Source organism: Lissotriton helveticus, chromosome 7, assembly GCF_964261635.1.
Source record: "Lissotriton helveticus chromosome 7, aLisHel1.1, whole genome shotgun sequence".
NCBI classification, from domain to species: Eukaryota; Metazoa; Chordata; class Amphibia; order Caudata; family Salamandridae; genus Lissotriton; species Lissotriton helveticus.
This window is the reverse complement of record NC_136068.1, coordinates 1,683,103,756-1,683,952,731: the sequence shown is the minus strand read 5'-3', so window position 1 is coordinate 1,683,952,731 and position 848,976 is coordinate 1,683,103,756. Positions and strand designations below refer to the sequence as shown.

The window sequence follows — 848,976 nt, the reverse complement described above, 5'->3', positions numbered from 1 at the left end:
GCGGCTTGCAAGTGCAGCTAGGATCACCATTTCTGCTTGGCACAGTTCAGTGTTGCTGTGCAGGTTCTGTCCTCCTCTGACTTAAGGCGTGGCAGTCAGGCGCGCAACACCCATTGGGCTCACGGCGCTTCAGCCCCCCCCCGTCGTGTGTGTCAGCCCGGGCTGACACAGCTTTGCAGGCTGGCGGCTATCTAATTGCAGCCTCACCCAAGTACTTAACAGGTCTTTAAAAGACCATTTACGTGTAAATTAAGCGTTTGGTGTGTTTTCACCTCTTCTTTCAGTCACTTTGTCTATTGTTGGAAGGATTAGCCCCCCCGAAATATTTTCCAGCCCCCCCCCCCCCGAAATTTGGCTCTAGTTGCCCGCCTGGTGGCAGTTGACACCAAAGTCTCTCTATGTACAGTTCTCTATGACGGTGAAGTGGAGTGATAGTGAATCTGGTAGATGTCACTTTTTCACTAACCAGTCCTGGTTGTTATTGCATCTTCACAAAGGCAGCATTGCTTCTAGCTACAGAATGGTGGAATAGTTACAAACATACCTCTCTTACCAGGATGCCCCTCTCCCGGGTGTTCACCTCTCACAGGATTTCCCGGAGGTCCACCTCACTAGGCTTCCACTGGTCTGGGTGTACTTCACCGTGTCACTCCTATGCCACCCTCTAGGTACGTGGAGGAAGCGCTATGAGTCCCACCTTCAAGTCCCTTGCTCCACCTGGAGGGTAGTTGTTTCTTGATAGGATAAGTCCTGCCACCTAGCACAAAACTTCCTGGAAACTACGGAGGAACAGCTATAGACTCATCTCTCGTTATAGGACCCGCTCTCACTGGCGTCCCTGAGGCCTTTGTCCGTGGGTCACCACGGTCTGGTGTGGAGCGGGTGGATCCTCTTCTTCAGGACATCCAAGCAGTCGCACCGTCTAGTCACCTGTGTGACTCCAAAGGTGTATGTCACAAATGGTCCAGCTTGCTCACCGTTGCCGTCACCAGGTTTGCTTGTCGTTCGGAAGACTCCTGGATGGCTAGCTTCTCATGAAGACACCAATGTTACCAAGGTACTATGCTCCATTCCAGAAGTTCTTGCACTTAGTCATCTTATTTATCTTCTGGTGTGTCAGATGTATCATCACGCACTCCTCATTTCTTTCATTTCTCTTCTCTTCTTTGAACTTCTGTGGTGTCCTCATGTCACACGATTTTCTTTCTCTGGTTCTTTCACTTTGTGACGCTGTCTAGTCTTGCACTTCTTCTCTGACCAGGCCTCTACATGTGCCATGCACTTTACACAGGTCTCCCTGGTCCTTTCCTACCCCTAGGACAATGTATTCTCTTCTTTCTGTGACCAGATCTGTTGTCGCAACATTCTTTCTTTCACTACTTCTCGTAGGCTTTCATATTTTGACCTCCAGTCACTCTTTTCAGACCTCTCCTTGGTCATTCTCACTTCCCTCTCCTTGGTCATCTTCTCTGTGACCTTCTGGCAGGTCAGCTTCTCCCTGACCTCTGGCAGGTCATCTTCTACATGACCTCTGTCAGGTCATCCTCGCTGACCTCTTGCAGGTCATCTTCATCAATCTCTTGCGGGTCATCTTCGCCTACCTCTTGCAAGTCATCTTCTCTCTCTGACCTTCTGGTCATCCTCACTGACTTGTCGCTCTTGGGCTCCAGCCTATACCGTCAGTGTCTAGGGTACGATCTTTGGTGCACTTCTCTTCTTGCGCTCTCCATCCTTCGTCTGATGGTACTCGTGCATCCAGCGGCTTGAGCACTTATTTCTTCTACTTGCGGTGGTGTCCTTTCACCCCTGGGCATGCATGCAGCACCCTTTCTTCCGTTCTTCAGGGACTTGCTGCCTAGAGTTGTTGTCCTATACCACACCTTTTCTCCTGGTGGCATAAATTCCTGTGTCTTTGCTGCCGCAGTGATTACCCATGGCCACTAGACAGCACTGAAAATCTCCTTCACAGACCCTGGCAGCCTTTTGCTTATGGTTCCTTCAGTGTCCACTTGCTGAACTGGTGTAACCATCTACCCATTAACTTTCCCCTCTAGGTTCAAGGTGCCAGTCTTTGCAGGGCTACAATTTCCCTACAGTTCCTGCAGATTTTCCCCTCCACTGTAATTTCTTGTGCTGCAGGCCACTTCTTCTGCTCAGCTTCATCTCCCTTTATCTTTTTTTTTCATCTTTTGGAGTCACCCCAGTGCAATCAGGGTGGCACTGCATCACCGTCTCTCCTTGTCTATAGGCTGTAGCAACCATTCTTTCCATTGCTAGGGTTGATCATTGGCTTTATTCTCCCCAAATGCTTTACTACTAACCAGCCAATAGGTGGCACTGTTGCTTTATTTCAGGGCCCTGGCAGCTTCCCAATGCTGCGGTCCTTCTTTGCAGTTACTGGGACGAGTGCAGCGGCTGTCTCTGCTGCTGAGGGGCTGCAGAGGGCCACAGGCGCCTCGTACCATGGTGTCACAGCTTGCAGGGACCTTACTGCTGTCCTCTCGGTCCTTCCTGAATGCGACTTGGTGCATGCAGCGCCTCCCCTGGGTAAGTTCTTTCTACATTTGATTATTTCCCTTTTCTCTAGACTGCTGTGCCTCCTGAGGGTAAATCCTTTCTACTTTTGTTTATTTCCCTATTCTCTACACCACCGTGCCCTCCTCAGCCACTAGATGTCGCTGCCACTGCTCATCGCTCCCAGCATCCAGGCTACAGTCTCTCTTTTTCCCAGCGGCAGTCACCTTTCCTGCAGGGGTTTTGCGGGGCACTTACATCATACTGGCGCGGCCCCTGGGCACTTGTCACCTTGCCGGCCAGCACTGGACCTCATTCCTTGATTTTCACCTCCCTCACATGCGGAGCCCCACTCCCATTAGCTGCCAACAACACCACATCGCAGGAAAACTTCCCTCAGCCTGCAGCGCCACCTCCTGTCTCCCAGTGAGTCTTTCCGGTTATGCTGGTGGAGCAGAGGAGGAAAGGGTGAAGCACAGAGGCTTCAGCAGAGTCTCAGGGAGTGTAATACTGCTCCCTCCGTGCTTCTCTTACTTCTGTGCAGCAGCCAGCCGCTCACCATGTCTTTAACCCCTCCCTTGCTGATTACGGAACTGCTCCGTCATCAGCCGCGGTCGCGCTGTGCTGATGACGCAGCTTTTCCGTGATGGCCCGCCCGGCACGCCTGCGTGGCGCGGATTCCACGCCTGCGCTGAGCGTTCTATTGAGCGGGACGGGCCATGACAGAACCGCTCTGTCATAAGCACAGCGCAACCGCCGCTGGTGACGGAGTGGTTCCGTCACCAGCATGCGCCCGCCGCTCTTCCGCCCGCCCCCTTAGCACTGCGGCGGACTAGCCGCCGCAGTGAAGGGGTTAAATGCTCCCGCTCCTCCACAGCAACCTATCACACCTGCGTGGGGGCTGGAGCTACTGACAGAGGCTCTGGTGCCTTGCCTCAAGTTCACCGTGGTCCGAGGACCCCTAGGGACACCACCTCCTCTCACTGTCGGACCCCTCGTCAGGCCCTGGCTTGTGATAACGGGGCAGTGTTCCTCATCATGAGGATAAGAGGAAGTGGGCTGCTACTCCACTCTACTTCCTCCTCTCGGCAAGCTGTCTTCGCTGCTCCACTCGCCGCTCCCCTCCGTTAGGGCTCACCTACCACCCGATGGCTGGTTGGGCCTACTCCTTCTTCCCCACCCGGTGTGGCAGCAAGGTGGGGTCCCGGAAGTCTGGCCCCACTCGCCCTCCATGGGACCTCATCAGATTGTTGGCATGGCGGCATGCCACAGGCTCCATTACTCACCACTCGGTCTCTCTGTCGGGTTCTGCCATGCACTTACAGGCACTTAAGGTGTGGGGTGGGCTCCCGATCACCCCCTTCTCTCCACAGGCTTCTCCAATGCCCCACAGGCAGTCAGGCGCTTCCAGGTGCTTCCTGCACCTGCTACTAGGGGATGCCCTCGGTACGGGCTGCTCTCTCCCCATCAACCACCAACAAGGCAGCTACAAAAGTAGGTCCAACCCGCTTGTTGCCAATGTAATGGTACGGGCCCTAGGCCCGATGCTTAAATAACTGTGACCCAGACTCACTTAGATAGTGGGTAGAACTGGCTGAGGGGACAGGCGCCCGACCCCTGTACTTATCAGGATCGTATATCCCGTGACCCCTGTGTTGATGGGTGTGGGGTGGGGTGTAAGCTAGCCCTCCAGGAGTGGCTGGCACAAGCAACAACTAGAATAGTGACCTACAGGTCTCTACACGCGTGAGCCAGCACTGCTCAAGATCTGAACCTTCAAGAACAAGTGCTGATTCGTTTGGGCTAGAAACCTTTTTGTGTTTAATTCTGGGGACTCTCGCTGCCATTTAAAAGGAAATTTGCCACCGGATTGTTTGTTGCTTGTCCTTGTCCTTCATAGCGTCTACAGCTTGCCGGACCCACTTCGCGGGTCCCGCAGCGCTTCTAACACTCTAACGGGAGCTGCATTGTGAACAGGGGCCGTGTTTCCAAGGAGTTCTTAGGGCGTGTGTTGCTGCGGCAGGGCTGCGAGCGTGGAATCAGGGACTCCATTTACCAGGAGTCCCCGTGAGCCCGATCTCTTTCACCTGGGCCGCTCTCCCTGCCTGACCCGCCCCCAGCCATCTCCTCTATTTAGGAGGCCCTCGACACCGCTGCGCGGGACGCACAGGGGACGCAGCGCGGGGCGAAGCCCGGGCAAAGGGTGGGCCCTCTTAGGCCCTCAGAGGCCTAAGGAGACTGGACTGGGCCAGAACCCCTGACTGTTTCTACTGTGATTTGTCTGTAGATCTATCGCCGTAAGATTTGATTATTTCCAATATTACTGTGGATATTTTGTGCATCCTTGTTTCACCTAGGAGAGTAATTAATTGCTAGGCACAAAGGTAGTAATTGCTAAGTGGGTTGCTATTTAAGTGTGGGTGCTATGTCTAAACAAAAGACCCCTTTAGTGTCTAATACAATGGACAACTACTTAGTACAGGTCATTTCAAAAATAAATAGTGAGAGAAGGATGTCACTGGGTTTGAGTTCTTCTCCCAGCACTACCATGCCGGACACCTTTTTGGCTGTATCATTGGCGCAGGACAATAGTAGTGTTTCTATAGAGCTTGATGAATCCGAAAATGACATTTCTGTTCAGAGCAAATCTCCCACAGTTGTGCTAGATAATGATGTTGAAGATGAGCTAGATATAATAGAGGAAAAACTCCCGTCCCCGTTGGCTGTGCCTGCACCTAGAGCCATCAGAACATGTAGAAAGGGCCAATCTAAACGCGGTGGGTTGCGCTCTGGCAGAAAACGGATAGCCTCTCCGCCCAAAAAAACAGATATAGATGAGAGAAATGGGGCGAATGATGGGAGTGTGATTATGGAAGATGAACAAATCAAGAAATTAGTATGCATGATTGATTCAAAGATTAAGGGAATCATTAAACCACTGGTAGCCAAAATTGACCACCTAACAGCAGAGGTAAAGAGACTAGGGGGGCTCTTAAAGAAAACTGTGGAGGAGGTGAGCAATATACCAAATCAAGTTGTGGAATCACAAAAGGAACTTTTGGGGAGAGTGTCGGAGGGGGGGGGAATAGTAATGAATCCTCCCTCTGTTCATTGTCCAGAAGATATAGGTGACTATGAATTAGACAATAAAGACCCCCCGGTAAGACCAGTTGTATCGTGCCTAGAGAAAGGCCCAGTAGAACTCATCGTAGAAGCATCCCCTCTTGTTCTGGTCCTGACCAATGTCCCACCCTTACAATCTGGCCAGGTAGAATCTACATCCTCTTTGATGAGTAAAGCTCTACACTGGCTATCAAATAATATGGCAATATCCCCATGGGGTAAACAGCAGCTAGCGGGGGACATAATTATGGCAAGAAGGGTTGACTGGATAGGGAACAGTCCCCAAAAATTTTTGGGCGACTGCGTGGTATTGAATTTCTCAGGTCCCGATGTACTCCCCGATATTTTGCCAAATGTATTTCCCGCCCAAAGTAGAACTGCTGACATAATTCCTCTAACACTTGACTTCTTCTATTGCAGAAGAGGAAGTGTATTGAATCCTAGTATGTTGAGGACAAAGTGGAATTTGGTGTCAAATAAAGGGGGTAAGGGGGCCAAAATAGGCGAATGGGGACTCAGTCTGGAAAATAGGTTTACAGCACTGTCTAACTTGAATGAATGTGATTGACTTGGAAGGGTTGATAGCGCTGCATTAAATGAACCAACAGAGTTAGATGAATCTGGTATCTCCGCTGTGGGGGGTAGTGTACTTATTGTGCCCCAAATAAAAAGAAAGGGGGAACCCAACCCTCATGGGAAGGGGCTGGAGAACGAAGTATCAGTACATTTGATCCCAAGTCCTATAATGAGAAGTATTAATTTTGGGCAAGAAGTCTCTCCTCTTGAATCACTAGTCCGCCCACTTGTTATTTTAGATCCCGAAGTGGGTTTAGAGAATGCCACACAAGGCATACTAACATCCCAGGGGCATGAACGTTTGATTGTGGATGAGCCAAGGCTGACCTTTCTTTCTTGGAACTTGGCCGGAATTGCCAATAGGTTGACATCCCCGGAGTGTTGTGTCTTTATTGACCAATCCGATATCATCTTGTTCCAGGAAACATAGTCAACGTGCCCAGTACATCGGCTTGGGTTTCTTAACTTCCATATTCCAGCCGTAAAAAACCCCAAAGGGCGCCCATCTGGAGACCTGATAATTTGGGTCCGACAATCGTTACAGTTTAAAATCCAGCAAAGGAGTCTCCCGTCAAATGACATTTTAACAATTAACATCTCTGGGCCGATGGCCATGGGATGGCTATCTTTAACATTTATGCCAGGGGGGTCGCGGGGGGCAAAATGTCCGAGGTAATAACTGCTCTTGATCATGAGCTTGAGGGACTGCCAACCCAGTTATCCATTATAGTGGGAGGCGATATTAATGCCACCTTTGAACCTCTTGGACAAGAGGATCAGATTATAGCCGCAGAAGAGGATAGCAGATGGGGTGTTCCCCAGCTTGAACTACTTCCAGTTAAGAGATGGTCTGCTGTGGCTATCCAAATTAAGAGTTTGTGTCTAGCAAGATGACTTAGAGCAGCTAATGGGCGCACCTTGTCTGATCGCCAAGGGAGCAAAACATTTGATAATGGTAGGTCCTCTAGTCGAATAGATTATTTCTTGGTGGATATCAGAGAATGGCATAGGCTGATTGATATGATCGTAAAAAACAGGATGGAAAGCGATCACAATCCCCTTTGTATGGAGTTTCAATCAAATATAGGTTTGAGAGAACCAAGTCTAGGGGGTGGTAAAGTGACTCTAGATATTGTTTCCTCGAACAATCAGCGTCATATAAAATGGGGTAGGCTGGTAGAGGACCCTGCAAAATTTGAGGATCTCAAAAAAGTGGTAGTTGAAGAAGTTGATAAAATAAAATTAACTAGTAAAACACCGAACTTCCCTGAAACCATGCTGGAGGCTCACGCCTGTTTTGCTAAGCTTCAAGGGTTCTTTATGAAATCAGTAAAACAAAGTGCGGCTATAAAAAAACTACCCAGGTTGGGGTGGTATGACCAATCTTGTAGAATAGCCCGCCAGAACCTCAGCGCTGAACTTAGGTCCAGGAACATTGTAGGTGTGAGAAAGGCAAGGGATATATATATATAAATGCCCAAAAAAAAGCCAAAAAGCAGTGGGATGAGGATTATTGGCGAGATCTGAAATCCGCCTGTGCAGCAAGGGACCAAAAGCAATTCTGGGCCAGTGTCAAGTGGGATAGAGGAGGGATAGCAGAACCCCCACAAAATAATGTTCCTAAAAACCAGTGGGTGGACTTTTTAAACCACAATATGCTTGCAACCCAGCTGCAGATGAGTGCACCCTAGCCCCTACTGTCTTTTACCAATGCCAATTATTTACAATAAACGATGTTAGCATAGCGTTAGACTGTTTGACCAAGGGCAGAGCGCCAGGTATGGATGGCATACCTGCTGATGTGTTTGTAAGTGATCGGGTATCTTGGTGCCAGTATTTCGAATGGTTAGCCAATGCTGTGGCCAAGGGAGCACCCATACCCACCTCATGGAAGGGTGCTGAAATAATTCCAGTTTTTAAAAAGGGTGACAAATCACTACCTAGCAATTATAGACCTATCAGTCTTATAGATTCAGCACAGAAACTGATAGGTCGTTTAGTGCAAAATAAATTGCAATCTTGGATAGATGAAAAAGATATTTTGTCCCCATACCACGCTGGTTTTCGCCCCCTTACAAGCTCGGTTGATCAGGTCTTCTTTTTTATAGCACTCTGTTGGAGGAACGTGGCCTTAACCAATGGGACTCTCTACGCTGTATTCGTGGATCTAAAATCAGCTTTTGACTTAGTTCCACGGTCTAAGCTTTGGAGTGTGCTTGCTGAAGCTGGATTGAGCCCAGAATTGCTAACACTTCTTGTCCGCCTGCATGAGAACAATTACGCTAAAATTAGGTGGGGGGCTTAAGGTGAGGTGACCGACCCCTTCCCTGTTGAACGTGGTGTTAGACAGGGGTGTGTCTTGGCGCCCACATTGTTTTCCGTATACATCAATGGCATTGTGGACTATATAAGATGGACCCCCACCGATGCTCCATTACTAGCAGGGGCACGCGTGCCAGTTCTCATGTTTGCGGACGACACGTTGATAGTTTCCCGAACTCCGAGTGGGCTCCAGTAGGCAGTTGATGCGTTTGGTGAGTTCTGCCAGATCCGTGGACTTGAGATAAACACCTCCAAAACCAAGTTCATGTGTATGAACCAGCGGAAGTCACTCAGATGCACAATTAATTTTAATGGAACTCCTTTGGAGCAGGTTGAGGCCTTTACGTACTTAGGAATATCCCTCCAGAGAAACATGAGGTGGAATAATCCTCTTGACATGGCTGTACTAAAATTTCCTCAGCTAGCGGGTGTTATAGCGCTTAAGCATAAAGCTTCAATGACTAAGCCAATCACTCCAGTTTTAGAAATATATAATATGAAGGTGATAAGTGCTTCCTTGTACGGCTCGGAATTGTGGGGATTTTCCAACTTGAAGTCACTATCAATGGCAGAGAACAGGTTTCTGCGGCGCCTAGTTGGGGTTCCTCAAAGTACTCCTACTGTCCCTTTGTTATTTGATCTCGGGAGAAAGAGTATAGAGGATTTGGCACGGTTGCGTCCTCTATTATATTGGAGACGGATAATGACAACCCCGGAATTAGCTCATTATGCAATTGCCCTAGAAGATGTCATCAAAGCCGATCGCTTTCATTCCATCAGGTGGCTGAAAGAAATAAGGGGCTTGCTAATTAAGCTGCAATTAGATCACCTATGGTCCAATACTAATGTCCTAAGTTTTCCATCAAAGGCTAACCTAAAAAAAATGTATTGGGATATGGTCTGGATGTCTGCTTCTTGCACTGGATCCAACTCTAAGCTAACCTGCCGTTTTCTTGATATCAAATTAGTACCATCATGTGAGTTTTATTGGGACATTTGCTGAAAGGCCGTATGATAGAAAGTTGTACTTTCAATTTAGATCTGGAACCCTTCCCTTAAACGCATTTACCCATAAATGGTCTGCAAACCGGGACGATAAATGCCACCATTGCAAAGATCTAATTGAGAATGTTCCCCACTTGTTGTTTGTATGTCCACTTTATGTAAACCCACGTCGTAACTGGTTAAAACCAGTGTGTCTTAATTTGGGAACACGTAGGTATATAGAGGCGCTTAGAGTACTTGAATCAGACTGTACACCCTGCATTGCGATTGCTGTTGCAACATTTTTAGGATGGGCCTGGACTATTCGTACCCTCATTTTAAAGACTTCTGACGCTGCTCAATTAATGATTGACATTGTATGACTAATTTTTATTATGTAAAATTGATCTTGTGTGTTAACTGTTTTAAGTATGGGAAATGACAGCACCATGGTTTAATGTGTTTTTTAAAGTATATGAATCTTAGGTGTAGTATTTATAGTGTAGTGATAGGATGCAAATTGCTTTTATGACAAGCTGTCGAATAAAGTTTTTTTGAATGAATTTAATTCTGCAGGTTATGTTGCAGATGATTAAATATGTGGTAAATGTGTCAGATCAATAGTTATGCGGAACGTTCTGTGGCCACAAAATTGCACAATTTCAGTGGTCCAGCTTTATGGGGCAGGGCTTCTGAAACATAATTTTTATGTCTAGGATGCCAAGTAAAACCATTACACTCACCAGGACCATAACGCAAGCTCTGAAGCCTGTGTTTTACCTGTGAACCCCCGATTCAACCTAGGCCTATGAATATTTGTGAGATGTTCCAGGGCAACTGACAACATTCTGCTGAGATCACCATTGTTTTCCATTAAGCCACTGGCATTCATGAAAAGCAAAAAGTTATCCGAGAAGATGCTGCACCAGATGGTCAGTTAAGGTTTAATGCGGTGGACAGGGTTGGGCCTCTCCCACACCAGCAGTTTGGTCACCTGCTCCCAAAGATGAACGTAACCCCCAAAGTCAGGTCCACATTGCTGGCCTGGTTGAGATGTAGCATTGTTAAGGGAACTTCAGTCAGATTTGAGTGGACTCAGTGGTGGCAGTTCATACTAACCTCAGAAACACACAAAAGCAGAACATGTCCAGTGGCAGAGCAGGATTAACATGTACACACACTCACACTTCATCAATCAATCAATCAATCAATCAAGACACTTATAAAGCGCGTACTATATACCCGTGAGGGTCTCAAGGCGCTTGGGAGGGGGGGCTGCTACTGAACGAAGAGCCAGGTCTTGAGGAGTCTTCTGAAGGCCAGTAGATCTTGGGTCTGCCGTAGGTTGGTAGGGAGGGTGTTCCAGGTCTTGGTAGCGAGGTGGGAGAAGAATCTGCCACTGGCGGTCGTTCTTTGGATGCGGGGGACTGAGGCAAGGGCGAGGCTGGTGTAGCGGAGCTGGCGGGTGGGGGTGTAGAAGCTGAGATGTCTGTTGAGGTGTGCTGGGCCGTTGTTGTGGAGGGATTTGTGTGCGTAGATGAGGAGCTTGAATGTTATCCTCTTGTTGACAGGGAGCCAGTGCAGGTCTCTCAGGTGGGGTGTGATGTGGCTGCAGCGGGGGATGTCTAGTATCAGGCAGGCACCAGGGATTCTTTTTTCGGTGCAGGGAAGCAACCCCTTGGGCAAGGGTTGCTTCCAAGGGAGCCATATTATGTTGGATGTTGTTCTGCCCCCATTGGGGGCAGATCGGGCTGGTTTAATCCCCACTAGGTACCAGGGATTATGTGTTTATTGCAAGGAAGTGACACTTTGGGCAAGGGTGACTCCCAAGAGGGCATTTACATTTTGGATGTTTTTCTCCCACCCTGGGGGCAGAACGGCCTGTTTATTCAGCCTTTCTGCCCTCAGAAATAACCACTAGGCACCAGGGATTACGTTTTTACTTCATGGAAGCGACCCCATGGGCAAGGGTTGCTTCCAAGGGGGCAATACTATTTTGGATGTTTTTCTGCACCCCTGGGGGCAGATTGGCCCGTTTTTTCGCCTTTCAGGATGATTTTCTGCTCCCCTTGGGGGCAGATCGAGATGGTTATTGGGGCAGAAATCCCCACTAGGCGCCATGGATTATGCGTTTATTGTATGGAAGTGACCCCTTGGGCACGGGTAGCTTCCAAGGGGGCATCTCAATTTTAGATGTTTTTCTGCCCCCAGAGGCCCATTGTTTTGGTATTTCTGCCCCCGGGGGGGCAGAAAACCCCACTAGGCACCAGGGATTTTGTTTTTTGTTGTATGCAAGCAACCCAAGGCTTTCATGCAACGCAAGGCAACATCCCTGGTTGCTTTCAAGGTCATCAAATTAACTGGAAGATTTTTCTGCCCCCCTCCCCCCCCCCCCCCCGGGGGCAGACTGACCCTTTTTTTGGCCTTTCTGCCCCCAGGAGAGGCAGAAACCCCATTAGGCACCAGGGATTTTTTATTGCAGATGGAAGCAACCCCTTGGCCATGGGTTGCTTTCATGGGACTTAAGTTATGATTATGTATTTTCTGCCCCACCATGGGGCCAGATCTGCCTGTTTATTTCGCCTTTCTGGCCCCAGGCAGGAGGGGCAGAAAAGCTGCAAGGCACCAGGGATCTTTTTTTTTGCAAGGGGGCACATTTCTGCGTGCTGTTTTCTGCCCCACCTGGGGACAGATTGGCCTGGCAGATAAACCCACCAGATACATTGGGCAAGATCACCCCCCCATTTATCTCAGCCCTATTTGAAGGCCCATCTGGCAGATTGACCATTTAAGTAACGGCATAGCGTGTTATAATGTTAATTGTTTTATTTCTTCTGAATTGCAATTGTAACATTTTATTTTTCCTTTTTATTATGGTTCAAGGCTTTTGCTCTTCAGACTGACGTTCCAGCTTGGCTCTGCAGTTTCTGTAGTTGCATGTGTTTGGTAAGAAAATGTTCTTTGTACAATTTATTCTAAATGAGTTTCATTTTCCTGCATGAATGTCTTTTTGTAAATGGTGTAATAATAACTGAATGTTTAATGTCTGTTTTATTGAGTGTGAAAAACGTTTTGCTTTGTGCTTGATGCGTATTTTGTTGTCTTGCGAGTAATTGGTTTTGTTTTTTCTTTCTAGTGGGATATTGTCGGTTTTTGCTGTGTCTCTGCAGAGTAGGTGCTAGTGAGTGTAGATGTCTCTTGCAAGTGAATCATATAGTTTTTGAGTATATAGATATTTGTGATAAAGGCACACATTTGTTTTACTTACTTATTTTGCAGTGTTGGTTATTGTTGACTTGTTTGCACTGTCACCTGTCTTAGTAAGGATTATGGCTAGCCGCAGGATTTCTGCTCAGCAGGATGTTGGTATGCTTTTTGAGTCTTCCTCTGACCATGGTTCAGAGAATAACTCTGCATCTGAGGCAGAGGAGGCAGTGAAAGATTCGGGCAGGGAGTTTTCTGTCTATGAGGAATCATCGGATGATAAAGCTACTCTCAACGCAGATGAAGCTACTCTTAGTGTGGATGAAGTGCCTGTTTTAGAGGAGGACACTGATGTACCGATAGAGCAGCAAGAGACATCTGGGCTGCGGCCTGGGGCTGCAAGGCTTCCCGTTGGAAGTGTTGACCTTCGGGTTGCCCCAGGCATGGTGCAGCCGGCATAGCCAGACTTTACTAGTGTTCTAGGGTGTAGTGTGAATACTGAAAACTTTTTTCAGATTATGGACAATGTATTTTTGGCAGAGATTGTTGAGCAGACTAACTTGTATGCTGAACAGTATTTGAGAGACAACAGTGACACCCTTAGGCCCCACTCTGGAGTTACCTTGTGGACTCTCACAAATCTTGATGAGTTGAAGAAGATCTTGGGGTTAACTTTTTTGATTAATTTGGTCTACTAGTCCCTTGATGGCAAAGGCTATATTTCTGGCAGTCATGAGTCGTGATAGGTATCAACCCTGGGCAGAGTTCGCAGTGTTGCACTATGTGGAGCTACGCGAAGTGCAACAAAAACTCTAATGCACTAGGCAGAGCTCTGCAATCAGTGGAGTTGCATAGAAAAATGCAGTTTGCGGTAATTGCACAATGCAGATGCATGTCCACACTGTGCAATCATTGCGAACGACACCTTGAACAGCGCAAGCGGTCCCTTATTTCTCTTTTCTGCCACTCAAGTAGATTTTTACTCGAGCGGCAGCTTTCTCAATGCAAACAAGCAGTTTCTCTCCTTGAGCGGCCGCGAGCATACACGCCCACTCGCATAGATGAACCTGACCAACCAGCACTGAGACATCTCGCCGGGATGTCTATTTTCCACGCTCATGCTCGCCAACTTGATGTTGATGATCACGAACAAGGAAAAATCTCGCGGGGAGGTTGATCTTCCTCGCTCACGCTCGCCAACTTGACGTTGGTGAACGCGAACGAGGAAAAAACCTCTGCTCCGCTGCGCAAAGCGGAGTTTTTTGTAACTCCGCGAGCTCCGCATATTGCGGAGCGCGGGAAACTCCGCAAACTCTGCGAGCAGAGTACGGTTCAAAGCCCAGGCCTAATAGGTATTTGCTTCTGCTTCAGATGCTGCATTTTATTGATAATGATTTAGCATTGCCACAAGATAACCCTGATTGTGACCATCTTTTTAAGATCCAGCCTGTCATTGAGCACTTTGTAGATTGATTTTAGGGTCTATGCTCCAGGGAAACAAATAGCAGTGGATGGGTCTTTGGTCTTGTTCAAGGGCTGCTTAGTTTTTAGGCAATACATTCCTAGTAAGAGAATTAAGATGCATATGCTGTAGGACTGGATATGTCTCTAATTTCAGGATGTAAACCGGTAGGGATTCCAAGATTGACCCCCCTGGTTGTCCGTCCACTTTTGAGTGACTGAGAAAATTGTGTGAGGACTTTGTAACAAAGGTCACCATTTATATGTAGATAACTTCTACACTGGTGTGCATTTGTTCAGGGAATTTACCAAAGTGGACACTGTTTCTTGTGGCACAATCTGTTCTAACCGTAAAGGTTTTCCAAAACAATTTTTGTCAAAAGCTTGTGCGGGGACCATGCAGTACATTGTGTAGCAAGGAACAGGCTGGGGCTTGGCTGGTGGTGTGTATGGGCTGGTGCTTGGCTGGTAGTGTGCGTGGACTGGCGCTTGGCTGGTGGTGTGTGTGGACTGGCACTCGGCTGGTGATGTGTGTGGACTGGCACGTGGCTGGCGGTGTACATGGAATGGCGCTTGGCTGGCGGTGTGCGTGGACTGGGGCTTGGATGGCGGTGTGTGAGTAGTGACTTGTTGCTGGTCACCACACATACTGCTATCCAAACACCAGTCCACACAATCCGTCAGCTGGTGTGGTTGCTGTGTCAGGCATGTGGGTGTGTGAAAGTGATGGGCCCTTGAATGGTGCTGTCTGATGGTGTGAATGTTGAAATGTGATGGGCCCGCGGCTGGCGGTGTGAATTGTTTTATATGTGTCACACATATGAAAGGTATATGAATGGCCTGTAAAGAGGTTGGTGCCTTGTCATGGGTTTATAGCTCACGTGCTGTGAGTCAATAGTTCAGTTTCTCATCCTTTCAATTATTAAAAGTGCATTTCATTGTTGTGAAATCTCTTGTTAATACAATTATATATTCTGAACCAGCACTCATCATCATGCCAAATCCAACCGGTATGTATTTGTGCTCGAGAAATAGATGGTTGTGCAATAATATTGGTCTTTTCTGTCTTTCTCAAGCAGGGTCTACCTTGTCCCTTTTTGTGAATGTTGTAATGTGTCGGTTCCATGCCTGGTGATGTGAATGTTCTTTCTTGAGTATATCTCATACGAAAGGTGTGTGAATGGCCTGCAAAGCAGTTGGTGCCTTGACGCAGATTTACAGCTCACAAGCTGTGAGTCACTGGTTCAGTTTTTTGTGCTTTCAATTATTGACACTGCATTTTATTTTTGTGAAATCTCTTGTTAATAAAATTGTATATACTGAACCATCACTTGCCCTGGTGCCAAATCCAACCAGTATGTGTGTGTGCTTGGGGAATAGATGGTTGTCCAGTAATATTTGTCTTTTTTGTCTCTCTGCCAAGGTGTACATTTCATCTAAGAAAAATCTACCAACTGTAGATATTGTCGTGCACTAAACATGGTGATGTCTCTCTTGTGGATCCCAGCAAGTTATCTTACCCACAATGTCCTGCAAACCTCAGAATGTGACTGTCACATTTTCTTTGCATTACTGTGCCAAAATGTTCATGCTTCTGAAAGAAACAACAGATTTCCTACCGCCCAACATTCCCCAAGCATCCCGATAAAAATTTTAGCTCACTTGTGTGGGTGGGACAAGTACCCACGGCAGGGATGGGCCCAAAACGTATTGTGGAGACATCAAAATTACCTATTTTGAAAGGACCTGGTTTTGCAAGGATGGGTCACCTGCGTTTCTGGCCCCGGGCTCGGTGGCCATCTTAGTAAACCTACCAAACCTATATATTTCTAAAAAGTAGACATCCTGCGGAGTCCAATGAGGTATGGCTTGCCTGGATCCTTGAACATTTCCCTTCCCAGAATCCCCTGCAAGCCTCAAATTTTATGAAAAAAAATATTTCTTTTTTAAATTTCTGTGTGGGAAAGTTGTAGGATCACCGGGTTGACACAAATTTCCTCCCACCCAGCGTGTCTAGTGTTCAGAAATGTGTGGGTTTGGTAGGTTTTTCCACCAAACCGAGGTACCATTATTCTTGGAATACTTTGGGGCAATGTGGGGTGGGTGGAAATTTATGGATTCACACAGATTCCAGAACTTTCCACCATGGAAATATGAGGAAAATTTGCTTTTTTGGGACACATTTTGAGCTTTGCAAGGGATTCGGGGTAACAGAACCTGGTGAGACCCAGACAAGTCACCCAATCCTGGATTTTCCTAGGTGTCTAATTTTCAAAAATGTATATGTTTTCTAGGTTTCCCTAGGTGCCAGCAGAGCTAGTGTTCAAAATCCACAGCTAGATACTTAGCAAAAAAAGGGTCAGTTTTCAGTGTTAAAGTGTGGTGGTTCCACGTTGCGTTTTGGGCTGTTTCCTGTCATGGGTACTAGGAATACCCACACAGGTGAAATACTACTTTTCTCAGAAGACTTTAGGGGATTTGGATTGGGTGGAATTTTGTGGATCCACACAGATTCCATAACTTTCCACCACAAAAATGTGAGGAAAATGTTTTTGTTTTTTTACAAATTTTGAGGTTTACAAAGAATTCTGGGTAACAGAACTCTGGTGAGAACCAGACAAGTCACTCTATCCTAGATTCCCCTGGCTGTCTAGATTTAAAAAATGTGTAGGTTTGCTAGGTTTCCCTAGGGTTCAAAATCTACAGCTAGGCACTTTGCAAAAAAGGGTCTGTTTTCAGTGTGAAAATGGGGTGTGTCCACGTTGCGTTTTGGGCCGTTTCCTGCTGTAGGAACTAGGCCTACCCACACAAGTGAGGTTTCATTTTTCTCGAAAGACTTTGGGAAATGTGGGGTGGGTTGAAATTTGTGAATCCACGCAGATTACAGAACTTACCACCACAGAAATGTGAGGATAATGGGTTTTCTTTTTTACCAATGTATAGGTTTGCTAGGTTTCCCTAGGTGTTGGCAAAGCTAGGGTTCAAAATCTACAGCTAAGCACTTTGCAAAGAAAGGGACTGTTATCACTGTGAAAATGTGGTGTGTCCACGTTGAGTTTTGGGCCATTTCTTATCGCGGGCACTAGGCCTACCCACACAAGTAAGGAACCATTTTCTTGGAAGACTTTATGGGATGCGGTGTGAGTGGGATTTAGTGGATCCACGCAGATTCCAAAACTTTCCCCCATAGAAATGTGAGGAAAATATGTTTTTTTTTTAGAAATGTTGAGGTTTGGAAGGGATTCTGGGTAACAGAATCTGGAGAGAGCCAGACAAGTCACCACAACCTGGATTCCCCTCGGTGTCTAGTTTTGAAAAATGTATAGGTTAGCTAGGTTTACCTAGGAGCCGACAGAGCTAGGGTTCAAAATCTAGAGCTAGGCACTTAGCAAAAAAAGGGTCAGTTTTCACTGTGAAAATATGGTGTGTCCACGTTGTGTTTTGGGCCGTTTCCTGTTGTGGGAACTAGGCCTACCCACACAAGTGAGGTCCAATTTTTCTTGAAAAACTTTGGGGAAGGCGGGGTAGGTGGAATTTTGTGGATCCACGCAGATTCCATAACTTTCCACCACAGAAATGTGAACAAAATGTGTTTTTTATACATGTTGAGGTTTGCAAGGGATTCTGGTTTACAGAACTTGGTGGGAGCCAGACAAGTTTCCCCGTCCTGGATTCCACTGGGTGTATAGTTTCCAAAAATGTATAGGTTTGCTAGCTCTCCCTAGGTGCTGGCAAAGCTAGGGTTCAAAACCTACAGCTAGGCCCTTTGCAAAAAAAAGGACTGTTTTCACTGTGCAAATGTGGGGTGTCCACTTTTTGTTTTGGTCAGTTTCCTGTCGCGGGCACTGGGCCTACCCACACAAGTGAGGTACCATTTTTCTCAGAGGACTTTGGGGAATGTGGGGTGGGTGGAATTTAGTGCATTCAAGCAGATTCCAGAACTTTCCATCACAGAAATGTGAGGACAATGTGGTTTTCCTGACAGATTTTGAGGTTTGCAAGGAATTCTGGGTAACAGAACCTGGTGAAAGACAGACAAGTCACCACGTCCTGGATCCCCCTGGGTGTCTAGTTTTAAAAAATATATAGGTTTGCTAGGTTTCCCTAGGTACTGGCAGAGCTAGGGTTCAAAATCTACAGCAAGGCACTTAGCGAAAATGTGGTGTGTCCATGTTGTGTTTTGGGCTGTTTCCTGTCGCGGGCACTAAGTCTTCCCACACAAGTGAGGTTTAATTTTTCTCGAAAGACTGTGGGGTGGGTTGAAATTTGTGAATCCACGCAGATTCCAGAACTTACCACCACAGAAATGTGAGGAAAATGAGTTTTCTTTTTTACCAATCTTGAGGTTCACATGAGATTCTTTGTAAAATAACTTAGTTGGTGCCAGACAACTCACACCATCCTAGATTCCCCTGGGTATTCAGTTTTAAAAAATGTATAGGTTTGCTAGGTTTCCCTAGATGTTGGCAAAGCTAGGGTTCAAAATCTACAGCTAAGCACTTTGCAAAGTCCCTCTGTTTTCACTGTGAAAATGTGGGTGTCCACGTTGAGTTTTGGGCCATTTCCTGTCACAGACACAAGGCCTACCCACACAAGTGAGGTACCATTTTTGTCGGAAGACTTTGGGGAATGCAGGGTGAGGGAATTTTCTGCATTCATACAGATTCCAGAAATTTTCACTAATGAAATGTGATGAAATGTGTTTTTTCTGACAAATTTTGAGGTTCGCAAGGGATTCAGGGTAACAGAACCAGACAAGTCACCCCATCCTGGGTTTCCTGGGTGTCTAGTTTTAAAGAATGACAAGATTGGAATTAGCACCCATCCAAAACTATAACATCATTAATTTTCATAGCAACATGTGTCCATGGAAAAAGTCAAAAGACCAGGTCCCAAATCCACTTGTAGTCAGAAACGGTTCTTTATTGATACACTTCAAACGTCTTTAAAATCCAAATAATCAAAAATTGATTCTTTCTAGCCAACGCTTTTTGTCTCTGTCAAGACTTCTTAAGGGCTAAAGGCAAAACAATATATACATTATTTAAAAACAATGTAATATACATATATACAACTATACAGGTCACACACCATTAAAAGTGCATCAATTAGTCCTAAATACAATAAACAACGCACATATATTTCTGAAACTGCTAGCTATCTTTCAAAGTACATTTGATGATATTTGACAGGGCACTTGCTACGAATAGCGTAGAAATTTTGAACTGGAGAGGAAGGCATTCCAAATGATAGCAGTGTTGTTAGAAATGTATAACTGCAATATTTTACAAGCAAAAGAAAAGGAAAACATATTTGTCAGTTAATTCATGAGACATGAAATGAGGTTTAAATTTTGCACTAAATCTTGAAGGTCGCCCTCGTTATGGCTAGAGTATGTCTATTTGAGCACAATTCTATAACATAACTCAAGATGAAGTATAGAAGGTTTTGATTTATTCCGCTGACACAGATAAATATAGTTGAACGATATAGGTCAATCAAAAGTCAATGAACAATGTGTAAATCAAGACACAAATAGTATAATGCACCATTACCACTAAAGCATGTCTGTGATCAAAATATCACAATCAATACATAAATCACTTTAAAATATAAAAAATAGTGAAGTCAGCTTAGTTCTATTCTTTTTTTTTTAAAAACTTTATTTTTGTGCAGGGAGGCAACGAATCAGGCGCGTCAGGCCCCATACCACATAATACTGTTCCAGTAATGTCACACTACCACAGCCATCATGCCCACATCCCTGAGGCCGGGCGGCAACTTCGGATAATGCATGAAATGTACGGTAATGTTAAGGCTGACACTCCCCGCATGTATCACATCAATCCTGCTTTTCGTTTTCTACCCGCAACTCCCCCCCCCCCCCCCACCCCCCTTTACGAATCAAAACAACTGGTAGCCGGTCCCATTAGAAGGAAAAACAGTCAAGTCTATCGACTCCCAATCAAAGAGCCATTATTCCATTCGTGGCTAATACGCATAGGTAAACAGTAACTACGCCCTCCATCCAATTTGCTGTGCAATACTCAACGTGGGTAGTACCTCCCTTATCCCTGGGTCACATCCACTCCTCAGTCACACATCACCTCCAGGTGTTCCCCTCTACCCCTCTCCGCCTTCCCCTCCCTCCCTGTGTCGCCTCTGATCGCCCACTTCCAAGCCGTGATACTGTCTCCACTTGCTCCACACCTTTCGGAATTTCTTAGGGCAGCCCCTCGCCTTGTATGTCACCCGTTCTGCAGCCATATAGAGGTCCAGCCCTCTCCTCCACTCCTCCATGGTTGGCCTCTCAGCCACCCCCCAGTATTTCGCAATATCCCTTTTGGCCACCACTAGTGCCAGCACCAGGAAAGTGATCAGCGGGCGCGGCAAGTCTACCTCCGTTACCAACCCCAATAGTGCTAGTTTCGGGTCTAGCGTCAATTCCACCTCCAGCACCTCCCCCAACTCAGTGAAGATGTGTGACCAATATACTTGTATGTCTGCACACGACCAGATGGTGTGGAAGAAGTTTCCCTGGGCTGCTCTACATCTAAGGCAAGTGGCGTCCGTTATCCTGCCCATCCTGAGGAGGCGCCTTCTATCGAAATATGTCCGATGCAAGATGTTCAGTTGGATCAGCCTCAGTCTCGATTTAATAGCCACCTCACGTGGGTGCATCAGTACGAGCTCCCAGTCTAGGTCCTCCATTTCTCCTACATCCGCCTCCCAAGTCCCTCTGAGTTTCGCCAGTGTCCCCAACATATTGTTCGTGAGTGTCTTGTACGTGAGGGACACTGCCTGGTGTACCATCTGTTCCTGCAGGAGTCTCCCTTCTAGTGGTGAGTATTCTGGCATGTCGTGCAGTGATACCTTCTGAGCGCCCCAAGCATGCGCTAGCTGTAAGTGTTTGTATCGTTGTGTGTGGTGTAAGCCATATTCCGCCCGCAGCATCGCGAACGACTTCAGCTCACCGTTCCTGATCACATCCCCAATAGTCGATATCCCTATGTCGTCCCACCTGGAGAAGCCTCTCAGTTTTCGAAGTTCTGTGAGCCAAGTGCAGTGCCATAGTGGCGTCTGACGAGTCAATCTCCCCTCCCACCCCGTGGCTTTCGTGGCCCTTGTCCACGCTCGGAGTGTAATCGCTGTCGCAGGCAATAGCGGTCTCCCTGCCTTCCCGCCGTATAGATAGTGGAGTATACTGTGCGTAGACAATTTGTGCCTTTCCAATGCGTATGTGGGGTGGTCCGCTGGTGCATGGAGCCAATCATTTACGGGCGTTAGGTGTTCCGCCCAGTAATAAGCCTCCAGATTTGGTAACGAGATCCCTCCGTTATACTGGTGCCGTTGGAGTGTCTGAAGTGCAATGCGTGGTTGTTTGCCTAACCATATGAAGGTGCGCAGGTCAGAGTGAATTCTGGAAATGGTGTTGGCCGGGAGTGGATAGTATTCATTCTGAAGCGCATAGAGGAATTTGGGTAGGGTTATCATTTTATACATCGCCGCTCTTCCCAGGATGGTGAGCGGCAACTGCCTCCACCTTGTCATATCCTCCACCGCCTCCATCATTATTCTGCCCACATTCTTCTGGAAGGAGACCTTCTCGTCGACTGAGATATAGACCCCAAGATAGTGGAATCCCTCCACAGTGGTGAGCAGGCGGGCAGGCAGTGCTACCCCCTGTGCCATTCCCCGCGGTGTGTACAGGACAGACTTATGCCAATTGATGGTGTGGCCCACCATTGCCCCAAAGCCCTCCAGCTCTCTGAACAACGCCCCCACCGTTACCTCTGGTTTCGTAATGTATAATAACACATCGTCTGCATAGAGTGAGATTTTCTCCTGGGACCCCCCTATCTCACCCCACGCAAAACCATGAATCTCCGGATTTTGTCTAATTCTGGCGGCCAATATTTCTATGGTGAGTGTGAAGAGCAGCGGCGACAGCGGGCATCCCTGTCTGGTGCCTCTCTCTACTCTAAATTCCCGCGAAAGGCATCCATTCACTCGCACCCGCGCCTTCGGTGCCGCGTAGAGCAGCCTTATCCACTTCCGAAAGCTCGGACCAAAGCCAAACCGGCCCAGTGCCGCCATAAGAAATGGCCAGTGCACTGCGTCGAACGCCTTTTCAGCGTCCAACGACATGAACCAATGCGGCTCCATCCTATCCTTCACCTCTTGAAGCCAATTGTGTGTTCGTCGAAGGTTGAGTTTTGTCGCTCTGTCCGGCAAAAACCCAGACTGATCTGAATGGATAAGGCCGGGGATGACTGTACGTAGGCGTGCCGCCAGAATCACGGCCAGCACCTTCACCTCCAAATTCAGCAACGAGATGGGACGGTATGAGGCACAGTCCTCTACGGGCTTGCCCTGTTTGTGGATTGGTACTATGGTTGCCAATTCTAAATCCCGAGGGAGGCTCCCTGTGTCGTACGCTTCAACGTACAGGGCCAGGAGGTGACGCGTTAGTAAATCAGCTGTTTTCTTAAAGAATTCCGCCGGGAACCCGTTGGGTCCCGGCGTTTTCCCTGTTTTTAAGCTATTAATGGCCGTGGTGATCTCCTCCTGAGTAATCTTCTCCTCGAGTGGGGCACTATGTTCCACCTCTAGAGATGGAACTTCCACGGTTACCATGTAACGTGCGGCCTCGTCCTCTGTGGCGAGGTCTCTTGCTTTATAGAAGTTTTCGTAATGTAGTGCGAATGCATGGGCAATGCCCCTGTCCGTTGTTTCCATGTCCCCCTCGTCCCTCGTGACCTGGGCCACCCACCGCGCCGCTCTCTCCTTCCTGCCGAGCCACGCCAGTAGCTTGCCCGATTTATCGCCCACATCGTAGAGGCGGTGTAAAGTTGCTAGTGATTGCGTTTTCGCCTCATTCGAAACCAGCTCTCTGTACTCCCTTTGTTTGTCGCACAACTGCCTCAGCGTGCCCATCTCCTTGTTCATGAGGTAGACACCTTCCAGGGCCAGGATTTCCTTTTCTAACGAACTCGCCTCCCTGTGCTGCCTGTTTCGTGCGTCCCTCAGCCTCCCTTTGAGTCTGTCTCTCAAGACCGGTTTCATGGCCTCCCAGAAGGTAACTTTGGAGTCTACCGAGCCCTCATTTTCGGCTACATAGACTTTTATGTCCGCCCTCAGACCCCGGTGAACCTCCGGAGTATGAATGTCCCAAGCCGCCAGTCGCCATTCCGTCTCACGCCGTTCGGTTGAAGTCCCCACTTTTGCAAAAAGAGGTGAATGATCTGAAATCCCCCTTGCTTTATAAGCGTATTCATCCCCCTCCGTCAGGTATTGCCTAGCCATGAAAATGTAATCCAGCCTGGAGAAGGCTTTATGTGCCCCCGAATAAAAGGAGTACGCCTCCTGTGTCGGGTGTCGCCAGCGCCAAGTGTCAGTGAGCCCCATCTCGGCCATATACGCCGCCAGCGCTGTCTGTGCCCCCCCTCTGCGTGCAGGTCCCGAACGATCCAAGTCTTCCGACATGACATCATTGAAGTCCCCCCCCACAATTTGCATCGTATCCGCCGTGTCTAGCAGAATGGACGCCACCTCCCTGAGTGTGCGTGATTGGAGCTTCGGAGGGGCATAAACTGAAATCACCGTCATGTTCAGTCTGTTCCATGTTCCCTGTATCCCCACATATGTACCTTGTGGATCACTCCATGTGCGTGTTACGGTAAATGGGTGTGTTTTGTCCATCAGTATGGCGACCCCCCTCGCGCCAGAAGTATAACCCGCATGTGCCAAGACTTTGTATCTCCCCCTCGCTATGAATGTGCAGGTCCCTACCTTCATGTGTGTTTCCTGTAGGAGAACCATGTCCGGGGCGAGACGCTTGATGTACGAATTCACCAGTCCTCTTTTAATTTTGGACCCCAGACCGTTAACATTCCATGCCAAGATGGAGACTCCCCTGTGCAGTCTTCCCGTTGACGTTAATGGACCTGCCATGGTGTGCAATTCTTGTGCAGATTAGTAGGAGACCCCCGCCACTGAGTGTAACCCATGTGCCTCTCAGGTGTCTGACCGTCTTCCTTCGTGTGTTCCCTACCCCAACTACCCCCCCAACTTCCCCAACTCGGTGTAACTCCAATGTCCCTTTCCCCCCCCCTCCCTACCTCCCTCCCCCTCCAGACTCGACCCCATCAAGGTACAAGCTGTTGGTAGAAGTCGGTCTGTCACCCCCCCGCTCCCGCCCTTTATCTAACTATGTCTCACAAAACTCCGCCTAAAGCAACCCGTGGTGAATCCCCCCCGCCGGGCGAATGAACCCAGCCGAGGTATGCACCACTCCCTGAGCTTGGTGTAGGCGGCGGAACAACTATATCACTAACAAATGTTCTGTCCCTGAAAAACAGAAAAGCGTGTTAGGTAAACTGAAACAACAACTTAAGGGGTTGTGGCCACTTGCGTGTCAAGTCCGTGTCCCGACCGACCATTCTGCCGTCCATCTCTGCCACATTCAGGAGTGCGAATCTTGCGTGGTCGGTACCGTGCTGCAGTGCGCATCCGTTCTGTCCTGTTCCAACTGCCGTATCTCGGCCTCTAGTGGATGCAGTGAGTGTTGATCATTGTCTGAGTGTTCATCATTCCCGTCCGAAGCCCTGAGGCGTTCCCCTTCTCCATCCGAGCAGGTCTGGTCCCGGGGCCTCCTCGGTGACTTGTGTGTCCAGCTCGATGTCCCTGGCGATTCCGATCTACCTCTCCTGGTACCCGCCGATGAGCGTGGCTGATACGGGGTCCCTGTGTACCTCGAGTACAATCTTCTGGATCTCCTCCTCTGCCGTTGCGGGGAGCCCCACCGTGCCTTCTCTTGTGCTACTTTCGCCAGTTCCTCTCTCCCAACTGTTTCTCGACTATTGAGAATCGGTCTTTCCTCCAACCACTGCCATGCATCATCAGGGTGTGTGAAGAAGTGTGATTTATCTTTGTACAGTACCTTGAGCTTCGCCGGGAAGAGCAACATGTATGTAATGTTCATTGATCTCAGTTTGATTTTCACCGATTCGAAGGAGCGCCTTTGCCTCTGAACTTCCTGGCTATAATCTGGGAAGATCATTATGTTCGTGTTTTCCACTCTGATGGTACCCTTCTTCCTTGCCTCACGCAATATTAAGTCTCTGTCAGCAAAGTTTAGGAAGCGGGCGATCACCGGCCTGGGTCTGGCACCCTCCGGGGGTTTAGCAAGGAGCGCCCTGTGTGCCCTTTCGATCACGAAGCAAGAGGAGAAGCGGGCCCCTGTGAAAGTGTCCATGATCCATGTATGTAGGAACGACGCCATATTACTCCCCTCGATTCCTTCTCTGAAACCCACGAATCGGAGGTTATTGCGCCTGGCCCTATTTTCCGCGTCGTCCACCTTCCACAGAAGTTGTCTGTGCGACGCCTGAAGCTCCGCCATATCCCTCTTGAGCGTCGTGATCGAGTCTTCGGCCCCACCAATGCGTGTTTCAGTCTCCGTCACTCTGGCGGAAAGGTTCTTGAAATCCTGTCGCAGGAGCGTGACCTCGGAGCCCACCTCCCCAATTTTAACCTCCAGGGCTGCTCGGGAATCCTGAATGTCTGATCTTGACGCCTGAATCGCCGCTAGTAACCTGTCCGTGTCGGTGGCTCCCTCCGCCGTAGCACCCGCGTTGTCTTTGGATGCTTTCGGTGCCGTAAAGGTGTCCAGTGTGCCTTGCTTGGGCGGCTTGGGCTGGAGGTGGTCCTTCTTCACCATGGTCGCTGCGGTCGTGAGGCTGCCGCGATGGCGTGTGTAGGTCTGCCTTTCGCGGCCACACCCGCGTAGTCCGCCTCACCGCGCTCCCCAAGTGCCGGATTCCGTCCGCCGTAGGTCCGCAGCCTTCTCACGGATTGCCACCACCGTGCCCGGCCCTGGATGACTGCCCCGGGGGGTATCTTCGCCGTGTATTCCGTTCCCGTCCTCTCCGTATTGCTAAGCCCCACCCGGGCTCTCGCCGCCACCTGGCCTCTCGCTCCAGCCACTTAGGTGCCCTGGCTGGGTTGGGGTCCTTGAATCAGAGGCGTCGATGTGCTTCTCCCCCCCTTGTCAGCGGGCGGCGCAGCAGTGCCTCTCCCGCACCTCCGTGGTCACTCCCCCCCACTGTTCAGACTGCCGGCGGCAGAACTCTCCGTTATGTGGTCGGACTGTGTACTGCTGCTTCCCTCGTGTCCAGACCACCTCTCATGTACCGGGGGAGGGGTGTGGGGGTGTGAATAACCAACTTCTCAGTCAGCCCGCCGGATCTCAATCCCACCGCCTCACAGCCTCTCCGCTCCTCCGGCGTAGCGCGGTCTTTAGGAGCTGCAAGATTGCCCTTACATGGCCGCCATCATGGTAAAGGTCACGGTGTACCGAGCCGCCTCACACGCTACCTCGCTGTCCTGGCTGCTCCCCGTACCTCCTCCGGGCCGTCGCTATATCGTCTTCGTGCAGGGAACCACTCGCTCTCTTCGCCGGCGCCTCCGTGTTCCCCTTCACTCGTCAGCGGGAGACTGCGGCCGCCATCTTGCGTAAGTGTAACTCGCAGCCCGGTACAGTCCGCCGTCCCTCCGGTGCACTGCTCCAGCCGCCCGGTGACAGTCTCGCCACCCCAACTAGAGCGCCGCACCCGGATACCGTCCGGACCCGGCCCCCGTACAGCCCACCACCGTGGGGCAGGGTCACCACCGGAGCTCCTTCCTCTTCCCGCGGGGTCGGTTACCACCCGGACCGTCGGCCGGCACAGGGGTGAACGTGGTCCTCCCGGTGTGGCTGGTCCGCTGAACCGCTGCTCCGCTCTCTCCCCCGCCTGTCGGAATAGCCCGGTCAGGTGCTTGTCCTTCCCACTGACCGTTCACAGCGCCGCCATTTTGTCCGACGCTCTCACTGCCATCCGAGGTGCCTCGTGAAATGCGGCGCCGCTCGTTCAAACGGGGACTGGACTGCACGCCGGACCCCTCAAACTCCTCCAGACCACCTCCTACAACCGGTGTGACAGTGTCCGGCCACGATGGTGCCAATTTTCGTCGGATTTGTAGACGTCGGCCGGGAGCTCCCGGGAGACACGTCTAGCCTCGCATGCCGCTGGCCACGCCCTCCAGCTTAGTTCTATTCTTGACTACATTGCATTATTTAATAAATTATGGCCGTTGATGTGGGGAAAGCATAGACATTTGTAGAAGAGACACGCCTATCACTTTAGCGGCGTAGAGCACATGCGCACAAATGGGATTGTCATTATGCATTGACGGCATGAATATTTGTAGAAAGGACATTCCTGGATATAGCGGCATGGATTAGCAAATTTAGCGGCACAAAAATGGAAATTTAGCAGCACAAATATGGAAATTTAGCGGCAATTTTGCGGCATTTTATTTGGCCATTTTTCCTACAACAAACACAGATATCTTTGTTTTTTTAGTTATTTAACAACATGAAGCTATGTATGTATACTAATGTAAGCATTCCTCCATAGAAACACTCTCGATTGTGGGTTTAAGTAATTCCCTTTTCCTACAGCTTGAGGCCCGCATAAGGCTTGAGTGCCCCCTTCTACATGGGCATGCCATCAATATTTATATATAGGTGCCCACCCTCACGTGCCCGCGCTCGTCAAACCGGGCGCCTTGGAGTACAGTACTCGAGGTGCTACAAAGCAAAAATACTTTATGGCTGCGACAAGTCGCACATCTTTACAGGCGCACGGATGGGGGCGGGTGTCATAACTTTCCTTCCAGTCCGTTTCCGATGAAATTCTGAGTTTTCCGTGTTTTGGCTTGCCTGGAAACATGGAGCCACGTTTGCATCATATTTCAAAGACAGAACAAAATATAAGTAGGTAGCTTTCCAAATTAAAACACCAGGTGATCGTATTCTTTGATTGTAGAAAATGTTGGGGGAGAAGATGTGGCATAACGGCAAGAGCTGCCCGTGTTGGAACAGGCGAACCAGGTTTGAGTCTCGGCGTCTGCTCAACATCCTGTGATTCAGGGCACATAACTTAATCTCTCCATCCCTACCCAATTTTTTTTTTTAACGAAACGGGTGATCACTTATAGCGTTCTACTTCTAATATCTTCGGTCGTGGTCGCGATATATAAAAAAAAAGCAAAAGAAGAGGCAAAAGACGATGGGGGGGGAGATACTGAGTTATTAAATGATAGAAAGAGACACTAAAAGGGTAGAGCATGATCGAGTGACTGTCAGCGGATGATAGCGAAAAGAGATTGGAAGTCGTATTGAGAAAAGCTGCGATCATTTGGAAAGAATAATAAGATGCAGAGGGAGGGGGTTCGGCGTGCTCAGCAATCTCCTCCCTCACTGCACACACAGAGGCACGAACAATCCCACCACACCTCCCAAAATAGCCCTTCTCAAAATAAGGAAAAAAACAGCAGCAGCTTTTTTATTTCAAAGAGTAAACACGGAGGCTGCGGGGGTCTGGAGGTTATGGGAAAAGAGGAAACCATGGTGCTTAATCAACCCCGCGCACACTTCCCTCCGTAAAATAAACCAGAAATGCATCCCTGGAGCCCATCCAAGAGTTAACCCTCGCAGGCCCACGCATCTGTTTAATGCCCCATTAAGACCTGAAAGTTATTCTTTCGTTCGTGCTTCTGTGTCCTTCCCGCCCGCCCCAATAAACAACGTAAGTCAGACCCCCTCAGGATATAGGCGGCTTTTGTAAAAATGCTGCGATTCCTACAAAAGTGCAGATTTCGCGGGCACTTCTGTAAAAATCGCGGCATTTTTACTAAAGTGCCGATTTCGCGGCAAATCGCGAAATTGCTAAATCGCGATATCCTGGAGGGTCTGCTTAACGGCGTAAAGCACATGCGTACAAATGGAATTGACATTATGTGTTAACCCAATGTTACTATAAATATAACAGCATGCACATTTGTGAAGGAGACACTTTTATCTCACATATATCGTGCTAAAACGTAAATCGAAACACATAAGATGATGGACGGAATGCTGCACAATGGCAAAACATTCACCCCCAGTCACAGATCTGGGTTTAATCCATCGTTATTTTGCTCACCAAGCCACCCCAGTTCAGACATGGCCATATGCAAATCAGTCTTGACCCTGTGCCTCATGGGAACAGTCCAGCCCGAACTGCCAAGCCATGTCTTTCCTGGACCGGAATCAAGCATCCTAGGACCGGTTTCTGGCAATCAGCCGTCTTCAGCCAGGATAGCTTGACTCCAGTGGCTTAGTGAGCAAGGGATCCACATCTGGGCAAACCCTTCCCACATAGGGTGAACAGCAAACCACACAAGATGATGGACGGAATGTTGCACAATGGCAAAACATTTACCCCCAGTCACAGATCTGGGTTTAATCCATTGTTATTTTGCTCACCAAGCCACCCCAGTTCAGACATGGCCATATGCAAATCAGTCTTGACCCTGTGCCTCATGGGAACAGTCCAGCCCGAACTGCGAAGCCATGTCTTTCCTGGACCGGAATCAAGCATCCTAGGACCGGTTTATGGCTATCAGCCGTCTTCAGCCAGGATAGCTTGACTCCAGTTGCTTAGTGAGCAAGGGACCCACATCTGGGTATACAGTTCCCACATAGGGTGAACAGCAAAACACACCAGATGATGGACGGAATTTTGCACAATGGCAAAACATTCACCCCCAGTCGCAGATCTGGGTTTAATCCATTGTTATTTTGCTCACCAAGCCACCCCAGTTCAGGCATGGCTATATGCAAATCAGTCTTGACCCTGTGCCTCATGGGTACAGTCCAGTCCAAACTGCCAAGCCATGTCTTTCCTGGACTGGAATCAAGCATCCTAGGACCGGTTTCTGGCTATCAGCCGTCTTCAGCCAGGACAGCTTGACTCCAGTGGTTTAGTGAGTAAGGGACCCACGTCTGGGCATACCCTTCCCACATAGGGTGAACAGCAAAACACACAAGAGGATGGACGGAATGTCGCACAATGGCAAAACATTCACCCCGGACACAGATCTGGGTTTAATCCATCGTTATTTTGCTCACCAAGACACCCCCAGTTTAGACATGGCCATATGCAAATCAGTCTTGACCCAGTGCCTCATGGGAACAGTCCAGCCCGAACTGCCAAGCCATGTCTTTCCTGGACTGGAATAAAGCATCCTAGGACCGGTTTCTGGGTATCAGCTGTCTTCAGCCAGGATAGATTGACTCCAGTGTGAACAGTAAAACACACAAGATGATGGACGGAATGTTGCACAATGGCAAAACATTCAACCCCAGTCACAGCTCTGGGTTTAATCCATCGGTATTTTGCTCACCAAGCCACCCCACTTCAGTTCAGTTCAAAACGTAAATCAAAGCATCATAGTCAATATATTTGACATGACTTAAAAAGAAAGGAAGAATCTGTAAACCATGCAATGGATTAGTCAAAAGAACGTCAAGAAATTGCCTGACTTCGTTGTTTAGTGGAGTCCAGTGGAGTAGTGTGGCTCACTGGTTAGAGGCGGCAGGCCTGAGAGCAGAAGTCAGCCTGGGACCAGGGTTCAATTCCCGACGCGGCAGGGTCGTGGACCTTGGTCAGCGGACTCGATAATTCTTGCTTCGGTGCTTACTCTAATCAGGGGTTCCACTCGGCAACTCTGGGCATTAGCTTGCCTAATCTCCACAACGGCCCCACCAATTCCGGGGATGCCTGGCTCCACCTTCGGGACTCCCAGCAAGGGACCATCCCACAGGGAAAGCCAGGACGGGTTCCCCAGAGTTATACAGCGCCGGGACGCCCCATTGCTGGGGCAGCTGTGCGCTTTACAAGTATACTACATTAACATTTACATTTTTTACGAGCCAAAGTAACTAAGTAAAGAAAATAAAGAAGTAAAAAGAAAAAAAGAGAATATTAAAGTCGATTCGTAACATATAATAAGATGCAGAGAAGAAAAATGCAAATAAACTCTAGCAATCACCAAAATACCGTGCAATACGTCATCGTGACAAAATCTCACCAAGAGTGGGCATGGTGGCCAGGAGCAATTCAGGACGTCAGGGCTCGTGAGTATTAAACCAAGTACTGAGATCAGAACCATTTTATAGGGAAGTCAGATAGCTCAATGGAATACACCTGAGCTCTTGCAATTGACGAAGAAACATAAAATGGACACGCGAGCAAAACATTTTCAAAGGAGTTGTGGCGGCCATTTGGATTGGGTTAGGTTTTCAAGTTGCAGAGGCCATTTAGGAATGGGATATTCATCGTAGCTACGCAAAAACACTTGTAAAACGTTATTGATATGGTTCTCTCGTCCATAAACTAGCTGAGTGCGGCACTGTCACCAAACATTAAATCAGTCTGAAAATCCATTGGACCAAAATCTATGGCACCGCTGAAAGAAAATCAAGCGAAGAAACACAAAAATGATAATCTTGTAAGCGAGGTACCTAGCTAAACATTGACAAGCTGGAATCACAAATAACGATTTAAAAAACGATTGTTAGTGGAAAACAAATATCTATTGTTAGCAACTGGAACCAGGTTCTTAAAACACCTAGACCTTAGATCCAAATCATAACGAAAAATAACATAGTGCAAAGAATACTGAATTGAGTGTTGTTGGCTAAATCAGAGCCATCAGAGTTTGTTTGTCTATAAATGATTTATGACATGCTATGCATTGTAGTACCATGATCCATTATCTCTGCTGTTGAATGGATTTTCAAAAATGAATTCTTAGATAATTTCTTTGTGATTGGAGATTAAGATATTCCTTAATTTTTCTTTTTCTATTACGAATTCATTAATATTTTGTGAAAAATTGAAGATGTACTTCACAAATGAGACATGGTCGTTCATTATTGTATGGAGCTTTCATTCTCCGTAAATAGAGATTCAAACTCTGCAACAGATCGTGCAAAAGCAGATTTTAATATATTTAATTATATTTCTCTTACCTGTTTAGAATGATAATTAACAAAAGTTCAATGATTATGGCTCAGATTTAGCCAACAACACTCAATTCAGTATTTGTTGCACTATATTATTTTTCGTTATGATTTGGATGGTCTAGGTGTTTTAGGAACCTGGGTCCAGTTGCTAACCATAGATATTTGTTTTTCACTAACAATCATTTTATGTGATTCCAGTGTGTCGAAGTTTAGCTAGGTACCTCGCTTACAAGATTATAATTTTTGCGTTTCATCGCTTGATTTTCTTTCAGCGGTTCCATAGATTTCGGTCCAATGGATTTTCAGACTGATTTAATGTTTAGTGACAGTGCCACACACAGCTAGTTTATGGATGAGAGAACCATATCAATAAAGTTTTTAAAGTGTTTTGCGTAGCTACGATGAATATTCACATTCCAAAATGGCCGCTGCAACTTGAAAAATGAACCCATTCCAAAATGGCCGTCACAACTCCTTTGAAAATTGTTTTGCTGGTGTGTCCATTTTATGTTTCTTCGTCAATTGCAAGAGTTCAGGTGTATTCCATTGAGGTATCTGACTTCTCTAATAAATGGTTCTGATCTCAGTACTCAGTTTAATACTTACAAACCCTGACGTCCTGAATTGCCCCTAGCCACCATGCCCGCTCTTGGTGAGTTTTTTTCATGATGACGTATTGCGCGGTATTTTGGTGATTTGCTAGAGTTTATTTGCATTTTTTTCTCTGCATCTTATTATATGTTACGAATCCACTTTAATATTCTCATTTTCCTTTTTCCATCTTTATTTTCATAACTTAGTTACTTTGGCTCGTAAACAACGAAGTCAGGTACATTCTTGCTGTTCTTTTGACTAATCCATTGCATGGTTTACAGCTTCTTACTTTCTTTTTAAGTCATGTCAAATATATCGACTATGATGCTTTGCTTTACGTTTTAGCACGATATATGGGAGATAAAAGTGTCTCCTTCACAAATCTGCATTCTGTTATCATATTTATAGTAGCATTGGGTTAACACATAATGTCAATTCCATTTGTGCACGTCTGCCCTACGCCGTTAATGTCTCAGACATGTCCTTTATAAATATTCATGCTGTCAGCGCATAATGACAATCCCATTTGTGCGCATGTGCTCTAAAGTGATAGGTGTGTCTCTTCTACAAATGTCCATGCTTTCACCACATCAACGGCCATAATTTATTAAATAATGCAATGTAGTCGAGAATAGAACTAAGCTGACTTCACTATTTTTTATATTTTAAAGTGATTTATGTATTGATTGTGATATTTTGATCACAGACATGCTTTAGTGGTAATGGTGCATTATACTATTTGCATCTTGAGTTACAGATTGTGCATTGACTTTTGATTGACCAATATCGTTCAACTATATTCATCTGTGTCAGCGGAATATATCAAAACCTTCTATACTTCATCTTGAGGTATGTTATAGAATTGTGCTCAAATAGACATATTCTAGCCATAACGAGGGCGTCCTTCATGATTTAGTGCAAAATTTAAACTTCATTTCATGTCTCATGGATTTACTGACAAATCTGTTTTCCTTTTCTTTTGCTTGTAAAATATTGCAGTTATACATTTCTAACAACAGTGATATCATTTGGAATGCCTTCCTCTCCAGTTCAAAATTTTAATGCTATTCGTAGCAAGTGCCCTGTCAAATATCATCAAATGTACTTTGAAAGATAGCTAGCAGTTGTGGAAATATATGTGGGTTGTGTATTGTATTTAGGACTAATTGACGCACTTTTAATGGTGTTTGACATGTATAGTTGTATATATATATATATACATTGTATCTACGTACTTTCAATGTTGTCTGATCTGTATAGTTGTATAAATGTATACAATAAATTGTTTTTAAATAATGTGTATATTGTTTTGTCTTTAGCCCTGAAGAAGTCTTGACAGAGACAAAACGCGTTGGCTAAAAAGAATCCATTTTTGATTATTTGGATTTTAAAGACGTTTGAAGTGTATCAATAAATTACAGTTTCTGACTACAAGTGGATTTGGGACCTGCTCTTTTGAATTTTTCCAAAGACACATGTTGCTTTGAAAATGAATGATGTTATAATTTTGGATGGGTGCTAATTCCAATTTTGCCATTATTGTCATTTGGTTTTTCCTAATAGGAAGTTAAGAGGGGTGTACTTCCTGGTTTTCATCACTATCGCCATAAAAGATAAGCCATTTGTAATAACTAAGTGCAAGTTCTCTTTCCTCAACCCCTGCTTGTTTCTGTAGTTTTAAAGAATGTATGGGCTTGCTGGGTTTCCCTAGGTCCTGGCAGAGGTAGGGTTCAAAATCAACAACTAGGCCATTGGAAAAAAGGGTCAGTTTTTACTATTAAAATGTGGTGTGTCTACGTTGAGTTTTGGGCCGTTTCCTATGGCGGGCACTAGGCCTACCCACTCAAGTGATGTACCATTTTTCTCCAAAGACTTTTGGAAATGTGGGGTGGGTAGAATTTTGTGGATCCACGCAGATTTCATAACTTTTTACCACAGAACTGTAAGGAAAATGTAATTTTTTACAAATTTGAAGGTTTGTAAAGGATTCTGGGCAACAGAACCTGGTGAGAGCCAGACAAGTCACCCTATTCTGGATTTCCCTGGGTGTCTAGCTTGCAGAACTGTGTAGGTTGGCTAGGTTTGCCTAGGTGCCGGCAGAGATAGGGTTCAAAATCTACAACTTGGCCACTGGAAAAAAGGGTCCATTTTTACTGTGAAAATGTGGTCGGGCACTAAGCCTACCCACACATATGAGGTATCATTTTTCGACACATATTTTTGGGAATGGAGGGTGTGGGTGGAATTTTTAAAGATCCATGCAGATTCCAGAACTTACGACCACAGAAAAGTGAGGAAAATGTTGTTTTTGACAAATGTTGCGGTTTACAAGGGATTCTGGGTAACAGAACCTGGTGAGAGCCAGACAAGTCACCCCATCCTGGATTCCCTTGGGTGTCTATTTTTCAAAAATGTATAGGTTGGCAAGGCTTCCCTAGGTGCCTTCAGAGCTAGGGTTCAAAATCTACAGCTAGGCACTTTGCAAAAAAGGGTCCTTTTTAACTGTGAAAATGTGGTGTTTCCAAGTTGCGTTTTGGGCTACTCCCTGTCATGGGTACTGCACCTACCCACACAAGTGAGAAACCCTTTTTATCGGGAGTCTTAGGGGAACACAAAATCTTAAAGCAACTGGTATTACCGATTGACTTTCAATGCATTTCTGCCTTCCAAATGTAATACAATGTGTAAAAAGAAGTCACTTTGAAGAATGACTATAATTCACATGCTGGCACAGTACCCACAATTTCCTAGATGTGAAAATAGCTACTATTTCTAAACTCTATATATTTGTTCCCATTTCAGAAATACATAGGTGACTTTCATATCGATTTTTCCCTGTTTATATTTTCCCAAATGAATTGCTATATCCCCAGTACACAATAAGAAACCATTGCAAGATGCCGCTCAATTATTTCCTCTGGGTTCCTCGGGTCCTTGGTGAACCTACAAGTCCTATATATCCCCTCAACCAGAAGGGTACAGTGGATGTAACGGTATATTGTTTTCAAACATCTGTCATACTAAGTTGAAGTTACAAGTGAAAACATTGCCATAAATGGCTTTTTTTTACTCGTTTTCAGTTTTTTCTATTTTCAACTGTTAGTTTCTATATGAAAACCTTGAAGGATCTAGACAAATGACCCCTTGCTGAATTTAAAATGTTGTCTACTTTTCATAAATGTATAGCTTTTCTCGGATCCATCATTGCTTTGATGCCCATTTTTACCATTAAATGGAAGGACGATGAAAGTACAAATAATAGCAAAAAAAGTCGATGTCCCAGAAAAATGCCCAAGCTGTGTAAAATATTTTGATTATCTGACAAAATTCTGCTTGTCCCTGAAAGGTGGGAAGATGGTAATTTCAGCAGCACAACCCCTTTGGTGATACCGTTTGCAGGGACGCTTGCAAATTTGGCATGGATACCTTATGTGGTCAAAACGTTACAGGGGCCTAAGGCTTAGCACAGGGGGAGGAAAGGCCTATGAGCAAGGGGGTTAAACGAGGGATTGCATTTTCCCACATTCTATTTTAAGAATTTCTCGTTAAGCATATTCTCTGCATTTTTCCCTTTTCACTGTCACTTTTAAGCAGATAGCTCTGTTTCATCTTTTTTTTCTTCTTTCTCTCTTTTTCATCAATGCAAATCTTCCTTTCAAAATTTAAGTAGATGTCTGAAAAGCAAATAAACAAAAATGTAGCTTTACAATACATGCTATTAAATTACATACTGTAACTATTAAATAGCTATGTAAGTAGATATGTCCGTGTGTGACAGGCAGTGTAAGTCTGTCAGTTTGCATGAATAAATGCCTTTATTAGTTAGTGAATGGATGAATGACTTGGTTCTATCAGTACATATCTGACTGAGTGTTTCAGTGCCTCTGTGGGCATGTCACTGAATGTGTAAGTAACTATGGCTCTCTTACTAACTCTATAGATCCCAACATGTCTATGCAAGTGGCTGTAATGACTACTTACTGGCTGTATTAGTGAGAATTGGGGTATGTAACTGTGTGTGCAACTGGCGCTGTTACTGCAGGATGCATAAGTGCTGAGTGTGTGGGTGGGTGAATGTGTAAGTACCTCTGTCACTGTCTGACTGGATTCGTGAGTGGCTCTATGCTTTTGTCAATAGGTATGTAAGCCACACTATGAGTGGGAGACTGGATGTATAGGATGGGTGTGTGGGTATGTAAGTGTGCTTGCAATTCAGTGAAGCTTAAAAGCACATGTTTGACCTTTTAAGCATATAGAACCCTGCCCTATGGGCTACCTACAGTCTACCTTAGTGGTGACTTATATGTAGAAAAAGGGGAGTTTAAGACTTAGCAAGGGGTTTTAAATCCCAAGTTGACTTGGAAGTAAATCTGCACACACAGGCTCTGCAGTAGCAGGCCTGAGACATGTTTAAAGGGCTACTTGTCTGGATGGGTGACCAGAGGTGTCAGTTCTTGAGTACACATCTAAATGAGTGTATCAGTCCCTCTGTGGGTGTGTCATTGGATATGTAAGTAACTATGTCAGCATACGACAGGCTCTGTTAGTATCTCAATTGGTCTGTATATGTGTATGTAAGTGACTGTATGGATTGCTAACTGGCTGTATTAGTGAGTGTTGGGTTATGTAACTGTGTGTGCAACTGGCTCTGTTATTGCTGGATACATAAGTGCTGAATGGGTGTGCAAGTGAATGTGCAAGTACCTCTGTCACTGTCTGACTGGGTGTGTGAGTCACTAATGTTTTTGTCAATAGGTATGCAAGTAGCAATATGAGTGGGAGGCTGGATTTCTAACTGGGTGTATGGTTCTGTATGTGCACATGCAACTCAGTGAAAGTTAAAACTACATGTCTTAGGTTTTAAGAACATAGAACCCTGCCCTACGGGCTACTATGGCCTATCTTAGGAGTGGCATATGTAGAAAATGGGCAGTTTATGACTTGGCACGGGGTTTCAAATGACAAATCAACCTGACGTAAAATACAGAGAATCGACCTAGAACAGTCTCTTGATAAGTGCCCTCCATCACGGGTCTTAGATAATAATGAGGCAGTTCTTCACTTTGAGAATTGGATCAGATCAGCGGTTAACCAGGTGGCTCCAGAAAAAACTATTATGACAAAAAGATACCAGGCGACATCGCCCTGGTATGGACCTGACCTTAAAAGCATCAAGTCAAAATGCAGGAGAGACGAACGACTATGGAGAACTGATTATAGTAAGGAGCACAAGCTGGCATATAATCTGGCCTTAGAACATTATAATGAGGCTATTATAAAACCCAAAACAGACGATTTCACAACAAAAATTGGAGCTGCTAAGAACTCCCCTAAATTAGTCCAGGCCCTATCTAAACGTCAGCAGACCAACAAGTGTAGGCCTGACCAAGCCTTCTGTAACAACAAGGCTAACCTTTTTCAAATGAAGGTGCAAATTATTTATGATGACCTACTTAAGACACCCCCGACTCCAATAGGCCACTTTCTGTGGAGAACGCTATTCAGTACCAACTAACTAGCTTTATGTCTCTTACACAAGCGAAAGTGAGCACCCCCCTTCTAACAACTAAATCTGATTCTCCCAATGATCCCTGCTCCCGCCATTTTACATCTGACATCAGAAAAGATTAGCTCACATTTAACTCCTCTCCTAAACAATGTAGTTAAATCAGGTATATTTCCCTGTGCTTGGAAAAAGCCAGTATCAGGCTGATTCTGAAAAAGCCCACCTTGGACCCGACAGAGGTAAAAAATTATCGCCCAATATCATGCCTGCCAATAGTAGCCAAAATTCTTGAAAAAGCAGTGAATAGTGAGCTAACTCAACATCGTGATTCCAATAACCTGCTAGACGTCAGCCAGAATGGCTTTCGACCACGTCATTTGACGAAGTCGGCTCTGAAAATGTCCACAGAGGAGATTCGCAGACAGGTGGACAGGGGGCAGAGCCATCCTTATCCTACTAGACCTATCAGCAGCATTTGACACTGTGAATCATATGGTGGTAGTGCGGCAGCTGGAGGCTGTGGGGATTAAGGAGATGGTTCCGGCCCTCCTCTCCTCCTTTCTTGCATTTAGGGAGAAGAGTACACACTTGGCCAATCTACAATCTGGCGTTTTCTACCTCCTGTGTGGGGTTTCACTGATCCTAATCAATATCTATGTAACTCCGCTTGCCAGACTTATCAGAGAGCATAGTTTCATGCTGGTCTCATTTGCGGATGACTCTCAAATTGTCATATCCGTATCTAAACATCCAGAGGCTACTGCCATTTGCTTCCATAACTGTTTGACCGAAATAATGAGCTGGATGAGTCAAACATTTCTTAAAATAACACTGATAAAAAGGAGATCAACGAATTTGGCAGTGGCCTAAAACTGTGAAACCAAACATAGTAGCCAACAGAGGTGGGGGATTGCCCCTGCCCGACAGCTAAGGCCAGGAATTTAGGAGTGATTCTAGACAATCAGCTAAATTTCTCAGCCAAGGTCGATTGCCTAACGTCCTCCTGTTTCTTTTTATTGATGATTTTACACAAGATTTTACCCTTCATCCCACAGGAACATAAGAAAACTGTAGTAGTAGCCCTTATCCTCTCGAAAATAGATTACTGCAATGCACAGATGACTAAATTTCAATCTCTACAAAATGCCGCTGCACGACTACTATTAAACATCCCTAAAGGTCATCCTTCTTCTGCTAATATTAGGTCACTACTTTGGCGCCTGATTCAGCAGCAAGTAGAATTTAAGGCCATCTGTCTGGTACATAAGGCACTATACGGTGGAGGGGCTGTGGGTATGCAGAAACTGTTTGCATGGTATGCACCTATGTGAAATCTCAGATCCACAAACATGGGTCTCGTACAAATTCCCAAAGTCCAAAGAGCAAGATGGGGAGTAGGACCCTATCCCATTGTGCAGCTAAGCTATGGAATAAGTTGCCAACGGCTATGAGGCTGCAGTCAAGCAGACAGCATTTTAGGAAATTGCTCATATCCTGGCTGTTTCCCTCCAACTAGGGTGCAGGATCAAACAGAATACCTCCCTATCACACGTCACTAGCATCAAGACGCTGCAGCAATTGAGTGCTTTATAAATCTATTTTATCTTATCTTTATCTTTATCTTATCTTATCTTACAGTAAAACTGCACACACAGACTCTACAGTAGCAGGCCAGTGACATGTTTAAAGGACTACTTGTCTGGTTGGGTGACTATTAGTGTCAGTTATTTAGTGTATATCTGAATGAGTGTATAAGTCCCCTATGGGTGCGTCATTGGATATGTAAGAAAATATGTCAGCATATGATTGGTTTTATTAGTTTCTCTATGGGTCTGTATATGTGAATTTAAGTGGCTGTATGGGTTGCTAACTGTCTGTATTAGTGAGTGTTGAGTATGTAACTGTCTGTACAACTGGCTCTGTTACAGATGGATATATAAGTGCTGAGTGGGTGAGTGAGTGAATCTGAAAATGCCTCTGTCACTGTCTGGGTGTGTGTGTGACCAGCTGTACGGTTTAGTAAATAGGTGTCTCAGTGGCTGCATAGATAGATAACTGGATGTAAAACTGGGCACACTGGTCACTAAGTATATTTCTAACATGCTGATCCATAAACTATGTTTTTTACCTTTTAAGCACATACAAGCCTGCCCTATTTGCTACCTAGAGCTTACCTTAGGGGTGATTTATGTGTCATAAAAGGAACGGTTAAAACTTGGGAAGGCGTTTTTAATGTCAAATCGACATAGCAGTGTAAACTGCAAACACAGGCTCTGCAGTAGCATTCCTACATATATTTAAAGCGCTACTGCTCTGCTCAGCACAATCAGTGCTACAGGCCCACTACTACCATTTCATTTACAGGCCCTGGGCACAGGTAGTAGACTAAACTAGGGACATACAGATAAATTAAATATACCAATTGTTGATAAGTCAATGAAACCATGTTAAGCGGAGAAGAACATGCACTTTACCACTATGTACCTGTGCTAAAGTCTTCAGGCTTTTAAGGTCAACTGAATGTCTCTGTATGTCACTGGGTTTGTTAGTGACTTTTCATTATCCAAATATGTGCCTGGCTGTATGAATACATATATCAGTTACTTTGCAATTGGGTGACTACTTGTGTCAGTACTTGAGTACATATATATATATGAGTTTATCAGTGCATCTCTGGGTATCTGAATGGATACGTAACTAACCTTTACACTTTCTTTCACCTTACATACACTCATAACTTAGTATATACCAATATGTCTCAACAGTACACTGTTATTGACATGCCTGTGAAATCTCTTTGCTTTTCTCCAATTTTTACCTCAGTATCTCTTAGACTTTCTTGTCACTCAAAACCTCAAGTCAGCTGTACAGGAATGGTATACCTCTCTCAGTACAAAAGAACCAATAATGGCAACCCTTCCCACTCTGCTCTCAGTGATATTGATGTAGTTAACAAATAAATTACCTTTCATCTTTCGTTATAGCACTTCTGAATGGTCACTGTTTTTAACCCTTTGTAAGACTCATGTTAAGAAGCCCAATTTAGTAGAGGTTTATTATCGGCATTCAGAAGTAGAGTGACTGCGAATCTCAGTGTTCACAGGGCCCCAAAAGGCAGCCCATTGTACTCTCCTCACCTGTCGCAGCTTCTAGAACTATATAGCATGTCTTCGCTTCCAAGGATTATCGGCATCTAGAAGTGAAGGGGCTACACGCCCAGTGTGCACTGGACCCCAGGAGGTGGCCCTTGGAGATCTCCTCACATATGGCAGCTCCTAGTGCTATATACCATGTCTTCACTTCCCGCTGTGCGGGACATGTGCTGTCTGCGCCTGGGCCAAGGGCGGGCCTGTTCGGCACCGGTCAGTGCCAAGCAGAAGAGGCGGGGTACGGTACCCTCCTTGGCCTGTTTTGGTGTTTGCAATTTGGTCTATCTAAGTGGTTTTCTGTGTCCTGATGCACGTACAGGTACTTTGTTTGCTGACTTGTGTTGTCATTGCTTTGGAGTTACCACCACTGATCTTGAGTGTGATTGGATTTTGTCAGAGCTCCATCATGTAATTGGCAATCATTTTAGCCTGGTATCGTAAGTGGAACATTAGCTACATCGTTCCAGAGGCACACTTCCCACTACGGACTTCAATTTTTACCTAACAAGCCCAGCATTTTAACCACTTACTTTCTGTATGGTGTTATTTGTAGGTTTGGTAGAGCCCTGCACCACCTGTATTTGAGTTTGCATTTGGGGACTATCAGTACACTGCTCTTTGATGGCGGTCGGTGCACCTGAGATAATGGGGTAGGAGAAAAGCACCTGTCACTATGTTTTCACCACATACCACTCTTCGAGGCTCAGAATTAGGCTGTTGGGGGATCTTGAAGGAGAATAAGTTGGCTGAAAGAAGGTTGTTTATAACTTGGGGCTATTGTATTTCTCACAAAAAGTACTCCTCAAGAAAATTGAAGTTAAAGAAAAAGGACTGTTATATTCTTGGTGTCGGGCTGAGTGTACCAACTATAATGCAGGGAAGAAACTCTTTTAGGACAAGATCACTCGCTCACCCGGAGGTGACATGCTTCATAATTGGGTTCCCTCTTCACACCAGGGCCACAAGGTCATTGATGTGGGCTACAACTCTCTGGACTTTGAAGAGGAGCAGAGGTATTTTCAAGAAATGGAATGAAGCAGAGAGTGGTCAGGGTCAGAGTGCAATGAAGGGTAGGTTGTAGGATAAAATTGTCTACAGGAAGCCAAATGCTATTTGTTCCGAGGTCCCCTGGGACAGGATTAAAAATAGAGAGGACTAGGGATTAACAACAAATATACCGGTACAGTAAGTCAACATGTGTCTGCGTGTAACTCCGCTCGGGGTTCATGTGCATTCTTCAGGACCACGTGATTAGTCACTCTGCATAGAAAAAATATAAATATGTAGATAAGTATGCTGGCCACCAGGGTTTAGTAGCCAGTCAGATTAATTGATGGCCCGAGTTTGTGGCAGGGTCCAGCGTCTATCTGAAATAGAAAATAAAAAACAGATAAAAATATTAAGTATATCTTGATGAGTCATGCTGAATTTACAAAAAGAGGTCTTCATGTCAAGCAAACAAAAATAGGCTCAGTGAAGAAGTTAATGGCTGGAATAAACGTCTAATGTCAGTGTTCCTATTTAGTGATGTGATGTGATAATACCATTCTGCACCCATATGAGACACCACTTTGTTGTACAGTTAAGGTTCGAGAAAACCAAAGAAAGCCACAGTGCCACTCATCACAATCATGTATTGCGCAGCATTAAAAGTGAATAATAAAATATAGGATTGAAATAAAGATTGAATTAAATGTACATGGATTGTTTCTAAAACTCTAATGTTAACACACACAAGGGTCTCACAGTACACTTGGAGGATCAGTGTGTATGCAAGAAAGTATTGAGCAGTAATACAGGGGCAGAACTGTATTGTTATCCCACATTAGTCAGGGGTCTTAAAAATTAACTAAAATTGGGCTAAAGAAAAAAGTTTGTTACCCCGCCTTACTGTCCATTTGTATCACTGGAGGGGAGCAGGCATGTAAAGGGGATCAGTGAAACGGGAGATAATTGTCTTCTGAAGTGCACGTCACAGGTTGAACAGGCAGCATGTACGGGCATGTTAAGAGCATACCACGCACCTTAATTATAGGGTAGGACCCCGTCTGGATGCATTCTATATTGTAGAGCTTACCTCTGAAAAGTCTGCGATTCTACTAGTAGGGGTGTCCCTGTGAGAGGGAGAGACAACTGCCGGGAGGGAATGAAATAGAGTTGAGGCACACACAGTATGACCCATGGTCAGAGTTCTGGTGTCGCCCGTATTAATGGGGGATGGAATCCCGTGATGCTGGGGCTCGCGTGAATTAAGTTGTCAAATGGCCTCAAATTCACATGAGGAAAAGAAACAGTAGCAGAGCCAGTCACCAATACTTTGTAAGTCTTTTTTATTTTGTTTTCTTATTACCATCAGTGTGGGCATGAGACCAACACATTTCAGTGGCAGTCTACAACAGGGTCATAGAGTTTCAAAGTGCAAACAATACTTTCAAAGGGAACCACCCTCTAAAACACCATCATTAAAACAATGCATAGACTGTTACTCATTCAAGCCAATGGTACAATACTTCCACCATGTTAAGTTATGTCATTTATGTAACTAAACGTTGCCTATATATATATATATATATATATATATATATATATATATATATATATATATATATATATATATATATTAACTGAAAAAACCATAGGTTTCACACCAGTTATAGGTAGGAATTAGCATTTAAAAAACCTATTAAATTCACTGAAAAAACCATAGGTTTCACACCAGTTATAGTTAGCTGGAAATTTTACTCGCATAAAACCATTGAAATTCCCACGTTATAGTTAGTTGGACTCACTATAACTTGCGCGTGCAATGCACTGCTGATGACGTCACATATTACATCACTCATGACATGGTCAGTGCCCATAGCACCGTGAGTCACTCACTCACACAATCACACTGCTCTCAAGATCAGTGAAAATAGAAGGCGAGCTGCTGGACAGTCGAGCACCCTTTTAATCTAAATGTAAATGTTATACATTATGTACATATGCATATATGACTGATTCTCTTGCTCTAGATTCAGAGGAAATAACATCAAGGCATCCCACTGTTTCAGTCGATGGACCAGCTAGTAGAAGTTAGCTGATGGAAATCAAGACCAGGTAAATTACAATTTCCCATTTATCTTTATTTTCTATTTTGTCATGACGTTTGTTTAAAACAAACATCTAACTCATATAAATCGTATTAAACATTTTATCTAAATTTTATTTCAAGAAGAACATTGTTTACTTTGAATTAAATCTGGCATATATTAAAATATTTAAGAAATAGAAATGTAGAACTTATATTATCAAGTTTCATGAGACGACAAATACAGGATTAAAATGACACAGGTTCCCAATGCAGACTGCCTTTCTATCCTCCTCGATGTCTACCTCCCATCAGGACTCCGCATTCAATTCTTTGCCCCAATAAAAAAATAATTCAAAGTCTTTTTGCACCAAAAATTCATTCTGTTGGACAGCATGTCATGGTGCGTGAAAAATTCAGGACCAGCTTTTCTCTTTCTTTCATACCGGCTCTTTTATACCATTTTCCCCTAGCTATCTAACTAAAATTGATACTTTAGGTTCCACATTCATTTCTCATTGGTCCATTAGAGGGGTGGTGAAGATCACCTAATTTCCTTAATGTCCATATTTTGCAATTTCATCTTCACATTTCTCACACGGTCAAAATTGTTCATTCCGCACTTTCGTCATCTTGTCCTTGTACTTTATACATCATGTAGTTACAGCAGGCAACTTTCCCAGGCTCACAAGCTCAAGCATCCTTTGGCACGGCTCCAGTGGCTTAGGCCAAGCTGACCATGACATCTACAGTCAGAGCACAGGACATTCAAGCATCTCTCGCTTACAGGATCATTTCCACCTTTAAATCCCCACCCCCCTTTGATAATATATGTGTCTTTACATTCACTTACACCCACAAAATAGTTGTCATACATTGTTATCTTTACGAATACACAATTTCCCTAATTGTGGTGTATCTATATTAATTGCAACATTTACATTATTTCCCTCAAGATTTTCATCTTCAAAGTTCCACATTGTTGATTTTGTTTTACTTGCAGTTGATTTTCTATGATATTGAATTCTCCTTTCTTCTACCATGTCCAAAAAAGCTTTTTCTTCTCTTCGCTTTCTACATGTTAAGTTATTTTTATTAGTGTATTCCAAAGTTAGTTCTTGTGTTTCAAGGAAATATTCACCAAAAACTTTACCCAATTTCATTTTGTTCAGTCCTTGTGAAATTTTCAATGTTGCAAATGTGTCATCAGAATCAGAATAGTAATATTCCAATTTACCTGTTTTATAACATAAGCTAGCTAATACACTACATGTTATTCCATATATCAAAGGAAGGTGATGGTACGTCACTCCCTCTGATACAGATGCAGGTAACCGCATACATACGTAGCAGTCTCTATTGCTAAAATGAGCCATACTAACATTAATAATCCTGTACATAGTAACCACATTCTACACCATTTACGAAAAATAGCACATTTTGATCCATTAACATCATTAGTAGACATTTTCAACAACTTTGCAAATATATTTTCAAACTTTTCTTTTTATTTTACACTGCTTTTCACACAAAGTAATGAATTATTCTCAGTCTTTTACAGTTGCTAATGTCTCTTTATCTCATGCACATAAAAAAAAATGTGTCCTTAAAAATCTCTTTCTTTGATCAATTTTTCCTTTTTAGGAATTCCTTCACTTCTTTTATTTTTTATCTTCTTTCGGTTTCCAGTTTTGTATCAATTTGTCTTTTATCAATCTTTTCACTCCCTTAGATTGTTTTGGGTTTCTTGGCTACTTTCCACTTCCTCTATAGTGGGTAGGGCAACATATGTCCACTCCGACGATTTATATTTCTGGTTTGGTCTCCTTAGTTTTTTGGCCTTTGTACAGTCTCTTTGTTTGCTCTTGCCAATTTCCTTTGACTGGTTATTTCATTTACTTGTTCCTCTTGATTTTTATTTATGTTAACCAGTTTAAATGTTAGTCCATCATTACCTCCAGGCAAATTGTCTCCTTTACGTGGCTTTTTGTTTTAAGCTTCTGCTATTCCACTTTCAACTTTCCAAGCTCTTTTTCTGGAGCTTCGTCTTAGCTTTGTCTCTCCTTCACTGTCATCAGATTCAGTTTCAGACCTTTCATCAGCTCCTCTTATTCTGAACTTTATTATTTCCAATTCATCCACTGAATCTGTGTTTTCTTTTGCCGGTTCAGTTATTCTTTTAGGAACTTCTCCAGAGCTCGTACTTGGAACCTCAACCTTATCATGAGTTTTCTCCTTTTCACCAGTTTCGAGATTTATGTTCCTGTTTTCAGAATTTTCAATTTGTCCTTTAGAACTTTTACAATTTTTCTTTTTGCTTTTGTCAGTGTCCAGATGTCAAATTACAGGTCGTTCTTCAAGATCTATAATTTCAGCTGTTTCACCTTCTCATTCATATGCTGAACTGGTATCTGATATCTCCAGATGTTGACGTACAGGTCGAACTTCAAGATCTGGATTTTGATCTGGTTCACCTTCAGAATCGAAGTCTGAACTACTTAATGTCTCTTCCAAATTTTGATTTTCAGGTTCAGGCACTCGGCTTTTATGGCTGGCATGCACCCATCTTTTCACTCCAGCACACTTTACTGCTGTGGTGCTAACCAGGATAACTTGTCGCGGTCTGTCCCAGCGAGGAACTAGACAGTTTCTCCTTCTGTGTACTTTTATCCGAACCCAATCTCCAGGACTTAGATCATGAGCTGGATGTTTCTCTTTCATACTTGCATCAATCCCAACCTGGTGAAATACAGAAGTCACCACGTCAGACAGGCTTTTCCAGTAATCCAGTATGGTATCATCATTTATAGTCAATAGTTTATCAACTGGCACAAATGCCTGCCTCATTACTCTTCCCGTCAGTATTTCATGAGGACTCAATCCTGTATTTCTATCTGGTATGCTCCTTAAGATCATCAGAACAAGTGGGAAAGCATCAGGCCATTTCAGTCCTGTGGCCAAAAATATTTTTCCCAGTCTGATTTTTATTGTTCCATTTACTTGTTCAACCACTCCAGAAGCCTCTGCTCTGTAAGCACAATGCAATTTCTGACGAATGTCCAGTGCTTCACATATCAATTAGATCAATTCATTCTGAAAATGTCCTCCTCTATCTGATTCAATTGTTACTGGAAAACCGAATCTCAGGATAATTTCTCTTAGAAGAAGCTTTGCAACAGTTACTCCATCATTCCGCTGTGTAGGGAAAGCCTCAACCCATCGTGAAAACAAACAAATTATTACATGGACGTATCTTAGCTTGTTACATGGTGGCATCTCTATGATATCCAGCTACATCCTGGTAAAAGGACCTCCCTCCCATCCTATGGTTCCCTGGCTTACAACAGTTTCCTTCCTGGATTCAATTGTTGACACACTAGACACCGTTGGCACAAGCTTTCAGCAATTATTGTAAACTTAGGGTTGTACCAAGTTTGTCTGAAAAGTCGGATCATGGCATCTCAACCAATATGGGCTTGACCATGGTACATTCGGGCCACCCAAATGTCATCTTCTTCTCTTTTTCTGCAACCTGCTTTTAACCATGTATCTTTTTCCTCATCACTTGCCTCTTCTTGCAACTGTTTCACTTCCTGCCAAGATTTAACTACATTAGTAAGCATTAAAGGACTTGAAACATGTTCTTTTTCTCTGTCCCGATTGATAGGAGCTATATTTTTAGCACAGTACTGAGCAATCGCATCTGAGAACCTATTACCTTCAGTGACATAGTCATCTCCATTCTTGTGAGCTGCACACTTTAAAACAGCAATTTTCTTAGGCAACTGAATCGTATCAAGCAACATTTTCACAAATTCAGCTTTCCTTATGGGTGATCCTGTACAGGTCATACATCCTCTTTGAGACCACAGTTGTCCATAATCATGAACAACTCCAAACCCATATAGACTGTCAGCCACTATGGTAATTTGAACGTCTCTTCCAAATTTGCATGCTCAAATCAAAGCAATCAATTCAGCTACTTGAGCAGAACAAATTCCTTTCAGACAAGATGCTTCCAACACATCTGCCACTGTACATATCGCATATGCAGCACTCAAAACACCTTCATCAGATCTCAGGCATGAACCATCCACAAACATCACGTAATCAGATTCTTCCAAAGGTTCATCCTTAATGTCAGGTCTTGGTTTGGTACAGTACTCAAGCACATCCAAACATTTGTGATCAATGTCATTTTTCAGTTAATCGAACAATAGGATTCTATCCACTGGCATTTTTATTTTGTTTTTTAGTATATAATGTGAAGTAGGTCTAGTGTCTGTTTGCTAGTCTTTGTGGATGACAAAGGCAAGCACTATGTGCTTTTAAAATACCCCTCACACACTATGATTCCCATAGTATCATGCTTCATCATTGGGTTCTTCCCGTCCCTCTATGGGGGCAGGGCGTGCTACGACCTACGAAATACGCTGGAGCACTTTTGATTTTGAAGGTAGGGTGTGTGTGGTGTGATAAATGTGTAAGTGGTAGGGGGTGTAGGGATTTAAGTGCAAAATGTAAAGGTTAAAAACTTTCCTCGCTAGTAGAAAAAATAATGTATTCACTTCTCTGGCTAGAAATATTAAAAAGGGGTTGTGGTAGGGCTATATATTGTGCCCTACTTGGTCGACATGTTTCGTTAGCAGTCCCCCACTGCTAAACTCATCAGGACCGTAGTTAATCCCTACTGTACTCGATAAGCTAACTAATGTATAGTATGCCTACTTTCCTAAAATATACTAGCAAAAATAGGCTAGTCTATATAAATCAAGGCTTGAGTTTGGCCTTTGAGGAAAAAATGATTACCGAGTATGGTCTATTTTTCACAAACTATTGTGCCCCATGAGCTCAACATCAGAGGTATATCTTTACGGTCATTCACCGCTGACAATATCTCTCCATTTCGCCTCTGTGCTGCTCCCTGCTGTGCTGCTGTGCTGCTCCGTGCTCTCTTTCTCATAATAAGGCATGCCTAGTGCTGGTGCTTCACACAAGCTAGTTTTCAACTGTTCAAATGCATCCATCTCTTCTTCATTGTGGAGAAGTGTGGCTCAGGGGTTAGAGGCAGCAGACCCGGAAGCTGAGATCGGTCCTGGACCAAGGTTCGATTCCCCGCCTCGGCGGGGTCTTGGCCAAAAAATTCCACGGACTGGATAATTCTCGCCCCGGTGCCTCCTCGACTCACGGGTTCACACTCTGCGACTCTGGGCAATAGCTTGCTTAATCTCCACAACGGCCCCTCGCGGCGGGATGCCTGACTTTCACCTTGTGGATACCCTGCTATCTCACAGGGGAATACCAGGAAGGGTTCCCTAAGCAAGCGCTGGGAAACCCACTGCGGGTAGCTGTGCGCTATATAAGCTCAACTACATTTACATTTACATTCATTCAGCACTATGGGATCTTTCACATCTGCTTTTGTCAAACATTGTAAAAGGTTTTGCAATTAATGAAAATCCATTGGCGACAGTAACCAACCATTCCCAGAAACATTCTTACTTGCTTCTGTGTTTTGGGGGGTTTCATTCCTTTGATCATTTTGATTCTTTCTGAGGTAACTTGTCTCATCCCTGTTCCAATCTTATGACCTAAATACTGCACTTCCTGTTGGCAAAATTGTAATTTTGATGGAGACACTTATTGTCCTCTTTCTGCCAAATGATTTAATAATGCAATAGTGTCGGAAACACATGCATCTTTGGTCCTTGATGCCACTAATAGGTCATCAATATATTGAACCAAAACAGATTTTCCTGGCATTTTTAGACTTCCTAATGATTTCTTCAACGATTGATTAAACATGGAGGGACTTTCAGTATACCCTTGAGGAATTCGGCATCATGCCAAAATACGCTCTCCAAACTGAAATGCAAATGTCGGCTGGCTGTCAGGGTGTAATGGGACTGTAAAGCACGGGTTACACAAATCAATGACTGTGTACCATTCTGCGTCATGTGGAATCTGAGACAATATCACAGCTGGGTTTGGTACAATTGGACAACATGAGACAACAATTTTATTTATCTTTCTCAAATCTTGTACTATTCTAAATGTTCCATTTGGCTTTTTCAGCCCCATTATATGTGAATTACATGGACTACTCATTATTTCTTTCAGAATTTCTTACTCAATCATTTTGTCAATTACAGGGGTTATTCCTTTTATTATTTCTGGTGTTAATTTATACTGTGGGATGTTCGGGTAAATAGCTCCTTCTTTCACAGAAATCTTTACAGGACTTACATCTTTCATTAGCCCTATTTCTTCTTTTGTAAAATCCCACACTTCCTCTTTGACAGATTCTTTTAATTCACTGGGGATTTTCTCTCTGTCAAACACAGGAAATATTTCACTTTGTCCTGAATCTATTATTGACATGGTCATTTCATACAACATGTCATCATCTGCTGTTTGAAATGCAATGCCATCTGGTGAACAGTAAATGGCACAATTCATCTTACAGAGTATGTCGCATCCAAGCAAGTTAACAGGACTACTGTCAAATACCACAAAATGATGCAGCTCTTTAAAATGACCAATTCCCACTTCTACCGGCTCAGTGACTGGTGTTTTGATCTGCTTATTTGTTACACCTACAATTTGGATATACTCACCTGAGAGAGGAAGGTTTTGAACTTCTACTGATCTGACAGTAGAAAGGGTAGCACCTGTATCGTTAGGAAGGAAATATTTATACCATTCACCATCCTATTCACAAAAGGACCAGACTGATCTACCTCCAGAGTTGCGCCAAGCATGCACTCCACTTCCTCTCCTAGGCACCGTCAACAACTCTCATCGGACTCATTTCCACCCGACCTCAACCAAAACTGCGGTATTGCAGTTGAACGCAATGATCTTTTTACCTGTTCTCCTCCACAGAATCCTGTCTCTGCACTGTATTCCTGGAGATTTACACTTTGTGGGAGAGGTGGTACTGGTACCTGACTCTGCTGAGTGACTACCTGTTGATGTGGCAATGACTGTGGATTTGCCTAATTCTACACAAGTGGATTTAACAATTTATTTTCTGGATTAACCTTTTGAGGTAACTTACACTCGTTCTTCCAATGCCCTATCTTGCCGCAATTATGACATGGCCATTTCTTTTTTGCCTCATCTATATTCAACGGTCCTTTCCCTTTATTCATACCGGCCTTAATTTTTGCTTGATTTCCTTCATAATTTTGATTACCAAATTGTGCCTCTTGTTGTTCAGCTACTTTTACTTGTGAGGGATTCTTTGCTATACACCTACATACACTTAAGACACACATAGAGTAGGGATTGCATAGTATGAATATGTCTGATTACTACCTTGTTTTATTACCTGCATATATACACTGTTTTAGCACCATAGTAGAACCATACCTGCTATTTACTGTTTTGGTACTTGTAATCACTTTCATCTGCTTGTGTCTTCTGATTATTGCAGCACATGTATTCTATATAAGAATAACATTGGTTCAATATACATATTGAAGAACGTCCCATTATGTATTCTCTGAATATTTCTCTGAGAACAAAAGTACATGAATGACTGAGCGAAAGGGTTCTAGATCTGTTACCACAATCCCTGAGAGGTCAGGATTATCATGTTCAGTGGTTGTCATAATCCATTTGCTCCCAGTTTAGATTAAGGGGGTTTATGAGGCCACTGTGAGCTAGCTGGTCTATAGGACAACATATACCATGGTGGTGCATGGACTCAGGCAGGGCACCTCACCCAAATTGTATGCAGTCCACAAATGCCCAGGTCCTATGGATTCGTGGGAACTACATGCCAGTGGAACTGTGACTGGGTGAATGAGTGTCTGAATGGGTTTGTAAGTGGGTATGTGAGTCTCAGAGTATGTCTGTGACTGGGTGTTTCAGTGTCTGAGTTAGTCTGTGAGTGGGTGAGCGAGTGTCTGGTTCTGTGTGTGGGTGTGTGAGTGTCTGAGTGGGTCTGTGAGGTGGGTGTGTGAGAGTCAGATTGAGTCTGTGAGAGGGTGTGTGTGTCTGAATCTGTCTGGGTGTGTGAGTGTCGGACTGGGTCTATCAGTGGGTGTGTATGTCTTTGAGTGTCTGTGTGAGTGTATGACTGGCATTCTGAGTGGGTATGTGTTGGAAACAGGGCTTCTTTGCTGATGCCTCCCCACTTTTTGCCCCACTTTAGACTACTAACTATTCTTTTTTGACTCACATAGTGCACCTGGACCTGCTAACCAGGCCCCAAAGCCTGTGTTCTTTCCCCAAAAAGTGAGGTGTATTGGTACACTAAATTGGCACGGTACTTTGCCCCCTTATAAGTACCAAGTATATTGTACAAGTGATACCCAGGGCAAGGGTGGTAAAGGGGTCAAGAGGGCTGATGCACTGGATTGTGCCACCTAGTGTGACCCAAGCAAAAGTGTATCTGCAGGTCTGGCATTGCAATCCTGCATGAGCAGCCTGTGAGCTCGAAAGTGACTCTGCACACATCATTTGCTGCAGAGACACACCATGGCCTTAATATAAGTAAGTCACTCTTAAGGTTGTCCTGCTAAGCCCAGGAGGTACATTATATTAAAGGTGTGGATATGTATGTTTAAACATATATATCCCTACAGTAACTATGTAAAGCATGGTTTTACTGTCAGTGATAGGCAATCCATAGAGTAACATGGGCTGTCTACCCAGAAAACTCAAGATAGTCAGCTCCATTATTGAATGACTGAATAGTGTTGTGTTTGGTGTCAAATACTGTGCTTTTTCACCCCAACATGATTATCATGCCTAAGGTGAGCTGGCATGCACAGGGGTACCATCCAAAGTAGATGCCCCATAGGATACAGTGACACAGGAGGGCTTCCCCAACCTGTTTGTCGCAAAATCAAATGACTTCCCCCTTGTGGGATGTGCAAGACATTCCTCAGGATGAAGACAAATGCCAGGGCAGGATAGAGGGGTCACACGTCTTGCCTCCCAGGATGACTTTTGTTTACAGTCCTCAAAGCAGTGAGCCTCAAAGGCTTTAACTGCCCTTGATGTGTAATTCATTGTACCTCATTTGAGAATAAGGCCCTTCCTGCCCTGCCCAGTCAGAGAGGTGCGAAAACAAGTTATTCAGGAGGCAGACACATCCAAAAGGCTAGCCATACCTTTAGGGTGAGCTAGGAGGTCTGTACAGACAAGGAAGGGTTCTGCTATGTTGAAAGACCCTTGTGGCTTGTGTGGGTTATTGATTATCATATGTAAATGGATTTCTGAATCGAAGTACAGGTTCACTGATGAGTTTAGCTGCTGCATTCGGTCAGCAGAGAAAAAGAACGACTGGGTAGGAAAGTGTGTACATCCACAGGATGTTGTCACTCCAAGGGCGGGTAAGCCTCAGGGACTAGAAGCCCATTGGCCACTGTCCCTCACACACTTAACATCACCTAAACTAGGATTTAAGGGCTCCAGGAACTCAGTTCCAACTTTGAAAGTGGGAAAAGGCACAAATAAGATGCCAACAACAGGACTTTAGACTCTATCCCGGAAGAGACTATATATTGGAACCATGTGTTTGACGGGTGTCTGTGTCAAAAGGTTTTTGCACCCAGCAAGAGTGACTTCAGTGGACACCAGAAACTAAAGCAGACTCCCTTGGATTAGTGGGAGCAGTCCCTACAAGCTGCTGGAAAATCAATGTGCTGCATAACAAGAATTGTGACCCACTGGGCCTGTTGAAAGTAAGCCAAAAGATTTGTGGTACCCAGCAAACCCGGGTAACTAAACGCTGAATGACACCAACCACAAACCTCCACTCATCTCATGGGAACAGCTCACCTCACAGAATGCCACACCCAACATGAACTCCCTCCGCGATGGAGCACTCACGGATGTCTGCACCTAACACTTCTTCAACCTCAGGAGCAAGGAAATCAGCAGCAAACTCACTTCTATTCTCAACGCTTCTATCACCACAGCCACCTTCTCCGATCAATGAAAACATGAAGAGATCGAGCCCCTCCTCAAGAAACCCTCAGATGGCCCCAGCAAACTCAAAAACTACTGTCCAATCTCTTTACTTGCTCTTCCCAGTCAAAGTACTCAAGAAAGACATCAATCGACAACTCCCCAAACACCTGGAGAACAACAATCTACTGGATACCTCCAAGGCCGACTTCCCCACCAACTGCAGCACTAAGACCACCCTGATCCCTTTCCACTGTCAACATTAGAACTCGAGGAGACCAGTAGACACAGTGGCCCTGATCCTCTTAGACCTCTCTACAGGGTTAAACACCGTTTCACAGCAACTCAGCTGCTACAATCATCCTCAACCTCCCCAAATGGACTCACATCACCCCACTTCAGGAATCTCCACTGGCTCCCTGTCCTAAAAGAGAGCGATTCAAGATGATGACCCACATGTACAAAGCCATAGGTGCCCAAGGACTAGCATATATCAACCACCACCTTAACTTCCACCAACCTATGTGCATCTCCCTCACCCTCGCGCACATGCCCAGTTTCCAATGAAGCTACAGTGGATGACACTCCTTCTCCTACCCCACCACCATGCCCTGGAACAATCTTTCACTCGACCTCCAAACGGTACCCTTTCTTAAGGAATTCAAGACTTCGCTCTTCGACTGATTGAAGCAGGAGCCTAGTGACTGGATACCATCATGGGTAATTAGCTGTGCTCTACAAATTCCGACTGATTGATTAGTTGATTGATTGATTGAAAAATAGCAGCACCCCTTATGGTCATCTGGTAATGCATGACTGAGGGCAAATCACAAGTTCAAGCCAACCACGATGGAAAGCAGGCCGGAGACATGGACCAGATTAGTCAGGTGTTTGTTAAGCGTGACTACTCACCTGTAAGGGTCTCAAGGCACTAGGGGCTTGGGGGGTTCGCAGGTTCCAGTCCATCAAGAAGGGGGTCTGTCAAAGAGACAGGTTTTGAGGTTTCTTGCGAAGATGGAGAGCGATGTTTTCTGTCTGAGGTGGAGCGGAAGGTCGTTCCAGGCACTGGCTGCACAGAAGGAGTAGGAGTGTCTTTCTGGTGCGAGGGACCACGGCGTAGGAGAGCTTGGCTGATCGTAGGGTCCTTTGAGGTGCGGGGAATTTGAGTCGGCTGTTCAGTTATGTTGGTACGGTGTCGAGGAGGGCCTTGTGAGCGTGGGTTAGCATCTTGAAGGCGACTCTAGCTTCGATGGGGAGCCAGTGGAGTGTCTGCAGGTGCTGGGAGATGTGGCAGTGGCTTGGCAGGTTGAGGACGTTTTAGATGTTCTGTAGCTTGCAGGTGAGGTTTTTGTTTTTTCCAGCATAGAGTGCGTTTCCGTAGTCAAGCCTGCTGGTGACCGCGGCGTGAGTGACGGTCTTTCTGTGTTCGAGAGGGATCCATTTGAAGGTCTTACATAGGAGGCGGAGGGTGTGGAAGCAGAAGGACAAGGCAGTGTTGATCTGGTGGTCCATTTCGAGCTCTTAGTCCAGGAAAATTCCAAGGTTGCGTGCGTGATCGGTGGGGGTGGGCGGGCTTCCGAGGGCAGGGGGCCACCAGGTGTTGTTCCAGGCGTCTGGGTTTGGGCCCATGATGAGTACTTCCATTTTATTTGTGTTTAGTTGTAGGCAACTGTTTTACATCCATTTGGCAACGGATTCCATTCCTTCTCGAAAGTTGTGTCTGGCCGTGGTGGGTTTGTTGGATAGGGAGAGGATGAGTTGGGTGTCGTCTGCGTATGACACAATGTTGAGTCCGTAGGTTCTGACGATGGGGCGAGCGGAGCCATGTAGACGTTGAAGAGCATAGGGCTGAGGGAGGACCCCAGGGGGACTCCGCAGGTGGTAGGTGTAGGGTCTGAGAGCAAAGGGGGAAGTCTGACCCGCTGCGTTCTGCCGGAGAGGAAGGAGCTGATCCAGTTGAGGGCCTTGTCTTGGATCCCTGCGTCGTGGAGTCTGCGTATTAGGGTGTGGTGAGAGACTGTGTCGAACGCAGCTGAGAGGTCGAGGAGGATGAGGGCTGCTGTTTCTCCTTAGTCAGTTAGAACCTACTGAAAAAGTTACCTTCTTAAAGTGCAGCAAAAGGAGTTCTGTGTACAGTGCTGTAGGCTGCGAGGTGGAGGTGAGAGCATGTAATGTATGTAATGTAAGGTACACTTCTATAGCGCTACTACCACTCCAGGGAGTATCTTGGCGCTCAAACCAACTCAGATGGAATAGGTTTGGAGGGAAATAGAGGCAAACTTAGTCACAAAGTATTTTACACCAGTGCTCTACAAGCAACTTCAGTGAGGGAGAAGATCCATGTTTGAAGTGCTTTCCTAAAATGGCATTCATTAGGCATTGATCGAAGCTGCAGCAGGAGTTTATTCCTGGCGTTGGCGCCTAAAAGGAAAAGGGATTTGCCACCTTTGGTTGCCAACTTAAATCTGGGTATTACCAGCAAGTTCTGATTTGCAGACCTCAGGCAGCGCATGGGCTGATATCGTTTGAACCCGTTGGACAGGTATCTAGGCCCTTGCTGTTGGAAAGCGCTGAAAGTAATCAGAAGGATCTTAAACAGGATCCGTTTACAGATCGGTAACCAATGAAGCGCCTTGAGCGCTGCCGAAGCAGATGACTTGCGGGGCCAGCGTAGCACTAAATGGGCAGTTGCATGATGGACCATCTGCAACCTGTGAAAAACGGATTTATTTGCTCCCGCATACAGGCCATTGCAGTAGTCCAGTCTAGATGTTATCAGAGCAACTGCTACCGTTTTCCTTGCTGACAGAGGGAGAAGATCAAAAAACTTCCTCAAGGATCTAATAATATGGAAGCAAGTGCCGGCCACAGCCACTGCTTGTTGTTTAAAAGACAGCTGCTCATCGAATTTAATGCCCAGATTTCGGGCAGAAGAGATGGTATTAGGGGGGGCTTCAGCATCATCAGGCCACCAGTCTTTCGGGGAAAACCGATTTTGAGGGCCAAACGGCAGAATTTCCGTCTTGCCGGAGTTACATTTGAGGTGATTGTTATTCATCCACTCAAAAGAAGCCGTTAGGCAATTTTTCAAGTTTTCCTCGGCCCCAGGCAATTCTCTATCCAGGACCAGAATAAGCTGTGTGTCGTCAGCATACGATATTGTGCTAATCTGGTAAGACGCGATTAGCTCAATCAGGGGCACCATGTACAGATTAAAAAGTACAGGGCTCAAACTAGAGCCCTGGGGGACCCCTGAGCTGACTACTTTGGCTTCAGATTGAAACTGGCCCAGTACCGTGACTTGGCGCCTGTTGTTCAGAAAGTTTCTGAACCAAGCCAGTGCCACTCCTCCTATTCCTGCGTTAACTAAACGGTCCACTAAGATGGTGTGAGAGACCGTGTCGAAGGCCGCTGACAGATCCAGTAAAATCAAGACGGCCTTCTTTCCCTGATCCACAGCCATTCGTAGGGTCTCTGCCGTAAACAGCAGGGCTGACTCGGTGGAATGCTTTGAGCGAAACCCTGATTGGTTGGGGTGCAAGATGTCATTCTCTTCCAGAAAATTCGTAAGCTGGTTATTAACAAATTTTTCTGTCAGTTTAAACACCAGGGGGAGTAGAGAAATAGGACGCAGGTTAGAGAGAGTGGTCGGGTCAGGCAGGGACTTTTTCTGGAGAGGCTTGACCGCTACAAGCTTCCATTCACTGGGAATCTCTCACGTGGCCAAAGATGAATTGATGATGCTGTTGATGATAGGGTTAGCCGTCTCCACTAGGGCCTGCAAAACCGAAGGTGGGCACGGGTCAAACGGAGATTCAGATTTGCTTGCTAAAATAGCTTTGTTAGTCTCCTCTAAAGAAATCTGAACAAATGAGTTCAAACAAGGAGAGGTCATAGGTATCTTACTTATCTCCGTCCCTTCCAGATTGCTAAAAGTGGAAGGCACAGGGGGAAATACCTTCACAATATCCAGGATCTTATCTTCAAAGTAATTAGCAATGGCATTACGGAGAGATTGGGACTGGGGGATTTCATGCGAAAGGGCTGATGTGTTAATGAAATGGTTTACTATCTTAAAAATGTCTTTTTGGCCATTTCCAGGGGTAGATATCGCTTGCAAATAATAAGCTTTTTTAGCTAGCTTAATCGCTACATGATATCGTCTTCTGGCAGACTTATCACGGGCAACAGCCTCATAGTTCCTCCGCCACCTCCGCTCCAATGCTCTCACCTTACCTAATTCAGTTTTCAAGGCTAGCGAAAACCATGGGGCACTCTTTTTACTTTCCAAACAGCCTTCATTTTTCCTACGTGTTGGGACTAAGAAGTTCCCCACTGTGGTTATCCAGTCGCAAAACTGCTGATAATCCGTGGAGGTATAACCTGTTGGAGTGGGCTTGCTATCTTTTATCTTCTCTACCAGATCTAACCTTGTAGGTAAGTTCCTCCACACTGGTTTGCCTGCGGAGTTTGTTTTATTCCTACTATTTACTAGGGTGTTGTGTTTAAGGAGGAGATCAAACGGAATTAAATCATGGTCAGACCATGTTTGAGGGCAAGGGGATTTAACTATTAGTCTCTCTGAGTTAGAGCAGATACAATCTAGGACATGCCCTGCTACATGCGTGGGTTCCAGGGTGAGAAGGGTAAGGCCCAGGACCTTAATAATGTCCATAAAACAAATTACTCCCGGCTCTTTAGGAGAATCTAAATGAAGATTCAGGTCCCCCAGGACTGTAAAATAAGCAAACCTGGAAACCAGGTCGCTCAGTACTCCTCCTAGAGTCTCTAAAAACTCAGTAGGTGATCCAGGAGGACGGTAAATTAGGGCACCGGAGAAGGTAAAAGAATCATGGATACCTAGGTAGAAGGCCATGGCCTCTGCCCCTTTAATGTCTGGTAGCTCATATTTGGAGCACTTCAATGTGTCGCGGTAGATAATTGCTAAGCCCCCACCTCTTTGCTGAGGCCTGTCTAGACGATGTATCAAAAAATTCTGCGGGAGGGCCACAGCTAGGTCCGGATTACACCAATCTTTAAGCCAAGTTTCTGTGATTAGGAGCCAATCTAAATTTAACTCCATAATCAGGTCATTAATATTCTGGGCATTTTTACACATCGACCGGGCATTAATAAGCCCTCCTCGTAAAACAGAGGGTTGTGAAATTATTACAGGAGTGGGTACTGGAATGAGCATTACCTTGCACTTACCGCAGCAGACGGGGCCATCCCACGTATCCGGTTTGACAACCTCATGGCAGTGCGTAGAGAGCCTGTTTAGAGAGCATAATAGATCTCTAGACAAACCTGAATTTCCGGTATATGGAGCAAAACAGGAAGCATCATGCAGCGCCTCCTTAGCGCTGACGGGCGCAGACGGGCAAGACTCTGGCTCGACTCCGGCGCGAGTCCGGCACGCCCGCTGCGCGTCACCGCTGCGCGTCTCCATGGGAGGTTTAAATAGGACAACTCACCTCGCCTGGACGCCTGAGCACCAGAGCGCTCAGCAAGATGGCGCCCCTAGAACATCCCCAGCTACCCCCAAGATGGGGAGAAACAGGAGGAGCTGCAGGTAAATCCGCTCAAAACAGCGGTGAGGGGCACAATTATAGTGCAAGTGTGTACAATATAGAGCCTAGTAAAATCAGGGGTTAAAAAAGAATATTACAATCAAGATAAGCAAAAAACGGGAATATTATTAAAAACACGCTCTGCTTTGCAAATAGTCTCGCTTCAGCGCAAGGTGTTTGTAGAGTGCAGCGCTTGCACGAGTAAGCCTTTCCCAAGGCCGACTCGCCAGAAGGAGTCGTCTTAAATAGGACAACTCACCTCGCCTGGACGCCAGAGCACTAGAGCGCTCAGGCTCATCACTGATGGCCGATGCTGTAGCGCGAAGAGACGGCTAGGTAGCACAGTCTATTGACGCTGTAGCACGAATAGCTGGTCTGGTGTCACAGATGGTCGTTGCCGGAGCTTTTCATTGGTGGTCACCGCATTCGTTTGTTGTTATAACTCAGATGGCAGATCTTGTGTTGCCGGTTTTCATTGGTAGCCGCTGTAGCGCCAGGTTCACTGGAGCTTTGTGTAGGCAGTCATTGTGGGCGGCAGAGTCTAGGTGAGAACAGGGCAGTTTGAGGTAACAAAAAGCTAAAATTGCAGGATTTTTCCTTTCCTCTCAGAAGAAGCTCAAATGATGGCAACTAAGTGTCCAGGACCTAGAGGTGCACCTCCTGGGGATCAGGAGCTCACTCCAGCAGAGGCCAGCGATGCTCAGGTAGGAAACTTTGTGTGTCCCTGTAGCTCAAACAGGAGGCTAGCTAACTGACACTTGGAGTTACTCTGGTTAGCCTGGGATGAAGGAAGCAGGTCTAGTATTCCTTCTCAAAGAGCAAGTCTGTACTCAAACAGGGCAGTCCTCTGATCGAACAGGGCAGTCCTCTGGGAGGCTAGGCAGTCCTTCTTCTATAATGTCAACAGGTATAAGGGAGTACTGAAGAGGTGAGTTCTGGTTGATACACCTTGGACCAACAGTAAATGAAATCTGCAAATATGGCACTTCTGACGTGAACTATTACAATTGGTGTTCAGGAACCGGTAAGCAGTGAAAGTCATATCCAAAGGCTAACCTGAACAAACAAAAGAACTTCAGTACGATCTGTTTATATGGAGCCGCGCTAAACGGTTCGTGGACCGCGCACACGCAAACCTGGCCACTGCAGCTGACCTGGCCTTATCAGGACTCTTAGTGAAATGGGTGGACTTCTCTTTTACTGATATTCTTTTGTTTGTTCAGCTTAGCCTTTGGATGTGACTTTAACTGCATACCGGTTCTTGAACACCAATTGTAATAGTTTACGTGAGAAGTGTCATTTTTGCAGATTACCTTTGTGTTTTTTAATTTTTTTTATGTCCTCATTTAGCCTAAATAAGTGAGCAATCTTTAAGCAAACCAAAGGTTTATTTAAGGATCTTTGTACAATGTTGCATTTAAGTCTCTTGGCCCTCCGGAGATCCTACAAAACCACTTGCCAAGATTCTGTAGATGATTCATGGTGCACGTGGCGGGAGGGAACCTGTCATCACCACAAGATAGAAGCTCTATCTCCTCTCTTACTTATTTCATAATCATTGGACTTTTATATGTGACATGACAAATGGCAAACAGTTTATTTAACCTTATTCTCCCAGTCAAACCAGTTCTTCCATATTTTCTTTGAGGGAGTAGCCATATGTAATTTATATAATTTGCCATAGGTATGTTACTTTGGCCGATGGCAGGTCTCTTCCCCAGGACTCCTTCATAGGTGCTAGAGAGGATTCACTCTTAAATAGAAGCCAATATCATTTAGAGGCCTCCTTTTGTTGATGTAGACGTCCACAGATAAAAGGTTCAAACTCTACTCTATTTCCTTCTTCTTTATTCAGTTGTGTGGCCCAACTAGATAGTTGATAAAACTTAAATCTAGCAAGTCTTAGGTTTGTATGATTATACAACAAGTCTCACTGGAGTAGTTTGTTCCCTTGAAACAGTTGACCCCAACTCATAATACCCTCTTCTTGTAATACAGTGGAAAGGGAGTCTTTTAAGCAGACTGGCGTTCCTGGGGAATACCATATGGGGGCCCCTGCACTATAATAAGAAATCTTCAGAGTCTTCCTGAATTGAAACCAAATTTCACAGGCCGAACTTAAAAGCTTTAGTCTAATTTTTTTGAAACATTTTGGGTGGCCAAACTTAAAGAGAAAGCTGTTGCCCCCTTGTAGGGTATTTTTAGGCATGGCTTGAAACATTAGAGAGAAAGAAGAAAGGTTGAATAGGAGAGGTCTTATATTTTTTATTTGAAAGGCCAGACAATAAAATCATAGATCTGGGCTGGTGATGCCCCCTCTACTTTTGAACATCTCAGCTTCTGCCAAGCAATGCTTACTCCCTTTGTAGTCTAGAGAAAAGAGTTTATTAGACCTTGTAGTTTTTTTAACTGTCAGAACCCCTAAACAGACAGTGAGTGCTGTTTCCACCCACAGAAACAAGTTGCACCGATCAGACCAAGAAAAGAACTTTCAGACGGTGACTTGGCGATCTTTAATTCATCGGTGGAATTCCAAGATGGCCGCCGATGAGTTAGCGGTCTAGTTGCTTGATTCAGCACAGGTGTTGGAGTTGAGGTGATGCGCCCGAGCACAGACTGCTGCGCACTTCACTGAAGTTATGAGCGAAGGCGGTCAAGTGTCTTCAGAGTTCCTGAGGTGTCTTTTTGAGACACTTTAAAGAAGAAGTTTTGCAGAATAGACGCGTTTGGTGAAGAGCGTGTTCTCCATAGTTTCTGGCATTTTGTTTTGGCTTACATGAATGGTGGAGAATTCCTTGAAGGAGTTCCGAATCCGGAAAATCAGCCGTTATCGTCCTGAGTGAAAAAGAAGAGAAGAAAGGAGATAAGTGAATAGCCGAAAACCAAATGAGTGTTAATTGACTGTGTATATTACGGGATAAGAGAAGAGAAAACTTGGAATGCCTTAAAGACAATAATACTCAGCTTTGGAAATGAAGTCATAGAAATCCCTGGAGAGATAAAAGGGAGAAAAACAAGTGATGTTAGAAGGAGTAGTGTAGATAAACACAGATAGTAGTACATATAAAACACGGTTAGTTTAGACATTAAAACAGAGTTAGGGATTAGTTAGGCTATATAATCTTAGAGATAAGGATAGATAAGTTACAATTCAGCAGACAGGAAAATCTTCAAGAGAAGATCAATATCGACATAAGGTGAGAAACTAATAACAGAAAAAGATAATTATAAACTGAAGAGACAAGACACAAGAGTAAATGTTGTTTATTTTCAATAGTTGTAGCATTAAAAACAGAAAAAGAGAGAGCGAGAGAGAACAATACCAGTAAGAAGAAGTTCAGACAAGGAAGTTATAAGGAGAGATTACAATAAGAACAAAAGGTGAGAAATTAAAAAGAAAATATTAAAAGATAGTAACAGTTAGGAGAAGCAACACAGGAGTAAGATTGTTATTTTTTAATAGCTTTCATATTCAAGAAAAAGAAAAGCGAGAGAGCATACTTAGAAGAAGAGGAGCGAAGTCTCTGGAACTAAAGGTATAAATAGATACATTGAGAGTAGGGAATAGTGTAGAGAGGGCATTATGCTAATGTATTCTCTTGAAATAATTTAAGGTCATCTCTTTTTTTTTTTCCTTCCACAAATTATTTTTTTATTTAAGCAGATTCAGAGGATACATAAGTAAAGAAACAAAAGTTCAAAGTAACAAATTTCAACAAAATTAATCAGAAAAATAAATAACAATAACATTATACAATTAATTTCAATTTCATTTCTAGATATCTATTACATATTAAAAGAATTATTGGGGCTACGATCTTTAAAGAAAATAACAGGTTATTATTTCATTTGCCTCTCATACCAGGTGGTAATTGAAGTCCAGATTTGTTCGCCATGTGATCTCGATTTTTTACCTCTGGTTCTATAAATTGCTGTTTCTTGTTTATATATCCCTAATAGCCTGTTCATCCACCCATAAAAAGTAGGGGCATCAGAATCTTTCCATCTTGCTGCTAGGACGATTCTATAGTCAGCCGTGCATATAAAGGTAACGACAGTTTCCTTATTACTATGACCTAGAGAGTTATCGTAGCCTAATATAAAAAGAGTTGATGATGTTCTTATTTCATGTCCAAAGAGTTCAGCCCAAAGCTTGATAATACCTTTTTTAATCTCATCAAGTTTTGGGCATTCCGCGAGCATGTGAATAAGGTTGGCTGGTCCTAATGCACATCTAGGACATCGATCATGAGCCCTTTTTCCCCATGTGAATAATTTAGAAGGGGTAAAATATAAGACATATATTGTTTTGTATGTTTGGGCTTTTAAATTGGAGGCTAACAATATTTTGGATGATAAATGAAGGGACATATCAATGTCAATATTTGCATTGTTTAATTTATTAGCCCAGCTTGTTTCTATGTATTCAAGATCGTCGGGGTGATTCCTTATAAGTAAGTCGTAAATATTACCTATTCTAGTTGTTTGTTTACCTATGAGTTCTAAAAGTGGTATGGAATTTACTTCTATATTTACCATCAAGTGTCTAAGGGATGTGGAAATTTGTATAAATTTTAAATAATCTGTAGGGGGAATTTGATATTTAACACAAAGTTCTTCAAATGTACTTCTACATTCTCTACCAAGGAAATCACCAACAGTTACAAGCCCAAGATTCTCCCAGCGCTTAGAGGTGTTATCATTTAAATAGTGTGGAATTACTGAGCTATACCATAGTGGTGTATATTTGGTATATTTTGGTATTGTCAGTGCTTTGGTAATATTTTTCCAGGTTTTAAAGGTGTCTATGAGAATCTTAAATCTCGTTTTTTTAAAGTAGGATGGTTCCACTTGTCTTAGCAACAGGCCCCTGGCTTTAAAACCTAACATTAGTTCATAAATAGATGGTATAAACTGATCTAGATTGATATCCCTAGGACTTCTGGGTGAATATAAGATGGTCATTTGCTGTAAAAGGGTTGCCCATAAATAATATGTTAGATTTGGAATTGCTAAACCACCTCTAGAAACTGGCAATGTTAATTTAGGTAGCGCTCTCCTTATTTTCCCGTAATTCCAGATAAACCTAGATATTGTGGATTCTAGTGTTTTGATTGCATCTTTATTAGCCAATAGAGGAATTGCTCTAAACAAATATAAGATCTTTGGGAATACAGTCATTTTGATATAATTTCCTCTGCCAATTATAGAGAGATGGAAATTATTAACTCTAAGTAAATCTTTTTTAATTTTTTTAATGAGTGGGTCATAATTTAGCTGATTGATTTCATTAATTTTTGACGAAATATTCACTCCAAGATATTTTGCGTTGTTAACTCTATATTGGCTAATAAATGGCGTGTTCTCCGTACATATGACCATCGTTTTATCCCTATTAAGGGAGTATCCTGAATATAGGCGAAAAGATCGGGCAATTTCATCGATTTCAGCTATAGCCTCTGTGGGATTTGTTGTTACTACCGCCAAGTCATCAGCGTAGGCAAGTACTTTAGTACTATAAATACCTACTTTAATTGGCTCAATTAAAAACGAGGTTATAAGTTTAAGAATTAATGGGTTGATGTATAGCGCAAAAAGTAGTGGAGAGCACGGGCAGCCCTGTCGCGTGCCTCTCTGAATGTTAATATTATCAGACTCATACCCGCCTACCATAACTTTTGCCTTGGGGTCAACGTAAAGGGCTTTAATAGATTTAATAAAGTTCGGGCCGATGTTATTTATAGCTAGTGTTTCCCAAAGGAACTGCCAAGAAACCCGATCAAAGGCCTTTTCCGCATCTAATAGAATCATCGACATCTGGCCTCCCTCTGCTCCTATGATATCAAAAAGGGAGATAGCTCTTCGAGTATGATCTGTCGTACTCTTGCCGGGTATAAAGCCGTGCTGCCAGGGGGAGACCAGATGTTCGACGACTCTACTCAGGCGGTTAGCAAAGAACTTGGCATAGGTCTTTGAATCTGAATTAATAAGTGATATTGGCCGATATGAGGTTGTTTGATCTGGTGGCTTGTCTTTTTTTGGAAAGATGGCTATATTAGTTTGTTTCCATGATTCTGGGGGTTTAGCATGCCATTGTATCCCCAGAAAGAGATCATGCAGGAACGGAATGATTATGTTACCCAGTATTTTATAAAGATCTATTGGAATTTTATCCGGTCCTGCTGCTTTTCCTGCAGCTAGTTCTGCTAAGGCTAGTTCTACTTCCGTTCTGGAGATTTCCCTTTCAAGATCTTTTTTTGTGGCTTCATCTATGGATTTACTCAGATTTGTCTCTCCAAGCCAATTGTTTAAGAAGTCTTTGGTATCAGATGTTGACTGCATATCTTCATTCTGATATAATTTTTGGTAATAATCTTGGAATGATGCCGCTATTTCACTTTGTGTAGTATGTTTCTGTCCCCCATATTCGATACATTGGATAGAGTTATGAGATTGGACCTGGCGAGTTCTAAGAGCCAAATATTTCCCTACGTTTTCCCCAGTTTCGTAAATTTTATTACGGTTTGCTTGGAGAATTTCAGCTGCTTTTTGCGTGAGATCGCTATTAATCACTGCTTTGAGGACTAAGATCTTACGAAGGGTATCTTCCGCATAAATCCCATGTTGTATCTGGTTGGCGTGTAGGTGTTCTAAATTTATCAGTTTGTTTGTTAATTGTAAAGTTAGCCTATTACGTTCTTTTTTACGACTAGCAACAAATGCAACTGTTTCCCCCCTCAAGGCTGCTTTGTAGCTGTCCCAAACATTCAATCTAGATGCACTATATTGATTAATATCAAAACATTCTTTAGTCCAATGCCTGATGTAATTTATATATTCCTGATTAACAATCAATTTGCGATCAAATGACCACTGAGAGTACAATTTTTTATAACTGGGAACCTCAAATGTTATAGAGAGTGCATTATGATCTGATATTGTCTTAGGGGCTTTAGAGATGATGGTATTCAGAGCAATATCAGCAGTCGACAATATATAATCTATACATACATATTTATTATGAGGATATGAAAAATATGTGTAACCAGGGTCGCTTTTGTTTTTCAGGGTCCATATGTCTTTTAAATTATGACTAGCAATTAGTTGATGTACTGCTCTAAATACTTTGGGCTTGCGTCCTGTATACGCATAATGCGTTTGTGTATTTTGTATAAAGCCCATACTTATATTAAAATCCCCACATAGTATCAGCGTACCAGTCCATGATGCTAATTCTAATTCCAGCGCAATAAACAGAGTAGGATCATCAAGGTTTGGGCCATAAATCGAGCAGATGGTAATACCTACATCAAGTTGGACTATTGCCCATCTACCATGGGGGTCGGCCTTTTTACGCAATAATTTAGCCAATTTTACTCTTGCAAGAATTATAACTCCCCTGGTCTTAGAGGTCTGCGTAGTTGAAACCAGGAGGTTAAACCCAGGGATCTTTATTTGGTCTATATCGCCTATTGGGATATGAGTTTCCTGCAGACATATAATGTCCCATGAGCTTTGATGTATTAACTGATACAGTTGCGCCCTCTTCCCTCTGTCATTAAGTCCAGCTACATTCCAACATCCTAAATTTTACTTCCCCATATTGTTGGTTTGTAATTTAGATGATATTCAGTGTTATTTGGATTCATACGGTTCATACGTTGAAATTTGCTATTTACAAAACTACTAACAGTAACCCTTGATCTGCTCATTTTACATTGCGATTTTCCCTTTTCCTTTCCCCCCCACATCCCCACCCAACACTCCCACCTGTCCCCTCCCCCCTTGTGCCCCCCAGAACCCCCAATTAGGCAGCTAGACTCCATAAGAGTCTATAATGATGGATTAGCACTACCTGACCACCACCCGAGAAAAACAACACACAGTCTTAAGGAGAAAGGAAAAATGAAGTAGAAAAAGAGAAGGAAGAAAAGGAAATATGTATATATAGAACAAGAGAGGAAAAAGAAAAAAAAAAGAAAAAAAAGGAAACAGTAATAGTAACAATAAGAAAAATGACAAAAAAAATGAAAACAATATTATCAATATTGACTTTTGATCCTAAATAGGTGCTTTAAGTAATGTGCTATTCAATCCTAAAGCTAGGATATCTCCATAACTGGTTTACTAAGAGTCTTAAAAAAAAAATCTCCAGATTATAGTCTAATACACTACGATTAGAGTTATTTTATGCTCTCTAAGTATTCTTTTGCCTTAATCTCTGATGTGAAGAACTTTGTTTGTCCACCATATATTACTTTTAGTTTTGCTGGATTATTCAAGTACACCACTGCTCTTTTTTCTTGAAAAGGTTTGATTAATTGTCTAAGTCACCATCTCCTTTCTACCGTAGAATGTCAGAAGTCCGGGCGTACAAAATAGGAAATAGAGTCTTTACTGCGGTGTTTATCTGGTGTGACTTTATCAGAGATAGCTTGTCGAAGCAAAAAATGTCCAAAGTAGACTAGAACTGCTCGTGGGTATTTTCCTGTGATCGCTGTGGTTTTTAAAGTTATTGCCACCCTATGGGCCCTTTGTATCTCGTAACTCCAATCCCAACTAGCTAGTTCAGGGAGGGTATCGCGTAGTAGCTGTATGATAAATGCTCGACAATCTTCTCCTTCAGCTTTTTCGGGAATACCAAGAACGCGTAAATTGTTTCTTCGTAGCCTGTTTTCATAATCCTCCAGTTTCCATCTTATGTCCTGTAACTCAGCTTCGTGAGCTTCTACTTGTTCATTAGTTGTTGCTGCCTCTGTTTCATTTAATACTATACGATCTTCCATATTGTCCAATCGTTCTGTAAAGGCCCCCATGGTTTTTGAGAGCTTGCGTACTACGCCTTGAACTTTCTGTAGTGCTGCTCGTGCCTTTCTACCATCCTTGGAAGTCTCTTCCCGATGGGAGGCTATAGCTTGTAGTACTGTGTCCATGACATGTGTTAGCGTGGCTCCTGAGGAGTCTGTTTGTTCAACAGTTGGTACTTGGGTTAAAGATGGCAGTTGGGTTGTTATAGTAGGATTCGGATTTGAACCCAGATTAGTTGGAGTGTATTCCCATTCCAAGTCATTTGCTCCGTGGTGTCCTCCTTTTTTCTTTTTAAGTACAGTCCTCCTTCTATCACGTAGCTCTTTTGGAGGATTTAAATCCGACTCTGAGCTTATATTGGATTCGAAATCATCCTCTACTTCACCGATCTCCTCCTCTGTATCCCCTGACCAACTGACATCCTCCGAAAATGAATAGAAGTCGGTGGGATCTGTAATATCCTTGTCTGTTTCTACTGACTCGGCAAGATCGATCACCATAGAGCCTATCGCGCTATCAGATGTATTGTGCTCTCTATCTGCTCCTAGTTCCGTATTTGCTTTTAAGTTAGTAGCTGTCTCTACTAGTATAGCGCCTTGTTGTTCAGATACATTTTGATCAATGTCATGGCCCGTACTGATATTTTGTGATGATAGAGGGGATAGGGGAAATATAGATATGTTTATAGGCACCTCTATATTAGCATTGTTGTTGTTTTTGACAAAAGGTGAGAAATTAAAAAGAAAATATTAAAAGATAGTAACAGTTAGGAGAAGCAACACAGGAGTAAGATTGTTATTTTTTAATAGCTTTCATATTCAAGAAAAAGAAAAGCGAGAGAGCATACTTAGAAGAAGAGGAGTGAAGTCTCTGGAACTAAAGGTATAAATAGATACATTGAGAGTAGGGAATAGTGTAGAGAGGGCATTATGCTAATGTTGTCTCTTGAAATAATTTAAGGTCATCTCTGAAGAAAGGTCTGCTGGTCGGACAGAACAAGAGAAGCCGTAGAACAGTTCCAGTGCAGTCCCTTCTGTATTTCTTTATTATTTTATCAACTCCCCTTTCCCCCTTGGGAGTTCCTTAGGGTCAGGTTTAAAGACTGATTCTGGGACATTCCTTGGAGGGAGTTGGGAACTAGCATCTCTGTTCCTGTGCAAGTCAAGACGGTAAGATTTACACTTACTACTCTGATATTAACGCAGCGTGATCAAAAAGTGGGGGCTTGTGTTGAAAATAAAGGTAAACGTAGGCAAAATTGACATCTTGATTAAGTAAGAGCGCCTCAAAATAGATAAAGAGATGCTATTCTAAGAATTTAAGAGCGACACCATTTCTTTCTTCTTAAGATCTAAATTCACTAGTGTTGTCTTAGTCATATCCTGAGTAATTTGGATGCCAAGATAGCGAATTTGCTGCATAGTTATAACTGGACTTACAGATGTGTTCCAAGTTATAACCTCTGTTTTTTTAGGATTAATTAGTTACCCTGAAATCCTTCCAAAGTCCATCAATAATTTCTCCAGATTAGGTAAAACAGCAGGTGATTCACTGGAGAAGATCATCAAATCGTCTGCATATAATGCAACTTTCTCCCAGCCCTCCCAACTGAAGGCTGTAAAACAGCTACTAGCCCTGATACAACAGGCTAAGGGCTCTATGTATAAATTAAATAGTAAGGGAGATAACGGACACCCCTGCCTCGTCCCTCTGATTGATTTAGAGAGATTGCCGTTGTTTATAAGTCTTGCGGTGGGTGAGTCATTAATGTTTTAATTGCTTTAATTACACAGTCGCCCAACCCAAACCGTCCAATCATATATATTAAAAAAGGCCAATTCCCTCGATCGAAAGCCTTCGCCGCATCGAAGTAGGAAGCAGAGAGAGGTCATTTATAGATAGTAGCTATATCTATCTCCCCACTTAAATCATGCGTTAGCTCATGAAGCTGATGACCCCAAATGAATCCCTTTTGGTCTAACTGCACCAAAGAGCTCATTACCAAATTCAACCTCCCTGCCAAAACTTGTGCGAAGATTTTATAATCGCAATTTACCAGGGAGATAGGACAATATGACTCGCAGTTTCCCAGACTCCTATTTGGTTTAAGATTAAAAGAAACAGCGGCCTCATCCCATGAATTGTGGATAGGATTATTTTCCATAAAAATTCTATCAAACCTAGTTACCAAAAACTGAGCAATCTCTTCAGTCAATACCATATAGAATTAATTGGCTTTAGCATCCGTTCCTGCAGCACCAGCCTTTTTTAAATGTTTAAGCACAGTTTTAATTCTGCCAAATCTATCCTCCGATTCAGTATTCACGTCTGACTTTCTGTTAGTTGCGGGAGTGGTAAGTTCTCTATATAGTTCTTGATTTGCAGCTCTGAGACCACTAGATCTTCAGTATAAAGCTCCTGAAAAAACACCTCAAAAGCTTTTACTATTTTTAAAGTATCTGAGGTGGTCTCTACTGTATCTAGTGTTATCTCTTTAATTAGGCTCTTAGTTCGACTGACACAGGCGTTTCAAGCAGGAAGCTTTCCACATCCCTCCCCACACTCATAGTTAGCTAGTTTACTAACCTCCCATTTTTCCTGATATTATATCATCTAGATGGTGTTATAATAACTGCTTCTTAGCTATTAAGTCCCTACCTTGCTCTTCAACAAGATGCTCATCGTTATAATAATCACTCTCAGATTTTGCTCTAAGTATATCTTCCTCCAATTTCTGGATAACCTTCCTAGTCTCCTTATGTTTCCTAGCTGCCAAATGTAGCACCACCCCTGTATTAAATGCTGTATATACATCCCAAATAATTTCTATTGAGTCAGAGTTAAAATTAAGGTAAAAGAAGGTTTGTGTTTCAACCTTATACTGTGCTATTATCGAGGCATCAAGGAGTAGCGTTCTATCAAATGTCCATCTCCTTTTAGCTTCACCTTTAGACAATTGAAGAACTAGAGCGACAGCTGAATGATCCAAAAGATGTTCAGGAACATATCTTATTGATAGCGTATGTTTCAGCAATCTTAAATCAATCAGAAAAAAGTCAATAAGGACGAGTGTCCATACTTTTTGTTATGAAATGTGTAGTCTGATGGTATTCCCGGGCCATTATGTTTTTCTCTCCAAATATCTATCAGACCGAGGTCCCTCATCAATGCTTATGTGAACATACCCATTTTTGAGGAGACTGGACTTATCTCTCGCTGGATCTAAAAGTATATTACAATTTCCCCCCATTATTAACGGATGATTAGATTGAATCAAGTGTTTATAAATTGTGTTTAGGGGGTTTCATCTTCTATATTAGGCCTCTAATAACCAACTATAGTATACCACTCCTTTTGGATTTTAACTTCACAGATAACCCAGCACCCTTTTGAGTCCACCTTAACCTCACCTATCAGTACTCTAGCTGTCTGTTTAACAATAAGTTCTACACCTTTAGTACAATAGGAATGTGTAGAACGACACGAAAATTCAATCCATTTCTGTTTATCGCATACGGCGTTCCATTCCTCACAAGTTAAGTGGGTTTCTTGAAGTATAATAATTTCAAAGTCTGATTAACACGAATTTTGAAAGATTCTCCTCTGCCTAGTTACTACTCTTAACCCATTAACATTCAAGGTTAACAGTTTAACTGGTGTTAAAGAAAGAGTGGTCATAAATAGCGTCTGTTGCAAATCCGCCCACTTTTATTAATATTATATTGTCTATTTGTCAAATGTGGACTTATTTTTTTTCTTTTTTCCCTAACTTGCTCCCCACCCACTGCAAAAAAAGATAATGAAAAATTAGCTTTAACGTGATGTGCCCTCCCCTCCCTCCCTTGGGAACCCTCCCCTAGCAATATACCACCCATTTGAGTTATCGGATATATGACGGTACAACGCGTACCGTCACAACGCATACCTTTACAACGCGGCCGTGACAACGCAAGTCGTTACCACGACTTGCGTTGGGGGGGCGCGGATTTCGAATAGTTTAATTTACTATTCTAACACCAGTCCCCGTGGACCCTAGGGAAGGTGTTAGGACAGTAAAATAACTATTTTTAGACCTTGAGCGCCCTCCAGCGCAAGTCGTGGTAACGACTTGCGTTGTCACAGCCGCGGTGTAAAGGTACCGCGTTGTGAAAACATCGTTGTAAACGATGTTTACCGAGTTATCTCCTCCTCACCTCCGGATAACATATACAATACAATATGTTACTATGCAAAAAAAACTACAAAAAAAAACACCTTTACCCTGCGCTTTAATTTAGTCAATGAAGTTTCCCACCTCCTTTGGGTCTCTAAAGTTAGTTATTTTGTTGTCCTACATTACTTTTAACAAAGCAGGGAATCTTAGTTGTGCGGAAGCCCCTAGGGATCTTAGAATCGGAATAAACTTCCCCAGTTCCCATTGTCTGTCTTGGGTGATTCTATACAAGTCTGACCTGATTCAAAATGACCAAGCACCCTTATTAAAGGACCCAGCTTTAGGGGCCTCAGATAGAATCTGCTCTTTCAAGAAATATGTTTTAAAGTTTACCAAAATTCTTCTAGGAGTTGTTCTATTGGTGTTTTTTGTAAAAGGATCTCTATGGATTCTCTGGATATCTGCCTCAAAATCTAGGGAATCAATGGAGGGAATAAACTCTTTTGGCAGCCCTATATAAAAATGTTGATATTATCACCCTCCAGACCCACATGAATGTTTGGCACCTTTAAATTGTTCTGTCTGCTATTGTTTTCTAAGGCTTAGATTTTATCCATCAATAATTTTTCACAGTTTTTTAAAGATGAGATTTTGGAGCGATTTATCTCTACTTCTTTATTTAAAGCCTCCACAGATGTCTCAATCAAACAGATCCTCTCATTTTCATTTAATTTCATTTCTTTATTCGATCAAATTAAAAATTATCATAAAAGTACAAATAAATACTTCATCATAAAATTGTACAGATTTTTGTCTGTAATAAATTACATATACTTGAATATGATTCTAGAATACAAATATAGACGCATTTAAATCTTTAAAAACAACAGAAATCACTTCATATACACACAAACCTCTTCCTCTTCCTCATACAGGCCCATAAGAATGACGCTACTGAGTTGCAAACCAAAGGGTCAGGTAATGATTTTAAAAGTAAAGTGCCACCCGACACTGCTTAAAATTCCCATTCTTTAAAATTGGTATTAAGTAGTCATTTCTTTCATTCTTATATAGCCTGCAAAATAAAACTAAATGCAATTCAGTTTGGGATGACAGGTTATCACAAGGGCATACACTAAGCTCATAGTGATTACATATTTTTTCCGGATACCCTAGCATAAGAGGGATCAAGTTACTGTGGAAGCGGAGTAATATAAATCTGTGTTGGGTCCTGTTTACATTCACTAAATAAGAGAACCCCCCTTCTATTAATGGTGGATTGAGGCTGTATATTAGGATGGTGTATTTCTCTTTTTGTTGTTCTCTACCAGGGCCGGACCGGCCGTAGCGGGCACCAGGCAATCCCCCAGTGCGCCGCACGGGTGGGGGCCGGTTTTGGGCCCCTGGGGGCCGATTTTAAGTTACAGGGCCTTTTTTGCATAGCTGCAAAATCATCTGTAACAAAATCGGTTGAAAACCGGCCCTGGCAAAGAGCTCGGCAGCACCCCCAACACCCGGGGGGGGGGGGCTGCCGAGCACTTTGCCAGGGCCGGTTTTGGTTCTCAGTTAGGCCCTGTTCTCTACGCTTGAACTCAGATATTAGTAGGAACATGTTGGCAACCTTCTGCTTAGAGACCTTCTTACAGGTCAGTGGGTCTTTAAATAATTCATGGACGCCAATCTCCCTTAGCACTATCTCTACATTACCAAACCACGAAGACCTTTTCCAGTTATCCATTGTTAAACAACTCCATATTATTGATTGAGTAAGTGGCACTGTATCTCTTCTCCATATTGAGTGCCACTGTAATGGTGGAAACTTTCACTTCTAGCCCCTCACATGTATCTTGACTTTTTGCTTGGTTCTGTTCTGAAATTGCAAACTTACTTCTAATTTCAGATGTAATATTCCCTAGCTTCGTCATCAGTTCGGAGAGTTTAGCATGTTGTGGTTCAGAAGGATTCTCCAATCTAACCTCCGAAGATAACTGTCTAGAGTCTGAGAGACAGCCTCAACAGTGTTAACCTGCTCTTCGTGCTCCAAACTTAAAACTTAGAATCGATTTGACTTGAAAAATTCACATCAATTTCCTGTACAGTCCCGGTACTTTCCACCACTCCTTATCCCAAATTAGCCATTCTAGGATCCACAAATTTCTCGGTAACGTGGGATAGTAATTGCCTTTCTGGCTGGGGTGTATTTACCCCATGAACTTGTTGATCTGGCGGCAACACCTTAAAGAAGGATGCAAGAGAGAGGGTTATTTTTACTTGAGTGGTTTATTTCCAGAGCCGTCTAGGTGGAGGTGCAGAGGAGGAGCAAGAGAGATCAGAAACTAGAGAGGGCTTACTCCTTAACTTACTCCCTGTCTTCTTAATCTGTCCTTTAACGACTGTTCTTCCAGTCTTTAAATCAGGCAAAATTCCAGACTCAAATGTTTTATTTCTTAAAATGTATCAACTAGGAGGTTCTCCCCCCTTTTCTTCTGGGGCAGCACCAAATCTAGTAACTTGCTCTGGTGAGACCAGTGGTAGACTCAATGGACTCACTTCTAGTCTCAATTCTAGTTTCAAGGTTTGGGACTCCTATAGGTGGTATATTGGTCAAACGTTGACCATCACCCAGCTCACTTTTTTACTCGTGCCTCTGCCTATTCCCCTTTTCCGGGGGGTATGTTGTTTCAAAGGCGGATTGTCAGTGGACACTCCTTTCAAACATCTGGGGCTCATGTGAGGGTATATAGAACAGGCAGTGGTAACTACTGACTGGGTTAATTTAGGAGTGATCTTAATGCAATGCCCCCATGCGGTTGCAAAAGGGGTCACAGGTAACAATATTATATCCACTCCTTTCAATGAGGGTCTCTTGGAAGAGGTAAGTATAACAAGTTCTTCCCAAAATACCCTGTAGGGAAACACGAGCAGCTGCTTGCCTTTTGGTGGCAATGTTATAAGCAATTTGGTACTGTTGGCCCCCAGAGCCACGAGGGTGCAGCCCAGCACCTCCCCCAGCCAGTCTGCCTCACAAAATCAACACTGGAGTCCTCCACACCACATCCTTGCGCTTCAACCGGACCTTTAGGAAAATAGTCAGAAAAGAACAGAAAGTGATCAGGCTTAAATCCAAATGTTAAACACTTATCACTCACCCCTGCCGATCCACCAGGTCACCTCTGATTGGCTTGCAGGTGACTCCTTTCAAGATGATAATGAAAAACAAACCACTGCGCAGAGCTGGGTACAAAACAAGACTCTGTGCCAAACGCCTTTGTCGTCTGGCTCTGCTGCTGCTCCACAAGCCGAGACCACACTTCACCACTTTATCTGAATCTAAACGTGGCAAAATATAACAAAATATGGGGTCTTCCTGCTGCTGGGGTCTTTCTGCTGCTCTCTAGCCTGGAACCGGACTACTCACCACTGCCATGCAGGTACTGGCTGCCCGAGGTGAGGACTGCTGCTGTTGGATGTTACCACCATTACCACGCTTGCCAGCGAGTTAGAAACTACATTTCACAGGGACGCTCTGTGGCACGGAGAAACGCGACACAGCACAGCGCCAGGAGGTGCTTAAAAATGACCGAGGTCTCCCGCAGTGCGGAACGTGCGCGGGCGTAGCCCGGGCCAAGGGCGGGCCCGTCCACGCCCGTCGTAGCCAGGAGAAGGCAGGGCAGGGCCACCCCCTTTTCAACTGCCTTTTGGCACGTACATGGACTTGGGTAGTGACTTTGATCTCTGCTAAACCCTGCTTATTCCTTCTATTTTTTGTTGGTAAATTAGCAAAAGTTAGATATGAGTAAGAATAACCTCAAGGGATCGGGGGGTTCGGGGTTGTTGGTACACTTGATGCTTTCCTCATTAGAGCAGAATCTGTACTCATGCATGAGATTGAGCTCACCCAAAAGAGATTGTCTCTAGATCCCCATAGAGTTTCTACTGGAGCTCTTTTAGTATGTTCCCAGGAGGGTTTGGGCTCATCTGTGGAATTGGCAACCCACTCATCTCCTGTGTCTTTTGTAACATCGATAGCTGCTCCCTCCACCCCTGCTAGTGGTCCCATCACCACTATCTTATCCCCAGATAAGATACTAACCCACCACCAGCGGCAAACCCAGGTCAAGAAAGGGGAAGTTGTGGGTGCAGCTCCATCGAAGAAAAGGAAGGCGGGGGGTTACCCCTTACTTTGCATCAGGCCAGCAAAGTGGTGAAAACTAGAGGGGCCGCCCGCGGAAAGAAAGGTTGTGCCCAAGATGTTGTAATAACACAGGTTTCTAGTCCAATAACTATTAGCTCCCTGGCTAGTTCTAATTTGATGCCACGTGATTTGGAGGATCGACTTTTAGTTAAACTTGAGGGAAAAATACAGGCAATGCTTGAGCCCCTGACATCTAAACTTGTAGACATTGCTCATAGATTGAGCAACATTGAGGATCAACTGTTATTGTCAAAATGTAATCAACCCGATGTCATGCCCAGTGGCCCCGTTGTTTCAAATGTAACGCCAGTCTCTGTACCATATCCTCTACCTAGTGATAAGGTTACGGTTGTCAATACTCCTTCCAAGGCTTCCCTACAAACAATGGGTAATTTGTCAGTCCCGGAAGCAATAGTCTCTCACAGGAGTGAATTATCTGGGACTACTTGTAGAAGGTTGCCCCAGGGAAATACGAACAGCTATAATTGTAAAGAATATCTCAATTTACCCCCTGAGGCCACACCTTATACCATTGTATTGACGAATGTACCCTATTTACCAGCTGGTGCTGAGGAAGACTGGGTTTCACTTAGGAATAAGGCCCTCCATTTAATAAATGCTAGAACAGGGCTGGGTGGTCACTTATTTGGAGGTTTTAAGATGGTACGCAGGATTGCATGGATAGGGACCTCAAGGAAAACTAGTAGAGGCGACTGTGTGGTGTTGCACTTTGGGTCCCCCCCATATAGTAAAAACCATACCTTGATAGAGCTGGATCAAGGTATTTGAGTGGGGAAGTTATTAACATCTTACCATTAGGGTTCTTTTATCAAACCACACCCTCATTGCCAATGGTTAGGAATGATCGTAACACTGCATTACACGCCCAGGGAATGTATGAGTACTCTGTCCCAACCTTTAACAGATTTGAATCCTTCAATAATTTGGAGGATATAGATTGACTGGGTACGTTTAGTAGAACGGTAAGGGCATCACCTCTAATAGGCGACCAAAATGGGGGTAATCAAATATTGTCTAAATGTAAGAGTGGTGAGGACGCACAAAATGGATCAGAGTGGTGACCATTATCTTTTATTATGCGCCCCCCTGAAACCATTGGAGTATGTGACAGAGACTTGGTTTATCCAAACAATTCCATCAATCAAGTTCCCGATCCACACTTGTTAAATCATGGACAAGACCACCAAATAAAAATCAGTGTCCCTATGGAGCCTAGTACTTTTACAAAAATTGCTTCTTCGAACATTGCGGGGCTTGCAAGTAAAGTAGCTTCTAGCGAATGGACCTCATTTGTTGAGGATAAAGATATTATATACTTTCAAGAGACCTGGGCAGTGGACCATGTATTTTGTGAGGGATATTTTCATTTTCCAAAACTAGCTGTGCAGGGTGACAGGGGTAGACCAAAGGGGGCTTGAGAATGTGGGTCAGGCAGCGCCACTATTATAAGTTAGAGGAGATTGCTATTGACTCTCTGGGCATCCTTATTGTCAAGTTATCACAGTGTAATTCCCCAGATATTCTACTCATCAATGTTTACTCCAGGGGCCAGCAAGGCGGGAAGGCGTCTAATATACTAGTCTTACTAGATGCTTTTTTAACGAATCACAAAGGTCACTGTAATGTTATCATAGCTGGGGATTTTAATTGTACATCTAAACCCTCAGGATATCAGGATAAGAATCTTAGTTTGGAGGAGGACGATCAGTGGTCGATTCCACCTCTTGAACTTCCCCCGATAAATAGGTGGACTAGTGCAGCACTCCAACTCAAAGTATTCTGCCTGGAACATGGGCTACGAGCAGCTAATGGTCGCACGAAATCTGATAAAGTAGGGATGCCAACTTATTGTAGTGATTTACAACAAGGGGTGGTGATGGACAGAGTCTCTGAATTAAGCAGAGTACTCTCACCCAGTCAAGAGATCAGGGCTAGATCCAACACCGTTTTTAAGCTCATTGCACCATCCCAGTTTCAGAACCTGGCTGTATGCAAATTAGTCTGTCCCTGGCCCAGTGCATCATGGGAACAGGGCAGACCAGACTACAAAAGCCAATTCTTACACTGGGAAGGAAACAAGCTTCCGGGGACCGGTTTCTGGCATTACAGCCGTCTTCGGCCCGGCTTGCTTGAATCCTGATGGTGCAATGAGCAAGGGACTCACATCTGAGTATACCCTTCCACGCTTAGGGTGGACAAAATTATTTACAACTAGGGGTGACACAAGACGTCTAAATTGGGCTAAGGTAGCACTCAACTGCGAAAAGCTACAGGACATGAGCAACCTAGTAGTTAATACTATTGCTGCTCTTCAGGCAGACATTGAACTTGGGGTTCATTTGGATAGAGTTGGCCAGGCTCATGAGCATCTATTTAATCAACTCAAAAGCTTTTTTATTGTGAAAAAAAAGGGTCTGTTTCGCCCATTTCCAAGGCTGCAGTTTGGTATAATTCCAATTTTTGCCTGGCCTATTGAACTTTGGCAATGGCAATCAGGAGTAAAGACCAGGCTTCCATAAGAGAGAAGAGGCAGGCTTGTAAGGCAGCAAAATCCAAGGCCCAAAGGGATTGGGATGAGGCTCATTGGGCTGATTTAGTTAAAGCCTGCTCAGGGAGAGATATGACACGATTATGACATTTGGTGAAATGGGGGAGTGGGGATCCCAGAAATGTGCCCACAAATCATGTGGAACCAGATCAGTGGGTCTGCTATTTTAAAGGTCAATTCGCCAGTGACAAGGGTGTACATGTCACCTTTGCATTGCCATCTTCTCCCCCGCCTCTCTGTACTACTAAAAAGGAAGTCAAAACTGCTCTTCTCCAGGTCCCAAAAGGTAGGGCTCCCGGCCTTGACTGCATTCCTGCAGACCTTTTTTACAAGACCCAGAGTCCTGGGCTACGTATATTCAACTTTTAATGAATGCTATCGACAAGGGAGCAGCGATTCCTAGTTCCTGGGCAGGTGCAGTAATCCTTCCTATTTTTAAAAAGGGGATGGCTCCCTACCAGGAAACTACAGGCCTATGAGCCTGATTGATTGCATTCAAAAGGTAATCGCCAAGGTGATTTTAGGTAGAATGCAGGCATGGATGGAGGAATGCCATATCCTCTCTGATTTACAAGCAGGGTTTTGACAATGTATTAGTACAGTGAACCCAATTTTAAGGTTTATTCTTATATACTGGCGCACTGTTACCCTGGGCAGAGGTTCCATCTATGCAGCTTTCGTGGACCTTAGGTCAGCCTTTGACCTAGTTCCTCGTTCAAAGTTGTGGCTTAGTCTTTTAAAGTTGGGTATGACATTGGACATTTTGGCTTTTGTTGTTAAACTGCACACGGACAATTATGCCCAGGTTAGATGGGATGGCAGGTAGTACCACTGAAAAGTTCTCAGTTGAGAAGGGAGTGAGGCAAGGGTGCGTACTTGCACCCACCCTATTTTCAATATATATTAATGGGGTCTTGAAATATTTTGAAAACTATCCTACTGATGCCCCAAGTTTAGCCAGGACAAAGATCCCTCTCCTAATGTTTGCCGGTGACACTCTCATCCTCTCCAAAACGAGACAGGGCCTACAACGTGCCCTTTCAAGATTTGAGGAGTTCTGTGTAGATCATGACCTTGTTGTCAATGTGGACAAAACGAAGTTTATGGTCCTCCAGAACTCTAATAAAGTCAGCGTTGAAGTTAGGATGCAGGATGGTGTCCTCGAGCAAACAGCAACTTTTTCATATCTAGGGGTAATCATAGATACAAAACTGAGCTGGAAGCCGCAAATAGATTGTCTTTCGGTGCGACATGCCCAACTTTCGGGAGTGTTGCTTAAGGAACACAGAGGCTCCTATTCCAAACCCATAGCCCCAGTATTGCAGATTTACAATTCTAAAATTGGTGCTTCTATCCTTTACGGTGCAGAGTTGTAGGGTCATGTTAACTTGGATTCTTTAGTGGTGGGTCAAAATAAATTTCTACGATCATTGATTGGCCTGCCGCAATCCACCCCACTGATCCCCCTTTATTTGGATTTGGGATGCCATTCCATTAGGAATATAGCAAGTTATAGATTAGTTGCATACTGGAGGAGACTAGGGAGCTGGATGTAAATAATAAAATTGAGTGGCTTTGGAGTGTTAAAAACACTCTCTGTGAGCTGGGTGGAGCTGTCCCACCGGAAGTACATTCCCCAGTAAATCAGAGCTTAAGGCTGCTTACTGGCACATGATACATCTTAGGCAGTTTTCAGCTTCTAGTAATTCTACCCGGTCTTGCACCTTTCTTGAAACTAAACATGAACCAAAATTTGAACAGTACTGGGATTTAATCACATCAACACGTGATAGAAAATTATTTCACCAGTTCAAAGTGGGAACATTACCCACTAAGGTTTTTACTTTAAAGTGGTTGAACTCGGGAGCTCGGGAACTCGGGAACTGTCCATTTTGCCCGAACAGGGTTGAATCCTTGGCCCACATTCTTTTTGCATGCCCAACACATAGGAATCCCAGGCGATGTTGGTTGAAACCAATGTGCTCACTTCTGGGAACTAGGTCTTACTGTTAGGCATTTAGACTACTAAAAACAGGAGTAGATGGCCTTCCTGTGATTGCTACAGCTAAGTTTTTGGGCTGGGCGTGGGCGATTTGTTGGAATGAAGGGAGGTACAGATACATTTTCTCCGTTATTTCTGTGATTATATATATTCCATTGTTATATGAATTTTATTGTACAATATTTGGTGCTCGTTTTATAATCTGGCCACTGCGACAGGAGTGTTTATAGACTTTTTATATTATTTATTGTTTTAAAAGGTGATCATTATATGCCCACGTTATAATCAAATGAATTGATACAGGGATTATTTGTACATTTCTACCTGAAGCTTCGTGAAGACTTTTGTGATTTTTTTAAAATCGAAATAAAGTTTTTAAACTGCAAAATAATACCGGCCTCCCCACGCAACAAAAACGGCAAAGAAGGCAGAGAGAAGGTGGCGACCACCACAATCGCGGCTGCCGTCACAGCTGAGCTGCCTCTCTCTCACACCCCCGCCTCGGCTTTGTGATTACGGCCCGTGCTGCCCGCCCGTGAAAGATGTAAAACATCCGAGACTAGAAACGGAGGTAAGGAAATGACGTACACAACAACTTGCACCATGAAACAAAGCGTCCCATATCAATTCTGGGCTCGGTATTCATGAAAACGTCTATTTACGAGGCAGAGTCTGGAGGTTTGCGGAGAGAGCTTACGGTCGGACTAACCGCCCGCCATGTTCCGTGGTCAAGTGCCGTCAGAGAAAAGGATGGCCAAACAGACAGTCCGAATTATCTACTTACTTTGGATGTACTACTTGTACACTGATAAACTATGAGAGCCTTGAAAAAGTAATTGAGTATGACAAAACACGTGTCGGCTGTTTAAATCATACTGTACATGAAATGGAACAATTCAATAAAGGGAATGGAGCCATCAGTCTCATGTTGTTACATCACAATGCTTGGAGTCTAATTTACGAATATGGACCTGTCAAATTCATGGACTGTTTACTTTTCCAATTTGTGGTGCTCTGGACATTCAATATATATTATTTGTATGTTGAGGTTTTTTCTCTATTATAATTTCTTTCCTGATGACTGTTTATGTGCCAGCATGTGTTATAGGCCATTGTCAACTTAATATTTTTTTAATAATAATTCATAAGGCAACCAACTTTTTCTCTAATATATAATACTCTACTGACAAATCTTTCTTTAATCACTCATACTAAAACCCACACACTTAATAAACAATCCTTGGCCAGCATAAATCCCAAATCATATACTTTTGCAATTTTAACATAGTTATTGAATCTTGATGGTAATGACACATAGGTATGTAAAAAGACGCCGACATGCTTTGGTGGCCGAAAGCAATGTGACATGACCTGTGTCAGGGCAGTAACAAGACATAACGCTAAAAGGTCAAAGGAGCAAGACCTCTGACCTCCTGGTCAGGGAACTCTGGCCTCCCCTCGCCTAGCTCTGTTGTTGCTCCGCTGCCCCCAGCACCTCTCTGTTCAAAGCCCTCCTCAACCCGCTGGCTCCTGCCTGTGCCTCATCCCTGGTGGTCCAGTGGGAGAGCCTTGTTATCCTGCTGGTCTGCACTGCCAGCCTTTTTGTAGTATGTACCCTGTCTGTGCCTCATTTGTGCAATTGTGCCTTGTTTGGGCCTGTTTGTCTCCTTGTGCTCATTTTCTGCCTGTCTGTCTCCTTGTGCCTTTTCTGTGGAAGAGGTGTGGTGCAGCAGCCAGGGTGCCTGACTATGGACCACGGGGTTCATGGTTCGATCCCCAGCACTGGTGGCAGGTTAGCCGAGCACCATGTAACTCGGGGCAATAGCTAGATTAATCTTCCTGACGGCCCCCAGCGCCGGGACCTCTCCAGAGGTAGCTGTGCACTTTACAAATGCTGGTATTTCATTTTTTCTGTGCCTATTTGTCTCTTTGTTTCCTCTTCCACTGTTTTTCTTTTCATTGTTGCTGTTTTTTGCTCCATTCCGACCACTGCTGCCTCTGCAGCTCCTTTCCTGCCGGTTCTCACGCCTCAGGAGCTGCACTCCCTCCCCATCCCCTACTTAATGGCAGCCGATGAAAGACAGGTTGAGCAAGACCTCTGACCTCCTGGTCAGGGAACTCTGCTCTCCCCTCGTGCAGCACAGTTGTTCTGCTGCTGCCCCCAGCACTTCTCTGCTTGCAGGTAAGTTCAAGGCTCTCCTCCACCCACAGTCTCCTGCCTGCGCCTCATCCCTGGTGGTCTAGTGGGAGAGCCTTGCTCTTCTGGTGGTCTGCTCTGGCAGCTTTTTTGTAGTTTCTGCCCTGTCTGTGCTTAGTTTGTGCAATCATGCCTTGTTTGTGCCTGTTTGTCTACTTGTGTTCATTTTCTGCCTGTATGTCCCCTTGTGCCTTTTCTGTGCCTATTGTTCTCTTTGTTGCCTCTTCCACTGTTTTTCTTTTCATTGTTGCCATTTTTGCTCCCTTCCCACAGCTGCTGCCCCCGTGCTCCCTCCCACCCTCCCCCATCCTCACTTAATGATGGCCGCTGTGAGGCTGCGCTGCTGGCACGATGAAGGCGCGCCCGAGGCAAGTCCGACTGTGACCCGAAAGCGACCACCGCCAAGGAACCTGGTTCTTCAACCTCCCAGCACTAAGACTCAGCTGCCCTCCACGCACTCATCCCCGAAAGAAACAACAACTGCCAGCTGTCGACGCCGAACACCATCCAGGGTCAGTTCTCCCACTGACACTGCTGCCACACCTTCACCCACCTCGGGACCCCCATGGCTACCGCCCACCCACCAGGAACAATTGCACACAAACCCCTGAGCTGCATCCTCCTCAGCGTACGCTCCCTGCACAGACACGCAATAGAAATATAGAACCTCCTCGCTGCCCTGTCATCAGACATCCCCTTCCTCACAGAAACGTGGACCAACGCCACCTCCACCCCCAACATTGAAACTACCATTCACAAAGGATACAAGATCCAGAGGAAAGACCACCTCAACCACCCAGGAGGAGGATTCGCCATCATGCACAAGAACGCCCTCTGACTCACCACTACCAGCAAGAATGACTCCTCGTCCCCCATGGAAAACCTCCATTTCCAGATCCAGACTGTTAGATTTGGAGGTCTCTAGTTGGCACAGGTAGGTACTTGTGACAAATAGGGACCCTTGCCTCTAGTCAAGGTAAAGGAGATACACTCCTAAAATAACCCCTGCTCACCCCCTTGGTAGCTTGGTATGAGCAGACAAGCTTATCTCAGAAGCAGTGTGTAAAACATTTGTGAACACATACAGTAATCCAGTGGCAACACTACAGATGGACACCACACAGTTGTATATTAAAAATAAGTATTCTTTATATAGATTTAACACAAGACCACAAACGACAAAAATCCACAATACTGTACTTAAAATGGTAGAATTAGCTTAGTTCTCTTTACATCTTAAAATGCAACACTTTGAGTCAATGTACCTTAAGATGCGACACGCAGGACCACGAAAGTGTTGCAAAGATGGTGATGCGTAGAAAAGTTGATGCAAAGAAATAAAGAAATCTTCTTCTTGTTGTTGCGGCACGCTTCTCCGATGATGCGAGAAGTCTCGACTCGATGCGTCAGCTGCAGCGGCGACACCCTTGTTCGACGACGGCGGCTTAGGCGGCGACATTCTTTTCCCCCGATGCGAGACGCTTCTGCTCAATGCGACAGCAGCAGCGGAGACACCCTTGTTCAGAGATGCGACGACAGCGGCTCAGACGGTGGCATGTTTCTCCGTGGATGCGAGGTGCTTCTGCGGTGCGATGCATCAGCTACAGCGGAGACATCCTTGTTCAGAAATGCGACAGCAGCAGCTGCAACAGTGACACACTTCTTCGTGAGTCGCGCTTCCAGCTCCTTGCGACACGCAGTCCCTCCGATGGCCCAAAAAAGCAGTAGGCACTTCCAAAGAACTCTTGGGGAGCCGGCGGTTGAAGTCTGTTGTCCCTGAGACTTCAGCAGGAGGCAAGCTCTTCTCTCAAGCCCTTGGAGATCCTTACAAGTTGATGAAAGTACACAAAGTTCCTTTCTCCTTTCTTTGGCAGCCAGGCACCCACTGCAGGCCAATCCCCCAAGCAGCACTTCAGCTCAGGGATAGTCTCTCCTCAGTTTCTTCTGGTTCCTCTCCTCAGCAAAGGTTTTTTTGTTGTCCAAAAGTGATCTAAATTCTTGGGATCAGGGTCCCACTATTTATACCCCCAACTCCTTTATCCTCTGAGGGCAGAGGGGCCTTTGCCTAATCCAAACTAGTTCTGGTCAGTCATTAAGCACTCTGTTTACATGACTCCTTCTTTCCTTGCACAGTGCAGGGAAGAAACATCAGACGCCCCACAGGAGGTGGAGCCAGCATTGTGGAGGGAAGGCATAGCCCTTGAGCACTCTGTTGACATGATTCCTTCTCTCCTTTCACAGTGCAGGGCAGAGACATCAGACGCACCACAGGGGGTAGAGACAGCATTGTGGAGGGAAGGCACAGCCCTATTCAGGCCCCAGGTGCAACTCCTCACTCCCATCTAGATGCAGATCTCTCTATTCACCACTGGGCTGTCTCACCCTGTCTCCTGGAATCCCTCAGGCCCTGTCACTAAAACTCCAGACAAGGAATACACAGTCTAGCAGAGGCAGGCTTGTATAGTTAGACAAGAAAATAGCTACTTTCTAAAAGTGGTATTTTCAAACATAGAATGTTAAAATGTATTGTATCATTCTACGTTCAGGCATTCTAAACTTGAATTTCTTCCATGTTCCCTGAGTCAGTTAGGATTATAAGATGCAATAATCTAACTGCCCATTCTGGCCTATGGAGAACAGATAGACTCGCAATAGTGAAAAACGAAAATGGCTGTAATTCACTATTAGGACATGCCATAAACATCAGGGTTTGTCCTACCTTATACTTACAATGCGCCCTGTCCTTGGGCCTACCATTGGGGTGTCTGATATAAAGAAAAGGGAAGGTTTAGGGACTGGCAAGTGGGTGCGCATGCTCAATCAGCATGGCAGTACCAGACTGCACACAGCCTCTGGAATGGCAGACCTTAGACACACTTTTACAGGCTGCTTTTGTGGTTGGCACAACCAGTGCTGCGAGCCCACCAGCAGCATTTGGTTTACAAGCCCTGGGCACACTCAGTACACTGTACTAGGGTCTGACAAGTAAACCAAATCAGCCAATCATGGAATCACTAATCCATACTTCAATTTACAATAGGGAGAGCATATGCACTTTAGCACTTATCAGCAGTGGTAAAGTGCCCAGAGTCATAAAATAGCCAACAACAGGTCAGAAAAAAATATAGCAGGATGGCAAAAAGTTCAAGGATGACCCTGCAAAAAGGCCCAAGTCCAACACAGACCAACCACAGAATGACCTTATGTGGTACCCTCACCTACAGACCTCCCGGACCACGTACTGCATTCACCACAACCATCACAGACCTCATCGTCCCCCATGCCTCCACCTTCATGGACTATGTACTGCTCGGAGACCTGAATTTTCACCTCAACAACCTCAGCAACCACAACTCCACCACCCTCCTGGACACCCTCACCTACATCAGACTGAACGAGCTCATCAGCACCCCCACCCACAAGTCAGGAAAAACACTCAACATCATCTTTGGAGGAGGAAACAACATCCACTTCTGCCACACCATGCAACACCTCTGGACGGACCACCACTGCGTACATTTCTCCTTCTCAAAACCCACCGCACACAAACCTACACCATATCCCCGTGCAGGAATTGGAGCAAGGTCAACAAAGAGCCCCTCAAGTCCACCTTCAACCACGGTCACCCTCCCACCGCAACCGATGCCAACTCTGCAGCCAACGAACTCTACAGATGGATCACCGACTGCGCAGACAAGCTCTAACCCCTCCAGGACAGACAGCGCCCCACGAAAGCCACGTGGTTCACAACCGATCTACAAGAATCCAGACGCACCTGCAGACGTCTCAAGAAAATATGGAGAAACAGCAAAACCCTGGAAGCATGGACTAGCTACAAAACCGCCATGACAGAATACCAGCAACGCATCCGATCTACAAAAAGTAACTTTATCCAGGACAGAATCCTCGCCAACTCTCACAACTCGAAGTAACTCTTCAACATCATACAATAGTTCACCACACCGCCCAGCGAAAGCCTCAGATGTCACGCCCTCCCTGGACTTCTGCAACAAACTCGCATCCTACGACAACTTCAACAAACAGAACAAGGCACCAACACCACACCTATCTCCAGCAACACCAACCTGCCTATCATCTCGACCTGGACGCATGTCACCACAGAAGACACTGCCACTCCCATGAAGAGCATACACTCTGGAGCCCCCTAGGAACCCTGCCTGTCACACATCTTCCAGAGAGCCACCGCCACAATAGCACCAGAACTACAACGCACCATCAACTTCTCCTTCGAAACCAGCACATTCCCCGATGACTGAAAATGTGCAGAAGTCAAGCCCCTCCTTAAGAATCCCTCTGCAGACCCGATGGACCTCATAACTACAGACGCATCTCGCTCCTCCCCTTCACAGCCACAGTCACTGAGAAGATCATCAACATCCAACTCACAAACTTCAATAAAGCTCAATCCTCGACTCCTTCCAATTCAGATTCCGCAGCAACCACAGAACAGAGAACGCACTCCTAGCTGCCACAGATGACATCCACAGTCTCCTTGACCAGGGCAACATGGCAGCCTTCATCCTACTAGAACTCTAGGCAGCCTTCAACGCCATCGTCCACCGCACACTCACCGCCAGACTCCACGATGCCGGCAAACAGGGAACAACCCTAGAATGGATCCACTCATTCCTCAACAGACGTACCCAAAGAATCGGACTCCCTCGGTTCCTCTCCGAACCCAAAGAGATCAGCTGCGCAATACCCCAAGGATCATCGCTGAGCCCCACCCTCTTGAACATCTACATGGCCCCCTCGCCACCATCATCAGAAAGCATGAACCCAGCACAGTATCCTACGCTGACGACAACCAACTCATCCTCTACCTCACCAAGAAACCCAACACCACCAGACTCAGCTTCCAGGAAGGAATGAAAAATGTTGCATCCTGGAGGAGCAGCAGTTGCCTGAAACTAAACTGAGAGAAGGCAGAAGTCTGTGTCCTCGGATATACCCCCTCCGTAACGTACAAAACCTGGTGGGCAACCGCCCTCAGCACCCCTCTCCACACCCACAGACCACATCCGCAGTCTGGGCATCATAACTGACACCTCCCTCACCATGACCCGACAGATCAACGCCTTCTCCTCCACATGCTTCAACACCCTCCGCAATGTGAAAGTAACAACCCAGGCGGTATTAGATGTTTGTCAAAAATAATAATGGAAGGGCACAGAACCAATTTTGGAGTAGAGAACACAGTATTTTATTATTAGTACACACAATATAAAAATTATTTAATGAAAAATCACAAAAGATAAAAATGCATGAACACCATGCACAATGTGTGAATATACAGAGTTCTAAAAAATTATATCAACATAACACGAAAAGGCAATTCCATCAATACAGTATGTTAAAAACAATTAAAAAAAATGAAAAGAAAGAACAATAGAGTGTTTTATCAAACAATCAAATACCTAAAAGTGAAAAAAATAATAAACAACAATAAAAGAACACGACATGTAAAGATCTATTGACATAATAACCTTGACAATAAATAAGTAATAACTAAAATGTACAAAACCTAATACACATACTGAATTACAATCTCCATAACTTACAGAGAAAGAGGTCCATAGCCACAATTTTGACAAATTTTGTCCAAACCAATAGGAAGGAGATAAATATGACCCTCGGTGCTCATTTAAATAGACGTTGTTATAAAATATATAAGGTTACTCAATATGGACTCAACGCAGTTAGCCAAGGTTATTCATGGACCTACTCTAAACTGCGATCAAAAATCATTCTGGTTCTGGTGGAGCATTTACCGGATATTAGCATTCCATTGATAGCAAGGTATTAAAGGTAGCAATCTATTGCACTATATGAAAACATGGAGTACGAGCCATTTGGATGGACGTTGTTATGAAGTGTATAAGATTACTCCATAGAGACTCAACGCAGTTAGCCAAGGTTATTTATGGACCTACTCTAAACTGCGATCAGAAATCGTTCTGGTTCTAGTGGAGCATTTACCAGATATTAGCATTCCATTGATAGCAAGGTATTAAAGGTAGCAATCTATTGCACTATATGAAGCCATTGAGTACGAGCCATTTGGATGGACGTTGTTATGAAGTGTATAAGATTACTCCATATGGACTCAACGCAGTTAGCCAAGGTTATTTATGGACCTACTCTAAACTGCGATCAGAAATCGTTCTGGTTCTAGTGGAGCATTTACCGGATATTAGCATTCCATTGATAGCAAGGTATTAAAGGTAGCAATCTATTGCACTATATGAAGCCATTGAGTACGAGCCATTTGGATGGACGTTGTTATGAAGTGTATTAGATTACTCCATATGGACTCAACGCAGTTAGCCAAGGTTATTTATGGACCTACTCTAAACTGCGATCAGAAATCGTTCTGGTTCTAGTGGAGCATTTACCGGATAATAGCATTTCATTGATAGCAAGGTATTAAAGGTAGCAATCTATTGCACTATATGAAAACATGGAGTATGAGCCCTATGTTCCCAGAGTAGTTGCTTATACTTACTTTAGGCATGTCTGCCACAGCCGTAAATTACTGTCGATTTATTCAGTCAGGGTTAGATCTCGTACTTGAAGAGGTAAATTCTGGTGGGATAGAGAAAATAAATTAACAACATAAATGGCCTGCCTATATTTACTCGATGTCGTAAGTCGTCTCATCCCAAGCGAAGGCTCGCATTTGTGAGTAGATGAGCCAAATGACATGTTCATATTCCCATAGTTAAGGATAATTAAAGGGGGTGGTGCATAAGGGTTTGTTTTAAATAAATAATAAAATGGCAGCCAAACCCAAAATGATCAATCCAATGGTTCAACTTACACGGATAATCAAGATAAATTCTCTAAAATTTGCGTTTTCCGTTTACACAGGAGATGAATTTAAGTTTACTCCTCCGTAGATATAAAGAAATTACAGGAAAAGTAGAAATGAAACCAGTCAGACTTTTATGATAATAAAGTTAGAGCAAACAGGAAAAATAACTGCTAACTTGGAAATAAGCCCAACACACGGCAAGTGGCTACCTTAAAATGCGATATTTCTATAAATACCGAGCTGATATTAAGAAAAACGAGTTCTTCAGGGAGTTAATTCTTCTATGGAAAGCTTGATCTACAAGAAAATGCCAGACCGATACATCATTAAAGAATCTATAGCAAGGAGGGCGGAAAGAAACAAGTAATATGACTTCAAATACAATACCTAGTTTCCAACAGTATCGTGCCTCGCCTCCACGTTTCCTAACTTCGGTTATAAATATTGTAACACTCAAACGGACGATGCCGGTACTGATATGAAAACGAGAAAACAAGGATTTTAGGATTCCACTAGTGTATAAATAATACGATGCAGCGCGATTTCTGAGACCGGAATGCGAACGTACCTGACACTAAAGTGAATGATGCACGGGGAGGCTGGCCGCTACACGTAGTACTTCCGGGTCACAATGGACGTCAAATGCCGTGAAATCAATCAGTCGGCAGGCGAGTCGTCCTTAAATATACGTATGAAATACAAAGTGCACGCCTACAATGGCCAGGTGATGTATTGCTGGTACTGTCCGAATAGGACTGAGAGAAAGACTCGTAGTTCGTATTTGTCTCGAAGCGCAAAATATAGACATCATTTCAACTAGCCTTAAAATAATGGCGCAACCGGTTCCCGTGCGGATCGCGCCTAGATCCAGGCATAAGAACCGGTTACCGTGGGGGTCGCGCCTCAATGCAGGCATAAAGACAAAAGGAAAACGATGTACCAAAATAGAGTGCACCAATCATAATAAAAATTAATTAACAGTATATTTCCATGTAAAAAATCCTAAATGTAGTGAATGACAGATACTAAATATGAAGTGAACTGAGGCTCATTTAATACTGAAAGCTAGGTACTCAGCCTCTATAATTGGCATTAAAAATCACACAATTACATAGACATTGACTCTTCTTTTCCTGCTCCATAGGAGAGAGTGGATACAGATAATCAGGGCAAAGTTATAAAGTTCACATTTATGTGATAGCGTTCTCCCAAGGGATGTCGCTGTTAAGCCCTGTGCGGAAGGTATCCAGAGAAAAAATCCAGAACACCTCACGTTTTTTCCGAATGCATTCTCCGCCTTTGGTATCTGGTGTGTGTATTCTTTCTAAAATGCGCCACTTAAAATCATCCGCACCATGGCCATGTTCCAGAAAATGTTTAACCATAGGAGCAAGCACCTTGCCAGTCCTTATGGCAGAACGATGCTCGGTTAATCTTACTTGAATTGATCGTGCAGTTTCCCCTACGTACCCAAGTGGGCAAGGACATTGGATAAAGTATACCACGTTGGTGGTTTTACAGTTCCACATATTCTTGGCTCTGGCAGTGTAGCCATTATGTGTGAATGATTCTCCCTCTAGGATATTGGAGCAGGATTTACAGCTAGAGCACTTAAAGGTGCCTTTGAGTACTTGATTAATATGTACCGATCGCTGCATTAAAGGGCCTTGATTTAACTGCTTCTGGAACCTAGAATGTACAATGTGATCTTTTATATTTCTATTGCGCCTATGGGCGAATAGTGGTTTCTCCAGTTTTTTATCAAATTCAAATTTCAAAGCTTTATTCGACAGCAAGTCATAAAAGCAGTTTTTACATCCTATACTACACAATAAATACTACAACAATATTAAAATCATTATGTAAAAAACTCATTAAACATTGCGCTGTCATATTACAGTTTTTAAAACAATTTAAACATACTAGTTAAAATAGTTCAATAAAACCTGTATGATTAAATCTGATCTATGGTAAGCGGTGTCAGTTAATTCATCAGTCGGTATCTAGCTGTTGTAAAGTGCAGGTGCGTATGGTCCATGACCAACCTAAAAATTTTGCGACGGCAGTCGCCAAGCAAGGTGTACAGTCCGATTCCAGCAGTCTTAGCGCATCTATACACCTGCGTGTACCTAGATTTCTGCACACTGGTTTTAACCATTTTCGTCGTGGACTATCATAAAGGGGACAAACAAACAATATATGAGAAATATTTTTTATCAGATCTTTACAAAAGGGGCATTTATCGTCCTGGATTACTGTCCATTTGCGGGTAAACGCCTTGGTAGGAAGCGTCCCGATTCTGAATTGGAAATACAATTTCCTATCAAATGGCCTTTCAATAATGTCCCAATATTGCTCACAAAATGGTACAGGTTTAATATCCAAAAAACGTCCTGTTAGATTTATGCTAGAACCAGTGCTGTAAGCAGACGACCATAATGTTTCCCAATACATGTTTTTTAGTATAGCCTTTGATGGGAAGCTTTCGACATTGGTAGAATTCCACAGATGGTCTAGTTCCAGCTTAGTGAGCAACCCTCTTATTTCCTTTAGCCACGGGATCGAATGAAAGCAGTCTGCCCTAATAATATCCTTTAGGGCAGTGGCATAGTGCCCAAGTTCAGGAGTGGTCATGATGCATCTCCAGTATAGTAGGGGTCGCAGCCGTGCCAAGTCCTCGATGTTTTTCCTGCCAAGGTCATATGCCAGTGCTACGGTTGGAGTGCTTTGGGGAACCCCAATCAGACGGCGGAAAAACCTATTTTCTGCCAAAGTTAGTTGTTTCAAGTTGGAGAAACCCCAAAGTTCCGAACCGTATAGTGAGGCACTGATCACCTTCAAGTTATAAATTTCTAAGGCAGGGGTGATAGGCTTTGTCAGTGAGGCTTTGTATTTATGGGCCACTACACCCGCCAACTGGTGGAATTTTAAGACAGCCATGTCAGTGTGGTTTTTCCAGCTCATATTACACTGAAGGGTGATACCTAGATACGTGAAAGCCTCAACCTGTTCTAAGGGAATACCATTAAAATTAATTGAGCCCTTGAAAGTATTCCGCTGGTTCAGACACATGAACTTGGTTTTGGATGTATTTATCTCAAGTCCACGTGTGTGGCAGAACTCACCGAAAGCATTAACTGCCTTCTGGAGCACACTCGGTGTACGAGAAACTATGAGTGTGTCGTCCGCAAACATGAGGACAGGCACGCGTGCCCCTGCTAGAACAGATGCGTCGGTGGGAGAACGGCTTAGATGGTCTACGATGCCATTGATGTAAATAGAAAACAGTGTTGGTGCCAAAACACACCCCTGCCGAACCCCACGTTCGACAGGAAATGTGTCAGTCACCTCACCTTGGGCCCCCCACCTAATTCTAGCGTAGTTGTTCTCATGTAAGCGGACGAGTAGCGTCAATAGTTCCGGAGCCATCCCTGCTTCGGCAAGCACCCTCCAAAGCTTAGAACGAGGAACTAAATCAAGAGCTGATTTTAAATATACAAAAACAGCGTAGAGAGTCCCATTGGTTAGCATCACGTTCCTCCAGTAGAGAGCTATAAAAAAGAAGACCTGATCAACTGAGCTTATGCATGGACGAAACCCAGCTTGATAAGGGGATAAAATATATTTTTCTTCAATCCACGTTTGCAGTTTGTTTTGCACTAATCGACCTATTAGCTTTTGAGCAGAGTCTATAAGACTGATAGGTCTGTAATTGCTGGGTAATGATTTGTTTCCCTTTTTAAAAACTGGAATCATTTCTGCACCCTTCCATGAGGTCGGTATTGGTGCACCCCTGGCCACTGAATTAGCTAGACACTCAAAGTACTGACACCAGGATAGACGATCGCTTAGGAACACATCAGCAGGTATGGCATCCATTTCTGGGGCACGGCCCCTTATCACGCAATCTAGCGCTATACTAACATCTTTTAAGGTCAATAGCTCGCATTGGTAAAAAACTGTAGGAGGTAAGGTATACTCTCCATTGGCTGGATCACGGGCGTATTGTGGCTTAAATAACTCGACCCATTGATTTTTTGCTACATTATTTTGCGGGGGTTTTGCCACCCCTCCTCGATCCCACTTGACCAAGGCCCAGAATTGGCTTTGGTTCTTAGTATCACAGGCGGATTTGAGATCACGCCAGTGGGCCTCATCCCACTTTTTCCTAGCCTCTTTTTGCACCTTCCTATATATATATCCCTCGCTTTTCTCACACCTGAAATATTCTTATTTCTAAGTTTGGTGCTGAGATTCTGGCGGGCCACTCTACAGGACTTATCATACCATCCCATTTTGGGCAATTGTTTTTGGACGAATTCTGGTTTCGTCGGCTTCTTAAAAAACTTCTGGAGCTTGGTGAAAAATTTCATATGTGCATCAAGCATGATTTCAGGGAAATTTTGGTTTGTAACATATGGGTTTATCTTGCCCACTTCTTCGACCACCACTTTTTTAAGCTCCTCCAGCCTCTCTGTGTTCTCGATTAATCTACCCCATTTTATATGGCGCTGATTGTTCGAGGCTACAATATCTAAGGTGATTTTATCACCCCGCTGATTTAATTCTCTTAACCCCAAATTTGCTTTAAAAACCATACAAAGGGGGTTATGGTCGCTCTCCATTCGGTTTTTAACAGCCATATCAATCAGCCTATGCCATTCTCTAATATCCACTAGGAAGTAATCTATTCGACTGGAGGACCTTCCATTATCAAATGTTTTGATCCCCTGTCGATCTGATGGGGTACGTCCATTAGCTGCTCTGAGACCTCGAGCTAGACATAAGGCCTTCAGTTGGATGGCCGCCGCTGTCCACCTTCTAACTACAGGTAATTCTAACTGGGGGACACCCCACTTGCTGTCCTCCTCTTCTGTTAGGATTTGATCTTCGTGGCCGAGCGGTTCGAATGTGGTGTTAACATCACCCCCAACAATAAAAGACAGCTGTGTTGGGAGAGCTTCTAGCTCAAGGTCAAGAGCAGTGATTACTTCTGATGTTTGACCACCCGCTACTCCCCTGGCATAGATATTAAATAGGGCCACCCCCTGTCCATCAGCCCAGGTGAGGTTAACTGACAGGATGTCATCCAATGGAGAACTCCTTTGCTGGGTTCTACAGCATAATGTTTGGCGGACCCAGATTATCAGGCCCCCTGATGGACGGCCCTTAGGATTTTTTATAGCTGGCATTTGGAAATTAAGGTACCCAAGATGATGTATTGGGGTCACTGACCATGTTTCCTGGAACAGCAGAATATCAAATTGGTCTATAAATTTGCACCATTCTGGCGATGACAACTTATTAGTAATTCCGCCAATATTCCAGGAAAGAAAAGACAACCCTGTCTCGTCTACTTCATCTGGTACTAAACCTAGCGGAGCCTGGGATCTAAATATACCTTTTGTTACATCCACCAACCCTGTTTGTGATTCTATATTAGTATGATGGTAACCAAGAAGTTCGGGTGGAGATGCAACGGGACCATGAGCAAGACGTGATACTAACATAGAGGAGACGGACTGTGACTCGAAGTGTTTGTTCTCATTTTGATTATTTTGTATAGATACATCATCTACCTTTTTCCCTGAAATCAAGGAAATAGCATTTGTGACACCATTCCCCTTCTCTATATGAATGTCTATATTCTTTGACTCCACTGATTCAGTAAACACTACATTGTCTGCCATCTCAAGTCAATCACATTCATTCAGGTCTGACAGTGCCCCAAATCTGTTTTCGAGGTTAATTCCCCATTCACTAGATTGGGGGCCCCTGCCCCACTTGTTTGGCGCCGGGTTCCACTTTGTCTTTAATATACTCGGATTCCCTGCTTTGCCTCTAGTGTAAAAGAAATCTAGGGTTAACGGGATAATATCTGTGCTCCTACATTGTGGAGGAAATACATTTCTCAAAACATCAGGGAGTACTTCTGGGCTTTGAAAATGCAGAACTACACAATCACCTTTAGTACCATTACTGTTCAGAATGTGCCACGAAGAGTTGATCACTTGCTTTATCTTTGCATCTAAAGTAGAATGCCTCGTAATGCATACTAATTGGTTGGTCTCTTTTTTCGATTTCGGTCTAAGTAGGGAGTCCCTGTCGTAATAGCGCGCCCTTTTATAGGACTCCCGCCGGTGGGGGTATCCTCTATCCAGGAATTTCTTTTTCATGTCTATTGCTTGCCTATCAAAATCTTGTAAGTCGGAGCAATTCCGCCTTACCCTCAAAAATTGAGAAAAAGGGATACTCTGTATCTGGCTGCGGCGGTGAAAACTCGAAAAGTGTAATAGGGTGTTCCTTGCCGTAGGTTTCACAAACAAGTCCACTTTGAGTTTACCATCATCTTGGAAATTCATTATATCCAAGAATTCAATCTTAGTATCACTTATATGGGAGGTAAATTTAAGATTCACATCCCCAGCATTCAACCATGATAAAAACTCCATAAGAGTCTCTCTCCCATCGGTCCAGACAAAGAAGATGTCATCTATATATCTGGACCAATGGGAGAAAGACTCGAAGAAGGGGGCGATCTCGTTATGGATGAATTTATCTTCAAAGGCAGCCATGTAAATATTCGCAACTGACGGAGCCACCGATGCTCCAATACTTACCCCCTTAATCTGGCGATAGATACGTGAGCCGAACTCGAAAATGTTTTCGGTCAGGACCATTTTTAGACATGCCATTATTACGAAAGTTTTGGGGCATGGTATCTCATATAGATCAATAAACCAATCAGTTGTTTGCAATGCATCAACTAATGGAATATTGCTATATAGAGACTCTACATCGAGAGTAACTAGCAAATCTCGCACAGGATTAAAGAAGATATTCTCTACTTTCCCAATCATAGCTCATGTATCCTTGATGTATGAAGGAATCTTAGGAATGAAGGGGCAAAGAAAGGAGTCAACGTATTTAGAAAGTGGCTCTGTTGCAGTACCTATGGTTGAAACAATTGGCCTATATGGGGGATTCGACAGATCTTTGTGCATCTTCGGCAAACCGTAAATACATGCAGTTTTGCCAGCATTGAAGTTCAAATATTGAAATTATTTTCTTGTAATTTCTCCCCTATCTAGTGCCTGAGTAGTTAAGGCGCTTATTTCTTTGTTGATTCTATTAATGGGGTTTGATGTAATACCAACATAGAAAGTGGGGTCTTCTAACATTCTTAACATGTTTTGTTCATAGATATCTGAATCAATGACCACGATTCCACCGCCTTTATCACTACTCTTCACAGTGATCAATTTATGAGACGCTAAAGATTTCAAGGCGTCATGTTCATCCCTACTTATGTTGTATAATGGTTTAGGGATGAATTTGATGGACTGTTCTAATTTCCTCAGTACAACTAATTCAAAAGTAGCCACTTCTGGGCCCAATTGATCCAAAGATGGACTAAAAGTGGATGGTAAACGAAGAGTCCCAGGCTCTGACAATGCAGAGTCTAAACCTTCATTCTGAAAATATTTTTTCAAACGTATTTTCCTAAAGAAAGATATGATATCACTGTGTAATTCAAAGATGTTAGCACTAGAATGGGGGACAAAGGAAAGGCCTTTGGAAAGTAAACTAATACTTGATTCGTCCAAGGTGGATTTTGATAGGTTAAAAATGGGAATTACATCCCTGCCTTCCAATACTGGCGACTCCTGGTTTCTCTGATAAACTGAGGTTCCTCCTGCTGATAGTGGTGTTGGGGCTTGTAGCCTCCTCTGTTTTGAGTTTGGAACCTCACTCTGGGACATCCACGGTTCGACCCGCGATTCCCTAAAAAAGGCTGCGGTTGATTTCGTTTAGCTTGAGCTGAATTAAAATTGCTCTCAGGCTCATAAAAGGCATCATTACCATCTCCATCAGCCTCAGAGGTGTCAGAGAAAGTATTGACCTTCTGTTGTTGATTCCTATTGGAGTACACATAATGATTCTGCTTATAGAAGTCTATTCTGAGGTATGGATACACATTTTCTGTTGAATAGAACCTTTTATCTTTCATGAGCTTATCATTCTTACGTTTCTCTAAATAGTTGGCAAATGATTCCAATTCCTTATTTGCCTCATCTAACTTTTTTAAGGCATCCTCTACGCTTCCTGCTTTTTTAATTTGTTCCTCTAAAGCTTCAACTTCTGTTCTAATATCAATTGCCAACTCCTTGGCAGTCTCCACTATCAAGATCATTAAATCGCGCGAGCAACGACTCGCAATCATGCTCCACTTCTCAAAGAAAGCACGGTGGTGAACAAAAAGCCCTGGGATGTTACGGCCACGAAGCCCATTTGGAATAATACCTGATTTAAGGTAAGCTAACATAAACTCACCATGAGCTTCCATTCTCATTAATTTCTTTTTTAAGTCAATTAATTTTTTAAGATCGTCCTGTCCTCGATTGATTTCATTTGAAGCATTCCCGAACGAACATGAAGTACCTACCAATAAGGCAAACTCTTCGTCTGAAAAGCCAAATGTCTTAAGTTGAGCCATATTTGATTAACTGAAGGAGTGGACTGATAGGGAAGAGGGAAGAGAGAAAGGAGAGATTTTAAAGCAAAAGCAAATAATATAAAGCAATTATTGAGGATTCAATGAGCACAGAGGTCACTAAGTTAAAACAGCAACAATGCAACACCCTCCGCATCCTCCGCAGACCTTTAAATGGATCACCCCCGAGTCCAGACTGAGAATAATATGTTAAAAACAAATTATATGTGCACAATCAATCTCCGAAGAGAGAGAGAGTATCACTTGGTTTAAAAGCCGTATAAGAGTGTTGATAACCGCCCACCCATTCTGGCATTAAAAAAGTGACAAAGCTGAACAAGGTGTCGGGTAACTGGCTATCCCAGCCCGCATCTCGCCACAACACTTAGTAGGGTAGGTGCCATAGACCGCAGACAAGCATACATCCGGTACTCCATTACCAGACAAGCTGAAGCCAAGAACCCATCCCTGTTCCATATTTAAGTTGCCCGCATATTGTGTAAATTTGATCGCACCTCACAACTGGAAGGCACCACTATACCCGTACTCATCCATTCGTGAAGACAATGTGACGGGCATGGGTCCACCATCTTTCTAGGTATTCGCATAGAGCACGGCACTGACAAAAAATGTAACTCCTTTTGTGACTGGTACTTACACCTATACGATAACGGTTTCAACAAAGGGACGCAGAAGTGTGTCGGCCATCTTAAAAAGTTATTTAGCCCGCGAAAAGGAATATGTATGCAAAGACATCTACCATAAACATTAATATGTTTGCCAAGAGCACCTCCAAACCGTCCAATTTTACAGCAAGGATTAAATGCATAACCAGGCAAATAGGTCCATCTGCAAGAAATAAACAGATATTTCAGAAACACAATTCAGTGAGGTGGAGTAAACAATGTAATGCTTAGCATCTAATTGCTGCAGGCCTTAAGCCACTCCCACCAAGGTCGTGGTGTTTCCCACTCGGAGTCAAGAAACCGGATCTACAACCTCGTCAACCATCTTTACGTGGGATGTAATGCAAACGACATATTAATACACACTCCAAGATTGTGACTCTGAAATGCTGGGTTACTACTGTGACCTGAGATGTTTGTTTTGTATGTGTGGTTTTGATAAGGCCTGATTCCACTATAAAAGTTTACACAGAGAATCCTCGGTCGACTGGACCTGTATTACCTGCTGAAAAGTGTAAAGGGGAGAATCAATAAATTCACAACAAGACTCCATGAGCGAATTAAGTGAACTCTGAAAGTATCACTGACTCCAAATTTATATTTAGGGGGTTTATTACAAAGCCAAAAATAACTGAACACAAAAACACCTCATAATGAGGTTGTAAATGTACATAGAATCCTGTTAAGAAAAGGGTTTTTGAAGGAAAAAGGGGGAAATACTGGGTGTACAGCCCTATTAACACACAAACTAAGTGTCGCGAGGGTGGTGGTGGTGGTGCAAACAGGCGAGGAGGTAAGCCCTTTAACCCCTCAATAAGTATATGGTGAAAACCACACACTCACATAAATGCCAATTGAATGCCTATTGCACACACACAGAGTACAGAAGTATAGAAATTTTCAGTCTTATTAGACACACAGTGAACTAATTATAGCTGTCAGAGAAACACAGTTGTTTTCGTGATTAAATCTTCATTTTAATGGTCTCTTGATTGCCAGCCGACACGTGTTTCGTCCCAGGAATGTTAAATTCCGGGACTCATCAGGGCTGAATAAAGGCTAGGATGAAGCGTTTTGGTCGCTAGGCCATGATAATTCCAACCCGGCCCTGCTCAGGACCAGGTGAGTGCGCACAATCCCCGATTCCTCTTGTGCGTCGCTGCATGTATGTAAAGATACCAGAATAGAGGTACCAGAGCCTCAGGCCAGTAGGCTATTCTTGAATAAGTTGAAGTTTCCCGTTAGAAACAAAGGTAGTCTATCGTATTTTCGGTGGTTGTGAGGGGTTGTCTCTATATTAAGACTGAAAATTTCTATACTTCTGTACTCTGTGTGTGTGCAATAGGCATTCAATTGGCTTGTAAATGTACATAGGCACTAATACAAAGCACATCCTATTGACTAATCTGATCAGGTGCAGCATAAGTAAAATGAGCAACTCCAAAAATACTAAACAAGCAATAACTGCTCCAATGTCCATGTTAGTCTTCATTAGTGGCTGCAAAGGAAATCAATTAATCTATCTCTACACTATCAATAACGGGACATCCCTACTTAGCATTCCTCCAGGCAAGATCAAGGAAAGCTGTCAGCTTGTGAAGATGTACTAAGAAGTACACTCACGTTGTAAGGATCAGTAGCCAAAGCTACGGAATCCGTTCTAAATCTCTCTCCGAAGAATCGATCCCTTCCTTCTGCCCTCTAATGGCTCTCTGATCACTCATCCCTCGGGGCACTGTCCCTAATACAAAATGCACAATTGATAGTACACGCCCATGAAACACCTCCTCTGGCCAGGCACCTCCCATAGGTAATTTTCCACCAATACTTGTACTCGGTCCAGCAATGGTTAGTGTGTCCTTGAGTCTCAGGCTTCTTCAGCGAGAAAGAGTATTGGCTCCCAATTATCAGCATTCCTGCAAACTTGTTGCAGGTCTCCTCCATTCCGAACTCCTAAAACGAAAGGTGTTAGTCTCTCTAACGAGGACGGTGTCATTGCACCTGCAACAGAATCATGAGAACGGAACAACCTTCCACGCACATGAATTTCGCTGACGACCACCAAATGAGAGCTCTACCAGGGAAAAATAATGATGCATTTCGGGTGCACACAAATCTGCTAACATAAGAAAATATGAATAGGCCTTTTTTACAGCACGAAAGAGTAAATGTAATGTAATGTATGTATGTATACTTGTAAAGCGCACTGTTACCTCGTTACGTGGTGTCCTGGCGCTGTATACCGCTGGGGAACCCGTCCTGGCTTTCCCTGTGAGAGGGCCCCCCAAGGTGAAGCCAGGCATCCCCGGCGTTGCTGGGGCCGTTGTGGAGATTAAGCAAGCTATTGCCCAGAGTTGCAGAGTGGGACCCATGGTTAGCTTAGGCACCTAAGCGAGAATTATCGAGTCCACGGACATTGACCCAAGACCCTGCCGCGTCTGGAATTGAACCCTGGTCCCAGGCCGACCTCTGCTTCAGGGTCTGCCGCTTCTAAGCAGTGAGCCACACTTCTCCAACACACTTCTCCTGCTATATCTAGGCCTTCAACATCAAATTAAACACGCATTTATAAACATTGCATCTGCAAGCACTACATTTCATCACATTTTAAAGCACACTCAATCATTTTTACATGTGCAACTTTAATACAGTGCTCGTTTAAATCTAATGCATTTCATTACACATGAGCTATCTTGTTAAGCATTTGCAATACACATTGATAATTACATAATTTTGTCTAAATCCCGTTTTACTTTTCTTGAATGCATTGCGACTTATATAGCGCACGTATCACCCGAAGGTATCAAGGCGCTTGCTTAGGGAACCCGTCCTGGTATTCCCCTGTGAGATACCCCGGCAGGGTATCCACAAGGTGAAAGCCAGGCATCCCGCCGCGAGGGGCCGTAGTGGAGATTAAGCAAGCTATTGCCCAGAGTCGCAGAGTGTGACCCCGTGAGTCGAGTAGGCACCGGAGCGAGAATTGTCGAGTCTGTGGAATTATTTTTTTTTTGAGCCCGAGACCCGCCGAGGCGGGGAATCGAACCCTGGTCCACGGCCGATCTCAGCTTCCGGGTCTGCCGCCTCTAACCACTGAGCCACGCTTCTCCACTTGAATGGCACTACTAACACTTCATTTACCATTGATTAAAACAATAGATTTTACTTACTAAAGATTAACACACATAAGAATATATGCGGGTACTGACTATCCTTGAATAGGATGTACCCCTACAATTTTCATAATATCACTGCGCTCTATCAGTTTCTTTAAGACAGGGCAGAAGCCCATGTAAGCGAATAGCTTAACGTTAATTTCTCAGACTCTTTTGTGTAACTTCCTGAAGAAGCACTGGCCTGTGTAACATTCAACACCTCTCACAGCTAAATAAAAGAAAAAGCAATCATACCATACAAAGTAATGCAGTAATTTTATTGGTTTTTGGAAGAAATTATGGGTCGCTAGAGATCAAAAGACAGACTGTATACATTTTCATTTAACTGACTCAGAAATGAGATACCCTGGCCTTGAGTCATTCATTAGGATGCCAAGGGCATGCTTTTAGGCACCTGGCAGTCTTGGGCATAAACTGCTGACACTCATAGGAGCCGCAGTCATTGGAATAGGTGAAACAGTCAATGGAAATGGGGTGTAACAACTAACAACTTATGAAACATTCATTTTTTATTGAGACAGATATGCACACGCATGACTCATTCATTGTTGTTTACCATAGTTTCAGCATTTTTAAAAGAGGTAGCCCGTTTTTCCAAACGTTTGTGCTTTTAACTGATTTCCAGTTTATGGTGGAAAACAGTGTGAAACCTCTAGATTTCTGAAAAGTAGACAACAATCAAAAGGGGTCAATTGTATAGATAACTTTCCAAAGAAATTGTTAAAGTAAAAACATATTGAAAATGAGAAAGAAAGAAGCCATTTCCAACAACATTTTTCAAAAGCGGTATACCATTATGTCAGTTAGACCCTTCTATTTCCAGATATATATATATATATATATGTATATATATATATATATATATATATTACCTACTGGCGATAGCCAGTAGGTATATATAGTCAGGATTTTTTCTCTATGGGTTTTTTGAAAATTCTATGTCTAATAACTTTGGCGTTTGTGGACGGAATTGGCTGAAACTTTCAGGAAAATGGAACATTTTGTTTCTGAGCAGCCCTTGAAAATTTGGGGGGGTTCGTCAAGGGGGGGCTGAGAAAAAAGGGGGGTCCCAAAACGTGTTTTTAACATTGAGTTTTCCATAGGGCGGTTGGCCTCACTTTTAGCCCGAACGGGTGAATGGATTTGCACGAAACTTGGCAAAATTGTAGGGACTGGTAGCCCGATGTGCCTTTTGTAGGTCTCAATATATGTGCTACAGTGGATTTTGAGAAATTAACGTTTAAAAAAAGATATATATCTGTAACAGCGGACCGGGCAGCGCTCCAGGACGCGTACTTTTCGCGCAACGGAGCTTTGTGAAGCGAAGCTGATTGGTTCTCCGGCGTCTGTCAACATTCCAAACAGTCCGTAGCGGCCGCCATCTTGTCTCTCGGTAGGATCGAGAGACAAGAGGAGGCCAAAGCGAAGGGGCAAATGACCATAAGGGGGAATAGTAGATCCTCGCTGACCCCCTACGTTTGATGTGGAGGTTTTAAAAGGGCTCCGCGGGGCAAAAAAAAAAAATAATAATAATAATCGAACGGCTGAATGGATTTGCACGAAACTTGGCAAAATATTAGGGACTGGTAGCCCGATGTGCCTTTGCTAGGTCTCAATATATGTGCTCCAGTGGATTTTGAGAAATTAACGTTCAAAAAAAGATATATATCTGTAACAGCGCTCCGCTTCGCGTACTTTTCGCGTTACGGAGCTTTGCGAAGCTGATTGGTTCTCCGGCGTCTGTCAACATTACAAACAGTCCGTAGCGGCCGCCATCTTGTCTCTCGGTAGGATTGAGAGACAAGAGGAGGCCAAAGCGAAGGGGGAAATGACCATAAGGGTGCATAGTAGATCCTTCCTGACCTCTTAGGTTTGATGTACCATTTTGTCAAGTTTGGTGTAATTCCGTTCAGCCATTCAGGCTGTAGACGTATGTAAATGTCCTATGGAAAATTGCATGGGGAAAACACATTTGAAAGTGTTGAAATTTAGAACCAATTAAAATGTTACTTTGGTTTTGTATTTGTGTGTGATGAAAGTTAATTGGTTATGTATATATGTCAAATGAGAGGAAACCACAGCCATTTTGTGATACTACTGTCTGAGGTACATTTGTGAGGAATTTTTGGTGGTGAATTTCTGGTGTTTGATTTACACAGTACTAACACTTCTGCTACTTTTAAAAAGGTGAGTTGTTAATTTGTAAGGGGAACTATGTTGTACACTTGAAGATAATTTGAAAAATGTTTTCTGTTATTTATTTGCAGTCCTTCTGTTATACTAAATACTTGATAAAGTTAGTTTTATATTATGTATTACTAAAAACGATAAATGAAAGTGATTATTTTTTTCTGCAATTTACAGCAAGCAATTTCAAAATAAAATGGCTCACAATGAAGAGACCGTGGCAATTTCTTTTGAATTGTCCACTACATTGATTGAAATTGAGAGCACCAATAATGAAATATTGTCACAAGGAGGACATGACTTGTATGATTCCATTAGATTGATTGAAATGGACAGCACCAAGAATGAAATATTGTCACAAGGAGATGACTTGAATGATTCCACTACATTGATTGAAATTGAGAGCACCAATAATGAAATATTGTCACAAGGAGGAGATGACTTGTATGATTCCATTAGATTGATTGAAATGGACAGCACCAATAATGAAATATTGTCACAAGGAGGAGATGACTTGAATGATTCCACTACATTGATTGAAATTGAGAGCACCAATAATGAAATATTGTCACGAGGAGATGACTTGAATGATTCCACTACATTGATTGAAATTGACAGCACCAATAATGAAATATTGTCACAAGGAGGAGATGACTTGAATGATTTTTTTGATCAATCTCTTGATGGCGAATTTATCGAGTGTTTGGAGACCATAGAGTTACAAGAATCATCATTGGAGACTTTTAATGAGGACATTGCTGATGAGGACATGTTACTAGTTCTTTCAAATTTAGAAAATTCTGAAGAATAAATTTATATTTAGAAATCAAAAATTGTTTGAGACATTATTCATTTTTATTTTTAATTTATGAGGTTGTAGCGAAGTGATTGTAGTATAAAATGAGACTTATAGTATAGAGTGCAACATTTTTATGTTACATGGTAAGTTTACTCATATTTACTTCCCTTCTGCCACTATATTATCTCCAATGTGTATTTGACATCTCTTCTTCATCTCCGGCCTCCTTTCTCTCACTGTGTGTCTCCGATGCATCTTATCGCTGCTATTTTGTGTAATTACAGAAGAGAGTAAAATAAAATAGTTCGGAACGTGAAAAGGGGGCAAAGTAGAGTACTCCTCACCCCCTAGGCCTTTTTAGGCGGTCCCAAAAGGATCAGTTTCTGCTTTCCTGAGAGATTATGGTATGAGTTCCATATACCACAATAACTTGCATTACAACATGCAAGATATCTATCTCCTATTACCAACTTTTGGAGATATTCGCGCTAAGCGCGAATATCTCCAAAAAGTAACACCTGCCCTGAGCAGTTCTTAGCCATGTTATCCAATGGGAGGTGGATAACATGGCTAAGAGCATTAGCTCGGTAATGCATGAATATCGCTGAGTTTTTAGCGATATTCATGCATTGCGGCCGTTTATTATCGCATTTGCGATAAACCTTGATAATAGCAAGGTTTATCTTCGATAATTTCTGACGATGCTTAGTGGTAAAAAATTGGTTGGTAAGCATCGTTAGCGATAAATATCGCTTAACTTTGGTAATATGCCCCAACGTCTGTTAACGTTCGATTCGAAGGAAATGAGGAAGTGTTGAAAAACATTGTCTGCGCCATCTTGCCTTTTTTGAAATGCCACACTTTTGTCGTGCACGGCAGCCATTTTAGATGTCTTGACCAGACCCACTCTCTGCACGCTGTCGATTCGTAGCATGGCTCCTCACCCACGCAAGCATCTTCCCTAGGCACTGGTCACCACCGCTCTCTGTCTTATGCATGGGCAATAAACCTCCCCCCATCTGCGCTGCTCTTCCCTGAGAATCACACTCTGTGCCCGCCCGACACCTCCCTTTCGCCCTATTCACTACTGCACCCTCTGACACTCCTCTTTCTCTGTGTCCGATTGTCCAGGCTATCAGCTAGCCCTGCAGATGTAGTTTATGGCCCCAGCTGTAAAGAATCACCCCTCTTCAAAGGAGTTATAGTAGATCAAGGCCCACACCCGATGAGATCCGTCACACCACACGTGTTCCTACTATCTGAAAACCATCCTGTATTGTGATTGGGGAGGGGACCGAGCCTGAAGCGGAAGATTCCAGGAATGACTCTTTGTACATCAAAGTTTTTACAATTATGTGTCACATTAAAAATATATAGCACTCCAACAAAGTAGTAGGAATATAAAACTTTAATAACATATAAATATATACAAGAAAACAAAAACAGTAAAAACATTTAAACAACGAAGAGACCGTGGCAATTTCTTTTGAATTATCCAATAGATTTATTGAAATTGACAGCACCAATAATGAAATATTCTTGTCAGTAGCGGTCTGTTGTGCGAAAAGTTCCAAGGCAGCAGAACGCGCTGAAATCTAGATGGCACGAAAGTGATGTCTAGTAAGTTGCCGCCCAGCAAAAAACGGCGTGGGGCGCCGCGGGGGTGAGTGAGTCCAGTAGGCACCACAGCTATTCTTACCGGCATTGCAGAATTACTGCTGGGGACAATGCCTGTGCTGTAGCAGGGTCACAGCAGAAACAAAAAGGATTCTGTTGAAGATGTTGTTGGTTTTCAATTTGAAAACAGTTCTGGTGTCAACTGCTATGCTAATGTAGTGGTTAATGTTTTGTTTTCTCTAGAAAATGTAAAAGAGGGGGAGGCAGTCCAAAGTTCCGTTAAAAGGGCAAAGGAAAGGATCGGTGGTTTGAACTATCAGTCAAAAAGGGGAGGGGGTGCAATAATTTTTCCTACCGGGTCACACTGTGCTTTCACCGGAAGTGAGGTCTGCAGGATTCTAGTAATTCAAAGTGAGGCTGGCGCCAGCATGGGAGCGCCGACGTCCCGCGGATACAGTTTCGTCACTCCACGGGCGATCATGGCAGTCATTCCCCATCGGGGGTCGGAGACTCCCGCGGCTCCTCTAGAATCTTCAAGGTCGTGGAGGACTACGGTGGTGGAGTCAACCAGTGACCGGGCCATTTCTTTATGCTGGGCCCGCTCTTGCCAGGTCGACCGCCATTTTGAGAGTTCGGCAGCTACCGGCGATCGCGGGGTCACATGAGCGGACGGGCTCCACCCTGCCGGGCGAGACGTTGCAGCATGGCCACAGTGGAAGAACCCTTTTCCGGGCGCCTGGAGCGCTGAGGGTGCAGCTGGGAAGCCTCCACCTGGGGAGGCGGGAGAGGCCTGTTCGCACCGTCTCTCCCTCCCAGTGCACCCCACGGCGTCTCGCTTGAGATTTGTTATGGCCGGACCAGGCGATGAGGACGAGGGGGGGGGGGGGGGTCGGAGGCATGTGCAAGACATCCCCCCCCAGTGTTGTCGCAGCCATTATAAAAGAAAGAAGTGTCCCGTCCGTCTTCGGGCCGGGCTTCCGGTGGATGTCGGCCGGACGCCCCTGGCTCTGGCCCCATGAACAGGTTTCTTGGTTTATCGGCTGCAGCCGGATCCCGTCGGCCTCGGCCCCCCGACCGTTGGTGGCTGGACCGGAAGAGCATGTGGCGGGACTACCTGCAACTCTCAAGGGCCACCGCGGCCGGACTGGGAGAGAGAGGGGAGGGTCGAGGAGACATTCCCCCCCCCTGCAACTGTTCAGCGTTGTAAAGGCAATCCCCTGGCCGGGTCCCGCTGGCCTCGGCCTCTCCTCCGGCTACACCCTACGTTAGGATCTCCTGGCCGAGGCGTGGCAGCAGGACCTGCCTTATATGGGCTGCTCCCGGCTGGGCGTAGCCGGAACCCTGCCCCACCTTGGAAGTTTCCAGAGTGGGGGCGGATGTTCTACTGACTTGCATTTTCCCTAGTCTATCGATTTTTTTGGCGTGGCAGGCGGTGGGACAGCGAGGGGTGATTTGGTTTCTCTTACTGTTTTTCTGGTCTCTCACCACTGGCATATTTTAACGTTTTCTTGTTTCTAGGACATTAATAGGTTTTATCATTACGTTATGTTATCGTTTCTTTGTTCGTTGTTTAATAAAAGTTCATGTTCATCAGTGGCCTACTGATTTTCGTTTTCCTATTTTTTTCTTTCCAGGTTGTTTCATGGTAAAGTTTCTGTTAACAGGATACAGTGATCACTTCGTTATTATTGCATATGTCCTTTTCACTAGGGGTGCTCTCTGGTCGGGCCAGATGACGTATCTCTAGTAAATGGTCCGGGTGAAAAAGGTGCATCAATCAGTGGGGAGTAGATAGGCATGACAGATTACAACGGGGGAGAAAGGTCCGCATTACGTACCCTTTCACTACTTGCAAAGATTTTCCTACGTTTATTTGCAAACAGGGAATACCTCCAAAAAGAACTAATTCCCAAACAGTCAATGTTCGGACAATCAATCAATCAATGAGGAATGAAATAGGTACGACGTGTTAAAGGCTTGCGTTACCTACCCTTCACTATCTGCAAAGGGAGAGAGAATATTCCTATTCTTCCTCGTTTGCAGGTAGAGAAGATCCTTAAGAGAATTAACTTCGAACAATTCAATGCTCGATTGAAACAATCAACAAGGGGTACTGTGAACACAAATGAACGCCGCTTATGTACATACGCATTGCTATTTTCAACAGGTTGTTCCTAATGTTTCTATTTTAGCGAGGTCAAAAAGAGATCCCATTAGTGGCCTACTGATTTTGCTCGATTCCTTTTGTTTTTTTACACGATTTTTCGCTATCTGCAAAGACTAAACAGAGTATTGCGACTCTGTGCTTGTTTGTAAATAGAGAATGAACCAAAGAGAACAATCAATCAAATGGAGAGAGAAGCAGGCACGACGGATTACAAAGGGGGCAAAGGGCTGCGTTAACTACCCTTCACTATCTGCAAAGAGAGAGTACTCCTAATAGAAATGAGGGGTGGGGGGCAGCATTCAAAGCAGATCAGTGTGCATAAACACGAAAATGTTTTTACTTACCACGTACTTGACATTCGACAGCTTATGATATTTGCTATTAAAAAACCATTGAAATTCACTGAAAAAACCATAGGTTATAGACCATATATAGTTAGGAATTAGCATTTACAAAACCTTGAAAATTCACTGAAAAAACCATAGGTTATACACCATATATAGTTAGGAATTAGCATTTAAAAAACCTTATTTTACTCACACAAAACCATTGAAATTCCATATATAGTTAGTTGCACTAACTATATATCGCGCACCCGCAATCCACTGCTGATCATGTCACATATTACATCATTCATGACATGGTCAGTGACATCACTGATGACATCACTGATGACATCTCAAATGACATCACTGATGAGATCACTGATGACATCATCCAGTGACTGTGTGTTTCTGTAAAGTTTAAATATGTTTTACATATTGAAGAATGAGTAGATGTATAAGTGTCTGGACGAAGGATTTAGTAGGTGCATGACTGAATGTATGAGTGAGTGATTAAATGTGTCTCACTGAGTGCATGGGTTAGTGACTAAACTGTCTTAATTTGTGCATCATTATGTCTGTTGTTCTGTAAACTGCTGCATGTGTTGATCAGTAGCTATATGATTAACTATATGGGTTATTGATTGATTGTCCAAGTATTTGTATAGGAGACTGAGTGTGTGTGTGGCTGGCTGGGAGGTGTGTGACTCTGTGCAGATCAATGTGTACTTGTATCAATGATTGTATAAGAAAGTAAGTATGTGTTAGTATATGTTTGAAAATGTAAGGTGCTCTATGTTTAACTGTATAGACAAGAAAATGGAAGTGTGATTGATTCTTTACAGGACTGACTAGGTGTGTGAGTAACTCCATGGATGAGTGGCAGAGTGTAAGTGTCTGTATAGGTGTATGAGTGCATATGATAGTGTTGTAAAGATGAGTGATTGTATGTATGAATGATTGTATGGGTGAATGAGTGAATGTGTGTGTAGACGTAGGAATCAGTGAGTACGTATGTAGTAACTAGTATTGGTGTGTCAATGGTTTCAAAAATTATACTCTGTATTTAACACTGGGTGAAACAGAGGTTATATTAAAACGTGAGGAGATGCATTGTATTGTCACATGAATGATATCATCAGTGATGTGGTCATTGATGTCAAATGAGATGTCATCAGTGATGTCATCAGTGATGTCACTGACCATGTCATGAATGATGTAATATGTGACATGATCAGCAGTGGATTGCGGGTGCGCGATATATCGTTAGTGCAACTAACTATATATGGAATTTCAATGGTTTTGTGTGAGTAAAATAAGGTTTTTTAAATGCTAATTCCTAACTATATATGGTGTATAACCTATGGTTTTTTCAGTGAATTTTCAAGGTTTTGTAAATGCTAATTCCTAACTATATATGGTCTATAACCTATGGTTTTTTCAGTGAATATATATATACATATTACCTACTGGCGGTCGCCAGTAGGTATATATAGTTAGGATTTTTTCCCTATGGGATTTTTGAAAATTCTATGTCTAATAACTTTGGCGTTTGTGGACGGAATTGGCTGAAATATTCTGGAAAATGGAACATTTTGTTTCTGAGCAGCCCCTGGAAATTGGGGGGGGGGGTTCGTCAAGGGGGGGCCGAGAAAAAAGGGGGGTCCCAAAACGTGTTTTTAACATTGAGTTTTCCATAGGGCGGTTGGCCTCACTTTTAGCCCGAACGGCTGAATGGATTTGCACGAAACTTGGCAAAATTGTAGGGACTGGTAGCCCGATGTGCCTTTGCTAGGTCTCAATATATGTGCTTCAGTGGAATTTGAGAAATTAACGTTTAAAAAAAGATATATATCTGTAAGCGCGTTCTGGGCAGCGCTCCGGTTCGGGGACTTTACGCGTACCGGAACTTCGCGTACCGAAGCTGATTGGCTCTCCGGTGTCTGTCAACATTCTAAACAGTCCGGAGCGGCCGCCATCTTGTCTCTCGGTAGGATTGAGAGACAAGAGGAGGCCAAAACAAAGGGGGAAATGACCATAAGGGGGCATAGTATATCCTCCCTGACCCCCTAGGTTTAATGTGGAGGCTTTAAAAGGGCCCCGCGGGGCAAAAAAAAATAACTTTTTTTTTTGTTTTTTTGCGTGGGTAGCGCCCGGTTCGCGAACCGGGAAGCGTTCTGGGCAGCGTACTATAATGAAAAATGAATGATAGACTTTTCAAATACTGTATGTTAATTGATTGTTGGTTTTGTTGATTATTTTTTAATTTTTTTATTTTTTAAGCAATTATTTATTATTGTGATTGTGTTTCAAAATTTAATAACATTTCTAACATTTAACTAGTTTATGAATTACATATAAAAATGATTAAAGACTCAAACAATTTTTTAATATTACATACAATTTTATTTTTCAGATTGTTTTTCAAAATTTAATAGAACGTCTAGCATTTGACTGTCCGATATATGCCCTCTTGTTGAGTGAACATAAGTTCCCACATTTGACCGTCATCATAATGGAGTAAATGATCGACAGATTCTACACATTGAAGTAATTCATAGTCCCGTGACTCATCCATGAATTCTAAGTCATCAATGGGTTCCATAACTTGTTCATTGTTGCTGTCCAGAACAATTTCGAAGGAAACATTCTGCTCACCTTCCATTTTATTGCTGTAATTTGCATAAAAAATAAATATATCAGTAGTGATAGGGCACTGTTGGGTTTAAGTTCAGACAGGTACTTGTGAGTTTATAACAGAGAAGTAATCTATGGGCACTGTATGGTTTCAGGCGTGAAGTAGTACTATTAAAAAGTGCCTGTGAAGAAGCCTAAGTAAATTCATAATTATACCACAGAAACCTAAATCAATCCATAATTATAATAAAGAAGCCTTTCTCAATGTCTAACTCTTACAGAGGGATAGTAGAAGAAGCCTAAGTAAATTCATAATTATACCACAGAAACCTAAATCAATCCATAATTATAATAAAGAAGCCTTTCTCAATGTCTAACTCTTACAGAGGGATAGTATATAAATATCTGAAAATGTTTTCAAATTTATAAAATAATATCTCACCTTCTAAAAACAAGTTTAAGTTGTGAGTGAAAATGATCTTGCAATGTAATTCAGGAAGTAGTAGTCAAAATGGCTGTGTTTCTCTCTCTTTCTTTATATATATTCAGGTACATAACCAATCAAATGTCAGGTAAAAAAAGTAGAAAATGAAAGTAACATTTTAATTGGTTGTCAATTCCAACACTTCAGATGTGTTTTGTGAAGTAATTTACCTCAGGGTATTTAGAGAGGTCTACAGGCTAAATGGTTAAATGGAATTTCAATCAAATTTGTGAAAATGGTAGGCATTGGTATGTAGTATGAGGTAATCTATATTTGGTGAAATTGTCTCCAGTCGCTTTTCTGTAAACTACTTTCCCACCTTTTTTGATGGTGCGCTTCCCAGGGAGCGACCCGGTACGCGAACTGGTGAGCGCCCCGGTTCGCGAACCTTAAGCGTTACGGGAGTCCACCATTTTGTGTTTCGGTCGAATTAAGATACAAGATGGAGGGCAAATAATGTTCAGAATGGGTAGAAGGGGGCACGGTAGACTTATCTTGACCCCCTAGGTTTTCTGAGGGTGGCTGAGGAGGCCCATATGTGCGAAAAAAAAACATTTTTTTAAAAATTTAGCGAGGTTAGCTCCCGGTTCGCTTACCGGGAAGCGCCCCAGGGAGCGTACTTTGTTGAAAATTAGTGAAAAAAGTTAGAGTAAAATAATAATTGTGAGTGATCAGATGTAGGGTAGCTCTGAGAAGAGCTTTTGGGTTTATGGTACATTTAGGTACTTATAAGTAGGTACCAATGCACAGTCTTAAATTCAGAATGAAAATTCTGTTGCCCTCATCTGAGAAGTGAACTCCATCTCCTCTGTAGATATCTTGCATGTAGTAACGCAAGTTATTGTTGTACAGGGAGCCCATTCCATGGTCTCTCATGTAAGCTGAAACAGATTTGTTTACATGCTTCCTCGACTTCTCAATTTGTGGACAAAATTGGTTTGACCACCTCCATTTCTGTCTTTGGCATATATTTGAATATACCAAGGCAGTCTGAGGAAAAAGTGCCATCAATTGCTCAAAGGTAAGCATGGGCGGATTTTGCGGATCCACGATTCGCGGATTTAGCGGATCCACGGATCGTGGATCCGCAAAATCCGCGGATTTAGCGGATTTGCGGATTTGGGGGCGGGGCTTCATCGAGTGTGTGGGCGGGGCCAAACGGACGGGGCTTCCACGCGAGCGCACATGCCTCTTGTGTGTCTAAAAGGTCAGAGACCGATCAGAGCAGCATCACAGCGGATTTTCGATGATATATTTGGGAAGAAGGCACATCTGCCCAGCCTCCCAACGCTCACGATTTTTTTTGGGCTGATTAATGAGTCACTGCATTTGCGCTTCAACTAGTTCCAGCGACCAAGTGTGTGTTACTATGCAATCGCGCCGAAGTGCGCAGGGGTCCCTTGAGTGAAATGTCCATCATAGTGGGTAAATGGCGGGAAGACGGTGCACACCTCGAGTGTGTGGGCGGGGCCAAACGGACGGGGCGTCCATGCGAGCATGCCTCTTGTGTGTATAAAAGGGCAGAGACCGATCAGAGCAGCAGATTAATTTTTGGGCTGATGAATGAGTCACTGAATTTAAGCTTCAACTAGGGCACATGCTTTATTGATATCTGCAAGTGTTTCCTGTTGAGGTTTATTTTTTTGTGCCAGGACCGTCGTGCCCGAATGAACCCTGCCCTTCATATTTATTCAAGAAGACACCACCGTTGAAATAATTCACGATGGCGCCGGCAAGCTGCCAGCGCCATCCTGCAATAGTTACTTAATTAGCTTCAACAGGAAGCTCCAACTGTTAAAATAAAGCAGGCGCTCGAGCCCCTGCTGTATCTTATCTATTAGAGCTTCCTGTTGAAGCTAATTAAGTAACTATTGCAGGATGGCGCTGGCAGCTTGCCGGCGCCATCGTTAATTAGGCTCGCTTGAACTTTTGACCGCAAAATCCGCTCCGATCGCGGATTGCGGATTTTCGGTAAATCCGCGAGAGTTCGCGGATCGCGGATTCACCGAAAATCCGCAAAATCCGCGATCGGAGCGGATTTTGCGCTCATGCTTACTCAAAGGTGTCCTTTAAAAGCATTTCCAGACCTACCCCAGTCAAAGTGCCCAAATCATTACCTCCACAGTGCACAATTAACAGGTCAGGTTTTGGCAAATGCATAAAGGTTTTCACCAATGGTATCAATTGGTGACATTTTAATCCTCTGTGGCCAAACCACTTAATTTCCACATCTTGTAAATTGAGGTTAGGTAAATTCCTGTTCTCAGCATACCTCTGAGCCCAATAGATGTAACTATGTCCAACAATCCAGACAGAAAACATGGTGAGAGAAGGTTCTCCTGCAGTAAGATGAAGTGTGGCAATGAATGGCAGTTGAAAAAATAAGAGTTTAAAATGAAAAAAACTGTGGAGTTTCTGTGTTAATGAAGCAGTAACAGTGATTGGTGGATTTTGATTGCTGAAAACAGAAAGTTAGGGTGCATGGATGAGTTGTTTGAAAGATGTATTTTGAGTGGTCAAGAAAAAATCATTAAATGAAAGAATGCACTGGATATGAGGTGCACTGAGAGTTCAGAGTTCAATTGCAACATTGTTGTGTGAACTTGCAAACACCAGAAGTCTTCCAAGAGGTGGTTGCCATGCAGAAAAGGCATGAAATGGCAGAGGGGGGAAGGGTTTTCATTTGAAAAAAAGTGAGGGAAGAGTTTTGATTGGGTGACATGAGAGATATGTGTGAAGAATTACAGCATTTCTGTGCTTTTGATAGCTGCAGACTCTGGAGTGCATACCTTTTGCTCTGCTGAAGACAAATTGGTGTGTTTCTGAGACTGTTTTCAAACTCAAAGTATTTGCTAAGGTGAGAAAATATTTCTTTAATTTAGATAGAGAATAGTGTGCTTTAAGGAGAAAATTATGAAGAAAGTTGTGTTTTTCAAATGTTGCTTTGTCTCAAGTGTTTTACAAATAGATTTTGTTTCTTTGAGAAAATGTAATCGGAGAAAATGTGAAGTATTAGTACTGACAGGGTGTTTTTCTGCATAGGAGCTGTGGAGTCTTTTCAAATTATGACTTGAAAATCGTTTTTGAGGAAAATGAATGGTTATAATATTTCTGACAAGGACATAATGGTGTATGCTTCTTTATAATGCAATTGACTGTCTCTGATGTTATTTTTCCCATTTCAATGTAAGACCTTTCTCTGTGGCGCAAATTGCTTGTAAATATGCTCCCACCTGTGCATGGCAAATTTAGATTTTGAATGTTTGTGTTACATAGCCATGTTAAAAGTGATACAAACATGCTGCAAAGGCAATCAAAAAACGCTTTTATGTGTCTTAAGGACATTTTAAGTCATTTTCCCATGTGCAGTGTTTTGAAATTATGATTTGAAAATCGTTTTTGGGGAAAAGGAATTGTTTTTAAATTTATGACAAGGACATAATGGTGTATGCTTCTTTATAAGGCAATTGACTGTCTCTGATGTTATTTTTCCGATTTTAATGTAAGACCTTTCTCTGTGGCGCAAATTGCTTGTAAATATGCTCCCACCTGTGCATGGCAAATTTAGATTTTGAATGTTTGTGTTACATAGCCATGTTAAAAGTGATACAAACATGCTGCAAAGGCAATCAAAAAACGCTTTTATGTGTCTTAAGGACATTTGATGTCATTTTTCCCATGTTACATTATAAAAGACCTTTCTCCGTGGGGCACATTCCTTGTAAATATGGTCACACTTGTGCATGGTAAATTTAGATTTTGACTGTTTGAGTTACATAACCATGTTAAAAGTGACCCAAAAAAATTGCAAAGGCTTTCAAAAAACACTTTCATGTGTCTTAAGGACATTTTAAGTCATTTTCCTGTGGGCAGTGTTTTCAAATTATGACTTGAAAATCGTTTTTGAGGTAAAGGAATGTTGTTAAAATTTATGTGTGCCATATGCCCCCAAATTTCTTTTTCAGGGGTGCAGCAGGGTGTTCTTGAGACACCCCTGCACCTTTGGAAAAATTCCTAATTTGCGATGAGCTATTTGCTAATCGCAAATTGCACCTTCATTCCTATGGGCATCCTGGCCCATGGAAATGAATGGTTAATTTGCAATTAGCAATTTGCTCATCGCAAATTAGGAATGGTAAAGAATCGCTATTTATTCCTTAAAATTCGCTATTTTGGAAATGCAAAATAGTTTGATGATACATATGGCGGTTGATCTCTAACAAGATAAGAAGCTTAGGGATACATTTATGATGACTGGCGCAATGAAGTGGACATCACTTACTTCATTGGTAGAGCTTTAAATGTATTATCTCCTCTGTATTCTTCATCAAGCGTAACTTTAATCTGCAATCCTGAGTAGGCCTCACCTTAAACAAACCTCTGGATAGGCCACACCTTATCGTCATCATGAATTAATCATTTAAAATGCTAGGGACAGATTTATGATAGGTGTATGCCTCTTTTGCGCCACTTACAAAACACTGCCCATGGGGAAATGACTTAAAATGTCCTTAAGACACATGAAAGTGTTTTTTTAAAGCCTTTGCAATTTTTTTGGGTCACTTTTAACATGGCTATGTGACTCAAACAGTCAAAATCTAAATTTACCATGCACAGGTGGGAGCATATTTACAAGGAATGTGCTCCATGGGGAAAGGTCTTATAATGTAATATGGGAAAAATGACATCCGAGACAGTGAAATGCCTTATAAAGAAGCATACACCATTATGTCCTTGTCATAAATTTACAAACCATTCCTTTTCCCTAAAAACGATTTTCAAATCAAAATTTGAAAACACTGCACATGTGGAAATGACTTAAAATGTCCTTAATTCAAAATTTGCTATTCCTTATTTTGCGATTGCACTGAAGGATTTGCAAATTTTGCGATTCCTTAAATGCAATGTATCAAACAAAAAATATGCAAAAAATGCCATTAAGGATTTGCAAATTACCACCAACTTCTAGTTGGTGGTAATTTGCGAATTCTTTTCAAAAAGCTTTTTTTCCAAAAAACAAAAGGGGACATATGACGCCCATACATGCCCTTAGGGCATGTATGTGTGCCATATGCCCCCAAATTTCTTTTTCAGGGGTGCAGCAGGGTGTTCTTGAGACACCCCTGCACCCTTGGAAAAATTCCTAATTTGCGATGAGCTAATTGCTAATCGCAAATTGCACCTTCATTCCTATGGGCCTCCTGGCCCATGCAAATGAATGGGTAATTTGCAATTAGCAATTTGCTCATTGCAAATTAGGAATGGTAAAGAATCGCTATTTATTCCTTAAAATTCGCTATTTAGGAAATGCAAAATAGTTTGATGATACATATGGCGGTTCATCTGTAACAAGATAAGAAGCTTAGGGATACATTTATGATGACTGGCGCAATGAAGTGGACATTACTTACTTCATTGGTAGGCCTTTACATGTATTATCTCCTCTGTATTCTTCATCAAGCGTAACTTTAATCTGCAATCCTGAGTAGGCCTCACCTTAAACAAACCTCTGGATAGGCCACACCTTATCGTCATCCTGAATTAATCATTTAAAATGCTAGGGAGAGATTTATGATAGGTGTATGCCTCTTTTGCGCCACTGTGCGTCACTTTTGTGATGCAGCGGCGGTGCAAAAGATTTGCTATGAGGCGACAAAATTACAAATTGATGCATTTAGGCAGATGTGTCATGGTGTAAAAAAAACGTGCCACATGAAACCGATGCAGCAGTGATGCAAAAGATGCACCATGTTGCAAGACAGGCCTCACTTCGGGCCATATGTATCAAGCTAATTACCATTCGGAAAGATCAAAATTCTGCGAATTTCGGCCTTTGCGAATGCTAATTAGACAAATGGTATGTATCAAACAAGTTTGATGCAAAATAAGGAATAGCAAAATTTGCTATTCCTTATTTTGCGATTGCACTGACGGATTTGCAAATTTTGCGATTCCTTAAATGCAATGTATCAAACAAAAAATATGTAAAAAATGACATTAAGGATTTGGAAACTACCACCAACTTTTAGTTGGTGGTAATTTGCGAATTCTTTTCAAAAAGCTTTTTTTCCAAAAAACAAAAGGTGCCATATGACGCCAATACATGCCCTTAGGGCATGTATGTGCGCCATATGCCCCCAAATTTCTTTTTCAGGGGTGCAGCAAGGTGTTCTTGAGACACCCCTGCACCCTTGGAAAAATTCCTAATTTGCGATGAGCTAATTGCTAATCGCAAATTGCACCTTCATTCCTATGAGCCTCCTAGCCCATGGAAATGAATGGGTAATTTGCAATTAGCAATTTGCTCATTGCAAATTAGGAATGGTAAAGAATTGCTATTTATTCCTTAAAATTCGCTATTTAGGAAATGCAAAATAGTTTGATGATACATATGGCGGTTCATCTGTAACAAGATAAGAAGCTTAGGGATAGATTTATGATGACTGGCGCATCACCAGGGATGTGCCAGTCATCCTGCGCCGCTGTTCCGCCACCCATGGTGTGCTGCATTTACAATGCGGCGCAGCATGGGGCAAAAATGGCACAGATTCGTGACGTATCTGTGCTGTAAAGGTGGTGCATTGCTGGAGTTGTATCGCAAGTGCGATGCAGCTCCAGCAAGGCTCAGGGGTGCCCCATCTCCACAATGTTGCGTCAAGACCTATGCCTGCTTAAAGCAGGCGCAGGGTTTTGACGCAGCTTTCTCCTATCTGATTGTAAATGTGGCACACCATGGGTGGCAGAGCAGCGGTGCACGTTAACTGGTGCATGCCTGGGGATGTGCCATTTAACATAAATCTGCCCCTTTACATTTAAGTATGTGCAGGGGACACAGAGTCAGTGAGGCTTATCCAAGGTTAAGAAGAGATGAGTCCTGTTCACTGAAAAATTAGACATAGGCTTCACCTGCTCAGCATCGCTGGACATGGCTAAATAATAGCTGCAAAATGTTACTCTTGTTAAACAATTTTACTATTATAATCTCTGAGATTTGTCTCTTACTCTGCAACATCTCATTGTTGTTATCTTTATTTAAAGATAAAGACAACATCAACATGAGCGACAATCAGCAATCAGTTGATTTTGACCTCATCATTGAACTTGTAATTGAAACATCAGTGGATGTTGATCCCTTGGATGATTTAAATCCTGAGGATGAAGAAGAACGTGATGAGGATGCAGATTTGTCCGAATTATATGACATAGGGTGGGAAGCTGACCTGCTTGATCCTATGGAACTATAAACATTTATTTTTTAAATTTATAATAAATAAAAAGTAAAAATGTAAACCGTTTAATTTAAAAATAAAGGCACCTTCAAAAACAGGTTATGTGTAGTGTCTTCAATAAAATATTAAAATATGCTCATAAAATTAGATCAGATTCACATATAAGATAGCACAGGTAACATGAATATAAATTCCATTTCTTTTCTGCTATTTCTGTATTCTAAAATTGCCATGCACAAAAAAATCTTATATGTAAAAATGTAAAGTAGTGTTTTAAGTTTTTGATTACTGTTATTGATGTACTGTTGGGTAATAGTGGTTAATAACATTTTTTAATATATTTTACCACAGATTCAACTGCAGATCATTTCAACATTTCACCATGCCAACGAAAGAAAGACTGAGAAAGGCTGCAAAACGTCAAAGACAGCAGGTGATTGAAAAAAAGCAGCAGTCCTCTAACAAAAAGATTTGTCAAGTCAACAAGAAAGCACCGGGTAAGAGTACAAAAACATTCATAAGAAATATTTGCAGTAAAAAAAATATTACTACAGAAAATGTTTCAGTCCAGAAAAAGAGAAGCAATTCAAATGGAAAGGAAAGGCCAATCAAAAATGTTACTGCTAGAGCAAGAGATAACTCTGTGCATGATAGTAGAAGGAAACAATAGTTTAGGGACATTCGTAAACGAATGTTCCGCAACAGAATAATTGGCAATTTGTTAAAAAATATTAAGAAAGGTCAACAGAAAGTGGTTTTTTATAAGAGAAAAAAAAAAGTTGAGAAAGTTATTGATCAGGCATTTGAAATTAAACGTAAGTTATTTATTTTGATAATCAATAGAATTAGGAAGCTAAACAAGGCAATTTATGATTTCAAAAGAAATAGTAGATGGAAGAGAATAGTTAATCGTAGTAATTTTTGTGAAGTTTTTTCTGGAGAATGGATGCATAGTTCAAGCTGTGAGGCATTTTTCAATGAGGAGAGTTATTTCCAGGATAATGATTTGGTGCATGCAGTTGACACCAGTGGTCGTGCTTATGAAGTGAAAGATGGTTGTCCAGTTGAAAAAGAAAAACTTGTGACAACAGAGGCAGAAGAGGTGTTAGGTAATGAGGTTTTAGGAAGACGTGCTAAGGGTCCTGTGTACACCTGGAAGTGTAGTAGTATTTGCAGTGTGCGACAGGATTCCATCAATTTGCTTTGTGATTTTGTACGGTCATTTAGTAAGAAAAGTTTGAAGCAGAAAATAAGGTTGTTGCAAGAATTAGATCCTTGCAGAGTAAGAGAAGTGACAGGTTTGCATGGTCATTCACTGGCTTGTCTTTCCAGCAGAGTATGCCAGAGTGTTTTTCATCATTTCAGGATGCTAGCAGTGCATCATAATAAAGTGAGGAAATTAGTTAGAATGTTGTATTATGCTAAGAGTCCAGCAATTATGCTTAAAAAATTATGTGCTGCTCTTTTGCATGGTTCTGAAATAGATGTGAAGAATATATGTGAAGAAATTGAGTTTTGTTACTTTGGAAGTAAAGAGGAGAATGTTGAAATTGACCAAGAAGAAGCGGGTGATGTGGAAGATAGTGTACAGGTTTCCAGTACAGATAATTTCCAGAGGGAAATTGCCACGTTTCAGGTCAAATCAAGTGAGAGGCCAAATTTCACTTGTGTGTGTTGTCGACGCACTTATTATAAGAATCAGACTAAGTTAGTGGATTTATATGCAAAAAGTGAAAGGGAAAATAATAGTGAATGGAAGGATTTCGCAACATACTTGATGGTAGAAAATTGTTTTGATTTGGGATTGGATCAACGTGTGTGTACTTATTGTTGTTGCAAATTAAATCAAAACCAGATGCCTGCTAGAGCAGTTCATAATAATCTGGAATTGGTTGAGATTCCTTCTGAATTGAAGGATTTAAATACTTATGAATCTATTTTGATTCAAAGTATCCATCCCTTTCAGGCTATTGTAAGAATGGAGCCAAAGACAGGGAAATTGCCTCCATCAGATTTACAGAGAGGATTAAAGGGAAGAGTTGTTTATTTGCCTCTAGATTTGAAGAAAAACATTAACACAATTGGAGTAGAAAAAGTGGACGAGGAACCTCTGGTTATCTTAGTTAATGGGGTTCCGACAAAGAATAAGAAAATATGGCAAGATTTAGTAGATGTTAGGAAAGTTAAAAAGGCAACATTGTATTTGAAAAAAAATAATAAATACTATAAGAATGTATATGTTGCAGAAGAGGAAGTAAGTGAGGAAGAGGATAGCGATTTGTGTGCTGGTCAAATTGAGAAAGTAGAAACTTCTACTAGTGAAGAAATATATGAACATTATAGTGTTCATCCTTTGCATTCCAAGGAAGTCATGGGGAATGCTATTGAGTTGTTTCAAATGAAACAAGCCAAAGGGAGTCCCATTAGTGTTTGGGAGGAAAGTTTGGAAGCTCGGTGTTTCCCACAGCTTTTTCCAACAGGTCAGGGAGGAAGATATGATGAGCGACCTCATCAAATTCCTGCTTCTGAATACCGGACTTTGCGATTGTATGCAGGAGATGCTAGGTTTCGACAATGCATTCCTTATTTGTTTCATCTCCTGTTTGAAAGCGATCTGTCTGGACTGTCATATGCAGTGAACCACATCTTGAAAAGTGGTATACACATGCAAAACATCTCGGCAAGTGACTTTATGGATAAAGTCAATGTCCAAGACAGTATTTTGGATTCTCACCTGATTAATCTCATGGCGTGTCAGCGTGGTACTAATGAGTACTGGTACCGTCGTCATGGTGATTTAAAATGTATGCTGAGGAACTTAGGTACTCCCACATGGTTCCTCACTCTGAGCTGTGCCGAGTATGGCTGGGAAGACTTACTTGAATTTCTACGAGAGGCAAATGCTAACGTAGAAAACATCGAATTCAAGACACCCGGAGAACTGTGCTCTTTGGATCCAGTCAATGTATGTAGGTACTTCAATCATAGATTTGAAGCTATGATGTCTTTCATCATGAATAATAAGAATCCACCTCTTGGAGAGGTGTTGGATTTCTTCTGGAGAAAGGAGTACCAAGCAAGAGGTGCTCCTCATATACATATGTTGCTGTGGATCAAGGATGCACCTAAATTTGGAACGGATCCAGAAGACTCAGTGATGAGTTTTATACAACAGTATTCTACGTGTGCTGTTCCAAACGCAAAGGAGAAGAAAAGCCTAAGAGAAAAAGTTCTGCGTTTCCAAAGCCATCGATGTGGAAAGTACTGTCGTCGTAAATTCCGAAACAAGGACAAGTTCTACACCAAATGTCGTTTCGGCTTTCCACGACCGGTGATTTCTAAAGGAAGAGTAAACAGTTTGATGTCTTCGCTGCGACATAATGTGATGAAGAAATCACCTAAAAACACATACAATTTGAAGAGGAACGAAGACTCCAAGTACATCAACGACTACAACCCGGTGATTTTGTCCATGTGGAATGCTAACATGGATATACAGTTTGTGGCTGATAACTGTATGGCTGTGGCTCGGTATGTGACGTCTTACATCACCAAAAAAGAGAAGACAGAATTGAAGGATATGTGGGAGGACATTTCCCATGAAAAGAGCCTCAGCAAGAAGTTGTACAGTTTCAGTCTGAAGATGTTGTCGCATCGAGAAATCGGAGCGTACGAATGTTCTGACCGGTTGTCTTCATCAAGTCTCTATGCCAAGTCCAGGAGTATCATTTGGGCGAGTCTTGGTCTTGCTGCAACGCGTAATCGAGTTCTCAAACCTGTGCGGGAAATTGAGTATTTGACGGAAAAGGAGCCAAACAGTACCGACATTTTGAAGACCAACATGTTGGATACATATTATCCAAATCGAAGCATTCACCTCGAGAATGTTTGTCTGTATGAGGTTCTTCAAAATTACATATTCAAGAGGAACATCAAAGAAGATACTGAGAAAGGAGTGTATGCTGTAATAGGAAGTGAGGGATGTCTGGTCAAGCAAAGAAAATGCCACTTGGTAAACCATCGAAAATTGAGTGGCGAATCTCCTGAAAAAAAGGAGTTTTTCTATTTAGCACTTTTGCAACTTTTCAAGCCTTGGCGTGCAGAAGAGGAACTGCTTGGAGATTTTCTCTGTTACGAAGACTCTTTCAATGCCGCCAAGGAGACCATAGAATGTCCTGCTTTTCCCAAATATGTACAAATGTTGAATGCGGAAATTGAGCAGGAAGCAATGATTGCAGCCGAGATTGCCAGAGACAGTTCTCAGGACAGTCAGAGTTCTGCTTCATTGAGTCAGGATCCACTAGGAGGACCTGTTATCGAAAATTAAGCTGCCACTGCTATGAATGAAGTGGAAAGAGCCATGGCACATGCTCAGGAGGATGCGGTTAACTTAGAAGAGTTGGAAAGACAACTCAACGTTGAGCAGAGGAAAATATATGACGAAGTTACCATGCAAATTGATCATGGATTAGGTCATGACAAGAAAGAGTGCTCATGTACGTCGTTGAAGCCTGTCCGACTGTACGTGAGTGGAGAAGCGGGAACTGGAAAAAGTTTCCTCATTAAAGCAATTTCATGCTATTTGCAGGAAAGGACAGAGTCATCGCTGTCTTGTGTTGTCACCGCTCCAACTGGACTGGCAGCACATAACATTAAAGGGATTACTTTACATTGTTTACTGATGCTGCCAGTGGAGCATGACAACAAATTACAATATCACAAGCTATCTGGAGATGCTTGTTTTGAAGTTTCAAGAATCTTGAGGAAAATGAAACTTCTTATCATTGACGAAGTAAGCATGGTTTCCAATGTCATGCTTGCCTTTGTGCATTTGAGAATGCAAGAAGTTCTCAAAACAGATTATGATGTGTTATTTGGTGGCAAACACATCATTGTTTTCGGAGATCTTCTGCAGCTGACACCAGTGAAAGGGCAACCTGTGTTCAAAATGCTCACGCATGAAGATACCAGGAAGTGCCTAGGCAGCATTGGCAACGTCAATATATGGTTAAACTTTAATTATGCTGAACTGCATGAAAATATGCGTCAGGCGAAGGATGAAGTTTACAAGACTATTCTACAAGATGTTAGAATTGGAAAAGTGACCGAGCATGGGAAAGAAGCTTTACATGCACGATTACTGTCAAATTTATATCCAGAACAAGATGTTGTGCCTGAGAATATTTTTCAGAAAATTACTGAGAAGAAATCTGGAATATGTTTGATGCCAACTCTTGCAGAATGTGCCAAATTCAACAACAAAACGTTGCATTTAGAAAAGCAAGAGATTGTGAAACTGGAAGCTATTGACAGAGTAGAGCATATGGGATCAACAATTATTTTGTCTGAGAATCTGAAAACAAAATTGGATTCATTAGAGAAGAGTATATCTAAAACTGCAGGTTTTGAAAAGACTCTGAACTGCAGGTTTTGAAAAGACTCTGAATGTGTGCTTGAACTGCCGTATAATTTTAAGAAGGAATTTACATGTTGAAAGAGGTCTGGTAAATGGATCAATGGGTAATGTTGTTGATTTTGTAAAATACAGAAATAGAGATGGAATTGAATTTTTAAAAATTACATTTGATGGCATTGAGGAAGTACAGCTAATTGGTCGTTGTTCTGCTAGATTTTTGCTTGTAAAAGACTTATATGTTCGCCGTAAGCAGTTTCCTGTTTGCTTGGCATATGCGGTGACAATCCATAAATCGCAAGGTTTAAGTGTAGACAGTGCATTGGTGAATATTGGCAGTTCTGTGTTCAAGGAGGGTATGGCATATGTGGCATTGTCACGAGTTAGAACTTTATCGGGATTGTACTTGATTGAGTGTGATGTCACAAGCATTTGTGCGGATCTAGATTGTGTTAAGGAATACAATAGGTTAAGAAGAGAGTATGCGCCACATTTGCCTCAATATCCTTTGTTTGAGAAACGTGTGGTAGGCCGGAAACGAAGAAATGTGACCAATACTGGGGAGGTTGTAGCAAAAAGACGAAAAGTCGATGAACCTGAAATTATAAGCAGAAACAAAAAGGATTCTGTTGAAGATGTTGTTGGTTTTCAATTTGAAAACAGTTCTGGTGTCAACTGCTATGCTAATGTAGTGGTTAATGTTTTGTTTTCTCTAGAAAATGTAAAAGAAGAGATTGTGGTCAATTCTGATCAAAGATTTTGCAGTTTGTTAAATTCTGTGTTAGAGAAATGTAGCACTGATAGAATAAACATAGAAAGTGTGTCTGAAATTCGAAATCTGTTAGACAGATGTTCAGGCCAAACACAATTCTCTCAAAATATTCAGCAAGATTGTCAGGAGTTTTTAAAGTATATGCTTGATGTATTGCATGCTGAAGGTGTAGATGTAGATCAGCTGTTTGGGCTTTCTTATCAATGGCAGCATGACTGCGAGAACTGTATGGTATCAAGTACTACTAGTGTAGACTCAGAAAGATTTATATATTTAACTTTGCCAGACAGTAAATCAGTCTCCTTTAATAAGCTAGTAAAAGCAGCTGATCACAACATGGAGTGTAGCCAATGTAAATCTGAAATGATGTCCACATTATTTATACGAACATATGGCCGGTATGTTATTTTAATGTTCCAACGATGTAGGCCTGATGGAACAAAATTGACAACTTTGATTAAAAATGTTGTGGCTTCACAGTTGTCAATATCAGGAAGGACTTTTGTAACTGTAGCAATTATATATCATGACGGTCCTTCAATAACATCAGGACATTACACAGCTTATTTAAAGTCTAGAAATGGCTGGTCATTCTGCAATGATTCTGTTTTAATTTAAAAAAAAAAATTGCCGTATGACCTTAAAAACTCTTACCTGGTGTTTTTAAAACCAACATTTTATGGAAAGAATCTCGGGATGTGCTCTGAGGAATTTCAAGAAGTTCTAATGGCTCCTACACGATTTGGCCTTGAGGATAAGTGTAGTTCAGAGACATAACTTCTAACCATAAGACTGGACGTCATGGAGAAATAAGTGCACTTTGAATGAGTTCAGAAAAACTATTTCTTTTTATAAGCTAATTGAAGCAGCCAATCAAAACATAGAGTAGAGGGAATGTACGTCTGCAATGCTGTCTACTGTTTTACATTGCTTTGTGATTAAAAGTGATGTAGAGAATTAAATAATTGTAGTAGTCATAGAGGTAGTGTAAGTCTGCTTCATAGTAAGCAGTATCAGTGTCATAGGAAATGTAGAACATGACTGAGCAAGAAGGGGAAGATATTACTATTCCAGGATTGTGAAAATGATCTTCAACATTTTAATTCTGAAAGTTGCAGAAATGCCAAATGACGAGATTGGCTTACAACAAATCCAAGAGTTATAAATGGCTCTGACAAGATTTGGCCTTGTGGAAACTTGTGGTAGAGAGCAAGAAGTCATTTATTGCATGTAACATGTTTTTAAAAACGATGGAGGTTTTCTTTCAGAAAGTGGCGGGCTGAAAGTAATAACAGCACAACAGAGTGTAAGCTGTTCATAGGACATCCTTTGACGTCATGGAAAGTAAGTTAACTTTAAGGAGTTCTGAATTTTGATTTGTTATGTTGTATGGGTTTTTTAAACACAATCATTTTGATTGTGTTTTTTTTTCCCCGCTGTTATATGATGAATACCTTCAAGTCACTGTTTTTAGTGAATTTTGATACATTCTGAGAACAGCAAAATTAAACCATTTAACATGTATAATTAATTCTGTACTGTTTGCATTTATGATGTATATGTAGAACTGTGTAGGAGGCATGGAGAAGGTGAGGCTTCTGTAAGTGTCAAAGTTGTTGCATGCAGTGCTGCACTTCTGCGTACTCTTTCATATGCTGGACTACATCTGCACAATGAGATACCTAAGCAAAGGAAACACAAGTGATGTGATTGTGAAATGAGCAAAAGAAATTGCACGTATTTCAATTACATCACCTGTGTTTCCTATCATTACGAATCACATTGTGCAGATCAAGTTTAGGTCTGTCCAGGGAAACAGAGGAGGTTTGGCCTTTGTTCGAGAGTGCAGTGGACATGACTCACTTCATTGGTAGGCCTGCAAATGTATTATCTTCTCTGTACTCTTCAACAACTCTAAATTTCATCTGCAACCCTGAGTAGGCCTCACCTCAAACAAACCTCTGGATAGGACACATCTTATTGGCATCCTGAAGCAATCATTTAAAATTTTAGTGTCTTGCGACACTTTTCTGAGACAACAGCAATGCAAAAGATGCACCATGTTTTAAGATAGGCCTCACTTCATCTGCAACAAGATACTGTTAGTTTAAAATGTATATCTTTAGGACTGTGTAGGGGGCCTGGAGAAGCAGAAGCTTCTGTAAGTGTCAAAGTTGTTGAAAAACTGTTTGTCCTTCAATCTTTTCCCTTGTCTTTTGTAATTTTTAAATACATGTTTTAATATTTTTCAAATGTTTGTTCTCTCTTTCACAGATTGAAAGTATAAAAACAAAAAGTGAGTAATTTAACGACAATTATAAGGTAAATGTTTTGTACTCTTTTCGTTACATTTCTATCACATTTAACTTCTATTAGTTCCACTGCTTCATTTCTTTAACCCTCAGTTTTCTGCCTTTGCTACTTCCCTCATTCCTTTCTCTATTACCTACTTACTCAACTCCTTCCACTCTTTTTCTCAGTCCCTCTCTTCTCATAGTTCCTCACTCTTGTTCACTCACTCCGTCTCTATTACTCTTAGTGTCTTTGACTGATCACTCTATCACTACTTGTTCATAATGCTTTCTCTGTGTAGTTGAAGCACACTAAGGGGCATATTATGAACACAGCCAATAAAATTATTGCTGTTTTTATTGGCAGAAAACTGGTGCAAAAGTGGTTTTAGCGGCAGTTTCCTGCCGCAAAAGCGGCTTTAGCGACACATTTCTGCCGATAAAAGCTGCAAAACTTTTATTGCCTATGTTGATGATATGGCTCTATGTTACTTACATTTCTTTGCTGTTTCAATTAATCTTTTTCTGTTATTTTTTGTTTTCTGTTTTCTAATTTTTTCTCTCTGTTATTCCCCATGTTTTAATCTTATTTTGAACATTCACTCACATTCTCCAAGAAACTCTTCTTTGTTATTGTTCTACTCTCTTTTTTTTTCTTTCACTTCCTTATCTATTTTGTTTTTCACAATTATACCCTCTTCCGTCTTTTCTTCGGTAAATAGATCTATTAAACAGTATCTCTTCTTTACTCCCTATAGCTGTCTTTCTTTTAACATCACTCTCTGTTTACTTTCCTTATACTTACTCTTTTTAAAAAAAAAAAAAATATTTTGGTTAGCTCCCGGTCCGCGTACCGGGAAGCTAACCGGGAAGCGAAACAAACGAAGTAGAGCTTGCCAGAGTGCTAAACATTCTAGCAATTTTTTTTGAAAGGGGAGGTAGTTCTGAAAATAACTTTTTTTTTAATGTTTTTGTTGTTTTATATTTTTTGATTTTTTTTTGTTTTTTTGTATTTTTTGAACGATTTTAGATTTTTTTGGGTTTTTTTGGGGGGGGAAACAACAAAAAACAGGCATTGAAAAGGGCTCAACAGGAGCAAAAAAAAAATTACTGGGGGCGGTTAGGGCAATTATGATTGTTGTAAGCTAGGTTTATTGAATTGATACTCATGTTGCCACATGCTATCAACGCACCACAGTGCATACAAGTATGTTTCATGTGGCCAAAATTCTCTTGGATGTTTGGCACAGTTTCCCGTGCCTCTGCTGGTGTCAATGATATTGACGATCTTGACCTGGCCACAGGAGTTGATGTTGGATTTTCTTCCATATCCCGTATTTCCGCCCGGCTGTAATTGAGTGGATGCTTCCTGGTCATGTGCCTATGCATGGTATAGTTCCCATAACTATACTTTTTATCAGTCCCTCTTGATAATTTATCTTTGCAGATGAGGCAGGTGACATACCTCGCATTCACTTTCTTTTGCCCTGGAGGGATTGAATAAAACTGCCAGATGAAACTGGCTTTCCTATGGGAAACCCGGGGCATCTCTTCCAAGAACTGTGGTTCTTCTCTCTCCTCTTCCTCTATTTCTTCTTCTTCCTCCTCTGTGTTGGTCATGACCTGGGGAGGTGGTCCTCTCTTCCCATGAGGAGGTGGAGGTGGTGGTGGGGGTGCACCAGCTGAAGCAACTACTGAAGCCATTTCTCAAGTATTAATAAAGGTCTTCCTCTCACAATGATGAAAGTCAGAGTGAGGAAAGACGGAGGGGTTTTCATCATTTGGGAAAAACAATAGTTCTCAACCAATGAAAAGTGTTATTTTTAGGTCACCTGACCTAGCCTTACATGATTATGAAACCAAAAGTGAAATGAACCAATGAAAAGTGTTATTAACAAGTCACATGACCTGTTATGCTTACGTTACGCGCTCCGGTCCGCGCCCCGGATAGCTTCCGGGTCGCTGCGCTTCGCGCCTCGGTCCGCGCCCCGGGGCACTTCCGGGTGCGCTAACGCGGTACGTCATAAGACGCATTACGCGGCAACGCGATACGTCGCGCTTTCGCGACGCACCGCGGATCGCTTCCGGGGAGCTGCGTTTCGCGCCTCGGTCCGCGCCCCGGGGCACTTCCGGGTGCGCTAACGCGGTACGTCATAAGACGCATTACGCGGCAACGCGATACGTCGCGCTTTCGCGACGCGTCACGATGTTGATTTCTAAAGCGGCAGTTGCGCAAACGGAACGTTTACCGGTTCGCGGACTGGGTCGCGGCATCAAGATGAGCTAACGGGAAGCTTCCCGGTTCGCGGACCGGGAGCGAAACAAAAAAAATATTTAAAAAAAAATTATTAATAAACATATAAAATATATTTTGGGATTTAAAGAAGAATACATTTTACAGCTATAGATATTAGCTTTTAAAAAACCAATGAAATTCACTGAAAAAAACCATAGGTTATAGACCATATATAGTTAGGAATTAGCATTTACAAAACCTTGAAAATTCACTGAAAAAACCATAGGTTATACACCATATATAGTTAGGAATTAGCATTTAAAAAACCTTATTTTACTCACACAAAACCATTGAAGTTCCATATATAGTTAGTTGTACTAACTATATATCGCGCACCCGCAATCCACTGCTGATCATGTCACATATTACATCATTCATGACATGGTCAGTGACATCACTGATGACATCACTGATGACATCTCAAATGACATCACTGATGACATCACTGATGACATCTCATTTGACATTACTGATCACATCACTGATGACATCATTCATGTGATAATACGATGAAGCTCTTCAGACTCTAATATAACCTTAGATACACTCAGTGTAAACAGACACTCACAGACTGTCACTCATCCATGGAGTTACTCACACACCTAGTCAGTCATGCAAAGAATCAATCACACCTCCATTTCCTCAACTATACAGTTATACACACCTTACTTATTCAAACATATACTAACACATATTTACTCTCTTATACAATCCCTGATACAAGTTCACAATGATCCATACAGCCACTCACACATTCACTGGCTCTTTTGCACAGTTATTTATATATGTCAACTCTCACATGTACTGTGTTTTACATATGTACTTACTTTGACATGTAGCACTGAGATATCCATTCACTCACCAATACACTGATGCACACAGTCAACCGCCCATACAGCTGTTTCCACATGCACTTTTGAACCCATACATCTAGTGAATCAACTGCTCACACATCTATGCACAGAGTCATACACCTCCCAGCCACCCACACACACACTCAGTCTCCCATACAAATACTTGGGCAACCAATCAATAACCCATATAGTTACTCATATAGCTACTGAACAACACATGCAGCAGTTTTCAGAACAACAGACATAATGATGCACACATTAAGACAGTTTAGTCACTAACCCATGCACTCAGTGAGACACATTTAATCACTCATTCATACAGTCAGTCATGCACCTACTAAATCCTTCATCCAGACACTTATACATCCACTCATTCTTAAATATGTAAGACATATTTTAACTTTACAGAAAAATACAGTCACTGGATGTTGTCATCAGTGATGTCATTTGAGATGTCATCAGTGATGTCATCAGTGATGTCACTGACCATGTCATGAATGATGTAATATGTGACATGATCAGCAGTGGATTGCGGGTGCGCGATATATAGTTAGTACAACTAACTATATATGGAATTTCAATGGTTTTGTGTGAGTAAAATAAGGTTTTTTAAATGCTAATTCCTAACTATATATGGTGTATAACCTATGGTTTTTTCAGTGAATTTTCAAGGTTTTGTAAATGCTAATTCCTAACTATATATGGTCTATAACCTATGGTTTTTTCAGTGAATATATATATATATATATATTCACTGAAAAAACCATAGGTTATAGACCATATATAGTTAGGAATTAGCATTTACAAAACCTTATTTTACTTACACAAAACCATTGAAATTCCATATATAGTTAGTTGCACTAACTATATATCGCGCACCCGCAATCCACTGCTGATCATGTCACATATTACATCATTCATGACATGGTCAGTGACATCACTGATGACATCACTGATGACATCTCAAATGACATCACCGATGACATCACTGATGACATCATCCAGTGACTGTGTGTTTCTGTAAAGTTTAAATATGTTTTACATATTGAAGAATGAGTAGATGTAGAAGTGTCTGGATGAAGGATTTAGTAGGTGCGTGACTGACTGTATGAGTGAGTGATTAAATGTGTCTCACTGAGTGCATGGGTTAGTGACTAAACTGTCTTAATTTGTGCATCATTATGTCTGTTGTTCTGTAAACTGCTGCATGTGTTGATCAGTAGCTATATGAGTAACTATATGGGTTATTGATTGATTGTCCAAGTATTTGTATGGGAGACTGAGTGTGTGTGTGGCTGGCTGGGAGATGTGTGACTCTGTGCATAGATGTGTGAGCAGTTGATTCACTAGATGTATGGGTTCAAAAGTGCATGTGGAAACAGCTGTATGGGCGGTTGACTGTGTGCATGAGTGTATTGGTGAGTGAATGGATATCTCAGTGCTACATGTCAAAGTAAGTACATATGTAAAACACAGTACATGTGAGAGTTGACATATATAAATAACTGTGCATAAGAGCTAGTGAATGTGTGAGTGGCTGTATGGATCATTGTGAACTTGTATCAGCGATTGTATAAGAGAGTAAATATGTGTTAGTATATGTTTGAATAAGTAAGGTGTGTATAACTGTATAGTTGAGAAAATGGAGGTGTGATTGATTCTTTGCATGACTGAGTAGGTGTGTGAGTAACTCCATGGATGAGTGACAGTCTGTGAGTGTCTGTTTACACTGAGTTTATTTAAGGTTATATTAGAGTCTGAAGAGGTTCATCGTATTATCACATGAATGATGTCATCAGTGATGTGATCAGTAATGTCAATTGAGATGTCATCAGTGATGTCATTTGAGATGTCATCAGTGATGTCATCAGTGATGTCATTTGAGATGTCATCAGTGATGTCATCAGTGATGTCACTGACCATGTCATGAATGATGTAATATGTGACGTGATCAGCAGTGGATTGCGGGTGCGCGATATATAGTTAGTGCAACTAACTATATATGGAATTTCAATGGTTTTGTGTGAGTAAAATAAGGTTTTGTAAATGCTAATTCCTAACTATATATGGTCTATAACCTATGGTTTTTTCAGTGAATTTCAATGGTTTTGTAAATGCTAAATTCTAACTATATATGGTCTATAACCTATGGTTTTTTCAGTGAATTTCAATGGTTTTGTAAATGCTAATTCCTAACTATGGGGCTCATTAGGATGGCGGACGGAAGAGCCACCGCGGCCCTGGAGTAGGCGGAAAAAGCCTTTTCCGTGTCCGCCTGCCGCGGATACTCCGTCTGCCATATCAGGATAGGAAAACGTGTCAAATTTCCGTCCGCGACGGAAAAGCACGCACCGCCGTCGAACTACACACGACCACGCGGCGGACGGAACACATCCGGAGGCTCCGCCGTACGTACTGACGTCTAAGACCGTCCCCCACATCAAGATGGCGGAAAATACACATAAAACCGCAGCGGAAACACAACCTGTCTGAACACGGCGGATTCCCCACAGCGAGGAAAGGAGACACAGCAGAGAGACCCACCACAAGCTGCTCGCCACCATGGACCCAGCGCTACACACTTTCCCGATGCTCTTCGCGATCCACCACGTCCTAGTCTTGGCCCACCATCGACGCCGACGCAGGTAAGGCACAGACCATTGGCTGCATGGAGGGGAATACCTGCAAGGGTCGTGACGTACGGAGGGGGAGTGTCATGTTACCCAAACCACTGATGAGAAGCAAATAAAAATACTCAATTGTAGTACGCAAGCATGAATGACAACGACAAACCACGAGACTTGATAGACTACCTTTATTGTACATAATAGGGGTATAATCACAGTGTATGCGTGAACATGAGCAAAGGGGGCACCTGAGCAGCTACATCAGAGGCAGCATGTGAGAGGGCAGAATGCAGTATCAGAACATCAACAGAGCATTGTCGAGTACAGAGCAGGTACATCAGAGGCAGCACATCAGAGGGCAGAATGCAGTATCAGAACATCAACAGGGCATTGTCGAGTACAGAGCAGGTACATCAGAGGCAGCATGTGAGAGGGCAGAATGCAGTATCAGAACATCAACAGGGCATTGTGGAGTACAGAGCAGGTACATCAGAGGCAGCACATCAGAGGGCAGAATGCAGTATCAGAACATCAACAGGGCATTGTGCCCAACAGAGCAGGTACATCAGAGGCAGCACATCAGAGGGCAGAATGCAGTATCAGAACATCAACAGGGCATTGTCGAGTACAGAGCAGGTACATCAGAGGCACCACATCAGAGGGCAGAATGCAGTATCAGAACATCAACAGGGCATTGTGCCCAACAGAGCAGGTACATCAGAGGCAGCACATCAGAGGGCAGAATGCAGTATCAGAACATCAACAGGGCATTGTGGAGTACAGAGCTGGTACATCAGAGGCACCACATCAGAGGGCAGAATGCAGTATCAGAACATCAACAGGGCATTGTCGAGTACAGAGCAGGTACATCAGAGGCAGCACGTGAGAGGGTCCAAGTGCAACAACAGTCCATAGTACTGAACAGGTCCATCAGAGGCAGCACGTGAGAGGGGCCAAGTGCAACAACAGTCCATAGCACTGAACAGGTCCATCAGAGGCAGCACGTGAGAGGGGCCAAGTGCAACAACAGTCCATAGCACTGAACAGGTCCATCAGAGGCAGCACGTGAGAAGGGCCAAGTGCAACAACAGTCCATAGCACTGAACAGGTCCATCAGAGGCAGCACGTGAGAGGGCAGAATGCAGTATCAGAACATCAACAGGGCATTGTCGAGTACAGAGCAGGTACATCAGAGGCAGCATGTGAGAGGGCAGAATGCAGTATCAGAACATCAACAGGGCATTGTGGAGTACAGAGCAGGTACATCAGAGGCAGCACATCAGAGGGCAGAATGCAGTATCAGAACATCAACAGGGCATTGTGCCCAACAGAGCAGGTACATCAGAGGCAGCACATCAGAGGGCAGAATGCAGTATCAGAACATCAACAGGGCATTGTCGAGTACAGAGCAGGTACATCAGAGGCAGCCTGTGAGAGGGCAGAATGCAGTATCAGAACATCAACAGGGCATTGTGGAGTACAGAGCAGGTACATCAGAGGCACCACATCAGAGGGCAGAATGCAGTATCAGAACATCAACAGGGCATTGTGGAGTACAGAGCAGGTACATCAGAGGCAGCACAAGTACGTGTCCCAACCAACCCGTCCCAGGGACCACAAGAGTGCAACGCAGTACTCAATGGACACACCATGTGAAATAACATTTGAGTGAAGTGATCAGCACCTCACATCACAGAATCAGGGGGACTGCGTGAACTACCTGCCTCGGACACACTGCCAGCACCAGCAACAGGAGTGTGAGACACAGCCACAGCCCGAGTGACAGACACATGTGCCACGGACCCAGACACACTGCCAGCACCAGCAACAGGAGTGTGAGACACAGCCACAGCCCGAGTGACACACACATGGGCCACGGACCCAGACATACTGCCAGCACCAGCAACAGGAGTGTGAGACACAGCCACAGCCCGAGTGACACACACATGGGCCACGGACCCAGACACACTGCCAGCACCAGCAACAGGAGTGTGAGACACAGCCACAGCCCGAGTGACAGACACATGTGCCACACACCCAGACACACTGCCAGCACCAGCAACAGGAATGTGAGACACAGCCACAGATGTAGTCACTGACACGTGACCCACTGACCCAGACAGACTGCCAGCACCAGAAACAGGAGTGTGCAACACAGCCACAGATCTACTCACTGACACGTGAGCCATAGACCCAGATACACTGCCAGGACCAGCAACAGGAGAGGGCACAACAGAGACTGTGCCACTACATGATGCATGACAGCCAACAACAGACACAGTGCCACTATCTGATACATGAGAGTCAACTGCACCTGCGCCACTGGGACCACTGAAATGATGAGCCACAGGGCTGTATGGGCCCGGAGGCAGGGTGGCCCTGGGACCTGGGGATAGCTGACCTTGAGCGACATCGGGGTGGGCAGGTGTCAATGGTGTGTGTCTGCGTTTCTTAGGGATGTGTGAGTGCACCCTGGACAGGACAGGACTGCCAAGTGGTGGGGACTCTAAAGAATTATCACCCACCATAGGTGGAGCATCTGCAGCCGGAGATCGGGTTTCTGGGGACGTGCTGGAGCCTTCTTGTCGTTTGCTGTGTGCCTGCCGCCTGGACTCAGATTCATGTGTAATGGGGGATGCAATAACAGGGGACTCCCTCCTCTGCTCCCTCCTCTGCTCCTCTGCTTCTGACTGGGCCGGATGGGAGTGGAGGTATGGGGGGACTCCGCCGTGGAGACATCTGTTTGGCGTTCAGTTGAAAACTAGGCCTGGCCTGGCATGGCGGTTGTGGACATGGCCGGCACGGCCGTCCTAGGCCCAGCCTGGCACGGCGGTTGTGGACATGGCCAGCACGGCCGCCCTAGGCCCGGCCTGGCACGGCGGTTGTGGAAATGGCCGGCACGGCCGTCCTAGGCCCGGCGGTTGTGGACATGGCCGGCACGGCCGTCCTAGGCCCGGCCGCTCCGGCCGGTGTACGGTGGATGATGCAATGTGACTGTAAGGGGGGTCATGAACTGGCATGTCCATTGAGTACATCTAAAGGGTGTATAGGCCTGCACCTCCCCCGCTGAGTACGTGCACCGCCATGGTGGCGCCAGTGATAGAACATTGTTGCAACTGAAGCATCCGTGCCTGAAGCTTGCACGTGCGGTTGCCGATGTGTGCCCGTGACGGTCCGTGCACATGCAGCCAATGGGAAGAGGGCCGCTGGCCGCGTATGGCCTTTGGGAAGTAGCGGAAGTTGTGCACCGCCATGGCGGCGCCAATCATGTTATCTTGTCAGACGCTGCACCGTGATGTGTTGTGTGCAGTTGCGTCATGAGGGTTGTGAGCGTGATAGGGAAAGGTCATATGTCATACACTATTGCATGTGTGTCCATACTATGCCCATCGGTAGGCACACAATGGGCAACAGATGTGCATTTTGACGTGTTGACGTTGGGTGTGACCCTACAAACGTTATTACATCTTCACAACTACACAGTACATCACGGCTGTATGGCCAAATTATGCATCTGTTGTCAGTGTGTGGTTCTGGCGAGGTGACTACAGTGGTAGTGGTACACATGCATTCAGTGTATGTGTTTTGGACGTTGTGTCACCATGCATGTAATTACCATATGGACAACATTATTGGTGTTGGCATTGGTGCATGATGACATGGTGTGTGTGTATCAATATCGTTCGTGTGCATGCACTTGCATATGTGTCTGTGATGTGACTATTAAACATTAGGGTAAAGACACACGTATTGTCAGTAAGGTTCACATGTGACTACGTTGCGTTGACACACTTCCTGTTGCAAGTGGCTGCACTTTGTTAAAGGGGCACAACGTATTGTATAGACTATCAGAGATGTCACACATATGACCATTCTCCCTAGAAAAGTAGTTGTTGCTAATGTTGGCTCACATGTGATGGAGTTGCACACGTATGCGTCGTTTGTAAGTTGACCCAAGTTACATTTCTCTCCCACACAGGAGAGCTCCAAATGTGCATCGGCCATACACTGTGCTGGAGGATATGGTTGATGAGGAGGTGATTAGGAAATTCCGGCTGGATCGACGACGGTTGCTGGAGCTTGTTGCACAATTGTCTCCTCATCTGCAGCCACGAAGGACTTATCCTGGTTCCATTACACCCACAGCAAAGGTCATGGCTGCCCTACACTTTTTTGCTACTGGCACCTTTCAGTACACAGTTGGACATGCCGGGGGGATGTCACAGGCCATGTTCAGCACGGTACTTCGGGATGTTTTAACAGCTATGATGCTGTACAAGAATGACTACATACGTTTCCCACGGGCGGAAGAGTTGGCAGCAGTCAAAGCAGACTTCTATGCACTGGGCCACGTACCACACGTTGTGGGTTCAATTGATGGCACACATATCGCTATCATTCCACCACGGGCACGTGAGCAGGTTTTTAGGAATCGCAAACACTTCCATTCGCTGAACGTGCAGGTGGTGTGCCTGGCAAACAACATCATCTCCCATGTGTGTGCAAGATTTCCTGGCTCCGCACATGACGCCCACATCATGCAGAGCAGCATTGTCCCCCAACTGATGGCAAATCTGCGACCCGGTCAAGCGTGGCTTGTTGGTGAGTGTGCAGTGTGGACTTTTGTGATCTCTGTGTGGCATGGGGTACCCACCATTTCTTGGTGTGATATTTGTGTCTGTCATCCCCCTACTTAGGCGACTCGGCGTACCCAAACCGGCCATGGCTCCTCAGTCCCATACATAATCCTACTACAGCGGGTGAAATGCGCTACAATGATGCACATGGAAGGACACGGAGAGTGATCGAACGTACCTTTGGACTGCTAAAGTCTAGGTTTAGGTGCCTGGATAAGACCGGAGGGGCCCTGCCTTACTCACCAGGAAAAGTATGCAGGATCGTGATTGCCTGCTGCATGCTCCACAACCTGGCCGTGCGCAATGACATTGAACTGCTCTTGGACCCTGAAGACGAAGAAGTTCCTCGGCCTCCCATCCCACCAATATCGACTGATGAGGATAGTGGTGAGGAGGAAGGTGTGGACCAGAGGCGCCAGCTCATTGATCGCTACTTCCCTTGAATGTGAGTAACTACCTCTTGTGCCAGTTGACAATGCCTTATGTATGTTTGCTGGTGTTGTGTGGATGTGGGGTGCATCAGCTGTGTGTTCTTGTTTGTGATGGTTGCATATGTGTGTCTTCATTTCTTTGGACATACAAGTCTCCATGATGTGTGTCCTCTCATCCCATGCTTTAGTGATGAGTGTAGTTTGTGTAATGTTGCTGTGCAGTGTGTTGTGATGTGTGTGAATCTGTTTCCTGACGTGTGTTTGCTGTCTCTGTTTTTCCCTAGGTCACTCCCACAGCGCCATGATCATGTACGACTAGGATCCCTGGACCTGTTTACGTCTGTTTCTGAAGGCAATCATGTGAATAAACATGGAGGCAAAACATCATTGAGTGTATAAGTGAAATTTATTTACAGGTTGTGCTTTTGTGCTGGTGAATATTTACAAGTAAGTGGGTGGGGAGGGAGTTGGAGTTGAAGGTAATGGCAGATGAAATGTCCGTGCTGACACCACATTGGGGGGTGTCAGGCTAGTCCAGCAGACCAGTGGCTATGATTGTCTATGTGGGACAGGATACTTTGCAGGGTGAATGTCTGGCACAGGCAGTGACAAAGTCATTGGCGGCCCCTCTTAGAGCGTGTGGATGGCGCTCCAACACTGCTCTCACCCACTTCCAGCCTCGGGCAGCCCCTCCGTCTCTGAGGTGGAACAGAGTCAGCTGGGGGTGCAGGTTGGTCATGTGCCACATCCGTCGCCAGGAGCACAGGTGGTGGTGGCGGCGGTGGAGGCGGAGGTGACGGTGGCGGTGGAGGCGGAGGTGACGGTGGCGGTGGAGGTGGAGGTGACGGTGGCGGTGGCGCTACGACAATTGGTGGAGGGGGGGGTTGTTCCGGGCAATCCATTCCCTCCACATTGTTGTCTGTTGGCCCATGATGTGCACGATCTGGCCAAGGTACCCAGAGATTTCACGCAACATGTTGGTGTTGTCCACTGAGTCCTGGTGTGCACGATCTGCATGTTCCTGGGAACGGTCGTATGACGCCTGGCACCTGGCAAGGGCTTGTAGGAACTCTGCCACAGGATGGGGTAGCTGTCCTTCCTCTGTACGGCGGGGTGTGGCTCGCCTTATTGCCTGATGTCCCGTCGCCTCTCTCCTTTGTGGCCCACTCACCCTGCTTAGATGGACCTGCATCGTGCGCTGGGTTAGGCTGGGTGGCACAGGCAGGAGTCGTGGTACTGGTGGTACTGGTGGTACTGGTGGTACTGGTGGTAGTGGTGGTGGGGACTCTGCAGATCACAGAGGCAGGTGTCGCTGGAGTCACACATGCGACGGTTGTCGGGCCCGGGAGTCCCTGTGAGCCAGATGGCCCTGGCTGTGTGCTTGGTCCCGCTCCATCCTCCGCACCGGAGCTGCCTGTGTCATCGTCACCAGAGAGTCCGGTATGTGTGGGAGGCGAGGCTTGCGGCCGGGTACTGGTTTCCCCAGTCAGTTCACGATCACCTGAGGGACAAGATAGAGCTGGTCAGTAATGTGGACATTACAAGTTCATATCGATTTGTAAACATTTCTGTGTCCTGTCGCACACACCCCACACACCCCACCCTCCATCACCACCACCCTCCCCATGAACATGGGGGCCTGTTGGGAGTTGTAGTTTGGACCTCTCACACACCACACCCTCCACCACCACCACCCTCCCCGTGAACATGGGGGCCTGTTGGGAGTTGTAGTTTGGACCTCTCACACACCCCACCCTCCACCACCACCACCCTCCCCGTGAACATGGGGGCATGTTGGGAGTTGTAGTTTGGACCTCTCACACACCACACCCTCCACCACCACCACCCTCCCCGTGAACATGGGGGCCTGTTGGGAGTTGTAGTTTGGACCTCTCACACACCCCACCCTCCACCACCACCACCCTCCCCGTGAACATGGGGGCCTGTTGGGAATTGTAGTTTGGACCTCTCACACACCCCACCCTCCACCACCACCACCATCCCCGTGAACATGGGGGCCTGTTGGGAGTTGTAGTTTGGACCTCTCACACACCCCACCCTCCACCACCACCACCCTCCCCGTGAACATGGGGGCCTGTTGGGAGTTGTAGTTTGGACCTCTCACACACCCCACCCTCCACCACCACCACCCTCCCCGTGAACATGGGGTCCTGTTGGGAGTTGTAGTTTGGACCTCTCACACACCACACCCTCCACCACCACCACCCTCCCCGTGAACATGGGGGCCTGTTGGGAGTTGTAGTTTGGACCTCTCACACACCACACCCTCCACCACCACCACCCTCCCCGTGAACATGGGGGCCTGTTGGGAGTTGTAGTTTGGACCTCTCACACACCCCACCCTCCACCACCACCACCCTCCCCGTGAACATGGGGGCCTGTTGGGAGTTGTAGTTTGGACCTCTCACACACCACACCCTCCACCACCACCACCCTCCCCGTGAACATGGGGGCCTGTTGGGAGTTGTAGTTTGGACCTCTCACACACCCCACCCTCCACCACCACCACCCTCCCCGTGAACATGGGGGCCTGTTGGGAGTTGTAGTTTGGACCTCTCACACACCCCACCCTCCACCACCACCACCCTCCCCGTGAACATGGGGGCCTGTTGGGAGTTGTAGTTTGGACCTCTCACACACCACACCATCCACCACCACCACCCTCCCCGTGAACATGGGGGCCTGTTGGGAGTTGTAGTTTGGATCTCTCACACACCCCACCATCCACCACCACCACTCTCCCCGTGAACATGGGGGCCTGTTGGGAGTTGTAGTTTGGACCTCTCACACACCACACCCTCCACCACCACCACCCTCCCCGTGAACATGGGGGCCTGTTGGGAGTTGTAGTTTGGACCTCTCACACACCACACCCTCCACCACCACCACCCTCCCCGCGAACATGGGGGCCTGTTGGGAGTTGTAGTTTGGACCTCTCACACATCACACCCTCCACCACCACCACCTTCCCGCGAACATGGGGGCCTGTTGGGAGTTGTAGTTTGGACCTCTCACACACCCCACCCTCCACCACCACCACCCTCCCCGTGAACATGGGGGCCTGTTGGGAGTGTGATGTATTCCTATAGGTTCTGTATCGATCCCCCTATTCCTGACCCTATTCTGGTTAACAAACTAACAAGTTAACTAGCAGTCATCCCATGAGGCAGAAAACCCCCATGATGCAGGAACCGTTATCTGATAAAGCCACACTACGGCACAGGAACGTGTTATCTGATTAGGTCATAACGCTTGCCATCTAATTAGACAAGCGATATTCCTCCAGCCCCTGATAAGGCATACGGAGTTCTCAAAACAAATCAAACCTATGACAGACCTGGGAAAAACCCTGCGGCCATTGTTTTGATTTCACCGAGAACTTCAGCAAAAGAATGTGCTAACGACCTGGTCGTATGACATCTTTATTGACGTATCTATGTCTATCCTTACGTCAATCTCGGCACCTTAAAGGTATAAATATTACCGATATTGCCCTATGCAAACACACGCGGTGGTGACGAGGACGGAGCAGCCAGACTTGCCGAAGCCCAGAGCAGAGCAGACCCCGCTGGCGCATCCCCGCCTTCTTGACGCGCTGAGAACGAGCAGCTGCCCATTTCTCCTGCCGAGAAATCCAGCTCCGGCGCTTCCGGGTAGCCCTCGCAGGCAGCCTGGAATATCGAGACCAGAGACGAGAGATACCATCCCTCATCCATCCTAGATTTCAGGTACAGAACTGAATAACCCCTCGCAGAGAATTCTTTAGTCAGTCACTTGGCAAAAACAAACTTAACTTAAACTGTAACTTTCTATTCCCGCCCACGTATTAGACTTAGGTCAGGTACACGGGGTAGGCGTAGCTAGAAACACCAGTTGAGTACGATTAGTCAAATGTATATGTGTATGTAATATATTTTATTCATTTTAAAACCTTCATATGGCTTAGAAACCATATCAATGTTTTTACAGTATTATTTTATACTTCTGCTTTTAATGTATGCACTTTACTTAACTATAAGTATTGCAATAATATCGATCCATTTCTCTTGTACGAGAAAAGAGACTGATCAATAAATAACATCTTTTATTGAACACGCCCGTCTCTTCCTTTTCTCTACAATCTGATGAGACTAAGAATGCACGTACTGACTGAGTAAAATAAATTGCCTTTTGTTCACACGACTCTCGAGATACACTCTTGATTAGGGGAGAGCAAAGTTGTCATGTTCTATGGTTGTCAGAAACTAAATCCCTTCTCGTCTATCCAGGGAGGTTCAACTCCTCCTTGCCTATTCGAGAAAGTTTCTAGTGAACTCTGAGCTAGCTGGCAAACCCAAAACTTTAAGTCTAATATCGACAGTAGTAGACCTAGTTAACGTCTGGTCTAGGCCTATACTATTGAAGGTATTATTCCAATGCGCAGAGCCTATTGGGATAATAGGAACTACACTACAGGAGTTGTAGTTTGGACCTCTCACACACCCCACCCTCCACCACCACCACCCTCCCCGTGAACATTGGGGCATGTTGGGAGTTGTAGTTTGGACCTCTCACACACCACACCCTCCACCACCACCACCCTCCCCGTGAACATGGGGGCCTGTTGGGAGTTGTAGTTTGGACCTCTCACACACCCCACCCTCCACCACCACCACCCTCCCCGTGAACATGGGGGCCTGTTGGGAGTTGTAGTTTGGACCTCTCACACACCCCACCCTCCACCACCACCACCCTCCCCGTGAACATGGGGGCCTGTTGGGAGTTGTAGTTTGGACCTCTCACACACCACACCCTCCACCACCACCACCCTCCCCGTGAACATGGGGGCCTGTTGGGAGTTGTAGTTTGGACCTCTCACACACCCCACCCTCCACCACCACCACCCTCCCTGTGAACATGGGGGCCTGTTGGGAGTTGTAGTTTGGACCTCTCACACACCCCACCCTCCACCACCACCACCCTCGCCGTGAACATGGGGGCCTGTTGGGAGTTGTAGTTTGGACCTCTCACACACCCCACCCTCCACCACCACCACCCTCCCCGTGAACATGGGGGCCTGTTGGGAGTTGTAGTTTGGACCTCTCACACACCCCACCCTCCACCACCACCACCCTTCCCGTGAACATGGGGGCCTGTTGGGAGTTGTAGTTTGGACCTCTCACACACCACACCCTCCACCACCACCACCCTCCCCGTGAACATGGGGGCCTGTTGGGAGTTGTAGTTTGGACCTCTCACACACCCCACCCTCCACCACCACCACCCTCCCCGTGAACATGGGGGCCTGTTGGGAGTTGTAGTTTGGACCTCTCACACACCCCACCCTCCACCACCACCACCTTCCCCGTGAACATGGGGGCCTGTTGGGAGTTGTAGTTTGGACCTCTCACACACCACACCCTCCACCACCACCACCCTCCCCGTGAACATGGGGGCCTGTTGGGAGTTGTAGTTTGGACCTCTCACACACCCCACCCTCCACCACCACCACCATCCCCGTGAACATGGGGGCCTGTTGGGAGTTGTAGTTTGGACCTCTCACACACCCCACCCTCCACCACCACCACCCTCCCCGTGAACATGGGGTCCTGTTGGGAGTTGTAGTTTGGACCTCTCACACACCACACCCTCCACCACCACCACCCTCCCCGTGAACATGGGGGCCTGTTGGGAGTTGTAGTTTGGACCTCTCACACACCCCACCCTCCACCACCACCACCCTCCCCGTGAACATGGGGGCCTGTTGGGAGTTGTAGTTTGGACCTCTCACACACCCCACCCTCCACCACCACCACCCTCCCCGTGAACATGGGGGCCTGTTGGGAGTTGTAGTTTGGACCTCTCACACACCACACCCTCCACCACCACCACCCTCCCCGTGAACATGGGGGCCTGTTGGGAGTTGTAGTTTGGACCTCTCACACACCCCACCCTCCACCACCACCACCCTCCCCGTGAACATGGGGGCCTGTTGGGAGTTGTAGTTTGGACCTCTCACACACCACACCCTCCACCACCACCACCCTCCCCGTGAACATGGGGGCCTGTTGGGAGTTGTAGTTTGGACCTCTCACACACCCCACCCTCCACCACCACCACCCTCCCCGTGAACATGGGGGCCTGTTGGGAGTTGTAGTTTGGACCTCTCACACACCCCACCCTCCACCACCACCACCCTCCCCGTGAACATGGGGGCCTGTTGGGAGTTGTAGTTTGGACCTCTCACACACCACACCATCCACCACCACCACCCTCCCCGTGAACATGGGGGCCTGTTGGGAGTTGTAGTTTGGATCTCTCACACACCCCACCATCCACCACCACCACCCTCCCCGTGAACATGGGGGCCTGTTGGGAGTTGTAGTTTGGACCTCTCACACACCACACCCTCCACCACCACCACCCTCCCCGTGAACATGGGGGCCTGTTGGGAGTTGTAGTTTGGACCTCTCACACACCACACCCTCCACCACCACCACCCTCCCCGCGAACATGGGGGCCTGTTGGGAGTTGTAGTTTGGACCTCTCACACACCACACCCTCCACCACCACCACCTTCCCGTGAACATGGGGGCCTGTTGGGAGTTGTAGTTTGGACCTCTCACACACCCCACCCTCCACCACCACCACCCTCCCCGTGAACATGGGGGCCTGTTGGGAGTGTGATGTATTCCTATAGGTTCTGTATCGATCCCCCTATTCCTGACCCTATTCTGGTTAACAAACTAACAAGTTAACTAGCAGTCATCCCATGAGGCAGAAAACCCCCATGATGCAGGAACCGTTATCTGATAAAGCCACACTACGGCACAGGAACGTGTTATCTGATTAGGTCATAACGCTTGCCATCTAATTGGACAAGCGATATTCCTCCAGCCCCTGATAAGGCATACGGAGTTCTCAAAACAAATCAAACCTATGACAGACCTGGGAAAAACCCTGCGGCCATTGTTTTGATTTCACCGAGAACTTCAGCAAAAGAATGTGCTAACGACCTGGTCGTATGACATCTTTATTGACGTATCTATGTCTATCCTTACGTCAATCTCGGCACCTTAAAGGTATAAATATTACCGATATTGCCCTATGCAAACACACGCGGTGGTGACGAGGACGGAGCAGCCAGACTTGCCGAAGCCCAGAGCAGAGCAGACCCCGCTGGCGCAGCCCCGCCTTCTTGACGCGCTGAGAACGAGCAGCTGCCCATTTCTCCTGCCGAGAAATCCAGCTCCGGCGCTTCCGGGTAGCCCTCGCAGGCAGCCTGGAATATCGAGACCAGAGACGAGAGATACCATCCCTCATCCATCCTAGATTTCAGGTACAGAACTGAATAACCCCTCGCAGAGAATTCTTTAGTCAGTCACTTGGCAAAAACAAACTTAACTTAAACTGTAACTTTCTATTCCCGCCCACGTATTAGACTTAGGTCAGGTACACGGGGTAGGCGTAGCTAGAAACACCAGTTGAGTACGATTAGTCAAATGTATATGTGTATGTAATATATTTTATTCATTTTAAAACCTTCATATGGCTTAGAAACCATATCAATGTTTTTACAGTATTATTTTATACTTCTGCTTTTAATGTATGCACTTTACTTAACTATAAGTATTGCAATAATATCGATCCATTTCTCTTGTACGAGAAAAGAGACTGATCAATAAATAACATCTTTTATTGAACACGCCCGTCTCTTCCTTTTCTCTACAATCTGATGAGACTAAGAATGCACGTACTGACTGAGTAAAATAAATTGCCTTTTGTTCACACGACTCTCGAGATACACTCTTGATTAGGGGAGAGCAAAGTTGTCATGTTCTATGGTTGTCAGAAACTAAATCCCTTCTAGTCTATCCAGGGAGGTTCAACTCCTCCTTGCCTATTCGAGAAAGTTTCTAGTGAACTCTGAGCTAGCTGGCAAACCCAAAACTTTAAGTCTAATATCGACAGTAGTAGACCTAGTTAACGTCTGGTCTAGGCCTATACTATTGAAGGTATTATTCCAATGCGCAGAGCCTATTGGGATAATAGGAACTACACTACAGGAGTTGTAGTTTGGACCTCTCACACACCCCACCCTCCACCACCACCACCCTCCCTGTGAACATTGGGGCCTGTTGGGAGTTGTAGTTTGGACCTCTCACACACCACACCCTCCACCACCACCACCCTCCCCGTGAACATGGGGGCCTGTTGGGAGTTGTAGTTTGGACCTCTCACACACCCCACCCTCCACCACCACCACCCTCCCCGTGAACATGGGGGCCTGTTGGGAGTTGTAGTTTGGACCTCTCACACACCCCACCCTCCACCACCACCACCCTCCCCGTGAACATGGGGGCCTGTTGGGAGTTGTAGTTTGGACCTCTCACACACCACACCCTCCACCACCACCACCCTTCCCGTGAACATGGGGGCCTGTTGGGAGTTGTAGTTTGGACCTCTCACACACCACACCCTCCACCACCACCACCCTCCCCGTGAACATGGGGGCCTGTTGGGAGTTGTAGTTTGGACCTCTCACACACCCCACCCTCCACCACCACCACCCTCCCCGTGAACATGGGGGCCTGTTGGGAGTTGTAGTTTGGACCTCTCACACACCCCACCCTCCACCACCACCACCTTCCCCGTGAACATGGGGGCCTGTTGGGAGTTGTAGTTTGGACCTCTCACACACCACACCCTCCACCACCACCACCCTCCCCGTGAACATGGGGGCCTGTTGGGAGTTGTAGTTTGGACCTCTCACACACCCCACCCTCCACCACCACCACCCTCCCCGTGAACATGGGGGCCTGTTGGGAGTTGTAGTTTGGACCTCTCACACACCACACCCTCCACCACCACCACCCTCCCCGTGAACATGGGGGCCTGTTGGGAGTTGTAGTTTGGACCTCTCACACACCCCACCCTCCACCACCACCACCCTCCCCGTGAACATGGGGGCCTGTTGGGAGTTGTAGTTTGGACCTCTCACACACCCCACCCTCCACCACCACCACCCTCCCCGTGAACATGGGGGCATGTTGGGAGTTGTAGTTTGGACCTCTCACACACCACACCCTCCACCACCACCACCCTCCCCGTGAACATGGGGGCCTGTTGGTAGCCATGTACATGTTTGTGAGTAGGTGTCCGACGTGCAAGGGTTGGGGCGTAGGTGATGTGTCTTCTCAGTTGTGTGAGCCTGACCATGTCGTACTGATCGTGGGGCTTGGTTTGTACTTACCAGCCTCTTCTCCTTCATCAAGTCCGTCTAGACTCTCTGGGTGAAGTATCACCAGCACCTTCTCCTCCCAATCGGTGAAGGGTATGGGCTCCGGGGGTGTTCCTCCGCCAGTATGATTGGCTCTTGCATAGTTTTTTGCGCGGATGCCTTTCACCCGGGTCTTCAGGTCATGCCACCGCCTCTGAATGTCATGCTTCGTCCTCGGCACGGTCCCTGACGCATTCACCCGAGTGACGATCCTGTCCCACATGTGGTTCTTTTGCGCCACGGACGTCTGCTGGACTTGGGCCCTGAAGATGTGGGGCTCAACACGGATGATTTCATCTACCATTACCTTCAACTCTGTCTCCGTGAATTTAGTTTTTTTTTGGGGTGCCATGGTGTGTGGTGCTCAGTGTGTGGGTTGAGTGAGTTGGGGGGTGCAGGTGTGTGGTGTGTGATGTGTAGGAATTGTGTGGTGGGTGTTTGTGTGGTGGATGTGGTAGGGTGGTGGTTGTGTGTCTTCTATGTGAGTTAGCTGTATCTCGATTAGGGCCTCTTGCTAGTAGCAATGCTGTGATGCAAAGGATTGTGGTAGTGTGTGGGTGTCATTTTATAGTCGTGTCTCAATGGTTGATGGCAGTCAGGTGGTAGGTGGGCGTGTTGACTAGTGTGCATTATTGGGTGCTTGGGGCGTGTCATGCTGGCTTGTGCTTGGTGTTGGTGTTTCGGGGTGGGGGGCCTTGTCAATGTTCGTATGTTTGCTTTGTACTTGCGGTACACTTTCTGACATTTGTTTGACGTTAGGGATGTTGTGCGTGATGGCCTTTCGCAGTGATGCACTGTTTATCGTTGCATTCTTTCCGCCGCGGACGTGGATGGCTGTGCGTTCCGTGGTACGGGCGGATTTATCCTAATTGCGGACACGGAGTATTCACAGGTATGGCGGTACATGTGTTTTTTTCCGCGGTCATTTCCGTCCGCGGCGGGGGTTGTTCATTGTGCTCCGTCCGCCGCGGACGGAGTTAGATGTGTTTCTTCCACCGCGGACGGTGTTTGTTATGATCCGTCCGCTGCGGTCGGACTTTCGTGACATGATTATCCTAATCCCAACCGCGGAATCTCCGCGGCGCAGCCGGGAGTAACATTTCCACGACCATGGCGGACAGTACCCATTTCCGTCCGCCATCCTAATCGACCCCTATATATGGTCTATAACCTATGGTTTTTTCAGTGAATTTTCAAGGTTTTGTAAATGCTAATTCCTAACTATATATGGTCTATAACCTATGGTTTTTTCAGTGAATTTCATAGGTTTTTTAATAGCAAATATCTATGAAAGTAATAATTTTTATTATAAATTTTAAAATGTGTAAATATTTTTTCTTTTTATTATATGCCCCGGTACGCGCCCCGGGGAGCTCCCGGGGCACGTACTGGTGAACGTACCGGGGAGCGTTCCGTGAGCGCTGCTCCCACGAACGAAAACAACATGATGACGTTTCGCGTAGTCGCGTGATGCGCCGCGTAAACGTGACGCATCGCGTAACAGCGTGATGCGTTTCTTCGGCGCGCTCCGTAAACGTACCCGGAAGTGCTCCGTGGCGCGTCCCGGAGCGCGAAATGTAAGCGCGCCGGGCCGCGTAGCGTAAGCGCGTCGGGACATGTGACCTGAAAATAACACTTTTCATTGGTTCTCAACTTTTTTTTTCCACAAATGATGAAAGCCCCCTCCTCTTTTCCTCATTCTTACTTTTTTCTTTGAGAAAGCAAGAGCTATCTGTGAGACATGGTTTCAGTAGTAGCTGCAGCTAGTGCACCCCCACCACCACCACCACCACCCAGAAAGGAAGGTCCACCACCACAGATCCTTCCAGGAGTTGAAGAAGAGGAGGAAGAAGATGATGAGGACCAACAAACCATAACATACTTGCCTGAAGAACCAAGACAAAGCCATGTCAAAGTTCATTATATATGGCAGTATTTTTCCATTCCTGCTGGGCAAAAAAAAGTGAATGCCCCGAAGGTGACATGCTTAATTTGCAAAGAGGTCATGTCCAGGGGCAACCCAAATAAAAAATATTCATTTGGGAACTACACAATGATCCGCCACATGCAGAGGTGGCACCCTGACAATCTGGCACAAGCTGAGGTACGGGATCTGGCTCAGAAAAAAAGAGACCATCAGGGCAGCACCTCATCAGGTGAATCTTCATTTGCAGCATCAGAAGGGCACGAAACAGTACCAAATATACAAGATAAATTTGGTGTAATAAAAATGGTCTGCATTTTTTGCAGAAAGACCCTCTGCTACGGGGAACTAAGCATTCACCTTATTAATGCTTCCATGGACAACCACAACTGCAGCAAGAGAAGAAAGCAGTAGTTTTTTATTTTTATTTTTTCTCCTCTCGAGCCACTGTTAATTCCCAGTTTTTTGTTTCTTGTTTTTTGTTCAGCCCTTTATAATGGCTGTTTTTCGTTGTTTCCCCCCCAAAAAAACAAAAAAAACATAAAATTGTTCAAAAAATACAAAAAAATGTCAGAAAAATAAAAAAATATAAAACAACCAAAACATAAAAAAAGTTCTTTTCAGAACTACCTCCCATTTTTAAAAAATTACTAAAATTTTAAGCACTCTTGACTTCATTTTTGTCATTGGTGCGCTTCCCGGTGCGCGCACCGGAGAGCGCCCCGTTAGCGCAATAAAAAAAAAACAAGAGAAGGAGAGCAAAATAAGAAGAAAAAAAGTAAGGGATGTGGAATGAGAGGTAGGGATAGAACCGGACTAAAAGAACAATCCTGAGGGAAAGTGTTAAGAAAACAGTGAGCAAAAGTAAATAGGAATAAAACAAGATGTATGATAGTGACTAAGGTTAAAACATGAGGAATAACAGAGAGAAAAAACAGAAAGCAGAAAAGAAGAAGTGACAGAAAAGGAATCATTGAAACAGCAAAGAAATGTAAATAACATAGGGGCATATTATCAACATAGGCGATAAAAGTTTCGCTGCTTTTATCGGCAGAAATCTGCCGCTAAAACCGCTTTTGCGGCAGAAAACTGCTGCTAAAGCCACTTTTGCGGCAGTTTTCTGCCGATAAAAGCAGCGATAATTTTATTGCCTGTGTTGATAATATGCCCCTTAGTGTGCTTGAACTACAGAGAGAAAGCATAATGAAAAAGTAGTGAAAGAGTGATCAGTCAGAGACAGTGAGAGTAATAGAGACGGAGTGAGTGAACAAGAGTGAGGAACTATGAGAAGAGAGGGACTGAGAAAAAGAGTGGAAGGAGTAGAGTAAGTAAGTAATAGAGAAAGGAATGAGGGAAGTAGCAAAGGCAGGAAAGTGAGGGTTAAAGAAATGAAGTAGTGGAACTAATAGAAGTTAAATGTGATAGAAATGTAACGAAAAGAGTACAAAACATTTACCTTATAATTGTCGTTAACTTAGTCACTTGTTATTTTTATACTTTCAATCTGTGAAAGAGAGAACAAACATTTGAAAAATATTAAAACATGTATTTAAAAATTAGAAAAGACAAGTGAAAAGATTGAAGGACAAACAGTTTTTCAACAACTTTGACACTTACAGAAACCTCTGCTTCTCCATGCCCCCTACACAGTCCTAAAAATATACATTTTAAACTAACAGTATCTTGATGCAGATGAAGTGAGGCCTATCTTGCAACATGGTGCATCTTTTGCACTGCTGCTGTCTCACAAAAGTGACGCAACGGCAGCGCAAAAGAGGTGCACAGCCATCATAAAACTGTCCCTAACATTTTAAATGATTGTTTCAGGATGCCAATAAGGTGTGTCCTATCCAGAGGTTTGTTTGAGGTGAGGCCTACTCAGGGTTGCAGATGAAATTTAGAGTTGTTGAAGAGTACAGAGGAGATAATACATGTCCATGCCTACCAATGAAGTGAGTCATGTCCACTTCACTCTTGAACAAAGGCCAGACCTCCTCTGTTTCCCTGGACAGGCCTAAACTTGATCTGCACAATGTGATTCGTAATATTAGGAAACACAGGTGATGTAATTGAAAAACGTGCAATTTCTTTTGCTCATTTCACAATCACATCACTTGTGTTTCCTTTGCTTAGGTATCTCATTGTGCAGATGTAGTCCAGCATATGAAAGAGTACGCTGAAGTGCAGCACTGCATGCAACAACTTTGACACTTACTGAAGCCTCAGCTTCTGCATGCCCCCTACACAGTCCTAATTATATACATTTTAAACTGACGGTATCTTGCTGGAGATGAACTGAGGCCTATCTTGCAACATGGTGCATCTTTTACACTGCTGCTGCGTCACAAAAGTGACGGAACAGCGGCGCAAAAGAGGCGCACGGCCATCATAAATCTGCCCTTAACATTTTAAATGATTGTTTCTAGATGCTGATAAGGTGTGGCCTATCCACAGATTTGTTTCAGATGAGTTCTACTCAGGGTTGCAGATGAAATTTAGGCTTGTTGAAGAGTACAGAGGAGATAATACATGTGCAGGCCTACCAACGAAGTGAGTCATGTCCACTGCACTCTTGAACAAATGTCAGACCTCCTCTGTCTCCTGGAACAGGCCTAAACCTCATCTACACAATGTGATGTGTAATGTTAGGAAACACAGGCAATGTAATTGAAAAACGTGCAATTTTTTTTGCTCATTCCACAATCACATCACCTGTGTTTCCTTTGCTTAGGTATCTCATTGTGCAGATGCAGTCTATCATATGAAAGACTACGTAGAATGTGAGCACTGTATGCAACAACTTTGACACTTACAGAAGCCTCAGCTTCTCCATGCCTACTACACAGTTCTAAATGTATATCATAAATACAAAAAGTACAGAATTAATTATACATGTTAAATGGTTTATTTTTGCTGTTCTCAGAATTTATCAAATTTCACTAAAAACAGTGACTTGAAGGTATTCATCATATAACAGCGGGAAAAAAAACCACAATCAAAATGATTGTGTTTAAAAAACCCATATAACATAACCAATCAGAAATCAGAACTCCTGAAAAGTAACTTACTTTCCATGACGTCGAAGGATATCCTATGAACAGCTTACACTCTGTTGTGCTGTTATTATTTTCAGCCCGCCACTTTCTGAAAGAAAAGCTCCATCGTTTTGACAAATATGTTACATACAATAAATGACTTCTCGCTCTCTACCGCACTTTTCCACAAGGCCAAATCGTGTAAGAGCCATTTATAACTCTTGGAATTCTTCTAAGCAAATCCCGTCATTTTGTATTTCCGCAACTTTCAGAAAGAAAACGTTCAAGATCACTTTCACAATCCTGTACTAGTAATATCTCACCCTTCTTGCTCACTCATGTTCCACATTTCCTATGACACTGATACTGCTTACTATGAGGCACATTACACTACCTCTATGACTACTACAATTATTTAATTCTCTTGATCACAGTGGATGTTGTCAAAGGACCATCATGTCATATAATAGCTGCAGTTAGAAATGTTCTTCCTAAAATCAACAACTGTGTAGCCACAACATTTGTAATTAAAGTTGAAAACTTATTTTCATCAGGTTTATATAGTTGGAATTTTTAAATGACATTATAACCAAAAGTTTGTTCAAAATATGTCGACAGCATTGCAGACTTACATTACCTCTACTCCATGTTTTGATTGGCTGCTTGAATTAGCTTATTAAAATAAACAGTTTTTCTGAACTCATTCAAAGTGCAGTTATTTTTCCATGACATCAAATGTTATGGTAAGAACACCGTTTGCTTTGGGAAATACTCTGTTGTCCTTTAACTAATCCGTGCCCACCACTTTCTGTAAGAAAACCTTTTTTTTTCAGTAACTACTTAAAACTCAAAAATAAATTTTGACTGTGTACTACACTTATCCTCAAGGCCAAATAGTGTAGGAGCCATTAGAACCTCTTGAAATTCCTCAGAGCAAATCCCGAGATTCTTTCCCTAAAATTTTGGTTGTAAAAACACCAGGTAAGAATTTTTAAGGTCAAAAGGCAATTTTGTTTTTTAAAGTTAAAACAGAATCATTGCAGAATGACCAGCCGTTTCTAGACTTCAAATAAGCTGTGTAATGTCCTGATGTTGTTGAAGAACCGTCATGATATATAATTGCTGCAGTTACAAAAGTCCTTCCTGATATTGACAACTGCAAAGCCACAAATTTTTTTATTAAAGTTGTCAATTTTGTTCCATCAGGCCTACATCGTTGGAACATTAAAATGACATACTGGCCATATGTTCGTATAAATAATGTGGACAACATTTCAGACTTACATTGGCTACACTCCATGTTGTGATCAGCTGCTTTTACTAGCTTATTAAAGGACACTGATTTACTGTCTGGCAAAGTTAAATATATAAATTTTTCTGAGTCTACACTAGTAGTACTTGATACACTACAGTTCTCGCAGTCATGTTGCCATTGATAAGAAAGCCCAAACAGGTGATCTACATCTACACCTTCATCTTGCAATACATCAAGCATATACATTAAAAACTCCTGACAATCTTGCTGAATATTTTGAGAGAATTGTGTTTGACCTGAACATTTGTCTAACAGATTTCGAATTTCAGACACACTTTCTATTTTTGTTCTTTCAGTGCTACATTTCTCTAACACAGAATTCAACAAACTGCAAAATCTTTGATCCGAATTGACCACAATCTCTTCTTTTAAATTTTCTAGAGAAAACAAAACATTAACCACTACATTAGCATAGCAGTTGACACCAGAACTGTTTTCAAATTGAAAACCAACAACATCTTCAACAAAATCCTTTTTCTTTCTGCTTATAATTTCTGGTTCATCGACTTTTCGTCTTTTTGCTACAACCTCTCTACTATTGGTCACATTTCTTCGTTTCCGGCATACCAGACGTTTCTCAAACAAAGGATATTGAGGCAAATGTGGCGCATACTCTCTTCTTAACCTATTGTATTCCTTAACACAATCTAGATCCGCACAAATGTTTGTGACATCACACTCAATCAAGTACAATCCCGATAAAGTTCTGACTCGTGACAATGCCACATATGCCATACCCTCCTTGAACACAGAACTGCCAATATTCACCAATGCACTGTCTACACTTAAACCTTGCGATTTATGGATTGTCACCGCATATGCCAAGCAAACAGGAAACTGCTTACGGCGAACATATAAGTCTTTTACAAGCAAAAACCTAGCAGAGCAACGACCAATTAGCTGTACTTCCTCAATGCCATCAAATTTAATTTTTAAAAATTCAATTCCATCTCTATTTCTGTATTTCTAAAAATCAACAACATTACCCATTGATCCATTTACCAGACCTCTTTCATCATGTAAATTCCTTCTTAAAATTATACGGCAATTTAAGCACACATTCAGAGTCTTTTCAAAACCAGCAGTTTTAGATATAGTCTTCTCTAATGAATCCAATTTTGATTTCAAATTCTCAGATAAAATAATTGTTGCTCCCATATGCTCTACTCTGTCAATAGATTCCAGCTTCACAATCTCTTGGTTTTCTAAATGCAACATTTTGTTGTTGAAGATGGCACATTCTGCAAGAGTTGGCATCAAACATATTCCAGATTTCTTCTCAGTAATTTTCTGAAAAATATTCTCAGGCACAACGTCTTCTTCTGGATCCCAAATTTGACAGTAATCGTGCATGTAAAGCTTCTTTCCCATGCTCGGTCACTTTCCCGATTCTAACATCTTGTAGAATATTCTTATAATCTTCATCCTTCGCTTGACGCATATTTTCACGCAGTTCAGCATAATTGAAGTTTAACCATATATTGACGTTGCCAATACTCCCTAGGCACTTCCTGGTATCTTCATGCGTGAGCATTTTGAACACAGGTTGTCCTTTCACTGGTGTCAGCTGCAGAAGATCACCGAAAACAATGATGTGTTTGCCACCAAATAACACATCATACTCTGTTTTAAGAACTTCTTGCATTCTCAAATGCACAAAGGCAAGCATGACATTGGAAACCATGCTTACTTTGTCAATGATAAGAAGTTTCATTTTCCTCAAGACTCTTGAAACTTCACAACAAGCATCTCCAGAAAACTTGTGGTATTGTAATTTGTTATCATGCTCCACTGGCAGCATCAGTTGACGATGCAAAGTAATACCTTTAATGTTATGTGCTGCCAGTCCAGTTGGAGCGGTGACAACACAAGACAGCGATGACTCAGTCCTTTTCTGCAAATAACATGAAATTGCTTTAATGAGGAAACTTTTTCCAGTTCCCGCTTCTCCACTCACGTACAGTCGGACAGGCTTCAACGACGTACATGAGCACTCTTTCTTCTCATGACTTAATCCATGATCAATTTGGTTGGTAACTTCGTCATATATTTTCCTCTGCTCAACGTTGAGTTGTCTTTCCAAGTCTTCTAAGTTAACCGCATCCTCCTGAGCATGTGCCATGGCTCTTTCCACTTCAATCATGGCAGTAGCAGCTTCATTTTCGATAACTGGTCCTCCCAGTGGATCCTGACTCAATGAAACAGAACTCTGACTGTCCTGAGAACTGTCTCTAGCAATCTCGGCTGCAATCGTTGCTTCCTGCTCGATTTCCGCATTCAACATTTCTAGATATTTGGGAAAAACAGGACATTCTATGGTCTCCTTGGCGGCATTGAAAGAGTCTTCGTAACAGAGGAAATCTCCAAGCAGTTCCTCTTCTGCACGCCAAGGCTTGAAAAGTTGCAAAAGTGCTAAATAGAAAAACTCTTTTTTTTCAGGAGATTCGCCACTCAATTTTCGATGGTTTACCAAGTGGCATTTTCTTTGCTTGACCAGACATCCCTCACTTCCAATTACAGCATACACTCCTTTATCAATATCTTCTTTGATGTTGCTCTTGAATATGTAATTTTGTAGAACCTCATACAGACAAACATTCTCGAGGTGACTGCTTCTATTTGGATAATATGTATCCAACATGTTGGTCTTCAAAATATCGGTACTGTTTGGCTCCTTTTCCGCCAAATACTCAATTTCCCGCACAGGTTTCAGAACTCGATCACGCGTTGCAGCAAGACCAAGACTCGCCCAAACGATACTCCTGGATTTGGCATAGAGGCTTGCTGAAGACAACCGGTCAGAACATTCGTAAGCTCCGATTTCTCGATGTAACAACATCTTCAGACTGAAACTGTACAACTTCTTACTGAGGCTCTTTTCATGGGAAATGTCCTCCCACATATCCTTCAATTCTGTCTTTTCTTTTTTGGTGATGTAAGATGTCACATACCGAGCCACAGCCATACAGTTATCAGCCACAAACTGTATATCCATGTTAGCATTCCACATGGACAAAATCACTGGGTTGTAGTCGTTGATGTACTTGGACTCTTCGTTCCTTTTCAAATTGTATGTGTTTTTAGGTGATTTCTTCATCACATTATGTCGCAGCGAAGACATCAAACTGTTCACTCTTCCTTTAGAAATCACCTGTCGTGGAAAGGCGAAACGACATTTGGTGTAGAACTTGTCCTTGTTTCTGAATTTACGACTACAGTACTTTCCACAACGATGGCTTTGGAAGCGTAAAACTTGTTCTCTTAGGATTTTGTCTTGCTTTGCGTTTGGAACAGCACATGTAGAATACTGTTCTATGAAACTCATCACTAAGTCTTCTGGATCTGTTCCAAATTTAGGTGCATCCTTGATCCACAGCAGCATATGTATATGAGGAGCACCTCTTGCTTGGTACCCCTTTCTCCAGAAGAAATCCAACACCTCTCCAAGAGGTGGATTTTTCTTGTTCATGATGAAAGACATCATAGCTTCAAATCTATGATTGAAGTACCTGCATACATTCACTGGATCCAAAGAGCACAGTTCTCCGGGTGTCTTGAATTCGATATTTTCAATGTTTCCATTTGCCTCTCGTAGAAATTCAAGTAAGTCTTCCCAGCCATACTCGGCACAGCTGAGAGTGAGGAACCATGTGGGAGTTCCTAAGTTCCTCAGCATACATTTTAAATCACCATGACGACGGTACCAGTACTCATTAGTACCACGCTGACACGCCATGAGATTAATCAGGTGAGAATCCAAAATACTGTCTTGCACATTGACTTTATCCATAAAGTCACTTGACGAGATGTTTTGCATCTGTACACCACTTTTCAAGATGTGGTTCACTGCATATGACAGTCCAGACAGATCGCTTTCAAACAGGAGATGAAACAAATAGGGAATGCATTGACGAAACCTAGGATCTTCTGCATACAATCGTAAACTCCGGTATTCAGAAGCAGGAATTTCATGAGGTCGCTCATCATATCTTCCTCCTTGACCTGTTGGAAATAGCTGTGGGAAACACCGAGCTTCCAAACTTTCCTCCCAAACACTAATGGGACTCCCTTTGGCTTGTTTCATTTGAAACAACTCAATAGCATTCCCCATGACTTCCTTGGAATGCAAAGGATGAACACTATAATGTTCATATATTTCTTCATTTTTAGAGGGTTCTACTTTCTCAATTTGACCAGCACACAAATCGCTATCCTCTTCTTCACTTACTTCCTCTTCTGCAACATATACATTCTTGTAGTACTTATTGGTTTTTTTCAAATACAATGTTGCCTTTTTGACTTTCCTAACATCCACTAAATCTTGCCATATTTTCTTACTCTTTGTCGGAACCCCATTAACTAAGATAACCAGAGGTTCCTCTTCCACTTTTTCTACTCCAATTGTATTAATGTTTTTCTTCAAATCTAGAGGCAAATAAACAACTCTTCCCTTTAATCCTCTCTGTAAATCTGATGGAGGCAATTTCCCTGTCTTTGGCTCCATTCTTACAATAGCCTGAAAGGGATGGATACTTTGAATCAAAATAGATTCATAAGTATTTAAATCCTTCAATTCAGAAGGAATCTCAACCAATTCCAGATTATTATGAACCGCTCTAGCAGGCATCCGGTTTTGATTTAATTTGTTACAACAATAAGCACACACACGTTGATCCAATCCCAAATCAAAACAATTTTCTACCATCAAGTATGTTGCGAAATCCTTCCATTCACTATTATTTTCCCTTTCACTTTTCGCATATAAATCCACTAACTTAGTCTGATTCTTATAATAAGTGCGTCGACAACACACACAAGTGAAATTAGGCCTCTCACTTGATTTCACCTGAAACGTGGCAATTTCCTTCTGAAAATTATCTGTACTGGAAACCTGTACACTATCTTCCACATTACCCTCTTCTTCTGGGTCAATTTCAACATTCTCCTCTTTACTTGCAAAGTAACAAAACTCAAATTCTTCACAAATATTCTTCACATATATTTCAGAACCATGCAAAAGAGCAGTGCGTAATTGTTTAAGCATAATTGCTGGAATCTTAGCATAATACAACATTCTAACTAATTTCCTCACTTTATTATGATGCACTGCTAGCATCCTGAAATGATGAAAAACACTCTGGCATACTCTCCTGGAAAGACAAGCCAGTGAATGACCATGCAAACCTGTCACTTCTCTCACTCTGCAAGGATCTAATTCTTGCAACAACTTCATTTTCTGTTTTAAACTTTTCTTATTAAATGTCCGTACAAAATCACAAAGCAAATTGATGGAATCCTGTCGCACACTGCAAATACTACTACACTTCCAGATATACACTGGTCCCTTAGGACGTCTTCCTAAAACCTCATTACCTAATACCTCTTCTGCCTCTGTTGTCACAAGTTTTTCCTTTTCAACTGGACAACCATCTTTCACCTCATAAGCTCGACCACTGGTGTCAACTGCATGCACCAAATCATTATCCTGGAAATAACTCTCCTCATTAAAAAATTCCCCACAACTTGAACTATGCATCCATTCTCCTGAAAAAACTTCACAAAAATTACTACGATTAACTGTTCTCTTCCATCTACTATTTCTTTTGAAATCATAAATTGCCTTGTTTAGCTTCCTAATTCTATTGATTATCAAAATAAATAACTTTTCTCTTATAAAAAACCACTTTCTGTTGACCTTTCTTAATATTTTTTAACAAATTGCCAATTATCCTGTTGCGGAACATTCGTCTACGAATGTCCCTAAACTGATTTTTCCTTCTACTACCATGCACAGAGTTATCTCCTGCTCTAGCAGTAACATTTTTGATTGGCCTTTCCTTTCCGTTTAAATTGGTTCTCTTTTTCTGGACTAAAACATTTTCTGTAGTACTACTTTTTTTTCTACAAATGTTTCTTATGAATGATTTCGTTGTCTTACCCGGAGCTTTCTTGGTGACTTGACGAGTTTTTATTGTAGAGGACTGCTGCAAGAATTTATTAAGCTGCTGTCTTTGACGTTTTGTAGCCTTTCGGTTTCGTTGTTTAGATGGCATTATGTACTTTTGAAATGATCTGCAGTTGAATCTGTGGTAAAATATAATTAAAAATGTTATTAACCACTATTAGCAAACAGTAAATCAATAACAGTCGTCAAAAATTTAACACACTACTTGTCATTTTTACATACAATAATTTTTAGTACATTGGCAAATTTAGTAGTCACAAATAGTAGCAAAGAAATGGAATGCTTCTACATTTGACCTGTGCTGTTTTATATGTGAATCTGAACTAATTTTATTAGCATATTTGACTATTTTATTAAAGACACTACACACAACCTGTTTTTGAAGTTGCGTTTAATTTTAAATGAAACGGTTTACATGTTTACTTTTCATTTCCAGTAACTTTTAAAAATAAATGTTTATAGTTCCATAGGCTCAAGCAGGTCAGCTTCCCACCCTATGTCATACAATTCTGACAAATCGGCATCCTCATCATGTTCTTCATCATCCTCAGTATTTAAATCATCCAAGGGATCTACTTCCACTGACGTTTCAATGACAAGTTCAATGATAAGATCGAGATCAACGGATTGCTCATTATCACTCATGGTTGATGTTGTCGTTATCTTTAAAGAAAGAGAACAACAATGAGATGTTGCACAGTAAGAGACAAATCTCAGAGACTATAATAGTAAAATTGTTTAACAAGAGTAACATTTTGTAGCTATTATTTAGCCATGTCCAGCGATGCTGAGGAGGTGAGGCCTATGTCCAAGTTTTCAGTGAACAGGACTCATCTCTTCTTAACCTTGGATAAGCCTCACCGACTCTGTGTCCCCTGCTCATACTTAAATGTAAAGGGGCAGATTTATGTTAACTGGCGCATCCCCAGGGATGCACCAGTTAACGTGCACCGCTGCTCTGCCACCCATGGTGTGCCGCATTTACAATGTGGAGCACCATTGAGCAAAAACAGCACAGATGCGTCACGCATCTGTGCCGCAAAAGAGGCACATTGCAGGAATCACGTCGTAAGCGCGACATGTCTACTGCAATGCACAGGGGCAAGCCACACATTGCATGGTGCATCACTCCTTATGCCTGTTTCAAACAGGCGTAAGGATTTGATTCAGCAATGCCATAAAGCTGACTCAGTGAAATCTTCTAAATTTCACTGTGTTAGTTTTACAGGGCTTTCATGCAAATGAATGCCCACCCTGCAACAAAACGCCTATATGAAACCTGACGCAGGTTTCATGTGGCACAGAACTTTACACCGTGACACATCTGCCTAGATGCATCAAGTTGTAAATATGTCGCAACATAGCGCATCTTTTGCGCCGCCGCTGCGTCACAAAAGTGACGCACAGCGGAGCAAAAGAGGCACACGGCTATCATAAATCTGTCCCTAACATTTTAAATGATTGATTCAGGATGACGATAAGGTGTGGCCTATCCAGAGGTTTCTTTGAGGTGAGGCCTACTCAGGGTTGCAGATGAAATTTAGGCTTGTTGAAGAATACAGAGGAGATAATACATGTGCAGGCCTACCAATGAAGTGAGTCATGTCCACTGCACTCTTGAACAAAGGTCAGACCTCTTCTGTGTCCGTGAACAGGCCTAAACCTCATCTGCACAATGTGATTCGTAAAGTTAGGAAACACAGGTGATGTAATTGAAAAATGTGGAATTTCTTTTCCTCATTTCACAATCACATCACCTGTGTTTCCTTTGCTTAGGTATCTCATTGTGCAGATGGAGTCTAGCATATCAAAGAGTACACAGAAGTTGAGCACTGTATACAACAATTTTGACATTTACAGAAGATTCAGCTTCTCCATGCCCCCTACACAGTCCTAAATGTTTACAGTTTAAACGGACGGTATGTTGTTGGAGATTAAGTGAGGCCTGTCTTGCAACATGGTGCATCTTTTGCATCACTGCTGCATTGGTTTCATGTGGCACAAGACTTTACAGCATGACACATATGCCTAGATGCATCAAGTTGTAAATATGTCGCAACATAGCAAATCTTTTGCACCGCCGCTGCGTCACAAAAGTGACGCACAGCGGCACAAAAGAGGCACACGGCTATCATAAATCTGTCCCTAACATTTTAAATGATTGATTCAGGATGACGATAAGGTGTGGCCTATCCAGAGGTTTGTTTGAGGTGAGGCCTACTCAGGGTTGCAGATTAAATTTAGGCTTGTTGAAGAGTACAGAGGAGATAATACATGTGCCGGCCTACCAATGAAGTGAGTCATGTCCACTTCACTCTTGAACAAAGGCCAGACCTCTTCTGTGTCTGTGGACAGGCCTAAACCTCATCTGCACAATGTCATTCGTAAAGTTAGGAAACACAGGTGATGTAATTGAAAAATGTGGAATTTCTTTTCCTCATTTCACCATCACATCACCTGTGTTTCCTTTGCTTAGGTATCTCATTGTGCAGATGGAGTCTAGCATATCAAAGAGTACACAGAAGTTGACACTGTATACAACAATTTTGACATTTACAGAAGATTCAGCTTCTCCATGCCCCCTACACAGTCCTAAATGTTTACAGTTTAAACTGACGTTATCTTGTTGGAGATGAAGTGAGGCCTGTCTTGCAACATGGTGCATCTTTTGCATCACTGCTGCATCGGTTTCATGTGGCACAGGACTTTACAGCATGACACATCTGCCTAGATGCATCAAGTTGTAAATATGTCGCCACATAGCAAATCTTTTGCACCGCCGCTGCGTCACAAAAGTGACGCACAGTGGCGCAAAAGAGGCACACGGCTATCATAAATCTGTCCCTAACATTTTAAATGATTGATTCAGGATGACGATAAGGTGTGGCCTATTCAGAGGTTTGTTTGAGGTGAGGCCTACTCAGGGTTGCAGATGAAATGTAAGCTTGTTGAAGAGTACAGAGGAGATAATACATGTGCAGGCCTACCAATGAAGTAAGTCATGTCCACTTCACTCTTGAACAAAGGCCAGACCTCTTCTGTGTCCGTGGACAGGCCTAAACCTCATCTGCACAAAGTGATTCGTAAAGTTAGGAAACACAGGTGATGTAATTGAAAAATGTGGAATTTCTTTCCCTCATTTCACAATCACATCACCTGTGTTTCCTTTGCTTAGGTATCTCATTGTGCAGATGCAGTCTAGCATATCAAAGAGTACACAGAAGGTGAGCACTGTATACAACAATTTTGACATTTACAGAAGATTCAGCTTCTCCATGCCCCCTACACAGTCCTAAATGTTTACAGTTTAAACGGACGGTATGTTGTTGGAGATGAAGTGAGGCCTGTCTTGCAACATGGTGCATCTTTTGCATCACTGCTGCATTGGTTTCATGTGGCACAGGACTTTACAGCATGACACATCTGCCTAGATGCATCAAGTTGTAAATATGTCGCAACATAGCAAATCTTTTGCACCGCCGCTGCGTCACAAAAGTGACGCACAGCGGCGCAAAAGAGGCACACGGCTATCATAAATCTGTCCCTAACATTTTAAATGATTGATTCAGGATGACGATAAGGTGTGGCCTATCCAGAGGTTTGTTTAAGGTGAGGCCTACTCAGGGTTGCAGATGAAATTTAGGCTTGTTGACGAGTACAGAGGAGATAATACATGTGTAGGCCTACCAATGAAGTGAGTCATGTCCACTTCACTCTTGAACAAAGGCCAGACCTCTTCTGTTTCTGTGGAGAGGCCTAAACCTCATCTGCACAATGTCATTCGTAAAGTTAGGAAACACAGGTGATGTAATAGAAAAATTTGGAATTTCTTTTCCTCATTTCACAATCACATCACCTGTGTTTCCTTTGCTTAGGTATCTCATTGTGCAGATGGAGTCTAGCATATCAAAGAGTACACAGAAGTTGAGCACTGTATACAACAATTTTGACATTTACAGAAGATTCAGCTTCTCCATGCCCCCTACACAGTCCTAAATGTTTACAGTTTAAACCGACGGTTTCTTGTTGGAGATGAAGTGAGGCCTGTCTTGCAACATGGTGCATCTTTTGCATCACTGCTGCATCGGTTTCATGTGGCACAGGACTTTACAGCATGACACATCTGCCTAGATGCATCAAGTTGTAAATATGACGCCACATAGCAAATCTTTTGCACCGCCGCTGCGTCACAAAAGTGACGCACAGTGGCGCAAAAGAGGCACACGGCTATCATAAATCTGTCCCTAACATTTTAAATGATTGATTAAGGAAGACGATAAGGTGTGGCCTATTCAGAGGTTTGTTTGAGGTGAGGCCTACTCAGGGTTGCAGATGAAATTTAAGCTTGTTGAAGAGTACAGAGGAGATAATACATGTGCAGGCCTACCAATGAAGTAAGTCATGTCCACTTAACTCTTGAACAAAGGCCAGACCTCTTCTGTGTCCGTGGACAGGCCTAAACCTCATCTGCACAATGTGATTCGTAAAGTTAGGAAACACAGGTGATGTAATTGAAAAATGTGGAATTTCTTTTGCTCATTTCACAATCACATCACCTGTGTTTCCTTTGCTTAGATATCTCATTGTGCAGATGGAGTCTAGCATATCAAAGACTACGCAGAAGGTGAGCACTGTATGGAACATGGCTATGTAACTCAAAGAATCAAAATCTAAATTTGCCAAGCACAGATGGGGACGTATTTACAAGGACCTTGCACCACGGGTAAATGTCTTAAATTAAAATGGGAAAAATAACATCAAAGGGACTCAAAGGCCTTGTAAATATGCCCCAAGCAACCTATGAAACTCTAGCAGTACATATCAAGAAACCTAATTGATTTCAAAAAACGTTTTTAAACAAATGATGTAAAGCAATTATATACCTACATTCATGGGGAAGTGACTTAAAATGCTCTAAGACACATGAAAGCGTTTTTTTAAGGCCCTTGCACCATTTTTGCGTCACTTTTAACATGGCTATGTAACTCAAAGAATGAAAATCGAAATTTGCCAAGCACACATGGGGGCGTATTTACAAGGACCTTCCACCACGGGGAAATGTCTTTAATTAAAATGGGAAAAATAACATCAAAGGGACTCAAATGCCTTTTAAATATACCCCAAGCAACCTATGAAACTCTAGCAGTACATATCAAGAAACCTAATTGATTTCAAAAAACGTTTTTAAACACATCATGTACATCAATTATATACCTACATTCAAGGGGAAATGACTTAAAATGCCCTAAGACACATGAAAGCGTTTTTTTAAGGCCCTTGCACCATTTTTGCGTCACTTTTAACATAGCTATGTAACTCAAAGAATCAAAATCTAAATTTGCCAAGCACAGATGGGGGCGTATTTACAAGGACCTTGAACCACGGGGAAATGTCTTAAATTAAAATGGGAAAAATAACATCAGAGAGACTCAAAGGCCTTATAAATATGCCCCAAGCAACCTATGAAACTCTAGCAGTACATATCAAGAAATCTAATTGATTTCAAAAAACGTTTTTAAACACATCATGTAAACCAATTATATACCTACATTCATCAGGAAGTGACTTAAAATGCCCTAAGACACATGAAAGCGTTTTTTTAAGGCCCTTGCGCCATTTTTGCGTTACTTTTAACATGGCTATGTAACTCAAAGAATCAAAATCTAAATTTGCCAAGCACACATGGGGGCGTATTTACAAGGACCTTGCACCACAAGGAAATGACTTAAATTAAAATGGGAAAAATTACATCAAAGGAACTCAAAAGCCTTGTAAATATGCCCCAAGCAACCTATGAAACTCTAGCAGTACATATCAAGAAACCTAATTGATTTCAAAAAACGTTTTTTTTAAACACATCATGTAAAGCAATTATTCAACCACATTCATGGGGAAGTGAGTTAAAATGCCCTAAGACACATGAAAGCATTTTTTTAAGACCCTTGCACCATTTTTGCGTCACTTTTAACATGGCTATGTAACTCAAAGAAACAAAATCTATTTGTAAAACACTTGACACAAAGCAACATTTTAAATACACAACTTTCTTCATAATTTTCTCCCTAAAGCATACTATTCTCTATATAAATTAAATGAATCTTTTCTCACCTTAGCAAATACTTTATGAGTTTCAAAACAGTCTCAGACACACACCAATTTGTCTTCAGCAGAACAAAGGGTATGCACTCCAGAGGCTGCAGCCAAAAAAAGCACAGAAATGCTGTAATTCATCACACATATCTCTCATGTCACCCAATCAAAACTCTTCCCTCACTTTTTTCAAATCAACACCCTTCACCCCTCTGCCCTTTCTGCCTTTTTTGCATAGCAACCACCTCCTGAAAGACCTCTCATGTTTGCAACTTCACACAACAATGTTTCAATTGAACTCTGAACTCTCAGTACACCTGCGTATCCAGTGCAATCTTTCATAAAATGATTTTTTCTTGACCATTCAAATTACATCTTTCAAAGAACTCATCCATGCACCCTAACTTTCTGTTTCCAGCAATCAAAATCCACCAATCACTGCTACTGATTCATTAGCACAGAAACTCCACAGTTTTTTTCATTATAAACTCTTATTTTTTCAACTGCCATTTCATTGCCACACTTCATCTGACTGCAGCAGAACCTTCTCTCACCATGTTTTCTGTCTGGATTGTTGGACATAGTTACATCTACTGGGCTCAAAGGTATGCTGATAACAGAAATTTACCTAACCTCAATTTACAAAATGTGGAAATCAAGTGGATTGGCCACAGAGGATTAAAATGTCACCAATTGATACCATTGGTGAAAACCTTTTTGCATTTGCCAAAACCTGACCTGTTAATTGTGCACTGTGGAGGAAATGACTTGGGCACTTTGACTGGGGTAGGTCTGGAAATGCTTTTAAAGGACACCTTTGACCAATTAATGGCACTTTTTCCTCAAACTGCCTTGGTATATTCAAATATATGCCAAAGACAGAAATGGAGGTGGTCGAACCAATTTTGTCCACAAATTGAGAAATCGAGGAAGCATGTAAATAAGTCTGTTTCAGCTTACATGAGAGACCATGTAATGGGCTCCATGTACAACAATAACTTGCGTTACTACATGCAAGATATCTACAGAGGAGATGGAGTTCACTTCTCAGATGAGGAGAACAGAATTTTCATCCTGAATTTAAGACTGTGCATTGGTACCTACTTATAAGTACCTAAATCTACCACAAACCCAAAAGCTCTTCTCAGAGCTACCCTAACTATGATCACCATAAACAAATTTTAAATGTAACTTTTTTTTAACTAATTTTCACAATTTACGCTTTCCAGAGCGCTACCCGGTACGCGCACCAGACGCTAACCGCACAATTTTTAAAAAAAAAATGGTTTTTTTTCGCACATATGGACCTCCGCAGCCACCCTCAGAAAACCTAGGGGGTCAGGATACGTCTACCGTGCCCCCTTCTACCCGTTCTGAACATTATTTGCCCTCCATCTTGTATCTCAATTCTACCGAAACACAAAATGGAGGACTCCCGTAACGCTGCCGGTTCGCGTACCGGGGCGCTCACCGGGAAGCGCTCAATTAAAAAAGGTGGGAAAGTAATTTACAGAAAAACGACTGGAGACACTTTCACCAAATATAGATTAGCTCATACTACATACCAATCCCTACCATTTTCACAAATTTGATTGAAATTCCATTTAGCCATTTAGCCTGTAGACCTCTCTAAATACCCTGAGGTAAATTACTTCACAAAACACATCTGAAGTGTTGGAATTGACAACCAATTAAAATGTTACTTTCATTTTCTACTTTTTTTACCTCACATTTGATTGGTTATGTACCTGAATATATATAAAAAAAGATAGAGAAACACAGCCATTTTGACTACTACTTCCTGAACTACATTGCAAGATCATTTTCACTCATAACTTAAACTTGTTTTTAAAAGGTAAGATGTTATTTTATAAATTTGAAAACATTTTCAGATAGTTATATAGTATCCCTCTGTAAGAGTTAGACATTGAGAAAGGCTTGTTTATTATAATTATGGATTGATTTAGGTTTCTGTGGTATAATTATGAATTTACTTAGGCTTTTTCACAGGCACTTTTTAATAGTACTACTTCACGCCTCAAAAGTACCTGGCTGAACTTAAACCCAACAGTGCCCTATCTCTACTGATATATTTATTTTTTATGCAAATTTCAGCACAAAAATGGAAGGAGAACAGAACGTTTCCTTTGAAATTGTCCTAGACATGAACAATGGGGAAATCATTGAACCCATTGACTTGGAATTCATGGATGAATCACGAGACCATGAACTTCTACAATGTGTAGAATCTGTGGATTTCTTACTTCAATATGAGGATGGTCAAATGTGGGTAGTTATGTTCAGTCAAAAAGAAGACATATCGGACAGTCAATTAAATTTTGAAAAAGAAAAATTATATTTAATATTAAAAATTTGTTTGAGTCTTTAATCATTTTTATATGTAATTCATAAACTAGTACCAAATTGATTATAGTGCGTTCCAACTCACACGAGTTCGCTCATCTGAGGGCGGTTAAACAGTGGGAGTGTCAAAGCGTCTAACTCAAGTCGAGCCTCTGAAGACGAGCGTAGGCTCAGAAACGCGTCAGGCTTTTAATCGAGACATGAGAAGCTGCAGACTGGGGTGCGGAGATGTCTTTACCCGTTTGAAGCAAGGGCTGCTGGATGAGTGCATCCTTAACCTGTGGGTAACTCGGAGCTTTCATTTGCACGCGGCAGCCCAGCCGCGAAGGGTGCACCCCCCCGCGGAAGATCCATGGGGGTCACGGGTCGGAAGTCGCCGAACCTGTTGTGAAGCAGCAGCCAAGGGATCTATGGACATCTGCATCCCGGGGCCCATCCAGGGCTATGAAATGGCAGAATACGCACCCATACAGGGAAGAGACACGAACTACAAGTCCCACAAGGCAGTGCGTTCCAACTCACACGAGTTTGCTCATCTGAGGGCGGTTAAACAGTGGGAGTGTCAAAGCGTCTAACTCAAGTCGAGCCTCTGAAGATGAGCGTAGGCTCAGAAACGCGTCAGGCTTTTAATCGAGAAATGAGAAGCTGCAGACTGTGGTGCGGAGATGTCTTTACCCGTTTGAAGCAAGGGCTGCTGGATGAGTGCATCCTTAACCTGTGGGTAACTCGGAGCTTTCATATATATATATATATATATATATATATTCACTGAAAAAACCATAGGTTATACACCATATATAGTTAGGAATTAGCATTTAAAAAACCTTATTTTACTCACACAAAACCAATGAAATTCCATATATAGTTAATTGTACTAACTATATATCGCGCACCCGCAATCCACTGCTGATCATGTCACATATTACATCATTCATGACATGGTCAGTGACATCACTGATGACATCACTGATGACATCTCAAATGACATCACCGATGACATCACTGATGACATCTCATTTGACATTACTGATCACATCACTGATGACATCATTCATGTGATAATACGATGAACCTCTTCAGACTCTATTATAACCTTAGATACACTCAGTGTAAACAGACACTCACAGACTGTCACTCATCCATGGAGTTACTTACACACCTAGTCAGTCATGCAAAGAATCAATCACACCTCCATTTTCACAACTATACAGTTATACACACCTTACTTATTCAAACATATACTAAAACATATTTACTCACTTATACAATCCTGGATACAAGTTCACAATGATCCATACAGCCACTCACACATTCACTGGCTCTTATGCACAGTTATTTATATATGTCAACTCTCACATGTACTGTATTTTACATATGTACTTACTTTGACATGTAGCACTGAGATATCCATTCACTCACCAATACACTCATGCACACAGTCAACCACCCATCCAGCTGTTTCCACATGCACTTTTGAACCCATACATCTATGCACAGAGTCATACACCTCCCAGCCACCCACACACACACTCAGTCTCCCATACAAATGCTTGGGCAACCAATCAATAACCCATATAGTTACTCATATAGCTACTGATCAACACATGCAGCAGTTTACAGAAGAACAGACATAATGATGCACAAATTAAGACAGTTTAGTCACTAACCCATGCACTCAGTGAGACACATTTAACCACTCACTCATACAGTCAGTCATGCACCTACTAAATCCTTCATCCAGACACTTATACTTCCACTCATTCTTCAATATGTAAGACACATATTAACTTTACAGAAACATACAGTCACTGGATGTTGTCATCAGTGATGTCATGATGTCATTTGAGATGTCATCAGTGATGTCATCAGTGATGTCATTTGAGATGTCATCAGTGATGTCATCAGTGATGTCACTGACCATGTCATGAATGATGTAATATGTGACATGATCAGCAGTGGATTGCGGGTGCGCGATATATAGTTAGTACAACTAACTATATATGGAATTTCATTGGTTTTGTGTGAGTAAAATAAGGTTTTTTAAATGCTAATTCCTAACTATATATGGTGTATAACCTATGGTTTTTTCAGTGAATTTTCAAGGTTTTGTAAATGCTAATTCCTAACTATATATGGTCTATAACCTATGGTTTTTTCAGTGAATTTCAATGGTTTTTTAATAGCAAATATCAAAACCTTTACAATGTATTCTTCTTTAAATCGAAAAATATTTTTTACATGTTTTTAATACAATTTTTTTTAAATTATTTTTATTGTTTCGCTCCCGGTACGCGAACCGGTTAGCTTCCCGTTAGCTCAATTCGGAGCCGCGACCCGGTCCGCGAACCGGTAAACGTTCCGTTTGCGCAACTGTCGCGTTAGAAAACAACATCGTGACGCGTCGCGTCAGCATGACATTTCGCGTTCTCGCGTGATACGTCATATGACGTGCTACGTTAGCGTACCCGGAAGTGCAGCGGTACGCGAACCGGAAGCGATCCGCGGCGCGGCGCCGACCGCGTAACGTAAACACAGCAGGTCATGTGACTCGGTAATAACACTTTTCATTGGTTCATTTCACTTTTGGTTTCCTAATGATGTAATACTAGGTCATGTGATCTAAAATGAACACTTTTCATTGGTTTAGAACTTTTGCTTTTCCCAAATGATGAAAACCCCTCCTTCTTTCCTCACTCTGACTTTCATCTTGGTGAGAGAAAGACCCTTTATTTACATTGTGACATGGCTTCATTAGTAGCTTCAGCTGGTTCTAACCCACCACCTCCACCAAATCCAAAGAAGAGAGGACCACCTGCTGAAGTAATTTTACAACAAGAAGAGGAAGAACAGGAAGAGGAGGAAGAGGAGGAAGAGCCAAGGTTTTTGCCAGAGGAGCCCAGGAGGTATAATCGAAAAGAGAACTACATTTGGCAATTCTATAAATTTCCTGAGGGGCAAAAAAAAGTAAATGCACGCTACGTGTTTTGCCGTATATGCGGTGATAGACTGTCAAGGGGAACTGAAAAAAAATACAGTTACGGCAATCACACTATGCATCGGCATATGAGTAGGTGGCATCCTAATAATTATAGTGCTGCCCAGCTACGTGATGAGCAACAAAATCCCCTTCCGATGGCAAGAAGATCGGTTGTTCCAGAGGTGTCGGGACCAGAGGCGAGGGAGATGATCCCAAACATTCAAATGTTGTTTGGGCACGTGAAGCAAGTGTGCGTGCTCTGCGGCGATTTCATTTGCTACAGGGAAAGTAGCATCATTTTGATTATGAGGGCTATTCAGAATCATGTTAATGTTTGTCCGAAACGCCCCAAAAAATAAATTCTTTTTTTTTTGTTGCTCCTGTTGAGCCCTTTACAATGGATCGTTTTTGTTCCCCCCCCCAAAAAAAACCCAAAAAAAATATAAAAACGTTCAGAAAATACAAAAAAAGTAAAAAAATGTTCAAAAAATACTAAAAAAATATAAAACAACAAAAACATTAAAAAAAAGTTCTTTTCAGAACTACCTCCCCGTTATAAAAAAATTGGTAGAATATTTGGAACTCTGCCAACCTCTATTTCTCTTAGTTCGCTCCCCGGAGCGCTACCCGGTACGCGAACCGGAAGCTAACCAAAAAAATTATTTTTAAAAAAAAAGAACAGTAAGTATAAGGGAAGGAAACAGACAGTTATGTGAAAAGAAAGACAGCTCTAGGGAGTAAACAAGAGATACTGTTACCCACAATCCACTGCTGATGATGTCACATATTACATCATTCATGACATGGTTAGTAACATCATCAGCAGTGGATTGCGGGTAACAGTATCCTTAGTTTACTCCCTATAGCTGTCTTTCTTTTAACATAACTGTCTGTTTCCTTCCCTTATAGTTACTGTTCTTTTGTTAAAAAATTTTTTTTGATCAGTCAGAAACAGTGACATTAATAGAAACAGAGAGAGTGAACAAGAGTGAAGAACTATGGTCCTCCTCAGCCACCCTCAGAAAACCAAGGGGGTCAAGATACATCTACCGTGCCCCCTTCTACCCATTCTGAACATTATTTGCCCTCCATCTTGTATCTTGATTCGACCGAAACACAAAATGGTGGACTCCCGTAACGCTGCTGGTTTGCGAACCGGGCCACTTCCCGGGAAGCGGTCCAAAAAAAAAGGTGGGAAAGTAATTCACAGACACTAAGAGTAATAGAGACGGAGTGAGTGAACAAGACTGAGGAACTATGAGAAGAGAGGGACTGAGAAAAAGAGTGGAAGGAGTTGAGTAAGTAGGTAATAGAGAAAGGAATGAGGAAAGTAGCAAAGTCAGGAAACTGAGGGTTAAAGAAGTGAAGCAGTGGAACTAATAGTAGGTGAATGTGATAGAAATGTAACGAAAAGAGTACAAAATATTTACCTTATAATTGCCGTTAAATTACTCACTTTTTGTTTTTATACTTTCAATCTGTGAAAGAGAGAACCAACATTTGAAAAATATTAAAACATGTATTTAAAAATTACAAAAGACAAGGGAAAAGATTGAAGGACAAATAGTTTTTCAACAACTTTGACACTGACAGAAGCTTCTGCTTCTCCAGGCCCCCTACACAGTCCTAAAGATATACATTTTAAACTAACAGTATCTTGATGCAGATGAAGTGAGGCCTATCTTAAAACATGGTGCATCTTTTGCATTGCTCTTGTTTCAGAAAAGTGTCGCTTCAGGATGCCAATAACATGTCTCCTATCCAGAGGTTTGTTTGAGGTGAGGCCTACTCAGAGTTCAAGATGAGATTTACACTTGTTGAAGTGTACAGAGGAGATAATATCTGTGAAAGTCTACCAATGAAGTGAGTCATGTCCACTGCACTCTTCAACAAAGTACAAACCTCCTATGTTTCCCTGGACAGACCTAAACTTGATCTGCACAATGTGATTCGTAATGATAGGAAACACAGGTGATGTAATTGAAATACGTGCAATTTATTTTGCTCATTTCTCAATCACATCACTTGCGTTTCCTTTGCTTAGGTATCTCATTGTGCAGATGTAGTCTAGCATATGAAAGAATACGCAGAAGTGCAGCACTGTATGCAACACCTTTGACACTTACAGAAGCCTCACCTTCTCCATGCCTCCTACACAGTTCTACATGTACATCATAAATGCAAACAGTACAGAATTAATTATACATGTTAAATGGTTTATTTTTGCTGTTCTCAGAATGTATCAAATTTCACTAAAAACAGTGACTTGAAGGTATTCATCATGTAACAGCGGGGAAAAAAAAACACAATCAAAATGATTGTGTTTAAAAAACCCATACAACATCAGAAATCAAAATTCAGAACTCCTTAAAGTTAACTTACTTTCCATGACGTCCAAGGATGTCCTATGAACAGCTTACACTCTTTTGTGCTGTTATTACTTTCAGCCCGCCACTTTCTGAAAGAAAATCTCCATCGTTTTTAAAAACACGTTACATCGAATAAATGACTTCTTGCTCTCTACCACAAGTTTCCTCAAGGCCAAATCTGGTCAGAGCCATTTATAACTCTTGGATTTCTTGTAAGCCAATCCCGTCATTTGGAATTTCCGCAACTTTCAGAATTAAAATGTTGAAGATCATTTTCACAATCCTGGAATAGTAATATCTTCCCCTTCTTGCTCTGTCATGTTCTACATTTCCTATGACACTGATACTGCTTACTATGAAGCAGACTTACACTACCTCTATGACTACTACAATTATTTAATTCTCTACATCACTTTTAATCACAAAGCAATGTAAAACAGTAGACAGCATTGCAGACTTACATTCCCTCTACTCCATGTTTTGATTGGCTGCTTCAATTAGCTTATAAAAAGAAACAGTTTTTCTGAACTCATTCAAAGTGCACATATTTCTCCATGATGTCCAGTCCTATGGTTAGAAGTTATGTCTCTGAAATACACTTATCCTCAAGGCCAAATTGTGTAGGAGCCATTAGAACTTCTTGAAATTCCACAGAGCACATCCCGAGATTATTTCCCTAAAATTTTGGTTTTAAAAACACCAGGTAAGAGTTTTTAAGGTCATACGGCAATTTTTTTTTGAAAATTAAAACAGAATCATTGCAGAATGGCCAGCCATTTCTAGACTTTAAATAAGCTGTGTAATGTCCTGATGTTATTGAAGGGCCATCATGATATATAATTGCTGCAGTTACAAAAGTCCTTCCTGATATTGACAACTGCGAAGCTACAACATTTTTAATTAAAGTTGTCAATTTTGTTCCATCAGGCCTACATCGTTGGAACATTAAAATGACATACTGGCCATATGTTCGTATAAATAATGTGGACATCATTTCAGATTTACATTGGCTACACTCCATGTTGTGATCAGCTGCTTTTACTAGCTTATTAAAGGAGACTTATTTACTGTCTGGCAAAGTTAAATATATAAATCTTTCTGAGTCTACACTAGTAGTACTTGATACCATACAGTTCTCGCAGTCATGCTGCCATTGATAAGAAAGCCCAAACAGCTGATCTACATCTACACCTTCAGCATGTAATACATCAAGCATGTACATTAAAAACTCCTGACAATCTTGCTGAATATTTTGAGAGAATTGTGTTTGGCCTGAACATCTGTCTAACAGATTTCGAATTTCAGACACACTTTCTATGTTTCTTCTATCAGTGCTACATTTCTCTAACACAGAATTTAACAAACTGCAAAATCTTTGATCAGAATTGACCACAATCTCTTCTTTTACATTTTCTAGAGAAAACAAAACATTAACCACTACATTAGCATAGCAGTTGACACCAGAACTGTTTTCAAACTGAAAACCAACAACATCTTCAACAGAATCCTTTTTGTTTCTGCTTGTAATTTTAGGTTCATTGACTTTTTGTCTTTTTGCTACAACCTCCCCAGTATTGTTCTCATTTCTTCGTTTCCGGCCTACCACACGTTTCTCAAACAAAGGATACTGAGGCAAATGTGGCGCATACTCTCTTCTTAACCTATTGTATTCCTTAACACAATCTAGATCCGCACAAATGTTTGTGACATCACACTCAATCAAGTACAATCCCGATAAAGTTCTAACTCGTGACAATGCCACATATGCCATACCCTCCTTGAACACAGAACTGCCAATATTCACCAATGCACTGTCTACACTTAAACCTTGCGATTTATGGATTGTCACCGCATATGCCAAGCAAACAGGAAACTGCTTACGGCGAACATATAAGTCTTTTACAAGCAAAAATCTAGCAGAACAACGACCAATTAGCTGTACTTCCTCAATGCCATCAAATTTAATTTTTAAAAATTCAATTCCATCTCTATTTCTGTATTTCACAAAATCAACAACATTACCCATTGATCCATTTACCAGACCTCTTTCAACATGTAAATTCCTTCTTAAAATTATACGGCAGTTCAAGCACACATTCAGAGTCTTTTCAAAACCTGCAGTTTTAGATATACTCTTCTCTAATGAATCCAATTTTGTTTTCAGATTCTCAGACAAAATAATTGTTGATCCCATATGCTCTACTCTATCAATAGCTTCCAGTTTCACAATCTCTTGCTTTTCTAAATGCAACATTTTGTTGTTAAATTTGGCACATTCTGCAAGAGTTGGCATCAAACATATTCCAGATTTCTTCTCAGTAATTTTCTGAAAAATATTCTCAGGCACAACATCTTGTTCTGGATATAAATTTGACAGTAATCGTGCATGTAAAGCTTCTTTCCCATGCTCGGTCACTTTTCCAATTCTAACATCTTGTAGAATAGTCTTGTAAACTTCATCCTTCGCCTGACGCATATTTTCATGCAGTTCAGCATAATTGAAGTTTAACCATATATTGACGTTGCCAATGCTGCCTAGGCACTTCCTGGTATCTTCATGCGTGAGCATTTTGAACACAGGTTGCCCTTTCACTGGTGTCAGCTGCAAAAGATCTCCGAAAACAATGATGTGTTTGCCACCAAATAACACATCATACTCTGTTTTGAGAACTTCTTGCATCCTCAAATGCACAAAGGCAAGCATGACATTGGAAACCATGCTTACTTCGTCAATGATAAGAAGTTTCATTTTCCTCAAGATTCTTGAAACTTCAAAACAAGCATCTCCAGATAGCTTGTGATATTGTAATTTGTTGTCATGCTCCACTGGCAGCATCAGTAAACGATGTAAAGTAATCCCTTTAATATTATGTGCTGCCAGTCCAGTTGGAGCAGTGACAACACAAGACAGCGATGACTCTGTCCTTTCCTGCAAATAGCATGATATTGCTTTAATGAGGAAACTTTTTCCAGTTCCCGCTTCTCCACTCACGTACAGTCGGACAGGCTTCAACGACGTACATGAGCACTCTTTCTTATCATGACTTAATCCATGATCAATTTGCATGGTAACTTCGTCATATATTTTCCTCTGCTCAATGTTGAGTTGTCTTTCCAACTCTTCTAAGTTAACAGCATCCTCCTGAGCATGTGCCATGGCTCTTTCCACTTCATTCATAGCAGTGGCAGCTTCATTTTCGATAACAGGTCCTCCTAGTGGATCCTGACTCAATGAAGCAGAACTCTGACTGTCCTGAGAACTGTCTCTGGCAATCTCGGCTGCAATTGTTGCTTCCTGCTCAATTTCCGCATTCAACATTTCTACATATTTGGGAAAAGCAGGACATTCTATGGTCTCCTTGGCGGCATTGAAAGAGTCTTCGTAACAGAGGAAATCTCCAAGCAGTTCCTCTTCTGCATGCCAAGGCTTGAAAAGTTGCAAAAGTGCTAAATAGAAAAACTCCTTTTTTTCAGGAGATTCGCCACTCAATTTTCGATGGTTTACCAAGTGGCATTTTCTTTGCTTGACCAGACATCCCTCACTTCCTATTACAGCATACACTCCTTTCTCAGTATCTTCTTTGATGTTCCTCTTGAATATGTAATTTTGCAGAACCTCATACAGACAAACATTCTCGAGGTGACTGCTTCGATTTGGATAATATGTATCCAACATGTTTGTCTTCAAAATGTCGGTACTGTTTGGCTCCTTTTCCGCCAAATACTCAATTTCCCGCACAGGTTTGAGAACTCGATTACGCGTTGCAGCAAGACCAAGACTCGCCCAAACGATACTCCTGGACTTGGCATAGAGACTTGCTGAAGACAACCGGTCAGAACATTCGTACGCTCCGATTTCTCGATGCGACAACATCTTCAGACTGAAACTGTACAACTTCTTGCTGAGGCTCTTTTCATGGGAAATGTCCTCCCACATATCCTTCAATTCTGTCTTCTCTTTTTTGGTGATGTAAGACGTCACATACCGAGCCACAGCCATACAGTTATCAGCCACAAACTGTATATCCATGTTAGCATTCCACATGGACAAAATCACCGGGTTGTAGTCGTTGATGTACTTGGACTCTTCGTTCCTCTTCAAATTGTAAGTGTTTTTAGGTGATTTCTTCATGACATTGTGTCGCAGCGAAGACATCAAACTGTTTACTCTTCCTTTAGAAATCACCGGTCGTGGAAAGCCGAAACGACATTTAGTGTAGAACTTGTCTTTGTTTCGGAATTTACGACGGCAGTACTTTCCACATCGATGGCTTTGGAAACGCAGAACTTTTTCTCTTAGGCTTTTCTTCTCCTTTGCGTTTGGAACAGCACACGTAGAATACTGTTGGATGAAACTCATCACTGAGTCTTCTGGATCCGTTCCAAATTTAGGTGCATCCTTGATCCACAGCAACATATGTATATGAGGAGCACCTCTTGCTTGGTACTCTTTTCTCCAGAAGAAATCCAACACCTCTCCAAGAGGTGGATTCTTCTTATTCATGATGAAAGACATCATAGCTTCAAATCTATGATTGAAGTACCTACATACATTGACTGGATCCAAAGAGCACAGTTCTCCGGGTGTCTTGAATTCGATGTTATCTACGTTAGCATTTGCCTCTCGTAGAAATTCAAGTAAGTCTTCCCAGCCATACTCGGCACAGCTCAGAGTGAGGAACCATGTGGGAGTACCTAAGTTCCTCAGCATACATTTTAAATCACCATGACGACGGTACCAGTACTCATTAGTACCACGCTGACACGCCATGAGATTAATCAGGTGAGAATCCAAAATACTATCTTGGACATTGACCTTATCCATAAAGTCACTTGCCGAGATGTTTTGCATGTGTATACCACTTTTCAAGATGTGGTTCACTGCATATGACAGTCCAGACAGATCGCTTTCAAACAGGAGATGAAACAAATAAGGAATGCATTGTCGAAACCTAGCATCTCCTGCATACAATCGCAAAGTCCGGTATTCAGAAGCAGGAATTTGATGAGGTCGCTCATCATACCTTCCTCCCTGACCTGTTGGAAAAAGCTGTGGGAAACACCGAGCTTCCAAACTTTCCTCCCAAACACTAATGGGACTCCCTTTGGCTTGTTTCATTTGAAACAACTCAATAGCATTCCCCATGACTTCCTTGGAATGCAAAGGATGAACACTATAATGTTCATATATTTCTTCACTAGTAGAGGGTTCTACTTTCTCAATTTGACCAGCACACAAATCGCTATCCTCTTCCTCACTTACTTCCTCTTCTGCAACATATACATTCTTATAGTATTTATTATTTTTTTTCAAATACAATGTTGCCTTTTTAACTTTCCTAACATCTACTAAATCTTGCCATATTTTCTTATTCTTTGTCGGAACCCCATTAACTAAGATAACCAGAGGTTCCTCTTCCACTTTTTCTACTCCAATTGTGTTAATGTTTTTCTTCAAATCTAGAGGCAAATAAACAACTCTTCCCTTTAATCCTCTCTGTAAATCTGATGGAGGCAATTTCCCTGTCTTTGGCTCCATTCTTACAATAGCCTGAAAGGGATGGATACTTTGAATCAAAATAGATTCATAAGTATTTAAATCCTTCAATTCAGAAGGAATCTCAACCAATTCCAGATTATTATGAACTGCTCTAGCAGGCATCTGGTTTTGATTTAATTTGCAAGAACAATAAGTACACACACGTTGATCCAATCCCAAATCAAAACAATTTTCTACCATCAAGTATGTTGCAAAATCCTTCCATTCACTATTATTTTCCCTTTCACTTTTTGCATATAAATCCACTAACTTAGTCTGATTCTTATAATAAGTGCGTCGACAACACACACAAGTGAAATTAGGCCTCTCACTTGATTTCACCTCAAACGTCGCAATTTCCCTCTGGAAATTATCTGTACTGGAAACCTGTACACTATCTTCCACATGACCCTCTTCTTCTTGCTCAATTTCAACATTCTCCTCTTTACTTCCAAAGTAACAAAACTCAATTTCTTCACATATATTCTTCACATCTATTTCAGAACCATGCAAAAGAGCAGCGCATAATTGTTTAAGCATAATTGCTGGACTCTTAGCATAATACAACATTCTAACTAATTTCCTCACTTTGTTATGATGCACTGCTAGCATCCTGAAATGATGAAAAACACTCTGGCATACTCTCCTGGAAAGACAAGCCAGTGAATGTCCATGCAAACCTGTCACTTCTCTTACTCTGCAAGGATCTAATTCTTGCAACAACATCATTTTCTGCTTCAAACTTTTCTTATTAAATGACCGTACAAAATCACAAAGCAAATTGATGGAATCCTGTCGCACACTGCAAATACTACTACACTTCCAGGTGTACACAGGACCCTTAGCACGTCTTCCTAAAACCTCATTACCTAACACCTCTTCTGCCTCTGTTGTCACAAGTTTTTCTTTTTCAACTGGACAACCATCTTTCACTTCATAAGCACGACCACTGGTGTCAACTGCATGCACCAAATCATTATCCTGGAAATAACTCTCCTCATTAAAAAATGCCTCACAGCTTGAACTATGCATCCATTCTCCAGAAAAAACTTCACAAAAATTACTACGATTAACTATTCTCTTCCATCTACTATTTCTTTTGAAATCAAAAATTGCCTTGTTTAGCTTCCTAATTCTATTGATTATCAAAATAAATAACTTACGTTTAATTTCAAATGCCTGATCAATAACTTTCTCAACTTTTTTTTTTGTCTTATAAAAAACCAGTTTCTGTTGACCTTTCTTAATATTTTTTAACAAATTGCCAATTATCCTGTTCCGGAACATTCGTTTACGAATCTCCCTAAACTGTTGTTTCCTTCTACTATCATGCACAGAGTTATCTCTTGCTCTAGCAGTAACATTTTTCATTGGCCTTTCCTTTCCATTTGATTTCCTTCTCGTTTTATGGACTGAAACATTTTCTGTAGTAATATTTTTTTTACTACACATATTTCTTATAAATTGTTTTGTGCTCTTACCCGGTGCTTTCTTCGTGACTTGACAAATCTTTTTGTTAGAGGACTGCTGCGTATTTTTTTTCACCTGCTGTCTTTGACGTTTTGCAGCCTTTATCTGTCTTTCTATTGTAGGCATGGTGAAATCTTGAAATGATCTGCAGTTGAATCTGTGGAAAAATATAATAAATAATGTTATTAACCATTATTACCAAACAGTAAATCAGTAACAGTGATCAAAAACTTAACACACTACTTGACATTTTAATTAGAAGATTTTTTAGTCGTTGGCAAATTTACAATACAGAAATACCAGAAAAGAAATGACATTTATATTTATGTTACCTATGCTATTTTATATGTGAATCTGATCTAATTTTATGAGCATATTTTAATATTTTATTGAAGACACTACACATAACCTGCTTTTGAAGGTGTCTTTATTTTTAAATTAAACGGTTTACCTTTTTACTTTTTATTAATTATAAATTTTAAAAATAAATGTTTATATTTCCAAAGGCTCAAGCAGGTCAGCTTCCCATCCTATATCATATAATTCGGACAAATCTGCATCCTCATCACGCTCTTCTTCATCCTCAGGATTTAAATCATCCAAGGGATCAACATCCACTGATGTTTCAATTACAAGTTCAATGATGAGGTCAAAATCAACTGATTGCAGATTGTCGCTCATGTTGAGGTTGTCTTTATCTTTAAAGAAAGATAACAACAATGAGATGTTGCAGAGTAAGAGACAAATCTCACAGATTATAATAGTAAAATTGTTTAACAAGAGTAACATTTTGCAGCTATTATTTAGCCATGTCCAGCGATGCTGAGCAGGTGAAGCCTATGTCTAATTTTTCACTGAACAGGACTCATCTCTTCTTAACCTTGGATAAGCCTCACCGACTCTGTGTCCCCTGCACATACTTAAATGTAAAGGGCCAGATTTATGTTAAATGGCACATCCCCAGGCATGCACCAGTTAACGTGCACCACTGCTCTGCCACCCATGGTGTGCCGCATTTACAATCAGATAGGAGAAACCTGCATCAAAACCCTGCGCCTGCTTGAAGCAGGCATAGGTCTTGACGCAACATTGTGGAGATGGTGCACCCCTGAGCCTTGCTGGAGCTGCATCGCACTTGCGATACAACTCCAGCAATGCGCCACCTTAACGGCACAGATGCGTCAAGCATCTGTGCCGTTTTTGCCCCATGCTGCGCCGCATTGTAAATGCAGCACACCATGGGTGGCGGAACAGCGGCGCAAGATGACTGGCACATCCCTGGTGATGCGCCAGTCATCATAAATCTATCCCTAAGCTTCTTATCTTGTTAGAGTTGAACTGCCATATGTATCATCAAAATATTTAGCATTTCCTAAATAGCGAATTTTAAGGAATAAATAGCGATTCTTTACCATTCCTAATTTGCGATGAGCAAATTGCTAATTGCAAGTTACCCATTCATTTCCATGGGCTAGGAGGCTCATAGGAATGAAGGTTTAATTTGCGATTAGCAATTTGCTCATCACAAATTAGGAATTTTTTCAAGCGTGCAGGGGTATCTCAAGAACACCCTGCTGCACCCCTGAAAAATAAATTTGGGGGCATATGGCACACCTACATGCCCTAAGGGCATGTGTTGGCGTCATATGGGACCTTTTGTTTTTTTTAAAAAAAGCTTTTTGAAAAGAATTCGCAAATTACCACAAACTAGAAGTTGGTGGTAGTTTCCAAATCCTTAATATCATTTTTTACATATTTTTTGTTTGATACATTGCATTTAAGGAATCGTAAAATGTGCAAATCCTTCAGTGCAATCGCAAAATAAGGAATAGCAAATTTTGAATTAAGGACATTTTAAGTCATTTCCATATGTGCAGTGTTTTGAAATTATGATTTGAAAATCGTTTTTGGGGAAAAGTAATGGTTTGCAAATTTATGACAAGGACATAATGGTGTATGCTTCTCTATAAGGCATTTCAGTGTCTCTGATGTCATTTTTCCCATATTACATTATAAGACCTTTCCCCATGGAGCACATTCCTTGTAAATATGCTCCCACCTGAGCATGGCGAATTTAGATTTTGACTGTTTGAGTCACATAACCATGTTAAAAGTGACCCAAAAAAATTGCAAACGTTTTAAAAAAACACATTCATGTGTCTTAAGGACATTTTAAGTCATTTCCCCATGGACAGTGTTTTCTAAGTGGCGCAAAAGAGGCATACACCTATCATAAATCTGTCCCTAGCATTTTAAATGATTAATTCAGGATGACAATAAGATGTGGCCTATCCAGAGGTTTGTTTAAGGTGAGGCCTACTCAGGATTGCAGATTAAAGTTACGCTTGATGAAGAATACAGAGGACATAATACATGTAAAGCTCTACCAATGAAGTAAGTGATGTCAACTTCATTGCGCCAGTCATCATAAATGTATCCCTAAGCTTCTTATCTTCTTAGACATCAACCGCCATATGTATCATATAACTATTTTGCATTTCCAAAATAGCGAATTTTAAGGAATAAATAGCGATTCTTTACCATTCCAAATTTGCGATGAGCAAATTGCTAATTGCAAATTACCCATTCATTTCCATGGGCTAGGAGGCTCATATAAATGAAGGTGCAATTTGCGATTAACAATTTGCTCATCGCAAATTAGGAATTTTTCCAAAGCTGCAGGGGTGTCTCAATAACACCCTGCTGCACCCCTGAAAAAGAAATTTGGGGGCATATGGCGCACATAAATTTTAACAACATTCCTATACCTCAAAAACGATTTTCAAATCATAATTTCAAAACACTGCACATGGGAAAATTACTTAAAATGTCCTTAAGACACACAAAAGCGTTTTTTGATTGCCTTTGCAGCATGTTTGTATCACTTTTAACATGGCTATGTAACACAAACATTCAAAATCTAAATTTGCCATGCACAGGTGGGAGCATATTTACAAGCAATTTGCGCCACAGACAAAGGTCTTACACTAAAATGGGAAAAATAACATCAGGGACAGTCAATTGCCTTATAAAGCAGCATACACCATTATGTCCTTGTCATAAATTTAAAAACAATTCCTTTTCCCCAAAAACGATTTTCAAATCATAATTTCAAAACACTGCACATGGGAAAATGACTTAAAATGTCCTTAAGACACATGAAAGCGTTTTTTGATTGCCTTTCCAGCATGGTTGGGTCACTTTTAACATGGCTATGTAACACAAACATTTAAAATCTAAATTTACCATGCACAGGTGGGAGCATATTTACAAGCAATTTGCGCCACAGAGAAAAGTCAGGGACAGTCAATTGCCTTATAAAGAAGCATACACCATTATGTCCTTGTCATAAATTTAAAAACAATTCCTTTACCTCAAAAACGATTTTCAAATCATAATTTCAAAACACTGCACATGGGAAAATTACTTAAAATGTCCTTAAGACACATAAAAGCGTTTTTTGATTGCCTTTCCTGCATGGTTGGGTCACTTTTAACATGGCTATGTAACACAAACATTCAAAATCTAAATTTTCCATGCACAGGTGGGAGCATATTTACAAGCAATTTGCGCCACATAATTCATAATTTTCTCCTTAAAGCACACTATTCTCTAAATTAAAGAAATATTTTCTCACCTTAGCAAATACTTTGAGTTTGAAAACAGTCTCAGAAACACACCAATTTGTCTTCAGCAGAGCAAAAGGTATGCACTCCAGAGTCTGCAGCTATCAAAAGCACAGAAATGCTGTAATTCTTCACACATATTTCTCATGTCACCCAATCAAAACTCTTCCCTCACTTTTTTTCAAATGAAAACTCTTCCCCCCTCTGCCCTTTCTGTCTTTTCTGCATGGCAACCACCTCTTGGAAGACTTCTGGTGTTTGCAAGTTCACACAACTTTGTTGCAATTGAACTCTGAACTCTCAGTGCACCTGCATATCCAGTGCATTCTTTCATTTAATGATTTTTTATTGACCATTCAAAATACATCTTTCAAAGAACACATCCGTGCACCCTAACTTTCTGTTTTCAGCAATCAAAATCCACCAATCACTGTTACTGCTTCATGAACACAGAAACTCCACAGTTTTTTTCATTTTAAACTCTCATTTTTTCAACTGCCATTTCATTGCCACACTTCATCTGACTGCAGGAGAACCTTCTCTCACCATGTTTTCTGTCTGGATTGTTGGACATAGTTATATTCACTGGGCTCAAAGGTACGTTGAAAACAGGAAATTACCTAACCTCAATTTACAAGATGTGGAAATTAAGTGGTTTGGCCACAGAGGATTAAAATGTCACCAATTGATACCATTGGTGAAAACCTTTATGCATTTGCCCAAACCTGACCTGTTAATTGTGCACTGTGGAGGTAATGACTTGGGCACTTTGACTGGTGTAGGTCTGGAAATGCTTTTAAAGGACACCTTTGAGCAATTAATGGCACTTTTTCCTCAGACTGCCTTGGTATATTCAAATATATGCCAAAGACAGAAATGGAGGTGGTCAAACCAATTTTGTCCACAAATTGAGAAGTCGAGGAAGCATGTAAACAAATCTGTTTCAGCTTACATGAGAGACCATGGAATGGGCTCCCTGTACAACAATAACTTGCGTTACTACATGCAAGATATCTACAGAGGAGATGGAGTTCACTTCTCAGATGAGGGCAACAGAGTTTTCACTCTGAATTTAAGAATGTGCATTGGTACCTACTTATAAGTACCTAAATGTACCATACACCCAAAAGCTCTTCTCAGAGCTACCCTACATCTGATCACTCACAATTATTATTTTACTCTAACATTTTTCACTAATTTCCAACAAAGTACGCTCCCTGGGGCGCTACCCGGTACGCGAACCGGGAGCTAACCTCGCGAAATGTTTTTTAAAAATGTTTTTTTTCGCACATATAAGCCTCCTCAGCCACCCTCAGAAAACCTAGGGGGTCAAGATAACTCTACCGTGCCCCCTTCTACCCATTCTGAACATTATTTGCCCTCCATCTTGTATCTTAATTCGACCGAAACACAAAATGGTGGACTCCCGGAACGCTTAAGGTTCGCGAACCGGGGCGCTCAACGGTTCGCGTACCGGGTCGCTCTCTGGGAAGCGCACCATCAAAAAAGGTGGGAAAGTAGTTCACAGAAAAGCCACTGGAGACAATTTCACCAAATATAGATTAGCTCATACTACATACCAATCCCTACCATTTTCACAAATTTGATTGGAATTCCATTTAGTCATTTAGCCTGTAGACCTCTCTAAATACCCTGAGGTAAATTACTTCACAAAACACATCTGAAGTGTTGGAATTGACAACCAATGAAAATGTTACTTTCATTTTCTATTTTTTTTACCTGACATTTCATTGGTTATATACCTGAATATATATAAAGGAAGAGAAGAAAACACAGCCATTTTGACTACTACTTCTTGCTGTACATTTCAATAGTATTTTCACTAATTCCTTCAACTTCTTTCTAAAGGTAAGTGTTTATTTTTAAAACTGAAGTATATTGTGCACTATAAGTTAATATGGTAAACTTTTTCTGATAGATATATACTATCCCTCTGTAGTAGTTATAGATTTAGAGAGACTTCTCTGTTATAGTTATGGATGTAGTTAGGCTTCTCTTGTATAATTATGAATTTACTTACGTTAAATCACATACACTTTTTTATATTCCTACTTCCACTCTGATACTATACACTGCCCAAAGATAAATTCACTGATAAAAAATGCCTATCTAAAATTATTCCCAACATTGCCCTATCTCTACTAATATATATTTTTTTAATCCAAATTTCAGGCAAAATGGAAGGCGAAAACCAAGTTTCTTTTGAAATGGACCTGCAAGAGAGCAGCCAAGAATTGATTGATACAATTGATCAAATTGACATTGAATTTTTCGATGAAACTTGGGACAATGAACTACTGCAATGTGTACAAGCAGTAGATAACCTCCTTGCAAATGAGGACATTTTACACCCTCAGAGACTACAATGTATATTCCATGATAATTATGAAATTTCTGACAATGAAATGTTAGAAAGTTTAATAAATTTTGAAACACAATCACATAAAAAAAAATGCTTAAAAAATAAAGAAAATAAAAAATAATCAACAAAAACAACAATCAATTAACATACAGCATTTGAAAAGTCTATCATTCATTTTTCATTGCAGTACGCTGCCCAGAACGCTTCCCGGTTCGCGGACCGGGCGCTCCCCACGCAAAAAAAACAAAAAACATTTTTTGTTTTTTTTGCCCCGCGGGGCCCTTTTAAAACCTCCACATTAAACCTAGGGGGTCAGGGAGGATCTAGTATGCCCCCTTATGGTCATTTTCGCCTTTGTTTTGGCCTCCTCTTGTCTCTCAATCCTACCGAGAGACAAGATGGCGGCCGCTCCGGACTGTTTAGAATGTTGACAGACACCGGAGAGCCAATCAGCTTAGCTACGCGAAGTTCCGGTACGCTTAAGGTCCGCGGACCGGAGCGCTGCCCGGAGCGCGCTTACAGATATATATCTTTTTTTAAACGTTAATTTCTCAAAATCCACTGGAGCACATATATTGAGACCTAGAAAAGGCACATCGGGCTACCAGTCCCTACAATTTTGCCAAGTTTCATGGAAATCCATTCAGCCGTTCGGGCTAAAAGTGAGGCCAACCGCCCTATGGAAAACTCAATGTTAAAAACACGTTTTGGGACCCCCCTTTTTTCTCGGCCCCCCCTTGACGAAACCCCCCCAAATTTCCAAGGGCTGCTCAGAAACAAAATGTTCCATTTTCCAGAAAATTTCAGCCAATTCCATCCACAAACGCCAAAGTTATTAGACATAGAATTTTCAAAAATCCCATAGGTAAAAATTCCTAACTATATATACCTACTGGCGACCGCCAGTAGGTAATATATATATATATATTTGCAGCTCAGTTCCACCAGAAATCTCGGGGCACTCGTTTGGCGGGTGCTATGTCGCGCTGGCAGTCGCGTTCAAGATGCAGGCTCGTCGCTCAGTTTTCTTTTCGAAAAAAGAGATTTTAAGCACTCCGGGTAGGTAGCAGGATTTTATTTCGCCAAAGACAGCAGTAAAGTAGACAAACGCGTTTCAGACAAAAAGTCCTTCTTCAGTGTCTATGGTATGCTGTGCGCGGCTCATTATGTATACGTCCTCACATAGGTCGAAAGTGAGGACGGACTGCGATTTCAATGCATATTGTAGCGCTGGTAAAGTGTGGCGGCCATTATTTAGCGTGCGAATCATCTAAGATTACATATATTTTACATGAAATACATGGGATGGTGTGTACATATACGGAACAATCCATTTGATATTACATCAACCACCCACCGCACAGAAATTTTAGCCACTGCCAGTAAAAGATTAGGATCTCGCCGTGTATCGGCATATTACTGGCATAGTTACCAAATAAGCGCTCATGAGGCTACTCTTTTCCATCAACAATGCCTAATACATTTTTTTAAAAGTATCATATCAAAATCAGATCAAGCCGTAGAGCGGCATGTCTACAATTTCGTGTCCGATGAAAATCATAAACAGTTCATATAGGAATGTGTCTCCATCCGGAGATGTGCAGTATCTAAGCAATACATTCTTACTATTTTTAAAGTAGCAGTAAGTAAAGTAATATAAAGTGGTCAAATCCATTAATCAGTTAATCAACAATCACATTATTCTGATAATTAGAGGTGTTGTATACTCAGAGGTTTTTAGAACAGCCTTCATCATGATCTAATATAACACATGAATACATATAATGGTTCAAGATTCATTTTCCCAGATGTACTGTAAGTTCTTCCCCAATGTTTAAACCTGTAGGGCTCTTGGTCTGCAGATCTATAATATAGCGAGATTCTAGTCTACGGAGACTAAGCAGTCTATCTCCGCCTCTAGGATTTAATGGTACATGATCAAGGCCTCTCTATTGCTTCCATGTGTTTTGGCAAAATGCCGAGCCACCGGATAAGCTGTATCCTTATTCGTAATGGCGCGTTGATGTTCTAGTACCCTTAATTTTACATTATTGATGGTACTTCCGATATACTTGAGCCCGCAAGGACAGACCAGGCAGTACACTACGTAGGGTGTTGTACATGTGATGAATTTACTGATCATTTTTGGTTTCACTAGGCCTGGAATGGTATATGTCAATGTACGCCTACTGTTTTCACATGCTCGGCACTTGCCACAGGGGAAGAATCCCTTCATCTCTCTTAAGGTACCACTAGTTTTCGGTTTGGCAGGCATAAGATGGCTTTGAACTAGACTGTCTTTGATTGATTTAAGTTTTCTGAACGTAAGTAATGGTTTCGCTGGGACGTCTTCTCCTATAATAGGATCAGTTCGTAATATATGCCAGTTTTTAGCAAGCATATTTCTCAATTTATTTGCCTCATCTGAGTATGTGGTAATCATGCAAAATTTAATTGTTAGTTCAGAGTGTTTATTCTTCTTAGGAGTTTGTTCGAGAAGATGTTTTCTCGGAATTTTTAGCACCCTTTTTAAGGTTTGATCTAAGAGTGCTCGATCATAGCCCCTATTTTTAAACCTGATAATGCAGTCTCTAGCTGCTGAGATAAAGTTTGATTCGTAGCATCCCGTTTGGTCAAATGCTGAGATTAAGACGTAACTGTTCCTTGGAATCAGACTTTATCTCAGCAGCTAGAGGCTGCATTATCAGATTTAAAAATAGGGGCTATGATCAAGCACTCTTAGATCAAACCTTAGAAAGGGTGCTAAAAATTCCGAGAAAACATCTTCTCGAACAAACTCCTAAGAAGAATAAACACTCTGAACTAACTAATAAATTTCGCATGATTACCACATACTCAGATGAGGCAAATAAATTGAGAAATATGCTTGCTAAAAACTGGCATATATTACGAACTGATCCTATTATAGGAGAAGACGTCCCAGCGAAACCATTACTTACGTTCAGAAAACTTAAATCAATCAAAGACAGTCTAGTTCAAAGCCATCTGATGCCTGCCAAACCGAAAACTAGTGGTACCTTAAGAGAGATGAAGGGATTCTTCCCCTGTGGCAAGTGCTGAGCATGTGAAAACAGTAGGCGTACATTGACATATACCATTCCAGGCCTATGGAAACCAAAAATTATCAGTAAATTCATCACATGTACAACACCCTACGTAGTGTACTGCCTGGTCTGTCCTTGCGGGCTCAAGTATATCGGAAGTACCATCAATAATGTAAAATTAAGGGTACTAGAACATCAACGCGCCATTACGAATAAGGATACAGCTTATCCGGTGGCTCGGCATTTTGCCAAAACACATGGAAGCAATAGAGAGTTGCTCCGATACTTTGGCCTTGATCATGTACCATTAAATCCTAGAGGCGGAGATAGACTGCTTAGTCTCCGTAGACTAGAATCTCGCTATATTATAGATCTGCAGACCAAGAGCCCTACAGGTTTAAACATTGGGGAAGAACTTACAGTACATCTGGGAAAATGAATCTTGAACCATTATATGTATTCATGTGTTATATTAGATCATGATGAAGGCTGTTCTAAAAACCTCTGAGTATACAACACCTCTAATTATCAGAATAATGTGATCGTTGAATAACTGATTAATGATTTTGACCACTTTATATTACTTTACTTACTGCTACTTTAAAAATAGTAAGAATGTATTGCTTAGATACTGCACATCTCCGGATGGAGACACATTCCTATATGAACGGTTTATGATTTTCATCGGACACGAAATGGTAGACATGCCGATATACGGCTTGATCTGATTTTGATACTTTAAAAAAAATGTATTGGGCATTGTTGATGGAAAAGGGTAGCCTCATGAGCGCTTATTTGGTAACTATGCCAGTAACATGCCGATACACGGCGAGATCCTAATCTTTTACTGGCAGTGGCTAAAATTTCTGTGCGGTGGGTGGTTGATGTAATATCAAATGTATTGTTCCGTATATGTACACACCATCCCATGTATTTCATGTCAAATATATGTAATCTTAGATGATTTGCACGCTAACTAATGGCCGCCACACTTTACCAGCGCTACAATATGCATTGAAATCGCAGTCCGTCCTCACTTTCGACCTATGTGAGGACGTATACATAATGAGCCGCGCACAGCATACCATAGACACTGAAGAAGGACTTTTTGTCTGAAACGGGTTTGTCTACTTTACTGCTGTTTTTGGCGAAATAAAATCATGCTTCCTACCCGGATGGCTTAAAATCTCTTTTTTCAAAAAGAAAACTGAGCGACGAGCCTGCATATACATATATATATATATATATAGATTGTAGGTGGTTCACCCAGAGCCAACAACGAAGTTTAATCTTACTATGGTTTTCGTTGTGTCCCGAGTATAGATCAATTCACATGGTTACATATATAGAGTGAAAAATGGATAAAACAGGAAACCAATTTATTTCTGAAATGGACAACAGATGTGGATTTTAGGAACAGTGGTTATTTGCACATCTCTAAATTTGTTGGCACGGATGCTAGAAAGTTATTCAGAGGGAATTTTCCTAAATGTCTTCTTTCTTCCACACTGGCTTAAAATTGGAAGGTAGAAAGTCCAATAGGTAATAACAAATGTCACTAGTCAATAAAAATGGTGCCTCACTAGTGTGGATAGGCCTAGTGCCCGTGAGCGGTCCAGTATGCAACATGGACACATAAAACTTTTACACTGAAAACAAACCTTTTTTTGCAATGTTGGCTGCTGTACGTTTTAGGCCCTAACTCAGCTGGCACCTAGTGAAACCTAGCAAAACCTATCCTGGCTGTAGAAGGTAGAAGAACTGTACTTCTTCCGCCCTTTGCTGGTCAAAGAGACAAAAGGTTTGTCTCTTTTGATCTGATCAAACCACATTATGTGGCTGATTCTAGTAAGCCACATGGGCTCCTGTGTAGCCACCACTCTCCTCTTGCTACCACATATGAAGTTCAGATGGAAGCTTTGATACCTAAAGAAGATTTCTGTCTACAGCGAGAAACAGTAAACAACAGTGAAGTATTACTACTCCGTGTTACAACAACAACCACTGTACAATCAACTAGCACAGAAATGTAAAGACACGAAGACAATAAGATCTATGTAAATAGGCCACAGATTGAGTCAACTCCTGGTTCAACAAATCCTGCTTAGCTGCCAAAAATACACTGAACGGCATATGGCTACTTCATGGACTACGACGACTTCTTATCAGGTTCAACCAAACCTGAGACACTGCTGCCACCACCTCTTCCGTTAAAGCTACAAGTGCATGCTCTCTATCATTGGCTGAAAAAGGCATACTTTTTACTTCCTGGTTAGATTATTATTATTATTATTATTAAACATTTATACAGCATATAGCTACCCTCGGGCATCCCAGCGCTAGTGATCAAGCAGACAACCAATCAACTTATACAGCTACTTGCTGGAATAGCCAGTTTTTTTAAAGTTTCCGAAAAGGCAGGATGAGGGGTTCAGAGCGCATCTGTAATGGAAGGGAGTTCCAGAACTTTGAAACATTATAAGCAAAGGATCTTCCTCCACTGCTCGTCCTTAGAATTTTAGTAACAACTACCAAATCATGGTTGCATGAGCGCAGTTCCCTAGAAGGCCGATAGGAAGTTAGGAGGGTTTTATTTGATTTTGGACCTTTTCCCCAGATTGTCCTATGGGCAATGCATAAAGCCTTTAACTTTATCCTTTTAGGAATGGGTAGCCAGTGCAGGGCTTTTAAAGCTGTTTGGCTGATTGGGATTTAGAAATGCCCATGAGCATCCTAGCAGCACAGTTCTGCGCTACCTGCAATTTTCTAATTGTTGCCTATGGAGCTCCCAAGTAAAGGGAGTTGCTGTTGTCCAATCGTGACAATACCAGAGCCTGGATCAGAATCTGGTTGGCATTCATAAGCATCAGCTGAAGTATTCTCTGGAGAGCTCGGAGTATCCCGAAGCATACCCCTGTCACCTTCACTGCTTAGTGGTCAAACTTGAGGGCATTATCCAGCCAGAAACCCAAGCTCTTTACTCTGATTTTAGGGCCTGGGGCACACCAAGACACTTTGGCCACAACAAGGGCCATACTAGGGTCGCCTCCTAGAAGCATACGTTCAGTTTTACCTCCGTTAAGTCACAGGCACAAGTGTTCCATCCAGGAGGCAACTTTCTCAAAGTCTGAAGGGATATTTGAGCCCCAATGACCAGCTGTGTGTCATCAGCGTATGTCGCAATTTTAATGTTATGAGGTAGAACAATGTTGACCAGTGGTCGCATATAAACATTAAAAATTGTAGGGCTAAGTGAGGAGCCCTGCGGTACTCCACACTTAAGTTCAACCTCCTCAGAGAAGGCATCACCAGAAAAGACTTGAAAAGTTATTTTTCCAAGGTAAGATTGTATCCATGTTATTGCCCTGTCCTGGAGCCCCATCCTTCTAAGTCTCTCCACCAAGATGGAGAAGTTGACGCTGTCAAATGCCAAGCTTAGATCAAGGAGGATGATGGCAACTGCTCCTCCATGATCAAAGATCTGCCTGGAGTCCTCCAACACAGTTAGAAGTGCAGTCTCAGTTCCTTGATTGGGATGGAACCCCGTCTGTGTGGTATGTAGGAAGTCGTACCTTTCCAGGAAATAGGAGAGAATGGAGTTTACATGTTTTTCCAGAGATCTAACCATTCCTGGGAGCAGCGATATTGGACGGTAGCTGGTCAAATCTGCGGGGTCAAGGTTTGTTTTTTTCAGAAGCACCCTGATGACTGCTTTGTTTCCATGGGGTTGGAACCAATTCTGAGGATAATGATAGGTTTACCAATTCCAAGATACTGGGAAGGATCGCATTTCCAGCTCCATGTAAAAGAAATGGAGGGACTGGATCCCGTGGAGAGCCTGATTTTAATTGACCAAAAATTTCTATCAGATTTTCAAGTGTCATGGCTGGAAAATCCTCAAGCGTAGCCTCTAGAGAAATTACAACCGGTTTAGTATCAGCCAAATCACTGGGGCAGGGAACAAAGAGTAGAGTTTTTCAATTTTCTCCTGGAAGAACTCTGCCAGTTCATTGCACTGTGTTGATGAGGCTTCATTTTTTGGTAGTTCATGTAGGTCCTGGGCAGCCCGGAAGATTTCTCTAAGTGTATTAACAGCTGAGGTAATAATCTTTTCATAGTAGGCCGCCTGCACTGCTCTTATTTCTTTTTGATAGGTTTTTATAGCCTCCCTATATTTTAGTTTCCCTGTCTCGTGAGAATCTTTCCTCCACTCCCTTTCGAGTCTTTTACATATCTGCTTAAATCTTCGCAGCTCGGGGGAGTACCATAGAGTCTTATTGTTCTTGTGCTTATAGTTGGATTTAGTGGGAGCCACTGTATCAAGTGTGGACTCTATCCAGCTTGTAAAGTTTACTAAGTCTGGGTTAGGGGCAGGTTTGCTATTGTTTAAAGCTGTAATCCAGTGGTCTATCGACAAGTTGGGCCATTTACGTGTTTTCCTCTCATTTACTTTCGTGGTGGTGATATGTAAGGGAACTTAAAGATTAAAAGGAATCAAAAATGATCCGACCAGGGAAGCGTACTTGCCCCCCTCACTGACATTCGGGGTGATTACTAAAGATAGGGTCTAATGTATGGCCTTAATGTGGGTAGGACCTACTACTTTTTGGAAAAGTTGAATTGCCAGCAGATCTTGCATAAGTTCTGCGGGGTCCACTTTATTGGAGTCATCAAAAGGGATATTGAATTCCCCAATAACCTGATATGGGGGGATGAGGCTACTAATGTGGCTGCCCTATCCGTAAGGAATTCAATGAGCCGTTTCCTCCAGGCCTGCGGTAAATAAGTACTTCCCAAAAAAGTGAGTCGCAGAGAGAAATAAATTAAAAGTGATACTTTCACAGTCTTAAACAGTGTTGAGATCAATTTTACACTTAATTGTGTTTTTATTAATTATAGCAACACCTACGCCTTTCCCTGTGACCCGGTCATTGCGTTTAATAGTAAAACCTGGGGGCAGGGTTTGTACCAGGTCAAATTCTGACTCGCTTTGTAACCAGGTTTCCGTGAGCAATAGCGCATCTGGCTCTTCATCCCCGAGGAACATTCTTATCTCCAGAGAGTGCTTGGGTAGAGATCTACAATTGAGGAACATGCGAGTTATGACCATCCTTGCGGTCATTCAGATGCGGCCGGAAACAAAACTTACAGTGAGGGCAATGATGTTCTGCCATACTCATATTCAGTGTATTTTAACACTGTAGGTTACTGGCTTTTTACATCATTAGGAGATCCTGGCGGGAATATAATGCAATTTCCAGTGCCTGGTAGCCAGGGGTGCTGTCTCCATGTCCCGGTCTGGCGCAGGTAGGCGCGCCTTCGGCGCGTCCGCGCTGACATCTCTCTTCAGTAGCGAGAATCCAGAAGCAGGCAATGCCTCCACTCACTCCACTCAACCGGAAAAACCGCGGTGGACCGGGGAGCAGGCGTTAATGAGCAAGTAAATGTGAGCCTATTTGCACTGTTCCTACCTGACACCCCACCGCCTAGAATTCCGCCGCCATCTTAGGTGTGGTGGGAGTGCAGGACGCGCTCTAGCACTGTCAGGGACACGAGGCTACAAAGCCCTATGTTCTACCGGAAGCGCAGCGGACGGGCGCAGCGGGCGTGCCGGAAGGGCGCCGAAGTTGCGCCAAAGGCAAGCCCGTCTGCGCCCGTCCGCGCCGGCCCGCGCTTAGTGCTGGAAACGCTGTCTGTTTTCAGGGGTCCCGCTACTCCAAAGTCGAGCTGTGTGGCCTGAACCAGCGTCTATGTGATCATCCGGTGAGAGCCAATTTTGAGAATAATTGTGTTACTCCCAGATGCCCCTCTTGCGGATTCCTAATCCCTAATAACCTCCCTAACATCCCACCCAATATGCCGGTGCTTCCTCGAGAAAGAAATGAAGGTACTGCATTAACCACTTGGATGCTAAGGATCCCGCGCCGCTTCAATGTAATTTCCATTGAAATCAATGGAAACTCCATGACGAGTTACCCTTGTCATTAGCACTGAAGGGGTTAAACAACAATCAGCAGACTACCATTTAGAGCAACTATCAAAAGCCTGTGACCGGCAGAAGCAGTAATCTGAAATGTATCCTGCTGAATACCAGATCCATGCCTAAACACAAGCATGAGATCGAAGCCTTAATAACTGATCATGGGGCCGATTTCCTGTTTCTCACAGAGACATGGGCAAATGATGCCTCTGGACCCGACTGGAATATGGCCACACCAGAAGGCTAGTCTGTGGAATTTGTAAACAGAACCAAAAATGTGGGTGGGGGAATAGCAATAATTTCCAAATCGCACTTTAAACTGCATGCCTGTCCCCAGCAGGAATTACAGGCGGAGGCCATGACCTTTAAAATTAAAGAGAATAACTGCCTGATTTTTGAAGGACTGCTCGTGTACCGCCCCCCTGGTCCGAGAGGCTCTTTTATTAAAGTACTACACACTTTTTTAGAAACTACCAAAGACTCAGTCACCTATACTATCTTGGGTGACATTAATTTCCATCTTGAGGTGAATAACGATCCGGACTCCGTCACGTTATTGGATAATTTCCTTAGTTTCGGAATGAAGCAGGTAGTTGATAGACCCACGCATTCAGCGGGGCACATCCTCGACGGGATCTTCACCGATAATTACCTTATTAAGATGACCTCCGTTCTTTCCATACCTTGGTCAGGCCACAGTGCCATCTTTTTTAATTTACAACTTAAAAACCTTGTAAATAAGCGTAGGAATTTCGTACCCCCCGAAAAAACACGTCCCTGGAAAAAGCTTGAACCCGAATCCTTAGCTAAGGTACTGGCCAAAAATCCTCCGGACTTTGAAGGTGGTAATAGTGATGAGGGAGCAATCGACTTCCGCAACTGGCTTAACAAGGCGGTGAATGAGCTGGCCCCAATTGAAACAAAGAAACCCAGAAGGCGATCCGCCACTACCCAATGGTATACGGCAGAGGTAAAGGCAGTCAAAATAAAATGTCATAGACTGGAGCGGACGTGGCGCTCGGACTACAGTCAGGAAAACAAACTTAATTATACAAAAAGCCTACAGGAGTATAAACTGACAATTGCTCAGGCAAAAACAGCCCACTTTACGAATAAAATCCAAAAGTCGTCCAACTCTGCTAGGGAGCTTTTTAAGGTAGTAGCTCACTTAGCAAAAACTCCCCGGGATACAATCCTTGTTCCAGACCAAAACTTCGTGAGTGGTATCGCTACCTTCTTCCAAACTTAAGTACAAACAATGTATGACGAGCTCAGCACCATGGTAACAGATACTGCCGACAACGAGGTCGAACACTCCATCGCGACCCCTTTTAGTTTTTCCAATTTTCCCTCATTGGAGAAAGAGCAAGTGTACGATCTGCTGACCCAGATGAAATCCGGCTCTCCTCTAGATGCTTGCCCCCCCTATGTTTTGCATATGGTTCCAGAGAGCATTGTGAATGTGCTAACACCCTTACTCAATAAGATTATTGATACTGGTGAATTCCCCAGCAGTTGGAAGAAGGCCTGTATTAGACCTATTATTAAGAAGGAGAATCTGGATCCCTCCGTGCCGAAACACTACCACCCCATTTCCTGTCTGCTACTACCTGCAAAAATCCTGGAAAAGGCCATTAATCAAGAAATCATGAAATACATAGATGAAAAGAAACTGTTAGATCCCTCACAACATGGTTTCAGACCATATCATTCCACTGAATCAGCTCTCATTATGGCCACAGAAAAAATACGTAAGACTATGGACGAGGGTGGTCGGACGACCCTGATCCTATTAGATTTGACAGCGGCCTTCGACACTGTAAATCACTCCGTCCTGCTAAAAAGACTAGTTACTCTAGTCCTCACCGGTAATGCTTTGACTCTTGTCACCTCCTTTTTAGACACACGAACACAACGGGTACTCTGGAGCGGGCTACAATCAGCCGAATTTTTTCTTCCAGGTGGAGTCCCGCAGGGCTCAGCATTGTCACCCACGCTGTTTAACCTGTATGTTACTCCCCTAGCACCGCTGATTAGATCCTATGGCCTACATTTGGTGTCTTACGCCGATGACACTCAAATTGTAGTGTCAATCTCTCAATCTACTGAAACCATAGCAGAGCGCTTCAAGAGCTGCCTAGCTGGGGTGAGAAAGTGGATGAGCCGCAACTTTCTTAGATTAAACACGGACAAAACCGAAATCATTGAATTCGGCCGTAAGCCGTCCATTTGGAGTGATCTATGGTGGCCTCCTGAGGCAGGGTCTTGCCCTGCCCCAGATGATAAGGTTAGGAACCTTGGTTTCCTATTCAGCAAGGATCTATCAGGCAATGCTCAGATCAACCAGGTGACATCTGCCTGCTTCTATAGCATTAAGGTGCTTAGAAAAATCTTGCCTTACATTCCAACTGCATTAAGAAAGACAGTGATGGGAGACCTGGTTATGTCCCGCGTAGATTACTGTAACTCCCTCTACCTGGGAGCAGGAGAGAAACAAATGACCAAGCTGCAGGCAATCCAAAATGCAGCGGCGAGAGTACTGCTTAATCTCCCCAAGCGGCACCCCACTTCTAAAGCCATTCGGGAGCTGCACTGGCTCCCGGTTAGGCGCCGCATTCAGTTTAAGGCCCTCTGTTTGGTACACAGGTCATTGTATGATAAAGGACCAGATGATTTCATCAAACTTCTACCTCCTTATGTACCCTCTAGAACTTTGAGGTCAACCAATCAAGACCTAGCGTGCCAGCCCAGAATAAACAGAGCTCGATGGGGCGGCAAATCCTTCTCCCATCAAGCGGCAAAATTGTGGAATTCATTGCCCCCCCTGTTGCGCGCACAAAAATCTAAAATGAGCTTTAGAAAGTCCTTAAAAACCTGGCTCTTCACCCAGTCCTAATTCTGCCCCATTTTGCTTCTTAGTACTCTCAGCGCCAAGACGCCGCGGCATTCGTGCGCTCTATAAGAATTTCAGTCAGTCAATGTGCTAATAACGTATATTGGGCAAATAGCAAATAAGAGTGCAAAATTGAACAACTAATAGCAGCGACTGACAAAGATAACTTTAAAACAAATGAATCAGAGATTTTAACATTTTAAAACCAACTTGAAGGCAGTAGAGTTAAAGCCGGTCTGCACAAACGCTGTGCGTCCGCACTGACATATCTCCTAAGTAGCGAGAATCCGGAAGCAGACAATACCTCCGCCTCTAACCCGCCTACACTCCCAATTGGATTACACTTGGATCACTATTCCTGGTCCTCTGGATTGATTTGGTGACTGTGTTTTTCCTACTTCTAAATGGACATTACCTCCCGGAACCCTAAACAGTACAACTTGTGAACTTGGTAGTAAAACCACATGCATAATCACACCATGAACAAAGAGACCTATCTCTGGTGAACATTGCAGCAGTTCCAATTCCTGAAGAAATAGTGTGGGATAGGGTATCATATGATGTGTACGGTCCTACTAAATTCTTTGCTAATTCAGTATATGTTTCACTTTTTTTTAATATTATCACCACTAGTACTATTTCTGATGATTGGGATATTGATACAGTGCATAATTTGCTAGAACATTTAGAGCAGTATTTTCATCTGATGAGTTGGATAACTTCACTAATAATTACAGTGATAAGTTTTTGGTATCAACATTATGGTCACTACTTTTTGCATAAAGCATGTATCTCACACGCCATCTATAATTGCATTCAATGGAAACACTGCCAAAAGCCACCAAAAGGTAGTTCAAAAACATTTGCACAGACGTTTGCTTATTCTTCTGGTTTTGACACAATCGATCTAGCCTCATATTTTTACAGGCTTACACCTACATCTGGAAAGAAAATTATGCAAAAAACAACAACCTGATACACTCTGTTTCTTTTCTTTCCCATCTGTCTGTACAGGGTATCGACTCTTGGAAAGACACAAAGTCTCTTTGGGGGACAAAAGACTGGCAAGGTTAATGAACTGAGGCTTTCTGTACAGCATGCCTAATACCACACCAAATGATTTTCCTGAACAAAACTGTGCAACAAACATCATGTATTGGAATGGCCAAGATAAAAGACTTAAACATGCCACAAGTTCCCACATTTGCAAGTTGTGAAAATTGCCAACATTTACAAGCTGTAGTGAGGATGCACTAAATGCCATGATATGTAAAAGCTTCTACAATTCTTCAGACTCAAATTGGAAGGGATGGTTGGTTTAGCCTTTAGGTACTAATGGGTGTGGGTCCAGATTCCTGGGTAAAGCCAAAGGGTTTAAGATCAATAGACATGACCAACGATGTGTGGAATCTAAACACTCAGGTGGTGAAATCATAGAGTGTTAGGGAGTTATGGCTTGATTTGCTTAAGACATAAACACTCTCTCAGGTGAAAAAACCTTTGTCCATCTAGCTGATGACCTGGATCACAGGGATTTCTTGTTAGGTCCTCAGAACACATGTCAAAACTGCTTCCTGTATGCCATATACAATGAACTATGGAAAGTTTCCCAACAGAAAGCTACTGAGAGGCTACGTGACAACAATAGTATCAATTTAGATTTTGTTTTAGCAGTGGTTGACAATGACATGGCTATGTTATCCTTCAGGATATATTCATTGAGCAACATAGTATCTTCTGTGATTGATATAATGCCACAAGACATGTCATTCTACAACATTGACAGTCAAAACTTTGGTCCATTGTATTGTCAAACTTCTACCCTTACATTCTGGCCATAAGCCGTGGTGTTATATAAATTCCACCAATCTGTTTTCTTCATATGATCTAACTGAAAGACAGATATTAATGGCACAGTGAAATGCAAGGTATACCATGTTGCAGATTGAAAAGTAAGACCAGTTACCTTGCACCGTTGCTGAGACGCCTTCCACAGATTGGATAATCCATGAATATATATCCCCTTACCAGTCATGACATTCCAGTTCCAATATTGTCTACAACTTCAATGGGTAGGCAAATATGAAGCGGTAGGGGAAGGATTTATGCATGAATACTTGGAATTACCTTTCAAGTTTAGATGGAAAAATGGGGCACAGACGTTTTTCTCAGCGGTTGTGTCTGTGAGAATGCTTTCAGAGAGTCCATAGTATGCAAGGACATTTCACTTCACTGGGCATGTTATTTGTCGGTTGCAAATTTGTTCTGTTATCTGAAGTGTTCTCCAGCCGCCCTAACTCTCTAATGAGACTCATTTGATGAGGAATGATCAAGGCTGCTGTGGAATGGAACCATTTCAAAAGACAAGGGCATCCAAAGGCAATTGGTCGGGCACCTTGGGTATGTATATGTTTTCTAAAGACATTAGCCCCTAGACAAAATGGAATACTTTTGTGCAATAAATATAGACTAAGTAGGTGCTATAATCTTTGTTCAGCCGGACAGGATTTAATATCAGATAAGCATATAACATCAAATACACACAACCAGCGTCCTACTTTCACAAAGATAAGAGGGGAAAAAAAAATAAGGGCAGTGTTCAGGCAAGGAAAACGTGTCTGTGTGATATAAAATTATAGCAGACTTAGGTAACCTACGAACACCATTGCACAAGAAACTTTAAAATATATTGCATGCATATGGTGTAAAGACTGTCGACGGCATTTCGATCCCTTGGAGAGAATTAAATGGGATCATCTTCAGGACATTTAATTATACATGCCTGTGTACATTTAGCTCAAGACATTAGATAATGGCAGTGTACTTTCAATAAATGATAAGGTTAAGAGCCGGTATAGAACCAACAGCAATACGTGATTGTCCTGCTAGTTACGGTCAGGAAAATGCCTCGGTATCTTGATAAGTGCAGAGATAAACAAAGATAATGCGGGTGCCGGGATCGCTTGAGTAAGTAGGATTCCGCAATGGGGATCCGATGAGTCGGGTCGTGATGCTGGGGCAGTATTAGCTGTGCATCTATACCAGCAATATATTGTAAAGTTTCTTATGCAATGGTGTTCGTACATGTTTCCTTTGTGGAAGTAGGACGCTTGTTGTGTCCCACTTGAATTTCTGTGTGTATTTGATGTTATATGCTTATCTGATATTAAATCCTGTCCGGCAAGACAAAGAATGTAGCATCTATTTAGTCGATATTTATTGCACAATAGTATTCCATTTTGTCTAGGGACCACTGTCCGTGGAATGGAACCAGGCATCTCTGGTGACGGTTAATTCCATACTTACTTGTTGCACACAAGTACTGCTTCCACCTGCCAGCACAGTTAGGGAGGTAACGTGTTGGCCTTTCGATAAAGGTTTCCTACATATGCTTTAATTCTCTGAGCAAATTGAAAGCCATGCTTTGTCAAAAGGATGTGTCCTTAACATCGGCCAAAGAGATGTTTGATCTCAAGCTTGTAAGGTCCACAATAGCGTCCCTGCACATTTTGGGGAGCTGATCCTCTCTATTAATATGTCAGATACAAAGGGAGTAGCACAAGTTTTTAATTGTATTTGCTCTGGATTGGTTCATACACTCTGTGCTGAGAAGCGCTTTTGGAGGTCTCCCACTTGTCCTGCTACTAGTGATGGGGATTATTATTTTAATTTTTCTACTCCGCAATGGAGGTCCCAGTTCAAAATGGAATGGAGACATTACTGACTGTGCTGCAATGCTGTGAGCGCATGATACAGTGCTTCGGCACACGTCGGCTGTGAGAACTGAATGAGCATTAGTTCTAATCATTCAGACATATATGGCCTCATTGCATACAACCTGTATTCCGCAGTCTGCTGTGCGGTCGTGAATGCGTACTGGATTTCTGCCTCGGATCACACTTGGTTGAACACTTGACATCGTGGCACCAATGGACTCTTTAAAGGCTCATGGGTATAGTTGTTCCCAGCGTATTCCAGTGTTGCTGAATGCATTCTTCGAGCTGCCTGGGATGCTTTAGCTCCTAGTGAAGTGGATATCAGCTCTGCTGAATGCTTACAGGATGTAGTCCCTCCCCTGGCGACTGCTGTGGCGACCGGATGGAACTATCTTTTCTTCATAATCCTGCTTTGCGGTGCACCTCTGGTAATGTCATCTGCAGTTGCTGGCAACAGCGATGTTGCAACTACTACTCCGAACACATAAACAATTGGCTATTCCGTTTGCTGGGATCCATTTGGCCTGTTTTTAAACAAAATTAACAAAATCATATATTTGTTTCTCTCTCTCTATCACATTACTTTCCAAGTACCTTGCCTTTCTGCATGCTTGGTATTCTAAAATGTGTAATGGGGCTTAAAAAAGTTTTTAGAGATTGCTTTAGGCAATTTTTGAGAGGTTTTAGATTTTACTATGTTTAATTGTATATGGCCTTCTGGTTTTAGGTAGCTTTTAGGTAGACCCTTAGTATCAGGAGTGGGTGTTATGTGCCTGAGTTAGTCCCACGTAGCAACACTGCACATTTTCTTACATCGTACTCCTTCTGCAAAATAACATTTTACTGTAACCTTTTGCACATATTTGAGTGTGTGGCAATGTTGGATTAGTTTCTCGGAAACTGTTTTGCGTACACATCTCACTTCACTCAACATAATCCTGATGCCTCTAATACTGAGTACAAGTACTTTTTCACTAGTTTTACACATGTCATTCTATCTTCATCCATGGGGCAACAGGGCTATCTGCATATCCATAACAATGCTAAGATTGCTTTTTATTGTGAATAAATAGCATTTCTGGGGTTTGGCAGAGGAGACACGTCCGCTGACAGTGAGAGGTCCCAGCTTGCATATGCTTCACCAAGCAGCTGTCTAAATATCTCTGGGAGGGGTGTCCAGTTCGTGACCAAGACAGGGTCCTACATTCTGTACACCAAGTAATGTGGTTGGATCATCCCTCAGGGGGATTCTTGGCTATACACACATACACTAAAGACGTACATAGAGTAGGGATTGCATATTAAGTTAATGTCTGATTACTACCTTGTTTTATTACCTGAATATATACATCATGGTGGAAGCACACCTGCTATTTATTGTTTTGGTGCTTGTAATCACTTTCATCTGCTTGTGTCTTCTGATTATCGCATCACATGTATTCTATATAAGAATAACATTGGTTCAATATACATGTTGAAGAACGTCCCATTGTGTAGTCTCTGTATATTTCTCTGAGAACAAAAGTACATGAATGCCTGAGCGAAAGGGTTCTAGATCTGTTACCACAATCCCTGAGAGGTCAGGGTTATCATGTTCAGTGGTTGCCATAAACCATTTGCTCCCAGTTTAGATAAAAGGGGCTTATGGTGCCACTGTGAGCTAAATGGTCTCTAGGCCAACATATACTATGGTGGTGCATGGACTCAGTCTAGGCATCTCACCCAACGCTAATTCTGTCCACAAATGCCCAGGCCCTATAGATTAGTGGGAAATACATGACAGTGGAACTGTAACTGGGTGCATGAGTATCTGAGTGGGTGTCTAAGTGGGTATGTGAGTCTCTGAGTATGTCTGTGACTGGGTGTTTCAGTGTCTGAGTGGGTGTGTGATTGGGTGTGTGAGTGTCTGACTGGTTCTGTGTGTGGGTTTGTGAGTGTCTGAGTGAGTCTGTGAGTTAGGTGTGTGAGGGTCTGTGAGTGAGTGTGTGAGGGTCTGACTAGGTATGGGTATGTGCGTGTATGATTGGGTCTCTGAGTGGGTATGTGTTGGAATCAGGGCTTCTTTGCTGATGCTTCCCCACTTTTTGCCCATTTTAGACTGGTAATTCTTTGTTTCTTAACTCTCATAGTGCACTATTACCTGCTACCCAGGCCCCAAAGCCTGTGTTCTTTCCCCAAAAAAGTGAGGTGTATTGGTACACTCAATTGGCAAGGTACTTTCCCCCCTTATAAGAACCTAGTATATGGTACCAGTGGTACCCAGGGCAAGGGTAGTAAAGGAGTCAACAGGGCTGACACACTGGATTGTGCCACCTGGTGTGACCCAAGTAAAAGTGTGTCTGCAGGTCTGGCATTGCAATCCTGCATGAGCAGCCTGTCTGCTCAAAAGTGACTCTGCAGACATCATTTGATGCAGAGCCACACCACTGCCCTAATATAAGTAAGTCACTCTTAAGGTTGACCTGTGAAGCCCCGGAGGTAGAGTGCATTATATTAAAGGTGTGGATATGTATGTTTATACATATGTATGTCTCTACAGTAACCTTGTAAAGCAAGGTTTTACTGTCAATGATAGGCAATACATAGAGTAACATGGGCTGGCCACAGAGAAAACCCGAGATAGCCAGCTCCATTAGTGAATGACTGAATAGTGTTGTGTTTGGTGTCAAATACTGTGCTTTTTCACCCCAACACAACTCGCATGTCTAGGGTGAGCTGGAATGCACAGGGTTGCCACAGTTACACAGGTGGGCTTCCCCAACCTGCTTGACGCCAAGTCAAAAGTCTGCCCCCTTGTGGGATGTGCAAAATATTCTCCAGGATAGAGACAAAGACCAGGGCAGGAAGTAGGTCACAAGTCTTCCCTCCCAGGGGTAAACATTGTTTACAGCGCGGGGATTACATTGCGATGTTATTACATCGCGGTTTTCACAACGCAAGTCGTTACAACGACTTGTGCTGGATGGCGCTCTAGGACAAGGAATAGTATAATTTACTTTCCAACACCTACCCTAATGTATGTAGAGTGGAGTTGCAATAGTAAATTATACAACTCCTAAGTCAAGCGCCGTCCAACGCAAGTCGTTGTGACGACTTGAGTTGTAAAAACAGCGATGTAATGTACTACGATGTAAATGTATGCGTTGTAACGTCATACATCTCTCCCAGGATGACTAGTGTTTACAGTCCTCAAGGCAGTGAGCCTCAAAGGTTTTTATTGCCCTTGATGTGTAATTCCTTGTCCCTCATTTGTGTGCTACGCCCATCCTACCCTGCCAGTCCGACAGGTGAGAAAACAAGTTATTAAGGAGGTGAAAGCCACCAAAAGACTAGCAATACCTTTAGGGTGTGCTAGGGGGTCTGTACAGACAAGGAAGGGTTCTGCTATGTTGGAAGACCCTGAAAGAAGGACTCTGGGTAGGAAAGTGTGTACACCCACAGGATGTTGTCACTCCAGGGGCGTGTTAGCCGCAGGGAATAGTAGCTCTCTGGCCACTTGTCTCCCACACAATTAACATCACTGTTAGACCTGGCATCATTGGCATGAGTCTCTCCTCCATTTTTTCTGTTTGCCTCCTCTGTTTACGATGTTTTTTGCTGGTATATGCTTTGGGCACTGTGCCACTGCTGATCAGTGCCACAGTGCAAGTGCTCCCTATGTGAAATTGCTGTATTGATTGAATTCCATGTTTGGCTTATTTGGTTTACTGTCAGTCCCTAGTAGAGTGCACCAGGAGTGCCAGGGCTTGTAAATACAAATGCTGCTAGTGGGCTTGCAGCACATGTTGTGCCACCCACAAGAGCGGCCTAGTAAAAGTATGTCTGAAGGTCTACCATTGCTAGACCACGTGCAGTCTGACTGTCACGAGGACTGCGCAAGTACACCTACTTGCCAGTCCCTAAACCTTCCCTTAACTTCATGTTAGTCACCCCTATGGTAGGCCCACGGGCAGGGTGCATTGTAAGCATAAGGTAGGACAAGCCTGACAAGGTTGGCATGTCCTAATAGTGAATTACAGCCATAGTCGTTTTCACTATTGTAAGGTAACCTGCTCTCCATCAGTTAGAATGGGCTGCCAGGATTATTAATGCTATAATCCTAGCGGGCTCGGGGAGCATGGTGCAATGTCGAGTTTGGTATCCCTGAACTCAGGGTTTAATAATGCATCCGTTTGTGTGGATGGTTGTTGGACTCTGTGTTTGAAAATAGCACTTTTAGAAAGTAGCTATTTTCTTGTCTAACTGTCTACCGGTCTCTGCTGGTTCTGGTGTGCGTGTGACAGGAGCTGGGTGGCTCCAGAGAGTCTGAATGAGTCAGTGTGGGATGAGTGGGGCATTTGCATTGAGAGTAGGGGAAGAGTAGCCCTTGATAGCCTGCCCTGCCTGATACAATGTTGGCTCCGCCCCCCTGCCAGGCGACTGATGACTCTGTGCTTGCCTGGGACTTTCCTGGCCCGCCTCCTGCCGGGCAGCTGATGGCCCTGCCCCTGCCAGTGACAATGCTGGCTCCGCTCCTGCTGAGCGGCTGAGGACTCTGCCCTGCCCAGTGAATAGGCCAGGTGCTTCGGCCTGGCAACACCCACAACAAACCCCAGATGGGGGGAAATTCCCCTGCATGGACAAAGGGATCAAAGCCAAAAAGGGGTATAAGAGAAGGACCCCTGAACCAAGAATTTAGATCACTTCTGACAAGGAAACCTGAACCAAGGACAAGAAGCCTGCTGATCTAAGGACTGCCTACCCCTTCTGCCAGAGGGCTGTTTGTTGGGGGAATCCTGCATTGCTTCTTTATTTTTGCCAAGGAACCAGGAGAGAGGAACTGTGTGTGTACTCTCACTCTTTGCTAAGAAAATCTCCAAGGGCTGGAAGAGTGCCAGTCTCCTGTTGAAGTCACAGGGCTAAAGGACTTCATCTGCTTAAAGTGCTATTTGCTGGAATTTGTGAATCCAGCACCTCTGAAAGAATCCAGCAATCTCGACGCCGACGGACGCCGCCGAATCCAGCTCGACATCGTGAGTAACGGCTCCAGTGTCCCGCTTCCTCGACGCCGGCCGCCGGGCCCGATCGACGCCAGCTGCAACGCCAGTGAGTAGTGAGTTCGGCTCCAGCTCCAAGTGACCTCGTGTCTGCACCGCTGCTGATCGCATCGACTTCGAGCCCTCTCGATGCCGTGAGCGCTGCTCACTCTTGCAACATCGACATCGACGACGTCGTATCCTGCTTCATCCCGTGAGCGCTGCTCCCGCCTGACTTCGGTCGACGCCGCTGCAGATCGCCCCGACTCCGAGGCCCGATCGACGCCGAAGACGCGACGCCGAACATCTCGACGCCGCTGATCATCGAGTGCTTCACTTTTCCAAGGTACTGTGTTGTGGGGGTCTGTGCGACTCCGGGCTCGACGTAGCGCTCCTCGCGGTCGACGCCGAACCTTTGGATTAACTTTGCCTCGACGTCGTGTGACTCCCGTGTGGGTTACATTGTTGCCAAGAACTGTGTTTTAGAGAAGAAGAGTTGCTTTTGATACTAAAGACTTTTGTGCTAAAAAGAAACCGTGCTTGAACTATTATTTTTCCTTCCAAGAGTATTTATTAAGATTGTGGTATATTTTTGTCGTTATTTGGTCTTGTGCTAAGCCTTATATAAAAATACTTATTTTTATAATACTACTGTGTCGTGTCCATTTGTAGTGTATTCACTTTATTACTGTATGTGGTCATAAATGCTTAACGCACTGCCTCTGAGATAAGCCTATCTGCTTTGCCAAGCTACCAAGGGGGTGAGCAGGGGTTATCTAAGTGTGTGATCTCCTTGCCCTGACTAGAAAAGGTGTGTCCCTATTTGTCAGAAGTGTATACCTCTGCCAACTAGAGACAGCCGCTTCTAACATTGGTGGGTCAGCGGTGGGATTTTGAACTTTGCATTTATGACCCATGTGCAGTGATTAGTGTGCGCTACATAGTGAAAACAGACCATAGCGCAGCCACAATCTGTTTTGGTTGGATATTCTATTTTTGTTCTCCAATTTCCTGAAGCTTGATTTTTGAAACTGCCAGTTTTGACCATGAGTGACGCCGGAGTCACTGCCCCTGTTGTTGCTGTTGTGGAGGAATTTGATAGGAGTAAGATAAATGATTATTCCTTAAAGGAGCTGAAACACTTTTGCAAACAATTGAAAGTCCCTACTCCAGGCCTCTCCAAGAAAGCAGAATATTTCAAAGCATTGGAAGCCTGGTTAGAGGCCAGAAATCCCTCTGATCCGGTGGTGGTACCGACAGAGGAAGAGGAGGAGGAAGTGCCCGTGACTGGGCCTGTATCCCCTCCTGGCAGCAGTGTTTCCTCCAAAGGTCTTTCCCCTGAAGAAAGAGAAGAAAGGGCGAAGGAGCGAGCCTACAACATGGAAATGGCAAAACTTAAGATAAATGGGCAGTTGGAATTAGAGAATGCAAGAGGCAGGAGAGAAGCTGATTTGGAGATCAAAAGATTAGAGTTTGAAAGAGAGAAATTAGCTGTTGAGCGTGATACCAAGTGGAGGGAGTTGGAGCTCCAAGCTAAAAAGTTAGAATTGAATCCCTCTGGTGGCAGCGTCCCATCTGTGCCTGCAGAAAGTAGGTTTTATTTTCCCAAAGATGTGATCAAAGATTTTCAGAAGAATGAGGATATTGGTCAATGGTTTAAAGCATATGAGTTAGCATTGTTGGCCCACCGGGTCCCTGAGAAGGATTGGGGAGCGGGGTTGTGGGGTCGCTTTGTGAATGAGGGAAGAGATACCCTGTTAGACATGCCTGTTGAGGATAGGACGTCTTATGCTCATATGAAAGATGCTTTAATGTTAAGGTATGGCCTCACCCCAGAAAAGTACAGACAGGCCTTTAGAGAATGTAAGAAGTTGCCTGGTACCACGTGGGTGGAGTATGTGTCATATTTTTGCAGAGCCATGGATGGTTGGGTAAAGGGCAGCAAAGTGGAAAGTTATGATGCTCTTTATGATTTGTTTGCTTGGGAGCACTTGTCTAATAACTGTTTTCCCGAGCTGCGCCAGCACCTTATTGATAGCAAGATATCTAACCCTAGAAAACTTGCTGAAGAGGCGGACCGCTGGGTCAGTACCAGGGTCCACAAGGGTCCAGTGGGAGACTCAGCCAAAGGTGGGCAGGGTCCCCAGCAGAAGAGTGGGGGGGACAAGGGTAAACAGAAGGAGTTCCAGAAAGGGCCCCAAAGTAATCCCCAAGGGAACCAAGGGAAGGGTTCCCAGCCTCCCCCAGATAAGAAATCAGAGGCCCCGACAGGTAAACCTGGTCATAGGGGCCCCATGACTTGCTTCGCTTGTAAGCAGGTGGGACACCGTTTTTATGACCCTCAGTGTCCCTTGAAGAACTCTACTGCACCACCCCGTGCAGCTCCCCGTCGAGTTGGCGAGTGTAGCCCTGGGAGGGGAGGAGATGGTTGCCCATGGTGGGGAGGGTCCCGCAGAGATGTCCCTGGTCTCTCTAGGAGACATGGAATTGGTCCCGCCACCCCCTCTGCCTAGTAACACTAAGAAATATAGGCAGTGGGTGACCATTAATGGCCATAGAGTGGAAGCTCTCAGAGACACCGGAGCGAGTGTGACAGCTGTCAAGTGTCACTTGGTGTCCAGAGAGCAGGTTGTTCCCCACGCATTCTACCCTGTGATAGCTGCTGACAACTCCCAGAGAGAGTGTGAGGTAGCTCAAGTTTCCTTTGAATGGGGGGGAGTTGCAGGTACTCTTCAGGTTGCTGTGAGGCCCGCCATGCCTGTTGATTGTCTCCTGGGCAATGATTTAGAAGACTCCCCTTGGGCTAAGGTGGAGAGGGAGACACATTTGAAAATGTTGGGTGTGCCAGAGTGGGTGTGTGCAACCACTCGATCCATGACAGCAAGTAAGGGTGTTGATGGGGTTCTGGAGCCTGAAAGTATGGCCCAGGACCCAGCTGTGAAGAGAAGAGGCAGGGGGCGCGGGAAACCGTCCCCCGTAGTTCCCGTGGTCCAGGAGGAGGCAGACCTTGAGGGGTATGCCCTGGAACCCACAGGTGAACAAGTTGCTGAACTGGGAGACCTGCCCGAGCTGACCCACTGGCAGCAGGATGGTGGTCCCTCCAGGGAAGAATTCTGTGCAGAACAGAAAGTGTGCCCTTCTCTTGTGGGTATGAGGCAGCAGGCCTCAGCCCAAACCTCAGGTGATCAGTCAGGGTCACATTTTGTTTACTGGGAGAACGACCTCCTGTATAGCGAGCCTAAGGCTGCTGAGCCTGGGTCAGCCCGTGTGCTGGTGGTACCCCAGCGCTTCAGAGCCTTCCTACTGGGTTTGGCTCATGACGTTCCGTTAGCTGGACATCTGGGGCAGGACAAGACCTATGACAGGCTTGTCACCCATTTCTATTGGCCTCAGATGCGAAGGGACACAGATGTCCATTGCAAGACCTGTCAAACCTGCCAGGCAAGTGGGAAAAGCGGGCGGAAGCAGAAGGCTCCCCTCCAACCTTTTCCCGTGGTCAGTACCCCCTTTGACCGGGTGGGGATTGACATTGTTGGGCCACTGGACCCCAAGACAGCCCTGGGCAACAGGTTCATCCTGGTCTTGGTGGACCATGCCACACGGTACCCGGAAGCCATCCCTCTCAGAACAGTGACTGCCCCCGTGGTGGGACGGGCACTGATGGGTGTTTTCTCCCGAATGGGGTTCCCCAGAGAGGTGGTGTCAGACCGGGGCACCAACTTCATTTCCAACTATATGAAGTCTCTGTGGAAGGAGTGTGGGGTAACTTATAAGTTCACCACTCCTTACCACCCCCAAGGTAATGGGTTGGTTGAAAGATTCAACCGTACCCTTAAAGGCATGATTATGGGTCTTGAAGAACCAATGAGGCGTAAATGGGACGTCCTCTTGCCATGCCTGTTGTTTGCTTACCGTGAGGTGCCACAGAAGTCTCTAGGGTTCAGCCCCTTTGAGCTTTTGTATGGTCACCCGGTAAGAGGACCTTTGAGTCTGGTCAAAGAAGGCTGGGAGCAATCTCCCAGGAAACCTCCCCAGGATGTATACAGTTACATGCTGGCCTTTAGGAACCAGACTAGGCGCTTCAGAGATCTTGCTCAGGCAAATCTGGAGGCCAGCCAGGAGGAGATGAAGCGGTGGTACGACCAGAAGGCCACTCTGGTAGAGCTTCAGCCTGGACAGAAAGTTTGGGTCATGTCCCCTGTGGAACCTTGTGCGCTCAAGGACAGGTGGACGGGACCATTTGAGGTTGTGGAGAAAAAGAGCGATGTCACCTACATGGTGGACTTAAAGTCTCCCAGGAACCCCTTGCGGGTCCTGCATGTCAACCGTTTGAAGCCCCACTTAGAAAGGTCCGAAGTGGGCATGCTCCTAGCTACAGATGCTGGAATGGAGGAGGAGAGTGAGCCTCTTCCTGACCTCCTGTATGCAACAGAGCAAGATGGGTCAGTGGATGGTGTTGTCCTCTCTGACACACTGACCCCTGAACAGCAGCAGGATTGTCGCCAATTGTTGGGACAATTCCCCGATCTGTTCTCCTTGATCCCTGGTGTCACTCAGTGGTGTGTCCATGATGTAGACACCGGGGACAGCACTCCTGTCAAGCACAAGGCTTACAGAGTGACTGACAAGGTCAGAGCGTACATCAAGGAGGAGGTCTCCAAGATGTTTGCCTTAGGGGTGGTTGAGTCCTCTAGCAGTCCTTGGGCCAGCCCCGTGGTCTTGGTCCCAAAGGCTGCAGCACCTGGTGCTTCACCGGAACTTCGGTTCTGTGTGGATTACCGAGGACTCAATTCAGTCACCAAGACTGACGCGCACCCCATCCCCAGAGCTGATGAGCTCATAGATCGGTTGGGGGCTGCCCGGTACCTCAGTACGTTTGATCTAACGTCTGGGTACTGGCAGATCGCCTTGACTGATGGGGCAAAAGAGAGGTCAGCATTCTCCACACCAGATGGGCACTACCAGTTCCGGGTTATGCCCTTTGGGATGAAGAATGCCCCTGCCACCTTCCAGAGGTTGGTCAACCAGGTCTTGGCGGGACTGGAGGATTTCAGTGCCGCCTACCTGGACGACATCGCAGTGTTCAGCGCCAGCTGGGAGGAACACTTGCGCCACCTCCAGGAAGTGTTGTTGGCCCTGCGCAGAGCCGGCCTCACAATCAAAGCCAGTAAGTGCCAGATTGGGCAGGGTTCAGTGGTGTACTTGGGGCACCAAGTAGGGAGCGGCAAGGTGGCCCCCCTGCAACCCAAGATTGATACCATCCTGGCATGGGCACCGCCCAAAACCCAGACTCAGGTGAGAGCCTTCTTGGGTCTCACGGGTTATTACAGGAGGTTCGTCAAGGATTATGGTAACATTGTGCACCCCTTGACTTCGCTGACTTCCAGGAAGCAGCCACGACTTGTGAACTGGACTGACGCCTGTCAGACGGCCTTTGACACCCTGAAAACTGCAATGTGCACAGCACCCATACTCCAGGCACCCGACTTTTCTAAAGAATTTGTTGTCCAGACGGACGCTTCAGAGCATGGCGTGGGGGCTGTTCTAGCTCAGGTGAATGAAGAAGGCCGAGACTTACCTGTAGCCTTCATCAGTAGGAGGTTACTTCCCAGGGAACAGAGGTGGAGTGCGATAGAAAGAGAAGCATTTGCTGTGGTCTGGGCGCTGAAGAAGCTAAGACCCTACCTGTTTGGGACTCACTTCCGGGTTCAGACAGACCACAGGCCCCTCAGATGCAGATGAGGGGTGAGAATCCAAAGCTGTTGAGGTGGTCCATTTCCCTACAGGGGATGGACTTCACGGTGGAACACCGCCCTGGCACAGATCACGCCAATGCTGATGGTCTGTCCAGATTTTTCCGCCTTAGTGATGAGGACTCCCTAGGGTAAGGGTAGTTCTCCCCACATTTCAGCTGGAGGGGACACGTGTTAGACCTGGCATCATTGGCATGAGTCTCTCCTCCATTTTTTCTGTTTGCCTCCTCTGTTTACGATGTTTTTTGCTGGTATATGCTTTGGGCACTGTGCCACTGCTGATCAGTGCCACAGTGCAAGTGCTCCCTATGTGAAATTGCTGTATTGATTGAATTCCATGTTTGGCTTATTTGGTTTACTGTCAGTCCCTAGTAGAGTGCACCAGGAGTGCCAGGGCTTGTAAATACAAATGCTGCTAGTGGGCTTGCAGCACATGTTGTGCCACCCACAAGAGCGGCCTAGTAAAAGTATGTCTGAAGGTCTACCATTGCTAGACCACGTGCAGTCTGACTGTCACGAGGACTGCGCAAGTACACCTACTTGCCAGTCCCTAAACCTTCCCTTAACTTCATGTTAGTCACCCCTATGGTAGGCCCACGGGCAGGGTGCATTGTAAGCATAAGGTAGGACAAGCCTGACAAGGTTGGCATGTCCTAATAGTGAATTACAGCCATAGTCGTTTTCACTATTGTAAGGTAACCTGCTCTCCATCAGTTAGAATGGGCTGCCAGGATTATTAATGCTATAATCCTAGCGGGCTCGGGGAGCATGGTGCAATGTCGAGTTTGGTATCCCTGAACTCAGGGTTTAATAATGCATCCGTTTGTGTGGATGGTTGTTGGACTCTGTGTTTGAAAATAGCACTTTTAGAAAGTAGCTATTTTCTTGTCTAACTGTCTACCGGTCTCTGCTGGTTCTGGTGTGCGTGTGACAGGAGCTGGGTGGCTCCAGAGAGTCTGAATGAGTCAGTGTGGGATGAGTGGGGCATTTGCATTGAGAGTAGGGGAAGAGTAGCCCTTGATAGCCTGCCCTGCCTGATACAATGTTGGCTCCGCCCCCCTGCCAGGCGACTGATGACTCTGTGCTTGCCTGGGACTTTCCTGGCCCGCCTCCTGCCGGGCAGCTGATGGCCCTGCCCCTGCCAGTGACAATGCTGGCTCCGCTCCTGCTGAGCGGCTGAGGACTCTGCCCTGCCCAGTGAATAGGCCAGGTGCTTCGGCCTGGCAACACCCACAACAAACCCCAGATGGGGGGAAATTCCCCTGCATGGACAAAGGGATCAAAGCCAAAAAGGGATATAAGAGAAGGACCCCTGAACCAAGAATTTAGATCACTTCTGACAAGGAAACCTGAACCAAGGACAAGAAGCCTGCTGATCTAAGGACTGCCTACCCCTTCTGCCAGAGGGCTGTTTGTTGGGGGAATCCTGCATTGCTTCTTTATTTTTGCCAAGGAACCAGGAGAGAGGAACTGTGTGTGTACTCTCACTCTTTGCTAAGAAAATCTCCAAGGGCTGGAAGAGTGCCAGTCTCCTGTTGAAGTCACAGGGCTAAAGGACTTCATCTGCTTAAAGTGCTATTTGCTGGAATTTGTGAATCCAGCACCTCTGAAAGAATCCAGCAATCTCGACGCCGACGGACGCCGCCGAATCCAGCTCGACATCGTGAGTAACGGCTCCAGTGTCCCGCTTCCTCGACGCCGGCCGCCGGGCCCGATCGACGCCAGCTGCAACGCCAGTGAGTAGGGAGTTCGGCTCCAGCTCCAAGTGACCTCGTGTCTGCACTGCTGCTGATCGCATCGACTTCGAGCCCTCTCGACGCCGTGAGCGCTGCTCACTCTTGCAACATCGACATCGACGACGTCGTATCCTGCTTCATCCCGTGAGCGCTGCTCCCGCCTGACTTCGGTCGACGCCGCTGCAGATCGCCCCGACTCCGAGGCCCGATCGACGCCGAAGACGCGACGCCGAACATCTCGACGCCGCTGATCATCGAGTGCTTCACTTTTCCAAGGTACTGTGTTGTGGGGGTCTGTGCGACTCCGGGCTCGACGTAGCGCTCCTCGCGGTCGACGCCGAACCTTTGGATTAACTTTGCCTCGACGTCGTGTGACTCCCGTGTGGGTTACATTGTTGCCAAGAACTGTGTTTTAGAGAAGAAGAGTTGCTTTTGATACTAAAGACTTTTGTGCTAAAAAGAAACCGTGCTTGAACTATTATTTTTCCTTCCAAGAGTATTTATTAAGATTGTGGTATATTTTTGTCGTTATTTGGTCTTGTGCTAAGCCTTATATAAAAATACTTATTTTTATAATACTACTGTGTCGTGTCCATTTGTAGTGTATTCACTTTATTACTGTATGTGGTCATAAATGCTTAACGCACTGCCTCTGAGATAAGCCTATCTGCTTTGCCAAGCTACCAAGGGGGTGAGCAGGGGTTATCTAAGTGTGTGATCTCCTTGCCCTGACTAGAAAAGGTGTGTCCCTATTTGTCAGAAGTGTATACCTCTGCCAACTAGAGACAGCCGCTTCTAACAATCACCAAAACTAGGATTTAACGGGCTCCACTGACACCAGGACCTCAGTTCTGACTTTGAATGGGAGGAAAGGAACAAATAAGATGCCAACAACAGGACTTTAAACTCTGACCCCGTGCAAAAATATGGCATTTAAGTGCCCTGACGTGACCATATACTGGAACCATATGTTTTGATGGGTGTCTGTGGCAAAAGATTTTTGCATGCAGCAAGAGTGACTCCAGTGGACACCAGAAACTGAAGCAGACTCCCTTGGATTAGTGGGACCAGTCCCCCACAAGTTGCTGGAAAATCAACGTGCTGCATGACAAGAATTGTGAACCACTGGGCCTGTCAAAAGTGAGCCACATGAGACATGGTACCTGGCATATCCAGTTAACTAAACGCTCATTGACACCAACCACAAACCTCCGCTCATCGCATGGGAACAGCTCACCACACAGAATGCCACGCCCAACAGGAACTCCCTCCATGCAGGAACTCCTATGGATTCCTGCACCCAACACTTCTTCAACCTCAGGAGCAAGGAAATCAGCAGCAAACTCAGTTCAATTCTCAACGCTTCCATCACCACAGCCACCTTCAATGATCATTGAAAACATGCAGAGATCAGGCCCCTCCTCAAGAAACCCTCAGCTGGCCTCAGCAAACTCAAGAACTACTGTCCAACTCTCTACTTGCTCTTCCCAGTAAAAGTACTCAAGAAAGCCATCAATCAACAACTCCCCCAACACCCGGAGAACAACAATCTGCAGGATACCTCCCAGGCTGGCGTCCACACCAACTGCAGCACTAAGACCGCCCTGATCCCTTTCCACTGTCGACATTAGAACTCGAGGAGACATCTAGACACAAAGGCCCTAATCCTCCTAGACATCTCTACAGCGTTAAAACACAGTTTCACACCAACTCAGCTGCTACAATCATCCTCATCCTCCCCAAATGGACTCACATCACCCCCACTTCAGGAATCTCTACTGTCTCCCCATCCTGAAAGATGGCAATTCAAGATGATGACCCACACGTACGAAGCCATAAGTGCCTAAGGACTAGCATATATCAACCACCACCTTAAATTCCACCAAACCGCCGGATAACTACGTGCCATCTCCCTCACCCTTTCACAAATGCCCAGTATCCACTGAAGCTACAGTGGAGGACAATCGTTCTCCTACCTCATCGCCTAGCCGTGCAACAACCTTCCACTTCGTCTCAAAACGGCACCCTTTCTTAAAGGATTCAAGACTTAGCTCTTTGACTGATTGAAGCATGAGCCTAGTGCCTAGATACCATCACAGGTAATTAGTTGTGCTCTACAAATTCTGACTGATTGATTAGTTGATTGATTGATTGATTGATTGATTGATTGATTGAAAAATACCAGCACCCCTTGACCAGCACCCCTTGACTGAGGACAAATCACAAGTGCAAGCCAACCACGATGGAAAGCAGGCGAAAGACATGGACCAGGTAAGTCGCTTAGAACCTGCTGAAAAAGTCACCTTCTTAGAGTGAAGCACAAAGAATTCTGTGTACAGTGCTGTAGGCTGCCAGGTGGAGGTGAGAGCATCACTGATGGACGATGCTGTAGCACAAAGAGACGGCTGGGTAGCACAGTCTCTTGATACTGTAGTACGAATAGCTGGTCTGGTGTCACAGATGGGCGTTGATGGAGCTTTTCATTGGTCAGAACCCCCAGGATATAGCGGCATGGATTAGCAAATTTAGTGGCACAAAAATGGAAATTTAGCGGCACAAATATGGAAATTTAGCTGCAATTTTGCAGCATTTTATTTGGCAGTTTTTACTACAACAAAAACAGATATCTTAGTTGGCACTTTTGTAAAAATCGCGGCATTTTTACAAAAGTGCCAATTTTGCGACAAACCGCTAAATCGCGAAATCCTGGAGGGTCTGACTAGTGGAGAAGTTACTGACGTTATGCTAGGTGAGCATTGCGGGGGAGGGAAATCCTTTAAAGAGTCAATTTCGTTCTGGATTTCCCTTCTCTTCTTGAAACGGAAGAGCAGCAACATTGTGGTGTCACTGGGACTTCAAGCGGAAGCTTTTTCAATATTATATGTAACAAGCCATAGTTGCAATTATTTATCCTATGCAACTAATAACCATTGACAAAGCCAATAGTGCTGACTTGTTGTAGGTATGATGTAACTTGTTGTATCACATATCTGGATGCAATGACAGAAACAGCAAAATACAAGTCGGATGGCACATTATGCTAAGCACAGATTATTAGCGTAAGTGTTTTAGTTGCCGGTCCTCAGCGCAAAGGATTCTATGTGCCAGGTCCACAAACCCTTAAAATATTGGGTTGGCTGGTGTTAGTTTCATGAGGTTGTGACATTCAACTGGAGGTCCTCCATTCAGCCCGCAGGCACCACTTAGATGGTGTTATGGAGCGGGGTTGAGTTCATCTCCACCCTTAGAGGCCACTGCAAGCCCAGATCCAGACTGATATCTTGCCATCAGTTCCTACCCTCAAGCGTTTCTCCTGGATTCAGGCTTGGCCCCTGCCGCACTGAAGACTCCTTAAGGCCCTCCAGATACACAGCATCAAAGCATCCGAGGTAACGTGCCAACCCACTATGTCTCTGGCTATATTGTCCTGATTCACTGCCATCAGCACTTATGCCTCAACGGTAGGAGTCCCCTGCATGCTGTCAGGTGGGTTTCAGGCCTCAGCAGAGTTGCATCGCCATTTTAGTTGCTCGCATATGGCCTTAACTTCACAGTAGCGTAATGGGGTACCAGTTGGTGGGCGAGACCCCTAACTTGCTATCCAGACCAGGGATCACAGTATATGCACCTATACTGCTCCATGGTCTCCTGGGTTGATTTTTTGAAGGGCAAGGTCTCACTATTAAGCAGGAAGCAGAGAGGAGATTCGGGATCAGGAGGTCACATCCACGTTGGGTCAGCCACACCCCAGTCCAAATTTCATTTTTTAAATTAGTTTTATTACATTTGGGTATAATTAAAGCATTCGATCAGACACTACCCCTGTGAAGAAGAGGTGATAGTATATAATCAGTTCAATCCATAGTACGACATTGAGAGTCAAATTAGTCACAGGCAGCACGGATGCAGCAATAGACATCTGGATTTCGCTGGCACTTTTGTAAAAATCGTGGCATTTTTACAAAAGTGCTGATTTCGCGGCAAACCGTGAAATCACGAAATCCTGGAGGGTCTGATTGGTGGTCACCACATTCGGATATTGTTATAAATCAGATGGCAGATCTTGTGGTGCCGGTTTTCATTGGTAGTCACTGTAGCGCAAAGAGTCAGGTTCACTGGAGCTTTGTGCTGGCAGTCATTGTGGGCAGCAGAGTCTAGTTGAGAACGGGGCAGTTTGAGGTAACAAAAAGATACAATTTCGAGATTTTTCCTTTCTTCTCAGAAGAAGCTCAACTGATGGCAACTAAGTGTCCAGGACCTGAAGGTGCACCTCTTGGGGATCAGGAGCTCACTCCAGCAGAGGTCAGCAGTGCTCAGGTGGGGAACTTTTTGAGTCCCTGTAGCTCAGACAGGAGGCAAGCTAACTGACACTTGGAGTTACTCAAGTTAGCCTTGGATGAAGGAAGCAGGTCTAGTCTTCCTTCTCAAAGAGCAGGCCTGTACTAAAACAGGGCAGTCCTCTGGTAGAAGCAGGGCAGTCCTCTGGGATGCAAGGCAGTTCTTCTTCTGTAATGTCCACAAGTATAAGGAAGTACTGAAGAGCTGAGTTCTGGTTGATACACCGAGGACTTGGAGTAAAGGAAATCTGCAAAAATGGCACGTCTCATGTGAACTATTACAATTGGTGTTCACAAACAGGTATACAGTGAAAGTCATATCCAAAGGCTAACCTGATCAAACAAAAGAACGTCAGTACGAGCTGTTTATATGGAGCCGCGCTAAACGGATCGTGGACCGCGCACACGCAAGCCTGGACACTGCATCTGATCTGGGCTTATCAGGACTCTTGGTGAAATGGGTGGACTTCTCTTTTACTGATGTTCTTTTGTTTGTTCAGCTTAGTTGGATGCGACTTTCGCAGCATAACGGTTCGTGAACACCAATTGTAATAGTTCACATGAGACGTGCCATTTTTGTAGATTACCTTTATTGTGAGTCCTCGGGGCTCGCAGGATCAGGATCCAAATTATCTACTTACTTTGGATGTACTACTTGTACACTAATAAACTATGAGAGAGTTGAAAAAGTCATTGAGTACAATAAAACACGTGGCGGCTGTTGTTTAAATCATACTTGTACATGAAATGGAACAATTCAATAAAGGGAATGGAACCATCAGTCTCATGAAGTAACACCACAATGCTTGGAGTCTATTTTACAAATATGGACCTGTCAAATTGATGGACTATTTAATTTTCCAATTTGTGGTGCTCTATAAGCATGGGCGGATTTTGCGGATCCACGATTCACGGATTTGCGTATTCACGAATCGTGGATCCGCAAAATCCGCGTATTTGCGGATTAGCGGATTTGCGGATTTGGGGCGGGGCTTCCATGCGAGTGCACATGCCTCTTGTGTGTATAAAAGGTCAGAGACCGATCAGAGCAGCGGATGAAGAAGATACAGAAGCTCCTGGCCACAGGAACAGCACGAGGATTGCGCTCGTGAAAGTCAAGGATGCAAAGGCCTCTGTCCAGCATCACAGCTGATTAGCGATGGTACATTTGGGAAGAGGGCACAGTTGCCCAGCCTTGACAATGCTCACGATTGTTTTTTGGGCCGATGAATGAGTCACTGAATTTAATCTTCAACTAGGGCACATGCTTAAATGATATCTGTAAGTGCTTACGGTTGAGGTTTAATTTTTGTGCCAGGACCATCGTGCCAGAATGAACCCTGCCCTTCATATTTATTCAAGAAGACGCCACCGTTTTGTGCCATGCCTCGTTGGCTAAATGTATAGTGCTTTCACTACACTACACTACAGCTTCCTAAAGTGCCAGAGAGTTGTCTACAGCGACCAGGTGTGTGTTACTATGCAATAGCGCCGAGGGGCGCAGGGGTCCCTTGAGTGAGCTATAAAAGCTCCTGGCCACAGAAACAGCACGAGGATTGCGCTCGTGAAAGTCAAGGATGCAAAGGCCTCTGTCCAGCATCACAGCCGATTTTCGATGGTATATTTGGGAAGAGGGCACAGCTGCCTGGCCTGTTAACTATTTTAGGATGGCGCCGGCAAGCTGCCAGCGCCATCCTAAAATAGTTACTAAATTAGCTTCAACAGGAAGCTCGAATAGATAAAATAAAGCAGATGCACGAGCGCCTGCTTGATTTTATCTATTAGTGCTTCCTGTTGAAGCTAATTTAGTAACTATTTTACGATGGCGCTGGCAGCTTGCCGGCGCCATCGTAAAATAGTTACAACAACAGGCCAGCAAGGCTTGAACTTTTGGCCTCGGAATCCGCCGCTCGCGGATTGCGAATTTTCGGTAAATTCGCGAGAGTTCACGGATCGCGGATTTACCGAAAATTCGCAAAATCCGCGAGCGTAGCGGATTTTGCGCTCATGTTTAGTGCTCTGGACATTCAACCATTCAATATATATTATTTGTATGTTGTTTTTTTGTTCTTATATACTTTACACTATTGGAGTGACATAGTGTTATCTGTTCCATGGAGCACACTTTACTGTTTGGATGTTCTAATGTATTTCCTGACGACTGTGTATGTGACAGCATCTATTATAGGCCCTTGTCACCTTCATATTTTTCTAATAAATACTCTACTGACACATCTTTCTTTAATCACTCAAACTAAAACCCACAAACTCAAAAACAATCCTTGACCATCATAAATCCCAAATCAAATACTTTTGCAGTTTCAACATAGTTATTGTATCTTGATGGTCATGGCCAAGGGTAAGTAAAAAGACGCTGACATGTTTTGGTGGACAAATGCAATGTGACATGACCTGTGTCTGGACAGCAATAGGACACAATGCTAAAAGGTCAGAGGAGCAGGACCTCTGACCTCCTGGTCAGGGAACTCTGCCCTCCCCTTGCGCAGCTCTGCCGTTGCTCTGCTGCCCCTAGCACCTTTCTGCTTGCAGGTAGTTGTTCAAGACCCTCCTCCACCCGCAGGCACCTGCCTGCGCCTCATCCCTGGTGGTCCAGTGGGAGAGCCTTGCTCTTCTGCTGGTCTGCTCTGCCAGCCTTTTTGTAGTTTCTGCCCTGTCTGTGCCTCATTTGTGCAATTGTACCTTGTTTGTGCCTGCTTGTCTCCTTGTGCTCATTTTCTGCCTGTCTGTCTCCTTGTCTCTTTGTTGCCTCCTCCACTGTTTTTCTTTTCACTGTTGATATTTTTCGCTCCCTTCCCACCGCTGCTGCCCCTGCAGCTCCTCCCACAATGGTTCTCACTTCCGCCTAATGACCTGTACTCCCTCCCCATCCCCTACTTATTGGTGGCCGCTGCACGTTAGGCTGAGCAAGACCTCTGATCTCCTGGTCAGGGAACTCTCCACTCCCCTTGCGCAGCTCAGTTGTTGGACTGCTGCCCCCGAGCATCTCTCTGCTTGCAGGTAGGTGTTCGAGGCTGTCCTCCATCCGCAGGCTCCTGCCTGCGGCTCATCCCTTGTGGTCTAGTGGGAGAGCCTTGTGTAATAATGAAGCATCATCTCACGCGTTAATCAAGGTAAGTTGCTTTATTCTTGAGAATAACAGTAACTACATCCATCCAGTAAGCCTAGGTTAAACTGTCTACCATGGAATCCTGAACACTGCAGTGTTCTCGATTCCAGAGAGATCTAACCAGATACCACACATTCCCCTTCGTTGACATTGCAAAAGAAAAATAAAGAAACAATATATAAAGTAAACAAAAACCTGTATAAGAAATCTGAGAAAATCCTAACAATATTATGAGATAGCAGATAAGCATCATTTGCCAACACAATAATATTTATGCAACACAGGACATAGAGGTGCTCTTGGCATATTACGATCGTATGGAATTTGAAATTGAGAGGGAATTGACTTTCTCTAATTTGTCCTGTTGTATACAGGTTTTGGCAAAGACATTTCACCAGAATCAGATAACTTATCAGCGGGCCACAGCCACTGAGAAATCTTTACTACTTTGGATAGACTCCACACATTACCATCAGATAGTTCAACCACCTGATGACCAACACGAACCACTTTCAAAGGATGTGAAAACCAAGACTCTCCCGATCTAACAATCCTACCCTTCTTCAAACGTACCCAATCACTGATTTTAACAGGAAAAGTGACAACCTTATCTTGACAATCTCGAACAGAGACATCTTTGGCATTCTTGTCGAACAATAAATCTCTCATCCATGCTTGACTCATATTGGACACACATTTCCTCCCCCTCATTTTTCCAAAAGGAGAAAGATCACCCATGCTCCTAGGAGTACTCCTGTAACTCCAGAGAACTTCACTGATAGCTTGACTACAATTCTTTCCATTGGAAACAGCTAATTGTAAGCCCTCCTTGAATACTTTGATCCACCTCTGCACAATCCCATTACTCTGTGGATAATATACAGAAGCCCGTTTGTGAACAATTCCATGACTTTCAAGAAAATTCTTCATCTCATTAGAAATTAACTGTACCTCATTATCTGTAGTAAGGGATTCAGGAAAACTTTCTCTTTCAAACACCTCATTTAAAAACTGGATCACAACTTTCGAGGTAATATTAGGAACTATTTTAATCTCAGGCCACTGAGATAATTGATCAATAAGTATGATAGCATAAACCGGATTCCGCCCCAAACACATAGGACCTGCAATATCCAAAGAAACACATTCCCACACCCGAGAAGGTCTAGAAACTGGAAGACGATCGTAGAATACCGTCTTCTGGGATTTATCACTGATGCAACATTCCATGCAATCTCCGACCTTTCGTTCAATAGATTTGTCCATAGCTGGCCACCAAAACTCACTTCTAATTCTCCTTTTCATACTTGACATACCGGGATGACCTTCATGAGCCATATTCAAAATTGTTTGTTGCAAGTCAGTAGGTACAACAAGTTATAATCCTCTCACTAATATATCATCTTTTAAAGATAATTCATGAGATATCTTAAAGAAAGGAAGCAAACTTTCTGACATATCTGCCTTTCTGGGCCATGGAGACTTAATGTACTTGACAACTTTTTTCAGTACAATATCATTTTCACAAGTAATTTTCCTTACTTTCTCCTGTATACACCCATTGGATACTTCACAAATAGTAATCACATTTTCTAAATCATTATCCTCTTTAACGACCTTGTCATCAACCACAGGTAATCTTGAGAGACAATCCGCTAGAACATTTCTTACTCCAGGAATATATACAACTTTAAAATTAAAATCTTGTAATTTATATTGCCACCTAGCAGTTCTTGAAGTAGCTTTACTGCACCCTTTTGTCGTAAAAAGATCTACTAAAGGGCGGTGATCAGACCTGTCTTTGAAAACTGTACCATAAACATACTTTCTAAAGTATTCAATACCCCACCAACATGCAAGAGTCTCTTTTTCAAACGTGGCATATATGTCTTCCGCACCTCTTAATGGTCTTGATGTAAAACCAATGGTAACCAAATGACCATTCTGATTTTGTATCAAAACTGCACCCAAACCAACATTACTTGCATCGGAAACAATTATTGAATCATACGCAGTATCAAATGTGGCTAAAGCAGGTGCAGATGCAATAAGACTCTTCAATTGCCTGAATTCCTTCATACAATCGTCATCCCGTAAAAACGACTTGTTTTTCTTCATTAAGGTTCTCATGTGTACAGTTTTGTCAGCAAATAAAGGTATACATTTCGAAAAATATTCAGCCAGTCCTAAAAAGGAACTGAGCTGATCTTTATTCTGGGGATCAGGAGCTTGTTCAATGGCTCTAATTAAATTTTGCTTGGGAGAAATACCATGTTTGTCGATGGAATGATCTAAATAATCAACAGATGACACACCAAATTTACATTTATCTTTGGTTAACGTTAATCCATTGTCTTGTAATATACATACGACTTTGTGTAATGGGTCAGTATTTTCAGAGCTATCAGAGGAAAAAATTAAAATATCATCTTGAAAGTATAATACGATTTCAACGTTTTTAAATAAATTGTGCATCAACCTTTGGAAAACAGAGGATGCCGAAATTATTCCAAAGGGCATTCTCTTGAATCTGAAAGCTCCCTCTGAAGTGATAAAAGAAGTGAGATTTTTGCTGTCCTCATGCAAAGTAATTTAGTGATATGCATTGGATAAATCAAGAGTGGAAAATAGTGAGGCACCTTTAAGTCTCGTCAACATCTCTCCTATGTTTGATAGGGGATGTCTATCTACCCACAAATTGTTGTTAAGGTCTCTTAAGTCAACACACTACATGACTTTACCATTTGGTTTGTGTATGACATCAACAGGAGATAACCACTCTGAAGATTCTATTTCTTCAATCACATCTAGGTCACACAATCTTTTAAGTTCCCCTTTAACAGCTTCTCTTAAATGTAAGGGAACATTCCTAACCTTATGAACTCTGGGCACAGCGTCATGTTTTAGAATAATCTTATGTATAAAATTCTTTGGGCTACCTAATTTAGTAGATGAGAATACGATTGGAAACTTTTTCTCCCATTCTGATGCTGGATCAATGTCAACAGATTTTTTCAAGAAAAAATTGAGAAAATTTCCTCCTCTTTTCCTGCAGTATCTGCTCCTGAACAGTTGCTCTACTCTGTCTCTAACATGTATAATAATGCACCTTCTCTGATAGCATTTAAGGATCTTACCCCAGATTCTGCGCTTAAATTATTTCTTCAGTGCAAATCAGGCTCCCCTTTGGACCCTGCCCCTCCTAAGGTGATGAGCGATCTTGCCCCTCTTTTAGTTGAGCCTCTTACCTCTATATGGAATGCCTCATTACATCTAGGCCAATTTCCTACTGCCTGGAAAGAGGCAATGCTAGTCCCCATCCTGAAGAAAACAGATGCGGACCCCACGCAATTTTGTAACTATCGTCCCATCTCCCTCCTTCCTAAACCGGCGAAGGTCTTGGAAAAGGCCGTCCAATTACAGCTCGCGGAATATCTGGAGATTAATTCCTTACTCCACGACTCCCAATCAGGTTTCCGTACAGGTTTCAGTACGGAAACTGCGCTCCTGGAAGTCTCTGAGACCATTCGAGAATGTGTGGATAGGGGAGAGGAGGCCATGTTGGTCCTCCTCGACCTATCCGCCGCTTTCGATACGGTGTCGCATAATAATAATAATCCACATTTGTAAAGCGCACAATCACCCGTTAGGGTCTCTAGGCGCTGGGGGCCGTCGGGAAGATTAAGCAAGCTATTGCCCAGAGTCACATGGTGCTGGGCTAACCTGCCGCCGGAGCCCGGGATCGAACCGTGATCCCCAGATTCCAGCGTCAGTCGCCCTGGCCGCGGCGCCACACCTCTTCCACCTCTTCATGCATAAGAGACTGTTAGATCGATTGGAGCAGATTGGACTGGGCGGTTCAGCACTGTCGTGGATCAGCTCCTTTCTTCAAGGACGTACTCAGAGGGTTTTTCTCAGACCATTTCAATCGGAAGGTAAACCACTTGTATGCGGAGTCCCACAGGGCTCGGCCTTGAGCCCGTTGTTTTTTAATGTCTATCTGGCCCCGTTGGCCAAGGTGGTTGAATCATCTGGGGTCAGAGTGATCTCTTATGCTGATGATACACAGCTTATATTTTCTTTCAGAGATCACTCTGACTCCAGCCTCTCCTGCTTCCGACACTGCCTGGGTGAAATATTCTCCTGGATGGCTTCTAACCATCTCCGTCTCAATACCGACAAGACGGAGGTTTTTGTTTTTCAATCAAAAACAGAGTATACCATCCACTTTGTGGTGGCCTACGGTACTTGATCCCCCCTACTCCTGTCCATACCGCTCGCAACCTGGGCTTCCAGTTTGACGACACTCTCTCCTGCGACCCTCATATCAATAAGGTCACTGCAGCTTGCTTTTGGAAACTGCGGATGATGAGAAAGATCTTCCCCTTTCTACCTTTGGATGCTCGTAGAACTGTTACTCAGGACCTGATCACTTCACACTTGGATTATGCCAACAGTCTCTACGCAGGGGCCCCCCAATACCAAATTGAACGCTTACAAATCGTTCAGAATGCGGCGGTGAGGCTGATTGGCAATATCCCCTACAGGCATTCGGTCTCAACGTATCGCAAGAAGCTTCACTGGCTCCCAATAGCCAGTCGTATCAAGTTCAAGTTGCTTACTCTTGCTTTTCGGGCCCTCAATGGAGAAGGACCTGAATATTTAAGAAAGAGATTAGTTCTATCCCACTCTGCCAGAAATCTACGATCTAATAATCTTCGCCTCATTGTGGTCCCACGGTTCCGCCGCTCTAGAATGGGTGGCAGAGCCTTTGCGGTCATCACGTCCAAACTGTGGAACAGTCTACCGTTAGATCTCAGATTCACCCCCTCTGAAGCACTCTTTCGTAACCGTCTCAAGACGTGGTTATTCTCATCTACTTAGTTAGACTCCCTTTTTTCCAGCTTACAGTCTCAGCGCCGGGACACCCCCGTTGGGGGTAGCCGTGCGCTCTACAAGCTTCATAAATAATAAATAATAACATGAAGGATCATATCTGAATACCCAAGTACTTGATCAGGATGATTAGGATCTAAAGTGATCATAAGATCTCTTTGTTGAGGCCATCCCAAAAGACATGAGCCTACTTTTGCAACACATATTTTAGAGAAAATGGTTTTACCTTTAAAGCTAAGAATGGTTGTGAAAAACCCCAATACATCAATGGGTTTTCTACCGTACCCTACCAATTTGATGTCTGGAGGTGATAAAAAAATATCTGGAAACTCTTTTAACCATTCATCACCAATGAGTGTGTGTCTGGCACCGGAATCAGCCATTATTCTCACATCCTTGTTCCCAATAGCAACAGTACAAAAAGGGGCATCTTTCACACCACCGTTGACTTCATAAACAGCTAAAAGGAATTCATCATGGTCAATGTCATCTCTAACTTCTTTCACATTCCCATCACCTTGACCTTTATGATCATAATTTCTATGTTTGAACCTTTTCTTGTTTCTACACATCCTTGTATAATTACCTTTTAATTTACAATATCTGCACACTTGACCTATGACAGGACATCTTTTGTCGTTGGCCAAGTGACCAGGAATACCACATTTGAAACAAATATAATCTTTCTTGTCTTGTATGACTTGAGATGTTGGTTTCACTTTACTGGATGTGGCTTCCTCGGGTCTAGATTTATTGATTGAATTAATTTCAGATGCTTTCTGCTCAGCAAGTTATGTTATGTTATGTTATTATGGTTCTTCTATAGCGCAACAGCTACTCCAGATGGAGTGTCCCGGCACTTTGGTGAAGGAAACCCTCAAGGACGACAACACGACACAACAGCTAGGGAAAGCGGCAAGCCTATCTGGTAAAGAGCCAAGTTTTTAAAGCCTTTCTAAAGGACAGAAGGCCAGGGGTCTGTCTAATAGAAAGCGGAAGCTCATTCCAAGCACGAGGGGCCAAGTGATGAAAGGAGCGGCCGCCCTGTCTAACACGTTTAATGGCTGGGACTACCATTTTAGACAGAGAGGCAGACCGTTGAGCTCTGTTGGGTTTGTAGAGAGACAGACGTTTCCTGATGTACCTGGGGCCGATGGCATGAAGGGCTTTAAAGGTCAACGTCAGGCTCTTAAACTGGACTCTCTTGGCTATAGGAAGCCAATGCAGCTCTATAAGCAGAGCAGAGGCACTTGCGCGTCTAGGAAGCCCGTAGATGGCACGGGCAGCTGAATTTTGGACTACTTGAAGCCGCCTCACCAGGTATTTGGGGAGCCCTAGATAGAGGGCGTTCGCGTAGTCCAATCTGGACCCTACAAGTGCCTGAACAATGATCCTTCTGTGTTTGAGGGATATCAAGGGCAGAAATGTTCTAAGCATCCGGAGGATGCCGAAACATTTCCCCGAAAGGCTAGATATTTGGGGCCCGTAAGATAGGTCATTATCAATAATGATTCCTAAATTCTTAGCTTTAACGCTTGCCTTTGCAGGTGGAAACAGATCCTGCGGCCACCAGCTTTTCCAAACTGGCTCAGTAGCATAGCCAAAAAATAGCAGCTCCGATTTATCGGAGTTGCATTTTAGACCATGCTCCCTGAACCAGCCGAAAACCGCCTCTAGGCAACTTCTGATGCGGCTCCCGTCAAACACCTCGTTCTTGTTATGGGTAAACAAGAGTTGGGTGTCATCAGCGTAAGACACGATCTGGGCACCAAAGGACTCCGCCACCTCTGCAAGGGGGGCCAGAAAGATGTTAAAAAGCAGGGGGCTAAGAATAGACCCCTGAGGGACCCCTACTTCCAGAGGTGCCATAACGGTGGAGTGAGGGGGCGCCCAGATCGTTTGTCGGCGGTCGGCTAAGAAGGATTTAAGCCAGTTCCACACCGTCCCCCGAAGACCACATTCCCAGAGTCGTATTAGGAGGGTTTCGTGGGGAACGGTGTCGAACGCCGCCGACAGGTCCAACATAACCAGCATAGCCTTTCCTCCCGCATCTAACACCTCTCTGATAGCGACAGTGACTTCCAGCAACGCGGTCTCCGTGCTGTAATTGGCACGAAAACCGGATTGGGTATTGTGCAACAGATCGTTCTCTTCGATGAAGTCTGAGATTGATTTGTGCACATGTCTTTCTGCCACCTTCGCCAAGGCAGGGAGGAGAGATATAGGCCGATAATTGGCATGTACGGTAGGATCAAGGGCTGGTTTTTTTAGGAGTGGAAGGATGAGCGCACACTTCCACGCCAGGGGGACCACACCAGAAGACAGAGAGGAATTAAGAATGGAGTTAATGGGACCATTTAAGACTGGGGCTATTTTGTTGAGACAGGAGACCGGGCAAGGGTCCAAAGGCGAGCCAGACTTCAGCCCGGTCAGATGGACTAACGAGGAATCAAGGCTTAGCGGGGGAAATTCCCAGAGAGTGGGAGCCACAGCTAGATTGGGGAAGGAGAGGGCACCAGGTAGATCCACCTTAGTGTGATTGGAGTAACTAGCAAGGGAATCTTGGATAGTCGTTATTTTATTGACAAAGTAATGTGCCAATTCAATCAACCAAGGTTTTGAATGGGATTGAGCCGGGGTACCCAGGGACGGCGCAGTAAAGTCCTTGACAATTTTAAAAATTTCCTTACATGTGTTTCCAGCGTCGTCAATACGACGTTCAAAATGTAGTTTTTTTTCATTCCACATCAACTTGTGATAAGATCTAGTCAGATTTTTAAGTTTGGCTTTAGCCAGAGGGTTGTAATCCTTCCGCCAAACTCTTTCAGCTCTCTTGCAATTTTGGCGGGCTTCCCTAAGCTGAGAAGTAAACCAGGGAGCAGAGGGCCTTTTGTTTCCCACTTTAGCTATTTTCTCAGGAACGAGAGTCGCCAATCTTGCCGTGAGCCAATCGATAAAGTAGACTAGATCTTCTTCTACGTTACCCGACAAAGTACAGGGTACGTCTTCCATCGCCTGTAGTAATCTCTCATTAGAGAGGAGATGAAAAGGTCGGGACGTGCGCTTGGAAAGACTAGTGAGTTTCCTTCTAGAAGGTGAAACACAAGAAAGGAAGAAAGAAATCAAATAATGGTCTGACCACAACACCGGCTGCGGAGCTTGAGAGTCAATAGGAAGGGTGGAAAAAACTTGGTCCAAGGTGTGACCTTTATTATGTGTAGGTTCATGGATGAGCGGTGACAGTCCTAACATAGTAGTAAAATCCATCAGTTTAATAGTGTCTGGATTAGTATCATCATCCATGTGTATATTTAGATCACCGAGCAGTAGGCAGTGCTCCGATTTAAGGCACGGGACTGAAAGTGCTACCTGCAGTTCGTCTAAAAAAGGGCCTATAGGGCCAGGAGCTCTATATAAGAGGATACCGGTACAGGCCTGAGATGAGGAAAGATGGAGTGTAAAGCCAAGGGCCTCAGTCTCCTGAATGTTATCGACTGGAAAAATGGTGCAGTGCAGCTGTTTGTTAACTATAATGGCTACACCGCCCCCTCGCCCAGACGATCTGTCACTCCTGAAGATGGAATAATCAGGAGGGATAGCGTTAACTAAGTCGGGGGTCGAGGAGTCATTTAACCAGGTTTCTGCGTGACAGCCTAAGGAACGTGTGTTGAGAAGTAGACAGACAATGGGAGGTGGTTGAAGGGTCGGAGTGGCTTTTTCATATTTAGGAAGGCGCCAACCGCAGTCAGGGCAACCTTTTCTTAACGCCCGACTACCGGGAAAAACATAGTGGCAGCGACCTACACGAGGACGAAAAGTTAAAAGGGTCTCAGATGAGTATGTGTACGACATACTCAGAACAGGTAATAGTAATGCACCTATCAAAAAGTAGAGCCAGCCAGCCGTCCTGCCCCGTCCGCTCCCGGAACGCTGACGGGCGCAGACGGGCAGGACTCTGGCACGACTCAGGCGCAGAGAAGGCGCCACCCTGCGCGTCACCGCTGCGCGTTGAAAAGGGTGGAGCTTTAAGTAGGCCGGCGTAAGTTGCCTAATCAGGCGCCACGACCCGCACCAATATGGCGGCGTCTGGCTTCAAGAACTGAATAAGTATGGCGCTCCCACAACACCCCAGAACCGGACCCGCAAAGTAGCGGTGCTTTAGTAAGTTTTAAGTGTGGGTGAGGGGCAGTATTAGCGCTACAGCGAGCAGCTAAAAACAAAAATAATTTTTAAGTAAGGATAAAAAATTAAAAGCGCTGGAACAGCAGTCTTAAATCACCGCAAATAGCGCGAGCACACAAACCAAAGCAGCGCTAGGCAGCCTGTCCTCAAGGCACCTTTGCCAAGGAAAGCCCCTGCTTGGGTTCCGCCTTAAGTAGGCCGGTGTAAGTTGCCTAATCAGGCGCCACGACCCGCACCAATATGGCGGCGTCTGGCTTCAAGAACTGAATAAGTATGGCGCTCCCACAACACCCCAGAACCGGACCCGCAAAGTAGCGGTGCTTTAGTAAGTTTTAAGTGTGGGTGAGGGGCAGTATTAGCGCTACAGCGAGCAGCTAAAAACAAAAATTATTTTTAAGTAAGGATAAAAAATTAAAAGCGCTGGAACAGCAGTCTTAAATCACCGCAAATAGCGCGAACACACAAACCAAAGCAGCGCTAGGCAGCCTGTCCTCAAGGCACCTTTGCCAAGGAGAGCCCCTGCTTGGGTTCCGCCTTAAGTAGGCCGGCGTAAGTTGCCTAATCAGGCGCCACGACCCGCACCAATATGGCGGCGTCTGGCTTCAAGAACTGAATAAGTATGGCGCTCCCACAACACCCCAGAACCGGACCCGCAAAGTAGCGGTGCTTTAGTAAGTTTTAAGTGTGGGTAAGGGGCAGTATTAGCGCTACAGCGAGCAGCTAAAAACAAAAATTATTTTTAAGTAAGGATAAAAAATTTAAAGCGCTGGAACAGCAGTCTTAAATCACCGCAAATAGCGCGAGCACACAAACCAAAGCAGCGCTAGGCAGCCTGTCCTCAAGGCACCTTTGCCAAGGAGAGCCCCTGCTTGGGTTCCGCCTTAAGTAGGCCGGCGTAAGTTGCCTAATCAGGCGCCACGACCCGCACCAATATGGCGGCGTCTGGCTTCAAGAACTGAATAAGTATGGCGCTCCCACAACACCCCAGAACCGGACCCGCAAAGTAGCGGTGCTTTAGTAAGTTTTAAGTGTGGGTGAGGGGCAATATTAGCGCTACAGCGAGCAGCTAAAAACAAAAATGATTTTTAAGTAAGGATAAAAAATTAAAAGCGCTGGAACAGCAGTCTTAAATCACCGCAAATAGCGCGAGCACACAAACCAAAGCAGCGCTAGGCAGCCTGTCCTCAAGGCACCTTTGCCAAGTTCTTTTAGGCCTAGTTTCATATCCTCAAACCGATGAGCAATGTCAATGGCTTTATCTAACGTTAAGTCTTCAGCAGCTAACAACTTTTCTTGAAGCTTGACATCTTCAACCTTGTGTACAATTTGGTCACGTATCATCTGATCATGAAATGTAGTGTAATTGCATTTAGATGCCAATATCCTTAAATCGTTTACAAAAGCATCTATAGATTCATTGACCAGTTGACCTCTGCTGAGAAATTTATGACGTGAAACAACCTCATTCACTTTTTTTTATATAGCCTTTATCCATCCGTTTGATAGCTTCATCAAAAACATCAGTCTCATCTTCAGATGATGATATGTTGATCGCACTTGGTGGTAAATGACTTAAAATATGTCTTCCTTCTGCACCCAGACAATGTTTTAAAATGGCTAACTTTCTTTTATCAGTGTAGTCATCACCACCAATGGCTTCAATGCAAGCCTCAAAACCCTCTTTCCATCGCTTCAATTCTAAAGAAGGTTCACCAGGAGAAGGTAGAAATGGTGCAGGAGCATTGAAACCCTCCATCACAATCACAAATGTGGAGATGAAAATGAACTATTACCACTATAATAGTAACGTGTAGACAATGTAGAGATCACAAAAAAATAATAAATAAATATAAATAGAATATTTACTATTCCTTCATATAAGCAGTGTGCATCAGCAATACATATATATAATATAGATATATATATATATTTTTTTAAACCATGTACTGTACTTTTTTAAACGTTAAACAAGCTCTAAAGTTGTGTTCACTATTATGACAACATTGTACATATAGGCACTATTAAAATCGGATGTGCGCTTAATACCTTAGCAGTACACAAAAGGAGATAGGTCCTTGGCGGGGCTGAGGGAGGGCTGGACCCTATATAAATCTAACATACACAAGCGTGCCCTCTTTCTCAATGAGTTTATGAGTAAAGACCAGATAAACAATCTCATTAAACCTGGTATGGTATTTTTATGTATACCTTTTTTTTGGGATTATTTAAAAAACGAACGAACCGCCAGCGAGTGAGGAGCACCGTGTTATGCAGCAGAAATAGAACGTCATCTAAAAGAATACAACGGACTTTGCTATCGGAAGACGCAAATAACAAAGAAAGAGCGATTCCGATCTTCTACAGCCCCGGCTGGGGCCGTAGGTTGGGGGTGAGAGGCGTTGCCTTGCTCAGGTACACGTGATATTTATGACGAAAAGATAAAGTAATCCCCCAGTGGTGCACAAGACAGGACTAACGACAAGAAAAGAAACTCCTCCGCCCCTCCTGATATAGCAAGATCTTTGAGATTAAGATTGTTTTTGTAAAAGTGTCACCGGTTGAGACCTGAAATACGGATGGTGTCAACAAATAGAAAAAATTACAGGTCAAACTCACATGAACATACAGAATATTAACAATATTAACAATAGTCCTGATGATAGTTTACCACAACCATCACAGACCTCATCGCCCCCCACGCCATCACTTCCATGGACTATGTACTGCTCGGACACCTGAATATTCAACTCGACAACCTCAGCAACCACAACTCCACCACCTTCCTGGACAACCTCACCTACATCGGACTGAAACAGCTCGTCACCAACCCCACCCACAAAGCAGGACAGACCCTTGACCCCATATTCGCAGGAGAAAATAACATCCACTTCAGCCACACCATGCAACCCCTCTGGACAGCCCTCCACTGCATACATTTCTCCTTCTCAAAACCCACCTCACACAAACCTACACCATATCCCCGTGCAGGAATTGGAGAAAGGTCACCAAAGAGCACCTCAACTCCACCTTCAACCACCCTCACCCTCCCGCCACAACCAATGCCAACTCTGCAGCCAACAAACTCCCCTTACCGAAGTTGAATACTACATTTAGTGGTTAACCTGTCTTTTCATAGCATTCGAAGACTATTTTATGCCAATTTTAGTATTCAATAGTGTTCTTTTTGGGAAGGCTAGTGCATGAAGACTACTGATATCTGAGTGCTACTTCTTGAATACTAACAGAATACTAAGCACATACTTATTTGTAATTGGATAGTCTTCATTTACAATGCAGAACATTTAGTGAATACAAACAATTTGAATACTACTGGACTTTACCCAGACTACTATTAACATTCTATTCAATCTGCATGCTGAATGGTAGATCGGTGCCTTATTTATTATACTTTTTTTATGCCTTATTTATTATACTATTGTAGTGTTTGCGTAGTGTAGGGTAGTGTTTTATGGTTTAGGGTTGATTGAGTGTAGGGACCAGACAGCGAGTTGGGGTAGGGTTGTGCTGATGTTTTAGGGCTTAGGGTAGTGTTGTGGTGTTTGTGTAGTGTAGGGTAGTGTTTTCGGTTTTAGGATAGTGCTTGGGGGTCGTGCAGGGTAGTGTTTGAATGTGGGGACCGGACTGGAGGTCTGGGGGAGGTCATGCTGGGGGTTGTGTTTTAGGGTTTAGGGTAGTGTTGTGGTGTTTGTGTAGTGTAGGGTAGTGTTTTAGGGATTAGGGTAGTGCTGGGGGGTCGTGCAGTGTAGTGTTTGAGTGTGGAGACTGGACTGGGGGTTGGGGGAGGGTTGTGCTGGGGGTAGTGTTTTAGGGTTTAGGGTAGTGCTGTGGTGTTTGTGTAGTGTAGGGTAGTGTTTTAGGGTTTAGGGTGGGGGTCGTGCAGGGTAGTGTTTGAGGGTAGGGACCAGACTGGGGGTTGAGGAGGGTCATGCTGGGGGTAGTGTTTTAGGGTTTAGGGTAGCGTTGTGGCGTTTGTGTAGTGTAGGGTAGTGTTTTAGGGTTTAGGGTAGTGCTGGGGCATCGTGCAAGGTAGTGTTTGAGTGTGGGGACCGGACTGGGGGTCGGGAGGGTCGTGCTGGCAACCCTACTTTATATTCATTTTGATGAAATGCATTCTCACTCTATGTCAGTAATTCTAAAACACAAATGCCAGGTATAGGCAGAGTTCCAGGGGGTACTGGAACCTGAAATAAAAAATTAAGCCTCGGTAACCAGTTTACAAAGGTATGCATATATGCAAATGGTCTTTAAAGAACTGTAAAAAACTTGGGCGTGCCGGAGATAAGACTCCATACACTGCCCAGCTGCCCAGCTGAGCCCACAGCTGCACATGAGACACATGGTGGGGGGGGAGGAATAATTGACCTTCATAAAGAGAACAGAACAGTTGTGTATAAATTCAATTCTATTATTTTTTTTGTATAGCACAAAGTCACTTAAATGATTATTATTAGGGTTTAGCAAGGCTTTAGGTGGGCGGGGGCCTGCCGTTGCTGTGAGCACCGGCAGTTCTGAAAAGCAGATGTCGAGACGGGTCTCTATCGGGCTCTGCATTTTTTACCTTACTGTCAGCATGAAAAAAAAATATTAATTCTACAGCAATAACACCCTTCACATGAAGGGTTTTCAGGAGGACAGTGCTGCATGAAGGTTTTTTAGGAGGGCAGCGTTGCATGAAGGATTTACAGGAGGGCAGCGCTGCATGAAGGTTTTGCAGGAGGGCAGCGCTGCATGAAGGTTTTGCAGGAGGGCAGCGCTGCATGAAGGTTTTTCAAGAGGGCAGCGCTGCATGAAGGTTTTTCAAGAGGGCAGCGCTGCATGAAAGATTTACAGGAGGGCAGCGCTACATGAAGGATTTAGAGGAGGGCAGCGCTGCATGAAGGATTTACAGGAGGGCAGCTGTGCATTAGGTGCTGCTGGAGGGAGCACTGTGGGAGTTTGGCTGAAAGGCTGCAATGTTTGTGCTGTGCTTAAAGATATCGTCGCTTCAGGGGTACTGCTTCAAGGCAGCACTGGCTGATGTATTTGCTTTAGGACAGCTCTGCATGGAATTATTGGTTTAAGAGCAGTACTGAATGGGCTGTGCCTCATGCCAACACAGCATTAGTTTAGCTTGAGAGCAGTAGAGCACTGCATTCCTTTTGTTTGAGGCTTGCTGTGCCTCAGAATTCTGCCAATGTGTGACTGTCTCTGCATCTTGCCCATGGATAGCCCTCCGTTCAGGTCATATATTCTACATTGGAAGGTCCTTTGTTGGTCTTTTGCTGGGCAGAACGTTGTGTTAATGGATGTTTCTCCCCATCTCTTTCAGACCGGGCACTTTGATGCCCTCACCAAAATGGAAGATCTTCACTTAGTGTGATTCCAGTGGTTAAAGCATTATTCATTTACTATTAAAATATAGTATTTATTTAGTATGCATGAAGACTAAGTAGTATGCCCACAAGCCGAAATATGCAAATGAGGGAATACTAGTTCTACTCAACTACCCTTCAAATACATAATGAACACTTCAATTGATTGCTAGAAGAAGACTAGTAGTATTCTAGATGAATAGTATTTGAAGCTTAGTAGTATTCTGTTAGGGTTTATTTGCTGCTCTTGTGCTATTTCAAGAGCAAAATGAAGGCTAGTCTCATTGATTGTGACCACTGTTTGAAGACTAGTGGCATTCTTTGTGAACAATATCTGAATACTAACAGCAATGATTGCGCAGGGGGAGTTCGTGCAAGAGGAGATTTGGACAGGGGTTGGTACGCGCAGGGGTGGTACACGCAGGGGGGAACACACAGGGGGGGTTTGCGCAGGGGGGTTTGCTCAGGGGGGGAACTCATGGGGGGTGGTTTACGCAGGGGGGTTCGCGCAGGGGGGGTGGTTTGCACAGGGGTGGGGTTTGTACAGGGGTGTGGTTTGTGCAGGGGGTGGTTCGTGCAGGGGGGTGGTTCGTGCAGGGGGGTGGTTCGTGCAGGGGGGTGGTTCGTGCAGGGGGGGTGGTTCGTGCAGGGGGGGTGGTCCACGCAGTGGGGGTGGTCCATGCAGGGGGGTGGTCCGCGCAGGGTGTGTCATGCAGGGGGTGTCGCGCAGGGGGGTTCATGCAGGGGGTTCGCACAGGGGGGTTCACACAGGGGTTGGGGTTTGAGCAAGGGGAGGTTCGCGCAAGGGGGAGGTTTGCGCAAGGGGGCGCACAATGGGGGTGGGCGCAGGGGGGTTTGCATTGGGGGCTTGCCTGGGGGGTTTGCATGGGGGGTTGCACGGGGAGGTTTGCACGGGGAGGTTTGCACAGGGGGTTCAGGCGGCAGCCGGCGCTCCTCCTCACCTGTGTCTGTGGTGTCGGTGCTGGCTGCATCTCTCCCGGGTGTGGCCTGCCTGTCCCGCGCTGTACTCCGGGCTGCAGACAGTCCAGACACAAGAGCGGTTCGGTTACGTTGACTGCCGCAGCCCTGGACCCTGTCAGCCCCGCCTTCGATGACACTAGCTCAGTGCGTGGACGACATTACTTCAATCACTGGGGAGAATGTTCCAACCAGGTTACAATTATGAACATTGGGTGGCAGAGTGTTCTCTGCCATTGTTAATGTGTAAATGAACCACTCTGGAGAAGAAGGGGTAGTCTAATGGAAATTCTGGCAATGCCCATCACTGATTCTACGTTATCTGATGTGGGGAACTAAAAAGCACCCACAGGGTGGGGTACATAGTAGTGATCACATAATTGCCCTCCCTAACATCCTGACTTTGTTAAAGCATTTAGGGACACTACTGACCCTTCCCTGAAAGTCTGAAAATATTTGCGTATGCAAGGTTTTCACAGGATTAACTGTGCTACCATGTTGAAGGAAGTAACTCTGAAACGACTAAACTGTTGGGGAAGTTGGAGGATTCTCCTACAGCACTACGTCCACCCCCAGGTAAACAGTAAATAGAACTAGTGCACCACTGGATGTGAGAACTTGTCCTTGACTGCCCACCACTAAATTAGGCCAGATGTCTTTTTTATTCATCTTTAATATGCATCATTACGCCTAGCAACACACATAAAAACAACATTTGCAACCACTTTGGGGGAAAATACTTTGAATAATTTGCAGCTCTCAATGGGGTGGAATTCTATGAGCTTAGTCTAAATGAAAACTTTTCCACGAAGATTCGAAGAACAAGCTGGGAGAGTTTCTGGACTGGTCGCAGTGACAGATAGAGGATTAACCTTTCCAAGTAGCAGTGTTCTCGACAAGAGTGCTATAAACTACAGAGGCATAGCAATGTTAAACACTTAAAATGTAAAGTTACTTGGTGAAAGCAGGCATCTTGCTTTCTCTGAAACACAAAAGGCAAGCCTAAACATCAAAATTGAAATAGTATGGTAAAAATCACAGCACTTGCATACATATGTAGTAGTTTCTGTAGTGAAAGAAAAAGACACACCCCTGAGTTTCAGTAGTTCAGTCTACCATCTGCATAAACAAAAACTATTACTTGATGAAGCAGGCACGTCCCTGAACACAAAAAAGGGCAACGTGTAAGCGCAGCATGGTGACAGAAAAGGTATGAAATAAATGGCACTGTTTCATTTCAGCATGCAAACGTTATTGCTCCAACGTTCCCATTCCCGACCTCGAAGAACAAACTAAATATGCTAACTAAATGATCTCAAGAGACACTGCAAAAACCTACATGTTGTCGCTTCTGTGAATTCTGAACAAGAAACGTGTAGTAGGACAGTGTCAATGACAATGCCTTTTATGCATGTGTTTTAAAAACTTGCAAGCGGTCGTAAACACACACTTTTCTAATTATAGTCGTTGCTTACGAGAACCAAGGCTGGCAGTAACTGCGCCTCTTTTACGGCCAGATTTGCTTGGCGTAAGCAAGGACTACAAGTACAAAGTGCTTATTTATGCACCGCTTTCAGGTTTTCAAAACACATAAATAAAAGGTATTGTTATTTACAATGCCAATAGCTCGAACTCTCGCAAATGCGAGACCTATTGCATTGCAAATGCTTGTTTTTGTGGAGAGATGCAATCCTTAAAGCAGTGACTGCCAACATAGAATGAAGGGCAGCTGGTACAGGTTGAGGGGTGAAATATTTCCGGTTCACTGCTATAAACCATTCTTAGTATGCGGTCAATGGAAAATGAGAACGTTTAATGGCTGTGCGCTCTACATGTCAACTATAGACAACTGCACCCGCAGCCTATACCCTTTTGTATTAATCTAGTAGAAGTATCACAATAATCCGTTGTGCAAATGGCCATCTAGGCGGTCAGTTGCTCCAGTTTTTTGATCATAAAGTATATGAGACTTCTTCCCCCTCCTAGTAAGTATCCAGTAGTACTGCCATCAAGAGCTCCCACAGGAATGACATTGATCATTCACCCCCCTGAAGCATAAAACCATCACCTTGTCAGCTCACTGGTATCCCTTTCAACATTCAAGATTATTCATAAACGCTTCATTAATACTATAACCTGGCACTTTATTACAACTTAAAGTAAACAAAGACCTTATTCCATAAAACACATAAGGCTGTTTCAAGGAACTTTATCCCGATTTGATGGGCAAATTAAAAGAACATTCTTCTAGAAAAAAAAAACTAAGTTTACACTTTTTGCTTAACCCACCACAAACAAGTTGGCAAAGCCAATAGGTCTACGTTGGCCTCTAGAAAGTTGGTGCTGTCAATGCTTATTTTGAGATGGTTTTTGCAAACTGTATTATAGGGTAAACTGCTTGGCACCTCAATCAAACAAATCACAGCCCCCGGCACAGGGAGCTATTTTGTAAGTGTGCTCCTTGTGAAAGGGAAAAATATTGTCACTAGCAGTGAAGGTGGCTCATCCATCATCCCATGATGTGGTGGGTGAAACAAAAATGTGAATGACAATAATAGACCAATGGATGAAAACGGTTGACTGCAATACAACTTTAGTAACATTGTAATGTCTTTGTTGACACCAGTCCTACCGAGAAGTATTTTATTTAAGTGACCTGATACAGTTGTGCACATTTATAATGCACCACTTGACTGTTGTAGTGGAGCAAGCACCACTCACAGCCTCTGTGTTTAAAATTGTAACTCTGCAGACAGAGATAAGCAAGGATACCACTGCGCAGGTGGGAGAACCACAGTCTGCTTTGTTTGAAGAAGCAATATCGATGGAGCAACCCTTCGTAAGACAATGAATCAGTTCTGGGCTTTAGTTTTCTAGAGGACTTCGTTTTACATTTAATGTTAGGATGATAAAGGGCCTTCAAGTCCCAGCATGCAAAGCCAGACGTGGATTGATCGGTCACATGCACGCCTAAACTTACTAAACAGGAGCACTTTTGATGGCAAACTAGTTGCCAAATCTTACTTTGCATTCCAATGTCCACAATGGGTGAATGAAAAGCCTTCGGTTACGCCTCTAATGTTTTCACAAACGTCAACCTGTGCATGCACAGGACATGGTTTATGGGCAACACTAAGAAGCTATACGAACGACAAGAGCTGTGCACTAAATAAATACAGACCCTGGGTTTCTTACTCATATGAACTTTTTTCCCAGCCCAGCTTTTGTATTATTTGAGTCATTACCAGCCCCATCTCTTGTCAGCCCTTCCAGGAAATAAATATTGCATGTACCTCTGCAAGGCCTTCTGATTGTATTGTCTTTGGACTGCAGCCGTGCAGTCTAGTTGTTGCACACGTAGCCGTGCGCCGGCGGGGCGTAACACGTCACCCCGCGTATAGTATAAAATAAAGGAGGCGTGGTCACGGGGTTAGTCCGGACCACGCGGAAAGCGAGTATGGTGTCCCGGGTCCCGTTTATTGGCGCAGCGACAATGGCGCTGCGCACCCATGCCTAGGGGCCCGACAATGGCGACGAGGGCTAAACGAGCCCACGAGGTGCCGCGAAGTGTTCTCCTGGCCTGATCTGCCGCCGCGCGGTTTCGCGCTCACTGCCTCGGCAAGGCCCCGCACGCTGCGGCCCGGAGTGTGGCTGTCCGCCCCACGTGGGAGTGGCGGCGCGTGCCGACAGGCCCCACAAGAGAGGATTGCGGCGGCGGCTGCACCGAGGTGAGCGACAGCAGGCGCGCTGCTATGACAGAGAAGAGAGTGGCTGCACAGCCCCACTCGAAATCGGCCCACGTGTCACCAGCACCTCCTCCATGGCACAAGGCAACCCATCCAATATGCTAGCCACCCTGTCCCCGCCAGCTGGGCAATAACCTGCGGTTCACTGCGGCCAAACGAGGGAATTGCTCAGACGGGAGCCCCAGCCCTGCGGCGACCACCCCTGCCTGCCCCCAGCGAGAAGGTTGACCACTGCACTCAGCCATGGCGGCCATTCCGCCCATCGAACCGTTTGTGGTCGACGGAGCTCCAGCGTCCCTGGCACCGCGGTGGAAAGACTGGACGGAGCGGCTGCAATTTTACTTTGAGGGAGCCGGCACAGCAAGGGAAAGGCGTCGAGCTCTCCTTCTCCACCTGGGCGGGAAGGACATTCATAGGATCTACAAGACCTTGGTGGAAGCAACCCCACACACGTATGTCACGCTCCTCAACGCGCTCAATGCGCACTTCGAACCCATGGCCAGTAAAGACTACGAGCGGTTCATCTTCAAGCAAGCGCGACAAGAAGCTGATGAATCCCTCGACGCATTCCATGGTAGACTTAAAGAACTGGCGAGCACATGTGGCTTGAGAGACGAACAAGAGGAAATACGTGGCCAAATCATTCAAAACTGCTATTCCTCCGACCTGAGGGTGAAAATCATCCAAGAAGACGGGAAACCGTCGGCCGACATCTTAAAGCTAGGCCGCTCCAAAGAGCTGTCGCGGGCTAGGGCATCGCACATGGAAGCAGCCCTCCACCAGCCTGTCAAGACAGAACACGCCAATGTGGCCGAGCAAGTCAATGTTGTTCGACCGAAGCAACGCCCAGTTGGGAGAGGTAGACCACCTGAACATCGAAATGAATGTGGGTACTGTGGGGGCGCGCCACACCGGGCTCGAGACTGTCCAGTGCGGATCATGTGGGCGGATGAACCATTTCGCATCAGTGTGCAGATCGTCAAAGCAGAAGCCCGAAGCAGCCCACGCTGTAAGAGAAGACCCGGACAGTGAAGACATGCACGACGATTCCAGCAACTACCCGGTGCACTATGTGTTTGCCATAGATCAACCACAGAAGAAGAAACGGCGACTCCCGAAGTGCAGAGTAAAAATACTACACCAAGAGGTGAGGGCAACAATTGACACAGGAGCCTCAATTGAACTCATGGCGGCAAACGTCTATAACCAACTGCGAGAAAAACCCGTGCTGAAGGCGGCCAAAATCCGAGTATTTGCCTATGGACAAAAAACGCCGATCCCGTTAATCGGGTGCTTCAAAACAGAAATACAACACCAAGACCAAAAAACCCCATCAACCATCTACGTCACCAAGGAAGGCAGTGGGATGCTACTCAGCGGCCAAGCAGCCGAAGACCTCCACCTGATCTCATTCGCGATGGCAGTGCTGGAAGAAGAATTGGACACGATTCTCGAAGAATTCGACGACACATTCCAGGGCATCGGATGTCTCAAGGGAAAAGAAGTGTCTCTCCACATCGACCTGTCCATTCAGCCAGTAGCTCTCCGACATCGCCGAATAGCATTCCACCTGAGGAAAAAAGTGGAGCAAGAACTTGAGACTCTCGAGAAACAAGGCATAATCGAGAAAGTCAGCGGGCCCACTCCGTGGGTATCGCCAATGGTGGTGGCGCGGAATCCCAAGCAGCCCGGGCAGGTCCGCATCTGCGTCGACATGCGCCTACCCAACGCAGTTGTGAAAAGGGAACGACACCTAACCCCTACAATAGACGATATACTGGGAGAGTTAAACAGGGCAAAGTGGTTCTCCAAAATGGACCTGAGGTCAGGATACCATCAGCTACCCCTACACCCGGACTCCAGGTACATCACCACTTTCTCCACCCATGTGGGCCTCCGGCGCTATCGTTGACTCAACTTCGGGATATCAAGTGCTGCCGAAGTCTTCCAAAACACGATCCGGGAGGTCCTGAGCGGACTCATTGGGGTCCTGAACGTCAGCGACGACCTGCTAATATACGCCAACACTGTGGAAGAACATCACCAGAGGCTCAGAAGCGTGCTGCAACGAATTAAGGAGTCAGGCCTCACGCTGCACCGGGAAAAGTGTCAGTTCCTGCAAAACAAAATTTGTTTTTTCGGATATACGTTCTCCGACAAGGGAGTGGCCCCAGACCCGGACAAGGTGAGAGACGTGCAAGCAGCTCCCGCACCGACCAACATCTCGGAAGTCCGGAGCTTCCTAGGAATGGTAAATTTCTGTGGCCGATTCATCCCTGACCTGTCCAACACCACCAGACCTCTACGGGAACTCACCAAATCAACTACCCCCTGGCAGTGGGGAGATGAACAGGAGCTAGCATTTCAAGCCACCAAAGCTGCGCTGTCGGCTGACAAGACTCTATCATACTTTGATCCTGCCAAAACATAGCCGTTGACGCCAGCCCATACGGACTAGGAGCAGTGTTAACGCAGAGCCAAGGTGGTGATGACTGGGCACCCATCGCCTATGCCAGCCGGGCCCTGACCGAAACGAACAACTGTACTCTCAAATCGAGAGGGAGGCAATCGCAGTTCATTGGGCCTGCAGACACTTCCACGTATACGTATATGGGCATCCATTCACCCTATCTACTGATCACAAGCCCCTGATCCCACTCTTCAGAGGGTCAGTGTCCAAACCCCCGCCCAGAATAGAAAAATGGATCCTCCAGCTTCAGGAATACGACTACCAGCTGGAATTCAAACCGGGGGCGACAAACCCAGCAGACTACCTCTCCAGGCACCCCAGGGCAGCAACTGACCGGGAAAGAGAAGATGCCGAAGAAACAGAGGAGTACGTGAGAATAATCCTAGAAAGATCACGACCCCTGCCCATGGGCATCGACATGATCCTGGAGGCGACTCGCACCGATGAAGTTCTCTAACTTGCAGTAAATGCCGTGCGGTCTAATGACTGGAAGACCCTTCAAGCATCACTAAGCAAGAGGACACCGGAAGCTAAGCGTGCACTGGAAACCATCCTTAAAGTAAAAGATGAACTGTCAGTGGATAACCAAGGGTGCCTCCTCAGAGGACCGAGAATCGTGATGCGGACGAGTCTGGCTCAATAAGCAGTTGAATTGGCTCACCGGGGTCACCAGAGAATGGTGAAGACAAAAAGCAGACTTCGAGCAAAGGTATGGTTCCCGGACATGGACACCAGAATAGAACAGACGGTCAAGGAATGCCGATGGTGCCAGGCTGCGGGACCGCCTGAGTCCCCGCCCCCAGTCATCACCGAAGATAACCCGAGGAAACCATGGGAACGAGTGAGCGCAGACTTCGGACACCTTCCGGATGGCCGTTACATGCTAGTCATTATCGATGATTTTACCAAATATCCAGAAGTGGAAATAATAACATCACTGGCCGCCAAGGAAGTGGTAGCAAAGTTCGAGAAAGTCATCGCCACCCACGGTATCTTCGAGCAGGTCAAGAACGACAACGGGACATCCTTCCAGGGGCAAGAGTTTGCGGACTACCTTCGAGAATGGGGAATCCAGCACCAGAAAGTGACCCCCAGATGGCCTCAAGCTAACGGAGAGGTAGAGCGGTTCATGCGGACCCTCAACAAGGTCATCCGGATCGCCCATGCTGAAGAGGCACCGCTGGAGAGAGCCATATACACATTCCTGAAGGAGGACCGCCTCACGCCCCATCGCACGTCCACTGCGGCCCGGGGCCGTCAGCAATGGGGAGGATAGTCTGTGACACGATACCCCATCATCATACCTGGGTCCCGAACAAAGCAAGCTCCCAGCTAACCCTGCTCAATCGAAAGCGCTCCAATGACTATGCCAGTTTCAGACGCCGAGCAAAGGAGTCATCCATTGACGAAAGAGATCACGTCTATGTGAGAGACCGTTACCCAGGGAGCAAGTTCCGACTCCCGTTCGAACCCAGGCCCTGGACAGTTACTCGCCGATCTGGCACCATGATCACAGCCCAACGCGATGGAGAAACCGTCACTCGCAACATCTCCTTCTTCAAGCGGGCATCCACCCCATCTGGAGACCAATCCAGCCAAGAACCAAACGGATAACCACCCAGCCCAGCAGGGGGCAACAACAGCCCGTCGGAAAGTGAACATGAAAACACAGCAGACAGGCCTGCAATGAACTCTTCGGTCTCGGAACGGTCCAGTGTTGCCAGTCCCTGCCTATCAAGAGGAGAGTTATCGCCAACCCTGACCCGACACGAAGCCCCCGGAGAGTTTTGTTTCGTGGAGAAGCAGCGGGCTATGGACTGAGAAGAAATCCAGCCCCATCTTCGCAGTTGGCGGACTTTGCAGTAGGCTGAGAGCGAGGCGCCTGATCACCGGATGGGTAACCGGCCTGCTGGCCATTTCATGTTTTTCCCTGGCCCGAACATGCATATTGACTCTTTGTTTTGGAAACTGTTATGTTCTGTTTTATTAAAGGTTGAAAGGAATGTAATGTCTTTGGACTGCAGCCGTGCAGTCTAGTTGTTGCGCACGTAGCCGTGCGCCGGCGGGGCGTAACACGTCACCCCGCGGATAGTATAAAATAAAGGAGGCCTGGTCACGGGGTTAGTCCGGACCACGCGGAAAGCGAGTATGGTGTCCCGGGTCCCGTTTATTGGCGCAGCGACAATGGCACTGCGCACCCATGCCTAGGGGCCCGACACTGATGACTGACTCCAGGCAGTACAGAAATCTGCAGCATTTCAGGCACTCACATCCAAACTGCACTGTCTATTAGGAGCTAATAAGTATTCATAGCACCTCGAGCTGCCCTGCACGAGAGATGTTTCCTACAGAAATCTGTGTAATACCAGCATTTCTGTATAATTGCCCGGATGCTTATCTTCTCTTTCACCATCCTCAGTCTGAGTCATCCAATTCAGAAATGCACACTTAACCTCTCGGCCCTTCTTACTTATGCTGGTTCTAATGCCTACCTGTTTATTAGTAAGTCCCGGAGCACAAAGCAAAACCCTGAACCGAGTTTACTACTGGGGCAAGGAGCTAGAAACCCAAAATATCTGCAAACTTAACACCAAAAGACAACAATATACTCACGAGTTCAACAATCCCATAATGAAGGCACCGAGCAGCATGGCCAGGCCTCGTGGAAGGCTAGCGTAGCTCTCTGCGAGTTCTCAACGGCAGCGCTTGACAATGCAACAGGGTATCCTCCATTCACTACCACAGACCACGTCTTCAGTTATCCGCGGGAGCCATTTAAACAAGCATTTGCAATGCAATCGGTTTAGCTTTTGGGACCTTATATGTATTTAGCTATGCAGCACATTAGACTGTGTGCTGAAACATTTAGGGGTGAAGCATGGATTTGTATGAATCCCCAAGGCCAATCAAAGAAACAAATAGAAAATGACGCCCCCAACCCAAGTTAACGCCCGGTGCGGTGGCACAGATCGCAGTGCCCTGGAGCCGGCCCTGGGCACAATGCTAACAGTGTAATGGATCTTGACATTGTGTCAGACAGCCCATATGTTGGACTTTTTACTGTGCAGAGGGGACATATTTCTGCACTTTTTGCGTATCCCAATAATTTAGCGCAGGGACAGGTTTTGACAGCTGTGATGTCCTTATTTATTGCACTTTGTAATAGAAAGTTGAAGATTACAATCTGAGGCAGAGCCAATGAACAGAGATATGATGTTAATTTAAATTCAAAATAACTTCTTGGCGGCCAAAATTAGTTGCAGCATACAGGGTAGTAAATGGCAGAACTTTTTTCTTTATATTTTACAGACACTTTTGAATTGTGTGTGTGCGATATAGCTGCCCTTTGTGAAGGTGAACCCCACCTCCAGCGATAACTCCCTAATATATGTGGCTCCCCTACAAGTTTTTTTTTCATTTTAAAAAGTAAATCACGCATATCTGGTGCACGCAAGTCTAAAAGGAAGGATATGTGAAATGAATGTGGTCGTTCAAGTTACCCAGTGTAAGAACAGAACGACATAACAAGAGGAATTTATAGGTACGAAAACACTTATAGTTTGTGTTGGACTTGGCCCTTTTGTCAGGTTCACCCCTGAACTTTTTGCCATTTAATATGACATAATGGTAGTGATTTCCGGTCTCTGCGCACTTTGGCACTGTAGGCCAGTGTAAAGTGCGTGCGCTCTCTAAGTGCGTGTGGTGAGATTGGCTTGCCCTCCCATAGGAATGCATGAGGGATATGAGTGTCAATGGTAATTCCTGATGTGAGAGGAGTGCAGGGGCGAGTTTGGTATGTGCAAACTCATGAGAATAAATGCTGCGCAATGATGTGCGCAGATTTATTATAACTAGGAGAGAAGTGCCACTTTTAGAAGTTGGCATTTCTGTGTGCAGTGTCTGCCTGCCTGATGTGAATTGTATGTCTGGCTTGTGATTGTCAAGGGCTGACTGGTGTGGTTGGCTCCAGGAGCCAGGATGGGTCTGCCCGGTGGTGAATAGGGAGATCTGCATGTAGATGGGCGGGAGGAGTTGCACCTGAGACCTGAATAGGGCTGGGCCTCCCCTCCACAATGCGGGTTCCACCCCCTGTGGTGCGGCTGATGTCCATGGCCTGTCCTGTGAATAGAGGAGAGGAGCTGAGCAAAACAAAGTGCTCAAGTGCTCCTGCACCCGTTGTAACTGGTTCTCTACTAGCCCTGTGCTGTGTCACAAAGGGATTTTACTGTATAAATAAGGGGCTGTGAGCCCATGAAGATGTTCTTGCTTTTGACTGTAAACAACCAGGTGTGTGCTGCTGCTGGGGCGCAGGGGAAGGCTTGCCTCCCTGGGCCCTGCCCAGCCCTGGATGCCTGGAGGATTTCTCTTGCTGGGAGCTGTTGTGCTCCATCTTTGATGCCCAGGACTTATTGGACCTATTGCCTCCTTTGTGCCTTTAACCAAAGCTTCTTACCGCCTTTGGAGATTGGGGGCTGAGCAGTGCGAAACTGCAGCCTTACTGAAGGAATCCCCCTTTGTAGGGATTCCCCCCTGCTTCTGGGCTCTTGTGGGTGCCCACCCCGCTTTTTACTTTGGGGAGGGAGGGGAGAGCCCACCCCGCATGGCCGCCGATTTATTGGTGATATTTTATTTGCAGGTGCCAACCCTGCATTATGGCTGCTGGTTTCTATTTCCATTCAGCGGGTGCCCACCCCACTGTACAGTTGTCAATTACGGAGGGAGCCCACCCCTCATTGTGCCCGGGGAAGATCTCACCGCTGCAGCCCGCGGCAAAGCAGGAAGTCAGGCACCCGAGTGCCTGATGGCAGGCGGGACTTCCGATTTTGAAAGGAAGTCCCGCGCATGCTGCCGCCGAAGAAGCTGCCAGGGAAGAGAATGGCGCCTGCCTGCGTGGGGCTCTCATGGCTGAGGGAGAGCCCCGCTGGCAACAGCCAGTGGAGACAGAAGGTGGAGGGTGCGCGAGGCACATTGCCATTGCCACATTGCCAGTGAGGGAGTCTGGATGGGTAGAAGCAGGGTTTGAGTGGTCCCGCCAGGAGAGCGGGCCGCTTCAACAGGGCATAGTTCATTTTCAGGGCCCAGAGGGGTCCATGCTTTAATCAGAGAGGCCCGGGCTATCTCCTCATTTGGGGGCACATTTTTCCAGAGCCTGAATGGCTCCACCGATGACCATCTTGGTATCAAGGGCCCATGGGGGTCCTGAAGTCCCGGGGCCCGTGTTCCCCTAGAGCCCGTGCGTGGCTCCACCGATTGGGGCATTCATTTCTTAAAGGGCCAGAGTGGCCCTGGGGCACTTTGAGGCCCCACCGTGGTTCCCTGAGCCTGAGGGTTCCAGCGTTAGGGTGAGTATTTACAGAGCCAGTGTGCTCCACGGGGGCAGATTATTTTCAGAGCCAGATGGCTCCGCCGCCCGCAGTATTTGATCTAGAGCCCAGATGGCTCCAACATGGGGCACAGTCATTTCAAGGGCCAGTGAGAGCCCATGCCGAATTCTACCTTCCGGTCCAGGGAAGGCATGGCTTGGCAGTTCGGGCTGGACTGTTCCCATGAGGCACAGGGTCAGACTGAGTTGCATATGGCCATGTCTGAACTGGGGTGGCAGAGTGGGCTAAAGAACGGTGATGGATTAAACCCAGATCTGTTGACTGGGTGTGAGTGTTTGATTGGTTCAGATGCTCCGTCCATCACCACCCCCTTTTGTACCGCTTTGTTTGCCATAAGTTGGCAGGGTATGCTCAGACGTGAGTCCCTTGCTCACTTTGCCACTGGAATCAAGCAAGCCGGGCTGAAGACGACTGGAATGCCAGAAACCGGTCCTCGGAAGCTTGTTTCGGGTCCAGGGAAGGCATGGCTTGGCAGTTCAGGCTGGACTGTTCCCATGAGGCACAGGGTCAGACTGATTTGCATATGGCCATGTCTGAACTGGGGAGGCAGAGTGGGTTAAAGAACGGTGGTGAATTAAACCCAGATCTGTTGACTGGGTGTGTGTTAGGATCCAAGAGCAGTTTCCGCAGGAGTGCCAGGAACCGAAGTCTAGCCCAACCCGTCCCCCCTGCACCTATTGCGTCTATCAAACACTAGAACGCAATGGTGATATGGAGGGAAAGGAGGGAAAAAAACAAGGAAAAAAGGGGAAGAGACACTGGACTTCTTGGACGGATCTCCCTCTCTGTGGAAGCTGGTGCTAAAAATAATGGTTAATTAGTACAACAACAATCAACAAGCATTCATTATTTTATCTACATAGACTGTCTATTACCTGGTAAATACAAGGTGTAACCTGGGATTCTATGGGTCAATCTGCATTCCTAAACGTTCAATGAGTCTAGGTACCACGGAATGCCTGTTGTGAATAAAAGCATGTATCTACGGGGTAATGTAATCACCAATGAGTAATGATAGAGAACTGCACCTGTCTTACCCCTGAAAGAGCAACGGGCTGAACTGCGTGGCAGAATAGTAGAACTTATAAGGTCACAGATATAGTGTGTCTGAAAGAACGGCAAGCATATGCATGAGAACCAACAGAATCCTTACAGAGGAAATGTTAAATGATAATAGTGCGCTACAAGCGCATTACAAGGTCTTCTTTCCCCTGCACTGTGACGAATGCCAGCATCCATGAAATCCAGCAAACACAATAATGTAAAGGAAAAGGGGGAATGCACCGCCAGGCGGAACACAACTCCCACAATCCACCAGTAGGCACCAAAACCCACACCCCGCAAGGCCGGCCGTTCGACGGGACCGTAGTCCGGCCAAAAGGCGGATCCGCAAGAGTCTAGGTAAGGTGCCCCCCAAGGAATCGGAGAGAAGACAGCCGGCACTGGGGGAGACAATAAGTGAAACAAAAAGGGGCAAAACTCAGAATCTTCCGCAAAGAGGAACAGGCGGAACACCGAGAGAAAGCCTCTGACAACGAGGCTTTGGGAAGCACAACTACGCTTCAGGCTTAGCGAAATAGACAGCTAAGCAACGAAGAATGAAGTAGAAAAACGCTACGACGTGGATCCTGAATCGAGGTTCACTACAGGAAACAAAGTGAGCGAGACGAAGATTGGCGAGGCGGAAGTGACACGCCGAAAGTGCAACAAGAAACTAGAGCGTGAAGCTCAGAGTAGCGGGGAGGTCAGGCTTTAGTTTCTGGCCCGATCCTCTCGCACATGTGCAGTGTCACACGGCCATCTTGGATTGGCCTTGCGTTGTCTGTATGCTCTCCGAAAAGCTGGCAGGCGTGACAGTGTGAGTGTTTGATTGGTTCAGATGCTCCGTCCATCACCACCCCCTTTTGTACCGCTTTCTTCGCCATAAGTTGGCAGGGTATGCTCAGACGTGAGTCCCTTGCTCACTTTGCCACTGGATTCAAGCAAGCCGGGCTGAAGACGGCTGGAATGCCAGAAACCGGTCCTCAGAAGCTTGTTTCTGGTCCAGGGAAGGCATGGCTTGGCAGTTCGGGCTGGACTGTTCCCATGAGGCACAGGGTCAGACTGATTTGCATATGGCCATGTCTGAACTGGGGTGGCAGAGTGGGCTAAAGAACGGTGATGGATTAAACACAGATATGTTTACTGGGTGTGAGTGTTTGATTGGTTCAGATGCTCCGTCCATCACCACCCCTTTTTGTACCAATAAACCTAAAGCACCAAGAGAAAAATACATTGGTCCAGGAGTCCTCACCTTCCCTCTGCCCCATATGTCACTGTTTGCTGTGCCGTTGATGGGCTTTCCTGTATTTAGAAGACCGTAGTAAACACCCATCCACGGAGGGGGACAGAATGCTTACAATTCGACAAGGGGAACAAAAGGCCGAAGAACAGTGGGGAGGGGAACAGTGAAAAGAGAGACAGAAGGTGGCGCGCTGCTGCTGAGCTCCGGTGCTTCTCACTCGCTGCAGCCTTCCCCGCCCCCACCCCCGGCTTCTCAGACCATCCACAGGGGATCAATTGTGTCTGTTTAGCTGATCGTACACTTGGGCTGCCAAACAATTATTCTGTCTCTGTCAATTAAGCCATCAGAATTATAGGGATGAAAAAGCAAGTACTGCGACAGAAAAGACAAACTTCACCTAACATTCAACAAAGGAACCTCCGCTCTAAAAGAGCATCTCGCCTCAAAATTCCACCATACAAGAAAAAAACCATGGTTGGCACATCCTTCTCTGTTCAAGCAGCCAAACTATGGAACTCTTTACCCCCCAACATAAGATCCACCGACAACCACCTTATCTTCAGAAAACTACTCAAGATCTGGCTCTTCCCCACATAAGCACCATACGGAAACAGAAATTTACAGCATATCCCTCTGTATATAAGCATTTGTTTTCACTACAGATATATACCTATCTTTGTGTATTAATGTATAAAACACTAGCAGCCCGTCCCGACGTTGTCCGGGTGTGGTAAATAAATAATTTATTACCGGATCTATTTTTCAGAAATAATCAATAAACAGGTAGCTCAATAAATAAGAGTCAAGATTCGAGGTAGCTGGAGTTTACAGGCTTTAATAGGCATAAAGGACAGGAACAGGACAGCCTGCACGGGAATAGGATGGCAGCTGCCGGGGGCAGGATCTGGGAGCATAAGGGGGATAACTTTTAATAACAGTGCACAATATTTATAGTTAAACAAATACATTACATTCAATACAGTAGGCGTAGCAGTAGGCGTGGTTCATAGCAGTCGCGAAAGATAAGGGTAAGATGATGTAACAAGAAGGCGTGTACAGGGCGTATACATAGACATGTGATGCAAACGTAACAGAATATGTCATAAATGGGGCGGAAACATGGAGGGGGCTACCTGAGCAGCTGGGACCTCTAACCTAGTGGTGCGCGCAAACTGGCAATGACGTGTTACCAGGGAGAACTGGGGGCTATGACTTCTGCGCTAGAAGAGGAGACTAAAGTCTGGAGTGTCAGAGCAACATGTAACCAGGGCCTATCTGGTATCTGATGTTTAGAGTACATGTTGATAGAATCCAAAAGTTATCAGGGCAAAGGCTAATAGACATTAAGACTGGTGCATGCATAATTCTATATGTATTGTGTGTGCGAGGAATATTCTATGAATATTAATACAGTATTTCTCTTACATGGAGACATAAAGGCTAGACTATGACGGAAACTATTGATGTGATTCAGTAGCTTAGGAATGCAGAGAAGGAGGGCTGGACTGATAACTAGAAACATAACATACTCTTGGCAGACTGGGAGGCAGAGCCAGGCCGAGCCGGGCACTGCGAGGCATGAAAGTAAGCTAAGGGTCAGGGATACAGGTGGGGGCTGTATCGCTCCTTGGAGAGGGTTCAGGAAACAGGAGCTGAATCTAAGTCCGGGCCCTTTTGAGGCCTAGAAACGGGGATAATTCAATGAATTAACGTGCACACTGTAAAACGTGGCAACGTAGCTTTACATAGGCCTGATATTCGTTGTTTTCACGAGGACTGGAAACTGGCATACTAGAGATGGACACAACTGTAATTGCGTCTTTAATCGATCAGAAGGGAATACATGCATATCGATCATACACCTATAACATAAGATGGGGAACACGTAGGCACATACAACATGGCAAAATTTATTTTTCCACATTCCCTCCTTGTGCCCTACGTTTCCATCAGGAAACATCTATATTCATGATACCATTTATCATCTCATATAGCAACATTTGCTCGTCTCGAATTGTCTTGGAACGGGACTTAGGACTAGGAATACAAGAGGTAGCGCACATGCCGCAAATCGCGGCATGTATACAGAGGCAGCAACTGAATATGATCATTACTGCAATACCTAGGAATGATAATACTTTCCATCCCCAGACAGATATGATACTCCAGAGCCAACCGGACCATGTCCAGGTGCCTGGATTCTGGTGTAACTGATGGGCAATTTTGTGAAGTCTGGTTATAGCTGAATAAACAGACGGCGCGTTATTAGGAATGAAAATGCAGCAACTAGATCCGATGACTCTACATGCTCCTCCTCTATCGGCCAGTATGACGTCAAGAACGAGACGATTTTGGAGCACAACAAATCTCATAGCAGATTGCTCTTCGGTTAAGTTACCTAGAGCAGAAGTAGTCTCATTCACTACTGCTTCGAGGGTTCTGGTTAACCTACGTATTAACTTACTATTCTGGACAGGGCCTATAAAGAAGAAGAAACCTTTATTGAAATCTTGATATTGTTCTAGAGTAGTTTCAGTTTGATCGACAATTGGGGACTCAATCTCCCTTCTAGGTCTGACGTGTACTAGATGTGTGTTTCTGTGATAATCAGATGGGGCTAGAAAAACTGGTGGCAGTAGGAAGGCAATGTAACAGGTTCCATCCCAATCGAGGGGCAGACGAACATATGCGGTCTGACCACAAACAAAATAAGAATGACGTGAGGCTTTGAAAATAGATTTCCCACTGTCACTATACTTGACAATAGTAGTACAATCACTATGTCCTACATGTGCGGAACCATTCTTTCTGACACATAATTCGCCTTTGACTGGTAGTACTGAAATAGCAGGCAAGTCTGGAATAGTATCAGACTGAACATTCAGGACCATAAAATTCGAAGAATAATTACCTAAATTATAAACTTCATTCTCTAGATCTAACCCTGTTCTATGGGGGAGACCTTGCTTGTCTGGAAAACATGTTCTATTCAGAAGGGACATATCATTGGAGGATGACGTTAACGTGGACCATGCTCCACACGAACCATTATGTGAAAACGGATAAGGAAAGAGTGGCAGAACTCCCTTCGGTGTCTGAAAAGGGGGGAGTCGACCACACACCCAACAATTAGTGGCATTGCTGGTCTGGTGTGAATAGTGTAACATTCGGATGAATGTATTATTACGCATAGCAAGACGATAGGATAACTCGTGAGGAGGCAGATCACTAAATGTGTGCTCTACTGTAGCATTAGAAAACTTATTTACATGAGAAATTGGAAAACATAAATGTAATGCATAACTTGTGCAGGTAACCATCAAACTTAGAAACAATAAGAAACTTAGGAAAACGATACATCGTATAGAGTTTTGACTAACTCTCTCACTATGGGGGTCTATCTCATACATGTCAGATACCTGTCTAACCGTTTCACCCGAGAGGGACTTAGACAATTAAACTGGCTGACTTATTTTACTAGACCGGAGCTTTAACTTATACTCCTGCTGCGGAGTTTTCTCTAACAGAGGAACTTTCAGTTCAGGATTTAGATCAATGTCTGGTTTCAGGCAGTCTCTAGAAATGGAACAGTCTTTAGAAATGTCCTTTAAAAATGTCTTTTTCCGGACTCCATGGAATTTCTTTACATGGGACAGATGGACCCAACCCTTGCGGCCTTCCAACTTCACGGCCGTACGGGTGGTCAGAAGGACTAGTCTTGGCTCCTTCCAGCGAGGCTCCAGCGGACTTGAACGATCAAAGTTCCTGACCAATACGAGGTCGCCTGGAATGACCTCATGCGGTTTCACTTCAGTATTGTCTGGAAATGCAGCGGCAACCTGCGAACGACAAGAGTGTAGGGCAGACATCAAGGAAGCTAGGTAATCTGTCAACATATTACTGGAAACATCTGTAATACTGCGGGGTCTAGGTGTACCCCACATGTTTGGGGGGCGGCCGAATATGACCTCATACGGGGACAGACCTGATCTGGAATGTGCAACCATCCGCATGAAGAATAAAGCAACTGGCAGGGCAACTAGCCAGTCTACACCTTTCTCTTTACATGTCTTAGCAATACGGATTTTCAGGGTCTGATTATGTCTCTCTACGAGACCGGCTGCTTCAGGATGGCGCACACAATGGAACTTCCACTGGTACCCTAACAAAAGGGAAACATGTTTCATTAACTCTGATGAGAATGGCTGGCCGTTATCAGAATACATGACCCTAGGGAGTCCATAGCGGGGAAAGAATTCACGAACCAACTGCCTGGCAGTGGTCGCTGCTGTGTAATCTGGAACTGGATATGCTTCTGTCCACCTGGACAAAGCGCATACAACTACGAGGACATACTTGAAACCTCGACATCGCTCCATCTGAATATAATCCATCTGGAGGACTTCAAAAGGGTGGTCAGGAGGTTGGAATCCACCTTGTTCCACCGGGACACTTTTACCTGGATTGAATTGACAACATATCATACAGGTACGGACTTTCTGCTTGGCTGCAGCTCGTAAATGCTTGTTGAACCAAAGGTTCTGAATACTGTCTAACATAGCTTTTTCTCCTAAAGGTGCTGGACTATGTGCGGTATTAATAATGACTTGAACCATAGAGTCGGGGAGAAACCATGTGGCTTTTCCCTTCGTCAACCATCCTTGATCTGTCTGGACCCCTCCTTGTTCGGACCATATCTTGATTTCCTCGGGAGTAGCATGTAACTGTATGTCTATGACATCTTGTGTAGGGTCCTTAACTGTCATACAAGTAGTCTGATCTGGAGTGAGTGTCAGTATCGTGTTAACTGGAATGTCTGGAGTCTGAGCTGTAAGCTTGGCTGTTCGATCTGCTAGATCGTTACCTTGGGAAATGATGTCAATAACTTTCGTATGTGCCTTGCACTTTATGATAGCGATAGCTGTCGGTAAATGTATTGCATCTAACAGAGCTTGAATGAGGAGACCATGCTGAATCTTGGTTCCATGAGAAGTCATGAAACCTCTCTCCTGCCAGAGTACTCCGAAGTCGTGTACAACTCCGAATGCGTAACGTGAATCTGTGTATATGTTTACTTTCAGGTTCTTGGCACGTATGCAGGCTTGAGTCAGAGCGACTAGCTCTGCTGCTTGAGCAGACAGGGTGTCAATACGGTGTGTTTCTATAACTTCGGTGTCAGTAGTCACTGCATTCGCGGCTACTAGTTCTCCTGTACTAGTTCTCATACATGAACCATCCACATAAAGTGTCAGGTCGGGATTAGGTAATGCAATGTCTGTCAGGTCTTGTCTTGGCTTAGTCATAGTGTTAATGACTTCCACACAGTTATGTGTGGCAGGATTTGAAGTAACTGACGGTAACAGTGTAGCAGGATTTAGAACGTTGCAGCGTCTGATTTCTATGTGTGGCTGGAACAGTGTCAGTTCATAACCTGTTAAACGTGCAATTGTCAAGTGCTGAGTCTGTGTTCGGTTTAAAAGAACTTCCACAGAGTGTGGAACTTGTACTGTCAGGGAGTGTCCTAATACTATGGAATCACTTTGTCTGATAGCTAGAGCTGTGGCTGCAACTGACTTGAGGCACGCAGGCAGAGCCTGGGCTACTGGATCTAATGTGCTCGAAAAATAAGCACAGGGCTTGTACTGTCCTGCTTGATCTTGTGTGAGAACAGATAATGCAGTACCATCACGTTCTGTGACAAAAAGTGTAAAAGGCTTACTGTAGTTCGGTGTTGCTAGAACAGGTGCTTGACATAAGGCTTTCTTTAATTCATTAAAACTAAGTGTATGTTCAGATGTCCAAGGGAGAACAGTCGATACGGCTGCCTCCTGTGTCGTTAACTGTATCAGTGGCTTGGCTAGAAATGCATACTGAGGAATCCATTGTCTGCAGTAAGAAGTGAGGCCAATAAAAGCACGTACCTCCTTCTGTGTCTTGGGCTGTGGAAGACTCGCTATTAACTGGATACGATCTGGTGTCAACTGCCTACCCCACTTGGACAGTAAGTGGCCTAAGTAGATCACTTGCTGGACACAGAATTTGTAATTTGGAAGGGGACACCTTGTGCCCCTGCTCGGCCAGGAAATACAGGACCGTGAGTGACGCACGCTCGCAGTCACGTTCAGAACGGGCTGTGATCAGTAGATCATCGACATACTGGAGCAGGGCAGTGTCAGTTGGCATATGAATATTGTCTAGATGTCTTTTAAGTGCCTGACTGTAAATACTAGGACTTTCTGTGAAACCTTGAGGAGCTCGTGTGAATTTATAGCTCCTTCCATTTAAACAAAAACCGAAAAGGTACTGGCTGTCTGGATGAATGGGAACACTGAAAAATGCATTCTTGAGGTCGATAACAGTGAAAAATGTAGCTTCAGAATCAATGGCTGTCAATAGGGAAGAAATATCTGGGACTACTGGGTACTGGGGTATGATACATTTATTAAGCTCTCGAAGGTCAATCACTAATCGATATACTGGAGGTGCATTGGGATCAGTACGTTTCATGACTGGAATGATAGGAGAATTACATACATTGGAGTCAGTTTCTACAACTACTCCTTGAGCAATGAGCTCGTCAATAATTTTGGATAAGGCTGCTACAGCCTCAGGTGGCAATCTGTACTGTCTGATTCGTGGCAAAACTATACCTTGTTTGAGAGTCACACGATGGGGTGTGATGTGCATACATCCTACATCAGTTGGACCTTGCGCCCATAGATGCTGCGGAACATTTAGTAACCTTGGATCAAAATCACGTAATACATAGTGACCTTTAAAGTCTCTTAAAAACAATCGGACTCCTTCTGGGGAGCAGCAAATAACTGCACCTAATTCTTTCAATGTTTTAATGCCTAACAAATTTTCTGGACATGATTTAGTAAGTAACAAATCAGTAGTTCGGGACAATGGACCAACTTCTAGGGAAACTGGTTTTGAAATCTCGTTAACAATTGGCTTTCCTGAAAATCCAAGGGAAACATTTTTAGAGCCTGAGAGCGGAGCCCCTGGAACCTCGTCGTGACTGATAGTAGTCCTACTTGCCCCTGTATCAATCAGAAACTTTCTGTCTTTCCCTAATACTTGACTGTGTACATAGGGACCCTCTTGATCTACAGGTATCTCGATGAGAGGCAAGCCTACCTCCCTCTCTAGGCTGTTTCATGAATACTGTTGATACTCTGGATACTCTGACTGGGCATACTGGTACATCTGCTGTGTAACATGCTGTGTTGCAGCGATAGGCTGCGGTGCTGGAACTGTCTGTTGTGCATTCTGTGGTGGCTGAGAAGTCTGTGATACTTGTTTTTGTCTAGGCGGACGTGGTCTTTCTTTAGTTTTACCAGTAGCTATGTTGTGTTTCAGAACTGCACACTCGTTTATAAAATGACCTGGCTGTTTACAATAATTGCAAGTCCCTTTAACGGGAGCTGCAGGATGACTGACTTGATTCGGACCCCTCTTCTGACTGTCTTGTGGAACAGATTGTGCAACTAATACCTTCATTTTCGTGTCTTTCATACGTCTCCTTTCGTGTTCTTGCTCTTCCCTGATTCTATTCTGGTGATACTGGAGCATCTGGAGCATTTGTGACGGGGTATTAGCTTGCCAACTACTTTCGACTTTCAAAACTCGATTTTTAACTTGTGGACTTGAATTCTCGACTAGTTTTGTAACAAAAAGATGAGGGTATGACTCGCTACTTGTCTTCAAACCACTATTAATAATAAAACATTTTTCAAATCTAGAATAAAAATCACTAGTGTCTTCATCCTGTTTCTGTTTGCATGCTGAGATTGCATCCCAATCTTCCTTTTTCGTGGCTAGTAATCTTGGCAAGACCTGAATCAATAACTCGGGCAATTCTTTAACTTTACCCCCTAGACCGGTACCTGGTACTCGTGAAGTATCTTCAGCTTCTAGAGCTGTCCAATCTATCTTTTTCTCTCCCACCTCCCATTCCTTTTCCTTGAGTTTCTCATATACCCCTGCGGGCAACAGAACCTTTAACATTTTAATGATGTCAGGATACGTGTATTCTCCCATACGGAGCATGTCTTTTAATTCTCGATGGAACCCTGCTGGATCTTTGTCGTGACAGGGAATTAACTTTTTCATCTCTAAGAGTTCCATCTTGGTTATAGGGGTGTAAACAAATACTCGTTCTAGCTCACCACCCGCTGTCCTGACTGGATGTACTTCTCGTAATGGATGCTGTCTATCTATGTAAAATGATTTACTTTCTGGAGGTGAGACATGAACAAAATGCGGATTCAGAAACGTTCGATATTTGTGGCGCTGTTCTAGAATGATACTAATTAAATCGGTACCTAGACCTTTCCAACTATACTGGAGCAACTTGTTCAGAACATCATGTAACGGACCTGGGTCAGAATGTTGTCCCTCATACAGAGTGATGAGGTGCTGGATCATATACATACCCACCAGTCGCTGCTCGGCTGGGGGCAGTTTCAGAAACATTTGTGCCACTATTTCGTCTGGAAAAGTGGTAGAATCAGTAGTCCATCGGACTGCTGATCGGGCTAGTTCTTGTTCATGCATAGTACTAAGTTCACTATAACCGATTCGTGATTTCAGAATGTGATCGGTAGCTTGAAATACTTGCTCAAGAGAACCTTGTTCTGGTGCTGGAGAAGGAAAAACTTTCTTGTGTTCTAGGCGTGAATGTCGGTCGGGAAGTCTAGTTCTACCTACATACGCTATTCTGGTGGGATTCTCGTCGTCTACCTCTTCAGTAGAAGAGTTGTCTTCTTTCTCGCTTACTTGTACTGCTTTTCGTTTCTCGTGTAACTTTATTATTTCCCTACGGATTTTCTTGTACATACTGTCTATACAGTTCTGTGTCTTGTGTCTTCCCTCGGCTATGTGGTCACTCCACCTGGTCAGGACTTTCATTTCTTCCGGATCTTTATCCGGATAATCTTGTTCTCTTATTAAACAATTAATTAGAAACTTTAAAAGCATGAGTTGAATCTCGACTTTTCTTTGAGACATGGCATCGCCAATACTTCCTGGATCTACTCCTGTGCGGATGAAACGATATATTCTGTCTAGATATTCTTTCATATTCGGTAGGGTGTCCAAATATTCGGTCACCCGTCTTACACGCAATGAATACAGGACCATACCATCATCGCCTGGGACTGGATCATAACGGCATTCGGTAAGGGCTCGCTTGATATCGGCAACGGACTGATGTTTGGGCGAACGCTGTAACGCTCGTGCATGTAACTCGATTAATGTCAGACGTCTGTGCTGAGGCGGGGTTCCAGGAGGACTTCCCCCCGAGGCCCCTTGACTAGAATCATCGACGGGTATTGTACGGGCTGGGAGAGTGACTGATGTAGCGGGTACATGTACTGTAGGCTGGACCGGGGGTACCGTAACAGGTACTGCAACGGGTGCCCCGGTGGCTGGAGGAACAGGAATTACATTATTTACGGGAGCTGGCGGAACAGGATTTGCATATTCTGGGACTGTATCGTCCAAATAGGACGAGAGAAAAATATCAGCTGCGGTCGGTTTGTGACGTAGCTTAATCGGAACCAATGGCGGCGGAAAATTACTCGATGCTTCCGGGGTTGCTTTTGGCAAGCCCACGGCAAGAAGAGGATACATACCCTTAATAAGGGCATTTCTCTGTCTGTCTGACTGTTCGGCTTTAACTCGTTCACCTACTTCGATTAATTCCCTTTCTTGGGCTCTTTCTGAGGATTCCCTACTTAATTCTGTCTTTCTGATTTCTTTTTCGATTCTTCTATGAGATTCTTTGCGCCATAACTCGATGGCATCTTTCTGGGACTGTCTGGATTTCTTTTTCCATAATGCTTCTTCTACTCGCATGATGCACTCGGCATCCCACGTACCTGATACGGGCCATCTATATTTCTCTTCTAATTCTTTGGTGTACTCCACCCATAAGTCTAGATATAATATGGCACTTATGCCATGCTTATGATACATAAAATGACCTGGACTGTCCCTAGGCGGGACAGGAACTGCTTCTTCGAGCAGACCTTTTCTAGTTCTTAACTGGCGTAACTTTGTGAACAGAGGCATAACTAAGACTGGAATCTGGACACAATACAATACACGATAAACACAATAATAACTTTAAGAAACAAATCACTCATACCACGACATTGAAAACACATGGAATAACATTTAGAATAACAGTTCGGACAAAATGCTACCTAGAATACTGAGAACAGAACACATGAATTTTTCGAGAACAGAACTTACTGGAACAGAAACTTACTAGAATGACTAGATGCACTGCTAAAACAGCACGAAACTTACCGGTCCCATAAAGAGACACGTCAGGACCCGCATCCACCTAGGTGGACACTTCGTGTTGGATCTGTGTACCCAAACCCACGGACCAGAGACAAATTACTTTGACCCTGTCTAGATACTACCCCAGCAACGGTACTCACCGGGCAGCAAGAACGGAAGGCCTCGGACTGGACTGGACTGCTACGACGACGGACGGACGAACTTCGGACTTCAGTTACAGGTGGGCCTCCGGATACCTCGGACCTTGGACTCTCGGCTTGGGCTCTGGTCGGGACTCGCCGCGTTCCTCCACCGCCTCGTCTGGACGCTGGACCGCAACCTCCATCTCCTCCGTGGGCCTGAGGGATACTTGAAGCAGAAATATCTGCACGTGCACGGTATGGTTCCGTCACGGCTGCAGAGGATCAGGGGGCCTGCGTGTCTTCTCCGGCGCGTGGGGAAAGGGCAAGTCCCTATTCGGGCGCCATTATGTGGTAAATAAATAATTTATTACCGGATCTATTTTTCAGAAATAATCAATAAACAGGTAGCTCAATAAATAAGAGTCAAGATTCGAGGTAGCTGGAGTTTACAGGCTTTAATAGGCATAAAGGACAGGAACAGGACAGCCTGCACGGGAATAGGATGGCAGCTGCCGGGGGCAGGATCTGGGAGCATAAGGGGGATATCTTTAAAAACAGTGCACAATATTTATAGTTAAACAAATACATTACATTCAATACAGTAGGCGTAGCAGTAGGCGTGGTTCATAGCAGTCGCGAAAGATAAGGGTAAGATGATGTAACAAGAAGGCGTGTACAGGGCGTATACATAGACATGTGATGCAAACATAACAGAATATGTCATAAATGGGGCGGAAACATGGAGGCGGCTACCTGAGCAGCTGGGACCTCTAACCTAGTGGTGCGCGCAAACTGGCAATGACGTGTTACCAGGGAGAACTGGGGGCTATGACTTCTGCGCTAGAAGAGGAGACTAAAGTCTGGAGTGTCAGAGCGACATGTACCCAGGGCCTATCTAGTATCTGATGTTTAGAGTACATGTTGATAGAATCCAAAAGTTATCAGGGCAAAGGCTAATAGACATTAAGACTGGTGCATGCATAATTCTATATGTATTGTGTGTGCGAGGAATATTCTATGAATATTAATACAGTATTTCTCTTACATGGAGACATAAAGGCTAGACTATGACGGAAACTATTGATGCGATTCAGTAGCTTAGGAATGCAGAGAAGGAGGGCTGGACTGATAACTAGAAACATAACATACTCTTGGCAGACTGGGAGGCAGAGCCAGGCCGAGCCGGGCACTGCGAGGCATGAAAGTAAGCTAAGGGTCAGGGATACAGGTGGGGGCTGTATCGCTCCTTGGAGAGGGTTCAGGAAACAGGAGCTGAATCTAAGTCCGGGCCCTTTTGAGGCCTAGAAACGGGGATAATTCAATGAATTAACGTGCACACTGTAAAACGTGGCAACGTAGCTTTACATAGGCCTGATATTCGTTGTTTTCACGAGGACTGGAAACTGGCATACTAGAGATGGACACAACTGTAATTGCGTCTTTAATCGATCAGAAGGGAATACATGCATATCGATCATACACATATAACATAAGATGGGGAACACGTAGGCACATACAACATGGCAACATTTATTTTTCCACACAGGTATGAATTGCTGCCGGCGTGTAATCTCAGGAACCACAGCACCAATCACAACACCCAATACAGCGTTGGAAAGGGCAGTTGCAGCAGAAGGACATAGGCTATACAGACGCCCACCATATACATTTAAAAGGTAAAATAACCGTTCCAGCAAAGTAGTCCCTTGTGGGCGTGTCTGCGTTGTGCTCTGGGCGTGTGCTGGGGGCGTGACAAACGCTGGGGGTGTGTGGTGCGTTCCGCCATTCATGCCATGTCTCATATCGTGTGCTAATCCCACCCTGCTCCCTTTAAATACCCCTGCTCCCCATAATCATAACCCACCCTTACTCCTTAAAATACCCCAACACCATTAAACAATAACCCATCTTAACCCTATAATTATACCCTGTACCCCAAAACCCAAACCTATCCCTAAACCCTAAAAATACCACTGTACCCCAAAAGCCAAACCTAGCTCTGAACCCTAAAAATACCCCTGTACCTCAAAACCCAAACCTACCCCTGAACCCTAGAAATACCACTGTACCCCAAAACCCAAACCTACCTCTGAACCCTAACATACCCCTGTACCCCAAAACCCAAGCCTAGCCCTGAACCCTTCAAATACCCCTGTTCCCCGAAAACCCAAACCTATCCCTGAACCCTAAAAATACTCCTGTACCCCAAAACCCAAACCTAGCCCTGAACTCTAAAAATAACCCTGTACCCCAAAACTCAAACCTACCCCTGAACCCTAAAATACCCCTGTACCCCAAAACCCAACCCTAACCCTGAACCCTAAAAATACCCCTGTACCCCAAAACCCAAACCTAGCCCTGAACCCTTAAAATACCCCTGTACCGCAAAAGCCAAACCTACCCCTGAACCCTAAAATACCCCTATACCCCAAAACCCTAACCTAGCCATTAACCCTAAAAATACCCCTGTACCCCAAAACCCATACCTATCCCTAGACCCTAAAACTACCCCTGTACCCCATAACCCAAAACTATATCTGAACCCTTAAAATACCCAAACACCCCAAAACATATACCTCAGTACCCCAAAACATATACCCCTATACCCATACTTACCTTATCCAAACATTTTTTTAAAACATACTTTTACCATTCATGCATTTACAACGAATTTCTTTGTAAATGTATGCGTGGTAAAAGCATATAAAATGTAATGCCATGCGTTATAATGGCATTGCGGAGTCATGGTACTTTCGTAATGAAAGTATGCGGAGTGATGGTATGCGGAAAGACAGTTGCGGAATAATGGGTGTTTACCCTCCCCCGGTAAGTACATTGGTGGCAGGGCGGCCCATATCTCCAGCAACATACTCATATTTTTTCACCACCCATTTTAAAAAGGCACAGGTATCTCTCATTGATGGCCAGCACCGACATACACTTTTAGACCCACCTCCCACCACAAGTTCTATAATTGTGAACTTTAGAGCTGGGGAGCTACGTTCGAATCTCGGCATCAGCTCAACATCCTGTGTTTCCAGGCAAATCGCTTTGTCTCCCCATGCCTACCACAAATGAATGTGTTCTTCTGTAATGTAAATTGTGCTCATGCCATGTTGTCGAGTTCGCGCTATATAATATTGTAAGGAAAAATAAAGTAGGGAAACTCGAGTTCACACACTACTGAACTCTTCAGGGCATCAGCAGTGCACTGTGAATCGGAGCGTTTCACAGGCCTGTCACAGATAAGAAATGCTATCAAAACGAAATCCTACAAAACAATATACTACTGGCCGGCAGCAATTCATACCCGGACAACGTCGGGACGGGCTGCTAGTAGCACATAAACAGGTAAGAGCTGTCAGCATGACCGTCAATCACAGAGAGAGTATCAAAGAGAGCAGCACTCAAGAGAAAGTTAGTTCAGGTACCTGCAGGTCTGTTGACGCTGGGCAATAAAATATAATGTGCACTGTTTGTTTTAAATAGTTTCTTGTGCATGTATTTAGCAAGAATTACCTTTCAAGTTATATTGCCAAACGACTCTAATGTAGGTTACGATTTTCAATGCTATAGTGCTTCAGGGTTGTGAATGCAAAAGCAGAAGAGCTAATAAAATATAATACAGATCTTGCTTTAAACGAATTTAAGAAATAGTCACTGTACTTGGGATTTCTATTCTGGAAAACAGCAACCTTTCTCTCGCAAAGTAATAGGTTAGCACATCTCACTATGCACGTCACCATATCAACTTAAGAAAAATTATCTTACCATCAAATGCCTGCTCAAGAGTCCACTGTACACCTTCAGAAGCAGTAGATTTGTTCCGGGCTGTTATAACGTCTGTTCTTAAACTATTTCTGAACTTTTGTGCTTTATAATTGCAGGTAGACTCTGGTCTACAGATGGCTGAAAGCAGGCTGTAGCCACCGCGGGCCGTGGCAATTCAAGTTGGCCTTCAGGCCGCGGTGTCTGTGGTCTACAGCTGGCTGAAGGCAGCCTCAGGCCTGAGCCAATCAGACCATGGCAAATCAAGTTAGGCCCCACCCTGCCTCCAGTGAAAGTCGTCCAGGCCGCTGTGCTGCCCTGACTACTGTGAGTCGGGCGGGGCCGTCCAGTCTTCGTCAACTCTTCCCATAAAATATTGAATTCAGCGGGGGCGGGGGGCTGAAATAACAGGAGCTGATAGCACATGGCAGCCCAGGCATGTGCGAGCTGCTGCAGGAAGAGCTGCGAGCATCAGGGCCCGCGTGCCATCATTATATCTATAGCATTCTGGGCAGCTGTGATTATCTGATCATTTGTAGCGCTCCAGCCACGATATTATGGTGCGCTCTCTCCGGCCATGAAAACAGGCCTCCCTCCGGCCAGGATAAAGTTGCCAGCCGCCTTTTTTAGCTCTCTTAAACTCCCCGAGCTCCAGTAGCAGTATGTGACGTCCCCTGCGTCGACATCAGGCTCCCATGATCCACGGGATTGGATCACCATTATGAAACTTTGTAACAGTTGAGTGAGGCTGCCAGCAGCTTTAGTTCAGCTGGGCGCCTCAAGCCTGCGAGCGTCATGGCCGGTACTGCCCTGACTCCTGTGAGTTGCATAATTTCAGTGGAAATACAAGTGACATTTCAGGGAGTATGAGTGACACTGTCTTGCAAGCAACATAAAGATGAGGGAACAACATAAACACCAGAAAATACACTAATTTCAGCAAAGAGAAACTCTAAGAAGATCTTAAGCGTACTGCAGTGGACCAGAAATTGAAGGGCGCTAATCTAGTACTCTGACAGAGACTCGAGTGGGAGTGGCAAGTGATAACTACTTAACTCGGTTCTTGGTGATCCGATCTTCATCCAGAAAGTCGCAGCACTGTGTGTCTGGCCTCGGCGAGGGAAACAGCCACTACAACGCAGCCGTTTCCATGCTATACTGTGCGCGGTTACCATGTAAAGCCTTTACCATGCATTCCTTTCCTACGAAATACGTAGTAAAGGGATGTGAGTAAAAGGAAGATATGAAAAAGGGGGCTTGGTAGGGTCAGGGGGGTCTTCCCCCCCAAAAAATAAAAAAGAGTGGGTTTAATAAAAAGAACAAAAAAACTTACCTAAAAGAAGCTCTTCTGTGCTTCTTGTCCGTCTTTCAATGAGCCTCAATAACTACGTAACAACGTACATGCGTCTACGTACTGAATTTACAAAAAAAATAGAAAAAGGACCCCTAATAACAGAGTATTAGGGAGAAGTCTGTCTATAGAAAAATAAGGGAAACAGTGAGTAATTTTATTTATTATAATAATTTTTAATATTAGACATATTTAAAAATATATTAAAAGTTATAAACTAAAAAAAAAAAGCAGACGTTAAAGGTGTTGTAGGATTGGGGGCTGGGGGCAGAATGAACATGTAAGGTATTGGGGAAGGGATCGTAGAAAGCATTTACCATGAAAATGCCATCATCATGCATAGTTATACAATGAAAATCGTCGTATAACGATACGTGGTAAAGGTATTTTCTTGGTAAAGCATTGTCGTGGTAATTGCATTTGGGTTGTAACGCATGCATGAAAAAGGCATGCGTTGCAACGGAAATTGTAAAGACATACAACCATCTGCGATTGACTCTGGAGCAGGCTAAAGGCTGCCTCGTGCCATCTGCCCCCCTCCCAGGCAATCATTTGCGGTTTGCCACCAGTGCCTGGAGAATTCAGGCAGCCTGTCCAAGTCCTTTCCTGACAGCTATGGCAAACGAACCAGACGTGTGATGGTCGGTCAGAGGTCATCACTCCGACCACACTCTACAATGCGCTTTCCCGATCGGCCTCCCCAATACTGAGCTGTCTGCGGTGGTCCAGCCTGTAATAGCACTACACTCAGCACTGCCACACTCCTCGTCCCCCCACTTGGCCGCAGTTTAGTTTGCTCCACTGCCCGCGATCCCCAATGCCTCTCTTCTTGCACGGCGGGTGGCCATTAGTCAATTCAGTGTCTGGGTGTCCTGGCACTGTTGTGTCGCTGCGCCGCCGCCGGTGAAATTTACTCGGGGTCATCAATTTACATCATCTGCATTTGACGCAGCCTATGCTGAAAGATACACATATTATATGTGTATGCCAGACTCACTTGTGATACCATCTCGAAAATCCGAAACTGACAGTGTTTCACATGCCCTGCTGCCGGCCGTCCAATAACACCCAGACTCTGTCCTGGCGGCCACTGCTACCCGGGTAGCTCTCTCACTCCTCAAGTCCGGCACTCTCAGGTCTGGCATTGTTGAATTTAGCGGGTTAAGTAAAACGGCTGAGTGATAGCGCACGGCAGCGCAAGTGCAGAGCTGCTTGCAACAGACAGAGCAACGCTGCAAACGCCATATTTGAATACTTTTGCGGAGCCGCGCAAAACCCTAGGCAGATGGCACTTTCGTTTACAAACTTCCCAGACCAGCTATGGTAGCAGGATGTGACGTCTCTCACTCGCCGTCCTCAAGCACACAACCTGATTGGCCGGCTGCTCCGCGGGGATTCAGGAAGGTGACACATTGCATCAGTGTGAGTCACCTTGCGAGCAGCCTTAATTTAGCTCAATTTAAGCCTGTAAGAGCAGTGGGGACAAGGTGCGCTGCCACACTAAACAGTTGTCACAGCCAGCCAGCACTTCAGTGTCCGCTGTGAGACACATGCATTATGCGTGACAACGCATTTCAGTGCGGTGATGTGGAACACAGCACTGAAATGCGTTAGCGTCACACATGATGCGTGATACTTGGCAGGCCTGGGTAAAGGGTCCGATAGCTGTGGAAGGACAATAATGACGACATGGGCATCAGGAGGCAGGATTAAGTTTGCAAAAATCAATCAGAATGCTGCATTTACGAGTGCAGCCAATTACAAAGATAGGTAGGAAGTGGGCGGAGCTTCCCCCGTTATACTGTATACACCATCTTTCAACAAGACTGCGCTTGCGCTGCCTAGCCGAGACCTAACAAGGCTGATTGTTAAAAATCGCAATGGAGAGGCAGACCTTATGAATACATTACACCCACTTTCCACCTCTCCCACCTAATAAAATACTGCGTCAATGGCTGCAATGAAATGGCTAGCTCCTGCCTTTCAAACAAAGCCCAGCACTTGCCCAAAATACCAAAGGGTTGAAGAGAGGCTGGAAATCACACCCGCCTCTCCCCTGTTCCAATCTTAAGTAAAAATACCAACCAAATGGAAGAATGCTTTGTCCCCTCTGTAGTGAGCACGTAGCACCTAATTCAAACACGAGCACTGCCTGGCACACCGAACTCTTCGCTTTCTCCCTCGCCCACACTTGAACTGCACTTCTGCTTCCGTTCCGAATCCGATACAAAACACGTAGATAAGGGAAACAGAAAACGGACTACAAAAATGGACAATGCAATAATTAACCTGGCGGCCATCAAGCATTGGCGCAGACAACCTGCTCCAAACTTATTCCTACGACATCCATAGCTGCCATGTGTGACATTTTTATAATTTCAGTGTTATTATGAGTGATATTTCAAAGACTATGAGTGACACTTTCTCACAAGCAAAATGAAGCAGTGAAGACGAGGGAAACATATATATATGTATATTAGAAATTACAGCAGAGAGTGAGGCTTAGGCACGCATAGGAGCCAGGCTGTGTTTTATTATGTAATTCTAGTTTAGCAGCCTCAATCCCAGGGGTTTAAGTAGGATGAAAATACTAGGGTTGGCCGATGTAATTAAGGGTGTAGATTAAAAGCACACAATGAGAAAAACTGTGATGGCATACCGCCCGACTGGTATTTTGGTGCTTTTGTCATTGCATTCGATATATAAAACAACAAGTAACATCATACCTAAAAGTCAGGACTATTTAGCTTTGTCAACGCATATTAGTTGCATACGATAAATAAGCAACAACTATAGCCTTGTTGTAAATAATATTGAACAAACTTTGGTTGTGACATAGTGAGACTGTGAAAGAAACTTGTATCTTTGAAGTTACCACAGATGGATCACTGACTGCACAGACAAGCTCTAACCGCTCTGGAATTCCGACAGACAGCGCCCCACAAAAGCCACCTGGTTCATAACCATTCTCCGAGAATCCAGACGCACCTGCAGACATCTCGAGAAAATATTGAGAAACAGCAAAACCCTGGAAGCATGGACCGTCTACAAAACTGCCATGACAGAATACCACCAACGCATCCGATCCACAAAAAGGAACTTCATCCAGGACAAACTCCTGCATCTCAAAGCAACTCTTCAACATCATACAATAATCCAACACACCACCCAGTGGAGCCTCAGATGTCACACCCTACCATGACTTCTGCAACAAACTCGGCTCCTACTTCCATCCTACTTCCATCTCAAGATCAAGTCCCTCTATGACAACTTCAACAAACAGAAACAAGGCACCAACACCACACCTATCTATAGCAACACCAACCAGCCTACCATCTCCACATGGACCCATGTCACCTTAGATGATACCACTACTACCATGAAGAGCATACACTCAGGAGCCCCCACGGATCCCTGCCCACCACAAATCTTCCAGAGAGCCACTGCTGCAATAGCACCAGAACTATGACGCACCAACAACTCCTCCTTCAAAACTGGCACGTTTTCCGATGAGTGGCAATGCACCGACATCAAGCCACTCCACAAGAAGCACTCTGTAGACCCGACTGACCTCAAAAACTCAAGAAGCATCTTGCTCCTCCCCTTCACAGCCAAAGTCACTGAGAAGATTATCAACATCTAGCTCACAAACTTCAATGAAGCTAACTCAATCCTCGACTCCTCCCAATCCAGATTCCGCAGCCACCACAGATGACATCTGCACTCTCTTTGACCAGCGCAACACAGCAGCCCTCATTCTACTAGACCTCTCTGCAGCCTTCAACACCATCGCACACTCACCCCCAGACTCCACGAGGCCGGCATATAGGGAACAACCCGAGACTGGATCTGTGCATTCCTCAACAGCCGTACCCAAAGAATCAGACTCCCGCCCTTCCTCTCCAAACCCAAAGAGATCAGCTGAGCAATACCCCAAGGATCATCGGTGAGACCCATGCCCTTGAACATCTACATGGCCCCCTCGCCACCATCACCAGAAAGTATGGACTCAGCATAGTATCCTAAGCCAACGACAACCAACTCATCCTCTCCCTCACCAAGGAACCCAACACCACCAGACTCAGCTTCCAGGAAGGAATGAAAGATGAGTGCATCCTGGAGGAGCAGCAGCTGCCTGAAACTCAACTTGGAGAAGACAGAAGTCCTCATTTCCGGATCTGCCCCCTCCGTAAGGGACAACACCTGGTGGCCGACCGCCCTCAGAAACCTCCCACCCCCACTCTCACGGACCACATCCGCAGCCTGAGCATCATACTTTACTCCTCCCTCACCATGACCGACAAATCAGCTCCCTCTCCTCCACATGCTTCAACACCCTCCGCATCCTCCGCAAGACCTCTAAATGGATCCCCCGAGTCCAGACTAAGAGCAATATGTTCAAAACCATTTATATGTGCACAATCAATCTACGAAGGGAGAGAGAGTATCACTTGGTTCAAAAGCCATATAACAGTGTTGATAACGGCCCTCCCGTTCTGGCTATAAAAAAGTGACAAAGCCAAACAAGGTGCCGGGTAACGGGCGATCCCAGTCCGCATTTCGCCATAATACTTAGTAGAGTAGGTGCCATAGACTGCAGACAAGCATGCATCTTGCATTCCATGTACCAGACCCGGTGAAGCCAAGAACCCATCCTTGCTCCATATTATAGCATGTAAATTGCTCACACCTCACAACTGGAAGGCACAACTATACCTGTACTCATCCTTTCATGAAGACAACGTGATGGCCATGGGTCCACCATCTTGGAGGTATTCACATAGAGCATGGCATTGACAAGAATTGTAACATCCTTTGTGACTGGCACCTACACCCATACTATAAGGGTTTCAATAAAAGGTCGCAGAATTGTGTCGGCCATCTTAAAGAGTTATTTACCCCATGAAAAGGAATATTTATGCAAAGACGTCTACCGTAAACATTAATATGTTTGCCAAGAGCACTTCTAAACCGGCCAATTTTACAGCACGGAGTAAATGCATAACCTGGCATATAGGTCCATCTGCAAAAAATGAACAGATATTAAGAAGCACAATTCAGTGAGGTGGAGTAAACAATGTCATGCTTAGCGTCTAATTGCTGCAGGCCTTAAGTCACTCCCACCAAGGTCGTGGTGTGTCCCACTCGGAGTCAAGACACCGGGGGCAGATTTACAAGCCCCTTGCGCCTCTTTTGAGTCACTTTTAACATGGGAAAAATTACGCAAAAGTGGTGCAAGGGGCTTTTAATATGCCCCCGGATCTACAACCTCGTCAGCTATCTTTACGTGGGAGGTAATGCAAATTAAATATTAATGCAAACTCCCAGATAGTGACTCTGAAATGCAGGTTTACTACTGTGAACTGATATGTGTGTTTTGTATGCATGGTTTCAGGAAGGCTTGGCAGAAGCCCATCTAAGCCGATAGCATAACGTTAATTTATCATACTCAGTTGTGTAACCTACTGAAGAAGCACTGGCCTGTGTAACAGTTACCATTCAATACCTCTCACAGCAAAAAAAATAAGCAATCACAGCATACACAGTAATACAATAATCATATTGGTTTTTGGAAGAAATTAAGATGGTTCGCTAGAGATCAAAAGACAGACTGAATGCATTTTCATTTAACTGACTCAGAAATGAGATACCCTAGCCTTGAGTCATTCATTAGGATGCCAAGGGCATGCTTTTAGGCACCTGGCAGTCTTGGGCATAAACTGCTGACACTCCGAGGAGTCGCAGCCATTGGTGTAGGTGAAACAGGCAATGGAAATGGGGTGTAACATCGAACCACCTATGAAACATTTATTTTTTTATTGAGACGGATCTGCACACGCATGACTCACTCATTGTTGTGCCTCTGTCTTTAGGTAATGAACATTAATGATATAAACATTGACATTGCTTCAGATCCTGTCTGTCTCCCAGGCTCGCTGCTTGCGCTTGGCCAGGCTCCATCGCTGCGCCACGAAGGGTCGCTCTCCGAGCACTAAGAAGCTGCCTTCCATCGACCTTCCATCCACCAGTGCAGCGGCTGCTGGCCAGGCAGGAGGACATACCCACTGCAACAGTAAGTTGCACGTTTTCCAATGCTTCCTTCTCTAGAATTACAAAGGATTCATCGGGGTTTAAACTGTAGGGCAGTGGACATGAGCTTCAGCAGGAATGATTTCCCTCTGTACACATCAGCACAGTACCTCTAATGAGAAACCTCATGCTGGGATGTCAACAAAAAAGTATATATTGTCATATTGACTAAATAACATCTGCAGCCCATTAAGCAGGTAGGCACTGGTGGAGGCTTTCGGCTGTCTAGGCATGCAGATAGATTATGGACGGTCCACAGAATCTTGTTTGGTGTCTCCCACAATTTAAGGAACTACAATACTCAGATATGGACTGAGGCAGGAGAACTGACTGTAGGGGATGTGTACTCCAACACAACACTGCATGCACACTACTCACTCAGGAACATCTATAGGATTGGGCTGGTCAATTTATCACACACATTAAATTGCCAGAGCTACCAAGCTAATTGGAATGACCAGAACAAACCCACCAGAACTGATGCCCTGGGGCTGTTACTCACATTTTATACCAGAGGATATGGAAAGTCCACTCTGTGTTATAACACTGTTCTGTACGCTTTACTGCAATACAGAGAAGATTAAAACTCTATGGGAGGAGAAGCACCTGAGGGCATCAAGAAAAAACGAATGGACAGGCATCCTAAGATACACACGAAAGTCACAAGAGATCCTCCCCTTAAATTTACTCAATTTAACTACCTGCGCTAAACCTGTTCAACACATAAAAAGCAGCAAAAATGCACCCAGGTTGGACGAGTCGTTGGCTGCAATGAATCACCACCTCAGATTTCCATCATATGACGTGGGACAGCGAAAATCAATTCACAATTCTGGAATTAAGTGGTGTCAATACTGACAGAATTGTCGGGCAGAGCAAGAAGTAGTACAAGCAACACAGTGTAAAACCGATGATAGTCTTCAGTGAAGAATGAAATCACGTGCTGGCGCGTAGAGGCTCAATGTATGTCTTGCTGATGTATACACTAAAGCGTGTGTCCATGAGGCGATGAGCAAGGGTGTTTTAGCAGCTGTTCCCTTTGCACAGAGGGCTCGTGCTGATGTACTGCACGTTCTGTGAACTGCCTGGAACAGTGTTTGATGTTTTGCAAACACACTGATTATTGTCCAGTGATGCTGTCGAATGTTTAAATACCTAAGTTGGGAATGCACATGCTGCCATTTTGATATTGGATACATGGCAGTTGCACGACTGCTGCTAATTTACATGTTGCGGTTTTACAGGCATTCCATTTTGTGTTCAGCCGTGAGGAGAACATTCTTCAAAGTTTTTTCAAATGTACAAGCTTCAATTATTTCAGAGGAACACACAGGCCAATGGGTTTATACACCAAGAGGATCACTGTGTTTTTGCTATTGTGCAGATATTCAACTGCTTACAAACACCTATTGCTGGACCCTAACTGAAATCAAAAGATGTATCGCTTAACTAATCACGCATATATGAACCTGGGGGTATATTTATTAGCCCCTAGCGCCGCCTGAGCATCACTTTTTGTTACGCTCCAGTGGCGCAGATTACAAAATCACAACTGTGAGGCCACTTAACGAGAAGAAATAGCTTTATACCTCCTTGTTTTTCCTCTTTCTATATGTGCTTCATTCTGCAGCAGACATAGAAAGAGTTAAATGCCTTCTAGGATTTTTTCTGTAGAGGAATGTGCCCCTATCTGCACAAAAACAACCCTGCAGACAACACAGGTGCCCTTGCACCACCATGCAAAGGTGCCTGTGTTGGTACAAGACCGCTGAAACGGTGGCATTCCAAGTGGACAGGACAGTAATGCACCGTATTGCATAAATTCTGTGCATTCCACACTTTCACTTTGGCGTTGGGCAGCGCACCAAGCTGACTTACTGCGCTGCCCTACACCAAGTCCCCATAAATGATGGCCATGTCCTTGGCTCTATAATTCGCACGTCTCGCATGCCCATCAAGGATCACTGTGGCCTTCATTTATGGGATTTCCGTGTAGGGCAGTAAAGTAAGTCACCTTGCTGCGTGTCCTATGCCAACGTGAAAGGGCAGGAATGCACCGTATTTATGCAATACAGTGCATTCCTGTCTTTTCTCCCTGCGCTGCCACCACTTTTGCAAAGGGCACCAACCTGCACAGAAAAATCCTAAGAGGCGTTTTCCTCTTTCTATATGTGCTGCAAAATGCAGCACACATAGAAGAGGAAAAACTAGGAGAAATAAAAATATTTCTCTTTGTTAAGCCTCACCTCCTGAGGCATAAGGAGTTGGTTCTTCCTCAGGTTTACAAGATATTGTAAATCTGGGGTATTGTCGAAATTCATGAGTTTTGTATGGGAAAACTCACGCCAACGCCCATAGGATGCTTCCCGAGCATAGAGTGAGGCAACGCTGTGATTTGCGCTTCCTTGCCTTACTCCATATCTATGAGGTCATCCAAAGTCATGTTTAGTGACTTTATGTGGCCTCATAGATAGGGGGGCCTATTTACAAGCCCCTTGCATCACAGTTGTGTTAGTTTCTATCACATAAAAAGTGATGCACAATCGGCACAAGGGGCTTGTAGATATGCAGATGTGTTTTTCAATTATGTACCCAGTGCACAGCTTATTAGAGAGATCATTCACAACGCGAACAGAACCGTAATCACTGAACTATACATAGAAATGATCAGAGGTTAGTACTTCCATCCAAAAAACAAACATCTGACAGTTATTGGTTCCTTGAATTATACTGAGGATGAACTCACAACCCACTACAACAACTCGATGACTAACATTTTCGACACAGTGGCGCCCTTTCAACTAAAAAAGCCATCCTCTAAAGACTCCAAACCCTGGTACAATGGGATCCTAACTGATCAATGCCACAAACTAAGACTAGCGGAAAGAACCTGGAGATACACACAATCTCTACAGCACCTTAAACAACTAAGATCAAGGAGGAGTAATAACAACAAACACATCAGAATGTCAAAAGCTAACTTTTTCAAAGATCATCTAAACAATGCTATAAATCGACCAAGAAAATGATTCGAAATTCTTAAACAACAGTCCGCTCAACATCACACCGACTCCTCTGTAAGCCCCAAACCGCAACCCAACTGAAACACTTTTGCCGCACACTTCTTGGAAAAATCCAAAATGATAGAAAAAGAGCTCCGTACAGCAAATGAACAACTCTCATTGGGGCCCCCATCTAACCCCAACGTGCCACCATCGGTACTAACACCTATCCAGCATGCTCTTACCCTCAAAAACAATGAGTCCAGGAACACTTTTAAAATCTTTGATGAAAATGACATCTTCATGTTAATAACAACACTTAGACTGTTAAACCACTTCTGTGATCTGCTTTCAGCCAACATCTTCAGCAAGATCAAAACTGTTCTTATACCCATCTGGACAAAGATAGTGAATGCATCTCTATCATGAGGAACCCTTCCAAGCTGGTTAAAAGAAGAGCAGGTAACCCCCATTCTAAAAAAAAAACCACAGCCGATCACATAATTCCTGGTAACTACCATCCAATATCCACTATTCCTACCCTAGCAAAACAACAGAGAAGTTTGTCCACTCCCAACTGTGTAACCCTATAGCCCAATTCCAACTCATTGATCAGTTCCAATCAGGCTTCAGGCAGAACCACAGCACGTAAATGACCCACAACGTTGATGACGCACTCAGAAAACTAGATCAAAACGAATCCTGCCTCCTGATCCTCCTAATCCTCCTAATCCTCCTAATCCTCCTAGACCTTTCATCAGCCTTCGATACGGTCAAACATATCAGTCTGCTCGACCTACTTGAATACAGAATGGGCTTATCAGGAGCTGTCCTAAAGTGAGTCACCTCCTTCGTAGACAACCGAACTTAAAGAATCAAGAATAACCTCTCTGCTGGCTCTTCTCTTTCTTCTTTCTTCTTCTTTCTTTTCTCTTTTCTCTTTTCGGATTTCCCCAATGGTTTTTCTTTTTTGGACATTGTTGTTGAATGCTTGGACGGTTGTCTTCATGTGGGTTGCTTTTTGTCTATTATTTTTAACCTATGTTATTGTTTTATATACTAGTCAATGCCTGGCTTGAATGTGTTATCCCTTAATGTTAAGGGCTTAAATCATCCTGTGAAACGATCCAAGATCTTGGATTATTGCAAATCTCTCTCTTCAGATTTAGTCCTATTTCAGGAAACAAAAATATCTACCAAAGAAGCATTATTCTTGAAGAAGGATTGGGTTTCAGATGTTGTTTGTTCTGATGCGTGTGGCAAAAGAAATGGGGTTGTCACTTTGATTTCCAGGAACTCAGGTTTGTCCATAGTTTATTCTGATCACGATTCTGAAGGTCGTTGGTTATTAACTAGATTGTCTGATGGTTCTTCTGATCTTTATGTTATGAACATCTACGCCCCTAATAAGGATGATCCGGCCTTTTGGAAATCAGTTGCCAAAAAATTGAATGATACGCCTCACTCTGGTAACCTTGTTGTTGGGGGTGATTTTAATTTGGTAATGGATCCCATTCTTGATAGGAATTCAGCTTTTCAATTTCGTCCTTCAAAATCTCATAAACAAATGCTTAATATGTGCTCCCTTTCTCATCTGCAAGACATATGGCGCCTTCATAATCCTACTGGTAGTGATTTCTCCTTCTTCTCTTCACCTCATTCTACCTTCTCTCGTATTGATTACTTACTAGTTCATTCTTCCCTTGTTCCTGCTTCCTCCTCTCCGATTATTCATCCTATTCTGATTTCTGATCATGCCGCGGTTACTTTTAATCTCTTGTCCTTTGCTCCCAAATCGAAAGCTAGGTCTTGGAGGTTAAACACAGAACTTTTATATGACACTACCCAGGTTGATATTTTCTAGCGCGATTGACACTTTTTTTCTGGAGAATGAAGGTTCAGTTTCCTCCCCGATTGTTCTCTGGGACTCGTTCAAATGCACTTTCCGAGGCCAGGCTATTAAACGTATGGCTAAAAGGAATGCTGATATTAAAAAAGAACTTGCAGATCTCGCTACCAATATTAAATCTCTGGAATCTTCCTTTCGTCACTCTAAAGATACATCTTGCCTACAGTCAATTAAGCTCCTAAAATACAAATACAACACCATAGTTACCAAGAGAGCCTATATTGGGGTTCAAGCTCAGAAATCCAAAAGGTTATTGTTAAAAAATAGAGCGGGAAAGATGCTCGCAGCTACGTTGAAATTCCAAGATTCTTCCTTTAAGTCTTCCTAAATCTCTTCTATTACTGATCATTTAGGTGTTAAAAAATTTCAGACCGGGGAAATTCTTGAGGTTTTTCGTGATTTTTACAATAACTTGTACTCACCTTCTGATCAGGCCTCATTTGAACAATGTCAAGAATTCTTAAAATCTGTTTCTATAAAATCGGTTTCTCTGGAAGATACTACTCTTTTGGGTGGCCCTATCACTCCTGATGAAATTACTTCCGCAATTAAGGCTACTCGTTCGGGGAAAGCTCCAGGGCCTGACGGTTACCCTATTCTTTTTTATAAAACCTTTCTTCCTGTAATTGTTCCCAAGCTTCAGTCTGTGTTTGATGCTTTTATTCAGAATGGATCTGTCTCTGGTACTGCGGAGGATGCTACGATTGTAGTTATCCCTAAAGAGGGAAAAGACCATTCAGATCCCCAAAAATTTCGCCCCATTTCCATTTTGAATATGGAAGCTAAGATCTTTGCTAAGATTTTGGCCAAGAGATTAGAATCCTTCATTCCTACATTGGTACATTTCTCTCAAACTGGCTTTGTGAAAGGCCGTCTTGCACGTGACAAAATTCGCACATTCTGTCACATTCTTGGAGCTGCCAAACGTTCTACTCTCCCTGCTGCGGCCTTGGCGCTTGATGCGGAAAAGGCCTTTGATAAGGTTTCTTGGCCATTTCTGCGGGCCGTCTTATATGCACATAATCTTGGTGACTCCTTTATTAACATGGTTATGTCCCTCTGTACACATCAGCACAGTACCTCTAATGAGAAACCTCATGCTGGGATGTCAACAAAAAAGTATATATTGTCATATTGACTAAATAACATCTGCAGCCCATTAAGCAGGTAGGCACTGGTGGAGGCTTTCGGCTGTCTAGGCATGCAGATAGATTATGGATGGTCCACAGAATCTTGTTTGGTGTCTCCCACAATTTAAGGAACTACAATACTCAGATATGGACTGAGGCAGGAGAACTGACTGTAGGGGATGTGTACTCCAACACAACACTGCATGCACACTACTCACTCAGGAACATCTATAGGATTGGGCTGGTCAATTTATCACACACATTAAATTGCCAGAGCTACCAAGCTAATTGGAATGACCAGAACAAACCCACCAGAACTGATGCCCTGGGGCTGTTACTCACATTTTATACCAGAGGATATGGAAAGTCCACTCTGTGTTATAACACTGTTCTGTACGCTTTACTGCAATACAGAGAAGATTAAAACTCTATGGGAGGAGAAGCACCTGAGGGCATCAAGAAAAAACGAATGGACAGGCATCCTAAGATACACACGAAAGTCACAAGAGATCCTCCCCTTAAATTTACTCAATTTAACTACCTGCGCTAAACCTGTTCAACACATAAAAAGCAGCAAAAATGCACCCAGGTTGGACGAGTCGTTGGCTGCAATGAATCACCACCTCAGATTTCCATCATATGACGTGGGACAGCGAAAATCAATTCACAATTCTGGAATTAAGTGGTGTCAATACTGACAGAATTGTCGGGCAGAGCAAGAAGTAGTACAAGCAACACAGTGTAAAACCGATGATAGTCTTCAGTGAAGAATGAAATCACGTGCTGGCGCGTAGAGGCTCAATGTATGTCTTGCTGATGTATACACTAAAGCGTGTGTCCATGAGGCGATGAGCAAGGGTGTTTTAGCAGCTGTTCCCTTTGCACAGAGGGCTCGTGCTGATGTACTGCACGTTCTGTGAACTGCCTGGAACAGTGTTTGATGTTTTGCAAACACACTGATTATTGTTCACTGATGCTGTCGAATGTTTAAATACCTAAGTTGGGAATGCACATGCTGCCATTTTGATATTGGATACAGGGCAGTTGCACTACTGCTGCTAATTTACATGTTGCGGTTTTACAGGCATTCCATTTTGTGTTCAGCCGTAAGGAGAACATTCTTCAAAGTTTTTTCAAATGTACAAGCTTCAATTATTTCAGAGGAACACACAGGCCAATGGGTTTATACACCAAGAGGATCACTGTGTTTTTGCTATTGTGCAGATATTCAACTGCTTACAAACACCTATTGCTGGACCCTAACTGAAATCAAAAGATGTATCGCTTAACTAATCACGCATATATGAACCTGGGGGTATATTTATTAGCCCCTAGCGCCGCCTGAGCATCACTTTTTGTTACGCTCCAGTGGCACAGATTACAAAATCACAACTGTGAGGCCACTTAACGAGAAGAAATAGCTTTATACCTCCTTGTTTTTCCTCTTTCTATATGTGCTGCATTCTGCAGCAGACATAGAAAGAGTTAAATGCCTTCTAGGATTTTTTCTGTGGAGGAATGTGCCCCTATCTGCACAAAAACAACCCTGCAGACAACACAGGTGCCCTTGCACCACCATGCAAAGGTGCCTGTGTTGGTACAAGACCGCTGAAACGGTGCCATTCCAAGTGGACAGGACAGTAATGCACCGTATTGCATAAATTCTGTGCATTCCACACTTTCACTTTGGCGTTGGGCAGCGCACCAAGCTGACTTACTGCGCTGCCCTACACCAAGTCCCCATAAATGATGGCCATGTCCTTGGCTCTATAATTCGCACGTCTCGCATGCCCATCAAGGATCACTGTGGCCTTCATTTATGGGATTTCCGTGTAGGGCAGTAAAGTAAGTCACCTTGCTGCGTGTCCTATGCCAAAGTGAAAGGGCAGGAATGCACCGTATTTATGCAATACAGTGCATTCCTGTCTTTTCTCCCTGCGCTGCCACCACTTTTGCAAGGGGCACCAACATGCACAGAAAAATCCTAAGAGGCGTTTTCCTCTTTCTATATGTGCTGCAGAATGCAGCACACATAGAAGAGGAAAAAATAGGAGAAATAAAAATATTTCTCTTTGTTAAGCCTCACCTCCTGAGGCATAAGGAGTTGGTTCTTCCTCAGGTTTACAAGATATTGTAAATCTGGGGTATTGTCGAAATTCATGAGTTTTGTATGGGAAAACTCACGCCAACGCCCATAGGATGCTTCCCGAGCATAGAGTGAGGCAACGCTGTGATTTGCGCTTCCTTGCCTTACTCCATATCTATGAGGTTATCCAAAGTCATGTTTAGTGACTTTATGTGGCCTCATAGATAGGGGGGCCTATTTACAAGCCCCTTGCATCACAGTTGTGTTAGTTTCTATCACATAAAAAGTGATGCACAATCGGCACAAGGGGCTTGTAGATATGCAGATGTGTTTTTCAATTATGTACCCAGTGCACAGCTTATAAGAGAGATCATTCACAACGCGAACAGAACCGTAATCACTGAACTATACATAGAAATAATCAGAGGTTAGTACTTCCATCCAAAAAACACACATCTGACAGTTATTGGTTCCTTGAATTATACTGAGGATGAACTCACAACCCACTACAACAACTCGATGACTAACATTTTCGACACAGTGGCGCCCTTTCAACTAAAAAAGCCATCCTCTAAAGACTCCAAACCCTGGTACAATGGGATCCTAACTGATCAATGCCACAAACTAAGACTAGCGGAAAGAACCTGGAGATACACACAATCTCTACAGCACCTTAAACAACTAAGATCAAGGAGGAGTAATAACAACAAACACATCAGAATGTCAAAAGCTAACTTTTTCAAAGATCATCTAAACAATGCTATAAATCGACCAAGAAAATGATTCGAAATTCTTAAACAACAGTCCGCTCAACATCACACCGACTCTTCTGTAAGCCCCAAACCGCAACCCAACTGAAACACTTTTGCCGCACACTTCTTGGAAAAATCCAAAATGATAGAAAAAGAGCTCCGTACAGCAAATGAACAACTCTTATTGGGGCCCCCATCTAACCCCAACGTGCCACCATCGGTACTAACACCTATCCAGCATGCTCTTACCCTCAAAACAAATGAGTCCAGGAACACTTTTAAAATCTTTGATGAAAATGACATCTTCATGTTAATAACAACACTTAGACTGTTAAACCACTTCTGTGATCTGCTTTCAGCCAACATCTTCAGCAAGATCAAAACTGTTCTTATACCCATCTGGACAAAGATAGTGAATGCATCTCTATCATGAGGAACCCTTCCAAGCTGGTTAAAAGAAGAGCAGGTAACCCCCATTCTAAAAAAAAACCCACAGCCGATCACATAATTCCTGGTATCTACCATCCAATATCCACTATTCCTACCCTAGCAAAACGACAGAGAAGTTTGTCCACTCCCAACTGTGTAACCCTATAGCCCAATTCCAACTCATTGACCAGTTCCAATCAGGCTTCAGGCAGAACCACAGCACGTAAATGACCCACAACGTTGATGACGCACTCAGAAAACTATATCAAAACGAATCCTGCCTCCTAATCCTCCTAATCCTCCTAATCCTCCTAGACCTTTCATCAGCCTCTGATACGGTCAAACATATCAGTCTGCTCGACCTACTTGAATACAGAATGGGCTTATCAGGAGCTGTCCTAAAGTGAGTCACCTCCTTCGTAGACAACCGAACTTAAAGAATCAAGAATAACCTCTCTGCTGGCTCTTCTCTTTCTTCTTTCTTCTTCTTTCTTTTCTCTTTTCTCTTTTCGGATTTCCCCAATGGTTTTTCTTTTTTGGACATTGTTGTTGAATGCTTGGACGGTTGTCTTCATGTGGGTTGCTTTTTGTCTATTATTTTTAACCTATGTTATTGTTTTATATACTAGTCAATGCCTGGCTTGAATGTGTTATCCCTTAATGTTAAGGGCTTAAATCATCCTGTGAAACGATCCAAGATCTTGGATTATTGCAAATCTCTCTCTTCAGATTTAGTCCTATTTCAGGAAACAAAAATATCTACCAAAGAAGCATTATTCTTGAAGAAGGATTGGGTTTCAGATGTTGTTTGTTCTGATGCGTGTGGCAAAAGAAATGGGGTTGTCACTTTGATTTCCAGGAACTCAGGTTTGTCCATAGTTTCTTCTGATCACGATTCTGAAGGTCGTTGGTTATTAACTAGATTGTCTGATGGTTCTTCTGATCTTTATGTTATGAACATCTACGCCCCTAATAAGGATGATCCGGCCTTTTGGAAATCAGTTGCCAAAAAATTGAATGATACGCCTCACTCTGGTAACCTTTTTGTTTGGGGTGATTTTAATTTGGTAATCGATCCCATTCTTGATAGGAATTCAGCTTTTCAATTTCGTCCTCCAAAATCTCATAAACAAATGCTTAATATGTGCTCCCTTTCTCATCTGCAAGACATATGGCGCCTTCATAATCCTACTGGTAGTGATTTCTCCTTCTTCTCTTCACCTCATTCTACCTTCTCTCGTATTGATTACTTACTAGTTCATTCTTCCCTTGTTCCTGCTTCCTCCTCTCCGATTATTCATCCTATTCTGATTTCTGATCATGCCGCGGTTACTTTTAATCTCTTGTCCTTTGCTCCCAAATCGAAAGCTAGGTCTTGGAGGTTAAACACAGAACTTTTATATGACACTACCCAGGTTGATGAATTTTCTAGCGCGATTGACACTTTTTTTCTGGAGAATGAAGGTTCAGTTTCCTCCCCGATTGTTCTCTGGGACTCGTTCAAATGCACTTTCCGAGGCCAGGCTATTAAATGTATGGCTAAAAGGAATGCTGATATTAAAAAAGAACTTGCAGATCTCGCTACCAACATAAAATCTCTGGAATCTTCCTTTCGTCACTCTAAAGATACATCTTGCCTACAGTCAATTAAGCTCCTAAAATACAAATACAACACCATAGTTACCAAGAGAGCCTATATTGGGGTTCAAGCTCAGAAATCCAAAAGGTTATTGTTAAAAAATAGAGCTGGAAAGATGCTCGCAGCTACGTTGAAATTCCAAGATTCTTCCTTTAAGTCTTCCCAAATCTCTTCTATTACTGATCATTTAGGTGTTAAAAAATTTCAGAACGGGGAAATTCTTGAGGTTTTTCGTGATTTTTACAATAACTTGTACTCACCTTCTGATCAGGCCTCATTTGAACAATGTCAAGAATTCTTAAAATCTGTTCCTATGAAATCGGTTTCTCTGCAAGATACTACTCTTTTGGGTGGCCCTATCACTCCTGATGAAATTACTTCCGCAATTAAGGCTACTCGTTCGGGGAAAGCTCCAGGGCCTGACGGTTACCCTATTCTTTTTTATAAAACCTTTCTTCCTGTAATTGTTCCCAAGCTTCAGTCTGTGTTTGATGCTTTTATTCAGAATGGATCTGTCTCTGGTACTGCGGCGGATGCTACGATTGTAGTTATCCCTAAAGAGGGAAAAGACCATTCAGATCCCAAAAAATTTCGCCCCATTTCCCTTTTGAATATGGAAGCTAAGATCTTTGCTAAGATTTTGGCCAAGAGATTAGAATCCTTCATTCCTACATTGGTACATTCCTCTCAAACTGGCTTTGTGAAAGGCCGTCTTGCACGTGACAATATTCGCACATTCTGTCACATTCTTGGAGCTGCCAAACGTTCTACTCTCCCTGCTGCGGCCTTGGCGCTTGATGCGGAAAAGGCCTTTGATAAGGTTTCTTGGCCATTTCTGAGGGCCGTCTTATATGCACATAATCTTGGTGACTCCTTTATTAACATGGTTATGTCCTTATACGCCCAGCCCAGAGCTAATATACGTGTTAATGGTGCTACGTCTTCTTTTTTTAATCTACGCCAGGGCACCAGACAGGGTTGTCCCTTATCCCCTCTTTTATTTTTGTTTTCCATTGACCCTCTCCTTAGATTGATTGAGCTGAATCCGGATATTAAAGGTTTTTCGTTTGGTCCTCACTGCATCAAAACTGCTGCATACGCAGATGACATCCTTATTTTTTCAGACGATATTGCCGTAGCTATACCTGCTATCTCAGATACGATTGCCCTTTTCTCAAAGGTTTCTGGATACACCTTAAATAAAGAGAAAACAGAGTTGTTTCCCTTGAATGCCTATTGCTTCCCCACACATATGGGTTCTGCTGGCTTCAAATGGCAGTCTAAACACTTAAAATACTTGTGTATTTATTTCTGTTCTACTTTATATGACACAATTGCCTATAATGAAAACCAGACTATTCTTAAAGTGCGCCGTCTTTTAGATACCTGGTCACCGAAACACATTTCTTGGTGGGGTCGTCTTCAGACTCTTAAAATGATGATTACACCTATTGTTAACTTTGTATCCTCTATGTTCCCGGTGAAACTTTCAGATTCCTTTTTTCATGAAGTTGACGTTTTTTTTTTTTTCAGAACAAGATGAAGTTGACGTTTTGACGTCTAAATTTTTATGGAATGATAAACGAGCGAGATTGGCTTATAAATTCTTACGGAAGCCCTGTGATATGGGAGGGGTTAATCTGCCCGACTGGGATAAATACCAAACTGCCTTTTTGGCTTCCCAAGGCGCTCTTTGGTTTTCTTGTCCCGTTAGTCACGTGCCTTCCTGGCTGTTCATAGAACAGGAATTGGCTTCTCCATTACCGACTGCATCTTTTGGCACTGCGTCTACCTTATCTATCTCTTTTTCCCGCTCTATCATTTTAGACACTCTGTCTGCGGTTCGAAAAGTGGACAAGCTGGTAGCGTTTCCACTTCATAAATCTAGATGGTCGTCTATTTGGCGGAATTCTAAAATTAAAATTAATATTGATCCTTCCTTGATTTCCTACTGGGCGACTAAAGGGATATCGTTGGTTAAACATCTTTATGGGCCTAACGATGAGCCTCTACCCTTTTCCTCTTTAGCTCAACAATTCTCCTTAACTAATTTAGATTTTTATACTTTTCTTAAAATAAAGGTGGCACTTGCTAAAGTACGTCTTCATCCTACTTCTTCTACGGTTACTCTCTTTCAAATTTGGTTAAAATCTGGTCATGTTGCCTCAAAAATTTATAAATTTTTATCTACGCCTTCATCTTCCCCTCATACGGTTGCTCAACATAAATGGTTACGTCATTTTGAACATAGTATCATTGAACATATTTCTTCAGATACATGGCAGATGATTGGTAAACTTTCTCTTCGCAATAAAATCGCCCCATCGTTAATGCAATCTAAATTTTCCTCTATCAATCTTCTTCATTGGACACCTGTGCGCGTACATTCGCTCAATCTCAAAGAAGATAATCTATGCTGGAGTTGTGGCTTATCGCCAGGAGATTTTTCACATATGTTTTTTAACTGCTCTCTACTCCAACCCTTTTGGGACCTCATTCATAAGCATATTATGCTCATCTTTGATATTAAATTCCAACTTTCTCTCCCATTAATTTTATTGGGCCCTCTTGCAGCTTCATCTCCTCTCCCCTTAGAGCCCATGGAGCTACAATTATTAGATCTTCTCTTGACCGTCGCTGTGAAAGTAATTCTTATGGAATGGAAATCCTTCTCCTCTGTTTCGTATCATACTTGGTGGGCTTGGGTTTCCTTCTTACGCAGTGCTCATACTTCGGTTGATCAAGCTCATCTCTCTCCGTCGATTGCTAGTGGGGTTTGGACCGCTCTAGACAATTACATGGATTTGTCCTCACAAGGGTTGGTTGACCAATATCCCTTTCGTATGTCTGGTTGAATGGCGTCTTGTTTGTTCGGATTTATTCCTTATTTTTAAGGTTTATTCACTGGGAAATCCTTCTTTTCTTTTTCCCTTCTTTCTTCTCTGTATCCTCTTTTTTCCATCTGCTCCCTCTTACTCTCGCTTTTCTTCCTTCTTTTTCTGCTTTTTTCTTCTTCTGATTATATCAACTGATAGTGATACATTTGTGAATGGTTTACATATATGCTAAGCTGCTTGGTCTTCATGAATGCCTATTTTTATTTCTAGCAGACTACTTTTATTTATTATATATGGATGCATTTCATATGTCTTATTATTGGATTTCATCTTCTGATGGTCTGTTATATTGCTCTCAAATGTATCACTTTATTTACATTCTGTATCTTCATTTGTTTATTTATAACAATAAAATCTTTTGAAATCAAAAAAAAAAAAAATTAAAAAAAAAGAATCAAGAATAACCAATCGCTATCCTCGACCCTGGGGGTCCCTCAAGGTTCCGTCTTATCTCCTACCCACTTCAATCTATACATGGAATCCTTAACTGAAATTCTGAAACTCTCCAATATCCATTACCACATGCACGTGGATGATACACAACTATACCTAAAAATATCATCGCTGGATGACATCCGCCTACTCAACACAACTTTACAAAAACCAGACATCTGGCTAGCAAAAAACCACCTCAAACTCAATTTGCTCAAAACTGACTTTCTCCTTATCTCCCCACCACAGGGACAAGGGGCCCGATGTAGGTAGCCAAATACCGGTCGGAAACGACCTAAAATACCGATTTTCGGCCGTTTCCGACCGGTATGTGGATATTGAGATGTAGGGGCATGTAAAATTACAGAATCGGTAATTTTACCGATTCTGTAATTTTACCGATTCTGTAAAATACCGAATTGGTAAAATTACCGATTCTGTAATTTCAGATGTAGGTAGCACTGTTTTCAGTGCTACAAGGGTTTAAGAATTTGTTATTTCCCACCAACTAGAAGGTGGTGGTAAATAATGAAAACCCTTCAAAAAGCATTTTTTTTCCTTTAAAAATTGTGCAATGTTGCAGACATACATGCCCTATGGGCATGTATGTCAGCAACATGTGCACCCATGCAACATTGAGGGGTGCAACAGGGTGTCAAAGTGACACCCTGCCACCCTTCAATGTTTCCCACAATTACCGAATCGGTATTTACCGATTCGGTAATTGACATTGATTCCTATGGGCCTCGAGGCCCATAGGAATCAATGACAATTATAGACTCGGTAAATACTGATTCATTAATTACCGAATCGTACCGATTCGGCAATTGATTCGGTAAATATACCTACATCCCGATTGCCAGTTCTTAAATACCAAATCGGTATGACTCGGTATTTAAGAATCGGTAATCTGGGATTACCTACGGCTGTCCCAAGGTGACATAGTAAACTGGATGAAACACCTAATAGCCCTCAATTGCAAACCTCACATTATCGATTCCATGAGGTCACTGGAAATAATACTAGATAAGAATCTCAACATGAGGTGAACACATCAGCAAAGCCACCAGAGGATGCAACTTTTATATGAGCATTTTCAGAAAATTAAACCCTTCCTTAACGACAACAACCTAAAAACAGCTATTCAATCTCTAGTTCTACCCAGAATAGACTATGGGAATACAACTTTATGTTGCTCACCGGGATCCAGTCTGGCTCCTTTAAGAGACTCAATAAATGCGGCTGCAATACTCGTCACTGGCTCCAGAAAAACCAATCACATCACCCCAGATCTAAAGGAACTAAATTGGCTCCCTTATGAGGCAAGAGCGCAGCTAAAGATTGCATGCATGACGCACAAAGCCCTGCACCTCAATACATCAAAGTATCTAGCCAATAAACTCGAATTATCAGGCAATAGCAGAACTCTGAGAAGCACCAACACCCTGCTATTAAAACCAAAAAAATGTAGGAAAAAGAAAACCTACACATGCACCTTCTGTGGCCTAGCACCCAGGATATGGACCGGACTGTCCCAAGCTCTCATTCTCAGCTCTCAGAATGAACCCCTCCACCACCTCATTCAAAACTGAAGTCCAACTACTTCTGATGAATAAAACTCTCTCCTGATCCCAGCCCTGATGCAAGTTGATACCAACCAGAAGCTAATCATCAACCAAGAGCCGTGTTGATCTCTTCGAGAATGACTAACACAATCATGACCTTCTACAAGAACTAACAACTTATACAATCTCTTCTTAGATACTCATTTATATGTGACAAGCATGCAACTTTTCATTTGATGTAACTTTTGTAAAGCGCTCTGATACCCTCATCGGGTCTAGTCAGTGATATATAAAACCTTATAAATAAAAAAAAAGAAAATTGTGGTGGCGTAAGTTATGGTTAGCTCAGGTTACTACAACTGCTGAATTTGTATGGTTTTGTACAAGTGAAATCTGAGCCTAACTATAACATCACTGGAACCTTTGTTTTTTTTTAAACGAATATATATCCATTCAAAGGAAAGAAGTCTGCATTTTTGTTTCAATCAATAGATGCACGTCTAATACTCTCTGTCATCTTTGAGGGACCAAGGGCCTCATTTATAAGAAATGATGTATCGCTGCGTGAAAGCAGCGATGCGTCACTTCTCAGTGCGCACTCCTTGCGACATTCCTGATGCGTCATATTTAATGTATGACGCATCATTTCGCAGGGAGTTACAGATATGTCAGTATTTCTGACGTATCTGTAAGCAGAAAAGTGACGCATTGCCGGAGTGTGTCACAAAAGTGACGCAACTCAGGCAAGGCGTACTTTCACATGGGGCAAGCCCCATGTGAAAGGGCCTGCGTCAGTCTTACGCCTGCTGTGAGTCAGGCGCAAGATTTTGACGCAATGGCGTCCTAGAAGTGACGCAGTGAAATCTCAAAGATTTCACTGCCTCACTTCTATGAGGCTTTTTGCGGGGGAACGTCCTCCCTGCATACATTATACCTGACGCAGGTATAATGTAGCACAGGGGTTTACAAAGTGAGGCATCTGCTTAGATGTGTCACTTTGTAAATAGTGCGCAACAGGAGGCCTATTTCATGCCGCCGATGCGTCACAAAAAGTGACACATCGGAAGAACATTTGGGGCCTCATAAATGAGGCCCCAAATGTGCTTCACATTATTTCATATTATTGATTTTTGTTACATCCTCAGTCAGGAACTAAAAATCCATCCAAGTGCAGCCTGCACCTTAATTTGTGCCAGAACATTGCATCGCGCAAAGTGCTGCATCATCACATTAGCATCCTTATGATAGTTGTCTGAAGTGTGGCACATTCTCATCCTCAGTTGTTTCCTGTGGCTCCTTAGTTGTGCAAGAAGTAGTTGTTGGAGGTGGTGCTCGCTGTGTGATAAACCCACCTGATATGGAGGGGTTAGGCCATTTGCCTCAATCACATCAGCAATGCTGTTGAGGGTGGGGTGACAAATTATGCATCTGAGAGGACAAGTGAGTCATTCTGTTTGAATAGGGTTTTGACATAACTCCAGTATCCACTGACTACATCCTCTACTTGACTTATTGGGGGTTGGCCCTTTTAAAGGTCTGTATACATTAACACATAGAGGCTTTAAAGCTGGGTGTCATTTCTACCACTTTAGGATGCAATGCCTTTGAATTATACATTTTCTCTAAATCCTACCTGTTGAGTGAGATATTGATAACTCATAGAGATGATGGACGGAGCGCTGAAACTTTTCAGACACTCACCCCTAGTCACAGATCTGGATTGAATCCATCATCATTCTTTAGCTCACTTCGCCACCTCAGTTCGGACCCAGCCATATTCAAATCAGTCTTGACCCAATGCCTCATGGGGCCAGTCCAGCCCAAACTGCCAAGCCAGGTCTTTCCTGAACTGGAAACCTGGCTTAGCCAGGCATCCTGGGGACCGGTTTCTGGGTAACACCCTTCAACAGCCAGGCTAGCTTGAATCCAGGGGCAAAGTGAGCAAGGGACCCCCGTCTGGGCATAACCTGCCAATTTAGGGCTGACAAAGCAAACACATGGAGATGATGGACAGAGCGTCTTTTCCGATCGATTTGGAAAGCTTTCAGAATGGATGAATACAATGTTTGGAAAGCGTTCAAACTTTCTGTCTCGGTTCCGATTGGCATATGGAGGAATGGAGTCAGTCAGAGCGGACTTGTACAGGTCAACGGTTAGAGTTTCTGATATCAGATTCAGACAGTCTTTCTGAATTGGTTCTTCCAAAACGAATCAGCTGTCGGAATCTGACTTTGGGGGCCCATAGCAGGCCCCCCTTCACCTGGAGCCTTTCGAATGGGGCCCGTGGGGGAACCCAAGGGACTCCTTTTTGCAACCATGATCAGTGTACCGGGCACCATGGGGTGCCCACCACAGGTGCACGATTTTTCCCACCCAGCCCTTTCTTCATTGAGAGCCTGTTTATTCGGTCGGAACACAGGCTCCCATGGAAGTCCATGGACGTCAGACGGAATCGTATTCAGAACAATCATAATTGGTCAGTCGGACTCCCCGAATCCGGTACGGTCGTAAACCATTCCGAGACCGATTCGGTCCGAATGCTTTCCGAACAACATCATAATTGAACCCCTAGTATTATGTTCTGGGACTGACTTGCTCAGCTTGACACCGTTATGGTCTCCTGCAAGTCCTTATGTCCCCATAAAACCCACACCATTGCTAAAGGCTGCCTTTTTGATTTTAAAACCAGGGATGCATGAGTTGAAGTGTGAGCTAAAGTATATTACCAGCCATATTTTAAAACCACACTGACGGGTTATAAAAAGAGGTTAGATGAGCTCAATAAAGAGCTAAATGAATACAAGGAGAATCTAGGTCAATCAAAAGCACACACATTTCAGAAAGATCTCAAACGCTGGTCCTATACCAAAACTTACCACTATGCCAGCCCCGATTATGTACCACCGAGCAGAACCGATTATAATTCAGATGTGTCTGAAGATTCCAACACCAGTAGGTCTAGTTCTGGGAGTACAGGGAAGAGAAACAGGGGGCGAGGTAGAGGTAGGGGTTATCAAAACATCCAAACTTGGCAACCATACCACCAACAACAAGGGGGTAGGACCTTCCATCATAATTTTTTTCAGCAGCCTCCTTTTCCACCTATGATGGGGTGGAACCCAGCTTTTGTCACACACCCACATTATCAGCCGAACATGTTTCCCCAGCCTTTTTTAGGGAGGGGCCGGAGAGGAAGGGGCAGACGAAGAGGTCCCAACCAGGTACATTGGGAACAGACAGAAGCAGTGGGCGACAACACGAGGAGCAGAGAGCAGGCCCAAGCAACCTGAGAGCTTAGTTACAAATGTATCCTCAGTAGTTTTAAGCCCAGCGGAAAGTTGCTTCAAGTTACACTGCGAACTGACAGACTTCTTTCGTAAATTAAGACTAAAAAGTTTTTTTTAATAACAGACGACGGAGTCATCACATATTAGCTCGAGTGATATAGGTTTTAAATTGAAATCTTCTTTCACTGCTACGCCACATACAGTAGTACCAGAACTACTTGCTTTTGAGCAAGCTGTCTTTAATGAAGTGGAAGCTTTGGAAGAACCAGCTCCCTTTTCAAATGTAACAGCGACAGAACTTCAAGTTATACAATCACTTCAGAACAACACTAAAATAGTGATTAATAGTGCTGATAAAGATGGACGAATAGTCATCCAAAATGTGGCAGACTATGATCAAGAGTGCAGACGATTGCTGAACAACAGTTCCAACTATGTGCACCTCAGTGAAGATCTCTAAGCCGTTCTCAGAGAAGACATTTTTGAACTAGTAACAACAGCAGAACGTGATGGACAAATCACAAAGCAGGAAGCTGATTTTCTGACTACTTCGGAAGACAAAACACCTTATTTTTATACTCTTCCTGAAACACATAAGAATGTCGACCTATCGTCTCGAATATAGGATCGTTACTTGAACCTATATCTAAGTATTGTGATTTCTTCTTAAGACGTCTCATTCAGTCAACCAGCAAATACATTAAGGACACTAAAAGTCTCCTAGCTATGTTACGAACTATCACGATGCCAGAGGAACCTTGTTTCTTGGTATCATTAGACATTGAAAGTCTATACACCTGTATTCCACAGGACAACACTATCAGGGTGATAACAGAAGCTTTGGAAAAGTCGACATGGGATTTCTCCACCTCCTGTTCCTTTGTAGTTGAATGTGCCACCTTGGCACTTAAATGCAACTATTTTGAATATGAAGGAAACATCTACCTCCAAGCCACAGGTACATCTATGGGCAGTACATTTGCCCCAAGTGTGGCGGGTTTATATGTCTATAATTTTGAGTGTAAATACATCCTTTCACCTGATAATCCTTTCTCATCAAATGTAATCCTCTGGCAACGGTACATTGATGATGCACTGTTTGTCTGGGTCAACACCTGTGACCAACATTTGAGGTTCACACATGAGTATGCAAAAGAAAAAATTGTCTTTTTGGATGTTACCATTACGAAGGAAGGAGACCAGCTAAGGACCAGCTAAGGACTAAGACCTACTACAAACCGACGGCCAAAAATAATCTCCTCCACTATTCTAGTTTTCACCCACGACCCTTGAGGGAGAACCTCCCATTTGGCCAATACCTTCGGATTCGAAGGAATTGCAGAGAGCTAACGGATTTTAAAGAACAAGCTCGGGATTTAACCAACAAATTACAACTAAGGAGTTATCCGAATCATAACCTAAACAAAAGCTGTAAAAGGGCCAAAGATCAGCATAGGGATGCCCTCCTGGAGAATTACCCTAAAGACAATAATGAGAATGTTCCCCTGACATGTGTGAGCACTTATAACTCAGTTTCTAACGCTGTGAGCCGTTGCATCAATAAACATTGGAATATACTCAAGAGTAACAAACATGACTGGAAAAAACCCCTCTTTTCCTACAAATGGGCAAGAAGTTTGAAGGATTCATTGGTCCATACACGCCCAAAGAATCATCAGAGGGATAAAGAGGACAGTGTCCTGAACGCTTGGGGCCTCCCTCCGGTTACTGGGCATTTTCCCTGTGGTGGTTGTAGCGTGTGTCACTTGACCACGAGCACTAAGACTTTAGACCTAGAACCAGGGAAACAGTGGCAACAATGTAATCATACTAATTGTAATTCATGCAACGTTGTATATCTGATTGTATGCCCCTGCAGACAGATATATGTGGGGATGACTAAGAGACGGATCAAACTACGTATCTGCGAGCATCGTAGTAATATCCGATGCAAGAGAAATACCACCAAACTGACGACCCACTTTTTACAAATGAAGCATACCCCAAACGACATCAGATGGACAATTATTGAACAACTCCATCAGGGTACTGAAAGTTGTCTGTTTGAAAAAGAACAAAAGTAGATTTACCGCCTTTTCAGCCAGCAGTTAGGACTCAATGACGATATTCCTTGGGGAACAGTGATGAGGCGGTAGAAGGTTAGTGTAAGGCTTAGGGGTTACATAGATCCCCATTTTTCGCTATCTAACATCATGCTGTAGAGTACAAGCGCAGTAATTTGACCGTTGCTATATGGTCATTAACCCATGTAAATTTAGATTATCATCTCAAGGCTTTGATTGTGGCTCTTTTCTTATCCCTCTTAATTCTTCGAATTTTCCCAACTCTTAGAACTAATGTACGTCCATGAGTCCTCTCACTGCCGTCCATAGAGTCCAGCTGTTAAAAAAGCTTTGCGCATTCAAACTTAATAACGCTTTGTGCACTCTACCTTGAGAACAGGTTCCTTGTCATATTTACTCGCTGTGGACGTTTGGAAAAATTATACCCCCCACAATGAGTAATTTATTATGACTCCCCCTGCCTCTGTTTTTTGAGGCAGGTTGTTAATAAAGTTTTGTACATTTGAACTAGAGAACGGGCTCTTTTATCCACTCCTCTCATCATGTGTATTCTCAATACGATATCTCCCGTGAGGAACGAATAAAAGCGACCGATGTTTTTTGTTGTTGTTATCAATACCAATTAACCATGAGAGAAATAATCCCTTTTATGAGTTTGTTAATAATATTTTACCATGACTCTTCAATTCAGGGTCATTCCACTTTAATGACTATGATGTCACGCCGTTGCCTTGACGGCAACCACGTGACCGTGGCGAGAAGCATTTTACTTCCGCATATCGCCGGCGTTCCGAGTATTCCGGGCCGCGGATGTGCTACTGATTAGGTAGTCTGTGGGGAGTCGCCGTCTTGAAAGTAAGTTGCAATAGTATAACCTGCGGGCATCAAGGGTCATACAAGCGCGGTTTTGCCGGCTGACTAACACGCTCCCTCGGTTTCCCTCCTCAGGTTAAGTACAGCGTGAAGGTTTCCCCTGCCGTGGGAGCCCATGTAGCAAATTTGACTACTTTTGATAGTGAGTTGGAACGCCTGCCTTATCTTCCATTTGTAACGTTGTTTTCTTTGTTCCCGCCTGGGAACAGCATCATTACGGGGGCAAGCACTTTTTATTTCATTTAAATTGAGTAACTAAGAATCATGGCAAAACTCGGGAGCATATAACCGATTTGATAACTATATGCTCAGTGGGTCTAAACAGGCTCAGAATGAAGCTTACTGCCAAATGATAACCCTCATGGATTTTTGAGTCACAACCAGTTTGTAATTAGGCTACCTTCTGGCACTATATCAGTTCCTTTGGTGTCGGAATCACAGATGGGTGATAAAGGTATCATAGATGGTGTAATTTACATCTAATGGGCAACAGAGTGTGGCACAATTGGTCAGTTGCTCATGTTATGTAATAAAATTGTATTTACATGTCGTCTGTACGTGCATTAACCTTATGTTTTGCAGATTGCGGGCCCTTGAAATTTCGGGGAGAGCCCACACGGGTAAAACCGTGAGTCTCTTTATTTTTAAACACACATATCCCCACGGATAGGGTACGCCTTAGCGTGCGTATACCACCGGGGGATACTCTTTGGTCCTGAGGAATGCTGAGCTGAATAGGCATTCAACAGCAGAAACATGTTGACCTACTCACTTTAGGACACAGTGGTTTAAATTTACAAACCACAGAGTGTACGTTTCACTTGTTTTTATTGATGTCAGCTGGCCCTTTAGTAAAGTCAATAAGGGGTACAGTTGGTTATAATTTTAGTCACTTACACTACACTTTGAGCACCACCTCACCACCCCATCACGAAAAAAACCAGCTCCGCTGTAAATCAGGCATTGAAGCACACTGGGGGGACATTCGGTCTCCTCAGTGGGAACCCAATGATGAAGCATGACGCAGACAAGGTTGGTGAGTGAGGGTTCTTTTAAGAAAATACGTTTTTTTCTTCTCACCGATTTATACCCTTCTGTGTCTTCTGTTATTTTTTGTTATTGTGTAGATGGTTGCAAAGTTGAAATTTCCTTTTGTTTGCACCATTAGTCACTCTTATGTTGTTGTTACATAGTATCTTTGAGGGGTAGAGGAGTGACCTAGTGACCCTGACTCTCCTGTTGTTTACATATATTACCAGCCACAGTCAATAGGCGAACAGATGTTGTTTCCTCATTCAAGTCCTATACATACAATAAATAGTTGTCATCTAATGTGAGCATTCAAGGGGCTCTTCCTCTGTTTGCTGCCTTTATGCATTGGAAACCTTTCTTCATAGGTATAAATCTACATAGAGGCATGATTCTGCTGTGAAAACAGGGTAGACAAGTTACTGAAGCAAATAATTGCTTTACCTACAGGACCCATTAATAATCAACATGCCTTTGGACATGGTGCCTGTCACCTGTTCCTACTCCACTCTTCCCCAATAATGTTTATATATATTTCAGTTCTGCCTTTCAAAGTTGGTAGAGTCGAGACCTGCTAGTGAAGGTTTCTCACACATGGCTATGCATTTAGACAACAGGTTTGTAAAGGGTTTTTGACCTAAGTTCCTTAATGAAATCACCATGGCATTCCCAACAATTCCCAATGTGAATATTACAGCTTAAATTGTGCATTCAACATATTTTGATTACAGACATGGATTTAAACTCATCATGTCATTATATTTAACATATGGGAGAGGAGACAGATGGTATGTGAGTTCTCATAATGAAAACAATCATTCTCTCACTGTTACAGGCTGCATTCCATTGTTCATTTTCATTCACAAAGATTTCTTATAGTGGGTATTCAATGAAATATCCTAATTTAAGAATGAGTATTAGTAGACTACGATTCCCCCAAATTGCCAGTTACAGCCAGTACACGATTTGTGTGAAACAGAACTTCCAATGCTGGCATTTGTAGCGCAGTAGTGCTTACTTTTACATATATTCATTTATGACATCGCTTACTATCTGCCAGATTAGGAGTTGATTGGAGCAGAAGTCCACAGTAGAATTCCACAGCAATCACATCTGACCCTGTATTTCCTCACTCAGAGCACAAAGGTAAAAGTACTTTTTTGTGTATGTTTATGATTGTTTACTATTCACAGAGGTATTTTACGAGAAGTATATTTACAACTGTGGAGTCTCCACACATGTGAAACTATCGTAGAGGAATGCAGAAATCAAGCCTTGTCTCCTCACCAAATATGTTAACATGTTGACGTCTTATATACAACTTTGTGGCAAATGGAATAAAAAATACTTTTGTAGATTTTGGGGATATTTTTTAGTACAGAGGGAATCCTCTAATCCCTTTTTCATTTCCAATAGAGACACACTGATTTACATGTATGATGAAACACCATGTGTGGTATGCTTGAGCTTTGATGGCATTAAACCATTTCTGACTCCTTAATTGCTGAGACTTTTTCACCCCAGTTCTGAGACATGGTTAAGCTAGTTGAGGAAGTTCACGCTTAGGCTTACCTTTTCTTTTTCAAATAAGGTTTCCATACCAATTTTATCTCCATTTTTCCAACATCTCATGGATACTAAAAGTACCCAGAGCTTGTGCATTTCCCCAGAGGTGCCCAAATATACCTGCATATTGAGTTTATTAGGAAAAATAGGAAAAAAAGTGCTCTGGCATTAACCAAAGGTTTGTTGTCCTTGAGGTCACCATCTTCCCAGCTTTCAGGAACACATAAATAAAACTATTCACAAGCTGGTGCTAACAGCAGATACCACCAGCTTACATGCGAAAGCAGCCGCAAAAAACATCGCCACAGATGACACCGGCAACTATCGCTCATGAGATGTAGCATTTCTGTTAAAAAATCTGCGACAACTCGACTCCGCAATATTTACAACGACCAGCCAGATCGCCAATAACAACTCAAAACAGCCGATAAGGCACGTTAGCTGCAGGAAGTTCACACCTGCTCTGAGCTGGTGTTAAGTCGGATGTTAACCTGCACCAGAAAAGGGAGCCCAGCCCAGAACCGCACCCGAAGGTCAACAGATGCCATGGAGCCACTGATCATGCCGCTCGGAGCCCCAAAAGGACCACAACACCCACCACCATTACCACCAGGACCTGACTCCCCCCTGAAACCCTCCCACCCCCCCCTGACCACCACAGAGGCAGCTCAGACAAAGACAGCAACCTCACAGATCCAACACAAGAGAATGTCATTACCCACTAGAGGCTCAAAAGGACAAATATCCTCCGCATCCTGAACATCATGCCCACAGGCTGATGGTACCAACACAGCGGACAACTGTTAGACCTGGCACCATTGGCGTGGGTCTCCCTTCCATGTATATTTCTGGTGTTAGATGCTTCGGGCACTGTGCCACTGCTGTCCAGTGCCACAGTGCGAGTGCTCCCTACTGTAAATTGATGTATTGATTAGTAGTTCTATGATTGGATATTTGGGTTACTTGTCAGACCCTAGTACAGTGCACTGAGTGTGCCCAGGGTGTGTAAATTCAAATGCTGCTAGTGGGCTTGCAAGGTATAGAAAAGGGTTCACCCAAACAAAGTCACTGGGACCTGGGTAACATAAGTACTGAGGAAAGGGGTCCCAGCAATGAATAACAATTTCAGATAATAGAATAATAATAAGAAAACTCAATTGGCCTGCATTGTTATTTATTCACAATGTAGGTGTTTCCTAATTATCAACAATTTAAATACAAAATCACCAAATATTCATAGTGCCCCTGGAAGGAAGGGAAGTGGTAAAGTGCAAGGTGGTGTGGGTAAAGGATAGTGACAATATAAAAACCGGCCAAACGGCCTCACTGTACTATGTATCAAAGTCCAAACATAGACACAACAAAAGACCGTAGGTTCAATAAATCATTTCGTAAAAATCATGCCCCACATATCACAATAAATGACCAGAACATGGAGTGAAGCTGAATAAACACAAAAGCTGTCGACGTTTCGACCCTCTAGTAATTGCAGGCGTTAGTTATGTCCTTGCATCGGGGTCATTCATCAGGACTGCGGGGGCAGGCGACCTATTTAATGAACAATGAGTTTGCATTTTACCAGAAAGTTATAATGCATGAGTAGAAATTTTTAATTCTAATTAATTGAGCACACTAAAATGGTAGACAAGAAATACCAAAGGTAGCTCATCTCCAGGATGGATGAGGTTGAGGACGCTCTCAATGGAAGAAATTCTTCAAGTCCTATAATGGAGGGCATATTGATTACGACCCTAACAGTAAAAATGTATCCAGCAATTGGAAGTAGTGAAAAAATACACTCACATATAATGATGATCAGATCTAAGAAGGAAGGGAGAGGTGGCACATTGTTATTAAAAGAGCTGCCTTGAAAGAGGAGTTTAAAGGCTACACCCCATAAATAAGAAAGGGAGACTTACAATAGATGGAGCCGTGTGGGCCTATCAAGTCCGCCAAGGATCAGGCCAGATGCGATGGTCCCGCTGCGCGGGATCGCGTCGTCGGGAAATTCACCGTCTGGGGATTAAAGACGGAATTAGGAAAACGCACAATTGAGACGCGGTGTCTATGTCCGTGCGAGCAATGGCATGCTTACAGTGAACCTACCGGGAACAGAGTTAATCCGTCTAGATGCTGACTCGCGTCAAAGAATGGCGATCGGCAGTTTCCTGTTGGACGGGTTGTCTAGGCAACATAGACACGTGACCTCTGACGGTCCGTGTTACTATGGAAGAAAGACTAACACTACGGCTCCAGACATGCCGGCCAGATGTCAATTGACAGTTCTCTAAGTTGGAAAGGCGGATATGTTATAAATTAATGTCATTCACAGTAGTGAAAGGACAATAAATATGTAAAGTACACACCCATGTGCCAGTTTATAAAACTCGGCAAATTAACAGTATTGTTGACAATATAATCACCATCGGGCATCTCAGGGGTCAGAATTGAACAAGCATTGGCACGGAAACATTGTGACTCAGTAGGAAATATGCCCTAAATTTTTCTAAATCTAGATACACAATGAATGTCATTAGAACAGCGCGATGTGGCGTACATGTCGTATGACGGTAAAGGCCACGTCAAATGGTGACAGCACTAGCATGAATCAAGGAACGTTGGTAACATAAAGTCTAGGTCTAGATAATGCGTAATTCATGCCGGACAACTCAGTGGTCAGAGATGGACATATCCCAGCAAGGAAACAATGTGACATTATGTAGATTTGACAGGGAATCATACATGTGCATAGATATCGAGATAATGAAACATCACAAAGTGGCGTACCTGTTATATGAAGGTAAAGGCCACATCAGAGATAGTATTGCCATGATTCTGAGATATTGGTGACCAGGTATAGCAGAGATAGATATATTGTTCAACAAAACGCAAGTTAATTAAGCGTGGCCAGTTGTGAGAAGGAGCTGTCGTTTTCATTCAGGACATTCTGGATGGAATCAAAATAGAGCATCCATTTCAACTCCCGTGTGTTTAAGATGTTGACGATGTTACCACCACGGGGTCCAAGGGTCGCTTTCTCTAGAATCACCCATTTGAAACTGTCAGGAGGATGTGGGGCAGATTTGAAATGTTCTACAAGAGGTGCACCATGTACTTCACATCGAATACGACTGGTGTGCTGAAGTATCCTTACTTTTGCCTTGTGTTAAGTCTGACCAATGTAAATTTGATTGCAAGGACACACTGTAGCATAGATAATATTAGATGTATAACAGTTAGTGTGTGATTTTAATTGCACTTTGCGTTGGTTGTATTCAAATTCCTTGGTTTGCACCGTGTTGCTACAGGCCTTACATTGTCCACATCTAAAGTGGCCAACGACAGGTGGAAGATTCCACATAGTTGTGACAGTTGGTTCCTCCTTGGATTGTAAAAGGGATCTCACCACGTGGTCCCTGACACTTTTGGCTTTTCTGAAGGCATGCAGTGGTGTGTTCTCTTGTCCCACATCATCTGCAATCAGTTTCCTGTGTTGGTTGACAATCCGCTTTATTGTGTTGCTTTTAGTTGAAAATGTGGTAACACATACCAGTATCTGATCTTGCTGGCCTGTTCTGTCCTTGGGAGTGAGTAGATGTTCACGGGGATACAACCAAGCATGTTTTCTAGCTCTCTTGATAAGTCTTCTGGGATAGCCATGTTGTTGCAGACGGTTCGAGAGATCTTTAGACTCCTCAATGTAATGTTCCGTAATGGAACAGTTCCTACAGATCCGTAGGAACAACCCAAAGGGCAAATTGTCTCGTAGGGCTCGGGGATGATGGCTGTTATATTGCAGGAGTGAGTTTCTCTCAGCCGGCTTGCGATATAATGTAGTTTGTAAAATACTGGCATTCTCGTAGATGGTGATGTCCAAAAAATCCACTCTCTTGCTATCTGAATGGATCGTGAAATTCAGATGGGGGATTGTTGGTTCAACCAGTAATGGAAAGACATGAGTTTAATCGGATCTCCGTTCCCGATGAGTAGGATGTCATCAATATATCTCATCCAGAGACCCAGACGGTCTCTGAATGGATTAAAGGTGTTCAAGATGACCCCATCTTCAAATGTTGACATATATATGATGGCTACATCTGGAGCAAATGGAACCCCATTGCTACGCCCTTAGTCTGGAGGAAAAACTGATTCTTGAATATAAAAAAGTTTTTCTTCATCGCTATCCTTAATAGGGCTACAATGAATTCGGTGGGAACTGCCACCTGTGCAGGTCGCTGTTGAAGGGATCTAGTTACTACAGCAAGAGCCTCCTCCTGGGGAATACAGGTATACAACGAGACAACGTCACATGTGGCCAAAATCTGTTTGTTGGAATCAAATGGTAATCCTTCCACTATGTTGATGGTGTGCATCGTGTCGCGTAAGTATGTCTTGGTTGATTCTGCAAGTGGTTTGAGAAAGAAATCAACGTATCTCCCGAGTGGTTCCAGCATGGAACCACAACCCGGGACGAAGGGGCGTCCCAGGGGGACAACCATGCTCTTGTGTATTTTCGGTATGGTATAGATCGTTGGTAACCTCGGATTCTTTTGATTAAGATAGTTAAACTCATTTTCTGTGAGGAAACCCTGGTCAAGTCCTTCTCTGGTGACTTCCAGAATTTCAAGAGCCAGTGGTAGTGAAGGATCTGCCCTGAGTTGCTTATAGCTGACCCCATCGTTCAATTAGCTAAGGATCTCAGACTCATATTTGGAAACATCCTGGATCACAATGGCCCCGCCTTTGTCGGCTGGCTTGATGATAACTTCATTGTTTTTGGCAAGGGATTGGAGTGCCGCCTTCTCTCCTTTGCTGATATTGAACTTAGTATATGATTTGTCTTTCAATATTGGTTGACATCTCTCCATACGACAGCCTCATATGCCAGGATCTTGTGTGACATGGGTTGTGCTGGGGGAACAAAGGTGGATGGAATCCTTAGGCCAGTGTGGGACTGATTTTGATACGGTGAGGAGTTACGGAAGAAATACTTCAATCGAATCTTCCTGAAGAACTTGAAAAGTTCAGTCCTCACTGTGAAGTTGTCTGGTACGTTGGTAGGGACATAGGATAGCCCTTTGCTAAGCACCCTCTGTTCATCTTCACTAAGGTTATAGTTCGAGATATTAACCACCGGATTCAAAATGGATGAAGGGTTCACCATCGGTATGTCTTGCGGCTTGTTGTTCTCTCGCCGTGTTGTTCCTGCTGGAAATGGACCTGCTTCTGTGGTTGGCCTCTGCCTACATCCCAAGTGCCAGTATTCTGTTGTTGGCCACGTTGTTGGCCCCTGGGCCAGTTGTTGCCCCTGCCTCTTGGGGGTCTCCATGGTCCTTGGCCCTGACCTAAAAAAGGGTTGTATTGATTCTGGTGGTATCCGTAATCTTGGTATACGTAGGCGTTGCTTGGGCCTGATTGGTCTTGTTCGCCCTCAGAGGAATACGAGGAATCGGAAAAGGTCGTGTAGTTTTGTCTTCCAAGGTAAGAGCCACGTCCTCTGTTGGTAAAGCGACCCTGATTGTCCTGGCGGTAGTAGTTGTCTTGTAGGTAAGGGTAGGTTTTCTTTTTGTCATACAGGCACAAATCCCGTGCCAATTTTTCTAGTTTCTTATTTTGCGTGGTAAGTTCGAAATCTTTGAGAGAAGTTTCAAGAATGACTAAGGTCTCCTTCGCATTGGTGAAGTTAGTATCACCAGCAATTTCTGCCTTGAGTGTCTTAATTTCTGCTGAAATGAGTTGGATCTGTTCAGCTGCAGTCTCGACACCCAACACCATCCAATGGCGTGAGCAGTTATTAGCGACGTGGCTAAACCCTCCCTTAAACCTAGGCACCTCGATGAAAATTGCTGGTTCGATCTTGATTTGAAGGCCAATCGGGATGATGTTCTCCTTTGGATATCGGGTCAGCAAGTGGCCATGCCAACGGGTGCGGATTAGTTTCTTTTCAAGCCGTTCAAGCCGCGATATCTTGTCTTTAAGAGTGAAATCAATATTTGGAATGTTGGTGGATAGAAAAATATTGTTAGGGTTCTCAAGAAGCTGATCAATATATTCTTCTGAGTATGAAAGAAGTTCTCTCTCAACCATCGTGTGCTAGACTGAAAATCAATTCAGTAAAGAAAGCAGAACCTCGCAGACCAGCGTCTGCTCTGAGTAAGGTATAGAAAAGGGTTCACCCAAACAAAGTCACTGGGACCTGGGTAACATAAGTAATGAGGAAAGGGGTCCCAGCAATGAATAACAATTTCAGATAATGTATCCAGCAATTGGAAGTAGTGAAAAAATACACTCACATATAATGATGATCTAGGGCAGCCTTCAGATCTAAGAAGGAAGGGAGATTTTGTATTTAAATGGATGATAATTAGCATACACCTACATTGTGAATAAATAACAATGCAGGCCAATTGAGTTTTCTTATTATTATTCTATTATCTGAAATTGTTATTCATTGCTGGGACCCCTTTCCTCAGTACTGCTAGTGGGCTTGCAGCACGGGTTGTGCCGCCACAGAAGCAGCATTGTAAAATGTGTCTAAGTTCTGCCATTGCAGAGCCTGAGTGCAGTCTCGTACTGTCATGCTGACTGGGCAAGTGCACTCACTTGCCGTCCCTACACCTTCCCTTTTCTTCATATTAGTCACCCATATGGTAGGCCCAAGGGCAGGGTGCATTGTAAGTATAAGGTAGGACAAGCCCTGATGTGTGCGGCATGTCCTGGTAGTGAATTACAGCCATCTTCGTTTTTCACTATTGCAAGGCTACCAGTTCTCCATAGGCTAGAATGGGCTGCTGGATTGTTACATGTTTATAATCCTAGCAGACTCAGAGAACATGATAGAAATTCGAGTTTAGTATGCCTGGACGCAGAATAATAAAATACATCTTTTAGTAAAGTTTATTTTAATATTCTGTGTTTGCAAATACCACTTTTAGAAAGTAGGTATTTGCTTGCCTAACCATTCGAGCCCGCCTCTGCTAAGGTTGTGTATTCCTTTGTCTGGTTTTGCAAAGTGACAGGGCTGGGGGATTCCAGGAGGCAGGCTGGGGCCACCCGGTGGTGAATAGCAAGATCAGCAACTAGATGGGAGGGAAGAGTTGCACCTGGGACCTGAATAGGGCTGGGCCTTCCCTCTACAATGCCAGCTCCACCCCCTGTGGTGTGTCTCTACCCTGCACACTGAAAGAAGAGAAGGGTGACTGTCAACAGAGTACTCCTGGACTGTACTTGCCTTCCACAATGCTGGCTCCACCTCCTGTGGGGCGTCTGATGTTCCTGCCCTGCATGGTGAAAGGGAAGGAGCAGTCTGGTAAACAGAGTGCTCAAGAACTGGTTTGGACTGGGCACAGGCCCCTCTCCCCTGAGAGAACAAAGGATTTTGGGGTATAAGTATTGGGACCGTGAGCCCATGAAATAGATCACTCCTGGAACTGACAAGACAAATCCTCTGCTGAGGAGAAGGAACCTGAAGAAACTGAGGAGAGACTATTCCCAAGCTGAAGTGCTATGTGGGGGATTGGCCTGCAGTTGTTGCCTGAACTGCCTAGTGAGGAGGAAAGACTTTGTGGACTTTACCTTTATATTTAACTTGTGCAAAAGATCTCCAAGGGCTAGGAAGACCGAAGTCCCAGGCCCAGTGGACTTCACCAGCCTTTGTGAATTGCTGCTGGAAACAAGTGGCTACAGAGGTAGGGAGCTGTGACCGACTCTCCCGACCGGCCGGTGTCCTGTTGACACCGCACTGAGCAACGTCCGCCTCGAACAACGCAAGCTCTGCGCTCACCGACACCGTCAACGAGCCGTAGCCTCCACCGCGACTGGAAGGACACCGCAACGTGCAACGCCTCGCTACACCGAATCGAACTGGTCCGATCGACGGGTCACTGCTGCTGACTTCGATTCCTGGGACCGCACCGGAGTTGGGCAACGCCTCGCACGCTTTGCGACGCACCGCCAACTCACACCGCTGTCCGGACTGATCAACGCCAGCTCCCGAACTCCGGCTCGAACGCCGGACCATAAAGCTGGAAGCACCGCAACGAGCAACGTCCGCCCCGAACAACGCAAGCTCTGCGCTCACCGACACCGTCAACGAGCCGTAGCCTGCACCGGGATGGAAGGGACACCGTGACCTGCAATGCTTACTTTTTTGTACACCCCGACGATCCCCGGAACCTGCTCGCACATCCGTGCCGGCCACCCCAAGGAAAAGGTACTGTGTTTGAGTCTGTTGACATTTGAGTGGGCCCGGACTGCCGCGGTCCGTTGGATTTGTTAGACTCTGTTCTTTCAGCACGCTGTAGCCGGAAGAGGCTACCGACTCGCGCAGAACTTTGATTTACACCTTTTTAACCAGAACTCTTGAAGTTTAATAGTACTGTGGATTCTTTTTCTCGTTTATTGGTCTTGTGATAATTCTATATAAAGTATACGTATTTTTGATGTGTGTGGTGTCCATTTGTAGTGTTGTCACTGGGTTACTGTATGTGGTCACAACTGCTTAACTTACATCACCTCTGAAGTAAGCCTTGACTGCTCGCGCCACGCAACCTAGAGGGTGAGCAGGGGTTATTTTGAGAGGGTAATTCCCTTGCCCTGAGTATAGGAGAGGGTCCCTGCTTGTCACAAGTACCTACCTGTGCCAACCAGAGATCCCTGATTCTAACAACAACCAACATCTCACCTCAGACAAAGCTGCTGGCCATGCTGCACTTTTTGGCCTCTGGTACCTTCCAAACAACAACCGCCAGAGTCGGAGGAGTCTCACAGCTAGCCCAATCTAAGTTCCTCACAACAGTCTTGGAACAGATGGAGACCAGGCAAGGCATCTGCGCCATAACTGACTACTCGCATGTGTTAGGGGATAATTGACTGCACACATGTCCTTCTTGTGCCCCCTGGAAACTTTGCACACATTAACCGAAACAGAAGTTCCATCAATGTGCAGGCAACAGTGGACCACCGGAGAATCTCCACCAACGCTGTTGCTAACTACCCAGGCAGTGTGCATGATTACTACATCTACCGACAGTCCATCGTCAACCAGCGCTACCAGGATGACACCCATGGAAATGCACTGCTCGTTGGCAAGTACCAAATGAACACACCACACACCCCAACTCCACAATCATGCAACTCACAACACTGGGAATGCACATGTTACAAACTCACTTACAACATGCCAAACAACATGCCCACACACCAGACATGACAGCACAACTTACTGTGGGAACCTGGGCCAGCCTTGTACATAAACCATCAACGGCATGGCATCTCAGCCACACAATAGCAGATTGTGGGTAGAGGTGGGGACCGGGCATGTGCGAAGGAGACAAGTGACCCATGAATGAGAATGTACACAATGCCAAGTGTGGCCTGGATGTGATGGCCAGACTACAGCATGCAGACCACACACATATCCATTTCCACACACACCGCTGGTGTATGGAGTCTATGGGAACGGTGGACACAACCATGTCATCTCAGCCAGTGGGGAAGATCACAGAAATGCAGCTTGTTACGTCCCCCCCTGTTAGCGTGAGCTGAGTGACCTGGCCCTGCATATGCCAGGCCACCATAGGGGTGTGATTAAAACGCACATAGCCCTGGGCATGGTTTGTTTCTAGAATGCCCAACATCTCTGCCAGGGTGGTGCCACTATCCCCGCCACGAGGCCGATGCTGTCGCCATGAGCGGTGTTGCCGCTGGTCCACGAACCCGTCTTGCCTGCCCCTGTGCACCCAGGCCTGACTGCTCACCTTCCGACACCGGTGTGTGTCAAAGGGGGCCCACAACATGCTGGTGCAAGCTCCAAACCCGAGACCCGGGACCTTGGCAGTCTCCTCTGACCATCACGGCCTCCACGAAACAGGCCCGCAGTACTCCTTTCTCATTGACGTACTCCACTGGCATACATAGCGGACTAGTAGGTCACACATTTGGAACTGAGTCTCCAGAGATGGAACTCCAGTGGCCTAGTGAGAAAGGGACCCACGTCTGAATGTATGGCATTGTTCTGCATTCTGTCCATCAACCGTTGTTTTTGCATTTGTCACCCCGAGTGGGATGGGTCTGCTCAGACGTGAGTCCCATGCTCTCCACACCATTGGAGTCAAGCTATCCTGGCTTAAGACGGCTGATAGCCAGAAACCGGTCCTAGGATGCTTGATTCCGGTCCAGGAAAGACATGGCTTGGCAGTTCGGGCTGGACTGTTCCCATGAGGCCCAGGGTCAAGGCTGATTTTCATATGGCCATGTCTGAACTGGGGTGGTGTGAAGTGCAAAAAACGATGGATTTAGGCCCAGATCTCTGTACTGGGGTGAATGTATGACATTGTTCTGCATTCTGTCCATCAACTGTTGTTTTTGCATCAAATCTGTGTATAGCATTCCAATCACACATGTGTATGCGCTCTCGCGGACCACTGGCTTCGGGCCACACTGCGCTCGAGTAGGTCACACATTTGGGACTGAGTCTTGATTTAGCAATGGCAGAGTTCATATCATTGTACCAGCCTCATCTCAGACTGCATCCCCTCTCAGCCCCGGCGCCACTAAGTCTGTTTCCTGACATTCATGGACACTCTCTGCTTGAACTTTAGGTGCCTCTGAGTCTATGGACTGGGGGTTGTCTTCATGCTCATGTAGCTGATACTCACTTGGTGGTAATAACGAGGCTGTAGCATTCCGCTCCACCATTTGCCGCTTCCGGTTGGTTTCTGCTCTCTGCATCATGCCCTGGAGGAAGTCCCCCGCAACCCTCCACCGCATTCACCTTCGACATCAATGACATTGACGAGGACCAGCTCAGGCCGCATGGCCCAACCTCAGTGCACTGCAAGTCAAAATCCCATGGCGGTGTGCCTGTGCCGGCCGCAGTGCGTCCTGGGCAACTAACTCTGTGCAGCTCAAGGCAGGGACCCTGTCTGATGAGATATTGGATAGCTTTCAGGGATGATGGCCTTGGTGTCATCAATGCCATGTGTCTGTGGCCCTACACTGTCCACTTCCTCTGCCCTCAACTGTGGTCCACAAGGGCTCACACATCAAATTGAGTCCTGACCAGCCCAGACGTCGCATCTGCGCTGGAGGCACATACCACCACTGCCAGTACCACCTCCAAACGCCAACTGCCAGAGTCGAAACAGTCGTACTGGCAGATCGTCTGCCTGATACCCTGCTCAGCACTCCGGGTGCCATTAACTCAATGCACTTCAACTCACGGACACTTCTGTTTGTATATTGGGTGACCTCTGTATTTGCTCCGGCTACCACCATGATGCTGTGCAGTTCTCTCTGTAATGCTTGTGTTTTCTGTTTTCGTTTTGATAGTGTTCACTGTTCAAGTTGTTTCCAACACCAACCACTCCGTGTGGGCTGGCTTACACTCACTCCACACAATCCAGCACAGGCGTCACTGTACATGTGACCCTGCCAATAAAGGGGCCAGGCGCACATGCCCGTAGCCAGTTCCACAAACAATCTGCGTGTGTCTGTGTGGTCATAATGAATGCATTAGGGCCCGGGCCCTACAACATTACATTGTGCTGTGTACAGTAGACGCAAACATGTCACCGCTGGCAGCGGGTAAGTCCTTGGACATGTAGCTTTGTTGTCACCCACTCAATACATAAGAGGAGTGGACTGGGTCGGCGTACGGAGGTCCAGCATGGTTGTGTAAATGATAATTGCGGGGCTCTGGGCACGGTTTAGTACAGGAAATGGGCAAATGCATGTGGCTCCGCCGCTCGCTATGTGGGTCTCCCTTGTGGGGTGTAGGTGGTCCCTGATGGGACTTAGACACCGACATATGTGATCTAGTTCGGCTTCCATGAGCTCTGACCCCACCCGCACCTGTTCGGTCCCCTCCTTTTGGCATTCTAACACCTGCCATTGGAATGCAATGTGTGCCTCTGTGAAGTGTTGGAAGGCAGCCGTGGTGGTGGATGCTTCCTGTTGTGTGGTCTGTGTAGGGGCTGGGGTCTCCTCTATGTAGCTTGGCTGCCCTGCTCCTGTGGATGGGTTGCCTAAGATGTCTATGAGCTGTTGTAGGGCGTCAGTGTCGAAGGTGTGGTGGTCCTCTCCATCCCCACTGATGAGTTGTCTGGTCTGCTCTGCTGGAGGTGTTTTTTGTCCCTCTGCAATATGAAGGGGACATTGTGTTGACATGTATGTTGGTGCATTGTTCTTGTTTACATGCAGACTGTATGACAATGTACATTGTGACTGTTTGGGAGGTGCTGAATATTTGATGTGGGACAGTGGATATTTGGACTACATGACGGATGTGAGGTTGTACACGTACATTCCCATCTCCCGATTTCCTGCTATATTAGATGTGATTGGCATGTTTCTGAACATGAGCGGACCCAGTTGTGTCCTCTGTTCTTCAGTGTCGGTGTTGCACTTTTTACCACATTGTCGTTGGATGTGCTGTTATTGCTATGTGTGTGTGCTGCAGTGTGGCATTCTAACACCTGCCATTGGAATGCAATGTGTGCCTCTGTGAAGTGTTGGAAGGCAGCCGTGGTGGTGGATGCTTCCTGTTGTGTGGTCTGTGTAGGGGCTGGGGTCTCCTCTATGTAGCTTGGCTGCCCTGCTCCTGTGGATGGGTTACCTAAGATGTCTATGAGCTGTTGTAGGGCGTCAGTGTCGAAGGTGTGGTGGTCCTCTCCATCCCCACTGATGAGTTGTCTGGTCTGCTCTGCTGGAGGTGTTTTTTGTCCCTCTGCAATATGAAGGGGACATTGTGTTGACATGTATGTTGGTGCATTGTTCTTGTTTACATGCAGACTGTATGACAATGTACATTGTGACTGTTTGGGAGGTGCTGAATATTTGATGTGGGACAGTGGATATTTGGACTACATGACGGATGTGAGGTTGTACACGTACATTCCCATCTCCCGATTTCCTGCTATATTAGATGTGATTGGCATGTTTCTGAACATGAGCGGACCCAGTTGTGTCCTCTGTTCTTCAGTGTCGGTGTTGCACTTTTTACCACATTGTCGTTGGATGTGCTGTTATTGCTATGTGTGTGTGCTGCAGTGTGCCACTGGCATCAGTGACATGATCCTGGGTCATTGTGGGTGTGCAGTGTTCTACACATCGTTGTGATTGTGTGCCATTGTGCCCATCTCCCCCCAGTCCCTAGTCATTACTCACCCTGTTGATGTTGTGTCAGGTCTTATCGAGCTGTGTTCGTACTCCCAACTCCTTGCACCGTCTCCAATTGATGACTGTGACCTCCAATTCCTCCAGCTCCTCCTGTGGCGCAGGACTCCCACCTCTTGTCTCCGTTGCTGCATTCCTGTTGGCAGAGGGTTTGTGCTTGGTTTAGTTTTTCACATCATGCAAGCACCTCTTGGCCTCGTCAATTGACCTCCTTGACACTCCAACTGCATTCACATTTGTCAACTTGACGTTCAGTTGATGGTAGTGTTCTGTCACCTCCCTGGCGCTGATTTTGTTTTCCTGTGGACTGTGCCCCGTCTTTCTCTTCCTCTTCTCCTTGGCCTTCCCCGACCCCGAGGTTACTTGCTGGTGGTCTGTGGGGCTTGTGGGTTTCGCATTGGCCTCTGCATTTGGTCCAGGTGCATTCATGCTGCCGCGCTGTTTATTTTTGTTTCCCTTTATTTTTGTTCTGCTTTTATGATGCCTTTTCCCGCTTGATGCGTGGGAATTGCAGGCATATCGCTGGTGTCCTCTGATTTTTGCATCGTGATTGGCCTCATCACAACTTTTTTTGCGTTCGTGTTTTTTGCAGCATCTCATTGACTTTATCACAGACATTTGATGCGTTATCGTGAGTCTATTGCATGGTACCGCCATGTTGAGAATACAACGTTAACACAGCATTATTTTCCTGCGATGGACTGCAATGTGAAGAGTTCCTTAAGCTAATATTACTGTAATCATCACACGTTCTTGAGCATATCCCACAAAATGTTTACACTGAAAACAAACCCTTTTTTTACAATGTTGGTAGCTGTAAGTTTCAGACCCAAACTCAGCTGGCACCTAAGGAAACCCAGCAAAACTGCACATTTTTAAAACTAGGCAACCAGTGGAAGATCAGGGTAGGGGGACCTATGTGGCTTTTGTCAAGTTGTATTACTCAGAAGCCCTTGTAAACATCAAACGATGACTAATAGAACTAATATTTTCCTTACATTTCTGTGATAGAAAGTCCTGGAATCTGTGTGGAATCGCAGTTTTTCTCCAATCATTGCTTTATGCCGAGCCTCCTAATAAAAACGGTTACCTTCTTTTGTGGGTAGGGCTTCTGCCTGCAACTGGGAAGGCACCCAAAAAGCAACATCAATTCATCACATTTTTACACTGAAAACTGACCTGTTATTTGCAAAGTTGGTAGCAGAAGACTTTAGTTTGTATCTCAGCTAACATCTAGAGAAATCTAGAAAACCTACACATGTTTTAAAAATTGACACTCAGGTGAATCCAGGGTGGGGTGAAATATGTGGCTCTCACCAGCTTTTCTTACCCAGAAGCCTTGCAAACCTCAACTTATGTCTAAAATAACATTTTCCTTACGTTTCTGTGATGGAATGTTCTGAAATCTGAGGGGAGGCACCATTTTCCCACCACGTAGCATTACCACAAATTTACTGATATAAATGGTACCCATTATGTGGGTAGGCCTAGTGGCCGCAACAGGAAAGGGGCCAAAAAGCAACATGGACACATCAAATGTTATCGCTGGAAATTGATTGTTTTTTGCAATGTGGGTAGCTGTAGAATTTGGGCCCTAGGTCAGCTGGTTCCTAGAGAATTGTTGAAATGGGCATCTCTAGTTGGCAGGTTTGTACCTTGTCTAAGGTGTCGGGAAGACTCATAAACTGTACCTTGGAAATGCAGGGTGTCGTGGACCTTGTGATGAGCTCAGAAGAAGCAGCATCAGCAGGTGGCAGTTTTGGAGGTCGGTGCAGGATCTGTCGGGCCCTTGAAGTCACACGTGTTACAGATCGAAGTCCATGAAGTGGAAGTCAGGAGACCTTGCATTGGCAGGCAATGGGGATGTAGTGCGAAGATGAGTGGTGCAGCATGTGGTACCCTCAGGACGCGGTGCAGGCAGCTCCTCACTGACGGTGTCCAGCAATGTTGTTGAGACCAGGCCTGCAGTGTGAAATGGAGCGGTGTTCGTTGCAGATCTGACAGGTCGCGATGCAAGCAGCATCATTGTCATTGCTGAAGCACTGTTATCAGTGGACCCAAGGCTACAGTATAAAGCAGGGTAATGAGGTTGCAGGGCCCGCAGGTTCTGGTGTAGTTAGCAGCATCAGTTGACAATCTGGAGTTGATGGCACTGGCATCAGTCGACTAAGGCTGCAGTGTGGGACAGGGTGGTGATTTGCATACTTTAACTGTGGTGCCCCCAGACTAAAGTGCAGGAAGCGACATCATCGTCAACTAGGAGCAGTGTCATCAGTGATACCAGGGCGGCAATGTGAATTGAGGCAGTGCTGCGTGTGGTGGCCACAGGACATTGTGCAAACAGCTGCTATGTGATGGCATGGGACAGTGTCGGTGAGACCAGAGTTGCAGTAACAGGTAAAGAAGTGCTCATAGTAGTGCCAATAGGTCACAGAGCAGGCAGCGGTGTCGTTGACAGTGCTGGGTTGCTTTTTCCATCTGTATCAGCATAAACACACAGTTCCAGGTGCAGGTTCCCTGAGAATGGTGAAGTCTTTGGTGTGCCTGAGACTTCCAACAGGAGGCAAGCTGTACTTCAAGAGCTTGGGGAAACCTTAGCAGCAGGATTTAAGAACATTCAGTGCAGTCCTTTCACTACCCAAGACAGAGGCAGCAACTGCAGGCCAACCCAACAAAACAACAAACAGCAAAGGATAAGTACTCCTCCTGGCAGCTCTTCTAGCTCTTCATCTTGGCAGACAGCGTCCTTAGTTTAAAAGTGTATTAAAGTTCTGGGGTCAGGGCCCCAATATTTATACTACTTATCTCTTTGAAGACTCTGGCAGAAGGTCCATCTTTCTCAGTAAAAACCAGTACTGTCCTACCTGTTTAAGGTTCACTACAGGAGGTAGAGACAGAATTGTGCAGAGCAGCCACAACCTATTGAGATGTCGATGACAACTCCACCCACCACTCTAGCCCAGGATGGCTCATCAGCATTTGCAGGGCACACCTCAGCTCTCTTTGTGTGAATGTCTGAAGTGAATGCACAAACTACCCTTTCATTCTAAACCCAGAAAGTGAATCCACAAGCAGGCAGAGGCACAGGATGGTTAAGCAAGAAAATGGCCACTTTCTAAAATTTTCAAACACACAATTCAATAACTACCTTTACTAAAATATGTGTCATTAAAATCTGAGCTCAGGGACTGTATACTCCAAACCTCTAGCTGTTTCCATTTAAAGTTATACTTGTAAAATGTAACGAGGCAGCTTCAATGTTGGCCTGTACGAGAGCTAGTCCTTGCAATAGTGAAAAACAAAGTTAGCAGTATTTCACTATCAGGACATGTAAAACTAACTAAACCATGTCCAACATTTAACCTACACTGCGCCCAGCTCATGGGGGTACCTTGGCCCTACCTTAGAGGGGATTTACATGTAAGAAAAGGGAAGGCTAGAGCCTGGCAAGTGGTTGCCACTTCCAGGTCAACATAGCAGATAAAACTGCGTACAGACACTGCATTTAGACACCTTTCAAACTACTTGGGTGGGTGGCGCAAACAGTGCTGCAGGCCCACTAGTAGCATTTGAATTACCGGCCCTGGACACACACAGTGCACTGTAAGTAATAAGTAAGTAATTTTTATTTAGCATAGTTACTTAAAACCGTTGCAATATAAAACAGATTAAAAAGAGAACATTTTTTTTTTTATTTTTTTTTTATTAAACTACATGATCAATAAAACTGGTATGACACAGTCGCAGTTCCTCGGCCCTTGTCATCACAGTGCACTGTATTAGGGACTGACTAGTGAAAGAAATATGTCAATTATGAAAAACTAATTACAACACAATTTACAGTAGGTACATTAGCACTTTAACATTGAATAACAGTGAAAAAGTGTGCTGAGTCACTAAAGCATCAACATTAAGTCCAGCATACCTTTAAAACAGGTCAGGAAGCAAAATGACAGTGGAAACTAGCCAAAAGATGCCATGTCTAAGTAGGCAACCAGGGGAATGCATTGTGAGGTGACATGCATGGCTCTCACCAGGTGTTCTTACTCAGAAGGCCTAGTTGCAAACCTCAAACATTGCCTAAGTTATTTTTCCTTATATTTCTGTGATGGAAAGTTCTGAAATTTTTAAAGGAACAACAAATTAACATTCATGTAGCATTTCTCCAGATATACCAATTAAAATGGTATCTCACTTGTGTGGGTAGGCCCAATGGCTATAATAGGAATGAGCCCAAAACGCGACATTCACACATCACATTTTCCCACTGAAAACGGTCACTTTTTTACAATGTTGATAGCTGCAGATTTAGGTCCCTATCTCTGCCCACACCGTGGGAAGCCCACTAAACTAGAACCCCCGGGAAATCAACAGTAGGGTGACTTTTGTGACTCTCCCCTGATTTTCCTACCTAGAAGAATTTGCAAACCTCAACCTTTGACTAATTTATGGGATTGAAAGTTCTTCAATCTGTGGGTAGGCCGAGTGGTCTCAACAGGAAATATCCCAAAAATGCAGCATAGGCACACACCATTTTTTTAGTGAAAGCTGACCATTATTTACTATGTTATTATCTTTAGATTTTAGGCCCTAGCTCAGTTGGTACCTAGGAAAACCTAGCAAACCTCCACATACTTGAAAGCTATGCACCCAAGGGAATCCAAGATGGGGTGACTTGCATGGCTCTCACCATATTTTCTTACCCAGAAGACCTTGCAAACCTAAAAATTGCTTAAGAAACACATTTTCCTCACATTTCTGGAATGGAAAGTTATGTAATCTGTGGGGAGTCAAAACTCTCCTATCGGCTAGCATTTCCACAAGTTTTTTCATAAAATCAGTACCTCACTTGTGTGGGTAGGCCAAGTGCCCGCCAGAGAAAAGGGACCAAAACACAACATAAAGACATTACATTTTTTAACTAAAAAGTGACCCTTTCTTTGAAAAGTGGGTAGCACCTAGGGAAAGCTAGCATACCTTAACATTTCTGAGAGAAATCCAGGGTGGGAAAGCATTTTCACAATGTTGATAGTGGTAGATTTTAGTCCCTAGCTCAGTTGACACTTAAGGAAATCTACGAAAATCTGCAAATTTTTTAAAACTAGACCCTCATGGGAATCCATGTTGGGATGAGTTGTGTGGTTCTCACCAGGGTTTCCTCCCAAGAATACCTTGTAATCAATCAATCAATCAATCGGAGTACTTGTAAAGCGCGCTACTTACCCGTGAGGGTCTCAAGGCGCTGAGGGGAGAGGGGGGGGGGGTGCCACTACTGCTTGAAGAGCCAGGTCTGGAGGAGTCTTCTGAAGGCAAGTAGGTCTTTGGTCTGCCGTAGGTGGGTAGGGAGGGTGTTCCAGGTTGTGGTGACTTCTGTGGCTCTCACCAGCATTTGTTACCCAGAAGCCATTGCACATCTCAACCTTTGAATAAAAACACATTTTCCTCAAATTTATGGGATGGAAAGTTGTAGAATCTGTGGGGTACAACACATTTCCTACCACTTAGCATTTTTCCAAGTCTCAAGATAAAAATAGTACATCATGTGTGGATAGGCTTAGTGGATTTGGCAGGAAAGGGGGAAAACACAACATGAACCCACAACCCATCATAATTTTTCTATGAAAACTGACCCTCTTTTTCCAATGTTGGTAGTTGAAGATCTCAGGGTAATCCGATATCTAGGGTAATCTAGCAAACCTGTACACTTCTTAATTCTAGATGTCTGGGGAAATCCTTGCTGTGATGACTTAAGTGGCTCTCACCAGATTTTTTAATGCAGAAGCCCTTGCAAACTATTAACCCTTGAACAAAAACACATGTTCCTCACATTTCTGTGATGAAGGTTCTGGAATCTGAGAAAAGATGCAAATTCCCTACCACCTATCATTTCCTCACGTTTTCCCATAAAAATGGTACCTCACATGAGTGGGTAGGTCTAGTGTCTGTGACAGTAAAGGCACCAAAACATAACATAGACACCTAGCACACGTACATTTTTTAAAACTATATACCCAAGGGAAATAAGGGTTGAGTGACTTACATTGATCCCATCCAGTTTTCTTACCCAGAAGACCTTGCAAACTCAAACCTTGACTAAAAAAATCAAGTCAAGTTGAATAAAACTTTATTTGGCCAATATTGACCATAAAAGCACATAAAACGCACAAAAAATAAATACTAAAACTAGTCAATACATGATAAAAGGACAAACCAATATTTCATATGCAATTGCCAATACAAATCACTAAACCCTTTACATACCTTTAAAGTGCATTATTATATAGTACATAGTTTTTTATAAAGGAAAGGCCGCTATTATAATATGATAACATTTCTGAAAACAGCTCAGTGCATGAAAAAGAAGAGATAGATGTATATATTTCATCTCACTTAAGCATTGGACATTTTTTGTTGTTGTATTAAAGCACTTGATAATAAACTAGCAACACCAAAACAAATAAAGGGTGAAGACAACATTTGCAAGTATATCAGGACTGGCTTCACTTGCGCACAATTAGAGTGCCTTAAAAGTGGTACAATATAGTTTTTCTTTAGATCACTATATAATTTGCAAAAGAAAGGAAAATGTAAAAGAGCTTTCCCTACCCAAAAGCCTTTGCAAACCTAAAAGTTTGAATAAAACACCTTTCCTAACATTTCTGTGATGTAAAATTCTAGAACATGTGAGGAATCACATATGTCTTCGAGTATCTAGATAAAAATATTACCTCATATGTGTGGGTAAGCCTAGTGGCTGTAACAGGAAAGGGGAAACCACAGCATGGTACATCTCATTTTATTAAAATTGACCCTCTTTTTGCAATGTTAGTAGCTGTAGATTCTAGTCCCTTGCTCTGCCGACATCTAGGGAAAGCTAGCAAACCTGCACATTTTTTAATACCAAATACTCAGAAAAATTTAGGGTGTGGTGACTTATGTAGCACTAACCAACTTTTCTTACACAGGTGCCATTGCCAACCTCAAACTTTGAATAAAAAAGACATTTCCCACATTTCTGTGAAGAAAGTTCTGAAAACTGTGGGGAGCTGCAAATTCCCTACCACCTTTCATTTCCCCAACTCTCCCAGTTAAAATTATGCCTTACTTGTGTGTGGTAGGCATAGTGCATGCAACAAGAAAGGGACCAACACATACCATAGACGCATTACATTGTTTAAATGAAAAGGAACCCATTTTTGCAAAGTGTGTAGCTGTAGCTTTTGGGCCCTAGATCAGCCGGTAGCTCGAGAAACCTAATTTTTGAAAACTAAACACCCAGGGTAAACCAGGGTGGGGGGACTTGCATGGTTCTCCCCGGGTTTTCTTACCCAGAGCACAGTGCAAACCTTAACCTTTGGCTAATAACACATTTCCCTCACAGTTCTGTGATCGAAAGTTCTGGAATCTGTGGGGAACCACATATTTCCTACCACATAGCATTTCCCAATTTCTCTCAATAAAATTGTTAACTCACTTGAATGGATACATGTAGTGACCATGGCAAGAAGGAGCCCACAACACAGCATAGACACATCACGTTTTCCACTGAAATAGGTGTGTTTTTACTTTTTTACTGTTACACACATCACACAGAATAGCACATCCACCCATCATTAAGTGTTTTTACAATTTGTCACACACATCTCCAAGTTACACACATCCACTAGCTGATTCAGAACTATACTTCTGCCTTCTTCGTATGACAGTGTGTTAGAAGGAAGCTTTTCAAGAGGTTTTAGATAGTCAAAAGAGATGGTGTCTCAATGGATGACTGCCCTAACTCGAGTTATGGAGGGCAGCTCTGAGACAGGAACAGAGCCTGAGACAGTATCTTAGGGAGTAGAAGATAGAGCAGAATCTGGAAGCAATTTTTCAGACAGCAGACTTCCTTCCAATCACTCACCTTCCAATGATGCTGGAACATGGTCAAGGAAGTCATGATGTGGGATATAAGTAGTTATAGCACAGTTTTTACCTCTTGACTAAGTCCATCCCTTATTGAATGTTAATTTCTTGAGGAAATTGCACTCCAAACAAATTTGCATTTCAAACAGTTTCCGAAGGAGCATGGAGGTACTCTTAGGCCTTAGCCTCACTGGCGGACTCCAACTTCACTTGGGTATTTAAAGAAATCTGGGCCTTACTCTCAAATTGGGGGCACAAACCAAGCACGCAGTATGACTGGTCTACTCGCATGATTGGTGTAACACCCAGCATAGTATCAGTCATGAGCAGATTTAATTCTGCATTGTCCTGGGACCATCAAGGCCTTCAAAATTCAGCCTGTCCTGCAACATTTGTCTGCAAAGTTTCCAAAGATTTTCAGTCTTGGAAAGATTTAGCCATTGATGAGTCCTTGTTCCTTTATAAAGGGTGGCTGCTGTTCAGGCTGTATATACAGATCAAAAGAGCTTGGTATGGCATCAAACAGTACACAGTGTGTGAGAGCTCTACTGGTTATGTTTATAGCTTGAGAGTGTACAAAGGGAAGGACTCCACTATAAATCCATGCTAGGATCACGGCGAAGATTGTATAGGAGGTACTCCAACCACTTCTTCATAATGGTTCTAACCTTTATGTGTACAACTTCTATATAGTGGGAGTAGAGCTGTTCAGCAAGCTGTACATAGCGGGTACTGTGGCATGCGGTACAGTTCGATGTTGCTGCAAAGGATTCCCCCAGGATCTTGTTTTTAAGAAGCTCTCAAACATTCCTGACTACTGTGTTGCAATCTAAGAAAAGTTTCCAGTAACATTTTCCGATAAGCAGGATGTGTACATGCACACCACAATCCATGATGGGAGCAGATCTTTGGTCACGGTTTGGGGTCAGTGAGCTGAAGTTCACAGGCCCACCCCTATACTTGAATGCAACAAGTACATGGGCAGAGTAGATAAGAATTACCGGGTTCTACAGCCATATAACGTTAGTCACAAAACATTTTGCCACATACCCTATACCACAGAAATCTTCAAAGTACAAGGAGTGAGTCGATTCTAGCCATTGTTCATTTATTATGGTACTGGCATGCAGCAGAGACAATTTTAGGTGGAAACAATACAAAATATATATCTGAGTCAGACAGGGCCAAAAACTTGGCTCGGATATGACAATGAGTGTTCAGATTTAGAAAATCAGATTGTTAAGCAACCATTTGCAAAACTGCAAGGTTGACAGCAGTTGCCAGACCTTATTGTCTGTTCATTTTTTGTCAGGACTTATGGAAAACGTGATTGTTCAGTGAGTATATGGGTACAAAGGGGGTCAACCCCTGTGTCATAAGGGCCTAATCGCTACCAAAATTCTTTTTGGAAATGTGTGTTTTCTCAGCAGAAAACACACATGTCAAAAATGATATACTCCCAGGGGATCATCTCATGACAGAAGTCTGACCCTCATACACCATACTGCTTTTTTGTTTTGTTGTTTTATATAGCGCAAACTCAACCCAAAGGTATTGATGCAGTTTCTATGAGCATCAGTTACATTATACTAAGTCACTTTCGTTTTGTTGGCAACGGAGATGTTGGCAAATATCTCTGTGGCTATAATAATGTGCCCACAGGCTGTCAGTGCAGATGTAGATAAGGGCCAATTCCCCTTGTTACATTTTGACAGTTTTATATAGCATGAATTCCATCCTATAGTGTTAGTGGGCTTTACATGAGCACCAGAAATATTACAGAGTAATTTTCATTTTTACCATGGATATATTTGCTCTCCCCTGGGGGTGCAATTGCACAATAGTCAACATGGAGGTTGACTCATATGCCAAAAGGGCCTACCCCCACACAATCAAGTTCTTCATATATTTCCCTTGGGGGTCACATTCTTGAAGGGAAAATAAATCTTTTTGCAAATTTTATAAGCCCCTCGGGGGTGAGGTTGTACCTTGTACCAGGGGAACAAATCCCTAATACACCAGAATCCCTGGTGTCTACTGGTCTTCCATCTCATGGATCGTAGTGAGTCCCTCAGACAAGGGGAGGCATCCTGGCCAAAGAAAAGCTCACCAGAAGAAAAGTAGTATACTAACCTCTGTTCCTCTGCTCCAGGTGGGGTGTGTGACATCAGCATGCTGATGCCGCAAATAGATCTTTTGACTGGGGGAGTGTGTGACATTGATCCACATTCAGTCCATCACTTGTTGTTTTTGCAATTGCCGCCCTAAGTGCGCTGGGGATGCCCAGACGTGGGTCCCAGGCACTCCACACCACTTGGAGTCAAGCTAGCCGGGCTGAAGAGAGGTGTTACCTCGAAACCGGTCCGGTCCTCGGATGCTTGATTCCGTTCTGGGAAGGACATGGCTTTTGTAGTTCGGACTGGACTGTTCCCATGGGGCAACAGGGTCAGAGCTGATTTGCATATCGCCATTGTCTAACCCAGGGTGGTGTGGAGTGCAAAAAAACGATGGATTTGGGCCCAGATCTTTTGACTGGGGGAGTGTGTAACATTGATCCACATTCAGTCCATCACTTGTTGTTTTTGCAATTGCCGCCCTAAGTGCGCTGGGGATGCCCAGACGTGGGTCCCAGGCACTCCACACCACTTGGAGTCAAGCTAGCCGGGCTGAAGAGAGGTGTTACCTCGAAACCGGTCCGGTCCTCGGATGCTTGATTCCGTTCTGGGAAGGACATGGCTTTTGTAGTTCGGACTGGACTGTTCCCATGGGGCAACAGGGTCAGAGCTGATTTGCATATCGCCATTGTCTAACCCAGGGTGGTGTGGAGTGCAAAAAAACGATGGATTTGGGCCCAGATCTTTTGACTGGGGGAGTGTGTGACATTGATCCACATTCAGTCCATCACTTGTTGTTTTTGCAATTGCCGCCCTAAGTGCGCTGGGGATGCCCAGACGTGGGTCCCAGGCACTCCACACCACTTGGAGTCAAGCTAGCCGGGCTGAAGAGAGGTGTTACCTCGAAACCGGTCCGGTCCTCGGATGCTTGATTCCGTTCTGGGAAGGACATGGCTTTTGTAGTTCGGACTGGACTGTTCCCATGGGGCAACAGGGTCAGAGCTGATTTGCATATCGCCATTGTCTAACCCAGGGTGGTGTGGAGTGCAAAAAAACGATGGATTTGGGCCCAGATCTTTTGACTGGGGGAGTGTGTGACATTGATCCACATTCAGTCCATCACTTGTTGTTTTTGCAATAGCCGCCCTAAGTGCGCTGGGGATGCCCAGACGTGGGTCCCAGGCACTCCACACCACTTGGAGTCAAGCTAGCCGGGCTGAAGAGAGGTGTTACCTCGAAACCGGTCCGGTCCTCGGATGCTTGATTCCGTTCTGGGAAGGACATGGCTTTTGTAGTTCGGACTGGACTGTTCCCATGGGGCAACAGGGTCAGAGCTGATTTGCATATCGCCATTGTCTAACCCAGGGTGGTGTGGAGTGCAAAAAAACGATGGATTTGGGCCCAGATCTTTTGACTGGGGGAGTGTGTGACATTGATCCACATTCAGTCCATCACTTGTTGTTTTTGCAATTGCCGCCCTAAGTGCGCTGGGGATGCCCAGACGTGGGTCCCAGGCACTCCACACCACTTGGAGTCAAGCTAGCCGGGCTGAAGAGAGGTGTTACCTCGAAACCGGTCCGGTCCTCGGATGCTTGATTCCGTTCTGGGAAGGACATGGCTTTTGTAGTTCGGACTGGACTGTTCCCATGGGGCAACAGGGTCAGAGCTGATTTGCATATCGCCATTGTCTAACCCAGGGTGGTGTGGAGTGCAAAAAAACGATGGATTTGGGCCCAGATCTTTTGACTGGGGGAGTGTGTGACATTGATCCACATTCAGTCCATCACTTGTTGTTTTTGCAATTGCCGCCCTAAGTGCGCTGGGGATGCCCAGACGTGGGTCCCAGGCACTCCACACCACTTGGAGTCAAGCTAGCCGGGCTGAAGAGAGGTGTTACCTCGAAACCGGTCCGGTCCGGTCCTCGGATGCTTGATTCCGTTCTGGGAAGGACATGGCTTTTGTAGTTCGGACTGGACTGTTCCCATGGGGCAACAGGGTCAGAGCTGATTTGCATATCGCCATTGTCTAACCCAGGGTGGTGTGGAGTGCAAAAAAACGATGGATTTGGGCCCAGATCTTTTGACTGGGGGAGTGTGTGACATTGATCCACATTCAGTCCATCACTTGTTGTTTTTGCAATTGCCGCCCTAAGTGCGCTGGGGATGCCCAGACGTGGGTCCCAGGCACTCCACACCACTTGGAGTCAAGCTAGCCGGGCTGAAGAGAGGTGTTACCTCGAAACCGGTCCGGTCCTCGGATGCTTGATTCCGTTCTGGGAAGGACATGGCTTTTGTAGTTCGGACTGGACTGTTCCCATGGGGCAACAGGGTCAGAGCTGATTTGCATATCGCCATTGTCTAACCCAGGGTGGTGTGGAGTGCAAAAAAACGATGGATTTGGGCCCAGATCTTTTGACTGGGGGAGTGTGTGACATTGATCCACATTCAGTCCATCACTTGTTGTTTTTGCAATTGCCGCCCTAAGTGCGCTGGGGATGCCCAGACGTGGGTCCCAGGCACTCCACACCACTTGGAGTCAAGCTAGCCGGGCTGAAGAGAGGTGTTACCTCGAAACCGGTCCGGTCCTCGGATGCTTGATTCCGTTCTGGGAAGGACATGGCTTTTGTAGTTCGGACTGGACTGTTCCCATGGGGCAACAGGGTCAGAGCTGATTTGCATATCGCCATTGTCTAACCCAGGGTGGTGTGGAGTGCAAAAAAACGATGGATTTGGGCCCAGATCTTTTGACTGGGGGAGTGTGTGACATTGATCCACATTCAGTCCATCACTTGTTGTTTTTGCAATTGCCGCCCTAAGTGCGCTGGGGATGCCCAGACGTGGGTCCCAGGCACTCCACACCACTTGGAGTCAAGCTAGCCGGGCTGAAGAGAGGTGTTACCTCGAAACCGGTCCGGTCCTCGGATGCTTGATTCCGTTCTGGGAAGGACATGGCTTTTGTAGTTCGGACTGGACTGTTCCCATGGGGCAACAGGGTCAGAGCTGATTTGCATATCGCCATTGTCTAACCCAGGGTGGTGTGGAGTGCAAAAAAACGATGGATTTGGGCCCAGATCTTTTGACTGGGGGAGTGTGTGACATTGATCCACATTCAGTCCATCACTTGTTGTTTTTGCAATTGCCGCCCTAAGTGCGCTGGGGATGCCCAGACGTGGGTCCCAGGCACTCCACACCACTTGGAGTCAAGCTAGCCGGGCTGAAGAGAGGTGTTACCTCGAAACCGGTCCGGTCCTCGGATGCTTGATTCCGTTCTGGGAAGGACATGGCTTTTGTAGTTCGGACTGGACTGTTCCCATGGGGCAACAGGGTCAGAGCTGATTTGCATATCGCCATTGTCTAACCCAGGGTGGTGTGGAGTGCAAAAAAACGATGGATTTGGGCCCAGATCTTTTGACTGGGGGAGTGTGTGACATTGATCCACATTCAGTCCATCACTTGTTGTTTTTGCAATTGCCGCCCTAAGTGCGCTGGGGATGCCCAGACGTGGGTCCCAGGCACTCCACACCACTTGGAGTCAAGCTAGCCGGGCTGAAGAGAGGTGTTACCTCGAAACCGGTCCGGTCCTCGGATGCTTGATTCCGTTCTGGGAAGGACATGGCTTTTGTAGTTCGGACTGGACTGTTCCCATGGGGCAACAGGGTCAGAGCTGATTTGCATATCGCCATTGTCTAACCCAGGGTGGTGTGGAGTGCAAAAAAACGATGGATTTGGGCCCAGATCTTTTGACTGGGGGAGTGTGTGACATTGATCCACATTCAGTCCATCACTTGTTGTTTTTGCAATTGCCGCCCTAAGTGCGCTGGGGATGCCCAGACGTGGGTCCCAGGCACTCCACACCACTTGGAGTCAAGCTAGCCGGGCTGAAGAGAGGTGTTACCTCGAAACCGGTCCGGTCCTCGGATGCTTGATTCCGTTCTGGGAAGGACATGGCTTTTGTAGTTCGGACTGGACTGTTCCCATGGGGCAACAGGGTCAGAGCTGATTTGCATATCGCCATTGTCTAACCCAGGGTGGTGTGGAGTGCAAAAAAACGATGGATTTGGGCCCAGATCTTTTGACTGGGGGAGTGTGTGACATTGATCCGCATTCAGTCCATCACTTGTTGTTTTTGCAAATAGGTGTGGCAAGAGATTGGGGCTGAAGCAGAAGTGATTCCTATTCGGCCCCTTCCTTGATCTCTATGAAAGAAACCCTCTGGTGCAAGCACCAGAGATTCCTTTAAAGCCCTCTCAGTGTCAGAGTCAGACATTGACTGATGGATGCATCTAATGGATTAATTGTTTTTGACTCATTTTCTTCTTTGTCATTTTCTCAATGACCTCTCTAGTCCAGTGGCTGGTTCTTAATTTCTTATTGTTGTTTTTTTTTCTTGCCACTTCAGATGGCTTTTCGGTTCTTTGAAACTAAGAAGCGTGCATCAATCTACCGGAAACACATGCTCGTTGCACCTAAGGAGGCATGTGATGTGATCCTGTCCTACCTGGAAGTGAAGGTAAGAGGCACATTAGAGCAGATGATGAGGATGAGAAGACGCAACGAGCAAATCATTATTTACATTTTTGAAAATGCAAGATAATTTCATTTTTCACAGTGTCATGGTTTCTAGTGTAAAGCTCCCACTGCTCAAAAAGCAACTAATGTAGCATATCTTTTCTTGATAAAAGTGTTTGGAATAAACTAAGGCGGGTTTGTTGGTTGAAGATTTATGAAAAAGTACTAGAGGAGTTGCTTGATATCATAAAATACTATGGTACATATCCTACCAGTGAATATAAACTGTAAGACATTGGAGGTTACATAGCAGAATTAAGATCAAACAAACATTTGTTTTCACTGGCTGTCACCGAAAAATTAGATGCCTTGAGACAGCAATATGTATACTGTCCATGGAAGTATTTTGTCTGTGATATTTAACCCCAGGTTTTAACTCTTCCAGAAGGGAAGACCCTATGAACTGGCAGTGGACGTCGGTTGTGGCAGTGGACAGAGCACAAATGTCTTAGCTGCTCACTTTCAGAAGGTGGTTGGGATTGATATCAGCGAAGCTCAGATCCAAGAAGCCAAGTGTGTTGGTTCACCTCCCAATGTGTCCTTTCTGTAAGTGAATATGTATTCCTATAAGCGTCTGCGTTATATGGGAAGAATATCTTTTCATCCATACTGCACCCTGATGAAATTTAGAGTCAGACCACCTAAAATCCAAACATCAAGCGACACCTCCAGAGGTGGAATAGTAATTCTCAGTAAAATATATCTCTTACAAAATTATCAGAACTCTAAATATTTCCAATAATCATTGGTAGATTACTGGGGAAGGTTTTTCTATGAGTCTGACCCAGGGCAAAAACATCCTCAATATATGTCATGGTGAGTGGTGGCTGGTGATCTTTCAAACTGCTGTGACATTACTATCTTGTGGTAGCTTGTGAGCTTTGTGATTGGTGCACCATAAATACCTAGGTCCTCATTTATGATAAGTGTTGCATCACTGGTTGAAAACAGCAATGCACCACTTTTTGGTGCACTGTCCTTGCAACACCATGGAAGCGCCATATTTACAGTGCGGTGCTCATTGTCATAATATTGACCAGATGCATCAGGAATCCTGACTTATCTGGTGGCGCGGTAATGACACATTGCTGGAGTGTGTTGGAAAACAGACGCAACTCCACGATGTGTCATTACACATCGGCGAGTCCCATGTAAAAGGGCCTGTGTCAGTCCTTACGCCTGCATTGAATCAGGCGTAAGGGTTTGACACAGTAAACTTGTTTAAGTGGCACAGTGAAATCTCATTGATTTCTCTGGACCACATCTACAATCCTTTTCATGGGGGAATGCTCACCTGCATACATCATACCTGACGAAGATATAGTGTAGTGCAGGGGTTTACAAATTGATGCATTTACCTAGATGTTTCACTTTGTAAATATAGCACAGTGTGGTGCATTGCTCACGCCACCGCAGCATCACAAAAATAGCGCTGAGCGAGCTAGCAAGGTTAGTGAAGACCAGGTTGGCAGCTACTCTCTGCTTCAAGATATTTTTTTTAAATGTTAACAAATGATGCAATATAGGGCATGATGTTGTGTAAGCTGACTAAAAGGTCAAATGTTTTGAAGAGTTAGATTTGAGATGGCGATTTACTTGTTCCAAGAATCTTCAATAATGTTATCAAAATGGGTAATGTTGTCAGTAATTGTTTCCTACAAGGCTGACATACTTTTTATAGGTAGATCAAAATATCTGAGTTTACAGTTTCACCTGGCCTATCTCTTTTTCTTTAAAAAAAATGCACATATTTGTTGCCATCCACAAAGCGCAAACTTAGCTGAAGAAGCAACACGGAGTGAGAGCCAATCTACACAAATACAAGTCACACATTTAGACATAGGTAGATTTCATGGTTTGTCCAGAATCACAGGATTGTGAGCTTAAACTTGTTGACTCTGGTTCCAAAGTAAATAGCTGTAGTTACTACGTCACATATGCTCCATTTAATATTTTTCCTCACTTCGACATTTCACATATTTTCATTTCTCCATCTTCAACCTTTAAGTAGTTTGTCAGTGATGTAACAGAAAATGTACGTGTAAGGGTTAACCTAAGAGAAGAACGAGATAGTAGACGTTTACCACTTATGCCACCGAAACCTTACAGTTATACAGTTATTTAACTTACAACACAGCATTCATGGCTGGTCGTTTTTACAAGGTTAGGCTTCAGATAGCTGGAGTGATCATGCCATATAGCATTGTCTTAACATAGATGACGAAATGCACAACATAAGTCACAAATTACGGCAAATATCACAACAACATCAGTCAGTGCACTCTGGCTCCAGGAAAACAGTATCAGAAATACATTTTTGTAACTCAGTTTGAATTAGCTCTCAAATTTGAGTTTAATCTATAAGTTAGAAATGCCATTACAGTGCTCTCAACGGTCTATATGGCAAGAAAATAACCATCCATTTTCTCTCATATTTAAACATTTCTTTTTATATACACTCCAATTCAAAGGCATACGCATTAATCCCTAAATATCCCTTATTCATTAACTTTAAGTATACAGTGTTGCCTATCAACCCTATGACAGGGACGGCGAAAGTTAAACCACTATGTCAAAAATGACTAAAATATGTTGGTGATTTGCACAATTGCACCAGGATCACCTACAATGAAAGCTCAGGCTGCCCACAATATGTTAAATATTACTGTTAACTGTACTCCAGAGCAAATATTGTGCCATGGTGACCACCATCATGCTAAGAATACTGGCAATGAACAAGTATTTGTAATTATATTCCATGGACCAGAATTATGACAGTGGTGGGCACCATTTTCCTGAAGATATCCACAACATGCCAAGAATGGATTACAGTGCCCTCTTTCCACAATCAAGGATGATGCGTAATGTATTGCTTATATTGTAATGGATATTACATGTGACTGCATTGTTGATCCCCTGGATCATTGTGATAACCGCTGTATTTCTGCATTGAGATTGTTGCAAAATATAGAAACTGCACTGCATTATATTACTTTCTATTTGTCCTGTCATTATTTTTTGTTTTTGCAATAAAAATATTTATATAAAAAAGAACGGATTACAGCGTGCACATTGCTGAGGTTCCCACACCTGTCCATGTTGCTTCCTGCAGAGGTGCGAGAGGTCAGGTGACCAGAGAAGGAGTGGAGCAGAGCGTAGCTGCGGGAACTGAAGCGAAACGAGGCGTAGCTGCGGCGGAAAGGCAAGAGCCGGCGTGGGAAGATCCGGGGTCGAGGGGAGGTTGAGTGGAGGCGGCGGCACTCAGGACAGGGTCGAGCAGGTTGGTGCGGCTCCCCTTTCTTGCCCCCGCTTCCCCCCACTCCCCCAAGTAAACCGCCGTGAGCACCCGCAACCCGCATCCCGCTTCTCGCCCCTTGCGATCCAAAGTACTCCCGAATTTGCCAAAGTCCGTTCCTGCCTGACCTTCACTCGCTCCGTTTATCCCTCTGCTGTAGCAGGGTAGGTGAGGTAGGCAGACCAAACAGCGGGAGCAAGTGTGCAGCTACAGAACATAGTCTGCACAGAGTGAGAGCCAGAGCAGCGCTGCCTGAGGCAAAACAGGCACGACTCGACCCTGCTCAACAGAGAACTACACGAGTCCTGGAGCAGCAGGTAGCAGGCAGGGAGAATTCAGGAGCCGCCAGCCCTGCAGATCTCCAGGGAGCGCGGGTCAAGAGCTGCCGAGCAGCAGGGGGGCCAGTAGTGCCATTACATAGGGGATTTAGGGGGGGCAAACCCCAGAGGAGCAAGGGGCCACAGGGCCGAGAGGAACCCCGAGGATCCCCCTCCCCACAAAAGAACTCACACAAGACCTTCCTCCCCACAAGGAACTCCCACAAGACCCTCATCTTCACAAGTGACGGTGATTGCACTAGTTACTCTCGCATAGCATCCACCGCACAAGAGGGAGCAATAAGTGAACCCAGACCCACAAAGAGTGCGCAAAGAGCGCACATACCTCACACACCCAGCATCCCATCAGCTCACTAGTCCACAACTGGTCCACAACAGAGATCAGCTAATCGCAGCTAACATAACATAACGCGGCACGCAGGGGGGGGCCGAGGAGGACAAAAGGGAAAGGTGCAGGATCATTCAAAACATCAGCACTTCCCTTCCCAGTATGAGATCTGGCAAAATCAGAACAGACCCCACAAACAACCGGAAAAAAGAAACCAACAGCATAGCAGCAACACAAGTGAAAGAAAACACGACACCCGGGACGTAGACTCAACAAATGCGCAAGACAGTATTGTCAGGGCCCCTACCGGTACGATGTCACAGCCAATCTTAGGATTCAAAAACTCCAAGATTACAGACTTTCTCATTCCACCCACAGCGCTGCAAGTACATTATTTACAGTCCGTCATCGACATCAAAAGAAAGTCCCAGTCACTTATTGACCAGTCAGCAGGCTCGCCATCAAAATCTTTGCCGCATTGGACCTACTCATCATGTGAGATCATTCAAAGTCCAGCGAAAACTCTAACCAAAATGGCCAATAAATTAATGGTGCAAGTACAAATAAACACAAGGGAAGCAGCAAATAACAACAACGCCGAGACAGAGCCCCTGGGCGCGAAAACACCAAACGCGTCGGAAATGCGCCGATCCTTAAGCTTGGGCTCATACTTTGTGGCATCCGACCAGGCGGGTGACAATGTGGCAGACAATCTACCAGCATCAAGAATGGTCGTCAAGGACAAATCAAACAAGGACCATGTGGCTGAAAATTTGCCAGCCCCAAGAACGGACACCACGTACAAACCGGACAAGGACCCCACAGACAAAGAAACAGCGAAACTGCAACAAGGGGGATAGATGAATACCAACACCCACATATATCCGAAAGGATCATCAAGCGAAGAGGCCTCATTAAAGGATGAAATCATTTCAAAAGAGTCCGCAAAATGGCAACAAGGGGAACAGATGGAAGCAAATGCTCACAAACATCCGAAAGGATCCTCAAGCGAAGAGGTGTTATCAAAGGATGAAATCACACCCAAATGCCCTTTTGGTGCAGAAACACAAGTAACACTCGACCGCTTAAGTGAAAGCAGCCCATTACTTCACCATGTGGTAAACAACCAACTATCGAATGGCCCGTCGGGGCTATTTCCCCTCCATTACACCATTTCTTCACCAATTAAAACAACTTCCCCAAAGGGCCCCGACTGCAGGAAAAAAATGGAAAATCAAACTCCCCCACCAGGTACCCGTCACGGTGGAGACCCACGAGTCTCAGTTCGGACCAAACCAGAGGAAAAGGCCGGGACAAGTCCCCAAACCAGCCACTATCAAACTGCCAATTTATCTCCAGCACACGCTCCGTTGTGGCCGCCATTCATAAGTCTCATGGAAACCATCTCCTCAGCTCTACTCCAACATTCCGAAAAATTGGAATCACAAATAGACCTTCTACAAATGCTCGCATCCCACGTGGCGGGTATAGATAGAAAGATATTAGAGCTAAATTCCCTGATAGAACGGGTACAGAAAGACCCGCACACAATGTATCATGAGTGCCAGTGCTTCGAAACAATGAACCAACTGAAAGGGCTACCGACCATCCTAACTGACATCTGTGAGGAAGTACAAATCAACACAAAGGAGCGTCAAAAAATCATTGAAACTCCTGGCATGGAAACCCCTCACGAGCATTCGACAAGTACAGTTAATGGCGATATATCAACCAATGAGAACACAAAAGTGGACCCACTGGAAGGCAGCCTAACTAATCCAACAACAACAGCTCAGATACAAACTCCTGAAAACACTACAGCCCATCACAAAGGCACGGACGATTCAGTCATTTCCAGGAAAGAAGACCCCGGCACACCAACCAACGGGCAACAAAAACAAACTAATCACTCAACAAAACGAGAACGCAAGAGAATGAGGAAAGCCAGACAAAAAAAACTTCAAGCGAAAAAAACAACAGCGCTGCCCATCAGGCACCTGGACCAAGATCCTTCAACGGCCAGAAATCCAAAGATAGACCTGACCTTAGTAACAACATCGCTAGTACCAAAGGATAAAGAGCCAAGTATGAAGGATCACGAAGAGATAGAGGCTTTTCAACAGGATCCCCTACTCGTATCTTTGGCCCAGACAGCTATAGCAACCGAACACCCCAGCAGACAAATGGCTAACAACTCATTACAAGGTCACACAATCAACCGACCGGCTGTTTGCTCACCGGTGCAGAAGCCACAACCAGAACAAAAAAGCATCGTGCACTACTTCTCAAAAATGGGCAAGGTGCAAAAAGGAAATTGTTTGGCAAAAGAGCTGCCACTAGGTGCCCCCCCTTTCAAGGCCCAGAGGGCCCAAGTCTTCATCAGCACGCAATCAACACCGAGCCCGCACTCCACCTTTTCAAAACAGGGCTACCAAGTCAAGATACCCCAAAAAAAATTCAAACTAGGCACTCGGACCAAAAAGCAGAGACAGACCCAACCTACCCTCTAGGCACATTGAAACATGAAATCATCCCGTTCTATACCTCAAGGGGGAAGCACAACATTCTCAACCGGAGCGCCATCTTAAAATTAACCAACCTGATTAAAACATTGAGATACGTGAATTCAACCCACATAGAAAGCATTGAATTCAAGCCAATATCGAACGTAGCTGGGAGAGAAATGACAGAGATAACATGGAAGGATCCCACGACAGCTAAAGAATTCTGGCAACACAGGGAAGAATTCGCAAAATGGGGAATTGAAATCAGACCAGTAGCGGTAGAAAAATATCCTGCCCCGTTATCCCTGCTTGCAGGGGAAAGTCGTCAACCGGAGTGTGTAATTCTACGGGGCGCAGTAGGTCGCTCGAACAGCATAAAAGGAAGATGGACCAACTTACGTATCATCCACCAAGGGTCGTCAGGAGGATTTAGCGAGACCAGGAAAATCATATCAACAATGCCAAGCCCCTATGCTCATATGACGGAGGAAACATGAACACCGATCTTGAAAATATGTTCATGGAACATAAACGGACTGGGTGGCAAAATAAACGACGCAGACTTACTACAATTCCTAAAAAAAATTGACATCATTCTACTCCAAGAAACCTGGTCAATTACATCTGATCATATAGACGGTTTCAAAGAAATCCAACAACACACCACTAAAAGAAGCCTTTTAGGGAGGCCTATCGATTTATTTGAACACCAGCATCCCCTGGTCCTACGTCACCATCGACACGGGACAAACATGGATTCAGTGCATCAGAATCAAGCCACCACTAGACTCAAATCCAGGACCACAGGGTGCACAAGAGGCACGGTCATTGATCATCTGCAACATCAATTTACATCCGGACCGTAAGAACAAATCAGAGAAAATCCTGACCCTGAAAGCACTTCTTAAATCCATACAACTCATTTACCCATTGGCAGGACTGATTGTGTCAGGTGACCTGAATATGTTTTTACTTCAAAAGGACACCGCACAGAACATTATACAAAACAAACAGACGGGCAAATCTATTTCTCCATTAATAACTAACGGTAAACATCACTTACAACGAAACTTTTACAACGCACTACCATTACAACGCAACCATTACAACGCAAACTATTACAACGCATTGCTCTGGGGGGCACTATAGGATAGGGAATAGGTTAATTTACTATCCAATAGCCTTCCCTAGTATCCACGGGGACTGGAGTTGGAATAGTGAATTAAACTATTCACTATCCAGCACCTAAAAGCACTATGTGTTGTAATGGTATGCAATGTAAAAACCGCGTTGTAAAGGCAGGCGTTGTAATAGCCTGCGTTGTAACGTCATACATCCATAACTAACCATCAAAAAAAGGACAAGCACGGCCTGACGTGTGCTCAAATGTTCGCCGACATTGGAATGATCCCTTTGAACGGCCGATTTCGCCAAGACCATCCAGCATCCTCGACCAGAATCACCAAACAGGCGCAAGCGGTCCTAGATTACACCATAGTGGACCTAGAGGTACTACAATCAATCACTGCCTTTAGTATAATCCACAAATTGGAGAGCGACCACAGCCTGCAGTCAATCGAGCTCAGCTATCAACACACAAGGGCACCAACATGCAAAGCTTTGAGCGAACCTCCGAGCCTCTACAATCTCAAACGACTGCAATGGAATGGAAAGAATGTCGACGAAATTATGAAACATGCAAAAAAAAGTGCACGAAGAAACCATGGGGATAAGTCCCTCAGAATACCAGCGCAACTGGGAAAAGATGATCTTAAGCTTATCTGAAAGTTTTGGCCATCAAACTCATAGTAACAAAAGGAACGCAAGTAAAACTCACCAGGCGCTCCTAGGCTCAATAGCGTGTAAAAAGAGGATACAAAACCGAGAAATCAGAAAGTTATTGGGAGAAGATAAGGTAAAGGGCGACGACACCAAGCGACAAATTCACAACTTAAGGCAAAAATACAAAAAAGACGTTTGGTCAGGAAAGTCAAAACACCACACACAAATTTGGCAAAAACTATTAGAATCCAGTAATTCGAATAATAACAGGACATTTTGGGCAGAAATTAACAAAGCGGCAAATGGAGCGGCCCAGGCCTTCAACGCAAACATATTACAAGAAGACTGGACCCGGCACCTAGAGCAAACCCAAAAGAACAATTTCCAAGCCTGGAATTTAGACCATCTGTCCAATAAACACCATGAAAAGCAAGAAGCGGACCAAAACTTTGACAAAAATTGGATCACGACATTCCAGGTACAAATGGTCCTAAATAAATTGAGGCCTAAAGGCGCACCAGGCTCAAACGGTTTGCCAAACGGGCTGTTCAAACATGATCAATCATTCTGGGCAGAATATCTATCCCCAGTATTCAACAACGCCTTTCAAACAGGAAGTATACCTCCGTCATGGAGAGGGAGCACTCTGCATCCAATCTTCAAAGCAGGAGCAAGAACGACCCATCTAACTACAGCATGATAGCTCTCATTGATGTGGAAGCCAAAATATACGCATCAAATCTCCTGAGAGCACTGGAAGACTGGGTCACCTCGAATAAGATTCTTCCAATCACCCAGACAGGGTTTAGGCCTGGAACCAATACGTCATGCAATCTGCTTACATTAAACCTCCTTGTCGACAGAGCTAAGGCAAAGTCAACAAAACTGTATACCTGTTTTGTCGACCTAAAAGCGGCGTTCGACACAGTAAATGTAATGTAAATGTAAGGGACATCTTATGGCAAAAGATGGCCAATTGGGAGATACCATCGAAGCTGCTAAGGGCCATTATAAACTTATACACATCAACCTGGGTCAAAATAAAAATAGGCAATGGTGACAGAACAACAGCAAAAATTCCCACCCACGTGGGCCTCAAGCAGGGATGCGTACTGGCCCCGACTCTTTTTAACATCTTCACTGCCGAGACAGAAACTGATCCTCCAAAGTTAGCGTAATACAAAATAAGGAGTATACAGTACGCAGATGACATCGCACTTTGCAGCCAGACCCCAGTGGGTCTTCAATGTTCCATCCTAAGGCTGCACGAATACATCAGCGCGCATGGACGCAAAACGAAGATCGTCTGCTTCGGGTCTCGGTCAGGGCAGCAATCATTTAAATGGCACATAGCAGGCAAGACCATACAGCAAAGCCTCTCCTACAAGTACCTGGGAGTAGTCGTTGACTCAAGGTGGACACTAAAAGAACATCAACAGCATAGGAAAGCCCAGTCTAATAAACTACGGTTCGCCCTAAATTTATTAAAAACAAATCTGAAATGTCCATCCAACTCACACCTACTGAAGGTGATCGCGGCAAAGTTTTTACCATCCCTTACGTATGGCTTTGAATTATATAGAGGCAAAGACGCAAACTTCCTGAACATACAACAGTCAGAGCTGTTTAAATACATCTTTCAGATCCCGAGGTTTGCATCTCAAGCGCAAGTACGACTCGAATTTGGGTTACTAAATCAGCAACAAGTCAGACAAGCTGCCTTACTGAAAACGAGTTGGAAACTAAGAGCAGCACAAAAGTACACGTTGACGGCTCTTTGCTGGTCTGAAATAAACCACCAAACAAATGCAATAAAAGCTTGGAAATTAGCACTTGAAGAAGCACTGATAAATCTCAATATGCAAGAGGCATGGAACACCAACCACACATTTGCGGCTTTTAAAAAAGTAGTCAACAGCGCTGCAAAATTAAAATCCTGGACGATAGATAAAACCGCCTTAGCAAAGAAAAAACATGGCTGGACGGTGCTCGGTTCGTATGAGAGATGTGCTCCGCAACCTTATTTAGTCACCCACATAACTGCAGCCGTCCAACAAACGCTCCTAAGAGTCCGAATGGGAACTTACATTTCAAAAGATCAAATCCCTGCATGGAAGCAAACCTGGCCAACATCACTCTGTAGACTATGTGGCCAATCAGATGAATCATTGACTCACATATTGTGCATTTGCCCATCTTTGACTAACTTGAGACGTCATTACTTATTGTACATATTTCGTTTAATCCAAATCAGATCATGTCGGCCTACTGTCATGTTAGCATTGAACAGTGACCAGCTGCAGACAGCTTGCAGGGCCACCAGATTTGTACAGAAGGCGAGCCTTCTAATATTGAAAACTGAACAAATGGCACAAAACAGAAGGCATGAACAACAATTAATGGCCAAGAATACAGACTAAGCAGTACTGCTTCTTATTTTTTTCTTTTTTCTTTTCTTTTTCTTTAAAAGTTTAAGGACATTATAGAATGTAACTGCATTTTTTATTTTAATCTCAGTTTGAACTCATTTTAATTCTTGTAATATTGTAAAGGTTTTGATTAACCATACACAATAAATTTGTTTACCTGGATTACAGAGTGCAATTGCCAGACTTATTCAAGTAGTCCTAGAAAAATAAATGAAAAAGATTTCACATACATTTTTCTGTATTTTCAACATGCCATTGTTTAGTATTACAAATTAAGCTGTACATTTCTGTTATGGAATTTAATATACGATGTCAAATTGATTGGCACTTAGTGCCTTATTACAAACTTGGTGGATGTTGCACGGGTTGCTATGTCTGTGCCCTGCAGCAGGACTGCCAAAGTCGTTCCAACACCGCCTGCCGGCTGAGGATTGTAATCAGTGGTGTGCAGTGGTACAGTGACACTGCAACAGTGGCGGGCTGTAAGTTTCATTGAAGAGCCTTACATGCAGATGACCACAATTGCAGTGTTGTCTGCAAGTTCCTGCATGGTTTGTCACGCACCACGTGGTACCATGCAGCACCGTGCAGGAACTGGGGTGCACAAATACCCCGATTGCACCCCCAGGACCTAGAGTAGCAGGGGCCCAGTGAGGGCCCCCTTTGTTGCCTCTGCATCACCCTTTTGGAGGCAATGCAACTTCCAGGATATTCTTCCCAGAGAAAGATCACCAGCCCAGCGGGATCCTTGATCCCAGTGGTGCCGGCAGTCCTGTGGTAGTTCACTGTTGCAGTTGTAATACTGCAGGTGGTCCCGCAGTGATGCTGTCGTGGGACTATCATCATGACTCTTGCAGTCCTACGGACCACTGTAGTTGAATAAGGCCCTAAGAATACAATATTAATCAGAGCTCTATGATAAAACTGCATTCTATCTATATTTGCTTTGATGTTCCATAATTGGATCATGTATATTTTCTTGCAGTATACCAATAACCTTTTACATTTTTCAGACATTTTGTTTATAATTTCCATTGTGAGACCAAGGACATGAAAATATATATTTACATTAGATTGAAATTGGTCGATAGTAATTTGTTGCTGCTGCAACATGTTGCTGCAGTTATCGCCTTGAGCGCAACGGTAAGCGCAGACATGGTTCCTGTGCGCACTGTGCCACTGAAACCAAGCCATCCCCAACTGATAAACCCTAATTAGGATAAAACAGGACTTGTGTTGTTTGCGTTCCAGTTCAGGTAGAATCTGGTCTGGCAGTTCTGGCAGGCCTGTTACTATTGGAGCAAAGTAATCAAAGGCCTCTGTAGTGTAGTTCATATATTCCCAATAGGCTCTGCGCAATGGAATAACACAAACAATAGTTTAGACGTAGGACTGAGGTCATCTAGGTCTCTACTGAATATGTTAGACTTAATTAGGTATGCCAGCTAGCTCAGAGGTCACTAGAAACTTTCTCGAATGAACAGGAAGGAGTTAACTTTCCTGATTAGACAAGAAGGGATTAGTTTCTGACAACCGGATAAACATGACAACTTTGCTCCCCCCAGAATACGGAGTATGGGCCATATGTATGAAGGCCAAATGCGTTTGCAAATCCATTTTCGCAAAATGGTATGTATTAAACAATTTGGGTGCAAAATAAGGAATCGCAAAATTTGCCATTCCTTATTTTGCGATTGCATTTAAGGAATTGCAAATTTTGCGATTCCTTTAAAGCAATGTATCAATGAAAAAAGAAATTCCAAAATGCCCTAAGGAATCGCAAATTACCACCAACTTCTAGTTGGTGGTAAGTTGCGAATTCTTTAAAAAAAGCATTTTTATTAAAATCCAAAGGTGCCATGTGACGCTCATACATGCCCTTAGGGCATGTATGTGCGCCAAAGGCGCACACATGTCATTTTCAGGGGTGCAGCAGGGTGTTCTTGAGACACCCTTGCACCCTTGAAATTAATCTCAATTTGCGATTAGCAAATTGCGAATCGTAAATTGAGAATAATTTCACATTCATTCCTATGGGCCTCCTGGCCCATAGAAATGAATAGGAAATTATTCCTTAATTACGATTAGCAATTTGCTAATCGCAATTAAGGAATTTTACGGAATCGCTAAACAATAGCCAATTCCTACATACATACCATTTTGCGATTTCTAAATAGCGATTCCTTAAAAATCGCTATTTAGGAATCGCAAAACGGAATGTTGATACATATGGCCCTGAATCTACAGAGTCGTGTGAAAACAATAGATAGCTATTTCACTCAGTCAATCATGCATGCTTAATTTCACCAGGAGCGCAGAGAAATAGAGAGACGGGTGTTTTCAATAAAAGTTGTTATTTATTGAGCAGTCCTCTTTCTCATGCAAGAGAAGTGAATTGTTATGTTATGTTATGTTATGTTATACAGGTTTTTTGTATAGCGTGCGGCTACTCGAAAGAGTGTCCCGACGCTTTAAATTGCACACTAATCTCATAACACAACAGGGAAAATGAACAGAAACAGAAAAAAGAGGAAAACTAATAGGACCTGAAACTAAGAAGTGAAAAGCCAAGTTTTAAGCCCCTTCCTAAAGGCCAACAAGTTGGGAGTGCTGCGCAGGGACACAGGTAGTTTGTTCCACAGCTGAGGCGCTAATAATTTAAAGGAGCGACCACCGATGCGAGCTCTCTTCACGCGGGGCACTACAGCAAGAAAAAAGGCTTCAGACCTAAGCGACCTGGCAGGAAGGTAAAAGGACAGCCTTTTCTGAAGATATTTTGCTCCGGAGGTGTGCAAGGCTTTGTGTGCCAGGGTGAGAGTTTTAAAAACTATCCGCTTCCGGACAGGAAGCCAGTGCAGAGCCTCCAAGAGGCCCGAGGCTCTGGCACGGCGGGATAGTCCAAAGATAGCACGTGCTGCCGAATTCTGAACAACCTGTAATCGTTGAAGCAGGTATTCTGGCAGGCCGAGATAAAGGACGTTGGAATAGTCTATTCTCGAGCCTACAATCGCCTGCACCGTGATCTTCCTGTGTTCCTCCGATAACAAGGGAAGGAACTTGCGAAGCATCCGGAGTAAGCCAAAACAGGTGCCAGTGAGACCGATTATCTGCGAGCGAAGTGTGAGGCCATTGTCGATCTTAATCCCAAGGTTTTTAGCTACCTGGGACGAACTTGCTGGTGGAAACATGTTCTCAGGCCACCACTCTTGCCAATCCGGGTCCGAACTGCACCCAAAAAAGAGGACCTCGGATTTATCCGAGTTGCACTTGAGGCTGTTATGATGGAACCACTGAAACACAGCCTCAAGGCAACCCTGGATCCTACCTCCATCGAAGTCCGCACCCCTCTCACAGGTGAAGAGGAGCTGGGTGTCATCGGCGTAAGAAACGATCTGGGCCCCGAAGGACTCCGCCAGAGCCGCCAGAGGGGTCATGAAGATATTGAAAAGAGTTGGGCTCAGGACGGAGCCCTGAGGAACTCCGACACCCAATGGCGACATCTCGGCGGAGCAAGCAGAAGCCCAGACCGTTTGTCGCCGGCCTGCCAGGAAAGATCGAAACCACTGGAGCACCGTCCCTCGAAGACCGATCTCTGAGAGTCTAGCCAGCAGATCCTCATGAGAGACGGTGTCAAAGGCCGCCGACAGGTCTATTGCCACAATTGCAATACTTGTTGTAAAGTAAAGTGCGTACAGTAAAAGGAGTATTATGAAATAATACTGTAAAAGCATTGACATGGTTTCTGAGCCATATGATACTTTAAAACGGATAAAATATATACATACATAAAATCATTGACTAAATGTACTCAACTGGTGCTTCTAAGATACGCCTACCCGGGTGTACCTGACCTAAGCCTAATACGTGGGAAGGAGTAAGTAAGTTGCAGTTTAAGTTAAGTTAGTTTTTGCCAAGAATCTGAATCAAGAATTCTCTAAGGTTCTAATCAGCTCCGTACCTTGGTTATAGAATTAAGGAGGTCTTGTATCTCTCTCTCAGGACTTGATCTCCCTGCAACCCGCAAGGGTGACTGGAAACACCGGAGCAGGAATTTCTCGACAGGAGAAAAGACAGCGTCTCTCTCAGTGCGTCAAATGGGAGGGTCGGCTTCCTTCGGCTCTTGCATCAGCTGGGCGTCCGCCAAGTAGATAGCCGCTCTGCTCCAAACCACCGTGTGTTTGCTTAAGGCAACGTTGGTATATTTATACCTGGAAGGTGCTGGGTTTGACGTAAGGTTGGACATAAGACGTCACTAAGAACTTACAGTTCTTTCTGGACTCCAGGACGTCTTGTGCAAATCAAAACAAAAGCAGGGGGAATTCCCGGGCTGCTGGAGGCTTGGTTTGTTTAAAGAACGCGTTGTACTTTCTAGGAGTCTATGGGAGTAGCCTTGCCGTATTTGGACTGCATTGGCTATGACTAAATATGGACATGATTCCTATGCCTTTATAAGGATATGTTTTATTATAACCACATAAGGGCATGAATCGGAAATATTTAATTAGGGTCCTAGATACATTCACAACACCCACTCCACGTATAATGTCCATCATTACTAAATACTAAGCAATACTAAACATATAACGATGCATGTGTGTTTTCCAACCCACCCCAAAATACATAAATTGCATTTGAAATGGTATATGGTATATACACGAAAATGAGTATTTATACTGTACGTTTTTCAAGTAGTGGTATCATTCAGATAATGCATATATGAATATTGGCTGAATGAATTGCGAAAATTACATTAATGAAATGGCTCTTATTACAGAAAAGAAGGTCGAGACCATTTCATCACATATTTATACAATACTGTACATGTGTTAGAGGCTAAGTCAAAATATTGTCTCTAGTGTCTCTAAAAATAGAAGGTCTGTTCTCTAAGAATAGTTCTACTTTAAGCAGAGTACCATGTGCCAGAAAAAAGGTAAATATTTTGGAAATTGAAAAATAATTTTGCTTTCAGGGGAAAAGATAGTTCCAATTGTTTTCAGTAGTTTTGTTTATCAAAAAACTGAAGGCCAAATTCAGAGTTCAGGGAACGCTGTGTGCTCGTTGTTTTAAAAGTTATTCTCGTTGTTAGGAGAGAACATCATATCAGACAGGCTTGCGAAAAATTGGTCTACAACAGTAGGTGAAAGTTCGACCAAGTTCAAAAAAGCTGAAATAGTGCATATGTGAGAATCATTGCTATCATCGATGTCTGGATCAGCAATGCTCACAGAAGGTTGTACCTGTGTGGTGCTGCTTTCATCTCGTACTTCACTGCCACCTAATCGTAATGGTGAAGTCTCAACGAATGCCGTCATCAGAATGGGTAGCCGCTGGGGACAACACGTTGCATGAGCCGTTACCGAACCAAGCAATGTATCGATATCCATAGGTACTGCTGATGGTAGTGTAAGACAGACGTCCAACACGCATTCTTCTCCGCATAGCAGACATCGAAGCACAGGTAAGATGCAAACTTGTCAGATTGGTCTGAATGAAAGAAACCAAGTTGTATTCAGATCTCTTAGCCGGGCCAATCCGAGGACTCTAGTGATTAGGTCTCGTAGCGTATTGCTAGGATCGTTTCTTCCATCGTTGCTGGAGTTTTGTCTGTGGCTTGGCTTGCCATATCGGAGCAGAAGGATCAAAAATACATTTCCTGCTACGAATTCCAAAAGAAGAGGCAGGCGGCCGAATAAAGAATGCACAAAATTCGGGAAAATGCCCAGAACTGTTTCAAAGGGTGCTAACAGTCCCGAAAAAATTGTCTTAAATACATGTGCGATGCCACTGGTATCAGACATGTTTAAGATTTGGCTTAACATTTCTACGAAATGCACGGCAATTTGTCTATAATAGGGTATGTATCTCTGCCACTCTCCTTGCAACTTGCAGATCATACGTCTCTTTGGACGAGGTTAAAGGCACAGTTGTCTGTAAAAGAATAAACTTCATTCTGCTTAAAGTATCAATTCGAATAGAAGAGATATTCAAAGAAGGCCATATTGCCGCCTCCATGTCTGGATTGCTGTTTGGATACAATACTTGCATACAGCAAATGACCCTGGAAGTAACGGTAACGAGATAGGCTTTTCCTGGCACCATGCCACAACAGCTGTGGTCACTTATTAGAACATAGCTGCCGTTGGAAAGTTGTCTGAAAAAAGGCTCTATCTGTGTTGCAGGAGTGCCATGCAGGTGACATGAAAGGTTGTGTGATGAACCTTCGCAGGCTCCATGCAAGTTAATACCTTGACACAGAAGTGTACAGCTTAGTGCTTTTTTACAATTGTTACAACTAAGAAATACTGCTTTTTTCCCTTCACAATAACATTTATGTGCGTAAGGTAAATTCCAGGTTGATTTAATGTATCCTTTACCCAACCTTTCATACAGGCCTGCTGGTATATACTTTTGGCAATACTGAAACAGAAAAGTTGTTAACGGAATTGTAATTGTTCCATGTATTATCCATTCAATGACAGGTCTCTCTGACATTGTCAATGGTAATCTCTCAAGTTTTTCAATGCTCAGAATTGTATAGTCTGCCCCTTTTTGTGCCAAACTGATTTGTTTATCAGTAAGGTTAAAGTTAGAAAATAATGACGTTATGTTGATTAGACGCCATGGCACGTAGCCTGAACGCAGGTTTTGCAACGTCCAGCCTAGTACAATAGAACGCAATTGGGACTGGCCATGTTGTAACATTAGCAAGTCCTGCTCTATTATATCAATAGCAGATGATACAATGCTGTCCAGTGATTAAATTCTGGAGGACAGAATCGTTAACCCATTGTCCACGACAGAAAGTGATTTTTCCAAATTTATACGATCAATTTCTTGTATTTTTTCAGCAGTTTCAATTTACGTCACTTTCCAAGCTTCGTTGTAAGCAGCGTATATACCGGCGTATATGAAACGTTTTTGACGCTGTTTGCGAGGTCCCATTATGAAATCTCACAAGTCAGCACCTTCTTTAAGTAAAGTCAAGTGTTGCTTAATTTCAGCCAGTGTGGATTTTTGTAGCCACTCAAGTCATAGTTTCCCTACACTGTATGTTGTAACTATCCCTGGATGTTGTCTCTGGGAATATCTTGGGTCTGGCCTGGTCTGTTTGAAACCCTGTAAATTGTTCAGGAATCTATCTTGACAGTTATTTGTGTCTGTGGGCCAGATCAACCATTTTTTCCAATCAGGATTTGTTCTGTTTTGTAGTAAAATATGGGATACGTCTATCTCCACATTTGTAGTGCTATTACTATTAGGTATGGGTTTTGGAATAGACGGTTTATTTAAGTCTTTTATCTTGGCTAGGCCGAGACAAGTTGTTTGTTGAATGGTGTCATTCAGGAATATTATCTGTTCTGGGATCATGCAGGCTCTAAATAATGCTTCTAGACCTTGTACCAGCCACTCTTTTGTACCCCAGATAGTTTTTGTCTCAATGTTGTTTTTCCACATTTCAAAACCGAATGTAGACATTTTATCATATAATTTTTCAGAATAAATCAATTTAGTATTTGTCAACATTGTTTTCATTCCTGTCTTATTTAACATTTTAAAATAAAACGTTTCTGGATCACTGTTGTTAAACCCTGAGAAGTATGGGAATTTCTCATAAAATGTTTTCGAGCTGCCTTTTGGCGGTGTGGGACAATGTTCCCATTGGTTATAAGTAACAACATTTCTAGGTTGAGCAGATTTATGCAAATAGTGATGACCATAATGATTATAACAGTACATTTCTTCCTAGTTTGATGAACCCTGTAAATAATCCTGTTCTGTGAATTTTGCTGACATTACTAAATCTGACATCATATTATTAATATTTTCAAAGTCCCAATCATCAGAGAAAGTACTTGGTGTCACAAAGTCACTTAATGAAACCTTGAATTGATGTGGATATTTCAAGAGCTCAATAGGGCCATAGATTTCATAATCAGTTTTGTCCCATGCTACCCCACCGGGTATAGGATTGGCTGTGATGTTCACTGATGACAGTTCTCTTTTCTCGATGTGAGAGGATCTGTGAGGCTTTAGGACCAAGTTGATGTTCTGACTTGCTGTGTCCATTGTACTATATTTTCCATCAATAAATCTACCCAAACATAAAACCATGATGAGCCAAAGTAGGAGAAAAAGTACACCTAACACAATCCAAAATTCAATCCATGGTGAAATCAGATATGTTTCTTTTAGTTGATGAAAGAGTTCAGTCATTTTTTCTTTGAAAGTTTTTGTTGCTGGCGTTTCTTCATGCTCGCTTGGATCATCAGAAAAGTCATCGAAATTGATGAAGTAGCCAGATGCAGTTCTGTCAATTGTTGGAATTGCTTCCGGATTTTCATTAGTCTTTGGATATTTCTTTGTTTCATTAGCATAGTCTGATACTACATCATTGTAGACTGGTGTTTCTTGACAAACTGTTGCAATTTGGGTTTCAAGAGGCACAAGTTCCATGGCTTTGTTGCATAGTCCTTTTTTGTTCACTGCAGGTTTATCAAAAGTGATTAGTCTCTCAGTTTGAACCTCTTGGATTGTAGCAAGATTTGGGGCCAGATGTAGGAAAAACGTATTTACCGATTCATAAATACCGAATTTTACCGATTCGGTATTTATGAATCGGTAAATATAAAGGAGGGAGATTTAGGAAGAATCGGTAATTGAATTACCGATTCTTTAAAATTCGGCTGTGAAGCCCATAGGAATCAATGGGAAATACCGATTCGGTAATTACCGAATCGGTAAATACCGATTCCTGCAAGGGTGCAGGGGGTGTCACTTTGACACCCTCTAGCACCCCAAATACAGGCCTGTGTGCCATGTGGCACACAGACATGCCCTAAGGGCATGTCTGTCTGTCACATGGCATAGGGGTGCATGCACACATGTGCATGCACACCTAGATTCGGTATTTTACCACCCAATTGAATTGGGTGGTAAAATACCAAATCTGTATTGCCTTTGGGACTCAGAAGAGTCCCACCTACATTTGGATTTACCGAATCGGTAAAATTACCGATTCGGTATTTTACAGAATCGGTAAATTTACCGATTCGGTAAATTTACAGATTCTGTAAAATAAATGCCCCTACATGCCAATTCTTAAATACCGGTTGGTAACGGCCTAAATCGTCCGTTACCGACCGGTATTTAGGCTCCTACATCTGGCCCCTGGTCTACTGCTATTTCTTGGGAGTCCACTGGGCCTACTACTTATTATTGGCCACATGATTGTGGTTTTACCAGGTCGATTGATACAACTCTGTCCCCCTTTTTACCAGCAAGGGGCGGTAGTACTACTGATCTTGTTCCGCTGACAGCTAAGACAGGTACTGCTTTTCTGTAGGAAGGCCCAAATTCCTTCTTCACCACAATCTTTTCTCTGACCAGATCCCCAATCTTTGGAATCCCTTGCTGGGACAGGTGGTTTTTCTTCAGTGGCTGTTGGCTTTAACTTTTTGTTACTTAGACTTCTTCTTGTTTCATTTAAGTCCTGTAAAACAGCCAAAAGATCTTTGATATCAAAGGATTTTTCTTTTACCACTGAAGTCTGACAATCTAAGTCCTGGATTATCATTCTAGTACCGAACAATAGTTTGTATGGAGTGATACCTCTTAGAGAATTTCTTGGCAGATTGTTAAGACTACGTTGGACACTTGTTAGATGTTTGACCCACCCATCACCCGAACCTAATACCCTCGCTGTTATAGATTGCTTTATGTCACGGTTTTTTCTTTCCACTACCGCATTACCCTCAGGATGGAAGGGGGAAGAGTACCGCAATGCAATGCCCATGCTGGACATGGCCTCCTTGTAAGCTCGAGAGCTAAACGCAGGACCCTGGTCAGAATGTAGCATGCCAATTGCGTATGTGCCGATAAAGACTAGCAAATCTTTTATAACAGTTCTGGCGTCAGCCGAGCGCTGGGGCCTACATCTTAAGTGAATCTAGTCTTAATAATTATGGGAACGCATTTCTCCGGCTGGATTTCTGCATATAGATAGCCTGATGCTTTCTAATAAAGGTGACCTGGCAATAGTCTGGTCCGGTTCACAACTGCGATCTCTGTTGCAGTTCTGGAAATCCATTGCAAAGTTATACATTTGCAAACTCATCCCCGGCCACCAGTATTGTGATTGTAATTCTATTAGAGATTTCAAGATCTCTTGGTGCCTCAGACCCAATCCCATGTGTGCTTCTTGAATCAAGTAAGCTCTCCGGTTCGTGTTTGGAATTACTCTATCCCCCACTCCAGGGATTTGAGCAAAAGGAACGGAGTTCGCATCAATTATGTATTTATTTCCGAGTGGATAATTTAGAGGTAACGCCGCATAGTTGCCTTTCATTGAGACTTTCACTGCTAGTAGCGTTTCACCATCTATTTGTTTTTTAGTAGGCTTTTTTGTAGCTACGGAAGCTGGTAGAACAGCTGCCGCTGTGGCTCTGTTAGCCAATGAATTCCCTGCAACGTGAACGCCATCACGTTGATGACTCAGTGTATGTATCACGTGAGTCTTTTGTAGTTCTTTCTGCAAAAGAACTACCTGTTCCCAACGTTTTTTATGATTTATTGTGGCACCAGTCTCATCTTTGTAACCGTTTTTGATCCATGTCTGCACGTCATTATTGTAAGACTGAACGCAGTAATGCGAATCGCACACTATTAGTGTGGGGAATTCGCAATCTGCATTTTCAAGCGCCATCTTTAAAGATCTTATTTCAGCTCGCTGAGCTGTACAGTTTCAGTTTTTGTTATTATCGGTCTGAATTTACCTAAGCGCCAGCGACCTTTAACAATCGCGCACGCTGCATTGTAAGACTTTTTATCCACAACGTAGTGTTGTGCAAATCTGTCCGTGTAGATTACACAGGTGTACTGTTCGAGAGGCAGAACTTCGATTGGCAGAGGATATTCATGTCCGTATTCCAGATCTTCTAGTTTTTTCATTTTCGGATCAAAAGCGTGTTTCACGTCTTCTGCAGCAAGAGAATTTTCCCATTGTATCCATTTTGGATCTAATGCCACTGCATTTGGAATGCGTGGTCTTGTTACTGCCTCAAGGACTGATACTGCTGTTAAAACAGATATGCTCTTGCCTTGCGCTAGGGCTCTTTCTTTTGCTACAGCAGTTTGAACCACTGTTAGAATTTTTTCAGTAGAACTGAATTTCATTTCAGCTTGTGTGTACAAGTGTGATTTGTAAGCTATTGGTACTGTTTCTCCCTCATTAGAGGTCAGGTACGTGAATTCGCATCTTCCTGGGATGACTCGGATTACAAGGTTGCGTTCGTTTGCGCGTGTTTGCAGTTTTGTTTTAGTTAACATGTCTGTTTGTAATTATCTTAAAATTTCTGTGTGTTTCTGAGTCCAATTAATTGGTTTGAAATCCGGTTTTATTAATTCATAGAGAGGTTCAACCCTCTCTGCATAGTATTGATTGTAAATTCATCAGCGTTTCTGGTGCGTGGAGCACTGCACACTTCTCTAAGAAGTTGTCTGCTAGGCTTTTGCCTTCACTTGATAATTCATATCGTAAAAACAGGACAGTTAGATGAGCAATTCATGGCTTTTTAAAGTTGAATTTGTACCCTTCAGCTGCGAACCCAAGTATTATGGTGTTCACTCTTTTTAAGTGAGTCTCCAGGTCGTCGTCTGTAAGATAGATGTCATCGACATAAGATAATGCCTCATCATCGTACATTGTAGTAACTCTGTTACCCTTGCTGAGAATAATCCTGGGCTGTTCTTGAATCCCTATGGGACTCAACAGAATTGTTTTATGCGCTCCCATTGTTGAGAAAGCGGTCAAATACCTGCTTTCAGGTGCAATGTTTTGACAGAAGAAGCCATTTGAGATATAAAATGTTGTTTTATATTTTTTGCGCACAATGTTATTCATTAGTGCTGCACTGTGTGAGTTTTGTATTGCAAATGTCTTGCAGCAGGAGTTCAGGTGTCTGTAGTCCAAAACTAGACGATATGAATCGTCTGGCTTGGAGACAGGAAACAAAGGATTGTTCATTTGTGAGGTGCATGTTTCAATCACCCCCTGATATTCAAGTTGATCTAAGATCTCCCTGACTTGCTTTTTAGCTACTTGTTTAACAGGATACTGCCTTTGTGCAGTTGGTTGATTTTTTAACTGGATTTTGTGGTGAGGAGAATCCACATCCCATCCTACATGATTTTTATATAATGCAGGAGCTTGGGCTACTGCCCATTTTCTTGCAAATGTGTATTTTTTATGAATTGGAATGTGATTTGAGAAGGCAGGCATAATCATTTCTTCACCATGTGGGCACTCCCTGACAAACTCTGGTGGCCAGTCTTTCTCAGCTAATAGGATGTCATAGCCTTTAGATAAGTTATCCCAAAAGAGACCTCTTATTTTCCTAGTTTTGTCCCCCTCTATACGCAATGTTATTTCGTATAATTTATGGGGTTTGCTAACTCTGGTGTCTGCAGTTTCCACCTGAATGTATTCATTCGTGTCCACTGTCTCCAGAAGATTTATCAGGATCTTGCGAGCTATGGTCACTTCTGCTGCGCTGTCTAGCATTGTCTGGGCCCACTCTCCGTTTTTCAGTTGTGTCCTCAGAATCCTCGGCATGTTTTATTTTAATAATAGCTACCTTCTTTTTTGGAAATTGTAATTTTTTACTTTGATGAGCAGGTTCCTTGTCTTTGGACTTGACGTGCTCTTCTTTGTGTTCTGACCGTCCTCTTCTTTCGGATTTCTGTGAGGAATTCTGAAAAGATCGAGAGGGATGTGTATCAATATCTTGATATCTGTCAGGTTTTCTCAATTTGCCCCTATCTCTAAGGTTATATCTTTTCTCAGAGGGCTCCCTCTGGGGAGACTTGCCTCCTCTTTCTGGAGATCTATCCCTCCGTTGAGGTGACCTTCCTCTGGACTGAAATTGTTTTTCTCTGGGAGTGGTTTGTTTATTACCCTCCCACCTCTTTTTGGAGTATTCAGATTATTTTTAATAAAAGTTTTTTTCAGGATTTTCATTTAGTTGTGGTTTTAGTGGTTTCCCACCCAAACTATCTCTACCTAGTTCTTCATAGTATTTTTCTATGATTCAAGCAATTTCAAAAGGTTGTTCTGCTATATCTGTTTCTTTCAGTTTCTGCAGGTATGTTATGTCGTCAATTGCCAATTGAACTAATTCTCTATATGCCTTTGTTAATTCTTTTAGTTTAACGAAGAGTTCTTCGCTTGACATTTTTTCAATGTCGGGATGTGGTGTGGCTAGAACCGGCCATGTGGCTCCTGGTATACCTAGTGGACCGAGCATGGTAATATGATTTTGATGTTTTAGGGCGCCATTAAACCAGAGCAGGTATGTTAGTGGAATTTCAACGTCCTCGAAAGGGCCATATTCCGTTGGAGATTCCTTTATTTTGTAATAGTGGAAATCTTGTGTTACATCATGTGCTGTTGGAAAATGTATACATTAATAGAATACCTCTGTCTGCTGATATTCATGGGCCTCTACCACAAATATGACTGTACCACCTCTTGATGTTAGTCCATTTTCTATAAGTTTAAGAGTTATAGTTCTTCTTACATTTACCGGAATTATTATAGCATTCGGGTCTTGATCTTGGAGACTTGTGTCATCCGCTATAAGTTGAGCTGCCAAAGCATCTCTTTCTTCATCACCTTCCGGCATTTTACTGACAGAAAGTTTTTTGTTGCAGATCAAGTTTCAAGGAAACAAAGATTAGTTGCACAATATTTTGGAACACTGTATCCTTCAACGTTGACTAAACCAAAAACATAGGAATCTCTTCCTACTAAGTTCCGGCGCATATTTAACATTTTACCCACTCCAGACGTCTATTGGAGTTTTTACGGGAAAAGGGGTCTCTGTGAAAAGCACAACTGAGTTACTCTAGCATCTTGCGATAGATTATCGCCTTACCAAACGTTGGGCGCCATGTAGTGTAGTTCCTATATTTCCAATAGGCTGTGCACATTGGAATAACACAAACAATAGTTTAGACGTAGGACTGAGGTCATCTAGGTCTCTACTGAATATGTTAGACTTAATTAGGTATGCCAGCTAGCTCAGAGGTCACTAGAAACTTTCTCGAATGAACAGGAAGGAGTTAACTTTCCTGATTAGACAAGAAGGGATTTGTTTCTGACAACTGCATAAACATGACAACTTTGCTCCCCCCAAGAATACGGAGTATATCTCCAGAGTCATGTGTAAACAATAGATAGCTATTTCACTCAGTCAATCGTGCATGCTTAATTTCACCAGGAGTGCAGAGAAATAGAGAGATGGGCGTTTTCAATAAAAGTTGTTATTTATTGAGCAGTCCTCTTTCTCATGCAAGAGAAGTGAATTGCCACAATTGCAATACTTGTTGTAAAGTAAAGTGCGTACAGTAAAAGGAGTATTATGAAATAATACTGTAAAAGCATTGATATGGTTTCTGAGCCATATGATACTTTAAAACGGATAAAATATATACATACATAAAATCATTGACTAAACGTACTCAACTGGTGCTTCTAAGATACGCCTACCCCGGTGTACCTGACCTAAGCCTAATACGTGGGCAGGAGTAAGTAAGTTGCAGTTTAAGTTAAGTTAGTTTTTGCTAAGAATCTGAATCAAGAATTCTCTAAGGTTCTAATCAGCTCCGTACCTTGGTTATAGAATGAAGGAGGTCTTGCATCTCTCTCTCAGGACTCGATCTCCCAGCAACCCGCAAGGGTGACTGGAAACACCGGAGCTGGAATTTCTCGGCAGGAGAAAAGACAGCGTGTCTCTCAGTGCATCAAAGGGGAGGGTCGGCTTCCTTCGGCTCTCGCATCAGCTGGGCGTCGGGCAAGTAGATAGCCGCTCTGCTCCAAACCACCATGTGTTTGTTTAAGGCAACGTTGGTATATTTATACTATTCCTGGAAGGTGCCGGGTTTGACGTAAGGTTGGACATAAGACGTCACTAAGAACTTACAGTTCTTTCTGGACTCCAGGAGTTCTTGTGCAAATCAAAACAAAAGCAGGGGGAATTCCCGGGCTTCTGCAGGCTTGGTTTGTTTAAAGAACGCGTTGTACTTTCTAGGAGTCTATGGGAGTAGCCTTGCCGTATTTGGACTGCATTGGCTATGACTAAATATGGACATGATTCTTATGCCTTTATAAGGATATGTTTTGTTATAACCACATAAGGGCATGAATCGGGAATATTTAATTAGGGTCCGAGATACTTTCACAACACCTCCTATTGGATCATGTCTTTACAAATGTAACCAATATGGGGGTGAATGAGCCAGAACCTGTACTCTGGTCAGATCACCTGCTGATCCAGTTTTTTGTTAAAAGGACTGGGCCACCTTCACTTAGCACCCCCTCAACCAGGCTGACCAGACTGTGATCTAAATTGGACATTACATTTTGGTCAGAAGCTCTGGAGTCTGGTTGGTGACATAGATACCATCAATTGGGCGCTCAAAGAATGCAAGGATATGTCTCTTTACACTCTTTTCCTACAAAGACCCTAAATATCCTCTCAAACGAGCCCTGGTATGACATGGTCCACTCCAGAAATCATGGACCTACAAGAGAGAGGAAAGAAAATGGGGGCACACTATGATGAAGAGAGGAAGATCATTTATAAAGAAGGCATTAAAACAATATCAACATGGAACAGGCAGGGACAAGATGGTGTCTGTGTGGCATTCCTGTCACCAACCACTCCACCCCTCACTTCACCTAACTAGCCCTATGGCTGACTGCAACACTTCAGCTCAGAGAGGCTCAGTGAGAGCCCAGTGAGATGGAGGAAAGCCGGCTGAATAGATGTGACACTCTAGAATACTCCAGGCTTGATAGTTGTTGTACTTTAAAGCAGCGCTGGCTGAAAGTGCATTTTCTACCTGAAATCAGCGGCTTCTTTTAAACTGATTCGAAAGCTTATGTGGGCATTGTTGGAAGTCTGAGCTTAGGCGGGAGCTGAGCAATGAAGGAAGACGCAAAAAAGGAGAAGAACTGGCCGGCAGAGGGAGGTCAGAACCTGACATGGGAAAGAAATTATTTCAACAACTCGTCCAGAAGAGCAATGTGACAGCATCCGTTGAAGGGCAACCCTCAATATCCTAGTTGTTTTTTCTCACTAGACGTAAGAGGTAAAAAAGCATGGATGTTCCAGCAGCCCCATCAGCCCCGTCTGCTCCGTCTGCCTGTCTGCCCTAGATCTCACTAAGACTGAACTTTCAGGACTGTTCCTTGCAAAGTAGATAGAAGTAAGTTGTGACTCTGTCAAAACTGCTATACCACCTGTAATTTCAGCACTGACTTCCCTGTGACACCAGATAGGTAAACAATTATAGAACAAGCACCGCAATTCTGTTCCTGTAGAAGATTCAAGCTATGCTCTGTTGGAGCATGGCTCTCTGAGAGGCCCAACAGTGTCAACATCGCAAGAGCTAATGAAGGAGGGGAATTTCCCCTGACTGATGAGTCAGGCTCCTCAATACCGGAAATTAAATCATCGAGCCCCACTCTGTCAGACTCGAGCAAAAGTAGCTCCCTGGAAGAATGTTCGCTAACTACTAGAAAAAAGAGTTGGTCCGGCAGAGGGGAGGGGAGGAAAAAGTCCTCACACCAAAGAAAGAAACATACAGGGATTAGTAAGAGCTCAAGCTCCCAACAGGATGGATCAGCCTGGAAAGATATGCACAAACTGGGATGGAACTATTTGGCAATTCAGCTGCTCAAGCAGAGAGGTGGGAGAATGGAGGAAGTGGTTGCCGAAGGTCGGGCAGAATCCATAGGCACTACAGTAGGACAGGAGTCCCTTAATTTGGCAGAACCCTCCCTGTCAGTTATTGTGACTTCTAGCAAACAGTTGCAGGAAGAGACAAAAAGCCTCCAAGAAGCTACAAGGGGTGTTAAGAAAGATAAATAAAACCTGCTCAGATACATCAGAAAGAATGACAATGGTGGAAGCTCATACAGAGTCTTTTGAAATGGAGGCGGTGGAGCTGAAGACTTAGAGGATATCCCAAGACCCTAAGTTAACTGATATGATATTGAAATTAGAAGAGCAGGCACATAGGCAGAGGAGAAACAAACTGAGACTTTTGGATATTCTGGAAGACTGTGAAGGAGGTAACGCCAGAGGATATATAGTTAAACACCTAAGGGGTGCCTTTCCAGAGCTCAGAGACTGGGACTGGGAAAAATAAGTACGAAGAGCACATCAATTCCTTCTAATGCTTAAGAAGCAACAAGCTGGTAACACTGTATACCCCCGGGTAGTCCTGGTGTTATTTGGCAACTTTTTGCTGAGCCCTAACACAAAAAGAGAGCTTGAGGGAGTGTTTTTTTTTTGCAAGACCAGACTTTGCCCAAGCCACAGTAGAGCAGAGGTGATGTTTAAGAAAAATCTTTTCACCATTTCAGAAATTGGGGGCAGAAGTATACCTACAAAACTCAGCTAAATTGAAAGTTGTTTTGAGGGGCCTACACAAAGTTTTTTTCCTGAGATTCAGGCCCAATCAATCAGGTAATTGTAAGTGCACTACTCACCCATGAGGGTCTCAAGGCGAAGAGGGGGGTGGTAAGGGAGAGGTGTGGCGCCGCGGCCAGGGCGACTGACCCTGGAATCTGGGGACCATGGTTCGATCCCCGGCTCCGGCGGCAGGTTAGCCCAGCACCATGTGACTCTGGGCAATAGCTCGCTTAATCTTCCCGACGGCCCCCAGCGCCTAGAGACCCTTACGGGTGATTGTGCGCTTTACAAATGTGGACTTTACTTTACTTTACTTTAAGCAGATCCATTCAGCCAAAGAGCCAGGTCTTCAGTGTCTTCCTGAAGGTGTTCAGGGAGGGGGCGCGTCTGATGTCTGTCGGTAGTACATTCCCGGTCTTGGCTGCAATGTGAGAGAACGATCTTCCATCTGCTCCGGCTCTGTGGATGCATGGGGTTTTGGCCAGTGCGAGGTTGACAGATCAGAAGTTTGTTTTGGGTACGTGGACATTTATTCTGTCGTTGAGGTATTTGGGTCCATTGTTGTGTAGGCATTTGTAGGCGTGAGTGTGGATTTTGAAGGTTACTAGTGGAGTCTCCACAGATGTTGGCTGATGTGTTCATGCCTGAGGATTCCAAGAACGAGTCTGGCTGCAGTGTACTGTATTGTCTGGGGTTTGCGGAGTAGGGACTTGTTGATGCCGGTGTAGAGTGCGTTTCCATAGTCCAGTCTGCTGGTCATGAGTGTGTGGGTGACTGTCTTCCTTGACGCAGGGGGGATTTATTTGAAGGTCTTGTGAAGGATGCAGAGGGTTTTGAAGCAGCTGGAGGTGATCGCGATGACCTGTCAGTGCATGTCGAGTGATTAATCGAGTACAATGCTGAGGTTTTTGGCGGGATCTGAGGGGGTGGATGGGCTTCTGAGGGCAGACGGCCACCAGGTGTTGTACCATGCTGAGGGGGTGGTTCCATCTTATCGGCGTTGACTTTTAGGCAGCTGTTGGTCATCCAGACTGCAACGTCTTGCAGTCCTCTCTGGAAGCAGAGTTTTATGGTGGTGGGGTCTCTGGAGAGGATGAGCTGGGTGTTTTCAGCGTAGGATACGATGTTGAGCCCATGTTGTTGGACGATGGCTGCGAGGGGGGCCATGAAGAGGGTCGGGCTCAGTGATGACCCCTGTGGGACTCCGAAGGGGATTTCCACGGAGAAGGAGAGGAAGGGCAGTAGTCTGATACTTTGGCTTCTTCCGGTGAGGAACGATCAGATCCAGTCTAGGGCAGTTCCTTGTATTCCGGAGTCGGGTAGTGTGGTGGCTAGTGTGCAGTGAGAGACAGTGTTGAAGGCTGCAGACAGGTCAAAGAACATGAGGGCGGTGGAGTTGCCTTGGTACAGGAAGGTGCGTATGTCATCTGTGGTGGCGAGTAGGGTGGTCTCCGTTCTTTAGTTGCTTCAGAATCCAGATTGGGACGGGTCGAGGATGGCGTACTCTGCAATGAATCATTTCAGTTCCCATTTGACTATCTTCACTGCTACTTTGGGTGCAAAGGGGAGGAGTGAGATGGGCTGGTAGTTCTTAAGGTCAGTGGGGTCGGCCGTGGGCTTCTTGAGCAGGGGCCTGATTTCTGCGTGCTTCCAGTCATCCGGGAATGTGCCTGTTCTGAAGGTGGTGTTGATGGTGTGTTGCAGTTTAGGTGTGATGGTGTCTTCAGCTCTGGCGTAGATGTGAGGAGGGCAGGGGTCAGTGGGGGCCTGAGTGGATGCCTTTCATGGTCGTCGCGGTGTCTCTGGTCGTGATTGGTGTCCAGTTGGGGATGGTGGGCTGGCTGGTGTCTCAGGGGGGCGGAGTGGCGGCTGTGGTGTCAGGTGTATGGTCTACAAAGTAGTCGTAGAGATTTTTGATCTTGAGGTGGAAGTATGTTCCAAGTTTTTGCAGAGGTCTTGGGACGGGGTGATATCTGTGGCTTCGCTGCGTGGGTTGGAGAATTCCTTAATGACATTGAAGAGTTCCTTGGTGTTGGTGGACTTGGGGAGTATTATATTGTGGATCAACTTCCTTTTGGTGGTTCTAATTTGGTTGTGTAGTCCGTCATGGCTTCCTTGTAGGTGAAGTAGTTTTCAGTAATGTGGTGTTTCTCCGGTTCTTCTCCAGGCGTCTGCAGGTGCTCCTGGGTTCTTGGAGATTGGTGCTGAACAGGCGGCTATTCTAGGGTGTTGTTTGTTGGGGTTGCGTAGCGGGGCGAGCTTATCTGTGCAGTTGGCAATCCAGGTGTAAAGTCCTCTTGCTGCAATGTTTGTGCCGGGCGCCCAGATGTGATTGTCTCGGCTGAGGATGGAGTTGAGTTGTTTGTCGGTTACCTTGCTCCAGTTCCTTTTTGTTGGGAGTGGGGCTGGCTTGGGTGCCTTGGGTTTGTTGAAGAAGTGGACATAGTGGTGGTCGGTCCAAGGCTAACTATAGCGGATTAGGAATTCAGAGTTACATTGCAAATCGGGGAAAAGATAAAAAAAAGGGTATTACTATTCACTGTTAGGATATGGATACGTAGTCACAAAGGTATTAATAGCGGTGATTAAGGAGGTAAGTGGGTGGGGTGGCGAGTTTGGTACCACAGACTTACTCACGCAGGCCAGGCCTGGTTGCTCACATTTTGGGAGACAGTGGTTGGCTGGGCCCTGAAGGGGTGGGGCAGTTTCTTTATTTAGTATGGGTTTGGTTGGGTTGGGAGGGGAGAGGAAGAGGGAGGGGAGGTCTCAATCGCACATTAGGAGAGAATTAAGAGACATGAAGAATGTTAGGAGGGGGAAAGGATCTGGTGTTGCACCCAACAAATCTTAGTGATTAAGAGACATGGTCTGGTCTGTAAAGTACTGTAATGGAAGGAAAACGCAAGGTGTGCATTGCCTCGATTAATATATGCTGATTGAAAGATGTTAAGAAAAGAGCTAGAATTTCAATAGGTCTGCAGGTGCTGAAAACAGATATTATATGTCTGCATGAGACATACATCGAAGGCTTACAGAGAGATGTGTTAAATACACTTGGTTATAGACTAATAGGTGGGACGTCACAAGGGGCGCAAACTAGGGGGTTGCAATCTTAGCCCGAGGCATTTGAATAAAGTTCTCGCAAGAACAGACTGAGAGGCAAGGCAGATAGGCTATTGTAGTGTGCCACCTTATTAGCTGGAGACAAATTTACGTTGTGCACGATTTATGGCTGTATACTTGACAATCCCTATGTTTTTGAGTAGATACCTAATGAACTGACTCACCAACCTTTACCAATTGTATTATGTGGGGAAGGGAATATTAATCTGCCCAGTAACAAAACACTCAATGAACACAACAGCTCTTTTTAGAGCCAACCAACATCGAAACACTCAAACTTGTTATTTAACTGTATTTTTCTTTATTTTGTTTGCACCTCGCGGGTTTTTAAAAAAAAAAATGATTTTTTTGCCCTTCGGTGTCCTTCAGGGACCCCCTGAGAAGGCCTAGGGGGTCAGGGAATCTCTACCCTGCCCCCTTTTCACGTTCTCCACTTTTGTTTTTGACTCACTTCTGCCTCGAGGGTGCACCTCGCGATTTTATTTTAAAACAAAATATGTTTTTTGCCCTTTGGGGTGCTCCAGGGACCCCCCTGAGAAGGCCTAGGGGGTCAGGGAGTCTCTACCCTGCCCCTTTTCATGTTGTCCACTTTTGTTTTTGACTCACTTCTGCCTCGAGGGTGCGTGCAAAGTGCGCGCACCTCGCGTTTTTTTTTTTTTTTTTTAAATGTGCCCTTCGGGTTCCTTCAGGGACCCCATGAGAAGGCTTAGGGGGTCAGGGAGTCTCTACCCTGCCTCCTTTTCATGTTTTTAAAAGCATTTATGAAAATCGGGTAAAACGTCATTCATATGCGACGGTCGCGCAACGTGCACACACCCGTGCGAGCACGTAAAGTCATGTGACTTGAAAACAACACTTTTGATTGGTTTATAGTTTCTTTTCCAAATCTTCAAAAAACCCACCCACTTCCCTCACAATCTGCTTCACTTCTTTGAGAGAAGCATCTTCAGGATTTTTCTACAAGATTTGAAAATGGCAGAACAACAGCAGCCACAGGAATCTTCAGACTCTGAAGTCGAATATTTACCTGAGCAACCAAAGGTAAAGAAGACAAAAGAGTCTTTTGTTTGGAAAAAAAAATCATACCAAGAAAGGCAAAAAAAGGTGAATGCCCCAAAGGTGACTTGCAACATCTGTGTCTCCGTTCTATCGAGAGGTGATCCCACCAAACATTATTCTTTTAGTATCCATACTATGGTGCAGCATCTAAAGAATGTTCATCCCAACAACTATGCTCGGGCTTCAACTCAGCATTTGAGGGACAATCCTGCAGCTGCTGTGCCCAGTACATCTTCATCGGCAGCATCTCCATCCACAAGTACTCTTGACATCCGGCCGGATTTTGCGGACGTGCACATACAATGCAACTTTTGCAATGAAATCTTGTGCTATGGAGAGCAGAACATAGACTTGATTGTGCTAAAGATTAGGCAGCACTCATGCCCCTGCAATTAATTTTTTATTTAATTATTTTTGTTCCTGTTGAGCAGTTTTTGGTTACCTGTTTATTTTTTTGTTACAAAACATCCCCCAAAAATATAAAATTGTTCAAAAAACAAACATAAAAATTAAAACAAAAAAAGACAAAAAAAAACAGTTCTTGTAAGAACTAACTTCACTTCTCAAAGAAGAGCTATATTTCTTATATAATGTGTCATACATTTTTCGAATGAATGTGTAGTGTATAAATGAATGACTGAAATGACTAGGTAAAGGGAAGGAAGGGACTAAGGGAATGGGTGAGGAAAAGGTAGTATGGTGAGTAAGGAAAGGGGAGTCAAAGCGTGACTGAAACAAGGCGACTAGGGGTAGGGGAGTAAGGTAAGGGGAGTGAAAGCGTAAAGGCAGTAAGGAAAGGAAAGTGAGGGAGTGGGAGTGAGAAAAGGGGAGCAGGGGACGGAGACAGGGAAGGGGAGTAAGAGACGGAGAGGGAGAAGTAGAGCAGGGTAAAGGGAGTGAAGGTAAGAGAAGTGGGGTGACGGTGAGGGAAGGGGTATGAGGATGAGAAAAGGGTGGTAAGGGAAAGTGAGAGATGGGGAGTGAGGGAGAGAGAAGGGGAGTGAGGGGATGGAGGGAGTTAGTAAAGGGGAGTGAGAGAAGGGGAGTCAGGATTTCAATGAGGGAAGGAGGGGGAGTGAGGGAAAGAGAGCGGAAAAGGGAAGGGGTGTGAGATACAGACAAGAGGAAGTGTAGTGGGGGAAGGGGAGTGACGGTGAGTGAAGGGCAGTGACAGTTAGGGAAGGGGTACGAGGGTGAGGGAAGGGGAATGAGGGAGAAGAAATAAAATTAAGAGAGAAGGAAAGTGAGTGATGGAGAGTGGAAGAGTGGTAGAAAGACAGAGGAAAGAAGATTAAGGGTCAGGGAGAGAGAGGGAAAGAGTGAGAGAGAGGGAGTACAAAAGACTTAGAGGGAGTGAGGCAGATAGAGTGAGTGAAAAAGAGGGAGACAGAGAGAGAAACATGGAGGAAAGAAAAGTGAGGGAGGGAGTGAACGAAGGGGAGAAAGTGAGATGGAGTGAGGGAGTGATGAAAGAAGAGTGAAGGAAAGGGAGTGAGAGAAGGGGAGTGAGGGAAAAGTACTGAGGGTGAGTGAAAGGCAGTAACAGTGAGAGAAGGGGTATGAGGGTGACGAAAGGGGAATGAGAGAGAAGGAAGGAGAATAAGAGAGAGGAAAAGGGACTGAGGGATAAAGTAGGAGTTAAGGAAACAGAAAGGGAAAGAGAGGAAGGGTGAGGGAGAGAGAGAGGGAGAGCGAGTGACTGAGAGGGAGTGAAGCAGTTAGACTGAGTGAGACGGAGGGAGAGAGAAATGGAGTGAAGGGGAGTGAGGGACTGAAGGAATGGGGGTTAGCAAAAGGGAATGAGGAGAGGGGAATAAGGGAAGGGGACTGACGGATGGAGTGAGGAAAAGAGAGTGAGAGGGAGTGAGGGAATGGGAGCAGGAGAAAGGGAATGGGAGTGATGCACAGAGAGGAGAATATGAAGTAGGGGAAGAGGTGTGAGATTGAGTGAAGGGCAGTGACAGTGAGGGAAGGGATATGAGGGTAAGGGAAGGGGAGTGAGGGAAAAAGAAGCATATTAAGAGAGAGGAAAAAGTAGTGAGTGAGAGAGAAGGATTTATGGAAAGAGAGAGGAAAGAAAAGGAAGAGTGGTGGAGAGAGAGGCAGACAGTAAGAGAGAGAAAGAGAGGGAGAGTGAGGGACTATGAGAGAGCGAGGCAGTTACAGTGACTGAGACAGAGGAAGAGACTTAGATGTGGGAAAGGGGAGTGAGGGAGGGAATAAAGGAAGGGGAGTGAGCAAAAGGAAGTGAGGGAATAAGAGAAGTGGAGTGACTGAAAGTGAGTGAGGGATGGTGTGAAGGAAAGAGAGTAAGGGGGAAGAGAGAAAAGAGTGAAGTATAGAGCAAAAGAAGGGTAGTGATGGAAAGAAAAGAGAAGTGAGGGACACAGAGAGGAAAGAGGGAGCAGCAGAAGGTATGTGAGGGTAAGGGAAGGGTACTGATGGTGAGAGAAAGAGTGCAAAGGTGAATGAAGGGGAGTAAGGAGAGTGAGGGAAGGGGAGTAAGATGAGTAAAGGAAGGAGACTAAGGGACAGAGTGAAGAAAGTGGAAAAGAGAAAGAGAAATAAGAGAGTAATGAGTATTTTTTGTTTGTCATACTTACCTTATAAGTAATGAAAAGTTAATAATACATTTTTTATACATATAGTATCTGTGGAAGAGAAGAAAAAATTGAGTTATAATATATATTTCACAATACAAAATAATTTGTACAATATGTTAAGTATTTTATTTTGCTGTTCTCAGAATATATTGAATTTCACTGAACACATTGAGTTCAATAGTACTCATCCTATAACAGCGGGCAAAAAAAATATACAATCAATAAGATTGTCTTTAAAAACCCCATTCAACATTTTCATTAATAATGTAAAATTTCGAAAAAAACATATCTTAAATGTTTTTTTTCGAACAGCAATTTCTTACGTAAATATGGGACATCTCCAACAATCACAAAGTAAGAAAACATTATTACTTCTTTTTTATACACTCTAAATAAAGTTATGTACAAACATATGCTAACAACATTTACCCGAAATAGTCATTTTTTTGTTTCAAATGCCATTCCTCATGGCCAAATAGTATGTGTAAAATCCTTAGTTTGGAAGACACTTAATAGTACTCTTCAGCGTCCGTTTCGCAACGTTCTGAATCAAAAGCACCAACATCTTTTGTACCATCTAAAAATGTTTTTTTTTTTGCAGAGTTTTATATAGCGCGAACTAGAACCAAACCGAATCAGTTATCAGAGCGCTTTACATAGCACCAGTTACGTTACATGAGGACACACTTTCATTTTAGGCACGGGGAGATTAAGTGATTTGCCCAGAATCACAGGGGGTTTTTGGCATCGTTACCGAGACTCGAACCAAGTTCCCCAGGTCCGAGGTCGAGCGCCTTAGCCGTTAGGCCAACCCCTCTCCCCTTATACCTCCACCCGATGCTATTTATCATGTACATAGAATCTTTAACAACTAGCATGCTATCAGAATCTCAACATCATCTGGTATGCCGATGACACTCTGCTCAACCTTTATCTTAGCAAGGAGCTGTATACCATTAAAAGAAACCTCTACAAGGGAATAAAAAATGTCACCATCATCTACAACAACTACAACAAATCTAAAACACCTCTGCCTCACTGATGAGCAACATCTCTTGTGATAGCCACATCACCCACTATCTGATACACTTACACTACTTCTACGTCAACTACTAGAATTTTTTTAACCTGATCACTCTCACTCACAGAGTACTTTTCAACACCAGACAACCCTTTCTTTACAGCAGTACTTTTCCCTGGCCAATTACTTTCCCTAAAATGTGGGTTGTAAAAACACTAGGTAAGTCATAAGGCAAACATTGTTTAAAAATCAATTGAGTATCATTACAATGAGTCCAGCCTTTTGTACATTTTAAATAAGCAGTGTAATGTCCTGATGTTGTAGGATGATCATGCAAAATAATTGCTACAGTTACAAAAGTTCTTCCTGATATTGATAGTTGAGAAGCCACAAATTTTATTATTAAAGTTGTCAGTTTTCTTCCATCAGGTCTGCATCGTTGCAGTATTAAAATTACATACTGTCCATATTTTTGTATAAATAATGTTGATAACATTTGTGAGTTAAATTGGGTACAGACCATGTTTTGATTTGCTTCTCTAACTAGATTATGAAAAGACACTGATTTGCAGTCTGGTAAAGTCAAATATATAAATCTTTCAGTGTCTATTTTAGAAAACGAACAATTGTCACAGCCATGTTGCCATTTATAACAAAGGCCAAAAAGATTTACAATATCTATACCTATACCTTCATCTTGCAATACAATACAACAATACAACAAGCATATACATTAGAAATTCCTGACAATCTTGCTTAATATTCTGTGAAATACATTAGCATAGCAGTTGACACCAGAACTGTTTTCAAACTGAAAACTAACAACCTCTTCAATAAAATCCTTTTTCTTTTTGGTTACTATCACTGGTTCATCTAGTTTTGTCTTTTATTTGCAACCTCGCTACAATTTTTCTCATATTTTCTTTTTCGACTTACCACACGATTTTCATAAACTGGATATTGAGGTAAATTGGGAGCATGCTCTCTTCTTAACCTAATATACTCTTTTACACAATTTACATCTGCACTAATCTTTGTGTCATCAAAATCAATCAGATATAATCCAGATAAAGTTCTGACTCGAGATAAAGCAACATATGCCATACCCTCTTTAAACACAGTACTTCCAATATTCACCAAAGCACAATCTACACTTAAACCTTGAGATTTATGAATAGTCACCGCATATGCCAAACAAACAGGAAACTGTTTTCGGTGGACATATAAATCTTTTACAAGCAAAAACCGAGCTGAACAACGACTCAATTGTTGTACCTCTTCAATTTCATCAAATTTGATTTTCAAAAATTCAATGTCATCTCTATTTGGGTAATTAACAAAATCAACAACATTACCCATTGCTCCATTTACTAAACCTCTTTCCACATGTTAATTACGTCGAAAAATTATCCAACACTTTATACATGCGTATAGATTCTTTTCTAAACCAGCAGATTTAGATATTGATTTCTCTAAAGAATCCAATTTTGACTTCAACTTTTCTGACAAAATAATAGTAGTTCCTTCATGCTCTATTCTATCAATAGCTTCCAGTTTTATAATTTCTTGCTTTTCTAACTTTAACATTTTTTCATTCAATATTGAACATTCTTGCAGAGTTGGCATGAAGCATATCACTGATTTCTTTTCTGCACTTTTTCTATGTATATTCTCTGGAAGAATATTTTCGTTTGGAAACAAATTTGTAAGTAATCGTCCCTGTAAAGCTTCTTTGCATTGTTCACTCACTTTTCCAATTCTTATATCTTCAAGAATACTTTTATAATCAGCGTCCTTTGCCTGTCACATATTTGTAATGAGATCTGAATATTCGAAATATGACCAAATATTAACATTTCCAATGCTTCCCAGGCACTTTCTGGTGTCTTCATGTGTAACTGTTTTAAATACTGTCTGTCCTTTCACAGGAGTTAGTTGTAGTAGAACTCCAAAAACTATGACGTGCTTGCCTCCAAATAACACATCATACTCTGTTGTAAGGATTTGTTGCATTCTTAAATGCACAAAGGCAAGCATTACATTTGATACCATGCTTACCTCATCAATAATGAGAAGTTTCATTTTTTTCAAGACTCTAGAAACTTCACAACAAGCTTCTCCAGATAGATTTTGGTATTCTAATTTATTTTCATGCTCTACTGGAAGCATCAATAAACGATGTAAAGTAATCCCTTTAATGTTATGTTCTGCCAACCCAGTTGGAGCAGTAACAATACAAGTGAGTGACAACACAGTTCTTTTCTGTAGATAAGTTGCAATTCCTTTAATTATAAAACTTTTTCCAGTTCCTGCTTCTCCACTCACGTACAGTCAGACAGGTTTAAATGACGTACATGAGCACTCTTTTTTCTCATGATATAAACCATGCTCAATCTGTTCTGTCACTTGATCGAATATTTGTTTTTGCTCAACATTTAGTTGTTTTTCCAATTCTTCTAAGTTTATTACATCCTCTTGAGCTTGTTGCATTGCTGTTTGCACCTCATCCATGGCAGTTGCTGCTTCATTTTGAATAATTGGTTCTCCTAGTGGATCCTGACTCAACGAAGCAGAACTTTGACTGTCTTGAGAACTGTCTCTAGCAATCTCTGATGCAATTGTAGCTTCTTGCTGTATTTCGTTGTTCAACATTTTCAGATAATTAGTAAAAACAGGACATTCTATAGTATTTTTAGTTGTGTTGAATGAATCTTCATAACTGTCAAAATCTCCAAGTAGTTCCAGTTCTGTATGCCATGGCTTAAAGAGTTGCAAAAGAGCTAAATAGTAAATTCCCCTTTTGTCAGGAGTTTCGCAATTCAGTTTTCGGTGATTAATCAAATGCCCTTTTCTTTGTTTCACTAAACATCCTTCAGATCCAATTACAGCATATACTCCTTTATTGATATCTTCTGTAATAATCCTCTTAAAAGTATAGCTTTGCAGTACTTCATAGAGACAAACATTCTCAAGATGATTACTTCTATTTGGATAGTATGTATCCAACATATGTGTCTTCAAAATATCTGTACTGTCTGATTCTCTCACTGCTAAATACTCAATTTCTTCTACAGATTTCAAAACTCGGTTTCGTGTTCTTCCAAGACCTAAACTCACCCAAATGATTGTTCTAGATTTGGTGTATAGACTTGCAGATGATAAGCGATCTGAACATTCATATGCTCCGATTTCTCGATGAGACAACATCTTCAAACTGTAGCTGTACAATTTCTTACTTAGGCTCTTTTCATGAGAAATGTCTTCCCACATTTCCTTTAGTTACGTCTTTTCAGATTTAGTAATGTAAGACGTTACATATCGAGCCACAGCAATGGAGTTGTCTGCAACATATTGAATATCCATGCTAGCATTCCACATGGACAAAATGACTTGGTTATAGTATGTCGCAAAGATGACATACAATTGTTCACTCTTCCTTTTGATAATACTGGACGTGGAAATGCACATCGACATTTTGTGTAGAACTTATCCTTAGATTTATACTTTCGACAACAGTATTTTCCACAACGATGGGTTTGAAACCGTAAGACTTGATGTCTTAAATTCTTTTGTTCTGTACTTTTTGGTACAGCACATGTAGAATATTGTTCAATAAAACTGATCACTGTGTCATCTGAATCTGTTCCAAATTTGGGGGCATCTTTGATCTATAGCAGCATATGTATGTGAGGAGCACCTCTTGCTTGATACTCCTTTCTCCAAAAGAAATCCAGAACCTCTCCAAGAGGAGGATTTTTTTTGTTTGTGATAAAAGACATCATAGCTTCAAATCTATGATTGAAATACCTGCATACATTAACTGGATCCAAAGAGCACAGTTCTCCAGGTGTCTTGTATTCTATATTTTCTATGTTTGCATTTGCCTCTCGAAGAAATTGAAGTAAATCTTCCCAAGCATACTCTGCACAGCTTAGAGTAAGGAACCATGTAGGAGTTCCTAAGTTTCTTAGCATACATTTCAATTGCCCATGACGATGGTACCAATACTCATTAGTACCACGCTGACATGCCATGAGATTAATTAGCGGAGATTCCAAAACAGTATCTTTCTGTTGGACTTTATCCATAAAGTCCTTGGCCGAAACATTTTGCAAATGTACTCCAGTAGTATATGGTTCACTGCATAAGAAAGTCCAGACAAGTCACTCTCAAACAGAAGAAGAAACAAATATGGACTACATTGGCGAAACCTTGGATCTTCTGCATATAATCTTGATGTACGGTATTCAGATGCAGGAATCTGCACAGGTCGTTCATCATATCGTCCACCTTTGCCTGTTGGAAATAACTGAGGGAATCAATGAGTTTCCAAGCTTTTTTCCCATACACTAATGGGACTTCCTTTTGCTTCTTTCATTTGGAATAACTCAATAGTATTCCCCATCACTTCTTTAGAGTGAAGTGGATGCACACAATAATGTTCATAAATTTCTTCAGTTCTGGACACATCCCCTTTTTCAACTTGTGCAGTTGACAAATCACTGTCCTCTTTTACAGTTGTTTCCTCTTCTCCTACATATACATTTTTATAGTATTGATTATTGTTTGCCAAATACAACGTTGCCTTTTTCACTTTCCTAACACCTACTAATTCTTGCCAGATTTTCTTACTCTTCGTAGGAACGCCATTAAATAGAACTAGAGGTTCCTCTTCCACATTTTCTACACTAATTGTTTCAATATTTTCCTTTAAATCTAGAGGCAAATATGTAACTATTTCCTTTAATCCTCTCTGTAAATCTGAAGGAGGCAATTTACCTGTCTTAGCCTCCATACGAACAATAGCCTGAAATGGATGCACACATTGAATAAGAATAGACTCATAAGTATTTAAATCCATCAGTTCAGAAGGAATATTTACCAACTCAAGATTATTATGTACAGCTCTAACAGGCATTTTGTTTTCATTTAATTTGTTATAACAATATTTACAAATACGTTGATCAGAACCCAAATCAAAACAATTCTCTACCTACAAATAAGTTGCAAATTCCTTCCACTCATTATTATTCTACTTTTCACTTTTTAAATATAGATCAACTAACCTGGTCTGATTTTTATAATGAATTCGTCTACAACACATACAAGAAATGTTTGGCCTGAAATGACCTTAAACCTTGTAATTTCTTGCTCAAAATTTTCTGTACTAAAATTCTGTACAATTTCTTCCACATTTCCTTCTATTAATGTATCTGTTTCTGCACTGTCTTCTTCAGGACCAAAGTAACTAACCTCAATTTCTTCACATATTTTGATTACATCTAATACAGATCCATGCAAAAGAGCACTGTTTAACTTTTTTTAACATTAGTGCTGGACTTTTTGCATAATACAACCTTCTCACTAATTTTCTTATTTCAGTATGATGTACTGCTAACATCCTAAAATGGTGAAAAACACTCTGACATACTTTTTTAGAAAGACAAGCCAGAGAATGACCTTGCAAACCCGTTTTTTCTCACACTTTGCAAGGATCTAATTCTTGCAACATCTTAATCTTTTGTTTAACACTTTTCTTACTATACTTACGTAAGAAATTGTGAAAAAGATCAATTGAATCCTGTCGTACACTACAAATACTACTACAATTCCAAGTGTACACTGGAGCCTTAGGACGTCTCCCTAAAACTTCATCAGCTAACACCTCTTCTGCATTTCTAGGGACAATTTTCTCTTTTTCAATCGGACAACCATTCTTAACCTCATAAGCTCGACCACTGGTGTCAACTGCATGCAATAAATCATTACTCTGAAGGTAAGTCTCTTCATTAAAAAATGGCTCACAACTTGAACTATGGGGCCGATTAGGATTGCGGTGAATCCGCATCCTCCGGGCCGGCGGAAGCCACCTCCAGCCCGGAGGATGTGGATTCACCACTGTGGTGCCGCCAAAGACCCCCCGCCAGATTAGGATGGCTGGGGGGTCATCGGCGGACGGGAAGACCGTCCACCGCTTTTCCGCCGCGGTCGCCTTCCTACCGTGGCGTAAAAGCTCTAATATGGTGGCGGTGTCTATCAGACACCGCCAGCCATATTAGGATGGGGCAGTAAACATGCTTTTCCGTGGCGGCTTTCCGCCGTGGAAAAGCATGTGGTCTTTTTTGTTTGGGGGCCCATTGCGAGCCCCCAGGGTGTTGGGGGGTGGGGGGTGCACATGGGGGGGTGCCTATGGTACACCCCTGCTTTGGCATGCACAGGGTGGCAGGCACCACGCGGTGCCTGCAAAGTTGTGCATGCCAAGGCTACGCATGCATATTTTGCAGAAATAAAAAATCACTGAAATGCATATTACGCGCTACAGAAAGAGTTGCTATGGCATTTCTACAGCACACCCAGGATCTTTATTGCACAGCATGCAGACTATTTGGAAATTAAGAGGCCTGACACACATGCTGCGTAGGACTTTCTAGCACTACATGTCCTAAAGCTTGACTCACTTCATGAGTACATGTATTCCCATATTTTTAAATACATTAACTAAGCAAATTACTCTGCCACCATTTCTGAAATGAATACTAACTCACAGTGTGATCTTAGACACATAACAGTATCCCTTGCAATTCAGTAAAATGATTACTACAGTGAAAGAGGGTCTTGCTGCGAGTGCTGTTTCAGGGTTTAGAGCAGTGCAGTAGTGTTGAAAGAGTTTAGCAGGTTTTGCTAGGGATGGTGTTTCAGAGTTTAGGACAGTGCAGTGGTGTTCAGGCAGTATAAGGGGTCAAGGTGGGACTGACAATGTAGAAATGAAAATTCACTGAAATGATTACTACATGCTACAGAGAGAGTTGCTATGGTATTTCTACAGCACACCCAGGATCTCTATTACACACCATGGAGACTATTTGGAAATTAAGAGGCCTGACACACATGCTGCATAGAACTTTCTAGGACTAAATGTCCTAAAACCTGACTCACTCCATGACTCACTCCATAAACACATCAACTAAGCAAATTATTCTGCCACATGCTACTGAAAGATTGTATATGGCATTTGTGCAGCACACCCAGAATGTTTACTAGACTGCAAGGAGACTCAGAATTCGAACCCTGATATACAAGTGTGTAAGTGGTTAGACCATTTCTTGTACACACTCTACATTTTTAACAACAGCACTGTACTGCAAAAAAATATCTCCTCAAACATATTAACATACCAAATGCTCCTATCACAATGTTTTTCCCAAAGCAGACAAATTCAGAATATGACTCTATACAAATAAACTCCTGCTTCCACATTAGAACACATTTTTCTTATTAACTTAAAGTGCACAACATACATCCCCTTACAAATTAACAACTCATGCTTTTGTAGTTTTAGAACAGTGTCAATCACACACCAGATTTTCTTAAGCAGAATCTCTCAATTGTGCACCAGTCACTGGAATCATAGAATGTAATAGCTTCCCTCTTATTTTACACACATATATGAAATATCTTCCAACACAAATTCAAAACCAAACTAATATCTTAATTGGTTCTACATTGCAACACTTTCAATCTCACATAATATTCAACCTTCCCCCACTGCTCTCTCTGCCTGTTACCATGGTAACACTCCATAGAACACCTAACTAAACACACAGGTGAAAAGTTCATCTGCAAATCAAACCAGCAAGGGTGTTTGATTTTTCAATACACCAGCGTATCCTATGCAATGTTCCTTTCAATGACTTTTTCTCAACCATTAGCATTTCTCCTTAAACAAAAACAGTAGCATGCACCCTATTTTTCAATGTTGAATTTTCAGAAACCACCAATCATTTCTATTTTTACAAGTGCACTGAATCTCATCACCATTTTTTTCTAAACACCTACTTTTCAAACTGCCATTTCATTTCCAGAGCCCATCTGAGTACAACCAGATCTCCCTTCAAGATGCTTAGAGTGTGGATTGTAGGACACAGCTATATTTTCTGGAGTGAAAGGTATGCAGCAAATAGATGCTTTCTTAACCTTGATTTACCAAATGTGGATATTATATGGATTGGCCAGAGACGATTAAGATGTCAACAATTGATGCCATTGGTAAAATCCTTTTTGCATCTCCCACACCCTGACCTCATAATAGTGCACTGTGGTGGCAATCACCTAGGCACTTTGACTGGGGTGGGTCTGGAAATGCTTTTAAAGAACACCTTTGGGCAATTGATATCACTTTTTCCACAAACTGCCTTTGTATATTCTAATATATGCCAAAGGCAAAAATGGAACTGGTCCAACCAATATTGTCCACAGATTGAGAAAGCAAGGAAACATGTGAATAAGTCTGTTTCTGCTTTCCTCAGAGACTATGGTATGGGTTCTATATACCACAACAACTTGCGTTACAACATGCAAGGCATTTATAGAGGAGACGGTGTACATTTCACAGATGAGGGAAACAGAGTCTTCCTCTTGAACTTTAGACTCTGAATCGGTACTTACTTGTAGGTACAAAAAACACTCAATGAACACATCTCTTTTTAGAGCCAACCAACATCTAAAGTCTCAAACTTGTTATTTAGCTGTATTTTTTAGGTCCTAACTATAACTACCTACTGGCGACCGCCAGTAGGTAATACATATATAATATATATATGTATTACCTACTGGCGGTCGCCAGTAGGTAGTTATAGTTAGGACCTACTTTCCATAGGAAATCCACAACATTCTATTTGGAATAACTTTGGCGCTAGTGGACGAATCTTCGTGAATTTCACCAAGAAAATGGCCTGCTTGGTTCAGCTCCTTCCCTGCTTTAGCCTAAACTGTGTGTGCTATGCTGTGAAGTCATGTGCTCTAGGCGCTGTGCCATACTTGTCCAAGTAGTGTGAGCATGTAGTTATAGCTACTCGGATGACCTTTTGTTTCGAATATTGTAGCTTGTGTATGGTGCTTAGGGGGTGTTACAGAGTGAGTGCGCAGGGAAATGTGCGCGTATCAAATCAATTCGGTATTTGTCAAGTGCTAACTACTCACACCTACGGGTCTGATGGTGCTGGGGGTGTAAGCTGAGCTGCTGACGTACTCGGGGTAAAGCCGTTGAACTACTGACCCCTACCGGTCTGAAAGTGCAGGGTATGGAAATTAAGTGAGGTATTGCGTAGAGTGTCATGCTGTTAAATTGAGCTGCTGGACTCTGGGATGAAACTGTGAGCCTAAATTCTGTGTGCGATGCTGTGAAGTCATGTGCTCTGGGCGCTGTGTCACACGTGTGCAACTTATATATGGTACTTAGGTGGTGTTGTATAGGGAGTGTGATGCTAAATCAATACTGTATTTGTAAAGTGCAAACTACTCACCCTTATGGGTGAGTAGATTCGGGGATCAAAGCTAGAGGTATTTGCTGCAAACTGAGATGGTCTAGACGCTGTGCCACAGCTGTGTGGATAATACATTTTGGCGAGGAACTGGGAGTTGCCCTTACCTGGCCCTAAAATAGCGGGCCTAAGTTGTAAGTTATAGGGTGGCTCTAAAAAGAGCCCTTGTGTTCATTAGTTGGAGCTACATATAAGTGCGGATGCACAGCTTCAAGTTATTCAGGAAAACTCGGTTTCCCTGATCTGTGAAGTGTACACCATCACTTCTGTATATATCCCCCATATCAAAACGAATGTTGATGTTGTAGATGGAGCCCATTTTGTGGTCTCTGATGTATGCAGACACAGCTTTGTTGACTTTCTTCTGAGATTTTTCAATCTGAGACCAAAATTGTTTGGACCATTTCCACTTCTGTCTTTGGCATGTATTGGAATATACAAAGAAAGTTTGAGGTAAAAGTAACATCAATTGTCCAAAGGTGTCCTTCATAGGCATTTCCAAAGCTACCCCAGTCAATGTGCCTAGGTCGTTTCCACCACAGTGCACAATCATGAGGTCAGGGTGTTGGAGATGCAAACAGGTTTTAACCAAAGGCAACAATTGGTGCCACTTCAATCCTCTCTGTCCAAACCATTTAATGTCCACATTTTGTAAACCTGGGTCTAAGTCAATATGTCTATGTTCTGCATACCTCTTGCACCAGAAAACATAGCTAGTCCTACGATCCACACTAGCATTTTGAAGGTATGGCTGGAAGGTATGGAAGATGTCTGTAGCTCATGCAGTTCCTTTGTAGAATAAGAGCTATGTTTAAAGATGGGAAGCTAGTTTCTTTTCACATACAGAACGGTACCTGATTGGGAGATGAAAAGCATTGTTTTTTAAAAGCAGGGTGCCATTCGTTTTGTGGAAAAGCATCTTTGTGATTGGTTAAGAAAAAACAGTATGAACGTGCAGTACATAATATAGGATAGAATTTGATCAACTCAACCACACCTGCTACTTGCATTTGTGGAATGCAGTGTTTCGAACTTAAAACAATCGTGAATATTTAACCTGCATGTGCCGTTAAATGTTTGAGAAAATGTTGCAAAAAAAATAAGTAGATTTAAAAAAATGGATGAACTTTAAACCTCCACTTGTTGTAGAATGTTCTAGAAAGTGTGTTGATAGAATACTTTGCATTTCTGACTTGTATGTGTACTTGAATATTAATACAATTGTTTATATGGAAAATTAGAAAGACAGTAATAGAGAGAAGTTTTGGAAGCTAAAAGAATCAAAGAACTATTCTAATTTGTTCTTTATTACCTACTGGCGGTTGCCAGTAGGTAGGTATAGAGTTAGGACAGGGTTTCCAGAGGAAAACCATTTTTTTTGCCTATAGCTTTGGTGTCATTTGATGAATCTGCATGAAAACAAATACTTTCTTCATATCAGCTCCTATGTTGAAAGTTTGTGGGTGATTCAACAAGGGGGGGCCGAGATAAAAAGGCATCCCAAAACGTGTTTTCTCCATGTTAATTTCCTTTTTTTTTTATTTTATTGGCAGGAGTTGACAACCAAAACAGTGCATACATGGCAATAATACATCAAACAAGAAGGAGAAAAAGAAAAAAACACATTTAAATTCATTACATCCATCGATCTTAAAAAAACAATATATTCAATAAAACAAGCAATGGGAGAAGAAAAAGAACAAATACAGAAAAAAAAGGAGTGGACAAAGAGAGAAACACTGAGATGCTAGTCTTAGCACAGGCAAATTACCCATAAACATGAGTGGAATAAATAAGCTAATCCTATAATTACAATTTCTCAATCAGCTAATCCAATCTCCAACCGGTGCCCAAATCCTAGATGCTGTCTCCCTCCTCCTTCTACCCTTTAAAGAGAAAACTGACATTTCGAGCCTATGGATAGCTAGTAATCTAGCTCGCCAATTCATGAAGGTAGGAGCTTCAGGGGACAGCCATTGAGAAGTTATGCAAAGCTGGATCTGGGACATGCTATAAACAAAAAATCTAATATATGTCGTGAATTCCTTTCTTCATTAATCCCAGCATCCACTCCGAATAACACCAGCTCTGGAGACAGACTACAATTAATCTTAAGTGTGGAGTTAATAAAGCGCTCAACGTCTGCCAGAAAGCCAGAAAGAGATGGGCAAGTATAAAACATATGAATGGAATCAGCAGCATATAAACCACACCTTGCACAAGAATCTCCCTTTCTACTACCCCATTTTGAAATCTTGGCAGGCGTATAATATAGATCTAACATTGCCATATAGCTTTGAGTTCTAAGAGTCCCAGAAACCAAAACCTCACTGGTGAGCTCCAAAACTGGTGTTAAATCAGTGCCTGTCCTTCCAAGCTTACCATCCCACTTGACACCTTGCGCCAACAGATCGTCAGGGAGAGTAGATAATAAATACTGATACAGCACACCTATTTTATATCTTTTTTTAATTAATTCCATAACAGGAAGTTTACCTAATAAAGTAGGTGCGCCCCTCAGACATTTATGTATAAAACTTTGTATTTGAAGATATTTAAAAAAATCACGTGATAAGAACTTAAATTTATCCTTTAAAGAAACGTAAGGGAGAAATTGACCATCCCTTACTAAATCCCCTATAACCCGGGCACCAAGCACTTGCCATTTAACCATCGTTTGATCCTGGAATATGCCAGGCAAAAGCCGAGCAGATTTAAAGGGAGTAAAAATATTCAAATTGGGGATACATAGCTTCCGACCTGATTTTCCGCCAAATGATAAACATAGCCATTATGACCTTGAATCTCGTTCTCTTATAATAACTTGGTTCTAGCACTTCCAATAAGATACCCTTGGCCTCAGCGCCTAGGCCTATCTCAAAGATAGTTGGACGATTACATAATGGCACAACTGCCTTATCTCCAAGTAGCGGTTCACCCAGCGTCTGAGTTATAACTGCCTAATAGTACAGTACAAGATTTGGTACAGACCAACCACCCCGAGCCAGGGGGAGGCACATCAACTTAGCTGCCCGACGTGACCGCCTATAGCCCCACAAGAATCTATTATAGATCCTATCTGCCTTACTGAGACTGCTTTGTGTTAATTCTAAAGGGATTGTCCTAAACAAATATAAAAACTTCGGGAGGACTACCATTTTAAGAACACTACATCAGCCGTATAAAGAAAGATGAAGGTGGTCTAATCGCTCCAATTTGGTATTAACCGCCTCCACCACCGGGAGAATGTTTAGATCCGGAATAGCTTCCACTGCGGCAGTTATGCGAACCCCAAGATATATAGCTTCTGTAACAACTGGGGCATCAGAAATTGGCATATCAGGTGTCTGAATTACTTGGGTTTTGGATACGTTTAATTTGTACACTGACACTGCTCCAAAATACTCGGCCAAAGTCTTAAGTGCATTAAATGCAGAATAAACGTCAGATGTTAAAACGACTATTTCGTCTGCATACTCTAAAGTACAGTACGTCATTCCGCCAGCCCTTATTGGTATTATGCCCTGATTGCCCTCTATCTTGCTCAAAAACTGATCAATATAAAGGGCAAATAATAGGGGTGAGCGCGGACACCCTTGCCGTGGGCCCCTGCTTATAGAACAAGAACTGGTGTGTTGCCCGGAAATGCGAAGTGCAGCTTTTGGGAAGGAATACAATGCCCGAATTGCTTGAATAAATTCAATACTAAATCTCTTCCACGGAAGCACGGCCCACAAGAACCCAGAGGAGACCCTGTCGAACGCCTTCTCGGGTCCAACAGGATCACCCCGAGGGGGGAGGCCATGACCTGTGCCCAATCTAATAGAGCTATAACACGTCTGACATGGTCTGAGGTGTCCCGCCCGAGGATTAAACCATGCTGGCGTATCGAAACCAAAGGAGTAATCACTCAAGCTAATCTAACTGCCAAAATTTTGGAATACATTTTTGAATCGCTATTTATTAGCAATATAGGTTGAAAGGATAAGGGTAAAAGCTCTGGCTTGCCTTTCTTTTTAAACAGGACTATGGTAGTATCTTTCCAAGATTCAGGGACAATACCCTTCTGCGCATCTCTAAGCACATTAAGCAGATCTACCCAAATCTCCCCCAAGAATGTCTTAAAAAACTCAAGAGGCACAGCATCTGGGCATCTAGCTTTACCGTCTCATAGGATTACATGGGCAGACCCATACCTCTGGTGCTCAGCAGTAGTGGATCACATTCAGTGCTCCACAAACTGCCAAGATACAAATTTTCTCCAACTCTGTGTAACTTTGCCTCCACAATGGATTATGAAACGCGCAAGTATCAGAGGTGGCCACAGCTCCATATGTATTATGGCTCGAACGTGCGAGGATCATTCTGAATAACAGACACAGTATTCAAGATAACCTTGATGTTCCATGCTCTCAGTATACACACAAAACTAGCGAGGCAGTTTACAAATCTAGCATACCAAATTATTCTCAAATAAAGCAAAATGCTCAGCCTTCTCTAAACAATATCACAAGTACGTGTCGTGTGCAAAGCAGAGCAGGAAAGCAAAAATAGCGTATAAGCTTCTAATAAACCCATGCTAACTTAACAGGGCGTGAGTGCAACGCTCAGCCCCACGGCACCTTTTCTTGATCAAAGCATGTGATATAAACGTGGGCGAATTAGAAACGCAGAGTCCAAACCTAAAAGCAGAGTCAAGTTCACATTTCCAAAAAAAAGCTATTCGCTCTTTGATGGAAAGCAGTAGCTAAATAATAAAGAATACGTAGAAAAATCAAAGAGACTTAATACAACAGCGTGTAAGCACAGTATGTAGCAACAGCCTCCAACAGGAAGTCATTGTTCTCATCTGAAAACATTTCAGCCATCCAATTCAATAGTGGGAATGAACATACATGTTCCTCAATGACCGGAGCCTCTATCACATCGGAGGAAAACTCGGGTCATCTTCAATGTAACTGCGTGCCAAGAACTCAAGCGCTGCTGCAAAAACATTCCAATGTCCCATTATTCCATGTGTCGCTGCTAAGGCCATATTCCCGCCGCCAGAACAGAGCACGTCATGAACCAGTAAGGGGCTCATCAGCTGGTCATAATCCGCATTGGGAGACACCATACTGCAGAGACACAAATCCAGGGCCCAGTCGAAATCACAGCTCAGGCAATGGAAGACAGGTTGAATGCATGTGAAAAAGGAGAATCGAAACGATAATCCATAAACTGCCCTCAACGTTACAAGAGGCAGCGCTCCATAGTAACTAATCATTCGGTTGCGAACCAGCAACAGCCGGGACATATTATCGTCTGCTGCAGGATGTGCATCCATATTTATGTAAACAAATTAATAAAAGCATACTGGCACCTAATGTGAGTATAAGCGCAAACCACCAAAGATACTGGAAAAAATCGAATGAAAAAATTCCAAAAAGACACCAAATATGCTTTCTACAGAAGTCACAAGGCCACTGCTTATAACTTTAAAAAAGTAAGGTAACCCCGTAGTCAAGGACACATTAAAGATACTCTGAATTAACTCCCCAAAATTCAAGAGCACGTCTGTATTTAATAAAGCATGCACTTCTGTGCGGGTGTTTGCTACATGAAGGACAAATGTGTCTGTACCAGATATAAGAGCGACCTCTTTTTGAGACAATAGCGCTCTTATATGACTCATTTGGTTGACTCTGCTTTCAAGGTCGAAATGGACATCCAGATGGAAACATCCAGCTTCCCATGCAGAGGAGTTAACACAACTTTTTTTTTAATCAAACCACACGCTCAGTTACCGTAATCATGTAACAGATTCCTGCTAACATTGCACAACAATCTCCATTATTTCAAAGTAAATAACTCCCGTTTCCAGCAAAGTGAACGTTGTTATGATAGCAGGTGTGGGACTACCTTTCAAAACTCAGTCCAAATTAGCCGCATTTTGATTACAAGAGCCATGTAATTGTATGTGTCTACAAAATAAGTAGTGATCTGGTACTATTGTGCAATCCTCGCCATTCACATAGACTTCTTTTACCTCCCTCAGACACCTATATGTAAATGGTAATAACCAAGCTTCATGCAGATAAGCGCTCCCTAAACATCCATATCTCCCTATAGCATAGTATTTCATGCAAACCTCAAACGTAACTAGGTTAAAAAATAACGTTATGATACTGTGGATAAGCCACACACCTGAATTGGATCTCCAATGAGTCAGCACTTCTAACCATTCTCATAGCGCGCCCTGTGCTCGGATTTGACAGTGAGAGAGTGATTGCACCATAGTTTGTACTGCTAATCATTCTCAGCATATGCTTAGAATACCCTTTGACGTTACACGTTGCATCAAAGCTTCCGTGTGACGTCATGTACGGCGCCCCGTACAAAAAATACGCAAATGTTTTTAATTGTTTAAAAACATTTCTTCATGTATTTAATGAACATACTAACAGAAGACTTAATGTAGGATAATTATGGAATATTTTTTTTTTAAGTTTTAAAAATCCTATATTACTTATATATTGTATGAGTGCAGCTGCGTGCCCCTCCGCCTGGTACCCTAGACTCCACCACGCCCAGATCCGGTTCATAAGCACGCGTGATCGTCACCACAAAACCATTACCAGGCATATCGCTTTTCTACACATGCTTCACAACTAGTATGCATTTACCACACATGATAAATGCATAATCTTAATAATGTTTTTTTGTTGACCAACATGTGTTGTAATGCCTGTGCCTTACGTCCTTCAAATTACTTTCTATCTATACGTGTGACCAAGTATGATAAGATCGGAGACCAAGGACAAACACCGTGGTATCTGTGGCACGAAATCTCATCGACCACAGCAAAAATATGCACAGGAAAAAATGAAAGTAACAGGTATAATAAAAATAACGGAGAAAAACTACTAAAATGGCGGTTGGACGGAGTATGTAATCAACGTTTGGCGCCTTGACACTACATTTCAAATAAATATACATAAAATATGTTTATTAATATATTACAAAAGTATAGCACCGGATGACACACATGACCCGGGAAAAGAAAGCAGCAAATTTAATACCTAAAATCAGGAGAGGTTTGCTTGGCGAACTTGAAGAAAAAGAAAAAAAAGTGTACTTGCAAACAAGGCTGCGCATGCGAAGAGAATACAACTGATGCAGGGAAAAAAAACTGAAAGTTTTACATACTGTCATAGAAATATAGCTCTGAAAATTGCCCCCCCGGGACTTAATAAACAAAACGGACTTCTAGTTTTTTTTCACCTTTTCCCTCGCGTACAAGTACTGCATGAGTACCCCGCCATTTTTTATTTTATTTAAAATAAAAATTGAGCCTAAATATCCATGTACCATCCCCCTGACCAAGACTATAGGGTCAGAATGTTTCTACCCTGCCCCCTTTCCTTATTGCTCAACTATGTTTTACTGTTTCTTGTGACTCGGCTCTCGCGACAAACAAGATGGCTGCCAACATTTCCTGTTTTGGAGTATTGACAACCAATCAGCATGCAGCTCTTGCTCGTAATTGTACGTGTTTCCATACGCGTACGCCGCGATTTTCCTTTAAAAAAATAAAAATAAAAAATAGAGCCTAAACATCCATGTACGACCCCCTGAGCAAGCCTAGAGGGTCAGAATGTTTGTAGCCTACCCCCTTCCCTTATTTCTCAACTTTGCTTTAATGTTTTCTTGTGACTCGGTTCTAGCGAGGCACAAGATGGCCACCAACACTTCCTGGTTTCGAGTGTTGACAGACAGTTCACAGCCAATCAGCATACAGCTTGCGCTCGTAATTGAACGGATTTCCGTACGCTTGCTGAACTCCGTCTCTAGATATCGCTATGATTTTACTTGCAATTTTCTCAGAAACTACTGAACGGATTTACACCATTTAACAAAAAGCACAATCTGCGAACAGAACTCTACCTCTCTGCCAAATTTTGTGTAATTCCGTTCAGCCGTTCGGGCTGTAGCCCTGGCTAAAGGTCCCTTTGCAAAATTGCATGGGGAAAACATGTTTTGGGACCCCCCTCTTTTCTCGGCCCCCACTTGACGATTCACCCCCAAACTTTCAGGGAAGGAGCAGAACCGAGCAGGCCATTTTCTCAAGGAAATTCACGAAGCTTCGTCCACCGGCGCCAAAGTTATTCCAAATAGAATGTTGTGGAGTTCCTATGGAAACTAGGTCCTAACTACAACTACCTACTGGCGACCACCATATATATATATATATATATATATATATATATATATATATATATATATATATATATATATATATATATATATATATTCACTGAAAAAACCATAGGTTATAGACCATATATAGTTAGGAATTAGCATTTAGAAAACCTTATTTTACTCACACAAAACCATTGAAATTCCATATATAGTTAGTTGCACTAACTATATATCGCGCACCCGCAATCCACTGCTGATGATGTCACATATTACATCATTCATGACATGGTCAGTGACATCACTGATGACATCACTGATGACATCTCAAATGACATCACTGATGACATCACTGATGACATCTCATTTGACATCATTCTTGTGCTAATACGATAAACCTCTTCAGACTCTAATATAACCTTAGATACACTCAGTGTATACAGACACTCACACACTGTCACTCATCCATGGAGTTACTCACACACCTAGTCAGTCATGCAAAGAAACAATCTCACCTCCATTTCCTCAACTATACAGTTATACACACCTTACTTATTCAAACATATACTAACACATATTTACTCTCTTATACAATCCCTGATACAAGTTCACAATGATCCATACAGCCACTCACACATTCAGTGGCTCTCATGCACAGTTATTTATATATGCCAACTCTCACATGTACTGTGTTTTACATATGTACTTACTATGACATGTAGCATTGAGATATCCATTCACTCATCAATACACTCATGCACACAGTCAACCGCCCATGTAGCTTTTTCCACATGCACTCTTGAACTCATACACCTAGTGAATCAACTGCTCACACATCTATGCACAGAGTCACACACCTCCCAGCCACCCCCACACAAACTCAATCTCCCATAGAAATACTTGGGCAACCAATTAATAACACATATAGCCTCTCGTATAGCTAATGATCAACACATGCAGCAGTTTACATCACAACAGACATAATGATGCACAAATTAAGACAGTTTAGTCACTAACCCATGCATTCAGTGAGACACATTTAATCACTCACTCATACAGTCAGTCACGCACCTACTAAATCCTTCATCCAGACACTTATACATCCACTCATTCTTCAATATCTAAGACATATTTTAACTTTACAGAAACATACAGTCACTGGATGTTGTCATCAGTGATGTCATTTGAGATGTCATCAGTGATGTCATCAGTGATGTCACTGACCATGTCATGAATGATGTAATATGTGACATCATCAGCAGTGGATTGCGGGTGCGCGATATATAGTTAGTGCAACTAACTATATATGGAATTTCAATGGTTTTGTGTGAGTAAAATAAGGTTTTCTAAATGCTAATTCCTAACTATATATGGTCTATAACCTATGGTTTTTTCAGTGAATTTTCAAGGTTTTGTAAATGCTAATTCCTAACTATATATGGTCTATAACCTATGGTTTTTTCTGTGAATTTCATTGGTTTTTTAACAGCTAATATCTGTAGCTGTAAAATGTATTCTTCTTTAAATCCAAAAATATATTTTATATGTTTATGAATAATTTTTTTTTTTAAATATTTTTTTTTCTTCGTTCCCGCTTCGCGAATCGGGAAGCTTCCCGTTAGCTGACCTTCATGCCGCGAAATAGACCGCGAGCCGGTAAACGTTTCTTTACCGCAAGTGCCGCGTTAGAAAACAACATCGTGACGCCTCCCGTCCGCATGACGTTTCACGTTGTCGCGTGATACGTCATATGACGTGCTACGTTAGCGAACTGGTACGCGAAGCGAGTCGCAAAGCGCAGGTTTCTGGAAGCAAACCGGGAGGCCCTGCAAAGCGCTTAACGTAAACACAGCAAGTCATGTGACTTGGTAATAACACTTTTCATTGGTTCATTTCACTTTTGGTTTCCTAATGATGTAAGACTAGGTCATATAATCTAAAATGAACACTTTTGATTGGTTGAGAACTCTTGTTTTTCCCAAATGATGAAAATCCCTCCTTCTTTCCTCACTCTGACTTTCATCATTGTGAGAGAAAGACCCTTTGTGATCACTGAGCAATGGCTTCTTTAGTAGCTTCAGCTGGTGCTTCCCCACCACCTCCACCACATCCAAGGAAGAGTGGACCACCTGCTCAAGTTGTAATTCAACAAGAAGAAGAAGAAGAGGAACAGGAGGACGAGCACGAAGAGAGGCAGTTTTTGCCTGAGCAGCCCAGGACGTCTCACCGGAAAGAAAACTTCATTTGGCAATTTTTTAAAATTCCCAAAGGTCAGAAAAAAGTAAATGCAAGATACGTAACTTGCCTTATATGTCAAGATAGACTGTCCAGAGGGACCGACAAAAAATACAGTTTCGGAAACTACACAATGCATCGCCATATGACTAGGTGGCATCCTAACAACTACAGTGCTGCACAGTTTCGGAACGACCTAGATAATCTCCCTATTATGGCCAGAAGATCTGTTGTACCGGAAGTAACGGGACCAGAGGGCAGGGAGATGGTGCCAAATATACAAATGAGATTTGGTGATGTAAAACACATCTGCGCATTTTGCGATGGATTCATTTCCTACGGAGAAAAAAGCATCACTCTGATCATATCATATGCAAGTTTGTCCGAAACGCCCAAAATAATAAATACTTCTTTTTTTTGTTTTGTTGCTCCTGTTGAGCCCTTTACAATGAATCGTTTTCATTGCCCCCTCCAAGAAAAACCCCAAAAAATATAAAACTGTTCCGAAAAATTCAAAAACAGTATAAAAATGTTCAGAAAAATAAAAAAAAAAGTTCTTTTCAGAACTACCTCCCCGTTATTAAAAAATTGGTACAATATTTGGAACTGTGCCAACCTCTATTTCTCTTAGTTCGCTTCCCAGTTCGCTCGCGGGTACGCGAACCGGAAGCGACCTAAAAACAGTAAGTATAAGGGAAGGAAACAGACACTTATGTTAAAAGAAAGACAGCTATAAGGGAGTAAACTAGAGATACCATTACCCGTAATCCACTGCTGATGATGTCACATATTACATCATTCATGACATGCTCAGTGACATCATCAGCAGAGGATTGCGGGTTTTTTGGCAACATGCCTTATCCACGGTTTAATAACGCTGCCTTTTGCTTTATATAAGTTTTCAAATTGTATGAAATATATACCAATAGGTCGTTATGAACCTTTAGGTAGTGCTTTTCTTCATGAGGTCTGGTCGCTTCCATACACATACAGATGTTTCAAAGATGATCAAGAAGTTTATCTGAATGGAGAGGAATGCACTGAGACGCCAGATCATTCACTAATGTGTAGGCACATACATTTACACGGTTCATGCAACAAACACCGACCAAATATGGCTTGCGTGTTGCAAGGCACGCCAGTTCCTGCTATCATCCCCACGTTCAAGTTGTTGGAAAATGGTAGTTATTTGATGCTCAATAATGAAGATTGTTCTGAGTTAATTAAAAGTATTCCTTTTATCGTAACAGTAAGTGAACGGGTTATTTGCTGCAGAAATGTTCTATTTCCTCCCACACATGAACATAGGGAGTTTTCAATCTGGCCACAAATACCAACCTTGAGACACGTTTCAACGGCATGGCAAGAATAAGAGCTCTTTTGTCTCAGAGAGAGGTGGCCTTGAGTTCGGCCCGTGAAACTTTCGTACTTCACATAGCGAACGCCCATACAGAGGTGCAAAACCTTTTTCAATTAACATTTGCCTTTCAATTTCAGCAACATGTTTCCGACTATCTGTAACGCATCCTCCACAAAGTCCCTGGTGCACTTTTTTAAAGTTGTTACCAGTGGTCTCGTGACTTCATTTGAGAAAATCTTTGGAGTCATCCCTGCTTCCTTTCATTGTATTTTCTGCACTCTGGTTCGTGGATTGGCATTTTTACTTGCATTACCAGCGGACGCTCTTGTGCTTTTTTACATTTTTAAATATGGATGTCCCTCCTATGCAACCTCCGACCCTGCAGCTGCTGACACTGTTCCGCAATCGCATGCTAGAATATTATGGCACAATGCCGTTGGCGATATTAAGCACGGCATATGGATTATCTTTTCGGTTCTCCTACTTCACCTGTGTCCAGCCTGTATTTCACTGCCTGACCTGTGATTTCGATTGGGCCATTGATTTGTGTCTCTGCGGACCGGTTTCTCCTGACGTCGACTTTAATCAGCTGATGACTCCTATCATTACTCACGAGTTGGTTTGTCCTGGCGAAAGGATTATGGCTGTGGCATTGATGCATGGACTACTTGGTCCCTGGAATTTACTGGCGGCAGCACAGTCTTTCTTGGAACAGAGCTTTCTTGAAAACCCACCGAGCTGTCCTCTGATGGTGATAGAGGATCCGGTGCTGGGAGAGCACGTATGTTCTTTTCCGCTTTTAAATTGGATGGCTGAACTGTTTTCGGATGAAGACGGTGACTTCCTATTGGAGGCTGTTGCAGCTTATTTTGCATACACAGTTATGTCATAGACCTTTTTCATGTTTGATATGCTGAGTACTAGCATTTCATTGACAATTCATTGACTTATTTGTCAAGTTTTTATTATTTACCGTGCCTATTGGCTTAAGACTCGATAAAGTACTTGGCTGTTTTATTTTTCTTTAGCATTAAATTTTCCTAGTTTTTAATGCTTTACCTTGCGGACCGTCCACATATAAACTTGCAATCTGCTCTCATGAGATGGCACTTCTATTATCTTATTCAGTTCGTTTCCGGATCATGAGGAGGTGTCATCTAGGTCCTGGATATCTTTACACCGTGTTAAGTTAGCATGGGCTCATTACCGGTTTAAACGCCATTTTTCCTTTTTTGCAACTTCTGCACACGACACTTAGTTGTTGCTTTAGCTTGCCACCTAGTAGTTCATCGTGGTTTACATGAGAATAATATGTTATTGGTCTACTATCTGCTTTACTTGTTAAACTATATCTGTACAGCGAGTGCTAAAGTTTCAAGAACAACACGATACAGAATTGTTATGAGGTCTGATCTCCACGACTTCATACTCATAACATAAGTGCAACTTCTGCCAATTCTGGGCATGAGGCGGGTTTTATATTGCTTTGCCGAACACACATACACAACAGTTGATGCGGTTCACATGAAGAGAGAGCTGGTGTATGCTGATGTGATTCCTTCAAATCTAAGACACTAAAGTATGGGCACGCCCTAAACCAACACAAAGAGACCTTCTTAGCAAATAATATAATATGTGTATTAGGGAGGGTGAGATATAAGCAGCCGCGGGCCGTGGAGGGAGTTACGATGGGGCAGGGAGGGGGAGGGGGAGAAGCAGGGTGGAGCCCTCTCTACCTTGCCCCTCCCCCTCCCCGCCTCCCTGCCCCACCGTAACTCCCTCCACGGCCCGCGGCTGCTTATAAGTGTTGATAACTCTTATTCATTTACAGCATGTTAACATACTATCACCATTCACTTTTTATGTACTAGTAACTATGCTGGTAATTTTGCTACTGATAATATGTGTACTTTTATTATCTAAGGTACTACGCCTGAGAAGACGGCATTAGTAAATAAACATTTCAAATACACATCTGTTCTTCTTAACTCCATGTTCTGGTTTCTAAGAAATCTATAACGACCGACTGTTCATGAGTTCCACGTATCCTGAGGTACTATAAGTTCATATTCTGGATTGTCTAAACATTGAGAGTTTGTTATATCCAATGTGACACTGTACCTAGCTTGCTAAATAGTTTTTGATTACTAACGTGAGTTTTGGGAAACCCTAATTCGCCGAGGTTCCAATCCTCTGTCCACAGTTCTGTGTGAGAACAGAAACCCTGCGACAGGGGCACCCCCGACCCTTGCTGGAGCTTCATCACACTTGCGATACAACTCCAGCAATGCGCCACCTTTACGGCACAGATACATCACGCATCTGTGCTGTTTTTGCCCCATGATGCGCCGCATTGTAAATGCAGCACACCATAGGTGACGGAACAGCGGCACAGAATGACTAACACATCCCTGGTGATGCGCCAGTCATCATAAATGTATCCCTATGCTTCTTATCTTGTTAGAGATGAACCGCCATATGTATCATCAAAGTTATTTGCATTTCCTAAATAGCGAACTTTAAGGAATAAATAGCGATTCTTTACCATTCCTAGTTTGCGATGAGCTATTTGCTAATTAGCCGAATGTAGCCCAATGAAGCCCAATGTAGCCCAATGTAGCCCAAAGATGGCCGCCAGACACACAAAAAAACAAATGTAGCCCAAATATCAGCCAGATGTAGCCCAACTATAGCCCAGTGACAGAATGACCAATCAGCTTCGCAAACCTCCGTTACGCGAAGCGGAGCGCTGTTACAGATATATATCTTTTTTTGAACGTTAATTTCTCAAAATCCACTGGAGCACATATATTGAGACCTAGCAAAGGCACATCGGGCTACCAGTCCCTAATATTTTGCCAAGTTTCGTGCAAATCCATTCAGCCGTTCAATTATTATTATTATTTTTTTTTTTTGCCCCGCGGGGCCCTTTTAAAACCTCCACATCAAACCTAAGGGGTCAGCGAGGATCTACTATGCCCCCTTATAGTTATTTCCCCCTTTGTTTTGACCTCCTCTTGTCTCTCGATCCTACCGAGAGACAAGATGGCGGCCGCTACGGACTGTTTGGAATGTTGACAGACGCCGGAGAACCAATCAGCTTCGCTTCACAAAGCTCCGTTGCGCGAAAAGTCCGCGAACCAGTGCGCTGCCCGGTCCGCTGTTACAGATATATATCTTTTTTTAAACGTTAATTTCTCAAAATCCACTGGAGCACATATATTGAGACCTACAAAAGGCACATCGGGCTACCAGTCCCTACAATTTTGCCAAGTTTCGTGCAAATCCATTCAGCCGTTCGGGCTAAAAGTGAGGCCAACCGCCCTATGGAAAACTCAATGTTAAAAACACGTTTTGGGACCCCCCTTTTTTCTCGGCCCCCACTGGACGAACCCCCCCCAAATTTTCAAGGGCTGCTCAGAAACAAAATGTGCCATTTTCCTGAAAATTTCAGCCAATTCCGTCCACAAACGCCAAAGTTATTAGACATAGAATTTTCAAAAAACCCATAGAGAAAAAATCCTAACTATATATACCTACTGGCGACCGCCAGTAGGTAATATATATATATAATATATATATATATATATATATATTCACTGAAAAAAACCAAAAAAACATAGGTTTCAGGCCTTATATAGTTAGGAATTAGCATTTAAAAAACCTTGCAAATTCACTGAAAAATCCATAGGTTTCAGGCCTTATATAGTTAGGAATTAGCATTTTAAAAACCATAGGTTTCAGGCCTTATATAGTAGAAATTAGCATTTAAAAAACCTTTAAAATTCACTCAAAAAACTATACGTTTTAGGGGTGTTATAGTTAGCTGGACATTTCACTCATACAAAACCATTGAAATTGCTCCTATATAGTTAGTTGTACTAACTATATTTCGCGCACCCGCAATCCACTGCTGATGATGTCACATATTAGATCATTCATGACATGGTCAGTGACATCACTGATGACATCTCAAATGACATCACTGATGTGTGATTGCCCAAAAATGTGTGAATAGTTCATTCAGTAGGTATATGAGGTTAAGACTACATGTTATAACAGTTGTTTCAGTGAGTGTATAGGTTTATGGGTGTGGTGGTGATGGAATATTTCTCTCATTGGTACATCTCCATTAAATTGTAAAAAAAAGGCAGTGTATGTGACAGTTATATCTAATTAAGTGTACCTAAGACTTAGTGATTGTATGAGTCACTATATGGATAACTGTATACTTGTAATAGTGATTTTATAACACACTAAGTGTGAGTTACTATCTATATAATTAGACGAAGTGGTGTTTGTATAAGTGTGTAGGTGAGTAAATGTAAGTATAATCAATAGTTTTTAAGTAGTCAGAAGGATGTCTTTATAAGTGAATACAATGTGTGCTGCTGTGTAATGTTGAAATAGGCGTATAAGTATATTTGATAGTGTTCTGTTGATTATTCACTGCATATAACAATGAATCTATAGCTAAGTGATTAGATGTGTGTATAGTTCTATGAATAACTGAGTCGGTGTTTAGAAATTTCTATTGGTGTGTCAATGGTTTCAAATATGGCACTTTCTATTTTACAGTGAGTGATGAAAGATTATACTAGTATCTGATGAGGTGTATTTGATTGTCACATGGATGATGTCATCAGTGATGTCATCAGTGATGTCATTTGAGATGTCATCAGTGATGTCACTGACCATGTCATGAATGATGCACTTTTTGTGACGTTCCGGTGGCGCAGAAGACTGAGTGATATTTATGAGGCAGGACTAAGCCACTTTTTGTGGCGTAATCCTGCCTGATAAATATCAGTCCCTTTAACGCAGTGTCCTGCGTTAAAGGGGTGTGCAATGGGTGTTGCTGGGGGGGTTTCCAGCAGCATCCATGGACTTGAGTAATTTATAGCATCCTCAAAGTCAGTCTTTCAAAATTTCCAAATTAGAGGACATGATAATCCAAATCCAAATGTTTCTCAAGAAAAGTCATAAACCGTGTCCGTGGGTCATATCTGCCCAAACGCCGATATTCCGAACAATTGAAAATGACTTTTCTTGAGAAACATTTGGATTTGGATTATCATGTCCTATACTTTGGAATTTTTGAAAGACTGACTTTGAGGATGCTATAAATTACTCAAGTCTGCCCGAATTGTGTGGGTAAAATTGATACCTAGTCACTTTGAATAAGAATGTACTTACGTCTCGTCTAACATTTGGAAGGAATATCTAGTTATATGACAACAGGATACCGACATAACTTGAAGGAAATAAGAAAGCCCTGAAGAAGTTCTGTTGTACAGAACGAAACGCATCGGCTGGCTGTGGTACATAAACTTAAGGAAAATAAAAGCATTTGAATATACACCAAGTTTCAGCGCTTCAATAAGGACTCTAAGTGATATGATTTGATTGGACTTGTTGTGCAAGTGGTGCTGTGCCAAACTTTGGAATATTCTCCACTACTCTCTACTACTCACTCTCTACTACTCCACTACTCTCTAATACTCACTCTCTACTACTCATTCTCTACTATTCTCTACTACTCTCTCCTACTCATTCTCTACTACTCACTCTCTACTACTCTCTACTACTCACTCTCTACTACTCACTCTCTACTACTCTCTACTACTCACTCTACTATTCACTCTACTACTCTCTACTACTCACTCTCTGCTACTCTCTCTACTGCTCTCTACTACTCACTCTCTACTCTCTATTACTCACTCTCTACTCTCTACCTCTCTCTAATTCTCTATCTACTAGTCTCTACCTCTCTACCTCTACCTCTACCTCTCCACCTCTACGCCTCTACCTCTCTACCTCTCTCTACACGCACACATATACATATATATATGCATATATATGCATATGCATTTATATATATGTATGTGTATATATATATATACATACATATATAAACATATATAATCTGCATATCTATATAAATACAAATATAAATGCATGCATACATATACATCTATGCATACAAATGCATGTTATTTACATGAAAGTTTGAAAAACACTAATAAAAGCAAAGCTAAAAAACCACCTCATTACAAACAGAATGGCTTTAACTTAAACGAGGGCGAGATCTATTGCATTTTCAATGCTTGTTTACTTTGGTTCCATCAAGAAGGCATTCAGATGTGTCACACATTTGTCATAAATTCTGAATGTTAGCACTCTAGTTGCTCATTAGATCACTGTAGTAAAGCTACTGCTCACCAGGGAAGTCTGCTGCTGGTATTCAAAGTGCATGTTTCAGTCTGCATGTTAGAATTTTTTTCATGAAATAGAAGAGGATTCGAGAAGTCACTCAAAATGTGCCCTCATTTTTTTTCCTGAAGCACTAATCATACTTTCTACGGCAAAATGAACCCCTCATTTTGTTTCTTTTTAAATTAAATTTTTTCAGACTTACCACTTCATTCCAATCAAGATGGCTTCTGGTGTGCCATACTTTTGTCATAAGTAGACTGTTAGCGCTCTAGTTGTTCTTTAGAACACTCTGGGGCATTCTGTCATTGGGCTATACTTGGGCTACATCTGGGTGATATTTGGGCTACATTTGGGCTCTTTTGTCTCTGGTGGCCATCTTGGGAGACTGCATGTCAGAATTTTTTAATGAAATAGAAGAGGATTTGAGAAGTCACTCAAAATGTGCCCTACTTTTTCTTTCTGCAGCACTAATCATACTTTCTATGGCAAAATATACCCCCTCATTTTGTTCCTTTTTAAATTAAATGTTTTAAGAGTTACCACTTTATTCCAATCAAGATGGCTTCAGGTGTGCCATACCTTTGTAATAAGTAGGACTGTTAGCGCTTTAGTTGTTCTTTAGAACACTCTAGGAGGCTGCAGTAGAACACAAAGGAATCAACTGACAGTCTCTGTCCTTGTTGGATGTACATGTTTTACTGAGAATGTCAGACTTCATTCTCACATGACTGAGAAAGATAATGCGAATTTACAGAAAATATGCTTTCAGTTTAGCTTATAGATCCCCTTCCAAACCACTGTGGGAAAAGCATGAGATAATAGTTTTCTTTCAAACATGATTCATGATATCCGAGCAGAAGGATTTTTCACATGGTAAAATCACCTTAGAACACACCACAATTCCTAAAACGAGTATGGTACCATCAACAAATGATTTATAATGTAACTAAAGTCCTAAAACCTTCTATTAACTGCAATGCTTTTTAATGAGGTGCTATCATGTATATTGGTCCCAAGATGGTGAACCCCTTGATTTAAAAAAAAAAAAACTATTTTGGGCCTGGGGGGGTCCTTGTGGGACCCCCTGAGCAGGCCTACGGGGTCAGGGTGCTTCTACCTTTGCCCCTTTTTTGAGTTCTACACGTTTGTTTTTCAGCTTTCCTGTGCCTTAGTCTACCGAGGTACAAGATGGCTGCCAACAATTTCTGCTTTGGAGTGTTGACAGACATTGGCAGACAATCAGAATGCAGCTCATACTCGGGAAGGTACAGATTACAGTAAGCTTACAGTAGATATATATATTTTTTCAAATTCAATTATCTCAACAACTACTGGAGGGATTTACACCATTTAAACAAAAGGCCCTACTGCGTACCAGTCCCTACCATTTTTCCAAGTTTGGTGTAATTCCGTTCAGCGGTTCGGGCTGTAGCCGTGTCTAATCGTCCTATGGAAAATAACATGGGGAAAACACGTTTTGGGACCCCCCTTTTTTCTCAGTCCCCACTTGTCAAATCCCCCCAATACTGTCAGGGAAGGAGCGGGCCCTCTTCTTTGAGAAATTCGCGGAGATTCATCAACCGGCCCTAAAGTTATTCCCAATAGAATGTTGCGGATTTCCTATATAAACTGGGTCCTAACTATATATACCTACTGGCGACCGGCAGTAGGTAATATATATCTTCTATATATATATCTATATATTTCACAGTATAACTAACAAAATGACAGAAGGGACTAAATTAATTTCATCACTGGAAGAGAAACACCTGCTCAGTTACATGGGCTACACTTATATCCAATAAAGAAGATCAACTAATCACATACACTGGAAGAGCCCCAAGTACTACACTATAATCCTGCTATGGAAAGGCAACAACCAGAGAAACTACAGTTCTAAATGGTAAAGAACACAACCACTCCCCAATGTTACTGATAATGAAGTAAGGGTGTTTTAGAAAACAAAGAGGCAAGCACTAGCTTCCAAAAACCAAGCACTCAAATGTGAAAAGATGTCCTAATCCATGTCCCAGGACACATAACAGGCCAGTTACCTGCAATCCCCTCACTAAACGCCTAATAACCAGAACCAAAAAATCTACCACCCAAAAACTTTCAGCCCCAAAAAGCATTTACAGAAGTAGCAATACTGCCTGAATACACAACAACACACAAAGAGGAACAATTCCTTCTTCATGACAAAAAAAGTCATGAAAAAAGGATCATCATCTTTTCCACTACTAACATCCAAAAACCAAATGAGTGTGAAACCTTGATGATGGATGAGACATTCAAATTATGTACCAAGCCATTCCATAAATTATACACAATCCATGGAGAATACTGAGGGGCATATTCTTAAGGAGCAATCTCCGAGTTAACAGCACTTTATCGCAGTCAATAAATCTTTATTTCGATACGTTAAGTATCATAAAATTTGCATAGAATACATTACAATCACAATACAATAAAAAGTGAGTTGTACGCTAAAATAAATCATAGTGTCACATAGCGGGGTTATTAGTTCATGGGCTTGTCATATCATTTACGTACCAGACACCGTTCTGGGGGAGGATAATTATGTTAAAACAATTAAATAATTAATAAATACAAGTTAAAAAAAAGGGTAGATATACACTTGAAGGCGTAAATTTTAAAAATTATTTTTAAAAACTAAAAATCTGAAGATCAATCATATAAGGCAATTATTATGACATGTATAAATGTTAGTAGTATTCTACTTCACAACTCTTCAACCATATTACATAGAGATTTACACTTGATATTTAATTTCTGTAGCATCAAAGGTTCAGACCCAGTTTCATTCTCATAAAACTAACGGTCAGGAGGAATCTACTAACGCCAAAGACTACCACCTGGCTGGTATTAGTCTTTAAGATTCTTCCAGCCTCTGTATAGGATCTAGAACCTATGTTACGACAAAGAGGTGGTATCCACCTTTTCCTTGGTATTGCATAACTCGGGCAAAAGAGCAATATATGTAAGTCATCTTCCCTCGCCTGGTTTTCACATAAGGTACATAGGTTACAGCCAATCTTAGACCACCTGATTTCACAGACATTTGTCCTAAGCATGCCATATCTGAATTTCATGTAGATTGACTTTGCTAGTGGTGGGTGAATCTCGTCCAAAAAAGGTTCAAAAGATGCTATATCTTTAAACAATATAAAATTGTTGGTCAAAGATCCGTGTATTTTTACATTCACTGACTCATGGCTTACATGTGACCAGAATGATAGTTTTAAGATTTTCTTTGACGACAGGTTCATTGTTACTGGATCATTCCAATAGTGTGCTAAACCAGTTTTTATCAACAACGATCTTATATGTTTAAGCCAATGAACCTTTTTACAACAGTCAAGATCCATGATTTCTTTTATACCTTCCTTATAATCGGACAGTTCTACAGTCGTCCACAATCTGACCCAGAGCATCAGTGGTCTCAGGGTTGCATGATGGTCTATGCGTTTCGTGTTTAAGTCCAAAAGAAGGGGAGTCAACGGGGTATTTACTGGTAGTTTTAACAACCCCCTCAAGAACTTATTCTCTCCGATCTCAAAGGAGTTTCTACATGATGGTCCCCACAGTTCTGCCCCATATAGGACCGCTGATTGTACTTTGGAATTGAAAATCTCTAAAGCCGTGGTGACTGCTTTGTTCAGGCATTTACCATGTCTTTTCAGTATCGGAAGGGAATTTTGTTTAAAGACTATTTTGCTTTTTTCTATCTGGCTTCTCCATGATAGGTTTGAGTCTAGAGAAACCCTCAGATAAGTAGAATTTTGGACATATTCCAATTTTTGTCCATTTAATATAAGATTTTTCCTAAAATTTTTATGGGCATTTAGAGCCATATATTTTGTTTTCTTAACATTAATCTCTAGGCCCTTAGAGCTGCAGTATGTCTGGAACCTGTTCAGTAGATTCTGTAGACCCTGGGGTGTTTGAGAAATGAGAATTGTATCGTCCGCAAAAAGGAGGGACGAAACCCGTTCGCCCCCCAATTTTGGGGAGTCATTATCGCATGCCTCCATATAAGACGGCGTGTTGTTGACGAACAGGGAAAATAGTGTCGGGGCCAACACACATCCCTGGCGGACTCCCCTCTTTATTGGTATGGATTGTGATAGTTCCCCGTTGGGACCCCACCTAACCTTTGCGTAATTATTCAAATGTAATTTTATGACTAGCTTCAGTAAGTCAGCAGGTAACCCCTGGCATTTGAGTGTCTCCCATAGCAATTCTCGTGGGATTAAATCAAACGCCGCCCGAAGGTCGACGAATGCTACATACAGGTAACCTTTTCTTAGGGTGACATACTTCCAGTATAAGCAGAAAAACCTTAGGACCTGGTCAATGGTACCTGTTTTAGCTCTAAACCCTGCTTGATATTTTGTGAGCACTGACTCATCTTCCATCCATGTGTTGATGCGGTTTAAAATTTGCCTTGCGAATATTTTCTGTGTTATGTCTAGTAAACTTATTGGGCGATAGTTAGCAGGGTCATTTCAATCGCCCTTTTTAAAAATAGTAATAATTTCCACCCCATTCCATGTGTCTGGGATTTCGGCACCAGCAGCGATAATATTACATAAATGATTTATATATGGTACCCAAACATTTAATTCGTGTTTAAATAAGTCACCTGGGATTTTATCAAGTCCAGGGGCCTTCCCATTTTTGACCGAAGCAATAGCTTGTTCTGTCTCTTGTTGATCAAAGACTATTGGCATACTCTCAATATCTACAAGTGGCAAAGTGTTTTTACCCTGCATAATTTCATCCTCCTCTGGAATAGCGTATAATTTGGTGAAGTGATCAATCCAAGTGGCCTCGTCAAGAAAGACCTCTCGTGAACCCTGCTCCTTTTTATTGCCTTTTGCCACTATTTCCCAAAATAATTTTTGGTCCTTCATTTTGGCCGCCAACAGCATACTGGACCAAATTTCTTGGTCCCAACACGATTTTGCATCAGCCAACCCTCTCTTATATTCTTTCCTAGTCTCTTTAACTGCCAAAACATTTTTATTCTTTATTGCCTGGAATAGGGTTGATGTTACTATATGACATTCTTTGTTGAAGTAAGGTTTATCTATGGTCTGGGAATCAGTTATTCCTGTCCTTTTTTTTGGTCTTTTGGTCATTAATAACAGGAGTTCATTAAAGAATATTTTATGGAGATCTAAGAATATCCTAGGTTCATTTTGAGAGATGGTATATGTTCCAAATGTGTTGGCGAGGCAACTGTAAATGTTTGCCACTAACTCTTCCTGCTCTAGTATGTATGCCCATTTTACTGCACGTCGGTTGTTGCTAACCACAATATTATCCGGGGTAGCATGTCGCATTCTCTCCTTAACATTCTGTCCCAGTAGTAGGCTACTAGAAAAGCTAATTTCAAGTGGGCAATGGTCGCTATTTGTTCTTGCTCTTATTTCCATATCTACAGCAAACAACCATAAATCCGAAGATAGGGCAATATAATCGATTTTGCTCTGGCAGTTGTGTCTAAAGAAGGTTGGGGCTTTGGGGCTATCAGATGGTAGGTGCCCATTACACGCCCTCATCCCGTGGCCTGCCATTACCCTTGTAATTTGGAGGGCTAGAACAGTGCCAGCAACTGTCCCACTACTAGTTAAAGATGGTATACCATTGGCACTGTCTTTGTCCTCTAGCAATTTATCCAACCCTACAATAGGTTCGAAGTTGCAATTCAGGTCTCCACATATTATCTTACTTGTTCCTGGGTCCAATGTGTCTAACACTTCGATTGTGGGTGACTCCCTGTAAGATGAACATGGTCTATTATAAACATTGTATAAATATAGTACCCGTTTATCGTTAGTGACTATTTTCACTCCGAGTATATCTAAGGAGTCAATACTTAATTTGTTAATGGTTATCTCAATAGACACACTGACCCAAATGATGAGGCCTCCGGAGGGGCGACCCCTTACTGATGGAACTGCATCTATCTGATAAGTTTTGTATCCTACCCTATGTATGGATTTCGTGGCCCAAGTTTCCTGAAGAACACAAATGTCACAAGTGTTTATATAATGGTTCCATTCTGGGTCACTTGTATTTGATCCCAAGCCCGCTATGTTCCATGATATAAGCTTAATCTCAGATGGACCATTTGAAATAACAGCACTGCTTGGAGAAGAGTAGCTAGTAGCGCTAACAGCACTAGGTATATTTTCTACTACCCTGTAGTCAGCATGTCACATATGGGATTTAATGTTGAAATTTGAGATTGGTTTATATCCCTGCCATCCCTGGTACACATATAAAGCCCCTCCATGGGTGGGTCTACTTCTGCCATGACCTTTGCCTTGGTCATATAGATTGCTGATTGAAGTCAATTGACCGCCTCTAGGGATGATAGTTCATTAAACCTGTTTGATGTTTCTAAGGCGCACAACGGACTCTCTAGAAAGCCCAGTGTTCCCAGATTTTGCATTGGCCTAGGTCCACTTGGCCTGTAGAAATAGCCCAGTGGTAAGGCTTGTAACATGGGACTTTGCAGAGAGAATTCCTCATGGATTTTTAGTATCTTGCGGACCGTGTGAGGGTATCTAAAATTGACAATTATACAATCCCCTTGAATGTCTTTTGGTGTTACACCTATCCACCCTACCCTTCTCACCATCAGTATTTCTGCACTTCTGTTTGGATTGAAATTCTTGTATTTACAGAGCCAATTGACAACTTTGTTCCTTAGATTATGCCAAGACTCTTTTTGATCTCTTTTTAGGACTGGGGCCCCAGGTAGTACCAATACATAGGGAGGAGATGCAGCAGGTGGTAGGTTCAAAATATCTTCATTTGGCACCAAAATCAGTTCCCTTAGGGCTATGAATAATCCCCTCTCTTCCATTCAACCTTATATGTTCTGTGTTATTGGTAGTATGTGCTGCAGCAGTAATAAGTACTGCAGCAGGTGCATGGGCAATATTGTTATCTATTGCTAGCGGTCCATCTACCCTAGTACTATCATCCTGTACCAAAATGGGACTTGGTCGGTTTGTATGGTCTGCAACATTAATCACTTTCTGGCTGTCCATGCTTCTACTCTCCAGCTCACTCAACAGACAAGTACCATCTTCAATCAGTCCCCTGCCCTCTATAATAGTTGCACTTAATTTAAAAGACAATTTATCTAGTTTCTCCACCTTAACATCGAAAACTATTAGTCTAGAATTTAGGGTTTCTTCTTTCTGGGATTGTATTGTATCTAGGGCATTTTTAAATATGTCCCACATTGTGCGATCTTCATTCACCTCCGCCCCATTAGATTTACCAAAGTTCATATCATAATTAAAGTCAGTTTGGGTTCCCAGGGATCTACATCTTATTGCAACCAATTCATGTTTATGTGCTTCATCATCCCCACTCTTGCTGCCCACTTGTTTACTTGGCTTTCCTTTCTTCCCAGTCATGTTTTTCTCCTTACACTGGGTTTTGGGTTTAGCTCCCATTTCTGTAACAGTCTTCTGTGTCCGTGATCTAGTAAAAATCCCTGCTATTCCAGCTTCTTTATGTACATCTTTGTGTGAGATGCCTGAGCTGGTAGTATTTGGGTTTTGCTGCGATAACAGTGTGTTGTTACCCTCGTTCTGGTATGGAACAGTAACTGTTGCAGTAGTCGATATTTGGCTGGTGGAAATACTTAGCATTTGTCCATATGTAGGAAGACTTGATGGATCTAATGACAGTCGCCTCTTAGCGAATTCTATCTCACGGCACATTAGTTGTTCTGCTCTACTTATGAAATCATCTAAGGAGCCTGTCACCCCCACCCTCCCATTCATCCCAGACATAGTTCCTGTTCCAGTCTACAGTTCAGTTCGGTCACAAATAGAAAGGTGCTTATAATATCGCCCGGTACCTTAATGGGAAAATCGACCAAGGGAAGTGGCCCTGCCGGCCTCGTCTGGCCCTGGACAGCCACAGACGGTCCCGTCCTTGTCCCGGGCTTAGCCCAGCGTCGCCCGCGCGCGTCCCGCGACGCGGGAAAACTCTCAGAGTTTCAAGCGCCTCCAGCCGCGTTGTGGGCATGGCCCTGATCGGCTTCTTGGTGCCGAGGATGCTGGGAAATTTAGTTTTCCCCTACACAGCGGCCGCGCACAGGTCCCAAGTGCAGCGGTTTATTGGTCTATGACACTTTAGCCTCTAGATCCACAGTAATGATTAATGTTTAAACTTCCAATGTGGAGGGGAAGGCACAGGCAATGGCGAGGCTAGCAGGCTTCCAGTAAGATCCAGGGAGGTCCAGTCGTCCCACCAAACAATTGAAAAATCGCAGTCATAATTGCGACAAATTTATCACCCCATTCACAAGCTGGTGCTAACAGCCCATAGCACCAGTTTACCCTCGATAGCAGCTGCAAAAAACATCGACACAGACCACAGCAACTATCGCTAATGAGATGCAGAGTAGGCGTTCCCATGCAAAAAGCCACGACAACACCACTTCACAACATTCTCAACGACCAGCCAGTCCAGCGATAAGATTTAGTAACGTGGAAGGAATGTGTATCACCTCAGTTCTCCCTATGACCTGGACTGACCATTCAGTCATCTTTAGTAGACTCGCCATCAAAGGTCCTCAGAGAAAAAAAGCCGCCCCTGCGAAAAAAGGCACTTTTAAAGCATGGAAAGATATCAATCCCAACGACCTAATGTTTCTTCTTAACTCCACAACTCCGGAGTTATCCACTGACCCCATCACCGCAACCAACCAATTCCAAAAATGGCTAGGTGAAGCTACAACTCAGCTGGCACCCACCAAATCAATATCCAAAAATAGAAACATGCCCAAAGCTCAGTGGTATACGGTAGAACTAAAAACTCAAAAACAACTAACCAGGAATAGGGAAAGACACTGGCGAAGAACTTACGACAGTGAAAATAAGGAAAAATATAAGAAAGCTCTCGCTACCTATGAAACAATGTTAATTGCAGCAAAAAATGATTTTTTCACACGCCACATAGAAACCGCCAAAAACTCCAGCAAACAGTTATATCACATTGCCAAAACTCTTGCTGGCAATGCCCCGGATCTTAACCCACCTCCATCGCAAACACTATGTGATGCTTTATCGGAATTCTTTTTTGCAAAAGTTAACGACATTTATCAAGTATTTAACTCCGATCAGGTTAGTAGTAGCGCTACTACCCCCATGATCACTCCCAGAACCACCATGACCTGCTTTAGTCCCCTCACCACTGATCAAATCAAGGGCATAGTAACAACGATCAAAGCTGGATCCGCCATGGATCCCTGCCCATCCTCCGTACTTGCCAAGGTATCAGATACAGTAATCCCAATTATTACCATGGTCTGCAATACAATCCTGGCGTCCGGATCTTATCCTGACTCACTAAAATACACCCTGATTAAGCCTCTCCTCAAGAAGCCTGGTCTGGACAAAGGAGAACTGAAAAACTATCGCCCTATAGCTAACCTCCCTTTTCTAGCTAAGGTCATAGAAAAGGCTATGAACCAGCAGCTATCAGCCTACTTAGAAAACAACAACCTGCTAGATGATACGCAGTTCGGTTTCCGCAAACACCATGGAACGGAAACCGCTCTCATCAAAGCAGCTGACGACATAAGAGTCATCCGTGATCAAGGAGGAACTGCTTTGCTAATTCTCCTTGACTTGTCAGCTGCTTTCGACACGGTTGACCACAAGATCTTGGTCGACCGTGTCGAGAGGATGGGCATTACGTTCACGGCCAGGGATCTACTGGCTTCTTTCCTGGCCAACAGAACTCAGGCGGTCACAGTGGGCCCTTTCCAGTCGGCTGACTTGTCGTTGCCGTGTGGGGTTCCTCAAGGCTCATCCCTAAGTCCGACACTATTTAATATATATGTGTCGGACCTTGCCAGTGTCATCAAAGCACATGGGATGGGCCTAACCTCATACGCTGACGACACTCAGTTGGTGCTGGCGATAAAGGGCGACGGACAAAGGGTGGCAGAGAGATTCCAAAGTGGGATGATCGCTATCGGCGAGTGGATGGCAAAGAATTGCCTAAAGCTCAACTCCAATAAAACGGAGGTGGTCATCTTTGGTAATCTCTCCCCAGCGTGGTCGGCTACTTGGTGGCCATCGACCTTGGGCACACCTCCCAGTCCCACGGTCAAAGTCAGAAACTTAGGGGTTACTTTCGATGACCAGCTTAACTTTATGGCCCATGCAAACAAGGTGGCAGCTAACGCCCATCTTAAGCTAAGGATGGTAAGAAAAATTACACCCTACCTACCAGACTCCGCAGCAAAAACTCTAGTCACCTCCTTAGTGCTTACTTCGCTAGACTACTGCAACGGTCTGCTGCTCAATGCTCAGAGCAGAGTTACCAAAAAACTACAGACCGTGCAGAATGCTGCCGCTCGCGTTCTGTCAAAAAAAAACAAGTTTGCACCTATTTCAGACACGCTTAAAAGCTACCATTGGCTGCCCATTCACAACCGGGTAAAATTTAAATCTCTGTGCACAGTTTATAAATCCTTACAGGATCAAGGACCTCGTCACCTCAAACATCAACTGATTCCCTACAATCCATCCAGAACTCTCAGATCCACTTCTCTTAACCAATTAGTGGTTCAACGAAGCCGAACAGTTTCCTGGGGCGATCGCCGCTTTTCTATTGCAGCCCCTAGACTCTGGAACACTTTACCTAACCATATAAAAGCAAGTCCCACACTTCTTCAGTTCAGAAAAAAACTGAAAACATGGTTATTCAATCAGTGATCCATTTCCGTACTTCCTGATCAAGGTGAGACCTCAATGCACTTTCTAGCGCCGAGACGCCCAAGGGTAATTGTACGCGCTCTATAAATGGCAGTAATAAATAAATAAATAAATAAGATCCCAAAACATGCGATAAGGTGCGTTAGCAGCAGGAAACTAACACCTGCTCTGACCTGGTGTAAAGTCGGATGACAGCCTGCACCACAAAAGGGAGGCCTGCCCAGAGCCACACCTGAAGAACAAAAGATACCATGGAGCCACTGAGCATGCAGCCCAGACACCGGAGAGGGCCCAAAACCCACCTCCACCACCCCGAGGACCACCCCCTCGGTCCCCCACCGCCCCCCGACCAACACCGAGGCAGTGAAGACAAAGACAGCGACCCTCTGAAAACCCTCCGAAAATGTACCGACTTCACAGACCCAACACCAGAGAATGTCATAGCCCATCACAGGCACAAAAGTTCAACCATCCTCCGAATCCTGGCCACCATTGTACACAGGCTGATGGTACCAACACAGCGAACAACCATCTCACTTCAGACCAACCTGCTGGCCGTGATGCACCTGTTGGCCACTGGTACAGTCCAACCAACAGCCGCATGAATCGGAGGAGTCACAGAGCCAGCCCAATCCAAGTCCCTCACAACGGTCATGGATGACACCATCAGTTAGGTACCCCACTATCTATACTTCCCACAGACTGCGCAGGAACAGTTGGAGACCAAGCAAGGTGTCTACGCCACAGTTGTCTTTCCGCACATGTCAGGGGTCAATTAACTGCAAATAATGTCCTACCTGTGCCCCCTGGAAACACTGCACACAATACGCGCAACAGAATGCGCACATATCCCACCAATGTCCAGGCAATATTGGACCACCCAGGAATCCCTGACAACGTCGCCGCTAACCCACCAGGCAGTGTCCATGAGCCCTACACCTTCCGACAGTCCATCATCAACCTGCGCTACCAGGATGGCACCCATGGAAATGCACTGCTCATTGGCCAATACCAAAAGAACACACCACACACCTCAACTCCACAATCATACAACTCACAACACAGGAAATGCACATGTCACAAGCTCACATACGAAAAGAATATATCCAGACAATGATCTGGAATAACCAAGTGCACTACTAAATGCGTCAAGGACGCTTAAACATTTATACACAATAATACTTGACACTGTAATTGGCTCAATATAACATTGTCAGAATCAGCATCAAATGAAACATATAAAGTGCACAAAAATAATTCACAAAATGGCACGTCTTAGTATCTTGTGTCCGAAGAAGTTTAATTCACATTCTTCAATCTCAGTGGAGTGGAACATAAATGGAGTGCTTCAAAACAGCATCAACATGTTTAAAAATCCCAATGCATTTCGGGCATGACGGAATAGCCCTTCATCAGGGAAATCTGTCATTAATAGAAATAATAGTCATATTCACAATCTATAATGATACACAGTACTCAGCAAAAAGAATAGAGAACCCTGATCGATGTTCAAGCAAAAGTGGCCAAGCTCAAACCATGTGAAAACCACAAGAAAATAAAAATAATAGAACCAAATGTGCAAATAATATAAGTAAAAGGAAGTGCGATACAGCAGTATGCAGTGCGAAGCATCACCATGTGACCTCAAACCTACATGTTACCAAATGGTCACTGTAGCACCGTGTCCGAATTAGAGATGAAAAAATAATCCAAGTGATAGAAAAGACGGACAATGATTAAGTTGTGAGTCTTACTAGCAAAACAAACACTCGACGTCCTGTGCTATCCAGAAGCTCACTGAAAACATCAAACCTCGGTGTTACTAGTGTTACGTGGGAAATATAGACATAAGTCCCATAACAGAGTTAAAAAACTTATACTCACCAACAGCAAGAGGTGTTGGTGACTTCACTGTGGAACGGGGAAGTTGGTAGAAAAATAGTCACACGACGTCTGAACACAGACGAGCTATCAAACAAAAAGCGAACCCAATGGTCAGCTGTCCAGCGAGATTCGTTACAACTAAACTCAAATCTATCAATATAAGCAGCAGAATGCGCTTACCTTAACGAATATATCACAAAACCGGCAGGCTGATACACAGGCTCGCGACCATAACGGCCGAGTGAAACCCCATGTGTTTATTTTTTTTTGTACATATCTTTTTATTGCAGCAACATTAATGGTACAATCACATCGTATGCTTTGTTTCTACTGGTGAACATTCCCCTTATAGATGTACAGCAGTCATGTTACACAGCTCTTCAGCTCACACCCCGGTGGTCGAGCAGCACAACAGTAGGTAAATATGTGCGTAGGTTGGAATAACACGGAGCATTAGATATCAGTTTTCTGGGGTAAGACAGTGCTGCTTTTTCAATCCTCTTGCTCTCCCACCGAGTCGCGTTGTCCAGTGAAATCAGTATGTACTCATTTCCTACACGGCTGATCTAGAACTCCACAGCCCCCCAACCCACCCTGCCCCCCGCCATTCCTTCCCCCCCTCCAGAACTAACCCCCCTTCTCCCAGCTCCATCCCCCCACCCTCCCAGGCGTGCCAGCTCATCACCAATGCAAGATCACAGTCATCCCGGCTAATGCAGTCCCGAAGTAGGTCTTCAGAAGTAACTAACAATCGGTTCGTAGTCCCCACTCAGGAAGTAGGGGTGCAAGGGAGGGAGCCTAGGTCGCCACCTCTCTGGGCAGGCGAGCCATCGGGGCAGGGCTATGTGCCGGGGTGTCCTGCTCCTCCAGGCCCGAAAGTGCGAGGTCCAAGGTCAGTCCCTCCCATGCCCTGGCCCTCTCTAGTGCCGCGTCGTTATCTGCTCTAAGCGCAGCTTGCATACAGAGTTCTCCCTTGCACCGGGCCCATTTGAGCAGCTCAGCCTTCCACCTCTCCACCACAGGGCCCCTGTTAGCCTTCCATTGGGATGTTATGGCCCGTTTCGCCAGGAGCAGACCCAGGTCTAAGAACTTGCTAGTAATCTTGTTCTTTGATGTGTGTGGGAACCAGTGTAAGATGCAGTGTGCCATGGATAGGTTCAAGTCTCTCTCCGTGACCTCCCTCAGGGTATCTACCACCTCCCGCCAAAAGGGACCCAATTCTGGGCAGGACCAGAACATGTGCTGGAAATCAGCCAAGGGTGCTGGGCAACGCGGGCAGGCCGCCGGGTGGGTAGGGAAGTATTTATGTAATTTGTCAGGTGTCAGGTAGGCCCTGTGTAGGACATATAAGTGCATCAGCTGAAATCTAGCGTTGCGCGTTCCGCTTCGGGTCCGTGCCACTATGCCAGTCCATGCCTCGTCAGGGATCTCCATCGCCAGATCCGTCTCCCATTGTGTTTTCAGTGCCAGCAGAGGGGCAACGGTCTCCGAGAGCATGCGTCTGTATAGGCACGTAACCGCCTTGACCGTCCCTGCCATCATCACCACGTACTGGCATTCCAGAGACAGTGACGGCTCCGTCATACCCGTCTTCCAGTGTTTGCGGATTGCCGACGTTAGCGCCGCGTGAAGGAGGAAGTCTCCCCCTGACAGCTCAAAGCGGTCTCTCAGTAGGTCGAAAGGCAGCATCGCCCCGTCCTCATAGAGGTCCCCCATGCACCCGAGTCCCCGCTGCTCCCAATCCCCCAGCCCGTGCCACGAGCCCTCATGCGGCAGTGCCCCGCACAGCTGGAGTGGGATCTCAGGGGTGTACGGCACCCCAATGCGGCCCCTCTGGCGGTATCTATTCCAGCACTTCCGGGCCGTCACAAATTCGTGCGTAAGGTGGAAGTCTCCCATCGGGAGCCCCAGAACAATCCGGGATAAGACCTGAACCGGGCCCGCCGGTTCTCCGGAGCCATCGCCTCCTCTCCTAGCTCGTGCGACCCATTGCGTCAACCACTGCAGCTGAGCCGCTAGATAGTACAGCTCGAAGTCAGGTACCGCGAGCCCACCCTCTTCTCTGGGGCGTAGAAGTGTGCTGAGCGCCATTCTGCGTCTACCTGTCCCCCATAGAAAGTTGATTACCAATGATCTTAACCGCCGGAAGAAGCTGGCCGGTATCCAGATCGGGAGGGTCCTAAAGAAATAAAGCAGCCGTGGCAGGGTCACCATCTTAAGAAGTGCCACTCTCCCCATGAGTGACAACGGGAGCGTACTCCAAAACTCGAAGTTCTCTTTGGTGTGTCTAATGGCCGACCCGACATTCCCCTCAAGAATATCCGCTTTGTCATGGAATATCGAGGTCCCGAGGTAACGCAGGCTCCTCTCCTCCCACGTCACCCCCTCCGAGGGCTGTGGGCATAGTCTGCGCGGTCGGGCTGGGAACAGGTATGACTTTGCCCAGTTTACACGAAGGCCTGACACCCTGCTCAGTGATTGTAGGAGGGCCTGAGCACCCCGCAGAGAGTCAGCCGAGTCCGCCAGAAACATTAGCAGGTCGTCCGCATACAAGGCTATGTGATGGACCTGTCCATAAACATCTAGTCCCTGATATGCCCGTCCCAGTCGGGCCCTCGCCGCAAGTGGCTCGACAGCTATGGCGAACAATAGGGGAGAGAGAGGGCATCCCTGGCGGGTGCCCCTGCTCACTGCACACATGTCAGAGATGATTCTCCCAGTTCTGACCCTCGCCGTCGCATTCCGTTATAGCAGCGCCGTCCAATCTACGAAGTCGGCGCCCAGCCCCATCATGTGCATAACATGGAAGAGATAAGGCCATTCCAGGCTATCAAAGGCCTTTTCCATGTCGACTGCAAACACCGCCGCTTCATCTCCGTCATAGGTGTCAGCCTCCAACACGTGCAGGAGTCGTCGCACATTAAGCGCCGTGTTGCGGGCCGGGATGAAGCCGGACTGGTCCGCGTGGATCAGTGAGGCCATGTGGGGGAGTAGGCGCGTCGCTAAGATCTTACTCAAGATCTTGTAGTCTAGGTTGAGCATGGACAACGGGCGATATGCTGTCCTGTCCCACGGCTGCTTGCCCGGTTTCAGTAGGGGGACTATGAGTGCTTCGCCAGCGGTCGTTGGTAGGCTGCCCAGCCTCTTCGCCTCATTATAAACCCGCGTCAGTTTGGGTGCCAGGAGGTCGATATACGCTAGGTAAAATTCCGTTGGGAGCCTGTCTGAGCCCGGCGTCTTGTTCCTCGCCATGCCCTTGATGGCGACCTTCACCTCCCTCTCCTCAATTTTGCCCCCGAGCACTTTCGCGCCCTCCCTACTCAATTCGGGCAAGTTCAGGCCGTCTACGAAACCCTGGAATGTTTCAGCCGACGGCAGGATCCTACTGCGATAGAGCTCTGTGTAGTAATCGTAGAATACCTCATTAATTCCTCCTTGGTCAAAGCGCGCCACCCCCGAGTGGTCCCTGAGCTCAAGAATGACCGAGCTCCGACGAGCCGGATTGGCCAGCCAGGCCAGAAGAGCTCCCGACTTGTCGCGCTCCGAGTGCGCGCGTGTGAGGTAGGTCTTGTATTCGAAGCATCTGAGGCGCTCCACTGTCGCCGCCACCGCTTCCCGTGCCTCAAGTAGCGCCTCATGTGTGTCCGGCCTCTCAGGTCTCGCTTTCTCTAGGTCTCTCAATTTCTCATCCTCCTTCGTGATGTCTGCTAGCAACGTCCTCCTAACACCCGACGCCGCCGCAATGCGCTGACCCCTCACCACCGTCTTGAAGGCGTCCCACTCAATCGTGGCCGAGCCCGCTGTGCCCTCATTGATCTGAAAGTATTCTTCGATGCTTGAGGCTATTGTAGTGCGGAAGAGCTGGTCTTCCAGTGCCTCCGGGCGTAGCTTCCAGGCAGGGATTCGCGGGCGGTATTGGGACCAGCCAAGTTGCAAAAGCAACGGGTTGTGGTCCGAGATCGTGCTCGTGAGGTATTCACTGTGGCAAACCTCAGCATGCACTCCCTGAGAGCACAGGAAGGCGTCAATGCGAACGTGTAGCTCATGGAGAGCGGAAAAAAACGAATAGTCCCTGACCGAAGGATGGTTAGCCCTCCAGGAGTCGATCAGACCCCATTGGCGCTGCCAAGCAGTGCGCACAAGTGCTAGTTTGCCAGCTGGTGCAGTGGGCAGGGGGGTGTGATCTATCTAGGGCGATGTCAGTGACGCTATTAAAGTCCCCTCCAAGGAGCAAGGGCTCCACTAGAAACTGGGCCAGTTTGCTGGACAGCAAGGAGAGAAATGCAGGTTGGTCCATGTTCGGGGCGTAGAGACAGCCCAGTGTAAGGTCCCTCCCATCTAGTTTGCCCCTCACCATGACATACCTCCCCTCCGGGTCAATTAGGTGTTGTGTGCATTGGAAAGGAACCCCCGCCCGTACCCAGATGGCCACCCCCCTGGCATATGCAGAGTATCCAGTGTGGTAGACCTTCCCCCTCCACCTCTTTTGTAACGCCTTACCCTCCTTGTCTAGCAGATGTGTTTCTTGGAGGAAGGCGAAGTGAATGCCCTGCCTGACTAAATAGGAGTGGATCTTGTGGCGCCTCTGCATCGTGTGCATCCCCCTTACATTCCACGTGAGACATTTGTAACCTAGGTCGGGTCCCATTGCAGAGCCCATCGCACTTCATCCATTCTCTCAGCAATTCCCCTGGCACGCCCGGATCCCCCCATCCCCCCCCCAACACGAACAACTAAACTTCCTTAACTCCCACACCCCAGGACAGACAACCAACATGGGAACCCCATCCAAACTCAATTAGGAAGTGTGCTTCAATAAAATAGGGCTAGGGTGGTCAGTGCGCCGACCCAAACAGGTCCGCAGCCCCCCGCACCCGCCCGACCCCCCCCTCGGACCCTTCAGGTGAAGCCCCCCGGCCCGTCTCCCCCCCCCCGGTTGCCCATTCACAATTAGGGGAGGCCCCGAGACTTTCCGCTCAGCGTATGACAGCAGTCTCAGGTCGCACCCAGTACCTTACACACGAGTCCAGTGTCCCTCTGGTCGCCTCAGCCAAGCACTCCGTCTGCTGTTTGGGGAGTCACCACCGGCAGGTCCGACTCTGAGAGGTCGTGTTCACTACTGGAGCCAGGACTGGGAGCACTAGCCCTCGACTGTTCCGACGCGCTCCCGGGTGGGCTGGCGTCTCCCTGGCTGATGGCCACTACTGCCAGGACCGCCTCAGCTCTCTCCTGTTGCCATCTCGTCGGTGAGCCAGTTCCCCGCGTCGGCGTCGTCTGAGTAGAATGTCCCCTAGGCGAGGTCTCCGGAGGGGCGACTGTCCTCGGCTCCCCCTGGCATCCAACCAACTCCAGGCTTCTTGCGGTGTGAGGAAGAAATGTGTGCGGCCTTCGGCGATGATCCTCAGTCGAGCCGGGAACAACATAGCATAGGGCAGCTGTAGTGATCTCAGCTTTCGCTTGACCGCCAGGAAGGATGCTCGCTGCTTCTGCACGTCTCTGGTGAAGTCCGGGAAGATCATGACCCTGCTGTTATCAATCCTTAGGTCCGGCAGGTCTCTGACTCTTCGGAGGATGTGGTCTCTGTCTCGGAAGTGCAAAAGACGCAGTACTATGGGTCGTGGCGGCCCGCCTGGCTTGGGGGGACGTGCCGGCACTCTGTGGGCCCGCTCCAGAGCAAAGAAAGGGGAGAGACCCTCAGGGGCCACCGCCGTCCGCAGCCAATCTTCTAGGTAAGTGACCGCATCCCGGCCCTCCACTTTTTCAGGAACCCCCACGAGGCGGAGGTTGTTACGTCTGGAGCGTCCTTCACTGTCTTCGGCCCTGAGCTCCAGTACTCGAACCTTCTGCGCCACCTCCGCCAATGATGCTCTCAGTGCCTCCACGTCCCCGGGCAGGTCTTTCAGGGTTACCTCCGAGGTTGCCACCCGCTCCTTCAGCTTCCTGTGGTCGTCCTTCAACAGGGACAGGTCCGATCCGATGGTGTCCATTCGCTTCTCAAGAGCCTCTCGAGACGCCATTATCGCCTGCATGATGTCGCCCAGTGACGGATCTCGTGGGCAGGTCGAGCTTCCCGCTCCAGAAGTCGATGCATCCTCCTCTACGATATGGCCCGGGTCGTCCAGCTTCAAGGCGTCGAAGCCCTTCTTTCTGCTGCCCCGCGTCATGATGCCGGGCTGCAAGGCGTGTGTGTCCCCGTTGTGGACACCAGTTATTCGGGTCACGTCCGGGTGTTTCTCCGGCCTAGTTCCGATCCCCCAGCTCTACTGCCCCTCTTCGCCCTCGTCAGCTGGGGCTCACTATCGGGGGCGAGTCCCTCTCCACTAGGTCGTTAGGACACCGGGGCTCTCGCTCCCCGCACCTCTGGACAGGCAGCAACAGTCCACCAGGGTGCCGCAGGTTGGTTCGCTTCGTGCCCCCAAGCGTCAGGCGTATCCGGTCAAGAGTCAGTGCCTTTACTACCCCTGGTTCCGGTGTCACCACAGAGGTCTCAGCCAGGCAGGGTGTTCGCCGTTTTTCTCCCTTGCCCTCTTCCGCCTCGTGGCCCCGCCGTGTCCCGGGCCTCCGCCAGGTGAGGATCCAGCGCCACAGACACCGAAGGGAGCAAGCCTCTCCCCGTCAGTACGGTGGGGTGACAGGACCCCCTCTCCAGTCGCCTGATGCGCCCCCCCCTCACCCGGGCGCCACGGCCCCCTGCCCGTCCACCGGCGTCAGGTCCAGGGCGGTGGTCAGTGCGCGAGGGTCTCAGCAGTGTCCCCGGCTCCCAGTCTCTCGGGTGCCCTCCCCCTGGGGCGGTCGGCCGGTCACTCCGCCGGGGTTTGCTCACCCCCAGGCCACTCGAAACTCGGTCGCCCCGCTGGTCAGGGCGGGAGGGGCGCCAGGGGAATGTCCGCCGCCACAGGGCAACCACAGCGCGCCTCGCTGCCTCAGGGACCTCCTTGCCGTCTGTTAGTGCGGCTCCGTTTGCGCCATCTTGGGGTCAGGCAGGTCGTTCAGCCTCCGCTCCCGGAACCCAGCCGCGATGCACTTGTAGGGGGCGCCACTCACCTCACACAGCCCCCGGGGGCCTTCCGCCGCTAGATCAAGCAGGAACTCCCGCAATGTGTGCCCCCAGTCGCCAACAGCACCCCTCCGTCAGGCACCTCAGGTCGGGACCATGGCCGCCATTTTGGGCGCTCCTCGCGCCGGGTCCTCTGCCTCACGGGGAACTCTCCCCACAGCCCAGTAGCGGGACTCTCGGGTCCCTGGTGTCACCCCCTCGTGCTCCGTGGGTCCTCCCCTGCGTGTCTGGGGTCCGGGTCGGGGTGCAGGATGTGGTGTGGTGCGAGGCGGGCGCGGCGGAGCTCCGGAGACCCGCTTCCACCTACATCGGTGCCGTAGCCACGCCCTCAAACCCCATGTGTTTATGAGGACAGATACGATAGGCTGATTAGAAAAAGGACTAAAAGCTGCGAGCAAAACTCGGCGGCCATCTTAGAGTAGTCAAAAAGAGACCAGCTGAACTATGATAAACACTGTGAATACACAAAAGAAAGTAAAAACAGAATGACCATCACACAAAGAAAAAGAAAAAGAAAAAGAAAATTAGTGAATTGGAAATAAGAATTAGGTGCACGGGCAGTACTTATGCAAGAACATGGAAGCAAAGGAATACAACAATGCACATTAGTAGTCCTTGAATGAAAAGAGCAATATTCACAAAACCTTAAGAAAATACATCATATAATGGATTAATAGCTGTCGATAAGAACTATCTGGCCGTCTCAGTAATACATGCAAGCATCAGTATTGAACAGAAACAGTAATACAGACAAGCATCAATGTAATACAAAAACATTGTTTACAGAAAGCAAGACAGATCAAATTTGTCATTAAGCCCTAAAGGGGATAAAGTTTGCAAAAACCAAATCCAGTAAACCTCGCGTTGTAATAAAGATTTCGTAATGTCCTTCTCTGGTGACGGTTGTTGTTGTTCTAAAACCCAAAGCGAAATTGCGCAATGCTATGTCGATTAGTGTTCCAGTGTACAGCACTGGGTGAACTGGCGTAATTGTTTCTGATACGACTATTATGTTCAGTTAAACGGGTCCGGAGGTTTCTCTCCGTTTTACCCACGTAATATAAGTCACATGGGCACTTGCTGTAGTATATCACATGTTGACTGTTACAGGTGGTGTTATGTCGTAAAGTAATCTTTTTACTCGAACGAGGATGTGCCAGAGAATTGCCAACAATAGCATTATTGCAATGGGAGCAGTTTCTACATTTAGATAAACCTCTAGCAGGTATACTGTCATCTTGGGGAGATTTATTCAACAATCCTTTGAGGTTACGCGATCTTTTGAAAGCAAAAATAGGACTTTCTGAAAATACCCCTTTAAAATCCGGTTCAGTCTGAAGTAGGACCCAACGGTCCAGTATACTTGTTTTAACCAGTTTAGAATGGGTGGAATAAGTAGAAACAAAGACTTGTCTGTTGGGATTAGCATGTTTTACTGATTTCTTAAGGAGATCTGTACGTAGCAAAGTTGCAGGGCCTCTCGCCCGGTGCACACTTTGTTGTGAAAATTGTTGATCCATTTTGTTAAGTTGATTGTACGCTGATTACTATTGAGTATTGAGTGCATTAAGGCTGCTATTACTTTGATTGTTCTCCCAACTGTACTGCACTGCAGCCACTGTTTGCACCGCCACTGAAAAATACATTAGTAACGCTCATGATGTCATCTTTCGATGACATACTACATCTCACTGAGAATAAAGCACATACTAAAGTATACTCACCTGAAGAAGCCAATTGACACCTCCTCAGGACCTATACAACAGCAAATACGCCAACTTGAATACCTCATGCGTAGGGAAATCAATCAGCGCCTGCATGCCTCCACGCTGATTCAGTACCATAAGGCCAGCTGCATTCCACGCGGCTTGCGTATAGCTATTAAACCCATGCTTTTTAAGATGAATAGGAAATTTATGGACAAGTGGTACGCGATTCTCAATAAGTGCTCTCTTGATCTCATTTTACTTATTGTAGAGGAGCTCTCACAAGTCTTAGTTGGCTTGGAAGCCGAGATTAAAGAACTCCAATCCAACCTTTCACAACGCATGGAGGCTGATCCTTTAACTACTACCCTCAATGACATTAATGCTCGCTTGGATTCTTATGCTAAAGACATTCATGAGCGCAAAGTGCGCAAGTTTCGACGAGACACCATCGACTATAAGCTCGATGAAGTTTACTCCTGGGCTGAGGTATACGCCGAGAAACGCACCTGGCAAAAACAAGGTCCAGCGTCATCTGACGAAAGTCTTGCTTCTGTCACTGATACACAGCTTACCCGTCCAGACTCTCAAGTTGATTTATACAAATTCACGAGGAAATTTGGGCTTCGCCATTTTTTCTCTAATATAGTTGACACACCAGCATCTACTGATACTGATGAGTTCCTTGAGTTTAAACCAAGAAGTACATGTGTGGCTCCAGTCTCTCACAAGACAATAGATTTGTTTAAATCACTTGTTAAACAAGACCTGGCTAAATTACCTACCAGTCTTAATTCCACTTGCAATCTTACTCATAGCGACAAATCCGCTCTCAGATCTTTGCAATCGGATAGGTCATTACCTTTTACTAAGGCCGACAAGGGGGGTGCATTAGTGGTGATGAATGCTAGCAGTTATGTTTCTAAGATTGATATCATGCTACAAGATACATCGACATACTTGCCTTTACCACATGATCCCACCAAGGAATTTCAAGCTGTGCTGGAATTTTTTTTATCTCTTGCTTTGGAAATGAAATGGATTAGCAAAAAGACCAAAGATTTTTTAACGACTCGATTCCCACGCAGGCCTTTACTATACATGCTGCCCAAGATTCACAAAAGTCTCATGGATCCCCCCTTGAGGCCTATTGTCTCAGGGTGTGGTTCGATCCATGAGACTTTAGGGCATTACCTTGACACCTTTTTTCAGCCGATTGTTCAATCTTGCCCATCTTATGTTCAAGACACCACCCACCTGCTTAACATCTTGCAAGATCTTGATATACCTACAGATGGTGACACCTGGTTATGTACAGTGGACGTTGTGTCTTTGTACACTTCAATCCCTCACTTGGAACGGCTTGAAGCTGTTGAATGGGCTCTGCTCAGACATGAAACTGCACGTGCTGACCGAGTATTTCTTATGGAAATTCTCAATTTTTGTTTATTTCACTGTTATTTTAAATGGAAAGACCAATTTTTATACAGTCTAATGGTACATCCATGGGCTTTTCGGGAGCCCCCAGCTACGCGAACATTTTCATGTTTAAATTTGAGACTGAGTACATTCTCTCTAACTCAGACTGGAGCAGAAATTTGATTGTATATCGTCGGTACATCGACGATATACTGATCATATGGCATGGATCACTGAGGGAACTTGAAGGTCTGATACTTGATCTCAACGCAATTAATCCTAGAATTCAATTTACGCATCTGATTGAACCGAAAAGCATCGCTTTCCTTGATGTTAAAATAACACTGACACCTCCGACTGTTAAAACATCCATTTTTCAAGAACCCACTGACCGCAACAACGCGTTGCTCTACCAGAGCTTCCACCCCTGGTCGCTTAAACGCCATCTGCCTTTCTCTCAGTTCCTGAGAATTAAACGCATTTCTTCTAATACTGATGTTGGCATGCAGACAATTCGCAAAGCCAAAGAAAAATTCTTGAATAGAGGATATCCTCCGACAGTTGTTTGTCAGGCGGCCGCCAGATCTTTAACTTTGCTACGTACAGATCTCCTTAAGAAATCAGTAAAACATGCTAATCCCAACAGACAAGTCTTTGTTTCTACTTATTCGACCCATTCTAAACTAGTTAAAGCAAGTATACTGGACCGTTGGGTCCTACTTCCGACTGAACCGGATTTTAAAGGGGTATTTTCAGAAAGTCCTATTTTCGCTTTCAAAAGATCGTATAACCTCAAAGAATTGTTGAATAAATCTTCCCAATATGACAGTATACCTGCTAGAGGTTTATCTAAATGTAGAAACTGTTCCCATTGCAATAATGCTATTGTTGGCAATTCTCTGGCACATCCTCGTTCGGGTAAAAAGATTACTCTACGACATAACACCACCTGTAACAGTCAACATGTGATATACTACATCAAGTGCCCATGTGACTTATATTACGTGGGTAAAACGGAGAGAAATCTCCGGACCCGTTTAACTGAACATAAAAGTCGTATCAGAAACAATTACGCCAGTTCACCCATTGCCGTACACTGGAACACTAATCGACAAAGCATTGCACAATTTCGCTTTGGGGTTTTAGTACAACAACAACCGTCACCAGACAAGGACATTAAGAAATCTTTATTACAACGCGAGGTTTACTGGATTTGGTTTTTGCAAACGTTATCCCCTTTAGGGCTTAATGACAAATTTGATCTGTCTTGCTTTCTGTAAACAATGTTTTTGTATTACATTGATGCTTGTCTGTATTACTGTTTCTGTTCAATACTGATGCTTGCATGTATTACTGAGATGGCCAGATAATTCTTATCGACAGCTATTAATCCATTATATGATGTCTTTTCTTAAGGTATTGTGAATATTGCTCTTTTCATTCAAGGACTACGATTGTGCATTGTTGTATTCCTTTGCTTCCATGTTCTTGCATAAGTACTGCCCGTGCACCTAATTCTTATTTCCAATTCACTATTTTTCTTTTTCTTTTTCTTTTTATTTGTGTGATGGTCATTCTGTTTTTACTTTCTTTCGTGTATTCACAGTGTTTATCATAGTTCAGCTGGTCTCTTTTTGACTACTCTAAGATGGCCGCCGAGTTTTGATCGCAGCTTTTAGTCCTTTTTCTAATCAGCCTATCTTATCTGTCCTTATAAACACATGGGGTTTCACTCGGCCATTATGGTCGCGAGCCTGTGTATCAGCCTGCCGGTTTTGCGATATATTCATTAAGGTAAGCGCATTCTGCTACTTATATTGATAGATTTGAGTTTAGTTGTAACAAATCTCGCTAGTCAGCTGACCATTGGCTTCGCTTTTTGTTTGATAGCTCGTCTGTGTTCAGACGTCGTGTGACTATTTTTCTACCAACTTCACCGTTCCACAGTGAAGTCACCAACACCTCTTGCTGTTGGTGAGTATACATTTTTAGGTTTTGCCTAGCAGTGAGTACGAAGTACGCATGCGCTAGCAAAACCTCTTGAGTTCTATGTCGGGTGATGACCCGCCTCTGTCTATCATTGGCTAGCTCCATAAATGGAGGCTAGCCATTGGGAGACAGAGGCTGTCAATCGCGCTTTCTCTTGAAAACGCGATTCGGGGGCGTTTCTGGTGCTTTTTTAAGCCCCACCCCTTTGTCCCGGGCCGCGCTGCGATTGGCTGCCGGCCCGGGACCCCCCCCCCATGAAGTCATTCCCGGGCCGCGCTGTGATTGGCTGCCGGCCCGGGACCTGACTTCTTTCATTCGATGATAAAATGAGTGCTACATAGATTTAGCAACAGTAGCGCCAGTGTTCAAACACTCGCTGTCTTTTTTTTTGTATCGTAATGTAATGTAATGCGTGTCTTACTCAAAAGCCTCCTATCATCTTCATAACACGTAACTGCCTTTATATTGGGTTTAGAGCAAAACTTCTGAGGCGTGCGGTTTACGAATACTTGACGTCGTTCTGACTCTCACCACATTCTACTTCCACTCAAAACCCGTACTAGGCAGTCTAATTTTCTGTTAAAAGCTGGGCAAGCGTGGGCGTGGCCACTCTTACGGGGCAGGCGCACAAGGCAGCAACAGTCAGATCAACTGTCCACCGAGGGGACGCAGTCATGCTGTCCCAGCTCCTGGCCGCGGTGCTCGCCCTGCTTCTGTTCGCCGTGCTCCTCTCCTCCTGGAAGAAGAAGAAGAACCTGCCCCCAGGTCCCGCGCCATGGCCCCTGCTGGGCAACATGCACCAAATCAACAAGTCGGCGCCCTACGAGACGCTCATGGAGGTGAGGGACCGGAGTTGTATGCAGCTCATGGAGGTGAGAGACCGGAGTTGCATGCAGCCTCGCCGAGGGCGTGGTTGAGTCTGTTTCCAGGCTTTCTCACGTTTGACAGGTTAGGGAACTTGGACCTAGAGAGCGAGGGAGAAATTGTGTTATCTGCCCAGGATCACAGAGATCAAGGCAGGGCTTTAAGTGGGCCGGTGCATCAGGCGGAGAGCGGAAATTCAGGGGTTCGGAGCGTGATGGAGACAACAGACAGCTGTGTCATGATAGGCCGGTGTTCATTAGAAGATGGGGGTGGGGTACAGCTGTGTGTTAGGGGGTTGTGGAGAAGGCTGGTGTGCACTGCTGCATGGTGGAGCAGCCAACTGTGCATGAGGAGAGTGGGCAGAGGCGGCAGCGGTGCACACGGAAATGGGCGGAGCAGGCGAGTGCATTAGAGGATTGTGAGCAGACAGGTGTGCGCTGCTGCATGGTGGAACAGGCAGCCGTGCATTAGGAGAATGACGAGAGCAGGCAGCTGTGCATTAGGAGAGTGGTCGGAGCAAGCAGTTGTGCTATAGGAGACAAGGGAAGGGAGCAGTCAACTTTCAAGAGATTGGGGAGCAGACAGCTATACATTAGTAGAGTAAACGCAGTAGGCAACTATGTATTCTGTTAGAAGGTGGTGGAGCAGGCAGATGTGTATTAGAGGATTGTGAATAAGGCTGGTGTGCACTGCGAATAAGACAAAAGTGCAGTAGGAGGTAAGGGGGCCGTCAACTGCCAGAAAATTAGTGGAGCAGACAGCTGTGCATCGAGTATAATGTAGCAGGCAGGTGTGCACTACGGCATGATGGAGCAGGCTGCTCTGCTTAAGGGAGTGGGCAAAGCAGGCGCTGTACGTTACGAGATTGATCGGAGAAAGCAGCTGTGCAGTAGGAGACAAGGGACATTTCCTTCTTTCTTGTTATTTACTTTATTTGAAAAATGTATATAGCGCAAATAGCTAATTCTAGGTTAACTGGGCGCTGTTCATTTAATTAAGAGGAGCAGCAACCACCCCTCACATAGGAGTGAACAAAAATGTGCACGATTACGGGTAATCAAAATGTACACAATAAAATGACATTTAAAAACAAGAGGGGGGGGCGTGGCTTGGAGGGCGTCGATGGCGGTCGCAGCTTAGAGGAGCTCCCGCCGGCCCACACCTTATCCGACTGATATCCTGGCCCCCGAGCCCCGCAAACTACCCTACCTGTGCTGGCAGTGTTCCGGGTGACACCGAGTGCTGTCCGGTGTGCCGCCCCGCTTCCTCAGCTGCTCCGGCGACCCACACTTGCTGGTGACGAGGTGCGGCCTACTGCCCACGAGTAGAGCCGGGGCCTCGATTTTTGCGACCCGAGACCGTCGGCCGGCGGTTGTGCCGGTCGGGAACACCCTCACCCAGCGGCATCGGCACCGGAGCCCGCGGGGACCGCTGAGAGTGCCTGGATCATCGGAGGCTACCCCTGGGGTGTTCCCCGGACGGTGTGGGGACGCCGCGGCCTGTGTGGACCCCGGGAGACCGGGGCCTCGAGTTTTGCGACCCCGGGCCGGTCCGTGACTGTGCGACCGGGGGTCGCGGAGGTTGGCTCTTGGGGTCAGTGCGGCACCTGCTGTGAACGGTGACCGCTGCCATCGTCCGGGGGGACCCTGAGGGACTGGGTCGCGGATCGCCCCCTACTGCCCGGTGGCCTTACATTCTCCTCGTGACGTGCGCTTTGAGGCGCGACTCCCCGGGCCTGTTCCCAGGATTGCTTGGGGCCGGTGAGACAACGGAGGGAGTCCCCGCTGGATCCTGCCTCGCTGGAGTGTCCTTGCAGCCTGCCAGTCTGGTGGGCCTTCGCCGGATGGTGCTTTCCCTGGCTCCTGGATCGAGAGGTGGGCTCAGAGCGGATGGAGTCTTCGTGATTTGCACGCCACGTCGGTCTTGGTTGGCCGGAGCTGGTGGTACCTGGGGGGACAAGCCTGCTGCCCGGATGGTGCGTGGAGGTCTCCTACGGATAGCCCGTGACGAACTGTGAGTGCCCCCCCCCCGCCCCCCCCCTCCTCTGCATTGGCCGCTGCTCTGTGACTTGGGTGGGGTGTGGAGTGGCCAGGCGGTCGACGGGGCTGGACGTCCCCGATTCCTGGAGCCTTCCGCTGCACGTCCCGGCTCATAGGTCCGGGGTGGGGTCCAGTCTGCGATCCTGGAAGCCCTTCCCTAGTGCCGGGACTATCCTGCCTGACATTCCCGCTGGGACTTGCTGCCTGGAGCTGGGCTGCGGTGTTGGTGTGCTGGGGGTGCTCACTGGAGGCGGCATTTGCACCCCGACGGAGTTTCCCTGGCCCCCCTGAGTGGCCGTACCTGTTGCATTGCTGTCGACGAGGGGCCCCCCACTGAGGCGGTGTGGTCATTTTCCTTGCTGCTCACCATGACGAGAGGAGGAGGTGGCACCGGGTCCGCCAAGCAAGGGACAATTGATAAATTCACGGGGCCCAGTGGAGGAGCCGGGGCCTCCGGTGGTGGCCAGAACGCGGGCCCTGATAATGCGGCCCTGATGGCCGCCATTACGCAGTCCAGGGACATGCTTGATGCCAAGATTGGGGCCGTTGGCGCCGATGTCATGCTGCTGCGTCAAGATCTCCGCAATGCTGTGGCCCGCATCACCGAAACCGAGACCCGGATTACTGGAGTGGAGGATGATGTGGTGGCCCTGAAAAAGAAGGTGGAGGACATGGCCAGGATTCAAAAAGGGCTGGCGCTCCGTGTCGAGGATGCGGAGGGGAGGGCGCGAAGGAATAATCTGCGCTTTGTGGGCTTTCCGGAGGATTGTGAGAAGGGGTCCATGGATTCATTCTTGGCACACTGGTTGGAGAGCTGGCTTCCCCCGGACGCTTTATCGCGCTGCTTTGTGGTGGAGCGTGCCCATAGAGCCTTGGCGCAGAAACCGCCGGTGGGGGAGCGACCGCGCCCGGTCATCGCTAAGATCCTCAATTTCCATGACCGGGATGTGATCCTTAGGGAAGCAAGGGCGAAGGAGGACTTGTCGTTTGAGGGTCACAGGATCATGATTTTTCCGGACTATACCAGGCTGGTGCAGCAGCAGCGCCGATCCTTCCAGGATGCGAAGGCCAAGCTACGTGGATTGAAAATTCAGTATTCGCTGTTATACCCTGCACGTCTGCGTGTTGTGTTCCATTCCAAGACCCACTTCTTTGACACCCCGGAGGCGGTTTTTCGATGGACAGATGAGACTGTCAGGATCCGTCCGAATGCCCAGCCGGGCCTGAACTCCGGAGCATCGCGTGGGTCATCGCCGGAGAGGGGCGACTCTTCCAACGGGAGCAAGAGACGCCGGAAGTCCAGATCGCGACGACGCTCCCGCTCCGGGGGTGACCTACTGGATGGTGCACAGTCAGATACTGCTCAGTCTGGGACTGGGACCTGAGGGGCGTAAGGCCCTCTCCTATCTCCTGCATGTCCTTCGTTTCTGGCCTGGACTGGTGGCCGTAGGGGTGACGCTATTGATTGATGGGCTGGTGTGTGGTGTGGGGTGGTCTGGGTCGTGGCTGGTCCCGCAGGGGATGGGCGTGATGTTTATAGTTGCTCTGTCCCGCTGCACTTAAGCGGTGGGCCACATGTGAGTAATGGGGTTCGGGGTGCTGACCCATGGGCGGCCCATTCCTCCCATGTTCGAGGGGGGCCCCGAGGGGAGGTACTGTTAGTTGGGGAGTATGGGGGGATCCATTGGCCTGGGGGACCTTGGGCGCTCTGTTTTGGGCCCGGGGCTCTCTATGCCGCGACAGGTACTTCACTGTTTCATGAGGTATAGGGGTGGGGGAGGGGGGATAGGCGGGGGGTTGGTGGTTGAGGATGTTGTGTGGGTGTTCGGGGGGGGGGGGGTACAGGGTGGTTGGATAGGGATGCACGTGATTTTTGCTGCTATGGTTTTTGTACTACTGGGTGCTTGGGCTGGGTCCGGGGCTTTCCAGATGCTCTCCCACCGTGACTATGGGTGATTCTCCAGGAGCGGCGCCTGTTAGTGGCTCCATGAGGATTCTTAGCTGGAATGTCAGGGGCATGCTGGACAAAATTAAAAGGGGGGCAGTGCTGCGCTGGGGTAAGAGGGACTCGGCAGATGTCATGTTACTGCAAGAAACACATATGTTAGGGACGAAGGTGCTGAGTCTACAACGTTTTGGTTATACCCAGGTGTTCCATGCAGGCTTTACCAGGGGGTCGAGAGGGGCGGCTGTCCTCATCCATCGACGCTTATCTTATGTTCATGAGCGCCATTGGCTTGATCCCCAGGGTCGGTTTGTGTTTGTTAAAGGCATGATTGGAGTGGAACCTGTAGTGTTCGGCAGTGTGTATGCTCCCCCCCCCCTGCAGTGGTCTCTAGCGGAGCGCCTGTTTGAATTATGGGCCGACATCCCGGACTGCCTGGCTGTCATAGGGGGTGACTGGAACGATGTGATGGATGTGAATCTGGACAGGCAGAGACTGCAAGTGGCCGCGGGGGCGCCTGCCCCTACTCGTCTGAGAGCTATGAGTGATGGGCTCGGTTGGGTAGATGCATGGCGACATCTGCATGCCAGGGCGCGTGAGTACACGTTTGTGTCGGCGGTGCATGGCTCCTTTTCCCGACTAGACTGTGTGTTTGTTTCCGGGGCCTTCCTCGATAGGGTGCAGCAGGCCGTGATCCAGCCCCGTGGATTGTCAGATCATTCCCCGGTCGCAGTGCGGATTGCACTATGTAAACCCCGTCAGCCGTTCCGTTGGCGGATGTCTTCGTGGCATCTCCAGCGGGCGGAATATACAACCCACTTGCGCGGTGCGATAGCCCGATATTGGCAGGAGAATTTGACCGAAGGCATGGACAGTGTGACGGTCTGGGAGGCCATGAAACCCACGCTACGGGGCGTAGACATCGCCTGGTGTGCTGCCGCCCGTCGGGGGCGTCAGGAGGCCACTGTAGCGGCTGCAGCTGCGGTGAGAACTTTGGAGGGGCAGTGTGGTGACAATGCAGGGGATGTGGCGCTCAGGCTACTTCTCCAGGCGCAGCGTTCCTATGCTTCGATCCTGCTGGACGAGGCTCGTCAGGCCTGGCTGGCCACGCGCAGTAGGGTGTATCAGTGGGGTGACAAATCGTGCACTATGCTTCACCGCCTGTGTCAGCGTACTCTACAGCCGATCTCTCTGCCGGGCCTTACGGACGGGGAGGGGATTGCTATGACGGACCCTGCTGCGCTTGCGGCGAGTTTTGCCGACTACTACAGGGTACAATACGCTTCGCGTGATTGTCTCCCACCGGAGGCGATCGACAAATTCATAGCTGACCTACCCCCCCGGGCGTTATCGGACGAGGCCAGGACAGCCCTTGACCTTCCCCTGTCGGCGGAGGAACTGGGCGATGCGCTGGGACAGCTTAACACAGGCAAGGCGCCGGGACCGAGTGGCTTCCCTAGCGAATTCTACAAGAAATTTCATTTGCAGCTGGGACCGCACTACCGGAAGGCTTTGGAAGCGGCGCGGGAGGGTGGTTGCTTGCCGGTCGACTGGCGCCAGGCTGAAATAGTGGTGTTCCTGAAACCGGGTAGGCCCCCTGACAGGCACGAGTCGTATCGCCCGATTTCTCTTATTAATTTTGAGGCCAAATTATTGGCTAAGGCGTTGGCAAATCGCCTCCTCCCGTATGTGACGGATCTGGTTCACCCGGATCAGGCGGGATTTATGCCGGGCAGGGCGACAAGGCACAACATCAGACGGGCGCAGGTGGCGGTCAGTGCGATGGGGGCGACTGGGGAGAGGGCGGCGCTCTTGCTGGCAGACATCGACAGAGCGTTTGATTCTGTCAGTTGGACATACCTCTTTGCTCTGTTGCCGCGCCTCAACTTAGGCCCAGTTTTTGTCTCGTACGTCCGACTGCTGTACACCGACGTCACGGCCTCGGTGCGTGTCTCGGGCGCCATTTCGGAGAAATTCCCGATTGCTAGGGGGACCCGGCAAGGGTGCCCCCTGTCCCCGTATCTCTTTGCGCTAGCCATGGAGCCGCTGGCGGCCTGGGTGCGCATTGATGCACAGCTTCGTGGCTTTGTGTGGAGTGCGAGCCTCACGGACAGAATCGCGCTGTATGCGGATGATGTTCTTTTCTTTTTGACAGACTTGGATCGTTCAGGCCCGCGTATTTTGGAGATAATGCGTGTGTTTGGGGAGGTCTCGGGACTATACCTTAACCCACGCAAATCGACCCTCTGGTTGTTGGGGGGCCGGCGCGAGGTGTCTCCTTGGGCAGTGGATCTGCAGGTGGCAGTTGGTGGCCTGAAGTATCTCGGAGTCTTCCTGTCGGAGTCTGCCGCTGTTGCCTGGGAGCGTAACGTACAACCGGTGTGGGACAAGGTTCAATCCGACATTAAGACGTGGTCGCGCATGCCTCTGAACATCTATGGCAGATCTGCCATTTTTAAGATGGTGGCCCTCCCTAGACTACTTTACCAACTGCAGAACCATCCATACAGAGTGGACCCGCAGTGGTTCCGGCGTGTGAACTCCCTATTGGGCCGGTTTTTGTGGGCTGGGGGTGCTTCTAGGGTGGCACTGCGGACCTGCTTTTTGTCCACGTACTGTGGAGGCCTCGCGACGTCGGACGTATTGTCCTACTATCAAGCCTCTCATTTGCTGGTCTTGAATGAGTGGTGGTACGGGGGCCGCGACGACCCGGCGTATGCCCTGGAACACTTTCTGATGGGAGGTGCCACGCTCCATACCCTCTTGTATTCAGCGGGGCGGCGGAAGTTGCTGCCTCATGCGACCCAAGTGGTCTTCCTGATTTGGAGGCAGGCACTACGTCGAATGGGTTGGTGGGGACGGCTGACGGCCGAAACTCCGCTGTGGCACAACGGGCGACTCCCGGCGCTGGCTTCTTTGCAAGGGTTTGGCGGCTGGGACTCCATAGGGATCTCGTCGCTTGGCCACGTACTTACCGGGACTACCCTCAAGTCCTTTGAAGTGCTCAGCGGTGAGTTTGCGATGCCCAAGACCCAGTTTTTTAAGTACCTACAGCTTCGCCATGCGCTGGCGCCGAGCCTGGTGGAGCTAGACCAGCTTCCAGACTTCAGCCCCGTTGAGGCTAAACTGTTCATGGGAGACCTTGGGGATAAAAAAGTCTCGAAAATCTACCGATCGCTGGTCACTCACTGCTCCTCTTCCCTGGTGTCGTTGAAGGCCGCTTGGGAGATGGATGTTGGACCGCTGGATGAGGATGACTGGAGAGAGGCGCTGGAATCCCCCCGGGGGGCGGCTATTGCAGTACGGTTGAGATTCATACAATTTAAATACCTGCATCGGGCCTATTACACCAGGGAGAGACTGTGGAGGGCGGGCCTTATTGCTTCCCCAGATTGCCTGCGCTGTGGGGCCGAGAGGGGCACATTAGTGCATACTGTGTGGTCATGTGTGGGCCTGGTCCGGTTCTGGAGTGGGGTATGGGACTGCCTGTCGGAGGTGCTAGGGTGGGAGCTACCTCGTACACCTCGATTGGGTCTTCTTCATGTCCTAGAACAAGTGGGTGGTAACGTCTATAAGCGCCATCTCCTGCTGTTGGGCCTTGTTGTGGCCAAGAGAGACCTGGCGAGGGCCTGGAAGAGTGACCGTGCCCCCCCACTTGGCGCCTGGAAGGCGGGCTTAGACTTCCTCATGGGGCTGGAAAAGCCGGTGTTTGAGGCCAGGGGCTGCCCTAGGAAACACTACAAGATCTGGAAGCGGTGGGCGGACTACAGGGACCTGACCTTAGATCCTCCCAATGTAACGGATGATGGTATGTCTGATGATTGAAGCCTCGGGGCCCAGATAGCTCCAAGACACTTAGTGTGTTTTCTCTTGTTTTCTGCAGCTGATTGTGATCACGTGCATCGGGTTAGGGTGGGATAAGGGGTGGGTAGTTGGTACTGTTGGGATTGAGGGGGGGATACAGGGGCGGGTTGGGGTTAATCGAAAGTTTGAGCCATACGTATTTTCTACTGTACTTTGCATCTTGTCGTGTTCCCCTGCTCTTGGGGTGCTGTACACTTGATCTGCTTGGACTTTTAATAAATACGGTTTTGAAAAAAAAACAAGAGGGAGTCAAGAGGTCGGCGAAAATTTGAATAAATAAAAAAAACTTTTTATAGTCTTGAGAAAGAACAGCAGCGCTCGGGGGCACTCCCCGATTGGGTACCAGAGGGTGTCCCTTTATTGGGTCGCTCTGGCATGGCTCTTTTAAGAGCCAGCTGCTTTTCTGGTCCCAGCTCCCTCTATCTTGAGTGAGAGGAGTTTTCACCTTGTAAACACCGATACCGGTAAGGAGCAGAGAACAGATTATATACAGTGACGGCGGGGCCTCTATGTGGAAGTAGGGCCAGTTCTGAGTCCAGCCAGGCCAGAATCACTGAAAGTCTCATAGAGATACGGTACAATAACAGACCGGTCAGTCCCCCAAAAACTCCATTGCGAGCCCATCACACACTGGTGCCTGAATTAAATGCGAGTTCATGTGCACACTGACGAAGCAGGCTGATATATACTAAATATAGAACTAAAAACATCCATTCCAGGTTTCCCCCCACTTCGACCTCCTGCAATGTAAGAGAAGGCTCGACCTCCTGCTCGGATTTTGTCTGTGCGTGTGATGTATGCTGGTAAACGTTTGGCTGAGTTGAAGTTTCCGGATGGTTCCGAGTCCAGGCACGTTGGTGAGGAAGAGTGGAATGGCAGGAGTCCACCCTGTGTTTGCCTTTTATCTAGTGCTTGTTTTCGTAAGAGAATGACATTTCAGGTTTAGAAATGTTCAAACAAAAAGCAAGCCATGTTGTGGTGAAGGAAACATACCCTGCTTCTATTGATTTGGCTAGGATACTAGAATGGGATAGATTGGATTGATGGTTGTTTAGCAAGAAGCCAAAGACGGACACACACAAAAGTATATGAGTAAAACTACTAGTGTGAGGACGGTCTTAAAAATCCACGCACGTGGAAACTGAGCTTAGGTGTGTAGCAGTAATATACCCAGTTTAAAGGGAATAAGGTGACACGTGGCATGGGTGTGAAATACTAATACACACACTTTAAAGGGTATAAACATAGTAGAACTGCAAGATATTTTGTGAGGCTGCAGGGGGATGACTCAGAAGTCACATTAGTAAACATTTTGTACAGACAGTATACATAGAAGCAACAGCCTCTAGGCAGACGTGGTGGAAACACAAACAGTGTGTTTGTTCTACAATGTCTGAAATAGACATGGAGAGACTGCATTAATATCAGCTAAGAGGAAATGATGAAGACTTTGTAGGGTCTGTATGTCAAAAGAAAGCAGGACATAGACAGGCAGAAAGGGCCTCATTAGTGGCTTCGGAGGTTGATGACAATGGCATGGACTCACAAACGCTTTGCGATTCTAAAAGTCTGTGATTTAGGTGTGAAACAGCACAATTTCCCACCACTCTGATAAAACATAACTGGCATACACTTCGGCATTAATATTGCTGTATGTGCAGGGGTCGGGGGAAGAAAGGTTTATTGTGAAGGAAAGCCACTCAAAGAAATCCTTAATTGCACCATAGCATGTCTGCAGTGGACAAAAGCAGTGGTGAATGTGTTAATAAATGCTCATTTACCATCTTCAAACACATTCCTCGACCCATTCCTCACTAATGCAGTTGTGAGGCACACCTCACCTTAGGCACTCGAAAATCCTTTCCTAGCCAAAACCTCCCACTCTGAATCTCAGGCTGCATGGTTTCATTTAGGGTTCAGTCTATCACTTGGTTCTGGTATAAATCAAGTTAACGATCTAGCTTTCTTGCTAAGGAACCTTGGTGATTTAACATTAGTGGTCCTCTTAAGATCCAGTTCCTGTGTAGAATATATGGTTTACATGATGGTAACCATGTAGCCAGATTATCTCGGTGATACTCTAAGCCTTTCACTTTTGCGAGCAGCTGTAACCTGCAGTTGCATGAAGAAGAAATTAGCTAGCATGGGTGAAGGGACATTTTTAGTTATTTTAGATTATCAGCGAAAAATTACCAGGGAAGGGAAAATCCCTGCTTCATGTCCTACACACAGGGTGCTCTGCAGCAAGCCGTGTAAATGGCCAGTGGGGCAACAGGTTGCCTGGATACTGCATCACTGCAGGCCAGTTGATCTAAACTTGCAGTAGGTGTCAGTTTTCTGTCCAAGCGTCGTAGCGACATTCTTTACGTTTTTTTAACTCTGGCTGTGGCAGCAGCACTGGTTATGCGTTGATCCTCATGCTTTCTGTTTCATCCTGCTTGAAAGTGTAATCTTGCTCCTTATCTGCGTTTCTGAGTAGGCAGAGGGTTCATGCCCTCTCCCAGTATTCCAGTAGGGATCTCCGGCTAGCTGTTGCACAAATACTTGATCTCAAAATTGTGCAGCCCAGGATCTCTTTTGAAACCTACTAGTGACTAGTGTGCTTGATTCCCTGCCCCCTGGCTGTGCTTGCTTCCCTGCCCGTGCTTGCTTCCTCGCCCCCTGGCTGTGCTTGCTTCCCCGCCCCCTGGCTGTGCTTGCTCCCCGCCCCCTGGTTCCCCTGCCCCTGGCTGTGCTTGCTCCCCTGCAACCTGCCTGTGCTTGCTTCCCTGCCCCCTGGTTTGCTTCCCTGCCCCCTGGTTTGCTTCCCTGCCCCCTCGCTGTGCTTGCTTCCCTGCCCCCTCGCTGTGCTTGCTTCCCTGCCCCCTCGCTGTGCTTGCTCTCCTGGGTGGGTGTGTGTGGCTCTGGGTGGGTGTGTGTGGCTCTGGGTGGGTGTGTGTGGGTGTGTGTGGCTCTGGGTTGGTGTGTGTGGCACTGGGTGTGTGTGTGTGTGTGTGTGTGTGTGTGGCTCTGTGTGTGTGTGTGTGTGTCTCTGGGTGTGTGTGGCTCTGGGTGTGTGTGTGTGTGTGGCTCTGGGTGTGTGTGTGTGTGGCTCTGGGTGTGTGTGTGTGTGTGGCTCTGGGTGTGTGTGTGGCTCTGGGTGTGGGTGTGTGTGTGGCTCTGGGTGTGTGTGTGGCTCTGGATGTGTGTGTGTGTGTGTGTGGCTTTGGGTGTGTTTGTGTGGCTTTGGGTGTGTGTGTGTGGCTTTGGGTGTGCGTGTGTGTGGCTCTGGGTGTGTGTGTGTGTGTGTGTGTTTGGCTCTGGGTGTGTGTGGCTGGCTGTGTGTGTGTGTGGCTCTGGGTGTCTGTGGCTCTGGGTGTGTGTGTGTGGTAGTAATTGCTGTCTGCTGAGCTCGTCCAGTAGGGTACAATAGGTCTCACATTTGCGAGAGATTAAGCTATTGGCAATGTAAATGACAATGTCATTTATTTATCTGTTTTCAAAACCAACACATAAATAAAAATGTTGTAATTTACAATGCCAATATCTCTAACTTTTGCCAAGGCGAAACCGTTGCATTGTAAATGCTTGTTTAACTCTGTTATGGGACTTATGTCTATATTTCCCACGTAACACTAGCAACACTGAGGTTTGATGTTTTCAGTGAGCTTCTGGATAGCACAGGACGTCGAGTGTTTGTTTTGCTAGTAAGACTCACGACTTAATCATTGTCCTTCTTTTCTATCACTTGGATTATTTTTTCATCTCTAATTCGGACACGGTGCTACAGTGACCATTTGGTAACATGTAGGTTTGAGATCACATGGTGATGCTTCGCACTGCATACTGCTGTATCGCACTTCCTTTTACTTTTATTATTTGCACATTTGGTTCTCTTATTTTTATTTTCTTGTGGTTTTCACATGGTTTGCGCTTGGCCACTTTTGCTTGAACATCGATCAGGGTTCTCTATTCTTTTTGCTGAGTACTGTGTATCATTATAGATTGTGAATATGATTATTATTTCTATTGATGACAGATTCCCCTGATGAAGGGCTATTCCGTCATGCCCGAAATGCATTGGGATTTTTAAACATGTTGATGCTGTTTTGAAGCACTCCATTTATGTTCCACTCGACTGAGATTGAAGAATGTGAATTAAACTTCTTCGGACACAAGATACTAAGACGTGCCATTTTGTGAATTATTTTTGTGCACTTTATATGTTTCATTTGATGCTGATTCCGACAATGTTATATTGAGCCAATTACAGTGTCAAGTATTATTGTGTATAAATGTTTAAGCGTCCTTGACGCATTTAGTAGTGCACTGGGTTATTCCAGATCATTGTCTGGATATATTCTTTTCGTGTCTAGTTATAGCAGGCTTGCAGGGCCTCTCACCCGGTGCACACTTTATTGTGAAAATTGTTGATCCATTTTGTTAAGTTGATTGTACGCTGATTACTATTGAGTATTGAGTGCATTAAGGCTGCTATTACTTTAACAAGCTCACATACAACATGCACACTGATCAGACATGGACAGACCAACTTACTGTGGGAACCTGGGCCAGCCATGTACATTAGCCATTACGGCATGTCACCTCAGCCACACAATAGCAGGATGTGGGAAGAGGTGGGGACTAGGCATGTGCGAAGGAGACAAGTGACCCATGAATGAGAATGTACACAATGCCAAGTGTGGCCTGGATGTGATGGCCAGACTACAGCATGCAGACCCCACACATATCGATGTCGATACACACCACTGGTGTATGGAGTGTAGTGGTCAGTGGACGCAACCATGTCACCCCAGCCAGTGGGGAGGAAATGTAGCTTGTTACATCTCCCCCGTAAGCGTGAGCGGAGTGGGCTGGTCCGGCATATGCCAGGCCAGCATAGGGATGTGAATAATAGGCACATAGCTCTGAGAGTGGTTCTCTTCCAGCATGTCCAACGTCTCTGCCAGGGTGGCGCCTCTCACCCCGCCACAAGGCCGACGCCGTGAGCGGGGTTGCCAGCCCCGGGATGCTGGTCCCAGAACCAGTCGTACCCACCCCTGCGCACCCAGGCATTAATGCCCACCTGCCAACACCAGCGTTTGTCTAAGAGAGCCCACCATGTGCCAATGAAAGCTCCAGGCTCGAGGCCCGTGACCCTGGCAACCTGCTACGACTATAACAATATGGAAAATGCAAGCGCACTCCTAATGTCAGACGATAATGTTTACTCCTTTTAACGATGTTTTAAATTCTTTGCGTGCTCTCAATGCGGTCTGTCTTAAGACCACGTGGGTGAATACTAGACAAGCAGTTGAAGCGTGTGAGCCTCAGACTTGAGAGCACAGCGATTGCCAAACAAGGGGTATTTCAAGCATCACAAATTTGATCAAAGTTCAATCCTTTTATTGAAACTGTATCCAATTCGTTCCTCAGTTGTACTGATAACATGGTAAACGGTTGAAAAGTATCAATGCTTCTACACGGCAGCTGTGTGAAAACCTCTTGCTGTCGTATGCCCATACTTTTAAACAAATCGTTCAGTGGATCTTCTTATTCCCAATGCATTTCGAGCTTTTTAAGGTTTGCTCTCCTTCAGGGGATCACTATAAGTTTAAACAAACATAGCCGTCATAATTTAACATGAACCAACCGTATATTTGATATTACATAGATATTTTCAAAAATAATTTTTTGTCTGAATTGACATTTTCCCACTATGCGCCATGCTATGGCGCTACAAGTTTATACATAAAACAAATCAAACATCATCGTGCTTTTTCTTATATATAACTCACTATGTTACCCTCGATGTTACGAAATTACGGGCTGATATCCATTGTAAATCAAGTTAACAAGCGTGATTACTTGTGCCTACCTTCGATCATGACAATCTCCTATTTTTAAAATTTTCGTCAATGTATGACCATCTAACATCTCGAATCTTAATAGGTGTAGCCTGGGGCTCCTCCCCCCTGAGACAACCTGCTACGACTATCACATCCTCCACGAGTAAGGCCCGCAGTACTCCTTTCTCGTTTACGTACTATGCTGGCATACACAGTGTACTAGTAGGTCACACATTTGGAACTGAGTCTTGATTACACTATGGTTGAGGACAATGTGTATGGCTGAGCTGAAGCCACTATACTCGCTTCGATGTGGTGCCACCAAGTCTGTGCATAGCATTAAAACCACACGTGTCTGTGGGCCCACACGGGCTACTGCTCCCGGGCCACGCCAAGCTTGAGTAGGACACACATTTGGAATTGAGTCTTGATCAGGCAATGGCCGGGTACACATGGCAATGCAGACTTTAAATCACTATACTCCCTTCGGTGTGGTGACACCTCGTCTATATATAGCATTACAACTACACGTTTCTGTGGCCCTTTGCTAGAAAGGCCTCTTCACAGACTGCATCCCCTGGCATCATCACAGACTGCATCCCCTCAGCCCTGGTGGCACTAAGTCTGTTCCCCGATATTCATGGACACTCAGTGGTCGTACATTGGTGGCGTCTGAGTCTATGGACTAGGGGGTAGTTTTCATCCTCATGTAGCTGATACCAAATTGGTTCTGGCAACGAGGCTGTTGCTTTCCACTCCACCATTTGCGCTGCTTCCGTATAACATAAGACCTTCCGCATCATGCCCTGGAGTACACCTTCCACTGTCCCCGCAACCCTCCGCCACATTCACCTTGGACATCGACGACAATCCGCCCAGTCCGCGTGGCCCTACCTCAGTGCACCGCAAGTCACCGTCCTGTAGCAGGGTGCCTGTGCTGGCCGCTGTGCATCCAGGGCCACTAACTCTGTGCTGGTCAGGTCCGGGACCCCTTCTTTTGAGATATTGGATGGCCTCTGAGGCGATAGCCTTGGGGTCATCACCGCCATGTGTAGTGGCCCTGCGCTGTCCACTGCCTCCGGCCTCAACTGTGGCTCACCAGTGACCACACATCAAATTGAGTCCTGACCGGCCCAGACGTGGCATCACTGCAGGAGGCAAATGCCACCATTGCCAGGTCCACCTCCAACCGCCATCTGCCAGAGTCGAAAAGGTGGTACTGGCACACTGAGTTGCTCACACCTGTTGTGGAGGCCATCTTCTGCTTGATACACAGCTCAGCACTCCAGGTGCCACTGACTCAGTGCACCGCAACCCACTTACCTTTACTGATTGGGTTTTGTACTGTGGAGAGGTTACGCAGTAATGTCACCTCAAGCAGTGTTGGAGACCTAGGACATTGATGAGGAAGATGATGGAGGTCTAACACACCCCACTGCATCTGCATCAGGAATATCTCGAAGGGGCACAATCCTAGACTTTTTCTTCACATGAGCACACTCAGCTCTAGTGCCCCAACCTCAGTGCACTGCAACTCACTGACACTTCTGGTGCAGTTTGGCTGACCTCTGGACTTGCTCCTGCTGTATGGATTACGGAGCTTCCCAGGTAAGTAAACATTTAAACAAATAAAATGAATTTTGTTGAGTGCACTGCATCCCCAAATGCGATGCAGTGCGCGCAAAGAAATTTGTTTTATTTATTTAAATGTTTACTTACCTGTACAACTCCGTAATCCATACATTACTACCCCCCACCCTGCCCCTCCCCCTCCCCACATCACCGTCCTGCAGGTACTCCCACTGCCGGGCGTGGCTGCTCCTGCTCCCTCCATATTGCTCAGCAGTTGACTCTGTTATGCATGTGTTTTCTGTTTCTGTTGCACTGGTGTCACTCTTCAAATTGCTGACCTGGGATGGTGTGGAGTGCAAAAAACGATGGATTTAGGCCCAGATCTCTGTACTGGGGTGAATGTATGACATTGTTCTACATTCTGTCCATCACCTGTTGTTTTTGCCTTTGTCGCCCTGAGTGGGATCGGTATGCTCAGACGTGAGTCCCATGCTCTCCACACCACTGGAGTCAAGCTATCCAGGCTGATGACGGCTGATAGCCAGAAACCGGTCCTTGGATGCTTGATTCCGATCCAGGAAAGACATGGCTTGGCAGTTCGGGCTGGACTGTTCCCATGAGGCACAGAGTCAAGGCTGATTTGCATATGGCCATGTCTGACCAGGGATGGTGTGGAGTGCAAAAAAACGATGGATTTAGGCCCAGATCTCTGTACTGGGGTGAATGTATGACAATGTTCTGCATTCTGTCCATCACCTGTTGTGTTTGCCTTTGTCGCCCCGAGTGGGATGGGTATGCTCAGACGTGAGTCCCATGCTCTCCACACCACTGGACTAAAGCTATCCAGGCTGATGACGGCTGATAGCCAGAAACCGGTCCTTGGATGCTTGATTCCGGTCCAGGAAAGACATGGCGTGGCAGTTCGGGCTGGACTGTTCCCATGAGGCACAGGGTCAAGGCTGATATGCATATGGCCATGTCTGACCTGGGATGGTGTGGAGTGCAAAAAAACGATGGATTTAGGCCCAGATCTCTGTACTGGGGTGAATGTATGACAATGTTCTGCATTCTGTCCATCACCTGTTGTTTTTGCCTTTGTCGTCCCGAGTGGGATGGGTATGCTCAGATGTGAGTCCCATGCTCTCCACACCACTGGAGTCAAGCTATCCAGGCAGATGATGGCTGACAGCCAGAAACCGGTCCTTGGATGCTTGATTCCGGTCCAGGAAAGACATGGCTTGGCAGTTTGGGCTGGACTGTTCCCATGAGGCACAGGGTCAAGGCTGATTTGCATATGGCCATGTCTGACCTGGGTTGGTGTGGAGTGCAAAAAAACGATGGATTTAGGCCCAGATCTCTGCACTGGGGTGAATGTATGACAATGTTCTGCATTCTGTCCATCACCTGTTGTTTTTGGCTTTGTCGCCCGAGTGGGATGGGTATGCTCAGACGTGAGTCCCATGCTCTCCACACCACTGGAGTCAAGCTATCCAGGCTGATGACGGCTGATAGCCAGAATCCGGTCCTTGGATGCTTGATTCCGGTCCAGGAAAGACATGGCTTGGCAGTTCGGGCTGGACTGTTCCCATGAGGCACAGGGTCAAGGATGATTTGCATATGGCCATGTCTGACCTGGGATGGTGTGGAGTGCAAAAAAACGATGGATTTAGGCCCAGATCTCTGTACTGGGGTGAATGTATGACAATGTTCTGCATTCTGTCCATCACCTGTTGTTTTTGCCTTTGTTGCCCCGAGTGGGATGGGTATGCTCAGACGTGAGTCCCATGCTCTCCACACCACTGGAGTCAAGCTATCCAGGCTGATGACGGCTGATAGCCAGAAACCGGTCCTTGGATGCTTGATTGCGGTCCAGGAAAGACATGGCTTGGCAGTTCGGGCTGGACTGTTCCCATGAGGCACAGGGTCAAGGATGATTTGCATATGGCCATGTCTGACCTGGGATGGTGTGGAGTGCAAAAAAACGATGGATTTAGGCCCAGATCTCTGTACTGGGGTGAATGTATGACAATGTTCTGCATTCTGTCCATCACCTGTTGTTTTTGCCTTTGTCGCCCCGAGTGGGTCGGGTATGCTCAGACGTGAGTCCCATGCTCTCCACACCACTGGAGTCAAGCTATCCAGGCTGATGACGGCTGATAGCCAGACACCGGTCCTTGGATACTTGATTCCGGTCCAGGAAAGACATGGCTTGCCAGTTCGAGCTGGACTGTTCCCATGAGGCACTGGGTCAAGGCTGATTTGCATATGGCCATGTCTGACCTGGGATGGTGTGGAGTGCAAAAAAACGCTGGATTTAGGCCCAGATCTCTGTACTGGGGTGAATGTATGACAATGTTCTGCATTCTGTCCATCACCTGTTGTTTTTGCCTTTGTCGCCCCGAGTGGGATGGGTATGCTCAGACGTGAGTCCCATGCTCTCCACACCACTGGAGTCAAGCTATGCAGGCTGATGACGGCTGATAGCCAGAAACCGGTCCTTGGATGCTTGATTCTGGTCCAGGAAAGACATGGCTTGGCAGTTCGGGCTGGACTGTTCCCATGAGGCACAGGGTCAAGGCTGATTTGCATATGGCCATGTCTGACCTGGGATGGTGTGAAGTGCAAAAAAATGATGGATTTAGGCCCAGATCTCTGTACTGGGGTGAATGTATGACAATGTTCTGCATTCTGTCCATTACCTGTTGTTTTTGCCTTTGTCGCCCCGAGTGGGATGGGTATGCTCAGACGTGAGTCCCATGCTCTCCACACCACTAGAGTCAAGCTATCCAGGCTGATGATGGCTGATAGCCAGAAACCGGTCCTTGGATGCTTGATTCCAGTCCAGGAAAGACATGGCTTGACAGTTCGGGCTGGACTGTTCCCATGAGGCACAGGGTCAAGGCTGATTTGCATATGGCCATGTCTGACCTGGGATGGTGTTGAGTGCAAAAAAACAATGGATTTAGGCCCGATCTCTGTACTGGGGTGAATGTATGACAATGTTCTGCATTCTGTCCATCACCTGTCATTTTTGCCTTTGTCGCCCCGAGTGGGATGGGTATGCTCAGACGTGAGTCCCATGCTCTCCACACCACTGGAGTCAAGCTATCCAGGCTGATGATGGCTGATAGCCAGAAACCGGTCCTTGGATGATTGATTCCGGTCCAGGAAAGACATGGCTTGGCAGTTTGGGCTGGACTGTTCCCATGAGGCACAGGGTCAAGGCTGATTTGCATATGGCCATGTCTGACCTGGGATGGTGTGGAGTGCAAAAAAACGATGGATTTAGGCTCTGATATCTGTACACGGGTGAATGTATGACAATGTTCTGCATTCTGTCCATCACCTGTTGTTTTTGACTCTTCAAATTGCTGCTAGCACCAAGCACTCTGTGGGTTGGCTTATACTCACCCCACACACATCCAGCACAGGCATCACTGTACATGTGGCCCTACCAATAAAGGGTCTGGGCGTACATGCCCGTGGGCAGTTCAACATTATATCTGCGTGTGTCCCTGTGGTCTTATTGTACGCATGAGGGCCCTGGGCCCTACAACATTTCATTGTGCTGTGTACAGCGGACGGAGACATCTCACCGCAGGCAGTGGGTTGGAGTCGACATGTAGCTTTGTCGTCACCCACTCAATTCATAAGGGGAGTGGCCTGGGCCATTGAACTCAGAGCCAACGTAGGCGTAGGGTACATGTAAAACCTCTGCTAAAAAAAGCGATGGCAGACCCAATGGAGCTGCAAAATTACAGGCCAATCTCCCTTCTCCCAAGTAGTTCAAAGGTCTTGGAGACTTTGGTAAATAAGCAACTGATGCTATATTTGGAACAGCATAGTCTACTTGATCCCTACTTGATCCCTCGCAATCAGGATTCCGCCCGGCCCATTGCACGGAGGCAGCATTAGTGGAGGCCACCAATACTATAAGGATGTCACTTGTGCTTTTACATCTTTCGGCAGCCTTCGACACTATACATCCTGTCATGTTGGACAGACTGCAGGAGATTGGTGCCGGAGGGGCTGCATGGGCCTGGATACAGAGTTTTTTGAGCAACAGAACTCAATGTGTACATGTAGACACATTTGTCTCTCAGACCTTGGCAGTAGACAAGGGTTCAATTTTAAGCCCCACTCTATTCAACATCTACATGGCTCCCTTGGCTTCCATCATTAGAGCCTGTGGATTTGAGACAATCTTGTATGCGGACGATACGCAGGTATCCCCATCGAGACAAATCCAGCTCAGACGAAAGCCAAGTTTAAGTCCTGTATGCTGCAAATTGCTGTCTGGATGAATCAGAACTTCCTGCAGTTAAACTCCAATAAAATAGAGATCCTCCTATTTGGGAAAGCAACAGAGATATGGTCTGCAGACTGGTGGCCATTAGAACTAGGGGAGGCACCAAATCCTAGGACACATGCACGGACCCTGGACATATGGATCGATAATAACATCTCGATGGAGGAGCATGTAAAAGCAGTATCAGGAACCTGGTTTGGCATTATTCGAACGCTGAGAAAAATCTTCCCATGGCTCCCTATTAGTGATAGAAAGACCTTAGTACAAGCTCTATTAGTCATCAGACGTGACTATGGCAATGCTCTCCTGACAGGCATTAGAGAAGATCTAGCAGCAAGGCTACAGGTGGTGTAAAATACTGCTGCACGACTGGTTCTTAACAAACCATGGCATACTCCGTCTCGCCCTCTTTTGCAACAGCTGCACTGGTTACCTTGAAAGAAGAGAGCATTATTCAAGCTACTGGTAATGGTGTTCAGAGAACAACAGGGGACCGGCCCCCTTTTTTTAAGGAGAAAGATTACAGCTTATACCCCTGCACATGTCTTAAGATCCAGTAATCGAAACCTTCTCCGTCCATTCAAGATTAAGAAAACAAAAATGGGAGGATGCGCATTTTCCTATCTAGCTCCTCTCCATTGGAATCGCCTGCCGGACGAGCTGCGTGCTTGCTCCAGCCTGAACATTTTTAAGAAGCTTCTAAAAACCTGGTTGTTTTAAAGTCGCAACTCCTGGATTAGCCGTCTGCATTTTGCTGCCAAAAGCGCAGAGATCCCTCTGGGGATGATTCGTTTGTGCGATATAAGTTTTAAATAATAAATAATAATAATAACGTGGGTGTGTGACTGCTATTTGCGTGCCCCTGGGGGGGTCTGTACTGTGAATGTGCATCGTCATGTGTCTCTACGGCAGTGTGGGTCTCCTTTGTGGGGTGTAGGTGGTCCCTGAATGATAATAGGCACAAACGTATGTGATCTAGTCTGCCTTCCATGGGTTCGGACCCCACTCACACTTGTTCAGCCACCTCCTTTTGGCATGCTGAAGTGTTGTGCGCCAGCTGTGCTTGCGGGTGCTTCCTGCTGTGTAGTCAGTTGCAGGGTCTGTGTTCTCCTCTAAGTAGCTTAGCTGTCCGGGTCCTGGTGCTGGGTTGCGTGGGATGTCCATGGGCTGTTGTAGGGCATCGGTGTCGTAGGTGTGGTGGTCCTCTCCGGCATCACAGATGTGTTGTCTTCTGTGCTCTGCTGGAGGTTTTGTCTGCCCCTCTGCAATGTGAAGGGGAGATGCATGTTGACATTGTGTTGACATGTATTTTGGCGCATTGTTCTTGTTTACATGCAGACTGTATGCCAATGTATATTGGGACTGTTTGGGAGGTGCTGAATATTGCTGCGGGACAGTGTACATTTGGACTACATGACGGATGTGAGGTCGTACCCGTACATTTCCATTTCACAGTTATGAGCTCTGACAGATGTATTCGGCATATTTCTGTGCGTATGCGGAGCCAGTTGTGTCCTCAGTTCTGCAGTGTCGGCTTTGCGCATTGTACCACGTTGTCTTCAATGTGGGTGTGCTGTTCTTGCTATGTGTGTGTGCTGCAGTTTGCCACGGGGATCAGGGACATGATCCAGGGTAATTGCGGGTGTGCAGTGTGCTACACCTTGTTGTGCATGTGTGCCATTGTGCCCATCTCCCCGTCTCCCCAGTCCCTGGTCGTTACTCACCCTGTTGATGTTGTGTCAGGTCCTCTCGAGCCTCCCTACTCCTTGCACTGTCTCCACACTAAAGACTGTGGCCTCGGTTTCCTCCAGCTCCTCCTGTGGTGCAGGACTCCCACCTCCTCTTGCCATTGCAGCCTTCCTGTTGGCAGCGGATTTCTGCCTGGTTAGGTTGTCACATCATGCCAGCGCCTCTTGGCCTCCTCGATTGGCCTCCTCGGCACTCCGACTGCAATCCAGATGGCCTGCTAGTGGGTCTGTTGCTGGTAGTGTTCTGTCACCTCCCTGACACTGATCTGGTTTTGCTGGGTACTGCACCCCATCTTCCTCACCCTCTTCTCCTTGGTCATCCCCATTGTTCCTTGCTGGTGGTCTGTGGGGGTTGTGGGGTTCGCATTGGCCTCTGCGCTCAGTCAGGGTGCATCCATGTTGCTACGCGCTTTGGATTGTTTCTGGTGTGTTATTTCTGTAGTTTTTATGGGGCTCTTCCTGCCAGATGTGTGGGATTTGCAGGCCTGTGGCTGATTTTTGCTGCTTTTACTACCCCGCTTGGCCGCATCACAAGATTTTTTGTGTTCGCGTTTTGCAGTTTTGCGGCTTGCCGTTGATTTTAGCGCAGACATTAGGCGCGTTATCTGGATACTATCGCAGTGTGCCGCCGTGTTGAGAATGCTTGGTTAACACAGCATAATTTTCCTGCGACAGACTGCGATGTTTGAAGTTGCGTTAAGTTACTTTTGCAATGGTTATCACACGTTCTTGAGAATATGCCCCCGAGAGTACCGAGAAACAAACATACTTTCATATATGCCCTACCACACAATAAACATTATACAACCTACATAGAACTCCTAACAGAAATAAAACAACAGACAGAAAATTACTTCCCTCCAAAAATAATAATTGAGCAAGCAATGATACAAGCAATTAAAAAAATTAACTGACATACAACAATACAAGGATGCTATTACAAATCAATCAGAGTATATAGAACACCTACAAAAATATATCTCTAAGCAAAGAATATGCTAAACACAAACAGTAACTTTGCATATCAAATTCAAAAAATTGTAGCCCTAGCCTACATCCCCCTAGCTGAAGTGGCAAACTACTACAAAACACTTATAGAAAGTTCCTTCTACCAATGAAATGAAACAAAACAAACTTCCTTACCAGACTATTTTGAAGACATTTTGGTAGGGAGATAACGCAGATCAGGACATAGAAGTTGTATGTGTATGACAGTACTCTAGCCCAAATAAGCTAAACCCAACAATGCGGTGGAAGGATGGCATAATGCCTTCCAAGCCACATTAGGAAGAACACAACCAGGGGGCTTATTTCGATGTTGGTCGTAAGGCCTCCGACCTCGTTGGTTTAAATTTTGACCCGCTGATTTTGATTCAGCCAGTGGGAATTGAAAACAGCTGGTAATTCCGGCTGGCTTCCAATGAGCTACAGTCGGAACTGGCCCGTAATCCAATTGAATGACAGTTTAATCGTTTCCATCAGAATTTCCATGCTGGCCTTTCTGTCATGGAAACCCTATCTAAAAGCATAGTCACTGTCGGCATTAACGTTTCTGTTTGGGCATAGATCATGACATACATTGACATTGAATTTCTTGGTATAGCCGTTGTTGGGCCTGCACTTATCATGGTATTTATTGACATTGTATTTATACATTCCAACACCTTTTTACACAAACCACTCACTCTGGGTCTGGTAAGCAGAGCCCAGGGCACTAGCAGAGTCAGTTACCACCAGTATCAATCAAAAAATGGAGGTGGTCAGAGCAAAAAGGATGCCTTTCTCACACCACATTTGTGGCACAGTCTATAAGTTTAGGATAAACAAGTCCAATCCATGCTGAGCTAGAAAATGACAAAAATCTCTTCCCAATCCAGGCAATTATAGCTTTGGATTGGTAAAGTATCATCCAAGCCAAACTAGAGTGAAAAAAGCAACTCCTGACTGACACGAGTTTCAATCTTGGAAGAGGTCATCAGAGAACCATAAGTGGGCACCCACTATAGGCCAAGACTAAACTCTCTTTAGGTTGAAGTGTCACATAAATTAGGTAAAAGAAAAAAAGGAACTCTGGGTTGTTCCTATGTTTAGGTGGAGTGTTGATTTTGCTGGACACATCACATGTGACACTCTAAATCTACCTACCTCAAATATCAGTTTTTCTAGAAGAGTTTTTAAGCAAACTATTAGCACAGTGCTCTCCATGCCTAGCTAGAATAGCAGCAAAACATTTTGCCATATATGTAGCATAGTCTTTATATTATAGGATAAGCTAGTGCTATCCACGATGAGCTGAAAAATTATAGCATTCTTTTACTACTCAAGGTACTTATAGCTTTCAGATGGTAAAATACCATCAAAGCCAACCTGGAGTGCATAATAACAGCTTCTCACACAGAGTTTGCTCTTAGGAGAATTTGTCAGAGAAGTATAGCTTTGTCTGAATGCAAGGGAGCAACACCAAACTTTCACAGGCTTAGAGGTTTGGGCACTATCAGAACACCTGATCAATAATTTCCCAATCTGCCATGTGATTCTATGTATGCTTCTAGGAGGATAGTGACAATTTTTTAATCACTTCGAAAGTATATATCTCCATGGATAATTTTAGGGGCCTATTCCGATGTCGGACGGACCTGAGTCCGTCCGACATCGGCCGGGAGCTGTAACCGACCAACCTGCTGTCGTCGGTTACAGCCCTGCTAGTACAATGCGACCGAACAGGGTTCGGTTTCATTCGTATACTTTACAATACAAGCATGCATTCTGAGCGGAATGCATGCCTGCATTGTAGAAAGCAGGGGTGCAGCTCATCCCTGCACCCTGTGGCCGGCACCACAAGGTGCCTGCCACCGGGTGCAGGGATCAATGGAGGGGCACCATAGGTGCCCCCAGGCCGCCATCTGGTGGCCTCACACCCATGGGGGCCCTGCTGGGGGCCCACAGAGACAGCCTCCGACTGCCTTTTCGTGCCGGACAGACCGGCACAAAAAAGCAGTGAAAAGCTGCCATCGTACTCCCTCGGCGCAAAGAGGCAACCGAGGGAGTACTGAGGGATTTCCGGACTGAGGACAGGCTCTCTGAGACTGTCGTCCGCAATCCCGAAATCTGAGTCGGATTCCTTTCCAATCGAGCCCATCGGAATGGCTCAGTCAGAAAGGAATCCGGCCAGCAGTGACCGATTCGGTCGGAAGGGCTCCGAACACGGTTCGGAGCACTTCCGAACGAAATCGGAATCGGATCCTAAGTAGAGGAATGTAAGAAAGTGGCAATTTCTGGGTAATGAAAATGAATTATTCATGCAAGTATATTGATTTTAATACAGTTATTGCCAAAGTCTTAAATTATCAGTACCATCCTAGATACAGAGGTTACTTAATAAACCAACATCATACCTCCATATCTGTATCCATGAAATGAAATGCATGCTTATCCATTTTCCAAAGTTCACTGCAACTAAATGCGGCCATTATTCAGTTTATAGGAGGTAATGATGTTCCCTATGAACATGCAGGCTTGAGGCTGTCCTTAATGTTGATTTCTGGAGTGTGCCGTTATTTATATGATTAACCATGGGTGATCATAACTTTCTTAGTAACCAAGGTAGTAAAGATTTTGGTCCGCATTTATCAGTCAGTCAATATGTTTATTTCACAAGATTGTTCCATAAAACATGCAATCCTAAAAGACATGCCATTATTGCAATTACATATGTAGAAAAAGCAAAAAGTGTTGTCAATAAGATCAATCCAAATATTAAAATCATTATGAAACATTTGTTAACACTCCCTAGTCTAAAAATCTATACAGCTTAGAACTTGTATATGGGATGCGTAGTCGCAGTTGTGTTAAAGGTACATTGCTTATCTTATTTCCTGAGTTCCCTGCAAGGCAAGAGCTTTCATGGCAATTCACAGTTTAATGTAGTTTAAAATTGCATTAAAAAAACCACCAAATTAAAATTTAAGACCATTCCTTTCCCTTATAAAGCCAACTAAAAATAGATAACGGCTTGCTGAATAAACTATGTAAGTGGACATATTGCTCCTCAGGATTCTTAGCACCTCCAGATAACTTCGTAAACCAAGATATTTACATAGGGGTTGTAGCCACTTCCTACTTGGTTTTTTATATGCTTGACAGAAGAACATCACATGGTGTACTGTTTCATTCTATAGCTTGGAGCATGAGAAGCATGTAGATGTACTACTGATCCCCCCACTAGCACCCAGCGAAGCCATAAACAATCCTAGTTCAAGTGTGTCATAGTGGAATTTTAAGTATTGTGAATTTGCTAATTACCTAAGTAGTAGGTCGAGAAAGACCTCATAGCTTGGTGTATCCTTGATGGGGAAGAATTGTGTGTCAGCCGGCCATGAGTAGAGAAGCTGTGGAGGTTTGCCTAGATGAACCCCCAGTAACAGGCTTTCAATTGTAGTTTGGACGCAGCTACCAGCAAAACATGGTCCGTCCAGAGGTGGCCGAGGTCCAACTTGTCAATCCAATAACAGATATATTTAAAGCAAGGGTGAGTAAGGAGTGTGTCTAGGGTCAACAGTTCCTCTACTGCCTTATGATATGGACACAGTTCCTCCGTCGTCGAAAGTCTTACCCAATAAAATAAGGGTCTAACTCTAGCTAGGTCCGCCATTCTTTTTGAAACAACGTCTAAAAACATATGGATTAGGGTACTGCTAGTAGGGAGGTGGAGGAGTGAGCGTAGAAACTTTTTTTCACCAGTTGTAAGAAGGTCTGACTTCACAAAGCCCCATATTTCAGCCCTGTATAGAGCAGCGTGTTGGACCTTCAACTTATACAGTTCTATAGCGAGGAGGACTGCCCTTGTGGTTGACCCTTGAAAGCTCCTATGAACCACTGAAGCTTGGTGCTGAATCACTGCCCTCTCTTATCAATATGGGGTAGACATGATAGGTTACTATCAAGCATTATTCCAAAATATTCTAATCTATTCATCAGTTACAAGGTTTGATTTGCCAGGGTTAAGGGTTGCTTGAATAGCTTATGGGGTCAGACTATCATTAACTCTGTTTTGGAAATATTGATCTTAAGGCCCGTAGATAAGCAATAAGCATTGAAGTTTTGCAGGAGCAGTAGGAGGCCCATGGGATTCTGGGATATTGGGAGGGTATTGTCCGCAAAGAGTAATGCAGGAACCCCCTCCCCATCTAGCTTTGGTCCATTTACATTTTCCCTTTAATGCAATTATCAATGCTTTTTTTGTGCCACTACATTCTTTTGTGTACCACAGATTATTTTCCTCAATATGGAACCTGACCGGGGTTTTTGTTGGTGGGGGTTTAGTCAAGATCTTTTTCAGGGATATGGCCAGGTAGCTTGTACGTCTGTTAATTTTTTTTTGACAGGAATTAGCGTATAAGCAGATAATACCTCGACAAGGGCTTCATCGACTTTAACAATGGTATGTTGATTTGCTATCACTGTTGGAGATTTAATGGACCTGCAGTTGCTTGCCATAAGTGCAATTATGGATTCTGGTACTAGACTACTGGAGGGCTTGAGAGAATGGCAAAAGAGTTTAGCATGAAGTGAGAAGTGGTCACTCTCCTCTCTATGAGCAATGCAAAAGTCAATCAAACTATCCCACATTGTAATTTTGATTAAGATAAAGTCTAGTTTGATTAAGGATAGGCCTTTCCTAAAAGTGGGGGTCCCAGTTTGTTGGAGGAGGACCTTCCAATACATGCTCTCAACATATTTATTGCTGTCATTTGGACTAATTGCATTGCTGCCACAGTACACAGAACACATTTCTTGGTATTAAGGGTAGGTATGCCCCAGCTCTCGTCTTCCTCGTTTAGAAGCATGTCATACCTCAAAATGTATGTTGGGGTCTCCTCCTATGACTAACTTGTGCTGTAGAATATCCAAGGTAGGTGTTTCTATGCCCATTTTCCTTGGCCTAAAAAACATTATAAATATACACACAAACCCTTCCCTGAGTAGTGCATTTTTAGTCCCAATTTGCCAGGTGATACAAAGTTTAGGACATCAATAGTGCTATTTAAATCGATTCTCATCCAAACAAGCAGGCCCCCTGATGCCCTACCATGGGCCAATGGAACAGCGTTCACAGAATATGTGGTATATCCCAGGTTTCTTGACAGATACAAATGTCAAACCCTTTGATATAATCCATCCAGTCTGGTGCGGACAAGTTGGATTTGATGCCTGCAATATTCCAACATAAAATGTTGTTTAATCCATTAGAGTTGGCTACAAAGCTACTACGTGAACTCCCCTAATCCATATCTGGGTGAATATCTGGATGAAGGCAAGCTTTCAATTGAGAACAGGTATGTCTAACTTGGCTCAACAAGGTTGGAGCAGAAGTGAAAGGTACTTGAATATTCGCATGATCATTGGTTCGTATAGGGCCCGAATCCGATGCGGTTTGGAAATCTTTCCCACCAAATTGGTTTGGGAATGGTGGCTGACTGACTTGGATCGGGAGAGGTCGACCGACCGATTATGAATATTCTCATCCAAACAAGCAGGCCCCCTGATGCCCTACCATGGGCCAATGGAACAGCGTTCACATAATATGTGGTTTATCCCAGGTTTCTTGAAAGATACAAATGTCAACCCCTTTGATATGATCCATCCAGTCTGGTGCGGACAAGTTGGATTTGATGCCTGCAATATTCCAACATAAAATGTTGTTTAATCCATTAGAGTTGGCTACAAAGCTACTACGTGAACTCCCCAAATCCACATCTGGGTGAAAATCTGGATGAAGGCAAGCTTTCAATTGAGAACAGGTATGTCTAGCTTGGCTCAAGAAGGTTGGAGCAGGAGTGAAAGGTACTTGAATATTCGCATGATCATTGGTTCGTATAGGGCCCGAATCCGATGTGGTTTTGAAATCTTCCCCACCAAATTGGTTTGTGAATGGTGTCTGACTGACTCGGATCGGGAGAGTTCGACCGACCGATTATGATGCATCAGGATGCTTCCAGATATGATTTGGTTGGACTCCCATTGAATTCAATAGGAGCCTAACGACGACGGAATCTACCACTGTCAAGTTAACGAAACAAAGATTAACGAAAAGACAAAAGAAAAAAAAAAAAGCAAGAAAAAAAAAGGGAAGAAGACATGCACCGATGTCATAGTATTTATCCAATATTTTTAAACCAACATATACAAAATACGACAGAGGCCGGCATAATGGGCACTATTCAAGATGTAACAGCAGGAGCCAGCAGACAACTTACTAACACAACGTCACCAACCATGGAACCCAAGCCCCAAAGCTCACTGGGATCTCAGCAAATCCGCCAATCAATGCAAACATACAAGCAAAAGCTCGCCGCAAAATTGACCAGCTTGCCAGCAAAAGGGACAGAACATAAAACATCCCCGGCGACTGACAACAACAACACTATCGTCCAAACGGACAATGAGCAGTCAAAGAGCTCTTTAAATGGGCGGTCATTTAAAGACCCGATGCAAGTCATGGAACCAATAAACTCGGCTTGTTGGAAGCACTCGCTCAACACAACACCATCATTAAAACCACAAAATGCTCAACTACGAGCACATCACGAGGGAAATAAAGATGTTCAAGAATGCGTTAGTAGCCAACTACAGAAGGAGAGAGAGAGCGAAACTAAAAAGCACTGCTTCAAAGCCAACAATACAAAAATAGTTCACCAAGAGAGAATACATGGCACTGCCCAAAAACCCGGGTCAATCCCCCATATTTCAACATTTGATACCCAGCGCAATCCGACCCAGACAAAGCTGAGCTTCTGTGTTATTAACAACGAAACGTCACGGCCAAGCGAAGAGGCAGCAATTAAGCCAATATCAGATACCTTCAATTCAACATCTGGTACCCAGCGCAACCTGGCCCAGACAAAGCTGAGCTTCTGTATTACTAACAATGAAATGGCACGGCCAAGTGAAGAGGCAGCAACAAAGCCAAAATCAGATACCATCAAAGCAGACAACGTTAGCCTCCAAATTATTTTCACTCCGGAGTACTTGACCCAAGGCAGACATGATATCCTAAACAGGTCCAACATCTTAAAATTGATGGAAGAAATTAAGGATCTATGCGCTCGCTATCAAATCGTCCGACTTAGCCCGGGTTGAATTTTTTAAAAGCACTAATTCAACAACGAACGAACAAACAATGACAACGTGGAAATCCGCTGCCATAGTGCAATCTATTCTAGGGAAAACTGAGATATTCCAAGCATGGGGCATCCAACTATCAGAGCCAATAGCCCTAAGATACCCGCAACCTTTACAGATAAACAGCTGCCCGCAACTTATTAGGAGACTGGCGGTCCTTGCCCCGAAAAAATCCGTCTACTCTATACTACAAAACGCCAAAGGCCGAAGCGATGTAGAACCTACATGCGAAAAGCCCGACCTAGTTAAAGCGGGGGAACCGTCAACAACAATTGACTCCTGGAAATGGCTTCCCAGTATACTAAATAATAAACGGTCTAACTGACCAATCGGCCCCGAAAGAAATAAAGCAGTAAAAAACAATATACATATTATCTCATGGAATATAGCGGGCGCAAAAAGACTGCTGGAGGACGGTCTTGCCTTGGACGAATGGGACAACGACGATATAATTGCACTGCAAGAGACATAGCTGCAGGAAGAAATTGCACTGTCAGGTTATATCCACTATACGGTCCCAGCGAAAAAATTTAAAACCTACGGGAGAGCAATCGGTGGCCTATCAGTATACGTGTCTACTGCACTAAAAATCAAGACAGAACAACTCCAATCGCCGGATTCAAGCTTCCAGATAATTAAATTATCAGACCAGAAACAGAACGGTCATAAAACGACAATACTGATCAATTATTATACTCAACCAAATCTTCAAGTAAAAAAGACAAAAAACGATTTATTATGCAAGGAAATATTAAATCTTCGATGCTCTGAACCAACTTGGAACATTATCTTAACAGGAGATTTTAACTCCAATCTCATTTACACACCAGAGGAAGACGTGATACTAACCTCAGAGAACATACACTGGAATGTCCCCTAGCAGGCAACTGGCGCAACAAAGAGCCGAAAGGACAGCCTAGCTACTCACTTAGTAACGGAGCTAGAGTACCTAGGCATGCGAGTATTGAATGGTAGGACAGAGATAGACAACCCACCAAAGAAAACATTTTACGGACCTTTTAGTCAATCTACATTGGATTTTACTATAGTAAGTCTTCCATTGAACCCTCCAGTACTCACCTTTTACATCGAATATACACCAATGAGCGATCACAGCATGCAACACCTGAAACTCAACTTTTTTGCAGAAACACTGCAACCGGAGTATTCCCTGGAGGGTAAGCTAGGCACAATTAATCAGAAACGAATACACTGGAACAGTTCGAATAAACTGAAGTGGACTTCAACAATAGAGGCCGCACTGCAAGAGATGAAAAGAGCTACAACGGACAAGATACAAGCCTGGTCTCTTTTTCTTGAGAAATTAAAGTAAAAAATGAAACCAATTAAAACAGTGGCAAAAAATAAGCACCCGACAAAGAAACTGCCTTTGGCACTACTCGAACAAAGAAGGGCTCTACGCAGAAGCCAAAAAAACCTGCAACTAAAAGCGAACGACCCGAGCTATTTGAATACTTTTCTTGTCCAAAGAAAATTATATAAAAAAAGGATTTGGGAGCAAAAAAAGAAGGCGAATGACGAGTTCTGGATTAATTTACTAGCCAGCTCTAAGATACAGGACTCAAATAAATTTTGGAACATAATAAACCAGCTGACAAGGCCACGACATGTACTGACCTTGAATATCCATGGAGAAGTGTGGCTCAGGGGTTAGAGGCAGCAGACCCGGAAGCTGAGATCGGTCCTGGACCAGGGTTCAATTCCCCGCCTCGGCGGGTCTTGGGCTAAAAATTCCACGGACTCGATAATTCTCGCCCCCGTGCCTCCTCGACTCACGGGTTCACACTCTGCGACTCTGGGCAATAGCTTGCTTAATCTCCACAATGGCCCCTCGCGGTGGGATGCCTGACTTTCACCTTGTGGATACCCTGCTATCTCACAGGGGAATACCAGGAAGGGTTCCCTAAGCAAGCGCCGGGAAACCCACTGCGGGTAGCTGTGCGCTATATAAGCTCAACTACATTTACATTTACATTTACATCCAAGAAACGGTATGGTCATCCTTCTTGTCGACAAAATTTGAAGAAAACCAAAGGAATGCTCCTGGGCAGCAAATGGGATCATCGGACCCGCATTTAAACAGCAGCCAAGAACATTGCCATACCAACCGAACAACAATGGCCCAAAGGACAACTCCACCCATTGAAGCCACAGTTGGCTGGTACACGGCTGATGAGATTATCACCATCATCAGAAAGGGAAAAACCAACAGAGCGCCGGGCCCGAATGGCATCCCGCAAATTGCCTTTAAGGAAGCACCAGATTTTTGGGGCCCACATCTTGAAGAACTTTTTTCCGATGTTCAAAGTTACAACCGTATTCCTGATAGCTGGAAAGGTTCTATCATCACGCCAATATATAAAGGAGGAGACAGAGCTAACCCTTAAAATTATCGCCTAAAAACACTCCAGAATATTGAAGCGAAATATTTTGCCTCTCTCCTTTTAAAAGACCTGGTAAATTGGGCAGATGATAAAGCAATAATCTCAATAAATCAAACTGGATTCAGAGCCGGCATCGGAACTACGTCAAATATATTAACAATAACCATGATAGCAGAAAAATGCCAGCGTTCGAAACGGGACCTGAACCTCTGTTTTATCGACCTGAAGGCGGCATTTGATAGCGTTGATCGCAAGCTATTATGGGCGAAGCTGAGAAATTGGGCCATACCTGAGAAATTACTGAGGGGGCTACTCCTATTCTACACTGATACATGGACACAAATCAAGCTAGGGGACGGATCACACCTATCAAGAAAAGTATACACATCGATTGGATTGAAACAGGGTTGCGTATTAGCACCACAGCTTTTTAATCTATTCATCTCAGACCTTTCGAGAAATTTAAACAACTGCAATGCGCACGCACCGAAACTGGGTAATTTTCATCTTACTCATTTGGCCTACGCAGACGACATTGTGCTCCTGAGTCTAACTAAAGTGGGCCTGTCCAGACTATTAGCAGTAACGTCAGAATTTCTGATGGTAAATAACCTTGCTCTGAATCTGTCCAAAACAAAAATTATGTCAATAACCAACCGTCGTACAGCGCAACTTAACATCTCGCTTGAAGGAAAATCACTGGAAAGAGTATCAAACTATAAATATCTAGGATACTACATCGACCACAAACTCACTCTAAACCCCCCAAAAAAATACATGAAGCAGAGAGCTGGAGCATTAATATTCGCACTAAGCTCACTGGCTAAAAAATTGGAAGGTCCCTCGCTTAAACCTCTACTAACAGTGATGGCAACCAAAGTACTTCCAACTCTATCTTATGCTAGTATAGATATGCAGGGCAAGGATGATATCACCTTGAACAGCCTTACCACAAAAATCTACAAGAAGGTCTTACAACTCCCACGCTCAGCTTAACCCGCCCAGATGCGTTTAGAATTTGGCTTGATGAACGAGTCACTGGGAAGACTCTACACAAGTATTAGAGTATGGTATAGAATTAAAACGAACTCCACAAATGACACCTTGGACAGCTTGTTATGGCAGGAATTAGAAGGCCAACAACATTCTGCAGCAAACAAATATCTGACTGGCGCTCTGGAGCAAACATGCACTGCAAACCTGTGGGAAAAAAACCTGCCATTCGCGTCCTTTAAACAGGTTCTAAATAAAGCGGCCAAATTTCACTCACTAATTACGGATAAAGCTATCTTTGCTGTCCGCACGCATTCTCGGACCGTGATTAACATTTACAACAATCTCACCTTGGCTGCCTACCTAGCATCAACGTATTCTATGTTTATAAAAAAGAGGCTGATGGCAGTGAGATTTGGCAAACTACCACTCTGGCCGATGAACCTGTCCGGAAACGATCAGACGCAAATTCCTGCCGACTATGTGGCACTGCAAAAGAAAATATAATCCATATTATATGCCACTGAAAAACAGTGAACCGGGAGTGTACGCTCTTTTTAAAGAACATTTTTATGGTCAAAAGACTACGCACCTTTAGATCGGCCATTATTGGCGCTCTAGACTCAACAGACCCTATAATCAATTGTAAACTGATAAAGTTCTTAATAGCCTTTGAAAAGCGTCTGAAAGCTCTTGAAATTTTAAAATAAGATTTTCTGTATTATTAACTATTTTAATGATGAGTAATTTGATAAAGCTCCTACCAGCATCATTTTAGATTTTGTGTTGTAAAATGTATTATGAAGAATCTGATCGATTTTATTGTAATGGACAATTCTCTTTTACTTTTGGTTTTGTTATGGTTTTAATTAACTAAACAATAAAGCTTATTATCAATAGGAGCCTATGTGCTGACTAAATGCGCATGCTCTCATTGAGGAAAGGGGTGGCTGGGGAAAATCAGGCACACTGTGGTGGGCATCACCTGGTGCATACCACACTGTGCATAGCCGGTAAGGGGAGACACATGGGTACTCTCAAGGGCCCCCAAATTCTAATTCCGACTGCTTATTTGAGTCGAACAGCATGATTCCGAAAGGCTGTCTGAATCCAGCATCGTAATCGGTCGTTCAGAAACACGGCTCATAGAGATGAACTTATTCTCTTTCGTACGGCTCTGTCATTTGAAATGCCAACGTTTTCGGAATGAGATATTCCTAACGCTCAACTCTGTCAATCGGTAACCTTTCCGATTCGGTTGGAAAGTCATGTTCCCGATCCGATTCAGACAGAGCAAATGCCATTAGGAGGCTTTTCAAACCGCATTGTAATTGGCCCCCAAGTGCTATATTTCCTGGAGTTAAAGCGAAAGGCCCAATATTATGTGCCTCTTCTATTATTGGAGGATGCAAAGTTAGTATGGAGGGGAGGTTGATTATGCCTCCTGTAAGCCCCTTTTTTGCCCGTTATCCTCCACCCCAACTGAGAACCATGTCAACTTTGGCATTGGTTAGTCAATCTTGTGCTTCCATCTATGACAGTAGTACGTAGGGGTTGTGTGTTGGAATAATAAATATTGGCTGATCAGGGTTGGCAACAAGGCCATCGTTATGACTGCCATCTTTGAGAAAGAGTGGCAGAATGACTGAGGTCTGTAAAAATAGCACAGTGGAAGTGCCTCAATTTTCACTGGCAGTGGTTGGAAGTTGGAAAGGCGCCTAAGGAGCATGTATACCATTGCAGGAGATTTGAACTTCCCTAGAACACAGTCCCCAAGGTATTCCTTTGGATGAATGCCTAACAATGGAGTTCTTCTTACAAAACCAAAGTGTGATATATCAAGCCATGAAAGGCCACCTTGCATTGCCCTGCATGGCTTGGTAAATATAGAGTAATGCAAGGCAGCGCAAATTGCTGCCTAGGTTTAACCTACGCCAGGGAGGCATTTAATGAGTAGAGCTGGGTGTTACCATTCATCCACCCATGGATTTTGGTGCACTCTCAGATTTACCATTAGTGATAGACTTGGGAATGTATCAAAATGCTACACTTCCCCAGGTGAGGTGCAACAAGGAGAAATATCTTTAGCTCTCCATGTTTTTTCCTCTTTATACACATGCTGCATTCTGCCGCACATATTGAAAATGCCTCCCACAATTGTTTTTGTGCAGAAAGGTGTCCCTTCTTGCAAAAAAAAAAATCCTGGATACAAAGCCGGCACACTGGCAACATGACGCAAGGAAGCTTGCATTGGCACTAGGCAGACAAAAGTGTGCCAGCTCTAGGAAAGGACAGGAATGTGACATATGTTGGTAAATATAAAGCATTCCTTACCTTTCAAGCAGCACAAGCAGGTTGAGTGCTACATTGTGCTGCGTGAAAGAACGATACATCTGTTTTTGTACAGGTAAACAGCAGAACTGTGCAGAAATATCAGGGTTTCTAGAGATCATGAAGTTATATTTAATTAAACATTTTTATATCCAAGTTCCTTATTTAAACTCCTTTCTCCTGTCACATTTCTAGTGTTGCTGCTGCAGAGAAGATGCCATTTGAAGATAGCTCTGTGGATCTGATCACTGCTTCAGTTGCTGCTCACTGGTTCAATATGAAGGAGTTCATGACAGAAGTAGATCGTCTCCTCAAACCCAATGGCTGCCTGGCCTTATACTGCTTGCATGTGCATGCTGACATTTACTACAAAGATTGCTCTCAAAGTGCCTCTGATGCATTTAATGAGGTGAGCGTGAAACCCACATTAGTCGACAAATGTTCAAGATATTTTTACCCATCAGTCTCAACGAGCACATGTAAAGGTGTACAGTTAGATTTCTTGATTTAATGATTCAATTTGCTGTACCTATGCATGTTAGACCAGTATTGTCACTATAAGTTCATAAGCTTATATGAAACCTTCAAACATAGATGCACTGCTATCAGGCCTGTGGACATAGATCTATGAAAAAGGAATTACATGGTGGGAGCATTCACATTTTCAAGATTGCTACTACCAGTGCCTCTACTCTCATCCATTGATATATTGTAGTTCTTCTTCTTGCATGTACTCTAACCGATATAGAAAGTACATCCAAGCAATGTGTGAACATTTATATCAGGCATCAACCTATAACATATAGTCAACTCATTCTATAAAGCAGCAATGACAATTTCTTTGAAAGTTCCTGACATTGGTGTTTGAAACCATACATGGTATATCATGCACCACATACCCGCTGCACCCCAACATCTACTATGTAAGCGCTCATGTTATAGATCCTTCTGGACCCACAGACCTCTTTAAGATAGTGGCAAGTTGGCCTCTTTGCCAGGCATCTGCTCCCCACCTTTCATTAATTGATGAAATACTTCTTGCAAAATACACATCTATTTTCCTGGCTGATTATCATATTTTTTTTAAAACACCTTCTTACCCTGGAAAGTCAACTGGATGAAAAAGCACAACAAACCATGATGAGAGAACAACAGCCTCTCCCAGGTGTTCAACAGCTGATCAACGGCATAATGCTAGTGAAAAGTAACTGCCAAAGAAGATTAATCAGATAAAATCTGGATTTTAAATATAGGTAGTGCTCTATTAAAAAATGTAGATTGCTACAAAAAGAGATGCAGCTGCCTATATATATAATGCTTAAATCTGATGGTGGGGTGTGCTTCAATAACAAAGTTGCTATAGAAAAATGCCGCCTGCTGAAGACAATGTAAGTGACGGGCAGTGACAGAGTGGCAGAGGTGGAACCCAGGATTGAGCTGAACACTATTAAATACAAAAAACAAAGTACCAGCAAAAACGGTGTGTTGGCATATAGTTTAGAAGACAGAATTGCCAAAACTCTCATATGTGGGCAGGACAGGTTGTGCTGCAATTCAATCTGGCATGAATTAGATATATTGCTGTATAGTTCCTACAAATCTATATAGTTTAGAAAACATAAACTAAGGGATTCGTGTTCATACTGATTCCGGACACCCCCCAAGGATATGTTAGTTGGTAGACCAGTTATCTGACAGTGCCACTATAAGCCCCACAACCTTACCAAGGAGCAAACTGTTTCTGGCAACTATCAAACATGACAAATCTGACTCCTTAGGGATCATGGAAACAATACAGTACTTTTTGCTCAGTCACTCGTGCTCACTTTGTCTCAAGGAGATACACAGAATCAACAGTGGGGACGTTTTCAATTACAGTCATGAGCACTTTCCCTGTTCTCCATGCATGCTGCATTACAGCCTGCATATACAACGTGCCCACCCCTCTAGCACCTGGAAATAAGTGGGTGTTTTTTTTAAAAACCGAATCCCACCTACCCCCCACCCACCCCACTGCTACTTCCAGGCAACAGCTGCAACTGCTTTTTGATCCAGCACATGTCAGACTGAGGTACAACTTTATATAAGCATTGCATCATCCTTTCATGCGTATGATCAACACTCAGAGGGGTGAAATATATTATGAGAAGTCCACAAATGTACTGAAAGTCCATCCTTTCTGAATATTGGGATAGCTTTGCTTTTCAGCAATATGCCACATACACCAAGGCATAGCCTACCTTTCAGATACACTGCACCCTGGCCAGGGGGGTACCTTGGGCCCACCATAGTGGTGTCCTATATGTAAGAAAAGGGAAGGTTAGGGCCTGGCAAGTGGGTGCACTTGGCACCTCCACGAGGCAGTTAGCAAACTGCGCACAGGCAATGCAGTGGCAGGCTTGAGACATCTTTTCAGGGCTACTCATGTGGGTGGCACAATCAGTGCTACAGGCCCACTAGTAGTATTTGATTTACCAGCCCCGGTACACCCAGTGCACTCTACTAGGGTCTGACCAGTAAATCAAAATATGCCAATCAGGGAGAACCAATCATAATAACAATTTACTCTGAGAGCATCTGCACATCAGCAGTGGTAAAGTGTCCAGAGTCCCAAAGCGAACAACAGCAGGTCAGGAAAAAATAGGAAGAAGAGGCAAAACGTTTGGGAATAGCCCTGCAAAACGGGCCAAGACCAACAAGGGCCTAGCGGCCTCTGTGTGTTGACTATGGAGGAAGATATTGAGTTTGGAGTATATGGAAACAAATATTCCCAATGCAGAGAGGTGCTCTGTTTTGTCACATTTGGATGGTCAGTCTACCACCTCCATCCTTAAACTTGGAGCAACCAAGACTGTCATGAAAGCAGAGGTCCACTTCGAAACCAACACCCTAGAGAGCTTTTGCCTGTGTTCACAGAGCAGTCCTCCAATGGGGCAAAGTACAGTAACAGGGCCTCGTAAGTACCCAAATGCACCACTTAACAAGGTTTCCCACAGCAGGCAAAGACTGCTGTGCTTAGCCATTATTCTGTCACTATGACAGTGTCAAGGTCTAGAGCCTAGACAGATAAGAGATATGAGTGGCAGCACTCTAATGAATTTGAATGTTGCTTGAATGCACTCAGCTCATCTTGCATACAGCTTTTTCCTTTGCTCACCAGCATGTGTGGCATTGCGATGCACTCACCTCCTGGTACCGATGTAGAAGCTGTGCTTAAGAAGAAGGGGAACTAGCCACCACTGAGAACCTAGTGCTGCCCTGCCTGACTGCCACAAAAGCTCAGACAACAAGGACTCAGAGTTGTGTTGGATGTGCCTCGCTCGGCTTACGCTTTCCATCACTTCCTGCCCCTGGAACACATATTTTGGTGTGTATGTGTATACAGTATGTTGTGTGGGTATAAGCTGTGTAATAACGTGAGTTCTTCCAAACTGCCATGCCTGTCTTTAGGCCAGCTTTAAAAGTTTCTTCTTTCTTTATTTCATGTCTTGTATTTGTGAAACATCCTCTGCCTCACTAAAACAAGAGTCAGTCAGGTTCAGTCAGGTTCTGAATGGGCTTCGCTAAGTGTCTGCTAAGTATGCATGCCCAGCCCATTTAGATCACTGTCAGCAGCAGGTAAACCCTTCACTTGTCCACCCCTATTCTTTCTACAGCAGGAGCAAGTTCTACAGATGATTCCAGGGGTGCTTGGGTGGCTGGAGACAAACTCGTCTTTGACAATCTCACTAAGTGAGAGGAAGATGTGATGAAACCAGCTCAGAAGTGTTGTACTGAAGCCAACACTGCACACTGGCCTGGCCTTTCTAAAGAACACTGTGATGGTTTAGGAAGGGCAATAATGTCAATGGTGTATTGAAAAGAGGGCAGCTCTCTTTCCTTCCATGAATCATTGTTTACACCTAGCATATTGATTAACACTTTAATAATGTGCCTTAATATTATAAAAAGTAATATGCCATAAAGGAAGAAAATAGATCATCCAGTGCATACACCAATCACATTATAATTTTTTACCACCCTCACCAAATTTAATTAATTACTTTTGGAGTCAAAAATAAACTGTTCTTCTCATCATCCCTTGTACATCATCAATGTTTAGTTATTCTAATTAAGGGAGATGAAGCATCCATATTGTTGATGACCTCATCTAAATCTAGAAGGGCCTTTTACATTTGTAAACAAAGTTTTCTTTATTATAGGCTTCATTATGTGATCTGACCCTAATGTGGTGGCAGCAGGCATGGACAATTGGGATTCCAAGGATGCACTTGGATATGCTCATGCTGCGTTGTTGCATTTCAATTAACAGCTCATTCATCTTCATTTCCTTGCATCATTGTGTCTACCTATACTTTTATGCCATTGGCTCATTCTTCTACCATTCCTTCCATTTTTTCCTCTCTCTGCATGCCCCCTCTTCCGGTTCTTCATTGTACCTCTGCCTTAATGCCCCTCATTCTCATTGTCTATTATTCTCTCTCATCAGATTCGTTCTTTTCACTCTTTTTCCCAATTGCCACACCTTCTTTGCATTCTTGACACATTGATCCTTGTTTCCCTCCTCACTTTCTCACTCCACTCTCTGACCATATCTCTCCTTTCTTTCACCACTGCTCCTTAAGCGTCCATTCTCCCAGTAACTTGATTGTCCCTTAATTCTCAGTTTATGCATCCTCCTTCCAATACTTTTTACTTACAAACTCTATTCGTAATCCTTTATTTTACCATTAGATGTTCCTCTCGTATACTCGCTCATCTTTCTCCCAGTTCTTATCCTCCTCACCCCTCCTTTTTTCTATCATATTCTAACAATAATTTTGCCTCTCATTGTTACTTTCATCTTTTCCTTTCCCTCTCCTCTCACTCTTTTCTTCCCATCTGATGATTTTCTGTGATCACCGTAGATTCTTCACTTTTCCTTTGCTTTCTAGCATCCCTTCTCTCTCTGGTCTTCCTATATTCCCTTTCTCACCGTCCCTCCTCTCTTTCACTCCTTTCATCTTTCTTTCCCTCTCTCTGTTTACTTCTTTCTCTTTTGTGTGTTTCCACTTAATTGCACAAGCGTACAACAATAGAGGTACTGTACTTTTGTGAAGAAGGGTGAAGTTGCAGACCATGTAGAGTGTGACAGTAATGAAAAGCCTGGAAATGTATAGTCAATAGCCCACAAGATTTACCTAAACATAGTGCTGGAAAAAGGCAAGGTGAGACTGGTAAAAAAGCTGTAGGTAGCAAATATTGAGCAAGACTAGATTGTGCTTGTAGTCCTCATACCCTACATATTTCTATTAAGCAAAAAAAAAAATCTCTGTGAATTTAGCGTAGACCTCACACCTCTTAGTTACGTTCTCACACCATCCAAGTAAAATATCTACATTTCCTGTGATATCATCTTCCTATTAAAGGACTTGTGATATCCTTGTTATGCAAATTATATTGTTTGAAATCTAATTTGACCATAGAGTGTTGCCAATTATATTCTAGCCTCACAGTAGGATGCCTCATGCTGTCTCGGGACGTGCTAGAAATAAATCAAGACAGTGCAAGGTCAGAGCAAGAAAAGGAGGGGTGTTACAGACCATGAGTGAGACAATGCACATTCTATATAAGTAATTGCCTAATATCTGTTTTCTTTCTTTGTTTTGGAAATTTTAATATATAATCCATTTACCACAAATTAGGTGAAAATGGATCAGAAATTCAGTTATTTAAAACACCAACTCCCAAAATATGTTTGGCCCAGCACCCACAAAAAAATTGTCCCCGGTGACATACTACCAACCTCAAACATAACGGAAACTTCACCACCCTCAACATCATCGAAAATAACCCCTAGTACACGTCAACTCTCGACAGATGAAACATATAATTTCCACTATGCCTATCCAGGCGCATGCTAAGCTAAATTAAACAATGACCTTTAAGCTCTAGGTTATTGTCTTGGATTATAGTTTCATCCAAATTATTCTACACTATGGGGTCGATGCCGATGTCCCCAAAAATGCCTTCCCAATGCTATCCGTAGGCTTACCTTATGACCGACACGTATCCGGAGCTTTTTTTCTAGGACCCAGCAAGTACGATGCGTATAACAGGCAAATATACATAATCATCCGCTTCGATTTGTGCACTATGTCAGCAGCGAACAGGCTCAGGAAACACGGGAATCGAGATGTACGGAGGCTCATCCTGAAAAATTTCCGGATACGCAAGTACGATGCGTAATCATTACGCGTCATACAGGGCGCCACCTCCAGAACGTCACAGCATTCGTATGAGGCGTATGAAAGCTCAGAGTCGTGCCAGAACATGACCAACATGTACAAGACGGAGCAGCCATGTATCCAATTGCGCATGTCTTCCCTATATTGTACGCCCATCGTTTCTGATGCACGCGACACAGAAGGTAAGTCAGACACCTACCACGCACCCAAATGTCATGAGTACACAAAAGTAAACACCACCAAAGGGGGTGGATACCTATCACAAATGGCACATCCCACCCATAGGGGTTTGGATGTCTACACTCACAGCATATCCCACCCATAGGGGGGTGGATGCCTATCACTCCCAGTATTTTCTCTATCACTCCCAGTATTGTCCACCCCATAGGGGGTTGGATGCCTATCACACACAGCATATCCCACTCAAAGGTGGGTGGATGCCTATCAGTCCCAGTATTGTCCACCCCATAGGGGGGTGGATGCCTATCACTCTCAGTATTGTCCACCCCATAAGCGGGTGGATGCCTATCACTCCCACTCTTGTCTACCCCATAGGGGTGAATGCCTATCACTCCCAGTATTGTCCACCCCATAGGGTGGTGGATGCCTATTACTCCCAGTATTGTCCATCCCATAGGGGGCTGGATGCCTATCACTCACAGCATATCCCACATGCACGAGGGTAGATTTCTATCACTCACAGCATATCCCACCCATAGGGGGGTGGATGTCTGTCACTCACAGCATATCCCACCCATAGGGGGTGGATGCCTATCACTCACAGTATTGTCCACCCCATAGGGAGGTGGATGCCTATCACTCCCAGTATTGTCCAAGCCATAGGGGAGTGGATGCCTATCACTCCCATTATAGTCCACCCCATAGTGAGGTGGATGCCTAACACTCACAGCTTATCCCACCCATAGGGGGTGGGGTAGATGCTTATCACTCCCAGTATTTTCCATCCAATACGGGGATGGATGCCTATCACTCCCAGTATTGTCCATCCCATATGGGGGGGATGCCTATCAATTTGACCATCACCACTCTTAGGGGGCAGGATGCCCATCAACACCAGGATACACACACATCAGGTGACTCAGCAAACCACCCCCCCCAACTATCTTTGCAACATTGCATGTCTGCATGTTAAAAATGCTCACAATACAGATTGAGGCAATGAACCTACAATGTGACTCACAACACATGTGTGCCCAAAATGTCAATGTGTGTCACTAAACTCCTGCATCCCATGATCATTGTGGTAATGAGGTCCAAACCCCCCCATCACTACAGTGACCAGAAGGTGATTGTGGGGTTCACAAATCCAGCATCCTATGATCATTGTGGTAATGGGGACTAAACCCCTCATCATTACAGTGACCAGTAGGTGATTGTGGGGTTCACAAATCCAGCATCCTATGATCCTTGTGGTAATGGGGTCTGAACCCCCATCACTACAGTGACCAAAATGTCATTGTGTACTTGAAAATTGCAGCATCTTCAAAACAGCATGCATGATACCATGGCCAAATTGCACAAGCAATGTTGTGGCAATGTACATGTCGTGTCACATACACACATAGATATTTAGAGGCAAATATTGCTGTGTAATACAAGAACACCCTCTGCCACGTGCAGACAAGCAATGGCCATGATCCCTGACAATGACTCCATTGTACAGTCAGACAATGGGCAAAGTCATCACCAATATGTATACACACATATCTACACCAACAGACATACATACTAAGGAATCCTGGGGCAGAGGAGATGTGGTGGGTGCAGGAATGGCGCCAGCAACTGTAGTGGAGGGGTCTGACACAGTGGGTGCTGTCACCACTGCTGGACCCAAGTCAGATGTGGTGTCCTCCGGCACCAGAGATTCGGTTGACGGGCTCCAAACTTCAGGGCCCAGGTCAGACAGGTGTGATGTGCCTCCTACTGCAGTGCCAACATCAGGAGTAGAGAAATGTGGTTCAGATGAGGTGGGCAGGACAGATGGGGGAGACACGGCCTCCACACCAGTGGCAGGAACAGGCTGAGCATTTGAGGTGGGGTTGGAAGTGCAGGTGGAAGGAGGGAGGTCCTAAGCAGCTTGGGGATGCGGTCTGGGTGTCTGGGTGAACCTGGTGCCGGGAATGGCATTAGAACCTGTGTATTGGCCTCTGTGGGGCTGCAGGATGGAGAGTGTGAGGTGGAAGTCTGTGCTTTTGGTGGTGTCTTTCCCTTTCTGGTCTGCGGAGACTTGCGGGTGGGGGCCACAGTGTCCATGCACCTGGGGGAGGGTGTCTGTTTTGCTAGGGAACTCCCCTTTGTGCGTGGTGACTTCCTCTTTCCCTTGATGGTCTGTGGGGAAGAGGCCAAGGTCACAGAGGAAGAGCTGCTTGGAAGTTGGGGTAGCAGGTGAGGCAAGGGAAGCTGTTTTGGAGAGAGAGGCATCTGAGGAATGCAGATTGCTTGTGGATGCCTGTATGTGTGTCTGTGACCCATCCCCTGTGTGTGTGCCATCAGTCCTGGAGTATGCGTCCTTGTGGATCTAGATTTTGGCTTGGGTGTCTGTGTGCTGCTTTTGGCTGAGGTTGTGCGTGCATGTGCGGGTGTGTGTGTCTGTTAGACAGGCAGGGGAGTGGTGACTGTGGATGTGGCAGAGGTAGCAGGGATAAGGGCCTTTTGGAGGAGCCACACTGCTGCCGTCTGTGTGGAAGCCATGGACTGAATGGTCCGATGTAGGGCTGCCATGTTAGCTTAGATGCCCTCCATGTAGGACACCAGTTGGGTCAACAGATTGCTGTGAGAATGGAGGACACTCAGCATTGATGTCTGCCCTACATGGATCTGTGTAATTAAGTCCACAGACTCCACACTCAGCAGGGGAGACAGGGGCAGGGGGTGCGGTGCCTGGCACGAAGGAGACATGCTCTCTTACACGGGAGCCTCCACGGACATCTGGAATAGGAGCAGATGGGAGGGTGGAGATGGTGGTGGTGGCTGGGGGCTGCTGGCACCCGCCTCCACAAGGGAGTCATCACTGAAGCTGGCATGTTCCTCAGCTGAGGTGGATGTAGCCGTGGCCTCCTCAGTGTGGCTCCCCTTACCCTCCGTGCCACTGGGTCCCTCTGAATCCTGTGCATCGGAACCAGTCTGGAGCTGTGGCTCCTCATGGTCCATGGAGCTGTGTCCTCCAGTGTCCGTAGATGTAACTGCAAATCAACAGTGTAAGCAAAGAAACATCAGTCAACTGTATTGACATCACACATCACAGTCAGTAGAGCACATTGCAGCACACGTTTGTGTATCATTTGCAGTAAATTATCTAAAGTGCTGACACACATTTGTAAAACACACATGTCAGTCTACCAGTAAACCATGCCCCTCATATCCTACATGTCCATGGAGACATCAGTCTGGTGCATGTAGTCAGGCACTAATCATTTGTGCACACATGCACCACACAGACAGTTATCTGTACTGCAGGATTTGTGATGGAACAGTATCAGTACACACATACACCATCTCCTGGCACTGACTTTGTACATGTGTCAGGGAAAAGGATTGCCCAAGTAATTGCCCGACATAAGGATATGCTTCCTTCACCACACACAATGATGTGCCCATGTTTTGCTGGACGATGCCACAATTGAGTGCATGAAGGACAACGTCCATCACTGCAGGATACACTATATCAAATGAAACAACATGCTGCAGGGCAGTCTGGGTAATCAGTTATTGCTGCCTTCTGTCACTGGGGCAGTGCATCACAAAACCAACAGTCTGCACTGCATCTCAATCATGTAGTTGTGGGGAATAGAAGCCCTGCATCTGTCCAGTGCACATGCTGCCCCACTGCTACCCACATGTTAAGGCCATTGATGATCCCACGTCATACAAATGCCACAGTAGAGTGACAGCAAGCACAAGTCTGTCAAGATGATCAAATCACAGTCTGATGACAATGAAGTATAGCTGCCTGCACTTACATTTTGGATACACCATCAGGCACAGTCAAGTGATTACACACCCATGTATGACCCCATTGTGAAGATCCAACAGCTACATGTCAGCTGGCTGCCCACCGAAAAATATTTTACACCCCAGGAGTCTAAAAAGATAGCCCACTCCACATTGGGACAGAGGCTGACACCTGATTGCACATTTCATTAAATTTACTTGGACACACATGATTAGGAGAACTGAGTGTACACCATGTCCGGAGTAGGCATACCTGATCTGGGCCATGTGCAACATGTGATTAGCCTGAACATTTGGCATGTGTCCATGCATGTGTGACACACTTGATGGACATACTTAAAAGTTCACAACATTGTCACACCTGCTGCATATGTGTTTGGGAAACACCCCAGACACATATGGCGAGGCAGAGCATCAACTAGGACACGTATATATGGCCCACACAGAGTGCAGGTCACAAATCTGTCAATGTGCAGACACATGTCAATTAATTCCCCACTCATGAAGGCAAATACATTCTGCCGGTAGCAGATGTGGTCCACCACATCAACCTTGGACAACAGCAGACCCCCCGTAAGACATGTCACTGACTGAAAGGGACACACCTGTGGATCAGATGAGGAAGGGCCATTACAGAATTAATGGACATGATTCTAGTTCTAGCAGACAGACAAACTGTGGTAGAGTAACCAGGCTGAAGGAATGCAAAGATCATGTTAGACACAGTTCACAGACAAGGTATGCACTTACCCCCTCCTTGCTGCTATCTGACCTTCTCGCCAGGTCGAACTTTGTCGTGGACTCCGGGAAGCCGCCCGTACCGTGAAGAAGCTGAAATCACTAAGAATAGAATCCCTTGATTGCTTGGACCAATTAAAGGCACCCGGGTTGCCCGATGAACCTGCCGGTTTTGCCCGCCTGGAGAGCAGTGTTTGCGTTATCAACCTCCTGAATATTTATTATGTTGAGATTTGGTTTCTGAAATTCATGGAAGGTATGTGTCATCTCCGGCCTACCCTAATGGAAAATCGCCTCATTTGGAAAGCTGTTGAGCATTTCCTATGCCGCGTGAGCGTACTATTGAGGGACGTCTAGATAGATACCTCTAGCCCTGTGTAAACAACCCTTCCATTTTTTTATCTCGAGTTGTGCTACTGTCCCCTTCCTTCTCCACTGTGCCCAGATGAAGGTGCAGCCTAGGTTCAGGCCAGACACCGAAATGCGCGTCGGTGCTTGAAGATAGTCCCAAAGTTGTTTCACCTGGTCTCAACCCCGTATGAGACCCCATGGGACCTGAGTCATTATTACATCAGTTGGCAATTTGTTTGTGTTGTGAGAATGATGAATGAATCTTGTTGATGCATGAGTGCTGCTGTATGACTGTCTGAAGGGATTTGTGGGACTTTGTTTGAGTGTTGATATTATTTATTGTGGACTCTTGATGATTTTTTCAACTTGATGTTCGAATTGAAAATTTGAACAATAAGAAAAATGAAATCTCTTTCCTAATATCGCTGTGGCCTTTTGATGTAAAAACAATTCTGTGCTAGTGAGCTTCGGACTAACTTTGTAAGTTGGGGCGTCTATATGAGCCCATATATGTATCAGATCTAGGCAGTAGTTCTGTTTCTTGATTGCTATCTGACCTTCAACAGCTCATCTAGGTCAGGGAAGACCACTGGCAGAATCCGGCGCATGTGGGGGGTCGGGGTCCGGTGTCCGCCCCTACAGCGAGGAGGCAACAGCTTCAGCTGGACTCTAGAAATGCATCTGGTCCAGCCATGTAGGTCCTGCCACTTGTTCTGGTAGCTGCGGATGGGCGCCTGTGGACCCCCGCAGATCGAACTGCCCGGGCAATGGTCAGCCAGATCTCCTGTTTCTGATGGGCATCAACCTGTGAGGATGACAAAGTTAAAGGACCATTAACAGACATACAACATGTTTGTGCATCATACAGTTGGATAAACATGTGCTTTTCACAAGGGCCTCTGATGTACACAGGTAGTTCAACTATGTGGATGGACACTTGTCCTGCATCACCAACATGGAAGCATTGCCTGGGTAGTATGACCGTCTCAAAATGCACTCTCAAACCACAGTACCTGCTCAAAGCAGGTACCTGCACACTTTGGGTGTGACAAGTACTGAGTGAACATGCTAGTCACTGCTTCACACAATGCCATTAGTGCTAGTCAGATAAGATGCACAATGAGAGAGGATGTGGACTGTACACTCACCTGCTCTCCTGGTTTCCCATACAGCTTGCTGTACTGTGGTAGGAGGCTGTCCAGCAGGGCCTGGTGTTCCTCCTCTGTGAAGGCTGGGGCCCTCTCTACAATATATGCCATTCTTGGAGCCATAGGATACAGAGACAGCAGCAGTGGTAGCAGAGATGTCTATTTGGAGCATTTAGTGCAGGAAAGTGAGCTCTCAGGGCAAGAGACAGCATTATATCTGTGCTGCACAGGCAGAATCGGTACCATGCGTCCAAAGCGATAGGTCCGACTTGTTCGCATCCTATGAATTAGTCTAATCCATGAGATAGGATGCCTCGGACACGCCTACTGCCACGTTCAAAATATGTGCATCATGACAGTTTAGATTTTGATACATTTGTTTAAAAAGGAAACCGAATCGCACCGTACGTGATTCGTGCACGATGCAAAATGCGCGTCTGTCACCATGACAACCAACAGGCAATCAGGGCGACCGGCTCGGTCAGGATGTAGCAGACGCGTGTTTGGAAAATTCACTGCGTCAAACTGCATTGAATCAGGCATGCAATCTGTCAGTCCAGCTCAGTCAGGATGTGGCAGACACTTATTTTGAAAACTCACCCGCGTCGAACAACATTAAATCAGGCATGCAAACTGTCAGTCCGGCTCGGTCAGGGTGTGGCAGATGTGTATTTTGAAAACTCACCCGCATCAACAGCATTGAATCAGGCATGCAATCTGTCAGTCCGGCTCTGTCAGGATGTGGCAGACGCATCCATGCAATAGTCACCCACATCGCACAACACTGTTCTGGACATGCAATCTGTCAGTCCTGCTCCATCACGACTTGGCTCACGTGTACATGCAATGTCCACTCATCAACTCAGACAATGCATGTATGAATAATGGCATGCTATATGCCCTGTGTGGATGGAGTTCAGCACATGTCAAATGGGACAGAGACAAAAGACAAGACTACTCACATTATGATCCTAGCTTACAGTGCAACTATAGCAGTGTTTGTGAGGGACATGACTAGTGTGAGTGACCACTTCACAGATCATCCTCCTATGCTTGGCCACTGTCCCAGGGGATCATTGTGTTGTGTAGGTCATACATCACATCATGAAAATGTCCACACCATGACAGTCTTGTGCATGGTGAGAAGCTGTCTGGATGTAGTGTTGTTGCTAGGTTGTAATACCTGTCCATGTCTGTGTGCAACCCTTGACCCCACCAGGCCCGCCTGCGCCTCTCCGCGCCTGGACTGCCCTATTCCGTTCCAAAGCCTCCGACATCAGCTGCGGCGTACCCCAGGAATCCTCCTTCAGCCCACCGCTGTTCAACATTTACATGGCCCCGCTTGCACACGTAGCCCGACAGCACAACCTCAACATAATCTCCTACGCGATGACACTCATCTGATCCTCTCCCTCACCAAGGAACCCATCACTGCCAAAGCCAACCTCCACGAAGCAATGAAGGCCGTTGCCGACTGGATGAAGATCAGCCATCTAAAGCTGAACTCTGACAAGAAGGAGGTCCTCATCCTCGGCTTCAACCATTCAGCCTGGGACGACTCCAAGTGGCCAACAACACTGGGGGCAGCCCGACACCCACCGACCATGCAAGCAACCTGGAAATCATCCTCGACTCTACACTCTCAATGACCAAGCAAGTCAACGCCATCTCCTCCTCCTGCTTCAACACCCTCTGCATGCTATGCCAGATCTATAGATGGATCCCGATAGATACAAGAAAGACAGTCACCCAGACCCTCGTCAGCAGCAGACTTGACTACGGAAACACCCTCTATTCAGGAGCCCCGACCAAGCTCATCAAACGACTACAGCTCATCCAAAACACCTCGGCATGACTGATCCTCGACGTACCATGCCACGGCCACATCACCGCCCACCTGAGAAACCTGCACTGGCTCCCCGTCAACAAGAGAATATCCTTCAAGCTCCTCACCTACGCACACTAGGCACTCCACAAGACCGGCACACTCTTCCTCAACAGACGGCTCTCCTTCTACATCCCCAACCACCAGCTATGCTCCGCCGACCTCTCACTCGCCACCGTCCCGCGCATCTGAAGAACAACCACCTGTGGGAGATCCTTCTCCCACCTCGCCGCCAAGACATGGAACACCCTCCCACTGAATCTACGACATATCCAAGACCTGCTGACCTTCAGGACGATACTCAATACCTGGCTGTTCGATCAGTAGCGCCCCTCCCACCCCCCAGCACCTTGCGGGTATGTAGTGCGCTTTAAAAATGAGTGATTGTACATTCAATTCATGTGCTAGTTGAGGTGAGAATGTATGGCTGATACTTAATTGTGTGTGTGTTGTGTCTGTTACAATTGATCACATGGGGAGTGACGGAGAACTGTGAGTAGTCACACTACAACCCTGTATTCTTTGGTAATACATGGCATAATTGTGTGTATGTTGATGCTCACATTGCTGTAATTTTTGGATTAGGTCAACCTCAGACATCTGATTTCAGTGTGTCATCATTGTAAGTGTGATGCAATCTGTTGATTCTGTATTACTTGATGTTTAATTTAGCGAGTAATGTGTGTTCATACTTTGTCAGGTGTTCCCCAGGGCACCAACTGTCCACAGACCCATCCCGGATCTTGAAACCATGGTGGAGTATGAGTGCATGAGGAAATACAGGTTCACAAGGGCATTAATTTGGGAATTGACAGACCAGTTGTCACCACACTTCCTACCTGGACGCACATATCCCTTTGCCCTGACTCCCAAGGTGAAGGTGATGGCGGCACTAAAATTTTTTGCCACTGGTTTGTTCCAGTTTTCTGTGTCTGATGCTGGTGGGATGTCACAGACGATGTTCAGTTGAGTGCTCCGGGATGTGTGTGAGGCCATTTTGAGGTTCCTCAACCTGTACATACATTTTCCCACACCGCCACAGTTCTGGGACATTAAGGATGACTTTTTTGCCCTGGGACACATGCCACATGTGATTGGATCGATTGATGGGACACATGTGGGTTTGGTTGCACCACGAGCCCGTGAACAGGTTTACATGAATCTTAAACACTTTCATTTAATCAATGCCCTTGTGGTATGTCTGGTGGAACAAATCATCTCCCATGTATGTGTGAATTTCCCGGGATCTGCCCACGATGCATACAAGATGTGGATGAGTTGGATACCCTAGATGATGTCTCAGCTCATGAATGAGCGTGCCTGACTTCTTGGTGAGTCAAGTTGTCAGTGTCAGTTGTGTGATGATTGTCTTGTTGTACCCTGTTGTTGCTAACTGATCATTTTTATTTGCTAATTGTAGGAGACTCTAGGTACCCAAACATGCTCTGGTTGCTGACATCACTCAGGAACCCCGTCACACCTTCTGATGTTCGTTACAACGGGCCACATGGGCGGACCAGTTGTGTGATTGAGCGCACATTTGGGCTGCTGAAGACCAGATTCCGCTGCCTAGACCGGACAGGAGATGTCCTTCAATATTCCCCAGAGAAGGTGTGCAACATAATTACAGTGTGTTGCATGCTTCACAACAAGGCTGTGAGGAATAAGCTACCACTCATCCAGGATGACAGGGACCAACGTCCTCTATCATGGGAGGATCCAGGCCTGGGGCACGTTGCCAGTGATGAGGTGGAGGAGGAAGAGGAGGTGAATGTCAGGATACAGCTCATTAACCCCTTGCATGCTGATGACGGCCCCCGTCCGTCATGCACCGTGGTGCTTGTGTGCTGATGACGGCTGGGGGCCGTCATGAACCCGCCCACTTGCGATTTTGCAGCACAGGCGCAGAATTGCGGCCGCATGCAAGGGGTTAACGACTACTTTACTTGAGTGTAAGTATGCAAATATGTCTGATGAAGCCTTTCCTAAGTGTTATGTGTGTATGTAGGACAATATGATGTGATATGTGTGTGGGTATGCTGATTTAAAGGGCCATTGCCCTTGTACAGTGTATGTTAAGTTATGATGGTCTCCAATACCTTGTTGAATTTACTCCTTACTCCTAGCTTTTGGTCAGAATTTACAATGGACAATAGTGAATCAATATTTGGATATGTCATCATGGCAAGTTGTATTTAAGACTGTACTATGTCTCCTTCACAGGCTCCTTTGGCTGTTGTGTGGGTACACACAACGCTGTTCCATAATGGATTTTCTATTTGGACCAGTACTCTCTGACAGACAATCGTTTTGGTCAGATTTGTCATTTCATTTATTTGGATTCTTGTGCCTAGATGCATCAAATACTTGTGCCTAGATGCATCAAACAGAATTGCATTCGCAAACGGTGCGAATCACAAAATTCGTCCGTTTGCTAATGCAATTCTCACATTTTGGATGCATCATGCTTTTCGCAATTTTAGGAATTGAACCATGTTGCGATTTCTAAAATTGCGATTGCATTTAAGAAATCGAAATTTTGCAATTTCTTAAATGCAATGCATGATTTTTTTAAAGGTAAAAAATCGCAATTTGGAAGTGGTAAATTAACATGAAGTTAAACTTCATGCTAATTTACGAAAACTTTCAAAAATGCACAAAAGTGCATTTTTGAAAGTTTCATTTTAAACACACACATGCCCTTTGGGCATGTGTGTGTGATAAATGTACTTAATGTTTAATTTCAGGGGTGCAGGGGGGGCGTCCTTTTGACCCCCCCTGCACCCTTGAAAATGCATTCTTATTTTGCGATTCCTTAATTGCGAATCGCAAAAATAGAATGCCTTCCAATTGATTCCTATGGACCTCTAGGCCCATAGGAATCAATGTAAAGGGATTCCTTATTTGCGATTCGCAAAATTGGGAATCGCAAATAAGGAACAATAAGGAATCGCAAAATAAATTGCGAATTTTTGATGCATTGCCGTTTGCGATTCCTTAATTGCGATTCCTTAATTTTCACAATTAAGGAATCGCAAACGGCAACAATGATGCATGTGGGGGTTGGAAATGTAATCAGTTTGCTTTTGTGTTGGGAAGAGCTTCTGCCTGTATAATAAACCTGTTACATACATTGATGTTTGCCTTGTCTGTTGCAAAAATATTCTACAACTGTTTATTTCATGTTTTTCTGCCATGGTGTTCATTTCATTAGACAATGGTCTATGTTTGTGCAGTTCAATGGTTTAATTTGACAACAGTGTGTTCAATGTTTAAATGTTGCATGTGCTTTGTGTGTTGTGCTGACCTTGCGTGTCTATCACTGGTATGTGTCATGTTACCATTCTTCATGAGACGGTAGATAAATTGTAAGCTGGTCCCTAGGATCATGCTGTATTATGCTAAAGTAACCGGAGCCAAGCTAACAATGTAGCTTTGTGTGTGACATTTTAGCACACATTCTTTCTATGATTGTTGTGCAAGATGCCTTTAAGTCCACATGAGATCATTTTGGTACTCTTGAAGCGCTGCACCACAAGGTTCTAAAACAAGACTCTTTGTAATGGTAGATTTGGTCAGCATGGATAGCTTAGCCATGAAATGCAACACTTTTTAACACATAAGTGGAATACTTGTTTTGCATTGATGCACAGGGGTATCATCTACACAGATGGTAGATTTCCAGATGTAGATAGTACTGGGTACTGGGCGGTGGTATCATTGTGTATCTTCTGTATGTTTTGTTGAGCTAATGAGACACTAGAGGTAGTGGGTCATTGGATTGTGTGTTCTGATGTGCAACAAATGTCCAACCATACTTCACCAAAGGCCTATTTTATTGTGCATACTTCTGTATGAGAAGAATCCCTACCACAGAACTCATGCACCTCATTGGGAGACAGTGCCAGGTGATAATTATCATGATTTAGAAAGTGGGTACTGTGTATAATTCAGAGATGACACAGGGATTGTGTGAATATGAATTTATTAATGTGCATGTGAAAAAAACTAACAGGTAAAGGTGATTGCATTCCCAATTTTTAAATCCACAGTTCCTAGAGGAGTTGAAAGTGTTGTCAGATGAAACATCTTCTGAGCAAAGTCCACAGTCAATTTGGCATTTATTCCAACTTAAACGCTCCATCCCATGTGGGAGAGTCCAGGGACTGTCAACAAGGTGAATGATTTGCACACAATGGAGGATATCCAGAGCATTTCTTTTGTTCAGTCTCTCACTTGCAATCCTTCCTTGGATGGCCCTTCCTCTTCTTTGGTGAGGTGGGACCCTCAGTTTCAGGCTGTTGCGGTAGAGGGGACTCTACGCCAGACTCCTCATCCCTCCCTGTGGCAGTAGCTGATATTGAGGCAACAAGTGTGGAGTGCATGCGGGGAGGTGGGGTAATGTTGGTGGTTATCTGGCGTAGGCATGTAAGTATGTCCCTATGCACCGCAGTGACATTGTCTATTTTCGACCAGATGTACTCCATACGGTCCATGTGTTGGTCCATATGGTCCATGTGTTGGTCCACACGGTCCATATGGTTGTCCATCTGGTCGAAATGTGCAGCCTGCTGATGTTTTATGTCCCTGAGGATCCTGACAACTTGTTCACAGTCTCCGGTGCATTTGCGATATACATCGAAAATGCGTTCTAACTCTGAGTCAGCTTGATCTCCGACACCAGCTGTGGGACGTGTCCTCCCACCATGCACCCTCACACCACTCCTTACCCAACCCGCACGGACATTGCTTGGTGTTGCACGCACTGACAGCTCCTGTCCTCCTTCATTGTTGGTAGGGCTGATATTTCCTGCCAAATCCAGATTGGGCTGTCTTGCTGTGCTCCCAGGGTTTTGTTGTCTGGCTGTGTCCGTGGGGGTTCGGGCGCCTGGATGTTAATGGATTTTGCAGGAGCAGTTGTAGGGACTGCTGATCGTTCTGATGCCACATGCTGACCCACACCGGAGGTCTCAGTGTTCGACGTTGTGCTGGAGCTGCTGGCAGACTCAGAATCTTCTCCAGATGATGCCCTCTGTTCTGGAGTGCCTGTGGGTAGGAGAGAGACACATTGTTAGTTGTGTATTTTCAGGTGTTATGGTGTCATACACAGACAAATGTGTAGATGTTGTGGATAATGTAGTTTTTCCTTCTTATTTCTACTCATCCGTCTTCACAGACCCTGAGTTATTTGTTAATTGAACGTTGTGAATTTAGAAACATGTGCTTTACTGAGCATGTCCAGCTCTGTGCATCAATGTGCATGTATTGTTATCCTTGACTGCTCGTAGTAATTGTTTGTAAAGTATTACACTGTGCATGAGCCGGTTGTGTTGTTATTTGACACATGAGTGTTTTTATTATGCCATACATACTGTAACAAATCTGATGTTTAGCAGGAATTGTGCATCTGTGCTTGCTTTTGTGAATCATTGTCACTGTTACATTGCAGTGGTGACATGCAAACTCACTCTCCTGAATATGTGTCAGCATTTGATGAACATGGATGCTGTTATGCCTGTGTCTTTTTTAGCATTGTTTGTAAACATATGCAATGTGAGAAGACATATTTGTGTTGATATTTCTCATCACTTTGCACACATGTGAAAATCTTGCTGGAGTACATTTTGTTGCTGCATACTTTTGCACATGATCTCTCCATGTACATTCTACTTGTTCTCCATGGACAGAGAAGTTTCCCAAATATGGTCATTTGCCTTTTCATGGTCAGAGCTGTGAGGTACAGTGTGTTTAGTGCTTGAGTTAGGCTGTGTTGACTTCTACCCCACTTTCCAATGTCAAACAGACCAGCTTTCTCATCATTGTCAGAGGATCAATGACAGTGAGGGTGGTAGTTTTCAAGGATGCTGACACCGGTGACTGATGTTGAGTTACAATGCAAAATACAAAAATGCCTTGTGCACATGACACAACGCAAGAGTGTCAGCCATCTTGCATTACTCCTCACATCTACTTGTCGTAAATTGGCAGTACCTGAGTTAGCGTTTAGCTCAGCTACACGAGCTTTTCTGTTAACTTGACCTAAATGTATGGGGGCCATTTTGTATTTGGTGGCTTCCATTTTGTATGAACATGCGGCCTAGTGGTTAGAGTGCCCTTTTGTCCTTCCTCCATGCCAATGAACCTTTACTTTGCCCGGCAACAGGCTATTTTTAGCGATGGTCAGTTTCACGCATGCGCACACACGATCTCTTGACTAGTGAGTGGTCACTCTTTAGGAATGTTCCCCCAACTGACCAGTGGTATTAAGCTCCTCCCACATGCTGGCTGTGCTCCAAAAATGTCCTTATATGTACCTAAAACTGTTCAAATGTGTACCGCCTATCTTTTTATTACCTTTAAACTGTATAAAAGAGGTCGCGCACCGATGTTCGGGGTGATACTTCTTGCATTACCGAAGGGTGCTGTAGGAATGTACCACCACCCCATGGGGTCCTAATAAACTTGTCTCTTTCCATTTTCAGTTTCCGTGCCAACTTCTGTTTATGGTGTTCGAGTGTTTTTGCAGTATATGTAGGCCTGACAGAACCCGATACCTCATACTGTCCATGGGCATTGTCCCTGATGTGTGTTTATCTGTGTGTATGTTGTGTTATGTGGTGTGACTGCTAATTAGAGTGTGTCCTGTCCGCCACACAAATTTGTAGCATGCACATCGAGGGCACATGTGACTGATCTTTACCTGTCAGTATGTGGAATGTACCGTTAAGGTTATGGTCTGTAGTTGTGTGAGTAGGCCAATTTCATACATGATGGCCCTGTGTAGCCATCTTGACAGGGCATTTGCATTCACTCTCGGGGACAGCATAGTGACAGGTGTGTTCTTGTGGGACAGGGGGGACTAGTCATTGCTTCCATTCCTCCTCCCACCCAGGATAAATGGGCCAGCATGTTCCAGGGTTCCATGACAGTGTGTACAGAGTCACATTCAAGATGTCTGACAGTGGTACCTGCAGTCATGCTGTACACGACTGCCAACATGGCCTTGTGTTCCCCACACCGATGGCCAGTGTCAGCCATCTTGACAGGGCATTGGCATTCACTCTCAGGGACAGCATAGTGACATGTGTGTTCTTGTGGGACAGGGGGTTCTAGTCATTGCTTCCACTCCTCCTCCCACCCAGGACAAATGAGCCGGCATGTTCCAGGGTTCCATGACAGTGTGTACAAAGTTACATTCAAGATGTGTTGCTGTGGTATCTGTGGCAGTGTATTTGGGGTGAATTTAGACTATTTGTACATGTACTCACCAGGTTCTGGGATTACAGCTAGTCCAGTTATGGCCTCCTGTGGGAGGAGGTCCTGCACCTTCACCTCCCAGGTGGTGAAATGCACCGGTTTATGACGTCCACTGCCAGGCTTGGTGCTGAGGGCATGTTCTCTGGCAATGAGCTTCTTTACCCTCCTGCGAACGTCATAATACCGGTTCTGGATATCCTCCTTTGTATGCAAGGTAGGTGAATGGGCATTCACCTTGTTGACAATCATCTTCCACATCTTCGTTCTCTGGAACTGGGAGGTCTGTTGGGCCAAGCTGCCAAATAACTGTGGCTCAACTCGGATGATTTCATCTATCATCACTTCCAACTCAGCAGCTAAAAACTGTGGATTCTTCTTTGGGGGCATGGTGATGGGTGTTGGAGGAGATGTGTGTGTGTGTGAAGATGTGGGTGAGTGTGTGTGAGTGGAGGTGTGTTTCTTTGGTGCTAGTTGTGTGGAGGTTGTTTGGTGGATAAGATGTGTGTGTTTGTGGTGGCTAAATGTGTTGTCTGTCTAGTGGCCAGGTCTGCTTGCATGTCTTTTGAAGTAGCAAATGGTGATGGGACGTTTTGGCTTCCTTTATATAGGTTGGGTTGTGGGTGTGTCTTATTAATTTAAATTGTTTTTGGGGAGGTGACAATGCGTTTTTGGTAGTCTTTTTTCTGTTTCCAGTGTATATGTTTTTTTACTTTATGTAAGTTGTTATGACAGCACCTGATGCATGCTCTTGTGTAAATTGTTTTGGACGAGTCTGTTCCATTCATACTGGGCTATGTGGCATTGTTCGCGTCCGTGTCTGTTGGGACGTGTTGATGCTTGGTGTTAGACCTGGCACCATTGGCGTGGGTCTCCTTCCATTTTTGCTGTTGCCTCGTGTATTTTTGCTGGTGTTTAGATGCTTTGGGAACTGTGCCACTGCTATTCAGTGCCGCAGTGCAAGTGCTCCCTCCTGTAAATTGATATACTAATCAGTGGTTCCATGTTTGGCTATTTGGTTTACTTGTCAGACCCTAGTCTAGTGCACTGAGTGTGCCCAGGGCATGTATTTCCAAATGCTGCTAGTGGGCCTGCAGCACTGGTTGTGCCACCCACAGAAGCAGCCTTTTAAAATGTGTCTGAGGTGTGCCATTGCAGAGCCTGCGTGCAGTCTGGTATTGTCATGCTGACTGGGCAAGTGCACCCACATCCCAGTCTCTAAACTTTCCCTTTTCTTCATATCAGTCACCCTATGGTAGGCTCAAGGGCAGGGTGCATTTTAAGTACAAGGTAGGACAAGCCCTGGCGTGTGTGGCATGTCCTAATAGTGAATTACAGCCATTTTAATTTATCACTATTGCCAGGCTACCTGTTCTCCATAGGCCAGAATGGACTGTTAGAGTTATTACAGTTTATAATCCTAACAGGCTCGGAGAACATGGTAGAAATCCGAGTTTAGTATGCCAGAACTCAGAAAGATAAAATACATCTTTTAGTAAAGTTTATTTTAATATTCTGTGTTTGCAAATACCACTTTTAGAAAGTAGGTATTTGCTTGCCTAACCATTGAAACCTGCCTCTGCTAGTTTGTGTATTCCTATGTCTAGTTTTGTGAGTGACAGGGCTGGGGAATTCCAGGATACAGGCTGAGTCACCCAGTGATGAATAGAGGGATCTAGATGGGAGGGAGGAGTTCACCTGAACCTTGAATAGGTCTGTGCCTGGCTTCCACAATGCTGGCTCCACCCCCTGGGAAACGGCTGATGTCTCTGCCCCGCGCACTGAAAGAAGAGAAGTAGTCCTGTAAACAGAGTGCTCCAGGACTGTACTTGACTTCCACAATGCTGGCTCCACCTCCTGTGGGGCGTCTGATGTGCATGCCCTGCACTGTGAAAGGAAAGGAGAAGTCTGGTAAACAGAGTGCTTCAGAACTGGTTTGGACTGGGCAAAGGCCCCTCTCCCCTCAGAGAACAAAGGATTTCTGGGTATAAATATTGGGACCCTGATCCCATGAAATTAGATCACTTTGGACTACAAGAAGAAACCTTTACTGAGGAGAGGAACCTGAAGAAACTGAGGAGAGACTATTCCCAAGCTGAAGTGCAGCTTGGGGGATTGGCCTGCAGTGGTTGCCTTTCGGCCAAAGGAAGGAGAAAGGAACTTTGTAACGTTGCTTTCAACTTGTGAAGCATCTCCAAGGACTTGGAAAAGAGCTTGCCTCCCGCTGAAGTCTCAGGGACAACAGACTTCACCCCCCAGCTCCCCAGAGTTCTTTTGGAAGTGCCTGCTGCTGTTTTGGGCCTTATGAGGAACTGCATGTCGTAAGGAGCTGGAAGCGCGATTCAACGAGAAGAAGCATGTCGCCGTCGCTGTGCCTGCCGTCGCAACTCCGGAGAAAGGAGGGTGTCACCGCTGGAACTGTCACACTGCACCGCATTGGAGAGAAGCGTGCTGCAACGAAGAGGAAGCGTGTCGCCGTCGCTGCTGCTGCCGTCGCAACTCCGAAGAAGGAGGGTGTCATCGCTGTGGTTGTCACACTGCACCGCATAAGGAGAAGAATCTCGCAACGAGGTCGGAGCGTGTCGCCGTCGCTGTGCCTGCTGTCGCAACTCCGAAGGAGGGTGTCACAGCTGGTACTGTTGCATTGCACCGCATCAACCAAGAGCACCTCGCAAGCTCGAGAAGCGCTCCGCCGTAGGAGCTGCTGCCTTCGCATCTTGAATGTCGCCGCTGTAGTTGTCGCATCGAGCGGAAACTTCATGCATCGTGGAGAAGAGCATTACCGCTGGAGCCGTCGCATCATAAGGATGTCGCTGCTGCAGTCCACGCATCGAACCGAGAGTTTCTTGCATCCCCGAGAAGCGCGCCTCATCTGGAAGATCTGGAATGAAAACAATGGTCCGTGACCTGAATAGAACTAAAGTTGCAATTTAACCTGCAAGTAAATTTATGCAGGTGAAGTAATGAATACTGATAAAAGGATACTAATGAGCAAAGACGCAACATCTTTTTGCATCAGTTCAATAAGCCACACATATAACCTGTATAATAAATTCTAAGTCATTTATTATAAAACAATTCAATGGTTCATACAATGGTCTCAGGTTGCGCTCAAGAAAAGAGGAAAAAAGGGGTAAAGTAGTGTTGTGGGAAAATAAGAAGGTGATTCAAGAATTGAAGAAGAACAGTACAATATTTCAATTACTGATAATTAAGATCAGTGTACATACGACCTGTCCAAAAACGAATTACATGTCAATCTGTAAATTTTGTCTGTATTCAATACATTTTTGGTGGTATAATAAGGTGGGTAGCGGGTACAGGTCTTGATCAAGGTTGAAGGCGTCAACGTTTTGACTCGACTATGCAATGTGGAAATTGAACCCTTTGCTGTGAGTCTTCATCAGGACAGTAAGAATGCAACCTACACCTGCTGCCAAGCCTGGCTACACAGGTAATCTATTAGATGTGCCTGGAGGCCCAATATCGCCTCGAAGCGGTATATCCTGTGTGTTCAATGCACATCACCCCAAAACGGCGAAACATCAATTCTTGTTTTCAACCGTCTAACTGGTGCCCCTTATCTGGTCTGCGCGGCATCCGCGAAGTGACCTGCTGCTCCGATCAGCTACAGGCGAGGAACCTGAAGAAACTGAGGAGAGACTATTCCCAGGCTGAAGTGCTGCTTGGGGGATTGGCCTGCAGTGGTTGCCTTTCGGCCAAAGGAAGGAGAAAGGAACTTTGTAACGTTGCTTTCAACTTGTGAAGCATCTCCAAGGACTTGGAAAAGAGCTTGCCTCCCGCTGAAGTCTCAGGGACAACAGACTTCACCCCCCAGCTCCCCAGAGTTCTTTTGGAAGTGCCTGCTGCTGTTTTGGGCCTTATGAGGAACTGCATGTCGCAAGGAGCTGGAAGCGCGATTCAACGAGAAGAATCATGTCGTCGTCGCTGTGCCTGCCGTCGCAACTCCGGAGAAAGGAGGGTGTCGCCGCTGGAACTGTCACACTGCACCGCATCGGAGAGAAGCGTGCTGCAACGAAGAGGAAGCGTGTCGCCGTCGTTGCTGCTGCCGTCGCAACTCCCAAGAAGGAGGGTGTCGCCGCTGTGGTTGTCACACTGCACCGTATAAGGAGAAGAATCTCGCAACGAGGTCGGAGCGTGGCGCCGTCGCTGTGCCTGCTGTCGCAACTTCGAAGAAGGAGGGTGTTGCCGCTGGAACTGTCGCATTGCACCGCATCGACCAAGAGCATCTCGCATCCCCGAGAAGCGCGCTGCTGTCAGAGCTGCTGCCGTCGCATCTTGAATGTCGCCGCTGTAGTTGTTGCATTGAGCGGAAACTTCACGCATCGCGGAGAAGAGCGTCGCCGCTGGAGCTGTTGCCGTCGCATCGTAAGGGTGTCGCCGCTGCAGTCCACGCATGGAACCGAGAGTTTCTCGCATCCCCGAGAAGCGCGCCGCATCTGGAAGATCTTCACGTCTTTATTTCTTTGTATCTGAACTTTGCCGCATTTCCCATCGCTGCGACATTGCTTGTCGTGGAAGCGCAATGCAACTTAAGGTATATTGACGCAGAGTGTCGCATCTAAGAACTGAACTGAACTAAGTTTAAATCTACCATCTTAAAGTAATCATAGTGTGTAGTTTTGTTGTTTATGGTCTTGTGGTAACTCTATATAAAGTCTATTTATTTTTTATATAAAACCTGTGTGGTGCCCATTTGTAGTGTTGCCACTGGGTTACTGTATGTGGTCACAACTGCTTAACTTACAACGCCTCTGAAATAAGCCTTGACTGCTTGCGCCACGCAACCTAGAGGTTGAGCAGTGGTTATTTTAGGTGTGTAGTCCCCTTGTCCTGACTAGAGGAGAGGGTCCCTACTTGTCACAAGTACCTACCTGTGCCAACTAGAGACCCCCAAATCTAACATTGGAGGCAGCAGTGAGGATTCTGGATTTGCATTTGTGACTCATGTACAGTGACTGGTGAACACTACTTAGTGAGTGCAGACCATAACGACACTGCATACTTTTTGGTAGATTCCTTTTTGAATTTTTGATTTCCTATTTTTTGAAAGATGCCTAATTCAGTAGAGAGAGCAGAACTAAGCGTGGGCGTAAAATCTGTTTCGTTAGCGGAATTTGAGGATTTTTGACAATTTCGCGATCCGCGAATCGCGCAAATTTGTTCAAAAATTCACGAATTTGCAAGATGTGGATTTTTTTGCTTGGTCGCGCTTGAAAAATACAATATCGTCCGCCATCTTGCACAGAGAGAGTTTGACAACGCGTGTACATCATAAGGGCCCGCGATCACGCATCGTGGGAGTAAACAATGCCGAACACGTAGATGCGATGGTGAAAGGATAAGATCTTTAGAGAAGGTCAGCAAGACCAAAATACAACCAAATTATTACACAAAGAAATTAAATCATCTCATACTTAAAAACATCATGCCTCAATGAAAAACAATAATAATAAATGATAATAGAGGCTGAACACAGAAGGAAGTGTCGACGTTTCGACCCAGTTGGAATGCAGGCGTGGATAAACCTTGCTAGAGGGTCTTCATCAGGACAAGGGTTGTGAAAGATGGGGCAATAGATCTGCATAAAAATTGAATATTTGAATAATTAGTTCGTGGGTCACATAGGATCCCAGACAATTTGATTAAAAGCTTGACGAGAGGGGAACTACTCCTGGGAAAGGGAGAAGGGGAAGAGAGGAATACATCATAGGTGTGGCAGGTAAGCTCTCTAAAAATAAATAATAGACCGATAATGGAGTCATAAGACCTGAGTCGAGTATTAATGGGTAAACGGTACTCTTCAGATAATAAATTGGGAGAGACCATCACAAGAGAACAACAAGTAGGGATTTAATCAGTTACCGACCGATGTATAAATCGATAATCTGAACCCCATTGGAGACAGTGGATCCATAAACAGTGGAAGTGTTCCGTGGGAACAGTAGAACGTGTTAAATGGCGACAAAAGCCGAGATGAAGGTAGTCTTTTAGTCATGACAAGCCACTAAGTTATTAAATTCAGCTATCGAATGCAACATAGACATCACTGTCCAGGAAAAGCACTAGCAGCGGAATTTAGTGCCACATATTTTTACACAGCAGGCTAGTGAAGGTATTAGACCAATAACTCAACATACCTGCCAATGGCAGAAAACGAGGGAAAAGAAATCTTCCAAAAGTATTAAAAAGATGTAGGAACCGTCCCCTTTGCTTCAATTCTGGCAACAATCTACAAGGATAGAGGAATATACATATTCTAGTGTTCCAAAGTAGTAATTGAATACATTTATACTACCATTGCATGTTCCACATTCGACATACCTACTTATAGCAAAACCGTGACCAGCTCTCGCTGAGTTGTCTTTCAAAAGGCGGTTGTCATCACGCCCGCGGGGCAGAGTCTATAAAGGTAGTGAGATGTCATATTCAAAAACCTTTTGCTTGCCATACAAGTGGATAACTGATCAAAATATAATAGTAATGTACATACTTAACAGAAAGGCGGTATAGTAGCCGCCCCTGAGGTAGCACTTCTGAGCGAAGAGCGACTTTCAAAGCGCTGGTTGGATTCTAGCGAGGCTCTGAAAGGATAGAGAGATGTACATATTCTAGTGTTCCACAGTAGTAATATACTACATTCGTACTAATCGAACCGGCTATCTTTGTCGAAGTCCCCAAGTTTAAAGAAGGCTTTAGTTACGTGGCCAACAACTGCTCCCGGCACTGGATGGTGCTGGGGGTTGAGACTGCAGGGGAACAGGTACAGTCCATCTCAAAAGAAATTGCTGCACTCAGAGCCGAAATCATTGGTGACAAGGCTCTGACGAACGCCAAGGAAGCTCTAACCACTCTTGAGGCTACACTTAAGGACTTTGAATTAACAACACAAAATAAAAAGCTAGAGAAACTGGCCCGTGATTTAAGACTCTACAACAAGAAAAAAACATACCCGTATTTACAGGAGGACTACTATAATCAAGACACCCAGGGCCGCTTTACCAACAGGGGTGCGGGCCAACAACGAGGGAGACGTAATTATAAAACATTCTCCGACTCCTCCTGCAGCTCGGACGGTGACTTTGACCAATCCGGAGCCGGTCAATCAAACAGTGGCCAAGACTACAGTTACCAACCTCGCCAGCAACCTTTTTTAGAAGAGGGTCAGGGTCAATGGCAACCACCCAGGAATCGAGGCAACAACTGGTCAAGAGGTTACCAACGAGGCCGTCAATCCGGGAACCAGAATTGGGAAGGCGGACGTGGCAGAGTACAGAAACAGGTACATTTCCAGGCAGACCAGCACGGGGAGATATCCACCCGCCGCAAGGTATACCGATGGTAAACATGTCCAATCCAGTGGTCAACATCTCAAATTACCAACTATCAGATGACGAGCTGAATGTGCTGGGCAAGGGACTTTCATATGTGCCGACCAATATTCCCAACCAGTTTACCATTAGGTCTGAACTCTGTAAATTCTTCAGAAAAGTCCGACTCAAATACTTTTTCAAAAATAAACCACCCTACCAATGTAAATCATACACTGGCTTACGGACTCCTTCTACTTTTGTACCTCCTGCTAGTAGTATGTCACATAAAATTCTAGCATATGAGGCAGTGGTCCTACGTGATGTCAACCAGATTTTGGATCAATGACAATATCATCCCTTTGACATCAATAGGAATGAGAAGAAGGCTCTTCAATCTCTTGGGAACAACAGAGAAATAATCATCAAACCAGCAGCCAAGGGCGGTGCCATCGTCGTCCAAGATATTGAAAATTATAAGAAGGAAATTTTTAAACAGCTGAACGATGGTATTAGCTACAGAAGACTCAATACTGATCCATCATTGGCCCTTGCCTCTGACATCTTAAATCTGACTAGGATCGGCCTTGAAGAAGGATTCCTCACTGAGTTGGAATTCAATTATCTAAACCAACAGACCCCCAGACTACCGACCATATATACTTTGCCGAAGATACATAAGAACTTGAATGAACCCCCTGGCAGACCCATTGTGTCGGGATGTGGGTCGATGCTGGAACCTGTGGGTCGTTATATTGACTTTTTCCTAAAACCCTTAGCGGAGATGACACCAACCTGTCTCCGTGACACTATGCATACTATAAGTATTGTAGATGGTCTACCTTATGATGTGGAGAAAGAAATATTGGTCACTTGTGATATAACTTCATTATACACAAGTATTCCCCAAGAAGAAGCTTTAACCATCATGACACGGTACCTGGACCAGAGGACTGCCCCAAGGACTCTTAAGGCTGGCCATGATGCACAACTTTTTCATGTTCCAGGACCACTTCTATTTGCAAACTAAATGAGTGGCGATGGGGGCCACCTTTGCTCCTGACTTGGCCATTCTATATATGGCGTCCCTTGAAGCAGATGTCATTCTTAATGAGCGGAACCCATACAAACACCATCTTAGAGTGTGGGTCCGCTACATAGATGACATCTTAATAATTTGGAAGGGAACTGACATCGAACTTTCTGCCTTCCAGGTTTGGTTGGACCTACAGTCTGCTGATATTAAGTTCACATTCAAATCTAACCCCTCTAGAGTTGATTTCCTGGATCTCACGATCTATAATGATGACGGAAGCTTGAAAACGACCCTATTCCGCAAATCCACTGAGCGGAATTCGCTCCTCCAGTATGGGAGTCACCACCCCAGGTCCCTCCGGGATAACTTGCCCATTGGACAATTCTTGCGAATCCGCAGAAACTGCTCTGATAAATCGCATTACATGAAGCAGGCTGAGGATTTGATGAACAGACTTATACAGAGAGGCTACCCCCGACGTCTGGTAAAGAGGGCCAAAAAACGAGCATGGTACAATCCTAGGGAGGTTTTGTTACAACCCAAACAACGGAATGATGTACCAGATAATCGATTGGTTTGTGTCACCACCTTCACAACAGAAAGTAACAAGATAAAAAAGATTATCAATAAATATTGGCCACTAATATCCGATGATATTGGATATCCAACTTTGCCTCTACATGCCTTTAAAAGAGGAAAGAATATCAGGGATCATGTGGTACGATCATTTCTCCCATCAACTGAACCTGCAACTGTTCTATCGTTGTGGAACCTTCCACCTGTTATAGGTCACCATAGGTGCACCAAATGCAAAGCCTGTGAGAACTCAATCCAGACAAAGGTGTTTGAGTATAAAGAACACAAGATTCCATTGAAATCACTCACCAATTGTAATACTCAGAATGTAATTTATGCCATTCTATGTGAATGTGATCTAATCTACATCGGTCAATCTCAGCAAAAGGCTAAGGTTAGGATCCTACAGCATACTAGCAGAATCCGCTGTGAGGTAGTGGGAGCCCCTTTAGTGGATCATTTCAAAATTAAACAACATACACCAGAGAGTTTTAGGTGGGTCATACTTGAAAAGATCACGCTAGGTGCTAGGGGTGGCAGCATCTCTAATGCTTTGAATACCCGTGAAGCTAAATGGATGTACTTATTTGATTCAGTTAAAACTGGACTCAATGAAACTGAGAGCACTTTAGCCCAGATGGCCAATTTGTGAATGTTAGTAGTGGTCATGCAATGGCCGTCTCACTTGAATGAAAATTCCTACAGTGCCGGCCTTTACCATCATGTTTGATAGGTACACCGCTATACCTGCCATGTAATTGCTATTTTACTTTAATGAAAATTCTGCGGTACCGGGTTTTACCATCATGTTTGTTAGGTACACCGCTATATTTGCTAATATGGCAATTTCTTGAATGTTAATAGTGGTCATGCCATGTAACTAAATTTTTCAACCAAATGGAGGATCCCCTAATAACGAATGTCAGGGAGGGGGAACTAAAGTAACCAAAAAGGAGTCCCTATGCTTAGAAGCAGCTTTAGATTGCTGAAGGAATAATCATACAAGGGGTTTCTTACGGAGAGTTAGATCTGGGGCAAACGTGGCCGAGAGCCAATTGAAGTAAGCATTAAACACTACAATGTGGTCGAAAGATAAGTATCAACAAAGAGATAAAAATCAATTCAAAATTTATTTGGACCTCCCAATTGGGTTACAATCTAAAAAATTAAAAACAACTAAGACAACCTTTACGTAAAAGGATTGCAATTACAAATTAAAACAAACAAATGCAGTAAGCAAAATAAGTCGACGCGGCGTTTCGGTGGCTTTCAATCTTTGCACCTTCATCAGGACAAACATAAAATTTTCACAGAATCTGCAATATAGTTCCAGAATCAAATTTGATTGGCATGTGTCAGTTTTTCTCTCAGCATAGACCGGAAATTGATGATTTGGGTCACGCTGGGAAGCTTCAGATATTGCCTCCACGTTTTCTATTTGCACGAAGGAACCACCGTTTATTATGAACTTAGATCGTTCCGTTTTTGTCGGGTGTCCAACAGATAGTATTTCACGTTGACGCTGTGCTCTTTAAGTTATGTACTTCCACTCTGTGGTTCTGTTAGTCAAAACACCAGTATCTCTAGTCTCCTGGTCGGCCTCCCTGTTCCTCCGTGCGTCCGCCTTCGTCTTAATTCAAAGGGTCCCAGCGTGACCCAAATCATCAATTTCCGGTCTATGCTGAGAGAAAAACTGACACATGCCAATCAAATTTGATTCTGGAACTATATTGCAGATTCTGTGAAAATTTTATGTTTGTCCTGATGAAGGTGCAAAGATTGAAAGCCACCGAAACGCCGCGTCGACTTGTTTTGCTTACTGCATTTGTTTGTTTTAATTTGTAATTGCAATCCTTTTACGTAAAGGTTGTCTTAGTTGTTTTTAATTTTTTAGATTGTAACCCAATTGGGAGGTCCAAATAAATTTTGAATTGATTTTTATCTCTTTGTTGATACTTATCTTTCGACCACATTGTAGTGTTTAATGCTTACTTCAATTGGCTCTCTGCCACGTTTGCCCCAGATCTAACTCTCCGTAAGAAACCCCTTGTATGATTATTCCTTCAGCAATCTAAAGCTGCTTCTAAGCATAGGGACTCCTTTTTGGTTACATGCCATGTAACTGCCATTTAACTTTAATGTCTCTGTATAAAAAAATTGTTTTTGAAGTACCGGTCTTTACCATCATGTTTGATAGGTACGCCGTTATATTTTAATATGTTGTTTGAAAGGGCTTTATGTTTATAACAAAATACTAGCGGATTGTTGAAAATTTTGGGGTCAAACTGTTTAATGAGAGACCAAGATTTACTAACACAATATGTGTAGCTAAGTAGCATTCGCCTTTGTGACTTTGGTTACTTGACAAAAATTTTAAAGTCCTTTCTCCAATATTATTATTTTGAACTCCATTTTGAAGGTGTTAATGGACCTTCACGCTAGTCCCTCTTTCCATGACTATGTATACCACTGGTCATGTGATCGGAACTAAATACAATGAGATCTTTCAGACTTTGGAATGAGGTTCTAGGATATACTAATTTATCGACACAATATGTGCAGTTAATTAGTAGTCGCTCTCGTGATTCTGTTTATTTGATAATGTCTTTCGAAGTTCCCCTTTCTAACACTACTATTTGGAACTCCATTTTGAAGTTGCCAATGGACTTTTACACTAGTCCCTTTTCTATGACTATACTCATTACCGGTCACGTGATCGGAACTTTATAGGGAATGCATCTCCTGAGTGATTTCGTCTATGACTAGAGATGACGGCTGCCTGACAGAACTCTGCGCGCTTACTTTCACGGTATGTGACTATTCCAGGGTAATTGTGTGACTCTATGCCCCTCGAGCAGTATAAGCCAATATCCATTAGGTGACAGGTTTTTGTGACGAAGGATTCTCTTTGTCATTCACAGATTACGGATCAGGAAGCTAGGACACGTAATCAACGGGCGTTTTGGAAAGTTGCTCCCCGCTCATAACGACTACCTCAGGGTCGGCGATAGCAACCCTTTTCTGTTAGGTATGTTCATATTACTATTATGGTTTGATCCAGCCATCCAATTGAATGTTAAACGGCATATACATTTTTAATTCAATATCCGGCTACCTTTATAGACTCTGCCCCGTGGGCGTGACGACGAACGCCTTTTTGTGAATACAACTCAGCCAGAGCTAGTCACGGTTTCGCCGCGAGCAGGTATGTCTAATGTGGAATATGTAATGGCAGTACGAATGTAGTATATTACTACTGTGGAACACTAGAATATGTACATCTCTCTATCCTTTCAGAGCCTCGCTAGAATCCAACCAGCGCTTTGAAAGTCGCTCTTCGCTCAGAAGTGCTACTTCAGGGGCGGCCACTATACCGCCTTTCTGTTAAGTATGTACATTACTATTATATTTTGATCAGTTATCCACTTGTATGGCAAGCAAAAGGTTTTTGAATATGACATCTCACTACCTTTATAGACTCTGCCCCACGGGCGTGACGACAACCGCCTTTTGAAAGACAACTCAGCGAGAGCTGGTCACGGTTTTGCTTTAAGTAGGTATGTCGAATGTGGAACATGCAATGGTAGTATAAATGTATTCAATTACTACTTTGGAACACTAGAATATGTATATTCCTCTATCCTTGTAGATTGTTGCCAGAATTGAAGCAAAGGGGACGGTTCCTACATCTTTTTAATACTTTTGGAAGATTTCTTTTCCCTCGTTTTCTGCCATTGGCAGGTATGTTGAGTTATTGGTCTAATACCTTCACTAGCCTGCTGTGTAAAAATATGTGGCACTACATTCCGCTGCTAGTGCTTTTCCTGGACAGTGATGTCTATGTTGCATTCGATAGCTGAATTTAATAACTTAGTGGCTTGTCATGACTAAAAGACTACCTTCATCTCGGCTTTTGTCGCCATTTGACACTTTCTACTGTTCCCACGGAACACTTCCACTGTTTATGGATCCACTGTCTCCAATGGGGTTCAGATTATCGATTTATACATCGGTCGGTAACTGATTAAATCCCTACTTGTTGTTCTCTTGTGATGGTCTCTCCCAATTTATTATCTGAAGAGTACCGTTTACCCATTAATACTCGACTCAGGTCCTATGACTCCATTATCGGTCTATTATTTATTTTTAGAGAGCTTACCTGCCACACCTATGATGTATTCCTCTCTTCCCCTTCTCCCTTTCCCAGGAGTAGTTCCCCTCTCGTCAAGCTTTTAATCAAATTGTCTGGGATCCTATGTGACCCACAAACTAATTATTCAAATATTCAATTTTTATGCAGATCTATTGCCCCATCTTTCACAACCCTTGTCCTGATGAAGACCCTCTAGCAAGGTTTATCCACGCCTGCATTCCAACTGGGTCGAAACGTCGACACTTCCTTCTGTGTTCAGCCTCTATTATCATTTATTATTATTGTTTTTCATTGAGGCATGATGTTTTTAAGTATGAGATGATTTAATTTCTTTGTGTAATAATTTGGTTGTATTTTGGTCTTGCTGACCTTCTCTAAAGATCTTATCCTTTCACCATCCCATCACTACCCTTCCTTATTCTTACTCTTATAGGGGCACACTAAAAATGTGATTTATTGTATATTCTATTGATTGAATAATTTCTATACAAAACACATTGTGATTAAAAACAATGTTGTTATAATCACTCGTGTATCTATTTTTATTTTGTTGTTTATCAATTGTGTTTATTTGTTTAAAAAAACTGGGACCACTTTGTTTGTACTAATACGTCGCCCAGGTCCCAGTGACTTCTTGGGTTAACCCGTGTTTGTGGAACACGTAGATGCGGCGCGCAGCTGACATCCGGCGGGAGATTTGAACAGCTCGCTTTCCCGAAATTGCAAAAATTGCAATTCTGCACAAGAAATCCACCGCAGGCAGCATAAACGTTCTGAAAATCATGATTTTGATCAGAATAACTCCTCAGAATGAGATTTGGCTGCACTTTTTTGTGGTTGGAGTCAATTTTGGGGGGGGGGGGGTGGGAGGAAGGAAGTGCCCCAGAGTCTCCAACTTCCTGTTCCTGTCCAGCAGGCTCCTCCCAGTGCTTTGTCCATCTCCTCGTCACTTTTCATTTGGATCTGGAGCTGGAAGGATTACTTTTTGTGGCTGCTGCTGGATATTTGTATTTGAGGACTTTTTGGACTTTGGAGTTTTTGGATCACTTTTGGATTTGAGATTTTAGAAGTGAGTTGGTGTTGTTTGTTTGGGGCATTGCAATTGCTGCAACTACAATTTTAAAACTTTTTCACAACTTCAAAAAATATATATTGTGGGTAGCCACAGTATCCAGTAGGCCCAGGGTTAGTCATGGGTGCATAATAAACTGTTTCTGTGAATTTTGTTGAACTTAAATCTCATGTATGTCATTGAATTTTAGCTCACTATATGTGGATTTTTATTTTTTATTTTGGGGTGCCTGTAAAGCCACACTAGCCAGTAGGCCGAGGGGTAGTGAGTGGTGCATGGACCAAGTCTTTCTGTGGGGTGTCTTGAATTTAAACATCATTGAGGGCATGGATGGCATTGGATTGTGGTGATTTTTGTGTGTTTTTTGACTTTTTGGGGTGTTTAACTGATGTTCCTCTGGCTTCCATTGCTTTTAGGTGCACAAGAGAACCACCAGTGCCAGAAAGAATTCCTGCAGCGGTGTGTGCAGCACAACGTCACATGACGTCACGTGTGGCCACAGACAAGACAACTCTGCAACTCGTGCTACTGCGGCCTGCTGTTCTGACATCTGAAGAAGATGGCCCCAAAGAAAGGTGGCCGTAGCGCCTCAGCGAAAAAAGTTGCCAGTGTCACTGCCAGTAAGACGGAGCAGAAGAAGCAAGTGGCACCATCTACCAAGGAGACTGGTGGGCCCAGCGACACCTTTTTTGGGAGAAAAAAAACTACGCCTGCAGCAGCAGCGGTGTCCGCCGGGGACCAAGCTGGAAGCAGCACCTCCGCTTCATTGGGCTCAGTTCCACCACGCGAAGTTAGGTCCAAGACCATGAGTGCTGCTGAGGCAGCCACTTTACTTTCTCAATCACCATCGACCAGTGATGTTGCCTCATCACAAGAAAGTACCATCCAATCAGTGACGGGTGTAACTCAGCTGACGAGTGTTCAACAACCACAGCCGCAACAACAACCACAGGTGCAACTAGTACAAGCGCAAGTACATGGGTAAGGAGAGGCGCAAGGAGAGGTTCATGGAGCGGCACAACTGCCTACATCGCTTGTTCCTCCAGAAGTAGGGGCACATCAGGAAATTGATATTCAAGTGGAGGTATCATCCGAGGAAGCCACTCCTCCTGAGAATGATCCATGGTCTTCCAGATCCCCAGCAAGAAAAAGGTCAAAGAGGGCTGCTACTACTACTACTACAAGTTCTTCTTCAATCCCCCTTCATTCTGATGACCTTGATCTTGATTGGAACCGAGCAATGCAGTCTGACAGTGAGGCACGCCATGAGCCGACAAAGGTAGCTAAGCCTAAAAGGAAGGTTACCGCAAGGCTTCGACTTATGGGTGATGACGACGAACAAGAAGTGGTGTCTTCTGCTGCTGATGAACAGTCTGACGATGACCCAGTCATCACAGACATCACTCCAGCCCCAGCGGCCATGCAGCAGACTGACATTTTCACCCTATTCCGAATGGCTGCTGAGCGGGATGTGGGCGGCGTGGCACTGGTACCACCACCAACGCAGTTAACTACAACACCAACACGACCTAGAGCTTCCATCTTTTTTAGTCAGAAGGGCCGGCAGGGACCTCCATCCACTTCGACCTCCATTACCTCAAGTAGTGGTGCTGTAAGTGAACATCAGAAACAAATTCAGCCACGCCCATCCTCCACTTCATCTGGCATTGAAAGTCAAAGTAGCACCTCCACCACCAGCACACATCTCCAGTCCCCAGTTTGGGACTTCTTTACTGTTAGCCAAAAGGCGGAAAACATGTTCGTTTGTTCGATTTGTAAAGTATCAGTTAGTCGGGGTAAGCTTGGTACCAACTATGGTACCAGAGGCCAGAGAGGTCATCTAAAAAACACCACCCTATCCAGTAGTATGCGCACCTAAGTAAGATCCAGGAAGTCCAAAGTAGAACTGATCCAAATTTATCCATTCACATTGCATCTGATGCTGACGACGAGGGGCTGATTGTGCAGGGGGGAAGTCAAGAACCGACCGACATTTTTCTGGTACACCCAGTACCCCTGGCAGCAGCACTGCAGTGGTAGCGCCCACACCCTCCACCCCTGCAACATGTATGAGGCACACTAAGAGTGTGGGACAGACACCAATGCAAAAAACTACATCAATGAGCCTAACTGGTGTGAAGTCTGCATCATCATCATCATCATCACGTAAAATGGTCCAGCCCACCATTAGCAGCATGTTTTGGTCGGAGGCGCCATTTGAACGCAACCACCCAACGGTACGTCTGTATAACACAAAGCTGGCTAAAATGCTAGCGCTGGACCTTCTCCTTTTTCTTTCGTGGAAGGGGTGGGTTTTTTTAGAATTTGTGGCAACAGTCTGCCCTAAATGGAACGTTCCTAGCCGGTCCTATTTTGCCAGAGTTGTGGTTCCAGCACTACATCAAGATGTGTTGGAGGTGATTGGGGCAGCTTTGCAGAAGAGTGCTGTTCACACTATTCACTTGACAACCTGACATGTGGCCCAGTTGCCAAGCCCTTGATTACACTGGGTCTCTTTTGCAGGGGTTAGAGACAAGACAAATGTAGGTGTTGACCCGGACACACTTTTTCAAGCTACTCGGAAACATGCAACATTAGCCATGTTTGCCATGGAGAAAACTCATACTGCACCTAACCTTTTGGACGAGTTTGATAGGAAGGTCTCTGAATGGCTGCATCCAAGAAATCGCATGGCTGGTTATGTTTCCACGGATAATGGCAGTAATATAGTTAAGGCCATGCAGGATGGTGGCTATTTCAGAGTGCCGTGTTTGGCGCACAGTATTAACATCGTGGTGCAAGATTTCTTGAAAAATGAAAAAACAGTCATCAAGTTACTGACCACCTGCCGAAGAATCTGCACACATTTCAGCCATTCTTTTAAGGCCCGGAAGCAGCTGAGGAGCCTTCAGCATGAACGTAAACTGCCAGTCAAAGGACTAATCCAGGAGGTGGCAACACGTTGGAACTCAACCTTTTACATGCTTGAGCTTCTGTCTGAGCAGTGGGGGGTAATAAATGAGAATGTCTATAAACTGGGTTCTACTATAAAAGACATGAGGCTTGAGTTGGAGGAATGGAACCTTGTTGCAAGCCTGACAGACATGCTTAGTCCTTTTGAGGTCTTCACGTGTGAAGTCAGCAGGGAGGACTGTTCTTTGGGCAAAGCTATCCCATTGTTGCGCATGCTAGAGCACCAACTGAAGGAGGTGTCTTCAACGTTCCGAGATGTTGCTGAAAAGCAAGAAGCATATCATTTGGCGGAGAGCTTATTAAGCCGCCTAGTTGACAATCAAAGGCTTAAAAACATACATACAGAACAACATTACATTTGTGCCACTATTCCGGATCCACGGTATAAAAAGGCAGTGGCCAGCAAAGCATTCATTCCTTTTGATGAAGCAGAAGTTTCATAGTACAAACATTGGCTAGCTGTGTCAGCCAGTCGGTTCGAAAAAGAGCGGCAGAAAATTCAAGGAGACGGCAGAAGTACAACTGAATCAGCAGGCCATCCGGCGTCAAGTTCCACTTCTGAATCTGTGGCCGAAGGGAGTCACTTTCCCTCACAGCCGTTAACGACACCAGCAGCAACCATATCATCGCCCTCACCTGCACCAGGCCGAGCCATAAAATGGTCGGAAGAGGATTGGCTAACTCATCAAGGGTTTGCTCGTTACAGTGCTGCAAAGGCCACCGATGGTACGCAAAGTGGAGCAACCGTGGAGAACCTTGAGTCGATGGTGCAGGCCTATCTGGATGACCCAACAGAGGTCTTTGTTAATAAGAACCCATTGCTGTATTGGTACAGGAAAATGCCTCTATGGCCACTGATCACCAACCTGGCTATCCATTATTTGTCTTGCCCACTCGCAAGCATGTCTTCTGAATGCGTTTTCAGTGCTGCTGGTGCCATTGTAACTTCAAAAAGGACCCGCCTCTCGCCCAAAAATGTGGAGAGGTTAACACTGATCAAGATGAATCAGCACTTCATACCACCAGACTACAAAATATGTGAATGTACGCGGGAAGGAGAGGACACCGACTTAGGTGACGAAAGTTCTTCTCTGTTACCTGACCTACTCCTGTCTCAATTCATAGAGTTTGAGGACAAGCTCTACTTCCCTGACACCGAGGCCTGAAAATGACTTCCTTTTTTCCGTCCTTATTCACTTTTATTCCTGTGTGTCTTTCTTTGTTTTTCAACTTTTACCACAACAAAACTCTAATCACTTAATCACAACAAGACCATCAGCAGCACTGTCTTCATCTTATTTTCCTTATTGATTTGAAGGTGCTGCAGTCTGCATTCCCGAGGTTCACAAGTTCACAACTCAATCATGCTCCTCTATCCTCCTCCTCCAGACTCCCCCTATCCATTTTCCTCAAGGCAGATGGATGGATTATGGAGAATAAAGAAACTTTGTCTTCGTAGACGAGTCCCCTCAAGTGGGACTGAAATTACTGACTGACTTCATGCTTGCTGATTATTGACAGACTTATTTCTGAAATTGACCGAAAGGCTGCCCTGTGGGCCCTCACTTTCTGAAGAAGATGCGGACAAAAAGTTTAACAGGGAATGAATAATGAGAACATGGCATGCAGTGGACAGCAATGGCTGTCTGTCTCTTTGAAACCAATTGCTGTTTGTGTTTTGTGTTTTTTGTGAACAGCGCAATTTGCCATGTTTTGAATATACCAGTATTGCAGGTTTTTGGGGGGCTCATTGGGGGTGTTCTAGATTTGCGGTGCTGGGTCGGGGGGCTTTGGAGCACTGCTGGGAAGGTCTAATTTTGATTGCAAGTGGTTTGAAGAAAATCCATGGTGGAAAAGGGGGGTTATGGCCTAGCTGCAGGGCGCGTTTGGACAGAATTGAAGAAAGGCCGAAAATGTTCTAAGTGTGAGATTATGCATTTCTGCTTTTTGCCTGTTTGGTGGTGTTCTGCCTTTTTGCGGGTGGGTTCAGGGGCCTGGGGGCAAAGCGGGGAAGGTCTTATATCGGGAGCAAGTGGTTTGGAAAAAATCCATGGTGAAAAAGTTTTTCTGTTTTTGCTCACTTGCCTGTTTTTGGGGGGCTGTTTGGGGAGGTTCTAGGTTTTTGGGGTGGGTTTTGGGGTCTGGGAGCACTGCTGGCACAGTCTAATTTTGATTGCATTTGTTTTTAAGGAAATCCATGGTGGAAAAGGGGAGTCATGGCCTAGCTGCAGAGCGCGTTTGGACAGAATTGAAGGAAGGCCGAAAATATTCTAATTGTGAGATTATGCATTTTTGCTTTTTGCCTGTTTGGGGGTGTTCTGCCTTTTTGCGGGTGGGTTCAGGGGCCTGGGGGCAATGCGTGGAAGGTCTTATATCGGAATCAAGTGGTTTGGGCAAAATCCATGGTGAGAAAGTTTTTCAGTTTTCAGACTTTTCGCTCACTTTCGTGTTTTTGGGGGGCTGTTTGGGGGTTCCCGGTGTTTGGGGAGGGGTTGGGGGGTCTTGGAGCAATTCTGGGCATGCCTAATTTTGGTTGCAAGTGGTTTGAAGAAAATCCATGGTTGGAAAGGGGAGTTAGGGCCTAGCTGCAGAGCGCGCATAGAGTGATCAGGGAACTAGGACTAATATTTTCGAAGTATGAGCTTTTGCATTTTTGCTTTTTGCCTGTTTGGGGGTGTTCTGCTTTTTTGTGGGTGGGTTCAGGGGTCTGGGGGCAATGAGGGGAAGGTCTAATATCGGAATCAAGTGGTTTGGGCAAAATCCATGGTGAAAAAGTTTTTCAGTTTTCAGACTTTTCACTCACTTTTGTGTTGTCGGTGGGCTGTTTGGGGGGGTTCCTGGTGTTTGGGGCGGGTTGAGGGGTCTTGGAGCAATGCTGGGCATGCCTAATTTTGGTTGCAAGTGGTTTGAAGAAAATCCATGGTTGGAAAGGGGAGTTAGGGCCTAGCTGCAGAGCGCGCATGGAGTGATCAGGGAACTAGGCCTACATTTTTCTAAGTATGAGATTTTGCATTTTTGCTTTTTGCCTGTTTGGGGGTGTTCTGCTTTTTTGAGGGTGGGTTCAGGGGTCTGGGGGCAATGCGGGGAAGGTCTAATTTCGGGCGCAAGTGGTTTGAGCAAAATCCATTGTGAAAAAGTTTTTCAGTTTTTGCTCACTTCCTTGTTTTTGGGGGGCTGTTTGGGGAGGTTCTAGTTTTTTTTCTGGGGGGGGGTGTTTTGGGGTCTGGGAGCACTGCTGGCACAGTCTAATTTTGCTTGCATTTGTTTTTAAGGAAATCCATGGTGGAAAAGGGGAGTTATGGCCTAGCTGCAGAACGCGTTTGGACTGAATCGAAGGAAGGCCGAAAATATTCTAAGTGTGAGATTTAGCATTTTTGCTTTTTGCCTGATTGGGGGGGTTCTACTTTTTTTGCGGGTGGGTTGGCGGGTCTGGGGGCATTGCTGGGAAGGTCTAATATCGGACGCAAGTGGTTTGGACAAAATCCATGGTGAAAAAGGGGGGTTAGGGCCTGGGGTTTGAGTTAGGGTTAGGGTTAGGGTTCTAAAATGGCTGTTTACACTTTACACATAGCTTGAGGGGAAAGATCTGCAAATTTCGCCCACACTTATTTATCCTTGAAAAGGAGACTCAGAGTACGCACTTTCGAAATGATGCTTGTATGTTTTGTAACACTGTCGACTCTGAAACTGAAAGTGTTATTTTTACACTACTCAGCGTACCTTATATTTTTTTCTCCGTGGTGTTTTAATATCACTTCCTATTTTTCCATCGACAATTACAGGCCGGCTTTTACCCTGTGCAATGACAAAAAGGATGACCTCAGGCTTATCGACCCGCAATTCATCATCCGCCAGGCAGGCAGTGGACAAGGTGTCTTCTGGTCCCCAACATTGATCGGCGGAGCGTCAGATGGAATGGAGGCGTACCGCGAAAGAGGAATGTCTGGATGCATGCAACTTCCCAAATTCAACAGAACAACTACAACAACATACAGTTACAGTATCCATCTTCATTTCGACTTATCTTTTAAGTAATGTTATTGCTGTGAACTTCTGTGAATGTGACACTGTGCTTTTGTTTGCTCTCTGCTTCAATTCATCCCTCCAGCCATTGAATGCTTTTTTCTTTGCTATTTTTTAAACTAATTTAATGTACTAAGTGGTTCATCTCTCTCAGGGCAGATAGGTAAGTGAAATTGCGTAATTACTGCAGCCCTGTACTGGTACATTGTTGATCCTTCATAGTACATTGTAGAAAGTACTACTTACTTTACAGAAACGTATCCATTTAGCAAACAACTTCATGAATGCAGTAGCGCATGCACTTCCTTTATGTCCCTTAAAAGATTTTTGAATAGTTTCGTATCCAAAGATTTGTTTATCTTCCTTTGTTGTTTGTCCATGCTGTGTTTTTTTTGTTCCTCTATCCACAAAACTTTACCCACAAACCCCATTCCCATCCAAGTTTCAAACCCTAACCCTCTTCCCCCGGGCTGTGTGGTTTTCATTGAGGTGTGAGTAAATTACAACAATAATTACACACACTTGCTGGGGAGGATAAGGTGCAAGCAACCTCCTCAACTCAATTTTCAGGCAGCTAGATGAATCCTAGGATATTGTAATTCTGGGTAAAAAAACAAAAATGAGTATTTTAAAATAAATTCTGAATTTCATGCCCACCATCGATTGGATCCATCGTCAACATAATCCTCCTATATGTCAAGAAGACTTGTTGTGTTATGCTGCTGTGTCACTGTTCTTGTTGTAGCCATAATCATCCATGCAATTCTTTTTTCCCCATACTTATCTTCAGCATTGCTTAGGCTACTGTTCCTTCTAATACTCCTCTCAGGCCACTCAATGTCTCATTTGTTTACTTTGTTTTTCATATGCTGCTACTGCTAGTGTGATACCACTCCTACTAACACCACAACAACGGAATTTCGGTCCGGGATGGTGTAATCGCTATTTGCCATGCAGCCAGCGCTGTGCCTAGCTCTATTCTCAAACACGAATCACAGGTAAGATAAGCATTTTGGGGAGATTGAAAGATGGGCTAGGATGCGGAGGAGAGACTGATAGTAGTACAAGTAAAGTACTAGTAGGCCAATTGAATTCACTAACTCTGTTAGTGGTACTTTCGAACATTTGTGGACATTTTAGATAATTCATGCTGGTAAGTTTGAGGAAAACCAAACGTGCCGTAACTCCCGCCCACCACCCCACAAAATAAGATAAAAGCGTACACTATGTTGAAGTATGTAAAATGAATAATGATGTATTTTCCCTTACAAAAATAAACTAGTCCCACCCCTCCCTAACCCAAACAATTGTCCATTTCAAGTAGTCCAGAAATAAATAATCCCCAATTCCCGATTCCCACCCCCCAACAGTCTTTAAAAAAGGGGCAAGGGACACAGTCACTTCTGGCGGTGTTTGGGAAAGCGGTCCTTGCGGAGGTCCCGGAGGTTTTTTTCTAGGTCGTCCACCTTGCGCTCCAGGAAGTCCACTCATAAGGTTAGGCGGCACACGCGTGCCTTCCAGGCTCTGAGGGGGCCAGCTGCTGATGGTCTTGCAGCTGAGCGGCGGCGGGGGGCTGTCCGAGCACGGCGCTGGGATGGAGGCTGCTGGCTGGTGGACACGGGGGCAGTGCTGGAGGAGGTTGTTGATGTTCCCTCCTCGTTTTCGAGAGCCCACAGCCGGCAATATTCAACCCGAATGGCCTCCATCTTTCGGGCCCTGGCCCGGACAAACATCTCCCCTCTGGTGAGCTTTTTGGGAGCATCTATATGAAGAAAGAAAGAAAAATAATTTAACCAATACTCTTTAACAATAACACAAAATAATTCAACAGAAAGTTGTCTCACAGTAACACTAGCAATTTGCAAGCACAGTATAACCTTTTGGCATGTATCTTTCCGCCGTCTTTGTAGGCCTGTACAGTGGGAGTTTCAGGAATTCTACTACCAGGCAGCACTATGGACTCAATACAAAGTCAGAGAGTCAGAAAGTACACCAGTATTCGTCTTTTTTTCTCTACTTTTGCGAAAGAAATTGCTTGTACGTGAACTTGTGGTAGCCGGCATAATGCCAGCTCAGTCAGCTTGCACCCAAGAGAAAGATACACAAGCCATGATGACGCAGACTTGCATGCATTACTTTAAGCAGTATATGCAGGTGGGGATAGGGAAGCTCTTACTTTTGTATAGGGGTGGCACTGGGAATACTCGGTTACATCAATGTAATTTATATTTCGCACTGCCCCACCCTGGGCCTTCAGTACTACAAAAGGAAAATGAAGATTATTCATTTCTGATCATGTCTCCAGCATATCACATGATCTGTTTGCTTATGTGATGCATGACTTTAGGTGCTTTATTCTGATAGATTGAGTGAACAACAGCGATAGTCCACCCATGAGTAACACAGCAGAAAGAAAATTATGAACATAGGGAGTGAGTGTGGTAACCATAATTGCGAGAGGAAGGGACTTATAATTGTCAACTATACAATACATACACAATATATGCTGTGCTTGCAAAGTAAACTACTGTACTGTTACTTTAGGCAAGGAAGAGTTTCAGAACAATCCCAACTTGTAGTATTTGGATTTCCTCTGCTTTGCTACTCTGGCACGGACATGCTGTTCGAACAAAGTAACACTCTTCATGCACTGAGCGTCTGCTCTACATACACCTCTGCTATGTATGAGGAAAAAGATACCATCCAGGCTTCCAAAGTAAACGTCTATCATTCTTCTTAATGTCTCAACTGTAACAACTTTACGTTTTCTCAACAACCAAATAACACCCTTTTCATTTTATTTGGTAAACCACCGTCTTGACTTGCATTTGAGTTTCACCCAAATTATATATTGCAATGCACACCACACATGAATTTTCTGATTGACCCACACAGGCAGTCATTTTTTCTTTCTCCTCCAACCATCCTTGCTTCAAACAGCCATGCCTCTGATTCCTTCCTATCAGCCACCTCTGCCTGCATTCAAAAACACGTATCATTCTTTAGTCATAAATGTTACGACTCGCTCCTCCTTCCATTGACCCTAAGTTCTTTCCCTTTTCGTTCATCACATCCCTCAAGTTCATCTGATATGACTTGGCTTCACGATAAAAGTTTCCCAGCTGATTTGAAGTCAAATAGAGGGGGCCATTGCTTACTCGAGAACTACCTCCGCTAATGCTATTGCTAAGTCAAGGGTGACTGTCTCCGTGATTGGCTAAAAAAAATGTAGTTCTAAATCAGTGACTGTTCTTAACAGTACAGTGTACTTGTAGTAGTGTACTTTCTACTGTACAGTACATCATACACTCCTTTGCGAGTCTACTCTAAAATGTCAATAATAAGAAGTATAATAATAACTTTCCACCGCTGCTGAGCCATCCCCCTCAGCTCCTCCTGGTGGCACCGCCGCTTGAGTGGACCCCTCCACGCTGCTGGCCCCGCAAAGGTGGTGGCAAGTGCTGCATCAGATGTTGTGACGCCTAGAAAAAACATGTCATATTTTTAGATGCCATACAGCACCCCCTACTTCGTCTCGTAATGGAAGAGAAAATGTTAAACAATTTTTAATTATTGGGACTGAAAAGAAGTCACGGTTTTGGGGAGGGTGTTTACTTATATGCTTAGCCATAACATGCAACTCTTTTTGGCACAACTGATGAATGCTTGCTCTTTAACGTGCAACATTTTTAAAATTACAGACAGAACCAACTACTCCTCATCACCACCAGTAGGACTTAAAGTTCCAACAAAGTGAGGACTCCCGAGTCCCGCACAGTTACTTCTGACTGAGGTATGTGGAAAGTCGAACTGCACCTATCATCAACAATGTCCTATTTCTCTTGTCCATACTTCTGTATGTGCAGAATAGTCCCTGAAACACTAGCGGTATGGTATGTGCTACTAATAAATCGAAAAGACAACTACTAGCTTATTCTTGGTGGACATTGACATTTTGTTGTTGGAAATTGTCAAAGCACTAACATTAAGAAGACTGGAATAGACAGCAAGGGCAACCCAGAGGACTGCACTGAGTGCCTCTCGAGCTATTGCTGGATCAGAGTTTTGTTTAACACCGTTTGCCGACTAGGCAAGCTTAGCTACCTACACAGACCGACTCATAAATAATAGTAAATAGTAGTAGCACAGAGAGTGATGGTAGAGAGGCAGGATAAGAATGTAGAAACAGTCTACAAGAAGATCAAAGACTATTTTGTAAAATATAGAGTTAGGGAAGTATAATGACATTAACAACAGAACTACTTACAGGGTCCAGCAGAAGAGCCTGCAGTGGAGCGTTCCGCCTGCCCACTCTGTTCCGCCGGAGTCTGGGGTGGTGCTGTCCTCTTGCCCCTGGGAGGTGCTGATGATCATGAAATAAACACAAACATGGATGATTGTTTTTTGGAAATATTTGATTTCTTTGACCACAAACCTAAATTATCTCGGGGAAACAAATTTGCAAGAATTGCACTACATGTATTGACCTATCTGATCTGGTCAACTAGGAGGATACTAGTACAGTATTGATGGATTCGCAGACCGTCTACTTGGAAAGTTATGTAAATCACTAACTAAACCAACAACAAAAAGGTTCTACTACGACTGCCAGCACTCAGCAGCACGTGACGTGACAGACACAGTCCGTCATCATGATTGCAGAGCACTAAAAAATGTCCTACTACTACTACTAATAACAAGTCATAATATACTCAACCTGAACCTATCAATCCATCACTATCTCTTCTTCTTAGTGGCAGCAGGAGTACAAAGGAAGGACTAGACTTGAGTCTCTAGTCTCTCTAGCATTACGCAGTTCTGTAAAGTACTACACCCATACATATTCAGGCCAAATGAGCACAAAGTTGCAAACAAGTAAGCGTAGTAGCAACGCCACTGAGCAGGCAAACACCTGCAATCACAGAAGCTATTTAAACGTTAATTTATCTGCAATGTAATCGAATTGGCAGCATTCTTGCTCTTTGTGAAAAACATATATTAGCAATATAACACAGAGCAGAAGAAAACAAAGTAGTTATTAAATAGCTACTCACCAAGGCCAGGGATCTCCCTACCGAGCAGGTGGAGCAGGTCCTGCTCGCGGTCAAGGAGGTCCGACCACCGGCGCGTCGCTTGCTGGTAGGTGCCCCGGACCCCTGACTCCCTCCGCATGGCCCGGCACACCTTTCCCGACAGCTGGCGACGGAGGCCATACCCTGACGCGAGCCTGCCTCCTGCTGTCACGGTCTTGGGGAGGTGGCGCTGCACATAAAAGATCTTTGCGGCCACCTCCACCGTGCTGAATATCTCCCTGGCCATCAGTTCCTCCCCTCGTAACCGCCCGCAAGGGAGCCGGGTACGGGGTGCGGGACCCTTCCCCTTCCCCTTCTCCTTCCCGGCTCCCTTTGCCATGGTCCTGTACAGCAGAAAGAAAAAAAAGGAAAGAATAGGGAAAAAGTAAAGAAAAAAAAAGTTTAAAAAAGTAGCTTTAAAATTAACGAAAAGTTGAAAAAAACACAAAATATAGATCTAGAAACAAAGAGGGATAGATATAGAGTAGAAAAGATAAAAAAAAGTCCAAAGAAACAAAGGATTACACAGATGAAAGGAGGATTAGAAAGCATGCACAGAACCATAGCAATGAATGAAAAACAAGATGGCCGCGCCCGTTGAAGACCGCGTGGGTAAGTTTGCGCGATATTTCTCCCGCGAGCACGCGAAAACGCCAGCGAACACATAATCGCGCGCCGCATACGATGCATGCAACTAGCGCCCGCAAATGGAAACACGTCATGCAAACAAGATGGCCGCGCCCATACACGACCGCATGGGTAACCTCGCCATGCAAGCGGCGCGCGAACATGCAAAAAGCCCCGCGAACACGCAGAAAACCAAAAATCCGCAAATTCGCACGAATTCGCGGATTTTGCGGATTGTGAATTCGATTTCGTATGAATTCACGGACCGCGAATTTGCAAATTTCACCCATACTTAAGCAGAACCCATAGTCTCTCTTGATCTTGAATGGGAAGAAGAAAAGCTAGAAAGCTACAACGTAGCGCAGCTGAAGTACTTTTGCAAAAAGTTCAATGTTTCCACCTCTGGGTTCAGAGTAAAGGAAGAGTTTACAAGGCGCTGAGGGCCTGGGTAGAAGCAAGAAAAACTCCTGTATTTGAGGAGGATGATGATGCAAATGTGCAACGGGAAGGGCCAGTGGGCCTAGGAGGAAGGAAAGCAACTTCCCCCGCATGTAGCAGCGCTTCTAACAAAAGTCTGTCTCAAGAAGAATTGGAGGACAGAGAAAGATCAAGAAGGCAAGAAATGGAACCAACTTCAAGGTGAATGGGCAACTAGAAATAGAAAATAGGAGATTAGATCTTGAGGAAACGAAAATGCAGTTTGAGCATGAAAATGTTTTGATGGAGTTGGAGTTAAAACCAAAAGTTTAGCAGTTACTCCCTCTGGTGGCAGCATACCGTCAGTACATACAGAAAGTAGGGTGTATATTCCCAAGGATGTGGTGAAGGAATTTTACAAAAATGATGATATTGGTCGGTGGTTCAGAGCCTATGAGGTAGCTAATTCTTCCCACCGAGAGATATTGGGGAGCCGGGTTGCGGGGAAGGTTCCTTAGTGAGGGGCAGGATACATTGTTAGACTTGCCTTCTGATGTCCACAATTCATACAGCCACATGAAAGATGCATTGATGTCTAGATATGGTTTGACACCTGAGCTGTATTGGCAGAGGTTCAGGAAATGCAAAAAGTTAGAAAACAGTACTTGGGTTGAATATTTCACTTTCTTTTGCAGAGCATTGGATGGTTGGGTAAAGGGCAGCAAGGTTAATGGTTTTCAAGGTCTCTTTGATTTGATTGAATGGGAGCACTTGTCTGATAATTGTTCTCCAGAGCTGTGCCAGCATCTGATAGATAGCAAGCTGACTAACCCTAGAAAACTTGCTGAGGAGGCGGACCGCTGGGTCAGTACCAGGGTCCACAAGGGTCCAGTGGGAGACTCAGCCAAAGGTGGGCAGGGTCCCCACAGAAGAGTGGGGGGGACAAGGGTAAACAGAAGGAGTTCCGCAAAGGGCCCCAAAGTAGTCCCCAAGGGAACCCAGTGAAAGGTTCCCAGCCTCCCCTGATAGAAAGCAAGGGGCCCTGGCAGGTAGTCCTGTTCCCCAGGGGCCCCTAAAATGTTACAAGTGTGGTGATCCGGGTGTCAAGGCGAGTGATCCCAGATGCTGCCTGTTTGGTAAACAAGCACCCACTGGTGCTCCGCACCGGCAGATGGCTAGTGTAGCCTTGTGGGAAGAGATTGAAGTCCAAGGTGGGGGGATCCCGCACAGATGACCCTTTGTCTCTTTAGGAGACTGTGAGACGGTCTCAGAAGCTCAGCTACCCAGGAACACTAGTCATTGTCCAATGGCTCAGGTTCCCTTTGAGTGGTGGGGGGTCTCTGGTATTCTTCCGGTAGCTGTGAGGCCCGCCATGCCTGTTGACTGTTTGTAAGGAAAGGATTTGGAGAGCTCCCCTCGGGAAAAGGTAGAGAAGACAACTCACTTGAAGATGGTTGGACTGCCTGACTGGGCGTGCGTGACCACCCGGTCAATGTCAGCCAGTAGGGGTTCTCAAGAGGACCTGGAGCCTGAGAGGGAGGCCCAGGACCCTGCCGAAGAGAGAAGTGGTGAGGGGCGAGGGAAACCGGCCCCCAAAGTTCCCACTGCCCAGGAGGAGGAAGACCCTGAGGGGGATGCTCTGGAGCCTACCGGGGAACAAGTAGCCGAATTGGACCTGCCTGAGCTGACCCATTGCAGCAAGAGGGAGGCTCCTCCAGGGAGGAATTTTGCAAGGAACAGAGAGAGTGCCCTTCTCTTTTGGGTGTGCGGCAACAGGCTGCAAGCCAGGCAGCAGGTAATCAGTCAGGGTCACACTTGATTTACTGGGAGAATGGTCTCCTGTATAGTGAGCCTAAGGTTGCTGAACCTGGGTCAGCCCGTGTGCTGGTGGTACCCCAGAAGTTCAGAACCTTCCTACTGGGGCTGGCTCATGATATGCCATTAGCAGGACATTTCGGGCAGGACAAGACCTTTGAAAGGCTTGTCACCCACTTTTATTGGCCCCAAATGGGCAAGAGTTTTGATACTCATTGCAGGACCTGTCAGACTTGCCAGGCAAGTGGAAAGAGTGCGAGGAAGCACAAGGTTCCTCTCCAGCCATTCCCTGTATTCGGTACCCCCTTTGAGCGGGTAGGGATTGACATTGTGGGGCCACTGGACCCCAAGACAGCCATGGGCAACAGGTTCATCCTGGTCTAGGTGGACCATGCCACCCGGTACCCACAATCCACAGCTCTGAGGACAGTGACGGCCCCCGTGGTGGGACGAGCACTGATGGGAATTTTCTCCGGGGAACCAACTTCATTTCCAAGTATATGAAGTCCCTGTGGCAGGAGTGTGGGGTAACCTACAAGTTCACCACTCCTTACCACCCCTAAGGAAATGTGCTTGTTGAAAGGTTCAACCGGACCATGAAGGGCATGATAATGGGTCTTGAGGAACCCATGAGGTATAAGTGGGACGTCCTCTTACCATGCCTACTCTTTGCATACCGTGAGGGGCCACAGAAATCTCTAGGGTTCAGTCCCTTTGAGCTTCTCTATGGACACCTAGTCAGAGGACCTCTAAGTTTGGTAAAGGAAGGCTGGGAGCAATCTCCCAGGAAACCTACCCTCAGGTTGTATGTAGCTACATGCTGTCCTTCAGAAACCAGACTAGGCATTTCAGACAACTCGCTGAGGCGAATCTGGAAGCCAGCCAGAAGGAGATGAAGCACTGGTATGACCAAAATGCCACTCTGGTAGAGCTTCAACCTGGCCAGAAAGTGTGGATCATGGCCCCAGTGGAGCCCTGCGCGCTCCAAGATAAGTGGACCGGATCATTTGAGGTTGTGGAGCGCAAGAGTCCAGTTACCTATTTGGTGGACTTGCGGTCTCCTAGGAACCCCTTGAGGGTCGTACATGTCAACCGCCTTAAGTCCCACTTAGAGAGGTCTGAAGTGGGCATGCTCTTGACAACAGATGCTGGGATGGAGGAGGAGACTGAGCCTCAGAGCAAGATGGGTCAGTGGATGGTGTTAACCTCTCTTCCAGCCTGACCCCTGAGCAACAGAATGACTGCCGCCAGTTGCTGGAACAGTTTTCTGATCTGTTCTCCCTGGTTCCTAGTGTCACAGATTGGTGCGTCCATGATGTGGACACAGGAGACAGCTTACCTGTGAAGCACAAGTCTTACAGAGTAACTGACAGGGTAAGGGCTTGCATTAAAGAGGAGGTCTCAAAGATGCTTGCACTCGGAGTGATTGAGTCATCTAGCAGTCCTTGGGCCAGCACAGTGGTCTGGGTCCTGAAGGCTGTAGCTCCGGGTGCCACACCCAAACTCCGGTTCTGTGTGGACTACATAGGGCTCAATTCAGTCACGAAGACTGACTCGCACCCCATCCCCAGAGCTGATGAGCTCATAGATCGGCTAGGGGCTGCACGGTACCTCAGCACGTTTGACTTAACGTCTGGGTACTGGCAGATCGCCTTGACTGATGGGGCAAAGAAGAGGTCAGTATTCTCCACACCAGATGGGCATTTCCAGTTCCGGGTTATGCCTTTTGGGATGAAGAATGCCCCTGCCACCTTTCAGAGGTTGGTCAACCAGGTGCTGGTTGGGCTGGAGGAATTCAGTGTCGCCTAACTGTATGACATTGCAGTGTTCAGTGCCAGTTGGGAAGACCACCTGCGCCACCTCTGGGAAGTGTTGTTGGCGCTGCGGAAGGCAGGCCTCACGATCAAGGCGAGTAAGTGCCAGATCGGGCAGGGTTCCGTGGTGTACTTGGGACACCAAGTTGGGAGCGGCCAGGTGGCGCCCCTACAACCCAAGATTGAAACCATCATGGCTTGGGAGCCACCCAAAACCCAGACAGAGGTGAGAGCCTTCCTAGGTCTCACAGGGTATAACAGGAGATTTGTAAAGGGCTATGGCAACATTGTTGCTCCCTTGACAAAGCTGACTTCCAAGAAGCAGCCCAAGAAGGTGATCTGGACTGACACCTGTCAGAAAGCTTTTGAGGCCCTGAGAGCTGCCCGTGCTCCTGACACCCAACTTCTCAAGAGAGTTTATCATCCAAACAGATGCTTCAAGCATGGTGTAGGGGCTGTTCTGTCATGGATGAATGAGGAGGGCCTAGATCAACCTGTATCCTTTCTCAGCAGAAGGTTACTGCCACGGGATGAAAGGTGGAGTTCTATTGAGCGTGAGACATTTGCTGTGGTCTGAGCACTGAAGAAGCTGAGACCATACCTGTTTGGGACTCACTTCTGGGTTCAGGCAGACAACAGGCCCCTCAGATGGTTGATGCAGATGAGGGGTGAGAATCCAAAGCTGTTGAGGTGGTCTATTTCCCTACAGGGTGTGGACTTTACGGTGGAACACCGCCCTGGTACAGAACACGCCAACGCTGACGGTCCGTTCAGATTTTTCCGCCTTAGTGAAGAGAACTCCCAGGAATTAGGGTAGTTCTCCCCACTTTTCAGCTGGAGGGCACACGTGTTAGACCTGGCACCATTGGCGTGGGTCTCCTTCCATTTTTGCTGTTGCCTCATGTATTTTTGCTGGTGTTTAGATGCTGTGGGCACTGTGCCACTTCTATTCAGTGCCACAGTGCAAGTTCTCCCTACTGTAAATTGATATACTAATCAGTGGTCCATGTTTGGCTATTTGGTTTACTTGTCGGACCCTAGTCTAGTGCACTGAGTGTGCCCAAGGCGTGTAAATCCAAATGCTGCTTGTGGGCCTGCAGCACTGGTTGTGCCACTCACAGAAGCAGCCTTGTAAAATGTGTCTAAGGTCTGCCATTGCAGAGCCTGCGTACAGTCGGGTACTGTCATGCTGACTGGGCAAGTGCACCCACTTCCCAGTCCCTAATTGTTCCCTTTTCTTCATAAAAGTCACCCCTGTGGTAAGCCCAAGGGCAGGGTGTATTGAAGTGATATCCCTGGACAAGGACGAGACACTCAGGTTGAATTATGGGGTGGCCATCACGAAATTAGCTGATAATGTCATACGCTGGAAGGCTCTGCCGTTGTCGATGGCGGGAAGGGCGTCACTTATAAAAATGGTGGTACTGCCGCAATTCTTATACCTATTCCAAAATGTGCTTTACTTCCCTGGTGTTTTTTTCTTTAAACAGTTAAGATCGGAACTCATTCGTCTCTTTTGGGGGGGCAAACAACCGCGGTTGCGTTGGACCATCCTGACCCAGCCTTATGAGAAAGGAGGTTTTGATGTGCCAGACTTTGAACTCTATTATGTTGCTGCCCAAGCACAATACGCCTATTATTGGCTAAACCCCACACCTTACATGCCACAAATCGCTGCAGAGGATTGGATTGCGCGCCCTCTTCCTCTTAATGGCCTAATACTGGGTACGGTTAAGGACATAGACACACCATTTACAACGGTGACTTGCCCCATTGACGCGTGGAACAGGATAGCAAGGGTCATCGGTGCTCTTCAATTATATTCCCCGGTACTTCCTCTTACATATCACCCTCGTTTATCGCTCTTGCAGGAGAAGGGTTTTCAGTTGATGTGTAAACGCACGAAAATTGCCATGTGGGGGGACCTGTTCGTCAATGGACGGTTCCGTACCAGGGAACAGCTGTTTCAGGGAATTACACCTACTCCCCTGGAGGTGTTCTATTACATCCGACTTAGACAGGGCTTGAGGGAGGTGTTGCCCAGTTTTCCGGATGAACCGGACGTAGTCTTATCACTGCATGCCATGCTGCTGTCAGACGGCCGCCATCTAGTTTCTAGACTATATAATAACATTAGGTTACAGCGCAAGGGGCCTGAGAGTTCGGCACGACGCCACTGGAGTATGGATTTAGACCGGGACATTACTGACGACCAATGGAACTATTGCTGTGCTATCACGGCTCATATTTCGTCTAGCAGTCGGTTAAAGATCATTCATTTTAAATTTTTACAACGTTTCTATTATACACCTGTTAGAAAGCTACGCTTTCACTTGGCAGATAACGATAGATGTGATCGCTACAATGTAGAAGGGGCGGGATTCTTCCACTTAGCTTGGGAGTGTCCAGGAATTTACGAATATTGGTCACAGGTGCAGGATGCTCTACAGGGTACGACGTCCGGGGCAATTGACAGAGACCCATTCATTATGCTATTAGGATACACTCGGAATGTGCCTAAGTCTATTCGGAGATTCACAGATGTTGCACTGTTACTGGCTAAGAGACGAGTTGCATGTCGTTGGGGTAGGGGGAGAGCTCCTAAGTTTAAGGAATGGATTGATGACTTGGTTTATTGTCAAGATCAGAATCATATTTATGCTGAACGGAGCAAGCCACAAGATATTTGGGGACCACTGCAGGCTTATCTGTTACAAAATGCAGCAACATCCACGGACTCAGATGACGACAGTCGAGTGCAAGGGCTATAGCTGTCGCCTATGAGTGACCCTTTTCATTAACACTCCAGGAGATACACTAGTGGACACAGGTGCGAGACACTATAGAGAACTGGGCAAGGGGCGGGGCTGACCCATTATAGATCGTAGTTCGCCTAGGGGCAAATCAGGGTTTTATACGTTCTACAATCTTCCTGTCTTGGTATTGTACAGAAACTGTTCTATTGAATTGGATATGGAATGACGTATAACAAATTCCTGTCTGCTTGATTCAGATACCTGCGATAAATGACTATATGCATGTCAATTACTGTTTGTTGCTGTGCTGTATCTGCTCCAATGTACTGAATAAGTTGTAATATGTGAGTGCTTCCTGTCCGGTCTGATCTCCAGCCCGTGTAAAGTGCCTATATGATGGTCAAATGATTGCAATATGTACCTGTGTAACCTACTTGGTTGTTTCTTCTTTGTACTGTTCATCGAGAAAAACTTTATAAATAAAGATTTTAAAAAATAAGGGCAGGGTGTATTGTAAGTATAAGGTAGGATAAGCCCTGGTGTGTGTGGCATGTCCTAATAGTGAATTACAGCCATTTTAGTTTTTCACTATTGCAAGGCTACTTGTTCTCCATAGGCCAGAATGGGCTGTTATTACATTTTATAATCCTAACAGGCTCAGAGAACTTGGTAGAAATTCGCGTTTAGTGTGCCTGAACTCAGAATGATAAAATACATCTTTTAGTAAAGTTTATTTTAATATTCTGTGTTTGCAAATACCACTTTTAGAAAGTAGGTATTTGCTTGTCTAACCATTCAACCCTGCCTCTGCTAGTTTGTGTATTCCTATGTCTGGTTTTGTGGCTGGGGAATTCCAAGAGACAGGCTGAGTCACCTAGTGGTGAATAGAGAGATCTGCATCTAGATGGGAGGGAGGAGTTCACCTGTACCTTGAATAGGCCTGTGCCTGCCTTCCACAATGCTGGCTCCACCCCCTGGGGAATGGCTGATGTCTCTGCCCTGCGCACTGACAGAAGAGAAGTAGTCCTGTAAACAGAGTGCTCCAGGATTGTACTTGACTTCCACAATGCTGGTTCCACCTCCTGTGGGGCGTCTGATGTAAAATGTAAATGTAAATGTAAATGTACATGTATTTATATAGCACAAATCACCGACCCGGTATCTAAGCGCTTGCTTAGGGAACCCGTCCTGGTATTCCCCTGTGAGATATCCCAGCAGGGTATCCACAAGGTGAAAGCCAGGCATCCCGCCGCGAGGGGCCGTAGTGGAGATTGAGCAAGCTATTGCCCAGAGTTGCAGAGCATGACCCCGTGAGTTGAGTAGGCACCGGAGCGAGAATTATCGAGCCCATGGAATTTTTGAGCCCGAGACCCGCCGAGGCGGGGAATCGAACCCTGGTCCACGGCCGATCTCAGCTTCCGGGTCTGCCGCCTCTAACCACTGAGCCACGCTTCTCCACACTGCACTGTAAAAGGAAAGGAGAAGTCTGCTAAACAAGTGCTTCAGAACTGGTTTGGACTGGGCAAAGGCCCCTATCCCCTCAGAGAACAAAGGATTTCTGGGTATAAATATTGGGACCCTGATCCCATGAAATTAGAAGAAACCTTTACTGAGGAGAGAACCTGAAGAAACTGAGGATAGACTATTCCCAAGCAGAAGTGCTGCTTGGGGGATTGGCCTGCATTGGTTGCCTTACTGCCAAAGGAAGGAGAAAGGTACTTTGTAACTTTGCTTTCAACTTGTGAAGGATCTCCAAGGGCTTGGAAAAGAGCTTGCCTCCTGCTGAAGTCTCAGGGACAACAGACTTCACCCCCCAGCTCCCCAGAGTTCTTTTGGAAGTGCATGCTGCTGTCTTGGGCTTTCTGAGGAACTGTGTGTCGCAAGGAGCTGGAAGCGCGACTCAACGAGAAGAAGCGTGTCGCCGTCGCTGTGCCTGCCATCGCAACTCCGGAGAAAGGAGGGTGTCGCTGCTGGAACTGCCCCAACGAAGAGGAAGCATGTCGCCGTCGCTGCTGCTGCAGTCGCAACTCCGAAGAAGGAGGGTGTCGCCGCTGTGGTTGTCATACTGCACCACATCAGGAGAAGAATCTCGCAACAAGGTTGGAGCGTGTCACCGTCGCTGTGCCTGCCGTCGCAACTCCGAAGAAGGAGGGTGTCGCCGCTGGAACTGTCGCATTGCACCGCATCGACCAAGAGCATCTCGAATCCCCGAGAAGCGCGCCGCCGTCAGAGCTGCTGCCGTCGCATCTTGACTGTCGCCGCTGTAGTTGTCGCATTGAGCGGAAACTTCACGCATCGTGGAGAAGAGCGTCGCCGCTGTAGCTGTTGCCGTCGCATGGTAAGGCTGTCGCCGCTGCAGTCCACCCATCGAACCAAGAGTTTCTCACATCCCCGAGAAGCGCGCAGCATCTGCAAGATCTTCACGTCTTTATTTCTTTGTTTCTGAACTTTGACGCATTTCCCATCGCTGCGACATTGCTTGTCGTAGAAGCGCAACGCAACTTAAGGTACATTGACGCAGAGTGTTGCATCTAAGAACTGAACTGAACTAAGCTTAAATCTACCATTTTAAAGTAATCATAGTGTGTATTTTTGTTGTTTATGGTCTTGTGGTAACTCCATATAAAGTCTAGTTATTTTTTATATAAGACCTGTGAGGTGTCCATTTTTAGTGTAGCCACTGGGTTACTGTATGTGGTCACAACTGCTTAACTTACAACGCCTCTGAAATAAGCCTTGACTGCTCCCTCCCGCAACCTAGAGGGTGAGCAGGGATTATTTTAGGTGTGTAGTCCCCTTGTCCTAACTAGAGGAGAGGGTCCCTACTTGTCACAAGTACCTACCTGTGCCAACTAGAGACCCCCAAATTTAACACTTTGGCTATGTGGCATTGTTTGTGTCCCAGTCTTTCGGGGGATGTAGATGTATGGCTATGTTGCATCATTCGCATCCGAGTCTGTCGGGTCGTGTTGATGCTTGGATATTTGCCATCGTTCGCGTACGAGTCTGTCGGGTAGTGTTGATGCTTAGATATGTGGAATCGTTCGCGTCCGAGTCTGTCAGGTCATATAGATGGTTGGATATTTGGCATCATTCGCATCAGAGTCTGTCGGATCATGTAGATGCTTGGATATGTGGCATTGTTCGCGTCCGAGTCAGTGGGGTCGTGTAGATGCTTGGATATGTGGCATAGTTCTCATACATGTCTGTGGCGTCGGGTTGATGCTTGGCTATTTCGAGTCTTGCGCATACGAGTTTTTTGTATGAAGCTCCTTTCCTGCTGACTCGGAGTGTAATACCATTTCCAGCCAGGTCGGTCTTAAATTTTAAGCATCGCATCGTACTCAGCTATATGTAAGGCGGTTCGGTCATAAAAATTGAAGGGTCCATGTTGGTTAGAACGTTTTCCAGCCGAAATCAGAATCGACCCCTATTTGTCAACTATGAATACACCTGTTTGTACTGCGAGTCCACTTTTTGTCAGTGGTGGCTCAGGCGCTAAAGAGGTGGAGAGCTGCCCCACTGCCATGAAGTAGCAAAAGAAAGGAAGACATAAAAAGATAATAACTTTGTTATTATCATTTTATTTTGTCCTTCTGGTGTGGCAGCTTACGTGAGGGGGCAAGGCTGCAGAGCAGGGGAGGAGTGTTAGAACACTCCTAAGTGCTGAATGACTGTTTGGTCGGCCCTCTTGGCCCACCCATAACAGTCATGAGCACTTTCCCTGTTCTCCTTTCACGCTACATTACAGCCTGCATAGAGAACATGCCCACCCCTCCTGCACCTGGAAATAAGTGGGTGTTTTTTTTAAAAAACCAAATCCCACCTCCCTCCCACCCACCCCACTGCTGCTTTCAGGCAACAGCCACACCTGATTTGTGCTCCAGCACATGTCAGACTGAGGTACAACTTTATATAAGCACTGCATCATCCTTTCATGCGTTACTGACATTATTGAATGGTCAACACTCAGAGGGGAGAAATATATTATGAGAAGTTCACAAATGTACTGAAAGTCCATCTTTTCTGAATATTGGGATAGCTTTGCTTTTCACCACCAAGAAATGCTGTAGGAACCCCCACTATCCAGAGATGGTCCAGTGTTTGGTATTCAAGTGGACCTACTCATTCATAGAAGATGTTTCAAGCCATCTGTTAATTTATAGTTTAGATTTAGTTTAATGTATTTGTAGAGTGCATAGCTGCTCAAGGGTTTCCCAGCACTAAAGAGAATTCTACCAGTGAAAAGCTGAGCCACTGCATAGTTAGTGGTGAAATAGCCAGGTTTTCAGATTTTTTCTGAAAGAGGTTTTGTTGGAGCCAGCTTGGATTTCAAGTGGGAGGGCATTCCACAACTTGGGTATCAGATGGGAAATAGAGCTGCTGCCCTTTTTAATTCTGGTTGTCTTAAGGAGCTGTTGTTGGCAGGGTCTGAGTTATCTAGTTGGGGTGTACCTACATATCAGATTCCTCAGCTTTTCAGGCCCTGTGTTATTGATGGTTCTGCAAGCTATGCAGAGAATTTTAAACTTGACTCTGGCTTCGATAGGCAGCCAGTGCAGCTGTTTAACCCCATGCGCGCTGCGGGTTTTCCCGCTGTGCGCTGACTTTTGCGAAAAGCCGCGGTTCATGACGAGCTCAGCTCGTCATCAGCGTACGACAGGCGTAACTCATGCCGAGCTGAGCTCGTCATGAGCGTGGAAGGGGTTAAGTGCTTCCATTGCAGAGACCTGGTTGGGAATTTTTAACAGGAGTCTGGCTGCTGCACTCTGTACCACTTGATTAGATTAGTAGAGGGAGCACATTTCACTCAAAATATCTGGGCCAATACCAGTCAGAATTTTGTGCACGGTGCAGAGTGTCTTGAAATGTACTCGATGTGCAAGGGGCAGCCAATGCAGACGTGAGAGGAGATTAGAGACATGACTGTATTTAGGGAGAAAAAAGATGGCACATGCTGCAGCGTTCTGAACCCGCTGCCATTGGTTCAAAACAGCCCTATTAGAGCCAAGGAGAAGCACGTTACAGTAATCCAATCGGGGCAATATGGAAGCTTGGATGATCAGCTGCCGATTTTGGGCATTAAAAAGACCGAGTATCAGTTTAAGGCCGCGTAGCAGCCCGAAACATTTCCCTGCCTCTGATTTGGCATATGTCTCAAAGGTAAGATCTTTGTCGAGCAAGTTTCTCACTGAAGGTTTCGGGTCCGGAGGGACTCCAAGGGCTGCAGGCCACCATTCATCATTCCAGAGATGGGAGTCTTTGCCAATCAGAAGGATCTCAGATTTTGGAGAGTTCAGCTGCAAGAAGTTAGCTGTCATCCATTCTGCAATGGCCAGTATATCCTCTTTAAACTACGCTCTGTCCTGGCTGGGATTGTTGGACAAGGTGGTTACCAATTAGGTGTCGTCAGGGTACGACACCAAGGAGATTCCCCTTGCTTTGGCCATCCCTGACAGTGGACTCATGTATACATTAAAAAGCGCAGGGAGCCGCACCGAGCCCTGAGGGACCCCACAGTGCAGTGGATGAATAGGGGAGGCAAATGGAGGGGCTATCACTTGAAAGGTCCGATCGACCAGGAAGGAGGAGAACCACAACAAGGCTGTGTTACTAATCCCTATCTCCTCCAGACAGTGGAGCAAGATTTCGTGGAAGACCGTATCAAATGCCGCACTCAGATCCAGCAGGACCAATGCTGAGGTCCTGCCAGTATCGGCTACGGATTTTAAGTGTTCTACCACCGTCAGCAATGCAGACTCAGTGCTGTAACGTGGTCGAAACCCATTTTGAGAGATATCAAGTATATGATTAACTTCCAGAAAATGAGTTAGTGTCGAGTTCACATGAGCTTTCAGAATTTTGGATAAAAGTGGGGGCAGAGATATTGGACAATAGTTTTCTGGCTTAGAGGTGTCCAATGAAGGTTTTTTAAGGAGCTGGACCACTTTTGCATGTTTCCAAGATTTTGGGATCACTGCCGAAGCGAGGGAAAAATTCAGTAGATCAAGGCACTCTGGTAGGAGACCCTGTTGAGCTTTTCTGAAGGCGTCCGGTCTAAGGGGGTCATCTGGAGATCCTAATTTAATTTTGATTACTAGTCCCTCTACGTCTTTGAGGAGGATGATGGGTAGAGATGTGAGTGAAACGGTCTCAGAGCAGATATGCGTATGCGTATTCCTCTCGTTGATGTCATGAGTTTCAGTGTGATCAAAGTTATTGTTGATGCCCTCTACTTTCTCAAGGAAGAAATTAGCCAGCTCCTCGCATTGTTGACTGGAGGTGATGACACTACCTGGAGTCAAAGGAGGTGTGAGCATTGCCTTCAGAAGAGAAAAAATTGTTTTACTGCGATTGGTGCTGGTGGTAATCAGGCTGGAGTAGTGGGCTGCTCTAGTTGTATGCTTTAGTTTGTGGTAGGATTAGATAGCTGCTCTTACTGATGGGGAACATCCTTTACAACGCAACTTTTACAACGCACTACCATTACGACGCAACTTTCACAACGCATGTCATTACAACGCATTGCGCTCGGGGGCGCTCTAGGATAGGGAATAGATTTAATTTACTATCCAACACCTTCCCTACTATCCACGGGGACAGGAGATGGAATAGTAAATTAAACTATTCACTATCCAGCACCCCTTAGCGCTATGCGTTGTAACAGCATGCGTTGTAAAAACTGCGATGTAAAGGTAGGCGTTGTAAAAGTATGCGTTGTAACGTCATACATCCCTTACTGATATTTAGCCTGAAGGTCATATGTACGTCTCCATGCTCTTTCTAGAACTTTGCAATTCTTCCTAGCTAGGGTCAATTCCTTGTCAAGCCAGGCGTTGGCCCACGAGTACAGGTATCTAGGGATTGTGTCACCCACCTATGAAAGAGTGCATCAGCCTCTTCCATATTAAAGGACCTGTCTGGTGGATTTGCCCTCAAGGCTGTGAGAAAAGCCTCCAGGTCAAATTTATGCCACGGCTGTTTCAGTGAGGGGGGCTGATTGGACTAGGACTTAAGGTCAACCAGTGTTAGTGCCCGGAACCAGTTGGGTCAATTGGCAGGCTGCTAAATCTCCTAAAAGGCTAATAGTATCCAGGGATTCTAGCATTTTCAGGTGGAGATTCAAGTCACATATAACATTGAAATTGTCAGTCTGGAGAGCTAGTATTGAAGTAGTATTTGTCAGGGCTTCTCTAAAAGTTTTAGATGGGCCAGGTGGACAATAAATTAGGAGGCCAGAGAAAGTAAAATTAGGACTCATAGCAATTTTAAAAAGCTCACTCTCACAGTCACGTAGATCTTGGGGAGTGAAGCTACAAGAGTGGACGGTTTTATGAATGATGGCAATACCCCCCCCCTCCCACCTGTTCTATTAAGACTACAGATGGCATAGCCTGTGGGGAGGGCAAGTGCAGGTATAGCTACAGAGGTCTCGGAAAGCCAAGTCTCTGTTAGAAAAAAGCATCAGGAGAATGGTCCTGGAGGAAGTCGAACACCTCGGCATGGTGTTTAGACAGTGAGAGACTCTTTATGACATGCTTTGGTGGAACCAGATACAGCAAGTTGCCATAGCCCGGTCATGAGATGAGAAGGGATTGAATCACCATTTTCTTCAGATGCTCAGGAACCACATCAATGATTTTCCTTAGCATTTTAAGAAGGGCAAAATATGTCACTGAGAGCTTCTTGGATTGGCAATCCAATGTGAGAGAATCCTCAAGCCAGATTCCAAGGTTTTCTATGGCTGGTTTGGGGATAGGTGGATTTCCCATACATTTGGGCCACTGTGTCAGGGGTGAGTGGATATCCAGGTTTCCCAGCAGCATGAGCTCCGTTTTCCCAACATTCAGCTTCAAACAGCTGTTGGGCATCCAGTTGACCACTTTCTACAGACAAGCGGGAAGCATATAATTGCTAGGGTCGGAGCCATTGGTAAAAGACACAACTTAAAACAGTTAAAATGTATGTTCCATTGGAGATCCTATTTGAGTTACAAATAGATCTATCTTGCTATGTCCTGCAACACTGCACCTTAACAGCAAAGAGCATACATTTTGAGAAATTCCGATTACGTGAAATGCGTTACATTTCTTCAAATTATGCATTACACCATTTTGTATAATTTATTTTATCTGAGCGTGCATGATGTGTCTAAAAGTCTCACGAAATACCAGTCAGACACTTTCTACTTGAGTCACTCTCCTACCAGTATCTAGCAAGAGTCCAACACACATAGATTAAACAAGCAATTGCAATGCAATAGATCTCGCATTACTGTAAGTTTGAGCTATTGGCGTTGCATTATTTGCAACGCCCCATAGCTCAAACTTTAAGTCATGTATTGCAAATGCTTGATTTTCTGCACAATAACAAGAAATGTGCGCAGCCATAGGAAGCGCCCACCATGGCGAAAAAAAAAATGTTTCCAGCTTCATTGTCACGTCATGAAAGAGACAAAGGGGAGGGGCAGGCTTTAGTATCTAGGCACCCTAGAGATGAGCTGTCAATTAAGTAAAATGAACTGGTAATGTAGCTCAGAGAATTCTGCTATTTTCAAAAAGGGGGTGGTGATGGACAGAGTATCTGAGTTAATCAGAACACTCCTACACAGTCTACAGATCAGGGCTTGATCCATCACTGTTTTTCAGCTCACTGCGCCATCCCAGTTCAGAACCTGGCTACATGCAAATTAGTCTGTCCCTGGCCCAGTGCATCATGGGAACAGGGCAGACCAAACTACCAAGCCAATTCTTTACTGGAAAGGAAACAAGCTTCCGGGGACCGGTTTCTGGCAATACAGCCGTCTTCAGCCCAGCTTGCTTGAATCCTGATGGTGCAGTGAGCAAGGGACTCACATCTGAGCATACCCATCCACACATGTGGTGGCCAAAATATTTTCAAAAAGGGGGTGGTGATGGACAGAGTATCTGATTTTATCAGAACACTCCTACCCAGTCAACAGATCAGGGCTTGATCCATCACCGTTTTTTAGCTCACTGCACCATCCCAGTTCAGAACCTGGCTACATGCAAATTAGTCTGTCCCTGGCCCAGTGCATCTTGGGAACAGGGCAGACCAAACTACCAAGCCAATTCTTTACTGGAAAGGAAACAAGCTTCCGGGGACCGGTTTCTGGCATTACAGCCATCTTCGGCCCAGCTTGCATGAATCCTGATGGTGCAGTGAGCAAGGGACTCACATCTGAGCATACCCTTCCACACTTGTGGTGGTCAAAATATTTTCAAAAAGGGGGTGGTGATGGACAGAGTATCTGAGTTAATCAGAACACTCCTACCCAGTCAACAGATCAGGGCTTGATCCATCACCGTTTTTTAGCTCACTGCACCATCCCAGTTCAGAACCTGGCTACATGCAAATTAGTCTGTCCCTGGCCCAGTGCATCATAGGAACAGGGCAGACCAAACTACCAAGCCAATTCTTTACTGGAAAGGAAACAAGCTTCCGGGGACCGGTTTCTGGCATTACAGCCGTCTTCGGCCCAGCTTGCTTGAATCCTGATGGTGCAGTGAGCAAGGGACTCACATCTGAGAATACCCTTCCACACTTGTGGTGGCCAAAATATTTTCAAAAAGGGGGTGGTGATGGACAGAGTATCTGAGTTAATCAGAACACTCCTACCCAGTCTACAGATCAGGGCTTGATCCATCACTGTTTTTCAGCTCACTGCGCCATCCCAGTTCAGAACCTGGCTACATGCAAATTAGTCTGTCCCTGGCCCAGTGCATCATGGGAACAGGGCAGACCAAACTACCAAGCCAATTCTTTACTGGAAAGGAAACAAGCTTCCGGGGACCGGTTTCTGGCATTACAGCCGTCTTCAGCCCAGCTTGCTTGAATCCTGATGGTGCAGTGAGCAAGGGACTCACATCTGAGCATACCCTTCCACACTTGTGGTGGCCAAAATATTTTCAAAAAGGGGGTGGTGATGGACAGAGTATCTGAGTTTATCAGAACACTCCTACCCAGTCAACAGATCAGGGCTTGATCCATCACCGTTTTTTAGCTCACTGCACCATCCCAGTTCAGAACCTGGCTACATGCAAATTAGTCTGTCCCTGGCCCAGTGCATCATGGGAACAGGGCAGACCAAACTACCAAGCCAATTCTTTACTGGAAAGGAAACAAGCTTCCGGGGACCGGTTTCTGGCATTACAGCCATCTTCGGCCCAGCTTGCATGAATCCTGATGGTGCAGTGAGCAAGGGACTCACATCTGAGCATACCCTTCCACACTTGTGGTGGTCAAAATATTTTCAAAAAGGGGGTGGTGATGGACAGAGTATCTGAGTTAATCAGAACACTCCTACCCAGTCAACAGATCAGGGCTTGATCCATCACCGTTTTTTAGCTCACTGCACCATCCCAGTTCAGAACCTGGCTACATGCAAATTAGTCTGTCCCTGGCCCAGTGCATCATAGGAACAGGGCAGACCAAACTACCAAGCCAATTCTTTACTGGAAAGGAAACAAGCTTCCGGGGACCGGTTTCTGGCATTACAGCCGTCTTCGGCCCAGCTTGCTTGAATCCTGATGGTGCAGTGAGCAAGGGACTCACATCTGAGAATACCCTTCCACACTTGTGGTGGCCAAAATATTTTCAAAAAGGGGGTGGTGATGGACAGAGTATCTGAGTTAATCAGAACACTCCTACCCAGTCTACAGATCAGGGCTTGATCCATCACTGTTTTTCAGCTCACTGCGCCATCCCAGTTCAGAACCTGGCTACATGCAAATTAGTCTGTCCCTGGCCCAGTGCATCATGGGAACAGGGCAGACCAAACTACCAAGCCAATTCTTTACTGGAAAGGAAACAAGCTTCCGGGGACCGGTTTCTGGCATTACAGCCGTCTTCAGCCCAGCTTGCTTGAATCCTGATGGTGCAGTGAGCAAGGGACTCACATCTGAGCATACCCTTCCACACTTGTGGTGGCCAAAATATTTTCAAAAAGGGGGTGGTGATGGACAGAGTATCTGAGTTTATCAGAACACTCCTACCCAGTCAACAGATCAGGGCTTGATCCATCACCGTTTTTTAGCTCACTGCACCATCCCAGTTCAGAACCTGGCTACATGCAAATTAGTCTGTCCCTGGCCCAGTGCATCATGGGAACAGGGCAGACCAAACTACCAAGCCAATTCTTTACTGGAAAGGAAACAAGCTTCCGGGGACCGGTTTCTGGCATTACAGCCGTCTTCGGCCCAGCTTGCTTGAATCCTGATGGTGCAGTGAGCAAGGGACTCACATCTGAGCATACCCTTCTACACTTGTGGTGGCCAAAATATTTTCAAAAAGGGGGTGGTGATGGACAGAGTATCTGAGGTAATCAGAACACTCCTACCCAGTCAACAGATCAGGGCTTGATCCATCACCGTTTTTTAGCTCACTGCACCATCCCAGTTCAGAACCTGGCTACATGCAAATTAGACTGTCCCTGGCCCAGTGCATCATAGGAACAGGGCAGACCAAACTACCAAGCCAATTCTTTACTGGAAAGGAAACAAGCTTCCGGGGACCGGTTTCTGGCATTACAGCCGTCTTCGGCCCAGCTTGCTTGAATCATGATGGTGCAGTGAGCAAGGGACTCACATCTGAGAATACCCTTCCACACTTGTGGTGGCCAAAATATTTTCAAAAAGGGGGTGGTGATGGACAGAGTATCTGAGTTTATCAGAACACTCCTACCCAGTCAACAGATCAGGGCTTGATCCATCACCGTTTTTTAGCTCACTGCACCATCCCAGTTCAGAACCTGGCTACATGCAAATTAGTCTGTCCCTGGCCCAGTGCATCATGGGAACAGGGCAGACCAAACTACCAAGCCAATTCTTTACTGGAATGGAAACAAGCTTCCGGGGACCGGTTTCTGGCATTACAGCCGTCTTCAGCCCAGCTTGCTTGAATCCTGATGGTGCAGTGAGCAAGGGACTCACATCTGAGCATACCCTTCCACACTTGTGGTGGCCAAAATATTTTCAAAAAGGGGGTGGTGATGGACAGAGTATTTGAGTTTATCAGAACACTCCTACCCAGTCGACAGATCAGGGCTTGATCCATCACCGTTTTTTAGCTCACTGCACCATCCCAGTTCAGAACCTGGCTACATGCAAATTAGTCTGTCCCTGGCCCAGTGCATCATGGGAACAGGGCAGACCAAACTACCAAGCCAATTCTTTACTGGAAAGGAAACAAGCTTCCGGGGACCGGTTTCTGGCATTACAGCCGTCTTCGGCCCAGCTTGCTTGAATCCTGATGGTGCAGTGAGCAAGGGACTCACATCTGAGCATACCCTTCCACACTTGTGGTGGCCAAAATATTTTCAAAAAGGGGGTGGTGATGGACAGAGTATCTGAGTTAATCAGAACACTCCTACCCAGTCAACAGATCAGGGCTTGATCCATCACCGTTTTTTAGCTCACTGCACCATCCCAGTTCAGAACCTGGCTACATGCAAATTAGTCTGTCCCTGGCCCAGTGCATCATGGGAACAGGGCAGACCAAACTACCAAGCCAATATTTTACTGGAAAGGAAACAAGCTTCCGGGGACCGGTTTCTGGCATTACAGCCGTCTTCGGCCCAGCTTGCTTGAATCCTGATGGTGCAGTGAGCAAGGGACTCACATCTGAGCATACCCTTCCACACTTGTGGTGACCAAAATATTTTCAAAAAGGGGGTGGTGATGGACAGAGTATCTGAGTTAATCAGAACACTCCTACCCAGTCAACAGATCAGGGCTTGATCCATCACCGTTTTTTAGCTCACTGCACCATCCCAGTTCAGAACCTGGCTACATGCAAATTAGTCTGTCCCTGGCCCAGTGCATCATGGGAACAGGGCAGACCAAACTACCAAGCCAATTCTTTACTGGAAAGGAAACAAGCTTCCGGGGACCGCTTTCTGGCATTACAGCCGTCTTCGGCCCAGCTTGCTTGAATCCTGATGGTGCAGTGAGCAAGGGACTCACATCTGAGCATACCCTTCCACACTTGTGGTGGCCAAAATATTTTCAAAAAGGGGGTGGTGATGGACAGAGTATCTGAGTCAATCAGAACACTCCTACCCAGTCAACAGATCAGGGCTTTATCCATCACCGTTTTTTAGCTCACTGCACCATCCCAGTTCAGAACCTGGCTACATGCAAATTAGTCTGTCCCTGGCCCAGTGCATCTTGGGAACAGGGCAGACCAAACTACCAAGCCAATTCTTTACTGGAAAGGAAACAAGCTTCCGGGGACCGGTTTCTGGCATTACAGCCATCTTCGGCCCAGCTTGCTTGAATCCTGATGGTGCAGTGAGCAAGGGACTCACATCTGAGCATACCCTTCCACACTTGTGGTGGTCAAAATATTTTCAAAAAGGGGGTGGTGATGGACAGAGTAACTGAGTTAATCAGAACACTCCTACCCAGTCAACAGATCAGGGCTTGATCCATCACCGTTTTTTAGCTCACTGCACCATCCCAGTTCAGACCCTGGCTACATGCAAATTAGTCTGTCCCTGGCCCAGTGCATCATAGGAACAGGGCAGACCAAACTACCAAGCCAATTCTTTACTGGAAAGGAAACAAGCTTCCGGGGACCGGTTTCTGGCATTACAGCCGTCTTCGGCCCAGCTTGCTTGAATCCTGATGGTGCAGTGAGCAAGGGACTCACATCTGAGAATACCCTTCCACACTTGTGGTGGCCAAAATATTTTCAAAAAGGGGGTGGTGATGGACAGAGTATCTGAGTTAATCAGAACACTCCTACCCAGTCTACAGATCAGGGCTTGATCCATCACTGTTTTTCAGCTCACTGCGCCATCCCAGTTCAGAACCTGGCTACATGCAAATTAGTCTGTCCCTGGCCAGTGCATCATGGGAACAGGGCAGACCAAACTACCAAGCCAATTCTTTACTGGAAAGGAAACAAGCTTCCGGGGACCGGTTTCTGGCATTACAGCCGTCTTCAGCCCAGCTTGCTTGAATCCTGATGGTGCAGTGAGCAAGGGACTCACATCTGAGCATACCCTTCCACACTTGTGGTGGCCAAAATATTTTCAAAAAGGGGGTGGTGATGGACAGAGTATCTGAGTTTATCAGAACACTCCTACCCAGTCAACAGATCAGGGCTTGATCCATCACCGTTTTTTAGCTCACTGCACCATCCCAGTTCAGAACCTGGCTACATGCAAATTAGTCTGTCCCTGGCCCAGTGCATCATGGGAACAGGGCAGACCAAACTACCAAGCCAATTCTTTACTGGAAAGGAAACAAGCTTCCGGGGACCGGTTTCTGGCATTACAGCCGTCTTCGGCACAGCTTGCTTGAATCCTGATGGTGCAGTGAGCAAGGGACTCACATCTGAGCATACCCTTCTACACTTGTGGTGGCCAAAATATTTTCAAAAAGGGGGTGGTGATGGACAGAGTATCTGAGTTAATCAGAACACTCCTACCCAGTCAACAGATCAGGGCTTGATCCATCACCGTTTTTTAGCTCACTGCACCATCCCAGTTCAGAACCTGGCTACATGCAAATTAGTCTGTCCCTGGCCCAGTGCATCGTAGGAACAGGGCAGACCAAACTACCAAGCCAATTCTTTACTGGAAAGGAAACAAGCTTCCGGGGACCGGTTTCTGGCATTACAGCCGTCTTCGGCCCAGCTTGCTTGAATCATGATGGTGCAGTGAGCAAGGGACTCACATCTGAGAATACCCTTCCACACTTGTGGTGGCCAAAATATTTTCAAAAAGGGGGTGGTGATGGACAGAGTATCTGAGTTAATCAGAACACTCCTACCCAGTCTACAGATCAGGGCTTGATCCATCACTGTTTTTCAGCTCACTGCGCCATCCCAGTTCAGAACCTGGCTACATGCAAATTAGTCTGTCCCTGGCCCAGTGCATCATGGGAACAGGGCAGACCAAACTACCAAGCCAATATTTTACTGGAAAGGAAACAAGCTTCCGGGGACCGGTTTCTGGCATTACAGCCGTCTTCGGCCCAGCTTGCTTGAATCCTGATGGTGCAGTGAGCAAGGGACTCACATCTGAGCATACCCTTCCACACTTGTGGTGGCCAAAATATTTTCAAAAAGGGGGTGGTGATGGACAGAGTATCTGAGTTAATCAGAACACTCCTACCCAGTCAACAGATCAGGGCTTGATCCATCACCGTTTTTTAGCTCACTGCACCATCCCAGTTCAGAACCTGGCTACATGCAAATTAGTCTGTCCCTGGCCCAGTGCATCATGGGAACAGGGCAGACCAAACTACCAAGCCAATTCTTTACTGGAAAGGAAACAAGCTTCCGTGTGCCGGTTTCTGGCATTACAGCCGTCTTCGACCCAGCTTGCTTGAATCCTGATGGTGCAGTGAGCAAGGGACTCACATCTGAGCATACCCTTCCACACTTGTGGTGGTCAAAATATTTTCAAAAAGGGGGTGGTGATGGACAGAGTAACTGAGTTAATCAGAACACTCCTACTCAGTCAACAGATCAGGGCTTGATCCATCACCGTTTTTTAGCTCACTGCACCATCCCAGTTCAGAACCTGGCTACATGCAAATTAGTCTGTCCCTGGCCCAGTGCATCATAGGAACAGGGCAGACCAAACTACCAAGCCAATTCTTTACTGGAAAGGAAACAAGCTTCCGGGGACCGGTTTCTGGCATTACAGCCGTCTTCGGCCCAGCTTGCTTGAATCCTGATGGTGCAGTGAGCAAGGGACTCACATCTGAGAATACCCTTCCACACTTGTGGTGGCCAAAATATTTTCAAAAAGGGGGTGGTGATGGACAGAGTATCTGAGTTAATCAGAACACTCCTACCCAGTCTACAGATCAGGGCTTGATCCATCACTGTTTTTCAGCTCACTGCGCCATCCCAGTTCAGAACCTGGCTACATGCAAATTAGTCTGTCCCTGGCCAGTGCATCATGGGAACAGGGCAGACCAAACTACCAAGCCAATTCTTTACTGGAAAGGAAACAAGCTTCCGGGGACCGGTTTCTGGCATTACAGCCGTCTTCGACCCAGCTTGCTTGAATCCTGATGGTGCAGTGAGCAAGGGACTCACATCTGAGCATACCCTTCCACACTTGTGGTGACCAAAATATTTTCAAAAAGGGGGTGGTGATGGACAGAGTATCTGAGTCAATCAGAACACTCCTACCCAGTCAACAGATCAGGGCTTGATCCATCACCATTTTTTAGCTCACTGCACCATCCCAGTTCAGAACCTGGCTACATGCAAATTAGTCTGTCCCTGGCCCAGTGCATCATGGGAACAGGGCAGACCAAACTACCAAGCCAATTCTTTACTGGAAAGGAAACAAGCTTCCGGGGACCGCTTTCTGGCATTACAGCCGTCTTCAGCCCAGCTTGCTTGAATCCTGATGGTGCAGTGAGCAAGGGACTCACATCTGAGCATACCCTTCCACACTTGTGGTGGCCAAAATATTTTCAAAAAGGGGGTGGTGATGGACAGAGTATCTGAGTCAATCAGAACACTCCTACCCAGTCAACAGATCAGGGCTTGATCCATCACCGTTTTTAGCTCACTGCACCATCCCAGTTCAGTACCAGGCTACATGCAAATTAGTCTGTCCCTGGCCCAGTGCATCATGGGAACAGGGCAGACCAAACTACCAAGCCAATTCTTTACTGGAAAGGAAACAAGCTTCCGGGGACCGGTTTCTGGCATTACAGCCGTCTTCGGCCCAGCTTGCTTGAATCCTGACGGTGCTGAATCGTTTTGGCCACTATAGGAGTGGCAGGGTATGCTCAGACATGAGTCCCTTGCTCACTGCACCATCAGGATTCAAGCAAGCCGGGCCGAAGACGGCTGTAATGCCAGAAACCGGTCCCTGGAAGCTTGTTTCCTTTCCAGTAAGGAATTGGCTTTGGTAGTTTGGTCTGCCCTGTTCCCATGATGCACTGGACCAGGGTCAGACTAATTTGCATGTAGCCAGGTTCTGAACTGGGATGGTGCAGTGAGCTAAAAAACGGTGATGGATCAAGCCCTGATCTTTTGACTGGGTAGGAGTGTTCTGCTTAATTCAGATACTCTGTCCATCACCACCCCCTTTTCTGAATCGTTTTGGCCACTATCGGAATGGCAGGGTATGCTCAGACATGAGTCCCTTGCTCACTGCACCATCAGGATTCAAGCAAGCCGGGCCGAAGACGGCTGTAATGCCAGAAACCGGTCCCCGGAAGCTTGTTTCCTTTCCAGTAAAGAATTGGCTTGGTAGTTTGGTCTGCCCTGTTCCCATGATGCACTGGGCCAGGGTCAGACTAATTTGCATGTAGCCAGGTTCTGAACTGGGATGGTGCAGTGAGCTAAAAAACGGTGATGGATCAAGCCCTGATCTTTTGACTGGGTAGGAGTGTTCTGCTTAATTCAGATACTCTGTCCATCACCACCCCCTTTTCTGAATTGTTTTGGCCACTATAGGAGTGTCAGGGTATGCTCAGACATGAGTCCCTTGCTCACTGCACCATCAGGATTCAAGCAAGCCGGGCCGAAGACGGCTGTAATGCCAGAAACCGGTCCCCCGAAGCTTGTTTCCTTTCCAGTAAAGAATTGGCTTGGTAGTTTGGTCTGCCCTGTTCCCATGATGCACTGGGCCAGGGTCAGACTAATTTGCATGTAGCCAGGTTCTGAACTGGGATGGTGCAGTGAGCTGAAAAAACGGTGATGGATCAAGCCCTGATCTTTTGACTGGGTAGGAGTGTTCTGCTTAATTCAGATGCTCTGTCCATCACCACCCCCTTTTCTGAATCGTTTTGGCCACTATAGGAGTGGCAGGGTATGCTCAGACATGAGTCCCTTGCTCACTGCACCATCAGGATTCAAGCAAGCCGGGTCGAAGACGGCTGTAATGCCAGAAACCGTTCCCCAGAAGCTTGTTTCCTTTCCAGTAAAGAATTGTCTTGGTTGTTTGGTCTGCCCTGTTCCCATGATGCACTGGGCCAGGGTCAGACTAATTTGCATGTAGCCAGGTTCTGAACTGGGATGGTGCAGTGAGCTAAAAAACGGTGATGGATCAAGCCCTGATCTTTTGACTGGGTAGGAGTGTTCTGCTTAATTCAGATACTCTGTCCATCACCACCCCCTTTTCTGAATCGTTTTGACCACTATAGGAGTGGCAGGGTATGCTCAGACATGAGTCCCTTGCTCACTGCACCATCAGGATTCAAGCAAGCCGGGCCGAAGACGGCTGTAATGCCAGAAACCGGTCCCCGGAAGCTTGTTTCCTTTCCAGTAAAGAATTGGCTTGGTAGTTTGGTCTGCCCTGTTCCCATGATGCACTGGGCCAGGGTCAGACTAATTTGCATGTAGCCAGGTTCTGAACTGGGATGGTGCAGTGAGCTAAAAAACGGTGATGGATCAAGCCCTGATCTTTTGACTGGGTAGGAGTGTTCTGCTTAATTCAGATACTCTGTCCATCACCACCCCCTTTTCTGAATCGTTTTGGCCACTATAGGAGTGGCAGGGTATGCTCAGACATGAGTCCCTTGCTCACTGCACCATCAGGATTCAAGCAAGCCGGGCCGAAGACGGCTGTAATGCCAGAAACCGGTCCCCGGAAGCTTGTTTCCTTTCCAGTAAAGAATTGGCTTGGTAGTTTGGTCTGCCCTGTTCCCATGATGCACTGGGCCAGGGTCAGACTAATTTGCATGTAGCCAGGTTCTGAACTGGGATGGTGCAGTGAGCTAAAAAACGGTGATGGATCAAGCCCTGATCTTTTGACTGGGTAGGAGTGTTCTGCTTAATTCAGATACTCTGTCCATCACCACCCCCTTTTCTGAATCGTTTTGGCCACTATAGGAGTGGCAGGGTATGCTCAGACATGAGTCCCTTGCTCACTGCACCATCAGGATTCAAGCAAGCCGGGCCGAAGACGGCTGTAATGCCAGAAACCGGTCCCCGGAAGCTTGTTTCCTTTCCAGTAAAGAATTGGCTTGGTAGTTTGGTCTGCCCTGTTCCCATGATGCACTGGGCCAGGGTCAGACTAATTTGCATGTAGCCAGGTTCTGAACTGGGATGGTGCAGTGAGCTAAAAAACGGTGATGGATCAAGCCCTGATCTTTTGACTGGGTAGGAGTGTTCTGCTTAATTCAGATACTCTGTCCATCACCACCCCCTTTTCTGAATCGTTTTGGCCACTATAGGAGTGGCAGGGTATGCTCAGACATGAGTCCCTTGCTCACTGCACCATCAGGATTCAAGCAAGCCGGGCCGAAGACGGCTGTAATGCCAGAAACCGGTCCCCGGAAGCTTGTTTCCTTTCCAGTAAAGAATTGGCTTGGTAGTTTGGTCTGCCCTGTTCCCATGATGCACTGGGCCAGGGTCAGACTAATTTGCAAGAGCCAGGTTCTGAACTGGGATGGTGCAGTGAGCTAAAAAACGGTGATGGATCAAGCCCTGATCTTTTGACTGGGTAGGAGTGTTCTGCTTAATTCAGATACTCTGTCCATCACCACCCCCTTTTCTGAATCGTTTTGGCCACTATAGGAGTGGCAGGGTATGCTCAGACATGAGTCCCTTGCTCACTGCACCATCAGGATTCAAGCAAGCCGGGCCGAAGACGGCTGTAATGCCAGAAACCGGTCCCCGGAAGCTTGTTTCCTTTCCAGTAAAGAATTGGCTTGGTAGTTTGGTCTGCCCTGTTCCCATGATGCACTGGGCCAGGGTCAGACTAATTTGCATGTAGCCAGGTTCTGAACTGGGATGGTGCAGTGAGCTAAAAAACGGTGATGGATCAAGCCCTGATCTTTTGACTGGGTAGGAGTGTTCTGCTTAATTCAGATACTCTGTCCATCACCACCCCCTTTTCTGAATCGTTTTGGCCACTATAGGAGTGGCAGGGTATGCTCAGACATGAGTCCCTTGCTCACTGCACCATCAGGATTCAAGCAAGCCGGGCCGAAGACGGCTGTAATGCCAGAAACCGGTCCCCGGAAGCTTGTTTCCTTTCCAGTAAAGAATTGGCTTGGTAGTTTGGTCTGCCCTGTTCCCATGATGCACTGGGCCAGGGTCAGACTAATTTGCATGTAGCCAGGTTCTGAACTGGGATGGTGCAGTGAGCTAAAAAACGGTGATGGATCAAGCCCTGATCTTTTGACTGGGTAGGAGTGTTCTGCTTAATTCAGATAATCTGTCCATCACCACCCCCTTTTCTGAATCGTTTTGGCTACTATAGGAGTGGCAGGGTATGCTCAGACATGAGTCCCTTGCTCACTGCACCATCAGGATTCAAGCAAGCCGGGCCGAAGACGGCTGTAATGCCAGAAACCGGTCCCCGGAAGCTTGTTTCGTTTCCAGTAAAGAATTGGCTTGGTAGTTTGGTCTGCCCTGTTCCCATGATGCACTGGGCCAGGGTCAGACTAATTTGCATGTAGCCAGGTTCTGAACTGGGATGGTGCAGTGAGCTAAAAAACGGTGATGGATCAAGCCCTGATCTTTTGACTGGGTAGGAGTGTTCTGCTTAATTCAGATACTCTGTCCATCACCACCCCCTTTTCTGAATCGTTTTGGCCACTATAGGAGTGGCAGGGTATGCTCAGACATGAGTCCCTTGCTCACTGCACCATCAGGATTCAAGCAAGCCGGGCCGAAGACGGCTGTAATGCCAGAAACCGGTCCCCGGAAGCTTGTTTCCTTTCCAGTAAAGAATTGGCTTGGTAGTTTGGTCTGCCCTGTTCCCATGATGCACTGGGCCAGGGTCAGACTAATTTGCATGTAGCCAGGTTCTGAACTGGGATGGTGCAGTGAGCTAAAAAACGGTGATGGATCAAGCCCTGATCTTTTGACTTGGTAGGAGTGTTCTGCTTAATTCAGATACTCTGTCCATCACCACCCCCTTTTCTGAATCGTTTTGGCCACTATAGGAGTGGCAGGGTATGCTCAGACATGAGTCCCTTGCTCACTGCACCATCAGGATTCAAGCAAGCCGGGCCGAAGACGGCTGTAATGCCAGAAACCGGTCCCCGGAAGCTTGTTTCCTTTCCAGTAAAGAATTGGCTTGGTAGTTTGGTCTGCCCTGTTCCCATGATGCACTGGGCCAGGGTCTAATTTGCATGTAGCCAGGTTCTGAACTGGGATGGTGCAGTGAGCTAAAAAACGGTGATGGATCAAGCCCTGATCTTTTGACTGGGTAGGAGTGTTCTGCTTAATTCAGATACTCTGTCCATCACCACCCCCTTTTCTGAATCGTTTTGGCCACTATAGGAGTGGCAGGGTATGCTCAGACATGAGTCCCTTGCTCACTGCACCATCAGGATTCAAGCAAGCCGGGCCGAAGACGGCTGTAATGCCAGAAACCGGTCCCCGGAAGCTTGTTTCCTTTCCAGTAAAGAATTGGCTTGGTAGTTTGGTCTGCCCTGTTCCCATGATGCACTGGGCCAGGGTCAGACTAATTTGCATGTAGCCAGGTTCTGAACTGGGATGGTGCAGTGAGCTAAAAAACGGTGATGGATCAAGCCCTGATCTTTTGACTGGGTAGGAGTGTTCTGCTTAATTCAGATACTCTGTCCATCACCACCCCCTTTTCTGAATCGTTTTGGCTACTATAGGAGTGGCAGGGTATGCTCAGACATGAGTCCCTTGCTCACTGCACCATCAGGATTCAAGCAAGCCGGGCCGAAGACGGCTGTAATGCCAGAAACCGGTCCCCGGAAGCTTGTTTCCTTTCCAGTAAAGAATTGGCTTGGTAGTTTGGTCTGCCCTGTTCCCATGATGCACTGGGCCAGGGTCAGACTAATTTGCATGTAGCCAGGTTCTGAACTGGGATGGTGCAGTGAGCTAAAAAACGGTGATGGATCAAGCCCTGATCTTTTGACTGGGTAGGAGTGTTCTGCTTAATTCAGATACTCTGTCCATCACCACCCCCTTTTCTGAATCGTTTTGGCCAATATAGGAGTGGCAGGGTATGCTCAGACATGAGTCCCTTGCTCACTGCACCATCAGGATTCAAGCAAGCCGGGCCGAAGACGGCTGCAATGCCAGAAACCGGTCCCCGGAAGCTTGTTTCCTTTCCAGTAAAGAATTGGCTTGGTAGTTTGGTCTGCCCTGTTCCCATGATGCACTGGGCAAGGGTCAGACTAATTTGCATGTAGCCAGGTTCTGAACTGGGATGGTGCAGTGAGCTAAAAAACGGTGATGGATCAAGCCCTGATCTTTTGACTGGGTAGGAGTGTTCTGCTTAATTCAGATACTCTGTCCATCACCACCCCCTTTTCTGAATCGTTTTGGCCACTATAGGAGTGGCAGGGTATGCTCAGACATGAGTCCCTTGCTCACTGCACCATCAGGATTCAAGCAAGCCGGGCCGAAGACGGCTGTAATGCCAGAAACCGGTCCCCGGAAGCTTGTTTCCTTTCCAGTAAAGAATTGGCTTGGTAGTTTGGTCTGCCCTGTTCCCATGATGCACTGGGCCAGGGTCAGACTAATTTGCATGTAGCCAGGTTCTGAACTGGGATGGTGCAGTGAGCTAAAAAACGGTGATGGATCAAGCCCTGATCTTTTGACTGGGTAGGAGTGTTCTGCTTACTTCAGATACTCTGCCCATCACCACCCCCTTTTCTGAATTGTTTTGGCCACTATAGGAGTGGCAGGGTATGCTCAGACATGAGTCCCTTGCTCACTGCATCATCAGGATTCAAGCAAGCCTGGCCGAAGACGGCTGTAATGCCAGAAAACGGTCCCTGGAAGCTTGTTTCCTTTCCAGTAAAGAATTGGCTTGGTAGTTTGGTCTGCCCTGTTCCCATGATGCACTGGGCCAGGGTCAGACTAATTTGCATGTAGCCAGGTTCTGAACTGGGATGGTGCAGTGAGCTAAAAAACGGTGATGGATCAAGCCCTGATCTTTTGACTGGGTAGGAGTGTTCTGCTTAATTCAGATACTCTGTACATCACCACCCCCTTTTCTGAATCATAGAGGGTTCTGCTAAGCACCACAGAGATCAACATGTAACTGTATGCCACAGATTTAAATGTTCAACTAATGAAATGAGCTCCACTGATGTAGGTTAGAACCTCTGAGATGCCAGAGTTGCTGTTTGCGGCCTGTATGCTTTTTAGATGCTCATTAGTATATTACTGAACCAAAAAAATCACAGTGTTCGGGTAATACAATTAAGGGTCTGCACATGCTTGTGTAAAGTTATTTTATGCAATTATTGCAATATGGATGCTGAATTCAGTAACCTTGTAATCTACAGCTTTCTATCATTTAACTAAAGCACAGCTGTCAGGAGCGTGCCTAGAACCGCATGTGCAGCGCTTTAGGACGGCATTCATATCGCATTTTGTACCAAGAGTAGATTATCAACATTTACAGTAAACAAATACAGCAAAAACTTGCGGTTTAAAGGTTAGCTAGCCGCCGTCTAGGTTGGTGTCTGCTGCGCTCCACTCCTCAGTCTGAAACATGTTCCCGCTTTGGTTCAAGAATTTCTCATGCCAATAGTCAGCCACTAAGGGCTGCAAGAGAGAAGCCGGACAGAACAGTGAATGAAGTGATGTAATAATAGGCACACCATCTCATCCACACTGATCCACTGGCATGCATCCGAGTTGGATCGATAACAAAACGAGCAAAGTTTAATTATTCTCCTTACAAAGAGCCACATGATCCTTGCACCGCTTGATTATCCAATGCCATTTAAAATCACGTAAATCCGTGCTCTGAAAGTGGTTCCAGCAACACTTCTCAGGGCTGTATATCCTATCCACACCCACTTCTACTCCTGTAGGAACCCCTTTTTACACCCTCAAAATAGGACAGTACAAGGCAGCACCTCCCTGTCTAGCCCGAGGATCGAGAGGCGTTGGCTGCCGCAGATACACCAAAAGTCCCAGCAGTTGTATCATATGATTTACAGCACTGTAAGGGTCGCCTGTGAGAGGAAGTAAATGCTGTGCTATTAAAGCCCCTCGTATCCCAAGCACTCGTGGGGTCTAGTGCAAGGACAAAGGTCTGCCTAGGGGCGGTTACCCTGGATGCTGGTCTTTTGAGACATGCTGCTGCAGCTGATGGTAAAGCTCTGACCAGGAAATGTACAGCCGGCTGAACGTCAATGCTCCGCGATGCTGTGCCCGGCAATTTGCAGCCAAGGGGACTCTTACTAGGGTATTGGTGGTACTTGATGACGTCAAACACATAGTGCCAATATCGGCCCGCACACCAGCCCCCCATAACATATTGTATATCCCATAAATAAATAGACAAGACAACTTGTAGATGGGAAAAGGTAGCTGCAGGTTTATTAGCATATCTTACACCAAAACATGGTGGGTTCTCTTACAGACGATCCAAAGGCAAGCCGCCCCTCGCAGCTTGCCACCTGATAGGCCAAGTAGCAACGCGGCCTTGGCCAGACGGTGCTTAGCGGTTGTGGTAAGAGGATAGCCCCTCCCCTATCCGGTGAACCATTGGTCCGCCCTCTTGCTCACACCCCCCCTACGAGGGGCGGTGCGTTCAAGCGACCCCCGGTTGTCCAGGTTTCCAACCGCCTGTATGATAACGGGGCGCCGTCTCACCCCAGGGTCCACCGCACAGATCTCCCGGGGATATTGGGCCTCAGCACCCTATGTGCTTCTGAATAGGGTACTCCTGAGTACCTTTCGCCTCTGTATTGTCCTGTAACTCCGCCACAGCCCTGGTTGTGGCGACCGTCGCAGCCAGGGCACCCCCCCTAAGCTCGCTTTCTTACACACAACCCGCTGATACCAAGGCTTCCTGAAGGTCCAACAGGAATAAGTCCATGCCTATTCTGGAGAGGTGAACTCCTTCCTCATCGAAGCATCCAGTGGCTTTGGCGTGGAGTTCCCCATGTCTAATAAAGCCAAAACCCATCAGCTCGGCGAATCTTCGCATAGAGCAGTTAACTCTCCTGTGCGCAACCTCTAACGCTTGACCAGAGCGTGCCCCGAGCCAAACCAGGCGTGCCGTGATCTCCGACCACCACAGCTCGCAGGACCCTAGTAAGTTACCTATCTTGGTAATGTTCACCTTCATGTCCCTTAGCAGGAATCTTTTACCCAGAATAGGCAGGCCGTTCCCTCCCAGGTGAAGTACTAGCACGTCTGGGGGATGGGGGCTCCCCTGTAATTCCTGTTTCAAAATTCCCAGGACCCCATTCCAACGCAGGCTATTGACTCCGCGCTATATAAATTGAGTTTTTCTAAACCTGTGTTTCCACTTCCTGCTTTCAGCCCACAGAGCCAACTGGGAGACACCCTCGTGGCCCAACACCCAGACTGTTGTTCCTGGTAAATAAAGAGAAGTGGGGTATGAAACTACTTTTATTAAACACACATTAAAACCACACTGCCAAACGATATTAAACACACGTTAAAACCACACTGCAAAACGATACATAACCAGAAAAACTGTTGCGGCACCGTGCCTTTACCTGGCCGCTCCGTGATTATATGGCTAGTGGCCAGGTTAGCTTCACAATTCTGCATTTTGGTCCAAAAAAACACTCCTAACAATCTGAAGAATAACTGACACTTAAATATTGCTTTCTGGTCTAATGTACCTCTTGTAACAATTAGATTGCCATCTCCCCACTTGCTTTATGCCTTCTATCTGTACACCCTCGGAGAAAGCTGTGGTGGCTGCGCCTATGCGAAGGAATGCGCGGAGAAGCGTCTGCCCCGTGTCAAAACACCTGATGAAACCAGACATGCTTGCATAACATGTTCCACTTGATATTTGGAAAGAGGGGTGCCATCTGCGTGTATGAGGAGATACCCATCTTTAGCCGGGCGTATGGCTAAATATGCCACCAGTAAACTAACTGGGCAGAAATTGGGCAGTCCTAGGCTTTTCAACCGAAATACTTTCCCTCTTCCCCGTTGGTCAGTTTTAGATTGTCGCAGCGTGATCTTAAGTGCATCCCCCATCACTGACACGTCTTGCCACTGCATTGCTACACCAGTCGTGTCATTCTTCGATTTGGCCACAAGCTCGGAGATCCTAAAAGCACCAAAGAAAGCCAAGCGGAAAGTGGATGCGAACAGTGACGCCCCGAACTCTGAGGTGGAACCCTGGGGCAGCCAAGTGATCATGCATTGCAGTGTCTGGAAGTCAATGGGCGATCTGCTGTCAGGTGCCTTAGGTTCGCATCTAGCCCACCCTTTTAAAGCTGCCCTGATTACAAATGCCTTAGTCGGGTCAGCCTGTCCCTTTATCTTGGCATGGTGGCTGATGGCTGCTAGGTGGCCCGTTATCCAGGAGTGGCTCTTCTTGTTGTCTTTAGCCCACAGGATGAAAGCCTGTACTCTCATCTCAACGGCTGCCCCAGAGTCTTCCCACGCCCCCACTGTGGCACAAAATGTTTCACCGCATGCTTTGTATCTCCTGTTGGTGTTAGGTGCCAGTGACAGCTCCCCCAGGGCCCTCATTCGATTTACCACCTCAACAGGTACCAGAGATGTGCCGGGAAGGGGGTGGATTCCTCTCTCGCTCTCGGCCAAGCGTCTCAAAACCGTTGCCACGGAAAACAAGAGAGAGCGTCAGCCGCAATGTTCTTGGTACTCTGAATGTGGCGCGCCCTGCATTCGACATTGTTGTACAAGCAAGCTCGCACCAGCTCTCGCAGTAGGCATAGCACCAAGGGTCAACTGGCAGAATGAGAGTTTATGGCTTGCACCACTGCCAGGTTGTCTGACCAAAGCAGAACCCTTTTGGCTGACAGTATTGCAAGCCATAAGTGGAAAGCCACCACAATGGGAAAAAGCTCTAGGACAGTGATCTTTGCTGTAACCTTTTTCTTAAGCCAGACGTTGGAACATTTCTGAGCGCACCAATCCCTGTCTAAGATGGCGCCAAAACCATGCCTACCAGATGCATCCATGAACAGGGCAAGGTCAGGGCTGCCAGCCCAGGGAGCCCTCCAAATTACTGCCCCATTAAAATTGACCAGGAACTCAGCCCACATGGCCAAGTCATGCTGAATGCCTTTGCTCAGCTTCACCATGTGGTGTTTTTTGGAGATATTAGCAGTGGCCCTCGCAAGTCTCCTGGCAAAGACCCTCCCTGCTGGGATAATTCTAGCAGCAAAGTTGAGGAGACCTAAGATGCCCTGGATGCACACAAGGGACGCCCTATCCTGCCCTGCTAGAGCTTGAAGTTTGATCGCCAGGTCACGCACTTTGTCTGCTGGTAATCTTGATTCACCTGCAATGGTATCAATCTCTTTTCCCAGGAAAGTCAAAATTTGAGCTGGCCCTACTGTCTTACCAGGTGCTAGGGGAACCCCCAGGTGGTTAGTGAGAAGTACAAAGTCTGACAAAGCCTGAGAGCAAAGCTGTGTCCCGTCGCTCCCGATGAACAAAAAGTCATCCAAGTAATGAGTCACCCCTTCTACACCATACGTGTCTTGGAGTGCCCATTGCAGAAAACAACTGAAAGCTTCGAAATATGCACAGGACACAGCGCAACCCATGGGCATGCATTTGTCATAGTAAAACTTACTGTCCAGCTTGAAACCTAGTAAGTGATAGCTACTCGGGTGGACTGGTAGTAACCTAAAAGCTGATTCAATGTCTGCTTTGGCTAGCCAGGCCCCTCTGCCTGCCCTCCTGACCAGATCAATGCTACGTCCAGCGTACAGTATGACACAGAGCATGTTCCCTCTTCCAAACCATCATTGACTACTGACCCTTTAGGGTAAGAGAGGTGATGAATGAGTCTGAAGGCACTTGGTTCTTTCTTGGGTACTACCCCCAGTGGTGAAACGACAAAGTTCTCCAGTGAGGAAGCAAAAAAGGTCCCCCTACTCTGCCCAACGCTCTCTCCTTTTCGACTTTCGCCCTAACCACCTCTGGCTGATCTTTAGCAGATTTGAGGTTGTCTGCGTCCTTGCTCCCTAGTGGACCTGTAAAAGGGATCTTAAAACCTTCATGAAAACCAAACAACAGCAAACGGCTGTCTGCTACTAACGGATAGCATCTGAGCAAGGGAGTGATGTTGTCTAGAATAACTGGGGACACACCTACGGGAGCTTGCGGTTGAGATGGGGGGGGTGAGGAGGGAAAAATGGAGAAAAGGAGCCCCCAATACCGCCCAGGTGCTGCACTGTGGCTGATTGGGAAAAAGTGGGCAGGTGATTGAGATCTGTAGGCTTGCTGCACGCCTCAACTTTGCTGACCCCTCTTCCTGCTGGCTGCGGGGTTTGCTTAGTGTGGCATGAGGTTGCGGGGTGGGGTCCCCACAGGAAGGGATGAAGGAATTTGCAAGTCTTACCCCAGGAGCAAGACCCGTTGTTGAATAGACGGCATGTCCCCGTGGGGTTCGCTTGAAGCCCCCTCTATGCCCACCCCCTCTGCGGCCTCCCCGAAAGGCATGTTTGCCCCTGCCCCAAAACTGAAAAGACCCCCCCGCTGCAGACTGCCCACCAGGAAGACTACCTTGTGCGCTAGCAGAAGCCTGACCACGCGCCCCCTTGTGTTCCATCCAGAGCTGCACTTCCTTCTGATCCCAGTTCATCTCTGGGCATTGTGACATTTTCCTTCTAAATTCCCTGTCATAATTGATCCAACCATTGCCTCCCCATTTCAAAGCCTCATTGTGAATAATCCTGGAGTACCAAGCCAGGGCCCTGCTCAGAGAATTTCTCCATAGTGACTGACGCTAGTATGGAGAAAGCTTCTAACCAATCTGCAATGTTCTTTTCGGGCCATGGCTGGTACTTAACCTTTTTGTAGTCTTCCTTCGCCCCTATCTTCATAGCGTCCATACCTTCCTATCCCAACATAAGAAGCGTGAAAATATCTAAGAACTCCCTTTTCCAGGCTGGGAACCAGGGGAGCAACCGGGGGAGGAGCAACCGGGGGAAGCACAGCGCTCTGCACCCCCAGCCCTTGAGCCATTGGAGTGGTTACAACCTGCCTAGATCCGCCTTGACTGTTAGTCCGACCAGAGGACCACACAATGGAGGCTGCCGGAGCAGGACTCACGTTATCAACAATACTCCCCCCCTTTGAGACGGGCCTGCAACAGAAGACCCGCCCTGAAAACGTCCCATAAAATTGTTCAAAGTATCCATCATTTTAGCAAGGTCGTCCCTGGTTGCAAAGTTACCTTGGGCACCCTGGCAGTCCTTTGTGAGGACCGGAGCTGGCGGTGGGACAATAGACACCTGCGAAGGGACCTCCCGGGGGGTCGATACAGTTTTGCTTCGCGGTGTCAGTGGCGGTTCCTGCGGGAAATCCCTAACAGTTGGCTTTCGGATCCGCTTGGGCCTGGAAGGGGCAGCATCGGCGCTGTTCTGCGGATCAGGAATTGGCGATTCGCCCGTGTATCCAGAATCCTCTGGTTCAGGGGCATGCAACAAGCTCTGCGCCCACGCAAGGCCTTTAAGCTTTGCCAATTCCATAAAGTCTGCCCACTGAGCGTCCTGGGAGGTACCCGGCAAAGAGTCCTCCACTTGGGTAGTTTCCGGAAAAAGGGGGGGTGAACTTTGGCTGTCCATTCTCAATGCAGCTCGCCCTCACGGGATCTGGGGATAAAAAGTACGATCAGCCACGAGAAAATAAGGACAGTCGAGTTCTGTCCGGCCAGCGCTACCGGGGTGATCGAGTCCCAGACCCCTCCATACTTACACAACCATTGCTAGCGAAAGGGCCTGAACGGAGAGTGTGCTCGATGCGGTAGAGACTCTGCGAGCGAGGTTGAAAGTGGGCTAGGAGGGAAAGATAAACGTTAGTTGGAGCCCTTGGACTACCTGCTTCTGCTAACTTCAAATCTTTGCTGAAGGGACAAAGATGTTCGCCAACGCTGCTGGTCCGTTGCACCAACTGTTTTGCGTTGACTCCTGTAATATAAAACACAATTGTCATAAAGTTATTTACATCCTTTCCACTGCTTCGTTTCTCTGGGTTGTTCCTTCTCCTTTGCTTTGATGTCGTCGATCCCCTGCCCAGCTTTCCTCCAGGTAGTCTATACATTAATGTACATAAGGAACTCCATTCCTTAAAGTAGACACATGTTAGTCCCGCATAACCAATGTTCATTTCTTTTATGCATGTAAACCTTATCCCCCTATAACCTGGAGCCAAATCAAAGGAGAGACCCTATCCCCCAACGCCACAGATACCGCCCAAAGAATAGCCTGAGGGCGAAAGCGCTAGACCCAACAACATTCCCGAGGCTGGATGTACGACGTTACAATGCGTACTTTTACAACGCATGCCGTTACTACGCAACTTTTACAACGCAAGTCGTTACAACGACTTGTGTTGGGGGGTGCTGGATAGTAAATTTTTTAATTTACTATTCCAACTCCAGTCCCCGTGGATAGTAGGGAAGGAGTTGGATAGTAAAATTAAACTATTTACTATCCTGGAGCGCCCCCCAGCGCAAGTCGTTGTAACGACTTGCGTTGTAAAAGTTGCGTGGTAACAGTATCGCGTTGTAAAACCTTCGTTGTAAAGGTTGTTCCCCCCGAGGCTTTCAAAGCGCGAGGACAGCTCAAGGAAATACAAAACTACTACGCTGCACTCCAAAGGTGGCATGGGTTGGGAAACCGGGCCCGATAGTACGGGCTCGCGCTAATGAAAGCCCCAGGAGGCAACGTGAAGAGCGGCGGATGCCGTGCCCTCTGGCCCTACTCCAGGCAACTCTGACCGCTGGCTCCGGAACCCCACACACCCCCATGCAGGCCCGCGCACGTGGAGCACATGCCCCAAGAAGAGCAACAACCCTCTGCTGTACGAGGCATCCCCCCTGGGAAGGGCGTGCAGGGGGTGGGCTGCCACTACTGGAGCGCCAGGAAACCAGGCCCTAGTCTTCCTCCCCTCCGTGGCCCGGGAACAAGCCGCGTGACCTCACCGGACACACAGGGAGAGGGTGGAGCGGTCAACGGGGATGCAACACGACCCCCCTGAAACCCGAGGGGCACGAAGAGAAAACAAAACCCCTTCCTCACGAGACAGCGGGCGGAGGGCGGCATGGGCATGCGGAGCTTTGCAGGAGCAACCGCAGGTTCGGTCAACTGGTCCGATGAGCATCAGGCGCCCATCTTGCCATATTCCTAGTTCCGGCGTAGACTCCTAAAATATCAGTAGCTCACAGCAGCCTCGACACACGAGGCCGGTGACCAAGGGCAGCAGCGCAAGGCAGGAGCTGTCGGGGGGAGTATAAAGGAAGAAGAGTCTCCGGTTAACGGAACAACTTAAGAAAATTACAAGAGTCCGACAAAAACAGCACAATGGAGAAAGCATACATCCTGTTCACGCCACCCTCACATACACAGCGAATGAAACGCAATGACCGTGGAGAAAACCCCTCCCCCCGAAAAGGAAAGGGAAGCAAAAATGGCAGCACCCAGGCGCCCGTGCCTTGGCTCGCGCACAGTACCCTAAGGTCGCACTGAAGCCAAGATGGCCGAACCCTGGCGCCCTTGTCCACGTTGGCAGAAACCGAAAGCTGCCATGGTCGCCAAGATGGCTGCTCCCTGGTGCCATTATTCGCGTGTTCCAATAGAAAGCGGAAAGACAGATTACATTAAATTTAAGCCATTACAACAAAGGGAGAGGTAGGGAGATTCAAGGACACTCTCTCAGTCCCCGGTTAAATCTACATAAACAAAAACAGAGAGGTCAGGTCAGTTCAGAACTGCCACAAATACGGAGCGGAGTGGAGAAGAGTCACACACTCACTCTGGGTGAGTAGGAAAGCCCTCACACACCGACCTAGTCAGTGTCATGCTTCATCACTGGGCCCCACCAAAGAGGCCGAGTGCCTCTTTGGTGTGCTGCGACGCCAGAAAGACTGCGGAGCTGGTTGTGTGGAAAAGGGCGTGACGTGAGGGTAACTACAATTAAAAGTGCCTAAGAGGGTATCAATAAAAAATTATTTTAATGAGTGATCCCTAAGACACAAGTGAAGAGTATTTATGTGTCTGAATTTACATGCCAAGGTTTAGGATTGGTTAAATTCAGAAAAATACTATAAGTCAGTCAACATGTTTCTGCCATATGGGTGGTTTCAATTTACCAAGGCATTCATCAGGACTATACCCCGGCGGTATGGACTCTCTAATCGTCTCGCCTCAAAAACCGGACCCCGTCGGGGTCCGGTTTCGAGGCGATACAAAGGTTCAAAGTGGGCTGCGAGCGTTGAGGGCGATGTGCCAGGTACGCTCCAACCCCCCTCCAACCCCCCTCCCGAGACCCATGGTGCAAGTAGCGCCCTGTTTTAAAGTGCTGAGACACTCCTGATTTTGGAGTTCTTTTTTAGAATGAGCGTTCTGCTCTTCTAATTTTTTAAGCACTTTTTTCACCATTTTCTATTTTTCACCTTCACGCCCCCAGGTTAGGGTGGATGATTAGAGAGTCCATACCGCCGGGGTATAGTCCTGATGAATGCCTTGGTAAATTGAAACCACCCATATGGCAGAAACATGTTGACTGACTTATAGTATTTTTCTGAATTTAACCAATCCTAAACCTTGGCATGTAAATTCAGACACATAAATACTCTTCACTTGTGTCTTAGGGATCACTCATTAAAATAATTTTTTATTGATACCCTCTTAGGCACTTTTAATTGTAGTTACCCTCACGTCACGCCCTTTTCCACACAACCAGCTCCGCAGTCTTTCTGGCGTCGCAGCACACCAAAGAGGCACTCGGCCTCTTTGGTGGGGCCCAGTGATGAAGCATGACACTGACTAGGTCGGTGTGTGAGGGCTTTCCTACTCACCCAGAGTGAGTGTGGGACTCTTCTCCACTCCGCTCCGTATTTGTGGCAGTTCTGAACTGATTAAATTTAAGCCAACATACAGATTACTTTAGTCTCGCTGAGACAGCCCATGCAGAGCATGCGCTGCCTTACACGAGACCTAAAAACTGTGATAAAAGCTGCTGGCAAACGACATTTCGCTACAAAAGCATTCTTTCACGACAGGGCATTTTGCACAGTTTAGTGAGGAAAAAGTATGCTTTTTAACCCAGCCATACTGTGAATTCTATTAGCTAGATGTAATATTCCTTCATAGTTCTCTATGACACTTTTGTAGTTAGTACTCTATGGTACTGTATCTTGTCAATTCTAGAGCTTCATTATGTCATATTGGACTGTGGCATTTGTCAGTTGCCAGTTGCTGTGAACATGGTTGGATGAGGTCCATTACTTCAATAAACTTACTCTGAAGATCATCATATCATGCCTGAGAACCTTCTTGAATTTCACACTGGCGTGGTCGGCATTTTTCTGCAGAGAACCTCAACACCTTGTGATTTTTTACTCTACTTGCCGTGAGGAAGATTTTTTATCGTTCTTCTTGATCAATGTTTACAGACTTTATTCTATGTGATGTGAGTTAAAGTTACATCGGCACATGCTCATCAGTGTACTTGGACTTAAGCCATATATCTTTATTTTGCCTATTTTTAACTTTATTTACATGATTGAGAGCTTCGATGTGCAGGCTTTGTGAATCTCACTTTGGGATATAAAAAAAAGGAAAACAAATCGACTCACGACTTTGTGTTTTAATTACTAACTCATCGCACGCATTTTGAGCCATTTTCTATGTTATACATGTTAAAGTTAAGCTGAGCGCGCTTTGAACTGTATTCAACCGTTTATTCAGCGTTGCTTTACTTGAAAGTTAACATTCTGCTCACCGCATTGTGCTAGAATCTCGTCTTTCTAGGGACAAGCGCATATATCTTCTGTGACGTGCACTCGTGACGTGCCCATTCATTACGAGTCACATGACTCCATTCTCCACGTTGGAATAACCAATGACATTAAACCGTCATTACGGACTGGCCATCTTGACTTCTTCACTACGTGCTACTTGACCTCTGGTGTTACGACGTGTATACGTGTGACGTCAGTGCATCACCGCGGATCCGCCATCTTGGCTCTGAGGTTTTCAAGCATTTGAAGAGTTTCGGCATAGACACGATAGCGCACTGAACGTTAAGGTAACTTCTCTTCAACATTTTGAAGAATTCTGCATATTTACAGCGATTCGCACGCTAGCCATATTCTTTGCGAGTCGTGTTTGTAGGTCATTGCAAGTTGATCTTTGTTGAATTTCAGTGACTCGCACGCTACTTCTTGAACATTTTAAGAATTGGTGTTATTTATTCACAGCGACTCGCACGCTATATTATGAACGCTCTTGGTACAGGAGTTTTATTTTCACAGCGATTCGCATGTGATTTTAAATTGATTTAAATTAATGGCGAGTCTTACATCTTGCTACTACTTCTTGTATGTTACTTATTTTTTTTTTTTTTTTTTATAAGACCTTTATTTAGTAGATCACATCAAACATTCCTCGCCTACAACCCAGCGGGCCGGCAAACAATCAAAACCTTGTTAGTTTCATAGAACAAAGACACAGCCCAGTGCCGTCAACCCGGGGGTACGGCAGCGTTGCAGAGTGTACGTATATGAGATCCCGAAGGATAAGGAAGGATGAGGAAGGTCACATTTTACAGATTAGCGCGTATAATAAGGTCCACAGTGTTTAAATTGTTTATCCAAAAAGGAAACAAACAGAAAACAAACCCCCCTTTAACTTGGTCGATAAGTTACATTACTGTCGGGTTCAGAGCAGTTCCGGTGCGTATATGGTACCTAAACGCATTTGAGTGCTCGGAGTCAGTTAGCAATAGTCTGCATTATATGTCCAATGAGCTAGACTGCGTGGTTCGAGGAGGTTCACATATTTTCCCCCTATACTCGTTCCACCTGGACCATATTTCCACCCATTTGCGAGGACAGCCTCTTGAGACATACACTGTCTTCTCCTGCAGCATGCACCAGTCCATGTCACATTGCTAGTCTCTCAGTTTCGGTGGGTTAGGGTCACCCCACAACCTCGCAATGTTCCTTTTCGCCACCATCAGCCCAAGCGTTACCCAAAGTCTCCCTCTGTGCGATAAGTCAGTGGGTTCCCAGATGTTGAGCAGACATTTTTTGGCCTCCAGTCGAATTTCTACCTCCCACACCTCCTGCATGCAGTGCAACACTCTCCCCCAGTACGTTTGCACTTTTTGGCATCCCCACAGGATATGAAAGAAGGTACCCTCTGCACCACATCCCCTTCTGCAGAGTCCGTCCCCACCTTTTCCCATCAGTTGCAGCCTCGTACATGAAATATAAATTCTATGTAGTATTTTCAGTTGAGTTAGGCGCAGTCGGGCTGATATTGCCACCTCACGGGGAGAGGCAAGAGCATACGTCCATTCCTCCTCATCAATTTCCAACCCATCGGCAATCCATTTCTCTTTTAAGGGAAGGAGTAGGTCGGGGGAATTATTGATTAGTTTTTTGTACGTGAGAGATATGGCGTGTTCTGGCATATGTCCATCTAATATTCTGTCTTCAAGAGGGGAGCTTTGAGGCAGTGTGGTGCCAGGTGGAATGTTTGCCTGAAGGGAGTGTCGCACCTGTAAGTATCTGAAGTATTCAGTGTGCGCCAGTTCGTACGTTGCCTGCATGTGAGCAAATGTGTGAATACCTTTAGGGCCCCAGATGTCTTTTATTTGGGAGATCCCTATCAGGTCCCAGTTCCGGAACCCTTTAGTGCGACCCAGGTTGCCTAACGTTTCCGAAGCCCAGAGTGGTGTAGCCATGGTGAGGACCCCGGACCATCCTAGTGTTTTCTGGGCTATGTGCCATATCTGTATCGAGTGTTGTGTAGGTCCAGTGAGTCGAAGTTTGCCCATTTTAGAGTAGAGTGCAATTTCATAGTTCCCCCCAGGGAGTTGCCATCTGTCCATCCCATAGGCCGGATCATTACCATTCCCATAAGTCCCTTGATTAATCGCCGAGAGATGGGCTGCCCAGTAGTACTTACGGATGTCGGGGAGGGCTATGCCACCGTCATACCACCCCAGTGTGAGTTTTGACAATGCAATACGTGGGGCGCCCGCCCAAAGGAGGGCACGCTGAGCCGCCTCAATTGCTGTGAAGTAGGCGTTAGGCACCAGGTCTGGATAATTTTGGAGAGCGTAGAGGTACCTAGGCAGCGCCATCATTTTGAATAAGGCAGCTCGGCCTAGTAATGAGAATGGCAGGTTCTGCCAGGACTTGGCCTCTCTTTGGAGACGCCGTAGGGGAGGTTGAAGATTACACTCGTAGGACAGGGCCTTGTCCTTGGAGATGAACACTCCCAGGTATTTGAAGCCGTCCTCAGCTACTGTGATGGGACACGTGTCGGGGAGCCTCGGGGGGTTCCCGCTGAGGACGTAGAGATACGATTTGCTCCAGTTGATTCTGAAGCCGGAATTACGACCAAAGCTCACGAAGATGTCGGGTGCAGCAAGGATCGACCTTCGTGGCTTGGAGAGGTATAGAAGAATATCGTCTGCGTAGAGGGATATTTTGTCTTCCCATCCCTCCGCCCACTCTATTCCTCGAAGGTAGACGTCTTGTCTCATCCAGGCAGCCAGCGGTTCAAGGGAGAAGGCGAACAGGAGGGGAGAAAGGGGGCCGCCCTGTCTAGTTCCTCGCTCTAAAGTGAAGACCTCCGACACCTTGTTGTTCACTAGGACCTGTGCAAGCGGTTCCGAATAAAGGAGACAAACCCACGCCATAAAATGGGGTCCGAAGCCCAGTTTACGCAGGACAGTGAACATGTACGGCCATTCTAGGGTGTCAAACGCCATGGTGGCGTCCATGGAGACCACAACCGCGTCCTCCTTCAGTCTATGGCGTTGCCCAATCACCCTGTGTAAGCGTCGGATATTGAGGGCCGTATTGCGGTGTGGCATAAAGCCTGACTGGTCAGGATGTACCAATGTACTCAGTACTGGTTTAAGCCTATTGGCGAGTGTTTTTGCCTGTATCTTGGGCTCAGCGTTGAGGAGGGAAATTGGCCTGTAGGAGGCACAGGATTCAACGGGTTTCCCCTCTTTTGGGATTGCCACTATAGTAGCAATGCCCTGGTCACGTGGCAGTATTCCTTCCTTTCTGCTGGTCTCGAACATGGATTTAAGATGCTTACTAATAGTGTCAGGTTTAATCTTGTACAATTCTATCGGGAGGCCGTTGGGACCCAACGCTTTCCCTGGCCGGAGTTCCAATATCGCACGCTGTATTTCGGCCTCCTTGAGTGAGCTATCAACGATCTCCCGATCCTCATCTGATAGACACGGCATTCGGATATCAGCGAGGAAGGCTATAGAGTCTTCCTCTGGACGGTCAGACACCCTCGTATAGACCTGCTTGTAGTGTCTAGCAAACTCATCCACTATATCCCGAGGCTCTGTGAGAATCGCCCCGGATTGCGTATGTATTAACGGCACTATCTTCCTGGCCTGCTGCTTTTTGTCGAGCCAGGCGATGAGTTTTCCGGCTTTGTCGCCCTGATCATACAACCTACCCATCCTATGTCTAGCTACCGTCTGGGCCTCCTGGGAGACCAGCGCTCTGTATTCTGCCAACTTGATCTGCCACTTATGTCGAACCATCCTGACCCCTTTGGCGAGCGCTTCCGCCTCAAGTTCTGCAAGATCCGCCTCAGCTGTAGTGACCTGACAGCGCTGTTCTCGTCTTTTACCTGAGATGGCTGATAGCGCTTCCCCCCTTACCACCGTTTTAAACGCCTCCCATACCGTGACAGGGGAGTCTACTGATCCCACATTCTCTTCAAAATATTGAGTGATAGAGGTGTCAAGTTTTCCCCGTGTTTCTTCATTTTTTAGGCGCTACACACCCCTCCCTCCTGGTTCCGAACGTGATGTGTGTAGTTACCGGCGAGTGGTCCGAAATGCCCCGAGTTAAGAGTGTTGCTTCTCGTACTATAGTGTGGTGCTGCAGGACGGTGAGGATGTAATCGAGGCGTGAGAAGGAGTGATGCGGCCCAGAGAAGAAGGTGAATTGGCTATTAGTGGGATGAAGATGGCGCCAAACGTCAGTGAGTCCGAAGGCCTCACGACAGTCAGCTAACCATTGTAGCCCTTGGGGTAGGTCTCTGGAGGGCTGCCTATCCAGGGTGCCCGACACTACTGAATTGAAGTACCCGCCCAAGACTAACTGACCTTCAGGAAGGGAGAGTAGCAATTTGCCCAGGTCTGCGAAAGCTTGAGCCTGCAAGCCCGGCGGGACGTAGGCCGAAAGCAGGTTCAGTGTGTATCCCTCCCATCTTCCTGTGACCACCGTGAAGCGGCCCTGCGGGTCTGATTCAGTGCTATCAATATGGAGGGGCAATGAGCGGCGTACGAGGATTCCCACCCCCCTTGAACCTGAGGTGAAGCCGGAGTGCGCAGCGAGAGTGTATCCCCATCTGTTGAGGGCTTGGCATGTGTTACCCAATAAATTAGTTTCTTGTAGCATTACCATATCCGGTTGGTGCCGTTTAATGAATTGCAAGACTATAGTGCGCTTAAGTCTGTCCCCAAGTCCGTTTACATTCCAGCTCATGATTTTCAGGCTCTTTTCCCATTTCCTAGCCATAACCATTACTTTGTAAGCATTTCCTACTTAGCACCACTGAACCATTAAAGACTGCATGAACATTCACTCTGTACGACCATAACAAACCCCAAACTCCCCAGCCCTCCCCGGGTCCCCCCCAGCGGAGAGAATCTCCAACTCCGTTTCCCGCCCTGGTTCCCCCCCGAAGAAGTGGTCAGTGCAAACATTAACAGGTACAGCAGACAGTTGACTCCATCCTCCCCTCCCCGTATCAGTCCCCCACATCCCACCCTCCTCTGCAAAAACAAACACCCCCCCTCCCTGCCCCCTGCTCCGTGGGTTCCAAACTACCCACCACCCCAATTAGCAGAGCGCCTGTCGCCCAACCCTACCCCGGTGAGACACCGAGGAACTTTAACTCGGGATTAACGCAGCCAGCTCCGTCCCGGCCGCCCTCCCGTGGTGCCCCAGGTCATTCGGCCCCTCAGGCCATGAGTGTATCAGAACAATAAAGGAGCCCGTCCCAGAGACCCCGGGCAGGCATCACGCTGTCCCCTCGGAGTGCCCAGGGCGTACCAACAATTACACTTTATACATTACTGTCCGGCTTCTTCTCAATTCAGTGTGCGCGGCCTCATCTCGCTGTGTTGTCTCCGGGTGAGTCCCAGCGGGGACTATTCGATCTCGAACGCCAGGATCGTTGACTCTGCTCAGCACTCTCCGCTCCCCCCGCCGCTGGGCCCGTTCGACAGTGAAGAGCTTGGATAGCCTCTTGGGTATCAAATCTTCAAGAAAGAGCTCCGTACTATCACCCTCAAGGTCTTCCGCCACACCCACCATGCATATGTTGCTCCTCCGAGCCCTACCTTCCTGGTCGTCGAGCCGTAGGGCCATCTGCCGGTGTTGGTGGACAAGCTCGCTGACCCTGCGCTCGAGCTTCTTCTCCGACTCCTGCAAGGCTTTAATGTCTACTTCGTTGGTTTTGGATCAGTCCGTGGTTTTCCCCAGGTCGGTCCGGAGCAGGTTTACTTCGATAGTGATCTTGTCCATCTTCGTTTCAAGGCTGGTGCCGAGGCTCTGGATTGCTGCCATTATGGATGTCAGGGAGGGTTCCGCCTGTCCTGCGTTCTCCTTTGTTGCCCCTACGGGCTGCGTCAGCGTTTTAGGTACCGTGTATTGGTCCAGTTTGTTGTTTTGGGTCACAGGACCCCCTTTGGGCCGCATACTTGATCTGGTGCCCTTGGGATCCGTTGTTCCTTCACCCACCTTTTTACAGGACAGCGCCAGCTCCGGTCCACTCCCCTCCGCTGACAGACAGCAGCCAGCACTATGGGCCCTTCCCAAGATATAGCGCAGCGTGGGGCCTACTGTATGGGGTGTACTCCGTGACTTCTCTGCCGTGATCCTTAACTCTTCGGGCCTGCAATCACGCACAATCGTCCCATCCGCCAGCAGGTATCGCAGTGGTCAAGCCGCCGCCCCAGCCGTGGACGTGTGTCCTCCCTCTAGTGGGCGCCCTCGTGCACCACTCAGCGGCCGCGACGTCCAGGCAGGCTACGGGTAGCGCAGGCCGGCCGTCTCCCTCTCTCGCTCAGGTGGCAGCAGCGCAGGGATTAGCAAAGCCCTCCTTACTTCCAGGGTAGGCACCCAGCTGTACGTCCTATGCCGCTGTGTAGGCCCTTCGGGTCCGCAGGGTCTCGCAGGCCGCTTCGCCAAGCTACCCCAGGGCATCGATATTCCGGCGCCGCTTCAGAGGCCACGCCCCCTGGTTTTTGCGCCTCTCAGTCCGCGGTTTGTGGTAGGCCGAAAGCCGGGACCTCGATTGATGGAGGCAGCGGCTCCAGGGCTCCAGACGCGAGACTCCGGGCCGCCGCCGAGAGTCGCAGCCGCCTCACGGAGCCTCCGTGGGTCCTCCGAGTCCGCAAAAGGCTCCGAGGGAGCACCAAGCCTGAGGGAGCTGGGGGCTGCTGTTGGAGAGCCTCTCAGCTAGGATTTTAGCGGATTTCGTAGGGGACACAAACGGTCCCGGCAGAGCTCGGGAATCAGGCGGCCATTTCCTACGGCGCCTCGTATGTTACTTATTAAGCCCTTTTAATCTTTTATTTGCTTTATGCGATTCAAAATACTGGATTTCATTTAATATGTTTTGAAGAATTAGTTTTTCAGGTTGTTGTGATTAACTCACTCACTGGTTCCACACATTGGACATCTCCCCATTTCATATGGCTTAGTTGTGATATTTTTTTTTAGTGTGTGTGTGTGAGTATATATGTTTGAATAAGCTTACGAATATTACATTGTTTGCATAAACTTTAGAGATATTTTGTAACGCATGGTTTTATTTTCCTTTTGAACATTTCCTATGCTCAGTTAAATCTTGGTCATTGAATTTCTAGTGAGTAAGGGTGTGACATAATGCAGAATGTGACTGCAGCACCGTTCTTCTTAGAAAATCCAGGGGATCCACCGATTAGGTGGAAAAAATGGAAAAGCGTATTTGAACATTATACCAAAGTATGTGGTACATCTTTGTGCGCAGAAAGGAAAACTGCTTTGTTGTTACATTGCCTTGGCTCCGAGGGGCAAGATGTATTTGATCATCTTCCAGACTTACCCTCCTCTGAGTCAAATGGCTTAAATGAATATGAAGTTAGAATACGCAAATTAGATTTGCATTATCTTCCCAAGATAAGTACCATTTTAGAAAGGTACAACTTTGGAAAAAGGGTTCAGAAAGATGAGGAATCCATAGAAACCTATTTAACGGATTTGAGAAAACTAGCCTCTTCATGCAAGTTTTATGGTTTAACTGACGAGCATATTCGTGACCAGTTCATGTTAGGGTGTAACATGGATAAGGTAAGGGAAGAACTCTGGTTACGTGATGAGCCTGATCTTGATGAAGTGATATCTGTTGCAAAAAGAATTGAACATTCGTTGAAATGTGTTGCCATTATTAAGAAAAATTATGGAAATGAGAGTTGTGTTCAAAAAGTCAAGGTGAAAGAGCAAACTAGCAGTATGGGAAAGTTTCACGATGTTAAAAGGAAAGTTTATGTTGGTGATGGTACAAAAAAGGATAAGCGTAATAATGAGAATGTAGTTTTAAAATGTTTCAGGTGTGACAAGGCTGGGCATTTAGCTAATGATAAAAAATGCCCCGCTCTTGGCAACACCTGTAGCAAATGCTAAAATAAAGGGCACTTCTCATCTGTTTGTGGAACCAAATTGAACCCGAGGGTTAAAAGGATTCAAGCTTTTGATGATGATGATAGTTATTTGAGTCATGATGAGTATGAATGCAAACAAATAGTTTCTGTAGGAAGCACTGGAGTTTCAAGAAAATCCTGCCCTGTGGATGAAATTAAGGTTGATGGTTTTAACACGCGGGTTTTGTTTGATTCTGGTGCGAAGATAACCATCATTTCAAATGATTTGTATGTCAACAAATTGAAAGGTAAGATAAAAATGTTCAAACCTGATATCATTCCGTTGGCTTATGGTGGTGAGCCCATCAAACTTCATGGCTATTTTCTAGGTTTGATAAATTATAAAGATAGGATGATTTCTGGTAAAGTTTATGTTTCTAAAATTAGACACTCAAAATATCGAGTTTTTAATATCTATTTACATTAATATCGAATTAAAAATATACAATTGACACAATATCGAATGGACAGAATATGGAATACAAAAATATCGAATAGAATAGCAGTAATATCGAATTCAAAATATAGAAGGGACAAAATATCGAATGGACAGAATATAGACAACAAAAATATAGAATGGACAGACTATAGACAACAAAAATATCGAATTTGAGGTAAGTAAGTTAATATCAATTTGTTAATAATATCCATTTTTTTAAGTGATTTTTTATGTTAGTATATGTGTGAAAAGTGTATATTTATTTTATAATTTATTTTAATTAATTAATTTTATGGTATTTAATTTTTGCATAATATAATTCTGTAGTGGGTTGTGGGTTTATAGGGGAAAGGGGTGGGAAGTAATTTAATTAAAATTAATTAAATATGTTAATTTATTTTTTGGTAATGATTTTGAATTAATTGTTAATTAATTGTTAATTGGTAATTAATTAAAATATAATTGGTAATTAATTTTAATTAATTGATTAATTGATAATTATGTTACTTTTACAAATTTATTTTCTCTAGCGGGTTGTGGGTTTATAGGGGATTAGGGTGGGAAGTAATTTAATTATAAATAATTAAATGTTTTTATTTATTGATTGGTATTTATTTTGAATTAAGTATTTACATTTTTAATTGGTAATTAATTAAAATATAATTGTAATTAATTTAATTAATTGATTAATTGATAATTATGTTACTTTTATTAATTTATTTTCTGTAGCGGGTTGTGGGTTTATAGGTGAATAGGGTGGGAAGGAATTTAAATATAAATAATTAAAAAATGTAATTTATTGATTGGTATTTATTTTGAATTAAGTGTTATTTAAATTTTTAATTGGTCATTAATTGATTAATTGATAATTATGTTACTTTTATTAATTTATTTTCTGTAGCGGGTTGTGGGTTTATAGGGGAATAGGGTGGGAAGTAATTTAAATATAAATATATAAAAAAATTAATTTATTGATTGGTATTTATTTTGAATTAAGTGTTATTTAAATTTTTAATTGGTAATTAATTAAAATATAATTGGTAATTAATTTTATTTAATTGATTAATTGATAATTATGTTAATTTTATTATTTTATTTTCTGTTGCGGGTTGTGTGTTTATAGGGGATTAGGGTGGGCAGTAATTTAATTTAATTAATTAAATATTTTCATTTATTTATTGGCTTTTTGTTGTAATTTTTAATTAATTTTTTTGTTAATTGGTAAATAATTTGTATTACTAGGTAATATTTTTTTAATAATTAGTTTTTATTTGTATTTTTAATTAATTATTATATTATATAAAATTGTTAATTACTTTTTAATTAATTTGTAATTAGTATTAATATTTAGAAAAAAAAATATTCATATATGAAGTATTTACTTTCCCTACTGTTGCACTCTCTGGAGTGGGAATAGTAATTTTAACCCCTACGCTATCCAACGCTTTCCCTACTGTTGCACTCACTGGAGTGGGAATAGTAATTTTTTCCCTCCCGCTATCCAACGCTTTCCCTACTGTTGCACTCACTGGAGTGGGAATAGTAATGTCATCCCTACGCTATGCAACGCTTTCACTATTGTTAAATTTAATGTACTGTAAAATATTAATTACAAAATATATTTTTAATGTGTGAACTTATTATATATAATTTATTTTTATATTTGTATTATAGGTTTATTTATATATATAATTCTATTTTAAAATATGTTTTTAACGTTTTCAAATTTCAATAATAATTACTTTTTAATATCATTAAATTATTATATATTTATTATAAACATTAAAATGTGTTTCTTTTTTTAGATTACATGTTTTATTTATTAAAGTAATTTTGAGTATGTTTTACTTTATTATATTTATTATTTAATTAATTTTATATTACTTTTAAGACATTTAAAAAATTCGATATTTTGGCATTCTATATTTTTAACATCGATATTTTTTATTCAATATGTTTGCACTTACCTGTTTGTAGATAGGGAGTCGATATTCTGTCATTCTATATTTTTACCTCGATATTCTGGTAAGTCGATATTCTTGTATTCTATATTCTGTCAGTGATCCATTTCTAAAAAGGGTGAAAGCATTTTAAGCTGGATCTATCAAGGAGAGATGGGGATATATTTAGATCCGAATTCTGATCCCCAAATTTTAAGAAAAAAAAAGAAAATATTAAATTTAAAGATAATGGGATCATTGAGGAGGTAGAAGGCACGGAATGGCTTGCTCCGGTGGTCGCTGTACGCAAACCTAATGGAGATCTTCGTTTATTTATAGATTTGCGCCAGTTAAGTAAATGTGTGGTTGTGGATAGGTATCCCATACCCAACATTAATGAATTGCTGACTTTACTGGGTGGTGCTAGAGTATTTAGCACCATGGGCCTCATTTATGAAGGCCTTGCGCCACCGGTGCGTCACTTTTTCCCATGTTAAAAGTGACGCACCGGCGGCGTAAGGCCTTCATAAATAAGGGCCCATGGATTTAACTTCGGCTTATCTCCAGGTCGAATTAGAAGCATCATGTAGGGATTTTACAGCGTTTATCATTCCATTTGGGACTTACAGATTTAAAAGAATTACCAAGGCGATGTGCTCATATATGGAAACAATGACATTCAACATAGTGATCGCCTTAGATCGGTGCTAGAAAGATTGAGCGATAGCAATTTGACTATTAAGATGGAAAAATGCAAGTTTGGAACTGATTCACTCAATTATTTGGGGCATAAAATTACAGGCAATGGTATTAAGCCAAAGGAAGATTTGATAGAGGCAATTAAGAATAAGTCTTCTCGGGGGCGTGGCTTGCAGGCCATGAGCACGGACGCGCGCCGCTAGAGCTCCGGAGCTGATCGGGGCAAAATCCTGGTAAAATTGCCTTGGAGATCTCTGGGGTTTTCAATTAGAGGATCGGAGGTGTGATCCCAGACCCTGCTGCCTTCAAAAACGATGGGCGAGCGGAGGGTCGGCCCGCAACACCGAGCTAAAAACGGTGCGGCCCACAGCGGAGGTGCGACGTCGGACGCCGGGACCCACAGTGCGGAGCGAGGCCCCCCGGCCTACGGCTGAGGCCACCGGAAGTGCTCGGAGGCTCGGACCCGCGACCACACAGGCGGCGCAGGAAGACTTAGGGCGATATCGGAGGCCATCAGAGATCCCCTTGATGGAGGTGGGCGAGCGCTGAGGCAGAGTGAGGTGCGTACGTCATCAGAGAAACTGCCGCGCTGTGGGATACGCGGAGGTAACCGGCCACGTAGGGACACTGAGGAGCGGTGTCCCAAAGATCGAGTAGCGGCCGTTGCGTGGCGCCACTCCCCCTCCGTGTTGCCCCTGGCTCTGAACTGCCCATTGAATTTCCTGCACCGGGAGGTTGCCTGGGGCTCTCCCGCTCCGTGGATTCCGCGCCTCCCCCCCGGCAGTGAGTGGAGCGATGGGGTTGTACGTGAACCCGGAGAAGACTGGTTTCACCAGGGGAGTGTGGCTGCGCTGAGAACAGACCACGGGACCCCCCCGTGGGGGGGGCGGCACACCTGTGGGGCTCAGGCCTTCTTGTACGCGGGCGGAGGGAGTCGCTGGGAGGGCTTCCATATTCCTCCATGCCCATATCCTCAAGGGGTGCGCAGGAAGCGGAGCATTGCGGCCGCGCGGCCCCAGGGTCGCCCACGAGGGTGAGGGCGTGTGAAGCCGCAGACCTACTGTGGCGTCCCCCACCCTGCGGTCGGTCGGACTGCGCATCCCCACCTGGACTCTATCTGGCGGGGGGCCGCCGGGGGGGAGCCTGCCTCGGAGACTGGACACTAGGGGACCCACAGGGCCACTTGCCGGGGACCGAAAACATCGCACCAATGGTCTGCAAGGGGGTGAAGCTGGCGGAAAGCTACGGAGGACTGATGACGGTTACCACAATGCCACCTGCCATCGAGGACAGGGCACCGCAGCAGCCCATGACGGAGCGCCAGGCGGAGGGGCCTCAGGTTGATAAGCTGGACATTATCCTGAAGGAAATCAGGGACTCCAGAGCGGTCCTGGAGCAACAGAAGGGCACCCTGTCGACTAACTTATCCCTACTGAAGGCGGACCACAGTAAACTGGTGCACAGAGTGAAAGAACAGGGCCTGTCCATCGGCGAGATCACGCCAACTGTGGCAGAACATACGGTCTCCATTCAACGGCTCCAGTCACAGTTGGCCTCTCTCTTGGACCGGGTAGAGGATGCGAAGAGCCGCAATCGCCGGAATAACATTTGCGTTATAGGCCTTCCGGAGCGATGTGAAGGGCCTCAGGCTGCGGACTTTATGGAACAATGGTTCCGGGAATACGTAGCGGCAGAAGGCCTTTCACCACACTTCTGCGTGGAGTGAGCGCATAGGATCCCGACGGGCAGGCCTGACCCTGGAGACCCCCACGCCCACTGATAGTGCGAATTTTGAATTACCGGGATAGGGATGTTCTGCTGCAAAAGGCACGGGAGAAGTCCCTTATCCAATATGACAATCACAAAATCTCTCTCTACCCGGACTACACCAACATGGTTCAAAAGCAACGCTCCTCCTACCTAGAGGTGAAAAAGAAACTACAAAAGGCCAACCTCAAGTACGCATTGTTGTTTCCGGCTCGTTTAAAAATCATACATGACAGGAATACGCACTTCTTCGAGAGTCCCGTGGATGCCGAGGAGTGGCTGGAGGTGATAGGCATAGACGGGAGCCAGGGACCCTCACAAGAACCGGATGCCGAGGGATCGAGTGGAAACCAGGTCAGGAGTGGGGCGGAGGCCCCCAAGCCGCGACGAGGCGGAAGGCGACACGGACCGTCAAAGAAACAACAAAAAGAGAAGCAACTAGACGCTTTGGTGGTGGCAGGCACATTCAGAGAGGACTCCCAGAAGATATTAACGGACTCGGAGGACAGTACGGTCCATTCAGATTCGGACCACTGTTTCCCAGTGTCACGCCCCGCACTGCAGATGACGTGATGGACAACTGTGGGGGGGGGAAGACCTGAATGGAAGCAGCTGAAGGGCCTACGAACCGTATTGTTTTTCCTACATGTTTTGACTTTATACTGTACTGTTACCAATGATCGCTCTGAGGAGGGAGGTAGGGGTAACGTATGTGGGTGCCACTGCTACCTAAGAATGTATCCTGTTATTATACCGGGTTGGGCACGGTCACATTTAAGATGTAAGTAAGGCACGGGCGACTTGAGATTTCTGTTCCCCTCTGAATATTGGTAACATTGCCCCATGACAGTTGCCGTAGAGCTGGCGGAGCCCGATGGGCTGAAGGTAGAGACTGCAATGGTGCTCGACCCCCCCCCCGATGGCGGATGCACTGGATATTCAGTCCTTTTAAGATTTGTTCAATTGTTGGGCTCAGCTTGGTTCTTAAGCTGCGCCGTTATGGTTCCTTTTTGTATTTGGGGTGGGGGGTGGGTAGTCTCCTGGTGGCGGTCACATAGGGTTCAAGCCGGTAGGCGGCTGAGGTTACAAAATGGGTGCACATGAATATGGCTGACACAGCGGGGAAGTATAAAATCACGACCTGGAATGTGAGGGGGCTGAGGGCGGTTCTGAAGCGACACAGAATACATGCCTTTCTGCTGCGCCACCACTCGCAGATTGCTTTTCTCCAAGAGTCCCACCTCACGGCCTCGGAAGTTGTCAAGATGAGGAAGAAATGGAGGGGTACAATTCTGACCACAACATATTCCGCCTTCTCTAGGGGGGCACGATATGGATTAGACATGGCACCCCGTTCTTGGAGGTGGAAAGGAGGGGACTGGACCACAATATTAGAACATCCTAGGCGGGTATCGCGCAATGTCCGGTTCAGATTCATACAGGGGATGGTCCTACATAGAGCATATCTGACTCCCAATCGGCTACATAAAATGTTCCCGAACTCTTCCCATACTTGTCCGCGCTGTGGTGAGGATGAGGCCGGGCTACTTCACATGATGTGGTCATGCCCGCAACTTTGAGGGTACTGGTCAGGGGTGTGCCAGACACTAAGAGCAGTTACGAACCTCCCGGTGCCGGAAGAGGCACTGTATTGCCTACTGGGTTTGCGCAGAAGGCCCAAAACACTGAAGGCTCAACTGAAATTGCTAGATCTGGCTCTGTTACTAGCAATCCGGACAGTAACAATCAGATGGAAATCACATAGACCGCCTGGAACACACCTTTGGCAGTCGGAAGTGCTTAAGTGGGGGAGGGCGGAAGGGACGATACTTCGGAGGGAAGAAACACGAGGCCTCCGGAAATTCCCTATATCCCAGGAATGGGAGACTATGCTCATTACAATGGAGGGCGAGGACCACACACGAACAGGGAACAATGGGCATGAGGATTAAAGAGGAGAGGTCACGCTCAATATGACGCATAACAGAACGCCCCAGACTTACTCACAACAACATTCACCATACGTTATCACACCCCGAGAGGCAGCACATATTAGCGCCTAAGATAACCGGAGGGACCCGATTCTCAATTTTCCTCTTAGACGAATACCACTATTGGACAGCCAGGAGACGACTAGTTTCAGTATGGGAGAGGGTGGGGGGAGGTGGGTGGGCGGAGGGATGTTTGATTGATGATACGGTATTTCCTTAAGATGCTGATATCGAGAAATTACGCGACAAGATTTGTGTAACGTTAAGATGTAATTTTTAGATGTCACTGTTGTGAGATAAGGAGGTATGCATGGGGTGAAAATATAAACCCCGGCTGTTGCATTGACAGATTTATTGTAATGTTTACTTGCAGATACTGCAGCTGAGAATAAAGTTCTTAAAAAAAAAAAAAGAATATGTCTTCTCCCACGTGTAAAGAAGAACTTATGAGTTTTTTGGGCATGGTCGAATATTATGCCAAATTTGTAAAAGGTTTTGCGGACATATCCTCTAATATGAGATTATTATTGAAGAAAGGTAAAAGCTTTGTGTGGTCAAAAGAGTGTCAATAGGAATTTTTCGTGATTAAGGAGAAACTTAATTGTGTACTATGTTTGAAAAGTTTTGATCCTACTTGAAAATCTATCGTGACTACGGATGCGAGTGAAAAAGATTTGGGTGCTGTGCTACAACAAGTGGGTCCGGATGGAGAAAGAACTATTATGTTACTGTCAAGAAGTTTGAAAGATACTGAAAGTCGGTATTCAGTTGTGGAGTGTGAGTCTTTAGCTGTTTATTGGGCTGTTAAAAATCTCAGAAATTTCCTGTGCGGTTTTGATTTTGAAATCAGGACAGATCATAAACCTTTAGTTGAGATTTTTGAAAAAAAAGGTTTAGATTTAATATCTAGTTGAATCACCAAATGGATTATTAGTCTGCAGGAATTTTCATTTAAACGCAAATACATTCCTGGTGTGAACAATAAGATTGCTGACACATTGTCTCGCTTAATTTCTCAAGATTGTGAGGTTATAGATGAGAGTGAGGAGGAATGAGTGGGTCTGTGCTTTTGATTTTGATCATATATCCAAGTAGAAGTGGATAGCGGAAGTTTAGTCAGATCTTATTATTAAAGAAGTGATGGATTTGATAAGAGGAAAATGGGAACGTTTTAAGAAAAGCTCTGAGGATACCAAACCTTTTTGGTGTGTGAGAGATGAATTAAGTGTTGATGATAACATTGTATTTAGGGGTACCAAACTTGTGCCTCAGAGTCATCCTGGTATTTGTAAAACTAAGGAGAGAGTACGTTCTGCGTATTGGTGGCCAGGAATGGATAAAATGGTGGAGAGAGTTATAAGAGAATGTGATGCGTGCAATATGTCTGACAAAGTTAGAATTACGAGAGTACAACCAATGGTAATAAGACATAGACCAAAACACCGCTGGGAGGATGTTGCACTTGATATTGTGGGTCCTTTACATTTTAAAGAATCTCAAACATTTATTTTAGTTGTTATTGATATGTTTTCGCGTTGGCCGGAGGTTTTCTTTTTGTCTGTCATAGACTCTAAAAACATTATTAAATGTCTTAGATCACTATTTGCAAGGGATGGAATTCCTAAGACAATTTTATCTGATAATGGTGTACAATTAATTTCAAAGGAGATGGAGGATTTCTTTAGTTCATGTGGTATAATTCATAAGAAAAGCTCTCTCTATCATCCCGAGGGAAATGGAATGGTTGAGAGATTCAACAGAGCAATTAAAGAATCCATAAGACTAGCTAAATCTCATGCTTTGGATTGGAAGAGAGCAAGGGATCAAAAAAGTTGAAGAGAATAGGTTAACTCCACATTCTCTGTCCTTGAAAAATCATGTAGCCAAGGTGACGGGCACCTGTTATGGTATAATGCGTGGCCTTAGAAAGATCTTTAGATGGCTTCCGCTTGAAGCCAGAAAGCCGTTGGTTCAGGGCCTGATCATTAGCCATCTTGATTACGGCAATGCCATGTACCACGGCTTGAATGAGGAACAGTTGTCAAAATTACAAACTTTGCAGAATACGGCGGCAAGATTGGTGCTGGATCTGCCACCTAGAACAGCGTCAGCTCCATGTTTGAAACAACTACATTGGCTGCCCATACGGCAAAGAAGTCAATTTAAGATCTTATGTTTGACCCATAACGCATTGTATAAAAAAGGACCCCGGTATCCTAAAAAAAAACTGAACTGGTACGCCCCCAAGAGGGTCTTAAGATCTAGCCTCAAGTCTCTGCTAATGCAACCTCGGGTGCGAACTTCCAGGTACGGGCAACGGTATTTTTCATTCCTTGCACCTGCCCTTTGGAATAAGCTACCTCCCTACCTTCTTTCAATTAAGGAGCATCAGCAATTTCGTAAAGCCTTGAAAACTTGGCTTTTTCCCTAGCATGCAGCCTGTCTCCCTCTGCTATGATGCCCTTTCAGTGTTTGTCTCTTCCCCCCGGTTCTTATGCTGCTAGCGCCTTGAGACCTTGCGGTGATAATGGCGCTCTATAAAAACTTTTGACATTTGACATTTGACATTCTACAACGGGGTCAACTCCTTTTCTGTTGTTTAGGGGTAGAGTACCAAATACTCTTTTGGAGCTTTTTTGGGTATATGAATACTCTTTTGCAAAAGGCAAGGAAGAAAAATAAGATTACGAGGAAGTTATGGCAAAGGAGAAAGTAAAAGCAATGCAGAGAAAAAATTATTTTGACAAAAGAAATGCTGTTAAACCTACTTTGGTAAGTGTAGGGGATCTTGTTGCTATTAGGTGGCCTGGTATCATCACTGGTGGTACATCTAAATACTTGGATCCCATGACTGTGATAAAAGTGTTTTTGAATGCAATCAAAACTCAAGACCATTGAGTTTAGAATTTTAATAGAGTTGTGTTAGTAAAGAAAAGAAATTACATGAACATTTTCAAAGATCTGAATGTCCCTATTGAGTGAAGTAAAAAGTCTTGTGTGTCGGATGGGGGTTTAGAAGAACTGAGAAGATCCTCTAGATCAACCAGATGTCCAGGTCATTTGAAGGAATTTATTTGACAAATGATACTTTAATATTGTGTTTCTGCGTAGTATTGTTTTAAGTAACAAATATATATATATATATATATTTTTTTTTTTCTTCTCTTTATAAGGAAGGGAGATGTGTAATATTCCTTCATAGTTCTCTATGACACTTTTCTAGTTAGTAATCTATGGTACTGTATCTTCTTAATTCTAGAGCTTCATTATGTCATATTGGACTGTGGCATTTGTCAGTTGCCAGTTGCTGTGAACATGGCTGGATGAGGTCCATTACTTCAATAAACTTACTCTGAAGATCATCATATCATGCCTGAGAACCTTCTTGAATTTCACACTAGATAATATTCCATTTAGTTAGATAGATGTAGTACCCCTAGTACTGTGTCTTTGAAAAATAGAGTCCCATAAATAGCTTAACTAATTATTAAAATTGACAATGACCTGGACTTAACCACCATGTTTTATTTATGTACCGATATTGTTTTTATGCAAAACATTTGTCTAAATGTTACTGCTACTAAATAAAAATGTAAAACCCCAATCTATGACTTCATGCAGGTTTCAGTGACTGACACTTCATACCGTTTCACCTGAGAAGGTTAAAGGCCTTCAGGGAAGGGGAGAAAAGTAATGTGTGTGAAAAGTTTCAAACATAAATGCCTTCTATCTAAGCAGGGAACCAGCACAAACACATTCACACATTAGCCACAAAAGTAGTATCCAAGCATCACACACACACAATCTCATAATTTATTCCTCGTGTTAGGGATACCAGCATGGCAAGTATTAAAAACCAGACCAGGACATGACATCACATACACTTCACTAGTCACAATGGAAGAAACACACAGTATCACATCAAGTTTGGAGCAGGACATGACATAGCATTAGACGAGAACAGAATGATAGTTGAATACATCCTTCTCTGGGAAAACATGGATTGATGGTACACTGTAAGACACTTTTACCCATGCAAGATGTACATAGTCTCTCTTTGGGATACAAACACCATGACAACTTGCCCACTATCTCATCACCTTACTGACCAATAATAATGCACTTATTTGCTGTCCCAACACTCTAACATTTCAAATACTTTACCTGCAAAAATAATTCCCCAACCCTTCCACTCCCTCATCTATCCTATCTGCTCCTTCCCATCACCACAAACACTTTCTGATGACAGAACACTAATGGACAAACAACAAGCCAAGCATGAGTAGTGCTGAACAAGACAGAGATTCACACTAATCAGGCCATAATATCAGAAACCATTAATAATGTACAAAACATGGGGGGTGGTCCCAAGATCCGCAGGGGCCGGATATCTAGCCACCGTGAGCAAAGGCTTAATTCAATGCATCAACATTGAATTAGAAACCCAGAGGACCGCAGCCACAGCACAAACCCTCTGAGCAATCCTGCACACTGTTTTCAGGTTACTATCATTCCTTCTAGATGAGTTCAGGGACACAGTGACAATCTGAACAAATATTCATTTAAGAATAACACACTCAAAAATAGCACTAAGAAGGAGGGACACTTTGTTAAAATTATATATTTATTTTAGATCCTCAGTCTAGAGCATAAAATATGTCCGGTAATCACACAGAACATAAAAAAAAAGAGTTAAGCATGTGATGGTCAGTTTCTGAGATGTAACACCCTATTCTATGCTAAACCTTAGCTAAAGATTTAAATAGGAAACCCTACCTTGTGAGTTGATGGATTACACAGCATACATCTAAATAACTGGCTGCTGCTGCTCTTTTCCAGAGCTCTGCCGCAAAAGCAGGATATGTGTTCTAGGTAAAGGACGCCTTCTGCTTGGCTTCTGGAATCAGCTCATTATCTGAGATTAGGGGGTTTAGCAATCTAGCATGACCTTTGGCAATAATTCTGACACAAAAATCTATCTTAGTTAATTGTCAAATCCTGGGGTATTTATCCTATTTGACCACTGATTTTATATGATATATGCAGAATGAACATTAATCTTACTGCCAGTCTAACCTAACATGAAGCAAAGTATACAGCTTGATCCACATGTTCACATTAAGCATCCATCTTGTAATGGCTGTTTCTATTTACATAGTTAGCAGCCATTGCCGCATCTGATATATTTTAATTGCTATAAAGAGAATATTGGTCATGCCATTATTTTCATATTACTGTATGTATCTCTGCAGGCTTTGGATTTTCTAATGACTAAACATAGTGCTGGAAAACGTCACGAATTCCAATCTGAATACAAAGAGATATTTGATGCAGTGCATTTTGCAGAGAAAACAAGGTAAGACAAATGTTGGAAATGTTGAGGAATCAGGAGTTCACCTTGAAGTGTTTAAAAGTGTCCACATTGCAAACACATTGTAAATAACAAACAAAATGGGAGAATGACTGAACAGTGGCACTCCATACATTCTATATATGTAGGCAATTTCCTTTAATGCCTTGTTCCTCTATAAGTGTGATGTATTTTATCTCAGACTAGAACTTTACCATTCACACCCTGGCCACATTTCCCTATTTGCCCCTTTTGTCTACTTTCTAAGTTAAATGATAAATCCAACCATAAGCATTACTTGTGAGTGTATGGTGGTTTCCGGTAACTGAAGAAGGTGTTTCATTTACTCTGCATCTTTTTCACTGGAATGAATGGATGACTGTACCATGAATGTTACATTTTTGTGCTAATAGCAGAGTAAAGGACTAACCAAAATCATAAGTGTTTTAGTAGTTTTCCAAACTACCTGTACTTTCCTTCAGTACATCTCTGGCAGGAGGTCAGAGATTCCAGTGTGTAGATCATACAGCTAATAATCTAGACTCCCTTTGTTTGATAAGTAAAAGGTGAGTGCACTTTTGGAGGTAATATATTGAGGTGAGCTAACTGGGTGTTAATATGTGATTTCAGATTTTAGCCATTCAGGATTGACATCTACATCACATCTATGACCCTGGAGTTTATTTTCAAGCCTAACTCTATCACTGACTATAAAGCTAGTTTCAGTTATTAAATAAATGTACAATTTGGACTCCTTTCCTCATGGTCAGAAACTTGTAAGCGCCCAAGCATCTACATTTTTGGCATTTTTACGTTTTCCAATATATTATGGAAGTTTAAGTTATAACACAATTATATAATTCAGCCTGGTTTTGAATAATGTCCCCATAATCCTGTTTTTTTCAGGTAGAATATTCTTCCAAATTAATATTCTGGGTTGCTTATTAGCCTAATGAGGTATCTATCAAGAAAAATAGTTTCCTTTTTTTGCATTGAACTATGGCCAGCACTTTGCAATTCAGTGCTATATATTAAGGAGTCAGTTCTGCAGACTCACCAATTGAAGTTGAGGTTATGTTCATTTACCAGTAGAACTAGTCTGTCAAGACGTTGTGAGAAGACTTAAAAACTGTGTGGTGTTGCCAGAAGGACGACATTTTCTTTTTTAATGGAGCCCTCGCCCATCAACCTAGTTGGTGGCATGCTTCAACATCAGGCCCATCTTGTATGTCCCTGGTGTGCTACAACGCTTGTGTTACAGCAGAGCGGATATATTTGCTGAGTGTGCGGTGTGGGTGACGTGAAAAGTGAAGTTTAAAAACTGTCCATTGATCCCAAAAAGTACATTTTAATGATTGGGCCTCTGGCAGTGGTAAAATGCAAGGTCGCAGATGCAGGTGTAGTTGTGCTTAAGAAACTCCTAAATCCTGAGGGCGGTCTACATGTTTCAGCCAGATCTCTTATATAAACTGGCTTTCCTCAGGACCTAAAACTTTGCAGAGTGTGATCTGTACTTACTCTAGTGTATAGATATGTGTAGCAAGCGCTAAGGTGCTTTTATGTGGAGTGCAAAAAAAGATGGATTTAGGCCCAGATCTCTGTACTGGGGTGAATGTATGACATTGTTCTGCATTCTGTCCATCAACTGTTGTTTTTGCATTTTTGTGCGAGAAGGCAGTTCCTCCTCAAATCACTCCTTTAAATACAACATAGAACAAAAGACAAACAAACACACAGAAGGGTAGTTTAGTTATGTGCAGAGTGGCCATATCACATCAATAAAAACCACCGCAGTGTTAGTGATGATAGCAATAAACCCAGATTTGTGACTGGGGGTGAATTTTTTGCCATCCATCATCTTGTGTGTTTTGCTGTTCACCCTATGTGGGAAGTGTATGCCCAGACGTGGGTCCCGTGCTCACTAACCCACTGGAATCAATCTATCCTGGCTGAAGACGGCTGATAGCCAGAAACCGGTCCTAGGAATCTTGATTCCGGTCCTGGGAAGACATTGCTCGGCAGTTGGGGCTGGACTGTTCCCATGAGGCACAGGGTCAAGACTGATTTGCATATGGCCATGTCTGAACTGGGGTGGCTTGGTGAGCAAAATAACAATGGATTAAACCCAGATCTGTGACTGGGGGTGAATGTTTTGCCATTGTGCAACATTCCTTCCATCATCTTGTGTGTTTTGCTGTTCACCCTATGTGGGAAGGGTATGCCCAGACGTGGGTCCCGTGCTCACTAAGCCACTGGAGTCAAGCTATCCTGGCTTAAGACGGCTGATAGCCAGAAACCGGTCCTAGGATGCTTGATTCCGGTCCAGGGAAGACATGGCTTGGTAGTTCCGGCTGAACAGGGGTGGGTGGGTGAGCAAAATAACGATGGATTAAACCCAGATCCCTGACTGGGGTGAATGTTTTGCCATTGTGCAACATTCCATCCATCATCTTGTTTGTTTTCCTTCTGACAACACCACGCAGTTTTGGAGCCTTCTCACAACGTCTTGATAGACTATTTCTCATTGATATAGCACATTTACCTAGGGGATATGAACTAGTCCTCATACATCCTCACTCTCTCTTTGATACTGATACATTTACCAGTAGAAAGAGAGGTTTCATGTAAACGTTAGTTGCACAAGGTATAGTTGGAGATTCCTGTGAACTCCCCAACCAAAGGTATGTGATAGGTTCTAGCTGCTTGTCAGGTGAGTCAGGCGGGCCTGGGTCTTGAAAAATAAAACCAAGTTCCTATAAGAATGAGAAGGGGCAAGGGATTTATGAAACCAGTCCCAGACATTACCATCGTCTATGAGGAGACTAACCCTCAGAATGATAAATCGAACCTTACAGAGGAAGAGGTGTCTGCCATGGGAGATCTGGCTCAGCTAGCTGGTTTGAAAGCAGTATATGGCCCCTCCCAACCTGGCTCCTGCAAAAGGCAACCAACCCACTCTTGAAGGTCTTTGGCAACATGTTCAGAGAGTGAAAATTGGGAATACCACCAGAGGTCATCAGATCTCTTTGGGGGACATTCTCTGTAGTAAAAAGCTTAAGGTCCCCGAATCAGCCAGGTTGCTGGTGGTCCACCAGTGCAACAGGCCCTATCAGCTGGCCAAAACCTACATTTGTACTGGCTCTAGATGAGGCTTGCCAAGCCAGTGGCTTATCAAGTGGATGAACCTGGGCTTCACGATAAACATATTAAGTGGAAGGGACACTTTTTGAGAGGGTAAGGGAGGAAGCTGGCATAGCCCTGTAATCTAAGTTCAGCTTCAGGGAACAGGATCTGGCGGTAGAATGCACCACTCTGTAACCTGGAGCTATACCTTGAGGAATGCGATGGTCAGGGCCCTACTGAATATCTTTCCTCAAAGGGACTTTCAAAAAAGCATGCTTCTGACAGAGGGACAGGCATCATGTGAGCATACAAGAAGTTCATATGGGATCAGTTTGGTTTACTTATACGTTTTCAACTCTGGAAGGCATGATTATAGGCCTAAAATAGCCTATTAGGTAAAGCTGTGTTGTCTTGTTACCATGCTTGCTGTTTGCCTACAGGACAGTTTCACAGAAGTGATTGATTGATTGATTGATTGATTGATCAGGCTTAAACCTCCTTCAACATTTTTTTGTGTACTATGAGAAGGTGGTTTATTAGTTAGGCTGGGTGGATGTCCACCACAAATATTAAATGTACAATCCTGTAAGGTCCAGTAAAATGTTTCAGTAACTTAAACCTTATCTCAATCCTTGGTAGCTGTGGCACAGAGCAGACACCTTAACTTAGAGAGCATTAGTAAAACACTTAGCAATACGACAAACAGTTAAAAAGTCAAAGGCTGAAAGCAATAAAAATCCCACTCCAATTTCCAAAATAATTTTGCGCCTAATTTACATCTTGGTGACTCTGGTCACAGAGTCACTTTTTGATGGTTTCACTGCCCGCCTACTTGTTGGTCCACCCACTTAATTTATATGTTGGAGGGTCTACGGACCAAAGAACATCTGAGTGCCGCTGACTCCTCCAGGATTTCCTCCAATGTAAACAGCATCATAGGCAAAAGCGGCTGTTGGAGGGATTTCAGCCAGGATAACCACCGCCCTAATCACAATGTGCCTTTCCATCGGGACAACTGTGGTGGAGATACCTCTATATGTGAGTTGGCAAATTCGAAAGAAATTAGGTAAAAACATACTTTTTTTCAGTTTCCCACTTCTGTTTCCATCTTTAACCCATTTGTTCAGGTACTTACTTTGCTGCTACAACTTGACCAGAAAGCTAATCAATTGCCTCATTGCCAGGATCAGAGGTAAAGTTTTGACCCATATCTTACTTTGAATTGTGTGTTATAATTTCCTGTAGCCTTTTGTATTTTAGATTGCCCTTAGATGCAATGTTATCCTTATGTGAAATGCATCCTGTGTTGAGACTGTTTTGTTGTTGTGGTGGTGGTTGTGGGTGTTGTGTATGTGGGGCACATGGGTGTACATTCAAAAGTGTGTGTATGTTGTATACGTGTTATGCTATATGTACAAAAGGAAAAAACAACAGGTGATGGACAGAATGCAGAACATTGTCATACATTCACCCCAGTACAGAGATCTGGGCCTAAATCCATTGTTTTCTTGCACTCCACACCACCCTAGGTCAGACATGCAAATCAGCCTTGACCCTGTGCCTCATGGGAACAGTCAAGCCCGAACTGCCAAGCCATGTCTTTCCTGGACCGGAATCAAGCATCCAAGGACCGGTTTCTGGCTATCAGCCGTCATCAGCCTGGATAGCTTGACTCCAGTGGTGTGGAGAGCATGGGACTCACGTCTGAGCATACCGATACCACTCGGGCGACAAAGGCAAAAACAACAGGTGATGGACAGAATGCAGAACATTGTCATACATTCACCCCAGTACAGAGATCTGGGCCTAAATCCATCGTTTTTTTGCACTCCACACCACCCCAGTTCAGACATGGCCATATGCAAATCAGCCTTGACCCTGTGCCTCATGGGAACAATCCAGCCCGCACTGCCAAGCCATTTCTTTCCTGGACCGGAATCAAGCATCCAAGGACTGGTTTCTGGCTATCAGCCGTCATCAGCCTGGATGGCTTGACTCCAGTGGTGTGGAGAGCATGGGACTCACGTCTGAGAATACCCATCCCACTCGGTGCGACAAAGGCAATAACAACAGGTGATGGACAGACTGCAGAACATTGTCATACATTCACCCCAGTACAGAGATCTGGGCTTACTCCGTGGTTTTTTTGCACTCCACACCACCCCAGGTCAGACATGGCCATATGCAAATCAGCCTTGACCCTGTGCCTCCTGGGAACAGTCCAGCCCGAACTGCCAAGCCATGTCTTTAATGGACCAGGATCAAGCATCCAAGGACCGGTTTCTGGCTATTAGCCGTCATCAGCCTGGATAGCTTGACTCCAGTGGTGTGGAGAGCATGGGACTCACGTCTGAGCATACCCATCCCACTCGGGGCGACAAAGGCAAAAACAACAGGTGATGGACAGAATGCAGTACATTGTCATACATTCACCCCAGTACAGAGATCTGGGCCTAAATCCATTGTTTTTTTGCAATCCACACCACCCCAGGTCAGACATGGCCATATGCAAATCAGGCTTGACCCTGTGCCTCATGGGAACAGTCCAGCCCGAACTGCCAAGCCATGTCTTTCCTGGACCGGAATCAAGCATCCAAGGACCGGTTTCTGGCTATCAGCCGTCATCAGCCAGGATAGCTTGACTCCAGTGGTGTGGAGAGCATAGGACTAACATCTGAGCATACCAATCCCACTCGGGGCGACAAAGGCAAAAACAACAGGTGATGGACAGAATGCAGAACATTGTCATACATTCACCCCAGTACAGAGATCTGGGCCTAAATCCATCGTTTTTTTTGCATTCCACACCACCCCAGGTCAGACATGGCCATATGCAAATCAGCCTTGACCCTGTGCCTCATGGAACAGTCCAGCCCGAACTGCCAAGCCATGTCTTTCCTGGACCGGAATCAAGCATCCAAGGACCGGTTTCTGGCTATCAGCCGTCATCAGCCTGGATAGCTTGACTCCAGTGGTGTTGAGAGCATGGGACTCACGTCTGAGCATACCCATCCCACTCGGGGCGACAAAGGCAAGAACAACAGGTGAAGGACAGAATGCAGAACATTGTCACACATTCAGCCCAGTACAGAGATCTGGGCCTAAATCCATCGTTTTTTTGCACTCCACACCACCCCAGTTCAGATATGGCCATATGCAAATCAGCCTTGACCCTGTGCCTCATGGGAACAGTCCAGCCCGAACTGCCAACCCATTTCTTTCCTGGACCGGAATCAAGCATCCAAGGACCGGTTTCTGGCTATTAGCCATCATCAGCCTGGATAGCTTGACTCCAGTGGTGTTGAGAGCATGGGACTCACGTCTGAGCATACCCATCCCACTCGGGGCGACAAAGGCAAAAACAACAGGTGATGGACAGAATGCCGAACATTGTCATACATTCACCCCAGTACAGAGATCTGGGCCTAAATCCATCGTTTGTTTGCAATCCACACCACCCCAGGTCAGACATGGCCATATGCAAATCAGGCTTGACTCTGTGCCTCATGGGAACAGTCCAGCCCGAACTGCCAAGCCATGTCTTTCCTGGACCGGAATCAAGCATCCAAGGACCGGTTTCTGGCTATCAGCCGTCATCAGCCAGGATAGCTTGACTTGACTCCAGTGGTGTGGAGAGCATAGGACTAACATCTGAGCATACCCATCCCACTCGGGGCGACAAAGGCAAAAACAACAGGTGATGGACAGAATGCAGAACATTGTCATACATTCACCCCAGTACAGAGATCTGGGCCTAAATCCATCGGTTTTTTTTGCACTCCACACCACCCCAGGTCAGACATGGCCATATGCAAATCAGCCTTGACCCTGTGCCTCATGGAACAGTCCAGCCCGAACTGCCAAGCCATGTGTTTCCTGGACCGGAATCAAGCATCCAAGGACCGGTTTCTGGCTATCAGCCGTCATCAGCCTGGATAGCTTGACTCCAGTGGTGTTGAGAGCATGGGACTCACGTCTGAGCATACCCATCCCACTCGGGGCGACAAAGGCAAGAACAACAGGTGAAGGACAGAATGCAGAACATTGTCATACATTCAGCCCAGTACAGAGATCTGGGCCTAAATCCATCGTTTTTTTGCACTCCACACCACCCCAGTTCAGACATGGCCATATGCAAATCAGCCTTGACCCTGTGCCTCATGGGAACAGTCCAGCCCGAACTGCCAACCCATTTCTTTCCTGGACCGGAATCAAGCATCCAAGGACCGGTTTCTGGCTATCAGCCGTCATCAGCCTGGATAGCTTGACTCCAGTGGTGTGGAGAGCATGGGACTCACGTCTGAGAATACCCATCCCACTCAGTGCGACAAAGGCAATAACAACAGGTGATGGACAGAATGCAGAACATTGTCATACATTCACCCCAGTACAGAGATCTGGGCCTAAATCCATCGTTTTTTTGCACTCCACACCACCCCAGGTCAGACATGGCCATATGCAAATCAGCCTTGACCCTGTGCCTCCTGGGAACAGTCCAGCCCGAACTGCCAAGCCATGTCTTTAATGGACCAGGATCAAGCATCCAAGGACCGGTTTCTGGCTATTAGCCATCATCAGCCTGGATAGCTTGACTCCAGTGGTGTTGAGAGCATGGGACTCACGTCTGAGCATACCCATCCCACTCGGGGCGACAAAGGCAAAAACAACAGGTGATGGACAGAATGCAGAACATTGTCATACATTCACCCCAGTACAGAGATCTGGGCCTAAATCCATTGTTTGTTTGCAATCCACACCACCCCAGGTCAGACATGGCCATATGCAAATCAGGCTTGACTCTGTGCCTCATGGGAACAGTCCAGCCCGAACTGCCACGCCATGTCTTTCCTGGACCGGAATCAAGCATCCAAGGACCGGTTTCTGGCTATCAGCCGTCATCAGCCTGGATAGCTTGACTCCAGTGGTGTGGAGAGCATGGGACTCACGTCTGAGCATACGCATCCCACTCGGGGCGACAAAGGCAAAAACAACAGGTGATGGACAGAATGCAGAACATTGTCATACATTCACCCCAGTACAGAGATCTGGGCCTGAATCCATCGTTTGTTTGCAATCCACACCACCCCAGGTCAGACATGGCCATATGCAAATCAGGCTTGACTCTGTGCCTCATGGGAACAGTCCAGCCCGAACTGCCAAGCCATGTCTTTCCTGGACCGGAATCAAGCATCCAAGGACCGGTTTCTGGCTATCAGCCGTCATCAGCCAGGATAGCTTGACTCCAGTGGTGTGGAGAGCATGGGACTCACGTCTGAGCATACCCATGCCACTCGGTGCGACAAAGGCAATAACAACAGGTGATAGACAGAATGCAGAACATTGTCATACATTCACCCCAGTACAGAGATATGGGCCTAAATCCATCGTTTTTTGCACTCCACACCACCCAAGGTCAGACATGGCCATATGCAAATCAGCCTTGACCCTGTGCCTCATGGGAACAGTCCAGCCCGAACTGCCAAGCCATGTCTTTCCAGGACCAGAATCAAGCATCCAAGGACCGGTTTCTGGCTATCAGCCGTCATCAGCCTGGATGGCTTGACTCCAGTGGTGTGGAGAGCATGGGACTCACGTCTGAGAATACCCATCCCACTCGGTGCGACAAAGGCAATAACAACAGGTGATGGACAGACTGCAGAACATTGTCATACATTCACCCCAGTACAGAGATCTGGGCTTACTCCGTGGTTTTTTTGCACTCCACACCACCCCAGGTCAGACATGGCCATATGCAAATCAGCCTTGACCCTGTGCCTCCTGGGAACAGTCCAGCCCGAACTGCCAAGCCATGTCTTTAATGGACCAGGATCAAGCATCCAAGGACCGGTTTCTGGCTATTAGCCGTCATCAGCCTGGATAGCTTGACTCCAGTGGTGTGGAGAGCATGGGACTCACGTCTGAGAATACCCATCCCACTCAGTGCGACAAAGGCAATAACAACAGGTGATGGACAGAATGCAGAACATTGTCATACATTCACCCCAGTACAGAGATCTGGGCCTAAATCCATCGTTTTTTTGCACTCCACACCACCCCAGGTCAGACATGGCCATATGCAAATCAGCCTTGACCCTGTGCCTCCTGGGAACAGTCCAGCCCGAACTGCCAAGCCATGTCTTTAATGGACCAGGATCAAGCATCCAAGGACCGGTTTCTGGCTATTAGCCATCATCAGCCTGGATAGCTTGACTCCAGTGGTGTTGAGAGCATGGGACTCACGTCTGAGCATACCCATCCCACTCGGGGCGACAAAGGCAAAAACAACAGGTGATGGACAGAATGCAGAACATTGTCATACATTCACCCCAGTACAGAGATCTGGGCCTAAATCCATTGTTTTTTTGCAATCCACACCACCCCAGGTCAGACATGGCCATATGCAAATCAGGCTTGACCCTGTGCCTCATGGGAACAGTCCAGCCCGAACTGCCAAGCCATGTCTTTCCTGGACCGGAATCAAGCATCCAAGGACCGGTTTCTGGCTATCAGCCGTCATCAGCCAGGATAGCTTGACTCCAGTGGTGTGGAGAGCATAGGACTAACATCTGAGCATACCGATCCCACTCGGGGCGACAAAGGCAAAAACAACAGGTGATGGACAGAATGCAGAACATTGTCATACATTCACCCCAGTACAGAGATCTGGGCCTAAATCCATCGTTTTTTTTGCATTCCACACCACCCCAGGTCAGACATGGCCATATGCAAATCAGCCTTGACCCTGTGCCTCATGGAACAGTCCAGCCCGAACTGCCAAGCCATGTCTTTCCTGGACCGGAATCAAGCATCCAAGGACCGGTTTCTGGCTATCAGCCGTCATCAGCCTGGATAGCTTGACTCCAGTGGTGTTGAGAGCATGGGACTCACGTCTGAGCATACCCATCCCACTCGGGGCGACAAAGGCAAGAACAACAGGTGAAGGACAGAATGCAGAACATTGTCATACATTCAGCCCAGTACAGAGATCTGGGCCTAAATCCATCGTTTTTTTGCACTCCACACCACCCCAGTTCAGATATGGCCATATGCAAATCAGCCTTGACCCTGTGCCTCATGGGAACAGTCCAGCCCGAACTGCCAACCCATTTCTTTCCTGGACCGGAATCAAGCATCCAAGGACCGGTTTCTGGCTATCAGCCGTCATCAGCCTGGATAGCTTGACTCCAGTGGTGTGGAGAGCATGGGACTCACGTCTGAGAATACCCATCCCACTCAGTGCGACAAAGGCAATAACAACAGGTGATGGACAGAATGCAGAACATTGTCATACATTCACCCCAGTACAGAGATCTGGGCCTAAATCCATCGTTTTTTTGCACTCCACACCACCCCAGGTCAGACATGGCCATATGCAAATCAGCCTTGACCCTGTGCCTCCTGGGAACAGTCCAGCCCGAACTGCCAAGCCATGTCTTTAATGGACCAGGATCAAGCATCCAAGGACCGGTTTCTGGCTATTAGCCATCATCAGCCTGGATAGCTTGACTCCAGTGGTGTTGAGAGCATGGGACTCACGTCTGAGCATACCCATCCCACTCGGGGCGACAAAGGCAAAAACAACAGGTGATGGACAGAATGCCGAACATTGTCATACATTCACCCCAGTACAGAGATCTGGGCCTAAATCCATCGTTTGTTTGCAATCCACACCACCCCAGGTCAGACATGGCCATATGCAAATCAGGCTTGACTCTGTGCCTCATGGGAACAGTCCAGCCCGAACTGCCAAGCCATGTCTTTCCTGGACCGGAATCAAGCATCCAAGGACCGGTTTCTGGCTATCAGCCGTCATCAGCCAGGATAGCTTGACTTGACTCCAGTGGTGTGGAGAGCATAGGACTAACATCTGAGCATACCCATCCCACTCGGGGCGACAAAGGCAAAAACAACAGGTGATGGACAGAATGCAGAACATTGTCATACATTCACCCCAGTACAGATATCTGGGCCTAAATCCATCGGTTTTTTTTGCACTCCACACCACCCCAGGTCAGACATGGCCATATGCAAATCAGCCTTGACCCTGTGCCTCATGGAACAGTCCAGCCCGAACTGCCAAGCCATGTGTTTCCTGGACCGGAATCAAGCATCCAAGGACCGGTTTCTGGCTATCAGCCGTCATCAGCCTGGATAGCTTGACTCCAGTGGTGTTGAGAGCATGGGACTCACGTCTGAGCATACCCATCCCACTCGGGGCGACAAAGGCAAGAACAACAGGTGAAGGACAGAATGCAGAACATTGTCATACATTCAGCCCAGTACAGAGATCTGGGCCTAAATCCATCGTTTTTTTGCACTCCACACCACCCCAGTTCAGACATGGCCATATGCAAATCAGCCTTGACCCTGTGCCTCATGGGAACAGTCCAGCCCGAACTGCCAACCCATTTCTTTCCTGGACCGGAATCAAGCATCCAAGGACCGGTTTCTGGCTATCAGCCGTCATCAGCCTGGATAGCTTGACTCCAGTGGTGTGGAGAGCATGGGACTCACGTCTGAGAATACCCATCCCACTCAGTGCGACAAAGGCAATAACAACAGGTGATGGACAGAATGCAGAACATTGTCATACATTCACCCCAGTACAGAGATCTGGGCCTAAATCCATCGTTTTTTTGCACTCCACACCACCCCAGGTCAGACATGGCCCTATGCAAATCAGCCTTGACCCTGTGCCTCCTGGGAACAGTCCAGCCCGAACTGCCAAGCCATGTCTTTAATGGACCAGGATCAAGCATCCAAGGACCGGTTTCTGGCTATTAGCCATCATCAGCCTGGATAGCTTGACTCCAGTGGTGTTGAGAGCATGGGACTCACGTCTGAGCATACCCATCCCACTCGGGGCGACAAAGGCAAAAACAACAGGTGATGGACAGAATGCAGAACATTGTCATACATTCACCCCAGTACAGAGATCTGGGCCTAAATCCATTGTTTGTTTGCAATCCACACCACCCCAGGTCAGACATGGCCATATGCAAATCAGGCTTGACTCTGTGCCTCATGGGAACAGTCCAGCCCGAACTGCCACGCCATGTCTTTCCTGGACCGGAATCAAGCATCCAAGGACCGGTTTCTGGCTATCAGCCGTCATCAGCCTGGATAGCTTGACTCCAGTGGTGTGGAGAGCATGGGACTCACGTCCGAGCATACCCATCCCACTCGGGGCGACAAAGGCAAAAACAACAGGTGATGGACAGAATGCAGAACATTGTCATACATTCACCCCAGTACAGAGATCTGGGCCTGAATCCATCGTTTGTTTGCAATCCACACCACCCCAGGTCAGACATGGCCATATGCAAATCAGGCTTGACTCTGTGCCTCATGGGAACAGTCCAGCCCGAACTGCCAAGCCATGTCTTTCCTGGACCGGAATCAAGCATCCAAGGACCGGTTTCTGGCTATCAGCCGTCATCAGCCAGGATAGCTTGACTCCAGTGGTGTGGAGAGCATGGGACTCACGTCTGAGCATACCCATGCCACTCGGTGCGACAAAGGCAATAACAACAGGTGATAGACAGAATGCAGAACATTGTCATACATTCACCCCAGTACAGAGATATGGGCCTAAATCCATCGTTTTTTGCACTCCACACCACCCAAGGTCAGACATGGCCATATGCAAATCAGCCTTGACCCTGTGCCTCATGGGAACAGTCCAGCCCGAACTGCCAAGCCATGTCTTTCCAGGACCAGAATCAAGCATCCAAGGACCGGTTTCTGGCTATCAGCCGTCATCAGCCTGGATGGCTTGACTCCAGTGGTGTGGAGAGCATGGGACTCACGTCTGAGAATACCCATCCCACTCGGTGCGACAAAGGCAATAACAACAGGTGATGGACAGACTGCAGAACATTGTCATACATTCACCCCAGTACAGAGATCTGGGCTTACTCCGTGGTTTTTTTGCACTCCACACCACCCCAGGTCAGACATGGCCATATGCAAATCAGCCTTGACCCTGTGCCTCCTGGGAACAGTCCAGCCCGAACTGCCAAGCCATGTCTTTAATGGACCAGGATCAAGCATCCAAGGACCGGTTTCTGGCTATTAGCCGTCATCAGCCTGGATAGCTTGACTCCAGTGGTGTGGAGAGCATGGGACTCACGTCTGAGCATACCCATCCCACTCGGGGCGACAAAGGCAAAAACAACAGGTGATGGACAGAATGCAGAACATTGTCATACATTCACCCCAGTACAGAGATCTGGGCCTAAATCCATTGTTTTTTTGCAATCCACACCACCCCAGGTCAGACATGGCCATATGCAAATCAGGCTTGACCCTGTGCCTCATGGGAACAGTCCAGCCCGAACTGCCAAGCCATGTCTTTCCTGGACCGGAATCAAGCATCCAAGGACCGGTTTCTGGCTATCAGCCGTCATCAGCCAGGATAGCTTGACTCCAGTGGTGTGGAGAGCATAGGACTAACATCTGAGCATACCAATCCCACTCGGGGCGACAAAGGCAAAAACAACAGGTGATGGACAGAATGCAGAACATTGTCATACATTCACCCCAGTACAGAGATCTGGGCCTAAATCCATCGTTTTTTTGCACTCCACACCACCCCAGGTCAGACATGGCCATATGCAAATCAGCCTTGACCCTGTGCCTCCTGGGAACAGTCCAGCCCGAACTGCCAAGCCATGTCTTTAATGGACCAGGATCAAGCATCCAAGGACCGGTTTCTGGCTATTAGCCATCATCAGCCTGGATAGCTTGACTCCAGTGGTGTTGAGAGCATGGGACTCACGTCTGAGCATACCCATCCCACTCGGGGCGACAAAGGCAAAAACAACAGGTGATGGACAGAATGCAGAACATTGTCATACATTCACCCCAGTACAGAGATCTGGGCCTAAATCCATTGTTTTTTTGCAATCCACACCACCCCAGGTCAGACATGGCCATATGCAAATCAGGCTTGACCCTGTGCCTCATGGGAACAGTCCAGCCCGAACTGCCAAGCCATGTCTTTCCTGGACCGGAATCAAGCATCCAAGGACCGGTTTCTGGCTATCAGCCGTCATCAGCCAGGATAGCTTGACTCCAGTGGTGTGGAGAGCATAGGACTAACATCTGAGCATACCAATCCCACTCGGGGCGACAAAGGCAAAAACAACAGGTGATGGACAGAATGCAGAACATTGTCATACATTCACCCCAGTACAGAGATCTGGGCCTAAATCCATCGTTTTTTTTGCATTCCACACCACCCCAGGTCAGACATGGCCATATGCAAATCAGCCTTGACCCTGTGCCTCATGGAACAGTCCAGCCCGAACTGCCAAGCCATGTCTTTCCTGGACCGGAATCAAGCATCCAAGGACCGGTTTCTGGCTATCAGCCGTCATCAGCCTGGATAGCTTGACTCCAGTGGTGTTGAGAGCATGGGACTCACGTCTGAGCATACCCATCCCACTCGGGGCGACAAAGGCAAGAACAACAGGTGAAGGACAGAATGCAGAACATTGTCATACATTCAGCCCAGTACAGAGATCTGGGCCTAAATCCATCGTTTTTTTGCACTCCACACCACCCCAGTTCAGATATGGCCATATGCAAATCAGCCTTGACCCTGTGCCTCATGGGAACAGTCCAGCCCGAACTGCCAACCCATTTCTTTCCTGGACCGGAATCAAGCATCCAAGGACCGGTTTCTGGCTATCAGCCGTCATCAGCCTGGATAGCTTGACTCCAGTGGTGTGGAGAGCATGGGACTCACGTCTGAGAATACCCATCCCACTCAGTGCGACAAAGGCAATAACAACAGGTGATGGACAGAATGCAGAACATTGTCATACATTCACCCCAGTACAGAGATCTGGGCCTAAATCCATCGTTTTTTTGCACTCCACACCACCCCAGGTCAGACATGGCCATATGCAAATCAGCCTTGACCCTGTGCCTCCTGGGAACAGTCCAGCCCGAACTGCCAAGCCATGTCTTTAATGGACCAGGATCAAGCATCCAAGGACCGGTTTCTGGCTATTAGCCATCATCAGCCTGGATAGCTTGACTCCAGTGGTGTTGAGAGCATGGGACTCACGTCTGAGCATACCCATCCCACTCGGGGCGACAAAGGCAAAAACAACAGGTGATGGACAGAATGCCGAACATTGTCATACATTCACCCCAGTACAGAGATCTGGGCCTAAATCCATCGTTTGTTTGCAATCCACACCACCCCAGGTCAGACATGGCCATATGCAAATCAGGCTTGACTCTGTGCCTCATGGGAACAGTCCAGCCCGAACTGCCAAGCCATGTCTTTCCTGGACCGGAATCAAGCATCCAAGGACCGGTTCTGGCTATCAGCCGTCATCAGCCAGGATAGCTTGACTTGACTCCAGTGGTGTGGAGAGCATAGGACTAACATCTGAGCATACCCATCCCACTCGGGGCGACAAAGGCAAAAACAACAGGTGATGGACAGAATGCAGAACATTGTCATACATTCACCCCAGTACAGAGATCTGGGCCTAAATCCATCGGTTTTTTTTGCACTCCACACCACCCCAGGTCAGACATGGCCATATGCAAATCAGCCTTGACCCTGTGCCTCATGGAACAGTCCAGCCCGAACTGCCAAGCCATGTGTTTCCTGGACCGGAATCAAGCATCCAAGGACCGGTTTCTGGCTATCAGCCGTCATCAGCCTGGATAGCTTGACTCCAGTGGTGTTGAGAGCATGGGACTCACGTCTGAGCATACCCATCCCACTCGGGGCGACAAAGGCAAGAACAACAGGTGAAGGACAGAATGCAGAACATTGTCATACATTCAGCCCAGTACAGAGATCTGGGCCTAAATCCATCGTTTTTTTGCACTCCACACCACCCCAGTTCAGACATGGCCATATGCAAATCAGCCTTGACCCTGTGCCTCATGGGAACAGTCCAGCCCGAACTGCCAACCCATTTCTTTCCTGGACCGGAATCAAGCATCCAAGGACCGGTTTCTGGCTATCAGCCGTCATCAGCCTGGATAGCTTGACTCCAGTGGTGTGGAGAGCATGGGACTCACGTCTGAGAATACCCATCCCACTCAGTGCGACAAAGGCAATAACAACAGGTGATGGACAGAATGCAGAACATTGTCATACATTCACCCCAGTACAGAGATCTGGGCCTAAATCCATCGTTTTTTTGCACTCCACACCACCCCAGGTCAGACATGGCCATATGCAAATCAGCCTTGACCCTGTGCCTCCTGGGAACAGTCCAGCCCGAACTGCCAAGCCATGTCTTTAATGGACCAGGATCAAGCATCCAAGGACCGGTTTCTGGCTATTAGCCATCATCAGCCTGGATAGCTTGACTCCAGTGGTGTTGAGAGCATGGGACTCACGTCTGAGCATACCCATCCCACTCGGGGCGACAAAGGCAAAAACAACAGGTGATGGACAGAATGCAGAACATTGTCATACATTCACCCCAGTACAGAGATCTGGGCCTAAATCCATTGTTTGTTTGCAATCCACACCACCCCAGGTCAGACATGGCCATATGCAAATCAGGCTTGACTCTGTGCCTCATGGGAACAGTCCAGCCCGAACTGCCACGCCATGTCTTTCCTGGACCGGAATCAAGCATCCAAGGACCGGTTTCTGGCTATCAGCCGTCATCAGCCTGGATAGCTTGACTCCAGTGGTGTTGAGAGCATGGGACTCACGTCTGAGCATACCCATCCCACTCGGGGCGACAAAGGCAAGAACAACAGGTGAAGGACAGAATGCAGAACATTGTCATACATTCAGCCCAGTACAGAGATCTGGGCCTAAATCCATCGTTTTTTTGCACTCCACACCACCCCAGTTCAGACATGGCCATATGCAAATCAGCCTTGACCCTGTGCCTCATGGGAACAGTCCAGCCCGAACTGCCAACCCATTTCTTTCCTGGACCGGAATCAAGCATCCAAGGACCGGTTTCTGGCTATCAGCCGTCATCAGCCTGGATAGCTTGACTCCAGTGGTGTGGAGAGCATGGGACTCACGTCTGAGAATACCCATCCCACTCAGTGCGACAAAGGCAATAACAACAGGTGATGGACAGAATGCAGAACATTGTCATACATTCACCCCAGTACAGAGATCTGGGCCTAAATCCATCGTTTTTTTGCACTCCACACCACCCCAGGTCAGACATGGCCATATGCAAATCAGCCTTGACCCTGTGCCTCCTGGGAACAGTCCAGCCCGAACTGCCAAGCCATGTCTTTCCTGGACCGGAATCAAGCATCCAAGGACCGGTTTCTGGCTATCAGCCGTCATCAGCCAGGATAGCTTGACTCCAGTGGTGTGGAGAGCATGGGACTCACGTCTGAGCATACCCATGCCACTCGGTGCGACAAAGGCAATAACAACAGGTGATAGACAGAATGCAGAACATTGTCATACATTCACCCCAGTACAGAGATATGGGCCTAAATCCATCGTTTTTTGCACTCCACACCACCCAAGGTCAGACATGGCCATATGCAAATCAGCCTTGACCCTGTGCCTCATGGGAACAGTCCAGCCCGAACTGCCAAGCCATGTCTTTCCAGGACCAGAATCAAGCATCCAAGGACCGGTTTCTGGCTATCAGCCGTCATCAGCCTGGATGGCTTGACTCCAGTGGTGTGGAGAGCATGGGACTCACGTCTGAGAATACCCATCCCACTCGGTGCGACAAAGGCAATAACAACAGGTGATGGACAGACTGCAGAACATTGTCATACATTCACCCCAGTACAGAGATCTGGGCTTACTCCGTGGTTTTTTTGCACTCCACACCACCCCAGGTCAGACATGGCCATATGCAAATCAGCCTTGACCCTGTGCCTCCTGGGAACATTCCAGCCCGAACTGCCAAGCCATGTCTTTAATGGACCAGGATCAAGCATCCAAGGACCGGTTTCTGGCTATTAGCCGTCATCAGCCTGGATAGCTTGACTCCAGTGGTGTGGAGAGCATGGGACTCACGTCTGAGAATACCCATCCCACTCAGTGCGACAAAGGCAATAACAACAGGTGATGGACAGAATGCAGAACATTGTCATACATTCACCCCAGTACAGAGATCTGGGCCTAAATCCATCGTTTTTTTGCACTCCACACCACCCCAGGTCAGACATGGCCATATGCAAATCAGCCTTGACCCTGTGCCTCCTGGGAACAGTCCAGCCCGAACTGCCAAGCCATGTCTTTAATGGACCAGGATCAAGCATCCAAGGACCGGTTTCTGGCTATTAGCCATCATCAGCCTGGATAGCTTGACTCCAGTGGTGTTGAGAGCATGGGACTCACGTCTGAGCATACCCATCCCACTCGGGGCGACAAAGGCAAAAACAACAGGTGATGGACAGAATGCAGAACATTGTCATACATTCACCCCAGTACAGAGATCTGGGCCTAAATCCATTGTTTTTTTGCAATCCACACCACCCCAGGTCAGACATGGCCATATGCAAATCAGGCTTGACCCTGTGCCTCATGGGAACAGTCCAGCCCGAACTGCCAAGCCATGTCTTTCCTGGACCGGAATCAAGCATCCAAGGACCGGTTTCTGGCTATCAGCCGTCATCAGCCAGGATAGCTTGACTCCAGTGGTGTGGAGAGCATAGGACTAACATCTGAGCATACCGATCCCACTCGGGGCGACAAAGGCAAAAACAACAGGTGATGGACAGAATGCAGAACATTGTCATACATTCACCCCAGTACAGAGATCTGGGCCTAAATCCATCGTTTTTTTTGCATTCCACACCACCCCAGGTCAGACATGGCCATATGCAAATCAGCCTTGACCCTGTGCCTCATGGAACAGTCCAGCCCGAACTGCCAAGCCATGTCTTTCCTGGACCGGAATCAAGCATCCAAGGACCGGTTTCTGGCTATCAGCCGTCATCAGCCTGGATAGCTTGACTCCAGTGGTGTTGAGAGCATGGGACTCACGTCTGAGCATACCCATCCCACTCGGGGCGACAAAGGCAAGAACAACAGGTGAAGGACAGAATGCAGAACATTGTCATACATTCAGCCCAGTACAGAGATCTGGGCCTAAATCCATCGTTTTTTTGCACTCCACACCACCCCAGTTCAGATATGGCCATATGCAAATCAGCCTTGACCCTGTGCCTCATGGGAACAGTCCAGCCCGAACTGCCAACCCATTTCTTTCCTGGACCGGAATCAAGCATCCAAGGACCGGTTTCTGGCTATCAGCCGTCATCAGCCTGGATAGCTTGACTCCAGTGGTGTGGAGAGCATGGGACTCACGTCTGAGAATACCCATCCCACTCAGTGCGACAAAGGCAATAACAACAGGTGATGGACAGAATGCAGAACATTGTCATACATTCACCCCAGTACAGAGATCTGGGCCTAAATCCATCGTTTTTTTGCACTCCACACCACCCCAGGTCAGACATGGCCATATGCAAATCAGCCTTGACCCTGTGCCTCCTGGGAACAGTCCAGCCCGAACTGCCAAGCCATGTCTTTAATGGACCAGGATCAAGCATCCAAGGACCGGTTTCTGGCTATTAGCCATCATCAGCCTGGATAGCTTGACTCCAGTGGTGTTGAGAGCATGGGACTCACGTCTGAGCATACCCATCCCACTCGGGGCGACAAAGGCAAAAACAACAGGTGATGGACAGAATGCCGAACATTGTCATACATTCACCCCAGTACAGAGATCTGGGCCTAAATCCATCGTTTGTTTGCAATCCACACCACCCCAGGTCAGACATGGCCATATGCAAATCAGGCTTGACTCTGTGCCTCATGGGAACAGTCCAGCCCGAACTGCCAAGCCATGTCTTTCCTGGACCGGAATCAAGCATCCAAGGACCGGTTTCTGGCTATCAGCCGTCATCAGCCAGGATAGCTTGACTTGACTCCAGTGGTGTGGAGAGCATAGGACTAACATCTGAGCATACCCATCCCACTCGGGGCGACAAAGGCAAAAACAACAGGTGATGGACAGAATGCAGAACATTGTCATACATTCACCCCAGTACAGAGATCTGGGCCTAAATCCATCGTTTTTTTTTGCACTCCACACCACCCCAGGTCAGACATGGCCATATGCAAATCAGCCTTGACCCTGTGCCTCATGGAACAGTCCAGCCCGAACTGCCAAGCCATGTGTTTCCTGGACCGGAATCAAGCATCCAAGGACCGGTTTCTGGCTATCAGCCGTCATCAGCCTGGATAGCTTGACTCCAGTGGTGTTGAGAGCATGGGACTCACGTCTGAGCATACCCATCCCACTCGGGGCGACAAAGGCAAGAACAACAGGTGAAGGACAGAATGCAGAACATTGTCATACATTCAGCCCAGTACAGAGATCTGGGCCTAAATCCATCGTTTTTTTGCACTCCACACCACCCCAGTTCAGACATGGCCATATGCAAATCAGCCTTGACCCTGTGCCTCATGGGAACAGTCCAGCCCGAACTGCCAACCCATTTCTTTCCTGGACCGGAATCAAGCATCCAAGGACCGGTTTCTGGCTATCAGCCGTCATCAGCCTGGATAGCTTGACTCCAGTGGTGTGGAGAGCATGGGACTCACGTCTGAGAATACCCATCCCACTCAGTGCGACAAAGGCAATAACAACAGGTGATGGACAGAATGCAGAACATTGTCATACATTCACCCCAGTACAGAGATCTGGGCCTAAATCCATCGTTTTTTTGCACTCCACACCACCCCAGGTCAGACATGGCCATATGCAAATCAGCCTTGACCCTGTGCCTCCTGGGAACAGTCCAGCCCGAACTGCCAAGCCATGTCTTTAATGGACCAGGATCAAGCATCCAAGGACCGGTTTCTGGCTATTAGCCATCATCAGCCTGGATAGCTTGACTCCAGTGGTGTTGAGAGCATGGGACTCACGTCTGAGCATACCCATCCCACTCGGGGCGACAAAGGCAAAAACAACAGGTGATGGACAGAATGCAGAACATTGTCATACATTCACCCCAGTACAGAGATCTGGGCCTAAATCCATTGTTTGTTTGCAATCCACACCACCCCAGGTCAGACATGGCCATATGCAAATCAGGCTTGACTCTGTGCCTCATGGGAACAGTCCAGCCCGAACTGCCACGCCATGTCTTTCCTGGACCGGAATCAAGCATCCAAGGACCGGTTTCTGGCTATCAGCCGTCATCAGCCTGGATAGCTTGACTCCAGTGGTGTGGAGAGCATGGGACTCACGTCTGAGCATACCCATCCCACTCGGGGCGACAAAGGCAAAAACAACAGGTGATGGACAGAATGCAGAACATTGTCATACATTCACCCCAGTACAGAGATCTGGGCCTGAATCCATCGTTTGTTTGCAATCCACACCACCCCAGGTCAGACATGGCCATATGCAAATCAGGCTTGACTCTGTGCCTCATGGGAACAGTCCAGCCCGAACTGCCAAGCCATGTCTTTCCTGGACCGGAATCAAGCATCCAAGGACCGGTTTCTGGCTATCAGCCGTCATCAGCCAGGATAGCTTGACTCCAGTGGTGTGGAGAGCATGGGACTCACGTCTGAGCATACCCATGCCACTCGGTGCGACAAAGGCAATAACAACAGGTGATAGACAGAATGCAGAACATTGTCATACATTCACCCCAGTACAGAGATATGGGCCTAAATCCATCGTTTTTTGCACTCCACACCACCCAAGGTCAGACATGGCCATATGCAAATCAGCCTTGACCCTGTGCCTCATGGGAACAGTCCAGCCCGAACTGCCAAGCCATGTCTTTCCAGGACCAGAATCAAGCATCCAAGGACCGGTTTCTGGCTATCAGCCGTCATCAGCCTGGATGGCTTGACTCCAGTGGTGTGGAGAGCATGGGACTCACGTCTGAGAATACCCATCCCACTCGGTGCGACAAAGGCAATAACAACAGGTGATGGACAGACTGCAGAACATTGTCATACATTCACCCCAGTACAGAGATCTGGGCTTACTCCGTGGTTTTTTTGCACTCCACACCACCCCAGGTCAGACATGGCCATATGCAAATCAGCCTTGACCCTGTGCCTCCTGGGAACAGTCCAGCCCGAACTGCCAAGCCATGTCTTTAATGGACCAGGATCAAGCATCCAAGGACCGGTTTCTGGCTATTAGCCGTCATCAGCCTGGATAGCTTGACTCCAGTGGTGTGGAGAGCATGGGACTCACGTCTGAGCATACCCATCCCACTCGGGGCGACAAAGGCAAAAACAACAGGTGATGGACAGAATGCAGAACATTGTCATACATTCACCCCAGTACAGAGATCTGGGCCTAAATCCATTGTTTTTTTGCAATCCACACCACCCCAGGTCAGACATGGCCATATGCAAATCAGGCTTGACCCTGTGCCTCATGGGAACAGTCCAGCCCGAACTGCCAAGCCATGTCTTTCCTGGACCGGAATCAAGCATCCAAGGACCGGTTTCTGGCTATCAGCCGTCATCAGCCAGGATAGCTTGACTCCAGTGGTGTGGAGAGCATAGGACTAACATCTGAGCATACCAATCCCACTCGGGGCGACAAAGGCAAAAACAACAGGTGATGGACAGAATGCAGAACATTGTCATACATTCACCCCAGTACAGAGATCTGGGCCTAAATCCATCGTTTTTTTGCACTCCACACCACCCCAGGTCAGACATGGCCATATGCAAATCAGCCTTGACCCTGTGCCTCCTGGGAACAGTCCAGCCCGAACTGCCAAGCCATGTCTTTAATGGACCAGGATCAAGCATCCAAGGACCGGTTTCTGGCTATTAGCCATCATCAGCCTGGATAGCTTGACTCCAGTGGTGTTGAGAGCATGGGACTCACGTCTGAGCATACCCATCCCACTCGGGGCGACAAAGGCAAAAACAACAGGTGATGGACAGAATGCAGAACATTGTCATACATTCACCCCAGTACAGAGATCTGGGCCTAAATCCATTGTTTTTTTGCAATCCACACCACCCCAGGTCAGACATGGCCATATGCAAATCAGGCTTGACCCTGTGCCTCATGGGAACAGTCCAGCCCGAACTGCCAAGCCATGTCTTTCCTGGACCGGAATCAAGCATCCAAGGACCGGTTTCTGGCTATCAGCCGTCATCAGCCAGGATAGCTTGACTCCAGTGGTGTGGAGAGCATAGGACTAACATCTGAGCATACCAATCCCACTCGGGGCGACAAAGGCAAAAACAACAGGTGATGGACAGAATGCAGAACATTGTCATACATTCACCCCAGTACAGAGATCTGGGCCTAAATCCATCGTTTTTTTTGCATTCCACACCACCCCAGGTCAGACATGGCCATATGCAAATCAGCCTTGACCCTGTGCCTCATGGAACAGTCCAGCCCGAACTGCCAAGCCATGTCTTTCCTGGACCGGAATCAAGCATCCAAGGACCGGTTTCTGGCTATCAGCCGTCATCAGCCTGGATAGCTTGACTCCAGTGGTGTTGAGAGCATGGGACTCACGTCTGAGCATACCCATCCCACTCGGGGCGACAAAGGCAAGAACAACAGGTGAAGGACAGAATGCAGAACATTGTCATACATTCAGCCCAGTACAGAGATCTGGGCCTAAATCCATCGTTTTTTTGCACTCCACACCACCCCAGTTCAGATATGGCCATATGCAAATCAGCCTTGACCCTGTGCCTCATGGGAACAGTCCAGCCCGAACTGCCAACCCATTTCTTTCCTGGACCGGAATCAAGCATCCAAGGACCGGTTTCTGGCTATCAGCCGTCATCAGCCTGGATAGCTTGACTCCAGTGGTGTGGAGAGCATGGGACTCACGTCTGAGAATACCCATCCCCCTCAGTGCGACAAAGGCAATAACAACAGGTGATGGACAGAATGCAGAACATTGTCATACATTCACCCCAGTACAGAGATCTGGGCCTAAATCCATCGTTTTTTTGCACTCCACACCACCCCAGGTCAGACATGGCCATATGCAAATCAGCCTTGACCCTGTGCCTCCTGGGAACAGTCCAGCCCGAACTGCCAAGCCATGTCTTTAATGGACCAGGATCAAGCATCCAAGGACCGGTTTCTGGCTATTAGCCATCATCAGCCTGGATAGCTTGACTCCAGTGGTGTTGAGAGCATGGGACTCACGTCTGAGCATACCCATCCCACTCGGGGCGACAAAGGCAAAAACAACAGGTGATGGACAGAATGCCGAACATTGTCATACATTCACCCCAGTACAGAGATCTGGGCCTAAATCCATCGTTTGTTTGCAATCCACACCACCCCAGGTCAGACATGGCCATATGCAAATCAGGCTTGACTCTGTGCCTCATGGGAACAGTCCAGCCCGAACTGCCAAGCCATGTCTTTCCTGGACCGGAATCAAGCATCCAAGGACCGGTTTCTGGCTATCAGCCGTCATCAGCCAGGATAGCTTGACTTGACTCCAGTGGTGTGGAGAGCATAGGACTAACATCTGAGCATACCCATCCCACTCGGGGCGACAAAGGCAAAAACAACAGGTGATGGACAGAATGCAGAACATTGTCATACATTCACCCCAGTACAGAGATCTGGGCCTAAATCCATCGGTTTTTTTTGCACTCCACACCACCCCAGGTCAGACATGGCCATATGCAAATCAGCCTTGACCCTGTGCCTCATGGAACAGTCCAGCCCGAACTGCCAAGCCATGTGTTTCCTGGACCGGAATCAAGCATCCAAGGACCGGTTTCTGGCTATCAGCCGTCATCAGCCTGGATAGCTTGACTCCAGTGGTGTTGAGAGCATGGGACTCACGTCTGAGCATACCCATCCCACTCGGGGCGACAAAGGCAAGAACAACAGGTGAAGGACAGAATGCAGAACATTGTCATACATTCAGCCCAGTACAGAGATCTGGGCCTAAATCCATCGTTTTTTTGCACTCCACACCACCCCAGTTCAGACATGGCCATATGCAAATCAGCCTTGACCCTGTGCCTCATGGGAACAGTCCAGCCCGAACTGCCAACCCATTTCTTTCCTGGACCGGAATCAAGCATCCAAGGACCGGTTTCTGGCTATCAGCCGTCATCAGCCTGGATAGCTTGACTCCAGTGGTGTGGAGAGCATGGGACTCACGTCTGAGAATACCCATCCCACTCAGTGCGACAAAGGCAATAACAACAGGTGATGGACAGAATGCAGAACATTGTCATACATTCACCCCAGTACAGAGATCTGGGCCTAAATCCATCGTTTTTTTGCACTCCACACCACCCCAGGTCAGACATGGCCATATGCAAATCAGCCTTGACCCTGTGCCTCCTGGGAACAGTCCAGCCCGAACTGCCAAGCCATGTCTTTAATGGACCAGGATCAAGCATCCAAGGACCGGTTTCTGGCTATTAGCCATCATCAGCCTGGATAGCTTGACTCCAGTGGTGTTGAGAGCATGGGACTCACGTCTGAGCATACCCATCCCACTCGGGGCGACAAAGGCAAAAACAACAGGTGATGGACAGAATGCAGAACATTGTCATACATTCACCCCAGTACAGAGATCTGGGCCTAAATCCATTGTTTGTTTGCAATCCACACCACCCCAGGTCAGACATGGCCATATGCAAATCAGGCTTGACTCTGTGCCTCATGGGAACAGTCCAGCCCGAACTGCCACGCCATGTCTTTCCTGGACCGGAATCAAGCATCCAAGGACCGGTTTCTGGCTATCAGCCGTCATCAGCCTGGATAGCTTGACTCCAGTGGTGTGGAGAGCATGGGACTCACGTCTGAGCATATCCATCCCACTCGGGGCGACAAAGGCAAAAACAACAGGTGATGGACAGAATGCAGAACATTGTCATACATTCACCCCAGTACAGAGATCTGGGCCTGAATCCATCGTTTGTTTGCAATCCACACCACCCCAGGTCAGACATGGCCATATGCAAATCAGGCTTGACTCTGTGCCTCATGGGAACAGTCCAGCCCGAACTGCCAAGCCATGTCTTTCCTGGACCGGAATCAAGCATCCAAGGACCGGTTTCTGGCTATCAGCCGTCATCAGCCAGGATAGCTTGACTCCAGTGGTGTGGAGAGCATGGGACTCACGTCTGAGCATACCCATGCCACTCGGTGCGACAAAGGCAATAACAACAGGTGATAGACAGAATGCAGAACATTGTCATACATTCACCCCAGTACAGAGATATGGGCCTAAATCCATAGTTTTTTGCACTCCACACCACCCAAGGTCAGACATGGCCATATGCAAATCAGCCTTGACCCTGTGCCTCATGGGAACAGTCCAGCCCGAACTGCCAAGCCATGTCTTTCCAGGACCAGAATCAAGCATCCAAGGACCGGTTTCTGGCTATCAGCCGTCATCAGCCTGGATGGCTTGACTCCAGTGGTGTGGAGAGCATGGGACTCACGTCTGAGAATACCCATCCCACTCGGTGCGACAAAGGCAATAACAACAGGTGATGGACAGACTGCAGAACATTGTCATACATTCACCCCAGTACAGAGATCTGGGCTTACTCCGTGGTTTTTTTGCACTCCACACCACCCCAGGTCAGACATGGCCATATGCAAATCAGCCTTGACCCTGTGCCTCCTGGGAACAGTCCAGCCCGAACTGCCAAGCCATGTCTTTAATGGACCAGGATCAAGCATCCAAGGACCGGTTTCTGGCTATTAGCCGTCATCAGCCTGGATAGCTTGACTCCAGTGGTGTGGAGAGCATGGGACTCACGTCTGAGCATACCCATCCCACTCGGGGCGACAAAGGCAAAAACAACAGGTGATGGACAGAATGCAGAACATTGTCATACATTCACCCCAGTACAGAGATCTGGGCCTAAATCCATTGTTTTTTTGCAATCCACACCACCCCAGGTCAGACATGGCCATATGCAAATCAGGCTTGACCCTGTGCCTCATGGGAACAGTCCAGCCCGAACTGCCAAGCCATGTCTTTCCTGGACCGGAATCAAGCATCCAAGGACCGGTTTCTGGCTATCAGCCGTCATCAGCCAGGATAGCTTGACTCCAGTGGTGTGGAGAGCATAGGACTAACATCTGAGCATACCAATCCCACTCGGGGCGACAAAGGCAAAAACAACAGGTGATGGACAGAATGCAGAACATTGTCATACTTTCACCCCAGTACAGAGATCTAGGCCTAAATCCATCGTTTTTTTTGCATTCCACACCACCCCAGGTCAGACATGGCCATATGCAAATCAGCCTTGACCCTGTGCCTCATGGAACAGTCCAGCCCGAACTGCCAAGCCATGTCTTTCCTGGACCGGAATCAAGCATCCAAGGACCGGTTTCTGGCTATCAGCCGTCATCAGCCTGGATAGCTTGACTCCAGTGGTGTTGAGAGCATGGGACTCACGTCTGAGCATACCCATCCCACTCGGGGCGACAAAGGCAAGAACAACAGGTGAAGGACAAAATGCAGAACATTGTCATACATTCAGCCCAGTACAGAGATCTGGGCCTAAATCCATCGTTTTTTTGCACTCCACACCACCCCAGTTCAGATATGGCCATATGCAAATCAGCCTTGACCCTGTGCCTCATGGGAACAGTCCAGCCCGAACTGCCAACCCATTTCTTTCCTGGACCGGAATCAAGCATCCAAGGACCGGTTTCTGGCTATCAGCCGTCATCAGCCTGGATAGCTTGACTCCAGTGGTGTGGAGAGCATGGGACTCACGTCTGAGAATACCCATCCCACTCAGTGCGACAAAGGCAATAACAACAGGTGATGGACAGAATGCAGAACATTGTCATACATTCACCCCAGTACAGAGATCTGGGCCTAAATCCATCGTTTTTTTGCACTCCACACCACCCCAGGTCAGACATGGCCATATGCAAATCAGCCTTGACCCTGTGCCTCCTGGGAACAGTCCAGCCCGAACTGCCAAGCCATGTCTTTAATGGACCAGGATCAAGCATCCAAGGACCGGTTTCTGGCTATTAGCCATCATCAGCCTGGATAGCTTGACTCCAGTGGTGTTGAGAGCATGGGACTCACGTCTGAGCATACCCATCCCACTCGGGGCGACAAAGGCAAAAACAACAGGTGATGGACAGAATGCAGAACATTGTCATACATTCACCCCAGTACAGAGATCTGGGCCTAAATCCATTGTTTGTTTGCAATCCACACCACCCCAGGTCAGACATGGCCATATGCAAATCAGGCTTGACTCTGTGCCTCATGGGAACAGTCCAGCCCGAACTGCCAAGCCATGTCTTTCCTGGACCGGAATCAAGCATCCAAGGACCGGTTTCTGGCTATCAGCCGTCATCAGCCTGGATAGCTTGACTCCAGTGGTGTGGAGAGCATGGGACTCACGTCTGAGCATACCCATCCCACTCGGGGCGACAAAGGCAAAAACAACAGGTGATGGACAGAATGCAGAACATTGTCATACATTCACCCCAGTACAGAGATCTGGGCTTACTCCGTGGTTTTTTTGCACTCCACACCACCCCAGGTCAGACATGGCCATATGCAAATCAGCCTTGACCCTGTGCCTCCTGGGAACAGTCCAGCCCGAACTGCCAAGCCATGTCTTTAATGGACCAGGATCAAGCATCCAAGGACCGGTTTCTGGCTATTAGCCGTCATCAGCCTGGATAGCTTGACTCCAGTGGTGTGGAGAGCATGGGACTCACGTCTGAGCATACCCATCCCACTCGGGGCGACAAAGGCAAAAACAACAGGTGATGGACAGAATGCAGAACATTGTCATACATTCACCCCAGTACAGAGATCTGGGCCTAAATCCATTGTTTTTTTGCAATCCACACCACCCCAGGTCAGACATGGCCATATGCAAATCAGGCTTGACCCTGTGCCTCATGGGAACAGTCCAGCCCGAACTGCCAAGCCATGTCTTTCCTGGACCGGAATCAAGCATCCAAGGACCGGTTTCTGGCTATCAGCCGTCATCAGCCAGGATAGCTTGACTCCAGTGGTGTGGAGAGCATAGGACTAACATCTGAGCATACCAATCCCACTCGGGGCGACAAAGGCAAAAACAACAGGTGATGGACAGAATGCAGAACATTGTCATACTTTCACCCCAGTACAGAGATCTAGGCCTAAATCCATCGTTTTTTTTGCATTCCACACCACCCCAGGTCAGACATGGCCATATGCAAATCAGCCTTGACCCTGTGCCTCATGGAACAGTCCAGCCCGAACTGCCAAGCCATGTCTTTCCTGGACCGGAATCAAGCATCCAAGGACCGGTTTCTGGCTATCAGCCGTCATCAGCCTGGATAGCTTGACTCCAGTGGTGTTGAGAGCATGGGACTCACGTCTGAGCATACCCATCCCACTCGGGGCGACAAAGGCAAGAACAACAGGTGAAGGACAAAATGCAGAACATTGTCATACATTCAGCCCAGTACAGAGATCTGGGCCTAAATCCATCGTTTTTTTGCACTCCACACCACCCCAGTTCAGATATGGCCATATGCAAATCAGCCTTGACCCTGTGCCTCATGGGAACAGTCCAGCCCGAACTGCCAACCCATTTCTTTCCTGGACCGGAATCAAGCATCCAAGGACCGGTTTCTGGCTATCAGCCGTCATCAGCCTGGATAGCTTGACTCCAGTGGTGTGGAGAGCATGGGACTCACGTCTGAGAATACCCATCCCACTCAGTGCGACAAAGGCAATAACAACAGGTGATGGACAGAATGCAGAACATTGTCATACATTCACCCCAGTACAGAGATCTGGGCCTAAATCCATCGTTTTTTTGCACTCCACACCACCCCAGGTCAGACATGGCCATATGCAAATCAGCCTTGACCCTGTGCCTCCTGGGAACAGTCCAGCCCGAACTGCCAAGCCATGTCTTTAATGGACCAGGATCAAGCATCCAAGGACCGGTTTCTGGCTATTAGCCATCATCAGCCTGGATAGCTTGACTCCAGTGGTGTTGAGAGCATGGGACTCACGTCTGAGCATACCCATCCCACTCGGGGCGACAAAAGCAAAAACAACAGGTGATGGACAGAATGCAGAACATTGTCATACATTCACCCCAGTACAGAGATCTGGGCCTAAATCCATTGTTTGTTTGCAATCCACACCACCCCAGGTCAGACATGGCCATATGCAAATCAGGCTTGACTCTGTGCCTCATGGGAACAGTCCAGCCCGAACTGCCAAGCCATGTCTTTCCTGGACCGGAATCAAGCATCCAAGGACCGGTTTCTGGCTATCAGCCGTCATCAGCCTGGATAGCTTGACTCCAGTGGTGTGGAGAGCATGGGACTCACGTCTGAGCATACCCATCCCACTCGGGGCGACAAAGGCAAAAACAACAGGTGATGGACAGAATGCAGAACATTGTCATACATTCACCCCAGTACAGAGATCTGGGCCTGAATCCATCGTTTGTTTGCAATCCACACCACCCCAGGTCAGACATGGCCATATGCAAATCAGGCTTGACTCTGTGCCTCATGGGAACAGTCCAGCCCGAACTGCCAAGCCATGTCTTTCCTGGACCGGAATCAAGCATCCAAGGACCGGTTTCTGGCTATCAGCCGTCATCAGCCAGGATAGCTTGACTCCAGTGGTGTGGAGAGCATGGGACTCACGTCTGAGCATACCCATGCCACTCGGTGCGACAAAGGCAATAACAACAGGTGATAGACAGAATGCAGAACATTGTCATACATTCACCCCAGTACAGAGATATGGGCCTAAATCCATCGTTTTTTGCACTCCACACCACCCAAGGTCAGACATGGCCATATGCAAATCAGCCTTGACCCTGTGCCTCATGGGAACAGTCCAGCCCGAACTGCCAAGCCATGTCTTTCCAGGACCAGAATCAAGCATCCAAGGACCGGTTTCTGGCTATCAGCCGTCATCAGCCTGGATGGCTTGACTCCAGTGGTGTGGAGAGCATGGGACTCACGTCTGAGAATACCCATCCCACTCGGTGCGACAAAGGCAATAACAACAGGTGATGGACAGACTGCAGAACATTGTCATACATTCACCCCAGTACAGAGATCTGGGCTTACTCCGTGGTTTTTTTGCACTCCACACCACCCCAGGTCAGACATGGCCATATGCAAATCAGCCTTGACCCTGTGCCTCCTGGGAACAGTCCAGCCCGAACTGCCAAGCCATGTCTTTAATGGACCAGGATCAAGCATCCAAGGACCGGTTTCTGGCTATTAGCCGTCATCAGCCTGGATAGCTTGACTCCAGTGGTGTGGAGAGCATGGGACTCACGTCTGAGCATACCCATCCCACTCGGGGCGACAAAGGCAAAAACAACAGGTGATGGACAGAATGCAGAACATTGTCATACATTCACCCCAGTACAGAGATCTGGGCCTAAATCCATTGTTTTTTTGCAATCCACACCACCCAATGTCAGACATGGCCATATGCAAATCAGGCTTGACCCTGTGCCTCATGGGAACAGTCCAGCCCGAACTGCCAAGCCATGTCTTTCCTGGACCGGAATCAAGCATCCAAGGACCGGTTTCTGGCTATCAGCCGTCATCAGCCAGGATAGCTTGACTCCAGTGGTGTGGAGAGCATAGGACTAACATTTGAGCATACCAATCCCACTCGGGGCGACAAAGGCAAAAACAACAGGTGATGGACAGAATGCAGAACATTGTCATACATTCACCCCAGTACAGAGATCTGGGCCTAAATCCATCGTTTTTTTTGCATTCCACACCACCCCAGGTCAGACATGGCCATATGCAAATCAGCCTTGACCCTGTGCCTCATGGAACAGTCCAGCCCGAACTGCCAAGCCATGTCTTTCCTGGACCGGAATCAAGCATCCAAGGACCGGTTTCTGGCTATCAGCCGTCATCAGCCTGGATAGCTTGACTCCAGTGGTGTTGAGAGCATGGGACTCACGTCTGAGCATACCCATCCCACTCGGGGCGACAAAGGCAAGAACAACAGGTGAAGGACAGAATGCAGAACATTGTCATACATTCAGCCCAGTACAGAGATCTGGGCCTAAATCCATCGTTTTTTTGCACTCCACACCACCCCAGTTCAGATATGGCCATATGCAAATCAGCCTTGACCCTGTGCCTCATGGGAACAGTCCAGCCCGAACTGCCAACCCATTTCTTTCCTGGACCGGAATCAAGCATCCAAGGACCGGTTTCTGGCTATCAGCCGTCATCAGCCTGGATAGCTTGACTCCAGTGGTGTGGAGAGCATGGGACTCACGTCTGAGAATACCCATCCCACTCAGTGCGACAAAGGCAATAACAACAGGTGATGGACAGAATGCAGAACATTGTCATACATTCACCCCAGTACAGAGATCTGGGCCTAAATCCATCGTTTTTTTGCACTCCACACCACCCCAGGTCAGACATGGCCATATGCAAATCAGCCTTGACCCTGTGCCTCCTGGGAACAGTCCAGCCCGAACTGCCAAGCCATGTCTTTAATGGACCAGGATCAAGCATCCAAGGACCGGTTTCTGGCTATTAGCCATCATCAGCCTGGATAGCTTAACTCCAGTGGTGTTGAGAGCATGGGACTCACGTCTGAGCATACCCATCCCACTCGGGGCGACAAAGGCAAAAACAACAGGTGATGGACAGAATGCCGAACATTGTCATACATTCACCCCAGTACAGAGATCTGGGCCTAAATCCATCGTTTGTTTGCAATCCACACCACCCCAGGTCAGACATGGCCATATGCAAATCAGGCTTGACTCTGTGCCTCATGGGAACAGTCCAGCCCGAACTGCCAAGCCATGTCTTTCCTGGACCGGAATCAAGCATCCAAGGACCGGTTTCTGGCTATCAGCCGTCATCAGCCAGGATAGCTTGACTCCAGTGGTGTGGAGAGCATAGGACTAACATCTGAGCATACCCATCCCACTCGGGGCGACAAAGGCAAAAACAACAGGTGATGGACAGAATGCAGAACATTGTCATACATTCACCCCAGTACAGAGATCTGGGCCTAAATCCATCGGTTTTTTTTGCACTCCACACCACCCCAGGTCAGACATGGCCATATGCAAATCAGCCTTGACCCTGTGTCTCATGGAACAGTCCAGCCCGAACTGCCAAGCCATGTGTTTCCTGGACCGGAATCAAGCATCCAAGGACCGGTTTCTGGCTATCAGCCGTCATCAGCCTGGATAGCTTGACTCCAGTGGTGTTGAGAGCATGGGACTCACGTCTGAGCATACCCATCCCACTCGGGGCGACAAAGGCAAGAACAACAGGTGAAGGACAGAATGCAGAACATTGTCATACATTCAGCCCAGTACAGAGATCTGGGCCTAAATCCATCATTTTTTTGCACTCCACACCACCCCAGTTCAGACATGGCCATATGCAAATCAGCCTTGACCCTGTGCCTCATGGGAACAGTCCAGCCCGAACTGCCAACCCATTTCTTTCCTGGACCGGAATCAAGCATCCAAGGACCGGTTTCTGGCTATCAGCCGTCATCAGCCTGGATAGCGTGACTCCAGTGGTGTGGAGAGCATGGGACTCACGTCTGAGAATACCCATCCCACTCAGTGCGACAAAGGCAATAACAACAGGTGATGGACAGAATGCAGAACATTGTCATACATTCACCCCAGTACAGAGATCTGGGCCTAAATCCATCGTTTTTTTGCACTCCACACCACCCCAGGTCAGACATGGCCATATGCAAATCAGCCTTGACCCTGTGCCTCCTGGGAACAGTCCAGCCCGAACTGCCAAGCCATGTCTTTAATGGACCAGGATCAAGCATCCAAGGACCGGTTTCTGGCTATTAGCCATCATCAGCCTGGATAGCTTGACTCCAGTGGTGTTGAGAGCATGGGACTCACGTCTGAGCATACCCATCCCACTCGGGGCGACAAAGGCAAAAACAACAGGTGATGGACAGAATGCAGAACATTGTCATACATTCACCCCAGTACAGAGATCTGGGCCTAAATCCATTGTTTGTTTGCAATCCACACCACCCCAGGTCAGACATGGCCATATGCAAATCAGGCTTGACTCTGTGCCTCATGGGAACAGTCCAGCCCGAACTGCCAAGCCATGTCTTTCCTGGACCGGAATCAAGCATCCAAGGACCGGTTTCTGGCTATCAGCCGTCATCAGCCTGGATAGCTTGACTCCAGTGGTGTGGAGAGCATGGGACTCACGTCTGAGCATACCCATCCCACTCGGGGCGACAAAGGCAAAAACAACAGGTGATGGACAGAATGCAGAACATTGTCATACATTCACCCCAGTACAGAGATCTGGGCCTGAATCCATCGTTTGTTTGCAATCCACACCACCCCAGGTCAGACATGGCCATATGCAAATCAGGCTTGACTCTGTGCCTCATGGGAACAGTCCAGCCCGAACTGCCAAGCCATGTCTTTCCTGGACCGGAATCAAGCATCCAAGGACCGGTTTCTGGCTATCAGCCATCATCAGCCAGGATAGCTTGACTCCAGTGGTGTGAAGAGCATAGGACTAACATCTGAGCATACCCATCCCACTCGGAGCGACAAAGGCAAAAACAACAGGTGATGGACAGAATGCAGAACATTGTCATACATTCACCCCAGTACAGAGATCTGGGCCTAAATCCATCATTTTTTTTTGCACTCCACACCACCCCAGGTCAGACATGGCCATATGCAAATCAGCCTTGACCCTGTGCCTCATGGAACAGTCCAGCCCGAACTGCCAAGCCATGTCTTTCCTGGACCGGAATCAAGCATCCAAGGACCGGTTTCTGGCTATCAGCCGTCATCAGCCTGGATAGCTTGACTCCAGTGGTGTTGAGAGCATGGGACTCACGTCTGAGCATACCCATCCCACTCGGGGCGACAAAGGCAAGAACAACAGGTGAAGGACAGAATGCAGAACATTGTCATACATTCAGCCCAGTACAGAGATCTGGGCCTAAATCCATCGTTTTTTTGCACTCCACACCACCCCAGTTCAGACATGGCCATATGCAAATCAGCCTTGACCCTGTGCCTCATGTGAACAGTCCAGCCTGAACTGGCAAGCCATTTCTTTCCTGGACCGGAATCAAGCATCCAAGGACCGTTTTCTGGCTATCAGCCGTCATCAGCCTGGATAGCTTGACTCCAGTGGTGTGGAGAGCATGGGACTCACGTCTGAGAATACCCATCCCACTCAGTGCGACAAAGGCAATAACAACAGGTGATGGACAGAATGCAGAACATTGTCATACATTCACCCGAGTACAGAGATCTGGGCTTAATCCATCGTTTTTTTTGCACTCCACACCACCCCAGGTCAGACATGGCCATATGCAAATCAGCCTTGACCCTGTGCCTCCTGGGAACAGTCCAGCCCGAACTGCCAAGCCATGTCTTTATTGGACCAGGATCAAGCATCCAAGGACCGGTTTCTGGCTTTTAGCCGTCATCAGCCTGGATAGCTTGACTCCAGTGGTGTGGAGAGCATGGGACTCACGTCTGAGCATACCCATCCCACTCGGGGCGACAAAGGCAAAAACAACAGGTGATGGACAGAATGCAGAACTTTGTCATACATTCACCCCAGTACAGAGATCTGGGCCTAAATCCATCGTTTTTTTGCAATCCACACCACCCCAGGTCAGACATGGCCATATGCAAATCAGGCTTGACCCTGTGCCTCATGGGAACAGTCCAGCCCGAACTGCCAAGCCATGTCTTTCCTGGACCGGAATCAAGCATCCAAGGACAAGATTCTGGCTATCAGCCGTCATCAGCCAGGATAGCTTGACTCCAGTGGTTTGGAGAGCATAGGACTCACATCTGAGCATACCCATCCCACTCGGGGCGACAAAGGCAAAAACAACAGGTGATGGACAAAATGCAGAACATTGTCACACATTCACCCCAGTACAGAGATCTGGGCCTAAATCCACTGTTTTTTTTTGCAGTCCTCACCACCCCAGGTCAGACATGGCCATATGCAAATCAGCCTTGACCCTGTGCCTCATGGGAACAGTCCAGCCCGAACTGCCAAGCTATGTCTTTCCTGGACCGGAATCAAGCATCCAAGGACCGGTTTCTGGCTATCAGCCGTCATCAGCCTGGATAGCTTGACTCCAGTGGGGTGGAGAGCATGGGACTCACGTCTGAGCATACCCATCCCACTCGGGGCGACAAAGGCAAAAACAACAGGTGATGGACAGAATGCAGAACATTGTCATACATTCACCCCAGTACAGAGATCTGGGCCTAAATCCATCGATTTTTTTGCACTCCACACCACCCCAGGTCAGACATGGCCATATGCAAATCAGCCTTGACCCTGTGCCTCATGGAACAGTCCAGCCCGAACTGCCAAGCCATGTCTTTCCTGGACCGGAATCAAGCATCCAAGGACCGGTTTCTGGCTATCAGCCGTCATCAGCCTGGATAGCTTGACTCCAGTGGTGTTGAGAGCATGGGACTCACGTCTGAGCATACCCATCCCACTCGGGGCGACAAAGGCAAGAACAACAGGTGATGGACAGAATGCAGAACATTGTCATACATTCAGCCCAGTACAGAGATCTGGGCCTAAATCCATCGTTTTGTTGCACTCCACACCACCCCAGTTCAGACATGGCCATATGCAAATCAGCCTTGACCCTGTGCCTCCTGGGAACAGTCCAGCCCGAACTGCCAAGCCATGTCTTTAATGGACCAGGATCAAGCATCCAAGGACCGGTTTCTGGCTATTAGCCATCATCAGCCTGGATAGCTTGACTCCAGTGGTGTGGAGAGCATGGGACTCACGTCTGAGCATACCCATCCCACTCGGGGCGACAAAGGCAAAAACAACAGGCGATGGACAGAATGCAGAACATTGTCATACATTCACCCCAGTACAGAGATCTGGGCCTAAATCCATCGTTTTTTTGCAATCCACACCACACCAGGTCAGACATGGCCATATGCAAATCAGGCTTGACCCTGTGCCTCATGGGAACAGTCCAGCCCGAACTGCCAAGCCATGTCTTTCCTGGACCGGAATCAAGCATCCAAGGACCGGTTTCTGGCTATCAGCCGTCATCAGCCTGGATAGCTTGACTCCAGTGGTGTGGAGAGCATGGGACTCACGTCTGAGCATACCCATGCCACTCGGTGCGACAAAGGCAATAACAACAGGTGATAGACAGAATGCAGAACATTGTCATACATTCACCCCAGTACAGAGATATGGGCCTAAATCCATCGTTTTTTGCACTCCACACCACCCAAGGTCAGACATGGCCATATGCAAATCAGCCTTGACCCTGTGCCTCATGGGAACAGTCCAGCCCGAACTGCCAAGCCATGTCTTTCCAGGACCAGAATCAAGCATCCAAGGACCGGTTTCTGGCTATCAGCCGTCATCAGCCAGGATAGCTTGACTCCAGTGGTGTGGAGAGCATAGGACTCACATCTGAGCATACCCATCCCACTCGGTGCGACAAAGGCAAAAACAACAGGTGATGGACAGAATGCAGAACATTGTCACACATTCACCCCAGTACAGAGATCTGGGCCTAAATCCATCGGGTTTTTTTGCACTCCACACCACCCCAGGTCAGACATGGCCATATGCATATCAGCCTTGACCCTGTGCCTCATGGGAACAGTCCAGCCCGAACTGCCAAGCCATGTCTTTCCTGGACCGGAATCAAGCATCCAAGGACCGGTTTCTGGCTATCAGCCGTCATCAGCCTGGATAGCTTGACTCCAGTGGTGTGGAGAGCATGGGACTCACGTCTGAGCATACCCATCCCACTCGGGGCGACAAAGGCAAAAACAACAGGTGATGGACAGAATGCAGAACATTGTCATACATTCACCCCAATACAGAGATCTGGGCCTAAATCCATCGGTTTTTTTTGCACTCCACACCACCCCAGGTCAGACATGGCCATATGCAAATCAGCCTTGACCCTGTGCCTCATGGAACAGCCCAGCCCGAACTGCCAAGCCATGTATTTCCTGGACCGGAATCAAGCATCCAAGGACCGGTTTCTGGCTATCAGCTGTCATCAGCCTGGATAGCTTGACTCCAGTGGTGTTGAGAGCATGGGACTCACGTCTGAGCATACCCATCCCACTCGGGGCGACAAAGGCAAGAACAACAGGTGATGGACAGAATGCAGAACATTGTCATACATTCAGCCCAGTACAGAGATCTGGGCCTAAATCCATCGTTTTTTTGCACTCCACACCACCCCAGGTCAGACATGGCCATATGCAAATCAGCCTTGACCCTGTGCCTCAGGGGAACAGTCAAGCCCGAACTGCCAAGCCATGTCTTTCCTGGACCGGAATCAAGCATCCAAGGACCGGTTTCTGGCTATCAGCCGTCATCAGCCTGGATAGCTTGACTCCAGTGGTGTGGAGAGCATAGGACTCACGTCTGAGCATACCCATCCCACTCGGGGCGACAAAGGCAAAAACAACAGGTGATGGACAGAATGCAGAACATTGTCATACATTCACCCCAGTACAGAGATCTGGGCCTAAATCCATCGTTTTTTTGCACTCCACACCACCCCAGGTCAGACATGGCCATATGCAAATCAGCCTTGACCCTGTGCCTCATGGGAACAGTCCAGCCCGAACTGCCAAGCCATGTCTTTAATGGACCAGGATCAAGCATCCAAGGACCGGTTTCTGGCTATTAGCCATCATCAGCCTGGATAGCTTGACTCCAGTGGTGTGGAGAGCATGGGACTCACGTCTGAGCATACCCATCCCACTCGGGGCGACAAAGGCAAAAACAACAAGCGATGGACAGAATGCAGAACATTGTCATACATTCACCCCAGTACAGAGATCTGGGCCTAAATCCATCGTTTTTTTGCAATCCACACCACCCCAGGTCAGACATGGCCATATGCAAATCAGGCTTGACCCTGTGCCTCATGGGAACAGTCCAGCCCGAACTGCCAAGCCATGTCTTTCCTGGACCGGAATCAAGCATCCAAGGACCGGTTTCTGGCTATCAGCCGTCATCAGCCTGGATAGCTTGACTCCAGTGGTGTGTAGAGCATGGGACTCACGTCTGAGCATACCCATGCCACTCGGTGCGACAAAGGCAATAACAACAGGGGATGGACAGAATGCAGAACATTGTCATACATTCACCCCAGTACAGAGATCTGGGCCTAAATCCATCATTTTTTGCACTCCACACCACCCAAGGTCAGACATGGCCATATGCAAATCAGCCTTGACCCTGTGCCTCATGGGAACAGTCCAGCCCGAACTGCCAAGCCATGTCTTTCCAGGACCAGAATCAAGCATCCAAGGACCGGTTTCTGGCTATCAGCCGTCATCAGCCAGGATAGCTTGACTCCAGTGGTGTGGAGAGCATAGGACTCACATCTGAGCATACCCATCCCACTCGGGGCGACAAAGGCAAAAACAACAGGTGATGGACAGAATGCAGAACATTGTCACACATTCACCCCAGTACAGAGATCTGGGCCTAAATCCATCGGGTTTTTTTGCACTCCACACCACCCCAGGTCAGACATGGCCATATGCATATCAGCCTTGACCCTGTGCCTCATGGGAACAGTCCAGCCCGAACTGCCAAGCCATGTCTTTCCTGGACCGGAATCAAGCATCCAAGGACCGGTTTCTGGCTATCAGCCGTCATCAGCCTGGATAGCTTGACTCCAGTGGTGTGGAGAGCATGGGACTCACATCTGAGCATACCCATCCCACTCGGGGCGACAAAGGCAAAAACAACAGGTGATGGACAGAATGCAGAACATTGTCATACATTCACCCCAATACAGAGATCTGGGCCTAAATCCATCGTTTTTTTTTGCACTCCACACCACCCCAGGTCAGACATGGCCATATGCAAATCAGCCTTGACCCTGTGCCTCATGGAACAGCCCAGCCCGAACTGCCAAGCCATGTATTTCCTGGACCGGAATCAAGCATCCAAGGACCGGTTTCTGGCTATCAGCCGTCATCAGCCTGGATAGCTTGACTCCAGTGGTGTTGAGAGCATGGGACTCACGTCTGAGCATACCCATCCCACTCGGGGCGACAAAGGCAAGAACAACAGGTGATGGACAGAATGCAGAACATTGTCATACATTCAGCCCAGTACAGAGATCTGGGCCTAAATCCATCGTTTTTTTGCACTCCACACCACCCCAGGTCAGACATGGCCATATGCAAATCAGCCTTGACCCTGTGCCTCAGGGGAACAGTCAAGCCCGAACTGCCAAGCCATGTCTTTCCTGGACCGGAATCAAGCATCCAAGGACCGGTTTCTGGCTATCAGCCGTCATCAGCCTGGATAGCTTGACTCCAGTGGTGTGGAGAGCATAGGACTCACGTCTGAGCATACCCATCCCACTCGGGGCGACAAAGGCAAAAACAACAGGTGATGGACAGAATGCAGAACATTGTCATACATTCACCCCAGTACAGAGATCTGGGCCTAAATCCATCGTTTTTTTGCACTCCACACCACCCCAGGTCAGACATGGCCATATGCAAATCAGCCTTGACCCTGTGCCTCATGGGAACAGTCCAGCCCGAACTGCCAAGCCATGTCTTTCCTGGATCGGAATCAAGCATCCAAGGACCGGTTTCAGGCTATCAACCGTCATCAGCCTGGATAGCTTGACTCCAGTGGTGTGGAGAGCTTGGGACTCATGTCTGAGCATACCCATCCCACTCGGGGCGACAAAGGCAAAAACAACAGGTGATGGACAGAATGCAGAACATTGTCATACATTCACCCCAGTACAGAGATCTGGGGCCTAAATCCATCGTTTTTTTGCACTCCACACCACCCCAGGTCAGACATGGCCATATGCAAATCAGCCTTGAGCCTGTGCCTCATGGGAACAGTCCAGCCCGAACTGCCAAGCCATGTCTTTCCTGGACCGGAATCAAGCATCCAAGGACCAGTTTCTGGCTATCAGCCGTCATCAGCCTGGATAGCTTGACTCCAGTGGTGTGGAGAGCATGGGACTCACGTCTGAGCATACCCATCCCACTCGGGCGACAAAGGCAAAAACAACAGGTGATGTATATGTACAAAAGGGGCATGACACATCACCTACATATATTTTTAAACCGCGCAATTCTATATTTACAGTGACACATTATAAAAGTGGTAGTTACCAGTCTACACTCTGCCAGGGACTCATTCTGTCAGGTGTCAGGAGGCTAAGTTCACAAGTGGCTGTAATCACACATAAGAATTACAACAGCCCAATGCAGAATCTACACGAGAGTACATGGTCCGAGAGAGTGCGAACATGGAGCTCCAAAAAGGCCGTTAGGCTGGAGTCAAGGTTCGCTGTCTAGTGTTTCAGGCTGACATCATCAGCCAAGCTCTGGTGGAGCGCGTGCTGATAGAATCCTGTGCACTTCACCTGAGAACGTACCGTGAAGGAAGCGAATATCCCAGTCTCCTGAGAGAAATTCTTGAAGAAAACCTTAGTTGGTATCGGCGTTCACGTAGTTAGTTTAGGGAGTGAACGAAGTCTGAGTTATGGCCGTAGAGTATAGAATGAACATTTGCGAGTGATAAAATCGCTCGCGTTCAGTCAGTCAGCCCTTTTGAAGCGACCGCGAGTAATGAAACGCGGCTCGCTTTTCTGTCATTTATTTGTCCGCTAGTGTCCGAAGGAGACTAGCACATTCCTAGTTACCCGTTACAGGTTAATAGCGAACCAACCCAGACCAGAGTCACATGTAGTCTGAGGCAAAGCATCAACAACAAGATAGAAGGAGTCTGAAGAGGTCGACGTGACAGTTTGAAATCGTCAGGACGATGCCTACGGAATGAAGAAACACGATAAGTGGAAAAGAATTCTTATTATGTCATTTAAAGGATTAAGCAATCGCTATGTTGAATGATACTTACCCTAAACAGATGGCAAATGAAATCAGATATGCATAGTTAAGGCCAGAGAGAAGTTTAAAACTGCACATTTGAAAAGAAAAGAAAGATAAGAAATAGTTAAGAGTTCAATGAGAGAATAATCGTGAAAGCAGAGAGAGCAAACACAGTATAAAGTAAGTTAAGGGTACTAAAGGCGTATTAGAGAGACCGTAGCAAGAAGGAGGGCAGAATAATGACAACAGTATAATTACATTTTTTCAGATAAAACTAGACGGCTGCAAAACAAACAAGAAAGATCTGAAATAGGAAGGAAGAGGAGGACAGAACATACGTGAGTAAGAGAATAGAAGAATTTTGAGTCTTAGATTAATCACACATTAATAAGGAAAAACACATTTCTATATTGCAGGAAAAAACATTAAGAGTTCTGCCAACCCCAGTCTAGTTAAGAAGCTAAGAAGAGAAGGCAAGACTCTTGGAAATAAATGGTAGGTGAGAGTTCAGGAGGGAAGGCTAGGTTTAGGGAAGAGTAGAACTAGAGCAAGAGTTAATTGTGCTTCTCATTTCCAGGGTCCTAGTCAAAGACGGTCTGCAGGTCGGACTGACGAGAGGAATCCAGCCAAGAAAGTTTCTTCTCTTGTTGTTTATTATTTTATCCAATTCCCCCTTCCCTTTGGGGTAACGGTTTTGGAGACTAGTATATACTGGCTCTGGATCGTTGCTCCAGGGGGATTCGGGAGTCAGCATCTCTGTTCCTGTGCAGCTTCAAAGAGGTATCCTTTAACAAATCTGACAGAGTGAAGTGCCCAAGTTGCACCTTGCACCCGAACAGAGATGGCAGAAGGAATTAACTTGCAAGGCCTAGGAACAATTTTAGACACAATTCAAAAGGAGTTAAGTGCGTTGAGGGAGGAAAATCAAAACCTTAAGTTAGAGATAGTAAATTCCAGGAAGGAAACAGCAGACTTAGCGCAGAGAATTAGGCAACCTTTTGGTTTAGGTCAAGATGTTCAAAATCCCTTAGCAGAAAGTACCAATAGAATGACTACTCAAGTCATCCATTCACTGTCCCTGGTTATTCCCTTGGCAGCCCCAGAGAGATTCGGTGGGGATCCCCCAAAGGCGCAAATATTTTTAACCCAATGTTCATTGCATTACATGTGTCGCCCTTCAATATTCCCTGATGCGCAATCCAAAGTCGCCTTCGCCCTGTCCTACCTAAGCGGTGATGCTGCAGCTTGGTCCCAACCGCTGATAACCAGAAACGATCCAATCTTGAGGAATTATGAAGATTTTAAACAAGAATTTTTGCGAATCTTTGATAGGAGAAGAATATCTCAAGTGGTTGACAACGAATTACTGGATTTGAAGCAGGGAAATCGAGATCTAGTTTCATATCTGGCACAATTTAACAAACTAGTGGTGGAGACAAATTGGCCGGAGAGTAAGCGAGTAGCAGTGTTCTACCGTGGATTGAAAGATGAACTAAAAGTGGCAGCATACTGTGCAGCCCTGATGAGTCTGCAAAAATTGCTGTGGCAGTGAAACATGTTGGCAATAGGTAATGGTGTGCATGAATAGCTCCCAGCCTTTTTATTCTCACAACAGACATTCATTTCTCTATGAATAAAGTTATTAAAGAGAAGTGCACGCAGTTTTTTATGCACTTTTTTGTCACTAGCAGACTTTTTCTGCTTCCACTGTTTTTTGCACCCCTTGGTTTGTTGCTATGGACATTTTTTCTTCTTGTTTCTTTGTGAACCGGATGACAACCGATGATGAGACAGGGGCTTGTCTGGAGATTACATACCAGTTACCCCGTTGGTGGTGTTTCCATGGGGTGTCATTCGTTTCTCGCACTTCTTTTCTAAGTAGAATTTGGTCTAACACTGATGCTGTGGACATCTGGTATTGACTAGATGCGTCAGACTTTTTTATAGTGTGTTCTGTGTAACTGTGAAAGAGGTTTGGCCTTTGGTTTTTACTCAAATTGTAAGAAACTTTGGACGGAGTGCAGTGAAACATCCCCTGATCAGAACAAAAGTATGTAGGGGAGGATAACAGTTATCAGTACGTTTAGACTGTCCTATTATATGAATAACTGACACAATCAGCGTCTTCGGGACAGGGCACCATGCGGTACCTGCCACATGGTGCAGGGAAATGTAGGGGGCACCATAGGTGCCCCCCAGAGTCAATGGCCTAGGGCCAGGGGGACGTGGGGCCCGCTACGGGCCCCGGATGTCCCTTTCTGCCAGCTTTTGCATGGTGGGTGAACAGCCATGGAAAGGCTGGCGGGGAGGGACATTGTAATCCCCACAGTGATGCATGGTAGGAACCACCACCAATGCAGGGATTGCGCGTCAATCTGCCGCACCGGCTGGCGTAAGGAGCCTGACAGATGCTTGGCTGTCAGTGTTTCCGACCGTAATCATACCGACCACCATCCTAATGTTCCGGGCGGTGAAGGTGGTCCCGATGGCAGTGAGACCGCCACCAACTGCCTCACCACCATCGAAATGAGCCCCTAAGTTCAAAGGTAGAAATCTTTACCGTGACTTCATCCAGCAGCTCTCCGACAACAATGCTCTCTCCTCGGACACCGCCTTTAGTATTCCCAAGTTGAGCTTTATCTTCTCAGAACTTTTTTCTTCTAAGTCCAAAGTTAAGGGCTGACTGGACTCAATCCACTTCTTGTATCCAACTCATGCTCTATCGCTGTTGGCCATATTTTTTGACTTTGACCTGGTTTAGCACAACTAGATGTTCAATGGAAAAACTTTTAAAATGCTGAACTCGGTTTGTGATTTTTCTTGTGTTGTTTTTTCACTTTAGTACTGTTTGTGTGCTGCATAAATGCTAAATGTATTGCCTCTAAGCTAAGCCTGACTACATTTTGTGCCAAACTATCCAGGGTTAAGCACAAGTTAATTTAGTGACTTTAGTTGCTCACCCTGCCAGGGACTGTGGCTGTTGCTTGAACAGGGGTCAACCCAATTTCTCATAGACCTGAATTAAAGTTTAGTGGACCTGTACTCTGTCACCGATGTGTGCGATATCCCACCTGCCTCATGGTAGAAGCCCTAACATATAATACACTTGTAATAAGGCAGATGGGATATTCATCCTACTTGTGAGTGAGAAACCCATCTTCCAAACTCTAAGGGCCCATTTCTGATGCAGTTTGAAAATGGTTTCCGTCCAAATCGGATTGGGAGTGTCCAACCGACCGAGTACGATGCATCCGGATGCTTCCAAATACGATTTGGTTGGACTCCTATTGACTTCAATTGGAGCCTTTGTTCCTACGGAATGCATAGGCTCCAATTGAAGAAAGGGGTGGTTGGAAAAATCAGGCACTCTGTGGTGGGCACCCCCTTGTGCCTGCCACACTGTGCATGGCTGGTAAGGGGGGACCCATGGGTACCCACATGGGCTGGATTGAGAAGGCTCCGGGTGCAGGAGGGCCCACTACGGGCCCTCAATGTCTGATTATGACTGCAGGATCGAGTCAGATGGAATAATTAAGAAATCCTGTCCAAATCCAGCATCGTACTGGGTCGTTCGGAAACGTGGCCTGCAGAGAGGTACGATTCTGCCCCGTATGACTTGGTCATTCCAAATGCCGTCTGATTGGGGTATTCCTAACACCTAACTCGCATCGTACTAGGTCAGTCGACAACCTTTCAGAGTCAATTGGAAAGACACATTCCCAATCCAATTTGGACAGAGCAAATGACGTTAGGAGGCCTTCCTAACCCCATCAGAATCAGGCCCTAAGTCAGGCCCTTAGTCTCAAAAATAGAAGTTAAAATCCTTCAACTGGACAAGGCATCAGGTTAAATCGAGAAGGGATCCACAATGTTGAATAGGCATTGGAGTAGATTGACACATTCTGAGCAGGACAGTAAGAATTTCATGCCCAGGGATATTCCATTTTCGGCCACATACTTTTGATGATCTTGCCCGAAAACAATTTTACCTTCAGACTTAGCCTCTTTTACAGGGCTTGAAGTCCTCCAATCAGGCGAAGCAGTGCGCCAGGAGCACTCTACAAGGCTGGATACCTTCTCCCTGTAGTACGCTGGAAAGAATCCCACCCAATATATAAATGAGGCAGGGTCAATGCTTTTTGGTTACTAACAAGAAGCTGTGGAAATCCGAATGATGATTCATTGGTGATTTACACACTCAAGATCACTAGAAATGGAATATGTATTTCGTCATATTTATTTGAAAATAGTTATTTTAAAATACTGGGGTCAAGTGCACATAATATTGGTAACGTCACAGAAGATAATGTTATGTTATGTTATTTGGATTTTTTAAGCGCACAGCTGCCCCAGCTAAGGGGCGTCCCGGCGCTATCTCTAGAACAGATAACACAACCAATAACACAGAAAAGAATAGGGAGTGATTAGTAATAAAAAGCATCTAAGCTTTTTAATAACAGGGAAAACATGGAACAGTCATAACATCATAATTTATAGCCCTTAAACCCTCTTTGAACTATCTTTTAGTGCTATGCTAGTTCTATCTGTTAAATACATGAATAACACGCCTGAGTTTCGAAGGTGGGTGCACATAGCTGGACAACAGGGTTTCATGTTTATCTGGTCAGTTATTTTGAGCACATGGCCAAGAGTGTCTTTGCACGTGTTTGTGAAGGCAGAATGGAATGCTTTGAAGAACTTCAGGGCTCTTTTTGAAGGCTTCTTTGGTTAGGATGGAATATGTTGCTGTGCTCATCTGGATCTGCGTCTGTGACCAGGGTGAAGTTTCTCTCTTAAGTGGTCAAGTCGTAGTCCTTATATTTTGTACCTTATTTAAGAGGGTATTTGTAATGTCACCTTAGGAATGTTTTGACATGATTAAATACATTAGTGGATGTACTAATAAGATTTAAAAAAAATCAATATAGACTACATTATTTGGGTTATTGTTCCTATATGACCTTGAAAAAGGCACCTGTCCCAGACTGATGTCGCACTTGGAGTTTTGTTGGTGTCAATATCTGAATGACTTTACACTTCTGCAGTTCTTGGAAAGATAGCCACAGATGACATCTGTGTCAAAGGCAGCCTCCATTGTCAAAGATGGCATCAACATGTTCTAAGATGGCAACCTCCAATCCCTCGGATGGAATTGGGGCCAAAGGTAAACAAGGTAGAAAGACTAAAAAAATGTACACTATAGCTTGAATGGAACCTGTCTTGTATGTGTTTAAGACCCTAAAACTAAAAGAAAGAAGCGTAAACACAAGTTTAAAATAGATCAAATAAAATAATTATGGAGGGAAACATTCATAAGATTTATTACATTCCAAGATATTCATTGTACATTTACATAATGAAAACACATGCCAGAAACATGCATTTGATGAAATATCGTTTGCTACATGTACAATAGTACATGTATTCAAACTGAAAAAAGGGGTCTCTGCGCTGAAAGACATGATCCTTACAACATCACCCTCTGATAAGAAACATATATATGTTTTTAAAACATTCATTATATTGTATAACATTATATGTGAAGAATATAAACAAGGGTTTTATGGGCAAAGAAAATTAAAAGGGAACTAGATAATTTGTTTTATTTTCGGATTATTGCACTGGGTGCAACAGAGTGGAAAAATATAAAAAAAAGGCAAAAAATGTCACCAGTCTCATTAAAAACTCTTTCTGTTTAAAAAAACAAAAAGCAGGTACAGTTAATTTCAGGCTTAGGCATGAAATCCGGTCACCTTTGATTCTATCCACTGCTCATGTAGTGAGGAATTCTCCACTGAATTTAAAGGTTTAACACTGTTTTGTCTTTTGAGATGGTTTGTGAAACAGTGGTCTGCTTAATTCAGACACTCTGTTCATCACCACCCCATTTTCTGTATCGTTTTTGGCCACTATAGGTGTGGCAGGGTATACTCAGACATGAGTCCCTTTCTCACTGCTCCATCAGGATTCAAGCAAGCCGGGCCGAAGAGGCTGAAATGCCAGAAACCGGTCCCCGGTAGCTTGTCTCCTTTCTGGTGAAGAATTGGCTTGGTAGTTTGGTCTGCCCTGTTCCCATGATGCACTGGGCCAGGGACAGACTAATTTGCATATAGCCAGGTTCTGAGCTGGGATGGGGCAGTGAGATAAATAACGGTGATGGATCAAGCCCTGATCTTTGGACAGGGTAAGAGTGGTCTGCTTAATTCAGACACTCTGTTCATCACCACCCCCTTTTCTGTATCGGTTTGTGAAACACAGCATTGCAAAGAGAACAACGGCTGTTGTATTAGATAACACAACACATTGAACTGAGCAGAGAAAGCACATTGTTTTCAGATGTTACTGGAGCGGATGAGACACGTCCTTGCTGTCAATGCAATCCGATAAGGAAGAGATGTGTTGTGTCCTTATTCTGGTGAAAGCACATTTTAGCACTGCGGTGGATCAGTATTGGTCATTCTGATGACCCATCACCTACTGCATGCTTCATAATGGGCAACTGTAGTGCTGTTTAAAACGTTAGTGCAACCTATTGTTTTGAAATAGTTCCTTTGCTTCAAATTGACAAACATCATGTGCTCACAGATAGTTGCTCCAGAACTTGAATGTCACTTTTATAGCACCGCTTCTCTTTAAATATATGTATTCCACGTTGCTTGTTTAGAAAATGTGCAGTCAGATCTGTAGTTTGTTATCTGTTTGGAATAGCTGCACAGCTATTCCGAGCACAAGGCCAAAAGCTAGGATTTAGTGTCTAAGAAAGGACACAATTCTTGCATCAGTTCAGGAATTGAATATTTCGAAAAGCTTCAGGGAGTCTTGTTGAAGGCTTCTTTGATCAAGATGTAATCTGGAGCCATATTCATTTGTATCTGCAATTCTACTTCAGTTACCTGGGTGAAGTTTATCTCCTAACTAAGTGATCAGGTGGTAGTCCTTATATATTGTATCTTATCCAAGTTGAAATTTGCAACGTCACATTAGCTGTTTGGGCATAATCATATGCATCAGTAGATGTATTAATACGGTAAAAGTATGTAACTATACATTATTTGGGTTATGGTTGTTATATGAACTTAAAAACGGGATCTGTCCCAGACTGCTGTTACACTTGTTGATGTCTATATGTTAAACGGTTCTTCGAAAGGCAGACATGTTGACGATTCTTCATTATTCTTCACATTTTCATGGAGGGCAGTCTCCATGATCTAAGGTAGCAACCTCCCTTACCGAGGATGGATTCAGGGCCAAACGTGAACAAGGTGGACAGGCTAACTAAAATGGAGACTATGGCTAAAATTGACCAGGTCCTGTATATGTTTAATGAACCTAAAACTAAAAAAAGAAGCCTAAAAGCAAGGAGTTAAAATGGATAAAATAATAGAATTATGGAGGGAAACAGTCATAGGATTTATGAAATTCCTGGAATAATTTCTAATCAGAATAGTCAGAATGTAATCACTGAATGTGTTTTTGATTGATCTTGCTTACCAGATATATTCAATATACATTTACGGAATGAAAGTAAATGCCAGAAATGTGCATTTGATACAATATAAATGTATCACATATTATATGTTGAATAACGCATGTCTTCAAAAGGGGTCTCAGAAGTGGAAGTCATGATACTTAAAACACTGATCCCCCAGAGTTCTTGAAGTCTAAAAAATGTTTTCTGTCCAAGGTTTCCAGAGATGATAGGAAAATACCTATTAGACTCAGACCAGGGCCCCTGGAACTCAGGATTAACACTTGAGTGTCAAGGATTCAACAGAGGAAATCAACAGGGTCCAGGTCATGAAGAGCTGTTACTGGGCAGCTGGGCACTTCAAGAAAAAGGCCTCTTGCAGTTTGTGTCTCTCTAGCTACACAGGAGTCCAGACAACTGACCCTTGAAGTTCATGGCTTTTTCCTGGGTGCATGTGGAAGCAGGTAAAACCATTAATGTCTACTCCCAGGTGACTTTGGATGCACTTTTATGCCTGGCTCTAGTTTCAGGGTGTGGGTGACTCATGGCCCCTACCTAACCTATGGGAATAATGTTACCAGGAGTAACTCTACCTTCTTTTGTAGCAGGTCCTGAGTGTCCTACGGCAAACACTTAAACAGTGCCAGTCATTCATTGCTTCCAAGATGCAGAAACACTTCTCCGCTTCGATTGGGTCAGTGGGCACACTCAGAGGTGTGCTCAGAGTGTGTGAAGCCTTTTCCTCTGTGGTTACTCAAAACCAGTCTGGGCAGTTTTCCCCGCTGAGTTTAGTTCCTGTCTGTTAGAACTGGCATCGTTGGTGTGGTTTCCCCTGACATTTTGCCTCTACCTCCTGTATTTTTCACGCTGTGCTGGTTTTCCGTTTTTGCTGGTTTAGATGCTTTGGGCACTTTGCCACTGCTGATCAGTGTCAAGGTGCAAGTGCTCCCTGAGTAAATTTTTATTGTAATTGGTTATCCATGATTGGCATATTTGTATTGCCAAGAAGTCCCTAGTAAAGTGCACTGAGTGTGCCAGGGCTCTTGATTGAAATACTACCAGTGGGCCTGCAGCTCTGATTGTGCCACCCACATGAGTAGCCCTAAAATGGTGTCTCAGGCCTGCCACAGCAGTGCCTGAGTGCAGTCTGTGTACTGCTATGTCAATCTGGCCAGTGTCCCCACTGACAAGGCCTAACCCTTCCCTTTCTGTACACATTAGACACCCCTATGGAAGGCCCAAGGCACCCACTGGGCAGGGTGCAGTGTATGTCACAGGTAGAGCATGTACTAGTGCAGGTGACATGCTCTGGTAGTGAATTACAGCCATTTTCGTTTTTCACTATTGTAAGGCTATCTTGCCCATAGGCTATAATTGGAAATGCTGTGTACAGTGGTTACCTGCATATCTTCCCATAGGAGCAAGATAGGACATAAAAGTCTGGTATCCCTGAACTCAGAATTTAATAATACATCTTTTAGGAAATGTGGTGTTCAAATCCTGTATTTGAGAACAGCACTTATTTGAAAGTGGCTGTTCTCTTGTCTGACCTTTCTGTGTACCTTGGCTTGTTTCTGAATTGACTGTCTGGTTTGTAAGTGACAGGGGCTGGGTGGCTCCCAGAGGCTGAGTGAGACATCCCTGGGCTGAATAGGTCCATCTGCATCTAGAGTGGTGGGAAGGGGTAGCCCCTGGGCCTGAATTGGGCTGTGCCTGTCTTCCACAATGCTGGCTCCACCTCCTGCTAGGTGGCTGACGACCCTACCCCTCTCTCTCTCTCGACGGAAAGGAGAAGCCAGGAAAACAAAGTGCTCAAGGAACACCCAGAACTGGTTCAGACCGGGCCGGAGCCCTCCTGCACAAAGAGAACAAAGACTTTTTGGGGTATAAGTACAGGACCCCAGACTACAGAAAATTAGATCATGCTGGAATCAAGAAGGAACCTCTGCCAAGGAGAAAGCTAGAAGACTGAAGAGGAAGGACTGTCCCGCTGTGTGTCTGAGGGCTAACCTGCAGTTGCTTTGCTGCCAAGGAGAGGGGAAGGACTTTGCTTTGTGCTGTGTCCCCTTGCTTGAAGAGAACTTCAAGAGCCTGAGTAGAGCTGGCTCCCTGTTAAGAAGTCCCAGGAACAAAATGACTTCACCCCCAGCTTCCGCCCTGAACTCTACTCAATCAATCAATCAATCAATCAAGACATTTATAGAGCGCACTACTCACCCGTAGGGTCTCAAGGCGCTAGGAGGTGGGGGTGCCGTTACTGCTCGAACAGCCAGGTCTTGAGCTTCTTCCTGAAGGAGAGGTGGTCTTGGGTCAGACGCAGGTCGGTCGGTCGGGAGTTCCAGGTCTTGGCGGCCAGGTAGGAGAAGGACCTTCCTCCTGTTGTCGCTCTTCGGATGCGTGGGACGGCGGCGAGGGCGTGGCTGGTTGATCTGAGGTGGCGCTTGGGAGCGTAGAAGTGGATACAGTTGTTGAGGTAGCTCGGGCCTTGGTCGTGTAGGGCTTTGTGTGCGTGGGTGAGGAGACGGAAGGTGATTCTTTTCTTGACGGGGAGCCAGTGCAGGTCTCTCAGATGTCCGGAGATGTGGCTGTTTCGTGGGAGGTCGAGGATGAGTCTGGCTGAGGCGTTCTGGATCCGCTGGAGTCTCTTCTGGAGCTTGGCGGTGGTTCCGGCGTAGAGGGCGTTGCCGTAGTCCAGTCGGCTGGTGACGAGGGCCTGGGTGACAGTCTTCCTGGTCTCGGTGGGGATCCACAAGAAGATCTTCCATAGCATGCGTAGGATGTTGAAGCATGATGAGGAGACGGCGTTGACTTGTCTGGTCATGGAGAGGGAGGAGTCCAGGATGAAGCCCAGGTTGCGTGCGTGGTCCGTTGGTTTGGGTGCGGTGCCCAGGGCGGGGGGCCACCAGGAGTCGTCCCAGGTGGAGGGCGAGGAGCCCAGGATGAGGACCTCCGTCTTTTGTCACATCTAAAGGTACTACTGAGAGTTCCTAGAGTGCTTGGACCAGATGTGGTGCCTTTGGAAGTTGTACCTGTAGTTGGGAAGATGGATAAGATGAAACTAAAGACAATCTGCAATGTTTCACGCATCGCTCGCTTGCGGAGAGCATCCCCGTCACTGCGAGGAAATTCCCGCCAGCGCGAAGATCGAGATAGTCGCAGCGCCTGTTGCCTTTGCAAGAACCGATGCATCCTTTGCTTGCGGAACGCATCGCTCCAGTGCGGGAAGAGTACCATAGCTGCGAGAATCATTGCAGACCCTGTCGTCACTGAGTGAGATCGCCGCACCACTTGCCTGCGGACCGCATCAAGTCGCTGCGAGAGTCGTTGCAGAGCCATCGCATCGAGGGGCCGCGAGAGGAGAAGATTGACGCTGTGCTGTGCATCGCCCCTGCACCTGAGATCATCGCCGTTCCAAAGATCGACGCTTCCTACGAAACCTGTGCACCGGAATCCATACAAGTTATCGCATCCCTCCCCATACAGACCGGAGTCATCGCAGCATGCCTGTTGCTTCCAGCGGGGTTGTCGCATCGCCTCCCCAGGGTCTCAGGAGTGACGCATCGCTTAGTTTTCAATGCTGCAGCTTTCCCTTGGAACTTTTGTCACATCTAAAGGTACTTTTGGCTAAAACGTGACACAACTGTGGATTATTTGAACGTGACCTTAAGAACTCTTTTGAAATCATATCCTTGAACTGTGTATGTGGGATTTTCGTTCTTTTGGTCTTGTTTAGTTTAGATTAAATACCTCTATTTTTCTAAACTGGTGTGAAGTCCATTTGTGGTTTTTTCGCTGTGTTACTGTGAGTGTTGGTACAAATACTTTACACATTGCCTTTGATAAGCCTGTCTGCTCGTGCCAAGCTACCAAGGGGGTGAGCAGGGGTTATCCTCCTCCTAGCCCCTCCCTCGGGCTCGGCCAACCCCAACGACTCAGCTGAACAGCTCCACCACTGGATCACCGGCTGCGCAGATAAACTCGTACCCCTCCAACGCCCCACCAAACAGCACCAGCAGAAAGCCGCCTGGTTCACCACGGAACTACAAGAAGCCAAGCGAACCTGCAGACGTCTTGAGAAATCCTGGCGCCGCTTGAAAAACACTGATACCCTCGATGCATACAGAAATGCCTTAAAGACCTACAACCAGCTTATAAGAAACACCAAACGGACTTTCATCCGGAAAAAGGTCCTGAGCAACTCCTCAAAGGCCAAGGAACTGTTCAGCATCATAAAGGAATTCACGAAGCCTCCCTGCAAGTCCACAGACATCACACCCTCCCAGGAACTCTGCAACAAACTGAGCACATTCTTCCATCAGAAGATCAGGAACATCTATGACAATTTCAGTGAACAGACGCCGTATACAATCACGGCCCCCACCGTCAACACAGGTCACCATACCATCAAGACCTGGGACCCCTCCACCACAGAAGTCATCACTACAACCATGCGGAAAACCCACTCAGGAGCCCCTACGGACCCCTGCACTGCCCACCTATTCCACAGTGCAGCCGCCACCTTAGCACCCGAGCTACACCGGACCATCACCTCCTCCTTCGAAACTGGCATATTCCCCAGCATCTGGAAAAGGGCCGAGGTGAAGCCCCTCCTCAAGAAGCCCACAGCCGACCCCTCAGATCTGAAGAACTATCGGACCATCTCCCTCCTGCCTTTCCCGGCCAAAGTCACAGAGAGACTCGTCAACACCCAACTAACCACCTTCATCAAAGCAAACTCGATCCTGGACGCCTCTCAGTCCGGCTTCCGCAAGAACCCCAGCACCGGAACCACCCTCCTCGCCGCCACCAATGACATCCACCGGCTACTGGACAATGGATCCATTCATCCTACAGGACCTCTCAGCGGCCTTCAACACTGTCGTGCATCACACTCTGGCATCCAGACTCTATGACGCTGGAGTCCAGGACAACGCCCTCGACTAGATCAGATCCTTCCTGACGGGCCGAACTCAAAGGATCAGACTCCCACCGTTCCTCTCCAAACCCACCGATGTCATCAGCGGGGTACCCCAGGGGTAATCTCTGAGCCTGACCCTCTTCAACATATACATGGCCCCTCTCGCCGCCATCATAGGTCCCACGGACTCAACATTGACTCCTATGCCGACGACACACAGCTTATCCTCTCCGACACACATAACCCCGAGGACACCAGATGCAATTTCCGAGAAGGAATGAGCAACGTGGCTGAATGGATGAAGGACAACTGCCTGAAACTGAACTCTGACAAGACGGAGATCCTCATCCTCGGACCCTGCCAGTCAGCCTGGGACCACACCTGGTGGCCCGCCTCCCTCGGCACGCTGCCCACCCCCACTGACCATGCTCGAAACCTAGGCATCATCCTCGACTCCTCCCTCTCCATACGTCGCCAAATTAACTCCGTGGCCTCCACACCTTCAACTGTCTTCGCATCCTCCGTAAGACTTTCAAGTGGATCCCCGTGAACTGCAGGAAGACCGTCACCCACGCACTTGTCACCAGCAGACTGGACTACGGCAACGCACTTTACACCGGAACTAACAAAACCCTGATCCACAAACTACAAACCATCCAGAACGCCGCCGCCAGACTAGTGCTGGGTGCGCACCGTCGGGAACACATGACCCCACACCTCTGCACACTCCACTGGCTGCCCGTGGAAGATAGGATCACTTTCAAGCTCCTCACCCACGCATACAAGAGCCACAACATTGCCGGCCCAACATACCTCAATGAACGCCTCTCCTTCCCAGTGCCCGAAAAAAACCTCCGGTCAAAGAACCTCGCCCTGGCAGAAGTCCCTTGCATCCGCAGAACCAGAACAGGCGGGAGGGCTTTCTCTTTCATCGCGGTGAAGACATGGAACACTCTCCCTGTGAGCATCAGACGCTCCCCTAACCTGGAAACCTTCAGGAAAGACCTCAAGACCTCGCTCTTCAAGTGACACGGAGCAGCGAATCTCCCATCCCCCTAGCGCCTTGAGACCCTCACGGGTGAGTGGTGCACTTTAAGCCCACTGATTGATTGATTGATTGATCTAAAAAGGGTATTCCCCTTACCCTGACTAGAGGCCAGGGTCCCTATTTGTCACAATACCTACCGGTGCCAACTAGAGACCCCGAAATCTAACACAGTCTCACAGGGAGGACAAAGGAAGGGCCTGTTCAGGTGTCATCTGGTATCACATTGTGACAGACCAACTGATCTTCTTGGTATGGGAACACAAATATCATGTGTCTGCTTGTGGGGCAAATGTCAAATGTCATCTGGGCTATTTAACAGCTGAGTGACAGATGGAGGCTAATGCAAATTTGCCTTTAGAAGCTTTAGGCAGGGACAAGGTAACTTTCTAAAAGTCCCTTTTCCTTAATATATATTAAAAATCAGGCTTCATTATGGAGTTGGACTTTTAATTAATAATAAACTTCTTGTTCCTGAGGTAGAAGAATTAATGGTTACAAATGCTTTCCACTGTTTTTCTGTGGGCACGCCAGCCTTCCTACAGTGAAAATATCTTCTAGGTGTTTCTTACTTGACTGGCATGTTAACTTGAAATTTCTACTCTAGTGTAGTTCCTATATTCCCAATAGGCTCTGCGCATTGGAATAATATATCCTCTAGATTTGACGTAGAACTTAGGTCGACTAGGTCTCTATCGAATATATTAGACTTAATTGTGAGAGCCAGCTGGCTCAGCGGTCACTAGAAACTTTCTCGAATACACAAGAAGAGATTAGTTTCTGACAACCGCATAAACATGACAACTTTGTTTCCCCAAGATAAAACTGATCTTCGTGGAAACAATAGATAGATATTTCACTCAGTCAATCGTGCATGCTTCGTTTCACCAGATGTGCAGAGAAATAGAGAGACAGGCGTTTTCAATAAAAGTATTTATTGAACAGTCTTCTTTCTCATGTAGAAGAAATTAACTGCTACAATCGTAATACTGGCTGTAAAGTATAATGCGTACAGCAAGCAGAGTATTATAAAATAATACTGTAAAAGCATGGTATAGTTTCTAAACCATAAAATACATACATAAATCTCAAAGACTAAAAGTACGTAACTGGCGCTTCTAAAATACGCATACCCCGATGTACCTAACCTAAGTCTAGTACAAGGGAAGAAGTAAGAATGTTTTTAGTTTCTTTGCCAAGAATCTAACCAGGATTTTTCTTAGGGTTTAATCAGCTCCGTACCTTGGTTTAGAATGAAGGAGGTCTGGTATCTCTGTCTCGAGACTCGATTTCCCAACACCCCGCAAGGGGAGCTTGGAAACACTGGAGCTGTATTCTCAGGAAGAGAAATGCAGCCTCTCTGCCAGTGCGTCAGCTGGAGGGTCGGCTTCCTTCCGCACTTGCTGTAGTGAGATGCGTCGGGCAAGAAGATAGTCAAACTGCTCCAAACCACCGTGTGTTTGCCAGGGCAAGTGTAGGCATATTTATACCGTGAAGGTGCCTAGTTTGATGTAAAGTCGGACATAATAACATCACCAAAGAACCCCAAGAGAATGGTAGTTCTTTGAAAATGCCATGATTTCTAGGACAAATCAATATTCAAGAAAGGGGATATCCCTGACTGCTGAAGCCGAGTTTTCCAAGAAATCGTTGTGACTTTTTAGAACTAGTGGAAATAGCCATGCCGTATTTGGACTGGATGGGTTATGTCTTAATATGGTTATGATTTCTATGGCTATATTAGGGTAATGTGAATTATACCTATATAAGGACATGAATCGGGAAAATTACACTAGGGTCCTAAAACGCTATACAACACTAAGGGTATGTATGTGTGACACATGTGCACACAAACACTAACACTTGCGGACCGGTGGTCGAATTTGCCATCCCACGGGGCTTTAAAATTGCTAGGAACGACCGCCCATTAGGCAGAGGTGGTGGCCTAGCAGTTATATTTAGAGACCTATGGACTCTCTCTTTAGAACCCCAAGGCCCCCCAGCGGATGCTGAGATACTGCATTTCTCACTTTTACTTGGGGCACACTTCACTCTAGGGGGCTCTTTGGTCTACCGACCACCAGGCCATGCTGGCAGATTTCTGGGTACTTTGGAGGACATAGTAATCCCACGGGCATTGAGATACTCCAGATACCTTCTTCTGGGGGATTTCAATATCCATGTGGATAATCTGGACCTCCCTGACACTTCTCGCCTGAGTGAAGCTCTTGCTACGGCCCAGCTTAAACAATGGGTTAAAACTCCTACTCACTCAGGTGGACATGTCCTTGATTTAGTTTGCACTAATTTCGACATTAATTTAACCACCCCCGAAATTGTGCCCTGGTCCGATCACAGGCTGATCAGATTTTCTTGGCCCTTGACATGTCCGGTTAAGACTAATGACCTAACTGTTCACAAACAAAAAATTAATGTAGAGATCATGTCTGAACATCTCGACGCCTCCCGCCCCACTCTACCTATGGAAATTGAGCTGGCCGTTAGTACATTTAACTCCTGGATAGAAGATGGCTCAGCCGCATCAACAAAAACAGGTCGGGTTTGCCGATTGCGTACAACTCCTTCCAAACCTTGGTTCACCTCCACCCTCCGGGATCTTAAGTCAGGTTGCAAAAAACTTGAACGAACATGGAGACAAGCCTATCTCCCCGAGGCAAAAAAGAACCTAAGGACGGCGCAAAAGAAATATTATGCGGCGATCAGAACCGCTAAAGGCCAATATTTCGAAGGGCGCATAGCTAATGCCAATAATAACAGCAAAGAAATCTTTGCTATAGTGAAAAGTTTTACTTCACCCTGTGCTGCCCAACCCATACTTGCTTCCACAGAGAAATGGTGCGAAGAACTCTCCGTTTTCTTTGTGGACAAAATCACCAAAATCCAGGATGATTTACTGACTGTATGTAACAGCTTTTCACCCATATTGGCCATCCCGTCTCCTGTGTTACCTACCCCCATGGAATGGTTTCACCAGTTCTCCCCAGTAGAAAATACGGACATTGTCAGCATCCTCACTTCCCTACACTCCGGATCCCCTTCTGACCCGTGCCCTGCCAGTGTGCTTGCACGCCTCGCGGACACAGTGGGCAATGAGGTAACGCATATTATCAATTGCTCTTTCCTCACTGCCACCGTCCCGACATGCTAGAAGCAAGCTAAACTGCTCCCACTTATAAAGAAAAATGGATTAGATCCTGCTATCCCTGCTAATTTCCGGCCTATATCATTGCTGCCGGCCCTAGCAAAAGTATGTGAAAAAGTCGCCTTCACTCAGCTGGACAAATTTGTCGAAAATTCCCAGGCTCTACATCCAGCAAAGTCAGGCTTTAGAGTAGCCTATAGCACAGAGACGGCGTTGGTGGAAATCTCCGAGGCCATTCGGGAGTGCCTGGACGAAGGTGGCAGAGCGGCTCTGATTTTATTGGACCTCTCTGCCGCCTTCGATACTGTCCCTCACTCCCTTCTGCTTACCAGATTAGTGGCCATAGGCATTACAGGCTCTGCTCTCGACTGGCTAACGTCCTTTCTGGACAATAGATTCCAACAAGTCTGGATGCCGCCCTTTGCCTCTTCCCCCAAGAAACTTGTAACGGGTGTACCGCAGGGCTCCACTCTTAGCCCCCTGCTTTTTAATATTTATTTAACCCCGCTTATTTTTCTTGCTGAACAACTGGGAGCAAAAATAATGGCTTACGCTGACGACACTCAACTCCTGTTTACGTGGCCCAAAAACAACCTGGATACATCTGGAGCCCAAACTTGTTTGTCATCTGTCTTTCGTTGGCTTGCCCTCGCCCAATTAAAATGCAACGAAAGCAAATCTGAAATTTTGCTTTATGGCTCCTTCCCAGACAACTTTGGCAACTCTCTCTGGCCAGCCGACTTACCTTGTCCCAAATCCATCGGTGGCCCTGCTAAAAATCTCGGAGTCTGGTTTAACAATAACCTTAAATATGAGGATCACATAAAAAGACTCACCGGGACATGCTTCTCCACACTTAAAACTTTACACAGGTTCTTTCCTCTTCTCCCGAGAGCGGCCAAAGAGACCGTCATCCGTGCCCTGATATTATCCAGATTAGATTACGCAAATGGCCTCTTTTGCGGCCTTCCTGCCTATCTGATCCATCGCCTCCAGGTTATACAAAATGCCGCTGTACGGCTTTTGTTTAACACTCCAAAAAGTTCAAGTGTCCGTCAACCTCTCCGCTCCCTACACTGGCTCCCGGTTGCTCACAGGATTCTATTTAAAATCCTGGTCCTTGCCTTCCGAGCTGTCCATCAAGCTGGTCCTGTCTATTTAAGGAAAAGATTTTGCCTATATGTTCCCAACCGCCCCCTCAGATCAGCTAATTTACACCAAATGAATGTTCCAAAATTCAAATACAGCAGGCTTGGCGGCCAATCCATCTCAGTCAGAGCGGCGAGAACTTGGAACACCCTCCCACAACAGTTAAGAACAGCTCCTTCCATTACTCTGTTCAAGAAAGGACTGAAGACCTATCTTTTTAACATCAATGCATAGGATCTCCCTCTACCTTTTCTTTCCCCCTCTTCGCGCCAGGATACTATTTTTTTAGTAACAGAGCGCGCTATAAAAGCCTATAATAATCAGGGGTGCAGCAGGGTGTCAAAGTGACACCCTGCCACCCTTGACTTTTTCCCAATTTTACCGAATCGGTATTTACCGATTCGGTAATTGACATTCATTCCTATGTGCCTCCTGGCCCATAGGAATGAACGGAAAATACGGAATCGGTAATTACCGATTCAGTAAATACCGAATCTTACTGATTCAGTATTTTTTACCGAATTATTATCTACGTAGCAATTACCGATTTGAAAATACCGACTCTGTAAAATTCGAATCAGTAATTTACAATTACCTACATCTAGCCCTACATTTTCTAATGTTGAATACCATGAATCTTGCCTTCTGGGCTACACAGCCTACATAGGCATGACTTATCAATACTTAAAAGGATAGATTTGTTGGTCTGCAGTTTTAAAGCTGCAGCAGTCAGGCTATAGAGGATGGCCTGGAATCGTGTTTGTGTTATCACACTAATGAATGGCAGAGCTATCCTGTAGTTCAGGTAACATTCAACTTTATATGCCATAGCTATATGTAAGGACATCATACACCTGGACTTATGGGAAAGTTAAATATGCAACTTGGGAATAATCCAATTTTGACATGTTTCACAGTTCAGACCACCTACTCTAGGGCCAGGTTAGCAGTGTCCCAGTGAACATAGTCGAGCAATCAGCATCATCATGCCACAATAAATGGGGTGGGATGCCCAAAAACACATACCCTGTTATGAGACCATTTGAGTTTTGTGAGACATGTTTGGAAGAAGAAGAAAATAGAATGTGAATAGATTGAGATCTACACTTTCTGTATACATGCTGGCGCATACTCGTTTGCCACTGGGTATTTTCCTGCAGTTTCTCTTTGTGTCTACAATGTGATTGCACTTACAACAGTCACAATTCGTCTCAGCTTCTGTTATTCTAGGGAGGCTGTGAAAGGGTTTATTGACTTGTTGGGTTAAAAAACTTTGCTCATAGTGATTCTGCCGTTCTATTTTCCTGTCTATTGCAATCAGTTGTTTGTATCTCTTCCTCTGGGCTCTGCTATTTTTCGAAAATAGTTATTCTATTGTTTCTTAATCTTAGCAAACTCTCGGTGCTATAGTATATTAGTTTCTCAATCAACAAAGATTGCTCCATATTAGAAAACTATACATCAAAATGTGATTTAGTAGTCAGAAGCTTACGCATAGTCTTGCAGTGTCTCGACTATAAACATATAAAAAAAATTTTTGCATCATCGCAGGTGTTCAAGAGAATCATTGTGCAATCAGTGACATGCACAATTCTATCATTTCGGGCGTGAGACCTCTAACCTTGCTCAAGAACACTTTTAGTAAGAGACATTTTCATATGACACGAATGAACGTGCTTAACAGTGCACAACCTCTAAAGCATACATTGTTAAGTAAACTTAAGTTATGTCTTGGTGTATTAAATTTAGTGTACGGCTATTAGTAGTACGCACCTAGATTTATACGCCTTGCTCCACAATTCTCCTCTGGATAACACCACTCTACGGGCATTTAGCAAATTAATTTTGGATTCCTCATTTTTAGGTCAATTGGACTTTCGTTACCAGTAGTACAATCAGCACGGGAACTTGCTGGCCTGTACCGGAGTCTGTTGGACTCAAGTTTTGTTTTTACTTTGACCCCAGCTCCTTTTCACAACATGCTACTGTCAGCATGCTGGTGCCGAGAATTAGGTCATGCCCCTTACTCTGGTGGTTGTCTTATTTGATGCTGCTCATAGTTACTTGATGTGCCTGGCTGCACGTGCTGCTCTACTGGCTATCACCACTTTGGGGGCACCCTAGTAGCTGAGATTGTTTTTAGATAATTTTTTGATTTTGTATTTCTCACTATTAAGTTAGTTTAACTTTGTCTCCCAGCAGTACAGCCAGCAAGAGAGCTTGCGTCTGCTTCAGGATCTGCTAGACTCCCATTTCCTTTTGACTTTTACCCCCCACCTAATTTCACCGTTGTGCCGCTGCCAGCAGGCATGTGATCCAATTTGTATTAGGACCACCTTTAAGGTGGACATCTCATTTGTTTTTTCTGCACGCCAGAGCACCTGTGTGCCCCAAAGACGTTTCCTAGCACCAGAAACATTGGTTCTCTTGCCTCTGACCCCACTTAGTCCCACAGATAAGCAGCGACATCACAATGGTCCTGGGTGATTAGCTTCAATAAAATGCACATGAACAAAGGGGCACACATTCCGAAAACTACATAAAGTTGGATGTCGCATGAAGTTAAGAACAATCATCTAATCAGAGCACATTACACACTACACAGGTATCACAAGCTCCCCATGCCGAAATTCTAGACACGTTATCCACTGGCCCTCATTGTGCCAAGGCAAGGTCGAGACCCACCCATCAGGTGGGTGTAATTTATGGTTGTATGACAAGGCTCACATTCCACCCCTAAAACAGGATTCATGAGTTGTTTTGTGATTGTTCAAGAAAGACCCCTTTCTGTGTGCTGTACTCCCAGCCATAGTGTTTGATCAAACCAATTGCTCCTGCTTTGCCAAATGCCTCTTGTCTTTGTTTTTTCAAGGTAAATTCATATTCGAGGAACATATGTAAGCTCTCCTCAACAGCACTTTCTTTCCCACTCTTGAGAAAGCTTTTTAGAAGTCTCTCCTGCTGGATTTCCTCTCATGGTAAATGCTTCCGCATCTGCCAACATGCTCTAGTCATGTTCTTACATTAATCTCTCCTCTAACTTTAACTGCTTTCTTATTAATGTAGAGGTAAGTCTAAAAGAGCAGCTAGAAATATACAATTGTATTTATTCTCATGATTCCAATACTTTTTTGTGTCTAAAACTTGGCTTCGACTGGCTTCTCTCCCTCATAATACACCTCCCATTCCTGATAGAGAATGTATGCAGTGCCTGGGTTGGACTGACAGAATGGGAGGCGGACCGGCCACTATTCATTGTTCATCTTGTTCATTTACAGTTAATTCTTCTTTCTTGTATTGTTAGTTAGAATGTATCAATTTCAATCTTAATCCCAAATAAATTACATCTTTCTCTGGTTCTCTCATGTATTGTTCTTCCTGACCCTGTGCTGGATTTAGCTTGTCTAAAATGTGATCCCTAAAGCTTTAAATCCTCCAATTTGTATGTCATGGATGATCTGAATGACACCTTGGATCCCTACTCACTCGCTCTTATACTATGTGTAGTGTTACTTGGCCTCTCCCAACTGGTCGATGCATATAGGTGGTCATATTATTGACCCTTTCATAACTAATTTCTCTCATGCCACTGTATCTCATTCTCTACCTCTGACATAGATGACCATATATTTCAGTTCGGCTTGCAGTCCTCCAGTCTATCTCCCAGCAATCCCTTGCATTATACCTCCCACCAATGGGAAAAACATACGCCGGACAATTTTAGACATGCTCCTTATGCAACCCATAGCAACATTTTCGCAGACTTGTCAAACAAGTGCAGTGGAAAACCAAGACAACTGAATTCCCACAGCACTTAATATCGTCCACCCGATGAAATTCAACCAAATATTACCACAGCCCCCTAGTACTCAGACAAGCTCTGGGACAATATGTGCCATTGTAAGTCTTTGGAAAGGGCTTGAAGGCAGGTTTGCTCCTAACCAGACAAACTGGCCTGCAAAGCAGCCATTAAGGAGTATCATTCGGCATGCCTTCTTTTACCTTGCACCTCACGAAACTGAAGATCTGGTTCTTCACGTGGCCCTGACTCTGGCTCATCCCATGCAACTGCTGCATCAGCATTAAGATCCCTTCCTAGGTGAGTTGGGCCCTATACAAATACACATAACATAAAATAGCATAATATATCATAACATGACATGTCATAACATGACATGACATAACATAAAATAACATAACATGATATGTCATGACCTGACATAACAAAGCATAACATAACACATTTTAAAGTGACATAGGGGCTGATTACCATGTCGGGTGGACCAACACGGTCAGGCTGTGAGTGGCAGTCTGCCCAACAGACAGGCCATCGGTCCAACTGCCTCATAACAATGCAGGCAGTCAGACAGCATAGGTCAGGGGGGAAAGACAGCTTCTTTCGACAGTATCATCTGATCCTGAGGCGGTGGCGGTCAGAATCATAGTCCCGACAAGAGGCTGTACCCGAGGCAGTTACCACTGTCGGGATTACAATGTCCCTTATTGACAGCCTTTTCATGGCAGTCTCACCCCCATGAAGAGCCTGTTGGGAAGGAACTTTGGTGCACCCCAAAGAGGGCCCCGTTCCTCGTGGGCCATTGAAAAGTGGTCCAGGGGGCACATGTATTACCCCATGCGCATCCATGTGCCATGCACCACAGGGTGCGTGGCACACAGTGCATAGATGTGCACAAAGAGCTCTTTTACACTTTGACTTGTAATGCTGCCCTTTTCCAGGGCGGCAGCACAAGCCACAGTGTTAGAGTGCACTTTTCCAACAGCCAGCATGGAGGTCAAAAATAATTGTGCGGTCAGACTATTGTCTTCCTGTTGAGCGGTCTCCTCACCGCCGCAATAGCGACTGGCAGTCCGACTGCCTGCTATCATAGATAGGTAAAAATCTGTTTTAAGGTAACATTTTTTAAGTAAAACACACTGAAATACACTAATTATTGTTATTTTATATAACTATAACTCACAGAATATTCGGTTTTGTGCACAGAAGATATTTCTTTGCAGTTTTCACCGATACGTCATTATCCTAGTAGGAATCTATTTCCACATCTAGCAATAAGCATTTATCTGAAAGCATTGTAGAATTCTGAGTTGATGGTTGGGCTGAGGTCTTACTAGGGGTTAGGATTTGTAGACATGGCAGCTGTGAATCTTATTCCCAATTGTCCCTAACATTTTTCCATATTGACATGCCTAACATTCCAAACAACACATTGAGGAAAAGTAGAAGAACTATGTACTGGTGAACATTGGTAGACATAAGATTAATTGGGTGAGACAACAATTAAAAAGCTATCCGATAAAAATTCCAAGAGATTAAATGATTCAAAATTTCAAATATTTCCTTATCAGAAGAAATGTAGGGAAAGGTGTGGAGGGCAAGTAGGTCTTTCACAAACTGGTCTGCATATTGATTTCAAACCACTTTTCAAGAGCTGTGTTAGCATGTGTTCACAAAATTCAGACCTTCAAAAAGAAACATGTTCAGGTTATTCAGAAAAGCACACAATACTGAACAGCTGAGGTTTTTTGTCAATAAGACTTACAGGTGGAACTGCAATGCTCCACATTAATCAAAATGAGTCAACCTTGAAAAGAAGAACTTGTACACAGCAGGAATAAAAGTGCATGTGTACCTCAGAGCTAAATGGAAGAAGCAAGAAAAGCAAAAAGCAGTAGACTTTAAACCTTTTCTGAAGTTGATAAGTAGTCTCCATTGGCTACCCGTGAGTGGACATTTGTGTCTAATTTAAATGAAAGAGGGGAGAGAAAGAGTATATGAAAATAGAAAATCTGTGAAATGAGTGCATACCAAAAATCTGAAACTTAAGTCCCTAACTAATACAATCTAGATACATTCAGATGTGGAAATATAAGCAGTAAAACCATAACATTCATGTGGCATGAATAGTACTTGCATGCATTATATTAGCTGTGGTGGTAACATTTCAATTGCGTTTCTTGTATATATTCCATGTGGATAAGTACAGTTCTGGTAAACAGGAGAACATTCAACACTAGGGACACCTATATGCCTACAAGTGCTTACATAAAGATTACACACCCAAATAAATATATAGACACACATTTTGTGTACCTGCAGTGCCTGTGCATAGGAGTTTAGTGACTGTGAAAGAAAGGGTGACAATTTGCACATCCTTAATGTGGATTTTCCAAGCAAAGACATCAATCTATTGTAATATTTGTTTTTTGTGTGCTGCCCCATTTTCCTTTATTTGGATTTCAGGCTATATCCAAAAGTGGCAAAGAAAAGCCAGGGATGGTTAGATGATACTAGGATACTGTGAGATAATTGGTATTTAGACAGAATATTGAATGAAAAATATAGTGAAGCAAATATATTATGTCTAGAATATTGTGATGTCCAAAAACATTGTAGACATTAATATTAAAGGTAAGAATATTGTTCTAAGTGCTGTTTCTAATATTTTTGTGAAAAAATAGCATTTTGAAAAATATTGTACAAAATATCATTTTTGTGATTAATTGATTATGATTTTGTACTATTTAATTAGTGTTGTATGCTTGTTTCTAATTGTCTTAATCGAAAGTGTAATTGTTCTTATTCTTTGTAAATTATTTAATGATGTCTTGTAAGTTCTATAATGTTTTAGGAGTAGTATTTTGGTATTTTTGAGGAAAAGGATGGATAAGGTATTTTAATACGTTAGTTTATATTTTTTTTATTTTAAGAATATTAGGTGAATGAGTGAACATTTTATATTTTAATATTGTTGTTGAATTTTGGCTTTGAAAATAATGTTACTCTATTTGTAAACTAATTTTGATATTTTTAAAATTCTATTTAATGTAAAATAAAATATCATGATCAACTATATTATTGCTTTTATTAAACAGAATGCATTTAATTTTTCCATAGATAAATATCATGTTCAATTGTTTATTTTTGCTTTTAGATGTGGGGTTAGAAAATTACTAATAACATGTGTGTTCTCATTGTATTGTTATAGTGTACATTTAGTTATTCTTTCAATGGTAGATGAATTCAGTTCAGTTCAAAACAAAGTTTATTTAGGCAAAATTGTCCCTAAGGGGGGGCGTGGCCAAGATGGCGACGGAGTAGGACGTGCTTTACGGTCCCTCCGGCGCCTGCCTAACTTTAGCCTTGTAAATCCTCCCTGAGCCTGCCCATCCAAGCAAGTGGGGGCAAGCGGGGATGCTCCCTGCCTATGCCGGAGCAGCAGTCAAGTCAAGTTAGAATTTATATAGCGCACTACATACCCAGGGGGTCTCAGGCGCTTGAGGGAGGGGGGGAAGTTTACTTATCGAATAACCAGGTTTTAAGCTGTTTTCTGAAGGCTAGGTGGTTTTGCGTGAGGCGGAGGTGGGTGGGAAGGGAATTCCAGGTTTTGGCCGCTAAGTAGGAGAAGGATCTACCCCCCATGGTAGCTTTGTGGATGCGCGGGACGGCGGCGAGAGCTTGGCTGGACGAGCGCAGCTGGCGGGTGGGGGTGTAAAAGGAAAGGCGCGTGTTGAGGCAATCCGGTCCAAGTTCGTAAAGGGCTTTGTGTGCGTGGGTGAGGAGACGGAACGTTATCCTTTTGTTGACGGGGAGCCAGTGCAGGTCTTTCAGGTGGCCGGAAATGTGGTCTTTGCGAGGGATGTCTAGAATGAGTCTGGCTGAAGCATTTTGGATGCGTTGGAGTTTTTTCTGCAGTTTTGCGGTGGTACCGGCGTAAAGGGTGTTTCCGTAGTCCAGACGGCTTGTAATCAGTGCATGAGTGACCGTTTTTCTAGTTTCGGTGGGGATCCAGCTAAATTTTTTTTGAGCATGCGTAGGATGTTGAAGCATGATGATGAGACGGCGTTGACTTGTCTGGTCATCGAGAGTGAGGAGTCCAGGATGATGCCCAGGTTCCGTGCGTGGTCCGTCGGTATGGGGGCTTTTCCTAGGGCCGTTGGCCACCACGAATCGTCCCAGGCGGAAGGGGATGCTCCTAAGATGAGGACTTCCGTTTTGTCCGAGTTTAGTTTCAGACGGCTGAGCGTCATCCACTCGGCTACTTCTTTCATCCCTTCATGTAGGTTGGTTTTGGCGGTGGTTGGGTCTTTGGTGAGTGAGAGGATCAGCTGAGTGTCATCAGCGTACGAGATGATGTTGAGGTTGTGTTGACGTGCGATGGTTGCGAGGGGGCTCCTGTATACGTTGAAGAGGGTGGGGCTGAGTGATGATCCCTGTGGGACGCCACAGATGACTTTGGAAGCCTCTGATTTAAAAGGGGGGAGGCGGACTCTCTGAGTTCTTTCAGCGAGGAACGAAATGATCCAATCCAATGCTTTTACTTGAATTCCGATGTTTCTGAGGCGTTGTATCAGGGTGCTATGGCAGACTGTATCGAAGGCTGCGGAGAGGTCAAGGAGGATGAGGGCGACTGTGTCTCCGTTGTCCAGTAGTGTTCGAATGTCGTCTGTTGCTGCGATGAGGGCGGTCTCGGTGCTGTGTTTGGCTCGGAAGCCAGACTGTGAGGAGTCGAGTGATTTGTTGGTTTCGAGGAAGGCGGCAAGCTGATTGTTGATGGCTTTCTCAATGACTTTGGCAGGGAATGGGAGGAGCGAGATGGGGCGGTAGTTCTTAAGTTCAGTGGGGTCAGCTGTGGGTTTCTTCAGAAGGGCGCTGAGTTCGGCGTGTTTCCAGCTTTCTGGGAATGTGGCGGAGTTGAGGGGGTAGTTGATGACGTCTCGGAGATGGGGTGCTATAATGGAGTTTGCTTTGTTGAAAATGTGATGGGGGCATGGGTCAGTAGGGGATCCAGAGTGGATGGAGTTCATCAGGTGAATGGTGTCTTCTGTGGTGATTGGGTTCCAGTTGAGAAGGTTATTCGGAGGAGGTACAGGTTCGGAGGGGGGTGGGGTGGACTGGTTTACGGGTTGGTTGTCAAAGCTGTTATGAATGTCGGCGATTTTGTCATGGAAGAAAGAGGCGAGGGAGTCGCAGAGGACTTGAGAGGGGGTGATGTCGTTTGAGCTGGCGGTGGGGTTGGTGAATTCTTTGATGATGTTGAAAAGTTCCTTGCTGTTGTGGGCGTTGTTGTCTAGTCGGTCTTTGAGTGCTGATTTCTTGGCTGTCCGGATTAGTTGGTGGTGTTTGCGGGTGGCGTTTTTGAATGCGGCTTGGGTGATAGTCTTTGGGTTTTTTTTCCAATTTTTCTTAAGGGAGCGACAGAGCTTCTTGGATTTCTTAAAGTCATCGTTGAACCAGGGGGCGTTCTTGCTTCCTTGCTTGACTTGATGTTTTTTCAAGGGTGCTAGTTTGTCGGCGGTTTGGGTTATCCATTGTGTGAGGTTGATGGCGGCTTGGTTAGGGTTCGTTGAATGGGCAGGGGGTTTTTGAAGAAGCGATGTGGAGATCTGGTTGATTGTGATTTTGTTCCAATTTCTTTGCAGAGTTGGTTGAGGGTGGTTGTGGGACGTGGTCTTGTTGTAAATGAAGTGGATGCAGCTGTGGTCCGTCCAGTGGAGGGGTGTGGTGTGAGTGAAGGAGATATGCTTGCTGGAAGTGAAGATAGGGTCGAGTGTGTGTCCTGCATAGTGTGTGGGGGTGTTGACAAGTTGTTTGAGTCCGAGATTGGCGAGGTTGTCCAGAAGGGTGGTGGTGTTGTTGTCGTTGCTCTTTTCCAGATGGAAGTTGAGGTCTCCCAAAAGAATGTATTCTTCCGAGGGGAGGGCGTGTGGGGTGATGAAGCCAGTGAAGTCCTCGCTGAATTTGGTACGGGGTCCTGGTTGCCTGTAGAGGAGGGTGCCTCTGAGAGTGGTCTTGGGGTCGGTGTGGATCTGGAAGTGGAGGTGTTCGGCGATAGCTAGGTTGTCTTCTGAGTTGGTTGAGACGCGGATGGTGTTCTTGTGGACGATGGCGATGCCTCCTCCTGTTTGGATGGCGCGGTCCTTACGGATGATCTTGTAGCCGTCCGGAATGGCTATGGTGATGTCTGGGGCTGAAGAGGCATTCATCCAGGTTTCTGTTAGGAAGGCGATGTCAGGGGAAGTGGTGTCGAGTAGATTCCAAAGGTCAATGGCGTGTTTGTGAACCGAGCGGGTGTTGAGGAGGATGCATTTAAGGTGGTTGGTGTTGGATTTCAGTTTGGTGTTTGTGGGTTTGGTGTGAGTCTTGATGCAGGTGAATTTGCAGGAGTGGCAGGCGAATGGTCTGTGGGTGGTTCCTGGGGTAGCTACGCAGCATCGTGCGGTGCGTCCGGGGTTCAGGGCAAGGAGAGTGGCGGCATCATACATTAAGCGAGTGGATCGAGTGGATTGGGTAGTGCGAGAACCAGGGGGTCTGGCGCTGGGCGCGGTCCAGGCGCGGACGGGCGTAGACGGGCTTACCTTTGGCGCACCTTCGGCGTGGCCGTAGCGCGTGGACGCTGCGCATGCAGCCATCTGACCTAAATGGAGAGTAGGGGGGGCGGAGCGTGGGGGGGCAGCTGGGAGGCGGGAGCAAGGTGGAGGGAGGGCTCGGGTCAACAAACAAGATGGCAGCAACAACAACAAACGCTGCAAGGCAGGGCGAGATTGGGGCACAGGCAGTGGAAGCAATGGGGCGCTATGAGGGCGAGAACAACTTAAAGATACAGTCGCAGTCAAAGCGGAATTGAAGCGCGGAGTCCAAGCGCTATGCTAATAGTTAATACAATGTAAAGTAATGCACAACCAGTTAAACACAGTCAAAAGCGCTATGAAAAGTTATACTCAAAAATGCTCAGCCAGAGATTATGCCCAGAGGTGCGCGCTAGCGGATCGAATTGCAAAGCAGAGATAATTGCTACGATACCGGGAGTATCAGGTGAAGAGGATTCAAGGGGAGCGACCTCTCGAGTGTAAGTCAAGATGGTCACAGCTCTTCGGGAGGGAGAGGACGGCCTGTAGCTCTCGTGGGTGGGAGGGGCCGCTGGGAGGCGGGAGCGAGGTGGAGGGAGGGCTCGGGTCAACAAACAAGATGGCAGCAACAACAACAAACGCTGCAAGGCAGGGCGAGATTGGGGCACAGGCAGTGGAAGCAATGGGGCGCTATGAGGGCGAGAACAACTTAAAGATACAGTCCCAGTCAAAGCGGAATTGAAGCGCGGAGTCCAAGCGCTATGCTAATAGTTAATTCAATGTAAAGTAATGCACAGCCAGTTAAACACAGTCAAAAGCGCTATGAAAAGTTATACTCAAAAATGCACAGCCAGAGATTATGCCCAGAGGTGCGCGCTAGCGGATCGAATTGCAAAGCAGAGATAATTGCTACGATACCGGGAGTATCAGGTGAAGAGGATACGAGGGGAGCGACCTCTCGAGTGTAAGTCAAGATGGTGAATACGGGGGCTTGAGAGTGCTGCAGCCAGGCGCGGCCTTCCAAATGTGGAACTGGGCGAGCCACGAGGCAGGCTAGAGAACTGCGGGCCCTTCCCTGACGGTGGGGAGTGGAGACGGACGGCGGAGTTAAAGACGCCTAACACCAGGAGCAGTCCATCCCGCGAGAGCCACCTGTACCTCGACAAGACCTGAGCCTGGTACGGTGAAGGCGGGCGGAGCGGCAGAGCCTGGGCCAGGAGCAGTGAAAGCGGCAATCTGAAGACCTGGTGCGGCCGTGGTGGTAGAGATCCCCGCATCGCGGGTGAGTGCTCCCACGCGGTGCCACGGAGCGGGTAGCAGTGGCTGAGGTGAGGAGAGCAGGAGCAGTCCCCGGGAGACTCAGTGGTTCGGTCCGAGATCCGGCAGACGGTGCGGCCTGACTGCAGGTGTGGGAGTCTCCAAGGCCTGGGGAAGCTGAGTGACTTTGCCTCGGGGCTGGGTGGCTACAGGAGTCCGGGCGGGGAGCCGCGTTCGGGGGGTGCGTTTCCCTGCTCCTCCCGCACTGAGAGCTGTTGAGTTGCTCCATTCGGCCCGCATTTCGGCGAGGGGACCGGGCTAAGGGCGGTCACCTGACAGCGCTGGCGGGCTGTGGAGAGGCCCCCTCAGGAGCATTGCTCCCCAGGCCCCACAACAGATCAGGTCACTGTTCTGCAGGGAGCTGGCCCCGCTCCTGACCCGCCTTTTTTACTCTTTTCTGGACACGGGAGCCGTAGCGCCGTCCATGTCGGAGGCGGCCATCACTGTCATTCTCCAAACCGGGAAGGATCCCAAGGAGTGCGGATCGTATAGGCCGATCTCGCTGCTTAACATCGATGCCAAGCTGTTTGCAGGGGGTGCTAGCAGCCAGGCTTAGCCCCTTGATGGACGGACTCATCGAGCCCGATCAAGCGGGATTCATCCCTACACGGAAGGGAGGAGACAACACTAAAAGACTTAGTCCATCGTTCTCAGACACAGGCCTTCTTGCTCTCCATAGATACGGAGAAGGCCTTTGACCGCGTGGACTGGGACTACTTATTTGCCGTGTTAAAGGCATTCGGGTTGGGGGATAACTACATACAATGTATCCGGTGTCTTTACGCAGCCCCTAAAGCGGCGGTGCGGGTCAATGGCTGCAGGTCTGCTCTTTTCCCTATTTCAAGAGGAACGCGGCAGAGATGCCCCCTGTCCCCGTTGCTTTTTGCGCTCTATATGGAGCCTTTTGCTCAGCGTGTTCGGTCCAATGTGGACATCTCCGGGATCAAGTTCGGGGCGGATACGCACAAGATTAGTCTGTATGAAGACGATGTCATCCTCTCACTTACACACCCTCACTCTTCCTTGCGGAACCTTTCGCAAGAACTGGCGGAGTTCCAGAAAGTGGCAGGTTTCAAGGTCAATTTCACCAAATCGCATGTCCTTAACCTGTCCATACCTGAGGCGGACGTCCTGGATCTGAAGCAGAACTTTGAGTTCCAATGGGCGCACTCAGATATTCAGTATTTGGGTGTCCGTCTGGCTCCTTCGATCCCTAAAACAGTGTACCTGAACAATAAGATGTTGGTTGAGCAGGTCACCAAGGCTCTCTCCGACTGGTCCCGACTCAAACTGGCCTGGTTTGGGAGACTGGCAGCTCTGAAGATGACTGTTCTCCCCCGCATACTGTACTTGTTTAAAATGCTGCCGCTGACCCCGCCGCAGGGTATCCTGTGGAACTTGCAGAGGCTCCATAATAGATTCCTGTGGGACAACAGGCGGCCGAGACAGGCACTGTCCATGGCGGTTGCTCCGAGGGCGGCTGGGGGATTGGGTTTTCCCTTACTTTCTGCCTACTTCCAAGCGTCCACCAGTTGAATGGAACAGGCCCATGTCCAGTAAACACTGGAACTTCATGGACCAGACTGTGGCGGGTTGCAATATTTGGCGAGAGCTGTGGTTGCCCGGCAAGCATAGAGCCTGGGGCCTCTACTCTTCCCTGGTGACGGAGCCAACTCTTAAGGTGTGGGTCCAGCTGGCACTCCGAAAGGGGTGGACTATGTTCCCCACTCCGATGACACCTATTGTTGACAACCCGGACTTCCCACCGGGTCGCGCGTCCCCGGTCTTCCATCGCTGGCGAGAGGAAGGCTGTAAGAGGGTGGATTCCCTTTTTGACCTGGATGGTTTGATTCTGTTTCCCCGGCTGCGAACGGAGTTCTTCCAGTTGCCGCCGGTGGATGCCTTTTCTTACGCGCAAGTGGCACATTGGGTTACCCAACCCGCTAACGTAGCTGATATGTCTCCACCGCTGACGAAGTTTGAAAAGTGGCTGGTCTGTAAGAAAGATGACCGGAGGCTCATCTCAGAGTTGGATGCTATGATCCTGAGACATCCCAAGAGACAACGCACCCCTGCGCAGGTCCGATGGGAGACGGAGCTGGGACGCCCGCTGTCGGAAAAAGAGTGGGAACATGTGTTTTACCGCACGCAGCACACGGCCTCCAATACTGCAGGTGCCGAATCAGCGTATAAGGTGGCGGCCTACTGGTACCACACCCCGGCGCGCGTTAGAGCTTGGGATGTCACTAAATCAGGTCTCTGCTGGAGTGGGTGTGGGCTAACAGGGACATTGGCGCACTTGTTATGGCACTGCCCAAAGCTGGGGAGGTACTGCCCCACGATCTTGGATGAGCTGGATGAGGTGTTTCAGATTACATTCCCCAGACTTCAGGAGCATACTCTGCTGGGGCTTCCCCATTCTAAATTCTTCCCTCTGGGCTCGCTGAAAGGTAGACAGATCGCACTAGCGCTGTTGGCTGCGAGGCAGGTGCTGCTGGCGAATTGGGGCTCCCCGGTGGTACCTGATCCCCGAGACTGGTTCCAACGGCTCTGGCATATTTTAGCAATGGAAAGGCTCTCAATGGGGATAGATGGGAAAGGCTCGGAGTATGCAAAACTCTGGGGCCCGTTACTGCGTCTCCTGTCCAAAGACCTACGAGAAGTAACTTGCCCAAAATACCTGCAGATCCTACAACTCATTCCCCTAGAATCGGATAGAGCTAACCCAGTGGTTTGAACCTTCCCTTGGAGAATTGATGGATTTTTGTAGCAATTGTATAGATAAAGCTGACGCGGAGTGAGGAGGGACAGGAAGGGGGGCCGGTGTGTGTTTGTGTGTGTGTAGGTCTGGGGGGTGGGTGGGAGGGGGGGAGGGTAGTTGCTTATCCATTTGTTCTGTTCCTGAAAAGGCGGTAGCCACAGCACAGGTGGGGCGGTCACTGTGGTTCATAGCATTTCGTGGCGCCGACATCCGGGATGTAGGCCCAGATGCCGTGTTGATGCACTGTGTTTATGCCCTGCCGGCAAGTTGATGTAGGCAGCTGGGCTGTGTACCATATTTCTTCCCGCATAATAAAAATGATTGACTCTAAATTGTCCCTAAACATTTAAAATCTCCATAAAAACAACACCTAAAATCACATTTCATAATAAAAATGTTCATAACATTCACATATTTAAAATTCAGTGATCCTTCCAGCCATCCGTATAACATACTCTATATCATCTGAACAAGAAGTTTAGTTCTATTCACATTTAAGAGTTTCTTTTACTTTACGAATGAACTCCCCCATAGCTCAAGCTGTGTCTAAATTGCTTCTTTCAGTTAGAAGATCTACTGATTGAACCCTGTTTTTAATACCATACTTTAAAAAAATTGGGCATATAATCTCTTTCCGAATAGATCTACAGATGGATCCCGACAGATATAAGAAAGACAGTCACCCAGGCCCTCGTCAGCAGCAGACTCGACTACGGAAATACCCTCTATGCGAGAGCCCCGACTAAGCTCATCAAACGACTATAACACATCCAAAACGCCTCAGCACGACTGATCCTCGACCTACCATGCCACGGCCACATCACCCCCCACCTGAGAAACCTGCACTGGCTCCCCGTCAACAAGAGGATATCCTTCAAGCTCCTCACCCACGCACGACAAGCACTCCACAAGACTGGCCCAGCCTACCTCAACAGACGTCTCTCCTTCTACATCCCCAACCGCCAGCTACGCTCTGCCGACCTCTCACTCGCCACCGTCCCGCGCGTCCAAAGAACAACCACCGGCTCCCACCTCGCCGCCAAGACATGGAACACCCTCCCACTGAGCCTATGACAGACCCAAGACCTGCTGACCTTCAGGAGGATACTCAAGACCTGGCTGTTTGATCAGTAGCACCCCCCCTCCCCCAGCGCCTTGAGACCCTCGCAGGTATGTAGTGCGCTTTACAAATGATTGATTGATTGATTGAGTGATAGCCAAAACCTTCTGACAATCCAATACAATTTGTAGAGTATCACACGTTGTACCCAAGGTACAGACACATTTCCCTTTGCTATCGATTATTGTTCTTTTTACCCCATTGTTGACATGGCAAGGGTTAACACCAATTCTTAACCTTAGTAATTCTCTTCTTAACTGATGACAGGGTAGTCTGTCCAAATAAGGGAAATGACATTTATTTTGCCACAAGTTTATCATAAAGTGTACAGATTTGTTCCCCCAGAGATAGTCTTGGTCCTGGGTTTGAGAGATGTCACTCCCCAGGGGCCTGAGTTTCCTCTTACCCACCTCAATTTGGAAAGTCAGGGGGCACAGCTTGTTCCACATAATTCTACAAGCTTTAGTCTTAGTTTCTCTTATCCCTTTTGCCCATGTTAGCTCGCTCTTCAATATCTCGTTTCTACACCACTGCGAGATTTTATGATCTTCTTCCCTGCCCCGGTGCTGCCAGAATCTTAAGAGCACCATCCGTGCCATTATACCCCATAATGTCAATCCTGTTTCTAATCTCACTGCCTGGACAATTGGAGACTTGGGCAATGATAGTACTTTTTTCAGACATTTTCCCTCCATGTTTACCATTATAACACTTTGGCTTTGTATAGGAATTGTGGGGGTACCATGACTGTATATGCTTTTAAACCCGGTCTGTCTGACTTTTCACCGTAAACTCCATTCAATATTTTTAGCCCACTAACTAAAGCTGATGCCCTCATTTTTAATTTCTCTAGATGGGTGTGCCAGTTCAGATTTTTCTCAAACCACATCCCAAGGTACCTATATTCATCTACCTTTTCCAACTTTGTGGAGCTCAGAAACCAGTTCAACCTTATTTTTCTTCTTCCAAAGCTTAATACCTTTGTCTTATCCATATTTACTACTAGTTTTTAAGACTGCAGCATTTGTTAAACATATTCATCTTTCTTTTCAGAATGATCTCTGATTGATCCATTATTATGAGGCCCTCTGCATATAGTAGACATGAAATATGTTTACCATTTATCTTTGGCTGTCCCCCCTTGCAGTGCCTAAGACAGGAGGCTATTCTGCTATGAATAAGGAGAATAGTAGGGGGGCCAGTAGGCACACCTGCCTTAACCCAGTTCCAATTGGGATTTTCTGCGATAGGCTCCCCTATATTTCCAACATTACATGCAGCCAATTATAGGTGTGTAGCGCTTGAATTAACCTTAGCAAATCCCTTGGGATGGTATATCCAATCAACGTTTCCCACAGAGTCTCACGGTCCACTAGATCAAATACTGCAAGGAATTTCATGAAGCTGGAGAACAAACTTCTTCTTTGCTCGATAGACTTATGCGCAATGGACCAGAGGGCAAAGCAGTGGCTGACTGTGGAGTGCCCTTCTTTAAATCCCCCTTGTCCTGCGGGGCACAACCTGATTTGTTTCTGCCCAGTCCTCAAGTCTTTCCAAGATTATTTTGGCAAATACTTTTTCTCCTATGTCCAGTAGGTTAATTGATCTATAATTCTTTGGGCTTTTGTATCTCCCCATTTGTGGATGGGTCTTTTGATTGCTCCTCTCCAATGTTCTGGTATATGACCTGTATTAAGTATCCCCAGGAACATTTTTCAAAGAATTCTGCCCACCACTCTGGCCTGGTTTTTATGATCACTGCCGGAAGATTGTCTGGGCCAGCGGCTCGAGTCAGGGTAAGGTTAGAAATCATTTTTTTTAAATATTACTAGAAGTGAAGTTTTCCTTAATGTCCTCCCTCACACCTGGCCATTTTGTGGATCTCAACCTATCTTTTACAGGCCAATTTCCATATATTTCCCCAAAAAACCTTACCTAGTCATCTTCTGGTACAACGCATTCCAAGGACCCTAGTATCTGGCCTGAACTTCTTGGACCAACGTCCAAAAACCTTTAAAATCTTTAGATTCTATTACTGATCATATTTTCGTCCAGCAACTCTCTTTGTATGTTCTTTTTTTTTATTTCTAATAATCATGTTATATTTTACCCTTAATTTCAGGAGTTTCCGGAAAGATTCTATCTTATCATTTCTCCTATGTCTTCTTTCCCTTTGTCTTAAGCTGGCTTTTACCTTATGACATTCTTTATCGAACCAGGTCTTCTCTTTACTTTGGGTTCTGTTTTTCCTACCATCGCCTGATGTAGTAGGTTTGATTTTAACCCTTAGGCATTCCACCAGTTGGGTGATTATATTTTTCATTATCCTTCATATTTGGGATATTTTCTAATGTTTGGGTCTGCTGTACAGCAGCTAGTTTTTCAATGTGCTCTCCCGAAATACGTGTTGTGAGACACCTTGGGTAATTGATATGGACATGGAGCACTGTATCTCTTTGGTTTTTCCTTACACCATATAATTCTGTCTTCAGGGGGTAGTGATCACTTCTCTCCACTCTTACCACCTCAAAGCTCTTAATTGATTCAAATTTCCATGCATGTAGAAACACATAGTCGATCGGACAGGGTTGCTGGCCTGTCTTAAAAGTACACTTTGCAGGACTACCTGACGCCATTCTTCCATTCATGAAACTAAGCCCATTGAGCCCAACATTTACCCCAGAGCCATATCTTGTGCTGATATATCCACCTTCGGAAAGATGGCATCATTTATCTTGTAGGAGGTCAACAAATCCTTACACCATGGGTCAATCCTACAAGGATCTAATTTATGGTTAAAATCACCAAGCACAAAAAGTACATCCTTCTGGAATCTGTCAGTTAAAGTTAGCAAATCATCTTTTAATTTTTCCAATTCAGCCTTGTACTCATTCTCTTTCCCCTTCTGTATATATACATTTACAATAACAATACCTTTGTTTCATAGGTCGGGGTTCAACAACAACACTCTACAACCCATTACCCATTTGCATTTTGCTTCCAAGAGTTCTCTACCTTCCTGGCAATTTGTGTAGAGATTAACGTAATTTGCCCTGATAAGGGTCGACCAAAATGTTTCTTTCTTGCTACTTTTGTCTGTTGGGCAAACCCTTCTATCAATGGGGATTCCTCGCACAGCCAGGTCTCTTACAGACACACAATCTCGCTGCTGTTGAAAGCTTCTTTAAAGCATCCTGGACATTTATGTTCCAGGATAAAATGGCCAGGCTATGTGACAACCCTAACTCTTAGTCTATCTCACTTAAGCACCCATCTTCCTCATAAGCTGGGGATGCTAGAGGCCTATATCAATTTCCAGCCAATATACCTTCTCTAGCTCTCTCTGTTTCCTTGCATCTTATGGTAATTTCGAGCAGGGATCGATCAACCTTACCTGCCTTAGTCTTAACCCTGCAAGATTAGTAAGGAATGGCATCTCCTACTTGTTGTGCTCTAACATTTCTACTCTCTTTACTAGTCTAATAACTTCCTTATGTAGCTCGTGCTCTGCCTTTACTATTGCTGACTTTACTAACCCAGAGTAAAGGAGAACCTTAGTTACTTCAGTCCCTTTTCTATTTACCATAATTCCTACTTCTCTGAGGTCCTCTGTACCAATATTCCATGGACTTTTGCATTTCAATAGGGAGAATAGCAATTGTGAACTGTTTAATGGATTTAATTTCCTCACTTTTTTGCCTCCTTTCCCCTGACCAATCGGCTTGAAGAATACCCACAGATCCTGGCTAGCTTTTGACCCTAGGACTTGTGATCCCCATTTCCATCCTCCTCTCTTTTTTCTAGATGTTCTATTTCCTTCCGTTTCACCAGTTGGCCTCTGTGTCTTCTTGTTCCTCCTTGCGCTCTCTTTTCCATCCTCCGTACCTTGTCACCCTCTTCTTTTCTCACTCGTTTTTTTCTAGTACTGCTTTCTCTAATCCTTCATTCTCCTGTGCCTTTTTGCCTACTCTCCCCTGCTTTTGAGATACATATAGCTGTTCCCTTTTCAGGGATAATTTCCTTTTTTGGAGCTGCTATCACTTTCCTTATTGAACTCGTATACCCTTTAGCTATAGCTACCTCCCTTTTCCTCTGCTGCATTATAATTTGATCCTTGCTTGGAATTTTCCTCTACCTCATTGGGCATGGTACACGCTACTTATAGCTCCCCCTTCCCCCTGTTTCTTTATGATCATTCAGTATTGTGATATAAAGACGCTATGCTCCTCCTGCTGTGTTAGGGTTTCACTAATCACATCGCATGCCAGGTCTCTACCCCCCGATGATTCCCACTGATTGGCCTAACTAAGGATGGCATAAGGTTTTTAATTTGTTTCAGCTCCCCTACCATAATTTTGTACTGTTCTCTTTGTGTTTTAAACATGTCATTGTTCATTACTGATGCCTCTAATAGGCCTTGCAGTGTTATTTGTAGGATTAGCATTACATCCAGCATTAAGGCACTTGAGGTTCCTGTAAACTCAAGATTAACTAGAGATTGCCCCAAAGTGTAATTAACTCTGTCCTGAGATATTTCCTCTCCTTTCTTTCGCCTCAAGATGTTCCTTTGTGTAGTTGTTATATTCTTTGCTCTGAGCATCGGCATCTACATCTGGCTCTTCACCCTCTCCCTCTGTTTCTTGATCGTCTGTAGTGGGAAAGAGTCAGGGTGAAGAGGACATCCTTGGATCCAAGAATAGCTCAGATATATTGAAATGGGTTGGATTTGAGGAGCCTATCTCAAGGGATACCATATTGACTAATATTCGCTGGTTATCACCATCTTGCTGCTCTTCTTCTATCAATTTATTCCTTTTAAAATGTTTCCCCACAAAGTCTTTAATCGATTTTGTGACTGAAGATCCTCCTTTTGCCCCACTTAACTCATCTTTCTGAGGGGTTCTATTCAAGGGTTGTTTATTCCTTTGTATGGTTTTTTTGCGTACCTCAATATCTCCCTGAAGGCCGTTTGCTTTTCCCTTCTCTTTCTGGTTTTTATCCATTCCGTCTGCCCCTATTTCATTGTTGTCAGATTTTTGTAAGTTTTATTATGCCATTACCTGACTTTGCTTTCCCCGATGCCATCATCTTTAAATTCTTTTCTTCTTTCCTTTGTTATGGGTATCCATCCTGCTATTCTATTATACTTTACTTTTGATTTTTACACCAGGCTCCTCTGGGGCACTTTTCTTGCCATGTGTTTCTTCTCCCAATCTGGACTTTTCACTTTTAGCTCTCAGTCCATCCGCTGCTGCCGCCCACCTTCCTTTTCCTTACCTCTGTCCCCCGGCGTTACGCTACAAATTAAGCTGCCCTTTCTGGTCCCGCCTGTAGTTATATAGATTAGATATAACCAGACCAGGTTATTTTAGATGTGTTGCTCTTGGTTGCTGGCTACTCGTTTGGCCCCAAAAGATACCCAAAAGATACCCAGTGGTGTTGGCCCACTCTATTCCACCGGGGTCCCAAGGCCTATCATGGGGAGTTGGCTCAATAACGCTTTTAACTCCACACACCACATTCGCCAGATCCTACCAGTTTGGATGCGTCCCAGGTCCTAGCTCCTGACAGCGAGCTACTCCTGGCACCCTTCACTGCTTCTCCGCCTCGTCCTCTTGATCACCAATTTGCTGCAGCTTTCCCTGCTTGCTTTCTCTGCAGCTTTCTTTTAGCCTGGGACCTATGGTTAACCAGGGTTAACCTGGTCCTGTGCCCATGCGTAAGCCTGTTTTGCCCCTACACCGGCCATCAGGACTCGGGGAGACCAGGCGCGGTCTTAGGGCACTCCACTGGGACTGACGGGCCATTGACAGGGCCCAGACGTAGTCTGGAGCTGGGTACGTGTGGCATGGGCTGTCTGATGAAATCAGCCCGGCGGGCTGCCTTCTCAGCGCTCCCCACACTCCTCGCTCTTCCGCGTTCAATAGCAGCATAGCACGACGATGCGTCGTGGGGTGTTGCAGGCGTAGTGTTGCTGGGAACAGAGGAGTCAATATATATATATATATATATATATATATATATATTATATATTTTTTTCACATTTCATTGCAATTACACAAAAAACAGCATAATTCATCCAAGCAATATACCCCAGACCCTAATCCCTTCCCCTACACAATTAATGATAATCACATATTATATGATTATATGTTACCGTCATGAAATGGGGGAAAACACAGATCTTTTAGAAGTATAGCTAAAAAAAGAGAACCCTTTAGAATCTAAATAGTGAATAGGGCACATCTATTACAATTCAAATACATTCATTTTCATAAAGCAGAATTGACCGACCTACCACCTTGTCCATCCGGTCAATCCAATCTTTAAATGGGACCCACCCCTTTTTTCAACCTATGCCCCTTTCTTTGAATAGATTGCTTTTTCTAGATTGCAAACTGCAAAAGCCTGGACTAATCTTTGCAGAAAAAGAAGTGATTTGCATCCGAACAAGGCCTAAGCAATACACAGTTTAAAAATGGTCACAGAAATAAATAAAAGCACTCTGCCTCTTGTACGCCTCTCCCCTTCTAGTACCTTCAGCAGAATTATAGCAGGGGTCAGAGTTGTTTTCACTTTCATCTTATCATTGAATAATTTCGTAATCTCTTTCTTTATTGTCGACAATGTTCGACAAGTAGCAGATATATGTATAATATCAGTGCCACTCAATTGGCACCTTGGACTTCATGCTGCCTCTCAGTCGTCTTTCATAAGTTTATTTAGAAAGCTATACATAACCCCAATGGTGCATTTATGTCCGCTAATTAATACATTCACAAGGTCAAACCTTTGGAACACAGCCAGTCCTTCTCCCTTATGAGCCAAAATATCCCATATTTGAAGATACTTTAAAAAAATCTCTTTGACCGTAGTAATGCTTGAGTTCTTGAAACAAGATAATCCCGCTCTGAAGGATCTTAAAGTAAACTCTCTTAAAATAGCTAAACTCAGTTTGATTCCAAAGACATGACTGTGCCTTGTCACCAATCAATACTTCTAAGAGAGAGAGAGAAAAATCAGCCCCATCTTAACCTGGCAGTCTTTGTTGCTATAACACCAGACAATTTTGAAGCATGGTAGCCCAATAATATAAATTGAGATTTGATAGCCCCCACTCCCCTCTGTTCTTTGGCAGTTTCATCAATTTGAAAGCCCTCTGGGTTTAGAGTACGCCCAGACAAATCGAGAAATCAGATCTTCCAATATCTTAAACCATATATTCTCAAACTCTTCAGGGAAGGAGCAGAAAAAATAAATGATTTGGGTGGGGGTGGGGGGTGGAAATCATTTTTATTACATTACACCTCCCTGCTAGGGACAAGTGTAAGTTATTCCACCTGCTCATATCTATTTTTGCTTTTTCCATGAAGGGATCAAAATTCTCTTTAACAATTACTTCTAAATCTGAGGAGATGATTATTCCTAAACATACTGCACTCTTTTCTACACAGGGATCTGATAGCGTAATTCTTTATTAATAACGACTATTGTTTTTTCCTTGTTTAACGAGTAACCAGAAATAATCCCAAAGTGAGTTCCTGCTCTCTCTCTACCTCCAAAAGAGCAATCACTGGATCCGGTCTCACAAGATCTATGTTGTCAGCATATGCTAGGATTTTAGTAGCCCATCTCTTGAAAGACATAGGGGGAATTAAGATATTTTGCTTGAGCCTGCGAACAAATAGATCAATATACATCTCAAATAGGAGTGGGGAACAAGGACACCCTGGCCTTGGCCCGAGTGATCTTAAACAACTTCAAAACAAACACTTTGGCTTCTGGGCTATGATACAGAAACTTAACTGCTTGTAGATATCCTGGCCCATTATAGCCAATAGGAATTGCCAGGAGACCCTATCAAATGCTTTCTCTGCATCCAGCAGAATCAAAGCTATAGCCTGAGCAGCGTCAAATATGGTAACTACCATTCTGATATGATCCGTTGTACCTCTCCCGGGTATAAACCTGTGCTGTTGTTTGGATACCACCATTTTTATTACTGAGATAAGCAAGAGGCCAAGAACTTTGATTAAGCTTAAGAATCCCCATTAATTAATGTAATTGGTCAGTACAAGCCAAGTTCACAAACAGGCTTGTTCTTCTTGGGTATCACAACAATCTTTGTGTGCGAAATTCAGCAGCATTGTTGCTAGCACCCCTCCTATATTACCAACGTATAAATGCAACCCATTGACTGTCTTTCCAGAGGTCAGCCAATCTGATGTCATTTTTCTGATCAGTCACATTAAAACTGGATCCCCTATGGATCTCCTCCCTGCGAAAATGGTTGCCTCTTTGGGTAATTTGCTTCTGCCTGGTATTCAAACCGTGATTAATCTCTCCCTTAAGGAAGGGCAAGTGCCCCGAGAATGGAAGAAGGCGGTAGTGAACCCTATTCGAAAGAACGCAGCCTCTCCAATCCCCGCCCCATTTCCCTTCTGCCATATCTAAGCAAGATGACCGAGAAACATGTGAACACCCATTTGTCCAATTTCATCGAGGCAGCGGGAGGTCTTGACCATTCTCAATCTGGGTTTAGACCTAACTACAGCATCGAATCGCCCATCCTCTCCGTGACCGATAACATCAGGATGGCACAGGATGGTGGGGGCTCTATGGTTCTGGTGCTGTTAGACCTGTCCGCTGCCTTCGACACGGTGTCACATGATATTCTTCTCGGTTGTCTGCAGAAGGTTGGGATAAGCGGTTTGGCTCTGTCCTGGCTTGAGAGCTTTCTCTCGGGCCGCTCACAAAGTGTCCGGTTGGGCTCCCATCATTCCATCTCTAGGGAGCTCACCAAGGGAGTCCCACAAGGGTCATGCCTAAGCCCTACACTTTTTAATGTGTATGTGGCTCCCTTGGCTGACATTGTGAGAAAATATAGGTTCACTCCAGTATCGTATGCTGACGATACTCAGCTTTTATTTCCATTCCAGACCCTCACACCGGCAATCAAACATGCATTTGCCGCAGGTATGAGAGCAATATCTGATTGGATGGCCTCCAATTGCCTACAATGTAATGTGGGCAAGACGGAGGTCATGCTTTTTGGGGAGGCCCCTCTCCTGTGGTCCCCTGAATGGTGGCCACCGGATTTGGGACCAGCTCTCTGCCCCAAACAGATAGTGAAGAACCTAGGTGTACGACTTTGCTTACGTTGCTATTAAAGGAGCACGCAAATCAGGTAGCTGGTTCCTGCCTTCGGGTTATCGGACTCCTGAAGCGCGTGTTCCCGTTTTCTGGCCGACAGCTACAGGAAAACGCTGGTTCAGACACTTGTGGTCAGTAGGCTGCAACGGCTCTTTATATCTGCCAATGAAGAACAGCTTAGAAGATTGCAGGTAGCCCAAAACACGGCGGCCAGACAGGTTCTTAATGCTCCAGCTAGGTCTCCTTCACGCCCCCTCCTGGACAAACTTCACTGGCTGCCCATCCGGCAGCGGGTCAAATTTAAAGTTTGCTGCATAATACATAAAAGCCTTTTCGGCTCAGGTCCCAAATATCTGGCAGAAAAATTTAATCTCTATAAACCTGGCCCTCTCTTGCGCTCTAGCAACCACCTGCTGCTTCAGATCCCATGTGTCAAGAGGGCAAGACAAGGTGGTCGAGCATTGTCATACAAGGGCCCCATCCTCTGGAATACTCTGCCCCTTCCTTTGAGGCAAACCACCAACCTCCAGGCCTTTAGGAAATCCCTAAAGACACACCTGTTCTTGACATCCTAAAAATTTGTGTACCGCATGCTTCTGATTTAGACACCTTAGGAAGAACATAAGCGCGGAGATACCCCTATGGGGGTCGAGTCCTGCGCTATATAAGCACATAAATAAAATAAAATAAATAAATGTGGTGGAATAACTCCATTAAATATTTGTGAAAATGACATATGGTTGCATTTGCTAGAGGTCATTATTAATTGATGCGCGACCACGGTCTTTTTTGTCATTTCAACATTGATTCTGCGCTCTCCCAGATACCTCATACAAATATTCTTAAGGTCTTTTCTAGGAACATGACACAGCAATGCAGGATCGTCATAATAATCAGAGTAGCCTATATTTATAAGAAACATCTTTACATAACTTAGCCATTCCATCTTGCCACCGTTATCAAGACTCATCACGTCCCTCAGAATAGAGCGGTTAAAAACACACTCCTCGGTGGTCCAGACCCTATGCCACAGAAGAACCGGTGCAACCTTAATGATGTCTTCTAAGTATGGTTGCTCTAGTTCAGCGTGACAAACGTATGTAGAGACACTATCCGGAACTGCTAAGAGATATTTCATAAAGATGTTTTCCACCACCTGCAACGATTTCACATTTGCATATCCCCATATTCCTGCACCATTTGTAACGATTGCTACGCAGGTCGCTCTATACACAGTGAAAAGCTCCCCGATTGTTTATTTACCCATCTTTTTACTAAAAAATTTCAGGGCCATTATAGATTTACAATACAACAGCCTCATTCTCTTTATTGCACTATTCCATAGACCAGACTGATCAAACAATATGCCTAGATATGGGAAAGTTGGGGTAAAATCCAGTGGCTTCGAATCAATGTACATTACTTTTTTCTTTTTATCTGCCCCTGATTTACAGTTCATGCAGAAAGTTTTAGTACAATTAATTCTCCAGTCCAGGGTGGTCATAAATTGTGAATAAGATGTAACCATCCTTTGCATGGCCAGAGGCGTCCTGGTCATCAGGACCGTGTCATCAGCGTATACCAGTGCAGGAACAGATCTTTTAGCAATCAAGGGCATATCCCTGCACTCCTGTAACAATGTTCGCTCCAAATCATTGATATAGATTGTAAAAAGAAAAGGGGCAAGGATTCAGCCTTGCCGCACTCCTCTTGCAACGATGAATGACTCGGTACACTCTCCATTCTTGCCATACCTAACTCTGACTAGAGCCCCCGAATAAAGCTCCCTGAGAAAAAGAATTATATTTTTCTCTACCCCTAGTTTCTGAAGAATCAGCCAGAGTTTACTGTGGGTGACGCAATCAAAAGCTGACGTTAAGTCAACAAAGGTTAAAAATATGCGACTTCCCTTGGCTTTGGTGTATTTTTCTACAAGAATGTGCAAGTTGAGGCACTGGTCAATAGTGCCCAAGCCTTTTCTAAAACCACATTGTACATCACTAATTATTGAGTGTTCATCAGCCCATATTTGTAATCTATTTAAAATCACATGGCAAAAAATCTTGATGGTTGAGTCTAATAGTGATATAGGGCGATAGCATAAACAGCTTGTTCTATCACCCCTTTTAAATATGGGTGCGATTATCGACTCAAACCATGAAGGTAGTAAACCATTGGAACAGGATGCATTAAACAGTTGGGTAAGAAGAGGGCACCATAGGTCCATATTATATTTGTACAGGTCAACCGGAACCCCATCGTGCCTGGGGCCTTTCCTCCTGAGCTTGCTTTTATGCTTACAATTACTTCGTTCAGGGTAATAGCCAAATCCAATTTAATATTAGTGTGTGGGGTCTCCTCCACCATAGAATTCCGAGTTAACGTTTGCTCCAGTGAGCTCGGGGCACTATATAAATCTGCATAATGCTTTACCCATTCAATCTCGGAAATGGCTATTTCTACCCTTGCCTTAGTCTTGTCTTTTAAAAAAGGGGCATTTACCGCTTTCCAAAAAGCTGCAGTGTCTCTGTTCAAAGATGCCTTGCACAATAAATCCCAAGCTTCCTTTTTGAGGATCTCCTTTCTCTTTTTCAAGGTCTTCTTATAATCCTTTTGTTACGCCCTAATTAAAATCCGATCTTTAACAGGGGTATTTAAGGCATGCGTGAGATTAGAATAAGCCTTGGTACAGGCTGTATCAAACCAACTAGATGTATTCTCCTTAGAATTTTTCGTTTCCACCCAGAGGCTATTTTTGATGTTTGAGGCAATGATCAAAAATGTTTAATAATTACAAGATCACCTGCATTTTCGTCCAAGCAAGCATCGATACTGGGTTCGCATTTCTTGATTAAATTATAAAGGAAATCCTCAGGGACCACTTTGGTCCATTTTAGGGAGTAACCAACACTCAACAACAGAGGTTCCGTCCCTAACAACCTCAGAAAAGTTCCCCTCACACTAGAAAGCTCGACCACCCTTCTCTCTCCCAAACTCAAATGCATCCTACTCAATTGCAGATCGGCCCAGAGACACTCCTCCGACATCGCTGATCTCGTCTCAGCTAGGGATCTGGACCTAGCCATTCTAACTGAAACGTGGCTTACTGAAGCCTCTGCCCCGATTATGGACATACTAGTCCCCCCCAATTATCACATCATCAGGCTGGACAGGTCTCCTGGCAAGAAGGGCGGGGGAATTGCATGCATTTTTAGGAGCAACCTCTCCGTTACTGAAGTCACCCCCCCTCCCTCTCCTCCAGTGAACTCCTCTGCCTCGACATCACCAGCGAGGGCAAACAAGTTTGTGCTTTACACCTCATCTATCACCCGCCTGGTCACAATCTCATATTCACCCAACAACTCATGGACATGATCACTTCCAATGCCGGTCGGCAGACCACCCAAGTCTACCTGGGTGACTTCAACCTCCACTGGAACGATCAGAAGGACGCAGTGGTGAATGGCCTCAAAACTTTCCTTAATGCGCTTGACCTCACCCAAATATGCGATAGACCAACACACGACAAAGGCTCGATACTCGATCTCATCATTGCCAAAGAGAACTCCACACAACTGGAGGCGATTCAACCCTGCGACTGGTCTGATCACCATATTATCACCTTCTTTATCAATGAAAAAGTTAAACTTAACCCAGATCAACCAATCAAATCCAAAACATGGAAAAGGGACATGAAGAACCTCAACCCCTCTACCCTGCCTCCCCACATCAGCAATCTCCTCCTTCCCCCTTCAAGTGCCTCGGATGTTCAATCACTGATGGACCACTACCTTGACTCTATGAACACAGTAGTCAATGAAGTCGCCCCACTGCAACTGAAGAGAGTCTCCACCAAAACCTCTAATCCCTGGTATGATGATAGTCTCAATGACGACAGGCGTACTATGCGAATGGCAGAGCGCACCTGGAGATCGGACCCTTCAGCACTTCACCTCAAAAGGCTTAAGAACAAGAGAAATGCCTACTTCAGGAAAATTAAGCGCACAAAGGCGGACTTCTTTAGACGTCAGTTGGACCAAGCAAAAAACAGGCCAAGAAAGCTGTTCGAACTAATCAAGACCCAAACTAAGACACAACCCCTACAATCAAACAGCACAACTGGCGACACCCCACACTGTGAAGCCTTCTCTGCTTTCTTTAAGATAAAGACTGACAATATAAGAAATGACCTCATCATGGATGTAAGTCGATTCCCCAACAACACCAGAATGTCTTACACTCAACCTAAAAACAAGGCATCTTGGCTGCACTTCGATACCTACTCGGAAGAAGAAATACACAAACTGCTCTGCACCTTGAAACCCTCTAATCACCTCACAGACCCTCTACCTGCTAATGTAGTAAAAGACTTCATCCCCTTGCTCCTCCCTCTCTGGACCAAAATCGTCAACAGCTCCCTGCAACAAGGCCTCATTCCGGGCTCCCTCAAGGTGGGGCAAGTCACGCCTATACTCAAGAAACCCACAGCTGATCCGTCTGACCTAAACAATTACCGGCCCATCACCAATATCCCCACCCTGGCCAAACTGCTGGAAAAATGTGTCCAACTACAACTAACTAAACACATTGACCAATTTGACCTCCTCAACCCTCATCAATCAGGCTTCCGAGCGAAACATAGCACGGAAACAGCTATGACACACATAATTGATGACGCCCTCCAAATTCTTGATCGCAATGAGTCCTGCCTCCTCATCCTTCTTGATCTCTCGTCAGCATTTGACACGGTCAAACATGAGAACTTGCTGGAGCTGCTAAGCACTAGAATGGGTCTATCGGGAACTGTTCTCAAATGGTTTTCGTCCTTCCTCCACAACCGGTCACAGAAATTCAAGATCGACAATGTGCTATCTACACCTGTGCCTGCAGATCTAGGTGTTCCACAAGGATCCTCTCTCTCCCCTACACTGTTCAACCTCGTCATGGAACCACTCGCCACCTTGCTCCAAGCTTCCAATGTCCAATTCCATATGTACGCCGACGACACCCAACTCTACCTAAAGTCATGGAACCACTCGCCACCTTGCTCCAAGCTTCCAATGTCCAATTCCATATGTACGCCGACGACACCCAACTCTACCTAAAGCTACAATCCCCGGAAGACATCAAACATCTGGATTCCACGCTCATAAACACTCAATCGTGGCTGGCAGACAATCACCTCAAACTAAATGCTCTGAAAACCGAGTTCCTACTCATCTCACCCCGGCGAAAATTTCCACCACCCAAACATGGCTCAATAACCTAACAGCACTCAATTTCCAAAGTACCATCGTGGATTCGGTGAAATCCCTAGGCATCACACTCGTTGCCAAGCTCAACATGCAGCAGCACGTTAGCAAAGCCACAAAAGCAGCTAATTTCCAAATCAACACATTGAGGAAAATTAAACCCTTCCTCCCTGCTGAAGACTTCCAAAATGCGGTACAAGCTTTAGTCATCCCTCGAATAGACTACGGACTCGTGGCCCTCAGCGGACTCCCGCTATCCACAACTGCACCCTTAAGAGCCTCCCTGAACGCTGCAGCGAGACTCATAACTGGCTCAAGAAAGCATTCGCATATATCCCCAGACTTAAAGGCTCTAAAATGGCTACCTTTTGAAGCCAGAATACAGTTAAAAATTGCAGTTATGACACACTCGGCCGTGCACCACAATGCACCCAACTACCTCGCTCAAAAGTTGTCTATATCAGGAGGTTCGAGATCCAATAGAAATTCAAAACACTTACTCCTGAAACCTCGTAGATTCCGGAAAGAGAAAACATACAAGCGCTCCTTCTCTGGAATGGCACCCAGGATCTGGAATGCGCTCCCGCCTGAAACCAGGCTGATCTCCTCCGCTGCACTCTTCAAGAAAGAGGTGAAAACCATCCTTCTGGCCAAGATCTCCTGAACACTATTGGTGCTGGATCGGAGACTCTGCATTGCTCTGTATCACTGTTCACCTGTCCTCTGGCACTATACTTCTAACTTGTTGGTGTCACTACCAATATATGATACACGTTGGATTACTGATTCACTCTCCTGATACCCTCACTCAGTGTTCTCTCTACACTAAGGCTTTGATATAAGCCATCCACACACCCAAGGTGCACCTGAACACCTCTGTGTTGAGATCAATGACTTGTACCGTCTTATATTACTTGTTTACCTGAGTGTATATTGATATGCTTTATGTATGTTACTATTATCCTATCATGTTAGTGACTATTATACTGCTCCCATTATCTCTGTTCACTCCCACTGCCCCTACCCCTGTCTTTGTGAAGCGCTCTGATATCTGTAAGGATCTTGTTCGCGCTATATAAAACTCTGAATAAATAAATAAATAAATAAATAACCATTTTGTCTATTCAAGGCAATATTTTCTACATATTGCCTTGGCGTACTATTCCTAACATGATCATTGTGTAAATTTAAAATTTCCATGCTTAAAGGAAAATGGTCACTTAATGGGATGTCCAAGGTTTTAAAGGTTTGGACCTCTCCTCCATATCTGGCCGATATCAATATAAAATCTATTGTTGAGTAGGCACATATGCCATTAAAGGTGGGGCAAAAAGGGACCTCTGTTCGACAAATTCTATTAGCATAACCCATGTCACAGGAAAAAATAATTTAATTTAGGCGGTCCCCACATGTAGTATGTTAAAAATGGCTTAGACTGATCTCATTGTTCAGCATTATACCACATGTACCTTTTTCTCCTCTTTTACATAAAGAGCAATTAAAACCCCCTCCACAAATAACACAGGCTTCTTTAGATCTCCCACCCAACAGACACTTGACATCTATGCCCAAAGCTTTCAGTGTTTCTTTCATTGCCTCCACAGGAACGTTATTATAAAAATTAACAATAATCAAGCAAAACGTTTTATCAATATGTATCCTAATACCTATTATTGAAAACTATCTTAATTTTGTTACATTTGAACAGGTTCGACACATAAATACACGCCCCCCGTTAGCCCTACCATGTACTGAGCTTATTGCAGGTGAATATAAAGTTTTAAAACCACACAAATGATGAGCCTCTGTAGGCCAGGTTTCTTGTAAACTCACTATATCATGCTCATTCACAAGATTGACCCAGTTTTGATTGGACCTTTTTGCTTTTAAACCTGCTACATTCCAAAACATTATCAACCACATGCCCATATTAGTTAAAATGTCCACTGTACCAATAGAAACAGAAATGTCCTGAATATTTTCTGACAGTATATTCACATCTGTGCCACTTTCCTTCGGTACACCCATCTCTTCAGAATTAGTTATCCCTAATCTTGCCCCATGGTCCGCCCATGTATAATTTTCTCCTTCGTGGGCATTCTCACCCAGAGATCTTACGTTTACAGAGGTAGGCACAGATTTAGTGATAGGGTAACCAGATCCAAGTCAATCAACCCCCTCCAGCCCATAGAGCATGTCAAAGCGATTAAATGTAGGAATATTAAACTTGTCTCCATATGTAGCCATAAAGCCTCCACGCTGTACTTCAAAGTCATTTAGCGGAGCAAGAAGTGAAGACGGATAGAAATAGCTTAAATCTAGGGTTTGCATACCGCCATCTCCTCTTTGATGGTGAGAAATAGTTTAAATCAAGGGTTTGCATACCGCCATCTCCTCTTTGATGGTGTCAATCACAAATGTGCCTTACCACGCGTCTATCTCTAAAATTAACAATAATACAGTCACCAACTAGGTCTTTTGTGCTATGGCCCACCCAGCTTAACCTTCGCACATACAGGATTTCACCATGTATGTTGGCCGGGAGGGGCCTATTCTTATTCAAACAGAAGGTGACTTTATTTTTTAGTTCTGGGTAGGTTTCTATTTTGTCATTACACAGCTCGGGCACCCCAGTCAACACCACAGTATGTGGAGCGGAATCTGGCGGTAAGTCGATTTGTGGATAAATAATCTTCTGTTTAACAGCGCTTAAGATTCCCCTATCTGTGTCTATAGCTTTTACATCCCGCCCCACAACCCCGGAGTCCTTTATGACCTCCCCACCCCCCTCTTTTCGTCCTTCCCTTGCTGGAATCATTATCCTTTTTCCCGTAATTTTATCATCTTGACTAATTCCATTTTGCAGCAAGGACGATGTATTAGATGTTATAGAGGCAGGTAATGGGGTGATAATTCTTGTGGGTTGTCTTGTTACGTTGTGTCCAACTATTCCTTGATTCTGTATGCTAGCAGCAAGTTTTTCCAATGTATCAGAGCTGGCTATAGCTACCTGTTCGAGCATTTCTAGTTTCTCTGTTAGCAGTTTAATTCTCTCCAACAGAGGTAACATTAGAGACTTCATTAGATGCTCGACTTTCTCCATAAAGCCGTCGGGAATTTGGGATAATGGCACCAGGGGCTCGGGTAACTGTACAGATGGAGTAGTTGGGGTGGGGATTAATGTCGGTGAAGGGACGCTAGTTGATAATGTCTGCATCAGATTTACAGGAATCCCCGCTTTTTTGGATGATTTAATTATTTGTGGGCACCTTCCCTTCTGTGGGCCCCCACCACGTTTTCTCTTACCGGTTGATCCCACTCCTAGCAGTTGTTTTTTGGCCTGAGTACTTGCCTGAGTGTTGGAAATATTTTTGACTATTGACCTTTTTGGGTAACGTGGGGTAGTTTCTTTAAATGTATTAGCCGAAAAAGAATCATCGGTCGCGATAATAAGGCTAAACTCTGTTGTCATAGGTTGCCCAATCAGTGCCTGTGGCTGATGGCCGTTATTGTCTCCCACATTAATATCACAATTGTGTGTTTGTGTTCTTCGTTGTCCTGGTGTAGTAGCTAGCGTAATAGTTCCCAAAGATGATCGTTTGGAATATAAAGGTTCTAATGATAGGCGTTGTTCTGTCAGAGCAATTTCATGCTCTGGAACTGATTTGGCCCTAATTATAAATCGGTCCAATGTCCTAGTAACACTCCCGCCTATTACACCTATTGCTGCCTTCCTCCCTTTCCCTGCACGTTGCGTCATTAATCTTAAATACTGTAATATATCACTCTTCCCAAGCTATGATATTCACAAAGTGAGGAAAATATTAAACATCAAAGTACTGAGGCTGAACAAGAAAAATCAAAGGAATAAATAGTCTTACAGATGCTGCAAAGTTCAAGGGGAGGCCCAGCCCAGCCTCCGTCAGTCTCCGATGGGCTCAGGCGGGACCGCCCCTGGCCTGGGCTTCGCCCGGCGCGCGCCCGCGCTCGTACCACGCAGCAGTGATGATGATGTTCTTTAATAGGCCACCAATAAATTTATACCCAAGAGTGTGTAATAGTGATAGCTTTGACCATTCAATATTCGTCTCCTGGAGAAATATAATGTCAGCCTGTAACATTTGTAATTCAAAAGAAACTCCTCACCTCTTTTTTATGTCATTAAGCCTGCAAATATTGATGGTTGAAATTCTTAGCCTAATAATTTTTAAACTTCACCCTTGCCATCCAGTTGAGTTGCGCCACTGCTACACACCACAATCAGGGAGATGTACACCTCCCCCCTTAATGATAAATTTGTGAAACATGAATCTATTTACTTGTGTAGAACCACCGAACCCTCACCTTTCCAGTACCAACCCCACCCATCCTCTGACCCGGACCCACCGTCTGAATCCCGCCCATCCCTACCAGCAAATGAACAATCAGGCAACATACCTGAATGATGACAACAGAGGGAGCTGACATCTCCTGCCGCCTCCTGATCCTGCCCCCTGTGAAAAAGTAAATACCAAATAGAAGGTAAGTGACCAAAATAGAAGAGAACAAAACACAGCATATCGATTGCAGTTTATATCCAAACCCTCAATCATAGAGGGGAGATTCCTAAACCTCACCCTTTGAGCACCGTATTTTTAGAAACAGTGACTGACCCTCCACTAAGTTCTTTTAGATGTTCCTGGGCCTGAATCTCAGATGTAAAACTATGAGCATAGCCCTCATAACTGACTTTATGCTGGGCAGGGATTTGAAGAAATACCTCAGCCCTCATCGCTCTTTCTCTGGGTTGCAGCAGAAGCAGCAATTGAAAATGGCATGTTTCAGAGCGCCTACACAGCGATCGTAATTTGGCAGATGGAGCCACCAACTACATGTTGGGTGGTGTCCATCCTGATAAGATGGCAGGCAGACACTTGTTCGACTGCTATCGCAATGATGCCCTGAGTGCGGCTTTATCGGATTTGGTAGCTGCGAGTTATGTTTGCCTGCTACTGAGTGGTGGATTAGGTAAGACCTTTTTAAAGTTTTTCCTTTGGGTTTTGGGGGTATGAGGTTGTGGCCTGATGTAGTTAATGTAGTTAATGTGACTTATATTGTTTTTTCTTTTGATTTTGAGGGTTATGTTCTAGTAGTTTATACTCCCTGTTTTAGCTGTGTTGTGCATTAGGCCTATTTTTTATACTTGTCTTGCGCTATTTTATATATTGTAATGTAATATATTGTGTTTTGTATAGTTTTTGTATAATGTGTATGTTTTTTGGGAAAATAGTGTTTTGTGAGGGTGTGTATTTTATGTTTTTTTAAAGGTTTACTGATCAGAAATTATCTCATGGACCTGTGGTTTCTATGTTCTACTTAAGGAAATTAATTTGTTTCTTAGTTAATCATATTCTTTGTATTATTAGGTTTCCTGGAGCAGTTCTTTCTCAATTTTCCAGTTTTCTGTGGTTTCTATGACTTTCAAATACTTCAACTTAGACATTTGAATTTTTGCATTTTTTGGGTTCTTTGGAGTTAGTATTTATTTTTTGGTGGATTTTATTTGAGAACATGGATGTGGAAGCAGAACTACAGCTACCGAACTGCAGTCTGATTTAGTTATTTATTTTTGGGTTTGAGGTGTTATATAATATTATGCATGTGCATTTGGTGCAATTACAATGTGTATTGTTAAATTAATATGTGTCTGATTTGATTTTATATTGTATTTATTTCTAAATTTGTACGTTGTGGGTTTTTGTGTGCTCATTTTTAATTAATTATTTTGATGTATCACCCTTCTTTTCTATGTAATATTATGTCTTATTGACTATGTTTAAAGATACATTATATTTGTATTTATTTTAGTCTGGTCTCCCATGGTGGTGTTTCTCTTTGTCAAGTGTGTTGGTTAGTATGTAGGTAGGTAAGTGTTTTATAATAGGGATTTTGCAATTAATTCTAAGCAGTGTACTCCATTGTTACTAAAAAGCAATTCTAACTTTACATTGTACCGTGTTGCACGCTCTACTGGCTTGTTTACCTATTTTAGGTTTAATTTGGGTTAGTGATAGCTTGATTCTTTGTTGTTGGTAGCTTTGTTCTTTTTCAGGGCTTCTATGAACTTTTAAAGAGTAGGTTGGTTTCTCTCTAGAGTGGCTTGAAAAGCACTGTTACATCCTTCTACTGCATCATTGGTTTGGCTTTTTTAGCAATAGTGTTGTCTTAAACATTCCATCGTGGTATTTGGAATTTGGGTTGGCACCTGTATCCAGAGAGGTGTAGTCTGCCAACCTAAGTATCTTTAAAGTAGCCCATTTGGAGACTTAGGGCCTGATTTTGAGTACTTAAGCTCTTGGGACCTCCATACCATCGTTTGCACTCCGACCGCCTCCTCCTCAGCAGTTCGACCACCCGATTATGAGGAGTGTAACCAGACAGCGACAAGATCACTGCCACCACCAGGGTCTTGCAACCCACGCAGGTGGAAAAAGCGGCGGCCATGCTGACCTGCCTCTCTGCTGAACTATTCGTGGCGTGGACCCCATTGGGAACTGTGGTGGGAGGTACAAGTGGTAACCCCCTATGGCAGCACTGGCATGCGCACACTGTGTGCAATGCACGACAGAGTGCATGGCAACAGTGCACCCGATGTGCAAGTGGTGCTGCACTGCAGCATTTCAGGCTCTCTTCGTGAGCCGAATGCATTCTACCGCCGTGCCACTGCTACAACACATTGCCAGCACGGCCATAGTATACTGATATGGCAATTGGGATGCTGTCAGCTTGGTTGCATTCTCCTGAAAGCCACAGTGGCGGTCTGGCGGTCAAACTGCCAAACTCAAAATCAGGGCCTTAGCTTGTGTTTGCTTTGTAGGTAAAATGTAATTTCTATGAGCATGTTGTATTGGTTAGCTCTCTCCTTTATAGGGACTTATAGTAATGCTATTCATTATTATCTAAAAGACAAACTGGCTTTATGTTACATATTGTAACGTTAGTGCACATTTTTGGAGATGCCTCCAAATGCTTTGATTAAAATGATTAAAAAGAGTTTAGTATGTCTCACTGCCCATTCAAATTCTCTTATTATTTGCATGTGCGGAGTAGATATTAGTTTATATTTTAATGTAGTTTCATATTTCATTGTAAGTGCTACTTTGCTTATTAGGTTGCAAGGTGCATAGGAGAGGTATGCTAGTGTTTTGATATTCAAATGCATGGAGTATTTCTGGGTGAATGATCTAGGGCACATTTCACTGACCCATTTATCAATATGGTTGACAATGGCTTAGTCTTATTAAATTATGTTGTAGTGTAGTTCCTATATTCCGAATAGGCTCTACGATTTGGAATAGTGTATCCTGTAGTTTAGACGTAGGACTGAAGTCAACTAGGTCTCTACCAAATATACTAAACTTAAATGTGTGTGTGCCAGCTAGCTCAGAGGTCACTAGAAACTTTCTCGAATGAACAAGAATGGATTAGTTTCTTACAACAGCTTAAAACATGACAATTTTGTTTCCCAAGAATAAGAAATATATCTCTAGAGTCGCGGAAACAATAGATAGTTATTTCACTCAGTCAATTGTGCATACTTAGTTTCACCAGAGGTGCAGAGAAATAGAGAGACAGGCGTTTTCAATAAAAGGTATTTATTGAACAGTCTACTTTCTCAAACATAAGAAATGAACCGCTGCAATCGTAATACTTGCTATAAAGTTCAGAGCATATAATACTGAGAGTATTATGAAATAGTACTGTAAAAGCATGATATGGTTTGTAAGCCATAAGAAACCTAAAATGCATAAAATACATACAGTGATAAATAATGACTAAAAGTACTTAACTGGTGCTCCTAAAATACGCCTACCCCGGTGTACCTAACCTAGGTCTAGTACAAGGGAAGAAATAAGTAAGGTGTAGCTTAGTTTTAGTATTCTTTGCCAAGAATCTAATCCAAGAATTCTCTTAGGGTCTAATCAGCTCCGTACCTTGATTTTAGAATGTAGGAGGTCTTGTATCTCTCTCTCAAGACTCGATTTCCCAGCAACCCGCAAGGGTAGCCTGGAAACACTGGAGCTGGATTTCTCGGCAGGAGAAAGTACAGCATCTCTCAGTGCGTCAGCTGGAGGGTCGGCTTCCTTTGGCACTTGCTGCAGCAGGGTGCATCGGGCAAGTAGATAGTCGAACTGCTCCAAACCACCGTGTGTTTGTTTGGACAAGTGTGGGCATATTTATACCTTGAAGGTGCCAAGTTTGACGTAAGACTGGACATAATAACGTCATCAGAGACTTAATTCTCTGAAAACTCCATGATTTCTTGGATAACTTAATATTCATGCAGGAGGAAGTCCCTGACTGCTGAAGGCGGGTTTTTCCAAGAAATCGTTGTAGATTTTCGGAACTAGTGAAAGTAGCAAAGCCGTATTAGGACTACTTGAGCTATGTCTTAATATGGTTATGATTTCTATGCCTATATAAGGATACAGTATTTTATACCTATATGAGGGCATGAATCGGGAAAATTACATTAGGGTCCTAAAACGCTATACAACAATGTGCTGTAGCAAATGTAACGAATTGTTTGCCATTATTAAAGTTGTCATGTAACAGAAAGTGTTCATCATTATGTGTTGTGGTTAACTGTTCAGGAAGTTATATGCCTTGGTTACTTTCAGTTATCTTAAGTTAAATGTTTTAACTTACTTGGAAAGGCAGTTGTATTTTTTCTTTTGTTTTCTTCTTTGGTCTCCTGTCGGTAATCCGACAGAGGCCCTAATTACAATGTCAGTCATACGAGTTTCTGACAGACATCATAGCTGAAACGGACCACCCGACAAGGGGTCTGTGGTCCTACTTCCACAATTATGATGCAACCGCCTTCAGCGGTTGGAAAGTGTATAATATCTATTGAGGCTTCTGCTGTGGGTTGCAGCAACAACGACAACGACAACACAGTGCGTGCCACATGTTGCAGGGATGTTTAGGGGGCACCACAGGTGTCTCCTAGGCCCCATCGCAGAGGGTTCGGAGAGAAGGTGGTTCTGTTCGGGGCCCCCAAAGTCACTTTCTGACAGCCTTTCCATGTCCGAAAGGCTAACATGGATAGGCTGTGGGAAACAGACATCATAATCCCGACAGCAGTGCCTGAGCAGCATTTGGGGATTATCTATCCTTCTGATGCTCCAACATGCTTCTTTAGCCTGTCGGAAGTGGAGCAGAATTCCTAGGTGGGTTTCCCTCTGACTGCCAGTATTGTAATACAGCGTTCAGATTGCTTTCCGCCCGACATCATAATCAGGCCCAGAGCATTGTTTGTAGTGTAGTTCCTATATTCCCAATAGGCTCTGCGCATTGGAATAATATATCTTATAGATGTGATGTAGGACTTATGTCTACTAGGTCTCTATCTTATACATTAGACTTAATTGTGAGTGCCAGCTAGCTCAGAGGTCACTAGAATCTTTCTCGAATAAACAAGAAGGGATTCGTTTCTGACAACCGCATAAACATGACAACTTTGTTCCCCAAGATAAAACTGATCTTCAGAGTTGTGGAAAGAATAGATAGTTATTTTACTCAGTCAATCGTGCATGCTTCATTTCACCTGAGGTGCAGAGAAATAGTTAGATGTGCGTTTTCAATAAAAGGATTTATTGAACAGTCTTCTTTCTCAAGCATAAGAAATTAACTGCTACAATCGTAAAACTGGTTGTAAAATATAATGCATACAGTAGAAAGAGTAGAATAAAATAATACTCTAAGAGCATTGTATGGTTCCTAAACAATAGATAAATACATACATAAATAATAGAGGCTAAAAGTACTCAACTGGTGCTTCTAAAATACGCCTACCCCGATGTACCTAACCTAAGCTTAGTACGAAGGAAGAAGTAAGTGAGGTGTAGCATAAATATAGTATTCTTTGCCAACAATCTGTCCAAGATTTCTCTTGGGGTTTAATCAGCTCCGTACCTTGATTTGGAATGAAGAAGGTCAGGTTCAGGACTCGGTTTCCCAACAACCCGCAAGGGTAGCTTGGAAACACGGGAGCTGGATTTCTCGGCAGGAGAAAAGACAGCGTCTCTCTCAGTGCGTCTGCTGGAGGGTCGGCTTCCTTCGGCTCTCGCAGTAGCAGGGTGCGTCGGGCAAGTAGATAATCGAACTGCTCTGAACCACTGTGTGTTTGCTATGGCAAGTGTTTGCATATTTATACCTTGAAGGTGCCGAGATTGACGTAAAGGTGGACATAATAACTTCATTAATGACTCTTTGTTCTTTGAAAACTCCATGAGTTCTTGGACAAATCAGTGTTCGAGCAAGGGGAAGTCCCTAGCTGCTGAAGCTGAGTTTTCCAAGAACTCCTTGTAGATTTCGGAACTAGTGGAAGCTGCCCTGCCGTATTTGGACTGCATGAGCTATGTCTAAATACGGTTATGATTCTTATGCCTATATAAGGATACAGTGATTTATATCTATATGAGGGCATGAATCGGGAAAATTACAATTGGGTCCTAAAATGTTATACAACATGTTGTCTTGCAATTTTTGTGTTTTTGGTGTAGGAAGTTTTGACATTTTCTGTACTTTTTATATTGCATTGTTATTACTCAAGTGCTATTATTTGTTAGTTTGTTGCATGATAGTTATTACCTTATATTGGGGATGCTATTTAATTTTTCAGTTTTAATATTTAATATATATTTGTGTTATGAAGATATTTTTTATGTTTAATATTATTTATCTATGTGTATTGATATATTATATGTGTAGTATTGAGTACTTAGTATCTGTCTGTTAGTGTATGTATTTGTTTTTTTAAATTTAATGTAAAATAGAGTAGTATTGTTTTGCTTTTTTAGTGCTTTCAATATTGTGTATTTTGAAATATAGAAAACTTGTTATATAGTTATGTAAAGGTAACAATATTTTTCCCAATATTTGTGGCTCTAATATTAGAAGAGATAGATATTTTTAACAATAATATGTTGGTCATTGATGTTTGTATTTTTGTTAATTAGAAATAAGCCGGTAACATTTCTGTAAATGATCTTTTTTGGTAATATTTTGGTGAACTGATATTGTTTTAAACAACTTTATGCTATTGATTAGATTTAAACACCAAAATGTATACATTACAGCACCCTATGTCAGGCTGTGCGATATTGAATGTCATTCTGGCCCTTTGGCGGTGGGGAATGAAAGTCCTTGTGCACCGGGAGAATTTGGGAGGTGACAAGAGCAATGTAATGAAGTAGGTGCTGCTAGAACATGAAATGTGATGGGCATGTTGCAAAACCACTTTCCTCATGTCGCTGAAGTAAGAAGAAGTGCCTTTTTGCCTTTGTACTCAGAGGTACAGATGTTGCTTGCAATCCTGCACCCAGAGACCACATGCCTGCTCCGATGTTGAGCTCCTCACAAAAAGCTGCAGAGAGGATTTTCCCATAAAGAATGGCCTAATGTGGGCTCAAAACCACTGTAATGGCACATAGCTGCGCCTCTAAGCATAGGAGGAGTGTTGGGAGGGAGAAACAGAGACAGCCACCCTCTGGAGTGGGGGAAGGGGTGCTTTATTGGTGGGAGCTGGGAGAGATCATGGGATAGGAAGATAGCCGATGGACAATATTGAGGAGAAGAACTGGTTTTAAAAAGTGGAAACTGTAGGTGACTACTGAAGAAGAATGTACAACAATCGTGGGAAAGGAGGTGAATGAAGCAGCACTAAGACCAGGCTTGTGGAGAAGAAGAAATACAGGTGAGCCATCCTCAATGGGCAAACCCTTGGTGAAGGAGGGGGCCATCATGAACATTGGGAATAAAACAGACTAAAACACACAGCATACCAGTGCTGATAGCAAAGGCCAGATGTACACACTTCTACGCTATTCAGGAAGGAACAAGTCAAGGCAGAAACCCTTTATGTCCACTCAGGGAAGCAGGTCGAGATAATAGGTGCAGGATCATGGTACAGTGGGACCTGAAGGTCTCAGGCACATGCAGTTCTGGCAGAAGACCACTTATAAACAAGAGACAAGTCAATGGAAAGTGGGCCTTTATGGAACTGGCCCCTGTCCAGGATTTCAATACTACTGGGCAAGCAGTGTTGGGTGACCATTCTCAATGCAAACTAATATTCAGATTGGCGAAGGAAAGGAAAGCGAAAGCCTCTTTGGGTGCTGGTAAGGAGGTGGACCACTGGCATGCTCCACGTTTTGTAGACCATACAGGGAGCATAGTGGTCTTTGTCAAACAGATTATTAATGTAACAACAAACCGCATCTTCTATGGGACAGGTAGAGGGGGTGGATGGTGAAGTATCAGTGTGCCCAGTCAAGCAGACAGACCAGTGGGTGGAATCACCCAGCAAATTTACAAAAGAAGGAATAGATCGGGTTTCAGAAGACAATGACACAATGACAGTAAACAGGAGTGCTAGGGAGAAGAAACACAAAGGAGACAAGGAAGTTGAAGGACCAAAAATGTGGTTGTCCAGGCCAATCAGTAAAGCTGCTTTACAAGTGAATAGCAGACCCCTTTGGGGGTTTCATTTTCTTTAGCACAAGGTAAAAACTATTAATGAATGAATATGCAGATTTAGTCAAGCTATTACACAGGGAGATACAATGCAAGGAGGGGTCCAAAGCAGACGAATTGTAGCTATCTAAGTGGCATAAAGTGCTGATCAATATCACTACTTAGACGATGGCCTTTACTATGTGTTTCATTATCATATGTGAGAAAGCCCTTGAGACAGGGGTTCCTGTCTGGTGTATAACAAATTTAGATCAATGAAGAGTGTTTGGACCACCAGCTCTTGGGGGAAACATATACTAAATTGTGGTTACAATGCATTGACCTCCATCAGACTGCTGAAATGGCACACACAGCAAGTGAGTCGTCACTGCCTTGTATGCTTTTCACTGGTGTCCCAGCCCACAGACAGTGGTATGGACAATTAGACAATGCCTGTCAAATGCTTGCAGGATTTTCAACAGGAGAACCTGTCACAGGTATCCCGGTAGATTAAGGTAAAAATGTTACAAGTGTGGGTCAAGCCATCCAGTTTTGCAGTGCACGACAGACCACAACAAAAGAGGTAGGGGCAAGAATAGATGGGTGGTAGGGAAAGGCAACTTCATAGGTTAAACTGCATGCCATCTAACCCTGGCTGGGGGGATACCCGGATGGTAGGGCAACAAGATTATAGTGGAAGGCATAAAGGCAGGATTTTCAGAATCCAGACAAAGTGCTGAGGATGGGCAGAGGGAGGGGTGGTGAACTTAGGATAATGCAGTCAATACCCCAGGGTGGGGGCAGAAAAACTGAACAAAGAAGATGAGAACGTCAAAATGAAATTTGCACAACACAGACATAAAATGAATATTCTAGCAACTGTTCCAAGGATCCAACTACATGGACAATTTCATTCCATAGGGTTGCTCAGCTATCTGTGTGGGTTTCGAGAAGTTCAGAATAGGGCATTGGATGGGTGGTTAGGTCTGAACAGGTACTGCACCAGCTCATAGATTGTTTTGAGGGTCTACAGGGCAGGGGAACTTGGTGAATACCACAGATTGATGATGACACTAGAAAAGTTGCGGAAAGATTCAGCATACTAGTGGGCAAGAAAAAGACAGAAGGACTAGTCACCAGATTGACATTGCTAGCCAAAGAGTTGGACGACTCAGTGGAGTTGGTATTATGTCTGCATTGGAAAAAACGGACTGCTTTGAAACAATTGCTGGAGGAAGTGACAGGGAGGATGAAATGCGAGTTGGGAAAACTTGAATAAGTGCTAAGATATGTCTTTGCTTGTAAAGTGATGGTCCAAGATAGGGCTTTTTGTAGGGAATAGCATTTGCTATGAGAGGGGAACAAACCAACACCACAGAATATCAAGGCCAGTGAAAATCACTGAGGCGATGAAGATGTAGGTTCAGTTTTTTTACCAACATTATACCCTATTTTCCCTATCAACAACAGGATCACCCCTACCCACATGACCCCATCCCCATGGTTCGACAACTATATTATACATTTCAAGGTAACACCCCAACAAAAAATCCCAAAGCAACATTAAGTCAGTGGGGTAAAAAACCTTGCTAAAATTAGATTTTGAACCTATAGGAATGCCTGTCCAACCACATTGGTGCCCACCTCATTGTCAACACTAAGATCTTCAAAACATAGGTTGACAACTGTACCAACCACACAGCTCCCACCAGAAGCAAAACATCACAAAAACCACAGCTAAGACTCAAACAACATCAGGGTGTCCACACACCACTGAAAACAACTTTAGAGAAAATTGAGGCTCAGCAAAAACACCAATACATGATCCATATACAATCTGCCCTTATCACTACCACCAACAACTACGAGATGCAAAGAAAAAGTCCCTAAATCTCAGACTTGAAGCCATCTCAAAAAATGGCAAGGAACTCTTCACTATCATCAAGGAGTTCTCCAATCCAGCAGCTGCCAACAACATCCTCATCCCATCCGAAGCACTCTGCAACAACCTCTCAAACACCTTCAAACAGAAGATTGCCAAGATCTGCAGCACAATCGAATACCAACATACCAGCATACCAATACTAACTCACCCGACCTGTCTAACACTTCCTTAATCACCAAACAGCAGATAAGTAACTGGAAGCCCCTATTGAATAATGAAACCTCTGCCCTGATGAGTACCATCCACTCAGGAGCCCCCTCAGATCCATGCCCCACTTAATATAAAACCTTGGAAGAAATATATCTCCCCCACGCTCACCAATATCATCAAAACCTCCATAACAGCCACCACCTTCCTACCTTGCTGGAAAAATGCAGAAGTCAAAGCCCTGTTGAATAAACCAACAGTGGACCCCAACACTCTGAGCAGCTGCAGACTCATCTCACCCTTGACTTTTCCAGCTATAATATTGAGAAAGCCATCAAACCAACTCGCAGACCACCTAGAAATCCATTAACTCCTAGACAGCTCTCAATCAGGTTTTCAAACCAACCACAGCACAGAGACAACCCTCATTGAAGCCAACAATGACATTAGAAGCTGTTAGAAATGGGATTTCTGGTTGGCTGAGGCTTGTGCCAAAGCCAGGCAGAAACCACCACTCTAGTCAGGGTAAGGGGGAAACACACACTGTTGATAACGCCTGCTTACCCCCTTGGTAGCTTGGCACGAGACAGGCTTATCCCCAAGGCAATGTGTAAAGTATTTGCACCAACACCCAAAATAACACTGTGAAACACCACAAATTGACACAAGACAGGTAGTTATAAAAAAAATGGTTATCTTTATATAGTTTAGGTCAGATCATAAGTGCCCAAAAATGCACATACATAAATTACTCCTTCATTAGAAATGGTCTCTTGGAAAACGTTCACTTTGGAAATGTTCTTTTGTAGAAAGAAACAGTACTTTGCTTGGTTGAATCCCATAAGGCTGTAAGACTCCTGCCCCTAGCGTGGGGAATGTTTAAAAGTAGTGCCTTTATCGCTAGCTGCCCTGCTGCACTCGTAGCATGGAATATGCTACCTTGGCTTGCACAATCTCACTTTTGGGGAAATCACCAAAAAGAAAGCTGTATTCAAATCACCCAAAACAAGAGAGCGGGCGCGCGCCAATCACCAACAGGACACTGCCTCTAAATATTGCCCTCCCCGTACTTTACGAGACCACAAAGGATGCTGTCCTTAATTGTTGCAGTTCACTCGGTCAAGGAATGTTCCTTAGTAGCGCAGGGATTTCCACTATAATCAAAATGAGGGACGGCCTCTGATACCGCGGCTCCCTTGTGAACCGGTTCGGGCCGTAGCAGTCTTAAAAAGAATTATCTACTCAATCCCCGCTCACTCTCAACCCGCTCTTGGATACGCAGCGGTGCATGTTGGAGCATTACCTTTGCTGGATCCAACTGGCGCTGAGGCCCGCACTCGAGCGTGGATCTCCCTTGGCTCGGGCCGACGTCCTGCTGGGCGGGTTGCAACGCATGACGACTACCCTCGGCGTGGAGTCCTCCGTTGCCAGGCAACGGCCCGCGGCTCTTCACTCTCCTTGCAGCTGCAGTCCAGCTCACGGACCTCAATGCTTACGCGAGCCTGACTCCTCCGTTGGCAAAGTCATCTATGCACAGTCCGGCTCGCAGATCTCAACGCTACTGCTAGTGTTACCTCTCAGATGGTGCCTTCTACTGCCGCCAGTGCTTTGGGTACATTACGGCCGACCCCTCTTCCACAAAGCTGCTGTACAGGCTGAACAGGGCGTCCTTTCCTCGACTTGAGTGCGGCTTCCTCTCGATGCAGCACGAACGGGGAAATCAGTCACGCAGTAATTAGTTGCTTGCGCTGTCAGCCCCACGATGAATTCAGTGCCCGGCAGCCAATGTGCAGACACACACACATCGCATTGCAGCGTGCAGATCCTCCGAGGCCTTTGATTTGAATATCAGCACGCTGATCGGAGCGCTCAGGCAGAGGCACACAGCGGGGAGGCTCAGAGTAATCCCGATCTACAAGTAACACAGCAGACTTCACGTTGATGGCAATCTGGGTCCAGGCACATGTACCCAGATGGATGAGGTTACTTCTGGAAACTTTTATACCCCTGTGTTTCTAACAGGAGGCCAGCGCTTCACAGGCCCTTGGAGACTCTCAGGACACAGCACACAGCAAAGTCCTTGGTTATCAAGTAGGGGGGGGACACATCAAACAGCAAAGTCCTTCAGCCTCACCCTCAGCAGAATCAGCAAACTGCAGGCCAGCCCCAGAACTCACAGCAAGGGCAGTACTTCTCCTCAGTTTCTTCTGTTGATCTCCTCGGGCAGAGGTTCCACTTGATTGTAGAAGTCTAAATTACAGGGGTTTCAGGTCTTACTTTTATACCCCAAGAGTCTTTGTTTTCCATGTGTGAGGGGTCCAGGATCCAGTCCCAACCAGTTCTGGGTGCCCTCTGCCAGGGAAGGTCTTCTTCCTTTGTGAGTGTGGGCCAGGGCCAATAGACGCACTGCAAGAGGTAGAGCCAGCATTGTGGAAGGCAGGCACAGTCCTATTCAGGCCCAGGTGCAACTCCTCCCACCACTCTAAGTGTAGATAGGTCAATTCAGCCTAGTGCTGACTCCACAGCCTCCTGCAGCCACCCCCAGCCCCTGTCACTCACAAACCAGACAGTCAATATACAAACAGGCAGAGGCACACAGAAAGGTGGAACAGGAAAATAGCCACTTTCTAAAAGTGCTATTTTCAAACACGGAATTTAAAAACCATCTTTCCTAAAAGATGCATTATCAAATTCTGAGTTCATGGATACCAGACTTCAGCTGCCCATCTTGCTCCTAGGGAGATATGCAGGTACACATGGGACACAGCATTACCCATTCTATCCTAAGGGCAAGATGGCAGTTCAATAGTGAAAAACGAAATTGGCAGGATTTCACTATCAGGGCATGTCACCCACACTAGTACATGTCCTACATTTCACATACACAGCACCCTGCCCAGGGGGGTACCTCAGGCCTACCACAGGGGTGTCCAATGTGTAAGAAAAGGGAAGAGCCAGGACCACATGGCAGTTCACAGACTGCGCACAGGCACTGCGGTGGCAGGCCTGAGACACCATTTTAGGGCTACTCAGGGCTACAATCAGTGCTGCGGGCCCACTAGTAGCATTTGAAAAACCAGCCCTGGCACACTCAGTGCCCTTTACTAGGGACTTAACAGGTAAAACAAATATGCCAAACATGGATAACCAATCACAATAACAATTTACAGGGAGAGCATATGTACTTTAGCACTGATCAGCTGTGGTAAAGTGCCCAGAGTCCTACTGTCAACAATCACAGGTCAGGAAAAACAAGGCTGGAAGAAGCACAAAGTTTGGGGATAAACCTGCAAAAAGGGCCATTTCCAGCAGATGCAACCTAGGCTGAGAAGAAATGGCCACATTGGCCACTCATTCTCCTCAACCTCTTCCAAGCTTTCGAATAGGTCACTAATCAAAAAGCATCAGGACGTGGGTATCTTTGAACCTGCCCTCAAGTGGCTATCCTCCTTTGTCACATAGAAGAACTCAGCAAGTTAGACTTCCCCCTTACACCTCAGAGCCCAATAAACTCATCTGTAGAGTCCCTCAAGGATCATCACCCAACCCAATACTCTTCAATGTGTACATGGGGGAACATCCATTACGATGCGGTGTTTACACCGCACTACCATTACAACAATGGTTTTACAACGCAAGTCGTTACCACGACTTGCGCTGGAGGGCGCCCTAGGCTAAGGAATAGTAGATTTACTATTCCAACACCTTCCCTACTATACGTAGGCTGGTGTTGGAATAGTAAATCTTACTATTCCTAAGTCCAGCACCCTACAGCGCAAGTCGTGGTAACGACTTGCATTGTAAAACCAGCGTTGTAATGGTAGTGCGGTGTAAACACTGCATTGTATTGACATACAACCTGTACATGACGCCCCTCTCGGACAACGTCAGAGCCCATGCCATCAACATAGTATCTTAAGCTGATGACATAATGCTAGCTCATCGTCTCCCTTACAAACTCAATCAGCACCGCCAAAGCAAACTTCGCCAACTGCATGAGCAACGTCTCTGCTTGGATGGAAAACAGTGCTTCCAGCTCAATGCAGAGAACACTGAAGTCCTTATTTTCAGCAACAACCAATCTCCCTGGGATGTCTCTTGGTGGACCTCTGAACATGGCTTCCTCCCCTTGCAGAGCATGCATCCTTGACACTCACCGCTTCATAAGCAGACAGATCAACACTGTCTCCTTATTATGCTTCTACATCCTGAAAATGCTAAGCAAGGTTTTTAAATGCATCACACTGAGCACCAGACAAATGGTCACCCAGGCTCTAATCACAAGTAGACTTGATTACGGAAATACTGTCTATGTCGGAATCTCAGCCCATGTTCTATGCTGGCTCCAACCATCCAGAATTCTGCAATAAAACTCTTCTTGAACACCCCACAAAATAACAACATCTCTCCACACCTCAACAATCTCCTCTGGCTATCATTTATAGCTATATAAGTTGAAGCAACTCACCCACACTCACAATGCTCTCCACTATTCCGAGAAAGCAACAGACACACAAATAATGGATGGAATGTAGAAAAAACCAAAACATTCACCCCCAGTCAAAAGACTGGGTTAAATCCATCATTCTTTTGCTCACAATGACACCCCAGTTTAGACCTGGGCATATGCAAATAAGTCTTGACCCTGTGCCTCATGGGAACAGTCCAGCCCGATCTGAAAAGCCAGGTCCTCCTTTGACCGGAAACAAGCATCCTAGGACCGCTTCTGGGTTTCACCTCTCTTCAGCCAGGATAGCTTTATTTCCAGTGGCACAGTGAGCCCTGGACCCACGTATGAGCATACCTGGTGCACTTAGGGCGAGAAAGGAAAAGACACACAAGTAATTGATGGAATGCAGAACAAATCAAAACATTCACCCCAGTTAAGAGATCTGGGTTATATCCATCATTCTTTTGCTCACCATGCCACCCCAGTTTAGACCTGTCCATATATAAATCAGTCTTGACCCTGTGCCTCATGGGAACAGTCCAGCCCGAACGGCCAAGCTAGGTCCTCCCTGGACCGGAAACAAGCATCCTAGGAACGGTTTCAGGGCTTCACCCCTCTTGAGCTAGGATAGCTTGATTCCAGTGGCACACTGAGCCCTGGACCCACGTATGAGCATACCTGGTGCACTTAGGGCGAGAAAGGAAAAGACACACAAGTAATGGATGGAATGCAGAACAAATCAAAACATTCACCCCAGTTAAGAGATCTGGGTTATATCCATCATTCTTTTGCTCACCATGCCACCCCGGTTTAGACCTGGCCATATGCAATCAGTCTTGATCCTGTATCTCATGGGAACAGTCCAGCCCAAACTGCCAAGCCAGGTCGTCCCTGGACCAGAAACAAGCATCCTAGGACTGGTTTCTGGGTTTCACCCCTCTTCAGCAAGGATAGCTTGATTCCAGTGCCACACTGAGCCCAGGACCCAGGTCTGGGCGTGCCTGGAGCACTTAGGGCCAGAAAGCAAAAGACACACAATTAATGGACGGAATGCCGAACAAATCAAAACATCTACCCCCAGTCAAGAGATCTGGGTTAAATCCATCATTCTTTTGCTCACTATGCCTCCCCGGGTTAGACCTGGCCATATGCAAATGAGTCTTGATGCTGTGCCTCATGGGAGCAGTCCAGCCCAAACTGCCAAGCCAGGTCCTCCCTTGACCGGAAACAAACTTCCTAGGACCGCTTCCGGGTTTCACCCCTCTTCGGCCAGGATAGCTTGATTCCAGTGGCACAGTGAGCACTGGACCCACGTCTGGGCATACCTGGTGCACTTAGGGTGAGAAAGGAAAAGACACACAAGTAATGGACGGAATGCAGAACAAATCAAAACCTTCACCCTTGTTAAGAGATCTGGGTTATATCCATCATTCTTTTGCTCACCATGCCACCCCAGTTTAGACTTGGCCATATGCAAATCAGTCTTGACCCTGTGCCTCATGGGAACAGTCCAGCCCGAACTGCCAAGCCAGGTCCTCCCTGGACCGGAAACAAGCATCCTAGGACCAGTTTGGGGGTTTCACCCCTCTTCAGCCAGGATAGCTTGATTCCCGTGGCACAGTGAGCCCAGGACCCACCTCTGGGCATACCTGGCACACTTAGGGCGAGAAAGCAAAAGACACATAATTAATGGACGGAATGACGAACAAATGAAAACATTCACCCCATTAAAGACATCTGGGTTAAATCCATCATTTTTTTGCTCACCATGCCACCCCAGTTTAGACCTGGCCATATGTAAATCAGCCTTGACCCTGTGACTCATGGGAACAGTATGGTCCGAACTGCCAAGCCAGGTCCTACCTGGACTGGAAACAAGCATCCAAGGACTGGTTTCGGGGTGTCACCCCTCTTCAGCCAGGATAACTTGATTGCAGTGGCACAGTGAGCCCAGGACCCACATCTGGGCATACGTGGTGCACTTAGCCTTGACCCTGTGCCTTGTGGGAACAGTCCAGCCCGAACTGCCAAGCCATGTCCTCCCTGGACCCGAAACAAGCATCTTAGGACGGGCTTCAGGGTTTCACCCCTCTTCAGCCAGGATAGCTTGATTCCAGTGGCACAGAGAGCCCAGGACCCACATCTGGGAATACCCGACGCACTTAGGGCAAGAAAGCAAAAGACACACATTTAATGGACGGAATGCAGAACAAATCAAAACATTCACCCCCAGTCAAGAGATCTGGGTTAAATTCATCATTCTATTGCTCACCATGCCACCTCAGTTTACACCTGGCCATATGGAAATCAGTTGTTACCCTGTGCCTCATGGGAACAGTGGCACAGTGAGACAGCTTATCTCAACCACTGTCTTAACTTTTATGAATCCACCAGACACCTTTGATCTGTATCCCACACATCCCTTGCATGAAAAAGACCAGAAGTGGAGGACGCTCCTTCTCATACCTAGCAGCCAATACCTGGAATGATTTTCAAAAACAACTAAGAATGGACTTCCGAGGGAAGTTCAAGACACAGCTCTTCCAGACTGAACAGGCATTATCTACGCCTCCCACCCCACAGGCCTGCCCTAGTCAGTGTCTTGATACCCTCACAGGTGATTAGCCATGCCCTACAAATTCCCGTAACATAACATCGTAGCTTCAAGACAGCCGCTTCACATAAACTGTTAATATCTTGTGGAATGCATCAGGTGCTGGTGGACTTGGAGTGTACTATAAAGAGTGAAGGTAAAACACAATAGAATATCCTTCCGGAAATTCTTCCTGGTGGTGATTGCTGTGTGATGGTTGGTACAGGAGTTGCTAAATATGACAGTGGCAGTTGTGGCTGATAAAATAGTGTGCATATGATTAACAGAATGATGGCCAATAACAAATACTTGTTGAGACTGCTAAGAGATCGTGTACTTGTGTGTTTGGCAGGGAAACTGCGGGATTGGAAAATGCAGTGATGGTCACATTATCTCATTCACAGTGGGTGATATTCCATGTTCTATCCCCTGGAATGGAATTGAGAGGCCTGAGAACTTTGGTGGATTTGTGAGGAATTGGTTTTTGAGAGCAATGCATTTGGTAGAACGCTCACTGGCGTAATTAGATATACAGGATGGTGTGGATGAAGTGAGGAGCATTAAGAAAGCAGAAAGGAGTGCTGGGTCTGGAAGAGAGAAGAAATGGGTTAAGTATTATAATCAGATAGATTGAGAAGGGCTTGGCATCAGTGAAAATTGGTAGAAATATGGCAGAGAGCGGTTTCCCAGGGAAAATTCTGTGGGGTAGGATCCTTGCAGGAGGGATTTTGAAAGGAGGAATTTGGAAAGAGGGTCCAGGGAAAAGGTGAGGTCAGGTGAGATTGAAGTATCCGATGATAAACTCATTGAGAAGCCTGTTGAACAGGGTGAAATTAACATACACATTCATCTGGGAGTTCTTGCGGGTTGGGGAACTTTGCAATATTGTTTTTTTAGGTACTTGGAGTATCGGAGCTGGTGGGGACAAGATGTGACAGGGTTTGGAGTTAGGAGATACAATGAGGAATGCACATAGATGGAGTATTTGGTTAAAGAGGAGTAAGACAGATCAGAAGGACAGAGGGAGTGTTTAGTCATCAATGGAGCGCACACCGCTAGCCCCTCCTCCGGATCGCCCCTCGGGACTCTGGTACTTGTAGTTCTTTAGTGGATCACCCAGGTGGGTGCAAGTCGGTACTTGTTGGACTGATGAATTTCTAGACCCGATACATGTCCCGGGTTTTAGGATATTGCCCGAGACATGTCTCGGGTTTCGGGATAACTTCCCTCATCAGTAGAGAAAGATCGTTAGGGGTGGAAGAGAAGGCCGCCACACAACAGTCAAAGGCCTCGATGCCAGAACAGGCACGCAGGTGCGTCGTCCAAGAGCCCGTCGGCCCAGAGCTCAAGGGAGCCATATTGTGTTTAGTCATCAATGGAGCGCACACCGCTAGCCCCTCCTCCGGATCGCCCCTCGGGACTCTGGTACTTGTAGTTCTTTAGTGGATCACCCAGGTGGGTGTAAGTCGGTACTTGTTGGACTGATGAATCTCTAGACCCGATACATGTCCCGGGTTTTAGGATATCGCCTGAGACATGTCTCGGGTTTCGGGATAACTTCCCTCATCAGTAGAGAAAGATTGTTAGGGGTGGAAGAGAAGGCCGCCACACAACAGTCAAAGGCCTCGACGCCAGAACCGGCACGCAGGTGCGTCGTCCAAGAGCCCGTCGGCCCAAAGCTCAAGGAGCCATATTGTGTTTAGTCATCAATGGAGCGCACACCGCTAGCCCCTCCTCCGGATCGCCCCTCGGGACTCTGGTACTTGTAGTTCTTTAGTGGATTGTGGAAAAGTAAATTTTGCCATGTTGTATGGGCCTACGTGTTCCCCATCCTATGTTATATGTGCATGATCGATATGCATGTATTCCCCTCTGATCGATTAAAGATGCAATTACAGTTGTGTCCATCTCTAGTATGCCAGTTTCCAGTCCTCGTGAAAACAACGAATATTAGGCCTATGTAAACCTGCGTTGCCACATTTCACAGTGTGCACGTTAATTCATTGAATTGTCCCCGTTTCTAGGCCTCAAAAGGGCCCGGACTCAGATTCAGCTCCTGTCTCCTGAACCCTCTCCGAGGAGCGATACAGCCCCCACCTGCATCCCTGACCCTTCACTTACTTCATGCCTCGCAGTGCCCGGCCCGGCCTGGCTCTGCCTCCCAGTCTGCCAAGAGTATGTTATGCTTCTAGTTATCAGTCCAGCCCTCCTTCTCTGCATTCTTGAGCTACTGAATCGCATCAATAGTTTCCGTCATGGTCTAGCCTTTATGTCTCCGTGTAAGAGAAATACTGTATTAATATTCATAGAATATTCCTCGACACGCAACATCTGTAGAATTATGCATGCACCAGTCTTAGTATCAAGTAGCCTTTACCCTGATAACTGTTGGATTCTATCAATATGTACTCTAAACACCAGATACTAGATATGCCCTAGGTACATGTCGCTCTGACCCTCCAGACTTTAGTCTCCTCTAGCGCAGAAGTCATAGCCCCCAGTTCTCCCTGGTAACACGTCATAGCCCGTTTGCGCGCACCACTAGGTTAGAGGTCCCAGCTCCTCAGGTAGCCCCCTCCATGTTTCCGCCCCGTTTATGACACTTCTGTTACGTTTACATCACATGTCTATGTATACGCCCTGTACACGCCTTCTTGTTACATCATTTTGCCCTTATCTTTCGCGACTGCTACGAACCACGCCTACTGCTACGCCTACTGTATTGAATGAAATGTATTTTGTTTCAGTATATATATTGTGCACCCATATTAAAAAGTTATTCCCTTATTCCCAGATCCGGCCCCCGGCAGCTGCCATCCTATTCCCATGCAGGCTGTCCTGTTCCTGTCCTTTATGCCTGATTAAAGCCTGTGACTCAAGATACCTCGAATCCTGACTCTTATTTATTGAGCTATCTGTTTATATGAGTATCCTGAAAAATAGAACCGGTAATTAATTATTTATTTACCACATAATGGCGCCCGAACAGGAACTTGCCCTTTCCCCACGCGCCGGAGAAGCCACGCAGGCCCCCTGATCCTCTGCAGCCGTGACGGAACCATACCGTGCACGTGCAGATATTTCTGCTTCAAGTATCCCTCAGGCCCACGGAGGAGACGGAGGTTGCGGTCCAGCGTCCAGATGAGGCGGTGGAGGAACGCGGCGAGTCCCGACCAGAGCCCAAGCCGAGAGTCCAAGGTCCGAGGTATCCGGAGGCCCACCTGTAATGTAACTGAAGTCCGAAGTTCGTAGTCCGTCGTCGTAGCAGTCCAGTCCAGTCCGAGGCCTTCCGTTCTTGCTGCCCGGTGAGTACCGTTGCTGGGGTAGTATCTAGACAGGGTCAATTAATTTGTCTCTGGTCCGTGGGTTTGGGTACACAGATCCAACACGAAGTGTTCACCTAGGTGGACGCGGGTCCTGACGTGTCTCTTTATGGGACCGGTAAGTTTCGTGCTGTTTTAGCAGTGCATCAAGTCATTCTAGTAAGTTCTGTTCTCGAGAAATTTATGTATTCTGTCCGAACTGTTATTTTTAATGTTATTCATGTGTTTTCAATGTCGTGGTATGAGTGATTTGTTTTTCAAGTTATTATTGTGTTTATCGTATATTGTATTGTGTCCAGATTCCAGCCTAAGTCATGCCTCTATTCTCTAAATTACGTCAGTTAAAAACCAGAAAAGGATTGCTAGAGGAAGCAGTTCCTGTCCCGCCTAGGGACAGTCCAGGACATTTTATGTATCATAAGCATGGCTTAAGTGCTTATGGGTCGAGTATACTAAAGATCTAGAAGAGAAATATAGATGGCCCGTATCAGGTACATGGGATGCCGAGTGCATCATGCGAGTAGAAGAAGCATTATGGATAAAGAAATCCAGACAGTCCCAGAAAGATGCCATCGAGTTATGGCGCAAAGAATCTCATAAAAGAACCGAAAAAGAAATCAGAAAAACAGAATTAAGTAGGGAATCCTCAGAAAGAGCCCAAGAAAGGGAATTAATCGAAGTAGGTGAACGAGTTAAAGCCGAACAGTCAGACAGACAGAGAAATGCCCTTATTAAGGGTATGTATCCTCTTCTTGCCGAGGGCTTGCCTAAAGCAACCCCGGAAGCACCATGTAATTTCCCGCCGCCATTAGTTCCGATTAAGCTACGTCACAAACCAACCGCAGCTGATATTTTCCTCTCGTCCTATTTGGACGACACAGTCCCAGAATACACCAATCCTGTTCCGCCAGCTCCCGTAAATAATGTAATCCCTGTTCCTCCGGCCACCGGGGCACCTGTTACGGCACCCCCGGTCCAGCCTACAGTACATGTATCCGCTACATCAGTCACTCTCCCAGCCCGCACAATACCCGACGACGATTCTAGTCAAGGGGCCTCGGGGGGAAGTCCTCCTGGAACCCCGCCTCAGCACAGACGTGTGACATTAATCGAGCTACATGCCCGAGCATTACAGCGTTCGCCCAAGCATCAGTCCGTTGCCGATATCAAGCGAGCCCTTACCGAATGCCGTTATGATCCAGTCCCAGGTGATGATAATATGGTCATATATTCACTGCGTGTAAGACGGGTGACCGAATATTTGGACACCCTGCCGAATATGAAAGGTTATCTAGACAGAATATATCGTTTCATCCGTACAGGAGCAGACCCAGGAAGTATTGGCGACGCCATGGCTCAACGAAAAGTCGAGACCCAGCTCATGCTTTTAAAGTTTTTAATTAATTGTTTAATAAGAGAACAAGATTATCCGGAAAAAGATCCGGAAGAAATGAAAGTCCTGACCAAATGGAGTGACCATATAGCTGAGGGAAGACACAAGACCCAGAATTGTATAGAGAGTATGTACAAGAAAATACGTAGGGAAATAATAAAGTTACACGAGAAACGAGAAAGTACTACAAGCAACCGAGAAAGAAAATGACTCTTCTACTGAAGAGGTAGACAGCGAGAATCCCTCCAGAATAGCGTATGTAGGTAGAACTAGACTTCCCGACCGACATTCACGCCCAGAACACAAGAAAGTTTTCCCTCCTCCAGCACCAGAACAAGGTTCTCTCGAACAAGTATTTCAAGCTACCGATCACATTCTGAAATCACAAATCGGTTATAGTGAACTTAGTACCATGCATGAACAAGAACTAGTCCGATCAGCAGTCCGATGGACTACTGACTCTACCACTTTTCCAGACGAAATAGTGGCACAAATGTTTCTGAAACTGCCCCCAGCCGAGCAGCGACTGGTGGGTATGTATATGATCCAGCACCTCATTACACTGTATGAGGGACAGCATTCTGATCCAGGTCCGTTACATGATGTTCTGAACGAGTTACTCCAGTATAGATGGAGAGGTCTAGGTACCGATCTAATTAGTATCGTTCTAGAACAGCGCCACAAATATAGAACGTTTCTGAATCCGCCTTTTGTTGTCTCACCTCCAGAAAGTAAATCATTGTACATAGATAGACAGCATCCGTTACGAGAAGTACACCCAGTTAGGACGACGGGGGGTGATCTAGAACGAGTATTTGTTTACACCCCTATCACCAAGATGGAACTCTTAGAGATGAAAAAGTTAATTCCCTGTCACGACAAAGATCCAGCAGGGTTCCATCGAGAATTAAAAGACATGCTCCGTATGGGAGAATACACGTATCCTGATATCATTAAAATGTTAAAGGTTCTGTTGCCCGCAGGGGTATATGAAAAACTCAAGGAAAAAGAATGGGAGGTGGGAGAGAAAAAGATAGATTGGACAGCTCTAGAAGCTGAAGATAATTCACGAGTACCAGGTACCGGTCTAGGGGGTAAAGTTAAAGAATTGCCCGAGTTATTGATTCAGGTTTTGCCAAGGTTACTAACCACGAAAAAGGAAGATTGGGATGCAATCTCAGCTTGTAAACAGAAACAGGATGAAGACACTAGTGATTTTTATTCTAGATTTGAAAAATGTTTTATTATTAACAGTGGTCTGAAGACAGGTAGTGAATCGTACCCTCATCTTTTTGTTACCAAACTAGTCGAGAATTCAAGTCCACAAGTTAAAAATCGAGTTTTGAAAGTCGAAAGTAGTTGGCAAGCTAATACCCCGTCACAAATGTTACAGATGCTCCAGTATCACCAGAACAGAATCAGGGAAGAGCAAGAACACGAAAGGAGACGTATGAAAGACACGAAAATGAAAGTATTAGTTGCACAATCTGTTCCGCAAGACAGTCAGAAGAGGGGTCCGAATCAAGCCAGTCATCCTGCAGCTCCCGTTAAAGGGACTTGCAATTACTGTAAACAGCCAGGCCATTTTATAAACGAGTGTGCAGTTCTGAAACACAACATAGCTACTGGTAAAACTAAAGAAAGACCACGTCCGCCTAGACAAGAACAAGTTTCACAGATTTCTCAGTCACCACAGAATGCACAACAGACAGTTCCAGTGCCGCAGCCTATCGCTGCAACACAGCATGTTACACAGCAGATGTACCAGTATGCCCAGGCAGAGTATCCAGAGTATCAACAGTATTCATGAAACAGCCTAGAGAGGGAGGTAGGCTTGCCTCTCATCGAGATACCTGTAGATCAAGAGGGTCCCTATGTACACAGTCAAGTATTAGGGAAAGACAGAAAGTTTCTGATTGATACAGGGGCAAGTAGGACTACTATCAGTCATGACGAAGTTCCAGGGGCTCCGCTCTCAGGCTCTAGAAATGTTTCCCTTGGATTCTCAGGAAAACCGATTGTTAACGAAATTTCGAAACCAGTTACTCTAGAAGTTGGTCCATTGTCCCGAACTACTGATTTGTTACTCACGAAAGCATGTCCCGAAAATGTATTAGGCATCAAGACGTTAAAAGAATTAGGAGCAGTTATATGCTGTTCCCCAGAAGGAGTACGATTGTTTTTACGCGACTTTAAAGGTCACTATGTATTACGTGATTTTGATCCAAGATTATTGAATGTACCACAGCATCTATGGGCGCAAGGTCCAACTGATGTTGGTTGTATGCATATCACACCCCATCGTGTGACTCTCAAGCAAGGTATAGTTTTGCCACGAATCAGACAGTACAGATTGCCACCTGAGGCTGTAGCAGCCTTATCCAAAATTATTGACGAGCTTATTGCTCAAGGAGTGGTTGTAGAAACTGACTCCAATGTATGTAATTCTCCTATCATTCCAGTCATGAAACGTACTGATCCAAATGCACCTCCAGTATATCGATTAGTGATTGACCTTCGAGAGCTTAATAAATGTATCATACCTCAGTACCCAGTAGTCCCAGATATTTCTTCCCTATTGACAGCCATTGATTCCGAAGCTACATTTTCACAGTTATCGATCTCAAGAACGCATTTTTCAGTGTCCCCATTCATCCAGACAGCCAGTACCTTTTCGGATTCTGTTTAAATGGAAGAAGCTATAAATTCACACGAGCTCCTCAAGGTTTCACAGAAAGCCCTAGCATTTACAGTCAAGCACTTAAGAGACAACTAGACAATATTCACATGCCAACTGACACTGCCCTGCTCCAGTATGTCGATGATCTACTGATCACAGCCCGTTCTGAACGTGACTGCGAGCGAGCGTCACTTACCGTTCTGTATTTTTTGGCCGAACAGGGGCACAAGGTGTCCCCTTCCAAATTACAATTCTGTGTCCAGCAAGTGGTATACTTAGGACACTTGCTGTCCAAGTGGGGTAGGCAGTTGACACCAGACCGTATCCAGTTAATAGCGAGTCTTCCACAGCCCAAGACACAGAAGGAGGTACGAGCTTTTATTGGCCTCACTTCTTACTGCAGACAATGGATTCCTCAGTATCTATTTCTAGCCAAGCCACTGATACATTTAACGACACAGGAGGCAGCCGTATCGACTGTCCTCCCTTGGACCCAGGAACATACACTTGTTTTCAATGAGTTAAAGAAAGCCTTATGCCAAGCACCTGTTCTAGCAACACCGAACTACAGTAAGCCTTTCACACTTTTTGTCACAGAACGTGATGGTACTGCATTATCTGTTCTCACACAAGATCAAGCAGGACAATACAAGCCTTGTGCTTATTTTTCGAGCACATTAGATCCAGTAGCCCAGGCGCTGCCTGCGTGCCTCAAGTCAGTTGCAGCCACAGCTCTAGCTATCAGACAAAGTGATTCCATAGTATTAGGACACTCCCTGACAGTACAAGTTCCACATTCCGTGGAAGTTCTTTTAAACAGAACACAGACTCAGCACTTGACAATTGCACGTTTAACAGGTTATGAACTGACACTGTTCCAGCCACACATAGAAATCAGACGCTGCAACATTTTAAATCCTGCTACACTGTTACCGTTAGTTACTTCAAATCCTGCCACACATGACTGTGTGGAAGTTGTTAACACTATGACAAAACCAAGACAAGACCTGACAGACATTGCATTACCTAATCCCGACCTGACACTTTATGTGGATGGTTCATGTATGAGAGCAAGTACAGGAGAACTAGTAGCCGCGTATGCAGTGACTACTGAAACTGAAGTTATAGAGACACATCGTATTGACACCCTGTCTGCTCAAGCAGCAGAGCTAGTCGCTCTGACCCAAGCCTGCATACGTGCCAAGAACCTGAAAGTAAACATATATACAGATTCACGTTACGCATTCGGACTCGTACACGACTTTGGAGTGCTCTGGCAGGAGAGAGGTTTTATGACTTCTCATGGAACCAAGATTCAGCATGGTCTCCTCATTCAAGCTCTGTTAGATGCAATACATTTACCGACAGCTATCGCTATCATGAAGTGCAAGGCACATACGAAAGTCACTGACATCATTTCCCAAGGTAACGATCTAGCAGATCGAACAGCCAAGCTTACAGCTCAGACCCCAGACATTCCAGTTAACATGACACGGACACTCACTCCAGATCCGACTACTTGTATGACAGTTAAGGACCCTACACAAGATGTCATAGATATACAGTTACATGCTACTCCCGAAGAAATCAAGAAATGGTCCGAACAAGGAGGGGTCCAGACAGATCAAGGATGGTTGACGAAGGGAAAAACCACATGGTTTCTCCCCGACTCTATGGTTCAAGTCATTATCAATACCGCACATAGTCCAGCACATCTAGGAGAAAAAGCAATGTTAGACAGTATTCAGAACCTTTGGTTCAACAAGCATTTACGAGCTGCAGCCAAGCAGAAAGTCCGTACCTGTATGATATGTTGTCAGTTCAATCCAGGTAAAAGTGTCCCGGTGGAACAAGGTGGATTCCAGCCTCCTGACCACCCTTTTGAAGTCCTCCAGATGGATTACATTCAGATGGAGCGATGTCGAGGTTTCAAGTATGTCCTCGTAGTTGTATGCGCTTTGTCCAGGTGGACAGAAGCATATCCAGTCCCAGATTACACAGCCGCGACCACTGCCAGGCAGTTGGTTCGTGAATTCTTTCCCCGCTATGGACTCCCTAGGGTCGTGTATTCAGATAATGGCCAGCCATTCTCATCTGAGCTTATGAAACATGTTTCCCTTCTGTTAGGGTACCAGTGGAAGTTCCATTGTGTGCGCCATCCTGAAGCAGCCGGTCTCGTAGAGAGACATAATCAGACGTTGAAAATCCGCCTTGCAAAAATATGTAAAGAGAAAGGTGTGGACTGGCTAGTAGCCCTGCCAGTTGCTTTGTTTTTTATGAGGATGGTTGCACATTCCAGATCAGGTCTGTCCCCGTATGAGGTCGTATTCGGCCGCCCCCCAAACATGTGGGGTACACCTAGACCCCGCAGTATTACAGATGTTTCCAGTAATATGCTGACAGATTACCTAGCTTCCTTGATGTCTGCCCTACACTCTTGTCGTTCACAGGTTGCCGCCGCATTTCCAGACAACACCGAGGTTAAACCGCATGAGGTCATTCCAGGCGACCTGGTATTTGTGCGGAATTTTGATCGTTCAAGCCCGCTGGAGCCCCGTTGGAAGGAGCCTCGCCTAGTTTTACTTACAACAAGGACCGCGGCCAAACTAGAGGGCAGGAAGGGATGGGTCCACCTGTCCCACATAAAGAAGTTCCATGGACTACGTGAAAAGACATTTGTTAAGGAAAAGACTTTTCCTAAAAACTGCCTAAAAACAGACTCTGAACTTAAAGTTCCCCTGTTAGAGGAAACTCCGCAACAGGAGTATAAAAAGAAACTCCGGTCTAGTAAAATAAGTCAGCCAGTTTAATTGTCTAAGTCCCTCTCGGGTGAAACGGTTAGACAGGTTCCTGACATGTATGAGATAGACCCCCATAGTGAGAGAGTTAGTCAAAACTCTATCAAATGTATTATTGTTCTAAGTTTTTTGTTACTCTTGAGTCTAATGGTTACCTGCACAAGTTATGCTTTATATTTATGTTTTCCAATTCCACATGTACATAAGTTTTCTAATGCTACAGTAGAGCACACATTTAGTGATCTGCCTCCTCACGAGCTATCCTATCGTCTTGCTATGCGAAATAATACATTCATCAGAATGTTACACTATTCACACCAGACCAGCAATGCCACTAATTGTTGGGTGTGTGGTCGACTCCCCCCTTTCCAGACACCGAAGGGAGTTCTGCCACTCTTTCCTTATCCGTTTTCACATAATGGTTCGTGTGGAGCATGGTCCACGTTAACGTCATCCTCTAATGACATGTCCCTTCTGAATAGAACATGTTTTCCAGACAAGGAAGGTCTCTCCCATAGAACAGGGTTAGATCTAGAAAATGAAGTATATGATTTAGGTAATTATTCTTCGAATTTCATGGTCCTGAATGTTCAGTCCGATACTACTCCAGATCTGCCTGCTATTTCAGTACTACCAGTCAAAGGCGAATTATGTGTCAGAAAGAATGGTTCCGCACATGTAGGACATAGTGATTGTACTACTATTGTCAAGTATAGTGACAGTGGGAAATCTATTTTTAAAGCCTCACGTCATTCTTATTTTGTTTGTGGTCAGACCGCATATGTTCGTCTGCCCCTCGATTGGGAAGGAACATGTTACATTGCCTTCCTACTGCCACCAGTTTTTCTAGCCCCATCTGATTATCACAGAAACACACATCTAGTACACGTCAGACATAAAAGGGAGATCGAGTCCCCGATTGTCGATCAAACTGAAACTACTCTAGAACAATATCAAGATTTCAATAAAGGTTTCTTCTTCTTTATAGGACCTATCCAGAATAGTAAGTTAATACGTAGACTTACCAGAACCCTTGAAGCAGTAGTGAATGAGACTACTTCTGCTCTAGGTAACTTAACTGAAGAGCAATCTGCTATGAGATTTGTCGTGCTCCAAAATCGTCTCGTTCTTGACGTCATACTGGCCGATAGAGGAGGAGCATGTAGAGTCATCGGATCTAGTTGTTGCATTTTCATTCCTAATAACGCGCCGTCTGTTTATTCAGCTATAACCAGACTTCATAAAATTGCCCATCAGTTACACCAGAATCCAGGCACCTGGACATGGTCCGGTTGGCTCTGGAGTATTATATCTGCCTGGGGATGGAAAGTATTGTCATTCCTAGGTATTGCAGTAATGATCATATTCAGTTGCTGCCTCTGTATACAATGTGGCCCTGCGATTTGCGGCATTTGTGCTACCTCTTGTATTCCTAGTCCTAAATCCCGTTCCAATACAATTCGAGACGAGCAAATGATGCTATATGAAATGATAGATGGTATCATGAATATTGATGTTTCCTGATGGAAACGTAGGGCACAAGGAGGGAATGTGGAAAAGTAAATTTTGCCATGTTGTATGTGCCTACGTGTTCCCCATCCTATGTTATATGTGCATGATCGATATGCATGTATTCCCCTCTGATCGATTAAAGATGCAATTACAGTTGTGTCCATCTCTAGTATGCCAGTTTCCAGTCCTCGTGAAAACAACGAATATTAGGCCTATGTAAACCTGCGTTGCCACATTTCACAGTGTGCACGTTAATTCATTGAATTGTCCCCGTTTCTAGGACTCAAAAGGGCCCGGACTCAGATTCAGCTCCTGTCTCCTGAACCCTCTCCGAGGAGCGATACAGCCCCCACCTGCATCCCTGACCCTTCACTTACTTCATGCCTCGCAGTGCCCGGCCCGGCCTGGCTCTGCCTCCCAGTCTGCCAAGAGTATGTTATGCTTCTAGTTATCAGTCCAGCCCTCCTTCTCTGCATTCTTGAGCTACTGAATCGCATCAATAGTTTCCGTCATGGTCTAGCCTTTATGTCTCCGTGTAAGAGAAATACTGTATTAATATTCATAGAATATTCCTCGACACGCAACATCTGTAGAATTATGCATGCACCAGTCTTAGTATCAAGTAGCCTTTACCCTGATAACTGTTGGATTTTATCAATATGTACTCTAAACACCAGATACTAGATATGCCCTAGGTACATGTCGCTCTGACCCTCCAGACTTTAGTCTCCTCTTCTAGCGCAGAAGTCATAGCCCCCAGTTCTCCCTGGTAACACGTCATAGCCCGTTTGCGCGCACCACTAGGTTAGAGGTCCCAGCTCCTCAGGTAGCCCCCTCCATGTTTCCGCCCCGTTTATGACACTTCTGTTACGTTTACATCACATGTCTATGTATACGCCCTGTACACGCCTTCTTGTTACATCATTTTGCCCTTATCTTTCGCGACTGCTACGAACCACGCCTACTGCTACGCCTACTTTATTGAATGAAATGTATTTTGTTTAAGTATATATATTGTGCACCCATATTAAAAAGTTATTCCCTTATTCCCAGATCCGGCCCCCGGCAGCTGCCATCCTATTCCCATGCAGGCTGTCCTGTTCCTGTCCTTTATGCCTGATTAAAGCCTGTGACTCAAGATACCTCGAATCCTGACTCTTATTTATTGAGCTATCTGTTTATATGAGTATCCTGAAAAATAGAACCGGTAATTAATTATTTATTTACCACAGGATCACCCAGGTGGGTGCAAGTCGGTACTTGTTGGACTGATGAATCTCTAGACCCGATACATGTCCCGGGTTTTAGGATATCGCCCGAGACATGTCTCGGGTTTCGGGATAACTTCCCTCATCAGTAGAGAAAGATCGTTAGGGGTGGAAGAGAAGGCCGCCACACAACAGTCAAAGGCCTCGATGCCAGAACCGGCACGCAGGTGCGTCGTCCAAGAGCCCGTCGGCCAAAAGCTCAAGGGAGCCATATTGTGTTTAGTCATCAATGGAGCGCACACCGCTAGCCCCTCCTCCGGATCGCCCCTCGGGACTCTGGTACCTGTAGTTCTTTAGTGGATCACCCAGGTGGGTGCAAGTCGGTACTTGTTGGACTGATGAATCTCTAGACCCGATACATGTCCCGGGTTTTAGGATATCGCCCGAGACATGTCTCGGGTTTCGGTATAACTTCCCTCATCAGTAGAGAAAGATCGTTAGGGGTGGAAGAGAAGGCCGCCACACAACAGTCAAAGGCCTCGATGCCAGAACCGGCACGCAGGTGCGTCGTCCAAGAGCCCGTCGGCCCAAAGCTCAAGGGAGCCATATTGTGTTTAGTCATCAATGGAGCGCACACCGCTAGCCCCTCCTCCGGATCGCTCCTCGGGACTCTGGTACTTGTAGTTCTTTAGTGGACAGAGGGAGTGTTGTTTGTGTGAAAAGGTGGGGAAATAAGGGGTGTGCCTGCCTTACTGGCTGTGTCAGTTTTGGACCATGGTGGGCCACAGTAAAGTGGCCAATATACAGGCCCAAGAGTGAGGTTAGCATTATGAGCTGCTATGCACTGGAGAGAGGTGTGGTGAAATGATTTGGAGATTGAGAGTCATTAATATGGATAGGTGCGATGTTGGAAGGCCACTCCTCAGGGATGATTGCCAACAGATGGAAAGTCCTAAGGAGATGGAGGATCATTTGTATGGGGGATTCATGAGGCAGAGAGATAAATGCTTTAAAGACAGGCTTAATGTTTTATGCTTTTGCTGCATAGGTGTGGAGGGGGAGAAAGATAGAAAAATAGATGTTTGAATATGAGGGCATTTGAATGTAAAAGGGGCCATGGATTAGGTGGGATGGTTAAGGTGGGATGAAATGTAGGTAGCTAGTGCCCATGCCGTGATCAGTGATATATAATAGACTTGATTTTACACCTGGTTTTACACATTCGGAAGAATGACTTAGATTAGTCCACATGGCTGGAGTTGATTAAAGTGACAAAGAAAAACATTGGATACCTAAGGGAAAATTGGGCCAGGACTCAGGTTGGATGAACACGGTTATTGCCCAGGAGAGTTTGGAGAAAGACCCAGAATCCCGAGCCGACAGGGCACAGAAGGAGGGTAAAAATGACATTTCAGGGTTTTGTAAGGCAGCAGGAAGTTTGCATATTCTGTGTGGTCACCCTAGTTTTTTTTGCCTTTTTCTGGAACCTTTTTATTGCTAGTTGTTTTTATATGGGGAATAAAATCACAATTGGGTACTTCTGTCTAGTGCCCAGTGCATGTGCTCTGATCCCTACATTTTGAAAAATTAGCTAATCCCTGATTAAGTCCATAGTATAAAGTGTGCACATTCACCCATAGAATAAAAGTTAACTGTCAAGTGAGGGCTGCAACACTTAATGCGCCATCTACTGGTGTGACAACAGAAAACATGGCTTTGGGCCTACCTGTGCAGCCTGACTGATGCAGTGTAAAGCCTGTACTGCACCCCAATCAAATTACCCTTTTAATAAATATTTAAATATTAATAGGTCTCCCTTATGTAGGCCTTGTATCCCAAAAGGGGTGGGGTGCATGATATTTAAAACTGGGACATGTAGAAATGTAGCATGTCCTAAAAATTGCAAGGCCCAAAGCTCTATTTTCAACTGTGGCAGGCCCAGGTGTCCTATGAATGCCAGAGTACATTTTAAAACTGTACCTCGAGAAATAGACCAGCTGGAAAACTAAGTGAACAATTATTTTTAATACTTATAAAAAAATACAATTAAATGATGAAGTTTGATATTTATTAAATATTGCTGACATTTGTATTTTAAAATTTACCATTTCCCTGTCTGAAGTTAATTTGCATTAGCTGGCCGGCATCTCCTAGTCTAAAAAGGGAGGGATTATTGAGGTATGCAGTGCTACCCAGGAGCAAACAATATGCTGCCCTGATTGGGAAGAGATTTCTCGTCTCAACTCCACAGAATATACTGAGTAGGTCTTATGGGCATCCTGTGGCACCACATTGTCAAATCCTGTTTCACAGGGCTGTTTAGCCACAGGTAAAATGAAGGGCACACTTGAAAAGGGAGAAGGAAAATTCTTGTGTTGTCCCTGTCTGGTTGTTGAAGAACCTTGCTCTTATTATTCCAGACTTCGGTCTCTAGGTATGCTGTGGTATTAGTGCCTGCTTCAGACGTTTTTTTCTTTTTTCTTGTTAGAAGTGGAAGGACACTGTTGACTTTCCTCGGATACTCCAATGTGCATTCCAGACCTCTGAGGTCAAGATTAGTATGGCCAGACTTTCCCCATCTTTAAAATGCCCAGACTCATGGCACGTTGGGCTTGTTTGCAGTGAGGGAAACATGAACTGTTGACCGAATAGGTAGAGTAGGCCCCAAGAACATTAATCCCATTGGTTAGGTGAGTACCTAGAAGTCACCATACCCACAAGCTGGAATCAGGCATAAATGTTTCTTCCTCTTCGGAACTCGTTCTTGATATGTGGAAGATCAGTAGAGGACTGGACCTGCTGTCAGGCAAGACTATCTGAAATTTGTAATTCTGTAAAGGGGAACTATTGATAAATTCTGCTGCTCCACCGGTGGAATTAATCTGCAGTAAATTGTCTCTAAACAGGGCTGGAAGAGGGAACAGCCCTCTTCATTTTATCTGCAATGGTTTTTAAATGCAGAGGGACTGCTCCCTCTTGCAGCCCTGTTTAGAAACCACTGCAGTCCCTTACATCCCAGCACCCTTACATACTCTGAATCAATCACTGAGTGTAGATGTGTTGTGCCTTTATGTGTGTGTGTTTGTTGCCCATTTTGTCTTAGTTTTCTATGCCTCCTCCATGGCCATGTGGTGGAAGAGCTAGCTACCAGCGCTTTGTGAACCCAGTGGGTGTTTCGACACTGTTATTCCACTTTTAAAAGTTTAAAAGCCATATTCTAGCAACCTTGTTACAAGAAGCGTGTTTTATTTTTGTTCATAATTGTGTTTTTTAAAATACTTATTTGTGTCTAAGCCTGATTGAGGCGCATAGTTGTTATTTTGATTCATTTTGTCAGTTTTTGCCTGCAGCACCACATGCCATAGGATCTCTATGGGTTAATATGGTAAACTAGAGGGGCACCAGCAGTTATTTACGTAATGTATTCAATGTTTGCCTCCCCCCAGCTTCCATAAGATGCTGCTGGAATGCATCAGTAAGTTTATTACTAGGGTCTCTAATGGCCAATGGGAATATGTAATTTCTTGCTTCTACTTTTGCCTGTCCGTACTTCCTCTAGGGATCCCATAAGACCTGGAAGGCTATCAGCACTTATTTAATTTGTTTGATCAATTTTTGCCTGCCCCTGCATCCCATAGGGTGCCCATGGGCCTAGAGTGGTGCTAGCAATTAGTTAATTTATTTAGCACATGGGCTAACTAGTTTTCTCATCAATAATTTCATTGCAAATGTTGCAGTGATATTGTCACTGATGTCAGAGAAGATGCCATGAGTGATGTAGCATGTGGGGTTATTAGCAGCGCAAGGCAAGGGGGAAACTTCTAGTTGTTTTAGGGAACAAGTTATACTCATTTAAAATAAGTATTACTATTACTGGTGAATTTCTGTGTTTTTTAGGAGTGTTGCTCAGCCTTTGTTATCATGCCATTATGTTGCTGGTGCTCCCAGTTTAGTTAACGATTTTTCCTAGCAGTAAATAAAACAAGAATTCGCAATACAATAGGTCTCGCATTAGTGAATGTTTGAGCTCTTGGCATTGCAACGATAATGTAGGTTAGATTTTTTTATTAAAACATATCCCAGCTGTAGCATTTGTAATAAAAGAAAATCCACTAAGCAAGTACAGAGTGCAGTACCAGAGGCTGCTACTAGGTGTCCCTGTGGAGCTGTAAAGTGCCCTCCACTAGCCACATAAGGCACTGCACCTTCAATGCAATTATAAAGAGAACAATTGCAACTGATCATATGTTTCCATTTGTTTTTATTGGAAGTTAGGTTTTTTTATTAGCTCACACTTTAAAGACGCGCCATTCTTGTTTATTTAGCTAAATAAACAACAATGATACATATTTAAAACGCAATGGAGGTTTTTATTAGCTTGTGTTTTAAAAATGCACCATCTCAGTGTGGAGTGGGGTAGATTAGGGAAGAGTTCAGTGCAGTGGATAGGGGTACCTTGGAATGGACAGGGGTAGATTGGAGTGGGGTAGATTGGGGTAGAGTGGGGTGGAGTTGGATAGATTGGAGGGATAAATTGCAGTGGGGTAGTTTGGGGTAGGGTAGATTAGGGTAGATTGTAGTGGAGTGGGGTAAATTGGAGTAGAGGCAGGCAGCCTGGAGTTGGATTGAGTGGTGTGGGGTGGGATGGAAAGGGGCAGATTGGAGTACATTGGAGTGGGATCGGTTGGAGAGGGGTGGACTGGAGTGGGGTAGACTGGTGCAGATTAGAGCACAGTGGGGAGATTTGAGTGGAGTGCAGTGGATTGGAGTGGGTATGGTAAATTAGAGCGGGTGGGGTTGATTGGGTTAGACTGACTGGAGTGGGGGAGGTTGGACTGGATTGTAGTAGACTGAGTGGAGTGAAGTAGATTAAGACAGAGTGGAGTGTAGTAGAATGCAGCGGGGTAGATTAGAGTGGAGTGGAGTAGATTGGGCAGGAAAAATAGAAATGAGGTACATTGGAGTGGGGTGGGGTAGATTTGGTGAGGTGGGTAAATTGGGATGGGGTAGATTGGAGTAGGGTGGATTGGAGTGGGGTAGATTGGAGTGTAGTAAGTGGTATGGATTTGAAGGTGGCGACGGGAGTAGAATTTTGTGATGCGAGTGGCAGGGCACAGAGTGGCCGGGCAGAGCGGTGTGGTATAGTGTGGATTATGCATGGTGTGGTAGTGCACTGACATTATAGACAATACATTTTCAATTGAAATGCCCATTACACATGCACCAAAATATGGTTTTACTATACACAAACGATAATCTGAGCAAATGTCATCACCTAGTGGATTGATTGTATTCAAATATTTGTTTCCACAACAGACTTGATTTACAAAAATGATTGTGCTTTATTTTGTACTAATTCTGACACATTCTGAAACAGCAGCAGTTCTACACCCTCTCCTCTCAACATGGATTCTCAGCAGTTTATCATATATATTTCCGCACTATGAAGTCTGAGAAAGAAAAGCAAAGGCCAAGCTCCCTGGAAGAGAGAGCTTGACATTGCACCTTTGTCTTTGAATGTACAGCAAATGTGTCAAGATAAGGATGAGATTTAAAGGTCTGTTTACAGAAAGCGAGCATTTGTGGAAGAGTGCAGTAAACAGGTTTTGGGCAACAGGAGGGACAAACTCAAGCTGGACACCCTAAAGCAAATAAAGACACCAAATTAAAATCAGAAAATGTGAGTTACAAAGCCAATGATAAGTGACGGGAAGAATGTAATCCTAGGGAAGCTTTCTGTATGTCCCAAAGATGTCTCTAGCAAACCAGACAGCTGCGCTCAGTTCTATTGTGACCTTCCATGAGACTTGTGCAGATGTGTCCCTTCTCCTCAACTTACTGCTCTTGTCTGTGCATGGCTGTGGCATTTCCCGGGTAATATCTCCGTTGGGGGAGAGAGGACTACCTTGTTGCCTTGGACAAAACCATGCAGGTCGGTTTTGTTAGCAAGTCATTGTGAACATATGTATTTCGCCTAACTACTAACGAGCTATTGTCTTAAATGAATAAATACAGCATTCTGACATTTTGTCTTGCCAAACTTGATGCCTCCCTGTTAACTTGTTTCTGGATGCTGTCAAACTGCATTTATTCTATACACTTCTAGTTAGTCCATGAGATTTAAGAGTCCCATAGTAAAAGTCAACTTAATGTAAAACATATATTTGTTGAGTTTCAAGGCAGGTGCCGCTGTTGTGGAAATGATTTATTTTAAAAGTCCTTGGGGCATATTATCAAGCAGGGCGTTAAAAATTATTGCCGTTTTAGCGGCAGAAAACTGCCGCTAAAGCGGCAATGATGGGCTTGATAATATGGCCTTGTGAATTCCTATAGAAGCCCTTGTTCTGGTGTGAACATGGGCTTCTATTGGAATTGTCCAGGGCTTATTATCAAGCCCATTATCGCTGCTTTAGCGGCAGTTTTCTGCAGCTAAAAGGACAATAATTGTAACTTCCTGCTTGATAATATGCCCTCTTGTCTCTCAATTAGGTTTCTAAAGCAAAGAGACTGCACTTTGAAGGTGTGCTTATAGAGACACAGTTGCCAAAAACGAATACAATGTTTGGCGACCTGTACCCTAACAAGGGAAGCTGCTCATAAATAGCTACATATGACTTAGGGATTTGAAAGCTAGGGAAACAGGACAATTCTATTAAAAAACACATCAGTTTCAGTTCAGTTTATTTTGCTTTGTTCGATTTTTATACAAAATCATAAAAGCACAGATATATGATACATATGATAAAATCATTTAAGCACCAAAATTCACAAGAATGTGATACAAACACAGAAATAGGCAATATATTATTAATGGCAAACCATACTCAGAAATTAGGTGATCAGGTGGTGCACAGATAAAGTGATTCTGTTGACTCATAATTAAAAAGGGAGAAAATCCATTATATTTCATAAAAACTGTAAAATTTCTAGTATAAAAAAGGATAGAATTAAAAAGATCATTGTACAGGCATTGATTTGCAAAAAAACACATCAATATTCTAGTTTGCAGAGCTCCACGCTTTATCGCTTTCAAATACAGTTTAATAGGAATTAACTTAATTAGAAGCAAGAAGTCCTAACTGTAATGGAAGACAATCACCAGATGGAGGAAGTACAGACTCACTTCATCATATGGGTAAGTGAAAGCCGACCCAGAGGCAGTCAGATAGCAGGGACAGCTGTACGAATGCTGCTTCTGTAAATAAAGGGCCTACAATTTACTTTCACAGCTTCTACATCAGTTTAAACAGAAGAGGTGCCTTTGTCTCAGCCGGATCTATACCCCCGATCACATCTCCTCATGCCTTATTAAGAACATCCAAAATGTTGCCTCCGATCAGTTGACTGATCGTTTATTAACTTTATTCTCACAAAGCAAGACTCTGCCAGCTCCACACGGTGACTCCATCTTCCCTATCTGCCTGCAAGTGAATTGAACAGAAGACGTTTAATTTTGGTCTCCGTGAGTTCAACTAACTGCTTCAGACTTGAGGGAGACAACACTGAGCTGGCCGAGAAAGTTAAAGGAAATAAGTAGTGCTGGGGCTCAAGTAGTGGGTAGGCACATTTGGGCTACACGGAAGACTGGGCTGACTCATCTGGGCTAATGAAAGCAAGCACTGGATTAGCACTCCGTGGGAAGTTTAAGAAGAGACGGTGAATGTAATCAAGCTTGCAGGGACGGTGACAGAAGCAGACAAGCTGGTAGAAAAGGCTAAAACTGTCACTAAAATTACAAGGACACGCACTGACAAGCGACGATGAAGGCGGAAAGTAAACATTAAAAAAAAAAAAAAGAGTTATTCCACACAACAGCTGAAGAACCGAAGCAACATTATTGATGACAACAGGTCTTGCAGATTGCGTATGAGCACTGTAGCTCGACCTAACAATAAATAGAAGGCACATATTAAACAAAATACATTCCTTTATTAAAACAAAATTCTAAATTACTGTCCTTTCCTTTCCTTCCGTAACACCCCTCTCCTCCCCCTAAACCATAAAAAAATCCTGTCCTCAGTTGTCCTTGCCGTTCTTACTTCCTGAAACAGGCCCGCCAAATTTCTTCAAAAAGGTATTGACAAAGCCAGTCAGTCTGGTGCTGGCCCAGATATATCAGTGTTCCCAAAGGTGGCTTACTTTGGCTTACTTTGAGAATATTTTTTATACTTTTTTACAAAAACTTTTAAAGATCGCGATCCATGTGACCATGTACATGCATGCACACACAAGGGTGAGATTCTTGTGCTTTACAGCGTGACAATGAATGTCAAATGTATGTATAACTGAATTGAGCCAAACCAAAGGGGATGATGGACTGAGTGTTGAGCAATGCAAACACTCACCCCCAGTCAACTGATCCGGGTTTAATCCATCATCATTCTTTAGCTCACTCCGCCACCCCAGTTCAGACATGGCCATATGCAAATCAGTCTGACCCTGTGCCTCATGGGAACAGTCCAGCCCGAACTGCCAAGCCATGTCTTCCCTGGACCGGAAACAAGCATCCTGGGACCAGTTTCTGGCTACTCAGCCGTCATCAGCCAGGCTAGCTTGGATCCAGTGGCAAAGCGAGCAAGGGACCCACGTCTGAGCATACCCTGCAAACTTAGGGCAAACAAAGCGAAACCAAAGGGGATGATCGACGGAGTGTTGAACAATACAAGCACTCACCCCAAGTAAACTGATCTGGGTTTAATCCATCATCATTCTTTAGCTCACTTCGCCACCCCAGTTCAGACATGGCCATATGCAAATCAGCCTGACCCTGAGCCGCATGGGAACAGTCCAGCCCGAACTGCCAAGCCATGTTTTCCCTGGACCGTAAACAAGCATCCTGGGACCCGTTTCTGGCTAATCAGTTGTCATCAGCTGGGGGTAAGTTCTTGCAATGTTCAACACTCTGTCCATCATCCCCTTTGGTTTATCTACGTATCACTGAATTGACTAAAAGATAGGTCACTATAAATGCCAATACTGTTTAATCTGTGCTGTCACCCTCAACACAAAGGAATTCATCATGAAAGATCATACATACCAACTCAAACAGTTCTCTAACTGACATTCATCGAATTTGATTTATGTCACACGTTGCTCTTGCGCCTTACTGTACATCAGCCAAACTACACACATGATAAAACAAAGCATTTCCCAGCACAAAAGTCGCATAAGATGTCACATTGATACAGCCTGCTTGTTTCACGCTACAGAGAAAAAATCCACTCTGAAACTGACATGGTGTGGCAAGTCATTGTCCGTCTGGTACTCCCTCTCTGTGGTGGAAATCTGCAATTGATACTCAATAAATGTGAATGTTGTTGGATGGCATCTGTGATTCTGTCAATAACGGCCTTAATACACTTGATGAGTCGAACACAACCATTATTATACATTAATCTGGCCTTGACTACTGCCTTTCCATTCACTATAACATGTACCACTTGCATAACTACGTATATACATATACTGGCAGGGCACAAGTCCTAAAAAAAGAAGTGGGGGGGACGCTGTCACCAGAAGTGAGATCACGACAGGAAGTGACATCACGAAAGGTGGCTTGCACCATCGGGCTCATTGCCTCTCCTCGCTCACCCGGTGAACCCATTACACACAGACACTTTTAGAAAAGGAGACGTTTAACCTCCGTTTGATTTTTAACTGTAGATTAACAGGTCTAGCACAAGGAGACTGAGGAGGCAGGACCCTACACTCCCGAACCTCGTCCTCCACACACACTCGGCTAACAGAGTTGACACGGTGGTTTGGATTTTACTCACTGGCAGCTCAATGAAAACAAACTGTACGTTTGAAGCTAGCGCGTGGTTAATTCTATATCACACGTCAGTATGACACACTTTGTATGTTTCTTCTCTAGACAAATGCAATTTCATTACTATACATATCCAGAAAAGTAATTGTGCAAGCCGCCCACATGGCCACTGTGTGCTGAGCGGGAATCCAACCAGATAGACCAGAGAGTGAAGTCCAGCTATTTGGCGGGGGGACGGCGTCCACCCGGTAAAATAAATGGGGGGACGCTGTCCACCTGCGTGGTACCCCGACTCGAGCCCTGTATACTAGTATATAATTGTCCTGATACCATGATTCCGTAACCCTTGTTTACCTTCCCTCCCCCTTGCGTCTTTTTCCTCTCCACTCACTATGCAATTCGTATGGACCCTATTAAGTTATCTGGCTCAACATTGTCATGACGCATGTTATTCTGCTTTTCATTCATTCCAGTCTGCACCCACATTGTTGGTTTTCTCCACTAATGTATCTTTTTGTGGATAATGATGTATTGATTGTCATGCCACACTTTTTGAGGCTCTTAAATTCCTGTCTCCTTGATCTGCCATCTTACTATCTGCAATTTCTCCCGATCGTCCCCCCGGGGCACCTTACATGTGCCTACCAGTTTCTTTCTCCACACGTGACACTCCTCATACATGGTCTTCCGGCAATTGCTGACGACTTCAACACAGCACGTATGGCTGCAGCACAGAGCGCTTCATTTGTCTGTCCCCTGTCCACGGTACAACCCTTACCAAGGACCGCTGGCCTTGCTCCACATCAGTAATTTATTTATTTATTTTTATTTATTTACTGCATTTTTATAAAGCGCGGACTTTACCCGAAGGTGTCAGAGCACTGTACAATAGAACCAGTTACGTTTACCCGTGGGTTCTCCTAATCACTCACTCCTCCCCCCCTTTACAGGTCTGATTACCACCGACCATAGCATTTTGTCACTGCAATATCTGGCACACCAATTTCCTAATTACAGACCCCATCCAGGACTGCTGACTTTGCGGCACTCCCAGTAAGTCCTTGGCCATATTCCGGTCTCACCCCTTGCACCCCTTATTTTCCTTGGTTTTCATTGCAATTTACCCTACTACTCCTACTTTTTCAGGTCTGACTCCAGCAGAGCCTTGGTTCATCATTATCTCACCATGAACCTTGAATTTCTCCCATCGCTCAGGTAACCCCACAGTTGCTGTCCCTGATCTTTCCCAGCATGTTTTCACCGACTTTTTCCTGGCTCATCTTGGGCCTCTCATGCTGGAAAGTTCCATTTATTCCCCCTAGATAGTCTCATAGGACCTTCTCCATCGCTAGACCGATCATGCGCCTTTTGACAGGTAGCTATTTTTTTCAACTTTTTCTTTTTCCATTCCTCATTTACTTGTATACAGGGCCTTATTTTCCCTTTATTCTTTCATCTTGTACAGCACTATATGAAAAACTGTAACTATTGTCCTGGTGATGCCCTGAAATATAACAGGTCGAAACGTCATTGACAAATCAGCGTATACCTTGGCATTATCATGGTCTACAGAACCATTCAAAATCAAACTTGTAAATTTTGTATATATATCTTACACTGTACCCTTGACAACCCACTTATTCTTGAATCTTGTTTTGCGCCGCTCACGCTGTTTTTTTACCACTGTGTCACTGCACCATTCACCGTCACTAGCACGTGTGTTTTTGGTTACCTATGCTTAAATTGTACTGTACTGCTGATACAACGACTTACAAATGAGAATTTATATTGCATGAAACTTTGGTGTGGTCTCCCCTCTCTCCCATCCTTATATGATTTATACTCTATTTTACAATTGTCCTTCTCCAAATGATTTCCGGTTGAGACATTGTTCTATTGTTACATACTCTACCCGGGTCTTAACTGGGTTAATGGGTTTACTCCTGTTCTTCAATTCAATCTTGGGGAGGAGACATGACACCTCTGCTGAGGATGGTTTTTTTTTCTGGACCCAGTTAGCGGAGGCTCTCTACCCATGGGTGCAGAAACTTGTCTGGTGGTGGCAAATGGTGGGCTGCCATTCAAGAACCACACCAGGTTGGTCAATTTACACAGGGCATCTCCAAGATGCCCTCTGAGTGCATTACATCCACCACTGGCATAAGTGTGGGTTTGATGTGCTGAAATATTTGCTACCAAACTTCCCAGTTGATAGTAAAGCCATTATGGATCTGTAGAGTTTGTAATGACCAACTCCGAGACCATATACTCTTTATGGCTTTAACACACTTACAATGTCTATGAATGGGCCTAAACACTGTAGGGGTACAGGGCTCATGTAACTGTACCCCCACTTTAGGGCTAGCGCACCCTGCTAGAGGGGTGACCTACCTATGCCTCAGGCAGTGGGTTGCAGGCATAGCACACAAGGATGTGTACCATGTCAACTCTTCACTTTTCTCTGCACCAAAACACGCATCCTGCAATGGCAGTGCGTGGGTGTTAAGGTACTGTAGTGAAGACACAAGTCTGCTTGCACACATTGTTATGTTAGCATAAGTGAATTAGATGCTTAAACGCCATTTTGCTGCTTTTGCACACAGCACTACATGCCTCTGTTCTTGTAAGTCAAACTGCTTGCTTTTCTTCACATGAGAATGGTCTGTTTTTCACATCTCTAGACTTACATGGCGACCTCAAGTCTGTACAGAGTGTTCAAGGTCAAATAACAATGTATGCTGTTTATTCAGGTTGATCGGACCACACTCTAGACATAACACGCACACAGCTGCAAATAACTGAAACTCAGGTGCATTTAATATTGCATTGCATGCATGACAGGGGAACTTGGAGAAAAACCTTTCCATCTACAGAGAGCTGTGCTGACCCTGGGATGTGATTCACTTCACCTGATCTTGGAGGTATGGGGTTACCCGTTTTAACCTAGAGATCTTCTATTATTATAAAAGCTAGCTCCTAGCAAGGGGAGGGTGGTACACAAGGCGCTATAGACCTGGTTCCACTACTATTGTAACATGATTTCTCCCTTTGTATTTTATGGATTGTTTTATTTCTATGTATTTGTTTGCTAATGTTGGCCAAAATACTGCATCTTAGAGCATGTAGTTAAAATAAACATTTTAAACTATACAGTTCTCTGATTACTCACGTTGTGGACTTGTATGAGAATAAAAAGGAAAGAGTGTGCTTGATTCCCACTATTCCTGGGAGTTCACTAACTCTCTTCTTCTGGGTTGTCTAATCATTAGTTATTTCTCTGTGGTATGGAGAACGAATGATACACTGATGCTTGTCGGATTGGGGTTCTGGGGCTCTGAGGTGGGTTTTTGGTACACCACAATACACGAGGTCCTGGTTTCCTGCCAATAGTTCTGTGCCTGAGCAGAATCCCTGCAACATGGCGCACTTAACATTTGGTCTTATTTTCGAGAAACTTTAGTAGTGCTTATACTAGTCCCTCATTCCTGTTTCTGGTTAACAGTGATGGCGGATTAACCTACCTATATAGATGTGTTATAGGTTCATTCAAGCTTGAGATTTAAAAAGGTTCAAATATTGAATTACTACCCTTTTTGTGCAACCTTATGGGTGAGATTGACATTGCACCGCATAGTCGCGCAGCGCTCCGGCGTCATCTGACGCAGGTTAGAGTGGCTGACGATGGTATGTCGGGGATCTTTGTTGTGAGTTCAGATGCAGCGTTCCCCATTGCACTTTTCTACTCTTGGATTACGTTTGATGCAATAGGGGTTGCGGCGCAACCAGTTGGACCGGCCGAGATGTCTATTAGTCCCGTCATGGGTAATTCGGTAATGGGCAAGTGCCCCCAAACTAAGGACGATATGCCTTATTTGCTTGCTGAGAAATTTGACCAACAGGAAGCAGTATTTCTTAATACGACACCTAGGGAAAAATACACGATCCTCACAATTAGTTTGCAGAAAGGCTTAGTACCAGAGGTAACCGATTGTGAGAATTGGGGTAAAGTATTTACAGCAGTATATGTGAAGTGCTTCGTCACACCGCCTATGAATGTACTGACCTCCGTGATCAAGCTTGTTCAGGATGAACACAGTCCGGAGGCGGCTGTTGAGTTGAGTATGAGGCTTGTTGGAGTGTTTGACGCAGTTGCTGATCTCATCCTCGCGAATGTGAAGGGAGATGTGGTTAACTTTCAGGTGTCTAATGCTTTGCGTCTTGGCGCCGGGAAACCCCGAGCATTACCGAAAATGATTGCAGAGGCTTATAAAACCATTGGCCGCGATAGTTTGGGTGTTAAGCCTTTTGCTAACACAGCAGCTCAACTGCAAATACAGACGGAAAGTCTAATAAAGACTACTGTCCAGTTTTTCCTTAACAGAATTGGAAGAATAAAAAACAGGGAAAGCAGCAACAGAAACAAGGGTCTTGTCCTGCATCACCAATACCCGTGTCTACTGAGCGCACATTTGATTTGCGTGACCGCGTGAGAATTAGGTTTCCTGATAGATTTCTCCTCGCTCTTCACAGGAAGCATCGGGCTCACAAGCCGCTGGAGGAGAACGCGGCAGAGGTCGAGGTGCCCCGCAAGGATGCAAGCAACCTCGTCAGACTGATGGTACAGGCAAGTAGGATGACTTTCCACGTCAACACCCCCAGTTTCAGAAAAAGAAAGTTGCTGCATTAACCACAAGGTATTCCCAAGATAGTGAGAACACAGCTTTGGAACCTGACATGGGAATTAACGCTGCTAGACAGCGCAGTGGAGGTTACAATAGTGCGGCAAGCACTGCGTCCATAACTAAAAAGAAGGGGGTCCCCTGAGAACAATATGGGCAGGAAAACAGGGGGAAGTAATCCATCAAGTAGAGACAAGGAATACCTGCCACAATTACTTGAATCAGGTGCTAAGCGAGGATCCTTGGAGTTTAAATACGGGAACAGGAGCTCCCATCAGAGGAGACAGGAATCACATCTATAGATTTATTCAAAACTTTTTATTGTTTTCATCATTTAAAAATTCAATTCATATAGTGATGACGGTATAAACCAAGGTTTTATCATCAAACAGCACAGTTTTAACCCCTTGCATGCTGATGACGGCCCCCAGCCGTCATGCACTACAGTGCTCGTGTGCTGATGACGGCTGGGGGCTGTCACGACCGCACCCGCGATCGGAATGTGCTGCACAGGTGCAGAATCGCGGCAGCATGCAAGGGGTTAAGATAATAAGAAAACCATTTTCAGAAACAACAGCAGCAGTCCCACACACATTCTAAAGTATATCATACATCAACCACAAACATACATATGATTAAATAAGTACATATGCGCCACATGGTGGTAACATGACCAGAATGACAAAGGTCAGTAGGTGAGTGGATAACAGCAAAAAGGAAATTATGGTTTGGGGATGGAATAACAATCCAGCTGTTCCAATCAAACAACGCCAACGCGCGTTTCGGTGTGACGCCCCAGCCGGTGCTACACCTTCATCAGGGCAGAGATGTACACAGGGTGGGGGACAGGCATTCTGCAAATACAAAAACACACATATATATAAATATATACATATGAACACACAAAAAAATGAAACAAATATATGTTTATAGACGTCGTTCATTAATAAATAATCCATAATTAAATATACATCATTGGGATAGATCAAATTACTAATGTCTCCTATGGGTGTTCCTGGCCCAAGATCCACCTAATAAGGATCAAATAAATAATCACAGTACAAAATTGAGACCTGGTATGGGCTGAATCAACATACATAAAGACAACTCATTGGACATATAGCAAGTGGCGAAAAAGGGAGATGAATTAGGGGCGTGCATGCATTTAAACTCGTCCATATCTGAAGGTGACACCAACTAACACTTACATCACAGTGGAAACTGCTGACACTAGAGTGGCTCCCCTTGACAGACTATATGATATAGTACTTTTAATAGAAGGTCACCTTTAACATGTAATAAAAGGGATTTTTGGGGAAAATCTGACCTCTACTTGTGGCATTTTGTTAGCTGAGGGAAATTGACCCCCCCTTTCGTTTTGGCTGCTCCCAGGGGGAGGTGGTAATCCTCCCTAGTTTTTCACACAATGTGCCCAAGAAGTAGGCACAGAACTTTGCAGAAGAGTGGGCTCTGGTGCTTGCGCCAGCTTTGTACCATACTCAGGTCCGAAGGGATAAACTTTCACCCAGGCATGATATACAATTACGGTCGATGCCGCAGCCACAACCCCAGTATCCCATGTGGCGGGAAGCGAGGGCTCCCATTGCAGAAATCCTTGAACAATTGGAATGTCAACGTGTCATTGAGACATGTGTGTCACCATGAATAATCCTCTTTTCACTGTAATCAAATCTGATGGGTCGTACCACCAGAATACCCACAGTTCTGACCTCGGGGACAGTCTTGAGAGAAAAAGGTTTAAAACCACACTCGACATTTCCAATATGTTTTTCAGTCATAACCTATCCGCTATTAGTAGTCAATGGACAGCTTTGACTTCTGGCGGCAAACAAAAATTCAAAAGATTAGCCATGGGCTGTAAAAACAGCCCGGGCGTTTTTGCTGCGTGTGTCGTCTCTTTGTTAGAAGGCACAGACCCGGATGTGTACTCGTACGTTGATGAAATTTATCTCAAGGACGATGAATTATGGACGCATCTCTGTTGCGTGGACCGCATTATAGTCATGTTTGCAGACTATGGATACAAATTTAACTTTGCAAAGTCACACATTGCAGAGTACACAGTATTGTTTCTGGGCTAGGAGCTCAATAATGAAGGTGGTCGAAGTCTGGCACCTCACTTCCTGGAGAAATGCGCAGGTTTGCGATCTCCTACAACTCTGAAAAAGCTATAATCTTTGATGAGTTTATTGAATTTCGGATGAACATACATTCCTGATTATGCCCAGCATATCAAGCCGCTATATGCCTTGATACAACGTACTTTACCAAATCATGCTGGCTCCCTGAACATTCTGCTATTCTGTAGTCTTGGCAGTCTGATCTTCTTGAATCTAAATACTTACTGACTCGTGACAACCACACAAACCTGGTAATAAGAATTGTGCCAGGCGCAGTGGGTTTCACATACTTGACGTTTAATCAGGGAGACACAGTACCTATTGCTTATAAGTCACACTTAAACACTTTGACTGAAATGCGCTTTTTTTATGTTGAAAAGGTTTTGACAGCTGTACAGATGGTGATTCTAAAAGAGAGAGCGCTGTTGCAGGAAAACGCATGTTGGTTGTTACACCGTATCCTGCCCTTTGAGCAGGGGCAAAAGCCATTGTACCTAATTTTAAAGCCTTTGATCCATGTTGGATACAATGGGTCACTTCACTGACTTCTCCTGATGCCACATTTATCTTTGATTCCTCATTGCAAACACAGGAGTTTTTACAGTATGAATTTCTTCATCCTGCTCCTTTGTCCATGCACCCGCTTGAGGATTACCATTGTATCATTTACACAGATGGTTCGGAGACGGAATCTAAACATTCTTATTCAGCGGCCTGTGCAATAGTGGCTGATACCATTGTGAATGGAGATTTCAAGTCCGATGTCGTGCATACGCAGACATTAGGGGCAGTACCTCCCAGTTGGCAGAGCTACATGCTCTGGTGCTTGCACTGGAGTTTGCTGATCCTCATGTGACTACTTTGATTGTGAGTGACTCTTACTACTGTGTTCAGTTTTTCAACGACAATTTATTCTTTTGGACTCAGAATGACTATCGTGATTCCAAAGGTAGCACAATTAAGCATAAAATGCTATGGGTTCAAGTCGCGGAACTTAAAGAAAGTCGGCCTCTCGTAAGTGTAATTAATACTCTTGGTCATAGCGCATAGGAGTACACACTGTTGCCAACAGTTTAGCTGATGAAGCAGCGAAAACAGCAGTGGCAACTTACTTGTTAGCAGCAGTTACAAGGTCCAAAAGTAAAATTGATGATGACATCTTGGCAGCTATTGCTGCTACAGAGAAGGCTGATAATTACCCTAGGGGTTTCCCTTCAAAATACTCTTATCATGTAAGTCCTGATAAAATTACCTATGTGAGAATTAACAATGTTGGTGACATGTTTATTCCCAACGCAGATCGCAGGCTTTACTTGATAACAGCCGCTCATGAAGGCATGGCCTCAGCTCATGCCGGTGTCTCAGCGACTGTCTCTCTCTTGCAGCAACGTTACTGGTGGCGTGTGTTGTACAAACAAACTCAGGATTATGTCCTTTCTTGTGACATCTGTCAGCAGATTAAACCTTCAACTGCTACACGGCTGCCACAAACTCAGCTGCACATAGCTAATAAACCACTGGGTTGTGTTCATTCTGATAATGCCTTTAAGTTCATCTTAGTTGCAATGGATTCATGCACACGTTTTCTATGGATTTAGCCACAACACAGTGCTGATGCGCGAACAGTCATCAGGGATTTGCGTGTCTTTGTTGGAATTTTTGCATGTGGCACCTTCCATTCTGAATAGGGTCCAGCGTTTGCCTCTAAGGTGTACAAGGAAGCCATGAGGTCTTCTTTGAGGGTGCAGGTCAAATTTCATCTCCATACCGGCCTGAGGGCAATTCTGTTGTGGAGCGAATGAACCATAACTTAAAGCAATCCTTAACAGCTAGAGCTTTAGGTACTGGCAGAAGCTGGTTTGCCCATTTGTATAGTGTACAACGTGCACTTAATAATCTCCCTAGATGATCTCTGGGTGGGCGAACCCCATACGAAATGTTCTTTGGCATAAAAATGTTTGTCCCAGACCTTGATGGTCTAGACATGTCGGCGACAGTCGTACCCTTTGACGTAATCGTTCTGCTGTGTTACAGAACCTACAAGAGACCAGAGACAGTCTTGCAAAGGAACACTTGCCCTCCACAACAGAAGCTGCAATACAGATTCTGGTAGTTGGCTGGCTACCTCGAGTCGGAGACCTGGTACGTGAGAAGGTGGAGAACAAGAAGGAATTTGCCCCCTCTTATTGTGCACCTGTTCCAGTGATTGGCATGCTGGGCACAAGAACAGTCATTTTACCACCTCTAACACGTCTCTTTTTATTTTAACATGAGTTCAATATCCAACTCAAAAGTTAGGCTCACTCACACTAAGTTGCTGTATTCAAAGTCCTTTATGGATCAGTTAGCTATAGGTGGCTATGGGCTGTGGAAGAATACAGTAGATCTTAAATCTGTTTGGGGTTCTAAACCCTGGCAGGCACAAGGCACAGAAGCTTTCCATTGTGCTTGCCTTATCCCGAACCACATGTTTTTGAATAGTACAATTTCTCAAACAACTTGTTTTAAATTGGCAACTTCAAAGCAAATGAATGCCCCTAAAATTTCTAATCTGTATGCTTATACCACATGGGTCAATCATGCAGATATGTCCCTTGATGATTTGCAGTCATTAATTTCAAGCAGCTCATTTAATATTCCCGAGGTTGGTTGGTATGGCAAACAAGTTCTGATACATGCCAGCATCGATTTCTGGGTCTGATTCCGGGCTACACACAGGACAGACTGGACCCCCGTTTTGAAACTTCCCATTCAGTTACTACCTATTTAGTATGTAAATTAGGTCAAAATTGGCTGAAACATTCCACCCTAGCGCCAATTAAACATCATTTGCCCTTATTAACTGACAACATTGATTTGACTGATTTTGTTAAAGGCCCTGTAGGTGGCAGGTCAAGAGATATATATTTATGCTATTTACAATGAGATTTGGAAACTGTCACAAATAGAAGAAGCTTCACGTTCGAAGGCTATAGACCAAGCAAATTTAGAAAAGGTGCTTGCTGTCATTGATAGTAGCATTAACACTCTTTCCTCCAGAATTTATACTTTGGATAATATTGTTTCATCTGTTGTGGATATTTTACAGGATGAAGTGTTTGTTTTGTACCATGGTCAAAATTGTGTTCCATAATGCAGTTTGCTTGGACTTTACAAACATTGAAATCTGGAAAAGTGCCTTTGGGACTACATGAACACTTCCTATTAGTTTTTACCTTTTAAGTTTACATAAAGACAACAGTTCATGTCCATAAAGGATGCAACATACTTTCTTTTGCATATTGAGAAATTAGAACGATTACCATTTTCTGTTGCCGAATCATAATTCTGCTGTATGCTTTACCACTGGGTACCGCCTTTCTCTATGAAGTTTGGTTTTTGCCTTTCTTATACAGATGCCTGAGAGATGGCAAAGAGGTTTACCTAAAAGGGGAAGAGTGCACCTCCACCCGATCCCTCAATTATGTGTAAGAATATACAATTGCATGGCGCTTGTAATACACAGACTCTGAATTTAGCTTCCATTTTAAAAGGAAATCCAGTGCCAGCTATTATGCCAACTTTTACACTTTTAGCTAACAGTAGCTATTTACTTTTAAATAATGAAGCTTGCTGTGGGATGTTTGCTGGGATCCCATATATTGTGACTGTCTCACAATGTGTAGTTTGCTGTAAAAACGTGCTATTCCCGCCCCCGCTTGGGAGGCTCAACATCTCCATTTCGACCCTGGAAGCAGAGTTTAACAAGCTGAGCAGAATAAGGGCTCTATTGTCCCAAAGAGAAATCGCTCCTACTTCGTCTTGTGAAATATTTGTCCTTCACCTAGCTAACACCCATACAGAGGTGCTTCTGCTTTTAAATACTGATCTCCCACTTAATTTTGGCTCATTGATCCACACTCTTTTCGCCAGATGATCCCCCTGTTTGCCTCCCCATTTTGTTTCTCATTATCTCAGGATCTATCACACTCTCTAGCTGGCATCCATTTTGTTCACTCTATTATCCTCTATCCACTTGCTCAAATTGAATCACTGAAACTAAAAAAGGACTGACTGCACCTCGGCTAATTCGGCGGCCATCTTAGAAAGGTAGCCCTGATCACTACTTTACATCTGTTATCTCCTGCCCGCTGTCTCTACACTGTACACGTTCTCCCATATCTCTCATTGTTTTCTATCTCTCTCCTAAATACCTTCCTCCTCATTTCTCCTCATTTATCTTTTTTCTATCGCTTCCTTTCAATTTATTACTCTTCCTAATGTTATTCTATTCCACTATACCCTCCAACTATTCTCACCCTCTTTCCCAACTACCTCATTTCATATTTACACCCTCCTTAACTGACCTCTGACCTATCCCCTGCAACTCATAATACTTTTATATGCAGTTTAATTAATTTATGTTTGGGTATATTACTTTATTGCTGTATTTGTTTCCTATTTGCCTAAAAAAATATTGCCTCACTCTTCCTTCCAATTTTCTCCTCTACCTCCCTACTATACCTAACCTCTTTAATTAAACTACTACAATATATTCCTCACCTTACCCCTACCACCTCCTCAACTGACTTATGACCTATCCTCTATAACCTATACTGCCATTATATGCTCATTAGTAATTTATTGCTTAGATATTTATTTTATTGTTGTACTTATCTAACTTGCTTTACATCCACGCCAATCTCTAACTCCTTAACTCCTGGACCGTTTAATAAGATATATCCTTCCTTTTAATCAACCCTTATGAAGTATATTATTGTTTTGCTTTACATTTTTTTCTTATTAGTTACCTGCTCATCCTCATTTGATGCTCTATTTCTCTTGATTGTCCACTTAATTTTATGCTAGGTATTTTACCTTAATCCTCACCGCAAGGAGTATTGCACTCTACTTTGACCTGCACTCTTTCTCTCCATATTCTCTGAATCATGCCATCCCTCTCCCCCCCCCCGACTTCAAGCTCACCCATCTCTAAAATCGGCCCTAACTCCTGGTCCATCCTCTACCCCTCCCATATCTCCAAACATGGCAAGAAAAACATCAAGCACAAACTTCTCTGCCTCCACCCAGAAACTCTATTTGCCGATCATCACAACAGCCCCAACTCCTCACTCATCACCAACTTCATCTTCTTCACCAAACGCCCATCTAAATGGAAAAGCCTATTTCTTAGTCACCTCCCTATATCTAATTCACGCAAAATCCCATGCGGCCTGAAACTCTCCACCACGCCGTCCCCCTCCTTTCCAGGTGAAATAGATATCTCCATCTTCAAATCCGGAACCATTCTCATACAATCATCAGAAAATAACCTCGATATCTTTGAACAACACTTTAGCACTATCTCCCAATCCCTCACACAATCCTTGAACCCTGCCCACTCACCGCCTCAATCCCACAGCTCATCACCCCCCAACATTTCCCCTGCATCCACTTCTCGTCCCTCTGAATCACCCCAAATGTTATCACCTTCTTCTCCCTTCTTTTCCACTACCCTCCTTTCACCTCTTCCAGATATACCCTCCTCCTCTCCTCCCTCCAACCACTCTACCCCCTCCAACCCACTATTGACCTCCCTAGCCTACATCACTAGTACTAGTACGGAATCCCCTCACCCCCCTCTCGCTTTATCCCCCCTCTTGATCTCCCCCTCCCCCTCCACAACTAATCCTACTGTTTATACCCAATCTCTACTTACCTCCCTCGCGCTCAACATTATAACATGTTACGACTCCCTTATCTCCCAGCCCCATGCCACCCCTCCTCCCGTCCACACCAACAACTCCCCCCTCCCCAACCATGAATCCTCCACACTGTATGATTGCCCTGTCTCCCTCATGCCCACTCTTGCTTCCCCCCATCCCTGAACTCTCTATACTCCGCCACCCACTCCTCTCCTTTCGATCTCCTCTTCAACATTCCCCCATCGTCCTCCACACTACTCAACCCCTCAATGTTATCTCCAGCCCACTTCACTCTCCCCCTATCTCCCCTGATTCAAACAATGCACTCCCTTCTATGTCCATCCCTCCCCTTGATGCCCACCTCACCTCTCCCTTTACCACTTACCCCCTGATCTCCCCCCTTCTAAGCAAACCCTCTCCTCTATGCTCCCCCCTCCCCTGGACTCCCACGTCCCTTCACCCTCTAACACTCACCCCCTGGTAACCCAACTTCCCAATATTACTCTCTCTACTACGCACCTCCCTTCCTCTGACTCAATTACCACCTCTCCTCCGATCTCTCCTCGTCCCCTCACGTCACACTCATGCATCCCCCAAACTTCTTTAACTGCCCCCACACCTCCTCAAACATTACCCCACTCACACACACCCTTGCTATCCTCAAGAACCCACATTCTTCCAACGACGCCAATTCCTACTGACCCCTCGCCATCTCCACTTAATTGCTTGCCTAAAAAGATTACCTCTCCCACATCCACCTTCTATACACTCCCACTCTCCAATAAAGATCCTCCCCCACATTATAACTCCACCCCCTCCCCCCTCCTGGTTTTCCTCCCCTTACTCCTCACTCGATCCCCCCTCGAAACAATCCTGACCCGTACAACTACCCAACTAATACTGTTCAACACATTGACACCCCTTTACACTGAACCTCTCCTTTCATCCCTCGTATCTGAACTCTCCTCACTCAGAAACGCTTTCTCTCTCCTTACTAATGCCATCGCCTCTACCCATACCTATTCTCCCACCCCCTCCCAATATACCCTATCTCCGCTCATTAACACCAATCCCAACCCTTCATCTCACTGCCCCCCAAAACGAGATTACCAACATCAACACAGCCCACTAATAGCTCCTCAACCTGTTCCACACCCGCTCAACCTTCCTCAATCGTCCCACTCCGCAATGCCATCGCACCCCCCCACCAACAACTTGATACTTGCCTAACAACCTCTGAAACTAAACCTTCCACGAACTTACCTTCTGCCCCCTGTTCACCCTCATCCACTACGCCACTTATTCATCAATCTTCTTACACTAAGCACTCTACTCATCAATCTACTATCCCAGTTCTCCTAGGTATAAGCAGACTCCCTCTTCTTCCAACATCCCCTAGACCTCCCCAACAATTGAGACCTATCCCCCCTGTCCCCCGTGTCCCTCAACTCAACAACCTGACCCCTCTCTCCTACATTGCATGTTGATCAACTGCCAATCCGCCTCCTGCCACACCACTGAGATTGCTGAAACCATTCTCAGCGAAAACATCGACATAACATTCCTAACTGAAACCTGGCTAACCGCCCACTCCACTCCGATCCTCGACTTGCTTATTCCCCCAGGTTACTCTATCATCAAGAAAGATAGAATAGAGCAAACAGGAGGAGGCCTTGCACTAATTTTTAAAGCTGAACATAACATCTTGCTTGTCGAGTCACAAGACCCTTCATCCTTTGAATACCTTTGCGCAGATCTCCTTATGCACGACTCTCCCACCACTCGGCTGCATACCATCTACCACCCCCCTGGAAATTGTATCTCTTTTTCTGAAGAGATGTCTGACCTTATTATCCAAGCATCTCTTTCACACTCTAAGAATCTCTTCCTTGGTGACTACAACATCCACTGGAACAAAAATGATGACCCTGCTGTCATCACATTTAAGAATACCATGGACATCACCAACATGACCCAACTCTGCCATTCCCCCACTCACAACAAAGGATCCACCCTAGATGCTATCATAACTAGCAACGATCTGGCCTCCCTCTCTTGTATACTTCCTGTCGATTGGTCTTATCACTACCTCATCCTCTTCAACGTGAACAGACCCTCTAATCGTCCTGCCCCCATCAACACCCTACCTAAGAAACCCACACGCAACCTTCACCTTATTCCGCCTGGTGAACTGGAATCCACAATTAAAACCCGCTTACTTCTCCCCCCTCCCTCTGACAGCACCAATGACCTAACTAACCATTATAATAACTCTATTCACGAAGCCCTTGATGTAATTGCTCCAATTAAACTCAAACAACAAAAAAACAACCCTCCCAAATCCTGGTTCAATTCTGAACTCAATAATGAAAAACGGTCCCTTAGACAATCTGAACGTGTTTGGAGAAATCATCCCACCGCTGACAATCTGGTCCTCCTCAGAACTGCTAAAGCCCAATACAAAAAACACATCTATAACGACAAAGTCTCCTTTCTCCGGTCACAACTTGACCAGGCTAGAAACAGACCTAGAGAACTCTTTAGCATTGTTAAAAAACAAACCTCTACTGGCCCTCCTAAAATATCAGCCTCTATTGACAAATGCGAAGAAATCGCCAGCTTCTTTATTAACAAAGTCAATAAGATCGAACTTTCCTTCTCCTCCCTCCCCCCTCACTCCAACCCTCCCACATACAACACACCCTCCCTAACACTCCTAAGTCACTTTCGTCCAGTCTTCCCACTCTTGTTGACCCTTCTATAACCCTTCCTCCCCTCACTCATCCACACCTCTCTCCTAATGGACTCACAGCCAAAAACAATGCTTCATGGAGTGAATCTAGTCCAGTTTCAGAGTCATCGATCATTAACATCATCACCAAACTCAAACCTTCCTGCCACTCCAAGGATCCTCTTCCCGCCCATTTGGTCCAAGACCTCAAATCTACCATTGCCCCTATTTGGACAAATATCATCAATTCCTCCCTTGCCACTGGTTGCGTCCCGGCCTCCCTTCAGCTTGGCCACATCTGTCCCATCCTGAAAAACACCTCTGCCGACCCAAATGGCCATAACAACTTACGCCCTATCTCTAACCTTCCTTTCCTCTCTAAAGCCCTGGAAAAATGTGTCCTATCACAACTAGAGAACCATATCCTCGCCTTCAATCTCCTTGATGTTTTTCAATCTGGATTTAGAAAAGGCTGTAGTACAGAAACTGCAATGTTAAATATCACAGACGACATTCATCGCTCCCTTGACAAAGGTGAATCCTCACTACTAATCCTCCTTGACCTATCGGCGGCATTTGATACTGTACATCATCCCACCCTTCTCAACACTCTCAAAACTCGATTTGGCTTGGAAGGCACTGTACACAAATGGTTCTGCTCATTCCTTCAAAACAGATCTCAGCAAATCAAGCTTAGCCACTTCCTTTCTAAACCTCAACCTGTCTCCCTCGGTGTCCCTCAAGGATCTATCCTATCCCTAACCCTTTTCAATCTTTTCATGGAACCACTCACCCTCATTCTCAAACAAGCAAAAATAAGTTACCACCTCTACGCCGACGATGCCCAACTATACTACAAGATCAAATCCCACAACGACATCCTTCACCTCAATGACACCCTGACAAGAGTACAAGCCTGGTTCCATCTCAAACTGAACCCCAAAAAAACTGAAATCATTCTTTTCACCCCCAAAAACAATACCCTTCCCATTCAAATCTGGATCGACAATATCAAAGCTCTCAATTGCTCCCTCTCCACCTCTACTTCTGTTAAATCCCTAGGCATCAGCATCGACCAGAATCTCAATCTCATCCCCCACATTAAAAACGCAGCCAAAAGTGCTCTTTTCACCCTTCACCACCTCAAGAAAATCAAACCTTTCATTCCAGCTGATGATTTCAAAATCGTTGTCCAATCGCTTGTCCTCTCCAGGATTGACTATGGTAACGCCACGCTTACCGGCACTCCTAAAACCCATCTTGCACCGATTAAATCTGTCCTCAATCTAGCTGCACGACTTATCTCTGACTGCAAAAGATTTGACCACATATCCCCCGTCCTCAAAAATCATAATTGGCTCCCAATTGAAGGAAGATCCGCTTACAAAACCGCCTGTATCACCCACAAAGCTCTTCACCAAAACACCCCCTCCTACCTTGCAACCAAACTAAAAAAAGCAGGTTGCTCCAGGTGCCTGAGAAGCACCAACTCCCTTCTCTTGATCCCACCCAGACTAAAATGTCAAAAAACCCAATCCCGTGCATTCTCTGGTAATGCTCCGACCATTTGGAACTCTCTCCCCAAAGACCTTCGCTGCAACCCCTCTTACTCCCTTTTCAAAAGAGAACTCAAAGTACTTCTCCACAACAAATATTGGGGTATATAACAATACTGTCACTGAGCTTGTCCACTCTTCTCTCCTCTCGTATCCCCCCTTCCATGTCTGAATGCAACATTATATCCCTTACGAACTGTTTCGCCTTTTTGTAAGTTTACCTTCCTTTTATTCCCCCTTGTAAAATACGTATTGCAATACTGTATCCCGTTGCTAATTCTGCACCTATTGTTATTCTATCTTATATTATCTACCTCTGTTGTAAAGCGCTCTGATACTCCAGGGTCCAGCAGCGCTATATAAAACCCTTGAAATAAATAAATAAATAAATAATGCCTCTACTACGACAGGCTTCTGCTCCCTCCTTAGACCGTTTTGGACTTATGCAACAAACATTGTCTCCTCCATTTCAGTCCACCTGATACACCTGAATTGACTTTGGCAAGATATAAAATTCCCAGAAAAGATAGAGCAACCTCAAGATTCGTAAACCTTGCTCTCCTGCTTGCTAAGAGAGCTATAAACTATTTTTCTGGAAAGTCAAGGCCCATCCTTCCATTAAGGCCTGGTTACTCATACTCCTAAAATGGGGGCAGGTGGAAAGTGCAACACTTCTCCAAGAAGAAGCAAAGGGGTTGTGGAACCACCCGCTGGCCTTCCCCTGGGGATCACTTTTAGGTCAATTAGCATCCACCCTGGTTGGTCCCCCACCTTAGCATTATACTCAAAACAATCATTATTCATTATTCTCATTCTGAATAAATGTGTTCCAGAACCCTTCTGGACCCAGTGCCTTAGATGAACGCCCGCCAGAGAAGGCCTTTAATATGTCCTTTTTAGGTCTCGCTGAGCCAGCGCATGCGCTGCTCTGTGAGTTTTTAAATGTTAGAGTTTTTAAAAGTACTGCCACACGGCCTAGCGCTTACGTTCATGTGCGTGTGCACGTGCGCAGCTGCCATCTTTCAGCGCCTTTTGCCGCTTCTGCACACGTACCACTCGTGTGTTTGCCGTCGCGCGCGCGCACCCCCTGTTTTCACTTTTGCCGTCTCGTTAAATCCTGGAACGTGCCAGTTAAGACCCAAAGATAGAGGCTGCAGCTCTGATCCTTTCCAGGTGAGGCTATGTTAACTTTATTCTTACCACTTTTCCTAAAATCCACCCATCCTCCTCTGAATTTACACTGCATTGTGCAACTTTCCTCCTTTCTGAGACAAACCGATGTGGACATGTTTACTCTCATTTTGCTTAAACTCAACTACCTCCGATTGAGGGAAAATCTATTTTTGAAAATTACCATACTTAACCCACAAACCTGTACACTCTCATCACTCACATCTGGATAAAATAGTATACATTTTTCCGAAGGCTCTAGCCAACTTCACAGCTCCAGAGCACTCCTGGAGGAGATCTTAATCATCAACATAAAATGTGCCCTGAACCGGTCCTTCTCCAGATGCCGCCCAAAGGGTGGACTTCTATTCCATGTTCCATTCACACAACCATCTTGTGCGCCTTAAAAAAGGAGCTGAAACTACGGCTTCTCTTGTGACCCTTTCTTCCTCATTCTCTATCATTTCTCTCTTGTTAAGTCTCCTACGAGCTGAATGGCTAGGCCACCCAAGGCAGGTTCGTGGTCTTAAAAAATGTTGGATTCATTCTTTCAGTGAGGTGGATATTTCTTTCTGATGCACACCCTCCCAGGATTACTGGGTGCACGGGGACATGAACCTGTGTTGTGATATTCTGCAGGCGTTTATAGTTACTCTGAAAGTAGCAATAGCCTTGCACAGTGTATCGCTGGTAAATTAAATTTACAGTTCATAATATTAAGTGGAAGGTAGCAGGTCGTTGTGCTTGTTAATGCCCCTTTTCTGAGCTACCTAATTTGACATCGTCTTCTCGTACCCTTTAGTAGATTCACCTCTCTCAGGGCCAGATGTAGGTAAATCCTGATTCCCGACTCTTAAATACCGACTCATACCGAATCAGTATTCAAAAATCAGTAAACGGGATGTAGCTAAAAAATCGGTAAAAATTACCGAATCGGTATCATTCGGAAAATGAAATCGGTAATGTCCGAATCGGTATTTACCGAATCGGTAAATACCGATTCGGTAATACCCATTCATTTCTATGGACTCCCTGGCCCATAGGAATGAATGGCAAATACCGATTCGGTAAATACCGAATCGGTAACTATGAAAAAGAACCCATGTGAGCCTGTGAACCAATCAGGAACACCCACCACACCCCACAAGAAAGCTACAGAGGATCCAACCAATCAGATGCAACCACCCCTCCCCAGTACCTGGGAGTGGCCACACCCATGCAGGTGCAGAGCAACTGAACTGTTTGCAGAGCAGGAGGAAACAGAGAGGAGCAGGCTTCCCTGAGCTTACCTGATCACCAGAATGGTGTCCCAGGATGGGAAGAAGGATGCAGCAGAGCGCAGGAGGAAGATAAAATTTAGCCCTGCAGAACTGCAGGTGCTTGTTGAAGAGGTGGTCAAGCACCACACCAGAATTTTCGGAAAACAGTCTCTGCATGTTGCAGAGTCTGTGAAAAGAAATACATGGCTTGACATCCAGACAAAGGTCAATGCCATTGGGGTGACGCACAGGGAGATTGATGACCTCAAGAAAAGATGGTACGACCTGCGCATCATCACAAAGAAGAACATTGCTGCCCAAAGAAAGGAAGCTGGAGTCACAGGTGGGGGAAAAACAGAGCTCCAAGACTAACTGAGTTTGAGTAGCTTGTGGAATCCACCCTGGAGCCAGAAAGCATCCATGGAATTGGGGACACAGATAGCTCTGCCAGAGCGGCAAAGAAGCATGGTAAGATGCATGGACACTAATCCCCACCCATTTCCCTGTCCCCCTTACCCACTGTGTTTGTAAGCAAAACACTCCAGAACAGGTTTTACTGTTGCCCAGCAATGCATCATGGGAGACGTAGTCATAGGAACATACATTCAATGCATACACCATAGAATTCAGCAAGGCATGCCAGACACAACTTCGAGCAGCTGATGTAGACTAGGCAATTGTGTGAGATAATTTTAATCTAATGTGTGACACACAGGTGAACGACACCACTGACCCAATGTCCATATCTTTTCACAAGAGAGTGCTCACGCAGTACAGCACCAGAAAGGGAGGAGAGGGCACCAGCACCTAAAAGGAGGGAAAAGAAAAAAGAAAGTGCAGGTCACAGCGCTGTTGATAAAGATAACACCACATCCCAGGAAGCCTCAACACCTGAGCGAGCCACAATACCACAGCCTCAGTCACCTCTGTTGTTTGGGACACAAGAGTTGGAAGAAGCAGCACTTTCCCCAACACCAACAACACAGTCACCTGTGCAGGGAAGGGCAAGGAGGCTTGATGTGCCCCCTCTGAGGATCCTGCAAACCTCAGATGAGTAGGATGAGGAGGGTGAAATACAGAGAAATTCACCTGTGGCTAACAAGGCTAGGCAGCAGAGTACTGCAGGCGCTGTGTGGGCCAGTGTCCTTGGCTGAAGGTCAAGGGAGAGAGGTGAAGGCCAGGAAGGAGAGGGGGTCTTCTGTGGACTGGAGGCCACCATGGTAAAGGTGCAGCGCCTGCAGGCGAAGGCAATGTTGGCAGTGCACAGGCAGGTGCGCAGCATCAATTGCAAAATTTCAAATATTGACCATGGAATTGGCAACATGGCTGGGAGCATGCAGAAAATTGCAAAGGGGATGACAGACATCACACAGTACATGAGTGCTCTGTTTGACAAATTGGATAGGGACCACTCTGAGCGGCGCAGGGAGCGCCAGTGTATGCGGCAGCAGACTAAAGCCCTGAACCACTTTGCCACAGCAACCTCACTGCTGTGCCGGCGTTCTGTAGCAATGCAGGATGCAATTGTTCACTGCTCTACTGATTTATCTAGGGGGATGGGGAGAGTCACCTCTGCCATGGAGCAGATGCTCACGAACCAGGCAGGCACTGCTGGAGACACTGGTGTGGATAAAACAGAAGGGTACACCAGCAGGAGTGGCTCCAGCACTCCTGTCTCTGAGATGCGTAGGAGCGTCAGGCGCAACATTTCTGACCCAGGCACCACCGAAAGTGTTGAGACCCAGCCTCGTGCATCCCGCACTGTAGTGCGTGGGCGCAAACGTTAAAAATGCCCTCACCCCACAGGACAGGTCACAGTAAGGTGAACTGTGACCACGCAGTCATGGACACAGACATTGTAGGACAATGGTGTTGAATCTTTTAGATGCTGTAGTGACAATTAAACTACATACTTCACATACTACACCTGTCTGTGTCTCATTAATTACTTAGAAATATTGACGTGTGATCTCTGCCTGTCTCAATCTCCCATCTGTTGCTGCTGCTCCTGTTGCATGGGGCTCTGCCTGTTCTTGGCCATCATCAATATCCTCGTGATGTGTTAGCTCCACCTCTGTGCCTTCTTTGGTGGCAAGATTGTGCAACATGGCACAGGTCGCTATCATCTTGCAGCAGAGGATGGGGGTGTACTGGCGTGCACCTCCACTCTTGTGGAGGCAGCGGAACCTGCTCTTGAGGAGTCCAAATGTGCGCTCCACTACGTTGCGAGTAGACCTGTGAGCCACATTATAATGCCTCTCACTCCTGGTAGTTGGACTGAAGTAGGGTGTGAGCACAAAGGAACGCAGGGCATATGCACTATCGCCTAGGTGGAAAAGAGAGGTCCATTAGTTGCATACTCATGATACATTCATCTGCCATGGCTCTCAGGGTTTGTCACAGTTATTTACCTAGCAGTTATCCATCCCCAAACTCTCCAGCAACAAGGCATGTGAACATACCACTATTCTGGAAAATGTAGGAGTCGTGGGTGCTCCCAGGAAATTTGGCCAAAATGTCTGTAATGATGTTGCCAGCATTGCATATCACCTGCACATTGATGGAGTGTGTTGACTTATGGATCCTGTATATGTGTTCAGTGGCTGCAGGTGGACAGAGTGGAATGTGGGTGCCATCTATGCAGCCTATCACGTGAGGGAAGTGTGCCAGTTGATAGAAATCAGTTTTGGTTTTGGCAAGTTCCGCAGGTGTGTCAGGGAACCGGATGTAATGATGCTTTCTCTGCGTCATGGCCTCAAGGAACTTCTGGAAAAAACGGGACAGGCAGCTCTGTGACACACCACCAACTGCAGCAATCACACTCTGGTAGCTCGCAGAGGCAAGCAGGTGTAGGCTACACAGCACCTGCACATGGGGTGGGATGGCGTGCGCCCTTGGTGTTGGGTGATCCAGGTATGTGTGAAGGTCCCTAATCAAGTCCAGGATGATTCTGGGGTGCAGCCTGTACCTCTGCAGTATCTCAGGCTCAGTCAGTTGGAATAGGGTGATCCTCTGCCTGTAGACCTGCTCCTCCTTTCTCCATACCCTCTCTCCTGCTGCCTGATGCATGGGTATGAATTTTCCAGAAGGCGTGATGCTATATAAACTTCTCGCTATATAAAAGTGCGTAAATAAATAAATGCTTTTGTACTCTGTTTTAGTAGATCAGTGTTATTTTGTGTTTGCGGCATTCGCATCGGAGCCTTTTATTGATTAGCAATTGCTTTTCGTCAGGGTTTTCATACTGTCTGTATTCCAGGTGTGGGTATCTGTGTTGTGAAGAATTTTTCAGTGCCAGCCAACACATGTAGCAAATTTAATGTCATCATTGAAATGCTGGAAGTGAGGTGAAGGAGAATGTGGGGAAGTGCAACACTGGAGGGAGAGAAGAAGTCAGTCAAGTGTTGATCTCCGAAGGGGTGGAGGCCAGAAGGTGTATTGTGATGCGAGTAACTCTGATAGGAGACTTTGTACAGGTAGCTCTTTGGCTAACTGTTATTTTGAGAGTTTCCTGGGGCCTCTCTCTGGCTTTTCTTGAAAGAGGTCCATGTTCATCAGACCACACATAGGTACCAGTGAACAAAGCTCCCTTCTTCAGTATAATTGGTGCTGTGTGATGAAATTTGTTTCTGAGTGTACGACCAGAACAGAATTTCACAGTTGGCAGCTTTAAGAAAATGGAGACATCCAGTTGTTTGCTTGATTAGTCCGGAGAACGGTTACCAGATACTGATTATCTGGAGTAAGTATGCCATTAGGTAAGGTAGTTGGATCAGGGAGGCTTAGCAGAGCCAACCTGCTTTACATACTCCTCAGAAAATAGTAACCTCACTCGAAGTGAAAATATTTGTATAAAGTGAACTGTAGTTTCTTAGCTAAATATTGGGCATGATTACCTCAATGAAGTTGGTATGGTAATGAGTCTTTGGACTGAGTATTTGCAATATTTCTGGACAGTCTTTTAGTTCGACTTCACTTTCACCAACTTTATTGATCTTACAAATAAAAGAATAAATCCTAGTCTTGGCATACATGGCATAAACTGTCAAATGTGTCCCTTTTCTTGCACTGGGATGATGTATTATATTCTCTTATAGGACATAATTGCAATAAGTACAGTTTTCCGCATGGCTATGTACTTGTCTTGTTAATGGAACAGACTCATGATGAAATTGTAGTACAATAACATAGAAGCACTCCTTCAAATAGAGCGCTCTAAACACCAGTAGCTGTCCAGAACTCACTTGTCATCTAATCTGGAGGCCCCAGACATTGGCAGCAGGCTCAAGTCCTGCAGTTATTGTAACCGAGGGACCCACACTCTACCATATCACTAGAATCCAATTGCCCTTGAAGATGTGTGCTCCAGACAGTGACAGTTGGACTGAAACCCGTCACCTTTATAACTGAGGGTTTAGGGCTGCAGTCATTGCCTGGGACACTTCGGGACTTTTGTCTGAGGTCTGTCCCTTTTGGAATTCCAGAGTTCCATTATCATTAAAACTTAGTATGTGCTATGTTGGAATGAAGTAATTATGTGAAAACTTAAGGAGCCTCTCCATGTATTTCTCCATTCTCTCTTATTTGTCGGGACCTTGTGAAATTCTGGTTGTTCCTTCACAAAGCTGCACGAGCTGTGCTAAGTGGAGACTAATCTGTGGGAACAAAAAATACAAATACTTCTGCTAAATTTCATAAACATTTCGTTTTCATTGCCATGGTCTCACCGTTAAACAAGCATTGGCATAGCCAATAGGTCTCGCCTTTGGGACCTTATAAGTGTTTAGCCATGGAACAGTTGATGTTTTTGCACCAAGGATATTGTGCTGCATAACTAAATACTTATAAGGTCCCATAAGCGAGACCTATTGGCTATGCCAATGCTTGTTTTTAAAGTGGCTTTTCCAGTTTCTCCCTTTCAACTGTTGGTATTATGAGTCACTGTGCCTCTGCCAAGTGATTTGCTCTTGCAGCAGCGACTACTCAATAGCGATGAGTGTCACCCCCCCCTGCCAGCACCTTCAAAAACATGAAAAATAAAATGATAATACAAGATGATTAAAACCCCTTTTATTACTGTTTATTATTCTTCTGTGTGCTGAATCTTGGGGTTGGGGGCGGGGTTAACAGTACTGCAGAGGGAGTTGTGGGCACTGCCTTCAGTGCACATGACAGTTTGGCCAGCTGTCTAAGTCTGGCCAAACTCTCATGCACACTGAAGATCTCTCTAACTTGAACTGTGGTGCCAGGTTGGAGAGAGGAGGCACAGGCTCCCAGTCTGTGTGGGAGCGCAAAGTAATTTCACTAAAGGTGCTCTCATGCATGAAAACAACTACAAGATAGGCCGCAGGGCAGTCTGGGAGCCTGTGATTGCCTGCAGTGGAGCCAGAAAAGGGCAATGCTGAAGGGTGGCTGGTAAGTTCTTTTTTATTTTTTTATTTTTCTCTTTCGGCCCATCCACTTCCCCACCCTCCATGACCCACCTTTTTTCCCTGATACGAGCCCCTCCTGTGGTCTTGCATGTGGATGTGCCAAGTCCTTTCTTTAAAGCCGCTAGTAAAACTTGAAAGCATTCAGCCTTTTTATATATGTAGTTGCCCCCTTCCCCTTTACTTTAACAATATGGCTTTTCATCTGGCAGACTCTCAGCAGGCTTGCCAGCAATTTGCTGGGTTGTTGCCCAGTTCAAAGATTGTTTAATCTAGTTTGACCAATAAATGGGACGCCCTACTGATATTTCTCCAGGTCTTCTGCGATGGTGTGCATCTGTGTCTTCACTCCATTACCCTCATCTCTCCTAAGAACATAGACATTAGGGCTTCCCTTTCTTTCTTAGTCGGACAGCCTCTGCTATGATGTTCCCTTTAACATGCCTCTGATCACCAACAATCTGCACTTTGTATCTGTCAGATACCATAAGTGAAGTCGGAATCCCAACCCCTGCTGTATTCTAAGAAGTACTGCTTAGGACATTGGTGGTCATGTCACACATTTTGTTCAAATGATGTGTTTAATTGCGTTACTTACATTGTCATTTTTAGTAAAAGTTTAAAGGTTTAAATTACTTTCTGATGACATTTATTACTGTTTTTCGAAAATACAAAAATATTAATCTATAACTATTTATGTTTTTTTACATTATGTATACATATAAAACGTAATAAAAAGCAGAAGTTGTTTAAAAAATATTTATTTCATTATTTAAAAATTTAATAAGAAACATAATCAACAATGAAACCTTTAAATTGTCATCAAAAATTGCAAAGTAAATAATGTCATTAAACACATAATTTGTAACAAAATGTGTTACATAGTATATGAAAATAAAAATGTTTGTGAAGGTCCATTCACTTTAGTTATTTAGGGGCCTATTACGGTGGCGGTCATAAGGCCTCTGACCCCAGGTTAGAGGCATTACTAATGACATTGTCGGTTTCAATTCCGACTGGCTGATTTTGATTCTGATGGTCGTTATTGAAACCGGCGGTCATACCGAATGGCTCCCGACGGGCTCATGGAGCCTGTCGGCCAGCTGTAACTGGCCCGAAATCCAACAGGATGGTGGTTTATGTCATCCGGATAATGATGCACGGTTTCTGTCTAACAGCGTGTTTAGGAGCCCCTAGCAGGGACCCCTTTCCCTTGTGGCCTTTGTTTGGGGGCCAATGGGGTACCATAGGTGTCCCCCTGTTAATTAACACCACCTCCCATTTCCCTCTGGCAGCATGTACTACAACCAGTTCATGGCCGTAACTCATGCACCCATAGAGAAATGTCAGAATGTGAGCAAACAGTGTTGGGTTGAGTGCTGACCAGGCAGTCGGTTCCGTTTCCGAGACGGTGTTGACATTGTAATAGGCCCCATAATATTTGTAATATTTTTATTAAGACTACTAAACTTTCGTAGTTTGCCTTTACTTTCTCATATGGAGAACTCCACCACAGCGGGGAAGATCACCACGTAGAGGTGTAAACAGGTGCAAAGTTACTTGTAGTAATTGTATAGTTGTAATTCCTGTTGTAGGAGGACCTAGACCCTCATTTGGGGGCCTGGAAACAATATGTCTACACCTGTGAGTAAATCAAACCTGGTAAATAGCAGAAAAGTGTAGCTTAACACCTAGCTCCAGGTGTAAATATCACATGAGTAAAAATGCACTTGCATATTTTCTTTTGCGAACTAGACACTTGTGTATCCTTAGTGGTTTGTACACTTAAAAACAATGCCAAATGATTACATTACCCATCATGTGGGTACTGTCAGAGAGTTCCTCTGCCTTTACCCTTGTTTTCTCTGCAATTCATTTTACCCGAAAGAGCAGGAAAGAAATTGACAAGAAGACTTTAGATTGTGATTGCACTGATTTTGATTCTTAGTGACATTTCACCTTGGCCATGTAGACAGAAACAGGACCTACCGTTTCTGTAATTCTATTATTGCGAATGGTTTTCTATGCACACGAGGAATGTGTCAAACTAGTTCCTGGGTAAAAGAGATGATGTACATAAGGTGTGTTGTTTCTAGAGGTGTGACCAGACATGTAGCACACTTGTGAAGCTTTACTGTCAGTCTGCGAGGGCTATTAACAAAATCTGATGTCACCATTAATCACTGATATCATTTAGCTTGAGAACAGGAGAGGCTCTTGGCCACCTGTTAGTATCAAATATATATTGGCCTTGTTGAGTTCAGAAAGCAGTAAGCCAGTGGTCTCAGCATGAGTGCACACCTTGCACAAGAGCTTCGATCGTCTCTTGTCATTGTCTCAGCTAAGTGCATACCTTGCACAAAACCAAGATAGTCTGGCCAGTTGTTTCAGCGTGAGAGATCACCTTGCACAAGAGCCCGGATATTCTGGGCAGTTGTTTCAGCGCGAGTGCACACCTTGCACAAGAGCCTTGATAGTCTGACCAGTTGTTTCAGCGTAAGTACACACCTTTCACAAAAGCCTGGAGATTCTAGCCAGCAGTCTCAGCCTGGGTGCGCACCCTACACAAGAACCTGGACAGTCTGACTCTGTCCATCTAGTAGAACTCTGCTGCCCGGCCATTATCACTAAGAGCTTTCCTATTTGTCACACCGTGCATGACCTTCCAGAGAGCCACTCACCACTTGCAGAGGTGAGGTACCGGAACCCGGCTCAGGAACACCTATACTGCAACGGACAGGCCTGAACTAGCCGTAGAGATTACTGTAGAACATTGAGAACACTTAGCGGTATAAAGCAGCTGTGAGAACAGCCCTCGGCCACAGAAATGGCACCCAGGACGGCTTCTTTTTGGTAAAGTTGTCGTGCAAGTAGAAGTCCTTCCAGTCTGCCATTTTCATAGAGCGTATTCTGCCCAAGAGGGGTATAGCAGGTTCTGGCCTAATTGAGCGTTTTCAGTGCTTGGTGCAGTATGGGGAGAAATCTAGGATGCTGTGAGTCATCTGATTTCAGCCTCTAAGGTAATGTGTATATCCATGACTTTCTTCCTGCAGTCTGATGAGTCTTTTGTGAATTAACCTCTAGAATGCTTTTCCTACCTCCCTCATTAGTTGAACATAAATTTTCAAGCCTGTGTTGTTTTTTAAGTAGGTACCAATCCCAGCTGTTTGCACGTGTACCAGAATATCTTAAAAGAAATGTAATTGTTATTTTCCATTTAGACCCATGTGATCCTCGTCCGCTTATAATGTGGTAACGGTTGTCTCTAAATGTGTGAGAGCCCTTGGGTGGAAGAAGATGTATCTCTGGCACCACTTAACGGTGGAATTCTCTGCCTTTACACTTGAAGACTTGTATCTCTTTGCCTTCCTTTAGGAAAAATCTCAATACGTGGCTTTTTGATCTCTAAATCTGACTAGTTTTTTTTAAAATTATTTCTTCTGCTATCTGGATAATGCCAAGATGCCCTTGGTCATAGTGCTTTATAACATTCATTGTCATTCAATTTATTTTCATAGGATCCATCAGCAATTGATTGAATGGGGGCTTTCTGAACCAAATGTCCCAGTTGGGTGGTCTGCCAATTCACCATCTTACTTGCAACAACATTCAGCAACCGGTAACCTGAAATTAGAAAGTAGTCAATCCTGGTTCAGGAATCAGGAACCACAACACAAACGTATCTTCCAAAGTTCTTCTAAGGTTTGATTAAACATCATCTTTCCTAGAATATGAATGTTAATTAGAAATGCCAAACCCTGTGAAACCATTTGTATCAATGGCAGGCACAGCACTTTTGGACAGTACACATTTTCCTCACTTCTCAGACAGGGCCACTCTGACAGTCCCCTTGGAACCTACATATTGATTTGCAAGCTATAATTCCTCATCCGGTGAAATGTGGCGCTGCTATGAACGCTCCTCATGCATATAATGTATAGATATAGTACTGATGGGTGATTAATATGGCAATTACTGTTATGACAATGTCTCATTTATGAAGACTTGTTTGTCCCTGCAGAGCACATATGTCAGACTGAGGATTTATTGTTACTTTAGGAATAATCATGCTACTGAAGGAATCAGAGATCTGTGACACTTTATTTGCCAGGAAATCTCACCCATTTTGTAAAATTTACTTGGAGAAACTGCTTTAACTTTGAACATATGGCAGAGGAACATCTGCATATGTTTAACGAATACATACATGAGAAAGAATAAAAAGTAATCATTTCGACGTGCAACAAGTGCAAACAAAAACAAGTTCCTCTATTTTTGCTGCTTGTGTAATAAAGAAATGAATGAAAGGGTGTGAAAAAATCATCCTTTTGCCTTGTTCATCCCCATTTTTTTAACTGATACTTGTGGTAACTCTGATTGTGCCCTGGACTCTACTTACCAGGACAGGGCCATTGCTCTGATGAAAAAGTTATATGGAAATTAGACATAATTACAATGTACAACCGCAGATTCCTGTAAGTCTCTGGTATAAAATAAGGCAAGGGTAATTCAAACTACCTATGAGTCCCTAGTATATAGTTTAGGTTTAGAGGCCCAGTAGGTTTACTGCACTGGAGTGTTCACTACTCTGTTGCCTGTGGTCATTTTTAAAGGCAACCCTGCCTTGCGCACTGTCGTTAAAAGTAAATTATATGCAAATTCAACTTTGGAATGAAAGGTACTCTCAAAGTGGTAATCTACCTTATTTCACATATAAATCACCCCCAAGGTCTCCCCTAAGAGCTCCAGGGGTGGGTTGCCCTGTAACTATAAGCAAGGACATTATAAAAATATGTTTTATTTAACCTGGTGAGGTAAATGCTGTCAATTTCGTTTCCCTGTATTGTAGTTTATTAGCACCACAGGCTAACATTGAAATGTTTATGTTTATGTTTATGTTTATGCAATTTTTATAGCGCGCAACTACCCGGGGGTGTCTCGGCGCTCAGAATACCGAGCCATAGCTACGGCAAGCAATTATGATGAGAAGAACCATGTTTTTAGATTTTTTCTAAAGCTGATGAGGGTGGGGGCAGTTTTGATGTGGAGGGGTAGTGTGTTCCAAAGTTTGGCTGTGGAGATTGTAAAACACCTGTCACCCCAGTTGGCCCTTTTTGTTCGCGGGACTTTGAGCAAATGAGCAGAGGAGGAGCGAAGTGTTCTTGAATATTCGAGCGGACAGAGAGCCATTCTAAGGAACTGTGGGCCCACGTTGTTGACTGCTTTGTAGGCAATGCACAGTGCCTTGAATTTTGTCCGGCTCCTGACTGGGAGCCAGTGCAGTTGCCGGATATGGTAAACAGTCATAATATCGATTCCAAAATATAGAATGGACATGATATCGAAGTAAAAATATAGAATGGACAAAATATCGAATGGACACAATATAGTGGTTAAAAATATCGAATTTAAGGTAACTAATATTGATTTTCAAAATATAGAAGTCAAAATATCGAAGTATACAATATAGGCATTAAATATATCGATTTTTTAATAATATCAATTTTTTTAAAGTGTTTTGTATGTTAGTATATGTGTGAAAAGTGTATATTAATTTTTGCAATGTATGTTTAATGTATCTTAAGTAATGAATTTTATGTTATTTAATTTTTGCGTAATTTAATTCTGTAGCGGGTTGTGGGTTTATAGGGGAAAAGGGTGGGAAGTAATTTAATTATATTAAATAAAATATTATTTTTTACCAATTATTATTAATTTTTAATTACATTTTGCTTTTTAGTTCTGTAGCGGGTTGTGGGTTTATAGGGGAATAGGGTGGGAAGTAATTTAATTGTAATTAATTAAATATTTTTATTTATTTATTGGTATTCATTTTGAATTTATTGTTAATTAAGTTTTTATTAATTGCCAATTAATTTGTATTAATTGATTAATTGTTAATTATGTTAATTTTCTAAATGTATTTTATGTAGCGGGTTGTGGGTTTATAGGGGAATAGGGTGGGAAGTAATTTAATTGTAATTAAGTAAAAAAAAAAAATCATTTATTAGTATTGATTTTACATTTATTGTTAATTAATTTTTAATTGGTAATTAATTTCTATTAATTGGCAATTAATTTGTATTAATTGGTAATTATTTTGTATTAATTAAATATTTGATAATTATGATAATTGTATTAATGTATTTTCTGTAGTGGGATGTGGGTTTATAGGGGAATAGGGTGGGAAGTAATGTAATTGTAATTATTACATATTAAAAATACTTTTTGTGTATTGATAATTAATTTACTGTTAATTTTTAATGGTATTACTTTTTATTATTAATTAGTTTTTGTTATGGAAAATTAATTAGTTGTTAAATAATTATGAATAGGTTATTAATTTTTAATAACTAATATGTAGTTGTATTTCTAATTGAATATTACATAATATTAAATTGGTTATTAATTTCAATTAATGTTTTATTGGTATTGATATTTAATTTATTTTTAATAATATATTAAATCATTACTTTCCCTACTGTTAAACTCACTGGAGTGGGAATAGTAATTTTCACCCTCCCGCTATCCAACGCTTTCCCTACTGTTGCACTCTCTGGAGTGGGAATAGTATTTTTTACCCCTACACTATCCAACGCTTTCACTACTGTTGCACTCTCTGGAGTGGGAATAGTAATTTTTACCCCTACGCTATCCAAAGCTTTCCCTACTGTTGCACTATCTGGAGTGGGAATAGTAATTTTCACACTCCCGCTATCCAACGCTTTCCCTACTGTTGCACTCTCTGGAGTGGGAATAGTATTTTTTTACCCCTACGCTATCCAACGCTTTCCCTACTGTTGCACTCTCTGGAGTGGGAATAGTAATTTTTACCCCTACGCTATCCAATGCTTTCCCTACTGTTGTACTCTCTGGAGTGGAAATAGTAATTTTTACCCTTCCAATATCCAACGCTTTCCCTACTGTTGCGCTCTCTGGAGTGGGAATAGTAATTTTTACCCCTACGCTATCCAACGCTTTCCCTACTGTTGCACGCTCTGGAGTTGAAATAGTCATTTTTACCCTCCCGCTATCCAGCGCTTTCCCTACTGTTGCACTCTCTGGAGTGGGAATAGTAATTTTTACCCTTATGCTATCCAACGGTTTCCCTACTGTTGCACTCACTGGAGTGGGAATAGTATTTTTTACCCCTACGCTATCCAACGCTTTCCCTACTGTTGCACTCTCTGGAGTGGGAATAGTAATTTTTACCTCTACGCTATCCAACGCTTTCCCTACTGTTGCACTCTCTGGAGTGTGAATAGTATTTTTTACCCCTACACTATCCAACGGTTTCCCTACTGTTGCACTCACTGGAGTGGGAATAGTATTTTTTACCCCTACGCTATCCAACGCTTTCCCTACTGTTGCACTCACTGGAGTGGTAATATTAAATGTTACCCTCCTGCTATCCTACGGTAAAATATTGTACATTTTTATTAATAACTTAAATTAATTATATCTTAATTTTAAGGTTATTTGAGTATTTTTAAGTATGTTTTAGTTAATTATATTTATTATTTCATTAATTTTAAATTACTTTTAAGACATTTAAAAAAATTCGATATTTTGACTGACTATATTTTTTACAGACTATATTTTGGATTCGATATTTTTGTACTTACCTGTTTGTAGATAGGAATTCGATATTTTGGCATTCTATATTTTGGTGACTATATTTTGGTAAGTCTATATTTTGTCATTCTATATTATGTCAGTGATCCGCCGGATATATGGGGAAATGGATGTGAACTTGGGGACGCCCAGTAGGATTCTGTCCGAGGCGTTCTGGACTAGCTGCAGTCTGCTGATGACTTTTTCCTGGGCGTTCAAAAGAAGGGCATTACAATAATCTGTTTTTGAAAAGACCAAAGTGCTAATTAGAGTTTTGCCGGCTGACGAGGGGAGGTATGGCAGCAGTTTTTTGATCCTTTTCAGGATAAAAAAAGATGAGGAGACCACGGAGTTGACGTGATGATGAAAAGTCATTTTATCATCGAATACGACTCCAAGGTTACGAACCTTAGTGACTGGCTGAGGTGGAGCTCCCATCTCGGATGGCCACCATTTAGGGCACCAAATAGGTTCCAGTTTCCCGAATGTCATCACCTCTGTTTTGTCAGAGTTTAATTTGAGACAGTTTGATGACATCCAGGAACTGATAGCCCGCATTCCCTCTTGGAAGTTTGCCGCAACTGATGTACCATTGCTGTGTACAGATAACACCAGTTGTGTATCGTCAGCGTAAGTTGTAAGGGCAATTCCGTAGGATTTTATTACCCTCACTAAGTCCGAAACATAAATGTTAAACAATGTCGGGCTTAGCGAGGAGCCCTGTGGGACGCCGCAAGAAAGGGTGAAGGTGTGGGAGGTGAAATGGCCCATTTTTACTGTTTGAGGACGGTCAGCTAGGAAAGATGCGTGAAGTTCTTTCGCTTTGTTTTTAATTCCTATGGCTGAGACACGGTCGATCAAGATGACATGATCGACCGTGTCGAAGGCTGCAGAGAGGTCTAATAATATTAATACAGCTGCTCCTCCTTTGTCCAATGTCCTCCTTATTTCATCTGCTGCTTTTAATAACGCAGTCTCTGTTCCATGACCCTGTCTAAACCCAAATTGGGTATCATCCAGTAGGTTGTTTTTGTCTATAAATTTCGATAGTTGTATGTTCATTGTTTTCTCGAAAATTTTAGCTGGGAAAGGAAGACATGCAATGGGTCGATAACTGTCAGGAAGGAGGGGATCGAGTGTAGTTTTTTTAGATGTTTCTTAATGATAGCCTCCTTCCAGACTGAAGGGTATGTGCCCGTTGTGAACATAGCGTTACAGATGGTCGTCAGAGCGGGGGAAATAGCTTCAGGGATAAGATTGAGAATGGCAGGAGGGCAAGGGTCTAAAGGTGATCCTGATTTAGTGCCCGAGACAAGTCGATGGACTTGTTCCTCCGTGACAGCTTCGAAGACCGAGAAGCTAGGTGTATTGCTGTGTGGTTATAGATTCGTCATGGTAGTAGGGGGGGCGTGAGTGAAGGCTGAAAAAATAGCAGTGACTTTGTCTTTGAAAAAATTGGCAAGAGAGTCGCAGAGGGATTGTGTTCCGTCAAAGCGCGGGGCAGGGGGGTTGGAAAGGTGAGTTACCACCTGAAACAATTCTTTTGATGAATTTTTTGCCTGGTTGATTTGGGAAGTGTAGTAGGATGTCTTTTCTGCGGAAATAAGATCTTTATATTTGGAGAGGGCGCTTTTGTACACAATTTTGTCAGTAGGATTATAATAGCGGCACCAATGTCTTTCCAAATTTCTGCAGTGTTGTCTCTGCAGTCGAAGGGATTCAGTGAACCAAGGGGCCGAGGGGAGTTTTCTGCTACGATGGGAGATTTTGAGGGGAGCTAGGTTGTGGCAAGCCATATTTAGGCTGTTAAGATAATTAGTGGAAGCTAGTGAGGGATCCTGTTCGGTTGTGATAATGCTGTCAAGCAGCAAAGCAGCAAGATGGGGAGGATTGATATTTTTCCAGTCTCTGAAAGTGATAAAAGAAGAGGAGGAGGAGGAGAATAGAAGGGAATTCAGTTTTATGGAAAAACAAACTGCTGAGTGATCAGTCCAAATAAGAGGGATCACCTTAGGAGCCAAAATGTGTGGGTTGCTGGTAAATAACCCATCTAGGGTGTGTCCAGCTTTATGGGTGGGCTGATTGACAATTTGCTGTAGGCCGGCCGCTGCTAGATCGTTAATTAGCGCCGCGGTATCAGGGTCACATATGGCTTCAAGATGGAAATTGAAGTCTCCCAGTATGGTAAAATGTGGCGCTCCTGCTGAGACCTCGATTAGGTTATTAAGATTGTTGAGAAATTTCGATCTGGACCCTGGTGGGCGGTAGAGTAAAATGCCTGTAAATGATTGGTTACCAGAGAGGCTGATGGTAAAGGAGAAAGCCTCAAAATCACTATATTTAGAGTCTGTAATTTTGACTTTGAGATGGTTCTTATAAATGATGGCTATTCCCCCCCCCTTTCTTTTAGTTCTATCTAGCCTGCATACGCAATAATTTTCTGGGGTGGCTGCTTTGAAATCTGGACCTGAGGAATCATCACCCCAGGTTTCGGTAATGAATAGAAGGTCTAGGTTGTGTGACTCAATGAAATCTGCGATTTCAGTTTTGTGCTTAGGGACAGAGCGCACATTGATAAGTGCTGCTAAAACCTGGGGGGTGGGGATAGTGGAGAGGGTAGGAGTAGTGCAAGTAGGACATATGTGAGGACCTATCATAGGTTTGGTGTATAGCAGATGTGGTAAAGGATGTGGCAAATCTGCTGAGGTGTTCAGTTTTCGGAGTTGTTCGGAAGTGTATTTGAGTGCGCTCGATTTATGAGAGGTGTGAGGCACATCAAAGTCAGGGGGGGTGGCCCTTGGCCTGGCCTCGGCGCGGACGAGCGCAGATGAGCTTGCCTTAAGCGCGCCTTCGGCGCGCAGTCGTCGCGCCCGCTGCGCTCGTCCGCTGCGCTTCCGGTGACCAAGCATATTTTATGGAGGAAAAAAGGGGGAAGTGGAGGGGAGGTGGAGAGGGGGCGTGGCCAGCACGAGTGGGCGTGTCCGCTGGGCCAGGGATGGCGGTAAGAGTTAACCAACACTCAACCGCGGCAGCGTGTAATCAGCTGGGCGGGGTGTCAGTGGCTGCAGTGGCAAGTGGCCGTGGGGTAAGTGAGTCTAAAAACACATAATTAATCACACCAAAGTTTTACATATAAAAATTGCTAGGAAGGGACTCAAACTGTCATTCAAGGACTTAAAATAATAGCAATGATAAAACCAACAACTTGCCACTGTTGAATTTATCATAACTAATACAGAAAATAAGTCATAGGACTTTCTATTCTGTGAGCCAAAATCCAACTTTATAGCAGCCTCTCCTGTTTGGTCACGCGTAACAGGCCTAGTCAAGCTGCTTTGATGAGCTGATTACAGGGCGCATAGAGCAGAGGTTATCTGATGGGGGGAGCTCTGCAGCTGCAAAGAACAGGCCAGGTCGGGGGCTGGGTAAATCAAAGTGGGCTTTAAAGAGAGCAGGACAGTAAGCAATGTCATCCAGGCCTTCCACCTCTTCCTGTACCCTCAGCCAGATGGCAGGCCCGGTAGAGGAATTTTCAGGAGGTGGAGGGGCGATGTTAAGGAAAATGGGCAACGCCAGTGGGTTGTTTAGCCAGCTCTTTCTCCAAAGGAGAGGAATTCTCCAGCTTGAATTTTTAAAGTACAGTGCATTGTGGGACAAGAGAATGCCACACTTTGGAGGACGCTGTCATGCTTTTGGGTGCCCCCTGCACTTCATTGGGAAGGGGTACCCTCCTACTTATCACCCCAGATCATTGACTACATATGTGAGGGCTGTAAAGCAACTGAAATGTGCTGCCTCCAGCTACAAGGAGAGAAGGACTGCCCTGCTAGAACCCCGGTCTGCACCCCCAAAGGATTGCAATCTGAAGGACTGCTCCTGTTGCACAATTAGAGCACCAGCCCTGAGGACTTGACCTGGCTCAAAAAAGATTAAGGAGTGGACTCCCTGAAAGCCAAATGTTAACAGAGCTTCCCTGCACCATGTTCCTCAAGCAGTCCTTAACCTGGAGAGCGTCAAGTGGACTTTTAAGGGTCTGACCAGCCACATTATGGGAATTGTAGTTCCAAACTTCCAAGGATCATCTCAGAGCTTCTAGATCCTTAGATCTGTGTTTTGGACACTTTGAACCCTAAAGAAACACTTCAGGAAAAAGTAGCTTGGAGAGGTTTAGAGCAACTTTTGAAAGAAAAAGCTCCATAAATGGACCAACCTGAGGTCGAGAGTCAAGCAGACTACCTTCAACTCAACACCGGCCTGGATTTCAGGTTTGTCCTGCTAAAAGTTTGGGAGCTCAAGACTTCCAAGAGTTGACCAGAAGCTTCCACTGAACCAAGCCAGCAAATCCACCGCAAATCCAGCCAGACGAAGTACCTACCTCACCATTGATAGAAAATCTGCCCGAAAAGGTTCAACGTGTGAAGGTAACATTTTGACCGGGTGTTCGACCAGGGCTTCACCCTCAAACTTTGACTTTGTCCCCGTCAAGCGCAGCTAGATGTCTCAAGGTGGGGCAATAGGTTCTTAAGAAATAGCTGTAGTGCTAGAGAAACTCTTATGGTTTGACACCACATGATGACCTTTGACTACCATCCTTTTAATTGACTTTGGTGTTTCATTTTACCCTAGCCTGAATGTACAACGTCCTGCATATGCCTTGTTTCTCTAGAAGGTTTCTTTCATGTAATCTTGCAGTCTAAAATTGGGAACAAGTAGAACATCCTTGCCAAGAACAGAATGTGTGGGATGTGCCTTTGAAAGCATGAGAGAGAGAAATATGTGGAATGTACTTTTTGGTCCTAAAGTGCAGTGTTATGAGCAGCGGTCTCAAATGTGCATTGTGATGTACACTGAGAAATGAAGCGTGTGATGCGATAGACAGTGGTGCACAAATGTGCATTATGTTGAACATTGGGAAGTATTATGAAGTTCTTACTATTGGTTTTGACATGGCCTCATGTCATCCTGAATTCTGACTCTGCCTTGCTTGAGCTTTTTCTGCGCTCACAGACAGGGCCCCAGAGTGTTTGAAAGTTGTTTGTGTTATTATTGTTCAAGGTTGTTATGTTTTTGTTTAATGTACAGAAGGCTTTCTTAAGCTTCATTAAGATAAAGGCTGAAACATGTGAGAATGCAGAGGGAACGTGGAAACTCCTTTTGCCCTGGAATGCTTGCATGGAAGGTGACCAATTCGTTTTGAGACTTTAAAGCTGAGGGTTGTGTTGTTGACTTAGCAACTGGGATTTCTGAATCCGAATGGGGTGACGAGTGTACTTCAGTACAGCAGAGCCCTGGTTGCTGAGGCTCTTAACCCCGGCTGTATATCCCCTGATCTGGAGTGGGCTAAGATGTCGTGTTTGCGCCAGGAGAAGTGTTCAAGTTTTGATTATTGCCATTGTGAAGTGTGGCTAGTGGCAATGATCATTTGAGGTGTTTTCTTTGTGACGTGTGAGTTAGTTAGTGTGCACATCTAAAGTAATCATTTGATGTATTTAGTGTATATATCTTTCTGATTTCTTGCAGAATGCAGCCGCGGCCTGTAGGTGGAGTACCTGCCTGGGGTGACATGGGGTGGGGGAGGGGCGGGGTGGGGGGTAGTACTGTATGGATTACGGACTTTAACAGGTAAGTAAACATATAAATAAATAAAACAATTTCGTTGCGCGCACTGCATCGCATTTGGTGATGCAGTGCCCACAGCGAAATTAGTTTTATTTATTTATATGTTTACTTACCGGTAAAGTCCGTAATCCATAAATTACTACCGCCCACCCTGCCCCTCCCTCTCCCAATGTCACCGCCCGGCCTGTACTCCTAACTACCAGCTGCGGCTGGCAGAATGTCCATTAATATCTGCTTGTGCATTGTTTAATTTTTATCCATGCATTTAACTGTTACATTTGCTAAGTGTGTTATTATTGCTTGCATATAAATACATTTTTCTGTATATATTTGAACACTATTGGTAAAGCCTTCCTGTTAGAGAGCATTGCATAAATAAAACCTCAAGACTTATTCTAAAAAGAGAGTCTTTGCGTTTTGTAAAGGGATACTCCTTTCCAGGTGTTGTTATGTTTTATGTCTCCTGCATCGTTGTGTTTTGGCCATCGTGTTGGAGTAGTATTTTCGAGGGCAAAGCAAGACAATTGAAAGTGTTAAATCTTTAAGAATTCAAATCTTTGGTTCCCTAAATTAGATCTTGGTGGCTTGATTATCATTTCAAAGGCAAAAGTATTTCATATTTTTATATATTGGTGTGGGATTTTTATTGTGTATTGTGTCTTCCTTATTTAATGTATTGGTGTTTTTAAATGCTTTACATAACTGTCTCCTAAGTTAAACCTGACTCCTTATTGCCAGCTCTCAGGGGTTAAGCAAGGGAATAACTCATTGAGACCATATCTGGACCTTATATTGCATTGGTGGCCTTATTGGTAGTAGTAGGTGCAGACTTACCCCCTACTAATAATCCACCTTCCAACAAAAGGATTTCCTTAAAACTCAGGACCAGATGTGGTCTTGGGAAGAGGTATCGGAAATCGTCTCATTTATTCCACTCCAAGAGCTGGAATAGTATTTTTGTTTCCAGATTTATTATTTTTTCCCGAAATTGGAGGATCCCACTTATTATAAATCAAGACCTTAATGTAAAATAGATTATTATCAGCAAAGTTGGCTTCTTCCATTTCTTACTACCCAAACAAAAAAAATTATTATGGTCTTTGGTCATTTTACCAGTTTACATATTTTAACCCTTATATTTCTAAGCCAGGATCTCATATTATGACAAACACAAAAATGTCTTCTTAAGGAGGATGTGTTTGTCTGTCTATGATTAAAGGTGGAGTTCTAAAGCTCATAACCTCTTTCTTGTATTTATACAGAGTTACTAAAATTTTGAAAAAGCTCACCATGTCTGTTGAAGAATTGATGAGGCTGATGGAGTCAACTTGCATGTATCAAAACTTCCTTTTGAAGGAACCAGACGCTGCAAAAGAGTTCCGGCAAAAACTGCAAGAGAGGTAAGGAAATGCGCTTGCATTAGTATCACAAGGGGAAAGTCCTTTAAGACATCTGGCAGACCTCCAGTGTGGCGTACCGCAGGGCTCATCGTTGAGCCCTACTCTTTTTAACGTGTATATGTCCCCCCTGGAGAACGTGGTTGCCCCTTTCGGGATTAAACTAATCAGCTACGCAGATGACACCCAACTGGTTGTATCACTCTCCCAATCGGACCAGGACATAGAAAATCTTTGTTCTTGCCTGACGAAGATACACGCCTGGATGAGTGAGTCTTCTCTTAAACTAAATGGCTCCAAAACGGAACTTATGTTGCTGGGACATAAGTTGACATCATTACCCGATGCCATCTGGCCTCCCTGCATGGGAGCTCTCCCCCACCCCAAAAAAGAAATCAAAAGCTTAGGGGTGTGGCTTGAACAGGATATGTCGTTTAAAACTCAGGCCAAGAAGACGGCTGGAGTCTGCTTTGGTTTACTCCGCTCAGCCCGGAAGGTTCTCCCCCTTCTCCCTCCCTTATCAAGGAAGCTTTTAATCCAGGAGTTGATCCTTTCCAGGCTGGATTACAGCAATGCCCTATTTTTGGGAGCTCCTGAAGCTACTATTAATTAACTGCAGCAGATCCAGAACTCCGCAGCTAGGGTGCTCACGGACACCGCGGCCAGTTCCTCAGCGAGACCGGCTCTTAGATCGCTCCACTGGCTGCCAATTCGTGAAAGGATAAAGTTCAAATCCTTGTGTATCGCCCACAAATCTCTACAAGGCAAGGGGCCCCCTATCCTGAAGAGCCTAGTTGTGCCGTATAAGGCCAACAGGGCCCACCGGTCGGATCATGAATGTTTGGCCAAAACTCCGAGGGTGAAGAAGGTGCACACAGGTGGCCGTCGATTCTCGGTGAATGCAGCGATTCTTTGGAACTCTCTTCCCCTGAAGCTGCGGTCAGAACCATGCCATTTGCGATTCCGGAAGCTACTCAAAACTTTTATTTTCCCCCAGTGATCCTTCTCGCACATTCCTCCCTCTGTGAATCTGGTTCTTTTGTTAGCGCTGGGATGCTTCCAGGTAACCATGCGTTTTACAAGTCTCATTACATTACATTACCTTTTAAGCATGCAACCGTGTACATAGTATTCTGATAACATCTTGCAGTAGATCACAAAATACTAGGGACCTGGTAAATAGCTTTCAAGGAATACTTGGAAGCTTCCCCTATAACCTTCAGATTATGATTTCCTGTTTCCATGTGCTTCTCCATCATGAAAAATTAGTCTGTTGCCGTCAATTAGGATTGACCCATTAGGACTCCTCAGCAGTGTGTTTTAATACTTTCCATGTTGTAGCAAGAATGCTATGAAGGCATCCTATTCAATTGTAAATGGCGGACATAATTAGGGTGCATTGAGTCCTTCACAACCCTATACCTCGTTGCCACTGCACCTTCTGCATTAATGATAGCTGAGTCCCTTCGGTTTTACTGAGAAAAAAAAACAGATTTAAAGCTACCCTGAAGTCCAGTACCAGAAAAGAGAAAGCCATCAAGTTCAGGTGTTCTCTTTGCATCTTGATGCTTGGGGTGATGGAATAATGATCAGGAAAACAAACTATATGTGGTAAAATAGTCAACTTTGTTTATACATTTCCACATGCCAAATGTTAAAAGCTTATCCGGTTTGTTTTTTCCTTTGTATCTTGGTAGTCACAGTAAGGGATTTATAATCAGGAAAATACAACTTCAAGTACTAGAAACTAGTAATTGATGAGAAACTCATACTGTGTGAACCAATTTGAGGCATCTGCTGAAGTCACTCTCTCAAGGCAAATATTTCTTACACACAGCCACTTTTTGGAGCTTTTTCTATCGACGTCAAGAAAGGCTCTTCATCAGGCCGGGTTTTGAATAAATGACTGTGGGTTGGCTCAGCGCAAGGCCTTGCTGAAACCCTGGAAGTCTTGAAATCCAGAGCTTTCAACGAAAAATCCAGGCTGGGTTGCAGTTCGACGTCAGCGGCTGGACTCTCTTTGACGAGTCGGTCACCTTATGGAGATCTTTGACAAAAATTCTCAAAACTTTTGGATCTTCATCCATAAAGTTATTTCTGGGTATCAAAGTATCCTCACCACCAATCCAAGGATCTAGAAGCTGTGAGATGGTCCTGGGGAAGTTGTGACTACGTTTTTCAGAATGCACCTGGCCAAATCCTTAAAGTCCCCTGCATGCTCTCTAGCTGGGTTCTTCCTGGTGGAGATAATGCCGATGTAGCTTTTTGATCTGCTGCTTTCAGGGAGTCCACTCCCTCATTTCTTGAAGCCAGGCAAGGTCCTTAGAGCTGTAGCTACATAGTGTGCAGCATGTGCAGTCATTCAGAGTGCAAATCCTTTGGGATGGAGGCCAGGGTGCCAGCAGGGCAGCCCTACTCATCCCTGTAGTTTCAGGCAGGGAAAAAGGTTCCTGGGCAGCTATTGAATATTCATCCAGTGTTCACGGGCAAAAAGCAGGGGGCTACCCCCGACCAATGGAGTACATGGTGACACAGAGAGGTTTCTAGCATATTTTCTTGTCCCAGAAATCACTATTCCTTCAAAATCCAAAATGAAGAAACTCTATCTTGGAGGTTAGGATCTGGCTAAGCCAACCTACTGGAGTGGCTACGTTTCCTTAAAAATGCCTGTCCAGCCCCTCTACTAATTCAATTACTTGGGCTCCAGACTTGCGGGGTGCTGGATATGTGGTGACCCTGTGTCCTGTCCAAACTGTTATTCCCTTTTTGTAGACCAGTATTACCACTCCACCCCCATCCTGCCATTTGCTCCAAAGCTGCAGTCCTTCTCCCAACATATGCTTTCTTTTCTTCTTGCAGGCCACTTCACACCTCATAAGAGCAGTTTGACTCAGACAGCCAGAGGCTAGCCAGTCATGAGAGGCTGCTGGAAGGCTGAATTTTAGTTATTCAGAAAAGCAAGTTCTATAACTTCTTTTCTGTGATAGCTATAATAAATCTAACCTTGGCAAGTTGTTAGATTTATTCTAATTATCATTTATATACTATGAAGTATATTTTCAGCTCACTTCTATCAATAGGTATACTTTATTAAAGTATTACCACGTTAGCCTGTGAAGCCATTGTGCTACAATGGGAAAAACACATTGACAGTTTTTTCCTCACCAGAGCATATAAAACATAATATGTTATAATGTCCCTGCTGATAGTTACAAAACACCCTACGTTTGGGTCACTTTGGGGAGATCTAGTGGTGAATTATATGTAAACATAAGGTAGTTTGAAACTTCGGAAGTGCCTTTAATTCCAAAGTCCAATTTGCATACAATTTACTCTAAAAAACAGCCTGCAAAGCAGGCCTGCCTTTAAAAAGACAACAGGCAGCACAGCAGTGCACACTTAAGTGCATTGAATCTACTGGGCCTCCAAACCTAAATGTCCTGCCATATACTAGGGACTTACAGGTAGGTTGTCAGTACCAATTTAATTACACCTACTTACCAAATATCTTTGACCAGACTACAAGCCTTCGGTCTGGTTATCAGAGCCCAGGTCACAATCAGAGTAACAAAACCAGCATTTACTAGTCAAAATGGGGGCAAGAAGTGGGGGGACACTACAAACAGGCCCTGGTTTTTAACGGGGGAAACCCTACTCAAGCAAAAACCACAATCCTTGTCAGGTCAAAGTCACAAGCAAACCCCAATATAAACTGCAAATCAACCCCTCTGTTAGCTTGGCACAGAGCAGTCAGCTTGACTTAGAGGCTGAGTAATGTACTTATGCAGCACTTCAAACAGTAATAACCTGAAAACACAACAAAAGAACAATCCCACAGCAAATTTGAAAAATCAACTTAATTGTAATAAGTAAAACAAGACCTAAATTACAAAATCCAATCAGTTGAACTACAGATATGCAATTATAAAGGCTTCAGTGAATACAAGCGGTAAAACAATGGATTAAACCCAAATCTGTGACTATGGGTGAATGTTTGAATTGGTCAGCATGCCGTCCATCATTTGTTCTTTTTGCTTTTGTCGCTCTAAGTGGGAAGGGTATGCCCAGATGTGGGTCCCGTGCTAACTGTGCCACTGGAGTCAAGCTAGCCTGGCTGATGAGGGATGATACCCCTAAACTGGTCCCAGGAAGCTTGTTTCCCATCTGGGTAGAACCTGGCATGGCAGTTCGGGCTCGACTGTTCCCATGGGGTGCAGGGACAAGACTGATTTTGCATGTGGCTGGTCCAAGCTGGAGTGGTATGGTGGGCACAAAAATGATGGTTTAAACCTAGATCTGTGACTTGGGGTGAGTGCTTGATTAGATCAGCATTCCAGTATGAAAAAGCACAAAACACCAACTGGGGTTATCTGGTTGAGCGGACTGGAATAAATTCACAAGTGGAGGATGACCGTGATGAAGCACCAGCTGGATACAGAGACCCAGTTAGGCTTGCAAAACAAGAGTACCTTAAATTCTAGTTGCAGAGTGATGCAAAGTCCATGCGTTTGGTTGTGCTGGCCAGTGCTGATAACCCGTTGACGTGGAGCTTCAGATTCTAGGTCATCCGAAAAAATGTGTCGCGCAGCAAAGTCATTGATTGTCTTTGGGAGCTTGCATTGCAAGGTTTGATGTCTTCATTGAGGAAGCCACTAGGGCTTGCGAAGATTTGTTTAGAAGTGCACCGGTGCTGAGTTTGAGGTGTGTCATGCTGGGCTGGTGTTGGTGAAGCAACTGGTGCTTGCAAGGACTTGCTTTGAGATGTGGCGTGCTGCATTGAGCTGGGCTGGTTGATGGTGTCAAGATGCATTGTGCTGGGATGGACTAGGCAGAGCCACTAAGGCAATGCACAGTCCTGCGTTTGAGCTGCGAGGAGCTGCGGGGTGCTGGACCAGTTGTAAGCATTAAGATGCATCACACTGGATCAGACTTGAAGAGCTGTCAATGCGATCTTCGGCCTTCGCTGATGAAGCATGCGCAAAGATGCCTGTTGTGCTCCAGTAACTTGAGAACCAGAGTGATTCTTGGAGATCTTGGAGTCCTGGGATACAAATGCAGGTTTCTTTCAGCAGGACAGATAACAGCAGAATAGTTCTGGTGTAGCAGCAGCAGTTCTTGGGCAGCAGAGCAGTCCTTGGGCAGCACAGCAGGTCAACAGGGCAGACTTCCAGGCTTAGGAGACATTCATCCTTAAAACGTTCACAGGTCCAGAAGTGAAATGAAGATTTGGGGTCTAAGGTCCAATATTTACACCTGGTGCCCATATTCAATTAGGAGAAAGTACTAGAGGTTTCCATCACCCCAGAGGCATCAAACTCTTTTGCGAGAGTCCTCAGGCAGGGTCTTTGTGATGTGCAAGTGTGGTAGGTAACAGGCCCTCCCCTATTTAAATCAGTGACCCATCCTGCCAACACCTAGCTTCTCTTGTCTTAATGTCTAGGAGCAGTATACAAAGAGGAACTGGCAACTACACCTAGTCATGTGACCCATGATCAGGCTGCAGGCACCAAATGGCTAGGACAAGAAAATGCCAACTTTCTAAAAGTGGCATTTTCGTAATAGTGATTAAAAATCTAACTTTATCATTTAAGAGGGCTTTTAATTACATTTCTATAGACCCCAAAGCCGACCTGTCCATCTGCTCCTAATTGAAACTTTTTAAATATACTGCACCCACCCCTTTCGGCTGTTCAGGGCATACCTTTGGGATGACTTATATGTATTAAAAAGGAATGTTTGGGCCTAACAAAAGGTTTATATTCTGTCACTCGCTGGTGCCCAAAAAGTGCACCAGACCCAAGATGCACAACCTACAGGCAATGGCCAATGTAATACACAATCTTAGTCCAGTTTATACCATTTGTTTAAACCATTTAATACATTCTTTGATTGCATGGTAATTCCAGAGTTCAGGTTCATATTAAATCCCACTTCTGGATTATTTCTGCAGCATATAGCAATTCACAATGCATCATCAATACCCATGTTGACCTAAACCCAGTGTATTTCGAGAGAAGTCCCTTTGTCAGGGGTAGCTGCAATCTGAGAGAGGTCTCATCAGAACCAACAATAGATGACATGTCATCATTATTAGTAAATAATTAAACACTCAACAATATGAATGCCAGTACCACAAGTATGACGTGCTATTACCAAATACCAGCACATGATCCCTCCACCAAAATACTCAATATTTTACATCCATAAACAGCTCTTGCAAGGTGTAACTACTAGGTGGTGGCAACTGAATGTTATTTCAATGTTTCAGATTGGTTTTGCTGTACCTCTAGTGGGGGGGGGGGCTGTGCAAGACAGACTATCAAACTCTCTATAGTAACTCAGAACTGGGCTGCATGATTCAAGGTTTTGGGACTATTCCGTGTTGTATACTTGTGTGATTGGTGTGTAAGCCAAAAAGCAATATCTTGGCAGGTGAAATATAATCGCATGTGTGTGCCTGCACAAAATTATGCTTTCTGCACAAGTTGCTTATATCATTTTATGGCCATGTCAACCTGAATAGCCTTTGTTTCCTGGGCACAAGTCACAAAAACTCTACCTGGTTGTCGGGCTTGGATTTTCTACTTCTGCGCCTCTGCTAGACCAATGTTTACTCACTGATTACTCCTGAATTTCCCTTGTTTTGGTTTGGGCAAAGACAAGCAATGAGAAGGTCTTGGCTGAGACAAAAAGGCGCATATACACAAATGAGTTAACATCAGCTGTTCCTCTGGTTGGCAGCCTGATCCTGGGTAAGAAACAGAAAATTAAATTTAGGGAGATTTCCTCTGTCCTAATTGGACAAGTATTTATATTTTTACATACATCTGACCTTTTGATTACCATTAGCTTTTCACAGGTGGCCAAACGATCTTCCCCGAACCAGTATTTTGTGGTTTGTCATGAGGATATTCAGAGAACCATCCCCGATATGTTTTCTGGAGATGGGATCTTGAGGTGACCTTCTCCTTCCTGCCAGGACTATGCCTAAAACTTGGGTGAGTCCTAAAGCTTTGTTTTGACTTGAAAGAAGAGAAAGTTCAGCCATTTAGAGGTGAGGAAGGAGGGCCACCTGACTGAAGCGCTGCATGGAGGATTTGATGAGAATTTAACTACCCATAACCAATACCGACCATTGCAGTAGTGCCCTGTTTGCTTCAACTTGTCATTCTGATTGAGGAACATTTGAACTACTCCTGTAGCCCTTACTATTGAGGAGTTGCATGGGCTAGGAGTAGACCATCGTTACTGGTAGTAAAATACCATTACTCTGTAACAAATGGTGGAGCATACAGTTCAGATGGCCACCCTCCCACTTTTGATACCTGTGACTGACATAACACCAGACCACTACTGCCTAGTTCCAAGCTACATGCTCTTCAATTTTAGGATTTCCAGGAATGATATTATATGTTAGACAGCTCCATTCCGAGAACGGCGAAACACTTCCTTTGAACCATATCTTTTAGCTAAGAGCCCAAAAAATATTTAGTTGAGTGGGTAACTCTTACACAAAAGCAGGGAACCAATTATACTTTTACGATAAGAAACACTTTTATAATCAATTATGTGAGCCTCAAATTTGGACTGTACGAGAGTCTGAACAGAGATTAAAATATGTGGCAACATTGTTTTTTTTTGTATGTTGTGAGACAATAAATCAAATAATTTTATTTTGTTTAGGACTGGCTCTAAACATAGAACAAAGAAATGTCCTCAATCCGGTTTTTATGAGACAATGTGTGAAAGCTTGAAGGAAGGTAGTTGAAAAGTGTGCCATTGCAATGATGAACACATTTTAACAGTCTTTGTAAAGTTTCGACTGGACATGCAAAAGGCATGTTTGGAAGCCTTATCCGATCCATTCACCTAGCTTCCATGTTGTTTTTGATGACACTTGGTGGGGGGCCCTGGACAACTTGAACTATAGCTTAGTCTTATTGGACCTGCTCCGTGGAAACAAGCCATGCAGACACATACCTCCATTCCAGAAACCGATCCCTTTGTGTGACTGTGAGCCCAGCTGGACTTATCACAATTTTCTCAGATGTTACTGTCTCCTTCGAACTTGTCTAAAAACCTACCATCCACTGGAAGTTTTATTAATGGTTTATCAACACAATTGCGAACTGGCCCACTTAGTACTAGAATTTGGGTTTAGGTTGGACCCCTGATGCAGTTTCATTGGAGGATTTAGAGTTTTATTGGTTTGGGTATTTTTGGGAAAGTTATCCACACAAGTTGGACCAACTCAGACCCACTGAGCTGACACATGTTGAATAACAAGCAATTAGTCCATCAGGCAGGCATTTCATCTTCAACAGAAAACACTGTGGTCCGGATTTACTAAGATTTTCTCTCTGGGTCACAGCATGCTTTGGCATAACTCAGTGGATCAGCTCTGACAAGATACTCAACAATATTATTTGTAACTACCCTAATAGCTTCAAGACGCTTTGAAACTGATTAAGGGCCTAATTTAGTGTGTGGCAAAATGTGGCAAATCGGAGTAAGCTTCCCAGTGTCATTTGGAAATGCAGGAACGCACTGGATTTTCAACAAAGCCTCATCCAACAGAGGGCCTCTGGTTTCTGCACAGCACAAAGCCCACCCTGGCTTTGTTCATTTTTCAAGCTGGAAGAACATTCTCAGCACATCAGTGGCATAGATTTTTTTTTTTTACAGAAAGAAAGAAACATTTTATGAGTTTGATTCTATGAAAGTAAAAGATGCCAAGAGAGAGGTCGTAACATGTGCCCCACCGGGTATCTCATGTGTGCATAAGTGCTTTCATTGAACTTTCACTGCCACGAAGATGTAGAAGGCTACATTTAGCGGTTGGACCACTGCAGAGCTGCTGAACTTTGAGCCCTTGCTGTTCCAGCAATTTAGGCTTTCCATCAGTGAATATTTAAATGACCCTTTAAATCAGAGAAATGTCAAGAATGCAGGAGTATATTCTGATTTGAAATGGCATTTGTGTTGTTTTGTAGGGGAAGCCCATACCTGTTTTGCCGCTGCTGCCACTGCTGCCGAGGGAGTGGGGACTTTGACCACCAGTCTCAGGGTCCCGTGTGGACTCTGCCACATGCACACGTCATTACAAAGCGCCTAGAGGTGCCTACAAAATCCTTTGCTGACCTGTCTGCGCCTGTCAGCGCCAGGAGGAGACAGGACAGGGCCATCCCCTTGACATTTTGGTATCTAGCAGAGCCCCGCATCATAAAAGGTCCTTTGTATCCTGCCCGTTGGCTTTGACATTGAGTCAGTATACCATTCTCCAGTGACATATTGCTTTAGTCGGTTGAGAGGTGTGTTAAGTTTGCTGGTTACTGGTATCCGGTAACATCCTACTATGCTGTCTGTTTCTTTTCTTATTCTTGTTTTTCCATGTTTAGGTCTCCGCCTGCGTAGGCTGCGCTTGTGCAGTCTCGCTGGGGAGATCTCATGTTTTTGAGCGTGGGGCTTGAACCCGCCCCTCTTCTCCATTGGCTGGCTTCCTAATTCTAGGCCAGGCATTGGAGAAGAGGGGCGTCGGTCCGTTTAAGCCCCGTCATTTTGGGATTCGGGGGCGTGTTTTTTCATGTTCTTTCTCTCCTCTTCCCATTTGCTGGAATTTTAAATTCCAGCCAATGGGAAGAGGAGCGAAAGAAAAACACGCCCCCCCAGTCTGAAAATGTCGGGGCTTTTCAGAGAGCCATTTCTGCTGGACCACCGCCGGAAGAAGTAGAGAAGCTGCAGAGTCCTCCGCCCCAGCCAGTGAGTGCTCGCTTTTCTTGCCTCTGTTCTCTGATTGTGCCCATTTTCTTGCTTCTTCTTGCCTCTGTTCCCTTGTTGTGATTGTTTTTCTGCCCCCTGTTCCCTCGTTGTGCTTGCTTTTCTGCCCCCTGTTCCCTCGTTGTGCTTGCTTTTCTGTCCCCCGTTCCCTCGTTGTGCTTGCTTTTCTGCCCCCTGTTCCCTCGTTGTGTTTGCTTTTCTGCTCCCCCTGTTCCCTCGTTGTGCTTGCTTTTCTGCCCCCTGTTCCCTCGTTGTGCTTTCTTTTCTGCCCCGTTCCCTCGTTGTGCTTGCTTTTCTGCCCCCCCTGTTCCCTCGTTGTGCTTGCTTTTCTGCCCCCCTGGTCCCTCGTTGTGCTTGCTTTTCTGCCCCCCCTGTTCCCTCGTGCTTGCTTTTCTGCCCCCGGTTCCCTCGTTGTGCTTGCTTTTCTGCCCCCCTGTTCCCTCATTGTGCTTGCTTTTCTGCCCCCCCCTGTTCCCTCATTGTGCTTGCTTTTCTGCCCCCCTGTTCCCTCATTGTGCTTGCTTTTCTGCCCCCCGTTCCCTCGTTGTGCTTGCTTTTCTGCCCCCCCCTGTTCCCTAGTTGTGCTTGTTTATCATTGTTGTTGCTCTTTACGAATCTTGTATTAAGCGCCATGGGGAAAAGAGAAAGCTGCCGATTGCTTAGGAGGGGGTCCATTGAGAAAGGGTAAAAAAGCCAAAAGGTCGTCCAGTCAATGCAAAAAAATAAGAACAGTGTTATGAGTTGCATCGATAGTTTAGTGAGTGACTGCCTCAAGATATTAGCTGCTCCTGTGGGCCCTATAGTAGCTTAACAGTTGTGTGTCACCCATCGCCCTCTACTCCCTCAAGTGGAGCCTTATTAATCCCAGAAATGTTTAAAAGGTCTCTACCAAAAGGGCACCTACCATCATCTCATACAGACAGTTCCAATGTGAATATTATGATATCATGTTCTAATACAACTGATAGAAACCAACCAGATCAGGTAAATGAATGTACTAATAGATTTCTCCCTCTAGCGGAACTGAGCGAGGAATCCTATGCCCCTCAGGATATCTAAGAAATAGAAGACAGAGTTAAAACTGTTACTCCCACCTGCCTGTGTAAGTCCATGTGTTCTGACCTGTCGATTGGTGAGATAGTGGGGCTGAAAGCACTGATAAGAAACTGCAGTGTAGGTCCTATATTCCCAATAGGCTCTGCGCATTGGAATAATATACCCTATAGATATGACATAGGACTGAGGTCAGTATGTCTTTATCGAATATACTAAACTTAATTGTGAGTGTCAGCTAGCTCAGAGGTCACTAGAAACTTTCTCGAATACATAAGAAGGGATTAGCTTCTGACAACCGCATAAACATGACAACTTTGTTTCCCCAAGAATCGAAACATGTCTTCAAAGTTGTGGAAACAATAGATAACTATTTTACTCAGTCAATTGTGCATACTTCTTTTCTACAGAGTTGCAGAGAAAAATAGAGAGACGGGTGTTTCAATAAAGGGGTTTATTGAACAGTCTTCTTTCTCTTGCAAGAGAGGTGAACTGCTACAATCGTTAGACAGAATGCAAAGTATAATGCGTACAGCGTAAACAGTAATATAAAATAATACCGTAATAGCATTGTCTGGTGCTATGACACATAAAAATACATACATAAATAACACAGGCTAAAATACTCAACTGGTGCTTCTAAAATACACCTACCCCAATGTACCTAACCTAGGTCTAGTACAAGGAAAGAAGTAAGTGTGGTCTTTAGCAAAGGTTTAGTTTTGCCAAGAATTGCCAATGGTTTCTCTAGGTTCTAATCAGCTCCATTCCATACCGTAGAATGAGACAGGTTTGTATCTCTTTCACAGACTCAATTTCCCAACACCCTGCAAGGGGAGTGAGAAACACTGGAGCTGGATTTCTCGGCAGAGGAGGACAGCTTCTGATCAGTGCGTCTGCTAGAGAGTTGGTTTCCTTCGGCACTTGCTGTAGCGAGCTGCGTCGTGCAAGTAGGTAGTCGAACTGCACCAAACCACACCGTGCCTTGCCATAGCAAGTGAAGGTATATTTATACCTTGAAGGTATTTTAGGAATGCCAGCTTTTTCTTCTTGGAGAAATCAATATTCAGCAAGGGGAAGTCCCTAACGGCTTAAGAGACTGGTTTTCTAAGAAATCGTTGTGACGTAGATGAATGGATGGAAGTAGCCATGCTTGTATTTGGGCAGCATGGGCTATGCCTAAATAAGGACTGGATTTCTATGCCTATATAAGGGCAACAATGAATTGTATCTATATAAGGGCATGCATCGGAAAATTAAATCGGAAACTAAAATCGCACACAACAAAACCTCACAGACGAAGTTAGTATACTCAAATCAAATCAAATCAAATCAAATTCCGTTATTCGGTTTTTAGGAATACAAAAATCATAAAAGTTAATACTTAAAAAGACAGTTAAAATATAACAACAATTTCATTTTTGTATATGATAAATGAATTTAAAAACAAAATTAATATTTACGGATTATTAAGCATACCAGCCCAAAAGTGCAAAATCAAAATAAAGAGGCATAAAGAATTCATTAAAATACAAAAGAATGGAAAAGGAATGGAAAATACATTACACAGTAATTGCTTCAGTGGTCCTGTTCTAGGTTTGGTCTGTGTTTTAAACAGAATTTCAAGAACCAGGCCATATTCTTTGCAAAACACTCAGATTCCAGATATTGAATCGCCAGGCGAGCGGGGCGACATTGTCGCAAACCCCAAATTTGTAATATTGGTGTCACCCACTGCTTCTTTGGTTCGTGATAAAATCTACAAAACAAGACCACATGCAGCGTAGACTGTGTGGACGCTTCGTCACAAGGGCAGGATGATAACAAGTGTGACCAATCATTAGCTTTGGGAAAAGTAACCAGGCGATGGAATGTGTTCATTCTAAATGGAGTGAGCACAAACCTCTCGTATCCACTCAGATTAAAAGTCAGTTAGGGCTCTATGGTCAGGGTGGTTTGTACTAGTAGGATATGTTGGACTGAGCTCTTAGATGACTCCGTGGTCAGTCGCAGTTCTTCCAAGTGTAGCAAACTAGTAGTATACTCAAGGGTATGATGGATATGCTTTCAGCCTCACTGAAGTCTCACACACGTCCTGAACACATATCCATTGATACACAGTCCATGGTCTACCATCTTAATCCCTGCGATCCAACCAAGGCTGGTGCAGATATAACGAGTAGTGATAGTGACATCACAGGACAGCACACTCTTTGTGGGAAGCAAATACACTCTGGTCCTACAAAACTACAGCCTTCCACTATTAACACTCCAGTTGCATACAGAGGCCCACGTCCGCAAAACATGGGACAAGGAAGAGAACAACTTATTATTCCTTGACTTGGTCACTCATTTTCAATCGATAGATTCGCTAGCTCTGAGAGATCCCTGACTAGTTTTGTGAAATTAAAAAAGAAATGTGACTAACGTCTTTAAAATCTCTTCCAGCCTAATTAGGGAACACAAACAATCTTTAATTAATAAATGCAGTCAATGGCTGAGACACGTACGAAAGTGCCGATCCATAATCAGGGAAAATATATCTTCCACCAAAAGGTTTACACCTCTGGGCCAAAATACTGATTATGTTTGCCTTACACTAGTATCTAAGGATATGGTAGAGAACTTAGTGGCTTTTGACCTGAGGACATCACATCTGATTTAAAAAAATATTAGGATGAAACTCAATCCTCCGGCTGGATTTACCAACCAAACAAGTAAAAACGTAACCACATCCTGCAATAAGGCTTCTACCCTACACAATGTAGATTGATGCCCAATGAACCTCCCTCCATCACCGCGAATAGTGGAACCTGTACATTTTGGGGTAGTGGATGGGAAAGGGTCTATCCAGTCTGGTGACAGTAGAACCAGAGGGCCTCCCGTAGATGATGGGCTTTTAGGGGCCAAATTGTTTTTACAGGCTGATTCATTGTGCCCCTTAGAAAATCATAAGTCTGTGCTGTTACCTCAGGATATGGGCAATCCTACCCAGATTGTTCCCTGTAGTATTTCCATTAACCAGGATCTCACACATTTGGCACTAGCCTCATGGAACATAGCGGGCCTGCCTTCCAAGATGTCATCTTTGGATTGGATAACCTTTATAGAGGTCCAGGATTCTGGCTTTTCGGGAAACATGGGCACTCAAAACAGTTTACCATCATGGTTATCTCAATTTTTCAAAACACGCATTTGGTGGGCATAAAGGTGGACCCTCAGGTGGGCTTACCATCTGGGTTAGACAACACTACTGTTTTAAAATTGAGGAGATCCGATTGACCACCCTGATATCCTGGCAATTCTTCTATGCTTTAAACACCCCCCGCACTTAATGGTGATTAACATGTTTGCGAGAGGAAATGTGGGAGGTCGAATGTCTACGACAATTTCATTACTCTGTAGCGTTCTAGATAACAATAGAGGCTTAAAATGGTTATAGTAGGTGATTTCAATACTATGTTCGAGCCCCTCGACCACGAGGATAGCAACCTCAGTGTCGAAGAAGATGAACAATGGGGTATCCCCCCACTGGAGTTGCCACCAGTAAGAAAATGGACAGATGCTGCTGCCTTTCAGCTTACAGCATTGAGTCTGGGGAGGGGAGTTAGTGCCGCGAACGGGAGAACATCCTCAGATCATCAGGGCTCTCAAACCTACTGTAAACGACTGAGAAGTAGTCATATTGATTGCATTTTTATAAACCTTGAGAACTGGTTGTCTCTTATTGATATGGAGGTATGCCCTAGAAATTAAAGTGATCAAAATCCGCTCCAGCTAAAGATGTCAGTCTCAGGTTATGTACCAGCACAATCTCAAAACTCCAAAATGGTGACCTCTGACGTTGTTATGTGTAATGGTATGAGGAGAGTTAAATGGTCAAGGATTGTAGAAAACAAAACTTCACTTGCCCAGATGAAGGACGTAGTAGAGAGCACATTAGTTGACCTCCAAAGGTTTTCTACCCAGGTTGAACTCAATACTAGTATAACTCAAGGTCACGAGGACATGTTTGGTAAGATTAAGAGCTTTTTTACTAAACCCTTAAAAACCAGTCACATTCCCTTCCCAAAGTATGATCATTGGTACAATAAGCAATGCAAGTATATAAGCAACTGGCTCACGCTATCAGATCTAAAGATCTGGCGAATATTAAAATTAAATTGAATCTGTGTAAAAATACACAGGTTTTAGAAAAAAGACCTGGGATGAGTCAAGGTGGTTTGAACTTTTGGAGGCCAGCAAAGCGAAAAATATGCAAAAATGCTGGCAGTTAGTAAAATGGGGCAGAGGAAGAAATGGGCCAAGCACCCCAAAACCATGTTGCCCCAGAAAAGTGGGGTTTCTTCTTTGAGGAGCAATTTGCTGTTGGGTCAATGATGCTTGTAATGACTTGTCTCAATAACCAAAACCCTGATTCGACTCTGTTTTTTACAAAATGTTAGGTGGAAATTGCCCTGAATGCATAGTGGCGGGGTTTCAGCAGCTGTTGGATCGGTTGGAATGCCTTCATTTGACATTAGTGGGAAGGTTTACCGTCCTCAAGATGTGTATATTATGCAAGCTCTTGTATTATTTTAGAGCTGTACCATTAGAGCTAACTCGTATACAACTACAAAATCTACAAGCTATTGCTGATAGTTTTTTGTGAAGACAAAGAAAAGCCAGGAGGGCTTTTAAATATATGATGTTACCAAGGGATCGAGGTGGCTGGGCTGTACTTAACTTTGCTATTATCATTACATTTGTCTCTTTCAAAATATGAGGGTTATGCTAACAGCAGAGGAAGTGGAAATATTGACATAGACACCGTCAATATATCAGTTGCTGATGGGATCAGAGGCGAGAAATTATCTGTTAAAAAATTTGGAATTAAGTTACTACAGGAGAACACAATTCAAGATAGTAATAGCTGCATATAAAGCTTGGAAGCTATTTAGAAAGAGAATAGGGGGGAACAGGGATCGGTTATTATACTCCTACAAATACCACTACAATTTTACCACCTGTATTTTGGGACTTTAGAATGGAGAAATGGAGAATAAATGGGATTAGGCAACTAGGAGACTTTTTTGAGGATGAGGTATTTGTTACATTTCTAATGCAATCAGATAGATTTGGGCTACAAAAAATGAGTTCTTTAAATACTTGCAAATAGGACATATTGAGAAGCGAAAAGAGCAGAGGATGATGAAAAGCTGCCAACTTGTCGAGGCAATTAGGCAGGGAGCCAGAATAGGTAGACCGTATCAAATAATGATGGATGAACAGCAGGACAATATGGATATACAAGATAGAAATTGGAGCTCCCAGTTACAACAAGAGGGATTGTATATGCAGGAATCAGTAGATGTTGCAGGGAAAATTTTGTAGTCAGCTAACTTGAAAGCTGAACATTTAAGACCCTATTTACTTTGTATCACACACCTTTAAAAATGATGAAATGGGGAGCCACAAATGATGGGAGATGTTTTTGGTGTGCGGATGAGAGGGCGGATATTATCCATATATTTTTTAGGATGTGTGCAATTAAATACATGGAAGAAATACTTGGAGGGTTTCTATTATGGGAGTCAATGTACAGATAACAATGTATATAATGCAGACAGGATTTGGGGAACCCTCAAACAGGGGCAAGATATGTGTAGCAGTAGCGGTAGCTAGGCTGTGTATAGCATCGCTGTGGTTGCAATAGGAGGCTCCCAAATTTAAAATGTGGCGGGCAAACTTTTTTAATATTTTTAATTTAGAATTCAGTTTATATTCTTTGATATCAATGAAAAAACAACAATTGGGTAACAATTGGGTAATCAGATTTGGGGCCCATGATAGAGCATATGAAATAACTAAGTTGAATAAGGGATAGGTCATGTATAGATTTGCTGGATTGATTACTTACTATTTTATTATTGTGCATAAGCAGTATGATGATTTGTGGGCTTATGTGTTTATGTAATTGATGTTGATTTGGATTGTTATTTATTATCGATAGAATTAAAAAAAAATATTTTTTAAAAAAAAGGAAATTGCCCTGACTGCAGTACCAACGGGTATGGCCCCTGGCCCTGATGGCATCCCTGCGGACATGTTTATTTATGGAAAAGATAATTGGCTACAGTATATCCAGCCGCTTGTCAATGCGATAGCTAGTGGAGCAAACATACCCGACTCATGGCGAGGAGCTGAAATTTTACCTATCTATAAAAAGGCGGGTCGATCCAGTCCCTGTAATTATAGGCCAATTAGTCTAATTGAGTCTACACAAAAAATAATGGGCAGGTTACTGTTAAATATAATTCAGTCATGGATTGAAGAAAACAGCAGACTTTCCCCGTTACAAGCAGGTTTTATGGCACATGTAAGTACCATTGATTAGGTCTTTCGTTTCATTTTAATTTATTCGAGTGTACTAACTTTAGCAGGCGGCATAAATACAATTATGCCACCTTTGTTGATTTAAAATCAGCATTCGACATGGTCCCACGTAACAATCTCTGGACAGTTTTGAAAGACCTAGGTATGACTTTGAAGCTCTTATCGCTTGTAGCCAAACTACACATGTTCAATTTTGCTTTGGTTCGACGGGGTGCACGGGGCAACACTACTCCCAGGTTTTCGATTTTAAAAGGGGTACGTCAAGGGTGTGTTCTGGCCCCCACTCTATTTTCTTTGTTTATAAATTATTTTTTAGCACAACCTACTGATGCTCCAGCTTTAGCTGGCTCAAAGGTCCTCAAGGTACTCATGTTTGTTGAAGATACCCTAATTATATAAAAAAAACAAGGGGGGTTGTAGCAAGCACTTTGAGGCCTTCTGCAGAGATCAGGAACTGGTGGTGAATGTGTTCCAAACCAAATTCATGGTTCTGCATAAGCACAAGGCGGCTAAGGGCAGGGTTCTCATGAATGACTGACATTTACATCGCTGCCTAGCGCTTCGTGCGCACGCCGCTTTTTTGCATTTTAAAACGACCTGGTTTATTATTTTATTTCTTCCTCAGTTATTTGCCTTGATTTTAATCTCTGCCCTCTCACCTGCATCCTAATTGTTAACCACCGCTATTCGAGTGGGTCCGGTTCCCGGGGTGGGCTCTTTCAGCAGCAGACATCTCGGAGTGGGGTAGTTGGTGTTTGTCTGCTCGGGCGCCATCTTCAGGGAGCGCTTTAGTGCGCAGAAGCACACAGGGGACGCCTATTTAAGGCGAGCTGCTTCAGGGTTAGCCCTGACTGACATTTACATCGCTGCCTAGCGCTTCGTGCGCACGCCGCTTTTTTGCATTTTAAAACGACCTGGTTTATTATTTTATTTCTTCCTCAGTTATTTGCCTTGATTTTATTCTCTGCCCTCTCACCTGCATCCTAATTGTTAACCACCGCTATTCGAGCGGGTCCGGTTCCCGGGGTGGGCTCTTTCAGCAGCAGACATCTCGGAGTGGGGTAGTTGGTGTTTGTCTGCTCGGGCGCCATCTTCAGGGAGCGCTTTAGTGCGCAGAAGCACACAGGGGACGCCTATTTAAGGCGAGCTGCTTCAGGGTTAGCCCTGACTGACATTTACATCGCTGCCTAGCGCTTCGTGCGCACGCCGCTTTTTTGCATTTTAAAACGACCTGGTTTATTATTTTATTTCTTCCTCAGTTATTTGCCTTGATTTTAATCTCTGCCCTCTCACCTGCATCCTAATTGTTAACCACCGCTATTCGAGCGGGTCTGGTTCCCGGGGTGGGCTCTTTCAGCAGCAGACATCTCGGAGTGGGGTAGTTGGTGTTTGTCTGCTCGGGCGCCATCTTCAGGGAGCGCTTTAGTGCGCAGAAGCACACAGGGGACGCCTATTTAAAGCTCCCTGCCTAGCGCAGCGGGATCGCGCAGCGGGATCGCCTCTCGCGTAGCCTGAGTCGTGCCAGAGTCCTGCCCGTCTGCGCCCGTCCGCGTCAGACCGGGCCAGACTGCGCTTAGGGACTCTGATTTACAGCTATGCCTACTCCTGCACCTCAGGCTGTACCTATGATGTCCTATACGGGTGAGTTTTTGCGATCACTACGCCCTCCTTCTAATTTATCCTGCTCTTGTTGTTCCTTACCGACCCATAATTTCAACTGTGGAGGTTGTACTTTTCGTACGGGTAAAATGTCTACCTGTAAGGCCATGAAACCGGTCCATTCGCGTGGTCGCAGAAGGACAAAGGTACCTCCTGCTAAACATCCTATTCTCCAGTTCTGGAATATTAATTGCCGGTCGCTACCTAAACATAAATCAAATATTTTTGATTTTTTGGTCGCTGAGAAACCTGATGCTCTGTTCCTAACGGAAACCTGGCTTCATGGTAGTTCCGGCCCGAATATTGCGTGTGCCGTCCCTAGCAATTATGTCATATTGAGACAGGACAGAGACTCTGGGAAAGGAGGAGGTATTGCTATAATTTTCAAGTCTTGTTACCTTTGCAAACTTGAAACTTTCCCTCTTCCTGGTTGTGAGGCAGCGCTTTTTAAACTTGCTATTAACCCACAATTTACTTTATCTGGCCTTTTGATATATCGCCCTCCCGGCAATGCCCATACCTGGATATCCGTGCTCACCAACTCTATAGCTCCTCTACTTCTTAAAGCCGCAAATTTTACTATTCTTGGCGATTTAAATTTACATCTTGATGACACTTCTTGCGCCTTAAGTAAGAGTTTTTTAAGTGATTTAGAGGTATTGAGCCTGATGTTGTGCAATTCGGGTCCCACTCACTCGGCGGGGCATCAATTGGATCCAATTCTTTCCAATCTTTCCTTTGACTGCTCACAGAGTGCTCGTCCTTTGGACTGGACTGATCATTTCACAGTCCACTTCGCCCTATCTGACATCAAACTGCCTATTTTGAATAGACAGGGCAAGGGCGAACTAGTCCATAGATGGGGTAAACTAGATATTTCGAAGTTTAACCAACATCTCTTTGATACTCGTCCTTTAAATGACGAAGCCCCTCTTAAAGACCTGAATTTGGCAGTTACATCTTGGCTCACGAATGCTGTAAACATCGTGCTTCCCCCTACTCTGAGACTTTCCAAACTCCATCGATGTCCGTCCCCATGGTTCTCGCCCGATTTAAAGGTTCAGAGAACTAATTGTAAGGCCTTGGAAAGGAATGGAGGCGCACTTACTCTGCTTCTCGAAAGATCGCTTACAAAGAAGCATTGAAGGGATACCATTCTAGGTGAAAAGAGGCAAGAGCTACATGCACGACAAATATAGTGTCGCAAGCTCAGAATTGCCCTCGCACTCTATTTGCAGTGGTTAAAAAATTGACTGGTGCTGATACTTTACCGACCCCCCCAGTCTTGGAAGAAGCCCAATGTAATTCCATTGCGGAATTTTTTATCGCCAAAGTTGAGCGTATTAACAACTCCATGAGTGCCCCTAACACAGCAACTCAGTCTCAACTGGGGTGTGCGACTATGACTGTACCTCTGTCTCTAGGGGCAAAGATAACTAACTGGCTTCTGTTTGATGATGACTCGTTCCTCGCCTGCCTGAACAGTGTAAGATCTGGTTCACCGCGTGATCCGGTGCCTGCTAAAATCCTTAAGTTGCTCGATTTTGAGTGTCGGCGCCCTCTTATGAGACTTCTTAATACCTCCCTGAGTGAGTCTCGTGTGCCACAGGACTGGAAGCATGCGATGGTGGTCCCACTCCTGAAAAAGGCTGGTGCGGACACATCAAACCTTGCCAACTTCAGACCTATTTCTTTGCTGCCTATCTTCTCAAAGATACTGGAGAGGCATGTTAACACGCAGCTTTCTCTTTTTATTGAAAATCAGGGCTTTTTACATCCATCCCAGTCCGGTTTTCGAGCTCACTATTCTACTGAGACTGCATTACTAGGGGTAACGGAGAGACTTCGGCACGGTATCGATCGCGGTGAAACTTCTGCTCTCATCCTTCTGGATCTGAGCGCAGCGTTCGATACCGTGTCCCATTCCATCTTATTAAATTCTCTCCGTTCCCTTGGAATAGATGGCCCCGCACTTGCTTGGTTTGCCTCCTTTTTAGGTCTCGCCTGTCGATGCGCATGCGCATCGAGCAAGCGAGACTATAGGGGCTCATCGACTCTTTATCTAACTTGCAAGGAATCGTGGCGATTCCTTGCAGTGCCCGTGACTTTTAAGCTCAATGCGCATGTGCATTGAGCTTAAAAGCGCGTGCACAGCCGCCCGCATTCCTCCGACACCTTTGAAGTGAAGCTTAGCTTCACTTCAAAGGCCCGGCTTCTTCACACCCACATGCCGCTCTGCCCCGCTCCGCCCCCTCCCCTGAGTCATCCTGCCTGCCCAGACTTCTCCTCCCCCCTACTTACATCCCGCTTTCACTTGTTTTTTTGACTCGACGTTCCCCCCGCCCCCTCCCGCCACGCAATGCCGAGAGCTTGTTGACAATGAAAACAGTTTTAGTGATAGTCCCGTGGCATTGTCGTGTGTAATCTGACACTGAACTTTACCGGACCAGAAAGTATGCTTGTCTTTCATTGCAGCTTTGCTTTTTCTGACTGCCTCGGCAAGCTCCCATCCTATCGTGGCTCCTATCTTTCTAACATGATTTGGCCATGCCAATCTGCCTCATTTGTTTGTAATAGGAAGGAGGGGTTTGGTGTATATACTGTGATATATAACGAAGGCATTTCTATTCCCGGCCGTACTTTTTTTTCTACTCCCCCCTAATTATTCACGGCCGCGTTGCCCAGAGCTGCCACTTCTCTTTTTTTGTGCACACCTTTTTTCTTTTTTTTTTCTTCTTTTTGCTTGCATTTTTTATCACCTCTCTCTTTCCACTCACCATCTACCTCCCTCCGCGATCTTTCTCGCTCTCTCCCTCCCTGTCTCACCCCCTCTCTTCTTCTCCACCGAGTCCTCCCCTGCCCCCCCCTGCCCTCCCCACTGCCTCTTTTCACGCCGCTCTCTCTTCTCTTTCTCCCCTCCGTTATGTCACAGGTTGTTACCCGCGGAGTGAGACCGGCCGGGTGAGACCCGGTTGAATCAGCGTCTCTCGCCTGTCAGCCTCTCACCCCATCCCTCCCACCCCTCCGGTCCCTTCCCAGCTTCTCCCCGTCTCTCCCTTTCATCGTCCCCGCAGCATCTTCCCCATGGACCCCACACTTCCGGTCCGATTCCGCTCCACATCTACCTTTCCTCCCCTTCCTGCCCCCCTATTCCCTTTCAGTATTTCTCTTTTCATCCCCTCTCTTGCGTTCCCTCGTGCCGCCCTTCCACCCCCTCTCTCTCTCCCCACCTCTCCAATTATGCTTCTGCCACTGTTCTCCCTTCCTGTCTCGTCTTCTCTCCCTTCGCTTCTTCCCAGTCTTTCCCACCCTCTTTCCCTCCAGCTCCCATTTTACCATTATCTTTCTTCCTATCTTCCCCTCTCGCTCTCTTTCACTGCCCTTCCACTCTCTCTCATTTTCCTCTCTTACCATCTCTCTCTTCTCCGTTCCCGTGGACTCTTTATTTTTCCCCCCTCTTTATTCACTTTCCTTTTCCCATCCACCCCTGCTCTCTGCCACTCCTCTCTCCCATGCCACCAGCCTTGTGGAGTGCTGGTACGCTCCCATTCAATGTAATATTACACCTCTACTGAGAAATTAAGGTACTCTCCCTCATGAGTTCTAGAGTCGCAGGCACTGAGTACCGGACAGTACCTGTCCACTCATGTCACTATGCTCAACCGGAAGCTATATGGAAATGCACGTGCGTGTGTTCTTTCACATATGAAGAAGAGCTTTGGTGACTGTAGCGCCTCGCCTTCTTCTCGGTATCAACTTTAAAATGGGTGCAATATTGTGATTTCGCCTCTCTCTCTCCCCACCTCTCCACTGACGCTGCTTCTGCCACTGTTCTCCCTCCCTGTCTCGTCTTCTCTCCCTTCGCTTCTTCCCAGTCTTTCCCGCCCTCTTTCCCTCCAGCTCCAATTTTACCATTATCTTTCTTCCTATCTTCCCCTCTCGCTCTCTTTCACTGCCCTTCCACTCTCTCTCATTTTCCTCTCTTACCATCTCTCTCTTCTCCGTTCCCGTGCACTCTTTATTTTTCCCCCTCTTTATTCACTTTCCTTTTCCCATCCACCCCTGCATTCTGCCACTCCTCTCTCCCATGCCACCAGCCATGTTGAGTGCTGGTAAGCTTCCATTCAAAGTATTATTACACCTCTACTGAGAAATTAAGGTACTCTCCCTTATGAGTTCTAGAGTCGCAGGCACTGAGTACCGGACAGTACCTGTCCACTCATGTCACTATGCTCAACCGGAAGCTATATGGAAATGCACGTGCGTGTGTTCTTTCACATATGAAGCAGAGCTTTGGTGACTGTAGCGCCTCGCCTTCTTCTCGGTATCAACTTTAAAATGGGTGCAATATTGTGATTTCGTTATTTTGTGTTTAATGGCTGAAACAGAAATGTCGAAAACGGCAATGGATTAATGTGTACTACAGCGCACTTCGCCAACATAGTGGCATATATATTTTTTCGGTTTACACATTGTCATGTCCGTTGACAAGAATTTGACCGAAATTACAAAAACATACAGAGGGATTTGCATGCAGACCGCTTTCAAATTAACTCTTTCAACAGAGTGTTTATGATTTTCTACACATTTTTTTTAGCGTGAACTTGACCCGAATGCACTGGAGCAGTGTACAGGAGCACCAGTTACATTACACAAGGGCACACATTCATGTGTTTTTTTTGTTAAGTATCGAGACTTTAAGTGATTTGCCCAGAATCACAGGATGTTGAGCTGCGGAGAATCGAGCCTATCTCACCACTTCTAAAATCAGCACCGCTGGCCGTAAGCCCACATTTTCTGGCCATTTTCTACAAACTTTTTTTTGGGCCAGTGCACTATATCGAAATATTCCATTTCAGCAGACTTTGCACTTATCCTCCCATAGTAATCAAAAACGTAAATAAGTGTGATTAAAAACTCACTTCTACACTTTATATCAATGGTTTCCAGCCACCATAAATGATTGTCAATAAATGGCCGACATTGAGAATACAAAGATATTGTGTCTGGTGAACAAAGGGACTTTTTTGCCCCGTTTTTTCTAGGTGCCCTCACTCTATCTATCTATCTATCTATCTATCTATCTATCTATCTATCTATCTATCTATCTATCTATCTATCTATCTATCTATCTATCTATCTATCTATCTATCTATCTATCTATCTATCTATCTCCCTCACTCTATCTCTCTATCGCCCTCACTCTATCTATCTATCGCCCTCACTCACCCTCACTCACCCTCACTCACCCTCACTCACCCTCACTCACCCTCACTCACCCTCACTCACCCTCACTCTCACTCACTCTCACTCACTCTCACTCACTCTCACTCACCCTCAACCCCTCACCCTCACTCACCCTCAACCCCTCACTCACCCACCCTCAACCCCTCACTCACCCTCACTCACCCTCAACCCCTCACCCTCACACAGTGCAATAGGTCTCGGAGCATTTGAGTTAGAGCTTTTAGAAATGTTTATGGCTTTTTTTTTTTTAATTCTTTAGCATTGGCTACAAGAAACAAAAATGCTAAAGATTTACAAAAAAACCCATAAACAATTCTAAAAGCACTAACTCTAATGCTGCGAGACCTATTGCATTTCCAATGCTTGTTAAGTGAGCGCACATTCCAAGTTTTCTCTCAGAAAGCTGCATCCACGATATGTTCATCGGCGTATGGTGTCCCTCAGGGGTCTATTCTCAGCCCGCTGCTATTTAATATCTACATCAAACCTCTCGCTACCATCGCAGAGGAAGCAGGCTGACTATTTTTTCATACGCCGATGACACGCAAATCGTTTTTTCCCTCTCCAGCACTGAAGATAACAGCGTGTCTGGTTTGAAAATTGGTTTGTCACTTGTGGCTGAGTGGATGCAGAGGCATCTCCTCAAGCTTAACGGTGATAAAACCGAGATCATTATTTTGGGGAAACAGAAAGATCTCTGGGGCCCTCAACACTGGCCCAGCACTATGGGTCCTACCCCTCTACCAGTCCAGGTGGTACGTAACCTGGGTTTTCTCATAGATGATAGACTGTCTATGAGGCAACAAGCCACCAAGGTGGCGGCCATCTGTTTTACTACCTTACGATGGCTCCAAAAAATTCTCTGGATGTTGCCTCATGCCGCTAGGAGAACCGTAGTCCAGGCGTTAGTAACATCTCGCCTGGACTACGGTAATGTTCTCTATCTTGGCGCAGATGCCGCAACTGTCAAAAAATTACAGGTCGTACAAAATTCATCAGCTCGTCTCCTTTGTAATATTCCGAGGAGGTCTTCGGCTGTGCAGGCTCTTCGCGATCTCCATTGGCTCAAGATCTCGAGTCGAATTAAATTCAAAGCCTTATGCTATCTTTTTAAAATCAAACAGGGTTCTGCCCCATTGTATCTACAAAGTTTAGTCCAACCCTATAGGCCCCAGCGTACTTTGAGATCATCGGCCAATTGTGATTATGTTATCCCCAGATTTAAGCTAGTGAAGATGGGTGGAAGATCCTTCTCCCATCTTGGCCCCAAGTATTGGAATGCCCTGCCCGTTGCCCTGAAGACCGAGACCAACATGCTCTGTTTTCGAAAAAAACTGAAGACCCTACTCTTTTAAACTAATTCCCTGTAGCTCTTGTTGCTAAATTCAGCTGTGTCTGATGTCAGTTTTCTTCTTCAGTCTATCCCTTGCGCCGGGAAACCCACTGCGGGTAGCTGTTGCGCATTATAAATTTTAAATAAATAAAATAAATAAATAAATAATGAGGTCTCGTTGGAACAAACAGATGTATTTACCTAACTGGGGATCACATTGGGCAGAAAGTTAGACTGGAAACCCCAAATAGACCTATTGGCACTTTAGGACTTACAATTGGCCGGAGAACTACTAAACGAGCATAGGCTATCTCAGACCACACCAATAGGACCAGTCCTAAAGATTTACAAATCAAAGGGCTCGGCTTCCACTCTTTATGGATCAGAACTCTGGGGTTTTGAGAATATTTCACCACTTACCGTAGCCCAGAACAAGTGTGTGAAGCGTCTTGCTGGCCTTTCTCAGAATACACCTCTTAAACCCCTATATTCTGATTTGGGATGTAACATACTGGTTGAGGTTGCAAGATTTAGACCTCTTGCTTTTTGGTGAAGATTATGGTCAACCCCGGAGTTGTCACATTATGCAAACGCGCTCAAAGATGTTAGAGACGCTGATACGTCACATAAGATAATATGGCTGCGAAAGATAAAATGCTCCCTGGTGAATGTGGGTATGACCCATTTATGGAAAGATCCGGTTGGTATTACGTTTTCCTCTAAAAAAACTTTTAAAGAGGCATATTGGACCATGACTAAAGAAAAAAAACATGCGATCCACTAGAAACCATTTATTGACCAGTACCTTTTTAGAACACTAGCCAGAGCCCATGTTTGAAAACATTTGGGACTTTATTACTAAGCCTGCCGATAGGAAACTTTTTTACCAGTTTCGAGTGGGTACTCTACCAATTAAATCCTTTACTGCTAAATGGAAAAAGAACTTAGATACTAAATGTGCATTTTGTCAGGGCCAGGATGAAACGCTACCACATATCCTATTTGTATGCCCGGCCTATATTTTTCCACGGAGCAAATGGCTAAAATCAATTTGCTCTAACTTGGGTACTAGGTCATGTGCTATTGTTCTAAGGCTATTTAAGAGCAGTACCCAAGAGCCCATTGTGATAGCCCTAGCAGCATTTTTAAGTTGGATATGGAGAATAGGGTCCAATTTTTAAAAGTAACAGCTGCAATTGATTAGCTCTAACCCACTGTATAATGCTCTGAGTTGTACCTGTATTTTCATGTCTGTATTGGGCTCTTTTTATGTACGATGCACAAATGAAATGAAAAGTAAAAATACTCTTGGTGTAAGTACAGCATACTATGAAGATATCACTTTAATAATGAATTATGCGCTTTTTTAATTGATGGTTTAAACGTGTTATCATACCTTTGTGTATTATCAATTATCATGATCTATTAAGTTTAACTATTTTAGAAATCATGTTTTGTATCCAAGATTATTTATTATGTTATTGTAAATATTCTGTGTCTTTTATGATCAGAAAGATCGAAATAAAGACGAATTGTAATTGATTTGTATTGTAGTCTATGATTACATTGATGCTGTTGAAAAAAATTCAAACCATATTTAGTTGTTGTGTTAACCTTTTTCACAAAAGAAGAAAACAAATGTGAAATTTGATGTCCATAAGAAGGTAAAATAGAATGGGAGTTGCTAAAGAGGACTATTCACATAGTTTACAAGGTTACGAGGAATATTGCTGCATTGCCCTGCATCAAAAGTAAAGGTCCTTTTTCCCTTCTGCTGGTGCACAATGGGCTGCTGTGAGCCAATGTAGGCACCATTGCGCCATGGATCAAGGGTATCTACGTTGCAGTAGTGATTGTTTTTGTACAGAAACAGAGACCTTCCAACACGAAAACAATCACAAGAGGTGTTTTCCTCTTTCTATGTGTGCTGCATATTGCAGCACACATAGAAAATGGAAAAACAAGATATTGCTTCTCCTTGCGCCTCACTGGGGCATTCCCAGGTTTACAAAACCTTGTAGTTCTGGCAATACATCAGATCCTATGGATGTTTTGTCGGAGCACCAACAGCAACACCCATGAAATGCCTCTGTCACGCAGAGGAATGCATGAAGGGGGGGGATATTTACAAGCCCATGAAAAGCAAAGGCTGGTTTTACGTGGCCTTGTAAATATGAGCTGGCACGCTGCACCGCCAGTACATCCATAAAAGGGATGTACCTGCAGCGGAATGGGCTTGTAAAAAAAACCCTATGTTTCATGGCAGTCCATGTTAACTACAGCAAATAGCACAACGTACACTCTACAGAATTTTGACTATAAGGAAGTATTACAGAATCTTCCACTTTTAGATTTAGTTGCAAACAATGATTACTTAGGCCAGTTTATATGATCTAAGCCTTGGTTTGACTTGCCCAAACTGCCGTTTAGGGCCATTTTACATAACATAAGGATGCACTCTTTGGCTCAATTGCCTTTTGCCCCAGTCAGTGTTGTTTAGAGAAGGCAAATATCAATGCTAGTCCTCTATTTACAAAGAGTAACATATCTTTAAAATACAGAAATTAGTATAGAATTGTAAAATTCCAGATAAAATGGTTGAAGACAAATGATCCAAGGAAGATTTGAGAGCATTGCTTCTAGACCAAAGAGTTAATTAAAGTTAATAAATATATAAGAGCAAAAATTAATCTGTATTTGAACAATGTGCAATTCTTTTCACTATCACTCAGTATGATGAAGCATAACAGTGTGACAGTGAGACAGTCTGCAAATAGCGTGTTAGTATGTACCGCATTACCTATGCTTATGGTGATCTCCCCACGTTTGTATACATCTGCCAAATGACCTGTACTGATCCATATACTTCATTTATTCTATACATTTTCATTTACAGGCTTTTAAAAATCCTTGGAGTGTCATCTACCGACACAGAACTAGAGATTGTCACCGACTACTTCTGCGTGTTGGCCAGAAAATCAGCCTAATAAATGGATGAATGGATAAATAGCACACAATATGAAATCCCATTTGATGTCTTTTTTAATAATCTCCATTGTAGTACAAATTAAAAATATATACCATGATTTTTTACTTTACTACTGACCATATACTTCTTTGTCAGATGTACAAAACGTTTTACCAAGAAACTGTTGAGTGAGAAATAATTCATTCTGTATGTGGCGTGGATATTACATGAACTATGGTTGTTACAATATGTGCATCTTTCTTCTTACTTTTATTAAACCAGAAGTCGTAGTCAAATGGCCTGATGTCATGTCAAGATAGATTAGTAGAACTCTTTTAACACTAAGCGAGGGCAATAATTCCTTCTCCTCAGTGGAAATAGAGAGAAAGAAGAACCAGCAATTGTGTATTTCATAGTAGCCATCCACCGGGAGGTCACCGGGAGGATTGGTTACGGAACAGGTAACTCACTGCCCCAATTAAAATTAGCCGTGGGGTCCGCCAGGGCTGCGTGCTAGCCCCATTTTGTTTGTCTGTATATAAATGATTTAGAAACATCTATTATAAATGGGCACGTGGATGCTCCTCAGATAGGCTGAAGGTTGTTACCGGCTTTATTATGTGCAGACGACAGTGGTTTAATGTCTAACACCGGGGTGGGATTGCAATGGCTTTAATTGATTTTAATAATTTTATGAGTGAACTTGGCCTCAAGACCAATGTTGCTAAATCTCAGATTATGGTGCTCGGCAAACATCCTACAATTTTAAAGACATTCTTTATATGCAGTGAGAGAGTGCTTCATGTGCCTACCTTTTCTTATTTGGGATTTCTTTTTGATTCAAAAAGCACCTGGCTTCAGTTATTGGAGGCAAGGATTAGGGGTTTCAATCAAAATCTGGATGCCATTTTTAGATTAGATGCCCAGTAAAAGTAATAATTGAGATCTACAAGGCTCGCACGTGCGCTGCCACTCTATACTGTGCTGGAGTCTGGGGCTCATGCCATACTTCAGGCCTTCAGAGAGCTGAAAATATGTTTTTGAAACACCTGTTGACTCTTCCATCAAGCACTTCTGCCACTATGTGTCATAGTGAGCTTGACGTTATTCCTCTATCCTTTCGAAAACAACTAGCACTTCTTTTATTGTGGTATAATATCTGGGCAAAGAAGAAACCGCTTTGAACTGTGCCATTATCACAGATTGTTTAAAACTAGAGTGGGCAAGCAAAATCCCTTGGCTTTCCTATTTTAAAGCCAAACTGAGGAATTTGGGATTGTCAGATTGCTTTAACAACCCAGCAAATACTGCTAAAATATCAAGAGCTAAGTGAAAGAAATAATATATGGCGTACTCTTATCTGAAAAGAGATACGCAGGGGATGGGGAAAAGAAGGGTTTTTGAGCACTCACTTTTGGTTTGTTCTTTAGGGACCGAGCCTTACATTCCTTTTTATTTTAGTCAAGCTAAATTATATTACCTTACAAGGTTTAGGTTTGGAACCTCACATCTATTGGTCTCATAGCCACGAAATGAATACTCAGGTGCCAGATTGGATGTATGTCTATGTGAATCACAATAGAAGCAGAGCATGTTGCATTTCATGTTCTTCTGCAAACGTTATACTAACGCATGGCGTGCTTTTTTAATACCGCTTTTAAAATTCCTAAAAATAAGAAAGTGTCGGGCAGCTTTGCATTAACTCCAGCTTTTAAAGGATGAATGTATTTGTCTGATGGTTTATAGACATATTTCCTCCGCAGTTCGTCTTCGGAATATTGTTGAGAAATGAGCTCGTATTTCATTATTGCATTATATTCTTATTGATGTTTGAAATTGATGCCCTTAGGCAGTATGAATGTGGATTTTTAATGTTTAATGTAATTTTTGTTGTGTCTAGGGCTGTGATATTTATTTAATGAGCTTGCTACCTGGACATTTGTAAATTGCTCCCTTTTTAAGGAATATCATAGTGCATTTTAAATCAGAAATTCTTTTTTATGGCTTGGAATATAGCTGAATAATGATTTCTGACTGACTGAGAGAGAAAGAAGATTGTAACACTACTTCCTGGGAAGTATGAAAAGACGAGTTTATCGTAGATGGAAAATAAAGATCCAGTTTCAAGATTATCTTTAAAGAATCTCTAAAAAGGTGAATTGTACAATAATGAAAATAATAAACCAACTCTACAGGCTGAACAAATACCCATCAAGAAGTCTACCTTATGGGAATTAAATATTCAAATCAGCATTAATTAGTGACTCAAAAGCATGTGTGTGAAGGGATCTGAGAACCAAAGGAAGATGCCAATGTAAGGACATAGAGCCGGAGAGCCAGAAATTCACCTGCAGGTTTTCGTTTGACTAATGACAAGACTTTATTGACTGTATCACAAAAAGTACTCCCTGCATGAAATAGTTTGCAGCAGAAGGATTATCTGGCTAAGTAGAACAGTCTATTCATCATAGATAGGTGGTATGCCCTATGTGAAGTATTAACACCACTGCTGTGTGGGGAAGGAAGTAATTCCTTTTGTTATTTTATTACCTCACACACCCTGGTGGTGTCATGCTTCATCATCGGGACACCCTGACGCCTAGAATTCAGGGTGGGCTCGACCATTTTTCAGGGAGCGCTTAATGAGATTTTGGCCAGGGGGATAATGATTAAATATCAATGTCAGACCCCAGTATCCCTTTATTCTTGGGTCTGGCAGTGATACTAAAAACAAATAAATTGTAGGGTCTCTCGGGAGATTATGGTCCTAGGACCCTATTTCCAACTTGTTTCTGTCTCTTGCTGCCCCATAAAGGATGCTTGGACTGTCTTCAGGGCGTGACCCCCTGGAAATAAGATCAGTAAGAGAATTTCCCTATACTGTGCCGCGATAAGGGCAGATAGCTGCTCCTTATATAATCATGAACTTTGTCGTAAATAATTCACTCCATCTGTAAGGGGAACAAAGAAAAAAGGTGGGGGGAACAAAACAAAATAAACACAAATTTGTATTTGGATGTAATTGCATGAATCTAGAATGTATTTGTGCTCATACCACCGTGTTTCAATGCCTCTAGTATTCGTGAGACCCAAAACAAACATGTCCATCGTTGTTTGCATGTTCACGCAGTCACAAACCACACTTTTTGTAGCCTGTGCAATCAATTAGTGGCGGTCACATGCCGCAATCTAATGTCATGTACTCAATAGTGCGTGACTTTTTTTTTTTAAACGGTCATAGTTTGCAGAACTACACACACACAAGAACAAAAACAGACATCAAATACACCCTCAGAATTACTTCCGTGATATTTAAAATGCATTCACTCTCATGGTGATAGATCATTACTATATTCGAGCTTACCCCGATTTGGGAGAGGATCCACTTCACGTAGGACCTCTTGTGAATGGGGTAGCCCTGATAGAGTTTTTAACATGCCAACAGGATCGGCGGTACATTCATCATGTAGATAAACCAATAATGTGTTGTGTCGGTAATTCTGTATGTTTATTTGTCTTTGAACAAAAGCCTGTGAGGACAAATACACATACATTAGTAATCGGAAGTCCGATTTTCGACATATCTTCTCTTTCTGTTCCTCGGCACATTTTTACTCACCCCATCAAGGGTCCTGCCCCGTGTCTACACCTGGTAAGTAGAGGACCCACTGCTTGGAGCAGTCATCACGCCCGCGGTCGTGTCTTTTAATCAAGTGTGAGCAGTCAACTACGCTCGGCGGCCCACTATTTATTGAGCCCACTCAGTGTTTAAGGTGAAAATCAAAAGATTTAAATAAAAGGCATCTCAGGAGCAAGCCCATTGACGTGGTCAGTATCACTGCTCTCAGGTGTGCAGCTCTACCATTAAGTAGCTGCCCCCTGAGTGTCGTCTGACCCTTCCGGGTTAAGTGTTAGATGCCACCTCAACCCGCAGACTGCCTGCTCCTCCCCTGGTGGTGCAGTGGGAGAGCATACTGCTCTTCTGCTGTTCTGCTCTCTGACACTCTGCTACTTCTGTATTTTTTGCTTTCTTTCTTTGCTTCTACTCTTTGTGCCTTTTTTAACTTCTTGCCTTTTTCTCGTTTTCTTTCTTTTGCCTCTTTACTCTTAATGCCTCTTTTTCTTGCCCTCTAGCGCTTGCCCGTTTTAACGCCGCTGCTGACCCCCACAGCGATTCGCCCACCAGTGTGCCATTTCCCTGCTCCGTGCTTCCTGCCTCCACACTGAACAGCCCTCCCCCTCACACTACTTAATGGCAGCTGCCAAGAGGCAAGGAGAGCAATCCCACTGACCTGGTCAGTGTCACTGATCTCTCCGGTGCAGCTCCACCACTAAGTAGCTGCCCCCTGAGTGTGCTCTTACCATTCTGTGTCAGGTGTTCCAGGATCTCCTCCGCCCACAGGCTCTGTGCCTCATCCCTGGTGGTCCAGTTGGAAAGCATTCTGCTCTTCTGCCCCCTGTCCCTCTGCTGCTTCTATCTTTTCCTTCTCTTTTTTCTGTCCTCCTACTCCGTGTGCCTTTTTTCTCTTATTGACTTTTTCTCAATTTTTTCTTTTTACCTCTTTATTGTTCTTGCCTCTTTTTCCTGCCCTCCAGATCTTTCCCGTTTTCCTGCCACTGCTGACCTCTATGGCCATCCCCCCTTCCAGCGCTCCATTTTTCCCTCTCTCAGCTGACCAGCCCTCCCTCTCACACTACTTAATGGTGGGCGTGCAGTGGGCTCTCTGCGGGTGTGCCGCTGGTGCCACAAAGGCGCACCAAAGGCAAGCCCGTCTGCGTCAGTCCATGGCCCGACTGCACCCAGCACCAGGGACCTTAGTCCTCCTTTCCACCATCAATATGATGCCAGCATCCTCCATGATCTCAACCCCAGATGCAACAACAACTGCCAGCTCCCGATGCTGTCCAACACCCACAGCCTGCTTTCCTGCCTTCACTGCCGCCTCACCTTCACCCACCTCAGTACCCCAGCTTCTTCACCCAACCTACTGATCCTCACCACACCCAAGCCTCTCAAGTGCCTCCTCCTCAAAGTATGATCCCTCCACAAACATGCCACCGTAATCTGGGACCTCCTCAATACTGACTGGTCCGACATAGCCTTCCCGATGGAACCATGGATGAACTCCAGTTCAGCGCCAAACATCGCCACCTCCATCCCCAATGGCTACAAGATCATCCACAAGGACTGTTTCATCTGGCCAGGAGGAGGCATCACCATCATCCACAAAAACTCCTCCCACGTGACCGCCCACTCAAACTAACCAGCAACCCATATGGAACACCTCTACTCCCAGATCCAGACCAACCGAAAAACCATCCCGTGGTCTACAGACCACCTGGTGCCCGTACCTCTTTCTGTGGAAAAAGGGTGGCCCCTACCTTAAAGAATGAACCCTGGTAAGAAAACTATATGTTTTTGAAAGCAAGGAGAAAATCGCACCGGGTTATGTGCATATATTTGAACCACACAAGTGAACGCTAAATAATAAAGTCAAATACTAATAAAGTTTTTTTTATAAAAATATATTTTTCTTTTGTTTTATTTTAATTATAAACTTTTCTCATTTTTTATATAGACATTTGTAAATAGATACTTTGTTAATCGTTACAAAATGCATTCTAATTCGTTTAAACACAATTATATACAAGTTTATGCATTACAGATCAGGACGTGATAATGATAAGTCACTTCATTGAATACAGAACCAATTCCCCTTCAACGCGTTTCGGCGATTTGCCTTCCTCAGGAATTCTGTATTTACACGTTCATACTGTCTATTAGATGGTAATGGCTCCAAATGGGTTATTTGATATATGTTTTAGCTGCGCCTCTTTAAACTGCTCACACAGAGGAAGGTAAGAGCTACAAGCAGCTGCTGTATTTTCTGCTAGCGATACTTGGAGGAGCCTATGTTTCTGTCACGAATCTGAGAGTTCTCAAGGTGATCTGTCCAGCTTACATTTCTTATCAATTGCTGCTTCCATCTAAATATTTACGGAAATCGGAGATCTTGTACTTTTCTGGTCTCCGGTTAGTCATTCATTTCACGATGGCGCAGTCTCAGCGAAAGTGTGCGTTCCAATGTGGAATGCAACCTGATATGATTGATATTGCCGATAAGGAAGCTCTTCTACGCGATACTCTATTCTGTGAATGCTACCGTACCTCTTACACCACCACCATCGTCAACCTCATCGCAACCCAGGCCCTCAAAGCCACTGACTTCCTCCTACTTGGAGATATCAACTTCCACCTTGACAACCAAAAAAAAACCAACACCTCCTGCTTCCCTGAGAACATCACCAATGGGGGACTTAACCAGCCGGTTACCTCTCCCACGCACACAACAGGACACACACTGGATGACATTTTCCTCACAGGAAACAGCATTGTTTACAGCCACACATCCAAACTCTTCAGGCCCCCACAGAAGCTGTAACAGAGTCACAGAAGATCAACTCACCATCTTCGTCAATGACACATCACCACTGACATCCTCAAATATCAACACCACAGTACTCAACCTCCATCAATGGAATGCAAACTTTGCCGATACCCTTGCCCCCTCAAGAAAGCCACTTGCAAACATCACGTGAATAAAGCAAGCTGGTTCACCCCCATGCTTCAAGAGTTCAGATGCACCTGTAGACAGCTCAAGAAGACATGGAGGAACAACAAAACCCCAAAAGCCCAAGGCACCTTCAAAGCAGCCACCACCGCACACCATCACCACATAAAAACCACAAGGAAGAAGGACCTTAAAGACAGAATCACCAACAAAGCACACATAGCAAAGAACTCATCAGCATCATTGAGGAGTTCGCCAAACCCAACAGTGAGGCCACAGACATCCCACCCTGCAACAGACTCAGTATCTTCTTCTACCACAAGATCAAGACTATCTATGACAGCTTTGAAACCAAGGGCCACCCACCATGCCAGCAACCACTACAACCGAAGCCGACACTCTGACCGACTCTGCACAGCTGGTCCCCACTCACCACAGAGGACACCATAAAGACCAAGAAAAATATCTACTCCAGAGCACCTTCGGATACCTGCCCACACCCCATCTTCCACAGAGCCACCTCGGTCATCGCCATCTTGCCAACCCATTAACTGCTCCCTCGAGAGTGGTACATTCCCCAATGAATGGTAACACACAGAGATCAACCCCCTCCTGAAGAAATCTTTGGCGGCACAACACACCTCAAGAACTTCAGGCCCATCTCCCTGCTCCCCTTCCCAGCCAAAGTCATCGAAAAGCCATCAATGCCCAGCCTGCCAACTTTATCAAAACTAACCATGTCCTGGACATCTCCCAATTCTGATTCCGAACAATCATAGCACCGAGACTGCCATCCTTGCCGTCACTGACAACATCCGCTCCCTCCTCAACCAGGACAAAACCGTGGCCCTTGTCCTACAGGACCTCTCGGCGGTGTTTAACACTGTCTCCCATTGCACCCCAGCCACAAGACTCCATGGCGCTGGTATCCGAGACAAGGCCATCAACTGGATCTGCTCCTTCCTCACTAGCAGAACACAACCAGTTAGACTCCCGCCATACCTTTCAATACCGACAGAGATCCGCTGCAGAGTACTCCAGGGCTCCTTCCTCACCCCCCATCTTCAACATCTACATGCTCCCCCTCACAGGCATCGTCAGGAACCACAGGCAAAACATTGTCTCCTATGCCGATGACACCTACCTGATCCTTTCCCTCACCAAATAACCCACTGTCACCAGGAACAACTTCCACAAAGGAATGGAAGCCGTCGCCACCTGGATGAAAGACAGCTGCCTTTAGCTCAACTCAGACAAGAAAGAGGTCCTCTTCCCGGGAGACTCCACCACTGCTTGGAATGACTCTTGGTGGCCCTATGCTCTAGGAAGTTCTCCAGCCCCCACAAACAATGCATGAAACCTCTGCATCGTACTGGACTCATCTCTCACATTGGACCGCCAGATAAACTCTGTCTCCTTGGCCTGCCTCATCGCACTCTGCCTGCTTTGAAAGACCTTCAGATGGATCCCCACTGAATCCAGGAAGACAGTCAGTCGCTCCTTCATCCGGAGCAGAGTTAACTATGGCAACGCACTCTATGACAAAGTCACCAGAAACTCCTCAGCAGACTCCATAATGTCCAGAACTCGCAGCATAACTAATCCTCAACATCACCTGTCACAGCCACATCGCTCAGCACCACCGCGACCTCCACTGGCTGCCAATCAACAGAAGAATAACCTTCAAACTCCTGACCCTTGCATAAAAGGCCCTTCACAATGCTGGACCCACATACTTGAATTACGGCCTGACATTTTACGTACCCAACAGACACCTCAACTTTGCTCAGCTTTCCCTTGCTACCGTCCCAAATCTGCAGTAACAGGAATGTCCTTCTACCACCTCGCCTCCAAGACATGGAACACCTTTCCCATCCACCTCAGGAAATCCCTCTCGCAGTTCAGGAAGGAAAAGAAGGCCTGCTCTTAGGATGAACTCAGTACTTAGTCTGATCCACTGCACCCCCCACCACCACAGTGCCTTGAGACCCTCACAGGTGAGTAGCCGTGCTTTACAAACTACGATTGATTTATTGATTGATTGAGGAAAACTGTAAAATAGAAGGAATTCAAAACTAGACTGCAAATATTGAATAATTAGTGCATCACTTGTGAAAGAAAGTCCTGCATATGTATGCGTGTTTTGGATTTTATAGTGCTCCAACCTGGCTCAAGAGTGCTAAACAAGGATCTTTAAACCCCAGGTACATTCAGAGAGGTATATTTACTAAGATTATGTGCTGTGTTTCCTTCACAAAAGTGATGCAAATCGACCCCAAATCTTTTTTACCAAATGAATCATTCTTTTTTACTCTAAGCGATGGAGAACGTCCTCAATTCTGGTCATAGGCAAGTAGTTGAGGGCAGGGCTAGATTGAAATGTCACCACTTTCCCAAATACATTCCTCCAACACCCAAATACGACTTACCTTATTGGAGACAAACAATCTATTTACAAAAAGAAGTACAAAAGGAGAGTTGTTTTAGCTGTGTCCTGCTATTCCTGGTCTAGGTGTGCTCATGTGTATACTCTGTACCAGACATACCTCAAGTATTGGGAGTAACTATAGACTAAAACAAAACTAACTATGGTCTGTGTAGTTCTATATTTTATGTTTTGACATCAGGTTTCCAAATGTTTAATCTGTTTAGTAACACATGTTGTGCATGCAACTATGGATGATATTTCAGCTTCTACCAGATGGTAGGTTATTTTAAATAAAGAACGATAATAATAATAATATGCTGTGTTTGCTGGAAGTTTTATTGCGTTTCTGTAAGTGCTTTATGAGTGTATTCTGTTCAGTTTTAGAAATTAAAGTATTTTGGAGCTCCATAATGATGTCTGAGTGGAGGTTGGCTGGCAGTGTGTGTGTGTACTCGTGGCTGGCTAGCAGTGTACATAGTGGTCATTGACTGGCAGTTTGTGTATAGTGGCGGTTTACTGCTGGTGTGTATAGTGGTGTTTGACTGGCAGTATGTGTGTGTGTGTGTTTGTACTAGCGGTTGACTCTCAGTTTGTGTGTTGTGGTGCTTGACTGGAAATGTCTGGGTGCATTGGCAGTTGACTGGCCATGTGTGTAGTGACTTGCTGATGGTGTGTAAGATGGCTCATATCTGAGTGATTGATGGTGTGATTGCTGTGTCAGTCCTGTGGAGGGTAGTAGAATGCCAACATGTTGTTAATGTGAATGGTATATAAGGTTAGACAAACAGTTGGTGCTGTGAATGGCTATCATGTGTGTGACAAATGAAAAGAGTGTGAATGGCCTGTAAAGCAGTCGGTGCCTTGATGTGGCTTTAAAGCTCACAAGCTCATAGGGTCAGTAATTTGAAATTACAATTATAAATACTGATTTCCGCTTTCTCATTTTTATTAAATCATTTGTTTACAAAATCTACATTTTGAATATTTAAATCACCCTTGTGCCAAATCCAACCAGTATATGTGTATACTTAAGTAGTGGATGGATGTGCATGTTCTATTGTCCTTGTGCATTCACAGTGCATTTTACTTATAATGATGCCATTCACACTAAGTTGTTACTACGAAAGGCACATAATTACCCCACATGTTTCCATAGAATTACATGGCAAAGATGTTCTCTTTGTAGTACCTGTTCACAATTTGTGGAAGCGTTTTTCACATACCTTTGCGTGGTCTTTTGCTTCTCATACAGTACTCCGATCTCACTGCTCAGCTACTAAAAGTAATACCTTTCACATTAGACCTAGCCACTTCTAAGAAGTGGGATGAACAGACCTCATTTTTCATTTATTAGGATCGATTTACAGTCAGGTCGGAACAAATTAGATCAAGGCCATATCACTCCTGGAATTTGAATGTTTTTTAAATGCAAGCTTTTTTCTCTCTAAATGATAGAGAACTTTCTCATTCAAATGTTAGTCAAAGTCCAGTACAAACTAGAAAACATGACCTTTTGATTACTTTATCTATTCTGATGTTTGAATTGTACACCTGCATTAAAGCCATTCCATTCCAAACTACTTTATTTCGGTCACAAAGACCATAAAAGCACATATCAAAATACACAATAAAATATATACAATTTCTCCATATATATTGCACAACCGAGAACATGATTCCACATTGCATTACAGGCAAATCACTTCCAGGGGACCCCACAACCCATGGTATGATGAAACAGTGAATTATCTAGGGGCCAAATCCTAGTGCAATTATGCAATCCTTTACAATTGTCTCTAAAAGCATTAACCTTCAAACTTTATTTCAGTGCGAATGTTTGTAATAAATAGTTAAAACCGCTAAAAATGGCTGAAGATGAGCATGCAAAGGTTAGACTATTACCTTGTTAAAACGCCTCTAAGTTAAAAAAAAAGGTCCTCCGCACGTGCCACATAGAATTAAGAAAATAGGAAATGGTAAAAACAATTGGTGCATGGGACCCGTATTTTAGTACTCTATATGCTTCGGCACAATGCACAAAGCCCAGGTTCTTGCAAAGTTCAGTGAGCCAGCGCCGGCGAGATAACACTTATGCAGGACAAAGGAAAAACGTGTAGCTCCGTTTCTTCCTTGTAGTTGCAGGCGGGGCATTCACCAGAATGAGTCTTGAACCATTTGATTGTGTTGGCGTGGAGAGGCAAGGTACCTAATCTGAGCTGCATGTATAATTTCCTAGCCAAGGTTAGTTGGATATCATCCAGAAAAGATTACAGTTTATATTCATCCTTTATCAATAAAAATTCTGTGGTTAGTCAGCCACAATGTAGATTTTTCTGGATGGCCGAAAGCCTATGAGATCTATAGGCTCTTACCAATTCCAACCTTGGGTCTAGGAGACAAGACTCCTCAAGTGATCTCCATAGGTCTGCTTTCCCCAGCTGAGTACAGAGATCCCTAATATGCTTAAGCCAGGGTATTTTGGTAGAGCCAGGGATGCTCAAGAGCTCTTGAGCTCGGAACGATAAGTGGTCAGTTCTGGGTCCACCCAGAGAAGGCGACAAAAAGTCAGAGGTCTGAGAGCCAGCTCTTCATTGATGGGCCTAATACCCATGTCCAGTCACAGAGGAGTGAGAGGTGTGCTGGGTGGAAGACCTAGTAGCTGTCTAATAAAATTATTCTCCACTTTGTTCAGACTAGTGCTAGGGCGATGCCCCACAGTTCCGCCCCGTACATTGCGGCACCCCGGGCTTGAGTTTTGTAAATTTCAACTATTGGCCCCACTGGTTTAAATGGTGAGGATCTGTACTGTTTCATAAGCCCTCCCAGTGTCTGTGCTAACTTAAGGCTGGCCTTAGCCATCTGCGGACCCCACTCTAGATGCTCAGTCAGAGTGATGCCTAGATAGTGAAACACCGTTACTCTGTCAAGGGGGAAGCGATTCAAATGTGGATTTGGCTGAGATGTGTTAACAGGATTAAACACCATGTACATGGTTTCGGAAGTTTTTATCTCCAGCCCCCGGGACTTACAGAAGGTATCAAAGCATTCTAAAATGCACTGGAATCCCATTGGTGTCTTTGAAAGTAGGAGGGTGTCATCAGCAAACATCAGCGCTGGTACCTTGCCCGATGCTAGCCTGGGTGCATCATTATCCAGGACTTTTCTGAGTTGCTCAATGAGACCATTAACAAATAGGCTGAACAGGGTAGGTGCTAGCACACAATCCTGGCGTACCCCCTTGTTGACAGGAAAGCGGGAGTACGTTTGCCATGTTTCCCTACTCTCACTTGCATGAAGTTTTCTTCATGGAGCCTCAACAGAATGTTAAGGAGGTAAGATGGAATCCCCAAGTCACTGAGTACCTCCCAAAGTTTCTCTCTGGGTAATAAATCAAAGGCCCAGTTCAGGTATACAAATATTAAATAGAGGCTGCCACCCTCTAGTACCACCGTTTTCCAGAAAAGAAGTTGGAGTCTGAATATCTGGTCGATGGTTGAGGTGTTTTCCTGAAGCCGGCTTGATAGGGGCTCAATATCTCCTCTTCTTTCATCCATGCCTGGAGGCGATCAAGGAGAACCCGTGCAAAGAGTTTTTGGGATACATCAATCAAACTGATCGGCCCATAGTTGGTGGGAAGAAGGGGGCAACCTTTTTTATAAATTGGGACAATTTCTGCCCCACGCCAAGTCTCGGAAGGGTCCAAGGCATTCACAATGACATTGAATAGGATCCACAAATATGGACCTCAGATTGTTGGTTCCTCTAGAAATAAGTCTCCTGGAAATTTAGCTAGGCCTGCAGCTTTGTTGCTGGGGAGCTTGTTTATGGCATCCGTCAATTCGTATAAGGTAATCTCTCCCATCACCCTCTGGCATGATTCAGGGGTTACTTTTCGAGATACAGGAGCTTCAATTTCATTTTTGTAACTGGAGTAGCGGGAAAGAAAGTGTTCTTCCCACACTTCAGAGGCAATATTTGGCTCAATAGCTGACTTCTCTTAGGTGTCTCCCGTGCTCTCAATGACCCAAAATGACTTCATGTCCTTATTCAACAGTGCAATTTTGAGATTGTCCCATCTGTTCAGTTTCTACATTTTCTTTTCCTGGTGAGTGATCTCTTTGTACATAGCCCGGGTTAGTTTAATGTGTGGCCTGTCCTTTGCCTCCACAGCCTCCAATAGGGCCTGCTTGGCTTTTCAGCATTTGGTATTAAACCAGGTACATTTGGGCTGAGTATTTGGCCTGCTGTGTACTGTTGGTAAGAATATGTCTTCCAGTTTTGATGCTAGTTCTTGATGAATTATGGCAACTTTCCCAGCATCCAATATCGGACCCACTGCAGATGTTCCCTCCCACATTTTTATCATAGATGGAGTTATTAGTTGGTAGACTGTTGCCAGCTTGTAGGGTGACTGTTGGAATTTCTCCCACCTGACTTTCCTTCTGTTATTTGTTATAATTAGCATACAATTCACGGGTTTGGAAGTACATGGGAAGTTGCAGAGATCCAAATTCAGTGACTTCAGAACCAAAATCAGGGTATAATGGTCGCTATCCTGCCTCGTAATATTGTGGAAATCACTGACTTTTTGCCATAATCGGGTTTCCACCAGAATGTAGTCCAACAGAGAAGCTTGGCCTACTCTGTTGAACGTTGTCTGCCCCGGAGTATCCACTCTTGTTCGGCCATTGCACGCTCTTAACGAATGTTCGAGAGTGAGTGAGTTGAGCTGCAATGCCAGAGGGGTCCATGCTTTGATAGGGTGAATTTGTGGTTCTGGGATTAGCCATTGTTGGTCTTCTTCACTAAGAGAGGTATTGCTCGAAGCAGTAAGGGGTTTGAATTGGCAATTAAAATCACCGCCAACGATCAACCAAATGGCTGGTTCAATAGTAGGAAGAAAAAGGCCCAGTTGGTCTATGGTAGCAGATTCTTGTCCAGTGGGAACAGGTCGAGAGTAAACATTAATAAGGGCAATTTGTATCTTGGAAGGGAAGGTGAGCAAGACACACTGTATGTCACTCGAGAGGGTAGGGAGTTGCTCGGCTCTACAGCCTAAGTGTGTTCTCACCCAGATAGATAGACCCCCTGATGGTCTGCCTCTGCCTCTTGAGATGGCTAAGATATTGAAAGTTGCAAAACCCAACCTCTGGCAGTCTTCCATAGCCCAGGTTTCCTGGAACATACAGATATCCTGCTCATCCGTAAATAGCCCCCAATCAGTGCAGGGTAGTTTATTTTTAAGTCCAACTAGATTCCAGGATATAATCCTCAAACCATTGCCTTGTCCTTTGTGTAATTCCTGTCGATGAATCCTGGGGATATGTAATCTGGTTGAGTAGGTTGGTCACAGTGTCGGTTTCCCACCTAACCTTCTCTATGTACCGTTAGGATTTCCCCCGCCCTACCATAATCAAACTGTCTGTGCGTTGCTAGCCAGAAGAGACATTTGTTTCTAAGATCAGGTTGTGTTTCCCTCTTATTCGAAGCAATTTCGGGAATTCCTGCCAATCTGGCTACATACGGAGAGCAGGCAGGGGGTAAGTTTATAGTTGGCAGATTGGCAGTTTCAGGCATGACAGGTGCCCACTTGGCCCAGGTAAAGGGAAGGTGCTTTTGTCCCTAACCCTTATTGGGGGAAGTATGGTTGAGGTCCTATTAGCAAGGTTAGTACTCATGCTTGTCTGTCTATCCCTTTTCCTGGTAAACGGGAGGGATTTGAATTCGAATTAAGTGGTATATTCACCCCTGCTGCTATCAGTTTATCTAAATGGTTCATTAAGGGAGCCAGTTCCTCTCTCACAATCACTCTGAAAGGATTCTTCAATTTAGTCATCAGGTCTGATACCCAAGAAGGGGAATTCAGGCCTGCTCAAGAGGTTGAGAGACTATATTGATTTTGTTCCTGCCCTTCGCCCTTCTCAATGGTGAATACAACATCCTCACAGACTTTTTTCTGTTTGATCCTGCCTCAGACATTTGCTTTCGTTTCCCATTCTTTGGGATACTAGTAGTGGTCCTTGCTCTTTGGGCGGCATTCCTGGTTGGGACATCACAAGGTGGTGGTGGAGAAGGTGAGTCTACTGGAGGAGTTTGGGAAGAAATTAACGGGGCAGGTGGATCAGACATTGAAATACATAGGTCAGGCATAAGTGACAATCTCCTTTCTGTCACCTCGATTTTTGTGTCAACCACCCCTATGGCTCTCTGCAGCATTTTGTCAATTGAGGTTGGGGGAAATGTTGGTGCACTGGTGGTTTTTGATTTGGAGAGGCATGCTTGTTTCCCCATTTTACTGTCTAGTATAATTATAGCGCCTGACCCACAGATTAGCAGCACCCTTATGCGGTTCTACAGCAGGTACTTCCAACTTAAGATAATACTGTATCAATAGTGATGCGGCCACTACCCAAGCCAAAAGGTTAGTTTTAAACAACCATCACTCATTTCGGTGTCCAAATATTTCTAAGGGCTTCCGACTTCAGCAAGAATGCCAACTTCAGGAGACCAGGCAGAGGTGGTATTGCAGTCATTGAAACCCCAGTCGTGTTGGCAAATGGGCTTGCAGTTCCCCTCTGGCAAATTTCTTGCCTCCCCCACCACATTATGAGTCAAGCTGCAGTGTGTTAATTCCGGGAACACCCCCGGCCCCCGCAGTGTCCAGCAGGTTGGAGAGTCAAACAAATTAAGAGGGGGTGAGTCTCCGCCTCCCCTCAGTGCATGGGATTACTTAGGGAGTGCCCCAATGAAAAGGGGGTCATCCAGCGGCCCTATCATCGGGGCTCAGTCAGGCTTAGCTTTGTTCCTTGAGTGGGGGGGAATCCACCACAGGCAAACGGCAGATGCTGGTATCCTCTGCAGCACCCAGCACAATCTTTCCACGGCGCGCCAAACAAAAAAGAAAAGAAAAACCTTCACCTGCGCTGGCAGGCCAGCACGTTACTGGTGTTTCTGGTGTTTCAGACACACATGAGTCCCGTACCCGCACCCGTCGTTGCCGTGAAGGAGAACTCAGGCTGGCTCCCGTCGCAGGGGCAGGCTCTCTCACTGTTTCCTACGTCTTGGCACCCCGAACGCCGCCACTAGCAGCACTGCCGGGGCAAGGTCAATGTGTCGGCCGCTCGGCTGCTCGCCCCGCCTGTAATGGCCGCCGCAGTTGTACTCTGGGTCCTTTCACCAAACTTTCCACAACTTCTGCCAGCGCCTCCTGCTGCTCCTCTCACAGCCCCTCCACGGACGACTGGCACTGGGAGGCTATGGAATCTACATTTTGAATGTTTAACTCATCCTTGTGCTAAATCCAACCAGTATTTGTGTATACTTAAGTAGTGGATGGATGTGCATGTTCTATTGTCCTTGTGCATTCACAGTGCATTTTTACTGTGAATGATGCCATTCACACTAAGTTGTTACTACGAAAGGCAGATAATTAACCCACTTTTTCCCATAGAATTACATTGCTAAGATGTTCTCTTTGTAGTACCTGTTTAATCAATCAATCAGAGTACTTGTAAAGTGCGCTACTTACCCGTGAGGGTCTCAAGGTGCTGAGGGGAGGGGTGGGGTGGTGCCGCTACTGCTCGAAGAGCCAGGTCTTGAGGAGTCTTCTGAAGGCGAGTAGGTCTTGGGTCTGCCGTAGGTGGGTAGGGAGGGTGTTCCAGGTCTTGGCGACCAGGTAGGAGAAGGATCTGCCGCTGGAGGTCGTTCGTTGGATACGGGGGACAGCGGCGAGGGCGAGGCTGGCGGAGCGGAGCTGGCGGGTGGGGGTGTAGAAGCTAAGTCTGCTATTCAGGTAGGCTGGTCCGGCGTTGTGGAGTGCTTTGTGTGCGTGGGTGAGGAGCTTGAAGGTGATCCTCTTGTCGACAGGGAGCCAGTGTAGGTCTCTCAGATGGGGAGTGATGTGGCTGCGGCGGGGGACATTGACGATCAGTCGGGCATAGGCGTTTTGGATGCGTTGTAGTCGTCGCAAGGTGTTTGGCTGGGATTCCTGCGTAGAGTGCGTTGCCGTAGTCCAGTCTGCAGCTGACGAGGGCCTGTGTCACCGTTCTTCTTGTTTCGGTAGGGATCCACTTGCAGATCCTGCGGAGCATGCGGAGGGTGTTGTAGTAGGAGGAGGAGACAGCGTTGACCTGCTTAGACATGGAGAGGATGGAGTCGAGGATGAATCCTAGGTTGCATGCATGGTCGGTGGGTGTCGGTGCTGTTCCCAGTGTGGTCAGCCACCAGGAGTCGTCCCAGGCTGAGTGGGTGGGTCCGAGGTGAGGAGGTCCTTCTTGTCCGAGTTCAGCTTCAGACGGCTGCTCCTCATCCAGTCGGCGACGGCCTTCATTCCCTCGTGGAGCTGGGTTTTGTCGGCGTAGGAGATGATGTTGACGTCGTGATGGCGGGCCACATGTGAGAGGGGGCCATATAGATGTTGAACAGCATCGGGCTGAGCCCTGTGGGATGCCGCAGATGATGTCGGTGGCTTCGGATCCGAAGGGTGGGAGGCGGACGCTCTGGGTTCTGCCGGAGAGGAAGGACGTGGTCCAGTCAAGGGCTTTCTCTAGGATTCCGGCTTCTAGGAGGTGTGTCTTTAGAGTGTGATGGCAGACCATGTCGAAGGCGGCTGACAGGTCCAGGAGGTTGAGGGCTGATGTTTCGCCGTTGTCTAGTTGGCGCCTGATGTCGTCTGTGGCGGCTATGAGGGCTGTCTTGGTGCTGTGGTTTCGTCTGATTCTGGACTCGGACGGGTCCAAGATGTTGTTGTCTTCGAGGTGGCGGGCCAATTGCATGTTGACGATTTTCTCCATGACCTTCGCCGGGAACTGGAGCAGGGAGATGGGCCGGAAGTTCTTGAGGTCCTTGGGGTCCCCCTTGGGCTTCTTGAGGAGGGCGTTGATTTCGGCGTGCTTTCAGCTTTCCGGGAATGTCGCTGTTTTGAAGGAGATGTGATGACCTTCTGTAGTTAGGGTGCGATGGCTGCATCTGCTTTGTTGAATATGTAGTGTGGGCACGGAGATCCAGAGTGGATGGAGTTCATGACCTTGCGTGTCTTGTTGTCGTTGGCGTTGGATCAGGTGGTCAGGCGGTTGGCACTGGTGGTGTTCACAGGGGAGGTGGAGTCTGGCGTAGTCGGGGCGGTCATGGTGTTGAAGCTGTTGTGGATGTCAGCGAACTTGCTGTGGAAGAAGATGGCTAGTGAGTCGCACAGTTCTTGTGAGGGCGGGCTGTCGTTGGTGTTGGCGCTGGGGTTGGATAGTTCCTTTACGATGCTGAAGAGCTCTTTGCTGTAGTGTGCGTTGTTATCCAGGGGGTCATTGAAGGAGGATCTCTTGGCTAATCTGATGAGGTGGTGATGTCTGCGGGTGGCGTCCTTGTGGGCTGTGTGGTTGTCCTGTGTGCGTTTGTGGAGCCATATCTTCTCCAGTTTCCGGCATGCGCTTTTGGACGAGGTCTGAAGTTCGTCGGTGAACCAGGTGGCTCTCTTGCTGGTGTGGCTGTTGGAGGGTCTCCTGAGCGGAGCGAGGGTGATGGCGCAGTCATCGATCAACTGTCTGAGGTTGCGGGCTGCGGCGTGTGGGTTGGTGGGGTTGGTGGGTGCGTTCTGGGCGAGTGTGGTGATCAGCGGCGAGGCAGCTGTTGGGTGCAGTGGTGCGTGGTGGGTTTTTTGAAGGTGAAGTGGATGCAGCGGTGGTTGGTCCAGTGGAGTTCGGTGGTGTGGTCGAAGGCGACGTGGGTGCCTGTGGAGAAGACTGGGTCCAGCGTGTGGCTGGCGGGGTGGGTGGGTGTGGTGACGAGTTGTCTGAGGCCGACGTTGGCGATCAGGTTGGCGGAGTTGGCATCGCTGTTGTTCTCGAGGTGGAAGTTCAGGTCCCTGAGGACGATGTAGTCCGTGGAGGTGAGGGCGTGTGTGCTGGCGAGGTCGGCGATGGAGTCGCTGAACTGAGCCCGGAGTCCGGGGGGTCTGTAGATGAGTGTTCCTCTGAGGGTGGTGTTGGGGTCGGTGTGGATCCGAAAGTGCAGGTGTTCGGCGGTGTCGAGGGTGTCGTATGCGTGAGTGGCGACCTTGAGGGTGGACTTGTGGACGATGGCTATTCCTCCTCCGATTCCGTTGGCGCGATCCCTGCGGGTGATTTTGTAGCTGTCCGGGATGGCTATGGCGATGTGGGCGCCGAGGAGTCGTTCCACCAGGTCTCGGTCAAGAAGGCAACGTCTGGGGTGGAGGAGTCAAGCAAGTCCCAGAGCTTGACGGCGTGTTTGCGTGCAGAGCGGGTGTTTAGGAGTATGCAGCGGAGGTGGTTGGGTCCGTTCCTTGGTGGTTTGGTGGCTCTGTCGTAGGTGAAGCTGCAGGTGCGGCAGGAGAAATGTCCGTGGATGCGTTTCGGGGTCGCCTGGAAGCAGTTACCTTCTCGGCTGGCTTTGTGTGCGTGGAGGGTGCTGGTGTCGTATCAGAGTCTGGCATTGTGGCGTTTGCAGGGGCCAGGGGTTCTGGCACTGGGCGTGGTCCAGGCGTGGACGAGTGGAGACGGGCTTGCCACTGGCGCGGCCGCGCAGCGTGTGGCATATATGCGGAGGTGGGAGGGAGGAGCAGCTGGGAGGCGGGAGCAGCGAGTGGGCAGGGGGCGGGGCCGCAGGGGGCACAGCGGCGGGGCGAACGAGTGGAAAAAGAAAGAAAAACTTGGCAGAAAAGAGGGGGAAACAGTGGCACAGAGCAGACAAAACGGGGCACAAAGGAGGGGGAAAAACGAGTGGCACAGAAAGAAAAAACGGGACATAAAGGAGGGGAAAAGCGAGTGACATAGAAAGGAAACGGGGCAGAAAGAGGGGGAAACAGTGGCACAGAGCAGAGAAAACAGTGCACAAAGGAGGGGGAAAACGAGTGACAGAAAGAAAAACAGACTATTTCCGGTACGAATAAACCACAGCTTGTTAGTTTACACAAAACATTTTATGTTTTTCAATTTAGTACTCAGTTTACAAAAAGAAAAATCACAATAAACAGAACTAAGATCACTATCGACCTCATGTCTGAGCCATATACAAATTCAAAAGAAATAAGTACAAATGTGCAGTGAACCGAACATGTGGTAAATAATTAGAAAAACAATGACTTATTGACATATACAAACATCACATTAAATACATGGACCAAAAAAAACAATTTACATTTGTGAAACAAGGGCTCTTACAAACATTTAGGAACCCGGGGAGAAAATAGAAAACAGCGTTTTAAAATAGTTGTTAAACTCCCAAAACCTGAATAGGAACTAATCAGTTAGATTTCAGGTACATAGCCCGTTTCTACAATAAATGGCAATGGCCAACCGGTCAAACAAAGGAAAAAAGAGTGCCGACGCGTTTCGAATCCTGATTCACAACTTGCAGAATTCTCATCAGGGCAGATTGGATCTAGTCCATGGGCACTATTTAAAATGAAACAAAACGAAAATATTTACTATCTAGCGGGTCCTCTAGCCATTATTCTCTGAACAGTACGATTACAAAACAGTTTCTACCTCGTGTGAATCCTGCCCACAGTCAGTTCTGGATTAGAAGAAATGTCGTCTGTGCTCGGCGGCCTACGCTGCAACAGAGTAATGGAGTGAATAAGTACTAGCCGGGTGCACAGGAAGGGAATGCTTGAAAGCCATTATCACTCGGTTACCTGAGTTTTTATGGAAGCTGAGCCACATCTTCGCCACTTGGGGTGAAGTTCCTTTATTTTCTGAAACATAGGGGACAGAGTGCGACTTAGTGCGCTGTTTACTCGCTGATTAGCTAATCGCGTGTAGATTTTGGTGCAAAGAATGAACCACTTACTTGAGCATTGGTCCGCAGTGACCTCAGTGGGGGTTCTATTATGTGACCCCTTTTCCGCCGCGCAGGGAATAATTAATAATCTGTGAGGATAAGGAGAAGGGCACCGTGTTACCGCGCTGCTGTTTGGATGAGGGGTTGAGCAAGATACAATTTAAAAATGTGTCTACATCCGCGCTAATCGCGTTTGGGTTGTAGACTCTTACAAATGGTCCACTTACTTGGACAACGAGTAGCGGTGACTTCAGTGGGGGTTCTGATTTTGAGGCTGCGTTTCTTCACCTGAAGCTTACTCGGGTAAATATCTGCGGGGGGAATGGGAGGGGAACACATTACCGCGTTATCATTTCTGTGCATAACCAATATACGGTTTACAGTTCTGGAGAGTGGCCGCTTCCGTGCTTACCGCAATATGTCAAATCCGATCAGCGTGCTTGCTCCACAGCGGTAACCAAGGGATGTGAATGTCCCTGGGCGTCGCCGACCATGTAGCCCAAACCATCTAGTTTGTGACGGGCCAATCAGGCAAGAGTCCAGGTAATGGAGCATGCTGGAACCTGTAGTGCCAAAGAGCAAATCAGGTTTACACAACCCTTTGAGGTGCATTGTGGGACATGTAGTGTCCGCCAGCGGGCACAAAATGTTTATGCTCTATTTATTTCACTGAGGCTGTTCAGACCCTTGTTTACACTGTCAAACTTTAGGATTAGGTACGCCTCCTTGCGCAACAGCATTGTGTCCACATCAAGGAAGTGTTTAGGGTCGATCCATGCCAATACGGTCCATTTGAAGTCAGTTTCAGAGTGGCCATTACTGGTGAAGTGTTCCACTACAGGTTCCAGCATGCTCCATTACCTGGACTCTTGCCTGATTGGCCCGTCACAAACTAGATGGTTTGGGCTACATGGTCGGCGACGCCCAGGGACATTCACATCCCTTGGTTACCGCTGTGGAGCAAGCACGCTGATCGGATTTGACATATTGCGGTAAGCACGGAAGCGGCCACTCTCCAGAACTGTAAACCGTATATTGGTTATGCACAGAAATGATAACGCGGTAATGTGTTCCCCTCCCATTCCCCCCGCAGATATTTACCCGAGTAAGCTTCAGGTGAAGAAACGCAGCCTCAAAATCAGAACCCCCACTGAAGTCACCGCTACTCGTTGTCCAAGTAAGTGGACCATTTGTAAGAGTCTACAACCCAAACGCGATTAGCGCGGATGTAGACACATTTTTAAATTGTATCTTGCTCAACCCCTCATCCAAACAGCAGCGCGGTAACACGGTGCCCTTCTCCTTATCCTCACAGATTATTAATTATTCCCTGCGCGGCGGAAAAGGGGTCACATAATAGAACCCCCACTGAGGTCACTGCGGACCAATGCTCAAGTAAGTGGTTCATTCTTTGCACCAAAATCTACACGCGATTAGCTAATCAGCGAGTAAACAGCGCACTAAGTCGCACTCTGTCCCCTATGTTTCAGAAAATAAAGGAACTTCACCCCAAGTGGCGAAGATGTGGCTCAGCTTCCATAAAAACTCAGGTAACCGAGTGATAATGGCTTTCAAGCATTCCCTTCCTGTGCACCCGGCTAGTACTTATTCACTCCATTACTCTGTTGCAGCGTAGGCCGCCGAGCACAGACGACATTTCTTCTAATCCAGAACTGACTGTGGGCAGGATTCACACGAGGTAGAAACTGTTTTGTAATCGTACTGTTCAGAGAATAATGGCTAGAGGACCCGCTAGATAGTAAATATTTTCGTTTTGTTTCATTTTAAATAGTGCCCATGGACTAGATCCAATCTGCCCTGATGAGAATTCTGCAAGTTGTGAATCAGGATTCGAAACGCGTCGGCACTCTTTTTTCCTTTGTTTGACCGGTTGGCCATTGCCATTTATTGTAGAAACGGGCTATGTACCTGAAATCTAACTGATTAGTTCCTATTCAGGTTTTGGGAGTTTAACAACTATTTTAAAACGCTGTTTTCTATTTTCTCCCCGGGTTCCTAAATGTTTGTAAGAGCCCTTGTTTCACAAATGTAAATTGTTTTTTTTGGTCCATGTATTTAATGTGATGTTTGTATATGTCAATAAGTCATTGTTTTTCTAATTATTTACCACATGTTCGGTTCACTGCACATTTGTACTTATTTCTTTTGAATTTGTATATGGCTCAGACATGAGGTCGATAGTGATCTTAGTTCTGTTTATTGTGATTTTTCTTTTTGTAAACTGAGTACTAAATTGAAAAACATAAAATGTTTTGTGTAAACTAACAAGCTGTGGTTTATTCGTACCGGAAATAGTGTGTACTTCAAGTAGTTTAGAGGCATAGGCAAACATTTCTATTTTCATATTGTGAGGCCCTGCCTACCCTCTTTCCCATTGGGCCCAGCCACCCTTGTGTGTCTTTAGAAAGAAAAACAGGGCAGAAAAGTTGGGGAAACAGTAGCACAGAGCAGAAAAAACGGGGCACAAAGGAGGGGGAACAATGAGTGACACAGAAAGAAAAGAAAACGGATGTGCGCAGCGAGTCTTTAGCAGCGGCAGCTGGGGTATGGGCACACAGGCGGAGCTGCGTGGAGGGGGAGCGACCTACCAGGAGGGTCAGGGGTCGCACAATTTGCGGAAGCATTAGCCACATACCTTTGCGTCGTCTTTTGTTTCTCATACCGTGCTCAGATCCCACTGCTCAGCTACTAAAAGTGATAACTTTCACAGTAGACCTAGCCACTTCTCAGAAATGGGATGAACAGACCTCATATGTCATTTATTAGGATCGATTTACAGTCAGGTCGGAACAAATTAGATCAAGGCCATGTCACTTCTGGAATGTGCATGTTTTTAAATGCAAGCTTTTTTCTCTCTAATTGATAGAGAACGTTCTCATTCAAATGTTAGTCAAAGTCCAGTACAAACTAGAAAACATGACCTTTGATTAATTTATCTATTCTGGTGTTTCAACTGCACACTTGCAATAAATCAATACTTCCCACATCCCAGAATCGGAAGCTGATCTGCCGAACAATATTTTCAGCACATTGGCTCAAGTCCCAGGATTTACATCACTCCAGTACTTTAGGGGATGGCCCAAGCCTTTGGATTTAGAAGGCTGCTATGAGCAGAGAACACATTAACCTCTAAATCACGTTCGTTTTTAATTCTGTAAATCCAGTATTATTCTAGCCACACGTTAACAGGTTAGTATTAAATGATACCGTACATAGTTAATGCACAAGCTCAAACTATTAAGGACCTTATGCAGGGATTGGTGGATGGGATAGTTTGTGACAACTGTGGTGGATATTCTGTGCACAGTGTAACAATTGCATTATAGCCCACGCACTTGTACTATCAAGGAGGGGATAGCAACATCTGCCCATCCACCTATCCATTTACTCACTCTCTATTGCAGGCACTTATCCCCTTATTTTGCCATCAATTCACCTGCCCATCTGCCAATCTTTCACTCGTCCTTCCACCTACTCATTTATGCACTTACTCATTCATCTATCCACTCATTCATCCATATATATATTGTTTTTACTCTTCCAACCAATAGTCCATTTTACACCATGACACATGTACTACCAAGGCCGAGAAATCCACAACATTTTGACGGCTGTGTCAAGCTATTATGGCAAAGTTTCACCCCATGCTCGAGGTTAGCATTTGTAGATTAGTTCATGATATAGCCATTACGAAAGATTCCCTTTATTGGAGGGTGATGTCAGATAATGTGCACCCATTTAAAATGTTAAAGTCAAAGGAAATATTTCCAAGCATTACACCAGAGCAGTGAAAGATTAGATTGATTTTACGTTTCTTCTGTCTGCCTTTTTGTTGGTCCATAATGAGTGATTCAGGGAACTCTATTAAGATCATGTGTTTGAAATTTTGCAAAAGACATTTGAAAAGGTTAGGTGAGTCAAGAATATTTAGACACCTAGTAGCTAGGTTTGGCATCAAGAGATACAGCTTCACATATTGGCAACTAAACATATAGCCGAGGACTCTCTTATTTATTGCATTGTTGTTACGTAATTGCCACTTAGCAGGCCGAACCATTCTATCCATACCCAACTCTACCTGACTCCGTCGTATTCAGCCATTTGTTCACTTCAATTCCTTCCCATCTTCCTCCGTTCATCCTGACTCTCCACAGCATAGATCTTTATGGCCCCAATTATATGAAAGTACACAGCAAGTATAGTCCCACAATCAGTGCAGCACCAATAAACCACACATGAGCGTGGGTCATTTCCATCCCAAAATTATAACCGTCCCTAACATTACACGCATCTCTTTTGGTCTCAATACCTTACTGTTCCACTTGATTCCTACCTTATTCCACCACTTGAATGGAAAACATCAATTAGCTAACGCAGATATGAACTTAACCTCAAAACATACCTTTCCGTTATAATCTTGGATTTAATACATCCCAATCATGATGAGCTGATAGCTCAAGTCAAGGAAAGACGAAATTATCACATTACACATGTGACTACTTACCTGCTCTATAAAAATAATTTTAGAACTGTCCTGTGTGCCCACAAATCAGGTTAGTATTATAATAACTGACATCTGTAGTGTTGCGCTCTAGTCTCCGACGCCCAGCGTGATGACGTGGTGCGCCGGAGCAAGAGCGGAACACTAGCGCAGGCGCAGAACGAGGCGAGAGAAAGCGCGCGAAGGAGAGAAGCGGCAGAAGCGACCGGAGCAGGTCACAGTTAGACACTCGGCGCTCTTTTGTTTAGCGATCAGTTTGTGGCAATAAATCGAGATTGAACCACCAGTACAGCCTGCAGTGTCCTCTGTGGGGGGAGAGTTATACAACATTACAGTGGCGACGAGGACTGGGATCACCCCACCAACCCCTCCGCAGCGACACAGAAAAATGGAGCAGCAGCTAAGGACACAAGGAGGCAAGCAGGTCAGACATTGGAGAAGGGGCACCACACGTGAGCGTGCCCAGAGCAACAGCGCAATCCACAAGAGAGCGCGGCAGCAGCGCACGACCGCAGCAACCCACAAACACGTGGCCCATGCCTAATTAACCAGTCCCAGGCCAGCACAAACGCGCAGGGGAACACACAGCAGCGACCCTGGCAGAAGGAAGGGACAGTAATAAGGAGGACGGAAAGGAACGCCTCCCCAGTGAAGCACAAGGAAGAAATACCGGTACACCCGGCAGCCCCAGAAGTCAGGGAGACACAGACTGAGAAGGGAGCCTCAGCGCACCAGGTAGCCCGGGGGACCGAGACGGAGAGTCCGGAACAGCGCCCAGAATGAGCAATCAAATGGCATCCCTCACAGCGCCCGTCCCCTTCCTACCCAGACCAGGGGAGCCCCTGATGAAATGAGAGGACTGGAGGGAATATTTCAAGAACTACGTGGAGGCCTTGGAGGATGAAAATGGTGAGCCATTTCCCGGTGCTAGGAAGAAACGGTTATTACTACATAACCTGGGCCCAGAAGGTGTACGTGTATTTGCGAACATTGTGCCTGCAGCGAGACAAGCTGCGGACGATGACGTCTTCAAGCACGCCCTAGAAGACCTTGATAATCATTATCGGTCGGCGGTATGTGTATCTATTGACCGGTACAACTTCCAACAAAGGAAGCAAGAGGATGGGGAATCCATAGACGATTATGTGGCTGCATTGAGACGCCTAGCCATCACGTGCAAATATGGACAACTACAAGACGAGTAAATCAAGGACCAAATAGTAACGCACACCACAAATAATATTTATTTATTTATTTATGCATTTTTATATAGCGCTGACTTTACCCGAAGGCGTCAGAGCGCTTCACATTAGGAACAGAAATGAAACATAATGAGAAACATTAGAAAAGAACAGATTGCAAAAACATACGTTACTTACATAAGGTAATAGTGACAATTGTGAGCAAACAAAATACATGAGGTAATAAAAACTGTGAGCAACCAAAAGTACATGAGGTAGTAAAGGTAATAGTGACAATCGTGAGCAAACAAAATACTTGAGTAAAAATTGTGAGCAACCAAAATACATGAGGTAGTAAAGGTAATAGTGACAATCGTGAGCAAACAAAATACTTGAGTAAAAATTGTGAGCAACCAAAATACATGAGGTAGTCAAAAGTGCACAAGAGGAAATGAAAGTGACAAGTGTGCAGTTATAAGAGAAAACAGAGTATAATTAGAGGTATAGTCCTGCAATAAGTGCTAGACACTCAGGCTCAGGAACAAGCGTTATGTGGGCAAGGTGGCACTTGTGCAAGTATCAAAGTTAAAGACATGTGAGAGGTAGCAGCCGTGTGTTGCAAGGGCAGAGTGGTGTGTGCATGTTACAAAAGGGCACCGAACACCAGTACATGGAAAATACTGCAAAAAGGCAGACCCTCCAATCACAGGCATACACTGGGAAGGCACTTCCATGGTCATGGAAAGTAGAAATTATCAGTAGTGGGAAGTCTTCCTCACAAATAGCAAGAGGACGTGAATTACTTTTGGAGGTGTCTCTGGAGGAGTCACTGGAATAAGTCAGTCCAGGACAAGTTGTGGGCGCAGGGAGAGGCATCACTCAAAGACGTGATCGCAATGGTAAAGAAAGCTGAACTCTCTAAACGCTGCGCAGAGGCAGCCAAGAAAGAGAACCCACAGAGACAGATGGTCAACAAAATTGATGAAACTCAATCGTCCACCAGGCAAAGGAAGTCCACTGGTGATGGGAGGCATGAACCCAGGTGGACAGGGAAACAGACCTCGCCGGGGGGGCAGACCGTGGTCAGCAAGTTCTCGTGCTACAAGGCTTCTTGATGCACTATCGCAATACACGCTTGACAACCAACTAGAAATTAATATGGAGAAAACCCTGATAGTCCCTTTTGGTAAGAAACGCTACAGTGGCGGTGGCTGGTCAATCAATAAAACAAGTCTTACGATTGACCAATCGTATAAATATTTAGGCGTCCACTTGAACTCCAGGGGCAGTTTCACAAAGCAAAGCAGCGTGATTGCAGCCAAAACCACGGCTCTAGTGGTACCCTTGGCCAAACTATCAAAGAAACTTTCAGGCCCAACCCTTGCCCCGTTACTAGAAGTCCTTAGAGCAAAGATCGGGCCAACACTCTCATATGGCATAGAGATCTTTAAAGGTAAAATGAACTCTGCTCTAATCAAACACACTACTAAAATCTACAGAAAGGCACTTCACTTGCCGAGCACCGCTTCCCCGGCCCAGATTAGATTAGAGCTGGGACTAACTAACTATGAAGCCTCTAATGTCGGCACCTATCTTAAGCTGTGTCACAAACTAAGACAGGCCGAACCAGGTACACTAGAATCTCTAACCTGGAAAGAAATCAACGAGACCAACCCAGGGGGAACATTCGGCCGCCTCTTGAACAACTATATCCACCAAATGTCAGTTGCCGAACTCTGGGCTCTTAACCCCAGTCAGACTGTTTTTAAAAATATAATCAAGAAATGTATAAGAATGAAATCTCTGGCTGCAGACAAAGCTCTTGTCACAAAGCGTAGCCATTCCTGGGCAGTAGTTAATTCCTACAAACGACTAACACCTGCTGCCTACCTCTCCACGACATTTTCACTTCATCTAAAGCGCTGTCTGATTGCCCTAAGAATGGGAGATTGGCGCTTTCTTCAAAATCTACCCACCTGGCGCCCCAAGAAGGAGGCCACAATATGTAGAGGATGCGGGTTAGCAACTGAAACAATTTTGCACGTGCTCTGCATCTGCCCTACATTTAACTCGCAACGCAGGCATCTGCTCAAGCCAGAATGGAACAGGCTGGGGGTTGGGTCCTGTAGGCATGCCATCATTGCTGCTTTGTCTTCGGATAATATTAATTTAAGTATAAATTTGGCCAAATTTATTCAGCAAGCGTACCGCAACCTAGAAAATATGGATACTGCTGAGGTCTCTGCTCATCGCTAAGTCTGAATATGCATTATAATAGAACTTGCAAAGACCAGGAGGGCTAATCCACAAATTGTAATGTTTTAACTGGCATGCTTTCGGCCACATTTTATTGTTTGCTTCTCTTTTAATCATTTTTTTAATTATTTTTATAAAACTGTATACAATGTGATTTGTGCGACTTTTTAAAGATATGTTTTATATCTAAATGAAGGAATTATTGCTTGTCTACAGGTGCGGGAGTACGGCTCACTCAGCACAGGACAAACGGTGCCCGGCGTTTAGAGCCAGATGCTCATTCTGTGGCCTGGTAGGCCATTATGAGAAGGTGTGCCGCAAGAAAGGGAAGAAGTCCATGGTGAAATGAAGATGACCAGGAAGAAGATGACATGGTCTTGTGTGTCGAAGAACAGGTGTTGGAGGTAACGGGCAAACGCTCGGACAAACCGCGCACAGACATGCTGATAGGAGGAGTGAAGGTTCACATAGCAATTGACTTGGGGTCACCATACTCCATCGTACACATATCGGTTTGGGAGGAAGACTTTGTGCCCACCCTGGGTCCACACTTAAACCCACCAGACATACGACCGATTTCATACACCAGTAACGCAATTCCTATGGTAGGGTTCCGCGCCCTGAAATTCGAATTCAGAGGAAGATCAGCGACATGCAAGCTATATGTAGCAGAGCGGGCCCCTCGGTGCTAGGTTGGAGAGACAAAGGTGATCTGGGGATAAAATTGGACCCAGGGGGCAAGGAACAGATCCTTTTGACAGAAGATAGCTGCTGGACGAAGCTAGAGAAGCTGAAGTAAGCCTTCCCCAAAGTGTTTGGAGGCACAGTCGGGAAACTGGACAAGTTTGTGCACAAAATACTCCTCAAAGAATTTGAATTTGAATTTAAAAACATTTGTACAGCGCACGTTTACCGGGCGGTTTCATGGCGCTAGTGGGGGACAGTGGGTGGCAGCAAGGAGAGGCTAGGTCAGGTAGGCTTGTGCGAAGAGGAAGGTTTTGAGGTTCTTCCGAAACAAAAGGTAGGAAGGAGAGGTGCGCAGGGTAGCAGGGAGGGAGTTCCAGAAGGTGGGAGCCAAGACAGCAAAACTCGAGCCGCCCGCTTTCTGTTTTTTAAAGCGAGGAATGGCAAGGAGGGCCGAGTAAGCGGAGCGAAGTTCTCTGCCGGGATGATAGGACTTGATGGCAGAACAGATGAATTCGGGGGTGGTGCCCGATCTGGCCTGATAAGTAAGGCAGCCAAGTTTAAAGAGGGCGCGCTCTTTTATTGGGAGCCAGTGGAGTGTTTTGAGCAATGGGGTGGCTCGATGGTATTTGGGCAGGCCGTGGATCAGGCGAGCCGCCTGGTTCTGCACCAGTTGCAAGCGACGAATCGCGTAGGCAGGGGCCCCGTTATAGACTATGTTACCGTAGTTTATACGAGACAGTACCATGGCCAGTATGATTACTTTTAAGGCAGAGGGAGAAAAAAAACGGGAACCTTTCCCAATAATTCTAAGGGAGAAAAAACAAGAGGAAACCACGGAACTAACTTGTGAATGGACAGTGAGTTGGGAATTGAGGAAAATCCCCAAGGTTTTTACTTTGGGTGCAGGAAGTGGGGGGGCACCAAGGGAAGGGGGCCAGAAGGAAGGAGACCATGGGCTGCAACCACCTTCGGTCAGAACCAGCTCGGTCTTGTCCGGGTTGAGTTTGAGGTGGTTGCAGTTCATCCAATCATGAATGAACGTCATAACTGTCTGGACGTTTATGGCAGACGAAGATGAGTGGGATAGATTGAAAAGAAGGCGCTCGACCGGTATCACACAAAGTCAGAAACATCCCCATCGCCATCAAGGATGCAGTCCAACAGGAACTCCAGAGACTAGAGGAGCAGGGAATAATAGAACCTATTGACAGCTCGGAATGGCTGGCCCCCTTGGTCGTAGCCAGGAAACCCAATGGCAAGGTACGCTTGTGTGTGGATCTCCGCGAACTCAACAAATGCCTGATAGTGGAAAAGTTTCCCCTACCAAGAATTGAGGAGATGCTCGCAAAAACGAGGGGATTAACCTGGTTTTCCACCATTGACCTCACCTCAGCGTACCATCAGATTGATTTGCACCCAGCGAGCAGGAAACTAACCTCTGTCATCACACCCTTTGGGTGTTATCAGTTCCGCCGCATGCCATTTGGGCTGGCATCTGCAGCTGCGGTGTTCCAGAAGTTGATGCACCGCCTGTTCAAGGACCAACAAGGGGTTCAGTACTTTCAGGACGACATCCTGATAATGGGTACAAACCAAGAAGACCATGACAAGAAACTGACCAAGGTGCTGAATGTGCTGCAGGAGAAGGGCCTCACCGCCGAGTCGAGCAAGTGTAAGCTGGGCATGTCGGCTGTCACCTATCTGGGACATGAAATAGGGAGTCAAGGGATCACTCCCAAACGACAAAATGTACGTGCCATTTGTGATGCCAAAGCCCCAGTCAACAAGGAGGAGGTGAGGTCATTCCTTGGAATGGCAGAGTATTATAGCAAATTTGTAAGACACTTTGCCACGAAAACTCACAAACTCCGGCAACTAATCAGAGACAAGTCAACATTTCGGTGGGACGAAGAGGCGCAGGAGGAGTTTGAAGGTCTGAAGAGCGACATCAGCAGGGCGATTCCCCTGCATGGATATGATCCGGCGGGCAGCACCATCCTAACAACGGACGCCAGTGAAAAGGGACTGGGAGCAGTGCTAGCACAGGAACGGAATGATGGCACAGTGGAGACACTCATTTTTGCTTCGCGAGCGTTATCCCCCACTGAACAAAAATTTAGTGTCATTGAGAAGGAGATGCTGGCGGTCACATGGGCCATCCGAAAATTCAGGCAGTTCATATGGGGCACCCGTTTCAAACTGCAGACGGACCATAAACCACTCGTCAAGGTACTAACCTCCAGTGGCCACGACACAGCTACCCCACGCTTCGCGAAAATGACACTCAAGTTGCTAGACTACACCTACGATGTAGAGTACTTGCTAGGGACTCAGAATAAGGTGGCTGACTGTCTGAGCAGAGCCTCGGCAATGGAAGAAGCACCAGCAGTTCCACCGGGCACAGATGAAATGGTGGCAGAAATGGCCGACTCGGAGAGGACAATCAGCAGGCAAGAATGGGCCCAGGCATACGAAAATGACAGTGAAATGACGGATGTCAAACACTATCTGATATCAGGGTGGCCAGAGGAAAGGCATCTCAAAGAAAGCTTGAGAAAGTTCTACGAAGTGTGGGAGGAGCTATCGATGAGTGATTCAGGCATCTTCATGTATCGGGGAGATAAGGTGGTTCCCCCAGCGACGTTAATCCCCCTGCTGTTGAAACAACTTCATGAAGGGCACCTTGGCATTGTCAAAACGAAGATGAGGGTGAAACAAACGTACTGGTGGCCGGGAATGGACAATCAGATAGAGAAGCAAGTAAGGGAATGTGCCCAGTGCCAGGGGGCGGATAAAATCTTGAGACCATTGAGGCCGGCGTTAGGTGTATTCGAACAACCGCAAAATCCATGGGAAGACATAGCAGTGGACATCCTGGGTCCCTTGCTTGACTACAGTGGCACAGCCACATACCTGTGTGTGGTAATTGATAAATACTCCAAATGGCCGGAAGTGGAGGTGCAAGAAGTCATGGACACTGACACGGTGTTGAGATTTCTCACTTCAGTGTTCTTGCGTGAAGGAATACCGAGGACAATTTTAAGCGAAAAATGGGCCACAGTTTATTTCGGAAAAATGGACCAAGTACATGGAAAGAAACGGGATAAAGTCCAAACACACGGCAGTGTACCACCCTGCGTGCAACAGACAAGTAGAACGGTTCAACCGTGTGCTGATGGGGTCCATAAAGGCTGCTATAATGCAAGGAAAGGATTGGGAGTCTGAAGTCCAAAGCATGCTGTGGGCATACAGAATCACGCCGACAGCGCTAGGCTACAGCCCCTTCCAAATGTTGAGAGGCAGACTCCCTTTTACAAAAGACAATGTTGTGTGGAGAGAAAAGACAGTGACGAGCAAATGGTCACCTGCGGTGGTACAGCACAACCTGGAAAGAGCCCAGAGGGTGTACACTGCACATTACAACAGGAGGCACAACACTAAAGAGACTGATCTGGAAAGAGGGGAATGTGTTAGAATTAAACTTGCTACACTCCAAAGAAAAGGCAAAAGCAAGTACAGCAAACCCCTGCAGGTTAAAGAAGTGTACGGAAGAGCAGCTTTGCTCAGTGACGGCAGAGTGTGGTCCCAAGACCGCATGGCGAAGGTCAACAGGATCATGCAGTGGCCGGCAAGCAAGGAGGAAGCGACCGGGGACCAGAGGCATGCTGACGAAGAAGAAGAGACAATGGCAGGAAGTGAGAAACAGAATGATGGACTTGTTCAAACGGGAAATGAGGAGAATGAGGAAGTGTGGACTGATGAAGGAGCAGCGGGAAGCATGACCCCAGCTGCAGCGAAAGAAGACGTCACACAGATGGGAGTGAGGAATCTTGCCAGTGGAGGTACCAGAGAAGAGATCACCCCGGTAAGACGGACCAGTGCCGGGAGAGCAGTAACCCGGCCCTCTCGATTCAAAGACTATGAAATGAGTGACTGTTGAAAGAGGAAAAAAGGTGTTGTTTGCATTGTTGGAAAAGGAGGAGATATGTAGTGTTGCGCTCTAGTCTCTGACGCCCAGCGTGATGACGTGGTGCGCCGGAGCAAGAGCGGAACACTAGCGAAGGCGCAGAACGAGGCGAGAGAAAGCACGCGAAGGAGAGAAGCGGCAGAAGCGACCGGAGCAGGTCACAGTTAGACGCTCGGCGCTCTTTTGTGTAGCGATCATTTGTGGCAATAAATAGAGATTGAACCACCAGTACAGCCTGCAGTGTCCTCTGTGGGGGGAGAGTTATACAACATTACAACATCCTGTCAGCTGAAGCATGTAGCTCTGCGTCTTCTGTCTGCAAACAGAAGAAGCGGAGGGTACACGCTTCTGCCGACAGCGTTCCCACACGAATGCGATAAAAACATAGGATGGCCTACTTGTGAAAAGAGGATACGGTGACAGACACTTAGATACTTTTGTGGCCTGCTACTTGGATCGCCGGGCTGTTTGACTTTAGGAAAAAAATGCACATAGTGCATCACACCAAAGAAGCAGCGATACAGATAGCCTGCTGTTTGGAATTATCACCGTGAGCAAAGTACAACATGCCACTTATTGAGCCCTGAAGAAGTCGCGGTACTTGATACCCGATTTGCAAGGAAACAGGTGTTGGCTGAAATTGGTAGACCTACGAAAGAATAATAATAAAGAAATGGATATTTCTGTCTACATGGACTAATTATTTATTTCTCGAAAGACATTAAGCGTGTGCTGGGAAATTGGGTGTTTCAATGCTAAGCAAGCAGATCTGGTTTGAAATAGTGGTTCTGTTGTGTTGGGTATGATTTGTGTGAATTTATAAACACATAGAAAACACCTATTCTGATCCTCTATGCACACATACAACACCCAGATGCAACTAAGTACTCACAAATACACATATGGGTGCATGCAGGCTAGGGCGGATTTTAGGTAAATGGTTGGAAAGATGGATTGATGGCTGCGTGGTTCTGTGCAAGGATGATAGACAGTTGGATGTGGTTGCAAAACGAGATTAATGCAAGTGTGGGTGGATTTATTAATGTTTGTGCTTTGGTTGATAGTTAAATGTTTGAAGGTGCTGATATGTACTGCCACCAGATATATAACCTCAGATGAAAACTAGAAAATATGTGAGAGAAATGGCAAATAGGACAGTAGGAACTAAAAACATGCAGGACTCCTCTAGACAGTATAGTTGAGTATGTCTCATCCCCCACTATGTGACTCTTTGATTCAGCACAACCATAGACAAGCAGGTCATAATCCAGTGATCCACCAGTTATGTAATTTTGTTTATCACTCTACCATTGTTGTATCTAATAAGGTCATCCCAGTCTCAATGAATCTGTCTACCAAAGTATCTCACTGAATCAATTCTCATTTAAGTGGACATTCCAATGTAGGCTGAGCAATGTTTGGTGTCGGGTGAAAATCTCTGACTTTGACCAGTTAATCTCGAGTACTGTAGTACTCCAAAATTAATTATTACCTTAATTACCAGGGTAAGGTTCTTCTCTGGGTTCTTCATATGTTAAAGGATTTCACCTACATTTAAAGAAATCGGTGACCACCAAACGCTATATGTATATAAGAGTTCTGAGTATAAATTTCCATATCTTTGTCATAAACTATGTTTGTTGAACAGTAGTTCCCAAGGATCTTGCACCGCACCTTTCCACGTACAACCTCCTTTATTATATCAGCTGTCAGAGGTTGTATTTTTGTCTCTCTCTTATAAGTTTTAAGTCATGTCATAGTTACTTTGTCTAAAAAATGTATAGTCGCAGCTTGAGACTTTCTGATTTTAGTTTGAAACGTGTATGCAATAGTTTGTGAACCCCTCTACAATGTCAGGGCTTAAATAAATTGTCTCTACTGTTTCCATCCAGATACTGTTTGAGGTAGCCTACTCAGTCTAATCAGATAGAAAGAAATACATATTTTTTATTGTTAAGTTAATTAAAACCTTTACAAAGACGTAGATCATATGCATAGCGACTAATGTTAAAGAATCATATAGAAAGATAAAAAGCAGTGCTCTAATAATAAAGATACAAATGTGCTTAAAATTCTATGTATATATATATATATTTTTTTTTTTAAATAGCCTTACTAATGTTATTGTTCAATTAAGGTGCATGAACTTGCTTAAAGCCATCTGTGGAAGGGGTTTGTGAGGGTAAGGATGCGCCCCGCCACAAGGTTATCTATGTACAGGATTTCTAGGTTAGGAGCAAAGACTGCTCCCATAGATGTACTTCTGACTTGTCCATAGTATTGGTCGTTAAAGAGAAGGACATTTTTTATCAAACAGTTCTCAAGGAGCTGTGGTATAAAGAGTGTAGAGACGGCATGTGGGCGCGGGCGCTTGTTCAAGACCCGTTCAATGATGAGCATATAGTCAATTTGGGGAATGTTGGTGTAAAATGACTATACATCCAACGTACACATTGTGTTGGATGTAGGGTCAGATTAGAGGCATACAATTTGGCTTCAACATCAATGAGGGTGATCAATCGATAGTTTGCAGGGTCTGTCCTGCTGAAGGCCCAATTTAACAAAGGGGTGAGGTACTTAGCCCAGAATGGTTGGTCAATTTTGAATAGGGAGTTTGGAAGCCTGTTTAGCCCAAGGGGCCCCGACTGCTCTCAGCCTTTTTAACATGATCCGGAGTTATGATTCATTTAGCCATTGTTCAAGAAGCTGATCATCAGGATACGTGGTAATCTGAATTTTCCGACCTTGGACAACATTGATGATCGGTGCTTGTGCGTTAGAGGATTCCAGGTGGATTGTCCAGTCTGCCTCTGAGATGTTTGCATTGTGGTGGCGGAAGCTGCCATTGGATATGGTGTTAATTTTTGCCCAGAATTGTTTATTTTTCTTTGTTTTATTCATATGCAGTAACTTTGTCCAGATATTTGCTTGGTGTTTTGTTTGGCTGACCAGACTTCCTTTTTGTAAAGACCCCTTAGTGTTTTAATTTGTTGTTCCATGTCTGGACTGTGCATTAAATCTTGTTTCCGGAGTTTTCTGATCACCTTATTAAGTTTCATTTTTTTTCCTAGGATCGGTTTAGTGAACCACGATGCGTCGTTTCTCTGATTAACCTGGGGGTGAAAAAGATGAGGTGAGATATTGTCAATACGTTTTGTCATTGTGAATTCCAATGTTTGCCACAGAGGCCGTGATCGGTTATCAGGTATACCTAGAGTATGCCTAATGAAGAACTCTATTATTTTAGGTGCCTCCTTGCCATTTCACATGATCATTTTGAGATTATATGCGCTCCGAAGAACCCTTAGATCGTTGGTTCGTGGAGCTTAGCAGAGGGTTGGTTATTTCGATAAGTTGAGGAAAATGGTTGCTCTCCAGTCTTGGTTTTATTTCATCATCATCATCACGAAATTCTTTCTTTCGGCCTTAATGGCCATTAAAGCGCAGGGAAAGAATACAACACAGTTTATACATATAAATCTTGCAAGGATAAAGTGCGCGTGCATTGCAGTATTTAAAAAAGAATTCTGAATATAAGTGTAAAAAGGTGCTAGTTAAAAATAGATATTTTTAAAACATTTAAAAAAATAGTTTAAAAAAGTAGTAATACGTTTATTTACTTAAAAAAGCACAAATTATCCATTAGGTCCAATTTTTAATATGGATGACCGTACACACTACATAGAAAATAAATAACGAGAGACGTATTTTAGGAGGCTATAGGCCTATGTTACTGAGGGATCAATAAAGACAACAACACATTTTAAACCTACTGCCAAAAACTGTCTACTTCTTTACGACAGTTTTCACCCAAGACACCTGAAGGAAAACCTCCTCTTTGGAAAGTTCCTCAGACTCAGGAGCAATTGTTCTGAAACAAGGAATCATGAAGCACAGGCTAAAGATCTATCCGTAAAACTACTGAAGAGAAACTACCCTCCCACCACGATCAAAAAAGCTAAGAAAAGAGCAGCAAATAATCACAGGGACGCGCTCCTTGAAACATATGAAAAAGAAGACAGGGACAAAGACAAGAGACCCATATGTATTACAACTTTTAACATAGCATCGGACAGGGTCACGAAGATCGTCAAGAAACACTAGTGCATCCTCAACTGCGGAAAACTGAACATCCCACCACCCATGTTTTCACACAGGAGGCGAAAAAATCTTAGAGGCATCTTAGTGCTTACCTGCCTAAAACCTCACCACAGAAATGACATTAACCAACAGGTGATTAGCACGCTACCAATGGGTCATCATCCATGTGGCAACTGTAGTGTGCGTCACCTAACCACTACCACCAAAAAGGTGAACTTCAACACAGGAGCCACATGAGAATTACGAAAATTCACTACCTGCAACACCACAGGGGCTATCTGCTTGATCACATGCTGTTGTGACCTACACTATGTGGGTATGACCACCAGGAATGTGAGCATCTAAGCAACGTCCGATGCCACAGGGCCAGTACAAAAATGACAGTACATTTCAATGAAATGAAACACACCCCAAATGACATGCGTTCGGTAGTGTTGGAACATATAAAACACTGTGACAATTTAGAGGAGCAGTTACTGGAAAAGAACAAAGATGGGTGTATAAATTACACACAGACACAGCAGGCCTTATTGACAATATACCATGGGGACAGCTCATATTATAAACCTCAAAACATGTATACAACATCAAAACCTAAGAACAAAATCCCAACACCATTCTGAAAAGTCCCAATATAACCATCACTTACATCCTAAATTGTTTTTCCTATCTTTCTCTCTCCTGTTTCTTAACTTTTACCACCACAGATAGACTTTTGTTCCCACTAAAATGAGGGGACCGGCCAAAGGGGAGGTTACCCCTTATTGAATCCCATTCATGAGGATCCCACGTGGTACCTCTTCCCAATATAAAACCTTATTTATGTTATACTTTGACTTTATCATTTATTTTTTGAACTGTCCTGCTACATTATCTTCCTCAGATATTCCGTGAGAGGCAACCATATGCATCTCAGTATCACAGCTCCACATCTTAAGGCGCTGTTCTGAGGTTCCCCTTGCCTCACGTGTTCGAGTACGACCGTGATCACGATTAAGATTTTAGTTACTTTATTTGCAGCGGCGGCTCCTCTATATGGGCGTCGGGGCTCCGCCCTCTTAATTGTTCCACCGATTCACAAATTTAAAAATGTCTTAACATTTTACAAAAAAATATTATCAATAATAAAAGAAACAATTTCACCCGCTGGAGGAGAACTGCCCTTGACCTCAGTCACGCTTTCTTTTCTGTGAATACTGGGCTGTTATGCATGAATGTGCGCGTGCAGTAATTAAGCATTTGCCGGTCGACGCTTCACGCAGCCCTTACGCCTGTGATGTCATCAGCTGAACTCCACCCCCTGAGGCTTTTGCAATAAAGTTAGCCCCGGGCGTCTCGGCCAGAAGCCCTGCAGCGCCAGGGGTTTTCTGTCAATCAGGGGCCGGAATTTCATCCACCATTCATGATGCCACCCCGGCCGGCCGGTGGTTCTAGTCCGAGCTGTAACCTTGAGGAAAGTCGCGCCGGCTGTGGTGTGGTGAGGTAGGCCTCACACGTGCTCATTCACACAACAATAATGGCACACGGACTCTGTTACACAGTTAGCCGGAAAGACCCCGAGCGGTCTTCCGCTTGTTTATTTATACCAAGGGGCGAGCCCGCCCCAAGGCTGCGTGTGCGTGCGTGCTAGAAAGGACACATTGTAGGGGAGAGCTCGGGTGGCTCTCTACATCCCTCCTTTATTTTAGTCTCTTTCAGCAGGCACTTTCGAAGACTCATGTTCACGGAGACGACCAGGCAAAGTCCAGCAACCGTTGACTCGGCCTCGGATTGGGCCGCAGATCATAGCGACGATTCTGGGTCCGCGGTGGTTCGTTAGCCCCAGCCGGGGCTGTCCTCGGACCATCACTCGCATCTTCGACCCTTGGCTGACTCCGCCCCACGTCAGGGCCAGGTGGCATTGGCCTTGGCGGAGTGTCCTCTCTTGGCGGAGTAGGTGCAGGACTAGGAAAATTGTCGAAGTCCACGTCTTCGTGGACTCCTGGTACCATTCTCTCTGCTCTCTGATGCCCGCCTCGGGCGTTGGTTACCTTCCGGAAGCACGAGACATTTCTCGTCACAGCTTGGCCGTCTCTGGTGGCTGTGACCATGGTTCCTTGTACTCGTTCCACTATCCATACCTCCGGTTCAAAGGGAGTCCGAAACTTCCACCCCGGATGGCGATCCTTGACAACGACCGCATCACCTTCCCGGAGAGTGGGTTCTTTGGCATGACGATGCACACTTGCTTTGATGTTCGTGGTTTGTCGTCGGGACTGTATGGCCTCCGCGTTCCTTTCTTCCGGTACCCACGTGCTTGTAGTGGGGATGCCGTCCCTTGGAGCTCGCTTGAACAGTACATGGGAAGGGGCACACTTGGTCGTTGAATGAGGCGTCTGACGATAAGCTCCAAGGAAATCGTCCAGAGCAGTCTCCGGGTCTTCACCATTGTCTACTGCTATCCTGAGTGCTCTATTTAATGTTCGCATCAGTCTCTCGACTTCCCCGTTAGCTTGTGGCCACAGGGGTGTGATTTTCCGATGTTTGATCCGGAGAGCTTCTAGGTAGACCTGAAACTCTCTTCCTTGAAAGGGGGGTCCGTTGTCGGACTTGATTTCTTCGGGGAGCCCCATCGTGGCAAACACTCGGTTTAGGACCTTCTTGACCTGCGGGAATGCAGTGGACGCGATGACTTCCACGATTGGAAATTTTGAAAAAGAATCGATCAGCACCAACATGTGCCGACCGTCCGGGAAGCTACCAAAGTCAATGCTGAGTTGAGCCCACGGGGCTTGAGGTGCCTCTTCCGTGAGGACGGGTGCTGGGGCAGGGTCTACACCCGTGATCGTACAGGCGTGGCAGGACCGGATCATATCTTCCACCTGGCTGTCCATCGCGGGAAACCACACTTTACTCCTCAAGCGGGCCTTGGTTTTAGCCATCCCTTGGTGTCCCACGTGGGCTAGACTCAGGGCTCGTTGCTGAAGGCCTTCGGGCATGACGATGAGGTGTCCGCGTAGCACCACTCCCTTGTCTCCGATGCTCAGTTCATTCCGTACCTGCCACAACTGCTGCCGGGCATGACTCACCTCCGGCCGGAGGCAAGATGCGCCATCAAGAAAATGGGCCCAGTGATTCCCCTCGAGTGCTTGTCTGACCCTCACGAGGGTCTCGTCCACTGCCGTGGCGGCACCAATTTCCTGAAGTGACATATTCTCCGGGCACGACGCTTGGGTGATCATGTGTACGATCTCCTCTACTTCTTCCCCTTCGTCTGGGAGGGCCTTCGGTGGGATGACATCAGGATGTCGCGACAGGTAGTCGGCGGGATTGTGTGCTCCTGGCCTGAACACCACCTTGAACCGGTAGCCCTGCAACTGGACAGCCCACCGTTCGATGCGCGGGGGAGCAAGCCGTGACGTCCCCGCAAAGAGGGGCAGGAGGGGCTTGTGGTCTGTGACTACTGTGAATTCCTGTCCGCATAGGTAGAGGTGAAAATGCTGGCACGCCCATTTGATGGCCAAGGCTTCTCTTTCAATTTGGGCGTACCTGGTCTCAGTGTCAGACAGGGCCTTGCTAGCATAGGCAACGGGTTTCCACTCTTCAGGTCCGTACTCTTGTAGCAGGACGGCACCCAACCCTACTGGGCTGGCATCGACAATCAGTTCAGTTCGCCTTCGCGGCTGGAAGTAAGCCATGGTGGTGTCGTCCAACAGACCGGCCTTGATGGCCTGGAACGCTTTGTTGGCGGCTGCAGTCCAGTCCCATTTCTGATCAGCACGGGTGAGGGCTCGGAGGGGTTCCGCTATGTCAGCTAGGTTCGGGATGAACCGGCCACAGTATGTGGCCATGCCCAGAAAGCTGCGGACCTCAGTTTGACTCCGCGGGGTGCTGGCTGCTTTGATGGCTTCTGCCTTTTTGGGATCAACCTTCAGGCCTTCCCTCGTGAAGACGTATCCAAAGAAATCCACTGACTCCTGGTAGAAGGCACACTTGGCGCGATGGAGGGTCAGGCCGCTGTCGGCGAGTCTCTGCAAGGTTGCCCTCAAGTTGGCGTGGTGCTCTTCGAGGGTCGTAGAGTAAACGAGGATATCATCACTCAGGTTGATCACCCCCCGAAGGCCAGATAGCACCTCTCGAATGGCGTTTTGGAAAACCTCAGCTGCCGACGAGACCCCGAAACTGAGCCGGGTGTAGCGACGCAGCCCCACGTGCGTCGAAAATGTGGTAATGTACCGGCTAGCAGGCTCTAACTCCAGCTGATGATAGCCGGAGTTGAGGTCCAGTTTGGAGAACCACTTCGCCCCGTTGAGATCAGCTATGATATCATCCATGGTAGGAGTGATGTGCCTTTCGCGCTTAACAGCGGTGTTGGGGAGTCTCATGTCCACGCAGAGACGTATGGCCCCTGGCTGCTTCGGTTTGGGGGCGACTACCAGCGGTGAGACCCAGGGTGTCGGGCCCGACACTTTCTCGATTACCCCCAACTCTTCAAGCTTGCGAAGCTCTTCCTCCACTTGAGGCCTGAGGTTGAAAGGCACTCGCCGGTGCCTGAGAGCGACAGGTTTCACGGTCGCGTCGATATGCAGCTTAAACTTCTTTCCTCTGAGCTTGCCGAGGCCCTTGAACAGTTCGGGGAAGTCTTTCAGCAGGAAATCCGCGTGAGCTTGGTGCACTTGGTTGGCGAAAAACACCAGTCCCAGGTCCTCCGCTGTGTGGCAGCTCAGGAGGGTGCCCTTCTTGCCCTCCGTGATGTGGAACTTGGTCACGGTGGAGTACTCTCCGTTAACAACGGTGGTCTGGATCACTCCCCGAAGGGGCATGGGTTCCGTCCCTCCATAGGTGTAGATGCGCGCCGCGGACGGTGCCAGCGATGGTTTCGGGGACATACGCTCGTACTGGTCCGAGTCCATGACGTTCACGGACGCCCCCGTATCGATCAGCGCGTGGACACTCGTCCCATCAACCGAGACGGAGCACATGGGAGGCGGTCGTCTTTTCGTGGAGGCCCGGCTCACATAGGAGATGACATACACTTCGTCGTCTTCATCGTCCTCGTACCTGGGCCGGCGGTCTTGAGCCTCTGTGTCGGGAGGGGGTCTCTCCTGGTCGAGGGACAGTTGCCTGACACGCTGTGTCACAGTTCTGGCGCGCGGGCCGGCTGACCGGAATTTCCCTCCTCGGCAGACGGCGGCGAAGTGATTAAGGCGTCCGCACTTAAGGCACGTCTTGCCTTTGGCGCCACACGTGGCAGATGCAGGGTGATCGTCGCCGCAGTACCCGCACTGACCGCCTCTCGGCGGGCCGCCTCGGGGCCTTGCGGGCGGGAATCGTCTGTGTACTACGTCCACTCGTTCTTCTTTGATGGTCGGGGCCCTCGCCACCGACGGGGCGATCACCGGGGTGCGCAGCGCTATCTCCATCTCCTCTGCGCGGGCATCGGACAGTTCATGTGATCTAGCCAGGATGAGGATCTCGTCGAGAGTGATTCCCGGTTGCCTCAGTATCAACTTCCGCAGCAGCTTGGACTTGCAGCCAACAATGATCTGATCCCTGATTTCGTCACGAGGATTGGTGAACGGACACGTGCTCGCAAGCCGTCGGAGTCGAGAGTAGTACATGTCAACCGACTCTGAGTCCATCTGCCAGGCACGTTTGAATTTAAATTTTTCAAAATCATTGTTCAGCTGCGGATCAAAATGCGCATTGAGGGCCGCTACCGCGGCCTCGTAGTTGTCCTCTGGCCCAGTGTTAGGGAGCGACTCAAACAGATCATAGATTTCTTGACCCCCATACAGAATGAGGAGCGATCTCTTCACCGTTCCATCTGTCTCTCGGGTGCCCTTAAAGTACAGGTTGAGGCGACCGACCCATGCTTTCCAGCGGCTGGCAGCCGTCGCTGGGTCCGCAGATTCGCTGAACGGCGGAATGGGGGCTGCGCCAGCATGCTGATGCGCGTGAGGCGCAGTTGTGGGGGGGCCCGCTGGGGCCATTGCCCCTGCTTGGGCTTGCTGTTGTTGAGCTGCAGGCACGCCAGGTGGCGGCTGGACCGCCTGCTGAGGGGGCTGGCCAGCCCCGTCTTGGGCCGCTCCGTCCTGGTTCATGGCGTGGTGTCACGCAGGCTGTGCAGGTGCTTTCCGGGCTTGTGCGCCGTGCGGACGGGCACAGGGTACTGGGCGCAGTTAGGGTGTGCGCAGGATGCTGGGAGCTCTGGGCGGTAGCTGTTGCTCGCAAGAGTCCTTGTTGTTGCCAATGCTTGATGTGCTGCACTTGGTGCTTGATGTGCCCCTCAAGGTATGTGGCTTTCGCTTTATTCCCTTTCTTTTCTCTATCTGCTTCAGTATGTGTGCAGACGGTGATTTGCTGGACGTGCCTTTCTTCCCCCAAAGTAATGTTCTTTCGAAGGCCTCCTTTGCACGAGGCGCATGGGCCCACGTGGCAGCAGCGAGGACGAGCGCCAGCGAGCTGCGGGGACAGGAGCGAGGCGGGAGGGGCCAGAGGAGGCGCTCCGCACGTCCCGCCGCAGGGGTGAACAGGCGGAACCTCCGCAGGCCACAGACACGTGGTGCGGCGTCGGGGATCCGGGGAGCACTATCCAGCAGGCGTACCTCCTCCGCGCAGACACACGGGAGGAGGCGAGGCAGGGCCGCGCAGGCGGGGCAGACGGCACACTCACCCGCAGGATCCAGAGGCAGCGCACCGGCCACACGAGTCCCGCCGGCTGAAGGCGCTCCCTCACGGGAGACGCGTGGGCGGGCCTCGGCAGGAAGGGAACCGGCACACACCAGCGGGCGGGCACCGCAGCCGGAGGCAGGCAGCAGTGCAGCAGGCCGGGGCACCGGGCACACGTGGGGAGAGAGCCGCCTCGTCGCCAATGTGGTGTGGTGAGGTAGGCCTCACACGTGCTCATTCACACAACAATAATGGCACACGGACTCTGTTACACAGTTAGCCGGAAAGACCCCGAGCGGTCTTCCGCTTGTTTATTTATACCAAGGGGCGAGCCCGCCCCAAGGCTGCGTGTGCGTGCGTGCTAGAAAGGACACATTGTAGGGGAGAGCTCGGGTGGCTCTCTACACCGGCCTCACCAAATTTCTCTGCTGGTCTCGCCACGCTGCTAGGAAGTAAGTGCCAAGTAACTGAGTTTCGAGGACTTTTAGTATCAGTTGCTGCTTGTTAAGGAATGCATTCATTTGCGCCTGTTACCAAAGTTCAGCAGATGATTAGCGAGTGCCCGCTGGCGGCACGGTGCATGGCTGCAGGCCAGACGGCCACGGGCACCACTGTTGTGTAGATATAACAATTAAACGCCTGCGCACACTGTGGAAAATTAGGTGCAGAAACATATTTTTCGTCAGAAATGTAAAAAGAGAAAATGATTTCATAATCCTTAGTTTTTGTTAACAAAAAAAGTTGTGTAAAACTCCAGCAACATCCGGGACCCACGATGCACAGTGTAACGCTTCTGTGGAGTTTACGCGCGCTGTGATTACTGCTTCCTTTTCAGAGGATCACAATCTTGAGCTCTTGAGGGTGACCCTGGCACTAGCCCTGGGAGGAATCATTCTACACGATTTGCACAAACAAAGCACAGATGCAAAGCTGGGCTCAAAAACAGAAGCAAGTGTCTCCCACGGGGCAGATCCCCCAGTCTGTCTTCGATGTGTGCAGTTGCAGAGTCCAAACATTTTTTCCGGGGGATAAAAACAAGGCACAACATTGCACATAGCATTTTTTTTCAGACAGTCGCTGGAAAAAATGTCGGCATGAACAAGTGACCTTTCTATTCTTTCGACAAATAATAATGCGATTCAGTTAGTGATACTAGAAACGTGATGGACCGGAAGGGAGAAAAAAAAGCACCTTTTCCCCTTTATGGATCCGTGAAATCTTTTTTTTTTTTTTAAGATAGCAATCTTCAGCTGGCAGCAATCAGCCATCCAGCGTGTGCGACCCTGCAGCTTGTGTGATCTGGTGCAGTTACGGTTGGCCCTTAGTGTCTGGCTGACTGACCTAGCCATGAGCTGCAAAACAGGAAACTACTTCGGAGTTTTTGAAATACAGCCATCCTGAGTGCCACAGTATGAGGCATGACAATTATTTATAGCTATTTAAGTGGCCCTGATAAAATGTAGAGACTTTATTCCCTTACGTGCGGTTTTTTCTTTCTGTATACTTATTTCTAAGGGGCACATTTATAAACTGTTACATATTTAAAATGATCCAGCCTAATATTCAAGGTGCTTCTCTTTTACCTCATGTAACTACTTGGGATAAGCATCTGCAGCAGTTCCAACCCATGTAGGTTGTTCGGAGTCACTTGCTACACTCGCTAGCCCGTCGTGGTACAATACGACAAGCATTTAACGCCTCACCACTTTCAAATGTCACCAGCCGCCACTGTTTATTTGTTCAATTTTCTGCCACATATTTAAATTATCTCTCTGGTAGATCCCCGGTAGCATAACTGACTCCATCATGAACCTTTTACCAGATGAGGTGTACAAACACATGGAGAGTATTCTTTCCAATATGACCCCTACTCGCTGTGATAAAGTGGCAGCCGAGCTGAATCGTGAATAAACGCTTTTGTGCTTTTTCCCAACTAACGGGGGCAACACTGTTCTTCACGTTACCTGTGAATGTATTGGCACTACTAACACATTTTTATCTCTAACTACTCGTGGCACATATTTTGCACTACCGGTATACCCTCAAGAAGGAGCATGTGTATGGACAAAATCAATGGCTATCTTAGCCACGCACAGCAGTCACTGTCTAGTCTCACAAGCATTACTGTGCTTCTTCTTCACTATTTAAACGGTACTGGGCAAACACACACTAAGATGCGGTCCATCCGGGTACCATTAGGTGTAAATTGACGGAGGTGTGCTGAGACTAAGTAAGTGGCTTCTTTACAACAAGAACCCTAGATCCTTTACCAGGACGCCTGCTTTTAGAGATTCTTTCTCCCATCCACCTTAAGGGCAGAAACAGCAAAAGCGCGCCTCTACTTTTTTTCTATTTTTATTATTATTGTATTTTTCTTCTGTTTTCTCTTCTACCTCCTTTTCTGACACCAACACTTTGTGTATATCCCTCCAGGGTGTGCATAGAGGCCCCTCGACCCTGGCAGACCATGATGCACAGTACTGCCTATGCTTAAGTATGTTTCAGAAATGTGCGAACATTGTTTGTTTTTATATGTTTTGTTTGTAATGTGATGCGTTTTTTTGAGTTTTTTAAAGTTCAATTGTGCATTTAACCACGTTCCTCACAACAGAAATATCTAAAGTATTTTATTATGTCACTTTGGATTGCAGCACTAATTACCTTATGTTCTAAGGTAACCAACACCAACTATAGAGAAGTGCATTGATCATATACTGCATATGGCATGGACCTGCCCACGTGGGAGGTGGGCAGGTAATATGTACTAATTTCCCATTTTGCTTTATTTTCCTGAACAGATACTATGAGTCACATATTAAACGTATGTATTTTCCACATTAGATGTGCATCTTGTTCCTCATTTATAGGTCTTCCTTATTCATGGGTTTTCACTAGGGGTGGTACGCATGGGGCTTGTCACCATGCGGTCTTGAAGAAGAGATTTAGGGGATTCTTCCAAACGTGTCGACCACATATTAGGGACTCTTAACACATAATAGTTTAATTTTTCCCTACTACTGTGAGAAGTTGGCCTGGCATATGCTGTCCACTATTCTAGTGGGCAATTTGCACCAGACCAAACGACCCTTATTGATGGTAGGATTAAAGACAACCTATACAGAAAGCTATCCTAGTGTTAGCTGTGGAGAGCAGCCTTCAGCCTAATTCTTGTCGGAGTGCAAAGCAGCTTGTTTTACCAGTCTATAATCTCATGAATGACCAAATGAAAGGAGAACCACACCAGGTATATATATAAAATATATGTATTTATACTAAACCCATCCCTCTAGTCTCTTTATGAGGCTAGAGGCAAAAGTACATACAGTAAACTTATTTAGCACACAGTAAATTAGCACACTAAACGTTGAGCCCTAGGGGCGTACCAAACCATATATTAAGGAAGTGGTATAAGAACCGCGACTGACATAGATACAAGGCCTAGAGACTTTAGAACCGCTGGGGCCACCAGAAACCACCCAATGTAGTGACACAGGGAACCCACAGGGACGCGTGCAGTGTCTAAACACAGCTGCGAATCACCATTAACTTCTATGGGGAAAGTTGCAGTTGGAAAATTAAAGATTAAGGACACTTGGAAGAGGACTTGGAGCAAACCCCTTTAGAACTAGGCAGTTCTAGAGTCAATACCCATGGAAGCACTGGAGTAGTCGAGTTACCTCGCCCAGGGAAGGCAGCTACATAGGTGTCTTTTGATGTCGGGTTTCAACGTCGTTTTCAATGGCGATCTGCTGCAAAGTGCTGCAGGCGACCAAGTCACAAGTGTCTGCCTGGATCCAAGGGTGGATCGGAAATCTGAAGAACCTGAAAGCAGAGGGGACAGAGTCTGGGTCACTAGCAAGTGACCAGGAATACGATGAGCGGATGCCCACCGATGTCGGGTGCTTTCAGATAAAGAAGGTGAAGCTTCACTCTTCAGCCAAGAGGACCAGGAGGCTTTGACGACAACCAGGTGCTGGATTCAAGCTGTCCCATGAAGGATGCCTCAAGCAGAAATGTTAGAAGCAGGTCCACGGAACAGTCGTGGAGTGTAGGCCCACAATCTTCGGTGCAAATGGTGCGTGGGGCTTCGACTACAAGTAGCCTAAAGTACAACTTCGGGAAAGCTCGGGAAGTTGATGCACTTGCAAATGTGCACGTTGTACAGGATTTCTGGTTCCACGTCAATCATGAGGGCTGCGGTTCTCAGCTTTGCTGGGATCTGGTGTTGGCCTCTGAGAAGGCTGGAAGTCCATGTCCTGAGTCACAAATGCCTCGTGATTTGGTGGGAGCCTTGGAAATGCAGACTGGCAAATTGCTTCTTTGGTGCCTTTTTGAACAGGGGAGTCAGTCCTTGACCCCAAAAGAGATTCTTCCTTCTTCTAGTCGAAATAGAATGTCAAAGTTCCAGGATATATGTTGCAGGGTTTCGTCCAGGTGTAATTTAAAGTCCTAAGGACTGGGGTCCCATACTTATATTAAGTTAGGGGGTTGGACATACTCTGGGGACCCACCTATGGGAGGGTCTAGGGAGAGGGGTAGTTACACCCCTTTCCCTTTTTCCAGTTTCGCGCCAGAACAGGTGCTGAGTGCCCCTGCAACCGGTTTGAACTGGGCTATGCACAGGGACACCAAGTGTGCCCCCAGCACTGTCTGAAAAGCATGCTCTGAATGCACCCACCCAGCCCCAATACACTAAAGCCTGTCTGGGAGGTGGTTACACCTCCCTGTGACAGGAAACCTATTGTCCAGGCCTCCCCTGCTGGAGTTTTGGCCAGCAGCAGGAGGACAGACTCATGTCTGTGGCTGCAGCATCCATTTTGTGATGCTGGGGCTCTTTTAAACTATTACCGGTTAGGTTACTGTGTGCATGTCTTCTCCCTCTAGAAGGGTGGAATTCTACCCCCGCCACCAGGACTGGTGGGGGGGGCGTGAGTAGGATTCCAAAGTGTTTGACACCAAACACAACATGTTTCCATGCAGCCATTCCAAAGTTAGCATTTATCACGAGGTTATAATGCACTAAAGAGTATATGGTCTGGCTGCATCGCAGAACAGCCTCAGAGAATAGATTCCAAAAGCTGCAAAGGGGTCCTGCTCATGCATAGGCACCCTCTCACACAAAACCAAGCACTCTGCCTTCAGGATTGATAAGGCCTGCCATAGGAGTAACTTATAGGTTTACATTTGTCAGTGATTAAAGGTAGATATAGGTAACCTATATCTTAGTAAAGGGTGCATGCACCACCTTACCCAGGCTACAGTAGCAGACCTGTGGTGCCATTTTGGAAGGCTTCCCAGGGGTGGCATAATACATGCTTCAGCCCCTGGTAGGCCTTAGGGTACCTATGCCCTTAGTACCTAAGGTACCATATACTATGGACTCGCAAGGGTAACCTAGTAACCAATCTGGAGTGTACCTAAAGTACATGCAATCAATTTAGAGAGGAAAGAAGACAGGCTGGGGCCCTGAATATCAGGATCCCAGCCAAACTAAGTCAAAAACCAACAAAACACCAGTAAAAAAGTGGGGGCCACCATGCAGTCAGATTCCACCTTCCTACAGTATTTTAGTTGATTTAGAGATTAAGAGGTGTTGTAGGATGATGCTTTTCCATTTGGAAGGACGTTTGAAATAAAATATGTAGTTGGTTATAATGGGAGAGGTGAGGCTGAGGTAGTTATCAACAATGAGTGTTTCAGGGTTACGGATAAGGAGTTTATGTTTGAAGTTTTTCTTTGTATGTTTGGGGAGATTGGGGGGGTAGAGAATGGTCAATGAGTTTTGCCCATGTTTGGAGAGAGTAGGGTCCTGGGGGTGATGGTCAATGCTGTGAGGGAGAATGTTGGGTAGACGTTGAGGTATCGGGTTCTGTCAGACCTACATACTCTGCAAAAACTCTCGAACACCATATAATGGAAATTGGCAAGGAAACTGGAAAATGCAAAAGACAAGTTTATTAGGACTCCATGGGGTGGTGGTACATTCCTACAGCACCCTTCGGCAAAGCAAGAAGTATCACACCGAACATCGGTGCGCAACCTCTTTTATACAGTTTAACAGCAATAAAAAGGTAGGCGGTATACATTTGAACAGTTTTAGGTACATATAAGGACATTTTTGGAACACAGCCAGCATGTGGGAGGGGCTTAATACCACTGGTCAGTTTGGGGAACATTCCTAAGGAGTGACCACTCGTCAGTCCAGAGATCAGATGTACGCATGCGCGAGACTGACCATTGCTAAAAATGGCCTGTTGCTGGGCAGGGTAAAGATTCATTGGCATGGAGGAAGGACGAAAGGGCACGCTGACCGAGAGGCCGCATGTTCATAATAAATGGAAGCCACCAGATACAAAATGGCCCCCGCACGTTATAGTCAAGTTAACACAAAAGGCTCGTGTAGATGAGCTAAACGCTAACTCAGGTACTGCCAAATTACGACAGACGGCCCTTTTAGCGTTTAGCTGAAGCTACCTCATAATGGAAGTAATCCGGATGTTCATCGTCAATATCAATCATCATAATTTTCATTACTTCAGCATTACTCATTTGTACATTTTTAGCAATAGCTCGTTTGGATGGGATACAGGCTGTAATACATACAGAGCATAAAGTAGGGCCACATTGAATACATAAACAACAAAAGAAGAATATCCCAATAATCACGCATAGAACCGTTAACAGTTTCCAACCCCATGTACTGAGCAGAGTCCAAAACCAGCCAGAAAAGGTCCAAGTACCATTGTCAGTGTGAATTTCAGCAGCAATTTTGTGCAATTTAGAAATGGCATCATACACAGATGGCGAATTATCAGGGACTTAAACACAACAACTACTTCCGATGATGCGGCATGCACCCCCACGATCAGCTAACACTACGTCCAGAACCATTCGGTTCTGAAGCGTAACAATTCTTGTAATCTGGAGTTCTTCAGTTATATTCCCTAAAGCAGAGGCAGTTTCATTAGCAACTGCTTCCACAACACGTGTTAGCCGCCTTATTTTCCTGCTGTTTAAAGCAGCACCAACAAAAGAGAACAGGCCTAAATTAAAATCCACATATTGTTGCAGTGAGGTATCAGTTTGGTCAACGTCATCAATGTCCAATGTTCTCTTAACTCTATTCAATATAAAATCGTGATACAATACAAAATCATTATGGTACATAGGCGGGGCAATAAACACAGGGGGTAATACAAAAGATATATACCATGTGCCTAGCCATCCAAGAGGAAGACGATGATAACCTTTATTACAGCAAATAAAGTAAGTGTTTCGTGAGGCCACAAAAGAAATACCATTGGGTGTATCAAATGTGAGAGTAGTATTGCATTCACTCCTCCCTACCGGAATTGTTCCTTTATTTCTAATGCAAAGATCTGCTTTTGTATCAATAACCGTAATCACATGTAAACTAGCCATATTTGTAAGTCTCTGATTGGTGAATATACGAGGTGTAGATACATTGTCCGGTCGATATTCTTCCCACTCGAATTTAGTTCCTTCCGCTTGTGGATAGCCATCTCGATCGTTGTAACAGACCTTGTTCAATCGGAAAAGTAGTCCACCTTTTGTTTGCCATCTTAAGGTAAAGAGAAGAGTGTACCAAGCATTACACGAACCATTGTGAGAAAAAGGAAGAGGAATAAGTGGAGTTCCTCCTTTCTTCTGATGTCCAGGCAACATCTCACATACCCAACAATTGGAGATATTTGTCATATTGTGTGTGTGGTGTAAAATTTGAATGAAACTGTTATTCAAGTAAGTCTGTCTATGTCTCTCTTCATGATAGGGCAAAGTAAAATGGAAATGTTCGGATGGATTTGGAGTGGTAGGCAGTAAATATTCCCGTGCAGGAAACAGTCTTTCTATAGTCCAAGCTATTACTGCTATTACCACTATTGTCGTAGCAAAAAGAACTGCACCCAAAATTCTTCTATTTCTCAATGTCATAGGTGCCATAGTACAAAGAACAAAGTCTCAAAAACCAAACTAAAAAATAAAAATATAGTGCTGAGAACCGAGGCTGCCGCTGGTTTCTTCTCCGAGATTCAAGACGGGTGTCGCTACACTGGGCAGAACTGATCCCCCCCCCCTTGATATTCCCGGCTTCCGTTTTCACAAACCTCGGAACGGTTACTAACCAGTCACGAAAAATACCAAAAATATTATTTCCTTGGCCGCAGATTGTACTTCACTCCACCAGAAACAGTGTGTTCCGGGAAGGCTCCCTCCGACTCGTGAGGCGTAACAGCTGGGCTCTTCTCCGCGTCCAAGATGTCTCGGTAGTCAGACAACACAGTAGGGTTCACCAGATCCAGAGAGACACGTCGGCAGTGCGTTGAATGTATCCACCGCTTCTTATTCGTGACGCGCATAGCCGTTCGCGTTGCCAGCAGTACCTGTTCAGGGCCACGCCACCTCGGCTCCAAACTGCTGGATCTCTCAAACACTCGGATCATGACATGATCGCCAGGACGAAGATTGTGAGCCTCTCCAATGGAATTGTCGGGGAGCGCTTCTCGAACCTGTTGATGAATAGAAAGTAAATCATTTGTTAATCGTGCCAAATAATCGTTCATCATTATGCAAGGCACATCATGTATCAAACGAGGCTTTGGAACTCCCCAAATATTCATGGGCCTTCCGAACACCACTTCATAGGGTGTGAGGCCAGATCGGGAATGTGGCACTGATCTAATAGACAGCAATGCCAAAGGCAAAGCGTCCGGCCATTTCAAAGACGTGGATGCCACGATCTTCGCTAACTTCAGCTTCAGAGTCGCATTGTACCTCTCTACCAGACCTGCTGACTGCAGATGGAATACAGTATGACATTTTTGCTTAATTCCCAATCCTTTCAGGACATGCTCCACTAATTTCCCAACGAAATGAGGACCATTATCAATCCACAAAAATTTACAAACACCATAACGCGGGAAGTACTCTTTGAGTAACACCTTAGCTGTTGTCAATGCTGTAGTATCCTTCGTAGGGTAGGCCTCAATCCATTTACTGAAGGCACACACCACCACAAGGACATATTTGAGGTTATTACAGCGCTCAAGCTGGATGTAATCCATTTGTAGTACTTCGAATGGTGCAGTAGGTGGAACAAACCCTCCTTTAGGAGTATAGGTCCCTTTAGCAGGATTGTACTGTAGGCATATCAGACAGGTCTGCACTACTCTCCTAGCCGTGCTGGCAATCTCAGGATGCTCCCAAACTCGTGTAAGCAATTTAGTAATTGCAAGAGCTCCAACATGTGCCAGCCCATGTGTCATTTGAACCATTGCTTGCAAATAAGCAGCAGGCAATTTCCATTTTTCCATGTCTTTGCTTCTCCAACAACCCTCATCATCCAGTACTCCTTCTGTTGCCCAGTTTGTGAGTTCTGCTTCAGATGCTGACTTCTGTATGTCTAGAATTTCTTCTCTAGCATCATGCCATCGTTCAGCTTGTGATCTCACCACATACATAGGGGAGTCATTTTGCAACATGGCAGTCTCTCTCGCTATGCGATCTGCAAAAGCATTTCCTTGCCCTATTTTGTCTGTCACTTTCTTATGTGCACTACATTTGATTATCGCAACCTTCTTTGGACATAACAGTGCATTCAGGAGGTCACATACCAACTCTCCGTACATGATGTGTGTTCCATGTGAGGTCATAAACCCTCGTTCCTTCCAGAGTAGCGCCGAAATCGTGCACTACTCCAAAAGCGTAACGGCTATCAGTATAGATATTCACACATAGACCAGCACTTAACTCACATGCTTTCGTTAAGGCTATCAATTCAGCTGCTTGGGCAGATTTTTGCAGTATTCGTGCTGTTTCTACCACTGTTTTAAGTGTCGTGATCGCATAGGCTGCGGAAGCCATACCATCTGGCAATCTCACACACGATCCATCAACCCACAGTTCCCCATCTACATCTGGAAGTGGCGTGTCCTGTAAATTGACACGACCCTTTGTTTGTTCGTCAGTCAGAAAAACACAGTCATGTTGTTCTTCCTCCTGGGTCTCAGTAACAGGATATGGCAATAAAGTAGCAGGGTTCAAAGTGGCGCACCTCTTCAATGTAATGTGTGGCGCCAACTGTGTTAACTCGTATCCTGTTAAACGGGCACTGGTTAGATGCTGCGTTTTCGTTTGGTTCAATAGCGCATCTCCCGCATGGGGAACTAACACCAGCAATTTGTGCGACAAGACTATTCCCTCACTCTGTCGTATAGCTACTGCTGTTGCTGCAACTGCTCGGAGGCATCCAGGCAGTCCTCGAGCCACAGGATTGAGTACCGCTGAAAAATATGCGCAAGGCCTCTGTTTGTCTCCGTGTAACTGTACTAAGACTGACAATGCGCACCCATCCTTCTCATGTACATACAGTGTAAAGAGCTTTGTATAATCTGGTGTACCTAACACTGGTGCAGAACAAAGAGCTTGTCTCAATTGTTCAAAAGCATTCTGACATTCATCCGTCCATTCAAGGGGAATTGGTGCAGTTTTGGACAGCAATGCTAACAAAGGTTTTACAATGTACGAAAATCCTAGTATCCATTGCCTACAAAAGGACGTCAACCCTATGAAAGCGCGAACATCCTTCTGAGTGCAAGGGACTGGTGTATCTAAAATTGCTTGAATTCGATCTGATGTCAATGCACGTCCCTCCTTAGACAAAAGATGACCGAGGTAGGTCACCTTTGGTCTACAATATTGTAACTTTTTTCGTGAAACCTTGTGATTGTGTTTAGCAAGGAAAAAAAGTAATGAGAGTGTACTCTCCTCGCATTGCTCCTCTGTGTCTGCCGCGAGCAAAATGTCGTCGACATATTGGATAAGAGCCACCCCAGACTGCAAATCAAAAAAATCAAGCTGTCTTTTCAAAGCCTGGCTGTAAATGCTAGGACTTTCTGCGTAACCTTGAGGAACTCGACAAAATCTATAAGATTTATTATTTAGTGTAAAACCGAACAAGTATCGGCTGTCAGGATGAATGGGGATCGAAAAGAAAGCATTTTTCAAATCGATCACCGTAAATGTAGTAGATGTGGGTGGAACCAAAGTAAGTAAGGTGGTGATGTCAGACACTACTGGATACTGGGGCACAACTATCTTATTAATTTCCCCCAAATCAATAATGAAACAATAGATCTTAGTATCTGTATCTTTCTTTAAAATTGGAAGAATTGGACTGTTGCAAACATTGTAGGGAACTTCCTCCACCACCCCTGCCATTATCAAATCATCCACAATGTGTGTTAAAGCTATTTCGCCTTCTCTGGAGATTTTGTACTGAGGAACGCGAGGCAAAGTCGCTCCCTCCTTTACAGTAATGCGTACAGGAGGAATAATCATTTGACCCACATCAGTATCGGAAGTAGCCCATAACGTGCTTGGAAGGGAAGCTAATGCATCGGCCTCCTGCATGAGGCACGATCTCTCAATTTCTGGGTAGTTCTCATTCAAAATAACCCGCACCCCTTCAGGGGCACAGCGTATTGTTGCACGAAAATGCTTTAGCATATCAAATCCCATAATATTATCTGGTGTATTTGGAGATAATAGAAACGGACATGGGCAATGAATTTATCAACGTGAAATGTAAGGGGTTGAGACAATGGGCTTAGAGAAGGTGTTCCATCGAACCCTATTGCAGTAATTGTTTCGCCAGACAGGGGAGCCCTTGGAACCAAGTGTTTGGACAGAGCGCTACGAGTAGCTCCTGTGTCAACCAGAAACTGATCAGTAGAACCCAAAACATGTGCTGATATATATGGACCCCTTTGATCGACTGGTACTTCAACCGATTCCACACCCCATCCTACGCAATCCTATGCATATCTATTATCCTGAGACTCAGTATTCTCTCCTTCAGCTATCTGATATTGATTCCGCCGATCAAAAGTATTATGTTCAACCTGACCATGACCCCTCTCTTCAAAACCTACCACGATCATTCGCTCCACCTCTCGGTCCTGATTAACTATTCCGTGACCTTCCACTTCCTCGACCCCTCTGACTACGCTGTTCACGAAGTACCGGACAATCTGCAACCCAATGTCCAAACTGCTTACAGTATGCACACTGATCCTCAGAAATGTCAGAACGAGGGGGAGACGCAACATACGATCCTCGCCTACCCCTATCATTCCCTCTCGATTGCGTAGCATGAACCTGAGCCAACATCACCTTCGTCTTTAAGTCCTTCGCTTTCTTATCACTACTTTCTTTAGCCTCCAATTCCTGTTGTTCATAATACTGAGCCATAGTTAATAAAGAAGCGGGTGTTGCAGTGGTCCATGAACTTTCGCTAACCTTTAACCGTTTTGCAATCTCCGGTAGGAGATTAGCCACATACTTGTCTACGAACAAATGCCTGCCTGTGTCCTCTTTTAATAATTGACCACTGTAATCATGGAATGCTTCCTCAAAACAGGAAAAGAAATCAGAGACCGATTCGTCCGACTTCTGTGTACAAGACGCCAATACTGTCCAATCAATTTTCGTAGGGGGAACAAGCGTTTTTAACTTATTCAAGATAGCCGTCGGTAAATCTAAAATCAATTGACACGGCTTACATGCAGGTTCCCTATCCAAATCAGCTCTAGCTATGTCCTTCCACTCTGCACCTAAAATCGCTCGATCATCAAACTTACGAATCGCCCTCCACGTATCAGGAGGCAATATCAAACTAAAGAAAAGATCAATATCGACTAATGTCATAATGCACGAAGAAATAGTGCCCTCCACACCTTCATAGAAAGCTGCTGGATTTTTACGGGGGTCAGGCAAAGCATTCTTAAGTGCCATAACATCTGCTCTATTCCATGGCGTATAAACCCAATTATACACAAAATAGCCCTTTGCATCTTTAGACATCTTATCATCATCCGTGCCATCCCCTTTAGGAGGGACATACAAAGGCGCAGCTTCCCGCAAAGGCATAACATTAAACCCAACACTCTTATCTGATCCATAGATAGGGCACTCTCTGGAATTTTCCGTCGATCCAGACGCTGATGGATCCGATGCCTTTCTCGCCGCTCGCAATCGTGTCGCCTCATCCCGTAGCAGAATCAACCGTCGGAAAAATTAATCCGCCTCTGAAAGAACAAAAATACCTTTACGAAAATTCTCACGACCAACTGATATATCTTTAGGTTCCAACTCAGGAGATTGCTTCCTAAACCGGTCAACAACTTCATCTGCAAAATGATCTAAAAAATACAATCGTTCCTTGTCAGACCACTTACTCATAAGATCATCAACCCCTGAAACAGTTATAGCATTTGTAGAAAAGGTAGGGCCGATGTCGACCAAGAACCTTCAGTGTTTGCCCGGCGTTACCGCCTCTCATACCATTCAATATTACCAAACAAAGAGGCAGGCGCTGGAGACAGGAAGGCAGGAAACAGGAGTTCATTCCGACGGAGCAGAACACGTCAAATCAGACAGCAGGGTATCGTCTCGAGGTGCTCTAACCGCATCTCTGAGGCCTGGCCTCTTATACACAGGTTTATGGCTTTATTGTATGAAACATGTTCTTGTCAATGCTTTGAAGTACGGAAAGACATCCTCGGAATCCCCACTTCAAACCTGTTCCCACACACATTTACAGTAGAAGTCCCCACCCCGATCTCAGTAGGTGATGACTATCGCGCAGCTGGATACTCCGCCAGTTCCCGGAATGTGTGTGGCTGATCGGATCTCATGGGGTGGGGGCTTTGATCAGTCATAGATTCTTTGAAGAGGGACAGCTTCCTACTGTAAGGGGCAATAAACTGCATCCGCAGGGCTAGGTGATGGCCTGGGATCGGGCCGGACAATCGGGCACAGAGGAAGGGGGTTCATCAAAGGATGTGTGATCATCAAAGGGACGGAGGGAGGTGTTAGCCGGGTACGGGATGTGGCTCCGAGGCAGGGCCGTGCTGAAGGGGTGGTTTATGGCCCAAGCATGTGAGAGCGTGGGCTGTCAGCGCGCAGGGGATGCTTGCGGGGTCAGAGAGGGAGAGAGAGAGAGACGCGCTGGCTATCGGCAGTGGGCAGAGAGGCCATGGCATTCAAAATGGCTGCTACTTACGCGCACATATGAGCCTAAAAAGGGACAAGATGGCGCCGATAATGTTTACGTCGCAATCTAGATTTTAACAGTCCTCCCTTTTCAACATATCTAGCCAGCTTGTAAATCTATGTCTATCCCCATCATATTACGGATTTCTACATCATACAAAGCTTTCATGCGTTCAGCTTCAAAGTTCGGAGTAGGGCAAATACAGTTAGCAAATAGTGAACACAGAGGTGGCAAGCATTGAATACCCATGCAGAGTCCACATATTACGACGATTGGTATCAGTACGATCATGAACAACCTCCATCCCCAGTCCTTTACAGCACTCCAGAACCAATTCCCAAGCGACCATCCTTCTTGTTCCTGATGAACTTCTGAGGAGAGTCTGTGGAGGTGTTCATTGGCCTTGTAGACTGAGGGTGAATTGTCTGGTATGTAGGTACAACAGCTGGACCCGATGATATGAAATGCTCCTCCACGGTCCGCCAGAACCACATCTAGAACAAGGCGGTTTTGAAGAGCCACCAGATGGACCGCCTGAAGCTCGGCTGTATTGTTTGTGAGGATACCAGCTGTAATGTTCATCGTTGTCTCGACTGCCTGGGATAAATGTCGAATGGCACGACTGTTCGCCATCGGACCCCAAAGTGGAACAAGTCCTTTCATTGCATCCAAGAATTGTGCTCCAGTGGCGTCGGCCTGCTCAATGTCCTTTGCTCGTCTCTGTCCGTGATGGTTTGCCGGGGCCACATAGGTTGGAGGAAGGATGAAGGCAATGTAGCAGGTCCCTCCCCAGCCCTTTGGGAGCCAGGTGTAGGCTTTTGTACCACAGACGAAGTACATGTTTGGAGAGGTGACAAAAGAGGGTGGGTCGGTTGAGTCCTAAGTTCTGGTGATGCGGCAAGTGCTGTGGCCCACCATTTGTGTCCCATGCCCTGTGATGCATACAAGGCCCAAGACATTGACGACAGATAGGGCCACAGTCAGGGTGGCAGCTGTTCGTTTCCGGAGGTAGGAGAAGGTGGGTCTGGCTGGATTGTTGAATATTTGCATCTCCACCATTTCTTTGGCGGGGATGTCCATGTGAACAGAGGCATTGGAGGATAGAGGGCAAAAGGGAGCAGCAGTTCTTCCGGTTTTGTTCAGCCAGACTCCATGATAAAAGTGTGACATAGTTTCGCTGGAAGTGGCATTGTCTCTGTAGCTCTCTTGCAAGAGGATCAGCCAAGCAAGGCAGGAGCCATGAACAGAGAAAGGTGAAGGGATGAAGGGGATGGAATATCCGGTGGCATGTGGTATCAACCCACAGATCCAGCAATTCGTGGCATTGGCAGCAAGGTTGTGTTGGTGCAGCAACTGTACGAAGGAGTTGTTCCAGAACTCCTTACGCCTTTCTTGGATTTGAGGTGAAAGAGAGACCAGGTAATGTTCTTTCATGGTGGTAGGCCGTGCAGTCGTTAGAAATGTCTTATGAGCCGGTGCGTTCTCTTCCACGACCCAGAAGGTAGTCATGAGGAGGAGGCAAAAGAGAAGAGCGATAAGAAGAGCAATAGTCTTTGAGCTGTGCAACCTGTCAGTTTTCGGGTTTCTGTAGTGGGTCTTCGGATGTCTGGTTGCTTCCATCATCTTCGTATCAGGCGCTTCCATCATCTTCAAGGTGCTCGGTAGTGGGCAGAACCACAGACTTCGTTTGGTTTCTCTCCTGGCAGCCTTTGTAGGGTCAGGCCGCCGCTCTGAGAATGGTAACTTTAGTCAGTGGTCTACTTAGCCGAAGCTCCCTCCTTTCGTCGCAGGTTATACCCTTCTCTGGATGGCACAGTGGGATCAGGGAGTTTCGCCAATTCGAGTGTCTCGGTTTCAGGGTAGCAGCTCAGGGATGGTCGGTCTTTGTGCAGGAGCTCTTCTTGGGTGGTCAAGTCTTCGGTCGACGTCAGGGTCAGAGAGATTTTCTTGCAGTGATGTGCATGCAGCCAATTTCGCTACCCCTCCACTCGAAGAGCTGTTCGGGTGGTGATCAAGACTTGCCAGGGGCCCGTCCAGCGGGGTTCCAGACTCTTCTCCCGCTGGAAGTTCCGAATCAGGACGAAATCTCCAGGCTGGATGGTATTTCCGGGGCCCCTGGAAGCATCGGGGATGGCCTGCAGCACCTGATGATGAATAACAGACAGTGTTTTAGTTAGGTTATACAGATAGTCAGACATTAGGACGTCCGGGACGTCGTGAATAGATGTCGGTTTGGGTGCGGACCAGATACTCATGGGCCGGCCGAAAACGACCTCGTAAGGGGTCAAGTGGTGTTTGGTGGGGGTGGAACGCATTGACAGCAATGCTAGGGGAAGAGCGTCTGGCCATTTTAGTCCTGTGGTAGCCACTATTTTCGCCAATTTTAGTTTCAATGTGGCATTGTGCCTCTCGACCAGTCCAGCAGATTGGGGGTGAAAAACTGCGTGGAATTTCTGTCATACCCCCAGTCCTTTCAGGATAAGCTGGATAACCTCGGCTACATAATGGGGGCCATTGTCACTCCATAAAATATGGCAAAGGCCGTAGCGAGGGAAGAACTCTTTCAGTAGTACTTTTGCAGTGGCTATGGCAGTGTTGTCACGCGTCGGGTAGGCTTCCACCCATTTGCTAAAAGCGCATACAACAACAAGTACATACTTCAGTCCTTGACATCTCTCTAACTGGATATAGTCCATCTGTAGGACTTCAAATGGATGGTTGGGGACGCCAAACCCTCCCCGGGGTACGACAGTTACTTTCCCAGGGTTGTGTTGCAGGCGGACTAGACATTGCTGGACTAATCGTTTGGCTGAGTCTGCAATTCTATCGTTATGCCAAACTCGGGAGACAAGTTCGGTCATAGGGGCAGATCCTATGTGTGCAGGGGAATGAGCCATCGTCAGTATGGGGATAAGATACGAGTTGGGTAGCAACCATTTGTTTGTGTCTTTTGTCCGCCAGCAGCCTTCATCGTCTTTTAATCCCACCCGTGCCCATTCAGTCAATTCTTGTGGTGAGCTGGCCATTTGGATGTCGCTAATAGTTTCCCTAGCGTCCGTCCATTTTTCTGCTTGTGACCTAGTCACGTACATGTGAGTCGTCGTCCTATTCTCAGCTGTGGTTCGGGCAGTGATGTCGGCCAGTGCATTTCCCTGTCCAATGATGTCTGTCATCTTTTTGTGTGCTTGGCATTTGATTACGGCAAGTCGTTTGGGGAGGAGAACCGCTTCAGTCAGAGCGGAGACTAGATCTCCGTGCAGGATGGGTGTGCCATGAGATGTCAGAAATCCCCTCTCCTTCCATAGGAGCCCAAAATGATGAACCACCCCGAAGGCATACTGGCTGTCCATGTAAATGTTTTCTGTCGTCCCCTTTGCTAGGATACATGCTCGTGTGAGGGCAATCAGTTCTGCCGCCTGTGCGGATCGTTGCGTGATACGGGCGGTCTCAACTACAGTTCGGGCTGTGGTAACTGCATAGGCAGCTGAGGTGGTGCCGTCGGGGAGTTTAATGCAAGAGCCGTCTACCCATAGCTCTCCGTCAGGGTTTGGGAAGGCAGTGTCTTGGAGGTCAACTCTACTCCTAGTCTGTTCGTCCGTGAGGGTCACACAGTCATGTATAGGGGGCACATCGGGATCATTCTCAGGCAGAGGCAGCAAGGTGGCTGGGTTCAGTGTGGTGCATCGTTTCAACGTGATGTGAGGTGCGAGCAGTGTCAGTTCATACCCAGTCAGTCGTGCGCTGGTCAGGTGTTGTGTCTTGGTCTGGTTTAGGAGGGTGTCAACAGCATGAGGCACTAGTACCGTGAGGGAATTCGAGAGTACGATCCCCTCACTTTGTCGGATAGAGACAGCAGCAGCAGCTACTGCTCGAAGGCAGGCAGGCAATGCTCTCGCCACAGGGTCAAGAGTGGCAGAAAAATAGGCACATGGTCGTTGTTTGGGGCCGATGGCTCGGGTCAGGACAGACAAAGCGCATCCCTCCCTTTCGTGGGTATAGAGAGAGAAGGGTTTTGTATAATCAGGGGTTCCTAGGACGGGTGCTGAACAAAGGGCGTCTCGTAGTTCCTTGAAGGAGGATTGACATTCAGGGGTCCAAGGGAGCGGGAAGGGGACATCTTTAGCCAGTAGGGAAAGTAGTGGTTTCACAATGAGGCTGAAATTTGGCAACCATTGTCGACAGAAGGAGGTGAGGCCTACCAAAGAGCGGACTTGCTTCGGGGTCTTAGGGATAGGGGTCTCTAGAATAGCCTGAATTCGATTTGGTGTGAGTTTTCTCCCATCTTTGGACAAGAGGTGGCCTAGGTAAGTGACTTGAGGTTGGCAGAATTGCAACTTCTTCTTGGAGACTTTGTGGCCATTTTCCGCGAGGAAGTGCAGGAGTTGGATGGTGGCTGTGACTGCAAGTGGAGTGGTGTCGGCCGCCAAAAGGATATCATCGACGTACTGTATCAACACCACTCCATCCGGCAACTGGACTGCATCCAGCTGTCTCTTGAGGGCCTGGCTGTAGATGCTTGGACTTTCAGTGTAGCCCTGGGGTGCTCTGCAAAATCTATATGAGCGGGATTTTAAAGTGAAGCCGAAAAGGTAGCGGCTGTCTGAGTGGATGGGGATGGAGAAAAATGCGTTCTTGAGATCGATTACCGTGAAGGTGGTGGCAGTGGAAGGAATCAGGGTCAGAATGGTGGTGATGTCTGAGACTACAGGGTACTGGGGTACAACTACTTTGTTGACTTCTCGTAGGCCGATGATGAAGCGGTACGCTTTTTCATCTCCCTCACCCTGCTTCTTCACAATGGGTAGGATAGGGCTGGTGCACACATTGCTAACTACTTCTTCTACCACTCCTGCGTCTACCAGGGACTGGATGATTTCTACCAATGCCTTCTCGCCTTCGGGCGATATCCGATACTGTGGGAGTTTTGGGAGCACTGCGTCCTGTCGAACAGTTATGTGTACAGGGTCTATCATCATGCGTCCTACGTCCGAGTCAGTCTTTGCCCATAGGTACAGAGGTAGGGTGTCGAGTAAGGACAAGTCAGTGTCAGTGATGGAAAACATGCGTTGTGTGCGACAAGATCTGAGCAGCGTTGGGTTGTCGTACAGAATGACTCGAACTCCGTCTTGTGAACACCTAATAGTGGCTCGAAAATGTTTCAACAAGTCAAGTCCCATAATGGCGTCGGGGGTGTTGGAGGAGAGCAAAAACGTTGTCAGTGGTGTTATTGTCCAAGTTAAAAGAGATCAGTGTGGACAAGGGATTAGTGGAGTGCGTTCCATCAAAACCTATTGATGTCACATGTGAGCCAGACAAGGGTGCCCTGGGAATCAATCGTTTAGACAACGCACTACGTGTTGCACCAGTATCTACCAGAAATGGAGACTTCGTACCTAGGACCTTAGCAGTGACATAAGGACCTTGCTGGTCAACATAGAGCTCAACTGGATCCCTTCCTTGCCCTTGGCAGTCCTATGCAAAGTCGTGGGCATTGTCGCAGTCAGACTGTTGGCACTGATTCTGTCGGGGACGGTCAAACGTGTTTGGTCTGCCAGGTCTGTCATTGTTGGCGTCGTTTGTGTGCCCTCGTCCCTGTCCTCTATTTCTCGGCCCGCCCGCTACGTCTCTCGTGTCTTTATTTCTGAGTGCTTCTTGCAGAACTGGACATTGAGTCTTCCAGTGGCCAAATCCTTTGCAAAACGCACACTGGTCCTCATCGAGGTCTGTTCGTGGAGCGCCGGGTGCGGGTGTGCGGTCTCTAGGGGGTGGATTTCTAGGAGCATTCGACTGGTAGTTTCCTCTATACTGTTCCCTTCCTATAGTCACCCCTTGCAACTGAGCAATCATCACCCTCTCTTTCAAGTCCTTTTTCTTCTTCTCAGTCGCTTGATCGTTCTCGTTCTTTTGTCGCTCATAGTATTGAGCCATCTGAAGGATAGCTGCGGGCTTGGAGGCCGCCCAACTACTTTGGCTAGTCTGTAGTTTCTGCGAGACTTCTGGTCAGGCCTTTCACATAGTTCTGGACAAACAAGTGATGTCCGGTTGCAGTGGTCATGTCCTGGCCGCTGTAATCGGAGAACACCGTTTCAAACCGGGAGAAGTATTCTGATACGTCTTCCTGGGGTTTCTGGCGACAGGCCGTTACTATCGACCAGTACACCTTCCTTTCTGGGACTAGGGTTTTTAATTTCTGCAAAATCTTATCTGGTAGGTCTAGAATGGCTTTCAAAGGTTTCTGGCCCGGTTCCCGCTGTTTGTCAACATCACCGAGTTGTATCCAGGTATGTCCGAACAGCTCAAGGTGGTCGACTTTCCGGATTTGCTTCCACACATCAGCTGGCAGACATAGCCCGAAAAACAAATCGATATCCGCTAGGGTCATAATCGTTGAACCCAATGCGGTGACTAATTCTGTATAGAAGGCTGTGGGGTTCTTTCGCAGATCAGGCAAGGACTTTCGGAAAGTCAGGATGTCTTGCCGATCCCATGGTTGGTAAACCCAGTTGTAAACTACCCTCCCTCTCGCATCTTGGTGGTTAATGTCGTCGTGTGTTCCCTGTCCTCGTGGGGGAACCCAATAGGGAGCGGCCTCCTTTATGGGCATCATCGTGTCAATTTTTTCTACTCTGGCTTCAGTCGCTGCAGGAGTCGTGGTGTTAGTCTCTGGTTTCTGTTCCGTGAGGTGGCGAAAAACTTCAAGCGTACGCGTGAAGAGGTTCGTCACATCACACTCGTCTCCATCTCCAACATCAACTTTCCTATACAGAGTCGTTAGGTTTTCAGGGCCTTTTCCTTGGTATCGGTCTTCATAGGCATTAAGGGTATGGTAACAAAGGCGTACGACAAAGTGTCGTCTGTGGCTATTGGCATATGTATTGTACATATCCGTTATATAATCCTCACTTTCCTTTCGCACCACCAGTGTCTTTACAATCTTATCGATCCCAGCTCGTTCATCCTTACTTAATCTATTCGATCTAGCAGGGTCTTTCCTCCCAGCTTCGGGATCATCTGAAGTCGCTGCTCGTGCTGCGCTGAGTACGAGGGGTTCGGTCGGCGCAGAGGCCATGAGGACCGAGGCTCCGGCACTACTCTCGACTGTCGTTGGGGGTTGCGGGTGCTGCGCTAAGGATTGGGAAGGGGCGTATGGAGGGGGCATGTAGATGATCGGGGGACCTAATAGTAAATCATCGTTCGTTCGCTGTTTCGAAGGTAGCTCGGTGTAAAGTGTAGAGGGTGTCCTGACGGGACACTGGCCTGATGATTTGGAATCTTGTTTTAGCTTGGTTTCCTCTCTTTCTTTTATTTCTTCCTTCAATTTGTTAGCGGCCAGGTGAGCTGCTTTGCGTAATTCCTTTTCTAACCTGACCTCATTTCTCTTTTTCCGCTGTTCTGTTTCTTTGCGCCACATGCCGAAGCTATCGAGCATAGTGGGTGTTGTCTTATTGTTATAAAGGGCTGTTTCCAGCGCGTTTATTTTATCGTTATCAAAGGATCCTATCAGTGGCCACTGACTTTCCCGATCCTTTCTTGTGTATTTATGCCACAGCTTACTATAAGCCACGGCGACTAGTCCATATTTAGTAAACATGTCCTTATTAGGGGTGCCCTCCAGTGGAGCCGGATGGTTCACCTCTAATAAGCGGTCCGGGCTGAACCAACTACCAACAAACGGGGCAAAGATAGGCATGACGGTTTACAAAGGGGACAAAAGTCTGCACTACCTATTCTTCACTCTTCACAAGGACTAAACAGAGTATTGCGACTCTGTGCTTATTTGTAAATAGAGAATAACCCAAAGAGAACCAATTCCGAACGATCAATGTTCGGACAAACAATCAATCAAATGAGGGATAAAAATAGGCACGACGGATTACAACGGGGGCAAAAGCCTGCGTTACCTATCCTTCACTATCTGCAAAGACTAAACAGAGTATTGCGACCCTGTGCTTGTTTGCAAATAGAGAATGATCCAAAGAGAACCAATTCCAAAACAGTAAATGCTTGGATAACAATCAATCAAATGGAGAGGGAAGCAGGCACGACGCATTACAACGGGGGCAAAAGCCTGCGTTACCTACCCTTCACTATCTGCAGAGACTAAACAGAGTATTGCGACTCTGTGCTTGTTTGCAAATAGAGAATCTCTCAAACAATCAAATGAGTAATACTAGTATTTTCAAACAATCAAACAATCAATTTCGCAATTCGTCGTGTTACACGACCTTACCCGGACCGCATGGACGGTTTCTCGTCTTCCGCTTCCAGCGCCCGATCGTCCTCTATTCTCCGTAATTGCTGTGGCACTCCTGATGGTTCCCAGTCAGGACCGTAGATCACTCGAGAGAGGTCTGCTCGGAACCGGTGAAGTTCGGATGATCGGCTGCCAGCCGAGGGTCTATCGGGCAGGAGCTCTTCCCGATCGTTGCAGTCGTTCACTCTGTCGTTGGGACCTCTCCCACTGGATCCACGTGTCACTGATGGGCCCCATGTTTGGGACGCCAATTGTAGAAAAGGTAGGGCCGATGTCGACCAAGAACCTTCAGTGTTTGCCCGGCGTTAGCCGCCTCTCATACCATTCAATATTACCAAACAAAGAGGCAGGCGCTGGAGACAGGAAGGCAGGAAGGCAGGAAACAGGAGTTTATTCCGACGGAGCAGAACACGTCAAATCAGACAAAAGGGTATCTTCTCGAGGTGCTCTAACCGCATCTCTGAGGCCTGGCCTCTTATACACAGGTTTATGGCTTTATTGTATGAAACATGTTCTTGTCAATACTTTGAAGTACGGAAAGACATCCTCGGAATCCCCGCTTCAAACCCGTTCCCACACACATTTACAGTAGAAGTCCCCACCCCGATCTCAGTAGGTGATGACTATCGCGCAGCTGGATATTCCGCCGGTTCCCGTAATGTGTGTGGCTGGACGGATCTCATGGGGTGGGGGCTTTGATCAGTCATAGATTCTTTGAAGAGGGACAGCTTCCTACTGTAAGGGGCAATAAACTGCATCCGCAGGGCTAGGTGATGGCCTGGGATCGGGCCGGACAATCGGGCACAGAGGAAGGGGGTTCATCAAAGGATGTGTGATCATCAAAGGGACGGAGGGAGGTGTTAGCCGGGCACGGGATGTGGCTCCGAGGCAGGGCCGTGCTGAAGGGGTGGTTTATGGCCCAAGCATGTGAGAGCGTGGGCTGTCAGCGCGCGGGGGATGCTTGCGGGGTCAGAGAGGGAGAGAGAGAGAGACGCGCTGGCTATCGGCAGTGGGCAAAGAGGCCATGGCATTCAAAATGGCTGCTACTAACGCGCACATATGAGCCTAAATAGGGACAAGATGGCGCCGATAATGTGTACGTCGCAATCTAGATTTTAACACATTGACATTAAGTTTACGAGCAACCGAACGCAATTCCGTCATACGATCGGTAGGTAACCTGGTACGCTGTTTATCCGATTATCCTCGTCCGAGTCCTCATCCGGAGCCGTAGGCTGAACATACGGAGGCGGGCAACGATCTAACAATGAAAAATCATCTAATTCATTAGTAAGGACAGGATAAAGAGGACGTCGAATAGGAAACTGACCATTAACTTGTAAATTATGTTCTCGACTCTCTTTCTCTTTCTGTTCCTGCAATGCCTTCTCCTGTAGCTGTAAAGCTTTATCCCGAGCAGCCTTTCGCTGCTCTTTGTCCGCCAAGGCTTCTTCACGCTTCATTTGTTCACGCACCGCTTTCTCCCACATACGCACGCAATCAAACATATCCTGTCTAGACCTGCGCTGAAACAAACATTGTTCCACATACTGAACTTTTCGTAAGTCAAACGACCCATGTAGTGGCCATTGCAATTCACGATCAGTTTTGGTGTATTTGTGCCATAATGTGCTATACATAATGGGAGGAAGGCCAAATTTAATGTACATTTCGCGATTAGGAGTTCCCTCTGGGGGAGCCGGCTGAGATTCATTTAATGGATAATTGGTACCCTTTCCAAAGCAGCACATTCCTCGGAGTGTGCTGAGAACAGGCATGTTCAAAATATCACGAAGGCGCGATATTACAATAAATGGCACTTAAATGTACTTTACGCACGGTGTGCCGTTCAAACAAATTAAAAATCTGAGAAATATCCCTACATGCCTGCCTATGTGAGGTGCACTCCACATATAATTCAAATCATAGGTCTAAACGTTAGCTAACTCATAAAAATTGAAATTCAAATTGAAATTCAAAAAGCCACAGAAAGTGTCAGTAGACTACCTTACCAAACATAAGCTTACCAAATATTTTCAAAAGTGTCCAGATTCCAACTGCCAAGTTCCGTAACCGAATCAGCCAAACGGGCACTACACGACAAGCCAAACTATCAGGATCTCAGTCGAAGACCGGCGCCACCTGGAAGGTCAGATCAGAAGGAAAGGAAAAACACAGTGGGTGCCAAGACTCGGGTCACTCAGTGGCAGCGTACTCGTCCATAGCGAGTTTCCAATCCTTTGTCGCGACCTCTCCTTCGGGCATCCGAGTCGCCGATGAGTCCCTTCGTGGTCGCCAATTGAGGTATCGGGTTCTGTCAGACCTACATACTCTGCAAAAACTCTCGAACACCATATAATGGAAATTTGCACGGAAACTGGAAAATGCAAAAGACAAGTTTATTAGGACCCCATGGGGTGGTGGTACATTCCTACAGCACCCTTCGGCAATGCAAGAAGTATCACACCAAACATCTGTGCGCAACCTCTTTTATACAGTTTAACAGCAATAAAAAGGTAGGCGTGATACATTTGAACAGTTTAGGTACATATAAGGACATTTTTGGAACACAGCCAGCATGTGGGAGGGGCTTAATACCACTGGTCAGTTTGGGGAACATTCCTAAGGAGTGACCACTCGTTAGTCCAGAGATCAGATGTACGCATGCGCGAGACTGACCATTGCTAAAAATAGCCTGTTGCTGGGCAGGGTAAAGATTCATTGGCATGGAGGAAGGACGAAAGGGCACGCTGACCACGAGGCCGCATGTTCATAATAAATGGAAGCCACCAGATACAAAATGGCCCCTGCACGTTATAGTCAAGTTAACACAAAAGGCTCGTGTAGCTGAGCTAAACGCTAACTCAGGTACTGCCAAATTACGACAACGTGAGAGGAAGAGAGAGTGGAGAGAGGGAAGTTAAGGAAATGGGGGCTAGAGGAGGATTGGGAACCAGGGGGACATTGGGAGAGTGAGGGAGAAATATGGGGGCTAGACAAGGAATAGGGTAGACAAGTGAGGAATTATAATTGGCAAAATGGAGCAGATAGATAAACATTCGGCAAAAATGGAGATCAGTATACCAGCAGCAAAGCTTGCAATCAAATAGATAAACAATCGGCAAACAAGAGCAGATCAGTAGAAGACAACAACAATGCTTACGAGGGCGTGGAATGTCTAAATTAGAGAGGGAATACCGGAAGAGAGAGTAATACAAGAGCATAAATATAGAAAGAGTTAGAGGGAGATATGGATAAATCAATGAGCCAAGAAAATAATAAGCGGTAAAAAAAGTTAGAGTAGGAAGATAGAGTCAACAATCTAAAGAAACAATTAGAAAGAGAATACCTGAAGAGAGAGTAATACCAGAGCATAAATATAGAAGAGTTAGAGAGACATATGAATAAATCAATGAACAAAGCAAAATATTAACCGGTAAAAAGTTAGAGTAAGAAGATAGAGTCAACAATCAATAGAAACAACAACAATACTTGCGAGGGCGAGGAAGGTCAGAATTGGAAAGGGAATACAGGAAGAATGAGTAATACAAAGAAAAAGATTAATACAGAAAGAGTGAGAGAAACGCATGTATAAATTACTTTTATCAATAGGGTCACATAAGATTCACAAAATAGATACATAGGCAATGTTGAGGGACAACATAGTGTGGGGTCAGAGGCATCTCCATTTAGTAGAGTTTGAAGAGATTTCATCCATTGTGGAGAATTTGTGATAAAAGGACTCCATTTTAGGAGAAAATCGGAAAGCAAACAATTCAGGGGGAGGGTAAGGTAATGTAGGTGGAAGAGAGATACAAACAATATCCAGCATGTCTGAAAAAGAACTCACGTCTCCAGCGTGTCTGAAAGAGTTAGTCTCTGAGTGGGTCTCCGAGTGGGTGTGTGAGGCTCTGAATGGGTCTGTGAGTAGGAGTTTCAGTGTTGGGTCTGTAAGTAGGTGTGTGAGTGTCTGAGCTGGTCTGTGAGTGGGTGTGTGTGAGGCTGAGTGGGTCTGTGAGTCAGTGAGTGAGTGTCTGACTGAGTCCATCATTGAGTGTGTTAATGTCTGAGTAGATGTGTAAATTTGTGACCGGGTCTCTTAGTGGGTACGTGTTGGAAATTGGACTTCTTTGCAGATGCCCCCCGCATTTTGCCCCAATGTACACTGCTAAATGTTTGTTTTTGACTCTGATAGTGCACTGGGACCTTGCTAACCAGGCCACAGTGCCCGTGCTCTATCCCCTAAATGTGAAGATAATTGGTACATCCAAATGGCAAGGTACTTTGCACCCTTATAAGTCCCCAGTATTTGGTGCCAGTAGTATCCAGGGCAAGGGTGGTAAAGGGGTTACCAGGGTTGCAGCACTGTATTGTGCATTCCTGTGTAACCCAAGTAAAATTGTGTCTGCATGTCTGCCATTGCAGTCCTGCACGAGCCGCCTGTCTGAGTGACTGCCCACACCATGTGCTGCAGAGCCACACCACTGCCTTAATATAAGTAAGTCACACTTAAGATTGTCCTCCTAAGCCCAGAAGGTATAGTGCATTATATTAAAGGTGTGGATATATATGTTTATAAATATATATCCTACAGTAACCTTGTAATGCAAGGTTTTACTGCCAATGACTGGCGGTCTAAACAGTAACATGGTCTGCCTAATGAGAAAACTTAAGAAAGCCACTTCATTATGGAACAACCGAATTGTGTCATGTTTGGTGTCAAACATCATGCCTTTTCACCCCCAACATGACTCTTGTGTTGAGGGTGAGGTGGCATGCATTGGGGTGCCGCCCTGAGAGGGTGTGCCCTACAATACAGTGACCCAGTGACAGGCTACCCCAACTCGTTTGGCACCAACACAAGAGCCTGCCCTGCTGGTGGGCAATGGAGACACAGGTCAGGGTAGGAAGGAGGTTGCACCTCAATGTGCCGACAAAGTTTCCTCTGTCAAGCCCTCCAAAACCAGAAGGTCCACTAACAAGCCAATTCGTACTCACCAGAACTCAGGGTCACGAAACACAACTGCAAACGTTTAGAGAGACAATGGCGCACCAGCAAAAGATCTCACAGACCGAGCCACCTTCAAGTCAGCCCTCAACAAATATCTTCAATGCCAAAAAGAAACAAAGAAATGTGCACTGGCAGATTGCATCAAAGCCATCTCCAACCACTGCAACAAGCTCTTTGACTTTGTCAAAGAATTCTCCTGCCTGTCAGCTACCAAGAACACAATCTCCCCATCCCAGAAACTCTGCAACGCCCTGGAAGACTACTCCCACAACAAGGTATTTATAATCTACAGTAACTTCAAACTCCAACCCACAGACCTCTACAGCCTCCTCACGTGGATTGACATCAACCACAATACTCCGCTCATCACAAGGGAACAGCTCACCACACGGGAAACAACCTTTACAACACAACTTTTACAACGCACTACCATTAAAACGCAGTCATTGCAACGCAACATCCCTTACAACGCATGCCATTACAATGCAACCATTACTATGCATGACACTACAACGCATACACTTGCAACTCATGTCATTACAACGCAGTCATTACAATGCATACCATTACAATGCATACCATTACAACGCATAGTACCCTTACACTATCCAACACTTACCCTACTGATGCACCCCCTGGAGATAGAATAGTAATTTTACCCCTACACTATCCAACACTTACCCTACTGTTGCACCCCCCTGGAGTTAGAATAGTAATTTTTACCCCTACACTATCCAATACTTACCATACATGCAATGGAATGGAATGCATTGTAATGGTATGCGTTGTAAAGGTAGTATGCATTGTATTGGAATGCGTTGTAATGGTAGTTAAAAAAATCGTTGTAATGGCATGCGTTGTAAAGGAATGCGTTGAAAAGGATGTTGCGTTGTAAAAAATGCGTTGTAAAGGTATTTGTTGTAAAAGTATGCGTTGTAACGTCATAAAACCCACCACATACATCCCACCACACAGAGTAGCATGGTCAGCATGATTTCCATCTAAGCTAGAACACCCACAGACCCCTGCCCCCATCACTTCTTCAACCTCAGGAGCAAGGAAATCAGCAGGAAACTCACCTCTATTCTCAACACTTCAATCACCACAGCCACCTTTCAACATGCAGAGGTCAGACCACTCCTCAAGGAACCCTTCACTGACCCCAGCAAGCTCAAGAGCTACCGCCCCATTTCTCTGCTTGGCCATCCCAGCCAAAGTCCTCAAGAAGACCATCAACTGACAACTCACCCAACACCTGGAAAACAACAATCTGGATACCTCGCAGACTGGCTTTCGTGCACTGCACCAAGGTTGCCCTGATTGCTATCAGTGACAACATCACAAACCTGCTTGACCGTGGAGACACAGCGGCCCTGACCCGTCTCAACCTCTCAGCAGCTTTCAACACCCTTAACACCACACTCAGCTGCCACACTCATCGTCAACCCCCCCAAATGGACTCACATCATTCCCACCTCAGGAATCTCCACTGGTTCCCCTACAAGTAAGATGGCAATTAAAGATGCTGACACGTGCCTACAAAGTCCCCAACGCCCAAGGACCGCCATATATCAACCAGTACCTTAACCTCCACCAACTCACCATACACCTGCACACCATCTCCCTTGCCAAACCTACAGTAGAGGACGCTCCTTCTCCTACCTCACCGCCAAGTCTTGGAACGACCTTCCACTCCACCTCCGAACAGTATCCTGTCTCATGGAATTAAAAAAGGTACTCAAGACCTAGCTCTTCGACTGGTCGCAGCAAGATCCTAGTGCCTGGCTACCCTCATGGATGAGTAGCTGTGCTCTACAAATCCTGACTGATTGAAAAGCACTAGCACCACTTGTGATCATCTGGTCATGCTAGGCTGAGGGTAAGACAAATGCCTGAGCCGAACACGATGGAGAGCAGGCCAGACACATGGACCAGGTTAGTCCAGCTGAAAACGTTACTGTTAAAAGCAAGGAATGACAATCACAGGATATGTCAGCAACATTCCTTTATTGGCCATCCTTCTCCTCAACTGACAGTAGTGCCAACATTATAAGGTAAGCTCCAGGTGGAGGGAACCAAAGGCAGGAAAAGGGAGGGGAGCACAAAACATACCAAAGTGGAAGACAGGAGAATACAGCACACCTTCCTCCTTTTGGGAAAAACAGCGAACACAGAGGTGCAATTCATGTAAACAATTTGGACTTTACAACTTTGTCACAACTATACCATTGCCCATTATTAAGGATAACTACATTGTTGAATGTTTTTACTATGTGACAAGGAGAGTAGAATTTGCTAACACTGTGTGGGTCTTTCACACTTCTCTTTACCTGCACCACATAACCTACGTTCCAGCTGGGGGCCTTGACTCCATTCTATCTGTCATACCATTCTTTATACTTAGACTGGTGCAGATCAACTTTTGTGCTAACCTCCTCAGGGCTGGGGTTTACTGCTCTTCCCCCTCCAAACCAACTAGGGTTAAGTTTTGAGTAAGGCTCTCTCCTGCTAACGGCAACAAAAGGGGAGACCCCTGTTATCAGGTTGGGCGTGGTGTGGTATGCCCATAGGCAGTCGCGTAGGGACGACTCCAAATTATGAGAGTTGGTTATGGCCAGTTGGATGTGTTCCTTGATCATTCTATTTGCCCTCTCAACCAGGCCATTCGCTTTAGGGTAATACAGAGCAGTCAACTCATGATTGATGTTCATTTTATCTAAAAATTCCTTCATGGTTTGGGAAGTAAACTGTACACCGTTGTCAGTGACTATTGTTGAGAGTATGTCCTCCCTTGAAAAAGTGTCCTTGAGGAAATCTAGGACAGCTTGGAATGTGTACGCGACTTACACATTTCTGTGTCACCCAATGGGATGTGTAGTCCACTAAGCCTAAAATGAACCTCTTCTGGATACTCAGGTTATCCATGGGCCCTATAATGTACATGGCTAATTTGCTCAACGGTTTGAGGGGCACGGTAACCGGGGACAAGGGTGCCTTGCGCATGGACTTCAACTTATCACTTCTGGCAAACTGATACAGTCCTCCACAATCTGCTCTGCCATGGTGTCCATCCTGGGAAACCAGAAGTTAGCACGCACTCTACTCTTGGTAATGCTACGTCCCTAATGACCTTCATGCGCAAGTTTGATTATTCTCCTCCTAAGGCTTGTAGCCGGTACTACTCTATTTTGTCGGTAGACTATGATACTTATGGGTAGATGCATCAAGGTTTATTTTTGCGATTCCTTATTTGCGAAAAATAAGGAATCGCAAATGTCAATGCATCATTTTTTCGCAATTTTTTTGTGATTCGGTAAAATTTGCGCAGTAAAATTGCGAATTCTTAATTGCGAATTCGCATTTTGCGATATCGCAAATTGCGAATTTATACACATGATGAATTTCATTGAATCAACTGCCTGAAAGCCAGTACAGCAATTAGGCACAGCTGCTCCCTTTTTTGAAGGTGAGGTTTGGCAGTTTGCTTTGTGAGCTTTCCCGGGAGGTTGCTGCTGCTGTGTGTGCCTGACAAATCTTTTGAAAAATGGAAAATGAGAATCCTGTTGAAGAGGGGCCAGCCAGGAAAAGGAAAATTACGTTTTCTGATAAAGAGTTGGAAATTCCTATTGAGGAGGTGACTGCAAGACAGGAACAGCTTTTTGGTAAGCTGTCCCTGCAGGTTCCTGAAGCTGTAAAAAGAAACCTATGGATTGCCATACAAGCTAAGGTTAACGCAGTAGGAGTGGCACATCGTGACATAAATAATTTACAAAAAAGATGGTATGACCTGCGCAGTCGTGCAAAAGAGAAGCTAGGAAACAGGATTAAATCATCAAACTGGAAAACTGGAGGTGGAACACCCAGGGATAGACCCAACACCCCCCTGGAAGACATGGTGGAAGGCACACTGTTGACTGAGGCTGTAGTTGGAGTGATAGACATTGATACTTCTGAGATTCCAACTCCTTCTGAAGGTTAGTGAATTGTATATGCTTTTGATTGTCTGAATGGAGCCTAGAAATTGCAAGAGTCTTGTGAAAGTAGTTGGATTAACAGCACTGCATTCCTATTGTGTTTGATATCTTATCTGTGTGTCACCAACAACAGTTACTTAATGTTAGGAAATTGAAAGCAGTGCATTATGGGAGTTGTAGTTTTTTACAAGTCCATAATTGTACTCAAACAATAATTTGTAATTTAAACCCTTACTAAGAAGAACTATTAAGAATGAGACTGGGATCATGTGACTGTGTAGAATGTCACATTTTATTAATTATGTTAATGAAAGTGCAAACTTTAAATAAAATGATGTTTGCATTTTTTAAATCATAGAAGCACTGCAGGAAATAATCGAGCGTGATTTGAGGGATTTCAACAACCAAGAAGTTCAAGAAACAGAAGAGGGAAATGCCCCTAGCACATCAGCATCCAATTTACAAACAGGGGAAAAACAGAGAGTGTGACAACTGCTGCAAACTGATTCTGAAACAGAGCAGAATGACAATGTAGTTGAAAGGCAACCTCCAAGCCCTACAACAGTCACAAATAGAAGGCTGAGTAGGCGAAGGAGACTTCAGCAGTTTTGTTTGCGCCGAGGTAATGTGACAAAAAGTGGTCATTTTGGAGAGGGTCCCATCACTGGCAATCTTGTGGAAGACAAAATCCTCAAGGTACAGCGCCTGCAAGGTAAAGACATTAAAATAATTAAAGGTAAACTTGGACATATCAGCAAACAAATTAGTTCTTTAACGAACAGTGGGGCAGATTTATGTTAACTGGCGCATCCCCAGGGATGCGCCAGTCAATGTGCGCCACAGTGCGCCACAGCTCCGCCACCCATGGTGCGCCGCATTTACAATGCGGCGCAACATGGTGCAAGGCAGGGAAGATGCGTGACGCATCTTTCGGTGTACGGGCGGCGCATTGCTGGAGTCATGTTGCAAGTGCGACATGACTCCTGCAATGCACAGGGGCCACCCCTACATTGCATGGTGCATCACCCTTACGCCTGCTTCAAGCAGGCGTAAGGAATTGACCTAGAAAGTGACTCAGTGAAATCGTGTAGATTTCACTGAGTCACTTTCCAGGGGCGTTCCTGCGACGGAACGCCCACCCCTGCACCGTAACGCCTACAAGAAACCTGATGCAGGTTTCATGTGGCGCAGGGCCTTACACCGTGACGCATCTCCATAGATGCGTCACGTTGTAAATGCCTCGTAGGAATGCGCCATGTTTACGCCGCCTTGCGTGACGCAACAGCGGCATAAACGTGGCGCAAGGGCCTCATAAATCTGCCCCAGTATGAATAAAATGATAAAAGTAATGAAGACAGGCCATGAAACATTTTCATTGAAACTTGACCGCATTGCCAACTCTTTGGAGACCATGTGCACATTGATGCAAAAACAGCAAAATATAAGTGGCAAAAGGCAGGTACGAATACTGACCAACATGCAGGCTCATAACAGGCAAATGACTCGCCTTTCCAATTGTACAAGTGGCCTCTGCAAACAGACCCTTTCAACACAGGTACTCTTGATGAAAACATTTGAACATATTCAAAAGGGAATGGGGACTATCTATGATCCTTCTGGAAATTCCCAATCTAATGTATCCCCAGAAAAGCAACTACCAATGGGGGAGAGTGGTGCCAGCAGTGCTGTGAGTGGCACACTTGAGCATTGCTTAAGTGGCACACGGCGCAGTAATAGAAAGCAGAATGATGCAAGTAATATGGCCATGCACAGTGAAAAAAATGCAGGGAAAGCATTAAGAGTGCTTGGCCGTAAAAAATCACATTATATCTGTGATGCCTCTTGATTGGTATTAATAATGTAAAAGTTGCCTATGGTCTAATAATTGTCATTTCAACATTTCTGATTTAAAGTACAGTATAAAGTTTGAAATACAGTCAAAGTCCATGAGGTAAATGCATTTATGTTTCACTTTGAATTAAAATTTACATTGATTTCATAAACAAAAAAAACAGAGTATGTTTCCTACCTCATTCAGAAGTAATGCTGTGTGATCTCTGCCCTTCTCCTTCTCCCCTCTGCTGCCTCTGGTCCATGTGCTCTTGCTTGTGGTTGAGGAGGCTGATTGTCATTTTGAGGTAAAACATCTTCTTCATCAAGTTCTATGCCTCTCTCAGTTGCTAGATTGTGCAGCATTGCACATGCTGCAACTATTTTGCAGTAAATGTCTGGTTGATATTGCAATGCTCCACCTGTCTTATGAAGAATTCGAAAGCGTGATTTCATCACACCAAAGGTCCTTTCTATCACATTCCTGGTTGTTATGTGAGCCTGGTTGTAATGCTGCTCTTTCCTGGAAGTTGGATTTAGGTATGGTGTTAAAATATATGACCTTACTGCATAGGCACTATCTCCTGTAATAGAAAAAAATGGATTTTTAAAATTGCACAGAAGAAATGTGTGAAGATGAAGGGAAAGTGTGTTACAAATTAAAAAAAAAAAATTACCAAGCAGGTATCCATCACCAAATTGACCTGCAAGCAGTCTAGCATGAATGGCACTGTGTCTAAAAATGTAGGAGTCATGGGCACTTCCAGGGTAACTTGCAACTATGTCTGTGATAATGGTTTTGGAGTTACAAATTGCTTGAATGTTAAGGGAATGGAAGCATTTTCTGTTGCGGAACATATACTCATTTTCAGAGGGTGGGCAAATGGGAACATGTGTGCCATCTACACAGCCAATGACATGTGGAAATTGAGCCATGTTGTAGAAATCTAGTTTGGTTTTCATCAACTCCTGTTGTGTGCAAGGAAATTTAATATGATACCTTATTCTTTGTAACATGGCATTTAGAAAGGCATTAAAAAATCTGGAAAGTGAACTCTGGGAGACACCACCAGCAATGGCTATACCCAAAGCTGGTGAACTTAGGATCTCTTCCTTGAGTGCATCAATTACCAATGTATGTTGCTCACCTCATTCGAAATCCTTCTTTTTTTTTTTTAGTAATTCACGTACTTGTTCACATTTGGATGCAAAATTCTTTATGTACTTGCCCATATATTCCATCAACCCTAGGAATGACTTGAGTTTGTCTTTGTTTCTTGGATATGGAGCATCTCTTACCACACTAAGGAGGTTTCCTTTTGGCTTGAACCCTTCATGAGAAATTGAATGTCCCAAGTACTCAACAGATGTAACTCTTAGTCTGCACTTAGACTGCTGTACCATCAACTAACAAAACAACAGAAGAGTACCTTAATAACATGATAAACAGAAAAACAACTTCGCAGGTGGAAAGGGGGGTAAAGAACTTATTCCACCACCACCGCCCGTGAGTGTGTAAAGAAACCAAGGAAAGTGTACTGTAAAGCGCACATAGTGAGGAAAAAAGGGGGACCCTCAGGCACCTACACAAGGCAGGTAGCCAGTTGTCTTCATCGGGTTCCCGTTTGTTAGTACGTGAATAGTATAAAAGATAAGTGCTTGTTAAAATGAGTGTTGACTACTCCCTCAGCAAAATACTTTTTTAATAAAGGGGTAGTTCTAACCCAATTAAAAACAGAGTGAACATTCGGACATACATAGGGTCGTGTAAATTTGAACCCAATGTCCTAGAAAAGTGGTCGACATGTTTCAGCTGTTGAGCCCAAACTCAGCTAAGCATTCCTCAGGACCAGTATATATTCTTACCTGTAAGGAGGTGCACGCTAAGGCGCCTACTTCAAACCAGGTAGATAAAGAATTGAGAATTACAAACTTGTAATCGGTCACAGGAGTTCCCAGGTGCAGACACTCTCATGTCAGAGTGTTCTAAAATCTGTAAAAACACCAACAGCATAAATGAATTTTAAACATATGTGTATCCTCACTCGCAAACTTGCTGAATATACAAACACATTACAGTTGCCTCACCAGTACCACACCCCGTGAATCAAAGACAGTCGGTAAATCGGGACCTTTTCCCCAACTTTTATGCAAAAATGTATTTAGAATCATTGTAACATTCGCTGTTATATTTTGCAACACTCAAACATCAAATATTCTTCGAAGTTTGAACGATTCACTGAATACCTATGCATGACGCAAATATCGTCACGCACCGAGGACCATTAGTAAGCCCAGTTCCATGGTCTTAATTATAGCCTAAACTCGTCACACTAAACTTAAAAACAAAACGGGTTTCCTTTGTAAAAATGAAAAAGTGCCCAATCGTTAATATTATGCCTTCAAAACTTTTAGACTCTCAAGGTATTAGGGATATTAAAGCCTACTTACTTTATTAATAATGGTAGCAGGCTTCCTGGACACGTGGCATGGGTAAATTTTCACGCCAGCGTCTATTTTCAAATATATCAAAAGATGTAGTTAGGTGTTTATCAGGTATTTATTGTTACATGTGAAAGGTTAAGGCTGCGGAATAGATTATCGGCAGACCGCCCATAAACTTAAAAGACCCAAGGCTATGATACACAGCCTACTTACTTCCAAGCTGGCGACTCCCCACATCCACACCTAAATCAATCACATCCACGGCCCGTATACGTGGAGTCCGCGGCATCTGCTGGCATTTAAACGCCGTCCCGTCAATCGCATACGACGACGTCAGGAAGCGGTCACGTGATCATTCTCTGTTCTTGTAACTTAAAGGGCAAGTTCCTATTAGAGAACGTGTCTTGGCTTTTTTCTTTTTTTTCCAAGAGAAAGAACTTTATTGTTAACCTGTAAATCGTGAATTGAAATAAAACGGCAAACCCAACGGTGCGTTTCTATTATGATATAATCAAACCTTAAATACAGGACATACTCAGCCTCCCTAGACCATAACCTCAATGTGCCCAAAAAGGTTACATTCCTGGCACATTAATCTTCATGTTTGGATCAAACCACATATCATACCACGGAAAATAGTGAACCAGATTCGTTCTAAGAAAGTTGAGACTCATTTGATCTACACCATCTATCAATGTTAACGGATATACAAACAGAGGAAATCCGTTTTTTTGCTCATTAGTGAACCCCCCATGAATGTAGTAGTGTGTCATTTGAACTGGGAAAAGATATGTAATAATAAATTGTATTTGAAATGTTATCTGTGAGCCGCATTCCCAATTACAAACACATGCAGACTCATTTTAAATCCTGGATTCGTTTGTAAACGGAACTGATTCAGAAGAGCGGAATTGACCTCTGAATTAAAAGGGACTGGTATGCAGACACATTCAAACGCGTGTGTTTCGAAAACCTTTACCACTACACATGTAATTGGTATGTTCATAAAAAGGCAAAAGGAAAGGGGTAAAGGCTGACATAGAAAACTCTAACGATTGGCTCAACCCATATTCAGAACAGGGTGAAAAAGGGAATTTACCGGCGCATCACCGACCCCCCAAGGTATGTCATCATTCAATCCGTGTCGATGTGTAGATAGACGGTGAATCCATCGCTGTTCTTTCTCAAATATGGATCTCTCATTGCTCTGTTTAAGTTGTTCGTTGATGGTCCATCTTATGTCATTAGGTCCATGTCCCAGCTCCAAAAAATGTGTTGTCAATTTAGTTGTGTTTTTTTGACACCTCACATTGCTACGGTGCTCTCCTACACGCAGTTTAATCTTGCGTGTAGTCATGCCCACATACTTTAAATTGCAGGGGCAGACAATCAAATAAACCACGTTACTTGAGTTGCAGTTCGTATGGCTCCTGAGTTGCCAAATCTTGCCTTCTTCCAGACTCAGTGTCTTGGCTGCTGTCGTCAAATGGCATCCTCCGCAGGGGTAGTGACCCAAGACGGGGGGCATGCCCCAAGCCGTAAGTACATTTGGTTCTCGTACTGCCTCCTTGTTTCTGGGCCGAGTATGTACTAAAGCATTCTGTAAACTTCTTTCACGTATATAAGAAAAAAGCAGTTTCTGCCAGTCGCGTCCGTTGCTAGTAAGAATTCTCCAATGTTTGCCAATGCACCTAGTTACAGCGTTGGAGATGTTACTATACGTTGTCACACAGGTAAGTGGCACTTCTGATTCGTTTTCCTTTGTGACCTCCTCCAATAAGGCTTCCCTGTTCTGGTTTCTGGCCCTTTTGTAACTTTTTTTCAGGATCTTTGTAGGATATCCTCTGTGTGATAGCTTGGCCGTCAGATCTTCCACCTGCTTTTTGTAATCAGTCACATTACTGCAGTTCCTGCGTATACGCAAGTACTGACCATAAGGCAAGTTTTCCCGCAAAGGACGCGGGTGAAAACTTGAAAAATGGAGCAAGTTATTTTTGCTGGTCGGTTTGTAGTATGTCTTAGTTGTTAGATGATCTCCAGTCTTTGTAATTGTGACATCCAGAAACACTATAGAGTCTTTGCTATACTGGTGTGTGAATTTAAGATGAGGATCACACGTGTTCACCCACTCAAAAAACGCCAGCAGACTTTCTTCTGACCCTTTCCAGATTAACAGCACATCGTCAATGTACCTCTGCCACAGGATAACATTGAGAGTGTATGGATTGGTATCCGCCAGAATATGGGTTTTTTCGAAGTTGTGAACATAAAGTCCAGCAATACTAGGGGCAAATGTGCTGCCCATCGAAGTACCCGTCTTTTGTAGAAAGATTTGATCCTGATATTGAAAAAAGTTGCGTTTTAGGGCCAGTGTAGCACAGTCAATAATGAAGGTGCGTGAGGTGTTATACTCCCAGACAGTATGTTCTAAAACATCTGCTAGAACTTTCAAAGTTGCATCCTGGGGGATGCATGTGTACAAACTTTCTATATCTAAAGAGACGAGAAAGCAAGGTTTTTCAGGCATCCTCACAGTCAGAAGTAAAGCTAGCAGACTTTTCGTATCCTTAATATAGGTACTGGTGGATTGTACGAGTGGTTTGAAGAAAAAATCACAGTACTTTGAAAGTGGTTCTAATAATGAACCTAACCCAGAAACAATGGGCCTACCAAGGGGTGGGAGGCGATTTTGGTGAGTTTTGGGTAGGCAGTACAAGTATGGGATCTTTCCTTCTGAATTTGTTAAAAAGTCTGCTTCGTGTTTGTCAATATAACCATCATGTTCAGCTGTGGTAACCAACTCCATGATCTCATCCCTTAGCGAAGTTGATGGATCTTGAGCGAGTACTGAGTAATTCCTTGTATCCTCAAGGAGACGTCTGCATTCTGCATCATAGGAGGTGGTGTCCTGTATAACGACACCACCTTTATCAGCACTCTTGATCACGATATTAGGGTCCTTCTGCAGAGACTCAATAGCTTTGAACTGGCCCGCCGTTAGATTTTTAAAAGGTGTAGGTTCTTCCATGAGTTCTACGTCATGGAACACCGCCTGCTCAAAAGCAATTATCTCTGCAGGGACTAAGTGTGTGGGAGGTGTAAAAGTAGATTTGTTTCTGAACTTAGTGTCACTACTTACAGTTTGGTTTTCAACTGCATTTTGGTGTTCAAAAAAGGATTTAAGTCTCAACTTTCTAAAATACTCACTTAGTTCACAAAAAAGTTTAAAGCGGTCGAGGCATGATGTAGGAATGAACCCAAGGCCCTTTTCTAAGACCGCTACTTCCTCAGGGGTTAAAATTCTACTTGATAAGTTGGTAATCAGGCTCAAATATTGCTGGGGCCCGCCCTCTGGTCTTGAGTTTTGCTTCGTGTGTTGTCTCCCACCACCTCCGGTGTCTGCCACCGGACTTGGTTCCCGCCTCTCCTTTTGCCCCGGCCTCTCTGGCCAAACCCTAAAAAAAAGTAGGGAAATATATTGTGTTGAAATTGGGGGGGTGGAACAAAATGTGGGTTCCAGCCCATTTGGGGTGGGAAAGGTGGTTGATTATAGGGATTCGGATAGAAGCTCCCATCCCCTTGTTGTTGGTATGGAAACCATTGTGGGGTATTTTGGGGTCTTCTTCCTCGGCCTCGGCCTCTACCACGTTGCTTTTTCCCTGTGCTCCCGGCACTAGACCTGCTGGAATTTGAGTCATCCGATGCATCAGAGTTATAATTTGTATGGTCGGGCGGTGTATATTCCGCACTTGCATAGGAGTAGACCTTGGCATGGGACCATTTTTTTAAATCCTTCTGAAATTTTTTAATCTTTGACTGGGCCAGATTGTCTTTATAATCGTTGAGTTCCTTATTGAACTCATCGAGTTTCTTTTTGAAACCTGTTACGGTCGTTTTTAAATGGGTTTCCGTTAAATGGATTTCCACAATTAGGGACTCCGACAAGCGCAAAGCTGTTTTTATGATTAAGAGTGCCCAATCATGCGTGCAATGCCAGGCTATTTGGGCCCATTCCTTCCTAAACCATCAAACCTGCATCCATGAGTTTCTGTTAGACGGTCTGAAGATTGCGATTGTGGTCCTCCATAGTACATCCATACACCAAGGTGTCATCTTGGAAGCACATTGAGTGGTCTGCATCCTTCAGGATTTGCTGCATGATCTTCTGAAGGACCGCCGCAGCGAACGCTAGCCCAAACGGCATTCACCTGAACATGTACGTACCATGCGGGGTTATGAAGGCGGTTAAAGGTCTCGATTCTGGGTGTAGGTCCACATGGTAATATGCCATGGATAGGTCAATGACGCTGAAGTACTTGGCTTCGCCCATGGTACCTAGCATCTCATTGATGTTCGGAAGTGGGTGTCTTTCTACCCAGATGCTCTCGTTGAGGCTCCATAAGTGTACACAAAGACGAATGCCTTCACCATTGGCCTTGGCTGGGATAACAATTGGCGTCAACCATTCTGAACACTCCACCGGATAGATGATTTCCATTTTGCACAATTTTTTAAGTTCTTTTTTTAGAAGCTTCCTCATCATTTGCGGAACTGGGCGCAACTTCGCCTCCTCCCTCAGCCTCCAACTGTGGTATCGTAGCGCTGACCTCCGCATCTGGCTCCCAGCTAGCACGCTCGTTTGATTATTATTCTCATAGCGCTTTGGCTGAGTATAGCGCTGACTTCTGCATCTGCCTTTCTGCTAGCGCGCACGTTTGGCTAAACATTATCCTAGCGCTTTGGCAGACTGTAAACTATTTTATACTTGCTGTGCATACCCTTGTGTTTATATTGGCTGCTCTTTGTCTGTGATCGCATTGGCTGTGTGTAACCCTGTCTCCGCGCTGTTGTTATTGCTGCGGCCATTTCCCTGGTTGACCCGAGCCCTCCCTCGACCTCGCTCACGCCTCCCAGCGGCCCCTCCCACCCACGAGAGCTACGGGCCGTCCTCACCCTCACAGAGAGCTGTGACCATCTTGCCTACAACGTGAGTGGTCGCTCCCTTCGCCTCCTCCCTCAGCCTCCAACTGTGGTATCGTAGCGCTGACCTCCGCATCTGGCTCCCAGCTAGCACGCTCGTTTGATTATTATTCTCATAGCGCTTTGGCTGAGTATAGCGCTGACTTCTGCATCTGCCTTTCTGCTAGCGCGCACGTTTGGCTAAACATTATCCTAGCGCTTTGGCAGACTGTAAACTATTTTATACTTGCTGTGCATACCCTTGTGTTTATATTGGCTGCTCTTTGTCTGTGATCGCATTGGCTGTGTGTAACCCTGTCTCCGCGCTGTTGTTATTGCTGCGGCCATTTCCCTGGTTGACCCGAGCCCTCCCTCGACCTCGCTCACGCCTCCCAGCGGCCCCTCCCACGCTCCGCCCCCTCCACCACCCATTTATGGACAATGCCCCCACGCGCAGCGTCCACGCGCTACGGACACGCCGAAGGTGCGCCAAAGGCAAGCCCGTCTACGCCCGTCCGCGCCTGGACCGCGCCCAGCGCCAGACCCCCTGCCCTTCTCGCTCCCCAGCCCTCCCGCATTACCTATGATGCCGCCACCCTCCTCGCCCTTGACCCCGGTCGCGCCCCCAACTGCGTCCAAGCCGCTCCTGGACACACCCATGGACCTTTCTCCTGCTACTCCTGCAAATTCAGCGGCACCGACAACATCTCCGCTACGACCACACCACAGATTCCCGACCCCAACCACCTACAATGCATCCTTCTCAACACCCGATCGGTGCACAGGCACGCCATTGACCTATGGAACCTACTAGACACCATCTCTCCAGACGTCGCCTTCCTTACGGAAACATGGATGAATGCTTCCTCCGCACCAGACATCACCATTGCCATCCCTGAAGACTATAAGATCACTCGCAAAGACCGTACCAGCCACACAGGAGGAGGAATCGCTATCGTCCATAAGAAATCTATCCGCATCTCAACCAGCTCTGACGCCAACCTCGCCAACTCCGAACACCTTCACTTCCAGATCCACATCGACCCCAAAACAACACTCAGAGGCACCCTCCTCTACAGACCACCAGGACCCCGCGCAAAATTCAGTGAAGACATCACAGACTTCATCTCTCCACACGCGCTCCCCTCCAAAGACTATATTCTTCTGGGAGACCTCAACTTTCACCTTGAAAAGATAAACAACCACAACACCGCCACCCTCGTGGACAACCTCGCCAACCTCGGACTTAAACAACTAGTCACTTCCCCCACCCACATCGCAGGTCACACACTCGACCCTATCTTCACCTCCAGCAAACATGTCTCCTTCAGCCACACTACGGAGCTCCTATGGACCGACCACAGCTGCGTTCACTTCACCTACAACAAGCCGAAACCCATCAACCACTCCCAACCTACCCTGCAAAGAAACTGGAACAAAATCACCACGGACCAAATCTCCGCATCGCTCCTTCGAAACTCCCCAGCCCTCTCTTCTAACGCCAACGAAGCCGCCGCCAACCTCACCCTATGGTTATCCAACACCGCCGACACCTTAGCTCCACTGAAAAAACGTCAAAGTAAACCTGGCAGCAAGAAAGCCTCATGGTTCAACGATGATCTCAAGAAGTCCAAGAAACTCTGCCGCTCCCTTGAAAAGGCCTGGAAAAAAGACCCAACCACCAGCACCAAGGACGCCTTCAAAAGCGCCACCCGCACTCACCACCAACTGATCCGTAAAGCCAAGAAAACTGCATTCAAGGATCGACTTGACAACAACGCCCACAACAGCAAGGAACTTTTCAACATCGTCAAGGAATTTTCCAATCCCTCGGCCAACTCCAACGACATCACCCCCTCTCAAACCCTCTGCGACTCCCTTGCCTCTTTTTTCTACAACAAGATTGCAGACATCCACAACAGCTTCGACAACCAACCCGGAAACCAACCCACCCTACCATCTGCTGACCATCTTCCCCCCGTGAACACACTTAACGCCTGGAACCCAATCTCCACTGAGGACACCATCCGCCTGATGAATTCCATCCACTCAGGATCCCCCACAGACCCATGCCCTCACCACATCTTCAACAAAGCAGACTCCGTCATAGCACCGCACCTCCGTGACGTCATTAACTGCTCCTTCAACTCCGCTACCTTCCCAGAAGACTGGAAACACGCTGAACTCACC

The 848,976-nt window shown here is 45.1% G+C and overlaps 1 protein-coding gene across 2 annotated transcripts; it reads left to right on the top strand.

Moving 5' to 3' along the window:
* The first annotated feature begins 44,384 nt into the window (after positions 1 to 44,384).
* LOC144767618 (putative methyltransferase DDB_G0268948) lies at positions 44,385 to 762,211 on the top strand. 2 transcript variants are annotated; one of them, XM_078651025.1, is made up of 7 exons: positions 44,385 to 44,428; positions 326,962 to 327,072; positions 327,517 to 327,677; positions 451,513 to 451,726; positions 560,259 to 560,362; positions 733,535 to 733,672; positions 762,010 to 762,211. In XM_078651025.1, the coding sequence occupies exons 2-7, from the start codon at positions 326,962 to 326,964 to the stop codon at positions 762,098 to 762,100; spliced, it is 819 nt and encodes a 272-aa protein (XP_078507151.1). In that variant the 5' UTR covers positions 44,385 to 44,428; the 3' UTR covers positions 762,101 to 762,211. The 2 variants fall into 2 exon arrangements, with proteins under 2 accessions (XP_078507151.1, XP_078507150.1); XM_078651024.1 differs by lacking the exon at positions 44,385 to 44,428 and adding an exon at positions 274,546 to 274,671.
* Positions 762,212 to 848,976: the final 86,765 nt, after the last annotated feature.

What these genes read in the sequence shown, in the direction of transcription:
- LOC144767618 (XM_078651025.1), top strand. Translation starts at nt 326,962, where the DNA reads ATGGCTTTTCGGTTCTTTGAAACTAAGAAGCGTGCATCAATCTACCGG. An exon ending in CCTCCCAATGTGTCCTTTCT is followed by an intron (nt 327,678 to 451,512) that starts GTAAGTGAATAT and finishes TCACATTTCTAG; the next exon opens with TGTTGCTGCTGCAGAGAAGA. An exon ending in CCTCTGATGCATTTAATGAG is followed by an intron (nt 451,727 to 560,258) that starts GTGAGCGTGAAA and finishes GTATCTCTGCAG; the next exon opens with GCTTTGGATTTTCTAATGAC.